This window comes from Pipistrellus hanaki (genome assembly GCF_964339955.1).
Source record: "Pipistrellus hanaki genome assembly, chromosome: 3".
NCBI classification, from domain to species: domain Eukaryota; kingdom Metazoa; phylum Chordata; class Mammalia; order Chiroptera; family Vespertilionidae; genus Pipistrellus; species Pipistrellus hanaki.
This window is the reverse complement of record NC_140505.1, coordinates 86,315,315-87,296,323: the sequence shown is the minus strand read 5'-3', so window position 1 is coordinate 87,296,323 and position 981,009 is coordinate 86,315,315. Positions and strand designations below refer to the sequence as shown.

Below are 981,009 nucleotides of genomic sequence, written 5' to 3'. Positions count from 1 at the left end.
AGTCATTTGCAGGAAGATTAGCTTTTATAAGAGAGGCCATGTGCCCCTTTGGAGGACCAGAGACCATTTCGAAGAAGTGAAAGCACAGTAGATGGGGAGGCTTTTTTCTTTCCTGCTCTGTGGATCATAACTCCAGCCTAAGAAGTGTTTTTGAATACAGTAGCTCACTACAGACTCACTTAAAGCAAGGGACCTCTGATGTAGAGAGGGGGCTTTTTTATTCTAAAATCCATTATAGCAATATTTAGCTTTAATAGTTCAGACCTGGCTGCCTGTGCACTGCTAGGAGTTCACTTGCTGGTTCCTGACACCATGGCATAAGGAGTCTGGTTGTCATGACTGGGTTACCTGTGGAATTATTATCTAGTTACAAGTGTGCATGTGTGTATGCATATACATGTGCTATGTGTATGCATGTGTTTATATTTGTGTATGCCTATAGAGTGTGTACCTGTGCTGTGTGTATGCCTATATATATATATATATATACGATATATATATATATATATATATATATATATATATATAGTGTGTGTGCATGTGTGTGCATGTGCTGTGTGAATGCGTAGGCATGTATTTGTGCTGTGCCTATGCATGTATGTGTTTGTGTGTGTACAGTATGTGCCCGTGCTATATGTATGGTATATGTATGTATGTGTATAGGTGTTTATGTGTGGTGTGCTATTTTTGTGTATGTGTGCTGTGAATATGGGTATGTATATGCATGTGTTTAAGTGTTTAGGTGTGGTATTTTTAGATGTGTGCTGTATATGTACATGTATGTATGGTTGTATATGTTTATTTGTGATGTGTGTGTACAGGGGCATGGTGATTAAAATAGGAGCCTTCATTGTACAGTGCAACAAACTTCCTGCTGTGGACAGCTTCACAGTTTCTAAGTGTTTGCCATCTTATCCTCCCTCCCCACAGTGTCAGTCTTGATAGAGAAACCTGGCTCGTGGCCACAGCCGGCCTCTGGAGCTCTCTGACTCTCCTGCACTGTCTTCCACAAGCAGGGGGGCAGTACAGTGACTTTAGATTTGAGAAGTCAGCCTTGAAAGCCCTCAGGGCACAATCTGGCACTAGGAAAATGAGGTGCTCCTTTCTTCAGGACCAGTTACTAGGTCTTCAGTTACAGGCAGGAGTTCTTTTCTCCCTGCCTTCTCCCAATGCCGGTGCTCTTCACAGAAATCTAAGGCGAAAGGCTGCCTGCTGGCTATTGGTATCTTAAAAATGTTCGCATTGAAATCACCAGACCGTTATTTTTCTTCCACAGTAGGCTCAGCTTTTAAGAATCAGCCTGTAGCCCTCCATGTTAATTTTCTTTCTTCCTTTTTGTTTGGCTGACAGTAAAGTGCTGCTGGGGATGCTCACCACATTTCCAGAGAGCGGAGCCTGCTGCACCTTACCTGGTGATGGGCTCACAGGAGGGAAATGGCCATGTTTGTGAGTACTAGCAGGGACTTGCTTTGTGCAGCAGATGAAAACCTCTGAGGGTGCCAGTTTGACTCCCCCTTCCCCTAAGAAAACATGTATTTTCTTCTGTTTTGCTGCAGCCACACCTCAAAGCCAAGTATAAACTTGGTTTTTAAAGGAAGAATTCTGAAGACCCGAATTCACACAGCTACTTCAGTTCACATGGTCCTCCTGCCAGTTGGCTACTTTAACAGAGATCTCTTCACAGGCATCAAACAGCTTGCCATAAAGGTTCTCACAGGACTCTAAGATAAAATCAGAGAGCACCAACAAGTTAGAGTATTATTGGAGCTCTGACACTACTTGGGAATATACTCACATCTTTGTGCAGGCTCAAGGGTCTAAAGCACATGTGTCAAACACAAGGCCCGCGGGCCAAATCCAGCCCGCCAGGCCTTGCAATGTGGCCCGCACCGCGCTGTCATCACTGCACTCTGCTGTCAGTTTATGACATTGTCAGTTTATGACTGTTCAGTAAACCATTCGGCCCGCGATTTAGGCTGGATTTTAGATTTTGGCCCCTTCTCTGATTGAGTTCGACACCCCTAGTCTAAAGTGTGGGATGTGTCTGCTTAGATCATCAAGTTCAAAGTCCACATGACAAGAAATGTAGCTGTTGAAAATATCATGGGGGTTTTCTTTGCCATATTAAACAATAAATTCTAAAAGGTTTTAGGTAGGGCTTAGCATGTTGAGATTTTGTGCTTTAAAAGGTGACTCTGCCAGCAGAGTGGAGCATTGTTTGAAAGGGAACACAACTGGCAACTGAAAAACAAGTTAGGGGTCTCGTGTACTATTTTAGAAAACTAAAGTGGGCTCTGACAATAGAAATGGAGAGGAAGAAATGCACTAAGGAAATATTTAGAAAGCCAAATAAATCAACATAATCCATTCATTTCACTTGGGTGATTTGGGGAGTATGATGTGGCTAACAGAAGAGAAAAGAAAATTGGGGAGCATGCTCAGTGGCAGCTAGGGAGTAGGGGAAGGGGAATAGCAGTTCTGAATATGTTGAGTTTACGTATTTACTAGAGGCCCGGTGCATGAAATTCGTGCATTGTGGGGTGGGGAGCAGGGGGTGTCTCTCAGCCCAGCCTGCACCCTCTCAGGCCTAAATGGGCAGTCGGAAATCCCTCTTACAACCCAGGACTGCTGGCTCCCAACTGCTCGCCTGCCTGACTTCCTGATTGCCTCCTAACTGCTTCTGCCTCCAGCCAGATTACCCTCTAACCACTCCCCTGCCAGCCTGATTGATGCCTAAATGCCCTCCCCTGCAGACCTGGTCACCCCTAACTACCCTCCCCTGCAGGCTTGATCACCCCCAACTGCCTTCCCTTGTAGACATGGTTCCCTCCCAACTGTTCTCCCCTGTTGCCATCTTGTGGTGGCCATCTTGTGTCCACAAAGGGTCAGGATTTTTGACCACATGAGGGTAGCTATATTGTGTGTTTGAGTGATGGTCAATTTGCATATTACTCTTTTATTAGATAGGATAGAAGCCTGGTACATGGGGGGGGGGGGGGGCCTGGCTGGTATTTCCTGAAGGGTGTCCCAGATCAGGGTGGGGGTTCCCTTGGGACATGGGGTGGCCTGAGCGAGGGGCCTGTGGTGGTTTGCAGGCTAGCCACACCCCCTGGCCACCCAAGTGGAGGCCCTGGTATCTGAGATTTATCTTCTACAATTGAAACTTTGTAGCCTGGAGTCAAGCCAAGCCTCCTGCTTGCACTGTGGTGGCAGCCATTTCTGTTGATATTTATTTATCTTCTATAATTGAAACTTTGTAGCCTTTAGAGCACATGTGTCAAACACAAGGCCCGCGGGCCAAATCCAGCCCGCCAGGCCTTGCAATGTGGCCCGCACCGCGCTGTCATCACTGCACTCCGCTGTCAGTTTATGACATTGTCAGTTTATGACTGTTCAGTAAACCATTCGGCCCGCGATTTAGGCTGGATTTTAGATTTTGGCCGCTTCTCTGATTGAGTTCGACACCCCTACTTTAGAGGCCTGGGCCAGCCAGGGTGTGCGGAAAGCTTGTCTTCCTCCATTGCTGAGGAAACCCAAGCCTCCCTCCTGCTTGCTCAGTGGCCACAGCCATATTGGTTGTGGTTAATTTGCATATTTGCTCTTGATTGGATGGTGAGCATGGCTGGTGGGTGTAGCAGATTGGTGGTTAATTTGCATATTACTCTTTTATTAGATAGGATAGAGCATTTTTAAAAAAAATATATTTTATTGATTTTTTTTTACAGAGAGGAAGGGAGAGAGATAGAGAGCTAGAAACATCGATGAGAGAGAAACATCGACCAGCTGCCTCTTGCACACCCCCTATTGAGGATGTGCCCACAACAATGTACATGCCCTTGACCGGAATCGAACGTAGGACCTTTCAGTCCACAGGCCTACGCTCTATCACTGAGCCAAACCAGCTTCGGCGAGGATAGAGCATTTTTGAAGAGACAACCAGCAGGAACAAGTCTGGGCTGAACACAATAATTTGGAAATGGAAAATAATAGTGATAGCTAAAACCTTAAAGAGTGGATGCCATCACCCAAGTAGAATTATGAGCTGAGAAAGGAACCCTGGAAGCCTCTGGCAGAAGAAATCTTGAAGGAAGCAAAGATGTCATAGACATGGGAGACTGTGGATCAGAAGTTTGGGGCTTGGAAGCCAAGAGAAGAGGTGATTTCAAGAAGAGAATGATTGGTAAGATTAATTACAGTTGAGCAACTTCCTAGGTTAGAAAGTGAGACTTGTAGCTGAAACCGGTTTGGCTCAGTGGTAGAGCGTCAGTCTGTGGACCGAAAGGTCCCAGGTTCAATTCCGGTCAGGGGCATGTACCTTGGTTGCGGGCACATCTCCGGTGGGGGGTAAGCAGGAGGCAGCTGGTCGATGTTTCTCTCATCGATGTTTCTAACTCTCTCTCCCTTCCTCTCTGTAAAAAAAAAAAATCAATAAAATATATTTTAATAAATAAATAAAAAGTGAGACTTGTAGAAATAAAGATCAACCGAATTAAAAAAACAAAAGTTATATATTCTGAGTTTGCTATAGCAAGGGAGTCAGCAACTACCATTTGCTTTTTGGCACATACTCAAAGGCAGGTAGAGGGGTGGGAAAGATTAGAGTGGATAAGGGAATGCTTTGGGTGTGCCTGATTGGGAGCTGTTATCACGGGAAGCTGTGAGTGGACTAATTAGAACTGAGATATCCTATGTGATTGCTTAGGGTTTTATTTGGCTTTCTCTGGTTAGTCCTGCTAGAAGCAGAACAATAGGGAAGCTATCAATTATCAATCAAATTCTGGCTATTTGGAGCTGATTGTTGTAGAAGTTATGTTTAGCTTCCTGAATTATTACTAAGGATAGCAATCTGGCTTCCTGAAAATCTGATTCATAGCAGACTGGCTTCCTGGGTTGTTCACTGATAGAAGGAGATCGGTTTCCTGAACTGCTTGATGCAGGTTGTGGGCCAAAGTTCTATTTTTATATGTGGTCTGGCATTGCCCATCTGTGTACTTTAGTCTCTCAAAGTGCACTTAGATGTGGCTTCTGGGAGCCTTACTGAAAGCAGTTTCAGAGATGACAAAAGAGCAGAGAATAGGTAGACACCTGCCGTCAGAACCTATGGCCCAATCCTTTCACAGACATTTTGGTAGGAAAATGAGTAAATAAAGCTCAAAGAAGTGCTTTGTCCTTAAGTGAATAGGCTGAAAAGAAGCCACTGTAAAAAAGGGCTGAAAATAGAAGATTGCATATTGGGCTTCTACCCTGCATATCTTATGTGGACTTTGAATTCATCTAGTCCAGTGCTTGGCTAACTGCAGCTTGCCAGCCAGATGTGGCTCTTTTGCCCCTTGAGTGTGGCTCTTTCACAAAATGCTACATGTGGGTACACACGTACAGTGAGATTGAAACTTCTTGGCCCATGCGCAGAAGTCGGTTTTCTGCCTGAGCGAGTCTAATTTTGAAGAAGTGGCATTAGAAGTGTGGGTGTCGGTCAGTCGGGTGACAGGAGACACGGCACAGGTGGTCATGGGAAAGGCAGTGCGGAGGAGGCGCACGATTCATGCAGGAGTTGAGAGAGCCAGTCCATCAGCAGTCTCATTGTGCAGTGGTTAGTGCTAGTCATGTCCGCAAATCGTGCATGGGTGACAAAAGTACCTACTCGAAGCATAAAGTTACCTGTATTTTTCCAACCAGCTGAAAATCCTACAGGTATTTTTGTCATCAACTTAAGAATTGTAATTATTTTGTGTTGGTGGCTTTATTATCATAAAATAAAATTTTTTAGGTGCCCTGTTTGACATGGCTACAAAGAAGAAGCAAAGAAAAACGGAAGACAAGAACCATGAATTTAAAATTGAATGGACCAAGACTTTTGCATTTATTCAAAACTTAAATGGCCTTCCAACCTGTCTTATTTCTTAGGAAAAATTGCATTACAAGAGATCAAATTTGGTGAAACACTTTACAACTAAACAGGTGTCATTTAGTACTAAATATCCTGACGGTGATGCAAGGAAGAAAGCAATTGAGGAACTGCAGAGGAGTCAAGAAAAATCAAGTTTTGTATTTAATTACTGGATGCAATCTTCCAACATTGTTAATATTGCAAGTTTTGTGGTTAGTGAAGACATTGCTAAGAGAGAAAAACCATATACAGACGGTGAATACGTAGAAAGTTGTTTTATAAATGCATTTGAAGAGCTATTTCGGGATTTTAAGAACAAAGCAGATATCCTAAAAAAAAAATTTAAAGAGTTACCATTGTCTCCTAAAACAGTGAAAGAACAGTCAAAATGTCTTCAAATATAACTGACCAGCAAGTTGAAGATCTTAAATTGTTTTCAACTTTATCAATAGCAGTTGACGAGCCTTGTGACAATCTGATACAGCAGAAGTTTCACTTTTTGTATGATTTATTTCATCTACAGGTCCTAAAGAAGAACTTTTAGGATTATTGCCACTCAAAGGTTAAACATGTGGAGAGGATATAGCAAAAGCTGTAACTGAGTGCATTGAAAACATCATATTCCACTTGATAAAATTGTCTCAATTTCAACAGATGGGGAGAAAAGTATGACAGGTGTAAGACACGGGTTTGTTGCTATTTTGAAAGAAAAAATTAATCACGAGATACTTACCATTGCATCATTCATCAAGAAGCACTTTGTGCACATACATTTCCAGAAGAAATCTGCAAAGTTATGGAGTTGATGATTAACATTATCAACTCCATTATAGCAAAAGCTCTTAATCATCGCCAATTTAAAGAATTTTTAATTGAAATGGAGAGTGAGTATGCAGATCTGCTGCTGCATAACAAAAGGTACATTGGTTATCAAGAGGAAACATTTCGCTTCCTTATTAACAGAAATTAAAGCATTTCCTCTTGAGAAGGGTGTTCACTATGTAGAACTAACAAACAATCAGTGGATCCAAAACTTTTATTTCATGGTAGATGTTACGTCTCATCTAAATCAACTAAATTGTAAACTATAGGGGAAAGGAAACAATTTTTTCAATGTTTGAAGAAGTTATTTCATTCAAAAACAAATTATCTCTTTTTGCTCAAGATTTTGAAAGAGAAACTTTGATTCACTTTCTAAGCTTGTTGAAACATCGCCAAGAAAATAATTCTGATATTGACACTTGCTATTTCAAAACAACACTTTTAAATATGAGGGAAGCTTTTCTCAATGAGAGGGCAGGCAGGGCGAGAGGGCAGGCGGGGTGAGAGGGCAGGGTGGAGTGAGAGGGCAGGGTGGGGCGGGTCCAGCTCCCCGTAAATGGACCCTACGCCTAACCCAACCAATCAGGTCAGCCAAGGTAGCGGCACCACCCTCCCTATAAAACCCATTGATATGTTAAGTTCTTCCTCTTTCTCACCATGCCCTCATTGGTATAAGTGGGACTGAGCTCGGACTAGTCCGAAATAAATACAGGCTTTCTGCAATTGCATCGGATTTGGCTCCCTGGTAGTCTTTGGGGTTTATGACACTTAGGCATAACAGATGGGGGCTCGTCCGGGATCTCCAAGACTGAGGGACTCTGAATCCGGAGAGCCTGTCTGGCCACAGTAAAAGTGTGTGAAGGGATCCCTGTGGGAAGTGCCCGAAAGGTCTAGCGGATGTACTATTGAAGACCACGGGCCGGAGAGATAAAAAGACGTTTTGATCCTCCTTTAGGAGGGACATAGAATTCCCTCTCAGGACGAGGTAGTCGGCGTGAGGCCGTCGTTTAGTTTTAGGCGCCACTTCCACAGAGTTGGAAGGCTGTTCTTGGGGGCAGCCCCCTTCTGTTCCTGTGTTCTTTGTTTGTTTGTATGTTTGTTTGTTTGTATGTTTGTATAGGGAAAGATTTCAGTTTGCTCTTGTTTGTAAATTTGCTATAAAAACTTAAATCTGAATGTATTGAATTGTTATAATACTGAAAATGTTGATGTGGGGAGTTCTTCTCATGGTGGCTGTTGTAATTTTATGTGTTATTTTATGGACTCACTGTATGGATGTTATGGGACAGACTCAGTTTACTCCTTTAAGCATTGTGATTAATCATTTTCAGGAAATAGAGGAAAGAGCTAACGATTTTAGTATGGAGATCTGGAAGAACGAATGGCAGACTTGTTGTTCAAGTGAGTGGCCAGCTTTCAATGTTGGATGGCCACCAGAGGGAACATTCGATCTCCCTACCATTTGCCGGGTTCGGAGTGTCGTCTCTCATCCCAAGACAGGTTACCCTGATCAGCTCCCATACATTATAATGTGGCAGGACCTTGTGGAGAACCCACCCTTTTGGCTTAAGCCCTTCGTGGCTCCACGCCCCTCAGAGCCAGAACCTATTTTTGCCCTACAGGGAACGGAAAGGACAGAGAAGAAAATCACCCTGCCATCAGCTTCCCCCCTACTCTGTTTTGCAGGGGGGAACTGAAGAAGAATTAATTTTTCCTCCCCCGTATCAGTTTCCTAGGGTGCCGGAGGAGGGACCTGCCCTCCCCCATTAAGGGGAGTGGACACCACGAGGAGAGCTGGAAGCCCGCCGTATACCAGACAAAGAGCCCAGAGGGAACAATCCGCCTTCGTCGCAGACTCCACTGTTAAGACTTTACCCCTGTGAGCCACTGGGCTATCAGCCCCATCACTACTGGCCTTTCGCCACTAGCGACCTTTATAATTGGAAAGCTCAAAATCCTGAGTTTTCTGAGAAGCCAGCAGGACTTATTAATCTGTTGGATTCTATCATTTTTACCCATCAGCCAACCTGGGACGACTGCCAGCAGCTCTTGCAGGTCCTGTTCACCACCGAGGAGAGGGAGAGGATCCTTAATGAGGCCTGGAAGCTGGTTCCAGGAGTGGATGGGAATCCTACCACCAACCAAGCTCAGATAGAAACCTCTTTTCCTCTGACTAGGCCAGAATGGGATTTCAACACAGCAGAAGGTAAGGAGAGGCTCCGGGTCTACAGCCAGGCTCTAATGGGGGGGTCTCCGGGCGGCTGCCAGAAAGCCGACTAATCTGGCTAAGGTAGGGAGTGTACAGCAGGAGAAAGATGAATCTCCAGCAGCCTTTTTAGAGTGGATCATGGAGGCATTCCGCATCTATACCCCCATGAATACAGAGGCTCCTGAGAGTAAGGCAGCTGTTATTGTAGCCTTTGTAAATCAGTCTGCTGCAGATATTAGGAGAAAATTGCAAAGAATAGATAGACTTGGAGAGAAGAGTCTGCAGGACTTGGTGGTGGTGGCTGAAAAGGTGTATAATAACCAGGAGCCCCCAGAAGATAAACAGGCTCGCAGGCAGACCCGAGACCTGGCTAGGATCCTGTGGGCCACCCTACGGACTCCCCTGAGAAACGGGACCTCCGCCTCCGACAGCTTGCAAACGATCGAAAGAAGGGTAAGGAGACCTCCGGGGAAGGGAAGTGGAAACTGCAGAAGGATCAATGTGCATACTGCAAGAAGAAAGGGCATTGGGCTCAAGAATGTCCTAAGAGAGGCAGTAGGAAGGGGAGCAAGACAGACCGAGTAAAGGTCTTGGGGCTTGATGAACTAAGTGATTAGGGGAGTTAGGGTTTGGACCCCCTCCCCGAGCCCAGGGTAACTCTTAGAGTGGAGGGGACCCCTGTGGACTTCCTTGTTGACACCGGAGCGCAGCATTCGGTCCTCTGTACTCTACAAGTAAACTAACTAACTAGCAAAAAGTCTTGGGTGCAAGGGGTAACTGGTATGAACCAGTATTCATGGACTACCCGAAGAACAGTGGATTTAGGGATGGGCCAGGTAACCCACTCCTTCATGGTAATACCAGAATGCCCCTACTCACTGTTAGGACAGAACTTACTGACCAAGATTGGAGCTCAGATAACTTTCAGACAAGGGGGGCCTCAGGTCACCGATGGCGAGGGCCACCCCATCCACGTTCTGACTCTGAGGCTAGAGAATGAGTACCACCTCCACCAGGAGGCGCTCCCAAGGGGGGATAACATGAATAGATGGCTATGAGAATTCCCCACAGCCTGGGCTGAGACAGGAGGGGTAGGACTAGCTGCTCAAAGGACCCCAGTCCTAGTGGAGCTAAAGCCAGGAGAAGGTCCGGTAAGGATCAAACAGTACCCCATGTCTCAGGAGGCCCGGGAGGGAATTCAGCTACACATCCAGAGACTGCGGAGTCTAGGGGTGCTGGTTCCCTGCCAATCTGCCTGGAACACCCCCCTACTGCCAGTCAAGAAGCCTCACACAAATGATTATCGACCAGTGCAAGACCTCCGGGAAGTAAATAAAAAGGTCATGGACATACACGCAACTATCCCCAATCCATACACTCTCTTGAGCTCCCTGGTGCCCACCAGAATCTAGTATACTGTATTAGATTTAAAGGACACCTTCTTCAGTCTGCCGCTAGCACCCAGGAGCCAACCCTTGTTTGCCTTCAAGTGGCATGATCCAGAGGAGGGCTACAGCGGACAACTCACCTAGACACGACTGCCTCAGGGGTTCAAGAATTCGCCCACCACCTTTAATGAGGCACTACACGAAGACCTGGGTGAGTACAGAAGGGAGCACCCTGGCCTCACCCTCCTACAGTACGTAGATGACATCCTGATTGCTGCCGACACGGCCGAGGACTGTGAACAAGGAACCCAGGATTTGCTGGTCACCCTGGGGGCCTTGGGGTATTGGGCATCCACGAAGAAGGCACAGATATGCAGAGAGAGGGTAAGTTATCTGGGGTACATCTTGGAGGGCAGACAGCGGCGATTATCAGATGCCAGAAAAGAAACTGTCCTAAAGATCCCCACACCCACCTCTCGAAGAGAAGTGAGAGAATTCTTAGGGTCGGCCAGCTACTGCCGTCTCTGGATTCTGGGTTTTGCTGAGATTGCCAGGCCCCTGTACGAAGCTACCAGAGAGGGGAAGACATTTGAATGGACAGAGAAAGAGGAGGCTGCCTTTAATCAGTTGAAAAAGGCCCTCCTACATGCCCCGGCTCTGGGACTGCCAGACATTACAAAGCCATTTCACCTCTTTGTAGATGAACGCAAAGGGGTGGCAAAGGGGGTTTTAACTCAAGCCTTGGGCCCCTGGAGCCGACCAGTAGCTTACTTGTCTAAGAAACTAGACCCAGTGGCTGCCGGCTGGCCACTGTGCTTGAGGATTATTGCGGCAACAGCACTCCTAGTGAAGGATGCTGACAAGCTAACTCTAGGGCAAGAAATTTGGATTACAACCCCCCATGCGGTTGAGGGAGTTCTAAAACAGCCACCTGATAGGTGGATGAGTAATGCACACATGACTCACTACCAGTGCCTCCTCCTAAATCCTCCCAGTGTGCGGTTCTGCCCCAGTGCAGCCCTCAACCCCGCAACTCTCCTGCCTGACCCCGACCTAGATGCCCTGCTACATGACTGCGCCGAGATCTTGGAACAGGTGCATGGACTCCGGAAGGACGTGACGGACCAGCCCCTCTCAGATGCAGAGGCCACATGGTTCACCGATGGAAGCAGCTTCATGAGAAACGGGCACAGGTACGCGGGCCCAGCAGTAGTAACTGAGACTGACACCTTATGGGCAGAGGCTCTGCCATCTGGAACGTCAGCCCAGCGGGCAGAACTCATCGCTCTGACAAAGGCATTGACACTAGGGGCCGGGAAACGACTCAATGTCTTTACAGATAGCCACTACGCGTTTGCCAAGCTCACATCCATGGGGCAATCTATCAGGAGAGAGGGCTGTTGACTGCAGAAGGAAAGACTATAAAAAATAAACAAGAAATACTCGACTTGCTAGCTGCCTTATGGCTCCCAGCCAAGTTAGCCATCATCCACTGCCCAGAACACCAGAAAGCCAACAATCCTGTAGCCAGGGGCAACCAGAAGGCTGACCAGGTGCCCAAAGAAGTAGCCCTCACTGCAGTCCCTGCACTGGCCCTGCAATTGCCAGACCCAGGGAACCCAGTTCTGCCGGATCAGCCCGGATACTCCCAGGAAGAATTAGAGCGAATCAAAAGCCACCCCACGAACAAGGAAGTCAGAGGCTGGTGGTATGCTCCAGATGGGAAGCTCCTGCTACCAGACCAGCTTGGGATCCCGATGTTGAAACACATACACCAATCGACTCACCTAGGGTCCCGGAAACTAAAGGATTTGGTCCGGCATGCTAAGATCAAAATTCACCAACTGGACACCAGAATAGATCAAATTGTATCAGCCTGTAAAACTTGCCAGCTTACAAATGCAAGGGCCGGGTCAAGTGGAAAAGGAACCTGGCTCAGAAGAACAAAGCCCGGGGTGCACTGGGAGATTGACTTCACTGAGGTAAGGCCAGGAAAGTATGGCTATAAATATCTTCTAGTTTTTGTAGATACCTTTTCTGGATGGGTAGAAGCATACCCAACTAAGCATGAAACAGCCCAGATGGTTGCTAAGAAGCTACTGGAGGACATTCTACCCAGGTACGGTTTCCCAGCTATGATAGGATTGGACAACAGCCCGGCTTTCATCTCACAGGTAACACAGGCAGTAGCCAAGGCTATAGGGACAAATTGGAAATTACATTGTGCATATAGGAGTGATTACTAGCAGTATGGGGTTCTTTGGGAAATGATGAATGTATTCTAATATGATATAGTGGTAATAGTTGCAGAACTCTGTGACTAGATTAAACTCCTGAATTATGCACATTAAAGGTTGAATTGTGCAGCATATGAACTGAGACAGCCCTTTGTAGTCCTGCCAAGTGCAGCTGCTGATTTGAGCAGGGGGAGTTCTGTATAGCTGGTAACTGTTCCTCCAGGTCAATGACACCTGAGCCCCCCTGGTCAGCCACAAGGGGGGCCCAAAAACAACAGACAGCAAAATGCCACTACACTCAGCTAAACATTATATCCTAGTAAAGCTGTTATTTTTTTTAAAGTTAAGGATTTTTATGTCTCTGTTTCCTCTCTTCAGCCTTATCTGCTGCCTGTTCTTTCCCAATACATCATTTTTTATCCAAATTCTACTCATCCTGCAAACCCTGCTAGCTTACCTTTGTTTTAGTGAAGCCTTTGCTAACCACTCCCACCCTCCCACCTCTAGTGGATAAACTGGGTTATTTCCGTTTTGTGCACCACTTTACTATTTAGTAATATTTACCATTAAAACTCATCTTGTTATAGAACAATTACTATATGTGTTTAAATGCTTAACTTACCACATTGTTGCTTCTTGAGGTAACTGATCTTCTCTCACCCATGGAAACAACTCCAGGTTTTCACTGAAGCACTTAGCACTACACTTTAAAATAAGAAATACTTAACAAATGTTTGGAACAAACGGGATGGAGAAATGGAGGGAGGAAGAATGCTTTCAACAATTGGATTGTAAGTAAAGAAGAGAAGGCTTTCAAATGCTATAAGTACTCTAGTCTTTGCATTAAATGCTTAAGTAAAGAACAATTACTGTGTCTACACATTGGTTAAACTCACCAATGATGTATATTCACCAATAATGAACAAATAGATTGTGGATATATTAGCTTCACAATCCTTTTCATCCTAAGGGGTTGTTTACTTAGGATAAATTTGGCTTCAATAGTTGTATAGAAAGAATGTTCAACAAATAAATGCTAACCCTGAGTGCAAAATAGTAAACATAGGCAGGTTCTTGGTTCTCCAACTAGTAGATACCATTTTTATGTGCCAATATCTATAAATAAGGACTGTAGTGATCAGTTAACGCTGAGGGGGGTGGGAGGGGTCAAATTTTATCATTCATGGAAATGAAGTAGCAGATCAGGAAAAGCTTTTGGGTAACAATTTCAGTAGTCCCAAGACCAAGAAAGTTGTTCAGAGTTGACATTTTTCTCTTGAGAGTTAAAATGTTTATCATTAACTGTAGAAATCCCAGATTCCAGGAACATAAGAATAACTTCAGACCACACACACCACTCCAGTGAGCAAAGAAGGAGGGAAAATCATCTATAATTCTACAACCAGGAGTTAACTACTATGATGACTTCAACATATGGCCTTCCAGTCTTTAATAAAAATAGGATTATCCCATAATTACAGACATTCAAGACATTCAACCAATATTTATTGAGCCCTAGTGGAGGAGATGCACATATTAGTAAAACAATAGATAAAAATCCCTTACTCATGGAGATTATCTTTTACTTGAAGGAAATATTCTATGAATGTAACTTTTAAAAGTATTCATTGTATCTCTTTGAACCATCAGTTATTACTGCATAATAAATCTCATCAAAGCGAAAAATTTAGATCACTATTCTGTCGTTCAATAATTTTGTCTAGGCTCAACCTAGTGGTTCTTCTGTTCTCTTCTAAGATTACTCATGTACCCATGGTCAGTTGCCTATCATCTAGGCAGCTCTGCATTTGTGGTTTCTGGCTGTCAGTTGGGACAATGGAGGCAACTGGGTCATCTGTCTCTCACCATCCAGCAGTCTAGCTTGGGGTTGTTCACCTGGTAGCGGCGAAGTCTTAAGAGAAAAAGCTCAGACATACCCAAGGCATCTCAAGGACCAGGTTCAGAACTGACCCTTGAGTCCTTCCACCATATATCCTATCTAATAAAAGAGGAATATGCAAATTAACCATCACTTTGCTACAAACATGGGGGCACCCATAGTGCCAGGGCAGGATGCTGGAGTTGTCTGCATGGTGATGACAGTAGTATCCCATGCCCAGGCCACAGAGGGAGGAAGGGCTGCAGACCTAATGCTGGGCTGCTGGGTGGGGGTAAGCTCTGAGCCGCCCACACGCAGCGTGGGACATGTCCCCAGCCCAGCTGACAGAAATCCAGCTGACAGAACTGGGCTGTTGGGCTGGTGTCGTGCCCCTGGCAGTCCCCCGCTTGTGGCTTGGGGCATGCCCCCAGCCTAGTGGACAGAAGCCCTGCGGACACAATGCAGGAAGTCCTCTGTGCATGAGCTGCAGAGGAAACACCTTTTCTGAGGGGTCATTGGCTAAGCTCCCTGTAAGCTGCCTCTCACAGTGTTCTTGGCAACTTGAGTAATAAGAATCCGAGAAGGTGATCTAGGGTTTTTCCACCACACTCCTGGAGGAAAAACTAAGGTCTGCTGCTGGAGGGGCTAAGAAATGTCATATCCTAACCTAGCCAGTTTGGCTCAGTGGATAGAGCCTCGACCTGCCGATCACGGGGTCTGGGTTCAATTCTGATTGAGGGCATGTACCTAGGTTGCAGGCTCCTCCCTGGCCAGGGCCCAGGTCAGGCAGGGCTCATGCAGGAAGCAATCAGTCAAAGTGTCCCTCTCACATTGATGTTTCTGTCTGTCTTTCCCTCTCTCTTCCAAGCTCTCTAAAAACCAATGGAAACATATCCTCAGGTGATGATAAAAAAGAAAAAAAAAAGAAATGTCATATCTTATGAAAGACACATCTTGGGAGTGCCTAAAGAAAGTTTTCATTTTATCATGGTGAAGGGACTGGAGTCCATGTTGATGAAAACACCGTGGTGGTTGTGACAGTGGCAGCAGCAGTGGGGTGATGGGACTGGTGCCTTTCCCTGATCAGCCCAGTTACCTGGGGGAGGCCAGACTGCGGCTTAGGCCTGCTTTCCATTAGTAAGACATCTACTGAGGGCTCCTAGTCTGTGAAAGGGGGCAGCCTTGGCTGAGGAACCAATCCCCACTGCCCAGTGCATGAATTTCATGTACCGGGTCTCTTGTTGATCACATAAGTTACAATACCTGGCCACTTTTAAGGGATAGGAAAATAGAGGAGCAACATAATCACTTTGAAAAAAAGGATGGATACAAAGAATAGCATATGCACAATCATTTTTTGAAGCAGTGCATTATATTATCAACTGTAAGCTCCACCCTAATTCTATGCACCATTATAAAAGAAATGGTGATTAATTGCTAATTAATTGATTGAGTTGCATCTCAATATTAAAGATGGATAACTATAGAAAAATATGCATCATAAATAAATGAAGTATGCTAGTTAGAAAATCGTAAGTGCTATGGGAAAAACACAATACCTGGCAGTTGGAAGACAAGATGCAGTTTTAAATGAGACAGCCTTCGATGAGAGATCTGAGGAAACACTGGAAGCAGTTAGGGTGTGGTTATGTATCTGTTATCAGCCACTGGAACAGCCCTTAAGTGAGAGTTGCCTGGTGTGTTCAAGAATTGAGAAGTGTGTTTGGGGTGGACATAGCTGGAGGGGATGGGAGGGAGCAGGAAGATATGGAATCAAAGTAATGGAGGCAAAGTCTGGAAGGCTTTGTAGGACATTTTTTTGGACTCTGAGTAAGATGAGAAGCTGTGAGCCGAGGAGTTCCACAATAACTTGTAATGCCTTAACAGGGTACTCCGCTACTGTGCTGAGAATAACTTGTGAGGCATCACAGCAAGAAGATAAAAGGAAAGTGTATTGGGTTAATCCAGCTTTGAAATGATGGGAGCTTTCACTAGGGCACTATGACTCAAGCAAGGCTGAGATTGTCAGTACACTTTGAAGTTAGGGGTCAAAGTTTCCTGATAGGTTGGATGTGGGCTGTTGCAATCAAAGAAGACTCCAAAGTTTTTCCTGAGCAACTGGAATAAAAGTGTTTCCATTTGCTGTGGTAGTGGCTGTCTGTGTACAGCATGTTTGGTGAATGGACAGAGATCAGGACTTCATATTTTTTTAAGTAGACAAGATTAATTTTTGTCTTATAATTATCCAAGTGTATTTTAACCTTCTTATTTAAAATGTCATCAGTATCATGCTTGTCATTCATTATTCTTCTATACCACCAATTTTTTTTAATCCTCACCTGAGGGTATGTTTATTGATTTTGAGAGAGAGAGAGAGAGAGAGAGAGAGAGAGAGAGAGAGAGAGAAAGGGAAATCTATGTGACAAAGAAACAAGGATTAGTTGCCACCTGTACACATCCTGACTGGGAATCAATCCTGCAACCTTTTGGTGTTGACCTGCAACCAACTGAGCCACCCAGCCAGGGTTACATCACCTTCTAAAATAGCCCTTGACTGGAATCAAACCTGGGACCTTTCAGTCCACAGGCTGATGCTCTCTCCACTGAGCCAAACCAGTTTGGGCAAAATATATATATTTTTAAAAGAAACATTTATGATTCCTCCATATCTGCCTGGCTGGTGTGACTCAATGGTTGAGACCCCAGGCTGCCACTGCTGGAATGGGATGGCGCCCTGGCCAGGCTGAGACCCCAGCCCAGGCAGCCATCTCAACCTGGCCAGGGATCTTGAGGTGGGGGTGCAAGGCCCTAGCCCAGGCTGCCACCACTGTCCTGAAGATCGCATGGTGGGGGTGCGCGGTCCTGCTAGCCTGAGACCCTAGCCCAGGCTGCTGCTGCTGGGAGGGGACTGCTGAGTGGGTGGCAGGCACTTCCCAGCTAGATACCCTGGACTGCTGTCGCTGGGCAGACTTGGCGACTCCGGTAGGGCTGAGACGACTGGGTGTCACCATCTGTGGCTATGAGCACCGCCATTCTTGTCGTGTAGTGATGGTTAATTTGCATATTACTCTTTTATTAGATAAGATATATCTATCCCAGAAACATGTGAAAGAGTGATCATAACAAATATGTGCAAAAATATATGATCAGATGGGCCCTAAAGAGAACTAGAATGGAAATATAGTATGTCAAAGAGAGGTGTTCGTGCTTATATTTTAAAAAATGGATGCTGATTAGTATAAAATTATTCAATTGGACACATTTAAAACACTTAATAACAATTATATTTTGAGTTGTCAAATTTTACCGTATGCCAGAAGGACCAGCCATTGTAATTATGTAAATTTAGGTTGAAAAAACTCAGAGATCAACCAAAATATATGGGTGGAAGTACAGTATTTTTCAAAATTATTTTAGAGGGTTTATAAGCCAAAACTTTTATAAATCATCACTCATTCTCTAAAAATGGTCATCTATACAAGGATTGAACTCTCTATTACCCATACCCACCCTCCTCTGAGCAACTCAGCAAAGAGTGAGTGGGGGAGAGAGAAGAGCAGAGTGACCTCATCTTTCAGCAGACCACACCAAAATTCCCCACCCAAAGGCAAAAAGAGCAGGCTATGGGGCCCCAGCCCCCACTGCGTTGTTCTCTTCCTAGGTAGTTTCAGAGCCTAAGCCCTTCGAACTGGGAATGCAATCATTGTTTGGTGCTTTCTTACCACTGTCAGCCAGCAGGGCCACTCCAGAGAGCACCCTGCAAATAACAATGCCTCACAGGTGTGTGGCAATGGATGTACTATTTGCAAGAGTCTTTGAAGGACCCAATACCCTATGAATAAAAAGCACTCTCTTTATTATTCTACACCAGTAAGCATGTTCTCTTTTGTTCTCTATAGCACAGAACTTTACCTTCTGGGATATTGAATTTCATTGCTTCTCTTCTCCTTCCCCAGGCTACTAAAATCGGTTGCTATCCTCAACTGCTGGCCCAACCCCAGTGCCTCCCCTGGTAACAGTGGATCTGCAAAAGCCTGGTATCAGCCTCAATTATTTTTTAAAATATAAAATAATATTGGTCTTAACATCAAGGCTTGTCAAAGATGCTTCCCTTTTGCTTTCCCTGAATGAACGGATTGGTCCTAATTACAGACCTCGCTTCTATTGCTTTTTCAGCCTGAGTTCAATCTGGTGTGAACATGTTTTCCTCCACCTTTCTGGTTCATGGTCTGTACATTATTCAGAATGATCACATGCCTCATCATTCTTCTTATCAAACCGATGACACTGGAAATACTTACTTTACTTTAAATTTATTTTAATTTTTCAATTACAGTTGACATTCAATATTATATTAGTTTCAAGTGTACAGCATAGTGGTTAGATGTTTATATAACTTAAGTGATGATCACACCAGTCTAATACCCACCTGACACCATACATAGTTATCACAATATTACTGACTATATTCGTCATCCTGTAAAAAATACTTATTTTAGTAAATCTCTTGTGCTCTGCATTTCATTAGTGTATTATTAGAATGGGGCTCCCAAGTGGTTGTTCACTTAGATTTTTCCAGAGGATCCCAGCTTTCCTCTGGGCCTGAATAAGGCGCAGCTTCCTTCTCTGGTGTGGGAAATGGCCTAGAACTAGGAGAGTGATGCATTATACAAGGCAGGCATCTGACTGACGAGATGACAAGCTTCATTTGGGTCCTGGCTATTCCACACACCAGCTGTGTGATCCTGAGGCCAGACCTCTCTGAACCTCACCTTCTCTATTTGGAAAATGGGGATAACTACTCCTCCTTCTTGTGGATTAATCAAGATTATGCTGGTAAAATACTCAATTTAGTCCCAAATATCTACTAAGTGCTCATTAAATGGTGGCTATTATTGTAAGAAGTGTGTCCAACAGAACAGTCAAGATTTAGAATGGTTCCTATTACATTTAATGAAAAAATATTTTAATGTAATTCCTCAACCAGATGCTGGATACTAATATTTTACTAATATTACTTTTTCTTATATTTAAAATTCTTGATTGGATGTCTTCTATGCCCCTTTCTCTTTTTGGTGTAAAAAAATTCTGTTTCTTCAAACTGTTCTAAGCAAAATCATTTTTTTCCCCCTGAAATTTGAGCCTCTTTCTCAAAGGCTAGATTTTTGTCAATTCCTCCTGGGGCTTCTTTTCATCAACCCATTCTCAGGAGCCCCAGCCTTTAGAAAGCACAGGATGCACTGGTCATCGTGTGCATATTTGATTTTCAGAAAGCATCTGAAAAAGCTCAGCATTAGAGATTGATGGTTCTCAGCTTTCAGCTTTGGTTTCTCTCAGCCTGAGGACCATTTGGATGTGGGCCCAAGAACATAGTCACACAGTGTCAGAGCACTAGTATTAAGTAGGCAATGCCCCTCTTCTTGCCTCCCAGCTTCATTTAGAAAAACATGAGAAAATTAATCTCCTCACGGTTCCCTGGTGTTGCATCATGGCAGGAATGTTATATGATTTCAAATTACTTATTAGAAATATTCCTATGGGTATCATGTTGAGGATTACATTTCCAAGGTTATTATAGTGCCTGTATCGTTAGGAAAATGAAGCGTAATTCTACCTGCTATCTCATTTTGAAGGCTTCCTCCACAGTTGGACCAAAACCAACTTCCAAGTCAAGGAGTGAGGCATTTATCTTCCGTTTTACTCTCACTTTCGGTCACATTTTCGATGACAAGCTGAGTGTGGGAAAAAATCACTTTCTCCAAACATTTACTTCTAATAATAGAGTGGAGATGATGTGATGCCCAGAGGCAGCTTAGTAGAAAAGGCCAGTGCCAAGAATGGAATTGTTAAAGTTTTTCACTCATTCTCATTTATAGTCAGAAAAGAAGAAAAATGTCTATAGACCTAATTAAAGGCGATACAATGTAAGTACTGTGGTCAGAGGCCTGCAGTCAGGGACTCTGTGGAAATAAACTGGAGAACTGGTTTCCTAAGTGACCTTGAGCAAGTCACTTCTCTGTCAAAATACCCTTCCTTGTGTCCATTTGTGTGCATCTGCTGTGTGTGCATTTGCTTTACCTAAGGCAAATCTCTCAAATTCACTGACACTTATTATTTCATTTTTTATTTATTTATGGATTTCAGAGAGAGAGAAATTTTGTTGTTGTACTCACTTAAACATTCACTGGTTGATTCCTGTATGTGCCCTGACCAGAGACTGAATCTGCAACCGTGGCATATCCGGACAATGCTCTAACCCACTGAACCACACAACCAGGGCCCATTACATTATTTTCTGAGTTGACAGCTTCCTCTTTTTGCAGGAAACATTTTCATTCCTTCCTTACTTCATTTGCCTTCCTGCAGCATTCGTCCCTGTGGGGGGCCCTTGCAACATAAGTTACACTGCCTATTTTGCTCCAGGACATTTGAAAAGACAGTACGGCTTTTCCTAACACCTTTCAGAGCCAGCAAGAAAGCTGTCTCTCCTCCCCTCCAGCCCCCTGGTTTTATCGATGTATACATAACGGAAGGGATGAGGAAGGAAATTTCTTTCTAGCTTCTTCTAAAGTCAGGATTCAAAGTAAGGTTACTTGCTTTGCTAAAGTGAATGTCCACAAAATTTTAAAGAACTGGATTTGATTAAAAGTACAAACCCATTTCCAAACCAAATGTCAGTGAGCTTTGAATAACTTGCTCTTCTCCCAGTGTAGAAAATTGAGAGTTGACTTCATTTGCATTCATACATTTTTTCTCCTTTGAATTCAAAAGGTATAATTGCTCTCTGGCTATGCAAACATGGCTGATTTTGACCTGTCTAAAAATAATAAATCACTCCTTGAACAGCTTTTGGAGAACCTGAGGAGATCAACAGCATTTGTTTGACTCTCATGACTAAGTCTCCTCAGGTAAAACAAAGTAAGAACATTATGCAATTATTTAGATGAAATTCAGCACCTTTGGGACAGTCAATCATAGAATTCAGGCAAAACTGGATTTGAAGCCCTGACATTTGCAGATTATTGTGCAACCCTCAGCTGTGTGAGCTGGTCCTAGGAGAGCTTCCACCTTCAATTGGCCCCCTTTTTCCTTTCCCATTTCACTGTGTGCCTCTTGACTAGTAATAAAGTGAATAAATCAAACAAACACTGCTTTGGCTCTTGTGAGATATGCTAACAGGAAAAAATATGAAAACTGTAAAATACCAAACTAAAGGTGTCTTCCCCAACCTCATTTCTCATTTTAAAAAAGAGAGAGAGAGGGGGAGAACGAGAGACTCATTCAGCAAACATGAGCTTCAAAACTAAGGCTCAGCCCAGATGTTATTAAGTATAAATATTTATAAGAGCCATAAAGATCCTGGCTAAGCTCAATTTTGCCTTAATGCAGCAAATGTTTCAAATTCTGCTCTTTCACTGTTTGAAGCCTTTAGAAGGCAGGATACAGTAGAAGACGCATTACTGTTGGTGAGAGGAGGGGAGTTTCTCTTTTATGTTTTATGACCAGTTTTTCATTGAGGGGTATTGCTTTTCTCAGAAATCACTTCTCGAGGTCTGTCTTTTCCAAGAAGCCAGAAGAGAGAATGCTTGCTGTATCTGTGAATTCAAGGGGCACTGGGTAAGGCACACACATGGTGAAAAGTGCATCCTCAATGCAAACAAATGGAGGAATGCCAGGATCCCTTTGTTCTTTGCCCAACTCACGTACTAGTATCATGAAACATAGCAAGATCCTAAAAGCCTCAATGTAGTCATTCATCAAATGGGTTTACAACTATTTTAATAATTGGAGCGCATTTAGCTTGTTATTTGAAAACTTTTATTTGGTTAGCTAGTGTGTGCTTTTCCAAAAAGAAACTTTCAGTCATACTATGTAAATAACCACATTGGTAACTGATTTCTAGAGGCATAAGTGAAAAAAAAAACTGTGGGTATATGGATGTAATTTTATGATGAAATAATTCAAACTGCATGATAATTTGGACTCTGAATTAAGAGTTAGTTCCTGTAGGTTCTTGAACAGGGCTTGATATAGAAAATCATATTATTTTTAACCTATTCATTTTAAGGTAAGAAAAATCATCTTCCCACATGTCTTGCCTACCTAGGAGTCATGTATTATTATACCTTGCTTTCTAGTTAACACATAACTACCTGCTGGATAAACTATAAAAAGATATTTGACTTAATAGGATGATTCATCTGTGTACAGGGATGAAAAGAACCTACCCTTAGGATAAATTCTAATCTGTGAAATCATTCTTGCTTCTTTGAGGAAGTCCTGATCCTCTTTCAGAGCCAATTGGCAGTGGCCTGGGCCTATATGTGGACCCCATCTTCCCACTCTTGCAGTAAGAGAATCTTCCTGTTCCTAAGTGCTCAGGAATGGGGCCTGTGGCTCTTCCTCAGCACTGGGCTGTGTTGGTTTCTCAACAAGGTCTCCAGGCATGTCCAAACCCCCCCCCCCCCCCCCCCCGCCCACAATTCCCACCATCCTCATTGCTCAGTCCCTTTGGGCTACTGAACCTGATAGTTAATGTTGACCCCAGGAGCACTGATTTCCACAGTGAAGGCCTTCATCTGCTGGACACATCTGGCAAGTGCTCCATGGTACTTACCTGCATTCTGATTAATGTAGATGTAAAGATTTTATCAAGGCTCCTGGCAGCCAGCTTTCAAGATGTAATCACAAAATCAATCCACAAAGACTAACTGGACATAGACTCACTAAGAAAACATCTCACAATGTCAGGCACTTAATTAAGGTACTCTGGCTTTCCTGCCCCCCAATTGATTCTTTTTATTTCCTTAACAGGTGATGCTGTTCCTCTAGGTGGACCTACCACTCTCCTCTGGAGACCACCCGGCATTTGGAGCCTTGCAGTTTGAGACAATACCACCAGTGGGCATCTGTGCATCATCCTACTCCCTGGGGAATGGACCTCAAACCAGCAAAATCTCTCCTGTAGCCCCAGTGAACTTAAAGAGGCAGGAAAGTAGGCCTGTAGCTTCTGTCTAGCTATATTTTGTTTGCTCAGCTCCATGATTCATCTCTTAGCTTCAGGCACCCTCTGATTATCACAGGATAATCAGAGACTCCTTCTTCCCTCTTTTCTATCCCACTTTGTGCACCATAGAGGATGGTATAGTGGAGGATTGTCTGGCCCTAGGTATTCAACCTGCTGCTCTGACCTGAGCATCTGGGAATACCTGCCACGTTGCTTGCTTAACATAAATGTTTCCTACTGGAAATCCAAAGATTCAGAAATAGATATTATTAACAATGTAAACATCTTATGAAAAGTAGCACAGATCAGAGATTATCAATTCACTGCCATTTGATAACACTGAGTTGAGTCTGTGCCGCCCTTATCTGGCCTTGATTGGTGAAGCTGCTGTGATTTCATCACATTATCATTTAATTTCACAAATATTTGCCAGGCATTGTGCTGAGAATATACTTGTCTGCTCTAGTAATTTACAGACTAGTGAGGGAAGAAAGTCAAGGCAAAAGGCCATTATAAAACAGGGTGTTTGAACTAGGAGTAAAGCACTTCCAAAATAAGACACTGTCTGACTCAATCCCTGAGGAGGCATCTGTGTAGCTCTGGGCCCCAAGTATCAACAGCAGCACTAGTGCCTAAGGACCTGGCTGAAGAGAAAAAGTTATGTTCCCCTGGAACAACTAAGGCTCTACAGAAGCTCAGGCATTTATTCATTGGTTAACATGTATCAAGCACTTACTATGTATCAGGCAACAAAACCAATCTAAAATAAGCCAGGCTGGAGTATCATTCTTTCATTTTCCTCTCAACTTTATTTTGTATTGCTTTCAGCTGTTACAGTTAGTGGTAAGATAATCATAATGTTCCCTTCTATATTTCCTGTACCAAACTAGCACCATACATACTTATTGCAACACAGTTAACTACATTCCCTATGCTTTACTTTATCCCCATGACTACTTGTAACTATCAACTTGTACTCTTTTTTCAACTTGTACTTCTTAGTTCTTCATCTCTTTCACCTGGTCTCCCAAGTCCTTTCCCTTCTCATAACCACCAGTCTGCTCTCTGTGTCTATGAGTCTGTTTCAGTTTTATTTGTTCATTTTTTTTTTCTTTAGATTCCACATATAAGTGAAATCATATGTTATTTGTCTTTCTCTGACTTATTTCACTAATCATAATACTCTCTAGGTCCATTCATGCTGTCACAAATGGTAAGATTTCTTTCTTTTTCATGGCTGAGTAATAGTCCATTGCATATATGTACCAAAGCTTTTTTAGCCACTGGTCTACTGATTGGTATTTGGGTTGTTTCCATTATTGTAAATAATGCTGCAATGAAGGTAGGCGTATGTATATTCTTTCAAATTGGCGCTGAGGGTTTCTTTGGATAAATCTCCAGAAGTGGAATCACTGGGTTGTAAGGCAGATCCACTTTTAATTTTTTGAGGAAACTCCATATTGTTTCCTATAGTGGCTGCACCAATCTGCATTCCCACCTGCAGTGTATGAGGTTTCCCTTTTCTTTACAAACTCTTGATTTATGAGAATGTTACCTCATTGTGATTTTAATTTGCATCTCTCTAACTATGACTTTGAGCATCTTTTCATAGTCTGTTGGCTTTCTGCATGTCTTCTTTGGAGAAGTGAATTTCAGGTCTTTTGCCCATTTAAAAGAATTGGATTGTTGTTGTTGTTTTGTTTGTTTGTTTGTTTGTTGCTGTTGAATAGTATGAGTTCTTTATAACATTTGGACATTAAACCCTTATATGATGTGTCTTTGGCTAATATGTTTTTCCACTTAGTAAGTGGGCCTTTTAGTTTTATTGATGATTTCCTTTGCTGTGCAAAAACTTTTTAGTTTGATGTAGTCCTGTTTATTTATTTTGTTTTTGTTTTTGTTTTGTTTTGTTTTGTTTCTCTTGTCTGAGAAGATATAGCAGAAAAAAATATTGCTAAGAGAAATGTCAGAGATTTTGCTGTGGGGCAGCATTCCCTATCATAGAGAAAGGCTGCTTATGTGTTAATACCCACATTAGGCACCCAATCTTGACTCTTATAGTCAAGTAGGATCCGACTATGAGAGACAAAACCTCCTTAAAGAGAGTGTCTTTGTTTACCTCAGGTCTTTATTAAGGTGCCAAGATTGGTTTGAAATCACTGGCTCCCACTTTGGACTGAGAAGTGAAATATAGTGGCAACCATACTTTGGTAAAAACTGCTGTTTGAATTTTAACCCTGCTAATTCTGGCTCTTGCATCTGATTAAAACACTGGGTACTTACCTCAGCTTCCAGGTGGAGACCTGGAGGCTAAGGCAATTTTCCCTTGCCTGGGACCAGGACCACAGGAGATTGATTCCCACTGACTCAGTAGCTTCAGGGATAGAAACTGTAGATAACCTTTAGAGACTAACCGCTGAGCTCTGCTTCTGTGTTATTGCTATCACAAGATAGGGCCACATTCCAATGTCCAGCAGGATGTGACTGGGAACCAACCCTGCGGGCTGTCCCCAGTCTTTAGAATTTAGTCTTTAGGATTTAGGAACAAAAAGAAAATTCTTGCTATTTAAACCTTTAAAAGGAATTGCCTTCCCCTGAAACGGTGCAGTCATGTGAGACCACCTGCATGTGGTGCTCTCGCGGCTGTCCTGGCCAGATATTTCAATAAATCCTTGCCTGCTTTTTTTAATTAATTAATCAGCCTCTGGTGGTCTTATTTTGAACCCAGGGTTCGACCCCACAACAAGAAGTAAATACCTGTCATTTATTATGGAACTTTTTCCAAGTCCTCATTCCTCCTCACAAAGGAGCCCCAGCGAGTGTGATCAGAATGACTCCTGTCTGCAGCAGAGATCCATCTTCTTCAGCTGTGGCCCGGCATCCTGTTCTTCCTGTCTGAGTCAAAGCCATTGGCTATCTTGTTGGATTGTCTCTGCTCAAGCTGGTATCTCTGACATGAGTCCCATCCACAAGTGCAGTGTTCTAAGAAATAGAGTTTTTAAATGTTTTATATAACTTTACTTTTATTTCAAGCTCCTGTTCCACATGATGGTCAGAAACATATTTCCTATTATTTCTGGGTTTCTTCTCCCCATTTTCCCCAGGGTGGTGCTGAAGTCCCATTAACTTGATTAGCATTGAAACAGGAGGTTGCAGGGGATTCTGTTCTTGAGTCATTGGTCCACCACATCCTGTCTGAGGCTCTGCTGAGCTGTCCACATAGCCCCTCAGGTGCAAGGTTCTCTTTGCTGAACAGAGTCATAGAAGTAAGCTCTTCCTCTTTCTCCCATTGGGGCCCATCCTCACTGGCAAATTCTCTTGGGGGTCTTGAATTTCTAGGACTCTAATCAGGAAAACTATCAAGGTCTCCTCTCAGGCAGCCATCTTAAGACTCCACTCCCACTCTAGGAGAGCGTTTTTTTTTTTTTAAGATGCTAGAGGGGGAAATTTTTCTCATTCCTGAGGTTTTCCCCTTAGATGAATCCCTGTAGCTTCAGGTTTGCTTTAGAAGCAGGAAACAACACCCTTAATGAGTTTAGGCTCTGGAAGACTAACGTGGGAAGGAGCTCTCCTTTCTGTCTTCTAAATTTAAAAAATCAACAACACAGTCATTTTTTGTTAATTTTATTTCCGTTTTCTGTTTAAGAGCTCGCAGAAGACAGTGTAAGGTGCATCAGTAGTCATTCCCATCCATTCAGCAGCCTGAGCAGTGGTCGGGGGAAGGCTGTGTCTCCAGGCTTCAGCAGCGAACTACTGACTAAGCAGAGCGGGCCCCTGTGCCTTCAGACTGACCTATGTCCTTGGGTTGAGTAGCAGTAATCTTGGGATCTGGCACAATCCATTTCCTGAAATTTCTCCTCAGTCCCAGCCTTTTTAGCAGGGACCTGCTCTTTCTTTTCAATCTTCTCAGGATTTCTGTAGAAGCAGAGATCAGGCATGACCTGCTATGGATGTTTACAAGTCATGATGCCATGTCTGTGCAGAACTTCCCAATTAGCACCCACCACTTCAGATCCACTGAGTGAGCCCCCTTGTTATTGTAAGGGGTGGCAATGTCCACATAATATGGAGGAGAGTCTGTGTAACACAGGCAGGGGTAGGCAGGTTAACATGAGAGCCTCGGTGAGAGACTTGTGATGAGTCCTGAGATTAGTAACTATCAGAAGTCACATGGAAGAGCCCAGAAATAAACCCATGCTTACACAGTTAGTGTACAACAAAGTAGGCAAGAACATACAGTAGAGGAAAGAGAGTCTCTTTAATAAATGGTGTTGGAAAAACTGGACAGATGCATACAAAAAAATAAAATTCTACCACCTTATTACACCATATACAAAAATAAATTCAAAATGGACTAAGGTTTTAAATGTAATACCTGAAATACATAAAACTCCTAGAAGAAAACATAGGCAGTAAACTCTTTGACATAGGTCTTAGAAACATTGGCAAGGGAAACAAAAGCAAAAATAAGCAAATGAAACTACATCAAAGCATAAAACACAGGTAAGGAAACCATCAACAAAACAAAAGGCAGCCTGCTGAATTGAAGAAGATATTTACAAACGATATATCCAATAATGGGTTAGCATCTAAACTTTGTAAAGAACTCAAACAGTTTAACAAAAAATCAAACAAACAAACAACAACAACAAAAGCTCAAAATAGGCAGAGGACATGAATAGACATTTTCCTCAAAGGAGACCTACAGATGGCCAACAGATATATGAAAATATGCTCAACATCACTAATCATCAGGAAAATGCAAATAAAAACCACAATGTATATCACTTCACACATGTCAGAATGGCTATCATTTAAAAATCAACAAATAACAAGTGTGGTGAGGATGTGGAGAAAGAGAACCCTCGTGTACTGTTGGAGGGAATGCAAATTGGGGCAGCCACTATGGAGTACAGTGTGGAAGTTCCTCAAAAAATTAAAATACAATTCAGCAATTCTACTTCTGTGTATTTATCTGAAGAAATCAAAACACTAACTCAAAAAAATGTATGCATTTATGTTCATTGCAGCATTATTCATAATAGCCAAGATATGGAAACATCCTAATCCTAAGTGTCCAAGTGTCCATCAATATATAAATATGAAGAAGTTGTGTTATATATAATATTCAATGGAATATTATTCAGCAATAAAAAGTGAAATTTTGCTATTTGTAACAACATGGATGACGCTAGAGGTCATTATGTTAAATGAAACAAGTCAAACAAGAAAGACAAATAGTACTTTATATGATATTCACTTAATATATGGAATCTAAAAAACAAAACAAATGAATAAACAAAGCAAAACTAAAAATACAGAGAACATCTATATAAATACAGAGAACATCTATTTCACCCATCTACCCACTTCTCACCCCTCTGAGATGCCAGAGGGGTGAGAAGTGGGTAGATGGGTGAAATAGATGAAAGGGATTAAGAAGTACAAACTTCCAATTCTAAAATAAGTCACAGGGATGCAATATACAGTGTAGGAAATACAGTTAATAATATTGTAGTATCTTTGTATGGTGGCATATGGTTACTAGACCTATATACCTTTGGTGATTATTTCCAAAGGTATATAAATGAAGAATCACTACATTGCACACCTAAAGCTAATATAATATTGTATACAACTATACTTTTACCAAAATAAATGAAGAAGATGGTGATGAAGATGAAGTCACAGCTCTGGAAGGCTGCCTGGATCTGGTTGGTGAAGGTTCAAAGTGACCAGCAATAGGAATGGCTCCAGTGGCAGCAGCAAGCTTCAGCACAGCTTGCTGGTTAGTACATCAGTCAAGTTTTCAATGGCAACAATGCCATGAGCTTCAGCAGAAGCGTCTTCAAGTTCTCTTTAGGTTTTTGATGCAGATGCCATCTCTTTCCCTTTTGTAAATATACTGTTCCATTCGGAAGTTAAGGTAGGTGCTACCTAACTGGGTTCGTGCTGCAAGAAATTTGAGAATATCATCTTCCTCCTTCATATGCAGAACATTAAGTGCTCCAGGCATTGTGAAAATCTCTTTACGTTGCCACAGAAACCCAGAACAACACTCTTCTGGTTAGCACAGAAAGGTGCCTTCTACATTTTGGTTGTGTCATCCACCAGAATGAGGGGAGATAAGGGAGAGAAATTTTTAAATCAGTCAATATCTCTATTAAAATCTTCCAAATATCACCAAGACCGGTTTGGCTCAATGGATAGAGCGTTGGCTTGGGGACTGAAGGGTCCCGGGTTCGATTCCGGTCAGGTGCATGTACCTTGGTTGCAGGCATATTCCCAGTACGGGGTGTGCAAAGAGGCAGCTGATTGATGACTCTCTCTCATCGATGTTTCTAACTCTCTATCTCTCTCCCTTCCTCTCTGTACAAAATCAATAAAATATATTTTAAAAAATAAATAAATAAAATCTTCCAAATATCATTCTACCATAGCTAAGTGTTCTTATCTTTTATTCCTACATGAAAAAAGTTCCAAGTTCACTTAAAGAATAGACATTTAATTACTGGTTTCATATATTGGTTCTGTGTGGCTCCAATGTGCTTTGCGAAAAGTTTGTCTCCAGGTTTATTTTTGCTCCTCCAACTCTATCCCTCTCTCTCCAATGGTAAGTCTCAGCCCAGCATGAGGCAGCAGAGAGGTAGATATGATATAGCTTGGTGAAAAAGCCTCAATGCCACAAACATTGGCACTAATCAGATCCCCCAGGAGTCACAACTCCACCACACTTCTCTGGGTCAATCAACCACTACACATCTCCAAGTGACACTTGCTTGGAAATATCACTGCATACCCATTTGAAACATCACTGTGTACCTATTTCCCACCCCTCAAAGAGGTGATTTTCTATGTCCTGGGACAACAAAGATAGAAGGCACAGACAGGGCTGCCCTCAGAGAGCTTATAGACAGGGGTGTGGGGGGGAGAAAGACTGACATATCAATGTAAGAAAAGAAGTTTAGTATTGAACATGCAATTTTTGAGATGGTTGGCAGAAATTTCTGGAGCTAGGATGGAACCACTAAGTCATAGATGACAATTAAACATGGCTTCTAAGAAGAGCTAACATAGAATACTCCCTACATCTTAGGCTATGTGATGTCCTAATATCTTCAAAGGTATTGTCTTTTTTAATGAGGTTGCTATTATTATAGTGATCTCAAGTCAAAAGTGAGAAAACTTTCCAACGTTTAAAGAACTTTTCCAAGGCCTTGGAGCTTATAGGCAGGGAGGCTGGCAGCCAAAATCAGCCTAAAGGCTTCCAAGTCTGCGATGGCACCTAACCAGGATGCTGCACAGCTTGACCAGAGGACATTTTTTTCTGCCTGCACCATTCTGCAGTGAACCATTGAGGTAACCAGTGCCATCATTTGTCTCTTGGATTATCCCACAGCACAGTGTGCACATGACATCTAATTAGTGTCTTAAGCTTACATCTTCATGTGTGGCTGTGAAATTTTATCTTAGAACTTCAATTTAATTACAAAAAAAAGTTGTTGAATATCTACAGAAGGTGAGGGTAAGAGTGGGATTCAAAAATAAGACATGATTCCCATGGAATAATTCTGATTAGTGTATCAGGAGGGGAGAGAGAGAGAAATAAACAATGGAAACCAGCTCCATGCCAGTGCAAGTAATGAAATCTTCTGGGCTCAGACCAAGTTGAAAAGACACTGAGATTCATGGGCAGCCTTGAGGAGCCTCGATATATTGCTGACTTTTCCATTGAGCACAGCAGGAGGAGTACCTGGGATCCAAGATCAGTTTAGGGGCCCTGATAATGTTTTTATTTTCTTAAATCATAAAAAATAAATATAATACTAATGAACCCACACTGAATAATACTTGTCTTATGCCAGCACAGTATTCAACATTTTTATTTGTTTGTTTTTATTGCTGTTTATCTCTTATGGAAATGGGAGCTCATGAGAACAAAAGTGCCCAGGGCCCATAAAAGTCATATGTGCCTCTGCCATGCTGCAAGAATACTAGCCCTTTAATGCACACAGAATTTCATAAGGTATAGGAAATTGCCCTTGGCTCTGAAGTAAATACTCAATTTGAGGTAATGTTTTATTAATAATGACAAAAGAGCCGAAACCAGTTTGGCTCAGTGGATAGAGTGTCAGTCTGCGGACTAAGGGGTCCTGGGTTCGATTCCGGTCAAGAGCATGTACATTGGTTGCGGGCATATCCCCGGTAGGGGGTGTGCAGTAGGCAACTGATGGATGTTTCTCTCTCATCGATGTTTCTGGCTCTCTATCCCTTTCCCTTCCTCTCTGTGGAAAATCAATAGAATATATTTTTAAATAAATAAATAATGACAAAAAAGAATCCAACACCTCAAGGTCCACAGTTGACAGGAAAGTCGTATTTTTTTTTTTAAGTATTTTGTATTGGTCAGATGTATAGTTTAGTGGTCAATCATATATTTTACATAATGTTCCCCTCAATATATTCAGTACCCCAACTGGCCCCAAATATGGCTATTGATTAGTATATTGATTATATTGCTATTGATTATATTGATTATATAATGCTATTGATTATATTCCCTAAGCTTTACTTACTTCCCTGTGACTATTTTGTAACTACCAATTGTGCTTCCTAATCTCTTCACATTTTTCACCCAGTGCCCCAACCTCTCATCCCCTCTGGTAACCACCAGTTTTCTCTATGTCTCTTTGACCCTGTTTTAATTTTGTTTGTCTATTTTGCTCTAAAGATTCCACATGTAATTAAATCATATGGTATTGTCTTTCTTTGATTGACTTATTTTACTGAGCATAATGCCCTCTAGGTTCATCCAGGCTGTTGCAAATGATAAGATTTCATTCATTATTTTAAAGCTGAGTAATATTCCATTGTGTATGTGTGTGTGTGCGTGTGTATATCACAGCTTTTTTATCTATTCGTCTATTGATGGGCACTTGGTTTCCATAGCTTGACTACTAAAAATAATGCACCAATGAGCATATTCTTTTGAATTAGTGTTTTGAGTTTTTTGGAAATATACACAGAAGTGTAATCGCTGGGCCAATAAAACAGATAAACTTAAAATTTTTGAGGAAACTCCATACTGTTTTCCACAGTGGTTGCAGCTGTCTGCATTTCCACCAGCAGTGCACAAGGGTTCCTTTCTCCACATCCTTATCAACACTTGTCATTTGTGAATTTATTAATGGTAGGCATTCTGGAAGTGAGAAGTAACATGACATTGCTCTTAGTAGTATATTTTCTGATATATCTCCTTGGAAAAAGGAAACAAAAGAAAATTAACAAATGACACTTCCTAAAACTAAAAAGATTTTGCACATAAAAGAAACCATCAACAAAATGAAAAGGTAACTACTGAATGGAAGAAGACATTTACCAATGATACATCCAATTAGGGGTTAATATCCAAATTTTATAAAAACCTCATAGAAATTAACACCAAATAAAAATCCATCAAGCAGTCCAATTTAAAAACCTTATTTCTTGTCTGCATGATTAGGAAGCACATCTGTGGCGTGTGGCACGGCCATGGCATACTCAGCCCCAGGGCACCTTCTGCTCTGCATCAGCATGGCCAATGGTGACCCTGAGTGGGGGCTATGAAAGGATTAGAAAAGACAGACAAGAGAAGGAAAGCTGGGACTCTGTGTGACACTGCTTCCCTGATGGGGACCCAGCAGCGCCATGGACTACAAGCCGTGTCTTTATATTATAGCCGATGCCACGAGGCAAAGTAAGGGTATGGTCAAGATGTTTACAGCATTCTAGTGCCTACTCAATTACATGCACCTGACCAAGCTTTGTTTACTTGCAGCCTACATCACTTAGGCATGTGGGGCCACGTGTACGTACCATAGGTTCAAGCTTACAACTACAGCTGTTGGCTACAATTGTGCTGAAAAGACTATGCCCTCTTGTCAGTCCAAGGCTTACATCTGTCCAAACACTGTAGGCATGCCCCCCACACACCCAAGTCCATAATGACTGCTGGCTGAAAGACAAGCTCACGTTGCCAGTCAGTGCCTTCTAGCAGGCTAGATGGTCTCCAAGGAATTGATAACTAGAAGCTGGAGCATTGGATTACCTTGGAGGGAGGGAACTGTGTACACTGGGATGAAAGCCCTGTTAGACCACTGAGAGAAGAGGTGGTGGGAAGGACAGGGCAGTCATTGGAACCTAGAGATCCAGGGGCTGGCCAAGGGGGCTGCCTGCGAGACCCTCAAAGTATGGCCCTGGGATCTAAGCTTCTTTCAAAGCCACCAGGAGCACTTGTTGGTATCAGGATGAGGACAGTTTAGACCACACCATGAAGGCTGCATTTAGACAAAGACTCATGCTTGTAAATGCTGACTGCCTCTAACTCGTACCTGAATTGCAAAGTGACATTTCTCACCCTTTCCTCAAATAAATCTTTCCTACACAGCATTCTCTGAAGACCTCGAAACCCATCAAGGACTTGGCCCAGAGCTCATTGAAACCTCAGCATATCGCCAAGTTTTGCAGCTGTTTGCCCTAACTGCTTTATGTTTTGCAATATTCCAGAGCAGTTCCCAAGTGATGCTCAACCATTCACCTAATGCTTAATAGAAATCATCTACAAAGGATGACAGTTCCAAAAGATGAGGAGAGTGAAAACTGCCTCCAATGAGCATGGATGACCAAATGAATAAGTAAGTATTGCACTGTTCTAGACAGATCAAGGTGCAGAAAGGGGAACTTGGACAGTAATTCCTAGGAAAAAAACAAGTAGGATGGTGTTTATTTATGGAGACAGGCATGTTTCTTTTTCTCAGAAGTACTCTGAGACCCCAAAGGACTTAGAATGCTCCTGCTGAACTCTAGCTGAGTTGAGATGAAGGTACAGATTAACTATGCATAAACTATATAAGATGAGCTTGTACAGCAAGCACGCATGGATTCCATAGCTAAATGGGGTTAGTTCTTAGGGCAAGAAAAGTTTGGTTAACTCTGAAGGGAGTACTCTGATATCAGAGCTATACAAAATGAATTTTAATGCCTTCTTTTTAACCTGTTTTTATCTATACCACCTCATTTAATGTTTGAGAAAATTTGGTGAGCACAAAACGATAGAGAAGTTACAAAATTCTGAAGGTCAATCAACAATTTAGTAGCAGATCTGGGATTAAAAGGTAGTTTCTCTATTCCTTCCCAGCATTTGTGTGATGTTTAAAATGCTAAATATCTTTTATAGCTGTCCTACATTGCATGTTTTAAGGATAGTGTCTCTACTCCACAGCTTGATCCTATAGGAGTAATATTATATTACAGAGCAATTTTTAAATATTGCAAAATTAAGGCTCTGGGAGAAATTAACAATCATTCAACAAAGATTAAACCTTTCTCTTATGCTAAGTCCAGGGCGTCTCTCATACCAATCAGAGCAAACAATTTAGCAAAAGAAATGACGAAAACATCTTAATCAAAACAAGTTGTATTTTAAAGAACTTTTTTGAAAGGCAAACAATCATTTGGTGTACTTGGCACTTTTTGTGCTAATAGGCTGAATTCCATGTAGGAGTGGAAGAAGCACCATAATTGTTTGGAAGGATTGCAGATATCCACAATTTATTAATTAAGCTGGCCTAAATACTAATTCAGTTGCTATGTAACAGGATTCCTGGTATGCAGAGGTGGGACTTTTAAGGAGATTTATATATCACGTAGGTGGGAATATTAGAAAATGAGGAGAGGAATGATAGCACAATCATGTTACACAGCACGGAATCCAGTTACTTAAAAGAAATGTCCCTGGCCCGTGCTATCCCCAGCCACACACCAGCTGGAGGACACAAGGAGAGATAGGGAGAGTGATTATCATAGTAAGAAAGCATTATTTTTTTTTTTTGCAATGTTTTCTTTAATGCTAGACCTACCCTCTTTGCAGGAACCCCACCCTGCCTCAGTCCCCACTGACCCCAACTAATCATCAGGCCTGGGGGCTCCTACAGATTTGCAGCCTCACTGCCCCACTGCAGTTTCAGTCTTAGAAACTGAAGCTGCTGATGTTGCTGAGGTCTGACATCACCTTCCAGCTGGAGGCTGCCCTGGCTGACCCTCTGCTGCCCTGTCCCTGTCTTGCTCCAGAGACTAGCCTCAAGGCCAATCTTGTCTTTAACATGTGGCCTCCTCTGTCCCAGGGGTCACAGAAACTGCATCGAGAGCTCACCAGTCTTACAGAGTTTTTTAATTAAACAGCTCTTCTATTTATTTGTATTTCTGTCTCTGTTGCCCAGGGCCATGGCACCAGTCCCTGGGAAGGGAGGCTGAGGTCCAGGGCTAGGGCTCAGCAGGGACAGCAAGCTTTCTGTTGGGTTGCTTAGCTCCTAACATTGACCCAACATCCTTGCATCACTTCTTTATCATTCCCTCTATTATTTGGGGTGGAGGAGCACATCTGAATCCTGGGTGACTACAATTTAGCTTGCACCCTGTGGCACTCACTAAAAGTAAACGGGTTTTCCCTTAATGTTTTAGATTCCACTAAAAGGAAAACAAAGGTCAATGCAGAGTCACAAGGAATCTGATTAACAAAAAGCCACACAAATACACCCCTGGATTAAATGCATCCCCAAGTCACCTCTGACCCCTGAGCTGCAGAAGCTGTTCCAGGTATTGTGGAATTAAGGACCTCTTGGCTGTTTGTCCAGTGGGATGTATTTAGTACACACCTTTCCAGTAAGGGTTTTCCTGCTCTTATTTAAAAATTAGACATATTTTAAGAATGATGCTATTTGATTGAATTAAAAAGGAAAAGGATAAGAAAAATACAATTTTTATTACTTTGTAATAAAAGAGAAAAATATTACTTTAAAAAAACAGATTTACTCTAGTATAATTTATATACAATAAATTTAATTCTCTTTAGTGAACAGTTGGATGACAAATACATATACAATTTTGTCATTACCACAATCAAGCTTTGACTCTCCCCCTCCCAAAGTTCTGTGTCCCATAGCAGTAAACTGCTCCCTCTATACACCCATCCCATGAAACCACTGATCTGCTTTTTGTCTTTATAGTTTTACCTTTCCTAGAATGTCAGATAAATAGAATCATATGCTGTGTCTGGTTTATTTCATAGCATAATACCTTCGTGATTCATCCATGTGGCTGTGGGTCCCAGCACTCTGTTCCTTCTTAGTGCTGAGTAGTATTCCCCTCTATGTACGTACTGCAGTTTGCACATCCATTCACCAGTAGACGAATATTTAGGTTGGTTCCAGTTTTTAGTTATTAAGAATAAAGCTGCTATGAACCTTTGTTTATAAGTTATTGTGAAAACATGTGTTTTTAATTATTTTGGGTAAATACCTAAGAGTGAAATTTCTGGATTATCTTGCAAGTATATGATATATCAGAAAACATTTTTGAAGAAGAGGGGACTTCATGAATGTTACTGAGTAGTTTATACAGGAAATAAAATATCCAGGTGGTGAATTTTAAGAATAGTTAACTCAAGTCTGGGCTCTGTCCTGCCCTCCAAAGTCTTGCAGTTAGTTAATAATAGTTACTATTTTGTTGGCCTAGACCAGTGGTTGGCAAACTGCTGCTCGTGAGCCACATGCAGCTCTTTGGCCCCTTGAGTGTGGTTCTTCCACAAAATACCACATGCGGGCGTGCAAGTACAGTGCGATTGAAGCTTCCTGGCCCATGCACAGAAGTCAGTTTTCGGCTCTCAAAAGAAATTTCAATCGTTGTACTGTTGATATTTGGCTTTGTTGACTAATGAGTTTGCCGACCACTGGTCTAGACACAAAGGGTGGGGAAAATCCCTTTCATTATCAGGTGGTTCCATCACTTATCAAGGGCATGATCTCAGGCAAGTACTTAAACTCACTAAGGCTTGTTTCCTCAGCAAGAAATGAGCATTATCACAGCCTATCTCAGAGAGATGCTCTGAGGGTTAGTAAAATATACAAGTCAGGGTGGAGAACAATGCCTGGCACATAACAAGAACTCAATAAACACTACCTATTTAAAGGCTGGGGGAAATCTGAAATTATAGCAGATGATCATTTGTCTTCCTAGAAGCTGATACTTTGAATGGAATGTTTACCAGATGACAAAGAAAACATTAATTTATTCAACATATTTATTGAGTGTCTGTTGAATGCCTGGTGAGGAAAACAGGACCAGTCCCCCATTCATATGGAACTTAGTCTCAGAGGAGAGGCAGGTAGAACAAAAGGGATGTGTTATATGTAATTACAACTCTAATGAGTGCAACAACCAAAAAGACAAGGGCTTTCTAGGTGAGTGAAACACCTGGTGAGTCATACTGCTGGCTTCACCAGTCCTGCCTTGTGTTACAGTCTCTGATTTCAGCTCAGTTACTGACTCTGCTTAAGAGGAAGAAAGACCAGCCTCCTTCATTCATTCCCTCCTTCACTGATTATTCATCAGCCCTGAGGACACATGCACCCAGGAAGACAATGCTTCTCCTGCAGGGAGTTTACAGCTTCATAGGGGATACAACTGGGATGATTATGGAGTGATAGCTCCTCTTCCTGCTGGAACTGATCTGGTGAAAAGGATCATGAAATTTTGTTGAGTCCCTGAGAGAAGCAGTTATAAGCACCATTTCTGCTGGCTTACATTTAGCATCTGGATGAGGCCACTGGGACTAATAGTACAAACTTGGTGCTTTGGCTTAGTGGGACCCACAGACTCAGAGGTGTTCCAACTCACCCTCAGGTGGGAACGTATGCACAGGTGACTGGGGTCCCTCAGCCAAAGGATTGAACTTATATGGGTTGCCCACAGTACTTAACTAAAATTGACCAAGCATAAACTAAACACAGAAACAAGAGTTAGAATGCATGAATCCAAGGTTTATTTACCAGAGTCCTAGGCAGGTCACCTGGAGATCCATGCCGACAGACACACACACTGGACAGGAACACGTTGCTGCAGTGTCTCGGTCAGGAACGAGGCCTCAGAAGTTTGGCTCACAGGCAGAGTGACAGCTTCACTCAGGCAGAGTCTCATGCAGTATTTCGAACAGGGAGAAGGGAGTGGAGAGTACGTCGGGTGGAGGGCCCCTTCGTGGTCTCTGCCCAGTGCCTCTAGGTCCCTTCTTTTAAGGCCATCTCTGGGTATTCTTTTGTTCCTTCTGGGTGCAACCAATGGGTCTTCAGTGTGTCTTAATCGGGTGGTCTCCAGGTACTTTTTGCCTCACTTGCCAACTTTCCAGATAAGCACATGTTAGGGCATTCACACAGTTAGGGGCTCAAAGTCAGTCTTAAAACTCAAGTTTTATAAAATGGGTTCAAGTCACACTAAATGGAGTTACTTATACTAAGCCTAAAACACATTTCAAATAATTTCTTTTACTTAAAATAAAATCAGAATAAGATCAGAAATACAATTCACACTTAAACTATAAATCACTCATAAAAGAAATGCTTCCACTCCTATTTTAAATCACACAAATAATTATTCTCACACTGTTTTAAATCCTTAAAATATAAATCAAACATCACACTATATAACTATAACAAGAGGTCCTCTCCTTAAGCGTTCTAGGAGAGGTTAAAGTCCCCTGAGGAGGAGGCAATAGGAGAATGCAGATCTCCTCTCTGAAGCCAGATGGTGTTTCCAGAGATTTCAAGAGAAAACCATGTGTGAATAAGCAGTTGTGGAAATAACAACTGCTTCAGAAAATTGTAAAAGCACTAACATGCTGAGAATCCAATCCTGATGTGCAAGAACCTGGACCTTCGTTACAGAAACTGACAAGCTTGCCCTTCTCTTGGGTTTAAGCCAGGCCCAGTCAAAGGCAATGATTGACAGGGGGTAGAATTAATGTAACCTGTGCATTTCACATTCATGGGGTGTTTTTGTTTTTAATCCTCACCAGAGAATATTTTTCCATTGATTTTTAGAGAGAGTGAAAGACAGAGAGAAATATTGATGTAAGAGAAGCATATCGATTGGTTGCCTCCTGCACAGCCCAGCTCTGGGAGGAGCCAGCAACCAAATGTTAACGAAAAAAAATATTGAAACCTGTAAAGAATTTTGTGAGTTTATTTGAGCCAAACTGTCAACATATGCCAGGAAGCAGAACCTCAATGAATTGAGATAATGCTCTAGACTGGAGGGTTACATCTGTATTTATACATTACAATCAAAGGATAGGGATGTAGGTGAGTTACATGAAATTCATTGGTGATGCAGGGGTCCTCAAACTTTTTAAAGTGGGGGCCAGATCACGGTCCCTCAGAGAGCTGGAGGGCCGGACTATATGAACTACTAATTCCTACTGTAACACCTCGGCTGCGCTCACTGCCCAAAAAACCTGGCGGGCCGGATCAGACTCCTCTGCGGGCCGCATGTGGCCCGTGGGCCGTAGTTTGAAGACCCCTGGTAGGGAGGTGGGATAAAGCTAAGCAGGGAAACATCTGGGATAGGGTGAAAAGTGAAATGATGGACCTGAGCTTCTTTTAGAGAGATGGATACTTTAATGTACTTAACAGTTGACAATTAACTTGGTAACAATAACAATGAGGAAATGTCTTGATGCCATTTGTTGTGCTCTGAGGTGTCTGGGGGTGAAAAGGAAGTTACAAGTTACCCAACATCTCACAGATATGTTATCTTAGAGGAAAAAAGGCAAATGATTCCATAAAGATCTAAGTTTATCTTTCTCAGGGAAAATATCGGCCTAGGACATGACTGCCCACTATAACCTGTTGGCAGTTAAATATTTCATTTTCAAACCATCTTTTGTGGTTATTTTAGGTCTCTGAGTTTGCAAGCCTCCCCTGAGCTTGTCAGGTTAGCATATGGCTCCTTTCATCCACATAAGATACTTGCCCTTGACTGGAATGGAATCCGGAGCTCTTTGGTCCACAGGCCGATGCTCTATCACTGAGCCAAACTGGCTAGGGCCACTTTTGTTTTTACTTAGGTTTTCAGCTGCACCTGCTGAGTGCCTCCTAAGTGCTAGGCACATGCTCAGGTATCCAAGATGTAGATATGGGTGTGTTCTTTTTTTCAGCACCCCCCGTCCTTTGGACCCCTGTTCCTTCTTCTCTCTGATCATGTGATGCTGTGAGGTTATTCATCACAGTTTACTATTCTCTTTGTCAGGAGATAGTTATGCCTTAACCGGTTTGGCTCAGTGGATAGAACGTTTGCCAGTGGACTGAAGAAGGGTCTCTAGCTTGATTCTGGTCAAGGGCAAGTACCTTGGTTAGAGGCTTGATCCCCAGAAGGGGGCGTGCCAGTGGGGGGGCAGCTGAAAGATGTTTTTCTCTCATGGATGTTTCTAACTTTCTATCCCTCTCCCTTCCTCTCTGTAAAAATCAATTATATATATATATATATATATATATATATATATATATATATATATATATATAATTTTTTTTTTTTTTAAAGAGAGCTAGCCATGATTTTTAAGCCCAATCAAGCTACCCTTTCCTCTGGCAGCAGAGATGGGTCTTAGGGGTGGTCACGTGACCGGAGCTGAGCCAATTAGAGACTTTAATTGGGACTTTTCAATCTGTAGCCACAAATATTATGGCTTTGTGGTGAGCCACTATTCTGAGCTACATTTCCTAGAATTTCCTTTCCAGATAGGGTTGTTATAAAGAATAAGAACATATAGCCACAGAAAGATTTGTACACTAACATTTGTAGCAGCATTTAAAAGAAAAAAATAGCTAAGAACTAGAAGTAACCCAATCATCTATCAGGTAGTGAGTGGATAAGTGCACCAGGTACTTCCCTATAATGGAGTATTGCTCATCAATAAAAAGGAACAGCTATTATGCACAAAACAACATGAATAAATCTCAAAAGAATTCAAAAGTTAAGTGGAAAAAGCCAGTCACAAAGGTCACATTTTTGCAAACAATATATCTGGTAAGAAATATATATCTTGAATGTCTATATAATTCTTACAATTCAAAAATCCAAATCAAAACCACAATAAGTTATTAATTCATACCCACTAGAATGACAAAAAAAAAAAAAAAAAAAAAATCCAGACAAAATAACAAGTGTGTTGGCAAGGATGTTGAGAAATTGAAATGGAACTTGAGGAAATGAGTACCTTGCCCAAGGCAGAAAGAGGAGGTGGGGTTATCTATGAACAAAGACTGAGAGTAGTCAGTGGTGGCAGATAATTTATCTCCTGGGGAAGAGGGGCTTTAGGAGAGGAGTTAGGAAGCTTCTTCAGGTGCTGCCAAGGGGTCAGGAGGATCAACACCAGTAAACAAAGCCATGAACCAAGCAGACCTCACTATCCTCCAAAAGAGCCCCACTGGCTACACCACAGCACTGTGACCTATGGAGTTGGGGAGGGTGGGCTGGGGGAGGGGAAGAAGAGCTTGAAGAAGCAATAGATTGAGGAAAACTCTTTAGAAAGATCTAAATATACTTCTGGTACGAATGGCCTGTCCAGAAGGAGTGCAGTGGGGAGAGTCCAAGAACCCGGGAGATAGGCGTGTTAGATGAGGAGTAGGACCCATGGTCCTTTTCTGAGCTATTTTTTCCTTTTTCTCCAATAAGAGTTAAATAGACATCTTTGCTCAGGATATTATAAAGTTTTGTTTATTAGGCTTACGAGCCCTTTGGTGCAATAAAAAAAATTATAACTAATTTATTTGGGTTATAACTCATTGTATATAAAAATTGAAGTTAATTTATTCCTTCTAATAACTGCCCCTTAATAAGGTTTGTATTGAAAGCTCATTTTTTACTAGGGACCCTTCATTGCACCATTTTGAACAGATTCCATAAGTTTCCACTATTTTTGGTTACTAAATAGTGTAACTTTGGCATTTAAATCTCGGTCTTTATCATTAAAATGTCTTCATTATTAAACTAAACTATCACTGCTTTGAGTGTAGGACTTGGTGTAATCTGCTCTAAGACCCCTCCCCTCCAGTAAGAACTGGCTCCCCTACTGCCTGCAGGAAGAGGGCAGTTTCCTCCAGTGACTGTCTTGGTGGCACATGTTTTAGACTCTCGTGGCTCAGTTTGGTTCTGGCTGCTCTGCAGGCAGCCTCACCTGAGATGGTTACCTCCAAGTAGGCAGAGCTGCTCAGTTTCACTTCCACCCCTGAGAATCCTTCAGCTGCACCAATAATATCTGTTCCCTGTCTCTTCTCCAGACGGAGTGTCTCATGACCTTAAAGTGCCCTCGTTGTTGTGCCTTCAATAACCTGAGCTCTTTTATAATCATAGAAACCACTGTGTTCTTCTTTCACAATTCACAAGGGCCACAAACATTCAAATGTTGCATAGGACATAATTATACTAAAATATATTTGGTGTTTTTCTGAAATTCAAATTTAACTGGAAGTCTTATAGTTTTATATGCTAAATCTGGCAACTGTACAAAGATTCAAACTCTGAGCCTTGCATGTGGGAAGTTTACAGGGGAGTGCTCTCAGGTTGACACCAAAGGGAACTGAAGCCATAGAACAGGGCAGAGAAAGAAGTTTAACTGCCATGTAGTTAAAACAAACCTCAGCCCTCCCTCCACAAAGCTGTGGAGCTGGGATGATTCTTCACCATTGTCCCGCACTGAGGGGAGGTAGCCTTGAAGATGTGACCGTGGGCAAAGTGGTGCTCTTCACCCCAGGCAGAGCTTCACATGAGGCTCAGCTGAGAACCATAAGCCACCAACACTTCCAGCTGGTGTTACACCTCCAATGAGTGAAAGCCAGATATCATTGGAGCTCTTCACCCAGGTTTCAGGTAAATTAAACAGCAACCAGTGGCAAGAGAATCTGAGTCATGTTAGGGTAAAGGGCAAGAAGACAAAGTCAGAAGAAACTGCACTGTAGCAGACATAACCATATTTGTAATTAGAAACAAGTTTGTTTCAGCACATACCCTTATTAGTCACATCTCAGGTTTATTGGACTTAAGAAACTATGCCCTGGCCAGTTTATCTCAGTGGTTGGAGTGTCAGCCTACAGACTGAAGGGTCTCAGGTTTTATTCCCCGTTAAGGGCATGTGCCTCAGTTGCAGGTTTGACCTCACCCAAGTCGGGGTGCATGCAGGTGTGGGGGAGGAGGAGGAGGCAATCAGTCAATGGATGTGTCTCACATCAATGATTCTCTCTTTCTCTTTCCCCCTTCCTCATCCCTCCCTTTCACTCTCTCTAAAAATTAATGATCTCACTCATTTCATGATCTCACTCATTTGTGGAATATAATGAACAAAAACAGATCCAGAGACAGCGAAGCATCACTCAGACCTTCAAACTTCAGAGGGAAGGTAGGGGAGGGTGGGGGTAAGGGGAAGAGATCATCCAAAGGACTTGTATGCATGCATATAAGCCTAACCAATGGACACAGACACCAGGGGGGTGAGGACATGATTAGGGGGGTGGGGGAGGCATTGGGGGATAAGACACACGTACTACCTTAATCAATAAAGAGAGAGAAAAAATCAATGGAAAAAATATCCTTGGGTGAGGATTTAAAAAAGAAGAAGCTCTAAGCCTGGAGTGTTTGTGCAGTTTAATTATTATTTTTTAAATTGATTAAGGTATTATATATGTGTCCATATCCCCCATTGCCACTCCCATACATACCCTCATCCCCCTGCTGTCTGTGTCCATTGATTATGCTTATATGCATGCATATAAGTCCTTTGATTGATCTCACCCCTTACCCCCACCCTCCCCTTCCTTCCCTCTGAGGTTTGAGCATCTGATTGATGCTTCTCTGTCTCTGAATCTGTTTTTGTTCATCAGTCTATGTTGTTCATTATATTCCACAAATGAGTGAGATCATATATTTATTTTTCTCTGACTGACTTACTTCACTTTTAATAGCTTTTCACATTTAATACCTCTAGGACTCCAGCAGAACTTTTCCTTTATCTGAGATGTGTGTAGAGCTCACATTCCAGAAGCAAGGCTCTAAACCACAGGGTGCAGCAGAATTGCTTCTCTTAGGAAGTGTTGACCCCACTGAAGCAGCAAAGTTGATCACCACTCCCTGTCCTCACAGGATTTCTGCTCTCTCTCCTCCATCCTTTTGTGTCAGGCCCTGCCCACTCTGTCTCCTTCCCTCATATTGGCCACCATGCCGGAGGGCAGATATGTCTTCTGACAACTGGACACAATTTTGGCTGGTCTCCGAGGTTAGTCTCCCTCTAGTGTACTGGAATGTCCTGCTTCACTTCTATACCCCTATTGACTCTGCAAATTCTGCCACTCCCACCCCCAGCCACAGACTGACCTTGTTATCCCAGAACTGCTCCCCAGGACACTACACTGCAGCATCCCACTCACTGGCCACAAGGCCTGTTTTTCCGTTCTCTCCCTTCCTTCCTTCCTTCCTTGGGCCTGTTCTCTTAGTAAGATTTGCTGTGCTGGGTCCCTCCTTAGACCAGGGCTCATCGCTTCAGCTACTCTCTCACCTCAGTTTCCTTACTCCTTTTCCTTTTATTCACCCACTTGGGGCATTCCACCCATCCAGCCTGCCTTTTCTCTTCTTACCTGAGGGTCAGAAGTGCTGCAGGAGAAATGCCCACAATATTTCTCTGCCATCAGACCCTCTGTGTTTGGCTGCTGATGAGCTCTTTTCCTCATGAACAGCTCCTCTTCACTCCTCCCAGAACTAATCCAGTTCCTCCAGCTCACCACTCCTCCATCTCCCAGCAGGTGATATCACCAGGTGCCTCAGAGAAAACATGAAAGTCTTCAAGCTCACCCACATTTCATCCATCCTGGGCTTCTCCCTCTGGTCTCAGGGGAATTGGGTCCTCCCTAGCCACCTTCCAACTACGCTCCCAATTCTTTCTCCGCCCACATCTGTGGTCTCCTGTTAATGAGAATTTCTTCTTTTATCAAATCACATCCTTTCTGCTGACCCTTATTTTTCCGATATATAAACATACTTGAGACCATCCATGGTTTTAAAAGAAATTGTCAGTCGACCCTAAACTTTCAAGAAGTATCACCAGGTCCCTGTCCTATTGGCATTCAAAGTACCTAAGAGAATATGCTACACGTAAAGCTTTCATTTCCATATATTTCAGGTCTCTGAAATATGACTCCTGCTCCCACCACTTCTCCACAATGTCTAAGTCTTGACTTGCTTCAGTCTCTCTTAGTGGAATTTGCTGGCGTTCTTGGTTCTGTTGACTGTTCTCTCCTTCCTCAGACTGTTCTTTCTCAGGTTCTATTGGCATCTGTCAAATATTCTCTTCTCCATTCTCTTTCCTCTTCTTCCTGCTCAAGCTCATCCTCTCATGGCTTGATCCTTCCAGAGCAGGCCCATGATTCCCAAAGCATTGTCAACTCCAGCCAGCCCACTCCTGGGAATTCCAGCACAGGTCCCCAGCTGTGTCCTGGCCTCCTCACTTGAGTGAAAGAGATTCCTCAAACCAGCACAGCTGCACTCACAGATCTTCTCTTGGCAGGTCCCCAGGTTAAGTATTTGTACCACTTTCCATTTAAGGCTCATCACCAGAAACTTTGGAAGTATACCTGATTCTTTCCTCTTTCTCTTATGTTCAATCCAGACAGAAAACTAGTATACATTTCGCAACCACTGCAGGGCATGCAAGATTAAACATTGAATTTCTTAAGCAATCTTATCTAATAAAAGAGTAATATGCGAATTGACCATACATCTGCTACAACCACAAGCCGCGCCCACAAGCCATGTCCACCAGCCATGCCCACCAGCCAATCAGAGTGAGTATGCAAATTAACCCCAACCAAGATGGCTGCAGACACAGAAAAAGCAGGAGTGAGGCTTGGGTTTCCCAGGCAATGGAGCAAGCCAAGCTTTCTGCCTGCCCTTGCCAGCCTAAGCCTCCATTCAAGGCTACAAAGTTTCAATTATAGGAGCTAAACAAATCCAAACAGAAATGGCTGCAGCCATGGAGCAAGCAGAAGGCTTGGTTCTGCTCCAGGCTACAAAGTTTCAATTGTAGAAGGTAAATAAATTCCAGATACCAAGGCCTCTGCTTGGGTTGCCGGGGGTGTGGCCAGCCTGCAAACCACCACAGGCCCCTCACCCGGGCCACCCCATGCCCCAAGAGAACCCCCACCCTGAACCAGGACACCCTTCAGGGAAAACCAGCTGGCCCCCACCCATGCACCAGGCCTCTATCCTATCTAATAAAAGAGTAATATGCAGATTGACCATCACTCCAACACACACGATCAAGATAGCTGCCCCCATGTGGTCAAAGATCCTGCCCCCATGTGGACACAAGATGGCCACCACAAGATGGCCAGCAGGGGAGGGCAGTTGGGAGGAACCAGGCATGCAAGGGAGGGCAGTTGTGGGTGATTAACCCTGCAGGGGAGGGAAGTTAAGGGTGACCAGGCAGGCAGAGGAGCAGTTAGGGGCAATCAGGAAGGCAGGCAGGCAAGCAGTTGGGAGCTAGCAGTCCTGGATTGTGAGAGGGATGTCCAATTGCCCATTGAAATAGGCAGTTGAACATCCCTCAAGGGGTCCCATATTGGAGAGGGTGCAGGCTGGGCGGAGGGACACAACCACACCCCCCCCACCCCCCGTGCACGAATTTCATGCACCAGGCCTCTAGTATTTTTATATCATGACATGCATTCATTGAATAGTGTTTGTTCACTCCTTCATTCTTTCTCTCATTTGTTCATCAATCCACAAATCAGAGCTGAGTATCTTCCAGGGGCCAGCACAGTGATAACATGGGCTGCTGCCCTCAGGGTCCTCCAGGCCAAAGGCCGAGAGACCTAGAAACAAAAGAAACTGAATGTGTTGGCAAAAGCGAGGGTGCTCAATGGACACAGACAAAAGAGAACACTCAAGAATAATGCCTATATCTACTCAGCAAGAAAGGGCATTCTCCTGGCCAAGACATCTTCTTCAACACTGAAATCTAAGAATCTGGAAGAGTAAAAGCTGCTCAAATATTTGATGAGCCAGTAAGTAGGAAAAAAATAGTGTGTTATGTGAGTATATGTGCATTATATCTGTATATGAGTGTGCATTATAATTCATAGAATAAAATAAGAATTTATGAGTTCAGTTCTTACAGCAGAATTTCAACTACTAAAAGTAGAAGGAATGATGGAAATAGGAAATCAACATTTATCAAACCCCACCACAATAATTGTTTTAGGCAAACATCAGCAATGAATGCTAAAATTAATGGATGAACTTTGATATATATATATATATATATATATATATATATATATATATATATGTATTTTCAGTATACTTGCAGAGTGGGGTAAATTAGGTTTATAGTTGTTCATGTGAAAAATGATATAATCTTACCTAATAATAGAGAAACATGTAAATTGACAGTACCTTTGCTATGCCCACAGCCAATCAGAGTGTGTATGCAAATTAAGCCAACAAAGCTGGTGATTAATTTGCTTACATACCTGGGTCTGGGGGACCTCCTCAGTACCCAGATCACTCCCGGCTGACCATCAGGCAAAGGCTTTAGGTGTGGGAAGGGGCTGAGCCTGCGATTGGAGGTGCCAGGGGTGGGGGAACCCCTTCGCAAGCCTAAACCTGGGGCGGACGCTTTTGGCTTGGGAAGGGGCTGAGCTTGGGATTGGAAGGAAGGGGAAAAATCAATGGAAACATAACCTCAGGTGAGGATAAAAAGAAAAATAAAGAAAGAAATGTCATATCCTATGAAAGACACATCTTGAAAATGCTTAAAGAAAGTTGTCATTTTTTTCATGGTGAAGGGACTGGAGTCCATGTTGATGAAAATACCTTGGTGACTGGCAGTGGCTGCAGCAGTGGGGTAATGGCGCTGGTGCCTTCCCCTGATCATCCCGGTCACCTCAAGCAATGGGAGGCAAGACTGTGGCTTAGGTCTGCTCCAAACAGGGAACGGGCCTAAGCCATCCATTGGACATCCCCTGAGGGCTCCCAGTATGTGAGGGGGCAGGCTGGGCTAAGCGACCCCTCCCCAGTGCACGAATTTTGTGCACTGAACCCCTAGTCTATATATTAAAAGCTAGCAACCAGAACCATGTAATGACTGGTTGCTATGACACCCACTGTGGCCAGTGAACTAGCCAGATGAGGGGGGTGGGCCAGCTGGCCAAACTCCTGTGTCTCCTCCCCCTAGCTGGCCCCACCCCTGATGAGCCACCCTGTCCTGCCCCTGCAGCCCCTCCTCCCAGTCAGCTCCACTCCCGATCAGCCCCCCCCACTCCAATTGGGGGTGGGGCTCGCTGGCCAATCACTCTTGGCCCTTTCCCCTAGCTCCAATCGGGACAGGCCAGCGGGCTAACCTCCCATTGTCTGCTACTCTGGACAAGCCCAGCCCCTATCCACCCTCATTGGGGCCAGGCCGGCAGGAATCCACCAGTGCAGGAATTCATACACTGGGCTTCTAGTAATTAATAAATTATATTACAAGAATAAACTCTGTTTCCTGTACTCACAAATATAAACCTACATTTACCCTACCCTTTATTAATTGCAAAGGGGAAAATACTAACTTTACAGTGAAGAAACCCAGTAAGACATTGCTTTATTCAAGTGATCACAGATAGTATTATTAATAATGGGACATATTGTCACTCTACCTCTTGAGGACATGACACACCCAGAAGGTACATTACCTCTGAATATTAGTTTTAATTTTTAGTGGCTTTATTGAAGTATAATTCACATATCATGTTTTTAAATTCACCCATTTGGGAATATAATTCAATGTTTTTTAGTCAATGTATATGTTTGTGTAAGCATTATTACAATCTAATTTTAGGATATTTTCATCATCCCAAAAAGAAAAACTATACCCATTAGTAGTCATTCCCCATTCCCACCCTACCCCAGGCCTAGGAAACCACCAATTAAGTGTCCATATCATAGATTTGACAATTCTGTATATTTCATTAAATCACAAGGACATGATCTTTTGTGACTAGCTTCTTTAATTTAGTATAATAATTCAAAGTTTATGTTGTAGCATAGAACTATACTTCATTCTATTTTGTTGCCGAGTATATCACATTGTATTTATTTATTTATCACTGATGAACATTTTACTTCCACTTTTGGCTATTATGAATAATGGTTCTATGAACATTCACATACCAGTTTTTGTATAGATATATGTTTATGTTTTCTTTTTTTTTTTTTTTTTAAATATATTTTATTGATTTTGTACAGAGAGGAAGGGAGAGAGATAGAGAGTAGAAACATCGATGAGAGAGAGTCATCGATCAGCTGCCTCTTGCACACCCCCTACTGGGGATATGCCCGCAGCCAAGGTACATGCCCCTGACCGGAATCGAACCTGGGTCCCTTCAGTCCCCAAGCCGACGCTCTATCCATTGAGCCAAACCAGTCTCGGCTGTTTATGTTTTCAATATATGTATATATATTATAGGACCAGTGCACAAAATTCGTGCATGGGATGTGGGATTCCTTCAGCCCAGCCTGCACCCTCTCCAGTCCAGGACTACTCAGGGGATGTCTGACTGCTGGTTTAGGCCTAATCTCCTCAGGATCAAGCCTAAACCAGCAGTAAGCATCCCTTTCATAATTATGGACTGCTGGCTCCTAATTGCTCATTGCCTGCCTGCCTGGTCACCCCTAACTGCCCCTCCTGCCAGCCTAGTTCCCCTCATGGCACCCTTGCCAGCCTAGTTATCCCACACAGCCTGCTGTTCAGTCATTTGGTCTTCCCTCACTAACCCCCCTGCCAGCCTGGTCATAGACAGCCATCTTGTGAGGGTTTGATGGCCAATTTGCATATTACCTCTTTATTATATAGGATATCCTTTATATACAGAGATAGGTATAGATATAGACATACCACACACACACACACAATTAGGAGTGGAATTGCTGGGTTACATGGTAAATCTATGTTTAACATTTTTCCAGAGTACTTGCAACATTTCACATTGCACCATGAGAGTTGCAATTTTTCTGTACCCTTGTCAACACTTGTTATTGTTTATCTTTTATATTTTAGCCATCCTAGTGGGAATGAAGTGGCATTTCCCAAAAACTAATGATGTTTAGTACCTTTTCATGAGTTTATTAGCCATTTTTATATTTTCTTTGGAGAAAGGTCTATTAAAATCCTTTGTCAAGTTTTTAATTGTCTTACTTGTCTTTTTATTTTAAGTGTAAGAGTTATTTATCTCTTCAGAATTCAAGTTCCTTATCAGATATATGTGTTGCAAATATCTTATCTCATTCTGTGGACTGTCTTTTCACTTTCTTGATGGTATCCTTTTCAGCACAAAAGCTTTAAATTTTTATGTAGTCCAAATTATTTATTTACTTATTTTTTGTCACTTGTGCTTTTTGGATATCATATCTAAGAAACCACTTCTTAACCCAGGGGCATAAAAGTTTATACCTATGTCTTTTTTTTTTCTTTTAAGTGTTTATAATTTTAACTGCTTTTTTATTTAGGCCTATTACTTTGGTTATAGTATAGATAGGGGTCCATTTTATTATTTCCCTCATTAAGTTGTCTTGGTACCATTGTTGAAATGTACGGATTTACTTATAGATTATCAATTTTATTGATCTGTACATCTATCCTATGCCAATAAGACACAGTCTCAATTACTCTTGATTGCTCTATCTCTGTAGTAAGTTTTAAAGTTGGAAAGCATGGGTTGTACAACTTTTTAAAATATTACTTTTGTTATGTAGGGTACATTGAATTTTTATATAAATTTTAGGATCCACTTGTCATTTTATTTTTTTAAATATATTTTTATTGATTTCATAGTGGAAGAGAGAGGAAAAGAGAGATAGAAACATCAATGATGAGACTGAATCACCGATGGACTGCCTCCTGCATGCCCCTACTGGGAATTGAGCCCTCAAGCAGGGCATGTGCCCTGACCAGAAATCTAACTATAACCTCCTGGTTCATAGGTACCCTGTTTCCCTGAAAATAAGACAGTGTCTTATATTAATTTTTGCTCCCAAAGATGCGCTAGGTCTTATTTTCAGGGGCTGTCTTATTTTTTCATGAAGAAGAATACGATAACATTTATTGTTAAATGAAAATAAAGGAAGTTTATTACCTGTATACAGTACAGTAGTACAGTAGTTGTCAACACAAACCAGACAAACTGTGAATCCTATAGTATCAAGAATTTACTCATTTATTCAATGACAATCATGTCATCGTCTTCTGGAACATCATCATAACAATCCAATTCCTGAATTTCCTGGTGAATTTCTTGTGACTCCATTTCTTTCAGAATCAGTGGACCAAATCTCTCATGGTTAGCAATAGCATTCTGAGACAGAGCCTGGGGGGAGGGGGGGACTTATTTTCTGGGGGATGCCTTATATTTCATTCAGAAGGAAACCTGTAAGTAGGTCTTATTTTCGGAGGATGTTTTATTTTCGGGGAAACAAGGTAGATGCTCAACCACTGAGCCACACAGGTCCTAGAAGATAACATAGGAGAAAAAACTAAATGACCTTGTGTATTGTAATCACTTGCACCAAAGGCATGATTAATGAACTAAATAATTGATAAGCTGGATTCATTAAAATCAAAATCTTCTGCTTTGTGAAAGACAATATTAAGAGAATGAGAAGACAATCACAGCCTGGGAGAAATAGTTTGCAGAAGACACAAATATCTGACAGAGGCTGTTATCCAAAATACACAAAGAACTCTTAAAATTCAACAATAAGAAAACAAACCCAATTAAAAAATAAGCCAGAGGACCTCACATATATGTGGAATCTAATGAACAAAATAAACTAATGAACAAAATAGATTCAGAGACATAGAAATATGCAACAGACTGTGGAATCTCACAGGAAAGGGGGGAAGGGGGGCAGGAAGAGATTAACCAAAGAATTTACAAGCCAAACCCATGGACATACACAATAGTATGGTGAAGGTCTTAGGTGGGTGGAGGAGATAAAGGGGAAAAAGGGGGCATCTGCAACATTTTCAACAATAAAGATAAAATTTTAAAAATAATAATCCAAAAGGCTTAACAAACCAACACCTCACCAAAGAACATATACAGCAGGCAAATAAGCATAGGAAAAGGTGCTCCACTTCTTATGTAATCCAGGAAATGCAAATTTAAAGGACAATAAGATATCACAACACACTGTTTTTTTACCAATAGAAAGTGGATGTAATTGTGTATTTTTTGACATTCAATGTAAAACAGATTAATGATGATTATACTCTGAGTCTTATTTGCCCTAGATCATTTTCCTCATAAAGGTGACTATAGTTTTGAAATACATTTGTATTCAATATTAATACAATAAATAAATGTCTGTAGTTTATAAATGTTGAAACTAAAGAAAGACTATATACAAAGGAATTAAAAAATGCTTAGCTCTAAACTAGTCTTCAAAATAATTATAGGATTAATATACTCGATTGGATTATTACCACTATGTTTTCTTTGTACATCCATTCCCTTGAGGTATAAATTTTTCTTTTTTTATTTTTTAAAAATAATTCTTAATTGTTGAAAGTATTACATATGACCTCTTTTTCTCCATTAACCCCCTCCAGCCACCTTCAGCACCCTATTGTCTGTGTCCATGGGTTATGCATAAATGCATACAAGGTCTGTGGTTGATTACTTCACAATCACCTAAACCCACCCATCTTCCCTCTGAGATTTCACTCTCTGTACCATGTTTTCATGTCTCTGGATCCACTCCATTCATCAGTTTATTTTGTTACTTAGGTTCTACATGAGTGAGATCATGTGATAGTTGTCTTTTTTTTGATTGACTTATTTTACTTAGCATGATACTTTCCAGGTCTCTCCATGCTGTCTTAAAGGGTAAGAGATTTTTCTTTTTTTACTGCTACATAGTATCCCATGGTATAAATGTACCACGGCTTTTCTATTCACTCATCTACTTATAGGCACTTGGGCTGTTTCAAGATCTTAGCTATTGTAAATTATGCTGCTATGGACATATGAGTACATACATTCTTTCTGATTAGTGCGTTGGGTTTCTTAGAATATATTCCTAGAAGTGGGATTACTGGGTCAAATGGTAGATCCATATTAAATTTTTTGAGGAAACTCCATAGTGTTTTCCATAATAGTTGTACCAGTATGCATTCCCACCAACAGTGTCCTGGGGTTCCCTTTTCTCCACATCCTCACCAGCACTTACCATTTGTTGGTTTGTTGAAGGTAGCCATTCTGACAGGGGTGAGATTGGTACTTCATTGTTATTTTATTTTATATAAGCATCTCTCTGATGATTAGTGACTTTGAGCATTTTTCATATCTTTATTGGCCATCTATATGTCCTCTTTGGAGAACTATCTATTTAGATTCTTTACCCAATTTTTAATTGGATTTTTTATCATCCTTTTGTTAAGTTGTATGAGTTGCTTATATATTTTAGATATTAACCCTGAATTAGATGTATCATTGCCAAATATGTTCTCCCATACAATGGGCTCTCTTTTCATTTTGTTGATGGTTTCTTTTGCTGTGCAGAAGCTTTTTATTTTGATGTAGTTCCATTTGTTTATTTTCTCCTTTGTTTCCCTTGACCTAGGAGATGTATCCTCAAACATATTGCTATGAGTGATGTCTGAGACCTTGCTGCCTATATTTTCCTCTATGATTTTTATGTTTTCACAATTTACATTTAAATATTTTATTCATTTTGAGTTTATTCTTGTGTATGGTGTAAGTTGGTTGTCTAATTTCAATTTTTGCATGTATCTGTCCAATTTTTCCAACACCATTTATTGAAGAGACTCTCTTAACTTCATTCCATATTCCTTTATTAAATATTAATTGAGTGTAATAGCTTGGATCAAAAGGAAGATGGCTGCTGACTGGAAGGTAGATTGCAAGATAGTGTGTGAGTGAGAAAACAAAGGGAGAGTGTGCAATCACATGGGTAGCATTTGTTGGTGAGTTGAGGGACAGCTGTACTCCAGGAGACTGTGGGGGACTGCTGGACAGGACTCCCCTGACCAGGCAGTCCTCACTGCTGCTGGGTTCTCTCCTGGAGCGACTGGAATGGACTCAGAGATGGCGCCATCTTGAAGGGGAAAGTGGATGTTATCAGACACCTGAAAAGCCCGGGGAATCTACAACTACAGCTCCCACCGAACAGCTGCGAACCGAGAACATCGGTCCCTGAGAGGCACAAGCACGCGGATTCAGAGGAGCTCTACGCTCCACCATGGAAAGGTCAGATATTGCCTGAGAGAAGGTGAGGTCTCTGATCCCAGCAGGAGAAAGAAACATGCAATGCAGGAGCTGGAGGCCTGGGGAAGTCTGCGTCTAGGAAAATCCATGGCTATTGGGGCTGGCATGATCTGTGAATGTGAAGGGAGTGTGCAGAGCTGCTACATTTATCTGAGCATAAACGGACAGCCTAAAATTTTTTAAAGTGTGCCGGCTGCTTAGACCCAAGGGGAAAAAGAGACTGCACAGACTTGCAAACAGCCCTGGAGTTCCCACACTTACTCTGGCTATTTTTTTTTTTTTCTTCCTCTTAAATTAAGGTGACCAGACGTCCTGCTTTTGGCAGGACCGACCGATTTTTAACAATTTGTTCTGTGTCCCGTGGCGTTTTTAAAAAGTCCAAAAGATTTAAAAGATTCTTTCCAAAAACAGGGACTTTTTAAAAACGCTGAGGGACGTAGGACAAATTGTTAAAAATCGGGACTGTCCCGCCAAAAGTGGGACGTCTGGTCCCCTTACTTTAAATCCTTGCTTTTGATTACTAACCTAATACATAGGATCACCCAATTGGGGACACTCTAAGAGACTGCAGGGAAAAGTTGTTTTTCTAGAACCCGGGGATCAAAGTGGGGCATAACCATCAGAGAACCAGCTCTGGGGTAACCCACTCCCCAAACCTGTATTAAGTGCCTCAGGGAAAACAATAGAGGACCTATAGTCCCAGAGGTAAATCCGAAAGCACTGCCACGAAGGGGTTGAATCACAAATTGACTCTTGTTTAAAACAAATAAAGAAAAATAGGAAATAGAGACTTAATGCCTGATTAAAAAGCAGGACTGGCTTACAACACTGAGGAGCAGTGGAACGCAGGGAACTTCAAAACTGTCCTGACTAGGAAACAAGCGTGACAAACAGAACAGTAGAGGAAGTGAATGACCTTCACTACTGCACATTTTTACTTTATTTTTTTCATTTTTTACTTAAGAAACTAATTTTTTCTTTTTTCCTCAGTTTAATTTACCTTTTTAATTATTTTCAATCAGCATTAGTACTACTACTATTTTACCTTTTTTTGTCATTTTATTTTCTCTTTATTTTACTTTGGGATAAGTGTTCTACCTTCTATTTTCACCTTTTCTTTAGCATCATTTTACCCTATGTCAACTCTACCTTTATGCCATCATTCTCTTCCTAAATGTTCCCCTTTTGGTGTCCTATTTATTTTAACCATTTCCTCCTTTAGATTTTCTCTATTCTTTCTTTTTACACCCTGCTAAAATTTCACCCTACTTATATATCTAATTTCCAATCCCCTGCTCCAAGTCCATACACATCTTTCTCTTTGTTGTCTTAACTATCAAAAAATTATTTTCTTTCTCTGTCCTTTCGGTGTTGTTTGCTTGAATTTTGATTATATCAAATTTTTATGCTTTTTTTGTGAGACTGTTTTGATTATTCTTTTTTGTTTGTTTGCTTTGTTTTTGTTTGTTTTTTACTTCTGTTTTCCCTTGCCTCACTTGATATGAGTTGGTGGTGTAGTTTGTATTAATCTCCAGGTACTTGTTGCTGGCATTTGCTGGTATTTGCTAGGATTAGTGGTTGTTCTATTGGAGTTTTTTCAATATATGCAGTTTGTTCCCCTTTTCTCTCTTAGTCTCATTCTTGTCTCACTTTTTTTTCCCCCTTTCCCAATTTTATTATGACACTTCTTTTTGTTCTTTTTCTTTCTTTCTTTCTTTTTACTCTTCTTTCTCTCATATACCCTAATTTTCCTTCTCTGGTGGTCATCTCTAGTGGAGGTTATTAATATCATGAATGAATTTCTGTTCAGTGCCTTGTGTGTTGTACCTGGATATGTTGTATTTTGTGCCTTTAAATCAATGCAGGAGACAGAGAATTACATAACCAGACATCCTGAGAAGAGACACCATGGGGAGATAAATAGCCCGCATATGAAAGAAAAGCAGGCATCACCAGAAAAGGAAGTAAGCAAATAAGAGGCAAGCAATCTATCAGAGCAAGAATTCAGAGAAATGGTCATAAGGTGGCTGAAAAAAATGGAAGACAAACTCAACAATATGAGTAAGAACCAAAAAGAAATGAAGAACCAAGAAGAAAAGAAAAATTACATCGCTGCTGTAAAGAGCTCAATAGAAAGCATGAAAAGTAGACTAGAAGAAGCAGAGGACCACATCAGTGAGCTAGAAGATAAGATGAGGAAAAATACCCAAGTAGAGCAGCTTCTAGAAAAATAAATTAAAAAGCAGAAGGAGAGCCTAAGGGTAATTTGAGACATCACGAAACAAAACAACATCTGCATAATAGGGGTACCAGAAGAAAAGGAATCTTAGCAAGGAATAGAAAACATGATTAAAGAAATCATGACAGAAAACTTCCCTGATATAGGGAATAAAAAACCCACACAAATCCAAGAAGCTCACAGAGTCCCAAGCAAAACGAACCCCAAAAAATCGACACCAAGGCACATTATAATTAAATTGCCAAACATTAATGACAAAGTAAGAATCTTAAAAGCAGCCAGAGAGAGACAGAAAGATACATACAAAGAAACCCCCATTAGACTAGCAACTGATTTCTCAACAGAAACTCACCAGGCCAGAAAGGAATGGAATGAAATATACAAAGTCATGCAAGGGAAGGGTCTGAATCCAAGAATACTATACCCAGAAAGGCTATCAATCAAAACTGAAGGTGAAATCAGGAGCTTCACAGACAAAAAAGGACTAAGGGAATTTATCACCACCAAACCAGCAAAGCAAGAAATGCTAAAGGGTCTGCTGTAAAAAAATAAATAAAATAATAATAATAATAATAATAATAATAATAATAAAGAAATAGGAAGTGAAGAAGGAACACAGGGGTATAGAATAAAAATGGCGACAAATAAGTACCTATCAATAATAACTCAATGTAAATTAATTAAATGCCCCAATAAAAAGACATATGGTAACGGGTTGGATATGAAAACAAGACCCATATATCTGCTGTCTACAAGAAACCCAACTCAGAACAAAAGATGCACACAGATTAAGGGTGCAGGGATGAAAAAAGGTTTTCCAGGCAAATGGAAATGAAAAAAAAGCTGGGGTACAATACTTATATCTGACAAATTAGATCTCAAAGTGAAGGACATAACAAGAGATAAGGAAGGCCACTTCATAATAACTAAGGAGAGCAATCCAAAAAAAAGAAATAACTCTGGTAAATATATATGCACCCAATACAGGAGCACTCAAATACATAAAAAACAAAACAAAACAACAACAAAAAAAACAACTCCTGGAGGATATCAAGAGAGAGATTAACAGCAGTACAATCATAGTAGGAGACTTTAATACCCCACTATCACCATTAGACAAATCCTCTAAACAAAAAACAAGCAAAGAAACATCAATCCCAAATGACTCACTAGACCAGATGGAATTAATTGACATCTTCAGAACATTTCACTCCAAAGCCACAGAATATACATTCTTCTCAAGTGCACATGGGTCATTTTCAAACATAGACCATATGTTGGAACATAGGCAAAGTCTCTTCAAATTCAAGAAGATAGAAATCATATCAAGCATCTTCTCATATCACAGTGGCATAAAATTGGAAATCAACAACAATAAAAACAATCCAAAGAAATCAAACATATGGAGACTAAACAGCATGCTATTAAACAATGACTGAGTTACCAAAGAGATCAAGGAAGAAATTAAAAAAAAATCATGGCAACAAATGAAAATGAAAACAGAACAATCAGAAATCTATGGGACACAGGGAAAGCAGTCTTGAGAGGGAAGTTCATAGCTCTACAAGCCTACTGCAAAAAACAAGAAACAATGGTAATAAATTACCTAACACTACAGCTCAAAGAGTTAGAAAAAGAGCAACAAGAAAAGCCCAGTGTAAGCAGAAGGAATGAAACAATAAAAATCAGAGGGGAGATAAATGGCATATTTATTTGTTTTGTATTGTATAGAGAACAAAGAAACAATACAAAATATCAATAAAACCAAGAGCTGGAAGAGGATCCAAGATGGCTGCACAGGTAAACACTTAACCGCAGCCACACACAACAATTTCAATAAAATTCAACTAAAATATAAAATGGACATTGCCCAGAGCTATAGGAAGTCGACTGACTGAAAATTCTACAACAAGAAGGAAAGAAAAAACCAGAAGGAAAATCAGAGGAGCTGTAAAAGCCTAAGGTACTGAGACATGTTGCGTGTGCGTGCGAGGAGAGGAGGGGGAAGCTCAGTACCTGGCTGGCATTCCCTAGTGGGAAGGAGATAAAAGCTCAGGACTGGGCTGGATCCCAGTCCGACAGCGCTGAACCCCAGTTCTAGGCCAGACCCTGGGGACCCTGGCTCAAACAGAGGGAGCCAGGGCTGTGAGGTAGAATCCCAGGGGAGCGGCGAAAAGCAGAGCCCCCGAGTCGCGCACATTGCATGCAGAGGATGGACTGTTGACTCTGATGCTAGACTGCCCTGGCTGGAAGGAGACAAAGGCACCAGGGTGGGAGGAGTGCAATGAGAAGCAGCCTCCGGGCGCCGGCAAGCCGGGCACCTGCAAGGAGCCGGGCGACAGGGCCCCCGGGGTGGGAGGGAGGTGCTGCTGGGCCCTCGACCGCTGATCGCCAGCCATGGAGCCGAGGCCGGGAGCTGCTTCCTGGGTGGCACCAACCCTGGCAGCAGGCTGAAGCTGCACAGGAGGCCGAGGAGAACAAAGGGGCACCACGAGCCAGCCTGCTGAGCTTCCAGGACGAGGAGGAAGAAACCGAAGAAGTTTTCAATGTGAAGAAATCAAGTTATAGCAAAAGATAGTAAAATTACTTAAGGAATAATACAAAGAAGATCTTGAAAAATCGAAGATTAAGACAGAACTCAACTCAGCAGCCAACATTGCCACATAAATGCGTTTAAAAAAAAAAAAAAAAAAAAAAAAGACAGAATGTTGGAGTGGCGGTGGCCAGGCCCAGGGCAGTGACAGCTGGACCCAGAGCAGCAGCAGCCAGGCCCGGAGCAGCCAGGCCTGGGACAGAGGCAGCCAGGCCTGGGGCGGAGGAGGCCAAGCCCAGGGCGGCCAGGCCCGGAGCAGCCAGACCTGGAGCATCCTGGCCTGGAGCAGCAACAGCCAGGCTCGGAGCAGCCAGGCCGGAAGCAGCCAGGCCCGGAGCAGCCGGGCCCAGAGCAGCTGGGTCGGGAACAGCCGGGCCCAGAGCAGTAGCAGCCAGGCCCGGCCGTAGCAGCCAGGCCTGGAGCAATTGGGCCCAGAGCAGCCAGGTCAGGAGCAGCCAGGCCCAGAGCAGCAGCATCCAGGCCCGGAGGGGCAGCAACCAGGCCCCAAGCAGCAGCGGCCAGACTTGGAGCAGCTGGTTGTGAAGCAGCCCAGAGCAACAGAGGCCAGGCCTGGAGCAGCCGGGCCTGAACAGCTCACTCCTCGCCTGCCCATTCCCCAGGGCTGCCTCTCAGACATGGCTGGAAACTTTTGGGGGAACCTGAGGGTCTGCTGAATCAAGTGATGAAGGCTTAGATCTGGATGTGTTGAGTTGTTGTAGCACTGGGGTGTTGATCTGTGAGTGCCTTGTGTGGGGTCTGGATGAGGTTGGTTGATCTATTTGGATGTGTCTTTTGAGTGAAGTGTATCCTTGGGGATGTGGAGGTATTATTGATTAGAGAAAATGCTAAGTAATTGATTTACTACCTGAAAAATTTAAAGTTCTGAAAGTTTAAGGTCTCTTGCCAAAAAGAGGTTTTAAAGCTAACACCTTAATTTTAATGAAGAAAGGGGAGGACTAGCCCTTCCCACCCAGAACAGGTAATCTAATTCCAGCCAGCAGCTATCTTTAAACAATGTGTTCATTTACATTTGAATGGCTATGCCTTTTGATAGCCTAAGGGCAAGTTTACATGTAAACAAGTTTGCTTCTCAATTCCCAGGGCAGTAAAAACAAGGTTTAAAATTATTAGATTTTAAAATTTATTCTTAAAAATATGAAAGTTTATTAATTAAAAAAAACAAGGAAATTAAAAAACCTGATGAACAATATTGACTGTTGATTGTAATAGAGTGGACTGACAATTCTCAGGGAAAAGGGGAGTGGTGGATGGGGGAAGAGACTAAACATAGACTGTGCACCTATGGATGAGGACAATGTGAGGTGGGGAAAGGGCAGAGGGTGGGGAGGGAACCTCGTGGAGGGGGGAAGAAATGAGGAACCTTTGTAATAATATGAACAATAAAGATTGATTTAAAAATAAATAAATAAATAAATAAATAAATAAATAAATAAATAAATAAAACCAAGAGCTGGTTCTTTGAAAGGATAAATAAGATTGATGAACCTCTAGCCAGGGTCATCAAGAAGCAAAGAGAGAGGACCCAAATAAACAAAATCAGAAATGAAAGAGGTTAAATAACAACAGACCCTGCCGAAATACAAAGGTTTTGTAAAATCTTCTACAAACAACTCTATTCCAACAAACTGGACAACCTGGAGGAAATGGACATATTCCTAGAAAAATATAACCTTCCAACACTCAATAAGGCAGAAATAAGTAGCTCAATATACCAGTAACTATTGGAAAAATTCAAGAAGTCATCAAAAAGCTTCAGGCAAACAAAAGCCATGGGACAGACAGCTTCAAGGGAGAGTTTTACCAAATATTCAAGGAAGAACTAAAAGCTATCCTCCTCAGATTATACCAAAAAGTTCAAGAGGAAGGAACACTTCCAAGTTTCTTCTATGAAGCCAGCATCACCCTAATATCAAAGCCAGATAAAGACAACACAATGAAAGAGAATTACAGGCCAAAATCCCTCATGAACACAGATACCAAAATCCTCAACAAAATTCTAGCAATTCGGCTCCAGCAGTACATCAGAAAGATCATACACCATGAACAAGTAGGATTTATCCTAGGAATACAAGAATGGTACAATATCTGCAAATCAATAAATATGATAAAGCACATAAAGAAACTGAGAGGTAAAAATCACATAGCCATATCAATTGATGCAAAAAAAATCATTTGACCAAATCCAACACTCTTTCTTGATAAAAACACTCAACAAGGAGGGAGTCCAAGGATCATATCTCAACATAATAAAAGCTATATATGATAAACCCACAGCAAACATCATACTCAATGGGCAAAAATTAAAACCATTTCCCCTAAGAAGAGGAGCAAGACAGGAATGCCCACTCTCACCACTCCTATTTGACATAGTACTAGCCATTAGTATTAGCTATTGCAATGAGACAAAAAGAAGAAATAAAGGGCATCCAAATTGGTAAAGAAGTAAAGCTGCCCTTATTTGCAGATGACATGATATTTTATATAAGAATCCAAAGACTCCATTAAAAAAACTAATAGACTTTATAAATGAATTTGGAAATGTAGCAGGATACAAAATTAATGCCAGAAATCTATGGCCTTTTTATACACCAATAGTGAACTTACAGAAAGACAGATAAAAACCAATCCCATTTATCATCACACCAAAAAAAAATTAAGATATTAGGAATGAACTTAACTAAGGAGGTAAAAGACCTATACAGGACACTGAAAAAAGAGTTAGAGGAAGAGGTAAACAGATGGAACATACCGTGTTCATGGATTGGTAGAATCAACATCATTAAAATGTTCATACTATCCAAAGCAATCTATAGGTTCAATGCACTCCCCATTAAAATACCAATGGCATATTTTACAGACCTAAAAAGAACTCTCCAAAAATTAATCTGGAATTAAAAAAGACCCTGAATACCCAAGGCAATCCTAAGAAAGAATAACAAAGTAGGAGGGATCTCAATACCAGATTTCAAGCTGTATTACAAAGCCTGGTACTGGCACAAGAACAGGCATATAAACCAATCGAATAGAATAGAGAACCCAGAAATTGCCCCTAACTATTATGCTCAATTAATATTTACAAAGGAGGCATGAACATACAGTGGAGTCAAGACTGTCTCTTCAATAAATGGTATTGGGAAAATTGGACAGATACATGCCAAAAAAATGAAACTAGAGAACCAACTTACACCATATACAAAAATAAACTCAAAATGGATATAGAACTTAAACATAAGATGGAAAGCATAAAAATTCTAGAAGAATCCACAGGCAGCAAAATCTCAGACATATGCCAAAATAACTTCTTCACTTATACTGCTTTTAGGGCAATGGAAGCTAAAGAAAAAACAAATGGGACTACATCAAAACAAAAAGCTTTTTTACAGCAAAAGAAACCATCAACAAAACAACAGAAAGCCCACTGTCTGGGAGAACATATTTGCAAATGTTATCACTGATAAAGGTTTAATCTCCAACATCTATTGGCAGCTTATACAACTTACTAAAAGGAAGATAAATGATCCAATAAAAAAAATGGGCAACAGGCTTAAATAGAATATTTTTTAAAGAAGACAAAAGAAAGGCCAAGAGACACATGAAAACATGCTCAAAGTCACTAATTATCTGAGACATGCAAATCAAAATGACAATGCGGTACCATCTCACACCTGTCAGAATGGCTATCATGAACAAATAAACAAACGACAAGTGCTGGCGAGGATGAGGAGAAAATGGAACCCTCATGCACTTCTAGTGGGAATGTAGACTGGTGCAGCCACTGTGGAGAACAGTATGGAGTTTCCTCAAAAAACTAAAAATGGAACTCCCATTTGATCCAGTAATCCCACTCCTAGGAATATATCCTAAGAAAGTAGAAACACCAATCAGAAAGGATATATGCACCCCTATGTTCATAAAAGCACAATTTACACTAGCTAAGATTTGGAAACAGCCTAGGTGCCCTTCAGCAGATGTCTGGATCAGAAAACCATGGTACATCTACACAATGGAATACTATGCTGCCATAAAAAGGAAGGAATTCTTACTGTTTGCTGTAATCTGGATAGAATTGGAAAACATTATGCTAAATGAAATAAGCCAGGCAATAAAAAAATACTACATGATCTCACTCACTTATGGATAATAAAGAACATTATAATTTGGTGAACAAAAAGATAGATACAGAGGCAGTAAAGCATCAAACAGACTGTCAAATTATAACAGGAAGGTTAGGGAGAGGTGGGGTAGATAAGAGATCAACCAAAGGATTTGAATGCATGCATACAAGAATAACCAACAGATGGAAAACATTGGGGAGGTGTGTGAGGAAATGTATGGGAGTAGGGTGGAGAGACCAATGGTAAGATAGGTACACATATAATACCTTAATTAAAAAAAATTGTGAATTTATTAGGTCATCTGAAACCCAGATGTGCTAAGCCCCAAATGGCTCCAGCACCAAACAACAGGGAGTCAGAGGCTTTAAAGAATTCTAGGCAGGCTTTTTCTGGATGGAGAATTGTCTGTGCTGGTCTAGATTCTGGGAAAATCTGGAGGAGAGAGATAATGATCTTAGCAAGTGGAATGTGGTCTACAAAAGTAAAATGTCCATTGTGAAGGGGCCTAAATGTAAATTCCCAGGGGTATCCATTCAATAATTCCATCAGACTTAACATTCCAGCCTTTTTGTTTTATGGAATAGGGACAAAGGTCATATCTTCCATAGTTACTTCTACCTAAGAGGGATGTCAAGATCACAGGAGGGTGGACTTTGATTGTCGTTGGCTGTACACTGTATATAATAGATTCCTCCAGGTTTGAGCGAGGGGTTGCAGCAGCATGATTTCTGAGAGACTGCTTCGTGCTCAAAAGCAGTCCTGTTTAGAGACTTGGGAGGTAAAAGCTTGTCCCGAGGCTGCACTTCTCTGATTTTGCTGCTTTTCTGGACCTGGAGCTGAAATACAACTAGGCCTAGATGTTACATTTAGGCAGGAAAAGATCAGGGGTCTAAGTTGCCTGACTAGTAGTAATATGAAAGGGGAGGATTGGTTATCCTGGGGGTGAGGTTCTTGATTTCCCAGTTTTGCCCCTTGCTGGGCATCTGGGGATTTCTGGCCTTGTAAGTTTCTATACCTGGCCCATCATCCTTGCTCTGGGGATCAAAGGGATGATGAAACCTGGGCACAAAAGAAGGTTGTGATGGTGTCTATGAGGGGTATTTCCTGAGTACAAGTAGGAGACAAAGTGTTGTATAAATTTTAGCATTACTAGGGCAAAAGCTAGAATAATAATAATTATGAGAAATAACCTGGTGGAAGGTGACATTAGTTTAGCATTTAGAGGGTTGTAGCCAAAATTGTTTATTCTCAAATCATTTACTCTTATTTTATTTTAATTTCTATATTGATCAAGGTATTACATATGTGTCCTTATCCCCCTCAATAACCCCCATCCCCTTCACTCATGCCCTTACTCCCCTGTTGACTGTGTCCATTGGTTAAGCTTATATGCATGCATACAAGTCCTTTGGTTAATCTCTACCCCTTAAATCATTTACTCTCAAGTGTCCTTGGTTTAGTAGAAGATAGGATTTTCTATCTGGCTGCAAAGTGCTGCTTTACTATTTCCATTTCCCTATTTGGCTTGTCCTGGCTTACTGACCTTTGTCACTTTTAAAGCTTTCTTTTGACATTTCTCCCTACAAACCTCCTATAACTTTCACAAACCTTCTTACAACTTTCACAAGCATTCTTCAACTTTTCCTTAAAAATGCATGTCCATGCCTTATACCTTCTATTGTCAAAACCATACAATTTCTTTCTAATTTAATTAGAATTCTTAACTCTTAGAAACCCTAATTTCCAATGATAACCAAAAAGTAACACACTTTCAACAACTTTTATTTTCAAGAAACACACCTTCAACAAAGACATTACATGAACATTTCCAAATCTACTTTACAGATTTTCTGCAACAAAAGCTAAAATCAGGTGAACTTAAAAATTGTTGAAATTTAGATGTTTATAATTTAATCCAGCAATGCTTTAAAGCTTTTAAGTTGTCAAAGAAAGCCTTGGGAAATTATGTATAAGCATAGAAGTCTGGAGGAAAGGCTGAGGGAGGGAGGGAAAAGGCCCTACAGCCTGTTCTAGAATTGCAGTTTTCAGGTCACCAGCCACTTAGATTTAAAACTGCCACATTTTTCCTTACAGATAACATGACAGGGTTTGGGTGATAATGAGTTCAGCTTCAATTGTAGCAGGACTGATAAGTAAGGGGTGGCGTGAGAAAGTGCTGAGGTAAAAGCAGTTTTTAGAGCATTAAAGGGGGTGAGAATGCTGGCCTTAGGATCTCAAGGCTCAGTGAGGAGGTCCCTTTGCCATGTCATGTCATATAGGGGCTTTGCAAGAAGACTGAAGTAGGGAACTCAGAGGCAAAAGTACCTAGTGAGCCTGAGGAATGGGAGTATTTCTTGTCTAGAGGAGGAGACAGTCATGGAAGAGAGAAGACATTTATGACCTAAGATAATGGCTGGACTTTGTGGGATGAGGGTGAAACCTAGGTAGGTAACCATGGTTTGTGACAACGGGGCTTTATGAGGGATGTGCGGTGGTGTTGAAGACTGAGGAAGAATGAGAAAAGGGTGGATAAAGAGGGTGTCTAGTAAGATTCAGTGTAGAGGTGAGATGGCTAATGGCTGTGAGACTAATCTGTCAATCCCCCTAATAAATACTGAGAAGGGGATGTGTGAATTCAGGGAAGGCAGAATAAGTGATCCCCATTGTCCATTAAAAAGGATATTGGCTTACCTGTCTCCACAATCATTATCTGAGGCTCTGCACTAGTGATGTAAGTCTATGGGGTCCTGTCAGGGCCTGGGCAGCTTCAGTCTTCAGTGGTCAGTCCTAGGAGGTCTGAGAATTCCAAACCGATTCGGAGAGTGGCCTTGCTGAGATCTGGCATGGAGGGGCCAGACTTCAGTGTGATTTCCAGTGGCCTTTCCTTCCACACCTTGGGCAGGTCCCAGGCAGCAGTCTCGGGTTTGAGCAGACTTGCCCCATTGTCCTTCCTTGTTGCATTTGAAGCATGGGTCTGGAGGAGGCTTAGCTCCTGACTAACCCTTGGTTGGAGGACTGGCACTTTGTTTGGGGTTCATGAGAGTTGTGGCTAGAAGCTAAAAGGCCTCCTTCTGGGCCTCAGCCTTGGCCTAATCTCATCTTTGTTTTGGGATTTGGGTCTCCTTGTCTCTCTTAGGTCTTTTGAGGGGTTTGTGGACCTCAAAAGCTTTCAGCATATGTCAGGGGCTAATAAGGATATAAAATTGGTCTTCAAAAGAAGGATTCCCTCTGAGGAGGTGGGGGTCTAAGGTGATGAATTTCTTTTTTTTCTTTTTTTTCAATATATTTTATTGATTTCCTACAGAGAGGAAGAGAGAGGGATAGAGAGCTAGAAACATCGATGAGAGAGAATCATTGATCAGCTGCCTCCTGCAACCCCCTACCGGGGATGTGCCCGCAACCAAGGCACATGCCCTTGACCAGAATCGAACCTGGGACCCCTTCAGTCGCAAGCTGACGCTCTATCCACTGAGCCAAACCGGTTTCGGCTAAGGTGGTGAATTTCTGTAAGGCCTCTGTGAGGTGGGAGAGGAAGAGAGCTGGGTTTTCATCAGAGCCTTGAATGATCTCATTCATTAAGTGTGTAATAGTTGATCACCTTATTGTCAGCCTTTTTGAGACCAGCAATAAGACAGGTAATTGCCAAAACCGGTTTGGCTCAGTGGGTAGAGCGTCAGCCTGCGACTGAAGGGTCCCAGGTTCAATTCTGGTCAAGGGCGTGTACCTTGGTTGCAGGCACATCCCTAATAGGGGGTGTGCAAGAGGCAGCTGATCTATGATTCTCTCTCATCGATGTTTCTAACTCTCTGTCTCTCTCTCTTCCTCTCTAAAAAATCAATAAAAATATATATTAAAAAAAAATAAGACAGGTAATTATATGGCTACATAGATGGCACGCTGGGTAATTAACCCAATAGTCCCACCGCTGGTTAGTTCAGGGAATTGCATCAGTGCCAACTGGATTGGTCACCACACCCTCTCCATGGAGGGCATGGGCATGGGAATGGGCATGGGCATGGTCCTGAGCTGCTAGTCAGACATGCTCCTTCTCTGGGGTGAAAGAGGAGGATATGATGACTTAGATGTCGTCCCAGCTCGGATCATAGGACTGGGTCAGATACTTAAATTATTTAGTAAAGGTGGTCGGGTTGGTGGAAAAAGACCTGAGATGCCTCTGAGTCTGTGTGAGGTCTGACGTGAAAATGGGATGTGTACCCGGACAATACCCTCAGTTCCTGCTACCTCTGTCAGAGGTAGAATGAGCATGGGAATCGAAGAGGCTGTAGAGGAGGGTGGTCTTTGGGTGGCCTGAGAGAAAGTGTTAGGTGGGAAAAGGCTGTTTTGAGGCTTTCATTCTTGGGATTTGGGCTCTCAGTGATAGAGAAGAGGTGGCTGCTGGTTAAGAGGGTCTGGGATTTGGGAATCTTCTGCAGGTGAGGGAGGGGATATGTACAGGGATGGAGGTCATTGGTCTGCTGGGTCAAAAGTAGATTCAGGCCGAAACCGGTTTGGCTCAATGGATAGAGCGTCAGCTTGGGGACTGAAAGGTCCCAGGTTCGATTCCGGTCAAGGGCATGTACCTTGGCTGCAGGCATATCCCCAGTAGGGGGTGTGCAAGAGGCAGCTGATCGATGACTCTCTCTCATTGATGTTTCTAACTATCTCTCTCCCTTCCTCACTGAACAAAATCAATAAAATATATTTAAAAAAATAAATAAAAAGAGTTCCTTACTTCTTAAAAAAAAAAAAAAAGTAGATTCAGAATCAGAAGTCAGGTTTATGATATTTTGTGTGAAGGAGAAAGATCTGATGGTTAGAGCAGGACTAAGAGAGATGATTGGGACTGAAGGGTGAAACAGGCCTGAACGTAGGGAATCTCTGACCATTTTCCATTGCAGTGATAGCAATTATATAAATTGTGCAATTTGTTAAAGTTTAAAGTGCTGTTTTCAGGCCATTGAGACTTATTATCTAATTTATATTGTGGCCAAACAGTGTTACAAAAGAAAATGAGGTGGTTGGGCACTATCTCCCCCATGAGTGTGCAGAGGGAGTGTCCCATGAGAGGAAGAGTGAGACCACAAACCCAAAGGTGGCTGTTTAGTGTAAGTGTCCCTGCTGCTAAACAAATGAGAAATGAGATGTGACCCTCTGGATTGGGTGTCCCCAATACAGAAGGACCCAAAGTCAAATGTCTAAGGAGTCTTCTGGCCTAGCGCTAGGACTTTTGAGATGAGAGACTTTTGAGAAGTCAGTGAGAAAGAATGGGCAGAAGATGAGACAAGGAAAACTGGAATGTCACTCACCTAAGAAGTTTGGCCAGTGTGAGATGGAGGGACAACAATGGAGAAAGAGAGGTTCCATATCTGATGTCCTCCTGGCTGGTTCGGGAGTATCCTATGGATACTAATAGAGGCCAGCAATTGAGCCACTGCCTCAATTGTTCTCTGAGTAGCAAAGTTGTGGTGATCAAAACCAGGACGATGGCTCTCCATCCCCATAGAACCCCCTCAGGTTTCAGCAACAAATATTAGGGTTGCCCGAGGAGAAACGCACGAGGCCAAAAAGGAGTAGATAATTATGAATATATTAAGTCATCTGGAAACCCAGATAGGCTGAGCCCTAAAATGGGAATCAGAGATTTTAAAGGACTCTAGGTGGGCTTTTTCTGGGTAGAGAATTCTATATGCAGGTCTAGATTCTGAGAGAGTCTGGAGGGGAGAGATAATGGTGTTAGCAAGTGAAATGTGGGCTAAGCAAGTGGAATGTGCATTGTGAAGTGGCCTGAAGGTCAGTTCCCAGGGAAGGGAGTATCCATTCAATTATTCAATAAGATCTAACACTTGCTCCTTTCCAATTTGGATGCCTTTTATTTTTTCTTCTTGTCTGGTCACTGAGGTTAGGACTTCCAGTATTATGTTGAATAAGAGTCATGAAAGTGGACATCCCTGTTTTGTTCCTGTTCTTAGAGAAACTGTTTTAGTGTTTTCCCACTCTGCTGAGAGTTTTTATCAAAAAAAGCATATTGGATTTTTGTCAAATACTTTTTCTGCATCTATTGATATGATCATTTGATTTTTGTCTTTCAGTTTGTTTGTATTGTATCACATTTATTGATTTGTAAATATTGTACCAGCCTTGCATCCCTGAAATAAATCCCAGTTGTCATGGTGTATGATCTTTTTAATATATTGCTGGATGTGATTTGCTAATATTTTGTTAAGGATTTTAGCATCTATGTTCATCAGGGATATTGCCCTATAATTCTCTATCTTGGTAGTGTTTTTATCTGGTTTTGGCATTAGGATAATGTTGGCCTCATAAAAAAAGTTTGGAAATGTTCCTTTCACTTGGATTTTCTAAAATAGTTTGAGGAGTAAAATTATTTATATTTCTATGGTTACTTCTCCACTTTCTTTTCTGATTTTATTTATTTGGGTCCTCTCTGTTTGTTTCTTGATGAGTCTGGATAACAGTTCATCAATTTTGTCTATCCTTTCAAAGAACCAGCTCTTCTTTTCATTGATATTTTGTATTATTTTTTGTTTTTTAAACTCTATGTTATTTTTTTCTGCTCTAATCTTTATTATTTCCTTCCTCTACTTATTCTGGGGTTTTTTCGTTGTACTCTTTCTAGTTATTTAAGTAGTAGGGTTAAATAGTTGATTGCTGATTTGCCTTTTTTTTTTCTTTCTTTCTTTTTTTAGGTACTACCCTGTTTCCCCGAAAATAAGACAGTGTCTTATATTAATTTTTGCTCCCAAAGATGCACTAGGTCTTATTTTCAGGGGCTGTCTTATTTTTCCATGAAGAAGAATAGGGCACACATTTATTGTTAAATGAAAATAAAGGAAATTTATTACCTGTATATGGTACGGTAGTACAGTAGTTGTCAACACAAACCAGACAAACTGTGAATCCTACAGTATCAAGAATTTACTCATTTATTCAATGACAATCATATCATCATCTTCTGGAACATCATCACAACAATCCAATTCCTGAATTTCCTGGTGAATTTCTTGTGACTCCATTTCTTTCAGAATCAGTGGACCAAATCTCTCATGTTTAGCAACAGCACTCTCTTTAAATGAGTACTTCTTGTCAACGTAGCCTGCTCGCAGTGCATTTGCAATGCAACTGTCAGTGATTTTCTCCCATGAATTCTTCACCCAAGTCACAGCTTCTTTCAGTTTAGGTTTCACAAAGTTTCCACACTGATTTCTCTCTATTCTATTTTCAATGTAGTCATTAATTTCCATGCGCAAATTGTCTTTGAATGGCTTGCTTATTGCAATATCAAGAGTCTGGAGATAGGCTGTCATTCCTGTGGGAATCATTATCTGATCTATTTTTCTTTCATGAAGAAATGTCTTCATGTCTTTAGCACGGTGAGTGCTGGCTGCATCCTAAACTAACCGACCTCTTTGGCTCCCTCACATAACAAGCAGCAGCATTAAATTGACCCACTTCCTTATAACTGCTTGTGTGGCCCAGGCTTTTTCAGTTTCAAGAATAAAAACGCCCAAAACACATTCAATCTTTTCCTTCTTGCCCTTAGAAATTATTAAAGGTGGGATTTTAGTGCCATCCAGAGGAATTGCCAAAATACAGGAAACACGTGCACTTTTGTAAGCAGTGGAGGGAATGTACACTAAGGAGGCACCCTGCTGTTCAATTGTTGTTGAGATGATTGACCCATAAACACTGCAGTTTCATCCATAGCAATCATGTTGGAAAGATTGTATTTAGAGAAGTCAGCATCATCAATAAAGGACTTGAATGCAAGTGCTCGCTTAATAACTTGAGTATCTTCCAACCTAAATAATGTTGTAGATCTTCTTAAAGACAGTTCACTTCGCTGAAGGAAATTATCCAGCCAGTGTTGTGATGCTTTGAAGTCTTTGGGGGCTATGTCAAACTGTGGTGCCATTGCAAGGGCAAATTCTTGAATCTGAGCTCTATTCCCAACCAAAGCCTTTGCTCTCCTGTCAACAACCCATTCACAGATCAGGTCTTCCAGCTCAGAAAATAATGGTTGCCGACCTGATCCACACTTGCTCTTTTTAGCATTTCCCTTGTCCACTTGTTCAATGAGGTTACCATACTCTGCTCGCCATTTTCGGACCAATCGGATACTCAACATCTTCTCTTTGCAGAAAGCAGTAAGATTTGGGCTCCAAGAATCTTCCACGATTCTTTTCTTGTACTCCACAGAGTAGCTTTGTCTTTTTGCGCTCATTTATAGGGGTAAAAAAAAGGAATTGGGGTATCAAGGTGGGGGTAGGGGGATCACTTAAAATGATATAGGGGGAATCAGAGTGGTAAATCAAAATGGCACAGGAGAATCAGAGGGGGGATTACCATTTTAGTAACCCCTTTTGATCCTCCTGTGTCATTTTGATTGCCCCCTCTGATCCTCCTGTGTCTTTTTAAGTGATCCCCCTACCCCCACCCATGTGCCACTGAACACCTTCACCAGACATCCCTCCTACCCCTTTATCAGACATTTACCCCCTGGGGCCTGCCTGGGGACTGTCACTGGGCTTGCTGGGGCCTGCATCTGGGCTGGAGCAAGGTCTGCCACTGACTGAGAACCTTCAGTCATCATGAGGGCAGTCTCGACCATCAGGTAGTGTCATCAGAGACAGACCAGCACTCACCACCTTCTCAGAGTCCTGTCCGCTCTAATCCTCCTGTTCTACATGCATGTGCGAAAGTCTCCTCCTCTCTCCCGCCCCGCACTCACTGCTCACTCCGACCTCCGCTCAGCCTCCACACAGCAGTGACGTCAGGACTCCGAGTAACGTCACTGGCTGCTAGATGCCAGTTGGGGCGGCCCTAGCGACCAGTTTACGGTAAATTAATTTTCATTCTGAGACAGAGCCTAGCGGGGGCCTTATTTTCTGGGGGAAACCTTATATTTCACTCAGAAGGACACCTGTAAATAGGTCTTATTTTCGGAGGATGTTTTATTTTCGGGGAAACACGGAAGTATTCCTGTAGTGCTATGAACTTCCCTCTCAAGATGGCTTTTGCTGTGTCCCAGAGATTTTGGATTGTTGGGTATTCCTGTTCATGTTTCTAGAAAGTTTTTTTTTTTCTTGATCTCATTGGTAACCCACTCATTGTTTAATAGCATGCTATTTAGCCTCCTTATGTTTGAATGTTTTAGGGTATTTTTATTTTAGTTGATTCCTAATTTCATTCCACTGTTAACCTGAGAAGATGCTTGACATGACTTCAATCTTCATGAAGTTGTAGACATGTTTTGAGTCCTAACATGTGGTCTGTCTTTGTGAATGATCCAAGTGCACTTGAGAAGAATGCATATCCTGCTGCTTTGTGTGAAATGTTCTATAAATGTCAATTAAATCCATCAGATCCAGTGTGTCATTTAGAGTCACTCTTTCCTTATTAAGCTTTATTTCTGGAAGATCTATCCAGTGAAGTCATCAGGGTGTTAAAGTCCTCTATTGTGACTGTATTGTTGTCGATCTCTCCATTAAAGTCATCTAGAAGCTTTTTATATACAATACTTAGGTGCTTTTATATAGAGTGCATATATGTTTATCAGGGTTATATCCTCCTGTTAGATCCATCCCTTTGGTATTATGTAGTGACCTTTGTTGCCTCTTGTGCTTTCATTTTAAAGTCTATTTTGTCAGATATGAGTATTGCTACTCCAGCTTATTTTTCTTTTTCATTTGCATGGAAATATTTTCTCCATTCCTTCACTCTCCTCCTGTTCTGAGGTGGTTCTCTTGTAGACAGCATATAGTTGGGTCATGTTTTTGTATCCATTTAGCTACCCTGTGCCTTTTGAGTGGGAGCATGTAATTAATTTACATTTAGGGTTATTATTAATAGGTACTTATTTATTGACATTTTAATTTTATATTCCTAGGTTTCTCTCTCTGTTTTCTTCTTCTCATTTCAGCAGTCCATTAGCATTTCTTGTAATGTTGGCTTGGTGTAGATGTACTCCTTTAGCTTTTTAATTAATTAATTAATTAATTAATTAATTAATTAATTTTTATTTATTTATTTATTTATTATTATTTTTTTTTCATGAAAAGCTCTTTATTTGACCATCTATTTTGAATAATAGCCTTGCTGGATATAGTAATTTTGATTTCAGATCCTTGCTTTCCATTACCTTGAGTATTTCATGCTATTCCTTTCTGGCCTGTAGAGTTTCTGATGAGAAATCAGGTGTTAGCCTTATGGGAGCTCCTTTGTAGGTAAGTTTGCTTTTCTCTTGCTGCCTTTAAGATTCTCTCTTTGTCTTTACTTTTGTGCATTTTAATTATGTCTGGGCATGGGTCTATTTGTGTTCTTCTTGCTTGGGGCTCTCTGTACCTCCTGAACTTGTGTAACTTTTTCCTTTACCAAGTTAGAGCACTTTCCTGCCATTATTTCTTCAAACACGTTCTCTATCCATTTTTCCCTTTCTGCCTCTTCTGACACACCTGCTATTCTAACAGTGTTACCTTTCACATCATCCCACAACTCCCTTAAACTGTCCTGTTTTTTTTCTTTTTGGTTCTCAGATTGGGTGATTTTTTTTTTTCAATCCTGTCTTCTAATTCACTAATTAGATCCTTAGCTTCCCCTAATCTGCTATGTATTTCTTTATCTGTGTTATGCCATTCTTTATTTCTGATTGTTCTTTTTTCATAGTTACTTTTTTTCATGCTGTTGAGCATCTTTACCACCATTACTCTGAACTTTGTTTCAGATAAATTTCTTATCTCTGCTTTATTTCTCTCTTTTGTTTTTTGTTTCTTCATTTTGGCTTTCTGTTTGGGTTTGTGACCATGCATTATGCAGATCCTCTACACCTCTCAGTCTCTAGTGCAGGACATTGTCAAATGCTGTTTCTGAATAATTAGTTCAGGCAAAGATCAAAAGCCTCCAGAGACCATCTCTGCCTAAAGACTGTCAGGATTCTGACTTGAGTTGCCCCCAGGCAATTGTCCTCAATTGTGGGGAGAATTTTTTGTTTTGTTTTATTTTGTTTTTAACAAGGAGGTGCAGTTGCTTCTGCCTACTGGCTAATTGCTATTTTTAGTATCCTAAGTGGCCTCAGGGCAAGGTGTTTTCCATAGGGTGGGTTAATTGTCTTTCCCTCAGGCAAGGAAGATGACTGTGGGAAAGATGTCCTCCCCTGTGTGAGGGAATGACTCAGCACAGGAAACTAGGGGTGTCTGCCTTCTGAGCTCTAACTCCTGAGTCCCCAATTCTGGCTGCTGCTCACACAGCTCCAGTCCACTCTGTCCTCTCTCGGCCAGAGCTCAAGGTGGGTGGCTCCATAAGGAATTTTGTGTGTTGGCCCTTTAAGAGGGTGCTTAAATTTTCAGCAGATACTTTCTGGCAGACAGCATCCCTGCTGCTTTTCACAGCCTGATGTTATGTGGATATCCTTCTCAGTTGTGATGCTCTCTGCTGGGGACTCAGCTTTAAGATTAGATCCCAGAGTTCTCACTAGAGACCCCTCACAGCTGAGATGTCTCTCTGGAATTTCAGTTGCTGTCTGTGGGTGCCCAGTGAACCCTTTCACACACACTTCCACCTCTTCTGCCAGTCTCTATGTAGTCTCCACTTCTGGTCCTCCTGTGAGTCTTCCATAGATTATTCAGGAAGTTTTTCTGTATTTTAGTTGTAATTCCAGTTTGTTCCTGGGAGCATATCTGTGCAGAATCCACTCACTCTGTTGCTCCCTTAAGTTATACTTACATATCACTACACACTATTAAAATGGCCATAATATGGAACACTGACAATAACTGATGCTGGCAAGGATGTGGAGCAACAGGAACTGTCATTCCTTGCTGGTGGGAATGTAAAATGGTACAGCCACTTTGGAGGAGAATTTGGAGGTTTCTTACAAAATTAAACATACTTCTCCTATATGATCCAGCAATTGTGCTCCTTGAACTTGAAAATCTATATCTACACAAAAACCTTCATACAAATGTTTATAACAGCTTATGTCCTTCAGTATATAAATGGATATATAAACTATTGTATGTTCAGACAATATAGTATTATTCAAAGCTAAAAAGAAATGAGCTGTCAAGCTATAAAAAGACTGGAGAAATCTTAAATGCATATTATTAATTGAAAGAAGCTAATCTAAATAAGCTATATACTGTATGATTCCAACTACATGACATTTTGGTAAAGGCATAACTATGATACAATAAAAAGATCAGTGGTTGCCAAGGTTTGCAGGGGTGTGGGTGGGGAGAGATGATTAGGCAGATCACAGAGGATTTTTAGGACAATGGAAATACTCTATAATGGTATATACATACTATTATGTATTTGTTCAAGCCCATAGAATGTACAAGACTTAATGAACTGTACTATGATTTAAACTATGGATTTGAGTGATTATCATGTAGATTCATCATTATAACAAACTAGAGGCCTGGGGCATGAATTTATGCACAGGTGGACTCCCTCAGCCTGGTCAGCAATCAAGGACTATGGGGGTGGGGGGCGGCCAGCATGGGAGAGGGCCTGCAGGAGGTTGACTGTGGCAGTGCACTGACCACCAGGATGCAACTCCTGAGTTGAGCATCTGCCCCCTGGTGGTCAGTGAATATCAAAGTGACTGTTGACCAGTAGTTCTGATTGTTCTGGTCATTTACTTAGGCTTTTATATATATATATATATATATATATATATATATATATATATATATATATAGATGAATCACTTGGTGGGAGATGTCGTCAATAATGGAGGGATGTGCCTGTGGGGGTGGAGGCATGACAGGGAATATTTGAAAATTCTCTGCAATTTTCTCCAAATTTTGCTGTGAACCTAAAACTGCTCAAAAAATAAATCTTAAAAATAAAGCCAAGAGAGAATCAATTGCTGTTGCACTGAAACTGTAAATCAATTTAGGAAATATTACCATCTTAATGATATCAAGCCTTCCAATCAATGAACATGTCTTTTAATTTCTTCAACAATATTTTGCAGTTTTCAGTATACATGTTATGTACTATTTTAAAAAATGTATACCTAAGTATGCTACTATAAATAAACTTGTTTTCTTAATTTTATTTCCAAATTGTTCATTGCTAGTGTATAGAAATGCAAATGATTTTTGTACATTGAGTATGTTTCTGAGGGAAGAATGTTAGATTTTGTAAAATGTCTTGTATATGTCTATTGAAGCATTCATGTAGTTTCTGTCCTTTATTTTACTAATATGATTTGTTATATAGATTTATTTTTTATATATCGAGCAACGCTTGCATTCCTAGAACAAATCTCACTGATTATGGCATATAATTCTATATACATGTTGCTGAACTTAGTTTACTAGTACTTTGTTAAAAATATTTTTTGCATCTATATTTATAAAAGACATTGAAATGCATTTTTGTAAATTGTGATGTCTTTTTGTTTTGTTTTGGTAACAGGGTAATTCTGTGGCATCCTTACCAAAAATGCATGGCTTGAACTCAATCATGAGGAATGAGCAGACATACCTAAATTGAGAATACTATATAAAATAACTGGTGTTATTAAAATATGTGAAGGCTAAGAGAAATAAAGAAAGTCAAAAAAATAGTTCACAGTGAAGGACATTAAGTTGACATAACAACTAAAAGTGACATGTCATATTAGATTAGTAACTGGGACACAAAATGACTTTAGTGGGATAATTATTGAAATTTGAAATAGGTATATAGATTAGATAATTGAATTAAATAAATGTTATATTTTGTGATTTTGATAATTTTACTGTTTTTATATGGGATGCTAATATTTGGGGAACTCTTTGCACTATTCTCTCAATCTTTCTATGTCTGAAATTATTACAAAATGAAGAGTTAAAAATTACCAAAGTAAACTCAAGTATATGTGTATAAGCTACCCTTGGCTCAGTGAGGAATGATGTATTTGAGAGCCTGGGAAGCATGAAAGGTTTGGAGTCCAATATTTCTGGGAACTGCAGTGGTTCAGTGTTTCCAGATCATAAAGTGTGGGGATAAGGGATGGAACCAATAAGAGTGAGGATATACCAATGGCCATGGGCATTATGGAAGGAGTGGACAGAAACACAAGCAGATTAGCTTTTGCAATGGATGCTTTGGGGAACTAAGGAGAGAAAGTGATACAAATGAAAGAGATAGAAAGACATGCCATGAACTTTCAAAAGGAAATTATTTTGCCTAGGGGTGTTATAGTCTCCTTAGTTTTATTATAGATTTTTAAAAATCTAATATTGGAAAGAAAAAAAAAAGCCATAATGATGTCTGTATCTAGATCTATAACAATCCTCAACCCTCAATTCAATTTCAGAGAATTGAGTCGCTTGCTTGGGCAGGAGTTAAAATGAAATGTGAGCTTTAAATGCATTACTGTGGGGAAGGTAAACAAGAGGAATTTCTTCATCATGGTAATGCATTTTGTCTAAAGGGTCTGAATTTTTTTTTTAGGAGCTGAAAGTTCTTTTTCGAGGGTGGAGGATTTTCACACTGGTCTTCAGCAGAGACCTGAGAAAATTTGTGTCAATGGAGAGCTGAAGCAAGTTGAGTGTAAGCTGCAGTAACTTTAAAGAAAGCATTTTGACTGTGGAACTAAGGAGCTAAAAGGGAATCACAGCCTATAATGGGAAGCCAGGGAGAAAGAGAAGGGGGAGAGTGGGTGTTCTGCTTGCAACCTGTTCCTTGATGTCCAGAGACCCCAGCCACTTGATTTGGGTCTCCTGATATATTAATAAAAGGGGTGGAGTAGAGGCGTGAATCAAACTTACATACATTTGCCACATTTAAAACTGTCTATATCCAGTAATTATATATTTTTAACAGCATACTAATAAGTATCTCTACTGGGTTATACCATATGAAATTCACATGTTGTAAGTAATGAACTGGTGAGTAAATTGGATGTGATACGATTTAGATAGGAGACAGAGGGATGCAGGCAAGAGATGGTGAGAATCTGAAATAAGGCTGAATCTACTTGGTAAGTAAAATCCCTGAAACTTGGCTCTGGATTGGCTGTTGAAAACTGGGTACATAAAAGTCAAAGGAAGAGGAGGTTCCAGAGGGAATAAATACTTCAATAGGACCAAATACTTCTGCCAGGAGATAAGAAGGCTAAATTTTGTCCAACAGATCTTTGAATCATAAGCTTTTGGAGACTATATTAAATTCCTATGGCTGTGTAACAAATTGCAACACACTTGGTGCTTTAAATCAACACAATGCTCTTTTACCTCTTCAACCATCCCTTACTCCTACGCCCTTTGGCAGCCACCATCTTGCTTTCTTTATCTATGGGTCTGTTTCTGTTTTATTTGTTCATTTGTTTTGATTTTTAGATACCACATATAAGTGAAATTGTATAGTATTTGTCTCTCTCTGTCTGACAGTTTACTTATCATAATACCCTCTAGGTCCTTCCATGTTGTTGTAGATGGCAAGATTTCACTTGATTTTTATTGCTAAGTAATAGTCCTGTGCATGTGTATGTGTAAGTAACATATTCTTTCTCCATTCACCTATCAATGGACATGTAAGTTGCTTCTACATCTGGACTACTGTAAATAATCCTGCAATGAACATGGGTGCACATCACTTTTTGAGTTAGTGCTTTGGATTTCTTTGGATAAATACTAAGTGTAATTGATGAAATGTATGGCATCTCTATTTTTAATTTTTTAAAGAATCTCCATACTGTTTTGCATAGTGACTGCATTAATTTACAATGCCGCCAATGTTATAAGATTGTCCCTTTTCTCCTCATCCTCCCCAGCATTTGTTATTTGTTGATTTTCTGATAATAGCCATTAAAAGAGGTGTAAGGTGACATTTTGGGCTTTGATTTCCATTTCCCTGATAATTGGTGATAAGCATATTTCAGGTCTTTTGGCCACCTTTATGTCCACTTTGGACAAATGTCTATTTATGTTGTCTGACCTTTTTTTCTCTTTCTTTTTTAAATTATCTTTATTATTGAAAGTATGTCTCCTGCGGGAGAAAAAATGGTAGCCAAATAGGTGGATGTGTCCTGTGCCTTCTCATGAAACAGATAGAAGAAATAACTAAATCGAATAACATCCACCTGGAATTGGGGAATTAAACACAGCTGGTGAAATAATCCATGGCTTGAAAGGGCAGAGGACACCTGGAGAACAGAAGGATCAGGGCTCTGGATTGGAAAGAGAGACACCTGACTACTGGGACAAGAGGTTCAGAAGGAAACTGCACTGCACCAAGTCTGCATCCCTTGGGTACACATGCAACACTTTACTGTGGAAGAGGGTCCACAGGGCTGCTGGCAGCCAGGGACTCTAGTTCTAAGTCCACAGCTGAGGGAGGCTGAGCCCAGAAAGGTAGCCCAAAGTTCTGCAGTCGCCCCACAGTGCTGGGGGGAGAGAGAAATGCAGCAGTACAGTTGCTCTGTCTTTATATTTTTCTTTCTTTTACTGACTAAATCCAGTTTATAGGCTCTTTCAATTACAAACACTCACTGTGGCTGTGATGCAGATAGGGGTGGTTTTGTGGAGGCTGGGGAGCAAGACATGGAGAGGTGACCAGGACTTCAGCTCTAGGACATTCTGGTCCCTCCAACCCTAAGCAGCCATTTTTTTCCTGAAGAGCCAGGCCCTCCTAGCAGCACAGCTGCACCCAGCCTTGAGCTCTGCAGGGAAATAGCCCTCGGGGACTGGGTTGAGGGTCCATTTGGTCCCAGAAACTAATACAACAACACCATCTAGAAGCAGTGTCAGAAATAGATGCTTATGTAAATATAACTGAAAGCAGGCAGACGAGCAAAGCAGGAAGATTGGTCCCACCTGCCTGAAACCAAGACTGTGGAGACAGACATGGAGGAGCGGTAGATTGCTGGGAACTTCAACATGGTGCTGACTACCTAACAATAAACTGAGAAGTGGCAGACAGAACAGTAGAGAGGAGTCTAAAACCAGCCCCCATGGGACATTAAAACAAACTGAAGTGAATGACACTTCACTGCTTTACCTTTTTATTTTTTATCTTTTACTTAAGAAAGAAAAAGGAAAACATTTTTTTCTTCGTTTTATTTTTAGGTTTTTTTTTTTTAACCTTTATATATTTTGGGTTAGTGTTTTACATTCTATTTTTATTTTTTATCAATATTTTACTTTAACTCATTTTTTTCCTTTTTGCCAACCTTTTCTTCCTCACTTCCTATTTCATCCTGTTTATCTTCTGCTATTCCTGCTTTAGTTTTAGTTTCTCTTATTATTTTGTTATTTACTTTTCTTCTCATACACTCATTCTCTTTATGCGTCCTCTATACTGAACTGTGGTCATTCCCACATTCATTCAATTCCTTTACCTTACTTTCTGGAAATAAGAACTGCCTCTTCAGATTCAGTTCCCCTTTATTTTCTGGGTGTTGTTTGCATCTTTTGGTTAATTTATTTTGTGGAGTTCTCTTCCCATATATGTATATATTTTTTTCTCCTTTTTTCTTTTTCTTTTCTCTCTTACCTTTTTTTCCTTTTCTCAGTATCATTTTTGTGCTTTTTTCTACCCCTTAATTCTCTTTTCTCTTGTGGTCATCTTTATTGGGGTTATCAGTGTTGTGAATACATTTGTGTTTTGTTCCCTCTGTGTCATGTCTTATTCAGTTGTATTTTGTGCCTTTTGGTCAATGTGGTAGAGAGTGAGTTTTATAACCAGACAACCTGAGAAGAGCAAAATGGGGAGACAAAGAAACAGCCCCATATGAAAGACAAGGAAGAATTACCAGAAAAGAAAGTAATCAAAATTGAGGCAAGAAATTTGTCAGAGAAAGAACTCAGAGCAATGGTCACAAGGATGCTAAAAAGGATGGAAGACAAATTCAACATGTGTAAGAATCAAGAGGAAATGATGAAGAACCAAGAGATATTGAAGAATAACATAGCTACAGTAAAGAAATAGAAATAGAAATCATCAACAGTAGACTAGAAAAAGCTGAGGACTACATCAGTGAGCTAGAAGACAGGATAGGAAAAAATAACCAAGTGGAGCAGCAAGTAGAAAAAATAAATTAAAAAGCAGGAGGATAGCCTAAGCGAGTTTGGGACAACACGTAATGAAACAAAATCTGCATAACAGGGGTGCCAGAAAGAGAGAAAACTGAATGAAGAATAGAAAATTTGTTTGAAGAAATGACAGAAAACTTCTTTGATATAGGGAAGAAAAACTCACACAAGTTCAAGAAGCACACAGAGTTCCAAACAAATTGAAACCAAAAATACCGACACCAAGATACATCATAATTAAGTTAGCAAATACCAATGACAAAATAAGAATATTAAAGGCTGCCAGAGAGATGGATAGTTACCTATAAAAGCTCTCCCATTAGACTAGGGGTGTCGAACTCAATCAGAGAAGGGGCCAAAATCTAAAATCCAGCCTAAATCGCGGGCTGAATGGTTTACTGAACAGTCATAAACTGACAATGTCATAAACTGACAGCGGAGTGCAGTGATGACAGCGCGGTGCGGGCCACATTGCAAGGCCTGGCGGGCTGGATTTGGCCCGCGGGCCTTGTGTTTGACACATGTGCATTAGACTATCAACTGATTTCTCAACATAAACACATTGGGAAAGAAGGGAATGGAATAAAATATACAAAATGATGCAAAGCAAGAGAATGACCACAAAAATATTATACCCAGAAAAGCTATCATTCAAAATTGAAGGTGAAATAAGAAACTTCATAGACAAAAAAAAAAAAAAAAAAGGATTAAAGGAGTATATTACCACCAAGCCCCAAAGAAAGCAAGAAATGCTAAAGAGACTGCTGTAAGACGAAGTAATAGGAAGGGAAGAAGGAACACAGGCATAAAGAATAAAAATGGTGACAAACAAGTACTATCAATAATAACCTTAAAAGTAAATGAATTAAATGCTCCACTGAAAACACATAGGTTAGCTGAGTGTATAAGAAAACATGACCCACATATCTGCTGTCTACAAGAAACCCACCTCATAACAAAGGACTCACACAGACTAATACTGAGGGAATGGAAAAATATTTGTCAAGCGAATGGAAATGAAAAAAAAGCTTGGGTAGTAATACTTATGTCCAACAAAATAGACTTAAAAGTGTAGGCCATAACAAGAGATAAGGAAGGCCACTTCATAATACTAAAGGGAGCAATTCAACAAGAGGATATAACTCTGGTAAACACATATGCAGCCAATAGAGGAGCACTCAAATACATCAAAAAAACTTCTGAAAGATATCAAGGGAGATATCAACAGCAATACAGTCATAGTAAAAGACTTTAATACCCTATTGATACCACTGGATAAATCCTCTAAACAAAAATCAGCAAAGAAACATCAATTTCAAATGACTCACTAGATCAGATAGGAACTAATTGACATCTTCAGAATATTTCACCCCAAAGTTAGAGAATATAAATTTTTCTCAGGTGCACATGGGACATTTTCAAAGATAGACCACATATTGGGACACAGGCAAAGTCTCTTCAAATTCATTAAGATAAAAATCATATCATGCATCTTCTCAGATCACAATGGCATAAAACTGGAAATTAACTACAATGAAAAAAATCTAACACTGGGAGGCTAAGTAGCATGCTATTAAACAATGATTGGGTTAATAAATAGATTAAAGAAGAAATATAAAGCATCCTAAAAAAATAACAATGAAAACACAACAATCCAAAAATCTATGGAGCTCAGTGAGAGGAAAGTTCATAGCTCTAAAGGCCTAACTCAAAACAAAACAAAACAAAACAAAAAAGAAAAAAATGGTAATAAATTATCTAATCCTACAATTTAAATAATTAGAAAGAGCAAAAAGAAAATTTCAGAGTAAGAAGAAGGAAGGAAATAATAAAGATCAGAGTGGAAAAAAACTATATAGGGTCTAAAAAAAAAAAAAGCAATACAAAAGATCAATAAAACCAAGAGCTGCTTCTTTGAAAGGATAAACATGATTGATGAACCTCTAGCCATGCTCACCAAGAAACAAAGAGAGAGGATCCAAATAAACAAAATCATAAATGAAAGAGGTGAAGTAACAACAGATCCCATAGGAATACAAAGGATTATTAAAAAATTACTATAAACAACACCAACAAACTGGACAACCTAGATGAGATGGACATATTCTTAGAAAAAAAAACTCAATCAGGAAAAATAAAAAACAAACAAACAAACAAAAAAACCTGAATAGGCTGATAACTATCAATGGAATTGAAGGAGTAATCAAAAAATCTTCCAGCAAACAAAGGCCCCGGTCTGGATAACTTTACAGATGAGCTTTACCAAACATTCAAAGAGGAACTAAAACCTATTCTCCTCAGACTATTCCCAAAAATTCAAGAGAAAGGCACCCTTCCAACCTTCTTCTATGAAGCCAGAATTATCCTAATTCCAAAACCAGATAAAGGTACCACCAAGAAGGAGAATTACAGGTCAATAAACCTGATGAACATAGATGCTAAAATCCTCAACAAAATTCTAGCAAATCGGATCCAGCATTGCATTAGTAAAATCATATATCATGACCAAGTAGGATTTATTCCAAGGATGCAAGGATAGTACAATATCCACAAATCAATAAATGTGATAAATGAGACAAAAATCACATAATCATATCAATCAAATGCAGAAAAATCATTTGACAAAATTCATACTTTCTTGATAAAAACTCTCAGTATTGTGGGAATAGAGGGGTCATACTTCAACATAATAAAAGCCTTATATGACAAACCTACAGACAACATCAGACTCAATAGGGAAAAACTAAGACCATTTCCCCTAAGAACAGTAACAAGACAGGGATGCCCACTTACACCATTACTGTTTGACATAGGACTGGAAGTGCTAGCCATACTGATCATACAAGAAGAAGAAATAACAGGCATCCAATTTAGAAAAGAAGTAGTAAAATTTTAATTATTTGCAGGTGACATGTTATTGTACATAGAAAAACTCTAAAGACTCCATAAAAAAACTATTTGACTTAGTAAATGAATTCAGTAAGGTAGGAAGATACAAAATTAACACCCAGAAATCCAAAGATTTTTTTGTGCACCAATAATGAACTCACAGAAAGAAAAATTAAAAACAAAACAAAACACAATTCCATTTACTATTGCATAAAAAAATTTAAGATACCTAGGAATAAACTTAACTAAAGAGGTTAATGTCCGTACTTGGAAAACTACAGGACACTGAAAAAAAAAGATTGAAGGAGACATAAACAAATTGAAGAACATACCGTGTTCATGAATTGGTAGAATCAACATCATTAAAATGTCCATACTACTCAAATAAATTTATAGATTCAATTCAATCTCCATTAAAATACCAATGGCATATTCCACAGACTTAGAACAAACTCTCCAAAAATTCATCTGGAATAAAATAAGACCCCTAATAGCCACAGCAATCCTGAGAAAGAACAAAGTTGGAGGGATCACAATACCAGATATCAAGCTACACTAAAAATTCACAGTTCTCAAAACTGCCTGGTACTGGACAAGAACATACATATAGACCAATAGAACAGAACAGAGAACCCAGAAATCAACCCAAGCCATTATGCTCGATATTTGACAAAAAAGGCAAGAGCATACAATGGAGTTTAGATAGTCTCTTTAATAAATGGTGTTGGGAAAATTAAACAGATACATGCAAAAAAAAAAAAAATGAAACAAGAACACTAGATTACACCATTCACAAAAATAAATTCAAAATGAATTAAAAAAAAACTTAATTGTAAGACAAGAAACCATAAAAATCTTAGAAGAAGCCATAGGCAGCAAAATAGCAGACATTTGTCCTAGCAACATCTGTACCAATACAGGTACTAGGGCAATGGAAACTAAGGAGAAAATAAACAAATGGGACTACATCAAAATAAAAAGCTTCTGCAAAGCAAAAGAAACCATCAACAGAAAGCCCACTGCATGGGAGATGATATTTGCCAATGCTGTCTCAGATAAGGTTTTAGACTCCAAAATATACAAGTAACACATACAACTTAACAAAAGGAAGATAAACAATCCAATCTAAAAATGGGCAAAGGACCTAAATAGACAATTTTTGAAATAGAATATACAGAAGGTTGACAGACATATGAAAACATGCTAATAATCTGAGAGATACAAATCAAAACAACAATGAGGTTGCATCTCACATCTGTCAGAATGGTTATCATCAACAAATGATAAGTGCTAGAGAGGATGTGGAGAAAAAGGAAACCTCATGCACTGTTGGTGGGAATGCAGACTAGTGTAGCCACTCTGGAAAACCATATGGAGATTCCTCAAAGAATTAAAAATGGAACTCCTATTTGAGCCAGTGATCTCACTTCTAGAAATATATCTCAAGAAACCAGAAACATTAATCAGAAAGGACATATACACCCCTATGTTTATAGCAGCAAAATTTAGCTAAAACAATAGCTAAGATTTGGAAACAGCCCAGAGTGCCCATCAGCAGATGAGTGGATTAAAAAACTGGTACATTTACACAATGGAATACTATGCTGCTATAAAAAAAACTAGGAATTTTTACCATTTGCAACATCATGGATGGTCCTGGAGAGCATTATGCTAAGCAAAATAAGCTAGTTGAAAAAAAAGATAAATATTACATGATCTCACTCATGTGAAGGATATAATGAACAACACAAACTATGAATAAAAATAGATCCAGAGACAAAGAAACACTGAATAGACGGTCCAACCTCAGAGAGAAGGCAGAGGAGGAGTGGGGATAAGAGATCAACCAAAGGACTTGTATGCATGCATATTAGCATAGCAATAGATATTGACACTGGGTTGTGGGGCTTGTCCTTGGCAGTGGGAGTGGTTGTAGGGAGGTCAATCAGGAAAAAAGGAGATGTGTAATAATTTAAACAATAAAAAAAAGAAAAATGGGTGAAAAAACTTACTAAAATATATGTTAATAATAGACTTATTAGCCACCATATCTATAATAATAAAAGTGTAATATGTTAATTAGACTGGACATCCTTGAAGACATCCTTCTGTCCTTCAGGATGAAGCCAGGGATACAAGAAAAGCCCAAGTCCCTGGTGCCAGAGGGAAATCACTGCCAGCAGCCAGGGGAAAGAAGGTCTACTCTTGCATGAATTTTGTGCATCAGGACTCTAGTCCTAATATATAAAACCCCAGGGTCCATACAACTGACCAAAGGCTCAACCAGGCACCAGAAGTCAGTCCTGCAGTCAAACTGCCGAGGGGGCTGTGGATCAGGCCCAGGGAGAGGCCTGAAGAGAGAGACAGGGTCTGATACACAACCTCCATGGCAGCTGTTGATCAGCTCTTGCCTCTCTCTTTCTCTCCATGCTTCACCAGCAGCCATGCCTCTGTTTCTCTCCAGGCCTCTGCAAGGGCTGCTGATCAGCCCTGCCTCTCTGATCAGGCCTGGAGATAGGCCTGGAGACACTGACTGGCATAGAAACTGACCAATCAGAACCAAATGTAGGTGAACTGTGAATAGTCAATGGTTGCCAGGAGGCAGAGCTTTTGACACTGACTGGCATAGAAACTGACCAATCAGAACCAAATTGGCTGGCAGATGAGAGTAGTTAGGAGTGATCAGGAAGGCAGAGGCAGTTAGAAGCAATCATGTTGGCAGGGGAGAGGAATTGGGGGTGAGATTAGGCTGGCAGCAGAGGGCCATTGGGGGCAAAATCAGACCAGCAGGGGAGGGCTATTGGAGGAAAGAAAAGGCCAGCAGGGGAGGGCAGTTGTGGATGAGATCAGGCTGGCAGGGGAGAGCAGTTAGGGGTGATCAGGCAGGCAGAGGAGTTAGGAGCAATCAGGCAGGCTGGCAGAGGCACTTAGGGGCAATAAGGCAGGCAAGCAGGTGGAGCAGTTATGAGCCAGTGGCCCCAGATTGCGAGATGGATGTCAGACTGCTGGTTTAGGGGTCCTTAATTGGAGTGGGTGCAGGCTTGGCTGAGGGAACTCCCCCTCCATGCATGAATTTCATGCACTGGGCCACTAGTCTATATATAAAAGCTTAAGTGACCAGCCAACTGGCCAGTAGCTATGGGAGCAGATGCTCAACACAAGAGCTGCTAAGCTGTGGTCACTTGGCAGCAGCAGTTCTCTGGTTTTGCACTCAGAACCAGAGAGGAGGGGGCATGATTCTGGGTTGTCACTAGAGAACAACCCTCTAGCAATCTGGGACTCCTTGGGGGATGCCGGAGAGCCTATTTCAGCCCATCGTTTCAGGCCAGCAGAGGGACCCATTGGTGCATGAATCTGTGCACTGTGCCTCTAGTAGAATATAAGAATAAATAGTAAACTCCCCAGAAAATAAAGTATGTCTTCTTTTTCCTCCCATTGAAGTATCCTCTTCCTCCTCCCCTCCCACCCCCCCAGCTCACCACACTACTGTCTATGTCCTTGCCTTATGCATATATACATACTAGTTCTTTCATTAATCTCTTCCCACCCCCTCAACTCAGCCCTATTCCCTCTGAGATTCATTAGTCTGTTTCATGATTCCTTTCATGTCTCTGGATCTATTTTGTTCATTAGTTTATTTTGTTTATTAGATTCCACATATAAGTGAGATCATCTGATACTTGTCTTTCTTTCACTGGCTTATTTCACTTAGTGTAATAATCTCTAGGTCTCTCCATGTTCTCTCAAAGAGTAACAATTCTTTTTTAAAGTTGCATAGTATTCCATTACATAAATATATCACAGCTTTTTTATCCACTAATCTACTGTTGGGTACTGGGGCTGTTTCCAGATCTTAGCTATCCTATATAATAAAAGGGTAATATGCAAATTGTCCCCTCGCCTAGGAGTTTGACCAGGAGTTCAACCAGGGGGCAGGGCCAGCCTGACAACTGCCTGGGGCCTCTTCCCCCAGCCAGCCCAGCCCAACTGACCCCAATTGGGGCATGCTGGCCAAATCTCACTCATGCATGAATTCATGCACCAAGCCTCTAGTTATAAACAGAGCTGCTATGAACATAGGAGTGCATATATTCTTTCTGATTGGTGTTTTGGGATTCATAGGATATATTCCTAGAAGTACAATCACTGGATCAAATGGCAATTTCAATTTTAATTTTTTTAAAAAACTCCATACTGTTTTCCATAGTGACTGTACCAGTCTGCATTACTACTATTAATGAAAACAAACAAACAAACAAAAAACAATCAAAACAAAAAACACTTTATTGAAACTTGTAAAGAATTTTTGTGAGTTTATTTGAGCCAAACTGTCAAAATATGCCAGAAAGCAGAACCTCAACGAATGGCAGGTTACATTTGTATTTATATATTGCAATCAAAGGAGGAACATAGGTGGGTTATATGAAATTCATCAGTGATAGATTAAGGAGTTGGGATAAAGCAAAGTGGGGGAAACCCCTGGGATTGGATAAAAAGTAAAATGATGGATGGGTGAAGGAACAATTAGCATGATAATGAAGAAATTTGTGGTATCTGTCATGGTGCCCACCACATTTGTTTTTGCCCCAGGGGCTCCAGAAAAAGGGAAGTTACAAGTTACCCAGACATTTCAAGGGTACGTTATTATAGATGCAAAAAGACAGATAGGCTCAGTTAAGGTAAAGGTTGACTTGTCAGTGAAGACACCAGTGTAGGTTGTAACTGCCCACCATAACTGCGCTTAGTTAAAGTTTCATTTCAGACCATCCTTTGTGGTTACTTTAGGTCTCTGAGTTTGCAAGACTGCCATGCAGGCCTCCCCTGAGCTTGTCAGGTCAGCATGTGGCCCCTTTTGTCCACACTACTTACATTGCATAAGGATTTTCTTTTCTCCACATCCTGATCAGCACTTATCTTTGGTGATTTATTGATAGTAGCCATTCTATCAGGTTTGAGATAGTACCTCATTGTTATTTTAATTTGCATATTTTTGATTATTTTATGTATCTTTGCCATATATATATCCACTTTAGAGAAGTGTCTATTTAGGTCCTTTGCCCATTTTTTTGATTGGATTGTTTATCTTCCTTTTGTTAAGCTGTATAAGTAATTCATATATTTTGGAAATTAACCCATTATCAGATATGTCATTGGCAAATATGTTCTCCCATAGAATGGGCTCCTTTTTCATTTTGTCAATGGTTTCTTTTGCTATACAAAAGTTTGTAATTTTGATGTAGTTCCAGTTATTTAATTTCTCCTTAGTTTCCTTTGCCCTTGGATATTTACCATTAAACTTACTGCTACAAGAGATGTCTGAGATTTTGCTGCCTATGGTATCTTCTGGAATTTTTATGGTTTCACAACTTACATTAAAGTATTTATTTTATTTTATTTTTTTTTTTTTAATTTTATCTATTTTCAGTTTATTCTTTTGTATCATGTAAATTGGTGGTCTAGTTCATTTTTTTTTTTTTCATGTACCTGTCCAATTTCCCCAACACCAATTATTGAAGATACTGTCTTTATTTCATTGTATGCCAGTTTTAACTGGATTGTTCATTTGTGTGTGCACGCTATGGTATTAAGCTATATGAGTTCCTTACATATTTTGGATATTAAACCCTTATTGGGAACTCCTGAGGACAGAGAAAAAATAGTAGACAAATAGGCAGATGTATTGTGCACCTCATCCAGAGGCCAAATTGGAAGTACAATGAAACCAGAAAAAATCCACCTGTAATTAACAATTTAGGTCCAGCTGAGGAGGCAACTTATATCGAGGAAGGGCAGAAAATCCTAGAGACCAATAGGAAGGGTGGCAAGGGCTCAAAAGGGGTGGCCAAGAGGAAGAAGCATAAGCTGGGTTAAGGGGATATCAGTTACCTCAGGAAAATAGAAGCCCAGCTCAAACTGAGCATCAGAACTGCATCCCTTGGTGGCAGGCATAACATCCAAATGTGAAAAGGCAAAGCCACAGGACAGCTGGCTTCAGGGGATTCTGGACCTGAGACCACAGCCAGGAAAAGCTGCACCTCTACAGGTGGCCCCAGGGAAAGGTGGGCCCTTGTAAAAGGTGGTGCTGTGAGGGGAAAGCAGAGCTGTGCTTGGGGGAGGGCAAGCCATGGTTTTGTTGTTGTTTTTCCTTTGTTTTTATTCTCTAAGCCCAGAACACAGGACTTTTCCATTGCAGCTTTGGCACAGGGAGGGAGGGAGGCACTGACTTCAGGTGCCTGAGGAGAAGCGAGGGAGGGAAGCAGGGCAGGGAAAAGCAATAGATAGAAATTCTGCATTTGGATGTTCTTAAACTTCCAAACCTAAAGTGCCCTTTTCCCTAGAGGAACTAGCTCCTCCCAGTAGCCTCAGGACAGGAGATACAGCCTTCCGCACTCTGCATTTTGAGCTTTATAAAAGAATCAAAGGCAGAGGACAAGCTTACTGGTATGAAGAGTCTCAAGGAGCCCTCAGTGACTGGATTGGAAGAGGGATCATTGGCCCCACTATTCTGGGAACTGAGAGGGCAGGGCAGGGTGAGGATGGGCTCTTGACTCCACTGTGGGGCAGAGCGGAGTTATCCTCCTTTCTGTAACTGAACCCTAGCCCTCACCCAACCAATCAGGGTTAGCCGAGGCAGTGACATCACCACCAACCGGAGTAAAACCCCTGGACTGGGCGAAATTCGCTCTCTCTTCCGCCATGCTGCCGGCCTGAGTGGGACAGAGCCCATGCTAGCATAGAAAAGGCTCTTTTGTTTATTGCATCGGACTCGGCTCCCTGGTGGTCCTTGGGGATCACGAAGTCTGGGTGTAACAGGAACCACACTGATAAAAACTCCAGGTTGCCAGCCAACCCTATTAGTCTTCATACAAGGATCTCTGTCCAAAGGCTGAGTAATATTTTGGGCCATTTGCAGAGGCATAGCTCTGGAATAGGAAAAAACACCCATCATATTCCCTGAAAGCAAAACTGCGCCAACCCCACCTAAGGCCCTGTCGGAAACAGACCCTTGAGTGATTAACACTGACAGCTGGCAGACAGGCAAAGAGAGCAGATTGGCCCCACCTGCTTATAGCCAAAGTCTGTGGAGAAAGACACACATAAGGGACTGGTGGATCACTTGGGGCTTCCAGCAGGGTGTTAAAAGTCTAAAGACAGTGTTTGACAGTGGTCAGCACTTGAGTACCTAACAGGAAGCCCAGAATTAGCACACAGAAAAGAACAGTGGGGTCCTAAACCACCTCCCATGGAGCATTAAATCTCAGCTGAAGTGAATGACACTTCACTTTTTTATTATTTTACTAGAGGCCTGTTGCACAGATTCATGCACTGGTAGAGTCCCTCATCCTGGTCTGCACCCTTTTGTAATCTGGGACACCTCAGGGGGATGTCGAATTGCCATTTTCTGCCCAGTCCTCTCTAGCTAGGGTGAGGGGCCCTACCAGTGCATGAACCCATGCACTGGGCCTCTAGTATGCATATAAGATCTTTGGTTAATCTCTTCCTGCCCTCATCCCTGCCCCTTTCCCTTTGAGATTCATCAGTCTTTTCCATGTTTCCATGTCCGTGTATTGAGCATCTGCCCCCAGTAGTTAGTGCATGTCATAGCTACTGGTCGAATGGTCCAACTGTCGAACAGTTGCTTAGGTATATATATAATTTTATTATTTTATTTTTTGGATCTTTTTCTTCCTCTCCTTTTTTTTTTTTTCTCTTTTTCCCCCAGTCTTTATTCTCATTCCTGTCTTAGTTTTTCTCTTTCCTTTTTCCTCTATTTAAAAATTGATCTTATTTATTTTATTGATGTGTTATTATTCTAGACTCTGTTGGTTTATTCAAATATCTAATTTCCTCTTCCCTGCGCCTACTCCGTTTCCTATTTATTCACTACTTAACTTTATTTTTTCTCTTATCTTGTTCTTTTCTTCTAATTTTTAGACTTTTTTCACTTCCTGAATTTAGGCTTCTCTGCTCTCTCTACTAATCTCAAAAAAAAATTTTTTTTTTCTTCCTGTCTAGTTATTTTTCTCCCTCCTGTATTCTAAACTATGATCCTTCCCCTATTCCTCTAGTTCCTTAACCTTAACTTCTTTATTTAAGCTCTGAATGTACATATTCTGTCCCCCTCCTTTTTTTCTGGGTGATTTTTGTTTATGCTTTTTGGTTTATTTGTTGATTTTATTGTGTTTTCTTCCCATATTCTTTCTTTTATTTTTTTCTCTATCACTCTTGTTCCCTTTTCCCTTTTTTAATCCTTTTTTCTATGGTGGTCACTTTTGTTGCAATTATAAATATCTTGTGTACATTTGTGCTCTGTTCCTTCTGTGCCATGTCTTTCATGCTATATTTTGTGCTGTTCAGTCAGCATCTCCACAAATACTTGAAGACATGGTAGGGAGCAAGCCACATAATAAAACACCCTGAGAGGAGACTCTATCTATGAATGGGACAATAACATTTAAGATCCAACTACATTAGGAGAACACAAATATCTCTAGTAGGGGCCTACCTAGAACTCCCAGCCCAAGATAACAGAAAGACTGTACCATTGGTTACCACAAAATATCTACTACATAAAACCAATCTTAAAAAATCTGGGTAGCATAGCAGTTTAATTTAATATAGAGAAATGAGTACAAAGGAACAGCAATGCTGGGGAGACAAAGAAACAACCCCCAAATGAAATAAAAGGGGAAATCGTCAGCAAAGGAACTAAATGAAATAGAGGCAAGCAATTTGTCAGAGAAAGATTCAGAGCAATGGTTATAAGGATGCTCAAACATCTAGATGAGAAATTCAACATCTGTAGGAATCAAGAGGGAATGAAGAATGACATAGCTGCAATAAAAAACACAAAGGAAGATTTCATAAGAAGCTGAGGACTGAATTGTTTAGTTAGAACACAAGGTAGAAAAAACACCCAGGCAGAGTAGCAACTGGAAAAATAAAATAAAATTCAGGAGAGTCTAAGAGAGCTTTGGGGTAACACAAAACAAAACAGAATCCACATAATAGGGATGCCAGAAAGAGAGGAAGATAAGCAAGAAATAGAAAACCTATTTGAAGAAATAATGAAATCTTCCCTGACTTGGGGATGAAAAAAGGCACACAAGTCCAAGAAGTACAGAGTCTCAGTTAAGATGGACCCAATAAGTCTGACACCAAGACACATCTTAATTATATTGTGTCAACATAAAAGACAAAGTAAGAATCTTAAAGGCTGCCAGAGAGAGAGAGAGAGACAGTTACTTTCAAGGGATTCCCCCATTAACTGATTTCTCAACAGAAATACAACAGTCCAAAAGGGAATGGATTGAAGTTTACAAAGTGGTAAAAAGAAAGGGACTGAATTAAAAAAGACTCTATTCAGCCAAGGCTATCATTCAAAATTGAAGGTGAAATCAGAAACTTCACAGACAAAAAAAAAAAAAAAAAAAAAAAAGAAAGAAAGAAAAAAAGAAGGAAAGAAAGAAAGATAAGGGAGTTTATTATCACCAAACTATCAATGCAAGAAATGCTAAAGGGACTGTTGTAAAATGAATGTATAGAAATGGAAAGATAAACAAAGGCATAATTAATATATACCTATCAATAATAATCTTAAATATAAATGGATAAAATGCTCCAATCAAAAGACTTAGGGTAGCTAGCTGAATGGATAAGAAAACATGACCCATATATATGCTGTCTATAAGAGACCCACCTTAGAACAAAGGACTCACACAAACTGAAAGGGCCGGAAAAAAATTTTCAGGCAAATGAAAATGAAAAACAAGCTGGGGTAGCAACACTTTTATCTGTCAAAATAGATCTGAAAGGGAAGACCATAACAATAGTTAAGGAAGGCCACTTCATAATACAACAGGAGGCTATAACTCTGGTAAACATAAATGCACCCAATAGAGTGCATCTAAATACATATTTTTAAAAACTTCTGGAGGATATGAAGGGAGAGGTCAACAGCAAAACAGAGTAAGGGACTTTAATACCCAACTGACATCACTGTGTAAATATTCTAGACAACAAAATCAACAAGGAAACAGCAATCCTAAACAACACTCTAGAACAGGTGGACAAAATTAACATCTTTAGGACATTCCACCCCAAAGCTATGAAATATACATTCTTTTCAAGGGCACATGGGACATTTTCAAAGATAGACTACATGTTAGAACACATTCTAATTCTGTACAAATAGCAAGAAGATTGAAATCATATCAAGCATCTTCTCAAACCACAATGGCAGAAATTAAAAATCAGCTACAATAAAAAAGCTCATAAACAAAAATACATGCTATTGAACAATGACTGGGTTACCAGATATATTAAAGAAGAAATAAAAAACATCCTGGAAACAAATGACAATGAAAACACAACAATTCAAAATCTGTGGGACACAGAACAGTCCTGAGAGCCTACCTCAAAAAAAACAAGAAAAAGTGATAAGAAATTATCCAACACTACAGCTTAAAGAATTAGAGAACCACAAGAACAGTCCAAGAAAAAGAAGGAAATAATAAAGATCAGAGCACAGATAAATGACATAGAGACAAACCAAACAAAAAACAAACCACAATACAAAAGATCAATAAAACCAAGAGCAGGTTCTTTGAAAGGATAAACAATAATGATGACCTCTTCCCAGACTCAATAAGAAACAGAGAGAGGACCCAAATAAATAAAATCAGAAATGAAAGAGGTGAAATAACAACCGACCCCAGAGAGATACAAAGCATTCTGAAAAAATACCATGAACAACTTTATTCCAACAAACTGAACAACCTAGAGGAAATTGACATATTCCTAGAAAAATACAATCTTTCAAAACTCAATCAGGAAGAATCAGAGAACGTGAATAGACCTATAACTACTGATGAAATTGAAGCAGTAATAAGAAAATCTCCAACCAAACAAAAATCCTGGTCTACACAGATTCATAGGGGAGTTTTACCAAATTTTCAAAAAGAACTAACTCCTCTGCTCCTCAAACTATTCCAAAACATTTAAGAAGAAGGGAAACTTCCAAACTCTTTCTATGAAGCAAGCATTAACTATAAATCCCAAAACAGATGAAAACATGACAAAGAAAGAGAATGACAGGCCAATATCCCTGAAGAACATAGAAGCTAATATCCTCAACAAAATTTTAGCAAATCAGATCTAGCAGTACATTAAAAATATTATACATCATGACCAAGGAATTTATAGCAAGGATGCAGTGCTGGTACAATATTCACAAATCAATAAATGTGATAGAGCACATAAACAGATTGTGAGATAAAAATCACTTGATCATATCAATTGATACAAAAAAAGCATTCGACCAAATCCAATTGCCTTTTTTGATAAAAACTCTAAGAAAATTGGGAATAGAGGGGACATACCTCAACATAATAAAGGCCATATATGACCAACCTGCAGCCAACATCATACTCAATGGGAAAAAGCTAAAACCATTTCCCCTAAGAACAGGAACAAGACAGGCATACCCTCTTTTACCACTCTTATTCAACATAGTTCTGGCAGACCTGGTCATAGTGATCAGACAAGAAAAATAAATAAAAGGCATCCAAATTGAAAAGGAGGAAGTAATCATTATTTTCAGATGACATGATATTATAAATAGAAAACTAAAGATCCATAAAAAACCCTCTAGATTTAATAAATGAATTTGGGAATGTGGCATAATACAAAATCAACACACACACACACATAAAAAAAAAAATCCATAGTATTTTTATACAGCAGTAGTGGACTGTCAGAAAGAAAAGTTAGAAAAACAAACACATTTCCATTTATCTTTCCAATAAAAAATTCAGATACTTAGGAATAAACTTAACCAAGGTGGCAAAAGACCTGCACTCTGGAAACTATATGATATTACAAAAAGAGATAGAGGAAGACATAGACAAGTGGAAGAATATACCACGTTCATGGATTGGTAGAATCAAAATCATTAAAATGTTCATATTACCCAAAGCAATCTATAGATTCAATGCAATCCCTATTAAAATACAACGACATAGTTCAAAGACCTAGGACAAACACTCCAAAAATTTACATGGAACCAAAAAGACCCTGAATAGCCATAGCAATCTTTAGAAGAACAAAGCTAGAGGAATAACAATACCAGCTATCAATTTATACTACAAAACTACGGTACTCAAAGCAGCCTTATACTGGTACAAGAACAGGCATATAGATCAATGGAACAAACCAGAGAATCAGAAATCTACCCATCCTATTATGCTCAATTAATATTTGACAAAGGGGGCAACAGCATAGATTGCAGCAGAGACAGTCTCTTAAATAAATGGTGTTGAGAAAATTGAACAGGTACATGCAAAAAGAGGAAACTAGACCACCAACTTATACCATACACAAGAATAAACTCAAAATAGGTAAAACAAAACAAACAAACAAACAACACTTAAAAGTAATATGTAAAAATCTTAGAATAAAGGATAGGAAGCAAAATCTCAGACATCTCAGATGTGTTTACTAACACATCCCATCTATGTTTACAGATACATCTCCTACCTAGAACAATGGAAATTAAGGAGAAAATAAACAAGAAAATAAATAAAAATAAAATGCTTCTGCACAGCAAAAGAAACCATCAACAAAATAACAAAGGAGCCCAGTACATGAGAGGACATATTGCCAATGATATATCCAATAAGGTGTTAATCTCCAAAATATATACTGTAGGCAACTCATACAATTTAACAAAAGGAAGACAAACAATCCAATTTTAAATGGGTAAAGGACTTAAATAAATATTTTTCCAAAGTTGACATACAGAAAGCCAAGAGACATATGAAAAAAATGCTCAGTCACTAATAATCTGAGAGATGCAGACCAAAAAGACAATGAGGTATCACCTTACACTTGTCAGAATGGTTATCATTAGCAAATCAACAAAGGACAAATGTTGGTGAGGTTGTGGAGAAAAAGGAACCCTAATATACTGCTAGTGGGAATGCAGACTGGGGCATCCTCTGTGGAAAACAATATGGAATCTGCTCAAAAAATTAAACATGGAACTCCTATTTGACTCAGTCATCCCACTTATGAGAATATATTTTAAGAAACCAGAAACACTAATCAGAAAAAAATATATGTAATGTTATGTTCATAGCAGCACAATTTACAATAGCTAAGACTTGGAAACAGCCTAAATGCCCATCAATAGATGAGTGGATAAAAACAACAACAACAAAACTGTAGTGTATTTACACAATGGAATACTACATGCAATAAAAATGAAAGAATTCTTACCATTTGCAATAGCCTGGGTGGACCTGAAAATCATTATACTGAGCAAAATAAGCCAGTTAGAGAAAGATAAGTATCATGTGATCTCACACATATGTGGAATCTAATAAACCAAATAAACTGATGATCAAAATCAGAGTCATGGAAGCATGAATAGACTGATGAACCTCAGATTGAAAGCAGAGGAGGGTGGGTGGGCATGGGGTGGAGTTGGGGATCAGGTGGAGGGGAGCTATGGGGGAAGGGGAAGAAAGAGGAACACCTGTAATAATCTGAGATTAATCAATGAACTTGTATGCATATATGCACAACCCATGACACAGATAATAGGGTGGTGAGGGCCTGAGGGGTTGGGAAAAAATGGGAGAGAGCTAGAAGAGGTTAATGGGGGAAATGGAGGACCTATATAATATTTTCAACAATACAGATTTTTAAAAAATAAAAATAACAATAATTTTAAAAACCCTTATTGGATGTGTCATTTGTGAGTATTTTTTCCCATTTTGTAGATTGTCTTTTTGTGTTTTTGATCTTTCCTCTCTTATGCAAAAACTTTTTAGTATGATACAGTCCCTTTTCCCCCATCCCCCCACCCCTTCTGTTTCCCTTGCCCAAGGAGAGATACATGAAAATATACTGCTAAGACCAATGTAAAAGAATTTACTGACATATTATATTTTCTCCTAAAAATTTTATGTTTTCAGGTCTTACATTTAAGTCTTTAGTCCAGTTTGAGTTTATTTTGCATATGTTGTAAGAAAGTGGTATTATTTCTTTTTTTCACATGCATCTATCTAGTTTTCTTAAAACAACTTACTGAAGAAACTGTCTATGCCTGATTGTACATCCTTACCTTTTTTGTCATAGATTAAGTGACCATATAAGGGAAGTTTTTTCTGGGCATTCTATTCCATGTGCTATATATCTGTTTTATGCCAGTATTATACTATTTTAATTATTTTAGCTCTGTAGTATAGTGTGAAATCAGGGAGTGTGATACTGCTACAAAAGACCAAAGAAATACCAACCATGCTTCCTAGAGAAAGTGAGGGACCCTGTTTACTAACACTAGTGGACTTGGGAATAATTTCCAAATCAGAGTGAAGAAACATGCAGAGCCTGTCGATATATATCCCTCTGGGGCTTTCTCTTGCAGATATGCCCCCTGCCACCTTCGTGGCCCTGCAGGAAGGCCCCCAGGTGTCAGGCCACATCCCATGGTGATGGTCAGTCCTGGCACCAACATTAACAACCCTCCCCTCGCAGGGCAGTGCATTGTTCACAGTTTCATGCCCTCTGCATTTAGATAAGTTCTGTAAGACCAGTTTCTTCCTCAGTTTATTTATTTTTTCTTAATATTAGAGGAAAAGCTTTAGCTTTTCACCATTGAGGATGATATTAGCTGTGGGTTTGTCATATATAGATAGCCTTTATTATGTTGAGGTCTGTTCCTTCTAAACCCACTTTTTAATTTTTTTTTATCATAAAAGAATTTGAATTTTGCAAATACTTTTTCTACAACTATTGAGATGTTCATATGATTTTCATGTCAATTAATTTACACGTGTTGAACCATCCTTGCATCCCTGATATGAATCCCACTTATTAATGGTGTATAATCCTTTTAATATACTGAGCATTTTGAAAATATTTGTTGAGAATTTTTACATTTATATTTATAAAAAAATTGGTTTATAATTTTCTTTTCTGTATTGTCTTCATCTGGTTTTGGTATCAGGGTAATGCTAACATTGTAGAATGACTTTAGAAACATTTATTTCTCTATGATTTTGAAATAGTTTAAGAAAAATAAGTATTAATTCTTTGAATGTTTAGTAGGATTCACTGGTGAAGCTGTCTGGTGCTGGACTTTTGCTTGTGGGAAGTTTTTATATTACTGCTTCAATTTCATTTTTAGTATTGGATTTTTTTAAGATTTTCTATTCTTTCTTGATTCAGCCTCGGTGACATCTATGCTTCTAGAAATTAATCTATTTTTCCAGATTGTCAATTTTGTTGGCATATCATTGTAATATTATTTAATGATTATTTGTATTTCTGTGGTGTCAGTTGTAACTCCTTTTTAATTTATGATTTTATTTATTTGCACATTCTCTCTCATTTTCTTGATAAGTTTGGCTAAAGATCTGTCAATTTTCTTTATTTTTTTCAAAGAACCAGGTTTTACTTTTATTGATATTTTCTTTTCTTTTTTTTTATATATATTAAGTATTTTTTTAAAAACCTTTTTAATAATAAATCTTTACTGTTCAGATTATTACAGGTGTCCCTCTTTCCTCCCCTTCCCCCATAGCTCCCCTCCACCTGATCCCCAACTCCACCCCATACCCTTACCCCCCACCCCTGTCTTCAACCATAGGTATAAGATTCTTGTCCAATCTCTTCCCTCACACCCTGAGAATTTTCTATGTCCCTGATTCTATTATATTCATTAGTCCATTTTGTTCTTCAGATTTTTTATTCACTTGATTTTTAGGTCGCTTGTTGGTAGGTATTAGGTATGTATTTTATGTCTTTTTGTTGTTCATAATTTTTACCTTTACTTTTCCCTTCTTCTTCCTCTCCTTAAAGAATATCCTTCAGCATTTCATGTAATTCTGGTTTGGTGTTGATGAACTCCTTTAACTTTTTCTTGTCTGTGAAGCTCTTTATCTAACCTTCAATTCTGAATGATAGCTTTGCTGGGTAGAGGAATCTTGGTTGTAGGTTCTTGTTGTTCATCATTTTGAATATTTCTTGCCACTCCCTACTGGCCTGCATAGTTTCTATTGAGAAATCAGCTGACAGTCGTATGGGTACTCCCTTGTAGGTAACTAGCTGTTTTTCTCTTGCTGCTTGTAAGATTCTCTCTTTGTCTTTTGCCCTTGGCATTTTAATTATAATGTTTCTTGGTGTGCCCCTCCTTGGATTCCTCTTGTTTGGGGTTCTGTATGCCTCCTGAACTTGTAAGTCTATTTCTTTTACCAGGTAGGGAAAGTTTTCTGTCATTATTTCTTCCATTAAGCCTTCAATATCCTGCTTGCTCTCCTCTGGCACCCCCAAAATCCGGATGTTGGTACGCTTTAAGCCATCCCAGAGGCTCCTTACACTATCCTCACACTTTTGGATTCTTCTTTCTTTCTGCCTCTCTGGTTGGGTGATTTTTTCTTCCTTATATTCCAGATCTTTGGTTTGATTCTTGGGGTATATTGATCTATAGTTGAATTTCTGTATATTCTTTATTTCAGAGATTGTATGCTTAATTTCTGACTGGTCCTTTTCCATTTTTTTTTTGGTATTCTCTTTAAGGTCCTTGAAGGTCTCACCAAGCTTCTTGGAGGTCTCATCAAGTTTCTCAAAGGTTTTTAGAAGATTCTTGAGTAATCTTACAAATGTAATTCTGAACTCTGTGTTGTCCAGTTTACTTTCCTTCATCTTTCCCATTCATGACATGTTTCTGTGTCTCCTCATTTTGGCTGATGGAGTGGCTTTGTGTGGTAGGTGACCTATAGGGTCCAGTAGTTCAGCTTTCCCAATCACCTGAGGTGGTTGCTTTTGGTATATCCCTTTGTGGGCTGAGTGCAAAGTCTTGGTGTAATTAAGCCTTGATTGCTGTTGGTACACTGGGAGGAATTGATCTCCAGGCCAATTGTCTGTGAGGACCCGCTCTGTCTATAAATGAAGAACTGCTGCGTTGGAGACAAGGTTTGTTTCAGTGGGGCTTTGGTGCTCACTGAGTCCGTCTCCCGAATGTGTCACTTATGGGTGTGAGGGGTTGAAACTGACCACTAGGAACACTGGTTTCTGGATTGCCAATGGGGTACAGTTCATTTGCTTGGGAGTTGTTGGTTTTGTTGCTGGAGCTTTATTGCTGGAGCTGCATTTATTTCATTAAGCTGCCACAATACCAGCCATTTATATGCAAAAGCAGCTGTGTGGTGCCTGGGAGGATCTGTAGAATCTGCGGGCGGGGCCTCAGGGCAGGGTCTCAGGGAGGGGCGGGGCCTCAGGGTGGGACGGAGCCTCAGGACATCACTAGGTTGGGGCGTGGCTAATAGCAATAGCTGTCCCAGCCCCCTGCGTTTCCAAGTCCATGTTTCCAAGTCCCAGCTTCCCTGTGATCCAGCACAGTAAACAATGATTGCTGCGCACACCTCTGCAAGAGTCACCCTCACTTCCAACCGATGGCGGATGGCCAACAGACCAGCTTCTCCCGTAGGTGTCTGGGTACCCCACGTGACCCCAGAAACTGTATTTCAAAGTGATCGGGAGCTTGTTTCCTTTCAGGTTGAAAAGAAAAGCCACGCTGTGCACCCAGTCGCCTGTCATCAGCCCCATTTGCCACCAGCCTAATTCGCGTGCCTCCTTACCTAGGCTCCTCAGCTTTTCAGCACTTGTGCTCCTTTCTCTTTCAGCCAACCTTCTTGTGGTTTTGGATGATAGATGTCCTTTATATTAACTTTAATTTTTAAATTGTTGTGGGAGCTGCAGACTAGTTGCTCACTTATGCCACCATCTTGGTTTCTTCTCCTATTGATATTTTCTATTGTGTTAATATCATTTCATTTTTTCCACTCTGATTGTAAGTATTTCCTTTGTTTTGTTTACTTTGGGTTTGGATTCTTCTTCTTTTTGTAGTTCCTTTTGGGGTAAACTTATAATATTTATTTTGGATTTTCTTGTTTCTCGAGGTAAGCTTATATCGCTTATGAACTTTCCCCCTTAGAACTACTTTTGTGTATCCCAGAAATTTTGAAAAGTTGTGTTTTCATTTTTATTTGTCTCAACATAGTTTTAATTTCCTGTTTGATGCATTGGTTGTTTAGTAGTGTCTTGTTTAGTCTTCACAAATTTATGTTTTTTCTTGTTTTCTTCTTGTAGTTAATTTCTAGTTTACATGCTACTGTAGTTTAAGGTGACCAGACATCCCGCTTTTGGCGGGACAGTCCCGATTTTTAACAATTTGTCCCAAGTCCCACGGCGTTTTAAAAAAGTCCTGATGCATGAGAGAGAGTGTGTGTGTGTGTGTGGGGGGGGGGGGGGGGATGGGGATTGGTAAGGTATGTACACATATAATACCTTAATAAAAAAATGAGAAAAAAGAAAAAAGTCCCAATGCTCATAGTTTGAGTATGTAGACATTTACAATTGTTATATCTTCTTCTTGGATTGATCCCTTTCTAATTGTGTAATATTTTTCTTTTGTTCTTTGTTTTAGAGTCTCTTTCATCTTGTATGAGCACTGCTATCTCTAGCTTTCTTTTCATTTCCATTTTCATGGAATGTCTTTTTCTATCTCTTCACTGTCAATCTGTATGTGTCTTTCAGTTCTAAGTCAGCTTTTCATAAGCAATACATAGATGGGTCATTTTTTTTTAATCCATTGTCTTTTTATTGAAGCATTTAATCTATGACATTAAAATAATTATTCATAATTATGTATTTATTACCATGTTGTTAATTTTTTTGGTTGTTTTTGCAGTTTATCTCTGTTCCTTTCTTTTCTTGACCTTTTGCCTTGTGGTTTGCTGGTTTGTTTAGTTCCTTTCTTTTTTTCTTTTGTGTATCTTTTTCAGGTGTTTGGTTTGTGGTTACTATGTGGTTCATGTATATGATTCTATATCTTTTACAGTCTATTTTATACTGAAAAGCATCTAATTTTGAATCTATTCACAACACATTTATTTTCTTACGGTTCTGAAGACCAGAGGTTTGAAAGCAATCTCAGTGGGTTAAAGTCAAAGTGTCAACAGGGCTGTGTCCTCTGCAGCTTAAGTAAGTGTTTCTTGCCTCTTCCAGTTACTAGAGGCTGCTGGTGCTCCTTGACTGCTGGTGACATTGATCACTTTTGTCTCAGCTGCAACACTCGCATCACCTTTTACTCATCTATATCAAATTTCCCTCTGCTTCACTCTTATAAGAACACTTGTGATTACATTTAGGGTGCACCCAGATAATCCAGGTTAAATTCTCTATTCCCAAATCCTACTTTATCACATCTTCAAAATCCCTTTTGCAATCTGAGGTAACAGCCACGGGTTGCAGATACTAGGACATGGGTTTCTTTGGGTGTCGTTACTCAGCCCAACTTAAAAACTAATGAGAACAGGAGAGAAACCAAGATGGCGGCATAGGGTAGACACCCGAATGCAGCCTACCACAACAAATTTGAATTTAGAACTGGAAAACTGGGAAGGCATTGCCCTGAAGCGCTGGATGGCTAGCTGAGAGGAGGCTCTGCCGTCTGGGAAGGAGAGAGAAGGCTTGCTGAACCTCAGGAACTGTGAAGGTACGGAGAACTGTGTGCCCGAAAAAGCGCTGGCTTACTCCTGGCGCAGGGAGAGGAAGAGCTGGACCAAGATAGCCGCTGGCTTACTCCTGGCGTGGAGAGGGCGGGCGGGCTGAGTTCGCTACTGGCTTACTCCCGGTGCATGGAGAGGGCGGACAGCTAACTCGAGGCTGGCTTTCTTGTTTGAGAAGAAAACAGAATCAGCCTATTGCTCTGATAGACGGCCCCAGACAGGGAGAGGCCAGACTGTCAGGCAGTGGGCGAAGATCTCTCGGAGGGGTGTGAAGCCAGAGGCCATTACTGCGGGACTTGGGAAGGAGCCAAAGGGAAAACAAAGTTTGTCTGCACCAACCCGAGACTCCGCCCAATCTCTGGCTGAGCACAGAACCTCTCTCAGAGGCTGGCTTTCTCTAAGGAGGGACTGGCCGGAATCCAAAGCTTGTGTGCGCCTTTACCAAAGAGGTGTGCGCGCCTGCAACCAATCTTCCAAAACTCTTCGCGACAGGACTTTTCTAAGGCAAGACTGACAGGGAACCAAAGATTGTCTGCGCCACCCCGAGACCCCGCCCCATCCAAGCAGAGTACAGAAGCCTTCCTAGCTGAGACACTGCTGATCCTCACAGCCAATTGGCTTGGAGATCAATGCATCCCAGTGATACCAACAATAAGCAAGGCTTAACAACAAGACTGCACACACAGCCCACAGGGCTACACCAAGACTGTTCACCGCAGGTAACTGGGAAGGCTGTGCTACTGGGCTCTACCAGAACACCTAGCACACAAAGCTATTCCATCAAATCAGGGAAAAACAACTAAAATGCAGACAAGAGGAAGGACACAAAGGAAGGAGATGGAGGAAAAGAAAAGATTGGACATTGAGTTCAAAACTACAGTTATAAGGTTATTCAACAATATCCTAAAAAAGGCCGATAAAATAAACAAGACCTATGAGGATATGAAAAGAGATCAACTAGAAATAAAGAAAACATTGTCTGAAATAAAAAATATTACATAGAGTCCTAAAAACAGACTGGAAGATCGCAAGAATCAAGACAAAGATTTAGAACACAAAGAGCCAGAGGACACTCCTCTGCAGAAGCAAGAAGATAAGAGGATCCAGAAAGTTGAAGATAGTGTAAGAAACCTCTGGGACAATTTCAAGCGAACCATCATCAGAATTATGGGGATTCCAGAAGAAGAGAGAGAGCAAGATACCGAAAAAATACTGGAAGAAATAGTGACAGAAAACTTCCCCCACCTGGGGAAAGAAATAGACTTACAAGTCCAGGAAGCCCGCAGAACCCCAAACAATAGGAATCCAAGGAGGACCACACCAAGACACATCATAATTAAAATTCCAAGGGCAAAAGACAAAGAGAGAATATTAAAAGCAGCAAGAGCAAACCAGCTAGTTACCTATAAAGGAGCACCCATACGATTGTCAGCTGATTTCTCAACAGAAACCATGCAGGCCAGACGGGAATGGCAAGAAGCATTCAAGGTGATGAATAGCAAGAACCTACAGCCAAAAATACTCTACCCAGCAAAGCTAACACTCAGAATTGAAGACCAGATAAAGAGCTTCACTAATAAAAAAAAGCTAAAAGAGTTCATCACCGCCAAACCAGAATTATATGAATTGCTGAAGGGGGTTATATAGGAAGAGGAAGAAGATAAAGATAAAAATTATGAACAACAAATACGTAACTATCAACAAGTGAATCTAAAAACCAAGGGAATTAAAAAAAAAAATCTGATGAACAATATTAACTGGTGAATATAATAGAATCAGAGGTATGGAAGGGGAGTGGACTGACAATTCTCAGGGAAAAGGGGAGTGGGGGTGCGGGAAGAGACTGAACAAAAACTGTGCACATATGGATGAGGACAATGGGGGATGGGGAAAGGACAGAGGGTGGGGTGGGAACCTGGTGGAGGGGAGCAATTGAGGGGGGGAAGAGGATCACATTTGTAATAATCTGACCAATAAAGATTTATTTAAAAAAAAAAAAAACTAATGAGAACAAACTGTTCCTTCACATCTGAGAGTGTAGCAGCAGAATGCAGAGGGCTTACATCTGCTGGGACCTGGGCTGGATGACTTATCTGAGACTGGGGAGATGTGGGAGAAGGAGACAATGAAACCTAAAGAGAAATTTGCTAGAGATATAAAAGAATTAGCAGTCACAATGTTAGAGGAGAATAGGAGAGTGTTGGGAAGGTCAGAGGAGGGAAATTCTAAAAGGGAGAGATCAACATCATTAGGCACCATGGAGAGGACAATGATGGACAGAAAAATGCGCTTTGCTCTGGTGGTCAGAGGTCAATAACTTTGTCAGAGCAGGGAAAGTAGCAAGGTTGAGGGGAGGAGGACAGTTTACAGAGGTCTGATATGAGAACATGATCTGAGGATGTAAAGACACAGACATGGATTATTCTTAGGATCTTTGTTAAAATGGAAAATAGGAGCAAAAGCACAGTCTGGGGATAGAATGAAGGACCCGAGATTGTTAGGAAAGAAGACAAAACCAAAGCTTGTAAGAAAATAGCCAGCCTTCAGCCCTCTCAGCTAACAAAAATTTTGATGGACAAGCTTTGGTTCTGAATTATTCTATCCTAACTGCTGAGATATTCTACTCTCTTCTATGCTTACATTCTTAGAACCATGTGCTGAGAGGACACCATGACCAAGACACTTCTGAGGATTTTCAGGTCTTTGTGTGGTTTCTCTGCCCAGGCCAAGATACTAGGAAATTATGAGCATTTGTAAGCATGGCCACTCAAAGATGAGTCCTTTTTCTTGAACAAAAGAGTTAGTGAATCAGGTAAAAGTTACTTTAAGAGTAAAAGCACATGGTATGCTTCTATATGGGGAAAACACCTTTTTTTCTTCTTCCAAACATTTTTTTTATTCTTCCACTTTCCAAGGGCATAGCAGATGTTTGAAAGATAATAAGATACTCAATTTCTCTCATTAATAAGAAGAAATTACAATAATTTGATCTTGCATTCCTGGGTTTAGCTTTCATCGTGTCTTTTAAAAATTGAAACAACTCTCTCATTTTTTAGTTTTATATTTGTTTCTTTCCCCTTCTCTAGGTTTGTTTATCTCTCCTGTCCTAGGAGAGCACATTCATTGATTGTGATCATCTGTATTATATCTCACCTCTGCTACTTCTTTGTCCTCCAATCTCTTCAAGCCACCCCCTCCCACCTCCAACCCCTTTGCTGTTCTCTGTCAACCTCATTCTGATAGGGAGAAGATGCTCCCTCGATATCTGCAGGAGCCTTCTGAGCACGAGCCCAAGACAACTCTGGAGCCCCCAGAGACCCTGCCTCTATTGGGAGGAAAGCTCCGGACTAGTCCCTGCTGTCACCCAACACAGACAGAGAAATCCCTACTTGCAGAGGCTGCAGAATCCCAGAAACACATTTGGCTCTGTCTTTGTGAAAGAAAATGATACTTCTGCAGGCAGGTGGTACTATTTTAGGGAACATTTTTATGTGCAATTTAGAGTGCACATTCTACACACAGCTCAGACAGAAATAATCAATTTAATGTGTGTCTGCACTGTCATGTGGTCCAGCTTTAGGTGAGAGCAGATTTACACACTGAAATCAAAAGGAAATAGTAGGAGCCGTCTTCTCCTACATTCCAGGACAATAAATGGTCAGGCAATGGAGGGCCGCCAACCCAGCTCTCTGCTTTTTTTATTCTTTCCCAGAAAATGCTTGAATTTGGAAGAAAATTAGTTTCCAAGGTGCTTGAGTGCATCTGTTATATATAAATTTTTATTAATGGGGACACGTAAACAAGGCTAAGTAAACAGATGCCTAGCAGCAAGGGAGAAGTATTCTCAGTGTCAGAGAGTTTTTCTTAAAATGAAATGTAAGGAAGTTTATAAGAATTCTTGAGTGGATTCTTCAGGTCAAGACAATATCCTGTTTCTTTAATGTCTGCTACAGAAGATGGTCAAACCAAAGAGCTTAATTTCTGTGGCCTTGGGCATATTCATTATTTGTTGTTGTTAAAGGAAAAGGGGCTTGTTTTCTAAGGGAAAGAGTGGTAGAGGAACAACAGGAAAATAATGGACTAAGGTTCACAGCATATTTTGTATAAAGTTCAACATTCAAATTAATGAATTATATTGTGGATGTTTTTTAAGTAAAAACTCCATTGAAAGTGTCCCCAAGTGAACATGTCAAGAAATAGACCTTCCCTAGGTCGAATTGCAGGGAGGATCTACATGCAGGGTCATATTCAAAATATGCATGGTTCACCCTTTGGCTTTCCAAGGTAATGAGTCAATACTGACTTTGCAAAAGCAGCTGTGTTGAGTCTGCAAGTCCCCTGGGCCACAGCCTTCAGAGTTGGAGAGAAGAAACTTTGAGATTAAAGGGCAACATTTTCCCTCTGAAATGGAATAATTGTGATACGGGATTTTTTTTTTTAAGTTTTAAAGAAAAACAATGTTCTTCCTGCTGGGATGAATTTATTCTGGAGGTCTGAGTTAGGAGGTGCAGCTTGGCTCTCAGCACACGTGTTCTCACTTATCAAGGGGCTGTGGTCAGTGTGAAGGGGGAAATACTTAGGGTGAAAGGATTCAAGGGGATCAAATTATTTTTTCATTTGTCTCAGAAGGAAAAAAAAAAGAGAGGAAATAAAAGAGAGAAGGAAAATCATTTCATTATGTGGTGATCAAATGCAAACTGGGGTACTAAGCTTGTGGCAACTTGATTTTTCAGAGCTCACCCTGGGGTGCCCTAAACTTCCCAGGAGCAGGATGTGACTGTAGAATTGGAAAACAGCAGGAGCACAAGAACAGAAGTTGCATGGATGTCTTCACTTGTCATCTCTCGCATGACCTCTTGGCTATCATCCTTCCTTGCCCCATCTGGGTCAATAGGTTCAAGGGGAAAGAGAAAAAGAAAAAGTGTTAAATTGAACATTTACCACATGCTAGGCATTTTAGATGCATCCCCCCAATATTTCTGTAAGTATTGTTTTTCCTAGTCTAGAGGTAAGCAAGAAGTTTAAAATACCCTGTGGGTCTTGTTAAATGTGCCACATGTAGAAATGGAGCAGGGCCTTTCCACAATCAGAACCCCTCTCCGTTAGTTATACCAGACTGCCTTTCCATCAGGGGTCCTTGTCCTGTGAGTGATAAGTTTGATTATCTCGTTAGCTTCACAGGTAAAGGGCCACAATGATCTCCCTCCATAGCTTAAATCCTATTAAACAAAGAAACCAATTGATGGAGTGAATGTACTCAAAGGGCAGGAATGAGAACAATACATTCAGACTTCTTTGGGAAAAAGAAACTGTGCCCTTCTGTAACTGTGTGGTAAGGCAGAATGGGGCAGTCTTAGGGGAAGAGTATATTCATCAGCCATAGTGATTGATGAGAGGCCCCATCAGCTGTGTTGGTTGCACTGTAACACTTTATATCAACGCCCATCAGCTGACTTGCCAGCTCTGGAGCACACCTGCAGTACTTTGGGCCCTGAAGCTATTCAATCCTCCTGTCCTTTCCCTCTATCTTTGTCATAGGTATAGTGTCTTTATATAAAGAACTGAGTCCCATACCCTCCACCAGTCTTTCTCTCAGATTCTCCCCCAGAGCTCGGGACCCAAGGAATTTCTGTTGGCTATCATGATATTCCACAATTCCTCAGGTGGTGCACCGGGCCTCAACTTGACCTAGAGTACTGGGTCAGAGAGTTATGTGTTCTTACCTCAGGTTCCCCGGAGCTGTGGGCAAAGAGTGAGAACTATCTAGGAGCTGAGGCCTCTGCATTGTTTGAAATGTAAGTTCTCTACTCTTCTTTGAAGTTTAAATGTGGCCAGTTTGGCTCAGTGAATAAAGTGTCAGCCCGAAGACTAAAGGTTCCCAGGTTCTATTTAGTCAAGGGCATGTACTTCTGTTGCAGGCTTGATCCTGCCCCTAGTCCCTGGTCAAGGCTCTTGTGGAAGGCAAACCAATGTTTATCTCTCTCACATTGATGTTTCTCTCCCACCCCTTCCCCTTCCTTCCATTCTCTCTCTCTCTCTAAAAAAAAAAAAAAAAAAAAAAAAAAAAAAAAAAAAAAAAAAGTGGACCTATTGTTTTCTCCTGATAATAATAAAGAGGGTTAGGAGGGAGAAAGACAGATGGAGAAAAAAATAAGAAGAGAGCAGGCAGCTGTCATATCAAAACTGTCTCCAAAGGGGTGTATACTCAATTCTGTGATTGCCACAGCATGGGCTTCTCTGTTTAAGGGAGTGAGGCCAGACACCAGGAAACCTCCTCATCAGGAGCAAACACCTTGAAGGCCAATTCCAGCCTCTGCCAAGAAGCCAGCTCTAGATTTTGAAAAGAATTCAAGTGTCCCAAAATGTGATCACTAAGGGACAGGGGAAACAAGACCCTCAGTGGGCAGACTGGGACTATGGTCCTTTCTGATAAATGGGAGCCCATCTCAGGGCTCTTGTCACAAGTGCAATTTCCCTGTGGCTCCTGCTTAGCCAAGGCAGAGGAAGGTGACCTCTGTTGATAGACCTGATATAGTCAGGAGGCATCATTGACCTATAACAAATGACTCTGAGTACTGGCTTGTTTGTTCTAGAACCTGTCCTCACAATAGCAGAAATCAATGTTTGGAGAGAGAGGTGAACTGAGATTTGACAGCTGGAAGCCTGACTTAGATGCATGTCATCACCAGTTAGTCTGGGCAGCGCCCAGGCCATGCAGTCAGGTCAGGGTGACTCCTGCAGTCTGACTCACAGAAACAGACAAAACAGTCCACCTCTGTTCAGAGACAGACACTCCTCCAAGGATGACAAGAGTATGTGCATCCCCTGAGGACACCATGGGCCCAGAGAGGTGGAGCTGCCCCAGTTGCAGAAAGAACAGGATGCAATGTGACACAGGGACCCCGAATCAGAATAAAAGTCCTTTCCTTGAAGTTCAATGCTTCATGGTGATGGGGAGCAGAGATGATTTCAGGAGTCCAACAAATATGAGCCAAATATCTAATATATGCCAGACTTCAAGTTAGAGGATCCAGGAAGACAGAATCTTCCAAAGGCTGGCAGGTATCAGTGTGGGATGAGAAAGGGCAAAGCAGACTTTGTTAAAAAGGAACTTAAATAAGGTCTAAAATGAGGAGTGAGGAAGGAGAGTGAGGATGAAGGGCATTGTGGAGAGAGGAACCAGGATAGGGTGTGGGGGAGAGAGGAGTATGAAGAGGTAGACTCCTGTAGACTAAATATGTCAAATTAAGTTCTGGACCTTCAAGGAGGTGGTGATTTTTATCATGTTTTCAGGAGATGAGAAGAGAAACACTGTGAAGAGAGGCTGTATTCATTTTCTGGGGTGGCCACAACAAAGTACCGCACACTAGGTGGCTTAAATGGTAGAAATATGTAGTTGCACAGTTCTGGAAGCCAGAAGTTTGACATCTAGACAGCAGCAGGGTTGATTTCTTCTAGGTTCATGAGAGATAACCTGCCCCTTGCCTCTCTCCTACCTGCTGTAATTTCATGGTTTACTGATAATCTTTGGCATTCCTTGTAGAAACATCACCCTGATCTCCGTGTTCATCTGCACAAGAAATTCCACATTTGCTTTTGTGTCCAAATTTCCCCATTTTATAAGAAACAATGATATTGACCTCATCTTAATTTAATTACCTCTGTAAACACTCTATTTCCAAATAAGATCACTTGCTAAGGTACAAAGAATCAGGACCACAAGATATCCTGAGGGAACACAATTCAGCCCCCAAACAGGAACACTACAGAGTATAGGGGTAAGGTGAGGGAAGTCTTTTAGAATCACACAGAAGGTCATGAGTCTCCAGATGGTTTTTACAACTTGCTCTGAGAAGTTAAGGAGGCAGAAACTAAGCAATGCCATTGGTGCTAGAGTAAGAAGCCTCTTATTCTTATGTTGAAGCCAGTGAGCAAATAATTGACCTTAAACTGGAGTTATGAAAAAGGCTTTCTTCAGTACTATATTGGTTTGCTAGGGATGCCCTAAAAAAACTACAAACTGGGTGACTTAACAGAAATTTATTTTCTCTCAGGTCAAGAGAGTGGAAATCTAAGATCAAGGTGCCAACAGGGCTGGTTTCTCCTGAAGCATCTCTCCCTGGCTTGCAGATGGCCAACTTTTCATTGTGTCATTGCATAGTCTTCCATCTGTGCATTTGAAGCATCCATCTTATATAAAAACTGCTGTTTGAAACTTTAACCCTGATATTTTGGCTTCTGTAAATGCTTGCTTGCTTAAATAATAAGGAAAATAAAACTACTCCCATTTCAGAGAGGCCATAAACCTTCCCCCAACGAATTTATCAGTGTTGGCACCAGGCCAGGCCTTTGGTTGAGGTCTCAAGGCCCCAGCACATAGGGGCTCTTTAAGAACTTGTAAAGGGGGCTGGAAACACCCCATATTTGGAAGACAAAGAAGGTAAAAACATATAAACAGGGAAAGTTCCTCCATGTTGGGACCCAGAATTTGAGAGACATTTTCCTCTATGATCACGGGTGATAATAATAATAATAATAATAATAATAATAATAATAATAAATGTAACTCCATCTCTCTAAGCATTGCTTGTTTCTTCTGCAACATGTTCATACCCCTGCTTCTATCCTTATTTTTATAAGGATACTAGTCCCATTGGATTAGGGCCCACCTTAATAGCCTCATTTTAACTCAGTCGCTTCTTTAAAGACCTTATCTTTAAATATGGTTACATTCTTAGATACTGGGGATTGATGCTTCAACATGTGAATTTGAGAGGGGGACACATTTCAATCTAGAACAAGTAGCTCTAGAGGGAGTCACTGTACTGACTTAATAAGAAATAAACTAGTAGTTTTAGGTTGGTCTTTAACATGAGCAGATAAATGGCTTTTCTCCTGGCTCTTTGAGGTCCCCGTCCTAATATCTCCCCTTCCTGTGTGTGGAATTCCCTTCCTCACAGTTCTCCCATCTACCCCAGAGTCCATAAAGGCAGCTCTGAGAAGGCTGTTATCTTTCCCGTGTGTGTGTGTGTGTGTGTGTGTGTGTGTGTGTGTGTGTGTGTGTGTGCAGTAGCTGCCGTATATATTCCTTCTTGCTATATTTTCGGTTTTAATTCTTTGTTTTCTCACATTTTCCCTTTAAACATAGCCTGTTTTATATCTCTTTTTCTAATGTTTGTTTCTAACCCCCTCTGTTCCTCTTCTATGTAATTTTAAAGTGAAAACACATGGCTGCAAACCCAGATCTCTCCATTTACTCAGCTGCACCTACTTATTCAATTTAAACTGAAAGCCTAGTTTACAAACTTGCAAAAATAAGTGCTGGGCCAATGTGGAGAACTGTATAAACACAGGTCTAATTTCATGTCTACTTGTTTCATTTCTCTCTATATATTTTGCAAATGAGATTACTAGAATAAAAGCTAGAACATGCACATGTGCACACACATGCATGCACGTACACACACACACACACACACACACATTTTCCCTGGAAGTTCCTCCTTGATCTCTAACTTTGTAACAAAATAAACAGATCTTGAACAGAAAATGAGAGTTTTTTTTAAAGAGAAAGTTTCCAGCAAACTGTCAGTTAACATTTGTGACATCATTCCACACAATATCAATTTTAAAGAGCTTTGGGACAGATTGTTTGATTATTAGGTAAATGACTGAGTGATTCTGCTTTCTCTCCATGAAAGACATATACAAACTAGTTGATCTAACTGTTAATCTTCATCCTTTTTCACTTTTGGAAGTAAAAGGAGGGAAAAAGGGCAAATAACATAATTGCTGACAGTCCAGCTTTTCATATTTTAAACAAGGGAACCAAAATGGGATAAATAACTAGCCCTTAACAACTTTGGAAATAAATTCAAGTTACTTTATCATAAAATAATAAATATATTGTAGTCATAGAAGTTCCTTAAATGACCCCACCCAATTACACCATTTTGATTAGACTTTTTGGTGATATGTAGAATAATCAAAATGATAATATATTAGTTTTCTTCCATTTGTAGAGCTCAGAATTATACATTTTCATTCAGTATCTTATATGATCCTCACAAAAAGAAATAAAAGCTTGCTCAATATTATTTTAGCAGACAAGTAGTAGAAGTTTCAAAATCATGCTTCATAAAGGATAGGAACAGGAAACAGCACCAGAGCCTGCCACTCCCCTCCAGCATGCAGAGAGAAAAGGTCATGTGGGGAGACAGCAAGAAGGTAGCTGCTATGAGCCAGGAAGAAAGTTATCATCAGAATCCAACCCTAACATCGCCTTGATGTTAAACAGCTTCCAGACTGTGAGACAATATACATTTGTTGTTTAAGGCCCCTCCCGCCTGGTGTTCTATTTTCTTGGCCTGGGGTTACTTCCCAAGTTTTATTCCACCTATGGAATCAAACTCTTGCCCTTAATAGTGCCATATATTTCTCTCTATGCAGAGGCTTCTATGACAAAATCTAGAAAATTGATTGAGCTTAGGACTTTCTACAAGCAATGAAAGATTAGATAATTGGACCTACACTTAGAAATAAAAAAACATACTATATAATAAAAGACTAATATGCAAATAGACTGAATGGCAGAACAACCAAACAACTGGTCCTATGATGTGCGCTGACCAGCAGGGGGCACATGCGAGCATGGTGGGAGTTGGCAGCAGGCAGCAGAGTGTGGAACATGGTGGGCATTGGCCACGGCAGGATGTTTAATTGTTAGGGTTTATTTTCAGAATGTCATATTATCACATTATTTATAAGGAGATTTTCTCCTTGCTATATTTTTTTATTAAATATTTGAAATTGGCTTTTCATTATTTCTGTCTCAGTGAACCTCATGAGTTCCTATTATTGGACTCATCCTGCTTTACCTCACTGGCTCTTCAGCACAAAAAGCAATTCCTGATTGAGGTCCATCAGGAAACAGATCCCCTATTTGAGCCAAAAACTTTTTTCTGGGATATCATTTTAACATCCCTCCAGCTGCAGGCATTCAGGGGTGTTTTTTTTAAGTCTTTGTGTCCCTGTACTTCTCCGGGCCACCCCCTGGACAAAGTCCAGAAAGACAGCTATTCATTATCAATCCTTACTGGTTTCCAAACAGCTGTGGAAAATGTAAGCCCAAACTCCCGGTGGTTAGTTATTAGCACTTTCCTTTCCAAGTCTCTCCCTTTGTATACAAGTGTATCAGGCCTCTGGTTCTTGGTTTGGTAACAACCAGAGATAGAAACAAGCCTAAGCAGGTTGGAGGTAACACATCAAGTACAACACGCAGGAATCTTCTAGTGAGTTTATTACATTTAAATTGTTGTGTGTTTTTTTGCCTAAGAAAAATGTATAATGTACACTAGATGGTAAAGAGAAGCCTGGACTTATATTTTTTCAACTAATAAACAAGGTGGAATTGGGAATACAGTGGGTTGGGCATAGTTTTAGTATTGGAGGCTGTGGCAAGAGTGATTCCCATGGACAAATCTGAAGGGTTAGATACAGGACACCTGTTTAGTATGGGGCCTGGGCACCTCCCCTCATCTGATAAGCCACTTTAAACTGAACAAAGTCTTTAGAGAAGAAAATTGTATTAAAACGTTTACTGACTCTATTTCTGTTTTATTTTTCTTTAATCTGAAACAAAAACATCTTGATATTTTTGTAGGCACAGAAGAGGGTAGCTACATAGCCCATGGGAGAGTAAGGGATTAGGGCTTCTCCTGCCTCCAGGTAGGGAATGGTTCCTGCAGATGAGGCAGGAAGAAATGCCTGGTTCTTGCCACCTGTGGGTCTGAGTCTCCTTTATTAGCCTCTCTTGTATGGCAGACTACACAAGGACCCTAGAGTGTTTTATCACTGTTATGGGCTGAATTCTGCACCAAACCTTACCCCTTGCCTTAAATTTGTATTGAAGTCCTAAACCCCAGTCCCTACATATGTGACTGCATTTGGAATTAGGACCCTTAAAGAGGTAATGAAGGTCAAATGAGGTCATAAGGTTGGGCCCTAATCCAATATGACCGGTGTTCTCATAAAAAAGAGGAGATAAGGATATAGGGAAGAAGATGTGAAGATATAGGGAGAAAATGGTCATGCCAGAATTGGTGGTGCTGGGGGGCATGCTGCTGATGCCCAGGATGGTGGGCTTACTCCCAACCCCACTGGTCTGCATGATAATGATGATGGTGGTCTTCTGAGGTCACCAGCTTCAAGATAGTCCAGACTAGCAGAGAAAAATAATAGAGGAATGGGACTACATTAAATTTAAGAGCTACTGCACAGCCAAAGAAACCATCAACAAAATGAAAAAGGATCCAACTCTATTGGAAAACTTATTTGCCAATGATGCATCTGATAAGGGGTTAATTTCCAAAATACATAAAGAACTTAGACAGCTTAACAAAAGGAAAACAAGCAATCCAATTACAAATGGGAAAAGGACTTAAATAGACACTTCTTCAAAGAGGACATACAGATGGCCAAGAGACACTTTGAAAATGCTCAAAATCACTAATCATAAAAGAGATACAAATTAAAATGACAATAAGGTATCACCCCACACCTGTCAGAATGGCTACCATCAACCAATCAACAAATGACAAGTGCTGGCCAGAATGTAGAGAAAAGGAAACTCTCGTGCACTGCTGGTGGGAATGCAGACTGGTGTATGGAAAACAGTGTGGAGTTGCCTCAAAAAGTTAAAAATTGGAGGTGCCACCTGACCCAGAGATCCCACCTCTAGAAATGTATCCTAAGGATTCCAAAACACCAATCATATAGAATCTGAGCATCCCTATGTTAATAACTGTTATTTACCATATGTAAGATCTGGAAAGTGCCCATCAGTAGATGAGTGGATAAAAAAGCTGTGGTACATTTACACCATGGAATAGTATCCTATCTAATAAAAGGGCAATATGCAAATTAACCTTCACTCCACTCCACCCACAAGTCACACCCACCAGCCATGCCAACCATCCAATCAGAGCAAGTATGCAAATTAAGATGGCTGCAGCCACAGAGAAAGCAGGAGGGAGGCTTGAGTTTCCCAGGTGATGGAGCAAGCCAAGCTTTCTGAACACCCTGGCTGGCCCAGGCCTCCACTTAAGGCTACAAAGTTTTAATTATAGAAGGTAAATCCCCTGCTTCCCCTCAGTGAGCAGAAGGCTTGGCTCCACTCCAGGTTACAAAGTTTCAATTGTAGGAGGTAAATAAACCCCAGATACCAGGGTCTTCATTTAGGCTGCCAGGGGGTGTGCCCAGCCTGCAAACCACCACAGGCCCCTCGACCAGGCCACCCCATATCCCAAGGGAACCCCCACTCTGATCCAGAACACCCTTCAGGGCAAACCAGCTGGACCTCACCTATGTACCAGGCCTCTGTCCTATCTAATAAAAGAGTAATATGCAGATTGACCATTATTCCAACACACAATATGACTGCCCCCATGTGGTCAAAGATCCTGCCCCCATGTAGACACAAGATGGTCACCACAAGATGGCCATCGAGGAGGGCTGTTGGGAGGGACCAGGCCAGCAGAGGAGGGAAGTTGGGGGCAAGCAGGCTGGCAGGGGAGCAGTTACGCATCAATCAGGCTGGCAGGGGAGTGGTTATGGGGTAATCAGGCTGGCAGGCAGAAGTAGTTAGGGGCAATCAGAAAGGCATGCAGGTGAGCAGTTGGGATCCAGCAGTCCTGAATTGTGATAGGAATGTTCAACTGCCTGTTAGGCCTGATCCCACCAGGATCCCACTTCTAGAAATGTATCCCACTAGGATTGGGCCTAAATAGGCAGTCGGACATCTCTCAAGGGGTCCCAGATTAGAGAGGGTGCAGGCTGGACTGAAAGACACGCCCCTGTGCATGAATTTTGAACACCAGGCCTCTAGTCCTATATTATAAAATACTAATGTGCAAATCCACTGAACAGTGGAACAACCAGTGCTATGATGCACACTGACCACCAGGGGCTAGATGCTCAATGTAGGAGCTGCCCCCTGGTCATCAGTAAGCTCCCAGAGAAGGAGCACTGCTCAGCCAGAAAGCAGGCTCAGGGCTGGCTAGTGCAGCAGCAGTGGCAGGAGCCTCTCCCACCTCTGGGGCAGCACTAAGGAGCAGTGAGCCAAGAGGTAAGGAGCAGCAAGCAGGGGGGTAATAAGGAGCGAGGGGTCCTGGATTGTGAGAGGGCGCAGGCTGGCCTGAGGGACCTCCCCCCCACCCAGTGCACAAATTTCGTGTACCGAGCCTCTAGTGCAACTATAAAAAAGAAGAATCTCTTACCATTTGAACCTCTTACCCATAATACTCATATATAGAGAATATTATGGTAAGTGAAATAAGCTAGTGAAAGAAAGACATGTATCACATGATCTCACTCATATATGGAATCTAGTGATAAAAATTAACTGATGAATAAAATAGATTCAGAAATATGGAAGCATGGAACAGACTGACAAATCTCAAAGGGGAGAGGCGGTGGTGGAAAGAGACGAACCAAAGGACTTATATGCATACTAGGGGCCCAGTGTGTGAATTTGTGCACCTTGAAAGAAACTGGGTTGCGAGGCTGCAGTAGGCACAAGGGAAGGCCTCAGCTCATCCTCCAAGCTCACGCCTGGCCCCTCCCACCATGGCCCCCAGTCCCCTGTCTGCCTAAGGCCCACTCCCATTGCTCCCACACACTGATGGCACCAACCCTGCTCTCATCCACTGAAGGAGCAGATTGATTGGGGCTGGCACAAGCTGGGTCAAGCTGCTACCCTCTCAGGAGCAGAGGGAGGTGAAGAAGCCCCCAGGGGTAATAAGGGAAGGCAGCCACTGCTCACACCAGCTGACAGCACCTTGCAATCAGGACTGGCAGCAGGTGCGAGCGGTGGCTCCAACACAGGCTACAGGTGCAGGTGGGGCCATCGCCAGCAGTGGGTGTGAGAGGCAGCTGCCAGCCCCTATCTCCCCTCAGGATCAGGGGGAGGTGGAGAAGCCCTGAGGGGCAATTGGGGCTGGCAGCTGCCACTCGCACCTGCTGATGACACCAAGCAATCGGGGCAAGCACTGGGCACCAGCAGTGGATGCAAGCAGCGGCACCAAGTGCAAGTGCAGCAGGTGCAAGTGCCAGGGGGACCGCAGCATGCGGGAGTGAAGAATTCTCAGTGACCACCAGAGGCTCGGCCTGACGACAGCGACCAGCACCCGGCCTTGGTCTGTGCCCCCGCTCACCTGCTCCACCATCCCACCGCAGCCCACACCCACTATGTTCCGCACATGCCCCCAGTGGTCACGTGTCTTAGTGATCGGTTGTTCATTTGTTCGGTTGTTCCGGTTGTTCTGCTGTTTGTCTATTTGCATATTAGCCTTTTATTATATAGGATATGCATAACCCATGGACACAGACAATAATGTGATGAAGGCCTGGGCTGGGGGGTTTAGGGTGGAAGATGTAAAAGTGGGAAAAAGGAAGACATCGGTAATACGTTTAACAACAAAGAATATATACACCCTTTTGTTCATAGCAGCATTATTTACAATATCCAATATCTGGAAGCAGCCCAAGTATCCATCAGTAGATGAGCAGATAAAATAGCTATGGTACATTTACACCAAGCATGTAAAATTCAGCCCACAGCCTGCATTCAGCCACAATTAATATTTTTGCAGCCCAACCAATATAACAGTATGTAAGAAACTTTTTAATAAAAATTTCATAACTTAGCCGAAACCGGTTTGGCTCAGTGGTAGAGCGTCGGTCTGTGGACTGAAAGGTCCCAGGTTCGATTCCAGTCAAGGGCATGTACCTTGGTTGCAGGCACATATCCCAGGTAGGGGGTGTGCAAGAGGCAGCTGGTCGATGTTTCTCTCTCATTGATGTTTCTAGCTCTCTATCTCTCTCCCTTCCTCTCTGTAAAAATATCAATAAAATATATATTTTAAAAAAAAAGATTTGGAGAAAATATAATCATTTAAAAAATTTTTATAACTTAATTTTTACACTATCCTGTTAGACATAATCTTATTTAATAAAATAATATGCAAATTAACCATCACCTTACGATAAAGATGGCAGCGCCAACAGCCAATAAGGAGGGAATATCCAAATTGACACAATAAAGATGGCAGAGCCTGCCAGAGCCATGGAGCCATCTGGAGTGGGTGAGAGGCTTAGCTACTTTTGGTCGCCCCAGCTGGCTCCATGGCCACTGCCCAGACAAAGCCATAGTGGCAGGACCAAGGCAGAGGTGGTTAGGGGTGATCAGGCCAGGAAGGGAGGGCAGTTGGGGGTGATCAGGCTGGTGGTGGAGTAAGTTGAAGGTGAGCAGACTGGCAGGGGGGGCAGTTGGGAGTAAGCAGGCCAGCAGGGGGATGTCAGTTGGGGCCAAGCAGGCCAGCAAGGGGGGGAGGACAGTAGGGGGCGAGCAGGCCAGTAATGAGGGCAGTAGGTGGCGAGCAGGCAGACAGGGGGGGAAGTTGAGGGCAATCAGGCCAGTGGGGGGGGAGGGGAGATGGGGGTGAGTAGGCTGGCAGGAAGAATGAAAAACTGGCAATGGGTCATCCCCCAAGAGGTCCCTATTGGAGAGAGTGCAGGCTGGACTGAGGGACACCCCCTCCCCGTGCACAAATTTTGTGCACCGTGCCACTAGTTATTAATAACAAGCTACAACATTCGCTAATGACTAATTACTACAATTGTGTTGTATTCGTTTCCTTTATGCACCTTATGTGCTGTCACACCATTTCTCTCGAATATTTTAGCAGCTGATTGCCAAGTCATTAGTTTTGTACTGACTTATTTGGTGTGTATGATAGGAAATATTTCACTTTAGGAGAATAAGAAAAAAAGGTTTATTTGCATTACAGTTATTAATTTGTGCAGTTATTCAGTATCTGGTAAATTAATGTTGGAGAAAAAATGTTAATTTTTATTAAAATGTTCTATTATTTTATGTTAATGATTACTTATTTATTTCAGCCCTTTAAAAGTCATTGAGGAGGCAGGTTTCTGAGGACTGACTTGCTTGTGACTCCAGACTTGGTGCTGTTTCCTCAACTAATAAACCCTTACTTTCTTGACCTCAAACTCTTGTTTAGTTTTGATTGTGTTTTTATTTTATAAAACTATTTTATATTTATAAAATATTTATATTTATAAATTTATAAATATTTATATTTATATTTATATTTAACTCAGGGCCCAGTGCACCAACTCATGCACCTTCAAAGGTACTGGGGGCCGTGAGTCTGTGGTAGGCACAGGAGTGGGTCTTGGCCCATCTTCTGCACCCCTGCCAGGTCTCTCCCACCATGGCCCCCAGTCCCCTGCCTGCTGGCAGCCCTGCTCCCACTGCTGCCACTCCCACAGGCCCCGCTCCCACCCACTGACAGCACGGAGCTATTGGGCCCAGCACCAACCGTGGATAAAAGCTGGGCCACTGCTGTCAGAGGGTGCAGCAGGTGCTGTCCCGATTGCCCCTCAGGAGCAGGGGGTGATAGAGAAGCCCTCAGAGGTGATTGGGGCCAACAGCTGCTGCTCACATTCTCTGATGGCCCTGAGTGATCGGGACCACCATGGCAACAGATGTGAGTGGAAGCTCTGGTTCTGGCTGCGGGTGCCAGCAGGGGCAGCGCTGGCAGGGGATGCAAGTAGGGCTGGCACCAGCAGCAGGTGCAAGCACTGGGCTAGACCATGGTGCACAGGAGCGAAGATTTTTTCAGTAACCACCAGATGCTTGCCCTGAAGACAGTGACAGACGCCCTGCCTTGGACTGGTGCCCCTGCTCACCGGCTCCACTATCCCGCCACAGCCAAAGCCTGCCATGTTCCGCACATGCCCCCTGGTGGTCAGCGCACGTCACAGTGATCAGTAGGTCAGCCTCTTCAATTGTTCCAGTTGTTTTGCCATTCAGTTTATTTGCATACTAGCCTTTTATTATAAAGGATGTTGAGAGTATTACAAATGTGCCCATCTTATGTACCTTCCCCTTCATCACAAAATTCCCATCCTGTGCCAGGCCTTCATCTTATATGCATATACATTTTTTGGTTAATCTCTTCCTGTTCCCCTTCCCCTATCCCCTTCATTCTGAGATTTATCAAATTGTTCCATGTTTCCGTGCCTCTGGTTCTATTTTATTCATCAGTTTATTGTGTTAATTGGATCCCATATATAAGGGAGATCATGTGATACTTGTGTTTCTCTGACTTATTTTGCTGAGCATAATCATCTCGAGGATCCTTTATGCTGTGTCAAAGGGTAATAAACCATCTTTTTTAGAGCTGCATAGTATTCAATTGTGCAAATGTACCACATATTTTTTAGGAACATGTCCATTTCATCCACGTTGTCCAGTGTGTTAGCATATAGCTGTTCATATGATTTGCTTACAATTCTTTGTATTTCTGTGGTGTCAGTTGTTGACTTCATCTCTTTTGTTTCTAATTTTATTTGGTTCCTCTCTGTTTCAAGGTTCATCAATCTTGTTTATATTTTCAAATAACCAGCTCTTGGTTTCATTGATCTTTTGCATTATTTTTTTAGTCTCTATGCCATGTATTTCTGCTCTTATCTTTATTACTAGAAACCTGGTGCATGAAATTCATGGGGGGGGGGGGGGGAGGGCATGCCTCAGCCCAGCCTGCACACGCCAAACTGGGACCATTTGAGGGATGTCTGACCGCCTGTTTAGGCCTGGTCCCACCAAGATCGGGTCTAAACGGGTTGTTGGACATCCCTCTCACAATCCAGGTCTATTGGCTCCCAACAGCTTGCCTGCCTCTGCCTGATTGCCCCTAATCGCTTCTGCCTGCCAGCCTGATCACCCCCTAATCACTCCCCTGCCAGCCTGATCAATGCCTAATTGCTCCCTGGCTGGCCCAATGTCCCCTAACTGCCCTCCCCTATTGGCCTGGTTACCCCTAACTGCCCTTCCCTGCTAGTATGGTCACCCCTAACTGCTTTCCCTACTTGCCTGATCGCCCACAACTGCCCTCCCCTGCAGACCTGGTCTCCCCCCTCTTCATCTGCCCTAACTTCCTGGCCTGGTCTCCCCCAACTATGCTCTTCTGCTGGTCCGGTCATACCTAACTGCCCTCCCTGCTTGCCTGATTGCCCACAACTGCCCTCCCCTGCAGGCCTGGTCTCCCTCATCTACCCCTCCCCCTACAGGCCTGGGTCCCCCCCAACTTCCCTTTCTTCCTGGCCTGGTCTCCCCCCAACTTCCCTCCTCTGCTGTCCTGGTCACCTCCAACTTCCCACAACTGTCCTCCCCTGCAGCCATCTTGTGGTGGCTGTTGTGTCCACATGGGTGTAGCCATCTTTGACCACATGAGGGCAGCCACCTGGTGTCTTGGAGTGACAGTCAATTTGCATATTACTCTTCTATTCAAAAGGATGTCCTTTCTTCCACTTACTCTGGGCTTTTTAAAATTGTTCTTCTAATCCTTTAAGTTGTAGTGTTAGATAGTTTATTATAAATATGTCTTGTTTTTTGAGGTAGGCCTATCGTACTATCAACTTGCTTCTCAGGACTGCTTTCACTGTATCCTATAGATTTTGGGTTGTTGTGTATTCATTTTCATTTATTTCTAGGAAGTCTTTAATTTCTTTCTTGATCTCATTGGTGACCCAGTCATTGTTTAATAACATGCTATTTAGCCTTCATGTGCTTAAATTTCTTTGAGTGTTTTTATTGTACTTGATTTCTAGTTTTATGCAATTGTGATCCAAAAAGATTCTTGATATTATTTATTTTTAATATATATATATATTTTTTATTGACTTCAGAAAGGAAGAAAGAGGCGAGAGATCATTGATCAACTGCCCCCTGCACACCTCACTATTGGGCATCAAGTCCCTGGGTATATGCCCTGACCTGGAATTGAACCATGAACTTCCTTTGAGTCTTTGGTGGTTATAAATTAAGGACCTCAAATCATGTGCAATAAACAGAATATAAAGGTACACTGAATGACAAAAAAAAAAAAAAAATACATTAAGGGCCAGGAAACGTTCAAAGAACTGGGGAGCCATTCCCAAATCAGGAAGAGAAGTCACAGGGTGCATGTTATTGCTATGAATACAGTATTTTCTACTACTTAAACCTATACAATGTAATGTATTAGATGCCTTCCTATTGCATGAAGTATGTATTCTCATAGAGTAATACTGGTAGATATGTTATAGTTATGGCAGTATGTCATATCTTATCTATATTAATAAAGGGGTAATATGCTAATTAGACCATGAGACCTTCCCAAAGTCCTTCCATAGAAAGCCATGGTGGTGGGGCCAAGGCAGAGGCAGTTAGGGATGATCAGGCCAGGAGGGGAAGGCAGTTGAGGGTTATCAGGCTGGCAGGGGGGGGGGGCAGTTGGGGTGAGCAGGACAGCAGGCAGAGTGGTTAGGTGTGATCAAGCAGGCAGGCAGGTAAGCAGTTAGGAGCCAGCAGTCCTGGATTATGAGGGGGTTGACCAACTGCCAGTTTAGGCCCGATCCCACAGGGGTCTCAGATTGAAAAGGATGTAGGTAAGGCTTAGAGACACCACCCCCCCCCACCCGCCCTGTGCACAGATTTCATGCACCAGGCCACTAGTCCTAATATATAAAAACCCAGGGGTCGTCACATCGTCACATCCTAAACGACTGGAACAGATGACTGAACAGGAGATCGCATGGGGCGACCAAGCCAGCAGGGTGGGGCAGTTAGGGATGACCAAATGACTGGGCCCTGGGGCCTGGCCAGTGAGGTGGCCAAAGGGAGCAGCCTTCAAACTTGGGGCCCAGAGCTCCCTGCAGAAAGTACTTCTCTTTGTTTAGTCCATTGGTTTTCAGATTACACTCCCACAAATGGGATAAGAGAAAACTGTTCAATGTGCCTTTGGAAATCACAAACTCTTGCTGAACTTGAGCAAACCCTTCCTGGCATAGCTGTTTTTGCACTTTGCAGGGCACTTTTGAAGGAAGGAAAGGGATCCGGTGCCACTATGGCTCTCTCGTGGGGATAGAGCTGGAAAATCAAAGTTTCCCAAAGAGGTGGAAGCACAGCGGGGACCCTCCCAGCTTGGGGAGGGGTGTGCCCAGACACCCCCTGTGCTCCAGGGCTGGAGCATGGCACACAGGGCAGGACATCAAATAGTAAAGGTCCAGCAGACACCCAGCCTGCAGGCTGCCTGAGGAGGGGTGTCAGATGTATGAAGGAAAGGCTTAACATCTCTGTCATTGCTTTAGTTTTCAGAATTCCCTGCTCCTCATCTGTCATCACCACATGGGTGCAACTGGAATATTGTATATTGAGAGGATTGCCCCAATGTATGTATCCTTTTATCTGATGATGAAAAAATCCCAAAGAATAAGAATGGAGACAGACTACTGTCCTATAGGGTTAAAAAAAACCCAGAAGTGTCCTATGAAGAGCTGAGACTTGGTTCTGTCCATGTGTGTGGAGGGGTGTTTATCTCTTTTCTGCATCCATCATGGAAATGGAAACAGTATGGTTACTGAGTGGAGGAGCTGGGGATTAAGAAATTAAAGAAAGAAAGAGAGCAAGACGCAGAAATAGATTTATAAAGCTGGAAGCTAGGTGGACACCATTCTCTCTGATGGAGAGGCAGCAAAAACCCTGATCTACACAGCAGTTCATTTTATAGGGTCAAAGGAGTTTATTTGCATTCTTAAGCAGGCCTTACCATTACTGGATTTACATATCTAGTCCTGCCCCTGCCAATACCTGGACAAAAGTAAGTAGTCAGAACTGAATAATACCAATCGCCTTCTTGGGTGGTGGTGGTGGTGGTGGTGGTGGGGGATGTATCCAGGGACACAACTCTGCCAGTGCTCAGCTGACAATTTAAAGAAATGTCCATGTGCCTTCCCAGGGGGCCCTCTACATGTGTGCATCAGAGAGATTGGATGAGGAAATGGCCTGGCTTGGCCCTGACTTTACCCACTTGTTACTCTTGAAGGTGTCTTTGCCACAATGTGAATAAACTGCTACCTTTTGGAATAGGGGCTCATGAAAGTCTGCATTCCCAGCTTTTCTTGAGACAGATCTATGTTCTGAAGCTGTGGCCACTGTCCTGAGATCTGGTCCTGTCGACCAGATCGGGGGGCACTGGAGTGGAGGCCCCCTGACCCTGTGCCCTTTTACATTCAGGGATTGAGCTGAACTCACTTTGGGGGAGACAGGTGTCACAGATGGAAGGATGGAGAATAGAGAGGTGGAAACCCTGCTCCCTGGGTAGGGTCAGGCAGATGAAGGCCAGCCCGCCCCACAGTTGGGTGAGATAGCATCCTCTGTTTCCACCTCTCATCCTATGGGCCCGGCCACTCCCCTCAGCTCCTGGCAGCCCTCTGCGTTTCACGACAGCACGCTCTGCCCTCACATATTGCTCACCCCAAGTGAGAAGGAAGAGAGCAGTTGGCCCACAGACAAATACACAGAGAGATAGGGCTCACTGCTGGTGAGCACAGTGGTGGTGGCAGGAGCCTCTCCTGCCTCCATGGCAGCGCTAAGGAGCAGTGAGCTGAGTGGTAAGGAGCAGCAAGCAATTGGGCAGTATGGAGTAAGAGGTCCTGGACTGGGAGAGGGATTTCCAACTGTCAGCTTAGGCCTGTTTCTGGTAGGGAATGGGCCTAAGCCGATAGGTGGACATCCCCCGGAGGATCCTGGACTGCAAGAGGGTGCAGGCTAGTCTGAGGGGACCCCCCCCCATCCAAGTGCATGAATTTCATGCACCAGGCCTCTAGTTAATAATAATAAGTCACTAGAGATATGATTATGCTTCTCTACTTTCATTTTTGGCTAGTCTGCCAGGAAGCTCAAAACTAATTTGTTGTTTAATCACAGCAACACAGTCATTCTTTTGGTTAGCATGGTTGCTTTTCTCCATAGCTTCTATTGTTCTCCATTTGTAAATACCTGCTACACAGTCATGTGTGGTTTGTCAGTGTCACTATCCACACCCTCAGGTAGTTATTTTAACTACTCCATCTCTATGAGGAAGCAAAAGGCTGCTTTCTTTGTCACACAAAACAAAGCAAAGTAAAAACAACAAATCAGCAGGCATAAAACCCTGCAATAATCATGACCACAATGAGAACCAACACTTGCTGGCCATTGGGGTAAAGGTGCACCGGGCCACACACTGGGCCATTATCTTTGCTACACAATCTCTTCATCCCCAAAGCTTCTGCAGGTCACTCAGGCTTCCCACTTTCACCATGTGTTTAGCCTCTGGGGAATCTTTTCTTTTCAGCAATACATTTAAGCTATGGTTTCTGTATTTGACCTAAGATTCGAATTGTTTCACTGGGGAAAGATGTTCAGGGAATTCAAATTCCCACTATACAGCCTGAAATAGAAGAGGGTTTCAAATGCCATACCAAAAAATCACTTTGTGTTCTAATTATCTGGAACTGGCTTTCTTTGATTGTAAGTGGAGGGGAGACACCTTCATCAAGGCCATCGGGACTCCTTCTCTTTCAGATATTTGTCGCCTTCCAACTTCCAGGCTCTGCAAGCCCCTTCCAGACCTTACAAGACTGGACAAGGGTGGGCAGACATAAGGGCTCTAACAGGAGCAGCAGTGCATGAGGCTGAGCCAGTGGCTTCCCGCTTTCTTAGGCAGGCACAAATTTGGATCTCAGTGCTGTTTAACCACCTGGTCAGAGAGGAAGCCTTAGTTTGATTTGGTTTGGTTTGATTTTGAGCAAGAACTCAGTACCTTTGGTTCATGCCCAACTTTGGCCTCTGGGATCTCCTTTTCCAGGATTTGGGGTCACTCTCTTCCTGAAGGCAGATGTCAGGTCTACGTTGAGAGTGTTTTCAGGAATCAGCAACATTTAAAAAAAATTTCAGACACAGATTTTAACTGATCAGAAAAGACATGAAAAATGATTGACTTGGTTTCCATAATTTCATTAGAAAGGAAATGTGTAGCACACACAAAAGACATAATCTCAGAATAAAAATAATTGGGCCATGTCAACTTTAGGACAAGCTCAGTCTTTGGTCTTTTTGTCTGGTTTCACTTTAGACCAATGGTATGTTTATCTTGGACTTTCAGATCAGTCTTGGGAAGCATTGGTATAATTACAAGGAAATGCCACGGACCATGGTCACCTACACCTGGTGACACTAGTAGTGCATAACTAGGGCCTTTATCAACCCAAACTCTCCACCTCCACTCTCAACCCTACCTAGGGTCCCCAGTCTCTCTCCCGTCTCTGGCTGTTCTAAGTGTTGGTTGGAGGAGAGGGGAACAGGATGGAAACTCTGCCACTTACTCCTATAACCTCTCTGGTCATCAGCTTCCTAATAGGGCAAAGAGAGACCAGATGAACTCTGCAACCCATCAAAAACATTGGGCTGAAGATTCTCTCCTCAGGCTCATGGCTTGTCATCCCTAGGCCTCCCCCAGCATGGAGAACTTGACCTTCTTATAGTCACCTTCTAAAAAGAAGTGCTGGCTCAGACTGGTCTAGCCTGCAGTGGCAGAAGCCCCTTGGTTCCTATAGGAATCTCTTGGCTCCAAAGAAGAGAGAAGTCTATACAGAGGCATCCAAGCTTTTAAACAAGCTTTCCCTACCAGGCGGTGGCACAAACAGAGAAAACATTTCATTATCCAGAAGAATGATTTGAGAAGGCCCTGTAAGCAGCTGGCTCTCCCAATGGCATTGACTGGCTTCCTGATTTTGTTTCTGTGCTGAGAAGAGGCATTACAAAAGAACAGAATTAAACCAAACAAAATCTTTCCTTCTTAGTAGGTGCTAAACAGAGTTCAAATCCTAATTTGTGTCTACATGTGGTAGCAGGAAGCTGCAGGTTCAGCCTCTCTCAGAGAGAGCTTAAATTTCATTAAAAAAAAAAAATTCCCAGCCTCTCCTATAAGTTTTGGCCATGTCCCTAATGCACTTGATCTGGTGCCTGAGATGCTCTCATTTGGTGGTAATGGCTCATGTTTATGGAATACCCCATGATTTGCAAAGCATGAAATCTGTACAAGGGCTCTATGTATTGTACACCTAGAAAACTGAGCCTCAGTACATGTTGCTTCATTTCTTATGGCTTTATTCTCACTATTGCAGACAGGCTTTCTCTACACAATGGGGAATGTGGTTGCTAACAGACCCTGGTTTCTTAGTGACAGATTAGTGACACCAGGAAGGAGAAGACTTTTCTCCCTCACTTCAGAATATAAAAATTCAGGGAAAGGCTCTGGTAGACTTATCCCTGACCAATCACTAAAGTCTCCAGATGGAGGTCACATGGTTAGATAGGCCTGAGTCTAGGAGGTCCCAGGGATCTGATCCCAGTAAATTACATTACAGGAAATGGAGGGAAAGTTTTTCCCTCAAAGGTACATAGCAGATAACTATGGAAAAGGGTTCCGAGCAGATGAAAATGAGACATGTTCATGAGATGTAGAAGGCAGTGACCATCTGCTGAACTCTGATGAGAGCCAGACACTCCACAAGGTGCTGAACAGATGCTATGAATTTTGATCTCCAAAACAACATTTACTGTAGGCATCATCATCCCCATTTTAACTGACGAGGGAATTAACAAGTTCTTTCCAGAAATAGGAGCCAGAATCCCAGGAGAAGCTCCAACCCCAAAACATGTGTCAATTCCCTTTTCTTCCAATGGATGGCTGTGGATAAGAGCAGCAATTTATTCCTTCTTTTGTATCTATGAGAATGTTATGCTATAATTAATGATTTCTTGAATCTGGCTTGTAAAGGGTCATCCCTGTGGTGGTACTTGAAGCACAGAGCTCTCTGGAGGGACCATAGTGTGGGGTGGGAGATGACAACCTGAAGCCTCAGGGCCCCAATGGTAGTAGGAAGAGGGGAGTTGGTAGGCTCCTGAGCATCCCAGCCAACTTTGTCACTTTATCCAGAGGTCTGGTATTTATCTGTTTATCTAAACATTCAGCAAAACTACATTTATTGACAATATACTTAAAGATACTGTTTTAATGATACAAGGTAAAACTTTCCATTGTCTAAGAAGCTCACAGTCACCAGGGAGGAGAGGCAAATATACTAGGGCAATGCACTAGTCTGTGAGGTGACCAGGCAATGCCAGGTGTGGGAAAGCTAACCCAGTGGGCAGGCAAGGCCTCACACAGGAAGAAACACTTGAACTGAGTCTATAACAATTAGTAGAAAGAAGTGCTATGAGGTTGTAATTTACTCTAAAATATGCAGTATAGACAAGGTGATAGTATGTGCTGTTTATACTGAATTCTAGTGGTCAGTCAGTTGCCCTGGTCATAAATTGATACCTCAGATTATTTAATCAGAAAGTTCTCAATGTAATGATAAGGCCCAGACTCCAGCTTCCTTAAAGCAAAGGAAGTCAGAAGCTTTATTAAAGTAGTGTATACTAAAAATGGTATAATTATTGGCTTCTTAATTAACATAATGAACAATATAAATGGTCTTTTATTGATTAAGTTAGTGGTATTTAATAAACAAGGTGTCCCCCCAAAAATAAATAAAAACTTTAACAGCTGATAGCTAAATTATGAAAATGAAATGTATTTTAATAAACACTGGCTTTATAATTATTCAAATCATGTGTATACATTTTTTTGGACACCCCAAATGTGAATTCAATATACAATGACTACAGCATTTCAGAGACCTTTCCAGAAGTCCATAATTAGATTGTACAGATCTACTGTGGCTTTTAGTCTATACTGTACAGTAAAACCTCAGTTCTTGCACTTTATTTGTTCAGGAAGGCTGCTCAGGAAGTAATTTGTTTGAAAACTGAATCATTTTTTCCCATTAAAAATAATGTAAATTTAATTAATCCATTCCAGACCCACAAATGATTCCCTGTTTTAACCTTTCTTTCTTCTTTTTTTTTCTTAACCTTTCTTATATATAGTGCATGTCTAATGTTTGGTTTAATATTGAAATAAACACTTATTTTTAAAAATTTATTGGACACCCTCTCCTAGCCTTAAACAAATCACTTCAGCACCCCTTCAGGAGTGTTTTTCAGAAGGTCAGTGTGCAGCATCTTTGCTTTTTCATACCCTAGAATGCTGTCACTGGCTAATTGCTTTTCATTTATCCAAATCAACAACAGTTTTTCCACCTCTTCAATTGTCTGTGATTTTGTGAACACTTTCACGCCCTTAGCAACATCAGCATTCTTGATAGCCTTTTTATGTTTTAAAATTGTGCTAATCCTCAATTTTGCCATCAACAAAAACATTCTCTTCTTTGTTGCCTGAGAGATGCTTTTTGTCATGCTGAAGTGGCATGAAAGAGTGTCAGGTTGAAAACCAAAGTTTTGTTCTACAACCTAGACATTTTTCCCCATGAACTACTTGGTTGAGAACCATATTGTTCTCGATGGCAGGCTTTTGAGAACCAAGATTTAACTGTGCTTTTAGCATTGTGCCCAAGGTTTGATACCTAAATGAAGCTTTGGAAGATTCTCATTGCTGGTTGCATTACAAGAATAATAGGTGCATGCTTGTCCAATATTGGTGTGTCTTCTTCCAGTGTACCTTCTAAGGAAGATGATTGGCAGATCACCTCCAAAGGTCCTGGACCTCTCAAGCTCACAGGAGAGAGGTCTTATGCTTACTTGCTAAAATGCATTTGAAAAAAAGATAGTCACATGTGACAGAAATTGGTCTTGAGAACTGATTTCATCATCACATTGTAAGAATTTGGGGTATGGGGACTCCCTTTACCTGCCAAAAAGATTGTGCCTGAGCAAATTGGCTTAGATCAATTTATCTCAAGGAGTTCAACTAGGTAGTACAGGCAAAGAGGAGGTCTTCGGGCAGGGAGGACATTAGGGACCAATGCAGGGGCATTCTCAGGGACTCATAAATAGGTGAGTTTGCCTGAGGTGAGATTATCAGGACAGCAGTAAATTCCCCTCACTTCTGTGCTCAGTTGAGTTTGGACCTCATTCCTTATAATAATGCTAATGAAAATATGCCCAAGGATGATTCTCTCCAGAGTCACCTGAGGACATAGATTCTGCTCTTAAAAACAACCTCCCAAGCCATTTTTCATGCAGCAGATCTTACTAATATGGGGAGCCACTGCAGGGCACTCAGCAGAGGAATGAGTAGGTTGGTAGTGTAGTCTGACCCTCTGGCGGCATGATGGAGTATGTTAGGGAGAGGTTGGATGTGAAACTCCGATACTGGTCAAGACTTTGGTGACAATCCAGATGATGGTTCTGGAAGGGGTGTGTACTAATTTAAAAAGACCTTTGGGTAGCAACCAGCTGGCCTGCAAAAAGGCTGGATTTAGAGAGCCAGTGGCCTGATGATGACTGACAGACTTGTGGTGTGACGCTAGGACAGACAGTGATCATAGCAAGCCTCTTTTGGGTTACTGGTGGTTCTGTCCCTTTTGTCCTGGGAATGAAGATGACAGTTTACTTGTAGTTTTGTCACTCCCTAGGCCTCTTTGGTTACTGGCCCATTGCCCTCACTGATTTGAATTATAGGAGTTCCCTAGCATGGCTCCTGCTGTCCACCCTGCTCCTCCAGGTCTGCCAGTCCCCACCTGTGTCATGCCTGGTGGATTAGAAATTCTAGAAAGTGTGGTTCAAATTATTATAGCAATATCTGATGATATTCATGTAATGAGAAATTATACCCTACACCATCACCTGCATTTAGTTCCCTTAGAGAAAAAAATAATAACACCCAAAGAGGATTATAGAGAAGAAACAGCAAGGGCAGTTTCCCTCCGATCACTGTTGCCACTAATCCCTGCCAGATGGCCAAGCAGAGTGGCTCATGTTTTAGCAAATGACAGAACCTCATTAGGAGACAATTTCATGTTTTAGACGCTGTAGGCTTTTATACAAGGTGATGTTCATTTCTTAAACTTGTATGACGACATAATGAATGCATGTAAGTGATGTGTCCAAAGAAATGTAAAGCAATCAGTAAATTCTTTGCATATTTTATTTTTCATTTGTTGATATCCAACTCACACACATCTGGCATATTTTACATCTTTGCAATAAAACATGGTTATAATAGCTTAAGGAATTTATATATCCAAAATATTCCACCATGATCTCAAGATGAAATGAACTTGTCTTCCAGATGTTCTGTGTCCTCCCGATTCTAAGCTACAAACTCAAGATATTGCTTACAGCCTGGTGATGAATAACTTAATCATTACGCTGATTCCCCAGAATTTCAGGATTTCATAAATACAAACAAGAATGAAGAAGGAATGCAGTGCTAAAACTTACTAGTATAGGTGAATAACAAATAAGTAGTCACATAAATAAATAATGACATGTTTCTGGTGCAAAGTGCCAATAGAAAGAACCCATTATCCTGTTTAATCTTTTTAAATAAATGACTGCAAGTAAGTGTAAATTCTGAGAAAATTACATTCCTGTAACATGCCTCATAGCCCTACTGACACAATATGTACATCTATGACAATACAGTCACCAAATATACAAAGTAGAAACATAAATAAAGTGTATATACCCCTGCATGTATAACTTGATCATTACAATGTATGGAAAATAATTTGATAGCCATAATTTTATATCATAAAAGATGAAGTGCCTTAGACTAAGAATGAGACTTTAGGTGAGAATTTCACAGAAACCTAAAATAATAACTTTAGCTATTGTTATGATTAAGTCCAACTTGTTATTAAAGAAACTAAGCTATTCAAGAACCAAATAGAAAAACAAAATAGCAACAACAAGAACCAAAAAGCATCAGATTCTCTTCCCATAAATGTACAGAGACTAAGCCAGCAGATGACTCTGGAAGAAATGTCCAGAAGCTGGGAAGTCATTACTGTTGAATTAATGATCATGACTCTACTTATACAATAAAAACCCAGACCTCATCCCTAAATCCCCTTTCTGCTGTGTCAAACCCCTTTTTTACTGTATCAAATTATGATGGGTGGGGCTGAATTTTCTTTGTATAAAGTACCAAAAGTGGCAAATAATGGCTTAAGTATCCAAATGCTTTATGAGCAAATTTCACTTAGAAGGGATGAATTTAGATTAAAAAGTACATATCATATTTTAGCGAAAATGTCAAAGATTACCAATTGATCCTAAATACAACCATTTTATATGAGCTGTGTCCTTGGACAGATCCTTCTGTTTCATAGTGTGGATGCACCTTTTCCATCAATACATCAGGGTTAAAGAGCATGCAAGTTGTAACTCCACAATAAAATTAAGAAACATTTTGGTGTGTTTTTTTATACAAGGCTTTACTTTTACAAAAGTATCCCTTTAAATAAGATGCATCTGATGTACAAAGTATCAAACATGTTTTGTTTTGTTTTCTCAGCTTGAAAAGAGGCTGGAAATGGGATGCAGGTTAGGTTCAGAGCTTAACTTTGTAACAACTGGACATAAGGTTCCTCAGAATTGTCAAGTCTCCTGTGCGTCCTACTACCTTTTCTCAATTAACCACAATGAAATAATTACCATAACATTTCCCAATTCTTATAATTTACATGATATAAGCTTGCTTGGTAGCAGCTGGTATTTAGTCATGAAGAAATACACAAAGTAAAATGGCTGCTGACTACAATGTACAGCTATTGCTGGGTGTGATGGAATGTACATACGGAGGTGATGGAGACGAGTTTTTCCACCAGAGATATTGCCTTTCCATGCAGCACTTGTGCTCTCAGCTTTATCTTGGCTTTTGGTTCTTCATTTGTCTTCAGTATCTATTCTGGTGCTCATAATGCCACCGATTAAAATCTATATTGAAAGCTACAATGCTACCAGAAGCCATGCCAGTGATCAGAGTCCTGGGAAAGCAGAGATAGCATTAGGAGTGACACAAATCACTTATGTGGTTGCTATTTTACACAAGACATGATCATGATCTCAAAGTTCACCACATCTCAGTCCTGTGTTCATTGAGATAGGATTAAAATGTATTCGTGGTTCTCCTGAGTGAAGCTGAATCAACTCCACATACCTGAACTGCCAGACTGAGTATAGTTTAATGCTTGATAAGACACCCTGTCTGATAAGCACTTTGGAGTATGCACCCTCAATATATGTTTATCTAACAACTCGTAACTGAGATGAAGGGTGAGATTATTTTTGTGTTTTATAAGGACATAGAAACTTGGTAGTACCTTTCCTCACTCCTCTTCAGTGACCCCTGAGAGCTGTGACTATGCCTATGCTCTCTGACTGACCTACCTCTCCACACCTAGAGAAAGCCTTACTGCCCTCCCCACCCTTCCAGAAGAAACAGGTATATTATTCTGTCCTCGCTTCTCTCACATATAATTATGGTTATTTGAGTTCTTTGGGGCCAGTAATCTTGTTATGTGTTATATCCTGCTTAATCTATGATGGTGGTAGCAAATGTTTCCAATCTGAATATATGATGAATAAGTAAGAATATCAGAGAGAACAGTTCAACTCCTTAAGAACACAAATTATTTCAAATACTTTAGAAACATCTTTGCATATATAAGTAATTACCCAGGAAGCCATTCCTATTTATTCATTAATATAGACTACAGCATCTTAGAATAGCATTCTAAGAATAATCAGCTTAAATTTTCTTTAAAACCAGGATGAGCTGCAGATAAAGTATCCCTTCTCCAAACTAAATTAAATTATACTGTTTTTTATAACTTCAGTACCATTTTACTATATTATAAAGATGCCTTTTTAAATTTATTACATAAGCCTTAATACTTATATTTTAAAACCAATATTCTTATAAAGAATATACATATAGTTGAAAACTCTGATTAACAAGCTTTTCTTTTTTCTGTTAAGAGGGTGAAGTAAAAGTAGGTTTACAGTTGTTTATATGGAAAACTATATAATAATTAAATAACAATATAAGAATAATCTCTGTTTCACATACTCACAACTACAAACCTACTTTTGCCTGTATATAGCAAAACATGAGAAATTACATACCATATTAAAATTATACAGTTTTAATTTATTTTCAAAATTTAGAAATTTTAAGACTTTACATTCTAAATAGTGTTTTCACTATATAATAAACCAAGGGTGAATTTTAGGAAATAGCAAAATCCTGTTGCAAACTAAGAAAAAATGAAAAATCATATTAATTAAGAAAAGACTGTAGTGTCTCAGGGAAATACATACAATTCAATAAAATAACATAATTGAAAAAAATGTAAATAAGAAAATGGGGTGGGGATTGTTTTGAGGAATGAGAGAGAGCCTCGCCTCTTTTAAAGCAGGCACCAGCTGTAGTCTGCACTGTGCGTTTTTTTCTGGAAATTAGTTAGTGGGAAGTACGCCTGAAGCTGAAGCTCAGCTCTGCTGAAACTGTCTCCTTTACATCATGTAAGCCAGGGAGGCCTGGCTGAGCCTAGGGGAGGGTATGAGAGCAGAGGTGTTGATGGAATAGTTCTGTTTGGGCTGTGCCTGTTCATTTTCAGACTCCCTATTTTCCTTTGTTTTCTTTTTGTCTTCTGTTTCCCTCTTGCCAGAATCCTCTATTACAGCACATACTCCTATCCTCAACTTACCCTTTTCTGAACTAGTCTTTTTTTCCATCTGGATGCTGGAATCTTACAGCATATTTCACCCTTGGTAGAATGTAAAGAACTTTCCATGACCATTCTCAAGTGATTACACTTCCCCTCATGGCTCACCTCTGGTCATGGGATAAATCCATTGCTCTAATGCCAGCGTCACATCCAGGGTAAATGTACAGCTGCTTGAAGTCACAGGCCTGCCAGACTTCGACCACACCATTGTCCCCTCCAGTCACCAGGTTCTGGCCATCACTGCTCAGGAGAATTGCCTTCAGAAAAGGCAGAAAAACAGACATTTTTCCCAGTGTTTCCCAATCAATGGTCAGTACTAAAAAAATACTCAATACAGTTTCCTTATAATTATTATCAACTTTTGGCCATATGTCCAAGTTTTTTAAAGTCTGATCCATGGAATTTCCAATGTGGAATTCATCAGTTATTACATAAACAAAGGATCTTATTAAAACCAATTTATATTACAAAATAACAGAAGTCCCAAAGAGAATATCATCAGTCTAATCCAGGAAGAAGTTGAGAATGAAGTAACGTGATGTTTTGTTAAGCCCCAAATATTAACAATGTTAAGACTTTTAGAACAAATGGCAGGAGCATATTTAAATAGAGTTTTTAATAATGATAAACCAGGGATTACAATTTATTTGTGAGTGAAGGATAATTTGGTATATGTAATTTTGGTCTACAGTCCTAAAAGTAAGATTCTTCTATAAAAACTCAGGGGATACAGCATTGATACCGCTGTTTAAAACTGTATAAAAGGAGTTTAAAAAAATCTCTTTAAGAGTCTAACCTCTAATCAAACAGCAGCTATTATTTGCAAAGCCTAACTCACTGAGTTAATTACTTGGGATTAAGTGAACTTTGTGTTTGTTCAAAGAATCCAGGCACCCTTGGTAGAATGTAAAGCACTTCTATGAATTTATAGGTCTTTAAAACCAGCACACATTTATTGAATACCAGAGAAGTTCTATTATGAATCCCAATATAAATCACTTGAAATAGTCAATATTTAATCTGTTGGTTTTAGTCTCTATTTAGCACTAAACATGCAGATTTACCCGGGTTGAGTCATTGATTTCCATTTGAGCCAAAAGCTTCCCGTTAATACTGAAATTGCTGAATCGCCCTCGTTCGTAGTAGATGATGCAGTGGCCTTCACTGGAGACAGAGATCAAGCGCGGGAACAGGCAGTTTTCTGGTCCTTCAAGGGCTCTCAGCAAATCTCCAGTAATTGTGTGGACAAGGCAAGGGCCCTCTGCAGAATGGAGGGCAACAATGGCCAGAGTCATTGGTGATGACAAGTCACATATTAGCAACCATAAATCCACAAACCATCCCTGGTATACACTCAGATGTGTGAAAGAAAGTAGACAATAAAAAAGAAGTATGCTGGCAAGAGCCAAGAGCCGATGTTATGATTGAATGCAACAAAAATAGAGAACTATTAAATAATACACACATATCTTCCAAAATTTTTATCCAGTTAAAGACTTGGTCTTTTCCTCCATAAAAAAGATATAGTTCATAGATTATGTGAGAATAAAAAACTCTATGACCCAAAAGTTTTTTCTTAATTTGCTTATAAAAATATTTTTTTTAAAGTTTTGGAGAATCATCAAAACAATTACTAATTTTGTTTAATGTATCAAAATTCTAATATTTGTATCACCTAAATACTTATTATCAGTATTAAATTTTACATTTTCTATAGTCTATACATAAAATGTAAGAGGCAAGTTGAAAATAATTAATCAAGTAATTCAGATTATAGTTATGCTTTTCGTCATTTGAATAAATGAATAGTGAGGCAGGAGTGTAAAAGGAGTATGGGGAGTGACTTATTTGCTCCAATTGTGTTCCCCCCTGTAGAAATTGTGTTTGATAAGATAAAAAATTTAAAAACTCATAAAAATAATGTGTAACCATAGTTTGGTATGGCCTTCCCTGCCCATCTAAAAACCTACAAAACTGTAGGTAAATTACATTTCTATTTTTCAATCAGTTGATTTAAGTAGATATAAATATTATAAAATACAGTAAATGAAATTATAAAGCCATACTAAGTCTTTTCCTGATTACTAAAGTAACATAGATTCATTATAGAAAATACAGAAAATTAGAAAGAAAAATAGCATCACTTCTAAAGTCATCTGTCACCTACAGAAAATTAATGTTTGTTTCCTATGCCTACTGGCTTTTTTTTTTAACTTTACCAGGTAAAATGATATTACATGTATTGTTAGTGTTTCTTTTTAATTAAAAAGACAGTTATTGAAAATATTTTATGTGTATATCTCTGGGTTATTAACTCTTAGATACAAAATTGAAGAAAACATCTTCCATACCTTATATTTTTATGGATATAAAGCAACCAGAATAAGCTCCTAAAAACCAAACCTAGTTATCTCATCAGCTTGCTTAGAAAACTTCAATAGTTTCCCACTGTACTTATAATAAAAGAAAATAAATCGCAAATCCTAGTGCCACTGGCCTCTCCCACTCTTCAGCCTTCTTTCTCTTTAATTCTGTGGCAACCTCACTCAATCACTTTGGTTTTCTTTCAGTTTCTCTAAGACTGGGCTTCTTCCTGCCCCAGAGCCTTCCCATAAAGAACTGGTATCCTGAGCCAGAATTAGAACCCAAGTTTCCTGGCTTTTCCTAAAACAACACTTCTGCCACAAAACACACAAAAAAACCTAAGCTGTCAATTTTCAACTTTTCTCATCTCACAGCACACATAAACTAATTACAAAATTCTGCATGCAATAGTGTGCCTGCCAAGACACACCAGTTCAAATAGTTACCCTACGTGTCATTTTTTCTTTTCTATCAACCTCTACCTAGTCCCCTCTACTTATGAAGAAAAGGATAATACATGTGATGGTCCCAGGCCATGTCTGATGCCCCACCAGGGTGACTCCCACCATGGACATCTTCCCAGTCTTCCTTTGATTTCTATATGTAGGTTTTAGAGGTTGCATCACACAGGAAGTACTGCAGTTTCATTTTCCAGCATTCTAGCTAGAATGCCAGGACCACACTATATAACATAAAAGTTTTTATATCAGTCCTGGTAATTATTGATACTAAAACTAAACAGCTGCAAAAATCCTGGGGTTACATTTGTCTATAAAGAGCCTTCTAAAGGAAAAAAAGTCATGAATCGTGGTTAACTTAAGGAAATGGTACAGTTTTAAAAGACCCAAAATGAAAGAAATAATTTCTGACCTTTAGCACCACTGATAACAAGTCCAAGCTCTGCACAGACAGAAACACAGACAACTTCATGGTCATGGCCTGTGAGAACAGCCCTTGGTGCAGGATAGTCACCTGCAAGGAAATAGCAACAGAGAGTACTGTATGCTGATGACAGAAATGAAGAGGTACTGTTAAATCAGATGTTTAAAATAATAACAATTAATGTTTGTTAATAGCATTTACTAGCTGTGTTTTACCACGAGCCAGTTACTTAACCTCTCTGCTGTTTCTTACTTAGATGACTGGATAATGTAACAAATATAATGTGCTTACATTATAATATGGTGATAATTATTCCTTTTTCCTTGTTATTGTTATAAAACAGATACCAAACTGCCAAAGCATTTACATGCCTTATCTTATTTAATAACAGCAATATTCAGATGAGTTAGGCACTGTTATTATCCCTCTTTTATAGCCAAGAAACCCATGTTTATAACTTGTACAAGTTCATACAGCAAGCAAATTCTGGACCCAGAGCTATCTAATTTTAAAATGCATGTTCCGACCCCTTTTAAAATATCCCTGAGGAGCTTTGACTATTTTAAATCCTCATCAGTGGATATGTTTATTGATTTTAGAGAGAGGGGGGGAGGGAGAGAAAGAGAGAGAGATGAGAGAGAGAGAGAGAGAGAGAGAGAGAGAGAGAGAGAGAGAGAGAGAGAGAGAGAAATGAGAATAAACATTGACCAGTTGCTTCCCATACCTATGTATGTGTCTGTGTCCTGACCAGGAATCAAACCTACAAGCTTTTGTTTCATGGGATACATTCCAAGCAAATGAGCCACACCCACCAGGGATGATTTTTGAAGAGAAAGGAAAGGAAAGAAGAAATGGTCATCTTAATTTCTCTCTTGACTTTATAAAGTCAAAGCCAGCTAAAGAGTCCAGCTGAACTATATGCCATAAGCATTCCCACTGTAAGGTGCTTTCAGGAACACTGAGTGAATGCCTTGTAAGTGACAGGCATTCTCCCAAGGGGCTAGAAGTGGGAAATATAGAGGTATAAGACATAACCTGGAACTGTTGAGAACACACCGAACAACGCTGGCCTTGCATAGGCTTACTCTCACCACAAGCACTCAATAGTGAAAAGCATGAAGATGAACAAGTGTATGTGCACAGAGTATAGTAGGGAAAAAAATAATCCACATAAAATTGAAGAGATAATCAGAATATTTGGTGAATAAACTGCATGAAAACAGTGTGAGAAGGGTCAGCAAAGTTGAAAGGACATCATGGCCAACACTGTCTTACTGGGAAAACTAGAGAAGCCAGTTTGGAAGGAAAGTGAAGAATCTCTATAGTCTTGGGATGTAAAAGTGTGGAGGAAAAGAAAACAGAAGTCATAAAGGAAATCTAGAAGGTGAATTGGGTATAGTGCCAACCTGGGAAGAGCTGTGATAGTTCGTTCAGTAAATGGGAAAAGAGAGCCAGTGTTGGCACTAAAGGAGAACCCAAAATATTCACTGGAACAGCTCCTAGAGCAATGGAAACTAAAGAGAAAATAAACAAGTGGGACTACATAAAAATAAAAAGCTTTTTCACAGCAAAAGAAACCATTAAAAAAACAACAAGAAAGCCCACTGTATGGAAGAACATGCTTTCCAATGTTATTTCTGATAAGGGTTTAATTTCCAACATTTACAGGGAACTCATACAACTTAACAAAAGTAAGACAAACACTCCAATCAAAAAATGGGCAAAGGACCTCAGTAGACACTTTTCAAAAGAGGACATACAGAAGGCCAAGAGTCCTATGAAAGCATGTTCAAATCCACTAATCATCTGAGAGATACAAATCAAAATGACAATGAGTACCATCTCACACTTGTCAGAATAGTCATCATCAACAAACAAGTGCTGGTGAGGATGCAGAGAAAAAGGTACACTACTGGTGGGAATGCAGACTGGTGCAACCACTGTGGAGAACAGTATGGAGTTTCCTCAAAAAACTAAAAATGGAACTCCCATTTGACCCAGTGATCCCACTTCTAGGAATATATTCCAAGAAAATAAAAACATGAATCAGAAAGGATATATATACCCCTATGTTCATAGCAGCACAATTCACCATAGCTAAGAGTTGGAAACAGACTAAGTGGATTAAAAAACTGTGGTACATCTACATAATGAAATACTATGCTGCTGTAGAAAAGAAGGAATTTTTACCATTTGCAACAGCATGGATGGAACTGGAGAGCATTATGCTAAGCAAAATATGCCAGTCAGAGAAAGATAAATATCACATGATCTCACTCATTTGTGGAATATAGTGAACAAAAACAGGTCCAGAGACAAAGAAGCATTGATCAGACCATCAAACCTAAGAGGGAAGGTAGGAAAAGGTGGGGGTAAGGGGAAGAGATCAACCCAAGGACTTGCATGCATGCATATAAGCATAACCAATGGACATAGACAATAGTGTGGTGAGGGAGTGAGAGGGAGGGTGAGGAGTAATGGGGGGATAAGGACACATATATAATACCTTTATCAATAAAGAAAAAAATAAAACAACAACATAGATAACTGATTTATAAACTATGTGTACAAACATAATTTGGGACAAGCATGTTTATACATCAATATAACAATGTAACAGTTGGAATTAAAATATTGGGCAGAAACAACCAAAATAAAATTCAACAAATATATGGGAAAAAAAGATTCACTGAAGTGAAATTCCCTTGAAGGCAGTGTAATCAGAAAGATGGACATAAAACACTTACAGTCCATTTAATCAGACTCAACAAATATCAATGTTTTGTAATACCTCACTATTTCATTAAAAGCATCACACATATTAATATCTTATGTTGCCTATTTATCTTTTTTAATTTAAAAATATTTCTTACTGATTTTATAGAAAGAAAGGGAGAGGGAGGGAGAGAGGAAAGGAAGGAGGAAGGGAGGAAAGGAAGAAGGAAGAGAGGGAAAAAGAAACATTGATTGATTGGCTGCCTCCTGCATGCACCCCGACTGGCAATCAAACCCTCCACCTTTTTGTGTATGGGACGACATTCCAACCAACTGAGCAACACAGCCAGGGCTCTAACTTTTCATTTTTAAACAGCTCTAGCTGTGACATTGGTTTATCCTGGCTGTGTTGTTTAGTTGATGCTATATCATCTTAGCAAAGAGTAAACATTATATGTAAATACTAGAGGCCCGGTGCATGGAATTTATGCATGGAGGGGGGATGTCCCTCAGCCCAGCCTGCACCCTTTCCAATCTGGGACCCCTCGAGGGATGTCCAACTGCCCGTTTAGGCCTGATCCCATTCTGCCTAAACGGGCAGTCAGACATCAGTCTCACAATTCAAGACTGCTGGCTCCCAATAGCTTGCCTGCCTGCCTTCCTGATTGCCCCTAACTGCTTCTGCCTGCTAGCCTGATCACCCCTAACCACTCTGCTGCCAGCCTAATTGATGCTTAACTGCTCCCCTGCCAGCCTGTTTACCCCTAATTTTCCTCCCCTTCAGGCCTGGTCACCCCTAACTACCCTCTCCTACAGGCCTGGTCCCCCCGAACTGCTCTCCCCTGCAGGGCTGAGTCCCGCCCAACTGCCCTTTCCTGCAGACCCGGTCACCCTAACTTCCCTCCTCTGCCAGCCTGGTCACTACTGACTGCCCTCTCCTGCAGGCTTGATTGCCCCCAAGTGTCCTCCCTTGCAGGCTTGGTTCGTCTCAACTGCCCTCTCATGGCAGCCATCTTGGGGGCAGCCATCTTGTGTGTTGGAATGATGGTCAATCTGCATATTACTCTTTTATTAGATAGGATCGAGGCCTAGTGCATGGGGGGGGGGGGCAGTTGGTTTGCCATGAAGGGTGTCCTGGATCAGGTTGGGAGTTCCCTTGGGGTGTGGGGCAGCAGGGGCGAGGGGCCTGTGGTGGTTTGCAGGCTGGCCAAGCCCCATTTTTTCCCTAGCAACCAAAGCAGAGGCCTTGGTATCTGGGATATATTTATCTTCTACAATTGAAACTTTGTAGCCTTGAGTGGAGGCCTAGGCCAGCAAGGGCAGGCGGAAAGCTTGGCTTCTTTCATTGCTGGGGAAACCTAAGCCTCCCTCATGCTCTCTATGGTGATAACCATCTTGGTTGGGCTTATATGCATACTCACTCTGATTGGCTGGTGGGTGTGGCTTGTGGGTGTAGCAGAGGTATGGTCAATTTGCATATTACTCTTTTATTAGATAGGATGCCTTTGTGCATATATATGTATAAACTTCATTATTCACTTTAAGTTGTCAGTATAATTGCCCATCACTTTTTTCCTTAAAAAGGCATGTTGTAACTTGGTCTTATAACTACAACTCTTCCAGAATTCTTGGTATTTCTCAAGCTACAATCTATGTACCCTGAGATCTGTGAATATTTTATGGAGGTAGAAAAGTTCTACAAAAAGTTTCAAATTTGAGATTTGTATTTTAATAATTCTCTAAAAATGTTTTTAACCAGTTATAAGGATAAAATTTCTGTCAAAATTTAGTCAATGACAATTTAAAGTTGAAATTAAATTAAGTGATTGTTTTTCCAAATAGGGCTCACGGGCAAGAACACATTTCTCTGAGTCATTGTTAATGACAATTTTGTACACTTTAAAGGGGTCCGTGTATTAGTCAAGTTTGAGAAACATTACTGTAGACTTATTTTTTCCTCCAAGTTCATCTTTTCAAGTTGGCATTTATCTGATTTCCCTTTGTTTTTAATGTGTTTTTTACTAGAGGTCTGGTGAATGAAATTCATGCATAGGAGGGGGGTCCATCAGCCTGGCCTGGGTCTTCTCTCAATCCGGAACCCCTCAGGGGATGTTGGGTCTAAACTGGCAGTCAGATATCCCTCTTGCAATTTGGGATGCTACACGCACAGTGACCATACTTTCTATACAGGAGAAAGGCTTCATGCTGTTGTATGAGCAGCTACATTTTTTGCCCTGATTATAAAAAGTAGTATATAACATGATCCTTCTGAGGCAGTAGTACCATTTTCCCCATCTTATAGTGGAAAACTGAAGCAGAGAGAAGTTAAGTAACTGGCTTTATCACACAGTTATAAATGTCAGAATCAGGGCCAACCACAAATTGTACAAGCCAGATTCCATGCATGTCATCGCTGCTGCATCCTGTTTTTTTCAGTGTTAGAACAGCCTTGCCAGTTTTAATTTTTAAATCTAAGAGACTGTTCCCAATATATAGGGTAGGGTCCTTAGACCTGGCCAGTGCTCAGGGCCATCTGTGGGGCACCCGGTGGGCCAGATGTACCCGCTTTGACTGGCAGCCTGGTGCTGCCTGCTGGCCAGTCCTGCCCCCCAATTGCTGCCACCAGTCAGAGGCAACTCCTGCATTGAGTATCTGCCCCCCAGTGGTCAAGTGTACGTCATACAACCAGTCATTCTGCCATTCGGTCAATTTGCATATTAGAGTTTTATTATATAGGACTAGAGGCCCAGTGCATGAAATTCATGCCGGGGGAGGGGTCCCTTAGCTCTGCCTGTACCCTCAGCAATTCAGGACCCCTACACCTTTTTCTTATCTAGCTAACCTCTTCATATTTTAAAAAATTAACTGAAATATCACCTACTCTAGGAAATCCTCTTTGAACAAATGTCTTTACAATCTGTATTAATATTTTCATAGTATACCATTCCTTTTCTTTAACAGCTACTTAGAGTGGATGCAATGTGGTTTTCATTTTTGCATATGAATTTTTTCTTCTTGCTCTTGTAATAGCAAAGCTTATTTAATTTACATTTGCTCTTCAAGGGCTCATATTTTGTTCAGTTTCTAGTTGGCTCTCTGCTTTTTTTAAGCTATAAATTTGGGTTGTGATAGTAAGTCTCACTTGTAATCAAGCCTGTAGTTCTCTCTATCTGACTATTTCTATTATACCTATCACTTTAGCATATCAGAAATTGTGTTCATTTATAGAAAATAATAATAAATGTCACCTGATCATTTGGTCTTCTAGTCATATTTTATAGCAAGATGTATTATTCTAATAATTTAACTATTACAAAACTGATACCTACAGAAATAAATCACATTGAGCAATAAAGAATGACTCAAATATCAAAGCATAGTACACTTAAGGCCTCCCTTGTCCTGTGCCTCAGATATCATAGCATAGTACACAGTTCACACAGAATTCAGCTTTTTTTAAAATAGGAAGGGATGTCATACTCATGAAGCAGCTATTTCCACACATATTTTTTTAATTTAATTCATAGCACATACTCTTTGTACTAATTATTAGAAAACCATCCTGCCGAAACCGGTTTGGCTCAGTGGATAGAGCGTCAGCTTGCGGACTGAAGGGTCCCAGGTTCGATTCCGGTCAAGGGCAAGTACCTTGGTTGCGGGCACATCCCCAGTAGGGGGTGTGCAAGAGGCAGCTGATCGATGATTCTCTCTCATCGATGTTTCTAACTCTCTATCCCTCTCTCTTCCACTCTGTAAAAAAAATCAATAAAATATATTTTAAAAAAATCATCCTAGCAATTGTCTCCATTCCCCTCTTTATTGTTGCCTTACATTCTGATGTTATTACTGCACTTTTATCATCCACTCGCTCTAATAAGATTGTGAATTTTTAAGGGCTGAGATCATGACTTGAGCTTGTGTTTCTTTGTCATGGTGCCTAGATAAATACTCAAATGCCATCCAGTCCAAATGACAGTGATGAGATAGGCCCACCATTGCTGGAGACCTCTGATTTTTATTTAAGAGCCTCACTTGTTCTGTGTCTTTACAGAGGGGTCAGTAAGGGCTGAGGGAAACCTAGACAGAATTCCCCTCCTAAAAGACTTTGCTAAGCTGGCAACTGGAACTGCCAGGCATTTGTGCAATTAAAACCCAGACACACAGCAGTAACAAAGGCACTGGTCTCCTACTGCTAATGCAGGAAGATCAAACCCCAGCCTGCAGGAACTCACCCTGGCAGTCAGGACCAGGCTGCTGGGTAGACCTGGGCTGGTGTTCCTAACTCTGGGAGAGGGAGACTTCCCATGGCTGCAGGCTAGAGGCCCTAGACTCCACACCACATGTTCAAACAGGTCCCTAGCACAGGTTGATCAGTGGAGTGGCTTCTTTGCCTGGGATTGCAGGGCTGCTTGGCCATGCTCAGCCTAGCCTTTTTGCCCCATGATCATGAAATGGCTTGGACCCGGGCTCTTCACCTGCAATTGCTGGGTGGCTTGGACCCAGGAAGCTGCCTGATGCTGCTGCTTGGGTCCCCGTCTCAGCTTGGATCTGCCTGCTCAGGTCCCTGACTGTAGCTTGGATCCCATCAGCTGCATTGGGCCTCTGCCTGCGAACTTGTGTATGCAAATTTACCTGCCATATTTGCTGTGTTAATTTGCATATCACTCCTGTTTGGCTGTGGGCATAGCGGAGGTATGGTCAATTAGCATTTTTCTCTTTTATTATTATAGATTGATTTCAGAGAAGAAGGGAGAGGAAGAGAGATAAAGGAAATCAATGATGACAGAGAATCATTGATTGGCTGCCTTCTATGCACCTCCTATTGGGGACCTACCCCACAACTGGGCATATGCCCTGACTAGGAATCAAGCCATGCCCTCCTGGTTCATAGGCTGCTGCTCAACCACTGAACCACACAGACTCTGCTCCCTTTGTTTTTAGAATTAAATACTTTTTATAAATTAATTACATATTAAATATTTATAACATATATAAGATTAAGAGAAAATAAATTCTCTTGTACTTACCACCTAGTTTAAGAAATATATAACACTATAGGCCAGGGGCACAAATTTGTGCACCAGTGGGGTCCTTCAGTCTGGCTGTGCCCTTTCGCAATCTAGGACACCTCAGGGGATGTTGGACTGCCAGTGTTGGCCCGATCCCCATAGTCCAAACCAAGGGACCCCACCAGTGCACAAATCTGTGCACTAGGCTTCTAGTATGCATACAGGACCTTTTGTTAATCTCTTCCCGCCCTCCCTGCTTCCCTCTGAGATGCATCAGTCTATTCCATGTTTTCGTGCCTATGCGTTGACTGTCTGCTCCCCTGGTGGTCAGTTCACGTCATAGCTATTGGTCAAACAGCTGAATGGCCATGAATGATCACTTAAGCTTTTAGATATATAGATTACCAGTAACCTTAGTGCCTCCTTTCTTATATCTTAGACTTAGAGAATATTATGCCTTCTAAAAAAGAACTCTGTGCTTTTCTTTTCTCTTCATTCTGGCTGAGTTCATGAACTTGCTTTCATAGTACTTGAGTTCCTGGAGTGCTGGCCTGGTTTCCTCTGTGAACTCTTATTCTGGGTTGGATGGATTCCCATCATCTGCCCATTTTGTCTCGGAGAATTGTACCTGCCTCCCAGCAAGCATCCAATACTCTTCCCTTCTGGTCTGTCAACATCTCCTCCTTCACACCCACTCATCTTCTGTCTCCCTAGAAATTGCTCACACTTTTATGTGAGTTTTCTCACCTGCATCAGCTTCAATTTTACTTTCGAGGCAACTCATACTTGGATGGAGTATATGTGTGTATGTGTGTGTGGTGGGGAATGGTTTGGCAGGCCATATCAATTGGTGATCTTTTCTAAGTTTATGTATAGTACTATAATATGTTGAAATATTGGTAGAATATCATTTGTAATTGTCAGCAGTCTGAATTTGTATGAGACATAGTTATATAATTTATAAAATTACGTTTCAAAGACGTCCTGAATTTCCTGGTAAAATAAGGATTATTAAGATTTTATGTGAAATACTATCCTTAATTTTTCTAAATGAATAATTTTATCAGAGAGACTGGTGAATTTAAAAACATTGAAATTATATGTTTAATAAAATTTATATATAGTAAGAGTTTCTCAAACTTTTTCCTTATATGCTATAGAAAGAATAAAAAGCAATCTAGTTCTATTGCAGGGAATTGAAAATGTATAAAATATTTAAAATATATTTTGTGATGTAATATTTCTTTCTGTTAAGAAATACATTTTCAAAAGCTAGCATCTGATTTATAAAGTTTAAAAATTTTATTTATCATTACAATACCCCCAGATCCTTTGAATAAACTGCAGAACTTAGCTATTATGGGTATCATTTAAGACCTCTGAAAGCACTGTTTCCCTCTTTAAACCAGATAAAAGTAAATAAAAAGTAAATAAAACATTATTCAGAGACTTTTGAGTTGGAAAACTTGCAGCAGGGAAAAAGCACATTTCTTATTTTTCATTTCATTGCCAGGGACAGATGTTATGCACTTCAACAATCATTCAAAATCTTGGGAATATTCTGTCACTGTCACATCACAACTGATGGATGTAGCTGAGGGTTAAAGTGCAGGGGGAGGTGCAGGTGAGACCTCCTCTCTAAGGACCACAGCGCCATCACATTCAGTGTCCAGTCATTTTTTTTAACAGAAGCATTCTCTGTGTGAGGGAATTACTATGAATGAAAAAGAACAAAAACATTCAATTTTGAGATTCCTTATGGAATTTTATATTTAGAAACTCTAAATATAAAAGGCTTATCATCAACAGATTCCATATCATTTTTATCAAACATCATTTTAGTATTTTTAAAACAGATGATGAAAAAAGTACAAAGGCATTGGATGTTGCCATTCACATAGAAGTGACAAGAAGAGCTTTTTCAGTGAGGTAGTCTATAGCTTTTGAGAAATGATCAAAGTAAAGATTACTCATGGTTCTTATTTTCAACATAATTTGTGGAACTACTAATATGCTTTGGTCCTTCTAAATCAGAACTAAGCAAAAACAGCAGTTTCCAAGGTCTCTGATCCTCAGTACAGTTGTGCTGGAGTCAGAAGTCAAACCTCCTGATGCTATCCGACATTTGGATTTTATCTATGACTGTTGTTAAGTTATTGCAGAATCATTGCAGAAGGCATTTTCATTCATGCTTATACCTACATAAAATATTATAGATTTTTTACTTAAATCCCAGAATAAGAGATTTAATCAATGGGTGCTATCATTCTATAACTACTCTGATTTAAAGATTTATATTAAAAAATATGTTAGATATTTGCTGGGATAGCTCAGAAAAACTGTGTCAGTGAGAAGTCTTTTATCAAGACACTGTGTTCTCAGCCACAGGTAGGACTGCAGCTGAGGTCTGTCTCAAGTATCCAAAATGCCTGGGTCACAAGGTTACCCACATTAAGAACATTCAACAGGAAGGAAAACATCCCATGATGCGGTTTCATTTTATTATATATTCATAGAGTACTCAATGAAAAATAGAAGAGCGATAGAATCCTATTTATTCATTCTTCCTCAGAGACGAATGACATTGAGCACATTTTCCTCTGAGCACTACAGTTGCAGGGCAAACCTTTTATCTTTTAGTCTTGAACCTAGATCTAGGGCACAGTACATTACTCTCCTACCATAACCTTCCCAAAATAATCAATATTGTAACCCACCTACCTTTCCCAAGGAAGTATTTTTCTGCCTAATGCCCAGAGAGCCTTCTTCCAACCCTGTCTGTGCTCTGAAGCTCTCTGATTATGAGAACAGATTAGTCACTTTTCTGTTTTTTTACCTTGCTTCTGATGCAGGCCAAAGGCTATTGCAGCCTTAGTTCCATGAAGGTAAAGGAAAGGCCTCCAAAGACCCAGTGCCATGCAGCTAGCCCCTTCCTAGTCACAAAACCTATAAAGTCTCCTAATGTCAGGCTAAGTATTGGAGGGCTGAGAGGACTAATAGACCAGGTCCTGTGCTAGAGATGTTATACTACAGATACCACGTGGCCTTCAGAAAGTCTTATGAGGTAAAACATTTCACACATATAACTATCCTTTAATATTTAATCCTATAAATATCCTTAGTGAGAAGATAGTTTAACATATACTAAACCTTAGTAAGATTCCATTTTCTGAGAAATGAGTCAAATTCATCATCTAATATGTATCATACATTTGAAATACCTGGGCTATTCTTTACTCATGCTTTCATCTCTTATGATGCCAATGGTTAGTGGTGGTTGTAGAAATGGGGACCAGGATAGTCATTTAAAAAGAAGTCTGGATGAAAACAAAGACAGGGATGTTATCTGGCCAATGTTTTGTGACAGGTTATGGCTGGCAGGAGGATCAGAGTCCAGAGCTGAAGCATGCACAATGGGAGCCTGGGAAGGGATGTGTGCACAGCTGGAGTCTCCTCTTCAATGGGGTTCTCATTGCATAGTGTGCCTGCTGCTCACACATTGCTAAAATGCTTGTTTTTAAAAGTGAAATAGAAAAATCACAATACCAATGTCTTATACATATTATTAGAATATTTGTAGGTTTGAGTTGAAAAGATGAACAGTAAATTCTCTTTAAAGTTTCCTATTGCTACAATTTTCAAAATTTTCTATACATGTATTAACTAGTCTCTATAAAGCACCTCATATCTGGTATAAACATTAAAGCCACACATTTTAAAATCAAAATTTTATTTTGAGATGAGGTCCCAATGTGTTTTAAAAGTCTGCTAAAGAGACTATCTTGTGACTATCTTGTTGGAAGATACAGCACATAATGAGAACTGTCAAGTCCCAAGATCAATGAAATTTGAGGCTCTAGGGATTCTAGGGATAGCATTGATCTTTTTAAAGAACACCAGGCAGATATAGGCTGTAATATATTGCAAAGAGGGGCTCAGGAGGATTAGCGGCCAAGTCCAAGATACCTTTCCTGACAAAAAATTCAATCAGCTTTCGGCACAAATTGCTTGTTCTGCTCTTCTTTCTCTCATACAGTAGACTGCTACCAATTAAAGTGCAAAAATTAATTTTTATCACTTCCAAATTCAGAATTTTTGTGAAAGTCTGTTTCAGATTAAAGCACCTGTCCTTCACATGTCTATAATCCTATTATCGAGTCAGGACCTATTTAAATATCTAAGAACATTTTGATGTTCACAGTCACAAGTTTGAAAGAGTAATAATGATTATAAGTATAAAATTCTAGATAATAAATACAAATTGTCTCTTCAGGAGTTTGACTGACCAGGAGTTCGACCACTTGCTATGATGTGCTCTGACCACCAGAGGGTGGCGTGGAACAAAGGAAGGCCGTGGCAGCGGGAAGGCTCCAATCAGCCTTGATCACTGGCCAAACCAAGGGACCCTACCCATGCACAAATTTTGTGTACCAGGGCTCTAGAATATTAATAAAACAACTATGATTAAACTGTAACCTATGCTAGGTATCTTTTTCTTTATTCTTTTATGGTTTAAAACTCTTTGTAATAATCTGTTTTAAAATTTTCAGTGTCTTGGTCATAAATTCATTGAAACTATAAGATAATTAGAAAAAAAACTTTTTTTTCTGAGTTGTTTAGTCACAACAATATTTCTGACACAATAAAACCATAAACTCTTACCATATCTAAAAAATCCATAAACATTACTTATTTTTCTCTGTGGCACTAAGAGAGCTATCCATAGAAAAATAATGATAATGCAAAAGAAGCATAAATATACAATGGTGGGCAAAGTAGGTTAAATTACCAGCCATCACCATCTAAAAGATAAATCATAAATAGGAATATAAAATAATGATAATATGATAATAAGACCAATAATACAAATGAAATGTTAAAATGATTAATAAATAACAGTACAAGAATAAACTGTTTCACATACTCACAACTGTAAACCTACTTTTTCTCATCCTTGTATTAAAGTAACTTGAGCAGTGTGCAAAGTAAGGTGAGTAAATGCATCTTTTGATGTGGTACTGTATAAATACGATTCAGCCTCTGACATATAAAGCAATTCATTTTCTATACCAAAGCTAATCTCTGAATCCTAACAGCCACTGGAATATTATGTTTCATGCTAGGATCACAAGTCTTGGTTAATATATACAACCCTCCAAACCTAAGGACACTGTATCATACACTTAAATATGAATTTATACATAACTAGCTTTTTGGTCTTGAGGAGCAATGCATTATGAAATAGGAAACACATCGCCTGATTCTATGACCTGTGAATTGGTAGCTAGAACAAATGAAACTAGAAGAGAAAAAAAAATCTTTTTTTCAGACTGTGAGTTTTCTGATAGCAAGGGCTACATCTATGTCAATACCCATGACTGATCCCTGATGTGTCAGTCAATTCAGTGTGTGCTGTCACTGCCTTTACAAAAAGTGCAAAAAGTGAACTGCCAATGTATATAGTCTTTCTAGTCACAAATATTTATGCCCCTAGCGAGGGCATAAATTTGTCAAGTTAATCAAATCCTTAGTATGATTAATTATTATTTTTTCCTATTGTGATTATATATATGGCAAAAAGCTGAAGGCAGTTTTTACATAACCATCAATTTGTACCCAAGAGGTAAGACTAAGCATTTTGTAGATGCTCAAAATATTAATGATATTAAATATCATCTGATAGTAATTCCTTATTCATAAAACACATATGTAATGTATAAATACATCCAAACAAGAAAAGCAGTTTTGTGATCAGTGTAATATAGATTACTGTAAACGGCAGAAGCTTAGGGATTTTGACTCCAAAGCATCCTCTGCTGATAAGACCTGGACAGCATTATGCTAAATAAAACGAGCCAGTCAAAGACAAGTACCATATGATTTCACTCATATGTGGAATCTAATGAACAAAATCAATAAGCAAGCAAAACAGAATCAGACTCATACATAGATAGCAGGCTGACAGCTGTTGGGAGTTGGGGCTGGGTGTGGCAGGTGGAGCAATCAAGCAAAAAAGAAAAAACTCGTAAGACAGGGACAACATTGTGGTGATTGCTGTAGGAGTGGGCCTGGAGGGAGGCAGAGGAGGGTGTATAGGGAGGATAAAAGGTGATGCACGGAGACTTGATTTCAGGTGGTGAGCACACAATGCAGTGTACAGATGATGTTTTATGGAATTGTGCACTTGGAGCCTATATATAATTTTGTTAACCAGTGTCATCCCAATAAGTTTTGAAAAAAATAGTACCAACACACAGTAGACATTCAATACATGCTTGTTGTCTGACTAACAGTTTAGGTGCTCAGCCTGTGTATTATGGAAGAGCATTACATGTATTAAAGACAACATGAAATAAATCCATATTACATATGTCCACATTAAATGTCCAATAAAGTCTTCACCAGGTGGGTTTTATGATAGTGGTTTAGGTTCATAATGATGACAATATCTACTAATAAAAATAAATTCTTATATGTGGAAGTAATACTGAAAAATATAGACTGATAATATTCTGCTGTAACTTTCTTTTTTTATTATTTATTTATTTATTCATTTATTTTTCTTTATTGATTAAGGTATTACATATGTGTCCTTATCCCCCCATGGCACCCCATCCCCCTACTCCTGCTCTCACTACTCTGTTGTCTGTGTCCATTGGCTAGGCTTATATGCATGCATACAAATCCTTTGGTTGTCCTCTCCCCCTTACCCCCCTCCCCTGCCTTCCCTCTGAAGTTTGATGGTCTGATCGATATTTCTGCTGCTGTAACTTCTTAAGGGCAATCTTAAATAAAATGCTGCATTTTAACAAATACAATATTCACAATTTTGTTTTTAAGGATTAATATAAACATTTCCATTTATATAGCTCCTGTTGTAAGGAACTTTAAACACTCCAAATATTACTACATCTAACTTTTCTTGCTAACTGATCGATCAAAGCTATAATCAATTGTTAACCACCTTTCGGTTTAAAATAACATTAGAGAATAAAGTAGCTAACAGATAATTACTATAATTTAACACTTTTCTTCAAAATTCTTTACACCATAGCAGTACATTATATAAAATATCTTATCACTACCAGATGGTAGCTTTAAGGAGTTAAATACTTTTTTGAAATATAATTTTAATCATTTCTGAGCTTCATTTTGAAAATGTTAATTGATTGGATTTAAAGCAGTGTTCTGTTTAAAAAACATTTAATAATAAATCTAATTTTTGTCAATATAAATAGACAATACTAAACAGACTTGCTGCTTAATTCAACTTTTCTAATGAATGTTACACTACCTGTTATACAGAGACATTGGAAATATGTGAAAATACATTTAGATTAAAAAATGTGATAATATTCTATACTTGAGAATAATAAAGCTATCACTGGCAGATCAAATGTCACACACACATTATAATTTGTTACTATTTGGAGTATGATGCTTCTTATAAGGTAGAATTGGTAGCTAATTATTTGGCCAGTTGGAAATCAAGCAATGTTGATTTTTTTTTTCTTTAAAACAGTATTATATCTTAGTTTACAACTTAAAACAGAGGCTGGCCGAAACCAGTTTAGCTCAATGGATAGAGCATCGGCCTGCAGACTGAAAGGTCCCGGTTTTGATTCCAGTCAGGGGCATGTACCTTGGTTGCGGGCACATCCCCGGTGGAGAGTGTGCAAGAGGCAGCTGATTGATGATTCTCTCATCGATGTTTCTAACTCCCTATCCCTCTCACTTCCTCTCTGTAAAGAAATCAATAAAATATATTTAAAAAAAAATAAAACAGAGGCTGAAATGTATAATACACACACTATCTTTTATCTACACTAGGGGTGTCGAACTCAATCAGAGAAGGGGCCAAAATCTAAAATCCAGCCAAAATCGCGGGCCGAATGGTTTACTGTACAGTCATAAACTGACAATGTCATAAACTGACAGCGGAGTGCAGTGATGACAGCGCGGTGCGGGCCACATTGCAAGGCCTGGAGGGCTGGATTTGGCCCGCGGGCCTTGTGTTTGACACATGTGATCTACACCAACAACATTACTTCACAATATACTTTGTTTCTTCATCTATTGCTCTTCAACGGTAGCTATAGGCAAGAATAAAACCCCACAAAATATTTGGTCATCTATTCTATCTATCTATCTATCTATCTACCTACCTACCTATCTATCATCTATCTATTTTTTTTCTGTACTATGATAGCATCTTTGCTCCTATCAATTGAAAGCCATTTCCTATTTTTGCAGTATTCCTGTCAAAACACATAAGAGTTGGGGATGAGTGGAACTTGAAGAGTAAATGTACAATTCAGTTTCATCCCCAGCTATCTCACAGGTTGGAATGGACCAGAGAAGGCAGCCTCCAGCCATGCAGTTGCAATAAACCATCTTGCACATTTCTCATCTATTCTTACAATATTTCAGTGATAGATGCCAACACTCTTAAGAAATTTTTATCTCTGTTAGTCATCAATATTCCCATAAGTCATGTTTTGGTTTATTTGGAGTACTCTTTAAGCTTGGACCAATGTATGAATTATAATTAGAATAACCTTGGTTTAGGTACTTGCGATTACCAATGCGTTATAGAAACCATTCTCTATTTTACTATAAACATGTGAACTTGAACTACTGAAAGCTTGGTAATTAAAAACAGTAATTATATCTAGACATCCTCTTCTCTGGTTCTCAGTCACTTAACACCATTTATTGAAAACCTATTATGTGTGATACTATGCCAGGAATCAGAGGCTTCAAATGGAAAGGGGGAGACTCATGACACGCTTCAGCACTTCCTCAAAACAACAATTCCAAGGAACAATAACTGATTTCCCATGAACAAAGGTTCCATGAAAAAACATCTTTGGGAAACTGTAGATTAAACAACTGTTAACAGATTTATTTGTGTAAGACTTATAGCTTCATAGCAAATAAGAATATATCTGGTATTTTCTAAAATTATTTTACTCTGGATTCCCATTTTTTCCCCCTATAGAAAATCTTAAAGAGCACTATTGAATAAAAACACTTAGGAATCATCCCAAGCAAAGAAACCCCCTTATTAATTTTTTGCCTTCTCAATGACTATTCTGAAGTGGGTTCTCAATCATGTTAAATGAATACAAGGAGATAGTTACTAAACTATTATACATGGCAGATAGTAGTAAATGTCCTCACTGAGGTACAAATAAAACTTTATGGACATTCAGAGAAGGGAGAGAATATATTCACCTGGGAGAAACTGCATGAGGTTTAATGAATCAGTTGACACTATAGGACATTTCTGAAGGACAGGGGCATTTGGAGATAAAGGAAGGACAGATAAGCAGAATGCCAATGTGAAGGGACTTGGGAGCATCTCCAGGCTAAAAGTTATTATACCTTCTCTTTTTTACACATTGAATAAAGCTACATTCTAATAGAAATTTTTGCCAACCAACTTTCATATTTTAAAATCCTTACAAACTCAGGGAAAACTATTAGGAAAATTAAAAAGGGAAATCATACTTAAATGAATTTATAGTTTGATAGGACAGCTTTAGACAATACTTACTGCTATTAGGGTTGTCTCCAATGATATGGTGTCGCCCACTCCAGTACCAGAGAAGCAGGGTCGCATCTCGAGACCCTGACACAATATAGCAGTCCCCACCTATGTAGGACTCAGACCTGGCCAAACAGGTGACTACATCCCAATGGCCAAATACAATCTGAGTTAATTTCCCTGAAACACAGAAACAGCAGATTTAATTCATTTGCAATTTTTTTATAAATGGCAAGAGCTTTATTTTACTACTAGAGGCCTGGTGCATAAAATTTGTGCACAGGGAAGAGGAGGGGTGTCCCTCAGCCCAGTCTTCACCCTCTCCAATCTGGGACCTCTCAAGGGATGTCTGACTGCCCGTTAGGCCTCACAATCCAGGACTGCTGGCTCCCAAATGCTCGCCTGCCTCCCTGCCTGATTGCCCCTAACCGCTTCTACCTGCCAGCCTGATCACGCTTAACTGCTCCCCTGCCAGACCAATTGCCCCTAACTGCCCTCCCCTGCAAGCCTGGTCACCCCTAACTGACTTTCCTTGCTAGCCTGGTTGCTCCCAACTGACCTCCCCTACAGGCCTGGTCACCCCTAACTGTCCTACCCTGTAAGCCTGATCACCCCCAACTGCTCTTCCCTGCTAAACTGGGCACACCTAACTGTCCTCCCTTGCCAGTCTGGTCACTCCTAACTGTCCTCCCCTGCTGATCTGGTTGCCCCAACTGCTCTCCCTTGCTGGCCTGGTCACCCCTAACTTCCCTCCCTGGACAGTCTGGTCACTCCTAACTATCCTCCCCTGTTGGCCTGTTCCCCCCTAATTGCCCTTCCCTGCAGGTCTGGCCACTCTCAACTTCCGTCCCCTGCTGGCCCAGTCACCCCTAACTGCCCTCCCCTACTGACCCAGTCGCCCCTAACTATCCTTCCCTGCAGGCCTTGTCCCTCCCAACTGCACTCCCCAGCTGGCCTGATTGCCCACAACTGCCCTCCCCTGCTGGCCATCTTGTGGTGGACATCTTGTATCTATATGGGGGCATCCATCTCTGGCCACATGGGGGCAGCCATCTTGTGTGTTGTAGTAATGGTCAATTTGCATATTAACTATTTATTATATAGGATTATATAGGACCAGAGGCCCAGTGCATGAAATTCATACAAGGGGGTGTGTGTTTCCCTCAGCCCAGCATGAACCCTCTCCAAGCTGGGACTCTGGTGGGATTGGGCCTCAATGGACAGTCAGACATCCCGTTCACAATCCAGGACTGCTGGCTCCCAACTGCTCACCTGCCTACCTGCCTAAATGCCTCTAACTGCTTTTGCCTGCCAGCCTGATCACTCCCTAACCACTCCCTGTCAGCCTGATAGACACCTAACTGCTCACCTGTCAGCTCAATTGCCCCTAACTGTCTTCCCCGGCTGGCCTGGTCACTCCTAACTTCCCTCCCTTGCCAGCCTGGTGTCCCCCAATTGCCCTCCCTTGCTAGCTTAGTCACCCTTAACTGCTCTCCCTTATGAGCCTGGTCACCCTCAACTGCCCTCCCTTGCAGGCCTGGTCCCTCCCAATTGCCCTCCCTTGCAAGCCTGGTCCCCCCAACTTCTCTCCCCTACAGGCCTTGTCCTTCCCAACACCCCCCCCCCCCCCCCGCAAGCCTTGTATCCTCCAACTACTCTCCCCTGCTGGCCTGGTCACCCCTAACTGCCCTCCCCTGCTGGCCTTGTCTGTCCCAACTGCCCCCCTACAGGCCTGGTACCCCACAACTAACCTCCCCTGCAGGACTGGTCCCCCCCAACTGCTGGCCTGGTTGCCCCTAACTGCTCTCCCCTCTAGTCTGGTTGTCCCCAACTGCCCTCCCCTGCAGTCCTGGTCCCTCCCAACTATCCTCCCCTGCTGGCTTGATCACCCATTATTGCCCTCCCCTGCCAGCCATCTTGTGGTGGCCATCTTGCGTCCACATGGGGGCATCCATCTTTGACCACATGGGCATCCAACTTTGACCACATGGGGGTGGCCATCTTGTGTGTTGTAGTGATGGTCAATTTGCATATTACCTCTTTATTATATAAGATATTTTTGAAAAGTGACCCTATAGACATACAAATTTTTAAAATAATTAAATCATAGTGATAGATTTGCTTTCTTGAATTGCTTCTGAAAAATAATACAAGACTATCACTTGGGATTTTTAGAAAAGGACTTATAAGATAACACAATGATGATTTTTGTTTGGGCCAGACCAAAAAGAGATTTAAGGTATTTTACTAGATTTGATTTGGAAGGGGACAACAGTCCCCTTTGTCCTGTAAAATCAGGGTTCATGCTAAAGTTCAGAATGGATAGCATGATAAATAGTTATTAACTTATAATGTAAAAATTTAATTTGGTTCTTGGCACTCAAGATAAAAATGCTTGTATTATTATGATTTCATTTTATGATTTAAATATAACAATAGGCATTTTAAAGAGAATAATGTATTTCAAATCAAAGGGTACCTGTTTCTGTAGAATAAACTCTGAAACTCTTATCCCAGAATCCACAGATGAGAATATAGCGATTATCCGCTGTGACCACAAAACAATGTGCATTGATTTGTATACTCTGGTCAACAAGGTCTGTGATCTGCCGTTTGTTCACACCAGAGTTATTAGCTAAATGTAAATAGAAAAAAAAATATTTCATAAAAGTTTCATCAAGCATTTATAGATGTAATACGTTTATTCTTCATTTGTGTAAAAAAGGTTTTAATAAGAGTATATAGGTTAATATTTTATATTTACCCATGAGGAATAGAAACATTTTTAGTAGCAGTGATTATTTATAAACCACATTACATATTTAAAAATTGTCATAAATGTAAATTCTTCCTCCACCAATAAATACAATATAAGGAATTCAAGATAATGACTTTAAAATAAAATAATAACAATATCTAAATGCACTTAATTTCATATATGTTTACTATACACAAGTTCATTAGTGTCCACATGTTCAACATTAATGAGGAATAATACTGTCTGAGATATACTATATAAGGAAAAAATATCTTAATATTTTCAACAATCTGTCATTTTCTGATAGTATTTATAATTCATATAAAAAGAGGATAGAGATTTGAACAAGGGGTGTTGCTATATGGGCAGTTTCACAGGAACATTTAGGTCAGTAGCTTTAAAGACTTGGATTGTCAGCAAACAGAAGGCCTTTCCAGAATGGGCTGGCAGGGGACCAGAGAAATGAAAAAGATGGGAGAGGAACTGTGAAGAGGAACTGAAGGCCAAGAGTCAGTGGACAGAACTGGAATCTGAATAAAGTCAAGAACACAAACACAATCTGATTTCCCTAGTGCCTGTCTGTATGCCAGTCTATCTCTTACTCTACACCGCCCTTTCAGGCTAAATCTATAGGCTGAATTCTGAAACAGAAAATGTGATGTAGAAGATCACCATCACTCTCTAACACTAATTAAATCTATGCGCTACTATTTGTGGGGATCTACTAACACTATAATAATATTTACTAAAGAAGATAAACAATTAAAAAAAAAACTGTGCAAAAAAGGTAGCAAAGAAAATTAAAGATCCTAAGTCACTTAAACACTCTGTAAGTTATCTATCTATATATATGCTGATATGGTAAGTGCCCAACTGTCCGGGTAATGACCTCACGTAGCAATGCCCAGCTTCCTCTCCCTAGCAGCTAGCTCCTTTCAGTTTCTTCAGCCCAGGAACACGACTTGCTTTATAGCCAGATGGAAACATTTCACACTGTAACCAAATGTCTGTGAAGCATTTTTCTATGCCTCATCTCATTTGATCCTCAAAGAAGTCCTGAAATAGGTAGATAGGAGACTTGGTGGAATCCTATTTTCTTTCCATTAGCTAGAAAATGAAGATTTAGAAAGTTTAGAAACTTGACCTGACTGAAAAGAAGTAAGAAATGGTGGACCTTGAAAATGATTTTAGGTTTTATCACTGTACAGAATATAGTCAAACACTGCTGCAGTTAAATATTTTACCCTTTGTTTTCCCTGCATGCTTTATATTATAATAATAATCAGCTTCATGTTGATATTTACTACTGTTTTGCTGTCAATTACCTGGAAGAGAAGTTAGGGTGCTTCATTGGGATGTAAAAAGTTTAGCTAAATCAGAAAGCAGGTCTAATTAAGCAAGTTTATTCTATATCTATAAAAGGCTAAGTTAACTTGCACATGCATGATACATATAAAGCTCTCGCTGGTGCCAATCGCAAACATGTGTTTTAATCTATCATTGTTGAATGTGAATTTAGTTGACACATCTATTATTGAGAAAGGGCGAATAACAATAGTAAAATTTATTCTAAGTAATTTATTTTCAATGTGCATAATTTGTGCACCAGGCAACTGGTAATTATATCCTAATATATAAAAACCCTGGGTCATAATGACCAGTAACGACCGAGGCTCGACCAACCGGAAGTCAGTCCTGCAGTCAGTGATGGGTTGCCACTGCTTCTGCTGCAGGCAAAGTGCCCAGCAATGACTGCTGAGGGGGCTGCAAATCAGGGCTGAAGAGAGCTCCCTCAGAGAAGCTGAAGAGAGAAGCAGGAACTGATCCATAACCTCTGTGGCAGCTTTTGATCAGCACTTGCCTCTCTCTTTCTCACCCAGTTTTGTTAGCATACATAACTCCATTTCTCTCCGGGCCTCCACTAGGGCTGCTGATCAGCCCCACCTTTCTGATCAGGCCCCATTGATAGGCCCAGAGACACTGACTTCCAATCAGAACCAAATCTGGGTCAACTGTGAGGAGCCAATGGTTGCCTAGGAGGCAGAGCTTTTGACCCTGACTGTCATAGAAACCAACCATTCAGAACCAAATTGGCCAGCAGAGGAGGGCAGTTGGGGGCTTGATCAGGCCTACAGGGGAGGGCAGTTTCGGGAAAGATCAAGATGGCAGGGGAGGGCAGTTAGGAACAATATTAGGTCGGCAGGAGAGGGTAGTTGGGGGTGAGATCAGGCAGGCAGAGGCAGTTGGGGGCAAGATCAGGCCATCAAGGGAGGGCAGTTAGGGGTGATCAGGAAGGCAGGCAGAGGCAGTTAGGGGCAGGAAGGTAGGTGAGCATTTAGGAGCTAGCAGTCCCAGATTGCTAGAGGGATGTCTGACTGCCAGTTTAGGCCTGAGCCTGGGCCTAAACTGGCAGTCAGACATCCCCCAAGGAGTCCCCGATTGGAGAGGGTGTAGGCTGGGCTGAGGGAACCCCCCCTCCATGCATGAATTTCATGCACTGGGCCACTAGTTTAACTATATAATTGGTCCTTTATTTATTCTAATACAGCTATTAATTTTTCCATGGTTATACTCTACCTGTATGTGACATTGTCAATCTTTCTTGATATAGCTAGACTCTAAAAATACATATAAATGCTATTTTATATAGGGATATACCTGACTGACATGGCTCTCTCTATCTTATTTCTGGGTTCATAGGTAAAGGGTGAATTAATATAAGCAAAAGTACTATTACTTGTATATGGCTTAATATTTCATAAAATTTTTTTTCCTTAATTTAGTTTTGTACATGATCACCTGAAATAGGCAAAACCAACATTAGTATTATAAACCATCTTGCAGATATGAAACTGAGGCCTAGAAAGATTGAGAGGCTTGTTCTGGATCATATGAATAATAAAGATGTGTGTGATAATTTAAAATATATGTAATAACTTCTGCAAAGAATTAGCTCATGAGCTTGTGATTTATATAAAATATTTAATTTAAAAAATATTTTAGCTCTACTTAATAAAGATTCATAAAAAATGTTTTTCAGAATTAGTTTACTTTAATAATCTCTTTGAGCCTTTATATATTTTAAATAATATCAAGCTGTAAAAGACTAGTTTAGGATGAAAGGAAGAAGAGTTTGGAAATATGTGCCTTGTTTAGAACCAACTTAAAATGACTTCCTAAAACATAAAAGAAAGCCACAAATAATTATTTAATACCAAAAAAGTTCTTAGATGGCATATTATGATTTTCACAGCTCTTTACTAGTAATTTGACATTATTAGCACATTGATTTTGCGGCATAAAAATATTATTCAACTATCATTTGTGGACAATCAGCATCTATGAAAATATATTTTTGTTTTTAGCATACCAATGAGTGGATCCATTTCAATGGGAAGATGATGGGCTTGATCCAGGGAGTACCCTGGAGCTCCTCTGAGGCCTACAGATTAAATAAAAAGAGAAAACTACCATTAAATTATCAGAAAAGAGGCATTTCCTAATCAGCAGTATTTTATGATGATTATACAAAATATACATATAAAATATACATTTACTTAAAGGTTATTTGGTAAATTTTTATGAGAATGATTAAGTTCCATCAAATGTCTTTGTAGATAGTCTTAAAAAATCATTACAATAGAGACTGCTAGTTTCCACTTAGGATGTAGAATGTAGAAAGCTAGAAAGAGTGTTAATATTATAACAAAAAACTGGATAAAATAGATGATCATAACATTTCTTGAACCCAAAATACAGCTAAGGCAACCAATGAGGCTGAAATCTAAGAAAGGCTATGCCTGCAAATAGCGATGTGTTCAAGCACAGGTTCACCTAGGCACGGGTAGATGGAAAGATGGAGCTGCCTCCCAAGAGGGCCTTCTTTCAATATAGGACAAGACAACTAAAGGCATAAACTTGAGCCACACCTCAAATCTTAAACTCAGTAAAAGCTTCCTTCAGAGGATTAATGTTTTGGGGCTTGATTGAGGTCATCAGTCATAATTTATTACATGTGATTATCTAAATATATAAAAACCTAATATGCTAAGTGTCCATTCGACTGGTTGCTATGACACTCACTGACTACCAGGGGGAAGATGCTCAATGCAGGAGCTGCAGTGATACGCAATGGCCATTTACAGAGAAATAGCTCCACAGACCTGGGGCCCACAAAGCAACACTCGGTTTCCACCAAGTGAGACACAAGCCCTACCACCACCCCAGAATGACACCCCATCAAATTGCAGCCAATGCTGCCAAGACCCCATGGCACAAAATGAGTCCCTCGGCCCAGCCTAGCCTGGAAATAGTGGCTATGGCCACCAGGTAATGATGTCATGTAGCAACGCCTGGCTTCCTCTCCTAACAACTAGACTTCTTTCAGTTTCTTCAGCCCAGGAACACTACTTGCTTTATAGCCAGGTGGTAACATTTCACACTGTAACCAAATGTCTGTGAAGCACTTTCCTATGCCTCATCTCATTTGATCCTCAAGAAGTCCTAGAATAGGTAGATAGAAGAGTCAGTGGAAACCTATTTAGAAAACAGAGATTTAGAAAGCTTAGAAACTTGACCTAACTGAAAAGAAGTAAGAAATGATGGATCTTGAAAATGACTTTAGGTTTTCTCACTGTGCAGAATTCAGTCAAAGACTGCTGCAGTTAAATATTTTACCCTTAGTTCTTCTGTGCTCAACAATAATAATCTGCTTCATGTTGATATTTACTACTGTGTTGCTAACAATTACCTGAAAGAGAAGCTGGGGTGCTTCACTGGGCTGTAAAAAGTTTAGCTAAATCAGAAAGAAGGTCTAATTAAGCAAGTCTATTCTATATTTATAAAAAGGCTAAGTTGACTTATGCATGCTTGATACATATAAAGCTCTTACTGACGCCAATTACACATGTGTGTTTTGATCTGTCTTTGTCGATCGTGAATTTGGTTGACACTTCTATTATAGAGAAAGGGTGACTAGTGATATTAAAATACTTCTTCTAATTAATTTCCTTTCAATGTGTATGAGTTTGTGCACCAGGCCACTAGTATAACGTATAATGCTTTTGAACAAGTCTAAAATTTAGTCCTTCATAATTTTCTCCCACTGCAAAACAGGTCTAGAGGCTAAGATTCCTGAGAATAGTCATATACAGGATGGGACAAAAGTAGGTTTACAGTTGTGAATATGTGAGATACAGAGGTTATTCTTGTATTATTATTATTATTATTATTTATTATATTATTTCCAAAATAAACAATGATAAACCTACTTTTGCCCAACCCTGTATATTTAAAAATGTTTGCTATACTTTACTGATTGAATGGAAGTAGTTCCACCTCCATGTTGATAACATTACCAAAAACTGTAAAATAGATTTACTTAGAAGCTTTCAGGAGACTAATTTATGCTATAAATGACTATTTTTCAGAACAATACAGAAATCAACAGACTAGAAAGATTTCAGTTAATTCACCATAGCTCATCTGTTCAGTCATGGCGACAGTGGGAATCCTGGGGCTTCCAGAGATATCTTAACTGGTGAGCTGAGCCAAGTAAATAATTTGGTCACATCCACTTCTGTTCTGATTAAATAAGTACCAATATGTCTAGGTTTTATGACAGAATTATATCACTTCAAGATGAACTTGCTGGAACTTTCAGGAATGAGTTTGGAGAAAACACATGTGAGATTACTGAATAATTTAGATTTTCCTTTTGTCAAAGACTCTTAGCTTTGTAAGGAGAAAAATGGTGTTTATATTTTTCATTGCTATATGCTCAAGACTATCTGACACACAGTGGCCATTCAAAGATTTGCTAAAGAAATTAATGAAGTTAAAAAAGGAGAGTTTGAGTCTGCATTTTCTTGATAATTGTTTCAAATCCTCTTTCTTTTACTTCTTTAACTTCTTTAGCAAATATGGGAAAATTTAATATGGGAAAAAATTTTTTTTTCTGGGTGTAGATAGAATATGGTGTAAGGACCTGACTGATTTGAAGAACTGCTTCTATTTATCAAAGATGTATTGAACACATGATCTGTATTAAAATTCTGTATTAAAATATAGCAGCAGATAAGGCAGAAAAGTGTCATACAGTTAAGTCTGCCAATTATTTACTCTGCTGTTTTTGATGATAATTTGGCAGTGTACCTTGCCTGAATTGGCACATATGTTACCTTAATTGCAGTTTTTAAGAACCACTTAGCAAGTGACTTTCTTAGGGACACCTACCTACTGTATTGTGCCATCGATTCACTGCAAACAGTCTGCTGCAGGTCACGGTCACCACAGCAGGGATAGTCAGGTGGGGCAGTGTGTTAGCTGCCACATGGGTTACTGGAGAATTTGATGGAAACTTCAGCACCATGATCACATCCTGTTGCATCTGATCTTTAAACATGAGTGGACTCTGTGGAAGGAAACACTGTTGAATAGAAAGGGAAGAGAGCAAAAGAAAACAAAAGGGATAACACAGTTAGTGAAAGCTCTGGGGAGCATGAGGTTAGCATGAGCACACAGAGAACAAAACAATGCTAACTTTGGTACTGTGAAGACAGCACAGAGAAAAGAGAGCGGGGACTCTGGTAGTCATTGATGGAGGACACTCAATTCTTAACAACCAATCTCCATGGAAGTACCACCAGACTACAATGTAAGAAGTTAGCTTATAGTTATGTGCACATGATGTAGCATAAGTATTCAATGCAATTAAAACATCAGGTTTATGGGAAAATTAGTCAAGTCAGTTACTGACACTGTTTACATAAAATATAAAGTACACAGATGGATATTTTCATTTTTTACCAGGTTGACCTGGGGTCATGGCTACTGTCTATATAATAAGAACATAATAGCCTCCTTTGACAGAGCTTTACATACATTTCTACTGTGGCAGTACTGACTGCTTATGGCCCATGCCTCCTTTCCCCAGTCTGTACTGTGAGCTTACTGAGGGCTAACCCGCTTTTAATTTTTAAACCTTTGTTTCTCAAACATCGAGGATATGACTTAAGAGATAATAGATACTACAAGTACTACTATTAAGTACTATAAAACACTATAAATACTATTATATAAAAACACAAAATAGGGATCCTGGGAATAAACAATATTTAGCTCTCATCCATGTTTTGTAATTGTTTGCTATATATATATGAATTCTCGGATACATGAACTTAAAAACTTACATGTTCTTTATAAACAGTTCCAGGTCAATTTAGTCTCTAACAATTTCCTCTAGAAAAGTAATGAATTCTAACAAGGCATAAATCCAGGATAAATATTGTTATTATTATTATTATTATTATTATTATTATTATTATTGCTAGAGGCCCAATGCATGAAGATTCATGCAGGAATAGGCCTTCTTTTCCCTGGCTTCCAACACCGCCTTCACTCTGGCCGGAGCTGCCTTTTCACTCCAACCTGGAACTGCCTTTCCAACTTCCCAAGCTGTCCAGAGGCCCAGAGTGGCTGGGGCAGTGTGGAATGCCTGTCCCTCCCTGCCCCCAGCTGCTCAGCACCTGAGTATGCAAATTAACCTGCCATCTTTGTTGGGCCAATTTGCATACTCACTCCTGATTGGCAGGAGAGCATTGTGAAGGTACGGTCAATTTGCATCTTACTCTTTTATTAGTGTAGATTATTAAACAGAGAAAACTAACTCAGGAATAAACTCTTCTTCCAAAGTATTTCATAAAGTAAGGTGTTAAGATATATTATCTTGGACAGTTTATTAAAAATGCTTCATCTGAAGGCTGGAGAGTCTATATCTACACTATGACTGGGTGTTTGTATGGGAAAGCACACTTGGTACAGTCCTTTCTGCTCTGTCACACACAAGGAACCATTCAATCAGAAGAGTTCATTAGCAACTAATCAAGGGGCTGAAATTGGTTGAGCCATTATCCTATATAATAAAAGGGTAAATATGCAAATCGTCCCCTTGGGAGTTCAAACAGCAGATCTGGAGTTTGATCGCTCGCTATGTGTGCTGACCATGGGGGCAGCGAGGACCATGGCAGGGCACTGAGGGAGTGAGGGAAGGAGGTGGGAAGGTGGGGAACTTGATCCGCCTGATCACTGGCTAGGCCTAAGAACCCTACCCATGTACAGATTTTGTGCACCAAAGAATAAAATGCTTTCATATAAACATTTTATTTATGTAGTTCACTAGGAGTTTCTCTATTGACTCCTTGAAGGTATAGAAGATGTACTTATTTGCCTCAATACAGTACTCATTATATTGCCAATGCTTACCAACATGTCTGATATAGAGAAGGGGCTCAATACAAATTTGTTAAGCAACTGACAGAATAAATGAAAGGTGTAAAAATACTTCCATCATAGCATAACAAATTATAACTTTGTGTATGCCTGCATTATGAACCATATTCCAGAGCTCTTTTTCCCAAATTAGGGTATTTGCTGCCTTGATAACTGTCTAGAAAAACTGATAAGCTATAATTCATCACATTTTGTGCAAATACATTTTTATCTTACAGCATTTTTTTATTAGAGAAACAATAGTAAAACTTAACTTTTAAAAAATCTAAATAAGTTTATCAGAATTTTTTATTTTCTTCAAATTAGATAAAGAAGGAAATGTTCATTATTTGCTAATAAATTGAAAAAGGACTGCTTTGTTATGAAAATAAAAATAATAGAGGAAGGAAGATGGTGACGGGCAGAAAGATAAGGAGGAAGAGAGTGTGAGAGAGTGAGGGAACAATAGAGTATGTGGATGTGTGTGGTGTGTGTGTGTATGAGCTAGGGACAGTTAGATTCTGCAGGTCTTCTGAGGGGCTGCCAAACCAGGCAGTCTTAGATGTCAGAGCTCCACTCCAATACAGACACTCCAGGGTAGCCAGTGTGAGCACAGAGACCATGCCATCTTGAGAAACAGATGCTTGAGACTAGGATCCTGGCCTCAGCACCACCCAGTACGATCTAAGACACAAACCAGGACCCTGCAGCCACTGGGGACAGAGACCTGCGACCACAGCTGCAGACCCACAGACACTAAGAATCCAGACGTTCCTGCCATAGAATTCTGTGAGTCACAGAGCTTTTCCCCTCCCAGCAGGCTCATGGGCAGAGCCATAGTAACTGATAGACATGCCCCTCGTGTTGGCTGCAGCTTCGCTACAGGAATTTGAGCCTTGGAGTGCGTAGACACTGGGAATTTGTTCTCTGCAATGCAATCGTGGGACCAAACCTGAAGCCATGCAGGGTGGCAGTGCCACCTGACGTCAATTCTGGGCAAGTGTACACAAAAGTCTGTTTTCCAGAGCACAGGAGCAGACCTCCTGCTGACCTCCTGTGCAACCCAGTTCCCCAAGCTGACCAGGGCCCCAATTCACAGGGAGGCAACACTGAGCACCAGTGACTTGACTCTGTTTCTTATTGCATGCACCTGGGTGCAATAAGAAACAGAGTCAACTGCCCTCCCCTGCTGGCCGTCTTCTGCTGGCCATCTTGCGTACACATGGGGGCGGGATCTTTGACCACATGGGGGGAACCATATTGTGTGTTGGAGTGATGGTCAATCTGCATATTACTCTTTTATTAGATAGGGTAGAGGGCTGGTGCATGGATGGGGGCCAGCTGGTTTGCCTTGAAGGGTGTCCCAGATCAGGGTGGGGGTTCCCTTGGAGTGTGGGGCAGCCTGAACAAGGGGCTTGAGGTGGTTTTCAGGCCGGCCATGCCCCCTGGAGACCCAAATGGAGGCCCTCGTATCTGGAATTTATTTACCTTCTCCAACTGAAACTTTTTAGCATGGAGCAGAGCCAAGCCTCCTGCTCACTCCATGGTGGCAGACATTTCTGTTGGAGTTTATTATCCTTCTATAATTAAAACTTTGTAGCCTTAAGCAGAGGCCTGGGCTGGCCAGGCTGTGTGGAAAGTTTTTCTTCTTCCATTACTGGGGGCAACCCTAGCCTCCTGCTCTTTCCAGCTCCGTGGCTGCGGCCATTTCTGTTTGGATTTGTTTACTTTCCATAATTGAAATTTTGTAGCCTTGAGTGGAGGCTTAGGCTGGCAAGGGCAGGAGGAAAGCTTGGCTTCTTCCATTGCTTGGGAAATCCAAGCCTTCTTCCTGCTCTCTGTGGCTGTAGCCATCTTGATTGGGTTTATTTGCATACTCACTCTGATTGGCTGGTGGGTGTGGCTGGTGGGTATAGTGGAGTGATGGTTAATTTGCATATTACTCTTTTATTAAGTAGAATGATTGTGTGACCAAATTGATCAAAGAAGAAATTAAAAACATCCTGGAAACTAATGACAATAAAAACACAACAATCCAAAATCTATGGGACACAATGAAAGCAGTCCTGAAAGGGAAGTTTATAGCACTACAGGCCTACCTCAAAAAACAAGGAAAAAAATGATAGTAAATCCTCTAACTCTACAACTCCAAGAATTAGAAAGAAAGCAATAAGAAAAGCCTAGAGTGAGCAGAAGGAAGGAGAAAATAAAGATCATAGAGAAGTAAATGGCATAGAGACCAAAAACAATACAAGAGATCAAGGACATGAAGAGCTGGTTCTTGAAAGGATAAACAAAATTTCTGAACCTCTAGCCAAGCTCACTAAGAAGCAAAGAGAGAGGACCCAAATAAACAAAATCATAAATGGAAGAGGGAAAATAACAACAGACCCCACAGAAATACAAAGGATTGTTGGCCAATAACTATGGAAGAAACTGAAGCAGTCATCAAAAAGCTCCCAGCAAACAAAGCCCATGGCCATACAGCTTCACAGGGAAGTTTTACCAAACATGTAAGGAAGAACTAAAACCTATTCCCCTCATACTATTCCAAAAAAATAAAGATGAAGGAACACTTCCAAGCTCACTCTACGAAGCCAGCATTACCCTAATACCAAAAGCAGTTAAAGACAACACAATGAAAGAGAATTACAGGCCAATATCCCTCATGAACATAGATGCAAAAATCCTCAACAAAATTCTAGAAAATCAGATCCAGCAGTACATCAGAAAGATCATACACCATGACCAAGTAGGATTTATCCCAGGGATGCAAGGTTGGTACAATATCCACAAATCAACAAATGTGATACATCACATAAACAAACTGAGAGATAAAAATCACATAGTCATATCAATTGATGCAGAAAAAGTATTTGACAAAATCCAACACCCTTTCTTGGTAAAAACTCTCAGCAAGATAGAAATAGAAGGATCATACCTCAACATAATAAAAGCCTTATATGACAAACCCACAGCCAACATCATACTCAATGGGCAAAAACTAAAACCATTTCCCCGAAAAACAGGAACATGACAGGGATGCCCACTTTCACCATTCCTGTTCGACATAGTGCTGGAAGTACTAGCCATTGTAATCAGACAGAAATAAAATATATCTAAATTGGAAAGGAAGAAGTAAAATTGTCCTTATTCACAGATGACATGATACTGTACATAGAAAACCCTAAAGACTCCATCAAAAAAGTTATTCGACTAAATAAATGAATTTGGCAAAGTAGCAGGATACAAAATTAATGCCAAGAAATTTATGTTATTTCTTTATACCAAAAGTGAACTTACATAAAGAGAGACTAAAAAAGCAATCCCACTTGCAATCATACAAAAAAATTAAGATGCCTAGAAATAAACTTAACTAAGAAGGTAAAACACCTATATATGAAAAACTAGAGGAGACTGAAAAAAGAGATAGAGGAAGATGTAAACAGATGGAAGAATATACTGTGTTCATGGATTGGCAGAATCAACATCATCAAAATGTCCATACTACCCAAAGCAATCTACAGATTCAATGCACTCCCCATTAAAATAATAATGGCATATGTCACAGACCTAGAACGACCTCTCCAAAAATTCATCTGGAATAAAAAAGGACCCCAAATAGCTGCAGCAATCCTGAGAAAGAAGAACAAAGTAGGTGGGATCTCAATAACAGTATCAAGCTGTATTACAAAGCCACTGTTCTCAAAACAGCCTGGTACTGGCAAAAGAATAGATATAGATCAATGAAAAAGAATACAGAACCCAGAAATCAACCCAAACCACTATGCCCAATTAATATTGATAAAGGAGGCAAGAGCATACAATGAAGTCGAGACCTTCTCTTCAACAAATGGTGTTGGGAAAATTGGACAGATACATGCAAAAAAATGAAACTAGATCACCAACTTACACCATATGCAAAAATAAACTCAAAATGGATACAGGACTTAAAAATAAGATGGGAAACCATAAAAATTCTAGAAGAATTTACAGGCAGCAAAATATCACATGCCAAAACAATTTCTTCATTGATACTGCTTCGAGGGCACTGGAAAGTAAAGAGAAAATAGACAAATGGGATTATACCAAAATAAAAAGCTTTTGCACAGCAAAGGAAGCCATCAATAAAACAAGAAAGCCCACTGAATAGGAGAACATATTTGCCAATGTTATCACTGATAAGTGTTTTATCTGCAACATTTACAGGGAACTCATACAACTTAATAAAAGAAAGATTAACAATCCAATAAAAAATGGGCAAAAGACCTAAATAGATATTTCTGGAAAGAAGACAGAAGGAAGGCCAAAAGACATATAAAAACATGCTCAAAGTCACTAATCATCAGAGAGATGCAAATCAAAACAACAATGTGGTCCATCTCACATCTGTCAGAATGGCTATAATCAACAAATCAACAAACAACAAGTGTTGGCAAGGATTCGGAGAAAAAGGAACCCTAGTGCATTGCTGGTGTGAATGCAGACTGGTGCAGCCACTGTGGAGAACAGTATAGAGTTTCCTCAAAAAATTAAAAATGGAATTCCCACTTGACCCTGTGATCCCACTTGTAGGAATATATCCCAAGAATCAAGAAACACCAATCAGAAAGGATATATGCACCCTATGGTCATAGCAGCACAATTTATAATAGCTAAAATTTGCAAACAGCCTAAATGCCCATCGGCAGATGAGTAGATTAAAAAACTGTGGTACTTCTACAAAACGGAATACTATACTGAGGTAAAAAAGAAGAAATTCTTACCATTTGCAATAGCATCTATGGAACTGGAAAGCATTATGCTAAGATAAATAAGCCAGTCATAGAAAGATAAATATCACATGATCTTACTCATTTATGGAATATAATGAACAACATAAACTGATGAACAAAAACAGATCCAGAGACAGAGAAGCATTGATCAGACTGTTAAACCTCACAGGGAAGGTAGGAAAGGGTGGGGGTAAGTGGGAGAGATCAACCAAAGGACTTGTATGAATGCATATAAGCCTAATCAATGGACACAGACAACATGGGGGTGAGTGCAGGATTTGGGGGGGGGGGAGGTTAATGAAGGGATGAGGACACATGTGTAATACCTTAATAAAGAAATTAAAAAAGCAAAATAATATTATTTTTTCCATTGCAAATGGAAAAGGAAAATTTAACTTAAATTAAATTGCTAATGATGATTGATGACACCAGTTAATGTTTATTGAGAACTTATTATATGCCAGGTGCTGGTCTAAGTGGCATACATATTAAGTAATGAAACTCTCAGGTATGATGAAATGTAAAGAGAAGTTAAATATACCTTGCCTAAGTCACTCACTAGTTAGTGGTGGAGATGGTATGTCACCCACCTCTGGCTCTGGAGCCCTTGTTCTTAACCCCTCTGTTCAACTGCCACTCTGTGGTGACCATAAATTACTTCTATGCATCTTTTCTTACAATGATCTATTGCCCTTATCTCACCTTGCCCAAAAAGATTAAATTGGACAATATGTTTTGTTTATATGTTTTTCATACTAATTTATAAATTGAACCTAATTTTGGTGGGGGTACACTTAAGACTGCATGTGTATGGATGAGTTTATGTTGAGGCAGATAGTTGGAGAAGATGGCTATTTTGTGAACCCCAAATTTTGAGCTAGCTTCAGCAAGACTGTACTCTCTTCTCTGTTTCTCCTTAGGGTATCAATAAATATCTAGGTAAAGAGTTAACCAATATATTGAGAAGCCTTTAAAAATGTTGCTAAAAAATAACTTTTATTTGATGTATATCCAGCTATAAGAAAGAAAATTTCAACAAGCTGATATGTCTTACCAGGTGCATGGCAGAGCTCCGAGGTGGATGTGGCTCAATAAGTAACTGAGATGGTGTCTGTCCAAAGTTTTGTATCTGTGCTTCCATGGCCTGCAGGAGAAGGGGAGTGATTATCATAATCAATAGGCATCAACGAGGGAGGTCAAGATTCTCTGACAATGCAAGTGTATCCCAAGTCAGCCATGAAGGAAATTCAGAAAATTCCCTGGGTGCTCTTCTCTCAGAGTCATCCAAGTGTTAGTATTTTTTAGACAAGCTTTTATTTCCTTCCAAATGTGCTTCTGCTAACCAAGTTACTATTCTGACTTGAAAGCTGGGGTTAATTGTGGAAATGTTAACCTGTGAGAAAATGCATGCAGCTAAAGACCAAAGAACTAAAGAACCTGCTTAACACTAAATACAACACATATACCTCAATAAAGTCATTTGTAAGAAGGAACGTCTGAAGGTCTCTAATAAAATAAGCTTCTGGAATCTTTATGGGAATAAAAAAAAGAGACATGAAATCCACAGACAACACAAAATATAATTCAGAAAAATCACATGTTCTAATAAATTCAGAAGACAATCAGTAGAAATAATACTAAGTATTTTGTATAAAGATTAAATGTAGCAAAACGTTCACTACAAAAATATATTTTAACATGCTATGCTGCTTTAAGATGAATCCTGGGAATACTATTTTAAGGTATAAATTTATTACTTTCAAAAGGTTTCTGAAATTCTAGAGAAAGCTAGCCTAATCAGGATACCATTATTTGAGCATCCTGAGCTATGCAATATTTCATTATGGCCTATGTAGATGGAAATATTAATTAGATTTTAAAGCTTCTAATGAATAAAAATTATTTTAGACTCCATATTATCTGGACTGTATACTTTTTATTGTATATATGTCAAAGAGATAATCTTGAAAACTAAGTATATCTTCTATATGTAAATTTTATAGGCAAAATATTTCAATATATTAAGGTAGACTAATGGAAGTAATTTTCTGAAATATTATATGTAATTTAATTTAGCAAGGAGAACCACATTATTTACTATGATAATTACTCTGTTACCATGCTAATTTCCCTCCTAAATAATGTGCCATTTTGTTGCATATAAAAGTGAAATATGAAAATCATTGCTGAGTGCAGGTAAGTTGATAGATAGCTCTCAACACAATACTGCCACTAATTATATTACTATCTACAATTCTCATTTATAAAGTACTTAAATTTAACAACATGTCCTCTTAAGCTGCAATTCAAGAAAATACTTTTCAATAAAAGTGTTAATTTTCAAATTTACTAGCAATATTAACCATGAATGCATCATTATTTGCCAGATTTTAGCATAAATGGGGCTTTGGTTCTTTTACTTGCAGAAACATTAGGATAAATTATTAAATCTCTTTAAGTGGTGCCCAATTTTAATGTATACATTTATTTGCATGGTGTCCACACATATGCAAAGTGTGACTATTTACCTTAATTTTACTCAAACGGCATATTTTATCATCTGAAGGCAAGATTTATGATTGTATAATGGGGAAATGATCATTTCTGGCTAGGTTCACATTATTAATAACAAACTCTTGAGAATTATTGAAAAAATGAGTACTTTTATTGTTAAAGCTTTCATGATTAGAAAATGTCCAATACCTAGCTCAATGTATAATGAAGAGCTCAAGTCTCTCTGACAATAGATACTATTGCTTGTGCTTTTATTCCTTAAGAAAGAGGACCAGGGAGGGACTAGGGAGACAAGGATAAAATTAAACACATTTAAATCTCTGGATCAGTGCCTTGAACTTAGCAGGTTCTTAGCAACTTAAATGTTTCTAAAAGGAATGAATCAACAAACATGCTTTGCTTTACTTTAATGTTTTTCTGAAAGGAAAGTATTAAAATTATACTAGAAAATATTATGAAACTGATTTAATTTCCAGAAATCTTCCAAACAGCTCTCTTCAGTGGGTCCTGTCTTTGATCCTTTTTGGACAGAGGTAGAATACACATACATATATGTCTTAAATGAATCCCAAATTGAATCAGGATAAATTTTAAGTTGTGGTCAATTTCACCTTTTTATTATGCCATCTATTCATACATTGACCTTTTATTTCTTGTTAGTCTAAACCGAATTCCTCTTCTTTGTGATCTAAAGGTTCTGATTCTAATCATTACCTTTTAGCTATCTTGTAATTCTGCCTTCTAATAACTCCTTATCCTCTAATTTAAAAATGTATAAGTCTTGCCCTGGATAGGTGTTCAGTTGGCTGGAGCCTTGTCCTATCCACCAAAAAGTTGCGAATTCAATTCCTGGTCAGGGCACAGGTTGATATCTCGTTAAGGGAAAGCATATTTCTCTCTCTCTCTCTCTCTTTCTCTCTCTCTCACTAAAATAAATAAAAACATAATCTTAGGTGAGGATTAAAAAAAAAGTCTTTCCAATCTTGAAAAAGCACGCTGTTTCTCCTAAATTCTGTTTCTTGTCATTACCAAAATGTATAAATGGAAAGTGAGCGCCTACTTACTTTCTTCACCTTCTCCCCATCATGTGTTTTCTATGCTCCCCCACTTTTAATATGCCATCCATGTCTTCTTTATTATGGAGAAGGAAGAGTGCACAAGGATGTACAACCAATGGAGAATAGGTGCAGTTATTCTAATTACTCTCTGATAGAGGAGAAGACCCTCCCTTCAGGAGAATCTTGGGCAGGGTTCTAGCTCCTTCCCAGACTCTCTAAATCATAGTGAATGTCCTCCATATTCTCACAGCACTCCTCTTTTTATTGTGGAGTTCAACACAATTCTTCACATGATTGTTTGGTCTGAATCACTGAAAGTCAAGACTGTGATTTAGTCCTACAGAGTCCAAAATATTTACTACATTTAGAAGTGGGGCAATTGTGGGATATTTGTGCAAAATCTGAAAGATAGCCTAGAAGAAGAAAAGCACGGTAATAGAGAAAACTTAAGAGTTCTTTACTTTTTGCAATTCAGTACTGCAAAAATAACTGACAAAGATTTGTTAAGTTGTTACTCTATGCCAAGGAATACAAAATCAGATACCAGACTACATCAGGAAGGTTTAAACCTCTAAGGTCATAAGATGAGTTAGTTAATCAGGGTGCGTGGCAGGTAGAAGGACCACAGCGGAGGCCAGCCAAGAGTGCCAGGGAGCCGAGGGGAGTGATTGTATATCAGATGCAGGGTAAAAGTAGGAAGTAGGTACAGTAGGACTATTAGAAAAAAGACTTTCAGAAAAAGGGCACAAACTGAGGTCTGAAGGTTAAGTAGGAATTAGCTAGTCCGCAGCATTAAATATCAAATATTTTTTGCAGTATAGAATTTTTTCATTAATAATTTCCAAATATATTAAAACACCTTCAAATAACTTCTTAATGATAATTAAGTAGGAAGAAAAGCAAAGAAGAATGTAAACTAATTTATGCATAGGGGAACAAACAAAGTGAATTTGAACAGTAATTTTCAGATTTCATACAGATGTATGACGTGTAACTTTTATTCAGCTCTCTGTTTTCTGACTTACTTTTCACAAGCTCTTGCTAGTAATCTTCCACTGTGTATGGCTGCGTAATCTATGCCCTGTACTACAGTGTTTAATTAGGGAACAAATAAAGGATAAAATCTACCTCAATTGCCAGAAAAAGCTGCACTTTTTGTAATCCTTCCTCCTAAAGAGGGTATCTTTTTTTATTTGCATGAGGGGCCATATGTGCTGCATGTAGCTGTGACATGTGCCTTATTTATTTATTTTTTTTTTACCTGCTCCATGTCTTGCTTAATTGCTTTTTTTTTCCCTTCTTGACTTCACTCCCAAGAAAATCCTATCTCCTTTATGAATAAAGATATGTAACTGGGATTAAATCTTCAGAAGAGGAAAAATATGCTGTGGGGTATGGATATTATATGTGTGCATATTAATATGAAAGACCTCACAGCCAAGGTAACAATGAATGCAGTGATAGTAAGTCAAAGTTCAGAACAATCTTCAAATAAATTCAAAAATTTCTGAAAGAAAAAAATTAATTTTTAAGTGAATAAGTGTGCTAGTAGATTCCCCTCTCATTATATTTACTAGTAGATACAAACTTTGGTTAATCTTGTCTTTTCCACAATGCAGCTAAATTTAACCAGATACATTTTTCTCCTGTAGAAGCTTACAACTTTTAATATTTTTTATTAAGTGTTATTTAGTATTGTCTTTCAGATGAAGTGGCATCAGGTCTAAGTGCCATGAGAGAGACTATATGAGGAAGCTAATAAGGTGGCTGTTAAATGACCAGTTTTATCTATTTTTCTTGGTGTGTGCAATTTTTTAAATTGTTTTCCAGAAAAGTCCGCATTTTATGAAGTACTTCAGATTATGCTACTCACAGTACAAAATATCAGACTAGTCAAAACTGGTTTGGCTCAGTGGGTAGAGCATCGGCCGTGGACTGAAGGGTCCCAGGTTCAATTCCGGTCAAGGACAAGTACCCTGGTTGCGGACACATCCCCGGTTGGGGGGTGTGCAAGAGGCAGTTGATCAATGTTTCTCTCTCATCAATGTTTCTAACTCTTTATCCCTATCTCTTCCTCTCTGTAAAAAATCAATAAAATATATTAAAACTATATATATGGGAGACTATGTCCACATCGCTAGACAATTATTAAGAACGAGAAGCCTGATGCATGAATTCGTGCACTGGTGGGATCCCTCAGCCTGGCCTATACCCTTTCCCAATCCAGGACCCATCGGGGGATGTCAGACCCCAGGGTTTGGGACAAAACCAGCAGACCAACATCCACCAAGGAATGTAGTAGTGCATGAAGCAGCAGGTGGCCAGAGAGGAGCCTGGCCCAAAGCTGCATCACTCCAGCTCATCCCAGCCCCTCTACACCTGCTGCTTGTTAGCGCTGCCATGGAGGTGGGAGAGGCTTGAGCCACTGCAGTTGTGCTTGCCAGCCATGAGCCTGGTGTCTGGTGCCCTTTGGTCAGCTGAACTGCACTCCCACTGTGGGAGAGCACTGACCACCAGGGGACAGATTCTACATTGAGCATCTGCCTCCTGGTGGTCAGTGTGCATCATTGTGACTGGTTGACCAGTCGTTTGGTCATTTGGTAGCTTAGGCTTTTATATATATAGATAGGTTTTCAGAAAATTCAAGAAAAAATTTGTAAAAGTGATTGCCTGGGAGCACAGAGAAGGAATTTCAAAATAATTTCCTCAGTATTATATTATTTCACTGTACATTTCTTACTAAGACTCATAGACAAAGAGTAGGCAGACAGCTCTGATGGGGGTTGGGGATGGGTGGAGGTGGAAGAGGTCATAGAGGGGATAAATGGTGATGGAGAAAATAAAATAAAATAAAAATTTTATTAAAACAAAATGATCTTATGTTACTGCTTTAAAGTAGATACTATTCTTTGTACAAAAACAAAAACAAAAACAAAACCATAAAAATTTGACATAAAACTAAAAATATATGTGATTTATATAATCTTTCTGTTCTATCTCCAAGTCTACCAATTCTATACCAAATAGAAAAACAAAAACAATGGGTTTTTGAGAAGTCTACAACATTAAAGAAAAGATTACTTAATGGCAGACTATATTTTAACTGATAAGCTTTGTTTCTGGTGTATTATTGTAATAAAATAAGATCATACAAAGCATTACTTTTTAATGCTGGAAAAACAGGACCAACATAAATCAAACAAATAATATCTTCAGTTTGTTAGTTCTTTCTTTATAGACATTAAACTATATAAATATTAAAATTCTATTTTATATCCATCTGCTTCTAATTTTTCATTCTAGCTACAAAATAGAAGAACAAACATGTTTCCTTTGTTTTAACCATCAGCTGCATTAAACCTAAGTCTACACTGTACCAGCAAAGTTATTAGAATATTTAAGCAAATATTTGGTAAGTCAATTAAAAAGAACCACATTTGCTTTAACTATCAGACTGTGTTAGAAAATATGAAGGAGTAGTGTCTGATTTGTTCATTTACTTGCTCCAATGCTTGCTTTTATTCTTTTAGTATAAATCTAAAACAACGAAGAGGACTTTATCTTCCTGCTACTTTGTATTTCCTCTTTGCAATGATAATATTACATAATTGACTTAACAAATAATAAATGTGAAAAAACAAGCACCCCTATCCATTGGATATAAAATGCTCTGTCCAGAACATTTTCTTCAAATTAGGTCAATGCAAATTTTGGGTTCCTCAATTTTTCAGCAGGTCTTTAAATAACATTGTTTCATTAAATATCATTTCCTTATAATATTGATGAGATGCTGTAGGAACATAACTTTCATTTATATCAATTAGCCTACAGTAGAATGTGCTTCATTGAAAGTGCATGTATTTTTTGTTAATCCTTACTTGATGATATTTTTTCCATTGCTTTTTAGAAAGAGTGGAAAGGAGGGAGGGAGGAAAGAAGGGAGAAAAGGAGAGAGAGAGAGAGAGAGAGAGAGAGAGAGAGAGAGAGAGAGAGAGAGAGAGAGAGAGAGAGAGATTCATGTGAGATGTAGGATAGATTGACTGGTTGCCTCCCATACGTGCTCCGACAGGGATGGGGGTGGGGGAGAGGGAAGAGAGAGTGAACCTGCAATCCAGGTACATGCCCTTGACTAGGAATTGAACCCACGCCCATGTGGCATGTGGGCATTTGCTCTAACCACTGAGCAACCAGCCATGGCAAAAGTGCATGTATTTTAATGTAGTAGGTAGTGGCTGTCCTACTCTGGATGCTTTAGATAAGTCTTCTCATCCTAGAGTAGTGACTTACTCAGGGGGAACAGAGAGGTTAGCTGGACCATTTCCTTGCTCCTGGAGAACTAGACTCCAGGCACTGCATCCCTGGTGCTTCCTGCTCTCTGGCTTCCCACTGCATTCTGCAATTAAAGTTCAGGACAGGAGATAGGACGGTGAAGTATTTATTATACGGTCCCTGCAGACAATTTGGCAGCAGCTAGGATGCATTCCTCTGTCTGAGGTCACAACTCCTGTTAGGTGACCACTTTCCCAAGGCTACTTCTCTTTCCAGTTTCTGGTAATGGCTCCCTTGTAACCTCAGGACTAGGGATAAATATCCCTGGGTGATTCAGCTTCTTTTGTTCATCCACTTCACCCTGCCCATATCTCTATGAATAAGACCATTATTAAACTCTCTCTGATATCCTTTAAAATTGTTTAAATTGTGGTAAAACATACATAACAAATTTACCCATTTAACCAGAGGGAGTGGCAAAAAATATGCAAAGTGATGAATAGCAAGGACCTACAACCAATATTACTCTATCCAGCAAAGCTATCATTTAGAATTGAAGGTCAGATAAAGAGCTTCATAGATAAGAAAAAGCTAAAGGTGTTCATCACCACCAAACCAGTGTTACATGAAAATGTTGAAGGGTATTCTTAAGAATAAGAATAAGAATAAGAATAAGAATAAGAATAAGAATAAGAATAAGAATAAGAATAAGGAGAAGAATAAGAATAAGGAGAAGAATAAGGAGAAGGAGGAGAAGGATGAGGAGGAAGAGGAGGAGGAAAGATATAAAATATAAATAATAAAATGGCAACAAATACCTATCTATGAACAATTGAATCTAAAAATCAAAACAAATGAACAAGGAATTTAATGAACAAAATAAACTGGTGAATAAAATAGAACCAGAGGCATGAAAATGTGGAACAGATGGATGAATCTCAGAGGGAAGGGGGATGGAGATGAGCAGGGGGTGGGAAGATATTAAACAAATATACTAATTAATATGCATATATGCATTACCTATGAACACAGACAATAGGGTGGTGAATGCTGGGGGCAGGGCAGGAACCTGGTGGAGGGGACAACGGCGTGTGGGAAATGATGAAACATCTTAATACCCTCAACAATACCAATTTTAAAAAATGCAGGAATTTTATTTTTATTTGTTTTTTAATTTATTAATTATTTTAGGTTAGTAAATCTCGTAATTATGGGGAGAGAATTAAGATAGTTTTAAGAAATGTTTATCAGATGTTCTGTTGATCATTTGTTAATCATGTCTCAGAATACTTGGCCAGAAGAAACCTGAAAATCCCTCTTATGAAGACAGTTAGGCATCATGGCACTTATAAATAGACAACATTGTGTTACAACCCCCTCAAGTGATCCCAGAGGGTGGTGTTGATATCCCTTGTCATATCAAATAAAGAAGTCAGAAGTAGGGAAAGAAAAACAAAGGATAACAAATTCATAGAATGTATAAAAATGCTTGTAGAGGCCATCAATGTTGTAATTATGAAAACCTTCATTTAGATAATCGGGATGAGAAGTGGATTAATATTCTTCCTTATAAATTTTATTAATTCATAAGGAAAGCCAGCATTAGAGCTATTTTAGTAAAATACACATCTTTCAGGTTTGTTCCTGACATACCTATCATGTCAGTTCTCTGTAATAGCAAGGAATATTTCAGCAAGAAAATAAAATGAAAACTGAAGTGAACCACGGGCAAATTTTCACTATAGCACATCCATAGGTATGCATAATTATTCCTGTCAGATAAAAAAATATTGAAAATCTAAGAAAATATTATCTAAGAAAACAAAGAAATATTAGCAACATAAAATTAAATTAAAAACAACACATTTTTTTCTGACTACTAGTAATATTTCTAGCATAAATGTGTTTGTATTTATAAATAAATGACATATCTGTTCTAAAAGTTTGAGAGCAAATTAGACTTTTATGATAGGCTTATGTGTATACTTCACATTGTCAAAGAGAAGTCATGTAAATAATTTTCTAGTTTGGCATTATCAATTGTAGATATTTTGATATCAAGATATAAATGATTATTTTTCTTTAATTTGTTATTGCTTAAAGTATTACATATGTCTCCTTTTTTCTCCATTGACCTCTCCCTGGCTACCCCCACTCTCATCACATGCCCTAACCCCCTAGTGTCTGTGTCCATTGGTTATGCTTATATGCATGCATACAAGTCCTTTGGTTGATCTCTTACCACCCCCCACACTCCCCTACATTCCCACTGAGGTTTGACGGTCTGTTCCATGTTTCTCTGTCTCTGGATCTATTTTTGTTCATCAGTTTATATTGCTCACTATATTCCATAAATGAGTGAGATCATGTGATATTTACCTTTCTCTGGCTGGCTTATTTCGCTTAGCATAATGCTCTCCAGGTCCATCCATGCTGTTGCAAATGGTAGGAGTTCCTTTCTTCTTATAGCAGCACAGTATTCCACTGTATAGATGTGCCACAGTTTTTAATCCACTCATCTGCTGATGGGCACTTAGGCTGTTTCCAAATCTTAGCTATGGTGAATTGTGCTGCTATGAACATAGGGGATATATCCTTTCTGATTGGTGTTTCTGATTTCTTAGAATATATTCTTTGAAGTAGGATTACTGGGTCAAATGGGAGTTGCATTTTTAATTTTCTTGAGGAAACTCCACACTGTCCTCCACAGTGGCTGCAGCAGTCTGCAACCCCACAAGCAGTGCATGAGGATTCCTTTTTCTCCGCATCCTTGTTAGCACTTGTCGTTTATCGATTTGTTGATGACAGCCATTCTGACAGATGTGAAGTGGTACTCACTGTCCCTTTGATTTGCATCTCTCAGGTGATTAGTGACTTTGAGTATGTTTTCATATATCTCTTGGCCTTCTCTATGTCCACGTTAGAAAAGTATCTAGGTGTTTTGCCCCCCCCCTTTTTTTTTACTGGATTGTTTATCTTTCTTTTGTTAGATGTATGAGTTCCTTATTTTATTGTTATTATTTATTATGTTTTTTTTTTATTTTTAGAGATAGAAGAAGGGAAAGGCATAGAGAGATAGAAACATCGATGAAAGAGAAACATTATCCGTCAGCTGCCTCCTACATGTCCCCTACTGGAAATAAAGCCCACAATGTAGGCATGTGCCCTGACCAGGAATCAAACGAATGTTCTCTTGGTGCATGGGTTGATCCGAGCCACACCAGCAAGGCAAATCTGGAGATTATTATGCTAAGTGAAATAAGCCAGTCAGAGAAAGACAAATACCACATGATTTCACTTATATGTGGGATCTAATGGACAAAATAAACTAACAAAATAGATCCAGAGGCATAGATGTATGGAATAGACTGACAGATGTCAGAGGGGAGGAGAAAGAAAAGGACTAGATGAAAGAGGGTGAAGAGATTAGCCAAAGAACACATATGCATATCCCATGGGCACAGACAACAGTGTGATGAAGGCCAGATGCAGGAATACTGGATGGAAGTGGGCAAAGGGGGGAAGGAAATGGGGAACATTTGTAATAGTGTCAACAAGGAAAACCCATAAATAGATTTAAATCTAGAAGTAGAAGTTAGTTAATATTATTATGGTATTTTTACTTTTAATAAATAAATATCCATCATGAAACATTTTATTTTATTTATTTTTTTAAATATATTTTATTGACTTTCCACAGAGAGGAAGGGAGAGGGATAGAGAGCTAGAAACGTTGATGAGAGAGAAACATCGGCCAGCTGCCTCCTGCACACCCCGCAACCAAGGTACATGCCCTTGACCGGTATCAAACCTGGGACCTTTCAGTTTGCAGACCGACACTCTATCCACTGAGCCAAACTGGTTTTGGCCATCATGAAGCATTTTAACAACAAATTTTACATATTTTGTTATATCCTTGATAATTTGTTTCATGAACTAATTTTTTTCTTCACTGTTTTGTTTTATATGGGAAAAGACTAAGACTAATAAGTTTACATTAATAAAAGTGATTAAGATATTAAAAATAGTTTAACACAGCTTAATAAAATGAAAATACACATTAGTTATCCCTTAAATTTTTAAGAGTAACTTTGGAAGTAAGAAGAATATCATCCTGGAAATAAATAAGCATTAGTAATTATTCTGTTATTTTTATACTCCTAGAAAAGAATGGGACTAAAGAAAATTTGACTTGAGATTCAGGAGAACTGTTGGAAAAAATCATTTAATAAGAGCTTTAGGCTAGGTTCATCTTTGTTTGTTTGTTTGTTTGTTTGTTTTTACTGGGAATGTATATTAAATGCTTGGGGAGATTTTATTTCCTCCAAAATAAACCTGCTTGATCCTTTTCCCTAGATATTCCAAGATGCCCATGGGATGGGGAAGGAAACAGTGTATTAGATGTGATGAGATGGATATGGCATTTGAAAATACTATTAGTTGAGGGGTGAGAGTAGGGGTATAGATAAAATAAGAGTTCAATTTTTTAAAATTGGTGATAAGTACATGGGGGTTTATTACAGCATTCTCTCTACTTTTGTAGGGAAATAAAGTTAACTAGGCCATTCTAACACTCTTTTACTAGAGCAGTACTTTGTTAGGTTTTCTATTCCAAACAAGTCAGCTAGGACCTCCTTAAATGCATGTTCTAATTCAGTAGGATGGGGAGGCCTGAGAGTCTGAAGTTCAAACAAGTTCCCAGGTGATGCTGATATTAGTGGTCTCTGGACCACATTTGAATAGCAAGGAGGTAGAAAACTGTGGGACCAGATAATTACTAACCTAAGAAGGCCATAAGATGGAGTTTCTCAGCCATAATTTGGTAGGAAAATATAAATAAAATCACATATTTTTTTATTAATATGTAAAAACGGAAAAGAAAAAATATTCATTATCATATTTAAAATAACTACTTAGCCAGTTGAGCTCATTTATGAAAAAAGGTTCTAGTTTATGATGTAAGCCACAACTTAAAACAATTAAAATAATTTCTAATATCCAACAGATCTAGTGTTTACATATAAGAACTTTGCACCAGAACTGCTCTGTCATGTTTCTGTTCAGAGGCTATCATGAAAAAGATTATCAATTACTGCTTTACAAGTATAAAATAAGTTAAGCCATCCTATTTTTCTCAACCAGAAATCTGAAGCTGTCAAAAAATGTCAATTTTAAATATGACATAGAGAAGAAAATTATGTTATTCTGACCTCTAATTTCTTGACATTTTAATGCCATAATTGCTGTGATTAGTGCTGCTTCATGATTTCACCTGTCAAGGAAGAATCAATAACCTTAAGCTATTTATCCAATTTTAGCTCTAACTTCAAAGTTCAAAACGTGGGATTCCGTTTAGCTTAAAGTATTTGTATTTGTCCAAGAAGATTATCTTGCAACTTTCTTTATAAGAACAGAACTTTATAAATGGATAAAGTATATAATAAAATATTCAGGAGCAAAAATGTCTACAATATTTAAAAGTAAAAAAGTAATTTGGAGTTGGTCTTGGAATAAAATAAGAAGCTATTTTAATAATTTTTTAAATAATTCTAAAGTATTGGTTTTAAAAGGAGGATGTAGTTTATAAGGAGTTTATAGAACTGGGTGTGTTAAGCAAAGGTGTATTTTTAAGAGAATAATTAAACTCAGTCAGAATTATCTCCTACAAAACAATCTTATAGTTTGAACACAACTGGGGAGATACTAAATTAGGTGAGTGTAATGTTTTGTAGAGAATATCCCTATTTCACCAACTGATTTCATTGTATCTGACTTCTCTCTCATTCATTTATTATCTGTCTCTATTTTTTTCTTCCTAGCTTCAGGAAATAATTCTACCTCTTTGTGTATACAATATGCTATAATATTGTATTTAATACCATGTTTGCAATGTATTTTCTGAATATTAGCCATAGGGTCCAATGATCAATGATCATGAGGCATGTTCCTTCTCTTTCCTCTTCTTGGCTTGAAGCCATACAAATAAAGTCATTTTGTTTTTATAGAGGTCTGCAAGAAATAACTTTATTTCTTGATACAAGTTCTTCTTGTAAGGCTTTATTTTTCCAAATCTACAAGTTTTCCACCTCTAAAATTAAAAATTAAAAAGAATTTCGCTGAATGAAAATGTAGAAATGATTGCTTGTTTTGCATAAAGCAGATGGTAGAAAGAAGACTGGAAATAGAGCTTCCTTGCAGTGACACTTATGTAGCAGCTGTTATATGTTCATTCTTTTCACCTATCTTAAATCATGTTGTGTAATGTGGAAGCAATTTACATATTTTATCTGAATTATTCTCACTGAAAATACTTATACAAATACTATAACACAGCAATTTTCAACCTGTGAGCCACAAGAATTTTTAAAACATACAATACCTATTTAGTCAAGGGCACTGACCTCTTTTCTCTTAGATTGTCAAATAAAAAAATGACAACAGCCAACACAATAATAATCACTGTGAATGAATCAAAATTATACTAATTTTTGTCAGATCAGCAAAAGATACATCTTTTTGGTATGCTGCAGAATTTTAGTAATTAGTTCATGTGTGCCATGAAATGAAAAATGTTGATAATTGCTGTTATAATATATAATTTCCAACTGTTCATTATAAAATTTTAGGGTGAGAAGATATGGGAATAAAATACTATAGCCTCATCTATTCCATTGATGTATTTTTTGAGTATTCTATCTAGAAGGTTATAATTTTGTTTTTATTAAAAAAACACACTGGCAGATTATTTTATATGAACTATTATGTATCTATTTACAGTAGGTCTTCAGGTTACATCAGAGTTCCATTCTTATGGCGCAATGTAATGCAATTTTCACCGTAAGTTGGGAACTCAACTACATAAGCACCTACATCACTCACATGGAGCACATACACAGCAGTAATGAAGTGAAACAGTAAAAAAAAAAAAAAAAAAAAAAAAAAAAAAAAAAAAAAAAAAAAAAAAAATTAAAGAAAGATAATAATTCCTGACCTTTACTTGCGGTAAATAAATAATAAAAATCATAAAGCAAATATGTACATATGTCAAAATAATGGAAGTTTCTTTGATAAGTAAACGAGAGATGGGCACATAACCACAAAACGATATACATCAAGTCTGATGTAACCCATGGCCACATAACCACAAAACAATGTACATCGAGTCCGATGTAACCCGAGGACTGCCTGTATATAAAATCCCAATATGCAAATAGACTGAATGGCAGATCAACTGAACAACCAGTCGCTATGATGTGTGCTGACCACCAGGGGGAGCATGCGGATCATGGTGGGCTTCAGCAGCAGGCAGCAGAGCACTGAATATGGTGGGTGTTAGCCGTGGCAGAATAGTGGAGCAGGTGAGTGGGCATGCCAGACCAAGGCAGGGCACCGATTGCTGTCATCAAGCCTCTGGTGGTTACTGAAAATTCTTTGCTCCTGTGCACCACAGTCCCACCCAATCCCATCTGGTGCTCACACCTGCTGCCAGCACTGGAGCCACCATTCGCAGCCCCAATCACTTCGCACTGTCAGCGGGTGTGAGCAGCAGCTGCTGGCCCTGATCATTCTCAGGACTTCTCTATCTCCCCCTGCTCCTGAGGGGTGATCAGGGCAGCTGCCACCACTCGCACCCACTAATGCTGCTGGCCCTGCTTGCACTGCTGCTGGTGCTGGCCCCAATTGCTCAGCGTCATCAGCAGGTGTGAGCGGGGCCAGTGCCATCAGTGTGTGGGAGTGGTGGTGGTGGGAGCAGGGCTGCAGGCAGAGGGGGACCTAGGGCCATGGTGGGAGGAGGCAGGTGAAGGTGTGGAGAAGGGCCAAGACCCACTCCTGTGCCCACCACAGCCTCATGGCCCACAGTTCCTTTCAAGGTGCATGAATCTGTGCACTGGGCTCCTAGTATTTATTTAAATATTCAACTATGTTTTATTAATTACACACATAGTCATTAAGCATGTTAATGAAGATTCTGAAGTAAAATAAAGTAAGGGTATTTAAGTTTATCATATATGTCTGCAATTCATATAGGAACAACATGCAGATCTCATTACTTGGTTTTGATATATAACATTCATTTTTCCAAATTTGTCAAGGATTGAAATAAATTTCAATACAAATATTTTGTGAAAATTTATGTTGAAAAAAATTTATACAGAAAGAGCTGGAAAGTCACATGTGTGTTTGAGGGGTAACAGATTTTTTTTTAAATTATGGGACTGACCACCTACCTCTCTGAGCACAGGGTCAGTGATGCTATCCAGGTTCATAGAGCCTTCATACGTTAAGTAGTGAAAAACATTCAGAGCACGAACTGCTTCTGGTCCTCGCTGTTTGTAGCCAAATATAAGATCAATCCACTGATGGAGTTGGCAAGAAACAAATTCACTTTCCAAGGCCTGAAATTAGTCAAGAAAAGAAAATGAGAGTCCATACAAACTTAGTTCACTTTTTTTCTTACTTTGAAATATTCTATATAAATAAGCAGGATATGCTCTTTATACTCCTATATTTGATCTTCTGCTCCTAGAAATGGCAAAACACAATATCTAATAAATGTGAATGTAAATTTTTTTTCTTAAATGCTTAACTTTCTCTTCGCTCCATTATCTATCTTATCTAATAAAAGAGTACCATGCAAATTGACCATCACTCCAACACACAAGATAGCTGCCCCCATGTGGACACAAGATGGTCTCCACAAGATGGCCAGCAGGGGAGGACAGCTGGGAGGGACCAAGCCTACAAAGGAGGGCAGTTGTGGGTGGTCAGCCCAGCAGGGGAGGGCAGTTGGGAGGCACTAGGCCTGCAAGGAAGGGCAGTTGAGATGGACCAGGCCTGCAAGGGAAAGCAGTTGGGGGTGATCAAGCCTTTAAGGGAGGGCAGTTAGGGGTGACCAGGCCGGCAGAGAAGGGAAGTTGGGGGCAACCAGTCCTGCATGGAAGGGCAGTTTGGGGAGACCCAGGCCTGTAGGGGAGAGCAGTTGGGGGTGGGGGAAGGGAACCTGGCCTACAGGGAAGGTCAGTTAGGGGTGACCAGGCCTGCAGGGGAAGGCAGTTAGAAGCAAAAAGGCTGGCAGGAGAGCAGTTAGGCATCCATCAGGCTGGCAGGGGAGTGGTTAGGGGCGATCAGGCTGGCAGGCAGAAGGGGTTAGGGGCAATCAGGAAGGCAGGCAGGCGAGCAGTTGGGAGCCAGCAATCCCGATTGTGAGAGGGATGTCTGACTGCCGTTTAGGTCCAATCCTATCTGGATTGGGCCTAAATGGGCAGTCAGATATCCTTGATGGTTCCCAGATTGTAGATGGTGCAGGCTGGGCTGAGGGACACCCCCCCCCCCCCAATCCCGCATGCATGAATTTTGTGCACTGGCCCTCTAGTACAATATAAATTTTAGTATTAAATACATTTCTTACAAAGTCATGTTTATGTTTAAAGATAAGTTGAAATGCCTATTTTACAATTATTTTATGCCTAATTTTGAAATATTAGTTTGAAACACAACAGTTTTATTAGAAACTTTGATATACTGTATTTTCTGGCATATAAGACGACCCCCTAATTTTACTGTTAAAACATAGGTTTAGGCCTATATTCGCTGTATAAGACTACCCCCCACTTCCGAGGCAACACCAGTTCTTTTTTTAATAGACCGCCTCTCTGACTCTGGCCAATCTGAGCAGGCTTTTTACTAGAACACAGAGTAGTTTTGGGTACAGAACATGTATAATTTGCATGCATAAAAAGCCTGCTTGGATTGGCTGAGTTTGAGAGGCGGTCTATTAAAAACGGAATTGGTGTTGCCTCGGAAGTGGGGGGTAGTCTTATACAGCGAATATAGGCCTAAACCTATGTTTTAACTGTAAAATTAGGGGGTCGTCTTATACGCCCGGACATCTTATACACTGGAAAATACGGTACACATATTTTTATGCCTAAATATGCAAACTTACCTCTACAAAATTTAACTCTACAAAAAGGGAATGCCTTCCTTCTGCCAGAAATTAACTGTTTTTTTTTTTTTTTTTTTTTAAAAATATATTTTATTGATTTTATACAGAGAGGAAGAGAGAGAGAGATAGAGAGTTAGAAACATCGATGAGAGAGAATCATCGATCAGCTGCCTCTTGCACACCCCCTACTGGGGATGTGCCCGCAACCAAGGTACATGCCCTTGACCGGAATCGAACCCAGGACCTTTCAGTCTCCAAGCCGACGCTCTATCCACTGAGCCAAACCGGTTTCGGCAACTCTGTTTTTATACAGTTTTGGAATCACTTGGCAATTTTAGATGTTTGCTAGCTGGTGGGAAATTGTTGAGAGTTAATGAGCTCATAAAGAGTCAGAAAAAAAGGTGGCCTTTTCTTTTCCTAAGAGATATCATAAGCCTCCCAGAAGTAACTTGTCATGTAGAGATGGAGTTCAGTTTATAACTGACATGAGTAGTGACAATGTGTGGCTCACTATGCCTCTCACTTAATGCATTCATTTATCATCAATTTCTTATTCATTTTAAGAGCACACTGATTTCAGCAACATGAGCAAAAAGCTGTAGAACTAACTTCTTAAATTTTAACTATGTATAGCAATAAAAACCAATTTTCTACATTATAGCTGTAACTAAATATGTGGATGAATTCATTCTCTGGATGCATGTCCCTCATTTCTAAGGTCTTAAAACCAATTGGAAATTCATTTATATATATATAAAAAACACTTGAAATGAGTCCTCTGATAATTATAAAAATATAATGAAAACATTTTTCATTTTTAAAAATCTATAAAATATCTGAATGATACTTTTCAACTTTTCTATGATCACATTTAGGTAATGATTTATTAACCTCAATCTCTTTCTTAATTTATTCCTTTCAAAATGTCTGGCATTTTACTTTATTTTGTTCTATTAGTTGATTGCTTACTGGATATATAATACAGAGGCGTAACTCTATTCCCACTGGTATCACCAAGTCTCAGCTCTCTCACTGCTCTCCACATGTAATAGACTTCAACCTCTTTCTCTCATCCCGCCCCTCTTACACGCTGCTTATGGAACAGACATCTGAAGCCATCATGCTCATCTGAAATCCTCTAATTAAAATCTTCCAAAGTTCCTCCAAACATAACAACTTATGTTAGTTACCTAATACTTCTTTTGCAAGTTCCATAGCTCCAAACCTAGCATTAAATATAAGTTTTTAGTAAATATTTATTGATTGAATAAGCAATAGGAAAGATGTATTGGTCATAAGAAAGAAGAAATATCAAGAAGTGAGAGTGGGGGTGGCAAAAAAGCTCACTTATTCATTTAACATATAATGATTATTTGCTATGTACCAGATACTATTCTAGATCCTAGGATAACAGCAGTAAATAAAGGACAGCAAAATCACTGCCAGGGGGTTAACATTACAGTGGTGCACCAACAAAACACAAGATAATTAATAAGATACAGAGTATGTGAGAAGGTGATACGTGTTAAGTAAAAGAGAAAAGCAGGAAAAAAAATTAAGGAGTATGTATGTATGTATGGGCTGGGGCTGCTAATTTAGAGGCAGTGGAAAGAGAAGGCTTCCTTGAGTTTGTGACATTTGAAAACTACAAAAAGGAAGTGAACCATAAGAACATCTGGTAAAAGAGAATTTCAGAGGGAACAAACATTCATTCATTATTCATTCATTCATTATGGAGCAATGATTATGTACCAGGTAGGATTCTAGAACTCAGTGATATTGTGATAAAGAAGACAAATTTTGAATCTCCAGAAACACATCCCACTGAAATGCAAAAACACAAAGTGAACATAGTCTAATCTCTCTCCAGCTCCAAATTACTGAGCACCTACCATGTGTCAGACATAGGACCTAGAAGAAATACAGATGAGAAAGCATTCCATATCCTGGGGAAAAATGACAATCTAATGGAAAATAAACATGTTGACTTGGTCTCTTACTGCTGCTGGAACTTATGCTGGAACTCAAAGTGGAAATGGGCACTAACCTCCACCCCCAACCCATTTCCAGTGGAAATTATTAAATTTAGTGGGCCTATCTCTACTGCTCCAGCTATCACCATTCTACACACTTGCCCCCCATCATTACCCAGCTCTATAAGACTAGAGAAATGTGTGGGCAAATGGTTACGGCTAACAACTGCAGTGGAGAATGTTGGCTCTAACTTTAAAATAATCCAAAATCAATTAATTTCATACTACCTTTACTGCTACCACCATACTCCAAGCCACCATCATCTCTTAAAAACCTCTAACAGATATGTCTGATTCTACCCTGTGCCTCCACAGTTCATTCCCAACACTACAGCCAGAGTGGTCCTTTCAATTCTACTTTTAGTTATATGCACAAAGGAACTGGAAATGAGTAGTTAAATAAAATTTGTACATGAATATTCATAGAATGAACATTATATAATAATCTTCATGATACTAATATAACATTACTATAATTCTATATAATAAAAGGGTCCTCCAATCGGCCTCCCTCAAAGGGAGGCCACCAGCAATGGCAGCAGCCTGGTGATGGGGGGCAGGGCCTGCAGCTCCCTGACTGGCACTGTCCCCTGATCAGCCACAGTCACCTCCCACAGAGGTTTATTCAGCTTGACCACATTGGCCTTTCTACTTTTATATTCAGTTCAAGCATTTGCAAGATTGGGAGCAAATTCCACTCCCGCTGGACATAGAAACTTGAGTGTCAGCCTCAAGTGCATCCTCAGGATCGCCAGCAGATGCTGCCACAACCAAGGGTCATGATGCGGAGAAGGGCTCCTCAGCGGGCCCTTCTTGTGCCGCTACTAGGGCTGGGCTCCCTCCCCATCTCCTTCCAACTTGGGCCCATGTCCCAGCAGTGGCCACTGAGCAGGCCACCAACCCAAGTGACTAGCCACAAAGACTGGAAGAATACCCCTGCGGCCTTTAGCTCTGGACTCCTCCAGTGCCCTGTCCGCCTCGCCCCACGCTCACTGGCAGCCAATTAGCACCCCCCAACCTCCCCTAACCCCTCTCTCCAGCTGGTCCCACCCCAATCGGCCCCACCAGGGACCCTAACAGGAGAGAGGAGGGAGCCTGATTCCTAAAGGCTGGCATCAAGACAGAATATGTCTGAAGACCAACTATTGGGCAAAATGTACCTCTGAAGCCAAAAGAAGCCAGCGTCGTTGATAGAATATGTCTGAAGGACAGCCATTGACAAATACACCAATAATGGTAGGACCTGCCCTCACAACAAAGTAAATGAGGATGAAATTATCAAACATAGTTGTGGTGGAATGACTGTTATAATACATGTCAATTCTGCCTATCTCTAAACTTCTCCTATGAAAAACCATCTGATGGGAAATTTACTTGATGTTGTAGCAAAAATAAGTTTGTCCAAATGATATACATTTTCCAGAATACCCAGCATATTTTAAAAAAATTAATGATAATCAAAGTTTCTGACAGTAAAAAATTCATGGAAAATATTCATTCAATAAATAGTTCTTTTGCTTTTGTTTCAATGGGTGCAAATATTGTATCACCATCAAGACATGGGCCATACTATTTTAAAATACACGGACAAGTTTATCACTCTACTAGAACTTTACGTCCTTCAGATGGTGTTTTTTGGATGTTTGCTTAACTCAATATTTTAGATATGGCAGAAGCAACAAGTAAAAGATTAACAATGCCAAAAAAAAACAAGCTTGCTCAGAAAGACAGTCTCATGCATGAAATAAACGAATTAAAAAAATCATACAAGATGTTACATGAGGTATAAAAGGAAGCCTAATCTGAAGCAGCAGTGAAAGGTTTTGCTTCCACAGAATTAACAATGGCAATTAAATATAATCATAATAGTGATCCAGGTAGATATACCTCTCCCTGTGTAACCGAGGTTGCAAAAATGAAGATGGAGAACCTCCTTTTGAAAGGGACTTGATCATTCATTGTAAACCAGATCCCAATAACCCAAATGCCACTAAAATGAAACAAATCAGTATCCTGTTTCCTACATTAGATGCAATGACATATCCTATTCTTTTTCCACATGGTGAAAAAGGCTGGGGAACAGATATTGCATTTAGACTCAGAGATGACAGTGTAATCGACAATAATACTAGATGAAATATAAAGACACGAGTCACACAAATGTGGTATTATAGATTTCATCTCTCCGTTCAGGACATGTTCAATTCTATTTTAAATGTAGGAAAATTAACTCAATAGTATATTGTCGATTCATATTAAAAAATGGAAGCCAATTGGATAAATTTCATTAAAGCAAACCAATCTAAGTTAAGAGTTGAAAAATATAGTGGTTTGATGGATAATCTCAAATCTGGATCTGAAAATGACAATGTGCCAATTGGTAAAATGATAATCCTTCTATCGTTTTTTGAGGGTAGTCCCAGAAATATGCTGCAGCAATATCAGGCTGCTATAGCAATTGTAATGAAGTATGGCAAGCCCTATTTATTCATAACCATGATGTGCAACCCAAAATGGGCAGATATTATAAACAATTTAAAACGCTGACAAAAAGTTTAAAAAGGCTTGACTTGGTAGCCAAGATTTTTAATATTAAGCTGAATGCTCTTTTAAATGATATGTGTGTAAATTCCATTTATTTGGCAAAGTAACAGCTAAAATTCATGTCATTGAACTTCAGAAATGCAGATTGCTTCAGACTCACATATTATTGATATTAGATAGTGAGTCCAAATTACAAAAGGAGATGACATTAACTGTATAGTTAAGGCAAATGTAGACCAGTGCCCTCAACTTTTTCAAATTATAATATCAAATATGGTATATGGACCATGTGGAATACAAAATCCAAATTGTCTATGTATGAAAAATGTTCAAAGGGATATCCAAAAGAATTTCAAAATGCGACAATTGGAAATATTGATGGATATCCCAAATACAAAGATCTGGTAGCACCATGTCTATTGAAAATAAAGTTTTTATTTTATTTTATTTGCATTTGATTATTTGCATGAATCAAAAGACATAGGGTAGCTGAATGGATAAGAAAACATGACCCATATATTGCTGTCTAAGAGAGAACCATTTCAGAACAAAGGATTCACACAGATTAAGAGTGAAGGGATGGAAAAACATTTTTCAGGCAAATGAAAATGATAAAAGAGCTAGGGTTGTGATACTTATATCAGATAAAATAGACCTCAAAGTAAAGGCCAAAATAAGAGATAAGGAAGGACACTATATAATACTAAAGGGAACAATTCAACAAGAATATATAACTCTGATAAACATATATGCACCCAATGGAGGAGCACCCAAATATATAAAAAACCTCCTGGAAGATATCAAGGGAGAGATCGACATAAATACAATCATAGTAGGGACTTTAATACACCACTGACATCACTGGATAAATCAACTAGACAAAAAAATCAGCAAAGAAACAGCAATTCTAAATGATTCACTAAATAAAATGGACCTAATGGACATCTTCAGAGCATTTCACCCCAAAGCCACATAATATACGTTCTCATAATCACATAATCAAGTGCTCATGGGACTTTTTCAAAAATAGACCACATATTGGGTTATAAGCAAAGTCTCCCCAAATTCAAAAAGATTGAAATCATATCAAGCATTTTCTCAGACAACAATGGCATAATATTAGAAATAAACTACAAGAAAAACATTCCAAAAAATTCAAACTGAATAGCATGCTACTAAACAATGACTGGGTTATCAATGAGATCAAAGAAGAAATTAAAAACATCTTGAGACTAATGAGAATAAAAACACAGCATTGCAGATTCCTATGGGACACAATGAAAGCAGTCCTGAGAGGGAAGTTTATAGTGCTACAGGCCTACCTAAAAAAAACCAAGAAAAAATGGTAATAAAACATATAACTCAACAACTCAAAGAATTAGAGAGAGAGCAATAAGAAAAACCAAGAGTGAGCAGAAGGAAGGAAATAATAAACATCAGAGCAGAATTGAAGGATATAGAGACAAAAAAAACAAACACAAACAAACAAAAAAACACACACACACACACAAAACAAAACAAAAAAACAAACAAACAAAAAAAAACAATACAAAAGATCAACAAAACCAAGAGCTGGTTCTTTGAAAGGATAAACAAGATTGATGAACCTCTAGCTAGGCTCACCAAGAAGCAAAGAGAGAGGACCCAAATAAAATCAGAAATGAAAGAGGTGAAATAACAACAGACCCCACAGAAATACAAAGGATTGTTAAAAAAAAAAAAAATACTATGAACAACTCTATTCCAACAAACTGGACAACCTAGAGGAAATGGGCATATTCCTAGAAAAATACAACCTTCCAAAACTTTCTCAGAAAGAGTCTACAAATCTCAATAGGCTGATAACTATGGAAAAAGTTGAAGCAGTCATCAAAAAGCTTCCAGCATAAAAAAAGCCCAGGGCTAGAAGGCTACACAGGGGAGTTATACCAACCATTCAAGGAAGAACTAAAAACCTATCCTCCTCAGATTATTCCAGAAAATTCAAGAAGAAGGAACACTTCTAAGCTTCTTCTATGAAGCCAGCATCACCCTAATATCAAAACCAGATAAAGATAACACAATGAAAGAGAATTATAGGCCAATATCCCTCATGAACATAGATGCCAAAATCCTCAACAAAATTCTAGCAAATTGGGTCCATCAGTACATCAGAAAGATCATACACCATGACCAAGTAGAATTTATCCCAGGGATGCAAGGTTGGTACAATATTCACAAATCAATAAACATGATACATCACATAAATAAACTGAGAAATAAAATCACATAGTCATATCAATTGATGCAGAAAAAGCATTTGACAAAATCCAACACCCTTTCTTGGTAAAAACTCTCAGCAAGGTAGGAATACAAGGATCATACATCAACATAATAAAAGCCTTAAATGACAAATCCACAGCCAACATCATACTCAATGGGCAAAATCTAAAAACATTTTCTGTAAGAACAGGAACAAGACAGGGATGCCCACTTTCACCACTCCTGTTCAACATAGTGCTGGAATTACTAGCCATAGAAATCAGACAAGAAGAAATAAAAGGCATCCAAATTGGAAAAGAAGAAGTAAACCTGTCCTTATTTGCAGATGACATGATACTGTACATAGAAAGCCCTAATGACTCCATCCAAAAATTATTAGACTTAATAAATGAATTTGGCAAGGTAGCAGGATACAAAATTAACTCCAGGAAATACATGGCATTTCTATAAACCAATAATGAACTTACAGAAAGAGAGTAAAAAAGAAATCCCATTTACCAACACACCAAAAAAAAAAAATTAAGGTACCTAGAAATAAACTTAACTAAGGAGGTAAAAGACCTATATGCAGAAAACCACAGGGCACTGAAAAAAGAGATAGAGGAAGATATAAACAGATGAAAGAACATACAGTGTTCATGGATTGATAGAATCAACATCATTAAAATGTCCATAATACCCAAAGCAATCTACAGATTGAATGCACTCCCCATTAAAATACCAACGTATATTTCACAGACCTAGAAAGAACTCAACAAAAATTATCTGGAATAAAAAAAGACTCCAAATTGCTGCAGCAATCCTGAGAAAAAGAACAAAGTAGGTGGGATCTAAATACTAGATTTCAAGCTGTATTTCAAAGCCTCTGTTCTCAAAACAGCCTGGTACTGGCACAAAAACAGACATATAGACCAATGGAATAAAATAGAGAATCCAGATATGGACCCAAACCACTAGCTCAATTAATATGAGATAAAGGAGGCATGAACATACAATGAATTCAAGACAGTCTCTTCAACAAATGGTGTTGAGAAAATTGGACAGATACATAAAAAAAAAAAAAAAAAAAAATGAAACTAGACCACCAACTTACACCATACGCAAAAATAAACTCAAAATGGATACAGGACTTAAATATAAGATGGGAAAACATAAAAATACTAGGGAAATCCACAGGCAGCAAAATCTCAGACATATCCCAAAAGAACTTCTTCACTGCTACTGCTCCTAGGGCAATGGAAGCTAAAGAGAAAATAAACAAATAGGACTACGTCAAAATAAAAAGCTTTTTCACAGCAAAGGAAACCATCAATAAAATAACAAGAAATCCCATTGCATGGGAGAACATATTTGCCAATGATATCAACAATAAGAGTTTAATCTCCAACATTTACAGAGAACTCTAACAACTTAAGAAAAAGAAGATAAACCATCAATCAAAAGATGGGTAAGTGATCTAAATAGACATTTTTCAAAAGAAGACTGAAGGAAGGCCAAGAGGCACATGAAAACATGCAGAAAGTCACAAATCATCAGAGAGATTGAAATAAAAACAACAATTGTTACCATCTTACACCTGTCAGAATGGCTATCATCAACAAATCAACAAACAACAAGTGTTGGCGAGGATGAGGAGAAAAAGGTACACTACTGGTGGGAATGCAGACTGGTGCAGCCACTGTGGAGAACAGTATGGAGTTTCCTCAAAAAACTAAAAATGGAACTCCCATTTGACCCAGCGATCCCACTTCTAGGAATATTTCCCAAGAAACTAGAAACTCGAATCAGTAAGGATATATGCACCCTTATGTTTATAGCAGCACAATTCACCATAGCTCAGATTTGGAACAGCTTAAACACCCATCAGCAGACGAGTGGATTAAAAAACTGTGGTACATCTACACAATGGAATACTGTGTTGTGGTAAAAAAAGGAGTTTCTACCATTTGTAACAACATGGATGGAGATAGACAGCAATGTGCTAAGTGAAATAAGCCAGGCCGAGAAATATAAACATCACATGATCTCACTCATTTGTAGAATATAATGAATGACATAGACTGATGAACAAGAAAAGATCCAGAGACTGAATAACATCAATCAAAACCTCAAACCTCAGGGAAGGAGGGAATCGGTAGGAGGGAGAGGAAAAAATCAACCAAGGGACTTGTGTGCATGCATATGAGCCTAATCAATGGTCACAGATAACAGGGGATGGGGCATGTGTGGGCGATAGGAGGTAATGGGAAGATAAGGACACATATGTAAAATAATAATAATAATAATAATAATAATAATAATAATAAACTAAAAAAAAGTGTGAGGTAACCAAAACCCCAAGAACACCTGAGAATGTCTTTCCTACCAAGCTAGCAGTCATCAGCTGTATGGTAATATTACCTCGGGCAAATGGGAAAGTATTTTGGAATTATGGTCCTCACCCTTCACGGGTGGGAGACCTTACATGGCTGATCTCCCTACCCAATGTGGTCAATGACGGTTCCAAACACCTTGGTCATCCAGGAGGACCATGGGTGGGGCAAGGAAGTATAATTATACAGAGGTCACCACCCAGCTTTCCTTTTGAATGACACAAAATAAAACCACTGCTCCTTTGTGTGTAAAATTAGAGAGGTTTCTGGCATGTGAGGATACCAAAGGAAGGGCCTATCACTACTTGTTCCTGGGAGAGGTGCAGAAAATGTAACTAAGACCTTGTCTATACAAAAAGAAATTACAGCCAGTTTGAAATGGAATTGCCATGGCCTAGAGCAAAGAATATCCTTACATGATATCATTCTACAATGTCATTATAATTGTCCCCAGATTTGTGTTACCCCCATTACCTATAATAGTACCTCACACCCTTGGGAATCAATAAAAAATCCTGGTACTTGGAGACAAAGGTAACACATCTCTTGATATTTTAGAATTATAACATAATGTACAATTATCCCAAACAAACTTACAAACCAATTCTTTGAATGTCTGGCAGCAATTTAAAAAGGTCATGAAAGGACTTAAGCCCTTCCACAGGGTGCCCTGGGAAGGCACTTGAGCATTCTATATTGGCTCCTCTTGGGATTTTAGTAATTCAGTTCCCCACAGCTGTTGCCTGAGCTTTCAGTTCATGCCGAGGTTGAAGCTTCTTAATGACTGGTACCATGGATCTATCTCTCACCCAGTGGGGTGACCTGGGCCCTCCCTGGAGCAGAAACCTGGGTTCCCCAAGATATGAGATCAGCGGGGCTTCGCCAACAGGTGAGGGGATCCCAAGGCAGATGCTGGGCGGGGAGGCCACGGGGGCATAGGACACCAAGGAGACAGAACTGAACCTCACATCACCCTGCTTGGCCCCGGAGGATGGCTGGTTAGCAGAGATGGGTAAGATTCCTCAGGGAAGAAACAACCTAAGACAGGCACAGTTGCAGAGGGGCCATCAGGAGAGAACTTGGGGGTCAACAGAAGTGGGGCACATATTCTTACTCCCCCCAACTTTGCAGGGCCTGAATCTTCACCCCTTCTGAGGGAGGTCTCCTGCCCCCATGACTGCTTCGCTCCCCATGAACAGCTCAAATTGGGACCCAGGTAACAGACAGATTTGGCCGACAGCTGCTGCCCTCTCACTGCAACAAGACTTGTTTGAGATGTCTTGTACCCATGGTGTGGGGAAGTGGGTTTTTTATATTCAAATCCAGCCTAGTACCAGGAATCCTCAGGCCTCCTCAAGAAGACAAATAATCATTTCCACTAATATACACAGGGTAAAATAAGAATGTTGTTAAAGTGCTGAGATTGACAGTAGAATAGTAGTCAAGTTTTCAGACTAATTTAAATTGGCTAATTAAAATAATCAAATATTCTAGAAAAATTGATTTTACGGTACAAAAAGCTTTTCCTAAAGTGTTAACAAAAATTTTTATTGGCAGTTCATCTCATGGTAAAATTGCATAACATGTAATGAACCTATAGCAGTCATATTTTAGCACAAAAAAATAAAAATTAAAAGCTATCAAGACTACATTATAACATTTCCAAAAGCCTCCTAATATCTAAATAAAAAGGGGAGAGAGATAGTAGAAGAATATCATGTAAGGAAAAATATCCTGTAAGTAAATTACATCTAGAAAATTTTTACTTTAGAAAATTAACTTTCATTTGTAATGCTAACAAGGCACCCAAGAAAAACACACATGGTGTCAAAACAAGCCAGAGGAAAATCATTTGGGCAAAAAATGAAAAAGGATCTCAAGTCAAATTTATAGAAAAGATTCCTTTATTAACTTTTGGTCAAGAATATGTTTGCATATTTTTAGAAAACAACTCCAAGACCATGTGGATTCCTGCAACAGAGAGGAATTGCCAGGACTGCTCCAGCCATGGAGACAGAAAGAAGCAGTCCGGAGATGGAGGACGCTGATGCCTTGCCACACTAGCAGACAGCAGCTGTGCATCACTGCAGGTTGGCCAGGACCAAACCAGAGAGGGTTGGACCTGCATCACCACCATTTGTCCACCATCCAATATTGAAATATCATTGCTGACATGTACACATAAGGAACTTTGTATGACATTGAAATTGGGACTCAAAAGAACTGTTGGCCCAGAAAGAAACTTACTACAGACTAATTCATTTGCCTCTCAGCATAACCATTATGGCTTGTCTCATTTTCAGTTCTTATAAGTGTATTTCTTGTATCACATGATCTCACACATCTAGGGGAAATAATGAACAACATAAACTGATGAACAAAAACAGATCTGGAGTCAGGGAAGCATTGATCAGACTGTCAAACCTCAGAGAGAAGGTAGGGGAATGTGGGAGAAAGAGGGAGAGATTAACCAAAGGACTTGTATGCATGCATATAAGCCTAACCAGTGGTTATGGACAACAGGAGGGTGGGGGAATACATTGGGAGGAGTTTGGGTTGGGAATGGGGGATGAGGACAATTATGTGATACCATTATCAATAAAAAATTAAAATAAATTAAATTAAAAATTTAAAAAAACCATTATGCTATGTGAAGCTAGTCACAAAAGGCCACATATTATGATTCCCATTTATATGAAATCTCCAGAATAGGCAAATCTATAGAAACAGAAAGCAGATTATTGGCTACTCCAGATTGGGGGTGAAGAGGAGTTAAGAGGTATGAGAATTTGTCTTAGTATTGTAAAAATGTTTATAATCAACTGTTGTGATGGTTGCTTATATCTGTGATTATAAAGAAAACAACTGAATTATATACACTTAAAATGGGTGAGTTGTATTGTATGTGAGTTCTATCTCAATAAAGCTATTTTAAAAAGAAAAAGGAAATAAGATCACAGCACTCTTGCTCAAAGTCTTGCAATGACTGCATTTTGGTCACAATAAAAATGCAAAGTTTTTTCAATAGCTTTCAACTCTCAGTCCTCCTGCTGTGTGCTCTCTGCTCACTCTACCCAAACCCAATGGATTTCTTGCAAAACACTTTGACCCTGCTACAAATGTCCCTCAGCCTGCAATGCTCTTTGCCCAAGAGTCATCTAGTTCACTCTCCCACACCCTTCAAGCCTTAATTCCAGTCACACCTTCACAAGGAGGGGATCCTGACTGCCATCCTTGTTTTCCTGATCCCTTACTACTTTTTCCCTAACGTGTTGATTACCTTTTAGTATACTACATATTTTACTTATTTATTTACTCTTTATTGTCTATCTACCTTTGATCAAAAGTAATCTCTGAGACGGCAGGATCTTTGTTCACTGGTGCACTGAAAACATTCACACAGTGCCCTTATGACTTAACTAGAGGCCTGGTGCATGAAATTTGTGCATGAGGAGGAGTACCCTCAGGCCAGCCTGCACCCTCTCCAATCCTGGACCCCTTGGGGGATGTCTAACTGCCAGTTTAGTCTCGATCTGCTGACTTCTAATCGCTCACCTGCCTGCCTGCCTGATGGCCCCTCACTGCCTCTGCATACTGGCCTGATCACCCACAACTGCCCCCCTGCTAGCCTGGTCACCCCTAACTGACCCCCCCCCCCCCCACTGGCTTGGTTGCTTCTCATGGCCCTCTGCTTGCCTGGTCGCCCCACACAGCCTGATTATTCAGTCATTTGGTCATTCATCACTAACCACCCCCCAGCCCACCTGGTCGTAGGCAGCCATCTTGTGAGGGCGTGAGAGTTAATTTGCATATTACCTCTTTATTATATAGGATGCCTGGGATAAATGAAGAAACTGTTCTACTCTAGCTTTATTTAGAGTAAGATCCATGTCCAATGCTTCCTTATGTTTTTAATCATGCCTTATCAGAGCTGGCTCTCAATAAAGGTCTAGGTACTAACCAATGTTCAGTTTCAGAGACAAGGAGAACACTGACACTCCAAGAGAGAAGAGTGTCTTATTTTGTCTAAAGTGTCATAGCAAACAGATGGCAAAGCAGGCACTCACACCCAAGGTACCTATCTGAATATTTTGAGATGCTGCAGAAGATTTCTAAAAATTCTTGTTATACTATGCTTAAAATCCTTTTTTTTTAATGCAAATTCTTACCTATCACAAGAGAAACTTCTTCTTTAAAATATGAAAATCTTATAAAGATTGTAAGACAGTAAGGGCAAAGCCACATTCAACTCCACTTTCTCTGCCTCAGTGCACCAGGACCTGCTCTACAGACCAAGAATGTCTTGCATTTGGCCCTGAAGCACCAGGATCTGTGAGCTGAGGGCTGGTGGAGATAGTGCACATCCATGAAAGGTCTTTTTCTAAAATAAATTTTAAAAAGGGCAGATTATGATTGATGGACCCAGCATTAGGATAATGTTATCAGATGTACTTTCTACTTCTGTCCTTTATGAAGCAGGCATATTATAATCATGTTAGCACTGAGCACAGTGCTTTATAAATGTCTCAGGAGTTACTTGGTCATAATCAACCTAGCTTGGTGTGGATAAATTAAACAATTCTTGATATGTGAACTAAATACATTTAGAGTTTATTGAAATGTCTACTAAAAGTGTTTATATCACCTTTCCAGATTTTTCTAATGAGACCAAATTTTGAATTTCACATTTCTTCAGTGAAACACAATTCCTGTCACTGTAATTATAAATATATACAACTCTAACCAATTATATATATTATTGCTTATAACTAAAAAAACAATAGACTGAAAGAAATGCATCATTAAAAATCAAAGTAGGTTTCATTTTTAAATGTGAGAAAAGAAAGTGAAGCTGTACACATGTAAAGTCTTCTACAAATGCACCAAATGCCTTTTCAGTCACTGGCAGGAGACAATAAAACTAATCGTCTATACTCAATGATACCATTCCTTTTCATCATATTATTTTTGTCTTTTTTGCCATTAATTCCTTAGTGACAGCTTAAAGGCATGCTTTTGGATACAGAGTACTAGTCCAAACAAAGAAATGAAAGCTTTTTGTTGCCACTGCATACTTGTTCCTTATTGGCTGGTGTGCATGGCTAGTAGCCATGGCTTGTGGGTGTAGTGGAGTGATGGTTAATTTGCATATTACTCTTTTATTAGATAGGATTAGTACCCACATGAAAACTTTTGTTCAACCAACTGAATTCAACAGAATGAGCACAGAAAAAATGATCCAACAATTTTTGGCTACTTTGCTTGCCTAAGTGACTAGTTTGGACCTGATTTATAAACATGTTAAAATCATTTAGATTATTACATGTTTTATTGGAACACCCAGGCATCTGTCATAAAAATTTAAAAAGTAATGACATTTTCCCAAAGAATGTTTTCTAGATGGGTGTTCTCTTAAAGTCAGTATATTACATTACAGCATCACAGCTTATAATTTTCTCCATATAAATATAAATATGCTCTAAATTAAATTATTTTGTTTTGAATAATTTATGCGTGAAAAAGAAAGCATATTTAGTCAGTATAAAAAAATAAGGAGTGGGAATTTATTATAAGCATTTTAGAATATGTTACATTAGTCAATAGATGCTCATCTGATTGTCTTCTCCTAAGAGAGCAAATATAACTAAGTTAGCATTCCTTTATTAGTCCTCATGAAAGGAATATCCACTCTACAATAGAGAATGGTGTCAAAAGACAACAGTAAAATGTTTTGTTTTTCCTCTTAAGTTTTTAATCTCATAAATGTTAAATGACAATTTGTTAATAGAAACAAAATAAAACTACAGAGTGTTTCTATTTTTTGGTGACTGCTGAAGCAAAAACAAAATCTCTCTTACCATCCTGTTGATCCTTACAAAGTCTTCGGGTTTTTTTGCCCAAGGGGGAAGATCAACATTATTTATTACCACTTCATCTTCTCTGACTCCAAGACTATATCCATTACTGTTGACAAACATCTCTGGTAGGTAATAGAACTCTGGAATCAATTCCTGCCCAAAATAAAAATGTAGCATATTAAACGACTTTAAAAATCAGTTGAATAACACTATCAATTTATAATTTAACTAAATAAAATTAAATAATTTATTTAAATCTAATATTTTATTAATTTATTTTATTCTTAATTTAATTATATTTAGATAAGAATCTAGGAAGACATTTTTTTTGAATAATTTGCTTGATAAGTTATCTTTATAAGATTTCTAATCTTATCTTACCACAAATTAAGAGAAATGAGTTATAAAATCAATAATAGTTCACAATAGCATTAGTAAAGAAATATATAAGGCTATATTTACAAGCCTATGTTGTTTAGTAAACTTTTCTGAATATTATTAATGAAATATTCACATTAAAAATAATTTTTTGTCAGTATTGGTTAAAAATCATGTCTCCTACTTTTTTCTGACTATACTGGCAATTACAATGCATAATTTCTATAAAGAGATTCAGCTTAATTTTGTAATTTTGCAAAATAAATTATTTTTATACTGACTAATAAACAAAATGGCTATAACAGATAATATGCAACATAATAAGTTTTTTATTATTAAATATATTTAATTGACTTTTTACAGAGAGGAAGGGAAAGGGATAGAGAGTTAGAAACATCATTCAGCTGCCTCCTGCACACCCCCACTGGGGTGTGCCCGCAACCAAGGTACGTGCCCCTGACCAGAATCGAACCCAGGGCCTTTCAGTCCACAGACCAATGCTCTATCCACTGAGCGAAACCGGTTTCAGCCATAATAAGTTTTACCTGTTTAATGCATGACACCTCAATAGTAAGTTCTTAATAAATTGGATGCAAAGAAAATGTGTGTTATCTGCATATAAGAAAGATATTAACAAATGGGATCAAGGCAAATGTGGTTGATATAGAAAGACTAACATGTGGTTTTTGTCACTTGAGAATAAATCTGATATCGAAATGAACTGATTTTATGATCCTAAAAGTTTTTATTGTTTTGCTTTTTTATATAGCAACTGGAGAAAATGAAAACAGATAAACCACTGAAGTTGTTATGTATACATACCATCTATACCATGAAAAAAATACTGATCTTTTCCAATAGCAAGATGAGAATTAAATTAACTTTAAAATATATTGTGAAAAGCATAAGGACATTTATTTGTGTGATATATAATCAAACCTCATTGTGGTCTTGTCTAGTGATACATATCACATTTTAAAAGACTACCAGGCACCGAGTTCTTCAAATAAATTGGATTCTTCAGCCCCCACCTCCCTCAAAAAATCATACTCAAAAGTTTTCAGTCAAGATGATAGAGTAGCTAAGCTGAGTACTCACCTCCTCCCACAACCACATCAAAATTACAACTAAACTATAGAACAACCATCATTAAGAATTACCTGAAACATAACTGAAGTCCTATAACTAAGGACATAAAGAACTAGTCCCATAGAGACTGGTAGGAAGGGCAGAGATACAGAACAGGCCGGTTCCATACCCAAGTGTGGCAGTTAAAAACCAGGAAGATTATCTCAGTTGTGGAGGTTCTAGCTGAGGAGCGAGGGGTTCCAGCACCACACCCAAACTCCCAGCCCAGTATTCTAGTGCCAGGAGGAGAAGTCTCCACATCATCTGGCTCTGGAAAACTAGTGGGATTATGCTAAGGTGACCAGACAAAAGTGGGACAGTCCCGCCAAAAGCAGGACGTCTGGTCACCTTAATTATGGCTGAATGAGAAAGAAGGCTATTGAAGTCCAAGGAGTTATTTTTAAAAGGCCGAAGCACAGAATTACTCAAACTTATTCTCTCTGAGCTCTAGTGCTAGGCCAGCATTTTGAAAGGCACCAGGGACATATGGTGAGGAACTGAATTGTCTGGCATCAGAATGAGAGCTGGCGGGGTAGCTTTCTTCCAGACAGAAGTGCTCACAGAAACCATTGTTTATTTGCTGAGCCTTCCCTGACATAGCTCATGTCTGAGTCTCTGTCAATTTTTAGTGACTTGAATGTTAAAAGGGAAATTGAGGAGGGTTGAAAGAAAAACTAATAGGTAAACCAACAGCCTAATTTACAAATAATGATATAGATTAGTTGGTGGATAAGACTGGGTAAAAGGATGCTTCAGCAATATTAGATCAGCAAGAATTATAAGGAATCAATTTCTGGGCTGGGAAAGCATAACAAATAGTATCATATTGTGTTAAAGAAACAATGTTGTAAAGGTATGTAGTCTCTAATTAGGAGGCAGAAGTAAAGAATCATTGCTATTCTCATATATTTGTACTCAAATCAGAAATGCATAATGGTTATAAATCGAATGTTTTTATTTCCCTAAAATTCAAATGTTGAAACCTTTGTAGGTAATTAGCATTGGATGAGGTCATATCCTTGTTAGAGTTCTGGGAGAGCTTGCCCCTCTTGGCCATGTGAAGACATAGCCAGAAAGTGGCCCTGTATGGACCAGGAAACAGGCTCTCCCCAGACACATAACCTGGCCATGTGGGTGCCCTGATCCAACTCCAGAGCTGCCAGAGATAAAGTTCTGTTGTTTACAAGCTACCTACTTTATGGTAAAATATAGCAGCTCAAGCTAACGAAGATAACTATTAACTTGTCATTTTAATCCATTGAGATAAAACGTACAGTTTTCTTTTGGTCTTTCTCTCACTATTTGGTAAAAGATGTAGAGAAGATAAATAACATTGCTATTTGAAAATTACCCATTTTGTATGACACTAAATAGCAATAGCATCCCAAATGGTCAGAAGAGGAAAAGGAATATAAGGCCATGTAGCTGCTGGTTGGGGCGTAATAGGCTCTTGGAAGTCAGAGATTTCCCTACTGCCTTTCATGTTGTTTGTATTCATGGCCTATCTCTAGAACTAGATGATATAAGATTCCTCGAGGACAGAGAGGGGTATATATCCACGTAGATACAGCAGCATGTGTATTTTTAAAAACAGCCCAAAGACTCTCAATTTAACTTTAACTTTCTTAGTGCTCTAATATTTTTTCACATATTATTCTTCATTTTTTCCTTACAATAGGGTCATATAAAATATGTGGTTACTTACCATTATAATAGTATTTCACTAAATATCGTTGAATTAAATTCTCAAAGTTATAAGAAGCCTAGATTTTATTTTCACAAAAATTTGAGCTAAAACAGATTTTAAGCCTTATTTTGTAAGGTTTATATATTGTTGAATTCCCCCATAGTTCTTGGTGATATACTTTGTATACATCAGGTGCTCATTAAATATTAAACTACTGAAGATATTAGATAAGTTATTTTAATATCAGTAGAAATCTTCAGGGGACTGTGTTGGGAGAATGCTTCAAGTCATGAAAAAAGCCAATGAAACAGATTATTAAATAAAAGTGTAAGAGGAGCCTAGAAACAAAATGTGTTACTCTTGAGGGGAAATTTTGCAGTTTTTTAAAAACAGTTATCTGGGTTATTCTAGTTTTAGAAAAGTATAAAAAGTTAAATTTAAATTTAGAAAAGGTTTTTTTAAAGTTGCCAGCAAAATTGTACACAAAGTGCAGAACTGACAGAAGCATTTTATTTCATTTTATTTGAAGCACTCTAGAAATAGGGGGTGGAGAGCCACCATCAGACAGAACAAAACCAAGCTGAAAGGGTTGTTCAGAATGCGGGAGGAAGAGCACGCAGTAGGAACACTTGGAGGACTTCAGTTGGGGCCAGTCACTTCCATAGCCTTCAAAAGGACCCCACAGGAGACTTTTTCTCTGCTCCAATACTCATCTGGCCACTCAGAATATGGTCATAAATTGGGGTGTTAATTAAGATGTTAGTGTAAACTGAAATAGGCTTGATGTCTGAAGGGACAAAGAAACCCACCGATTTCTAATAGTGGGAACAATCACAAAACAGACACATTTTTAAAGCAAAACGAACACATTCTTGAATTGTAGCTTATTTGAGAGATTCCTAGAAAAGACCAGAAAATAACTAAACTTCAGGTCTGAACCCTGAAGTTCCAAGCCGGGGAGGTTTTTATGAAGGGGAAGGGAAAACGAGTAAAATCACAAAAAGTCTAGAAGTCACTGAAGCAGCACAATTTATGCCTCTGTATTAATGTTTTTAAATCTTGTTTCAAATCGCATTTAAAATTTAAAAGTTAATATGTAAATGTGAAATTACACTCACATTTATATTAATTAGAAATCACTTATTTTTAAAAGTAAATCTAATGAATAAGAGAGTCTCATCTCTGACATTCAACCTTGAAGTCACAGAACACGACAGGACTGTGCCTGCTCTGAGACAAGGAGTCAGCTGAAGCATGACCTCTGCTTGTTCAATCTTAAAACAGCAGGCATCATGTGTTCTTTTGTTTTGTTTTGTTTTTGTATCTTCCTATGTCTTGGGACTATTACAAGTGCTTTCTGCATTTCTTTTGATCTTCAAAAAACTTCATAGACAGGTATTCTTATTTTTCTCACTTCATTTATAGCCATGAACATAGAGGCAAAGAGAGTTATGCTAAATAATCTGATAATGCTTATGCTACAGATACATGGTTAAGCCAGAAATCAAAGCCAAACACTTTAAATCCAGGGTCCCAGCTCTCCCACTTCCTACATTTCACCTTTTAAAACAGCAACCCAGTAATTCTATCTGACTTCATTTTACTTGTCTGCACAGCGTTTATTATTTTATTTATGCCTCCATGTCCCACTGTAAAAGAAATTCCATGACAGCAGGGATCTTGTCTATCTTGTTCATTTGCTCATCACTTATTTGCTAAGAAGTGGCCTCACACATAATAGGTACTCAATACATATCTGTGGAATGAAAAAATAAATCAATAATTTATCATACCCTGAATTTCAGGCATGAAATAGTGATAAAAAATATTCAAGGTCTTGGCTTTCAAATTGTGTTAAGTAAAGCAGAATGACCTCACGGCTACCAGTTAGTTGTAGCTAATGGGGAGTCTGGTTGGGTAGGCAGTTGTGAAACTGTCTCTTCTTTTATCAGGGAAGTGCTATTTTATATGCACTGAAATCAAAGAGATCTGAGTTCAAATTTAGACTTCTGGCTAGCCCAAGTGTCTTTCTTTTGTCGGTTCATTAGATTCCATATACAAGTGACATCATATGATATTTGTCTTTCTCTGACTGGCTTATTTCACTTAGTATAATAATCTCCAAGTTCATCTAAATTCCACAAAGGTAAGAGTTTCTTCTTTTTTTCATGGCTGCACAATATTCTATTGTATACATGTACCACAGCTTTTTTATATACTCATCTACTGATGGTCATTTGGACTGTTTACAGATCTTGGCTATTGTAAGTTTCTTAACCTCTTGAAAAAATCATTTTTTCATGCAAAATTGTAATGATGATGATAGCATCTAACTCACAGTGTAAATAAAAGGATTAAATGGGAGTAATGTGTATGAAACAATGCATTTAATAGCTTTACACAAGCTATTCTTTAGAAGCTATTCTCTGTCTGTCTCTGTCTCTGTCTTTCTCTCTGTGTCTCTCATCATATGTGTGTGTGTGTGTGTGTGTGTGTGTGTGTGTGTGTGTGTGTGTGATTTTTTTAAAGAAGCAAATAAAAACATTATGGCTGAGTTTATCAGTACAAAAGTACATCTGTGATTAGTTAAAAGCTCCATTAATTCAAATATCTGTTCAAATGAATACCTATGCAGACTTTAAAATGATCAAAGTATTTGTTAATCAAATATATTAGATAGACTTACCTCAGCTAATCAGACCTATTTTTGTGCTATGTGTACTTCAGATTTAGGTTTTGTCTAAATGCACAGATTGAATTGAATGATATAAACTAAAGTTGAACTTATAATTGTTTTAAATTAGTGACTTGTGGAGTTTTCAAAGATTGCTGTAACCAGACCTTCCACCCAACATGTCTTTTGACATTTCCACTTTACAACTGTTCCCATAAGGAGGTGGATTCTATGTCTCCTCTTTTAAAATATGGGCTGGCTTATTTCAAACTGACACTTCGGGGCTTCCAGATAAATGTAAGACTTCAGGGACTTTGCAGCTTCTGTTTTCATCCCCTTAGAAGCCAATTACTACATAAAGTGGAGCTAGAAAGATCAGGTAGAGCAAGCATGTCAAACTCAAATGCTAACATGGACCAAATAAACAAGCTTTAAGTGTATGTGGGCTGCAAAAAACAAAAGCCTGCCGAAACCGGTTTGATTCAGTGGATATAGCGTCAGTCAGCCTGTGGACTGAAAGGTCCCAGGTTCGATTCCAGTCAATGGCATGGTACCTTGGTTTCGGGCACATCCCCAGTGGGGGGAGTGCAAGAGGCAGCTGATCGATGTTTCTAACTCTATCTCTCTCCCTTCCTCTCTGTAAAAAATCAATAAAATATATATTTTTTAAAAGCTTCAATTTTCATAGAAACTTAGGTATATTTTGATAGAGATACAAAAAGCTTAATACAAAGGGCTGAAATAAATGAGTAATCATTAACATAAAGTAATGGAATATTTTAATAAAAATTAACATTTTTTCTTGAACATTAACTTACCAGACACTGAATAACTGCACAAATTAATAAGCATAATGCAAATAAACCTATTTTTTTTGTTTTCCAAAAGAGAAATATTTCCTGTGGCACACATCAAACAAGTCAGTACAAGACGTAGCAATCGGCTGCTAAAATATTTGCTTGCTAGTATTAGTGGAGAGAAATGGTGTGCCTGCACATAAGGCCGTAAGGGAAATTAGTGCAAGACAATTACTAGTATATAAATAAGTCATTAGCAAACTTGTAGTTCGTTATTATTAATTATGTATAACAGGATACTATAAAAATTAAATTATAAAATTTTTATTAAAATGTTTCTTACATATCATTATATTGGATGGGCCACAAAAATATGCTTTATTGGCTGCACATGGCCCAGGGGTCGCATGCTTGATATAGAGAGACAAACAGACCTAAATAATCTCTAGCCAGTTCAGGCGAGGCACAAAACACATGAGTGTAGTCATCTTGAATCTTCTAAACCCAGATGGGTCACCCTATTTAACCCCATATGGATGAAAGACAAGCTGTACCTGATGAAGTCTAGTCTGATTGCAGAACACTGAGAAAAAAATGATTTTTAAACCATTAAAGTTTGGGATGTTATTTACACAGTAATAAATGCCAATTACTCCAACTAGTCTTAGTGGCTGGATATGATCATATAATCACGCAGAAGAATTAAATCTGTGTACCAGCCAATAGATAAAGACTGGAAATAACTCAATAGCCCTCAGTGCTAGTACTGGCTTCCTCTTTATCTGTTGTCACTTATTATCTGTGAACCTCCTTTAGAGAATAGATATAATGACAGCTATCTTACACAACTATTTTGAGAACTATATCAAATAAGCAGAAAAAAAGCATATTTGAAAACTAGTGAGAATCTTTCAAAAAGAATGAACTACTATTATAATTTTTAAGTGTGCTCCTACAGATGTACTTTATGTATTAGCCTGTCTACTTATAATAATACCTCTTCTGCTTACTCTCTTCCACTGATAGATTTCTGTTAATTAGCTTCTCTTTAAGGAAATAGTCAAAGTAGTTTAAAATCCCCTAAATGAAAATTGGTGCACAAAGACATCAAATATTATTAAAGAAATGGCAAGATGAATATTGTAATGGCCATTTTGTATCTGTAAATGTGATTTCTAGCTTATTTTAACTGCTATATTAAAACCTCATGGTACAGTCAATAGTATTATGTGCGTTTCATTAATATAAAGAAAATATCCTCAAACATAATTTCTAATTTACAAGCTTATGACAAGTTCATGCTGCTGAGCAATTGGACTTGATTGTCTTAGAATGATAGAAGGCCACTATTAACACTATCATAATTGTATACCTATTGCATCAAATCTGACATTTCAGTTTAATATATTTTGCTGAGTAGGCACACCATTTTATGGCTTCCTAGTAAAATCAAAACTAACCCAGATGTTTTCACTTTTCAAATATAATTCACTGCAAGGTTTTAAAACTGCCATCTCTTTTCTTCCATTTTTCTAAAAGATTGATGCCCTGGCATTCGCTTATTCCACAAGAGCTTATAATGGGTCAATGAGTCAGTAGTGAACACCTCCATTAACTGTATTAATTTACACTATGTCACCTTAATGTCATTTTGTGGCAGCTACCTTTTCTGACATCTACATAGCTATTCAAACGTAATATAATAACTATTGAATGCATTAAGGAAAATTATATAAGAACTTCACCAAGTTGAATGTCATTTTTATCAAGACTATACTGGAGAAATAAAAGATATAAAGTAAAAACCAACTGGTCTGTTTTAACACTGCAAACCTCTCTCCTGAGAGGCTACTTCACCAACAGTCTTTCTCTGCCCAGCTTGTATTCATTACCACCAGAAGACTGACATTAATAATGAGAGACAGAATAAAACCATCGACTCTGCTCTAGTTATCTCTTATGTGATTGTCTAAGTAGATATTGTAGAGATACTTTCTTTAAAAATGAAAAATAATTTCTTTATAATTATATCACATAGCTGTTTAGTTTTAATGCTTAGGGATTAAAAATAGAAAGCTTATAAAAAATAGTTAATAAAACTATTATTGCTCTTGGTAACATATTCTTTCCTGCTAAATATGGTATTATTTTAGGGGGAAATATTTACACTTTAATCAATATATTTAAATATGAACTTATAAAATTTCAAAGTACCACCAGTATTACAAAAATTTTTTTAACATTCTCTTAATGAGAAACCCAAAATTCTTATGGGTTTATATATTTGAACACAAACAGACACACACACACAAACACATACACAACAACAACAACAACCTAAACATAATTGAAATATTGTAATACTAGAGGCCTGGTGCACAAAATTTTTGCACAGATAGGGTCCCCTAGGCCTGGCTGGTGATCAAGGCTGAACAGGTTCCCCGCCTCTCCACCTCCCCACCTCCTCCTTCCCTCAGGCCCTCAGCACCCTGCCACCACCGCTGGTTGCCTGCCATGTTCTGTGCCAATCCTTGGTAGTCAGTGCATATCATAGCAAATGAGCAAACTCTCGTTCTTCTGTTGAACTCCCAAGGGGACACTTTGCATATTAGCCTTTTATATGTTTAGACTAGAGGCCCAGTGCACAAAATTTGTGCAAGGGACTCAACCCCCACTGCCACAGTGGCTGCCTTTGCCTCGGATTCCGCCGCCTGGGCTTCGTCTAGAAGGACATCCAGTCTAATTAGCATATTGTGATTTTATTATTATAGATAACAAAACGGAAAGACTGAAAAGTCATATTTGCAATGCAACTATTTTATTGGATCTTTTTCAAATCAATAAAAAATGAGATATGACTTGACTGAAAATTGGCAAAAAATATGAGCAAGTTTGCAGGTCAATAAATATATGAGGAATGCACAACTTAACTCATAATTAATGAAATGCAAGCCAAAACAAAGACAACTCCATTTTTACCTATCAGATTAGCCAAAGTTATGCTGTTTATTAATAATAGCAGTGATGGGGGCATGGGTAAGGAGACATCCACACACTGTTGTATGGAGTAAGTTATCATCTCTGGGAACTATTGTCTGGCAATATCTTTCAAAATTAATAATGTATATATAGCCTTTGAACCACCAGTCCCATTAACAGAAATCATTCTTTATATGGATACAAAAAGTTTATCAAGATGTCTATATAAGAATGTTTACTGTAACTTTGTGTTTCATAGAAACAATCAGAGTTACAAAGACAAACAATCCACCAATAAGAGATTACGAAAATAAATTATTGCATTGTATGCATTGTGCAGCCTTTAAAAAGAAAGTGACTACATGGAAATATTTCAAGATACATTATCATGAAACTTAAAAGGTTTAGGGTGGCAGAAAAGAACAAAAAAGACAGCAATCCATGTCATGCTGAGCTGGGGAAATGCAATTCTCATGAACTAATGAAGTCGGGGAGTAGAGGGATGCTACCTGTTTGAACTCATGGGTTACTTGAGAATAAAAAATAAAACACCTCACATATTAGCAAAGCACTGTTGGTCTTTATCTTTGATGATGTCACCATAGGAGTCAAAGATCATAATAACAAAATGTAAATGTTTCTGAAAAATTTCAGAACATGTGAGAATTCTCTCAGCACTTTTAGAGGGAAAAAGTCTAGTTATAGGCATTGATCATCAGAGACTGACATGCAACTTGATGAGATATTTGGTGATCAAAAGCATCAATAAAGTGCTCAAGATAGAAAGTAAAGCCTAAAATTCTATATACATACATAAATTAGAATGACTAACTGATGTATGTGTGGGCTTGTGAGGGTGAATCTTTGAATTAAGTTGTAAAGCCAAGTTTCTCTCTCTCTCTCTCTCTCTCTCTCTCTCTCTCTTTCTCTCTCATCAAATAGAAGTGGACAGGCATTTTTAGTTAAAAAAAAGTTTGCCACCATAAGGTATATTGTTACAAAACTCTGAATTAAGATATGCATAGTCTTACCTAGAATAGAAGTCTTAAAATATAGGTAAGAATATTTAACTCCCATGTACAATAACATATTTATTGAATGCTTTTTATGAACACTGCAAATTCTAGAATCCTATGGACTCTCCATTTTCTTTTAATGCTCAAAATGTTATTAAATATTAAACAAACTCTCTCCCTGCTTTTACTGGTCTTAAATCAGTATAAATGATTATTTTTTTAGTTTAATTTCTCAGCAAAGTTATAAGTCTGTTAAAAGGACAATGTGGGCCTTAAGAGTTTAACTTAGTAAGGATACATGTTAAATTATTTATTTCCAAGTGTGAATATGTTGTGGGTATAAATTAACATTCACTATGCAAACTAATAGCACTGAACAAAAGTTGTTCCCATCCACGTTTCTTATAGTACAGTAACACTATAATTGCCTTTTTAAAATGTTTGCAATAGATAAAGTATAAATAAGAAAATTACAATTTTGACTTTAATTCAATGCTTTTGTTGGATTAAGACCCTAAATGGAATGATATTATAACATTTTTATATCATGTATGATGACAGTAATGGGGGAAAATCTGCCTTAAAGTAAAAGGGCTTAAAATAAGAAACACATATACCAGTGCAATAACCTGGTCATTTAATTTTATATCAGAGGGGAGGAGGAAATAAGAAAAATGAGAGAACAAATGTATTTTATTGTTTTGAATATAACCATTTTTTAAACAAAAGTCCATATAATGAGTAATAAATCTTTATATTTAACAATAGTTAAGCAGTATAAACTGTAAAATTGTTCTTCTCTCTGGCTATTCCTACATATCTTACGTGTGTTGGTTTAATCTAATGTGTATTGTTGCAAGTGTCCCCAGGCACAGTCGAGTAAAAGCTAAGGCTGTACAGAAGAGCCTACATTTTAAATGGGTCTTGTCATTAATGCTTTATTAATTGCCCCAGGCTACATAAACCCAATGCAGGGCAAGCTATAACAATATGACACATTAAGGACAAATCCAATTCCTGCTGTGTTTTATGGAATGGGCCCAAAATTGAGTTAACAGCAGGAAAGTCAATTTATGGGTTTTTCTTTCCACCTCCAGATTATTCTATCTAAATTAGTAGGAATTTTTTGAAATAATGAAAGTACTTTAACTGAATAATATAAAAGAATCCTGAATCATTTTCTATAAACTTCAAAATTATTTCCTTTAGTTTCCTTTTGGGATAGATGTACCACATAATTTAAAAATATGATGAAACAAAGCTGCAGTATACAATGCCTTATATGCCCACTTAAATTTAAAAATTCGAATTTCAGCATATTTTTAAAGTATTTTTTATCCTTACCTGAGTGCCTATTGTACACTCTCGGACCAGGGATGGAATCCACAACCTAAGTATGTGCCCTTACCAAGAATCTAACCAGCAACAAACTTTTGGTGTACTGGATGACACTCTAACCAACTGAGCCACCCGGATAGGACTCAACATATGTATAACTTAAATTAACATCCTATACATCTATATAATAAAAACCTTGTGCGACGTCATCACAAGATGGCCACCACAAGATGGCCACACAGGGGCCCGGAGGCTGCTCTACACAGTGAGGCTTGGGGATCCTGTGGCTTTGCACAGTGTGAAGGAGGATGGTCCCATCATCAAATAAAAATTGAGTTTATAGAAAATGATTCATCTCATGTGGAGGAGGCTGATCAGGCCAGCATGGGAGGGCAGTTGGGGGACCATTAGCCACAGCAGAGGAGGGCAGTGTGGGTGATTGGGCCAGCAGGGAAGGACAGTTGTGGGCGATCAGGCTGGCAGGGAAGGACAGTTGTGGGTGATTGGGACAGCGGAGGAGGGCAGTATGGGACAATCAGGCCACCAGGGGAGCAGTTAGGGGGCAATCAGGCAGGCAGGCAGGTGAGCAGTTAGGGAGCTAGGTCCTGGATTGTGAGAGGGATGTCCGACTACTGGTTTAGGCTCAATCTTGTGGGACATCCCCAGAGGGGTCCCAGATTGGAGGGTGCAGGCTGGGTTGAGGGACACCTCCAACCCCCGTGCATGACTTTCAAGCGCCAGGCCTCTAGTCGACATATAAAAGAGCCTACCTTTACATCAGAAGTATCTCTCTGGCTAGTTCTCCAAGACCTTGCAACTGATGAGAAGGTTCGATTTGGATGGTCAAATTTTCCATCATTTGCATTGAGGAAGAAGGTTGTGAAAGGTTCCTAAGCAAAAAGAAAATGAAAAAGACAAGACACAATTTGACCCTCTAAATACAGCTTCCCTCAGTCCTTTGTAAAATATGACTTTTCTTTTCTTTTCTTTTTTTCTGTTATTCCTCACCTGAGGATATTTTTTCATTGATTTTCTAGATAGAGTGGAAGTAAGGGAGTAAGAGAGAGAAAGAAATATTTATTGATTGCCTCCAGCACATGCTCTTTCCATGGACGGTTGGGGATCAAACTGCAACCCAGCTATGTGCCTTTGACCAGAAATCAAACTGGAGACTCTTCAGCTTGCAGGCCAATGCTCCAACCCACTGAACCACACCCACCAGGGCTTACTATGACTATCTTTGAAACCCTCCTGAGGTGGAAACAGTGTAGGATCCTGAGAAGATGACCACACCAAGGAATCAGCAAAGTGCTGGTCTGGGCCTGACTAGGTCAGTCAACGTCACTCTGCAACCTTGATAGGTCATTTTGCCTCTTGGGTTTCAGCCTTCTGATCTATAAAATGATGGTGCTATGTGATTTTATAAGTGATTTTGCACTACTGGCCATTTACAACTCAGATTTTCTTCCTCACAGTTAAGGTCATACGTAGTAACACTGCAATAAGAAAATCATCCTGACACTTGTTCGTGGCAATATGGAATTAAGTAGGAAACATCCATCTTGGATTACCCATCAAAATCAATTAATATACTCCTACCACATTATGGTCTGATGATTATTTTAAAATACAAATCCCTGCTTGAAGTTCTCTCATATCTTTTCAGAGCTCTTCGGAGAAACTATAAACTACTTAATTTGTTCTTCTAGTTTTCTGCGACATGTTTACAATGACAGTGTCTGTCACCCAAAACATTTTTACATAGTTGGAAACCAAAAAATAACTTTATCATAATGTCCTAATGTATTTAATACTAATAATTTTTCTATAGTTGTGTTGGGAGAGAGGCATTATTGCTGATGTCATTAAATTTGCCTCTAAATTTAAAGGGATTAAATAACTTTCATTCTTACTAAGGATTTCTTAGTATCTATAATGAAGATAAATTTATATTTCTTTTTTCATGGTTCAATTATTTATTCAAGCCTAGGATTAATGATGTCACTTCTAGGTTCAATAATGCTAAGAAATCTTTCCTAAATATTTAGGGTTTTTTTTGTTTGTTTGTATTTTAAATATATGCTAGTAATCTCTCCATTCTTCTATAACCATAAAATATTATTTGGCCTCTTTCAAAATATTAATTTTTGAAATAAATTAAATTCATTTATTGTTATTAGCCATAAAGTCTAACTGTCTGGCAACAACTACAAATATTCATCTTCTTCAGTACCTTCCTAGTGTGCTTAGATGCCATCAATTTTATAAATTTGTAATGTATCACCAATATTTCATGTTCACTATTGAATGACAGAAAAATATTATAAAGAAGAAAAGATGTAGAATGATAGATATAACAATGTATAGGTAAAGGGGGTAAAAAATTAGATATGCATCCTGGAATTCCATATTATTGTTTAAGATTTTAAGTGATATGAGAGACAAATTGCAAAATTAACTTATGATAAAATTATGAATTTCGTTCACTAATTGATTTGCTTTTTAGAGTTTTAACTCACTATTAAATACAAGGTAGTTAATGCAGTGTATTGTATCATTAAACTAAAGTGAGAATATTAAAATTCTATAAATAGCAATGGTAAATTGAACAAAATGTGACAAATCTAAGTTTGAATCCGGTAGAACCATTTACCTCTCTTAGACAAGTTACTTAATCTCAAGTAATTGTATTAAGCATCATGGTTCCTTCATCGGTATTATCAAGGAATGACAATACCTTGGGGGTAATTAAATAAGATTAAATAATATTGAGAAAGCTTCACGTATCTTACCTGAGAGAGTTATAAAAATGACTACCAGCTTCCTGTACTCTGTCAAGTATTCACTGCTGGGCTCAGCCCCAGATGCCTGTTCCCTGGACAACTCTTCCAGACTCGGGTTCTTAGTTCCTTGGGTCTTATTCATCTTTGAATCCTTAGTTCCCAGCACAATACTTGGCTTATAGTTAGTGTCAAATATATGTTTATTGAACACAGCTAAACAAAGATAGTGTTGAAAGATGGGGTATGGCTGGGTAAGAATAAGATATAGTTTTCCTTGTTAGTTCTTACTCACTAGTTTAACAAAAAGTTGTATGTTGATAATCCACTTTGTTATTTTAGGATGCTGATTTTTATTTTTTTATTTTTTCCTCTTTAGATAGTAGACAGAGATTAGTCTAGAGGGGTCACACTTATTTCAGTGATATTTTAAAAATATATTTTTATTGATTTCAGAGAGAAAAGGAGGAGAGATAAAAATATCAATGATGAGAGAGAGAATTACTGATCGGCTGCCTCCTGCACACGTTCTATTTCGGGATCAAGCCTGCAACTCGAGGATATGCTCTGACCTGGAATCTAACTAGTGCTAGTAATCGCTGGGTTCCTGGGTCAACATTCCACCACTGACATAACCCATTAAATAGTTGTGAGCAAAGTCCCATTTATACACGTAAAGCCTTACTTCTAATCGTCAACGGTTAAAAGCTGATCTCTACCACAGTCTAAATGATCCTTCCTGGTTTTTAAACCTTAACTAACACCTGCCAAGAATAGTACAGTGAAAAGAAATCAGAAATTGAAGAATTATTTTTATTTTTAGTTTTGAAGTTTATGAATCTAGTAGCTAGATTCATAAAAGCAGAGAACACTAAAGAATTCTATGTTTCATTGCTTTAAGTAGCTTTTAAGAAGATTTGATTAACAGCTGTTTTAGGGTCACAGACTACATGACATATCATTCTCATTATTCCTAAAGGCCTCCAGCTGCTACACTGGTTGAGTGTACACTAATAGAAATTGATAACCTATTTGTTTAAGAGTGAGTATTGATTTTTCAAGCTCTGATTGCCAGGGAGAACCTTTATCCATGTGTTTCCCTATTACCTTCCTAGCACACTGTAAGGCTTTTCTTTTTTATTTGACTCATGCTTAACTAAGGTAGAGAATCAAATGCTATATTAAGCTTAAGGAACTTTTTTCTTCTTTGTCTAACATATTCTGATTGAACTATTTTATAGATATTTTGTTATTACACTGAAAAATTCTTTTGGCTTAGAAAATCAAATGTACAAATAAATGAATATTGAATAGAAATTTCAAATATTAAAATATTGGCACATGTTTGGCTTTAAAAACTTTAGGTTAATCCTGTAATATCAATGGCTGATGGCAGACTTCCTTCTAATTACATTCACCCCAAGGTCATTTCATATCTTCTAAACCTTTTTCAGTGCTGCAAAATAAAATTAACCTTTTTTGTACTGATAAGTACCTGTCCTACTGAATTCTATTATAACCTTTAATCACCTGCAAAGACTAACAACTTTCCTGCCTTTCAGTGGTTACAGACCATAATTTCATCGGAAGCCATTTTACTCTGTTCCCTGCTCCTCTTCTCTTTAGCCAACTTGCATATTCTTTTCACTTAGATTTTTGCTCAGTCATCTCATAAGACTCTTTCCTTAAGTCCTTCTCCCCTTGTTCTTTTCTTCTTTCCTTAAACCTGTTAACCGGGGAGTTCCCTTTTTAATTACACAACGTACAACGGGCGCATACTCTTTCACTAGGATGTGTCAGTACGTCACGCCCAGTGGATGTAATTTTATATTATTATTTTTTTAATTTATACTTAATTAAAATAAATGAAATATATATTTTTTCATTTATTTATATATAAATCACAAAGGAAAATACAAAATTACAAACAAATAGAAAAGAATACCAACAAAAAATGGAAACATCGAATTAAAAAATTATAAATTTTACAAACAATTATAAAGATTACAAAAAATATATATTTTTATTTCTATACACAATAAAAAATATAAAAAGTTAACAATTACAGAACAATAAACAAAAGCACACAAATAAAATAGAAATATTGAGTTTAAAAAATTGAAATATAGATGTAAAAATTCAAAACTCAACTTCCGTGTGATATATTTTAAAACAATTGTTGATACATAGTGCTACCTTACAATCCGGACATCAGTATGTAGATTCTTTCCTAACACCTTTTTAGTAGCAAACTCGGCATTTCCTGGATTTAGTTTTTCTTATATCGCTTTTCATTTGTTCTGGAAAATGCCTTTCAACTAAGTGTGATAGTTTAGATGTAGAGCTGCTTGTTGATGTCTTTGGGTGGGTTTTCTCTATGTTGTTATCTACCAATTTCTCTACACACTCTATCAAAAAGTGTGATCGATCCAAATGACCTTTATCTTTTTTGTATATAATATAGGCATTGAAGCAGCACATATCAATTAATCGTAGAAAAATTTTTTATAAAATGTTTTTACCCTATTACGGGCAGCCATGTAGGCCACCATAACTCCATCTCCCAAATCTACGCCACCCATATTCTTGTTATAATCCAGGACAGCATTCGGTTTTTCTTGCCTTCTTCCTCTCTTTTCAATCATTGTCTTTTCGTCATTATGAATAGAACTGAGCATCAATACGTCTTTTTTATCCTTCCATTTTAAAACCATAAGTTTGTCTTTGATTCTTACTATATGTTCATTTTTTTTTAAAATAAGTTTTTATTTTTCATATTATTACAAATGTTCCTTCCCCCCTCCCCACCATTGCTCTCCTCCACCAGGTTCCCACCCCACCCTCTGCCCTTTCCCCTCTCCCCATTGTCCTCATCCATAGGTGCACAGTTTATGTTCAGTCTCTTCCCACGCCCCCCTCTCCCCTTTTCCCCAAGAATCGTCAGTTCACTCCTCTTCCATACCTCTGATTCTATTATATTCAACAGTTACTATTGTTCATCAGATTTTTTTAATTTCCTTGGTTTTTAGATTCACTTGTTGATAATTACGTATTTGTTGTTCATAATTTTTATCTTTGTTTACTTTCTCTTCTGAAAGAACCCCCTTCAGCAATTCATATAATTCTGGTTTGGTGGTGATGAACTCCTTTAGCTTTTTTTTATTAGTGAAGCTCTTTATCTGGCCTTCGATTCTGAGTGATAGCTTTGCTGGGTAGCTTATTTTTGGCTGTAGGTTCTTGCTATTCATCACCTTGAACATTTCTTGCCATTCCCTTCTGGCCTGCATGGTTTCTGTTGAGAAGTCAGCTGACAATCGTATAGGTGCTCCTTTATAAGTTACTACCCTCTTTGCTCTTGCTTCTTTTAATATTCTCTCTTTATCTTTTGCTCTTGGAATTTTAATAATGATGTGTCTCGGTGTGGTCCTCTTTGGATTCCTTTTGTTTGGAGTTCTGTGCGCTTCCTGGACTTGTAAGTCAAATTCTTTCACCAGGTGGGGGAAGTTTTCTGTCACTATTTCTTTCAGTATGTTTTCGATATCTTGCTCTCTCTCATCTTCTGGAACCCCCATAATTCTGATGTTGGTTCGCTTGAAGTTGTCCCAGAGGTTTCTTACATTATCTTCAATTTTCTGGATTCTCTTGCCTTCTAGCTTCTGTGGAGGAGTGTCTTCTGGCTCTTTATGTTCCAAATCTTTGACTTGATTCTTGCGATCTTCCCTTCTGTTTTTAGGACTCTGTAGAATATTTTTTATTTCAGACAATGTATTCTTTATTTCTTGTTGATCCCTTATCATTTCTTGTTGACTCCTTATTAATTCTAGTTGATCTCTTTTCATATCCTCATAGGCCTTATCCATCTTTTCTAGGAAATTCTTGAAAAACCTTATAAGCGTAGATTTGAACTCTATATCCAGACGCTTTTTGTCCTCCCTTTCTTTCGTTTGTGATCTATTTTGTTGTCGCATTTCGCAGTTACAGATGGGACCTATATGTTCATTTTTCTGTAATTTTTTTGTTTTTATTTCACTGGGGATTCCGACTCTGTTTATCCTCATTGTTCCAACAATATCTGTATTGTTTTGACACAAGAGTTCAGCCAAATGAAAACGTATAGAAATTATCTAAGTAAATCCTATACCCTTTATTCAGTAAGTCATGTGTTAACTCCAAAACAATTCTTGTTGATTGTTTTTCTTGTGGGTAGTTCGAACCATAATTTGTGTCCTTGCCTGTGTATAAAATTATATTTTTTAGGTATCCAGATTGGCTTTCACTCAAAATAAACAATTTCATTCTAAATCTAGCTCTTTTTGTAGATATATATTGTTTCCAAGATAAATTCCCTTTCCATAATAAAAGAGATTCATCTACGCATATTTCTCTTTCACATACATAAAAACTTTTAAACTTTTCTGACAAATTATTGATGATTGGATCAATTTTATATGTTTTTCTATTATATAAAGGTTGGAGATTAAAAAATATAAGTAAATAATATATAATACGAAAATAGGTAGGTAAGTGTAAGTACGTACCCATCACTACTCACCCAGAACACGTCCACCACTCTCAATAGCGAAATTATACTGATTCCCTCCGTGTCTTAAATTCATGTCGAGACATGTATGGATGACTAATACCTTTGTTGTTCGGAAATATACGTCCCGCCCATTTCAGGGCGCAACATATATTTCAAGGACGTATTCATATGTCCTACCCGTACCCGATATTGTTTACGTTTGACGTATTTATACAATACGTCCCGCTCGGTTAACAGATTAACTTCATTTTATTTTAAACAAAGCCCATTTATGGGTAATAGGTAGTGTTTGGGATATACCTATATCAAAGAAAATATGTATATATCTATATCTGTATTTTGTTATTCCTCATCCTAGGATATTTTTCCTTTGACTTTTAGAGAGAGTGGAAGGGAGGAGAAGAGACACAGAGAGAGAAACATCAATGTGAGAGAGATGCATTGATTGGTTGCCTTCCACACATGCCCTGATTAGGGTAGGGGATGGAGCCTGAAGCCAAGGTATATGCCCTTGACCTGAATTGAACCTAGGACCCTTCAATCCCCAGGTCGGTGCTCTATCCACTGAGCCAAACTGATTAGGGCAAAAATATGTATATTTTGAATTGGTATGAAATATAATAAATACTAAAAGGAAGGGAACTAAGAGTTACTGAGCACCTTTCTGTGCTTGGCACTATAGTATCTCAGTTAACTCAATCCTCACTATTCTCCTTAAGAGTAGGAATAATTATTCCTGTTTTATGTTTGAGAAAGTTCAAGATCACGTTCTGGGAAATGGAGGAACCATTATTTCCACTGTGCTTTGTTTAACCTCGAAAGTTTATTTTCTCACATAACTTTGGAAAGAACCCAGAAGTATCTTAGAATCTCTAAGTCCTATTAATTAACCTATTCACCATGCTCTTGATTAAGAATTCCTCATCTTTCTCTAAGAAACATACAATGTATTTAGCATCAGTAATCAAGATAAACATGACAATAGTATTTAACTCAGCATTATCTTTTGTTTTTAATTACATTTGCAAAAGTGTTTCTATTATTTTTTCACTAGAAATATATATATATTTAAAAATATAATATGCTCAGCTGGTGTGGCGCAGTGGTTGTGCATTGACTCATGAATCAGGAGGTCAAGGTTTGATTCCCTGTCAGGCATATGCCTGGGTTGTAGGCTGGATTTAGAAGGGGAAGTGCAGGAGACAGCTGATGGATGTTGATGTTTCTTTCTCATCGATGTTTCTCTCTCTCTCTCTCTCTCTCTCAAATCAATAAAAACATTTATTAAAAAATAAAAATATATATTATAGTTTAAACAAACTCTTGGTAAGCTTTTAAAGCAACCTAAAATTTATAAAGAAAGTCCCAAATTTTAAACAATTAATTTATAAGTTAACTCTCATTGCAAAATCTATGTAATTTCCTAAAAATTATGATTAAATGTTTGACAAATGGGTTTTGAATAGACTGATTGAATATATTAAATTCAGGAGGTACATTGGTTATCAAGGCCAGAGAATAAAATTTAATAAACTCTATATATGCTATATGTTCAGGTTAAGATATAAAATGAAAACATTCTAAGTAAAATGGGTCCTTTTATACTAATTAATATCAAGAAACTCCAAACTCTACCGTATTTTCCGGTGTATAAGACGACCCCCTAATTTTACAGTTAAAACATAGGTTTAGGTCTATATTCATTGTATAAGACTACCCCCCACTTCTGAGGCAACACCAGTTCTTTTTTTAATAGACCGCCTCTCTGACTCTGGCCAATCTGAGCAGGCTTTTTATTAGAACACAGTGTCGTCTTATACCCTGGAAATTACGGTATTCATCATTTGCCCAATGGTGCTAGCAAGAAAAGGAGTCTTTTCAGAGTCATGATTTAGACAAGTGTCTTCACTGATAGTTTGTCTATAATATTTTTAATTTAAAGTAACGTGGTATGAAGTTAATTAGGATTTTAAATTATCGCCATTGTCATACTAAATATATTGACTAAAACTATCAATGAGTTTAATGACTTTGGGCCTAAAATGCTTGAAAGGTAAAGGTATTGCAGACACTTTAACCTGTATTTTGTTTTTATGGACAAATTTTTAGTAACATGGATTTTAATGAATTTTCTACTTCATAAACTCCTATTAAGATTGGATGAGGAAATCACAATTCTTTGGGGCCATTAGGTTAAAAACTTGGTAAGCTTATTTCTATCTGAAATAGTACAACACAGGATGTGTTGGCTAACTGGGTCCCCATAAAAGCAATCCTATAGATCTGTACTGTACACTACAGTAGCCACTAGCCACATGTAACTACTGAGTACTTGAACTACAGTTATTTAGAACTGAACTATGAATATAAAATAAATTCTGGATTTCAGACTTAACCAAAGAAGTAAAATATTCTCATTAATAATTTGTTATTGGTTAAATATTGAAATTATAACATTTTAACACTTTGGATATATTGAGCTAACAAATATATCTATTAAAATTAATTTAACCTGTTTCTTTTTACTCTTAAATGTGGCTACTAGAAATTTTAAATTACATAAGTGGTTTATATTATATTTCTGTCTTTAGCACAACTATGGGTAGTACTAAAAGGGCATGTATAGAATATACATGTGTATAGCATTTCTGCCATACCCTTGCACTATTTCAAATTTGTATTCCATTAGGTTAAATTATGATTTTTTATTTGAGAATATGTTTAGCTTAAAAGGAATAAAAGAGTATAAACTGAAATCAAGCTGTTAATAATAAGTACTTTTATGGATTCACACATATTATAAATCTGACTTTATACTAATTTGAATACACATAAACACTGAATTGCACTTTATATATTTCAAAGTACTATCATAAATAGGATATTTTAATATTTAATATATGTATCTTACCTAATAATAAAGAAACATGTAAATTGACTGTACCTTCACTATGCCCACAGCCAATCAGAGTGAGTATGCAAATTAACCTGACAAAGATGGTGGTTAATTTGCATACATATCTGGGTCCAGGGAATATCCTTGGCACCCAGGTCATGCCCAGCCCGCCATCAGGCAGAGGCTTTAGGCTTGGGAAGGGGCAGAGGCTGTGATCAGAGGCTGGGGGTGGGGAGTGACGACACCTTCCCAAACCTAAACCTGAGACGCAGGCTTTAGGCTTAGGAAGGGGCCAAGCCTATGATCAGAGGTGCTGGGGGAAACCCCTTCCCAAGCCTAAACCTGGGGCGGAGGCTTTAGGCTTGGGAAGGGGCTGAGCTTGGGATTGGAGGGAAGGGGAAATATCAATGGAAACATATCCTCAGGTGAGGAAAAAAGAAAAATAAAGAAAGAAATGTCATATCCTATGAAAGACACATCTTGAAAATGCTTAAAGAAAGTTGTCATTTTTTCATGGTTAAGGGACTGGAGTCTGTGTTGATGAAAACACCTTGGCAGCTGTGGTGACTGGCAGTGGCTGCAGCAGCAGGGGTGATGGGGTTGGTGCCTTTCCCTGATCAGCCCAGTCGCCTCAAAGGGAGGCCAGACTGTGGCTTAGGTGCGCTCCCAATGGGGAGCGGGCTTAAGCCATCCATAGGACATCCCCTGAGGGCTCCCAGTATGTGAGAGGGGGCAGGCTGGGCTGAGGGACCTCTCCCCAGTGCATGAATTTTGTGCACAGGGCCCCTAGTTTTAATATATATTCTCATTTATTTCTCAGAACACCCTCCTTGATAATGTTTTTTCACAAATAGTTCTTGACTTTTTTTTAATCTCCAAAAGACTTGAGAGAGGTGTCTTACTCCCCCCATGGCAGTGGTTCAGTATAGCAATAATTGTCCTTGATGGGACAGGAGGCGATATGAAAAAGCCTCTCAGGTTGAATATCTCTGGTTTACATGCTTTCTAAAGATTTTCTTCTCTAACAGTTTTGGAAGTCCCTCTTTGAGTTACATGTGCACTATCTAGATGAAGTCAAATTGACTGTGCAGCTTAGGAATTCTATCTCAAGGGCTTCTTAAGCCCAGTTATGTTTTTCCTTGGCTTCCAGAGTGAATACTAAACAGCAAGCAGAACTTTAACTCTACTGACACTTTTTCTCTATTTTTTTAAACATCCTTTGCTGATATTTTGTTATAACATTTACAACATATACATTTAATAAGTCATTTCCTACTAATGGCAATAATGGTTGAGTTTGGTTTTATGGCCTGACAACCTGGTGGTCAGAGAATCTAATAAATTAGTCATTTTGTTTTCTTGTTTGCCTGTTTGTGAGCCTAAATTAAATGAGAATATATTTTATGTCCACTCTAAAGGACACCAACTCTTGAAGATATTGACTGGCAAATTTTTGTGCTTCTGTGTTTAGTTTTACCATGTGGCTAAAACTGCAGAAAAGAAACCATAATTTATCTCTAAATTTTGTGTCTGTAATTCAGAAAAGCCTTTACTTCTTTTGTGTGTGTGAAGTATTTTCTTTTTGTAGATATTATTAATAAATTATTACAACCCACAAACCAAAGGTGTTCTGTTCTGACTAATTTATAGTGGTAAAAGTCATTTACATAAATCTCATATTCCCCCCAAAATAACAGAAAATAAAAAATAGAACTTCTTATACTTTTGAAGTGCTAGAGTAAAAAAAAAGTATTTCTTAGGAAACTGCTAGCTCTGAAATATTCAAGTACAAACAAAACAAAACAAACAAAAAAAACCCCCAACAAATTCACATAATTAAGCTGAATTTTTTAACAATTGAGACAACCAACTTTGATCTATAAAAACAGTCTTGTGTTTTCCTTTAGTTTATAATTACAGAGCTGATTTTTTAAAATAAGATTTGTGTTTGTTTTCTTATAAACTATTTAATCTAAACTTAAACTTTTTATGCTGATTTAGTATTATGAAAAAAAAAACAAAACTTGTTTTCAATTAAATGAACTCATAATTCTGACAAACTTCTTTTTAATAGAAATTGTTTGTGGTATATCACTTACCAGTTACTAAAAACATAGTTATATATCATATATTGGAAGTAAGCTCAATTTTTTATCAATATTTAGAGAATACTGTCATTTAGGCTGAGGGCAAATAAAAAAACCTTTGAAAATAGAAGATGCACTGCCATATATGCACATTTTCATTTATACTACGTTAGCATGTATTTCTATGGCAAACCAGCTTCATGCACCAAGGTGGTCTGAAGTATATTTTGGTAAGGAGAAAAAACTATTGATTGCATTGATTTAAAAATTTAATTAGAATACTCCTTGGTTACTTATGGTAAAAAAAATAAAATAAAATAATCAGATCATCTGATTCCAGTAACTGCTCTTAAATAGATTAGACTGAAGAAGGCAAAGATATTGGTTATGAGTTTTTGCAATAATCTAGATGAAAAATAATGGGAACCTGCACTAAGGAAAAGCCAGAGTTAATAGAGAAAAGTAGTTTGCAGAGGTATTTAGTTGGTAGAACCTATCTGATGTGATATAAACAGGGGAAAATATCTAAATTGAATAACTGGGTGCCATTTATTTAGATAGAAAATGCAGAAGGAATCACATCAAGTTTGCCAGGGAGATGAGGAATCCATTTTTGAAAATGGTGTTTATGGTCTTACAGAGGGGGGATAGAAGGAGACAATCAGAGCAGAGCTCCTGAAGAATGGCTCCTCTGTGAATAACACACCCAACAGCAACTTGGGCTTATTCTTCACAGGTGGCAGGATGCTATGACTTTCCTGTGACATTATGCCCAATACATTAAAAAAAAAAAAAAGGAGACAATCAATTAATTACATAAAAGAGACTTGAATTTATTTAAATATTAGAAGGGGGGGGGGAAGCAAAAACAAAGTGTTCAAAAGATTTAAAAACTGTTTTTAAAAGTTGCCCAAGAAGGAGGAGTGTCAGTTTGTGACAATCAGTGAGAAAGGAAACAGTGGGTATTAAAGATGCACTTCAGTGTTTCCTCCCTTTATAACTGGATCATAATAATATATCTTCTTAACCCAATTTTGCAAATGGGACAGCTCACTTAAAAAAAAAAAAAAGGCTTCAGGTTTTGCTAGAGTTTGGGATTCCTCATTTTGGGATCTCTAATCTTTGTTTAAAACAAATTAACTAGTATATTTTATTTTTATTCAATTTACTTATATGGTAACCTTTGAAGAATTAGAGGCAAATTGTAACAGAATGAAGATACTCACAATTCGAACAAGCCAGGATAAGGTAGATGTTGCTGTTGAATAATGTGTATTATAATGGTAGGGTGGACTTTGATCATCTTCCCATGTCTCATAACGCTCTGCATAAAACACAGCTCTCTTTGGGTTCAAAGCACCAATTGGCTATAAAAAGATAAAAAGAAGCATTTTGTTTAATACAGTCATATTAAACATTCTATATGTCTTTGTCCTGAAAGTATGTTAATTTATTTTAACCATAGAGCAAAAATAAATGATTTTATATTTTTACCAACTTTAATTTTTTTAATCCTCCCTCGAGGATATTTTTTTCATTTATTTCTAGAGAGAATAGAAGGGAGGAGAGAAAAACACAGACATTGATGTGAGAGAGACAATTTGCTATTTGAAATCATGCCCCTGACCAGAGCTGGGGATCAAACTTGCAACCCAGATATGTACCTTTAACTGATAATCAAACCCAAGACCCTTTAGTCCTTGGGCCAATGTTTTAACCAATGAGCCAAACAGGTCATGGCACCAAATTTAATTTTGATATTAATTACAAATCATTACACTTGCTAAAAATACTCCAAAAGATATTTTCCTGCCTACTTAGAAGCTATAGTGAGCTAGCTTGACCATAGGAAATCCAATGAGAAAGTGATGCAGTTCACCAGGTTAGAGAAAACTTTGTCTTAGCCTATCATCCAGAGTGTGACAGACAATATCACCCCTATAGAAAGAAATCTTGTTGGAATGCTAGTCCCATTCTGTTACACAGAAGAAGCATGTATCTTTTTTATTAAGTTAAACTGCAAACTTAAGACTGTTGGAAATAATTCAGACAATTCAGATTCCCTGGAAAGCATTTTGGTAAGGCCACTAAGACCTTTTCTGTTTTTTTGTTGTTGTTTGTTTGGTTTTTTTTTTTTTTTTTTTTTTTTTTGTGTGTGTGTGTGTGTGTGTGTGTTGTTTGTGTTTTGTTTTGTTTTTTTCTTTTCAGAGAGAGGAAGGGAGAGGGAGATAGAAACATCAGTGATGAGAGAATCAGTGATCGGCTGCCTCCTGCATGCCCCCACCAGGGTTTCAACCGCACCAGGGCATATGTCCTCGAGTGGAATTGAACCTGGGACCCTTCAGTCCTCAGAAAGATGCTCCATCCACTGAGCCAAACTAGCCAGGGTGACGAAGACCTTTTCTATCAGTACCATGGCAGTACTGATTATGACACTAATGCCTATAGTGGAACACTCAGTAAAATTCTCAGTATACAATATATAATCTTCTTTCAGCAAAACATGTTTTTATTAGAACACTGTCCCAAATTTCTTAGCATAGCTAATCATTAAGAATTTCTAGCATAGAGTCCTCATGATTTCAAATAGCAAACTGCCTTAAGTTTTTGTCTAATTTTGGTTTAATGGTATATGGAGTCCACTCTTATGATACCTAATTGCTACATTATTTTATTTCAGGTTGCATACTCTAAAAATAAATGTTTATAAAGAAAACAATAGATTAATACTAAGTATAATGTATAACTCCTTTATTTCAAAATTTAATATTACTATAGTTAATTATGCAGTTCCCCTGAAGGCTTAATTTTAACAAGAGAAGTAGTAGAAAATTAGTGTCTCAATGGAACAAATAATGCTCCACAGAGAGAAATATTCATTTATAAATTGCTTGTAAGCTTTTTCTTTTGGTCTTTAGGGAATAATCCAAACAAAACAATGGTGTCAGCAGTTAGAATCTCTTAGAATTTCTGTAATAACTCTTAGCAAGGATTTCTATCCTGAATGTTAAAATTATCTAGAAATTATGTTCATTTCTCTTTAACTTAATTATGACTTAAAAAGATAAAACAATTTAACAATTTACTTTAAAAACTTTGGTTTAAATGTACTTTTTAAATGTTCTAAGGATCAAACTTTATTGTGTTAAATCTCAAATCTTTTTATTCAGATGTACAAAGGCAATGCAATTTCATTAAATATCACATAAAATATTAATAATATTTAAAACAAATATATAATTACTTTTTCCAGAAAAAAAGTAATTTCTATAGTGAAGTAATGTGAGTTCTGTTATAATTTAGTAACAGAAATAGTTTTTCAAGTGGCCTAGATATTTTATACTTTCTTAGGTGTGCAGATATCTGTGTGGTTTTTTTAATATATTTTATTGATTTTTTACAGAGAGGAAGAGAGAGATAGAGAGCTAGAAACATCAATGAGAGAGAAACATCAACCAGCTGCCTCTTGCACACCCCGCACCGGGGATGTTCCCGCAACCAATGTACATGCCCTTGACCGGAATAGAACCCGGGACCTTTCAGTACGCAGACCGACCCTCTACCGCTGAGCCAAACCGGTTTCGGCGATATCTGTTTTTTTAACTCAATATTATAAGTATATTTTTCAAAGCATTTAATATAGTAGATACTTTCTTCTGTCTTGAATATGCTAATAGACTTTTCACATGAATAACTTGTCTACATATATATAAGGATTGACCTTATTTGATATTGTTTGTTCTACCGGACCTCACAAGAAATTCTTGGAAAAGGAACATGGTCCTTACTCTAATCTTTCCTAGCCTTCTCCTCAACTACTGGAAAAGGTATAAAGTAAAAGTTATGCTTTTTATTTTACTGAAGTTTCATCAAAGTCACTCATTGGAGCATTTTATACAATATAGATAATAGCTGCACAGTATTACATCTGTATATGCCTTCATTAATAGCTGCTTAAAATAAATTTCTGATTTTGCATTTTTATCTAATGTGTTTAAAAATGAACTTTAAAAAACAAAATGTAAATAATTTGGTTTGTACTTATTATTTTGCTTCTGATAATCAAGAAACAATAAATCATTCCAAAGAAAAGTGCTTTTAAATGTCTGTTTGGGAAATAAGAATTCCTCACAAGTAACTTATTTTCTTATAGAATTCATATAGACCTATTATTTATCTATCTGTCTATCATCTATCAATCACCTACCTACCTATCTCTTTACCTATGTATAAATTTATAAGATTGTAAGTTTGTTATCTTTTTAAAATTGAATAAATAATGCAGTGTCAACATTTGCATTTAGAAATTGAATAAGGTAAGAATTTTTGTGAAAACTAAAACCATACTAAATGATATATAAAAATTTATTTTGCAACCCTTTTCAATTTTTATCATAATTACAAGTTTCCTATTCTCTCAAACAGGAGGCATCTAAACAGAGTCACCTCTATGCTTTTTAGGTGTTCGTGTATAAAAAGGTTTAAATGAAAGTTTAGATCTTGCTATTAGATTTATTGTTATTTTTTCCTTGTGAATTTACATGCTATAAATTGACTATATATATATATATATATATATATATATATATATATATATATATATAATTTATATAACATAAAAAATAATGCAAATAAAAATGCAAAAATTAAATACAAAATATCTACCTCTAACATTTTATAATTTTAATTCTAAAACTGCTATCAAGTCTACACAGCTTGATAAAGGACTATTTTCAATATAAAATTAGTAGGAAATTATATATGCAACATTACCATATCTACATAAAACACTATTGAATTTATTGAAGAAATGATATTTAGGATTTTGTTACTCAACTAGAGGCCCAGTGCCCGAAATTCATGCACAGGGGGGAAGGGGTGTGTCCCTCAGCCCAGCCTGCACCCTCTCCAATCTGGGACATACCTCTCACAATCCAGGACTGCTGGCTCCCAACTGTTCGCCTGCCTGCCTTCCTGATTGCCCCTAACCACTTCTGCCTGCCATCCTGATCACCCCCTAACCAATCCCCTGCCAGCCCGATTGGTGTCTAACTGCTCCCCTGCCAGCCTGTTTGCCCCCAACTTCTCTGCTCTGTCTGCCTGGTCCATCCCAACTGCCCTCCCCTGCTGACAATCTTGTGGTGGCCATCCTGTGACCACATGGGGGCATCCATCTTTGACCACATGGGGCAGCCATATTGGATGTTGGAATGATGGTCAATCTGTATATTATTCTTTTATTAGATAGGATAGAGGCCTGGTACATGGGTGGGGGCCAGAGAGTTTGCCCTGAAGGGTGTCCTGATCAGGGTGGGTGTTCCCTTGGGGAATGGGGTGGCCTGGGCAAGGGGCCTGTGGTGGTTTATAAGCCAGCCACGGCTCCTGGCAACTCAAGCAGAAGCCCTGGTATCTGGGATTTGTTTATCTTCTACAATTGAAACTTTGTAGCCTGCAGTGAAGCCATGCCTTCTACTCACTCTATGGTGGCAGCCATTTCTGTTGGAATTTAGTTATTTTCTATAATTGAAACTTTGTAGCCTTAAGCAGAGGCCTGGGCTGGCCATGGTGTGTGGAAAGCTTGGCTGCCTCCATCACTGAAGAAACCCAAGCCTCACTCCTGTTCTCTGTGGCTGCAGCCATCTTGGTTGAGTTAATTTGCATACTCACTCCTGATTGGCTGGTGGGCGTGGCTTGTGGGTATGGCAGTGTGATGGTTAATTTGCATATTACTCTTTTATTAGATAGGATTCCTTCTTTCTTTAATATAACACAGAGAAATCTGTCTTAGCCTTAAGTGCCACAAAAAACTTTGAGAAAATGCTGTGATTTTATGATATGGAACAAAAATCCTGACAGATGCTCATGGAGATTTACATTTTTAAAGGCTCTGAGAAATATTGTAATAGAATTGTTTAATTTTGTTCACTCCTGTGTCTGCCTATCCATCTACCTACCTATCTATCTTAAAACCTCATCCTTCTTTTTTATTTCATAACTGTTAACATGCAAAAGGACTAGTGTTCCTTGGAATATAATTTGAAAAATTCTGGTTATAATCCTTAAGCTAGATATACGATGTCCCCAAAATACATACATACACTTTGAATAATTATAAAGTCAGTGTTTGTTAAAATAAATTTCATTTTCAAAATTGAGATATCAGATGTTAAAGTGTGTATATGTTTTCTTGATGCACCCCGTATTTATGAGGGCTAAATTTTTATTTTATTTCATTTTATTATTTTCTTTTTATTTCTGTATTTTAATCTGTCAATATGTTTCTATATTATAAAACCTTACACGTTTTATAAAAAATATATCAGATACACAAAAATGAGCAAGAAAAATGATTAAGTTAAAATATTTATTGGATAAATGGCACTATATAAAGTATATAGGCCAGTAACGTTGGAAGAAATTGAAGCAGTTATCAAAAAGCTTTTAGCAAACAAAAGCCCCTGGCCAGATGGCTTCACAGGAGAGTTTTACCAAACATTCAAGGAAGAACTAAAACCTATCCTCCTCAGACTATTCCAAAAAATGCAAGAGAAAGGAACACTTCCAAGCTCCTTTTCGAAGCCAGCATCACCCTAATACCAAAACCAGATAAAGACAACACAATGAAAGAGAATTATAGGCCAATATCCCTCATGAACATAGATGCCAAAATCCTCAACAAAATCCTAGCAAATCAGCTCCAGCAGCACATCAAAAAGATCATACACCATAACAAGTATAATTTATTCTGGGAATGCAAGGATGGTACAATATTTGCAAATCAATAAACGTGATACATCACATAAACAAATTGAGAGATAAAAATCATATAGTCATATCAATTGATGCAGAAAAAACATTTGATAAAATCCAACACTCTTTCCTGATAAAAACTCTCAACAAGGTGGGAATAGAAGGATCATACCTCAACATAATAAAAGCTATATATGATAAATCCACAGCAAACATCATACTCAATGGGCAAAAACTAAAAACATTTCTTCTAAGAACAGGAACAAGACAGGGATGCCCACTCTCACCACTCCTGTTTGACATAGTACTGGAGTACTAGCCATTGCAATTAGACAAGAAGAAGAAATAAAAGGCATCCAAATTGGAAAAGAAGAAGTAAAATTGTCCTTATTTGCTGATGATATGATATTGTACATAAAAAACCCAATAGATTCCATCAAAAAACTAACAGACTTAATATGAATTTGGCAATGTAGCAGGATACAAAATTAACACCAAGAAATCTATAACATTTCTACACACTAATAGTAAACTTACAGAAACAGAGACTAAAAAAGCAATCCCCTTTACCATCATACCAAAAAAACTAAAATACCTAGCAATAAACTCAACTAAGGAGGTAAAAGACCTATATGCAGAAAAACTACATGGCACTGAAAAAAGAGATAGAGGAAGATGTAAACAGATGGAAGAACATACCATGTTCATGGATTGGTAGAATCAACATTATCAAAATGCCCAGTTTTCAAAGCAATTTATAGGTTCGATGCACTTCCCATTAAAATACCAATGGCATACTTCACAGACCTAGAAAGAACTCAACAAAAATTCATCTGGAACAAAAAAAAAGACCCAGAATATCCAGAGCAATCCAGAGAAAAAAAGAACAAAGTAGGAGGGATCTCAATACCAGATTTCAAGCTGTATTATGAAGCCACTGTTCTCAAAACAGCCTGGTACTGGCACAAGAACAGACATATAGATAAATGGAATAGAATAGAGAATCCGGATACCGACCCAAACCTCTATACTCAATTTATGTTTGACAAAGAAGGCATGAACATACAATGGAGTCAAGACAGTCTCTTCAATAAATGGTGTTGGGAAAATTGGACAGATACATGCAAAAGAATGTACGTAACTAGATCACCAACTTACACCATACAAAAAATAAACTCAAAATGGATACAGGACTTAAACATAAGACGAGAAACCATAAAAATACTAGAGGCATCCACAGGCAGCAAAATCTCAGACATATGCTGAAAGATCTTCTTCACTGATACTGCCCCTAGGTCAATGGAAGCTAATAAACAAATGGAACTACATCAAAACAAAAACCTTTTTTACAGCAAAAGAAACCATCAACAAAACAACAAGAAAGCCCACTGTATGGGAGAACATATTTGCAAATGTTATCACTGATAAAGGTTTAATCTCCAACATCTACAGACAGCTTATACAACTTAATAAAAGGAAGATAAATTATCCAATTTAAAAATGGGCAATGGACCTGAATAGAATCTTTTCAAAAGAAGACAAAAGGAAGGCCAAGAGACACATGAAAACATGCTCAAGGTCACTAATTATCTGAGAGATGCAAATCAAAATGAAAATGCAGTACCATCTCACACCTGTCAGAATGGCTAACATCAACAAATCAACAAACGACAAGTGTTGGTGAGGTTGTGGAGAAAAAGGAACCCTTGTGCACTGCTGATGCTAATGCAGACTGGTGCAACCACTGTGGAGAACAGTATGAAGTTTCCTTAAAAAACTGAAAATGGAACTCCCATTTGACCCAGTAATCCCACTCCTAGGAATATATCCTAAGGAACTAGAAATACCAATCAAAAAGGATATATGCACCCCTACGTTCATAGCAGCATAATTTATAATAGCTAGGATTTGGAAATATCCTAGGTGCCTATACGCAGATGATTGGATCAAAACACTATGGTACATCTACACAATGGAATACTATGCTACCATAAAAAAGAAGGAATTCTTATCATTTGCAGCATGCTAGATGGAATTGGAGAACATTATGCTGAGTGAAATAAGCCAGTTAATGAAACAAAAACACCACATGGTCTCACTCACTTATGGATAATAAAGAACATTATAAACTAATGCACAAAAAGATAGATACAGAGACAGTAAAGCAACAAACAGACTGTCGAATTACAGCGGGGAGTGTAGGGAGATATTGGGGAAATAAGAGATCAATGGAAGGACTTGTATGCATGCATATAAGCATAACCAATGGACGGAAAACTCTGAGGAGAGAGGGCATGTATGGGAGTGTGTGTGTGTGTGTGGGGGGGGGCAATGGTAAGATATGTACACATATAATACCTTAATTTAAAATTGGAAAAAAAATAAATAAATAAAAGCAGCAGAAGAAAGGGGGAAAAAAGAGTGGCTTAAAAAATTACAGGGTAAATTCATTCAATAAGTATATATCAGAAATTACTCTAGACCCTAGAATAAGATAAATGAGGGTATGTGTGTGTGTGTGTGTGTTTGTGTGTGTGTGTGTGTGTGTGTGTGTGTGTGTATAAACAATTAGTAAAGGAGAAAATACCAAATTTAAGTGCTCTACTGACAAAGCAATAATCAAATAGCAGCAAGACAGTGATAGGGAAGGCATCTCTCAAAAAGAAGCTCTGAGCAGAGATGTGAATGACCAGAAGGAACCAATCCAGGGAACATCAGGAAAGAAAGAATTCAAGACAGAGAAAGAGCTAATACAAAGATCCAAAAAGGGGCTTAACTGACATGTTTAAAAAACAGGAACAGAAAGGAAGATAGGTGACTAAAGCTTAGTAGATGAGAGAAGGAGTTTAGGACACGTGGTGAGAAAATAGGTAGAGGCCCATCATATGGCTTTGCAGACCATGGTGATGAAATACATTTTAGGTAAGTGCAGTAGAAAAGGACCAAGTGGTTTAAATGAGAGAGACATAAGATCTGAGTTAGTCTTTACAAAGGGAACCTCAATGGTTTTGTAGTATAATATTACATTATCATTACTAAAACTAGGATTGAAAAGACATTTGCAAAAACAGTATCATATAGCATTATCAATGTTTTTCTAAAAATCCTTTGGCATTGAAGTCATATCTTTTTACTTAATTAAGCAGTTGCTTAATATATTTACTTAGTATTTTTAGTACATATGTATTTACATATTTATTTATATATTTACTAGAGGCCCATTGCATGGGGGGTGGAGGAGTGGGGAGCGGTTGCCCTCAGCTGAGCCTGCACCCTCACCAATCCAGGATCCCTCTCACGACTCTGGACCACTGGCTGCTAATCACACACCAACCTGCCTGCCTGGTCGTCCCTAACTGCCCCCTGCCAGCCTGGTCACCCCTCACAGCCACCCCGCTGGCCTGGTCATTCCATGCAATCTGCTTGTTCAGTTGTTTGCTTGTCCCTCGGGCTGGCCCTGGGCAGCTGGGCAGCTGACATCTGAGGCTTGCCTGTGCCTCAGGCTGGCTCTGGGCAGCTAGGAGGCTAAAGGGACTGGGGGGATTCTGGAGGCAGGCTCACAGAGTGGTCTGACACCCTGGCAAGGCTGAGGTGACTGGCTGCCACCATCTTGTGACTGTGGGCAATGCCATCTTCGAGGGCGTGACAGTCAATTAGCATATTCCTTCCTTATTGGCTGTGGGTGCCACCATCTTTGTGAGGGCATGATGATCAATTAGCATAATCCCTCTTTATTAGGTAGGATAGTATACAGGGTGGGGCAAAAGTAGGTTTATAGTCTTGATGGTCAATTAGCATAATCCCTCTTTATTAGGTAGGATAGTATACAGGTTAGGGCAAAAGTAGGTTTATAGTCATGAGTACATAAACCACAAAGTTTATTCTTGTATTACTAGTATTTATTGTATAGGGCCTCCTGGGAAGGCACATGGACATTCTTTAAATTATCAGCTGAGCCCCAGGGATTGGCATAGTTGTGTCCAGGTTACACTCCCAAGAAGGCGGGAAGACTTGTATGCATGTATATAAGCATAACCAATGGACACAAAACCCTGGGGAGTGAGGGCATGTATGGTAGTGGAGTAGGGGGGAGGGCAATGGTAAGCTATGTACACATATAATACCTTAATTAAAAAATGGGGAAAAAAAAGAGAAATGGAAAACAAAAAAACAAAAACAAAAAAACAATCATTTACTATTGCACCAAAAAAATTAAGATACCTAGGAATAAACTTAACCAAGGACGGAAAAGACCTGTACTCAAAAAAACTATAGGAGATTGAAAAAAGAGATGGAGGAAGACATAAACAAATGGAAGAACATACCATGTTCATGGATTGGTAGAATCAACATCATTATAATGTTATACTACCTAAAGCGATCTGTAGATTCAATGCAATACCTATTAAAATACCAATGGTATATTTCAAAGATCTAGAATAAACTCTACAAAAATTCATCTGGAATAAAAAAAAAGACTTCAAATAGCCACAGCTGTCCTGAGAAAGAACAAAGTTGGAAGGATCATAATAGCAGACATCAAACTACACTACCAAGCCACAGTGCTCAAAACTTCCTGGTACTGGCCCAAGAACAGAATATATGACCCAGAAATTGACCCAAGCCATTATACTCAATTAATATTTGACAAAGGAGGCAAGAGCATATAATGTAGTCAAAACAGCCTTTTTAATAAATAGCACTGGGAAATTTGGTCAGGTACATGCAAAAAAATGAAACTAGATCACCAACTCACATCATACACAAAAACAAATCCAAATGGCTAAAGGACTTAAATGTAAGATGGGAAAACATAAAAACCCTACAAGACTCCATAGGAAGCAAAATTGTAGACATATGTCGTAGCAATATCTTTACAGACACAGATCCTCAGGCAAGAGAGACTAAGAAGAAAATAAACAAATGGGACTACATCAAAATAAAAAGCTTCTGCACAGCAAAAGAAACCATAAACAAAATAACAAGAAAGCCTACTTCATGGGAGAATATATATGCCAATGTTATCTCAATAAGGGTTTAATCTCCAACATTTACAGGTAACTCATACAACTTAACAAAAGGAAGATAAACAATCCAATCAAAAAATGGGCAAAGGACCTAAATAGACACTTTTCAAAAGAGGACATTCAAAAAGCCAAGAGACACATGAAAACATGATCAAAGTCACTAATCATCCCAGAGATGCAAATCAAAACAATGAAGTACCATTTCACACCTGTCAAATGGCTATCATCAAGAAATCAACAGATGACAGGTGCTGGAGAGGATGCTAAAGAAAAAGGAACCCTCTTGCACTGCTGGTGGGGTGCAACCATTGTGGAAAACATTGTGGCGTTTCCTCAAAAATTTAAAAATGGAATTGTCATTTGACCCAGTAATCCCACTTCTAGGAATATATCTCAAGAAGACAGAAATACCAATCAGAAATGATTTATTCACCCCTATGTTCATAGCAGCACAATTTACAATAGCTAAGATTTAGAAACAGCCGAAGTGCCCATCAGCAGACGAATGGATTAGAAAACTATGGTACATCTACACAATGAAATACTATGCTGCTATAAAAAAGAAGGAATGCTTACCATTTGGAATAGCATGGATGGAAATGGAGAGCATTATGCTAAGTGAAATAAGCTAGGCAGTGAAAGAAAAATATCACATGATCTCACTCATTTATGGAAAATAAAAAAACATTATAACCTGATAAATAAGAAGATAAGATACAGAGGCAGAGAAGCATCTAACAGACTGCCAAATTACAGCGGGAAGGATGAGGAGTATTGTGGGGGGGGAGGAAATAGGTCAACGGAAGGACTTTTATGCATGAATATAAACATAACTAATGGACACAAGACACTGGGGAGATGGGGTGAGGGCATGTGCCAAGGGAGTAGGGAAGGCCAGGGGAAGGTCAATGGGGGAAAAAAGGAGACATATGTACTACTATTTGTAATACTTTAAATAATAAAAATAGATAAAGAAAGAAAAGTAAATAAAACAAGAAAAGAATAAGTAAATGAATAAAATTATTATTTTTTAAACACAACTTTGTAATTCATACCCTTTTGCATTTACCCCCTTATAAATTATGCCCTCAACTTGGATTATTCCATGATATTAAAACAGTATCCAAGTATTGTCAAACAGTATTTTGTCTTAAAATTAAACTTTTTACCCTGGCCGGCTTGGCTTAGTGGATAGAGCATTGGACTTTGAACTGCAGGGTACTGGGTTAGATTCCAGTCAAGGGCATGTACTTGGGTTGCTGGCTCCTCACTGGCCTGGGCACTGGTTAGGGTGTGCCCAAATATCAGTGTGATATGCTTCCCTCACACTGATATTTATCTCTATCTTTCCCTTCCACTCTCTCTGAAAATCAATGGAAAAATATTTCGGGTGAGGATAAAAAAAATAAAAATAAAAAAAAAATAATACTTTTCCTTCAACATTGCAACATAAGCAAGCTTAGCAAACACAATTTTCAAATTAAATGATAAGGCATTAGTCAACATATATTTAGAAAAACTATATAGTTAAATTTGCACATTCACATTTTTATCTTATAAAATGTTTTATATCATCACAGTTGGGGACTAATATACTTAGTAGTTTTGCCCATTCTTCATGTTTTGATGTTAAAACTTAAGTTTTATGTAGATTACATACAAGCATAAATAAAACTAATTTCATTTTAAATACAATTAACTTAAGATGAAAAGTAAAAATAACTAAAAACTTGCACCAAGTTGTCAAATTGAGCATTTTCCAACTTAACAATGTGAACTCTTTTCTATGATGTATACAGACATTTGGCAGTTTCAAGGGTAGTGCTTGAAGAATATTCACACTCCAGTGCATCCATTTCCATGATCACATTTTAAAGCCTCAAGGCATTATCACTTCCTTTTCTTAAGTAGCATAATAATTTAGAAAAATGGTTATGTTTATAATCATCTGTCAGTCAATAAATCCTATGTTAAAATATTTTTCCCACTCAATGAATGTGTGTATGTGTGATGTCTTATGCGCATGTCAATATAAACAGGACTTGGCTTTGTCATGAAACTATTTCATTTATCAGAGAGCATTGATGGGGAAATGGGAAAATTCCCTTTACACTGTAATGAGCAGAAGCTGTGCTTCCTATAAAAGGCACATGCACTGCAATTTAAGAGCAATGTTCATGTGAGTATATGTGAATAACAGAAGCACTATTGTATCATGTTGTAAGACAGATTTTAGCACAAGGTCACATCTCTGTAACAAATATCTGTGTAAATTAGGGGGGAAATTTTTATATTCATTGTTGGTTGGATATTAAAAAGATAAGTCAATGGCAGACTATCTCATTTGCTGCCTATCATGCCAAACAAAAAACATAACCTCTAACTGTAAATGTAATAAATAAAATTTTAAACAGTGAAATCTAATCAAATGATGGGGTCAAATAAATTGTACTGATAAAGACCTTTCATATTCCTGTGCTCTTTAACTGTTCAATATAGTAGGCTAAGAAAAAAGTAAAAATAATATAATAATAAAATATTTCAGTCTAAATAAATGTGTATTTCAAGTTTTAATAAATATTTAACTTAACTTCTATATTTTGATGTTTAAGATTTTGATAATTCGATAATTTAAAGAGGTAAAAATTATTTATTACATGATAAGTAATTTTATATTTTTAAAAAGCTATTGCTTTATATTTTATTAGAACAAAATAAAATAATATCTTACTAAATTTTTAAAATCATACCAAAGACAGGGAACCCTCAGCTGACAAATATGGAACTTTGCTTTGTAGCTACCAGGCATTGATGTTCACTCGTGTGTCCAGCATTACACTGGGTTTGTTAGCTACATTTAGTGTATTTCATTCTTTCAACTACCCTATCATGTTTATACTATTGTGTTTATTTTAAAGAAGAGGAAATGAGTTCAGAGAGCTTAAGAAGCATGCCTAAGATTGAACAGTATATGTCAGAGCTACATTTGAACAAAGCCCACATTCTTTGCATGTTTACTTACAACTTCTCTCAATTTTTTTCTAACTCTCAATTTTAATACTGATACAAATAAAACTAAAAAGGTTTGATAATTCCAGAATTAACCTTTTCCAGCATCCAGTAAAGAGAATAGGAACATGAAGGATTCAACTTCTTGTGTAAATGGGACCTAACTGCTATAGAACTGTCTGTATTATGAACTTTGGCAAGAGCAAGAAAGCCATCTCTAGGTCATATCATTATCCTACCCATATCATCAAAGCTCTAGCAAAAGTATGCCTGGTGCAGAGACATTTTTTTTTTAATTTAGTATGTTTTCCTCCTTGTCTGCACAATCTTATAAAACTATTGTTATTTTTCTAATTTGCTTTTGTTAAATATTCAATGCTGCTTAAAAATGAAATATACAACTCAACACTAGGAAGACAAATAACTCAATTAAAAAAGGGCAAAGGACCTTAATAGACACTTCTCCAAAGAGGACATGCATATGGCCAATAGGCATATGAAAAGATGATTACATCACTAATCATCGAGAGATGCAAATTAAAACTACAATGAGATATCACCTAACACCTGCCAGAATGACTACCATCAATAAATCCAAAAATGGCAAGTGTTAGCGAGAATGTGGGAATGCAGACTGGTGCAGCCACAGTGGAAAACAGTATGGAGTTTAATAGACACTTCTCCAAAGTGGACATTCAGAATGCCAAAAGGCATAAGAAAAAATGCTCAAAGTCACTAATCATCTGAGAAATTAAAATCAAAACAACAATGCGGTACCATCTCACAACTGTCAGAAAGGCTATCAACAAATCAACAAATGACAAGTGCTGGCGAGGATGGAGAGAAAAAGGAACCCTCATGCACTGCTGGTGGGAATGCAGACTGGTGCAACCACTGTGGAGAACAGTATGGAGTTTCCTCAAAAAATTAAAAATGGAGCTCCCATTTGACCCAGTGATTTCAATTTTAGAAATATATCCCAAGAATTCAGAAACGCTCATCAGAAAGAATACATGCAAAAGATTTGGAAACAACCTAAGTGCCCATCAGAAAATGAATAGATTAAAAAACTGTGGTACATCTATATAAGTTATAAAAAAAGAAAGAACTCTTACCATTTGCAACAGCATGCATGGACCTAGAGAGCATTATGCAAGCGAATAAGCCAGTTAAAGATCAGTGTCACATTATCTCACTCATATGTGGAATCTAATGAACAACATAAAATGATGAACAAAAATAGGCCCAGAAACATAGAATCTTAAATCAACTGTCAAACCTCAGAGGGAAGGCAGGGGAAGGTGGGAGTCAGGGGGAGAGATAAACCAATGACACAGGCAATAGGGTGGTGAAGGCCTAGGAGGAGAGAGTGGAGGGAAAAGGGGTAAAAAGGGGACATATGTAATACAATAATAAAGATTTAAAATACATATGCACATATTTTAAGACTTAAAAAAAGAAAACAGTATTGAGTTTCCTCAAAAAATTAAAAATACAACTGCCTTTTGACCCAGCAATCCCACTTCTGGGAATATATACGAACATGCCTGAAGCACTAATATGAAAGAATATATGCACACCTATGTTCACTGAAGCATCATTTACAATAACTAATATCTGGAAACAGTCCAAGTGCCCATCAGTAGATGAGTGAATAAAAAGGCTGTGATACATTTACACAATGAAATACTATGCAGCCTTAAAAAAGAAGGAAATCTTACTTTTTGTAACAGCATGGATGAACCTGGAGATTGTTATGCTACCTGAAATAAGCCAGTCAGAAAAAGACAAATACTATATGATCTCACTTATAAGTGGAATCTAATGAACAAAATAAATTGATGAATAAAATATAATCAGAAGCATGAATGAATGCATGAACAGACTGACAGTTGTTAGAGGGGTGTGGGGATGGGGATCTGGATGAAAGAAGGGGTTTTGGGTGAATGGTGCAGAGTGCAGATTGTCTTATTGCATTTGAAACCTGTATGGTTCTGTGAACCAATGTCACTAAATAAATCAATAATAAAAAGTAAAAATACATTTAAAATTTTAAAAATAAAATAGACAACCATTATTTTGTCAATATATTCAGAATGTTTTTGGGTAATTATACAATTTATGCATGTAAAATATATACATCAGTATAGGAAGAAATATTACCAGGTGTACCTAGATGTTTAAAACCCTTATGCACCCCTCTCATTTGTCTCTTACAAGAAATTATCCAGGCTTACTTAAGAGGTAGCTCCTTCATTTGTACTGAGGGCAGATCCAGGTTTGGTGAGACTCAAGCAATTTGTAAGAGAGGGCTCTTTCAGAAAATGAATATAAATTTAAGAACATAAAATTAGGAGCAGGGTATAAGAAGAAGCCCATGGAATTTGAGGGGCTTTAAAGCTTAAGCTTCATTAGCTTAATGGTAAATTTATCTCTGACTCCATTTAATGTTCATCCTATAAACTGAGTGGCCAGGTTATATTGCCACCCCATCAGTACTTTGTTGGGCCACCATTTGCCTTCAATACAGTGATTCTTCTTGGCACCAACACCACAAGGTGTTGTAGGTGATTCAAGGAATCTGACACCATGCCTGATGAATAGCACTGTCCAGTTCTGTGAGATTTGATGGTTGTGGAACCAGCTGCCTGATGGCACTTTTACCTTCATCCCGCAAATGCTCAATTGGATTGAGATCTGTTGATTGTGGGGGCCACCTAAGCAAGGCAAAGTCTCCCTCATGTTCTTGAAGCCACTCCTGCACAATATGAGCACCGTGGCACAGCGCATTGTCTTGTTGGAAGATGCCATCTCCATTGGGATATGATGCAGTGTATGGCTAATTTGCCTATAAAAGTCACATGCTCATAATAATCTAGCCACTAAGTATAGGGTGAGTATGAAGTGTACAGTGCGGAAGGCAGAGCAGAGCAATGAAACAAAACAAAACAAAACAAAACAAAAAAACAAACAGGTCCTTGGTGGCACTGTCTGCATAAATGGAGAAAAAATTGCTGAAAACGAAGTCTTCCTCTAAAATTTTCAGTTATAAGAACCAATATAGACCAATAACATTGATGGATTGTTCAAGCTGATTTGAGCTGAACTGTCTGAAGCTTTTATCTTAACAGATACAACATAAAATTTCATGAAGCCAGTATTATCCTATCTAATAAAAGAGTAATATGCAAATTGACCATCACTCCAACACACAAGATGGCCATCCTCATGTGGTCAAAGATGGCTGCCCCATGTGGACACAAGACGGCCACCACAGGATGGCCAGCAGAGGATGGCAATTGGGGGCGACCAGGCCTACAGGGGAGAGCAGTTGAGGGGGAGGAGGCCAGAAAGGGAGGGAAGTTGGGAGGGACCAGGCCAGCAGGGGAAGGCAGGTGGGAGGGAGCAGGCCAGCAGGGGAGGACAGTTGTGGGTGACCAGGCCTGAAGGGGAGGGCAGTTGTGGGAAACCAGGCCAGCAGGGGAAGGAAGTTGGGGGCAACCAGGCCTGCAGGGAGGACAGTTGGGGGGGGGGGAGATCCAAGCCTTCAGGGGAGGGCAGTTGTGGGTGACCAGGCCTGCAGGGGAGGGCAGGTAGAGGGGACCAGGCCAGGAAGGGAGGACAGTTAGGGATGATCAGGCCTTCAGGGGAGGACAGTTAGGGGCAACCAGGCTGGCAAGGGAGGGCAGTTAGAAGTTACTGGGCCAGCAGGAAAGAGCAGTTGGGTTAACCAGGCTGGTACAGTAGGGCAGTTAGAGGTGATCAGGCTGCAAAGGAGGGCAGTTAGGGGCAATCGGGCCAGCAGAGGAGTGGTTAGGGGGTGATCAGGCTGGCAAGCCGAAGAAGTTAGGGTCATTCAGGCAGGTAGGAAGGCAAGTGGTTGGAAGCCAGTAATCCTGGATTGTGAGATGAATGTCTCGGACCTAAACAGACAGACAGCCTGGAGAGGGTGCAGGCTGGGTTGAGAGGCACCAACACCCCTGCCCCATGCATGAATTTTGTACACCGGGCCTCTAGTGTGAAGTATAAAGAAAAGAACATTTCAATTTTCTTTAGGATTGTTTATTTCATAGCATCTTAATTTTTTCTATGCAGTAAAAGATATAAAATGTATTTATTGTTCACTGAAACAAATTCTATAATTATTGTCTGCTAGGAATTATTACTTGGATCCCAATCTTTGTTCAGGAACAACTTATTTTGTTGCTAGAGATCTTTTAGAATGTTTCTGGTTTATAATATCTTTCAAATATTTCAATTCTTTCTTGATCTTTTAAAGAGTAACAAACTCTACTAAATTTTTCATTTGTGGTATTAATATAACTACAGGAATTTCATGTGCTTCTTAGTAGTCATCTCTACACTAAAATAATACTGCATTGTTGTTCCTTCTAATATATTATTATACTTCAAATGTCATTTTCCCAGTAGACATATATTTTCTTACATTAAACTCTTCTTTATTAATGAATTTTATACAGGATAGTCTTGGGTTTTTAGTCCATTTGTAAGAAGTTCCTATTAAGAAATTCAATGAAGCATGGGAACAATGCAAGAGTAATTTATTAACATATCAAGAGGCTTTAATTTGCTAACATTTTCCTATCATGTTAGTCTGACAGAATAAAAACAACAAATTGCTAGAGCATGAAACAGTAGAATTGAAAGAAAAAGCTATCGATTAAGAGCTCATGGGTTCAAATGTTCACAACATGAAGTCTATGTTTACACCAACATACAGTTAGTGTTCATATTGCCGAATTTATTTAGGCTTAGGCTGTTCACCTCTTCTACCTATCTAACACTATATAAAAATAGGAGAGCACATGCAAGTCACAAAGGAAAAAGTTATACCATTAGGAATATAGATGGAACAGATAAGCTTTAAAAATTGAGCAATGTTTATATATTCCAGTTACTATAGAAATAGTTACTTCTTCATTTAGTGTATTTCATGTTTTCTAGATAGACTGAAAACCTAAAATTATTAGCAAACATTTTACCATAAATCTATAATCTATTTTAGCCATAATAAAGGCCATATTTTCTTTGGTTAGGAAAAGGTTGCAAGAACATTTGAGTTCAACATCTTTTTTTTTCTTTTCTTTCTTTTAAAAAAATATATTTTATTGATTTTTTACAGAGAGGAAGGGAGAGAGATAGAGAGCTAGAAACATCAATGAGAGAGAAACATCGACTATCTGTCTCTTGCACACCCCCTACTGGGGATGTGCCCACAACCAATGTACATGCCCTTGACCGGAATGGAACCTGGGACCTTTCTGTCCGCAGACTGATGCCCTATCCACTGAGCCAAACGGGTTTTGGCTTGAGTCCAATATCTTAAGAGTAGTTGAACATGCACTCTCTCCTTTGGTACAGTCTCCTTTATACTTATTGTCATACTTGCTGCCTCACAGACTTCCTGAATTTTAATCTCATTATCTGAATTTTAATCTCAGCTTTGGACTGGACTCTTTCCAGGAAGGCTGCAACTAGGTCTATTTTATAAATTCCTGTACTCCCTTCCACCTAGTACAGTACTTGACACAGTAATTGTGTGACAAATATTTGTTGACTGAATTACTAAAAGAATCCTATCTAATAAAAGAGTAATATGCAAATTGACTGTCACTCCAACATGCAAGATGGCTGTTTCCCATGTGGTCAAAGATAGCTGCCCCCATGTGGACACAAGATGGCCACTACAAGATGGCCAGCAGGGGAGGGCAGTTCAGAGGGACCAGCTTTGCAAGGGAGGGCAACTGGGGGTGATCAAACCTGCAGGAGAGGAGTTAGGGGTGACCAGGCCAGCAGAGGAGGGAAGTTGAGGGGGACCAGGCCTGCAAGGGAGGGCAGTTAGGGGCAAAACAGGCTGGCAGGGGAGCAGTTAGGCATCTGTCAGTCTGGCAAAGGAGTGGTTAGGGGGTGATCAGGCTGGCAGGCAGAAATGGTTAGGAGCAATCAGGAAGGCAGATAGGCGAGAAGTTGGGAGCCAGCAGTCCTGGATTGTGAGAGGGATGTTCCAGATTGGAGAGGGTTCAGGCTGGACTGAGGGACATCTCCTCCCCCCCCCCCCCACATTATACACAAATTTCATGCACTGGGCCTCAAGCAAATAAATAAATGGAGGAAAGAAAGACACCTTGACCTATAAATTTCCTTTTACCATAATATCCCAGTTGATTTCAATGAGAAAGGATCCCCTTACCTACTGTAAAAATAATCTGAAGTGGCCATAGAAATAGACTGTTTATAAGGTTTTAATGTATCAAACTACTTGGGAACCTACCTTTAAATTTTTATTATATGTATGTTTTATAATATCTATTACACAATGGTCATTCAATCATTGTGAAATAAAACACGTGCAGATAAAATTTTATTTAAAGAATTAGTTTGACAGTTCTCATCCTGATATTGATGAGTTAGTTTTGTTTTGTTTTGTGTTATACCCAAAGTTATACCTCAGCCTTAGCAAGTCATGTCACAAATCCTTACCATTCAAACATGCTAATTCCAATAAGGAAATACCAGCATATATTTATCACCATTATTTGAAAGAACTCAAAGTATGACTTATATCAATGATTTATTACATTATCTTCATATATACTATAGTATTAATTAATGCTGTGTCAGGCACTTTTCTAAGTTCCTTATACTTGTTAACAATTAAATCCTCACAAAACCCTATTATTATTGTCTCCATTATACAGATAAAAAACCAATTTGTCTAAGGACCCAAAGCCAATGAATAACAGACTTCAGATATGAATGCAATCTAGCTCCATTGCTCTTATCCCTAGCTGCTATATAGTGCCTCTCATATAGGTCTCTCTATATAATATGATACCTAATTATTTATTGTAACTTTGCAGATAATGATTGTATTCAGATAATGTATAACTAGATTTGCTCCTTTATGAAAGGCCCATGAATTACAATGTGTCCATCTACCCAAGTCTGATTAATTATCTGCAGTGATTTTTGTTCAGTTCAATTACATTGGAAACATTAATCCTATCTAATAAAAGAGTAATATGCAAATTGACCATCACTCTAACACACAAGATAGCTTCCCTCATGTGGTCAAAGATGGTTGCCCCCATGTGGACACAAGATGACTTCCACAAGATGGCCAGCTAGGGAGGGCAGTTGGGAAGGAATAGGCCTGAAAGAGAGGGCAGTTGTGGGCAATCAGGCCAGCAGGGGAGGGCAGTTGGGAGGGACCAGGCCTGCAAAGGAGGGCAGTTAGGGGCAATCAAGCCTGCAGGGGAGGGCAGTTGGTGGGGGGGAAGACCTGCAGAGGAGGGCAGTTAGGGGTGACCAGGCCTGCAGGGGTGGGCAATTAGGAGCAAACAGGCTGACAGAGGAGTAGTTAAGCATTATTATTATTATTATTATTTTACCAACTTGTGATTCTCAGTAAAATGCTGGCTAACTGATTTCTTAAGTCCCTTTAGTACTTATAATATCACAACTAAAATTAGCCACATTCTAGTAACTAACATTTGATTGAAATTTCACACAAAATGAAAGATCAAGAGAGTGAATAACATAAGAATGGGCAAAAATTAGTATGCTGGCTTCAAAAATAGGCTAAGAAATATTCCATGTGTAATAATAATAGCCAATATTCATTAAGTGCCTCTATGTCCCAAGTACTATGTTACTTTCTTTAAATGTACACATCATTTGATCTTTATAACTATACTAGAGGCCCAGTGCACAAATTCATGCACCAGTGGCCGAAATGAGTTTTCTGACACCCCCCTGAGGGGCCCTGAATTACGAGAGGTCCAGAGACCCCACTGGTGCACGATCAGGGCTGGGGAGGGATGCAGGAGGTTGGACAGCTGAGGATGGACCATGGGAGGGGTACAGGGCATGTCTGGCCCAACTCGCTCAGTCCCAATCGGCCAGATCCCAGCAGCAAGCTAACCTATGTGTCAGAGTGTCTGCCCCCTGGTGGTCAGTGCATGTCATAGGGACTGGTTGACTGGTCAACTGTCTGCCCCCTGGTGGTCAGTGCATGTCATAGTGAGAGGTTGAGTGGCCTTAGCCTATTATTAGCCTATTACACTTTGATTGGTTGAACAGACAACCAGATGACTGGACACTTGGCATATTAGGCTCTTACTATATAGGATGAGGGAGGATAATATTATTATTCTTATAATACAAATGGGGAAACTGAAGCTAAGAGAAAGTGCTTTTAATTCACATATCCAGAGTAAGTAGTGGAACATAGAACTTCAACTTAGGTAAGTCTAGTTTTCAAAGGCAAGAAAAGGGAGAAGAGAAGGTGTGCTAAGTTAAAAACCATCTATGGGATTAATTTTAAATTGGTTGCAATGCATATTTCCCTGTCTCAGAGGGCTCAAAGATCCCCCCACCAAACCCAAATGTAAGTACATGTCTTTTAATCCACTGTGGAATACTAAACCTGACAACCAAGATGATAGAAAAGAGAAACATTCAGAGTGCATGGATGGAGGCTTACTGTAGCTCTGAAATTATTTTAGCCCATAGATAAGCTTTTGGGGCTTAGTTCCTAGTTCTTCAATATATTTCAGAGAGTTTAGTATCCTGCTTAAGTTTCTTCTGGACAAATGAGTTGAACTAACCAAAAATTAGCTTTTCATTCATATCACCCATTATATATTATTATTTTTTCCAATTTTGGGGCCAAATCCTACCAACCCCTTGTTAAATTGTAACCAACTTCTTTTCAGTGTTAAGCTCCCCAACAGTGTTTGTATATGTGTGTGTGTATGTGTATATACTATGTAAAGATAACATGTCTTATCACCTAAGAAATGTATCATAGAAATGATTTTTTATTACAATATATGTTGTACTAATTTTATGTTTCTTGTCTTGACCCTTAAAACCTAGGATCTGTTCTTTCTCAAATATCCATTTCATTTGCATATATTAGTACTAATTTATCTTCTGTGGGTTAATACCTATGCTAAGAATTGACGAGATTTATATACTGACTACAAAAGAAGACAACCAGGCTTACATTCTCACAAACATTAACTGAATAGATATAATCAGTAGAAATGGTTGTAGAATATAGTCTTATAAAGAAAATGGACTTCTATATATTTAAAAGTTACCTTTGATAGATCCCTGAAGTTTCCTGGAAGAGTCAAGTCCAAGTCTTCTGATTCATAGTTTGTTAAGACCCATGGAAATACAGGATATTGGTTCAGATCATTATATGTCCGTCCTAGAAAAAAAAAAAAAAAAGAGAGAGAAATGATAATCTTTATACATCAATTGATTATGAAATTGTTCCTGTTCTTATAATAGACTAGAGGCCTGGTGCACGACATTCATGCATGTGGGCGTGGGGGAGGGGGCGGTGCCCCTCAGCCCAACCTGCACCCTCTCCAATCTGGAACCCCTCAAGGGATGTCTGACTGCCTATTTAGGCCTGATCCTCAATGAGCAGTCATACATCCTCTCTGAATCCAGGACTGCTGGCTCCCAACTGCTTGCCTGCCTGCCTTCCTAATTGCCCCTAACCGCTTCTGCCTGCCAGCCTGATCACCCCCTAACCACTCTCATGCCAGCCTGATTGGTGTCTAACTGCTCCCCTGCCAGCCTGTTTGCCCCCAACTTCTCTCCTTTGCCAGCCTGGTCACCCATAACTGCCCTTCCTTGCAGGCCTGGTCCCTCTGAACTGCCCTCCCCTGCTGGCCATCTTGTAGTGGCCATCTTATGTCCACATGGGGCAGGATCTTTGACCACATGGGAGCAGCCATTTTGATCTTGTGTGTTGGAGTGATGGTCAATCTTCATATTACTCTTTTATTAAATAGGATAGAGGACTGGTGCACGGGTGGGGGCCAGCTGGTTTTCCCTGAAGGGTATCCTGGATCAGGGTGGGGGTTCCCTTGGGGCGTGGGGCAGCCTGAGCAAGGGGCCTTTGGTGGTTTGCAGGCCAGCCACGCCCCTGGTGACCTAAATGGTGGCCCTGGTATATGGAATTTATCTTCTACAATTGAAACTTTGTAGCTGGAGCAGAGTCAAGCCTTCGACTTACTCCATGGCTTTAGCAATTTCTGTTTGGATTTGTTTACCTTCTATAAATAAAACTTTGTAGCCTTGAGTGGAGGCCAAACTGCCTAGGGCAGGCAGAAAGCTTAGCTTCTTTCCTTGCCTGGGAAACCCAAGCCTCCCTCCTGCTCTCTGTGGCTGTAGCCATCTTGGTTGGGTTTATTTGCATACTCGCTCTGATTGGCTGGTGAATGTGGGTTGTGGGCATAGCACAGTGATGGGTAATTTGCATATTACTCTTTTATTAGGTAGGATAACTATTGAATTTCAGAAGAAAGGTAACTCTTTTGCTTATTGACCTATGTTTTTATTTAATCTAAAACATTCATAACAATGTGTTTCAAGTGAATTCACTTAATAATGATTAACTATAATTACTTTTTTGTAATATAAGCTTGTATAGAGACTGTTGTTTGTCATAACTGATTTCTTTTCTTCCTGGTATATACAACATTTCTCAGCCCCCTTTAAGTAGGTATGGCTATGGAAATTAGCACTAATCAGCAAAAGGTGAGCAGAAGTGACATGTGCCATAACCAGGCTTGGCTCACTGCAACTTTCATGTGTGCACTCCATGGTCCATCTCTCTTCTGCTGACTATCTATACTAATAAAAGGATAATATTCTAATTAGACCAGGAGACCTTCCAGACATTGTTCTGGACAAAGCCATTGTTGTGGGGCTGAGGCAGAGGCAGGTTAGGGGCAATCAGGCCAGCAGGGGGGAGGAGGGGTGGTGAATGGACAGTTGAGGTGAGCAGGCTGGCGGGGGGGGGGCAGTTGGGGGTGAGCAGGCTAGCAGGGAGGGCAATTGGGGGTGAGCAGGCTGGCATGTGGGGACAGTTGGGGGTGAGCAGGTTGGCAGGTGTGGGCAATCAGGCTTGCAGAGGGAGAAAATGGGGGTGATCAGACTGGAAGGGGGGGGGCAGTTGGGGGCGATAAGGCTGGCAGGCAGAGTGGTTAGGGGTGATCAGACAGGCAGGCAGGTGAGTGGTTAGAGCCAGTAGTCCTGGATTGTGAGAGGGATGTCCGACTGCCGGGTTAGGCATGATCCTTATGGGGTCCTATAGGGACATGCCCTAAGAGGTCCCAGATTGCAGAATGTGCAGGCTGGGCTGAGGGACACCCTCCACCACCACCCCATGCATGAATTTTGTGCACTGGGCCACTAGTGATGAAGATAATATTGCCACATTGGAAGTAGAGCCTTCTTGGCTAGGGATGCTAAAAGTGATCATGGAGGAGGTCACCCTGCTGACCTGCCCTCCTACAGGTTGTGTTAGTATTCTACTATGAAGAATATATATCCAGAAATTACATTGCCAGTATAAAGAATACTATATTGTTTGTATCAAGAATCAATGTATATATACAGATCATGTATCAGAAATGTACACCTGAATCTTATATAACCTTATTAACCAATATCATCCCAATATATTTAATAAAAAATGAATCAGAGTAGTGATTTTGCAAAAGCACTTCAAACCAGTCTGGAAAAGTATAGAGGTAGATGTCGTATTCTTTTTTCACTCCTTTACATTCATGACATTTTTTTTTGTATTAAATTGTTTCATTTTAGTGAAGTGCTGCTGAATCTTAGATTGAATTTGCTGTCTTATTGTTGTGATTTTTAAAAGATATATAAGTATTTCAGGTAATATACTGAAGTATAGTGGGAATGTAGATATTATAGTTTAGGGCCGTGGTCGGCAAACTGCGGCTTACGAGCCACATGCTGCTCTTTGGCTCCTTAAATGTGGCTCTTCCACAAAATACCACACTCCGGGCGAAAAAGTGGCTTTAGAAGAAGTTTAAGTTTAAAAAATTTGTCTCTCAAAAGAAATTTCAATCGTTGTACTGTTGATATTTGGCTCTGTTGACTAATAAGTTTGCCGACCAATGGGAGAGCATAGCACTTACTGGCTCACCTTCATAAACTGGTACTGAAATAATACATAATCAGATGAAATGAAGAAAACTGCTATTTAAAAGAGAAAGGGTTCAATGAAAACTTTTACCGGGTAAGATTATATTTTGTAAAAGTATGATCTGATCATGAGCAGCTTTCTAAATTTCCATTCAAATTCATATTAAATAGCTACTTCCCTAGTATTTAGTGATATGAATTTCATCTAGTATGCATTGTTGCAGACACCACATATAGTGCAACCGTAACATAGATATGCAGATACTTTCCTGTTCATTATCAAGTATTGAGAGTAAATGATACCCACTCTTATAGCATTTATAAATAAAAATAGGAAAAACAAACCACAATCTGAGGAAGAACTAAATGTGCTATTATAAGCATCAAATCAAATTATATAATTTATTTAGTAAACATTTATTGAGTGACATTTTATTTTCAACAATAATAGAAGTTTTGTTGAAAACTACTAGTACACACAGAATATTTCTTAGCCTATTTTTGAAGCCTGCATACTAATAAATGTTTATTATATGAATCTGAATTTTACAATAAAAAGACATATTGTTTTAACTATGTAAATTGATATAGGTGTGTACTATATATGAAGGTAATTGATGGAAAGCAGAGTGTTACTTGCACTTTGTATCTTCTAGAATGAGGTGAACGTAGGTTAGGGCTTCCCCTTTGTTCTCCCACCACAGCATTCACACAGACGGGTGTTAGAGTTAATGAGCATCACTGCTAATTTGTCTGCCTCTCCACTAGTCTATAAACTCAAGAATGTAGGGTCTGGGGTTCTCTCTCTCTCTCTCTCTCTCTCTCGTGTTTAAATAAATCTGTGTAGTTCCATATACTGTTTATCCAATACATATTTATTAAAAGAATGAATACATATGTGATAAAAATGAGCCAAATTTTAACAGCTGAATAAGCATAAACCAAGTAAAGAAGGTAAATTATAGGACAGTCTTTGGAGGATGAAGACTATGAAGGCAGATGTATGTGACAGAGAATGGTACTGTGAATGTGCACGCTAAACTGGAAGAAGGTATCTGCAGCTAAATAACTCAGTCAGCGATACCTGCTCTATGTTTCTGTCTATTGTGAAGAATAATACTAATGAATTTGGAACCTTTATTAAAGTCTTTTGTACATGAAAATGGTCTGCTAAAACTATCAATGTAAAATACAAAATGTAAAATGTAAAATTGTATAATTTTACATTTTTACTGATAGCTCTTAAATATGGTAAAAGACACCCTATTACTCTCACTACTTTTTTTTATACACATGTATATAAACAGAGAAACTATATTGGCTAGGCAGAGTTATTTCTGGATGCTAAGTGGGCCCATGGCATTTTTGGTGTTCCATTATATTCTGAGCTACCATTCTACTTAAAAATCTGTATAATTCAATGAAAAATAGGTTTCCCAGTATATAAGTCTATTTCTAATAAAAATAATGGTGATATTGTTTATATAACATACTAGAGGCCCAGTGCACAAAATTTGTGCACAGGGGCAGGGAGGGAGAGAAGGGGCTCAGCCCAGCCTACACCCTTTCCAATCTGTGAACCCCCAACTTCCCTCCTCTGCTAGCCTGGTCACCCCTAACTGCCTTCCCCTGCAGGCTTGATCGCCCATTTAGGCCCGATCTAAATCCCTAAACGGGCAGTCCTCTCACAAACCAGGATTTCTGGCTCCAAACTGCTCACCTGCCTGCCTTCCTGATTGCCCTTCACCACTCTACCTGCCAGCCTAATCATCCTCTAACCACTCCCCTGTCAGCTTGATTGATGCTTAACTGCTCCCCTGCCAGCCTGTTTGCTTCTAACTGCCCTCCCCTGCAGGCCTGATCACCCCTAACTGCCCTCCCCTGCAGGCCTGGGTCCCCCCACAACTGTCCTTCCCTGTACGCCTAGTCCCCCCAACTTCCCTCCTCTGCTAGCCTGGTCACCCCTAACTGCCTTTCCCTGTAGGCTTGATCACCCACAACTACCCTCCCTTGCAGTCCTGGTCCCCCTCATATTGTGGTGGCCATCTTATGTCCACATGGGGGCAGGATCTTTGACCACATGGGGGCAGCCATCTTGTGGGTTGAAGTGTTGGTCAATCTGCATGTTACTCTTTTATTAGATAGGATAGAGGCCTGGTGCACGGGTGGGGTTTGCAGGCTGGCCATGCCCACCTGCGACTCAAGTGGAGGCCCTGGTATCTGGGATATATTTATCTTCTACAATTGAAACTTTGTAGTCTTGAGCAAAGCCAAGCCTCCTACTTGCTCCATGACAGAAGCCATTTCTGTTGGAATTTATTTATTTTCTATAATAGAAACTTTGTAGCCTTAAGCAGAGGCCAGGGCCAGCTAGGGTGTATGGAAAGCTTGGTTTCCTCCTAGCCTCCTGCTCTCTCTAGCTCTTTGGCTGCCATCATTTCTGTAGGGATTTGTGTATATTCTATCATTGAAACTTTGTAACCCATAGTGGAGGGCTCTGCCAGCCAGGGTGTGCAGAAAGCTTGTCTTCCTCAGTTGCCAGGGAAACACAAGCTTCCCTCGTGCTCTCTGTGGCAGCAGCCATCTGTGTTGTTGTTATTTGCATAATTGCTCCTGATTGGCTGGTGGGCATGGCTGGTGGGTGTAGCGGAGTGATGGTTAATTTATATAATACTCTTTTATTAGATAGGATATCTATATTACTTATGTAAATAAGTATCTGAAAATTAGATACCATCATTATTTTTAAATTTTCTGATGAAGTTTTATAACATATACTAAGGAAAAAACTGTCAATATAAAATAAATGAAAGCTAAATTACATTAACTCAGTATTTAAATGTATCATATAAATACAAATAGCAGAGAAATAGAGACCATATTTGAAGACACTAGTCTTTTAATAGAGATAATTTTCTAATAAAAAAAAAAGCTATATGTTATTTTTGGAAAAAATACAAAGAACAGAAGCATTATTTTTAAAAATATAACACAAATTAATTGATGGCAGTCACAGCTTATGGCAAGTCACCTCTCCTATGTTATTGGCAATTCACTTTAAAAAATATATATTTTTATTGACTTCAGAGAGGAAAAGGGAGGGTGAGAAATAGAAACATCAATGATGAGAGAGAATTATTGATCAGTTGTCTCCTGCACACCCAATACTGGGGATCGAGACCACAACCTGGGCATGTGCCCTTGACCAGAATTGAACTTGAGACCCCTCAGTCCATAAGCATTATCCATCGACTGAGCCAAACTAGGTAGGGCGGCAATTCACTTTTAATAGTAGATAAAAGGTTTGCAGAAAACAAATGCTAAGAAAAATTTAGTAATTTTTAAATTACTAAAGCTTATAGCAAACTTTAAATTCTAATAAATACAATAAGCATTATAAATAAACTGTGGATTCCTGCACTTGTGGGGTCCCTGAGGTTGGCCTGCTGGGATCGGACTGAAACTAGCTCTATGACATCCTCCTAGAGATCCCAGATTGTGAGAGGGCAGTTCTCGGGTGACAAACCCTGGAATTGGGCTCCCTCCTCTCTGAATCTGAGTGCATTAACCAAGAGCTGCAGCTGCCAAGTCACTGCAACTCAGCTGCTCCTGCATTAAGCATCTGCCCCCGGTGGTCAGTGAACATCATAGCTACTGATCAGAATGTCTGCCCCCTAGTGGTCATTGCATGTTATAGCTACCAGCCAGTTGGCTGGTTGGCCGGTCAACCAGTAGCTTAGGCTTTTATATAGATGAACTTACAAAGTTATATTAAATAAAAATTTCCACATAAAAGCCTTGCAACATGAGCATCAATATATACTTTTATATGAATTAAAAATACACTATTTAAAAAGAACATGGATGCAAAGAATGATTAAATGGTACTTTGGGATTTTGCATTCATAAGTTTTAGCCATAAATTAGTGTTAATACTTTATTTTACTGAACACTTTTGTGAAATTAAAAAACAAACACAGTTCACTAAGTTAACAAAAAATGAAGTATTTCTAAAGAAATATCTGTCAGGTTCTGGCATTTCTAGTAACTTATTTATCAGTTCTTCTATTTTTAATTTTTTAGAATACTTGAAATTTAGTAAATAACTTTGTGCTGTAAATTAATAAGAATCTTTCCTTTTTCAGCAGTAGTGTATAGATTTTTTTAACTAATTATGCTCATAAGGATTTATAGTGATGATGAATATTAAATATTTCAAATCTATGACACTAATCTACTCCAACAATAATTGTGAAGCACAGTAAATGAGATCTGAGAAATACTGGATATGTTTCTTCACTTAAAAAAAAAAAACTTTTTAATTAAACCATCCAATTTAATGTTTTTATATGGCACTTTAGTTTTGAAGGCAAAGTGATCTAGAGACAGCTGACAAAGAAATTATAACTGCAATTCCTTGGTGAAAATGTTAATGACAGCAAAATATTGTTTAATTAGATGACTGCAGCATCTGGATTAACACTCTTTAAGAGTGATGCTCCCGTGCTTGTCTGCTTCTTCACACTTTACAGACATTTTGTCATCTCTAGGTCATTAGGAAAGAATTTTTAATGATTTTTGTAGAAGCAAGCAGTTCAAGTTACATCTAATTAGATGACAATAATAAGCCCAACTCATGCAGTAGCTAAATATATACATAATTAACCAGGGAGGGCTTGTACATCACAGAGTAAAAAAGTGTAAAATGCTAAACAAGATAAAAAGGTAGGGGTTGGAAAGCTATGCTGAATTCATTAGCTGATCATATAAAAATAATTCAAAAACCTTAAAAAATTATCTCAAACTTAATGGGATCATTTACATGAGGGTATATTAGCAACCATTATGCTATTTTTTTTAATGCAAGAATGTCAGATTTTAACATAAGGTCCATAGTATTGGTTAATAAAGTATAAAATGAGGCATAGACTGTACCTTTCAGAACACAATGAACGGAACTAAGGTCAAATCCAGGAATTTGAGGTTGGAACCACATTTTTAGTCATACTCTAGGCATCATTAAAATTCACTTATAGAATTTCCCAAAATTTAATGTTCATTGAAAATTAAAAAAACAAAAACAAAAACAAAACACACATGTGGTACAAAATAGTGAAATAAATTACACTACGTTCCTAAGTAAGACTTGTATGCAGTTTTAAAAACCATGCCTTCAAAGAATACTCAATAAAATAGAAAAAGTAGAATCTGAACTTATCTGTGTAGCAGGTTCTAAATGATATGCCACACACAGAAAATGAAAAAAGAGAAAAACCACCAAAATGTTACCTTTGATACTTATGGATGATTTAATTTTTTAATTATACTTTTTCTTATTTCCATTTTTCTACAATGAGTATTTATTAAATTTATAAATATAACAAAATAAAGACCATAAAAACATTTATGAGCTTTTAGATATCTTTTTAAAAATTTATGGTTTCTGAATATTTGACAAAATTTTACTATGTAAAGTATCTTTACAAAATTTATATGCATACAGTAAAAAATGTGTGTATTTATATGCAATTATGTATATATACACATATCACAGGAGGATAAAAATACCTAATAATGCATTAATACTCAGACACTATTGTCATATACTTTATTGACTATCTGATTTTTAAAAGAATCCTTAAAGAAGAAAAGCAAAATTGGCCAGTTATGACAAACCTCAAAAAATGGAGAGCAAGAAATGGGTCATAAAATGTACTTTGTATTTTATGTAAAGACATAGAGGCCCAGTGCATGAAATTTGTGCACTGGACAGGGCGGAGGGCGGTCCCTTAGCCTGGCCAGTGTCCTCTCACAGTCCGGGACGCCTCACTCCTTACTGCCTGCCTGCTCGCTGCTCCTTAGTGCTGCCATGGAGGAAGGAGAGGCTTGCCAGCTGTGGCTAAGTGGCACTCCCCCTGTGGAAGTGCACAGACCACCAGGGGGAAGCTTCTGCATTAGTGTTTGTCCCCTGGTGGTCAATGAGCATCATAGCAACCAGTCATTCTGGTCATTCTGCTGTAATGGTCACTCACTTAGGCTTTTATTAATAGATAATAGTTTAGAGAAAGAAGATATATCCAAGAATATAAGTCAGTAAATAAAACCTTTTAATAGAAAATGTGAATTTCAGTCACATTGATCTATACTTTTGAAAACATTGAAGTCAGAAAAGATGGTTTCACCTTCTCAATCAGTTTCAATTCTGTAACTCTTCTTTTTAACCAGGAAATTTAAAGAATACACCCTCCAGCAATTTTAGTGAATTCACATAATAGATTATAAAACTATGCAAATACTTATGAAGTATAAATATTAAATCAGTTCAATTTAATGGATATTTACTGAGCAAAAAATTTTTTAGTGACCTCATGATCTCATTGGAAAGATAAGATCTTATATAATAAAAGCCTAGGCAGTGTCATGCCCTCGCATGATGTCATCACAAGATGGCCACCCTCATATCATCACAAGATGGCCACAAGTTAGCTGTCACAAGATGGTTGTCACAAGATGGCCAGCAGGGTAGGGCAGTTGTGGGCAAACAGGTCAGCAAGAGGAGGGTAGTTGGATGCGACCAGGCTGGCAGGGGAGGGTAGTTGGAAGTGACCAAGCCAGCAGGGAGGCAAGTGGTTAGGAACCAGCAGTCCAGATTATGAGAGGGATGTCCAACTGCTGATCCCTGTGGAGTCCCAGACTGGAGAGGGTGCAGGCTTGGCCGAGGGACACCCCAGCCCCCGTGTATGAATTTCATGCATCAGGCCTCTAGTCTATATAATAAAAACCTAGTGACCGTTAATAGCAGAATGACTAGGATGACTGGTTGCTATGATGTGCACTCACCACCAGGGGGCAGACACTCAATGCAGGAGTCAGTGCAATCCCACATGGAAAGTGCTGCTCAGCCAGAAACTGGTCTCATGGTTGGCAAGTGCAGTGGCGTTGGTAGGAGCCTCTCCCTCAGCCACAGTAGTGCTAAGGAGTAGCTAGCAGGCTGGCTAAGGAGCAAGGCATCCCGGACTGCGAGAGGGCACAAGCTAAGCTGAGGGACCCCCATCCCCAGTGAATGAATTTTGTGCACCAGGCCTCTAGTATAGACAAAAAATGCTAAGGCCACACTACCGTAAGTGCCAAAATGTGTGATATAAGACACTAGTATAGAACATGTGAGTGCTACTGCAGATTAGTATAATTAATAGATATGTTTTTTAAAGAATATAGATATAGTACAGAGGTTCTAAAAATGTAGTCCCTCAATCAATGGCATAGCATCTCCTGGAGCCTTGTTAGAAATGCAAGTTTTTGAGCCCCACCTCAAAGCTACTGAATCAGGAGCTCTGAGGATAAGGCTCAATGATAGATAGACCTCTGGGTGATTGTAAGGCCACCAGTGTTTTGGATGCTGGGTTGGTGGCTATGTTGCTAGTGTTGTGGCCAGTGCTACTCAGCCAAGTCCCTCTCCAGAAGTCACCACCATCAGAAGAGAGCCCTCTAACCTATAGTCTCATATCTCTACCTAATCACTGCTGAGTGGAGTAATGAAGGCCTAACCACCTTGCTTTATGGCAAGACAACTCTGAAGCTATATCCCAGTTCCTGGCTCCCTGTGGGATCTGCTGAGGCCTTTGTAGCAGCCACCTTGGGGTTCAATTTCTTTTTTTACCGAGTCCTACTTTCTTCACTTCCCCATAATGTCAACCCCAAAGATACCCTCCAATAAATTTCCTGCATGCAAATCTTTGTTTTAGAGTCTGTTTCTCGGGATCTGGGACCTCCTAAAAACAGTACCAGGTTTTACATGAGAGATGATAATTGTGGCCCACTTCTAGTATAGAAGTCAAAACAATAAATGAACTTTAAAAGGCTCGACTTTTTTTCCTCAAGAGCTTCATTTGATGAAATTATTTAAAAACATTTAGGTTTTTTTTTTAAGGTAGTTAATAGATTAAAGCTAATGACTAGAAGTGAAATTAAATTGTGCCATGAATGTCCTTACACAGTCTAGTACAGTAGTTAAGTAAAGTTCTAGAGTCAAACTACCTAAAGCAGGTAGACTCCTGACGTCATCACTTTTCAGCTCTGACTTAGACAAGTTAGTTAACTTCTCTGTACCTTACTACCTCATTTGTGAAATGGAGATAAAAACAGAACTTAACTCTTGGGTTATTGTTGGGACTAAATGAGTTAATACACATAAAGCACTTAGAGTAATAAATATTTAGAACTCTGAAAATTGCTCAATGAGTATTAATAATTATTTACAAATTTTCTTTCTTTTTAAAATACATTTTTATTGATTTCAGAGAAGAAAGAAGAGGGAGAGAGAAATATATAAGAAACATCAATGGTGAGAGAGAATCATTGATTAGCTGCCTCCTGCATACTCCACACTGGGGATCCAGCCCACAATCTGGACCTTTACCCTGATTGGGAACAGAACAAGTGACCTCTTAGTTCCTGGGTCAATGCTCAACCACACTGGCCAGGCTGGGCTATTTACTATTTTTCAGAATGTTGATATTAATATTAAAAATGTTTCAAAAAGAAATAATGAAACAAAACAAAGAAACAATAAAAATGTTTATTTTTTTCTGAATTTTTATATTAGGAATAACTAAAGATATTTTTTTAAAAGACTATGATAAAATATAAAACAAACATTTCTGGCTATGGATTACTTAGAAGATTTATCAATATAAATACTAACATACTTTCAAGAAATGATAAATCTTGTTTCAATCAATTGACTTAAATTAGTGTACCCTGAACAATAACTGTATTCTTAAAACTCTATTATATAGATTATTTAGTGGAACCCTTATTAGTAAAAGTGATGTTACAATTAAACATCTTTATTCTAGCCTTTATTCTAGGATCCTCAGAGAATTCTGAAAAGTGTTCCAATATGAAGAGATGAATGAATAACAGTATTCTCCACAATTCAGTAAAACAGGCAATTCTATTTACTTCCCTAATAAGTACTCAATCTTGGCTTTAGTGAAGCTTCTCTATGAAACCATTATCCAAATCTTCAATGCTGGTGCTCAGTACAAACTGGCATTCCCACTTAAAACTTCAGGATGATGGCAAGGGAAGAATTATAATTATAACCAGGAATAGTACCTCAAGATGTTTATATTCATAACCTTTTCCAATTGTCATTCTACTTCTGTATAAAGGTTATTTTGTCAGGATAATCATTTGTGCATGAAAAAAATCATCTGAGTTAATTGAAAGCCTATATTTTCTAAGAAGCTCCCCTGGACTAGACAAACTCATCCTATTTTCTAAATTTTTATTTTAGGTAATGGAACTTAATTTCATACTTTCTTATATATTCTAAATGTATTTAAATGCAAATACTGTTATGACAATTAGATCTTAAATGGCTAGAATGATGGTGCTAAAATATTATATATCAGAAACAACTAGAAGACTAGTTAAAATGCAGATCTCTAAGCCCATTTCCAAACCACTTCTAATTCAGTAGGTTTGAGAAGGAGTCTGATACTGGTACTACAGGACAGGGGACAATGATAACCGTTCACCCGGAGCATATTAGAGTGACTCCTACTTTTGTAGAATGAAATCATACTTCTCTCTGCCATTTATTCTTCATTCCACATTTTTCTTTTTCTTGGAATGCCCTCTGCTTACTTTCTAGTGGATTCTTACTCATATTTCAATTTCCAATTTAAGTGTCTCCTAAGAGAAGCTTTCCCTGATCTCTTGGTTGTAAGTAGTGCCTCTAAATCTGTGACTCCAAATGGCTTTGTATACTCTCCAATTATAATAATTATCACTTTTTATTGGAATCACTAGTATACATGTATTTTTCACTAACTATACCATGATTTCTTCAAAGGCAGAAACTATACTTTTCTCTCCTTTGTAGTGTCAGTGCTAAATAGAGTGTGTGTTCAGTAATACTTAATAAAAGGATGAACAAATTGACTTCATGTCTAGAGTCCTGTCATACTCTCCTAAGAGCTGTCCCTAACTTTAAGCTATCTCATTCCTAATTCATGACATACATAGATACCAGTTTGACCTAAAGGTCCATACTGCATCCCCTTCAATTCCAAAGCCTGAAAGTCTAAGATCAAGGTCATTAAAATCTGGTTCTTATTAATAGTTCCAACTAGTAGCCCAGTGCACAGATTCACACACACTGAAAGGAAATTAATTATAAGATATATTTTAATATCACTTTTCACCCTTTTTCTATAATAGAAGTGTCAACCAAATTCACGAATGACAATGCTAGATCAAAACACATGCGTGCAATTTGTGCCAGTGAGAGGTTTATGTATATCGTGCACACGAGAGTCAACGTTTATTTTTAAATTGCCAGTGTGCATCATATGTAGTGGCCATCCAGTTGGTCAGTTGGATGGTCAGACGGATCTATGGTCAGTCACTTAGCCTTTTATATATATGGACCAGAGGGGCTCAGTGCATGAAAATTCACGCACTGGAGGGGAGGGGGTTCCTCAGCCTGGCCTTCCCCTCTCACAGTCCGGGAGCCCTTAGTGGTGGGAGGCAACCTGGCAATCAGGGAAAGGTGACACCCCCATCATACCTCTGCTGCTGCCACTGTCAGTAGCACAAGCCTCAGCTGGCCCTGATCACTTGAGCCTTGGGCAGTCCTGGGCAACTAGGCAGCTAGCTGCCATCCAAGGCTTGCCTGCACCTCAGGCATCAGCTGGGCATCAGCCATCTGAAGCTTGCATGTGCCTCGGGTCGGCCCTGGGTGGCTGGGCAGCCTACATCCAAGGCTTCCTGTGCCCTGGGCCAGCCCTGGTGGCTGGGAGGCTGAGGGGACTGGCAGACTCCAGAGGCAGGTGCACAGAGTGGCCAGACCCACTTGGGAGCAGGCCTGGCCATGCCACGTGCCTGCTGCCCTGGCGGGGCTGAGGGGACTGGGCACTGCCATCTTGTGGCTATGGGAACCACCATCTTTGAAGGTGTGGCAGTCAATTAGCATATTCCCTCCTTATTGGCTATGGGTGCCACCATATTTGTGATGGTATGATGGTCAATTATCATATTCCCTCTTTATTAGAGAAAACTAGAGGCCAGGTGCATAAATTTGTGCATAGGTGGGGTCTGGCCAGCACACCCTAATGGAGGCCTATTGGGGGTGGGGCAGGCTGGGGGAGGGGTAGCAGGTGGTTAGCCAGCCAGCCCCGCCCCTGATCTGGGAAATGGTGGCCAATCGGGGGGCCAGGCCAGCCATGGGTGGGGGGGCGGTGTCTAATCGGAACCCAGATCAGGCTGGTTGGCTGTCACAGTGCATTTGATAGCCACTGGTTGTTCTAGTCATTCTTCCATTCTGGTCATTGGGCTTTTATATATATATAGATATATCATGAAGATATCAGAAGACGTATACAATGGACATGTGTATATAAAATATACAATAAAATTTAATATATTTAATAAAATAATCCCTTTGGCTCTACCACTAGTATCTTATTAGTAAATGCACTAATATTACAATATTTATTAAATGATTAAAATGCAAAACATTTCAAACTTCTTTATCCCTTTTTATTGATAAATTGAGTACTTTTGCCTATCTACCTAATACATATCTATCATTCATATTTAATATATACCTTTAGTATTTATATTCACATATATATGATAGATTTATAAAGAATAATATTACACAGTAATCCTTTTAAGCAATAATTCAGAGAATATAGCTCTATATGCATGGTTCTGAGCATGCATTTATAACAGAACAATAATAATGTAGTTATTTAAATTCATCTGATTGCAAAAAGTTTGGTAGGGCCTGATTTACAAAAGTAAACTATAATTCAACCTGAATAAGGGCTTTTGAGGTTTAACTTTAGGAAAAAAGAAAGAGGTACTTAAATCTCATAGAGATATTTAACCATTGACAACCACTGATTTAGCAGGAAAAAAAAGGAACCACTTCCCTCTTTTAATTTATAAGCATGGTACTACCAAGGTTGATGGCAGTTACTCATCATTTAGAAATGTAATCTGATTTTATATTTTTATTTGAAGATTTTAAGTAAAATAAAATAATGCTGTGACCCAATCATGCCATATCCAGGTGACATCTGTACTAGGAAGAATCCTGTTGTTATTCTCCTGTCTAGCTGCTATTGCTGAGAATGACAAAACAGTGAAATTGCATTTTCCCATTATTATTTCCAGTCACTCTCTGGCAATGGTTTGTTAACTCTAATAAACCTCAGACAAAGCTGTCAGCAGAGAAAATAGCAGAGGACAGCAGGGAAAAGCCTCTTCAACAATAAATGCATCTAAAAACTTGGTACTGGCTTGTATAATTTCTGATAACATTTCATGTGAGTGCTACAATATTTAGTCTAATAATGCTGCCTTTGAATTCCAAAGAGGAAAATGTATTCCATAAAGTCACATTACCCATGATTTTGATAAATAAAATAGATTATGAGATTAAAGAATGAGATGTCTTACCTGCTATCGTATTAAGAAACATCAAATACTCAAAGTTTGAAATTTCCCGTCTTTGCCATCGCTGAGTCATGTTGGAAGATTTATAAAGCTGTCGAGGAGTAGCCAGTGATATCCTCCTAGCAATTAAGTCAACCATAAAAAACATAAGCTCTTTTAACTCATTACTTTAAAATTTCAATATCAACTAATACATTTAAAATGTTTTAGAATAAATAATGTTTTAAATAATTTATCCTTCTTAGATAAAATTTTAAAATATTACAATTATAGATTTTAGCAATATTAAGAATTCTATTATAGAGTAGATATGTAATTACTCAGGATAAACAATATTAAAGTACCTATTTGAATAATATGGCTGAAATGGGTATTTTACAAATTAACAATACTAAAAATCTGAACCTACATTAAAAAATAAGTCAAAATATCTTGTAAACAACATAGAAAATCTACTCCATGCCAAGAAGCTAGGTAGTCTGGTATTATCTAATAGGTATTTGACTTAAACCTTCTATTTTAATGGCTCCACACACAGTGTGTCCACATAAATAGTCTATACCCATACAACTCATATTGCTCTGATGATATACAAAACAAACAAATGGGGACTTGTATGAATTCAGAAGATATACAAGAACTAGAGGCCCAGTGCACAAACTTCGTGCACAGGTAGGGTCACCGTCACTGCTGCCACCTCTGGCTGGGGCCTCCCTTCCTTCCCCCAAATGAACTCCCAGTCGAGAAGACAATTTGCATACTATACTTTTATTATATAGGATGGCCTGAGGGAGCAAATCGGGATAATTTGTGTAAATTATCAGACTCTCAAGGTTCAATCTATTTATCTAAAAAATAATAAAAAATGGCTGTATTTATAAAAATATGATAAGACTAGTGAGTTTCTAAAATGAGCACCACTTAAGGCAGAAGTTCCCAAATTTTTTCAATTAATGCTGCCTTTAGTGTTTCAGGAATTATTTTCATGGTGCCCCTGGACCAAGAGAAACACCTAACAGTTGTTTATTAAGTACCTAGGTTTAAATAGCTTAATAAATATTTAAGTGTTAACGACTTCATAGATGTTTGAAAATATACTACATATTGAAAAAAAATAATGTTTTTATTTATTTTATTTTTTTAATAACCACAGTTGCTAAAGATGTGCACTGGTTGGACTTTCAGAGCTTCTTAATCCTGGAAATCCTATCTGATGCCACCATCTGCATTTCTTTTTCCACATTAAATTTTCATGCAGTACTTGTTTTTTGGTTGTGTTTTGTTTTTTACAAAGTTAAGATGTCAAAAATACAGTACATACTACCTAATATTGAAACTTAAAACTAACTCCAGCTAAGACTTTGTGTGGTAGCTTCACAGATATTGTTGTTTCCCTAAAAAAATACAAAATGCCCTGCAAGCGCTCATATGAATTCAATGTGACATCCAGGGCTTCCAGGAACTATGGACTTAAGAATATTTTTGTCATTCATATATTATTATCTAATATTTATGTCCAAATGGAATCTCAATAGACATTGTCTTTTAGGAGCTAAATATAAGTTAGCTAAGGAAAAGGAAGAAAGGAAGGATGTTGGATGGTATGGAACACGTTATCTCAAGTTCAAATCTGAATTAAGAATTTTAAGAATAATTATGTGTATCTCCATGTTTAAAACATCGACTTGATAAAATTGTAGCAGTCTGGTCTCATATGATTTCTAGCTATACATACATACCTATAATAACAAAAGCATAACATGCAGAATGACCATCCGGATGACCTTCCAGACAACCATGCTATAACACACACTGGCACCACGCCAGCCAATGTGGGTGCGATGCGATTGGCCGGAGGGCCCTGCCATTGCCCCATGATTACCCCACTGAGGGAGGCCCAGACCAGCCAAGTGATCACACCCCATGCCAGTCACCCACAAAGGGAGGTGACCAGTGGCGGGGGAGGAGGAGCAGCACCACATAAATGACAAGTAGTGGCGGCAGCGGGGGCGGGACCAGCTGCCAACAGCTGGAGGAAGGAAAGCCCTGCTAGGCCCTAATCACCAGCCAGGCCTAGAGACCCTACCCAAGGGGCCCAGGATTGTGAGAGGGCACAGGCCAGCCTGAGGGACACCCCACACTTGTGCAAGGATTTTATGCACCAGACCCTACTTTGAGATAATAGACCCTATTAACTTTCAAAGAACCTCCCATCTAATGACTCCAATCATTGCAATGGTACATGGTATACATATTTCATACTTTAATTCTATAATGCTGTGCATTTTCAGTCTATAATAATGAAAGCATAATATGCTAGTTAGACTGGATGTCCTTCCAGATGGCCTTCCGGAAAAAGCCATAGCGGTGGGGGCCAAGACAGAGGCAGCTGCTGTGGTGGGTGGGGGTCGAAGCAGAGGCAGCAGAGGCCCCTAGCTGCCACTGCAGCTGCCTTTGCTTTGGCCCCCGTGGCAGCAGGGGCCGAGCTCCTTGCAAGAATTTCATGCATCGGGCCTCTAGTTAATTTATAATATGCTTTCCACAGAGCTATCTAAAAGACTTCCACATTTTTATCCATACTGGCACCAACATGCAAAATTTTCCCAGGACCCCTCCCACCCACACAACTATTTTATGTTACAAAATTTCCTCCTGATTCATAGCAACATGCTAAAATATTTTCTGAATTATCAAATAATTAGTAAACTATACTTAGTCCAATTTTTACCATGCTGCTATTATAACCATACTAGAGGCCCAGTGCATGAAAATTCACATAATAATTTGCATATTATGCTTTTATTATTATAGGTATGGATGTATAGCTAAGAAATTCATGCACTGGGAGGGGGGGTCCCTCAGCCTGACCTCCATCCTCTCACAATCCGGGACCCTTTAGGGGATGTCCATTTGCCAGCGTGAGCCCACTCTGCTGGGGAACAGATCTAAGCTGGCAGTCAGACATCCCTCTGGCATCCTTGGAGCCATCAGGGGATGTCCAACTAATGGCTTAGGTCCACTCCCTGTTAGTCGGATATCCTTAGATCTGTCACAGAGGCAGGAAAGGCTCCTGCCACCACTGTTGTGCTGGCCAGCCATGAGCTGAGAATTATAACAAATGATGACCATTTAAAATAATTGACCCTATGACTATAGCCAGGCGTATCCTTAGTAAGTAAATAATATAATTAAATCCAAAATTAATTACTTGTAATGACTATCTGAATAGAAAATACATTAATAAAGCAATGATAATCAGTATAGAGTACAGAAAATGGGCAAGTGTTTTTTAATCATTATGCAGAAGTGAAGGCATTTTTCTTATGAACAATGTGGGTCACTTTGATAGAGAACACAGAATAGAAATTATAAGAGAGTGAGCTATTATCTTGGGCAAAATAAGTTATTTAAATAAAAAATTTCCTATTTGAAATACTGAATAAGAATCCCATTGTTTTTATTTATTTTTAAAAAATGTATCTTTATTGTTGCAAGTATTATAGATGTCCCCTTTTAATTTTTGCTATTGACCTCCTCCATCCCCCACCACCTACCCTCCCAGGCCTTCACTACTATTGTCTTGTGTCCAAGAGCTATGCATATCATAATAATGAAAGGCCAAGAGTCGTCACAACCAAAACAACCAAATGACTGATTGCCATGAGGTGGCATTGACCACCTCAGTCCACATCCCGGTGGGTGGCAGCGGCAGCCAGAGCAAAGCAGCCTGGGTCCCAGGTGCTTGGCAGTGGCCAGAGTAAAGCAGCCCAGGTCCAGGGTGCCAGAGGGAAGCCAGTACCAGCAGCTGAGGGAAGGAAGGCCTATTCTTGCATGAATCTTCATGCATCGGACTTCTAGTATGCATATAAATTCCCAGGTTAATCTCTCCCTTGACCTTCCCTCGAGATTCATGAGTCTGTTTCATGCTTCTATGTCTCTGGATCTATTTGTTCATCAATTTATTTTGTTCATTAGATTCCAAATATGAGTGAGATCATGTGATACTTATCTTTCTCTAACTGGCTTATTTCACTTAGCATAATACACTCCAGGTCCCTCCATGTGTCTCAAAGGGTAAGAGATCCTTCTTTTTTTAAGCCGCATAGTATTTCATGTACCACAGCTTTTTTATCCACTCATCCACTGATAGGCGCTTGGGCTATTTGCAGATCTTAGCTATTGTAAATTGCACTGCTATGAACATAGGGGTGCATATTTTCTTTCTGATTGATGTTTTGGGTTTCTTAGGATACACTCCTGGAAGTGGGATCATTGGGTCAAATGGGAATTCCATTTTTAATTTTTTGAGAAAACTCCATACTGTTTTCCATAATAGTTGTACCAGTCTGCATTCCCACCAGCAGTGTACTAGGGTTCCCTTTTCTCCACATCCCTGCTAACAGTTGTCATTTGCTGATTTGTTGATGATAGCCATCCTGGCAGATGTGAGGTGATACCTCATTGTCATTTTAATTTGCATCTTTCTGAAGATCAGTGACTTTGAGCATTTTTTCATATGTCTCTTGGCCTTCCATATGTCAACTTTGGAAAAGTGTCTCTTTAGGTCCATTTTTTAATTGGATTGTTTTTCTTCCTTTTGTTAAATTGTATAAGTTCCTTATATATTTTGGAAATTAAATCATTATCAGATGTATCATTGCCATATATATTTTCTATGCTGTGGGCTCCCTTTTCATTTTGATTGTGTAGATTAGGGGTGTCGAACTCAATCAGAGAAGGGGCCAAAATCTAAAATCCAGCCTAAATCGCGGGCCGAATGGTTTACTGAACAGTCATAAACTGACAATGTCATAAACTGACAGTGGAGTGCAGTGATGACAGCACGGTGCGGGCCACATTGCAAGGCCTGGCGGGCTGGATTTGGCCCGCGGGCCTTGTGTTTGACACATGTGGTGTAGATGCTTTTTATTTTGATATTGTTTATTTTCTCCTTTGTTTCCCTTGCCCTAGGAGATGTATTGTCAAACATATTCCTATGAGAGATGCCTGAGAATTTGCTGCCTACGTTTCTTCCAAGATTTTTATGGTTTCATGATTTACATTTAAGTCTTTTATCCATTTTGAGTTTGTTCCTGTGAATGGTGTAAGTTGGGGGTCTAGTTTCTTTTTTCTTTTTTCTTTTTTTTTATGTACCTATCCAATTTTTCCAACAACATTTATGGGAGAGACTATTTTTACTCTATTGTATGATCTTTGCTCCTCTGTTGAATATTAATTATCTATAAAGGAAAGAATAATAAAGAAAAGAAAAACTACAAGAAGAAAACAAAACAAACAAAAAACAGGGGGAGGAATATGAAGAGATATGAAAAAAAGATACAAAGAATAAAGAGTAAGGGAATAGGAAAGAAAAGACCATTTAAAATAAAAGAAGAAGAAAGAAATTGAAAGGGAAAATAGAAGAGAAAGTAGATAGACCCAAAATAAGAAGAGAAAAAATAATTATTTTTTTTGTATGTACCTGTCCAATTTTACCAATACCACTTTTGGGAGAGACTATTTTTTCTATTGTATGCTCTTGCCTCCTTTGGTTCTCTGTTCTGTTCCATTGATCTATATGCCTATTCTTATGACAGTACCAAGTTTTTGTTTCCTGGAAGTTTTTTTTTATTATTATTATTATTATTATTATTATTACTGTTTCAGTTTCATCAGTAGGTATTGGCCTATCCAGGTTTTCTGATTCTTCCTGAGAGTTCTGGAAAATTGTATTTTTCTAGGAATTTGTCAATTTCATACAGGTTGTCTAGCTTAGTGTCTAGCTTATATATACTATATAGTTGTCTATAGTATATTTTGTGATATCTTGTATTTCTGTAGGACCAGTTGTTACTTAACCTCTTTTGTTTCTGATTTTGTATATTTGGATTCTCCCTCTTTGTTTCTTGATGAGTTTGGTTAAAGGTTCATCAATCATATTTACCTTTTCAATGAACAAGCTCTTTTGCATTGATCTTTTGCATTGTTTTTTAGTCTATGTCATTTATTTCCACTTTGATCTTCATTATTTCATTCCTTCTATGTACCTTGGGCTTTTCTTGTTGCTCTCTTTCTAATTCTCTAAGGTGTAGGTTTAGATTATCACAAGTTTTTCTTATTTGTTTTCTTTGTTTGTTTTTGTTTTTGCAGTAGGCCTGTAATGCTATGAACTTCCCTCTCAGGAAGTCCCATAGATTTTTGGTTGTTGCTTGTTCATTTTCACTTGTTTCCAGGAAGTTTTTTATTTCTTCTTTGATGTCTTTGGTAACCTAATCATTGTTTAATAACATGCTATTTAGCCTCAAGGTGTTTGAATGTTTATGAGTGTTTTTATTGTAGTTGATTTTTAATTTCATACCATTGTGATTCAAGAAGATGTTTGATAATGATTTCAATCTTCTTTAACTTGTGGAGACTTAGTTTATATCCTAACATGTAGTCTATTTTTAAAATATCCCAGCTTCAGTTCAGAATAATGTATATTCTGTACCTTTTGGATGAAATATTCTATAAATGTCAATTAATTCCATCTGATCAAGTGTGTCATTTAGGCTTTCTGTTTTCTTATTATTTTTTCTCTTTTGTCTAGAATCTCTGTCCAGTGATATCACTGGGGAATTAAAATCCCTTACTATGATTGTATTGCTGTCAACCTCTCCCTTTAAGTCCTCCAGAATTTATTTTATATTTTTTGTTACTCCTGTACTGGGTACATATTTGTTTTACAGAGTGATATCCTCTTGTTGTATTGATTCCCTTTAGTATTATGAAGTGGCTCTCATTATCTCTTGTTATGGCCTTAATTTTGAACTCTATATTGTAAGATGAGTATTGCTATCCCAACTTTTTCTTTTCATTTCCATTTATTTTCAAAATTCTTTTCAATCCCTTCACATTCATTCTGTGTGACTCTTTTGTTTGCGTTGAGTTTCTTGTAAATAGCATATATATATGGGTCATGTTTTCTTATCTATTCAGCTATCCCATGTCTTTTTATTATAGCATTTAGACCATTTATATTTAAGGTTACTATTGATAAATACTTATTTGTTGTAATTTTTTTTGTTTATACCTGTGTTCCTATCTATATATCTCTTCTTAAATAATAGATCCTTTAGCATTTCTGCAGTAATAATAACCTCGTTTAGCCTTGTTTGTTTGCAAATCTCTCTATTCCACCTTTTATTTTGAATGATAGTCATGCTGGGTAGAGCAATCTTGGATTTAGTCCATTGCTTCTCATTGCTTTGTATACTTCATGCTACTCCCTTCTTGCTTGAAGCGTTTCTAATGAGAAATCAGCTAACAATCTAACTGAAGATCCCTTGTAGGTAAGTTTCTTTCTCTCTCTTGCAGCCTTTAAGATTCCTTCTTTGTCTTTATTGTTTGGTATTTTAATTATGATGTGCCTTGGTGCGGGTCTTTTGGAGTTCATCTTGATTGGAACTCTCTGTATTTCCTTAATTTATGTGACTTTTTCCTTTATCGGGTTAGGGAAATTTACTGCCATTATTTCTTCAAACAGGTTTTCTATTCCTTGCTACCCTATTCCTGTTACCCCTATGATGTGAATATTGTTAAATTTTATGTTGTCCCAATGCTCCCTAGACTCTCCTGCTTTCTAATTTTTCCCAATTTCTGCTCTGAATGGGTGTGTGTGAGTGTGTGTATGTGTGTGTGAGAGTGTGTGTGTGACTGTGTGTGTGTGAGAGGGGCGGTGTGTGGGGGGGGGCAGTGTGTGTGTGTGTGTGAGTGTGTGTGTGAGTGTATGTGTGTGTGAGTGTGTGTGTGAGGGGCGGTGTGTGTGTGTGTGTGTGTGTGAATGTGTGTGGGTGTGTGAGTGTGTGTGTTCTGTCTGCAATTCTGGGCTTCCCTGGAGGTACTTGGGTGCTAACCACTGTCAGAAACTGTCTTCCTTTGGCTTTTTTTCCCTTTAAAATGAACCATTTATTAAATAATTCTTAACAGTTATGTAACTTACATGTATGTTTCTGTCAGAGTATTTCACATGGAAATCTTTAAACTCTTATAGGCAAGCAAAATCATACCACACAATATATAAGTGGGAAGAGGTATTGCTAAATATTCAAATAAAGCAAGTATTTAAAAACAATAAAACAACAATTAAAGAAATTCAAGCATTCCTTTAAGAGAATTCAATACTACAAGCTAAATGTACTTTCTGAGGGTATTCATATAATCAAGTCAGTGTTTCTTCTTTTGAAAAATCAAGAAATTGAATAAGGCTCATTAATAGATACAGCTGTCCTCAAGATTCCAATCTCAATTGCTTTCTTTAAATTAACAGCCACAAAGTGCACAATTAAGATGTATCAAAAAAGTGAATCTGCTACTCTAACAACAGCTGTCCATGCTTAATACTTAGTGGTTTATTTGACCAAATTGTGTCTTTTCAGGGAAAAATAAAAAAGAGAAGCCATTGTAAAACACTTTTTACAGTGTGTTGTTTTTTTTTTTGTATTTCTAATATATTTATATATTTCTAATATATTTCTAATATTTTTTCTTAGAAATTAAAAATTGTGGAAGAAAAGTGTTATTTATCTTAAGGGGAAAAAAGCAAAACACTGGAATGATCAAATATTTCCAAAGAACAAGCACCACAAAGGACATTTGCATTCAGCTTTGTAATATTTATCAATGCATTTTCCTTATTCCCAACCAATCTATCATCCAATTCTGAATCATCTTCTGAATCACTATATTTCACAACAATACAGTGGGTCAGGATGCTGACAACATCATTTTCAATGCGTTCATGTTTAGCTTCTTGTTCATGCTGCTCTTCTACTTTTCGTAGCTGAATACCTTTGTGTATTGCTTCCAGAAGTACACTCCTGGCATCACTGATTACAGGTAGGGTTGTATGCTTTGGCTCAGAAGCAGGTACAACTTGTGATGGGAGAGATGGAGGCATTAAGGGAACAGGGGGACCTGGAGCAATACATGGAGTTGGATGTAGCCCAGAGGGAGGATGAGCAAGAGCTACAATTGTGACAGGTCAAATGCCAGGTGGAGGCAAGGAAGGCGGTGGTGGGGGTGGTGGCAGCCCCTGGACTTCACCTTGTGGGAGTGAATGAACTGGTACAGCCTCACATACAGGGGCAGCGCTAGCTACCGGTGGAGTGGAGAGGGCTGTACTAGAGGAGGTGCAATTGGAGGAGGAGCTGGGTGAAGAACTCCAGGGGCAATCTGAAAAGGAGCTGGAGGTTGTGGTACTGCTGGAGCTTGCAAGGTAGTGGTTGGAGGTGGAGGTGGGGTGGTACTGGTTGGGAAGAAGTTGAAGTCATGGAAGCTCTTAATAAAGAAGTTGACAAGGCAGATGGAAGAGGTGGTGGAGGAGGGGGTGGGGTTTCACAAACACAGGTGTCCTGCCTGTAGCTGGTGACTGAGGGCGATTTTCTATCAAACCTGTAGCAGAACTGATCCAGGTGGGTATGGGTTTTGCATCTCCTGTTCCATGCATTGGTGGAGGTGAAGGTGGTTCATGTGGTTCACGTGGTCTTACTAGGCCCTTTCCTCAGCTCTAGTTAGAAGTTCACTCATCTAATTAAATGGCAAGGCAGAAAGTGAGTAAGAGCCATCCATATGATCCATGTATGTTTGAGGTCTTGTTTCAAAATGAGAGGCTGGGCCATTAGCAACTTTAATATGCTTATGCAAAAGATTAGCATCATCTTTGGCCAACTCTGGACCTTGGGCCAACCTCTGCCATTCTGTCTATCTGTCTGTCATGAGATGCTGTTGGCACTTTTTCTGGCTCATGAAGACAATCTAGATTTTTCTGCTTTCGCTTCCTTTTTTCCTTACTCTTATCCTCTGTATCTTGAAACATTTTTTCTTTCCATAAATCAAAGAAATATGAAGGATTGGTATAAAAGTTCAAACCTTCTTTACCATCTATAAGGAGTGAGTATATTAAGATGTGAAGGCTGCTCACAAACATCATATGTCTCTTGAAACGGATTAGGCAAAGTCTTGCGATTGAAAAGCTGCTGATGTTGAATTGTAGAACTTCAGAAAGCCTTTATCATTGTTATATCTTGCAAAGACAATTCTTCTTTAGGGTCAAGATGTGTAACACTAACAGATAAACAGTCCAGGTTCTTATAAGTTACCTCTGAAGGAAAAACTATGTGCTTCATTGAATAATTCTCCAAATATATATTCAGCATTTTTACTTAGGCTACTTAATTGTCTAATTATATTTGCCAAGGAAATATTGGTTACACACTCTAGTTCATTCTTAATGCCTCTAGTCAGTGCTGTGTGGCACAAGTGTCTAGGATCCATATTTCTTTTCACTAATGGCATACTGTGCTCAACTTCTGTGCCACTTCACCTTAAAGCAGCTGCCTCTGCAAAGCCTATGTGTATTGCATTTTATCTCTAGAGGGTTATGGCAACAAGCTCAAACAAGAAAAGGGAGAGATCTTGGGGCTCTTGCCTTAGCCCTTCTGCATGCTCTGTCTGCAGCCGCTGGTCCTCCTCTGCTCCCAGCTCTAAAGCCTCCAGAAGAGTTAGGCTTCCAGTGGAATCTGCTCTGGCAGCAGGTGGAATCCGCCCCGGGCAGCGGCCAACACACCAGGCCATGGAGAACACCGCCAGCAGCGCCCACGGTCGTGCTGGACGCGTGAGCGAACACCACCAAGCTCCGCTGCCGCTGTCGCCACCCGCCCTCTCCCCACGCGCCCCCTTCTTTGGCTTTCAGTAAGTTGTTTGAAGCCCCAGTGTATCTACAGTTTGTGTCTGTCTTTACAGGACTTGACTGTGTGCAGGAGGGGCCAAGCTTCCCTCTAAAGCAGTTTTGTTGTAGCTTGGGGCACAGGGCTGAGTCAGTAAGCTTCCCAAGGTTCCCTGGGCTCTGCCTCCAAGAACCTTTGCTTGCCAGGCAGCTGTCAATCTTAATCACTCACAAGTCTGTTTGTGAAAGGGCTTTAAGTAGAATCAGGAGTCTAGACCCCTGCTTCTCCCATGAGGAGGAGGTGATGTTCGGATTTCAGGCAAAGTAAGTGGTGGGTATGTTTCCCTATCCCAGCGGTACTCTCTGAGTGGTCCAGAATATCACTCTGCCCTCGGCTGGACAGAGATCCTGTATGCAGTCCAGTAGGATCAGCTGAAATCCTGGAATTTCTATCATCTCTCCTGTGTGGTAGAGTCACCACTCAGCTTCCCAGGATAGTTCTAGGATAGAGCCTCCCTGGGGCTGTTCAAACCTATAGGCTTGGCCTCTGCAGCTATTTTCATTTTGCAAAGGTCAAGATGCAGAGTGTGGCCAGCAGGGCTCCTGAAAGTAGTTGGCTGTATCATCTAGGACAGGGTTTCTTCCTTTTCCTGAGCTGGGGCTTCTGGGAGTGGCTAGATCCTCTCAGGAAAAATGGTTGTTTCGGTTTGATGGTGTATGACCTACCCAATGCAGGTCTCCTGACTGCTGCTTTTCCACCTCTTCTCCCCTCCCCCCTCCCTGCAATGCTTCCTACCCCAGCCTTTTCTTAGGCATCTCAAGTATGCATGACCCTACCTGCACCAAAGCCTTGGGTGAGTAGCTGCAAGTGAAAACTCCTGTGCTCTGGATTTAAAAAACAAACAAAAAACACACAACCCAAAACAGAACTGAAGCTTCTCCTCAACTGGCTCCAGACTCCACGGAGGCCAGCAGCCCTGCTGCCTTTCACATCTGGATGTTACATGGGCTGCTGACCTCAGTTCTGGTGTTTTGGCCTCCATCTCCTAAGGGAAAGCCCCTCCCCATAGGGATCTCTCCTCACTCTTGGCTGACCAGCCTGCTGCCCATGGCAGGCCCTCTCAGGACTTTGCCCTTCCTACTTGTCTCCAGGTATTTTCTGGCCTTCCTTGATATAATAATTCCAGGTGTATGTTCCCCAGTTTAGTTTTATCTCTAGTCTGGGTGCAAGAAAGGTCTGCCTATTTGGCCACCATATTCTCTCCTCTCAAATACTCTTGTTTTTAAAATGTGGTTGTTTTAAAAATTAAGGACAGAGAGCTCTCTTCTGCCATATGAAAACAGAATTTTAAGATAGAATGGTTGTATAAGTAACAGCAGAACCAAAACTACTGAATATCTATTTTTTCCCAGTTTTTCTATCAAGAATAATGATTTCCCAGAAGACTGAATGTTGTTTAAAAGGAAATAATACTCATAATAGGTAACAAAGATAGTAGAAGAGCTCTGGTTATTTCAAATTAATTCAGGTACAGACAAGTTGAAGACTATTGAAGGAAATCACACATATGTCATTGAGAAACCCATATTGGTAATCTTTGAAGAATCATGGTCATTGGGAAAGATGCCAAGAGGCAGATTATTTTTAAAAGGATATAGAACTCCTTGTGAGTTCTTAATGTCAATTCCTGAAAAAAAATTATTGAATTGGTGATTAAATAGTCAGTAAGCACCAGGGAAAGGAAGTAGTGATTACTGTCAGTCAGTTTAGATTCAATAAGACCAAGTCTTGCAAAATTAACTACATTTCCTTGATAGAGTAAATGCACTTTTTTGTTTGTATTTTATATAACTATTTAATTATCTACTAGATTCTTAATTTAATCTTGTCAGTCTACTGGCAAATATATGAGCATGTGCACACATGTCAGTAAATTGCTTTTATACTGTAAGCTTAAGGAGAATAGATACACTACAATACAAGGTAATTCAAAGTGAATAGCACTTAAAAATAGGTACTCTGCTACAATTAGGTACTATGCTAGATCCTATAGATTAAAAGATAAGTAAGACACAGTCCCTGTCTTTTAAGTGACTGTAGCATACTTGAGGGGAGACATGAAGATTTGTTTTCCTTTCCATCCATGCAGTGCTTGTACTAATTCCCAGGGACTTAATTTACCTATCCAAAGTTGATACCTCTTTCTTTTTTGCCAAAAGACACCCTATTTTTTTTTTCAAGTTGGAGATAACATGGAGTTCATATTTTTCCCTGAATTCTAGGGGGCTCAGCCAGTAAACACACTTCCCTTTGATAGTGATTGTTTTAGGAATGGGAAGGCAAACCATTTTGGCCAAAAGGGACTTAAAATAAAGATTGCAGGAGGTTTCTGAGAAATATATTCTGTCTTAAAACATGATGCTCTAAGAAGAATCCATTGTGTCTTTCTCTTGCTTTACTGCAGTTGTCTGAAGATGTGGTGTCTGGAGTAGCAGTACTTATTTTGCGAACATAAGGCCAACTAAGAATACCAACATCTCTGAACCTCTGAGCCAATACTAGCACCTCCAGATCTTTTACATTAAAGACAAAAACTAATAAGCAAAGAACTCTATCTGTTAAGCCACACTTAGTCATGCATTCAGTTACTTGGAGCCCAAAAGTAACTGATATTAGTGATACACAAGATTTACTGTTTCCTACTTAGATTAAGTACCCTATATCATAAAAGCTAAATATGCAAATTGACTGAATGGCACACTGTCCACCAAGGGGCAGATGCTCAACTCAGGAGCTGCCCCCAGCCACAGGCCCCAGGCTGGTCACCCCACAGACTGACCCTGATCACCAGCCAGGCCTAGGGACCCTATCCGGGCCTCTATTCTTATTTGAAATAAGATTTCAAAATGGTGCTTTAAAAATACCAAGATGTTATTTTTCTTTTAATTGTACCCTCCAGTGTTATACTGTCTGATTTTATTTTTCAATTACAGTTTACATTCAATATTGTTTTGTATTAGTTTCAGGTGCACAGCATAGTAGTTATACAATCCTATACTTACAAAGTTTTCTCTCAATATTTCAGGTACCCACCATGCCCCATATAGTGATCACAGTATTGTTGACTGTATTCTTTATGCTATTATCTATTGTTAGTGGATTTTGTGCACTTCCTTTTTGGGTTGTGTTGATAAGTTGAAAGGCAAGTAGTGTTTTAGGGTGCTTATACTGGCCACATATTTCCTTTGCATTAACCATACTTTGATTTAACTCACTTTGAATTTGTTCAACTAATTTGTTGTAGAAATTTCAATCACTTGGAATTACTCAGGCTAAGGATATTCAAAATTTATATTTTGATTTTAGCTTTCACCCTAATTGTAGGTACTCATCAATTTGTTTCCAAGTGTTCAGTTATGAGAGTTAAAACTGTATAACGTTGTTCAAAACTGAAAAACATTAGGTGTCAATGTTTTTATTTTGTGACAGTGTGTTATTGCAGAGAAAGTATTCTTTGTTACTGTTTAATCTTTAAACATCATTTTTATTATTTCACTTAGGGGCCCAGTAGATAAATTCATGCACCTTGAAAGGAACTGTGGGCCAAGAGGTTGCAATAGGCACAGGGGCGGGTCTCGGCCTGGCCCCTCACGCCACAACCCCCTGTCCCCTGTCTGCCTGCAGCCCTGATGCTCCCATGCATTGATGATGCCAGCTCCACTCACACCCAATGTCAGTACAGAGTGATTGGGGCCAGCTCCAGAAGCAGTGCAAGTGGTGCTGGCGCTGTCAGTGGGTGTGCACAGTGGCTGCTGCCCCAATCACCCCTCAGGAGCAGTGGGAGGTAGAGGAGCCCTCAAGGGTGATTAGGGCCAGCACCTGCCTCTCGCAACCACTGATGATGCCAAGTGATCGAACTGGTGCCGGGCATGGGCAGCAGGTGCGAGCGGCGGCTCTAGAGCTGCCTGGGGTGCAAACAGGGCTGACACTGGCAGTGGGTGTGAGCCGGACTGGTGCTGGCAGCAGATGTGAATGCTGGGCTGAATCTCGGCACGAGGGAGCAAAGAATTTTCAGTAATCACCAGAGGCTTACCCCTATGACAGTGACCAGCTCCCCACCTTGGTCTGGTGCCCCTGCTCACCTGTTCCACCATCTCACCGCGGCCAATGCTTGCCATGTTCCGCACATGCCCCTTGGTGGTCAACACATGTCATAGCAATGGGTTGTTTCAGTTGTTCCATTGTTTGGTCTATTTGCATATTAGCCTTTTATTATATAGGATTTTCTTTTATCCAGTTTCCTTGGGTTATAGTGTCTCTGTTACTTTTAACCATTTCTTTTGCATTGCAAATAAAATGTCCTGTTTTTTGTTATTATTTCACTGTGATGTTTTACTTTTTGGTTGTACCAAAGTTGTGTATTAAATATAATCATGTACTACTAAGTACATACATGCATACATACCTAGATGAAAAATTTAGGGAATGGTAAAACTAAACCATAATTAGTGACTATAAATCTCAATAAATGCTAAGAATTTTATTACTTTAATGAAGAAACATTTATAAGAATAAATTATATATTATTACATTACAATTACAAACATCATGAGGCTTTTGGTATGTTTTTTGTAAGATCACCAATAAAATAACGTCTTAATTATATACTAGCTATGATATTCAATTAAATTTTTACTTCCTCATTTATATGTTATATAAAATTATGTCTTAACTATTCTGTCATTCTTAAAATAGTTGTTTTCATAACCTCTTTCCCTACAAATAACCTGCAAAGAAAGAAAATTCATTGGTTCTCAACTAATTATAATATATATATATATATATATATATATATATATATATATATATATTTCTGTCTTATTAAAATGAAGTATGTTTTATAAAACCCATAGAAAATGTATAACATGACATAATTACCTGGCTTGTGGCAAACCATAGCTGGTTCCTACTCCAACCCGAGGCAAGCTATAGACAACTTTTTTTACTGTTGCTTGATCAGGGAAATTAAACATAACTGAGGCTGTGGAAAGAAGTAAATTCATTATTAGAAAAGTACAGGAGAGCAAACCATCAACTTCAGAAAACATTTTCAAGTGCTTATCACCATTTATTTATAAAGGTAATGTATCTTCTTGGAAATCATTGTATAACTTTATCTGTGATAAAAACCTAGGATTAATATTTCAAACATATTAATTTCTTAATATTGTTATTTTAGTGAGAGCATAACAGAGAGAAATACAGCAGGGGGGGAAGCAGAGACACCATGCAAATGAATAGTATTAAAATATGAGCATGTCTTCTTTCAAAATATTTAAGGATACTTACTTCGGTTTGCCATAAATACTTCCAAAGCAGTGTTTTGTAGAAGATAACGTCTTGAGAATACAGCTCGTATCTCACTGAACATCCATTTTCCATGAAGTCCCTCAGTGTATGCAAGGACCTAAATAAATAGTTTAAATGGAAGTTTACATCAGTAAAATATGTGTCTAAAACTTAGTCTGACAATATCTTAGGCAGTTCTATATAAAAGTCAGTAATTAGGAATCATCTTTCTGAATTCATTATATATCATTTAATTCTATATATTTGAAAAATTCTACCTTTCTTAATTTTCTTAATTGGCTCATTGGGAAATGAAGCAAAAAAAACTTGTATATTCAATATTACCCTGTGACTTAAAACAGAAAATGTATTTTTTTTATCTTGTATATACCGTATTTTTCGGACCATAAGACGCACTTTTTTCCCCCCAGAAGTGGGGGGAAAAAGTCCCTGCGTCTTATGGTCCAAATATAGCCTACACATATACTTTTAAAAAAAAGTTTTTTTACTTGCCCGGCTCTGTGTGTTCTCTGTGTGCTTGCCCGGCTCTAAAATGGTTCTAAATGCTGCTGTTTACTTTACAGGGTTGATTACATGTGTTTATGACTGTGATGTTGGGTTTTAATGCACATAAAATATTTTAGGACACTATTTGTTTCAGAATCTTTTTTTCTTCATTTCCCTTCTCTAAAAACTGGTGCGTCTTATGGTCCGGTGCGTCTTATGGTCCGAAAAATACGGTAATTAGTTGGGCCAGGTGACCTGACATAACTGTTGGTTCTTTTGCAATATCTTCTTTCCTCCTCCTTCCTTGCTTAATGAAAGCCCAGTTATCCCTGAAGTGTCCATGTGGTCAACCTCAGATGATGGATCATGATTGATCTAAACTGGAGGACAGGAAATATTTTTGGTAATAGGCCAAATAGTAAATATTTTCAGGCCTGATTATATGATTACTCAACTTTGCCACTGTACCATGAAAACAGTCACAGGCAATCTATATTAATAAAAGGGTAATATGCTAATTAGACCGGACATTTTCCTGACATCCTTCCAGACAAAGCCATGGTGCGGGGGCTGAGGCAGAGGTGGTTAAGGGCAATCAGGCTAGCAGGGGAGAGCATTTAGGGGTGTCAGGCTGGCAGGCAGGTGAGCAGTTAGGAGCCAGCAGTCCTGGATTGCAAGAAGGATGTCTGACTGCTTGTTTAGGCCTGATCCCACAGGAGTTGGACTTCCCCTGAGGGGTCCTAGATTAGAAATCTGTGTACAGATTTCATGCACCGAGCCTCTAGTCTACAATAATAAAAGCATAATATGCTAATTAGAATGGGCATCCTTCCAGATGACCTTCTGGACAAATCCAGGGCTGAGAGGGAAGCCCAGGTCCTGGGTGTCAGAGGGAAGCCTGTGCCAGCAGCTGGGGGAAAGAAGGCTACTTTCACATGAATTTTGTGCACTGAGCCTCTAGTATATAAATAAATTATAAGATCTGTGCTCCGTTGAAACTTATAAAAACAAACAAACAAACAAACAAACAAAAAAACTATTTACAACAGGAATGGCCTGAATTGGCCCCAAGACCAGAGTGTATTGAACCTATGGTCTCAGCCAATCATGACAAAGTCATTCCTTGCTTTCCTCAATTCCCTTACAACTAGTGGTAAGGATATTTGACCCAGCACTGGCAAATGAGAATAAAACCAAAGTCAGTTGGGTATGTTTCAGAGAAGCTGATAAAATGAGTCATATATAGCTGATACACTCTTGTCCCCTTCTTGCTTAAAAGGATATGTGATGGTGGAAACTGTAGCAGCATTATATAACTATGGGAGGAAGGCCAAGGGAATCTGGTTGAGGTTTGGCCCCTAAACTGAGCTACTGAAACAATCTCAGCAATGATCCATATGTGTAGACATCTTGATACCTGATGCATGTAAATTCATATATGTTCATACCACAGCTAGTCAAATCTGCAACAAACACATTCCTTTCTGATACACTAATGTATATTACAATACATTTGCATTGTTTACTCTGCATAATCTACTAGATTTATATTTCTTTAGTGAAAATGGAAACTAGTCATTGAATTTTTTGTACATGATATACATTAAGCTTTGAAAACAAGTTATGAAGTTCCTTTGTACATTTTCTTTCTCTAGGAATTTATATTAATAAATTCTTAGTTGAGTGCAATGGTTTCCAGATTTGAATTTCATAGACCAGCATAATTTTTTTAAATGGAAAGAATACTAATATAGGATGGTTTTCTTTGCAAAGTACGAAAAATATTAAGACAAAACAGCCACAAAAACAAAAACTATCTTTCACTATGACTACTATTTCACAAAAAAAAAAATTTTTTTTTAAATTAAAACCACTTAAAAACATAGATAATAAAATGATTATAATCTCAGAAAAAAGAAGAGATTTTCCCCATGAAAGCTGTGTTGACACCCTCATACTATGCCAGGAGGATAAAGACATACACACACATACACTCATATTTTACTTATTTTTCTCTTTGAGAACTGTCATATAATAAATATCAATTATTCCTTTCCATTAAGCACATTATCATTTATTTTACTCATAGGAGGCAGGTAGCTTATAAACACATAGGAGTTAGTTTGACTCCTTAATTACTCCATGTCTTACCAACAATGCTCAGTGGTAAAGCGTCGGTCTGCGGACTGAAAGGTTATCAATTTATTAGAGGCCTGGCGCATGAAATTTGTGAATGGGTGGGGGGTCCTCTCAGCCCAGCCTGCATCCTCTCACAATCCTGGACTGCTAGCTCCTAATCACTCAGCTGCCTGCCTGCCTGGTTGCCTCTATCTGCCCCATGCTGTTGGCCTGATCACCCTTCACTGCCCCCCCTGCCAGCCTGATCACCCCTCACTGCCCCCATTGCCAGCCTGGCTGCCCCCAACTGTTCCCTTCTGCTCACCTGGTTGCCCTAACTGCCCCCCCCTCCTGGCTTGGTCACCCTCAACTGCCCTCCCTGCCAACCTGGTCACCCCATGTGGCCTGCCGTTCAGTCATCTGGTCATCCCTCACTAACCCCCCCTGCCAGCCTTGTTGCTCCACACAGCCAGCTTGTTCAGTTGTTTGGTTATCCCTCACTAATCCTCCTGTAGGCCTGGTCATAGGCAGCCATCTTGTGAGGATGTGAGGGTTAATTTGCATATTACCTCTTTATTATATAGGACTGCTTTCCAGCACCAAATTTACCCTTAATTGCTTGTTCTTTGAAAATGAATCTGTGCCCCTTATTTTTCCTTTGCTAGTTGGCACAATGTTAAGCTTTGTCAGGAAAGGACACTAAAGAGACAATGCAGGAGGAAGGGTTTTCTCCCTGGTTCTGGTGTGCTCACTCAGCTAGTTCCTGCAAAATGTAGGCCTGCAGTGTATGGTTGCAAACAGTACCCAGGGACTAGTTTCCTCCAGAATTCCCCCTACTCCAGCCAGTTTTGTAGCAGAGTGCCTGCGGTCAGAAGCCTCCCAGGAACAGCTTAACCAACTCCCGAGAGAGCAGATGTCTAGAATGTCCCAGAGGAAGGAGCTCCCCCAGCAAGGCACCTGAATGACTTCTCCACCATTCACTGAGCTACAGCCATGCTCTTCACAGCAAGGCCTGGAGGGCCTCTTCCCTGGGTTCAATGTCAGCTCTAAGGGTAGTGGCTGCTCCTTACACTGTATGTGCTGTTCCAAACACGTATATGTTTAGAGTTATTTTTATTTCTTACTAACCATTCCCTTGTTATTCCAGTTTCCTGTTATAATTTATTATAACTATTTATATTAAACATTCCCTGTTCAAATTGCTAAACGGTTTCTCTGTCCTAATTGGATCTAGACAGATAACACAAATTCTTCTATCAGTTCTCCTACCACCACTTTCTTTCTTTTTCTTTTTTTTAATTTGTATTGAATTTATTGGGGCAACATTGGGCTAATAAAATTATATAGGTTCTTAAAACATATATTTTATTGATTTTTTACAGAGAGGAAGGGAGAGAGATAGAGAGTTAGAAACGTCAATGAGATAGAAACATCGACCAGCTGCCTCTTGCACACCCCCTACCAGGGATGTGCCCACAACCAATGTACATGCCCTTGGCCGGAATCGAACCCGGGACCTTTCAGTCCACAGACCGACGCTCTACAACTGAGCCAAACCAGTTTCGGCAAAATTATATAGGTTTTGTTAGGGGCAAAAATAGAATATTGGGAACTAGCTATAGTTTTGGGAAATATTAATCATGCTCTTTTAACCATGATTGCCTTGTTCTGGTTAAAGAAGGTACATTCTAACCTGGTTGGGACTTGTAAGCCCCCTGGGAGTCAACCTTGGACCTGGGAATCAACCTTGAAATAAGGTCCATTCTCATTCAAGAAATACCTATTATAATGGAAAGATGAACAACCTTGCTGCCCAAACAATGGAGTCCCATCCCAGCATGCATGGCCTATTTCCCCATGTAATTTTTTTAAAATATATATATTTTATTGATTTCTTACAGAGAAGAAGGGAGAGAGAGAGTTAGAAACATTGATGAGAGAGAAACATCAAGCAGCTGCCTCCTGCACACCCCATACTGGGGACGTGTCTGCAACCAAGGTACATGCCTTTGACTGGAATTGAACTTGGGACCCTTAGTTTGCAGGCCAAGGCTCTATCCACTAAGCCAAACCAGTTAGGGCTTCCCCATGTAATCTTTATCCTACCCTATATAAGCAGCTGGCTTAAGGGGGTTTGCACAGCAGGATTTTGTGGATGACCTGCTGCTCTTTCATGCTGTCAGCTCAACCCTGTCTGCTAAATTGGCTCAAGTAGTGACAAGCAGCCATAACCCATTGGTTATCCGGTTTTAGTTTCATGTATTCAATTCTATAATATATCATCTGTATATTGCAATGTGTGTTCATCACCCATCAAATCTCCTTTCATCATCATTTATCCCCACTTTATCAACTCTTATACTATCCCCAACCCCCTTTCCCTCCCTTAATCACTATATTGTTGTCTGTGTCTATGAAGTTTTTGTTTGTTTGCTTTTTCCTTAATTCCTTCACCTTTTTCACCCAGTTCCCCAACCCTCTTCCCTCTGACAGATATCAGTTAGTTCTCTGTATATATGAGTCTGTTTCTATTTTGTTTGATAGTTTCTTTTGTTCATTATATTCCACTTACAAGTGAAATCATATGGTACTTATCTTTCTATGGATGATTTATTTCACTTAGCATAATAATCTCCAGGTCCATCCATGCTGTTTCAAAAGGTAAGATTTCATTCTTTTTGTTACTGACCAGTAGTATTCCATTGTGTGAATATACGACAGTGTCTTAATCCACTCATGTATTGATGGACACCTGGGAAGCTTTGAAATATTGGCTATCTATTGATATAATAATAAAAGTATAATATGCTAATTAGACCAGACTTCCTTCAGGGGCTGCAAGGAAAGCCTGGGTCCGGGTGCCAGAGGGAAGCCAGGGCCTGCAGCCCAGGGAAGGATGGCCTGTTCTTTTCGCGAATTTTGTGCATTGGGCCTCTAATTGTAAATAATGCTGCAGTGAACATAGGAGTGCACATATTCCTTCAAATTAATGTTTTAAGATCTTTTGGTATATTTCCAGAAGTGAAATTGCTGGGCCATGAAGTAGTTTGAGTAACTTCCATACTGTTTTCCACAGTGTCTGCACCAAATAGTTGGAGAGGGTTCCTTTTTCTCCATATCCTCACCTACACTTGTTGTTTGTTGATTTATTGATGGTAGCCATTCTGACAGGTGTGAAGTGAGATCTCATTGTGGTTTTAATTTGCATCACTCTGATGATTAGTGACTTGGAGCATCTTTTCATATGCCTGTTGGCCATTTGTATGTTTCTTTTGGAGGAGTGTTCGTTCAGGTCCTTTGCCCATTTTTTAACTGGATTGTTTGGGGGTTTTGATGTTGAATTGTATAAGTTTACCTATAAAATTTCGACACTAGCCCTTTATCGGATATATCATTGGCAAATATGTTCTGCCATTTAGTGGGTTGAATTTTCATTTTGTTGGTTTCCTTTGCTGTGTAGAATCTTTTCAGTTTGATATAGTACCATCCTATATAATAAGAGAGGAATATGCTAATTAGCCAGGGTGCCCTCATGGGTAATGTCTGGCAGGAGCGGGTGGGTGTGGCTGCGTGCTGCACGTGAGGCTGTGTCAAATTAAATAAAATGCGTTCACATGCCTGAAGACAGCAGGATTCAAGGAGCAAGGGCTCCATTTTCGTTTTCTCACACCCAGATAGGAGGACCCCTGGGGCAGCTCTCCCCTTGAAGCCCTGAGCAGGACAAGAGCGCTGCTCCAGCCCGGAAGCCCAGAAGGGAGGTGGAGGGAAGTACTTTCCTGACAGGACCCTGCTCTCCCTGGGAACCCAGAAATCCACCTCTCCGGGTGACTGCACAGCGGCCCAGCCTGGCAAGCCGTGGAGAGGGCGACCTACCCAGAGGCCATGCAATTGTCTTAGTTGAAGTCGCTCTCGATGGAGGAGCGGGGGTAGCGGGGATCGGAGTCGGCTATGTAGGCGATGGAACCCCAGCTTCCCCCTGAATGAAACCCGAGCTCCCCGCCGAATGAATGACTAGAGCACACGGACCTCAACGGTCCTCGGTCACTTCTGAGCAGCAGTCAGCCCGTGTTTCCCCGAAAATAAGTCATCCTCCGAAAATAAGACCTAGCGCATGGAAAGATAAGACATCTGAAAATAAGACCTAGCGCAACTTTGGGAGAAAAAAAATAATATAAGACACTGTCTTATTTTTGGGGAAACAGGGTAGGTGCCCTGACAGAATGGAACCAAACCTTTGCTGTGGCAGAGGAGCTTCAGCCCACAGCAGGGCCAGGGCAGCCAGGGGGTTTGTTGAGGGGCCCTGACAGGCAGCCCGCAGCGCAGTGGGTTAGAACCCCCTCCTGATACAGCAAGCTTGAGAGTTGGATCCCTCGTCAGGGTACAGACAAGAAACAACAAAAAGAGCATAATAAGTGGACAACGCACTGGTGTTTCTCTCGCTCCCTTCCTCTCTCTAAAATAATCAATCAATAAAAATTAAAATAAAAAAACAAACCCTCTGGCCCTAACTGGTTATAGGCCTGTGGACTGAGGGGTCCTGGGTTCGATTCCAGTCAAGGCCATGTACCTTGGTTGCAGGCACATCCCTAATGCGGGGTGTGCAGGAAGCAGCTGATAGATGTTTCTCTCTCATCAATGTTTCTAACTCTCTCTCTATCCCTCTCCTTCTTCTCTGTAAAACAGAAAAAAATCAATAAAATATATTTAAAAAATAAAAATAATCCCTCTGGCTTGCAGAGTTGCTAACATAGTTATAAAGCAAATTCCCATCCCTTCCCATTCATTCAACAAATACTTCATATGCTCCTTCAATAATCACACTGGGGATGGGTGTTTATTTATTTATTTGTTTGTTTTGGTTAATCCTCACCTAAGAATATTTTTGCATTGATTTTTTTTTTTTTTTTTTTCCGGAGAGTGGAAGGGAGGGAGAAAGACAGAAACTAATGCGAGATACATCAATTGGTTGGCTTTTGCTGAATCCCCGACCAAGGCCCTGAATTAAGCCTGCAACCCAGGTATGTGTCCTTGATCAGAATCCAACCTTGTACCCTTCAGTCTGCCTCAGAAGCACTATCCACTGAACCAACCAGCATTCCCCCCACCCCCCTTTTAAGTCCTCCTCTAAGGATACGTTCTTTTCATTGATTCTAAAGAGAGTGGAAGGGAGAGGGAAAGAGAAAGAGAAACACTGGTTGGTCAGTTGCCCAAGCAATCTGACAGGGATGGAACCCACAACCTGTATATGCCCTCACCTAGAATTGATCCCATGACCCTTTGATGCATGGAGGACACTCTAACTACTGATCCACACCAACGAGGTACATTTTTAAAAAAATTTTCATATCTGCCCTGGCCAGGTGGCTCAATTGGTTGGAGTCTCAACCTGTACACCAAAGGATTTCCTGTTGTATTCTAGGGTAGGGCACGAACTACTTAGGTTTAGGTTAGATCCCAGTGGGTCAGCAGGAATAGAGGCAGCCTACTGGTATTTCTTTGTCACACGGATGTTTCTCTCTTTAAAAATCAATTTTAAAAACATTCTCAGGTGAGAATTTATATATATATATATATATATATATATATATATATATATATATATATGAAATTGTTCAGATATAAAATTTTATTTGGTTCTTTTTTGAATTTTATTTTTCATTTATAGTTCACATCCAATATCCTAGCCCATACAACAAAACCCTAATATGCAAATTGACCAGACAGTGGAATATGAAGAGTTCACTATGAACTGACCACCAGGGAACAGATGCCCAATGTTTGAGCAGTTCCCTGGTGGTCAGTGCACTCCCACCGGGGGAATGCCGCTCCGCCAGAAGTCGGCTTATGGCTGGCGAGTGCAGTGGAGGTGGCGGAAATGCTGCTGGCAGCACTAAGGAGCAGAGAGCTGAGCAGCAGGGAACAGCAAACAGGCAGGCAGTAAGCAGTGAGGAGACTCCAGATTGTGAGAGGGCACAGGCCGGGCTGCAAGACCCCAGTACACGAATTTCATGCACCAGGCCTCTAATTCGTATATGTTTTCTTTTGTTTCCCTTGCCCTCTACCACCACTTTCCTAGCTTCAGGTTGGGACCACACTAGTCCTCAGGGGCCCTCAGGAGCAAGATAAAATGATATTGAGATAATTAGAGGAACTCAGTAAACCCTGGAGGCAAGGAAGAGAGAATAAAATTAAAATTAAATTATTTTACTTGCTAGTAAACAGTGCAGGAGAGCAAATTCCAAAAGACAGATCCAAAGGTCAGAAGTTATTTTGAACAAGGGCAGCAGTATCTGAATAAGCATATATCCTTTACCAAAAGACCATCGGAAGGACAATTATATTTATAAAACCTCTTATAACTTGATTTAAAAATGTGCTTAATTATTTAACCATCATCCATTTTTTAAAATTTAATAAATCTTTATTGTTCAGATTATTACAATTGTTCCTCTTTTTCCTCCCATAGCTCCCTTCCATCAGGTTCTTACCCCACTCTCTTCCCTTACCTCCCCTCCACTGTCCTCATCCATAGGTGTACACTTTTTGTCCAGTCTCTTCCCACACACCCCACTTGCCTTTTCCCTCAAGAATTGTCAGCCCACTCCCTTTCTATACCCCTGATTCTATTATATTCACCAGTTAACACTATTCATCAGATTTGTTATTCCCATGGTTTTTAGATTCACTTGTTAATAGATACATATATGTTGTTCATAATTTTGATCTTTATCTTTTTCTTCTTCTTCCTCTTCTTAAAGCAGGGGTCTTCAAACTACGGCCCGCGGGCCACATGTGGCTCGCAGAGGAGTCTGATCCTGCCCATCAGGTTTTTTGGGCAGTGAGCGCAGCCGAGGTGTTACAGTAGGAATTAGTAGTTCATATAGTCCGGCCCTCCAGCTCTCTGAGGGACCGTGATCTGGCCCCCACTTTAAAAAGTTTGAGGACCCCAGTCTTAAAGAGTACCTTTCAGCATTTAATATAATTCTGGTTTGGTGGTGATGAACTCCTTTAGCTTTTTCTTGTCTGTGAAGCTCTTTATCTGACCTTCAATTCTGAATGATAGCTTTGCTGGGTAGAGTAATCTTGGCTGTAGATTCTTGATATTCATCACTTTGAATATTTCTTGACACTCCCATCTAGCCTGTTGAGAAATCGGCTGACAGTCATATGGGTCTCCTTTGTAGGTAATTAACTGTTTTTCTCTTGCTGCTTTTAATATTCTCTCTTTGTCTTTTGCCCTTGGCATTGTAATTATGATGTGTCTTGGTGTGGTTCTCTTTGGATTCCTTTCGTTTGTGCTTCCTGGACTTGTAAATCTATTTCTTTCACCAGGTGGGAGAAGTTTTTGGTCATTATTTCTTCAGATAGGTTGTTGGTATCTTATTCTCTCTCTTCTGGGAACCCCATAATTCTGATGTTATATTTGCAATGTTATATTTGTTTTAAATGTCGCAATGGTTTTGTGGCTCCCAGGTTTTTTTTCTTCCTTTGGAAATGGGTCCAAGTGGCTCTTTATGTCTTAAAGGTTGCAGACCCCTGTGACCTAGAGGCTTCTTACGCTATCTTCAATTTTTTGGATTCTTTTTTATTTTTGCTTTTCCAGTTGAGTGTTTTTTGCTTCTTTGTTTTCCAAATCTTTGACTTGGCTCTTGCAATCCTCTAGCCTGCTGTTGGGTCTCTGTATAATATTTTTATTTCAGTCAGTGTATGCTTAATTTCTAGTTTATCCTTTTTCATATCCTCGAGGGTCTCATTAAATTTATCAGCCATTTCTAGGAAATTCTTGAAAAACCTTATAACCATGGTTTTGAACTCTATATTCAATTGTTTACTTTCCTCCATTTCCTTCATTTGTGACCTGCCTCTTTGTTTCTGCATTTTGGCTGCTTCCCTGAGTTGATGTAGTGGCTTTGTGTGCTAGGTGTCCTAGCAGGGCCCAGTGGCTCAGCCTCCCCAGTTACCTGAGGTGGACACTCTTGGTGTGCCTCTCTGTGGGCTTTGTGAACAGTCTCATTGTAGTTAAGCCTAGATTGTTGTTAGTATCACTGGGAAGCACTGACCTCCAGGCCAATTGTCTGTGAGGATCAGCTGTGCCTCTACTGGGAGAGCTTCTGTGCACAGCTTGGATGAAGCAGAGTCACAGGGTAGAGCAGACAGTCTTGGTCTCCCATCAGCCCCGATCTACAAGGCCCCTGTGTCTCAATGTCCCACGGCAATGGCTGTATGCACCTCTGAGAGAAGGCTGCCCTCGAGTTTCACCCACTGCCAGACAGTCCAGTTTCTCCCCAAATGATTCTGGTTTTGCAAAGTCTCACCCAGAATCGGATTTCAGTGCAGTTGAGGGTTTTGTTTCCCTCCAGAATGAGATAGCTAGCTGCGCACTTGCTGCCCACCCTCTCCATGCACTGCGAGTAAGCCAGCCGCGTATTCAGCCCCCCACCTTTTCCACGTGCATGGGTCTCCACACCTCTGTCCTCCACAGCTCCTCTGGGTCTCAGTGTCCTTTTATCTTTCCTTCTTGTTGTAGAATTTCCACTCAGCCAGCTTTCCAGTGGTTCTGGACAATGTCCACTCTGTCTTCCAGTTGCAGTTTTGAAATTGTGTGAGGCAGCAGTACAGGTGTTTACCTATGCTTCCATCTTGGTTTCTCTGCTATCCATGTTTTAATTAAGTCTTGAGATAATTAAAAAGGTCTGGTAAAGGACAATATTCTGAGCTGGTCATAATTGCCTGCCAGGAACCCCAGTGGAGGCTGGAGTCCTCTTCTTTTTTTACAGGAAGCCCCCTCCTGCTTTCCCTTTTTCTTGTTTATTTTGAGATTGATTATATTGTAGAATAAAACTCTCCTAAAATATTTGTATTAATTTTTTATAGCTCCTCCTGTGAGTTTGTCTTTCCTGGCATCCAATGAAGAGTTACGATGTACTAACCTTCACTGTCTCTTCTATTACATAATTTTGTTTTCATTCTATGAATGGCACTTATTTATTTTCTTTGTTTGTTTTTTGTCTGTCACATCCCTGTGACATAGAGAACAGGATGCTCATCTATGTTATTTACTGTTCAATGCACAGTGCATAAAATATTGCCTGGCACATGTGTGCTCCATATACATTTGTTGGTTGAATAAATCACTAAGAGAAATTGACAAATAATACTTATAGGGAAGATGACAAGATACCACACAAAATGTGTTTATATATTTCTGACTCCTTTGCTGAACTGGAAATTACTTCCAATTTGGCTTTGAAACTTCTCATGTCTATATCCTTATGGTGGAGTTCATTTAAGATTTAATGAAGACCTAAAAAGCAATCTAAATAGCAGAACTGGTTTATCTTCTTTTGTAGCTTAATTGGCATCCTTAAAAATCTCAAGATGGGGTTATTCTCCATCCTGAAAGACCTTGTACTGCAGAAAATGGCTCCTTCACTATAGAGGGGCCAAGGAAGGTCATTAGGGTATCACATGGCATTTTGACTTTATAGGTTTATGCCTTTCACATAAGAAAATGTATACAAAGGTGTGTCAAAAATATCAGTTGGCACTCTTCTTTCCCATCAATTTTATTTCTGGTAAGTAATTTAAAACATTTTTAAGTGAAATTAACACAGCTGGGAAATAAAATGTAACAAATGATGAACTATTGAGTTAAAACACTAACATTCCATTAAGTTTTGTAATTGCCATGGGTGTCCTTAGGCTCTACCCAAGTTTCCTCTCCTCTCCATTGCTCATGGGCAATAAGAAAGCCTGGACACTCAGAGGGAGGGTCACTAACACCCTCAGGCAGCATGTGGAGGTTTTGAGACTAAAGTCAAAGTAAACAGTGAAGATACTACTTGAGGCAAATGATGAGGAGTTTTATCAATTTCTACATAAATATAAAGGAATATCATTTTATAGTTGATCACTGAGTTTATGGCACATTTCTATAAAAATCTGGTAATAATTCCAGGTCTGAAATTTGACCTGGTACTATAATGTTTTCTGTATCGTATTTATAGCTTTACTAGTTACATAATGTTCTATAAGTTTCAGGACCTTCTATTGATATAATAACTCTAAATTTTTCATTCTAGTCCAGGATGTTTTTCTAAATTATGGAAGTACTTTCATCTATACTTTAGGTTGTTTGATTTTTGCTTTAAGTCGACCTTCCCATATCATCTGGTTTGTGCCTTCATGCTTCTCCAAATTATTTAATATGCCATGAAATCCAACCAATTATAATTACCCCTTCAGTTCCACGTTCTGAAAACCGAATAAAGGTAATTTTTATTGTACCACATAGATCATAAACAAGAATATTAAAACATCTTGATTCCAAATATTATGGAACTTTGTGATTTTTCTTAAGTGACAACTGAATTATTTTTAGCTAACTGTTTAGTATCCAAATAAAGTGAGGGGAGAAAGAGTTCATACTAGTCTTATACCCTGAGGTCTGCCCCTTTCACATAGGAGCTGAAGCACACAGGAAGCAATAGAAAACAAATGTAACAGATCCCTTGTAAAACAACTTGCCTAAATGTGTGTGCTTAACACATATTATTTGATGATACTGTTGAAGAAAAATAGGGTTGCTGTGCACTCATGTGTATCAGACATATATGTGTTGTCAGAAACATGTATATGGCTGTCAGATCAGTTACATCTTTTCTTCCTTTTAAAGCAGCTAATATTGTACAATGTAAAAAGTACTTGTTTAGGCCCTGGACAGGTAGCTCAGTTGGTTAGAGCATCATCTCACTACACCAAAGTACAGGTTTGATCCCTAGTCAGGGCATATACAAGAATCAACCAATAAATGCATAAATCAATTCCTCTCTCTCTCTCTCTCTCTCTCTCTCTCTCTCTCTCTCTCTCTCTCTCTCTCTCTCTCCTCTCTCTCTTTATTTCTTTTCCATTCCTCTCTTTCTCAAACAAAAAAATTAAATACTTATTTTTAAAAAATACAGCTTTATTGATTTTAGAGAGAGAGGGGGAGTGAGAGAGAAATGTCGATGAGAGTTCATCATCAATCAGCTTCCTCCCCATGGAGGTTGCCACAACCCAGGCACATTACCTGACCAGGAATCAAAAGGTGACATCCTGGTGCATGGATCCACGACACTCAACCACTGAGCCACAACAGACAAGCTTAACTACTTAATTAGTGATAGCTTGGTGATCTTAAATCATCTAATACATATATTATAACAAATATTACAAATACTTTTTTCTTTGAATATGAAAAGGCTAAATTTTGTTTTGTTATATTTTATGTTAAGAATTGATGAAAATGCTTCAGAGGCTAGTTCTAGTTCTCACCACATCTTGGAGATGCTATTTCCTCACCAAAGGCATAGGGGAGTATAAGATATACAAAATCATTTGAAGGTTATGAAAAACTGAAAGAACAACACTATGCACTAGCCTCCTCTAAATTGGAATGCAATAACTTTCCAAGTAAGGTATGCATAATTTAACAGAGTAAGTTTCCAGACCCTCAACTTCCTAAAATCTTTCTTTATGAGCATGAGCCTGTGAGGGAAGTACAGTTTCTATTTCTAATCTCCCTTTTCACATTGGCTTTGTTCAAATTTTTTTTTAAGTAGTAATAGGAGGAGGAGCTCTCTCTGGTGCATTGCCTGGGGTATAAGATCTGCTGAGGAGGTGGAAGCCTCAAATAAGAAATAATTCAAAATACTGATGGATGTGTTAGAAGGTGAAGAGGTATAAGGGGAAACTTCCACTGAAGAAAGAAACTGAAGAAGATACAAATAAATGGAAGCATATACATGTTCATGGTTTAGGAAGAATTAACACCATTAAAATGTCCATACAACCCAAAGCAATCTACTGTACATATTCAACTCAGTACCTATCAAGATACCAACGGTATATTTCACAGAACTAGAACAAATATTCCAAAATGTATTTAGGACCACAAAAGACACTGAATAGAAGCAACAATCTTGAGAAAGAAGAACAAAGTTGGAGGAATCATACTACCTGGTATCAAATAACTATGGCAAAGCCATAATAATCAAAACAGCATAATACTGGCATAAAAACATATATATATATCACTGGAACAGAATAGAGAGCTCAGAAAGAAACCCACATCTTTATAGTCAATTAATATTTGGTAGAAAAAAATAATTTTTTAAAGTGTATATCCTCAATGACTTGATTTTAAAAAAATCCTTGTGCAAGTTAGATATTCTCAATTTCTTTTAAGAGTTGAAGTTGGATCTAATTTGGTTGTCAGGTGAAAGACAAAAATTATTTTTGATAATAGATCATTAGGTTATTTTAAGCATGCAACTTAGAAGTGGTACCCAAAATTATAACATTGCTATGATAAAACTTCAACATCTTTCTGTTTATTTATGTGAACAATATTTTCCATCACATCTACAGAAAAGGAAAATTGGGAGAAGCTCTAACATTGTCCTAATAATAAATAATATTCATAAGTGAATATATTAACCATTCATCTTATTAAGAGATAAATTTTCAATAGCATTTTACTTTTTAGGTTTAATAATTATGTTTTAAAGTTTACAATATAATTATGGTGTGGTATGATTATAAACTAATAATATTTGTAATAATAATTGGCTCTAAATTTAAATTTTTAAAACTTTTAGTGTTTATATATTTTTTGCCTATTGGGATAATATGGTGATCAATATAATACTTTCAAGTATGAAATATTTTATATTAGAAACATTTTGGGGAGCAAACCAAATGGAAGTAAGTTGAAAGAGAAAAAGAAATTTTTACATTATAAAATGTCCATTCAAAAAATAATTATTTGTGTATTTTAAAATAGGTGATGATAGTTTCGCTTTCTGGTAGTTCATTATTGGTGTCCCAAAGTGCAATTGATTTCTGAATATTTATTTTGTATCCTGCTACTTTAGTGAATTCATTTATCAAAAAAAATTCCATTAACAGTTGCTTTTAAAAAGAATTAAATACCTAGGAAAATTTTAACTATGCATGTAAAAGACCTGTATTCAGAAAATTGTAAGACACTGAAGAAACTGAAGAAGATACAAATAAGTGTAAGCATATAGCATGTTTATGGGTAGGAAAAATTAACATCATTAAAATGTCCAGACAACCCAGATCAATCTACAGATTCAACTCAATTTTTACCAAGATATCAATTTCACAGAACTAGAGCAAATATTCCAAAAATGTATATGGAAACACAAAAGACCCTGAATAGCAACAGCAATCTTGAGAAAGAATAACATAGTTGAGGAAACAGGCTACCATAGTAAAAATGCTACCATAGTAATCCAAACAGCATGGTGCAGGCATAAAACTAGACATATAGATCGTTGGATCAGAATAGAGAGCCCTGAAAGAAACCCACATCTTTATAGTCAATTAATATTTGACAAAGGAGGCAAAAAAAATATACAATGGGCTAAAGACAGTTTAAGTCTATTCAATAAATTATGTTGGGAATATTGAAAAGATACATTATAAAAATGAAACTAGACTAGCAACTTACACCAAACAGATAAGAATAGACTCAAAATGGATTAAAGACTTAAATGTTAGATTCTAAACCATAAAAATCCGGGGGGGGGGGGAGGGAACTCAGACATTTCTCATAGTAATACTTTTCTGATATATCCCTTTTAGCAAAGGAAACAAACAAACAAAAAAAAAAAAACACACAAATAATGGGACAACATCAAACTAAAAAGATTTTGCACAGCAAAGGAAAACATCAACAAAGTAAAATAATAACCCACTGAATGGAGAACATATTTGCTAATGATATATCTGACAAGAGGTTAATGTTCAAAAGTTACAAAGAACTTATACAATTTAACACCAAAAAACCCCTAACAATCCAGTTATGTATAAAAAGTACATTTACTACTTATGTTACATAGTAGGTATTTAATCACAAGGTGCATTTTACATTTAGCTTTGAAATTCTAATCATCTTGAATGCTTTTCAGCTCTCACATGTGTCACAGTTCCATGCTCTTGCACATGGTATTTCTTCCACCTGGCAGATCGCTCCCTATTTTGTTCTGCTGATTAACTATTATTGACTAAGCTAGAAGAGCCTGCTATTTCTGTATCTACCTAAGGTACTTACCAAAACATCAAAAGTGGTGGTTTACTCATGGCATCTCTTGCTAACCTACAAACTCACTGAGAGCAAGAATTCTTAATACCGTATTTTCCGGCGTATAAGACGACTTTTGAAACAAAAAAAAGTCAAACGAAAATCGTGGGTCGTCTTATACAACGAGGATATATCCTGAAAAACGTCTCGATATGCCGCTCAACGAATTTTCCAACTCGATCCCGCATCAATCACTGCAAGGCTGCTCAGACCGCCTCTCTAACTCAGCCAATCCAAGCAGGCTTTTTATGCATGCAAATTATACATGTTCTGTACCCAAAGCTACACTGTGTTCTAGTAAAAATCCTGCTCAGATTGGCCAGAGTCAAAGAGGCGGTCTATTAAAAAAAGAACTGGTGTTGCCTCAGAAGTGGGGGATAGTCTTATACAGAGAACATAGGCCTAAACCTGTTTTAACTGTAAAATTAGGGGGTCGTCTTATACGCCGGAAAATACGGTATATCTCAGCATTTGTCATACTTAGCAAAGAACCCAGCAGTAATGTAACAGTAGTAATTCCTTAAGATACCTTTTTAAATAAATGAATGATACTATATGAAATTAAAAAGCTTCTGCACAGCAAAAGAAACAAACAACTGAACAAAAAGGCAACCAACGTAATGAGAAATATTTGCAAACAAAAGCTCTGACAAGGAGTTAATAACCAAAATATATAAGAAACTTATACAACTCAACACAAAACAAATAATCCAATTTAAAAATTTATAGTTTTGAGGTTCAGGTAGGTTTGTTTGTCTTTGGATATGTAAATAGTTGGTTGCTAAATTTGATAAGATTTCTCCTGCTGGCTATTCCTGAATTCTTAGGATAGGTTGTGATGGATTAGAGTTTGTGAGTTAATTGTCATATGTGTTATTGTTGCATTTTGGATATTCCTACTTTGATAATTTAAAACAATTTAATTTAAGGTATCTGTTTGCAGGTCAGAAAATGAAAAATGTAATTGTGTAATACTCTTAAAATGTAAAAAATACAAGCTATAAATAAAATCAACTAAATAAAAAAATGGGCAGAAAACCTTAACAAACATCTCTCTCAAGAACACATACAAATAGCCAACAAATATATGAAAAGATGTTCAACCTCACTAGCTATTAGGGAAATCAGAATCAAAACTACAGTGCAATACCACCTCATACCTATTATAATGGCTATTATTAACAAGACAGGTAATAACAAGTATTGGCAAAGTTGTGGAGAAAAAGGAACCCTCATTCACTGCCAATAGGAATGGAACAGACACTATGGAAAACAGTCTGGTAGTTCCTCAAAACACTAAGAAAAGAGTTACCATATGACCCAGCAATCCCTTTTCTGGGTATCATCGCAAAGAACACAAAAACATTTACTTGCAAAGATGTATGTACCCCATGTACATTACAGCATTATTCTTGGTGGCCAAGACATGAAGACAATTAAAGTGTCCTTTAATGAGGACAATTATGTGATACTATAATCAATAAAGAAACAAAAAAAATAAAAAAAATAAAGTGTCCTTTGATAAAGGATTGGATAAAGAAGATGTGGTACATATATGTGATGGAATACTACTCAGCCATAAGAGAAGACAAAATACTGCCATTAGTGACAACATGGATGGACCTTGAGAATATTACATTAAATGAAATAAGTCAGTCAGAAAAAGCTAAGAACCATATAATTTCACTCATATGTTGAATATAAAACTTAAACTCATAGACACAGATAACAGTAGGCTGCTGACCAGAGGGAAGGGGGTGGGAAGGATAAAGGAGGCCAAATATATGATGACATGATGATTTGACTTTGGGTGGTAGATACACAATGCAATATACAGAGTATGCATCATAGACATGCACACTTGAAATATTAATTTCACTGCAATAAATTTTAAAAAATGAATGCCTTTGTTGATCTATACTTAGTAATACACATGTTCAGCAAAACAATTAATTTACTAGAGTCCCGATGCACAAAATTCGTGCAAGAGTACGCCTTCCTTCCCCCGGCTGCAGGCACCACTTCTCTCTGGCACCCGGGATGTGGGCTTCCCTCACAGCCCCTGCTTCTGGGGAAGGACGTACAGTCTAATTAGCATATTATGCTTGTTTTATTATAGATATGATCTATATTAATTAAGAGCAGTCATATGAAGATATTTTAGAGTTGATTCTCAATTCATTATGTACTGAACAGGACATGTAAGGTGCCTCTTCTGAAAAGTATCTTTTTATCATGTTGATTATTTATGAACCCAGATCTCTGGCATGGTCACTTAAACCAGGATGGACACCTAATACAAAGTAGTTATCTCTCAGTAGGATAGCCACAACTAGTGAGAACCCTGTCCATCGGAGTCATGCTATCACAAATGTTGGCTGGCTAAGCCCATCAGATAATCTCTCATAATGATTTGAATGTCAGATATTTGGAGACAACTCTAGCAGGAAGGTGAGAAGCCAACAGATAGAGAATGTAGTCACCAGAAATCTTAAGGCAGAAGGAATTCTGAGGAAGCAGAAGCCAAGGAATAAAAGAGATGGGTCTAGCGGTAGATGTGACTATTTACTTCTCCAGACACATCTGGCATCACTTTGCTCTCTGAGTCCAGCCCCCTAGTCTTCTTTCAGTCCCTTGTGCATAGCATGAGAGAAGCTCTCTTCACAATGCTTACCACAAATGTAGTTTTGCAAATTTATTACGGATTTTATTAATGAAATTTCTCCACTCTTATACCCATTTTTATATGTCTATTGCTTTGTACAGTGCCTGTTACATTATAAAAACTCAATAAATAATTTGTTGAATGATTTAATTAAAGGTTTAATTAGTCTGTAGTAGAAAATATATAAACAAAGACAGCATAATTGGCACTATATAATGTTAATAGGTATCTATGTTTGAAGGGACATTTTAAAAAGTTCAGATGAAAATTGTACCCTTTCAGAAGGTTAGATGAGAATTTCCCATTTGTACAATACTTTACTATGCTTTCCTAGTATAAACTTTGTAGTAGACACTACTGTCTACCCCCTCAGAATTTATTCCTGATTCCCCTGTCCTGCACCTTCCTGAGCAGAACCCTGACTGTTCAGTTGTTGACTTCTCTTCCATGCACTTCTGAGTCAGGATACACTGAGCCAATGGCCAGTCCCAGGGGTTTATCAGGTGTAGAAAAGCATTCCTAATCTTAAGAGCAGTGGAAGAGATGCTTTCTCCTTCCTGGACATTCCTAAGCTTATGGTGATTTTGGGGAGTGTTGAAGCCACATTGCTATCAGTATGAGAATGAGGAAAAATCAAGGATGACAGTGGAACCATGGCCTGTGTTGCTCATTGGTTGGAGTGTCAGCCCTGAAGGGTTGAGGGTTTGATTCCAGATAAAGGGCACATACCTGGGATGCAAGTATAATACCACCCTGGTCCAGGTGTATGCAGGAGGCAACCAGTCGATGTGTCTTTCCCACATAGATGTTTCTCTCTGTGTCTCTCTCCCTTCCTCCCTCCACTCTCTCTGAAAATCAATGGAAAAAAATCTCAAGTGAGAATTTAAATAAATAAATAACATAACATAACATAACATAACATAACATAACATAACATAACATAACGGAAATGGGGAATGAATCTGGATTCTTGAAAACATTCAGGAGCAAGTGAATCTTGAAGACTAATATAATTCAGGACTTACTATTTTATGATACACAAATATACATACACACATACATACAAAGCCATTTGAGATAGAGTATGCATTATCTTCAGTTGAAAAGATTTCTGAAAAAATACATAATATACAGATGATCCTATATAATAAAAACATACTATGCAAATTGTCCCCTCGACTAGTTGTCCAGGGGGTGGGGCCAGCCAGGGGAAGGGATGGAGTACCAAGCCAACAGCTGGCAGCCGCTGGGAACCCTTCCAGCGCATGAATTTCATGCACGGGGCCTCTAGTGTGTTATAAAACTGTATATATGAAATCTATATAATCTTATTAACAATGTCACTGTAATAACTTCAATTAAAAAAATTAATCATTAAAAACACTCTTATTACCTTCATGTCTTTGCTATTTGAAGAAAGAAAAAACCTAACTAATACAGACTAAGAGAATGTAGTATCTACTAAAATTTCTGTAAACCTAAACTGTGGTAAAATATAGTCTATTAAAGTTTTTTTTAAACATTCAGAAATTAAACATTTCCACACTTTGGATGTGTTCTAGAATAGCTTCCCTTCCTTGTCTGCCTGATAAAATTTTATTTATTAAAAGCTTGCTGCTCGCTGTCAGGCTGGGAGCGGCCAGGCCCAGAACAGCCAGGTCGGGTGCAGCCAGGCCTGGAGCAGCAGCTGCCAGGCTGGGAGCGGCCAGGCCCGGAGCAGCCAGGTCTGGTGCAGCCAGGTCCGGAGCAGCAGCTGCCAGGCTGGGAGCGACCAGGCCCAGAGCGGCCGGGCCCGGAGCAGCCGGGCCCAGAGCAGCCGGGTCGGGTGCGGCCAGGCCTGGAGCAGCAGCAGCCAAGTCCAGAGCAACTACGTCGGGAGCAGCACTGACCAGAATCGGAGCAGCTGGTTGTGGAACAAACCAGAGCAACAGAGGCCAGGCCCGGAGCAGCCAGGCCTGGAACAGCTTGCTCCTCACCTGCCCCTGCCCCACGGCTGCCTCTCAGACATGGCTGGAAACTTTTGTGGGAACTTGAGGGTCTGCTGAATCAAGTGATGAAGGCTTAGATCTGGATGTGTTGAGTTAGTATAGGGCTGGGGTGTTGATCTGTGAGTGCCTTGGGTGGGGCCTGGATGAGGCTGGTTGACCTATTTGGAAATGTCTTTTGTGTGAAATGTATCATTGGGCATGTGGAGGTATTATTGATATGAGAAAATGCTAAGTAACTGATTTACTATCTGAAAAGGGATTTACTATCGGGTAAAGGGAGGGAGGAAGAGACTGAACATAAACTGCACCTATGGATGAGGACAATGGGGGATGGGGAGGGGGCGGAGGGTGGGGTGGGAACCTGGTGGAGGAGGGAAGAAATGAGGAACCTTTGTAATAATATGAACAATAAAGATTGATTCAAAATTGAAAAAAATAAAATAAAATAAAATAAATTAAAAAAAGCTTGCTGCTCAAAAAAAAAAAAAAAGCATTTCTTCAAAAGATATTGCTAATCAAGTATCTGGCATGCAGGTAATAGGCTCATTGAAGACAATATGAATGTGAACGATTTTTCATGTTTTAAAGACCTATTTTCAGTGGTAATTAGCAAGTGAAAACTATTTTCATACAATATGAGCTCAGGGTTTTTAGAGTGTATTTTCACTTGAAAACTTGAATACCCCTGGGCACTCACAGGTGCAGCTTCAGGGTTCACGAGAATTTTGTTCTTCCTCTTAAAGCTAGATCTCCTCTAGAATCACTGTCTCCCAAAGAGCAGCTCTAGTATGAAACTCAAAAGTACTTCATGCAGGATTTTAAGAAGTCCTTCAGATTGAGTCTTATATTAATGTACATTTGCCCACCACAGTATGAATGCTACCTTGGCACATTTCCTCATTCTACCAGTATGTACCAAGTAGTATATCCTCTATTAACACTTAGTTTTATGGAATCTGATAATTTTTATATATCTGTAAGCCATGCTGGAAGAGAAAGAAATTGGACTTTAGAGGATGACAGAAAGCCTAAAGTCTGAATCAACCACTTCCAAGCTGTGTTACTTGGGGACATTCCATAGCATAACACAGATACAGTTTGTACTTACATGAAATGAGAATGATCATATCCTCTTTGCAGAGTTTTTGTATGAAGTAAAATAACATATAGAGTGTCTAGTGGAGAGGCTGGCTTGGCATGAAGGCATTGCTACATAAATGTGTTGAGTAAATGAACTCACAGTCCTTTTCCCACCAGGACCTTAGAGAAACTCTCAATTAGAGTGATAAGGGCAGTCCCTGCTCTGGTCTCAGCCCAGATCTTTTTCCAATGACCATTGTTTTCTGATCCAAACTCTGCTTTGGGATCTCATATAGGTTTAACTAAATCTGGGTATTTCCCAGAATCTATTCTTATATACCACTTACTAGATGGCTTTGAGAGTTCTGTCTGCTATATTTAAAGTTTAATTTTAAAAAAAATTCTTGCCCTAGCCAGTTTGGCTCAGTGGCTAGAGAATTGGCCTGGGGACTGAAGGGTCCCAGGTTCAATTCTAATCAAAAGCACATGCCTGGGTTACAGGCTCAATCCCCAGTGGGGGTGTGTAGGGAGGCGACCAGTGAATGACTCTCTCTCTCTCTCTCTCTCTCTCTCTCTCTCTCTCTCTCTCTCTCTCTCTCTCTCCTTTACTACCTCCTTCTTTTCCCCTTCCTCTCTTAAATCACTAAATATATATATATTTTTTAAATCTCACTGCTTCAGTTAGAGACAATTCATATTCTGAATTTCCTATAGTATTTTTAGTTCTACTCTAATTTTTCTATATTAGAGGATAATTAATATCTCTTTAAGAAGTGCAAGTGAGTTAAAATGTAAACAGTAAGTGCCCTTTGCTTGTACATGAATATCTTTAATAAATTGGGAGTGGGTAGTAAAAGAGACCTTCCAACTTTTGTTGGCAATGAAAATAGTATTTTCAGTGTTAGGTATCCCCTAAAAATTTCTTCTGTAATACTGTAATGACCTAAAACCATTTTTGTTTCTTTTATTTACTTTATCTTCATTGATTATAAAGCTTTTGAAACAAAATACAACTTTGCTGAAAATTTACCATTTATCTGTTCTATTTTAGCATCATGAGCATGCACTCTATCCCTAGGCAAAGACTGTTAGCATCACATATCATTTGTTCATCAAATAAAAGTTTAGTTAGCACCTACTAGTTTCCAGGAATTGTGCCTAGTGATGGAAATACATTGGTGATAAAGACAAAGATGCTCCCTCCTTTTATAGAGCTCACACTTCTTATCCATGCCTTTATTCTTGGTTAATATAATTATACTCCACTGGATTGTTGAAAAACTGTAATAGGTTACTGTATTTAACAAGTATCTCTACTATAAGTACTTCAGGTCACCTTCTTATTGAAAAGAGGCTGCCCAGACAAGTTCACTGAAGTCAGGGTGATTGATTTTAAACTTAGCTCACAATGAATGGTAGCTCTAATGATGACAGTGAGGCCACCGAGACCATTACAGTGAGCAGAATTATAAGTTTAAATATCCATTTCAGAAAGATCCCTGTAAGTAGGATAGATACAACTCTGGAAGCAATGAGAAGTATTTGGGAGGATGTTAAATTGAAAATCTGCATTATGCCCATAGAAATGAATGAATTTTAAGACAGTTGATGTAGGAAGAAGAAGAGAAATACAGTAAATATATTTATGAGGTAAAATTAATAGGACTTGCATGTTTTTATTTTGTTTTGTTTTATTCTGAAGTAAAGAAATAGAAGAAATTAAAGCTTTGCAAGAGTTTCTGGGTCCAGTGCACCATGTGGTTTGGGATTACTGATGGACAGTGAATATTGTAAAAAAGATCAAGGTTCAGTCTAGACTTAAGATATGGCAATAATTCTGCTCGGTGTCACTCATATAAACATAAACTTGTTCAAAAAGTTGGGTTAACAACAAACAATTTTGACTACTTTAAAGGAATAATAACCAGTGAATAAAATATAAGTAAATAAAAATATCTAATTTGTTATTAATATCTTATTCTCCACTAATAATCATAACTAATAATAGACAAACATGTAAATTGACCATGCTTCTGCTATGCCCACAGCCAATCAGAGTGAGTATGCAAATTAATCCAACAAAGATGAAGGTTAATTTGCATAAGTAGGTGCCCAGCTGCCTGGGTCCCAGAAACTTTCTCAGCACTCCAAGGGCCCCTGGGTGGGTCCTGAGCAACCTGAGAAGGGCCTGAGCCAGGGGGCTTCTGGGCAGGGATGGAGCCAGAGATTGGAGGCGATTGGTGTAAACTACAGGGGAAGCACCTTTTCTGACTGCTCATTAGCTAAGCTCCCTGTTTGCCACTGGTAATATTCTTAGGAACTTGGGTATAAGAATCCAAAAAGGTGATGTAGGGTTTTTCCACCACACTTCTGGAGAAAAAAACAAAGGTCTGCTGCTTGAGGGCTAAGAAATGTCATATCCTGCCCTAGCCAGTTTTGCTCAGTGGATAATGCCTAGGCTTGGTGACCACAGGGTCTGGTTTGATTCTGATCAAAGGAATGTACCTAGGTTGAAGGCTCCTCTCTGGCTGGGGCCCACGTCAGGGCTCATGCAGGAGGCAACCAATCAAAGAGTTTCTCTCACTTTGATGTTTCTCTCTGTCTTTCCCTTTCTTTCCAATATTCTCTAAAAATCAATGGAAACATATCAGGTGAGGAAAGAAGAAGAAAGAAAGGAAGAGAGAGAGAGAGAGAGAGAGAGAGAGAGAGAGAGAGAGAGAGAGAGAGAGAGAGAGAAAGGAAAAAAGGAAGGAAGGAAGGAAGGAAGGAAGGAAGGAAGGAAGGAAGGAAGGAAGGAAGGTAGGTCATAGCCTTTGAAAGACACATCTTAAAAATGCCTAAAGAAAGCTGTCATTTTTTCATGGTGAAGGGACTGAAGTCCATGTTGAAAACACCTTGGTGGCTGCGGTGACTGGCAGTGGCTACAGCATCAGGGTGATGGGGCTGGTGACTTCCCCTGATCAGCCTGATCGCCTCAGTAGGACATACCCTGAGTGCTCCCAGTATATGAGAGGGGACAGGCTGGGCTGAGGGACCACCTTCTCCCCAGTGCATGAATTTTGTGCACCGAACCTTTAATACTGTATAAATAAACTTAATATTATTTCTCCAGAAATAAAGATTACTTATAAGTCTCAGTTTTAGCTCCATGTTAATAATTTTTGGCACACAGATAGTGTATGTGCCCCCATTATTCATGTTTTAAGTAAATAAATAAAATGTACACTAGAAACATCTACATGGCAACTAACTTATAATGAAAGTGATCCTTGTGGCATAGTGTTCTTTTATATATATATATATATATATATATATATATATATATATATATATATATATGTGTGTGTGTGTGTGTGTGTGTGTGTGTGTGTGTGTGTGTGTGTTTGTTTTTAGAGAGAGAGGAAGGGAGAGGGATAGAGAGATAGAAGCATTGGTGAGAGAGAAACATCAATCAGCTGCCTCCTTCATGCTCCCTACTGGGAATTAAGCCTGCAACCCAGTATCTCTCTCTCTCCCAAATTTTGTATTACAAAGCCATTGTTCTCAAAACAGCCTGGTACTGGCACAAGAACAGACATATAGATCAATGGAATAGAATCGAGGATCCAGATATCAACCCAAATCACTATGCTCAATTAATATTTGACAAAGGAGGCACAAATATACAAAGGAGTCAAGACAGTCTCTTCAATTGGGAAAATTGGACAAATACATGCAAAAGAATGAAACTAGATCACCAACTTACACCATACACAAAAATAAACTCAAAATGGATACAGGACTTAAACGTAACACAGGAAACCATAAAAATACTAGAGGCATCCACAGGCAGCAAAATCTCAGACATATGCTGAAAGATCTTCTTCACTGATACTGCCCCTAGGTCGATGGAAGCTAAAGAGAAAATAAACAAGAGGGACTACATCAAAATAAAAAGCTTTTTTTACAGCAAAAGAAACCATCAATAAAACAACAAGAAAGCCCACTGTATGGGAGAACATATTTGCAAATGTTATCACTGATAACGGTTTAATTTCCAACATCTATAGACAGCTTATACAACTAGATAAAAGGAAAATGAATGATCCAATTAAAAAATGGGCAATGGACCTAAATAGAATATTTTCAAAAGAAGACAGAAGAAAGGCCAAGAGGCACATGAAAACATGCTCAAAGTCACTAATTATCCGAGAGATGCAAATCAAAACAACAATGCGGTACCATCTCACACTGTCCGAATGGCCAACATCAACAAATCAACAAACGACAGGTGTTCGCAAGGTTGTGGAGAAAAAGGAACCCTCTGCACTGCTGGTGGGAATGCAGACTGGTGCAACTACTGTGAAGAACAGTATGGAGTTTCCTAAAAAAACTGAAAATGGAACTCCCATTGACCCAGTAATCCCACTCCTAGGAATATATCCCAAGAAACTAGAAACACCAATCAGAAAGGATATATGCACCCAGATTGTTCATAGCAGCACAATCTACAATAGCTAGGATTTGGAAACAGCCTAGGTGCCTGTCAGCAGATGATTGGATAAAAAAACTATGGTACATCTACACGATGGAATACTATGCTGCCATAAAAAAGAAGGAATTCTCATCATTTGCAGCAACCTGGATGGAATTGGAGAACATCATGCTGAGTGAAATAAGCCAGTCAATGAAAGAGAAATACCACATGACCTCACTCATTTATGGATAATAAAGAACATTATAAACTTATGAACCAAAAAATAGATATAAAGACAATAAAGCAACAAGCAGACTGTCAAATTACAGTGGGGAGGATAGGGAGATCTGGGGGAGATAAGAGATCAACCGAAGAACTTGTGTACATGCATATAAATACAACCAATGGACACAGAACTCTGGGGAGGGAGGGTATGTATGGGAGTGGGGGCAATGTTAAAATATGTACCCAGATAATAATTTAACAAAAGAAAATTACAAAAAGAAAAAAAAAAGAAAAAAAAAAAGCCTGCAACCCAGCCATGTACCTTGACCAAAAATCAGACCAATGACCTCTTGGTTCCTGGGTCGATGCTCAACCACTGCACCACACTGGCCAGGTGTCATAGTATTCTATATAGTAAATATATTATGAAGTGTTAATATACTTAGCTAACTATATTTTGAATAATGTCATGCAGTTAATTTATTTTTAATACCAGAAATGAGATTCTTACTAGGTAAGTAATTAATTTTTTAAAAATCTTATCTTTATAATTAATGTCACTAAAATTTGGGAGGGCATTCCATAGAGGAATAACAAATTAATCTAGATAGGGAGGAGGTAGAAAAGGGATATACATATGCATATGTAATTTTCATTATACGTAGTATAAGTCTTATGATGTTTATTTCACAAAAATATATACATGAGACAAGCTATACTATTGTCCATAATATCTTCCTGTAGACATTGTAATACAGGAAAATTTTGCTCAAAAAAAAGTCACACAGATAAATCACAGAAAACATACTGCCAATGGTTCTTTGTTGATGGAAAACACGATTAACCTCATACATAGTAGAATTAAAACTATGTGGAGATACTATTTTTATCTGTAACAATGGCAAAAATCTAAAAGTTTAATAAATAATAATGAGTTTGTTGTAAAGAAAAAGGACACCATATTTTTGGTGGGAGTATACATTAGTATAACTTATATTGAGGAGAATTTTGTATTATCTATCTAAATTTCAAATACTATATACCCTTTAACCCAGCAATTTCATTTTTAGGAATTTATCCTGGGAATATATGCTCAGAAAAGTAATGAGAAGTATGTACCAGATTATTCATTGCAGCATTGTTTATAATAAAAAAAAAAAAGAAAAATAATGCCCATCATTGGGGGGTTGGATATTCAATAAAGTATTTAAATAAAGTGTAAATAAGCTTACATTATTTGGGATGCTTTATAATAAAAAAATAATACAAAGTCACAAATAAAAATTATCTATGTAAGTGAATACTTATTTAGAATGAGAAAAATCACAACTACTGGAGCCTTAGAAATTGAGGTTTTCTTCTGAGGTCATTAAAGGCAATTAAGTAAAGTGAGACCACTATACAATTCTTGGCAATTTCCACCTCTCTCAAGGCCTTTGGAGCAAGCAGCCCTGATGCTGAAGCTCACTTAGGTCTATAGCAAATCTATTCAGGATGCAAATCTATACAGTAAACTAATTTCTAATTATTGTCAAAATTTTACTTAATTTCTCAACATGCATTTTAAATTTATGTTTTGAAATGTGCCAATACAGATCAGAAATCTCAGATATATCATGAACAGGTAGTAACTTCATTAAATTTACCATACTTATAACAAAGCTTTCTGATAACACAAGCATTATATTTAGTGTTCATTTACTTATTTTAATTAACATTGTGTTCTTAAGTCATTTTTATGATTACTGAAATACCTATGTATGTTAAACATTACACTTCAAAGCATTTAAAAGGTCTTTGAATATACATGAAAAATATCCACTTTCCTTCTCATTTAAAAAAAAGAGGGAGGTTTAATGCTTTCACCATTAAGGACTGATGTGCCTGTGTCCAGTTCTCTAAACTAGCTTTACCTAAAGGTATTTTTTTTTTCATGTGATGAGGAAAAGATACTTTAATGCATTTTGAAATAAAAATCCCAGCCTCTAATAAATGCCTAAGCATCCAAGTATTAAAAGTAAATTCAAAGATAACTCAAAGCTAAATAAAAATTCAACTTCCTTCAACTTTTTAGTTCCAAATACGGTTTTACAAAGTGATGTTGAAAAGAAAGTTAAATATATGATAACTGACAACTTAAAACTAATCCCCACTCTACTTTCCTTTTTTTTTTTTTTTGTGAACAGCCAAACACAAGTTCAATAGACAGCATTAGATGGATCGCAGGTCCAATACAAGCTTTGTAAGCCTAATCAAATGGGTGTAAACACATACATTAAAAAGATGAAAGTGCTTTGCTTTTATATATGGCAAAATAAATCAGTGAAAATCTGAAAAAAGAAGTGATATGTTCCACAGGGGCAGGTTAAGTCTGATGCTAATGCTTACTTAAAATGGTGACAGTCTGAAGTAGAGAAGTCTTGCTGGGCTGCTTTAATTTCTCCCTGGAATAGCTCTTGCCCAACCTTCTGTAGCACATCAAAGTCTCCGGAGCTCAATTAAAATTGGATTATATTGAAATGCTCCATCTATGGGAACTGTGTGCTCACTAACACTTTTCCCTCAGTAATACTCCAGATGACAGTTGCCCATCCCAGTTTAAACAGTTGTCATAGAGATGGTGAACGGCAGAAGCTAAAAATACAAAGGAAAGGTAAGGGCTAAGATTTCTGTGAATGAGGACCTTGCTTTTCTTCAGCAACACTGTTTATTACACCAATGACGAAGTAGAAGAGATGCAAATAGTATTACATTTGTATCTTGCATGTGAATGAAAAGATAGCCAACAGCTGCACTAAGATTATGTCAATATATATGGTCAAATGCTTTCTATCTGAGCATGATCTACTTAGTAAAAATAAAGATCAAATGGAAAACAGCTATCACAGACTATGAAAGTAGACTATAGCTAGCAAGTCTATAACTAAAGAAAGAATAATCTCTTGGCTAAAGATTTTATTTTCCTTTCCAATAGCACAGCTTTAGAAGTTTAAATTTGGGCTTGAAAATGATAAAAATTATGACTCTGTATGCATGTATGTTTCAATTGCATACCAATTTTTAGCAAATCGAGTTTACTTTAAAAGGGATCCTATAATTGACTAAGAAACATATTTCCCTAAATTTGATTTTGAAATTTATATTAGCATGTATTCTATATTTTTCTTCCTGACATCAAAGCCTATAAAGGCAGGTGGAAAATTATCAGCTTTCTAAAAGCCCAAGAATGAAGATATTTAGAATTGCCCATTTCTGACAGTTCTAAGGCGTGATGCACTTCAGAGTGTAGAGTGCTAGTACTGATACTATGTCCTCTATAGATGACAAGTTTCTGGCACTATAAAAACTCTTAACTTTCTTGTAATTGGCTTGTTATAAGTCTCAAAGCTGTTTTCCTACCACTGTGCAGATGACCAAGGAAAAAAATGAGCTAATGCTATTTTATAGAGCATTGCACTGTTTTTCCTTTTAGGATTTCAATACTATGGTTCTTTTTCTCTTGGGAAGATTATACTAGGATTTTGAAGCAGCAACAAAGGAGTGCACAAAGTGTAGGTCAAATGGGAAGTAAACAAAAATGTGTCAGGAAAATCTAAAAACTGCACAAATCTAAATTTGTCAAAACAAGGCCCTGGTTTAAACCAACAAAAATTACCCCTGCAGCTTGGACCTTGACAAAGCAAAGATCATTTATTTATTTATTTATTTACTTACTTACTTACTTACTACTTACTTACTTACTTACTTACTTACTTACTTATTTTTTAGCTCAGCTGTAGAAAACACCATCTAATGAACCTGTCTGGGGCGGCTGTCCCCATCCTGTCAGGCATGTCAGGAAATGACAAGCACTGGGGACAGCCGCCGCCAGTCATAGACAGGCTTGCCAGCTGGAGAGTTCAGCCCCAATCTAATCACACCACCAGAAAATAACTTTCACGCTTTCAGCTTGACAGGATGGACGTAAGGGGGAAAAAATCAGGACTAGAAACAATGCTTTTTGCTTCAATTATATATCGTTTTTACACAGTAATTAAAAGAACTCTACTAATGCATACAATCCATGTTACTTAGTATTAATGCCAACAAAATATGTCATTATTAGAGAGAAACAGATATAATGTGGAAAGAGAGAAAAGGAACATTCAGACCCTCTCTGTCTCTTTTTGTACATTGGCTCTATCATATTGGAAATTTAACATTGATTTCAATTCAGTTTATTGATATCATAATCACTTATCATCAAATAATTTTCTTGTAAAGATCACCATGTAACAGTTGTGCTGTTTTTATTTCCCATGTTCTTAGAACCAATATATGTATAAAGAGAGTAACAGGATAAAATTAGTATTTTCACATAGGTAGAACATGTTTTCTGCCGCTTGTGGTGTTAAAAATAGGACTATTATAAATAAAGCCCATGGAGGATAGTACAACTCAGATCATGTTTATGTTATATAACTTGACAAAAGGGACTACAGAGTGAAAAGTTGAAATGAAAATCACTCTGATTAAATAATTTATGTGAATCAGAATAAAGTTGTTTTAGTATCATATAAAGATGTTCACTTTACATGTAACTATTCAACCAAGTCACATTGAAATCACAGTAAGTAAACAAAATGCAGTAACCAAGACTGAAATATGTCCAAACAATGGTTATTATCCTTGCTCCCTGAAAAAGGACCACGAGATTCTAGTGAACACAAGAGAATAGCACTTGGTTTTTCTATCCTAAGATAATCAAAGTAAAGTAGACATGCATTTAAAAGTTTATGTTTTCTCATACAAAATACATGTTTCTAACATATAATAATTTTACCCAAGCTTTCATGTATAATTTTATTGGTTTGCTCTGTACTGCTTTATTGCTGCATTATTTAATTCATTTCAGTCATGTAGGAGTAAGGAGAGCTATGGCCTACTGACCTCAATTTTCACTTTAAGAAACAAATTTCCTTTTTGCAAACTAAGACCATTTTTCTCCTGTCAACCTTGTTTTAAAATATTAACCTATTCACATTGTGGTAAATATTCATATTTGTCATCCAGAATTGCAACTTTAATTGAGTTATAAAGTTGGTTTTGTTCTTAGTTTATCTACCTCAAATAAAAATGATAAATGAGTACTTTCAATGAACTATCTTTATAACTGTACAAATGCATTTAAAAGAATGTCTTCTTTGGTTTGTTCGTTTGGCATCAACTAACAACTAGAAAGAGAACAAAAGCAAGTCAAATAGAGTCTAACTTTAGGTTTTCATGACAATGCCTACAACTAATGTTTCTGGAAATCTATGTGATTGGTCTGCTCTTCTGTTAAAAGCCATCAGAATGGATATACTCATTTTTGGAGTAAAATTGTTGGATATATAAAATCTGTGAAAGTTGAGTAGAAATACTAAATTGAACATTATCAAATTATTACAGTTTCAAATGCCACAGTATTTTATGCATTCATAAATGGGAATGAAGGAAGAGAATGGAATTATAATGTAGTACAACTTGTATATGTAATGTTTTATGTCATAAAAATAATTAGAAGCAAATATGGCAGAATTTTATAATATGTTAAAGTTAAGCATTGGGTGCATGACATCAGTTATATTACTCTGATTTTTTTTCTATTGATTTTACTATATCATAATAAGATAATATAAAATATTAACAAAACAGATTATATGTACTAAATATATGCATTTATATCTATCTCTATCTAAATAGATTTATAAGAAATTTTCAAATATTCAACTTCAATTAATCATTCCAAGGTCACTGTGAGATAGGTAGGGACATAATTTTTATTTTCATTTTACCGGTGAGGAATAAAAGACTTAGTGATGTTTACTGACACTTCCATCAAGGTCTCAAAAAATCTGGATGCTGTCAAAGCTGAGATTAGAACCCTTGTACCCTGCTCTCAGAGTTTCCCTAGAGAGTACATTTTTCCATAAATATGGACAAGTTCTCTCAAATTTATTTTGTTAAGAAAGTATAATCTCTATAATCTATAATGTATGTCTTTGTAAATGTTCAAGGATTTTATATACATTAAAGGCACTAAATAATAATTTTAGTAAGGTAAGTAAGTATATTAAGCAATAACACTTAATGGGCTTTTATGGTAACTAATTTCTATAAGCATTAATTTTCTTGAAATGTTTTCTGAAACATGGTTAACACACAAAAAGACTAATAAATTTTTTAGCATAATTCTAAAAAAAAAATGACATCAATTTTAGTTCTCTAGGTAATAATTAAAATGGGTCCACATCAAGGATCATGATATATTGTGCCCTTCTTTATAACGCTGTCTACATAAAGCCTCCTCATCATTCATCCAGGAAGTCTGTACTCAATCCCCTGTACACTGATTAGAAATGTCTAGATTAGTGCCTGCTGCTCTACCTACTTAACAAATGTAAACAAGTCTTTATTTAGTAGACAGTTGTTTTATACTTTTCTATGATATTTAAATCAGTAAGTTTAATTATAAAATTCACATTTACAAACACTAATTAAAGTCATTTTTAATTATATAAAATAAAATCTGAGTGATGTAAGAAGGCATTTATATTTTTCTCAGAAAATATTTAGCTTTTATTGGGTTTGCTTGCTAAGTATGACACTCAAATGTAATACACAGGTTGAAATAAAGAAATTTAAAAATGCTAATATCGTCCACTGACATAGAACTTGATACAAAATTGATTCTAATTGAAATAAATAATCTATGGAGTTAATATGTTGAGGACAGTCCAATTAAATGGAGATTATAGAAAACACCCCTAGGCACTTGGGGGAGTGAGAAAAAGCCAGTGACAGGAGATGAGAAGGGCAAGGGGAGCTCTGGGGACACTCCCTGTTCTCCTTCAGACACTCAGACTTTATTGTTCATTGCTTACTCGTTATTTGAAACATATCCGAAAGATTGGACTTGTTTCTTTGGAACATATTTAAAAAGAGAATAACTTTCTCTCTTCTTTTAATCTATAGTACAGTTCTTATGGATTCTGAGTTGGGCAGGCAACGTGTGCTGTAGGAAGTGAGGCTCTGCAGTTTCCTCATCCCAAGGCCCCAGAAAAATGGCTTATTACCAAAGGCATCCTGCCAGTGAGTTTAACTTAGATTATTGTCATTCTCTGAAACATGAACATAGCAACAGAGCATTTAGGAAACATTAAATATTAAAATAGTACCCAAAATGTGATGAAAATAGAGTATCAAGATAAGTTCTTAACTTGAAATGCTTTCTACTATCAAAAACAAATCAGCATTAAACTTAAATCCTTAAAAAAAAGGATAGCAAAACATATTGAAGGAAAAAAGCACAAGGAAAAAATATATAGTTAAAATAAAAATGAGATCATTAGAAATTAAAAGTGAACATTTTAAAAGTTTAAAAACTAGTTCTTTGAAAAGACAACTAAAAGAACAAATCCCCAGTAAATATCATTTATAAAGTGAAAATAAAGTACAAAACCAAAAAGCTGGCCTGTAACAACTGATAAAAGAAATATGCTTAAAATTAAAAATTAATACTCTGTAAAGTTGCATGTATTTTAAAATTTTTTATTTATTTTCTTGAGAGAAAGAGAGAAACATCAGTTTGTTGTTCCAATTATTTATGCATTAACTGGAAGTTTCTTGTGTATGCCCAGATGGAGGTCAAACCTGTATCCTTGGCATAATGGGATAACACTCTCACCCCTGGACTCTTCAACTGAATGCTTCAGAATAAACCCAATATAATATGTCCAAAAGGAAATATATGTTTTCCTTAAAACTTGCTCTTATTTCTTAAGAAAAGTAAATGCAAGTGCTTGATCATTGTGAAGTTAGACAGAAATGGGTGTGAAAATTAATTTTGCACCTTCTGAGTTATCTGAGTATGTGCAAAGTACCTTACTAGGTGTACCAGTTAATAAAACGGATTTTTTTTTAATAGATGGAGTTACACATATGTTGATATATATGTGACTTGATAAGTATGCTATTTTGTTGTATTAACAGCAAGCTTCAAAACTTCATGTCGGTGGTTGTAAGGTCCCAAGAGGTATCCAAAGTCTCCCCAGTGGAAGTTCGACAGAAACCACACCATCTTGAAGAACAGAACTGCTTGAGACTAGGATCCTTGCCTCGCCACCACCCAATATGGTCTCAGACTGGGACCCTACAGCCACTTGGGTAAAAGATCTGCAACCATAGCTGCAGATACAGGAAAACCAAGACTCCAAGCACCCCGGCCATGGATTTCTGTGAGTCACAGAGCCCATCCCCTTCCCCAATGGCCAACTGGAGCTGCATTGGAACTGTGAAACCCTCTCCACATGCACAGACACAGGGAGTTTGTTTCCCACAGCTCATACTCCTGAGACCAGATTCCAGGCCCACTCAGGGCAGCTATGCCACATGACTTTGATTCTGAGAAAAAGCACATGGAAGTCTGTCTCCCACAGCAGAGGAATGGACCTCCTGCCAACACAGGGTGACTGCAGCCTGGTTCCCAAGCAGACCAGGAACCCTCATTTTCCACACAAGAGGCAGCACTGAGCACCAGTCTCTTGATTCTGTTTCTCATTGCCTGCGCACAGGATCTCTGATCCTGAGTACACACACACCAACAACCAGTGACTCCAATACTTCACACATGTGCACACAGGGACCTGATTCTCAGCGCGAGGCCACATCAAGTGACAAAGACTCCACTACTCAATTCTCAGCATGGGCACAGGGGGACACTGACTCCTGGCATGAGCTAGGGGACTCTTATTTTTGGCAAACAACAACAGGGTCTCTTTTTTAACACAACATAGGTGGGATCCGTGATTCTAGGTATATGCATGAAGCCGCACTGACTCTGAGCACCAATGACTCTGATCCTGAGTGAATGGGGTTCCCACAGATCCACAGCAGCCACATATTTTGGTGTCAGAGCTTTTCAGTGAGACTTAGGTGGTGCTACGCTCCCACAGCACAATCCAGCCCCCAACCCCCGACACACACACACACACACACAACTCGGTGATTGGACCTTCTGGTGATAGTTAGAATGGAGAGAAAACAAAATAATCCCAAGAGGACAGAAAAAGAGGAATTTCCAAGAAAGGAAATAAGTGAAATTGAGGCAAGCAACATGACAGAAGAAAGATTCAGAGTAATGGTCATACAGTTCATACACTGGATGGTCAAGAAAATCAATCTATGCAAAAATTTGGAAAAATCTAAAGTGACATAGCTATAATCAAAAACACCATGGAATGTTTCAATAGTAAATTAGAAGAAACAGAGGACTGAATTAGTGAGTTAAAAGATAAGGCAGAGAAACAAGCCCAATCTGAATAGCAACTGAAGGAAAAAAATAGGGGAGCTTTGGGACAACACGAAATGAAGTAGCATACATATAATAGGGGTACTAGAAAGACAAGAAGAGCAGCAAGGTTTAGAGAATCTATTTGGATAAATAACAACAGAAAGCTTCCCTGATATTGGGAAGAAAAAAGTTACACAAGTTCTGAAAGTCTCAAGCAAGATGAATCCCAAAAGACTCACATCAAGCCATATCCTATCTAATAAAGAAATAATATGAAAATTAACCATCACTCTGCTATACCCACAAGCCACACCTACCAGATGGGCCCACCAGCCAATCAGGAAGGAATATGCAATTAAACCCAACCAAGATGGCTAAGGCTACAGAAAGCAGGAGGGAGGCTTGGGTTTCCCTGGCAATGGAGGAAGCCAAGCTTTCCACACAACCTGGCTGGCCCAGGCTTCCACTTAAGGCTACAAAGTTTCAATTATAGAACATACATGAATCCCAACAGAAATGGCTGCCACCACAGAGCAAGCAGGAGGCTTTGCTCTGCTCAAGGCTACAAAATTTCAATTGTAGAAGATAAATAAACCCCAGATACCAGAGTCTCCACTTGGGTTGCAAGAGGGTGTGGCATGCCTGCAAACTACCACAGGCCCCTCACCCAGACCGCCCCATGCCCCAAGAGAACCCCCACCCTGATGTGGGACATCCTTCAGGGCAAACCAGCTGGCCCCCACCCATGCATCAAGCCTCTATCCTATCTAATAAAAGAGTAATATGCAGATTGACTGTCATTCCAACACACAAGATGGCTGTTCCCATGTGGTCAAAGATGGCTGCCCCCATGTGGACATAAGATGGCCACCATAAGATGGCCAGCAGGGGAGGGCAGTTGGGGTGATCAGACCAGCAGTTGGCCCCCACCCATGCATCAAGCCTCTATCCTATCTAATAAAAGAGTAATATGCAGATTGACTGTCATTCCAACACACAAGATGGCTGTTCCCATGTGGTCAAAGATGGCTGCCCCCATGTGGACATAAGATGGCCACCATAAGATGGCCAGCAAGGGAGGGCAGTTGTGGGTGATCAGACCAGCAGTTGAAGACAGTTGGGAGGGACCCTGCCTGCAAGGGAGGGCAGTTGGGGGTGATCAAGCTTACAGGGGAGGGCAGTTAGAGGTGACCAAGCTGGTAGAGGAGGGAAGTTGAGGACAACAAAGCCTGCAGGGAAGGGCAGTTAGGAGGGACCCATGCCTGCAGGGGAGAGCAGTTAGGGGTGACCAGGCCTGCAGAGGAGGGCAGTTAGGGGCAAACAGGCTGGCACGGGATCAGTTAGTCATCAATCAGGCTGTCATGGGAGTGGTTAGGGGGTGATCAGGCTGGCAAGAAGAAGTGGTTAGGGGCAATCAGGAAGGCAGGCAGGTGAGCAATTGGGAGCCAGTAGTCCTGGATTGTGAGAGGGATGTCCCAGATAGGAGAGGGTGCAGGCTGGACTGAGGAACACCCACCCCCGTGCACGAATTTCATGTAGCAGGCCTCTAGTCATAATTATAATGGCAAGTGTTAATGACAAATGTTACTTACAAAAGATCCCCCATCAGATTATCAAATGATCTTTAATTGGAAACACATCAAGCTACAAGGGAATAGAAGGAGATATACAAAGTGATACAAAGCAGAACTCTGAATCCAAGAATACTTTATCCAGCAAGACTATCAATCAAAATTGAAGGGGAAATCAGAAGCTTCACAAACAAAAAAAGACTAAGGGAGTTTATCACTATCAACCCAGCAATGCAAGGAACGTTAAAGGGAATGCTGTAAAAGGAAGAAATAGAAAAGGATAAAAGAACACAGGCATAAAATACAGAAATGGCTACAAACAAGTACCTATCAATAACAACTTTAAACATAAATGGATTAAATGCTCCAATCAAAAGACATCGAGTAACTGAATGAATAAGAAAAATGACATATATATATATATATATATATATATATATATATATATATATATGCTGTCTACAAGAGATTCACCGCAGAATATGGGACTCACACAGATTGAAAGTGAAGGGATGAAAAAATATCTATCAGACAAATGAAAGTGAAAAAAAAAGCACAAAAAAACTGGGGTAGCAATACTTATATCTGATAAAATAGACAAAATAGACTCTAAGGGAAGGCCATAACAAGAGACAAGGAAGGCCACTTCATAATTCTGAAGGGATCAATACAACAGAGGATATAATTCTGATAAACATTTATGAGCCCAACGCAGGAGCACTCAAATACATAAAACAAACAAACAAACAAAACAAAACAAAACAAAACAAAAAAAAACTTCTAGAAGATATCAGGGAAGAGATTGGCAGCAACAACACAATCATAGTAGGAGACTTTAATATCCCATTAATATCACTGGATAAATCTTCTAGACAAAAAAAAAAAATAGCAAAGAAACTTCAATCCTAAACAACTCACTAGATCAGAGATCAGATGGACTTAATCAATATCTTCAAAACATTCTACTCCAAAACTACAGAATATATATTCTTCTCCAGTGCACAGGGGACGTTTTCAAAGATAGACCACATATTTGGGACACAGGCAAAGTCTGCAAATTCAAGAGGATTGAAATCATATCAAGCATCTTCTCAGATCACAATTCATAAAATTAGAAATCAAATACAGTAAAAACAATCACAAAAATTCAAACAGTTGGAGGCTGAATAGCCTACTATTAAACAATGAGTGGGTTACCATAGAGATCAAAGAAGAAATTTTAAAAAAAATCCTGGAAACAAATTACAACGAAAATAGAAACAATCCAAAATCATTGGACACAGTGAAAACAATCCTGAGAGGGAAGTTCATAAGATTCCAGGCCTACCTCAAAAACAAGAAAAACGTAATAAACCATCTAACTCTGCAACTTGAAGAAATAGAAAGAGAGCAACAAGAAAAGCCCAAAGTAAGCAGAAGGAGGTAAATTAAAAATAAAAAAAAATCAGAGTGGAAATAAATGACCCAGAGACCAAAAAACAATACAAAATATCAATGAAACCAACAGCTTGTTCTTTGAAAGGATAAACAAGATTGATGAACCTCTAGCCAGGATCACCAGAAAGCAAACAGAGAGGACTCAAATAAACAAAATCAGAAATGAAAGTGGTGAAATAACAACAGACCCCACAGATATACAAAGAATCATAAAAAAAAAATAAAAAATACTATGAGCAACTCTACTCCAACAAACTGGTCAACCTAGAAGAAATTGACATATTCCTAAAAAAAACAAGACCTTCCAAAACTCAACCAGAAGGAATAAAAAAATCCAAATAGGCCAATAATTATGGAAGAAATTGAAGAAGTAATCAAAAAGCTTCCAACAAACAAAAACCCTGGACCAGATGTCTTCACCGAGGAGTTTTACTCCTAGGTATCTTAATTAAACATTCAAAGAAGAAATAAAACCTATCTTCCTCAGACTATTCCAAAAAATTCAAGAGGAAGGAGCACTTCCAAGCTCTTTCTACAAAGCCAGCATTACCCTAATCCCAAAATAAGATAAAGACAACATAATGAAAGAGAATTACAGGCCAATATCCCACATGAATGTAGACGCCAAAATTTTCAACAAAATCCTAGCAAATCAAATCCAGCATTACATTAGGTAAAATAATACACCATGACCAAGTGGGATTTATTCCGGGGATGCAAGGATGGTACAATATCTACAAATCAATAAATGTGATACACTATATAAGTAAACTGAAAGATTAAAAGAAACATATAATCATATTCATTGATGCAGAAAAAGCATTTGACAAAATCCAACATCTTTTCCTGATAAAAACACTCAACAATGTGGGAATAGAAGATCATACCTCAACATAATAAAAGCCATATATGACAAACCCACAGTCAACATCATACTCAGTGGGCAAAAACTAAAATCATTTCCCCTAAGACCAGGAACAAGACAGGAATGCCCACTTTCACCACTCCTGTTCAACATAGTACTGGAAGTACTAGCTATTGCAATCAGACAGAAAGAAGAAATAAAAGGCATCCAAGTTGGAAAAGAAGTAAAAATGTCCTTATTTACAGATGACATGATATTGTACATAGAAAATCTCAAAGACTCCATAAAAAAAACAAAAACTACTAGACCTAATAAATGAATTTGGCAATGTAGCAGGATACAAAATTAACATCCAGAAGTCTATGGCTTTTCTCTACACGAATAATGTACTCACAGAAAGAGAAATTAATAAGCAATTTACCATTGCAACCAAAATTAAGATACCTAGAATAAACTTAACCAAGGAGATAAAGGACCTGTACTCAGAAAATTTCAGGATGCTAAAAAAAGAAATATAAGAAAACATGAACAATTAGAAGAATATACCATATCCATGGATTGGTAAAATCAACATTATTAAAATGTCCATACTAGGCAAAGCAATATATAAATTCAATGCATTCCCCATTAAAATAACAATGGCATACTTCAAAGACCTAGAACAAATTCTCCAAAAATTTATCTGGAATAAAAAAAGACCCCAAAGAGCCACAGCAATCCTGAGAAAGAAGAACAATGTTGGAGGGATCAAATAATAGATATCAAGCCATTGTTCTCAAAACTGCCTGATAATGGCTCAAAAACAGACATATAGACCAGTGGAACAATAGAGAACCCAGAAATCGGCCCAAGCTGTTATGCTCAATTAATATTTGACAAAGGAGGCAAGACCATACAATGAAGTCAAGACAATCTCTTTAATAAATGATGTTGGGAAAACTGGATGGATACATGCAAAACAATGAAAGTAGACCACCAACTTATACCATACAACAAAAATAAACTCAAAATGGATAAAGGACTTAAACATAAGATGGGAAACCATAAAAATCTTAGAAGAAACAATAGGCAGCAAAATAGCAGACATTTGTCATAGTAATATCTTTGCTGATACACCTCCTAGGGCAATGGAAACTAAGGGGGAAATAAACAAATTGGAGTACATAAAAATAAAAAGCTTCTGCACAGCATAAAAACCACCAAAAAGACAAAAAGAAAGCTCACTGCATGGGAGAACATATTTGCCAATGTTATCTCTGATAAGGGTTTAATCTCCAACATTTACAGGGAACTCATACAACTTAACAACTTAATAAACAATCCAATCAAAAAAATGGGCAAACAACCTAGACACTTTCCAAAAGGGGACATTCAGAAAACCAAGAGTCATATGAAAACATGCTCAAATCATCTGAGAGATGCAAATTAAAACAATGAGTTGCCACCTCACAGCTGTCAGAATGGCTATCATCAACAAACAACAATTGCTGGAGAGGATGCAGAGAAAAAGGATCCCTCCTTCACTGCTGGTGGGATTGCAGACTGTGGAAAACAGTGTGGCATTTCCTCAAAAAATTAAAAATGAAACTTCCACTTGACCCAGTAATCCCATTTCTAGAAATGTATCCCAAGAAAACAGAAACATCAATCAGAAAGGATATATGCACCCTGATGTTCATAGCAGCACAATTATAATAGCAAGGTTTAAAAACAGCCTAAGTGCCCATCAGCAGATGAATGGATTAAAAAACTATGGTACATCTATACAATAGCATACTACTCTGCTATAAAAGAAGAGATATTCTTACCATTTGCAACAGCATGGATGGAACTGGAAAGCATTACGCTAAGTGAAATAAGCCAGTCAGTGAAAGAAAGATACCACATGATCTCACTCATTTATGGATAATAAAGAACATTATAAACTGATGAACAAAAATAGATACAGAGGCAGAGAAGCATTGAACAAACTGTCAAACTATAGCGGGAAGGCTGGGAGGGTTTGGGGGAGGAGGTAAGAGATTAACAGAAAGACTTGTATGCATGCATATAAACATAACCAATAGATGAAGAGACTGGGAGGGGTGGGGGTGTATGTGCCAGGGGTATAGGGGAGGCCTGGGAAGGCCAAGAGGAAATAAAAAGGAGACATATGTACTATTTATAATACTTTAAACAATAAAAACAACTTCATATGTCAAATTTTGTAAAATGTAGGGAGTGGCTGAGCTTTGGACTGACCTGTGGCAGGGCCACAAGTAAGTCCTATCTCAGAGGGTGGAGCCCTCCTAGCATAATTAAGCTTGCCCTTATAGTCTTCCTTGTTCCTAAGTAGCTAATGGGCTGTGGGAGTTGCAGCAAATGCTGCCAAAACAAAGCTTGAATAACTAAAAAGATTTGAAATTCACAAGAATATTATAAACATGTTGACCACTCCCCTTGTCTTGCTTTGTGTACTCTAACTATAAAATAAAGCTTTTGCTGTCAGGCTGGGTCACTGTGTCCTCATTCAGGCACAAGTGAACCTACCTAGCCCCAACGGTATTCTCTTAGTGTGTCTTCTTTAATCCTTCACTGCCCCTCCTCAGGCCATGCTGGATGTGGCTCAGTGAGGTGTTAACATCATAGATATTTTCACACTTAAAAATGTCAAATTTTCTGCCAAAAAGAAAAAGCATTTGTGGGAAGTTTTAATTCATTGCTTTATTATGAAGAAAAGTGCTGCTGAAAGCTTTCATATACTTTGGAAAGTTTATAGTGAACAAGATTCATCTCAAGACACCTGTGGATGATGGTTTAATGCTTTAATGTGAAAGAAAAGATTATTTTAATGTGAAAGAAAAGAACACCCAGGTCAATCGAAAAAATTTGAAGATCAACAATTACAAGCATTATTGGATGAAGATGCATGTCAAACTCAAAACAACTTTCAGAAAGATTAAATGTTGCTCATCAAACAATTTCTAATCATTTACAAGCAATGAAAAATATTTTAAAGGAAGGAAAATGGTTGCTACATCAATGGAACGAAAGACAAATGGAAAACTGGAAAGTAATCCAGTAAAATGTTGCTTCACTAAAGAAAGTCTTTTTTTTTTTTTTTTGCATTGAATTGTGACTGGCAATGAAAAGTGGATTTATTTTGAGAATCCCAAATGCACAAAATCATGGTTTGATCCAGGTCAATCATCAACATCAACTGCAAGGCCAAATCACTTTGGAAAGAAGACAATGCTCTGTGTTTGGTGGGATCAGGAAGGTGTGGTGTATTATGAGCTTCTAAAAGCAGGGGAAATCATTAATACTGATTGCTATCAACAACAAATAATTTGAACCATGCTTTGATTGTAAAATGACCAGAATGAGCCAGAAGACAAAGCAAAGTAATTTTGCTTCATTAAGATGCACCATCACACACTTCAAAACCAGTTAAAGACACATTAAAGATCTTGCCTTAGAAGTATTAACCCACTGCCATATTCATCAGACCTTGCTCATTCAGATTACCATTTGTTCTGATTTATGGCACACAAACTTTCTGAGCAGCACTTCAAAACATATGAAGAAGTGGAAAATTGGGCCTCTGAATGGTTTCCCTCAAAACAAGAAAAGTCTATTGAGACGATATCCACAAATTACCTGAAAGATGGGGGAAATATCTAGCTAGCAATGGACATTACTTAGAATAAAGCACCTTTGACATTTCTTTTGAAATTTTTGTGTTTTCTTTGATTACAAAATCTACATTATTAACTGGTACATCTAGTAAATTCTTGAAGGCTTGTATTCTTTATTTATAAAACAGTGAAAAAAATATAAAATTCAGAGATATTATGATGATTAAATAAAATAATGAATTGGAATAACAGTGCTTAGAAAGAGGTAATAAGTATACCAGTAGTTAGAAAGCATTAGTAAGATCTTATCATATCCCAGTGAATGGCACTACCATTCATAAAGTAATCAAAGCTAAAATTTGTTATTTGTAAACATTCTTATTTCTTCACTCCTTATATCCAACTGGTGGCTAAATATTGATTCTAGTTCTAAAATATTTCCCAGTCTGCCCTTTCCTCTTCATTTCTACTGCTTAAACTACTGTAAATCTCTTAACTGAATCTCTAATATTTTCTAATCTAGCCTTAGCAATGTGCCAGCTTCCAGACTCTCCTAAAACCACCCTGTCATCTGATAGCTATGCACTGATGGATGTCAGCTTCCATCTCTAGTTCCCCCTCATGCCACTGCTCCATACACTATGCTGAAGCTCCCTGCATTCTCTAAATTGAGGTAATTGGATAAACACAAGAGTCAAAGTCAACTTCTGTCACAAACATCACCTTTGTTAGGACCAAGACAAGCAGAGCCATGAACACAGTGGGAAATCACGGACTTTGGCATTACACAAACTTCTGGCTCAGTTACTTCACCAATTCTGTAATTTGGAGTAAGTAATTCAGACTCTCAAATTCTGTTTCCAGGGATAAATAATATATATATATATAAGGAATAGGACATCTCTACAATGCTACAACTGCTCTATATTTCTCTCTTTCTTATATCCATATATCATAAATATAACTGTAAGTGAATGTTGGCATGCTTAATAACATTTATTTAAATGTCATATAAAAAGAGCACATATTCTCAAATAAGCAGGAAACTGTATGAAGGTAAAGACTTTTTCACTGGTGTATACCACAGTAAGTGCATGTTCAACAAATGGTAGGTACTGGTAATAAACTGGGATGTAGAGATGTAAATTTAGCACACACACAAAAAAAAATCTGAAATATTAAATAATCAAAATGTTAAAACTAAATGTTGACATGGGAAAGTCAAGCTTATTTATGTATAAGGAAAGATAGTACAAATTAAAAACACTTGATTGAGATTGTTAGAGAATTGATTTAATTCAATTCAACAAATACTTACTGAGTTTCTTGTTAGAGTTCATGAGCTTTGGAGCCAGAAAAACTTGGGTACAAATTTAGTGTTTAGAGATTCAAAGAAGAGAGAAAGACATACATTTGATGGATTTCTATTAAAAATGATATTTGATGTGAGCCTTAAAGAATGGATGAGCTGTGAAAGACTGAGAAGGGATGGGGTGAACTTCAGCAGCCTAAAAGACAGGAGAGGCTTTTCATGTCAGGCTGAAACACTTCTCAAATTCAAATTGGCAAAAAGGCCAGGGTGATTAGAATAATAATAGCTACTTTTAAAATCAGAAAGTTAAGAGAAATTTTAGGAAGAAAGGTACAATGAGTTTAGTGGGAAACAAGCAGAGCTCCTGAGAGGCTTGTTCAGCAGAGCAGGCAGCTAAGAATAAAAGCAGGACTAGATCTCTATGGTATAGAATCAAGGGAATGGAAAGAACACACTTATGGGAAGGGGAGAATCTATACTGAGCATGACACAAAGAAGGACAGCTTGTGAAAAACACTTAAAGGCCAGTGAGTTAGTGAAAAAATATTCAATACTATGTAGGATTTTGGAAGCTCAGCTTCAAATGCTATGCAGAAATCAATGAACAGTAGAACAACAACAACAAAAATAACAACATTGCATTTAGACATTCAGAAATCTAAAATATGGGATAGATGTTAGAATACAATATAATTTTGTGTGTGTTTGTGTGTTAGGCAGTTAGACAGACGTGAGCAGAGCAAGGACAATGGGCCAGGTACAGACCTTGCCCCAGGGTGACCTTTCCTTCCCTAGGATATCACTGGTCATGCGGTTTAAACCCACCAACCTTCCATATCGCTCCTTGTGCAGTTCAGATCCTCTCTTGACCTTTCATATCACTGGCCATGCGGTTCACCCTCTGCTGACCTTTCCTCCCCTAGCATGTTGCTAGTCATGTGGTTTTAGATCCCCTTAGATGAGGAACAAGGGGCCAGAGAATAGCCTCATATGACTCCCATAAAAGCCCTTGCATGACCACTCCCTTAAGCAGGACAATGAAGTTCTGACTCATATCAAGTAATCTTGGGATCAAAGCCTCAGGTCAAACTAGAGATGACTGTTAGGCCTCAGCTGTGTTTCAGCTCCATGCCCAGAAAAGCAGCAAAACCAAATGGAGAAACTCCATTGCTGACATCAGCACCAATGCAGTGACTAATTACCCCCTGCCCTGCCACTGACCAATCAGTGGAGACTATGAACCTGAAAGGACACCTAGAAAGCTGATGAATATTCATTGAGATCCTCCCCTGAGATCTCCCCTAAAATCCCTGCCTTTAAAAACTGATTGAACCACTCAAGGTAAAGGAAGCTAGCACCGGCTTTCTCAGGAGCCTACCCATGCCTTTCTCCCCACTTTCTCTGGCATGTGTATCTGCTTTCTTTCTCCTAAGCTCTAAGGATCCAGGTGAAAAGTGCAACCAGGGGAGCAGTGGGCAATGGCAGTTTGTCCTGGGCTTATCCCCTAAGCCTGTCTCCAAGACCCCCTTTTCTCTGATTTATCAGTGAGGTGACAGCAGCCCCACCGTGGCTCACTTCTGTCCCTATGACTTTTACTTCTCAGTGAGTCCATGCAGCCCCATGTGTGGTTCACTTCTTTCATATAAACTTTCCAGGGAACCAAAACAGAGCACTGCCTATGCTTTCTCCTGTTGCTTTTCTATGCTAAGCCCTTCTTGTTTCACTGTCCCTGGCTTTAATAACATACACTCCAAATCACCTGGAATCATGTTGTAAAATCTGTCCTGCACAAAATCAAGAACCCACACACTGGACCAGCCCAAGGCAGACCTGCTCCAGGCGCAGTCCCCTTCCAGTGACAGTGTTTGAAAGAACAAGCTTTGGAAAACTTGGGTTTGAATCCTTGCCCTAACTAGTTTTGAGCTTGGACAAGTGACTAGACACCTCTGAATTTCAGTTTCCTCCTTTCTAAAGTGGTGATCATGATGTCTAACTCACTTAGTTGATGGAAATATTAAATCAGACAATGTATGCAAAGTGCTTAGTACAATGTAGAGTACAAATTATGTGCTTGACAAATGTTAGTATCTTTTTCCTTACTCTATGGAAAACAGAGGCGGAGGGTGCTCCTTTAGTGAAGATATATTAAAGAAAATCAAAATGACATACATGAAAAGTAGAAAATACCAAAAATCAGAGTGTGGCACAAATACTAAATTTAAAAATCAAATTAGTAAATAAATGTAGTAAATAGTACATAGAAAAAAACATTGGATCAGATATCTTGCAGATGCTGGTTTTATTCCTAGCAGCATCATTTTCCATGGAACTACTTGGATAAACTCAATTTTCTGCTCTTCAGTTTTTCTATTTATATAATTGAAATAGGAACAACAAAGTGACAACAAATACATATCTATCAACAAGTGAATCTAAAAATCAAGTCAATAAAAAATCTGATGAACAGAATAAACTGGTGAATATAATAGAATCAAGGGCATAGAAAGGGAGTGGACTGACAGTTCTCGGGGGAAAGAGGGTGTGAGGGGTGCGGGAAGAGACTGGACAAAAATCTTACACCTATGGATGAGGATAGTGGAGGGGGGTAAAGGCATGGGATGTTGTGGGGGGAATCAGGTGGAGGGGAGCTATGGGGAGGAAAAGAGGAACATCTGTAACAATCTGAACAATAAAGATTTATTTTTAAAAAATGATTTTAAGAATGAACTATGATAAGGTATGTAGGAAGACAATTTACAAATTATTATACAATGAAAACAATATTATTGGATGGTGTACACATCTACCATTTGATAGCATTACTACTATGCATCTCTATCTATCTATCTATCTATCTATCTATCTATCTATGTAAATATATCCTATCTAATAAAAGAGTGATATGCAAATTGACCATTATTCCAAGACACAAGATGGCTACCCCTATGTGGTCAAAGATGGCTGCACCCATGTGGACATAAGATGGCCACTACAAGATGGTCTGCAGGGAAGGACAGTTGTGGGCAGTTAGGGGTGACCAGGCTGGCAGAGGAGGGCAGTTGGGGGAGATCAGACCAACATGGATGGAAGTTGGGGGTGACCAGGCCTGCAGAGGAGGGCAGTTGGGGGGCACCAGGCCAGCAGGGAGGACAGTTAGGGGTGACTGGGCCAGTAGAGGAGGGCAGTTGGGGGGGACTAAGACTGCAGTGGAGGGCAGTTGGGGGGGCACCAGGCCTGCAGTGGAGGGCAGTTGGGGGGGCACCAGGCCTGCAGTGGAGGACAGTTGGGGGGAACCCAGGCCTGCAGGGGAGGGCAGTTGAGGGGGACCTAGGCCTGCAGGGGAGGGCAGTTAAGAGGTGACCAGGCCAGCAGTGGAGGACAGTTGGGGGTGACCAGCCAGCTGGGTAGCAGTTAGGCATTGATCCGACTGGCAGGGGAGTTGTTAGGGGTGATCAGGCTGGCAAGCAGAAGTGACTAGGGGCAATAAGACAGAGGCAGGTAAGCATTTGTGAGCCAGCAGTCCTGGATTGTGAGAGGGATGTCCAACTGCCCATTTAGGCCCTATCCCAGGGTCATCGGGCTTAACTGGGCAGTTGGACATCCTTCAAGGGGGCGGAGCTGAAGGACACCCCCCCACCTCATGCACGAATTTTGTGCACCAGGCCTCTAATATATATATATATATATAAAACTATTGGTTGCTAGCTGGTTATTATCCTTGAATGATTCTCAATTTTCACTGACACTGAATCCTAACCTTTTGTTACCTTTCCTGAATATATGTAGACAAGGATGAAATTTAGGTTTCTTGTTCCAAAATTAATCTTCAACTGAGTGTCTCCATTGGGTTCATATTTAAGCTTATAATTTGATTATTTGACTATACTACTAGCTTAGTACAGAAAAAAATATATATCTTTAAATTTCAGCAACATTTAAGGTTAACTCTAAATCAGAAGTAAATTATAATCAGAAACAATTCACATCCCAAAAGATTTCTTAGATTGAAGCAAAACACCTGTATTGTTATTTTGCAACAAGGAGAGTGCTTACTTTATTATAATTTCATCTTACTATATATCATATAATATGTACTTTGAAAGAATTAGCCAAATGAGAAGTTATTAAAAAAAAAAATAGAGGAAATCACAAATAAAGACTTTAGAACTTAAAATTTTCAAATACACATTCATTTGATAAAAGTAAATGTTTACTAGTATCTAAGAAAAGCAGGTAATACATAAAAGGAAAATTTGCTTAAAAAATGAAACAGTTAAAATCAATTATAAAATGTGTTGTTTTCTTAATCTAAAGACCTCAGGATGATCAAAATAATGTAATGAATTTTGAAAGGTTTCATCACTGAATATGAATCCTAAATTTAAAAGAGCAATTTTTGGCATTGTATGTAAAAATGCATTTTTGAAAGTTAAAATGTTTTTTAAAGGCATAACTAATAATGAAAGCTACTTCCAAAAAAAAAAAAAAAAGTAGACTATATGGTCCATTGGATTTTTCTTGCGGCCTCAGAACATTCAAAGGTAATAGTGATTTTTAAGATGGGAGGTGACTAAAAAGTGCCTTGTCAGTTTTCTACTTCTTGCCAGTTGCATTAAAATGCAGCTTTGAGCATCTTTACCCCAACCCACCCAACCTCAGTCTGGAATTTCAGGAGCAAAGAGTACAAAAGAGCTGATGAGCAATGAATGCTTCAGCCTTCCTCAATTAATCTTGTCTCTCTACTTTTGCTTTTCCTTTCCCTCTACATGAAGGTAATAATGACACCCTCATCCATTATCCTTTTATCCCTGTTATTCTCATGAAATTGCTTAATAATATGTTACAGATTTGTCTTCACTCACATAATTCTTCCTGTCATTTGCAGTATATCATCCTACAAACATACAGCCCACTCTCACTGGCCATTCTTTGAAGATTATTGTCAGTGACATCTTCAGGATGCGTTTGGATTCTGGAGCATCATTTCCCTTGCAATGGGGAATTACACTGACTTATCTGTCATTGCCAAAAGCACAACAAGCAATTCAGTGTTAATGCAAAGGTAACACGGGTTTTTATCCTGCTGCCAGAACAAGAGCTCTTGTAAATTTATGCTAATATGGCCCTTTCAGAGTTTAATAACCTCTTACCCTCCTGGAAAAAGACCCACACATACACAAACATACAGGAATTCACACTCCCAATACTGGAAAAGATAGTGGATCAAATGGTAATAATCTATTTCCAATCTTTTTTCATACTAATGTTAACTTCACTTGGAATGTTAATATAGGCATGCTACAGAAAATCACAGAAATAAAAATATTCCATTTCAACCAACAAAACACTAAATGATTTTTGATGAAAAAAAATTTTTAAGTTAAAGAATAAGTAAAAGTTCCTCTATGACTGCTGTTTTACTTAGCATTTTTTACCAAGAGTTCAGGACCAGGACAAATGAGCAGTTTTCCCTGATTGAGGGTGGCATTCCAGAGGGACCCAGGCAATCCAGAGTGCATGCCAAGTCTGACAACATATGACAAGCTGATCTGCGTGCAGTAATTTGACTAATTATACTGGATTAGAACATATTAATGCAAGCTGTTTTCTCCAAAGTTAATGACCTGCTGACTGGGTTCTGTTAGGCCCCGCTAGGTCTACAGGCAGCTAAAAACAAACCCCTGTTTTGTAAGCCCTCTCATTTTACATTAGCAAATGAGTATATCAAACTACTGAGCAGCAAAATGTAAGCGACATTTTGTCTACTAGAAGCTCATGTAGCCATCCCTAACTTTCCACCTCAAGGGCTTCTATTATATAAAACTGATTTCGGTTTATTTTTTTTAAAAGGGGTAACCTAGAAATAAAGTCTGGGAGAAAAAATAAATAACTTTAGGAGTATGTTAAGGGTAGAGACTCCTATTTTGAAACAGGTTTCATGTGAAGACAGTTTAAAAATTATATTAATTTTATTACACATCTATCTTCTCCATAATAAGAATATGTTACAAATAGTTATGAATGCCAAAGACAAGATTGATATGTAATTAAATATTTTTATTTGAAACTTTTTGATAGATATTTAGAAGCCCAAAAGGATTTTTATGTTTTTAAAAAATAGCTGGATTATTTAAAATTACATAAACATAAAAAATGTAACATTAATATTTTCAAATTATTTATTCATTTCATTAAAATTAGATCACATTTAACTAAAAACGACCTAGAAACTTTAACATACCCCTGAGTGTGTTAAAATTTATGTAATTCACATAAAATACCTTGCTTTTGAAAAGATATAGTAACTTACAGGGACATATAAAATATGATTTAAATTAAAAGTTTATGAAAAAACAAGATCAAATACAAAAAATTAATCTAGATGCAAGTTTGATAATTAAAATAAATAAGCATCCCATAGAGTCATTAAAACCTCTTTTTGGGGAAGGTCACAAATTTGTAAAATCTCATAGCCAGTGAAACAATAATAATAAATTCACCAAAGTTAATAAAGTAAAAACAAACCAATTCAGCAATAATTGCACAAATATTTTTAATACTAAAGCTAGAAGTAAATTTATGCCAAGGGTTTTCACACAAAGGGCAATATATAGTGTAATAAATAATGTCTCAACAATATCTTTATACTGTACTATACTAAATGTCAAGGTTTATAGTATTTTTCCCAAAGCACAACTTAGAAAAATTAATCTTACAGAAAGGTAGTATGAGACAGCACACACTTGCCTTTTGAGAGAAATGGATTTCTGTGAAAGAGGCCAACCTATAAGGACCATGAGCTGCCTTCCTTAGGCAGAATCAATGGCAGCCTATCCATACGTTTGCCAGTACTCTGTGGTTTGGCCTGGATCAAGACATGAGGTTGGTGAATCTGATCCTCTGTAGCAAAGTGAAACACAGAAAATACTGTGATTGGCAATACAAACTGAAGCTGAAATGTCATGATGTAGTGAGAGGTCAGGGGAGTCAAGATGGAATGCCAGGAAGCTGAAAATTCAAGTGAACTAAAGCTATGAAGTTTATCTGTTGAGATAAAATAAAATAATGTTTAGAGATTAGCAGACTAAGTGAGTAATGAAAGAGGGATAGAAAGAGCAGTCTCTAGTTCTTTAGTTTTAAAATTCTAGAACATTACTCATAGCATATCTATATATATAAAAGCCTAAGCAACCATTATGACCAGTTGACCAAATGATAGGTCAACCACTCACCAGGGGGCAAACTCTCTACATTGGAGCTGCCCCCTGGTGGTCAGTGTGCTTCCACAGCCAACCTCCCAAGGCCAGCCAACGTCCCATGGTCCCTATCCCTGGACAGCTGGCCTCAATCAGCCCTAATCACCGGCTAGGCCAAGGGACCCCACCCATGCATGAATTCATGTGCTGGGCATCTAGTATCATTATAATAAAGCCACTATTTCTTGTGGTAACATTAATGAGGTCTATTCCATGCAACCAAAGAATTTATCAGAAAAGTGGCTAGCAAGATGGTACCAGTTCACATGTTTTGCTAATCAGCTTTAAGCCTTCTGGCATGATGTGTTTCTGTTGAGAAATCAGTTGAGAGTCTAATGGGAGATCCTGTATAGGTAACTTTCTGTCTCTCCCTCTTGCAGCCTTTCAGATTCTTCCTTTGTTTTTTACATTTGCCAATTTAATTATGATGTGTCTTGGTGTAGATGTTTTTGGATTAATCTTGCCTGGGACTCTCTGTGCCTCTTGGACTTGTATGCTTTTTTCTTCCCCAAGTCAGGGAAGTTTTCTGTCATTATTTCTTCAAACAGTTTTTCTATTTCTTGCTCAGTTTCTTCTCCTTCTGTTATCCTCATAATGAGGATGTTGTTTCATTTTATGTTTTCCCACAGCTCCCTCAGACTCTTCTGCTTTTTAATTTATCTTTCCAGTTGCTGCTCTGCTTGGGTGTTTTTTCTTCCTTGTTTTCTAACTCACTTTTTCAGTCCTCAGCTTCTACTAGTCTACTGTTTAAATCTTCCATGGTGTTCTTTATTGTAGCTATTTCATTCTTCATTTCCTCTTGATTCTTGCTCAACATTGGTGAATTTCTCATTCAATTCCTTATAATTTCCATTGAGTTGTATGTATTTGTCATCCAGACATTTACCATCCTTAGAACCATTACTCTGAATTCTTTCTCTGACAAACTACTTGCCTCCATTCATTTAGTTCCTTTTCTGGCCTTTCCTCCTTTTCTGCCTTTAGGGATTGTTTCTTTGTCTCCCCATTTTTGCTGTACTTGTTTCTATGTCTTATCAAACTCCTATGCCACCCAGATTTTGGGGGGGTGGTCCTATATAGTTGGTGTTTTGTGCAGTCTCTCAGATTGCCTGAGCTAGGTGTTCTAGGATATCCAAGGCCAGTCTGGGTGGTGGTGAGGCTGCGCTCCTACCTGGGGCTGCTCGCCCCTTCAAAATGGCACTGTTTCAACACTAAAACTGCACAGCCCAGGGAGTGCCCACAGTGGTAGCAGGGCTCCCCATCCAGGAGAGCCTGATCCACCAGCCAGAGAATCCTGTTTCTGCATGCCAGCCTGATCAGCCCCTAACCACTCCCCTACCAGCCTGATTGATGCTTAACTCCTTCCCTGCCAGCTTAATTGCTCATAACTCCCCTCCCCTGCCAGCCTGATCATCCCTAAGTGCCTTCTCCTGCCACCCTGGTCACCCCTAACTGCCCTCCCTTGCAGGCCTGGTCTCCCCCAACTGTTCTCCATTGCAGGCCTGGGTCCCCTCCAACTCCTCTTTCCTAGAGGCCTAGTAACCAGCAACTTCCCTCCCCTGAAGGCCTGGTCACTCCAAACTTCCCTCTCCTGCAGGCCTCGTCCCACCCAACTGCCCTTCCTGCAAACCTGGTCCCCCCAAACTGCTCTCCCTGCAAGTCTGCCCCCCCCCCCAATGTCCTTCCCTGCAAGCCCAGGCGCCCCCAACTTCCCTCCTCTGTCATCCTGGTCACTCCTAACTGCCCTCACCTGCAGGCCTGGTCCCTCCCAACTGCCCTTCCCTGCTGGCCATCTTGTGGCAGCCATTTTGTGTCCACACGGAGGCAGCAAACTTGTGTGTTGAAGTGACAGTTAATTTGCATATTACTCTTTTATTAGATAGGATAGAGGCCTGGTGCATGGGTGGGGGCTGGCTGGTTTGCCCTGAAGGATGTCCCAGATCAGGGTGGGGGTTCCCTTGGGGCATGGGGCAGCCTGAGCGAGGGGCCAGTGGTGGTTTACAAGCCAGCCATGCCCCTCAGTAACCCAAGCATAGGCCAGGGCCAGCTGAAAGTAGGTATCTGGGTTTTATTTATCTTCTGTAATTGAAACTTTGTAGCCTTGAGTAGAGTCCAGGGCAAGCCAGGGAGGCAGGAAGCTTGGCTTCCTCCATCACTGGGGTTAACCCAAGCCTCCCGCTCACTCCAGCTCTGTGGTCGCTGCCGTATTTGTTGGGATATATTTATTTATCAAAAATTAATCCTATCTAATAAAGAGGAAATATGCAAATTGACTACCACACCTTCCCAAAGATGGTAGTGCCAATTGACTGTCACACCCTCAAAGATGACTGCACCCACAGCCACAAGATGGTGGTGCCCAGTCCCCAAAGCCCTGTGTGCCTGCCTCCAGAGTCCCCCAGTCTCCTTTAGTCCATCAGCCACCTAGGGCTGGCATGAGGTGTAGGCAAGCCTCCAATGGTAGTTGTCTAGCTGCCAGGGCCGCCTGAGGCTCAGGGAACCAGAGCCAGCCAAGGCTTGCACTGCTGGCAGCAGCAGAGGTGTGATTGGGGTGTCGCCTTCCCCTGATTGCCAGCCTGACCCTGAGGGCTCCCGGACTGTGAGAGGGAGCAGGTTGGGCTGAAAGATCCTCCCTCCAGTGCATGAATTTTCATTCACCGGGCCTCTAATAATAATAATAATAATAATAATAATAATATCATATGTTGACAAAGGTGCAATGACATGTGTAGTTATATATGCTACTTTAGATATTGTAATTAACTTTCTGGAGCAATGTTTTGAAAGTAACATATATGAAAGCCACCAAAACAAAACAAAACAAAACACAAATGATTAATACCAGCCCCTCTACTTCTAGGAACTTATCCTAAGGTAATGAGTAAATAAGTCTACAAAGGGGTATTTACAAAATCACTCATTGGAAAGAAAAATTAAAATGTCTACCTATAGATAATTAGTTATTAAATTATATTGATAAACTGAAATAATATAAAGCAGATAAAAAGAATGATATACATCTATACTTATTAATATAAAATATGTCGATATTATATTGTTCTATGAAAAAAATATAAAATTATCATCTATAAAATATATCTACTTATATGTGGATACATATTTGAAAAAGTATGGCATTATAAATGTAAACAATTTTTATTTGGTAGTAGGAATTTATTACATTTACATGTAGTAAAACAATAAATGTATTAGTTTTGAAAGCAAAATAAAAATTTAATTAATTATAGGATATAAAGACTGCTAAAAGTTGTTAATCAGTAAGCTAACAATATACCTTTACATCTGATTACACTGAAAACTAGGAAACAGTTAAGCCAAAAGACATTATTTAAGAAGGGAATCATCAGTTAATCCATGGGTAAAATTGTTATTGATTATTATCTCAAAAGGTAAACAATACACCCTGGCTGGTGTTGCTAAGTATTAGAGCATCTTCCTGTGTGCTGAAGAGTCATCAGTTCAAATCCTGGTCAGGACACAAACCCAGGTTTTGGGTTTGATCCCTGGTCAGGGTGAGTGGGTGAGGCAACTAATCCATGTTTCTTTCTCACAGCCATGTTTCTCTCTCAGAGCCCCCTTTTCACTCAGGCCCAGAGCCACCTTTCCACCTTTTCACACTGCCCAGAGGACCCTAGCAGCCTGGAGTGTGGGCAGAACGCCTGCATCATCGCCATGGCAACAACCCAAGCATCCCGCCCCACCCCGGCCCTGGCCATGCCTACATATGCAAATTAATTCACCATTTTTATTGGGTTAATTTGCATACTCACTCTTTATTGGCTGGTGGGTATTACAAAGGTACAGTCAATTTTCATCTTACTCTTTTATTAGTGTAGATTACTAGCTCCCATAGAAGAATGAAGATGTGATAATTTTTTAACTCTTCCCAAATCTATCTATAGGCTAGATCCCATGTATTATATCAGATATAGCAAAAGTATGCTCATGCTGAAACCGGTTTGGTTCAGTGGATAGAGCATCAGTCTTTGGATTGAAAGGTCCCAGGTTTGATTCTGGTCAAGGGGATGTACATTGGTTGCAGGCACATCCCAAGTAGGGAGTGTGCAGAAGGCAGCTGGTCGATGTTTCTCTCTCATTGATGTTTCTAGCTCTCTATCCCTCTCCCATATACATATATATATATATATATATATATATATATATATATATATATATATATATATATATGTGTGTGTGTGTTTTTTAAGTGTGCTCCTAAGCCAGCTGGGGTGCTGATGCTTATCTGCAGGGTTTGTCAATTCCCATTGTATAAATACTCATACCATGGTGGATTTCAAGCTACAATGCTGAGATGACAACATGGAGCTGAGAAGAAATGAGCACATGGGACTCTCAGAAGCCTATAGAGACAGGTTCCAGAACACCATTGGTTTCATAACAGAGGGTTCATTCCAATCTGTTTCTACATGGTAAGTAGATAAATCGTAATAAGTTTTGTGGAAAAAGAAAAAGAACCACTAGAGAAAACATAACCAAGAAAGAAACAGTTCTAGAGAAGTCATCTGCTTTTTTCCTGTCCATGAGAAAAGCCAAAACATCACCTAAAACTGTCCTGTGTAAGTATAATTATATTTATATCTCTTTTAAGATGCCTTTTCCCACATGTTCTCTGACTTAAGATATTATCAGTAGAAATTTTCATTGTGCTTATAACATTGAATCAGAAGTGCAAATGCAAATGTTTCTAGTGCTATGGGATGAAAATAGATATATACAAAAATGTTTTATAGCAAGAAGTCTTCAACAGGATGATTCAAAATCATTTTTTTTAATAAAGTCTTCCCTGAACTTTCTGACCAGATCACATTTCCCAATTGAAGTACATCCACAGTAATACTTTACATATACTTGTCTGTTTATTTTATTTTATGCTGTCTCCCTGATACATCATAGCTCCAAATGGTATTATTTTAGTTTTCACCAGCACAGTGTTTGCACCAATAGCTGATTTGAAAATATTTTTTAAGAAAATGAGTAATTTTTTCACTGTGGAAAGATATTTACATGTATAAACTCATAGGTATGCATATACTTAAACACACATAGCCCTTTAGAAAGTATAAACATTAAAATTCAGAGGAGGAATTTGAAATTTAAAAGAATTCACAGTTTTGTTTTTTCTCATATTGGAGGCTTTATACATGTATGAGAAGTTGAAATAGAACTTGGCATGAAATTCATGAGTCCATTATTAAGTGACTTGTAGATAGCAAATATTACATTTACATGTATCTACTACATTTAGAAAGACATATATATATTGAAAAGCAACAAAACACAAAAAGGGTGAAGCATGTTATTAGCCCTGGAAGCTTTTGTGTTTAAGGCCACTGTGGTCCAAATATAAACAAAGATGTAATTGACTGCATATAATCTAGCCTGATTGCTACATACCAGGCTGACTTTATTACTGGCTCTTAATTCTTAGCAAATCAGAGACTAAAAATACAGCTTTGAAAAAATATAAACATTAAGAGATAGTTATAATTAAAAAAATTTAACAAAAACCCAAAACAATATTCTTGAGTATATCACCATGACAATACTTTTTTAAATTGGAAAACTATATTATTAGAAAGGAACAAAAATAGTTCCCATCAGACACTCCACTAAACATTTAGCTGGTATTTTCCACATATGACTCCAATGAAAAGGGTAAGCGGTAAAAATGTGCTACTGGGTTTTAAGGCATATTGTACAGAAGTCACATCAAATTAATACTGAGGACCATTTACAGCTTTTATTCTGAAAAGCTTTTGAAAGGGGATTAAACTATGAAAACTCGTGATACTAAAGTACCTATTAATGGGTTGAAGAGCTAAGAAAGGAACAATAAAAGTGTTATTTTTAGATAAATTTTGCTCTGTGTCTAACCGAACAAAGCTCTACTGAAGGGCACAGCAATAGTTCTCTAGCAACATCTCACACATGAAATGTTGATTCGTAGGATTTGTTGTATTTTTGGAAGCAGGTCATTTTGTTTACAGTAACATAATATAGTTAGAGACATTTAAAAATATAAGTATAAATTGATGGTATGGACAGAGTAAAACAAAAACTTATTCTAAGTATTGAAATTCTGAAAATACTATAAGCTGTTTTTCTAATCTTTGTAAAATCTCTAACAAACTACTTCCCTAAAAGATAACTTTCCATTCCCTATGATAATATTTTACAGAATGGCCATTATGTGTGATTTTTTTTTTTAAAGCAGAAAACAGCATGAGGAGTGAGAACTTGAACCTAGGTAGTTGTCATCTCATCAAAAATAATGAATGCTCAAGAGATTTCAGCCCCATGTCTTCTCAGTGGTCCTATCACAATAGGCTACCGAAGAGAAAAGAGAGGGCAAAACATACACTACTCTTCATCAGTCTCAGCTAGCACCTGTAACCTCCAACTATCTAGCAGCTGATTTGACAAGGCAACAACCTCAAAAGACAACTGTAAATGTTGTTGTTAGTCCATTCGCTGAGCCTCCATCAGCACCGGGACACACCACGTCGTGGGTGACAGCTTTTTCCCTCTCCTGACACACAGCCATGCACTCACATCACAGTCTTATGGCTAATGATGCAAACATGAAGTGTAAATTCTCCTTAATTTGACCCTGTTAAACTCCTAATTGGTTTGAAGCAGGCTCTGAGTGGAAAGCATCCCTGGATTATTCTGGAAAGCTTTTAAAAAATGAAACCCAAATTATGAAAGGCTATTTAGGCTACAGGGCTTCACAAAGAATAGGCAATGAATTGCAGCTGTCACTTAAGTTAAAAATATAATCAACTGCCTTTTTTAAACAGGTAATATTTAGGACAGTATCTTCATTGTGATACTCTTCAGAATATGCTTGACCCAAATTTAATAAACTGCTATTCAAGCAGAAGAGCAGCTGTAGAGCAAACACTGAGAATGATACTGTGCATTCAAAGTCATAATGATTTTAAAATGACTACAACCATTGCTTTATTCATGAGGAACAAAGCTCAGGCTCTCCTCTCAATAATGTCTTAACACAAACTGCCTGAGCAGGCAGCATTAAATTGTCCTTCATGGACTCCAGAGGTCAGCTGATTGCTAAGGATATCTCAACAGTTTAATTGTGTTTCTTCTGTAGGAAGTCTGAGGAGAGAAACTTAGGATTCCTTGTATATGAAAACAAGCTTTTCTGCAAAAAAAATATGAAGCTTAAATACAGAGACAAGGGGGCACATGCTATTCAGACAGGTGTAAAACATGCAGTAATAATAGAAGCTCAAATTAGTTCTTAAGCCTGAGGCAAAAAAGAGAACAATGCCTTCACAAAAGGGAATAGCAAATAAGGATGGCAAACAAAAAATAGCTTGAATGTGTAAATTAGCAAGAAAAATGAGACAGAAAAGCAGCTTTGCTCTACTACTATTCCCCACAAAAGAAGAGAGCAGCTGATCAGCATGGGGAGACCTGTGGAGGAGAGGCAGGCATCACCAGGACTCAAGTCAGAGCAGCAGCTCCCCACTTTCCAGTCAGTCACTCATCCTGTGCTGAAGTACTCTTGAGAAGTGCCTCTCATACTTGACCTATCCTGTTACTTCTTCTGTAAACACATAATCCCTGCTTGTTAGCTGGTGTCAACACTAGCATTCATTCACTGTGCTAGTCGTTTTGTGAATAGACACTTTAGAACTGCTGCCAAAACCAAATAATTGACACCATAATAAAACACTTTAAATTTCAACGAGTTAAACAAATCTTATGCTTTCCTGTAAAAAGCAATGTAAAGAGCATTACATCAATTTTTTCTCATTTAGAAAAAACAAAACAGTCTGCTTATGAAAGCCTATCTCCTTCTATAAGTGATTACAATTAACTTGATTACAGATCCAAGCCAGGAATAATACCTACTCTTAAACTGCAGGGTATGGGCACATAAATTTCACTAAATACTCTTTCTTTAAAAAGTAAGACAACACACAAATCTCAGCCAAAATACCATAAACAACTGATTAATAAAGTCATAAAAGTATATGTCTATATGTCACTTTAACAGGCATGACTGACCTTCAGATGTCAGGGGAGAGGGGAATTAATGGAGCTTTTGGAACACATCATTTCCATTAGTGAAGACATACATCATTTAATTAAATATAGCATAAACTAAACATTTAATGTAACTGATTGATAACTATAATGTCAGTATTTTTAAATACAAATTTTCTTATGAAAATTCAAAATTGAAACAAAAATATTTTCAGGGTATATTTGGATAAGGTAAATAGTCAAGGGGAAAGTATAAATTATTAAAGAAATTAGAGTATTTTGATTTTGAACTTTTCTTCAAGATCCTGAAGGAGGTTTTAAAAAATGCTTAGTGTAATCCCTACTCTCCTCAGGCTTTAAGAAAAGTATCTCATCATCTAACAATGCTTCAACCATCTCCAAAACAAATACATTGTGATGTCTTCATGCCATATAGTGATGGCTCTAGGCATGGACACCAGTGTACTCTGCCTTGTCCACCTTGCTCTAGGTACTAGATAAGAACTGACTTGCCTGGTGGGGAGGAAGAAACTGAATAGTAATTAGCAATTATTTGCCACCTTATGAGAGATATTTGTGTGAATCTTACTGGACACATAAAAGACAAGCATAGCAATGAAAAGTTTTCAACTCAGGGAGATCTGGGTGTTACAATTTAAGTATTTAATCCTATATTATAAAGAGGTAATATGCAAATTGACCATCACTCCAACACACAAGATGGCTGCCCCCATGTGGTCAAAGATGGCTGCTTCCATGTGGAAGCAAGATGGCCACCACAAGATGGCTGGCAGGGGAGGGCAGTTGTGGGCGATCAGGCCTGCAGGGGAGGGCAGTTAGGGTGACCAGACCGGCAGGAGAGGGAAGTTAGGGGCAATTGGGCCAGCAGGGGAGGGAAGTTAGGGGTGACCAGGCCAGCAGGGGAAGGCAGTTAGGGGCAATCAGGCTGGCAGGGGAGTGGTTAGGGGGTGATCAGGCAGGCAGGCAGATGAGCAGTTGGGAGCCAGCAGTCCTGGATTGTAAGAGGGATGTCCAACTGCCCTTGAGGGATCCCAGATTGGAGAGGGTTCAGGTTGGGCTGAAGAACACACACACCACCCCTGATCCCCCACCCCTGTGCACGAATTTCACACACTGAGCCTCTAGTTCATACATAAACAGTAAAACATCCTTATAAGCAAGCAGTTCTTAATGTACAGGAAAATGGTTGCTAAGCATCTCCAATGCATTTCTGTCATGAAATTTAATTTATATGACCTTTAAAGAATAGAGCTTTTATATAAATAAAATATGTTAACATCTACAATGTTATAAATCTAGCATTAAATAATTTTGCTTCTAAAATAATTATGTTCAGGAAAAAGATGACAGATAAATAAAATAACTTATTCAAGTTAAAAACTAAGAATCTCCTTGGCTGGTTGGCTCAGTTGGTTGGGAAATCATCCTGTATTCCAAAAGGTTATAGGTTCAATTCCCAGTTAGGGTAGGTATGAGAGGCAATCAATGGATATTTTGTTCTCACATTGATATTTCTCTCTCTCTCTCTTTCACTCTTTCTTCCTTTTTTTCTAGAAATCAATATATAAATATATAAATATATTCTCAGATGATAATAAAAAACAAACAGTCCTAGTCAGTTTGGCTCAGTGGATCAAACATTGGCCTACAGACCAAAGGGTCTCAGGTTCAATTCCAGTCAAGGACCTGTATCTTGGTTGCAGGCTCCTCCCCTACTCAGGCCTGGTTGGGGCTCATGCAGGAGGCAATCAATGGATGTGTTTCTCTTACATCAATGTTTCTCTCTGTCTTTTCCTCTCTCTCCTACTCTCCCTAAAAAATCAATGGAAAAATATCTTCAGGTGAGGATTAACAAAAACAAACAAACAAATAATTGATCTTACAAAGTTTAATAAGCAAAAAAAAAAAAAAAAAAAAAGTATTCATTTCAAGTGGATTTATTTTAAATATACCTCTCTTTAAATATTTAATAAAATTAATGAAAAAAACAAATATATTTAGTTATATAATATTAGAAAAGGCTATAAATAATCTGAAGTCTCCTACAGTGAGATCTCATTGCTCATCACTAAAAGAAATAATATACCAAAACTTTCTCATTTCGGAGGTTGAGGGGGCTATCTAAATTGATGGCCAATATTTAGGGGGGAAAAATGACTAAGTGATGGAGTACCCAGATTTATACAGATCTTCCTCAGATATAAATTAATCTTATAAGCACATCAGACAATCTGGATGCTAACTTCTTCAGCACTTTAAGTACATCAGTTAGTTTCACTGGAAGAAGAATATGCTAAAGAAACTTGAGGCTGTAAAGGATAATGCCAAACTTATTCCAACAGTGTAATTTATATTCTGGAAAAACAGAGTAAATAAAACAATTTTCTAACTAAAATCATTTTGAAATTTTACTCTCTCTAGTAATACAAACATTATCTTAATGAAGAGAAAAATAGGAGATAAGAATATCTGGCAAAACAGATTGATATTTCAGTTCAATTTTGGGTATGTATACACAAATATATACATTGTAGGAAAACTTTCTCAATTCCCCCACAGAAAGGTCTTCAGAATTCTGATTGAAACTTTGAGTGGCAATCTTCACTACTTATAATCTATTAATCTATTGGAGATGATCTTGGTTTTTCACATATTTAATTTTTGTACAATCTGCAGTTTTGAAGATTCTATATCAGCACATCTTTAACATCTGAACTGCTATTAAAATTTTCAACAGCATGGATAGACATGGAGAGCATTATGCCAAGTCAAATAAGCCAGTCGGAGAAAGATAATCATATGATCTCACTCATTTATGGAATACTAGTATAATGAACAACATAAACTGATGAACAAAAATAGATCCAGAGACACACCAAGTATCCAACAAACCGTCAAATCTCGGAGGGAAGGCAGTGGAGGGGAGTAAGAGAGCAACCAAAGGATTTGTATGCATGCATATAAATATATCCCATGGACACAAACACTAGGAGGGTAAGGGCAAGTGCTGGGGGGTGGGAGTGACTGGGGAGAGGTCAATGGGATGGGGAAAGGAGACATATGTAATACTTTAATCAATAAAGAATAAAATAATCCTACCTAATAAAGAAGGAATATGCTAATTGACTGACCCGCCCTCAAAGATGGCGGCACCCAGTCTCCTCAGCCCTGCCAGGGTGGCAGGCACACAGCATGGCCAGGCCCATCCTCATGCAGGCCCAGCCACTCCGTGCACCTGCCTCCGGAGTTCCCCAGTCCTCTCAGCCCCCCAACTACCCAGGGCCGGCCCGAGGTGCAGGCAAGCCTCAGATGGCAGCTGCCCAGCCACCCAAAGCCGCTTGAGGCTCAAGTAACCAGGCTTGCACTGCTGGCAATGGCAGCAACAGAGGTATGATGTGGCATCACCTTTCCCTGATCACTAGGTCACCTCCTGCCTCTAAGGAGTGTGAGAGGAGGCAGGCTGGGCTGAGGGACCCCCCCCCCCCTTCCAATCCATGAATTTTCATGCACTGAGCCTCTAGTTATAATAATAATTCACAGTTGGCCTAACTGGTGTTGCTCAGTGGTTGAGCCAAGAGGCTACCTGTTGGATTCCGAGTCAGTGCACATACCTGGGTTGCAGGCTCGATTCCAGGAGGGGGCATGCAGGAGGCAGCCAACTGATGATGTTTCTCTCTCATCATTGATGTTCTATCTCTCTATCCCCATGCCCTGCCCTTCCTCTCTCTCTAAAAATCAATTTAAAAAAAAGTCTATACATTTAAGAGAAAGAGTTGCTCATGTGGTCTTCTAGAAATTTATGCAATTAAGGATTGGCTTAATAAAATTAAAAAAAAAACTTCAAAACATAAGAAAATTACACATTTTTTAAAGAAATTTGTTCAGTTTGTTTGAAGTGTGGCAACATTTTGAGAAAGAAGTGAAATGGTTTAACTCAGGTTCTAAACTGTAGATCCAAACCTGGAAGGACAGAAGCTGCCAGAATACCAAGCTGCTGCTGTAAGAAGGCTTTTTTCTTTACCTTTTTTTTTTTTAAATATATTTTATTGATTTTTTTACAGAGGGGAAGGGAGAGAGATGGAGAGTTAAAAACATCAATAAGAGAGAAACATCGATCAGCTGCTTCATGTACACCCCTCACTGGGGATATGCCCACAATCAAGGTACATACATGCCCTTGACCGAAATCGAACCAGGGACTCTTTAGTCCACAGGCTGGCGCTCTATCCACTGAGCCAAACCAGTTTCAGCAGAAGGCTTTTTTCTTGACTTTTTGAGAAAAGATATTTTATAGAAATCATACTTATTTAATTATTAAACCTTTTTGGGATGGAATGCTTTGTAACGCATTGTTATAAATTATTGTTTGACTTTCTGATTATGATTTTTAAAATATATTTTAAGAAACACAATATGTGAAAGTACAAGAATGCCTATATCTTATTGAAAAGCACTATTAGAACTTTCATCCTTATTTTGTGCTATAACTTCCATCTGTTGGTCTTGTGTCTTCTAGAAGATCACAGATAAATATGATCTTATTATATATGGCAGGCAGGAGGGTTCCTTTTTCTCCTCTCCTCGCCAGCATTTGTTGTTAGGTGAATTGTTGGTGATAGCCATTCTGACAGGTGTGAGATGGTACCTCATTGTTGTTTTAATTAAAACAAATTTGCATCTCTCAGATGATAGTGACTTTGAGCATGTTTTCATAAGACTCTTGGATTCTATAGGTCCTCTTTTGAAAATTGTCTATTGAAGTTCTTTGCCCATTTGTTTTTATTGGATTGTTTATCTCCCTTTTGTTAAGTTGTATGAGTTCACTGTAAATTTTGGAGATTAAACCCTTATTAGATATAACATTGGCAAATATGTTCTCCCATGCAGTGGGCTTTCTTATTGTTTTGTTGTTGGTTTCTTTTGCTGTGCAGAAGCTTTTTATTTTGATGTAGTCTCATTTGTTTATTTTCTCTTTAGTTTCCATTGCCCTAGAGCTGTATCAGTAAGATAGTGCTGTGACATATGTTTGATATTTTGCTGCCTATGGATACTTCTGAGATTTTTATGGTTTCCTGTCTTACATTTAAGTTCTTTACTCATTTTGAGTTTATTTTTGTGTATGGTATAAGTTGGTGGTCTAGTTTCAGTTTTTTTTTGCATGTTTCTGTCCACTTTTCCCAACACCATTTATTGAAGAGACTCTCTTGACTCCATCAGATGCTCTTGCCTTCTTTGTTGAATATTAATTGAGCATAATAGTTTGGGTTGATTTTTGGGTTCTCTATTCTGTCCCATTGGTCTATATGTCTGTTCTTGTGCCAATATCAGGCAGTTTTGAGAACAGTGGCTTTGTAATATAGCTTGATATCTGATATTGTGATCCCTCCAACTTTGTTCTTTCTCAGGATTGCTGCGGCTCTTCAGGGTCTTTTTTATTCCAGATGAATTTTAGAAGAGTTTGTTCAAGGACTGTGAAATGTGTCATTGGTATTTGAATGGGGATTGCATTGAATCTATAGATTGCTTTGGGTAGTATGGATATTTTAATGATGTTGATTCTACCAATCCATGAACGTGGTATATTCTTCCATTTGTTCCATTTATGAATCTTGGTATCATTTCAAAGTTTTTGCTAACTCAGGTTTGTATTACCTATAGATTGATTTATAATATTGTGTCAGAGAAAACTATTTGTATTATTTAAATTCTTCTAAATTTATGGAAGCTTTTTAAATGGCCTACCATATGGCTTAGCCTGGAGAATGTTACATGTACACTAGAGAATTATTCCGTTATTAGTGAAGTGTTCCATAGATATCTATTAGGTCTCTATGGTTTACAGTATTATTCTATATACTTTCTAATCTACTGTGTAGTTAGTCTATTCATTATTAAAAGTGGGGTATCTGTCTACTTCTTCCTTCAATTCTGACAGTTTTTGCATCATGTATTCTGGAAGTTGTTCTTAGGCACATAAACATTTATAATTATAGTGGAGGCCTGATGCACAAAATTCGTGCAAGAGCAGGCCTTCCTTCCACCGGCTGCTGGCACTTGGGACCAGCCTTTCTTTGCAGCACCGGCTTTGTGCAGAAGGATGTCTAGAATAATTAGCATATTACGCTTTTACTATTATAGATATATGCAATATCTATATATATCTTCCAGATGCACAAAACCTTTTATTATAAAATGTCTCTATCTCTAGTGAGACTTTTGTTTGGTTTTGTTTAAAAGCCTATTTTTTTCTGATACGAGTATAGCCATTCCAACTCTTTTTTGATTGCTGTTTGCATGGTATATCTTTTTTCATCTTTTTATTTTTTGCCTACCTGTATCTTTGAACCTAAACTGATCAAGGCTTATAGTCAACAGCACATAGTTGTATGTAGAGAGCACACAGCTTGGTCTTGTTGCTTTTTAAAATATCCAGTCTGCTTTCTGATTGAATTGTTTAGTCCATTCCCATTAATGTTATTATTGATTGGATTCGTTGGATTTATGTCTGGCACTCTGCTTTTTGTTTCCTATGGTCTCATGTCTTTTTTTTCTTTATCTGTCCCTCCTTTACTGCCTTCTTTTGCACTAAGTAATTCTCTTCTAGTGTAACATTGTAATTCCTTTGATTTTTAAGAAAACTATACATAATTTAATTATTTTCTTAAAGGTTGATCTAGGACTTACAAAATTTATTTTTTTAAATGTATATCCTACGTGCTTACCAAAAGGATTTAAGGCAGGCTTAAATATTTCCCCTAAAATCTTCTTCATATCCCTTTTAACTATGTTAAAAAAGAAGGTGCCGAGTATATAATTTCCTAATATTTTGCCTTGACATACTCTCATTCTCTGTAACTCCTCAACAATGAGGAATTAAAGACCATTAATATAATAAGAACTTATAAAAATATCAAACAATAATTTATTTATAAAATATTCATTATAAGGGTCTTTGAAAGAATAAGTTCAAATATAAATATAATTCAAATAACAAAAATATGATTTACTGTTAACTTTTCATGTATATGCTGCATATGACAAAATATACTTCCAAAAGTAAAACTGCTGACATTTTGTGCTGATCTCTAAGTTAAATAAAATATAGAGAACTGAATGATTTTAGAAATAGATGGGTAGAAGAGGAATTAGAAATAATCTATTCCAACATTGTCATCAAAAAGGGCAGGAAATTGGACAGATTAACTCATCAATCAAGGTCATGTAGTTCATTTGAAGAAGAGCAAGCCTTAGAACCCAGGCATGCTGATTCTTAATCAAGGGCTTTTCTTACTCTACTGTAAAACAACAAAATGTAAATATTTGGGGCAGTTTAGATATCTCAACTAAAACAGGTATGACTAACTTCTACCAAAATATCCCCAGAGACACTTTGGTAGTACTGGAAATAAGTATGCCTAGTGGATTAAGAGTTGGGTTGACTTCTAAACAGATTTTCATGTATATCAGGATATTTAGCTCACAGTTCTTTTAGTGATAATTTAAATAATCAATTCCCTCCTTTACTCTTACAAAAGTCCCAGTGTTCTCTATTACCAAGAGAAAACTGAGGCTTAGTTATATATGTTCTATCAACTGTTTAAACGATCATTTATAAAGTTGTCTATGTCAACAATTACCTTCCAAAATAAAACAGCTTCTTCCTGGTGTGTTTCTAGACCTTTATCTATCTGTCGCAAACCATACCTTCATATTCCACTGTTATTATTACAGTGAATAAAATGCAATACTAATGACTGTGAAGAGTTTACCTTCAAGAAAAGCTGAACCATCTCTCAACTCTCTGCAGAGATCTTCTTAAGAGAATTATACCACTTCCTTTTGTTAGTCTTAGAAATAGGCATCCATAAATTAGCTCACTCTTTTTCACTTTTCTTCTATTACTCCTCTCTCTCTATTCTCAATATGTGCAAATCTCTCTTAAAATTTATTCTGCATCGTTCCACTAGTGCCACAATCTCTTACATTTCTTTTTTATATTTTTTTCTTGAAAGTGTATTCTACACTTCAGTTTCCCATTTATTCTTCAATCCCATTGTAATCTCTATGGTTCCACTGAAACTAATGGAGAGAAACAAAGAACCTTTTATCTTACTTGTTTGAACTCTACATGGTAGCTGAACAGTTGTCCACTACCTGATTATTAAAACTATCTTGTTTTTTGCCTTTAGGACAGTTCTGTCTCTTGGTTTTCCTTCTTACTTCTCTGAACATCATTTCTCAATCATCTTGTGGAAACTCTTTCTCCATTGGTCTTCCTTAGAGTAATGTCCTTGTATCTTGTCTCATTTCAGATTGTCCCCTGGTGTTTTTCAAGCATTTTCATGCTTCTAACTGTTGCCTTTGTAATTAACTAGCTAATATTAATAATGGGAAGAGGGCAGAGGGAAAGCCAGACATTATAAGCATGTTTATCTGGGCAGCTTCACCAGGAAGCTGCAACTTTACAGCCCCCAGGCAACCACCAGTCCATTCCCTACAGATCACTGGGGAAGGGTAAAATGGATGCATGCACAGTAAACTCGGGGTGATGTAGGGAAGATGCTTTTCTGTCAGTCTAGCCTGAAACAAAGATATGTGGCTAGAATGGTGGACCCACGGCAAGCATTGAAAATCTTAGAAGGTTACTATTATTAGTAAATCCAAAAGAAAGGAATTCTCTATTTCCCCTGGCTTTGCTCCTGCTTCTTTGCACTCACGCCATAGTTATGTGGCCCTAGAAGCTGCATGGCCATAGGCCATGTGGACTCCACATGAAATGGACTGCAGCTGGGAACACAAACTGAATTGATCAGATGCTGTATTGGAATGTGCAAATGTGGAGCAGAAACTCTGGGCAATGACTTTAATCCTAGCTCTGCCAAAGACACAGCTTGATTTTTCCCTTGGTGGGCCAGAGGGAGATGGGACCTTGGAAACTAAGGAGTTTAATTCTGCTCAAATCAACATCTCTCATTCTCCTATGCAAATCTCGGAAAAATTCCTTTTCTCCTGACATTGCAAGAAGCCCACTTCCACCAGCAGCAGGTGGGGACATGCAGAGCTCCCCACTGATGATGTAACTACAGAAACCTATGATGAATCATAGAACTGTCTCCTAAACTTCAGAGTCATATATTTAGCTGCTTTCTTGACCTTTTCACTTGAAAAACCCAGAGTTCAGTGGTTAAAACCAAACTCATTTCCTTAGAAAACCTATTCTTGTTCCAATATTTCTGTATTTTAATTGGTAGAGCTTCATACCTCAGTCACTCAGTCAGAAATGTTAGAATTATCTCAGATGTATCCAAATATTCTTTTATGATTTTTCTATCTTTCTCATGTAGCTCTCTTTCTTGATGGAGGCTAAAAACTATATATCCCTTATATTAGTTAGCACAATGCTTTGAGGACAGGAGAAAAAGAGAAAAACATATGCTCAGAAAATTTTTGCTGATTGGACCAATGTATTCATTCTTCAGGATTTTCATTTGGAATGCTTTCTTGGATTGTGTTCACATGCCCCTCCTTTATTATTCCTAATTTTCTCTTTTCCAGTTACTTACTACTAAGCCCACTGAATCATAATTGTGGATTCAGTAGTTTGTAATCTACTAGCCTAAAAGCTCTGTGATGGAAGAGTTGGTAACGCCAGGGCAAAGTGGAGAGCACAGGAAGTACTCAATAGTATCTAATAATTGAATGACTTAAGGGGTTCTTTGACTGAGCCCCCTGAAAGGATATTAGAAAGTACTACATCTGCACTTGTATTGCAATCTAACAGACATAATTAGAAATAGTGCAAGCCTGTGCACTTTGATATTCATGCCAAGGTAAGATATCCATTTTTCAACAGCAGTCAAATAATTATAATTTTCAAATATTACTATATACATATTTATTACTAGAGATTTCATAGTTCATGGGCATTGAAGTGATGAAAATAATTATTTGAAATCTCTAAATTTTTCTGAACGAAGACAGAATTGTGTTGAGGGATGAGTGCCTTTAGGGAAGAACTCATCTGATGAGAAAAGAAGATTCTGAACTGGCAATTGTGGGCAATGTAAGGCAAAAAAGAGACCCATAAATTGCTACTTTGACACCAAGATAACAGTGGCAGATTGAGATGGCTATGTAGAATGTCAACCTACTTACCAAATTTTGATTTTTTAATTTATTTTATTTTAATTTTTTTTTATTTTATTGATTTTACACAGAGAGGGACAGAGAGCTAGAAACATCGATGAGAGAGAATCACTGATCAGCTGCCTCTTGCACACCCCCCACTGGGGATGTACCCGCAACCAAGGTACATGCCCTTGACTGGAATCGAACCCGGGACCTTTCAGTCCACAGGCCGATGCTCTATCCACTGAGCCAAACCGGTCCCGGCAAAATTTTGATTTTTAATAATATATCAGGAGAGAAAATAGAAGCCAGCCAGGCAGTCTAGTGAACCATATGTGATATTATTACTAGAGGCTTGGTGCATGAAAATTGTGCACGGGGGAGAGGCTGTCTCTCAGCCCAGCCTGCACCCTCTCCAATCTGGGACCCCTTAAGGAATGTCCGTCTGCCTGTTTAGCAGGATCAGGCCTAAACGGGCAGCTGGACATCCCTCTCACAATCCAGGACTGCTGGCTCCCAACTGCTCGCCTGCCTGCCTTCCTGATTGTCCCTAACTGCTTCTGGCTACCAGCCTGATCAGTCACCCCTAATTGCCCTTCCCTGCAGGCCCGGTGTCCCCCAACTGCTCTCCCCTGCAGGCCTGGGTCCCCCCCAACTGCCCTCTCCTGCTGGCCTGATCACCCCTAACTGCCCTCCCCTGCAGGCCTGCTACCTCCCAACTACCCTCCCCTGTTGGCCATCTTGTGGTGGCCATCTCGTGTCCACATGGGAGCAGCCATCTTTGACCACATGGGGGCAGCCATCTTGTGTGTTGGAATGACAGTCAATTTGCATATTACTCTTTTATTAGATAGGATAGAGGCCTGCTGCACGGGTGGGGGCCAGCTGGTTTTCCCTGAAGGGTGTCGTGGATCAGGGTGGGGGTTCCCTTGGGGCGTGGGGCATCCTGGGCAAGGGGCCTGTGGTGGTTTGCAGGCTGGCCACACCCCCTGGCAATCCGAGCAGAGGCCCTGGTATCCGGGATTTATTTATCTTCTATAGTTGAAACTTTGAGCAGAGGTCTGGGCCAGCCAGGGTGTGCAGAAAGCTTGGCTTCCTCCATTGCCAGGAAAACCCAAGCCTTCTGCTTACTCCAGCACTGCAGCCATCTTGGTTGGGTTAATTTGCATACTCTCTCCTGATTGGCTAGTGGGCATGGCTCATGGGTTTAGTGGAGGTATGGTCAGTTTGTATATTATTCTTTTATTAGATAGGATAGTTCTCTTGGATGAAATATGTTTGAAAGTGAGTTAATCCAATTTATTTATAATCAGTCTATTGATGTAATGGCTACTATAGAAGTAATGACTATGTTGTTATCAGTTTTTCTTGTAATTACTAGATATGCCTTAATTTTTCTCCTACTTTTTTGAAATTAAAACTCCTTAAAATTAAGATAAGTTTTATCATTCAACAATTATGTATGGATCTTCCACTGTGCATACAGTTTGATACTAGCCATTTGGGGATAGAGAAGAGTTAAATTTTACTTATCATTCAAGAATTCTGAATCTATTTGGGAGACAAAAACATTTACACATTTAAATAAGTTTTTTTTTTTTTTATAGAACTCATCTACATTATACCAAGCATAGAAAAGTCAAGTGATATAAGATTACTGAGAAGGAAAGAGCATTTTTAATTAGGAAGATCACAGGCTACATTTAATCTTAAGGAAAAAGTGTAACTCTGAAGGCAGAGAAAGAAAGTTAAGAATTGTGTTTGGAAAAATAATTAATCTAACATAGAAAATACAAGAATGGATGTCAAAAAGTTAATATTGGAATATTGCTGTGATCAGATAGTGCAGTGCTTTTATAGTAGGCAGTTAAACATGAGCAGAGCAAGGACTATGGGACAGGTATAGAAAGTCACCAGGGAGGAAAGCCCTGAGTACTTAGCAATGGGCAAAACTGGGAAAAGAAGGACCTCATTCTCAGGGAAAGCATTCATCCCAAAGTACATCAGTGGTCATGCGGTTTAGACCTCCTACCTTTTTGTCCCTAAATATAATGCCTAGGCCTCAGTTCTGTTTCAGCTTCAGGCTCAGAAAAACAGCAAAACCAGACAAGCCATGGCTGCCTCAGGAAGAGCTGCACTGACTAATGACCCCCTCCCTGAGGTGGACCAATCAATGGAAAGGACAACCCTGAAAGGACACACCTGGGAAGCTGATCAATATTCTATTGAGAACTTCCCTTGAGAACTCCCCTAAGATTCCAGCATGCAAGAGAGAAATAAAAGCCTCAAGACTGAGGACCTAGTCCATGCTCTCCCTCTGGGGAGCAGCCCCTGCCATTCCCTTTTCCCTCTTCTCCCACTTCTTCCCCCACAGGCATGCATCTCCTAAATCCTAAAGGAGCCCCCATGCTTTCAACCAGATGAGCAATGGGCAGCAGCAGCTCACCCCAGGCTAAGCCATGAACCAGGTCTTCAAGAGGGCCTTTTCTCTGATTTCCCAGTGAGCCAAAGCAGCCCAGCCTAGGATTTCCTGTTGCTTCTTCTATGCTAAGCCCTTCTTGTTTCTCTGTCCTGAGTGTGCTTTTGCTGTAACCAATAAATTCTTGCTTGTTATGTTCACTTTGTTTCTTGATTGAATTTTTCCCTTCAAGAAGACAATAACCGAGGTCTCATTTTGCCAGTAACACTTTGAATACCAGAAGGGTCTCTTTTCCTTCCTTCTACCCCTTTTATTCCCCTCCCTTTCTAGCCCTGCCCTCCCTTCCCTTTTCTATCTTCCTCCCTCTCATGAAACTTGTGAGTCAATCTAAGGTCTTTGAACAGGATATTAACATGATAAAAGTGGTCTCAGAAAGTCAATTGAGCAGCATTCTTTATGATAGACTAGAGAAGGGAAAGGTAGAAACAGGGAGCCACAATCCAGTAATAGCGATAAAGACTTGAACTAGGGTGATGGTGGTGGGTGTGACAAGAATACAAGTGAAAGATAGTAGAAAAGAAGGAAAATTTTCAACACCTGATGATTAAGAAGGTATGGGGTGGTAGAGAAGGAGCAAAAGGTGAGAGAGGGGTCAATAATACCTAACATGTCAACATTACCTGAAATTACAACAATGGCTCAAGTCAATGACAGAAACAAAGGGAGAAATGAGAGATAGCATCCCTCAAGAAAAAATTTTGACTTCTGCTTGTACTTGAGAGGAAGGAGGTATAAAAGCATCGAGAGAACAGGGACCTCAATTTGGAAGACATCCACCAGGGAGTAGAAAATGAGAGTGATGAATTAACAGAGAGCAGAAATGGAGGCATAGATTTGTGACACACCTACACAGAGATGATAATTCAAGTTACATAACCATAAGACAACATTAAACTAAAGAATATACTCATATTTAGCCTGGCCTGTGTGGCTCAGTGGTCCTGGTTCCATTCCTGGTTTAGGCACTCGCTGGATTTGCAGGCTTCATCCCCAGTACAGGGCATGCATGAGGCAGCCAATCAATGATTCTCTCTCCTCATTGGTGTTTCTATTTCTGTCTCCCTCTCCTTTCCTCTCTATGATATCAATAAAAACATATTTTAAAAGAATATACTCATATTTAGGGGATTAAAGAAGAAAAAAAGGAGCCAATGGTGAAAAATCAGTGATTGAAGTAAGAGGCAAAATATGGTAATGAATGGAGGTAATGAGTAGAACATAATTCAATACATGGATGCTGAAGTCACAAAGAATGGCTTTAAGTCCCATCTCCAACTAGAAGACCTTAAATAAATTTTCTAAGATTCACTTTTCTTATCTCAAAAAGTGAGATAGTAATATCTATCCCTCAGAGCACTTATCACCACCTGACATGATACATATTTTCTACTTACTTATATGCTTCTTAGTTAACTTAATGCCTCCCCACTGGAATAAAAGCTCCATTAGCTAGCCTCAATTGTTTTCAGCTCATTGGAAGGTGAGGTATTGAATGTTTCTTTGCTCTCAGCTCAGAGTTCCAAAGGCCAGAGGGTAAAAAAAAAACACTCAATCACTTGCTGCACAAATCAAGTTTTTAGCTTTTTTAGCACAGGGTCTTACATCATAAATAGATAATATTTTTGTTAAGAGAATATTTCAAAAAGGTCAACAATGTCAAGAGGCCATGATGATTTGTTAATTAAGAGGTTAAAATAATCTTTAAGCTCTGTTTCAAGCCTTATTACAAACACTAGAGGACCGATGCATGAAATTTGTGCAAGGGGCTCAGCTCTCACAGCTGAGACTTAGTCCGAAAGGACATCCGGAAGGTTGTTTGGCTGTCCAGTCTGATTAGCACATTATATAGTTTTTATTATTATAGATACTATTAACATAATAAACTGATTATGTCCTTCCTTAGGTCCTGCTTTCCTATCATTTTCCCTCTCTTTATCTTTTCCTTCCTTCCTTCATTTAAACAGATATTTATTGAGCACTATTATAAGGCAGGTACTGTTTTAGATTCTAGGTATGCATCAATGAAGAGACAAAATCTTTGCCTTAACCAAGAGCTTACATTGAAATAAGGGGAGAGAGACATTAATAATCATGATAAATAAGTAAAAAGCATGTCAGATAGTGATCAGTTGTAGGGGAAAATGTAGGCAAAGAAGGGGACAGAGAGAGTTGGTGGGATATACTTCTATTTAAAAATATTTTTTTTTTTTTTTTTAAGAGAGAAAGGGAGAGAGAGAGAGAAGTAGGAGAGTGAAGCATTGATCTGCTGATTTCTGCACACCTGCTACAGAAGATCAAACCTGCAAGCCAAGCATATGCCCTGACTAGGAATCAAACTAGCAATCCTTCAATACAGGTGACAACGTCCAACCAACTGAACCACACCAGCCAGGACATGTACTGAAGAGTGGTAAGGAAAACATGCAGATACTGGGAGCCAAGAACTCCACACGGAGGACTCAGCAATTGCATGGACCCTAATGGGGGAGGGTGACAATATGCTCAGTGAATACAAAGTAATAGTGACAGAAGTAGATAATTCAGGAGGATATGGGGAAATAGGGTGGAAAGGTATTGTTATAGAGCTAAAGAATCATTTTAATCCTTGAGGATATGGGTTTGATTTTGTTGTTGTTGTTTTTTATTTTTTGAGAGAGAAGAGAAGGGAAAGGGAGAGAGAGGAAAACACTGATTGGCTGCTTCCTACATGCCACTACTAGGGATCTAGCCCCAAACCCGGGCCTGTTCCCTGATCAGGTATCCAACCCACCACCCCTTGGTACACCAGATGACACTTCAACCAGTTGAGCCACACTGTTAGGGAAGTTGTATTTGTTTGTTTGTTTGTTTGTTTGTTTGTTTGTTTTAGAGAGGGGAAGGGAATGGGGGAGAGAAAGAGAGAAACACCAATTGATTGCCTCCTCTATGCACCCTGACCAGGGATCAAACCTGAGACCCTTTGGCGCATGGGATAACACTTTAACCAACTGGGCCACACTGGCCAGAGCACTGATAACTCATTTTAAAGATGTAAACTTTTACTCTGAGATGGGAAGCCATTTGGGAATTCTGAATTTAAGGGTGTCATGATCTACCTTTTATTTTTAACAAATCTGTCTGCTTGTTATATGGAGAAAAGAGTATAATGGTACAGCAAGCATGGGATAAAGAAGGAAGCCAGGACATCTCTCAGATAACTAATAATACCAATAAGAGATGATGGTGACTTGACCAAGACTGAAGCTAAAGTTGGTGAAAGGTGGTCAGATTCTGGTGGATTTGCAGATGAACTGGTTGTGAACTATGAAAGCAAAAGAGGAATCAACGTCAGCAGCCAAGCTTGGCCTAAGCAACTGAAAAGAAGTTGCCATTTACTGAAACACAGTGACTGCAGGAGGATCAGCCTGGGTTGGTTGAAGAACAGATGCTCAGTTTGGATATGCTGTGTTTGCTATGCATCCTACATATGTGAGACGATGTGGAGAAGATAGCTGAAAAAATGAGTTTGAAGTTGAAAGAAAAGGAATTGCCTGGAGAAATAAATTTGGGATTCATTAATGTACCTAAAGTATAGAATGAATAATCATTCTTTCACTCACCACTGAGTATCTTCTCTGTGCTACTGAAACAATCAGCAAAACTAAAAAGTCTTCCATTGGGAAGTACAGGGACAATGATACTCATGTAATTATTCATTCAACTAATATTTACCTAAGCATTATGCTAGATAAGCTAAAAAGTTTAAAGACAGAAAATACTGAACTTGAATCCTAACTCTACAGCTACTGTATGGACTTGGGTAAAAAAATAATAATAATAATCAAATAAAATTTTTTTAAAAATCTAAGCTTTTACTGTACCGTATTTTCCGGCATATAAGACAACTTTTGAAATGAAAAAAAGTCAACCGAAAATTGGGGGGAAAAGACCAAAATTGAACAAAAATTACCTGCAGATCTTGACGGCAAAGTAAGTCTTTTCTTTGAAGTGGGGGGTAGTCTTATACAGCGAATATAGGCCTAAACCTATGTTTTAACTGTAAAATTAGGGTGTCGTCTTATACGCCGGAAAATTAATACGGGTATATTAAATTATTTAATGCATTCCATAATTCTATGATGTAGATATTATTATCTCTAGTTTACAGGTGAGAAAACAAACTTAAAATAAGTTTAGTGTTATGATTAAGAAAGTGAGCCATAGAATTATGCAGAAGGGCTGGCTGAAACATATTAACTCTGCAAACTCCAGGCTTTGTAAACTTGGAACAGATACTTGACTTCTCTTTGTTTCAGTATCTTAACAATGAAATGATGGTACTGTAGTAGTATTTACTTCATGGTGTTGAAGGAATGAAGGTGCAATAAGCACCTGGCACAGTACCTAGAATATAATAACAATTAAATACTAATTTTATCAGTTCATTCTTTTGTCACTTTTGAAAATGTAAAAATAAAAATAAATGTTCTTGAAGCCCAAGCAATAACAATTATCTGCAACTTTTTTCTTCAAGGTTCAAAGACCTGATATTTGAGTGTTTAGTTTACTTTCATGCAGAGGGTTAAATAAGAGGAAGAGTGATACATTAGGTCAGGGCATAATTTAAGACTAGGATTTATAAGAGGCAGCATTAAATGTCCTGTAATGATCATTAAGACTCTCTAACTAGTTCCCGGGTCAGTGCTTAGGCAGTGAAGTTGATGATCTACACTACGTTAGGTATTTCAGTGCATCTAATAAAGTGGTACGTGTCCTTAAGGTATTTCTTGTCTGTGTTCTAGAGTATGATGAATATTAAATATTGATATCAAACAGGTAAAAGTCATGATTCTTAATGAAGTCTGCTACAGCTTCTAGACAACAGGAGACTGAATAGGACATAGATTCCAAAAATACCTACCTGAAGAGAGTATCTTATTTACTGAATGTAAGGCTTCAGTAGAGTTATAGTCTTCTTGATTTGGCCACTATGCCTATCTTCATTCTAGTATGCCCTCAGTTAAGCTACCAGATTTTAACCTGCACAACAAAAGTGCCACACACTGAAATAGTTAGAACAGGAAAGGAAAATGAGTCGATGGGATTTAAAGTGTTACAGGCCACTGAATCACTGACTACTTGGTGAGGGCATGTAGAGAAATGTCATTGTCAGCATTGCTGGTGCAGTGAAGCCATATCAACAGCTTTAAAACATAAAGGCTGTAAACAAGAATATAAAATCATAAGATGTAAACATACAAACAAAACAACTCATTTCCTTGGGAAACTAATTCAGAAATAGGAATCTTCCATGAATAATTTTCAAATATTTTGCTCATACATTTTATTCCCACTATTACAGTTTTTAAAAGAGGCTATTATCACATGAGGTTTTCTATCCCATTATTAATTCAAGTGCCAAAAACATTTTGAAATAGTAACAAAAACAAAAGATGGCAAAGAACTGGCATTCTCCTAACGCATAATGTATACTTTTTATTTGAAATATGCTTTGCATCATTTCAACTACCTAATTTATTTTTAATGCCCATCAAACAAACATGAAAATAGAGTAACTGTATCAACAAAGTGCTACGGAAAAAATAAGTGTCATGGATTATTATTTGGAGAATTCTTAGGAATCAGACAAGACGATACAAATAAATCACTTAGAGAATTAGCTGTGTTCCAGGCTTCATTAGATCTAATTATTCCCCCAAATATGCTCAGCAGAATGTACTTGGGTCAGCTGGGACTGACATACAATAGAGTAGGCAACTTATAAACTGCTCAGTGCACAGAAAGAGTTCATAAAACAACTGTGTGTGCATTTAGATTCATGTGATAACACCTCTTATTGCATAAGCCACCAAATGAAACAGATGGAACAGCTCGGCTACAGAATGTTTCTTTTGTAAAAGCACTGGCCTTCCTTATTCTCCATTCAAGGCACAAACTGAAAGAAAGCCAAATTTGAGGCAGACTGTCTTTGAATTTTATTACCTAGATGTCACAGCAATAGTAAATAAAGTATTAATGGCATATCCATATTTAGGAAAAGAAGTTGGCAAATAAAAAAGAAGTCCTAAACTTTAAGAAATTTAAGGCTTTAAAATAAATAACACAAAAAGTTATGAGATATGTTTTCTTTTTCACAATTTATGGTGAAATAAAATAAATGTACTTTTGTACTTTATCAATTACTTAATATTGGTCACCTTTTACTACTTACTCTTCTGAATATGTTTTTCCAGCAGTGTATTCATTACTTAATGGAGTCTTCTTTACATTCACTCTGGGTTACAGTATATTCAGTTCTAGGCACTGCTTTTGAAGAAACTAATAGAGTAGAATGGGTTCTGATTTGTGAGACAATTTTAGCTTCATAAAAAGTTTTTACATTGATTTCAACTTTATTAAATGCATCACTTTTAAAAAGCATTTACCTCCACTCATGCTAAATTATTTAGAAATTAATAAATTAAGTCAAAAGTAGAACTAATCATGAGTTGGTATGAAAATTATTCCAATAATACACACTTATTAACATTCATTCGTTTTATTAGTTTTTCTGTACATTGTTCAAAGGGGAACTTGAACAATGGTTCCATTTGTAGGTAAAAAGAGTTATCAAAGCAAAACTCACAAATGTCAAATTACAAAAAGTATATTCTTCATACCAAATGGAGATTATTAGTTATATAATTTGATAAAGTCATTAAAAAACTAGTATTTAAAGTGGATAGCAAGAAACTATACAAAGGCTGTGGAATATTTAGTGAATTTAATCTATCCAGATACCTCATTAAGTAGCTCAGTCTCTTTAAATACCTAGGCTGAGACAAAACAGTAATATGTTATAGTTAAATTCAGTTTTGCTATGGGTGTTCTATATGTAGCCTATGAAAATGTTTAAGAATTAAACTATCATGCTTATTAATCCATATTCAAAATAATAATACCTAACTAGCTATTATAAATCAAATAATATAAAAAATAGCTAAAAATAGCAATATAAAATGAGTTGGGTAAAAGTCAGGTACTTAGGACCCCAGTAACATGTTTTTAAACAAATAAGATACTTGTTGTTTGTGTACACATACCCTAGCATTTACCAACAGGTTTATAAAGCTACCCCCCAAAGTTAATATGACCATGTTTCACTTTATAGAGGCCTCTTCTACTCTATATTCACCAATCCACTCTGGGAGTAATGAATTCTAGGCACCACACTTAAAGAAAATGATATATGAGAATGGGTCCTGAATGCTAAAGGTGACTTAGAATATGCTATAGGTGTCATGGCTGGAAGCTCAAAGCATATGCAATTTGATATCTTATATACTGAATTTATAGAATTTTTTTTTCTTTTCTGTTAAAAGGATAGAACAAGACAAGAAAAGGAGGCACTAAAAGGGGAAACTTTCAAGGAAAAAGATTTTGGTTCAATATCAGGATGAGCTTTCTAATAATTAGAACTGTATGCAAGTGCAAGTACCTTGTTTCCCCGAAAATAAGTTAGTGCCTTATATTAATTTTTTCTCCAAAAGTTGCTCTAGGTCTTATTTTCAGGGGATGTCTTATCTTTCCATGCTCTGGGTCTTATTTTCGAAGACTGTCTTATTTTTGGGGAAACACGGTAGCTATCTGAGTAGATAGCGAATTTCTCATCAATGGAGGTAAAAGAGGTTGGATGACCATTCCCTACTAGTGCTGTAGAGAAGATTCAGAGAGTTAATGAGCAGGGTTGCATTATATTTTCCTCCTTCCCTGATATAAAATGTCTGAATTCTGAGGCAGAATTAGTTTCTTCCTCCCAGCATTAATTGCATGATACTTTTATTTAAGTATTCACTTAAATTCTATATAATTATATGCAATGTAATATTTAAAAATTATTAAGTAGTAGTACTGATTGGTAATTATAAGTAGAATTCTATCATTAAAATTCATGAAATAGAAAAATCAGATGTATCATTGAAAAAAATCCTTGTATAGTATCCATACCAAAGAAAAAAATTAGCAAGGAATAAAAACAGTTGACATTCACAGCATTCTTGAAATGATCCTATTTAAATTCATGAAAAAGGGAGTTTTCATGTGTCTTCAACTGAAAGGTCACAAAGTAGAGCTATATGTATAAAAAAAATAGTATAAAAGAAAATGTAGTATAAAATAGCATAAAAGAAAAGTACAAAGATAATTTACTCAAGTGATAGCTGAAGTAATTGTTTCTCTTCATCATTTTATAAAGGTACATCCCAATCATCTTAAATTTTGCAATGAAGTGGTTCTTTAGGTGAATTAGTCCAATTTGATATTCACTAATGGTATGTATATTTCCTAGTTTCTCCTCATGTGATAGATCAATACATTATCATAAAATAAAACTCATAGCATAAAAAGGATCTCAATATTTACTTAATTAAAAGCCTCCTCTAAAGAACTTAATCTTTATAATTCATCAAACAATCATATTCTTAAGTAAATATAAGTCTATAGTGTTGTTGTTTTTTTTTCAGAAATGATACTATATCACAGTCGCTAAAGATTATTTCTGGGTGCAGACAGGACATACATGCATGCATACATACATACCTCTGTAATATGTGTTCTAGATATTGTAGTATTAAGAGAAACCGAAGTCAAACAGACCTGTTTCTGGAATTACTAGTATGTCCCTTGTTAAGACAATTAACCTTTTTAAACCCCAGTCTCTTTATTTGTACCTGGGAATGAGTATTTGTTGTGATGATTAAAAGAGATTAAATACTCATTGAGTTATGCTCATTCTTTATTTCCCATTTCTCTCAACTCAAAAAATTACTTTAAGTATCAAATGAGTTAGTGCATATAAAAGTATTCTATAAATGAAGATGAATGTTGCAATTGTAAACTATTACCTCATTTAATATGCAGTTTATACCCCCTCTGCATTACATTATGGTTAATGATGTTCATTCATTAATGGTGTTAATTTTTATTTTGAATAAATGCATGCATGTTTATGAATCATAACTCAAAAACAAATTTATATAGAAAAATTTAACAACTTAAAACAAAAGCTCCTTTGAAAATAGAAAAAAAAATATCATTAGCAACAGTTATTCTCTGAATTATTTTGGAATAATCCAGAGTCTTAAAGGAGTAATATTTAGAACCATTTCTTTGGAACAGAAGGGGCCAATCACACAGCAAGTGCATAGAGGTTCTAAGATTCAGGTGAAGAAAAGGAAAGGATACATTTTCCCTCAAATGTTTTTATCAGCCTATTTTCTGGCCTAAACAATCTAGACAATTTTCTCAATAATCCATACTACCTAAGTTATATTCAGAGTCCAAATGCACATTTTAGCATATTTGTGAAGTATATCTTACCTAGAGTTTCTCATTTAAAAATATTATAGCATTCAAGGGTAAAGCATTGTTGGCTATACAAAAATTCAAAAATTAGAAAAAATGGCCGAAGCCGGTTTGGCTCAGTGGTAGAGCGTCGGTCTGCGGACTGAAAGGTCCCGGGTTCAATTCCGGTCAGGGGCAGGTACATTGGTTGCGGGCATATCCCCGGTAGGGGGTGTGCAGGAGGCAGCTGGTTGATGTTTCTCTCTCATCAGCGTTTCTAGCTCTCTATCTCTCTCCCTTCCTCTCTGTAAAAAATCAATAAAATAAAATAAAAAATTTAGAAAAAGTGAGTCAGTATTATTTGATATAATTCTGATTTAACAACAATTACATTGGAATAATCCTGAGTCTTAATATATATATATATATATATATATATAGAACCATTCGTTTGGAACAGGTGGGGCCTAAATTAAAAAATTAGAAAAAGTGAGTCAGTGTAATTTGATATAGTTCTGATTTTAGTTTTGAAAGATACAGAAATTGAAACTATCATAGCTTATCACTTCATTCTACATGAGTTTAAAAGGTTAAGTTACTATCTGGAAAAAAAGGTAATCTGGTTTCTTGCACAGCAGCCTGTGAGCTCTGCAATCTGCATAGAGAGGGGTATTTGTCATCATTAGCTGAGCTGTGACAGCTGGCACCCAGGGTGTCCCAGAATCAAGAAGTGGCAGAGACACTCTTGGTTTAGGATGCCATTAAGTATAGTATGTTTCCTGAGGATCAAGTATATTTTATGAAAATATTTGGGATGTAAGTAACAGCAGTGAACATATTTGGATTTTCCGTAACATGGATAATACAGTGATAGCACATATAATTAGCAGATTGCTTCTAGACAACAAGATGCCAGATTACATGAATAAACATCTACCGCCTGCCACTTAGAGAGGGAGAATTGTTTTCAGCACCCAAGTAGCTCAAGCAGAGTGATTTTCTTCAAGATTGGATTAAGTATATTCGAGAAAACAGATTGACGATGGAGAGACTAGTTCTCAGATATATTTTAAATTTGGTTGTAAACAATGCATCAGGAATAAGCATATCCAATGAAGTATCTGTCCTTTTGATAGCATGAATATGAAATGTAAATCATTCGCACAGATGCAATACTCCAACTATTTGAGGTATATATAATTAATAATAAGTATTTTAAAATACTCAAGGCCAAAAATTTAAAATCAGAACCTTTTAACAATGTGAGTACTACTAACTGTGGGTCTGAAATAGCTGTGGTTAACATATCCAGAAAATAATGTTTAAAACTTTAAAATTTTATAAATATTTTTACCTTATTTAATGCAAAACTAAAGCAAAGAAAATTTAAATTAAGAACTGGATCGATCAGGTCTTTAAAAAATAAGAACCTACAATTCCTATGCTTGGAAACATAATCAATAACACTAGGTCTTATATTATTATGTAAACTAGTTTTCCCCAAATAAAACTAATTTTTGTGTTAATGTAAAATCTATGCAAATACATGCAGTCATTTATCAGGAAAGCTGACAAGCATTCCATATTGGAGGGGGAAATGAAGCTGCTTCAAGAATAGAGGCAATTAATTATTTCTATATTTTTTCTTCTTCTGTCTTGAGGCACAAAAGTTATCCATCCAGTTAAAACAGCAAATGAAATAAAGAGATTTTTTAAAAATTTAAACACATATGGCTTTTGCCTGCAATACTGATCACCACAAGGTCTACAGATGCCCGTGGCTAAATTGTACACTGGCAGATGCACACAGGGGAAAACTGTGCTAATGCAGCGTGGAGAGCAAAACAAATGAAGAACTGAATTTGCTAGAAAATAAGCAAAAACAATAAAGCCCCCAAACCTCACTTTTTCATCCTAGTGAGTTGTGCAATTTGCTTATAAAATACAGATTTAGGTTGCAAAAAAGTTAACCTTGGTCTGTTGCAAAAAAGTAGAAGAAATTTTAAAATAAGTGTAGGTGTTTTTATATACACATGAATATTGTGTATGTGATGATGGAGCAATATAATTTTGATTCTATGGACAGAAGAGCTAGCAATTTTTAAACTTCTCAACTTCACAATTAAAAGTTCATGACATTCAAAACGGTCATAATATACATGACTGGATAAATATGGTAGAAATTTCCAGTTATTATTTTAAAATCCATTTAGCTGCAATCTCTTAAGGTATTATTGAGAACTGTATGGTTATTATGAAACCATCTTGCAGATGTGATATTACATCCTGGTGGTGAAAAGAACCCTATATTTAGTAGCTGTTTCCTTTTAACAAGTTAACATAAAAAATGTTTAGAGGCCAATTCAATCTTTTACTGTCTAAAACAGTGCGGCTGTGTGTGTGTGTGTGTGTGTGTGTGTGTGTGTGTGTGTGTGTGTACATACAATTTGCATGCATAGGCTATTTTGCAAACCATAAAAAGAGTATACTTCCTTAAAATACTTTAAGATTATTAAGAAAGCAATAACTTCTTTCTTAGTAGGCCTGTAAGCATGCATTGCATTAAATTTTCTATTGTAATTGCCAAATAAAGATATAATTCAGAGAGCATTTAAGTAATTATATGTCTTGAGGGAAGAAATAGAGACCTATGGTACTATTCAAAGTTGTAAAAAGGCAAAATACTTTAAAAAGCATCATTATCAATAAAAATGTTTATGCTCCTAAAATTTAAGAATTCTTTGGAGTATTTATAAACATCTAAATTTAAATGACATATATTTATACAAAATTAGGATTAGTAACATATGTTCCAAGAATGTATGTAGTATATTAGTTAATATTTTCTCTAATAAACTTCTTGGCCTTGTTTCCCAACTCTCAAAGAAAGGATTCATTTACTGAAAATGTAAAGTAAAATGTAATTTAAATGTTGAGATAAGATTTATTTCTCTAATGACATAAAGCTAGTATCATTACAAATGTCTCAATGTTGCTCATTTATATGAAAACCCATTTCTAAATACATATCTTGACATGTAAACTATATTCACAAGTCTAATACATACATTCATGCTAGCATAACAAATATTGGCAATTCCTTTGAAAAAAAGAATCTTTTACCAAGCATTAATGTTGCATATATTAAAATTAAACAAATTTTATGTAAAACAAAAATTGTAAACCTGTTGTTTGTATATCTGGAATATTATTTTATATTCTGCCTCTACTTTAGTGCTGCTCTCTCATTAAAATGGTCTTAAATTAGATTAAATAATAAATTCTAGGGGAATAAAGGTTTTTACAGTCTAAAGATCTTTTGATAAAATATTAAGACACCTAGACATTTATAAATGAATCATAAAATTTATAAATTAAAAATAAAATAGGGCATGAGGAAACTTTTCCTATGGTAATAGAAATGTTCTATATATGTGCCAGACTAATGCTATCTGGTTGTATATATTTGTCAGAATTCATAAAATGGCACATTCATTGGGGAAAAAATTGTAAGATTAAATACTGCTGTATGCAAATGATACATCCATGAAATGTAGTTAAAATAATAAAAGATTTGCCATAAAAATAAAATTACTTTATACTTTTCATTTCAATGGGGGTTCATAACTTTTTATTAGAAATATTGTCTTACAGACTCTATGCTCTTTATGCTTTGATTAGATCTAGATGTTTAGATAAAATCAATAAACATATGTAGATTTAAAAGTATTATCTACTTAAATTTGAAATGATATTTTTGACAAATCATTATATGGAAAATTGTGTTTTTAAGAAATAGTACACATTATTATAATAAAATATTATAATAGTGAAAATAAACATAAGTGAAAATGAAATATTACTTAGGCGATCTATTCTCAGATAATGTTGCAATCTCTACATTTACATGTAAATCTATAAAGAAAGTTTCTATTTATAAATGAATTTCCTTTTTTCTGTAAATCACTTATAGTATTATATTGCATATAATATACATGAAAAAAGGTAATAGTTTTTATTTAAAGTAATCCTTTTATTATCACCACAGTTACTGATCATTAAAAAAGTAAATCCTAGTTTAGAGGAATTGCTTTGTTGAATTAAAAAATAAGCTACAAAACTATAAATTAGAAATAGCTGTTTTAGATATACAATCACTGGAAGTTGATTATCTACATACCATACGTTAGCCTCAAGGTCATGCTGAATATTTTCAGTGGCTTACTCACATATAGTACAGTTCAGTGATGAGAGCTATGTAGTCCTGGATGACCCACTACAAATGTACAGATTAGCAAACCCTAATTACATCTGCTTCCATTGTTTTCTCTATGTGCAATAAAACTCCTCAGTACTAAAGTGCCAAGGAGACAGGCTTACAGGTAAATCTACTAGTATGTTATAGATATGGAATGCATAATTTTCATATAGGAAAGAGTCACAGGAGTCCAATTATCCTGTTACAATATGTTTAGAATATCCAAATAAAAATTAATTACTGAAATCTAACAATATGAATTTAATTTTAGAGTTTGTAAAGATAACAGGGACCTTTAAAAGCTTGTCACAGTTTAGGTTCTTACAAGGGTATTTCTTGGATCACAGGATCTCACACATCTAGAGGAAATAATGAACAACATAAACAGACCTAGAGAAAGAGAACCAGTGATCAGACTCTCAAACCACAGAGGGAAAGTAAGGGGGGATGGGGGTAAGGGGAAGTGATCAACGAAAGGACTTGTGTACATACATATGGACCTACCCAGTGGCCATTGACAACAGTGGGGTGGGGGAGGGATTTGGGATGGGAATGGGGGGATGAGGACAATTATGTGAGACCATAATCAATAAAAATAAATAAATAAATAAATAATGTTAGAAACATAAAAAAAAAAAAAGCTTTACGAGGAACTATAATATTGGAAACAACACATGCTCCATAATAATCAATGAATGACTAGCCCCAATATCCTCATATGTTTGGAAAGGGTTAGATCACATTTATTTTGAGCAATAAGAAAATATTTTCATTGATAACTCTCATCCCCAAGTTTTTCAGTTTACAGATGCAACTTAAAATATCCTGTACCTCTGTGTTGGGATATATAATCCAATAAACTCAACTTCATATTCTTTTTATCTCCCCAGTGTAATTAGTACATATTAATGCAAATAAAGTTAATAAACTGAGACAATTATCTAAATAACCCAGATTTTAAATTTAGTTTCCTATCCAAAGAAAAGATTTGGACAGTTATCCAGCATCGGCTCAAATCTGCAAATGTAAGGGTGGTGATAAAAAGTAAGTACACTTACAACTTTCAGTTTTAATCTCAAAGTTATTTTCTTTTCAACATTTATAAGCACCAAGAACATGTTTACTAAGCAACACTGTAAGGAAAAATAAAAGTACTCCCTACTACAAACCTATTTGGTTGTGTACTATAAGGATGAGGAAAACTGAGGGAATAGCCTTGATCATTCAAGTGAAGAATTAAGCAAATACTTTTTTAAAAATTAACCATAATTATCGGGATGCTCTGGTTGAAGAAATAAAATAGGGTCTAAGTTGTACAGTGACCTCATTTTTTTGCTTGACTTTGTCATAAACAGGATACTAAAATGTAAAATAACTATTTCAAGAAATCACTGAAATTTTTGAAGCTCTCAAGTTACTTTGTTTCAAATGTTATTATACCAGGAGTCACACTAGGAAGAAAGGTATGGATGCCATCAAATTAGATTACCAGAAAAACTCCCTCTATTTTATTTTATTTAATGTGACACATAAAGAAAACCCTGTACAAATATCTGTCTTTAATTGCTCTAGTGTAAAAAAAAAAAAAGGAAAAAAAGGAAATATATTGTGTCTGGCAGAATAAAACAGATAAAGTAGCCTGGTACATTAAAAAAAAAAAGAAGAAGAAGAAGAAGAAGAAAGAAAGAAAGAAGAGGGGTTAGAAAGAAATCAAATGCTTACAATAAGCCTTCAAAGCCACTCAAGCAATAGGGATAAATAATTCAATAAACTCAACTTCATATTCTTTTTATCTCCCCAGTGTAATAAGCACATATTAAAAAACAAAGCTTTAAATTCATGAATATTTGGGATCAGAATAGCAACCAGCAGATAATGAAAAAACACAAAACAATATAGTTGTGAACATTTAACATGTGTGTGCACATCCACTAACAGGTAAATTTTTCCAGATGAAAGGTCACAAGTGCTTAAATTTATGAACATGTAATTCAAATTTAAATTAGATTTAAAAAAAAATACAAACCTTGCAGTTCTACATTTCTCAACATAATAGACTTTTTTTTTTAAACCTAATAAGGTGACTATTTTTACGTTACTTTTTTATCCCATAATATAATATAACAAAATGGGGATAAGTTACCTAGGAAATAGCACTTATGGAAAAATATTTTGCCATTGTTATTTTGAATGCTTTGATTGTAAAAATCACAGTATTTGTTTTATATTCATTAATAAGTACCAAAATTTATGATGATGGTAAGCTTGTGACTTCTTTGGACTTTTTTTTTTCCTAAGTGGTATCTTTTAAATCAAGGCTGCCTAGTAAACTAGGTAAATGAAATGGGGGGGAAAATCGAATTGGTTAGTCCTTAAAATTCCAAATACCATTCAAATGTAAGCATCTCAAATTTTCATTAAATTATGATGTTTTTTTATTCCTCCCTTCCCCCTTCAATTAGGTCAGTTTTCTTCAATTATCATTCTATTATTAGCTCATGTCAAACATGCCTGCATAGCATACCAATGAAAACAATTAACACATATCCTAAAGCATGGGACACACACAAGCTTTTATTCTAGTACTAAGATTATATTCATAGTAAAAACATAAGACTGGTGTCATTCGAGTTGTTTTATAAAGTTTTCATATAAGTAAATAAGTTGATATTAAGCTATCTCCATGTATTAAGTAATCATTTGAAGTAAGTGGTTCAATGGGGCAAATGATATTTAAAAAAAAAATTTACTATACAATAGTTAAATTACCCCCATAAAACAAATCTAACTCCAAAACCTTGATTTAAAAAGGCTAAATTATAGCAAAAATTTTATATATCTTTTAAGTTCCTTTCCATAAGTCATTTCAATAAAAAGAAATAGTAAGGAATGGAAAGCACACTCCTCAGAACAGTTTGATTTTCCCTTCAATAGTTGAGAGGTTTATGAGATCTTTGGAAAGGTTCAGATACAGAAAGCAATTCATTTCACGTGTTCAAATGAAAATCACTGTGATGTAGCAACAAGCAGTACTTGCACGGGAGTAAAATACAGTAGTTTACCCCTGGAGATAATGGCGGGTGGGTGAGTCCTGTGTTATGTAAATCACTGTCAGTGCCCTGGGCGAAGCAGGGTGCTATAGGGAGCAGATCAGTAAACACTCCCGGTGTCCTTGAAACGGAAGGACTTCCCTTTCGTGGAACACTGGAGGGCTAAGGCGTTTCTTAGTCCTTTTCTCACCATCCATTTTTCTTTTTCAAAGTGCAAATCGTTAGGAAAAGGCCCCGGTTACACCAATTAGTTTGCACAAAGTGCTTCAGTGTTTAGCTGCTTTAACCCAATTAAGCCGCACAGTGCGCCCTGAAGATGCGCCACCTGCGCGCCCGGCCGCAGCGGGGCCCGCCGGCCGCCCTCCCGCGCGGGCGTCAGAGCCGCCCGGACAGTCCGGCCACGGTCCCCGGAATGGCCTCGGGCCTCCCGTCCCAGGCTGCGCCAGGTTCTGGATAACTGGGGAAATATGCAGGTGGCCCGAGAAACGGAGAGGTGAGTCCCGTCCAAGCATCTCTAGCCTGAGCCCCAGGGGGAGCGCGCAGGGCGCGGGGCCAGGGGCCGCGGCCAGCGGTCAGCAGGCGCGGGTTTGGCTTCAACCACATGCGGGCCCGGGGCTGGGAGGTGTGTGGGCAGAGACCGAGGCTTTCCGCGGACGTGAAGAGACCCGGCACGCCGAGTAAGGTTTTTAAATAACGGCTTACAGAAATAAAGCCTGTGGGGTTGAGAACAGAGGGGAAAGGACGGCCCGGGAATGCGGAGTAGGGGCAGAAAGGGGACCGGCGCTGAGAGAAGCACGGAGGTGGCTTTTCCCCAGAGGCTAATACACATCTTCGCCTTTGTGGCCATGGGTTCTTCCGCTCAGATTTGCTTCCTCTTCCAACTGCCAAAAGGTAGCAGTGCATTCACCCGCGAAGCCAGCGAAGTGGGGAGGGGCATTCGGTGATCCCAACCTCAGTTCCTAAGGGAATGGAAGGTTCTCGAGGAATAGCGCAGATGAATGCTGTAAATTCCAAATCTAATGTATTATTTTAAGTTAAATCAGAATGTATCTCTCTTGGATAACGAGACAGTAAATAATAGGTGGTTTTGTGATGCACTGCTGTCGCTACCCCCGCCCCCAAATCAAAAGATTGAGTAAAAATTGGGGCCCTGAACAAGATCATGTTAAAAGTTGTTCTGAAAGAAAGCGCCTACAAAATTGTTCCCAGGAATTAGAGGATTTTGCTGGAAATATTCTTAATTTGAAAGAGAGGGCGTCTAAATTAAAGGTTAGCGATTAAAAATCTGCTTAGGTTTTAAAACCACTGCATAAGCCTAAGTAGCATTTCTTTCATTTACTAGTTCATTAAGGAGATAATTGTACCACAAAAAAAAAAAAAAATCTATGTAAATCTATTTCCTCCTCTGTTTCAAGGTTCAAAATTTAGAAATGTTGATTTCTTTCTAATTTTCCCAAAATGTTATTTAATTAAAAATCCTGGATGACTGTAAATTTTCTTTTAAACTTTTAATCATTTTTCCTTAATCAAATCACTTAAAGTCATATAAAATTAGAAGTCTACTGTCAGGTCAGCACTAAGGACACTTAAGAGAGGAGATATATCCTTAATTATACATCTGTAAAAAACGAGCAAGAAAACACAAACCTGCAAATTTTCAGAAAAAATATCTGCCAGTAGGTCTCATTTCAATTATCTTTCTTGAATTTCCCATACAGCTCATTATGAACATATGTTAATAATCTCTCCATCACAGAGGTAATTGATTTTTCAAATATTTCTATCAATGCATACAAAACTTAGTGTCTCACTTGTAATGTTGGGCAAACCTACCACAGTACAAAGAGGAAGGGAAGGTGTACTAAACATTTTTTAAACACCCTAACTTAAAGTGGGGTAGACAATATCTAACACACTTAGCAATAACTTTTGGATCCCTCTCAATAACTGTAATTGAGGTACAAATACAATCCGGATCTCTGCCCCCAACATGATCTGCCCCAACACATTGCATAATATTTTTTAAAGTCATTCTAACATATAGGAACATCCAGAAAGCCAACCTGCATAATCAGGAAAGAGCAAACTTTCAACTTGTATTTTAAAAGACCTCCAGGATTGTCAGTCATTAATGATCTTCTTCCTCTAAATGTATGTTAGTGACTCTTGTCTTAGAAAACCCCAACTAGTTCACTAATTGGTGGAGGACCATGCATTCACCTGTATATGCATTTCAGCGGTAAAAAGCACCAAGAGCACCACTTTGCCAAGTCTTCTTCAAAATGTCAGTATGCTTCAGGTAATACCAAAGCTAAGAGATTCCTCTTGGTTTCCAAAAGTGTCTAGGTGGCCTGGGTGGGTTTCTGCCTGCAGCAGCCTCCTACCTTTAGTTCCTGAGCCTATATCCATGAGGGGGATTAATTAGCCTGGCTGGAGTCGAAGGAGGCTGTCGTGACGAGCCCAGTGGCGATTGGCCGCCAGCCTGCCTGGCCCTGCCTTTATAATTTCCACACCAGTGCGTCTGGGCTCTGAGACAAACCGACAGCAGCTTCTTCTGACATATACACACGCACACTCACCCCTGACACACTCAGCACACTTTTCCTCCACCTGATTAACAGTCTTGCACACACAATGACTCTGGAAAAGGGTAAATAAAGAGGGAAAGGGCTTATTTTGATTTCCGAAGAGCTTTGCTGGGTATCAGCGCAACTTTGTTTTCATAACTGAGAAGGAGATCTCTCCATGCGTTTCTCTCCCGCCAGGATTCTTTAAAAGAGGAAGAGCGGCCGAGAAAGGGGGCGGGGGACAGTGTTTCACTTTAAGAGTCGCTGGGCGCCCAGACACCAGGAGGGATCGCGGCAGCTAGAGCCCCCACGGCGGCCTGTCCGGACCGGTCGGAGACGCTCGGAAAGCGCCGCAGTTTCTGCACGAAGTTGGCTCCAGCTGTAGCAGCCGCGTTGGATCCCACAGCCTACTGCGAGACTCCGGTGTACAATCCGGATCTCTGCCCCAACATGATCGCCGCCCAGGCCAAGCTGGTGTACCACCTGAACAAATACTACAACGAAAAATGCCAAGCCAGGAAAGCTGCCATTGCTAAAACTATCCGGGAAGTCTGCAAAGTCGTGTCCGACGTGCTCAAAGAAGTGGAAGTGCAGGAGCCCCGCTTCATCAGCTCCCTCAACGAAATGGACAACCGCTACGAAGGCCTGGAGGTCATCTCCCCCACCGAATTTGAGGTGGTGCTTTACCTTAACCAAATGGGGGTTTTTAACTTCGTGGATGACGGCTCGCTGCCCGGCTGCGCGGTGCTGAAGCTGAGCGACGGGCGCAAAAGGAGCATGTCCCTCTGGGTGGAGTTCATTACCGCCTCCGGCTACCTCTCGGCGCGCAAAATCAGGTCCCGGTTTCAGACGCTGGTAGCTCAAGCCGTGGACAAATGTAGCTACAGGGATGTGGTGAAGATGGTGGCAGACACCAGCGAAGTGAAACTGCGAATCCGAGATCGGTACGTGGTCCAGATCACCCCTGCCTTTAAATGCACCGGGATCTGGCCGAGGAGCGCTGCCCACTGGCCGCTTCCCCACATCCCCTGGCCGGGACCCAACCGTGTGGCGGAGGTCAAAGCGGAAGGGTTCAATCTCTTGTCCAAGGAGTGCCACTCCCTGGCCGGCAAGCAGAGCTCGGCGGAGAGCGACGCCTGGGTGCTGCAGTTCGCAGAGGCGGAGAACAGGCTGCAGATGGGGGGCTGCAGGAAGAAATGCCTGTCCATCCTCAAAACCTTGCGGGACCGCCACCTGGAACTGCCTGGCCAGCCCCTGAACAATTACCACATGAAGACTCTGGTTTCCTATGAGTGTGAAAAGCATCCCCGAGAGTCCGACTGGGACGAGTCTTGCCTGGGCGATCGGCTCAACGGCATTTTGCTGCAACTTATCTCCTGTCTGCAGTGCCGTCGGTGCCCTCACTACTTCCTACCTAACCTAGACCTGTTTCAAGGCAAACCTCACTCTGCGCTAGAGAACGCTGCTAAACAAACGTGGCGACTGGCAAGAGAGATCCTGACCAACCCAAAAAGTTTGGAAAAACTTTAGAGAACAGCCGAAACGTGATTACTCTTCTCAAAATCCTAATTAAGTGTACACTTCCTGTTCGATCCCCAAAATATCATTTGACAGTGCAAACAATCTCTTCCTTAAAAAGGAATAATACAATGCTTATACACCATCTCACCCACCCCTCCAAGGGGAGAAAAACAGTGGGGAAAGCAGATAAAGGAAAACCCCAACCCACAAGTATTAGAGATTTCTTTCAAAGGATTTCATAATTCTCTTGGAAAGTGCACAATGACACCCTGAAAACAACCCAGCTGTAATGCAAGCCCACAGGGAGCATTCTGCCTAACTGTCAAAGGATTTATAGCAATCCTGGGGACTTAGGTGCATCTGTCTGTGAGTAAACATGATTTGGATATGCCATCTGAAGGAAAGTGTAATGTATATTTTTATTTGTAACAAATATTGTGATCTCACATTGTCTTTGAAGTGTGGATGTTTGTGTTTTGTGATTTGGTGAACAGAAGTTAAATTGCCATTTTGGATACTTCCAGACATTTTCCTCTAACAAAGGTAACATTTAAAGGTAGATTTCCTCCCCATACTTTATCTGTCTTTGAAAGTGTCTGAACTTTTAAAAGTTTACATTTTGTTTCAAATATATTGCTTGTTCTATTTCTAACATTCCATAAATATACTTGAAATGTTATTTAAATATAGTCAAAGAAATTTGAATTCAGCGTATATAATAACGCTTGAATATCTGAATTATATATTTGAAAAATGCACTTGAAATACACTGGATAATTACTTTTGAGATTTAGATTTTAATTTCTGTTGCAGGTTTTTATTTAATTAGAAGCTAATAAAGAGATAAAATAAAAATTGTGTGTCACTTTAAATTATTTTTTTTGAAAAGATGTAATACTTCATTTTGAAAATTGAATCTACTTGAATATTTTAAATATTACAATGTTTGTTTGTTTTTTTGTAGAGCTGCAAAAGATAACAGTATACTCTCACTTTCTAACTTACTTATAAGACTATTTCTTCCCATGACAGATACAATTTAAATCTACCCATGAAAGCTTGCTCTTCTAGGTTAATATTTCTGTATCATTTTTGATTATATAAGGGAAAAATGTTATGACAGTGAAGGCTCCTGAAGTTAAAAATCAGACTAACAGAAATGAACTAATCAAAATCATAAAAATTTTGAAATTTGTAAATGAAAACTATGCTAACTAATAAAATGAAGATAATTTCTGACCAGTTAATATCAGACCTTATTTTATGCAGTGTTCAAATAGCTGAGTAAATTAATCAGAAATCCAAAATTCCTTTTTACTTTATAGGGCTAGCTGATAAAAAAAAAAAAAGCATAAAAACAAACTTTAAATTATTTAAAATCAAATACATTATATTTACACTTATTTGTAAAATTCAATTATTTTGGATCTAGAAGTGAAAGAAGTCCTGTAACAATCTTTCAGAGAGTGTTTCAATAGTCAACAAGTGCTGAGAAGAGCGAATCATCTATGGCCTTAAGGTTATTAGTTAATTCAGGTGAGGGTAAATTATAGAATTTCAATTGCTATTCTACAAATAGCATTTTATAATGCTTTATTTCTATATAAAATTTAAATAAAAAGTATAAAGTTCTGGATCTATGGGAGCATTTGTCTTTGACTATTTTAGAATAATTGTCTCTGAAAACTACTTTAAAGGAAGACGTCTGTAAAATGATTCTTACATATCTAGCATAACACTTCTGTCCTTGAATTCTTAACCTCAGGGGGGAAAAAAGTTGACAAATTGTATACATCATACAAGTTAAAATAACAATAAAATTGATTGCAGAAGAACGTGCAGAGGTGTAGAGCTGCCCTAATATTCAGGTTTTTAAATCTACACAAGACATATAAAACAAACAAAATATGCATGTTAAATCCTCCAAACGTGTATTTTCTCCCATCGTACCAGGAGAAGAATACAAACTTTAAACATCCCAGCACTAGTATATACACATTTTAAGTAAAAACTTTCCAGATAATCAGTTTCTCTTCCTTTTAAATTCACATGTAAACCCATTCTTATTTCAGGAAATAAAACATGGATGTAATAATGGAGATTATCTAAATGTATCCCTCTCCCTGCGTTTCCTTATAACCTTTCAATCAATAATAATTCACACTGCAACCTACATTTTTGGAAATTAAAAGTGATTCAATAGAAATTTCATAAAATCCTTTCCAGTCTTCTCAGAGAGCCTGAGATTCTGCATCACAGGGACTAGGGCGCAATTAGCTTAACTACCAAATCTGCCCAAATGCACACAAAGGCATTCATAGACAGACTGTTAAAATGTGCCTCCTCTGGTAAGAATTTAAAATCAGTAATATAGTCTTCAATCCCATAAAATAAAGCATGTGCTATTTCACTCATTTTATTTTCTATGAGAAAGATGGGAATCTGCTCCCCTCCCCCACTGTCATTTAAAACCCAGCAAAATTGAAAAACACTTCCTCCCACAAAGCCACCAGTCCTGTAGCCTAATCGCTTTAACTCACTTTAGAGTCGATCTTTTTGAAGGCTCCGTCATCCTCATCTACCTCGAAGTAGATTTCTGTCGTGGTGATCGAGAGAGTCCCTTTGGCCACCACCACTGGAGCGATGAGCTGGGCAGGCGTGCTGAGGACCACTGGGCCTGAAAGACAAGGGCACCCAGTCAGGCTAAGTCCTGTGACTCTCTCTGGCTCCTTCCCAGAGGGGTACCACAGGCTTTTATTTTTAAAGATGCACCAAAAAGATGGGGCCTATACTATGTCCCTTCCATGCGGTAAGGTCAGCTTAGCTTTCACAATTACCTTAAAACGACACTAGAAATAAATACTTTTTATAAAAACCCAATAGGCCAGACAACCGAATAAGAGACCCTTAGTAAATGAGTTTGCAACCTCCTCCTAGTAATCCTATATGGTTGGTGAGACGCTGCGATTAACTAAAAAGTGCAGAACGGACTCTCCGAGGCCGATTCTGCACGGAGCACCCTGGGCAGCCAGCGCTGCTGGAAGGAGACAGTACTTGTGTGAAGCCCCGTAAACCGGCGGCAGAGCTCCCCGGGCTGGGCGGGCGGGTGTGAAGCAGGCGGGATGGTAATGTAGAAAGTCCGGGGCACTACGGTTTGCAGGTTTGCATCTGGCAGGGGGATTAACATCGGTGTCCCCTGTCCCCAGGCGTGCCACATACACATACACGCGCAGGCACACACGGGCATTAAATACATTTCTTATGTATAGCAGTAATTTTTCTAACAGAGAGCCAGTCAAAAGGTGATGAAATTGTTAAGAAATTTGAACAAAACTATTCTCAGGAAAACGTCCGAAAAGTTCTAATTCTCTATTTTTTAAACTAGAGGAATTAAGCAAGCTGCAGTAAAAGATGTTTAGACAATGTGTCTACTAAGGTGCTTACTTCAAATCCCATCCATCTGAGTTAGAATCGAAAATTAGAATTTCGCATATTAGACTAGTATTAGGGGGGTTGCTTAGCAGTTTGTTTAAGATTCCCCGAAGGGGAGGCATTCTTAGCTCGACTGCACACAAGGAAATCAGAAATGACGCCTGTTCTTCTGTAGCAAGGACGCATTACGTTCCCTTCCATTCTCCCCTCCCTTGCATTTCTAGTCAAAGGAGTCACAATAACAGCAACGTAGCGATAAAAAGGAGGGTCCCCCGTGGACACTGAGGCTCTTACGGCCACGGCCACGGCCACGCGCGGGCCGGGAGGCAGCCGGCGGGACCGGCTCGCAGGCATCCGCCGCGGCCGCACAAAGCCGGCCTTTCTGCCGCCGGAGGCCCGGGAGGACTAGGCCGGCTGCCGCGGCGCTCAAAGGGGTGGCTGTGGAGCAAACTGTGTCAGTGTCAGCCTACACCCTGGACCGTGACTGCCTGCCAGGTCGCTAACACTAAACCCTTTCGTTTATTTTATCGCTTTCTCTCCCCGCCCGGAGCCCGCAGGGGGGCCCGCTGGGGTCTCGGCCGGCAGCTTCCGCTTCTGAGCCAGCGGAGTCAGGGGTCCACCTTGGCTCCATGAGGTTTTTCTTTCCAAAGGGCAAAGCGGTCGATCTGAAGCGCCACTTTAAAGACTCATCAATCTTAATCTAGATTGCTCAAGTAATTATGCCTGAATCTCTTGTATGATTACAAGTGGGTTTGGGTTTCTATTCCCCAGGCCCTCCTTTGTGTTCATTGGAGGGTCGGTATGGCGCTCAGAGGCGCCCCAGCCTCCCAAGCCTCGCTCAAAATCCCCAAAGCCAGGGGCATCCAACCGGCTCCCTTAACCCTTAAACTACCAGGACCTCTTCGGATGCCACTCTTCGATTTCCCTTCTGGAGAAACCCAGGTTTACTTTTGTTTAGGACAAGGTGAGAAAGGAGGTGATGTGATTCACATTAGAAACAAAATATCTTCTTATTCATCCTTGGGCCTTGCTAAATAAAACCTTAGGAAAGTCCCTATTGTAAACACAGAAGGATAGTGATTTCTGGTTTAATAGAGTTTTCTGGCAATTAGAGTCCAAGAATGGTAAAAAAAAAAAAAAAAAAAAAAAAGGCAAATGCTTTTTTCTCTTAAAAAGTAATTCAACAGATCCAAATAATTAAATTGGAAAAACTGAAAATATATCATGAAACACATTATGAAAAGCATGCACACTGATTTACTAAAATATATTATGAATTTCAAATACAGTTCTGTAGACTTTTAACAGGTAACACATTTTTTCTCTACATGTTTCTCTGTGTTTCTGAAAGGACACTGCACCACCTTTTGATTTTACTCCAATCTTATTTTATTGAATTGCTATTTTCTGGGGGTTTATAAAAGGGCTTCAAAAGGATCCTTCTTTAAGAAAGACACGTCATAAAATACTCAGCTTTAATAGTGTGTCATTTTTACCCTTGTCCTTTGGAAATACTAGTATTCAATTCAACTTCCAATTCCATGTTTAAAGAGCACTGAGTCTTTTTGTTGTAGTCTTCAAGAAGCAAACTAGTCACAGAGAGAATGCAGAGTTAATCCACTACAGCAATAGAGAGAGGGGATTATACATTAATCCCGTTTGGGAGAGCCTCATGATTTTAGGGATCTCATATTAAGATATTTACGTAATGCACAATCACAAACCAGTAGACCTTCCATCTGGAATATGTGGATATTTGAAAGCCTCCATACCTTAAAAAAAAAAAAAAAGGTTACAATGGGGCAGCATCTCTGGATGCAAGAACAATGGTGATCCAGCAGGTTCTATTCTAGAAGATATATTGGTAAAAATTTAACCTTTAACTTTGATTACTGTAGTGAGACAGGGGACATGAATGTAGGTATATTCAATCCAATCACTACTATAGCAATAAAAGGATAAAATATAATGTTATCAAAATATAATGTAGATGTATTCAATCCAATCAATGCTATAGCAATAAAAAAATAAAATACAAAGCATATACTGACAAATAATAAAGTATGGTTAAACAAATGGATGGGACAAAACCTCCTCCCCTTATTGATGCCTATAATAATTTAAAGCTACATCATTTAAAGTGGTAATTAAAGAAAAAGAAAAATCATTTACATTTTTGAATTGGTAATATAATGTTTAAGAAATCTTGATCCATTATTATTTTTGAAAGAAGAATAGGGATATAACTTTTCATTTTAATGCTAATTTAAAATCTGAATTAAAACAAAGGTCAATTTCCAAGCATAATGCAAAGAATCTTTAAAAAATAAATTCTCTTTAGAACCATAGAGTCTTTAATCCACTGAGATCGTAAACCTAGAGTAGAAAATAACATATGTTTTATATTTGAGAAGGGAACTATTCATGAAATATATTTTAAAACTAGAATGTTAAAAAAACACTTATGGGTTTGGATGAATTTACTGAAAACAAAATTCTAAGCCTAGAAATCTTAATACATCAAATTTTTAATAGAACTTTATAGTTTATAAAATTATTTTACATTCAATTTATAGTTCAATATTCACAATTTTCAGCTATGAATGTGAGAATATCCTCTTGCCCCAAAACCACCAGAAACACATCTGTGATTTAAAAAATTGGGTTTGTTGCTCATTTCAACAAGGGTGACAGGAAATGGTGTGACTTAGCAAGTGGGTGTTGGAAGAACTTCCTATAGGATTTGGGCTTTGGTAAAATGATTTTGGGAAGGGTTCAAGGAAGGAAGCAAGACTTTATTCTGGATTGGACTCTGTCAGGAAGCAGGGATAATTCTGATTGGGTGTCTTAATAAATCTTATCTAAAGGGAGGGAGAACTAGATCAAAGCAGCTGCAATTGGTAAAGAAGTAGCAGTCACTCATATTATTAGCCAGATGAGGAGATGTTCAATATTTAGGTAGTATGCAGAATGAACTTGTTTTTGTCTGGCTGTTTTTGCCTCACGTCATCATCACGTGACCTTGTCTGATGTTGGTGTTCTGTGAGGCTATGTCCAAAATGAGAACACCATGGTCTAGTTATGAGCTCCATGCCAATTCCCAACAATACCAAGGCCTCCATTTTAAGGGCCAGGCCACTTTCCAGAGGTCAGGGGCTGCTTTCCTTTTTTCTCAGACACCAAGAATTAATCATTTTGGGGGAGGGGGAGTCAATAGCATTCTAGCAATTAAAAGGCAATTTATTCTGACAGGTGTGAGGTGATACCTCATTGTCATTTTAATTTGCATCTCTCTGATGATTAGTGACTTTGAGCATTTTTTCATATGTCTGTTGGCCAACTACCATTAACAAAACATAAATGCTGGCAAGGATGTGGAGAAAAGGGAACCCTAATACATTGCTGGTAGAAATGCAGACGGTGCAGCCACTAAACAAATTCCTCAAAAAATAAAATATGGAACTGCCATTTGACCCAGTGACCTGACTTCTAGGAATATATCCTAAGAAACCCGACACACTAATAAGAAAAAATATAAGCTTCCCTATGTTCATAGCAATGCAATTTACAATAGTGAAGGTCTGGAAATAGCCCAAGTGCCCATCAGTAGATGAATGGATTAAAAAACAAACAAACAACTGGGGGGGCGGGGGGAGAGCGGATGAAGATGGCAACCAGCAAGGAGGTAGGGAGGGAGGGAAAGTGTGTGAGAGAGTGAGGAAGTGATAAAGGAGTGTGTGGATGTGGTGTGTGTGTGTGTGTGTGTGTGTGTGTGTGTGTGAGAGAGAGAGAGAGAGAGAGAGAGAGAGAGAGAGAGAGAGAGAGAGAGGGAGGGAGGGAGGGAGGGAGGGAGGGGGGAGGGAGGGAGGGAGGGAGGGAGGGAGAGAGAGAGAGAGAGAGAGAGAGAGAGAGCGAGCGAGCTAGGGACAGTTAGATCCTGAAGGTCTTCCAAGGGGCTGCCAAACCAGGCAGTCTTAGACAGTGAAACCTGGCGGCCACTGTAAACACTCCAGGGAGGACACCGCTGACAAAGAGACCATACCATCTTGAAGAACAGAACTGCTTGAGACTAGGATCCTAGTCTTGCCACTACCCAATCTGGTCTCAGTTGCAAACAGGGACCCCACAGCCACTAAGATAAAAGAATTGCGACCACAGCTGCAGACCCATGGATACCAAAACCTCAGGCACCCCACCCACAGATTTCTGTGAGTCACAGAGCCAATCCCCCTCCCTGCTGGCCTATGGCAGTGGAGTAGGAACTGCCAGACCCTCTCTGTGCAAACAGGCCTCCTGACCACATATTGGAAGCAGTGGCTCTACCTGAATTTGAGCCTGGGTGCCTAGACATGGGAAGTTTGTTTCCCGCTATCAGACCCCATGCCCACACAGGGAGGCTGCACTGAATTTGAACCTGGGTATGCGATCTTGGGGAGTTGTTTCCCACAGCAAGACACTGCACCCACACAGGAAGACTGCACTGATTTTGAGTCTGGGCACACAAACTTGGGGAATTTGTTTTCAGCAGCACACACCTGTATGACCAGACCCCACACTCACACAGGGAGACTGTGCTTAATTTGAGCCTGGGTGCGCCAACTTGGGGAGTTTGTTTCCCCACAACATGACCCCATTCCCACACAGGCGGCTGCCCTGAATTTGAACGTGGGTTCACGGATATGGGGAGTTTGTTTCCTGCAGTGCACACCAGCATGACCAGACTCCATACCCACAAAGGTGGCAGTGCCACCTGACTTTGATTCAGGGCAAGCACACGTGAAAGGCTGTATTCTGCAGGACTGGAGTGGACCTCCTGCCAACACAGTGCAACTGTGCAACCCGGTCCTTCAAGCAGACCAGGGACCCTGATTCTCTGCACAAGAGGCAGCACTGAGCACCAGTGACTTGATTCTGTTTCTCATTGTGTGCTCCTGGGATTCCTGATTCCCAGTGCATTCACACTAAGAGCCAGTGACCCCAATTCTTAATGCCTGAACACACAGGGATCCTGATTTTTGGCCCCAGGCTGCACCAAGCAACAGAGACTCTGATACTCGATTCTCAGCATGGACACAGAGGGTCTATAACTCATGACATATACTTGGGGACTCAGATTTTTGGCACATGCCAGTGGGGTCTCTGTTCAAGCGTAGCACAGGTGGGGTGCCTGATTCTAGGTGTGCACACAAGGCCACATTAACTGCCAGAGACTCTGATCCCGGGTGAGTGTGGATCCCACCAACCCTCAGCAGCCACACATCTGGTGTCAGAGCTCTTCAGTGACACTCCCACTGCACAGGGCCCAGACCCCTACAACTTGACATTTGAACCTTCTGGTGATAGTAAGAATGGGTAAACAATGAAACAATCCCCTGAGAAAAGAAAATGAGGAATTGCCAAGAAAGAAAATAAGTGAAATGAAAGCATGCAACATGCCAAAAAAATGATTCAGAGTAATGGTTGTACAGTTCATATACCTGATGAATGAGAAAATCAACTATGCAAAAATCAGGAAGAAATGAAAAGTGATATAGCTACAATCAAGAACACCATGGGAGGTATCAACAGTAGACTAGAAGAAGCAGAGGACCGAATTAGTGAGTTAGAAGATAAGGTACAGACACAAGCCCAATCTGAACAGCAACTAAAGAAAAAAGTAAAACACAGGAGGAGAGCCTAAGGGAGTCTTGGGACAATGCAAAACGAACTAACAAACTTATAATAGGGCTGCCAGAAAGACAAGAGGAGCAGCAAGGATTAGAAAATCTATTTGAATAAATAATGACAGAAAACTTCCCTGATATGGGGAAGGAAGAAGTTACACAAGTACAGAGAGTCCCAAGCAAGATGAATCCAAAAGGACCCACACCAAGACACATCATAATTATAATGGCAAATGAAAACGACAAAGAGAGAATCTAAAAGGCTGCAAGGGAGAAACAGGAAGTTACCTACAAAGAATCCCCCATCAGATTATCAAATGATTTCTCAACAGAAACACATCAAGCTAGAAGGAAATGGAAGGAGATATACAAAGTGATGCAGAGGAAGTGAATGATTCCAAGAATACTCTATCCATCAAGACTATCAATCAAAATTGAAGGGGAAATCAGGAGCTTCATAGACAAAAAAGGCTAAGGGATTTTATCACTACAAAGATAGCAATGCAAGAAATGCTAAAGGGAATGATGTAAAAAGAAGAAATAGAAAGGGAGGAAGAGACACAGGCATAAAGTACAGAAATGGCTACAAACAAGTACTTATTAATAATAACAACATTAAACATAAATGGATTAAATGCATAAATCAAAAGTCACTGAATGACTGAATGGATAAGAAAACATGACGCATATATATGCTGTCTATAGTAGACTCACCTCAGAACAATGGACTGACACAGACTGAATGTGAAGTGATGGAAAAAGATCTATCAGGCAAATAAAAATGAAAAAAAGGCTGGGGTAGAAATACTTATATCTGAAAACATAGACCTCAAAATGAAGACCTTAACATGAGACAAGGAAGGCCACTTCCTAATTCTATAGGGATCAATACAAAAAGAGGATATAACTCTGGTAAACATTTATGCACACAATGCAGGAGCACAAAAGTACATTAAAAAAAAACTTCTGGACGATATCAGGGGTAAAACTGACAGCAACACAATCATAGTGGGATATTTTAATACCCCATTAACATCACTAGATAAATCCTCTAAACAAAAAATTAGCAAAGAATCTTCAATCCTAAATAACTCACTAGATTAAATGGACTAAATCGACATCTTTAGAATGTTCCACCCTAAAACTACAGAATATACATTCTTCTCAAGCTTACATGGGACATTTTCAAAGATAGACCACATATTGGGACACAGGCAAAGTCTCTACAAATTCAAGAGGATTAAAATCATATCAAGCATCTTCTCAGATCACAATGGCATAAAATTAGAAATCAACTACAATAGAAACAGTCACAGAAATCCAAACATTGGAGGCTGAATAATGTACTTTTAAACAATGAGTGGGTTACCAAAGAGATCAAAGAAGAAATAATGCCCATCCTGGAAACAAACAACAATGAAAACACAACAATCCAAAATCTCTGGGACATGGTGAAAGCAATCCTGAGAGAGAAGTTCATAGCATTATGGCCTACCTCAAAAAACAAGAAAAACTGATAATAAACCTCCTAACTCTACAACTTGGAGAATTAGAAAGAGAGCAACAAGAAAAGCCCAGAGTGAGCAGAAGGAAGGGACTCATAAATATCATAACGAAAATAAATGAAATAGAGACCAAAATAACAATACAAAAGATAAATGAAACCAAGAGCTGGATCTTTGATAAGATAAACAAGATTGATGAACCTCTAGCCAGGCTCACTAAGAAGCAAAGAGAGAAGACTCAAATAAACAAAATCAGAAATGAAAGAGGTGAAATAACAATCAACCCCACAGAAATACAAAGAATCATAAAAATACTATGAGATACTCTACTCCAACAAACTGATCAACCTAGAAGAAATTTACATATTCCTAAAAAAATAGGACTTTCCAAAATTCAACCAGGAGAAATAAAAAAATCTGAATAAGCTGATAACTATGGAGGAAATTAAAGTAGTAATAATAATTTAAAAAAAAACTTCCAATAATCAAAAACCCTGGACCAGAGGGCTTCACAATGGAGTTTTATCAAATATTCAAAGAAAAAATAAAACACATTTTCCTCAGGCTATTCCAAAAAATTCAAGAGGAAGGAGCACTTCCAAACTTTTTCTACAAAGCCAGCATTGCCCTAATCCCAAAACCAGATACAGACAATACAAAGAAAGAGAAGTACAGGCCAATATCCCTCATGAACAGAGACGCCAAAATGCTCAACAAAATTTTAACAAATAGGATCTAGCATTACATTAGAAAAATCATACACTATGACCAAGTGGGATTTATTCCAGGGGTGCAAGGATGGTACAATATCCTCAAATCAATAAATGTGATACATCACATAAACAAACTGAGAGATAAAAATCACATAATCATATCATTTGATGCAAAAAAAAATTTGACAAAATCCAACAACCCTTCTTGATCAAAACACTCAGCAAGGTGGTAATAGAAGGATCATGCCTCAACATAATGAAGGCCATATATGACAAACCCACAGCCACCATCATACTCAATGGACAAAAACTAAAACTATTTCCAAGAAACAAGACAGGGATCCCCACTCTCACCACTGCTGTATGACATAATACTGAGAGTACTAGCCATGGTAATCAGACAAGAAGAAGAAATAAAAGGCATCCAAATAGGAAAATAAGAAATAAAACTGTCCTTATTTGCAGATGACATGATATTGTACATAGAAAACCCCAAAGATTCCATCAAAAAACTACTAGACTTTATAGATGAATTCAGCAAGGTAACAGGTTACAAATTTAACACCCAGAAGTCTATGGCTTTTCTATACACCAATAATGAACTCAGAGAAAGAGAAATTTAAAAACCAATCCCATTTACCATTGCAACAAAAAAATTAAAATACCTAAGAATAAACTTAACCAAGGAGATAAAGGACCTGTACTCAGAAAATTTCAAAACACTAAAAAAAGAGAGAGGTACAATGAACAAATGGAAGAACATACCATGTTCATTGATTGGTAGAATCAACATAATTAAAATGTCCATACTACCCAATGCAATCTATAAATTCAATGCAATTCCCATTAAAATACTAATGGCATACTTCAAGGACTTAGAACAAACTCTCTGAAAATTAATCTGGAATAAAAACAAAAAACAAAAACAAATAGTTGTAGCAATCCTGAGAAAGAAGAACAAAGTAGGTGGGATATCAAAACCAGATAATAAAATGTATTATAAAGGCACTTTTATAAAAACTGCTTGATATTGGCACAAGAACAGACCTATTGACAAATGGAATAGACTAGAGAATCCAGAAACTGACACAAACCACTATGCTCAATTAATATTAGACAAAAAAGGCAAGAACATTCAGTGGAGTCAAGACAGTCTCTTCAATAAATGGTGCTGGGAAATTCGGTCAAACACATGCAAAAAAATGAAACTAGACCACCAACTTACACCATACACAAAAATAAACTCAAAATGGATAAAGCACTTACATGTAATGCCCTAAAAATGCCATTACAGGGAAACAATAAAAATGTTACAGGAATCCACAGGCAACAAAATCTCAGGTATATGCTGAAGCAATATCTTCATTGATACTGCTCCTAGGTCAATGGAAACTAAAGAGAAAATAAACAAATGGGTTGACATTAAAATATAAAAAGCTTCTGCACAACAAAAGAAAACATCAGCCCTAACTGTTTTGGCTCAGTGGATAGAGCATCGACCTGTGGACTCAAAGGTCCCATGTTCAATTCTGGTCAAGGACATGTTCCTTGTTGTGGGCACATCCCCAGTAGCAGTTGTGCAGGAGGCAGCTGATCCACGTTTCTCTCTCATCGATGTTTCTAACTCTCCATCCCTCTCCCTTCCTTTTTGTAAAAAGTCAATAAAATATATTTTTAAAAATAAAAAACAAAAGAAACCATCAGCAAAAGAATAAGAAAGCTCACTGCATGGGAGAACATATTGCCAATGTTATCTCTAGTAAGGGTGTAATCACCAAAATTTACAGGGAACTTATACTACTTAACGAAAGGAAGATAAACAACCCAAAAAATGGACAAAGGATCTAAGTAGATACTTTTTGAAAGAGGACATTCAGAAAGCCAAGAGACATATGAAAACATGCTCAAAGTCACTAATCATCTGAGAGATGCAAATCAAAACAATAATGAGGTGCCATTTCACACCTGTCAGAATGGCTATCATCAACAAATCAACAAACAAAAAGTGCTGGAGGGGATGCAGAGAAAAAGGAACCTGGGGCACTGCTGGTAGGAATGTAGAGTGGTGCAGCCACTAGGGAAAACAGTATGGAGTTTCCTCAAAAATTTAAAAATGAAACTCCCATTTGACCCAGTAATACCACTTGTAGAAATATATTCCAAGAAAACAGAAACATGAACCAGAAAGGATATATGCACTCCTATGTTCATAGCAGCACAATTTACAATAGCTAAGCTTTGAAAACAGCCTAAATGCCCATCAGCAGATGAATGCATTATAAAACTGTGGTACATATGCAAAATGGAATACTATGCTGCTATAAAAAAAAAGAAGGAATTCTTACCATTTGCAATAGCATGGATGGAACTGGAGAGCATTATGCTAAGTGAAATAAACCAGTCAGTGAAAGAAAAATACCTCATGATCTCACTCATTTATGGATAATAAAAACATTATAAACTGATGAACAAAAATAGGTACAGAGGCAGAGAAGCATCCTACAGATGTCAAATTACAGCAGGAAGGTTTGGGGGGTTGAGGTAAGAGATCAACCAAAGGACTTGTATGCATGCAAATAACCTAAGGTGACCAGATTTTAACATTGGTAAAGCGGAACACCATTGACCGGGGGGAGATGGGGGTTTCTTGATTAAAAATTTGGTCTATACGGAGCAACAAAATTTTTTATAGAATTGTAATATATTAAAATAATATTGTAATATATTAAAGTTCAACATAAGTACAATTTACAAATATAATAAATAAAAATTATGTATATTATTATTTTATTCTTTGGCATATTTCTCATTTGAGTGATTTTTTTAGTAGATTGCTGTTGTTGCATAAAAGATCATGAAATTTTCCACAAGAATTTGTAAAATTATATTTCACACATAAAATGGCTTTCAAAGTCTCAACACTTAATTGTGATTTTTCTGGTGTCCACACTTTATTTACCGTAGAAAAAACGTGTTTAGTCGCAGCATTACTTCCTGGTAAGGACAGCGCATATTCCACAATTCTAACAACTGATCAACAATGCAAACTTTGATAAGCAGTTCTCAATAATCAGTTCTCAACAATTATTTGTTATTATTAAAGTTTAACAAAATAAAATTAACAAAAATAATGTAAAACTCATATGCTGGCTAAATAGTCACATGGCCGCCAAAAACTATATATTCCCTTCCCGTTCTCCCGCAGTTCCCTAGCTTGTCGTGCATTCTTTCAAAAAATCAGTACTTTTTTAAAACACCGCGGGATGTGGGACAAATTGTTAAAAATCACCTTAATATAAGCATAAGCAATGGGCATAAAACATGGGGGCGGGGGGTAGGGAGCCTGGGGGAAGGTAAATTGGAAAAAAAAGAGATCTATATACTACTATTTATAAGACTTTAAACAATAAAACAAAGAGAAAAAATAAATCTCCACCTTTGCTATACCAAAAAAATAAAATAAAAAATAAACAATTCCTGGAATACATTTACACCATGTAAAACTATGCAGCTGTAAAATAGAAAGATATCTTACCCTTTGAGACAGTTGTAGAGTCACCTGGAGAGTATTATGCTAAGTGAAATAAGTCAGTCAGAGAAAGACAAGTATCACATGATCTCACTCATATGTAGAATCTAATGAACAAAATAAACGGGTGAACAAAATAGATCCAGAGACATAGAAGCATGGAACAGACTGAGGAATCTCAGTGGGAAGGCCGAGGGGACTGAGTGGAGGAGAGATTAACCAAAAACCTTATATGCATAAACCATAGACAGAGACAATAGTGTGGTGAAGGCTTAGGGGAGGGGGTCAATAAGGGAGGGAAGTGGACATCTGTAATACTTTCAACAATAAAGATAAATTTTTAAAAGGCAATTAAATTTTCAATATAAAGAACAAAAAGGAATATATATATATTATATAAACACACAAAAGGCATATATATATATATATGGATATATATTATATATTGAATATTATATATTATATACTATATATTTATTATATATTATATATTATATATTATATATTATATATTATATATTATATATTATATATTATATATTATATATTATATATTATATATTATATATTATATATTTATTATATATTATATATTATATATATAATGCAATTGTCCCCTTGGGAGTTTGACCAGGAGACTGGGAGTTCAATTGCTCACTATGACATGAGTTGACCACCAGGGGGCAGCATATAATAAAGGAAGGCCCCTCCCGGCAGCCAGCAGAATCGTTAGAGCAAGCAGTTAGGAGCCAGAGGTCCTAGATTGCAAGAGATGTCCCACTGCCAGTTTAGGCCCCATCCCACAGGACCCCCCTCCACCATGCACAAATTTTGTGCATTGGCCCTCTAGTGGATTAATAATACAACAATTATAATAATAAATAATAACACAAGAATAAACCCCGTTTCTCCCACTCAAAACTGTAAACCTACTTTTGCCCCAACCTATCTACTGGTGTAGGGACAAAGAGTTGAAGTTAATTAAAAATGGCATCGTTACAAGTAATTGATTAATTTGAATTGGCAAAAAATAGTATAAGTGAGTTATAATGTATTTTAGAATCACTTGAATATTTTCAGCTTAGTTTAATATTAACAGAATATGGATTTCCCCCAGCCTCAGTTACTTGGAAACCATATATTCAATTGTTTTTGGAACATGTAAGAGATTATTATTTTAGGATATAAACATGGAAAAATTAGTAAAACTTAAAATCTTTGTAAAATTAGTAAACTTAAAATCTTGACATTATTTAGAAGAAAGAACATTGGAAATCCTTTATTTTTAGTGCAAAAGAATATCATTCCAAAAAAGTATTCAGACAAAAATATAGGGAAGTAAATTTTTACAATTATTTTTACAGTGATAAATTTTGTAGGAAAACAATTCACAGCCAAAGTAAGTTAAACATACCTAAACTATTTATTATTACTTTGAACTTATATTATTTCCCCATATAATTAAAAGAATACGATGCTTTAATCTCAGAATAACTTTAATTAGTGAAGAGTATGAAAAAGTTGGAACTTTGTTTTGGAATACCAGGAAAGCTTTATTAGGCATTAAGAAAGCAGAGGCATGTCTGTGCCTGGAGGAGAAGGTAGTTAAGGGGGAAATGCTGCAGAAATCTTAGATGGCTCTAATTCAGGATAATTCCCTGGGTTTCAAATAATTAAAATGCTTTAAGGTTTCAACAATAAAGATAAATTATAAAAAAATAAAAATAAAAACAATGATGTGTCAAAAAATAATAACTATATAAATAAAATAAAGTAAAATGCTTCGTGGAAAAAATAATTATAGTTATACAATCTCCAGACAGTGACTCTTTTCTTATTTGCAGAGAATATATTTTTTTTTATAAAATTACCCAAATCCTGGGTGTTTCTATTTGTTTTTTAATTTCTTTATTGATTATGGTATTACATATGTGTCCTCATCCCTCCATTGACTCCCCAACTCCCCCCCCCACCCCCCCCCCCGTGCCCTCACCCCTCTAGTGTTCATGCCCATTGGTTAAGCTTATATTCATGCATACAAGTCCTTTGGTTGATCTCTCCTCCTTTCGCCCACCTTCCCCTAACTTCCCTCTGAGGTTTGGCAGTCTGATGGATGCTTCTGTGCCTCTGGATCTGTCCCTGTTCTTCAGTTTATGTTGTTCATTATATTCCACAAATGAGTGAGATCACCTGATATTTGTCTTTCTCTGACTGGCTTATTTCACTTAGCACAATGCTCTTCAGTTCCATCCATGCTGTTGAAAATGGTAAGAACTCCTTTATTACTGCAGCATAGTATTCCATTGTGTAGAAATGCCACAGTTTTTTAATCTACTCATTTGCTGATGGGCCCTTATGTTGTTTCCAAATCTTAGCTATGGTGAATTGTGCTGCTATGAACACAGGGGTGCATATATCCTTTCTGATTTGTGCTTCTACTTTCTTGGTATATATTCCTAGAAGTTGGATCACTGAATCAAATGGAAGTTCCATTTTTAGTTTTCTGAGAAAACTCCATACTGTTCTCCACAGTCGCTACACCAGTCTGCATTCCCACCAGCAGTGTAAAAGAGTTCCTTTTTCTCCTCATCCTCGCCAACATTTGTCATTTGTTTATTTATTGATGATAGGCATTCTTACTGGTGTAAGATCATACCACATGTTTTGATTTTCCTCTCAGATAATTAGTGACTTTGAGCATGTTTTCATGTCTCTTGGCCTTCTTCTGTCCTTCTTCGAAAAGCGTCTATTTATGTCCACTGCCCATTTCTTGATTGGTATATCTTCCTTTTGTTAAGTTGTCTGAGTTCCCTGGCAAATGGAGATTAAATGTTGGAGATTAAACCCTTACCAGTGATGTCATTGGCAAATATATTCTCCCATGTAGTGGGATTTCTTGTTGTTTTATTGATGGTTTCTTTTTGCTGAGAAAAAGCTTTTTATTTTGATGTAGTCCCATTTGTTTATTTTCTCTTTAGCTTCCATTGCCCTAGGAGCTGTATTAGTGAAGAAGTTCCTTCAGCATATGTCAGAGATTTTGCTGCCTGAGGATTCACTGGCATTTTTGTGGTTTCCAGTCTTATGTTTAAGTCTTTTATCCATTGTGAGTTTATTTTTGTGTATAGTGTAAGTTGGTGGTCTAGTTTAATTTTTTTGCATGTATCTGTCCAATTTTCCCAACACCATTTGTTGAAGAGACTAAGTTGATTCCATTTTATGTTCATGCCTCCTTTCTCAAATATTAATTGGGCAAAATGGTTTGGGCCAATTTCTGGGTTCTCTATTCTATTCCATTGATCTACATATCTGTTATTATGGCAGTAACAGGCTGTCTTAACAACAGTGGTTTTGTAATACAGCTTGATGTCTGATAGTGAGATTCCCACGTACTTTGTTCTTCTTTCTTAAGATTGCTATAGTTATTTGGGGCCTTTTTTTAATTTTTATTTTTATTCCAGATTAATTTTTGGAAAGTTCTTTCCAGGTTTGTGAAATATGTCATTGGTATTTTAATGGGGGTTGCATTGAATCTGTAGATTGCTTTGGGTAGTAAGGACATTTTGATGATGTTGACTCTACCAATCCATGAACATGGTATGTTCTTCCATCTGTTTACATCTTCCTCTATCTCTTTTTTTCAGTGTCCTGTAGTTTTTTACATATAGGTCTTTTACCTTGTTAGTTAAGTTTATTCCTACGTATCTTAATTTTTTTTGGTGTGATGGTAAATTGGATTGCTTTTGTAGTTTCTCTTTCTATAAGTTCACTATTGGTATATAGAAATGCCATAGGTTTCTTGGTGCTAATTTTGTATCCTGCTACATTGCTGAATTTATTTATTAATGCTATTAGAGGCCCAGTGCACAAAATTCATGCATGGGGGTGTGTGTGTCCCTCAGCCTAGCCTGTGCCATCTCCAATCTGGGATATCCCTCTCACAGTCAAGGACTGCTGACTCCCAACTGCTCATGAGCCTGCCTTCCTGATTGCCCCTAACTGCTTTTGCCTGCCAGCCTGATCACCCCATAACCACTCCCATGCCAGCCTGATTGATGTCTAACTGCTCCCCTGTCAGCCTGTTTCTGCCCAACTTCCCTCCTCTGCTGGCCTGGTCACCCCTAACTGCCCTCCCCTGCAGGGATGATTGCCCCCAACTGCCCTTCCTTGTAGGCCTGGTCCCTACCAACTGCCCTCCCCTGCTGGCCATTTTGTAGTGGCCATCTTGTGTCCACATGGGGGCAAGATCTTTGACCACATGGGGGCAGCCATCTTGTATGTTGAAGTGATGATAAATCTCCATATTACTCTTTTATTAGATAGAATAGAGGCCCAGTGCATATGGAGGTCAGCTGATTTGCCCTGAAGGGTGTCCCGGATCAGAGTGGAGGTTCCCTTGGGACATGGAATGGCCTGGGCTAGGGGCCTGTGGTGGTTTGCAGGCCTGCTATGCCCCCTTGCAACCTAAGCAGAGACCTTGATATCTGGAATTTATTTATCTTTCACAATTGAAACTTTGTAGCCTGGAGTGAAGGCCTGACCTGGCCATGGCTGCAGAAGCTTGGCTTCCTCTATCACCCAATGCAACCCTAGCCTCCTGATTTTCCAACTCAGTGGCTGCCACCATTTCTGTTGGAATTTATTTACCTCTACAATTGAAACTTTGTACTCTTGAGTGGAGGCCTGGGCCGCCAGGGTGTGTGGAAAGCTTGGCTTCCTCGATTGCCAGGGAAACCCAAATCTCCCTCCTGCTCTCTGTGGCCCCAGCCATACTCACTCTGATTGGCTGGTGGGCGGGGCTGGTGGGTGTGGCAGAGTGATGGTTAATTTGTATATTACTCTTTTATTAGATAGGATTAGATTTTTGATGGAATCTTTAGGGTTTTTTATGTACAGTATCATGTCATCTGCAAATAAGGACAGTTTTACTTTTTTTTTTTTTTTTTTTTTTTCCCCAATTTGGATGCTTTTTATTTCTTCTTCTTGTCTGACTACAATGGCTAGTATTTCCAGTACTTTGTCAAATAGGAGTGGTGAGAGTGGGCATCCCTGTCTTATTCCTGTTCTTAGGGAAAATGGTTTTAGTTTTTGCCCATTGAGTATGATGTTGGCTGTGGGTTTTTCATATATGGCTTTTATTATATTGAGGTATGATCCTTCTATTCCCACCTTGTTGAGAATTTTTATCAGGAAAGGGTGTTGGATTTTGTCAAATGCCTTTTCAGCATCAAATGATATGATTATGTGATTTTTATATTTCAATTTCTTTATGTGATGTATCATGTTTATTGATTTGCGGATATGGTACCATCCTTGCATCCCTGGGATAAATCCTACTTGGTCATGGTGTATGATCTTTTTGATGTATTGCTGGTTCCTTTTAGAATCTTCCTGATTGAGTTTTTGAAGGTTGTATTTTTCTAAGAATATGTCCATTTCCTCTAGGTTGTCTAGTTTGTTGGAGTAGAGTTGTTCATAGTATTTTTTAATAATCCATTATATTCCATGGGTTCTGTTGTTATTTCAGATTTTGCTTATTTGAGTCCTTTCTCTGCTTCTTGGTGAGCCTGGCTAGAGGTTCATTAATGTTATTTATCCTTTCAAAGAACCAGCTGTTGGTTTAATTTATCTTTTGTATTGTGGTTTGTTTCTTTGTTTGTTTTTTGTTCGTTTGTTTGTTTTTTTGTCTCTATATCATTTATTTCTGCTCTGATCTTTATCATCTCCTTCCTTCTACTCACAACAACTTCTTGTTGTTCTCTTTCTAATTCTTTGAGTTGTAGATTATTTACTGCCATTTTTTCTTGTTTTTGGAGGTAGGCTTGTAGAGCTATAAACTTCCCTCTCAGGACTGCTTTTCTTGTATCCCATAGATTTTTGGGTTGTTGTGCTTTTGTTGTCATTAATTTCCACAATGCTTTTAATTTCTTCTTTGATCTTTTTGGTAACCCAGTCATTATTTAATAGCATGCTATTCAGCTTCCAAGTGTTTGAGATTTTTTTGAGTGTTCTTGTTGTAGTTTATTTCTAATGTTATGGCATTGTGGTTTGAGAATATGCTTGGTATGATTTCAATCTTCTTGAATTTTGGGAGACTTTGCTTGTGACCCAATATGTGGTCTATTTTTTAAAATGTCCCATGTGCACTTGAGAAGAACATATATTCCGTGGCTTTGGGGTGAAATATTCTGATGATGTCAATTAAGTTCATCTGATCTAGTGAGTCATTTAGAATTGCTGTGGCTTTGCTGATTTTTTTGTATAGATGACTTATCCAGTGATGTCAGTGGTGTATTAAAGTCACCTACTATGATTGTAATGTTGTAGATGTCTCCCTTGATATCTTCTACAAGTTTTGTTATGTATTTGTGTGCTCCTGTGTTGGGTGCATATATGTTTATCAGGGTTATATCCTCTTTTTGTATCAATCCTTTTAGTATTATGAAGTGGCCTTTCTTATCTCTTGTTATGGTATTTACTTTAATGTTCATTTTTTCAGATATAAGTATTGCTACTCCAGCTTTTTTTTCATTTCCATTAGCCTGAAAGACATTTTCCCATCCCTTCACTTTTAATCTGTTTGAGTCTCTTGTTCTAAGGTGGATCTCTTGCAGACAGCATATATATGGGTTATGTTTTTGTTTGTTTGTTTATGTTTTTTTTTTATCCATTCAGCCACTGGATGTCTTTTGATTGGAGCATTTAGTCCATTTAGGTTTAAAGTTATTACTGAAAGGTATTTGTTTGTAGTCATATCTATTTTGGTGTCTGTGTTCCTTCTTACCTGTTTATTTCTCCTTTTTACAGTATTCCCTTTAGCATTTTTTGCATTGCTGGTTTGGTGGTGATAAACTCCCTTAGCCTTTTTTTTTTTTTTTTTTTTTGTCTCTGAAGCTCCTGATTTCCCCTTCAATTCTGATTGACAGTCTTGATGGATAGAATATTCTTGGATTCAGTCCTTTGCTTTGCAACACTTTGTATACCTCCTTCCATTCCCTTCTAGCTTGATGTGTTTCTGTTGAGTAATCATTTGATAAGCTGATGGGTGTTCCTTTGTAGGTAACTTCTTGTCTCTCTCTTGCTGCCTTTAAGATTCTATTTGTCGTTTATATTTGCCATTGAAATTATGACATGTCTTGGTGTGGATCTTTTGGGATTGGTCCTGCTTGGGACTCTCTGTACTTGTGTGACTTTTTTCTTTCCAATATCAGGGAAGTTTTCTGTCATTATTTCTTTAAATAGATTTTCTAATCTTTGCTGTTCTTCTTGTCATTCTGGCAGCCCTATTATACATATGTTACTTCGATTTATGTTGCCCCAAAGCTTCCTTAGGCTCTCCTCCTGCTTTTTAATTTTTTTCCTGCAATTGCTGTTCAGAACGGGCTTGTTTCTGTACCTGATCTTCTAACTCACTAATTCAGTCCTCTGCTTCTTCTAGTCTACTGTTGAAACTTTCCATGGTGTTTTTTTGTTTTTTGTTTTTTTTTAAAATATATTTTATTGATTTTTTACAGAGAGGAAGAGAGAGAGAGAGAGAGAGAGAGAGAGCTAGAAATGTCAATGAGAGAGAAACACCAACCAGCTGCCTCCTGCACACCCCCTACCGGGGATGTGCCCGCAACCAATGTACATGCCCTTGACCGGAATCGAACCTGGGACCTTTCAGTCCGCAGACTGACGCTCTACCACTGAGCCAAACAGGCTTCAGCTCCATGGTATTTTTGATTGCAGCTATATCACTTTTCATTTCTTCCTGATTCTTTCATAAGTTGATTTTCTCATCCATCTGATGTATAAATTCCACAACCATTATTCTGAACTCTTTTTTGGTCATGTTGTATGCTTCAATTTCATTAATTTCCTTTCTTAGTGACTATTCATTTTCTTTCCTCTGGGGATTGTGTCATCTCCCCATTCTGACTATCACCAGAAGGTTCAAGCTTCAATTTGTGTTGACCTGGGCTGTGTGCCATAGGAACTCGGACCACCTGAGTTTCACTAAAGTGCTCTGACCTAGGACGTGTAGCTGCCGTGCGTTGGTGGGATCCAGGCTTGCCCAGGGTCAGTGTTCTCAGCGTTCAGTGTGGCTTGTGTGCGCACTTAGAATCAGGGACCCTGCCTGTACCACACTGTTTGTTTGTGTCGAAAATGAGTCCTCTAGCGCGTGCCAGGAGTCAGTTTCCCTGTGTCTGCACCAAGAATCGAGTGTCAGAGTCTCTGTTGCCTCCTGTGGCTTCTCGCTGAGAATCAGAGTCCCTGTGTGCACATGCACCAAGAATTGGAGTCACTGGCTCTTAGTGTAAATGAGCTGTGAGTCAAGGATCCCAGGCGCACACAGTAAGAAACAGAGTCAAGTCAGTGGTGCTCACTGCTTCTTGAGGGGAAAATTTGCGTCCTGGTTACCATGGGGGACTGGGTTGCAAAATAGCTCTGTGGCATGCCTGTGCACTTGCCCAGAATCAAAGTCAGGTGGCTCTGCTGCCCTGCAGGGATTTCGGGTTTGCTTGCCCAATTGTATTGCAGGGAGCAGATTCTAGTCTCTCAAATTCCAGTAGTAGCACTGCGGGTCCATGCTCTAGTTCTCTCAAGCTCAAATTCCTGAAGCAGGGCTGAGTCCCAAAGGGAGCTGTGTCCTGTGTGCTCTCAAGCTCAAATTCCCCATAGGGGCGGGGTGTTGCAGCTTGGGCAAGGTTCGGGTCTATCAGTTACAATGGCGCTATCTGAAGGCAGCGGGGAGGGGGATAGACACTTGAACTCACAGAAATCTGCTAACAGGAAGTCTGGATTCTTGCTGTCTGTTGGTCTGAAGCTGTGGTCACAGTTTTCTGTCCCCAGTGGCTGCAGGGTCCTGGCTTGTGTCTGAAACCAGGATCCTAGTTTTTGTTTCTCAAGATGGCATGGTCTCCGTGCCTGCACCAACAGCCTAGAGGTATTTGATTTGTGGATGGGAGTTCCGCAGTCTAAGACTGCCCGGTTTGGCAGCCCTTTGTACGACCTGCAGAATCTAACTGTCCCTAGCTCATGCACACACACACACCACACACATCTATACTCTCCTCTTTGGGTTCCTCACTCTCTCACACTCTCTCCCTCACTATCTTCCTGCCGGTCACCATCTTCCTCAACTCCATGCCGAGAATATTGATAATGGTCCAAATATAATATATTATGTGATCCTCTAAAATTTTAAAAAACTTTTCTTGCTTGAAAATAGTTATAGAATCATTTTTGCTTAAATTAGGAAAGTATCACCTGACCAACTTGTAGAGTACATACTTCAAGAGTTATGAATTTAACTTTCAGGATTATTCCCGCTTTCCTTAATTCACACACACACACACACACACACACACACACACACAACAATTATAAACATCCTATAAGCCCAAATTTTATACTACAAAGTTCACTGTGCTGAAGAAATTGCCTCTTTGTGCCTGTTGATGTTAACCATAATCCATCCTTAGACTGAGATTAATAGTAACCAATGATCCCGAGTGCACCAGTTTCCTCATAGTATTACTATAAAAAATAAGACAGATGCTTAACAAGGCACATTAATCTTTTCAGATCTGAGTAAACCAATCTTTGGTAAAACTCAGCATAAAATAGTCTGAAACAGAAACAGAAAGCCTTTGAAGACAAAATATGTTAATCATGGTAGAACATCTATTTTTGCACTAACACCTAAAATTACATCTTATTTAATATGTTTATAGTAAATATATATTTTTATTAATTTCAAAGAGGAAGGGAGAGGGAGAGAGAGATGGAAACATCAATGATGAGAGAGAATCATTGATTGGCTGCCTCCTGCATGCCCCCTACTGGGGATTGAGCTCACAACCCAGGCATGTACTCCTGACCGGAATCCAACTTGGGGCCTTCAGTCTGCAGGCCGATGCTCTATCCACTGAGCAAAACCAGCTAGGGCATAAATATTTTTTTAAAATACTGAGAAACAATCTAATACCTACCAATTATTATTTTAAATATATTTGCAGAACAAACCAACAAAAGCAGTGCATATTCAACAAAGGTAATTAATGACTTTATAAAAGAAGTTTACAAAGCATAATACTCTAAAATATCACTGAGTTATTTTCTAGCACAAAAACATACTAATAAGAGAGTTTATATGATCATTTGTTCTGCCTTTTTATTCAATAGGTAAGTCAGCTGACATTTGTGTTTCTGGTTATGTCACATTTAGTTAACATATGGAACACATTTTTCACTTTCTGGAGGCATACTGACTCTTTTATAGTCCTAGGATATCATTTAACGATGAATAAGAATAAATTCCTACTAGACTAGCTGAGTGAATAAACCAGAGGTGATGATTTAAATCTATTAGACAATGAAGACTATGTCTTTGCAACCTTTGTTTGAACTAAGTGTCTTGCCTATAGGTTTCCATAATTTCCTGGGAATCTCTTTACTTGCAGCATTTATAATACCTTGAATACATATGTTTAGAAGTCTGTTTCTCCCAGTTGAAAAACAGCATTATCTTCTTCATTAACACAATATCTGTCACATAACATGCAATCTGTGTTTATGGAATTGAATATAGAAAATTACACCATTGTTGCACGTATATGTCATAGTAAAAAACTCGCTTAAAACAGATGACATATTTTATATTTTTCTGGAATTTATTTCAAATTGTTATTTAAAAATATGAAAGACATTGAATTTTAGAGAAAGCATAAATTTAAAAATATGCTGAGAACAAATGAAAATTATAACGTAATTGGTTATCTAGTTGTATCCTATGCATACTATTTATTTTTAAATAGAAAATTTTATGACTGCCATATTTTACTGAGTAAGTAAGTTGTTTCCCTCTTTGTAAATTAAATGCTTAGGCATATTTAGTTCAGCATTCATTCATGCATGTAGTCAACAAAAAATATTCACTCTCTTGGGCACCAAGAAAGAATATAGTAAATATAAAATGTGAATTTCATGCACAAAGAACTTATACTACACAGTAAACATAATTCATACAGGTACAATTTTGACATAAGGAAGAGAGGGTTTAGCTTAGTAATGTTAAAGCACTTTACATTAACTAATCTTATTCCTCATAACAGATCTATGAGATAGGTACTGCTGTTATCTCTATTTTACAGGTAAGAAATTGAGACTATGCAAAGTAATTAGGGAAAGTTATACAATTACTAAATGATAAAGATGGAATTCAAATCTGGTTATCTGAGTCCAAAGTCAGGGCTTTTTACTACTTCTTCCCAAGAGAGGGACAGAAAAAAAAGTTATAGACATTCATATAAGTATGATGATTGGGGGAGGGAAGGTGCGGGGTGCAGCTGAGGCTGGATAAGGTGGCGGCCTCTGAACTGAACTGTGATGGATAGGTGGGATTTAACAGGTTCTTATGTGGGCAGAGAGAATTGTAAGAAGGGAAGAGAATTTGAACAGGAGAAAATAAGGTTGGCCAGTGATTAGGATATAAAGGGGAGTAGTGAGACTAAATTGACAAAACACATGAAGCTTTGAATGTCAGGCTTTTTAGGTTAAGAAATCAAAGATAAAACCTCAGGTTATATAGTGTGGAATAGCAGTCTTTATCCTGTTTTGGGTCATACATCTCTTTGAGAGGATGGCTAAATATATGGCCTTTTCCTAGAAAAATTCAAAAACATTTGCCCATTCTGATTTTATAATTAATGAAGTATTCATATTTTGGAGAAAAAGAAAATTTTGTAATTTATCTTGATGTCTTTCTTTGTTTAAATATTTTTCTGCCTCTGTATTCATAAATTTTCTCCAGTTTCAGAAAACGTATCTTGCATTCTCTTCAAGTCAATAACTCTTCTAAGTGGGCTTTGGTCATACTGTCCCCTGTCAGTTCTAACTATCTCTTGATGTTCGTCTCTCTTTCTTTGTGAAGCTTCTAGACATCAGTTTTTATCACTTAGTTCCTCATTTCTATTCACTCCTTTTGGCTTCATCCTAAACCTCTTCTTAGGTCAAAGTGTTAGAGAAGTACATATTAATTTATCTACAAGTTAAATAGTTGGAAAATTCCATTAAAAAACAATGCCTGTGACATTTTTAAACCCAGAATTTTCTAAACACATCGAAGCATGCATTTCCCCCACATTAATATATTTCAAAAGCTATGTTTCTAAGGAATATCAGTTTGAAAAATGTTGAACCAGAGTTCCTTGACTTCTAGAGCACAATATACTCTCTTGTTCTCCTACTGCCTGACTTCCTTCAAGGTATCCTTAGTTGCAATTTCACATTTGTTACACAGGGGTTCTGATTTTTCCTACTGCTCCTCTCTTTTTGTATTCTCACTTTTCTTGGGTGATCTCTGGTTTTAAGTATGAATTCCATGCCCAGCTTGATTCTCAAATTTTAAAACTTTATTATCCATCTGAAAATTTTGGATATCTAACAGACCAATTTTAACCAATTATGTTCATTCCTCTCTACCCTAAGACACTCCTCACCCCCCCCCCCCTATTCCCAAATACATGTAGTAGCTTCTCTTTAAAAATTCTTTATTTCCTCTGTATATCTAAGGTGTCCCCCTTCTGCCCCCATTATCTGCTCTTCCTCTAGACTCTATCACTTCCTTAAAAACAGGAATTTTAACCTTATGTGTATTTTTACTCAACACTCCCACCATAATGTCTTGTATATAGTATATATTGTGTATGTATTTGTTTTACTTAATCACATCCAACCTGAGCCAGGTTGGAATCTGACATCAAAGAATAAGAACAAATAGGTGTTTCTAGCTCTTTACTATGTGCAATGATTTTTTTCCTGTTTGAATCTATTCTTCTTTTCCCCCCAAATATTTGTTGTTGAGAGTATTACAGGTATCCCTCTTTTCCCCCCAATTGCTCCCTCCACCCAGTTCCCACCACACCCCAGGCCTTCACCACCCTTTTGTCTGTGTCCATAGGTAAGATCTTTGATTAATCTCTTCCTGTCTCCCCTTCCCCTTTCCCTCTGAAATTCATCGTCTGTTTCATGTTCTCATGTCTCTGGTTTTATTTTATTTTATTCACCACTTTATTTTGTTCATTAGATTTCTTGCTAGTTTATTTTTATTTTTAGACTCAAGTGTTAATAGATATATATTTATTGCCATTTTATTTTTTATATTTTTAATCTTTTTCTTCTTCTGCTTCCTAAAGATTACCTTTCAGCATCTCATGATGAACTCCTTTAGCTTTTTCTTACCTGTGAAGCTCCTTATCTGACCTTCAAATCTAAATGATAGCTATGCTAGGTAGAGTAATCTTGCTTGTAGGTTCTTGCTATTCATCACTTTGAATATCTTGCCACTCCCTTCTGGGCTGCCAAGTTTCTGTTGAGAATTCAGCTGATGGGCACTTCCTTGTAAGTAACTGACTGCTTTTTTCTTGCTGCATTTAAGCTTCTCTCATTGTGTTTAATCCTTGGCATTTTAACTATGATGTGTCTTTAATTATGATGGGCCTCTTTGGGTTACTCTTGTTTGGGATTCTCTGTACTTCTTGGACTTATACATCTATTTCTTTCACCAGGTAGGAGAAGTTTTCGGTCATTATTTCTTCAAATAGGTTTTCAATATCTTGCTCTCTCTCTCCAATCTATTCTTTTCTCTTATATGTCATTTAAAAATAATGCTGGTAATAACCCATATAATTGATTTGCTAGGTTGAAACTTGGACTTAAAAAAAACAACACTGATATAACAGAATTAACAAGTGCTTCTTAAGTGATCATGATGTCTGGACCTTAGTTTCCATATCTTAAAATGAAGTATACCTAATTCATAGAGTTGTAAAGTTACCAGCCTGTAGTACTGTTTTCTCTCAACAAATGTAAATTATGTCCCCAGCTTCATTTGCCAATCCACACTTAACTCGTTTACTACTTAACTACTTCATTAATCCCTCTTCTCCCCCCTCTTACCCACCCCCAGAAAAGCTTGACTGTTCTATAGAGACTCATTTTCACAGCCCAATCTTATTTTTTTTTTTTTTTTTTTAGAAATTTGTTGTGATATCTGATTAACATTCCTGCTTTATATCCAAATTGAACTGGTATAGCATTGCAACTATACTTAACTATTTATCTGTTAGTGACTTTAAAAAAACCCAGAATTTATGAAATAAAAAAAAATAATAAATCATTGTGATCAATCATCTTCTTCATTTTTTTGGTTTTTTTTTTTGTTAATTCTTAGTAGAGGATATTTTTTTCTTTCTTTCTTACTTTTTTTTAGAGAAAGTAAAAAGGAGAGAGAGCAACATGGAAGGAGGGAGGAATGGAGGGAGGAGGGAGGGATGGAGAGAGAGATAGTTGTGAGAGAGACACATTGATTGGTTGTCTCCCAAATGCTCCCTGACTGAATTGGGGCAGGGGAGGGGTGGGGACCTGAAACCCAAGTACTTGCCCTTAACCTGGAATTGAACCCTCAACTCTTTAGTGTGGGTGGGCCAATGATCTAACTATTGAGCAACATGGGCCAGGGCATGATCAGTCATCCTCTGATCAGTAAAACTGCTTACTTATTTTATCTGGAAAAAGATATTTAACAATATATAGACAGCAAACTCTGCCTGACTTTCTTTTTGCTGATAAAAAGTTCTAGACTTAAACTTATTGGATGGATAATTTAAACTGATGGAGCATATTCTATTGTGATAATTATTTATAAATTGGTTGTCATGTAAATACTTATCCCTAATATTGACTGTTTTGTTTAAATACCTTCTTCTGCAAGCTATTACTCTATCTCTATGGCCTCAAGCCATAGAAATAAAATAATTAAATAAAAAATATTTTTAGTACAATGGTAAACTTCTTTGTCCTTTGATTTAGCACTTTTCAAAATATAGTGTAAAATGTGTTATTCCCCTAATGTTTGAATTAATGATAAAGTCCTTCAGAGAGCATCAGTGCCTTCCTAAGTGTGGCAGTATTCAATGCATGAATGTCTCACCTCTTTTCTTCTCTATTTTGTTAATATACACAATTTGGGATTAGAAACAGTATGTTATCTCACATAATGTTCCCTCCAAGTGTAACAGACAAGATGTTCCATATATTTTTTCTTTCTTTTGAATTTTTTTATTATCATTTTTTAAAAATATCTTTATTTCTCAGATTATTACAATTGTTTCTAGTTTGTACCCCTCATAGCTCCCTTCCACCAGGCTCCCACCCCACCCTCTGCCCTTACCTACCCCCCGCCATTGTCCTCATCCATAGGTGTATGATTTTAATCCAGTCTCTTCCTGCACCTTTCCCCCTGATAATTATCAATCCACTCCCTTTCTTTGCCCCTGATTCTATTATATTCACCAGTTTATTCTGTTCATCAGATTTTTAGTTCACTTGATTTTTAGATTCACTTGTTGATAGATACGTATTTGTTGATCATAATTTTTATCTTTTTTATTTTTCCTCTTCTTTGTAAAGAATACCTTTCAGCATTTCATATAATACTGGTTTGGTGGTGATGAACTCCTTTAGCTTTTTCTTATCTGTGAAGCTCTTTACCTGCCCTTCAATTCTGAATAATAACTTTTTGCTGGGTAGAGTAATCTTGGTTGTAGGTTCTCGCTTTTCATCACTTTGAATATTTCTTGCCACTCTCTTAAGACCTGCATAGTTTCTGTTGACAAATCAGCTGATAATCGTATGGGTGCTCCCTTATAGGTAACCAACTGCTTTGCTGCTTGTAAGATTCTCTCTTTGTCTTTTGCCGTTGGCATTTTAATTATGATGTGCCTTGGTGTGATCCTCTTTGGATTCCTCTTGTTTGGAGTTCTGTGTGCTTCCTGGACTTGTAAGTCTATTTCTTTCACCAGGTTTTCTGTCATTATTTCTTCAAATAGGTTTTCAATATCTTGCACTCTCTCTTTTTCTGGCACCCCCATAATTCTGATGTTGGTATGCTTGAAGTTGTCCCAGAGGCTCCTTACACTATCTTCAACTTTCTGGATTCTCTTTTCTTCTTGCTTCTCCAGAGGAGTGTCCTTTGCCTCTTTGTATTCCAAATCTTTGACTTGATTCTTGTGATCCTCCAGTCTGCTGTTGGATCTCTGCATAATATTTTTTATTTCAGTCAGTTTATGTTTAATTTCTAGTTGGATCTCATTAAATTTATCGGCCTTTTCTAGGAAATTCTTGAAAAACCTTATAACCATGGTTTTGAACTCTATATCCAGTCTTTTGTCCTCCTCTATCTCTTTTGTTTGAGATCTATTTCCTTGTCTTGGCATTTTCGCTGCTTCCCAGAATTGGTAGGATCGCTTTGTGTGTTTTGTGTCCTATATGGCCCAGTGGTTCAGCCTCCCCAGTTACCTGAGGTAGACACTTTTGGTGCTTCCCTTTGTGGACTGTGTGAACAGCCTTGTTGCAGTTAAGATTTGAATGTTGTTGGTATCACTGGGAGGAATTGACTTCCAGGCCCATTAGATATCAGATGTGTCTACTCCATGATACCTTCTGTATTGGAGACAGTCTTATAGGATCAGACTTGCAAAACTGCAAAAGCCTCTGTGCTCAGCTTGGATGGGGCAGAGTCTCAGGGCTGAGCTGACAGTCTTGGCTTCCCGTCAGCCCTGCACTTGTGCGCTTGCATGAGTTTCCACCTGACCTCTGCCTTCTGTGGCTCCCCTGAGTTTACGCCTGACAGTTTCAGATTCCCTGTGCAAGAGTGTGGGTGCCCCAGGGGCTCGCCTGGAATTGGGTTGGGTCTCTGTAGCCTGGAGCTTCTGACTTCTTCCGCTATGGAGAGCCTGTGGCAACCTCCTCTGTCAGACCTCTCTGCACGCACTCACTCGCGCGACTGTAGACCCTGCCCACTGTGGGTCCTGGCTCCCCCAGTCTCCCAGTCTCCGAGTCTCCAGGTGATTTCTCTACAGTCCAGATTCCACCCGTATGAATCTGGGTCCATGGGATTAAGGCCGGGGTTGGGGTTCAGTACAGTCAGAAAGGGTTCAGTGCAATCAGAGACTTCCTTTCCCCTCCTGCCAGCCAGGCATTCGGCTGCCCTTCCTCTCTGCACACAAGCATCTCCCTACCTCAGCGCTTTGAGGCTCCCAATCCAATCTGTGAGCCTCTCTCCTCCTTTCTAGTTGTAGATTTCCCACCCTGCCAGCTTCCCTGTGGTTTTGGATAATGTATGTTCTGTCTTTTAGTTGTTGTTTTGAAATTGTTGTGCGAGGCGGCAGCTTAGGTGCTTACGTAGGCCGCCATCTTGGTTTTCTCCTATCCCATATATTTTCAATAGGTGATTAATATCTGCATTCATATACTTTTTAAAAAGCATAGCACATGGAAGTTTAGTCCCCTACATACAGTATAGAAGAGATATGTTCCATTGGTAAGTTAGTTGAGTTATTTATTGCCCCTATTTTTAATTTGGGTAGAATGACAATACATCAGTAGAGTCATAGCTTTATGAAAAATTTTCCATACAGAGAAAAAAGTAAAATATAAAAATAAATATCAACTAGAATACTGTATTAGAAAAAAATAGACCTCAGCTTTGTAGTTTGTGAAACACAGCATAACAAAGAATGGCTTATTTTTAAAATAAAAAAGATGTAAGAATGTTATAATTTGTATCATGGTTGATGCCTAATACACATAGTTGAATGATGTCCTTTAATTATATTTTAAATTTACATAGTTTGGTTAGCAGGGATCCTGCTACAATTAAGAATACCTTTAAAGTGTTTATAAATTTATAGACTATAGAACCCATGGTTGAAGGTGACAAACATTTTTGAAAATACAAAAAAATGGATACAGTGAAATATTTGCAGACTCTAAAATGGTCTTGTAAAAATATTGTAAAAATAATGGATACAGGCTAAGAAGGTTAAATATTCAAGGTGAAGCTTTTATTTATTTTTACAACTCATTGACTGAATTAAAAAGTTATGTTAAAATCTAAATATTTTGGTTTTTTAAGAAATGAGCATGTGCTTAATGTTTCTAAGAGCTTTGTGAATTCTGTGTTTGAAGCTGAACACGAATCTTTGTGTATACTATTTATGACTGGCAAAGCAACTTCCTAATTCAAAGAGAGAGAAGAAAGACTTATAAAGATTCATAAAGCCTTTTCAACATCAAATAGCTTTTATTAAACAACATTTTGATGAGTTAAGTGTGAGTGAGTCAGGAACATATGGATTAAATTTCCCTTCAAATACACATGGGTTTAAAAATTAAGGGGAAAATCCTGAGCAAAGTGCATGTTAGACAATCCAGAATATTTAAAAGACATTTCCCCCTAAATACAAATATTGAGTTGTCCTAATTCTAGTTAGAGTCTGTAACTAAAATGAAATAAAAATAAATTTGTTGGAATCTTTTTTAAAATAGTATTTTTGTTAAGGAAGAAATGTTCATTACCTATATTAGAATTACACTGCAGGGAACAGGCTTAAGCAGACATGATCTGAGAGTTCATCTACTTCGATGAAACACTAAACTTATTCTTTACTTATATGTAGGACTTAGTCTTCCATTCCATTAAACAATTATAATAAAAGCTTCCTGTGTAGCTCATATATATTTTTAAATAACGAATTTATCTGGAAAAAAAACCTCAGCTTTTAGAATTGTTGTTCCTGCAATCCTACATAATAAAAGAGTAATATGCAAATCAACCATTGCGCCGCTACACTCACAAGCCATGCCCACAAGCCAATCAGAGCGAGTATGCAAATAAACCCAAACAAGATGGCTACAGCCACAGAGAGCAGGAGGGAGATTTAGGTTTCCCAGGAAACAGAGGAAGCCAAGCTTTCTGCCTGCCCTTGCCTGCCTAAGTCTCTACTCAAGGCTACAAAGTTTCAATTATAGAAGGTAAACAAATACAAAAGAAAAGGCTGCCACCAAGGAGCAAGGAGAAAGCTTAGCTCCGCTCCAGGCTACAAACTTTCAATTGTAGAAGGTAAATAAATTCCAGATACCAGGGCCTCCATTTGGGTCACCAGGGGAGTGGCTGGCCTGCAAACTAACACAGACCCCCTCACCCAGGCTGCCCCACACCCCAAGGGAACTCCCACCCTGATCAGGGACACCCTTCAGAGCAAAACGGCTGGCCCCCACCTGTGCACCAGGCCTCTATCCTATCTAATAAATTAGTAATATGCAGATTGACCATCACTCAAACACACAATAGCTGATCCCATGTGGTCAAAGATGGCTGCCCCTATGTGGACTGATCCCATGTGGTCAAAGATGGCTGCCCCTAAGATGGCCACCACAAGATGGCCAGCAGGGGAGAGCAGTTGGGAGGCACCAGGCCTGCAGGGAGGGCAGTTGAAGGCAATCAACCCTGCAGGGGAGGACAGTTAGGGGTGACCAGGCTGGCAGAGGAGGGAAGTTGGAGGTAAACAGGCTAGCAGGGCAGCAGTTAGACATCAATCAGGCTGGCATGGGAGTGGTTAGGGGGTGATCAGGCTGGCAGGCAGAAGTGGTTAGGGGCAATCAGGAAGGCAGGCAGGCAAGCAGTTGGGAGCCAGTAGTCCTGGATTGTGAGAAGGATGTCTGACATCAGACTGCCGGTGGGATTGGGCCTAAACAGGCAGTCGGACATCCCTTGAGGGATTCCAGATTAGAAAGGGTGCAGGGTAGGCTGAGGGACACTTCCCCCCACCTGGCCCCATGCACAAAATTCATGCATGGGGCCTCTAGTTTTATTATATTTTTCTAGAATCTTGAGTGCTTCCTTCTTTCTATACTCTGTATGTTGTTTTATCCTCCTTTTTTAGCTCAGCTTTTTGGTAACTTTTAATTTATAAGTAAAATGATTGCTTCTGGAATCTGGGAATTCCAAGTTAGAACATTTAAAGGCCTAAATTATCTATCTGATCTTTTTTATGTTTTTAAATTTTAATCCTCACACAAGGACATGCTTAGCAAGAAGAGGAGAGAGAAAGGGAGAGAGGGAGGGAGGAAGAGGGAGATAGATATAGAGAGAGAGACATCAATTGATTGCTACTGTACACTTCCCACCTGGGGATCAAACCTGTAACTCAGGCATGTGCCTTGACCTGAATTGAACTAGCAAAGACCTGAGGTTGCATGGCACTGGGCTGGGGCAGGGGACTTGGGGCTGGGCCCCCCGCCTGGTGGGGCTTGATAGGGGACCTCAGGCTGCGCCCTCTGGCCCAGGCTAGGGGACCTCAAGGTGCACTCCAACACCTGGGCTGGGGGACCTCAGGCCATGCCCCCCACCTGGTGGGGCTTAATGGGGGTGGGGCTGGTCAGGTCTGGATCTAGCTCAATGGGGGTGAGGCTGGCTGGGTCTGGGTCTCACGTGATTTTGAGACGCACATGGGTGGTTCTGGTTCCCATGGCACACCCAGACTCTGACAGGAGGAAGATTTTCATATACATTTTACTAATTTTCTTTCATCTCTGACACTCTATTATATAGAAAGTGCAAATAGCAATATTAAAATATTTCCTCTAATTAATTCCCTCTTAATGTGCATTAATTTCCTGCACTGGGTCACTAGTCTAGATATATAAAACCCTAATATGCAAATAGACTGAAAGATCAAGCAACCAACCAACCGAACTAGTTGTTATGACATGTGCTGAACAAGGGGGAATACACAGGACCTCGTGGGAATTGGCAGCTGGTGGCAGAGCATAGAACATGGAGGTCATTGGCTACAGCAGGATGGTGGAGCAGGTGAGTGTGAGCACCAGACCTAGGTGGGGTGCAGGCTGTTGTCATTGGGGCAATCTTCTGGTGGTTACTAAAAATTCTTTGTTCCCACACATTTTGGTCCTGTCTGGTATTCACACCTGCTGCTGGAGATGCTGCTTGCACCCACTGCCAGCGCCTGGTGCTGGCCCCAATTGCTCTGTGCCATCAGCAGGTACAAGTGGGGTTGGGGCCATTAGCTTTGGGAGCAGCTGTGGTGGGAGAAGCGCTGCTGGGAGACAGGGGACCAGGGTTCGAGGAGGGAGGTGTCAGGTGGGAGTATAGAGAATGGGCCAAGACTTGCCTTTGTGCTCACTGTAGCCTCACAGAGCACAGTTCCTTTCAAGGTGCATGAATTCGTGCACTGGGTCCCTAGTATGTTAATGACAAGTACTAGTAAATGAATTTGTGAATGTAGTCAAATAGAGATTTAGGGAGATAGGAATGGTCAACCATAAAAACAACAAATTCTAAGCACTAGTTACTGTGATGGACATGAAAGATAAAATCATGTTGGAATTGTCAGGAGAACTTCTCATTGATTACATTCTGTTTCTCTTAGTAGACTGTCTCCTTCTATTTTTTTTTCTTCATATTCCTAAATTTACATTATGTATTTTTTTTTTTTTGAGTTTCAGATTCCTGACTTGAGAAAGAGAGGTTTATAAATCTACCACTTTGAAAAATCTACATAAAAATCAAACTCTTATATTCTAACAATTCTTCTCATGTTGCTTGTTCCTTATATTAATACTTTTTTTTTTGAAATAGTAAAACCCATTGGTTATAGAACTATCAAATATCTTTTCCATGTGATAGAGAAACTGTTTTGTGACTCAGAGTCAAGGTGGTAACTTGACTTTAAGAGACATTTAATTAAAATTATACAATTCACAGAAAATGGGATGAAACAAAGATTAGCTTAACTTTAGGTGATCTTACCCTGGAAAAGTCAAGTCATCAGTACAGTAATTATTTGAAATGTTTCAACTAGTATGAGAAGATGATCTGATAATTCAAGCACAAAATAAGTTTTCATAGTCTTTTGTTTTATCTCAGTTCTCTAGTTTACTTTACCTATGTGAATTTTGTCAATGAAAAGCTTTTAAGAGCATATTTCTTTATGATCCAAGGTATGGTTGCTACCCTTAAGGGATTTACAATTTAAACGGAGGGAGAAAACACACAGAAAAGCATCTACAAAGCTTTAATGAGTCTTAAGAATGGTCTAATTAAAATTTAATGGGGTGGCTATAATAAAAAATAATAAATAACCAGCATTGTGAAGAATGTGGAGAAACTGGAGTCTCACACACTGCTGATGGGAATATAAAATGATGCAGCCACTTTACAAAATAGTCTAGCAATACATAAAAAGGGTAAGTATAAAGTTATTATTTGACCCAGCAATTCCACACTTACTTATATATTTGAGAAATAAAAATACATGCTTACATAAAATGTTGTACATGGATGTTCATAGCAGCATTAATCACAATAGCCAAAAGTTAAAACAAAACAAAATGTCCATCAACTAATGAATGGATAAGACAAATGTGGGGTGTATTTATATAATGGAAAGTTATTTGCTATAAAATAAGACATACATGCTACAATATGATGAACCTTGAAAACACTATGCTAATTAAAGGAAACAAGTCACAAAAGACTACATATTATATGAAAAGATTACATTTATATGAAATATATCAAATAGGCCAATTTATGGAGATAGAAAGTACATTAGTGGTGTTCCAGGGCTTTGTTGGTGGAAAATAGAGAAATTGAGGGGACTAGGCAAAGACTGTATGGTTTCTTTTTGGGGTGGTAAAATGCTCTAAAATTATGGTAATAGTTTGATAACTGATAATCTACTAAAAATCATTAGGTTGTAGTATGTTATATGGGTCAGTTGTATGGCATATGAAGTACATATCAATAAAGTTGTTACCAAAAGGACATTATGAGGTGACAAATAGTGAGTACTTCATAAAGTGATTTAGATTGCTTTTAAAATTGAGAAGATATTTTGTTGGGGGAGATAAGAAAGGGTATAGAACAGACATGTGTAAGGGATATTTTAGGTATAAAAAGAAATTTGGATATTAACACAGCCCTGTAAAAAACACAATACTTTTATTTAACATTAAATAGATCAGTAGGTGGTTGGTAATAAGAGCTTATATATATACTAGAGGCCCAGTGCACAAAATTTGTGCACAGGGTGTATGTGTGGGGGAACTCAGCTCACCCTGAACCCTCTTGAAATCTGAGGCCCCTCGGAGGATGTTAAACTGCTGTTTTAGGCTAAATCCCCCCCAAATCCCTGTGGATTGGGCCTGAACCAGCAGTCGGACATCCCTCTCACAACCCAGGACTAGCTCCTAATTGCTTACCTGCCTGCCTGATTGCTCAATTGCCTCTGCCTGTCTGATTGCCCCTAAGCATTCTGCCTGCCTCCCTGATGGCCCTTAACTGTTCACCTGCCTGCCTGATCATCCCTCACCACTTGTTGGGGGTTGGCTGGCCAGGGTGAGGGGCTGTGGTCATTCTAGTCTTTGGTTGTTCTGGTCATTCCACCTTTTCAATCACTGGACTTTTATTATATGGGATCTATATATGTATATGTGTGTGTGTGTGTATAAAATATTTTTTCATAATTTACAAAACAGATTTAAATGTCAAGTTAAATTAAATTAAATTGAGGTTTTATATTAAAATCAGGTGAACTATACTAATTAATTTCAATGTTTTAAGTAATAAATATAACATAGAAAGTCAAAAATTTTATTTACATAAGGGAATTTAATCCCTAATTCACTTTGCTGAATCACCAAAAGGGTCATTACTTAAATAAAATTGTGCGGGGACAGGAAGATGGTGGCCTAGGTAAACACACCTAATCTGCTACCGTACACAACAATTTCAAAAATACAACTAAAAACCAAAATGTATATCACCCAAAACCCAAGGGAAAGCTGGCTGAAAGGAAGCCCTACAACTAGACTGAAAGAGAAAGAGGAGAACTCAAGGCACAAGTGCTGAAAAACTGAAGTAGGGGGGCGCGGAGGCTATACGGGCTGGCAGCAGATCCCAGATGGCAGAGGGCATTGCTTTCTTCAACCCGAAGAGAGACAAGCTCCGAATCTCTCTGAAATCCAGTTTCTGGGGAGAGGCTAGACTGTCTGCCATCGGGTCAGAAAGTGAGGGTGGCTTGCTTGCAGAGCTGTGCACAAGAATATTTGTTTGCTGTGAGGGGGGCGCGAGATGCAGGGAGAGAGGGAGACCCAGGGACTAGGTCAAAGAGGCTCGGAGAGGCGGCTGACGGGCAGCCATTGCTGTTGGCCACATCCTAGCCTAGTGATGCCCTGAGACTCCACCCCACACAACCTACAAACACATCCAAGCTCCAAGCAGTGGCTTTCACATACGAATGGCCCTCTCTGTTGCAGTTTAACCTAACAAATTTGCAACCTGGTGCAGACAGTTCCAAGGAGGAGAGGACTGTGGATCTCACTGTAGCTTCTGCAGGGTGGCTTCAGACAGTAGCTGAACTGCACCCCATTGGAGACCCAGAAGCTAGTGTTCCTAGTGGTCAGTTTTAATCCCTCACACTCATAAGTGACACATTTGGGAGACGGACTCAGTGAGCACCAAAGCCCCACTGAAACAAGACGTGTCTCCAGCGCAGCAGTTCTTCTTTTATAGACTCAGCGGGTCCTCACAGACAATTGGCCTGGAGGTCAATTCCTCCCAGTGTACCAACAGCAATCAAGGCTTAATTCCACCAAGACTTTGCACTCAGCCCACAAAGGAATATACCAAAAGTGACCACCTCAGGTGATTGGAAAAGCTACTGGCCCCTATAGGTCACCTACTACACAAAGCCACTCTATCAACACAGGGAGGCAGCCAAAATGAGGAGACACAGAAGCATGACACAAATGGGAGAGATGGAAGAAAGTAAACTACTGGATGACAGAGTTCAGAATCACATTTATAAGATCATTCAAGAATCTCCAAAAAACCTTTGAGAAACTTGGTGAGACCTCCAAGAAGCTTTGTGAGACCTTCACGGACCTTAATGAGAATACCAAAAAACTGGAAAAGGACCAGCAAGAAATTAAGCATAAAAAGTCTGAAATAAAGAATATACAGAAACTCAACTATAGATTAATGTGCCCCAAGAATCAAACCAAAGATCTGAAATATAAGGAAGCAAAAATCACCCAACCAGAGAGGCAAAAAGAAAGAAGAATTCAAAAGTGTGAGGATAGTATAAGGAGCCTCTATAACGACTTTAAGCATACCAATATCCAGATTTTTGGGGTGCCATAAGAAGAGAGTGAGCTGGATATTGAAGGCCTATTGGAAGAAATAATGACACAAAACTTTCCCTACCTGGCGAAAGAAATAGACCTACAAGTTCAGGAAGCACACAGAACCCCAAACAAGAGGAATCCAAAGAAGATCACACCAAGACACATCATAATTAAAATGCCAAGGGCAAAAGACAAAGAGAGAATCTTATAAGCAGCAAGAGAAAAACAGCTAGTTACCTACAAGGGAGTACCCATACGACTGTCAGCTGATTTGTCAACAGAAACTATGCAGGCCAGAAGGGAGTGGCAAGAAATATTCAAAGTGATAAACAGCGAGAACCTACAACCAAGATTACCCAGCAAAGCTATCATTCAGAATTGAAGGTCAGATAAAGAGCTTCAAAGACAAGAAAAAGTTAAAGGAGTTCATCAACACCAAACCAGAATTACATGAAATGTTGAAGGGTATTCTTTAAGAAAAGGAAGAAGAAGAAAAAGGTAAAGGTAAAAATTATGAACAACAAAAAGACATCAAATACATACCTACCAACAAGTGAATCTAAAAATCAAGTGAATAAAAAATCTGAAGAACAAAATGGACTGGTGAATATAATAGAATCAGGGACATGGAAAGGGATTGGACTAACAATTCTCAAGGGGAAGGGAGTCTGAGGTGTGCAGGAAGAGATTGGACAAAAATCTTACACCTATGGATGAAGACAGTGGCGGAGGTAAGGGCATAGGGTGGGGTTGGGAATCAGGTGGAGGGGAGCTATGGGGAGGGGGGGAGAGGAACACCTGTAATAATGTGAACAATAAAGATTTATTATTAAAATAAATAAATAAATAAATAAATAAATAAATAAATAAAATTGTGCTATAAATATGCTATCAGACTTTTTCTAACTTACCAGAATGATTTTGGGGAATACATATGTAAAACTAAAATTAATTATTATGCATATTCCTAGTGTTCTAAGTATAATATAATAAAACCAGTATAAAAATTTAATTATAAACTGAAGATCTTGTTTTTACAGCATTTTATAAGATTTTAAAAAATATTTTATTGATTTTTTTACAGAGAGGAAGGGAGAAGGAAGGGATTGAGAACTAGAAACATCTATGATAGAGAAATATTGATCAGCTGCCTCCTGCACACCCCCTACTGGGGATGTGCCCACAACTAAGGTACATGCCCTTGACCGGAATGGAACCCGGGACCCATCAATTCGCAGGTCCATGCTCTATCCACTGAGCCAAACCAGCATGGCTAGAAGATTCTTTAAGTATATACAGATAAATATTTAAGTATATGAGTTGGTGTATTTTAGTTCAAACCATATACTTTTTTTAAAAAATATATATTTTATTGATTTTTTACAGAAAGGAAAGAGAGAGGGATTGCGAGTTAGAAACATCTATGAGAGAGAATCATGGATCAGCTGCTTCTTGCACACCCCCTACTGGGGTTGTGCCCACAACCAAGGTACATGCCCTTGACCGGAATCGAACCTGGGAACTTTCAGTCCACAGGCCGACGCTCTATCCACTGAGCCAAACCGGTTTCAGCCAAACCATATACTTCTTAACTTTATGCAAGCTATTTAACCTTTCTTGGCCTCTATATCTTCATTTGTAAAACTAGGGTAACAATAGCATCTACTTATACAGTTGTGATTGTTAAATAGGTTATTGCACATAAAAACCTTAAAACATTGCCTGGCTCCTATTAAGAAATGCTGGCTATTATTATTTTCTCATCTCAAATTTTATTTCTATATTCAGAATCGATCCTATCTTTTCAACCAAAAAACCCCACAATCTATCTTAACTAAGTTGGCAATTTCCCTTATTTTTCTATTGTGATTATTAATTTTATATGCATCTTTTATTATCTCCTGGATTTTGATTGGGAGTTAGAGTTCCTGTGATGGCAAAGTTTTCTTTAGCCAGTTTAAATACACTATTGGGTCATTGACAATGATAAGAAAGACATTGTTTATCAAATTTTAATATCTGAGAAAAAAAAATTATCAGCACAATTGTCAGAGCAACATCAAAAGTTTCATATTTATGTGCTCTGAAACTTCATTAATAGCTAATTTTTTAAATCTAAGAATACTGGTTTGTAATTAACTTCTAAAATGATTTTTATGTGACATTCTCACTATCATGTCAGGCTAGATTCATAAATAGGCTTCAGCATTTACAGACTGAATCTGTCTCTGCCTATGTGTTCTGTGGACTACCCCTGTGACCTTTACTTCTCTCTTCATAAAGCATCCATCCCTGCCTTGACTGCTGTGGCTCAGTTGTTGGAGCATTAGCTTGTGCAACAAAGGGTGGTGGGTTTGATTCCTGGTGAAGGGCACATGTCTGGATTTCAGGTTCAATGGCCCAGAGAAACAGGGAGGCAACCAATCAATGTGTCTCTCTCACATCAATGTTTTTCTCACTCTCTCTCCCCTTCCCTACTTCCCATCCACACTCTCTGAAAATCAATGGAAAAGAATATCCTAGGGTAGGATTAAAACAAAACAAAAATCCTCTATTGTTATACTACATTTAAAGTTTAGGGTCACTTTTGTAGACAGCTTTTTTAAAAGTGAATACTGATTTTAGGAGAACCAAGATGGTTGAGTAGAGAAATGAGGTACTCACTGCCTCCCACAAATATATCAAAATTACAACTAAAATATGGAACAACCATAATTTAGAACTGCCTGAAAGCTGGCTGAATGGGAGACCTAAAACTAGCAGAGTAAAGATGGAAATACATTGAGATTAATAGGGGTGGAGGTGTGGAACAGGCTGGTCCAACACCCACATATGGCATTTTTTAATGGGATATCTCAGCTGCAGAGACCTCCAATAGGAGCTAGGGATCCCAGTCACCCATCAGCCTTCTCCCCACCCTCCACCCTCCACCTTCCACCCCCTCAGGTGCCTGAGGAACCAGTGCCAGGAAGAGAAGTCCCATAACTTTGGGCAACAAAATCCAGTGGGGACTGTTGCTGGGTGACACGAAGGTTCCTGGTGAGCCAGGCAGTTCCTCTTAAAGGGCCCATGCATGAACTTACACAGACATGCTCCGTTTGAGCTTCAGTGCTGGGGCAGTAACTTGGCCAGATCCAGGGATATACAAGGAGGAAACAGACTGTCTGGCATTGGAGCAAAAACTTGGGGATGGCTTTCTCTCAGACAGGGGTGCTCACAGGGGTCATTATTCCTATGTTGAGACCTCCCCAGGTGCAGAGCTGACTGGCAGCCATATCTGAGTTTCCATAAGACTGGAGCACACTGCTCACTCTGCTCTAATTCCCTGAGATCCTCCCCCACTAGATTTGCAGCCGCACCCAAGTAGTTTGTAGTGGCTTTTCCATATGAATGGCCTGACCTTGTTCAGGCTTCAGACTTCCTTAAATCTCTCAAACAAGCAGCAGCTGGAGTCAGCATACCCATACTTATCAAATAGGAAGCCCCAAACCTGGCACTAGCAACAGCCTGCCTTGCTTTACAGCTTAGCCTCACTTGGGCACTTCTAAGCCCAACACAAATAACAGCCATCTGCAGATTGCTCTGTAGTTTTGCCAGGTGATCTCAGGAAGTGACTGACTTTGTAACTCTTTGGAGGCCCTAGAGACAGTGCACTCAGTGGACATAGTAAATTAAAACTCTACTCATCCAAGAGTGACACACTCAAGGGGCAGACTCAGTGAGCTCCAAAGCCCCACTGAAGCAAGTCCTGCTCCATTGGGGTGTCTCCTGTACAGCAGCCCTTTCCCTGTAGTTGTAGCTGGTCTCCACAGCCAAATGGCCTGGAAGTCAATTCCTCCCAGTGATCCCAACAGCAATCAAGGCTCAATTACAACAAGACTGCACACACAGTCCACACAGGAGCACATCTAGAGTGCCAGCTCAGGTGACTAGACAGGATGAGCCACTGGGCCCTACAGGACAACTACTTCCGTGTTTCCCTGTAAATAAGACATCCTCCGAAAATAAGACCTAGCGCATGGAAAGATAAGACATCCCCTGAAAATAAGACCTAGCGCAACTTTGGGAGAAAAAATTAATATAAGACGCTGTCTTATTTTCAGGGAAACAGGGTACTCAAGGCCATTCTACCAATTGCAGGAGACATAGAAGCTCTACTTAATATACAGAAACAAACACAGGGGAGCAGCCAAATTATGGAGCTAAAGAAACATGTCACAAATGAAAGAGCAGGAAAAAAAATGTTAAGAAAAAATACCAAATGAAATGGAAGCAAATAAAGTATGAGATACAGAGTTCAAAACAATAGTTATAAGGATGCTCAAGGATCTTAATGAGACCCTCAAGGGATGTAGTGAGAATTTCAAGAATCTTAGTGATAATGACAAAGACATGAAAAAGGACCAGTCAGAAATAAGGCATACACTAGCTGAAATAATGATTTACAAGGATTCAACTGTAGAGTAGAGGATTCTGAGAATCAAATTAAGGATTTGGAATATGAGGAAGCAAAAAACACCCAATCAGAAGAGCAAAAAGAAAAAAAAATCCAAAAATATGAAGATAGTGTAACAACATCAAGCACACCAACATTCACATTATGGGGTGCTAGAAGGAGATGAGAGAGACTCTGCAAGATATTGAAAACCTATTTGAAGAAATGATAACATAAAACTTCCCCTACCTGGTGAAAGAAATAGACACACAAGTACAGGAAGTGCAGAGTCACAAACAAGAGGAACCCAAAGAGACCCACACCAAGACACATCATAATTAAAATACCAAGGATTAAACACAAAGAGAGAATCTTAAAAGCAGCAAGAGAAAATCAGTAAGTTACCTACAAGGGAGCACCCATTTGATTTTCAACTGATTTCTCAACAGAGACTTTGCAGGCCAGAAGGGAGTGGCAAGAAATATTCAAAGTGATGAACAGCAAGGACCTACAACCAAGATTGCTCTATCCAGCAAAGCTATCATTTAGAAGTGAAGGTCAGATAAACAGCTTCACAGACAAGAAAAAGCTAAAGTATTTTACCATCACCAAACCAGTATTATATGAAATGTTAAAGGGTATTCTTTAAAAAGATAAAGAAGAATTAGAAGAAAAGAAGGAGGAGGATGAGGAGGAAAAGGAGGAAGAAAAGAGAAAAATGATAAAAAATATGAAAAATAAAATGGCAATAAATACATATCTATCAACAATTGAATATAAAAATCAAAATAAACTAATAAGATATCTAATGAACAAAATAAACTGATGAATAAAGTAGAATCAGAGGCATGAAAACATGGAACAGAATGAGGACTTTCAGAAGGAAACATGAAAAGAGCAGAAAAAAAAATGTTAAGGAAGAGATTAACCAAAGAATTTATAAGCATATATGCATTACCTATGGACAGACAATAGGGTGGTGAAGCCTTGGGGCAGGGCAGGAACCAATGGAGGAGGGCAATGGAGGGAAAAAGAGGGGGCACATATAATATTCTCAACAAGAAAAAATTTTAAAATTAATAATAAAATTGTATTTCACACAGAGTAAAAATAAATAAAAATGAACACTATGACTAGGCAGAGGATCAATATTTCAGAACAGTTTTGTATCCAAGGATTCTAAATATGAATTAGGACTATGTAAATATGAATAGGATCAGATCTATGCAAAGACAAATTTGTTTAAAATTTATAGAAGTTAGAGGAGTCTTGACAGAGTGAACTGGTAGAGATTCAATTTTTAAATAATTTATTTCAAGCATAGTTTCATTGTTCTTTAGGTATTTTAACTTAATTTTATTTTGGGAATTTTGTTTCTAAGCATAAATTAATGTTAATAATCACTCTATTTACCATTAGAGGAGAGAAATGTAAAAGAGTTATTATACCTATAGTACTATTGGATTTTGCCTGTAATATTACTGGGCAGATCTTATCATAAGAAACTCCAAGGTACTGGCCAAACTTTTATCAAGTAATTAATTACCTTTATTGAGGATTAAGGACCAGAGACTCTAAACTAAACTGTATAATTACTGAACATATTTAACATATGTAAATGAATAATGGCAACACATTATTTAAAAAGATCAGGACTGATGTTTGTGAATCTTCTCTAGTTATTCAGAATCAAGAAATGGGCCAAGGGAAAAAAAAAATCGCATACATACACACAAATCTGTGGGCAAAAGGAAATAATGTTTTTTCATTTGCTTATATTTCCAAATGACCTCAAATAAAATATTTGAACTATTAAATCAAGAAACTACAAAACCAAAAGTTGAATATTTATTTAGGAATTTGAGGCTAATCTGTGTTTCTAGATTTAAGATTAGTTTTAAATAGAAAAAAATAGGTTTCATGAAACAGAAATGTTAATAACATAGGCATATTCAGGAATTGGTATTAGAATAACCTTATTCTAGAAGAAATGTTAATAACATAGGCATATCCAGGAAATGGTATTAGAATAACATTTTCTAGAAGAGGGAGAATAACGTACTATTTCTAATTTATAATCGTCAGTAATACAATTTCTTCATAAAAGTACAAGTCTCCAACTGGTAGAAATATCATTGGAAGCTTTCAATAGGTATGCTAGATCATTTCCAGCATACCTCTGGACACAGGAGTGCTATTTTGTAAACAGAATGATGAATACAATTCTACTCCTTTATGATGAATGTAACTCACGCCAATGTTGTATGGCCTGAAAATACAGAGGTGAGGTAGACTCAACCACTCTTTGAGACTCTCAAGCAATAGTTTTTAACTTGAGATCTAGAATATGATTTCAGGGGTCAGTGAACCCTGTGAAATTGTGTACAACATTGTATGTGTACCTCCATGAAGCAACCTGTTCTCACAGGATTCTAAAACTGTTATGGGCCAACACTGTAAGATATCATATCCCATCATGTCATTAGAAATTAGATACATTATTAAAATTCACATAATTGGGCATTATTCTAATCACTGGCACACACTTTTCCACCAGGAGATAGATTTTAAATTCTGTAATCGTGTGACTATTATTTACAACAAATAGAAGAAACACATTAAAAAAATTTACCTGCAAGGTTATCAATTTCTTTTTCCTGTAGCAGACTGACTGCATCATCATCTCCTTCCAGCATAAGTTCTGTCTCTGCATTCTGATTCACTATTGCTTGACTTCTGAATGTTTTCTTTGACTTCACAACATCTTCTTCAGTGCCTAGTCACAAGTGAAATACAATAATATAGGTCATTGTGATTGCTTTGTTTTCAGTGAGTGTTAGACATAATATATTATTTTTCGTAATTATATGCTATATTTACACATTACAAATACAGAGCACTTTTACATTCTTTATCTTGTTCAGTCTTCTAAATAATTGTGAGAAAGAAGGTATAATCTATTACCTTTGTTTTACGGGTGAGGCAACAGACTGACAAAGCTACTTGTCTGTAGAGAGACCTAGCAGTAGGCTGGTGATAGATAAAGGCATCTGGGGTTTCTAATATCACTGCACTTTCTATCAAAAATCTGTATCTCCCCAAAAACTTGGTTTTCTGATCCATAAAATCACACAATTTTACATAATTGTACCTTTGAGTGAATTAGGTAATCAACTGGACAGATCTTTTAAAAATATAAATAGGTATGAGGAAATAAGAAAGCATTCATATCTGAAGGAAAATATGGTTGTTATTGGGAAGTTATAGAAAGGTGGAATTAGGAATAATGCAGACATAACATGTACTTTACAATAGCTATTTCTTTAGCAGTTAATAAAATAGTAGTTTTCTAAAGTGATATGCTGACTTTGTTACATAAAATAGTAAAAATGACCAAAATCCAAACACACAAAAATAAGTCAGAAAAATGCAAATATAGCAAAGTTTACATAGCATTAATAAGTCAATAAATCTGAAGATTAAAAATTAAAATGCATTTGAAACTCTCAAGGATTTGACTGATTAACAAATATTTCAATATTTTCATTCAAACACCTTCTTTGGAAGGTGTCAATGAATCTAAAATTACCTGAACTTCAAGTAATTACATATATAAAATATTTCTACTTCATATCAATCTATTAGGAAGTAAACTTCAGGAGCAGCATTAACTGAGAAAACACTGTCACATCTCATTTGGTGGACATATTCCTGAAAATGGAAGCTTAACAAATCACTCCTATATGGTGGTGTTGTATCATAATTCTAGGGGATGTTATATTGTGTACACATGCAATTACTCTACAAGTTCTGTCATACCTTTGGTCAAAATTCTTGCTGTTTAACAATTAATAATATTTTTGTTCCATTTTCCCAAGCCCAAATAGAGGACTTCTAACAACAGTCCATTAATATCTGTTGATATCTGCTCCGCCATTTTCTTAGAAGTATGCACTATGAAACTTGCACTGTAAAACACTATTAGCTTTTATGCAGCTTGTACTTCTTTTTGTCAGCGACTCAAAGCCAATACTGCTTGCTAAAACATTAACAAATTGACTCAAAAGTAGTCAAGAGAGAAGTAAAAAACACATGTTGAGGAACAGTCATGTCTCAATAGCACTGTAGAGTGTCATTGGCTGAGAGATACAGTCTGTCATCCAAGCTCTTCCTGGATAGTAATATTTAGAGAGCATGGTTAAAATATAGCTTAACAGTATAAAGTATTTATCAAAATATACATTTAACAAAGTAATTGATTGTTAAATGTATATTTTGATAAATACTCCAGAGACAAAAAGTATCAATGCTATACTGAGGCGAGGAGAATTAAATGGGTTATTAGGATGTGCATTCTTCTTTCACTGGCCCATATACAATTCTTATTTCTGGAATAAAATTTGAGGATTGATTGCTGAATGGTCCAGAACCTTATCTCAGTTTTATTTTGTTTTATTTGCTACAAAGTCAGCACAACAGTAATCTTCTGGGTGTTGCTATCTTTATAATGTATTTGCAGCTTTGGTAGTAAACTTAATTGGAGAAATCCAGAGCTTGTATTATCTGAGAACAAAAGAGGCCAATCCAATGATTATTAATCAAGAAGTCTCTCTTGAGGTCTTTACTGTCATGTTTTTACTAGTCACCTTCAACTAGATTCTCTTAATTCCACATTTTCCTAACTGAACAAATCATCTCCTGCTCCTTTACCTCCTCCTATTTTCATCAACGCACTTACTGAGGCCACAAATGTCGAATTTACCCTGCCAGGTGACTGCCACTGTCCCGGCTCAAACCATCATCATTTGACCAAGAGGTCTTCCGTAGCTCCTCATTCACACCATCCTCCATGCTTTTGTCAGTGTGATTACTATACAACACAACTAGGTGAGGATATTTCCATGCTTAATATGGTTTATTAACTATTTCAATCAACACTGAGAGCAAAGATTATATTTTTAGGATAAAGTTTAAACTCCTTAGCATGACTAATCAAGGTTTTTATCTGCTTAGTATTAATTTTACATTATCTTTTATTACTCCCCCATAAACAATCCTGGGCCATTTACAGCTTCCAAAATATGTCATGCTTTCTCAAAGCCCTTTACCTGGGCTTTTATTGTTTCCTCTGTATGGTATGTTCCTTCTTCCTTCCTTTGTTTGGCTAATTTCTGCTTGATCTTCAAAATTCACCTTCTTCAGGTACCTTTCCCAACTAACCCCTTTGTACATTCACAATTCACACAGAACTCAGCCATGCTACACAGGTGCTATCTCTTTTGGTTTTCTTCTGTACTACATTATAGGCTACTTTCTTCCTTTTTAAAAAAACCTTTTTTAAAAATATATATTTTATTGATTTTGTACAGAGAGGAAGGGAGAGAGATAGAGAGTTAGAAACATTGATGAGAGAGAGTCATTGATCAGCTGCCTCTTGGACACCCCCTACTGGGGATGTGCCCGCAACCAAGGTCCATGCCCTTGACCGGAATCGAACCCGGGACCCATCAGTCCCCAAGCCGACGCTCTATCCATTGAGCCAAACCGGTCTCGGCCTTTTTAAAAAAACTTTTATTAGTACCTATTTTATGCTGAATTTATCTCCGAGCCGTAAGATTTTATTTCTTCAGTTTCTTCTGGTATACCTTTTTCTTCTGAGCAAGTTCCTCTTCTAATTTAGGGACAATCTGCTCTTTTTCAGTAAGGATCCTCTCAATGTGGCAGGGAAAGCTCATGTGTGGGTCAATCCACTCATAGGCTCCGTAAATTCTGTGCTGCATCTTAGGAGCTTTGCTCATTGACCAGAGAATCTACATTTAAACCCTTAAACTCCGCATTACTCTCTGCATTTTTAAGTATGTTTAGCAAAAAGTCAAGACTCCTTTTGGAACATTCAATCTGTGTATATCTCCTGTTCGGCCTGGGAACACCTGCCAATTCCACTGTTTTAAGAACAAGTCACCACATTCTTCAGATACGTGGTGACTTGTCTTAGATACATTCCCTTGATGACCTAGGCAGTTTCTTGAGTGATCTTAAAAGTGAACATGAAGATTTGAACCTCTTGATTTGCATAATTTTGTGGATTTGGGGGGTTCAAGTGAATACTGAACCATTTTCAGAAGTCACCTCAGGAAACTTACGGAAAGAGGCCACTATAGACTGATTTCTGTGGTCTCAGTGCCTGCCACCAAGCAGGTGTGTCACAAACGTTTGCTGAACTGAAGTTCAAGTCTACCCACCCCGTGTTCCATTCTCTAATTTTTAAGGTAGGTGTTGTGCTCTTTCCCTTATGCTGCCACTATATCTTATACCAACCCTGCGACTGTAGTGGTTAATGGTATTGTAATTGTTTGCTTGTTATGCCCACATAGTCTGGAAGCTCTTGATGACTCTCAGTCCTTAGTGCACTGCCTGGCACCAAACAAATCCTGATAAATATCAAATAAATGAATAAACTGATACATAAAAATTACCTCTGGTTATTTCTTAATCTGAAGATCCCAGGATATCTTAGAGATTCTTGGTGATTTGACTTCAGATTGGGGGGAAATTCAAGAATCTATGTATTTACACAAAAGGAAATTTGTTTCTTTATATAAAATAGTAAAAAAAAAAAAAAAAAAAAAAAAAAAAAAAAAAAAAAGCCATTTATATACAAGACAGCCTAATAAAGCAAGTTTTTCCTTGTATCACAACCATATGTAATCTTTGTCATTAAAAATTTTTTACGAATGTTACACGGCCCTGACAGTTAGTCAATCCTGGGTTGCCAGATGACTAAGACCCCTCTGCATAGGCAACCCTGCCCCCATTGTTTCTGCTGTATAAATACAGCCATTTCAAAGAATAAAGTTGAGGCTTGATCAGAAAAAAAAAATTTTTTTTTACATAACTCATGTTATTATTAAAAATAAAAACAACCAATAAAAAATGAAGGCGAGCTCTGAAATGTATATTAAGCTTTTTCATTGATCCCCTCTAGTTTAAATCAGTAAAACAAATGTATCTTTAAAATATGTATAGTAAACTAACCCATATCAACACATTGAACTTATCATCCCTGCTGAAGTGTTATTAGTTTGCAGCTCAGTAAACTTCCTGATTTTTATGGTATTGCAGCAAACATTTATCTAAATTAAAGTGTATGAAGTGCAAAAGTGCTTTTCAATCACAATATCTTTTATGAATTAGAGCTTCATTCATCAAAATTACAGGCAGAAAGAGGTAAGGTCTCAGAGGGCTGTCTCATTACAAGGCTTATAAACACTGTCCTTAGAAAGAATTGGTTTAACACCCAACAAATCAAAATCTGATTGGGAAGATAATTTATTTGAGATCATCTATCTTTAGAAGACATGTTGGATTGAGTGCACTTCTTGGCCTTTTTAGCCATTCATCAAGAAATTAACAAGCAAGTACCACAAACCACCAGAATGCCTTAGATTTGAAAATGTGATTTATGTGTAAAGTTGGATAAGATATATATATATATATATATATATATATATATATATATATATATATATATATATAATACTGTTTATATTTAGTTTTATATATTTAAAGTGAGATAAAAGAAATATTTTAGCTTTTACTAATATATGCTTATTTTCTAAGGAAACATTAAAATGCCATAAAATTTGTAAGGTTTTGGAATTTTAAAAATGCCACCATATTATAGATTAATGAAGCAAGATGCAAAATTGCACTTACTTTATTTTCCACATCATGTTACAAATAAATATAGGAAAGCACTGAATACACATTAGGTTTTTCTGTAAAATATATTATGCTTGAAGCTCTGTATGAGTAAATGCTATCCAATATAGAATAGTATATTATATGAATCTACGTAAATCTCCTCTTTCATAAAAACTCTCTTAATAAACAAGGACCCATGTGAAACAAAGTATATTTTAAAAGTGAAATAACAAGACAACTAAAAAAATCTAGTACTGTCACTATACACTAGTATTATCTATATATATATAAAAAGCCAATGACTATAACGGCCATAACAACTATAATGACTAGTCGCTATGATGCCCACTGTGGCCAGTGAACCAGCCTGATCAGGGGGTGGGGCCGGCCAGCTAACCAACCTTGTGGCCCCTCCCCCCTATCAGCCTGTCCCTGATCAGACTCTCTGACCCTGGTCAAGAGCAGTGCCAGCTGGTCAAATACCCGCTTCCTCCCCACCAGCCAGCCCTGCCCCCAATCAGCCTGCCCCACCATGATAGGCCCACAGCCCCTCCCCCTAGCCAATCTCCCCTGATCGCACCCCCACATCCCAATAGGGGGTGGTGCTGGCCAGCCAACTCCTGCAGCCCCTTCCCCTAGCCGTCCCACCCCTTATCATACCCCACACTCCGATAGGGGCAGCGCTGGCAGGCCAACCTCCCGGAGCCCCTTCCCCTCTGAGCTCCACCCCAGATCGGCCTCCCACATCCCAGTCAGAAGCAGGGCTAACCAGCCAACCACCCATAGCCTCTCCCTCGGGCTGCTGGCCCCCAATTGGCACCACCTACCCCAATCATGGGTGGAGCCTGCCAGCCAATCACCTTCAGTCCCTTCCCCCAGCCAGTCAGGCCCTAATCCGACCCTGATCAGGGTGGGCTGGCCACCAACCTCCTACCATCTCCTTCTCCCAACAGGCGCAGCCCTGATTTGCCCCCAGCCAGCTGGACCTCACCCATGCACAAATTCATGCACTGGGGCTCTAGTTACTACTATAATTGTATTACTGTCATTTAAAATACTTCTGTTGTTATTTTAAGTAAGTATGTTAAAATATAGACATGACAAACTAGAGACATTAACTTATCCTTATATATTCAAAGAAAATATCTATAAGCAAAGTCTGGACAAACAAAGTAAAGAAATTATTTTACTTATATGTCCATCATGTCTTTTTCCATTGATAAATATAAACAGTTCAAGTAAACAAAAATGCTACATAGTAGTCACTTTCTCTTTAAGAAATTTTCCTATAGTCAACTTTAAAACATCTATACTAATAAAGAAAAAAAAGTATTTTATAACAAAAGGTAAGCCATAAATTATATAGAGTGTACACCAAAAATATATACACACACTTTGAATAATTTTAAAGGCAGGGTTTATTAAAATATATTTTATTTTCAAAATTGAGCTATCAGCTGTGTATACAAGTGTGTATACATTTTTTGGGGACACCCTGTATGCGTGGCTAATGCACAAAGAGAAAAACAGAATAAACCTGTAACAGTTGGGATTAATATTCTTCCTCCCACCATGCTGTTATAACACTGTTTATATTCTCTACAATGCAATATAAGCCTGCAGATTCCCCACTAGATTGGATACTCTGTGCAGACAGCACATAGACAGGTGCCATAAGGTGTTTGTGAAATTGAAAATAGCTTACATTAAAAATTGTACTCCCCCAACAATTATATTATCCATTTAAAAATATGATTAAATAAAATTAAATAAGCATAAATGTATTTGACATTCAATTTTAATTTTGTGTATGGGTATCATAAGAATATAAAAACTCTTAATATTTTGGGTATTTGAAGGGAAAGAATTGTTTTCTAACCAAAGTTGATACCAAAATTTTATATACATGTAATGCATTTAATCCATACTTCTCTCCCATTATTGGAAGGAGACATATAGGATAAAAATTTAGTCTCATCTTAAATTTATTTAAATCTGAGATGTCAGGAAATCTGATAGTTTCTAAACATCTGGAAACCAGTTCACAAGATGACAATCTTTTTTGAACAAGTTCTTTATAATATCTACCATTCTATAATATATTTTAGCTTTTAAAAAGTGTTTTGACAAAAGTATCCCTATATGGTATAAGATAAAATGCTAAATTTCATTTTCAAACCTACTTTCTTTTAGAAGTATTAATGACATATGAATACTTTGAGGAATTTTAAAGATAAATTTTTCTCATTAAAACTAAAATCAGAGTAATAAATACCTTTACAGAACAGTACTCTTAGTAACTCTAATGATATTATTTAATTTTAATTAAAAGAAAAGAATATAAAATCAATATACCTTTCAACTAATTACATTAGACATGGTGACATGGTCTCATCTATCTATCAATATATGTAAAAGGCTAAGTGACTGACCGAACGTACATCCAGCCATCTGACCATCCAACCAGTCAGTACATATAATGTGCACTGGCAGTCTATAATAATAAAAGCATAATATGCTAATTAGACCAGACAGCCAAACAACCTTCCAGATGAAATTGGGGCTGCAAGGGCTGAGGCAGCCACTGCAACTGTGAGGGCCAAGTCCCTTGCACAAATTTCATTTATCAGGCCCCTAGTTTAAAAATAAAAATTGACTCACACATGCGAGATACATATAAAGCTCTCACTGTGCCAATTGCATGCTTGTGTTTCGATGTGTCATTGTCGATTTTGAATTTGTTTGAAACTTCTATTATAGAGAAAGGGTGAATAGCAATATTAAAATATTTCTTCTAATTAATTTCCTTTCAATGTGCAGGAATCCATGCACCAGGCCACCAGCACATTAATATATATAGATCTATCTATTTACTGAGAAGTTTATAATTTTGAACATTTCAAAAAGAAAAGAATGGTTAATATTATATTAGGAAACACATCACTAAAAAGTTTTATGCCAAACTTAAAGATAAAAGCAGTTGATGCATACATACAACACACTGTACTGTAACAACTGCTTACTAAAAAACAAATACTTTGATTTGTAAATAATTTAAATTTAAAATAAAAATTAAAGTGTGTTTGACTTTGTAGCATAGGCATAATACTTCCTTTTTTAAGAAACATAAATTATAAAAACACAAAAGGACAGACATATTGAATAATGATTAAGACTAAAATAATCCTTTGCTATATAGAACAGGATAAAAAGCAAATAGATACTGCAGTAGAAAAATCCTAATGGTAAAAACTGTTAGTAATACTGAGTAAAAACATTATTAGAAAGAATGACTGGAAGTCTCAAATATTTTTGTTTCCTCTGTTATACCTGATGCTGAGCGAGGAACCTCACTTTATCAACAAAATCATTTGATGAAAATAAGTATTTCGATAAATGAAGTAGACTTCCTATTCAAATAGTTCCTATTTGTTGTTTTAAACACACTTTAAGTAAAAATCTAAGTATTTATTGATTAAATTTAATAAATATAGATAAAAAATCTGTACAATTTAGCCCAAACCGGTTTGTCTCAGTGGATAGAGCATCGGCCTATGGACTGAAAGGTCCCAGTTTCAATTCCAGTCAAGGGCATGTACCTTGGTTGTAGGCACATCCCCAGTGGGGGGTGTGCAAGAGGCAGCTGATCGATGATTCTCTCATAGATGTTTCTAACTCTCTATCCCCCTCCCTTCCTCTCTGTAAAAAATCAATAAAATATATTTTTTAAAAATCTGCACAATTTAGACATCAAGTTCCTATTTTCTTATTGTGGGTATTTTAGGTTGAATGCATTGAATTTAACCATAACTTCTACTTCAATTCATTTTATATTAACAGAGAATATAGTGAATAATACAAAATAGATATTATCTAAACTACCATAAAATTAAAAACCTAGGACCTAAACTGCTTTAAATTTATAATAAATTTGATCAGAAATGGTAATCCTTACCTGAGTCAGTAACTAATGCTTCTTATATAGTCTATTTTAGCACATCATATATCACATAAAATTAGAGTACAGCATCATTTGTGTTTTACCAATGAAGAACTTGTATAGACTTTTGTTTGCTTTTAACTAGCCATAGACATTATGTCTATAGATAGGGTTTTCTCTGAAAAGCTTGAGGAAAATATTTCACTGGTATAGTAATTTCAGTGGTATATGTAGAACTAGCAATATGGGCACTAATTAAGATGAAATATTCTTATAAATTATTCTCAGTAGTAAATTCTTCTTCAGATTAGGTATGCTTGTAAATAATTTACAAGACTATAAGAATTTTTTTTAAATGATTACCTAACATCAACAGTTACTGCTCAGTGGAAAAGGACATCAAGGACACTTGCAAGTAAAAGAATTGGATCAATATTAACGTGATTTTCATTTCATGCTTCCCCAACTCCAGTAAGCTGACAATATACTCTGATTATGTGGACTGCCTCAGAGTAACACAGAAAAGGTTATTAGAGCAAGAGGTGGAAATGGAATGCACTTTTTATATTGACAGGCCTGCTAATAGAGTATACTGATTTTCAAAGACATGCAATGCATTTTTATAATTTGGGTCTGACAGCAAAAATGGAATTTCATTTATTCCTAATTTAAAATATTCATACATAAGCAATATTTCTTAGAGAAGACCAACAAAGCAGATATTCATAAATAGCATTTTTAAACAGAAAAAATGCAATTAAAAAGGTGCAAGAAACTATTATTCAATTTAAGTGAAGTACTATATAAGTATGAAATGCTAACTTAATAATCTTCTTAATGGAGTGAAAGTAGAAAACTGCATTCTGTGCTTTTTAAAGGAAATTTGATAAGCCATATTTTAAGAATATACATGATGGTAAATATAGATTATACATTTTAAAAGTGAATATTACTTAATGTGGTTTTAAATATTTTAAGTAGAATTTTATTATATTAAAAATCACACAGCACACAACTTATAGAAAAATGCTAAAACATATAGAAAACTTTGCTCATTTTAGAACCTCTAGATACCATAAAGAGCTGAGATGATGCATTATTCATCTTTGCAATTGAGCAAAAGCATAGTGTTTGGTCCTTATGTTACAATATACTTAGAAAAAAACTAGCATGGAATAAATAGATCAAGAGTGATAAAGATAGCTATATTTACATGGTTGTCTATCAGTGACCTCCTTTTCCCCCTTTTAAAGATTTTCTACAATAAGCATGTTTGTTTTTAAGAAGAAAGGGAAATGGAAAGGAAGGGAAGGGAGAAAAGAAGGGGGGGAAATAGAGAAACAAGAACAAAGGAAAGAAACCTTGCAACATGAGTCAAGATGGGTAGCTGATAGATGAATAGCAGAATGGAAGGGAGAAAGTTTTGGCAACTCTTGGAATGAAAGAAAAGATAAACTGGACAACTTGAAATAGGGCTGAGAGGGTGGAGGGTGGCATTAACCTGGGGAATGATGCTTGAATTTTCTTTTTAAAACCTGTTGCAAAATTCATTATGGAAAATCTATTTTAAAACCCTGGGAAGTGGAGGTAGGAGATAACTAAATTACTCAGAAACATGGAAAAAATAGTTAATTAACAAAAATTTTCTCCACTTAAAAAAAAAAATGGAAAAGCAGTTATTTAAAGCATTTTAAAAGCACCAAAAACATTTTAAAATGTGTTTTGTTTTAATATATTTTTATTGATTTCAGAGAGGAAGGGAGAGACAGTGATAGAAATATCAGTGATGATAATCATTGATTAGATGCCTTCTGCATGCTCCCCTCTGGGCAAGTGCCATTGGCCAGAATGAAACCTGGGACCCTTTAGTCCGCAAGCCAATGCTTTATCCACTGAGCCAAACTGGCTAGGTTGTTTGAAGAAAAAAGGAGACATACGTAATACTTTAAACGACAAAATAAAATAAAATAAAATAAATAAAAATGTGTTTTCCTAAATGACACAGAATGCGTCATAAATGACTCTATGATAATTGTATTGATATACCTTTATAGATGATAGTCTACAGGAATAGGTCAAAATGTAACAGGTAAATGTAGTCAGGAAATGTTCAATAATGCTCTTGCAGTCAAAAAACACTCCAGCCGAAACCTGTTTGGCTCAGAGGTAGAGCGTCGGTCTGCGGACTGAAAGGTCCCGGGTTCTATTCCGGTCAAGGGCATGTACCTGGGTTGCGGGCACATCCCCAGTAGGGGGTGTGCAAGAGGCAGCTGATCGATGATTCTCTCTCATCGATGTTTCTAACTCTCTATTCCTCTCTGTAAAAAAATCAATATATTAAAAAAAAAAAATGCAATAGCTGACTATTAAAAAAAAACAACACTCCAATTTCTCTATAGCAATACACTGTATGAAAATAATATTTAAATGGAATTTTTGATGAATCTGCCATTTTATTAATTAGCATATTACTTAATTTCTATGGTTTATCATCCTCCTATATAAAAATCCTCTAATGGCTCTCCTTATGAATACCTTCACAATATGACTCCAAACAGCCTTCTTAGTTTCATCTTCATACAATCTTCCCACACTGTCCTCTGTTTCATCACACAGCACCATTTTCCAATCCTTCTACATTTTATGTTATCTTGTGCAGTCCCTTTCTCCACATCTCCATTCTCCCAGTTATTGGCTTGAGAGGATTTTGGTTCATCTTTCAAGTCCAGCTAGAATTTATTTCTTCAGTTAAACAACCCCCTTCACTTTGCTCACACAGCATTTTTAATACATCTTGATGAATATATTTATCATGTTTTATAATAATCCTATAATAAATAGGTAATATGCAAATTGAACCTCATACTCTCACACAAGATGGCCACTCCCATGTGGTCACAAAATGGCCGCCCCCATGTAGTTACAAGATGGCTGCCACAAGGTAGCTGGCAGGGGAGAGTAGTTAGAGACAACCAAGTCAACAGGGGAGGGAAGCTGGGGGCAGGCAGGTCAGCAGGGGAGGGCAGTTGGGGACAACTAGGTCTTCAGGGGAGGACAGTTGAGGGCAACTGGGCCGACAGGGGAGCAGTTAAGCATCAATCAGGCTGGCAGGGGAGTGGTTAAGGGGTGACCAGGCTGGCAGGCAGAAGCAGTTAGGGTCAATCAGGCAAGCAGGCAGGCGAACGATTAGGAGCCAGCAGTCCTGGATTGTGAGAGGGATGTCCAACTGCCGGTTTAGTCCCTGTCCCTGGGTTCGGGCCTAAACCGGCCATTGGACATCCCCCAAAGGGTCCCTGATTGGAGAGGGTGCAGGTTGGGCTGAGGGACACCCCTCCCCAGTGCATGAATTTTGTGCACTGGGTCTCTAGTTATTTATAAATGCAATGGTGTGTATACATTATAAAAAAATTAGTCTAAAAATATAAGCATGATTATAAACAGTTCTATGCCACTCAACAATAAATACATTAATATAATTTCATCAGTTCCTAATCTTTTAACAGTTTTGATGCTCTGAGTGGAATAAAGTACAGACAAAATTATACTTCAGAATTTGAAAATACCATACTCAATAGACCTATTCCGTAGAAATTATATCCTTCAATGCTGCTATTGAAAATGATGAATTACTGTGGGTAAAATACTGTGTATAAACCTTAAAATCAATCAATTATCAATTAAAAATAGCAACTAAAGTGAATAAAATTATGTTAATGTGGATGCTCTAAGTGGAATAGATAGAAGGGTGGGGCAAAAGTAGATTTATAGTTGTGAGTCCATGAAACAAAGTTTATTCTTGTATTCTTATTTCTTAATTATTGTATTATTTTCCAGACAAACAACTGTCAACCTACTTTTGTCCCACTCTGTATAATTCCTGATCTCGCTGGGTTTCTTTTGCACAGGAATATGAAACATCTAAAGTCAAAACATATTCTGAAATCTTTACAAAGTAACCTGTTACCAATTGTAAAATATTGAGGCTACTTAAAGTAGTAAGTTAGGCCTTTTTATATCTCTATGTATTAGTCATTACTACATAATGACCTCTGCCCTTCCCTGCTTACCTAGTACATTCCTGATATTCTCTAGAGGTACTTCATAAGTATTAATTCTTTGAAGTTGATTCTGACCCACTCACTAGACTGGGTTAGTCACTATCTTCCCAATGAACTACTACCTTCCTCTAAGATAACCATTTCTTTCTTTCCACTACACTAGGAGTTTTTAACCTTGCTACTACTGGGATTTGGGGCTGGAGTTTTATTGTGTTTGTTCTGGGGCAGCTGTCCTGTGCATTCATGGTCTATAACGATTAGCTGTCAGTACCACACCCTGACTTCCACCTGCACTGGGAAGCATTACACTAAACTAAAGTAGAAACTGTTTCTCAGTCTCTGAGTCCAGCATCTAGAACATGCATGGCATATAAAAAATAATCAATAAATGTTTTTATTTATTCATTTCTATTTTTATTGAATTCATTGGGGCTACTTTGGTTCACAAAACCATACAGGTTTCAAGTGTACAACTCGTTAAAACATCATTTGCACACTACACTGTGTGCTCATTGTCCCAATCAAAGTTTCTTTCCATCCCATTTTCATCCCTTTTGCCCACCTTCACCTAACCACCACCCTTTCCCTCTAGCTATCACCATACTGGTGTCTTTATCTATGCATTATGTATATATTTTTCAACTAATCTCATCACCTTCTTTCATCCAATCTCTTACACACCCACCCACCCCTCAGACACTTCTCCAAAAAGGACATTCAGATGGCCAACAGACATATGAAAAAATGCTGAATGTAACTAATTATCAGAGAAATACAAATTAAAACCACCATGAAGTATCACCTCACACGTGACAGAGTGACTATTATAAAAAAAAAATCAACAAACAAGTACTGGCCAGGATGTGGGGGAAAGGAAACCTTGTGCACTATTAGTGGAAATAAATGCTTTTAAATGAATAAAATCACTTAATTTCCCCAAATCTGTTTAAAGCCCTGCAATCTGAAGCTTCAACATAAAAACAGAAGAGCTGTTAAATCTTTGTTGATATAAAATGCTATATAAAATCTGTAAAAGGTATTTTATAAGCATTTTTGCTACTATTATATAATATGTTTTGGTTATTTTAAGAGATTATAAAAACCACAGAATGAAGGCCATGTTATAAAAATATGTGAGCCTGTCTTCCACAACCACATCACAATAACAACTTAAATACAGAATAACCATCATTTAGAACTGCCTGAAAGCTGGCTGAATGGAATTCCTAGAACTAGAGAAGTAAAGAAGAAAGAACATTAGACTAGTAGGAGGTGCAACAGTACAGGATAGGCTGGTCTGACACCCATGTGTGCTGTGTTTTTTTGTTTGTTTTTTAACTGGGAGGGAGATCATTTCTGGAGGGGCTTCCCATGAGGAGCCAGGAATCACAGTCCCACACCAGAACCCTAGCCCAGGATTCTGAGCTGGGAAGAGAAGTCCCCTCAACCACAGACTGTAAGAAACAGCATGGATTGTGGTTGCATGACACAGAGGCTGCTGTAGACCCAGGTGTACCATTTAAAGGGCCCATGCATGAACTTACATAGACTACCAGAAATGGGCAGCTTTGGGGAACCAAATATATAGAAGGAGGAGCTGGGTTGTCTGGCATCGGGGAGGCTTTATCCCAGACAGAGATATTCCTTTCTTCCAGACAGAGGTGCTCACCGGGATAATTAGTCCCTTGCTGAAAACTCCCCTTTCGCAGGGATGACTGATGGCCAAATCTGAGTCTCCATCAGATATGCTTGCTCCACCCTGGGGATTTCCTGAGTCCCTGGCCCATCCAATTTGCAGACCCAACCAAGCTGTTTGCAGCAGCTTTTCTATATATATGAATAGACTGTCCTGGCTCAGGCTTTAGACTTTGCTAAAATCTCTCAAACAAGCTGCAGCTGGTGACAGCATGCCCCAAACATATCAATAAAATGCCCAAGACCTGACTTTAGCCAGATTAGCTCGGTGGACAGAGTATAGGAATAGAGCATCGGCCTGTGGACTGAAGGGTCCCAGGTTAGAGTCTGGTCAAGAACACATATCTTGGTTCAAGCTCTTTCTCTGCCTGGGCCCTGGTTGGGGCTCATGCAGGAGGCAACCAATTGATGTGCTTCTCTCACATCAATATTTCCCTCTGTCTTTTGCACTCTCTTTCAATGAAAAAAAATATATATATATATTAATATATATTGATATATCCTTAGGTGAAGATTAAAACAAAACAAATAAAGCTGAAGACCTGGCACTAGCACCAACCTGCCTTGCTTCATAGCTGGGCCTAGCTCAGGCACCTCCAAGACCAATATAAATAGCAAACAGCAGTCTGCAGATACCTTTGTAACTCCTGCTGGGGAGACCCAGGCAGGGGTGGACTTTTCACCTCCCTTGAAGACCCTAGAGCCAGTACACTGTTGGACAGCTTCAAAACATAGTAGATTACAACTCTACACATCCATAAAAGACTCCAAAGCCCTACTGAAGCAAGTGGTTCTCCAAAGGGATGTCTCCTACACAGCAGCTCTCCCACTGTAGTACCAGCTGATCCTCACAGGCAGTTGGCCTGGAGGTCAATTCCTCCCAGTGACACCAACAACAAAGGCTCAACTACAAGACTGTGCACATAGTCCTCACAGGGGCACATCTAGAGTGCCAGCTCAGGTGACTGCGGAGGCTGAGCCACTGAGCCCTACAAGACACTTACTACACAAAGTCATTCTATCAATTCCAGAAAATATAGCAGCTCTATGTAATACATAGAAACAAACACAAGGATGCAGCCAAAATGCAGAGATAAAGAAACATGTCACAAATGAAAGAAATGGAAGCAAGCAAACTACTGGATACAGAGTTCAAAACCATGGTTATAGGGTTACTCAAGGATTTTAATACAAATTTCAAGAATCTTAGTGAGAATGTCAAAGGCAGGAAAAAGGACTAGTCAGAGATTAAGCATATACTAACTGAAATAAAGAATAATTTACAAGGATTCAACAGTAGAGTAGAGGATTCTGAGAATCAAATCAAGGATTTGGAATATGAGGAAGCAAAAAACACCCAATCAGAAGAGCAAAAAGAAAAAAGAATACAAAAAATATGAAGATAGTGTAAGAAGCCTCAGGGACTACTTCAAGTGTACCAACATTTGAATTGTGGGGGTGCCAGAAAAAGAAGAGAGAGAGCAAGATATTGAAAACCTATTTGAAGAAATAATGACAGAAAATTTCCCCTACCTGGTGAAAGAAATAGACTTACAAGTACAGGAAGCCCAGAGAGTCCCAAACAAAGGGGAACTCAAAGAGGTCCACACCAAGCACATCATAATTAAAATGCCAAAGATTAAACACAAAGAGAGAATCTTAAAAGCAGCTAATTACCTACAAGGGAGTGCCTGTTTGATTGTCAGCTGATTTCTCAACACAGGCTTTGTAGGCTAGAAGGGAATGGCAAGAAATATTCAAAGTGATGAAAAGTAAGGACCTATAACCAAAATTACTCTACCCAGCAAAGCTATCATTTAGAATTGATGGTCAGAGCTTCACAGACAATCAAAAATTAAAGGAACTCATCCCTATAAGCCAGCATTACACAAAATGTTGAAAAGTATTCTTTAAAAAGTGGAAGAAGAAAGAGAAAGAAGAAGAAAGAAGAAGAAAGAGGAGGAGGAGAAGGAGGAGCAGGAAAAGAAGAACAGATAAAAAGTATGAATAATAAAATGGCAACAAATACATGTCTTTCAACAATCAAGTCTAAAATAAAAAATAAAAAAATGAACAAGAAATATAATGAACAAATAACCTGGTGAATAAAATAGAATCAGAGGCATGGAAGCATGGAATAGGCTGAGGAATCTCAGAGGGAAGGGTGGAGGGAGGGAAGATCTTACCTAAAGATACAGATAATAGGGTGGTGAAGGGGCAAGGTAGGGACCAGGTACAGGGGCACAATGTGTGTGTGGGGGGGAGAGGGACATCTATAATGAAGTGAAATATGTGACACTGGCACCAAAACAAACTGAAAGATTATTCCCTGCTTATCTTTCTCTACCTCTCTTTTAAAAAATTTACACCATTAACATTTCAAAAAATAATTTAAGCCATAATTTGATTATCTATTCATTATAGATATGGAGAGTCAATTAATAATACACCAATTAAAATAAACTTATCAATGATCAATAATAAGACATTTGCTAGGGTTTCTACACAATACAAACAATAGGTTATTAGGTTAAAAAATAAAATCACCTTTCTCAGATAGAACTGCAAACTCTTTAAAAACTAAATCAGAAAAAATACGAAGTCAGATAATTCAATGCTTCTTTTTCAACAACTGGATTATTGAATTAGTATATTTTTATTCTAAGTGCTTTTCTTATTTTTTGATGACTGCAAGTAACAAATTACAGTAGGCATACATATAACATCAAAACTAATTTAATTCCAGATTCAGTACAAAGCTGCTTTTTATTCATCAAGGTCAAATCTTGGTGGCTTCACAAACTTAAATAAATTAGGTGTTAAGCAGGCACATCTCTGAGGAACCTAAGGATGTTCTCATTTGCAATTCTCAGCATATCTTATTATTTATTGCTAAAGAAATAACTGATTAACTTTGTCATTTTTGCTCCACGTTAGTTTTTCCTCCAACTGAAGCAATCTGTCCTCTTTTGTGATCATTGATCAGACCTATTTAAGATGTTGTCTTTGATCACAGTCATGGGGAGCTTGTCATCTTAAGCTTTGATGAAACATTGCTCCACTATAATTTTATGGAAAGGAAAGAGTCTGAAATGATCATTGACAGTCAACAAAGATGAGCAAACTTACTAAGATTTTGTACTTTTCTTTGACAGCATAATCAGTAAGCATCAGTAATGCACCAAAAGTTAACTAGTATAGGTTTTGTTTAAGCATACAAATATGTATTATACAAAACCCTCCTTTTTCAATCAGTGCTAGCTAATTTTCCATGAAGAAAAAAGCCTTGTAGATCAGAAGATGAATTTATGAGTTTTGAAATATTTTCCTTATCCATTGTTGTGGTCTGATAAATTCTTGGTAATCAATTAAATTTGCATTTGTATTAGATTTTACTTTAGAAAACACATAAAAAACACAGTCAATACATATAATACTAAAACATTAAACACCATGAAAAAAATTATACGCCTCTAGGTTTTTATTAATCTCATTTCAACACCAGAGGCTGAAAGTATATAAAAATCACTCCAAATCTCTTGCAAATGACAACCTCATAAATTATTCAACTCATTAGTATTACTTAGAAGCATGAAAAACTCCATCAGTGTTACAGATGTTTTCCAACTGAAAAAGGTCAACCAAAAGCTTTAATAATGAAATCAAAAGAAAAGCTTTACAAAGTAAATATGAAATAAAAGTAGTGTCCTTATGTTTCCTTGAAAATATATCCAATTGTGATTATTTGATTATTTAAAAGAAATTTAACTATTTGTCTTGTGGCTCAAAATACATTGCCTGAAGAGAAAGTTAAAAAATCCAAATTATGGCTGATTATATCATCTATCACATGAGAGTCCAACTATAATTTAATTAAAATATTTGACTAATTTTAAGGGGGAAAAATCAAATAATTAAAATATTTTCACTAAAACATTAAGTTTGCTAATTCATTTTCATTTACATTATGTTACTACTAGAGGCCCAGTGCATGAATTCATGCACCAGTGGGGTCCCTCAGCCTGGCCTGCGGGATTAGGCCCAAACTGGCTCTCTGATATTTTCTGAGGGGTCCTGGATTGTGAGAAGGCACAGGTCATGCTGAGGGACCCCACCGGTGCACAATCAGGGCAGAAGAGGGATGTGGGAGGTTGGCCAGCCAGGGAGGGACTGTGGGAGGTCAACAGGGTATGTTCGGCCCATTTTGCTCAGTCCCGAAAAGCCAGATCCAAGAAGTAAGTTAACCTACTGGTCAGAGCATCTGCCCCCTGGTGACTAGTGTACGTCATAGCAGGTGGTTGACCAGTAGACTGACTGCCTCCTGGTGGTCAGTGCACATCATAGCAAGTGGTTGAGTGGCCTCAGCCTATCATTAGCATATTACGCTTTGATTGGTTAAATGGATGTCTGGACATTAGCATATTTGGATTTTATTATACAGGATAGGCTCACATTCTTTTTTTAAAAAATAAATCTTTATTACTCAGATTATTACAACTGTTCCTCTTTCCCTCCCCCCACATAGCTCCCTTCCACCCAGTTCACACCCCACCCTATCCCCTTACCCTCCACCCCCAACTGTCCTCATCCATAGGAGTAAGGTTTTTGTCCAATCTCTTCCTGCAAACCCCACACCCCCTTCCACCTGAGAATTGCCAGTCCACTCCCTTTCTATGCCCCAGATTGTATTATATTATTCTGTTCATCAGACTTTTTATTCACTTGATTTTTAGATTCACTTGATAGATATGTATTTGTTGTCACTTTGTTGTTCATAATTTTTATCTTTACCTTTTTCTTCATCTTCCTCTTCTTAAAGAACACCCTTCTGCATTTCATATAATTCTGGTTTGGTGGTGATGAACTTCTTTAGTTTTTTCTTATTTGTGAAGCTCTTTATCTGACCTTCAATTCTAAATAATAGCTTTGCTGGGTAGAGTAATTTTGGTTGTAGGTTCTTGCTATTCATCACTTTGAATATTTCTTGCCACTCCCTTTTGACCTGCATAGTTTCTGTTGAGAAATCATCTGACAGTCATATGGATACGCCCTGGTAGGTAACTAACTGTTTTTCTCTTGCTGCTTTTAAGATTCTCTCTTTGTCTTTTGCCCTTGGCATTTTAATTATGATGTTTCTTGGTGTGGTCCTCTTTGAATTCTTCTTGTTTGGGGTTCTTTGCACTTCCTGGACTTGTAAGTCTATTTCTTTCACCAGGTAGGGGAAGTTTTCTGTCATCATTTCTTCAAATAGATTTTCAATATCTTGCTCTTTCTCTTCTTCTGGAACCCCGCATAATTCAGATGTTGGTACACCTGAAGTTGTCCCAGAGGCTATCTCCATATTTTTGGATTTTTTTTTCCTTCTTGCTTTTACAGTTGGGTGTTTTTTGCTTCTTCATATTTCAAATCTTTGATTTGATTCTTGGGATTCTCTAGCCTGCTGTTGAATCTCTATGTATTATTCTTTTTTTTCTTTTTTTCTCCCAAACTGTATCCAGCTTTATTAAAGATACTTTTCATAAACAATCATTGTATTTCAGGCAAGACGTGGGCAGACAATCATTAACAGTACACAACAATTTTCAAACTCCCTTATTCAATGAACTACCAAAATCAGAAAGCCACTATAAAACCCAATGAAGTCTTAATCTGATGCTCTGAACAGGAAAAGTTTAGAGTGAGGGTTGACATTTCACATTAAACATGTTGTTTAACAACTTTTCACAAGCTGACCCTGAATTTGAAATGAAATGAAATGAAATGAAATGAAATGAAATGAAAATGGCAGAGAATATCAATCTGTAGATCCACAATCTAAAAAAGGAACTGCTTCTCTTTTGAGGAATGTCATTTCAATGGTGACACTGGAAAATCCAGTTTGCCCAACATACTGGAAATCAATTTTTTTAGATCAGATCCCAGTAGGTCTCTGGGCTTAAGACAGCCAAAGTCTATGCTTATAGTGGAGAGGGAGAAAAGGACATAAACATGAATTTTAGTTTTCCCACATGACAAGGTGTTTGTGCCAAGATAGCTAATGTGTGCCAACATCAAGAGATCCCTCCTCCCAGGAACCAAGAGAAAATTTCTCAAAACTAGAAGGGAAAGGTATTTCTCCCCCATGTCAATCTAGCTTTGAAGATATTCTATTAGTACTATATGTCTTTCCCAAAAAAAAATAACAGTGAAGTGTTCTGTGTGCTAACAACACAGCTTAAAAAAAGTAAAACAAAATTCTGCATTTTTACAAAACTTGATTTAAAAAATAGTATTTCAAACTGTACAGTCACCAGAAATACAGTTATCAAAAATGCACATACTTCACTTGGCATCTCCAGCACCTTCAGCTTTCTGTGACTGGTCTGTTTTGGCATCTCCATTATCTGCAGGATTATTTCCACCTTTGCCAGCATCAGCTTTCCCCTTTTTCCTTTCGGTACCTTCTTTACCTTCTTTGCAGGGGCCTTTTTAGGCTTGGGCTCTGGCTTTGGAGGAGCAGGTTTAACTGATAACCTGGCGGATCTTCTCTGTGGTTCATCCTTCACCTTGGCTTTATCTCCTTTAGCATCCCCTTCATCCTTTCTCTTGGGCATGATGGCAATGGTGGCGGGACAACTGAGTGGGACGCAGGGGTGCAGCAGTGTGCAGGCCTTGCTCAGTTTGGGGGTTGATCTCTTCTCCTCACACTGCTCCTGTATATTATTCTTTATTTCAGTCAGTGTATGCTTAATTTCTGATTGGTCCTTTTTCATATTCTTAAAAAATCTCACTAAATTTCTCAGAGGTTTCTAGAAGGTTCTTGAGTAACTTTATAACCATAGTTTTGAACTCTATATCCAGTAGTTTGCTTTCCTCCATTTCTTTCATTTGTGATATGTTTCTCTGTCTCTGCATTTTGGCAGCTTCCCTGTGTTGATAGAGTGGCTTTGAATGCTAGGTGTCCTATAGGGCCCAGTGACTCAGGCTCCCCAATTACCTGAGGTGGATGCACTAGGTGCATCTCTGTGTGGTCTGTGTGCACAGTCTTGTTGTAGTTGAGCCTTGATTGCTGTTGGTATCACTGGGAGGAATTGACCTCCAGGCCAATTGGCTGTGAGGACCAACTGTGTCTACAATGGGAGAATTGCCGTGCGAGAGACACCCTTATGGGACAGGACTTGCTTCAGTGGGGCTTTGATGATCACTGAGTCTGCCTCTTGAGAGTGTCACTTATGGATGTGAAGAGTTGTAATCTGGAATAGTCTGACACTGACCACTGGTTACACTGGCTCTTGAATCTCCAGTCAGCCACTGCCTGAGGCCACCCAGCAGGAGCTACAGAGAGATCTGCAGATTCCTCCTCTTTGTTTGGGGTTTGGAAGTGCCCAGATGAGACCCAGCCATGAATCAATGCAGGCTGCTGCTGTTGGGTCTTTGGCCTTCATTTGGAACTTAGGAGCTCTCTGACCCAGGTGCAGTTTGTTAGGTTTTAGGCTGCGAAAGGACAGGCCATTCACATGCAAAACCTGCTGCACACAGCTTGGGTGAGATTATAAATTGGGTGTGGAGCGGTCTCAGGGAATCACCAAGACAGAACAAACAACAATGGCTGCCAGTCAGCCATGGCCTGGAGAGGTCTCTGGGTCTCTGTGTCCCATGGCCCCAGTGCAGGAACAATGATCGCTGTGAGCACCTCTGAGAGAAAGCCACTGTTGTGTTCTGGCCCAAGGCCAGACAGTCCAGTTTCTCCCCATATGAGTCTAGGTCCGCAGAGTCTCACCCAGAACTGGAGTTCAGAATAATTGGGATCTTGTATCTCCCTTCTGATAGAAAAAAGCGACAGCACACACAGTTGCCAGCCCATTTCACACATACCTTGCACCTCCTACCAGTCTCAATGTGCTTTCTTTCTTTCCTTATAGTTGTAGAACTTCCACTCAGCCAGCTTTCCCATGGTTCTGGATATTTGTTTTGTTTCTTTGTTGAAGTTTTGATGTGGTTGTGAGAGGCAGCAAATTCAGGTGTTTACCTAAGCCACCATCTTGATTGTTCAGGCTCACATTCTTAAAACATAGTGTACTACAGGAACAGATAGACTTGACCAGTGTTCAAATACCAGGGATTGCTTTGATAATCATGTAAATAATCCCTACTTAAGTAATTTAAGATCATTTCCTCAGCTTGTACAATTTTAAAATTCTGAAAACTTTGATCACTATTTCAAATACTTCTAGCTTACTGAAAGTCCATTCATAAAATATTCTTTCATTTCTAAAACATTTTGCTACAATATCAGGGGTCTTCAAACTACGGCCCACGGGCCACATGCGGCCCGCAGAGGAGTCTGATCCTGCCCGCCAGGTTTTTTGGGCAGTGAGCGCAGCCGAGGTGTTACAGTAGGAATTAGTAGTTCATATAGTCCGGCCCTCCAGCTCTCTGAGGGACCGTGATCTGGCCCCCACTTTAAAAAGTTTGAGGACCCCTGATATAGATTAATATAAAAATATTTTGACCAAAGATTATAGCAGTTTCTATTTTCAAGATAGGGTTTTTAGGAAAATTAAGATACTGTAATTATTTAATACAGAGGAAGAAATAAATTGTATTTCAATTTGTTCTTGAAGCTCTTCCAAAACTTGTAGGTTTGTGCTATAATTGTACCCTTTACCTATGTCTATATAAACCATAATATTCAATCATTTGGATCATAGTCTAATACACCACCAGATTTAAAGATACTTAAATACATTTATATGTTTAAAGGCAGGTAGAGGGGGCAGATGAAGGGCTGAGTTTCTTTACTTTTATATAAATGTTCTTACAATATGTGAATATAAAAGCTTTCTTTAAAATATAGAAAAAGTCTTCAAATAAGTTTTTCAACATCTTTGTTTTTAAAAATGTGTTTTTATAGATTTTATACAGAGAGAAGAAGGAAGGAGGAGAGAAATACCAATAGGCTGCCTCCTATACACTCCCTACTGGGCATGTTACTTGACCAGGAATGGAACCGTGACCTTTTTCTGGTGCAAGGAAGATGCTCAATTTCTGAGCCATACCTGCCACGGTTCAATATCTATTTTTATTAGATGAACTACTTTGTAATAATTATTGACTTTTCCTATTTCTTTTGCAGAAATATTTTGTACATAGTTTAGAAGGCAGAGTTTGAAAAAATGTACAATACATTTTCCTCTTGGTGGTTTGTAATTCTTCCTTCTATTTATATGTATGGATCACTTCAGGGAATATTTTCCAGTCACTTCCTCCATATTTGGCTCCCTACTTTCTATTCACTTTCAAAAGTCTTTAGATGCGAACCATGATGAAGGTTGAAGAGTCATGCTCTAGAATTGGTTTTGGGAGTATAATTGTATTAGTTCTTTTTTAGTCTTCCATTAGACAACCTTAAACCTGAGGATGACCACATAATAATTTTGGCCTAAGTACAATGTAGATTTCTTGGATATTTCATAGCATGCATGTGGTCTTTCTTTTAAATATGAATAAATATGAATAAAATAAGAATTTACTCCTCTTTAAATTTATCAAAGAATCCAACAATCAAGAGATAATAGCTTCTGATAATGCTGATGATGCAGTATTTAAAATTCATAAATGAGCCCTAACTGGTTTGGCTCAGTGGATAGAGTGTCAGCCTGCAGACTGAAGGGTCCCAGGTTTGATTCCGGACAAGGGCATGTACCTTGGTTTCGGGTACATCCCCAGTAGGAGGTATGCAGGAAGCAGCTGATCGATGTTTCTCTCTCATCAATGTTTCTAGTTCTCTAGCCCTTCCCTCTCCCTTCCTCTCTGTAAAAAAAAATCAATAAAATATTAAAAAATAAAATAAAATTCATAAACCAAATATGCATTTTAAAATACACTTATATTATATACAGGATATGTTTAGTATCACCTACATTTTTTATCTATTTCAAAATAAGACTATTATTTTAAAATTTAGGTACATTAACAATCGTTATTATGATACTAAAATATGCCTATAAGTCTTAAAAAGGGTTTTAAGGTAAAATATTTTAAAATGTGTTTCTGACAGGCTTTTCATTGGTTTAATACTACAGGTATTTTACAAATTAAATACACAAAATATCCACTTTTATAATAAATATTTCTCTAACAGAATATTTATTATAAAAGTCCCTGACAGACCCCTTTAAAAAAAAATCGTCACTCAAGGACATACTTAGAGAGAGAAGAAGAGGAACCAGGAGGGAGGGAGAAGAGAGAGAGGGAAGGAGGGAGAGAAGGAGAGAAAGGGAGAGAGAGGGAGAGAGAGAGAGGGAGAGAGAGAGAGAGAAAGAGAGAGAGGGAGAGAGAGAGAGAGAGAGAGAGAGAGAGAGAGAGAGAGAGAGAGAGAGAGAGGGAGGGAGAGAGAGAGAAACATTGAACAGTTGCCTTCCATATGCTTCCCAAATGGGGATGAAACCCACTACCCAGGTACATACATGTCCTGACTGGGAACCTTTTAGTACACAGGAGGATGCTGAACCAACTGAGACACTCCAGCCAAATTTTTTCCCTATCAGATCCTTTTTTGAAGCAACCCATAGAATACTGAATGTAGTAGAATACTTTGTGAATCCTATATAATTCAAGATTTGGTAAATCAGCATCACTAATAATATTACTTCTAGTGTAACCTTTTCCATAAATCGTCTGCAGATATTTCTCATTTCGAAGGACATGAATTCAAGGTGAATTGGTCAAAAATTCTAAATTTTTGTGTATATGAAGTGAAGTTTTAATGTTTTTAAGTTCCTATTATAAAGCACTTTAAGTAGCTAATTTTAAGAATCTCTTCTATAGAGCACAAAAATAATACCTCATTTTTAAGTTGGTACTAAGTCCTTAGGTGCTAACTTCCTTAGGTGATCTTCTGAGTTCATTAAAGAAATCTATAGAACAGGTCAACTATAATTTTTCCTATTATATAGTTTCCTGTAGTTCCTTTTACTGTATAAAGTTACTATATTAGGTATAATAGTTTCATATGAAATCCTTACATATTTGTTTATATTTTGAGCCTTACTAAGTTATAGCAATTCACATACAATTTGAGCAACAAATTTTAAAAGCTTTGCACATTTTCTTTTTACCAGAATTAAATATTTTCTCCACTCAATCCATCAAGAACATGAGTGTTATTAAAGTTTATAAAGTAAGGTAAACTTTAAAACAAATGGCTAATTTATTACTCTCAAATGAATGAAAATTAACATAAAAACATGAGTAATTTTAAGAACAAAAGTAGTTAATAATAAAAATATATGGATGGTATTCATTAAGTATTTTCCCAAGTGTATATGGTTTAAAAAATTCTGATCGATCAAACTTAACTAGCAAAGAGCATTTAAAAATGTGTAAATAGACAAAATGCTCATATGAATACTTCTTAGTAAATAGCAATGAAAAGCAACAGCATTTTTTTTTAATTTTAGAGAGAAAAACATTGATCAGTTGCCCATAGAATCCACAACCTAGGTATGTACCCTGACCAGGAATCAACCCTGTCACCTTTAGGTGCATGGTTCAAGGCTCCAACCAACTGAGCCACACCAGTTAGGGCAAAAGTAACAACATTTTAATTACATTACAAAATACTTTTGGTATTTATTATTTATTATATGATAAAGGACAACTTAGGGTACAGTCCTACTGTAATGTGTTAATTGATAATATTTTTAATGTGGGATAATCTTTCTCAAACTTTATTTGCAACCCACTGGAAGATTGGGGCTTAAATGAGCATATTTTTTAGCAGGATTTATTTTATTTTTACTAAAAGGAATAGAATAGAACAGAATAGAACAGAATAGAATAGAATAGAATAGAACAGAACAGAATAGAATAGAATAGGATTAGTAATGAGATTATTAATAAGACATTTGCTTAATTTAAATACAACCTTTTACATGTGTGTATATGTATATAAAGTATATATGTGTATACATATTTCATATACTTATGTGTATTCACACAATGTACATATGTGTGTATATACAAACAAATAAATATAGACACAAATATAAGTAAAATATATATAAGTCTGGGTACATGATTACCAACAGTACAATAGTTTTCACCTTGGGTCCTGGTCACCAAAGTTTGAAAGACACTGAAAAAGAAGCTGAGTATATTCTTATTTTAGGCTGTATGAGAAGAATTTTGAGTAATAACTATTTGTAGCTGTTTAATCTATTAGAAGTTGAAGGAACGAAAAAACATCCAGCAGGCAATATACTGGGTTTATTCATTGTAGCCTACCTACATGACGCTGAAGGATAAAGCAGAGCATAATATTTACTTATGACATGAGAATTTTTAATGCTAGTGAAAAAAATGACTTAGCAAACAAGAAATGTAATGTTGCCACAGTGGTACTAACCATACTCTATTGCAGCCTTGAGTAATGCTTCAGCATGAGTGGAGCCAAATGCATTACGAACAAATCGTCTCCTTCGACGAAGATCATCTTCCCAGTAATCCAAACGCCAGAAATCATGTAATTGGCTATTAATGGGAAAACAAAGAGAGAATAATATACTATTACTAACAATGTATAACTGAACACTTTTTTCTATAAAATTAAATATTTATTTGATCTCACTAGAAAATTAAGACAATTTTGAGATATTTATAATTTTATTTGTATACATATGTTTATAAATGAACACAACTTAAAATAGTAACATTCTCTGATTTAAGCATTATAATACTCAGCTCTGCTTTCTTTTTAATGTTCTTCCTTCTCCTAAAAAACCCACATTAATCATGGGGAGTTTAGTAATAAATGTAGCATCAAATTACAAGTATTAATGTCAGTTTGCATTCTTTTACAATATTTTTAACAAGGCTTGTAAATCACAGGATAGATCTCACTACAAAGAGTGTGCAATTTAATGACTCTGGTTTCACAGTAGACTGAATTAAGAACTATAAAATACTACTCAATTGGATTTGGTGGAATAAAGTAATGTGGTGAAATATTCATTGAAATAATTCCCTGCTGCCCACAGCAACCTGAGAAAAGTGCAATTTTATCCATTATTAATAATACTGAATTAGGGCTGCAAAAGTTCCAGTATGTGGTAATTGTCTTGGTAAATTATTATTCTAATGCTAAAGAGTTATTGGATGATTTTACAGCTTTCAGCTAATATAAAACATTAACAATCATGGCCATCATTGAGTAACATCGGCTAAACTGTGTTACACTCTAAACCAATATTAAAAATCCATTTGATATGCCAAAAACTACTGAAGTGTGTTCATTGCATATCAATGGAATATTTCAGATATTCCCCCCAATTTAATTTCAATACAAATTGATAATAAATGCACTGCTTGAGAAGCCTGTTTTCCTCTATATAGTATTTGAAATAATTAATTTTTAAAAAACATTTCAGATTTTATAGCTATAAATTTTGTTTTCTATAACTTAATTATAAAGCCATAATGTATGGAATCTATAATAATAAAAGTGTAATATGTTAATTAGACTGGACGTCCTTTCAGATGAAGCTGGGCTGTGAGGGAAGCCAGGGTCCTGGGTGCCAGAGGGAAGCTGGTGTTGCCAGACAGGTGAAGGAAGGCCTACTCTTGCATGAATTTTGTGCATCAGAACTCTAGTATATAAATAACATTAAAATTATAAGCATTTGCAGTATATTTTAATATACTTATTTTTCTAAACATCATCATCATATTACTCAATTTTTGTCAAAATAATGATTACCTGATGAATAATTGTTACAAACAGTATAACTCTGTTATTAAGATAGGATAATTTATATTCTTACAAATACAGACTTATCCTAGTGGTTTAAGGAAAACTATAAATCTTGCTATAAATATTTTCCTTAAGTGTATGTTAAAATTAAGCAAATGAATTCACCGGAAGAAACCAGAAATTTACTATTTTTCTCAAATTCTAGCCATACACTTTTTTCTATTTCTCTCATTAAGTGCAACTGAAAAAAAAATTTGGACTTTATATATAAAACATTAGACATTATATATATATTAAAAAAAAAACATGACTGGACAACAGAAGCAAACTGGCTAAAGACCTTGGAACTTTAAGAAACAACACAATAATAAGTTTTCTGAACAATCTTTTCCTCTCATATATCCTACACCTTGAGGCAAAAAGTTCAGCAACCAGTTAGCCAATTAGTTCAGACTGCCCCCCCCCACCCCCCCAAAAAAAGAAGGCTCCAACAAAAGTCTCTTTCTCTAGCCAAAGGAGCCGGAAAGAGACAGCCTAGGAAGACAGAAAATGTTTAGACAACTTCTGTATTTTTGCCAAACACCACAGGGAAACTGTGACCCCCATCTACTCACACTAACAAAAGATGAATGGGAAGTCTAGATGTGAAGCTCACAAAGGTGTAATAAGATGCCCTAGCATCCTTACTGGGGTGGTATCAAAGAAGACCAAATAGGGATCCAGGACTTTCATTTCTGCTGGCTGGTAACAAGGTGCCCCACCCTCAAGCAACCAGTAGAGGCCACTTAGAAAGCCTGGAATTCCAGCCCCACTGAACAGTAATGAGGCATCTTTCCCTCTCCCCACTGACCAACAACAATAGGGCCACTCCCACTAGTGGACAGCAGGTGAGGCACTGGAACTCCTACCCTGCCAGGCAGTAATGGGGAGCTACCCACTCCCTGGATGTCAATGGAGCGGAAGTGGGAAACATAAATTTCTACTTTCACTTGGCAGTGAAGAGGGAGTGACTCCTACTTCCCATGGACGACGTCAGAGTAAGCCAACTGAAACAGAAGGCTTAAATAAGATAAGATATCTCAGAAAATGTCCAGGTTTCAATCTCAAATTACTTATACAAAGAATGTGGATGATCTCAAATAGAATATAAAAGGTTCATCAATAGATGCCAATGGTGAGATGACAGGAATGTTAGAATTTCCTGTCAAGAATTTTAAACTAGCCATGATAAAAATGCTTCATGAATAAATATGAACTTTCCTGAAACAATGAAAAGAATAGAAAAATAGCAAAACCCCAAAAGTCTCTGCAAACAAACAAACAAACAAACAAACAAACAAACAAAAAAGATGTAAAAGCACTACTAAATAGAATGTTATAAATGACACATACAATAACGAATAAAAAGCTCAGGGGAATGAAATGAACCAAAAAAGAATTAGTTAACTGAAAGACAGAATAATAGAAATTACCCAGTCTGAATAACAGAGAAAATGGACAAAAAAAGAAAAATTGAAGAGAGCATTGCAATATAAATGAATTATAACATCTAACATTTGGCTCACTGGAGTCCTGGAAGGTGATGAGAAAGAGAACAGGGCTAAAATAATACCTAAAAAAAACAATGGCTTGAATGAATACTTCCCAAATTTAAAAAAAAAAAAATTCACCCTCCAAACCATACAGCTACAGATTTAAGAATATGAAAACTCCAAACATAACAGACTCAAAGAAATTCATGCCAATGCACATCATAATTAAACTTCTGAAAACTAAGAAAATAAAAAATCTAAAAAAAAACCCAAAACAAAACAAAACAAAACAATACAAACAAACAAACAAACAAAAAAACCCACAAAAAACAGCCAAAGCACATATCACACTAAAAGCTATGGTGGCCAAAGGAAGTGGCAACATATTCATTATGTGCTGAAAGAAAAGGACTGTCAGCCCAGAATAATACAACCAGTGAAAATATCCTTCAGAAATAAAGTAGAAATGAAGATACTTTCAGATAAAGAAAAAGAAAATATTTGGTACCATTAGGTCTAGATTAAAAGAATGGCTAAAGGCAGACCTATAAACAAAAGGAAAGCAATAAAAGAAGAAACATTGGAACGACAGGTGGAAGAAAGCAAAATATGAATAAATATAATAAGCTTTCATTTTCCTCTTGAGTTTTTTTTTTTTATGTTTTACCGTAGAACCAAAAGGTATAACACTGATGTTCTGAATGTATACAGAGGTAATATTTAAGACAAATATAAATGAAAGAGGCTAAAGGATGTAAGGAAAGGTACACCCACAGACTGAAAGGCTATCTATACTAATAAAAGCCCTCGCACGATGCCTTCACATCATTAGAAGATGGCCGCCCCCACATTATCACAAGATGGCCACCACTAGGTGGCTGGCAGCGGAGGGCAAATTGGGGCAATTGGGCTGGCAAGGGAGTGGTTAGGAGGTGATCAGGCTGGCAAGAAGAATGGTTAGGGACAATCAGGCAGCCAGGCAGGCGAGCGGTTGGAGCCAGCAATCCCGGATTGTAAGAGGAATGTCTGAGGGGTCCCGGCTGAGACATTGGAGAGGGTGCAGGCCCGGCTGAGAAATACTCCCCCAGTGCATGAATTTTGTGCACTATACCTCTGGTGTATAAATATTCACACCAAGTGGGATAAGAAAAGATAACAAATAGCCACATATTGGTTTAAGTTAAATTTAGTTATTAGCTATGTTTTCCACAAGCACATGAAAAGAATTTATGATTTTCAGAACATTTATTTATTTATTTAGATACATTATTTATTTATTTAATAACTAGAGGCCTGGTGCATGGATTCATGCACTGGTGGGGGTCCCTCAGCCTGGCCTGTGGGGATTAAGCCAAAACCGGCTCTCTGACATCACCTGAGGGGCCCCAGATTGAGAGAAGGTTCAGGCCAGGCCAAGGGACCCCAATGGTGCATGATAGGGGCCAGGGAGGGACCTCAGGATGGCTCCACAGTGTGTCTGGCTCTTCTCACCCAATCCCAATGGAGACTGATTATGGGCCGACCAGCTGAGAGGGACTGCGGAAGGTTGGTCGGGTGGGGAGAGACCGAGGGAGGGCTCCAGGGTAAATCTGGCCCATCTTGTCTAGTCCTGATCAGCCGGACCCCAGCAGCAATCTAACCTACCAGTTGGAGAGTCTGCCCCCTGGTGGTCAGTGAGCTTCATAGCAACTGGACAAATGGTTGAACAAATGGTCAGACACTTAACACATTAGGTGAGAAACAAAGATGAAACATCTATCAGCCACCTCCCACATGCCCCCTAAGCCTGCAATCCAGGACACCAGTAATGTAACCTACAATCCCTCAGTGTAGTAGAAGATGCTCAACCAACTGAGCCATAGCAGCCAGGGCTAGTTTTTAGAACTTTAAAAAGGATTAGAGGCTTATGACAAATTCTAGTAGGAAATGCTTATTCCCAATTTACAAAAATGCGTAAGTGAATGCAAAGTTTCATTAATTTATTTTATTTTCCAATAATATTAGTCAGTTGCCATATTCTGGTCCTAGCAAATAAATGCAAAACTTTTTGTGTGCTCTCATTTTCAATGGTGATGACATCATAATCATATTAGACTCCTAAAGTTCTTCTAAATAAGATTAACAAAAATATTTCATATCAAATATAAATAATGGTTTTATAGAAAAGTTTACTTTTATAGATTTGTTATATAAAATCTAGACTTAACAGTGTTTGTGTTGCCTCTTTACCATAATTACTGCCACTGTACAGATTCTAGCATCAACATTGACTAGAGTCATATTAATAAAAGTGACATAATATGTTATATGCATACATTTGAGATCTGAGGAAAAACTAAATTCAGTTGCAGAGAAAATTAATTTACAAATTAACATGTGATTTTACCTAATGAAGATTTAGTAAGAACCTACTGCCTCATGGACAAGTTTAATAAGCACTGACAATAAAGTCTTAAACTAATATGTGCAAATTTGTTTTTAATTTTTATTTATTGGCTTTAGAGAGAGGAAGGAAGAGAGAGAAAATGAGAGAGATAGATTTGTTGTTCCATTTATTTATTGGTTGATTGGAGATTGAATCTGCAACGTTGTCATATCAGAACAAAGCTCTAACCAACTGAGCTACAGGGGAGCTAAGGGTTACATTTCTTGATTTCACTCTTCTGAATATTTTAAGTATAGTTTTACAAGAATTATGGGGAGAACATAATTCTTGTAAAATATCCCTCTTGAAATCCCTTCATTTTCCACATTTCCAAAATTCTGTATATATACACTATGCACTTAAAATTCTTATTTATCAATATACTCCTGTATAAAACTTTTAGTATATGTACATATATCATCCTATGTAATAAAAGCATCTAATCAAAGCCTAATATGCAAATTGACCAAACTGAGGAATGACCGGTGGAACGACCAGTCGCTATGATGCACACTGACCACCAGGGGGCATATGCTTAATGCAGGAGCTTCCCACAGGCCAGCCAAGGTGGTACGGGGTGGGTGTTGAGTGGGCAGCATCAGGCTGGCCAAGATGGGTGCCAGTGAGATCTCACCGATAGCCCCGCTGGTCCTCCACAAATCAGCCCAGATTGCTGGCCAGGCCTACGGACCCTACCCATGCACAAATTTCGTGCATCAGGCCTCTAGTATTCTTATAAGCAAAGACTAGTATTAAATTGATATGGAGCTAAATATTAAAACAGGGTAAATCTGTAGAATTTATAATGAATTTCTGCATTTTTAAATTATCCTCATTATTCAAAATGTCTTTCTAAATTATGCCTCTCCATTTTTTTAACACTCTTTTTAACACCTATGTTAACTGGCATACAATTGCAGTTTCAAATTCTGCAATATTACTGCATACACAAAACTCAGTAATGAAGAAAAAGTTAGACACACTGTTTCACTAAATCTGTGGTTGGAAAACTACGGCTCTCGAGCCACATGCGGCTCTTTGGCCCCTTAAGTGTGGCTCTTCCACAAAATACCACGGCGTGGGCGAGTCTATTTTGAAGAAGTGGCATTAGAAGAAGTTTAAATTTAATAAATTTGGCTCTCAAAAGAAATTTCAATCGTACTACTGATATTTGGCTCCATTGACTAATGAGTTTGCACTAAGTTATTATTTCTAGAAACCTTCAAGCTACACATAAAGCTTTATTATGGTAGATGACAAATAATTTAAGGCTTTTTAGATAAGTTTTAGGGATGAAACCATTGCTCCTACTCTATGCTATAATATATAGCAACAATATTAACAAAATAGCAATATGAACATTGATAATATGGGATATAAAAATGTAGAGATAATATTGTTTGAAATTCTTCAAAGATATAAAATCTAAGATTTTAAAAGTGATACTTCTTTGCTAGTTTGATAAAAAGCGAAGTAATTTTCTAAAGATATGCTTAGGATACCTAGCAGCACATTAATAAGTTCCAAAATAGCACTGCCTTCCCACAGCAGTCCCCCACTTCACAAGAACCAATTTTTCTGAACTTCAGTCCTTCTGAAAGGTTAGCAGTTAGTGCCTTAGTTCCTTAACTCTGCAGGCATAGATTCCCCAGTTGTTTGTTTAAGCTAGTATTTTAGCAAACATTGAAATTCCATTAGTTGCTAGTCTGGGAAAGGATAAAAAAATCTACTTTATAGAATGTAGTGTGTTTCATTTCTTTGTGTCTGAAAATGGATAAAAGTCTCAAAAACAAAACAAAACAAAACACATACACATACACACAAAAAAACATACAAGAGCACTGTTAAGGACCTTATTTTACCTTTGAGGTATCAGGAAAGAGCCAAAATACATTAACCCTGAGTGCCAACTGTATTGATTCAGAAAAAAAAATATTAGCACTAAATAGGTCTGAAGGCGGCTAACTTCCTGGGTATTTATTTCACTAGGACTATTTTACTGCAACTAGTAAAATAAGAACATGTGACTCAGAAGTCATAAATAAATGGATTTATCTTATACACCAATAAGTTTAAAAAATCAAAATATAAGTTAATATTAAAAAGCCATATTAGGAAAATTATCGTATAAATGTAAATTCTAAAACAAAGAATATATATCAAAGGGTATTGAGGGCTACTTATTGGTCCTTCTTTCAGAAAACAAACACACATATACATATGCAGGAACTCTACAAAAGACATAAGCCATAGATAAAATAAGAAGACAGGTTATTTACTAGGAAAAATTGTAGCCTTAGTCACAAAAACTACTAAAGCAAATGAAATGAGACAGAATAATAATATTAGTGGTATATTTAGCTAGCAGGCTAGCCAGTTAGCAGATAAAGAACCACTTTATCTTTGCTGTTTTCTTTTTCAGAATCCAATAAACTGGCATTATATTCCTTGTAAATGGTTCCATTATAAGGATTCTGTAACAACAGCCTAATCTCTTGATAATTATAATAAATGCTTATAATCAAAGTAGGAACAATTTAAAATAGGAAGGAGAAAAGGCTGTTTTTCATCAGTCGTAGTTCTGTGACCTTTGAAGTATTCAGCTACATTACAGCTTTCCTTCCAATCCTGTTCAAATAAATATTTAAGAAAATATCAGATCAATGATAATTTAGATTGAGGCATTTTAGCATTCTTAGTTTCAGAATCTTAAATTGTGTTAATAAGAATAAAGGAGCATCTTTATTTAGAGTATAACATTTTTGCTTAGAGTATAAGTTTCTAGAATCAATTTATAAATTATTTGGTTAGAGATGTAATATTTCCCTCAAAGAAAAAAAGCAATAATTGTTTTAGAAAACTATAATGGTGAGCTAGCTATTCACAATCCCTATGGCTTTAAAAACATATTATTTTCCTAGAAGACAACACATCTCAACACTGAAGTTAGAACTATATTTACTTGAGTAAATCATGATTTTCAGAGATCACATAAGTAACTGAGGCTGATAAAGTTACAGGAAATGACTATATGTGATCAGAATGGCTTTCATCTGCATTTTGTTAGGCCAAGCATTGATTTCACTTTCCAACTGTGAACAGCAAAGGCCAGCTGTGGTCAGAGTGGGAGCAAACTGTGAACCAGGGTTACACTAGAGGGAAAATTGCTTGGGGAAAAAAGCAATGCTTTTTAATAAGTTATAGCAAAAAGCCTATGCTTTCTAAATGTTTGGAGAAATACTAGTATGTAGGGGCTTTCACAAGCTGTCAAAGTGATGGATCTAATTTCTGACAAAATGAAACCTTTGTGCTCGGTTGTGGGAATAAACAGAATTATGAGGAGAAAATAAACAAAGAAAAGGAAAATATAAAATATATTGCCTTTCAGGCAGAAAAAAATACATTTTTAATTTGTATTCCCAGAAGTGCAAAGAGGAAATTTTTGACAGCACACTGAAAAGCAAGATTCCCTTCGTGAAACCTTTCAAATTTATTTAACTAAGCACAATCATTTGAAAATGACCTTCATCCAAACCCTTCACAGCAGTATTAAAATGATCTAAAATGACTGCCAGATATTCTTTAAATAACATTACTTAACTAAAAGTCATTACCCAGGGGCAATATTAAAGTACTGGCAAGTAAATATAGATCTATTTTCAGCAAAATATAACATAGGCTTAAAAGAAATACTGGTAACACATTAAACATTTTTGTCAGAAAGCTAACAAATAATACGAACTATCTCAGTTTTTCAGAATTGGTAGGGAATGTATGGTTTTCACATTCAAGATAACTTATTTGCTCTTAAAGGAGGTAAGAACCATAGGAAAAAAATCTAAACAATAAAAATGTTGTTTAATACTCTTTAAAAATGTTATCTACTGTACAGAGAAGTGTTTCCTAAACATATTTCAACTAAATTTTTATATTTTCCAATTGTCATACATTTTAGAAAAAAAGATTTTTTATTTAATGGTTCTTCCAATAGTCAAAATAAGTATATAAAATTTGTCATCTCTACTTATTTTTTTAATTTACCTTCAACATAAGATCAAAGGCTACCTAATAGACCAGAATTTGAGGGAAAAGCATATGTCACAAATAATCAATAGGATATTTAAAAGTGTATATTTGTAGATGATAAAAATTTTACAAATCCCATAGTTTCATAATGCATTTCTGTTTCAGTTAGCAAAATTGGACATACTCTGGGGGGAGATTTTCCTGTATTGAAAGCATGATTAGTTCAGTAAATCATGGTTTTCAGATAAAGGTGATTACTGTATCTCCTTGATGGGAAAAGGAGAAGGGTATAGGAGGTTCATTTCACCACAAAGCAATTATGCTGAGCCAGAAAGTTATCATTTATCATTGCTGAAAGATGACACTCACTGTTAGCCAAGGGAAACTGCTACTCAAATGCTTCTTCTAGATCAATAAACCATGGCGTTTTTTTCCTTAGCAAAAAGTAATTATACAACAGAAACTTCACAATCAATACTGTCTCAGGCTAACTTAAAGTCAGCTATAAAAGTGTGGAAGTATGACACTGTCAGCTGTCATTGAAGTATACCCCATTAAATCCAAATTAAGCCTGTTTTTCCGTGCTGTTAATAAAATCTTTCCTAGTGTTATTTCCAGTCATCAATACTGGTTCCTTAGAAATAAAGTGCTGTCAGGTTCTGTTTGTTTTTTTCTTACTAATACATACCCAGTTACCACATAACAACATAGGAGAGTTGCCATTAATTCATTAATTAGGCCATTAGTATTTTTCAAGAAAAAAAAAAAAAGGGAAAAATATGGGGGGGAGATATTCACGAGGAAAAAACAATCACTTTCCCCACTCAGTGAAAACTAAAGTACTTCTGGAAGCACATTTTCTAATTTTCCAGTTGAGGTTCTGACCTATAAACTTCTGATCCACAAACAGAACAATTTAAAATTTTAGAATGTACAACTGAAATTTTCTCAAAAAAAAATATTAATCCTTGTAGTTAGGGAAATAGATCATAGATGATTGTACATATGTTTATTATATATACTTACATAAAATTAGGTGTTACAATCATTTGAAAATCTATCCAAATGTCAATTTGACAACTGCTTTCAGTAAGACAGAGCTTAGTCTTATAAACCAATCTAATATATCAGAAAAGGTTAAAGGGCATGGAAAAAATCACTCCCTCAATGAAAAAAAAAATTGACATCCAATTTTCAAGCTGATTTATCAGTGGAAAGCTAACATTGATAGGTTGCCATTAGTGGAGAGTAAGAAAGCTGTTACAAAAATCTCTCATTTTGACTTAGCTACATTAATCAATATAAACCTATACTGTTTCAAATTTTAAAACATTGATCCTCTGCTATAAGCTCAATGTAGCCACATTTATCCACCGTCATAAAAGAAACACAGACCTTAATATATTTTTAAACAAAGGTCCAAAAAATAAAATAATGAAGTAAAATTCAGGTTTTATTGATTTGTTGCTTAATCATTATTACCAGAAATTGATGAATCCAATTGATGACAAAATTGACTTAAATTTTTTATATTTTAGGAACTATTACTTTTCACTTTGTTATCAATTTAACTAGTCCAGCAACATCTAGGCTTCTCAGTTACATAGCTCTTGAATCAGAGTATCCTAGAGTTATTTTACTCTGTTATTCAAAATATTTATAATTAGAAAAACTATAGAGTAAATTTTGATTTAATATATAAAATACTTTTAATTGTTAATCATTATCTGAAAGTGATAGCAGAGAATGACCAAAAACATTGTGAAAGAATTAAAAATTGTGTAGTTAATACATTTCAGGGTAAAAAAAAATTCTTAATTTACAACTGTATGGATAAAAATTCTGCTAATAAAATAGAAATTCTGCTAAAAGTCATCCATTGTATTCTGGGAAACTCAAAGTAAAAAAAGTAAAAATCAATATGCTTTATATTTGTTTTTACATTATTGGTATTTTATTATGAGTACTATTAAGAATCTAGAAGAAATGCTATTCTAGAACAACCCTGCCTTTAAAAAATTTTCCAAAATGACATCAGTTAAGTCTAAGTTACATATTTTACAAATATATTTCTTTTATATTTTGAAATATTATATAATTTCTACTATATTTTAAAAAATACATATTTCTAGTAAAACTTGTCATATTAATGTAATTACTTATGCAAACATAAATATTCAAATATATTTACTGTGGATCTCTATAAAAAGTTATATAAAACAAGAAAGTGGAAAGAATGGGGAAATGTAAATCATACATGTTCACTACTATTTATTCCCTTTCCACACATGGGTGACATGGTGATGAGCCTTATACAAAGCCAGACAAACAGATTCGGTCCTACCCATTAGTATGAAACAGATAACATAAAGAGGTTTTATGGAATTAGGCACATACCATTCCACAGATAAAACATTTTCAACTAACATGTTAATTAAGAGAAAATATTAATTTCTTAAAGTTGTAAATACAGAAACATGATTTGTATTCCTTAACCGGGCAGAAATAAAATGGTTAAACAAAAATTTAATTAAGATTTTAAAAAATCAGTGACTATAAAAATTATAAAGTTACAACAAAAATACCTTTAAATTTACCTTATGGATAATCAAAAGGAAGTGCCCCGTAGGTAATAGATAGATACATTTATGCCAACCTTAATTTGCCAAAGTCTAAATTAATAAAGCTGAGCTACTGTAGAAATTAGTAAAATTTTTAACACAGCAAAGACTCAAAAGGATTTACCTGAAGAACAGACATAATGCCAAAGAATAAGAAAATATAATAGTCAATGTAGGGATTGAAATAGAGGATATCTGATCCAACAGCGACAAGCATATTATACTTTCAAAAAAGAAAGGTAACATGAAAAAGTTAAAAACTTAAAACTGAATTCTGTTTGGTGATCCTCAAGTAAGCTTACAATTAACTTTGGGAATGATGAATGCTATATTCTTACTAGAGGTGCAATGCATGAAATTCATACACAGAGCGGTCCCTAGACCTGACCTGTGATTGAAGTGAAAATGTCTGGCATGGAAGGGGAGGTCCCAGCTGACCTCTGGGTCCTGGGAAGCACCTGGGCACCCGGCCCTCCACGTGCCCCCATCCACCTGAGTCATGCGCTCAAGTCCCATGCGGAGATACAGTGAGCTCAGCTGGACACCGGGGGCCAGGGTGTAGCATGGGCCTCTAGGCCACTCACTCTCTCCAGTCAGACTCGCAGACGGGCTCCTGCACAAACCCACGGGGAACCCGACCAGCCCCTGTGTCCCGGCGCCTGTGGCCCACCTGGAAGAAGCCATGCAGGTGTGGGGTGGGCTGCTTGCAGGCACCGGCACCTGAGTATGGAGGCTTCCCGGGCACATGAGCCCTGGCATCCCAGAGAGGGGAGCAGGGGGGCTGAGAACAAGCGCAGAAGACAGCCCACATTCTCACCACACCTCTGTCCCTGTCACCCCTGCCCCCAGGTGGCTGGCGAGAGGTTGCAGGCCCCTGCCCAGGTACCATGGGAGGTTGGTCACCACCACCATCCCCAACCCCCTGAACCCTGTCCCAGCCTGAGGCCTGGCCCCAATCAGGCAATATGGGCCTGTTGGCTGCTGGTTGCCATCTGTGGGGTGATTAGTCAGGGCAGCCCCTACTCCCCACCCCCACCCCTGCTGTCACCACTGGTCACAGCCTGCAGGGTGATTGGAGGGGAGATCAGGTCCCTGCTCGCACTGGCCTTGGCCTGGTGCCACCCGATCAAGTGCTCCATGATCCCACTCTCTCCAGGAAACACGGGCCCACAGCGCCTCCACGAATGCCCGCTACCAGCACTTCATTGCTGTAATGTTCCGCACCACCCCCTGGTGGTCAGCACACATCCTAGCAAGTGGTCAAACTCCTAGTCTAACAATTTGCATATTAAGCTTTTATTAAATAGGATTTCCTTAGAAAAAAAATGTAGTCCAATTGCAAAAGGGGCATGATTGAAAAGGAATAATTTTTTTAAAAATTTACCATTCTATATTGTAGGTGCTATATAGGACATATAAAAATTCCCTGATTGGTAGAAAAGCATAAAAACAGATTATAACCTGCTGAGTGTTTAAATTACTACTCTTCTGATTATATATCAGGCACTAACACATCAGGAGCTGTATTTTACATACCTCAAGGATATTACTTAATGCCTCAGACATAATTCACCACTTAGTAAATTTTACTAAAGATAGAGAGAATCTATTGAGTATAAAATTGTAGGATAAATGAATACTCTTTAGAACATAATGATTCTAAAGAAAAACTACTAGTGTAACTCTAACATTTAAAATTAATACTCATGGAGAATGGGCAAGATGGCGACCAGCAGGAAGGTAGGGAGGGAGAGTATGTGAGAGAGTGAGGGAGCGATAGAGGTGTGTGTGTGTGTGTGTGTAAAATAGGGACAGTTAGATCCTGCAGTTCTTCCAGTACATGCAGTCTTGGATGGCAAAACCCCGCGGCCGCTGCAAACATTCTGGGGAGGACACCAGTGGCTCAGAGACCATACCATCTTGAAGAACAGAACTGCTTGAGACTAGGATCCTAGTCTCAGAAGCAAACCAGGACACTACAGCCGCTTTGGTAGAAGACCTGCCACCACAGCTGCAGATCGAGGGACACCAAGACTCCAGGCACCCGGCTGCAGATTTCTGTAGTCACAAAGCCAATCCCTCTCCTGACCTCTACTGCAGCAGCGACAAAGAAACTACCAGACCCCAGCCACACAATAAGACTTTTTGCACACACAAAGCAGTGGCAACTCTGCCTGACTTTGAGCCTTGGTGTCTGACACAGGAAGTTTGTTTTCCGCGACTAGTCTCCGCACCCACTAAGGGAGACTGAGCTGAATTTGAGCTTAGCTGCTCATCATTAGGAAGGTGGTCTTCTGCAACCATATCCCGCGCCCATGCAGGGCAGGAGGGCAGTGCTGAACTTGAGCCCGGACTTGCGAACTTGGGGAATTTGTTTCCCACCACTCATCTCCATGCCCAGGCAGGGAGGCAGTCCTGAATTTGAGCATAGGTGCACGACCTTGGGGAAATTGTTTTCTGCAACCAGATCCTACTCAAATACAGAGAGATATGCTGAATTTGAGCCTGGGGATTCAAATCCTGGGAGTTTGTTTCCCATGAACAGACCCTGCAACTTAGCAGAGAGGCTTCAGTGAATTTGAACCTGGATGTGTGGTCTCAGGAGTCTGTTCCCAACAACCAGACCCTGTGCCCACCAGGAAGGCAACACTGAATTTGAGCCTAGGAACATAGACACAGAGTGTTTGTTTTTCACAGTGCACATCCACATGGGCAGACCCCAAACCCACACTAAGTGCCAGTGCCACCTGACTTTGTTTCAGGGTAAGTGCACACAGAAGGCTGTATTCTGCAGGGTAGGAGTGGACCTCCTGCCAACACAGTGCCACTGTGCCACCCGGTCCCCCAAGCAGACCAGGGGCCCTGATTCTCTGCATGAAAAGCAGCCCTGGGTACCAGTGACTTGACTCTGTTTCTCATCATGTGCGCCTGGGATAACTGATTCCCAGTGCATTCACAGTAAGAGCCAGTGACTCCAATTCTTGGCACATGTGCACACAGGGACCTGATTCTCAGTGCCAGATAGCATCAAGCAACAGAGACTCAATTCTCAGCACGGACACAGGGAAGCTCTGACTCCTGACATGCAATAAGGTACTTTGATTTTTGGCACATGCCAGTGTGTTCTCTGTTTCAACGTGATGGAGGCAGGTTCCCTGATTCTAGACCCACCCACCAGGTGACACTAAGCACCTGTGACCTTGAACTGGGGCAAGCGAGACTTCCCCTAACACACAGCAACTGCATGTCTTGGTACCAGAGCTCATCAATGACACTTGGGGAGGGAGAGTGCAAAACTCCCACTGCACATGATCCAGGCCCCTGAAACTCGATATCTGAACCTTCTAGTGATAGTCAGAATGGGGAGACAATGAAGCAAGCAATCCCTAGAAAAAAGAAAAGGAGCAATCGCCAGGTAAGGAAACAAGTGCAACATAACAGAAAATTAATTCAGAGTAATGGTCATACAGTTCATACACTAGATGGAAAAGAAAATCAACAACCTATGCAAAAATCAGGAAGAAATGAAAAATGATATAGGTATAATCAAAAACACCATGGAAGGCTTCAACAGTAGACTAGAAGAAGCAGACGACAGAATCAGAGATTTAGAAGATCTGGTACAGAAACAAGCCCAATCTGAACAGCATCTAGAGAAAAAAATTAAAAAGCAGGAGGAGAGCTTGGGGGAGCTTTGATACAATGCAAAACGAAATAGCTTATGTATAATAGGGCTTCCAGAAGGACAAGAAGAGCAGCAAGGATTAGAAAATTTATTTGAAGAAATAATGACAGAAAACTTCCCTGATATGGGGAAGAAAAAAGTTATTCAAGTACAAAGAGTCACAAGCAAGATGAATCCCAAAAGACCCACACCAAGACATGCCATAATTACAATGGCAAATGTTATTGACAAAGAAATCTTAAAGGCTGCAAGAGAGAGACAGAGAGTTACTTACAAAAGATCCCCCATCAGATTATCAAATGATTTCTCAACAAAAACATGCCAAACTAGAAGGGAATGGAAGGAGATATACAAAGTGATGCAAAGCAAGGGACTAAATCCAAGAATACTCTATCAACAAGACTATCAATCAAAATTGAAGGGGAAATCAGGAGCTTCACAGACGAAAAAGGGCTAAAGGAGTTTATCACTACCAAACCAGCAATGCAAGACATGCCAAAGGGAATGCTGTAAAAAGAAGAGAGAAAAAAAAGTAAGAAAAAACAGCCTCAAAAAATAAAAATGTCTAAAAACAAGTACCTTTCAATAATAACTTTAAATGTAAATAGACTAAATGCTCCAATTAAAGACATCAAGTGGCTGAATGGATAAGAAAACATGACCCATATGTATGATATATACAAGAGACCCACCTGAGAACACGGGACTCTCACAGGCTGAAAGTGAAGGAATGGAAAAGTAGCTTTCAGGCAAATGGAAATTAAAAAATCTGGGGTAGCAATACTTATATCTGACAAAATAGACCTCAAAGTGAAGGCCATACAAGAGATAAGGGAAGCCACTTCATAATACTAAAGGGATCAATACAACAAGAGGATATAACCCTGATAAACATATATGCACCCAATGCAGGAGCATCCAAATACATAAAAAAAAATCCTGGAAGATATTAGAGAGATATCTACAACAATACAATCATAGTAGGGGACTTAAATATACCACTGACATCACTGGATAAAACCTCTAGACAAAAAATCAACAAAGCCACAGCAATTCTAAATGACTCACTAGATCAGATGGACTTAATTGAAATCTTCAGAACATTTCACCCCAAAGCTGCAGAATATACGTTCTTCCCAAGTACACATGAAACATTTTAAAAAAATAGACCACTTACTGGGTCACAAGCAAAATCTCCCCAAATTCAAGAAGATTGAAATCATACCAAGCATCTTTTCAGACCACAATGGCATAATATTAGAAATAAACTACAATAAAAACAATCCAAAACACTCAAACACTTGGAAGCTGAATAGCATATTATTAAATATTATTAATTGGGTTACCAATGAGATCAAATGAAATTAAAAACATTCTGAAAACTAATTACAATAAAAACACAATCTAAAACTTATGGGACACAATGAAAGCAGTTCTGAGAGGGAAGTTTATAGCTCTACAGGCCTACCTCAAAAAACAAGAAAAAAAGGTAGTGAATCAACTAATGCTACAACTCAAAGAATTAGAAAGAAAGCAACAAGAAAAGCCCAGAGTGAGCACAAGGAACATTATAATAAAGACTAGAGCAGAGCTCAAGAACGAGGTAACAGACAGAGACTTGGCCGAAAGCAGCTGCCCTCTCACTGCAACAAGACTTGTTTGAGAAGTCTTGTACTCATGATGTGGGGAAGTGGGGTTTTTGATATCCAAATCCAGCCTAGTACTAGGAATGCTCAGGGCCTATTCAAGAAGGAAAAAAATCCTCAGGGCATAAAATAAGACTGTTGTTAGAGTATTGAGTTTGACAGCAGAATAGTCAAGATTTCAGAATAATTTAAATTGGCTAATTGATATAAGTGAATATTCTAGAAAAATTGATTGTACTGTACAAAAAGATGTTCCTAAAGTGTTAACAAAAATTTTTATTGGCAATTCATCTCATGGTAAAATTGTGTAACATGTAATGAACCTACAGCAATCATATTTTAGTACGAAAAAATTAAAATGTAAAAGCTATCAAGACTACATTATAAAATTTCCAAAAGCCTCCTAATATTTAAATTTAAAAAAGGGAGTGATAGTAGAAGAATATCATGCAAGGAAAAACATCCTATACGTAAATTATATCCAGAAAATTTTTACTTTAGAAAATTAACTTTCATTTGTAATTCTAACAGCAAGACACCCATGAAAAACACGCATGGTGTCAAAATACACCAGAGAAAAATCATTTGGGCAAAAAACAAAAAAGGATCTCAACTCAAATTTATAGAAAAGATTCCTTTATTAACTTTTGGTCAAGAATATGTTTATATATTTTCAGAAAACAACTCCAAGACCATGTGGATTCCTACAACAGAGAGGAATTGACAGGACTGCTCCAGCCATGAAGACAGAAGAGAAGCAGTCCAGAGATGGAAGATGCTGACAGTGCCTTGCCATACTAGCAGTCAGCAGCTGTGCATCCCTGCAGGTTTCCCAGGACCAAACCAGAGACAATCGAACCTGTATCACCACCATTTGTCCACCATCCAGAACTGAAATATCATTGCTGACATGTATACATAAGGAACTGTTTCACATTGAAATTGGGACTCTAAAGAACTGTTGGTTAAGAAAGAAACTCACTACAGACTGATTCATTTGCCTCTCAGCATAACCATTATGGCTTGTCTCATTTTCAGTTCTTATAAGTGTATTTCTTTTCTTCTTTTTTTTAAAAATATATTTTTAATTGATTTTTTACAGAGAGGAGGAGAGAGGAATAGAGAGCTAGAAACATCAATGAGAGAGAAACATCGACCAGCTGCCTCTTGCACACCCCCTACCGGGGATGTGCCCGCAACCAATGTACATGCCCTTGACCAGAATCGAACCTGGGACCTTTCAGTCCACAGACCGACGCTCTACCACTGAGCCAAACCGGTTTCGGCATAAGTGTATTTCTTGTATCACATGATCTCACGCATCTAGGGGAAATAATGAAAAACATAATTGATGAACAAAAATAGACCTGGAGTCAGGGAAGCATCAATCAGACTGTCAAACCTCAGAGGGAAGTTAGTGGAGGATGGGGGAAAGAGGGAGAGATCAACCAAAGGACTTGTATGCATGCATATAAGCCTAACCAGTGGTCACAGACAACTGGGAGGTGGGGGCATATGTAGGGAGGGGTTTGGGATGAAAATGGGGGGAGGAGGCTGAGGAAAATTATATGATACCATAATCAATAAAGAAATTTTTTTAAAAAAGACTAGAGCAGAAATAAATGATATAGAGACAAAAAAAAAAAAATCAATGGATCCAAGAACTGGTTTTTTGAAAGAATAAACAATATTGATGAACCTCTAGCCAGGCTCACCAAGAAACAAAGAGAAAGGACTCAAATAAACAAAATCGGACCGAAACCGGTTTGGCTCAGTGGTAGAGTGTCGGTCTGCGGACTGAAAGGTCCCGGGTTCGATTCCAGTCAAGGGCATGTACCTTGGTTGCGGGCAAATCCCCGGTAGGGGGTGTGCAAGAGGCAGCTGGTCGATGTTTCTCTCTCATCGACGTTTCTAGCTCTCTATCTCTCTCCCTTCCTCTCTGTAAAATATCAATAAAATATATTAAAAAAATAAAATAAAATAAACAAAATCGGAAATGAGAGAGGCGAAATAACAACAGACCCCACAGAAATACAAAGGATTGTTAAAAAATTCTAGGAACAACTCTACTCCAACAAACTAGACAACCTGGAGGAAATGGACATATTCCTAGAAAAATACAACCTTCCAAAACTCAATCAGGAAGACTCTAAAAATCTTAGTAGGCCAATAACTATGGAAGAAATGGAAGCAGTCATCAAAAAGCCTCCAGCAAACAAAAGCCCAGGCCCAGACAGCTTCACAAGAGAGTTCTACCAAACATTCAAGGAAGAAATAAAATCTATCCTCCTCAGACTATTCCAAAAAATTAAGATATCTAGGAATAAACTTAACTAAAGAGGTAAAAGACCTATATGCAAAAAACTACAGGACACTGAAAAAAGAGATAGAGGAAGATATAAACAGATGGAAGAACATACAGTGTTCATGGACTGGTAGAATCAACATGATCAAAATGTCCTTACTATCCAAAGTAATCTATAGATTCAATGCAATCCCCATTAAAATACCAAAAGCATATTTCACAGGCTTAGAACAAACTCTCCAAAAATTCATCTGGAATAAAAAAATAAGACCCTGAATAGTTGCAGCAATCTTGAGAAAAAAGAACAAAGTAGAAGGGATCTCAATACCAGATATCAAGCTGTATTACAAAGTCAACCCAGAAATTGACCCAAACCACTATGCCCAATTAATATTTGAGAAAGGAGGCATGAACATAAAATGGAGTCAAGACAGTCTCTTAAACAAATGGTGTTGGGTAAATTGGACAGATACATGCAAAAAACTGAAACTAGACACCAACTTACACCATACACAAAAATAAACTCGAAGTGGATAAAGGACTTAAACATAAGACAGGAAACCATAAAAATACTAGAGGAATCCACAGGCAGCAAAATCTCAGATATATGATGAAAGAACTTCTTCACTGCTACTGCTCCTAGGGCAATGGAAGCTAAAGAGAAAATAAACAAATTGGACTACGTTAAAATAAAAAGGTTTTTTGCACAAAAAGAAACCATCAACAAAACAAGAAATATGGGAGAACATATTTGCCCATGTTATCACTGATAAGGGTTTAACATCTAACATTTATAGGGAACTCATACAACTCAACAAAAGGAAGATAAACAATCCAATTAAGAAATGGGCAATGGACCTAAGTAGAAACTCTTTAAAAGAAGACAGAAGGAAGGCCAAGAGACATATGAAACCATGCTCAAAGTCACTAATTACCCAGAGCACACCTGTCAGAATGACTATTATCAACAAATCAATAAATGACAAATGTTGGCGAGGATGCGGAGAAAAAGGAACCCTGGTGCACTGCTGGTGGGAATGCAGACTGGTGCAGCCACTGTGGAGAATAGTATGGAGTTTCCTCAACAAGCTAAAAATGGAACTCCCATTTAGCCCAGTAATCTTACTCCTAGGAATATATCCTAAGGAGCTAGAAACATCTATCAGAAAGGATATATGCACCCCTGTGTTCATAGCAGCATACTTTACAATAGCTAAGATTTGGAAACAGCCTAAGTGACCATCAGCAGATGAGTGGATTAAAAACCTGGTGGTATATCTACACAATGGAATGCTACACTGCACTAACAAAGAAGGAATTCCTACCATTTGCAACAACATGGATGGAACTGGATAGCATTATGCTAAGTGAAATAAGCCAGTCAGAGAAAGATAAGTATCACATGATCTCACTCATTTGTGGAATATAATGAACAACATAAACTGATGAACTAAAGCAGTTCCAGAGACAGAGAAACATCGATCAGACTGCCAAACCTCAGAGGGAAGGTAGGGGAGGATGGGGGTAACGGGAAGAGATCAACCAAAGAACTTGTATGCATACATATGTGTCTAACCAATGGACATAGTCAACAGAGGGGTGAAGGCATGAGTGGGGGTTGTGGGGGTGAGGTAATGGGGGAATAAGGGCACAAATGTAACACCTTAATCAATAAAGAAATTTTAAAAAAATAATAAAATAAAATTGATACTCATAATGTTCATGGTTTGTCTTCCTATATGCTGGCCTTTTCTTTGTTGTCTCAGTCAGTATGATACTGCATATTGTGACAGGCCTGGGTATTAGAATCTCCTTTCTTTTCAATGTCTAAAACCATTTGGGTCTCTATGCTAGATTTAGCTCTCTACATGGGACTCTTCATGTGACTAGCTCATCCTGCCAATACCTGTCTTTCTGGCTGCTTCACCACTATCCCCAACATAGAAGAAAATGTTCATTTTATCCAATATATAAGAATATGTTTAAACTTATACAGTCAAAAATCTTTAATTTTTCCTGAAATTGTTTCCCTCTTCATCTTTTAAAATACTGATAAAAATTATAATCATATTATGCTTATAATTAAGATAACATTTTATAAATAATTTAGCCACTTTTCATTTCCAAATTTTACATATTTACTATCTTTTTCAATGTTTTTCCCAGCAACAGAGCTATGTAAAATTTGTTCTGTTGGGGGGAGGGGATCAATCAGGGGAAAAAGGAGACATATATAATACTTTAAACTAATTAATTAAACTAATTTAATTAATAGCTTAATTAAAATGTGTCCTATTTACTAACTGTCATCTCTAGGCTAGGAGAATTCCAGTGCTAAGACAAGTTACTTCTTTCTTCATTGAATTCTATTATAATTCAAATTTCCCAAATCTTTAAGGTACTGGTATACATAATCACTGTACAATGACATGCATATCCTGCTAGTATGAATGTGTTTAAGGGCGAAGGGCAAAGCAAGCATATTATGAACTAGTACCTGCTAGCCCACAAATTATATAAAGGTAGGTAGCATGAGGGAATTTTGTGCTAAGGTGACATTGTTTATCCTAAGTAATTACTCTTGTGATTCCAGTAAATGTTTAAACTAGGGGCTAAACTGAATTAAAGTTTCCTTGTTGACAAAGTTAAGCATTTTCATTTTTAGTTCAACTTAGCTTATAAATTTTTAGTGCATGTTACAAAACTTATTTATTTTCATTGTTATTTAAGTGCATAGTATTATAAGTAACTACAATACTTTGAAAATGTAAATCTATTACAATCCTATCCAATAAAAGAGTAATATGCAAATTGACTATCACTCCAACACACAAGATGGCCAGCAGGGAGGGCAGTTGGGAGGCACCAGGCCTGCAAGGGAGGGCAGTTGGGGGCAATCAAGCCTGCTGGGGAGGGCAGTTAGGGATGACCAGGCCAGCAGAGGAGGGAAGTTGGGGGCAACTGGGCCTGCAGGGAAGGGCAGCTGGGGAGGACCCAGGCCTGAAGGGCAGAGCAGTTGGGAGGGACCAGGCCTGCAGGGAAGGGCAGTTGACAGGGACCAGGCCTGCAGGAGAGGGCAATTGAGGGTGATCAGGCCTTCAGGGGAAGGCAGTTAGGGGTGACCAGGCCAGCAGAGAAGGGCAGTTAGGGGCAATCAGGCTGGCAAGGAAGCACTTAGGCATCAATCAGTCTGGCAGGGGAGTGGTTAGGGTGTGGTCAGGCTGGCAGGCAGAAGCAGTTAGGGGCAATCAGGAAGGCAGGCATGCGAGCAGTTGGGAACCAACAGTCCTGGATTGTGAGAGGGGTCCCAGATTGGAGAGGGTGCAGGCTGGGCTGAGGGACACCCCTCCTCTTCGGTTCCCCCCTTCCCCCATGCGTGAATTTCATGCACTGGGCCTCTACTGTTGAGATAAAAAGAGAATAAATGAGAAAGAAATAATACTTTACTTCCCCAGGCTTATCCAAAGATGATTATAACACAGTTATTTTTTTCATTAATTAATTCACTTTATAATTATTATTGACCATTTTTATGTGCATTAATGTTCTCTAAAATATGTAACTTACTACTTAAGAGGCATATAAAAATAACAATAAAATTATTAATTCCAAATTCACTTGGTAATTGCTTTACCTTTTGTTTCCTATACTTCTCATTATAAAATAAAGGTGCTAAGTATATATTAAATAAAATAAGTATATGTAAATAAGTATATATTAAATAAAAGGTTTGTTCTTAATATTAAGAAAGCAGGGATAGCTTTAAAAAAATAGGTAATGACATTTTCATCATTCCCCATGAAACTGTGGCCATCTTGTTTAAGCACTGAGCTAACAGGATAAAGAAGTTACCATAAAGAAATTCCATGAGATTCTAATGTCATGATTATTGTAGAAAAACCTTATTATCATGTCTTCAGAGTTTCAGCACTAAATGATAAATATCCTGTCTAGTACCCTATATGAAACGTTTCCGCTCACATTCATCACTCATAGGTACTATACTGCTTGTTTACTTTTCCTAATGTCCTGTGACCTCATTTTAACATTCAGTATCATATGACATAAATGCCCATTATATCTGTCATGGCTAAGAATCATTGTTGTTTTTCCCCACTCCACATCAATTTAGTTTTACCTCTAAGTATTAAATATAATTAGACATAGAATATAATTTTAAAAAGACAAGAAGCAAACTATTTTTATGGAGTAACACAATTATAATAAATAGCTAGATAAACTAGTTTGGAAGAGGTGGAAAATTTCATTAAGAGTCAAGAAGATTATATTCTTTTTCTTATTAACTCCCAATTTTGATTTCGTATCACCATAAGTAGGTCACGACCTCTCAAGATTTATTTTCTTATCTGTAAAATTGAGTTGCTACAAAACCAGGTTTAATCTTTACCTAGGCAGTTGAGATTTTTCTTGATTAAATTTGAACTCCTATTTTGGAGTCTTATCTTTAATTACTATCATTTTCTTACTTTATTCTGGATAATTTAATGTAATGAAGCATGCCTGGCTGTTTCAACTCTGTGTAATACATTGCGACTGAAAATTCTGGATATTCATCTATTTCTTTATAAAGTATACACACTAGTTAATGCTTCACTTAAAATATTATTAAATATTGCTTTATATTAATAAAAATTGCTATGAGCTCACAAACTATATTATATTTCCTCAGGGCTGATACTGATCCTTACATAGTAGTATCTTTGTATTCTATACAGAGTGTAGCAAGTGGTCTACTGTGTGTCATATCACAGAATATTTGCTACAGATGTATTAGTGTGGATGGAAGAAGGTATATTCCCTAAATGACATATTCATTGAATTACCAGCTAGCTAACAAACATAACAATCTATGTATTAAATGCATTGCTAGAGGTTAGGCACTTAATCTCTTAATAAGTTTTCAGTCTGAAAAGTCATAATGTAGTTTAATTATCACTCTTTGATAGTTTAATATTATAAAAAATCAAATGAATTACTAAATTAATAAAAAAAGAAAAACAATTCATATGACCATATGATAACTAAAGACAAAACAAATGACAAAAGTATTTACCTATTCAAAATAAAACCTTTCAATAAATTAGGATGGGAAGGAAAAGTGACTTCCTTTTATTTGATAAAGGTTATTTACAAAAAACAAAAAAGGCAAATATTACAATTATGGCAAAATATTTATAACTTTCTCTTGCCATTATTGATATTCACTTCAATTTAACATTGTATTGGAGCTCCTATTCATTACAGTAAATGAAAAATAAAATGAACAAAAAGAGGTATGCAAACTGAAAAAGGAGCAAAACTGTCAGTATTTGGGATAGCATGATTCTACTAACAGGAAATTAATACATATACAAACTATAATAATTAATCAGTGAATTTGGCAAGGTTATTGGATAAAAGTCTATGCAAAGAAACAACCATTTTCTATATATCTATCTCAATCTCATAGTTAAATTTTGAAAATGATAATACTTAAAAGTTTCACAAAAATATCAAATACCTATGAATAATTTCTATGAAAGATATACAACACTTCTACACTGTAAACTACAAATTACTACTGAGAAATTAAAGATCTACATAAGTAAAGTCATAGTTCATTTAAATTACTATATTTTAAATATGTTAATTTTCCAACTTTTTCTATAGAATCAATGCAATCCTAAATCAAATTTATTTATTTTTGCAGAAATGCACAAGCTGAATCAACAAATTAACATGGAAATGCAAAGGCCAATAGTAGCCAAATCAATCTGTGAGAACCACAGAGCTGAAGAGTATCAAGACCAATTTATCCAGCAATAGCAATTAAGACAATGTGGCCTTGGTGCAAGAAGACAAGATGATGAAAAGAACTTAAGAGAAAGAACAGAAATGCCAGAGACAGACCCAGAACAGGCATCCTAGTTCAGTGGGAAAAGAAATGATTTTTTTCCCCAAAAAATAGTGCTGAGTCAAATGAATATCCAGATGATAAAACTTAATCTTGACTTCTACCACTTGCCATACACAATTCCAGATGGATTTCAAATCTGACTGTACAAGGCAAATCAATAAAGCTTTCAGAAAATGAACAAACAAAAAACTTAGGAAAACATCTTTGTATCCTCATGATGTTTGACTAGACAAAGATATCTTACATAAGAAACAAAAATCACTAACTATCAAAGAATAAAATTGGTAATTTGAACTAGAAATAAGAAAACAGAATGGAGATCCACAATATTTGATGAAGTCTTACAAATCAGTGAGAATAAAAGGCAAGGCACTAGATCAATGGGCAAAAGACTTATAGTCATTTGACAAAAGAGAATAGTTAAATCTTTACTGGTTATTATAAAAGGTACTCAATTTGTTAATAATATTATAACTATGTATGGTGTCATATGGGTACTAGACTCATTGGGGTAATAACTTCACATAAAGTATATAAATATCTAATCACTATATGACACTAATATAATATTGTATGCCAGCTGTAACTGAAAAATAAATTTAAAAAATAATAAAGTTAATATGATTTATCAAAAAAAAAATGTACTCAACTTCATTAGTGATCAGGAAAGTGAAGATTAAAACTATAATGGAATAGAAATAAATCCAAGTGTTCCAGAGGATTGCAAAACGACTGAACACATTAGAAAATTGTTAAGCACCGAGAACCGGTTTGGCTCAGTGGATAGAGCATCGGCCTGTGGACTGAAAGGTCCCAGGTTCGATTCCGGTCAAGGGCATGTACATTGGTTGTGGGCACATCCCCGGTGGGGAGTGTGCAGGAGGCAGCTTGTCGATGTGCCTCTCTCATCGACGTTTCTAGCTCTCTATCCCTCTCCCTTCCTCTCTGTGAAAAATCAATTAAAACAAAACAAAACAATATATATATATATATATATATATATATATATATATATATATAAAGAAAACTGTTAAGCATTAGGGCTAAACATAAGCCTACACTATGATTTAGTAACTATAATCCAGATACATGCCTAACAGAAATATATTTATTTGTTCAATGAAAAAAAACAAAACAAAACAAAAACAAGATCAAACATGTACTCAAATGTTCATAGCCACACTATTCAAAATAGTAAAAATCAGTATAAATAAAAAATAAACGGGTATATTCACAAAAATGGACTACTACATAGCAGTGAGAATAATCTAAAACTATTTGCAATATGAATGAACTCACAAATTTTAAATTGAGTAAAATTAATCAGACAAAAGAGTTCATACTATATGATTCCAATTACATAAATACAAAAGTTGGTTAAAAAAATAAGCTCTTTTCTCTGTCCAGTGTTGATCAATGGTTAGAGTGTTGGTCTGCTCACCAAAGGGTTCAGTGTTGGGTTCCCAGTCAAGGGCAGATACCTGGGTTGCAGGTTCCATCCCCAGCCGGGGTTGGGATGTGTGTAGAATGCAACTATTCTACGTTTCTCTCTCATATAGATGTTTCTCTTTCTCTATATCCCTCCCTCCTCCTCTCTCTAAAAATCAATGGAAAAATATCCTTGAGTGAGGATTAACAAAACAATAAAAAGCTCTTCAAATTGAGAATACTGGTTACTTGTGGGGTGGGTGGAGTGTGTGTGTGTTGGGGGGGGGGCTTATAAGGAACTAGTAATGTCTGTTCCTTTCTTTAGGACAGGGGTGGGGAACGTCTGGTCTGAGGGCCACGTATGGCCCACAAAATGCTGCAGGCAGTACTCAGCTTTTTTCATAGCAACATAAATTGATATTAAGTGAATTATATTAAGCAAAAGATGTTAAGAATATCCAAATGGCCCTTGGCAGAAAAAAAAAAAGGTTCCCCACCTGTGATCTAGGGTAATAACTGCATAGTTATTTACAGTTTTTGAAAATTCACTGAGATGTCTTATTAGGATATATGAAATTTCCTGGATACCATCATGCCTCTTTGTTTGCCTCCTTTCACTGTGGTAGTTTATGAACCATTTTGCTGCTTATTTAAAATTAAAATCTAGTACTTTGATTTACTTACCAAATAAAATCTACCCAAACCTCAAGAACCTGACTTTATTTGCATTCTTTACCACCACAGGAAGCTAATTTTATAAACAAAAGATGTTAAATGGCCAGCCAATGTCATGTTACAGTTTACATATATCAGAATATCTTCAAAATATGTTTAAAATTACCAATGTTGTTTCTGGAATTTGATCACCGACATTCATTCCTTAGAGCTAGGAACCATTCTATATTTTATTTTATCTTCTAATCCTAAAGATACACTGTGATCAGAATAACTATGAAGGTTCTTTGAAAAGATACTATGATCAGACTCTATCTCCTCTGAGCTGATAGCTTAAAGTGATCAGTGAAGAGCTTGTAAAACCAGAATAAGAATAAGAAATTTCAATGAAAATAACAATATCAGTGCTTTTGTTTTGGGCAGAGAGTGAGTTTCGTACTTGTGTGTGCAGAAGCCACTGCTTACCAATACTATCATGAGAGTGCACCAAGGAATGCAGAAGGCCAATGGACCTTGAGAGTTAGCAGGGCTGATGGTAAGCACTGATTGTTCATGTTGAGATAGTGATGGATCAAAGCAATTTCCTGACCTGATAACCTCCAAGTAAATGTTTACTGGACCTCACTGATATTTACTGATCTTTGTTGTCCTTAGAGACAGTCTTTCTGCTACCTGTTTGCTGTGCTTTACAGAGGGCATGATGTGGAATAAAAAGCAGATAAGGCCTGGTATCAGTGTGTCCCTTCAAGAAAGAGGCTCCACCTGGCCCCCATCCCTTAATAATTCATACTTGTGTCAGCCCCTCCTTCAGATCCTGAACCCAGCTGTGCAGGTCTAGGCATGTGTGCATTGTTTTGATTGAATTACTTGGTTTGATTGGATAAATGGAAGATAGTTATATAATGTACTGGTAGGAATGTACTGGTAGAAAGTATCAGAATGTATGGTGAAGTTATTGTGAAGGCAGGAGTCATATGGCTTCCAAAATGATATTTATGGCACAGCACTGAACCAAAAACTCCCACAACACACACACACACACACACACACACACACACACACACACACACAAATAAAAATAATTTAAAACCAGAAACAACTGGAAGGCTAAATATCTGGGAAAGATCGCTAAAGATCACTGGTAGTGTGGTAAGCAGTTAGACAGGAGCAGAGAAAGGTACAGATGGGCCAGGTACAGAAGGGCACCAGGGAGGAAAGCCCCGGGTGCCTAGCAAAGGGCAGCTGTGAGACCTCGTCCCCAGGATGACTTTCCTTCCCTAGCGTCATGCTGTTTGGACCCTCTGGCCTTTCCTCCCTAGGGATAACCTCAGTTGTATTTCAGCTCCAGGCCCAGATAAGCAACAAAACCAGCCACACTGATCTGACGACGAGCTGCACTGAATAATGACCCCCTGCCCAGTGGGTGCCCACCAATCAATCAGTGGAGACCACACCCTGAAAAGACACACTTGGGAAGCTGCTAAATAGTCTACTGAGATCTTCCCCTGAGACCTCCCCTAAAACCCTTAGGTTGGAGGACCCAGCAAGCTTTCTTTTGGGAACTTGCTGGTGCCTTTTCCCTCCTCTCCTCCCATTCCCCCCAGGCTCATTACCACTTCCTTCCTCACTCCCAAGCTCCTAGTGCCCTTCCTTTAACTTGCTTCCTTCTATAACTTATTTCCTCAGCCCATTCCTTCTGTGAATTACTTCTTCCTCCTCCGTGATATTATAAATAAATATTCTCTTACAGTTTGAGTGTTGGCTCTGAATGTTTTTCCTAGTAAGAACTCAAGTTGCTGAACCAGATTGCTGAACCCAGGTCAGGTCTGACTCCACTGATCTAACAACCCCTTCCTTTCCCACCACCTACAACAGGATCTGAGCTAGAAGGTTATTCATTAAAAAAAGTAAATTTCAACCAGGATATAGAATGACAGCACCCTGATGCTTCAAGACAATTGAAGGTTTCAGAAGCAAAAGTTTGGAAGCACTTGTATTAGAAAATTAACCATGAAAACCATAGAGAATGGAGATTACTGCTGTACGAGAGAGGGATATACAGCTAAACCCTAATCCACAAAGGACAGTTTCTTCTCTCTTCAACAATTCAACCTCAATGGATAGTTTTTGCCCTTTATTGGTAGGAGATTGGGTCCTGCCACATATCTCTCTTCAAAATCACTGGCCAGTTTTTAAATTAGCTTCTTTATCTCCTTAATGTTTTACTACCTCTGCTCATTAGTCTTGAAACAGGAATTTTAGAGGAATATAGGCAGGCTTAGAAAGTTTTTAGAATTTGGGTCCATGGAAAAAACACAGGGCTACAGACTTGGAGAAGATACATTTCCATAACACAAGGAAGCCAGGCATAGTTATATTTCCACTAGAGGCCCAGGGCATGAAATTCATGCATTGGGGGAGAGGGGAATCCCCTCAGTCCAGCCTGCACCCTCTCCAATCCAGGACCCCAAAGCAATCAGACATCCCTCTCACAATCCTGGACCACTGGCTCCTAATCACTCACCTGCCTGCTTGCCTGGTCACCCCTAACTGCCCCCTGCTGCTGGCCAGGTCGCCCCCCACTGCCTCTTCCCTGCTGGCCTGGTCACTCCTAACTGACCTCCCAGCCGGTCTGGTCACCTGCCAGCTTGGTTGCCCCAACTTCCCCTCCCCACCGCTTGCTGGCCTGGTTGCCCCCAACTGCTCCCCCCTGCTGGCCTAGTCACCTCCTCTGACCCCCTGCCAGCCTAATTGCCCCCAACTCCCCTCCCACTGGCCTGGTTGCCCCCAACTGCCCCCTCCCCCCCAGCTGGCTTGGTCACCCCACACAGCCTGCTGTTCAGTCATTTGGTCATTCCTCACTAACTCCCCTGCAGGCCTCATCGTAGGCAGCCATCTTGTGAAGTTGTAAGGGTCAATTTGCATATTACCTCTTTATTATATAGGATAAGACAAGGGAAAGTGGGAGAAGGTACATTTCCATAACACAAGGGAGAAACAGCAATTACATTTATATAAGATAAGGGAACTGGGAGTATCCAAGAGGTCTATATTTACAAAATAAAAGAGAAAGAAAGCCCAGAGGAAATAGGAGAACAATGAGGGAAGAGGGCATCACATGTCCCATGTTATTTTTGACATTTGAGCTCTGGAGATACTGTAGTAACCAATTCCGAAGGGAATATTGACCATTCAGAGGGGATACCAGGGCACAGGAACTGCAGCCTTTATAAACAATGGAAGTTGGCGGGACTCTTTCCCCTTCCCCAAGTGGGAGTCTGTACTTGTTCTTCAAAAAATCTCCACCTTTGCTATACCACCTCATGTCCATGGATTCATTCTTTGACTCCAGGGAACAAATAGCACAGAAACCAGTCTGCCCACGTGTTCCAGTCCAAAAATTCCATATCAGACTGATACTGCCTTTGATCAACATCAATAAAAATGCCATCATTATTGTAGTTCACTACCTTTTTATCTTAATCTCTGATTGATAAATAACAATGCAAAACAGACTACCACCAACAAAAACAACCTGTCCACAAACCAAACGTCATAGAGCATAATCGTGGTTCCTGGGTTCCTTAGCTCCTTTAAAAAAAGAAAACGAGTATCTGATTGTCATGCCCTTTTCCGTATAATAGAATGTATCATCTCACCAGGATGGAAGAAGACCTAAAAACTTGCTAGAAAGAAATGCTGAAAAGTCCCCTCACTATTTGAGTTCCCAGCCAGCTGGTGGGATACCCACAGCTTTAACTGTAAACAGGCTTACAACAACTTTTCTGCAGTTTTCATTTATTAGAGCACTAGAGGCGCAGTGCACAAAATTCGTACACAGAAGAGGGGGTCCCTTAGCTTGGCCTGTACCCTCTCATAATCAGGAACTGTTGGCTCCTAACTGCTGGCATGCCTGCCTGCCTGCCTGATTGACCATAACCACTATGCCTGCCTGCCTCATTACCCTTAACCACTCAACTGCCTGCCTGATCGCCCCTAACCACTATGCATGCCTGCCTCATCACCCCTAACCATTCACCTACCTGACTCATCACCCCTAACTGCTTGCCTGCCTGCCTCATCACCCCAACTGCCTTTGCCTTGGCTCCCGCCACTGTGGCTTCGTCCAGAAGGATGTTCAGAATGACATCTGGAAGGTCGTTTGTCTGTCCAGTATAATTAGCATATTACGCTTTTATTATTATAGATGTGCCCACAACTTCACAATCCCTTTTCCTAACTACTCTACAACTCTAGTCTTCCTCTCCTTCAACAGTCTAACAGTCCAAAAGGTGGACATCCTATTTCTTCCATCATCAGACACACCCTCAACTTCAGCCTCCTGGAGACTATTCCTCAGGTCTTGTGCAATTCTAAACAACCAAGATAACTTATAGGAAGAAGAAAAGAAAAGAAAAAAAAAAAGAAAGAAGAAAAACTGACTAAAAGGTATGCTTAACAAAAAAATATCAGCCTTTTTTCCCCCAAAATAAGATTTGTTACTTGCCAAATCTGGTTTTTGTGAATAATAGTAATACTATAATTAATTGTGGTTTAATTGATAGAAGTTCTAAATAAGAAATCAGGCTTATAAAAATGTTTACAGACACTTAAACAACAGTGAAATGAAATTTAAGTAAATTTAAAATTAAAAAACAGCATTCTTAAAAGAGATGAAGGCTTTCACTCAAATGATGTGACATTCAAATAAAGCAGCCATATCAATGAATAAATGCCACAGAGCAACTTCATAATGCTCAAGGGCTCTATACTTTATAACAGAAGCCTTATTGAAAAAATTAGTGTAGAATTGAGGGAAAGTGAGCTAGCTTTTCAGCTGTTGCAGTAAAACCTTGAGAACCACTAGCAGGGTCACCTAAGACCATCAGAAAACACAAATATTTACATTATAATTCATAACAGTAGCAAAATTACAGTTATGAAATAGCAACGAAAATAATTTTATGGTTGGAGGTCACCCACAACATGAGGAACTGTATTAAAGTTCCTGTATTAAAGGGTCGTGGCATTAGGAAGGTTGAAAACCACTACTTTAGATGATGGAATTAATGAATTTTTTTTCTTGCTCTCTTCTTGACCAAAAATAAAAGTTAAAAAATTAAGAAACTTTTTAAAACAACAACAACAAAGATTTATGGTTTATACTATCCATGTTAGTCCCTGACAACTATTATATATAGACATTTTCTTCTCAAAAACACTTCCAAGATGAAAATACTGAACACAGATCATTACTCTTCAAATATTCAAGAGGCAACAATTTATTCAATAACTGTAAATAGTCATATTAATTCAGGTAACTATTATTTCTTTTAAAAAAGGAACTTAAAGAAAGATGCCTAATGTTTCCCTAAATCCCTTAACTTTTCTGAATTACTGTAGTGAAGATAATGTGTGATTACAAAAACAAACTTCAGTCATTAATTATAAATTTTAACCTCTGAATGCTATGATTTAACTTATAGTTTCTGGGAACATAAGTTGGCACCTTGGTAGATATTTTCAAAACAATGACATAATAAGGTAGATTCCTTCTTTGTATCATATAAAAATATTGCCACACATGTCTTTTATGTAGTGAAAGGAAAAAAAATGAAACATGTAAGTGTGAATGTTTAACCATAATTCATTAAGGTCAAGAGAAGAAAAACTAAAGTCAAGATGATTAGTCTTGGTATAATATAATTATTTGAATAATATATAATTCTAATATTTTCTTTTCTAAACAATTTTACAAAAATAATGCAATTTAACAAAAACTTGTTGAACAAGTAAAAGAGCATATGAATATGGAATATGAAGTGTCCTTGAATTGAGATTGCATGACTAAAAGCTCTTTAATCAAAATAGATGTGTTGCATTCTCATTAAAAAATCAAAAGAATTCAATGTACACCATTGAGTTTTAAGTCACATTTTAACTATGTAAGTGTCCAATCTAGTTAAGTGTCCAAAAGTTGTGCATAGACTTTTTGAAAGACTAGGAAAGTAATGCCAAGACAATTAATAATAGTTAATTATCCAGAAACAAACAAAACAAAATAAACTTATATACATTTTAACTTTAATAAAAAGCTTCCCCCAAAGTTTTAAAACCACAGGCTAAATTTCTTCCTTTCTTTTTTTTTTTTTTAAATATATTTTATTGATTTTGTACAGAGAGGAAGGGAGAGAGATAGAGAGCTAGAAACATCGATGAGAGAGAGTCATCGATCAGCTGCCTCTTGCACACCCCCTACTGGGGATATGCCCGCAGCCAAGGTACATGCCCTTGACCAGAATCGAACCTGGGTCCCTTCAGTCCCCAAGCCGACGCTCTATCCATTGAGCCAAACCGGTCTCGGCCACAGGCTAAATTTCTGACTCTATAGCACTGTGGGTAATATTGTTTCTCTTGGAAAAACTATACTAATAAGCAATACTCTACCACAGATTTTTTTTAGAAAAGTTATTTCTAGTAAGTATTCTACCCATATATATCTATATATTTGTAAGATTATAATGGCAATTAATAAGAAAGAAATAGCATTCTTTTTAAAAAATTTTTATTTGATTTTTTACAGAGAGGAAGAGAGAGGGATAGACAGAAACATCGATGAGAGAGAAACATCAATCAGCTGCCTCCTGCACACCCCCTACTGGGGATGTACCTGCAACCAAGGTACATGCCCTTGACCGGAATCGAACCTGGGACCTTTCAGTTCACAACGATGCTCTATCCACTGAGCCAAACCAGTTTTGGCAGAAATAGCATTCTTAAAAGAGAAGAAGGCTTTCACTCAAATGATGTGCTTTTATTTTTATAACTAGAGGCCAGATGCATGAAGATTTGTGCAAGAATGGGCCTTCCTTCCCATGGCTGCCAGCTCTGGCTGGAGCCACCTTTCCGCCTTCCCAAACTGTCCAGAGGCCTGGAGCGGCTGGAGCAGTGTGAAACTCCCCTGGCTGCTTGGCCTGTGTGTATGCAAATTAACATGCCATCTTTGTTGGGTTAATTTGCATACTCACTCCTGATTGCCTGGTAGGTGTCACAAAGATACGGTCAATTTGCATCTTTCTCTTTTACTAGTGTAGATAATGAGAAGGCCATTAGCAAACCATAAGTTTAATTAGATATCAGAACAGTAAAGGTAGCTTTGAAGTCCTGTAGATGTTTTGGGCTTGAGATATGTTGACAAATATTCTAATGACTTAATATAATATTGTACATACTTAAAATAAAACAGTTAAAAATACCAATAAGTGCCAAAACGGGTTTGGCTCAGTGGATAGAGCGTTGGCCCATGGACTGAAAGGTCCCGGGTTCGATTCTGGTCAAGGGCATGTACCCTGGTTGCGGGCACATCCCCAGTAGGGGGTATGCAAGAGGCAGCTGATCGATGATTCTCTCTCATCAATGTTTCTAACTCTCTATCTCTCTCCTTCCCTCTCTGTAAAAAATCAATAAAATATATATTTTTAAAAAATACCAATAAGTTACTTAGATTTCTTTTAAAATTATTTACAATTTAAAATAGATAGTCATTTATTTAATAAACATTTGATAAAAACTCTAGGACTTTGCTTTCTAATTTACATGATTCAAATTCTGTGAAGTAATTATTAGGCTACATTTTACAAATAAAAAACATTGAAGCATGGTAAAGGTAGGAAATATGTCAAAGCTATACAGATCTAAAGTTTTGGTGATGAAATACGAATTCAAGCCTGTCTTACTCTGAAGCTCCAAATAATGCTAGCCATATAATTACTTAATTCTTATAACATTAGTTTTTTCAGAGTCCTTTTTCCATGTAAACCAAGTTTTATTTTTTTCTAGGTTGAATCACATTTTGGCATTTTTAAAATTTTTAAATAAATCTTTATTGTTCAGATTATTACAATTGTTTCTCCTTCCTCCTCTCCCCGCATAGCTCCCCTCCACCTGGTCTCCACTCCACTCTCTACCCTTACCCCCCCTGCTGTCCTCATCCATAAGTATATGATTTTTGCCCAGTCTCTTCCCATACCTCCCACATAGACAACCCTTTCCCCCTGAGAATTATCAATCCCCTCCCATTCTATGCCCCTGATTCTATTATATTCACCAATTTATCCTGTTCCTCGGATTTTTAATTCACTTGACTTTTAGATTCACTTCTTGATAGATACGTATTCGTTGTTCATAATTTTTATCCTTACATTTTTCTTCTTTTTCCTCTTTTTAAAGAACACCTTTTAGCATTTCATGTAATACTGGTTTGGTGGTGATGTACTCCTTTAGCTTTTTCTTATCTGTGAAGCTCTTTATCTGCCCTTTACTTCTGAATAACTGCTGGGTAGAGTAATCTTGGTTGTAGGTTCTTGCTATTCATTACTTTGAATATTTCTTGCCACTCCCATCTGACCTGCATAGTTTCTGTTGAGAAATCAGCTGATAATCGTATGGTGCTCCCTTTTAGGTAACTAACTGTTTTTCTCTTGCTGCTTGTAAGATTCTTTGTCTTTTGCTCTTGGCATTTTAATTATGATGTGTCTTGGTCTGATCCTCTTTGGATTCCTTTTGCTTGGGGTTCTGTGTGCTTCCTGGACTTGTGAGTCTATTTCTTTCACCAGGTGGGGGAAATTTTCAGTCATTATTTCTTCAAATAGATTTTCAGTGTCTTGCTCTCTCTCTTCTTCTGGCACTCCCATAATTCTGATGTTGGTATGCTTGAAGTTGTCCCAGAGGCTTCTAACACTATCTTCAACTTTCTGGATTCTCTTCTCTTCTTGCTTTTCTGGAAGAGTGTCCTTTGCCTCTTTGTATTCCAAATCTTTGACTTGATTCTTGCATTCTTCTAGTCTGCTGTTGGGTCTCTGTATAATATTTTTTATTTCAGTCAGCATATGTTTAATTTCTAGTTGGTTTAATTTCTTTTTCATATTCTTGAGGGTCTCAATAAATTTATCGGCCTTTTCTAGGAAATTCTTGAAAAACCTATAACTGTGGTTTTGAACTCTATATCCAGCCTTTTGTTCTCCTTCATTTCTTTTGTTTGAAATCTCCTTCCTTTTCTTGGCATTTTCGCTGCTTATGCAAAAGCAGCTGTGTGGAGCCTGGGCAGGTTTGTAGAATGTGCAGGACAGGGCCTCAGGGTGGGGTGGGGTCTTAGGAAGTCATTAGGCTGGGGTGTGGCAAACAGCAATGGCTGCCCTCAGCCCTCTCTGCCTTTCAGCATTTCCAAGTCCCCTCACTCCAGTGCAGTAAACAATGATTGCTGTGTGCACCTCTGCAAAAAAAAAAGTCACCCTCACTTTCGGACCTGATGGCCGACAGACCAGCTTCTCCCCATAGGCATCTGGGTCCCCCAGGTGTCCCTAGAAACTGGATTTCAAAGTGATCGAGAGCTTGTTTCACTGTGTGCCCAGTCACCCGCCACCAGCCCAATTCGCGTGCCTCCATACCTAGGCTTTTCAGCTTTTCAGCGCTTGTGTTCCTTTCTCTTTCAGCCAGCTTTACCGTGGTTCTGGGTGATAGATGTTTTTGTCTTTTAGTTGTAGTTTTGAAATTGTTGTGCGAGGCGGCAGATTAGTTGCTCACCTATGCCACGATCTTGGTTTTCCCTCATAACTTAATTTTAATAACTTAAATTTCACACTAAATTTAGTTGACTTTTCTTATGTTCAAAGTTTACCAAATAATACACTGAATTCAAAAATTTTCTGAATAATATTATTCATTCTTTCCATATTTCATGATAAAACAGAAAGAAGTAGAGACAGAAGCAAGATGTATTCTTATTTAATTTTACCCAACGGTAATAATTTCTGAAGTGTTAGTAAATATGCCCAAATAACAATTATTTGGGCACATTCATTCAGTTCCTTATTTACAGATTACCTCTTATGTGCCAGGCTTCATGCATCAAGAACTTCAACTCCTGAGGAATATTATTTTGGTGGTAAATTAAAAAAATATACAATATGGCAGGGATATAAAAATAAATAAGAAAATGTTATAGAAGTAGAAAGAAGGGAGGAACTAAACCAAAAGTGGTAATATTTAAAATCAGTTTTATTAACTTTAAGTTAAAGATGTCGAGTGGATAACTGGAAATTCTGATCTGACTAGATGGGATTTAAACAAAAGTCAGTCACTGGTTTTGTTTGTTTTGTGTGTGTTTTTGTTTTTCTTGTGCTGTTTTTTTCCTGGGATAACAATTAAGTTACTCTGATACTCAACTAAATTCACAGGCTACCATAAAAATGCTTAGACTTACTATATGGCAAGGTTCTCCATAAATAACAAATGGTACCTCATATGGTTTGGGTGCATTTGTTTGTAATCAGTGGCTGGAATAGAGGACCCTTCTTAAAAAAACTTTCTAGCCCCAGCACTTGAAACCAAAAATACAGTGAATTGAGTTAATATACTACATTTTTCAGAGTTACTTAGATTTTATTGAAGTATTATAAATTTAAGAAGGTACCGCTTTTGGGCAGTATGTAGCAGGGAGATGCTACTGAGAACTCTGGGGTCTAATTTGAAAGCTGGGTTCCTTAGCAGAAAGCACCAAACTGAGGAGGGTACCCACATAACATCTAGCTGTGAAAAGCAGTGGGGTGCTGTCTGCCAGGGAGTGGCAGCTGAAAGTTCAGGCACCCTCTTAAAGGGCCAATGTACAAAAATCCCCTGCGGAGCCATCTACATGGTGCTCTGGCAGAGGGAGGGTGAAATAGATTGAAGCTGTGAGAGCAGAACCCAGGACTGGGGTCTCTGGGGATAAAGTTCAGAAGGCAGACACCCCAAGTTTCCTGGGATGAGTAATCCCTCACACAACAGAGAACATTTTCCCCACATAGACATCTGCCTTGCCTGGGGGGAAGACAGTTGACACACCCTAATAAAAAACACTTGGCCCTGAAGCCACTTTAGAAATTAAAAGTAACAATTATCCTCCAGGCAGAAGCAACTGCCCCACTCTCTTGAAAAAACTCTTGCTATACCTGAGGATGGTTGTATGGGGGCAATTCAAGTCAGAATCCTATCAGTCTGTAAATGGAGGTGGTCTTTGGAGGCTTTGAGTCTTTGATTCAATAAGTCAGAAGCAGTTTTTAACACTGTACTGCACTAGAGATTGAGAGGTATAGAAGATCTACTTAACACATAGTCACAAACCCAAACAGAAATCCAAAATGAGGAAATAAAGAAACAACCCCCAAGTGAAAGAACTAGCGAATTCTCCAGAAGAGATCAATGAAGCAGAAGTAAGAAATTTATCTGAAACAGAGCTCAGAGTAATGATGTTAAAAATGACCAACAGTATGAAAAAACATATAGTAACTATGAAAAAAAGAACAGTCTAATATAAAGAATGACATAACACAAATAAAGAACACATTGGAAGGAATACACAGCAGATTAGGGGAAGCTGAGGATTGAATCAGTGAATTAGAAAATAGAGTTGAAAATATCACTCAATTAGAGAACCAAAAAACAAACAAACAAACAAACAAACAACAAAAAAACAATTAAAAAACAGAAGGAAAGCTTAAGGGAGCTGTGGAATAATGGGAAACATTACAATATTAGAATAGTGTGTGTTTCAGAAAAGGGAGAAATAGAGAAAGCATTTGAAGAAATAATGGTACAATATAAAACTTCCCTAACCTGGTAAAGGAAAAAGTCACACAAGTTCAGGAGGTACAGAGAACCCCAAACAGAAGAACCCAAACAGACCCATGCCAAGACACATCGTAATTAAAACGCTAAAAATTAAAGACAAATAAAGAATCTTAAGGTGGCAAGAGAAAAGAAAAGTGTCACCTACAAAGGAGCTCCCATAAGACTGACACCTGATTTCTCATCAGAAACTGTACAGGCCAGAAGGGAATGGCATGAAGTACTCAGGTAGTGGAAATCAAGGATTTGAGACAAAATTTACTATATCCAGCAAGACTATCATTCAAAATAGATGGTCAAATAAAGAGCTTCCCAGACAAAAAAAAAAAAAAAAAAAAAAAAAAGGTTAAAGGAGTTCATCACCACCATGCCAGCATTAGAAGAAATGCTAAAGGGATTACTGTAAGGGATTGCTGAGAAGAAAAAGCAGAGAGAGAAACCTAGGCATACAGAATTAAAATGGCTATAAATAAGTACCCTGTTTCCCCGAAAATAAGACTGTCTTATATTAATTTTTGCTCCCAAAGATGCGCTAGGTCTTATTTCAGGGGATGTCTTATTTTTCCATGAAAAGGAATAGGGCACACATTTATTGTTAAATGAAAATAAAGGAAATTTATCACCTGTACATGGTACGGTAGTACAGTAGTTGTCAACACAAACCAGACAAACTGTGAATTTTATAGTATCAAGAATTTACTCATCGATTCAATGACAATCATGTCATCATCTTCTGGAACATCATCATAACAATCCAATTCCTGAATTTCCTGGTGAATTTCTTGTGACTCCATTTCTTTCAGAATCAGTGAACCAAATCTCTCATGTTTAGCAATAACACTGTCTTTAAATGAGTACTTTTTGTCAAGGTAGCCTGCTCACAGTGCATTTGCAATGCAACTGTCAGTGATTTTCTCCCATGAATTCTTCACCCAAGTCACAACTTCTTGCAGTTTAGGTTTCACAAAGTTTCCACGCTGATTTCTCTCCATTCTATTTTCAATGTAGTCATTAATTTCCATGTGCAAATTATCATTGAATGGCTTGTTTATTGCAATATCAAGAGTCTGGAGATAGGCCATCATTCCTGCGGAATCATTATCTGATCTATTTTTCTTTCGTGAAGAAACGTCTTCATGTCTTTAGTGCGGTGAGTGCTGGCTGCATCCCAGACTAGTAGACCTCTTTGGCTCCCTCGCATAACAAACAGCAGCATTAAATCGACCCACTTCCTTATAACTGCTTGTGTGGCCCAGGCTTTTTCAGTTTCAAGAATAAAAATGCCCAAAACACATTTAATCTTTTCCTTCTTGCCCTTAGAAATGATTAAAGGTGGGATTTTAGTGCTATCCAGATGAATTGCCAAAATACAGGAAACACTTGCACTTTCGTAAGCAGTGGAGGGAATGTACACAAGGAATGTCCCCACCATTCAATTGTTGTTTGAGATGATTGGCCCATAAACACTGCAGTTTCATCCATAGCAATCATGTTGGAAAGATTGTATTTAGAGAAGTCAGCATCATCAATAAAGGACTTGAATGCAAATGCTTGCTTAATGACTTGGGTATCTTCCAACCTAAACAATGTTGTAGATCTTCTTAAAGACAGTTTACTTCGCTGAAGGAAATTATCCAGCCAGTGTTGTGATGCTTTGAAGTCTTCGGGGGCTATGTCAAACTGTGGTGCCATTGCAAGGGCAAATTCTTGAATCTGAGAGCCCTATTCACAACCAAAGCCCTTGCTCTCCTGTCAACAACCCATTCACAGATCAGGTCTTCCAGCTCAGAAAATAATCCTTGCTGACCTGATTCACACTTGCACTTTTTAGCATTTCCCTTGTCACTTGTTCAATGAGGTTACCATACTCTGCTTGCCATTTTCAGACCAATCGAATACTCAACATCTTCTCTTTGCAGAAAGCAGTAATATTTTGGCCCCAAGAGTCTTCCACTATTCCTTTCTTGTACTCCACAGAGTAGCTTTTTCTTTTTGTGCTCATTTCTAGGGGTAAAAAAAAGGAATTGGGGTATCAAGGTGGGGGGAGGGGGATCACTTAAAATGACACAGGGGGATCAGAGGGGGGAATCAAAATGGCACAGGAGAATCAGAGGGGGGATTACAATTTCAGTAACCCCTTTTGATCCTCCTGTGTCATTTTGATTGCCCCCTCTGATCCTCCTGTGTCATTTTAAGTGATCCCCCTCCCCCCACCCCTGTGCCACTGAACACCTTCACCAGACATCCCCCTACCCCTTTATCAGACATTTACCCCCTGGGGCCTGCCTGGGGACTGTCACTGGGCTTGCTGGGGCCTGGATCTGGGCTGGAGCAGGGTCTGCCACTGACTGAGAACCTTCAGTCATCATGAGGGCGGCCGAGAGCATCAGGTAGTGTCACCAGAGACAGACCAGCACTCACCACCTTCTCAGAGTCCTGTCTGCTCTAATCCTCCTGTTCTTCAACATGCATCTGCGAAAGTCTCCTCCTCTCTCCCGCCCCGCGCTCACAGCTCACTCCGACCTCCACTCTGCCTCCACACAGCAGTGATGTCGGGACTCTGAGTAATGTCACTGGTTGCTAGACGCCAGTCGGGGTGGCCCTACCGACCAGTTTACGGTAAATTCATTTTCATTCTGAGACAGAGCCTGGGGGAGCCTCATTTTCGGGGGGATGCCTTATATTTCACTCAGAAGGAAACCTGTAAGTAGGTCTTATTTTCGGAGGATGTTTTATTTTTGGGGAAACACGGTACCTCTCAATAATAACCCTAAATCTAAATGGATTAAATGCTCCAATCAAAAGTCATAGAATAGTAGAATAGATACAAAAACATGACCCCAACTATATGCTATCTATAAGAGAGCCACCTCAAAACAAAAGACACACACAGGATTAAAGTGAAGGGATGGGAAAAAAATTTCCATGCAATGGAAAAGAAAAAAAAAAGCTGAAGTAGCAATACTCATATCCAACAAAATAGACTTTAAAAGCATCATGCTAAGCTAAATAAGCGAGTCAGAGAAAGGTAAATATCATATGATCTCAATCATATGTGGAATATAATGAACAACATAAACTGATGAACAAAAATAGAGCCAGACAGAAAAATATTCTAGAATATAATAGAAGTAACCCTCTTATTTGCATATTTTTAATATTTCCTACAACTCTTGTGATATCATACAGTTAGTACAGTTTTGATAATATTATTATACTTAAAATCCTTTTATTCTTGAAATATTAATGTTTATTGTATGTAATACTATTATATCTAAGATCATTTTCTTGAGTAATTGGTGTTTATTGCATGTAACATTATTGTATTTAACATTGTTTTACTTGAAATAAAAAAAGGAACTGGAAAAAAATACACCACTTAAGGGAATGACACTTTCCAACTAGGCAACCGAAAAATCAAAAATACTTCACAATCTCAAGCATAAAATTTTAGTGTGTATATAATATAGAGCATTTTCACTATAAACGAATTTACTCATTTCATTTATAAAGACAAATATGTGTATATGTAGTTATAAATGTATATGTAGTCATTTATAGTGAAAAATACTGTTTGCATTCAAATTCCTCAATTTTTTACCATGTCTTTTTATGATTTTCAAAAAGTTGATGAGTTGAACATATTATTTTATGGAATGTAATGATATTTAAGTAAAGATGTTTAATCCAAAAGCAAGCTGAACCTAACCAGCAAAACAAAACCCTGAAAGAAGTCATATTCTAAGTATTAGGTCTAGTAATAATTAATGTCGTTTTAATACTTTTAAAAATCGAATTTATTTACACAATACAACAAAATTTAATCAACAATATAGTTGCCGTTGTTTTCTACTACTTGTGCCCAACGCTCAGGAAGCATTTTAATCCCTCTGTTGTAAAATTCTTGTGATTTTGATGCAAAAAATTCGGTCAATGCATTTTTGAGGCATTCTTCATTATTAAATTTTTTTCCAAGAAGAAAGTTTTGCAAAGAACGAAACAAATGGTAATCGGAAGGGGCAATATCAGGAGAATATGCAGGTTGAGGGAGAACTTCCCATTCCAACTGGCGCAGTTTTTCAGCAGTGATTCTTGCAGTATGCAGTCGTGCGTTATCGTGGTGAAGAATTACGCCCTTCCGATTAATCAGCGCGGGTTCTTTTTCTCTTAAAGCTTGGGCTAACCTTTCCAATTGGGCACTATACACTGCACTTGTAATGGTTTGGTTAGATGGTAAAAGTTCATAATGAAGAATTCCTTTAAAATTCCACCAAACACACAACATCACTTTTTTCGCATGCAAGTCAGGTTTTGGCGTGGGCTGCGGAGCCTCATTTTTGTCCAACCATTGAGGCCGCCTTTTCAAATTAACATACAGCACCCATTCTTCATCTCCGGTAACAATTTGCTCTAAAAACGGCAAACGGTTTTGACGAGAGAGGAGCGAACTGCAAATTGTGACTCTTTGATTACGGTTGTTGTCGGTCAACTCATGAGGAACCCATTTTCCAAACTTTTGGACTTTGCCAAGTGCACACAATTGATTGGAAATTGTTTTTTGTGAACAATTTAAAGTTGTCGCAAGCTCTTGTTGGGTAATTTGAGGATTTTGCACCAAAAGAGCTTGAAGAGCTTCTTGATCAAAATTGGACACACGGCCTCGACCACTCTTGTCATCTAACGAAAAATTTCCCTCGCGAAATTTCTCAAACCAATGCTGGCATTTTCTGGCGCTAACTGCATCTTGACCAAGAGCACTACAGATGTTTTTTGCAGCCTCACTTGCTTTTCTTCCTAATTGGAACTCGTAAAGCATGCAGTGCCGAATATGCTCTTCAACCGCCATCTTCTTAGCCCTAGTTTTGCAACAAAAACCAAACCAAACACAAACTTTTTCAAGCAAAACTTGTTAATTGCACTTCACACGTTCTGTAGATACCACGTGTTTGAAGGTTATGTCAATACAAGTCAACGCCAAGCAAGATTTTAAACGAATGTTTAAAAACGACATTAATTATTACTAGACCCGATATTTTTAGTGCTTAGAAGAAGAGACCATGTAGCCTAGATGTATTGCTGACAGTACATTCCTATTGAGGAATACTTTGTATATGTGTGTTTTCTTTTATGGGGAGAGGAAGGGCTAAAAGAAAGAAGTAAATCAAGAACATTTCCTTGATGCCTTTTACTGGGAGAACAGGGGAAATGACATTTACTGAATATTGGAAAAATATGCTTTGGCCATGTCTGAGAAGGTTATTGATACATGAATAGTGATATAATATTATATGGGGTTCTGTTTTCAACTTTCTGGTGGACTTGTCCATTGAAAGATGACACAAGCAAGGCAAACTCTACAAGCATCTTACCATCTACACCAGTTCCTTCAGTGTCTCTCACTTCTAAGAGTGCTATCACCCTTCACCCAGTGAATAAGGCAGCAACTTGGGCAACATTCTTGGTTCTCTCCTATCTATTCAATAATCTCATATAATAAAAGAGTAATATGCAAATTAACTATCACTCTACTACACCCACAAGTCATGCCCACAAGCCACACCCACTAGCCAATCTGAGTGAGTATGCAAATTAACCCAGCCACAGAGAAAGCAGGAGGGAGGCTTGGGTTTCCCAATTTATAGAGGAAGCCAAGCTTTCCACACACCCTGGCTAGCCCAAACCTCCACTTAAGGCTACAAAGTTTCAATTATAGAAGATAAATAAATCCCCTGCCACTTCCAGCTAGCAGAAAGCTTAGCTCTACTCCAGTCTACAAAGTTTCAATTGTAGGAGATAAATTGTGGATATCAGGGCCTCCTCTTGGGTAGCTGGGGACGTGGCTGGCCTGCAAACCACCACAGGCTCCTTGCCCAGAGCGCCCCACACCCCAAGGGAACCCCCACCCTGATCTGGGACACCCTTCATGGCCCCCACACATGCACCAGGCCTCTATCCTGCAGACTGATCATCACATCAACACACAAGATGGCTGCCCCCATATGATCAAAGATCCTGCCCCCATGTGGACACAAGATGGCCACCACAAGATGGCCAGCAGGGGAGGGCAGTTGGGGGCCACTAGGCCTGCAAGGGAGGGCAGTTGGGGGTGATCAAGTTCGCAGGGGAGGGCAGTTAGGGATGACCAGGTCAGTAGAGGAGGGAAGTTAGGGGCAAACAGGCTGGTAGGGAAACAGTTAAACATCAATCAGGCTGGCAGGGGAGTGGTTATGGTGATCAGCCTGGCAGGCAGAAGCAGTTGGGGGCAATCAGAAGGAAGGCAGGCGAGCAGTTGGGAGCCAGCAGTCCTGGATTGTGAGAGGGATCCCAAATTGGAAAGGGTGCAGGCTAGGCTGAGGGACACCCCGCCCCGCTCCATGCACAAATTTCCTGCCCTCTACTCAACTTATAATGATCCTACCTCATTTTAAATTTACGTTATCTATTACAGCAGTTATACCAGTACTTCAATTAGTTAGAGCACTTCATGTTGAATGTCAAAAGTTCAAATACTAAAATAAAATAAAAAATTTAAAAATCCCCAAAATATGTTGTATGGTTACAGATCCTTTGGATCAAAGAGATGTACTAGGATGGTTGTAGAGAGGTTTGGGCCAGAGATTCTAAGTGGATAGAAAAAATAATAAGCAAAATATCCACTGTACTCTATGCCAACTAGACCAACAAAAGCAGATTTTGAATCTAGGAGACCTTAGGGCTACCCTTATTTTCTCAGCTCACATAAGAGGTATTTCTTTTAAAACAAAGCTGAGCAATCCAAGAAGAGAGGGTGGGCATAGAGGCTTAAGAGGTTGAGAAACTGAGTGCTCAGGTTTTGGGAACAGTGCCCTTATAAAAAAAAAAAAAAAAAAAAAAAAGATCCAGAGAGATCCTCTGACTCTCTCACCTTGCAAAGACACAGCAAGAAGACAGCACTCTATGAACCAGGAAGTGGGCTCTCACCAGACAGTGAATCTTTTGGTGCTTTGATCTCAGACTTCCCAGCTTCCAAAACTTGAGAAATACATTTCTGCTTATAAGCCACACAAACTATGGTATTTTTGTTTTAGTAGCCCAAATGACTGATTATAGTGTTCATTGTGTGATTTTTTACAATACATTTTAAATTAAATTTTGCATAAGATATGGACCACAGGTCAAATATTTTTCATATGAATGTTCAATTGTTCCACTACTATTAACTTGCCTTTGCATCTTTCTGGGAAAATAAAACAAAAGAATATAAAACAATTCTTCCTTCTTTCATTCCCAATTTACACGTTCCTCAATGTTTTCCCCTGCTTCTTTCTCCTTAAACAAATCCTTCAGCATTTCTTTGAGAACATGTCTGCCACTGAGGACATTTCTTATTTTCCTTCATTTGAGAACATGTCTGCTACTGAGGAATTTTCTAAAGGATATTTTGGTTATATCCAGAATTTGGGGTTAGTAATTTTTTTGCTGGCTAGCATAATTTCTGATAAGAAAGTTATAATTATTTGAACTGTTCCCTTATATGTAATGCATTGCTTTTTCCTCTGACTTCTGTTAAGATATTTTTTCCCTTTATCTTAGGTTTCCAGAAGGTTGATTATGGTATGTCTGGGAGTAGTTTTTATTGAGGTTATCCTGTTTTGGATCTCTAATTTTCTTGATTTTTAACTTGACACCTAAACCTAACTTGATAATTTTCAGCTTTTTTTTTTGTTGTTGTTCTTTAAATAAATCTTCTATACCAATCCCCTTTTCCTCTTTTTGTGGAGCTTCAGTGACATAAATTTTAGACCTTTCGATGTTGTCCCATGTGTGCCTAAGGCTCTTTTCCATCCATTCTCCCCCACTCCTCAATCTTTTGCCTTTGTTCTTCAGTTGTAGAGTTTTAGTTGATCTAAAAAGTTTGTTCACTCTATATTCTGTCATCTTCATTCTACTATTGATTTCATTAGTGATTCTTAAAAAACTTCAGATATTGTATTTTTCATTTGGTTCTTTTTTATACTTTCTATTTCCCTGTTAAGATCTTCCATCATTCCGTTCATTTACAGAACATTTACCTTCCCTAGCTGGTTTAGCTCAGTGAATAGTGTCAGCCTGAGGACCAAAGGATCCTGGGTTCGATTCAGGGCAAAGGCACAAACTTCAGCTGCAGGCTCCTCCCAGGCCTGGGCCCTGGACAGGGCGTATGCAAGAGGCAACCAATCAATGTATTTTCTAACATCAATATTTCTCTGTGTCTTTCCCTCTCTCTTCCACTCTCTCTAAAAATCAGTGGAAAAATACCCTGGGGTGAGGATTAAAAAAAAAAAAAAAGAATATTTACCTTTAGTTTGTGAAAGATGGTTTTAATAATTTCTTTTCAATCTTTATCTAACAGTTCCATATTCTGGGTCATCTTGGGATTGGTATCTGGTAATTGTTGCTCCTTGAAAAATATTAAGATTTTCCTGATTCTTTATATTTTAAATAATTTTGGATTTTATCCTCGATTTCTTAAATATTATACTGTGGGTCACTGGATCCTGTTAACTTTCTATGAAAAATATTTGTTTAGTTTTTGTTTTAGCAGTCAATCAACCCTGTTAAGTTCAAAATCTCAGGTTCTATCTTCCTTTCTATGGTGAGTAGTTTCAATGTCCATTCAGGGTTGGACTTATAAAACTTAAAATATTCTCTAATTTCTAAATTCTAGATTCCAAGAATGAGAGAGAGAGAGAGAGAGAGAGAGAGAGAGAGAGAGAGAGAGAGAGAGAGAGAGAGAGAGAGAGAGAGAGAAAAAAACATCCATTGGTTGCATCCTGTATGTGTCCCAACCAAGGATTGAACCCACAACTGGGTATGAGCCCTGACTGGAAATAAATCAACCATCTTAATGGTGTACTGGACAAAGCTCTAACCAACTGAGCCTAGAAAACCAGTTCAGAACTGCTTTTCATTTCATTATTCACATTAGATGTAAAAAGTATTAAAAGAGTTACTGCTAGTTACATAACTGCCCTCAATAAATGCAAATTTCTGCCAACATATTAGAAAATATAATCTGAGTGTTCATGGTTATAAAAATATATACTTAAAAGGGGATATAAAATATATATGAAATGTATAAAAAGTATTTATGTAAATATATACACATGTATATATCTTTGTTTTTTTGCATAAGGGTCTACTATATTATCATGATTTTAATTTAGGTTGTCATGGATTATGTAGATTGCTTTGTTTTTACAGTTTTATTGATGTATTGACATACTATACCGGATAATTTTAAGTAATACAGCATAATGTTTTGACATTTTATGTATAGTAGTGTATATATATCAATGAAACTTTTAACCCCAGGCAACTTCTCATCTGCTATCTGCAAAGCTTCTACTCTGAAAGGTACTTCACATCCTTTTAGGAGGCTTTTCTCCTCCCCAGCTTTACTAATTCACAAATGAAATTGCATACATTTGAAGTATACAATGTGATGATTTGATACAAAAAAAGAATATTTATCTTTACTTTGTGAAATATGGTTTTAATAACTGCTTTTCAATCTTTATCTGGCAGTTCCATCTTCTGGGTAATTTTGGAATTGGTGGGGTTGTAAATTGGGTGGGGTGGGGTCTCAGGGAATCACCAGGGCAGAGCAAATAGCAATGGCTGCCAGTCAGCCCTGCCCTGGAGAGGTTCCCAGGTCTGTGTCCCATGGCCCCAGTGCAGGAACAATGATCACTGCGAGCACCTCTGAGAGAAAGCCCCTGTTGTGTTCTGGCCTGATGCCAGACAGTTCAGTTTCTCACCATATGAGTCTGGGTCCCCAGAACTGGAGTTCAGAGCAATTGGGAGCTTGTATCCCCCTCCTGATAGAAAAACAACAAAAGCGCACCCAGTTGCCTGCCCATTTCATGCGCACTTCCGCACCTCCACACCTGTGCACCTCCTACCAGTTTTAATGTGCTTTTTTCTTCTAGTTGTAGAACTTCCACTCAGCCAGCTTTCCCATGGTTCTGATGATATTTGTTCTGTCTCTTTGTTGTAGTTTTGATGTGGTTGTGAAGGGCAGCAAGTACAGGTGTTTACCTATGCAGCCATCTTGGTTGTTCGATCCAGAATGTGTTTTATTTCTTATTTCATCTCTTTGGTAACCCACTCATTTTAATAGTATGTTATCAGACACCAAGTGTTTGAATATTTGTGATTGTTTTCACTGTAGTTGATTTATAATTTTATGCCATTTTGATCTGAGAAGATGCTTGATATGATTTCAACCTTCTTAAATTTGGCGAGAGTTTGCTTGTGTCCCAATATGTGGTTTATCTTTGAAAATGTTCCATGTGCACTTGAGAAGAATGTATATTCAGTAGTTTGGGGATGGAATGTTCCAAAGATATCGATTAAGTCCATCTGATCTAGTGAGTCATTTAGGATTGATGTTTCTTTGCTAATTTTTAGAGTATTTATCCAGTGATGTTAATGGGGTATTTAAGTCTCCTGCCATGATTGTATTGCTGTCGATCTCTCCCCTGATATCTTCTAAAAGTTTTTTTTTTAATTTTTTTAAAATAAATTTGGGGTTTCCCGCATTGGGTGAATAACTGGAGTTATTTCCTCTTGTATCGATCTCTTTAGAATTATGAAGTGGCCTTCCTTGTCTCTTGTTATGGTCTTCAATTTGAGGTCTATTTTGTTAGAAGTAAGTATTGCTACCCCAGCTTTTATTTTTTTTATCCATTTGCCTGAAAGATATTTTTCCATACCTTCACTTTTAGTCTCTGTGAGTCCCTGGTTCTGATGTGGATCTTCTGTAGACAGCATATATTTGGGTCATGTTTTCTTATCCATTCATTCACTTGATGTCATTTGATTAGAGCATTTAATTTATTTACGTTTAATGGTATTATTGATAGGTACTTGTTTGTAGCCATTTCTATATTTTATGCCTGTATTTTTTTTCTACATTTCTATTTTTCCTCTTTTTACATCATTCCATTATGCATTTCTTTTTTCAGGAGTTTGGTAGTGATAAACTTTTTTAGTCTTTTATTTTTTTTTTTGTCTGGGAAGCTCCTGATTTCCCCTTCAATTTTGATTGATAGACCTGCTAGATAGAGTATTCTTGGATTCAGTCCTTTGCTGTGCATCACTTTGTATACTTCATTCCATTCCCTTCTAGCTTGATGTGTTTCTGTTAAGTAATCATTTGATAATCTGATGGGGGATTCTTTGTAGGTAACTCCCTGTCTCTCTCTTGCAGCCTTTAAGATTCTGTGTTGTTAACATTTGACATTGCAATTATGATTTGTCTTGGTGTGGGTCTTTTGGGATTCATCTTGCTTGGGACTTTCTGTACTTGTGTGACTTTTTTCTTCCCCATATCAGGGAAGTTTTCTGTCATTATTTATTCAAATAGATTTTCTAATCCTTGCTGCTCTTGTATTCCTTCTGGCAGCCCTATAGTTCATATGTTACTTCGTTTTTGCATTGTCCCAAACCTCCTTTAGGCTCTCCTCCTGCTTTGTAATTTTTTTCTCCAGTTGCTGTTCAGATTTGACTTTTTTCTGTACCTTATCTTCTAACTCACTAATTCAGTCCTCTGATTCGTCTACAGTTGAAACATCCCATGGTGTTTCTGATTATAGCTATATCACTTTTGATTTCTTCCTGATTTTTGCATAGGTTGTTGATTTTTCTCATCTATCTGGTGTATGAACTGTAGGACCATTACTCTGAATTCTTTTTCTTATTTCCTTTCTTGGCGATTCCTCACTTTCTTTCCTCTGGGTATTGTTTCATTGTCGCCCCATTCTAACTGTCAACAGAAGGTTCAAATGTTGAGTTGCGGGGGCCTAGGCCGTGTGCAGTGGGAGCTTCTCACCCCTGAGTGTCACTGAAGAGCTCCAATACCAAGACATGTGGCTGCTGTGAGTTGGTGGGAGCCAAACTCAACCAGGATCAGAGTCACAGGTGTTAAGTGTGGCCTTGTTTGTACATCTAGAATCAGGGACCCCACCTGTAATGCGCTGAAACAGAGACCCCACTGCCGTGTGCCAAAAATCAGAGTTCCCTAGTGTATGTCAGGTGTCAGAGACCCCCTGTGCCCATGCCGAGAATCGAGTATCATAGTTTTTGTTGCCTGGTGTGGCCTTGCGCCAAGAATCAGGGTCCCTGTGCGTGCATGTACCAAGAATTGGAGTCACTGTCTCTTATTATGAATGCTCTGGGAATTAGGGATCCTAGGCGCACATGAGAAACAGAGTCAAGTCACTGGTGCTCAGTGCTGCCTCTCGTGCAGAGAATCAGGGTCCCCGGTCTGCTTGGGGGACTAGGTTGCTCACTTGCACTGTGTTGGCAGGAGTCAGCTCCTGCCCTGCAGAAAACAGCATTCCATATGCGCTTGCCTGGAATCAAGGTCAGGTGGTTCTGCTGTACTATGTGGGCATGGGTCTGGTCCCACAGGTGTGCACTGCAGGAAACAAAGTCCCCTTGTCCGTGTACCCAGGCTTAAATTCAGTGCAGCCTTCCTGTGTGGGCCCAGGGTCAAGTGGTGGGAAATAAACTCTATGAGTTCACACTCACAGGCTCAATTCAGCACAGCCTCCCTGTGTGAGTGTGGGGTCTGGTCGCAGGAAACAGACTCCCCAGCTCCAGCTCAATTTCAGTGAAGCCTCCCTTTGTGAGCATGGGGTCTGGCAATGGGAAACAAATTTCCCATGTCTTCGCACCCAGGCTCAAATTCAGGTAGAGCCACTGCTGCTATGAGTGGCCAGGAGGCTTATTTGAGCAGAGAGCACTGCCACAGGGCTGGCAGGGAGGGGGATTGGCTCTGTGACTCACAGAAATCTGTGGCCGGGGTGCCTGGTTGCAGGTCATTTACCCCACTAGCTTCAGGGTCCCAGTTTGCTTCTGAGACCAGACTGGGCAGTGGCGAGATTATGATCCTAGTCTCAAGCAGTTCTGTTCTTCAAGATGGTGTGGTCTCTAAGCTCACGCTGGCCACCCCAGAATGTCTGTGGTAGCAGTGGGGTTTTGTCGTCTAAGACTGCCTGGTTTGGTAGCTCCTTGGAAGGCCTGCAGAATCTAATTGTCCTTGGCTCTCACTCACACACACCACTCATGTTCACGCACTCCTCTACCGCTCCCTCCCTCTCTAACACACTCTCCCTTCTTGTTGGTCACCATCTTGGGTCTTCTAGAATTATTCCTGACAGTGTCCTGTCCACAATTAACCAAACCCTAAACTCTGCCAGGCAGAGACTTAATAAAAATACTTAATGGAATCAAATAAAGTGAAGATATGCAAATGAAGAACATTAACAATCTAAATAAGCTACTTCACTACTAGTTTTCTAGAAAAGTTCATTGTACAGAAGAAGAAGAAAGTTATGCTCCTAATTCATAATTTATAAAAAACCAATTTTGGTTTTAATTGTACTATAATCATAAATGATCTAATTGTAGATATAATCCTTCCTAAAAGCAAGAAAATAAAAAAAATGTAAGAAAAAATTTAGAAAAATATATCACTTCTCCATAGTAAATGTTTATATTACTACTTGTATTTAAGAAAAAGTAAGAATGATATAAATTTATGAATTTATAGTTTGAATTTAAAGTTTGATTCTTTTAAAAAATATATTTTTATTGATTTCAGAATGGAAGGGAGAGAGAGAGAGATAGAAACATCAATGATGAGAAAATCTTGGACTCATTGCCTCCTGCATGCCCCCTTCTGAGGATCAAGCCCAAAACCTGGGCATGTACTCTGACTAGGAAGCTGACCATGAGATCCTGGTTCATGAGTGGACGCTCAAACATTGAGCCATACCAGCGGGGCAAAGGTTTGATTCTTGAGATTAAAATACTTGCTTAAACAAATTTTGTATTATATTACACATAATTCTAAATAAGAAATAACTTCTTTTGGAGCTACTTTTAAAAGTTTAGATTTTTTTCTATACCACTGTAGAGACATTATTAAAGATATGAAAAATTATGGTAATTTTTAATAATTTCAATCATAATCTCTAAATAATTAAAAATTTTGTCATTTTTACTTCTATCATAATTAATCTATGAGTTATTTGCTCGTAATTTGTTATAACTCACCTATGAGAAACTGCTCCCCAAGCACCATGCTTGTTTGTGAGAATGTTAAGGATCTTCTGTTTCAGTTGATTTGCTGTAACGTGATCTCGATGTTTTGCAGCACTAATGAGATGGTCACACATCTTTTCTTCCTCTCTCCTATCAGCAGCATACTGGGCACACTGTGACTATGTAAAGAAACGTAAACAATGTATAACTTCAACTGTGCATTAGTAAGGAATGGTGTCTAATTTTAAGTTAAATGCTAATAAACTCAGTTAATGTAATCTTTTGAAACTTTATTCTAAGGAACACATATAGTGCCCTTTCAAACTTTTAAAAATGTGTTCTTTGTATGTGTTTATACATGTGTATATGTAAAATAATTTGGATAATGTTAGCTATCTGTATTCATGCCCATTGGTATTAATAACATAGCTAATCATTCTCATTGTGTATTAAAAGGTTCAAGATGATCATTTCTTTAATCATGTTTGATTTTTTAATAAATTTCATGTAGGGTGAATTGACTACAAATTTTAACATTACTAAATATGTAATGTAATGAGTTATATAACGAGAAACGAAAAATATGTACATCTAAATAAATGCATATAACTAGTTCACATTCATCATTACTATAGAAAAAGCTGTGTCATGGAATGTATTTGAACATAACTCTTCCTCTATCTATTGCCATAAACTACTATTACAAGTCATTATAACAAATTAAGAAGAATTCATTCATATTCCAATTCATCTTTTTGAACAGGGAATCACCAATTAGTACAACGATCTGCCTCATAATGAGGTTAATATTTCATTTTTTCAAAGGAGACTACAATTAAAATTTCATTTTTCTTCCTTACCAACTGCAGTGGTTAACTTAAGAAAAACTTAACCATGAAATACCCATCTCACATTAAACATACTTTTTCCCTTAATTAGAGGCTTATATGGAAGACAGAAATTCCTCAAAAAGTCTCATTAAAATGCCATGATTTTTATAAAATCTTTTGTAATTTAAAAATGATAACTGGTGAACACACACATATCAATGCATTTACTAATATAGCTTTAACTAAAAAAAAAAACACAATACACATATATCAATGCATTTACTAATATAGCTTAAACTAAAAAACACACACAAATTAAACATTTGGGTTAATAAGCAATTTATAGTCATTAAGTAACAATGGTAAGACTCTCAAAATTATGTTTAAGTCAGTATTTTATGTATACACTAGAGGCCTGGTACACAAATTTCATGCACTCAGGGGAAGGGGGGTTGTAAAGGGAGGGGGGGTCCCTCAGCCCAGCCTGCACCCCCTCACAGTCCAGGAACCCTTAGGGGATGTCTGAATGACAGCTTAGGTCTGCTCCCCAAACTCAATTTCAGTAGGCCTAAGCCTTCCGTTGGACATCCTGAACACTGCCACAGAAATGGGAGAGGCTCCTACCATCACCACTGTGCTCGCCAGCCATGAGCCTAGCTCAGGGCTTCTGGCTTAGTGGCACTCCCCCTACACTTACCAGCAGGGGGCAGTTCCTGCATTGAGCATCTGCCCCCTGGTGTCCAGTGCATATCATAGCACTGGTCATTCTGCTATTCTATTGATTTGCATACTAGGCTTTTATTATATAGGACTAGAGGCCTGGTCCTATATTCATGCACAGGGGTGGGTGGGGGGGTATCCCACAGCCCAGCCTGCACCCTCTCCAATCTGGGGCACCTCGAGGGATGTCCTGTTTAGGCCCGATCCCAGTGGGTAGTCAGATATCACTCTCATAATCCAAGGCTACTGGCTCCCAACTGCTCCTCTATCTGCCTTCTTGATTGCCCCTAGCTGCCTGCCAGTTTGATCACCCCTTAGCCACTCCCATGCCAGCCTGACTGATGTCTAACTGTACCCCTGCCAGCCTGTTTGCCCTCCTAACTTCCCTACTCTGTCAGCCTGGTCACCCCTAACTGCCCTCCCCTGCAGGGTTGATCTCCTCCAATTGCCCTTCCTTGCAGACCTGGTCCCTCCCAACTGCCCTTCCCTGCTGTCCAACTTGTGGGGGCCATCTTGTGTCCACATGGGGGCAGGATCTTTGTCCACATGGAGGCAGCCATCTTGTGTGTTGGAGTGATGGTCAATCTGCATATCACTCTTTTATTAGATAGGATAGAGCCTAGTGCACAGGTGGGGGCTAACTTGTTTGCCCTGAAGGGTGTCCTGGATCAGGGTGGGGTTCCCTTGTGGCATTGGGTGGCCTGGGTGAGGGGCCTGTGGTAGTTTGCAGGCCAGCCATGGCCCCTGACGACCCAAGCAGGGACCCTGGTGTCTGGAATTTATTTACCTTCTACAATTGAAACTTTGTAGCCTGGAGCAGAGCCAAGCCTCCTGCTTGCTCTGTGGCTGCTGCCATTTCTGTTTGGATTTGTTTACCTTCTATAATTGAAAATGTGTATCCTTGAGTGAAGGCCTGGGCCGCCAGGCAGGGAAACCAAAGCCTCCGTTCTGGTAGCCATCTTGGTTTAGTTTATTTGGATACTCGCTCTGATTGGCTGGTGGGCATGGCTGGTGGGCGTGACTGGTGGGTGTGGCTGGTGGGCATGGCTTGTTGGTATAGTGGAGTGATGGTTAATTTGTATATTACCCTTTTATTAGGTAGGATAATCTAAAAATCATTGAGTCTTCATGTCCTCCTTCATAACTTCTTAGCAGTTTTTGCCATGCAGCCTCAATAAATTGCTCTCATTCCCAAAAGGGTGAAAATTGGTGTTGGGTGAATGTGAAAAAAAAACTTACTGTTTTAATAAATAAAGCACAGATGTATATACAGTACAGAAATAAATTGCAGCATATTGAAGGTAAAATATCACTGGGAAATAATTAGGATAAAAATTGTCTAAAAAGATTTCTTAGGGGCAATAGTGAATAAAAAGTTTGAAAAGCACTGCACTTAGCTTAATAGGATTTTAAGTAGCTATGTGTTAAAGCTAGTAACTAAAATCTGGCTTCATAAAGTTCTATTTTAAATGTTTTCACATGACAAATATTAATTTGCTTATATCTCTGTAAAATATCTTGCTTTTCTTAGTAGAAATATAGAATGGGACAAAAGTAGGGTTGCAGTTGTTTATATGGAAAATAATATAATAATCCTATATTATAAAACCCTAATATGCAAAACGATGAAACAACAGAACGACTGGCGTAACAACCAGTTGCTATGATGCTTATTGACCAATGGGGGGCAGATGCTCAACACAGGGGGCAGCTCCTAAATTGAGCGTCTGTCCCCCAAGAAGAAGGTGACTGATGTGGCAATCAGGGGTGGTAATTGGGGGGGCGTGGCAGGCCAGCAAGTGTTGCCAGTCCCATAGCCAAGGCAGATACCAGCGGGGGTCCCCTGATTTCCCCACCCACTGGTCACCCCAAAGATGGCCCTGATCACCGGCCAGGCCTTGGGACCCTATCCTATATATTGGGAACAGTCTCTTAGATTTAAAAATTAAAACCTGGCAAGGCTACTCTAACACTGAAAAAAAAAAAAAAAAAAAAAAAAAACAGGACGATGCAGCAATTACATGCATAAACTCTGGCTTGCACATTTTATGGTCAGCCCTGATTCTGACACTTATAACTATGTGACAAAAGCCAATTACTTAACTTCTCTCTGATTCAATTTTTCCACCCATAGATGGGAAAAATGGAACTACTGTCTCAGAAGGATCATGTTATGTACTACTTTTTATAATTAGGGCAAAAAAAATGTAGCCCCCATACAACAGCAAGATGGCTTTAGCCTGTATAGAAAGTATGGTCACTGGTGCATGAAGCATCCTGGATTGTCAGAGGGATGTCTGACTGCCAGTTTAGGCCCAACATCCCCCAAGGGGTCCCAGATTGTGAGAAAGCACAGGCCAGGCTGAGGGGACCACCTTTCCCCATGCACAAATGTCATGTACTGGCCTCTAGTCCTACATAATAAAAGCCTAATACGCTAAGTGTCCAGTCATCTGTTCAACCAATAAAAGTATAATATGCTAATGATATGCTAATGCCACTCAACCGCTTGCTATGATGTGCACTGACCACCAGGGGGCAGATAGTCAACCAGTGGACCAGTCACTATGATTTGCACTAACTACCAGGGGGCAGACTGGCCAATAGGTTAGCTTGCTGATGGGGTCTAGCCGATCGGGACTGAGTGAGATGGGCTGGACACACCCTGGAGCCATTCCACAGTCCCTCCCTGGCTGGCCAATCTCCCATGTCCCTCCCCATCCTTGATTATGAACCAGAGGCGTCCCTTAGCCCAGTCCTCTCACAATCCAGGACCCCTTGAGGGATGTCAGAGAACTGGTTTCGGCCTGATCCCACAGGCCAGGATGAGGGATCCCACTGCTGCAAGAATTCATGCACTGGGCTTCTAGTTAATAAATAATAACACAAGAATAAACTCTGTTTTATGCATGCACAACTGTAAATCTACTTTTGCCCCTACCCTGTACCAGTATAAGTGAGTCAAAACTGATCCTGCATGGAATTCAGTTAACATTCTAAATCTTATTTACTAAAGGAAGTCAAAAAGTAATTCAATATTCTTCTTTTGTTTAGAATTCTCACATATTTCATATCTAAAGGTATTCTTCTTTTTTTAAAAGTACATTTTATTTATTTTTTTACAGAGAGGAAGAGAGAGGGATAGAGAGTTAGAAACATGGATGAGAGAATCATCGATCAGCTGCCTCTAGCACACCCCCTACCGGGGATGTGCCCACAACCAAGGTACATGCCCTTGATCAGAATCAAACCCGGGACCCTTCAGTCCACAGGCCGACACTCTATCCACTGAGCCAAACTGGTTTCAGCTCTAAAGGTATTCTTCAATAATAGAATATAACTATACTGTTACCCAGAATTACAGCATAATATTCTGATAAATATCCAAATGGTAGTTATTGTTTAGGTAATACAAACCTTCACTTTGACAAGCAATTGTTAATGCAATTTAATCAAAGTTTAAAATATTTGGTATTTGTTTTTCAAATAAGTTATATGCAACCCCATATGATAAATGTATACTCTTTCATATGGCAAATGACACAGAGGTTATTGGTATTAGCAGTAAAATGCCAACAACTATTTCTCTGTCTCATGCTTTTCAGTTGGACAGGTCAGAGATCACCAGACCTACAATATCACCTTGCATGAGTGTGAGAGCTGGTTTACTGAGATAAAAACCTCATCAAAACTAAAATGTTGGACTATGACTTCCAGCCATATAGCACTTGTTCACATATGGCATCAGAAGAATACTGTGGTGAAGTTATTTATTATTTTCAAGGCCACTGATAGCCCAACATAAGGCAAGACCAGGTCCCCTAAATATTTCTGAAGTCATTTTCGTTTTGTTAAGTGCATTAACTGAAATAAATGTTATATTTAAAACACTAAAATAAAAATATTTGTTGAATTGAGGCAATATAAATATTGGTGAATAATTATTGGCTTGTTATAAACAGAAATAATATTTTATATTAAAAAATTATTTTTTATGAAATATATATTACTTCCTTTAGTGTTTATATAGAAAATAGAAATGATAACCCAGGCCAGTTTGGTTCAGTGGATAGAGCATCGGCCTGCAGACCAAAGGGTCCCAGGTTTGATTTCAGTCAAGGGCACATGCTTGGGTTGCAAGCTCGGTCCAACATGCAGGAGGCAGCCAATCAATGGTTTCCTCTCATCACTGATGTTTCTATCGCTCTCTTCCTCTCCTTTCCTCTCTGAAATCAATAAAAATATATTTTAAAAAGAAAATAAAAATGATAGTTAATTTATCCTCACTTATGAGGATTTTTAAACTATTATATTTTCACATATACATATAGATCTACATATATATCACACAACAGCAATACTTCAATTGTCAATAAAGTATCAATTATTAAAATAAAATATGAACTAAAATGTTCTGTGAACACTCTAAAGATGGAGACACAATAATAAATTATTGAATGTTTAGTAAAACTCAGTTTCTTTATATAACCTCTTATACCCGTAGCTAATGATTAGTAAACTTAGCTTGCTTAAAAACTACAAAAGTAATTGCATTAAAATTTTTGTTTCCCTTTAAGGATAAATTAGAATAACTTCGGTCTACTGAGTGGTTACTGACAGAGCTGGAGCGATCTCTTCATGTTGTAAATGAGGTGAAATAAAGTAGTGCTCTGAATTTGACATTTACTAAAGAACTCAAAAGCCTTCCGTGAAATTTTTCTCTTCAAAACACACTTCTTAATGTAAGGTTACCATCGGCAATAGTTGACTGATAACAGAAAAGCAGAATTTATTCTGCTCCAAAAAACTTACCTCAAACTCTGCATGTTTATGTACATCCTCAGCTCTCTGTCTGTTCAAAATAAACTCAGCTTCATTTGCAACACGAACTATGTGGTCCTTCATAGCATGGCATAGTAATCTAAAAAGAAAAGTACCTTTGAAGTTATTATTCTTAATAGTTTTGGTTAATCCAGCTTTTTGAATAATCAATCTTCAGTATTATAAGCATTAATTATGCATACATTTCAGGTAAAGCTACATTATAAAATCGATATAGTTGAAATTATAATTCAATGATATTTGAAATATAGAAATATGTTATAAAACTGTTATAGCAATGATTCTGTTAAATAGTGTGTCTGTGAACAAATTATCCAGTGAATTTAGTAAAGTTACTTTCAGCAATAAAATAAGGTAAAAGGCATCCAAATATGAAAGGAGGAAGTAAAAATGTCATTATTTGCTGATGATATGATATTGTACATAGAAAACCTTAAAGACTCCACCAAAAAACTACGAGATTTAATAATAAATTAATTTGGCAATGTAGCAGGATAAAAAATTAACACCCAGAAACCAATGGCACTTTTATACACCAATAATAAACTCTCAGAAGGAGAAACAACAACACCAATAAAAACAGTCCCATTACAACAATAAGAAATTTAAGATTCTTAAAAATAAACTTAATTTAGGAGGCAAAAGACCTGCACTCAGAAAACTACAGGATGTTGAAAAAGAGAATAAGATATAAATAAGTGGAAGAATATACTGTGTTCTTGTTTTTTGTGTTTGTTTGTTTGTTTTAGAGGAGAAACTTATATAGTAATTTCATCTTCTTTACCTACATCTTTTTTAAAAATTAGTTTTCATACTCATATCCATTATCTAGTTTTGCTCCACATAAACTTTAAACAAGGATGCTATTTTCAAAATCATTCATTATTTTCACTGCTCATTATTGAAATGAATTATCCTTTTTTTTTGTCCAAGTTGTCATAAATTTCAATCAGAATAGGCTAGCTTTAAATTTGTCTTAACTTTTGTATTTACCAAATATCAACTCATACAATTCTGAATTTATTCTTCACTACATTCTGTCTACCCATGGCAAACTTATCTTCACTGATAAATATGTACAAGAAAAATAAAATGATTGTGTATCCTGATATTCCTAAATTATGACTTAAATATAATTTTTAATCCTCACCCAAGGATATTTTAAAATTTATTTTTAGAGAGAAGAAGAGGGAGAGGGAGCAGGAAAAGGAGAGAGGGGGAGGGAGAGATGGGGGGTAAGAAAGAGAGAGACAGAGAGACAGAGAGAGAGAGAGATCGGTTGTGAAGATAGTTCTCATTAGAAATCTTCCCAAAACCCATGTCTGGTCTGATATAGAATTCATTACTCCATGATGAGATTTGGGTAACTGTCACTCTGGATTAGCAGAACTTCCTGGCGGTAAGACAGAGGTACCACTAAAATCTTACATAGCAGCAGGATCATGGAGATAGCACTTAGAAACATGTAAAGGTAATCTCTCATATCACTTGAATGGGACAGAGGCACATTCTAATAGGAATATTGTCTAGTTTACAGCAAAGTTAACAAAAACATAAGTTATTCAAAGAACCCAAGGCTAGGGCGATCTATTTGAAATCATAATACTGCCGAAACCGGTTTGGCTCAGTGGATAGAGTGTCGGTCTGCGGACTGAAGGGTCCCCTGTTCGATTCCGGTCAAGGGCACATACCTTGGTTGCGGGTACATCCCCAGTAGGGGGTGTGCAAGAGGCAACTGATCGATGATTCTCTCTTATCGATGTTTCTAACTCTCTATCTCTCTCTCTTCCTCTCTGTAAAAAATCAATAAAATATATTTTAATGAAACCATAATACTTAAGGGGCGGGGGGGGGGGGGGAGGGGGGAATTCCAACTCCTCTACAAATAATGTTCCAGGCAAACAATCATATTGATAGTCTTAATCGCAATCATTGAGGGAGCTGAATAAATAAGAAGTTAAACACTGGAAGAAACTCTAAAAATTAGTTTTTATGAGATCATCGGCCTACATTTTATATAACTAAGGTTTCAAAAGAGAAAGATGCGAGATGTTGATATTCAGTTCAAAGTCTTTGCTTAGTGTGTGAAGGCTAAAGAAAGCCAGGGGGAAAAATCATATATATGCAAATTAGTGAAAGTTACAAAAATTAAATAGATTAACTGAAGAAAGCAGGAAGGTAGAGAGGCTCAGGATTTGGCTAGTACATAGTATTATACTCAGGAGCAAAGCAGTGGATTGTCAAAACACAGAGGCATGGGTAGCGGGGAAGCAGATGGGGAAGGGAAGAGTCTTTCTTCCAAAACACCAGAGAAATTGCTTAAATTACTTGAAAGTCTATTCTATCTGTGACACTTATGCATCATATATATCAACTAATGTATGTTGTTTTATTTTCATGCAGAGACAGCACCTTTTAACTGACTCACAGTCATTCTGGGAAACTTCATTATCCATGTGGAAAACCATTCACCAATACAAGAATATCTTCCAGACTTTCCCAAGGGGCTGGGTGTTTGTATTTGGACAGCCCTTCAACACTCAGCTAGGCAGGTTTCCACTCTACCTTAGCACACACTCTGTTTCCATAGAGTCTCCATGTCAGCAGAAGGTAAGAAATTAGGTCCTTCTTTAGGTACTAATAGTTTAGGTGCTTCTTTCCAGAGCATGCATACAGTCCTAAGCATGCATGTGGCCTTTAGATTTCAAAATATGTTATAAGTTTTTAAAACCCTTATGTACATCTCATTAGGTGTTCCTCCTAAGCTTTTTGGTTACTCTATTATTTACCCCAACTGCTATGCATCACCTCAGGCAGTGGCAACCTAAGACACCCAATATAATAAAGAGGTAATATGCAAATTGACCGTCACTCCAACACACAAGATGGCTGCCCCTATGTGAACACAAGATGGCCAGCCATGGAGGGCTACTGGGAGGGACCAGGCCTGCAAGGGAGGGTAGTTGGGAGGAGGGTACAGGCTGGGCTGAGGTACATGAATTTTGTGCATCAGGCCTCTAGTTAGTCTATAAATGTTTTCCACAAATGCCTTCAAGGAACCAGCTTTATTCATATTAGACAGGCCAGAACAAATAATTGAGTAAAATTATTTGTTAGTAAGGTCCATTTTGCTCCCTTTGGTACAGTACTTGAAATGTGATTTAAAAAAAAAAAAATAGCCCCATTGAACTGGGGAGCAAAAATAAATGGTACTGGGATAAGTTAAAATCTTAGAATTATTCAATCACCCCATACTTTTTGAAAATATTTTTGTTGCATATAAAATTACCAAGTATTATTCTTTTACTCAACTCTTTAAAAGTATGTCACATTTTTCTAACTTTCATTATTATTTACTAATTTTTTCTCTTTTTGTTCAGACCTGTTATTTTGAGTGGGTGCTTCTATCTCTTTATCTTTGGTGTTTTACAATGTTAGGATCATGCATCTAGGATGGGTTTCTTTAATTTATCTTATTTTACATGTGATTCCTATACCTCTATAGTCATACTTTCAATCAGTTCTAAAATATTCAAGACAATCATCTTTTAAAATTTTTCATCTACTCTGTAATCTCTGAATTTTTAATTCTGATCACTTGTAAATTAAACTTTCTAATTCAACTTTCATATCTATGAATATCCTTTTCATTTGTCATCTCTTTTTCTCTCTGTATTCTGGATAAATGTTTTAATATATATGTTCCAGGTTACTAATTTCCTCCAACTTTATCTAATCTGACAAATCATCAATACATAGATTTTTTTTTTTTTTACAAAAGTGTATTTTTAAATTCTATAAGTTTCAATTTTAAAAATCTTCCTGTTCATTTTATTTCCTGTATTTCACAATTCTAACCTTGATAGTACTTGAAGATACAAATTTTTGTGTTTTTTCTTATTGATGTTCATACAAAGTATCTTTCAATTTTATTATTTAGTCATCTTTGATTGTTACACATTTGTGGTTTTAATCTGTGTGAGTTTAACAGAACTAATGTGGGTATGTGTTTGCTTTTATCTCTGTTGATATAAAGGAGAGCCCACCAGAACCATATCAGCCTCTCTTAAGGATGTTGGCTTAACCTGAAATTTCCAGGCTATATTTTTCACTTAATTTCTGGCTAAAAGCTTAAAATCCCCAAAGCACTGTTCTTTTATGCATATGACCCAGGGTATACCTACTCTTTGAGGCACCAATTTATTAGGTAGAGAAGTGGCCCTGGAAAACTCCTAAGACCCATATTTCCCTATGTAGAATCTAAATGTTCTATTGCAGAAGGAATCTTAGATCCCTGAGTAACCCATACATCTTTAATTCAGCCCATTGAAATGGGACTTGAAAAACATTCTACACTAAATCATCAAGCTTTGCCAATTTTTCTTTAATATATTTTAATCTATTTATTCACTGCATTAATATTGCTTTAACTTAAGCCTTATTCATCTCTCATTTGGATTACAATAGCTTCCTAATTTTTCTGTCTCTTCCAAATCTGCTATCTTCTAATACATTTTCACTTTGCCATTAGAGTTATTTACTATTAAATTTCTCCAGTGATTACATATAAAAGTCAAGATAATAGTCAAACATATATAGATAGATGCCTGTCTACTCTCCAAACTTGTCCGTGGTCATTCTGTCAGAGTTATTCTATGTTCTAGAAAGCCTTTGTAGTTCCTTTAATAAGTCATACTATTTCAGGGCACTTTGTATGCCATTTCTTCTTTCTATAACTCCTGTCATCCACTTTTCCCAAAAGAACTAAGAGAACATCTCATAGTTTCTTAAAACTTTTGGGCATTATAATATTAAACATTGTCTTAGGTTTATTTTTGTTTCTTTCTTTTTTAACCAGTCTCTCTCAAACTGTAAGGCTTGTTAAATAAGTTATAATGCTGAGTCATCTCTGTACCTAATATGATTTGTATGGTACCTGTCATAAAGTATGGACTCATCAATATAACTACTAGTGGCCTGGTGCACAAAATTCGTGCATGGGGGGTGGGGGGGTCCCCTCAGCCCAGCCTGCACCCTCTTCAATCTGGGACCCTGCAGGGGATGTCTGACTGCTGGGGGATGTCTCTGTGGTATCGGGCCTAAACAGGCAGTTGGACATCCCTCTCGCAATCCAGGACTGCTGGCTCCTAACTGCTCACCTGCCTGCCAGCCTGATTGCCCTTAATGACTCTGCCTGCTGGCCTGCTCATCCCCCATGCCCCCCTTGCTAGCCTGCTCAGCCCCAACTCCTCCCCTCCCCCCCCCCCCCCCCCCGCTGGCCTGATCATCCCCAAATGTCCTCCCCTACCAGCCTCATGGCCCCCAACTGCCCTTCCCAATCAGCCTCATGGCCCCCAACTGCCCTCCCTGGCCAGCCTCATGGCCCCCAACTGCCCTCCCTGGCCGGCCTCATGGCCCCCAACTGCCCTTCCCAATCAGCCTTATGGCCCGAACTGCCTTCCCCAGCTGGCCTCATGGCCCCCAACTGCCCTCCCCGGCCGGCCTCATGGCCCCCAACTGCCCTTCCCAATCAGCCTTATGGCCCGAACTGCCTTCCCCAGCTGGCCTCATGGCCCCCAACTGCCCTCCCTGGCCGGCCTCATGGCCCCCAACTGCCCTCCCTGGCCGGCCTCATGGCCCCCAACTGCTCTCCCTGGCCGGCCTCATGGCCCCCAACTGCCCTCCCGGGCCGGCCTCATGGCCCCCAACTGCCCTCCCTGGCCGGCCTCATGGCCCCCAACTGCCCTCCCTGGCCGGCCTCATGGCCCCCAACTGCTCTCCCGGGCCGGCCTCATGGCCCCCAACTGCCCTCCCGGGCCGGCCTCATGGCCCCCAACTGCCCTCCCGGCCGGCCTCATGGCCCCCAACTGCCCTCCCGGCCGGCCAGAGGCCTTCCGCAGTCAGGCACAGAACACTTGCCTCATCACCAAGGCAACAATGCAAGCGTCCTCCCTACCCCTGGCCACTCTGTATCTGCTACCCAGAGGCTGGTCAAGGCCAAGGTGGAATGCATGTCTTGTTAATGTGGCGATAAAACAAGCATTCCACCAGGCCACTCATGCTGCCTGCTCTCAGCAGCAGTCCCCTCCCAGGACTGGGGTACTCCAGTGTGGCTGAAAGGTCTGGGTACCGCCATCTTGTGGCTATGGGCACTGCCATATTTGTGATGGAGTGATGGTTAATTTACATATTCCTTTTATTAAATAGGAAGTGGATAAATGACTGAATGAATTTAGGAAGGAGGGCAAATAACATTTTATATTTTAATGATAAGGTTGTTTTTTAGCTATAAAATTCTATGATACATTTAGCACACAGAAAATGAGGTAAATAAAAATATCTGATAACTTAGGAATATCTATTACAGAACATTTTCCTCCTCACAGTATCTATATAGCAGGAAGTAAATAAAGTGGTCTTTGCCTTCTCATGTAAATTTATTTTTCTAAAGAAACAGAAAAGAAAAACAATTTGTTCAGTCACATTCATTCCTGTTATAAAACAGGGCTGCTATGGGTATAGGAAATAATTAGTCAGAAGACAAAACAAAATATTCTATTTCCATTGAAATAGTTATCAACAATGAAAGAGCTGATGTTCTAGGAAGTATTCAATTTTATTTAGTTTGTTACAATTTAAATTGCTTGTGTTTGACCCAAGACTCTGAGATCCTGAATTTTAAATTTAAATAATTTATTTCTGTAATTTAATGAAAGAAAAAAAATCAATAGCAAAGGCAATATGAGAGATCAGACAAATTAGTATTTCATCATCAGTAGATGAGTGAGGAGGACTAAAGACAGAACTAGCTTGTAGTTAAGTTCTGCATTTTCATAGCATTAAAAACTTGGACCAATACTTTATCCTGTGTCTGAGTTTTAGTTTCCTAATTACAGTTTCAGATGTCTCTATAAGCTGGAGGAAAGAGTACATTCCCAAATTGTAAGATTATATTTTAAGATCCCATTTATTTAGTCAAGAAGGCAGACTCTGATTGGAGGTGAAGTGGCCACACAGTACTGGAGCAAATGTAATAAGTTAGTGTCACTTCTGGCCATCCCCAAAATCTCAAAGGCAGTCATAGAGTTTCTAGTGACATTGCAAGGTAGAGTGTGGTTGGATTAGAGAAACTCAGTTTCTTCCAGTGCTTCAGTCCTTTAATAGATTATTTAAAATTTTGCAAAATTTTATAATTTTTATTTTAAAATGTTTTTATTTTGGAAAATTCTTACAAACTTTGGTTCATGAATCATTTTGATGCCAACAAGTCTTTACCTAATGAACAGAGCAGAACAAATGCCTTGTTGCCCTAAGAAGTATCTGACACTAACTTTTCTGCATTGCCCAAAAGTACATTTTCTTTAAAGAGGGAAGACCCTTACCTCATATGGTTGTTAGGAGCCAGTGAGAGATTACTTGCAAAGTCTTAACATTAATTAAGCACAGAAAAAGAGTAGTTGACTATTCTAAAAGATACACATAGAAACATTGGTTATCTTTATACTCACTAGAAGCAAAAAACCCCCGAAGAAAATAAAAATAATAGTTAGCTATATGGAACTCCATATCTGATGGGGCATCAAAGCATTTCTGCATATTAATAACTTAGATTTATAATAAACTGTGACACTAACCAAACATTATTTTTGAAGGCTGACCTAATTTACTCAATTCCATTAGCTGTGGAAACAGAGATGAGAACACCAGGGCACAGTAGCAGCAGCCTTTCTGAGCCTTTCGATTGGTGCAGAAAAAGGGAAAGTGTAAGAATAGACATAAACTTAAAATTTTATACATAGGGCTCCCATGGAGAAATCATACAGGGAAAATTAGTTATTCTCTTAAAATACTATCTTTTCTAGAGGATAAAAGCTATCAATTATTCATGCATTTGGGTCAACTGATTATATAAAAATATAATCAGATCTACATTTCTCTCAGAATAGGTTGAGTATAGAAATTGGAGTTTTCCTTAGGCATAAGTAGAGAGAAGAAAGATAAATATAAAGGGCAGGGCCAGAACATCAGATTGAGATTTAAGGACTTGATGTGAAAGAGAGAGAGGCATTAAAAAGTTGGGAAGAGGAGAGAAAATTAGTATTGGTTGAAAACTACCCACTTCCCCCATCTAATTACTAGTAAATGTTATAAGAATACTCTTGGAACTCATAATTATGCTGGATGGACAAAATGACCCACAGATTAGTATATAAGTTTCTTATAATTTTTATTTGTATCTTCAAATATATCTCATAATTTTAAGTACATAAAACAGGTAGTTACATTAATCTATTGTGAACCTAAATAGTTAATAATTCTTAGAGCAGGATGAAAAACAAATGACTTAGCATATAAGACTATTTATGTTGAGAGTTTTGGGTAAAGATGGTGATAATTTTATTTATTTTTTAAAAGCTTTATAATTAAAAGTATTACATACATCCCCTTTTCCTCCTCATTGACCCTTTCTAGCCCACAATGCTCCCTGACCCAGGTCTTGGCCAACCTATTGTCTGTGTCCATGGGTTACACATATATGCACGTAAGTTCTTTGGTTGATCTCTTCCCACCCACTCACCCACCCATCCACCTCCAAAGATGGTGATAATTTTACATGGCTAGTAAAATAAGGGAATTAAGTGTAATAGTTGTCAAACTCTGATGTATATTAAAGACCCTGATCATTTGCAGGACATATTACAAATGGTGATATCTAAGTTCCAACTAAAGATTTTGATTCCATATGTATCAGGTGAGAACCTAGCATCTAGATGTTTAATACACATTCTTTAATCTTTTGATCCCCTTCACCCATTTTCCTACCCCCACACCCCAAATCCCCACTTCTGAGGAATGGAAATTATCTATATAGTCTTATGTTACACATATGGGTACTAATCACCTTATAACTCAGTGTTTTAAGTCCCTTGGCACATTGGGAAGATTCTCTGGACTAAAACCTATGGCCCAGGCCATGACTATACACTGAGTGGCCAGATTATTGTGATCTCTGAACGCATAATAATCTGGCCACTCAGTGTATATCCTATATAATAAAATGTTAATATGCAAATTGTCCCCTTGACCAGGAGTTCAACCAGCAGGCAGGCCAGCCAACCACCCATGTCCCCTCCTCCTGGCCTGGTTGGCCAGACCCCACCCATGCACAAATTCACGAACCAGGCCTCTAATACACACACACACACACACACACACACACACACACACACACACACTGAGTGGCCAGATTATTATGCATTCAGAGATCATAATCTGGCCACTCAGTATATTCTTGTCTTATCTGACTTGCTCATCCTATCCTTCATCTTTACTGTATCCTTACACTAGCTACATACACTATAACTTCATGTTGGCATAACCCCTCCCACAGCCTATTAGTTAACTTTTATCTGTTTATGCTATTTAAACAACATAACTGACCACTAATGCAAAGGCCAACTCTAGTAGCTTCTGTTACCTAACTATGTCACAATGGTATAAAAATTAAATCAATATATTTTCTTTTCTTTCTTTCTTTCTTTTTTTTTTTTAATATATTTTATTGATTTTTTACAGAGAGGAAGAGAGAGGGATAGAGAGCTAGAAACATCAATCAGCTGCCTCCTGCACACTCCCTACTGGGGATGTGCCCACAACCAAGGTACATGCTCTGGACCTGAATCGAACCTGGGACCTTTCAGTCCACAGGCCGATGCTCTAGTCCAGTGTTTCCCAAACTTCTCTCATGATGAGAATCACCTGGTGGAGTTGTTAAAACACAGATTCCTGAATCCCAACTAAGAAGTGCTAAACTAGAATTTTTGGGAACATATAGGTAAAATTGTATACTTAACTAGTGCTCTAAGACAGATTTTATATATAGAGCACTAAGTTAGGTATGCAATTTTACCTATATGTTCCCAAAAATTCTAGTTTAGCACTTCTTAGTTGGGATTCAGGAATCTGTGTTTTAACAACTCCACCAGGTGATTCTCATCATGAGAGAAGTTTGGGAAACACTGCTCTAGTCTATCCACTGAGCCAAACCGGTTTCGGCTTTCTTTTCTTTCTTTAGAATTAAAGTATTTTATTTCTTTGCAAAAACTTGTTAATAGGAGTTTGAACAGAACTTGCCTTCTTCTCATTATGTAACTTATAAAATGGAGCAAGCGTCTTTTCTAAGTCTTGTTGACTTGAGCTTTCATATTTCTTTCTAAGTTTGGATTAGCTTACATTTTGTTCTTTTACTTTCAAAGTGGTGAAATATTTCTGAGTTTCTTTAAAGGGAGGTTTTAGGCTGGTATCACTTCCTCTAGGCCACTGTCAGTCTTTTTGTCACTATGACTTTCCTCATTGATGTCCATAAGTTCACCTTCTCTGAATTCCTGTGACAGCCTGGCTATATTGCCCCAAATGACACAGTGTCAACAGTCCAGAGTTACCTATATCTTGTGTAACCCATTTACTAGTATATTTCAATTAGCATCCCACTGAAGTGACTTCAGCTTCTTTTTTTTTTCTTTTTTTTATTGACTAAGGTATTGCATATGTGACCTTATCCTCTCATCCCCCCACTACACCCCACTCATGCCCTCACCCCCTGGTGTCTGTGTCCATTGGTTAGGCTTATATGCATGCTTACAAGTCCTTTGGTTGTTCTCTCCCCCTTATCCCCACCCTCCCCTACCTTCCATCTCAGGTTTGACAGTCTGACCAATGCTTCTCTGTCTCTGGATCTGTTTTTGTTCATCAGTTTATGTTGTTTATTATATTTCCAGAAATGAGTGAGATCATGTGATCTTTATCTTTCTCTGACTGGCATATTTCACTTAGCATAATGCTCTCCAGTTCCACCAATGTTGTTGCAAGTCCCTTTTTATAGCAGCATAGTATTCCATTGTGTAGATGTACCACTGTTTTTTAATCTACTCATCTGCTCATGGACACTTAGGCTGTTTCCAAATCTTAGCTATGGTAAATCCTTTCTGACTGATGTTTCTGTTTTCTTGGGATATATTCCTAGAAGTGGTATTACTGGGTCAAATGGTATTTCCATTTTTAGTTTTTTGAGGAAACTCCATACTGTTCTCCACAGTGGCTGCACTCCCACAAGCAGTGCACAAGGGTTCCTTTTTCTCCGCATCCTCGCCAGCATTTGTCATTCGTTGATTTGTTGATGATAGCTATTCTGACAGGGTGTGAGATGGTACCTCATTGTCATTTTGATTTGCATGATTAGTGTCTTTGAGCATGTTTTCATATGTCTCTTGACCTTCCTTATGTCCTTTTTGAAAAGTATCTATTTAGGTCCATTGCCCATTTTCTTTTGATTGGGTTGTTTATCTTCTTTAGTTAAGTTGTATGAGTTCCCCGTAAATGTTGGCAATTAAACCCTTATCGGTGATAACATTGGCAAATATGTTCTCCCATGCAGTGGACTTTCTTGTTTTGTTGATGGTTTCTTTTGCTGTGCAGAAGCTTTGTTCATAGTTCTTACCTTCACTTCATGTTGGCTTAGGTTTTGCCTATCTTTCCTCGGTTATCATATTTTCAGATCTATTCACATTCTATTTCAGTTCTAACAGCATCGCATTTTGTACTTTACTCTTTCATATGTTGATTATCCACTTTTGGGGATTGTCATGTGAATTTCCACTTGGAAACAAGAGGCAATATGCTTTGCTGTCTATGTTTAAACTAAATACAAATGTGCAGTAACTAATCATCAATAGAGTTTGAAAGAAGGAACCTATTGGTCACTGCTCATAATGCTATATCTATTATTTACATGGAGATTTATGGATCAAAGAGCCAACAACTCTTATATAATACAGTTAATATACCATGATAACTGACATGGAATTCTATTGTTGGAGGTGGTGTTACTAGTTGTGGCTCTGAAATTTTTGCATTTTTCAACTGAGCAAAGCAAGGACAACATTTTGTTTTCTAATTAAAACATGGATCATCTGATTCATGGCAAACATTTGTTTGCAATAAGTAAGCTAAGAACAAACTCAAGTAAACCAAAGCTTACTGATTTAATCATTAAATTGTAATTGTTAAAGTAAAAAAGGACATTCAAATTGGGGCCATATAATAATTACTAAAGAATTATACTTGGATGCAATAGGCTTCTCTTCTCCCAAACCTAATAAATGCCAGGCTTTCCTCCCCCTATTTTAAAGATACAATAAAAACTTGGAATCTTGTAAATTTTAAGTTAAATTCAATGCTAAATAATACTACAACCTGGTTTTTGTATGAATATCAATTAATTACATATATATTATATGCTTTCAAAAGAGTGATAAAGATTTATTTTAGGCAAATGATTTATTTTAAAAAATCATGCAAATTCCATAATTTAAAAAAGTCTTATTTGCTTTAAGGTTCAATTCATATTTTAATAATTTAAAATCCAATTATTATTGCCAAGACATTATAGGGAATTTTACATCCCATTAACCTTGCTTTGTTTTAATTACAAAGATCCTTTGTTAAATTCCTTTAAATGATCCAGTTTATAATTTCAACCTGTCCTAGGGAGTACTTTGATTCAGCTGCACATCCATCAACTGGTTTGGTCTGTTAATTATAGACAACTGCACAATTGCTTTCTCCAGCTATGATGGATGAATTATATTCAAGAGTGTAGCTGTTAAATAGGATAAACATTTATAACAATTTCCACTTAAATAATTTTATCTTCATTCCCACAAGGACAAATTAAAGACATATTCTAACAACCATGAGAAAGTATTTTAATAGGTTTCATTTTAATGTATTACAATAGAAAAAATTAACAAAAATGCTCTATGTCCAGGCCAATGAAATGCAAGTATGTGCAAAGAATCTAAGCTATGTCTAGAATTTAGTAGGCACCTATGAAAAACAAAACAAAACAGAACAATGTGTAACTATTGTACCTACATCCCAACTATCTAAATATATGTTTTGATTTGGAACTTCAAATTCAAATTCATGAAAGTAAAAGGTCTAAATTGAAAGCATATGAACCAAAGTAAAGGTGAAAGTCAGAAAATTCTAAGTACCTATAATAGGTAACTAGAGGTCCGGTGAACAAAATTCATGTTTGGGGATGGGGTGTGTGTCCCTCAGCCCAGCCTGCACCCTCTCCAACCTGGGACCCCTCAAGGGATGTCCGGCCTAGGCAGTTGGACATCCCTCTCACAATCCAGGATTGCTGGCTCCTAATTGCTCACCTGCCTGCCTGCCTGATTGCCCCTAACCACTTATGCATGCCATGCAGACTGATCACCCTCTAACTACTCCCCTACCAGTCTGATCAACGCCTAACTGCTCCCCTGCTGGCCCAATTGCCCCCTAATTGCTCTCCTCTGCCAGCCTGGTCACCCTCAACTGCCCTCACATGCTGGCCATCTTGTGTTGGAGTGATGGTCAATTTGCATATTACCACTTTATTATATAGGATAAGAAAACAAAACCCTTCTATTTATTAAGAGCTTATATTACAGAAGTTATAATAAATGTGATATAAATTATTTCCAACCTTCAGATAAACTGGACTTCTTTCTTAGGTGTTATACTATTGTGCAATGTGAAACAATGCCAATGAAATACAAGCATGAGGAAGATTATGTTACATGCCTAGCATCTAACAGGTGGAGAACTGGTATTTGAATTCAGTACAAATAATAAACATATGATTTGTATTATAATAGGAACTGTGGAAATAGTCACAAAATAGTTTATTATACACTACAAATAGACACTAACACTATGGTATGAAAAGTATAAACCAGGGAAAAACGGAAGGTGCTATGATAACCTAGGAAAGCACCTATAATCTGGAGTAGCAATGGGGAGAGATTGGTGCTCAGGGAAGAGACTATTTTCACTAAAGTAATATAAGTAAATATCTTAAAGCAAATGTTCATCTTTTTTTATGCTATGGACTGTAGGTTTGGCTATTTTCAATATTCTCCTAGCTTCTCAAACATAATACCCACCTCTCCAAATTTGCTTTATTGTCAGTAAATAGCACTACTTTCTTCACTGAGAATATAAGGCATCAAAAAACAAAACAAAACAAAAACCCCTTGAATCCTGCTAAAACTTAAATGAAAGGCTAGTGCCTGGACTTCAGGCTCACCCACCATATTGGCTTTTTTCCCCACCAGCATTTAAAAATACTCAAGTCTTTCCTTCTAAAACAATATGCCACACATCCTCCCTCACCAAATTAAAAACTGTATCTATCTTTAGTAATTACCCTATGAGTTTCCCCTTCTTGGCCAAACTTCTTACACTTGTACATACTTGATGTCTATACTAGTTCTGACCCCAATACTCAAATCACCACTTTCTCAAAAGTTACTTTCCTCATTTATCTGCTCTCATAGCACCCTCTACTTGTTCTTTGGCACTTCTGTTACATCAACTAGAGCCCCAGTGCACAAAAATTCGTGCACTTGCAGGGGGAAGGGGGTCGTCCCTCAGCCTGCCCTCTCTCACAGTCCAGGAGCCCTCAGGAAATGTCCTACTAATGGCAGTCTGGCCTCCCTCTGTGGGAGACAACTGGCCAATCAGGGGAAGGCATCACCCCCATCACCCTGCTGCTGCTGCCACTGCTGGCCACCGTGGTGCCAGCTCTCTTCAGCCCTTGCAGCTGCTGTGGCTTTGTCTGGAAGGACTTCTGGAAGACATCAGTCTATCCAGTATAATTAGCACATTACCCTTTTATTAGTATAGATAAGTACTTAACGAAAGACTGTTGTTCCCACTAGACTCCAAGCTCTATTAGAGTCTGTACCAGAATCTTTAGCACATAGGTACTCACCAGTATAAGCCTGGATAAAATATCTATTATACAGGGGATCCTTTAATCCTAACTTAACTATTGTCTTTTGGACTATTCCTTCCTCCTCAAACATTCTACTCACCATTCTTTTTTTCATTCCTTCAATAAATATTTGTGATTGTGAACCATGTACTAGGCATTATTTCAGATACCAGGGAGATATCCACAAATAAGACATGAGTTCTTAAGGGAAGTACACTGTAGTAAGATAGACATAAAATAATGAGATATTATTAAAATGTTAAAAGAGAGTCATGTGATGAACATGTGCTAAATCAATAAGATGGTAAAGGGAGCCTTTATGAGAGGTGACATTTTAGCTGATTCCTGAATGACAGTAAACAACCAATCATATGAAGATGTGGAGAAAGAGGATTCTCCATAGAAAGAGCAGTCAAGCCTGTCCCCAGGTTTTCTTCTCACTCTGCAGACTCTTCCTGAGCATCACATCTGTGTCCTTACTTACCACTTACCATATACAAGCAGATAACTCTCAGTCTTCACTCTAGCTATAACTTTGGAGAGCTGGAGACCCAAATTCCAAGATGCCTAGTCAATGATTCCACTTGGACATTACACAGGTGCCATAAATTCAGTGTAACCCAAAGTGAAAATCTCTCTCATCCGAGCCATGCTCCTCTTTCTGTGTTATTCTAAATAAACTGTATCTACCAGTGTTTCCCAAACTTTTGACATATGTGTACCCCTTCTATAATTTTCATAATGCTGAGTAACCCTCGTACTCATGAGAATGTAGAATTAGGCGCAACTAAGCACGGTGCAGTGCATATCCCCACCAAACTCCAGTGCAACGCATACCCCCACCAAACTCTTCCTGTACCCCTGGGGATATGAGTACCACACTTTGGGAAGCACTGCCAGAAGCCCTTCAGCTACGAAAGCTAGAAATCAAGTTATCTTGGATTCCTTCATTCATCTCTTACAATCCAATATATGAGCAAGTCTATTAATTAAATTTCCAAAAGATACTTCAAATTTGTCCACTTCTTCTATCCTGGTAGCACTATTTGTTAGTCTGACACCATCATCTTCATTAGGATTACTGAAACCTCAGTTTGGCATCTCTGTTCTAGTCTTGACCCCCTAAAATCCATTTGCCACATTTCAAGCTATGCCTAAACCTCTTCAGTTACACCTCAACAGCCTTACCACATCTTAGAAACCCCTTCCTGGAATGACCCTTGCCTTGAGGAATGACCCTCAAGTTCTATGTAGGTAGCACAAAACACACAATTAAGTAGCTGTTGTCTGACTAAAAATAGCTCTCCAGCAATATGTCTTGCTGTCCTTTGCATCTTTGCTTTTACACTAAATTATGCCCTTGGCCCAGAATTTTATTCCTCTTTTTTGAAATTTCATATAGCTATGTCATAATCCTCTCTCAATTATCAACCAAGGTGGCATTATGTTTGGTTATGCTTTTTTTTTTTTTTTTTAGAAATTTCTTTCTTTGTAGACTATTTTTTAAAGCAGTTTTAAGTTGATAGCAAACTTGAGAAGATAGATTTCTCAGCCCACAAATCCTTCCCCCATAAGTTATCACCATCTACCATTTGTTAGAAATGATGAACCTACATTAATACAGCATTATCACTGAAAGTCCATGCTTTACATTAGGGTTCATTCTTGGTACTGTATATTCTACGGGTTTAACAAATGTATGACATGTATCTGATATTACAGCATCATATGGAGTAGGTTCACTGCTCTAAAAATCCTCTCTGTGACCCTAGTGACCGCTAATCTATTATTGTCTCCAAACTTTTGCTTTTCCAGAATGTCATATAGTTCAAATCATACAGTATATTAGCCTTTTTAAATTGGCTTCTTTCATTTAGTAATATGCAATTAAGTTTCTTCTCTGTCTTTCTATGGCTTGAAAACTCATTTCTTTTTAGAACTAGATAATAAATATTCCATTTTCTGGATGTATCATACAAATGAATGGGTGTTTATTTATCTATTAATTACTGAAGTATATCTTGACATCTAAGTTTTGGCAATTATGAACAAAGTGGATATAAACATCTGCATGCAGGTTTTTATGTGGACTTAAGTTTTTAACTTCTTTGGGTAGATAGAAGCATGGCTGCTGGACTGTATAGTAAGAGTATATTTACTTTTGTAAGAAACCTCCAGACTGTCTTTCAAAGTGGCTGTATATTTTGCATTCCCACCAGCAACAAATGAAAGTACAGTTGTTCCACATCCTTACCAGCATTTGGTGTTGTCAAGTGTTCTGGATTTTGGAAATTCTAATAAATATATAGTGGTATCTCATTGTTGTTTTAATTAGCATTTCCCTGATGATATGCAGAGCGTTTTCTCATAAGTTTATTTCCCATCTGTATATCTTCTTTGGTGAGGTATCTGTTAGGTCTTTGGTCCATTTTAAAATCAGATGGTTTGTATTCTTATTGTTGAATTTTAAGACTTCATATTGATATTATATTTTAAGATAATAGCATTTCATCAGATATATCTTTTGGAAATATTTTCTCACAGTCTTTGGTTTGTATTCTCATTCTCTTGATATCCTCTTTCATAAAGCAAACATTTTACATTTTAATGAAGTCCAATTTAGCACTTTTTTTCTTTCATGGCTCATATGTTTGGTATTGTACCTAAAAAGTCATCATCATACCCAAGGTCATGGAGATTTTCTCCTATGTTATTTTCTAGGAGTTTTATAGTTTTTCATTTCATATTTATGTCTGTAATCCTCTTTCAGTTAATTTTTGTGCTGTTATAAAGTCCATGTCTAGATTTTTCACCTGTGGATGGATGTCCAGTTTGTAGTTACAGAGTCATTTGTCGAAAAGACTATCATATCATACCCTGATAACCCAACCATTAGGATAATGCATTCTTCTAGATGAGATTAAGTGCCGTACCTTAGGCTTGCATTAATATCTATACAACCCCAATCACACCCTTGTATTATTGTATGTGCCAGTTTAATGTTTGTCTTGTTCACTTCTCTATTCCCAGCTCTTATAATAGTGTTTGTAATGTAGGAGGTACTGAATAGACATTTGCTGTACTAATGTATACATGATCTGTATATTTATAGCTAGTCATGCTTCAATTATTATTCCAAAATCATCTTTATTGGAGGAAAAATCTGTATGAAAATAGAAGCATACTCTACAATAGCACAAAAATATTATGGTGAGCATTTTGAAGGTTTAGTTGGATTTAAATTTAAACAAAATTAAACTACTTTCTGTAATTCCAACTTCTTTCCTAAAATAAAACAAAATAAACCCCAAGAGCTACCACTGAACAATAAAACACCAAAAGCTAGCCGAAACCGGTTTGGCTCAATGGATAGAGCGTCGGCTTGGGGACTGAAAGGTCCTGGGTTCGATTCCGGTCAAGGGCGTGTACCTTGGTTGCGGGCATATCCCCAGTAGGGGCTGTGCAAGAGGCAGTTGATGGATGACTCTCTCTCTCATCTATGTTTCTAACTCTCTATCTCTCTTCCTTCCTCTCTGTACAAAATCAATAAAATATGTTAAAAAAAAAACACCAAAAGCTAAAAAAACCTCTGATAATAGCAAATTCTCCATCCTATTTTTGTCTAAGACAATATTATAATATTAAGTGTTAAAAATTCAATTCTGTTAACTCTTCAGAGTTACTGATGACAAAATAATTTTTGTTTTTGACTTCATAGTTGAAAGAAACTAGTAAAATGAGCATAAATGTGAATTGAGAGTTTCTATAACTAATACGACAATGAGTTAAGTAGCCTGTGAAAAGTTTTTTTCTAGTTTTCATCATTTGAAGATGGGTAATAATTATTATCAATTCTTACAATAATAAAGTTTTATAAGAACTATGGTGTGTTGTAATATAAAATTATTTATGTTATAAAAAAACTAATTATTTGTTGCATCTTTTGCTTTGCAGTGAGTAGAATATTTATTTAAAATTTTAGTTATATAATATTATTATGACTAAAAGTAATTTAAAGATGGAATATCTAAATGAGAGATATTCATTAAGATTCACTGTTATAACAACAGAGGTTATTTTTTAGACTATAAAACTTGATTTAAAAAAGCAATAATACTAAACTTATTTAAGTTACTCTTAAAATGGATTTCTATACCATACATAAATTAATTTTCAAGGAATATGTTATAAAATATTCTTTTATAATACCACTCCCTTGATAAAATTTTATAAATAGTAAGCATTATTTATCAACTTAAGTTAATTTGGTTTGAAATACAAATAAATAGATTATGTCAAATATGCAGTTATTATTTCCCAAAGATTATACTATATCATAGAAGAAACTCAACTTGCAAAGGATACAGGTCTTTAACTGATAGAAGCTGTACATGTCAAAATGATGACAGTTACATTTGTCTTAATGTATATTGTGCCAGTAAAGTTTTAGGAAAATCATAGTGAACAACTGTTTATAATAAAGAGAAAATACAATAATGGGCTCAAACATAACTTTACTTATAGCATCATTTTAATAACATATATATAAATTCCTAATCAGACTGTTATACTTCCTATATTTAACATCATTCACATTTTCAGCTGGATACCAGATAGCACAGCATGTTCAGATAAAACTGTTTCACATGAGCTGAGATAGGCGGAGAGAGTCCACATGGAGCATAACACTGAAACCAGATGGAGTGGCAGATGGGACTGCAGACAGGGTTCACTTGATCTATGTAAAACAACTTTACTACTTAGTGAGATATGGCTCCAATCTCACAAAAAAACCTTCTGAAGTTTGTCCCTTTATTTCATACATGCTCATGCCTGAATAAATATTTTCAACATTTTAAATTTTGTTCCTTTCAAGTTTCTTTGGTAAATTATTTAATTAAAATATTTTCTTACACATTTTTTGACCAGATGGCAGGAAATATCAGTTACCCAGTGGAATACAATGTGCAGTGGAATAAAAATTGTAAAATTAATTACCTTCCTTCATTGATGAGTTCAATAAATGCAAGTCCTGCATTCTTCTGAATAGAATTTTGCCATTCCTAAAAGGAGAAACCAAACCAAGTGTCATAAAAATGAGCATGTAAAGCAAAGTAACATCTTGTTTAAGGATCATGTTGGTGCTGTTAAAATAACTTCCATGTGTGATGATATTTCTAAAACTTAAAAAAAAATAAAAAATGTTACTGTGCTACTCAGTTTAAAAGGTGCTATCGAATTCCCACTAAATTTCAGGCTTGATGCCCACTGAAATAGAAAGTGAGATCATAGGTACAGATCACAAATTCTCAGCACAAAGTGTCCTTCCTTCCAAAACAAACCAAATGCCTAGTGGCTGTATAAGGGTTAGAAATATTGGAATAGAATTTTAGTCCCTGATATAGAAAATTTTCAATGAGGTTATAAAATAAAAATTAGAAATATAAACAACATATTTAGATTAGTTTGTAAATGAAATGTTATAGTTATGTATGTAGTCCAAATAACTGAAAAGCATATAAAATGTATATAAATTCTTTTAATAGTAAATAAATTCTTTTAAAACCTATAAAATAAATATTTAATATTAAAACTATATCCAAATTTTATACTCTTCCTATGACATATTTAGAATATGCTTTAAATCATTTTTGGTTATTGGTTTATCCCAGTAATTTTAATTTTGGGAGTCTTTTTTAAATGTAGGTGGTAAATTACAATTTTTGGATTATAACTATAGCCACTTCAATAGTACTATAAGTAAATAATTCCCTAGTATATATTATATATAAAAAGTCCTTATTGGTCACTTATGTCACTCATCTATAGATTTATTTTTCTCTGTGAGTTAACAATTAAAATGCTGGCCTCACATACCTTAAGTGATCAGCTCCCTGCCTATGAATTCAGCTCACAAAAAGAACAGTCTTTATGATAACCCTTAACTTTATTCCTGACCACGTGCTTCTCTAAAGCTTATACACATTCTGTGAATAAATGTGGTCCCCAAAAGTAGGTGTTTGGTATGTAAATATTCTCTGCTCTAAGTAAATTTAGGAAGAATTATAAAAGAACAAACCGCTATCCCACATTTCCCCAAGAGAAAATCAACAACTTGGGAAAAGTTTTGTGGCAGCATGGGGTCAGTAATTATTTTATAAAGAAAAAAAGATACCTAAATGATGTATTTTTTAGCAAAGTGTTTTAACCTCAACAACCTTTAACTAAAGTTTATCAAAATGATAAGATCATTAATGTATTTTACAGAGCTTATTAAAACCTTTCAAATAATTTCTGTTGAAAAATTATAGGAAACTTTTTCCTACATTTTAACAAAATGACTTATTACCACCCTAGCCAGTTTGGCTCAGTGGATAGAGCATTGGCCTGCAAAGTGAAAGGTCCCAGGTTCGATTGCAGTCAAGGGTACATGCCCAGGTTGTGGGCTCAATCCCCAGTGGGGGACTTGCAGGAGGCAGCTGATCCATGATTCTCTCTCATCATGGATGTTTTTATCTCTCTCTCCCTTTTTCTTCCTCTCTAAAATCGATAAAAATATATCTAAAAAAATGGCTTACTACTATCCTCTTAAATATTTTACATATTACCATTATACAGCCTATAATTACTGCAAACAAATAAACCACAATGTGCCATTTTATCAGGAATAGTTGACATTTACTGTGATATTAACTTAAAGAATTGATTTTTATGTAACAAGAATCATGTCACTCAGAAGAGTAGATTCTTGCAGACAATTTCTTATAGACAATTTTCTCTATGTTGCTGCTTGTACATCAAGGCTCTTTATCAGTATAAACTTCTAATATGAATAGAATTTTTAAAGAGGGTATTTCACAATGTACATTCAGGCATTACATATGCACCCCAAATTATACTGTCTAAAAAATCACAGAATAAAATGTTTTTTAAAACTCTGTTCAGATCAAACAAAACATATGGGCAAGGCACCGTCAGACCATGAGATGCTTATCTGCAATATTTTATAGAGGAACTAGAGGCCCAGTGCACAAATTCCTGCACCAGTGGGATCGGGATGAAACCAACTCTCTGACATCTCCTGAGGGGTCCTGGATTGTGAGAGGGCATAGGCCAGGTCGAGGGACCCCACCAGAGGACGAAGGGTAGGGAGGAATATGGGAGGTTGGCCAGCCAGGTAGGGGTCAAGGGAGGACTCCAGGGTGTATCCAGTCCCTCTCACTCAGTCCTGATGGACTGGAGTCCAGCAAAGAGCTAACCTATCGGTCAGAGCACCTATTCCCTAGTGGTCAGTGCACATCATAGCAACTGGTCAACTGGTCGACTGCTCCCTGGTGGTCAGTACAAATCATAGTGAGCAGTTAAGTGACCTTAGCATATCATTAGCATATGACCCTTTGATTGATTGAATGGACAACTGGACGACTGGTCACTTAGCATATTAGGCTTCTATTACATAGAATAGTAGAATTAAATCTGAGCTAAGCTAAAGATATAGTTTATATGATGAAAAAGCCAATGAAAGTATATGATTGCAACACTACATCCAAGAAATTAGTGTTTTAGAAAAGTAATTTGTCCTTTATGAGTGAGGGAAATAGTAGGGAGTTGTTTTATAGGCCCTTTCAGAAGAGAGACAATAAACTCCAATTATGAACTGGGAAATGAAAATTAAGAGATATCATAAAGAAGAGATGCCAGGACTGAATGAGAAATTAGATTTAAGGGTTAAAGTAGAAGAGTGAGTTAAATAAGATTATTAAGTTTTTAACATGAATGACAGAGGGAATAGTAATATTCTTATGAAAATTCTAAAGAATGGTACACATTGGGAAAAATAAGGATGTCTTCAGTTTATATTTGTTGAATTTAGAATGATGATGGAATATAAAAAATGAATTTGGAATTCTTTAGATCACATGTGTCAAACACAAGGCCCGCGGGCCAATCCAGCCCGCCAGGCCTTGCAATGTGGCCCGCACCGCGCTGTCATCACTGCACTCTGCTGTCAGTTTATGACATTGTCAGTTTATGACTGTTCAGTAAACCATTCAGCCCGCGATTTAGGCTGGATTTCAGATTTTGGCCCCTTCTCTGATTGAGTTTGACACCCCTACTTTAGATAGAAATATTGACTAAGGCACAGGATTAGGCAAGTCTCCAAAGAAGAATAAACAGAAAGAAGATTAAAAAAAAAATTCAAGCTGATTCTTGGGAACCATTCACATATTTAAGATGGGGAAAAAAGAGTAGTTGAATGGGACAAGAAAAGATCTTCCAGAATTTAAGAAGAAAATAAGAATACTATAATATTATTTAAAATAAAATAATCCATTATATATTGTATTTTGGCTCAGAGAAAAAGATACAAGACCCTTTAATCATTAATATAATTCTCTTTTTATAATGGTTAAAAAGTTAAATTATATTTGAATTCACATATAGTAAACCACAAACAAAAATAAATATGAAAACAAAACTACAAAAAACAAAACATGTCATTCTAAGGAAGTGAAGGAAAAGAAAAGCTCTCTGGAGCTGGAGCTGGTGCTGGCAAGGCTGGCTCCAGCTCAGAATAGTAGTGTTAGAATTGGTTCTAGTTCTGGGCTCACTCTAATCTTGGCACTGATGCTAAATCTGGTGTGAGAATTGACAATGGAGATGATGCTAGATCTGGAGCTGTTACTGGCTCTGGAGCTGGAGTTGATAATAAGTTTGGAACTGATAAAACAGCTCATATTGGAGTTGGCTGTAGCTCTATAGCTGGCTCTAGCTCTGTCTCTGGAGCTCATGCAGAGTTTGCTCTAGCTCCTAAGTTCAATCTAGATCTGATTTTGGAATTGGCCCTAGCCCTAAAGGTGCTACTGCAGATGGTGCTAGTTAATGAAGGAAGTACTTCTATCTCTGGAGTTGGCTCTAGTGCTACAGCTAGTTCTAGACCTGGCTCTAGTTCTAGAGCTGGCACTGTCTTTAGTTCTCAAGCCAGAGCAGTTCCCAGTTACATGAAGCTCGAGCTTTTGTGAGATCTGGCTAGTCCTAGCTGTACAGTGCTGGAGCTTGTGTCTAAGCTACTAATATCACTTTTGAAGTCATTACCTTCAGTCCTTCTGGCAACCTGATATGAAAGACAGAGATCAAGACAAGAGTAGAAGGATACAAGGAATAATAACAACAACAAAATACAAGAAAGGAAACCTGAAAAGGAAAGACTGAAGAAACAGAAAAAATAACACTGTAATTATAGAGGTGATATGCAAAGTTACTGCAATTATGAAAAACAAAACTAAAGCTTTAAAAACAAAGTTTAAAACAACTCCCATAAAACAGAAAGATAATAAGATTAAAAGATGCAAGGAAAACAAAAGTGATAAAGAAAAGTATATTATGTTCTGCTGAAAGGCCAATATCCACTGAGTAGCAACTATCCCCTGATTAGGGAAGATGAATGAGAGGAAATTATCAAAAAAATTTCAAAATTTCCCCAAGAATTAAATATATGACATGAAATCTCCAGTAAGGCTAATCATCATGAAATTTTAGGACACCAGGGTTAAGGAAAAGGCTAATAGGAAAAAAAAAATTAAAGAATCAAGGATTAGAAAGACACTAGAATTCTCAACACCAAAACAAAAAGACAGAAGGAAAGAAAATAATACCTTCAAAATTATTAAAAGCAGCTGAAACTGGTTTGGCTCAATGGATAGAGCGTCGGCTTGGGGACTGAGGGGTCCCAGGTTCGATTCCGGTCAAGGGCATGTACCTTGGTTGTGGGCATATCCCCAGTAGGGGGTGTGCAAGAGGCAGCTGATCGATGACTCTCTCTCATCGATATTTCTGACTCTCTATCTCTCTCTCTTCCTCTCTGTACAAAATCAATAAAATATATTTTTTTTAAAAAATTATTAAAAGCAGTAAAGGCCCGGTGCATGAAATTTGTGCACTGAGGGGGTTGGGGGGAGGAGGGGAGAGTGTCCCTCAGCCCAGCCTGCACCCTCTCCAATCTGGGACCACTTGGGGTATATCCAACTGCCCGACATCTCACAATCAGGGACTGCTGGCTCCCAACTGTTTGCCTGCCTGTCAGCCTGACCATCCCCTAACCACTCCCCTGCCAGCCTGCTCAGCACATAACTGCTCCCCTGCTGGCCCAATCACCCCCAACTGCTCTCCCTTGCCCGTCGGATCGCCCCCAATGCCCTCTCGTGCAGGCCTGGTTGCCTCCAACTGCCCTCCCCTGCAGGCTTGGTCCCCTGCCCCTCGACTATCCTCCCCTACATGGCTGGTCCCCCACAACTGCCCCCCCTGCAGGCCTCGTTGCCACCAACTGCCCTCCTCTGCTGGCCTGGCTACCCCGAACTGCCCTCCCCTGCTGGCCATCTTATGGTGACCATCTTGTGTTCACATGAGGGTGGCATCTTTGACCACATGGGGGCAGCCATCTTGTGTGTTGGAGTGATGGTCAATTTGCATATTACCTCTTTATTATATATGATACTGATTTATAACATGGGAAAGAGAAGAATGCAAAGCAGCTGTCTCAACTAAATGTGCATCTGGGGTGAAGTAAGATTCTGATTTTTGTTTTGCTTTGTTATATCTTTAAACTATCTACATGAATTTTAAAATTATTTCAAAATTAAACTTTTTCTTTTGTAATAGTGTAACAAAACTATTACAAAATAATAGTTTCTTTAAAGAATCAGGAAACTTGTATAGCATGCAGACAGACTGTCAAGAAGGAAATAGTTAATTTTATCAGATTACAAAGAAGTTTTGAATATGGAAGACTTATCAAAAATTATATATGGAAATTTATTATTGCAATGCATGTATTTTTTCATCTAGAATTGATTTTTATAGATAAGCAGCCAATATAATTTTAATTTGTTCAAGGAGAATGCCACTGACAGGCTTTGTATTTGAGTTAACTATCCTCCTCAAAGGCCTGAAGTCAGAGTTGCTATTTTCTCCAAGTTTCCTACCTTAAAACGAGGGCTGAGGTCTTCTTGCTCAGGAGAAATTTCCTGAACCTTTCTGTGCTGGTGGGACTGTGTCCTTTTTCATTTATTATCTAAATTTTGCAGATTAGGCATTAAAAACCTATCATTACTTTTGCTTTTATATTGTTAATTTTTCCACACGTGAAAAATGTTAGGTCTGATGAGGACGAAGGAGAGATCCTGGGATTTGGTATCTAAAATTCAATAGATGAAAGCCTGATTGAACTGGGTTGATGAATGAAAGGTAATTAAAGAAAAGAGAATAGTAGCTAGAAATATACTCTTTCAAAAAATTTTGCAGTGAAAGTTAAGAAAAAATTTGGTAGGAGTTTGAAAGATAGCTTCTTGTTTTTATGATGAAGAGAAAAATGTGGTTTTTATATTGTATATTCTATTATAATTTTGATTTTTATCATCTGCTGAAATCAAGCCATATTAAGAAATACTCAATAAATATTATTAATGACTTATTGGGTAAGCTGCATTCACATGCAATTCCCCATTGTTATTATTACAGACTAGAGGCCCAGTGCATGAATTTGTGCACTACTGGGATCCCTTGGCGTGGCCTGCGAGATCAGGCCAAAACTGGCTCTCCTACATCCCCTGAGGGGTCCTAAATTGCGAGAGTGTGCAACCAGGCCTACAGATCCCACTGGTGCACAATTGGGGCTGGGGAGGGGTGTGGGAGGTTGGCCAGCTGGGGAGGGACTGCAGGAGGGCTTCAGGGCATGTCCAGCCCCTCTCACTCAGTCCCAATGGGTCAGAGCCAAGAAGCAAGCTAACACACTGGTTGGAGTGTCTGCCCCCTGCTGGTCAGTGCACACCATAGCGACTGGTCCACTCTTTGACTCCTGAGGGTGAGTGCACATCATTGTGAGCAGTGAGTGTAGCAGCCTTAGCATATCATTAGTATGTTACACTTTGATTGGTAAAATGGATGACCAGACGACTGGACATTTAGCATATCAGGCTTTTATTATATAATATATAAAGCTATGTGACGGGTAATGCAATCTTTTAAAATATACACAACCCACAGACACAGACAATAGTGGACCTAGGGAGGGGATGGGAGTGGGAAGGAGGAGGTCAATGGGGAAAAAGTAGGGGACATCTGTAATACAATAAAAATGAAGATAATTTTTAAAAAATGTCCTTGTTAAAGATACTCCTAACTAACTTTACACAGAGTTTCTTCTGTGAAAGCACATACCAAGTGGATTCTTTTCCTGTGAAGACATGAAAAAGCGATGCTGATTACAAAAAGAAAAACTCTCCCCCCTTCTCCCCTGCCCCTTTCTTTCCCTCTCTCTTTCTGTCTCAGACATTTTCTGTTCTTCTCCAAACCTTTACAGGAAATTTAAGATGCTGCTTCTCTACCTACCACTTCTACTACCTCTGATTGTCCCGATCTTCTGTCTTCAGACATGAGTAAATCTCAGATACAGGATTTTCAAACAACATACACTGAAATACCAATTTTCCAATATAGGAGTTCAACACTAATCTGCTTACTGGTATTTTCCATATGTCTGCAAATTCAGTTTACTCTTTATATGTTTTATGTGCACATAATATGATTAGACGTTAGGTACTTCACATATTTTACTCATCTGTGATAACTGTAGGAGCAGAAGAAATAGATAATATAATTTTCAGAGACTATACTACAGCATTAAAGCAGCAAGACTTTAATTCTAGAAGGTTAGTGACACTGGATGGAAAACAAAGAAAAATATCCTATGTCTAAAATTTAATGAATATTATACTCCCTGGTACAGTTTTTTTCAACTTCTATTACTTATTTGCTTGACAAACATGAATATGTTTTTCTGTGACACAGAAACCTCCTGAGTTATGCATTAATGTGAGATGGTTGGAACTACAGGACTAACTCTGCAGGCCTCGACCCAAGGAGGAGCCAAAGCGTATTCTGCCTAATATTAGAGTGTAATTTAGTTTTTGAGTGTGTTTTTTTTTAAGTTTCTCATCAACTATAATAACCAATTTACACAATTTCAATTTGTCAAGGCCAGCTCTGTTAAAATATGAACAATTGTATACATGCATATAAGTACAACCAATGGACATAAAACTCTGGGGAGGGAGGGTATGTATGGGAGGGAGGGAGGGGGGCAAAAAAAATCAATAAAATATATTTTAAAAAATAAAAATAAAATAAAATAAAATAAATAAATAAAAATAAAATAAAATATGAACAATTCGCAAGGTCACAAAAATGGTGCCAATTGCCTTTCCTTAAGAAAGAGGTTTGTGAAAGCTTCTGTTTTTGAAAGTGTTATAGGAGATATGAAAATCTCAGGCAGGAGAGAAACTAATGCCCTGGACAAACTCATCCCCCTAGTGTTTAAGAGGAAAAAAAAAAAAAAGCCAAGTAATTTAATTCATGATTATAAGCAATAAAAGAATACAATTAAATATAAATTTAAAATGTAAGTACAAAGAATGTTTGTGCTTATGGTGGGCTGTATGGGTTACATTTGTAACAGTCTTTCAACCCCTCTCTGTTACCCACTGTGTCCCAGAGTGATGCTTCAGCAGAGGAGCGGGAGAAATGAGGATTTAAGCCACACAGTAGCAATAAAACTAAATTTTAAACATGAGTTTTCACCAGTTGTTTTCTGAGAGTTAGCATAAGACATTTACTTAAGTCTTTAATTATTTTGATGAATTTTAAACAAATTTATTTCACATGGCAATAAAGAAAATATAAGTTTATTTCTTTCAACTAATGAGGAAAATATTAAATGAGAAAGACAAAAAGGGAGGACAAAATATTACTCACAAGTATATTTTCCCCACAGAAAATGTCAGGATTGATTGTGTTTTTTAAATCTTGTTTAAAGATTTATGAATGACAGTTGTGAAAGTAGTGCGACTTTTGGGGGGCATTTAGATGAAAATCCAATCTCTCTACATCCTTGGTAAAATATGGTACAGAGAATTGTGCAGTCAACAAAAATTATTAAGTGCAAAGGAAAAAAAAGTGGAATGGGAAAAAAGGAACTAGCACATTCTTCAGTTATCCCAAGCTATAGATGATTTTTTTTATTCCTTATTCCTGTGGAAAAGGGCAATACTAAAAGTTCATGCTGGCTAAGTAATAAATCTTTAAGTGTGTCAATGAAATAACTTTAAAACTTTGGAAATGGGAAATAGGATCAACCTAGAATCATTATTTCTTCAGCACTTAATATTTTGTATTTTTATTAATCAGAACATTTCTTCTTAAATATAATTATTTATATTTTGTAGTGATCTACTTATACATATGTCTCCCCAATAGATCATAAACTCCTTAATAAAAGGAAGGATCTTATTTTATTTAACTATGTATACCCGCTAATTAGCAAGTGACTGGCATACTGTATATTCTCAGTTATTTTTATTGTTGAATAATTTAATCCTCACAAATCTATGAAATCACTTAAATCTGTGGTTCCCAATTTTGCCTGAACAAAAGAATCAACAGGGGAGTTGTTAAAATGTACCAATTATATCAGAAAAATATCTAAGAATAGGGCCTAGAACCAGTATTATTTTAAAGCTTCCCTAATAATTTTAATGTTAAGATAATGTTCAAAACCACTGATCTAGGTCATTTCTCCTCCTAGACAAGCCTGCACTCATAAAATCTCAAAGTACCTCTAGGTAATATAGTTGTCACAAAGTGATGTGTATATTTTCGTAAAAATTGTTCAATTAAACTTCTTTTGTAAAATAGTATACTATTGTATTATAATTACATAAAAATTTATGTCATAATTATTAAAATACACACATCTCTAAACTAAGGCCACTTTTAAGATCCTTTGAAGCTCTAACATGTTATTTCATTATGATAAATGGTATTTTTGTAAGACTGAACGTGTTAGCTTATAATGAATGTATTAAAATGTGAGTAATGAATTAGGTTAGGCAATGATTATATTCTTTGGCACTGAAGCAATTTTGGTTTTGTATTCTTAAATGCATATCATTGTGATTCTAGGAGTTTCAAAAATAATTTGGGAAAATACTGAAAAGGGAGAAATGTAAAACTTTGTGATAACAAAAGTACAAATAATAGAGGAGTTTTAAATATTTGTTTGCTGTTGTTCCTCAGGTATAAAGTACCATGAGAATTAACAAATGGGATAGCTACACAGGGAATGAAAATTTTAATTACTGTCCTAACTCGCTAACAATTCTCTTAAATGTAGGCTTAGAGGAATTACTTAAAACAATGAAAAGGCATACAGGAGAATGTATACAAGGAGATAAAAATAATTGATTGTCATTTCAATAAAGATAACTGCTTGGTAATGACAGCAAAAAAGTATTATTTAAAAATCTTATCTACAAATCATTCCAAAAAGTCTTCTGCCATTTCCGAACACACACACACACACACACACACACACACACACACACACTCACCCCACTATTAAAGAAAATGAACAGCCATAAAAAAAGATAGGTTACACATAGGCACTGAATTCTTATCTTCACAAGGAAACTGGGTTTAAATGTCTGCAGAGAACTGCCAAGGCTTTAGACAGTTTTGTCACAATTCTTTAACTCTTCTACATGGATGCATAAAATTTCCTAAAGATGAAGGACTTTTTCAGAGAATTGGATATCAAGTTAAGGATCCTTTGAAATGAAAAACTTTGAAGACAAATAAGTTCCAGAAGGATAACAATGAAATCCCGATGTTCTCTTAACAATCATGTTATGGTAGTTAGACGACCTAGTGGAAATCTCAGATACAGGATGTAATATCTTTTTCCCTAAAGTTTTTCCTCTCTATGGCAGCTAATGCACATTTCTCATTCCCTTTTGCTTTGTATAAATTTTTTTTTTTAAAAAATTAGTATCCTTGGAGACTCAAACCATGTTAAAATTTTTCAAAATATTAAAAAATATTTCAAGGTAAAAATAAAAGGTAAAATTGACATCTTAAGTCTTCTGGAACTCCAGAACTGGTTTTTTTATTTCCTGTATCCTAATGTCTGCTTATCTTAAACTGCCTCTAAAATAAGTAGATATGTTCTGCAAAATTTTTTATAATCAGTGCTCATTTAAACTAGCAAGCTTATAAATTCTGTGAAATAAGTTAGAAAAGTTAGTAAGTACATGGGTTAAAGCAAAAATGTACTATGTAGAAAGACAGATGAGTAATGCTCTAGATAGATAGATAGATAGATAGACAGATAGATAGATAGATAGATAGATATAAAATAAACTAAGAACATACTTAAGTATTCAAAGTATCTTTCCTCATCTTTTTAAAATTTTAAATCTTTATTGTTGAGAGTATTACAGATGCCCTTCTTTTTTACTCCCATTGCCTTCTCCACACAGGCTTTCACCACCCTATTGTCTGTGTCCATAGGTAATGCCTATCTATAATGATAAAAGTGTAATGTGCTAATTAAACTGAACAGCCGAACGACCTTCCAGAGGAAGTCAATGCTGTGAGGGTGGAGGCAAGTTGCCCTGGCTGTGAGGGCCAAGCCCTTGCATGAATTTTGTGCATCAGGCCTCTAGTATGCATGTAAGATCTTTCACTAATCTCTTACCGCCCCCCACCCCCAATTCTCCTTTCCCTCTGAGATTTGTCAGTCTGTTCCATGTTTTAATGCCTCTGATTCTATTTTATTCACGTTTATTTTATTCATTAGATTCCTTGTTTATTTTGATTTTTAGATTCAACTGTTGATAGATATGTATATTGCCATTTTATTGTTCATATTTTTAATCTTTTTTTCTTCTTATTCTTTCTGTTCTTAAAAAATACCCTTCAACATTTCATGTAATACTGGTTTGGTGGCGATGAACTTCTTTAGCTTTTTCTTGTCTGTGAGCCACTTTATCCTTCAATTCTAAATGAAAGCTTTTCTGGGTAATCTTGGTTGTAGGTTCTTGCTATTCATCATTTTGAATATTTCTTGTCACTTCTTTATGGCCTGCAAAGTTTCTGTTGAGAAATCAGCTCACAGTTGTATAGGTCTCCCTTACAGGTAACTACTACTCTCTTGCTGCTTGTAAGATTCTAGGTTTAACCCTTGACATTTTAATTATAATGTCTTGGTGTGGGCCTCTTTGTGTTCTACTTGTTTAGGAATCTCTGTGCTTTCTAGACTTGTAAGTTTATTTCTTTCACAGGTAGGGGAAGTTTTATATTATTATTTCTTCAAATAGGTTTTTCAATATCTTGCTCTCTCTTCTCCTTCTGGCACCCCCATAATGCAAATGTTGGTAGACTTGAAGCTGTCCCAGAGGCTTCTTACGCTACTATCTTCATATATTTGGGTTCTTTTTCCTTTTTGATCTTCTTATTGGGTGTTTTTTTGCTTCCTCATCTTCCAAATTGTTGACTTGATTCTCAGAATCTTCTACTCTACTGTTGAATCCCTGTAAATTATTCTTTATTTCAGTTAGTATAAGCTTAATTTCTGACTGTTCCTTTTTCGTGTCTTCAACATTCTCACTACGGTAAGATCCTTGAAAATCTCACTAAGTCCCTTGAGTAACTTTATAAATAGGGTTTTGAAATGGTTATAGACATTTCTGTCATTCAGGAATTCTGTATGCAGTAGTTTGCTTGCTTCTATTTTTTCATTTGTGACATGTCTCTTTGTCTCTGAATTTTGGCTGTTTCCCTGTGTTTGTTTCTATGTATTAGATTGAGCTGCTTTGTCTCCTGGAGTTGTTAAGTATGGCCTTGTATATTAGGTGTCCTGGAGGGCCCAGTGGCTCAGCCTCCCCAGTCACCTGAGCTGGGAAGTCTAGGTGCACCCTTGTGTGCATAGTTGTGTTGTAGTTGAGCCTTGACTACTTTTGGTGTCACCTCCTGGCCAATTGGCTGTGCAGAGCAGCTGTGACTATAGTAGGAACCCCTATGGAACAGTAATTGCTTTAGTGGGGCTTTGGTGCTCACTGAGTCTGCTCCTTGATTGTGTCACTTATGGATTTACAGAGTTGTAATCTGGTATTGTCTGAAGCTGTTCATCAGATACTTTGGGTATAGGGCTTCCAGGCAGGACCTACAGAGAGATCTGCACATGCCTGCTATTTCTATTGGGTTTGGAAGAGCCCAGGTGAGGTCCAGCTATAAAGCAAAGGAGGCTGGTGCTAGTGTCAGGTCGTGGGCCTTTTATGGATAGTTTTGGGGCATGGTGACACCTTGTTTGAGAGATTTTAGGAAAGTCTGAAGACTAAGCCAGTAGTGCATTCATATGGATAAGCTGCTGCAAACAGCTTGGGTGGGATTGCAAATTGGATGAAGTAGGGTCTCAGGGAATCCCAGTTCAGAGGAAACTGTGTGCCAGGTTGATGAAAACTCAGCCATGGCTCCAGTCAGCCCAGGTCTCTATCATCATCTATGTCACTCAATCACAATCCCTGCAGGTTTTTACAGCCCAAAGTTACAGGGACTTCTCTTCCCAGCTCTGGAAACCTGGGCTGGGGGTCTAGTGTGGGGATGAGTACCCTAACTCCTCAGAGGCAGCCTCCACAGAGATTATCTCCCTCCCAATTAAAAAAACAAACAAAACCTGCACAGGTAGGTGTCAGACCAGCCCATCCAGCACTTCTGCCTCTCCTATCAGTCTCAATGTGCTTTTTTCTTTACTTCTTTAATTGTAGGACTTCCATTGAGCCAGATTTCAGGTGGTTTTGAATGACGATTGTTCTGTATATTAGTTGTAAATTTGATGTGGTTGTGGGAGGTGGTGAGTAAATGCTTTTATTTCTCCCCCCATCATGCTTTTTCTCTCTTATTTTTATTGTTTATTTATTTTTTTAACATCTTACTAAAAGCATGATAAGAAAAACTGAATGTAAAAGATGAATAATCAATTATAAGTTCAAAAATATTACTGATATGAAAGTCAATAATAGAAAAACCATTAGGAAATATGCAAATATATCTAGTTGGTTACTAAAAGAAAACTTGGTATATCATATAAATATAAAAAGTATTCCTAGGCCTTAGCTTAGTGGATAAGCTGGGTCTTGCAACTGAGTAAGTGTCCTTGACAAGAATTAAATTCACAACCCTCTGCCCATATACTGAAGAGTACCTGCTTTGATTCCAGTCAAGGACATGTACCTCGGTTGCAGGTTCTATCTTTGGCCCTGGTAGGCAACCAATCAATGTGTCTCTCTCATACACATGTTTCTCTCTATCTATCTCTCACCCTCTCTTCCATTCTCTCTAAAAAAATCAATGGAAAAATATCCTCGGGTGACGATTAATAACAACAGCAACAACAACAAAAAGGATTTCCAGGATCTCAGTAGATTACTAAATTATGCAAATAAATTTAAAACACAGATATATATATATAAAGCAGGATACCAAAGCACAGGAATAACAATAACAAAAACAAATAAATTGGACGTTATTAAAATTAAAAACTTTTGTGTAAAAAAAAACTACATCAAGAAAATGAAAATAACCCACAGAATGGGAGACAATCTCTTCATATCATATACTTGATAAGGGTTTAATAATTAGGATAAATTAAAAACATTTACAAGTCAACAATAAAAACCCAATTTAAAAATTGGGAAATAACTGGAATAGACAGTTCTCCAAATAAAACATTCATATGGCCAATACATTACAAGATGCAACATTAGTCTTATGAAAATGCACATCAAAACCAGAAGACATCACTTCACACTTACTAGGATGACTAAAATAAAAAACAACAGCAATCCCAAATTAAAATAGGAAAAAAAAAAGCGGTAAGTGTTGGAGATAATATGAAATAATTGGAAAGCATGTCCATTCCTCATGAAGATGTAAAATGGGGCAACGGTTGTGGAAGACTGGTTAGCACATCCTTGAAAAGTTAAACATAGAATTAGCACACGATTCAGAAATTCCATTCCTAGGCATAAGCCTAAAAAAATTGAAAATATAAACTCAAATAAGATCCTTGTAAGCCAATGTTAATAGCAGCATTATTTACAATGGTCAAAAAATAAAAATAGCCTGTGTCTATCAAAAGATTAATGGATATATAAAATATAGAACTTTACAAAGAATAGAATATCATTCAACCATAAAAGGAATGAAGTTCTGATACATGTTACAGAAATTAACCTTGAAAATATTATGATAAGAAAAATAAACCAGACACAAAGGACAAATATGGTATAATTTCATTTTTATCAAATACTGATAATAGGCAAATCATAGAGAAAATGTGAATTAGAAAATTTCGGGGAGAGACATATAGAGAATAACTGCTTGGTGGGTACAGAGTTTTTGTTTGGGGTGTTAAAATTTTTGGAAATAAATAATGGTGGTGATTATATAACATTGTGAATGTAATTAATGCCACTGAATTAATGCCACTTAAAAGTGGTTAAGGACTAGCCAGTTTTGCTCGTGGTTAGAGTGTCAGCCATGGACTGAAGGGTTGTGAATTTAATTCTTGTCAAGGGCACTTACCTCAGTTGCAAGACCCAAGGTCTGGTATGTAAGGAATCCATGTGTCTCTCTAATACTGATGTTTCTCTCTCTCTCTCTCTCTCTCTCTCTCTCTCTCTCTCTCTCTCTCTCATAATCCCTTGCACTCCCTCTAAAAATCAATGGAAAAATTATCCTCAGGTGATTAACAACAGCAACAACAACAAAAATGGTTAGAATGGCACTTAAAAGAAAAAATCTTTTACCACAATTAAAAAAAAATCAAATAATATGGAGGACTGTTTTTCTTTTACTCATGAATTAACTCAATAAGTAATTAATAAATATCTATACTATGGGCTGAACATTGTTCTAGGAGTGGATGACACAATAATGAGCAAAACAGAAGACATTGTCAACAGGAAAAAAAACTGTTATGGTGTAAATGTGTAGCATAATTTAAAAAAATATCTATAAAATGACCTTGGAAGACTCAAGGGTTTTGTGCTATCCTTAACTTGTTTTTCCTTTTGGATAGTTTTAAATAAATATTCTATGAAAATGCTCTCAATAAATGTTAAATGAATATGGTGACAAGACTATATAATACTTATTTTCTTTATTGGCTGAATAGAATGGTTTAAAAAGAAAAGATATATTGTATATGATACTTATTCTAAAAGAAATTCCAATGCAATGAATAAGAAAATCATGTCTTTATCACCTATAAGGTTATCCAATTAAAACATGTAACTATGTACAAGTACATATATTTACTATCTAGATATATGTACTTTAAAAAAATATATATATATTTTGATTTTTCACAGAAAGGAAGAGAGAGGGATAGAGAGTTAGAAACATCGATGAGAGAGAATCATCAATCAGCTGCCTCTGCACACCCCCTACTGGGGATGTGCCCGCAACCAAGGTACATGCCCTTGACCAGAATCGAACCCTGGACCTTTCAGTCCTCAGACCAATGCTCTGTCCACCGAGCCAAACCGGATCCAGCGAGATATATGTACTTTAAATGCTAGAGTGAATGATGGAGTGAGTAGAACTATCCTATATAATAAAAGCTCAGTATGCCAAAGACCAAATGGCAAAACAACCAAACTACCAAACAACCAGTCCCTGGGACATGTGCTGACCACTAGGGGGCACACATGGAACATGGCAGGTGTTGGCAGTAGGCAGCAGAGTGCAGAACATGGTGGGTGTCTGCCATGGCGGGATGGTGGAGCAGGTGAGCGGGGGCCAGTCGCTGTCATTGGAGCGAGCCTCTGGTCCTTACTGAAAATGCTTTGCTCCCTGAGCCGCAGTCCCGCCCCATGCTTGCACCTGCTGATGGTGCTGGTCCGGCCCATACCCGCTGCTGGCGCCATAGCCACCGCCGGCACCTGCCCTGATCACTCAGCACCCTCAGTGGGTGTGAGCTGCAGCTGCTGGCCCCAATTGCCCCTGAGGGATTCTCCACCTCCCCATGCTCCTGAGGGGTGATCCAGACAGCAGCTGCTTCTGGCACCCACTGATGGTGTCAGTCCCCCACACACCCGCTGCTGGCATGGGCCCTAACCACTCTGCCATCAGCAGGTGTGAGCAGGGCCAGCACTGTCAGCACATGGGAGCAGCAGTGGCAGGAGTGGGGCTGCCAGCAGACAGGGGGCCAGGGTCATGGTGGGAGGAGCCAGGTGGGGGCCCAGAGGATGGGCCAAGACCTGTCCCTGTGCCCACTGCAGCCTCACAGCCCACACAGTTCCTTTCAAGTTGCACAAATTCGTGCCCTGGGCCCTTAATATAATAATAAACCAGAGAAGCTTCATGAAAAAAAAAAGAGTTTGAAATAACTGGGAAGACATGAAGTAATAGGAATGATCCTGTATTTTGATAGAGGTGGTAAATATATCAATATAATGAAATTGCATTGATCTCTAGATGCACACACAAATTAATTTCAAAATATCGAAAGCTGAATAATGTCTGATGTCTAGTTAACAGTATTTTACCAATATCAATATCTAGGTTTTGATACTGTATCATGTTTATGTAAAATAGCATTATTTGAGGAAGTCTATTATTTTTAAAATTTTGTGTGAATCTATAATAATTTAAACAACAAAACCACAGAAAACATGATCATGAGGAAATTTGCAGTGGAAGAAAAGGAGGACACCAAAGTTACTCATTATATGATAGCTAGTAAAAATAAAGTATGTTGAAATATACATAGGACAAAGAAAAAAAATCTATAAAAAAAAACCAAGGGAATATATATTCCCTTGCCCTACTAATATATATAATAGTTGTAGGACTGTGAAATATACAGGGTATCCCAAAATATTTATACACACTGTAACAGCTGATACCTCAATTTTGAAAATAAAATGTATTTTACTAACCATTGCCTTTATGCCAGGCCGGAGTGTCTGCATGGTTGAGCATAGACCTATGAACCAGGAGGTCAAGGTTCAATTCCAGCTCAGGGCACATTCCTATGCTGCAGGCTTGATCCCTAATGAGGGGCGTGTAGGAGATAGCCAATCAATGATTCTCTCTCATCATTGATGTTTCTATATCTCTCTTCCTCTCTGAAATCAATAAATATATATATATTTGAAAAATAAATAAACACTGCCTTTAAAATTATTCAAAATGTATGTATACATTTGGGACACCCCATAGAAACATTGTTTACACTACTTTTAAAAGTTGTTATAATGTACCCAAATAATTTATATAATATAAATGTGGGAAAATAAAATTGAGGGGAAACAAAACAAAATAGCTGGAAAGAAGGAAAGGGGAGGTTATTGTGGCAAAGTATAGAAAAGGCTTTTAGGTCAGGGAGGTAGTCCGTCAGTGATGCAGGGAAATCTAAACCTTTAGAATATGCTACGTTCCTCCTCTACCACAGAAACTATAGAACACTTTAGGATTAACCTACAAGTGGCCAAGGCTTACTGATTTATTTTTGTCCCAATTTTAGTAGAATTATGAGAATTCAGACATTAGAATAGGACTGTCAGTTCTCATTTTTATATTTAACCCTTGTCACACAGATGAACTCAGAACTACTGCTCATCCATCATTTTCCTTCCCTGTTTATACTTTGGGTTGAATATGAACTAATTAATATACAAGAATGAAAGTGTTAGATCACATACATTGTAGGCTGCTTAGAAAAATATTTTATAACATAAAAGTGACTGACTAAAAATTTATTATACCTCTTAACTTCTACAGTTGAAGTAAACAAAATCAACAATAGAAGACCTCACGTAAATGGTAAAAAGTAATTTGAATTTTATGCTTTTTACATCTTTGATTAAATTTTCATAGAGGGATGCTGTAGCTAATAAATAGCTGAGTCTACCATCCTATTAGATTTGTTCAGTAAGCATTCTCCCTAAGATACAATAAATAGAATTTTTCTGATTATTTAATACTTATAACCTCTTTTTTCCATCCAAAAATGTCTATATTTTCTTATATAATATCTAATAATTTAAAATCATTATTATGACCCAAATTGAAAATGATATTTATTCATCACTACATTTTCAATCTTCAGCTTAACTTTTATTTATACTTTGGGATGATACAAACTTTATGGCAATAGAGATGATACAATCATTGCAACTCCAAAATTTTAAATGCCCATTGTGTTCCTTTAACTTTGATATGATATTATACCACAGGTGAGAGTTGGGGGTCAGGCATCTTCCAGAGAAAAAAGCAGGAACTTGTTAGATATTCAGGAATGAAACTTAATCTTCATTCCTTCTAAAAATAGAGGCATAACTATGAAGGTAAAACCCACAAAACACTCAATACTATTCACAAGTTAGAAATTTCTTATCAACTTCAATTCTGTCCTACTAATACACTACAATATTTTATACTAAAAACTAGAGGCCTGGTGCACATGATGGGGGTGGGGTCCCTCAGCCTGGCCTACACCCTCTCCAATCTGGGACACTTAAACCAGCAGTCGGACATCCCTCCTATAATCCATGACTGCTGGCTCCTAACTGCTCACCTGCCTGCCTGCCTGATGGCCCCTTACCCCTCTGCCTGCCTGCCTGATCGCCCCTAATTGCCTTTGCCTTCCTGCCTGATCGCCCCTAACCACCTCTGCCTTAGCCCCGCCATTGTAGTTTTGTCCAGAGGGACATTGGAAGACATCTGGTCTATCCAGTAGGTGAACACTAGACTCATTAAGAACAAGAAGAATATATTAATAAATCTTTAGTAACCATCATTATGCTAAAAAAGTCACAAAATAATTACATAATTAAACGTAATATAATTTCTTTTTTAAAAAAAAATGTACTTTATTGATTTTTTACGGAGAGGAAGGGAGAGGGATAGTTAGAAACATTGATGAGAGAGAAACATCAATCAGCTTCATCGTGTACACTCCCCAAAGGGGATGTGCCCGCAACCAAGGTACATGTCCTTGACCGGAATTGAACCTGGGACCCTTCATTCCGCAGGCCGACGCTCTATCCACTAATCCAAACTGGTTAGAGCAGTGATATAACTTCTTCATGATAAATAGGATTTACTTCCAAAGATGCTTTAAAAAATACTCTAGTCCATCCCTAGTTTTCTTACACTCATAATCTTATTATATACCCCCCAAATCTTTTCAATACTGAGTACTCATGAGTGAACAGTCCTTAATAGACCATTATATTCATCTTATCTGTGTCTTTGTACTTCAATGTTAGATTTATTGTAATTAGATGAGAAGTATGACTTTCTGTTTCATACCATCTGACTTAACTGTATCATATTGAAGAAAAATGAAAAATTTAAATGTTCAAAGGCCAAATCATTTGAAAAAGGAAGAGTGCTCTTTAGTTGTGGTTCATTCTTAAGTGCTGGGTTATGGCCTTCATCACATCAGTGAAGTCACTAAAATCCTTTTTTAAGTATATAAAGTATTTAGAAAAGAAGAAAGGCAAACAAAACCACAAAATAATTCATGTTAATAACTTCATACACAGATCCTAGGGAGACTTGCAATGCTGACTTCTGCTTTATGTCATTTACCCATGTTTGGGTTTTTAATGAGACTAAAAATAATTTATTAAGCTTACATTTGCTTAATCAGTGCTTCAAGTCAGCAAGTACTTAAATACTGAGAGACATTATTTTTTACATAAAAGTTCCTCAACTTATAAAACATTTTCTATTGACAGATAAGGCATAGAAAAATGCTAATGACATCTGTTAAGCTTTACTTATGAAAACTTAAAGAAATCCTATGGGATAACATCACTCCATTTTTCTTGGAGTACCTCTGATGGAGACTTCCTAAAAAAGTCTGGAAATAATTAGAAACTATTACAGTAACTAGAAAAGCTTACTTGAAAACTAAATCTGCTATTCATCAAAGAACACAATACAATCAGAACACAATATAAAATAAGGTACACATACAGAATAATCCTGATTTTAAAACCTTAAAACAAGTTTGGAGAAGACAGCATTAGATCAGTGATATACTGAAGAACTCTATAGAAAACACCATATTTAAATTATTAAACACTGATTTTTTTTCAAAATAATATCTATTTTAATTTTTTACTTCAATTTATTTTACAAATGACAGAAAATCATTTTCAAAGGATGCTAAGTGCAATTTTAATATAAGTTAAAAGAGAATAAGAATAGTCAATTATTAATATTTACTTTTATGTCATAAATATTACATGAAAAAGCAAAGTACCCAAAACACAGTAAAAAATGTTTTGGGTATTTCTGGAAAAATAAGTGCAATATAATGCTAATGCTAATAGCTTTTTAAAATATAAAGTCTGTTTTCTACAGAGACCAAAGATTCCCCTGGATGTGGGGGGTAGACGATGGCATGTCCTTTGGAGCTGAAAGACTATCCACATGAACTGAATTACTCTTGGCAAGTACCTCCGGACACTTGTAATGTGACCTCATGTAAATTCAGACCACATTTTGCATGCAAACCACTGGTAATAGTAAGTTTAATCAGGAGCTAGCTAAGAAGGAAAAAAAAACTAATATCCTTAATAATCATAGTAGTTAACATGAAATTTCCCAAATGAAAAGCACAAAAAATAAAGGCATTTAATGTGTTGTAGCAAATAAAAGACGAATAAGGGCTGCAAGAAATGTTACATTTTCCTCTCCTTTTTCAACCCTTAGATATCCATTCTCAACAAAATTTTATTCTTCAGTGGTTTATAAATTTAGAAAAAAGTAAAGCACATTTTAAGCAAATAAATATACTGGAATATTCCATTAGCATTAAAAGCTTATTTTAACCAAGAATTAAATCACAGTGTGGGTAACATCTTAGCTATAATTCCCACTCAACATATATATTTTAAATTATTTTATTAGTAGTAATAACTGCTCATCTTAATAACATGGAAATATCAATACTTAAAACAGGAGATTATAAAATAAAATGTAAGTACAACCCAGAACTCTGCAGCTTAAAAGATTTCTTAGGATTGCCTTCTGCATTGCCACAAACACAGCCTACAGGAGTGTGCTAATTCTACAGGGATCAGCTCCATTGTCCAAAAGATGCATTAGGCCTGTAGAAGAGAACCCAGCTTTGGAGAGTGCTATGCCACACAATCTCCCTCAGTAGCATTAACTATATTTATTTCTCTTCATCAGAAGTCTGCTACTGCTATGGGATGCCCTGCTAATGGGTGAAAGTAGAATATAAATCATGTTGAATTTGACTAGTAAAGAACAATGATAGATTATTTTTAGAAACTTTTAAGATATCCATTTTCTTGTGTCCTTAAAACCAAGGTTTTATATACATCCATGGAACAATTAATGACCTACAATGATGGTTGATGGTTTTATAAAATAATTTCAAAGTAGAATATTAATTCGCCCCACCTGAATTGCAAAAAGAGAAATTACTCATCTGCTCTTTAAAAATATTTTTGTGAAAAGCTATCTTTTAGCTTAAGAGAAAATAATACAGTTGGAGCTTTAAAAAACAAACAAACAAACAAACAAATATACATTTCTATATTACATTTCTATAAGGTATATCTAATCAACCATTGAAATATTTAAATGCACTTTGAATTATTTTTAAAATCAACTTAGAAATCAAACTGAGAGGCATGCTTTTAATTGCTTTGCTGAAACACGAAAAGAAAGTGCACAGCATAGAGAGCTTGAATTTCTCACTCTTCCTTTCAATCAATATCTGAGGCAAAGTGTCCTCTCTAGGGCCTTTAATGGCAGGAATTCCTGGAGCCAGCAAATGAGTAATGTTAAACCTATGATTAGATGATGAGGCCATCAAAGACACTAGACCCTAATGCTACACTCCTCTTTATTTCTCTGAACTGCAGTGAAAACCAGAGCTAAGGAAAAAGGAATTTAAAGCTATTTTTTCATAAAAGCATTTTTTTTTAATGTGCATCATTAAGATCCTAAAAGGTCCAGATAGATCTCTCAGAATGTCTCTCGAACTCAGGACTTGGGTATTAGGTAACACTTTTCAAATGCCTTGAAGATGAACTCCTGCTGTTTTCTTTAATGTCTTATTAAAATTCTTGCTGGCTGAAAAGGGGGAAATGGGCCTAATGATTTCCTTATGAACATATTCTTGAAGAAAGTAAACCTGAAGACTGAAAATCAATCGGTAAGTTTTTGGTTTATTTTTGCTGATGTTTTATAGGATCTACTGAAGCCATATTGTTTTTTTATTTGCGAGTTAGCTTTTAAGCAAACCTCAGGTCAGTAACTAGAAACTGTTTAAATGTATTTTTCTTTCTGCTGAGCAAACTAGGAATAAATATAATAATATTTATTACAAAACGTAAGTAGCTTCTTTTCTCATTCTAATATTTTATTTATACTTAAATAAAAATCAGCATCACAAACATACTTGAAAGAGCTGGTGAGAAGAAAGACCATTAGGTACCCAATTTAGTTATCAGAAAAATATAAGATATATATGCTTAATTTTATTATAATTGCTAGGAAGAAACAATATCCAACAATTACTATTCTATTTTTAATTCTGATTACTAAAGAAAAGGATAAGTAGATTTCTAGAATTTACACTGAAATATACAAATTCCAGTGGAAAAAAAGAAAGCAGAAGGGTATCATATAAAAGACAACCCACTGAAAAGCTGTATTTATACTATGGCTATTGCATTAAAAAAACGACTTAATTCTCATTATCTCTAATCTAACAGAAGAAATCATGTAATTAATAATAAAAATTAAAAGGATAAATTCTATTGTATCATCTTTAAAAGATGGAGTATAAAAAGATAAATAACAAATTTTGTATAATATATACAGAGATAAAAAGATAGGGAACAAAAAGATAGGGAACAATAGCAGGATAGGAAGGGTGGGAAAGAAAAAGAAAGCTACAGAGAAGGGGGAGGGAGACTAAATCAATATATACGTGGTAAGATCATCTACATATAAGTATATCTCAATATAAATTACTTTATTCATCTATGGGATGATAGATGAAAATTTAAAATATATAAACATATACATATATATGCATAATCATTCTACTGTTAGAAACATTCAAAAAAATCAAATAAATGAGATTTCGTACCTGAGAACAAAGCAGCATAACAAGCTCAACCACAGAAGTACTGGACTTCATACAAACAAGGCCTATAATAAAGGGTTAAAACAAAATGAAATTACAATGGTAGACACATTATCAATTCCAAGTTAATTCATGATAAAGTTTTAACTTTAGAACTCCTAAATATACACTTTATTGAATTTATTAGGGTGACATTGGTTAATAAAATTACTTAGGTTACAGGTATACAATTCAACAATACCTCATTTGTATACTGTATTGTGTGTTTATTATCCACATTCAAGTCTCGTTCCTTTTTCATTGACATGTTTTATAGCATTAATTTTTAAAAATTCAGGTATTCACGATGTGAAAAATACTAAAAATTGACTTCATGCTTTGGTTATTTATTTGGTGAAGGCATTTCTTATATTTAAATGAGGTGTTTATCAAAATTGATGAGGTAGTTAGACCTACTTTCATTACAATGACAGTTATATGATTCTTTCCTGAAGCACAGAACAATAATCATTGAAGATCTACCTAAATTTTCTTCCAAAAGGAAAAGTTAAAATAATTTGCAAATAGGTAATTTTGCATTGGTTGCCAGTTGTTAAATTATTTTAATATATTAAAAATAAAAGTTCACACAATTAACATATTACACAACACATAAAATCTTCCAGTGTTCTGCTTCCAAAGTCTCTGAACAGATATTGGGGGGAGAGGGAGGGGAGAATTAAATATTTTTGAAATAATGGCTACTATTCATTGATCACTTACTATGTGCTGGGCACTAGGTGTTAAGTGCCTTAGGTGTATAGTCTCATTTAATTTTCGTTTAAATTTTGTTATATACTATTTTTATTCTTATTGTATAGGCAGGAAAATATTATTCCAATAAACATTAAGTGATCATCCATACTTTTCCCAATAATAATTATAACTGCTATAACATGTCACAAAGCAGATCATGATTGGTACTTTTTAAAAGTGCCAACATAGAGAAAGATTAACCAAGAAGTAATAAACTTTGGATGAGAGCATACTAATAATGATGTTTCTTTTTATATGAGGACAAATGTAATCATTAAAAGCTTTTTACAGTAAGAAATGCCATCGTTTTACATTAGTGGTAGCTAACTGGAGACTTGAAGCAAAACCAGTAATTTTTGTCTTCTTAAGGTGATTTCAATAAACAGTTTCAACTGCTTTCTAGACACTAGCATGCATATTGTTGTAGGGCATGATAAGTACCTTTTTTTGCCCACTCTGCTAATGACCCTACCCTTATTGTACAGATAGAACAAGCTGTAAAAAGGCAGTAGTATTCCATCTTATCAGATCTTTGGGCAGACAGTTAACTAATGAAATAAGAGGCAGATGTGAGAAGCTTCTTAAGAATGAGCTTCTTAAATTCGAGAAGCTCATTTAAGAGACAATTGGTATAACTGCTCAGCAAATCTCATGCTAGGGAGATAAAGAGGCAGAAAGAAGCTAAATGGGACATTTATTATCTGTTGGCCACTCAACTATTTGAAATTCTTACACAGATAAACTAAGTAAAAGGCCAAAGGACCATGCATACCAAGATTATCATAATTAAGATGTATACTCCATATGAATTTAGATTTAAACTGTAAGGTATATAAAAGGATGATTAGACTACAAGGCTATTTGAAGTGGCTATATAAAGAATTATTCACCACATATTATGTGCATTAAGAGTTTTTAAATACATAACAACTTGAAGTAAAACTTAGGAAAAACATGCAGTTACATTCATTTCTCACAGACTAATATTTTAAATGAACAGTCAAAATAAAACCTCCACGTAACAAAAAAATCATAATCTTTAAAAGTACTAGCATAAGAAAAATATAAACAAATGCTCAATCAATACTTTGTTCCAAGAAAATGACAACAAATGGATAGAAAAATTTCAGATTATAAGTAGTACTCTCAATATTTTGAAAAAGGCCACTGTGATTCCAACTCCACAGACACTCATGCCTTTACTAAACTAATACGTTGTCTAATTAGTTTTAAACAATATGAATTAATGGATTCTCTTTAAAAGAAAAACAAAACACTAACCTTGACAATGATAACACAGTAGAGGCAATTTTGGAAGACTTACCAACCTCCAAAAATTATATAATCACTTTAGTTGCAACTATTTCTAAGTATTAACAAAAGTATTATTAAAACAAACAGGTAAACTCCAATTTTTATAGTGATATTGAAAATAAAGCAGTCTGATAACACTCTGTCCTTGTATAGTTTCTAAGTAAAAACAAACCCATGTTTAAAAATTTAAGATGTTATTATAAAAATGGTTTTGTATAACTTTAGTCATAAGCTCAAATAGCCAAATTTCCTAATGATGCTATAAATAACTCTGGCTATAAATGGATAAAGCGTATATCTTATAAGTGTGTGTCTTAAACAGGTTGAGTTTTTCCTTTTTTGGTTCTGTCAGGATTTCATAATCAAATTCACTTCTTTGATATTTCCCCATCTGTGCAAAGTATAATGTTGTACTCAGGAATTTACAATAATGAACAAGGCATCATCTACACCTTCCATGTGTTCCATACATTAATCCAATCTCTAGATTACCCAACATTTACATTGAGCCTTATTATTTACAATCACTTCTATATACATTATCTCATTCAATTCTCTTTTTAAAAAAATATATTTTATTGATTTTTTTACAGAGAGGAAGGGAGAGGGATAGAGAGCTAGAAACATCGATGAGAGAGAGGCATCGATCAGTTGCCTCCTGCACACAGAGTGTACAACGTGTTAGAATAACAGGAAGATCCAAGAGCAACTCTGGGGAATTTATAAGGAATGTGACATTTGAATTGGATGATATTGAGCTTTTCTGAATAAAAGAAGGAAAAAAGGGAAAGGCGACTGAGGTGAAAGAAAAATGTTAGAGGTATAAAAAAACATGAAATAGCTAGTAAAATCAAGTTGGAATGTTATGTTGGGGAGTGCAGATGTGAGAGAGTGAGCTTAAATGAAGACAGAGAGCTAGACAGAAGCAGAGCCATAATTGGCATATTTTTTCCTATTGGCAACAGAAAACCAGTGAAGATTTCAAGCAGGGGGAAGATAGAAAGAATCTAGTCCATTTTGTAAAGATCTCTTTCTCTCAGTGATATAGGAAGAAACCTGAACTGCAAAGTCAAGTTAAGATAGTGAAGGCCTGTGCTGAAGGTAGTGGCAATTCAGATTTGAAATACATTTTACTTTGAGACAATAAAATATTTTTTACAGAATATGAGCTTAAAGGGTAGTAAAGGAGCAATCGAAGTGTGAGTGATGATACCTTTAACTGAGACAAAGAAACAAATGAAGGAGCAGGTTGGCAGAAAGAAAGTGCCAAATTTAAATATGATCAAAATCAGAAATATTGATAGGCAAAAAATTAATTTTGGGATTATGATTTATTCTCTTTAAAAATTCTTTATTGTTTAAAGTATTACATGTCTCCTGTTTCCCCCATTGTGACCTCTCCCCAGCCACCCTAGCTCCCAGCACCCTTTACTGACTGTGTCCATTGGTTATGCTTATATACATGTATACAAGTTCTTTGGTCCATCTCTTACCCTCTTCCTTGGCTTTCCTCTGAAGTTTAATTGTCTATTCAATGCTTCTCTGTCTCTGAATCTATTTTTGTTTATAAGTTTATGCTGTTCATTATATTTCATATATGAGTGAGATTATGTGCTATTTATCTTTCTTCAACTGGCTTTTATTTCACTTAGCATAATGCTCTCCATGTCCATCCATGCTGTTGCAAATAGTAAGAGTTCCTTCTTTTTTTTTTTTTTTACAGCAGTGTAGTATTCCATTGTGTAGATATAACTTGGTTTTTGAATCTATTCAAGATGGTGTGGCTTTTATGGTAGCACACACACACACAAGTGATTGCAGTGGTAGTAGGGGCTCTCTTAGGTCTACCAGCCCCTGAAAGTTCTGCAAGATCTAATTGTCTCTCACACACACACACACACACACACACACACACACACACACACATCTACACACTCCCATTTCGCTCACACTCACACTCTCTTTTTCACTGCTGTCCTGCCATCCACCTTCTTCTTACATATGATTTATTCTTTTGTTATCTCTGACAAACCAGATATAAATAAGTCATATAAATAACTCAGTATTGAAAAATATAATTGTAACATTTTTTAAGAGTCCCACTAGTATATTAAAAATACTTATTGTACCAGTACAGTTTTAAGATCTAGTTTTTCTATTTCTCCTCATAGTAAAATACATTACTTTATTTTCCATCAAATAGACATGACAAGTCTGATCATCTGGATTTTAAAAATCAAGTCTTTCCTGGACTATTAAGTTTTTAAATTCCTAATAATTTAATTTTTTAAATCTCCAAATTAGCAGAGACTAATGGAACTGAAATAGTTTCATTTTAGTAATAAATAATGAAAAGAACCATAGACACTGAAAGGAATTTTGCGGGTTCAATATGTTTCATTTGCTTTAGTCTCAGTGAAGTATAGCTGATAATTGTTTTGAAATTCTCTGTTCTATGTATTTTTTACATTGTTATAAAGTGTATATTTTTTAAGGCTTCTGCAATATTTACACATCTCTATAAGCATTCTAGCAATTTTTTGTTTTTTAATATTCTTTTGCTTTTCAAATTTGGAACATGAAATTTATTTTCTTATTTCATCATTGTGATATGTTCCTGTCTAGAAAAAACTTAGTTTCAGTATTATTTTTTAGGAGATCTGAACTTAAAACTTAAAATTAACAAACCAAGTAATTAATTTGGCTTTCTAATTTAAAAACCAAAAACCAATACCCTTCCCCCCAAAAAAACCCCACAATATTAAACATCATTTAAAATAATTTAAGATATGTAGTATAACTAACTACTCTTTCGACTCAACATTTTAAGATTGGCTTTATGCTCTTTTAGAGATTTTACTTCAATTTAAAACTGCATTACAAATGCAAACAGTAGCAAAGTTACCTTAAAGCAACTAAAATACCTAAAATAACATTATGTTCGGTTACTAAGAAAAGCCTTTTTAATCATAATTAAACCATTATAGTTTATTTTTATATTTAGATTCTAAATTAAACTGAAAAAAATACACTCAAAATCCCATTAAAAACAGTAAATCCATTTATTCATTGATTTACTTTATTTCAGTAAAAACTAAGTTATGGCAATTTTATAGAAATTTTACTATCTTTAGAATAAGCACAAAACTGTAGTCTCTGGATATATTATATATATCCAATCAGCAAACATTTTCTGTAAAGACACAGACAGATAAAATATTTTAGCTTTGGGCAGACGTAGTCTCTGTCATAGCTATTCAACCCTGCTATTTTAGGGCCAAAGAAATCATAGGCCATGCATGATCATATGAGCTTTGCTGTCTTCCAATAAAACTACTGACTCATTCCAAGGCATATGTGTACCTGTGTGTGGGTGTGTATGTGTGTACGAGAGAGAAAACATATACACAAACACATATATTTATAGATTTTTAAAACTGGAGGGGAAATTATTTTAGATTTATATCTATGATATTTTATATTCCAAAACCCAAAAATCTCTGAAAAAAGCTTTTTTGTTATTGGAAACCGAATTATCAGCAAAATTTTACTTAATGTGATGCTATTAAAATCTTTATTCCACTTAGTATAAATATCTCTATGTATTACTGGAAACAGATCATTGTGTTTTATTAATGAGATATCCCAGACCCCCTTGAAGATGCTATGAAGTATACATATAGGTACTTATCTGTCTTAAATTCCCAAATATCTGAATTACAGGCACAACTGGCCCTAAGGTTTTGAAGAAGGCATTACAGGCATTTATTAAAATAAATGTGACTCAGATTTCTAAAAGTCAGAAATTAGTAATACTCCTATGTATGAAATATTTTGAAAGATTAATGAAGAGCTGAAACAGGTTTGGCTCAGTGGAAAGAGTGTCGGCCTGCGGACTGAAGGGTCCCAGGTTCGATTCCGGTCAAGGGCATGTACCTTGGTTGCGGGCACATCCCAGTGGGCAGTGTGCAGAAGGCAGCTGATTGATGTTTCTCTCTCTCTCGTAGATGTTTCTAATTCTCTATCCCTCTCCCTTCCTCTCTGTAAAAAATCAATAAAATATATTTAAAAAGATTAATAAATAAATTAACATCACTAATATTCATTATAATTTATTATTGTCATTTTCCTGATAGAAATTCCATATATTTTAAAAGAAATAAAAATCTATTTTTGTATGTAAATGTTTGGCTAAGTGTTTTTAAAGTGTAAACTTAGGACATTTAAGTAGCTCAGAAATAGGATTAACTGAAACTGCAGTTATGTAATACCCCAATAATCATTTTGACCAATTTATTGAAATTGTTTCTCTAAATTGTTTCTTTTTTCAACCATTGTGTTGATACAGCCTAGGAATCTTATTCACTTGGATATTTTGTTCTTTTTTTATAATTTTGCTTCTGCTAACATTTTTTTGTGTTGTGGTAGAGTTGAAATTCCTAAAATAAAATTTTCACAGAATGAGATTATAAAATAAAATAATAAAATAAAGTAAAATAAAATGAAGCTATAGTGATAGTTCCTACACATATCTTTACTGGTGATATGCCTTAATAAAAGATGGACTGAAGAGATAGTCTCATGGCATTGATACCTATTGCGTGTGAAACACTGCTGCTCCTTTGATACATGCTTTAGAAACCAAGTTTGTACAAGTCCATCAAAAACATCATGTCAAGGGAAATATTCAGGCAAATTCTTGAGTCCAATGTCACTTTCTTCATGTCACCCTGTGACTTTAACATCTGTTTGCACATTCTATTGAAATACCGTTTTTCATTTACACATACTAAAAAATAGGTTACAATTTCCAAATCACTTAGGATTATTGAAGTTTTGAGTTGGCTGACTCTTGAGACATGTTCATTTAAATAACTTATGTAAGGAACTATAAGTAAACCTGAGAGATGACAGTATCTGATTTCAAGTAGCTAACAGTCTAGTTACAAAGATAATATATTAATGAAAAAAGTGTAGTGGTATTACAATAAAACTGTATGCCTCAAAATAAAATAATAATTTCTGAAGTTTTTATTAAATACTCTTGTTCATAATATTAGTCTCAAGTTTCCACAACAGAAATGAGTATCTTGCCTTTTTCTTCACTTCTGATTTAATCACAACAAAAATAAATAAGGGTGAAATCAGGTATATAAGAGACATTTTCACTATCATAAATCATATGGATCCCTCAACTGTCTTTGGGTTATATTTTATTTTTAAACCAACTCCTATATCACTTCTCTGCACCAACTTTCTTCTGCTCTCAGTATGCCTTTTGAAATTCCAAAGAGACTCAATCAAATTCTAAAACTACCAAACTATGTCGGCTCAAATTTTAACATAATCCATGAAAGACTCCGGTCCATTCTTTTTGAGAATAATATATTTGTTTTAGCTATGTATTTCACTTTTAAAAAATACTAATAATCAAAAGAATAAAAAGCACTCAGATAGATAGTCAACAATTAAATTACATTGTAACAGTTGAGTGAAAATGGTACACTAATGCCTTTATATTAAAAATAACTTATATTCTATAAAATATAGTATTCACTTTTTAAACACTGTTATGTATAAGTGTATAATTTGGCCCTGGTGTTGTGGCTCAGTGATTGAGCATCGACCCATGAATCAGGAGGCTATAGTTTGATTGCTGGTCAGGGCACATGCCTGAGTAGCAGGCTTGGTCCCGTGTAGGAGACATGCAGGAAGCAGATGATCCATGATTCTCTCTCATCATTGATGTTTCTATCTCTATCTCTCTTTCCCTTTCCCTCTCTTTCTTCTCTGAAGTCAATTATAATAGAACATAGAAAATAAATAAATAAATAAATATCCCTTGTATAGTTATAGCTCCAAACAAGCCAAATTCTGGCTTTCATTTGTATCCTAAAATAAATACATTTAATATATTTAATTCCTCAAATTAAAATAAATTTAAAGTTGCTTTGGTAGTAATATATACCTCTAAGTTCTTTATCTTTTGGATTCAGGAAATCATTGGCTCATTTCCCTTCAATATTTAAATAAAATGCAAAATATAGGTATTATGTATTACTTTTCTTGATCATGCACTCATAAAGTCAAAGGTAAAAAAAACTATAACATAATTGATAAAATAAAATTATTTTATAATTGTGATAAAGGCACAGAGCATAAAAGTTTCAGATTTAGGTAGAATCAAATAGAGGTCAAACAGGTGAATCCCAGTTATATTCAAGAGCTGATTAACTTTATCCAATAATTATACACAGAAGTTGTTGAAGTACTGTGAAAAATATATATTAGACCTTCACAAAGTTCCTTATTTGTGATTAAAACAAATTATTGAATTTGACCCAAGCTGAATTTTATTTACTGAATTCTCCATTTAAGGTAAAGTATTAAATAGAGATGAGTAATTAGTCTAGATTTATTCATTCTTAGAAAGAAAATAGGAGGTCCTTGAAACTTGAAAGTTCCTTAAATTTTGCAACATTGAAGATATTCTCATAAATCAAAGAAATTATAATAAACATATTATTTTATACAAAAATTTGTTGAAAATACATGGTATAGCTTATATGAACATGAAAGTATAGGTCACTGCATTAACAAGATTATTTAGCCTACGTTCTATATCCAACTCAAACCTACCTGCATTGAGAGCGATATTTTGGAGTTAAATTTTATGGTTAGATACCAGCATCGATCTAATAATGATACCAGTAAATAATTCATGTGAATTGTTTTGAAATAAAAAAAAAACATTTCAAGCATGAAATATTAATCTTATTTATAAATTAAAAGCAATGGTGCTTTTATTTCTTCTATTCCTCCTTGCAAAAATGGATCTATTACAAAAAGTAACAGTTATCTTTTGAAATAGTATGAACTGGGAAATCTTAAAAAAAAAAAAAAATGGAATGAAATAAATGGCCATAAAAAAATGTTTGTCAAAAAGTGAGTAGGAATGAAAGACATTCAATGATTCAGTTCCAAAAACAGTACTGCATATTTACTATATGGCATACACAATTATGAAATAGATATGCCCCATGTCCTAGAGAAGCCTGCATTCTAATGGAGAATACAGGCAGATAAAATAATCATTTTAATGTGATGAGACCAAGTGTAATCTCAGAACTGTTATAGGATGTTGACTTGGTAAGTAAGATAAACAGTGTCATTAGAGAAATTCCATTGTAAATACAAGAAAATGGTGGAATTGAGAAATAACAATAGGAAATATTTACCTTGAAGTAATGATCAGTTATTAATTTCTTGGGGAAAACGAGTTAGAGATCAATCCAAGTTCAACTATCACAAATGGCATTATTCAATTTGTAAAACAGAATCTGTCTAACTTGATATAAACAACTACTTTGGACAGCCCCACGTTTTCTCTATCAAAACAAATGTAAAAAACAAAAAACACTTAATGTGAGAATATTTTCTAGTGTAAATGTTGCAATATACAGTTGTTGAAATTACATGTATCTTTTCAATTAATTAATTTTAAAGTCAAAATAATAAGCTTAATCATTGATTGGATTTAGCATAATTAGATGAACCCTATTGAGTACATTGACAGCATGGATGATAACATGCATGTCCTGTGAACAGGTCTTATTTCCACATGAAGAAGAAAATAATCTTGTAACAGCAAGACTCAGTATCATGAGTCTGAACTGTAGTTTCCATGGATTATATTATGTACAATTGACTTCATTTTATAGACAACCCAGTAAATTCTCTTAGCTGGATACCAAACAAATGCAGATTAAAAGCACCTATTCTACATGGAGGGGCAACATATATACAAAATAAAGCTGTGAAAACAAAGAAGCTACACAGAAAAATAACTGTAAAGTGAGAAAAGCTTAATCCTCTGGGAAAAGTGCACAAAGGTATCAAGTCAGATAACCTATTAGACTAAGAGTAGTTGAAATAAAAAATGGTTTTAGTCAGAGTTACAGCAGGGAGGTTGGGGAGATCTGGGGAAGATAAGAGATCAACTGAAGGACTTGTATACATGCATATAAGTACAACCAATGGACACAAAACTCTGGGGAGGGAGGGTATGTATGGGAGGGGGGGCATTGGTATATGTACAAAAATAATAATTTAATAAAAAAATATATTATAAAAAAAGAAAAAAATTTTAAAAAATGGTGTTAGTCATTCAAAATCTCAGCAGTCTGAAAAAATACAATCTTGGTGTGCATTATTGTCTAGTAGAGAAATTAAAAATGAACTCACTATCTCACAGTACTTTGCAATAATGGGGCTAGAACTAGTTGTTCATGGAAGTACTACAATTTTAGAGGACATAATGAAATTAAGTCCATATATAGGGAAAATATGAGGATGGTATGAGGTAGGAAGGGAGGTCTAGGAAATAATTACAGGAAACCAAAGATGCTTATTTAGCAAATGAGAAGGTTACTATAGAAAGGGCTTATTTCTCTGTGATTGAGCCACCTAAATTGTTGCAACTATATCTAATTAAGGGGCATCTGTAATGTAGAAATTTGTGTTTTGATACCTGAGAAAGACAGACTGGAAACTGATGATTAAGGGTGACATGCCCTGGACCTGACCTCAATCTCTGAAACTAGAGACAAGGAATAACATGTCTGGACAGCAGAGATTATGGACCAGAAAAACGTGCCTATATGTATTCTCTTTAGTTAGAGTGGTGTTTAAAACACAATGGAGTTTTTTTTTTGTTTGTTAGTTTGTTTTTGAGGGGGTAATGGAGGGATGAGGACACTTATGTAATACTTAAACCAATAAAGAAATTAAAAATAAATAAATTGGACTTACCCAGATTAAAAAAAAAAAAGATTGTGAAAACACAATCTTTCACAAAAGATTGTGAAAACTACTAATTATCTGGATGGTAGTAATAGACCAGTTAGCCCTTATACCTCCTTCTAAACATTTTAATATTTGGGTTTACCCTGACTTCTCAGACCTAGGCATTTTTATTAGCATTACATAATCCTTTAATCTTTTTAAAAAATATATTTTATTGACTTTTTACAGAGAGGAAGGGAGAGAGATAGAGAGCTAGAAACGTCGATGAGAGAGAAACATCGACCAGCTGCCTCTTGCACACCCCCTACCGGGGATGTGCCCGCAACCCAGGTACATGCCCTTGACCGGAATCGAACCTGGGACCTTTCAGTCCACAGACCGACGCTCTACCACTGAGCCAAACTGGTTTCAGCTAATTCTTTAATCTTGATCTAGTTTTTAAGTCAAAGAAGTTATAGACTGAAATTGAAATATCTGGTTTTAGTGCACACACTAGACAACTGTGTAAACTTGAGCTTTTCTTAAATTTTTTTTTTTTAATTTAACTTTACTGTTGAAAGTATTAGTTATTCCTGCTCTCCCCCTCATTGACCCTTCTAGCCAGCACCAGTCTCCAACCCCAGGCCTTTACCACACTATTAACTGTGTCCATGAGTTATGCATATTTGCAGATAAATTCTTCGGTTAATCGCTTCCTATCCACCCACCGACTCCGCCTTCCCTCTGAGATTTGTCAGTCTGTTCCATGCTTTTATATCTCTGATATACTTTATTCATCCATTTATTTTGTTCATTAGATTCCACATATTAGTGAGATCATGCGATACTTGTATTTAACTGACTGGCTTATTTTGCTTAGCATAATACTCTCCGGGTCCTTCCATGCTATCTCAAAGGATAAGAGATCATCCTTTTTTACTGCTGCATGGTATAAAAATATTTGCTGGTAAAGAGCAGATTACTGATTGCAAACATAATTTATTATACTTAAAGCAATACCTTTTACATCATGATGCAGGATATAAAAGTGAAACAAATGTTTCACACCAGCACTTCTTTTCATTGTGTCCTATACTCTGGTCTATGCTATGCTATGTTATAAAATGTCATTAAGAAATATTGTCTCAGCATACTTTACTGATTGTACCATACCATCAACAAATCACTATCTGCAGGTTGAATATCACTACAGCTGGACTGCTTCCAGTTTTTATATGGTCTGTAAGCTTAGAACAGTTTTAAATGGTTTTTAAAAAAGTATTTCATGGCATGTAAAATTGATAGAATATTAAAATTTCAGTGTTCATAAATAAAGTCTTATATGAACATAGCCAAGCTCATTCCTTTACAAACTGTCTAGGGCTACTTCCTCACTACAATTGCAAAGCTGAAAAGTTATGATGGAGACTATAAGGCCACAAAGACTTCTTTGTTTTTGTTTTTCTTTAGGTTTTCTAAATTAAATTATTTTTTAAATTTATCTTTATTTTTTAAAGTATTACAGGTGTCTCATTTTTTGCCCCACTGACTCCCACAACCCTCTCCTGCCACCCCAGGCCCTCACTGCACTATTGTCTGTCCATGGGTTATGCATATATGCATATAAATTATTTGGTTAGTCTGTCCCCCTCCCCCCACCCCTTCTTTCTGAAACTTTTCAGTCTCATCAGAAAAGTTTCAGATAGGTCAGCTGAGCTATCTGACCAATTAGGCCCTGGTCAGATAGCTCAGTTGGTTGGAGCATCATTCCGATATGTCAAGATTTTGGGTCTGATCCCTGAGAGGACACATATATAAGAATCAACCAGTCAATACATAAATACAAGCTTCCAAGTATTTCTTTTTTGGTCCCTTACAGAAAAATGTTGTTGACTGAGACACTAATGGTGCCTTTTGACTTGAATATTCATGGTTCTAAATCCTTCCTTCATGTCTGATTGCTGTGGCTAGGACTTCCAGTACTCTATTGAATAAGAGAAGTGAAAGCAGACATCCCTATCTTGTTCCTATTCTGAAAGGGAATGGTTTTAGTTTTTGCCCATTGAGTATGATGTTGGCTGTAGGTTTGTCGTATATCGCCTTTATTATGTTGAGGAATGATCCCTCTATTACCACTTTGCTGAGAGGTTTTATCAAAAATGGGTGTTGGATTTTGTCGAATTCTTTTTCTGGTTTGGGGGGGAATCAACCAAAAGACTTGTATGCATGCATGTAAGCCTAACCAATGGACACAGACACCGGGGCGGGGGGAGGAGGAGGGCATGAGTTGGGGGAGGCAATGGGGGTATAAGGACACATATGTAATACCTTAATTAATAAAGAGAGGAAAAGAAGATATGATCATGTTATTGCAAAGGACCTAAATAGACACTTCTCCAAAGAGGACATACAGATGGCTAAGAGATATAGGTAAAAATGCTTAAAGTCATTGATCATCAGATAGATAGAAATTCAAATGACAATGATGTATTATCTTACACCTGTCAGAATGGCTACCATCAACAAATGACAATTCCTGGAAAAGATGTGGAGAAAAGGGAACCATACTACACTGCTGGTGGGAATGCAAACTGTTAAAGCCATTATGGAAAATAGTAAATTAAATATGTAACTGCCATTTGACCCAGTGATCCCACTTTTAGGAATATATCCTAAGAAATCAGAAACACCAGTCAGAAAGAATATATGCACTCCTATGTTCTAAAATCTGGAAGCAGTTCAAGTGTCCAACAGGAGATGAGTGATAAAAAAGTTGTGGTACATTTACATCATGGAATACTATGCAGCAGTAAAAAAGGATATCTTACCCTTTGAGACAGCATGGGGGAAAATGGAGCATATTATGCTAATGAAATAAGCCAGTCAAAGACAAGTATCACATGCTTGCATGTGCAATCTAGTGAACAAAATAAACTGATGAACAAATAGATCCATAGACATAGCATAAGACAGACTGGAATGTCAGAGGAAAGGCAGGGGAGGATGGGTGGGGTGGAAGAGATCAACCAAAGAACTTTATGCATATATGCATAACCCATGGACACAGACTTGTATCTCCCAAGTGTTTCAGTTTTAATGGTGGGCCCAGTGAAGTCTGGTAACTGTTTCAGCAGGAATTACAATAGTTTTGAACATAACATGGCCAATTAGGCCCTGGTCAGATAGCTCAGTTGGTGGAGCATCATTCTAATATGCCAAGATTTTGGGTCTGATCCCTGAGAGGACACATATAAGAATCAACCAGTCAATACATAAACAGGTGGAACAACAACGTTTCTCTTCTAAAATCAATTAATAAATCAACTAAATGGCTAATTATGTTGCATTGTATTGGTAAGTACATGTCAAATTCACAATTAAAATTTATGTTTCAGGTGGAAAAAATGAAGCCAGTAGCTTCTCTTCATTTTTACATTCTCTGAATTAAAACTGTCTTTCAAATGTCTTTTTAAAAAATCTTTTTTGTTCATATTCGACCTTTATTTAAACACTAGATTTGTCCAATAAAATTTTATTTGCTTTTTCTGTCTCCAGATTATCCTACTTATTTTTTTTAAATATATCTTTATTGTTCAAATTATTACAAATGTGTTCCTCTCCCCTCTCCCCCTCAATTGCTCCCCTCCACCAGGTTCCCACCTCACTCTCTTCTTCTGGGATCACCATAATTCTGATGTTGGTTTGCTTGAAATTGTCCCAGAGATTTCTTACACTATCATCAACTTTCTGGATTCTCTTATCTTCTTGCTTCTGCAGAGGAGTGTCCTCTGGCTCTTTGTGTTCTAAATCTTTGTCTTGACTCTTGCGATCTTCCAGTCTGTTTTTAGGACTCTATGTAATAATTTTTATTTCAGACAATGTTTTCTTTATTTCTAGTTGATCCCTTTTTATTTCTAGTTGATCCCTTTATATTTCTAGTTGATCCCTTTTCATATCCTCATAGGTCTCATTTATTTTATTGGCCATTTTAAAGGAAATTCTTAAAAAGCCTATAACTGTAGTTTTGAACTCAATGTCCATTCTTTTCTTTTCCTCCATCTCCTTCCTTTGTGTCCTGCCTTTTGTCTGCATTTTAGTTGTTTCCCTGATTTGATGGAATAGTTTTGTGTGCTAGGTGTTCTGGTAGAGTCCAGTAGCACAGCCTTCCCAGTTATCTGCAGTGGACAGTCTTAATGTAGCCCTTTATGGGCTGTGTGTGCAGTCTTGTTGTTAAGCCTTACTTATTGCTGGTATCATTGGGAAGCATTGATCTCCAAGCCAATTGGCTGTGAGGATCAGCAGTGTCTCAGCTAGGAGGGCTTCTGTACTCCACTTGGATGGGGCGGAGTCTTGGAGTGGCACAGACAATCTTTGGTCCCCTGTCAGTCTCGCCTTAGAAAAGTCCTGTTCGAGGTGAGTCTCGCAAGATTGGTTGCAGGCGGGCGCACCTCTTTGGTAAAGGCACAGACAAGCTTTGGATTCCGGCCAGTCCCTCCTTAGAGAAAGCCAGCCTCTGGAAGAGCTTTAGTGTTAAGCTCGGATGGGGCAGAGTCTCAGGTTGGTGCAGACAAGCTTTGTTTTCCTGTTGGCTCCTCACCAAGTCCCGCAGTAATGGCCTCTGGCTTCACACACCTCTGAGAGATCTCTGCCTACTGCCTGACAGTTTGGCCTCTCCCTGACTGGGGCCATCTATCAGAGCAATAGGGTGATTCTGTTTTTCTCTCAAACAAAGCCAGCCGCGCGTTAGCTGTCCGCCCTCTCTATGCACCGGGAGTAAGCCAGTAGTGAACTTGGCCCAGCCTGGCCTCTTCGCTCACAGGGAGTAAGCCAATGCCTTTTCACGCACACAGTTCTCCTTATCTTCACAGTTTCTGAGGGACAGCGTGCCTTCTCTCTCCTTCCCAGATGGCGGAGCCTCCTCTCAGCTAGCCATCTGGTGCTTCAAGGCAATGCCTACTGTTTTCCAGTTCTAAATTCAAATTTGTTGTGGTAGGCTGCATTCGGGTGTCTACCCTACACCACCATCTTGGTTTCTGTCCAGATTATCCTACTTAAATCTGCTGTATACAACTGACAAATTGTTTAATAATCATATTTTGATTTTGTTCCTCCCTGTTCAAAATTCTTTCAAAAATGACTAGAATCTAGTTTTTATCTCTAGATGTATGTATTTGGCAAAGTCCCTGTCCCTGCCTTTCCATAATTTTCAACAGCAGTCATGAAAAAATATGCATGTTTTCTTGGCTCTAGTTCCTCTGACAGCTTAAACTTGGTCAACAATGTCATCCATATTATGTACTATTATTTTACAAAATTCTGTTTTAGGGAAAAAAAGTTGGGAATAAATAAATATTTACCAAGTTTTTAGATTAAAAACAAAATGAACTACTATCCTGAAATACCAGTTGTATTATAATAGATAATAATGAGGATTTTTGTAATCAAAGAAAACATGATAATTTCAAGAGAAACATCAAAAGTAATGTCCATCTCTAGCTACACATTTCTCTCATTTTTCAAGTAATTTGTGGATAACATCCCGATAGAACTTTTCTCGTTTTGAGGCAAACCATTCAGAGACCCAATTTTCCACTTCTTCGTATGTTTTGAAGCGCTGCTCAGAAAGTGCATGTGCTTGCTGAAACAGGTTTGGCTCAGCGGTAGAGCGTCGGTCTGGGGACTGAAAGGTCCCAGGTTCGATTCCGGTCAAGGGCATGTACATTGGTTGTGGGCACATCCCCAGTTGGGGGTGTGCAAGAGGCAGCTAGTCGATGTTTCTCTCTCATCGACATTTCTAACTCTCTATCTCTCTCCCTTCCTCTCTGTAAAAAAATCAATAAAATATATTTAAAAAAAGAAAGAAAGAAAGAAAGAAAGAAAGAAAGAAAGAAAGAAAGAAAGAAAGAAAGAAAGAAAGAAAGAAAGTGCATGTGCTTTCCATCAGAACAAGTGGTGATCTGAAGGAGCAAGGTGAATACAGCAGGTGGGTCAATAATTTCCAGGCAAGATCTTTTAATGTGTCTTTAACTGGTTTTGAGGTGTGTGATGGGTGCATCATCATGAAGCAAAATTACTTTGTTGTGCCTTCTGACCCATTCTGGTCGTTTTACAGTCAAAGTGTGGTTCAAATTGATTATTTGTTGTTGGTAGCGATCAGTATTAATGGTTTCACCTGACTTTGATAGCTCATAATACACTACACCTTCCTAATCCCACCAAACGCAGAGCTTGAATTCTGTCCAAAGTGATTTGGCCTTGCTGGTGATGTTGATGGCTGACATGGATCAACCATGATTTAGTGAGTTTGGAATTCTCAAAATAATCCACTTTTCATCACCAGTCACAATTCTATTGAAAAAAAGACTTTTGTGCCAGTGAAGCAAAATTTTACTGATGATTTTTCGGTTTTTCATTTGTCTTTCGTTCCATTGATGTGGTACCCATTTTCCTTCCTTTAAAATCTTTTCCATCACTTGTAAAGATCAGAGATTGCTTGGCGAGCAACATTTAATCTTTCTGCAAGTTGTTTTTGAGCCTGACACGAATTTTCATCCAATAATGCTTGTAATTGATGTTTTTCAAACTTTTTCGGTTTACCTGGACATTCTCTGTCTTTCACATAGAAATCATCACTTTTAAAGTGATTCAACCAGTGTTCACAAGTAACTTGAAATGGAACATGTTCACCATAAGCTTCCAGAAGTCTATGATAACTTTCAGCAGCAATTTTCTTCAAAATAAACTAATGAATGAAATTTCCCACAATTTTTTTTTTTTGGCACGAAATTCAACATTTTTAAGTGTAAAAATATCTATGATGTTAATAACCTTCAGAAAATTTGACATATGAAGTTTTGAAGCTTGCTATCAATACAACAAAATAGCATATATATCAAATGGCATATACTAGTATTATCAACATAAGTGTAATTCCATCTATTGAAAAAATCTGCATAGGTAACTGGTACACCTGGTAAATTATTTCATGGACAATATTAAAAATTGGTTGCTGTCACCTTCTCTCATAAAATCTTCAGACAATGTTAGAATAAGGTAATAAAAATTTTTTGCTTGTTTTATATTAAATAAATTAGACCTTTCTCTTCTATTAGTAAGGCAATTATTGAAATATATGCGTTAATAGAAAACAATTTCACTTGTTCTACAGTTCACTTATCCAACCATGAGTGATTTGGGGGATATGCATTTTATGTCAGATACACTGGCAGGTCCTGGATCCCTAGTGGAGCTTAATGTATGACAGGTGATAAAGACATTACCAACTAACTACACAAATATGGGTTACCAATTACAATTTTGATACATGCTCAAAAGAAAATGTACATTGTGCTATGAAAGATTGTAACAAGGCAGCCTCATAGTCTAGGACAGTGATTTCCAATCTTTTCTATCTCATGGCACAAATAAAATAGTTACTAAAATATATTTTTGCCAACCTGACAAAAGCATAGGCATAATTTTGATTTATTCATACTGTGCAGCTATTGTTGTGTTGGCTGTTATCATGTTTTAGTTTGACTATTATGCCTTAGATTCTAAGGGAAAAGGTCAGTGCTCCTGACTAAATAGTCAGGTATTGCATGTTTAAAAATTATTGAGGAACACCAGGGTGCCAGAGCACAAAGGCTGAAAATTGCTGGTCTATAATATCACATAAATCTTCTCAGAGGAAGTTTATGATACAAGGATATAAATAAGTCAGTAAGGCAAATTTAGGTAAATAGAAAGCATTTTGTGGCCATTAAAAATAATTCCGTCATGGAAAGTATTTTGAATCCCTTGTATTCTTAATGACTAAAACATTGATTTCATTGAATTCTGTAGTCACAATGTTTAAACATACACATCACCAAAGGAAAATTCTAATTTATCTGCTACAAATACAAAGAATCTCTGAAATGCATACAAGTCTTCATGTTTGTTGAATCTAAAGTTAATGGAAATTAAAGAATGCATAAATAAATTGGCCTGGGTTTCATTACCCGGATCAATTACTTTATCAAGTGGCACACAAGAATATTTTTATATTAGAGGCCCGGTGCACAAAATCTGTGAACTGGAGGGGGAGGGTCCTTCAGCGTTGCCTGTGCCCTCTTGTAGTCTGGGACCTCTTGCTCCTTACCACCCACCTACTCACTGCTCTTTACCATTTAGCTCACTGCTCTGTAACACTGCTGCTGCTGTGGAGACAGGAGATGCTCCTGTCACCACTGCTGCACTTGCCAGCCAAGAGCCCTGCTTCTGGCTGAGCAATGCTCCCATGTAGGAGTGCACTGACCACCAGGGGGCAGCTCCTGCATTGAGTGTCTGCCCCTTGGTGGTCAGTGCTTTTCAGAATGACAGGTCATTCCACTGGTCATTCTGCTGTTCAAGAGATTTGGATAGTAGGGTTTTTGTATATAGGATGGCAAATACACTGTCCCTGATCTTCTAGCCCCAGTGCCAGGTACTACTATTTCTTAATTTACAACAACAGTCAGTTGTTCTTTTATAGGAATATTGTCCCTAATGGGCTGAATTTTACATATATTTATCTACTGTAATTCTCACATATTCCTGATGCTTTGGTTCCATTCATTGTGACTGGAAATTAAATGGAGTAAATGCTTTCCATGAATTTATTAAAATAGGAAAAAATAAATCATACTCTTGAGGTTTAATAACAGTATATAATTTACTATAAAATGTTAAAAATGATAACATTTTATTCTGGGAAAATCAAAATTCAATTAAAATGTGCATTTTTATAACAGTTAATAATCCTTGTCTTTTAAACCCATTATCTCTGTCATTTTTATAAACTTATTTTCCTCTGGTTTTGTGTTATGTTTACTGCTTCACCTCATGTCTAGTCTTTTTTTTATGTTGGGAATTATAATTATTACATTAAGTGTTTGCATTTTGCTATATTCTTTAAAAATGTGTTGGGAATTTTTCTGGCATTTAAAATATTGGTACATCAATCTGATCCTTTTCAGACTTACTTTAAAGACTGTTTTTAAAGCATGGAACTATACTAGAGAGTCCTTCACTCTAGAAATAATTTAGCTCTACTACTAATATGTTTCCCTTTTGGGCTCTCTACTCACTGTAATCAATGAAGACTTGCTACTCCAGCAGGGTAGTTAGAATAATGCATTCTCCTCTTGGACTGTGAAAATTAATCACTTCAAAGCTACTGGATCATATTTTGTCAGGTCTTACAGAATTTCTTCCTATATTAAGAAAATATTTAAAGGGCCCACATACAGGTTTCTGCAGCTATTTTACTGTTTAGCTCCTTCCTCTATGAAACTGCTCAACAACTTCCTTTACTCTGATCACTGTCTCCCCCATTCAGTAGATTGCTGTGTTTTACATGAAATCCCTCTTATTTTGCAACAATCTAGAATGTACTTCCAGGAAAAATGCAGGGAAATAATAGAGCCCAAGTTAATAATTTCCATTTTTTCAGGGATTAGAGTTCTCATTGGCCAATTGTCTAAGGTCTAAAACTTCTAGTGATTTCAACTAGAAGACAAGTCAACTCCTCTTTTAGGATTCTCCTTTTTTGTGTGTAAAATGTAAAGCTATTTTTACTTAAAGTATAGTTAGTATACAATATTATATTAGTTTCAGGGGTACAACATAGTTATTTAACATTTATATACCTTATGAGATGATAATCATATGTCTGGTAACCATCTGTCTGTACAGTAACTGAATTATTATTAACTGTATTTCCTATGTTATACTTTACATCCCCGTGATTTACTTATGTAATAACTATGTTTGTACTTCACCTTTTTGCCTGTTCCCCCCTACTGTCCAATCCTCTGGTAACTCAGTTTGTTTTCTGTATCTATGAGTCTTTGTTCATTTTTTAGATTCCACATATAAATGAAATGGCATAGTATTTGTCTTACTCTGACTTATTTCACTTCATATAATATCTGTAGGTGTATCCATGCGTTTTTAAAAACATAGAATCATTGCCATTTTCTCCCTGTTCTTAACATCTTTTGCAGAATCTTATATTCAATTTTAATTACTAAGAAGATAAAATCTTGATTAAAGGTTCTCCTTGTTATCCCATTTTTTAAAGCAAGACCAAATTTTATACATTTAAAGCAAAATCCCTAAACATATATAGTACATTATACAGCAGACACACAAAGATACTCTGATCTTCACAATGTTGTGTAATCTGATATAGCTAATCATTCAGGCACCCTACTCCGTCTTATTGATTCACGTGAAAAAATTTGATAAAAGATGTCATTTCTGAAGGGTCATTTCCCTATGATATCTTGACATAACAGCAACACAAAAAATCCAGATACCTAAAAGACTCAATAGCTACTTGAAAATTGTAATGAAATCTTTTGATACAATGTCACTTAACTACAACATTTGTAGTGATTCAAGTGATCATCTGTTCATATATCAGCACAAATCTCTAAAGAATAAGTTACAATATATTTTGAAATAGCAAATATTTTACTTGATAAAAATTGATTATAAATTCTTATTTTTTGAAGTTTAGAACAATATGTGAAATATTTTTCCCTAATGTTAAAATGAATCTATTATTTGCAAAAACTTGAAATCTTACATAAAATATCATGTGAATATATGTGAAATTTTGCTAAGATGTCAGTGGCCATTTTCTTAAATAAAATAACTAGAAACAATTATAGGAACTAAGGATATACATAGTGCTTTGGCAGAATTATGCAAAAAATGAACAGCAGCACCAAAGTGTCAGTTAACAACATGTATCAAGAGTAACATTAAAAAATGGGAAGAAAATGCTTTCTGCAGTTAATATAGTTCAGTCTTAAGAGATACAACATTTAATTGTGGTTGTCTGGTAAATTATACTGGTTGAGCTTGGTTCTCAGCTAAAAGAAATAAAACTTATCATTTTCAAATTTTTTAAAGTCTTTATTGTTGAAAGTATTACACATCTCCCCATCTCCCCCCTACTGGCCCCTTCTATCCCACCATCATCCTCCACCCCATTGTCTGTGTCCATAGGTTATGCATCTATACATACAAGGTCTTTGGTTGATTGCCACCCACCTAACCACACTCCCCCCCCCCCCCCGGCCACTTCCTTCTGAGAATCCTCACTCTCTTCCTTATCTCTGGATCCATTCTGTTCATCAGTTTATTTTGGCCATTATATCCCACATATGAGATCATCTGTTCATTGTCATTCTCTGACTAATTTCTCTTGGCATGATACTCTCCAGGTCCCTCAATGCTGCCTCAAAGGGTAAGAGATTCTTCCGTTTTTTACATGTTGCATAGTATTCCCTGGTTTAAATGTACCATGGCTTTTTTATCCACTTGTATATTTATGGTCACTTGGATTGTTTCCAGATCTTAGCTTTTGTAAACTGTGCTGCTATAAACATAGCGGTGCATACATTCTTTCTGATTGGTATTTTGGCTCAAAAAAACTTGCATTGAACCAAAAAAAATACTCCAAATAACCACAGTGTTCTTGAGAAAGAAGAACTAAGTTGGAGGGCTCACAATATCAGATATCAAGTTATACTACAAAAACACCGTAATAAAAAAACAGCCTGGTACTGGCACAAGAATAGACATACAAACAAATGGAATAGAACAGAGGATCCAGAAATTGACCCAAGCCATTAAGCTCAACTAATATTTGACAATGGAGGTAAAAACATACAATGGAGTCAAGACAATTTCTTACATAAATGGTGTTGGGAAAATTGGACAGATACATGCAAAAAAATGAAACTAGACCATCAACTTACACCATACACAAGAATAAACTCAAAATGGGTAAGACTTAAATGTAAGTTGGGAAACCATAAAAAATATTAGAAGAATCCACTAGCAGCAAAATTTCAGACATCTCTCATAGCAATATGTTTACAGACATCTCCTAGGGCAAAGAAAACTAAAATTAAAAAAAAAGGGTATATATCAAGTAAAAAGCTTCTGCATAGCAAAGGAAACCATAAACAAAATAGCAAGAAATGCCACTGTATGGGAGAAAATATTTGGCAATGATACATCTGAAAAAGGGTTAATCTCCAAAATATATAAGGAATTCATACAACTTAACAAAAGACAAACAATCCAATTAAAAAGTGGGCAATGGACCTAAATAGACACTTCTTCAAAGAAGATACACAGATAGCCAAGAGACATATGAAAACATGCTCAGTCATCGATATTCAGAGAGATGCAAATTAAAATGACAATGAGGTATCACCTCACACCTGTCAAAATGGTTATCATCAACAATTCAACAAATGACAAATGCTAGCGAGGATTTGGAGAAATAAGAATCCTAATACACTGCAGGTGAGAACGCAGACTGGTACAACCATTATGGAAAAAAGTATGGAATTTCCTCAAAAAATTAAATATGGAACTGCCATTTGACCTAGTGATTTCTAGGAATATATCCTAAGAAAACTTACCTTTCTAAATAAAGTTTTCTAGAAGAACAGGTATCCAGGGCACTATGTAATAAATAAGTTAGAGAAAAATAGCTTCCTATAACCATTTATTAAGGAAAACACTGTATGTAGTAGAGAAAGAAAATGCTAATACTATATGAGATTGTTAAGCTATACCATCATACAGAACAATAATAGCAGCCAGTTAAGTGAAGAATATTGGTATCAGTAGTGTTTAAATTTAATTTTTCTTTTGATGATGCCATTATCTGTTACTCTAAAAATTGGGGTTGGCAAAGTATAGCCAAATCCAACCTTCAGCTTCATTTTATGTGGCCAATAAGATAAGACCAAATTTACCTTGTTAAAAGGTTGTTAAAAAAAAAATATGCAAAAAAACCCCCAAAAAAACCACATACAAAAAAATACATGTTATAGAGACTATTTTTTGGGTCCTTAAACAAACTAGACCTTTAAAGAAAAAGTTTACAAACCCTTTCTCTAGAGTACTTCTGGATTTAAGATACACCTAGAGAACAAAGAGAAATGTTAAATTCCTTAAAATGAAAATTTGAATAATATGCAATAACTATCTACATAAAAGGCTGTGTTCGTCCATCCAACGGTAACTATGACACACACTGACTACCAGGGGGCAGATACTCAACGCAGGAGCTTCCATGGCATGCACTGGCCATTCTATATAATAAAGATTTAATAATCAAATGGTCCTTATGCTGAGAAGAGTAACAACCGACCACTTAAGGACAGGATCACAGATCAGCAGGAGGGTGGGGCAGCGAGCTACAAGTGGGTGGCAGAGAGCTATAGAAGGGGGCAGGGCAGCAAGCTAAGAGGGGGGCAGGAGCTACAGGAGGGTGGGGCAGAGGGTGAGAGCTACTGGTGCATGGATTCGTGCACAGGGTTACTAGGTTTAAAATAAACAGCACCACCAAAAGACTTGTATGCATGCATATAAGCCTAACCAATGGACACAGACACCAAGAGGGTGAGGGCATGATTAGGGTGGTGGGGAGGACAATGGGGGGATAAGGACACATATGTGATACTTAATCAATAAAGATAAACCAAAAAAACCCACAAAATAAAATTTAAAAAAATAAAAATAAACAGCACCACAGACTTGGTGCAGACAAACTCAACACTTAGCTTAACCCAAGAGGAACACAGGCCCTGCTACCTACCACCCCAGGGAGCGACACCCACCAAATCACAGCCAACACTTCCAAGACCCTATGGTGCAAAATGCCGCCCACAGCTCCCCCTGGAAACAGTTGCACCAGGTAATGACATCATGTAGCAACGCCCAGCTTCTTCTCCTAGTTACTAAACTCCTTGGAGTTTTTACAGTCCAGGAACCCAACTTGCTTTATAGCCAGTTGCAAACATTTTTAACCAAATGTTTGTGAAGCATTTTCCTATGCTTCATCCCATTTGATTCTCACAGAAGTCCTGGAATAGGTAGATAGGAGACTTCTTTTCATTAGCTATAAATGAATAGCGATATTAAAATATTTCTTCTAATTAATTTCCTTTTAATGTGTACAAATCTGTGCACCAGAACACATTATAAATAAAAATGTTGAATATAAAAATTTATATAAGGGCCTCATAATTCCACTTTCAAAGAGATAAAACTTGTAACTATACAGTTTATCTAACTTCTTGCATAAGATAATTTTTGTTAGATTTTTAATTCACAATCAGATGTGAGATGATTATAATTATTTATTTAAATATGAAAAAATTGGAAATTTTCCTTTTACATTATAGAATTTAAATTTTTTATTAATCAGATTTCTGTGAAACACAGAAAAAACATAATTATCCATCTTAGTGTTTGCAAGGTCAAACAGCTCAATGGAATATAAAAAACTGGAGTTTGTTACATTTTAAAAGTATTAACTTATTCCTACAGAGCTGCGCAGCCTGAGGCCGCAGACTGGCCCGAAGGCGCGGGGCCCTCCGTGCCCACTCAGCAGCTTCCCCTGAAGACGGAGTGCTCAGCCTGCCCCTGAAGACTGGCCTGCGGTCCCCGCTGCTCAGGCTACTGAGTGGGTAGCAACAACCACTGAGCGGTCCTGAGCTGTTCTTCCACAGATTCTAACAGGACGGAAATAAGGTTGGTGGAAAATAAACAGTTTCTAAAAAAAAAGAATAAGTTTCCAGTATTGTTAAACCCTAATATACACCTTCTGTAATTGTGTTTTGTTGTTAGATTATTCATCCGTGTCTAAAGTAGGATTTACATGAGTTTCTTTCCATTTGCTTCAGGGCACACCATCGTCTTGTGCATTAAATACTCAAATTGTGTAAAAATTAAAACTTTAACCAGATAAGTTTTTAAGTTTATCTCTAATAGCCACTAAACATAATCATAGTTGCCATGTCCACTGCTACTCTTACAATGTAAATTTTAATAGAAGTTGTGTTAAAAATTATGTGGCTACTGCACCATGTCATCACTCTGAAATGATAAAGCAATTAATCACATATACAATATTTTATTTTTAAATGTCTTCATTGCTTTTCAGAGAGAGGAAGAGTAAGGGGGAGAGAAAGGGAAACATCAAGTGAGAACAAAACACCCATTGGCTACCTCCTGCAAACCTCCTACGGGGATCACGCAGAGCATGCGCCCTGCACAGGAATCGAATCAGAAACCTTTTAATGCATGGGACCATGCTCAACAACTGAGCCACACCAGCCAGGGCAGGGCTATATAATATTTTAAATAAATATTAAGATAATGGCAGGGTAAGAAAAGCTAAAACTGAAATGCCAAAACTGATTAGTGTCAAAAACATATTTTTATATCAGGAATCCTTAGTGAGTATTTATAGAATCCAAGTCATATATTATTCTTATCAATTTAAAATTTTGGAAATAACATGGCAAAATCAATTTTCTCAAGACAGACCTATTAACTGTATCAATTTTGAATATTTTTATTTATTATTTATTTATTTTTTAAAATATATTTTTATTGATTTTTCACAGAGAGGAAGGGAGAGGGATAGTTAGAAACATTGATGAGAGAGAGACATGGATCAGCTGCCTCCTGCACACCTACTGGGGATGTGCCCAAAACCAAGGTACATGCCCTTGACTGGAATTGAACCCGGGACCCTTCAGTTTGCAGGCCGATGTTCTATCCACTGAGCCAAAACCGGCTTTGGCAGAATATTTTTATTTTTTAAAAATATTTTTTTATTGACTTCAGAGAGGAAGGGAGAAGGAGTGAGAGATAGAAACATCAATAATGAGAGAGAATCATTGACTGACTGACTCCTGCACACCCCCTACTGGGGATTGTGCCCACAACCCAAACATGTGACCTGACTGGAATGGAACTAGGGACCTTTCAGTCTGCAGGCTGACTATCCACCTAACCAAACGGGCTAGAGCTAAATATTTTTAAGTTTATGTCATATAATTTGTAGTATTTCAACAATTATAAGCAAAAGAGGTAATATAAAAATAGTTAATTAAAATGTCATTTCTTTAATCTTGGGAAAATGATTTGTCAGTTCTAAGTTCAAGAATAGAAAAGAAATATTATTTATTTTCACACTGCTATCAAAAATAGGTATACAAACTATAAAACCTATATTTTTTGATGACATTAAATATAATTTTAATAGTTTTATAATAAAAATATTACCCCTGAAAATTCTGGCAGGAATTGGAACAAATATCAACCAAATGACTTTATCTAGGAGTAAAATACTTATGTATATTATTTGCATTTACTCTAAAAGATGGAAGAAAGAAGATCATGTTAGTTCATTATTTTTAACTGCTAAGAAATTTTGATGATAGAAGAGATGTAATAAAATATAGGGCATAATGGATAATATTAAGGTTCGAATCTGGAAAAACAAAAAGTGTATGTGCTTGATAAATTTCCAACACAATGTCAAAAACTAAATAGCCAAAACCGGTTTGGCTCAGTGGATAAAGCATCAGCCTGCAGACTGAAAGGTCCTAGGTTCGATTCTGGTCAAGGGCATGTACTTTGGTTGCAGGCACATCCCCAGTAGAGGGTGTGCAAGAGGTAGCTTATTAATGATTCTCATAGATGTTTCAACTCTCTAACTCTCTCTTCCTCTCTGTAAAAAAAAAAAAATATATATATATATATATATATATATATATATATATATATATATATATATATTTATTTAAATAAATAAATAAATAAAAAACAAAAACTAAATCATCATCAATTAATCAACTTTATTTTTAAAAAAATAGCCTTTCTTATTTCATAAAGTGGGTAAGCACATCAATTGAAATTTCAGACACATCTCTTTTCTTTTCTTTTCTTTTCTTTTCTTTTCTTTTCTTTCTTTCTTTTTCTTTCTTTCTTTTCTTTCTCTCTCTCTCTCTCTCTCTCTCTCTCTCTCTCTCTCTCTCTCTCTCTCTCTCTCTCTCTCTCTCTCTCTCTCTCTCTCTCTCTCTCTCTCTCTCTCTCTCTCTTCTTTCTTTCTTTCTTTCTTTTTTAGAAGAATACTTCTGATTTACCAAAAGGCACAGAGACATAGATTCAGGGTCAGTAATTTTTTGCCGTAAGAGTCAGCAAATATTTTCAGCTTTTAGGGCTATATGATTTCAGTTCTAATCAAGCAACTTTACCACTGCAGCCCAGTTTAGATACTATATAATAACTAGAGGGTTGATGCACAAAATTTGTGCACGGGGTGGTGGGATGGGGAAGGGGTGTGCCCCTCAGCCCAGCCTGTACCCTCTCCAGTCTGGGATCCCTTTCACAATCCAGGACTGCTGCTCCCAACCGTTTGCCTGCCTGCCTGATTGCCCCTAGCTGCTTCTGTCTGTCAGCCTTATCACCCCCTAACCACTCCCTGCAGGCCTGGTCCCCCCCCCAAATGCCCTCCCCTGCTGTCCTGATTGCCCACAACTGCCCTCCCCTGCCAGCCATCTTGTGTCCACAGGGCAGCCATCTTGTGTGTTGGAGTGATGGTCAATTTTCATATTACCTCTTTATTATATAGGATATTATATAGGATATGGCTTATCTGGGTTTCAATAAAACTTACCAAAATAGGTGGCCATCACATTGGCCACCAGGCTATAGTTTGTTCACTTGGACCATAATATAATGATAATCAGCACTCAGTTCTTTGAGAGAGCATGGAGGGACCTGAAGAGTATTATGCTAAGCAAAATAAGCCAATCAGAGAAAGACAAATACCACATGATCTCACTCATATGTGGAACCTAATAAGCAAAATAAACTGTTGAACAAAATAAACTGATGAACAAAATAGGTCCAGAGACAAAAAAGCATGGAACAAACTGTGGAATCTTGGAGGGAAGGTGGGGGATAGGTAGGTGGATGGGTTAGGAGAGACCAACCAAAGAAGTTGTATGCATATATGCATAACCCATGGACATAGACATAGGATGCTGAAGCCTAGTGGGTGGTGTAATCTAGGGGGTCAATGGGGGGGGGGATAGGGAGACTTCTGTAATACTTTCAACAATAAAGATAAATTAAATTGGAAAAAAAAATATCTGGACTTGTAGCACTTGTGTAACCTTCCCTAATCACATTCCCAAAGAAATTATTATTATAAACTAATAACCTCTTCACATTTTATATTTTTACCATATATGAATTAGTCTCTAAACAAGATATATTATTCTTCTCCATGTGTTAAGCTTTTAGGCTCAGTATTATTTTTGTGAAATTGCATTTCACTACTGCATAGAACTACCTTGGATAAGTGTACCACTTTTTTCCACTCTTCTATTAATGTACATTTAGTCTGTTTCAAGTTTGTCCTTGGCAAAATCATTATTATTGTAAGCATGTTAAAGCTATACCTGCTGTGTATATTCTTCACAGTGTATGAAAATTTTCCTGAGAATGAAAATGCTGAGTCAATGTACTGTTACAAATTCAACTTTATAAGATAGTGCAAAATTATATTTCAAAGTCTTTGTAGCAATTTACACTCCCATTTGAAGATTCTACACCCTCCATAATATGTGGGTTTTTAAATACATATTTTGTACCAACTGGATGAGTCTTCAATATACATTCTGTAAAAAATGGATACAAATACACATTTTGTATTATGTACCTGATTATAATTAAGGTTTAATTTTTTTAACTTACCTTCTCCTCATTTGAAAATTAAAGGTTTTGTCTTTTACTCACTGTTCTATGAAACTATGTTTTTCTTATTGACTTATAGTTTTTGTGTAATCACGATAACAACCTTAGTCAATGTTTGTTGTTAGATACACATTTTCCATGGGTGGATGAATTTCTCACTTTTATTGGAATTGTGGTATAATACACATAACTCAAACATTTTCATCTTAACTACTTTTAAATATTAATTTTATTAACAATACTGCATAAACAATTTCCAGAACTTTTCATTTTGCAAAACTGAAATCATGTACCCAGTGAACAATTCCACATTTCTTTTTTACCACAACCCCTGGCAACTACAATCTTATTTTCTGTTTACATAAATTTGAATATTTTACAAATCCATAATATTTTTATGATTTCACTTAGCGAAATGTCTTCAAGGTATATCCATATCACAGCATGTATCTGAATTTTCTTCCTTTTCAGACTGAATAATTGTATAGTATGTGTGCGTTTGTGTGTGTGTGTGTGTGTGTGTGTGTGTATATATGTGTGTATATATATATATATATGTATGTATATATCTCTCGGGTCTAGTAATAATTAATGTCGTTTTTTTAACATTCGTTTAAAATCTTGCTTGGCGTTGACTTGTATTGACATAACTTTCAAACACGTGGTATCTACAGAACGTGTGAAGTGCAATTAACAAGTTTTGCTTGAAAAAGTTTGTGTTTGGTTTGGTTTTCGTTGCAAAACTAGGGCTAAGAAGATGGCGGATGAAGAGCATATTCGGCACTGCATGCTTTACGAGTTCCAATTAGGAAGAAAAGCAAGTGAGGCTGCAAAAAACATCTGTAGTGCTCTTGGTCAAGATGCAGTTAGCGCCAGAAAATGCCAGCGTTGGTTTGAGAAATTTCGCGAGGGAAATTTTTCGTTAGATGACAAGAGTGGTCGAGGCCGTGTGTCCAATTTTGATCAAGAAGCTCTTCAAGCTCTTTTGGTGCAAAATCCTCAAATTACCCAACAAGAGCTTGCGACAACTTTAAATTGTTCACAAAAAACAATTTCCAATCAATTGTGTGCACTTGGCAAAGTCCAAAAGTTTGGAAAATGGGTTCCTCATGAGTTGACCGACAACAACCGTAATCAAAGAGTCACAATTTGCAGTTCGCTCCTCTCTCGTCAAAACCGTTTGCCGTTTTTAGAGCAAATTGTTACCGGAGATGAAGAATGGGTGCTGTATGTTAATTTGAAAAGGCGGCCTCAATGGTTGGACAAAAATGAGGCTCCACAGCCCACGCCAAAACCTGACTTACATGCGAAAAAAGTGATGTTGTGTGTTTGGTAGAATTTTAAAGGAATTCTTCATTATGAACTTTTACCATCTAACCAAACCATTACAAGTGCAGTGTATAGTGCCCAATTGGAAAGGTTAGCCCAAGCTTTAAGAGAAAAAGAACCCGCGCTGATTAATCGGAAGGGCGTAATTCTTCACCACGATAACGCACGACCGCATACTGCAAGAATCACTGCTGAAAAACTGCACCAGTTGGAATGGGAAGTTCTCCCTCAACCTGCATATTCTCCTGATATTGCCCCTTCCGATTACCATTTGTTTCGTTCTTTGCAAAACTTTCTTCTTGGAAAAAAATTTAATAATGAAGAATGCCTCAAAAATGCATTGACCGAATCTTTTGCATCAAAATCACAAGAATTTTACAACAGAGGGATTAAAATGCTTCCTGAGCGTTGGGCACAAGTAGTAGAAAACAACGGCAACTATATTGTTGATTAAATTTTGTTGTATTGTTTAAATAAATTCGATTTAAAAAAAGTATTAGAAAACGACATTAATTATTACTAGACCTAATATATACATATATATATATATATATATATATATATATATATATATATATATATATATATATATATATATAATCACATTTTGTTTATCCATTCATGTACAGATGAACCCCGCTGGGTTGCTTCCATACCTTGTCCATTTTGAATGATACTGCATGCACATGAGTGTGCAAATACATTTTTGAGATTTTGCTTTCAATTCTTTTAGAGATATAGCCAAAAGTTAAATTGTTGATTCATGTGATCATTCTGTTTCTAATTATTGGAGGATGGCCATACTGTTTTCCATACTGATCATACCATTTTACATCCCACCGATAATGCACAAAGCTTCCAATTTCTCCACATCCTACAATACTATTTTTCTGATGTTTTGATAGCAACCAAAATAGTGAGTATGCGGTGATATCTGTGGCTTTGATATTCTCATATTTAAATTATTTATATTTATTTTGTTGAATTTGGGCAATTCTTCATATTCCTGATATTAACTCCTTAACAGGTACATGGTTTGTAAATATTTGTACACTACTCTAGGCTGATTTTTTTCACTCTGTTGATTGTGTCATTTGATGCATAGAACTTTTTAAATTTGATAAAGCCCAATTTATGTTTTTACTTTCTTTTTACTGTACTTTTGGCGTCATATTCAAGAAATCATTGCCAAATGTCATGGAACTTTTCTCTCTGTTTCCTGCTAAAGTTTAATAACTTTTAATTCTTACATATAGGTCTTTGACCATTTTGAAATTAAGTTTTGCTTAGGGTATAATGTTATTCATTCTTTCGCATTTGGAATCTAGTTTTTGCAAGATGTTTTTTTTTTTCTTTAAACACAACTGTCCTTCCCCCATTATATGGTCTTGGTACCCATGCTGAAAACCATTTGAGCATATTTCCAAGGATTTATTTCTGGGCTAGAGATTTGATCCTATTTATCTACATATCTGTGTTTATTTCAGTGTCATACTGTTATGATTATTATAGTTTTGAAATCAGGAATCATGAAACCTCCACATTTTTCTTTGTCAATATTGTTTTGGCTATTTAGGGTCCTTTGAGATTCTACTAGTAGATTGAAATAAATACCTTTGGGATTTTGACAGGGATTGCATTAAATTTGTAGATCGCTTTGGATATTGACTTTTTAAACTTTTATTGTTTACACTTTTACAGATATCCCCAATTCCCCCCTTTGCCCATCTTTACCCAGCCCTCTCCACTCTCTTTCCTCTAGCCAACACCACACAGTTGTTTGTGCCTATGGGTTGTGCATATATATTTTCTTTCATCTATTCCTCCTTTCCCTTCCTCTTGTCAGGGTTCAGTTTGTTCATGTATCCATGCCTTTGGATTTATTTTGTTCATCAGTTTATTTTGTTCATTAGATTCCACATATAAGTGACATTATATAGCATTTGTCTTTCTCTGACTGGCTTATTTCAGTTAGCAAAATAATCTCCAGGTCCATCCAGGCTGTCACAAAAGGTAAGAGTTTCTCCTACTTTTTTTTTTTTTTTACAATCAAGTAGTATTCCACTATGCATTCTGAGTAGTATCAGCACTTGTTTACCTACTCATCTACTTGGGCCGTTTCCAGGTATTGGCTATTGTAAATAATGCTGCTATGAAGATAGGGGTTCATTTTTTCTTTCAAATTGGTGTTTAGGATTCTTAGGATATATTTTTAATTTTTTGAGGAAACTCAATACTATTTTCCACAGTGGCTACACCAGTCTGCATTCCCTCCAATAGTGCATGTGGGATGTGTTTCCTATTGCTAGTATTTGTGGCTTTTTACTCACACAATTTTTAAAAATTTTTCAGCGTACAAGCTTGTTACTTTCTTTGATCAGTTATTCATAAATAACTTATTATTTTGATGCTATTTTAAATAATCATTTTCTTAATGCTCTTGGTACATTTTTCAGTGTTAGTGTATAGAAGCACAACTCATTTTGGGGGTATTGATTTTTCATTCTACAAAGTAGTTCTAACAGATATGTAGGATCTTTAGCACCCTCTATATAACACCATGTCATGTAAATCATTTTACTTTTTCCTTTCCAATTTGAATGCCTTTTGTTGTTGTTCTTGTTGTTACATAATTACTCCATCTAAGACTTCTAGTACTATGTTGAATAAAAGCGGTGAAAGTGGGATCCTTATCTTTGGGGAAGAACTTTTATTTGGTGGGTTTTCATATATATAACCTTTATTATGTTGAGGTGGTTTCCTTCTGTTCCTGTTCCTGGTTTAAGTGCTATTGTCATGATAAGGTGTTGAATTTTGTCAAATGCTTTTTTGGCATCAATTGATATAATAATTTGTTTCTTTCATTGTGTCTTATGAAAAAATTTCTCTTAATCAGGAATATAATCCTTTTAATATGATGCTGAATTTAAATAGCTAGTATTTTGTTAAGGATTTCTGCATGAATGCTCATAAAGGATTTGGGTCTGTATTTTCTTTTAGTGTCACTGTCTAGTTTTGGTGTTAAAGAAATGCTGGCCTAGGTATGAGTTTGGAAATGTACACTTCTTTTTCATTTTTCAGAAGAGTTTGAGGAGCCGAGACCGGTTTGGCTCAATGGATAGAGCGTCGGCTTGGGGACTGAAGGGACCCGGGTTCGATTCCGGTCAAGGGCATGTACCTTGGTTGCGGGCATATCCCCAGTAGGGGGTGTGCAAGAGGCAGCTGATCAATGACTCTCTCTCATCGATGTTTCTAACTCTCTATCTCTCTCCCTTCCTCTCTGTACAAAATCAATAAAATATACTTAAAAAAAAAAAAAAAAGAAGAGTTTGAGGAGAACTGGTGTTAATTACTAGGGAAAATGTACCAGTGAAGCCATCTAGTCTTAGCCTTTTCTTTTTTGGAAGATTTCTTATCCCTGATTCAACCTCTGCACTTGTTTTTGGGTCTGTTCAGATTTCTTTATGATTATTATGGATAAGTTGTATATATCTAGGACTTTATTCATTTCATTTACAGAATCTGTTGGCACATAATATGCCATAGTATTCTCTTGTTATCCTTTTATGTTTGTAACATAGGATGTTTTAAATTTCAGCTATAGGAATGCTGGTTCTGTTCTGTTCTTGGTTAATCTAGCTATGGGCTTGTCAATTTTGTTCATCTTTACAAAAACCCAAGTCTTGGTTTTTTTTATATTCCCTATTGTTTTTCTATTCTCTCTTCTGCTTATCTTTGCTCTAATCTTTGTCATTTCCTTGCTTGTGTCAGCGAGGGCTTTACTTTGTTCTTTTTCTAGTACATAGTCAGGTTATTGATGTTAAATCTTTTTTTTTAATGTAAAATTTTATAGCTATAATTTCCCTCTTAGCACTGCTTTTGCCATATCTTATAGATTTTGTATGTTGTATTTCAGTTTTCATTTGTTTCAAGGTCTTTTCTACTTTCCGTAGCTATTTTTTGTTTGACCAAATGGTTATTTTGAGAATGTTAATTTCCACATATTTGTGGATTTCCAATTTCCCTTATGCTACTGATTTCTAGAGTCATTCCACTGTGAACATAAAATATAATTTGTTTGATTTAAACAATTTAAAATGTATTAAAACATTTGTGGTCTAATCTACAATCTATCCTTGAAAATACTTGATGTGCACTTTAGAAAAATATTCTGTTTTTGCATGTTATGTTCTGTATATGCTTGTTAGTTTGTTTCAATTGATGTGCAAGTCATCATTTCCTACTGACCTCTGTCTGTTTTACCCATTACTGAATTTGGGAAAAATCTCCTACTATGATTCTAGACTTATCTATCTTCTCTTCCTTTAATTCTGTCAAATTTATATTTGATGCATATAAATTTATAATTGTTATCTTTCTTAGTGAATGGATCTTTTTGCCCATATATACTACTATTGCCTTTCTTTGTCTCTTACAAAAGTTTTTTACTTAAAGTCTATTTTGTCTTATATTAGTATAGTCATCCCCTCTCTTTTCGATTACTATTTGTATTAAATATATTATTTCCCCCCATCCTTTCACTTTCACTGTGCTTCAATTCAAAGTGAGTCTCTTGTAAACAGTATACAATTGGATACCATTTTGTTATCTTTTTCTTTTTGTAATACATTCAGCCAATCTATGCCATTTGATTGAATCATATGATACACTTAACATTTTAAGCAATTACTGATAGGGAAGAAACAACAATAATAGCCATTTTGTGAACTGGCTTTGTAAACTTCATAGCATTTGTCTCTCATTTCCTCCCTTACAGCGTTCCTTTTTGTATAGTTGATTTTTAAAAAGTGATATGTATCGATTCCCTTCATATTCTCTTTTGTGTAAATACTATAAATATATTCTTTGTAGTTTTCATGGTCATTACATAAAACATATTAAATAATTTTAACTAAACAATTCCAATTGCATGCTAAAATTCTACTCCTTTACACCTATCATTCTCCATATTTTGTTACTGTTGTCACAAATTACATATATATATATATATATGTATATATATATATATATATATATGAGAGAGAGAGAGAGAGAGAGAGAGAGAGAGAGAGAGAGAGAGAGAGAGAGAGAGAGAGAGAGGGAGAGAAATAGGTATTTTTATGCTTTTGTGTTTTAAATCTTACAAAATAATTGAAAGTGGATTTATGATAATATAGGTTTTTTCACATACATATCTTTAATGGAGAACTTTATATTTCCACACTAGAGGCCCAGAGCACGAAATTTGTGCACAGGGTAAGGGGTGTCCCTCAGCCCAGCCTGCACCCTCTTCAATCTGGGAAACCTTGAGGGATGTTAAACTGTAGTTGGACATCCCTCTCACAATCCAGGACTGCTGGCTCCCAACTGCTTACCTTCCTGCCTTCCTGATTGCCCCTAACCACTTCTGTCTGCCAGCCTGATCATCCCCTAACCACTCCCATGCCAGCCTGATTGATGTCTAACTGCTCCCCTGCCAGTCTGTTTGCCCCCAACTTCCCTCCTTTGCCAGCCTGGCCACCTTTAACTGCCATCCCCTGCAGGCTTGATCACCCCCAACTGTCCTCCCTTGCAGGCCTGGTGCCTCCCAACTGCCCTCCCCTGCTGGCCATCTTGTGGCCACTTTGTATCCACATGGGGGCAGGATCTTTGACCACATGGGGGCAGCCATCTTGTGTGTTGGAGTGATGGTCCATCTGCATAATGCTCTTTTATTAAATAGGATAGAGGCCTGGTGCATGGGTGGGGGCCAGTTGGTTTGCCCTGAAGGATGTCCCAGATCAGGGTGGGGGTTCCCTTGGGGTGTGAGGCGGCCTGAGTGAGGGGCCTGTGGTGGTTTGCAGGCACAGCCAAGCCCCCTGGCAACCCAAGTGGAGGCCCGGGTATCTGGAATTTATTTACCTTCTACAATTGAAACTTTGTAGCCTGGAGAGAAGCCACACCCCCTCTCACTCTGTGGTTAGCCATTTCTGTTTGGTTTAATGTATCTTCTATCATTGAAACTTTGTAGCCTGAGTGGAGTCCTAGGCCAGTCAGAGTGAGCAGAAAGCTTGGCTTCCATTGCTGGGGAAACCCAAGCCTCTGCCAACTGCTCTCTGTGGCTGCAGCTATCTTGGCTGGGATTAATTTACATACTCACTCTGATTGGCTGGTGGGTGTGGCTGGTGGGCTTGGCTTGAGCCTAGCGATGGTTAATTTCCATATTATGCTTTTATAAGGTAGGATATCATCAAGCATTGTCTGGAATCCTTTTGTTACAATTATGACTTATTTTTATCATCTTCTCTAGATTAGATCTAGTGATAATCAAGTCCCTCAACTTTTATCTGAGAAATTATTAATTTCTCCTCCATTTTTTGAAGGACAGCTGTGATGTATATGGTATTCTTAGTCAACAGGTGTGCTTTTTCTTCAAATGTATTATCCCACTGCTTTCAGGCATGTAGGCTTTCTGTTGAAAAATCTGTTGACAATCTTACAGAAGCTTGCTTGTATGTAACAAATCATTTTCTCCTACAGCTTTTAGATCTCTCCCTCCTCCACCACCTTCTCTTTTTCTCCTTCTTCTTCTCCTCCTCCTCCTCCTCCTCTTCCTCTTCCTCCTTCTCCTTTCCACACTTGGATTATAATGTATCTCAGTATATGTCTATCAGAATTTATTCTACTGGAACTTTAACTGTTTTAAATTGTGTTTCTCTATCTTTATTCAAATTTGAGAAATTTTCAGCTGTTGTTTCTTCAAATATGCTTTCTGCCCCATTCTTTCTTCTTCTCCTGAGATTCCATAACGCCAAATGATGAGCCATAAGTCCCTTAAACCCTGATCACTTTTCTTCCTTCTTTTTACTTTTTGATCCTCTAACAATAATTTTAAATGACCTGTTTTCAAATCCACTCATTATTTTTAATATATTTTTAAATTCTTTATTGTTTTAAGTACTACACATGTCTCCTTTTTCCCAATGACTTCTCCCCAGCTGTTCCCACCCCCCCAGCACTTGTCCTCACCCCACTACTGTCTGCGTCCATGGGTTATGCTTATATGCAGGCAAGTCCTTTGGTTGACTCCCTCCCTATTCCTCCTTTCCCCTCCCCTGCCTTCCCTCTGAGGTTGCACAGTACATTCTATGTTTCTATGTCTCTGGATCTATTTTTTGTTCATCAGTTTATGTTGTTCATTATATTCCACAAATGAGTGCAATCATGTGATATTTATCTTTCTCTAATGGGCTTATTTCGCTTAGCATTATGCTCTCTAGGTCCATGTATGCTCATTTTTTCTTCTGCTAGATCATGTTAGATCTTAAACCCCTTTAGTGAATTTTCAATTGTAGTACTGTATATTTCAGCTCCAGGATTTGTTTGGTTCTTTTATAATTTATGTCTCTTTGTTAATATTCCCCTTTTATTAAAAAAAAATATGTTCCTGTTTTTAGTTTTCAGACTGTGTTTTCTTTTGCTCAATAAAGACACATTTAAAAAAAATTATTTGTCAAGAAAGACTGAGGCCTGCATTTATTTAGGGTTACTTTCTTCATTTATTTTGCTCCTGTTAATGAGCCATGTTTCCCTATTCTTTATATGACTTGTATATTTTTAATGATACTTGGTATTTAAAAAAGTCACCTGTCACAGGATGTATTGACTGCCTTCATGTAGGGAAAGGCCTTCACCTACTAGACTGACTTTAATGCTGAGGCCTTCTCAAATATTTTCTGGGATATACTGGCATATCCCCTGGGTCTATATATTCCCTTTTATTCCTGTTCCTGTATAAGCCACTGCTTTTAAATGCCTTAAGGGTATCAAACTTGTTTCTTCTGAGATGACTTGCATTAGTATTGTATTTTTTCCCCATAATCCCTTGTCCCCAATTGCTCATGGGTCAGATATACTGCATCTGTAATATGCCATGATGACCACCACTTACTTTCAAAATCTTTATTCTACTATCTAAACTATGCCACTATTCCCATCAGTGCTCTGAAATAGGAAAACAGAAATCAGTCACTTTGGCAGCATCAGACAAGCCAGGCTGTTGCAAGCAAGTTCCATTCTTTTCCTTCCATCACTTAGAAAAAGAAATAGTAACTGCCTCCTGGCCATGTATGTATGCTATGCTCTGTACTGTATTGTGGAGGAGATAGCACAAGTTCACACAAAATGCCCTGAACTTTCCAACCATTTTTAGCATTTGCTTGATTGCTGCAGCTTCTTAAATTTTTCCTTTGTTAAAGCTACTTTGATCTGTATATTGTTGTTTATTCAGTGCTTCGATCGGAAAATAAAATCCTGGAGCTTCCTAGTTTACCATCATATTGTTGTCACTCTTGATCTTTTAACTTAAAATTTTTTTATTGATGCTTTAGACTCAACCCACAGGTTGAGAGCCTAAGACCATTGGAAAACACAGATATTTACATTATGATTCATTAACTGTAGAAAAATTACAGTTATGAAGTACAACAAAAATAATTTTATGGGTCACCACAACATGAGGAACTGTATTAAAGGATCACGGCATTACAAAGATTGAGAACCACTGCTTTAGAGACAGAGGAAGAGGGAGAGAACAGAGAAGAGAGAGAGAAACATCAATGGGAGAGCAAAATATGAATTGGCTGCATCCTTCCATGCCCTGACAGGGCCCACACCCAGGCATGGAATTGAATTGGAAACTTTTTAGTCCATGGTACTATGCCCAACCAACTGAGCAACCCCAGTTAGGGCTCCATCTTTTAACTTTTTAGTGGTATCTTCTGATATATTAAATCATTTTAATATGGTTAAATTTACTAAACTGTACATTTTATGCTTTTATGTTTAAAGAAATATTTCTTGCCTTTGGCTGTACAAACATTTTTCTCTATTTTCTTCTCTGCAACATTTAATGTATTGCTTTTCCCCATTAGTGGTGACTTTTATGTATTTAATGAGAAAGGGATCCGATTTCTTTCTTGTTTTTAATTAACAAACAATATCCAATTGATTTAGCTGCATTTGTTTTAATGTTCATCTCTTTCTGCAACAATAGCAGCTCTGCCATATAATGTGTGCATCTAGATATTTATTATGACAGAGCAATCTGTTCATCACTGGGCCACTAACATACTGCTTAAATTATAATAGCTCCTATACCTTTAAATGATCCTGGTTACACCGAACCTCTCATTCAACTGTTGAAAAAATGTTTAAGTATATTTTTGTTGATTTCAGAGAGGAAGGAGAGAAAGAGAGAAACAGAAACATCAGTGAGAGAGAATCATTGACTGGCTGCCACCTGTACTCCCCAGACTGGGGATCAAGCCCACAACCCAGGCATGTGCCCCGAGACCAGAATCAAACAGTGACCATCTGATTTATAGGTTGACCCTCAACTGCTGAGCCACGCTGGCCAGGCCAACTGTTGAAAATTATGAGGATTCTCATCAAATTCCATGAAAATAATTTGAGATTGTTTGAAATAGAATTTTCACTGAAGTTGATGTATTATTATGGACATAAATTACTTGTTTGAGATATTGTCTTCATACTAACAACTAATAGATGTAGCTCACTATTATTTATGTCTTTAATAGCATTATATACTTTATCTTTCCAGAGAGGGTATTAAAGACACTTTTGTAAAATATAATACAGTGAATACCCTGTAACCACTACATAGTTCGAAAAAACAGACTTTTGCCAAGTATCTCAAGAGCCCTCCCTGTGTCTTGTCCTAATTACCTTATCGATTCTAGTAACAAACCATCATTTTGATCACTGTGCTTTTTTTGAAGTTTATGATCTACCTAATTCAGTTATATTTATAAACAATTTAATTTTGCCAATTTTAATATATATCAAAAAAGCTCCTTTTAATTTATAATTTCCCTTTCTATCACTCTTTTTTTTTTTTTTTTACACATTTCATGTATTTTGAAGAAACCAAGACATTTATATTTCAGAATTTTCACCAGTGTTGATATTGATGATGGAATTCTCATAAGATAGTTTAAAATGCTGGGTACACAAGATCAATCAGATCCAGGTTTATTTTAATTGATCAATTCATTCATGCATCCATTACTCATTCATTTGATCAGTAAGTCTTGATGAGCAATGGTTATTTTCTTCATCTGGTTATCTATTTACTCTATTTATGGTGTTAGCAGCAATTTATGCTAAAATTGATTCATTTCTGAGAATATGCAAATTTACATTAATTTAACTGAAATGCCTTTCCGCCATTTATCACATTTATTTATATTTCTACTAGAGGCTTGGTGGAAGAATTTGTGCACAGGTGGGGTCCCTCTGGGTAGCCTGCAGGGATTGGGCCAAAATCCGCAGTCCAACATTGCCTACAGCTCCTACTTGCCCTCCTGCTCATCCCGAACTCACTGTGCCTGCCAGGGCACGCGCCCAATCAGTCCTGATTACAAGAGGCTCGATCTGCTGCAGCAGCTCTTGCCAGCCATGAGCCCTGTGTTTAGCACCCTCCCAAAAGGAGTGCCCTGCAGGATCAGGCTGAAACCAGCTCTCTGGCATTCCCTGAGGGGTCCCGGAATGCTATAGGGTATAGGCCAGGCTTAGGGACCCCCTGGGTGGATGTTTGGGCCAGGGAGGGACTGCAGGAGGGTTTCAGGGCATGTTAGGCCCATCTCACTCAATCTTGATTGGCCAGAACCCAGCAGCAAGCTAACCTACTGGTTGGAGCATCTGCCCCCTGGTAGTTAGTGCATGTCATAGCCAGCGGTTGAACAGCTTTAGCATATCATTAGAATATTACACTTTAATTGGTTGTTTGGTTGTTCTGCTGTTTGGTCTATTTGCATACTACCCTTTCATTATATAGGATGAAAAGAAAACTTCTCCTATTAATGACTTGATAATATAAATGACATAATTTAAAAAGAAGTGACAGAATGAATTTTCCCTTATCAGTTTTCAAAATAATGTGTTTATTCCCTACCATTTTCTAAATTCCACCAAATCATTTTAAAAAATCACTCTTATAACTCATAGATTTAAATATATTCATTGTAGTAATTATACTTACTAATGCTCAAAATGCTCCATCTTTGGCCAATAAGAATGTCTTCAAGTTAACTCTTTAGCCTTCTTTATAATCTTTAATATCTTCCTTGGTTTTTGGTATCACCAAATAGCATGGGCGAATCATGAACATTTCCTGCCCCAACCTTGAAATCACCCATTTCTCCAAGAAGTTCTGGTTTCTTTCAGAGGCAAATGATATTTAAGGACTATAATCTGGACTTTTGGTGTGCTCTCTGCTACTGACTTGTATCTAGGCAAAACAGTAGATATGGCTAGAGAATATATGTGAGTGTGTGTGGGTGTGTGCGTGTGTGCGCGTGCGTGCATGGTCATAGGCATGCATTTGCGTACATAATAATTTCACATTTAAAAATTTTCCCCCTTTAAAGGACATTGACTTTACTAGGCTATGTCTCAATATTGGTCACCTGTGCAATTTTTTTCAAATATTCAAAGTACATTTAAAAATAATTTTTTAAATCTCCTATTTACTTATTTATTTATTTATTTATTTTCAATTACAATTTGCATTCACTATTAGTTTATACTAGAGGTTAGAGCACACTGACCACCAGGGGGCAGCTCCTGCATTGAGCATCTGCCCCTGGTGGTCAGTGATGTCATAGCGATTGGTAGTTCTGCCGTTCGGTTTCTTTGCATATTAGCCTTTTATTCTATAGGATTGGTTTCAGGTGTACAGCAAAGTGGTTAGACAATCATACACTTTTATTTTATTTTATTTTATTTTATATATATTTTTATTAAGGTTTTTTATGTGTACATATCTCAATCATACACTTTAAAAAGTGATCCCTCAATATGTCAAGTACCTACCTGGCACTATATATAGTTATTACAATATTATCCTATCTAATAAAAGAGTAATATGCAAATTAACCATCACTCCACTATACCCATAAGCCACATCCACAAGCCAGACCCACCAACCAATCAGGAGCGAATATGCAAATAAACACAACCTGGTTGGCTACAGCCATAGAGATTAGGAGGGAGGTTTGGGTTTCTCAGGCAATGGAGGAAGCCAAGCTTTCCACCTGCCCTTGCCAGCCTAGGCCTCCACTCAAGGCTACAAAGTTTCAATGATAGAAGATACATAAATCCAAACAGAAATGGCGGCAGCCACAGAGCTGGAAAGAGCAGGAGGCTAGGCTTGCCCCCAGCAATGGAGGAAGCCAAGTTTTCTGCACACCCAGGCCTGCCCAGGCCTCCCATTAAAGCTACAAAGTTTCAATTATAGAAGATACATAAATCCCAACAGAAATCACTGCTGCCACGGAGCAAGCAGAAAGCTTGGCTCAGTTCCAGGCTACAAAGATTCAATTGTAGAAGATAAATAAACCCCAGATACCAGGGCCTCCACTTGGGTCACCAAGGGGTGTGGTCGGCCTGCAAACCACCACAAGGCCCCTTGCCCAGGCTGCCCCACATCCCAAAACAACCCCCATACTGAGCCAGGACATCCTTCAGGGCAAACCAGCCAGCCCCCATCCATGCACCAGGCCTCTACCCTATCTAATAAGAGTAATATGCAGATTGACCATCACTCCAACACACAAGATGGCTTCCCCCATGTAACAAAAGATGGCCACCACAAAATGGCAAACAGGGGAACACAGTTGGAAGGGACCAGAACTGCAGAGGAGGGCAGTTAGGGGCAAACAGGCTGGCAGAGGAGCAGTTAGGCATCAATCAGGCTGGCAGGGAAATGGTTAAGGGGTGATCAGGCTGGCAGGCAGAAGCGATTAGGAACAATCAGAAAGACAGCAGTTGGGAGCCAGCAGTCCTGGATTGTGAAAGGGATGTCCAGCTGCCCATTTAGGCCCGATCCCACTGTTGGGATCGGGCCTAAACAGGCAGCCAGAAATCCATTGAGGGGTCCCTTATTGGAGAGGGTGCAGACTGAGCTGAGGGACACCCTACCCATGCACAAATTTCGTGCACTGGGCCTCTAGTTGACTATGATATCCTTACTATACTATACATCCCTGTGACTATTTTGTAGTCACCAATCTGTACTTCTCAAACCCTTCACCTTTATCACCCAGTTCCCCAAACCTCTCCCCTCTGACAGCTGTCAGTGTGCTCTTTGGATCTATGTGTCTGTTTCTGTTTCGCTTGTTTGCTTATATTGTTTTTTAGATTCCACATAAAAGTGAAATCATATGGTATTTGTTTTGACCTATTTCACTTAGTATAATAAAATCTAGACCCATCCATGCTGTAGCAAATAGTAAGATTTCATTCTTTTTTATGGTTGAATATTAATCCATTGAATGTATGTATCACAGTTTTGTTTGTTTTTTTATTCACTTGTCTACTGATAAGCACTTAGGTTGCTTCCATAGATTGTGTTTTCCAAATGACAATGCTATGAAGATAGGTGTGCACATATTCTTTCAAATTAGTGTTTTGAGTTTCTTAGGATATATTCTTAGAAGTGAAATTTCTGGGTCATAAGACAGTTTCATTTTAAATTTTTTGAGAAACCTCTATACTGTTTTTCATAGCTGTACAAGTCCACATTCCCACCAACAGTACACAATGGTTCCCTTTTCTCCAAATCCTGGACAACACTTGTTTTTTGTTGTTTTATTCATGAGAACCATTCTGATTGGTGTGAGGTGGTACCTCACTGCAGTTTTAATTTGTGCTCTCTGATGATTAGTGATATTGAGCATTTTTTCATGTCTATTGGCCATCTGCATGTCCTCATTGAAAAAGTGTCTATTTTTAATGGGATTGTTTTCTGTTTTGGTGTAAAGTTGTATGAATTCTTTACACATTTTGGAAATTAACCCCTTATTTCATGTAGCATTGGCAAATGTGTTCTCCCATTAGTGGGGTGTCTTTTTATTTTGCTGATGGTTTCTTTTGTTTGCAAAAACTTTTAAGTTTGATATAGTCCCATCATTAATTTTTTTCTTTTGTTTCCCTTGCATGAGAACATATATCAGAAAAAATATTCCTGCCAAAACCGGTTTGGCTCAGTGGATAGAGCATCGGCCTGCGGACTGAAAGGTCCCAGGTTCGATTCCGGTCAAGGGCATGTACCTTGATTACAGGCACATCCCCAGTAGGGGGTGTGCAAGAGGCAGCTGATTGATGATTCTCTCTCATCAATGTTTCTAACTCTCTATCCCTCTCTCATCCTCTCTGTAAAAAATCAATAAAATATATTTTAAAAAAAAGAAATAAAAAAAAGAAAAGAAAAAATATTCCTAAGAGAAATGTCCAAAATTTTATTGCCTATGTTTTCTTCTAGGAGAAAAATCTCCATTAAAAATATTCTAGGAGTTCCTTTGAATAACCGATTGTATTGTTTTTCTGTTATTTGCTTTTGTATTTTTTTCCTTTGAAAATTCTTATGTATGTTAGATATTCTAAACTTGTCTCTCATTTTTCTAGTCTTTTTAGTCATTTTTTTTAATATTCAAAAATTATCTCTTTATCTTAAATTTCTCTTATTCCTTATCTGTAAAGATTATTCATTAATTTATTTCTTCTAATTTAGCCTTTATTCATAAAATTGTTTTTTCCCCCTTTATTTTGAATTCTTTCCTTAAGTTCTATCACCTAATTGGTGAAATTCTCTAAATTCTTATTTAAATTGTTCTTTCCTATCCTGTATTATTTTCTAATGTCCTTCAGCTTATTTAAACACTTATCCTTTTTTCTGGCATGCTTTTATGGTATGAGGGGCTATTTTTTTCATTTTTCTTATTGTAACATATGGGATAAAGATTCTTCTTGATGGTTACTATTTTATGTTCAATTATTATACCTGAAATTATTTTTCTTCAGATTCTAGAGATCCCACTTGATTTTTTTCATGAAGTTTTAAAAAATATAACAGCTACTTTCTGAGACATACTAGCTCTGTCTGCCTTTCCCGTTTGTATTTGGGCTTTCTCTTTGTCTGAGTTCTATTCATAGGAGTTTAACCTAAATGAGAGGCTTTATCTTGGAAGAGAACTTGGCAGGTTAATTTCTCATGGGGCCCAGATCGCTCTAGCTATGGAAACCTTACCCTGGAACCCTCGTTATTATATATGTCATCTGCTATTATAGTGTGTAAAAGCCTCCTTGTGCTTTCCTTTAAACTGGCCCTCCATTGGTTTTCCACAGAGTATTTATAGACAAGGCTCCTCAGGTGCTCTCTTGTTCTCTACCATTTTCCCATGCATCTGCTGATACCATGTATATCTTATATTATAGATAAACTAGAGGTCCAGTGCATGAATTCGTGAACAGGTGGGATCCCTCAGCCTTTTCGGTGATTGAGGCCTATTGGGGGTGCTAGCCCTGGGAGGTTGGCTGGTCGGCCATGTTGATCATGGCCTAAGGGAGGGGGTAGAAATGGCCAGCAAGGATAGGGACCACAGGAGGTTGGCTGTCTGGGGAGAAGAGCTTGCAGGAGGTTGGCCAGTTGGTGGAAAGGGCCAATGGGAGGGGCCACAGGAGGTTGGCTGGCTGGGGGGCAGGGCTGTGTTAGGTTGCCCAGCCAGGAAGAGGGGCCGCAGCAGGCTGGCTGTGGGAGCACATTGACCATGAGGGGACTGCTCCTGTGTTGAGTGTCTGCCCCCTGCTGTTCAGTGTGCATCATAGCAACTAGTCATGCAGTCATCCAGTCATTCTGGTCATTCCAGTCATTCAGTTGTAATGGTCACTTAGATATATAAATATTTTGGAGTTCAATGGGATACCTTGTCATTTACTTTCATTGTAAGTTGAAAGTAAGTTACTTTCATATGTTATTGCTAATGGACTAGTCATTATTAAGGGGGGTAGTAATTATTTTACTATCTACTAGAGGCCTGGTGCATGAATTCATGCATGGGTGGGGTCCCTCTGGATGGCCTGCAGAGATTGGGCCAAAACCCGTAGTCCAACACTGCTGTTCCCGCTCATCCTGGCCCCACTGTGCCTACCATGGGCTCACGCCCAATCAGTCCTGATTGGAAGAGGCTCGTGCTGCCATAGCAGCGCTCGCCAGCCATGAGCCCTATGTCTAGTACTCTCGCAAGGGGAATAGCTTGCAGGATTGGGCTGACACTGGCTCTCAGACATCCCCCAAGGGGTCCTAGATTGTGAGAGGTCACAGGCCAGGCTAAGAGACCCCATTGGTGCACACTGAGCCAGGGAGAGACCTCGGGAGGGCTTCAGGGAGTGTCCAGCCCATCTTTCTCAGTCCCAATCAACCAGACCCTAGTAGCAAGCTAACCTACTGGTTGAATTATCTGCCTCCTGGTGGTTAGTGCACATCATAGCAAGTGGTTGATGAGCCTTAGCATATCATTAGCATACTATACTTTGATTGGTTGTTCAGTTGTTCTGCCATTTGGTCTATTTGCATATTACCCTTTTATTATGTAGGATTGTTATGACTGTTTTTCATGGAAGAATTCAGGGAAATGTAAAAACTATGCCACCATTGCCATTTCCCTGAATTTGTCATGTTGTGTACAGTTTATGTATCAGTACAATTTCAAAATTATTAAAATTATATTTAATACATAAATTTTAAATTAAAATGAACAGATATATTTTTCTATCATATTGTTATTGTATATGAACCAAAGGTGTTATGAGATTCTTGACTAAGCTTATTCCATTTATAATAAGATTTTAGTGATGTTCTCTTTTGGTAGAGGTGAAATTTCAGGCTATATTTAAATATGTTTAAAATAAGCTAGTCTTGGAAACTATAAAGATTCTTGAATATTATATGACTTAATAAAATATTTACTAATGTCACTAGAAATAGTAGACTCATAAGTGACATTTGCTATACTGCTACCGTTTTTCCAAGATGTTTCAAGTTATATATAGCTTATAAAAAGGGAAGCCTGTGTTTTACATCCAACCTTGCCTTTCACATCCACATCAATCTTAACTAATTATAACAGATGTAGACACCTAACCCAAGGCTAAGCCATTCACATTATCTCTAGATATTATAGATAATGATTTATAATCAGATAATGAAAGATATTTACATTAAAAGCACATTTGGAGTTAAGAATGGATGTTATGCTGGGCTATGTTCGAATGACTAAGAGAGTGAAGCTAGTCTAGGAGAGAAGAAAAAAAAAGAGTTCATATACAGAGAGAAGCACAAATAGGAGTCTGTGAAGTTGCTTTAAGAGTTAAAGGGGAGTAGCCTTGGTTACTGACTCCCCTCTCCCATTTCTAAGCTGCTTGGAGTCCATTTCCTGTCCGTGGATGCTTATGAAACTTTTGCTGTACCCTTATGATAATTACGTTAACTTAAATATTCTCATGAGTTTTAAACAAATATAAAATGCTCACACAGATTATAAACAGTGATTTTAAAGGGCCACTCTATGCCACGGTGAAGCAAGACAGAGTGAAGCACACTATGCTAACAAACATACACACAAGTAAGCATCTTCTCTTCTAATTAGCTTGAGTAACTACTGTTTCTTTATTACTAATTACAACTCTAGGCCCACTGTAGTTCTTAGGCCCCCAAAATAAAAATTAGCACTATCTAACCCACCTCCTGACAATCTATAACTGGCCCCATTTACTTAAATACAAACTTCAAAATAAGCTCCTCATAACTCCTTTAAAGGAAGCTCCACAGTATCTCTGAATTGCATTCTCAATTGCTGCAGCAAGACAAATATAACAAGTTTGGATAAAAGGTTGCTTTGTCATCATGGGCTAATAGGTTTGATAGTTACATACATAGTTACTCTATTTTTTCTGTATCAGTTTGCAAATTGAAAAGCTGGAATCCTTTTAAAGAAAATTAGCTAAGCTCCAAATAACTACGGTCTTTAAAAAAAATCCTTAATTATTGCCAAGAGAAACATATACACACCAAAAGCTATATAAAAATAGCTACAGTTAATGGGTGCCCTTAAAAGATGTGAACTACATTGATTACTCTAGAATCCTATAATAATACATTTAAGTTTGTCCTTTTATTAGTCAAATAAAAGGTGTGACTAATAAAAGTGACAAACTTGCTGAAACCGGCTTGGCTCAGTGGATAGAGATAGACCGTTGGCCTGCGGACTGAAAGGTCCCAGGTTTGATTCCGGTCAAGGGCATGTACCTTGGTTGCGGGCACATCCCCAGTAGTGGGTGTGCAAGAGGCAGCTGATCAATGTTTCTCTCTCATCGATGTTTCTAACTCTTTATCTCTCTCTCTTCCTCTCTGTAAAAGATCAATAAAATATATATTTTTTTAAAGTGACAAACTTAAACATTATCTTAATTTATATTTTAAATACATAACAATATCAACTACCAAAGATCAATTATCCTATACAAAAAAATTTAAATACATGATGGTTAAAAAAAACTGAAAATAAAATAAGACAAAGTGCAATTCAAATATATTTTATGATTATTCTATATAATAAAAGGCTTATATGCAAATTGTCCCCCCCACCAGGAGTTGAACTAGAAGGCGGGGCTGACCTGCCAACCTCCCACAGCCCTTCCCCGCAGCTGGCCCTGCCTCAGATCGGACCATCCCCACCACAATAGGTCTCGATCAGGGTGGGCCAGCCTGACCCCACCTGTGCACGAATCGTGCACCAGGCCTCTAGTTTAAAATAAGAGTACTCACTGTTTCTTTCTGTAAGACTCTAAAATACCTTTAGTTACCTAATCTTATTTTGTTGTTACCATATACATATATATAATAAAGTCAAAAGCAAAGCAATTTATTCATCATTAGCACTATTTTTTAAACAGAATTGATTAATAGCTAAGGTAAAGATATTTTTACCAGGTAAATATCCTGAGTTCTTCATAAGAGTTTGACAGTTTTTCTTCTCAGAGGAGAGGAATAGTATATAAAATTATAAAAAGGAAAAAAAAGGGAACAAAGAAAAATGAAAGAATAATCAAGAGTACTTGTTAAAGAATGAGAACATGAAAGCACATTGTTTCCAGAAGCTGGGGTGAAGAGCAAGAATGAACCTTGAAAGAATGTAGCAGCTACCTCATGTGTGTTCATGATCAATATTGGGATTTCTCACCACACAACAATGTTCTCCATCTTCCCTTATTTTTAAAACTTACCTTCATCAAAAATGATTAGCAAAAAATCTAAGTTAAACAACGTTAATATAAACAATAAGATTATTTCTATTTACAAGTAAAAATAATTTTATTAATATTATATAAATATAATGTCACAGAACCACAAAGAGATGGCATTAATTTGTATGAGAAGCCTGAAGCAGGATTCAAAAGATGAAAAGAATTTGGGGCATAGAAAAAAGGAGAAAGATCCAGTGCAGAAGAGTTGTACAAAAACAAGGAAATGTGATATTGCATAGCTTGTTTGCATATTTAAGGAATGTCTTCTACAGCAAGAAGATAGAGATGAGTTGAATCTGAAAAAAAAAATTGTTAGGACTAAATTGTGAGGGATACCAAATGTTCTGTTATATAGCAGACGTTTCTAGATTTTGGATTGTATAAACTGGCAAAAAATTAAAGGACCATATTTTAAGATTGTCAATTTCATATTTTGCCAAATAATGGCATTTAAAAAACAGAACTCAAAACCTAAGACCTACCATTTAGTGTCATTTTATTAAGAAAAATCATTTTAATACAAAAAAGAATATGAATAATACATCTGTATAATCTTAAACACAGGACTTATATCTGATATATTAAAATTAGGTTATAACTTTAGATGCAGAAAAGTTATAAAATAAAATTTTATTTTGCCCGGTGAACACAAAATGAACTTCAATATGTAACTTGTTCCAATGTTTCATTTTTAGCATAGTCCTTTTTAAAAATCCAAGTGGCATATCCTAATGCTCTTTCAACTCAATCCAGAGTATTGGAGGTAAACTCAGAGAAGCCCAAGAAAAATTATTCTTGATTACCCAGCCATTTCTCTATCTTCTCTTTGAAGTGCTGGGAAGAAAATAAGAAACAGTCCAGATGTCTGAAAAGGGGGCTACATATTCAATAAATGGAGTCCTGATTGACAGATATGGAACAAGTAAAAGTTACCTGACAGAAATTCCTTACATTTTAAAGTGTTATAAACTATCACTTAGGAACCACTAATGTGAATCTTATAACTTAAAATAAATCCTTCTTTGCTTTGGCTACTGGGGAACTTGGGGCAGATTTGTGTCCCCGTTTTAATAATGATACTGGACCCATTACTAGTATTATTATTTTATTAGATGTGTTCTGTGTTTATTTTAGTATGTCCTTGATAATTACAAATCTCTACTATATATTTTTACAACACTTTAAGAAAAGATATACTTAAATATCTATACTAATAAAAGGGTAATATGCTAATTAGATAAGACACCCTTCAGGACAAAGCTGCAGCCATGGATGGCGGCAGCTGCTGCTGCTGCGAGGGCCAGGCCAAGTTTCAGGCAGCCGCTGTGGCTATGAGGGCCAAGGCTCAGGCAGCCATGGCGGCCGGCCAGCAGTGGCAGCAGCAGTGAGGGAGTGATGAGGGCAGTGCCTTCCCGATTGGCCCGCTGCCTACCGAAGAGGGAGGCCAGACTGTGGCTTAGGCCTGCTCCCTGGGGGCACTGGGCCTGAGTCGTCAGTAGGACATCCCCTGAGAACTCCTGGACTGTGAGAGGGAGCAGGCTGGGTTGAGGGACCCCTCTCCAGTGCACCAGGCCTCTAGTAGAAAAATAAAAGATTTTTAGGGAATAAGGAAACATTTAAGATTTATGTTTTCAATAATGGTTATTCAATTTATTTCTTATTGTAAAAGTAACATGTCATTGACAATTCTCTCTGCCCAGAGCACTCTTCTAGCAAGCTATATGGCTCACCTCCTTTTAATCTTTGCTCAAATATAACTTTTAATATTAGCTTATTAAAATTCAATCACCCTTTTTAAAACTGCAATATAACCCTGCCATTTCTATAATCCCAGTCACTAGTGTGGTACTTTACTTATTTTTTTTTACATAGCATTTGCCAACTTTCAACATTTTATATGATTCAAATATTTATGCTTAATGCTTATTTATTGTCTCTCCTTGCTAGGTTAAAAGCTCCACAAGGCAGGGATATTTGTCTGTTAACTACTAATATATTCCAAGTACCTAAGATAGCACTTAGCCTAGAGTAAGAATGCAATATTTGTTATAAAAAGTGGATAGTCCAGATAGGTTCTAAAAGCTTTGTATGCATTACATAATGTGATCCTCCCAAGAGTCCTGGGAGGGTGGTACTACCATTGATGACAACTTATAGTAAGAAACTAAGCTACAAATGGCCAAATTAGTCTCAAAAGGTCATAGAGCTAAGAAAGTGGAGGAATAAGGATTTAAACTCAGTCCAGTTAGTAAATATTTCTAATAGAAACAGACTGTGCAAAAGCAGTTGAGGGCATGATAGAAAAGGCATAGGAAACATAGAGTAAATAGGAAGTGAAAAGCAAACATATATATGGCTTCTAAATTCAACAAATGGCACCTAAAGCAATTATTCACTCTCAGGATCATCTGCATATTGATTAGCCCCTTCTGAATTTCATGACTATTTAGAAAACAAAACTTTGTTTAAATAATTAAGGCTCCAGATAATATTTTTTCAAAGCTACTCTCCTATTACAAGTGCATTAAATCTTCACAGGAGTTAATTTACCTTCTTTGCCTTCTTACTCCATTTAAGCTGCTACTGAGTAAAAGACAACAGCTTCAATTCCCAGTTAAGAATTTCATTTTTTTTTTCAAGTAATTTTATTCAGAATTTTGTTTTCTGAATCAATAAATACTAAAGTATTTCTTTACATTTTCTCAGCTAAGGATCCTCATATAACAAATGTGAATCAAAAACGTCACTTAAAGAAGCCTGGCTCTTTGAAGGAAATTTTAGAGATCCTTGCTTAGTATACACAGCATCCTAATGAAAAATATACAGCATTCCTGTAGATTAGGATCATAAGAACCAGAGAGTTCCATCCAACTTTTTCAAAGTTCTTCATTCTGTTATTAGCTGTACAATAAGACTGACTGTGCAAATAAATTATTTAAAAAAATGAACAAGAAGAAAGTATACATAATATCTTATTAGCATTCGTGGAAGTAATGTCTTTATATTCTTTGACAATAAATTTTCCTCCAGAAGTACAAATTATGTCATGATTAATAGAAACATTATAGGAAACTAAAATAATTAGAATAGAGAGAGAAAGCATACCTTCTATCAATAGCTCTTGTCCATGACTGCCAAGAAGTGTACGAGATAGGAATGGGGCAAAGTCTACAAAAATTTCACGAAGAAGAGGAGCAACTTTTTCTAAAGCTCTTTCAAGTTTTGCAGTGATGCTGTTGAAATTAAGACATAAAGACAAGTAAATATAATTCAAAATAAAAAATGAAATAAACTTTTTATTTCTAAATTAAAACCTTTGAAAATAATAAAAGTTCAATCTATTCCACTGAATAATGTGTAGAATGGACACAATAAAATTTCATATCAATCATAAGGCTACTCCAAAGACTGCAGCTAAATTAGAATGACTATATGGTGAAAAGGATTTAGGGTTCTATAACCTTTGAGGGCCACAGACACTATTCATAGTTCTAGAAGCTTTAAGAAAATAAGTTCTCCATGTATCTTTTTTTGTCTCTCATTGTATCCCTAAAATAAAAGTTTTTCAACACTTATTACAAAGATCACTGTGATAATTACAAAGAATTAACTCTTGATCTAAAAAATTTCCTGAAAATTTCCTCAAAAGCTAAACAAATAAGGGAATAATTGAAATTCAGTGTAATATAATTGAATTGCTTTGCTAAAGTAGGCATGTTCCATTTCATAAGTCCACTTAGTTGTATTTACCAAACTCAGTTCTCAAGCTTATTTGTTCCAGAAGGCTGTTTGAGAAGCAATTTGTTAAAAACAAAAAAAAAACAAAACAAAAACAAAACAAAAAAAAAACAGAATCATTTCCCATTAAAAATAATGTAAATTGAATAAATTCATTCCAGATCCCCAAATGATTCCATTTAAACCTTCCTTGTATATAGTACATGTCTAATGTACTATTTAATTTATAAACACACACTTCTTTTCTTAATTTATTGATACACCCCCTACTAGCCTTAAAGGAACCGTTTTCATACTCCTTCCGGGTGTCTTTCTGGAGGTCAGTATGCAATTCTTCACTTTTCAGGTATCACTGTCTCTGAAATGTTGTCACCAGCTGACTGATTTTCACTAATCCAAATCAACAAGTTTTTCTACCTCTTCAATTGCCTGTGATCATTGTTTCTTTCACATCTTTTGCAACATCAGCACTCTTGATGGCCTATTTAAATTTTAAAATTGTGCTAAGCATCCATTTGGCTAGCAACAAAGCAAAAGAGAAACACACACACACACACAAACACACACACACACACACACACACACACACACTATCACCACCAACAACAGAAAAAATATTCACAGCACAATATCCTGAGATGTTAACAAGAAAGGTTTAGAAATAAACTGACTCTCATTCTCTCCTTTGTTTGTGATATGAGAAATGCCTTTCGTCATGATGATGTATCTGCACAAAAGGGTTGTCAAGTCCAGTGCAAAGTTTGGTTCAACAACCAAAACATTATTTTTATGAACAACTTGGTCAATCACCCAATTGTTTGAGATAGGAGACTTTCAAGAATGAAGGTTTAACTGTATGTTGTTCACTATTAAGTTTTCAGTTATATGACCTTATATAAGCACCGTTTGAGTAGTATATGCAAAAAGAAGAAAAAAACATGTAAAAACTAACTCTGCTCAGGCAAATACAAAAAGTGTTTTGGAGTAAGACTGCTTAGCCTGGAACGCTGATTCTATCATGTTAGATGACCTACACCTGAAAAATGAAAAGATAAGTCACTAATTAGTGAGGATTAAATCAGCTAAGGCATGTAAAGTACATAGAAAAGTACCTGGACACAGTGAGAGATCAACAATAGTAGCTCTTCTAACAGCTATGTCAATTAAAAAAACAGATACATTTACTCTTACAGAATGTGACTCTGATGTATCTTAAAAATTCAATTTAATAATATAATATTAGATGATCACTCCTTTTATCCATACAGAAAACATGTATAATAAGGAATTAAAACAATGCTTCCAAATAATAAAAGTTGTGCCACAATGCTAAGTAACATATTTGTTAGGCATGAGAAAACATAATGACAAAAAAATCATAGAATAATTTGAAACATAGTACTAATGTTTGAAACTAAATTATTTCATTTTTTAAAGCAATTAAATGATTAGGGATTAGGAAATAATCAGAATGCCTTCTTTCATACTTTCAAAAAAGCATTATTTGAATCCTTTGTGTACACACAGCCTTACCATTACTTCGATTTGACTTTATCTCATCTTATCTGATTGGACAGCCTTAGAGAAAGGAGAACCCAGAAAGGGAAATTCAGATTTAAGTATATAAATACTTAAAGACAATATTCTGAAGAAAGAGCTACTCTGTTATTCCTGAAGCAAGCACCTACATTGAGGCCATGACTCTCAAATGTTAGTATAGATCAGAATCATCTCCAAGGCTTGTTTAAACAGTCCTAGAACCCTATACCAAGAGTTCCTGATTCAGCAGGTCTGGGTGAACTGTGAGAATTTGCACTTGTAACAAATTCTCAGGTGGTCTAAAACTGCTATTCTACGAAACACACTTTGAGAAGAACTGTTTAATGAAAGTCTTTACTTTCATTATGTTCAGTATGTTGCAAAGGAAAGGCTACCCAAAGTAATATAATTATCATGCTATTTATGACTTTTAGTGACAGTAGATATAAATTCTTTTTTGGATCTACTACTTCTTTCATTCCTTTTCATTCTCCAGGATCATTTCCTATGATTCTTCCCCTCTACTAAGGCAATGTAAGGAAGAAAGGTAAACATGAACCTATGAAAAGGAGAAAAATCTATATGTAGTTATTCTTGTTTGCTTCTGCAGTTGAATTCTGAGTGAAGCATGAATACTTATTTTTATTTAAGATTAATTAATGAAAATAAAGGTAGAAAAAAATCTAGACTTATACAGGTTCACATCACAGTTATACTGTTGGATTGTAGTTTATTGTTATTCAATTACATCCAGGAACATTGATTTTCCCAATTTAAAACTCCCCCCTACCCCCATATTTTACAGGTTTATGTTTAATTTAGAGACTTCAAAATTGCAAGAATTCTCCTCTTGGTGATTAAGTTAAATATCAAATAGAAACTAATCAAAGCAACTAAGTAGGTATGTGTGTGTGTAAATAGCATGTATGGATAAAAACAGACATATGTCAGAGAATGAATCCCTATAATAAGATTTTTTGCAACTATTTTCTTATAAAATTTATTAGAATATTGGGATTCTGTTTATACATATTATCTGCAATCATAATTTTAATTTTTCTAATAGTGGACAAACCAGGTAACATTTTACCCACCATGAGGTCTAATATTTTAATTACAAAAAGTCATTATCAAGCAGATTTCTCCATCCTTGCAGAGAAGTCTTATCACCACTTCTCACAGAGAAGAATGTGAGCAAGTTTCTGTTCTTGTTGTTAATATTTATAGATTCCTCACAATATATTTTTAAGAAAAATAAACACTGTATGTGATCTTCATACTTACATAACTTAAATTCCCAAAGGAAATGCTATAAACTTAAATCTCAGCCTTATACCCAACTCTATCACCCAGCAAATAACCCCCAATTATTTAAAAAATAACATTGTGCCTATAGTGTTATTTCAATTCTCATCTGAGAGGAATGTAATAAAAACTCCTTATTCCCAACTGCATACATGAAGAACTTATCTGTTTACATGTAATAAAAATAAAAATAAATTTGAACAAGGGAATATTCCTGTGTCCTATACAAATAAATGAATCAATCACCTCATTTTTAGTATAATTTTTATTTTAAAAATAGAAACAATACATAATCATCAGAAAACAATTAACAACAGGCTCTGTAAAAAACCTTTTGTAAGAAAAATTAGTACAGGTTAGGAAAAAAACTAAGCAGTAACTTTTCAGTTTTATTTGAAAGCTTGTTTTCACTTATTAAAAACAAAACAAAACAACAACAAACACACACACACACACACACACACACACACACACACACACACGCGCGCGCGCACATTAATTCAGCCCGGCTGGTGTTTCTCAGTGATTGAGTTTCAACCCAAGAACAAAGAAGTCACCACTTCGATTCCAGGTCAGGGTACATGCTAGTGTTGTGGACTTAGTCCCCAGTAGGAGGTATGTAGGAGGCAACCCATCAATGTTTCTCTATCATAGATGTTTCTATCTCTCTCCTCCCTTCCTCTCTCTGAAATCAATAAAAACATATTTTAAAAAACAACATTCAGACTCAGACATTTTATAAATAAAAATAATATACAGGTGCACTAGATGGGGAGTTTTCCTTACACAGTCTTGAGTGAGGTTTATTATCTTAACACTTTAGGAATTTCTTAAGTTTGGAAAACTTCTTGGGCTCTAAGCATAGAATTTGTCAACTCTAGGTTGAAATGCATTCCCTCAAGCTATCCATTTATCTCTCTCACTCTATATTTTTCCCTTCTCTTCAGTCACACTAACTATGGTTGGAATGTTATTTTGACTTTTGCTTTTCTTTTTCTTTTAAATATATTTTTATTGATTTCAGAGAGGAAAAGAGAGGGAGAGATAGAAACATCAATGATGGGTGAGAACCATTGATTGGCTCTCTCCCGCGTGCCGCCCATTGGGGATTGAACCCACAAGCTGGGCATGTGCCCTCAACTGCAATCAAACCAAGGATCCTTCAGTACACAGGCCGATGCTCTAGTCTAGCCATTGAGCCAAACCAGCTAGGGCTGGCTATTTTTCTTGATAGTAAGAGCAAACTCTTTTAAGAAAGAGAATTACTGATTTATTTCCATGAAGAAAATTGCCATTACAATATAATAAATTTATCAAGTACTCTTAACAAATTTACCAACTATAGGAAAACAAAACATTCAAAGCAAATATTAATGTTTTAAATGAAATTCTATAGATCTAATGCCTGCATAAAACAATATGACTTAAAACATAACATTTTATTATGATGATTTTAAAAGACACAATTATAGGTCTTTACCTGTATTAAGAAAATCTCATTTTCAGAGATTTATAGATTTTAAAAAATTTATTTGACTAGAGATATAATTAACTCGTGAGAGAAACAATGGTATGAAATCCTATGGCTGCAATTATTATCAAATCTTATCAAATTTAACTGACCAATCTACCCAGGTTGTGGGCTCAATCTTCAGTGTGGGATGTACAGGAGGCAACTGATTAATAATTCTCTCTCATCATTGATGTTTCTATCATTCCCCTTTCTACTGTGAAATAAATAAAAAATTTATATTTTTAAAAAGTAAGATACATGATGTTTTCTAAAGTCTGCTTTCACAAGTGTTGATTACTTTCAAATATTAAATGTTTTATAATTTTAGAAAAACATAATTCTACTTTTACTTAAGATATTACTTTCACTGTGAATTGCATTTTAATAAGCAACAGTATATTTCTACCAGTTTATAATGTTACAATTTTTATTTACTTTTTTAATTTTTTGTATTCTCATAGACCCCTAGCATGTCAAAATATAATAAATAATAACTTAATTTGATATGTTCAAGTTCTTAAATTTTGTCACTCGTTTTTAAAATCATAAAAAACAATCAGTGTATATAAAAATATAATCTAGAATGAAAATGAGTAATTATGTACCCTTAAGATATGTATTTAAAAGTTATGACTCAGATATAAAGAAAATTATTCCAATCCTGAAATCCACAGATTTTATTAATCAAATACTCCTATGTAAATGAGGGAATACAGGCAGAGGTAAGTGAACTGATTTATCTAAGTAAGACTGATGCAAAGAAAAGAATAGGAGAATATTAATGGCAGCAAAACCATATACTGTAAAAGTTAAATTGTTAACCAGTTGTATATTATAACTAGTAATGGAAAAACACTGACTTTAAATATTTTGTTCACAGTTCACTAAACATCTAGTATGAATCATAGGCATACTAGATGGCAGATGGATAAAGTGCATCCTACATATCAAATCTGTGGCACTTAGATCCTACTGATAAACAATTTCTTCAAACTATAACTTTTTACAGCCACTAAGCAAAATACGAAGCTAAAAAATATGTTGCTTATTTTATTTCTCCAAGGTCTTTTAAATTAAAAAATGACATTTATCCTCAATCTTTCTTAAAAGAATCATATACATTTTCAAGTGTATGATGTACTGGTAGAAAAAGTAGATAAAATTACAAAAGACTAAGAAATTAAGCCCCAGTAGAATTCTCAGTGTGGAAGTTGGCTCTTTTATATGGTAATCTATAAACTAAATTTGAAATACACATTTTTTAAGTTTCAAGAAATGTAATGCAATGATGTCTTTAAATAATTATAAAACCTTGCTTGTAGCACATTTTTAAAATTGCTAATTGCATGTTTTGTAGGGAGAAAGAAAATGAAAAACTGAAATGGAAAAAATCTCTCCTTTCTAGTCAACTAGAAAATAAAATGACATAAAAATTAACTGTAATGAAATAAAAATATAAGTTCAAGAATATATGTCAATTTTAGCAAAAAAGAAAAGAGAGAACTCATGGAGATGGAAAAGACTGTGGTAATTGCATTGGGGGGAGTTGGTGGGGAGGAAGTGAAGAGGGCATAGAGGGGCTAAAGTAGGGGTGTCGAACTCAATCACAGAAGGGGCCGAAATCTAAAATCCAGCCTAAAAAACGGGCCGAATGGTTTACTGAACAGTCATAAACTGACAATGTTAACCAGAAATGTGAATTTAAAATGAGTGGAACAATCTTTTCCTTAACAGTGCTGTTAACCAACTCACATGCTATCAAGCAAAACAGTAATATTGGTATCAAGCAAAACAGTAATATTGGAATGTACCTAAAATGCTCATTGTTTTGTTTTCTGGCTAGATGTCTGACACCGTTTTCCCCGGATCAATGAGTCAATGTTCGGTTTTATTTCTTGGGCTGTAGCAACCCGCAAAACAGCATGGAGGTTGTCATCGGTAATGCGTGATCTGTGCTTGTTTTTGTTCAGATTCATTATTGAAAACATCTGTTCACAAAGATAGGTGCTCCCGAACATGGATAGAATACGGGCAGCATGAAGTCGGAGCTCTGGCATTGAGTCAGGGGGCAGTAGAGGGTAGAAGTCCTCAATTTCAACATCCTGAAACCTTGATTTCAGGCCACTGTCAGACTGAAGCTCGATTATCTCCATCTGAAGGTGATGGGGCACATTGTTGACATCAACTGTAAAAGGATTGGCAAAGATGTCAAAGCCTGAGTGCTGTGTTCTAAAGTCAGAGAAGCGCCACTCAAATTCACTTAGTAAACGGCTAACTTTGGTAGCCAGCCGACAGCAAGGAAAAGTACCAGAAATAGTGGTTGAGATACTCAAACAAACGGGAAAGTGGGCAAGATTGTCCTGTTCCAGTTGGGACTTCCATAGTTGAAGTTTATGCTGGAATGCTGTGATCATGTAAGACATCTTCGTGATGACTTGTTTGCGTCCCTGCAGCTTCAGATTCAGTTGGGCGAGATGCTCGCATATGTCACACATCATAGCAAAATCACATAGCCAGGCGGGATCCGACAGTTCAGGCAAGGGCTTTCCTTTACTTTCCATGAAAAGAACAATTTGTTCTCTGAGCTCAAAAAATCTTTTGAGGACTGCGCTCTTGCTCAGCCATCTTACTTCTGTGTGGTATGGCACGTCTCCATGCTCTGCACCCACCTCCTGTAAAAACTGCTGGAACTGGCGATGATTCAGGCCACGTGCCCGTATAAAGTTAATAGTTTTAATGACTGTGGTCATTATGTCATTCATGTCCAGAACTTTTCCACACATAGCCTCTTGGTGGATAATGCAATGATAAGTAATCAAGGGTGTGTGGCAGTGACTTTTTTGCATTCTTTCCTTCATTAGTCCAACCAAGCCTTTCTTTTCTCTGCACATTGAAGGTGCGCCATCGGTAGTTAGCCCCACCAACTTTTCCCAGGGTAATTTAAAATTATTTATAGATTTCTCCACAGCCTCAAATATATCTCTACCAGTCGTCGTCCCATGCATGGCAGCTACATCCAAAAGTTCCTCAGTGACAGAGAGGTCGGTCTTCGTAGCACGTATAAAGATGGACAGCTGCGCTGTATCAGTGTTGTCTGTGCTTTCATCGATAGCAAGTGAAAAAGCGAGATAACTGCATGCCTGTTCGGCCAGCTGTGATGATAGATTTCCTGAGAATTCTTGAACTCTATCTGCAATGGTGTTTCTTGACAAACTGACATTTTGAAAACTCTGTATCTGGTCTGGGCATACTTGCTCACACACTTTTAGCATGCATTGCTTCAAAAAGGCACCCTCTGAAAAACACCTTGAAGTACGGGCAATTTCTTCAGCCACTATAAAGCTTGCTTTCACTGCAGCATCATTTTTCGCTGTAGCCTTTGTAAACATTTGCTGCTGTGATTGTAGTTTGCCTTTTAGTTCTTTAACAATTTTATGCTTTTCTTCCAAAGTATATTTGCCATACTTAACATTATGTTTGGTGTCAAAATGACGATGTATATTGTACTCTTTCATCACCGACACTGTCTCATAACACAATATACACACTGGTTTGCCCTCTCTAAGCACAAACATGTATTCATTTTCCCATTTGTCATTAAATTGTCTGCCTTCACCGTCAACTTTTCTTTTCTTGGACATTTTGGGATCAATATTGGCAGTAAAAGATGTAGTTTATTGGAAATCTGTGTTAGAAGGAAAAAGTTGAAAACTGCACAGGGATAGCTTGATTTGGCAGATGGAGTGGAGAAAAAAAAAGTCAGTCAATAAATGCCTGGCTGGGTACAGACAGCAGATTCTGTTGCGATTTTTATGCCTGCACTTTATGCCAGGAACTGGCAGCTTCTGCTGTGTATTTTTTATGCCCGCACACTCACTCTCTCCTCTGCTCTGCCACCCGCACAACCACATCGGAAGCCGGACTATAGGTCACGCCTCCTGAATCTCGCGTGACTTGTTATCTATGCGCATGCGTAATAGATAGCAAGTGGCAGCCGGCGAGGCGGCCGGCGAGATCACAAGCCTCCTATGTCACCGCGCGTCATTGTGATGGAACGCAGCGGAGTGCAGTGATGACAGCGCGGTGCGGGCCACATTGCAAGGCCTGGCTGGCCGGATTTGGCCCGCGGGCCTTGTGTTTGACATGTGTGGGCTAAAGAAAAGAATACATGTGATTTTACTGAGACAAAACAACAAACTTAGTAAAGAAGGCTGTGTGTTTTAAATCCTATCTAATAAAAGAGTAATATGTAAATTAACCAGCACTCTGCTATACCCACAAGCCACAAGCACCAGCCAATCAGGAGACAGTATGCAAAATAACTCAACCAAGATGGCTGTGGTCATGGAACCAGCAGAAAGCTTGAGTTTCCTTGGCAATGGAGGAAACCAAGATTTCTGCACACCCTGGCAGGCCCAGGCCTCCATTCAAGGCTATAAAGTTTCAATTATAGAAGATAAATAAATCCCAGATACCAAGGCCTCCACTTGGGTCGCTGGGGGCATGGCCAGCCTGCAAACCACCACAGGCCCCTCACCCAGGCCACCCCATGCCCCAAGGGAACCCCCACCCTGATCCAGGACATCCTTCAGGACAAACCAGCTGACCTCCACCCATGCACCATGCCTCTATCCTATCTAATAAAAAATAATATGCGGATTGATCATCACTCTAACACACAAGATGGCTGCCCCTATGTGGTCAAATATCCTGCCCCCATCTGGACACAAGATGGCCACTACAAGATGGCCAGCAGGGGAGGGCAGTTGGGAGCCACCAGACCTGCAAGGGAGGGCAGTTGGGGACGATCAAACCTACAGGGGAGGCAGTTAGGGGGACCAGGCCTGCAGGAGAGGGCAGTTAGGGGCAATCAGACTTGCAGGGGAGCAATTAGGCATCAATCAGGCTGTCAGGAGAGTGGTTAGGTCAATCAGGACGGCATGTAGGCAAGCAGTTGGGAGCCAGCAGTCCTGGATTGAGTCTAATAGGACTGGATCTGAAAGGGCTGTCGGACATCCCTTGAGGGGTCCCAGATTGGAGAAGGTGCAGGCTGGGCTGAGGGACACCCCATCCTCGTCTCCATGCATGAATTTCATGCACCGGGCCTCTAGTAAGTTATATAAAGTTTGAAAAACTAAAACTTTTCCTACTAAAAAATTATAATATAAAAAATATCAATGTAGTAGATACTATAGAACACATATGTCAAACACAAGGCCCGCGGGCCAAATCCGGCCCACCAGGCCTTGCAATGTGGCCCGCACCACGCTGTCATCACTGCACTCCGCTGTCAGTTTATGACATTGTCAGTTTATGACTGTTCAGTAAACCATTCGGCCCGCGATTTAGGCTGGATTTTAGATTTTGGCCCCTTCTCTGATTGAGTTCGACACCCCTACTATAGAGGATCATCAAAATCCCCCTTTAGGATAGAGATGCTCATTTCCTGGAAAGTTCAAAGGAGGATAACTGGGTTATTGCTCACAGCTGAATTCCTCCCCAAAAAGAACCTGTCTCACACAAAGTTATGTCCCCTCATCAGGAGCAGGAGCAATCTGTATTCAAACACTAGCCATTTAGGAGATAAAAAATACTAGATCCTTTGACTCATTTGAGGACATCTCTTGTAGCCAGTCCACTTTCAGAGCTTTCCCATGGAATGGCCTGGGGTCTCCCTTATAATTGCATCACTTTTCTTTCTGACCAATCCTCTCTTCCCATTTCATTATAGGTGATGTGATCAAGAACATTCCCCACACCCGTCCAATGTGGTGCAATGGTTGAGCATTGACCCATGAACCAGAAGGTCATAGTCCAATTCCTGGTCAGGGCACATGCCTGGTTTGCAGGCTTGATTCCCATTGGGGGAATGCAGGGGACAGCCAATCAATGATTCTCTCTCATTACTGATGTTTCTATCTCCCTTGGCCTCCTCTCTCTGAAATCGATAAACACACACACACACACACACACACACACACACACACACACATATATATATATATTATATATATATATATATATATATATTTTTTTAAGAACATTCCCCAGTAAATCACCTATATCCAATGCTCTATCTACAAATTTCTTACCTGGGATAGTAGGCAGCTAATGAGTGTTTTTTATAGTTCTTGGTTCACATAATATCTTTTGAAAATACAAATTGGAAAGTTATTGATTAGGAATATGAAGTTTTAAAGAGAAATAGAAAATTTCCATTTTGCTTGTAGGAAGCTGTAAGGGTCACGTCCACATTAATTACAAGAGAGAGCCAGATGATCTATGGAAGTATAAGAGAGCTGAAGTTGCAGGCCAAACAACTAGCCTTGAAATCTGAAGAGACAGAAACCTCCAAGGAGACATGGGAGAGATACAAGAACTTGCTTCCTTGGGGTACAGCACAGGAAGAATGAACACTGGGTAGCATATAAGCTGGTAAGAAACAGATGAAGGAAAAAAAAGGAAGAAAACAGATAAAGCTTTTAATAAATTGCTGAACTCCGAATGTGAGAGAATAAAACCTTCAGAGGGGCAGACACTAAGTCTGCATTACTCACGATGAAGCCCAGAACAGCAAGGAAGACTGAGGAACTTCCTTTAAGGCTGCAGGAGAAGAGAGGGAAGCAGTAACTGCTGCAGAAAAGACACAAAGCCCAGCTTAGAATCCCTACCCCTTCTCTCTATCCTCTATGAAACAAAGTCTTTTACATCCTAGAAAAGGATACAAAACCTTTCACTTTCAGGTTATAGGAGAAAGCCTAGTGCAGCCTGAGAATGAGAACAGAAAAAAAACCTCTGCTCTGGAGATGGGCAGGATTTTATCTTGAGTCCTGATATTTAGATATTCTCCAGGAATCAGTAGGAAGAGTGGGAAAGTTCTACTTCCAAGACCCAGAGCAGAATCTGTGAACCTGCCTAAAAAGAAGTCTGAACCAGAACAACAGAAAACAAGCCTATATCCCCCAAACTCCAGGCTTGCAAGTATCCAGTAACAAATAATAGAAGGATACTGTTGCAGAAGCAGCCATAGCATAGAGAACTTCTTTGAAGTATAGGATCAAAGGAAAGCCTAAAGATGAAGGTAAAATAGGAGCACAGAGTAAAACATTCTCACAAACCAGCCCCTAGATTAACACAAGGAAAAGGTAGAGGAATTAAAAGCACTGAGAGTAACTAAAACAAGAAAACACAAACCTCCTTCAATTCCTGAGTAGAATGTCTTAAACTCAATATTAAAGGCCTAGCATAAGACAAGTTAGGCCTATTTCCAGCATAAATAGTATGAATGTCATTCACTACTGTCCCATATATAATGTCCAGATGTCATCCAAAAAATATAAGACATATAAAGAAGAAAAATCAACGTAATCAGAATCACAAACCAACAGAATCAGACTACAGATAAACCATATTTTGGAACTATCAGATAAAAAATTTAAAATAACTATAATTAACATTTTAAGAGTTAATTAATAGTTGAAAAGATAGTCAACTTGCATAAACAGATGGGGAATTTCAGCACAAAGTAAGAAACTATAAAAAAGACACCATGCTACTAAGTAAAAATACACTAAAAATATAATAATGTCTTCAATGGACTTATCAGTAGACTTCATAGCACCAAGGAAACAATCAGTGGATTAGAAAATAGTCCAATAAAAAAGACATATTAAAACAAATAGACCAGTGTGGTTCAGCGGTTGAGTATCAACCTATGAACCAAGAGATCCCTGGTTTGATTCCCAGCTGGACACATGCCCAGGTTGTCCACTTGATTCCCAGTAGGAGGCATGAGAAGACAGCAAATTGATGTTTCTCTCTCATTGATGTTTCTATCTTTCTATCCTTCTCCCTTCCTCTCTCTCTAAAATCAATTTTAAAAATCATACATTAAAACAAGTAGAGATTAACCAAAGAACTTATCTATAATAATAAAAGCATAATATGCTAATTAGAGTGGACAGCCAAACAACCTTCCGAACGTCTTTCTGGACGACCTTCCAGAAGACCACGCTATGACACCCACTGGTGCCAGGCCAGCCAAGGTAGGTGTGATGCAATCGTCAGGAGCCCCGCCATTGCCCTATGATCGCCCTGCAGAGGCCCAGGCCACAAGCCACTGGGGCGATTGATGAATAGGGTAAGTTCCATATTCACCCTGCAGAGGGAGGCCCAGGCCGCTGGCCGGTGGGGTGATTGATTGATTTGGGGGGGAGGGGCTCCACGATCACTCCACAGGCTGTGGCGAGTGTGTGAGGCCTCCCTCTGCGGGATTCATCCATCGTAGAGCCCCAGCTGGGTGGGCAGGGCCTATATCCTTGGGGTGAACCAATGAGTAGCCCTGACCAGGTGGGCGGGGCCTACCTCTTTAGGGTGATCAATTGCGGGGCTCCCGGACTATAAGAGGGCACAGGCCTGGCTGAGGGACACCCCCTCCCCAGTGCACAAATTTCATGCACTGGGTCTCTAGTATACATGTACCAGTATTCATACCTCATGGACACAAACAATAGTGTGATAAAGGCCTGGGATAGAGCAGGAGTTGAGTAGAGAGGGGTAAGGTTGGGGGGAGGGAGGGTGGGCAGATGGGGTACATCTATAATACTGTCAACAATATTTTTTTTTTAAAAAAGAGAAAAATATATGTGTATATAATGAGACAGGGAGAGGTAGAGGGCAAGTGTATGCAAAAGCTACGGAATAGTATAAAATAGACTTATATTAATTTTATTAGAATCCCAGAGGGAAATGTTCTATGCTAAATAATGGCTGCCCAAAGATGATCAAACTATAAACCCTGGAACTTGTGAATAGGCTATGATAATTGGTGAAAGGGACGTTGCAAATGAAAATCATATTATAAAAATAAAGATAGGGAGATTATCTGGTATTATGAAGGTGTAGAGGGCTGCCTGGAAAGGCACATGGGCAATTTTCTTTAATTATCGTCAGCTGCCGAGACCGGTTTGGCTCAATGGATAGAGCGTCGGCTTGGGGACTGAAGGGTCCCGGGTTCGATTCCGGTCAAGGGCATGTACCTTGGTTGCGGGCATATCCCCAGTAAGGGGTGTGCAAGAGGCAGCTGATCGATGACTCTCTCTCATCGATGTTTCTAACTCTCTATCTCTCTCCATTCCTCTCTGTACAAAATCAATAAAATATATTTAAAAAAAAAAATAAAAAAAATAATAATTATCGTCAGCTGAACTCAGGGTGTAGCCAGAACCACGCCTTGGGAACATGTTTCCCCAAGATGGTGGACACGTTGTCAGCTTGGCCTTCAAATCAGCCCAGGTGTCGGCAGGGGCGGGACTAGATATGTAAATCCAGGCATGCTAGGGCCTACTTAAGAATGCAAATAAGTTGGTGTTACTTCCTGGTATTGGGGGTATAAAATAAATGTGCTAGGAGGGGTCATCATCTTCTTCCTGGCTCTCCAGCAGACAGGATGGCGGTCCACCCAGCTCCCAGCTTAAAAATATATCTCTGTGTCTTCTTTCTTTATTTCTAATATTTCTCAATCCCTGGCCACCTCCACTTAGAACCGGTTTGTTCATCTCTTTCGGTGCAGGACAAGGAAAAGGGAGATCCCCACCGCATCAGGCTCCCGCAATGTAGGTATGCACAATCTAATCACAGGAACCCTAAAAAGTACAAAACTCTATGGGTGGAATCAGAGAGTTGTGACAGTGGAAGGCAGAAAAGATGTATCAGCAAGGGAAGTCAGGGAGACCCCAGGTATGAAAAGAATGTGATACACTGCCACTGGTTCTGAGTGTGAAGACTGGAAAAGAGACCCTATGACATAAGGGCCACTGCAGGCTGACAGTCAACAAATAATTACAATAATAAGTCCTTTATTGAGTGAAACTGAATTCTGCCAACAACCTAAATAACCTGATTAACTTCTACAGCCTCAAATAAGGAATGCAATAAGGAGCACAAAAATCAGAATTTTAGCCCAGTATGATCTCTGTTGTACTTTTAACCAACAGAACATTGCATAATAAATGGGCATTGTTTTAAGCTGCAAAATGTGTGGCAAATTATTATGGTAGCAGTAAAAAATTAATACAAGGAAAAAGAAGATATAGTAGAAAAATGTGAAGAGATAATGAATGAGAATTTTCCAAAAAAGATGCACACACACACACACACACACACACACAGAGCAGAATAAAAATTAATTAATAACATAGATTTGTCATAATAAACTGTTGAAGCCCAGATATAGAGTGAAACATCAAGAAAGCTATCAGAAAATAAATACATTATAAAAAGGAACAATGATAAGAATGATATTCTCATTGGAAACTATGCAGGCCAGAAGACAATGAAATAAAATCTATTTCATAAAAATGTCAGCATAAGAAGACAGGTCCAGAATGACAAAGTAGGAGAACACTGCTCACCCCCTCCCAAGAACACAAGGAATGTACATCTATATTTAGAGCAATTCCTCCTGAGAGACAACTGAGAGACAATTGAACAGCTACTGCATAGCAAACAAGAGAGAAAGACTGTATAGAGAAGGTTGGGGAACCACAAAAGTTACCTGTGAGGTGAAGAAACTATCCAGACCAGAGGAACCAGTGAGCACCACTGTTTACATTTCCCCTGCACTTGGCTAGTGTGTGGAAGCTCTATTCAGTTCACTGGCTGACCTGCAGGACTAGTGTAGCATGTCCCCAGCCACCTCTCTTAGAACTAGATCTACAGGAATAGGAGGGTACCAGAGATCCTGAACAAGGGCTCTGCAATATAGAGACTGATCCAGCTGGTATAGAAGGGCACTGCTGTGTGCAGCCAATAGGCTGCATGTGCACACATGGCTCCCCCTCCTGAAGTGAGTGTGGACTTAGCAAACTGCTGTGGTACCCACACACAGATCTTCCCTTTTCAGAGAAAGTATGAAAATAGTGGGGCACCACAGCACTCACACATGGGGCTGTCCTGCTCACAGATGATGCAGAACAAGCAAAATGCAGCAATGTATACACGGGGGGTTGCCCCATCCTCACAAAGCAATGAAATAACATAACGTATGCTACCTGCAGACCGGGATGCCCTGTGCAATGATAGTGGGGCACTGATGTGCGCACACATGAGGTTGCCTACCAGTCAAGGGTGCGTAACTAGCAAAGTATGATGATGTGCACACACAGAACTGCCCCATTCCAAGAAAGTGAGTGAGGAACCAGTAGGGCACTGTAAACAGTGCACTCAGAGCAACCCTGCCTAAACCTGACTCAGGAAGCAGACAATTAAAGCAGCAAGGCATACTTTGTGCACAGGAAGTGGCCAATCTGGATTAAGAAGTGCAAGGAAGCACTCTCAGACATAGGCTGCTCCACCTGGAACCAAATTCTTCTGACCAGGTGGCACACCAAGCAATGCACACAATTTCTCCAAAGGCAACTGCCCTGTCAATCCAGCAGCAAGTATATTGGAAGAAATAATGGCTGAAAACATTCTTAATCTGAGGTAGGAAATAGACATTAATGTCCAAGAGGCACAGAGATGAACCCAAAGAGACCTACACAAAGATATATGTATTTAATATAGCAAAACTTAGCCCTGCCAGTGCTGCTCAGTGGTTGAGCATGAACTTATGAAACAGATCACAGTTTGATTCTCAGGCAGGGCACATGCCCAGGTTTTGTGTTTGATCCCCAATAGGGGGCATGCAGGAGACAGCTGATCAATGATCCTCTCTCATCACTGAGAAAAGTATACAAATACAAAATATTAAAATTCTCAGAATAACTCAAGTAAGAAACATATGACTTCAACATGGAACAGTAAACACTGTTACTAAAAAAATTTTGAGAAAAATTAAAGAAACTGAAGGGCTATATGATATGTTTATAGTTTGGAAATCACAATCTTGAGGGAGATTTATAGATGCAATAGAACTCCAAATGTAATAGATCTATAAATTCCATTCCTTACCAAAACCACAACAAATTGTTTTTAACTTGTATATTAGCAAATTAATTCTAAAATCTACCAGGGGTCCTCAAACTTTTTAAAGTGGGGGCCAGATCACGGTCCCTCAGAGAGCTGGAGGGCCGGACTATATGAACTACTAATTCCTACTGTAACACCTCGGCTGCGCTCACTGCCCAAAAAACCTGGCGGGCCGGATCAGACTCCTCTGCGGGCCGCATGTGGCCCGCGGGCCGTAGTTTGAAGACCCCTGATCTAAACTAATGCAAAGAATTAAGAATAGCTTACACTTTCTTGAAAAGAGGACAAAGTTGGAAAGACTTTACTCAACAAGATATTCATTTTATTTTTTAAAATACATTTTTATTGATATTTAGAGACAGGTAGGGAGAGAAGGATAGAAAGATAGAAACACTGATGAGAGGAACATCCTTGATTGGCTGCCTCCTACACACTCCTACACTGGGGATCAAGCCTGCAAGCTGGGCAAGTAATCTGACTGGGAATCGAACTGGTCGCCTCTTTGTTCCTGGATCAATGCTCAACTGCTGAGCTATACCAGCCAGACAAGATATTCATATTAATTACTAAACACTATGAGTAATTATGACATTATGGCACAAGGATAGACAAATAGACAAATGTGGTGCAACTGATTGATAAACAAGTCTAGTATATAGGGATACTTGATTTGTGACAAAAGTGGCAGAGCATGGGGGAAAGAAGAGTTTTTTTGTTTTGCTTTTTCATATAAATGGTGCTGGGCCATCTTGACATCCATATTATTCCCATTCTCATTAAATTCAAGAAACTTAATTCCAGATGAAAGATACATATTATTTAATAAAAGAGTAATATGCAAATTGGCCATACCTCCACTACACCACCAGCCAATCAGAGCAAGTATACAAATTAACCCCAACCAAGATGGCTGTGGCCAGAGAACAGGAGGGAGGGTTGGATTTCTCTGGCAATGGAAGAAGCCAAGCTTTCTGCCTGCCCTTGCCAGCCTAAGCCTCCACTCAAGGCTACAAAGTTTCAAATATGGAAGGTAGACAAATCCAAACAGAAATGGCTGCAGCCATGGAGCAAGCATGAGGCTTGGCTCCCTCCAGGCTACAAAGTTTCAATTGTAGAAGATAAATATATCCCAGATACCAGGGCCTTCACTTGGGTTGCCAGGGGGCATGGCTGGCCTAAAACCACCACAGGCCCCTCGCTCAGGCTGCCCCACACCCTAAGGGAACCCCCACCCTGATCCAGGACATCCTTCAGGGCAAACCAGCTGTCCTCACCCATGCTCCAGGCCTCTATCCTATCTAATAAAAGAGAAATATGCAGATTGACTATCACTCCAACATACAAGATGGCAGCCCTCATGTGGTCAAAGATCCAGCCCCCATGGGGACACAAGATGGCCACCACAATATGGCTAGCAGGGGAGGGCAGTTGGGAGGGACCAGGCCTGCAAGGGAGGGCAGTTGGGGGCAATAAAGTCTGCAGGGGAGGCAGTTAGGGGTGACCAGGCCTGCAGGGAAGGGCAGTTGGGGGCAAATAGGCTGGCAGGGGAGTATTTGGGGTTGATCAGGCTGGCAGGTGGAAGCGGTTAGGGGCAATCAGGAAGGCAGGCAGGCGAGAGTTGGGAGCCAGCAGTCCTGGATTGTGAGAGGGATGTCCAACTGCCCGTTTAGGTGGGATCGGGCCTAAACAGGCAGTCGGACATCCCTCGAGGGGTCCCAGATTGGAGAGGGTGCAGGCTGGGCTGAGGGACACCACTCCCCCATCTCCCCCAACACGAATTTCATGCATCAGGCCTGTAGTCTATGTATAAAGAACAAGAAGGTAAGGTAGAAAAAATGTAGGCAAAGGTATCACCTACAACACAAAAAGCACTAACAAACAAAACTAGATAAACTGTTTCATTAAAGTTTACAATTTCCATATGATCAAAACAGATCATATAAAGCAACAAAATAGGATATTAGATAGATAGATATATAGATAGATGATAAATAGACAGATTGACAGATACCATAATCATCACATGGCTCAATTTAAAAATTCATAAAGAAACTTTAAGATTAATTTTAAAAGATAAGTAATTGTATTTTTTTTTAATCAAAAAAGGACTTCAACAGGTAAATTACAAAAGAGGAAAATGAAAGACCAATAAATATATAAGAGAGTGCTCAACTTCATTAATCATCAAGAAAATGCAACTAAAAATACAATGGAACATCACTATACTTCTACCAAAATGGTACAAATATAAGATTGATAATACAAAGCATTGTTAAAGACGTGATTAAACATGAACTCTCATATGTTGCTGCTGAGTTAACTTACATAGCCACTTTAGAAAACCAACTAGCATTATCTAATACAATTGAACTTGCACAAATACTATGTATCAGAAATACTACTCCATGTTATTTACCCAAAAGGTATACATACAAATGCTAAATCCAACTAAGAGTAGAAGTACAAGCAGCACTGCTATGCAAAACATAGCATTATTTATAGCCCTAAACTAGAAAATTCGAATGACTATCATCAGTGAAATAGATTAATAAATTGTAATATTTTTGTAATTATATTCCCACAAAAAATAAAAATGGAATAAAAATAAACTTTTGCTATATACAACATGGATGAATCTCATAAACATAATGTTGAACAAAAGAAGCCAGAGACAAAAGAATACATACTGTACAATCCCATTTATATAAAATTCAAAAATTACAAAATGAACCTAGTATTAAAAGTCAGGGTAGTGAATCTGAAGGGGAGCAAGAATAGTGTAAAGAAAAAGAGCACAATGTTGGGCTATTGGAGCAATAGTAACATTCTACTTTTGGATTTCGGTGATGGTAATATGAGTGTATTCATTTGTTCATTGAGCTTTTACATTCTGCATTTGTGTAATACTTGAACTAAAAATGTGAATACATACCTGTGTGTGTGTGTGTGTGTGTGTGTGTGTGTGTGTGTGTCTCCAAGAATGTAGGCCAGTCTCTTCTAGGAATGCTGTTTGATATGCTACTAAAACAAAGGGGCCCTAATATAAGGTGACAGCAGAGGATTTGACTCTGGGTAGTAGACATATGGTGCACTATAAGAACTTGTAACATAGAAAGCCATATGTTCATGTTGACCAATATCACTGCAATCAATTTAATTTTTTTTTTAACTAATTTTTGAGAGAAAGGAAAAGAGAGGAAGGAAGAGAAAAATTTATGTGAGAGGGAGACATCAATTGGCTGCATCCTGCCAAGGACTGAACCTGCAATCTAAGAATGTGCCCTGACCTGGAATCTAACAGGCAACCTTTCAGTGTGTAGGATGACACCCAAATAACTGAGCCACACTGGCACACTGGCCAGAGCTAAAAACATTTTTACCTATTAATCATAATAAAAGTGTTTGGTTATTCAAGTTCCAATTATATGTTAACCTATAATTTAAAAGTTTATTTTGAAAGTCTATATTTAAACTTTTCTTCATCATCCCAAAGATGCCTAATTTTATCAAGTTTCTTATTTTATTGGATATTGTAAAACGCTATATGACAATGGATTATATATTCAGTATAGTCAATGTCTGAAAAGTATTCAAGATCTCTGGATGCTGAAATATGATAACAGATTTTTGTAAAATGAAAAGATGAAGTATTAAAACAATGCAATTATGAAATGCAGTCACAAAATATAATACCATTCTCAAAAATTGTTAGCTATACCTTTTTTTTTTAAATAAAAAGTTCCTTATTGATTAAGGTGTTACATATGTGTCCTTATTCCTCCAATACCCCCACCCTGCCCTACCTTTGTGTTCATTATGTACTGTTTCACTATGTTTGAAAGGGCAGGGAGGGAGTAAAATGAGTAAAACATCAAACAAATTGTAATGTATACCTCATGTTTTCAGCCGAATCTTCTGGCATTGGAGCAACAGTTTGTACAGCTGGAAGGTTTTTGCTGGTAGCACCATTCACAAAACTAGAAGAGGAGGAAGAGGACGAGGACCCTGAATCCACTGCACCTGTTTCCAAAATAATAATTTCTAACCTTAGACACAAATTTCATTTAACAAAATAATTTTCATTACATTATTGCTATCTGATTTTGAAGAATTACTCATCTGAATTTCAAAACAGAATTTAACAATTAAAAAATAATTGGCTATTAGTACACTAATTACTTATAATTATAGTTAATATGTTGCATTAAATTTTGTTGATTTACTTATATTAATCTAACAAAACTACACATTACAAATGAGGTCTAAATAAACATCAATAAATTAAAATAATTTTAGATGAAATGTGACTGATAAAACCATGCAGTTAGATGTAGAAAATTTATCTGTTTTATGGCTATGCTGTAATATTTTTAGTTTCCATCATTTAAGATATAATTAACAATAAATTGTCTGAGTATAAATTTGTAGCACTAGAGCACCAAATATTTATTTTGATAGAATGATTATATAAGGGCTATAATGAGTATATCTATACCTGATTTTAAAATGAGTTCTCAATGATATGAAGATGCCATTTTAGAACAGACTTTTCTATAATTCTTAAGTATATGAAATAGTTATGGAGTTGAGAGACATCTAGTGTTCCTAAATATTATTTTATCTCATATGAATTCCCATAAAACAGGATTGCTTCCTGGGATTTCCACTCTTAATACATAAAGCATCTCTGTACCAAAACATAGGCTATCCCCACAAAATGTATACATACTTCAATAGCTGATCATTCACTTAATTTTCATTCCTTTCATGTTTAACAGATTTGAAATAATGGATAAAGCCTAAGTTTGGACTAAGCTTTGAACAAAAAAAAATTTATCCCAAAGTGCCTCAGACTTTTTTTTATAGGGATAAAGATAAATTTTATGAAACAAAGCCAGCAATAGTCGATGAATTCAGGGCACACTAATACTGAAAGAAATTATTCTTGATATTTGAGATTCCATTACTTAACCCTATCAGCAGTTCGTGGACTAGAATGTTCATCAGTTTGAAAACTGGCATTGGCAAAAAATTTTATTCATTTCTGTGATTCTTTTAAATTCTAAAGATTAACTATATATTAATAAACACTGACTTTATAATCATTCGAAGTGCGTATACATTTTTGGGACACCTTATATTAACTGGATAATGGGTCCCATTTAGATGCTGGCCCACAAAACTTGTATGCACATTTTATAAGACAACAAAACCTCTAAGGAGGGAATTTATTACTTACATTAGAGGCCCAGTGCAGGAAAATCATGCACTGGCCGGGGAGGAGGCCCTCAGCCCAAGCCTGCACCCTCTCACAGTCCAGGACCCCTCGGGGGATGTCAGACATCCCTCTCACAGCCCAGAGCTCTCACAGTCCAGGACCCCTCACTCCTTATTGCCTGCCTGCAGCAAAGGCGGAAGAGGGTCCTGCCACTGCCACTGTGCTCACCAGCCGTGAGCCCGGCTTTTGGCTGAACGGCACTCAACCTGTGTGAGAGCACTGACCACCAGGGGACAGCTCCTGCATTGAGTGTCTGCCCCCTAGTAGTCACTGTGCATGATAGTGAACGGTCTTTCTGCCATTCAGTTACTTGCATATTAGGGTTTTATTATATAGGATTTTATTTTTCATTATAATATTATATACTTCATACTATCAGACCTTTTGTTACCATCACTTCCTATATTTCTTATTTATTAATAAAATACACATTAGAACAAAATAACTTGTTTCATATAAAGATAAAAAGCTGATTTAAATTTCCATTTACCTATATTTTTAAAATAGAACTTATTCAATAAATATCAAATGCAGATTTTTCTCTACTACATTGGCACATTGGAGTATGTTAAAAAGTTTAACACATTTTCTGGTATATATTTTGGTAAAAGAAAAACATTTGTATTTCTATATCTAGAAAGCAAAAAGAATAAGATTGTAAATAATACAAAAAATTTATATAAAGTCTTCAGAAAAGCCAAATGTATTTATTTATAATACAGGTAAATCAAAGATGTTATGTTCTTTAGCACAATGCCATCAATGATGTTTATTTGCTCATATAAATATCAGAGTACATTCTACTTACTAAAACCACATAAACATGTTGCTCATGCTATGTTACTCTGGTGGTATGATAAACAACATAGATATAGAAAGTACAAAGAAGAGCTATGAAATTAATAATCTAAGTAATGGTAATAGATGGAAAAGTTTGAAGAAGAGAAGGCTACTATAATCAGGGAAGAAAAGTCAGGGATCATCTTGCACTGTATAAATACCTAAAATGGAATCACAAACATTTGGGTAAGGATTTATTTAGCTATTAATCAACAGGAACATTTCTGGAAATTTACCAAAAAAATTTTTAAAAGGCTATTTTAAGCAGACTTTTAAAATTTGTAGTGATTTGGAATTGCCTGTCCCTAGAATCATTAGAAAAGTGTTGGACAATGAATTGAATACAATTGTAATCTATATATATATGCTAATTCAATATGATACAATGGTTCTTAGTCACATGCATTTTTTTTTAAGTTGAAGATCCTCAAGCTTCTTAGGGGTGCTCTGCCTTCCCTTAGAGGAGTTAGCAAAAATATATAGATTAGGATTCAACCATTAAATGTCATGAAATCTCATTTCTGTCACTAACATATTTAGTACACCTTGTTATTCTTGATAAAATGTACTACTTTACATAAAAAACTTCAGTGGTCAAATTACCATTGGTTTTGCTCCCCAAATATCTTTTGGCAACCTGATTTTACTCTGAAAGTTAGTTCTATGTTTTGAGAAGACTCAAAACCACAATTACTAAGTGTCTTCTCAAATGACCATGAAAATATATACCCTAGAACTACAGACAGATTCTGAAAGGTAATAACATAAGGTAGAACCTTCTTAAAAATTAAGATAACCTTAAATGATCAGGGTATTTTATTTTTAATATCAAATAAACACAAAAATGAAGATACAGAAAACAATGAGATATCACAAAAATATATAAGGACAATACCTGTTGTATTAATCATACTTTTTGGTGTAGCTCCAGTAGCAGCAAATATATTAGAAGTGCTGCCTGTTGGCAGCCCACTTCCGGCCGCAGTGGCTCCCACAGTGGTTACAGCTAAACTACCTGGAGGTGGCTTCTTCACAGGCACCACGACACTCCTGCAAAGAAATGATAGGAAGTAAAAAACAACACAAGGTTTTGATGAATTGTAATCCTACCATGGCAGATACATGTAGATAAGATACTATTTTCTTTTCTTTCTTTTCCCTTGCTTTAAAACTCCTGAACACAACTTCATTGTTTGAAACAATATGGATACTAAACATATTATAAAGTGTATTCACTACTATAATTCATGTAGCAAACATTTATGCAGAATTGAAGTTTTCAAACATTTCTCAAAATGGCATGTGGGCTATAATCATGAACTTGGGGAAATGTGTGCTCAAGTTAGAATATTTTGCATATGCACAATGGCCTTTTTTTTTTATATATATAAATTGTCCACCTTACCTACATTTTATTCTCCATCTATAAAATAGTCGTAAGAACTTTGAAAATCGAATTCTAAATCTTCTTCATAGTAAAGCAAAAAATTAAACCAAAAACTCTGATACTAAATAAGTTTATACTTTATTTTTATGAACAAAATTGAATTATTCATCATAGTAGGAATGAATTGGAAAAAAAAAAAAACTATGATTATATACTAGGTATTTGGTGAAAATCTATTAGCTTTTAAGCCTTGACTTTCTGAACATAGGAGCTGAGTATTTTCTTCCATATTTCTTTAGCATATTTAAATGAATTTCACACAAAAAGTCTGAATGTGACATTGTGCTAACCTTAAATTATAAATGCATAGGAATATTAGTTAAAGGATAAAGAAATTATTTTCTAACATAATACCAGGTATCTTTATTTCTTTGCAGGAGGCTTTATTCTTCTCAAAGTTTACAGCACTGCTACTTCATTTCAAGAACACATTGAACTTATTTATCTAGAACAACGATTTTCAATCTTTTTCATCTCATGGCTCACATAAACTAATTACTAAAATTCTGCAGCCCACCAAAAAATATGTTATATATTTTGCCAATCTGACAAAAATTAGGTATAATTTTGCTTCATTCACATCAGACAGCTATTGTTGTGTTGGCCGTTGTCATTTTTTAATTTAACAACCTAAGGAAAAAGAGGTTAATTCCTCTGACTAAAGAATCAGATATTACATGTTTTAAAAATTCTTGCAACACACTGGTATGCCATACCAGCTGAAAATCACTGATCTAGAAATTAGATGTTTTAAGCTCAAGTGTAATGCTTGAAAACTGGTGATGGAGAACACAAAATATCTAATCTAAATTAGATCTTTAAATATATCTATATTTTACAATTTTCCCATTAAAAAGCTCTACTTCAAGGAATCTGTATCAATGGTTCATGCTCAAATAACTTCATGAGTTTTTTTATAAGCAAAGGTTATACACTTGAAAATTTGACTTGTGCCAAAAAATTTTCTTCATTACATATGGGTACTTGTTTTTTTTCTTTTTTTAAATTTCTTTATTGATTAAGGTATTACATATATGTCCTCACTTCCCCCCATTACCCTGGTTCTTTTCTTTTTATGGGTACATTCAAATTCATCAGACTCAACCCTGAACTCTCAACTATTTATTAAACTATCCAAATCACATATTATGTTTTCAATCTCTTCATTGGCCATTGTTTATCTAATTACTTCATATACCATTGAAAGGCAGTCTGACAATGAAAGAATATAAGATTCAGACTTAGAAAATTAAGTCATGAGAACTAAATCACTCTTAAGCTACGTGATCTTAAATTTGTTTATCACTGTAAAAATGGCAAGATGAATAACACATGTCACATATAAGTTGGGGGAGATTAAAAACGACTATTTAAAAGGACTTGTCAAGTATGAGTGATCTTATAAATGTTAACAATTGTTACCACTGTCTAAACTGAAATAATTATCTGCCTTTAAGATACACTATCAAGTTATAATGTCCTGTATAAAGATCAATTAAAAAAAGAACAAACTGTAATTTTGGGTTTATCTTCTCTAAATGTCAAAGCTAATGTTGAGATGCACTATTTCACTGACTACCTAGAAAGAAAACAAAATTATCAAGTCTTGAAAATAAGTCATTAGTGAAATTATACTTTTTTTCTACATCTCTCATTAATATCTGTATGGATAAAATAAAGAAACACAGGCTGATTAACAGTGCTGTGATACAAATTTACAGATGGTAGAAACACTATTACCAAAAATTTCTGATTAACAGATCATTACCAACTTTGGGCAAAAACTCTCTGTAACACTAGTGCAGGCAATTTGTCAAGTGCTAATGCTAGAGAACTATAGTGTGGAAAATTAGTTACATGGATGAGAGAAAAAAGAATTTAACCTCAACAACCTGTAACAATGGCTTGTAATAAATGCAAACAACATTATATGCATGTCTACTAAAAAACCAATAGCTAATTAATAGCAATTAATATGAAAGTCCCCAGACACTTCATTGACAGTAAACATAGCAGTGACTGATAGATGGCAAGATATTTAAATACAGTAGCACAGTGGATAAAAACCCAGTTATTAATGACAGCAAACCTGAGTTAGAAGAGTACCTCCAATAATTACTAAGACATATGGGCATGCCTTACATTGAGCAAGTAAATCTGTCTAAGCTCCATTCTCCTCACCTTTAAAATGAGATTCACTACAGTTTTAAACTCAGAAAATTGTTATTAAGATAAAAGGATATAATAAATATAAACTACTTAGCACTTTACCTGGAATATTTCAAGTGGTCAATACATCTTAGCTATTATTAATACTTTTATGACTCCCCAAAGTCCTGATGCAATCTGGGTCTATATCAGTACCCAATTGAAAGAAGCAATAAATCTGATACACCTTTTGATTGTCAGTTCTCATAAACAAAATCCTATGTGCAGTTTGGGGGACTGTATGTCAAGAATAATGACTAACAGCATCATGTTCATAAGAGGAAAGTTAGGATGATAGCAAATCTGGAAATCAAGACATATGAGAAAAGGCTGTAAGACTAAAATATATTACCAATTAAAGATCTGATAAGTAAACATGTATATGAGAAGAAAATAAGGTAAAACTTCTATGTACATTCAAATATCAAATTAGGGCTAACAAGAGGAAGAATATATAGTAACTTTCATGAACTCCACAATGGCTTAGAAGATGATCATGTCACAAGGGGTTGTGTTGAGATGGTTGGAAAGCTGGATTTGACTGTTTCCTTAAATTCTTTCTCTGTCTACAACCTAATGCATTTATAAGAACTACTATGTCTCCTTTGATTATTATGGCCACATCACTTATCTAGAATCAAAGGACTGTATATTCCGGTTCTTAATATCATTTCCTCAGCAACACTATCCATTCCATAACACCTGAAAGCATTCTATGCCCTAAAAAATCTATTTTATAAACTAGAGACCAGGTGCACAAGACTTCATGCACAGGAGCGCTGAGGGGGGGTTGTCCCTCAGCCCAGCCTGCATCCTCTCCAATCCTTGAGGGATGTACGACTGCCCATTTAGGCCCAATCCTGGTAGAATCGGGACTTAAAGGGCAGTCGGACATCCCTCTCACAATCCAGGACTGCTGGCTCCCAACTGCTCGCCTGCCTGCCTTTCTGATTGCCCCTAACTGCTTCTGCCTGCCAGCCTGATCACCCTCTAACCACTCCCCTGCCAGCCTGATTGATGCCTAACTGCTCCCCTGCCAGCCCATTTGCCCCCAATTTCCTTCCTTTTCCAGCCTGGTCACCCCTAACTGCCCTCCCCTGCAGGGGTGATTGCCTCCAATTATCCTTCCTTGCAGGCCTGGTCCCTCTCAACTGTCCCTGGTCATCTTGTGTCCACATGGGGGCAGATCTTTGACCACATGGGGCAGCCATATTGTGTGTTGAAGTGATGGTCAATCTGCATATTACTCTTTTATTAGATGGGATAGAGGCCTGGTTCACAGGTGGGGGCCAGCTGCTTTGCCCTGAAGGATGTCCTGGGTCAGGGTGGGGGTTCCCTTGGGGCATGGGGCAGCCTGAGCAAGGGGCTAGTTGTAGTTTGCAGGCCAGCCACGCCCCCCAGTGACCCAAGCAGAGGCCCTGGTATCTGGAATTTGTTTACCTTCTACAATTGAAACTTTGTAGCCTGGAGCACAGCTAAGCCTCCTGCTTGCTCTGTGGCAGCAGCCATTTCTGTTTGGATTTGTTTACCTTCTATAATTGAAACTTTGTAGTCTTGAAAGAAGGCTTAGGCCGGCAAGGGCAGGCAGAAAGCTTGGCTTCTTCCATTGCCAGAGAAACCCAAGCCTCCCTCCTGTTCTCTGTGGCTGCAGCCATCTTGGTTGGGGTTAATTTGCATACTCGCTCTGATTGGCTTGTGGGTGTGCCTTGTGGGTATAGTGGAATGATGGTTAATTTGCATATTACTCTTATTAGGTAGGATAATTTTAAAATTTACACTTATCAGTATGTGTTAATAACACATTCATTATCTTTTGCCTATTTGCCCCCATCAACTCCTGTCCTATCCCAGGCCTTCCCCACACTACTTTCTCTGCCCCTGAGTTATACATATATTCTTAGTTAATCTCTTCCTGCTCTCTCCCTCCCCCACCTCCCTGGAGATCTATAATTTTGTTCCATGTGTTCCTAACTCTGGTACTATTTTGTTCATCATTTTATTTTGTTCATTAGATTCCACATATGAATGAGATCATGTGATACTTGTCTTTCTCTAACTGGCTTATTTTCCTTAGCATAATAGTCTCCAGGTCCCTCCAAGCTGTCTCAAAGGGTAAGAGATCCTTCTTCTTTACAGCTGCATAGAGTTGCATTGTATAAATGTACCATGGCCTTTTTATCTACTCATCTACTGATGGGCATTTGGACTATTTCCAGATCTTAGCTATTGTAAATAGTGCTGCTATGAACTTAGGGGTGTACATATTCTTTCTGATTGATGTCTCAGGATTCTTAGGATATATTCTGAGAAGTGAGATCACTAGGTCAAACAGCAGTTACATTTTCAGTTTTTTTTAGAAACCTCTATACTGTTTTCCACAGCAACCGCATCAGTCTTAATTCCACCAGCAGTGTACTAGGGTTCCCTTTTCTCCACATCCTTGCCAGCGCTTGTCATTTGTTGATTTGCCGATGATAGCCATTCTGACAGGTATAAGTAAATACCTCATTGTCCCTTTAATTTGCAACTCTCAGATTATTAGTGACTTTGAGCATTTTTTTCATATATCTCTTGGCCTTCTATATCTCCACTTTGGAGAAGTGTCTAATTAGGTCCTTTGCCCATTTTTAAATTAGATTGTCTTTTGTTAAGTTGTACGAGTTCCATATATATATATACATATATTTTTTAAATTAACCCCTTATTAGATGTATCATTAGCAAATATGTTCTCCCATGAAGTGGGCTCTCTTTTCATTTGTTGATGATTTTTTTTTTTTCTGTGCAGAAGCTTTTTATTTTGATGCAATCCTATTTGTTTATTTTCTCCTTAATTTCCTTTGTCCTAAGAGAAGTATTGATAAACATATTGCTAAGAGGTTCCATATGTTTGAGGTTCCAAATAAACAAAATCAGAAATGAAAGAGGTGAAATAACAACTGACCCCACAGAAATACAAAGATTATTTTTAAAAAGAAATACTACAAAGGACTATACTCCAACAAACTGGGCAATCTGGATGAAATGGACATATTCCTAGAAAATACAATCTTCCAAAACTCAATCATGGTGAATCTGAAGAAACTGAAGCAGTAATCAAAAAAACTCTCAGAAATCAAAAGCCCTTGACTGGACAGATTCACAGGAGAGTTTTATCAAACATTCAAAGAAAAACTAACACCTATCCTCCTCAAACTATTCCAAAAAATTCAAGAGGAAGGAACACTTACAAGCTAGTTTTTTTTACATTTGTGTCCTTTATCCACCCATTGCCCCCCACCCCATCCCTACTCATTCCCTTATGTCCCTGATGTCTGTGTCCATTGGTTAGGGTTATATATATGCATACAAGCCCTTTGGTTGATCTCTCCCCCTTAACCCTGCCCTCCCCTACCTTCCCTCTGAGGTTTGAAGATCTTATCTTTTGATGAAGCCAGCATTACCCTAATCCCAAAACTAGGTAAAGATACTACAAAGAAAGAGAGTTACAGGCCAAAATCCATGATGAGCAAAATGCTACAATGCTCAACGAACTATCAGCAAATCAGACCCAACAATATATTCCAAAGGTCATACACCATGACCAAGTGGGATTTATTCCAGGGATGCAAAGCTGGTACAATATTAGAAAATCAAAAAATGTGATACATCACAAATACAGATTGAAAGACAAAAACCACAAGATCATATCAATTGATGCAGAAAAAGCATTTGACAATAACCAATAAGCTTTATTGATTAAAAACTCTCAGCAAGTGAAATTCATGATTATTTATGCACCATGTAAAAATCCCTTTCTTATCAATATCCTTTACTCCTTTTCTGTAACAGTTATTGAGTGATGACAGGTCAAGGGAATATGTTCAGGGTGATAGGAAGCCAAGTAAGATACAATCTGGGCTAGAGATACTTTAAAGAAATACAAGAGACAAACAAATCAAATGTGCAATATATTTAAATAATTGCTCTAGATCAAAGTTCTGCACAAGGCCTTTTAGGAACAGAAAAAGTGTGTATTAGTGGGAAGAGTGACTGAATCAAGAAGGATCAATAGAAATTAGGCAAGAAGTGAAAAATTCAATAGTAAAAACTTCGTTAGGCAAAGATATATTGAAAAACTCAGCAGACTGAAGGAACTCCAAATAGATCCTTACAACTGGTGAAAGTTAAGGACTTTCCATTCCAAACTAAAAGTTCATCCTTTATCAGGTAGTAACAGTAATTTATTTCAGATCTGTATTTAATAAAAAGGTCTCTGGCATAAATGTGAAAAATACCCTGGGGGTCAGACGGAGCTTCTGGAAACAGGGAGGCCAGATAGGCGGTAACATAAAGAATCCACTTGAGAGATGCTCCAGCTTTAGTGAGGTTTTGGGGGTGAGCATGTCCTATCTTTTCTGGAATACAGGTCTTTTAATCAAATTCAAAAATATCCATCTACTACTTATTCCATCTAAAGAATGTAATACTAAGCTCCTGTAAAAAAAAAGAATTACTATTTGCAACAGCATGATGGACCTGGAGAACATTATAGTAAGCGAAATAAGCCAGTCAGAGAAAGATAAATATCACATGATCTCACTCATATGTGGAATATAATGAACAACATAAACTGATAAACAAAAATAGATCCAGAGACATAGATGCATCAAACAGACCTTCAAATCTCAGAGGGAAGGCAGGAGAGGGTAAGAGATCAACCAAAAGACGGGTATGCATGCATACAGGCATAACCAGAGTCAGAGACCCAGAGTCAGAGACAGTAGGGGGATGAGGGCCCTGTGCTTGGGGGAGAAACGGGGGGGGGGGGGGGGGGGAGGGAGAAAGGAGAGGTGGATGGAGAGAAAAGGAGACATATGTAATACTTTCAATAATAAAAAAAACTTAAATAAAAAATACTCTATCCATGACACATAGAGTATAATAACTGTCCTTTCAATAGCTAGATATCACAGAAACTATGAAATGTAAAGGGTGACAGATTTTTAGTAAATTTGGATCACATTTACCTATTATTCCTTTAAATAATATAATCAACACATTTGTTAAAAAATAGAAAACTACAAGAACAGAAATTGGAATCTTAGCAAAATTATAATTTTTCATAATCTCACTTAAATCTAAGTTTCACAACTGGTGAAAGTTAAGGACTTTCCATTCCAAACTAAAAGTTCATCCTTTATCAGGTAGTAACAGTAATTTATTTCAGATCTGTAGTTAATAAAAAGGTCTCTGTCATAAATGTGAAAAAATGTTAATTTTTTAATAAATGTAGGAGAATTCCATTAAATATATAAAACATTTATTTTATACTTTAAATTGTCATCATTAGCACTGATGTTAAAAATTTTAATGTTAAAAATTAGAGAAAAATACCTAGTCTAAGCTTGTACTTTGAATTCAATAATATGAAGGCTATCTATATAGTTTTTTTGTACTATAATATTGAGAAAATATATGGTTTTTCATTTTAGAAATTTTCTTTCTCAGAGAATGAAACACTTGGAAGCAAGAATAGAAAAGTTTGATGGGACAAAATGGAGATCACTTTATTGAAACTCAGAAGAAATTTGAATATAAGCAGATCTGCAAAATCCTAGGGGATCATGTTAGATAAATGTTTATTAGACAGAAAGGCAGCAAAATCTATTTGTGAAATACCAGAGTTAAAAAAATTTTCTAAACATAATAATAATTAAAATCCTTGGAGAAGCATATTGCCCTCTGACTTTTTTTTTCTTTTGTCCAAACTATTGGGAATCTTAAAAAATCCCAGGAAAACTGACTGAGCTAAATCACAGATATATACCAAATTCTCAAAAGATTAGAAACATGTAGATCTATAAGATTAAAATTTTAGTTTAAAAGATAGGGTAAAACTTAATTGGTGGTTTAGGAGAAAAGCATTACCACAACCTAAAAGTGATAAGGTTACTAATTCATAAAAAATATAGCTCAGCTAGTATATTTTATAAAGTATAGACTTACACAGAAATCTATCAAAACAGTATTTGGGGAAACTTTACAACTTGATTTATGAGTTCTATGGTGAGATTATTAAGCACTTCCGTTAAAAACATGCATAACAAATATTTCTCTTTTCTTCATGGTAATAGCACATTAGAAAAGCTGATATAGTTTTAAAATTGCATATAGTTTTTTTTTTATCACTATACAACAATACTACAGGATATCTAGCATTTTCAGTGGTTTACAATTCATAAATATATATTAATTAGGGCCACTCAGTGTAATCAAAGACATACCCAAATTTGGCATAGATGATGATGAGAGGAAATGAAAGAAAAAGAAACAGCTCTTTCATATACTCTGATAAGAGCATTTCTGCATTTTATAATATAATCTGGTAAAATATTTAAAACTAAAAGGATAAAATCTTACTTTAGTTAGATATAAATGTTTCTAAAATTTGATATTGCAGTTTACCTAATGAAAATGAACTTAAAAAAATAAAAAATAAACTTCAAAACACTGCAATTATCCAATGCTCCATCCACTACTAAGTGGTGAGAAACACCGTAGGCACAACCAAAGTTAACACTATTCAAATCACATTCATTGTTTCAGGAAGCTATTTCCAAATTTACAATCTGGAATAAATGCAAAGAATACATGTTTGCAATAGAACAAGTAAGTTATTGGCTAACAATAGTAAAGTCCTAAGTGATTTCCATGGGGGCTTTACAGTATTATTAGGTATAATTTAGTTATAAGTAAATAGATAATTGAGTTTATAGCTGTTTTTAAACTAAAGATAATTTCGTAAATACATGATTGGTACAATAAGACTGTGTTACTTCTGTGTTTGAAACTGGTAGTAATCAGGACTTTGCTTTGAAAGCCTATCATCTTGGATCTTATTTTCAAAAATTCAATCTGATGTTAAAAGATATGTCATAACTTGGGTTTCAGACTTTGGTGTTTCAAAAATGTGTTTACATACTTCATTGTGTAATTATAGCTATTTAAGGTAGATAAGGCAAATAAATGGTAGCTGTATTTTGGAAATGTAATTGAAAAATGCAGTTGTCCAGAAGTATTTGTGGGTATGATATCTCTGAAAAGCTGCTCAAAGCTACAGAGTTTGAAGTTAAATTTTTGATGTTGTCACTCTCAATCTATTGAATGGCTGACAGACAATCAAACCCTTCTGGCTGGCTGGCAGCTCATTTTGCCTGGCAGGTGGCAAACAATTAGACACACCAATTTGTGCCTCCTGATGACATTAAAGCATGAAACTAAGTTGTATGCAGGGCCTAGTGATTTGTGTGAAAGCATTTCAAAAATAATACTCTTTGCCGTGGCAACTCATTTCAGACTGCCACCTCCCATTATGGCTTTGAGCAGTGAAGACGACAGACTTGAGTTACAGGCAGTGCGAGGCCGCTTCTGTTCAATCCTTCATCTCGCCCCCTGAGACCTCAATCCCTCCTTTCATCAATATCACCTCATCATTTACATTTGATAGTACTTGAACTATTGCATATATTAACTACACTGGAGACCCTTTTCCTAAAAAGAATTAAAAATATGCTTTGTGCACCTCAATTTTATTTCTACTTAGAATTATGATTACCCTCCCATTGCATTTTACACAAAAGCTATCAAGAACAAATCAAAAGGTTCTATTTTTTAAAAGCAATATTCCCAAAATATAATAAATTTTGAGTAGCTAAGAATATTGGCACTCAAGTGATTGCTTTGTTAAGATTTATTGGGGGGGGGGGGGGAAACCATTCTAACAATAATCCAAACTTACACAAAAATGTCTTACTTTTTATTTCACTAGATTCTCTTATGCAAATTACCATAATTCTCTGTATTTATTGTTTTTTATTTTAACAAAATTTAAATATGTAACTTAAAATTAAATGGAGCACAAACTTTCATTACCTTAAGGTGTCATAACATTTATTTATAGAACTATATAATAAAACATATTTACATGCATATTTATATGCACTCATAAAAATGCATATACCCAGACATCCCATGAACATAAACCAAATAGGTGAGATAGAGGACATAAATATGAAATGGCATAGGAACATCCAAGAAACCACATGAATGAACATCCAAATATTAACAAACTATTTTTAAAAGAAATATCTTTCTACATTTATTGACCTCTCTTTTTTATATTTTTTTTATTTTGACAGCACATTTTATATGAAAATTATTTGCAAACATTTTTATCTCCTTTGTTCAAAATTATTTGCAAGCATTTTATCTCCTCTAATTACACAATAGACAAAAGATTTAATTCATCTTTATATACTAACATAATGACCAGTGCCATTTATATTTTCACAATAGATTTTTAAGAATAATCTGTAGAACACTGGTTAAAATGTGTAAGGACAAAGTTTAAATTATATTCTTATACAAAAAAAGATAATCCTCACCCTTAAACACCAAAAAAATTACTGTTTCTAATTTATACAAGGCAGTCTGACTTTTTAGATATTATATTTTAACTAAATATTTATTTTGGCACTACAGGTTAAGAAACATTTTATTTCCTAACTTGATTCTTTATTTAAAAAAAAAAAAAAAGAGTTGCTTGTCAATCACTACACACACATAATTTTTTGTAGGAAAATGTGTTCTTAACATTCAGAAGGTTAAAAAAAAGTATATAAGCATAATTTGGAATATGTATCAATCCCAGTATCAAAGTTAAGTAATATTGTTAGAATTAATGACTATTCTAAAGTAATTTTCTAATGCTGCACATTTTTAAATAGTAGAATGTATTATATGCACATATTCTTTGATTCTAAAATATTCTATTCTTCTGTGGCAAGTATAATGGAACAGAAAACAAAATTCTTGGTTCTCAACTAAAAGTTCCTTGTACAATTAATATCTGAATACAAACAGATAAATGGGGATTGTTATAAATTATTTAGAACCCTAAAATACCTTTCAGCAATATTTACTTTCAAATGTCTTTCAGCAATAGTTACTTTCTAATACTTGCTTCAAAATATGGCTTTTTCCATGGATAATGTAAATTCCAAGAGGAAGATGATCAAACATTTAATTTTTCCCATATATCTGCATTTAAAACTCAAATTATTTATTATTTAAGGCAGGCAGCTTAATATCCAACAATTATTATAGTTTTCATTAATAATATAATGGAATTTTAGAGCCAGAGTAAACCTTGAAAAAAATCTGGCCTTCCCCATTTATATCCATAAACAAATTGAGTCTAAAAAGATAAAATGACTTCTCCAATGTAGTATAGTCACTTGATGGTTGATTATGATCAGAATAATCAGATGGTTGATTATTACCAGAATCTGAGTTTCTCTATTTCTAATTCAATGTGATATCCTCCATATCATATTGAAACCCCTTTTTTAGAGATATCTTATTAAAATGCCATATTGAGATCAATCAAGTTGGTCTGTCACTTAGATATTATTTGTAGTAAGAATCCATATTAGGAAATCTAATGTTTTTAAGACCTCCTACTATTTTTAAATTAACAGACTACAATTTTCCTTCCATATATACAGCACTGTAAGTAATTAGTTTAAGTACCTACCTGTCAAAAGAATGAAACTGCATAGGAAGAATAGCTTGTGCTTCTCTTTTCAATGCTGGATCTGGATATGGAATAGGATCAGGGCCACATTCTGCAATTTCAACTGGAGCAGCCACAAGGCTTTTCAATATTTCCTTGACATTAATGCCTTTGGTTTGACTAATGCTAGATATGGATGGTGCAGGCTTCAAAATTTCACTAGGATTCTCAGTTAAGCTTTCTTGTGATTTTTTCACTTCAGAGGACAAAGTGGATAACAGTTCACTCATGGCATCAGGGCCTGCGCTAGGCTCTAATTCTGCCCCATTCAAGATGCTAACCACATGCTCCTCTCCAATTCCTGAATCTGTATGAGGAATGGAGCTTTCTAGCTGAATATCTTCACCAGGGGTTGGTGTTTCTTTTTCCTTTATAGTGTCTGAAAATGCAGCAGGTGTTTCTGTAATGAAAGGAAATGCTTTCAATAAAAAACTCAGTAATTGGAAACCCAGTAATATTAATAAGATATCTTCACATAATAGAGAAAATAAAACCTGTAATAAACAAAAAGTCTGCCATCTCGATGTGCAGGACAGCTGGGTTAAAACATATTCATATATACTTATATTTGTTTAGTAATCATCAACAGAACCCTGTTCCTATTATAAATCATTTGGCATTTCAAAACAGATGTCTTTAAGAATAGGGAACAAAGTTCCCATACAATTTTTCATAACAGCTCATAAATAATTATTATCTGAAGTCAACCTTTTATCATTTTATTGTTAGCAAAAAATACTGAAGAGATTTTTTATACTTCTCTAATATTGTCCTTAAAATGTTATTTTTATAACTTTCATCATACTTCAATAATCAGTGTCTAATTAAAACATTTAAACTGGTTGAAGATATTTTAAAGTTCCAATAACATAATACATAAAATTCAAAAAGGTTAAGTGAAAAAATCATGTCAAATGATTAATCCAAAATAATAGTTTAATCAGAAAATGATGCTCTTCAAGGATTTAGCCTACATGTGCCTTTCTTCAATAATAATTATTTTAGAGTACTTATTTCTAGTGAATATAAACTTAAATTTATGAAAACTTAATTAGAAAAATATAGATAAAGATACACATGTAACATTACCAATTAAAATGGATAAAAAGAAAAATACCTTTAAACTATTAAATTCACATTAAATCTCATTATACAAATGTTAATATAATAAACTTCTCCATATGGTAGAGGCTTATGTAACACTTTCAACAATAAAGATAAAAAATGAAACCATAGCGAACACACACACAAATAAATAGTTATAAAATTGTAAATGATGACCTTAAAAAGTTCATTTGCCGAAACTGATTTGGCTAGTGTTAGCCTGCGGGCTGAAAAGTCCCAGGTTCAAGTCCTGTCAAGGGCATGTATCTTGGTTTCGGGCACATCCCCAATGCGGGGGAGGGGGTGCATAAGGCAGCTGATCAATGATAATTGCAATGGACCTTCCTTATAGTATGATTCTTTCTTCTGTCAAGTAAAACCTTCTGTGGAGACTCTCTAGTGAATTTTACATTTTAGTTATTAAATTTTCAATTTCTACTTGGTTCTTTTCTATAATATTTTTTATTGATATTCTCTTTAGTTAGACATCATACTCATATTTTTAATTTTTCGGAAAATATTTCCTTTAATTACTTGAGCACGTGTGTAATAGCTGGTTTAAAGTAACTGTTTAAAGTCCAAGATCAGGTTGTCCTCAGGGGCACTTTCTATTAAGTGCTTTTTCTTTTTTTTCGCCCTGTGTGTTAGCCTGTTTCTCTACATATTTCATAATTTTTTGTTGAAAATTATACAATTAAAACATATGATGTACCAATCCTGGAAATCAGACCCCCTCAGATGGGGTTCATTGTGTCTCTGTTTGTTTATTGACTCTCCTGAACTAATTCTGTAAAATCTATTATATTCTTTGGCACCTGCAGCCACTGAAGCTGCATCAGCTAATAACTGGACAGAAATTGCCTTCAGTGTCATGAACCAGTAAGAATTGTACTCAATGCCAGAGATACTATGTGTATATTGGAGCATACTTTCAACACTTATCACGTTTACAACTCTCCCATGCCCTTTACTTCCTGCTTGCACAGGGCCTAAAGATTATCCAGAGGCATATGATTGTCATGGCTAACCTCAGGCAGTTGCAATGTTATGAAAAAATAGGTTTTTTCTGATAATTATTTTGACAAATACCTTGGAAACAGGCTTTACTCACCAAGCAAACATGGATCAGATAAAAAAATAAAAAATGGAGCTTTACCAAAGGGAGCTGCCAAACAATGCCCCAAAATGGGACTTTCTATAACATGTAAATCTAATTGGCCTCCTTCCAATAGCTACTAGGCTGCTGGTTTTCACCACTGACATGGTTGACTGCCTGCTGGTTTTCAAGGTTAATGCAGAGCTGGATGGCAAGAAAGCAAGTTAAGTCTCCACAAAGCTTGCTATTCTCATAAAAAAAAATAAACAAATAAAATTAAAAATAAAATTAAAAAAAAATAAATAAAAAACCTTGCAGATTTTCTTGACTTAACAATCTTTGGATTGTTTCAAATTTCTGATTACTTACCAGAGAATTAAAAAGGGATTGTGACAATTTTTGCCAATGTTCTCATTGCTCTTATGGAGGAGTAGTTTTATGGAGGTTCTTACTCTACTCTTTCACAAGTCCTGCCTCTAAATGATGGTTCAGCTCCAAATTTAAGGACAGTTCCAATTTATACATTTTATAAATAGAAATTACAGCATATTCACATAGCCCTAGACAGTTTGGCTCAGTAGATAAAAGCGTTGGCCTGTGGACTGAAGGGTCCAAGGTTCAATTCTGGTCAAGGGCATGTACCTCAGTTGTGGATGATATAGGAGGCATCCAATCAATGTGTATCTCTCACATTGATGTTTCTCTGTCTCTCCCCCTCCGTTCCACTCTCTCTAAAAATAAATAAGTAAAATCAATGGAAAAATATCCTCTGGTGAGGATTTAAATAAAATAAAATATTCACAAAAACTTGTTTTGTTCTTCCCTTGCATTAGCTTATTTGTACTTTTTCTCTTCTCAAAGAATAAAAAAAAAATCGTACATTTCTATAATGTAATGGAGGCAGACAATAACACTAATAATAAAATGCCAACATAAATATATAAAACTCTTCTTGAGTTGCAGGGAAATAGAAACAACCAAATGCGGAATAACATTGTCAATATCAATTAGATAAATCACACATTATATTTTATATTGGGGTGGGCAGTTGTAATACAAATAAATACAATCCTACCTAATAAAACAGTAATATGGAAATTGCCTGCACCTCTACTAAACCCACAAGCCACACCCACCAGCCAGTCAGAGTGAGCATGCAAATTATTCCAACCAAGATGGCTACAGCCACAGAGAGCAGAAGGGAGGCTTGGGTTTCCCAGGCAATGGAGGAAGCCAAGCTTTCTGCCTGCCCTTACTGGCCTAGGCTTCCCCTCAAGGCTACAAAGTTTCAATTATAGAAGGTAAACAAATCCAAACAGAAATGGTGGCAGCCATGGAGCTGGAAAGAGCGAGAGGCTAGGGTTGCCCCTGGTAATAGAGGAAGCAAAGCTTTTTGCACACCCTGGCTGGCCCAGGCCTCCACTCAAGGCTACAAAGTTTCAATTATAAAAGATACATAAATTCCAACAGAATGGCTGCTGGCCACAGACTGAACAGGATGCTTGGCTACAAAGTTCCAATTGTAGCAGATAAATCCCAGATACCAGGGCCTCTGCTTGGGTCACTAGGGGGGGGGGGGGGGTGTTGCCAGCCTGCAACCACCACAGGCCCCTCACTCAGGCCTCCCCACACCCCAAGGGAACCCCCACCCTGATCTGGGATACCCTTCAGAGCAAACCAGCTGGCTCCCACCCATGCACCAGGCCTCTATCCTAATAAAAGAGTAATATGCAGATCGACCATCACTCCAACACACAATAGCTGCCCCCATGAGGAGACAAGATGGCCACCACAAGATGGCCAGCTGGGGAGGGCAGTTGGGAGGCACCAGGCCTGCAAGGGAGGGGAGTTGGAGGCAATCAACCCTTCAGGGGAGGGCAGTTAGGGGTGGTCAAGCTGGCAGAGGAGGGAAGTTGGGGGCAAATGGACTTGCAGCGGAGCAGTTAGACATCAATCAGGCTGGCAGTGGAGTGGTTAGGGGCTGATCAGGCTACAGGCAGAAGCAGTTAAGGGCAATCAGGAAGGCAGGCAGGTGAGCAGTTGGAAGCCAGCAGTTCTGGATTGTGAGAAGGATGTCCGACTGCCCGTTTAGACTGGATCCCAGTGAGGTCAGGCTTAAACGGGCAGTTGGACATCCCTCGAGGGTGCAGGCTGGGCTGAGGGACACACACCCGCGGGCACGAATTTCATGCACTGGCCTCTAGTCTATATAATAAAAGCCCAGTGATCATTATGAACATCAAGAACGACCGGTTGCTGTGATGTACCAGCCGCAGGGGCTGCCACCAGCACTGCTGCTGAGCTGAGGGACCCCGGGGCAGTTGTATGACCACTGCCAACGTGCTGGTAAAGAAGAATGCAAAGGCAGCCAGCATGTGTGTGCAGCTTGAGATGAAGGCTCTGTGGGATGAATTCAATCAGGTAATTGTCACCAAGACTGGCAGGTTTGGGTGCTCCTTTCCTTGCTGTAACCTCCCCACTTGGTGCCAGTCTTAGACAGTGGGCTTTGGCTAGATACACACGAGCAAGACTGAGAAGCAGGATGGAGGACATGGCATGGCCACCTGCAGGTACCTCTTGGTGCAGGCCAGCTCCTTCCCTCTCCATTTTCAGCTCTAGCGATAGCCACTGGGCATGGTGAGTCAAAGGGTACTGCTCGGGAAACTAGGAAGGACGCGGAGAGAAACCCTATGGACCTGACACCCTAACAGCAGCCTAGGACTTGGCACAGCCAGAAATGGACTGCTCAGAGCACACCGAGCTTGGAGGGAAGGCAGCGCCTGTGAGGGGCCTTGCCACCAGCCAGCTCCCAGTTGATCACACCTCAAAGGAAACTCGGTCTTTGGTTCCTTAGTTCAGTCTATCCCGGCTAAAGAGAAGCAGCTGGGCATATTTTAGGGGAGAATTAAGACTCTAAAGCAGTGTGTTCTGTTCCATAGAGATTGCTACCCAGTTGCCTTAGGCCTAAATTCCGGGTGATTGTGGGGCCTGGCTCTGCCACTGAGGCCCGCATCTTCCAATTGGCCTGTATTTGTTGTAAGAGCCCAAAGAGAAGGGGAACAGTTTTCAATGCAATGGATTTGACCAACAGACAAAGGCGAGTGCTGGCTGTGTCTAATATACACACAGAGACACCAGCTCTGAGCCCCCTGGCTAGAGAGCTCAGGGCCTGTGTGCAGAGCCTTCTGGTGGTTTCTGTTTCCTTGCTGAGGCCATCCTTCCTGGGAAGCTCTGGGCCCATGCTCAGCTTCAGCTCAGTGGGTCTTCTCCAGGTCCCACCCCCTGGCTGGCCCCACTCCCAATTGACCCCCTCAACCCTGATCAGGGTGGGCATGCCAGACCCCACCCATGCAAGAATTCATGCACTGGGCTTATAGTAAATAATAAATAACAATATAGGACTGAACTATGACTTGCATGCTCACAACTGTAAACCTGCTTTTGCCCACCCCCATATATGATTAAGAACTTAGGCTTTGAAATTAAGATTGTTTTACTTCCAATTAAGTTATTCATTATTTGTGATGCAGGATGAGCCATTTAACTTTTCTCAGCCTCATTGTTTTACCTGTAAAATGAGCATAATAAAAGTATATACATAGTTGTGATTATTAAAGAGCATAATTAATGAATATCTACCATAAAGTAATATTTAACTTATAAGTGTTGTACCTGTTGCTGTCATTATGGATTTTACTATTATCCTCACTACCATTATCATTACCATAATCATCCATACTAATAAAAGGGTAATATGCTAATTAGACCAGACATCTTTCGGATGACCTTCCTGACGAACTTCTGGACAAAGCCATGGTGGTAGGGCCGAGGCAGAGGCAGTTAGGGGTGATCAGGCTGGCAGGGGAGAGCAGTTAGGGGGATCAGGGTGGCAGGGTAGAGCAGTTAGGGTGATCAGGCCAGCAGGGGAAAGCAGTTAGGGGGATCAGGCTGGCAGGGGAGAGCAGTTAAGGGGATCAGAGTGGCAGGGTAGAGCAGTTAGGGTGATCAGGCCAGCAGGGGAAAGCAGTTAGGGGGATCAGGCTGGCAGGGGAGAGCAGTTAGGGTGATCAGGCAGGCAGGCAAGCAGAGGCAGTTAGGGCTGATCAGGCAGGCAGGCAGAGGCTGTAGGGGTGACCAGGATGGCAGGCAGAGTGGTTATGGGCGATCAGGCAGGCAAACAGGTGGTTAGTAGCCAGTGGTCCCTGACTGTAAGAGGATGTCCAACTGCCCAATGGGTCCCAGATTAGAGAGGGTGCAAGCTGGGCTGAGGGACACCAATTCCCTCTATCCCCCTGAATATGAATTTCATGCACCAAACCTCCAGTCTTTTAATATAATAAAAGGGTAATATGCAAATAGACGGAATGGGGAAATGGCTGGTTGCTGTGACACGCACTGACTACCAGGGGGAAGACGCTCAACACAAGAGTTGTCCCCAGCCCACAGGCCCCAATTAGGTGATCAGAGCCTGCTGGCCAACCTTTCAGTCCCTTCCCCTTGCAGGCAGGTTCCGATGGCCCAATGGGGATGGGGAACCACCAGTAGATGGTGGTAAATGTGAACAGAGCCAGCCAAGGGCCCTGCCTAGCCAGTCGCTCCACACACAGAGGACAACTGGTGGCAATGGGGGGTGGGACCGCCAAAGTGAGCTGAAGGACCAACCTCTCAGTCCCTCCCCTGTGCTGGCAAGCTCTGATCACCAGCTGGCGAAGTGGGGGTGGGTGGCAGCGGGGGGTGGACATGGGGAATGGGTGGAACTTGCCAACCTCTTAGTCCTTCCCCTGGCTGACTGGCATTCTTTCCCACAGCCTAGACACAGGCCTGCCCACAGATGCAGACAGCTGCTCCTCACTCCTCCCTACCTGCTCCCTGAGGGGGAGGGAGAAACCATCAGCAAGGCAATAGGACTTGGTTAGGTGGGTTGTTGAGAAACCTGTCTCCTGATTCTGCTAAATTCTAACCCTGTTTAGAATTCCGCGTTCTCTGCTTAAAGCACCTGATCTTACCCTCCTCAGTGGTGCTGCAACCTGAAATCTAATGGGACTTGTTTGTGGGATGGGTTGTTGTGCCCCAGGACCCTGAAAGTAGAATCCTCCAGCAAACTGACACACTGAACGTTCAGGTGTGACCAGAATGACCCTGATAGCACCACTGCCCTTGGAACTCTCTTGGGCATTGGGCCCACACCCCATCCCTTACCTGAAAGAAATTCCACACAAAAGCACCTCCCATGAAAGGGCCTCCAACAGGGGAATCACAGCCTCCTACCTGGGCTCGAAATATATCCTGGGCCAGACCCACCTCAGGTGCAAGATGGCAAATGGGGAACCGGGGATGGGTGGCAACGGGGGCAAGGCCAGCTGCCAGCAGCCGGGGAAGATGGCCCTGATAACAGGCCAGGCCTAGGGACTGTACCAGTGCAGGAATTTCATGTGCCGGGCCACTTATAAGAAAATATAGAGCTTAACACTTCTATTAGTTATTCACTCTACTCATCATTAATTGCTGTCTCTTTTCTCTAGGTTGGCCCCTTTATCTGTAGAGCACTATATCCTACCCTAAAAATGTGACCTCTCAATCCCACCTTAAAAGTCTAGGCTTTAAGCTACTTTGGGCATTTCTCCTTCCTTTCTGAAAAGAAAATGGCATAATAAAAATATTATCCTATCTAGTAAAGAGGTAATATGCAAACTGATCATCACTCCAAGACTCAAGATGGCCGCTCCCATGTGGACACAAGATTGCTGCCACAAAATGGCCAGCAGGGAAGGGCAGCTGTGGGAGATCCGGCCAGTAGGGGAGGGCAGTTGGGAGGGACCAGGCCTACAAGGGAGGGCAGTTGGGGGTGATCAGGACTTAGGGGAGGGCAGTTAGGGGTGATTAGGCTGGCAGGGGAGTATTTAAGTTTTGATCAGGCTGGCAGGCATAAGCTGTTAGGGCAATCAGGTAGGCAGGCAGGCAAGCGGTTGGGAGCCAGCAGTTCTGGATTGTGAGAGGGATGTCCGACTACATGTTTAGGCCACTGGGATCGGGCCTAAATGGGCAGTTGGACATCCCTTGAGGGGTCCCAAATTGGACAGGGTACAGGCTGGGCTGAGGGACACCCCCCCATGCACGAATTTCGTCCACCGGGCCTCTAGTTCTATATAATAAAAGCCTAATATGCTAAGTGGCTGGGCATCCAGTGTTGGCCATTCAACCAATCAAAGCATAATATGCTAAAATGCTAAGGCCACTCAACCACTGGCTATGATGTGCACTGACCACCAGGAAGCAGACAGTTGACCAGTCACTCTAACATGCATGAAAGACCTCTATGAGGAGGTAACCTTCTTTAAGCCAATACCTAAAGAAGACTAAATAAGGCAATCATAAAAAAAAAAAAAAAAAAAAAAAAAAGGAAAGAGAGCTATAAACTAGAAACAAAATACAAAGATCAAAAGGCAGGAAAGCACTTGGAATGATTAAAGAACTAAAAAGGAATCTGATTGTAACTAAGTGGGCAAATGGAAGAATAACAAAATAAATTTGGAAAGATAGTCAGCAATAAGATTATCTAAGGTTACTCTAAACTAAGGATTAAGAAAAAACTCAGTCAAATCAAGACATAATCTCATTTATATTTTTACTAAAATGGAGCCAAACTTAAAAAAAAAAAAAGTAATATGGTGATCACTAAGAGAACAGGTGCAAAAACCCGTTTGGAAGCAACTGTAGTAATTCAGGTAAATTAAAAATAAAGTAGTCTTGCCACTGTAAGTTTAGACATGTTAACTTTTTCCCAAAATTATAGAATGCTTTAGAAAGAAAAAATATTTTATTATATTTGTTATATTACATATATAAACTATTCATTATAGAAGCATATATTAAATTGAAATTATATTTCATTACATTACTTTTTAAATTTTTAAAATTTTATCTTTATTGTTGAAAGTAGTATAGATCTCCCTTTCCCCCCCATTGACCACTTCTAGCCCACACTAGTACCCCCTACCCTTTGCCTACACTACAGTATTTTCTTTATCCATGGGTTATGCATATATGCATATAAATGATTTGGTTAATCTCTTCCCACCCACCGACCCACCCACTCCCACCTTCCCTCTGAGATTACAAATTGGTGCTATTTTTTTAATTTTTCATCAGTTAATAAACTAAATGACTAGAGATAACTCCAATGAAGAAAATGGCAATACTAGAAAAAGGAATAAGACCTTGAAATGAGTGACTATCAAAGATTTTTTAAAAAAAAGAGAGGCCAGAGAGCTAGTTCAGAACATTTTAAAAAGCTCAATAATGAGCTAAAAGAAGGAAATGAAGTGGGAAGGAGTTAGAGAGTAGATGATATCAATGTTTCTCAAACTCTCTGGGAATTTTTTTTAAAATGTTAAAAGTACACAAAATAAAAGTACAAATATTTTTTATTTGACTCCATAGACATAAAACTACAATAAATATAATCTGAACAAAGACAACATTGGGAAAAAGATAATAATTGTAAAAACTGTCTATGTTGTTCACTGAAAGTGTATATTACACAAATGGTTTTATACCTGTAAATTTTCTCATTACACATCATAACTAAACAAAAAGCTTTAAGCAAAAAGTGATTCCCCAAAAGATATGACTATGTAAACACTATGAACAAACATTGAGAATATACATATTTAAAGTTTATAACGTGACCATGAGCTTTTTGCTTGTCAAACTGAATCTAAACCAAGTTGAACCAGGAATAATGATACTCAAGGGAATAACATAGAGCTAACCTATTTTTATTTAATAACATGGAGAAAGCAGTGTCACAGAGTATGTTGATGGAATGAAATCTCAGCTTAGAATATTTATTTTAAAATTTTATCCAGAATGAAACTAGAAGTGCTGTATCTTCAAAACATACCACTAATGTTTATTGACAATTATTATTAAACTAGAGGCCCGGTGCACAAAATTCATGCAACGTGTTGGGGGTGGGAGGTTATCCCTTAGCCCAGCCTGCTGGGACCCCTTGAGGGATGTCCAAGTGCCCGTTTAGGCTCGATCCCACCAGCAGTCGGACATCCCTCTCACAATCCAGAACTGCTGGCTCCCAACTGCTCACCTGCCTGTCTTCCTGATAGCCCCTAACCACTTCTGCCTGCCAGCCTGATCATCCCCTAACCACTCCCCTATCAGCCTGATTGATGCCTATCTGCTCTCTAGCCAGCCCGTTTGCCCCCAACTTCCCTCCTCTGCCAGCCTGACCACCCCTAACTGCCCTCCCCTGAAGGGTTGATCACCTCAAACTGTCCTTCCTTGCAGGCCTGGTCCCTCTCAACTACCGTCCCTTGCAGGCCTGGTGCCTCCAAACTGCCCTTCCCTGCTGGCCGTCATGTGATGGCCATCTTGTGTCCACATGGGGGCAGGCATCTTTGACCATATGGGGGCAGCTATTGTGTGTTGGAGTGCTGGTCAATCTGCATATTGCTCTTTTATTAGATAGGATAGAGGCCTGGTGCACAGGTGGGGACCAGCTGGTTTGCCTTGAAGGGTATCCTGGATCAGGGTGGGGGTTCCCTTGGGGCATGGGGCAGCCTTAGCTAGGGGCTTGTGATGGTTTGCAGGCCAGCCACATCCCCTGGCGACCCAAGTGGAGGCCCTGGTATCTGGAATTTATTTACCTTCTACAATTGAAACTTTGTAGCCTGGAGCAGAGCCATGCCTCCTGCTCGCTCTGTGGCTGCAGCCATTTATGTTTGGATTTGTTTAACTTCTATAATTGAAACTTTGTAGCCTTGAGTGGAGGCTTAGGCTGGCTAAGGCAAGTGGAAAGCTTGGCTTCCTCCATTGCCTGAGAAACCCAAACCTCCCTCCTAATCTCTATGGCTGTAGCCAACCAGGTTGGGTTTATTTGCATACTCGCTCTGATTGGCTGGTGGGTGTGGCTTGTAGGTGTAGCAGAGTAATAGTTAATTTGCATATTACTCTTTTATTAGGTAGGACTAGACATCTGGTGCATGGAATTCATGCACTGGGGTGGGGGGGAGATCCCTCAGCCCAGCCTGCACACTACTGCTGCCCGGAATCCCTTAGGGGATGTCCAACTGCTGCTGGTGGATGGATGGCCTTCTGCTATTGCATAGCCTACTGCTTGAGCTTCAGCAGCTGCTGCATATACAAGATCTGGGCCACCATAGTCTGTCCTGCAAACATCATCAAGTGGATGGGAGGCTCACCCTGAGTTCCTGAGCGTCCCTGAGTCACTGAGAAATTCAGACTGACTGCCTTCCACAGAGAATGTCAACAGGATCAGGTCTAAGCTGGCAGTAGGACATTCCTTTTGCAGTCCGAACCCCTCAAGGGATGTCCAGCTGACTAATCCTGCAGTTGGGCATTCCCTGAGGGAAGTAGCAGTGTGCCAAGGGGCAGGCAGTCAGGGAGGAGCCTAATTGGGGCTGGGTGCAACACTGCTCCTGCTCATCCCGGCCTGCATCTGCTGCTGTTGTTGCCTGGTAGGGCTGCCACGGAGTCTGGAGAGGCTCTCACCATGGCAGCTGCACTTGCCAGTGGTGAGCCCAGCTTCTGGCTGCACCGGCGGGCAGTTTCTGCATTGAGCGTTTGCCTCCTGGTGGTCTACATATGCATTGTATTTCACAACTTCCAATAGTGACAGGTCATTCCACCATAATGGTCACTTAGGTTTTTATATATAGAGATAATGAAACATATCATATAAATTGTGTACTTCCAATATTCTTACTTTGATTTTTATTCTCTGACACTTGCCTCCAGAAAAAACAAAACAAGAAAAAAAAATATGTTGGAATCCTTCTTTGTTTGGCAGTGCTACGTTCATTAAAAATATAATCCTATTAATCTTTACATAGTAGAATCCAACTAATTTTTTATCCTGTGAAAACACTAAGAGTTTTTTCTATAGTTCCAATATCATCAACAGAAACTTTCTCTTAATAACCATTGCACCACAGCATGCAATCACAGATATGTATAATCCACTTCCATAATAGCATATATTAAAGAGAATAATAAAAAATTTACCACATCAACCTAAAAGGACCTCAAAATTATATCATATCACTAAGTCCACTGTGCAGTTCAGCCAAAATTATTTTCATAACAAATTTCTTTTGATATTCTGATGTAGGCTCCTTAATATGAAATACTTCCCAGTCATTACAGCTAAACCTTTGGAATATGCTTACACACTACAGAAATTCCAGAGGACATTTAATTTATTTAATCTAAAGCTTCTTACTTTATACAATTCAGAGCCTTATGTGTTTATAAGAAATAAAGCTAAAAAATGTTTTTTCCCTTTATTTCATTATGATGCTTAAAAGGTTGCATATTTACAAAAAAAAGATATATGCATTCATCAAGTTGTAACAAAAAATACGTTATTGCTTCCTTTGTTCTATAAACTGGTCTTCCATATCCTTAACTACTGTATGGCGTACACTAAACCATCGTATCATTTGGAGCTCAGGACCTCTCCAAACTCACTCAAATCAGTCTTGCAGTAGTAGGGTAAAGTCCCCCACTTTTTTTTAAAAAAAAAAAATACATTTTATTGATTTTTTTGAGTGGAACGGAGAGGGATAGAGAACTAGAAACATCAATGAGAGAGAAATATCAACCAGCTGCCTTCTGCACACCCCCTACTGGGGATGTGCCCGCAACCAATGTACATGCCCTTGACCAGAATCGAACCTGGAACCCCTCAGTCTGCAGGCCGATGTTCTATCCACTGAACCAAACCAGTTTTGGCAAGTCCCCCATTTTGTGTTGACTGTTAGCTAGGCAGTGTTCTCAGATCTTGCAAGGTGATGTTAGTATATCTTTATCCTGTGATCATCTCCATCACAGCAATGTCAAATCCCTCTCACACTGCTCTGCAACCAGCCAGAAAAGTCTCTCTGCCTTTACAGAACTCCTGTGCTTAGATCAGGGCTACCTGGATAATCATCTTTTATTAAAAGCAATTGTCCTATAGAAAATAACAGTCACAGAAGCAAAATCCATTATTTTAAGTGTTCCAGGAATTATGCAGGAGTATACATTGGAAAAACTTGGGGGTGAGACATGGGGATGCAGAATCAGACTACTACAATTCTTTGTTCTGCAGAGACAATTCTCATGTCAATCTTAACCAGAAACCATTTTGGCTATTTAATATTTCATCTCTAATGGTTCTTTTTAAAACTCTTCATTTTCAACCACATTATGTCTCCTTTTTCTTTTAGATTAAAAAACATCTTGTATATACTTGATAATTAGCTGTTTAAATGTTCTTAATCTAATAATTCTGAAATATCTGTCCTTTCTTAATCTGTTCTTATTGACTAATTTTTTTCCTCCTGCTTATTCATTACATTTTCCTGCTTCTTTGCATGTTTAATAATTTTTATTAGATGTTTAGCACTGACATTTACATTGCTTGTTGAAGAATTTTTTTTATATTCCTTTAAAGAGAGTTGGAACTTTGCTTTGACAGAAACTTAAATAACTTTATATCGCTTAGATGCTTTCACAGCTTGTTTTAAGGTTTTTGGTTGTGAATATGGATTGGCCTTCATTGTAGGGCTAACTTAGTCCTTCTGCTAAGGTCTGACTCTTTTGCATTCTCGAATAAATGTTACCACTGTACATATTATTCTACATATAATTAGGTATCCTTAATTTGCAGATGGTACTTAAAAATGTAATGGAATCCTATATAATAAAAGGCTAATATGCAAGTATGTCATAGCGAGCAACTGAAGACCGGAGACCGGGAGTTCAATTGCTTGCTATGACATGCGCTGACCATCACAGGGTGGCATAGAACATGGTGGGCAGCAAGCAGTAGCAGCAGGGCACTGAGGGAGCAAGGCAATGGGGAGGCAGGGAGGCAGGGGACTGCATGGTGGCACGAGCAGCGAGGGAAGGAAGAGGCGGGGAAGTGGGAGGAACCCGATGGGCCCTGATCACGGGCCATGTCTAGGGACCCTACCCATGCATGAATTTTGTGTACCAGGCCTCTACTATAAATATAAAAGCCATATTTTGCTCTCATTAGCCAGGAATATATATCTATGAAACATATATCTCTATGAAACCTGAGGTGATGTACTTGTTTATAACAATAGAGTTATTGATAATTATTACATAATATGTTGAAGCAAGAATACTCAAATAGTTTAGAAGATGAGGTCAATATTACCTTTGTAAAATGAGTGGGCAAAACTCTGTTCAGGAATTAACTTGGCAAGGAATCCATGGTTCAAAGTTGGATGAGAGATAGATGGTATGACCACAACTGTGAAGAAAATCATGGAACCAAATTTGAGCCAGTATGTAACAACTGCAAGATGATCCACTGACAAAACATGACAAGTTTATATTATTGCAACATACAAGCACTGATAGCAACAAAGACTGCACCCCTGGGGGAAGGAAAGTGGTTATATATTAAGAGAAAGGAAATAATATACTTAAGTAATTTTAGCAACAGACACAGACACATAAAAACATACACAAAAATCAGAACTGGTTTGAGTGAACTGGTAATTCATTAATATTTGTTTATTTCATATACATATGACTCATAAGAATACATTTAAAAAAAGTTAATAAAATATTAGTATTTTAAATGGTCAAAAGACATTAACTGCAGTGGTAAGATAATGTTTAATTTGAAGAACAAAGTTAAAAGAGTATATTACAATGAATAATATGTTTATGAGTTTAAACTAAATATAGCATAAAACAGCAAAGTATTAAAATTTATATATAATTCATTATTTACACAACAGCAAGAAAAGGTAAATGAGATATAAAATGCTATAAAAAACAAGATGCAGAGATTTGACCACTAATTTCTATGCACTTGTTAAAATATCCATTTTATTTATATGTCATATACATTTATTTAGGAAATAAAATTTAAACTACCAATACAGTGGCACATGAAATAACCACTGGGTTACCAAGGTTACACTGCAAAAAACAAACAAACAAACACAGAGAAATAACCTTGATATAAACATGGCCTATATTGTAATTGATAGAAGGAACCCCATGATATTAAAAAATTTGTTGCCAGGAAATATTAATATTTTCAAGCAGAGTAGACAAAGTTGATAATGCAAGAATTCCTACAATAATGGGTAGGTAAGAAAGACATGAGCCAAGTTGGTTCATTGTTATCTATAAGTCTTTGATTTTAATTGAAGCTACTTTGGTATAAACTTTAGAATGTATGTTTGCTTATTATGATCTCTGATAGAATACTGATATAGAATACAGAATATTTTAAATATAGATGATATAGAACATAGAGCATATCTATTTAGATACTGAAATAATTATACAGCAAAAGAAAAGGAAGGAAGGAAGGAAGGAAGGAAGGAAGGAAGGAAGGAAGGAAGGAAGGAAGGAAGGAAGGAAGGGAAGGGGACTATCACTGAACTTGGCTATAAAGATTTATATTTTGGCTTAGTCTTGGTCTTGTACTACTCTATAAGAACCTCCTACTTTCATGTTTATAAAGGTTAAAAATAATACATTTAAAATATGAGTTGCTTGCAAATAAAATAGTAGTATAAATGATTTGTATTAATGAATATAAAACATTAAAACCAAAACAGCACAGGTAAATGAGAATATAGCAAATATAAAAATACCATTCACACATTTTTTAGGGATCAGGTGAATATTAAATTGGTCTTTATATTCCACTAACTTGTAAATGTATGAGATAATTATGAATAGAATTAGTTTAAGTATGGATGTAAAAATGAGATTAAAAGAAGGCAAATTATAATGAAAATTTAAATAATATAAAAATATTAAATACCTGTACTCGTTGGTGAATTTATTTCCTGTCTGATGTTTCTACCTGGTTGACTTCCAGTTCTTGCAGTCTCTCGTTGGGGTTCCAAAATGTCACGGTACTTGGAAACCATCAGAACCGAAATGAAGTAAACAACAGCTAAAGCTAAGAACTGTGCCTGCTTGCTATCATCCTGTGTAAAATACAAAGGCATTTTGACATTCAAAAATTCTAAAGTGAAAGTTCTTGGAATACAAGAAATTATTCCTATTACGTTGTCTTTATAGAACAAAATATGACATTTAACTTTTATTTATATCTCTCTCCCTCTTTCTTCCTCTCTGAAATCAATAAAAATATATTAAAAACAAAACAACGAATGATAAATTTTGCTGAATATGCCATAAAACTTTATTCTTTGTGCTTTTCATCATTATTATCTATATCTTCCATGATAGAGTATGTATAAAAATGCGGCTATATACAACATGTATAATAAAATATGCAGTATGTATATTAAAAATATGCACAAGATGAATAGAATAATTATACACCTCAATGATAAAAACAGAGTTTCAAATGTTATAACTAAAAATTAACAGAATATAATTATAATTGGAATACATAAACATTTCAGACATGTTACTATCTGAGCAAGTGACTATTAACACATAATGGGGGAGCATTAAAACAAATTTTATACAATCTCAATATGAGATAAAAGGTGACATGGCAGCTTAAGAGAAAGCGATTGCAATCTTTACCTGCTTAAACAGATTAAAAAGAAGTAAAAATCTCACTATATGGAAAAATAATCACTACAACACTGCTAGGATTGAGGCTCCTAATTTCAAAATCTCAATAACAAAATAGAGTTCTTCCAGAGGAAAAGAGCCTAACAATAAAAGATCTGATAGAGATCAGCCTATTTAGAATAAAGAGGCAATCCTATCAAATAAAAGGGTAATATGCAAATTAACCATCACTCCATCACAAAGATAGCGGTGCCCATAGCCTTAAGATGGAGGCGCCCAGTCCCATCAGCCTCGCTGGAGTCCTCCAGTCCAGGAGGGGCTGCTGCTGGAAGCAAACAGTGTGAGCAGCCTGATGGAATGCTTGCAAAGGAGGGCCTCTGGGCAGTGGGCATGGAGGGGCCTGGCAGGATGCTTGCTTCATTGCCATGGCAATGTTCTGGCCGCAGAGGGCCTCTGGGGGACAGGGGGCCAGCCCACAGCCTCTGGGGCTGAGCACAGGTCCAGAGAGGAGATGTCAGGCCTTCCTTCCTCTGAAGCAAGCGGGTCCCTCCCAGCTCTGGCAGAAGCCCCGCATGGCTCCCATGGAAGCAGCATGGCTCCCCTCCCAGTGGCACAATGAAGTTCTCGCTGGCTCCCAGGGAAGTGGCAAGCGGCCTCCTGTGCACAATATTGCGAGATAGTCTACTAGTAGTTTTATTAAAAGGAACTTGCTGTCCAGCAGAGAAGACAACTTTATAATAAGCATCCTTTGCAAAAGCTCTATCCAAAAAGCTTAGATAACCATCTTATAGGGAAAACTGTTAAGAAGGAAAATGAAGAAGAAAGAAGAAAAAGGAGGAGGAGGAAGAGGCAGAAGAGGGAAGGAAGGAAGGAGGAGAAAAAAGGAAGGAGGAAGAAGAAAGAAGGAGGGAGCAAGAGAAAGGAAGGAGGATGAAGGAGGAGGAAGAAGGAGGAAGAAGAAAGAAAAATGAAGGAGGAGAAGGAGAAGAACAAGGAGGAGAAGGAGAAGGAGAAGAGGAAGGAGGAGGAGGCGATGAAGAAGAAGAAGGAGGAGGAGAAATGGAAGAAGGAGGAGGAGGAGAAGAAGGCAAATTTATATGACCTATAAGACCACTACCAAATTAGACTATGTATAAATAATCAGATATAAATGGTAGCCTTTTTCTAAGCTACATAAAAGTAATACTTCAAACCAAAACTGCATTTACTGTGTCCCATTGATAATTGGTAAAAATTAGTATCATAAAAATAAGGAAAACAAGCATTCAAGTTTAGTAACTCTATTAATGGGTTCATTAAATTATTTCATTTAAGTACAATATAAACAAAAATAAACATTTATGTGCATTTGTCAGAAAAGAAAGTAAACAAGAAATAATGATTTAATACTATGAAACAAAATTAGTATAGCTAATGGTGAAAATTACCAAAACAGATTAAACTTGTTCTGGCATATAAATTTAGTATTTCATATTTAGTGGTTGAGAGCTTTCTTATGATGTGTTTAAATTGCATACTACTTGCATTACAATGCTAATGGAATAGATATACAGAAAAAGGTAAAAACACAAAAGCTTAAATGGTTATTATAAAGACATAAGTACAATCAAACTAACAAACAATATTGACCTAGAATAAATGTGAATGCAGCTCAAGCTTTGATAAACCATAAAAGTCCATGTCACTTTTTATTTCCACCATTGGACCTCAGTTCCAGGCAATTAACAGGCACTTAACAAATATATGTGAAATGAATTGATGTCAACCACCAAGATGTAGAACTGCAAATAATATATAGTTGTCCTAGCCAAGCTAAAATCTCCCTTTAAATATGGTATGAAAATAATTGCCATTTCTTTTCAAAGTCAGATCTTCAAAGTAATTGTGCTGCTTATTCCCTATTCTGGCTTTGAAGAAGAATAACAATATACATAGAGGCAAAACATCTGGAGAACAACTAAAATTTATACAAGTTAATTGACTTTCTTATATATTATACTAGAGGCCCAATGCACTAAATTTATGCATGGAGGGGGGGTCCCCCCCCTCAGCACAGCATGTACCCTTCTTTAATCCAGGACCCCTTGGTGGATGTCCAACTGCCAGCAGTCAGACATAACTCTCACAATCCGGGACCACTGGCTCCTAACTGCTCACCTGCCTGCCAATATGATTGCTCCTAACAGCCCCACTGCCTGCTGGCCTGGTCACCCTCAACTGACCCCCCATTGACCTAGTCCCCCACAACTGCCCCCCCCAACAGTTCCCCACGCTGGCCTTGTCGCCCCTTACTGCCTCCCTGCCAGACTGGTCACTTCCAACTGCCCCCCCACCCCCTCTGGCCTGGTCACCCCTTAGGAACCCCATCCCAGCCAGGTCACTCACAAGTGCTCCCCCCCCCCCCCCCCCCGCTGGCCTGGTCGCCCCATGCAGCCTGCTGCTCTGTCGTTTGGCCTCCCCTCACTGAGCCCCTTGCCAGCCTGATTTTCCCATGCAGCCTGCTGCTTAGTTGTTTGGTCACCCCTCACTAACGCCCCTGCTATCCTAGCCACTGCACACAGCCTGTTCGGTCATGTGTTAGGTTGCAATGGTACTTTAGAGTCACCATTCCTTTCCTGAACTGGGAAAGGTGTCCCTCGGCCCAGCCTGCACCCTCTCCAATCTGGGAACACTCAGGGGATGTCCGACTGCCAGCAGTTGTACATCTCTCTCACAATCCAGGACTGCTGGTTCCTAATCGCTTACCTGGTTGCCAGCATGATCACCCCCTAACCATTCCCCTGCCTCCCTGATCAATGCCTAACTGCACCCCTGCTGGCTCAATTGCTCCCAACTTCCCTACCCTGCAAGCCCAATAACCCCCAACTGCCCACACCTGCCAGCCCAGTTTTCCCCACTGCCCTACCTTGTTTCCTGATCACCCCTAAATGCCCTATCCTGCAAGCCCAGTTGCCTCCAATTGCCCTCCCCTGCTGGCCTGGTCGCCCCTAACTGCCCACTCCTATAGGTCTGGTTGCCCCCAACTGCCCTCCCCTGCAAGCCTATTCCCCCCCCATCCCCCACAAAGACCTGTCCCCTAATGGCCTGATCACCCACAACTACCCTTCCCTGCCAGCCATCTTGTGGTGGCCATCTTTGACCATATGGGGGCACCCATCTTGTGAGAGGGTGTGAGGGTCAATTTGCATATTACGTCTTTATTTTATACGATAACTGAAATTATAATTTAAAAATTATAATGTTTCAACCAGAATGTTCGAAAACTTTAAATTTAATTTTTAAGGATTAAAATTACTTTAGTTTATATAATTTTGGACACAAGTGACCTAGGACAAATTTCTTTTCAAATTTTGCATATACTAGAGAACATTAAAAATGAAGTTTTTGTTTTTTTAAAGCCACTTATTTCTTTTTTGCCATGTATTCAATTTTGCCACACAAATCTGTTACTTTTATTTTAACAGTTCATGTGAGTTTATCTTAGCAATCTCTTTGAGACAAAACAGTCAAGACCCAATTACAACAGGAAAGTTCAAATATCACTCAAGGGACAACCCTAGAACATTCAGCTCAAGAGATCAAGCAGACTGCTCCACTAGGTCCCACAGGACACCTACTACATAAAGCCAGTGCATTAAGACTGGGAGTAATAGCAATTCTAACACATAGAAACAATAACAAAGAAACACTTAAAATGGGGAGACAAAGAAACAACCCCCAAATGAGGAACCTCCATAGATAAATCTAAATGAAATGAAGGCAAGGAATTTATCAAACACAGAGTTCAATGGGAACTACATAAAACTTAGTGGAAACTATATTAGCGTGAAAAATTACTAAGTGTCATGGCTTGGCTATACAACATATTTATAAAACGTCTATAATTCTTAAAAATATGTCATTATCTACCAAAATTATAATAATTTACCATAACTACTTAATACAGAATTGATTATTAAAACGCAATGTCAAACTTGTTAGATCTGACTGTGCCTCTTGGAAATAAAGACATGCTCTACATGTTAATCATTCTTCATTTTAAAAAGCATTCTTTCCACAAAATATTTTTTTCAAGATGAGTAATTTCCAATTCTAAATGGTCAAGTTGTTAATAAGTGATGTTTTTCCAAGTCTAGATTACAAATCAGATTGTGATAAGATTTTCATATTTTTTATACTATCATGTTTTATATCCTATTTTTAAATCCCTTCATTTATTAATTATAAAGAAATATGGGTTTATCATTAAACATTTTAATATATAAAAACATAAAAGGATTAAGCACAAAATGAAAACTATCTAGAGATAAGCATTGGTCATATTTCAGTATGTTTTCTCTAGTCTTTTTTTTTTTTTAAATAAAGATATGCATGCACATATACTCAGCATACAAATGTAATATTTGTGCAATATAAGTACTTTTGTTTACTGCTAATTTCCCTTAAAACATGAGTATTTTTCCATGTCATTAAATTTCATTCAAAAATATGATTTTAATGGCTGCACAGTTGCCCCCTTGAATAAATATACTATGATTTATTGGGCTGAAACTCTTTTAGAGATTTAAAATATTTCCTGTAGTTACCATATTTCCTCTAGGAATATTTAATGAGCACATGAGGTTAAATAACTTCTAAGCAAGAACAATGGATCATAGGGCATCAATATTTATAAGAGTTTTAACACATATTGATGAAGAGCTATTCAAAATTTTTATCCAATTTCTATTCCTACCAGTGAGACAGATATGTGTGTGTGTGTGTGTGTGTGTGTGTGTGTGTGTATATATATATATATATATATATATATATATAAATATATACCTATCTATATACTAGAAGCTGGGGCAAGAAATTCGAGTGTTGGTATGGTCCCTAGATGTGGTCTGTAATCAGCACCATTTTCCCCAGTAGCCTGAAGCCTTCCCCGCCCCCCGCCACCACCCACCCTTGGATCCTCGTTAGCAATCGGACAATCAGAGCCTGCCGGCCAGGGAAAGGGACCTAGAGGTGGTCAGTGCACCTCATAGTGACTAGTCTACTGGTTGTTCTGGCCGTTCCACCATTAGAGTCAATTTGCATATTACCCTTTTATTATATAGGATGATGGCATATTTTAATGTACCCTTCCAATGCTGGAATTAAAAGTTTTACATATTAGTTTATTTAATAGCAAGAATATCTCACTTTTGTTTTAAATTGCATTCTTTTGACTACTGGTGATAATAAAATGTTATCATATGTTTGTTACCTTAATTCTAATATTTATGTCTACTGCCTATTATTGTGTTGATATATTTATAATTTTCCCAGTGATTTATAAAAACTGATACATATTAGATTATTTTTCTACTGTATATTACTACCATATAATCCTATTTACTAAAGAAGTAATATGCAAATTGACCATCACTTCAACACACAAGATGGCTGCCCCCATATGGTCAAAGATAGTCATCCCCATGTGGACATAAGAAGGCCACCACAAGATGGCCTGCAGGAGAGGGCAGTTAAAGGTGAATGGGCCGGCAGAGGAGGGCAGTTGTGGGTGACAAGGCCTGCAGGGGAGGACAGTTGGGGGTGACCAGGCCTGCAGAGGAGGACAGTTGGGGGGGGGGACCAGGCCTACAGGGGAGGGCAGTTGGGGGGGGGGGAACCAGGCCTGCAGGGGAGGGCAGTTGGGGACAACCAGGCTGGCAGGGGAGGGCAGTTATGGGTGGCCAGGCTGGCAAGGGAGAGCAGCTAGGGGTGACCGGGACATAAGGGAAGGGAAGTTGGGGGTGACCAGGCCAGCAGGGGAGGGCAGTTGGGGGCAATAAGGCCTGCAGGGGAGGGCAGTTATGGGGCAATCGGGCTGGCAGGGGAGCAGTTAGGTATCAAGCAGGCTGGCAGGGGAGTGGTTAGGGAGTGATCAGGCTGGCAGGCAGGCAAGCTGTTGGGAGCCAGCAGTCCCAGATTGGAGAGGGTGCAGGCTGGGATGAAGGACACCCCCCAGTGCATGAATTTTCAGCAATGGGCCTCCAGTATTATACTATATGAAATACATACATTTCAGCCATTCTAAAGTACGGCACCCAATTTCTTAAGTGTAAATTTAAAACATAAACTTTCTTCTCTTTCTCAAATCATTAATTAAAATAATGCTAACTACCTGAAACTAATACAAAATGATATTCATTATAAACTGTAATTGAAAAAATTAATAACAATAAAAAGAAAAGAAAACTAGAATCCAAAATGGCTGGTAAATAGTAACTATAATAAGCAGTGCTGTCATATAGAATCTGCTCTGAAATACCCCCATCTTATTTTTGCTTATCTTGAGTAATTGATGATATAATTGAAGTATTCCATGAAACTCTCTCCTTAAACTATCTTTTTCTTAAGTTTTACTAAGCTATCCTTCTAACTCAATTTCCTATAGATAAAATATATTTTAAAATGCAGTTTCTTCTTTCAAAAGTAATGCCAGTAATACCATTATGAATTAATCCCATTCATCCATAATACAAGGAATATTGATGGATAACAAACTATTTAGTACCTACACATGGAGCAGGGAATACTAAAAGACAGTAGGTGATTCAAAGTAAGTTGAATTATAATATTAATTAATATATATACAACTTATATCAAAATTTCACATAATTTAAAAAAATGTATCAATAAGCTTTCAGAGAAAGCTAAGGCTCAACTGTTTTATAAACAGAAGTATGTTATAAATCCTACAATTCCTAACACTGGGACTCTTAGTTTTAATATCTAGATTTCTTTTAAAATTTAAATTATTTTACACATATGATAACGAGAGGTTTTCCCTGGGACATCAAACAGGCATAACTTACCACATCCCGAAACACAACGGCACGCAGGCGATTAATATCAACATCCTGAAGAAGTCTATCAGGGTCCTTAATAGGAGAGAGGTTACCTGGAACATTTTCTAATGAATTCTAAAAAAAAAAGATACCCAATTGTAAAAACATAATAACACAATACATAAACTTACAAAGTAGAATAATTTCTCTAATTTAGGCATCAAATTGTCCGTGTTCTTTAACTCCTCTTCACTGGACAACATTTAATGACAACAATACTGTATTATAAGCCTAGTTTTCTGTTCTCCTGTATCTTGTAGATTTCCTTTCTAGTATTCTTGTTTTTTATTACCAGACCAACCAAGATAGATTTAGAAAAATGGGTAAGATTGTGGAAGAAAAAAAAAACTAATTTTGAACTTCAGAAAATCTGGGCTCTAAATCTCTGCTGTGTGACCTTGGGCTTATTACTAAAATTTATTTGGCCTCAATCCCTACCTCTTGTTAATAAATCTCTTTAAGTCACTGGGTTTCATTTAACCATCATACTTTTTATATGAACTTATTATATTACATTATTACATGAGACTTTATGTGTGTGACCATTTCATGAACTACACAAGTTAGAGATAGGTAAACTGAAAAAATGTAAACATACCCTTAATATTAAAGCTGAAAGATATTAAAGACCATTACAATCAAAATGCTTTTTATACTTGAAGATACAAAAATTGACAAATTATTTGTAATGTGTCACATAGCAAACTAATAACAGAGTCAAGTTCCCTGAAACTCAATCTAGTACTTTTTCACTTATACACACAACATATTAAGAATTGTATGGACAGAATATGTTAAGAATTGCATGAATTAGTTGATTAGAAGGTCATCCTTATATGTCAAGGTTTCAAGTTCAACTCCCTAGGATTGTAGGGTTCAATCCCAGGTCAGGGCTTATATAAGAATAAAGCAATGAATGCATGCATGAATGGAACAACAAATATATATTTTCCTTTCTCTTCTCTTCTCCCTTCCTCCCCCGCTTCTGTCTCTCTCTCTCTCTCCTCCCCACCTTCTCTTTCTCCTCTCTCCCTTCCTTCCTCCCTAATCAGTAAATAATTTTTAATTGCAGGAATTAAACTAGGTAATATATGTGATGTACAAAATATAATTCCTATAAATAAGAAAACTTGCTGTTATTATGATTAAAAATATCTTTCTATTTCTCTATAGATCACAATTATGATATTTTGTTCCAAAAATTAAGATGATTTCCACTGCAGCACAGGACAGTAAAAAGAGCATGGTATTTGAAGGTTGTTATTTGGTTTACATTACAATTCCAAAACTTACCAGCAATATAACCTTAGGTGAGATATTTAACCTCTATAAACCTCAGTGATTTAATCTAAATAATAGGCTCACAATATTTATCACAAGACAAAAAATAATGCATTGACAGCATAAAAGTACATAATTTATGGCAAAAATGAAGAAATTACATTTTAACGTATAAATCATTTTATAATGTCTCTATATCCATAAAGTAATTTAATCCTTATAAAGGCATATGTAATAATTTAATCAATAAAGGGAAAAAAAGCTTGTATCATCACTCCTTTTTAAAAAGTATAAAAAATGAGACCACTGCAAATCCAGTTTAGTGCCACACCCAAATTAATTAAGGTGTTTCCTTATTAAATCACATAAAAATGCATAAAAGCTGGGAACCAGAGACATGGAAGCATGGAACAGAGTGTGGAATCTCAGAAGGAAAGTGGGGGAGTGTGGGTGGGTGGGAGGTAATCAACCAAAGACCTTGTATAGATATATGCATAAATCATTGACACAAACAATATGGTGCTGAATACCTGGAGTGGAGAGCTGGAGGGGGTCAATGCAAGGGGGAAGGAGATATCCTATCTAATAAAATAGTAATATGCAAATTAACCATAATTCTGCTACACCCACAAACCATGCCCACCAGCCAATCAGAGCAAATATGCAAATTAACCCCAACCATGATAGCTGCCACCACAGAGAGCAGGAGGGAGGATTAGGTTTCCCAGGCAATGGAGGAAGCCAAGCTTTCTACACACCCTGGCGGGCCCAGGCCTCCACGCAAGGGTAGAAAGTTTCAACTGTAGAAGATAAATATATCCCAAATACCAGGTCCTCCACTTGGGTCGCCGGCCTGGCCTGCAAACCACCACAGGCCCCTCGCCCATGCCACCCCACACCTTAAGGAAACCCCCACCCTGATCTGGGATACCCTTCAGCTGAACCCCACCCATGCACCAGGCCTCTATCCTATCTAATAAAAGAGCATTATGCAGATTGACCATCACTCCAACACACAAGATCAAAATGGCTGCCCCCATGTGGTCAAAGATTCTGCCCTCAGGTGGACACAAGATGGCCAGCAGGGGAGGGCAGTTGGGAGGCACCAAGCCTGCAAGGGAGGGCAGTTGGGAGTAATCAAGCCTGCAGGAGAGGGCAGTTAGGGGCAAACAGGCTGGCAGGGGAGCAGTTAGACATCAATCAGGCTAGCAGGGCAGTGGTTGGGGTGATCAGGCTGACAGGCACAAGTGATTAGAGGCAATCAGGAAGGCAGGCAGGTGAGCAGTTGGGAGCCAGCAGTCCTGGATTGTGAGAGGGATGTCCAACTGATCAGGCCTAAATGGACAAACATCCCTCGAGGGATACTACCCTGTTTCCCCGAAAACAAGACAGTGTCTTATATTAATTTTTTCTCCCAAAGTTGCGCTAGGTCTTATTTTCAGGGGATGTCTTATCTTTCCATACGCTAGGTCTTATTTTCAGAGGATGTCTTATTTTCGAGAAACATGGTAGATTGGAGAGGGTGCAGGCTAGGCTGAGGGACACCCCACCCCATGCACAAATTCCGTGCACCAGGCCTCTAGTATGTAATATTTTCAATAATAAAAATTTGCCATAAAGACTTACTTTTAAAAAAAATACATATATATACCAGTGGTCCAATGCATAAATAAAGATTCATGCAAGAATGGGCCTCCATTCTCCTGGCTACCTGCATCAACTTCACTCTGGGCCAGAGCTGCCTTTCTGCTTTCCCACGCTGCCCAGAGGCCTGGAGTGGCTGGGGTGGTAGGGAAAGCCTGCATCTTCGCCATGGCGATGATGCAAGGGTCCAGCCCTGTGCTCCATGCCTGCGTATGCAAATTAACCCACTGTCTTTGTTGGGTTAATTTGCATACTCACTCCTGATTGGCTGATAAGCATCACAAAGGTACAGTCAATTAGCGTGTTACTATTTTATTAGGTAGATATCTAACAGAAAGTCAAAAAGGAACACTCACCAACCAGTCCATTGATTCTGTCCTAAAATGTGTTATCTTACTAAGTTAACTTTTCCTCTAATATTTCTATAGTGATCACTTATTATCCATTTTTCTTGCTAGATAAATGGAATACCTCAACCAAAATACTACAAATTTCTTTCTTTTTGGACTTTTCTGTTCATATGCTACAATCAGAGTAATACTTGGCTTGACTATCATGAAAAGTTCGCTTTGTCTCCTGAATTGAGTACAGACACCTTTAAAATCAAAGCTCTAAAAAAATAGTATTTATTCATTTCATGAGTTCATACAATCAGTGGTTAACTGCTGGAAAAAGGAAGGGAATTAGTATTAATTAAATGTTCACTGCATGTCAGGAATTAAATATTTTAATACATTATTGTTGTTGTTTTTTTATTTAAGTCACACAAACACCTTTTAGGTTAAGATTTGGCCCATTTTAAAGACTGGAAAACTGAGGCATTGGAGATTAAGGAATATGTCTTGGCTCACAAAACCACTAAGTGGTAGAACCAGGATACAAACTCAGAACTGTCTGATTCTAGAGTTTGTGCTCTTTTGATAAGTGCTCACAGTGCTATACAAGCTCTGGAATTACAAAGATGTACAAGTTATGGAACACTCTCAAATAACTTAGAGTTTACTATACCCACAAAAATAACATGAGGCATTACTGCTCATGTTTTTATATTTAATTTTCTAAGCAATGGAGTGTCCTGTGGAGACTTGTGAGCAGTAAAGCAGTCTAATTATTCTACAAATGTCTTTCTAAATGTAGTGAAAAGGAAATATGCTGCAATACAGATATACTAAATATGTGGTTGTTCTGTTTAAAAACTACAGAAGTTTGAAGCCATACGACTTTTTAAATTAATTAAACTTCTATTCCATGTCTTCACTTATTGAGGGGAAAAATCATGGGCCAATATCAAACATCTAATTACAAGTGGAGTATATCAAACAAATACCCACCCTAGTCCAGGGTGACAGTGACAGTTATCTCAAAACATTTTCCTCAGAGTAACCCTTAATTTTAGCCAAGAGTTTAAGAGATTTTAGTTGGGTAAAAAATACAGATACAAACTTTAAGAAAAGAGAACCCATGTAAAAGTCAATAAATAAAGAATAAAAAGATTTTTCTGAGGAAATGAATGAAGTGTATAATGTGACTAAAATGGTAAAAGCAAGGGAAAAGAGAAAAGTTGCAGAGTCACTTACACATATGATAAAGAGAGCTAATTTAGGATAATGATTAATAGCAGGTTCAAAAATACTCTCCACTATTCATTCATTTCCTAGACATTCAATGTATTTTTACTGAACATTATGGGAGTCTATCACCAAAAGAACATTATTCACTCATGTAATATATATATTATTCATTCATTTTTCATTCATTAGTCAATATATATTAAACTCTGTATAAAATATATGTATTAAAATAGTTATAACTAAGAACTTTTCAGATCTATGTATGCTATACTCCTTAAAAGAGCCCTAAGGAAGTAGATATTATTAGTATCTTCATGTAAAAAACAAAAATTCAAGTCTCAGAGTGGTTAAATAACTTGGTGCCATATTATGAAGAGAGAAGCCAGCACTAGAGCCTGGTGATGTCTGATCACTAAACCCTTTTTAGTTTTGTTCTCATAAAGTTAAAATAAAATTAAGGTAAGTTACATTAACATAGAAAATATTGAATTACCTTTGAAGCTGCTATGGCAGTCATACTTTGGGTTGCTTCTTGAGGCTTACTGCTTCCATGGGAAGATTTGTTCCCTCTGTCCCTTTGTCTCTGCCGACATTCTAAACAGTTTCTCACAGCAACACAACAAACTAAAAAACCAGAAGGTTATTATTAACATAAATTGACTTTGACATGTTGATTAAAGTTGCTAGGTTCTATTTTTCTTTCTTTCCCCTTCCTCCATCTCTTTATTATACTTAAATTAACTAGATCAGTAAATATGTTTGATAATTATAAAATACTAAAGGCCCAGTGCATGAAATTTGTGCACCTGGGGTTGTGGTGGGGGGTTCCCTCAGTCCAGTCTGCGCCCTCTTGCAGTCCAGAAGCAATCGGGGGATGTCCGACTGACAGCTTAGGCCCGCTTACCCTGGACATCAGTTGCACATCCTTAGCGCTGCCACAGAGGGAGGAGAGGCTCCCGCCACCACTGCTGCACTCACCAAGTATGAGCCTGGCTTCTGGCTGAGCAGTGCTCCTCCTGTGGGAGCACACTGACCGCCAGGGGGCAGCTTCTACTTCAAGTGTCAGCCCCCTGGTGGTCAGTGAACATCATAGCAACTGATTGACTGGCTGACTATCTGTCCCCTGGTGGTCAGTGTATGTCATAGCAAGTAGTTGAGCAGCTTTAGCATATTATGCTTTGATTGGTTAAACAAATGACCGGACAACCAAACTCTTAGCATATTAGGCTTTTATTATATAGGATTAGAATGAAAAGAAAAGTCATAAGGAGGGTTACATGAAATACTTTGGTTATACATTAATACTTTGCAGAAGAAAGCAAAGCCGGGAAATCTCTAGGATTGGATAAGAAGCAAAACAGAGAGACACATACATCTTTAACATTGGTGGGAGCAGGATAGGTAATCTTTAACATTTATGGTATCTAGAGGCCTGATACATGAAATTCGTGAAAGGGACTCAGCCTTTGCAGCCCCACCTGCCTCGGCCCTCTCAGCCCTGGCTTCTGGAAGGTTGTCCAGAAGGTCTTCCAGATCGTTGTTCTGCTGTTCGGTCTAATTAGCACATTAGCTCTTTATTATATAGGATAGTGATGAAAAGTACATATGAAACATAAGTGTAGTTACAAAATTTAAACAAAATACTCATGTACTAGCTAAAAACAAAACAAAACAGATTATTACCAGGGCTTTTGAAGTTCCCAATATTCTCTTCCATAGTTTGTCTTTCCCCTCCATCACTCAAAATCCTGAATTTTATGAATTACTAAAATATTTTTATAAAATTAATATTCATATTTGTTATGTTCTTTTGGATAAGATGTCTTCCCATAATTTGACTATCTTAGCAACTATCACAAATCCCAACATCCATCTTTCCTCAAGGTAAGAAAGTCTATGGCCTTTGTCAATAAGCATTCAATAAGAAGAAACTTTTCCTTTACTTATTTTAAGAAATAGTAAAGTATAGCAATAAACTACCGATTTTGGAATCAGATCACAGGAGCTTAAATCCTGGCTCTTCCACTTCTGATTTTTGTAATCTTGGGCCAGCTGCTTAAACTATCAGTGCCTTAGTTTCCTCATATAAAAATGAATATAAACATACCTCGTTAGAGAATTCTTATGAGGATTAATTGACTTGATATATGTAAAGTGCTTGGAACAATAAACAGACATAGATATATAATTGTTTTTGCTTTATTATTATTCACTTATAAAACATTCCAAGGAAATAAATCTGCTAGGAATTATTGGGATAAAAATTAAATCATCAGTAAAGCTTTGGAATATATTAGAAAAAAAAATAACCAAATAAGTGCTGGTTTGAAGATACTGAAGCATCTTATCTGATAAAAGAGTAATATGCAGAATGACCATCACACCAATACACAGGATGGCTGCCCCCATGTAGTCAAAGATCTTGCCCCCATGTGGACACAAGATGGCCACCACAAAATGGCCAGCAGGGGAGGGCAGTTAGGCGTGACCAAGCCAGCAGAGGTGAGAAGTTGGGGGCAACCAGGCATGCAGGGAAGGGCAGTGGGGAGAGCAGTTAGGGGGGTACAAGGCCTGCAGGGGAGGGCAGAGGCTCTGGTACTGACAGCTGGTGAGAGAGGCAGCTGCTGGCCCTGATCATCCCCCAGGAACTGGAGGAGGTAAAGAAGCCCTGAGGGGCGATTTGGGCTGGCACCTGCCACTCACAACCGCTGAGTATTGGGGGCCGACGCCAGGTGCTGGCAGCAGGTGTGAGCAGGACCAGCACACTGGCATCAGGTGCAAGCACTTGGCAGGACCGCAGCACATGGGAGCAAAGAATTTTCAGTAACCATCAGAGGCTGCCCCGAAGACAGCAACCGGTGCCCTGCCTTGGTCTGGTACCCCCACTCATCTGCTCCACCATCTCACTGTGGCCGATGTCCGCCATGTTCTTCACTCTGTTACCTGCTGCCAACACGTACCATGTTTCATGCATGCCCCCTGGTGGTCAGTGCATGTCACAGCAACCAGTTGTTTGGCTGTTCAGCAGTCCCGTCTATTTGGATATTAGGGTTTTATGCAGATAGATATATAAAAGCCCAGCTACTGAATGGCAGAATGGCCAAAATGATTGGAATGACCAGTCACTATGACATGCACCGTGGCAGTCAATAGGCTCGATCTGTCCCCCGAAACTCCTGAAGCCCCTTCCCCCTCACCCCGTCCCCCCGTCCCCATTGGACCCTCCCACCCTTCTCTCCTGTTTCAAGGTGCACAAGAGCTGCCCTGAGGCCTGGAGCCCCAGGGGGGAGGGGCTCAGTTCCTGGCTGTGCTTCTCTACACCTCAAGAGCACTAAATTACAAATGTGGCTGCCATGAGGGAGGCCTGCCTGGGAAGTGGGAGGAACACACATCAAAGAGGGCAAGAACTGAGATAAAGCCTGCCTGGAAGAACCCACACTAGGGGAGCCATGCTCCCCAACCCCAACTCTAGCTCAGCGCCACAGGCTGCCTGACAAACACTATTGAGAGGCAGATGAGCAGAGAGCTCTCTGGGCACGCGAAAGGGGTGCACCGCAACCCCTGCATGTCACTGCTGCTACTCATTAACCTGTGCTTACCGCCGCACTACCACCCATCTACGCCACAGCCACCACCTCCCCACGCTCACACTGCCATGACAGCCACCAAAGCCTCCTCCTGCACTGCACCCCTGGCTGGCCTCAGGCACCCCATTCTCACCTTGCCCTGCCTCTGCCTGTTTGTAATGATTGGGATGAACAGGGCAGTCTTGCCCACACATAAGCACATAGCACATTCCCTCCTCCTGCAGCAGCCAGCTTCCCTGGTCCTCCACTCTGCACTGAAGGATAAGGCCGACCTAGGCAAACTTATGGTGCCCTCGTGTGGGTATGCCTGGAGGCATAATTCTTAGAAACCCAGAGCCCAGTCTACAGGAGGGCCCTTTCTTGAAGAAGTACATTACAACTCGCAGAAAGCACCATACCTCCTGCGGCCCTGAAGCTCATGAAGGAAACTGAGAGAGAAAGCAAAAGAATGCGCCATGATGGTGCTCTGGGGGTGCCTGTGCAGTTTCTGGTTGATATATGGGCCCTCCCCCCAGCCAGCCCTGCCTCCAATTGCCCCCCACACCAATTGGGGACAGGCTTGGCTGGCCAACCTCCCTCAGCTCTCCCCATCCCTAATCCCCCCCATCAAGGGCAGGGCGGCCAACCTCCTGTGCCTCCTACCCCCTGCTGGACTAGCACAATGGTTCCCATTGATGTGGGCCAGTAGACTCCACCAAACACGAATGTGTGCAGCACAACTCTTGTTGAGAAATAAAATTGTATGTACTTATAATTTTTTTATGTACTTATAAAATTTTTATGTATTTACTAGAGGCCCAATGCACAAAATTTGTGTACTTGGGGGTTCCCTCAGCCCAGCCTGCAACTTCTCACAGTATAGGAGCCCTCAGGGGATGTCTGACTGACAGTTTAGGGATGTGGTAGGTTGGCCAGCTGAGGAAGGGCTGCAAGAGGCTCCAGGGTGTGTCCGACCCATCTAGTCAGTCCCAATCAGCTGTACCCCAGCAGCAAGCTAACCTACCAGTTGGAGCTTCTGCCCCCTGGTGGTCAGTGCACATCATAGCAAATAGGTGAGTACCCCTAGCCTATCATTAGCATATTATGCTTTGGTTGAACAGCTGTCTGGATGATCGGACACTTAGCATATTATGCTTTTGTTATATAGGACTAAGGGCCCTTTGCAGGAAGGTTCCTGCAAGAACAGGGCTTCTGGCAGGCTTCCCTCCCGCCACCACCACCTCTCCTGCCCTCCTGCCCCAGTTATTTCCCTGCCGCCTCTTGCCCCCACCCCATGCTTTTCCTCCCAGAGCCGCTGCATCCCTCCCCCTCCCCCACGCTTTCCCTCCAGCTACTGCTGCCCGGAGCTTTCCCTTCTGCTGCCACACTGCCCTTTTCTGCAGCTCACTGCTGCTGCCACTCGTCCCATCTGCCCCACCCCACCCGCCACCACTGCTGCACATGCCTCCTGCGCTTTCCCTCCCACAGCGGCCTTGCTTTCTGCTTTCCCTCCATCTTCCTTCTAGGCTGTCTCAGTCTTTACTCCTTCCTCCCTCAGTATATGCAAATTAACCACCATCTTTGTTGGTTTAATTTGCATACTTGCTCTGATTGCCTGTGGGTGTAGCAAAGGTACAGACAGTTAGCATTTTTCCCTTTTTTTAGTGTAGATATGTCAAGTATAGCATACTTAACATATAAATACTTTGTGAAATGACAATCACAATCATATTAATTAACATATCATTTTTAAAGGAGTTCTAATGCCTTTCTTAGGTGAAACTTCTCCCCTGAAATTATACACCTATAGCGTTTTACATAAGTTTTTTTTTGTTTTTTGGTTTTTTTTTTAATTCTGGGTAAAAAAAAATACACATTAGGAATTTCCTCCCTATCTAATATCTTGGTTTCTTACATCTTACTCATGATGCAAGGCAAGTATATAAATAGTAGCTTTCTGGTTTTTTGTAAAGTCTAAAGAGTATAAATAAGTTTCCCCTTTAAGACAGGTAAGAGAAGTAAAGATGGTTCCTGCCTTGAGCTGGTCTAAATTTACTAAGAGTTGTCAATGTTAAGTTTTCGTTTCTTTCTTTTTAAAAAAGTATTTGGAAGAGAGATCCAAGATGGTGGCGTAGGTGGGCATCTAAACTGCTGCAAGGCACAACAATTACAAAACTACAACTAAAAGACAAAACATCTATCACCCAGAACCACGGGAAAGCTGGCTGAGACGAAGCTCTACAACTAGACTGAGAGAGAGAAGAGCATTCAGGGCACAAGCGCTGAAAAACTGAGGTACAGGGGCACAAGTGCGATATGGGCTGGTGACGGATCCTGGCTAAAGGCATTGCTTTCTTCAACCTAGAGAGAGACAAGCTCCCGATCTCCCTGAAATCCAGTTTCTGGGGAGAAGCTAGCCTGTCTGCCATGCGGGGGCGCGAGTTGGAAAGTGAGGGTTGCTTGCAGAGCTGCACGCAAGAATAATTGTTTGCTGTGTGGGGGCGCGAGATGTGGGGACACAGGCGGAGAGGCAGAGACGGCTGACGGGCAGCCATCTCTGTTGGCCATGACCTAGTCTACTGATGCCCTGAGACTCTGCCTCGCACAATCTACAAACATACCCAAGCTCCAAGCAGCGGCTTTTGCATATGAATGGCCTTCTCTAGTGCAGTTTAACCTAGCCAACTTGAAACCTGGTGCAGACAGCTCCAAAGCCTCCAAGCTCCAAGCAGGGAGGAGAGGACTGTGGTTCTCGCTGTAGCTCCTGCAGGGTGGCCTCAGACAGTAGCTGAACTTTACCCCATTGGAGATCCTGAAGCCAGTGTACCTAGTGGTCAGTGTGAGACACCAGATTTCAACTCCTCATACCCATAAGTGACACATTTGGGAGATGAACTCAGTGAGCACCAAAGCCCCACTGAAACAAGGCGCATCTCCTGCACAGCAGTTCTTCCTTTATAAACACAGTGGGTTCTCACAGCCAATTGACCTGGAGGTCAATTCCTCCCAATGTACCAACAGCAATCAAGGCTTAATTACACCAAAACTTTGCACTCAGCCCACGAAGGGGTATACCAAGTGTAACCACCTCAGGTGATTGGGGTAGCTGAGCTATTGGCCCCTATAGGTCACCGACCACACAAAGCCACTCCATCAAAACAGGAAGGCAGCCAAAATAAGGAGACACAAGAGCATGTCACAAATGGGAGAGATGGAGAAAAGTAAACGACTAGACAACACAGAGTTCAGAACCACATTTATAAGGTTACTCAAGAATCTTCTAAAAACTTTTGAGCAACTTGATGAGACCTCCAAGAAGCTTAGTGAGACATTCAAGGACCTTAATGAGAATGCAAAAAAAAAAAAAAAAAAAAAAAAAAAGGGAAAAGGACCTGTCAGAAATTAAGTATACACTGTCTGAAATAACAAATATATAGAAACTCAACTGCAGATCAATGTACCCCAAGAGTCAAACCAAAGATCTGGAATATGAGGAAGCAAAAAACACCTAACCAGAGAGGCAGAAAGAAAGAAAGAAGAATCCAAAAGTGTGAGGACAGTGTAAGGTACCTCTAGGATGGCTTTCAGTATACCAACATCCGGATTTTTGAGGTGCCAGAAGAAGAGAGCAAGCAGGATACTGAAGGCCTATTGGAAGAAATACTAACAGAAAACTTTCCTTACCTGGTGAAAGAAATAGACTTACAGGTTCAGGAAGTGCACAGAACCCCAAACAAGAGAAATCTATTGAGGACCACACCGAGACACATCAAAATGCCAAGGGCAAAAGACAAAGAGAGAATCTTGAAAGCAGCAAGAGAAAAACAGTTAGTTACCTACAAGGGAGTACCCATATGACTGTCAGCTGATTTCTCAACAGAAACTATGCAGGACAGAGGGAGAGGCAAGAAATATACAAAGTGATGAACAGCAAGAACCTACAACCAACATTACTCTACCCAGCAAAGCTATCATTCAGAATTGAAGGTCAGATAAAGAGCTTCACAGACAAAAAAAAAAAAAAAAAAAAAAAAAAAAGTTAAAGGAGTTCATCACCACCAAACCAGGATTACATGAAATGCTAAATGGTATTCTTTAAGAAGATGAGGAAGTAAAAGTAAAAGTAAAAACTATGAACAAAAAGACATCAAATACATACCTACCAACAGGTGAATCTAAAAATCAAGTGAATAAAAAATCTGAAGAACAGAAAGGGAATGGACTGACAATTCTCAGGGGGAAAGGGGTCTGAGGGGTGCAAGAAGTGAATGGACAAAAATCTTACACCTATGGATGAAGAGAGTGGTGGGAGTAAAGGCATGAGGTGGGGTGAGGAATCAGGTGCAAGGGAGCTATGGTGGGGGAAAAAAGAAGAACCCCTGTAATAATCTGAACAATAAAGATTTATTATTAAAAAAGTAAAAATAATAAAAAAAAATTTAAAAGTATTTAGAAGTAGCCATATGGCATCCTGTTTTTTTGTTTAGTTTTTTTAAAATATATTTTATTGATTTTTTACAGAGAGGAAGAGACAGGGATAGAGAGTTGGAAACATCAATGTGAGAGAATCATCAATCAGCTGCCTCCTGCACACTCCCTAATGGGGATGTGCCTGCAACCAAGGTACATGCCCTTGACTGGACTCAAACCTGGGACCCTTCAGTCCCCAGACCGACGCTCTATCCACTGAGCCAAACCAGTTGCGGCATGGCATTCTGTTTTGTTTTATCTTTCATCCTCCAAATATCTATAGATTTTTTAAATTATTTATTTTTCAATTGTAATTGATGTACAATATTATATTAGTGCTTAGTTTCTTTGCAACACAAGATAGAAGGTGAATTGCACAGGTAAAGTAATGTTTATTAGAGTTAATAGTTAACATTGAGAAACATAGTGAGACTGGCACTGTCAATTTATTCTTCAGCATTTTAAGTATAAACCTATGTCCTGATTTTTCTGATATGTGTGTGATCCCAGAGCAACTACCCTCTGTATTAGTCTACCAGAAAAAGAATTAATAAATTAATATACATTAAAATCAGATCAATTAAAAATGTCACAGTTACAGTACTATTAAATTTTAAATAAGTCAAAATATATTTAATTCTATTTCAAATAATAATCCATTCAAGATGATCAATTCTATAAATCTCCAATTGAAGATATTATAATTTTCTATAATTTATTATAATAATTTCTACATTACATAATCATCAACTTGTATAATCAGTACTTTATATACCACAGAATGTCAAATAACTACTTTGTAGATAATTACATAATGGACACCTTAAGACTTACCTAACCTTAGGCATTGTCGCATTAAACCTCCAGATGACATGTTTTTTTCAGCTTCAATCTCACTAAAATTTAGAGAGCTGGCAAATACAAGTACATCAACCATAGCCATCAATCGGCTGAGGAAAGTTACTGCTGTCTCAGCTGACATGCCTTGTGTCACTTCAATGTTTTCCAATTCCGTCTTTAAAAAAGCAGATTTAAAACTTGTTAAAATTTAGAAGTATAATACATGTACATACGTATTACAAGTGAAGAGTAGTTTAGTATATTTAGTAAACAAAATAAATTATAGATTGCAAATTATTATCTAATTTGATATATATGAGTTGGTTATTGAATTTATTTAGTTAGCTATGAATTATCCTTGAATAAAAAAAAGTCTATTTTTAAAATCAATGTTAGATTTAAATGTCATTACTTATAAAAACTACATTCCAAACTGAAGATCATTTTGCAAAGATATTTGGAAATAATAGCATATATATTTATATTACTTTAAATATATTTTTTTTAATTGATTTTTTACAGAGAGGAAGAGAGAGGGATAGAGAGTTAGAAACATCGATGAGAGAGACATCAATCAGCTGCCTCTTGCACACCCCCTACTGGGGATGTGCCCGCAACCAAGGTACATGTCCTTGACCAGAATCGAACCTGGGACTTTTCAGTCCGCAGGCTGACACTCTTTCCACTGAGCCAAACAAGTTTCGGCTATTTATACTACTTTAAAAAAATATTTCCTAAATTCCCCTCTCTTGTTTATTAAAAAAAAAAAAAAAAAAAAAAAAAAAAGTGTTACTTTTTTTTTTTTTTTTTTTTTTTTTTTCTTGTAAATGTATAATGATTACTAGGGAAAATATATGTCACTCTAGTTTGGCATCAAAATGAGACAACTATCCAATCAGAATGTATAACAATTTCTTATCCATTTCAGAACAGTCTAAAACCACTAGGTTATCTCAAATATACAGTAAAAATCTAAGGTAAAAACAATCAAGAAGATCATTAATTAATTCTTCCACAGATATAAACACTAGTAACAAGAAGAATCAGTAGAAGCTACAATTTCACTAAATATTGTCTATAATAAAATATAATGTCCTGCTTTCAAGGGAAATGTTACAAAGTATTCTGTTTCTTAAGATGTATAACTGGATTTTATAAGCAATAGCAACATTTCTTATTTTACTTCTCATCACATAAAATTTTAGCTATATTGGTTCATTGTGACTAGGCCTCACTGACAAGGCCTCATTTTCTCAACGTCTCAAAGAGTAAAGTAAGGAATGCTTTATAAATAAAAATATTACGCTTTAAAATTTCTGAAAATAGACATACTAGCCAGGTTGATTAAGTTTAGCTCTTCAAATGATAAATTAAACTACAAGGTAAGCATCTATTATAGGTACATACTCCAAATTATTGTTTCATTTTGATATTGCTTATATCCATCATTCTACTTAAACATATTCTTGCTCATATTAACATGGAAATGTCATCAGAAAATAATGATTTTTTTATAAGACAACTTTTAAAAACTTCTTGTGTACAAGATGGGTATTAAAAATGATATGTAACTACTGCAAGTACTATATAACTTGATTATAAATGGAACATTAAATAGAAGCAAAATCAGTCTTTCTAAAATGAGCTTGAAAATATTCAAAAATTTGCTTTTAATGTTGATTTACAACATTATGCCAATTTAGTATTTATGGATTAAAGAAATAATTGGATTTTCAAAATTAAAATTCTTTATTTCCTAGCACTTTATTCAGTATCATGTTATAGCATGTATTAAAAATCTGTGGCCACACCACCAATAGATTACATGAAAAGCAAAGACATTCATTTTATATAAAATCTCCTTTAAGTCACACTTATCAACATAATTTTATAATAGAATGGATCTTGTCAATGCTTAGATCTTTTAAACATTCAAAATAATTTTTCAAGATATTGAAATTTTATTTTGTATTTACTAATTTTTTGAGAGAAAAACATCAACTTGTTGTTCCACTTATTTATGCATTCATTGGTTGATTTTTTTGAAAAAATATATTTTTATTGAAATCAGAGAGGAAGGGAGAGGGAGAGAAACATCAATAATGAGAGAAAATCATTGATCAGCTTCCCCTTACACACCCCCTAGCAGTGATCAAGCCTGTAGCCCAGCCATATGTCCTTGACCAAAATCGAACCCAGTTCATAGGCTGATGCTATATCCACTGAGCCAAACCAGCTGAGGGCTCATTGGTTGATTCTTGCATGTGTCCTGAACAGGGATTGAACCCAAAACCTTGGTGTATTGGAATGATGCTCTAACCCAAACTCATTAGTTAACAGAGCCAAATATCAACACTACAACGATTGAAATTTCTTTAGAGAGCCAAATTTTTTACACTTAAACTTCCTCTTAACGCCACTTCTTCAAAAGAGAGTCGTCCAGGGTGTGGTATTTTGTGGAAGAGCCACACTCAAGGGGCCAAAGAGCCGCATGTGGCTTGCGAGCCACAGTTTGCCGACCAAGGCTCTAATCAACGGAGCAACCTAGCCAGGGCCCAAGATATTAGAATTTTAGTATATCTATAGATATGTTCTCAAATAAGTTCTTCATCATTCTGAATTTCTGAAATTATTAGAAGTCTCACTCACTTTTTTTGTCAATGTCTTATTTTTGAGTCTTTTGGAGTCTACAAGACTTAACCTTTAAAATAGGGTTTCATTTTTATATTTTGTTCATCCTCACCCAAGGATATTTTTCCATGAATTTTTAGAGATGAAGGATGGGAGAGAATCTGAGAAATATATGTGAGAGGGACACATTGATTGGTTGCTTCCTTCAAGCACCCCGACTTGAGGCACGGGATTGAGCCTGCAACTAAGGCACTTGCTCTTGAGAGGAATCAAACCTGGGACACTTCAGTACACTGGCTGGTGCTCCATTCACTGAGCCAAACCTGCGAGGGCTTTCATTTTTAAATGAGTGAATTATAAATAGAAATTATAAACAAAATTATTAACATCCATATAGTTTGCCAAATTGTTATCTTTGTCTAAACACATTTTTAAATAAAAAGTACTCATTTTAGCCAAAACCGGTTTGGCTCAGTGGATAGAGCATCGGCATGGGGACTGAAAGGTCCCGGGTTCTATTCCGGTCAAGGGCATGTTCCTTGGTTGAGGGCATATCCCCAATGGGGGGTGTGCAAGAGGCAGCTGATCGATAACTCTCTCTCATCAATGTTTCTAACTCTCTATCTCTCTCCCTTCCTCTCTGTACAAAAATCAATAAAATATATTTTTTAAAAAGTACTCATTTTAATACAAACCATAAATTAAAAAGGAGTTCTTATTACATTACATATAAAAATAACTTATAATTTTAATGAAAATCATATCAGGTTTAAAAATAAAGAGCATTCACATATGATTACTACTAATCTTTAATATATTCCATCCAATTTCCTTTCATTGGAACCATATAACATCTGATTGTACATATGACTGAAACATTATGTTAATACTCTAGTCTAAAGGTAGTGGTATAATAAAACAGTAATTCATCAATAAACTAAGAATATTCAGTGAATTTTTTAAATATGCTGAAGGCATGCCTAATGCTAAAGATGGTATGGAAACGCAAAATATAACCAAGTCAAAAAATTCATAAAAAAGTAAAAATAAAATTTAAAACTAACACCTGAAAATTACTGAAGTTAATACTAACCTTAGAACCCTGGACATGCATTAGACAAAACAGACAACAGACCAAAAAAGTACAAGAAAAGAAAATTATTAAAATTAAATAAAAATACAATATATAATTGAAACACAAAATAATATATTTAAAATTATATTTGAGTATTTTATTAAAAGCAAAAATCTCAGAAGAGGTATTCATTTTATAAATTAAAATGACTAAAATCAAATATCAAATATCCAGAGTTGTTTATTTTTTATTAGAATAACTCTGCCAAATAACATGTCTATAAATGTAAGTTATGTATTAGAAATTATGCATATCCTATTTTGTAAATTAAGTATCTTTTTTCTAGCAGATGGCTTTAAGGAAACAAACTAGTATGATATTTCTGTAAAAGCCTGTACTGGTTTAGGCAGACATGACTTAGGAAAATAAACTATTTATACCATACTTCTAGAATTTTCTTTAAAAAATTACATTATAATTTGGAGCCCTTCCAATAGATCACACCCCCCAGAAGTTAATAAAAGATAAAATATTTCAGTGATTATAACTTAAAGACCACTTTCCCTTGCTAGGAAAGAATTTATTGATATACCTGGTACTAAATGGTGTCTGCATATGAACTAACATAGATATTTTAGCTTCAGAATCTTATAAGAATTATATTTAATATATTGAAAATTTGGGGTAGAATTGTTTACAGTAAAAATCATCAACTGTTCCTATTCTTTGATCAAATATATGTGAGCATAAATTTTAAAATACACTATTTACATGTACATTGCATAGGAGAATATACAAAATCTTCCTGAGAATACTAAAGAATAATCAATGTTATGAGATAAAACAAAAAATAATATTTTCAAATCTATTACCTAATATTATGATAATGGTAAGAAAACATTACCAATATTAAAATTTTGTCATTATTTAACAGAAAAACCTTGTTCTTCTTTCTTTTGACTTTGAAACTATTAGGAAAGCCAGAAATATCAGTCTCAATTATTTTTCTATAACAGAGAAATAAACCATACATGAAACTGAATTAAATTCTAAGCATTCAGTGTTCTGGATAACTGACCAAAATGGTCAATCTAAAATCACAAAATCATTTTACAATTTGCAGTTGATCCATGTTTCTTACTTTTCTTCATTTTCCCCCTCCAATTTCTTTCATTTATGACCTACTTGCACAATGTGTAGAAAATACTAGTAAATAAGAGTTTGATTCAAATAGCTAATCATGAAAACATTAACTCAAAAAAATCAACAAAAATAATGTTCCTTCCTGAAAACAAAGATTGGTCAAAATACATACTAAGAAGTCTAAAGTTAAAACCATTGCACAGGTAATATGTTTGAAATTATTTTTGTAATTTATTTTCTATGCCACATATGATTTTAAATTATATAGGCAAAATTGAAACTCAATAAACTCCTATTCTTCCATGGAATTAAGTTCAAGGTGTTCACTATAATATAAATATTCTATCACTATACTTTTTCCTTGAAGTTTTCATTAAGATATTTTCTTACAAGAAAGATGAATATAAACAGCTCATATTTTCATACATGATAATACTGCAACAGCAATACACAAATGTTATCCTTAGTATGGACTGTTGTATTCATATAAGGTCCCAGGGCAGAAAATAGACAAACATTATGCCAATCCCATGGAAACAACAGGCAAAAATATTATATCATTTTAGTATTTTGCCATCAAAATCCATAATAACTAAATTTGTGTCAAATATCTTCTTTTAAACTTCAAAATTTTGAGTATGACAACTTTAGTTTATAAATGGGAAGATTATTCTATCATGATACAATTCTGAATAAATAGTTCCAAAAGGAACTAAATAAAGGAAACATTCAATAAGAGCTTCTCTAGAGCACTTTACATATATATACCTAACAATTTTCAACAAACTCCCTATGGGATCAGTAAAATGAACACCTTTTAATAAATGACAAAGTTGCAGTTAAGGTCATATCTAGGAAGTGGTAGAACCCAAGTTAAAATATAAGATTTATGCTAAAACTAATATACCTTATATTAAACCATAACATCAAAAGATCATGTCTGAATATTACTGATAACAGGAAACAAGTTTGTTTTTTTCTAATAAGAAGTAAATTATATGGGAAAGACATGTTCCTGTCCTGAGCTTTGAGTCATTTTTAAAAATAGATAACTATGTAGAATTCTTAGCATTCTACTTACACTCTCCTAGTTAAATATAATCTAACATTAGACATGTCAAATGCTAAAGAAAAGTAGCATGGCTGACAAAATTTACATCTCTCCTAGTGGAATATAATGCCTGTAATATTCAGAGATTGCTTTTAAAAATTAAACAGTAATAATGTTAAGCTCTATTAAAATTTCACACTAAATTTCAGTACTAAGTAATAAAGTTTTCACACTAAAACATTTATTATGATATTTGTATTTACTTGAAGAAATGATGCAAACTATAACCCACAAGTCAAATCTGCCCCACTGGCTGTTTTTATAAATAAAGTTTTATTAAGGCACACATATATCCAAATCCTTTATGTAACTATCTATAGCTGCAAAACCATAGCTGAGTAGATGGGATAGAGACCATACAGCCCACAAAACTGAAAATATTTACTCTATCTGATCCATATAGAAAAAGTTTGCCATCCACTGCCATATCATCATTTATCATAATTTTTCATTAAATGCACATCCACATAAAATGCATGAATATTTTTAAAAACTCCACAAACCTAAACAAAGTTATCAGATCACTCGAGTGTTAGTTTCAAATATTTCTAATTTCTCTTTTAAAAATTTAACGGCATCTACATAACAATGTTTCTCTTTGGTTATCTGATGTTGCCAATGATTCTTTTTCACTTATTCCTTCCAAATATGTCAATTGGCTTTTTACATTTTAAAACTAAGTAAAAAAAGTTCCATATTTTAGTTCTAATTCCTTCTTAATTCAATATCCTTCTTTCTAACTTTCCCCCTCTACTACATTATAATTTTTAGCAAGAATATTATACACTCAAGGAATAGAAAACAATATCAGCAGTCAGCACCAAATATACTAAAGTGGGAGAAATGATTCTAGCTGTTTCTTTTAGGGAAACAATTTATTCAAAGAACATAAAACTGATATATAACCAGGCATAGGTAAAATCAATTAATGGACCAAAATAACAAAAATATAGAGAGAAAAAGAAGAAAAGTTTCTCCTACTGAATGAATTACCAAGTCTTTTGAAAACAATTTAGGCTTTAAGTAATTCCAAACTCAAACTATACTAGTCAAAATTGCACAAGTAATATGTTTGAAAATCAAACCTCAAAATGTCAGTATCTTTACTGTACATTCATTATAAAATAAAAATAAGCAAATTTGGGTCGTGAAATATTATATACTTTTTAATATTTATCAGTAACATATTCCATTAATTTAATATTTCCCTATCTTGATAGTTATGTTTTAGCTTTAAAATCTGGAAAACTATATAGTAATGTGAATATCTGACACCTATGAAAATTTTAGCACCAACTGTTAACTTTATATAAAGCCAATTTTTCTGTTCTGCAGAAATTTTAAAATGATATATTTAAAAATGAATTTCAACACAAACTTTTAAAATGTATTGATAATAAATGATCATTTATAAGACATAAAACAAAATTTATATGATTAAAAAAATGCCAGGAGGAAAATATTGATTTATTCAGTTTTTAGTGTATAAAAGACAAAATGAAAATTTTCCCTGCCTCAGCATTGTAATATTTTTTTTTTTTAAATCACACACAATTGTCAATTTACTGGTATTTGATATATATATCTTCAGAGAGAATCAGATTAAAAGAAGGGACAGTATATTAATCTCACAGGATACCTGCACTCAACAATTTTTTTCCTGGCTCTATTTCCTTGGTTAGCTAATAATTCCATTAAAGTCCTAATGAAGATATGTTCTGCTGCACATTCGCCTGAACTAGCCTCCATGTTTTTTAGACTTCTTGAATAAATTCATGGATGAAACTGAAATACATGTACCTGAGAGAGAATGGGAATTTAAGAGTACAATCTTCTGCTAATATTAAGTTTCAAGGTTGCTTGGGGAGTGGTAGCAATGACAAAAAATGTAGTGAGCAAAAGAGTCATGTAGAAGAAGTGTGTTAAGGATTAAATAAAGCCAGAGATCAATTTGGAAACACTGCCTTAACAAGTAAAAGACATCTTAAAAAAAAAAAAAGAAAAAAAAGAAACTTAAAAAAATATTTATTGATTTGAGAGGAGGGCGATCGAGAAGGGGGACAGAGAGAGATAAATAATAATTTGCTGTTCCACTTATTTATAAATGCATTGGTTGATACTTTATGTGCCCTGACCAGGGATCAAACCCATGACCTTGGTGTATAGGGGATGATGCTCTAACTGAGCTACCTGGCCAGGGCTAGTAAAAGACATCTTAACAAAACAGATCTCTTTCTGGAAAAAAAGTATAGTACTTCATGGGCTTAGAGATGAGTCTCCAATATGGTAGCTAGCTCACAGGAAATATGGGAAGCATAATTCTCTAGTCTTTCTCATTTCAGTTAGACATAGAACAAAATTTATGAAATTTTATAGACAGCTATAGTGCCAAAATTTTTTATATAGATCAGATATATTTTTTAAAGTGATGACTAAATATAAAGGTTGCATCTACCTAGTATATTATAAATGACATAATTAACACTGATTGACTTTCAACCTTATTATATTAATATATTTCAATGTTTTATATAGAGGCAAACTATAATTTTTAAAATAAATGTTGAACCAGCAAATAAAGTCAGGTAAAAATGCTATTAAAAGCCTTTGAGAACATAAAATTTTCTGAGGATTTCAATGATTGCAAAATTTTTAAGATAGCATAAAAACAGCATGTTTTATAATTTTTCTATTTAGGTGCCTAAGTTTTAAATAAGAAACACTCCTAGAAATTATTAATTTGGTTCTATTTGAAACAAATTACTTAAGATCAAATCTCAGAGAGCAGGAAGGTAAACATCATAGATGTAGTTTAGAATAATATTAAGTTTAGAAATAATATGTCAAATAAATTATATGAGATTGAATTTATAATGATGACTTTTTTCTAAACTTATATTCATGATTAAGTATATACTTCTATTTAGAACATCAAGATTTACAGAACGAGGATTTTAACAGTTCATTATAGTATTTTATTTGAAGGGATAAACAACATACACAAAATAAGGTTAACAGTTTGTAGTTATGACTATTTATAAGAAGTATTTATTAGAATTACCAGAAAAATATTTTCATAAATACACATAGCTAGAACCCAAAACTGACAAACATTAATATGATGGATAAATATAACTTCATATAGTTACAAGTTCCCTTAGATGAACATATTTTGTTAAAATCCACTTATAAACTTAAAGCCTAAATTTTTAGATATTTTTTTTAATGAGTCCTAGGCCTTATAAATCTGTGTACAGTATTGAACACCACTGACATACTCTAGTCAAGTAATTATACAATATAACCACTAGATGGAAGCAGAGTACTTACACTTGGTGATGTAGCAGCAGAGAGCAAAGGTAAAATTCCTCCACAAGCAATGATGATGTTGTCTACCATTTGGGAAATGAGGTGAATTGTGTTATGTACAAAAATAATGTTTTCATTGCTATTGACAAAATCCATTACAGACTTTGTGGAATGGCTAAAATAGCAGAAAAACAAAATGCAAATGAACAATTCCTTGGCTTAAGAATAAGAAATTTAGACAGTTTATAATAACATTTTTTAAAGTGACAAATAATGAAGAGCTAGGCAAATTTAAAATGGAGTTCTCAGAAAATAATATAATTTAAAATTGATATTTTATATTACCAAAATTTAGCACCTTTACATGGTTATTATGTGTGTATATTAATCTAGTATAGTATTTTGTTTACCATGAAATATATTCAAAGGTATATTACTATATCAATGAATTTGGCTGAAAATATTTATTTTTGCCAGTTATTAATCTTGTGTTAAAAGGCAGAACAACTGGATAGTTAACAACGTTTGGCTATCTTTTACGCAGTTTCAATTTGTTGCATCACCAGACTCCAGTCCCCTACCTTTGACCAGCCATACTGAAAATGTATATTGCTAGTCACAGAAGTAATGTAGTAGGAGAAATAAATCAGTAAAAATTCAAAGATTTATTGAATAAAAAGAGAAAAGACCTCAAAGGTTGGCAGTAGAGTTTCCGCATATAAAACATACACTGTAGATATTCAGAGAAATACACTGCTTTAGTTCTGTGTCAGTCAAGAATATGAACTATATTCTAACGGGGGAAAGGAAGAAACTACTTTATGATCAAATTTAAGTCAATGATTCTCAACTTTTAGAACTGTACAATATCATATATTATATCTTAGCTCTCAAGACGTTTTCCCCTGTCCTAAGTATAAGTTCTGCCTTTAAAAATATTTTTAATTATATAGACTTCTGTTTGGGAAATTTTTTGAGAGCCCTTGAAAGGAAACAAAGATACACAGTATGTTAAAGGAAATAAAATTGACTATCACTCACTTAGAAGCCACTAATACTGAAATTAGGAAATTACATAATTTTTATACAATGCTATTCATGTTAACCTTAATGTCTTTCATGGTATTCTAGGTTCCTTCTTTACCATCTGTACGTAATTTATCATGTAACAACACTAGCAAGGAAAATACCTTTGTTTCAATACATCAGTAGACTAAGGACAAACTAATAAAATAACATCAGAAGTAAAAACATAATGTGGCAGACCTTGACTACTACCATATTCCTCTTCCATGCTAACACAATCAAGATTTTGTTCTATTATTGAACTAGACCAGGTATAGGAATGGTTGGCCTCACTCCAGCTATCTATACAGAGCAATATTGGTCAGTAATCTGGTCTTTTAAATTGGTCTTTTAATTCCACTAAAGGCCCGGCGCACAAAATTCTTGCACTGGCAGGGTCCCTCAGCCTGGCCTGCACCCTCTTGCAGTCTGGGGCCCCTTGGGAGAGGTCCGCCTAAGCTAGCAGTCAGGCATCCCTCTCTTAGAACGGGCTAGACCAGTCTGATAGCCCCTCACTCTTTACTGCCCACCTGCAGTGGAGGCAAGAGAAGCTCCCACCACCACCGCTGCGCTTGCCAGCCATGAGCCAGGCTGAGTGGTGCTACCCCTAAGCACTGGTCATTCCACTGTTCGGTTTATTTGCATATTAGAGTTTTATTATATAGGACTACAGGCCCGGTGCATGAAAACTCATGCACTGGAGGAGGGGTCCCTCAGTCCAGCCTGTCCCCTCTCACAGTCTAGGAGCCCTCAGAGCCGGGAGGTGACTCAATGATCAGGGGAAGGCGATGCTCCCATCACATCTCTGCAGCTGCCACTGCCAGCAGCACAAGCCTTGGCCAGGCCTGGTTACCAGAGCCTCGGGCAACCCTGAGTGGCTGGGCAGCCACTATCCCAGGCTTGCCTGCACCTTGGGCCGGCCCTGGGCGGCTGGGGGGCTGAAAGAACTGGGGGATTCCAGAGGAAGATGCACACAGTGGCCAGACCCACCTGGGAAGGGCCCAGCTGTGCCGTGTGCCTGCTGCCCTGGCAGGGCTGTGGGGACTGGGCGCCCCCATCTTGTCGCTATGGGCACTATCATCGTTGAGAGTGTGGCAGCAATTAGCATATTCCCTCCTTATTGGCTATGGGCACCACTTTCTTTTGTGAGGGCATGATAGTCAATTAGCATATTGCATCTTTATTAGATAGGATTTCCTTTTGCTGGTGATTAACTTAGAAAAGAGCATATGATCCTGCTAGCATGTGTGATATAAGGGAAATTTCTTGAGTGGCTTCAATTAAAACAAAACATAAAAAAGAAAGAAAAAGGAGGAGAAAGAGGAAAAAAAAAGGAAAGAAAAGAAGAGAAAGGAGGAGGGAAAAAGAAAGAGGAGGAAAGAAGGATATGAAGGAAGAAGAGTCATCCATACCCTCTAGTTAGGACAAGTTTCCTACATTGATTCAATCCTGGGAGCTGAAGCAACCACCGTGAATCTTATAAAAAAATCAGGAGAAGCAGAGGAACCCATTTGAATCTTGAGAATACTGCACCACTGATACTTGTGATAGTGTCTTACTCTGTTACAGAGTACTATCAATTTCCTAATTTATGTGCTTGCATATATAAATGACACACTCTCATAATCAATTTGTTGTATATTTGCTATTAAAAATTAAATCAAAAGTGAGGCAAGGTATTGACTTAATGTATGCACACTTGGTTTTCATTAAGTGGTTATATTTTAACTGATATAGTCTTTAAAATAGGTGTCAAAATAATTTAAATTTTTATTTTAAAAATGCATATATCTTATTAGCTCAATAATAAGAATACATTTATTACGTGGTATTAATTTTTAAGTGTAAAAGATAAAAAAAAAATTCTTAAATGAAAGTAGTCTTAATTCTAGAAAAGAAATATTTCTACCTTCTCCAAACATGTACATCTGTTTCTAAAGCAAATAGTAAATCGGTGAGAAGGCGTTGGTGCATTGGAGACCACTTAAACTCAGGAATACGAAACATTGTAGTGCGTGGGCCTGGGCTAAACTGGCGCCGCTGCTCCTCAGTCATTGGCATTCCTCGAAATCCTAAATCGACTCGGAGATCTCTGTCCTGTTGTGTAAGAGGCCGACCCTGAACAGCCTAGAGAAATAAAAGGTGAACATTTGTAGAGTGCAAAACAAATTACTGATTTCAAAATAAAAACAATAAGTATAGTAAAGTAAGTGCATGAGTAAAGCTTTTACTTATCACTTAAGTAGGTTAGCTTATTTACATATCCTATATAACAAAGAGGTAACATGTAAATTGACCATCACTCTAACACATAAGACAGTCGCCCCCATATGGTCAAAGATGGATGCCCCAATGTGGACACAAGATGGCCTCCACAAAATGGCCAGCAGGGGAGCAGTTAGGCATCTATCAGGCTGGCAGGGGAGTGGTTAGGGGGTGATCAAGCTAGTAGGCAGGTGAGCTGTTGAGAGCCAGCAGTCCTGGATTGTGAGAGGGATGTCTGACTGCCCATTTGGGAGCCGAACATCCTTCTAGGGGTCCTAAATTGGAGAAGGTACAGGCTGGGCAGAGGGACACCCCTACCCTCATGCACGAATTTCGTGCACCAGGCCTCTAGTATATATATGTGTCCCTCAGCACAGCCTGTACCCTCTCCAATCTGGGACCCCTTGAGAGATCTCTGACTGCCTGTTTAGGCCCAATCCCACTGGGATAGGGCCTAAACAGGCAGTTGGACATCCCTCTCACAATCCAGGACTGCTGGCTCCCAACTGCTTGCCTGCCTGCTTTCCTGATTGACGCTCCTGCCTGCCAGCCTGATTGATGCCTAACTGCTGCCCTGCCAGTCTGCTTGCCCCTAAATACCCTTCCCCTGCAGGCCTGGTCCCCCAACTGCTCTTCCCTGTAGGCCCGGGTCCCCCCTCAACTGCCCCTCAACTGCCCCTCCCTGCAGGCCCAGTTGCCCCCAACTTCCCTCCTCTGTCAGCCTGGTCACCCCTAACTGCCCTCCCCTGTAGACTCGGTTGCCCTCAACTGCCCTCCCTTGCAGGCCTCATCTCTCCTAAATGCCCTTCCTTGCTGGCCATCTTGTGGTGGCCATCTTGTGTCCACATGGGGGCAGCCATCTTGTTTGTTGGAGTGATGGTCAATTTGCATATTATCCTTTTATTAGATAGGATTATATAGGATAGAGGCTGGTGCATGGGTGGGGGCTGGCTGATTTGCCCTGAAGGGTATCCCATGTCAGGGTGGGGGTTCCCTTGGGGCGGGGAGCAGCCTGGACAAGGGGCCTGTGGTAATTTACAGGCTGGCCACACCCCAGGGCGACCCAAGCAGAGGCCCTGGTATCTGGGATCTATTTATCTTCTATAATTGAAACTTTGTAGCCATAAGTGGAGGCCAAGGCAGGCCAGGGCAGCAGAAACTTGGCTTTCTCTATCACTGGGGGAAACTCAAGCCTCCTGCTCTCTCCAGATCAAGGTTTGCCACCATTTTTGTTGGGATTTATTTATCTTCTATAATTAAAACTTTGTAGCCTTAAGTGCAGGCCAGGGTATGCAGAAAGTTTGGCTTCCTCCATTGCTGGGGAAACCCAAGTCTCCTGCTCTCTCCATGCCATAGCCATCTTGGTTGGGTTAATTTGCACACTTGCTCCTGATTGACTGGTGGTCATGGCAGAGGTATGGTCAATTTGCATCTTTCTCTTTTATTAGTGTAGATGTTAAATTTAGTGAATTCTGTAAAACTCAGAGACCAGCAACAAAACAAATCATAAAAGGTACAATTTTTTTTTCAACTCTTAATTCTAAGGCATTATTTAGCCTAGAAAATAAGGAAGTAGACTAAAAACACAAAGATCAATAATTAAAATCCATATTAGAAAAAATCATCCATTATTCATTTTACTTTGGTGAGGCCAAAACTGAAGCACTAATATTTCCTCCCCACCAGGCCTTAGAGTCTTTCATTTTCTCATAATAACTTTATATCCATGTGGTTGTAAGAAAAAATTCTCACTGCTAATAACTGCAAATTTCCTCAGCCATATTGCGTACCTCACAGGGTTGCTGTAAGGATTACATCTGAAAACATGTATCACATTGCCTGGAACATAGTAGGTACTTGATAAATAGCATGTCCTTCTTCCCTTCCCCTTCATCCCCTTTATTTCATCTACCAGTTCAATCTGGCCTCCCAGTCCTCTTTTCTATAATCCACAGAATAGGTCTGGGACTGAAATTTAAAAGGTTAAAATTAATTACAAGTACAGATCTTTTACCTACTTGGTTAAGTTCATTCCTAAACATCTTAATTTTTTTTCTTGCAATGGTAAGTGGGATTTTTAATCTAACCTAATTTTTTTTTAATTTTTTTTTTTAGTTTCTCTTTGTGAGAATTCATTATTGGTGGATAAAATTACCATCGATTTCTGGGTGTTAATTTTGTATCCTGCTACATTGCTGAATTCATTTATTAAATCTAGTAGATTTTTGGTGGAGTGTTTATAGTTTTCTACATAAAATATCAAGTCATCTTCAAATAATGACAGTTCTAATTCCTCCTTTACAATTTGGATGCTTTTTATTTTGTCTTCTTGTCAGATTGCTGTGACTAGGACTTTGGGTACTATCCACACTAATAAGAGAAAGATGCAAATGGACCATACCTTCAAGATGCCCAACAGCCAATCAGGAGTGAGTATGCAAATTAAGCCAACAAAGATGACAGGTCAATTTGCATACACGGACTCAGAGTAGCCTGGGACAGGGTAAGACTGCGCCATTGCCATGGCAATGATGCAGGCTTTCCACATCGCTCCAGTTGCTCCGGGCCTCTGGGCAGTGTGGGAAGGCGGAAAGGAGGCTCCAGGTTGGAGTGAGGGCAGTGCTGGCAGCCAGAGTAAGGAAGGCCCATTCTTGCACAAATCTTTGTGCATTGGGCCTCTAGTATTGAATAAAAGTGGTGAAAGTGGACAACTCTGTCTTGCTTTTTAAGGAGAATGGTTTCATCAGTTACTATTGGCCTATTCAGGTTTTCTGCTTTTTCCTGTTTTAGTTTTGGAAGATTGTATTTTTCTAGGAATGTGTCCATTTTCCTGGCAAGGATGCGGAGAAAAAGGATCCCTAGCACACTGCTAGTGGGAATGCAGACTGGTACAACCATTATGGAAAACAGTGTGGAGTTCCCTCAAAAAATAAAAAAATAGAACTGCCATTCAACTCAGTGATCTCACTTCTAGGAATATATCCTAAGAAGCCAGAAACAATATATGCACCCCTATGTTCATAGCAGCATTATGTAAAATAGCTTGGAAAGAGCCCAAGTGCCAATCAGTAGATGAATGGACTAAAAAACAGTGGTACATTTATACAATGGAATACTATACAGCTTTAAAAAAATGTCTCTCACCCTTTGTTATAGCATGGAGGGATCTGGAGAGCATTATGCTAAGCAAAATAAGCCAGTCAGAGAAAGATAAGTATCATATGATCTCACTTACATATGAAATCTGATGAACAGAAAAGATAACAGACATTGAACCATATAACAAACTAATGTATTTCAGAGGAAAGCAGTGGGGGGTTGGGTCGTGTGGGAAGAGATTTACCAATGAACTTATATGCATAGCCCATTGTCAGACAATAGTGCTGGGAAAGCTTGGGGCTGACGCTGGGGAGGGATGAGAGCAGGTTGGAGAGGGTCATTGGAGGGGGGGGGGGGGGAGAGGATATCTGAATACTTTCAACAATGACAACAAAACAATTTAAACTAAGTATTCAGAGTGAAGATATTGAGTACAAAATGTGTACATGTCGTCACAGAGTCATAAAATGTTAGAACTAGGTGAGCCCCTAATGGCCATATTTTAATCTAATATAATCTGTAGTATAATATAAGCAAATTCAGGCCCAGAGAGATTGAGCAAAGTTACCCAGAATTGGAAATATAATCCAGCTATTTTAAATTTCTTTAGTATGTACTACCATACTATTCAATTCTATAAAATACTATTTTATCATAATTAAATATAAGCATAGTGTAAATGGTAAGAAATTACTCCTCTTTAATGTTAATAATGCAACATCTATTTAATAAATTTTTAGAACATATGTTAGGTAACTTACTTGTGTTGTAGTAGTGGTCTGAATTTTTCGGATCTCTTTTCCTGATTCTTTGCCATCATCAGATCTCTCAGTATCTGAAACTATACTTCCAGCATCAATACTTGGTACAATTTTACTACTGGAAGATTCAGTTTCCAGAGTTGTCGCAGTCATTTCAGCATACTCTAACCCTTTAGATGATAAGTCCCTTTCGGAAATACTGCTCATTCCATCTGTAGTTGTATGGATTTTGAACTCTTTTTCTTCTATTATACTTGCACAAGTTAAGTCTACACTACCAGTCATGTGAGCAAGTAACCCAAGATCATCACTAACACCAAGATGCACTTGTGTGTCCTGAATATTCGGAATAATGTGATTGCTAGAAAGTTGAGGAAGGAGTTTCTCTTCCTGTTTGGGTATTTTATCAAAGAGAAATGATGTGTTGCTATTAGGAAGATCATCTTTCTCATCTGCTAATGTTATCAATGGGCCATTATCCTTTTCTTCATTTTTTTGAATGATACCAACACTTCCATGTACATTGTTCTGAAGTTTCTCAACAGCAGCACAATATACATTATCCAACAAAGATTCAACCTCCACAAGGGCACCATTCTCTCCACCTACGAGGGTCTCTGGTGATAAATCCATATCATCCAACTTTACTTCTGTTGCTTCCACTTTCTCTGCTTTTATATCAACTAAAAGATCATGCACTTCCACATGTACACCACTTCTCGGTCTATCTGAATTCCCAAGTATATCATCTGACACTTTTGTTGACATAAGCAAGTCTCCAGGGTCTGTGCTGACAGGGTAATCTGTCTCACTTTCTGGGCTCTGGCTTTGTGAAAGATCTTCTATCTCTCGAATTTCCATTCCACCTTTTGCTCCTGTTGTCTGCGATGAAAGACCAGAGATGGTGCTCACATTCCCTTTCTTTCCCTTTTTAATGTTTTCCTCTTCTTGTCTCTGATATTCTTCATACATTTTGGCTAGGTATTCCTTATGTGCTTCATAAGTGACCTTAGAAACAAAGGAAAAAACCTTAAGGCATTTTATATATAACAAGAAATAAAAGATACAAATACAATCTCTCTATATAAAACCCTAATATGCAAATAGACTGAACAGCAGAACAACCAAAGAACCAAACAACTGGTCACTATGTTGTGTGCTGAACACCAGGGATTATGCGCAGAACATGGCAGGCATCAGATGGTGGAGCAGGTGAGCAGGGATGACAGACCAAGGCAGTTGCCAGTCACTGTCATCAGGGCGAGCCTCTGAGGGTTATTGAAAATTGTTTGCTCTCACATGCCATGGTCCTACCCTGCTGCTCACGCTTGCTGCTGGCACCAGCGCCAGCCCCACTTGCATCCACTGCCAGCGCTTGGTGCCTGCAGCAATCACTCAGTGCTGTCAGTGTGTGCAAGTGGTGGCAGCCATTCCCGATTGCCCTTCAGGGCTTCTTCACCTCCACCTACTCCTGAGAGGGGATCAGGGCTAGCAGCCACCTCTAACACCCACTGCTGGCAATGGCCCCAATCACTCTGCACCATCAGGTGTGAGCGGGGCCAGCATCAATCAGCACACCGGAGGAGCAGCAGCGGGCGGGGGCTTCCTGCAGACAGGGACAGGGACGGGGTGGCAGGAAGGCCGGGAGAGGGCAAGGAAGATGGGCTAAGACCCACCTCTGTGCCTACTGCAGCCTCCTGGCCCACAGTTCCTTTTAGTTGCACGAATTCATGCACTGGGACCCTAGTTATATTAATAAGAGGAAAATGGTGCCAAGAATTTTAAATTATCAAACACAGCATGTATTAATAGTAAGTTAGGTAAATTAACAATATTAATGTTTTAAATAGTGATCTTTACTTATAGGTTAAGTATTTCAAAGTTGCTCTTACCAAATATGCCAGTTGAACTCCTACATATTTGAGGTTATTTGAGCTAAATTGAAGAAGTGACTAATATACAGACCCAATACTATTACTAGATCAGATTTCACCACTCATTAATCATATGTGTGCCTATTTCAACAATTGTTTTAAGAAACCTACACACATCTATGAATATATATAATTATAAATTGTTAAGTCATCACAATTTTATTTTTACATAGGCTATATTAATTTGAAACTTTATAGACTTATTTAGGATTTTATGTAAGATATCTATATATATATATAGATAGATAGATAGATAAATAGATAGATAGATATCTTACATAAAATGCAATATCTGGTGGAGGAGGGCAAAGGGGAGGAAATAGTAGGGCATTTGTAATAATGTTATAATAAAAAAATGCAATATCTTTTCTTATAAAATACTATTTTCAAATTTGTTAGTATAATATATGATATTATAAAGTTTAAGGTATTAACAGCAATAAAAGCTCTTCTAAAAATAAAAATAAGTTAAACATTTTTCCTTAGTAGCACATATGATATTAATTTCTAATTAAGTCATAGAAAGAAAATTTTAGTTTGTAGTGGACCATCCTTTGGAGATTATCTTGATTATCCCTTTATTTTATGGAAGATAAAATCAAATTCCAAAAATGGAGTTGGAAAACTGTCTTCCTTCTACCAAAGATTAGATACTATTTTAAATATAAATATTTTTATTTCCAGGATTAAAATTAAAGAAACGATAATGCAATTAAAGATAGCACTAAAATTAAACACTTTATGTTTTATTTTTAAAAAGGGCAATTGGCTCAGTCTCAAGTTCTCAGATCTGCTATATATGCGGAGTCACCTTTGGGGTCTAAAATTCCTAATTTATAAACCTGAGATTTCAATCAAATGATATATAAAACTAAAAGATCTAATAGTGTATGAACAGAAGGGGGGAAAAACAGAAAAGAAAGAAAACTGGGAAGGAGGAGTTGGCTTTAATGGAAAATGCCCAGAAGAGGGCACCAAATGAGCATTTATAGCCATTTAATTAACCTACAGATGAAAACTAGATGATATAAAATGCTAAATCTCTATTACCTTGGAATGCGCTATTGAGAGTGTGTCCACCCAGACTCTCCAGCCTCCCCATTCATATTTTATTGCATGATACAACAAAATTCGGAAGATATTATAGACCATCTCAGTAATCTTCTGTTCTTCAGAATTTTTAGGATTGATATAGCCAAGAGAAAACATCCAATCCTGCCATACTGAACACTGCAATAAACATCTATTGAAAAAAATATATTCATTAAAGACATCTAAATTATTTAGAATTTACTATTTTGAAATTTAGATAAATAGTGAAAACTGCACCTAGGTCAAGGAAGGTACAATCATTCTGCATATTCTATATTCTACACTTGGAATAGCATTCTCCCATTTTTATACCTGGGAAAAAATCTAGGTTATTATTAAAACTGCTTTCATAACTTTCCCAGTCAGATTAAGTTATTATTTCTCTACTACCTCATCACCTGCAGCACTCACGATGCACTTAATATCTTGTAAAATAAGCACTGCTTTATTATTCTTTCCCACTAAACTGTACTAAGACTGTATACAAGACAATCTATGCAGCAAAGTGCTTTATACCCACCAGAAAATCGATATTTGTTAAATTAATGACTCAGGCAGCAACCATGGTTCCATGTCCTAGGTAACCAGCTTAAAAATACATGGTAACTACCAGTTATCAGACAAATTCAGGAAAAGCATGGATGAATATGAGCTTATCCAACACAATTCTAATTAAAACTATTATTGGTGATAGATAATAGAAAGCACCAAAAGGAACAGTGCAATTTAAATAATGAAAAAAATATGTTCTTAATGGGTATATATTCACATATTCAATTAAAAATATGTTTTGTGGGTATATGTTCATATATTCAATTAATTAAAAAATATGTTTTGTGGGTATATATTCATATATTCAATTAAAATATAACACCCATATAAGTAAAAACATTGATATAAGCGAAAGTATGCTAACCGCAGACTATATTAAAGAAACATGCAATGTCTTCTGATGATCAAAAGTGTTCAGCACCCTGGCTGGTTTGCTCAGTGGTTAGAGCATTGGCCCACAGACCAAAGGGTCACAGATTTGATTATGGGTCAAGGGCATGTACCTTAGTTGCAGGTTCCACACCCAGCCCCAGTAGGAGAAGCAACCAGCCACCAATCGTAGATTCCTCTCTCTCTCTCTCTCTCTCTCTCTCTCTCTCTCTCTCTCTCTCTCTCTCTCTCCCTCCCTCCCTCCCTCCCTCCCTCTTCTCTCTCTCCCTCTTCTCTCTCTCCCTCTCCTTCTCCTTCTCCCCCTCCCTCTCCCCCTCCCTTCGTCCTTCCCCACCCTTGTCTTTTTATTTTTCTATAAAAATTAATGGGAAAAATAATATATCATCAGGTGAGGATAAAAATAGATTTAGAAAAGTGGAAAAGATTGGAATTTTTTTTTCTCTAAAAGAGATTGAAAATAAAGAAAAGGAACTGAGGTAAATTACGGAATACAGTTGTTGCTTTTTTGTAATAGTATTCCAATTGCTTACCTTCTATTTTCACGGCTATTACTGAAAAGTTTTATCATGTCAGATAAAAATAAACGACGAACTTCCATCAGTTCTGCACTTGGTGTAGAGTTTTTTAACAAAGTTGCCACTACCTTAAGAATCACTGTAAAAGAACAACAATAACAAAAAAAGCATAGTATAGATTTATAACTACATCATATCTTCCAATCAAAAACTATTTACTGATTTTTCAACTAAAGGCTTACTTAGCACCATGGTAGGTGATTTTCAAGTGTTATGAACTATGTAAGCACCATAATGAATTTAGATGGTTGGGAAAAAGGTGATTTAGTCTGACATATTACCATGTTACTATTTCATTAAAATAAAAAAAATTACTGTTTGCTTACTTGGATTCTGAATTTTCACTGTAGAATCTGGTTCTGGGTGTGGTTTGTGTACAACTTGAGTACATACTTGCTCTGTCAATATCTAAAAGATGAAGAATTTTAATTTCAATTATAAAACAATTTAAAACAAAAGAAAAATATATACTTACATAATATTTTAAAAGTATGTAAGTTCTGTTCAAATTAAGAGAAATATCTCTTCTAAATGGTCTTCTAGTGTATTCTACATACTTCTAAACTATGGATTCTTCAATTTTTGTTTGTTTTTTATTTTCTTAATTATAAAGACAAAAACAAAGATCAGTATCTATAGGAAAAAAACTTAATTAGTAAATAAAAGAATTGATTCTGTTTAAAATACATTTTCAGCATAAATCCTTAATATATTATGATGCAAATTGCAAACATTTGACTCTTGATGTCAACATTAATTTTTAAAACTTAGAAAATAAGTAAATAAAATCAAGTCTGAAACCTGGGTCCCAACTCAAAATGAAATGCCATAAGGGAAAATTCTTTAAAAAAACACAAACAAACACATTTTTATTGATTTCAGAGAGAAAGGGAGAAAAAAAGAGAGAAACAACACTGATAAGAGAGAATCATTGATCGGCTGTATCCTGCATGCCCCAATGGACATGTGCCCTGTCCAGGAATCAAACCATGACTTCTGAGTTATAGGTCAATGCTCAACCAGAGCCACCCCAGAAGGGCTATAAGAGAAAAAATTTTTAAATGAAATATGTGGCTCATTATTATTTACAAAAGAGTTTTAAACACTTCTTTCAAACAATAGTAAAATATCAAAAGTTAACCAAATAAAGGAAAGGACAATTCTAAAACATTTAGTAATTTTTCCCCTAACAAAATCTTGGTGAGTACAGTATTCCTTCCCCCGGCCCCTGTTATTTCCACTTAGTTATTGAGTAAAGGTATTTATATTAGTGATTTAATTTCTTGTTTTGCTTAATATACTAAGTTTTGAATTAAAAATAGTTAAAGCCCCCCCCCCTTCAAAATAGTTCAGCCTAGATTAAAGTACAAAAACTATAAAAGTAAGCTGAATTAGTTATATTGCAAAAATTGGGGATGAAGAAAGTAAATTATAAAAAAAGAGACATAGACGATCCCTTCGAAATAGAAAAAGACGCTTACATCCAAAGGTCACATTTTTCTTACTTTCCTCCCCAGATTTTTTTGAAAAAAGAAAAAAAAGATAGGAAATGTACTTAGTTATGTTAGTAAAGTATATAAAAAAGGCATTGACTTGATATAAAAACTAACCACATTTTAAGTATTTAATAGCTACATGAGACTAGTGTCTCATATAAGAGAATGCATGAAAATAATAGTGTATTGAGGTAACTGAATAAATATGCTATTTACAGACATAAACCTAACTTAGCATTTACATTTAAATTGTATTTTATAAATGGAATTATTTCCCAGCAGAGGCTTTCCTTCAAGCTGGGCCTCATCTGAGCACTTCCAATCCTTGTACAAAGAGGAGGAATCTGCAGATGTCCCTGTAGCTCCTGCTGGGCAGCCCTAGACAGTGGCTGACTTTGCACCTCTTTGGAGTTCCAAGAGCCAGTGTACCCAGTGGTCAGAGTGAGACCATACCAGATTACTCTTCACATCCATGAGAGACACACTCAAGGGGCAGACTCAGTGAGCACCAAAGCCCCCCTGAAGCAAGTCCTGCCCCATAAGGGTGCCTCCTGAACAACAGATCTTCCAGTGTAGACACAGCTGGTCAAATAAGTAGATTGGCCTGGAGGTCAATTCCTCCCAGTGATACCAACAGAAATCAAGGGTTAACTACAACAAGACTGTGCACACAGCCCACAAAGGGGTGCACCAAGAGCATCCACCTCAGGTGACTGGTGAGGATGAGACTCCAGGCCCTTTAGGACACCAACCACACAAGGCCACTCTGTCAACTCAAGGAGATTTAGCAGCTACCAACCACAGGGAAGCAGCCAAAACGAAGAGACAAACAAGTCACAAATGAAAGAAATGGATGAAAGCAAAATACTGGATATAGAGTTCAAAACCATGGTTATAAGTTTACTCAACAATCTTCTAGAAACCTCTGAGAAATATAGTGATACCCTCAAGGATATGAAAAAGAACCAATCAGAAATTAAGCATGCACTGAAATAAAGAATAATATACAGAGATCCAACAGAAGACTAGAGGATCCCAAGAACCAAGTCAAAGATTGAAATACAAAGAAGCAAAAACCACCCATCTGTCAAAGCAAAAAGCAAAAAAACAAATAAATAAAAAATCCAAAAGTATGAAGATAGTGTAGTAAGGAGCCTCTGGGACAACTTCAAGTGTACCGGCATACGAATTATGGGGGTGCCAGAAGAAGAGAGAGAGCAAGATATTGAAGACCTATTTGAAGAAATAATGACAGAAAACTTCCCCTGTTTGGTGAAATAAATAGATTTACAAGTCCAGGAAGCACAGAGAACCCCAAACAAGAGGAATCTAAAGAGGACCACACCAGGACACATCATAATTAAAATACCAAGGGTTAAAGACAAAGAGAGAATCTTAAAAGCAGCAAGAGAAAAAACAGTTATCTACAAAGGGAGTACCTGTAGAGAGCCACCTAAGAAGGCACATGGACATTCTTTTAATTCTGATCAGCTGAGCCCGAGGGCACTGGCAGAATCCAGTTATCAGTACTAATTTCTTAATCCATGTGCTTGGAATGAGGAACAAATAGGACCTTGATTCACCCAGGTCTTGATATGCTAAATCTTGTACCAAAAAATAAGGAGCTTACCCAGATTTTGATGAATAGGATCTGGGCACACTCGAAAGTCCTTTTGACCTTAAACTCCCCTTTGGAAGCCAATAAATACGCTGTGTTGTCTGTGGTGAGTGTGACTGTCTCTCCATCAGAGAGATGGCACCCACCTAGCTCCCAGCTTTATGAATCTATTTCTGCCTCTAGTCTCTTTCTCTTTCTTTCTTTAATTTCTTAATCCCCAGCTCCTCCCCTCAGGAACCAGTCATTTTTTCCGTGTGGGATGCGGAAAAAAGAGAAACACCACAAGTACCTGTACAACTATCAGCCGATTTCTCAACAGAAACTATGCAGCTAGAAGGGAGTGGCAAAAAATATTCAAAGTGATGAATAGCAAGAATCTACAACCAAGATTACTCTTCCCAGAAAAATTATCATTCAGAATTGAAGGTCATTTAAAGAGCTTCACAGACAAGAAAAAAACTAAAGGAATCCATCACCACCAAACCAGTATTATATGAAATGTTGATGGGTATTCTCTAAGAAGAAGAAGAAAAAGGTAAAGTTAAAAATTATGAACCACCAAGTGATAACAAATACGTATCTATCAACAAGTGAATCTAAAACTCAAGTGATTAAAAAATCTGAAGAACAAAAAAAACTTGTGAATATAATAGAATTAGGGGCATAGAAAGGGAGTAGACTGACAATTCTCGAGGGGAAGGGGCTGTGTGAGGTACAGGAAGAGATTGGACAAAAATATCTATGGAAGGGGACAATGGGGGGGGGGGGGTAAGGGCATAGAGTGGGGTGGAAACCAGGTGCAGGGGAGCAACTGGGAGGGAGCGGGAGAAGAGGTACAACTGTAATAATCTGAACAATACTTATTTTAAAAAAAGATTTAAACTTGAATACCTTCTTATAAAAAATCTGTGCTAAATAACCATTATACTCATAGAAAAGACAAAGTAACTAAAAATATACATTTAAAAATCAGTTAATTAGTTCTGTAAGAAATAATTATATCTTGTTTTGCTTAGCATATTAAGTAAAACAAGAAATTAAATCACTATTATAAAGATCCCACACTGTGAGGTCTCTGCACTGTTTAACTGAATTATAGGAATACGATGTAAAGAAAAGTATTTTACCAAAACCTATAAAGAGACATTAATATCACAATACCTAATTAAGTAATGTGTCTAATAGTATTCTTGAGATCTATAAGAATATTAAAAAGTCCAGTTTTTTCATTAGAAGACATATTTTAAAATCTAACAAATAATTCTGAAGCATGCTAAAAATAACTAAGAAAACACAAATATAATTTATAGATGGAGTGAAATATAAAATAAAGCAAATGAAATTTAAGACATATTTTGCAAATGTAATTCTCAAAAATAGTTGTATAAAAATAGCTTCGTGTAATTTCAAAGAAGAGTCTATTAAAGCTAACTCACTTCTTAGTATATGAGATTCAAGAATAAATTCTCAGAAAACCAGGAGACAGGGATGTTTTCTTAATAATTTTTTAGTTTATATAATAATTAGCATTCTTACATTTTCATAACTTAAGCAATGTTGTCTGATATATCCTGCTAAAATAAAAGCCTAACTTACTTTGTCCTTTAATATTTGTTATTTATTCTATTACAAGTATTATACTAGATTTAGAATTTTAAAGATCACAGTGACATAGTCCTTATCCTAACTGGACTTTCACTTTGTGAAAACGACATGTTCTAAAATGTCATTATTGTCACCACAGGTTTTTTTAAAAATATATTTTATTGATTTTTTACAGAGAGGAAGAGAGAGGGATAGAGAGTTAGGAACATCAATGAGAGAGAATCATCAATCAGCTGCCTCTTGCACACCCCCTACTGGGGATGTGCCTGCAACCAAGGTACATGCCCTTGACCGGAATCGAACCTGGGACCTTTCAGTCAGCAGGCTGACACTCTATCAACTGAGCCAAACTGGTTTCGGCTCACCACAGGTTTTATACAGTTATTATTTCTGTACTTATTTTTACACATTTCTATACTGTGGTGATACTGATTTTGATACACTGGCCGGGATTAATATAATTTCCCTAAGCCAAAAAAGAATGAGATGAAATGAGCTTGCTAACTATAGATTATCAACCAAATCTTTCTAGGGGTGCAGACTCTGGTTGACTCAGGGTACATCAAATCCAGCTGCAGGTTTTCAGGTGATTTTTATTTCTTTCTTTTTTTTCCCCTTTGGTTATATTTCACTTGCTATATTAATTGGAATTTAAGTTTAAACCTATTATATAAATTTTAATGTTTTGCGATAGATGTCACCCTCTAAAATGATACAGTCTTTAAACTGGTGATCTAGAATTAGTCATCCACCTTCCTGTCAATCTGATAAAACAATTTGATTTGTTAGTTGTAATAAAGCTTATTTTAAAGATACTTTCTAAATTTTTTGAGATCTACATTACTTTTTTTTTTAGATATATTTTATTGATTTTTTACAGAAAGGAAGAGAGAGAGATAGAGAGCTAGAAATGTCGATGAGAGAGAAACACCGACTAGCCGCCTCCTGCACACCCCCACCGGGGATGTGCCCGTAACCAATGTATATACATGCCCCTGACCAGAATCGAACCTGGGACCCTTCAGTCCGCAGACCGACGCTCTACCACTGAGCCAAACCGGTTTAGGTGAGATCTACATTTCTATCTAATCACATCATTACCATTTTTCTTTTTGGACTTTTTGTACACGTACATTAACTTTCCTTCTTAGAGCATCAATTAACTCAGAGTTCTTCATTCCAATTAGCCATAATTATTATGCTACTTTAAAAGCATATATTTTTGTTGAATTGGTCAGACAGTACGTCAGTTACTTTATCATTTCAGAAACTCTATGAAATCCAGTATCAGAAGATCCAACCTTATCATGGCTGTTCTACCTAAGATGTGAAATCAGCAATTATACACTAAACTTGGCTTTGTTTAGTGTATAATATCATTACAGACCACAATCTGGATACTAAAAGCATGCACGTGAGTATAGATAGTACGTGAAAATGCTGCTGTACTTGCTATTGAGCCACTTTTCAGGAAGATTAATAGAAATGCCTGTGTATGTATTCTTATTTTAAGGTTAGGAATAAATAATGAGTTTTCAAATTCAACTTATTATATTGTTATACTTCACTTTTCTCTTAACATATAAAAACCCTGGGTCCATCACATCCACAAGGACTTGAGGCTAAAACTAATGCCCAGGCTGCAGGAGCAGCAGGCTCTGCTGGGTGGGGACTTGTGGCAGCGGAGGAGACCAGGACAGGGGAGGTGGGGCGACAATCACACTCACAACCACACACATGCACATCCACCAGCTCACAGCCTTTTCTCCCTTTCTTTTCTTCCCTTCCAGCTGGCTCCAGGAGTCACTCTCAGAATGAGGAAACGAAACAGAAGGCCTGAAGAGGCCTGGATGCAAGGGAGGGAGGGCAGAGGGTGGAGCAGCCCCCATTGGCCCCACCACCTCCCAGCCAGGAAAGAGGAAGAGGGAGACATGGATGCAGGGAGGTCTGGAGGACTGCTGAGAAAAACAAAGAGAGACAGAGACTGGGGAAATCAGGCTGGCAGGGAAGGACATTTGGGGCAACCAGGCTGGCAGGGGCGGGCAGTTAGGGGTGATCAGGCTGGCAGGGGAGGGCAGTTAGGGGTGATCAGGCAGGCAGGCAAAGGCAGTTAGGGGCAATCAGGCAAGCAGGCAGAGAGGTTGGGGCAATCAGACAGGCAGGCATGTAGAAGCTGTTAGGAGTGATCAGGCAGGCAGGCAGGTGAGCAGTTAGGAGCCAGAGGTCCCAGATTACAAGAGGAATGTCCCCCTGCTGGATTAGATCCCAATTGGAGAGGGTGCAGGCTGGGCTGTGGGAACCCCCTCCCATGCATGAATTTCATGCACCAAGCCACTAGTTTTAATATAAAGTTTCATTGTTTACGAAGACTTTCTACCATATTGACACTATATAGATAAAAACAAGCAGGTCAGAAATTCATGTAGGCAATAGATATAGATTAGATAGAGATAGAGATAGAGATAGAGATAGAGATGATAGAGATAGAGATAGAGCGATAGAGATAGAGATTAAGAAAATATACAGACATCATCAACCAAAGCAATTAGTAGGAAGACACCAAGATAGAAAAACAAGTTAATTAATATTAGAGACTAGCATTCAGAGCTCTGATATTTTAGCAAAGATGACTTTAATGCTTTCAACTTGAAGGTATATTCTGACATTTTTTGCCTTACACACATATACTAAGGAAACTGCATATTGTATAATTACTTATCAATGATAAGACATAGAACAAATAATTTAAACTGTGAGTCTCAGTTTGTTTGTTTAAAAAAGCAATAAAAATACCAGTTTCATAGGATTGTTTCAAGGATCTAAAATAATATTGTAAAGAACTGGCCAAGATGACTACCGTAGGAAGTACCCAAAAAAGAAATGATTATTAGAAAAATAAATCAGAATCAAGATGTCCTATATAATTTAAGTCTATCTGTTAGTGAGTACTTATTCATCCCTGTACATAAAATATTAGCGAAATAAAAAAAGGAAAACTCTGTGCAAAGCAAATCACCTAATCCATACTCAAAGAAATGTCCTTGGACCAACATAAAAATTGGCAAATAAATGTACATGGGTATATTTGGATATAAAATATAAAACTGCAATTGTTTTTTTATTTTCTAAAATGATTACTGGCTTTGTAGGTTAATTAACCAACAATGGATCCTAATTCCATAGAGAGTATCCACTTCGTACATTTCAAATTGACATCACACATTTTAAAATGTTTACCTCATAAAGTGTGTTGTATGTAGTAACAGTCACAGTATTTGTATGCAACATCAGCCTTTCTCCAAGAAGAGTGAAAAGACTATGGGTATGCATAATTTCAACTTTTCTCCTGGAGAAAAAGAGATTAAAAACAAAAAACAAACACCACACAGTGATATAAAACACATTAAAATTTCTATCTCAGGATTTGAGATTTAAAAAAAATACAATCTTTAAGCAGATACACAATTATATAAGTAATAATCTTTATTAACTTCCACCTACAAAAAAAGAATTTATAGCAGATATTTCCTAAAATTCCAATAATACTACTTAAACATTTCTCAAATAAAATATCTTGCAAACTAAAATGTGAAATATAAAAATTTATATTATATAGAATTATAAAATATTATGTATATGTTAACAGCTATCATTTTCAAATTTCTAATAACTATTTAGGAGTTCTTTTTATTAGGTTTAGATTTTTGGATTCCCCTAACACAGAGACCACAGAATTTTTAAATCCTTTCTATTCAAATGGAAGTATATAAAATAGTCTATAACAAACTTTAATATCAAGAACTTAAAATTGTAGTTAAAAATGAATATTCTAGCTTAAAGTGGAGATTACAAAACTAAAAAATTGACAGAAGTGAAGCAGATTATTATTGCTTGTACTCATAGTCTGCCATTGGATTAAAAAAAACAAATAAACAAACAACCCTTTCTATATAGTTACTTACTATTGACTCATTCAAATGCCCTTCTTCCCTAATCCATAATGAGGATAGAAGGCACTATTGAAGGCCTCCTAGAACACATAGCTCTAGCTCAGGGAATTATTACAAGCTTCTCATTCACTTCACTTTCTTAAAATCCAAGCTCAGGGTCTTCTTGGTTCCCAACCCAATATATTTCACTTCTTACCTTGATTTCCCATGGTACCCTGTTTAGATTTGGCAACTATGACATAAAATGACTAGATAATTACCAAATTCTTGTTGCTTTCTTCCTGAGCCTGAGACCACAGCTATACACTATAGTTAGGTGTGACCATTTAACTAAAGACTGCGAACAGGAAAGTTCATATACTCTGATTTCCTTCTTCACAAACCAAACGAGGTATTTCGTTTTTGTTTTTTTGGTTTTATCTTTGATGGTCATAGAAATAACTCTTGTAACAAATTCAGAGAGTAAGTTAGAACAGGAAAAAAGAAAAAAGAAACCCATAACTCCATTAACTCAGAGATAGTTTTAAATACCAGTTTATGTTATTCTAGATTACTAAGAAGATGACACAAATATAATGATACACCGGCAGTGAAAATAACTCTGTATAAAGTAATTTGTTACTTGTGTCCCATAAATCAATATATTAAATTTTGCCCTAGCCAATTTGGCCCAGTGGATAGAGTGTTGGCCCATGGACTGAATGATCCCCGGTTCAATTTTGGACAAGGGCCCTTACCCAGGTCAGGGCACATGGGGAGGCAACCAAACGATGTGATATAAAACACATTGAATTTTCTCACATAGATGTTGCTCTATCTCGGTCTCTCCCTCTCCCTTTCACTCTCTTTAAAAATCAAGGGAAATATATTCTCTGGTGAGGATTGACAACAAAAAAACACATTTTTTTTTTTTTTACTGTCATTAAATATAATTGATAATAAGAAAGTAGCATAATAATCTAGTCACTACTGCTGACTGTTATTTATAAAAATTTCTACCCCAAACTTGGTGCCTTTATTTTTATTTTTGGGCATATCCATGATTATTCCCTTAGGACAAATTCCTGTAACTGAAATGATTTAGTAATAGCTATTACATTTCATTTTATTTTTTGAGACCTTACAGTTTAAAACCTCTCAAAATATGTACATTCAAACTTCCACTGTCAAAGTATAAATGAATTTTATAAGCAGTTTCAACAATTATCATGTTTCCCCGAAAATAAAACATCCTCCGAAAATAAGACCTACTTACAGGTTTCCTTCTGAGTGAAATATAAGGCATCCCCCTGAAAATAAGGCCCCCCTAGGCTCTGTCTCAGAATGAAAATTAATTTACCGTAAACTGGTCGCTAGGGCCGCCCCTACTGGCATCTAGCAACCAGTGACCTGATGTAACTGCTGTGTGGAGGCAGAGCGGAGGTCGGAGTGAGCTATGAGTGCGGAGCTGGAGAGAGGAGGAGACTTTCACAGATGCGTGTACAAGAACAGGAGAATTAGAGTGGACAGGACACGGCGAAGGTGGTGAGTGCTGGTCTGTCTCTGGTGACACTACCTGATGCTCGCGACCATCCTCATGATGACTGAAGGTTCTCAGTCACTGGGCAGACCTTGCTCCAGCACAGATCCAGGCCCCAGCAAGCCCAGTGACAGGCCCCAGGCAGGCCCAAGGGGGTAAATGTCTGATAAAGGGGAAGGGGGGATGTCTGGTGAAGGTGTTCAGTGGCACAGAGGTGGGGGGGAGGGAGATCACTTAAAATGACACAGGGGGATCAGAGGGGGCAATCAAAATGACACAGGAGGATCAAAAGGGGTTACTAAAATGGTAATCCTCCCTCTGATTCTCCTATGCCATTTTGATTCCCCCTTCCGATCTCCTGGTGTAATTTTAAGTGATCCTCCTCCCCGGACCTCGGACCTCGATACCCCAATTCCTTTTTTTACCCCTAGAAATGAGTGCAAAAACAAAAAGCTACTCCGTGGAGTACAAGAAAGGAATCATGGAAGACTCTTGGGGCCAAAATCTTACTGCTTTCTGCAAAGAGAAGATGTTGAGTATCTGATTGGTCTGAAAATGGCTAGCAAAAAATTAACAAGTGAACAAGGGAAATGCTAAAAAGCTCAAGTGTGGATCAGGTCGGCAACCATTATTTTCCGAGCTGGAAGACCTGATCTGTGAATGGGTTCCTGACAGGAGAGCAGAAGACCTGATCTGTGAATAGGGCTCAGATTCAAGAATTTGCCCTTGCAATGGCACCACAGTTTGACATAGCCCCCAAAGACTTCAAAGCATCACGATACTGGCTGGATAATTTCCTTCAGCGAAGTGAACTGTCTTTAAGAAGATCTACAACATTGTTTAGGTTGGAAGATACTCAAGTTATTAAGCGAGCACTTGCATTCAAGTCCTTTATTGATGATGCTGACTTCTTTAAATAAATACAATCTTTCCAACATGATTGCTATGGATGAAACTGCAGTGTTTATGGGCCAATCATCTCAAACAACAATTGAATAGCGAGGTACCTCCTTAGTGTACATGCCCTCCACTGCTTATGAAAGTGCACGTGTTTCCTATATTTTGGCAATTCGTCTGGATGGCACTAAAATCCACCTTTAATCATTTCTAAGGGCAAGAAGGAAAAGATTGAATGTGTTTTGGGCATTTTTATTCTTGAAACAAAAAGCCTGGGCCACACAAGCAGTTATAAGGAAGTAGATCAATTTAATGCAGCCGCTTGTTATGCGAGGGAGCCAAAGAGGTCTGCTAGTCTGGGATGTAGCCAGCACTCACCATGCTAAAGACATGAAGACGTTTCTTCACGAAAGAAAAATAGATCAGATAATGATTCCCGCAGGAATGACGGCCTATCTCCAGACTCTTGATATTGCAATAAAGAAGCCATTCAAAGACAATTTGCGCATGGAAATTAATGACTACATTGAAAATAGAATGGAGAGAAATCAGCGTGGAAACTTTGTGAAACCTAAACTGCAAGAAGTTGTGACTTGGGTGAAGAATTCATGGGAGAAAATCACTGATAGTTGCATTGCAAATGCACTGCGAGCAGGCTACCTTGACAAGAAGTACTCATTTAAAGACAGTGCTACTGCGAAACATGAGAGATTTGGTCCACTGACTCTGAAAGAAATGGAGTCACAAGAAATTCACCAGGAAATTCAAAAATTGGATTTTTATGATGATGTTCCAGAAGATGATGACATGATTGTCATTGAATAAATGAGTAAATTCTTGATACTGTAGGATTCACAGTTTGTCTGGTTTGTGTTCACAACTCCGTATATAGGTAATAAATTTCCTTTATTTTCATTTAACAATAAATGTGTACCGTATTCTTCATGGAAAAATAAGACATCCCCTGAAAATAAGACCTAGCGCATCTTTGGGAGCAAAAATTAATATAAGACACTGTCTTATTTTTGGGGAAACAGGGTATTAATCTTATAATAATCATGAAAGCAGTCAATGTGATATGCAAAAAATAGAATTTTAATTTACAAGAAGTGCTAACAAATGCTCACAAGTTTTTTTCACCATTTACATATTTCTAAGAACTGCCTGATGCCATCCTCTAACCATTTTTTAAATCTCTGTATCACCTTTTTCTTACTAAATATAAGAATTCTCATAATATACAAATAATTGATAAGTATTTTCCACATTTTGAATTTCAAGGGTTGTTGTTGTCTTCTTGGCAATGAGGTGGTTTAAGAAATATTTAAGAAATGTATATATAACTAATTTTTAAAAATTGTGAAACTGAGGTGACTTTCTCCACCCCAAAAATGTACAATTTATTTTTAAAGTATCTATGAAGTTTAAAAAAGAAATTATGAATTAAAGAGTAAAATGCTAATATATTTTGACCAAACATTTCAGTTTGGGAAATTATTAATTTCCCATTAAATTAAAAAGAAAATTAGCTCTTCCACGCTTCATGTCACCCCCATTTTTGTGACCTACATTACTATTTTAACATCCTAAAGGTTTAAAATACTTAGATTATGTTTACGTTAACGTAGTTATATATTAGTTGCTAGATCTTGACCTACTTTAAATTGAGTTCCTTGATTTTGTCTTCATTATTTATGATTTCATTTACTTTTTATTTTAAATTCTTTATTGTTTAAATTATTATATATAGTATTACATATGTCTCCCTTTTCCCCCATCGACCTCTCCACAGCCAACCCTACCCCCAAGCACATGCCATCATCCCCCTAGTGTCTGTGTCCACTAAATATGTTTCTATGCATACATATAAGTCCTTTGGTTGATGTCTTAACCACTGCTTCACCCTTGTCTTCCCTCTGAAGTTTGATGGTCTGTTCCATACTTCTGTGTCTCTGGATCAAATTTTGTTCATCGGTTTATGTTTTCATTATAATCCACAAATGAGTAAGATCATATGATATTTATCTTTCTCTGACTGGCTTATTTCACTTAGCATAATGCTCTCCATGTCCATCCATGTTTTTGGGAATGGTAAAAGTTATTTTTTTTTTACAGCAGTGTAGTATTCCATTGTGTAGATGTACCAGAGTTCTTTAATCCACTCAACTGCTGTGTCGATTTTAGGGTTCTGCTCTGTTCCATTGGTCTATGTATTTGTTCTTATACAAGTACTAGGCACTTTTGAGAACAATGGCTTTGTAACACAGCTTGATATCTGGTATTGTGATCCCTCCAATTTTGTTCTTCTTTCTCAAGATAGTCTTTTTTATTCCATATGAACTTTTGAAGAGTTTGTCCTAGGTCTGTAAAATATACTGTTAGTATTTTAATGGGGATTGCATTAAATCTATAGATTGCTTTGGGTAGTATGGACATTTTAATGATGTTGATACTACCAATCCATGAACATGAAATATTCTTCTACTTTTTAATATTTTCTTCTATCTCTTTTTTAAAATTTTCTTTATTGATTAAGGTATTACATATGTGTCCTTATCCCACCATTGCCCCCCACCCCCGGCCCTGCTCATTTCCTCGTCTACCTGATGTCTGTGTCCTTTGGTTATGCTTACATGCATGTGTAAGAGTACTTTAGTTGATCTCTCCTCCTCTCCCCTACCCTACACTGTCCCTCTGAGGTTTGACAGTCTGACAGATGCTTCTCTGTCTCTGGATCTGCTTTTGTTCATCAGTTCACATTGTTCATTACATTCCACAAATGTGATATTTATCTTTCTCCAACAGACTTATTGGTCCATGAGGTCCAAAGGTTGGCAACAGCTGGTCTAGATTACAATAGGATTCTTTTTTTTTATCCGTAACTTCAATATATATATATATATTGTGTTCAGTACTGGTCATTCTATGTCACATTTTCCTAAATCATGTGCTTTCCTTTACATAAGTGAGTTCTTTATTTCATGGGAGTACTTTCTGTATTATTTGTCTGGGTCTCCTCTCCAGAAACTCGTCATCTTTAGATACACTGTCCTCTGTATCTCATTGGTTCATCAGCATGTTTTATTAACTCTTTAGGTTCCTGATCATCTCATTTTGTTATTAGCTGACCTTTGTGAGCTCACTGCATTTATATTCTTTAAATTTATTTTATAAGTCAAAATATTGGGTCGGCAGCTAAGTAATTGCGGATTTTTTAAAGAAAATCAAAGACAATTTTTTCATGGAACTAAATAACTTTATTCTTTAATGTATTGCCCATTTTGATCAATGACCTTTTGCCATCTTTCAGGCAGCATCATAATCCCACGTTCAAAAAACTTCTGTTTTTTATTAGCAAAAAAACTGAATCAGGTACGATTTGACATCATCATCATTATTGAAATTTTTACCATTGAAGGAGTTTTGTAAAGATCGAAACAAAAAGTAATCAGATGGTGCAAGGTCAGGACTATATGGTGGATGTGGCAAAACATCCCAACCAAGCTCCATTAATTTTTGCCGAGTGACCAAAGATGTGTGTGGCCTTGCATTGTCATGATGGAATACAACACCTTTTCGATTTGTCAATTCGGGCCACTTTTCTTCAACTGCATTGTTTAATTTCATTAGTTGTTCAATGTAGACATCAGAATTGATCGTTCGGTTGGGTGGTAAGAGTTCAAAGTAGACAATTCCTTTGTAATCCCACCAAACTGATAACAAAACCTTCTTTTGATGAATATCAGCTTTTGATGTTGTTTGAGTTGGTTCACCTGGCCTGCTCCATGATCTTTTCCACTTGATATTGCTGTAAACAACCCATTTTTCATTGCCAGTTATCAGTCGTTTTAAAAATGGATCATTTTCATTACGTTTCTTTAGCAAATCGCAGCTGCTAATGCGTTGCGTTAACTGTGATTCTTTCAGTTCGTGAGGAATCCATGTATCGAGTTTTTGAACATAGCCAAGTTGTTTTAAGTGATTTTCAATGCATGTATGTGATACATGAAGCTTCTCTGCAATCTCACGTGTTGTACTGTGACAGTCCGAATTGATTATTGCTTTGATTAGGGCGTCATCAACTTCAACTGGACGACCAGAGCGTCTTTCATCTTTGAGTGAAAAATCACCAGAACGAAATTTGGCAAACCAATTTTGACACTGCCGTTCTTTTAAGGCTTCGTCACCATAAACAGCACATAACTTTTTATGAGCTTGTGATGCGTTTTTCCCTTGCGGAAATAAAAAAGCAAAATATGACGAAAATGTTCCTTTTGATTTTCCATTTTTCAACGAATGCCAAACAAAAACTACAAAACAGATCAAAAAACTTTTTTTACTGATTAACAGCTGAATAGCCAACTATCAAATACAAAATGTGTTTTACATTTGTACTACGTCTGCAAACCTAAAAATTTAACTGAAGCCATATATGTGTGAAACCCGCAATTACTTAGTTGCCGACCCAATATTATTACCTCTTTTTCTTATTATATATGTAAATTCTTCAGTATCTCTCATATTTGTAATGATTTCTCTATCATATTTTTTCATCTTGTTTATGCTTATCCTATATAATGAAAGGCTAATATGCGAATCAACCAAACAATGGAATGATCAGTCACTATGACATGCAGTGACCATCTGGGGCAGATACTCAACACAAGAGCTTCTCCCTGTTAGTCAATGTACTCCCACAGGGGAGCACTTGCTCAGCCAGGAGCTGGGCTCACTGCTGGAGAGTGCAGCTGCAGCGATGGTGGTGGTGGTGGCGGGAGTCTCTTCCACCTAGGCGGTAGCACATTAAGGATGTCCAACTGCCGCTTAGGCCTGACATCCCCCTGGGGATCTTGGACTGTGAGAGAGTGCAGGCTGGGCTGAGGGACCCCCCCCAACCCCACACTGCAAGTTGATGAATTTCGTACACTGGGCTTCTAGTATATTTTATGATATAGTATCTATTTTTATTCTTATATAAATCATGTATCTCTCATCTTTTCTCTTTATCCATGATGAAATTTGTTTGCTTTGTCATCTGGGGTAGTTTTCAGGGCTAAGTATTTCCTGTTCTATTTTATTCTGAGTTCTGAAGATTTTATTGGATAGAAAGAAAACAGCTGAGACTGTACAGATTTTATTAGAGCATTAGTACCATTCTTTATTCTGAGACAATTTAAAAGAATATTCTCTACTACAATTCAGTCTACTTAAGGGGCTATACCTCATTCTGACAAAGAAATTATCTTAGGCTTTGGATTGAGCCCCATATTTGATATAGAAAATCTTAGAATTTCAACTTTCATCACATAATGTCAGCCATAGTTGTTCCTTCTCCATGCCTCTCCCAGCAACTATTTCTACCCACCCAAATTTAGAGGCAAAATAAAATAGGGATGCTTAATAAGTTCCTATCACTCCATTTTAGGAGAAATCTAGGAATTCTACTGATTATGGAGGCATAGGAATAGGGTAAGGATACACATGAAATTATAGATGGGCATTGCTTTAAGTGATGCAGTCTACAATTCCAAATGTTTATAATGTCTGTTGTTTTTGGGGGGGATACCGGGACATGTGGGGTGAAGAGAGAGGAGACATGGTTTGGGGTATGACTCTTCTGTACTTCCTATGTCTAATTCAGAAACTAAAGAATTTCCCATTGTAAATTATTGGTTAAATCTCATCTTAATTATGTTCCTAGTATCTAAGCATACATGTATTAATTAGTATTTGTTCCTAGGCTTGCTATTCACCTCTGTTTTATCATTTGCCTTGGTATACAGTCTATTAGACTTATCACAACAGAATGTGATAATTCTATGCACATTTTCCTAGATCATGTGCTTTTCCTAAATACATTTTAAAATCTTTCATTGACATTTTTACTCATTTGTTTATCGGAGTTAACTTTATAGAAGTTTTTAAAAACTATAATAAAACAATTTTTTTTCTAAAACTGAGTCAATAAGTTAATTCATTATAATTCTGTCTTAAAAATAATTGAGCCTTTCCATTAAAGTACATGATATAGTAGTTCTTCATTTACTATAGTTATTAAATCTTCTTCATAGTTTTTAGGAAAATGTTATTTATTTTTCAATTTATTTTCTAATAAACTGAAAATAACAGCATTTTAGGCTACTGTTTGATATATTAATATTCTTTAGTAAAAATCATTATTTATTCAACTATTAGACTCTATTATGCTTTTTAATCTTCAATATATTAGGACAATGGGAAGGTTGACATTTTAACCTACATTTCCACATCCTTTTACTTTGAGGCTAAAATTTAAAAAGCTATATGAATTCAACCATATCTATCGAAGATTACAGGTAAATTTCAACCAGTAATTAGAAGGAAACTAAACCAAAACACAACTATGAATTAAGGAACGACAAGATAGGACTTGAAATATCAGTACTGCCTACTAGTGAAGCAAAACAAAGTATGTACATTTACCTTTTTTATTAATAATTTGGTATTACTCTTTACATCTTTTATTTGAGGAAAATAGCATGTATATGTATGGAGAAGCCATAAAATAACCATTTAAAACATTTATAACAAAATGATTTTATTACTAGGAGCTAAAAGATTACCTTTTCTATGTTGCCAAAAATTAACATATTTTCTTATAATTTTATAATCTCTCTTATAATTTTAAAATTTCTTCATTCTACATTACTCCAGTTTATTTTTTAAAAATCTTTATTGTTGAAAGTATTACAGGTCCCCTGTTTTTTCCCATTAACCTCTTCCAGCCCCACTGCCATCCCTCACCCAAGGCCTTCACCGCCCTATTGTTTGTGTCCATGAGTTATGCATATATGCATTCAAGTTCATTAGTTGATCTCTTCCTACCCATCCAATCTCCCTTGGCTTCTTTCTGAGGTTTGACAGTCTGTTGATGCTTCTATGTTTCTGGATCTATTTTTGTTCATCAGTTTGTTTATTATTGATAAATTCCACATATGAGTAAGATCATGTGATACTTAACTTTCTCTGACTGGCTTATTTTGATTAGCATAACATTCTCTATGTTTATCCATGCTGTAGCAAATGGTAAGAGTTGTTTCTTTTTTATAGCAGCAGAGTATTCCATTATGTAAATGTACCACAATCTTTTAATCAATTCATCTGATGATGGGCACTGAGGCTGCTTTCAAATCTTAGCCATTGTAAATTGCACTACTATAATATAAGGGCACATATATTCTTCCTGATTCGTGTTTCTGATTTCTTGAGATATATTTCTCGGAGTGAGATGACTAGGTCAAATGGAAGTTCCATTTTTAATTTTCTGAGAAAACTCCATACTGTTTTCCACAGAGGCTGCACTAGTCTGCATTTCCACAAACAGTATACTAGTGTTCCCTTTTATCCACAACCTCACGAACATTTGTCATTTGTTGATGATAGCCATTCTAACAGGTATGAGCTGGCAACTCATTGTAGTTTTGATTTGCATCACTCAAATCATTAGTACTGAGCATTTTTTTCATATGTCTCTTGGTCTTCTGTATTTCTACTTTGCAGAAGTGTCTATTTAGGTCCCTTGCCCATTTTTTAATTGGATTTTTGTCTTCTTTCATTAAGTTTCATAAGTACCCTATAAAATTTTGAGATTAACCCATTATCACATATCATTGACAAATATGTCTTCTCATGCAGTGGGTTCTCTTGTTACTTTGCCTCTGGTTTATTTTGCTATGCAGAAACTTTTTATTTTGATGTAGTACCCTTTGTTACTTTTCTCCTTAGTTTCCACTGTCCTAGGAAATGTATCTGTAAACATATTGCTATGAGAGATGTCTGAGATTTTGTTGTCTATAGTTTTTTTCTAAGATTTTTTTCTTTTGTTTCCTGTCTAAATTGGAGGACATTTTATCTGAATTAAGTATGGAAATTTTTTATCCATTTTATTGGTTACTTAAAAAAAATTACAGTAGCCCTGACCAGTGTGGCTCAGTTAGTTGAGTGTCCTCCAAGCAATTTTGGGTCAGGGTACATGCCCAGGTTACAGTAATATATGCATTAAATATAGTCTCAAAAATGTAAAATTGAATATACATCTACTAAGTTCCTTGAATACATACTCAACTTCTCCATACCATTGTTCCAATTTCTATTCAATTAGTCCAATTGACTTACTTCATTTAGAATAATAAATACCCTCTAGATCCCATCCATGTTATTGCAAATGGCAAAATTTCATTATTTTTTATGGCTGAGTAATATTACATTATATATTTGTACCACTCATTCTTTAGTCATCCATTTATCAATGGTTACTTGGGTTGTACCCATATCTTGGCTATTAAAATAACTAGAGGCCAGGTGCATGAAATTCATGCACGCGGGGGGAAGGGGTGTCCCTCAGCCCAGCCTGCACCTCTCCAATCTGGGACACATCAAGGAATGTTAAACTGTCCGTTTAGACCTGATCCCATTGGGTCTATAGGGGCAGTCGGACATCCCTCTCACAATCCAGGACTGCTGGCTCCCAATTGCTTGCCTGCCTGCCTTCCTGATTGCCCCTAACTGCTTCTGCCTGTCAGCCTGATCACCCCCTGAACACTCCCATACCAGACTGACTGATGTCTAACTGCTCCCCTGCCAGCCTTTTCCCCAAACTTCCCTCCTCTGCTGGCCTGGCCACCAGTAACTGCCCTCCCCTGCAGGGTTGATCACCTCCAACTGCTCTCCCTTGCAGGCCTGGTCCCCCCCAACTGCCATCCTCTGCTGACCATCTTGTGGTGGCCGTCTTGTATCCACATGGAGGCTGGATCTTTGATCACATGGGGGCAGCCATCTTGTGTGTTGGAGTGATGGTCAATCTGCATATTACTCTTTTATTAGATAGGATAGGGGCCTGGCACATGGGTGGGGGCCAGTTGGTTTGCCCTGAAGGATGTCCCGGATAAGGGTGGGGATTCCCTTGGGATGAGGGTGGCATGGGCGAGAGGCCTGTGATGGTTTGTAGGCTGACCATGCCCCTTGGCGACCCAGGCTGAGGCCCTGGTATCTGGAATTTATTTACCTCCTACAATTGAAACTTTGTAGCCTGGAGTGGAGCCAAGCCTCCTGCTCCCTCAGTGGCTCACAGCCATTTATATGGGACTTATGTACCTTCTATAATTGAAACTTTGTATCCTTGAGTGGAGGGCTAAGCCTGCCAAGGTGTGTGGAAAGCTTGGCTTCCATTGCCAGGGAAACCCAAGCCTCTCAACTGTTCTTTGTGGCTAAAGCCATCTAGGTTGGGGTTAATTTACATACTTGCCCTGATCGGCTGGTGGGCGTGGCTTGAGCAGAGTGATGGTTAATTTGCATATTACTCTTTTATAAGGTAGAACTAGGCAATGAAGACAGGAGTGCATGGATCTTTTGAATTACTGTTTTTCATTTATTCCTATAAATACCCAGAGGTAGAATTGCTGGGCCATATGGTAGTTCTATTTTTAATTTTTTTTGGTGAATCTCCATATTGTTTTCCATAGCACCTGAAGCAATTTACAAACCCATCTACAGTGCACAAAGGTTCTTTTTGGCCTACATCCTCCCCAACAATTAGTGTTGATTTATTGATGATAACCATTGTGAGATGTGTAAGGGAGCAATCCAACAAAAAGAAATAACTCAGGTAAACATATACGCACCCAATACAACAGAACACAAATACATTAAAAAACTCCTGAAGGATATCAAGGGAGACATTAACAGCAATACAATCATAGTAGGAGATTTTAATACCCGAAAATCACCATTAAACAAATCCTCTAAACAAAAAATCAGCAAAGAAACATCAATCCTAAATGACTCACTAGACCAGATGGAATTAATTGACATCTTCAGAACATTTCACCCCAAAGCCACAGAATATACATTCTTCTCAAGTGCACATGGGTCATTTTCAAAGATAGACCATATGTTGGGACATAGGCAAAGTCTCTCCAAATTCAAGATGATAGAAATCATATCAAGCATCTTCTCAGATCACAGTGGCATAAAACTGAAAATCAACTACAATAAAAACAATCCAAAGAAATGAAACACATGGAGACTAAACAACATGCTATTAAACAATGACTGAGTAACTAGAGGGATCAAGAAAGAAGTAAAAACATTCTGAGAACAAATGACAATGAAAACATAACAATCCAAAATCTATGGAACACAGAAAAAGCAGTATTGAGAGTGAAGTTCATAGCTCTACAAGCCTATTGCAAAAAATAAGAACTAATGGTAATAAATTACCTAACCCTAAAACTCAAGAGTTAGAAAGAGAGCAACAAGAGAAGCCCAGAGTAAGCAGAAGGAAGGAAATAATTAAGATCAGAGCAGAGATAAATGGCACAGAGACAAAAAAAAAAAAAAACAATACAAAAGATCAACAAAACCAATAGTTGGTTCTTTGAAAGGATAAAAAAGATTGATGAACCTCTAGCCAGGCGCACCAAGAAGCAAAAAAGAGAGGACCAAAATAAACAAAATCAAAAATGAAAGAGATGAAATAACAACAGACCTCGCTGAATTACAAAGAACGGTTACAAAATACTATGAACAACTCTATTCCAACAAAATGGACGACCTGGAGAAAATGGACAGATTCCTAGAAAAATATAACCTTCCAACACTCAATCAGGAAGAATCCAAACAGCTCAATAGGCCAGTAACTATGGAAAAAAATGAAGCAGTCATCTGAAAGCTGCCAGCAAACAAAATTCCAGGGCCAGATGGCTTCACAGGAGAGTTTTACCAAAAATTCAAGAAGAACTAAAACCTATCCTCCTCAGACTATTCCAAAAAATTCAAGAGTAAGGAACACTTCCAAGTTCCTTCTGTGAAGCCAGCATCACCCTAATACCAAAACCAGATAAAAACAACACAATGAAAGAGAACTACAGGCCAATATCCCTTATGAATATAGATGGAAAAATACTCAAGAAAATTCTAGCAAATTGAATCCAGCAGTAAATCAAAAAGACCATACACCATGACCAAGTAGGATTTATCCCAGGAATGCAAGGATGGTATAATATCCGCAAATCAATAAACATGATACATCACATTATCAAACATAGATAAAAATCATAGTCATATCAATTGATGCAGAAAAAGCATTTGACAACATCCAATTCCATTTTTTTTTGGAATTACTCCTTTATTAGACAGGAGTCTGGGTAGATTACAGGCCAAACCAACATTCTCAGCTCCTAAGATATCTGATAATATTTCCCATGCAGAATGCATCTGGAAGAAGCTTACTATGTCAATGTGAGATTATATATTTTTTTTACATTTTTTTTTTTTATTGATCATGGTCTCACATAATTGTCCTTATTCCCCCACTCCCATCCCAAAACCCTCCCTAGATATGCACCCCCCTCAACCACTGTTGTCCATGGCCACTGGCTTGGCCCATATGTATGCACACAAGTCCTTTGCCAACACCCCTTCTTGATAAAAACTCTCAACAAGGTGGCAATAGAAGGATCATACCTCAACATAATAAAAGCTATATATGATAAACCCACAGCAAACATCATACTCAATGGGTAAAAACTAAAACCATTTCCCCTTAGAACAGGAACAAGACAGGGATGCCCAATCTCACCACTCCTGTTCCACACAGTACTGGAAGTATTAGCCATTGCAGTTAGACAAGAAGAAATAAAAGACATCCAAATTGGAAAAGAAGAAGTAAAACTGTCCTTATTTGCAGATGACATGATAGTATACATAAAAAACTCAAAAGACTCCATCAAAAAACTAATAGATTTAATAAATGAATTCGGTAATGTACCAGGATACAAAATTAACGCCAAGAAATCTATGGCCTTTCTATACAATTTTCAACTTAGAGAAAGAGAATAAAAAAGCAATCCCATTTACCATCACATCAAAAAAAATTAAGATACCTAGAAATAAACTTAACTAAGGAGGTAAAAAACCTATATGCAGAAAACTACAGGACACCGAAAAAAAGAGGTAGAGGAAGACATAGACAGATGGAAGAACATACCATGTTCATGGATTGGTAGAATCAATATTACTAAAATGTCCATATTATAGCGATCTATAGATTCAATGCACTGCCCATTAAAATACCAATGGCATATTTCACAGACAAATAAAGAACTCTCCAAAAATTCATCTGGAACAAAAAAAGACCCCAATATACACAGCAATCCTGAGAAAGAAAAACAAAGCAGGAGGGATCTCAATACCAGATTTCAAGCTGTATCACAAAGCCACTGTTCTCAAAACAGCATGGTACTGGCAAAAGAACAGACAAATAGATCAATGGAATAGAATAGGAAATCCAGATATCAAACCAAATCACTATGCTCAATTAATATTTGACAAAGGAGGCATGAACATACAATGGAGTTAAGACAGTCTCTTCAATAAATGGTGTTGGGAAAATTGGACAGATACATGCAAAAAAATGAATCTAGATCATCAACTTACACCATACACAAAAATAAACTCAAAATGGATACAGAACTTAAAAATAAGACAGGAAATCATAAAAATACTAGAAGAATCCACAGGTAGCAAAATCTCATATGCCAAAAGATCTTCTTCACTGATACTGCCCGTAGGGCAATGGAAGCTAAAGAGAAAATAAACAAATGGGACTACATTAAAATAAAAAGCTTTTGCACAGCAAATGAAACTATCAACAAAACAATAAGAAAGCCCACTGTATGGGAGAACATATTTGCAAATGTTATCACTGATAAAGGTTTAATCTCGCAACATCTATAGGCAACTTACACAACTAATAAAAGGAAGATAATTATCCAATAAAAAAAAAATAATGGGCAACAAACCTAAATAGAATCTTTTCAAAAGAAGACAGAAAAAAGGCCAAGAGACACATGAAAACATGCTCAAAGTCACTAATTATCCGAGAGATACAAATCAAAAAAACAATGCAGTATCATCTCTCACCAGCCAGAATGGCTATCATTAACAAATCAACAAATGACAAATGTTGGCGAGGATGCGGAGAAAAAAGAACACTCGTGCACTGCTGGTGGGAATGTAAACTGGTGCAACCACTGTGGAGAACAGTATGGAGTTTCCTCAAAAAACTGAAAATGGAACTCCCATTTGACCAGTAATCCCACTACTAAGAATATATCCTAAGAAACTGGAAACTCCAATAAGAAAGTATATATGCACCCCTATGTTCATAGCAGCTCCATTTATAATAGCTAAGATTCGCAAACAACCTAGGTGCCCATCAGCAGATGACTGGATCAGAAAACTATAGTACGTCTACACAATGGAATACTATGCTGCCATAAAAAATAGGAAATTCTTGCCATTTGCAGCAACCTGGATAGAATTGGAGAACATCATGCTAAGTGAAATAAGCCAGCCAATGAAATAAAAATACCACATGATCTCACTCATTTATGAATAATAAAGAAAATTATAAACTGTTGAACAAAAAGATAGATACAGAGATAATAAAGCATCAAACAGCATGTCAAATTACAGTGGGAAGGTTAGGGAGAGCTGGGGGAGATAAGAGATCAACCAAAGACTTTTGTGCATGCATATAAGCATAACCAATGAATGCAAAACTCTTGGGGGATAGGGCATGTATGGGAGTGGGGTTAAGGGGGCAACTGTAAGATATGTACACATATAATACCGTGATAAAAAATGAAAAATAATAAATTAATTAAATTAAATAATAAAATAAATAATAAAAAAAAGCTTTCAACTTTTCACCAGAGTATGATACTGTCTGCAGATACATCATATAAAGCCTTAATAATATTGAGGCATGTTCACTATAGCCCCACTTTCCTATGAGTTTTTACTGTAAACAGATGTTGGATATAGTAAATTACTTTTTCTTAATCTACTGACATGAGTGCATGATTTTTATACTTCATTTTGCTAATGAGGTATATCCCATTAATTGACTAATGGATATTGTACCAACCTTACATCCCAGAAATTATTCTCACTTGACTATGGTGTATATTCTTTTTAATATATTGATGAATTCAAATTGCTAACATTTTATTGAGAATTTTTCCATCTCCTATGCTCACCAGGGATACTGGCCTCTCTCTTCTCCTTTTGGTACCCCTATAATGCAAATGCTGATATGCTTGATGTTGCCACAGAGGCCCCTTCCTCTATTCTCATTTTTTTAAATCATTTTTCTTTTCCTGAGGAATATTTCCTGCCACTTTGTCTTCCAGATAGTTTACTAGAAACTCTATTCAATTTAATATATTGATTTCCTCTAATATATCCTTTATTTCATTATTCTTTATTACTGAGTGTTCCTGACTGTACTTTTATGTTTTCTCTTTTTTTATGATTTTTTTTGTTTGTTTTTGTTTTTTGTCTCTCTGTTAGATTTCTCACTGAGTTCATCTATTATTTCCCTAAATTCATTGAGCACCCTTGTAACCCTTGTTTTCAACTCTGTATTAGTTACACTGCCTGCCTTCATTTCACTTAATTCTTTTTCTGGAGTTTTGTCTTGTTCTTTCCTTTGAGATATGTTTCTTTGTGTCCTCATTTTGAATGCATCTCTGTGTTTATTTCTATTTATTATATATATCTGTTATATATCCCAGGCTCAGCAAAGTGGCTATATATAGTAGGTTTCCAGTGGGGCCCAGAATCACACTGTCCCTGATCACCTGAGCTGGTGCTCCAGAAGTGTCCCTTGTATGGGTTATATGTGCCATCCTGTTGTAGGTAAGCCTTGATTGTTGTTGGCACATCAGTAGGTAGAACTGACCTTCAAGCTTACCGGTTTTGAAGACTACTATAGTAGACAAGATGTTCTGTTTGGTGCTGATCTGATAAGTAGGAATCAACTTAACAGGGTTCTGTGCCTACGGAATCTGCCTTTTAGGTATGTCATTTGTGGACCTGAGTGGGCAGTGCTATTGTTTGGTAAAATGCCAGCCACCATGTGGTGTTGTTGTGGAGCCTCTTGGGAGGGCTCCAGTGCAATCCAAGGTCCACTACCACTTGTATCCACCTTGGGGCTGCTTGGTAGAAGCTAGAAAGTGAGCTGTGTTTCGTTGTCACTTGTGCTGGTCTTGGAGGCACTTGTGAGAGGGTATGCTATGAATTGAGGCCAGCTGTCACTAGTACAGAGCTTTGGACCCTTTGGTGGGTACCATGATGTGACCTGAGAAGAGCTGTCACTTTTGCCAAGCTTGTCACTGCTTACTTGAAGCTCTGTTCCAAGCTAAGGCTGGCTGCCACTTATGCCAGGCTTGGGACCACTTGGTGGAATCTACAATGCAAGTTGAGACCAGTTGCCACTTTGTGCCTGGCTTAGAGCTGCTTAGAAGAGAAAGAGGGCATGGCCAGGCTAGCTGTTGCTTCTTTGGGATTTGTGGACCTTTAAAAGATTTTGGGAAAGTTGCAGCATGAGCCAGGCAGGCTGCTGGTATGGAAAAGCGATTGGAAAAAGGTATCGACCTAGTGTATGAGTTGTGTGGGGCCAGGTCTCAGGAAATCACCAGCACAAGGTGAACAATGTTAGCTCAGATTTGATCCCAGCTTGAGCCTGTAAGCGTGGTGGGGGAAAAGTTCAACAAAGTAATAATGATGCCAGCCCGCACTTCTGTCCCTGAAAAAAGCTACCCCAATCCGTGCCTCTACAGCCTTCATGCTGAAGATAATTAATTCAGATCCTCCCTGTATTTGTCTCTGGTGCTTTTCAAGCTGCTGCCTCTGAACTGAAGCTTAAAATGAATGAGTTTGTGAGTGAGAAGCCATGTATGCGCCCCTCAAAAGAATCAACTTGGTCTCTAGCAGCCCTCAATCTTACTCAGATGCTATCCCTGCTGGTTTTCAGTCAGATGATAATAAGGATTCCTCTTCCCAACACTGTTTGTCTGGGTGAAGAGCTACATTTGGGGCTGGGATCACTCATTTCTGAGGTGAAAACAATGCAACCAATATACCTCTTCTGATTCTTACCACACCGTGGGTATGTGACCTGTCTGTTCTATGTCTCCATCTCTCCTACCAGTCTCCAAGTGGCTTCTTCTTTGTCTCCTTATAGAAATTTATTTATGTTAGTCCTCATGTGGTTTCAGTAATGGTTGTTCTATATTATACTTGTGATTTTCATGCAGTTGTGGGAGGTGGCGGGCACAGAGATCACCTACTCTGACATTTTGATCAGAAGTCCCCTGTAGCTTTAGAATTTGGGCATTTTGAACATGTATTTGATCCATTTCTTAGAATTCTGTTTTGAGGATAACCATAATCAGAACATCTCCCTGAAGCAACATTTTAATAGTCAAGCATATATCCAAGTTAGGATTCTAAAATTTATATACATGTATTTTGTTTTGGAAACTTTTAAATTTTATAGAAAAGTTAAACAACAGTACAGAATGTTCCTACCTTGTAGTCACCCAACTTCTTCATAACATAGTACACATGTGAAAACTAAGAAATCAACAGAGGTATAATATTATCAACTAACCTACAGATTTTCTTTATATTTCAACAGTTTTCCTTCATGTGCTTTTTCTATTAAGGATCCAATACATGATAGCACCTTTCATTTAATCATCATATATTCTTACTAGTATACTCCATGATCTGTAGGAGTTTCCTGTTATTTGTTTACCATGGCCTTCAACAGTTTTAAGGAGGACTGGTCAAATGTTTTATAGACTGTATCTCAAAATTTGGGGCTGTATGAGGCTTTCTCTGGATTATATTAGGATTATTTATTTTTTTATAAAAATAACACAAAGGTGAAGTATATGGCTGTTAATATTACCCTTAATTAATAGTGAAAATCACTGCCAGGTTTTATTATTCTTTGAAAGAAAGCCAGTAAATTTACCCAAAACTCATGAAGAGAAGACTTAAGTTCCATCTTCAGGTGGGAGAAATTTGTAGCATATATTATTTGGAACAAACTTCTCAATTGTAATGATAGATGCCAAACCTATTTCTAGTTCAGTTAACAATTACAGGATATTATTATCTCACAACCTGTATTACAGGCACTTGACATAAATTATATACTATCTATTACAAAGGACTAACCCACACAGACTTCAATATAGCTTCATTTCTGAACCCCAGTCAGATTCTCTGTTAGACAAACAATTCCTCCATATACAACTAAGATGCTGAGCTTAGGTAGTATCTCGTTTTTTAGCAATTTTAAAGATTATTCTTTTTAGAGTTTTAGATATGTAATAACACCACCTATAAATAATACCTATTTTCTCCTCCCTAATAATTGAGTGTTGTATTTGTTTCAAATCTTGAACAATGATTAGATTATTGTATGAATGCTGCCAGTATTTCACATTTATTTTGTATCAACTATTTAAGATCCATATTTTGTCATACATAAAGAAATGTTTTAATTTTATAAAAACTATATGTTAAAATGTACCAATTACCTTTTGCTAACTGTTCAAATTATCACATGGCAATATATTATAATTAACCACTTTATATCTGCTCTCATTGAGTCTAAAACCAAATGAGGAAGCACAATAGTTTTATTCATTTATAGAAAAAAAAAAAAAAAGAGCTTCAAGGATGTTTCCAAGACCACTAAAAAGATATATAGCTAGGTCTTCAGCTATATATTGTAATTTTTAAAGTTATTTTCTGGAACTTCTGTATTTGCAGTGTGTATTTTCTCTTTGACACAAATATTGTATAATAAACTTTAAATTTCTAAGTAGATTTTTTGGTTCCAGAATGTTACTATTTTCTAATTTTATTACATATGAATCAGATAATCTTAATCTTTCCTGTTTTGTTTCTATGTCTTGAAATTTTTCTCTAATGTTTACTACATTAATTCAAATTTTTATATATGTTCCTTCGGCACTTAAAGTTGTAGTCCTCATTAAGATACAGAGTTCAAACCATATTAATCAGATTTATGTTATTATTTATATTACTTTCTCTCTATACTTGTTTTGAACTAAGATCAATAAATTGTCTTGATGTTTAAACTTACTATTTTTCTACTTCCCCTTTCATTTCTGTTTACGAAGGTTTCACCCTTTGATAATTTAAAGTATCTCTCTTTATATTGTTTGTTGCTTTTTGTCTTTTAGAATTTTTCAAATATTAAGTCATGATTAATTCTTTTTATCATTTGTATTTATGTGGTATACCTTTACTCATCCTTTTATTTTCAGCATTTCTCTAATTCACTTTGAATTTAGGATGTTTATTGAATATAGAACTGTAACTTTTCTCTTTAATCTTTTGAAAGCTTCACACTTTTATTGAACTGTTTATCTTTGTAACTATAAAGGAATCAGAGGTCCTCTGTATTTTCCTGATATAAGCAATGATAATCATATTTACTCTTAATTTTCCTCTCTTCTGTCATCAAATTTAACCAATAAGCCTATATTTCTACTATTTAATTTGTCAGCTTACATGAATATCATTTGACTTTTTGGATCTACTCCACTTTCTATATTCCTCAGTCATTTCCCAATTTATTATAATTATACTATTTCTAAATTATTAGATCATATAAAAAGTAAATTCTGGTCTGCAACTCTAATTCAAACATTTGTTTTAATCTTGCTTTTACTGTTAAATTAATGCATTACTCTCCAATAGTCCTTAACTGTAGTGTTCCTAACTGGCTGGACTTCATTTCTTGCCCCAGAAATTTCCAGAAGTATTATTCAGAAAAACACAATTACTTGTAGTTAAAAATTGTTTGTCAGCACCCTTTTTGCTTCAACTATCCTTCATCTCACATTTTCTTCATTTCAGTTCCTTATGGTTGGAGCTTTACATTACCTGTATTAAAGGTTGTTGTAGAAAAGTTAAGACAAGACTCAATATATTTTTTCTCCTTATTTGCATACTGCAAAGTATTCTTTACTTATATTTAAATCCAATAGTATACTTTTGTGCTGATCATTCAAGAAATTTTCCCTGATAAACAGTATGATCTTTGGTACAGATGGAAAAATCTTGTATTAGAATTTCACTAAATTACAGCTGTATATATATGTTTAGTCCAGTGTCCAAATTTTCTTACTTAAAAATGCTATTTATGCTATTGTTGGAACTTCTGCGCTTTCTACGTCAATAATTTTCTCTGTAATCCTTGATATAATCTTACCAATACATAGTATTTTCTCCGTTTCCAATTTCATCTTCTCTGTATCTTAGTATGCTATCCACAAAATTAATTTTCCTTGATCTTCTGATTTCATTTTTGTTTGAAAGTTTTTTATCTTTCAATTTTTCCCCAAAGTTATGTAAGCTCGTGATTCAATACTTCCTTATTATCCTACCATTTTTCCAACTTCTTGAAATTCTGTTAGTAGTTGTTCTTCCTCAGAAGCAAATTATTTATTTATTGTTTTAACATATGATAAATTTCTAATCACAATGATGTAGTCGATAGCAATTTTTTCACATTTTTATATTTTTAAATGTGCTTTCTTTACAAGTTTCAACAGATTCATCTTAGAATCTTTTATTAATATCTCATAATCGATTTCTTTAAATAAGCAACCTTTTCTCTTAATACTAAAGTATATATGTTTCTCATTCTGAGTAATCTATATACTGTTCCCTCATAAATAGGTAACTTTTTCCTATAATCCGGTTACATTGAATTAGTCTTTGTATCACTGCTATCTTTATTCCCTTTTACTTAAATATTGTTTTGATAACAAAACGAAAATAATATCTTTTATCAGGATTTTGTGGAGTTTTCATCAGTCTTATCAGTAAACTCTTGATAAATTTAAACACTAAAAAGAACTGCCAAAGTAAGGTTCTGACAGGAATCCCACTTGGCAATCCTATATAATAAAGATGTAATATGCAAAGTTGTTACACCATGAAGCATAATGACTGACTGAGTAATGACTGGATCACGGATCAGCAGGAGGGTGGTGCAGCAAGCTACAAATGGGGGCAGGGCAGCAAGCTATGAAGAGAGGGCAGGGCAGTGGACGGAGAGTTACTGGAGGGTGGCAGCAAGCTACTGGCATGCTACTGGCACATGGATTTGTGTGCAGGGCTACTAGTATTTCAATAAAAGCACTAATTTTGGCTGGCTCATTTGCATAGAAAATGGATTTTAAAAAAGAGTAATCATACAGTGGTCAAAACAGTGTAAAAAAACGTATTGTATCAGCAGGTGACTTTTAAAGTACCTGACTTATGGACTTTGGGGAAAAAATATATTTTAGAACTTTTAAATCACAAAAGTGATTAATAAGGCCAATGGCCAGTAAAGGCCAATGTACCAAATAATAAAATATTGACTTAGCTTGTAAGCAAAGAAATAGCTCTAAGGAAATTTTAATATACATGATACAAGTAAATTTTCATTGAAATCCTATCCAATGTGCGTTACTTTATTTGATGAAATATTATATCAAGATGGACAATATTTTTTTTAGCAAGCATATAGGAATACACTGTTACTGAAATTGTGATATGTGTTATATAATCTACTATTAATAAATACTGTCTTATAAAATATTTTTGCAACTTTTACCATAAGAAGCTATTTTCCATTGTAAGATTATTCCAATCAGATTGCATGTAAAATCAGATACAAAAGGAGTAAAAATACAATTTCCATTATTCATTATAAAAAAACTTCTACTTACTTGTGACCTAAATGCTTCAGAAAGTATCCCAAAACCTTCAGAGCTTGAACCCAAATACTTTCACTTTTTGAAGCCAATAATTTGTAGATTACCCTAAAAAAATATAGAAACCAGTGATCTTTTAAACTTCTGTAAGTACTGAAAATATAAGCACTGTATCCTTTACAATTCAATTTCACATATGTAAAATATAAAATACCACTCAGGATTACAAATTCTTGTCGGGGGGGAGGGAAAATTAGCACATTTTATTAATTTTTATTTAAACTTGACCTTCAAAAATATATTAACAAAAAATTATGTCCCACTTGTTTATAATAATTACTTTAAATCTTCATAAATAAAGTTAATCTTCAAAGTTCTTTGCTTTGTCCTCTTGCCCTAAGACATTTTTCATCTATATTATTGCCATTGTACTGCCACTACCCTAACTTATCATCCCTAACACTGATGAATATAATAATTGCTCTAATGAACTCACTACAATTTTGTTCCTTTCCAACTCTTTTCCACACAGTTGACTATATTTTACAAAATTGAAATCTAAGTAAATAAGTTCCCCATTAAAAATTCATTAATTTTCATCAACAGAACAAATCTAAATTTAACATGCTATGGACCTTCCACTCCTGGCCACTTTTCTAGCTCTTGATCCTAAACTCATTGATTTTCTTGTGTTCTCTTTGGCTGAATTATTCCATACTCTCATTTTCCTGCGAAAAACAAATTGCTCTTCCCACTTCTTGAAATGTCTTTATTTTTTCTAATTTATCTTTATTGTTGTAAGTATTACAGATGTAGCCTTTATTCCACCCAGTGAGGCCCTCACCCACACCCAGGCCTTCTATGCACTACTGTCTGTGTCCATGGGTTATGCATGTATGCATACTAGAGGCCCAGTACATGGATCCGTGCAACAGTGGGGTCCCTGGGTCTGGCCTGTGGACATCTTCCAAGGGTTCCCAGATAGCGAGAGGGCACAAGCCAGCCTGAGGGACTCCACAGATGCATGAAAGGGGATGGGGAGAGACAGTGTGAGGGTTCCAGGGTGTGTCCAGCCTCCTGATTGGGGCCAATTGGAGCCAGCCAGCTTGGGGAGGGACCATGGGAGGTTGGCTGGGCAGGGAGGGACTGAGAGAGGGTTCCAGGGCATGTCCAGCCCGTCTAGCCCAGTCCCCAGCAACAAGCTAACCTATCGGTCAGAGTGTCTGCCCCCTGGTGGTCAGTGTGCATCATAGCTACCAATCGAGAAGTCTAAAGGTCACTTAGGCTTTTATATATATAGATTATTGACCTGGTTCATGAAATTCATGCATGAAGGTGAGGTTCCCTCAGCCTACCCTGCACCCTCTCCAATCAGGGATCCCTTAGGGGATGTCCAACTGCCAGATTAGGCTCAATTTCACAGGCATTTGGCCTAAACAAGCAGTTGGACATCCCTCTCGCAATTTGGGACTGCTGGCTCCTAACTGCTCACCTGCTTGCCTGCCTGATCATCCCTAACTGCCTCTGCCTGCCTCCCTGCCTGATTGCACCTAACTGGCCTCCCCTGTGGGCCTGATCTCACCCCCAACTACCTCTGCCTGCCTGATCACCCCCAACTTCCCTCCCCTGCCAGCCTGGTTGCCCCAAATGTCCTCCCCTGCCAGCCTGATCTCTCCCAGTCTCTGTCTCGCTTTGTTTTTCTCAGCACTCCTCCAGACCTCCCTGCCTCCCAGTCTCCCTCTTCCTCTTTCCTGGCTGGGAGGAGGTGGGGCCAGTGGGGACCACTCCACCCTCTGCCCGCCCTCCCTTCCATCCAGGCCTCCTCAAGCCCAGTCTGTTTTGTTCCCTCATTCTGAGAGAGGTCCTGAGAGCGACCTAGAAGGGAGGGAAAGAAAGGGAGAAAGGGCTGTGAGCTGGTGGGTGGTGTGTGTGTGTGTGTGTGTGTGTGTGTGTGTGTGCGTGTGTGCACGCACGCACGCTCACGGTTGTGAATGAGTGTGAGTGCCAGTCCCGCCTCCTCTGTCCTCATGACCACTGCACAAGTCCCCACCCACCAGAGCCTGCTGCTTGCGCAGCCTGGGCATTAGGTTGAGCCTCTGGTCCTTATGGATGTGATGGACCCAGGGTTTTATATATTAGGATAAAAGTAAACTATAACAATATGTTGAATTTGAAAACTCATTGTATATTCCTAACTTTAAAATAAAGATACATACACATGCATTTCTCAGTCAAACCTTCAGTCGGTCGTTACAGACCCTGAGTTTTTATATATTTGGACAGTTCTTTCGTTAATCTCTTTCTGTCCCCCCATCCTCTTCCTTCTGAGATTCCAAAGTCTCTTCCATGATTTTATGTCTCTTGATTTATTTTGTTCATCATTTTATTTTTGTTCATTAGATTCCACAAATGAGTGACATCATGTGATACTTGTCTTTCTCTGACTGGCTTATTTCTTAGAATAATACTATCCAGTATAGAAACAATTTAATTACTCTTCTTGAGAGCTGAGATCCATTTTCTAGTATATACCTCATCAGTTACATTTTGGAGTTTATATAGCACCTTCCTCCATTTATTTCCTTTTAATATGTAAGACTGCTATATTTATTCAAAAGTTCATAGAATAGGAGCCATTCAAAAAAGCACGATTGTATTCAATTAAAGTTTATTAAAATGCTAATATTATACTCATACCTTATTCCATTTCTTTGATCAAAAGCTGGTATCATTGAGGCTGGATGTTCTGACATTAAAGCCACTAATAACTGTAACACATCATGAATATTTTCATCCTGCATAAGAATAACCAAAATTTCTTTAGTTAAAACTTTATGCTATGTTTTGAATAAAATAACTAAAATAGAAGAGCCAGACCATGTCCTACCTCATGCATTGTAAGTAGGTAATTTAATATACTCTGAAGTTCATCTTCTTTGACCCCTCGATCCTAATGTTTAAAAACAGTATTAATTTAAATCTAAAATTAAAACTTTAATTAAAGGCATCAAAATGAGCATTTTTAAAGAAATTTTAAAAAACTTAAATAATATTTTAGTTAAAATATCCAGATACTTCCGAATCAAGAGACTATATTACTTCAGTTTAAATAAATATTTAGAAATTTGTATTTATTCTCTGAATTTAATATTTGACATTCCCTATAAAGAGTTAGTGTATTTTGATCATGTTGTTGTATTAATAATCACTATTTTTAAACATGTACTCTTTCCTTAAAATAATGCAAATTACTGCCCCTGCAGTGTGCCATGATGGTTGACTATTGACCTATAAACCAGGAGGTCACATCCCATCATACCTGGGGGTCATGCAGGAGGGCAGCCAATCAATGATTCTCTCTCATCATTGATGTTACTATCTCTCCATCTCCCTTCCATTATGAAATCAATAAAAATTAAGTAAAATTTAAAAATAATGCAAATTGCTATAAAACCTCACAATGTTGAAAATTTTATCTTTATTTTCCATTTTTAAAATATTAATCTCTTAAAAACCCTACTTTGATGAAATACATTAATATAAGCCTTATTAAAAGAAGACACACACCATTTTCTGGAATAAAATCTTTATTCTTGTTTCATATTCACATGTTCCTTGCTTTTGTGCTATAACCATTAATATAGAGAATCTCAAAGAGTATTTAACAAAAAATATAATTCAACCAAAGTTAATACTAAGATTTATAAAATTCTGAAAATAATCCATGAATTAAACAGTTTGTGCTAATTTTATGATAATTATTTTAAACTATATCAAAAATTTATTTTCATCTAATATATTGTAATTCTAAATTACATAAAATTATTTTACCTTTAGTATTAGCTGTTTCAGAAAAAGTAGCATAAATGCCCGTAGTGATATAATTTCTTTTTGTGATGGCCGTGGACCATCTGAAATAAAAAAAATAAAAAATACATAAAAAGAAAAACAGGAAAAATTTTTGTTATTAAATAATCTTAATGCAATAATGTTAGGATAGTATGGAATTCTTTAATAGTTATATTGATATAATTATAATATTTATTACTACAATTGCTCCATACTTTCAATTATATCAGAGGATTTAAACAGTAATTTTTCAGAGTTTTAACAATTTCAAAATGTTCACTAAATGTCAGACTTGAGGGAATTACTTTTTAAAAATTACATTATTATACATGGATAAATGTATAATCATCAAATGGTTACACAAATACTTTTCCCCACTTCTATTAACTTAATAGGTTGGTTCTCTATTACCCCTCAAATCCAAGTTTTCCCAATATATCTTCCATCCTCAAAGGGGTCTTCATTTAAAAAATAAAGCATAGAAAGAGTGACACTATTGTAATTATTTCTTTGCAAGTCTTTTCTTATGTCACATGTATGTACCAAATACATATTATAGTGGTCTCTCAATAAATGCTTATGAGTCAATAAATGAAAATGACAATGGTAATTAATATATATATTTAGTTACATTAAATATATATAAATTACATTATAGTATCTAAATTTCAAGTTAATTAACTGCAGATATTTAATTACCAAAAAAATGAGAATATACAAAAAGCACATGTAATATATAACATACAAAATCAAATTATATACAAAATATAAATTTGTATATATTTATATACATAATTTGCATAAATTATATACAAAATAAATAATATGCAAAAATTAAATTATACCTTTAAGGCAGGTAGCTAGAACCGTGATAGTCCTTAAACCTCAAACTTTTCTTAATGCAACCAGGATTTATATAAGTTTTCAAACTACAATCTCTTTATGTGTCATTTCTAGCATCTCTTATTTATTCAGCAAAAATTAACATGTAGATTATTATATCTCAAAGCAAATTAACATTCAAATAATCTACTCTTAATTCTTGAGAAAGAAATATCTTTCCTATTTTTCCAAGACTCCCTTCTACATCTTTGCCCCACTTTTGCCAATAGTACAAAGTATCCTATCCTTTTTATTAACACTGGTATTAGGTATTCTTAAAAAAATATTTTTCACTGTGAAAAAAAGCACTTATACAAAAGATATACATGTACAACTTAATGAATTATTATAAAATGAACATCTATTGTAGAAACACTTCTTTGGTGAAGAAATTGAACATTGAGAACAGCCTGGCAGGGAAACCCATTAACCAGTTGAATGCAGGGAAAGAACTGTACAAGGTGGAGAGTGAGGTCCTGATTTAGGTCATTTGCAGAGTTATATTTCCGTTATGTGAATATTCCTAACATGATTGATTTAAATAGCAAAGGAGTAAAGCATAGTAAAAAATAAAAAGTACTCAAGTAAAGTAAAAGCACAATAAAGATAAAATTAAAGATGGGGAAATCTGGAGAGGGGAGGAAGGTATGTTCACCTTCAAACAGGCTTATGATAATGTTCTATTTCTTAAGCTTAGTGTACTTAAGGTTCATTTTATTTATTTATTTGTTTATTTGTTTATTTATTTATTTATTTTTGAGGGCTAAAATTCTACCTTTATTTTTTAAATTATTTTTATTAAGATTCACTTTATATTTACACATATAATACCACTTTGTGTTTATCTACACTAATAAAAGTGAAAGATGCAAACTGACCATACCTTCACAACACCCACCAGCCAATAAAAAGTGAATATGCAAATTAACCCAACAAAGATGGTGGGTTATTTGCATACACAGGCACTGAGCAGCTGGGGGCAGGGCACTTGCATCATCCCCATGGCAATGACCCAGGCGTTCTGCATAACCCCAGCCACTCCGGGCCTCTGGGCAGTGTGTGAAGGTAGAATGGTGGCTCCAGGCCAGAGTGAAGGTAGAAAGGTGGTTCCATGTTGGAGCAAAGGTGGAAAGATGGCTCCAGTCATGTGTGAAGGCAGTGCCGGCAGCCAGGGGAAGGAAGGCCCATTCTTGCATGAATCTTCATGCATTGGGCCTCAAGTAATATATAAAACAAAAACAAAAAACACCTATAACTTGAAACATCTATGTACATACATGAGCAGGAAAATAATGGCCAAAGCATATATGTAAAGCTGATAACCTTGGATCCTTTGAGAATATTATTTTTTACTCATAAAACTTTCTATTATTTTACTTGCTACCAAGTTCATGTATTCCTATGATATTTATAATATAAATAAATGTTTTTACAGTGAACCATATAAAATAATTTAAAAAACAAAATTACTAATCAGAATCAAAGTAAAAAAGATCATACTTCACAAAAGTTCAATAAAAAGCTGATGAAGGACAAAGTATCTTTACTATGTCCTTAAAGCATTTTAGTTTAAAACAGTATTAATTAAAGCAAACTATAAGTTTCAATCAGAATTTGACATAACACTAAGTAACAAAATTTCAGATGGATTAGAAAATATGTTCATTTTATACTTACACATATAATACTAGCATAGTTCAGTGGTTAGAATATTGCCCTGTGCACCTGAGGGTCCTGGGTCGGATACCCAGTCAAGGACACATACATAGGTTGCAGATTCCATTGATGGTTCCAGTTGGGGTGGTTCAGCAGCCAACCAATCAATGTGTCTCTCTCAAATTGAGGCTTCTCTATCCCTCTTTTCCATAAAGAAAAAGACAAGTTCACCCTGATTTGTGTGGCTCAGTTGGTTGAGCGTTATCACATTCACCAAAAGGTTGCTGGTTCGACTCCCAGTTAGGCCATATGCCCAGGTTGCAGTAGGCAGCTGATAAAAGTTTCTCCCTCACATCGATATTTCTCTCTCTCCCTTCTTCTCTCTAAAAATCAATAAAAATATATATTTTTTAAATAAAGAAAAATGGGGTGTGTGAAAGGGGCACTGGGGGTGGGGTATGGACACATGTAATACCTTAATCAATAAAGAAAAAAAAAATTTTTTAAAGAAAAAATAACAGCTCTTCCAAAAAGGAGGACCTATGTATATAATATTTTCAGCTACACACACATATACACTAGAGGCCTGGTGCACGAATTCATGCACCAGTGGAGTCCTTCAGGATGGCCTGTGGAGATCAGGACCCAGCTCGCACCCCAGTCTCATAGCCCCAGCTTGTGCCCCCTAACCTTGCTGCCCCGCCTTAGCCTGGCACCACCCCCTCACCTGATCCACCATCCCACCTGCAGGGCAACTGATCAGGCTGGGGTGCCACCTGTCTCCCTCAGTGCCTGGGAGCCAGGTGGCGACCCCTCCCCCACCACTGTTGCTGGCTGGCTCTGCAAGGCGATCCACATGGCAATCAGGCCTCTGTTTGCACCAGCCTTAGCCTGGTGCTGCCCACTCACATGCTTCACCATCCCACCTAGGTTCCACTTTCATCAGGGCCTACACTGCCGCCTGCTGCCAGTGCTGTGCCGCTGCCTGGTGGTCAGTGCACGTTATAGCAAGCGGTTGAACTCCCATTCTCCCAGTTGAACAACCATGCAAAGGGGGCATTTTGCATATTAGGCTTTTATTATATGGGATATATATGTGATTTTTCCCCTCTCATCTCTTTTCACGGCCAAAGCCAACAAGGCCTACGAGTCCAGAAGATAGCAGAGGCCAAAGAGACACCAGAGGCTAGCATGGACTAGGAGGCAACACCTTCAGGGCAAAGCAAAAAAACAATAGAGGCAAGTGGTATGCAATGGCAAAGAAACAATGGCGGGCAAGGAGGCAATAAGGATCATCCACAGTTAAAGTTGTGGAGGGTCAGAGCCAAGAGGATTGTCAATGCTGAAAAGGTGACAGTGTAGGTGTCAGAACACTATATAATAAAAGGGTATAATAAAAGGGTAATATGCAAATTGACCCAAACAGCAGAACAACTGGCCACTAATAGGCACAATGACCACCAGGGGGCAGATGCTCAACACAGGAGCTGCCCCCCTGGTGATCAGTGTACTTCCACAGAGTGAGCTCCCCTCAGTCACAAGCCGGGCTGATGGGCTGTGAGCACAGTGGTGGTGGTGGAAGCCTCTCCCACCTCCGCAGCAGCACTGAGGATGTTGGACTGTGGCTTAGGCCTGCTCCCCGCTGCCAGAAGAATGTCTGACTGCCAGCTAAGGCCTGATCCCCCAAGGAGTGGGCCTAAGCTGGCAGGTGGATATCTCCTGAGGGCTGCTGGACTGTGAGAGGGTTAAGAGCGGGCTGAGGGACTCCCCCCACCCCAAATGCACGAATTTTCATGCACTAGGCCTCTAATCTAAATACATTAAAGATACTGGGAGTAAGAATTCTCACTATTAAAGGAAGAAAGCTGAAATAGGATATGTTTGAGGTTATATTGAACCACACAGTTTGGGGCTGGGATTGAAGGTATGAACTCACAGGTTTTAATACAGGTAGATCAGTTTAGATGAATGCATGTATTTATATCTCTGCATCATTTTCACTAAAAATGCCCAGAAACAATGACACCAAAGAAGAATAAATACAACAAGCATATTTAACACCAAAATTCTGGTTTCTAAAAATTGTATTTACCAAAACAATCTAGGACTCCTTGAAGAAATGGGTGAATCCAGGACTCAGATGAGAAAAGTATAAGATGAACAAAGGGCATCTTATACTAGAAGGCAAGGAAGTACCAAAAAAATATGGACATCAGTCATAAAAACCCAAGAACTCATATGAATGGGGCTCCTACTGGCAAAATCTGAGACAACTTGAACATAAAAATAAATGTTCATGCAACTGAGGGGATAGTCTTTGGGTTACATCAAGGCAGATTTTTTTAAAGTTTCATGAACCAAACCATACCCATTCATTTACATACTATAAATAGTGTTTTGGGTTTGGGTTTTTGGGGGACTGTTTTGCAACACAGTAGCAAACTAAACTGTTGGCAACAGAGACATTAAGGTTCCCTAAACCTAATAATTACTGTCTGGCTCTTCCCTGAGAAAGCCTACCAACTACTGGTACAACATACTAAATAAAATAGGAAACCTTAAAAAATGTATACGAATATTAAAAATGAGAAAATAAATAAATGGAGTAGAAAAATGAGTTATTTCTGCAGTAGAATTCAAAGAAATAAATGTTAAAAATATTGCTTCTTGGCAGCATTCAGAGTAAAAATCAATTCTGACAAGAGTTATGGAAGAATCAGTGAGTTTGTTTAAAAAGCAGGATACTTACATATCTCAATGTATTTTCTCATAAAATACTTATTACAAGAGAGAAACAAGTAATTTTAAACAGACTAAGAATCATAGACACAGAGAACAGACTGACAGCCATCAGAGGGAAGTGGGGTTGCAGGGCTGGTTGAAAAGGTAAAGGGATTAAGTAACAACAACAACAAAACAAAACAAAAAGGTATGATTTTTCCCTCAGTGATTGCCAGAAGAAAAAGGAATGGGAGGACAGTAGAGGGTAAGAGGTATGGAGAGATAAAGGGTGCTGAACACACATTACAATACACAGATGTCTTACAGAATTATACACCTGAAACCTATATAATTTTACTAACCAATGTCACCCCAATAAGTTCAAAAACAGTTTTAAAAAGAGAACCCTGGTATAAGCCACCATAATCAAATGATCAAAATTAATACTAGTGGCAATAAGACAACTCATCATCATGTGCCCCAAATAATTATCTGTAGATTTGATTATTTATAGAATCAAAACTTTAGAAATACAGTGGTGCCTCGCATAATGAACGCCTCGCACAGCGAACTTTGGACAGGTTTTTCATGAAACCATCGGCCAAAAAGCAGAAAATGGATGAAGATGTGCAAGATTCGGTAGACTCTACTTAGTCTGTCTTAAAATTAAAAAAATGTTTTGTTTTGTTTTGTTTTTTAATTAGGTTTTTAGATGTATCTAAATAAAAATAAGTCATCTTAGCATATTTTTTTATGTCATCTTAGCATATTTTATGCTACAGAATGAATTATTTTTTTTAACATGTATTGTTATGGGAAAACGCGTTTCACATAACGAACTTTTTGCATAACAAACTTGCTCCTGGAACGAATTGAGTTCGTTGTGTGAGGCACCACTGTAGGTAAATGGCACATCATCTTAAACAGACCTAAGAAAACAAAAATATGCAAAAATCAAGAAAGCCTTATTTCTTTAAGAGTTTAAATATTTCTCAGATTTATTTAATGAGAAATAGTGGAAGAACATACACCAAACTTTTAACAGTTAATTCCTGAGGTTTGGGTTATGAATAATTTTTCTTTTATATTATTATATTTTCTATGAAAAGTATGTATTTTTCTATAATTAGAAAATAACTTTCAGTATATTTTAAACAACCCAATGCAGTGAATAATTAGCTTCTTCTATACTTGTAAGAAACTATGAAGTTGGGAAACAAATATAAAAAAAGTCAACAATTTCAAAATGTTGAAAGAACTATCAGAATTCATGGTATCATGACCAATATCATTCATCTGTTTTTAATATTATGAATATACTTCCTCAATCACAATAAGTATATAGTACACAAGATAGAATATTATTCGCTCTACCTGTTCTTTTTGTGAAGATAATTTAATATTGCAGAACTATAAACTTCTTGACCAAGAAAAATATCTCAAAATATCTTATATGGTTTACTATATAAGAAACACAAAAGTTGAGTGATATTTTCATAACCAAGCATATCTATTAACTATAACAGTACTCAGAATATAGACCTATCATAGTACAGTGTAAGGTAAAGATAAAGATTATACTTACCTAATCCTTTAGGTGTAATGCCACTACTGTCAGCAGGATTAATGACCCAGTAGTAATATTTTAATGTGTGCATTAGCTGTAACACTGTTCCTACTCTGCGTATGGTGGTATAAATGGTAGCAGTTCCAATAAATTCAGCAGACAAATAAGTGTATAGAGAAAGCTGAACCTAATTCACAAAATATTAACAGACCATTAAAATAAATTTTTAAAGTTTCAAGTGTTTATATTATACATATGCACTCTATTCTAACTTAGATGAAAATTAGTAAAGGCCTAGCAAGTAGCATATGAAGTTAAAAATAAATATTTATTAAATATTATTTATATTAAAAAGCGATCAGCAATAAACAGGATCTAATGCCATTTATTTTAATAAATGTAATAGCTATTAAACATGAAATAATTTAAAATAAATCAGTAATTCCATTGAAAGGATTATCAAATTGTTTAAAAAGTCAATTAGCTGAAAGTCTAAATTAAAGTATGATTCAGCACCTCAAAAAAACACAGAATATCAGATAGTTATGTCATATTTGCAAACAATATATAGTATTGTCATATATCTTAAAAGTTTAATGTAAAATTCAAAATATCGTAACCCATTGCCACTAGGGGAAGTCTAACCATGTCAATAGAGAAAAGATAAGTCAAACACCTTGTTGAAATAGTGAACAAACTTCATAGTTAATTGAGATTAGCACTATAATGAACATAAACTGTAATAAAAGTCAGAATTTAAAGATTATGTACAAAAAGTTATGTGAAAGATTTGAAAATTGCAAAAGGCAGTTCAAAATCATAAAATATATCCCTAATTATTAACATTAAACTGTAAGTGCAGGTATACAAAATATTAATAGGTTTATGTTGAACCTAGAAAAAATGTCTTGTGTATATATTTAAAAACAAATTCTATATTTACAATACAAGCAATTTTTCAATCACAGAATCCTAATTATCATAATACAGTTGGTTATCTATTATTTTCTCTCTTTAGTCTTCTAATAATTAGTGTACCAAATTCTCTTTTTTGGAAAAGTATAAATCATAGCTAATGACATCAGAATATAGTTATATCAACGCTTAATTTTTAACTATAGTTTCACTTATTTAAATATTTACATATTTAATATTTTGATTTTTGATGCAGCTTAATACAACTGCTTCATGTTGAGTACAAAATAAGCTGAAAATTCCAAATGTGCTCTACTGGATAGTTTAGATCCACTAATTATCCTATCTAATAAGGAGGGAATATGCTAATTGACCATCAAGCCCTCACAAAGATGGCAGTGCCTACAGCCAATAAGGAATATGGTAATTGACTGCCATGCCCTCAAAGATGGCAGCACCCACAGCCACAAGATGGCGGCGCCAGTCTCCTCAGTCCCGTTAGGGCGGCAGTCATGCAGTATAGCCAGGCCTGCCCCCAGGCGGGACCGGCGGCTCCACATTTCTGAGGCTCTCAGAAATCTCAGCCCCCCAGCTATCCAGGGCTGGCCTGAGGGATAACCAAATGACTAAACAAACAGGCTGTGTGGGGCATAATGAGGGACAACCAAATGACTGAAGAGCAGGCTGCATAGGGCAACCAGGCCAGCAGGGGAATTAGTGAGGGATCCTGTTTATTGCTGATCGCTTTTTAATATAAATAATATTTAATAAATATTTATTTTTAACCTCAAAGGTGCTCCATGAGATAAACCATCAAGGTATTTTGCAAATGACTGAGCAGCAGGCTGAGTGAGGTGACCAAGCCAGTGAGGGGCCCGTGAGGGGCGACCAGGAAGGACATTTGGGGTCAACCAATCCAGCAGGAGTGACTGTTGGGGGCGACCAGGCTGGCAGAGGAGGAAGTTGGGGCAACAAGGCTGGCAGAGGGGGCAGTAAGACGTGATCAGGCTATTGGGGGGATAGTTGGGGGTGACCAGGCCGGCAGAGGAGAGGGGTGCAGTTGGGGGCAACCAAGCCAACAGGGGGGGTACTTGGGGTGATGAGGCTGACGGGGGGGGGAGGGGGGCGCGCACTGAGGAGTGACTAGGCTGGCAGAAGGAGAGAAGTGGGGGTGACCAGGCCGGCAGGGAGAGTCAAATGGGGGTTTATCTGGCCCACAGTGGGGGGCAGTTAGGGATGACCAGGCCTGCAGGGGGGGCAGTTAGGGATATCAGGCCGGCACACAGAGGTGATCAGGACAGTAGGGAGTGGCAGTTAGGGGTAACCAGGCAGGCAGGCAGATAAGCGATTAGGAGCCAGAGATCCAGGATTGTGAGAGGGACGAACCCCGAGGGGTCCCAGATTGGAGAGGATACAGGCTGGGCTGAGGGGACCCCCTCCCATGCACGAATTTCATGCACCAGCCTCTAGTCCTACACAATAAAAGGCTAATATGCAAATCAACTGAACAGCGGAGCAACTAGTCGCTATGACATGCACTGACCACCAGGGGGCAAATGCTCAACGCAAGAGCTGCCTTTTGGTGGTCAGTGTGCTCCCACAAGGGGAGCACCACTCAGCCAAAAGCCAGGCTCATGGCTGGCGAGTGCAGCGGCGGTGGTGGGAGACTTTCCCGTCTTCACGGCAGTGCTACCGATGTCCGACTGCTGGCTTAGGCAGCCTCTCCATAAGAAGTGGGTCTAAGCTATCAGTTGGACATCCCCCGAGGGCTCCCGGACGGCAAGAAGTCTCAGGCTGGGCTGAGGGACCACACCCACCCGAGTGCACGAATTTCATGCACTAGGCATCTAGTTACTTATAACATCATAATAAAATAAAATAAATGAGAAAAAATTTATACCTTTGCAGGTGTATGTATCCAGATGGCTGGGTTGAATAAAATGTGATCACAAAGCTGCTTCAGCAAAGGTGCTCCATGAGATAAACCATCAAGGTATTTTGCAAATGATAAAAATTGCTCTAGAACGGCTCTAGTTATATGAACTCGTGAGGACTGAAGAAAGAAAACAGAAATTTAAACTAAAACTATGCAGAATACCAAAGTATAAAATTGTCGACTCAACATAAACATATACTATTTTTTTCATATGCTATCCCTAATACTTTAAATATTTTTTCATTTACATTTCTTTTTATATTTAAATTTTATTTTGAAACTTAGAATATTAAGATAATTCTCTGAAAGATAGTTTGTTATCTGAAGCTCTTTTTAGGATAACAGCAGATACTAGTAAATATCTGTTTAAAAATGCCTCTTAACTCGAGCTAAAGAAATAAAATATGTTATGAATAATAAATTGTTCTATTCCGTTTTTGGTTTTTTTTAGAAATTGGTAGGGGAAAATTAAAAATAAAAAAACACAAAATGTAGAAAATGAGCTAAAATTAATATTATAATACATATACATACAAAAAAGTTATTAGTAAAAACTGCTTTTGCTATCTCCAACCCAAAGGGAAAATAAACTGATGCTACCATTCTACTGAAAACTTTGTTCAAAAAGTTACAAATGAGTTGCACCTTGCACAGCATAAAATTTTTTGACCTATCCATAATGTTTGCTTGAAAATACTGTCCTCCTTTGGACAAGGCTTAGATTACTCCAAAGAATCCTTTACTTAAAAGATGGAAACTGCTGAAGATTGTTTATTTGGAACTTTCTTCTGAATAAATACACTCTCCCTAGATATTTTAGGCTTCCACAGCTTCATATAACAAATCTCTATGCTGAGGTCTCCCATCAAGAATTTTCAAGTGCCATCACCAATTCATAACCTGTAACAAATGGTATTTAGGTAAATGATAGATCTTCCAAAATTCAAATCAAACCTTAAAGCTTTACTGTCCAATAGAGTAGCCACTAATCATATGTAATTACTAAGCCTTTGAAATGTGTTTAGTCTAAAATGAAATGTGCTGTAATTATGTACCGGTACATCCTAGACTTTGAAGAGTTAGAATGAAGAAATAAAGCAAAATACCAAATACTCTTTTTCATATTGATTATATGATGAAGTGGAAATATTTTGGGTATACTAGATTAAATAAAATATATTATTAAAGTTAACTTCACCAGTTACTTATTACTGGAAAATTTTATGCATATCAAACTTGTATTATTGTTTAATTGAAAATGCTACCCTAGAGTATAATCTCAGTAGAAAATATTATAGAGAAAACGGTGTTCAAAAAAGCTAATGACAAAAACTCAAATGTCAAAAAATGTATATACCTATACAAATTACTTCTTCCTCATCTACTAATCATGTTCATAGTATCACCAGCTTCTCCAAAGTAGTAGAATCATGTATCACACTACCCTTAAGCTCAGGTCATATTATAGCTTTAACTCTATTATCCACTGATTAAAGTCACACTATCAGTATAGGATTATTAAGGTATAATATTACCTACACTCATCATGCTCATAACAACTCCATAAATTTGCTTTAAGCATGCATGCATTTTCATACTTCTACATAAGAAATCTATAAACTCAAATGATTACAATATGCATGTAGTCAACAATAATATATCATCAGGGTAGAAGACAATAAAGAGTAGGGGGCCGACAAGATAGCAGGGAGGAGAGAGTGTGAGTAACCAAAGGAGTGAGAGGAGCATGCGGGGACATTTGTGGTGTGTTTATGGGGAGTGAGGGATAGTTAGATGTCACAGGAGTCCGGGGGACTGGCAGATCCGACTTTCCTAGGCGGGGAGTCCCTGCTACTCCTGCGGGCACTCCAAGGCCGGTGTTTTAGCGGTGAGCCCAGGCCATCTTGAAGAGGGGAGCAATGGAGGCCAAAAGTGCACACAAACCAACACCCAAATGAGCCTCCAACACGACCACCAGACTTGTATACTGAGCGACTTGCCCTCCCATAATCAATGTGGAATGACCACCATACCTCAGACTGTAGCAGCGTGGTACAGCTACAGAGGTTCCAGATATCTGCAGTGAGTATACACCAGACAGACCTTCCAAGCTTCACCTCCTCGCAGGAGCCCAAACCCAGTGTCCCAGGAGCCCATGCTTCAGGTCCGTGCTATACGTGCAAGCCAGGGTTACCCTTTACCCAGCTCTATCCCTGGTTTCAGAACAGAGCCAAAGACTAGTGCACTCCCCACCCAGCACAGACAGCAATCAGTAGGTGCATGCTCAGCCCCCGACACAAATACAGCTGTCATCTGGGGCATACCTTCCCCAGCCCAGGTCAGAGTTGCTGGTGCGATCTGGTGTGCCCAACCATAGGTCCCAGGACCACAATGCATGTGTGCTGCCAGCGGGTCTTAGGGCACCATTCTGCATTGGGTGCTGGGCCGCACAGTGAATTGCATGCCAGAGGGCCCTGGGCCATCACAGGGAGTCACACACCAGAGGAACTGTGCATGGCCACTGCCACCCCTGAGAATCTTAAGTGGACAACTGAGGGACCAGAACCATGGGAGAAGGGGGTACAATTAAGAGCAGAGACAATAAGGTGTGAAACTCAGGCAGACCCAACCTTTGACTTGGGAGTTGAAGATAACTGAACCATTAGGGGCTTCAACCCCTCAACCGCAAGCAGAGATTCCAGGGCAAGAAAGAGACAGCAAAAAGGGGAGAAAAATAATATCCAAAGGAAAGAAATGGATGAATAACCAGAAAAGGAACTAAATGAAATAGAGGCAAGCAATATGTCAAAGAAAGATTCAGCATAAGGGTCATAAAGTTGCTAAAACAGCTGAATGAGGAAATCAACATATATAAGAATCAAGAGGAAATGAAGAATGATATAACTACAATAAAAAATACAATGGAAAGGTTTCAACAGTAGACAAATAGAAGTGGAGGACCAAAACAGTGAGGTAGAAAACAGGGTAGAGAAATACACACCATCTGAACTGCAGTTGGGGGGCGAAAAATGGAATGCAGGAGAGCTTAAGAAACTTATGGGACAACATGAAACAAAGCAATACCTGTATAATAGGGGTGAGAGAACGACATGATGAGGAACAAGGATTTAAAAACCTATTTGAAGAAATAATGACAGAAAATTTCCCTGATTTTGGGGGGGGTGGGGGGGGGGAAGTCACATAAGCACAGAGAGTCCCAAATAAATTGAACCACAAAAGACCCACATGAAGAAACGTCATAATAACTATGGAAATCTTTAACAACAAAGAGAGAAAATTAAGGGCTGCAAGAGAGAGAGAGTTACCTACAAGGGATCTCTCATTGGATTATCAAATGATTTCTCAACAGAAACACATCAGGCCAGAAGGGAATGAAGGAAGTATACAAAGTGATTCAAAGCAAGAGACAGAAAACAAGAACACTATCCAACAAGGCTAAAATTCAAAATTGGAGGAGAAATCAGGAGCTTCACAGACAAAAAAAAGGCTAGGGGAGTTTATTACTACCAAGCCATAATGCAAGAAATGCTAAAGAGATTGCTGTAAAAAAAAAAAAAAAAAGAAATAGAAAGGAAAGAAGGAATATAGGGATTAACAATAAAAATAGCTACAAACAAGTACTTATCAAAAATAACCTTAAATGAAAATGGATTAAATGCTCCAATCAAAAGACATCAGTAGCTGAATGGATAAAACATGACCTACATATATGCTGTCTACAAGAGACCCACCACAAAATAAGGGATTCACACAGAATGAAAGTGAAGGGATTAGGGGGGAAAAAAACTGCAGGCAAATGGAAGTGGAAAAAAAAAAAAAAAAAAAAAAAAAAAAACTGGGGTAGCAATACTTATATCTGACAAAACAGACCTTAAAGTGAAAGCTGTATAAGACACAAGGAAGGCCACTTCATAAAACTAAAGGGATCAATACAACAAGAGGTATAACTCTGCTAAATATACAATATATACACCCAATGCAGGAGCACCCAAATACACACACACACACACACACACACACACACACACACACACCCCTCCCTTCTGGAAGATATCAAGGGAGAGATCAAAAGCAATCAAATCATAGTAGGGTATTTTAATACCCTATTAACATCACTTGATAAATCTCCTAGAGAAAAAAATCAACAAAGAAACAGCAATCCTGCCGAAACTGGTTTGGCTCAGCGGTAGAGCATCGGTCTGCGGACTGAAAGGTCCCAGGTTCGATTCTGGTCAGGGGCATGCACATTGGTTGACAGCACATCCCTGGTGGGGGTGTGCAGGAGGCAGGTGGTTGATGTTTCTCTCTCATCATCAATGTTTCTAGCTCTCTATCTCTCGCCCTTCCTCTCTGTAAAAAATCAATAAAATATATTTTTTTTAAAAAAGAAAGAAACAGCAATCCTAAATGACTCATTAGATCAGATGCACTTAATTGACATCTTAAAAATATTTCACCCCAAAGCTACAGAATATAAATTCTTCTCAAGTGCACCTGGTACATTTTCAAAGATAGACCACATATTAGGATACAGGCTAAGCCTACAAATTCTAGAAGACTTAAGTCATATAAAGCATCTTCTCAGACCACAATGGCATAAAATTAGAAATCAACCACAATAAAAACAATACAAAAGATCAATGAAACCAAGTTCTTTGGTTCTTTGAAAGGGTAAACGAGATTGATGAACTTCTAGCCAGGCTCACCAAGAAGCAAAAAGAGAGGACCCAAAAAAACAAAATCAGAAATTAAAGATGTGGAGTAACAACCTCACAGAAATACAAAGGATTGCAATAAATAAATAATTAAATAAATAAATAAATAAATAAATAAAATAATACTATGAATAATTCTATTCCAAAAAAAAACTGGACAACCTACAAGAAATAGACATATGACTAGAAAAATACAATTTTCCAACACTCAATCAGGAAAAATAAAAAAAATCTGAATAGGCGAATAACTATGGAGAAAATTGAAGGAATAATAATAAAAAAGAATTTTCCAGCAAACCAAAGCCCTGGGCCTAATGGCTTCACAATGGAGTATTAAGAAACATTCAAAGAAGAACTAAAACCTACCTTCCTCAGACTATCCCAAAAAATTCAAGAGGAAGGAAGACTTCAAAGCTCTTTCTATGAAGCCAGAATTACTATAATCCCAAAACCAGATAAAGCCACTACAAAGAAAGAGAATTATAGACCAATATCCCTGATTTATATAGATGCTAAAATCCTGAACAAAATTCTAGCAAATCAGATCCAGCATTACATTAGAAAGAACATACACCGTGAACAAGTGGGACTGCTTCTGGGGATACAAGGCTGGTATAATATCTGCAAATCAATAAGCATGATACATCAAATAAACAGATTGCAAGACAAAAATCACATAATTATATTAGCCGATGCAAAAAAAGCACTGGACAAAATCCAACACCCTTTCTTGATAAAAACTCTCAGCAAAGTGGAAATAGAGGGATTATACATCAACATAATAAAACCCTTATATGACAAACCTACAGCCAACATCATAGTCAATGGACATAAACAAATACCATTTACCCTAAGACCAGGAACAAGACAGGCATGCCCACTTTCGCCACTCTTGCTTGACATAGTATTGAAGTGCTAACCATAGTGATCAAAAAGAATAAGAAAAAAAAGGCAATCAAATTGGAAAAGAGATAAAACTGTCAATATTCCCAGATGACATGATACTGTACATAGTAAACCCTAAAGACTCCATCAAAAATACTAGATTTAATCAATGAATTCAGCAATGTAGCAGGATACAAATTTAACATCCAGACATCAATGGCTTTTTTATACACCAATAATGACCTAACAGAAAGGGAAACTTAAAAAAAAAAAAAAAAATCCCACTGAACACTGCAACAAAAAAATTAAGATACCTAGGAATAAACTTAACTCAGGAGGTAATGATCTGTATTTGGGAAACTACAGGACATTGAAAAAAAAGATAGAATAAAAAATAAACAAATGGAACAATATGCCTTGTTCATTGACTGGTAGAATCAATATCATTAAAATGAAAGATAGATTCAATGCAATCCCCATCCAAATATCAATGGCATATTTCACAGACCTAGAACAAAGTCTCTAAAAATTCATATGGAATAAAAGAAGACCCGGTAGAGCCACAGCAATCCTAAGAAAAAAGAAAAAGTTGGAAGGATCACAATACCATATATCAAGCTATATTACAAAGCCAGTTTTCTCAAAACTGTCAGCTGCTGGCACAGGAACAGATATACAAATCAACAGAACAGAACAGAGAACCCAGAAATCAACCCAAGGCATTATAGTCAATTAATATTTGACAAAGGAGGAAAAAGCATACAATCAAATCAAGACAGTCTCTTCAATAAATGGTGCTGGGAAAATTGGATAGGTACATGCAAAAGAATGAAACTAAACTATTAATTTACACCACACACAAAAATAAACTCAAAATGGATAAAGGACTTAAACGTAAGTCAGGAAACCATAAAAATCATAGAAGAAGCCATAGGTAGCAAAATATCAGACATATATAGTAGCAATATCATTACTGATAGAGGTCCTAGGGCAATGGAAACTAATAAAATAATAAACAAATGGGACTACATCAAAATAAAAAGCTTCTGTACAGTAAAAGAAACCATCAATAAAACATCAAGAAAGCCCACTGCATGGGAGAACATATTTGCCAATGTTATATCTGATAAGGGTTTAATCTCCAAAATTTATAAGGAACTCATAAAATGTAACAAAAGGAAGATAAACAATCCAATAAAAAAAAAAGAACCTAAAAGACGCTTTTCAAAAGTGGACATACAGAAAGCCAAGAGACATGAAAACTTGCTCAAAGTCACTAATGATCTGAAAGATGCAAATCAAAAGGACAATGAGGTACCATCTCATACCTGTTATAATGGCTATCATCAACAAATCGACAAAGGACAAATGCTGACGAGGACATGTAGAAAAAGGAAACCTCATGCACTGCTGGCAGGAATGCAGACTAGTGCAGCCACTTTGAAAAACAGTATGGAGTTTCCTCAAAAAATTAAAAATGGAACTCCCATTTGACCCAATCATCTCATTCCCAGAAATATATCACAAAAAATAATAAACACCAATCAGAAATTATATATGCATCCCTATGTCCACAGTAGCACAATTTATAATAGCTAAAATTTGTAAATAACCTACATGCTCAGTAGCAGGTGAGTGGATTTAAAAAAGCCAAAAAACTGTGGAACACTTACACAATGGAATACTACAGAGTGGAAAAAAAAAAAAAAGAAAAAAAAAGAAAGAAAGAAAGGAAGAAAGAGAGAAAGAACTCTTACCATTCACAACAGAATGAATGGACCTGGAGAGCATTATGCTAAGTGAAATAAGCCAGTAGAAGAAAGATAAATATCATAGGATCCCACTCATTTGTGGAATATGAGCATGAACTGATGAACAAAAATAGATCCAGAGACAAGAAGCATCAAACAGACTGTGAAACCTCAGAAAGAATGTGGGAGAGGGGGAGGCAGGAGAGGGGATAGGAGATTAACCTAAGGACTTGTATGCATGTATATAAGCATAACCAAAAGACACAGACAGTTAGAGGGGTGAAGGCATGTGCTGTAAGGTGGGAGTATCCAGGGAGAGGTCAATGGGGGGGAAAAGGAGACATATGTAATACTTTAAATAATAAAGAATTTTAATTAAAAAATAGTGAAGATTTCTCTAAATACACAAAGGAACTAAAATTCAAAACAGAAACTTTCCATTGAACTAATCAAATATTTCTTTGCCCCAATTTCACCTACTTAGCACCAATTCATTTCATATGCTTTCTCTATCATGCTCCCTCAACTTGTAAAACCATTATATCCTTTTCTTTTACTGTAAAGTTAGAGCATTATACTTTTTTCATTTAGCCATTTAAAAAATATACATGTTGAATAGTTAAAATTTTGGGGGCACTCTCCTCAGTACTGTGGAAAGAAGAGTTAAGAAAACAAAAAGAAAAAAAGAGGCTGTCCTCATTGGTGAAAGAAGGCAGAGTAAACAATCAATAAAATAAAAAGGTAAAATATGTAGCATGTTGAATATTTATAAATGAATGAAAAAAACATAAAGTGGATAGGAAATTTGTAGATGGGTAGTTAAATGAAGGTATTACTCAGAAGGTAGCATTTAATTAGAGTGAAGTATGATAACACCAGCAATGATTTTGGATTGTATTAGTAGGCTTGTGTGTTTGACAAACCACCAATGGTTAGTAGATAAGCAATCTATATATATAAAAGCCTAAGCAACCATCCGACCATTCAGACCATTCAACTGTCCTACCAGTACCTATGAGGCACAAGGACAACCAGTGGCAGACGCTCTGACCGGTAGCTATGATGAGCAGTGACCACCAGGGGGCAGATGCTCAACACAGGAGCTGCCAAGCTGCAGTGACTTGACAGCTGTGGTTCTCAGGTGATGCACCAGGAACCAGAGAGGAGGGAGACCAATTCCGGGTTGGGCCACCCAAGAACCTCCCTCTGGCAATCTAGGATCCCTTGGGGGAATGTCGCATACCCGTTTCAGCAAGATCCCCACAGGCCTTGTTGAGAGACCTCTCTGGTGCACAAGTGCACAGGTCCTCTAATAATCCTATAAAATTCAAAACAAGCCTTGACGCTTAACTTTACATGATAATGTTTTGAGAAGATAAAGTAAATGGTTCTAACAAATAGCTGAGTTATTATAAGAGACAGTGGGACAAAAAGAAATATTTGAGTAAAAACAAAATGGCAAGGATTGGGCTCTCATTTTAAAGGAATTTTAATGAAAAGAATATAATACTTTCAAGTTCTAAAATACCATTAATGGAAAGGGGAATACAATTAAATAAGAGATCAATGGATATTTAAAGCTTCAGCCAGCTCCTTCACTTGTTATAATTTCGCATAGCTTATCTCATATATTCCATTCTTATTCAGTAATAATAGGTTCAAGAACATTCATATATTGGCAAAATAAAACAAAATACATTTTTCATGAAACAATCTAAATGTGATGAATATCAAGGCCTTTCATCAGACTATCTTCTTTGATATCTTATAGATTCTAGATTATCTTCCTTGATAATATCTTAATGCCTTTCCAGACAAGAACATAAAGGTAAGACAGTTAACCATTAACTTATTGTTAGTTGATAATAAAATAGAAATGGAATCTTTATTATCTACTAGAAGCCCAGTGCACAAAATTCATGCATGGGGAGTGGAGTGGTTCCCTCAGTCTGCCCTGCACCCTCTCCAATCCAGGACCTGCTGGCAGTTGGACATCCCTCTCGAAATCCAGGACCACTGGCTCTTAATCATTCACATGCCTGCCTGCCTGATCACCCCTAACCCCTCTGCCTGCCTGCCTGATTGCTCCTAATCACCTCTGTTTGCTTGATGCCCCTAATTGATCTCCTGCTGGCCTGATCACTACTAACCACTGTCCCCTGCTGGCCTGATTGCCCTAACCACTCTCCCCTGCTGGTTTGACTGCCCCTAACCACTCTCCCCTGCTGACCTGATCACCCCTACCTGCTTTTCTGCCTGCCTGATTGTCCCTAATTGCCTCTGCCTTGGCCCCAGCCACCATAGCTTTATCTGGAAAGACATCCAGAAGATGCCCAGTCTATCCGGTCTAATTAGCATATTATCATTTTATTAGTATAGATACTATTCACCTAGCAGCTGAGTATTTAAAAGTAAAACAGTATAGCTCTAGCCAGTTTGGCTCAGTGGATAGAGCATCATCCTGCAGATTGAAGCGTCTCAGGTTCAATTCCCATAAAGGACACATGCCTGTGTTGCAGAACTGATGCCCAGTAAGGGGCATGCAGTAGGCAACCAATCAATGCTTCTCTCTCATCACTGATGTTTCTAGCTCTCTCTCCCTCTTCATTCCGCTACCTAAAATCAATAAAAACCAATATACATTTAAAATAAATAAATAAATAACAGTATAAATAATCTGAGAAAGCATATTCTTTTCAGGTAATCAAAGAAGCATGTAAGAACATTTCATTTATTTAACAAATATTTGTGTTAGTCACTATTTTAGGTGCTGAAGATACAGCAATAAAGTGAGTGGAAAAAATTTTGCCCCTGTTTTCATGAATCCGAAAACTACATTTGAGTGAAAGGAGCTAGAAAATAAACATTTTTAAAAAAATATCAAAATAGTACTATAAAAATTAGCCGGGTAGACAGATACTGATGATCAGGGAAAGATTACTATTCTATTTAGAGTAATCACAGTATCATTCATAGTTTGGAAAAATGAAACAAAATATATTAAAAGTTTTTCATGAAACACATTTATCATAAATGTGATAAATATCAAGGCCTCTCATGTGATTGCAAAAGGCAAAAAGGAGAATGTTAAAGGTATGTTATCATAAGTGAGAAATTTGTGAATTTACTATAAAAAGGATAGACTTGTCAGATCTGGCAAATTTTACTCTGAATGCAAGTGAAAAATGGACTATGGGTAACCAATGCTGAAAGATGGCAATTTGAACTAAGATAATATCAATGTACTAGAGGCCCAGCACATGAAATTCTAGCATGGGTAGGGTCCCTAGGCCTGGCCTGCGATCAGGACCAATCTTCCCCAATTGCCAGCAGCTGGCCCCGCCCTCCTGCAGCTGATGCCAGTCGCCCTGTATTTTGGGCAACTGGCAGGGTGATCGGGCCCCACTCATTCATACCCGCCTTGGCCTGACACCACCCATATCTGCCACCACCCATCCCTGGTTCCCCATCATGTGATCAGAGCCTGCAGCCTGTGGGGAGGGACCAAGAGGTTGACCTGCAGCTCCTGTTTTGAGTGTCTGCCCCCTGGTGGTCAGTGCACATCATAGTGACCAGTTATTCAGCCTTTGGTCAACTTGCATATTATGCTTTTATATATATAGAATATAGAAAGGTGCAGAATAGTACAAAGTAGTTATTGATTTGGAATATATTTTGATACTAAGCAATACAATTTGCTGATAGTACAAATTTACTGTGTGAAAAAGTACAGTCAAAAAAGATTAACATTGCCCTAGACCTGTGTTCGGCAAACTGCAGCTTGTGAGCCACATGTGGCTCTTTGGCCCCTTGAATGTGGCTCTTCCACAAAATACCACAGCCTGGGCAAGTTTATTTTGAAGAAATGGCATTAGAAGAAGTTTAAGATTAAAAAATTTGGCTCTCAAAAGAAATTTCAATCGTTGAACTTGATATTTGGCTTGCCGACCACTTCCCTAGCCAGTTTGGCGCAGTGGATAGAGTATCAGCCTACAGACTGAATGGTCCCAAGTTTGATTCCGGTCAAGGGAAAATGGCCAGTTTGCAGGCTCACTGCAGGCCCAGTAGGGGGCATGCAGAAGGCAGCCAATCATTAGTTCTCTCTCATCATTGATGTCTCTATCTCTCCCTCTCTCCTCTGCTCTGAAATCAATAACAATAAAAATAAATATATATTTAAAAAGAAAATGCTCTTAAAAAAAGGATTAACATTTTTGTTCTGAAGTACTTCTTGAATGGCGTTGTTCTTAACTAAGAGAAGAGTGAAGGATTAAAGTTTAGAGAGGAAAACAAAAAGTAAGTTTGGATAATTTATATTTATGAAGCTTATTAGACATCCATCTGGAGCTGAATATGAGAAACTAGCAGTCAAAGAAAAGATTGTGGTTTGAGATATATATTTGAGAATATGTAGTATTTACAGGATAATAAAAGTTAAGGGAATGAAAACTCAATTATATGTAAACAGAAAAGTAAAAAGGTTTCCAGGATTAGATAACAAGATAGTACAATCTTTAGAATTTAGAAACAAAGGGAGGAACTACAGAGAGAGAATAAAAAAAGTTCAAGGAAGTAAGAAGAAACAAAGAATACTGTCACAAAATACAACTGAAGAAAGAATTTCAAGGCAAGAATGTTAAACTGAAATATTATTGAAAGGGCAAGTAAGATGTAAACTGAGAATCATAAAGTAAGAACCTGAAGCCTAAGGGTGACACATAGACATTTTAACGGAAGTAAAGAGATGAAAACTGGTTGGAATGAGAATGAATTTAAGACTAGACAGGATTCCAGGAATATAAGAATGGTTTTACATTTGAAACTCAATATAATTCACTAAACTAATAAAACAAAGTAGGAACATTATAACTATCTCAAATAATGCAGAAAAGGCACTTAATAAAATTCAGTACTTGTTTTTGATAAAGAAAACTCTTAGCAAACTTGAAATAGTTTCTTAATTTCATTTAAAGGATTAACAAAATGTAATTTATAGCCTACTAATCTTACTTAGTAGAAAATTATTGAAATCTTTGCCCATGAAATCTGAAATAAGTTAGGAATGCCCACCATTACAACCTCTATTTGACACTGAATGGCTTAGATAATACAGTTAGTCAAAGGGAGGGGAGGCATAAAAAGTATTAGAAAGAAAAAAGTTCTCATTCTCAGATATATAACTTTTAACAGATTTTTTTTTTTTAATTTCACTTATTTTTTACAGAGAGGAAGGGAGAAGGATAGAGAGTTAGAAACATTGATGAGAGAGAAACATCGAACAGCTGTCATCTTTACTGGAGATGTACCAGCAAACAAGGAACATGCCTTTAACAGGAATCGAACCCGGGACCCTTCAGTCCACAGGTTGATGCTCTATCCAATGAGCAAAACTGGTTAGGGCTTTAACAGAAATAAAAAAAATCTACAAACTACTAAGTTTACTAGAGTAATAGCAAGATCAATATATAAAAGATCAATACAAAGACCAACTATATTTCTACATACCAACGAGAAATTAAAAAAAAAAAAAAGGAAATTTATAAAAACTTCAACTATCTAGGAAAAAAATCAACTATCTAGCAAAAATTTTGTTACACAGAAATCAAGAAACCTAAATAAACAGAACGACATAAGAAGTGTATGAATTGAAAGATTCAATATAAAAATCAACATAATACAATAAAAATCCTAGAAAAACTTTTTGTGTGTGAAAATTGAAAGGCTGATATATATGCTTGTTCAGAGACCAAGAATAGTGAAAGCAATTTTGAAGAAAAATAAAACTAGATGGCACACTATGAGGTATCAAGATAATGTTGTACTACATCAAAGCTAAGAAAAAGAAAAAAAAAACACACAATAGTAAGATTTTGGAAATGACTACACATAGTCACCCAGTTACCTATTTATTTACATACTAGAGGCCCAGTGCACTAAATTCTTGCATGGGGAGTGGGGTGTCCCTCAACCCAGTCTGCACCTTCTCTAATCTGAGAACCCTCAGGGGATATCCGATAGCCCGTTTACACTGTGGGATCAGGCCTAAACTGGCAGTCAGACATCCCTCTGGGACCACTGGCTCCTAAGCACTTCTGCCTGCCAGCCTGATCACCCCCTAACTGCTCCCAGGCTGGCCTGATTGATGCCTAACTGCTCCCCTACCAGCCCAATTGCCTCCAACTGCACTCCCCTGATGGCCTGATCGCTCCCAACTGCCTTCCCCTTCTGGCTCCCAACTGCCCTCCCTACCAGCCTGAAAGCCCCCAATTGCCCTCCTCTGCAGGCCTGATCTCACTTCCAACAGCCCTCCTCTGACTGCCTGATGGGTCCCAACTACCCTCCCTTGCAGGCCTAGTCGCCCCCAACTGCCCTCCCCTTCTGACCATCTTGTGGTGGCCATCTTATGATGATGTCATGTGACACCACCTAGGCTTTATTATATAGGATACATATCTAAAGAGAGAGAGAGAAATAAATTTTGCCCTTTATAGTGCATACCATATACAAAATGCAACTGAAGGTTGACTATAAATCTAAATGTGAAAAGTACATAAGGTTCTGGCATACATAAGAATCCAAAATGGGTTAATCATAAAAGAAAATGAAAACTTGACATATATTAAAGTTAAGGACTTTTGTTCATTAAAAAATACTATTAAGAGAGTGAAAGACAAGCCACAGAGGAAGAAATATTTGCAATACATTATCAACAAAGGAGTCATATCCAGGATATATACAGAAGTTCCACAACTTAATAAGAAAATGATAGAAAATCCAAATGAAAAAGGGCAAACACTGCAGATTTTAATGAAAGAAGATAACCAAAAAGATAATAAAAATATGAAAGGGCTAAATTTAATTTGCTATCAGAGAAATTCAAATGATAACACAAAGTGATCTACAGAATGGAACACTACCTTTGGAAATCATCCATCTAATAAAGAATCCTATCTAATAAAATAATAATATGCAAACTGACCATCACTCCAACACATAATATGGCTGCCCCCATGTGGACACAAGATGGCCACCACAAGATGGCCAGCAGGGGAGGGCAGTTGGGAGGGATCAGTCCAGCAGGAGAGGGCAGTAGTGAACGATAAAGCCAGCAGGGGAGGGCAGTTGTGGGGGGGGGGGGGACCACCCAGGCCATTAGGGGAGGGCATTTGGGAGGAACCAGGTGTGCAGGATAGGGAAGTTAGGGACAATCAGGCTGGCAGGGGAGAAGTTAGGCATCAATCAGGCTGGCAGGGAAGTGGTTAGGGGGTGTTCAAGCTGGTAGGCAAGCAGTTGGGAGCCAGCTGTTAGGATCCCGATCCTACCAGAATCGGGCCTAAATGGGCAGTTGGACATCCCCTCAAAGGGTCCCAGTTTGGAGAGGGTACAGGCTGGGTTGAGGACATATACCCCCATGCACGAACTTCGTGCAACGGGCGTCTAGTTATAGGAGCCAAAAGATAGAAACAATACAAATGTCCATTGACAGGTGAATAAAGAAAATGCAATAAATACATGATGGAATTCTGTTAAATCATAAAAAGAAATTAAGTTCTGATATATGCTACAACAATGAATTTTGTAAACATTATGCTTAGTGAAATAAGCCATTTACAAAAGGACAACTACTATATGATTCCACTTACAAGAAATATATATAATACATAAGATCACAAAGACAAGAAGTAGACTACAGACTGCCTAGGAGTAGGGGTCTTGAAGGTAATGTGGAAAATTGGCAAAGGAATAAATAAGCACTCAGAAGAGAAACAAAGGATGTCCAATAAATATAAATGTATTTACATATATACATGCATTTACATATATATATATCCAATATTACTCAAAATTAAAAATATAAATAAAAACCATAAGAAAATATTTTTATCCACTAAATTGACAGTATAATATTAAGGACATTAATTCTGAGAAAGTACTGAATTCTACTTATTTGATTTGAAGTGTTTTCCCAATATTTCTAATTTAAACTAAGTTTTAGTGTAAAAAAATGCTCACTTTAGTCCTAGCCAGTTTTGCTCAGTGTATAGAGTGTAGGCCTGTGGACCAAAAGGTCCCGGGTTTGATTCCATTCAAGGGCACATACCTTGGATGCAGGCTCCTCCCTGGCCCAGGCCCTGGTCAGGGCTCATGTAGGAGGCAACTAATCAATGTGTCTCTTTCACATGGATGTTTCTCTCTGTCTTTCTCTCTCTCTTCCACTCTCTCTGATAGTCAATGGAAAAATTTCCATGGGTTAGGATTAAAAAAAAAAAAAAGCTCACTTTAAGATTATGCTAATAAAACATCATTGGTAAATAAATGACAAGTTTATGTTTATGTAAGGGGTAGCTCCTGATAGTGACTGTGTCATGTGCAGTTATATGGCAAAGACATTTTATAGAATCTCATTTATGTAAAATGTAATTTCAGATAAATCTAGGTAATTATCAATAATCAAGATATAAAAAAAAGTTTCCATAATTAAAAAAGAATTAAGAACAAACGTATAACTTTGAAGAAAAGCAGATGAAATATCTTTTTTAGTTTCTATTTTTACTCAGAATTTCTTAATTATATAAATTTCTAACCTAATTTAGTGCAATGTCTACACTTACATCTAGGTGTAAAATATAAAAATACTTATGAATTAGCCTAAAATATAGTCTCTGTATAGTTACTGGAAAAGGAAACTATAGAAAAACTATAATTAGTGAGTGTCAGTTGTCCAGCTTTGAAGGCTACACAATAAAGTCATTACATATCACTTACCTTTTCAAGTAAGTAGCCAATGACTAAAAAGCCTTTTCCACCCAGCATCTGTTCTTGCATGGCTACTGAACTTTTAAGGAGTTCAACCAGGAAAGCCAAAAGAGTAGCACTGCAAAGTACAGATAATTTAATTATATAATCATCAACTGTTGATTATAAATAGTGTTTAATTTCAATATTTTTATGAAAAAGATAACCACATTTAAAGCAAATCTGTTTTGCTGAAAATTATTATTATACCTTATGTTATGCAATAATATATTTCTTATAAACATGAGAAAACTAGATTCACTTATTTAAAATTAAATACTGTAAGTCAACAAAGAACTGTGTATATTTTTTTATGTTCCAAGACAAAACATCTAAGTTTACCTATATACATATATATTCCGTTTCAAATAAATTTAACATATAAGAAACACACTCCAAAATATGTCACTTCGTCATAATAAAGACTTTATCATATCTTCAAAGAACGTGCTAGCTTAGACAATTTTAAATAGGTATGTAAGTTTGTTTTGGAAGAACACATTGATTTTTTAAATAACCCTTTCATTGAGATCTATTTTTTTAAATTACTGTTTTTAAAAAAATATCCAGAGAGTCCTGGCCAGCAGGATTCAATGGTTAGAGCATCAGCCTGCACACTAGAGGATCACAGGTTCAACTACTGGTCATTGTCACCTACCAGACCTACCTGGAGGTTGCAGGTTTAACCCCTCCCCAATCCCCCACTCCCACAACCCCTTCCTGTCCTTAGTCAGGGTGCATGTGGGAGGCAGCCAACCAATGGACGTGTCTCTTTCTCACTAATGTTTATCTCTCTCTCTCTCCACTCACCCTTCCTTCCACTCTCTCTAAAATAAATACATAAATAAAATTAATGGAAAAAACATCCTTACTTCTGAGTAAGGGTCAATAAAAATATATATCCAGAGACACATGAAACATGTTACTTATGGCCCTATATGCCCTCAGGAAAGTTCATGAGAGCAGAGAAAATAAATGATTTATGTGATATTAAAATGAAAAGTGACAGTAACACAATGTATATACAATACATAAAAGCACATACAGATATGTGCCAGACAAACATAAAATACTTTATGTGGTAACTGAATGAACAAAAGAAAAAGAAAGCATTGCAATTTATTAAGCTGTGGTAATATAGTGAGAAAATTACATAAAACAATTTTCAAACAGCAGCATTCATACATGACAGCATTTCTAGTTATATGTTATCATAATTTATAGCAATAAATGACTATAAGCCAGACTTTACCACCTATTAAAATAATATCTATTTCAAAGTTCTTTACAAGGACCCTAAATTCCCTATTAATATACACAAGCATGGGTAAAGCCTGAAATTTCTAAATATATTTTAACACACAAGTACTCATTCCTAAAAGAAATTAAGAAAATCTGGTAATGAGGTAAACTTGAAAATTACTAAGGCCCCCAAATAATCTAAAGTTATTATATTCTTTGGAGTTATTAAAAAAAAAAAAAGGCATTTGTAAAATAATATCAAGTGAGCCCAGGCCAGCAGGGTTCGTGGTTTGAGAGTCATGGGCACTTACTTGACCTACCTGGGGGTTGCTCTTCTGATTTCAATAAAAATTATAAACAATACTTTTCTCTAACAGTGAGGCTATACTTGTTCAAATTAGAAAAGTATTCTCATAAAAATAATTATCAAAAATTATCATTATTTTAAAAATAAATAGTTTAACAGATTTCAGCTAGAAAAAAATATATAGTACATTTAAAATAAAGTACTTCATTATAGGAAATTAATATTCTATTACATTATTTGGTCCTGTATCTTTAAGCCACAAAAACAAGTAAACTACTATTATAAATCAATGATATTGTTTTACTCTGTCCTAAAAATCAAAGTTAGATATATACAAGAAAAACACAACTCCCAAGGAATTCCTTGGAATTTTTAAATGTTTCTGTAAAAAAGAACAGCTATTAAAAATAATCTAGTCCATGTTAAATGAATTGTATCAATAGTCAAAGCCACTTCACAAATAACTGCTTAAGAAATGTTATAAAGTACTTCTGCCTACATGTTTGAAAACAATGAAGACAGAGATTGCATAGAGATCACACAATTTCCTAATCTGTTCATGGATTTTTAACCTATTGATACATCTGAGTTGGTGATTTAGAGAGGAAGAAGACCAGGATTCCTAAACATCAGCACTGCCAAAAAGACCAGAAAAGCATCACTATGGTCCCTATGGTCCATTAAAAAATGCAAAAAGTATTTCTTACGATAAATCTTCCTCTTATGTCGACCCATATAAAATTACAAGGATGCCATGGATTTTTTTATTCTTTTATGTCAGAAAGACAACTCTTCCACAAACACTAATGAATTAACTCAGACTTCTAAACACACTAGACTTTCATTGCAAAACCAGAAATATTAATTTTATTTTTCCAAAGTCTTAACACAATATATACTATCCATATAATATTAATTTCACTTCAATTTTAACTATGACAAAAATTAAAAAGTAAAATTCATTCACTATAACAAAGGTATTATTCATTTATACCTAAGACCCAATGCAATAGTAATACCATATCTTTTTTTAATTCTTTAAATAGATATATTTGACATGGTAGATGTAATAGTAAATAGATGGCCATCTTCGAAGAGGTACATTTTCAAACATAATTTAACAAACTTACCAGTAACTAAAATGCATCGGATTGCTGCAGGGCTCACAATAAACTTGCAAAATTCTGTGTACTGCCATACAAAATTTCTCTCCATTCTTGCCTATTTCCAACTCCCCTAGATACAAAGGCAAATATAAAGGATACTTCAGCCCATTCCTATATCTCCTACATACCACTTCCTGTCTAGACACATCAGTTCAACTGTAGAGGATCTAAATATATAGGATAAATCAAAAGAAAGTATCTGTGTCAGCCAAAACCAGATAATTCTCTTGAAAAGTGTATCAATTGCTAGAAAGAGATGTTCACAGAATTTTTTTTACTTGATAGATAAAAAGTACTCTGATTTTTATCTCAAGGTAAAACTGCTAAACTTTTCAATAGACATTATAACACATGTTCTGTACATAGCAATTCCACTTCAGAAACATTTAATGGGTTTTTAATTCTGTCTCCTTTTAAGGAAACAGACACTAAGTATCGTTTAGGGTTATTTCTTAAAAATAATAACAATCTTCCCAATTTTAATAAGCTTCAAGTAAACTAGGAAATATTTATTTCAAGTGTCATACTTATAAAGGTCTAGACCTTAGGAAAATTAAAGAAAACAATAAATACATTTAACAACTTGCTATATTTATTAAAATCTCCAGAGGTTTCTGGCCCATATTATCTAACACACACACACACACACACACACACACACACACACACCACAAAGATCAGTCTTGGCTCAAAAATACATAAGAATTTTAATAACTATGTAAAAATGTAACTAAATTATGTTTCTAATAAAAATATGACGATATTTAGGTTCCATTAAAATTCATATAACTATAGATTTTACTTGATTTTAATAGTATTTATCCATTCTAATTTGCTCTTTATTTATTTCTTAAAATAACAATGTGGATAACTTATGTGATGTGATCACAGAAGTTTTATTATTTGAGGTACTTTATTATTTAAAGATAAAATATATTATATAGATAGTCCTACTTTATTACTGAAATGATTAACATTAAATATATAACCTAAGTTCAGTTCAAAAGCAATTCTTAGAATACAGAAATTCATTTTTCAATTTGCTTGTATAAGCAAGTACCTCAGTTTGATGAATTGTTTAAATACATTAAGAATGGAATGGTGTTAAAATAAAATATTCTATATTCACTCAGAGATTCAACACATCCCTTTATAAAAATGTTTTTAATCTTTAAAAAACACTAACTACAAGCAAAGTAACTGTCAGAATAAATTCGAAAGTAGATCAAGTCCTAATAAGATTCAAGGTGCCAGTAAAGGGAGGGTCTTTTGGCTTTTTCATAAAGTTTCATGTCTTTACTTCAGTATTGAAATAGATTGAAATCTTGCAAAAGATAAATTTACATAAAATACCCAATACTATAGTTTTTTAAAAATATATTTTATTGATTTTTTACAGAGAGGAAGGGACAGGAATAGAGTTAGAAACATCGATGAGAGGGAAACATCAATCAGCTGACTCCTGCATACCACCTACTGGGGATGTGCCAGCAATAAAAATACATGCCCTTGACCTGAATTGAACCAGGAGCCCCTCACTCCACAGGCCAATGCTCTATCCACTGAGCCAAACCAGGTAAGGCTAATACTATAGTTTTAATACTAGATTTTTTCTACTACAAAACTCTTTGGAGATGAGAGTGATCATAGCAAGAATAAAACTGTAAAAAAAATCAACTCAAAGCCATACTCAACATAATTTCATACTCAACACAATTTTCAGCAACATACACACTCAAAAATTCTCATAGTAAGTTAGAAGAGTTAAATTTTTTCACAGTTCAAAATTAGAAATGCCCAAACCAAAAGTATCCAACTACAGATACATTTAGCCATCACTTTTAGACACTATATTCCTGAAGATGCTATCTCAAAAGATCATTGCCTACCTGCCTACATATGCAATGAATCTGGTACACAAATTGTTACATTCATCAAATAAGACATCAAGTGGAGATACATGCTAAATTAAATAAAACGCATTTATCTGCAAGTCAAAAAAGGAAAAGAGTGAAATGCAGCACAATAAAGTGTAAGAATGGATGGAATACAATGGGTAGCACATGAAATGACTGAGCCTGCACTTTGCCATGAAATCTCGCCTCTGTAATCTCTCTTTCCTTTCAACCTGATATGAGACAGGCTGCCATATTAATTCCATTGCTATCACTATCATAGCTATTTAAGAGCAGTCTGAAAAGGCTCTATAAAAGTTTGTCAAGCTGCAACACATTCTTACCTTTCTTTGGTAACAAACTTTGATTTTATATTTCATTAGCCTATTTTATTTCTTCCAAAATATATGCATAGCCAAAAGACATAGAAGTTTATTAAAGTATGATTGAAAGGTATAACAACTTGTCTTAGCAAAGAAACAATTTAAAAAATTAATCATGTAAACAAAATAACTATAAACCCGTTATGACATGATGTGTTATTACATAATATCTACCAGTATTTACATAGTTTGAGAACAAGAGTCTTTTGATCAGCTGCATTCATAATGTCTATAAAATGGCTGATAGATATTAACTGAAAAGGCTCCAATTTAAACAAAACAAAACAAAAACACTCTCAAAGTCTAAGAGTTTGCAATTTAATCTCAAATGACCAACAGCCACTTCAATACTCTACTAGTAAATTCCCTAGTCTCTTTATGAAAACTTCCCTGGACGTGTAATAAATAGCAGCACCACTATAGTAATACATGAGTACTTTAGAAATTTGATGCTATAACTTCCTACACTTAAAAAAATTAAAAATTTCAAAGAAAAAAATAGAAAGATTATAACAAAACATGTGAAATCTTAACTATACGTATAATGCCCTTCATGATGAAAGCATGCCAACTGGTCAGTGCTTTATCTGGTGCCGGCTCTACTTTCAGTCAACCCTCAGCCTACTTAACGGAAGCATGATTAAAAATATACCCTAGATGTGCTGAAATTACAAAATAAAGAGAAAAAATATTTAAACAGCTGAATACTCAGAAAGCTGAAATGATCATTTGACATTTCGGCTCTACATACATGTTGTGGCAAAAATAGGTTTACAGTTGTGAGTATGAGAAATGCCGTTCATTCTTGTATTGTTATTTATCATAATTATTTTCCATATGCACAACTGTAAACTTACCTTTGCCCACCTTGTATGCCCAATAATTTTCTAATCTGCTTATCATCTACACTAATAAAACATGCAAATTGACCATACCTCTGCTACACCCACAAGCCATATCCACCAGCCAATCAGGAGCAAGTATGCAAATTAACCCAACCAAGATGGCTGCAGACATGTAGCGAGCAAGAGGCTTAAGTTTCCCCAGAAATGGAGGAAGCCAAGCTCTCAGCCCGCTCTGCTCGGCCCTGGACTCCACTCAAGGCTACAAAGTTTCAATTATAGAAGATACATAAATACCAGATACCAGGGCCTCCGATTGGGTCGCAGGAGGTGTGGCCAGCCTGCAAACCACCACAGGCCCCTCACCCAGGCTGCCCCATGCCACAAGGGAACCCTCATCCTGATCTGGGTCACCCTTCAAGTGGCCCCCACCCATGCACCAGCCTCTATCCTTTCTAATAAAGGAATGATATTCAAATTGACAGTCACTCCAACACACAAGATGGCTGCCCCCATGCGGACACAAGATGGCCACCACAAGATGGCCAGCAGGGGAGGGCAGTGGGAGGGACCAGGTCTGCAAAGGAGGGCAGTTTGGGGCAATCAGGCCAGCAGGGGAGGATAGTTGGGAGGGACCAGATATGCAAGGGAGGGCAGTTGGGGGTGACCAGGCCAGCAGAGGAGGGAAGTTGGGGGTTATCGGGCCTGCAGGGAAGGGCAGTTATGGGGGACACAGGCCTGCAGAGGAGAACAGTTGGGAGAGGACCAGGCCTGCAGAGGAGAACAGTTGGGACGGGAAGGGGGGCGGGGGGGAGACCAGGACTGCAAGGGAAGGCAGTTAGGGTGACCAGGCCTGCAGGTGAGGGCAGTTAGGGGCAATCAGGCAGGCAGGGAAATGCTTAGGCATCAATCAGGCTGGCAGGGGAGTGGTTAGGGGCAATCAAAAAGGCAGGCAGGCGAGCAGTTGGGAGCCAGCAGTCCTGGATTGTGAGAGGGATGTCAGACTGCCTGTTTAGTCCCGATCCTAAATGGGCAGTCCGAAATCCCTCGAGGGGTCCCAGATTGGAGAGGGTACAGGCTGGGCTGAGGGACACCGCCCCTCCCTTCCCCCCCCCCCGTGCACAAATTTCATGCACCAGGCCTCTAGTTAATTATCTTTTTTAAGTGGTCTATACAGTAAAACTGACCTCTTTATGTCATGTGTATATGTGTAGTTCTAAGAATGTTAGATATATAGATTTATACAATCTCACCAAAATCAAGTAAATACCAGTTACATCACATCAAAAATACTAATTTATCCTATCCCTTTACATTTTTATAACCACACTCTCCCAACACCAGTAACTTTAGGTAAGGACTTGCCTCTTATCCAACACTATACTTTTGACTTCTCATTAATTTCATATAAATGGAATCACCTTCTATATATATAAAAGCCTAAGTGACAGAATGATCCAACAACCAGTTGCTATGATGTGCACTGACCACCAGGGGGCAGACACTCAACATAAGAGCTGCCCTCTGGTGGTCAGTGTGCTCCCACAGCCAAACTCTCACAGCTAGCCAACCTCCTAAGGCCCCTCCTCGCAGACATCTGGCCAACCTCCCACAGTCCCTCACCTCAGCCAGCCAGTTACCCACTCCCCCAGCTGCCCTGATCACCAGCCAGGCCGAGGGACCCCGCCTGTGCATGAATTTATGCACGGGTCCTCTAGTACACTATATAATCTGAATATGTCATTGACCTCAACATACTGCCTTTGAGATTCATCCAAGTAGTTGCATATATCAAGAGTTTTTTCCTTTTAACTACTCAATATAATTCCATAGTATAAATGGATTGTAACAATTTGTGTACATTTGAATTATATATGTTAATAGCAATTATGAATAGGACTACTATAAACATGCACAAAAGGGTTTTTGTGTGAATACTGTTTCCATTCATTTCTCATAAAAACAGTCCCAGGCGTAGAAAGGTTGAATAATGAAATAAGTGTATATTTAACTTTATAATAAACTGCTAACCTGCCAGAGTGGTTATAACACTTGGCAATTCCACTAGTAATATGTCCCTGTTGCTCTACATCCTTGCCAGAACTTGGTACCATGGGAATTTTTTATCATGGCCATTCTTCTGGATGTGTATTTGTTCTCTAACAGTGGCTTTAATATACATTTTTCTACTGGTTAATGCTGTTGAAGATATTTTCATGTGCTATTTTGGCATTCTTATATCTCCTTGGTGAAGTGTATGTTCAAGTCTTTTGCCCATTTTTATAATTGCAATTTAGGTTTCCTTAGGTTTGAGAATTTAATATATTCTTGATATAAATCCTTTTAAAAATAAATGATTTTCTATCATCTTTCTTCATTCTGTAGCATTCTTTCCACTGCATCTTTTGCAGTGTAAAAGGTGTTAACTTTGATGATGACCAAGTCAAACTTATCTTTTTTTTTTTCTTTTATGCATCATGCTTTTGGTGTTACGTCCAATATGCCTTTGCTTAACCTAGATTACAAAGATTTCCTCCTGTGTTTTCTCTAAAACCTCTATTGATTTATATTTTACATGTAGAGTTAATTTTTTATCAAGTGTGAAGTTTAGATGTAGGTTCTTCTTTTGGCATACAACTATCTTTCCTCCCTGACACTGCGTTTGCACCTCCACCAAAAATCAATTGTCCATATTTGTGAGGAACTGTTTCTGAACTCTATTTGTTCCACTGATACATATGTCTGTCACATTGCTCATTCCACAATGTCTTCAATATTGTAGCTTTACAGCGAGTCTTAGAGGCAACTTTATTCTGTTTTAAAATTTTATCTAAGCTACTTACTTTAATTTTCCTTTTAATTTTGAAGCCATCTTATCTATATCAAGAAACAAATCCAGACAGGTAATTAAATGGTATTACATTAAATATATAGATCAATTTAATGACACCTTTACTATGTTGAATCTTCCTATATATGAATACAATATACCTCCAACATGCATTTAGGACTTCTGATTTCTTTCATCAGCAACTTTTAGATTTCAGCACACAGAACCTATATACATATTTGAATATCTATCATTAAAGGTATTTTAAATTTGGTTTCCTTCTACACATTAATACAAAGAAATATAATTTATTTTTTATGTGAGAACCTTGTATTTTGCAAACTTTCTAAACTTGCTTACTAGTCCTAGATTTTTGAATGTATTAATTCCTTAATTTTTATGCAGATAATGATGTAATCTGTTAAAAGGAACAGTTACATTTTTTTTCCTTTCCAATCAGTATGACTTTTGTTTCTTTCTTTTTTTTTGCCTTATTTCAATTGCTTGAATCTGATTTGGAAAAGATATACACATGTATAGCTCAGGGCTCAGTTCATACATAATATTATATGGCTACTTCCACACATTCTTCCCTGATAATTTCCAGCTTTGGGGCTCCTCTTTTCAGTTCTACTGTCAAAATGCTAGGGCTTCAGAAGTATCCTCACTCTGTTATGCATTTCTGTAACTCTGACAACATCCAAAATAAACCAACTGTAAAAGAGAGAGATTAGCGCGCGTACACACACACACATTAGAGAAATTTCTGGTTCTAAATGCAAAGAGCCCAAGAGTCTAGAAGTCACCATTCCATCCTATCAGTTAAATGAATAGTCTGAAAAATCAACTCTCCTAGGATTAAAAAAGAGTAGGGAACAGGGCAAACTGCTGTCCCCAAGTTTTGTGAGGCAGACAAAAATCCCACAGGAAGTCATAATAAAACAAAGCAGAGACCCACACATGGAAAATTCCCTGGGTACTAGTGCCCAGGTGGGAAAATTTGAACTATTGAGAAATCATTGAGAAATTTCTGGAAGCTGAGTGCTTACAATTCACCATTAATAGAGAGGCCTCCACGTTTATTATGAGATTTATCTTCAGAGCTTGACTGAGTTCCCATATGACAATGTGAGAGGAAAATCCTCTGGGCTTCCAGCAGAAGTAAGGAAAAGGAACTGTTATGAAACACTAGACTTTTAACAAGGCCTGATCTCAGGATAAACTAGTTAATCAGGCCTAATCTGCTGAAGTATTATTAGAGCCTAACTGACCTGGGAAAGAAAATGTCCAATGACAGCTAACTCTAACCATCTTCTTTAAACTAAGGAGGTTTAACAAACTGAAAAACACTTCTAAAGTGTGATAGGCACAGGATCACTAAAAGACCTAATCAGAGAGGTGGAAGATGGCGACCAGCAAGACAGTAGTGAGGGACAGAGTGTGAGAGAATGAGGGAATAGAAGGGGGGTGTGTGAACATGGTATGTGTGTTAGGGACAGTTAGATCCTGCAGTACTTTCGGGGGCGGGCAAACAATGTGGTCTTAGACTGCGAGACACCGATGCTGCAAACAGTCCGGGGAAGCCAGCACTAGCATACAAACCATACCATCTTGAAGAGTAGAACTGCTGTGACTCAGAAACCAGGCTTACCATGACCCAGACTGTGCTTAGATGCCAACTGGGACCCTATAGCGTCTCTGGACAAAGACCTGCTGCCACAGGTGCAGAGCCAGGGACACCAAGACTCCAGCCATCCCAGCCACAGATTCCTGTGAGTCACAGAGCGCATACCCCTCCCACTGGCCTGTTGCCACAGCATAGGGCCTACTCAACCCACGGTGATCAAGTAGGCCTCTCATTGAAATAGGGCAGCCATGCAATCGGATCCCCTAGCAGGCCTGTGACTGATTCTCAGAGCATGCATGAGTGGAGACTCGTATTCCAGGTGCAGAGGCCCACCACTAACCTACGGGAACCACACCCAGCGCCCATAAGTCTGACTCTTCGCACACGCACACGGGAACTCTGATTCTCAGTGTGCACGGGAGGCTGCACCAAGCACCAGTGATTATGATACTTGGTGCATTCATGCGAGGACTCTGATGCTTGGCACACACGAGGCCTAGCTAAGCACCATTGATTCTGATTCTCAGAGCATGCAGGAACTCTAATTCTCGGCATGCACAGCTCCCACCAACCCACAACAGCTGGGTCACGATGCCAGAGCTCTTCAGTGACACTTGGGCTGCACGATGCTCCCACTGCACGCGGCTCAGATTCTTGCAACACGACACTTGAACCATCTGGTGATAGAAAAAAGGGAAGACAACGAAATAATCCCCAAAGAAAAAAAGGAGGCATTGCCAAGAGAGGGACTGAATGAAAGAGGCATGCAATATGTTGGAAAAAGAATTCAGAGTAATGGTCCTACAATTCATAAACCGGATGGACGAGAAAATCAACAACCTATACAAAAATCAGAAGGGAATCAATAGTGATATAGCTACAATGAAAAACACAATGGAAGTTTTCAACAGGAGACTAGGATAAGCAAATGACCGAATTCTTGAGATAGAAAATAAGATACAGAAAAAAACACAGTCTACACAGAAATTAGAGAAAAAAATTAAAAAGCAGGAAGACACCCTAGGGGTCCTCAAACTTTTTAAAGTGGGGGCCAGATCACGGTCCCTCAGAGAGCTGGAGGGCCGGACTATATGAACTACTAATTCCTACTGTAATACCTCGGCTGCGCTCACTGCCCAAAAAACCTGGCGGGCCGGATCAGACTCCTCTGTGGGCCGCATGTGGCCCGCGGGCCGTAGTTTGAAGACCCCTGCGAACACTGGAACAGCATGAAACAAAGATACAAACATATAATAGGTGTCCAGAAGGACAAGAAGAGCAGCAAGGATTATAAAACCTATTTGAAGAAATAATGGCAGAAAAAAATTTCAGATTTGTGGAAGAAAAATGTTACACAAGCACATAGAGTCCCAAACAAGATGAAAGAGTCCCAACAAGACACATCTTAATTACTATGGAAACCATTAATGACAAAGAAGAATCTTAAGTGCTGAAATAAAGAGACAGAGAGTTCCCTACAAAGGATCTCACAACAGATTATCAAATGATTACTCAAGAAAAACACATCAGGCCAGAAGGGAATGGAGGAAGTATACAAACTGATACAGAGCAAGGGATAGAATCTAAGAATACTCTATCAATCCAGCATTACTATCAATCAAAATTGATGGGGAAATCAGGAGATTCACACACACCCACACACACACACACACACACACACACACACACACACAAACAGAGAGAGAGAGAGAGAGAGAGAGAGAGAGAGAGAGAGAGGGAGAGAGAGAGAGGGAGGGAGGGAGAGAGAGAGAGAGAGAGAGAGAGAGAGAGAGAGAGAGAGAGAGAGAGAGAGAGGGAGGGAGGGAGGAAGGGAGAGAGAGAGAGAGAGAAAACCAAAAAAAAGACTGAGGAAGTTTATCACTACCAACCCAGGAATGCAAGAAATTCTAAAGAGACTGTTGTAAAAAGAATAGAAAGGGAAGAAGAAACAGGTACAGAGAATAAAAATGGCTAGCTGCCCACAGTACAAGTACCTATCAATAATAAAATTAAATGAAAATACCTCAATCAAAAGATATTGAGTGACTGAATGCATAAGAAAACATGACCCAGATATATGCTGTTTACAAGAGGTCCACCTCAGAACAAGGGACTCCCACACACTGAAAATGAAGGGATGGAAAAATATCTTTCAGGAAAATGGAAATTAAAAAAAAAAAAAAAAAAAAAAAAAAGCTGGGTAGCAACATTTATATCTGAAAAAATAGACCTCAAAGTGAAGGCCATAACATGAGACAAGGAATGCAACTACATAATACTAAAGGGATTAATACAACAAGAGGACATAACTCTGGTAAGCGTATATGCACCCAATGCAGGAGCACCCAATATACATTAAAAAAACAACAAAAAAAAAACTTCTGGTAGATATCAAGGGAGAGAATGACAGCAAAACAATCATAGTAGAGGACTTTAACAAAACTGGATAAATCCTCTAGAAAAAAAAAAAAAAGAAAGAAAAGAAAAAAGCAAACAAATAGTAATCCTAAACAACTCACTAGATAAGATGGACTTAATTGACATCTTCAGCACATTCCATCCATAAAGCTACAGAATGCATTATTCTCAAGTGCACATGGGACATTTTCAATGACAGACCACATTTTGGGACTCAGGCAAAGTCTCTCCAAATTCAAGAAGATTGAAATTATATTCGGCATCTTCTTAGATCACAATGGCATAATATTAGAAACTAGAGGCCAGATGCACGAAATTCGTGCATGGCAAGGGGGTGTCCCTCATCCTGGCCTGCACTCTTTCCAATCTGGGACCCTTCAGGGAATATCTGATCCCAGTTTAGGCCCAATCCCTGCTGGCTTCTAACTGCTCACCTGCTTGCTTGCCTGCCTAATTGCTCCTAACCACTTCTGCCTGCCAGCCTAATCGCCCCCCTAACCACTTCCCTGCCAGCCTTGTTGACACCTCACTACTCCCCTGCCAGAATAATCACCCCAACTGCCCTCCCTGCATGCCAGATCACCCCCAACTGTGCTCCCCTGTAGGCCAGATCACCCCCAACTGCCCTCTCCTGCCAGCCTGATTGCCCCAATTGCCCTCCCCTACCGGCCTAATTGACCACAACTCCCCGTCCCCCCACCTCTTACATGACCCTCCTCCTCTGCCGGTACCCACCACCTCTGCATGAGGTGGCAGAGATGCCGGGACCATATATCCTCATCATGCAGATCCATTGGACCTCATGTCTTATTGTGCAAAGTGGCAGCCATGGCCATGCGCATGGCCATATTTGTGGTGCCATCATTGTGGTGGCCATCTTATGGTGGCTATCACGTGGCGGCCATCTTTGTGGCAGCCATTTGGGGTGGCCATCTTGTGATAACATAGTGCTTGAAAGTGCGAGGACGACCTAGGTTTTTATCAGGTAGTATAGAAAAACTACAATAAAAATAATCACAAAAATTCAAACACTTAGAGGCTGAATAGCATGCTATTAAACAATGATTAGGTTACCAAAGAAACAAAAAAAGAAATTAAAAAAAAATCTTGGAAACAAATGACAATGAAAACACAATAACCCAAAATCTATGGGACACAGTGAAAGCAGTCCTGAGAGGAAAGTTCATAGCATTGCATGCCTACCTCAAAAAACAAGAAAAACTTATAATAAAAACCATCTAACTTGGCAATTTGAAGAATTACAAAGAGAGTAACAAGAAAAGCCCAGAGTGAACAGAAGGAAGGAAATAATAAAAATCAGAGGGGAAATAAAAATAGAGACCAAAAAAAGACCAATGAAACCAAGAGCTGGTTCTTTGAAAGGATACACAAGATTGATGAACTTCTAGCCAAACTCACCAAGAAGCAAAGAGAGAGGACACATAGAAAAAAATCAGAAACAAAAGAGGTGAAAAAACAACAGAACCCACAAAATATGAAGTATCATAAAATAAAATAAAAATACTATGAGAAACTCTATTTCAACAAATTGGTCAACCTAAAAGAAATGAACATATTCCTAAAAAATACAATATTCTAAAACTCAATCAGGAATAATAAAAACACCTGAATATGTCCATAACTATGGAGGAAATTGAAGCAGGAATCAAAACACTTCCAACAAACAAAAGCCCAGCACCAGATGCCTTCACAGCAGTTTTATCAAAACCTATTCTTCTCAGACTATTCCAAACAATGCAAGAGGGAGGAATACTTCCAACACTTTCTACAAAGCCAGCATTACCCTTATCACAAAACCAGATAAAGTCAATATGAAGAGAATTAAAGGCCATTATCTCTCATGAACATAGATGCCAAAATCCTCAACAAAATTCTAGCAAATCGGGTCCAGCATTACATTAGAAATATCGTTCAACATGACCAAGTGGGTTTTTAACCTGTGGATGCAATGATGGTACGATATCTGCAAATCAATAAACGTGATACATCACATAAACAAACTGAAAGATAAAAACCATATAATCACATCAATTGATGCAGAGAAAGCATTTGACAAAATCCAACATACTTTCTTGAGAAAAATTCTCAACAAGGTGGGAATAGAGAGATCATACCTGAACATAATAAAAAGCCATATATGACAAATCTGCACCCAATATCATACTCAATTTGCAATAAATAAATAAATAAAATAAAATAAAATAAAATAAAACAAAACATTTCTCCTAAGAATAAGAACAAGATAGGCATGTCCACTTTCACCACTGCTGTTTGACGTAGTCCTAGAAGTGCTAACCATAGCGATCAGACAAAGAAGAAATAAAATGCATCCAGCTAAAACTGGTTTGGCTCAGTGGTAGAGCGTTGGTCTGCAGACTGAAAGGTCCCAGGTTCGATTCCGGTCAAGGGCATGTACATTGGTTGCGGCACATCCCTGGTAGGGGGTGTGTAGAAGGCAACTGGTCGATGTTTCTCTCTCATCGACGTTTCTAGCTCTCTATCCCTCTCTCCTCCTCTCTGTAAAAAATTAATAAAATATATTTAAAAAAATAAAATAATAAATAATAAATAAAATGCATCCAAATTGTAGTAAAAGTTGTCATCATTAACAGATGACATATTATACATAGAAACCCCAAAGACTCCATCAAAGAACTACTAGACCTAATAAATGAATTTGGCAACGTAGCAGGATACAAAATTAACACCCACAAATCTATGGCTTTTATTAAACCAACTAGCAGCCCTATGCACAAATTTTATGCAAGAGTAGGCCTTTGCTTGTCATTTGTTGATATGTTGATGATAGCCATTCTGACAGGTGTGAGATGATACCTCACTGTCATTTTGATTTTCATCTCTTGGATGATTAATGACTCTCAGCATGTTTTCATATGTCTCTTGGCCTTCCTTCTGTCTTTTTTCAAAAAGTATCTATTTAGGTTCATGCCCATTTTTTCACTGGGTTGTTAATCTTTCTTTTGCTAAGTTGTATGAGTTCCCTGTAAATGTTGGAAATTAAACCCTTATCGGACAAAACATTGGCAAATATGTTCTCCCATGCAGTGGGCTTTCTTTTTGTTTTGTTGATGGTTTATTTTGCTCTACAGAACCTTTTCATTTTACGGTAATTCCATTTGTTTACTTTTTCTTTAGTTTCTATTGCCCTAGGAGCTGTATCAGTGAAGATATTGCTTCATCATGTCTGAGATTTTGCTGCCTGTGAATTCCTCTAATATTTTTATAGTTTTCCAGCTTACATTTAAGTCCTTTATCCATTTTGACTTTATTTTTCTGTATGGTGTAAGTTGGTGATCTAGTTTCACTTTTTTGCATGTATCTGTCCAATTTTCCCAACTCCATTTGTTGAAGAGACTGACTTGACTTCATTGTATGTTCTTGCCTCCTTTGCAAGTATTAATTTAGCATAGTGGTTTGGGTCAATTTCTCGGTTCTCTATTCTATTCCACTGATCTATATGTCTGTTTTGGTACTAGTACCAGTCAGTTTTGAGAACAGTGGCTTTGTAATATAGCTTGATATCTGGTATTGATATCCCTCCTATTTTATTCTTCTTTCTCAGGATTGCTGCAGCTAATTGGGGTCATTTTTCATTGGAGATGAATCTTCAGAGAGTTCGTTCTAGGTCTGTGAAAGAGGCTGGCAAGGATGCAGAGTGAAAAGGACCCTCATGCACTGCTGGTGGGAATGCAGACTGCTGCAGCCACTGTGGAGAAGAGTATGGAGTTTCCCCAAAAAACTAAAAATGGGACTCCCATTTGACCCAATACCCCATTTCAAGGATTATGGTCCAAGAAACTAGAAACACCAATCAGAAAGGATATATGCACTCCTATGTTCACAGCAACACAGATGACAATAACTAAGATTTGGAAACAGCCTAAGTGCCCATCAGCAGATGAGTACATTAAAAAACTGTGGTACACCTACACAATGGAATACTACGCTGCAGTAAAAAAGAAGGATTTTTTACCATTTGCAACAGTATGGATAAAACTGGAGAGCATTATGCTAAGCAAAATAAGCCAGTCAGAGAAAGATAAGTATCACATGATCTCACTCATTTATGGAATATAATAAACAACAAAAACTGATGAACAATAACAGATGTAGAAACAGAGAATCATCATTCAGGCCATCAAATCTCAAAGAGAAGGTAGGAGAGTATGGGGTACGGGGCAGAGATCAACCAAATGACTTATATGTATACATATAAGCCTAACCAATGGACACAGACGCCAGGGGGATGAAGGCATGAGTTGGGGATGGGAGGGCAATGGTTGGATCAGGGCACATATGTAATACCTTAATCAATAAAGAAAAAGAAAAAAGAGTAGATCTTCATAGCCCCATGTGCCGTGGTCTATGCAACCCCAGTTGCTTCAGAACTCTCAGCCCTGGGTTGATACAGAAAGATGTCCAGACAGTCATTCTGCAGTTTTTCCATTCAGTCAATTTGCACATTATGCTTTAATTATCATAGATAATGAACTAACAGGAAGAGAAAATAAAAAATAATCCCATTTACTAATACAACAAAAAAATTAAGATACCTAGGAATAAACTTAACCGAGGAGATAGAGGACCTATACTTAGAAAACTACAGGACATTCTAAAAAGAGATAGAGGAAGACATAAACAAATGGTAGACCATACCATGTTCATGGATTGGTAGAATCAACATCATTAAAATGTCCATACTATCCAAAGCAATCTATAGTTTGAAAGCAATCCTTATTAATATACCAACAGAATATTTCATAGACCTAGAACAAACTCTCCAAAAATTCATATGGTATAAAAAATAAAAATAAAAGTCCCCAAATAGCCACTGCATCCTGAGAAAGAAGAAAAAAGTTGGAGGGATCAAAACACCATATATCAAGCTATATTACAAAGCCAAGTTTCTCAAAATTTCCTGGTACTGGAAAAGAACAGACCTATAAACCAACAAAAAAGAACAGAGAACCACGAAACAGAACCAAGCCAATATTCTCAAATAATATTTGAAAAGGAACAAGAGTATACAATGGAGTCAATACAGTCTATTCAATAAATAGTGCTGGGAATCTTGCTCAGAAACATGCAAAAAAATGAAACTAGATCACCAACTTATACCATAGACAAAAATGAACTCAAAATGGATATATGACTTAAACGTAAGACAGGAAACCATAAAAATCATAGAAGAAGCCATAGGAAGTAAAATAGCAGACATTTGTCATAGCTATATCTTTACCGATACAGCTCCTAGGGCAATAGAAACTTAGAAGAAAATAAAGAAATGCAACTACATCAAAATCAAAAGTTTCTGCACAGCAAAAGAAACAATCAACAAAATAAGAAAGTCCATTGCATGGGAGAACATATTTGCCAATATTATATCCAATAAGGGTTTAAACTTCAAAATTTAAAAGGAACTCATACAATTTAACAAAAGGAAGATAAACAATCTAATTAAAAAATGGGAAAAGGACCTACATACTTTTTGAAAGAGGACATAAGGAAAGCCAAGAGACATATGAAAACATTCTCAAAGCCACTTATCATCTGAGAGATGCAAATCAAAATGACAGTGATATACCACCTCACACCTGCCACAATGGCTATCATCAACAAATGAACAAATGACAAGTGCTGTTGAGGATGAGGAGAAAAAAGAACCCTTGTGCACTGCTGGTGGGAATGCAGACTGGCGCAGCCACTTTGGAGAACAGTATGGAGTTTCCTCAAAAAACTAAAAATGGGACTCCCATTTGATCCAGAGATTCCACTTCTAGGAATATATTCCAAAGAACTAGAAACACCAAATCAGAAAGGATATATACATCCCTATGTTTATAGCAGCACAATTTACAATAGCTAAGATTTAGAAACAGTCTAAGTGCCCATCAGCAGATGAATCGATTAGAAAACTGGTACATCTACACAATCGAATACTATGCTGCTATGAAAAAGAAGGAATTCTTACATTTGCAATAGCATAGACGTAGCTGGAGAGCATTATGCTAAGCGAAATAAGCCAGTCAGAGAAAGATAAAGATCACATAATCTCATTCATTTGTAGAATATAAAGAACATCATAAACCAATGAACAAAAATAGTTACAGACACAAGCATTGAACAGACTTTCAAACTTCAGCGGGAAAGCAGGGGAAAGAAGGGGTGTGGGTAAGACCATGCTGGGCAAACTGTAGCTAGAAGCCACTTGCAGCTCTTTGGCTCCTTGAGTGTGGCTCTTCCACCAAAATACCACAGTCTGTGCGAGTCTATTTTGAAGAAGTGGCGTTAGAAGTTTAAGTTTTAAAAATTTCGCTCCCAAAAGAAATTTCAATTGTTGTATTGCTGATATTTGGCTCTGTTGACTAATGAGTTTGCCAACCACTGGGATAAGAGATCAACCAAAGGACTTGAATACATGCATATAAGCATAACCAATGTACACAGGCACTAAGGGGTTAAGGGCATGTGCCAGGAGATAGGTGGTCTCTGGGGGAGGTCTATGGGGGAAAACGGAGGCAAATGCACTACTATTTGTAATACTTTAAATGGACAAAAACAAACAAACAAATAAAATGACAATCATAAAGACTGTAGTGTGCTCCCACCCCCAACATAATGGCTGACTATCAAGGCAAAATTAGAAGGCAAATTCCAATTTAAAAAGACAAATTGAGAATAAGACTCAGACATGGCTAAGATATTGGAATTAGCAGAATTGGAATTTAAAACAACTACAATTAACATGCTAATGGTTCTGAATGATAAAGATAGATAGCATGAAAGAACAAAGGGGCAATGCAAGCATAGAGATGGAAATCTTAATTAAAAAAAAAAATTAAAGGGAAGGGAAAGAAAACTACACCTACGCATATCATTTTCAAATTACAGAAAATCAAAGTTAAACAGCAATTCCTGAAATATGCCAGAAGGAAAAGACAAATTAAATGTAGCAAAAAGAAGAATTACATCCAACTTTTCCTCAGAAACAGTACAAGCATAAAGAGAATGGAGTGAAATATTTAAAGCTTCAAGAAAAAAAACCCACCGCTGAAACCTGTTTGGCTCTGTGAATAGAGCATTGGCCTGCAGACTGAAAGGTCCCAGGTTCAAATCCGGTCAAGGGCATGTACCTTGGTTGCGGGCACATCCCCAGTAGGGGATGTGCAAGAGGCAGCTGATCAATGATCCTCTCTCATCAATGTTTCTAACTCTATCCCTCTCTCTTCCTCTCTGTAAAAAATCAATAAAATATATTTTTTTAAAAATTGACAAAGCCCTATTTTGACTCACTAAGGAAAAAAGAAAGAAGACCCATGTAAACAAAATCTGAAATAAAAGAAAAGACGTCACCACAGACATCACAGATATAAAAAGGATTATATTAGAATATTAAGAAAGATTATATGCCATCAAATTCAATAAACCGGAAGAAATGGTAAGTTCCTAAAAATATATAACCTTCCTAGACTAAATTATGAGGAATTGAAAAACCTAAATAGACCAATCAGTAGTGAGGAAATTGAAACAATCATCAAAAACCTCCCAAAAAAAGAATATTCTAGGACCTAATAGCCAAATGTTCAAAGATTTAAGACCTATCCTTCTCAAAAATTTGAAGAAGAGGCAATACTTCCTAACACATTTTATGAGACCAATAAAACCTTGATACCAAAACCTGGCAAAGGTAACACAAAGAAAGAAAAATATAGACCAATTATCTAGGATTAATACAGATACAAAAATCTTCAATAAAATACTAGGAAATCAAATACATAAAAAACATCATACAATGCGATGTAGTAGGGTTCATTCCAGGTGCACAAGGAGGGTTCAACAGACAAAAATCAATCAATGTAATACACCATATTAATAAAAGAAAGGATAAAAACATATGATTTTATCAATAGATACAGAAAAAGTACCTGAAAAGACACAACATACATTTATGACTTAAGCACTCAATAAAATAGGAGTAGAAAGAAACTATCTTGAACTAATTAAGGCCATCTATGATAAAATGTCAGATAATATCATACTTAATGGTGAAAAACTGAAAGCTTTTCTTCCAAGATCAGGAACAAGACAAGGATGTCCACTTTCACCACTTTTATTCAACACAATGCTGGAAGTCCTAGCCAGAGCAATAAAGAAAGAGAAAGAAATGAAAGGCATCCAAATAGGGAAGGAAGTAGTAAAACTGTCACTCTTTGCAAAAGATTTGATTCTGTATATGGAAAAACTTAAAGACTCCACCAAAATCTATTAGAAACAATTAAAAAATACAGTCAAGTTGCAGGATACAAAAGCAATATACAAAAATCCATTGCCTTCCTAACAACAAAACTTTAGAAAAAGAAATGAAAACAAAGGGGGGGGGGGGGGGGGGAGAAGAAGAAACACACCTTCCTTTTGCAATTAAAATCAAAGAATAAAACACCTGGAAATAAATTTAGCAAAGAACATGAAGGACCTATGTACTAATAATTATTAAAGAGAGAGTGAAAAAGACAAAACAAAATGGGGAAAAATCACGTCTTGAGTTGGAAGAATCAACTTAAAATGGCCATATTACCCAAAGCAACATACAGATTTAATGCAATCATCATCGAAATCCCAATGTCATTTTTTAAAGATACAGAACAAGAAATCATCAGATTTTTATGGAACGATAAAAGACCCCAAAGAGCAAATACAAAAAAAAAAAAAAAAAAAAAAAAAAAAAAAAAAAAAAAAAAAAAAAGAACAAAGCTGGAGGTATCACACTAAGTTAAAATTGTACTACAGAGCTATGATAATCAAAACAGCATGGTATTGACAGAGATCACAGATCAATGGAAGAGAATAGAGAATCCAGCTGTAAAACCACATGTATGTGAACAGGTAACTATCCACAAAGGAGTCAGAAACATACAATGGAGTAGTTAGTCCTTCAATAAATGGTGCTGAAAAAAACTAAAAAGCCACATGCAAAGGAATGAAACGGGATTACAGTTTGTCCCCAGGTACAAAACTTAACTCAAAATGGATCAAAGACCTACATATAAGACCTAAAACAATAAGTTACCGTATTTTTCGGATCATAAGACGCACCGGACCATAAGACGCACCAGTTTTTAGAGAAGGGAAATGAAGAAAAAAAGATTCTGAAACAAATAGTGTCCTAAAATATTTTATGTGCATTAAAACCCAACATCACAGTCATAAACACATGTAATCAACCCTGTAAAGTAAACAGCAGCATTTAGAACCATTTTAGAGCCGGGCAAGCACACAGAGACCACACAGAGCCGGGCAAGTAAAAAAACTTTTTTTTTACAGTATATGTGTAGGCCAGGGGTCTTCAAACTACGGCCTGCGGGCCACATGCAGCCCCCAGGGGAGTCTGATCCTGCCCGCCAGGTTTTTTGGGCAATGAGCGCAGCATAGGTGTTACAGTAGGAATTAGTAGTTCATATAGTCCGGCCCTCCAGCTCTCTGAGGGACTGTGATCTGGCCCCCACTTTAAAAAGTTTGAGGACCCCTGGTGTAGGCTATATTTAGACCATAAGACGCAGGGACTTTTTCCCCCCACTTCTGGGGGGAAAAAAGTGCGTCTTATGGTCCAAAAAATACAGTACATTGAGGAAAATATAGGTATCAAACTTACGGGCCTTGGTGGTAGAGAACATTTATTAACTTGACCCCAAAGGCAAGGGCAGTAAAGGTAAAAATAAATGAATGGGACGGTATAAAACTAAAAAGTTTCTGAACTGCCAAAGAAATGACAAAAAAAAAAAAACACAAACACACACACACACACAACAAACAAACAAACAAACAAATAAATAAAGAGGCAGCCAACCAGATGGGAGATGATATTTCCAAACAACAGCTCTAACAAAGGTTTCATTTCTAATAAAGAACTCATAAAACTCAACACCAAACAAAACCACCCAATCAAAAAAGTGGGCAGAAGACCCGAAAATACACCTCTTCCAAAAAGACACATGAACAGTCAACAGATATATGAAAAGATATTTAATCTCACTAGCCATTAAGAAAATGCAAATCAAAACTATAATGAAATACCACCTCACACCTGTTAGAGCAGCCATTATCAACAGGACAAGCAATAACAAGTATTGGTAAGGTTGTGGGAAAAGGGAACCCTTATTCACTGACACTGAGAATGTACACTGAAGGGTCCCTGGTTTGATTTTGGTCGAGGGCACATGTCTAGGTTGCAGGTTCAATCCCCAGTTAGAAGGTGCATGAGACAGCCAATCAATGATTCCCTCTCATTATTGATGTTTCTAGCTCTCTCTCCCTCTTCTTTCCTCTCTGAAATCAATAAAAAAATATTTTAAAAAATAAAAACAATAAAACACCAATACTAAATTAACTACAATCTCCTAATGATGCCCTGTTGTTGTTGCTGTTTTATAGATTCTACTCATTGCACATAAAGGTCATCACATCCAGGAGAAAGGAAGAAAAAGAGCCTAAATACCTGGGAGATTCAGTATTATACCCACTTTTTCATTAAAAATATTCTGAAGCTTTGAGATTAAATTCATAAATATTTAGGCATATGACAATATTCCTTATAAAAACAAATAATACTAATTTTCTTTTTAGACTGTATGATTACCATGAAATTAAAATGAAGCAATTTATTTATTTTCAAAAGAATTTTAAAGACATAGATAAGTTAAAAGAAATTAATATTAATCCATAATGAAATAACAATACCTTCTGTAACATGATATGATTGAAATATTGAATGACAGATGATGTAGATATGCAAACTAGAGGAAAATGAAGGCAAGAAGTGCATTAAAGATTGTGTTGTAAACTAAAAAGCACAAAGTGACATAGCATTAAAATGGATTTCACTAAATTTAAAGGAAATGTTTTATTGAAGTATTATTGTAGAAAATTAATTAATTATGAAAAACACTCTAAATTATATAAGTACTATACACTTTATTATTAGATAGCCTCTGTACAGACTTCTTGGAATAAAAATGACTTGTCTAACAAAAAAGAGAGAATAATTTCAACATCACATTAAAATGTCCCTATGTTTTAGGCAGAATGCTTACTGTACTTTATTTTTCATTCTTTACAAATTAATTTGCTCAGTGAATTCAATGTAAGGTATATTTTACTCTCATTAAATCTCACTACACCAATTATTAAATTTTATCCTCTAATAATAGTCGTATCACAATACTTCAATGGCATTTTTTTGTGTCTCTTTCATGTGAAAGAATATTTTCATTACTAACTTAGTAATCTTTACAAAACAGACAAACCAACGAATATGCATATTAAGGAGTGACAGATGTACATTTCTGAAAACTATACAAAGGTAATATGATTTGATAGGTATATGTTCAAAATATTTAAAATCTTTTGGAAACTGAAATAAAAATTATCTTTATAATTATTATTATAAATATATAATTATTATTATAAATATATATATAATTATATATATATATATATATATATATATATATGAACAGCCGCCACAGAAAAGACAACCATTACAAAAAAGTATTGATCTCACTTATTTTGTTTACTGAAAGCAATCATATTTCTTTTTTTATGTCAGTTGATCTAAAATTACATAATCAAATTTTGACATTACATACATACTAGGCACTTTTTCTTGAACAAGAATTCAGGGAACATAGCCAGAAGAAAGATTTTATGTCACTGTGAAGTTTAAGAAAAAAAAAATCTGTATTAGGTAGTTAAACACTGAAATGTTGAAATTTTCAGGAAATTTTATTGGTTTACTATATATAACTAGCCCTTTGCACTCCGCTGTCCCCTCTCAGGGGACTTCGGTATTCTAGCATATCACTCGGATGTCCCCTCTCAGGGGACATTGCAGTTTATTATTGATTACGGGGAATTGAGTTAATTCAATGCACGTTTCGCAAAGTAGCGTTGAGTAGCTGGTAGCCAATGTCCAGAATGGTTCGGAGTGCAAAGGGTTAGTTCTAATTAGTACTTTACTATGAAACCTTTAATTATTAAGGGGGCTGCTTAATTATTAAAGAGGCTATAAAATTCAAGAAAATTACTGTAATAATTGGTTAGCAATGTACTTTGGGGGGTAGAAAATGTTGATTTATGTTCACTAACCAAATTAATGACCCATTAATATTCATATTACCAGAGTATTCTCAATGATAGTATTATTAACACCAATGTGTTAAGGCACACATGTCAAACACAAGGCCCGCGGGCCAAATCCGGCCCGCCAGGCCTTGCAATGTGGCCCGCACCGCGCTGTCATCACTGCACTCCGCTGCGTTCCATCACAATGACGCGCGGTGACATAGGAGGCTTGTGATCTCCCCGGCCGCCACTTGCTATCTATTGCGCATGCGCATAGATAACAAGTCACGGGAGATTCAGGAGGCGTGACCTACAATCTGGCATCCGATGTGGTTGTGCGGGTGGCAGAGCAGAGGAGAGAGTAAGTGGGCGGGCATAAAAACTACACAGCAGAAGCTGCCAGTTCCTGGCATAAAGTGCAGGCATAAAAATCGCAACAGAATCTGCTATCTGTACCCAGCCAGGCATTTATTGACTGACTTTTTTTTTCTCCACTCCATCTGCCAAATCAAGCTATCCCTGTGCAGTTTTCAACTTTTTCCTTCTAACGCAGATTTCCAATAAACTACATCTTTTACTGCCAATATTGATCCCAAAATGTCCAGGAAAAGAAAAGTTGACGGTGAAGGCAGACAATTTAATGACAAATGGGAAAATGAATACATGTTTGTGCTTAGAGAGGGCAAACCAGTGTGTATATTGTGTTATGAGACAGTGTCGGTGATGAAAGAGTACAATATACGTCATCATTTTGACACCAAACATAATGTTAAGTATGGCAAATATACTTTGGAAGAAAAGCATAAAATTGTTAAAGAACTAAAAGGCAAACTACAATCACAGCAGCAAATGTTTACAAAGGCTACAGCGGAAAATGATGCTGCAGTGAAAGCAAGCTTTATAGTGGCTGAAGAAATTGCCCGTACTTCAAGGTGTTTTTCAGAGGGTGCCTTTTTGAAGCAATGCATGCTAAAAGTGTGTGAGCAAGTATGCCCAGACCAGATACAGAGTTTTCAAAATGTCAGTTTGTCAAGAAACACCATTGCAGATAGAATTCAAGAACTCTCAGGAAATCTATCATCACAGCTGGCCGAACAGGCATGCAGTTATCTCGCTTTTTCACTTGCTATCGATGAAAGCACAGACAACACTGATACAGCGCAGCTGTCCATCTTTATACGTGCTACGAAGACCGACCTCTCTGTCACTGAGGAACTTTTGGATGTAGCTGCCATGCATGGGACGACGACTGATAGAGATATATTTGAGGCTGTGGAGAAATCTATAAATAATTTTAAATTACCCTGGAAAAAGTTGGTGGGGCTAACTACCGATGGCGCACCTTCAATGTGCGGAGAAAAGAAAGGCTTGGTTGGACTAATGAAGGAAAGAATGCAAAAAAGTCACTGCCACACACCCTTGATTACTTATCATTGCCTTATCCACCAAGAGGCTATGTGTGGAAAAGTTCTGGACATGAATGACATAATGACCACAGTCATTAAAACTATTAACTTTATACGGGCACGTGGCCTGAATCATCGCCAGTTCCAGCAGTTTTTACAGGAGGTGGGTGCAGAGCATGGAGACGTGCCATACCACACAGAAGTAAGATGGCTGAGCAAGAGCGCAGTCCTCAAAAGATTTTTTGAGCTCAGAGAACAAATTGCTCTTTTCATGGAAAGTAAAGGAAAGCCCTTGCCTGAACTGTCGGATCCCGCCTGGCTATGTGATTTTGCTATGATGTGTGACATATGCGAGCATCTCGCCCAACTGAATCTGAAGCTGCAGGGACGCAAACAAGTCATCACGAAGATGTCTGACATGATCACAGCATTCCAGCGTAAACTTCAACTATGGAAGTCCCAACTGGAACAGGACAATCTTGCCCACTTTCCTGTTTGTTTGAGTATCTCAACCACTATTTCTGGTACTTTTCCTTGCAGTCGGCTGGCTACCAAAGTTAGCCGTTTATTAAGTGAATTTGAGCGGCGCTTCTCTGACTTTAGAACACAGCACTCAGGCTTTGACATCTTTGCCAATCCTTTTACAGTTGATGTCAACAATGTGCCCCATCACCTTCAGATGGAGATAATCGAGCTTCAGTCTGACAGTGGCCTGAAATCAAGGTTTCAGGATGTTGAAATTGAGGACTTCTACCCTCTACTGCCCCCTGACTCAATGCCAGAGCTCCGACTTCATGCTGCCCGTATTCTATCCATGTTCGGGAGCACCTATCTTTGTGAACAGATGTTTTCAATAATGAATCTGAACAAAAACAAGCACAGATCACGCATTACCGATGACAACCTCCATGCTGTTTTGCGGGTTGCTACAGCCCAAGAAATAAAACCGAACATTGACTCATTGATCCGGGGAAAACGGTGTCAGACATCTAGCCAGAAAACAAAACAATGAGCATTTTAGGTACATTCCAATATTACTGTTTTGCTTGATACCAATATTACTGTTTTGCTTGATAGCATGTGAGTTGGTTAACAGCACCGTTAAGGAAAAGATTGTTCCACTCATTTTAAATTCACATTTCTGGTTAACATTGTCAGTTTATGACTGTTCAGTAAACCATTCGGCCCGCGATTTAGGCTGGATTTTAGATTTTGGCCCCTTCTCTGATTGAGTTCGACACCCCTATGTTAAGGCATTCTCTAAATTATTTTTTTCCACAAAGAGTAGAAGGGAAGGAGGGGGTTAGAAAGAGAAAGAAGCATCCATGTGAGACACATCCATTGGTTGCTTCCCACAAGTGCCTCAAGTGGGGGTTGGGAGTAAACCCACAACCCAGGTACACATCCTAAACTGGAAATGGAACCCAATATCCTTCAGTGCACAGGCCCATGCTCTAACCACTGGAAAAAAATGGCTAGGACAAATCTTTTTATATATTATATTCTGTCAGGAAGTCTATCAAACTATATATTCTAATAAAAGAATAATATGCAAATTAACCATCACTCAACTATACCCACAAACCACATCCACCAGCCATTCAGAGCGAGTATGCAAATAATCCCAACCAAGATGGCTATGGCCACCTTGGTTAGGGGGAGAACAGGAGGGAGGCTTGGGTTTCCCAGGCAATGGAGGAAGCCAAGCTTTCTGCTTGCCCTTCCCAGCCTAAGACTCCACTCAAGACTACAAAGTTTCAATTATAGAAGGTACACAAATCCAAACAGAAATGGCAGCAGCCACAGAACTGGAAAGAGCAGGAGGCTAGGGCTGCCCCTGGCAATGAATGAAGCAAAGCTTTCTGCACACTCTGGACAGCCCAGGACTCCACTCCAGGATACAAAGTTTCAATTACTGAAGATATATAAATTCCAGAAATGTCTGCTGACCACAGAGTGAGCTGGAGGCTTGGTCTGCTCCAGACTACAAAGTTTCAATTGTAGAAGGTAAATAATTCCAGATACCAGGGCCTCCACTTGAGTCACCAGATGGCATGGCTGGCCTGCAAACCACAACAGGTCCCTCACTCAGGCCACCCCACACCCCAAGGGAACCCACACCCTGATACGGGCCACCCTTCAGGGAAAACTAGCTGGTCCTCCCCTGTGCACCAGGCCTCTATCCTATCTAATAAAATAGTAATATGCAGATTGACCATCACTCCAACACACAAGATGGCTGCCCCCATGTGGTCAAAGATCCTGCCCACAATGTGGATACAAGATGGCCACCACAGTATGGCCAGCAGGGGAGGGGAGTTGAGAGGAGCCAGGCCTGCAGAGGAGGGCAGTTATGGGTGATCAGGCAAGCAGGGGAGGGCAGCTGGGAGGCACCAGGCCTACAAGGAAGGCAGGTGGAGGCGATCAACCCTGCAGGGGAGGGCAGTTAGGGGTGACCAGGCTGGCAGAGGAGGGAAGTTGGGGGCAAAGAGGCTGGCAGGGGAGCAGTTACACATCAATCAGGCTGGCATGGGAGTGGTTAGGGGGTGATCAGGTTGCCAGGCAGAAGCGGTTAGGGACAATGAGGAAGACAGGCGGGTGAGCAGTTGGGAGCCAGTAGTCCTGGATTGTGAGAGGTATGTCTGACTGCCCGTTTAGACCCAGTCCCACCAGGGTCATATGGAGAGGGTGCAGGCTGGGCTGAGGGACACCCTACACATACACACACTGAATTTCATGCACCGGCCTCTAGTCCCATAATAAAAATAAAAACTTTTCTGAGAAAAATATTTATAATTTATTTAAGTTATCACTTGAAATTCATTTTTTGTTTATATCATTTATCAGAAGTAAAATAGCATCAAAATAAGTTTTAGTACTACAAGATTTTATCACATCAACAGACTTACCAATATTTACTGAGGAAAGAAAACTCATTAAATGCCTACTATATACCAGGAACTCTGACACTTTATATATACTATCTTACTTAAATGCATACTACAATAAAGTAAAGTTGGTATTATTAAAATCATTCCACAGTCGGCAAAACTGACTGTCAGTGTTGTCTATAGCGGTTTCCGATGAGGGCTCTGGAGTCAGTCTTTCAGAAATAGTGCCCTGGTTCTAATCTACCACTTGCGTCTCTGGGACACCTTGAACAAGCTACTTAATTTTTTCCTTCCTCATCAGCAGAAAAGACAATACAATTACAAACAGTGACTGGCACATAATCAATTATCAATAAATACCATGAGCTACTACTACTACTACACACCCTCAAACATTACAATCTCGTAAAATCAGAGAGTACATAACAAACATCAGTCTGTCTTCATCTGTATTACACCCAAGGAAGACCTGCTCATCATGTCACATCGTCTCTAATAAAAACCACTCTTTTCATATATTTTTTGTCTGTCTTGTTAATCCTTACCTGAGGAAAATTTTAGATAGACTGGAAAGGGGGAAGGAGGGAAAGAGAAGAGAGGGAGGGAGGGAAGAGAAAGAAGAAAGGGAGGGAGGGAAAGAGGGACATAAGGAGAGAGCGAGGGAGGGAGGGAGAGAGGAGAAAAAAGAGAGGAGGGGAGAGAGAGAAATGAGAAACACATCTCTGTGAGAGAGACACATCCATTGCCTCCAGGACACACTCCAACTAGGGCCAGGTATGGAATCTATAACTAAGAACCCACAACCCTATGCTCTAACCACTGAGAACATTGCCCAGGGCTTCATACATTTTTAACTGCTTAACAAAAATTCTATACCTTTAGACAAAAAAACATTTTATCAAAGTAATTTCTTAGGTCACACAATGAGGAAGATTTATTCTGTTTTGTTATCATCCATAAAATTTAATAATATACATTCTTAAAAAGAAGGGGTGTAGGCCAAATTTGACAAGAATATATCATTTGTATTCACTTAGTATGATAATCCAAATCAAAGGAAAATGAAATTTGTAATATACTGAGTCATTCTTAGACACAAAATACAGATGATATGATTATTTCAAGGTTAGTTATGCTTCTTAATTTATTAATCTGCTCATTATTTAATTTATTTTTTTATTGATTTTTTACATTAGTTATGCTTCTTAATTTATTAATCTGCTCATTATTTATTTATTTTATTGATTTTTTACAAAGAGGAAGGGAAAAGGATAGTTAGAAAAATGGAAGAGAGAGAAACATCCATCAGCTGCCTCCTATACACCTCCTACTGGGGATGTGTCCACAACCAAGGTACATGCCCTTGACCAGAATCAAACCTCGAATCCTTCAGTCCACAGGGCAATGTTCTGTCCACTTAGCCAAACCAGTTAGGGCTACATTATTTTTTATTGATTTCAGAGAGGAAGGGAGAAGGAGAAAGATAGAAAATCAATGAAGAGAGAGAATCACTGATCAGCTGACTCAAGCATGCCCCCTATTGGGGATTGAGCCTGCAAACTGGGCATTTGCCCTTGACCAGAACTGAACCGGAACCCTTCAGTCCACAGACCGATGCTCTATCCACTGAGCCAAACCAGCTAGGGCCATCTGCTTATTCGTTTGGTCATTAAGTATTTATTAAATGTCTAGTGAAATGTATTGTAATTTGCATAGTTAATACTCTCAATAGTCACTTGACTGAGAAAGATCAACCAGTACAATATAAAATACTACTAGTCCCAAAGAAATGATAAAACATCCAAATAGCTTTGGTCACTTGGGCAGTATTACTCAAGGTGATCATGCTGATTGAGAATCATTATGAACAGGATAAAATCACAACAGTGACTATATATTGGCCTTATTTACTTATTAAAATCAGATCACATCAACAATACATTGTGTGTTGCCACATGTTAGTAGTTTTCTCAGTTCAAAGAGTATTAATCTACTCCTTTGTTGGTTAGTTATTTTATGCCATACTAACAGCTAGCTACATGTTAAAATAAAAGTATGTAGAAAATATTATTTTTGAAGATCTAGAATAAGAGGATAATTATACAAAATCCAAAAACTAATTCAAAAAAATCATCTTAAACCAGTCCAAGCTTTGTTTGACCTGGTGTTTTTTGTTTGTCTCTGTTAAAAACTTGAGTTAATGCCCAGCCAGTATGGCACAGTGGCTGGTCATGGTTTTATTCCTGGTCGGGTCACATGCCTGGGTTGCAGGTACCATCCCCAGTGGGGGCTTTGCAGGAGGCAGCTGATTAATGATTAATGTTTCTATCTGTCTCTTCCTCTCTTCCTCTCTGAAATCAATAAATATTATATACAAGCCTAAGCAATGGTTAGACTATTTGACCAGTAGCTATCACGCACACTGACCACCAGGGGGCAGACGCTCAACGCACAGGCCTGGAAACACGGAATAGACTGATAAATCTCAGAGAGAGGAGGAAAGAAGGAAGAGATTAACCAAAGATCTTATATGCATATTAGAGGCCCAGTACACGAATCTGTGGGGTCCATCGGCCTGGCATGTGGGGATTGGGCTGAATCTGTGCACTGGGCCTCTGACTTCCCCTGGATTATGAGAATGCAGGCTGGGTAGAAGGACCCCACCAGTGCACAAATCTGGGCACTGGGCCTCATAAAATATATACTTATTTTAAAAATTGAGTTAAAGTCCTCAATTTTAAGCCATTCTATCTAAAAAAAAAAAATGGATAGGATCATTCAAAAGAAGTTTTGATCATTACAACTAAAATTCAAAATAAAAGTCCTATTTAAATAAGTAGAAAGAAGTTCAAATATATAACAATATGGCCCCTATAATAACAACTAATTCTTAAGAGAGATAATATATATTTGAAATATAAAATCATAGTATTTTAGATAATCTTGTATATCCCTGAGCCCACACTCATAATAAAAAAAAAAAAAACCATCATGTACTGAGTGATTAGTATGTTTTGCTATATATTTTTTCGCATTTAAGGTAAATAATCCAGGAAACTACTAATATCCCTATAATGATGGAAACTAAAGCACAAAAAAGGCAATAACACACTCAGATTTATACTAATAAGAAATAGTAAACTTTAGATTTGAACCCAAGTCTGACACACATATAATAGTTGTATTAGGAAGCCTTTATGATAAAACAAGCCACAAAAATTCTCTTACACAAATAAAGCCTACTTTTAAAGGCTCCAGGAAATAAGATTATTATTTCAATAAATTATTTTAATCCTAAGCCCTTTATATCGAGTAAAACTCATCAAAGTTTACATAATGGCAGAGTAGTGCCAATAAAGGTTAAGTCTTAATGAAAAAGAAAAAAACTTATTAAAAATGACTACTGAGTGGAGGAAAATTCATGGGACCTAAAATGCTACAATTTGAAACACAGAAGGAAAATAACTTATTTTAGAGATTTGCTCAATTTCTCCAAAATGTGATTACGAATTAGGTAATATTGTAATTTTTGACATGTACTTCATTTGTGAACATATTTTCCAAAAAAAGAGAATCTTTTGAATTTTATCTGGAAAATTTAAAAACTTCAAATAGATTTTCATTCCCACACAATATTTTTATGTTGACTAAAAATAAGATATAGGCTATTTCAAGGTCTCATTCATAAATATGTATTTATTATCTCCCTAGAACACATGAAATTCTAATAATGCTTATCCTATCCTGTAGCTAAGACTGTGTTCTTCAAATAGAGAGAGAAATCACATTTAACAATTTGCATGTAATATTTAAAACCCAAAGCCCTTATCATCGATGTACACACCCTTATCACCGATGTACACACATGTCTATAATGTTCACTTTAAAATTTTAAATGACAAAAGATTATATTACTGATGCACACAACTGTCCACACATAAGTGAACCTCAGATATCAAGGGCTTTTGACATAATTAACTAAAAATAGTAATTATGTTTCATTTGATAAGAATTCAAAAAAGCACAGGGTAGCTTGGAATTGTGTATATATTATTATTAAAAATGAGAGTGATATCTGTATGTTCTCTATTGGATATAAACTAAGAACATACATATCACTGAAAAAACTGAAGTTATTTATTACAGAGAAAATTTAAAATGAATTATTTAAATTAACTTGAAACCAACAAATCAAAATGAAAATCAGAATGCTGAACTTTTACACTATCTTTTATAATAAAATAAATACAACTTAAATACCACAATATAATGTAAAAACTAAAATGAGTTTTAATGACAGGCAATGAAAAATAACCATGTGTGTTGGATAAATGAACGAGATAAACTGTTAAGTGTAATTTTAGCACTATGATTTTATAATAGCTATTCATAAAGATATATGAATTGTGGATAATTTATTGTGGATAATTTCAGTTAAAACATTTCAAACAGAATAATCTTCCTAATATTTCTTTTTCAAGCAAAATAATTCCATTTCAGGTTAAAATAATTATGGACTTAATATTAATTTCATAAGGAATATTAAAATCACACATGGAACTTTCTACTGGCTATCTCATCTTCAACTTATTTTTCATAGCGTTTACTAAGTTTTTAATTACTGATCATAATATGTACTGGATTACTTAGATGATAAAGATAAAACATTTATAACTGAAATTCAGGACTAGAATTTAAAATTTTATTTTTCCAAATTGTGGATCTGCCTGCAGATGAAATTATTTAATATTTCATACAAAAGTAGTATGATAACAGGGCATGATCTCAGGATTGCATGTCACTTCAAAACTTCAATCTTTATACTATATTGATATGAAAGAAAGCATGAACTATGGATGGAAGCTAAATTTTATAAAGGTACAGGTAATATTTATATTTATATTTATATTTATATTTATATTTATATTTATATTTATATTTATATTTATATCCGCAGCAACAATATTAAAAGCAATAATACAACAGAATTTTGTTAATAGCTAGATCAGATAATAACTATGAGAAAGTCATGTTATATTTCAGTGGACTTTAAATTTTTCCATCTTTGATTCATTCACTAGTTTTCTTTCATCAATTCAAAAATGAACAATTTCATGTGCATACTAGTGAAGCGTTCCTATATTACTCTTGAAGTAGAAATTAATGTTTGCCTATGAAACTTTTCCCTTAAATTCTCTAAGCATAGCAATGCACACAGCCAAAATAACTTAAAATTTACATTTAACTTCTTACATATATGATTCTAAGATATGATTAAATCAGAGTTTTATGAATCAGATATTTTTAATAAAAAGGAGGGAAGCTACAAAAACAGAAATAAACCTACTTAGGATATACTGAATTTTTATAGACATAGATGCCAATGGTTTAGATTTGGGCTTGCAAACATGAACTATCTATAAAGAAAAGCTAATGTCTGTGCTACTCTTATGATAACAGCATTATAAAATAACATCAGTATTTAAATTATGTAACTGTTATTAAATATTATTCTTAAAAATAAACTTTACCCTCATAATTTTACTTAACCTGAAAGGATTTCTCATGGACAATCCAATCTATGAGTATTTGCAAAGGATTATGTTGAGAGTAATATTTTTCTTCAACTGCATAATGTAATCACTATGTTTCATCTGGTAAGAATTTTTTTATTTATAATGAAGGAAGTCACTCCTCTTTAGGGTTAAATATGTATTTGCCTTAATCCTAAAAAAAAACTTTAATTCAAACTCTAAGAATAAAACCCAAATATTATAATACATTTATACAATACCAAGTATACCAGGTATAATCTAAGTATGTAAAAAATATTATTAATAGAAATAATACATTCAAAGAAAACTTACCAGACAGTTGTTTCCACTTGACTGTCATTGAGCTGTCGATTGTCCAGTTGGGCAAAAAGTGGAAAAAGCACTTGAATCCCTCCGATTGAATGAATTGCACTATGAATTGAATGTGTTACTATAGCTTTCACATCCTACATTCAGAAAACAAAAATGTTATCACAAGCATAATGGTATCACTATTTCCTTGTTCCAAATAACTTTAAAATACAATTAAATAACATTAGCTAGACATTTTAAAAACCTTCAATTATAATATTTCTGATGCCCATATAAAATAGAAATTTAAAATCTTAAGTTGAGAGATTTTTTACACTAAAAATATGAAGTTATAAATCAAGATATTTTTATAAGAAATACTGTTAATAGATTTAAAGATACTCAAGGAATTTTATGTTAAGGAGATATAGACTACTGTTCTTAAACCAAAGTATTTTTTATATTAACAATTATCTGTTCAGTTAACCAACTGATTTTATTTCAAAGGCTATAGAAGTTATGAGATATCAGAAATGACAGATATCCTATTAAGGAGACAAGTCCAAGGTAAAGTGTATTGCCGAAAAAAGGGAAGAAGGAAAAAATGTCATTCAAAGAACTAGAAAATCAAAAAGAAAAACAAAAGAATAGTTGTAGATTTGTAGATGAACAACGTTTAATATGTGAAACAAAAATACTGTCAACCAGGATCAGAACATGAAAACTATGTTACTATTCACCCACCTGGAGCATTAAAGCATGTGGGGAATGCACAAAAATTGATGCGTTTTCCTTTGGTGAGGATTCCAGGCATAGTTGAGCATCAGTGGCCTTGGCATTATACGTAAATGCAATACTAGTTGCAAGTTTTCCATCATATAGAACCTGTTTATGATGTTCTGCCAAATGAATATCACTCTCAGATTTAAACTTGAAGGTGCTCTGAAAAAATAAAGCTAAGTTAAATACTCATTTTAAAGGCAATATACAATAAAACCCTAAATTTTTAAAGAACAGGACATTTAAGGAAAAAAATACTTGTGTGACCCTTCCAAGTATTAATCCATGGTATTTACATTTTTTTTAATTCTCACTTCAGTTCTATAAGAGTTAAATTTTATTATGCCAATAAACACATCTTCATTTTCTCATTCTTATTGTTTTTTACTATAAACTGTTTTTATTAGAGAACATCTAAAACCAGATTATATTAAATGTAAATAAAATTTTACTTTAATAATCTATAATATAAATTTATCTTGTTATTACTTTCAAGTGTACATACACACACACACACACATAGTGCCTGGCACATGAAAAACTTCTATGCAAGTTTATTAACATATTGAATACCAATGATGGTACTTCACAAAAACCTAATTAACCCCAAACAAAAATTCATGTTACCACCTGTTAGAATGGCTAGTATCAAAAAGACAAACAAGAACACGTGTTGGGGAGGTTGTAGAGAAAAGAGAACCCTCCAATTCACTGACATTGGGAATGTAGATTGGTATAGCCACTATGGAAAACAGTCTGGCAGTTCCACAAAAAAATAAGAATAAAGTTATCACATGATCCACCAATCCCTCTCCTGGGTATTGACCCCTAAAACTGGAAAACAAGTATTTGCAAAGATATATGCACCCCTATGTTCACTGAAGCATTATTCACAGTGGCCAAGACATGGAGATAATAAAAATGTACTTTGATAGAGGATTGAATAAAAAAAGATGTGGTACATATGTACAATGGAATACTATTCAGCCAGAAGAAAAAAACAAAATACTGACATTTGTGACATGGATAGATCTATTACACTAGTGAAATCAATCAGTCAGAAAAACCTAAGAACCATATGATTTAACTATATGTGGGATGTAAAATTGAAACTTGTGGACACAGACCCCAGAGTGCTGATTACCACAGGGAAAGGAGTGGGAAGGCGGTGGTTGGTGGAGATGAGTCTAATATATGGAGTCAGAAGATGGTTTGGTTTGGGGGGAGTGGGCACATACTACAATATACAGATCTTGTATCACAGAAATATAAACTTGAAACCTATATGGTCCTATTAACCAATGTCACCCCAATAAATTTAATAAAATCTTTTATTTTAAATATTATAAACTTAAGAAAAAACATATTACCACTTTAAATAAGAGAAAAAATAAAAATATACCAGCTGTAATAAGAAGGGTATTGTTTGAAATATTTAAAATTTATCTTCATATATGAACCTGGCAATGACAAAATAAATTTAACCTTTGCAACAATGATAGGTTATATATATATTACTAGTGGCCTGGAGCACAAAATTCATGCACGGAGGGAGGGTTTCCATAGCCCAGCCTGCACCCTATCCAATTGGAGACCCCTTTGAGTATGCCTAACTGCCAGTTTAGGCCCGATCCTCTTGCAATCTGGGCCTGCTGGCTCCTCACCACTCACAGGCCTGCCTGCCTGATCGCCTCTAACTGCCTCTGCCTGCCTGCCTGATCACCCCTAACTGCTACCCTGTTGGCCTGATTGCCCCTAACTGCCTCTGCCTCGCCCCACACCCGGGACCCGGGCTTCCCTCCCTCTGGCCAGCCACAGACACCCAGGACCCAGGCCAGCTTCAACCAGGCCAGCTGCAGCAACAGGGGACCATGGGTGGGCAGCTTCACCCAGGCTACAACTGCAAGCTCCCAGGACCACAGGGTTTGTGGCTGGTCCCTCTCCTGGGCCAGAGTCACAGGCGCAGTTGTTGGCACCTGGGGCCCTAGATCAGGTGGCTTGTCCCTCTCATGTGCACAGCCTGGCTAGTCCCCAGTGTTGAGTGTCTAAGCCATTATGGCATGATGGCATGAGGGCGTGATGAGTATTTGCATATTAGATCTTTATTATATAGGATTTTAACATGTCACAGTCTATCTTCAAGTGGATATTATACCACTTCACATCTTGTATAGAAACTTCACTGTAAAAAAATTTCATTTTTCTGGGGCAATCTTTGCACGATTGTTGTCAAGTATTTTACTTTCACAGATTTAAATTGGTTAATAGAAATAAGTGAACATCCAAGAGAATTTAGGTGTACTGGATAAAAAGCTGTTCCTATTGGTAATGTATCACACGGTAAAACTGCTTAATGTGAAATGAACCTAAAAATTTACAAAAGCAACCATTAAAAGAAGGAGGGATAGTATGGTAATATCATATAAGGAAAAATAGCCTGTAAATAAATTACATCTAGAAAATTTTTACTGTAGAAAATTAATTTTCATTTGTAATGCTAACAACAAGACACCCATGAAAATCACAGATGGTATCAAAATAAGCCAAAGGAAAACTGTTTGGGCAAAAATAAAAAGAATACCATCAATTTTATAGAAAAGAATCTTTTATTAACTTTTGGTTGAGAATATGTTTTTATATTTTCAGAAAACTACTCCAAGATCATGGGGATTCCTGCAACAGAGAGGAGTTGTCAGGTCTGCCTCAAACTCGAAGACAAGAGGAGAAACAGTCCAGAGATGGAAGATGCTGAAGATGCCTGGCCACACTAGCAGTCAGCAGCTGTGTGTTGCTGCAGGTTGCCCAGGATCAAACCAGAGAGGGTCAGACCTGCATTGCCACCATCTGTCCATATCCAGATATCACTGGTGACATGTACACATAAGAAACTATTTGACATTGAAATTGGGTCTCAGAACTGACGGACACTGAAATTGGAACTCAATTTTTTTTGTGTGTGTTTTGTTTTGTTTTGTTTTGTTTTGTTTTGTTTTGTTTTGTTTTGTTATTATATGTTTATTTCTAGTCTCCAGTTGCAAGATTTAAAAAAAAAAAAGAAATGGGTAAAAAATAGTTATAAAGAACCTTTGAACAGACTGTCAAACTACAGTGGGAAGGCAAGGGAGGTTGGGGGTGGGGGGCGCTGTAAGAGATCAAACAAAGGACTTATACGCATGCATACAAACATAACCAATGGATACAAGACATGGGGGGGGGGCAGGGAAGGCATATTCTGGGGAGTAGGGGAGGCTGGGGGAGGTCAAGTGGGGATAAAAGACATATGTACTACTATTTGTAATGCTTCAAACAATTAAAAAAAAACACTATTATTTGTTTAGTTAATTATCTTTAAATATATTTAAATAATAAGAAACTTAAGTTTTTCCCTATGCATTTACTGTCTTTGGTGTTTTCCATTTCTTGGCATAGATCGTTATTTGTATCTGGCAAAATTTTATTTCTGCTTGCAGAACCGCTTTTAACATTTCTTACACTACAAATTTGCTGGTGATAAAAAAATAATTCAATCTTTTATATACAAAAAATATATTTTAACTATTTTTTAAAATATTTTCACTCAGTCTAGAATTATAAATTGAGAATAGTCCCCCACCCCTTGTGATTACTTTAATGATATTGCTCTACAATGTTTCTGATGAGAAATCTTTTGTAATCCTTATGTTTATTCCTGTGTATAGTGTCTCTTTTCTTCTGACTACTTAAAAGATTTTTCTTTTCATCATTGGTGTTGAGCAATGTTTTTTATGTGTCTTTGATGTAGCTTTCTTTATCTCCTGTGCTTGCTATTCACTGAGCTTCTTTGATCTGTAGGTTTATATTTTTTACCATATTTTGCTAAATTTAGAAATTTTTGAATCATTCTTTCTTCAGATGATTTTATATATATACAAGTTCTAGTCTCTAGTGGGGCTGGGGAGGAAGAGGAGTGAACCAAACCATAGGGTCAGGACCTCGGCAGGCAATTGAGTGGGGATGGACAGCAGGCCATCTCAGCAATGGCTAGTTCATGAACAGCTGCCTGAGACTGGCTTGTTCATGGGCTGAAGGGTTTCATGCATCTGCTCTGTGCTGCCCAGCAGTGTAGTGTCCGTCAGGGCTGTGTGTAGCTCATGGGAAAGGCACAGCCTGGGGAGTCAGAGCCTTGATCCCACGCAGTAACCAGATCCAGGCATTGGGAATGTGGCCAGTTCTCTACACCGAGTCGCCCCACTATTGTGTCCCTGGGGCAGTCATGGTGCTTTCGTCCATCATGGTCCCCTACGCTCGCAGCCGTGGAGGTGTGCGGTCATGTGTTTGGGTGAACGGAACATGGAAGACCCCTGGGTGATAGCAGGAGCCGGGTGCTGGCTGGGGAGGCAGTTGTGTGGGTTTGCATGAAGAGCTCACACTCCCAGCTTTGGAAGCCTCTTTCTTAGTTTCTCAGAGAGTTCGAGGGTGAGAAAATGCAGGTCTCCTCCTGTGTTGCGGTTTCCGTGGGAAACCTCACCACTGGGGGAGTCAGAGAGGTTGGCTGGGAGCACCTGCAGCAGAGAGACACCCTTCTCCCATAACTTCACAGATGGACTGGTCGCCAGATGCCTGAGAACTGCTCAGCAGATCCCTGCTGTTCCACAGAGTTCTCTGAGCTGTCCATCTTCCGCGGAAGAAAGGATGTGTGCTTGTGCAGTCACTGCCTGGTCCCGGGCTGGCGGAGGCACCCTGGCCCTGGACATGTTCTCCGGATGGGTTCGCAGAGGTCGGACAATTGTTGTCCATAATTCCCTTGTTTAACAAAGAAAGTTAAGCAGAAACCGGTTTGGCTCAGTGGACAGAGCGTCGGCTTGGGGATTGAAGGGTCCCGGGTTCGATTCCGGTCAAGGGCATGTGCCTTGGTTGTGGGCATATCCCCAGTGGGGGGTGTGCAAGAGGCAGCTATCGATGACTCTCTCATCGATGTTTCTAACTCTCTCTCTCTCTCCCTTCCTCTCTGTACAAAATCAATAAAATATATATACATTATAAAAAATAAAAATAAAAAGTTAAGTTCCCAGTGAGGCCCCTAGTTAGAAAGGGAGGGATGGGATTGGGGAGAGGAGGAGGAGCCAAGCTGCCACTTCCCCACTCACAGGAAGGCACGGAGCCCGAGGCATGATCCTCCAGCCTGCTCACCTGCCCCTGAAGGGTGCTTCCAGAGAGACTGTGAAGTCCGAGCTCTGCTCCTGTGTCCAGGTGGGTCTGGAAAGTAGGAGGCAGAACCGTGCTCTGCCTGGGCCTCGGGGAAGCAACTTCCTGTTTATCAGCAGAGAGGGTAGGCATGGGGTTTGAGGACTCCTCAGTGATTGGAACCGTGTATAGGACCGCTGGCGCAAGCACGCCCTGGGAGGCAGACACAGCTGGGCAACCATCTGACCTCATTGCCTGGACAATGATGCCAGCATCCCACCCTACCACCGGTTACTCAGCGTCTGTGTGTGCGCACACTACCCACAGGCCCACTCTCTTTTTCGGGTTAATTTGCACACTCACTCCTGATTGGTTGTGGGTGTCACAGAGGTACAGTCAATCTACATATCTGCCTATTATTAGTATAGATAGTATAAGAGATATCTTGAATCCTCCTCTCCCCATCTTAACCCATCTCCTTCTAGCCCCAACCCATTCCTCCAGGTCTTCCCTACCATATTGCCTATGTTCACAGGCTATTTATATAAATATATTAAGTTCTTTGGTTTATCTCTACTCATCCCCCCAACACCAATGGAGTTATGTCAGTGTGACCCATGCCTGGATGCTCTTATTTTGTTCATCAACTCATTTTGTTCATTTAATTCCACAAATATGTGAGATCATGTGATATTTGTCTTTCACAGATTGGCTTGTTTTACTTAGCATAATATTTTCCAGGTCCATCCATGCTGTGCCAAAGGGTAAGATTTCTCTCTTTTTTATAGCTATATAGTATTCCATAGTGTAAATGTACCACAGCTTTTAATCCATTCATCTAATGGGCTATTTCAAAATCTTAGCTATTATAAATAATGCTGGATAAACATGGTGGTGCATATATTCTTTCTGATTGGTGTTTTGGGGTGTTTAGGATATATTCCCAAAATTGGGATCATTAAGTTAAATGGAAGTTCCATTTTATTTATTTGTTTGTTTGTTTGTTTGTTTGCTTATTTATTTATTTATTTATTTATTTATTTTAGGAAACTCCACTCTGTTTCCTATAGTGGCTTCACCAATCTGCCTTCCCACCAGCAGTGAACTCGTGTTCCCTTTTCTTCACATACACTCCAGCACTTGTTGTTTGTTGATTTATTAATGATAAGCCATTCTGACAGGTGTGAGATGATATCTCACTGTGGTTTTAATTTGCATTCCTCTGATGATTAGTGAATTTGAACATCCTATCTAATAAAAGAGTAATATTCAAATTGACCATCATTCCACTACACCCACAAGCCAAACCCAACCAAAATAGCTGTGGCCAAAGAGAGCAGGAGGGAGGTTTGGGTTTCCCCAGCAATGGAGGAAAGCAAGCTTTACGCCTGCCCTTGCTGGCCCAGGCCTCCACTCAAGGCTACAAAGTTTCAATTATAGAAGATAAATAAATCCCAGATACCAGGGCCTCTGCTTGGGTTGCCAGGGGGTGTGGCTGGCCTGAAAACCACCACAGGCCCCTCGTTCAGGCCCAAAATCTCATTTTAACTTATTACAATAGATTAGGCAAAAACTCAAAACCTCCAAGAATGTCCTCTGCCTGAAAGCTAATTGGATTCATCCTCGAGGAGCCTCAGCAATTGTCCAGAGGTAGGGTATGGTTTTTTAAAAGAGTGGGGAAATTGCTGCTGCCTGGAGGCTACTTGTAATTCTTAAACTCTAAATGGGCCTCAGAAACTCTATAGGATGGGGCAAGGGGTTTTTCAATAGGGTGGGTCAACTGTCTTTCCCTCCCTCCCCCGAGAGATATCTCAAAAATCAAGAAAAATTATTAATAAACTAACATTACAACCTAATGGTTTAGAAAGAGAACAAGAAAGCAGAGTAAGTAGAAGAAAGTAAATAATAAAGATTAGAGTGGAAATAAAAGACACAGAAACTAAAATAAATAAATTAATTAAAAAGTTCAATGAAATCAAGAGCTTGTGCTTTGAAAAGATAAAAAAGATTGATGAATGTTTAGGGAGACTCATCAAGAAACAAAGAGAGCCCTAAATATATAAAATCAGAAGCAAATGCAGAAAATTAACAACTGACATCACAGAAATACAACAGATTGTAAGCAAATACTATGAACAACATTATACCAACAAGCTGGACAATGTGGATGAAATGGAAAACTTCCTGAAAAAATACAAGCTTCCAAAAATTAATCAGAAGGAATCAGAAAACCTGAATAGGCCAATAACAACTGATGAAATAGAAGCAGTAATAAAAAATAAAAAAAAATCCCAGCAAACAAAAGCACTGGTCCAGATGGCTTCATAGAGGAGTTTTTCCAAACATTTAAAGAATTAATACCTGTCCTCCTCAAATTATCAAAAAAAATCCAAGAGGCAGGAAAATGCCTATGCTCTTTCTATGAGGTTATCATTGTCCTATTCCAAAAAACAAGATGAACATGATACAAAGAAAGGGAAGTACAGGCCAATAGTCTTGATGAACAAAGATCTTAAAATCCTTAACAAAATATTAGCAAATTGGATCAAGCAACATATTAAAAAGATCATACAGAATGACTACAGGATTTATTCCAGGGATGCAAGGTTGATAGAATATGTGCAAATCAATAAATGTGATACATCACATAAAGTGAAATACAAAAATCACAATCATATCAATAGATGCAAAACAAGATTTCACCAAAATCCAACAGCATTTTTTATAAAAACTGTCAGGAAAGTGGGAATGGATGAATGATACCACAAGTTAACGAAGGGCATATATGACAAACTTACAGCCAACATCATACTCAATGGGCAAACACTAAAACCATTTCCTCTAAGAACAGAAACAAGACAGGGATGTCCACATTCACCACTCTTATTCAACATAGTATTAGAATTGGAAGTTTCGGCCACAGTGATCAGACAAGATGAAAACATAACAGCCATCCAAATTGGAAATGAGGAAGTGAAACTCTTTATTCATAAGTGACATATTTTACATAGAAAACCCTAAGGACTTCACCAAAAAATCTACTAGACTTAATAAATGAATTCAACAAAGCAGCAGCATACACAATTAACACCCAAAAATAGACAGCATTTTTATACAACAATATTGGATTCTCAGACTGAGAAACTAAAAACTAAAAAAATTTTAAGATACTTAGGAATAAACTTAAACAAGGAGGTAAAAGATTTGCACTTGTAAAGTTGCAGGATGTTTAAATAAGAGGTAGAAGAGGAAGATATAAACAGAGAAAAATATACCGTATCCATGGACTGTCAGAATTAACATCATTAAAATGTCCATATGACCCAAAGCAATCTACAGATTCAATGCAATCCCTATTAAAATATCACCAGCATATTTCAAAGATGTAGAAAAATGCTCTAAAAATTTATATGGAACCGGAAAACAAAAAACCACAGCAATCTTGAGAAACAAGAACAAAGTTGGAGGGATCACAATACCAGGTATCAAGTTGTAATACAAAGCTACAAAGCCACTGTAATCAAAACTGTCTGGTATTAGCACAAGAATAGATCAAGCATATCAAACTCAAAGGCTAACATGGGTCAAATAAACAAGAATCTATAGCATGAAATAATAGAACATTTTAATGAAAATTAGTATTTTTCTTTAACATTAACTTACTAGATATTGAATAACTGCACAAATTAATAATGGAAATAAATCCAATTTTCTTGTTCTCCGAATGTGAAATAATTCCTGTTTCACATACAAAACAAGTCAGTACAAGACTAATGACATGGCAATCAGCTGCTAAAATATTAGCTGCTAGTATTAGTGAAGAGAAATGGTACATCTGTTCGTAAGAACCATAAGGGAAATTAATGCAACACAATTATAGTAATCAGTCATTACTGAACATTATAGTTCATTATTAATTATGTATAATAGGATATTGTAAAAATTTATGTAATTGTTATAAAAACATTTCTTACAAACAGTTATATTGGCTGAGCCACAAAGATATTCGTTGCAGGTCGCGAGTTTGACATGCTAGAGCAATGGAAAAGAATAGAAAATGACCCAAGCCATTATGTTCAATTAATATTTGACAAAGGAAGCAAGAGCATATAATGGAGTCAAGACAAAGTCTCTCCAATAAATGGTGTTGGAAAAATTGGAGAGGTAACATGCAAAAAATGAATTAGACCACCTTACACTACAACTGAGAATAAACTCAAAATAGGTAAAAGACCTAAATGTAAGATGTGAAACCATAAAAGTCTTAGGAGAAACCATAGGCACCAAAATCTCAGACATTTCTAGTAACAATATCTTTCCTGATATGTCTCCTAGGACAATGGAAACTACTAAGGAAAATTAAACAAATGGGACTACATAAAAATAAAAAGCTTCTGCACAAAATGAAAGAAACCATCAACAAAATAACGAGAGAGCCCAGTACATGGGAGAACATATTTTCCAATGATACATCTGATAAGGGTTTAATCTCAAAACCTTATAAGAAACTCATACAACTTAACAAAAGAAAGACAAATAGTCCAATTAAAAATGGGCAAAGGACCTAAATGGACACTTCTCTAAAGTGGACATATAGAAGACCAAGAGATTATATATGAAAAAAATGCTCAAAGTCACTAATTATCCGAGAGATGCAAATCAAAATGACAATGAGATATCGCATCACACATGTCAAAATGGCTATTATCATCAACAAACAACAAGTGCTGGCGAGACTGTGGAGAATAGGGAACCCTCATACACTGTTGGTAGCGATGCAGACCTGTGCAGCCTCAGTGGAAAACAGAATGGTGTTTCCTCAAAAAATGAAAAATGGAACTCCCATTTGACCCAGTCATCCCACTTCTAGGAATATATCCTAAGAGTCCCAAAACACTCATCAAAAAGAATATATGCATCCCTATGTTCAGAGCAGCACAATGCCTATCAGAAGATGAATGAATAAAAAGATTATGGTACATTTACACAATAGAATACTATAGGGCAATAAAAAAGAACTCTTAACCATTTGCAACAGCATGGATGGACCTGGAGAGTATTATGCTTAGGGAAATAAACCAGTCATAGAAAGACAAGTATCACATAATCTCACTCATACGTGGAATCTAATGAACCAAATAAACTTATAAAAAATAGACCCAGAGTCATAGAAACATGAACCGATTACTGAACTCCAGAGTGAAGGCAGGGGAGGGTGGGTGAGAAGAGATCAACCAATGAATTTGTATACATATTTATTTAACGCATGGACACAGACAATGGCGTGGTGTGGGCCAGGGATAAAGGTCAGGGGAGGACCGGAGTGGGCTGGAAGAGGTTAATCAGGGAAAAAGGAGGACTAATGTAACACTTTCAACAATAAAGAATATTAAAAAAAAAACTAGCATAAAAAATAACTCTTCACTTAAAAAAGAATACCAAGAGGATCCATAGCATTCTTATCATCTGAGAAAATCAGACGCAAGAACAAAGAGAAGTAAAACATTCAAACTGTTAAAGAAAAATATAACCTTACAATCATTAGTTTATATCTAACAAAGCAATGGCAATCTTTTGAATCTGAAGGGAAAATTAAATACATTCCCAAATGAATAAAAATTTTTAATAATTTGTGATTTGTTGACTTCCCTTACAAGAAATACCAAAGGAAGTCTCAAATTTAAAATTAAATGATCCACACAGTAGCCTGAATCCACATGAAAAACAAAAAGCAACAGCAGTTATATGATTATCAAAGATGATAAAAATATAATTTTATCATATATTATTCTTCTTTTTATTGATTTCAAAGCAATTAAATACAATAATATATATGTAACATATGATTTTGCCCATAACATATAGAAATGCAAAGCGTTTGTTAATAAGAACAAAAAGAAGGTAAATGGGAAAGCTATACAAGGCTAAGAAAATGACTCCCAATGGTAACTAAAGAAGCAAAAAGATTCAAAAGTGATAAATAAGGATAATATAATAAAAGATATAAATATATAGTTGATATCCTTATTTGCTCATATTTCTTAAAAAACATATAATTATAAAGTAATAATTATAATAATGTAATGTTGGGCTTATAAGATTATAGTATAACATGTATACATATGTATACATATGTAACAGTTTAAAAAAAGAAAAATGCAATAGAGCTGGATAGAAATAACATTTTTATATCTCACTGGGATTAAATTAGTAGAAATCTGAAGCTGATTTGGATCACTTAAAATGTAAGTTATAAACCCTAGAGTCATGGTTGGCAAACTGCGACTCGCAAGCCAAATGCGGCGAGTCTATTTTGAAGAAGTGGCATTAGAAGTTTAAGTTTAAAAAAGTTGGCTCTCAAAAGAAATTTCAATCGTTGTGCTGTTGATATTTGGCTCTGTTGACTAATGAGTTTGCCGACCACTGGGTTAGAGGGAAAATGCAAACAGTTCTAGTTATCTGGTCAGGGGGCAAAAAGTTAGCCTTTGAAAGCTTCAGCTCTAAATCTTTTGTTCTTTTTCTCATTGTTGGAACTTCAAATTCATTTTCTCTACTTGAATAACTGACCCAGATAATGATAAAGATGATAAACTGGAATTGACTCTACCCGCCCTCAGTAGATGACAATTCTCAGTTGGTGGACTGGTGCTTTGTTTCTTTGCCATCTTGTGGTTTGGGATTTTTTAAACATCTGCATCATAATTGAAGTTTCTGTGGTACCAATGTTGAAGTGGCTGCTAACCTGGGGACTCAGCTCCTTGATTTTCCTCATCTAAACTATCTTTGGCAAGGGGAGCCCATGCAAAATGGTTATGTAGCTGTAGCCTAATACATGTTGTCTTCCTGGTCTAACTCTTATCTCCTGTACCCGGGATGTCAGCATCCTTTGTGACTTCTACCTAAAGAGGAGAGCTGAAAGACTGTGGTCAATATCCAAAGATACAGTCTCCACATACAGTGAGGATCACCATGACCTGTAGTAGGGCCAGCACTGTTGCACCTGGCTTTTAGGAGCATTCTCCAATCCCTCATTCTTTTCCCCTCTTTTTCTCCATTCTGGTAATTCTGCTGGTAATTGTGTAGCAAACCCATGGGGCATAGATAAGGTCTATTATGGTTACAGTCCGCTGCATATGTACTGACTTGTCTGAATCTCCACCGGGCCTGTACCATTAGCTATTTCTGCACCCTTTTCTCCTTTTAACACCAAACTCCAAAGTCTCTCCATCTTCTACACTGTTAGGGAACTTCCTGGAGTTATCCTTTTTTATGGCAGCCTGTTGAACAAATATATCCTTCTTGGTGTCATTCCTATTGATGAAACCATATGCATTTCTCACCCAGAGCCATTATCTTCCTTGCAATGACCTTCTTGTTCTTGTCAGGTGCTACCAATATAAGGTCACCCAGGACCACTGCCATAGTGCCAGGCTGCATCTCAGCCTGGGTGCTTATGGTTACTATAATGGTGACTGGGGCCAGCTGGGGTAGCTCTTCATTCCCACTACTGATCAAACTCTAAGCAATTAAAATTATATTTTTGAAGACAAATTGTCATCCTCAAGAGATGGATTTATTTTTAGGATAAAGAAAGTTATTTGCAGCCATGGTAGATACATTAATTAGTGTTATAAAATCATCTTTCATAAAAAATATAGGATAGCTGTAATGAAAACTGCATTGACCTTTCAATCAATTCCAAAATAAAAATTACAACTAATTGAAATAGGATAACATTCAAATATGCATTTATCTTCTGGCTAAAATTATAAATTATAAATATTTAAAATATGTTAGTTTAAAAATAAAGCTTCCCTATTTCACAAAAATTTACAGATGAACATAAGTATATGTGCACATACTACTCAGAGGTATTTTTCTATAAAAATATTATTTGCAGATATATTAGGCATAAATAAATGTATAATAAGGTATAAGCAAATAATCGGGAGAGCAGAAAAACAAACTACATATAGACAGCCCCACAAAAGAAAACAATGATGGAAATGGAGTGAAAAAATATAACAAGGAAAGAGATAATGCCTTGGTAAGAAATGTACTTAAATGAAACAAGCAAAACTAAACAACTATATTTTCAATCCTAATTAATGTTTCTCTTTGAATTCTGAAAGGAATTCTATCTTCATTAAACGAAAGACTTCCCCCATTTGTATTAATTGTAAAGTACGTCATTGCATCTAATATAGGAAACAGGGTGCTGATTTGTTTCATTTTACTGGCATTTGGGTTATTGGGATCTGGTTTACAATGAATGAGCAAGTCCCTTTCAAAAGGAGGTTCTTCCTCTTCATTCCTGAATATGATAGCAACCTCAGTTACATGGGGAGAATTATATCTACCCAGGTCACTATTAAGATCGTATTCAGTTGCCACTGTTACTTCCATGGGAGCAATACCTTCGAATTGGGCTTCCTTTTCTACCTCATCTAGCATCTTGTACATTTTTTTTTAATTCATTTATCTCATGCATGAAATTGTTGATGTTGATCATGAGTCTTTCTGAGCAGCTCTGGTTTTCTGGCATTGCTAATCTTTTACTTATAGCATCGGCAGTATCCAAAATATAGAGTTGAGCAAACTTCCGAAAAATACCATCCAAAGGATGTAATGTTCCAGTACAGTGATAAACTATTCTGTGTATTCTAAAACAGTATGACCCATATCCTGATGATGATGCAATATTTGCACCCATGGAAGCAAACACAAAGGAACTATTTATGAAATGAATATTTTCCATGAGATTTTTAATGCCAGAATCTTCGTTTGTCATTAATCTTTTTAAATATGCCGGGTATTCTGGAAAATGTATTTCATTTGGAAAGACTTTAGCCTTGCTACAACATTGAGTAAATTTCCCATTGGATGGTTTTTCATCAGAGAAATTTAGTGATAGGCAAAACTGACATCTAACAGTCATTCCACCACAATTATGTTCGAGAATTGCATCCTCATGTACTCCATTTTCGCTGAGAAGTTAGTTGCTACCAGTATTGGTAGTATTTGTTGGTGACTGCTCTCTAGACATATTCTGTTGTCACCACCACCTTCTTTCAACTTCAAAGGCATGTTGGTCTTTAGACATTTTCTGTCGATGAAGCCAGCATTTTTCAGCTTCAGAGCCATGTTTTTCCAATAACTGCTTTTCATATACATTCTGTCACAGGTGCCACCTTCTTTCAAGATCAGATAGCACATTGCTCTTCAGGCATTTTTTTGTCAATAATGCCTGCATCTCTAGGCTGCATTGTTTCAAAAGTTGTTCTTTAGACAGTCTCACCTCCCTGATGTCATGGTCTGAGATGCAGGTAAACAAGAGTCCTGGCTGTCAGGGCACTGAGAACAGTCCGACCAAAGGCTGATTCTGGCTGATTCTGTGAGGGTGGGGCTTCCTCCACCCTGCTGTCAGTCTCCACAGCAGCTATGAGGAAGCAATCTTCCTCAGAGGGGCTCTTGGTGGCAGAGGGGGAATGCGCTGGGCGCTTGGCTTCAGTAGGTTGTCAGGGCACTCCCCCCCTGCCACCATGGAGGGCACCTTTCTCAGCAGCACAGGCCATGAAGATCCAAGCGCCCCATGTGCTCCCCCTCTGCTGCCAAGGGCGCCTGTGAGGAAGCTTGCTCCCTCCTCCCTGCCTGGGCAACCTCTGAAAGAAGCACCCTCTGAGGTGGCAGAGGGGGAGTTCCCTAGCAACCAAAACAAGCCCAGTGCCCCTCATGCTCCGGGCATTTCCAGGCCTCTCTCCTGTATTCATTAGTTTGAATTAATTTATTTTGTTTTTCTTTTCTACTGAGTATATGTTGAGTATAAGATATCTGTGATTTGAAAAAGAACTCTACAGAATATGCTGTTTGAAAATAAAATACTGAATATTTACATATCAAGAAAATACATGTGACTTTGAGTAATGGAAATCCTGCAAAGTGATTTTTATTTTTGGAGATAGTTTTATATATTTTTCTCTTATCAGACAGGTCTTTATAATAAACTAGAGGCCCGGTGAACAAAATTCGTGCACGGGGAGGGGAAGGGTGTCCCTCAGTCCAGGCTGCACCATCTCCAATCTGGGACCTCTCGAGATAGGGCCTAAATGAGCAGTCAACATCTCTCTCACAATCCAGTACTCCTGGCTCCCAACTGCTTGCCTGTCTGACTTCCTGATTGCCCCTAACTGCTTCTGCCTGCCAGCCTTATCACCACCTAACCACTCTGCTGCCAGCCTGATTGATGCCTAACTGCTCCCCTAACATCCTATTTGCCCCTACCTGCCCTCCCCTGCAGGTCTGGTCACCCCTAACTGCCCTCCCCTGCAGGTTAGATCGCCCACAACTGCCATCCCTTACAGGCCTGGTCTCTCCTAACTGCCCTCCCCTGCTGGCCATCTTATGTCCACATGGGGGCAGTCATCTTTGACCTCATGAGGGCAGCCATCTTGTATGCTGAAGTGATGGTCAATCTGCATATTATTCTTTTATTAGATAGGATAGAGGCCTGGTGCATGGGTGGGGGCCAGCTGGTTTGCCCTGAAGGGTGTCCCGGATCAGGGTGGGAGTTCCCTTGGGGCAAGGGAGGCCTGGGTGAGGGACCTGTGGTGGTTTGCAGACTGACCATGCCCCCTGGCAACACAAGTGGAGACCCTGGTATCTGGGGTTTATTTATCTTCTATAATTGAAACTTTGTAGCCTCAAGTGGAGGCCTGGGCCAGCCAGGGCTGCAGAAACTTGGCTTCCTCCATTGCCAGGGGCAACCCTAGCCTCCTGCTCTCTGCAGCTCCATGGCTGCCGCCATTTCTGTTGGAATTTACTTATCTTCTATAATTGAAATTTTGTACCCTTGAATGGAGGCCTGGAATGGCCGAGGTGTGTGGAAAGCCTAGCTTCCTCCGTTGCTGGGGAAACCCAAGCCTCCCTCCTGATCTCTGTGACGACAGCCATCTTGGTTAGGGTTAATTTGAATACTCGCTCTGATTGGTTGGTGGGCGTGGCTTGTGGGCATGAGAGATTGTTGGTTAATTTGCATATTACTTTTTTATTAGGTAGGATAATAAACTGATAAAAAATCATTATAGTTTCATTTTCTTAAATGAAAGAAAGAACAGAAAGCTAAAAACTAAAGTATTTACAAATGTAGATGAATTACTTGCCAAATGAGGTTACCTGACAATTAGAAAATTCCCAATAACAACTCTAAACTACCAAAACTTTATTAAAATCAGTGTTGCAATTTTGTCAAAAGACAACCATATAAGAATTCATAATATTATAGACATTCCATAGCACCAAATAAATATAACTCATGCTAAATTTTACTATAGTACATAAAGTTATAATGAGAAAATTTGAATTTTAAAAATTACTTTCAAACCTAACAATTTCTTTAATTGATTAGTGATACCCTCCCTTATATACTGTTAATTTAAAATAATCCAGTACAAATATTCACTGCTCAAAACTAGGCATTTCACAGAGAGAACATTTTGTAGCCCTCTAGTGACAGACCAAAATCATTTGAGACTATGGATGGGGGTTGGGGTGTGGAGAGTGAGGGGTGGGAAAGGCCAAAATTGATTTATTTTATTTACTTCAGAGCCCAAATATTGATATGCTAAGTACCTTAAGCTCAGAATCATATACTGTCTGACCACTGCAAAGACAGAAAGCTTCATATAACTTGAGGCAAAAAATAATAAATTTATTATGCACCATTGAATAACTTAAGCTTCCTATGTGATTTAAATCAAATGTCAACTAATTAATATATCCTACACCCCTTAAAAATTTCACAACTGCCCTCTACTCCCTTCACTCATAGGAAGTTACTTTGCTTCCTATTTCACAAAGAAATTGAGACTACCAAGTGTGAACTATCTCAGCCTTTTTACCAGTCAAAAATAAATTTGATCTTCATCTGCATCCAATCAACCTTCCCTTATTCATTCTCTAAGCTTCTTGAAAAAAAATATTAATATCAAAAAAATTTTGCAAGTATCTTTCCTGATATTAATTATACTTTTGGTATTTAAAAATTGAGAAAACACATATACACCCAAAAATTTAAAGTCAAATTCCATTAACAACAAGGAGCCTTTGAAATGCTAGCAACTTATAAACATAATACTTTTTCATGTAAAACCCCAAATTTAGAGGTATGTTCTTTTAAAAGTTCTCACTTTATATAGGTACTCTGTATCTATGCTAGAATGCTAGGACAAAAATATGTTATAACATGAATGCTTGTGCATAGAACACAATGACTCAGGATTAATACTCATTTTCTCTGTTAGTATGGAAGAACATGATAAGAAAGAGCAGTATGACAAATTAATACATTTGCAAAGTAGTTCAGGATAATGTTTTCTCTTTCTAAATGAAAAAATTACATAACTCTGTATTTAGCCCCTTTTCCTCTTTGCGCCTTAAAAGCACCCATCAATTTTGAAATTTCACTATGTCAATCATATTGAATTTATGGTTTGCATATCTGTATTTACTTGATTTTCTAACTTTATTTATGTTTCATTGGTTTGATTGGTTACTCTACTTATCATTCTGTTATTGCTTAAAGAAAGCTACTTCAAATATTTTATGGAACGAAACAAAGCAGTAGGCAAGGAAGGCAGGCTGCAATTATAAAAATAGTAGAGGCCGGTGTATGAAATTAGTACACAAGAGGGGGTGGACCCTCAGCCCGGCCTGCATCCTTCCAATCTGGGACTCCTAGCTCCTAACCACTCACCTGCCTCCCTGCCTGATCACACCTAACCACTCTGCCAGCCTGCTGATCGCCCCTAACCACTCTGCCTGCCTGCCTGCCTGATGCCCCTAACTGCTCCCTTGCTGGCCTGATCGCCCCTAACTGCTCCCCTGTCAAAGTGATTGCCCTGAACTGCCCTTGCCTGACTGCCTTATCACCCCTAACTGCCTCAGCCTGCCTGCCTGATATTGATAACTGCTCTCCCCTGACAGCTTGATCACCCCTAACTGCTCTCCCCTGACAGCCTGATTGCCCCTAACTACTCTCCCCTGCAGGCCTGATCACCCCTAACCACCTTGGCCTCAGCTCCCACCACTGTAGCTTTGTCCAGAAGGACATCCAGAAGACTTCTGGTCTAATTAGCATATTACCCTTTTATTAGTATAGATTCCAATGCAAAGCCAACACTTGGCACAGCTATGTCTCAAACCTAACAAAAGGACCCATGAAAGAAGAAGTAACTAACTGTACAAGAACAAATTCACTTCTAGGATAAACAAGTAAAATTTTATAGAAAAAGGAAAGATAGCAAGTATTACCACCTTGACATAAAAACAACAGTACTATCCAAATGCAATTTATGATTACTAAGATCCCTGAAAACATCAATATATTTTCATAATAGTAAACTCAAACTGTGATTTATATGTCAACATGGAACATAAAGTTGAAAACATATTGAAAACAAATGCAAAAATAAAAAGACAAAAAAGTATTTTTAATGTCTCTAGTCCTTGTTCCTAACACAATCTTTACATTGTGGACATTAGGTTTAAAATAAATCACTGGCTCTTCCATTCAAACCATGGACTTCTTCAGAATCAAAAACATTTTCACATACACTATATAATTCTTTTTCAACTCCAAACATTTAGTGATGTCACTATTTCCAATGTAATTTTAATAAAATTCCTATACTAGTATATTTCCTAGCCAGTTGTGTTGTACATTAAATAGTATGGTAAAGCGGGACCGGTTTGGCTCAATGGATAGAGCATCGGCTTGGGGACTGAAAGGTCCCGGGTTCGATTCCGGTCAGGGGCATGTGCCTTGGTTGCGGGCATATCCCCAGTGGGGGGTGTGCAAGAGGCAGCTGATCGATGACTCTCTCATCGATGTTTCTTGCTCTCTATCTCTCTCCCTTCCTCTCTGTACAAAATCAATAAAATATATTTAAAAAAAAAATAGTATGGTAAAAGCCTGGGGTGGGGCAGGGATTGAGAAGTGGGGGATCCAGGAAGGGGAAATTGGGGAAAATTTGTAATATTGTCAATAATAAGATAAAATAAACAAAATTAAATTAAAAAGCTAATCCTATCCTATATATTAAAAGCCTGATATGAAATTGACTGAACGAATGGCAGAACTACCGATGGAGTAACTGGTTACTATGATGCACACTGACCACCAGGGAGCAGATGCTCAACACAGGAGCTGCCCCCAACCCGCAGGCCCAGATCAGCCAAGGAGCGTGCCATTGAGAGCCCCCCTATTTGCCCCTCTGATTGCCCCACAGAGTGAGGCAACTGGCGGCAGTGCCAGGAGGCAGGCCACACAAGCAGATGGCTCCAAGGCAAATGCCGGCAGGGGACCCCCAATCGCCTTGCCAGTCGCCCGACAGATCAGCCCTTATCACCAGCCAAGCCTAGGGATCCTACCTATGCACAAATTTCATACATCGGGCCTCTAGTTCATATATATGAATACAATATCTTACCTAAATAAGTCTTCATCTTAAATATTACAAAGCAGGAAGAATATAATAAATCATATTAAATAATTAGCTTTGCAAAAATTACATGTGGCTGAAATTATTTGGTTCTAGGGTAGGCAGTTATTATGGAGTAATACTTTATTTTATTATTTTAAAAATAGAATTATTACTCCATAAAGTATTACTTTATACCATTTTTCCTCTAAATCTTTATTCTTTCTAGGTTACTCTAATTTTAAAATTAACAGTCATTTCATTTGTTTATTATATACTGAGTGGCCAGATTATTATGATCTCTGAACACATAATAATCTGGCCACTCAGCATGTGTGTGTGTGTGTGTGTGTGTGTGTGTGTGTGTATACACACACATATATATTAGAGGCCCAGTGCATGAATTCTTGCATGGGTGGGTCCGGCCAGCCTGGCCAGGGGAAGGAGACATGGGCAGTTGGCCAGCTTGCCTGCTGGTCGAACTCCTGGTCAAGGGGACAATTTGCATATTAGCCTTTTATTATATAGGATATACAAAGTGGCCAATTATTATACACTGAGTGGCCATAATAATCTGGCCACTCAGTGTATACCTTTCAAAATTTGATATTTCAAATAGCACATTAAACAACAGGTTTTTATAAATTTTATATTTCAAAATTATATAAGAAATGCCATGGCTTCAACATTACAAAACAAACTAAAGAATAAAAATAGCTCAAGATAAATGTTAAAAAACGAAAAGCACCTTTGAAAGAAAATAAACATAACAGTTGAGTTCCAAAAAATAGAGATGACTTTTAAACCACATTGAAGACTATCACTATATATTATATCACATTTAACATGGAATTTACACAATCTTTCCACAGGATTTGTAAGAGAGTTCTTACTACCTTATATCCAGGTCCTAACTGATGAACTGCAAATATCTGTGCAGGGTTGAGTGCTTCACTGAATACATACACGGCACCAAGTTGACCACAGAATACTCTATTTGCATCAGCAGTTTCAGAGGATCCAAGAAAGCACTTGTCATAGCTCTATTTTGAAAAAGTTATAAAAAGCAAATGTATTATTTTCTAATGACAAAATTAAGGACACCTTCTTTCACTGTCATAACAATAAAAAAGAAAATATCAATTAATTCTTATCAAGTATTTAAGTAGTAAAAGCCAGCTAAAAGTTTTTAGGAAAAATAACTCAGTTAAATGTTTGGTATTGATTGACAAGTTAAACAAACAATAACCATTACTCAATAATCACTTGACCAGTTCTCCAATTTTATATTTAAAAGCAAAAGGGCTTATAGTTATTTATTTACAAAAGTAAAACTTATTTTTAAACTTAAATGAGTTATTATTATCCATATACAGAAAAAGACTCATCTGAATCAGAGAATAACTGGTCCAATTTTAACCATAAATATATAGGGCCTAATTTTTAAAACTCAACCCAATTTCTCCATTATTGATATAATCCTCTATTTCTCCAAACAGAGAAAATCACTCCCCTCTCTCACATAAGTAAGCATTTTTCAAAATCAAAAGAGATCACAGAAGTCTGATGCCTAAAGCAGATGGTACAGTGTTCTCCACCTGGAGAGTTGAGTACCTAAGAAGCCATTCTTAACAAGACCTTTCCCACTAAGGTGTTTTAAACCTCTCCTAATATTTGGTCCCACCCATCTAGACCAGTAAAAGCAGTCACTGGCTGTTTCTCTTTCACATCCTTACAGGTTATTACACTCATGTGAATGAGATACAAAAACAGAAACTAGTCATTAACTATTCAATTCTTAATTAAAAGTATAAGGACTTAAGTACTGACTTTATAATACTTATGTGCATATGCATTACTCTCCAGGTCTCTTCATGTAGTATATAGTGGAGTGTTACTGCAAATAATTCACAAATCTAAGTATTTTCTTTGTTGTATTAAGATATATATATTCGTAGAGATAATGACACTCAACAATATGACTGAGGTTTTTTCCACTCTAATAAAAAGACTTTTTCATTTGGAGAGCAAAACAAGAATTTCATCTGTATATTCTAATTCTGACAAAATTATCCTCATAAATATTTACTATGTCCCAACTACAAGTTTCTAGGACAGAAAAAGACAAACTTTTCTTAGAAAGGAACAGATATGAAATATGGTTTGTAAGATACATGATTTCTGTTATTTTCTTTGATTTCTGTTTGTTAGGGTCATTAAAAAATGTAAAAACAGACTATACTGAAAGAGGTAAAGGGCCCTGACCGAGAGAACAAACAATAGACTATGCATACAGTGCTACTAGAACAAGAGCCAACCCATGCACTGAGAAGACTAAAGTCTACTGAGATACAAATAATATTGAGATATGAATTTATTAAAAAGAGGCTTGCTGGGATTATTCTGTGAGCATTAGAACATATCTCTTAATTTTGCTCTAACAGGCTAGGATGAAGTTAAGAGAAGGCACAAAATAGAGAAAAAAGAGTTTTTAAATCTATATATCCTCTATTAAGAATCCAACTATGTTATCTCCTCCACTGCTAATATTCTAGTCAAAATTAGTACCTTTGTTATAGTAGCTGTAAATCATTTAACAGATCCCCCTACTTCTGCCAATTATTTCCTTTAAAAATATTCTCAATACTGCAACCTGATTGATGTTCCTAAAATACCAGTCAGCATCATATCACTAGTCTGCTGATAATCTTATTAGAGGCCCAATGCACGAAAATCATGCAGGAGTAGCCTTCCTTCCCCCAGCTGCGGGCGCCAGCTTCCCTCTGGCACCCAGGACTCAGGCTTCCCTTTGATTGTCAGCAGGCACCTGGGACTAGGCCTTCCCTGGCAGCCCTGGCTTCCTCCAGAAGGTGGTCAGGACTTCCAGTATAATTATCATATTATGCTTTTATTATTATAGATTATTATAAGTAAAGATTTTTACACTAGGTAAGACTGGAAAGTCCAAGCCTTAAGTTAGTACATGAGGCCTTGCATATTTAACTGTCTAGTATCTGCTTTGCCTCATCTCTTATCTCTTCTCTTCCCTCTGCCCCAAAGAAACTGGTTATTTTGTTGTTTAAGAAACTTTCCAGTTTCAGCTTAAAACCTCTGAACATGCAATGAATGGGATTTTCTCCCCAAATATCCACATGGCTTGCTCCCTGAACTCTAATAAAATCATTTCTGTATTGTCTGTCTTCTCCCTTCCCTAAACCTACACTTTCTATACCTGTTCCCACTTAATTTTAGTCCATAGAATTTTTCACCATTTATCTAAAAATAGTAGTGACTATATGTTATACTTATCTGTCTAAGGTTTTTGTGTCACATCCAAATAAGGTGAAAGATACATTTTTAATGCCTGGGATTCTGGAAATACTAGAATACTGCCTTGATGTTTTTGACCTAATACTTAATAAATACCCAAGCATTTTTTTCTTTTTTTGTATCACTAATCATATCTTGTAGCAATTACATTACATTTAAGACTTAAAAATTCACTTAATAAAAAAAAAATTCAAAGTAAAACAATATATTAAGTTTCTAACAAACTATTTAATATTCAACTACAAACTACATAGCATATGTTCAAATACATTAAAACACAGGTTAAAATAAAACTTACATCATTTGTGTTAACATGCCAAGCCATATCACCATACGATACTAGCTGTCCATTCACATAGCATCGAATTTCGCTGTTTCTCCATCGATTGTATATGTGGACAATGCTGATCATGTACCACTTATATGAAAAAAAAAATTAAAGATATCAATATGTATAGTTTTTATTGTATAAAAAGCAATTGTAACATTCATAACATACATACAAAAAATGCTTGCAGAAAGAAACAGTTGCCCTCTACCATTTCAAGTCCCTCATCCCATTTCTCATTTTTCAGATGAAGGAAGTGGTTCATAAAGAATAAACTTGTGATTTGGACAGAGCGAGAAAGCCTTAAATCTTGATAAACCTTCCAATTAACCAAGATCCCAAAACTATGAAATTATAATTATATTTGTGTTCATTCATTTAACATTTATATTGTGCAGGGTTCTGCAAACACACAGATTTGACAAGACTGATCATAGTTCCCACTTTTCTGAAATTTATGGTTTAATAAAATAGAAATACATTAAACAAGTAAAACAATATAGGATCACAAATCATAATGATTTCTGTGAGAAAAAGAGAATGGTCTAAAATGAGAGAGAATAATCTACATTCTACTTTGGATTGTAAGTTCAAGAAAGACCTGGCAAATGAAAAACTTTTTAACATTAATAGCACAATTTAGCCCTACCCAGTTTGGCTTGGTGGATAGAACAACAGCCTGTGGACTGAGGAATCCCAAGTTTAATTCCAGGCAGGGCTCGATCCCCAGTTGGGAGTGGGGAGGGAGGCTTGTGGGAGGCATCCAATCAATGATTCTCTCTCCTCACTGATGTTTCTACATATCTCTCCCTCTTCCTTACTCTCTGGAATCAATAAAAATATGTTTTTTAAAAAGTAGTACAATTTAAATACAATTAAAACACACCATATAGACTTATTAAATCAGGGGTAATTTTATATTCTAAATGTAACTTATGAGTATTCATTAAAAATAAAAAAATAAATTTCAATTGAGTTCTCATTTTATATTAACTAGGGTCAACAAAATGCATTTTTAGTGTGCTTTTTTTATATAGATAGTTTAAGTTCTGTAATAATTTGTGGACCCAAACCTTAGTCTCTTTACAGTTAACTAGAGGCCCAATGCATTAAAATCGTGCATGGGTAAGGTCCCTATGCCTGGCCGGTGATCAGGCCCATTGGGGCCTTCCAACTGCTGGCCTAGACCATCCTTCAGGCTGCCAGAGAGGCCATTCCTTCCCCGGCTGTTGGCTCCTGGCAGGAATCTCCCTTCCCAGGCTGCTGGCAACTAGCAGGGGCCTTCCTTTGCCTCACACCATCCTCTGGTGGTCCGTGCATGTCACAGTGAGTGATCAAACCTTTTCAAGCTCCTGAAGGGACAATTCTCATACTAGGCTTTTATATATATAGACTAAAGGCCTGATGATGAAATTCATGCATGGGGGTGTGTGTCCCTCAGCTCAGTCTGCACCCACTCCAATCTGAGACCCCTCAAGGGATGTCCAACTGCCCGTTTAGACCCAATCTCAGTGAAGTCAGGCCTAAACGGGCAGTCGGACATCCCTTTCAAAATCCAGGACTGCTGGCTCCCAACTGCTTGCCTGCCTGCCTTCCTGATTGCTCCTAACTACTTCTGCCTGCCAGCCTGATCACCCAATAACCATGCCCCTGCCAACCTGATTGATGTCTAACTGCTCCACTACCAGTCTGTTTACGCCCAACTTCCCTCCTCTACCAGCCTGGTCACCCCTAACTGTCCTCCCCTGGAGGCTAGATTGACCCCAACTCCCCTCCCTTGCAGGCCTGGTCCCTCCCTGCTGCCCTACCCTGCTGGCCATCTTGTGGCCATCTTATGTCCACATGTGGGCAATCATCTTTGACCACAAGGGGGCAGCCATCTTGTGTGCTAAAGTGACAGTCAATCTGCCTATTACTCTTTTATTAGATAAGATAGAGGCCTGGTACATGGGTGGGGGCCAGCTGGTTTGCCCTGAAGAGTGTTCCGGATCAGGGTGGGGTTCCCTTGGGCTGTGGGCTGTGGGGAGGCCTGGGTGAGGAGCTTATGGTGGTTTGCAGGCTGGCCATGACCCCCAGTGAAAGCAAGCAGAGGCCCTGGTATCTGGGATTTATTTATCTTCTACAATTGAAACTTTGTAGCCTAGAGTGGAGCCAAGCCTTCTGCCCTCTCTGTGGCGACAGCCATTTCTGTTGGGTTTTATTTATCTTCTATAATTGAAACTTTGTAGCCTTAAACAAAGGCCAAAGCAGGCCAGAGCTGCAGAAGCTTGTCTTCCTCCATCGCCATGGGAAAACCTAGCCTCCTGCTCTCTGCAGCTCCATGGCTGCCCCCATTTTTGTTGGGATTTATTTATGTTCTATAATTGAAACTTTGTAGCTTTAAGCAGAGGCTTGGGCTGGCCAGGGTATATGGAAAGCTTGGCTTCCTCCATCACCAGGAAAGCCAATCCTCCCTCCTGCTCTTTCTGTGGCCACAGCCATCTCGGTTGGGTTAATTTGCATATTCACTCCTGGTTGGCTGGTGGGCGTGGCTTATGGATGTAGCATAGAGGTGGTTAATTTGCATATTACTCTTTTATTAGATAGAATAGCTTAAAGCAGAGAATACAAAAGTTGTTTTCTAAAATATAGAAAAACACAAATGATTGCTAGATATTTGAGCAAATATACCTCCAGTGGATAAGGGGACAGGGGATAATTAGACTAGCTTTCACATAAAAAATAAAAATAAATAAAAATATAGATTACAGACCACCTTGTTCTCCAGATTACTTAATAGCACTATTCAGTTATTTAATATATATTTGCCAAGTACATAATTTAATAGTAATTATCAACCACTAAAATTTGTTATTTCAAGTTGTCTAAAATATTTTGAACAAAATTCAATTCATTTATTTTTATTTAGAAAATCAACAATGAACAACAGAAATCAGTAATATATAAAAAAATTGTTTATCAACTATAAAAACAATGTCAGGTCAAATCATTTCACTCATTTAAAAGTATTTTTTATTTTTTTAAGTTGTTTCATTTTAGGTTATCTAATTTGTTGCAAATTGAGTCATTAAGATTAGTCATTTAACAGCTCGTGTTTCTAAGTATTACAAACTTATCAGAAAGAACTCATAAAATTGAGCTACAAATAAATTTAAGAAAACCTCATAGATATTTACAAATATAGGAATCAAAATTTATCTAAATAGCCCTAGCCAGTTTTGCTCAGTGGATAGAGTTTCAGCCTGCAGATTGAAGGGTCCCAGGTTCGATCTGGTCAAAAGCACATGCCCAGGTTGGTGGCTTGATCCCCTGTAGGAGTGTGCAGGAGGCAGTTGATCAAAGATTCTCTCGCATCATGTTTCTCTTTCTCCCTCTCCTTTCCTCTGTGAAATCAAATATATATATATATATATATATATATATATATATATATATATATATATACACACACACACACACACACACATATACATATATATATATATATATATATATATTTTGTCTACATAACATTGAGTTTGAAAATTTTCAACCATAATGTAATCTACACACAATCTGTACATTTTTAATGAAATTTTGAGAAATTAAGATATCTACATAGAATAGAGATGTTTATATAAAAAAAAAAATTCTACTGCTGAAATATATTTTTAAAGACAAACACTAAAAGCTGTACAACTGGGAGATTCCAAGATGATGGCAGAATAATTAGAAGCTACACCAACAATCTCTCATTCTAAATTGAAATTACACTAAAATATAGAGATATCATCCTGAATAACCTACAGAAGACAAAGTGGTAAGAATCATTATAAACAAGCATGTAAAGAGGAGGCCACATCAAGATGGGTAGGAAGTATGGTGGTATGAAAACACTGGCTAGACTCCCAAAGGCAGCAGCTAAAATTCTGGAGAAATATCTCAGTTGTAGGGGGTTACCTCTGAGATGTCTGTGGTATAAACCCAAGCTGGACTCCCAAGCCCAGAGTAACAAAACTGGGAAAGGTGTCTACATAACACCTGGCTGTGAAAAGCACCAGAGGTACTGTCCAGCAGGGGCAGATGGCTAACATTCCCTTAATGGGCCAACACTCTAAATTTCATTTGCAGCCACTCACCTTGGACTCCGGCAGAATGGCTGGTCGCCATGACATACACTGACCACAGGGGGACTGTGGCTCAGCCAGAAACCAGGCTCATGCTGGTGAGCACAGTGGCAGTGACAGGAGCCTCTCTCACCTCTGCAGCAATCAGACATCTCCTGAGGGCTCCTAGACTGCAAGAGGGCGCAGTCTGGGCTGAGGGATTCCAGCCCCTAAGTACATGAATTTCATGCACTGAGCCTCTAGTTTAAAATAAAACTTTTGAAGGACTCTAAAGGAGGTATCAACAGCAATACAGTCATAGTAGGAGACTTTAACACACCTCTGATTTTACTGGACAGAACTTCCAGAAAAAAACAAACAAAAAAAAACAGTCAATAAAGAAATAGTAACCCCCTACAACTGAGATATTTCTCCAGAATTTCAGCTGCTGCCTTTGGGAGTCTAGCCAGTCTTTTCTTACCACCATACTTCCTACCCATCTTGCTGTGGCCTCCTTAAACAACATACTTGATCACATAGATTTAATCTATATTTACAAAACATATGATTCTTAAAGGGCAGTATATACATTTTTTTCTCAAAAGCCATTCCCCAAAACAGTCCACAAGTTAGTACAAAAAATAATCTTAACAAACTGAAACCATATTAAGCATATATTCTCAATCACAATGGCATGAAACTAGAAATCAACCCAAGTTAAAACACACACACACACACACACACACACACACACACACACATATACATACATACAAGTCAGTCTCTTCAATAAATGGTGCAGGGAAAATTGGGCAGATACATGAAAAAAAATAAAAATAAACAAGACGACCAACTTACAACTTAGAAAAATAAAATCAAAGTGGAAAAAGGACTTAAACGTAAGATGAGAAACCAAAAAAGTTTTTAAATTATCCATAGGCACCAAAATATCAGACATATGCCATAGCAATATATTTACCAATACAGCTCCTAGAACAATTGAAACTAAGAGAAAACAAATAGCACTACATCAAAATAAAAACTTCTGCACAGCAAAAGAAACATCAACAAAACAACAAGAAAGTGGAAACCGGTTTGGCTCAGTGGATAGAGCATTGGTCTGAGGACTGAAAGGTCCCAGGTTCGATTTGGGACAAGGGCATGTACATTGGTTGCGGGCACATCCCCGGTAGGGGGTGCGCAGGAGGCAATGATGTTTCTCTCTCATTGATGTTTCTAGCTCTCTATCCCTCTCCCTTCCTCTCTGTAAAAAATCAATAAAATATATTAAAAAAACAACAACAACAAGAAAGCTCACTGTGTGGAAGAACATATTTGCCAATTTTATCTCTGATAAGGGTTTAATCTCCAACATTTATAGGGAACTCATACAACTTAACAAAAGTAAGATAAACAATCCAATAAAAATATACAAAGCTCCTAAATATAAATAGACACTATTTTAAAGTGGACATACAGAAGGATAAGAGACGTTATGAAAACATGCTCAAAGTCACTAATCATCCAAGAGATGCAAATCAAAATGACCATGAGGTACCATCTCATAGAATGGTTATCATCAACAAATCAACAAACAAGTTCTGGTGAAAATGTAGAGGAAAGGAGACATATGCAAAACTTTAAACAATAAAGAATTTAAATTAAAAAAAAAAAAAAAAAAAAAAAAAAACCTCAAAAACTTTCAAACACAAGGAGGCAAAAACTAAACTAAATAGAGAAATATGCAAATTATTCCTTATAGTATCATGTCATGACCAAATCAGCAGGCTGAGTCCCTGCCCTCTGCTCAGGCAGCTGCAAGGCCCAGGGTAGGATAGGATATGATAGGAGGGGATATGAAAGGAGAGGGAGAGGAAGGCAGGCCTGCATGCAGACAGACCAGACGGAGAGGAGAAACAGAAATACAGAGAGGGAACAAGAAAATGATGTAGGAATGGAAAAGAGAAGGAAAGGAGGAGGGGGTGGTGATCGCATGGGGGAGCAGGTGCGCCCAGCAAGGGTGCATTGGAAGGCCCACCCAGCCGCAGGATGAGGGTGCTGGCCCCCAGTGCAGGCCATTGGCAGGCAGGCGCCATAAGTTCAGGACAGAGAGGTGGACGATCCGAGGCCTTCTAGGCAGAGGCTCTCCTAGTACTTTGCAATGCCAGCAGCAGTGCCCAGGCTTCAAGGGCCTAGGCCACCCTCCATTCCGGGCAGGGAATGAGAGCAGGATGGTGGCAAGGAGGCAAGAGAAAGGGGGGCAGTGAACACCTGGCCGGGGCTAAGCCCTGGCCTGGGGGTTAATGCACCCCGCGTCCCCCCACCCTGAGAGGAAGCTTTAAGAAGGGAGGTGAGGGAGAGAAGAATTTTATAAAGGAGTCAGTAGAGAGCAGAGTTAAAGAAGGAAAGAGGACTTGTGAGTGAACTGTAGGAACTATAATGAAAATCAAGTATAGTTGTATACTGGAGACAGATTTTAAAAATAGGAGTCAGAAAAGAAAAAAGATAAATGATAGTGAATAATTAGGCAAGTAGATAGATAAGATATTAAAAGAATGCAAGTAAGTAGAGAAGAATGTATGGGCAAGGTAGGATGAGAAAGAGGGAAGGACGAAAATTTTTAAATAGGAAGCAAGTAGAGCTTAAAAGGAGAATGGGAAGAAGGAAGAAATGCAGGAGGGAGCAAAGCAGGTCGAAGGAAGGAAGGGAAGAAAAAAATTAAAGTGGAAAGGAAAGAAAAGAAGAGGAAGGGCTGGGATAAAGATAAAGGAAAGAAGGAATGTGGGGAGGGAGGGAAGGTAAGAGAAAGATAGGAAGAAGAATAATAGAACAGAAGGAAATGAGGAAAGAAAAGCTTATAAATGATGAATCAGCAGGAAAAAGTGTTACATAAAGGAGAAAAATTGTGTGTGAGAGAGAAGCCAATAAGAAAATCAAATACAATTGTGTATGAAGAGGATAAGATTTTTTTTTAAGTTAATAGGGGTGATAAGGCTGGCTAGCAGGGGAGGTCAGTTAGATGTGACCAGGCTGGCAGGGGAGGTCAATTAGGGGGTCAGGCAGGCAGAGTGGTTAGGGTGAGCAGGCAGTGAACGGTTAGGAGCCAGAGATCCCTGGGATCGGGCCTAAACTGACAGTTGGACATCCTTCTAGGGCTCTCAGATTGCAGAGGGTGCAGGTCGGGCAAAGGAACTCCCAGGTCAAACTCCCAGTTGAACTCCAGGTCAAACTCCCCGGAAAGGGGACAATTTGCATATTAGCCTTTATTTATACAGGATGATTATTTACCATGAACAAGTTGGATAAATACCAAGGATGCAGGCTGGTAAATGAATAAACATGATGCATTACATAAAATAAAATATAGAAATTATATGATATCAATACATTTTTTAAAAAAAAGCCTTTGACAAAATCCAGCACCCATTTAAAAAAAAAATATTTTTATTGATTTCAGAGAGGAAAAGAGAGAGAGAGATAGAAACACCAATAATGAGTGATAGATCGGCTTCCTCCTTCAAAACCTCATTGAGGATCAAACCCAAAACCCATCCATGAGGCCTTGACCAGAATCAAACCCAGGATTCTTCAGTCCACAGGTTGACACTTTATCCACTGAGCCAAACCAGTTAGGGCCAGCACCTACTTTTGATAAAAACTCTCAGCAAAGTAGGAATAGAGGCATCATGCCTCAACATAATAAAGGCCTTATATGATAAACCTACAGCAAATATCATACTCAAAGGGCAAAAATTAAAAGTGTTTAACTTAGGAAAAGGAACAATACAGTGATATCCCCATTCACCAATCTTATTCAATACTGGTGGCCTGGTGTAGGGATTTGTGCACCCTGAAAGGAAATTGATGCTTTACCCTTAAAAGTATCAACCAAATTCATGATTGACAATGACTGCTCCAGGCTACAAGTTTCAATTGTAGAAAATACATAAATCCCAGAAATCAGGGCCTCTGCTTGGGTCACCAGTGGGCATGGCTGGCCTGCAAACCACCACAGGCCCCTTGCCCAGGCCACCCTACACCCAAAGGGAACCCCACCCTGATCCGGGGCACCCTTTAGGTCAAACCAGCCAGTCCACACCCATGCACCAGGTCTCCATTCTATCTAATAAAAGAGCAATATGCAGATTGACCATCACTCCAACACACAAGATGGATGCCCCCATGTGGTCAAAGGCCTAAAGCCTCTGGCCTTGGGCAAAGGACCCCCAGCTGGCTCCAATTGCCCAGTTCCACCCCTGGACGAGGCCATAACCTCTGGCCAAGGCTCAGGACCTGGGCAGGGACCCCCAGCTTACTCTGATGGCCTGCAGGGGACCCCAACTGGCTCCGATGAACAGACTCCCGGCCAAGGCCAGCAAGAGCAGGCGGAAAGCTTAGCTTCCTCCATTGCCCAGAAATCCTAAGCCTCCCTCCTGATCTCTATGGCAGCAGCCATCTTGGTTGGGTTTATTTGCATATTAGCTCCTGATTGACCAGTGAGCATGGCTGGAGGGTGTGGCTTGTAGTAGAGGTGCAGTCAATTTGCATATTACTCTTTTATTAGATAGGATTGTGTGTTCACCACCCTAAGTCTCCATCTATCACAATTTATCTCCCCTTAATCACTTCTACCTATCTGGTCGCATTTCACTTTGATAATCACCATATTCTTGTCTGTTTCTATGATAGTGTTTTTTATTTGTTTTTGTTTTTTCTTTGCTTAATCCCTTCAATTTTTCAAGCAGCCCTGCATAACTCACCATCTGACAGCTGTCCGTCCGTTTTCTAACTATGGATATAAGTCTAGTTTCTATTTTGTTTGTGAATTTATTTTGTTCCTTAGATTCCACATGAGTGTAATCACATGGTGTTTCACTGACTGGCTTACTATTTCACTTTCCATAAAGCTCTCAAGGGTTCACCCAGGCTGTCACAAGGAGTAAGATTTCCTTCTTTATTGAAACAAAGAAGTATTCCTTTGTGTAAATGTACTACAACTTTTTAACTTGATATTTGATGACTGAAGAACATGGATATAAACTTGGAGACTACGTATGCATATTCACATATGCATTTAGTTTTAATAAAAAATTCATAATAAACATAACATTTTTATAAATATCAATAGTAGTTAAATGTATAGCACAGTTACTACAACTTAAGTCATATATTAACAGTTTACATCCATTTTCCCACTGCATAAGATCTGGTAAATGGGGTAGATCAAAGATGGCTGCTGACGGGAAGGCAGGCTGAACGATAGTGTGTGAGAGAACAAAAGACAAAAGGAGAGAGTGTGGATGTGTGGAGAGTATCTATTTGTGAGGGAAAGCTATATTCCAAGGGGCTATAGGGGACTGGTGGACTGGGCTGCCTTGACCAGGTAGCCTCCAAAGCTGCTAAAATCTCTCCCAGAGCAATGGGCTCTGCCACAAAGACTGTGCCATCCTGAAGGGAAGAGTGGCTGTGATCAAAAGCACAGCCTTGCCTTTAACCAGGAAGAATTGGATACCTACCGGGACCCTACAACTACAATATGCAGGGACCAATTGCAAACCCATGAACACTGGGTCTCAAGCAGTGCAAATATGCAGTCTCAGACGAGCTCTGCAGCTTCTCAAGGAAAGGTCAGATTTCACCCAGAGAAAGGTGAGGTTTGCAATCCAGGCTAGAGGGAGAAACACACGCAGAGGAGCATAGAGGTATAGAGGAAGTCTGCACCCTACAAAATCCACCGCCACTGGGATCAGCAAAGTCTGCAAATGTGGAAGGGGGTCCACAGGGCTGCTGGCATAAGGAAACTCTAGAAATCAATTTATAGCTGGGCTGGGCACAAAAGGGCAGTCTGAAGTTTTACCAGTATACGGTTGTGCTCTGCCAGCGGAAAAAGACATATGCAGAGACTTGCACAGTCATGTGCAGTGCCAGGGCTAAGAAGTCACAAGTCCACATGCTTACTCTAGCTCTTTTTTATCTTTAAAAACTTGCTTTTGATTACTATGCCCAGTACATAGGATCACCCAATTTAAAACACTATCAGAGACTGCAGTGGGAAGGTGTTTTTGTGGAACCTGTGGATCAGAACGGGGAGAAACGAACAGAAAACAGCTCTGGGGCAGTCCATTCCCCCAAACCAGTATTAAGCGTGGCGGGGAAAACAAAATCTAAATATTGGCTAAAGAGGACTTATAGCCCCAGATGTCAGTACAAAAAACACTGCCAACCAGAGGTGGAATCACAAATTGGCTATTTTGTAAATGCAACTAAAGGCAGCCTGAGAAACAAAGGAATATTGTCTACTTGAAAACAGAATTGTGACTTATGACACAGAGGAGTGGTGGAATGCAGGGAACTTCCATACTGTCCTGACTACCCAATAAGAAACAGGCATGCCAAACTGAACAGTAGAGGAAGTGAATGACTTTTACTACTGCACATTATTATTTTATATCTTTTTCTTAAGAAAATAATTTTTTTATTTTTTTCTCACTTGATGTTACCTTTTTAATTATTTTATTTTTATTTTTAATCGGACTATATATTTTTTTTAATACATTTTAGCTACTATTGATATTTATTTTACCTTTTTTAAAACTTTCATATAATTTTATCTTTATTTTCTTTTATTTTGGGATTAATCTTCTACATTCTATTTTCATTTTTCCTTTAGCATCATTTTACTATATCTCAATTTTACCATTATGGCAACACTCTCTTCCTCACTTTTTCAGTTTTGTAGTCCTATATCTCTTATCCAATTACTGCTGTAGATTTTCAGAATTCCTTCTTTTTAACCCCTGTTAATAATTCATCCTACTTTTACATCTAATTTCCAATCCCCTGCTCAACATCCATGCAATCCATACACACTCACTCTTCTCTTTTTTCACTATCCAATTTTTTTTGCTCTTCCTTTTTCTGTTTGTTTATTTTTAGTGTGTGTTTTTAGTATGTGTTTTTGTTTATTTTTAATGTGTGTGTTTTTGTTTTATGGTTTTATTTTATTTACTTTGATTTTGCCTTTCTTTCTCTCTGACCTATTATTATTGTTTCTTTGATTGTTGATTAGATTGATTTTTTGGTGTGTGTTCCTCTCTCTCTCTCTTTCTCTTTGATTCTGTTTTTCCTCTCCTTGCCTGTTATTAGCTGTTTTTGGTGGTTTGCATTCATCTCTCGGAGTTAGTTGTTTGCATATTTTTGGACTAGTTGTTGTTCATTTAAATTTTTCCGCATATAAGTAGTTTTTTCCCCCTACTTTTTTATGCTTTCTTTTCTCTCTTAGTTTTTTTTTTTCCTTTTCTCAATATCATTTTTTCACACTCTCTCTCTCTCTCTTTTTTTTTCCCCTTAATTCTCTTTTCTTTGGTTGACATCTTTATTTGTGGTTATTAGTACAGTGAATACATTTGTGTTGAGTGCCTAGTACGTTGTATCTGGTTGTGTTGTATTTTGTGCATTTAAGTCGATGCAGGAGAGAGAGCTATATAACCAGACACCTGGAGAGGAGAGATCATGGGGAGACAAAGAAACAGCCCATAAAGGAAAGAAAAGGAGGCATCAAAAGAAAAGGAAGTAAATGAAATGAAGGCCATCAATATGTCAGAGAAGAATTCAGAGAAATGGTCATAAGGTCACTGAAAAGGTTGGAAAAAAAATTCAACAGTATGTGTAAGAACTAAAAGAAAATGAAGAAAACCTGGGACTTTTCAGTCCACAGACCGATGCTCTATCCACCGAGCCAAACCGGTTTCAGCATTTGTTGCCATTTTTATTTTTTATGCCTGTGTTTGTTTCTCTCTTTCTATTTCTTCTTTTTACAATTGTCCCTTTTGTATTTCTTGCATTTGTAGTTTGGTAGTAATAAACTCCCTTAGACTCTTTTTGTGTGCAAAGCTCCAGATTTCACCTTCAATTTTGAATAATAGTCTTGCTGGATAGAGTATTCTCAGATTCAGTCCCTTGCTCTTCATCACTTTATATTCTTCATTTCATTCCCTTCCGCCTAATATGTTTCTATTTAGAAATCAGTTGATAGTCTAATGGGAGCTCCCTTCTAGATAACTTTCTGTCTATATCTTGCAGCTCTTTCTGTCTATATCACAACCCAGACATATATATACTAGAGGCCTCATGCACAAAATTCATGCACTGGAGAGAAAGGGGTCCTTCAGCATGGTGCTGAGAATACTGGACACATGAAAAAAATGAAACCAGATCACAAATTTACACCATACACAAGAATAAACTCCAGATGGATAAAAGACTTAAATATAAGACATCTTATCTAATAAAGAGGGAATATGCTAATGGACCCTCATGCCATAGCAAAGATGTAGGTGCCTACAGCCAATAAGGAGGAAATATGCTAATTGACTGCCCCACCCTCAAAGATGGCTGTGCCCACAGCCACAAGATGGCAGTGCCCAGTCCCCTCAGCCCTGCTGGGGTGGCAGGTGGGCAGCAAAGCCTGACCCACCCCCAGGTGGGCCCAGCAACTCCGTACACCTGCCTCCATAGTCCCCCAGTCTCCTCAGCCCCCTTGCTGCCCAGAGCAGGCCTGAGATGCAGGAAAGCACCAAATGGTGGCTGCCCAGCTACCCAGGGTTGCCCAAGGCTCAGGTAACCAGGGCCGGCCAAAACTTGTGTTGTTGGCAGTGGCAGCAGCAGAGGTGTTGTGGGGCATCACCTTCCCCTGATTGTCAGGTAGCCTCCTGCCACTGAGGGCTCCCAAATTGTGAGAGGAGGCAGGCCAGGCTGAGGGACTCCTCCTCCAGTGAATGAATTGTTATGCACTGGGCCTCTAGTGAAACTATAAATGACTTAGAGAGCAGGAGAACATAGGCAGTAAAATTTCAGATATCTCATGCAACAATATGTTTATAGATATATCTGCTAGGCAAAGGAAATTAAGGAGAAAATAAACAAATGGGACTACATCAAAATAAAAAGCTTCTGCACTGCAAAAGAAACCACCATTAACATGAAAAAGGAAACCCATTGTAAGAGAGAACACATTTGCCAATGATATATCTGATAATGGGTTAATATCCAAAATATATAAAGTACTCATACAACTCAACAAAAGACAAACAATCCAATTAAAATATGGACAGAAAACCTGAACAGATATTTCTCCAAAGAGGATATGTAAATGGCCAAGAAACATTAAAAAATGTTCAAAGTCACTAATAATCAGAGAGATGCAAATTAAATCCACGTTAGATAATGACCTCTCATCTGTCAGAATGGCTATATCATCAAAAATCAACAAACAACAAGTGCTGGGAAGGATGTGGAGAAAAGAGAACACTAGTTTACTGATAGTTAGAATGCAGACTGGTGCAGCTACTATGGAAAACAATGTTAAGTTTCCTTAAACAATAAAATATGGAACTTCCATTTGACCTAGTGATCCCACTTTAGGATATATGCTAAAAATCCCTAAATACCAATCAGAAATATATGCACCCCTATGTTCATAGCAGGATTATTTACCATAGCTAAAAGTTAGAAACAGCCCAAGTGCTTATCAATAGATGGATAAAAAAGCTGTGGCACATATACATAATGGTATAGTATGCAGCAGTAAAAAAGAGGGATCTGATACCTTTGTGACAGCATAGATGGACCTGAAAATATTATACTAAGTGAAATAAGCCAAACTGAGAAAGACATATATCACATCATCTCACTTATATGTAGAATCTAATAAACAAAATGAAGTGACCAAGAAAACAAGACCTGAAGCAGGGAGGCAAGGAAGAGACTGACATAAATCCAAGTGGGACTGGGAGAACAAAAAGAGATAAAGCAAAGAACTTATATACTTACTAGAAGCCTGGTGCACGAAACCCATGCATGGAAGAGGGGGGGTCCCTCAGCCCGGCCTGTGCCCTCTCCAATCCAGGACCCCTCAGGGGATGTCCGACTGCCTCTTGCAATCTGGGATCACTGGCTCCTAACCACTCACCTGCCTGATCACCTCAAACCACCTCTGCCTGCCTGCCTGCCTGATCACCTCTAAGTGCTTCCCTGCTGGTCTGATTTTCCCTAACCTCCTCTGCCTCACCCTGTATCCAGGACCCAGGATTCCCTCCTCCAGCCAGTCGCAGGCACCCAGAACCCGGGCTTCCCTCCCTCTGGCTGCCTCAGGCACCCAGGACACAGGCAGGCAGTAGCTGCAGAGGACCATGGGCAGGTAGCATGGCCCGTGCCGCAGCCACAGACACCCGGGTCCACAGGGAGTGTGGCTTGTCCCTCCTGGGCAGCAGGCGTTGGTGGCCAGGACCACAGGGCGGGCTGCTAGTGTCTCTCTGGGACACAGCCTCAGCCACTAGCACCCGGAACCGCAGGGTAGGCTGCTTGTCCCTTCCTCTGACAGCAGCCCCAGCCACTGGTGCCTGGGACCAAGGGTGTGCAGGTGTCCCTCTCCTGGGCCATAGGCACAGGCGAGCCACTGGCACCCAAGACTGCAGGGTGGGTGGCTTGTCCTTCTCCCATGCTGCATCCTGGCTGGTGCTAATTCCTCCCTCACGAGTTCATTTGTGCCTAACTTGTCCCCATTCCTCTCTCCCTGGTGTTGCGTTTGTGAGCTGTTACCATGTGATGGCATGAGGGCATGATGACCACTTGCATATTAGCTGTTTATTATATAGGATATGCATAGGCCATAACACTGTCAATAGGAGGTGGGTGGGTAGGATCTGTGAAGAGGGAGAACAAGGGGTGTGAAATGGAAAATATATATAATAATTAAAAGAAGCATAATATGCAAATCGACCAAACATCCGAACAGCGGAATAAGTCTAGACCAGGTGTCGGCAACATGCGGCTCTGGAGCCACATGCGGCTCTTTTTGTTAAGTGAAAAAATCCTTTTTTTCTTCAAATTGACAGCTAACTGCACGATCCGGTATATAGCATTAAGGTAAGAAACAATATATGCAGTGTTATATTTGTTTTAAATGTCGCAATGGTTTTGCGGCTCCCAGGTGTTTTTTTTCCTTCGAAAACAGGTCCAAGTGGCTCTTTATGTCTTAAAGGTTGCCGACCCCTGGTCTAGACAACCAAGCTATGACACCCACTGGTGCCAGGTCAGTCAAGGCAGGTATGATACAATTGGTCAGGGGCCCAGCCATCGCCCCATGATCACCCTGCAGAGGGAGACCCAGGCCACTGGCAGATGGGGCATTTGATAGCAGAGCTCCCAGACTGCAAAAGGAACAGAATGGGCTGAGGGAATCTCTTTCCCCCCAACACCCCAAGTGCACAAACTTCGTGCATCAGACCTTAGTCCTATATAAAAAAAAACCCTAATATGCAAAATGACCAAATGGCGGAACGACCAGTCACTATGACACACACTGACCACCAGGGGACAGACACTCAATACAGAGTGTCTTTGGTATTCAGTGGGCTCCCTGGTATTCAGTGGGCTCCCACAGGGGAAGCACTACTCATCTAGAAGCCAGGCTCATGGCTAGTGCAGCAGCAGTGGCAGACTTAAGCCAGAAATTGAACATCCCCTGAGGAGCCCCGGACTGCAAGAGGGTGCAGGCCGGGCTGAGAGACACCCTCGCCCACCAAGTGCACAATGTCATGCACTAGACCTCTAGTCAACTATAAAAAATATAATAAAAAATATTTCATGGGCCTTCCAAATTTAGGAAGCACTAGTTTTTCCTTGTAGAGAAAATGAGACAATAAAAATTTAATACTATTAAAAAAAATCAAAATGGGACTTAGGAACATGAATGAACATGGCACTGGAAATAGTAAATTCAATATTACATATCTGAGATTGAACAATCATAAAGATATCCACATGGTAAATCTCATAGGTGGATGAGAATACAAGAATCGAATTCGGGAGATAAAAATAAAAGTGGAAAGCTATCATGAAACTGAGTAAAAATTCCCCCAAATTTGTAAACTCCAGAAAAACAAGGGTATTATCTGTTTTGTTCACTGTCATATTCCCCAGTGCATACACAGTGTCTGGTACTCAATTAAATACCCTAATATGCAAATTGACCAAATAGATTATTTTCCCTTGTCTGAGAGGGTTATGTTCCAAGACTCCGAGTAAATTCCTGAAACCTCGGGTAGTATGGAACCCTATATATACTATATTTTTTCCAATACATATATAATAAAAGCTCATTTATAAATTAGACACAGTAAGAGATTAATGTACCTAATAATAAAAGAGAGAGATAATAGCAATATACTCTAATAAAAGTTATATAAATGTGGTCTCTACCTGATAACCAATCAAATAACCAAGATGGCTAGTGAGTAAGTGAGTAACTAGAGGGGGATAGAGAATAGCTTATATTGTACATACAGATACCGGGTAAGGTGGAGCATGAAAGAACAGATTTGATCACACTACTCAGAATGGTGCCCAATTTAAAACTTATGTATTATTTCTGGAATTTTCTATTCAATATTTTTAGATCACAGCTGCCTGGAGGTAACTAAAACCATGGCAGGCAAAATTGCAGGGAATATCATACTTCTATAAGTATTATCTGAAAGAATATAAGAGAATATATTACAGTGAGAAAGAGAGAGAGAGAGAATGAGATAGAGAGAGATAGAGAGAGATAGAGAGAAAGAAGAGAGAGAGAGAGAGAGAGAGAGAGAGAGAGAGAGAGAGAGAGAGGCTACAAAAGGTCAAGAGCCTAATGTTTTATGTCAAAAGTTAGACATAAAAGTAGCAAGAGAATTCAGACAAGGATCAAAGGAAAGAATTAGAAGTCATGAGAAAACCATTAAAAGAATATTACAGAAATCTTAACAGGTGAGTTTTAAAACAGCAGGAATGGTGCATTGTGGCATTCTCTAAAGACATATTTACTTACACCTACCTTGCGTGGTTGAAAATCATATTTCACACAGTGCTGAAAACCTTTTCCTTTGGACTTCAGTGATGTGACTATTAGACAGTTCCCAACAAAATGAGCAGAGTAGCCAACTCCTTTGCTAGTACGAAAACTATAAAGAAAATTAAGAATAGTTTAATATCCTCTGATACAAAGAACAATGTATCTAAAGTTTATTATATGAATAACACAAAATATTATTATAAAAATAAAATTTATGTACCAAATAAAGGCTAAAACATAAAAGGCTTAGAAAACTTAAAGAAATAATTTAAATTAGAAAAATGGAAGACAAAAGAACCATTTAACATTTCAATTTTAATACATAAAATTAAAGTAATGGCCTACAAAAGCGTATCAAGTCAATTACATCTACATTTAAGAACTATCTGGAATTAGCAAATTTTTAAAATCACTCATACAGTTAATGTTTCAAAAACAACTTGTTCCGTAATTTTACTGTTATCTTATGGGAATAGGGTAGAAGGCATCAAAGGAGAATAAAGAGGGACATCTATAATACTTTCAACAATAAAGATAAATGTTTTTTAAAAACATACTACAAATTTTTTTTAAATGTCACAGTCAACTTTGAAAAATAATGTAGGTAATCAAGCAATGGAATACGTTTTCATTTTTCTTATTTTATAAGTATAATATATAACATTTTTAGAGTAAATACTTTATTTTATATTTATTGTTCACATTATTACAGATATCGTCCAATTCCCACTCTGCCCAACTTCATCCAGTTCCCCGCCCACACCCCCTTCCTCCCCCTGCCCCTCTGGCTATGTGACTACGAAATATAGTTATTTTCTTCTACAACTAGGGGTAATTCTTCCTAGTTATAAATTCAACCCCCATATAAAAATTTATATAGATTTTGAAAATGATAGAATTACTGAAATAAATTAATGCTCTCCTAAAATGACTATTCTGAAGTTCAATCCAATTTATGTTTGGAAATTCAGGTATTTCTTTAAATTTTTATAATAAGCAATTACAAGCTATTAATACACCACATTTTCACACTCACATTTCAGAGCCAATCATTGCAGAAAAAGCAACTTAAATATTATTCTTTCATATATAACCTGTGATAGGTACTATTAACATCTTTATTTTACAGTTAAAGACACCAAAGCAAAGGATAAAGTAAAAGCCAAAGATAGGACTGTCTTATTTCAGAGCACTGTCCGTATTAAATCAGTTAATATTTGTAAGCTATTACAATACCTACTATGTAGTAAGGCAATCAATTAAAGTTTCATAGTATATCTGTGCATTACTGGTAAACTAAAATTACCAAGCTCTCAGTCCTGTCAGGTCAATCCATCTCTGGGTTGAGCAACTCATTCTGTTACACACCTACCAAATAATTATTCTTAACTAATTATAATTTCTTATAGGGTTGTTATTAATATTTTAAAACATATCCTGATTATGCTCACGGAACAAAATAAGTAAAAAGGCAAAGTGAATGAAAAAAAAGTAGGAGTTTTGGGTTTTTTCCTTCTCCTTGATCAGAAATCCACATCTTCACTAAGAAACCCACAATTGATCTATATGGGTAAGACAGTACAGAGAAAGTCTGCAACCCTTGACCCTTAAATGTAAGGGGGGGGACTGTAACTGTAAAAAAATATGGAGACACAGCAAAATTTTTTAAAATATATAATGAATTGACTTAACTGTGTCTATCATTTTAACATATACTTTAATATATTAATGTTAAATTTACTTTATTTACAAAATTGAAATACTTAAGACAATCATACTGAAATTAAATATCTTACTTACCAATAAAGATAAGGTTTATCCTTATCAACATTAATGTTATTTAATGGATCCATACGAAACCAAGTGTTCAGGGTGAAGCCATTCTGATAAGGCCACTTTGCAATAGGAGGCAATGCAATTGCCTAGAGGGCAATGAAAAAAAGATACAAAAGTATTAGTAAAAGAAAATGTGACAGCAACCAAGGTCAGATATAAATTTTACAGATTAAAAAACGGTGGAGGAATAAATATCAGAAAAGCATGGTAAATATAAAAATGTAAAATAGTATCTTATGAAAATAATCCTAAAATATAAAGAGCCAGGGTCCGTAATGTCCAAAACAACCTAACAGGCGACCAAACACCAGGTTACATGTGCAGCAGGCTCGAGTGGGCAGGGCCTGGCAAGTGGGCTGAACTACTGACCTCTCAGTCCCTCCTGGGTTATGAGCACCACAGCAACCCAGCACTGACTGCCATCACCAAAGTAGGTGCGATGCGAACCCTGCCATATCCCCAAGATCGCCCTGCAGAGGGAGGCCCAGGCTACCCGGCCTGCAGCGGTGGGCAGCGCCTCCTTTTGTTGGGCAATCAATTGCAGGGCTTCTGGACTGCAAGAAGGCACAGGCTGGGGTGAAGGACCCCCTCCCCAAGTGCACAAATTTAGTGCACCAGGCCTCTAGTCTATAAATATTATTTATTGGCTACAGAAGCATTATATTTTCAAATACTAGCTGAATGAAGTTTCATCTCCAGGTTACATAATAAGTTTCAGACTCCAAGAAGTTCTCCTCCAGTTTCACCAATATACAGTCCCTCATTACTATGCCTAAGAATTTTCAGTTTTCTGTGGTATCTGGTAGGTTTTCAGTAATATTTCTTTTGGTTAAAGTAGGCTGATTGAATCTTTGAATCCAAAAACAACTCTGTGAGAGGATGTTAATGGGACAAATATTGAAGAAATTTAAGTATCATAAGGTAATTAATGCTCATTACTAGTGAAACAAAGGAAGGGAAATCATAAGATCATTAAGAAACTTCACAGATAAAATTTATGACTGAAAAGGACTAAGACCCACTCATTAAGTAGGAAAGGAATAATTTAGTATTCAGTTGATAATAGTAATTTTAAAAATCTAGCCAATCTAAGGAAGAATTGAGAAAGTGGTTGATTCCTTTAATTGATGTAAACAAACACCTGAGGATTTACTTATCTTCCTTTGAGATATCCAAATTCCTATCACCTAAAAGATAATTATCTATTATGCTTTTATGACTGATCTGTTCCCCCAAACAGATCCTTCATATTGCTGAGTGGATAATGACCCTTTTCTCAAATATAAGATAGCTTCCATATTAAAAATCTTCTGCATACAGAATAAAGCTTAAATTTCTTCAGGATATATAAGCTCTTCAAACATCCTATGGCTAAAAAAAAAACCTTCAATCTTACTCACTTCTACTATCTTATTACATATTCCAAAGTATACCTAAATATGACAGCTCCTCCACCTGTTTTGTTACAACTCCCCTTTTTGTATATGATACACCCTCTGTCCAAAAGACTTCTTCCAGAAAATTCACAAGCATCCCTCAACACCAGGATTTTCTGTGAAGCTTTCCTGGACTTCACCTTAGCTTAGCTTCCTTTTTCATTTTTTTCCCATAGTGCGAGTGTCCCCTCAATGTCTCGCCAGTTGTGAGTGTCCCACATTGTGCTGCCACTTGTAAGTACCCTACATTGGGCTACCAGTTAAGAGTGCCACCCCCACATCCCACGTGGTTCAGGGTTCAGGTTCAGGGTTTGGGCTCTGGAGGAGACTGAAAGTAAATAAAAGAGCCTATAAAATATTAATTTGGTAATATTAGGGGCCAGGTGGGAGCCCAACTCAAGGTGAAGGACTCCACTCAGATCTGGCCTAGCTATCCCTTTTATTCAGATTGTGGGATTCACCCATAGACCTGAGGCAGGCGATTCTAATAATAGCTAATCAGCAAGGATTTATATACAACTAAAAGGTGGACGTTGCTTTAGCTACCATTGTCTCAACTAAACAGTGGGTGGCTGGCTCTGACCTTTCAGAGCTTCAAGGTTGACTAGTCTTCCAAGTTCCTTGTCCACACCTCTCTGCTAGTGAAGACAATGGGCGGCTTCAAACACCACAGCACTTAGTAACTAAATCTACAGTAGCTTACAATTAACAAGATGTTTTTACATCTATCTACCCATTAGAGTTCCTCAAGAGTAAGGAATATAATTTAGATTCCCAGCATGTGACATAAGAAATAGAAGACATTCACTATATGATCAATGGAAAAATCTCAATGTACAAGAGATTTATAAGTGCTTGCTTTAAAAATAAAGATAAAACAGAAACACACACAAACACATACACAGATGCACAAACAATTTCAAATAAAGAACAAAACCCCGAGCCCAGCTTGGCATGGCTCAGTTGTTGATCATCAATCAGTGAACCAGGACATCACAGTTCAATTCCTGGTCAGGGCACATTCCCAGGTTGTGGACTTGACTCCCTGTGTGGTGTGTGCATGAGGCAGCAAATCAATGATTCACTCTCATCATATATTTTTTTTGTCTCTTTCTCCCTCTTTTCCTCTCTGAAATAATCTATAGCATTTCCATTTACTACCCAAAAGTCCTATCTACTATTATATGGATAAATTTAACAAAAGACTTTTAAGATTTGTATGCTGAAAACTACAAAATGCTGAAAACTCAAAGAAATCTAATAAAAGGGGAGATATATACTGTATTTATCAGCTGGAAGACTCAAGAGTTCTAAGAGATCTATTATCTCCAAATTGTTGTATAGTTTTAAAACAACACAATAAAAATAACATCAGGCTTTTTATAAAATTTGACAACTTTATTCATAATGAATATAAAAATGCAAAAAAAAATCTACTGAATAGCCAAAATTATATTTAAAATAAAGAACAAATTTGCAGTACTTATGCTACCTGATTTCAAGAACTACTATATAGCTACAACAATAAAGATAATGTGATGTTGGCATACAGATAGCTATATAGGACAAAAAACAAAATGGAGAGTTAGGATAGTTTTTGAAAAAAATGCCATGGCAAGTAAAGATAAAAAGAATTGTTTCTTCAACAAATAGTCAAGGAAATATTTCAATATTAATATACAATACAAATTAAACTTAATCTCAACCTTCCCTCACACAATGTTTTTAAAATTAGCACAAAAGTGATCATAAGCCTAAATGTAAGAGCTAAAATACAGCTCTTAGTAGAAATAATAAGAGAAAAAAATGTCATGACCTTATTTTCTGACATTACAAAATCATATGCCATAAAATAATTTAATTAAGCAAAATTAAAATCTTGAATAGTATAAAATGTTATGAAATTAAAAAGATATGCCACAGGTTAATAGAAACTATTTGACATATACATATCTGACAAATTAACTTATACTCCAAACATGCATTAGAACCTTACCCTTAGGATAGGACAACCAATTTTTTAAAACAAACAGAATATTTTAACACAAGCAGAACAAAAGAAGACATAAGACTGGCTAATCAACACATGAAAAAATGTTCAACATCATTAGCCATGAGAACAATACATAATTAAAACTATAAAAAACAAACAAACAAACCTGCAATGAGGTGCACCACTACATAATCAATGAAATGACTCAAATTAAAAAGACTGACCATGACCGGGATGCATTCTACCAGGATTCTCATATATTCCAAATGGAAATGAAAAATTTTCAACTATAAAAAGTAATTTGCCTGTTTCTCATGAAATGAAACACTCACACACACACACACACACACATACAACAAACAAAATATAAAAACCAGCAATCATGATCTCATGCATTTACTCAAGAGATAGGAAAGTATTTCCACAAACCTATGTTCTAATGTCCATTGGTGTTCAAAAACTGAAAACCCAAATACCAATCAACTAGTGAATATATAAATAAGCTGTGGTATATGCATAAAATGTAAAACTATTCAGAATAAAAAGGAAATTACTAAACTACAACAAGAATGATCTCAAAAGCATATGGTAAATGAAAGAAGATTGACAAAAAGACTACAAAATGTGTAATTTTAATTATATGAAATTCTAGAAAAGGCAAAGTTAAACAACCACAAAAATAAATAAGAGGTAAACAGAAACAGGGCTGGGAAGTGAGTACTGGCTTCAAACATAAACAAGGATATTTGGAGAGTAATGGAAATGTTCTAAATTATTATTGTGGAGGTGATTACCAAACAATTCAAAACTTAACTAACTTTTTAAATTAGTAAATTTTACTGTATGTAAATCATGCCTTAAAAATATGTAAATAAAAATAAACGTGTATTTTAAACTTACCGCAGCACTACAACCAGGGAAATTGAAAAAAGTATCAGGACCATGTCTTTGTGGCATCTGATTAAGAACTGATAATAATTTTACTGCATGTCTTGGCTGAGGAAACAAAAAAAATAAATAAATAAAGGCATTGTACAAATTTAGTAAAAATACCTAATACATCACATTAACCACTGAACTATTTTTCTAACTAGAGAGAAAATTAATTTTAAATCATTTATGTAACTTTAAGAGGAAGAATTTCCATTATAAATTCAAGACCATAGCTCTCTAGAGACAAATTATTGAACATTAAATATTAATGTACTGATATTGGATACTTTTCACTCTAACTTCAGCTTACCCAGATTCCACTTTCTCCTCGAAGCATGCTGAACAGAAGCTTCAACTCCTTGACAGTGATGCTGTAGCTGGCAAGAACCCCCAACATATCAACTAGAAGATCTTCAAAGGAAAATAAAGTTATTCTGAACTCTAGTCATGAGTTGTCATCTATCAAGATAATATACTTTTTAAAAGAACAGAAGTTATCAAGTGTCATATATATATATATATATATATATATATATATATATATATATATAACATACATCCTCATGAATAGTCATTCTAATTAATTTTAAGTCATCAGAAAAACAAAAAATTATATGTAAGTTTTAGAATTTTCCCACATCAGGTATAGCAATCTAATTAAGTTTTCTTAGTAAATACATAAAATAGACTTTTATAAGTTTCCAGAATACACACACAAACCTGCTGTTTGCAGGGAAGGTAGGCAAAAATATGCAAAGGTACACTGACTTAACATTTTAAACTGGTTATTTCAAATGAAAAAGTAATAGCTCACAATATTTTCTTTTAGAAAATGTTTTTGAAATATTCCTTGGCACATTAACAACAATTTTGAGTACTTAACACCTTGCTTGGCATTATTCCAAGTGATTTGCATGTATTAACTTCACAAATCTTCACAAAAAGCCACTACCCCCTTCTAAAAATGAGTAATGTGAAGCACAGATAAATTAATCACATTTCCTGCAATACACTCTATTTAGTAAGTGGTAAAATCAGGATTCAAAAGTATGGCTTCAGAGACCTCACTCTCTCACTCAACAGTCCCTCAAAAGAAATATTCTCTAAAGGCACTACTAGTGATAGCCATATATCAATGTGTTAATGAGCACATAAGAGACATAACAGCTCAACAATAAAAAACACATTTAATTCCTTGTCCCAAATTAATTACTTTCCCTTTTCTAAACTGTGAGTCATACCTCCATCAATTGTTCTTTTTTGCAAGAAATAAAACATCTAAATATTTTTACTCCATTTTCTTGATTTCTAACATGCTTCCTAAGAATTAAAGATACTATATAAATTGATTACAATCAATATCCATATATATTCTAAAAAAAAGTCATCAATTTAAAAAGATTTCTTTAAGATAAGTTGAAATAATTATTTATTGATATTTAATATATGTTATCCAATATCATAGGTTAATAACCAGAATTTGAAACTTTAAAAATATTTATGATTTCAAAATAGAAATTTAACTGGTTGTTTTCATCAAGAAATAATTGACTAATTTTCACTTACTGCCACAATAAGTAAGCAACCCCTTGATAAAATTGTGACAGAGAATATGCCATTTTTGAGAGAAATCTTTTAATAAAATGTTTCATCATTCAAGTAACAAAAATGTTCATAGTTACTACATATTAGTCAGAAGATATGTTCCTAAGAAAGAATTCTGGATAAAAATTAAACATCTTAAATCTCTAAGTTAATATAAAGCAGTTTTAAAAGTCAGCTTCAATTTTCATAGATTTCTTAAAAATTCACCTACAAATACTTTTTTGAAATATGTAATTTCCATTTCTCTCATCTCCTATTTATGCCATAAAAAGTGATCTATTAAGTTTGATTTAATTACATAATTACTAAAATTTCTTATCACAAAGTAGCTCAATTTAATTATGTAACAGGTCTTCTTTTCTGTACACAAAATTTTTAAGGGAGAAAAAAATACCAAAACTATGAAATTCTCCTATCAGTTTATTCCACCTTCTACTGATACCTTCAATTATTAAATAAAATGGATGTCTTTGAACTTATGCTACAAAATAGAGTTTTTGGTGGTTACTGAATTAGTATATTGCCTAATTTTTCATTTCTCTATTGAAAAGTAAGGTTCAGAGGTATTTTCCTCACACTTATTCAATGTTTAATACAATAAAAAGTGAAATTTGTTATCATATTATTATTTAAAGCAAAGACTATAAGAATTAGGAAGCTTTATATAACAAAAAATTGTGAAGATATTAATTTTCTGCTGTACTATCACACTGATCTGAATGCTCATCAATTATATGCCTATAACCACTATGTATGTAAGTGTGGCACATTTTGAAAAATGCACTCTATAAAGACACTTTGTTATTTACCGAGAAAAAAAAATTAACAGGTTAAATCCAGATAAAGTATTCAAAGATCACATGATCTTCAATAAAACATGTACATATAACTTTATAAAAATAAATTTTTAAACGATAGAATCTACATTAAAAAGGTGTTTTGTTAGAATCTAATTTTTCTTCAAATGAATAATTAGTAAATAATATAGAGAATACTAAATAATTCTAAATAAATAATAGATGCCACCATGAAAACAATTAAAAATGATTTTAATATATTCTTGAAGACGAAAATTTTAAAATACTGTTTAAATTTTAAAAGCATTCTTCTTTAACCTATTCTTCATTCTGCTCTCTTTTGATTAATGTTTTGCTCTACTAGTATTAATTAAAGCATAAATCAAAATAGCATAGAGAATTCTCTAGTATCTGAACTACTTTTAAGGATCAGATATGATATTATGGAATCATATTACCACTTTTAGAATTATGAAACCCCTTTCATGTCAGAAGAAACTTATGCTCAAGGTCCATGACTTCAGAGAATCAACACTTAAAACTCTACACTTATTTTTTGGGAATGACTGTTACTCTGGGACTAACTTTCCAACTATTTATATTTCAGTGCATCTAACCCAAAGGGGAATGAACTTGCAGGGAGGTAAAAAACTTGTGGTGAAGAATAAAGACTTCAAAATTATTATTTAACATAACATATAATAAAAGTACAATAATTAATATCTTACCTTAAAATGTCATAATATTTTTATATTCTATCCCTCAATATATCTGTTTATTTTCTACAAATATTTCTTCAAAAATTGTCTACTAAAATGAACACCTCCAAAAAAGAAGTTTATCCTAAAATTTTTAGTTCCTCCTGTCATAGTTCCATGTACGTCAAACTGAAGAGCACAGAGTTCCAAGAATTTGATAAAGTGCCCATTATACAGAAATATAATATGTATTATATCTTTTAATTATGTAAAAGTTTAATTAAATACTACATAGAAAGTACTGCTTAGTTTTCTGGTAGATTTCATAGCATTTATTCATATTCTTTAAATTTTCTAAAACCTGAAAAAGCAAAATTAGTAATTATGTTTGTCTTCAATTCAGAAGTCATCCTACATTTGCCAGATTTTCCCTTAATACAAAAAGCAAATTTTTCATACATTTCTATTTATCAATTTTAAATCAAGTTAGCTTCAATAAACTTATATTACCTATAGTATATAAATCTTTACAAACATTTAAATTATATTTTCTTGTCAGATAATCTCATACCTGCTATCATGTCATCTACAGCACTCATTTTCAGCAATACTTGTTCAATTAGCCCAACTTCCGTGCTAGTCTGCAAATTCCGAACACTTTTTCGTAAAATGGCTGTAAACATGCTCCATATTTCTGCTTGACATGTTACATCACAGTGCTCCAAAAGCTCTGTCATGCATGTTATACTCTCAGCATCCTGGATAATAAAATTCATCTCCAAGTCAAATTCTCCACCAACCAGCTGAAAGAAGAAAAAAAAGACCCAATAACTAATAAGGAGGAAGGTTATTTATAACAATAAAATAAAATAATACCAACCATTCAACTAGCAAGAAAGCATAGGTACTCTAAAAATTGTCATTTAGTATAAAACTAATTTGATAAAAATTTCTAAGCTACAGATAAGTGAACACAGTTGCTTTGTAAGAATTAAAATTTGCAAAGAGAAATGTAAAAATTTTAATGAAAAAGGTGATTTCAAATGGAGAATAACAGAGAAAAATAGAGAATATGACTCCTGGGTGGGATTCAAGAAAAATTCCTACAAAAAATGGGTTTGGCTCTTAAAAGTGATAATAATTAAAAGACAAAATTATGTATAAATTTTAAGAAATAAAATGTAGATGCAGAAATGAGATAATCAATGTTAAAAAGTTTGAAAGAGAAATACCTATCTTGTAATACTTTAAAAAGTTGAAAGTTGAACTAACAACAACCTATTTGACATGTGGCATTATGTCAAATTAATCATAAGTATTACTATACCTCCCAAATGCTACTTCAAGTATAGTGATAAACAAATACATCTACACTAATAAAAGAGAAACATACAAAGTGACCATCCTTCTGCTACGCCCACCAACCAATCAGCTCAAGGAAGGGCTGGGGGACTAGGTCATCGGGGGCAACCTAAGCTTCCAACCCCCCTGGCTCCACTCAATGTGCAACTCAGACTTTCCAGCCCACCCTGGTCACCACTCAAGAAGGGGCTGGGAGTGCGTGTGTGGCGGGGGGGGGGGAGCCTGAAAACGGCCCTCAACCACTTACCCAGGCTGGCCACACCCCCATAGGGTGAGGGTCCCCACTGGGGCCGGCTTGGCGCTAGCCTGCAAACAATCATCAGCCCCTCACCCAGGTTGGTCAAGCACCCCAGGGGGGACTCCCATCTTGAAGGGGGTGTAGCCAGCCTGAAAACAGCCCTCAGCCCCTTACCCAGGCTGTCCCACACCCCAAGGAAACCCCCACCCTGATCCAGGACATCCAGAGCAAACCAACCGCCCCCCCTCTGTGCACCATCTATCTATATAACAAAAGGGTAATATGCTAATTAGACTGGGAAACCTTCCAAGAACCCTTCCAGATATTCTTCTGCACAAAGTCGTGATGGTGGGGCCGAGGTAGAGGTGGTTGATATCAAGAAGGGAGGGCAGTTGTGGGTAATCAGGCCAGGATGAGATGGTGGTTGTGGGTGATCAGGCTGTTGGGGGGAGGGAGGGCGCCATTGGGGGTGATAAGACCAGTGGCGGGTTTTGGGGGCTGTTGGGATGAGCAGACCAGCAAGGGAGCTAGTTGGGGGCAAGCAGGCCATCAGTGGGGGTAATCAGGACAGCAGGGGGGACAGTTTGGGGTAAGCAGACCAGCAGGGGGGCAGTTGAGGGCAAGCAAGCTGGCAGGGGGGGCAGTTTGGGGCAAGCATACTGGCACGGGGGACAGTTGGGGGTGATCAGGCTGGCAGGCAGAGTGGTTAGGGGCAATCAGGCAGGTGAGCTGTTAGGAGCCAGCCAGTAGTCCCAGATTGCGAGAGAGATGTCCAACTGTCAGTTTAGGCCCAATCCCTGTAAACTGGCAGTAGGACATCCTTCGAGGGGTCCCAGATTGGAGAGGGTGCAGGCCGGGCTGAGGGACACCACACACACACACACACACACACACACACACGCAGTGCATGAATTTCATCCACTGGCCACTAGCACAGAGTAAAAGACATACCGTACCATATTTTCCAGCATATAAGACGACACTGTGTTCTAGTAAAAAGCCTGCTCAGATTGGCCAGAGTCAGAGAGGCGGTCTATTAAAAAAAGAACTGGTGTTGCCTCGGAAGTGGGAGGTAGTCTTATACAGCGAATATAGGCCTAAACCTATGTTTTAATTGTAAAATTAGGGGGTTGTCTTATACGCCGGAAAATACGGTACTATAATGATGCTCATTCTCAATTGACCAATACGACATAAATTATGTTCCATTATAAGTTCCATTCTTAAAGAATAGTGACAAGCTGGATATCTTTTTTATCAATAGAATGGGAAATTTAAAAAGATAATAATAGCCACATATGAATTTCAAGATGGCAACAGAGTAGGTGAACTTTTCTTGCACTTCCTTTGAGTCAGATTGGAATAAAACTAAACTGGGGAACATTCACCTGGCATTACCAATTGAGGACTAACAAGGAAACATTTAACAAGGGAGGGCAGAAACCATCTGGACACTGAAAGAAATGGCAGGGTCAAAAGAAGGGCTGAGAATGAGGGGTTCTCCTGAGAGGATCAAGACCCAAACCTTAGGCTAGACACCCTTACCCAGAGCACTAGAGCTGAGAACAGTGGCCCACGTAAATTTCAGCAGTGAAAGGCTTGGGTTTTATGGCCTATCAGAGATAAAGCCACATTTAAAAAACAAAAAAACCACACCAAAAAAAATCTCTCAGGATTGTCATTTGCATCCACTCAACTGCGTCTTTGGTGGAAGGAGGATGCTTTGGACTGGAGTTGACTGAGGAGAGGCTGGGATAGGAAGCAATTGGGTAGACGTGGAACAGTGGCTACTGGAAACCTGTGATCTAATGTCTCCCCCCACCACCACCAATATCGCATCAGTTCATTTTTCCTAAGAGGCACAGGCCCCTCCCAGCAGCCAAAGCTATGGGAAAAGGCAAATACCCTGCCCTCGGGATACAGCTCACCCCATCTTTCTTGCCACAGCCTGCATCTGGACCCTGCAGAGAAGGCAGCAGCAGGCGCCAAACCTATGGACCTAGACAGTATCAGCTGGTGTCAGTGACTGGATTTGGGTGTGGCAATCCCCATCATGGGAAACCCAGAGGTCTCATACTACTAATTCAGCCAAAAGCCCTTTCAGAAACAGCCTTTTCAGTGACTAAGGCCAACAGTTGACCAGCAGGTAGAGTAGGGCAGAGGTGGAGCCCAAGGAATCTTGGGATGTTTACTGACCCTTGCCTGGGTCCCTTGCTGCTAACAAGTTGGACCTATAGTGCAGACTGGCCCCTCCTGTATGCAGCCAAGCCCTCTGGGGACAGACACAAACTATGGATTGCTTGAAGCTTAGAGCAGGTTGCTGAGAGCCAAATATGAACAGCTTCTGATAGTGGCAACCCACAAAGAACTTCTGGGAATCCCAGAAACAACTGATAAAACAGACAGCCTCAGTCAACATAAGAGCAGAATTCAAAGAAAGCTCCCAGGGGGCACTGAACTCTAGTGAGAGGAATGCTACTTCACTTTTTTTTTCTTTTTCTTTTTTCTTTTTTTTTTTCTCCTTTATTGCTTTGTTATTTCTTTAATACCTTACTTTTCTTTCCTTTTCTGGTTCTATTGCTTTTTCTTCTTTCTCCTCCTTTCTCTTGTTTTCCCTTTCTTATTTTTGTCTTTTTTTTTCTTCATTTTTTTCCTTTTCATAATTTTTTCCTCTTTTCTTTTATACTCTTTTCCTTTTCCTATTCTTTGTTCTTATTTTTTCTCTCCCTTCTTTCCTTTCATATTCCTTTTCCTTACCCTTTTCTATTCTCATATTTCTTTTATTATTCTGGTTCACCTTTTTCTATCCTAAATCTTTTATTTGTGATTGTGTATGTTGTTGCTATAAGCATCTTCTGTATGCTTTTGTTTGTTTCTTGTTTTGTTTTGTCCTGTCAGCATTGGCACAACTGCTCACACAACCTAGTCAGAGTTGAAACGCACAGGTAGCCAGACTGAGAGAAAATACACCCATGAATAGGACAAACAACAACAATCAAGATCCACTTACAACAGGAGAGCTCAAACAATCTACACAAGGGACATTCCTAGAGTATCCACCTCAGGTGATCAAAGAGACTGCATCATCAAGTCCCACAGAACATAAGGCATCCCCCCATGAAGATTGGAAGGCATAGCTGTTCAATCTAATAATAGAAACAAATACAAAGGGGATGAAAAATTATAATAAACAAGCCCCAAATTAAAGAAAAGGAGAAATCTGCTGAAAAACAGCTAAATTAAATTGGTGGCAAGCATATTAGCAGATATACAGTAGAGTTTCAAATTAAAGGTTATAACGATGCTCAAAGAAACTTGGTCAGAACAACAAGGAACATAGTGGTATCTACTAACAGCATGAAAAAGAAAATAGAAACAATGAACAAGAAGCAGTTGGAAATGAAAAATACCATATCTACAATAACAATAAGAATAAGCAGGAAGAAATCAAAAGCAGATTGAATGAAGGAGGTGGTCAAATTTGGAAGATAAGGTAAAAAACATACACTCAAAGCCAAAAGAAAAGAAGAATTAATAAACAGAAGGATAGTTTAAGGGAACTATGGCACAACATGAAACATAGCAATAACCATATGATAGTGAAAGGAGTTAAAGCAAAATTAGATAAACACAATGTAAGGGGTAAAAGAAGGAGGAATCCTGGAGTTAGATGAAACCACAGAAAAACAGGATAGATAGCAGAAAATCAGGATGTTTTGAAATGAAGATGTTTTTCTTGCAAGTACAAAGTAAAATGTTGCAAAAAGGCCAGAACCAATGGGAGAGTGGCACAGGAAGACAAAGAGTGGGCCTTTAGCAGATGTTAGGAAAGAGCAGAATGCTTCAGTGGCAACCCATCTGAATCCCCTCCCAGAGTGGAGAGCCTATGTTTGCTTAGAATAAGTCCCTGCCCTTGTGTGAACTTTTCTAATCCTCAAGTTTCATTCTTTGATTGCATGAGACACTACCCTTGCCTATTCCGGTATCAATAAAGTTACCAGGTGGAGCTAGTAGCAGACGGTCTGTCTGAAGGAAACTGAAAATTTCCCTAACCTACTAATGGAAAAAGTCACCCAAGTACAGGAAGCAGAGAGAGTCCCAATCAAGATGAACCCAAGGAGACTCACACTGAGACACATCATAATTAAAATGGCAAAAGATAAAACCAAAGAAAGAATCTTAAAGATAGAAACAGTTACCTACAAGTGAGTCCCCATGAAGCTGTCAACTGACTTCTTAACAGAAACACTTCAGGCCAGAAGGAACTGGAATGAAGTATTCAAAGTAATGAAAACCAAGGACTACTCTACCAGCAAAGCTATCATTTAAAATTGATGTTGAAAGAAAGAGCTTCTTAGGCAAAAACAACAAAAAAGGCTAAAAGAGTACATTAACACCAAGCAAGCACTGCAAAAAAAACAAGCAAAAGATAATGTTAAAGGCAATGATTTAAGAAGAAACCAAGAGAAAGGATTATAAACATAAGAAGAAAAAGGGCAATAAATATGGACCAATCAATAAAAACCTTAAATGTAAATGAACTAAATGTTCCAATCAAAATATGTAAGGTACCTAAATAAATAAGAAAGCATGAGCCATACATATTCTAAAAGAAACCCACCTCAGAACAGAAGATTCACACAAAATAAAAGTGAAAGGATGGAAAAAAATATTCTATGTAAATGCAAAGAGGAAAAAAAGCTGGAGGAGCAATAGTGGTATCAAGATCACTGCCGATGATAGATAGATAGATAGATAGATAGATAGATACTAGATAGATAGATAGATAGATAGATAGCTAATGAGTTCTCAGAAAGAGAAATTTAAAAAATTAATTAAAGGGAGGAAAAGATAATAATCCCATTTATCACTGCAACAACAAAAAAAATAGTATTCCTAGGAATAGACCTAACAAGGAGGTAAAAAATCTGTTCTCAGAAAACTACTTGTATAGTACATTGAAAAAGAAAATAGAAAAAGATAAAAACAAATGGAAAGCTATACTGTGTTCATGAATTGAATGCATTAGCATCAAAGCAGTCTATAGATCAACACAAACCCTATTAAAATACCAAGAGCATATTTCACACATGTAGAACAAATGTTCCAAAAATTTATGTGGAACCAAAAAATAGCCTCAGCACTCCTGAGAAAGAAAAACAAAGTTGGAAGGACAATATTGGATATCAAACTATACTAAAAAGCCACTGTAATCAAAACACCCTGATAGTGGCATAAGAAAGGTAATATGGTCAATTAATATTTAATAAAGGAGGTAAGAGCACATAATGGATTAAAGATAATCTCTGAAATAAATGGTATTGAAAAAAGTGGACAAATACATGCAAAAAAAAATGAAACTAAATCACCAACTTATATCATACACAAGAATAAACTCAAAATGGATAAAGAACTTAACTATAAGTTGCAAAACCATAACCCCCTCCCCCCAAAAAATAGGCACTAAAATCTCACACATATCATGTAGCATTTTTTTTACTGATACATCTCCTAGGCAAGGGAAACACTGGAAATATAAACAAATGGGATTACATCAAACTAAAGTGCTTCTGCACAGAAAAAAAAATCAATAAAATATAAAGGAAACCTATTGTATGAGAGAACATAATCAACAATAATACATCGGATAAGGGGCTAATTTCCAAAATATATGAAGAATACATCCCACTCAACAAAAGGAAGACAAATAATCTAATTTTTAAGAAGGACAAAGAGCCCTAACTAGTTTTGCTCAGTGGATAGAGCTTAAAAAAATTATCTATATATATAAAACCCTAATATGCAAATAAAACAAATGGCAGAACAACTGGTCACTATGACGTGTGCTGTCCACCAGGGGGCACATGAGGAACATGGTGGGATGGTGGAACAGGTGAGGGGGGGCACCAGACCAAGGTGAGACACTGGTAGCTGTCATCAGAGCAAGCATCTGGTGGTTACTAAAAAACTTTGCTCCCTTGTGCTGTGGTCCTGCCCAGCACTTACACTTTCTACGGCGCCAGCCCTGCCACACGGGCTGCCAGCGCTGGAGCCACCACTTGTCCCTGCTGCGGTGCCCAGCACCAGCCCCAATCACTCTGGGCCATCAGCGGCTGCCAGCCCTGATCGCCCCTAGGGGCTTCTCCACCTCCTCCTGCTCTTGAGAGGTGATGAGGCAGCAGCTGCTGCTTACACCCACTGACAGCGCCAGCCACAATTACTCCAGAAGTGGGTGTGATCAGGACCTGCGCTGTCAGCACATGGGAGCCTCAGCAGCAGAAGCAGGGCTTCAGGCAGACAGGGGACCAGGAAATGTGGAGGGAGGGGCCAGGTGGGGCACAGAGGATGGGCAAAGACCTGCCCTCATGCCCACCAAACACCACAGTTCTTTCAGGGTGCACGAATTTGTGCACTGGGCCCCTAGTTGTATATAATGTTTGGAGAAATTCCTGCCAATATTTTTTTCTGCCCATTTAATTATCAGATTATGAGATTGTTGTTGTTTTTAAATAGTTTATTGATTTTTAGAAAGAGAGGGAGAGAGAGAGGGAGAGAGAACCATTGATGTGAGAGTACAACATCCATCAGCTACCTTCTGCACGCTCCCTACAGGGGATTGATCCTGTAACCCTGACATGTGATTTTGACCAGGAATCAAAACCAGCAACCTTTTGGTGCAGGGGACAACACCCAATTAACTGAGCCACTCGGGCCAGGGCACAGTATGTTTTTTATGATATAGAATTGTATGAGTTATTTATTTTTTAATATTAACCCTTTATCTAATATATCATTTGTGAATATCTTCCCCCATTTAGTAGGTTGGGTAAATCAAAACCACAAGACATACCACCTGTCAGAATGGCTATCATCAAAATGTCAATCAACAAATAAGATGTGTTGTTAAAGATGTGGAGAAAAGGAAACTGTCATGCACTGTTGGTATTACTGTAAACTGGTACAGCCACTATGGAAAAGAGCATGAGGTTCTTCAAAAAATTAAAAATAGAACTGCCATTTGACCCAATTGCTCTTCTGGGTATTTATCCAAAGAAAACAAAAACACTAATTTGAAAAGTAATGTGCAATCCCTATGTTCATTAAAGCATATAATAATCCTATATAATAAAAGCTTAATACGCTAAGTGTCCAGTCGTCTGTTCAACCAATCAAAATATAACATGCTAATGATATGCTAAGGCTGCTCAACAGCTGGTTATGATGTGCACTGACCACCAGGGAGCAGGCACCTCGACTGGTATGTTAGCTTGCTTCTGGGGTCTGGCCAATCAGAACTGAGGAAGAGGGGCTGGACACACCCAGGAGTCCTCCCATGGTCCCACCACAGCTGGCCAACCGCCCATATCCCTCTCTGATCCCAATCGTGCACCAGTGGGGTCTCTCAGACGGGCCTGCACCCTCTCACAATCCAGGAACCCTCAGGGGATGACAGAGAGCCACTTTCAGCCCAATCCCACAGGCCAGGCTGAGGGACCCCACTGGGTGCACGAATTCATACAACGGGCCTCCAGTTATTTATAATAACTACTAGAGGCCCAATTCGTACCAAAATTCATGCACGGGAAGGGGGGGGGGGGGTGTTCCTCAGCCCATCCAGCACCCTCTCCAATCTGGAATCCCTCTCACAATCCAGGACTGCTGGCTCCCAACTGCTCGCCTGCCTGCCTTCCTGATTGCCCCTAACCAGTTCTGCCTGCCATCCTGATCACCCCCTAACCACTCCCCTGCCAGCTTGATTGATGCCTAACTGCTCCCCTGCCAGCGTGTTTGCCCCCAACTTCCCTCTGCTGGCCTGGTCCCTCCCAACTGCCCTCCCCTGCTTGCCATGTTGTGGTGGCCATCTTGTGTCCACAAGGTAACAGGATCTTTGATCACATGGGGGCAGCTATCTTGATCTTGTGTGTTGGAGTGATGGTCAATCTACATATTACTCTTTTATTAGATAGGATGGAGGCCTGGTGCATGGGTGGGGGCCAGCTGGTTTGCCCTGAAGGGTGTCCAAAATCAGGGGGGGTGGGGGGGTTCCCCTGGGGTGTGGGCCAGCCTGAGCGAGGAACCTGTGGTGGTTTGCAGGCTGGCCATGCCCCCCAGCAACCCAAGCAGAGGCCCTGGTATCTGGGATATATTTATCTTCTACAATTGAAACTTTGTAGCCTAGAGCAGAGCCAAGCCTTCTGCTTTCTCCATATCAGCAGCCATTTCTGTTGGGATTTATTCACCTTCTATAATTGAAACTTTGTAGCCTGTAGTGGAGGCTTAGCCGGCCAGGGCAGGTACAAAGATTGGCTTCCTCCATTACCAGGGGAAACCCTAGCCTGCTCTCTGCAACTCCATGGCTGCCATTTTTGTTGGAATTTATCTTCTATAATTGAAACTTTGTAGCCTTAAGCGAAGGCCTGGGCCTGCCAGGGTGTGCGGAAAGCTTGGCTTCCTCCATTGCCAGGGAAACCCAAGCCTCCCTCCTGCTCTCTCTGTAGCCTCAGCCATCTAGGTTGGATTAATTGCATAATTGCTCCTGATTGGATGGTGGGCATGACTTGTGGGTGTAGCAGAGTAATTGTTAATTTGCATATTGCTCTTTTATTGGATAGGAAGATATGGAAGAAACCTAGCTGTGTTCATACATAGATGAATGGGTAATGAATTAAATAAGATGTGGCATATGTATAGAATGGAATATTATTCAAGCAATAAGGACTATGAAATTTTGCTTTTTTAGTCTCCGGCTGTGGCATCATGAAGAGCTGCCATGCCATGTCTGCCCACCTGCAATGGGTGATCATACGGAACCACTTCAGCTTCCTAATTAAGAGGAACAAGCAGACTTATGGAACCCAATAACCTAAAGGCCCACAACTACTTTCACTACAATGGACAGGGAGTGGTGGCCTATGGCAAAGATGTGGTAGTCCTCATGAAGCAGAGATCTGGGCAGGGAAAGGCTGCCATATCCTCCCTGTGAACCACCATCAACAAGAATGCCTAGGAGCAGAATCCAGTACATGGTCCGCAAGAACCATGTGGCCTGGATCTGAGCAGGGCTGCCAGCCGCAGAGCCAGTGCCATCCTAAGCAGCCAGAGGCCTATGAAGGTGAAGAGGAAGTGGCCCTCCCCGCCAAGAGCTCCTGAGCACTCCGTCACCCCAAAGCAACAAATATATAAGCCAACCTTCCTCAAAAAAAAAAAAAAAAAAAAAAAAAAAATATTGCCTATTGTGACAACACTGGATGGACCTAAAGTGTATTATGCTAAGTGAAATAAGACAGAGAAAGTAAATTACATGAGAAATCATTTTTAAAAAGGAAGAAAAAAAACAAAACTATAGAAATGAAGAACAAACTAGTTGCCAAAAGAGAAGAGGGTGGAGGGAACAGGAAAAAAAGGTAAAGCTGATTAAGAGGTACAAATCTCCAGTTGTAATGTAACTAGGGGCCCAGTGGAAGAAATTTGTTCGGGGGAAAGGGGTATCCCTCAGCCCAGCCTGCATCCTCTCTAATCTGGGACCACCCCTCAAGGGATGTCTGACTGCTGGTTTAGGCCCGATCCCACTCAACCTCCTCCCACAACAATCCGGAACTGCTGGCTCCTAACTGCTCACCTGCCTGCCTGCTTGATCACCCCTAACCAATCGGCCTGCTGGCCTGCTTGCCCCCAACCGCATCCCCCTGCTAGCTGCTCACCCCTAACTGCCTCTGCCTTAGCCCCGCCACTATGGCTTTATCCAGAAGGACGTCCGGAAGGTCTCATGGTCTAATTAGCATATTACCTTTTTTATTAATATAGATTAATCCATGGGGATATAGTGTATAGCACAAAGAATATGTTAATATCTGATGACTTAGCACAGTGACAGATGGTTACTAACCTAATTATGATTATCATACAATAAAGTAAAAAATGTGGAATCATTATGTTGTGCACCTGAAACTAATATAATATTTCATGCCAAGTGTACTTGAATAAACATTTTTAATACTGCATAAAAATGTGGAGTATGAAATGCTTACTTGAAAATATATTATTTTCTAAAAGTACTAAGGTTTATAATTACTAGCAATTTAGGTATTATTTACATTTTAAAATATAGTCTATTTTGAAATCTTAGTTATTAGTTAAGATCATATTGTATATATATGCACCTAAGCATAGCTATCTTTCGACTGGTAGCTATGATGCGCACTGGGGGCAGATGCTCAACGCATATGCATGAAAATATGGAACAGACTGATGAATCGCAGAGGAAAGGTGGGAGGCAGGAGCGCAGGAAGAAATTAACCAAAGATCTTATATGCATACTAGAGGCTCACTATATGATTTTTGTAGTTCCCTGGGCCTGGCCTTCAGGGTTCGGGCCAAAACCAGCAGTCCGATATCCCCTGAGGGATCCCGAATTGTGAGAGGGCACAGGCCAGGCCGAGGGACCCTACCACTGCATGAATCCATGCACCAGGCCTCTAATCCTATATAATAAAGTCTAATATGCTTAGTGTCCGACTATTCACTTGACCATTCGACTACTCATTATGATGCACATTGACCCTGACGAGTAGGTTAGCTTGCTGTTGGGGTTGAGCCAATTAGGACTGGGTGAGATGGGCCGGACACATCCTGGTGCCCTCCTGTGGTCCCTCCCCAGCCCTGATCATGCACTGGTGCAAAGGGCCCCACAGGTGCACAAATTTTTGCACCAGGCCTCAAGTATGAAATAATTCAATGTTAATTAATTAGGTCAAGCTGGACTATTATCAACCAGCTGGACTTCTTTATAATTTACTTATCTGGATAAAATCAATTCTAAACATTACTTTTATTACCCCAATTTAACATCCCAGGTTCAGTTTCCTCTATTTCCCATTTCCTGCCTACTGCCATAAGGAACACTGTCACATCATTTAAAATTCTTCATTTATGGTATTAACTAGTCATGATATAGATTTCTCTCCCAATTCTTAAATTTGTTAACTTCCATTACACCTCTAAACCTCAGTTTAGACTTAATCCAGAAAGCCTTCCCAGTAACCACAAAAATGACCTTTCCCTGCACTCCCATATGAGCCATCCACATCAGAAGACATTACATGATATCCTAGATGCTTAGAAATTTCTTTCTTAACCCCCACATTACATTAATCGTTGTAGAGGTAAAGGACCATTTCTAACTATTCTCTATATCTGTATCATTAGCACACTTCCAGGCCCATGTAAAATATTCAATATTTTAAATGGAAGATGGCAGGATTGGAGAACATGGAGAATGGAAGTAGGCTGGTTAGAAGGCTTCACTAATCCATAGTCAATCACCAAGTTGTATGCCAGCTTTTCTACTATACTCTTTTCTCCTTCAGCAATGAATTACTTTTATTGCCACTGAACATTTTTAATGCCCCAGAGATTATCACAAAGAAAAAGAAACTGTTTTCTCATTGCTTTTTATACCTCTCAGTTGCCTTACATTGTTTCCTATTACATGGAAAATAAGTAAGGTTCCATAGGCAAAATTGAGGTTTGTAATTATTGATTAAGACATTAAATATACCACGCACAATTTTTAGTTGTTAAAATCAGTCTTAAATATATTTCCACTTCCAGTTTTTATTTTGAAGTGAAATCAGTTTACAACATCTTCCTTTGAGAGTGACATCACCAAAAAATGGCAATGTGGGCAATTCCAGGGCTTATGTCCTCTGTAAAAAACTAATGAGCTGGCAAAAAATGTCAGAATAAACTTCTGAAGAATTCTGGAATCAAATAAAAAATATACAACAATCATGGGAAGACTTGATGAAGAGAAACTACTGTTTTGTGCTAAAAAGCATTGTCTCATCATCACTGACGACAATCATGAGGACAACAGCCTGTACTCTGTGAGTTACTAGTACCACAAGAAGCAGTAGGGTCCTTATTCTCAAAGAGCTGTGTTTGTGGTGATCAAGTACCTGAGAGCTCCCCAAAAGACACATGCAAAGAATGCCTTTTGTTTCACAGAACTCGGAATATCTCCACAACTTGGACACTTTTGCTGAAAGCATTTAATGCCACAGGTATTAAGTGTATCAGCCTATAACAAGAGACAACATTGGTATAATCTAAATTATAAGGCTTTTCAATTATTAATTTCTAAACAACTTATTTTTCAAGATAAAGTTATATCTATCAACAACTTTACAAAGAAAAAGGTGGAAACATCACTAAAAACCATTATTTTATGAATATTTAGCATGTGCTGAGTAATTTACTTATATAGATAGCTTCATGTAATTCTCATGACTCAATGAAATGACTATCCCAAACAAGTAAGTTGAAGTTGGCGTAAGTTAAGTTGGCAAGGTCCAAAAGCTAGTCATCATCAGAATGTATCTTATCTTAACAATATCATAAAGAATTAAGAAGTATATCTATACCAGAAAAAACACACCCAAGACATATATAATAGATGTACCTTTACCAGTCATCAAACCATCCAGGTTGGCTGTTAAATGTTAGCATAAAAGTAAAAAACTTTTAGATAAGTGTTTAGTAAATCACAAAAAAATATTCTATAATTCAGACATGGATGTAATAATAAAAGTTAATGATACTGAACCCAGCTAACAAACTAAAACAATAAAAATAAAAAATTATTGTTTATTTCCTATTTCCTTCACACCAGTCCTCTCTACAGGTAATTAATATTGACAATATTTCCATAGTGTAGAAATAACTATATTCAAGAGTATAATAAATACTATTACAAATACAACCCAAAAAACTTCAGGGAAGGATGAAAAATAAAGGGAGCAACTTCAAATAATAAGTGCCTTCTTTAAAGTGTATTTTTAAATAACATGCAGTATAAACCACATTTATAACTGTTTAATATGAGTATAACAAACAGATAAAAGTACAACTAGTAGCTCTCAGCCAACTGACATGTAAAAAGAATTAAAAATTAGAAGTTCTACATGTTAAACTACAAAATGCTTTTAAATTCTAACCCATAACCTAACAATGAAAACCCTAAGGAAATCCTAAAATTATAGAGTTGTACACTTGAAAACTATATAATGTTATTAATAAATGTTACCACAATAAATTCAAAATGTAAAAAAAAATAAATAAATAAAGCAAACCCTAAGCAAAAAAGAAAACCCTTAGAAATCTATTTCATAAATGAAAACAAAATAGTCTTCTGCAGCTAAATAAAAACCGAGAGAACTAATTGCCTGCATACTTCACTACAAGAAATGTTAAAGTTACTTCTTCCAGCAGAAGGAAATGTTATCATATGGAAATTTGAAATTCCACAAAAAAATGAGAAATGCCAGAACTGTTAAGTCTGTTGTTAAATACAAAATATTTTTTTCTTATTTTTAAAAACCCTTATATTAAAACTATTTAATGCAAAAAAAAGAACAGCACATTAATAAATTTATAACACATGTAGAAGTAAAAACAATGATAACAAAAGTACAAAGAACATGAAAGGGAAAATATAAGTACACTTTTAAAAGGTTCTAATTCCATACCTGAAGTGGTATATTATTTGAAGGTAAAAAATTATATTTAATAATGAATATTGTAAACTCTAGAGAAACACTAAATTTTAAAAAAGAAATTCTAAAGTTCTTAACAGACACCTCACTGAAGAAGATATACAAATTATAAATAAGCTTATGAGAAGATATTCCACATCAAAGAAATGCAAATTAAAACAACAATGAGATACCACTACACACCTACTAGAATGACCAAACTTCAGAACAATGACAATTCCAAATGCTAGTGCAAAAATGGAGCAATAAGAACTCTCATTCTTTGCTGCTGGGAATGCAAAATGGCACAGCCACTTTGAAAGACAATTTAGTGGATTTCTTTCAAAACTAAATATACCATAGAATCCAGCATTGTGACACCTGGTATTTACTTAAAATGAGACAAAAATTCATGTCCACACAAAAATATGCACAGGGGCATTTATAGTAGTTTATTCGTAACTGTCAATACTGCAAAGCAATAAGAAGTCCTTCAGTAAGTGAATGGTATATTCAGATAACAGAGTATCATTTAGTAACATGTACACACACACACACACACACACACACACACACACACACAAAAATCACGATTCTATCAAATCATAAAAAGACATGGAGAAAATTTAATAACATAGTATTAAGTACAGAAGCCAATATGAAAAGGCTATAAGATGTTAAATTCCAACAGATGAGATTCTAAAGAAGGCAAAACTATGGAGACAATAAAAAGATCAGTGGTTGCCAGGGGATTTTGAAGAAAGAAATAGGTGAAGCAAAGAAGATTTTTTTAGAGCACTAAAAATATGATAGCATAATGGTGTGTATATGTCTTTATATATTTGTCAAATACATAGGATGTAAAACATTAAGATTGAGTGATAAGATTAACTGGACTTTGGGTGATTATGATGTATCTATGTGGGTTCCTTGATTATAACAAAAGTACCACTATCTTGGGGGATGTCGATAACGGGAGAGGCTATGCATGTGTGGAGGTAGGGTATATATGAAAAATCTCTGTAGTGTCCCCTAAATGTTTCTATGAATCTAAAACTGTTAGTCTTAATTTTTTTCAAAAAAAATCTTAAAGAAACAAGAAGGTATAACTAATATATCAATAGTACATCTATACTAATAAAAGGGAAATATGCTAATTAGACCAAATAGACCAGACGTCTTCTGGACATCATTCCAGACTACCTTCCTAACAAAGCCAGGGTGGTGGTTGGCTTGCAAACCACCCATAGCACCTCGCCCAGGCAGGCCCCACCTCCCAGCAGGGATCCCCATCAACCCAACCCAGGGTCCCCTTCAGGGAAGGCTAGCCATCCTCACCCGTGCACCAGGCCTCTATCCTATATAATAAAAGGGTAATATGCAAATTGATCCTAAGAGCAGAAAGACCGGAACAGCAGCTATGCTAGGATCAGTCACTATGCTACTATGAGGCGCACTGACCATTTGGTCCCTTTTCCGGGCTGGCAAGCTCCAATCACCTGATGGCCACCACAGCAGGGGCGGCGCCAGCGAGTGGGTGGGAACAGTTGACCGCTTGGTCCCTTTCCTCAGTTGTCAGGCACTGATCACCCGATGGAGAACAGGGAAGCAGGGGTGGGTGGTAGCAGGGGCGAGGCTGGCTGTGGGTAGCTGGAGAAGATGACCCTGATTGCAGGCCAGGCCTAGAGACTGTATCTACGCGTGAATTTTGTGCACTAGGCCTCTAGTATCAAATAAAATTATAGCGAATATTCAACTAATTACAAACGGGATATAAAAATGGAAAAGACAAAAAGAAAATAGAGAAATGATAATACAAAGTAAACTAGATGCCCAATGCACAGATCTGTGCACCCATGGGTTCCCTCAGCCTGGACAACGGGATTGGACCAAAACTGACTCAACATCCCTGAGGGGTCCCAGATTGTGAGAGGGCACAGGCCAGACCAAGGAACCCCAACAGTGCACGACTGTGGCCGGGGAGGGACCACGGCAGGGCTCCAGGGCATGCCAAATCCCGATCGGCCAGACCCCAGCAGCAAGCTAATCTACTGATCAGAGCATCTGTACCCTGGTGGTCAATGCATGTCACAGAGACCAGTCAAATGGTTGAATGCAGTGTAGGGGACCATGGGAGGTTAGTCAGCCATGGAAGGTTGGCTGTGGGAGCACACTGACCACCAGGGGCCAGCTCCTGCATTGAGCACCTGGCCCCTGGTGTCAGTGTGCATCATAGCAATAGGTCATTCATTCGTTCAGTCACTTAGGCTTTTATATATACAGATAGCAAAGGTAGCTAACTGAAATATGGCCATATTAATCAACTGCATTAAATGTAAATAAACTGAAGCCATCACTTAAAAGGTAGAAATTGTACTTGTGTAAAACTATAGCAAGCTCCAACAATATAAACAAAAACAAAAAATCAAAACTGTAGAACTCACAAACTTTCTCAAAGGGCAATACAGTAAAAATCTTAGACTTCCAGATCACTTAACCTCTATCATAACTATTAAATTGTGCATTTTTTAGTTAAAAACAGCCCCATATAATATCGAAATGACAAAATGTGACTGTTGTTCAGTGTAAAATGCTATTTCTAGAACCAGGGAGCTAGCACATGAGAGCAATAGTTTAGTGATAATGGAAAAAATAAAATGGAATAAACTTTTCTAAGACAGTCACATAAAATAGTCAGGAACCTATGCACATCTTGTGCCTAAGTTCCGAGACCTGCTATCAAGTTGCTAACCTGTTGTTAATTCAGACTAAGGCTGAGTCATAAATATCCTGGAACAATTGCTGCAAGGACTAGACCTCCTTGCATTTTTCACATATCTCTTTTGCATAATAGAACTAACCAATCTCTGTTAAACTAACCAGCAATCTTTAATTTGCATGGATGAACCCCAATTATGGTTATGCCTTATAAGCCCTGCTTGTCCTTGTTCTCTGGAGCACAATTTAGCTTGCTACTAGAATCTGTCTTCCAGGTTATTATTTTTGCTCAAATAAATAGTTTTTGTTTTCTTATTACAGGCTGAATTTCTTCTTTGGTTAACACTGCAAATTAATGAATTAAAGAATAAAGAATAAGGTTAAAAGTAAAAGAATGTACAAAGATATAGCATACAAACACATGCTGTAGCTAAAAAAAAAAAAAAAAGGATGTACAGTAGCTATATTAATATCACAAAAAGTTGACTTGACATAAGAAAAATAACCAGAGAATTTCCACAAGGAGATAGAGATTGATTCATCCAAATAAGATAGTTATCCTAAGTATGAATTCATATAATATAATAATAGAACTTCAAAAGCAGGAAGGAAAGCCTAATACAAGTTAAATAGACAAATCTGCAATTTTAGTTGCAAATTTCAACACCTCTCTTTCAATAGTTGATAATAATTTAAAATAAATCAGAAAAAATACAGAAGACTTAAATAATATTATCAACCAACTTGTAGAAACATCCAACAACAGTAGAAACATATCCTTTTCAAATGTACATCAAATATGCACAAGACAAGAAATCTAGGGATGTAAAAAAATTTCAGTGAAGGTCACAATTCTGATCACAGTAGAATTAAAGCAAAAATATACATCAGGAAAAAAGAAAAAGGACTTAAAAATTTATTCTAAATAACCTGTGAGTCAAAGAAGGAGTCACCAGAAACATTTTTAAAATTTTAACTGCGTGAAAATGAAAACACAACATGTCAAAATTTATGGGATGGGAACAAAACAGTACTTCAGGGAAATTTATACCATTAAATTCTAATATTACTAACGAAGAAAGATTTTAAATAAAATCACCTCAGTTTGCACATTAAGAACTAAAAAAAAAAAAAAAAAAAAAAAAAAAAAGCAAATTATACCCAAAGCAAGACAGAAAATTTTAACTAAAAATTTAAAAAAATCAAAGGTATTTTAAAGTATCAAAAACAATAGAGAAAAATTATGAAACCAAATCCTGGTTCTTCCATTTATTTAGCAAGATAACTCAAAGTGTGTGTATTGGGAGTGGAAATGGAGGGTAGAAAAAACCTGACAGAAATACAAAGAAGTACAAATAAAGAAGGCATCACTATAGATCATATGTATACTCAAGGGATATGTGATCCTTCAAAAAAAAAAAAAGGTATGCCTGTAAGTTTGACAACTTAAATCAAACATATATCATTTGAATAATGCAAATATGCTGCTTAAGAAGAAGTAAAAAAATGTAACTAGTCCTGTGTCCATCACAGCAATTAAATTTGTAGTTACAAACCTTCCCACAAACAAAACCCCAGATCCAGATGACTTCACAGGTGAATGCTATCAGTTACTTTAAAAAAAAAAATTACTACCAATCTTACACATATTTTTCCTGAAATTTTAGAAAGAGAGAACACTTCTAAACTCATTTTCTAGGCCAACAATACCATGATAATAAATCCAGAAAAATATATGAGAAAAAAATAAAAACTAAAGACTAACAACCCTCATGAATGTAGACACAAAAAAAATTAGTAAATATATACCTGGAAAGCAGGTTTAGTTTACTAATCAACATGCCAAACAATGTTATTCACCCTATGAACACACTAAAAACCATAAGACCATCTCAAAAGATGTAGAAAAATCACTTTAAAAGATTTAAAACAATTTACTAGAAAAACTTTCAACAAACTAGGAATATAAAGAAACTTCCTCAAACTGATAAAAGGCATCTATGAAAAACCTACAAGTAACATGATGCTTAATGGTGAATGACTACATATTTTTAAGGAATAAGATAAGGAAGTGTTTTCTCCAACTGCTCATATTCAGCATTATACTTAACTAGAGGCCCCGTGCACGAAAATCTGTGCACAAGGGAGAGGGTTCCCTCAGCCTGGCCTGCCCCCGCTCACAGTTGGGGAGCTCTCACAGATGTCCTACTGACAGCTTAGGTCCACTCCTCTGCGGGAGGCGACTGGCTGATTAGGTATATAGATACTTTCTGGAGGCAGCATGTACTCCTTCCTTATTTCTTTCCTCTGTGGTTAGAGAACAGGGGACTAAAAGGTCAAGACAGAGGGGCTTTTGTGCGGGAGAGGGGAGGGGGAGGGGGAGGGGAGGGGGAGGGAGAGGGGGGAGGGGGAAGGGAAGAGGGAGGGGGAAGGAGAGGGGGAGGGGAGGGGGAGAGGGAGGGGTAAGGGGAGGGGGAGGGGGAGGGGGAGGGAGAGGGAGAGGGAGGGGGAGGGAGAGGGAGGGAGAGGGAGAGGGAGAGGGTCTAGACCACATGTGTCAAACACAAGGCCCGCGGGCCAAATCCAGCCCGCCAGGCATTGCAATGTGGCCCGCACCGCGCTGTCATCACTGCACTCCGCTGTCAGTTTATGACATTGTCAGTTTATGACTGTTCAGTAAACCATTCGGCCCGCGATTTAGGCTGGATTTTAGATTTTGGCCCCTTCTCTGATTGAGTTCGACACCCCTAGTCTTGACACATTTCCTTCTATTGTCCTCTCTTCCTCCGGGCTCGGGCCTCGGATGACCAGAGCCCAGGACAGTGGGGTTCACCTCCTCACTTCTCAGCTGAATGTACAGCAACCTCACATTCTAAGCGGAGCTGTTTTCAAGTGAATAAAGTGCTGGGAATCCACAGCTCCCAGCCTCTCCCCTTTTGGTTTCCTCCTTGGGTCAGTTGCAAAGTTCACCAAGACACTGAAGCAGCTCCACCCTGGTAGTTCTGCACTAGTGCTCGCCGGGCCCCGCCAGGCACTCTTCCTCGAGTCTCCAGGCCCACAGTCTGCACTCAGGGAGATCGCCCGGAGCCCATTCCCCCAGGCAGGTGGGGCAGGGGGTTGGCCTGGAGAGCTGGAGGAAGATGGCAGAGTAACAGTTGGTATGAACTGAAGACTGCTCAACCAGACTTTCTAAGCTCCACACAGGGTCCAGGACAGGCCCCTTCTCTGCGCCGGGAGGACACCAGCTGAGGTCCCTTCCGTGCACCCAGTGCCCTCCTCCCCATTCCACCACCAGGGGTGGGAGCAGTGCGCCTTTGATGCTCTGGTCCCTGCCAGCCAGCCAGGCAGCAGCACAGGTGGTATGGCCTAGGACATTAGCAGCTGTGAGCCTCCTCCTTCTGCCTGAAGTGCAACCACGGAGGCAGGCGTGGGGCCAGGGCGCGGCGGGCCTGGGCGCATGGCAGTCTGTGCACACCAACTCTGGCTCTAGGCCACCAGGATCCCACCGAGCAGCAGTGGTGGCGCAGCAACCTATGGTGAGGCCCCTCACCCCTCCCCTCAAAGCTTCCCCTGGGCACCTTGCATGGAGAGGCCGACTGCCACTGAGCCACTGCCTGGCCCAGTGGCCTCAGGCTCCCACTGGCTCCACCAAAGCTAGACTCTGGCTTGGATGGCCTCCCCTATCTCCACCCACCAGTTGGGAGTGGCCTCCGCCTCCAAGGCAACATGTAGTTAGCATTGGGCAGGCCTGTGCGTGCCTGCTCTAGAAGCGGAAGTCGCCGCAGCCTTTTCCACCCACCAGCGCCTGCCCGGTCATGTCTTGGACACCATAACGGACAAATTAGCATATTACCTCTTTATATGTATAGATATACACATACAAAATTAAGATTTTTTTCAAAAAAGAAAGAAAACAAAATCCTACACAGATACAGAAATGTATAATTTTAAAGGTTAAAAAATATGAATTCCACCCAAATTTTTACACAATTCTAATCAAACTTGTGGCAATCTTTTTGTTAAAAATTTACTGATTCTAAAATGTATATGAATAATAAACAATAAAAGGGCCGATAATAGCTAAAACAAATCAGAAACAGAATGAATTGGAGAGGTGCTAAACTACCAGATTTTGAGTTTACTACAAAGCCACATAAATCAAGACAGCAGTATTGTTATAAAAGTAAGCGTATGCATTAATGCCAGATAGTCCAGAAATAGACCCACACAATAAAAAAATAAATCAATAGATGATCAACTGGTTATAGACAAAGATATCAAGATAAGTAATGGGGAAAGAACAGTATCCTACCTAATAAAGAATGAATATGCTAATTAACCCTTATGCCATCACAAAGATGGCGGCACCCACAGCCAATAAGAAGGGAATATGCTAATGTCTGCCACACCCTAAAAATGGTGGCACCCACAGCCACAAGATGGCAGTGCCCAGTCCCCTCAGGCCTGCCGGGGCAGCAGGCACCTGGGCAAGGCCAGGCTCGCTCCCCAAACTCCCTCCAGAATCCCCCAGTCCCCTAAGTCCCCCAGCTGCCCAGGGCCGGCCCAAGGCGCAGGCAAGCCTTGGATGGTGGCTGCCCAGCCATCCAGGGCCGACCAGAGGTGCAGGTAATCAGGGCTGGCCAAGGCTTGAGCTGCCAGCAGTGGCAACAGCAGAGGTGTGATGGGGCATTGCCTTCCGCTGATCACCAGGTCACCTCACGCCCCTGAGGGACTGTGAGAGGGGGCAGGCCGGGCTGAGGGATGCCCCACCCACCTTGCATGAAGTTTCATGCACCGGGCCCCTAGTATATAAATAGTGAGGAAAAACTGGACATTCATATGCCAGTAGATGAACCTGGACTCTTTAACAGTTAAACTTATAAAAATTCTAAGAAAAATCTTAACTTTTTAATTAGACAAATATATTTTAAACAGGCCACAATGGACAACATGCATATGAAAACACTGATAATCTGGACTTCTGTAAAATTAATATATTGTTAAAAGAATGAAAAGACAAACCACAGCATTAAAAGAATTATTTAGAAATCATGTTGTAATAAAGGAATTGTATCCAGAATATGTAAAGAGTTCTCACCCATCTGGTGAGGCTTAGTGGGTGAGCACTGACCTATGCACCAGGAGGTTTAATTCCCAGTCAGGGCACATGTCTGAGTTGCAGGTTCAATCCCCAATTGGGAGCATGCAAGAAGCAGCTGATCAATGATTCTCTCATCACTGATGTTCTCTCTCTCTCCTTCCCCCTTCTTTCCCTTCTTCTCAGAAATAAATTTTTTAAAAAAATTTTTTAAGAGCTCTCACATATTACTATTAATAACCCAATTTCTTTTTAAAATGGGAAAAGATATAGTAACCATATTTCAAAAAAGGTATTAAAATGTCCTCTAAGCAAATAGCTATTCAACATCATTTGTTACTAAGAAAATGAAAAATTCAGAGTAATGGAAGATGGCACATAGGTAACATGGTACTCTCTGCCTCCCACAACCACATCAAAATTACAACTAAAATACAAAACCACCATCATTCAAAACCAACTGAAATCTGGCTGAATGGAAGTCCTACAACTAGAGAAGAAAAGTAGGAAGCGCAATGATACTAAGGTAGGAGGGGCAGAGGTGCTGAACAGGCTGCTGGTACAACAACCATGTGTGGCTTGTTTTTAATTGGGAGAGATATTTTGGCTAAAGAGGTCTCCTGTAAGGAGTAGGGGATCCCAGCCCCAAAACAGGCCCCCAGGCCAGGGTTCCAGAGCCAGAAAGAGAATTCCATAACTTTGCGCTGTAAAAACCTGTGGAGATTGTGACATGGAGGCTATTGGAGACCCAAATAGTTCCTCTAGAAGGGCCATTGCACAGAATTATTTGGACTCACTCCCAATGAGCTCCAGGGCAGGGGCAGCAGTTTGAAAGAATCCAGAGGTCCTTCTAGAGGTCCTCTAGAGGTCATTGTCAATATCTGAAACCTTCTCCCTGTAATCCCCTCCCTGCATGCGCGCGCGAGCACACACACACACACACACACAGACACACACACACACACAGAGAGAGAGAGAGAGAGAGAGAGAGAGAGAGAGAGAGAGAGAGAGAGAGAACACTGACTGGCAAGCATGATATCTGAATCTTACTTGGTACTCACAGTTTTCCCTGCCATGGTGATGCCCTTGAAATCTGCCCCATCAAATTTATAGTCCCACCCAAGTTGATTGCAGCAGCTTTTCCATATGAATAGCCTATACTGCCTCAGGCTTCAGATTTTACTAAAATCTCTCCAACAAGTAGCAGCCAGACTCAGGATGCCCCATATTTCTTGATAAGCAGCCTCAGGCCCAGCCTTGCTTCAAAATTTGGCCTCTCCTGGGTACCTCCAAGCACAACACAAGCAGCCACCATTTGCAGATTGCTCTATAGCTCCTGCCAGGTAGCCCACAGCAGGACACAGGCATGGTTGACACTGCTCCTCCCAGGAAGCCCCACAGCCAGTTGGGGACAGATCATGCCAGATTACAACTCGACTCAACCACACTTCAGGGGCAGACTTGGTGAGCACAAAAGACCCACTGAAGCAAGTCCTGCTCCGTAAGAGTTTCTCCTACACACCAGTTCTTCCATTTTAGACAAAGCTGGTCCTCACAGCCAATTGGCCTGGAGATCAATTTCTCCCAGTGATATCAATAGCAAACAAAGCTCAACTACAACAAGACAGTACACAGCCTACACTGGAGTGCACCAATAGTGTCTACCTCAGGTGACTGAAGAAGCTGTGCCACTGGGCCTTCAGGACACCTACTACTCAAGGCCACTCTATCAAATCCAGGAGACATAGAAGCTCTACTTAATACACAGAAACAAACAAAGGGAAGCAGCCAAAATGCAGTAAAAGAACTAAATGAAATGGAAACAATCAAAACTACTGGATACAGAGTTCAAAACAATGATTATAAAGATTCTCAAGAAACTTAATGACAGCTTCAAGGGACTTAAATAGAATTTCAAGGATCTTAGTGAGAATATCAAAGACATGAAAAAGGACCAGTCAAAAATTAAGTATACACTAAGTAAATAAAGAATAATTTATAGGGAATCAACAGTAGAGAAGAGGTCACCAAGAGTAAAATCAGTGATTTGGAATATAAGGAAGCAATAAATACCCAATCAAAAGTTCAAAAAGAAAAAAGAATCCAAAAATATGAAGATAGTGTAAGGAGCCTCTGGGACTACTACAAGTGTACCAACATTCACATTATGAGTGTGCCAGGAGAAGAGAAAGCTCAAGATAATAAAAACCTATTTGAAGAAATAATGACAGAAAATTTCCCCTATCTGGTGAAAGAAATAGACTTACAATCTAGGAAGTGCAGAGACTCCCAGACAAAAGAAACCCAAAGAGGCCCACACCAAGACACATCATAATTAAAATGCCAAAGGTTAAAGACAAAGAGAGAATCTTAAAAGCAGCAAGACAAAAGCAGTTAGTTACCTACAAGGGAGTGCCTTTGTAACTGTCAGCTGATTTCTCAACAGAAACTTTGTAGGCTCGAAGGGAATGGCAAGAAATATTCAAAGAGATGAATAGTAACTACAGGCAACTAAGATTAGTCTACCCAAAGTGGTAAATAGCAAGGATCTGGAATCAAGATTACTCTAACCAGCAAAGCTATCATTTAGAATTGAAGGTCAGATAAAGAGATTCACAGACAAGAAAAAGCTAAAGGAATTCATCACCACCAAACTAGTATTCATAAAATGTTAAAGGGTATTCTTAAAGAAGAAGGAAGAGTAAGAAAGAAGAGAAAGAGGAAAAAGAAGAGGAAGAGGAAGACGAAAAGGAAGGAGGAGGAGGAGGAGGAGGAAGAGAAAAGGAGAAGGAGGAGGAGAAGGAAAGGAATAAAATGGCAATAAATACTATCTATCAACAATTGAACCTAAAAATCAAAATAAACAAAGAATCTAATGAACAAAACTAACTGATGAATAAAATATAAGCAGAGGCATGGAAACATGGAACAGACTGACAAAAGTCAGAAGCGGGGGGGGGGGGGGGGGGGCGGGGGGGGGGGCAGCCAATAGGGTGGTGAAGGCCTAGGATGGTGCAGGAACCAGGTGGAGGGAGACACTGGGGGAGAAAAGTGGGACATCTGTAATACTCCTAACAATAAAGTTAAAAAAAAAAAAATGAAAATCAAACCCTAATTAAGCTACAATACACACCCAAAAGATTCAAATAAAAAAGATTGGCCATACCAAGTAGAGTATATGAAACAGTTGGAACTACAGTTTTTAGTGTTAATACAAAATGAAACAGCTACTTTTGAAAATAATTTGGCAAGTTTCTTATAATGTTAAACATGTATTTACCCATATAACCCAACAGTTCCAGTCTTAATATTTACTCACAGGAAATAAAAACAAAGGTTCATGAATTTTTACTAATCCTACCTAATTGAAGAGTAATATGTAGATTGACTGTCACTCCAACACACAAGATGGCTGCCCTCATGTGGTCAAAGATCCTGCCCCCATGTGGACACAAGATAACCACCAAAAGATGGCCAGCAGGGGAGGGCAGTTGGGAGGCACCAGGCCTGCAAGGGAGGACAGTTGGGAGCAATCAAGCCTGCAGGAAAGGGCAGTTAAGGATGACCACGCTGGCAAAGGAGAGAAGTAGGGGGCAAACAGGCCTGCAGAGAAGAGCAGTTCAGGAGGACTAGGCCTGCAGAGGAGGGCATTTAGGGGCAATCAGGCTGGCAGGGAGTGGTTAGGGGATGATCAGGCTGGCAGGCAGGAGGGGTTAGGGGGTGATCAGGCTGGCAGGCAAAAAGCAATTGGAAGCCAGCAGTCCTGGATTGTGAGAGGGATATCCCTCGTGGGGTCTGAGATTGGAAAGGGTGCAGGCTGGGCTGAGGGACACACACCCTGTTCCCTCTGTCTGCATTGCTCTCACTGACTCTTTGTATGATGTGAATAGTTGACATTCAGTGGAGCCATTTTGAAATAGGGCTTGAGAAGCAATTCTAAATGAACCGCCTTATAGGTCTTACTCTTCGAATCTCTGAAACAGTGACCTGGGCACAATAACCTTTGGACTGGTCCACATCTACACTATGTTACAAACAACTATTTATAAAACTAACAGGGAAGTAGACATCATGAAAAGCAAGGACCAATGATTGTGGATGTACTTTAAAGTCAGTAATTAGCCATGCATAGTTAAAGAGCAACCTAGCTTGTTAGTATCAATAGAAAAATCTTTCCTTCTATTCTTGTGATTATTTTCCTTCATTTTTTCATAAAAAAAAAAAAAACCCTTTCCTTCACCCCATAATCAACACATAATTTGGGCTGCTGCCAGAATATATTACAATTCTTTTTACCTCAAATAAACACTTGTTGCCTCTCACTTTGACTTTATTTCTAAAGTTAGCAATGACCAGTTATCACTAGAGGCCCAGTGCATAAAATACATGCACTGGGGGAGGAGGGTTCCTCGGCCCAGCCTGCATCCTCTCCAATCTGACCCCTTGGGGTATGTGTGACTGCCAGTTTAGGCCCCATCATGGGTCAGTCAGACATCCCTCACACAATCCAGGACTGCTGGCACCCAACTGCTCCCCTGCCTGCCTGCCTGCTTGCCACCAACTGCCCTTCCCTGCAGGTCCGGTTGCCCTTAACTGCACTACCCTGCAGGCCTGATCACCCCCAACTGCCTTCCCCTGCCAACCATCTTGTGGTGGCCATCTTTGACCACATGGGGGTGGCTATCTTGTGTGAGGGCGTGAGGGTCAATTTGCATATCACCTCTTTATTATATGGGACATTTCAAGTCACAGTTTGCGTGACTTAAAAGAGATGGCACTGACTACCTAAAGTGTGTCTCCATTATTCTATATTAAAATACATCACAGGTATTTCATTTATAACACCAATTACAATCTGTACTTGTTTTATGTGTAATTATCTGTCTCACATGAAAAATATAAGCTCCTAAATGGCAGAGTCCTAGTCTTGTTCGTCATTATATATCGTAGTGCCTATCTCACTGCCTGTTATATAATGTAACTTTTTTTCCAAGAGGGCAAAAAATCCCAATAGCTAATGAATCAATGACACTCATGCACATTGCTTAACAGGGATATTTTCTAAATGCAACATTAGATGATTTTATCATTATGCGAACATCAACATATACTTGCATAAACCTAGATAGTAAAGCCTACTTTACACCTAGAGTATATGGTACTAGAGGCCTGGTACATGAAATTAATGCACAGGTAGGGTCGCTAGCTCTGGCCAACAATCACAGCCTATCTGTGGGGCGACTGTCAGGGTGATCAGGGCCCCCACTCACACTCATCTTGGTCTAGAGCCACCTGCTCACCTGCCCTACAGCCTGCCACCACCGCTGATCGTCATCTCTGGGGCAATCAGCAGGGCAATCAGGGACCCCGCTCCCACCCATCTTGGCCTGGCACCACCCACTCACCTGTTCCACCATCAAACTGCAGTCCCATTCTCATCAGGGCCCATTGGAGCTCTTCCACTGCCACCTGCTGCCAGTGCTGCATTGCCAACACCCACCATGTTCTACACCGCCCCTGGTGGTCAGTATACATCTAACTTCTAATCCGTTGAACTCCCACTCGTGGGACAATTTGCGTATTAGAGTTCCAGTGCACGAAATTTGTGCACTAGGGGGTGTCCCTCAGCCCAGCCTGCACCCTCTCCAATCTCAGACCCCTTGAGGTATATCCAACTGCCCATCAGGATCAGGCCCCCATCCCTCTCACAATCCAGGACTGCTGGCTCCTAACTGCTCACCTGCCTGCCTTCCTGATTGCCCCTAACTGCTTCTGCCTGCCAGCCTGATTACCCCCTAACCACTCCCCTGCCAGTCTGATTACCCCTAACTGCCCTCCCCCTGCATGTCTGGCTCCCCCCAACTGCCCTTCCCTGCAGGCCTGGTCGCCCCCAACTTCCCTCCTCTGCCAGCCTGGTCACCCCTAACTGCTCTCCCCTTCTGTCCTGATCACCCACAACTGCCCTCCCTTGCAAGCCTGGTCCTTCCCAAATGTCCTCCCCTGCTGGCCATCTGTGGTGGAAATCTTGTGTCCAACTGGGGTCAGCCATCTTTGACCACGTGGGGACAGCCATCTTATGTGTTGGAGTAACAGTCAATTTGCATATTACTCTGTTATTAGATAGGATAGAGGCCTGGTGCATAGGTGAGGGCCGGCTGGTTTGCCCTGAAGAGTGTCCAAGATCAAGGTGGGGGTTCCTATGGGGCATGGGGTGGCCTGGACAAGGGACCTGTGGTGGTTTGCAGGCCAGCCACGCCCCCCAGCTACCCAAGTGGGGCCCTGGTATCTGGGATTTATTTATCTTCTATAATTGAAACTTTGTAGCCTTGAGTGCAGGTCAGGACTGCAGGAGGATTGGCTTCCTCCATCTCTGGGGGAAACTCAAGCCTCCTACTCTCTCCAGCTCTGTGGCTGCCTGCCATTTTTGTTGGGATTTATTTACCTTATATAATTGAAACTTTGTAGCCTAGGATCCTTATCTCATTCCTTGGCTCAGTATGTCATATATATCTCATTTTAATGTTATGTTTTAACTTAAAAGTAATTTCCATAATTACTTTCTATCTCTGAACCACTCATGCATATGTGAGTCTCTGATTCTTTCATGTATGTGGGGTTCCCATAAGTATGCATGTAATTAAATTTTATTATTTTCTCTTGTTAACCTATGGCATGTCAATTTAAATATTAGATCAGCCAAAAGAACCTAGAAGGGTAGAGGATAATTTCTTCCTTCCCCCAAATCCATCTGCACACATCATGACTGAAAAAAATAAAATTATCTCCCTAAATTAAAAGCCTTTTCCATAATTACTCTTCTTCCCACGATAAAAGCACGACACCTTCCCATAGTTTTTGTCTATTTCCATGTGTATGCTAAAATTTATGTTAAGGCTCACAGCCTTTCAACTTTTGCTTTTGCAGTGGCTATTTGCTTTGAGGGGAAAGATATCTCCAATACTGCGTTTACTTCTCTGAGCTTTCTTCCTCTCTGGGTCCAGCTTTGAAATCTTTCATTATCTCTGTAGCTCTCTGATATCATCAAATATTGTTTTCATATTTTGTGCATCTTTCATAATTCCCCGTGGGTTATAGTGGGGTTGGGATCTGTAAATTATGCTGAAGTACTAAATTTATTTATTCAACCAATATTTATTGAATGACAAATATATGTTAGAGGTAAAACAATAGCATACAAAATAGACAAAAGTATGTGCTCTCATGGAGGTTACATTCCCGGGACAGGTGGTATAAAATAAATACACACTTAAAAAAACATGATATGTCAGAATAGAAACTTTATATGGGTAAAATAAGGTGGGAAATAAGAACAGAGGGAGTTCTGGGGTGTTAACTCTTTTAAGTAAAATAGTTTAGGCCTCTTTGATAAGGTAACACTTGAAGAGAGACCTTAAGGGAGAGACACATGTGGATATCAGGGAAAAGCTATAGTAAACTGAAGGAACAGCAAGTATGCATGAGTGAAGAGAGATTGTCAAAGCAACAGTATAGAGCAGAAATGAAGTTGGTAGATTAGACCTGAGAGGTAGAGGATGGGGTGGATTATGTAGGAGCTTATAGAAGTTTGGATTTTATTGTAACTCAGTTGGGAAACCACTGGAGTGTCTTGAACAAAGGAGACATGATCTGCTTAGTACTTAGCTCATGTTGAGAATAAACCCTAGGTTGTGAGAATAGATACAGAGAAATCATTGAGGACCTTTTTCAGTAAAGCAAACAAGAGATGGATATTGTTTCAGATCAGGATGGTAGCAGTAAGAATTGACCAGATTCTACATATATTTTGAAGGCATAACAACTGGATTTGTTAGCTAGTGGATGGGGCACTTGAGAAAGAGGAGTCAAGAATGATCTTGAAACTTTTGGCCTAAATGTACAGGTGGAGAGTTTTCAATTGACTGAGACTGAAAAGTCTGCTAGAGGATCTAAAATGGGGATGGAATGGGAATATTAGGAGTTTGTTCTTGGCCTTGTTAAATTTTAGGTGTCTATACTAAAAAAAGGGTAATATGCTAATTAGACTGGACGTCCTTCCAGACAAAGCCACGGCGGCTGCAAGGGCCGGAAAGGACCTGGCAGCCATGGAGGCTGTGAGGGTGGACAAGGACCTGGCAGCTGCAGGCACCAGAAGTTCTGCCTCTTCGCGTGAGCTTCACAGGAAATACAATACTTTTTCTGACTGCTCATTGGCTAAGCTTGCTATATATCACTTGTGGTGTTCTTGGTAACTTGGGTAATAAGAATACAAGACGGTGATCTAGGGTTTTTCCACCCACACTCCTGGAGGAAAAAATGAAGATCCGCTGCTGAAGGGGCTAATAAATGTCATATCCTGCCCTAGCTGGTTTTGCTCAGTGGATAGAGCCTCAACCTGCAGACCGCAGGGTCCTGGTTCAATTCCGGTCACAGGCATGTACCTAGACTGCATACTTCTCCCTGGCCCGGGCCCAGGTCAGAGCTCATGCAGGAGGCAACCAATCGATGTGTCCCTCTCACATTGATGTTTCTCTCTGTCTTTTCCACACTCTCTATAAATCAATGAAAAAATATCCTCAGGTGAGAGAGAAATGAGAGAGAGAAAGTCCTATAAAAGTCCTATGAAAAAGGCATCTTGAAAAGCCTTAAAGAAAGTTGTCATTTTTTCATGATGAAGGGACTGGGGTCCATGGTGATGAAAACACCAAGGGGGCTGCAAGGGCTAAGGGCCAGCAACATGGCAAGTTGATGGAGACGGCACCTTCCCCTGATCGGCCCAGTCACCTCCCGCAGAGGGAAGCCAGATTGTGGCTTAGGTCCATGGGGAGCTGGCCTAAGCCGTCAGTAGGATATCCCCTGAGGGTTCCTGGACTGTGAGAAGGAGCAGGCCAGGCTGAGGGACACCCCCCCCCCCCCACCATGCGTGCACTGGGCCTCTAGTTACCCATATAAGGAGATGACAAGAAATCAATTAGATAGATGAGGCTGCAAATGTTAAGAGCTGAAGATAAACATTTGTGAGTCTGATATCTAATAGGTATTAAAAGTCATGAGATTACGTGAAGTCATCTAGGAGTGAGAAAAGATAAATACTGGACCAGGTGCAATTCAAATTTTGTAAAATACTAGAAATGAGGACGATTCTGCAAAGGAGAATAGACAAACAGGCCAATGGCTTAAGAGTGAGGTTGAGTAAATGACTCTTAAAGATTGGGTGGATTTTATTGTTTTTGTGTACTGATGGGAATGATTCAGTGAAGGAAATGATCCAGCTTCTGATGATGCATGGACATAGAAGTTAGGAACAATTCTTGGAACTACCATGTTTCCCTGAAAATAAGACATCCTCCGAAAATAAGACCTACTTACAGGTTTCCTTCTGAGTGAAATATAAGGCATCCCCCCAAAAACAAGCCCCCCCCACCCCGCCTAGGCTAAACATGAGAGATTTGGTCCACTGATTCTGAAAGAAATGGAGTCACAAGAAATTCACCAGGAAATTCAGGAATTGGATTGTTATAATGATGTTCCAGAAGATGTTGACATGATTGTCATTGAATAAATGAGTAAATTCTTGATACTGTAGGATTCACAGTTTGTCTGGTTTGTGTTGACAACTACAGTACCGTATACAGATAATAAATTTCCTTTATTTTCATTTAACAATAAATGTGTACCGTATTCTTCTTCATGGAAAAATAAGACATCCCCTGAAAATAAGACCTAGCGCATCTTTGGGAGCAAAAATTAATATAGGACACTGTCTTATTTTCCGGGAAACAGGGTATATTCTCAAGAAGGGGAAGGAAAAGGCATAAAATATAGAGGGCATAGATGGAAAAGTTGGCTTTAATATAGGTAGGAACCTGAATAGTTCATTCATATGAAGAGATGGGAAGGTGGTTTATATGGGTATACCTGCAGGGTAAATGTGATAGAGATAATGAAGCTACTTTCTATTCATATTTTATTAGTGCAAAAAACAAAACAAAAAAACTAGTGTCACGGAGTAAGGATGAGGCAGGAGATCTTGAATGTTTAAGCAGAGATGAGAAACTGTAAAATAGTCACATTAGAAAGTGAATAGAGCCAAAACGGGTTTGACTCAGTGGATAGAGCATCGGCCTGCAGACTGAAAGGTCCTGGGTTCGATTCCAGTCAAGGGCATGTACCTTGGTTGTGGGCACATCCCCAGGAGGGGGGGTGCAAGAGGCAGTTGATCGATGTTTCTCTCTCATTGATGTTTCTAACTCTCTATCCCTTTCCCTTCCTCTCTGTAAAAAAAATCAATAAAATATATATATATATATATATATATATATATATATATATATATATATATATATATATATTTTAAAGTGAATAGACTATAGTCAATGAATTAAGATAAAGGTCTGTAGATTTAGTATATTTGAACAGGATTTATGTGAAGTTGTCCCTTTTTTCTTATTGTATTACTAGAGGCCCAGTACATGAAATTCATGCTCGGGAAGGGGGAGGGGGGGTGGAGAGTGTCCCTCAGCCTGGCCTGTACCCTCTTATAATCAGGAACCCCTTGGATAGGGCCCCTAAGCATGGTCAGTATTCAGGGCCTATGGGGATTTCCTTCCCCCAGCTGACAACTGCTGGCCCCACCCCCGCCGCTGCCACTGCTTGCCATCTGTGTGGTGCTTCCCCCTCCTCTGCCACTGGTCACCTCCCTCTGCGGGTGACAGGTGTGGGGTGCCATCACTTGGCTGGCCTGGGCCTCCCTCCGCGGAGCAATCATGGGGCGATGGCAGAGCCTCCTGACCACTGCATCACACCTGCCTTGGCTGGCCAGGTGCCAGTATGTGTCATAGCATGGTCATCTGGAAGGTCGTCCAGACAGTTTTTCTGGTATTTGGTGGTTCAGTCGATTTGCATATTATGCTTTTATTATTATACATGGGGATGGACATTGTATCTGACTGGGACACATTTCCCCTACCTAATATTATAAAATATAAATCATGTAAATCCACCCTTCAAACAATATTAATTGAACATGCTAAATGGAAATCAATAAGATGGCTCATAGTATAGATTACAAGCTCGAGTGCTGGTCTGGACAAATTTTCTGTGGTAATCCTATGTAGAGCATAGGCTGGGACTTATGGGGCTTATGGGAAGAGGCTGAGTGAGTACCTCCCAGCAAAGATTACTGAAACTTTGGACTACAGAATTTATATTTGGGGAATGTTTATTACCTTGCTATTGGACATTATTAATTGAAGCTACTCCTATGACTGAAAGACATAAAGTGATCTTGAAGCCCAAAATAGCCATTATGTCCAGAATGAAGTCAGAGAAACACTATAATAAGGATGACAGTGCCACAAAAGTAACATAATAAAATGAATATGGTTTATAAAGGATCATGCTGCCTGGGGAATGTAAAGAGGAGATTCTCAGGAACAAGGAGCCTCTTTTCCCCTGGGACTGACTCTGAAACTGAGCAAGGAGCTGCTGAATTGTTACTTAGTGCCCTATAAACCAGTGGTCGCCAACCTTTCAGACCTCACAGAACACCAGTGGTCCTTAGACCACCAGATGGCGACCATTGCTATAAACCGTTCAACTGACCAACAAAGAAACAATAATGTGGTGAAGTCCTGAGAGGCACGGGAACCAGGTGGAAGAGGGCATTGGGTGGAAAATGGGGGGCCATGTGTAATACTCTCAACTATAAAGCTAAATTAAAATTTTAATAAAAAGAGCTGCTTGGTTTGTGGATGGCAGTTTCAAGGTGAATCCACAGCATCTTGTTTGGAAGGCCACCACTCTGACTGAAAAATAAAACTAGATCAGCCTGATGGCTGAATTGCATGTGGCATTTCTAGCTATAATCAAGAAATAAACAATGGTAAAAGCCCCTAAGTAGAAATCTTTACTGATCCTATAATCAGGGCAGAGGAAAATATAAACCTCAACTATTAAAGGAATAACTATATAGAGCATGACTCTATAGAAATCACTGAGGGAAATCTGTGCAGTGCATTATAGTAGGATATGTTGATGCCCATCAGAAATCTTTCAGATTCAGAACTGACTTCAATCAACAAGCAGGTAACCCTATGTCCTCACTTAAATTGGTCATGTGGGCTCATGTAATGAATAGACACTGCAGCAATGCAGATATGGACTGAAGTTTCTCTTGCACAAAACACCAATAAGAACTGTTCTGTTCTGTTAACCAACAAGAGAGACAGAGACTGCAGATGGCCATGTGGCAAACTACGTAGTGGGAAGACCCTGGTCATAGATGGCAAATCAGACTGATGCTAGAATCTCTGAGTGCTACAAATGGGTCTTGACAGAGACAGACACTGATTATGGATGGGGTTGTGTTTACCTGGTGGTAGATAAAAATGCTCAGAAAGTTATTTTTTTTTTTTTTAAATAAAGCAGACAATACTACACCCATTAGGACAGCTGACAGTAATTTCTTCAGGCTATGATGTACACTTTACAGGCCTAATATCCAACAATGGGCAGAGAGATATCCTCCTCAGAGTAATAGTTTAATAGAGAATTGGAATGCACAATTAAAACACCAATTGTCTAAAAGGGAGGGAAATAAAGTGGATGGTCACACTAAAGATAGACAGATAGATATATAGATAGTATATATCTTATAATCCATGTAAAATGTTTACAAAATACCTAATATATTCTAAATGCTTAGTAAATTATAGGCGGTATTATCAGTTATTTTTCCTAGACAAATCTAACGTTAGCAAAGTATATCCTACTCACAAACAGGACCAGAGCCATACCTTATTATTTCGTTCTCCTCTAGAGTTTTCTCACAACTTACATGTAATTTTAAAAATTAGATTTAACATATTTTATTGCTTTCTTTGTGCATCAATGTATCCTATATTTCACTATTTTATCTTGATCCACTGATCTTCTTGCTAGCATACATACATCATTAGTAATTCAGCAATGATCAATGGATAGGACAGTTTCTGAGTCCCTGTGTACCAGATATTGTATTTATTTCTATCTTACTCTAAAATGTTTATCTGGATAGGACATTCCCAGATTCAAAGTTATTTTCCCCTAGCCCTTTTATCTTGTGGACTCCAAAGTTGCTGATAAGAATGTGCTGTCCATCTGATTATCAGTCCTCTGAAGATAATCCATTGGTATTTATTTTTATTTGCTTATTTTTTTTCTTTATTAAGTTATTAAATATTCTCCTTATCACACCATTGCCCCCCACCCTCCCACACTCATGCCCTCACCCCCAGTTGTCTGTGTCCATTGGTTAGGCTTATATGCATGCATACAAGTCCTTTGGTTGATCTCTCCTCCTTACCCCCACCCTCCCCGTTGTGAGGTTTAAAAAAGACATTAAACGAATGAATTACAATCTATGATGTTGAATAAAAAAGAACAGAAACATTCACATGTAGGCTTCCATTTTTATAAAACTTTTTTTAAATCAATTAAATAATAACAAATGTTTGAGGAACACATATTTTTTTTAATCATGGAAAAAGAAAGAATGATAAATATATCCAACAAAATTAGTTACTCTAAGGAAGATGAGGAAAATGGGATTGGAAAGTAACACACAGGGAGCTTCTACAATATTGATACTCTAGATTACAAGTAGTAATGGGTATTATTTCATTATTGAGAATGGGGAATAAATGAAGAATAGAAGATCATTACCAAATATATATGAATTTATCTTATCCCAGTATACCTGATCATAAGTCTTTATATGCACTGAAAAAAGTCTGAGAGCATATACACAAAAATTAAATTTTTAAAAAATTACTGACACTAAAAAGCCAGAAAAGGTTGAAGAACCTGAGTTTCTAATAATCCAATCAAGATTATTGTGTAATTTTCTTTTGCCCCCAGGATTGCCAGCTAGTATAGAAAACATACATATGTATGTTTTCATGAGATTATCAAAAAATAAGAGTGCCAAGGTCAAAAAGCCAAAGACTCTCACATATGTATACATATAACTGAAATAGTACTCCGTTTGATAGAAAGAAGAATAAAGTAAAGAGACTTTAATAAACTAGATGTCTCAATAAGGGTATAAATCAGGTTTCTACAGAAAGCTATGTTGGTATCAGAATAGGTAATTACAGCATCCAAATTTTTAAAACAGATCTGGTGATTCCAAAGTTGGATATCTGGCCATGTAAGCTGGTAGCTATAATGGCATGAAAACACAAGTTGTTGGAGCAGGGATGAACTGAAAAGCCTGCTATACAAGGGACATTTACCTGTGAGATGAAATTATCCATAATGCGAATGAGAAAGACAGACTACAAAGGAAAATAGTGAGCCAGACAACAAAAGTCCTTCAGAGATATACTATAGGTTAATAGATAATGGCAATAAGGATAGTATGACAAAACAGCTCTGGCACAAATTTCAAAGTGAGAGGAATTATTGAAAGAAAATAATTTTAAAAAGTGATCTGGAAACAAAACATCTAGAGAATGTCAAGTACTTTGCTCATCTTGAGGTACACTGAACTATAGAAAATGAAAAAGCACTTATATTTCAAAAAGGAGGTAAGAGAGAATAACGAAGGGAAATGGTGATCATACAAAGAAACATTTTTATGAAAAAATGAACTAATGATAAATAAGCAGGTTAAAGAAAGAAAAGGCCAAGTTCTCTAAGCTTCTGCACATGTTTGAAATGCCCTTTTTAATCCCTTTGATCTGGCTGACAGAATTCAGTCCAGGAGTTATTTCTTAAAAGAAAGCATTATCTAACCCACATCCCCAATTCAGTGCCATTTCCTAAGCATGTACAACTTTGTCTATCTTTATGAGAGCATTTGTCAATCTGTAATTGTTATTGTTTCATTATCTGGTCTACAATTAAATTAATTTGACCTGAGTAAAAAGCATGTATTTAATTGCTTTGACTCATCACAGTGCCCAGCAAGTAAGTACTGAACAAGTAGTGGCCACATGCTTATTCACTGCACTACACACCAAGTTTACAGAAAAAAACTTGTTCATGGAGGTTTGTATCTTAGGCAATGACCATGGAGGAAGAACACAAAACTGAGATGAGAGCATGGCTTAGAATTAACCTCAAGGTATTTAGTTTACCAGTAAAACAGCATTTCAGTCAAAGTGAATATAATTCATTTTAACTATTGAATGCATTTTAATTCTCAAAGTGTCTTCACATTTTAAAATTGTGAGCTGCTCAAAAAAAAAAACTAAAGTAATACGTGTTAAAATATTATTTTATTAAAGTACTAATTAAAACTAGTAAAATAGAAAACTCAATTTCTATGCCCACTTTTTTCTTTTTTCTTTTTTTAATCTTTATTGTTGAAAGTATTACCTATGTCCCCTTTTCCTCCATTGACCTCTTATAGCCTGCCCCTATCTCTACCCTAGGCCTTCACCACCCTATTGTCAGTGTCCATGGGTTATGCATATAAGCATATAAGTTCTCGGGGTAATCTCTTCCCACCCACTCATCCTTCCCAACCTTCCTTCTGAGGTTCCACAGTCTAAACCCACTTTATACAAAGTTCTATCATCCCTGAGTCAGGGAGGGAACACAAATAATGGATTAAATACCTCTCAATCAAAGCCATTTTCAAAAGTTATTCTTTTTTTGTTTTTTTTGTTGTTGTTGTTGTTAATACTCACTTGAGGATATTTTTCATTGACTTTAGGTACAGTAGAAGGGAAAAAGGAGAGAGAACGAGAAGCATCAACATGAGAGACACACATCCATTGGTTGCCTCTCTCATGCCCCGAACAGATAAGGGCACAGGATCGAACCTGCAAGCCAGGAATGTGCCTTTGACCAGGAATTGAACCTGTGACCCTTTGGTGTGCAGGCTGATGATCTAACCACTAAGGCACACCTGTCCATGCTCAAATGTTATTCTTAAAAATAATTATTTTAAATGTTACTATATTTGGCCCTAAATAGTTTGGCTCAGTGTATAGAGTGATGGACTGCGGGCTAAAGTGTCCCAGGTTTGATTCCAGTCAAGAGTATGTACCTTGGTTGTGGGCACATCCCCAGTGGGGGGGTGCAGGAGGTAGCTAATTGATGTTTCTCTGTCATCGATGTTTCTAACTATCTCTCTCCCTTCCTCTCTGTAAAAAATCAATAAAATATATTTTTTAAATGTTACCATTTTTTTATTTGTTTTTTGTTAGAATTAACAATTATAGTATTTCACTAATTCTATAATAAGGGAAGATGTGTGCTTTTTTAATTACATGACTCTATCAAGTCCAAACTGAAAAATATCTGATAAGCATGAAGCTGGAGGTATATCTATAAAAAAAAAAAAAAAAGTAAAAATAAGCCAAATAGCACTCTGAAAAAGGTACCTTATTATATATCACTGGTTTCACTATAATAAGATCTTTTAGAATTGGCAGAAAGCAAAAAAATCAGTAACTTGTAGGATACTATAAAGCCCTTTCATCAGTACATACCACAACATGCAAGCATCTGACAGTAGAGATAGACATACTGCCAGAAATTACAACAAAGAATACAATTTTAAATTATAGCTTCATAATACTCATCTTCCATTATTAGAAGGTAAAAAGTTTTTCATAACAACTTTAGAAATATTTGGTTTAGAAGAAATGGAGAAAAAATTTAGTTTTACATAAAACTGATTATTAGGCAAAAGAATAGAAGTTTGAAAGATATGTCTTTAACTCATAAATTATTTACATTATTCAGGCACAATGAAATATACTTTTGACCATGATTTGTGTATATAACAGATTTGTGTGTATTAGGAAGTTTACTCTTTAATACATGTGCAGGTATTTTCTTATTTTAATAGTGTATATGCTCACTGCAGATCATTTGAAAATACATAGTGAGAAAAGTAGGTTTACAGTTGAGAGACAGAGTTCACACTTATATTATTATACTAGAGGCTCGGTGCACAAAATTCATGCACTGTGGGGAAGGGGACCCTCAGGAGGCCTGCACTCTCTCACTATCTGGGACCCCTGCAGCTTAGGCCCGATTCCCCCTGAGGCTGCAAGGGCCGAGGTAAGCTGCCATGGCTACAAGGGTGGAACCCCTGCCAGAAATTTCGTGCTTTGGGCCTCTAGTTCTATCTAAAATAAAAGTAATATGCAAATTGACCATTACTCCAACACACAAGATGGCTACCCCCATGTGGTCAAAGATCTGCCACCATGTTGACACAAAATGGCCACCACAAGATGGCCAACAGGGGAGGGCAGTTGGGAGGGACCAGGCCTGCAAAGGAGTGCAGTTAGGGGTGATCAAGCCTGCAGGGGAGGGCAGTTAGGGGCAATCAGACTGGCAGGGGAAGGCTTAGGCAGCAATCAGGCTGGCAGGGAATCAGTTAGGGGATAATCAGCTGGCAGGCAGAAGCGGTTAGGGACAATCAGGAAGGCAGGCAAGCAAGCAGTTGAGAGCCAGCAGTCCTGGATTGTGAGAGGGATGTCCTAGATTGGAGAGGGTGCAAACTGGGCTAAGGGACACACACCCCATACACAAATTTCATGCACCAGGCCTCTAGTATAAACAGTAACTGCCCTTTATGTTTAAAGATGAGAGAGTACTAACTTATCTATGATTGCTAATAAAAACAAATGAGCTCCACTTTAGTTTTTCAAAATTTTGCTTTCATTTTATCCCTAAAATACTAGATTATATTTCCATTATCCTATTTTTCATCATTGCTGTATGTATTCATAAAGTCAGTTCTCTTTATGAGAATTGACTTTACTCCCTATCCTAGGTTTGCAGTCACAAGCTTTGATAACCTAAACCCCCTGCATGCCTGTTAAAATGGTTCTGGCCATTCCCAATCTTAGAAGCCTTCGCCTAGTTAGAGGCCTTCCAAATGTTCATCTTTATGAACATTTGAAACTTCATACATTAACAAGATAAGTTGATACGTTGTTGTAAGCATGATTATTCACTCATTGTGAAGTCTCCAGTAAGACCAGGAGACAATTCATGCTGTGGCAAAAATAAACAAACAAACAAACAAATGGCTGAAAACTAAAGTTTCTAAATGATTATCCTTTTACCTCTATTACATAGCAATTTTAACAAGTGACAGCTCTCACCCCTGCAGCTTAGGCCCGATTCCTAATGTGAAATCTGCCTAATTGAAGGCTCTCTTAGTCAAAATGATAAACCTCAAACCCAAAGAGCTCTAATTCCTTTCACTAAAAACAAAAGTGAGACAAAATAAAAATGAGAGAAGGAAAACAGCATCCTAATGACAACAGATTAAATGAAATATCATTAAGAAATATGACAAAAACTGTGGTCATTCAGCACAAAAACAGCTAGCAGTAGTTATCTGGTAGGTAATATTCAAACCTCCTTAATCACGGGAACTAAGAGAAATTAATGTCTGAGAAGTGAAGTCTTCTTTCTCAATTGATATTAAAACATCAATAACCAGGGTATTTGTGTGGAAAATTTCCTTAGTTACTCACCAAGCATATCTTTCTCTCTCTCTGTCTCTCTCTGTCTCTCTCTGTCCCTCTCTCTCTCTCTCTCTCTCTCTCTCTCTCTCTCTCTCTCTCTCTGTGTGTGTGTGTGTGTGTGTGTGTGTATCCCAAAAACCTTATGCACACACTTTGAATAATTATAAAGGCAGAGTTTATGAAAAATGTATTTCACTTTCAAAATTGAGCTATCAACTATTAAAGTGTTAAAAGGATACACTGTTAAACAAAAAAAACAAAAAAAAAAACAAAAAAAAAAAATATACCGTGTGTGTGTTTGTGTGTGTGTGTGTGTGTGTGTGTGTGTATAATATATGTATATTGAGGGGATACTCTTTATATGAGCTGGTAAACAGAGAAATATAAAGCCCCGTGCATGAAATTCATGCACTGGAGGCGGGAGGGTGTCCCTCAGCCCAGTTATAGTTAAGAGTATGGATTTTGCCATTACATGGATTTGGGTTCTCCCTTTTATTAGTGCCAGATGGGCAAATTATTTAACCTGTTCAGTTTTCTCATCTATATAAAAGAAAATAATATTGTTGTATTCATTTTTTAAATATTTTTATTGACTTCAGACAGTAAGAAAGAGGGAGAGATAGAAACATCAACTATGAGAGAGAGAATACTCAATCAGCTGCCTCTTGCATGCCCCACACTGGGATTGAGGCCCCAACGTGGGCATGTGTCCTGACCAGGAATTGGGAATCAAATCAAGACCTCCTGGTTCAAAGGTTGGCGCGTAATCACTGACCTACACTGGTGGGGCAAGTGGTATTCATTTTATATGACTTTTATGAGCCTTATATAAAATGCACAAAAATTAGTAAGCACATTTCCCTGCATACTTCCCTGCATATAGCATAGCAGTGTTCAATACTTGCTAGCTATCATTTTTTTTTTTTTTACACCAGTTCCTAGCAGAGGACTTCAAAAAGTCCTTCATATTTCATGAATGGTAAGAATGTCTTTTGTTATTCACAAGTAGACCCTTTTGATCACACCTAACGTTATGCTAATAAGGTGACATGGTCAACCCCTACACAGTTCCAAGACAGTTCCTGGCCAATGAAAGACCAACCATGTAACTAGAGTGCTGGAAGCTGAATTTAATTATGTAGCCAATGATTCAATCAATCAAGCCTACATAATGAATACTTCACAAAAACTCTAAATTAAGAGGTTCAGGGAGCTCCAAATTGCTGAGCACATCTATGTTCTAGAAGGGTGCCCAGAAAGAACTTGGAAGCTCTGTGCACCCACTTCCCTACCTCCAATGCCTTTTCCTATACGTCTATTCTATTTAGCTGTTCCTAAGTTGTATCCTTTATAATAAAACTAATTGTATGTATAGTGTCTTCCTGAGTTCTGTGAATCATTCTAGCAAATTATCAAACCTGAGGGTGGGGTTGAAGTCAGACAGGCAGAAATGCAGCAGCCCACCTGCTGCAGCTGGCATTTAAGGGAAGGCAGTCTTTTGGGGGAGAGAGCCCTTAATCTGTTGCGTTTGCACTAATTTCAGAATTGAAGTTAGTATCAGAATTGAACTGAATTCTAGAACACTTAATTTGTGCCAGAAAATTAGTGTCCGAAATAATGTATTTTATTTAAATACTGGTAGTGTTGCCTTACAGTGACAACTGCAGAGTTGAGTAGTTGCAATAGACACACCATATGGCCCATAAAACCTAAAATTCCTGGATGTTTAAGGAAAGCATTTGCCTACTATTATTCTAGAGAATTCGTTTCTCACAGGCTCCTTTTTCAACATTTTTATCTGTATCATTAACATATATATATTTTTTTACTTACATATATTTGCATGTACAAGATGAAGCAAAAGTAGGTTTAAAGTTGTTATAAACTGAAATTCATGCACTGGAGGAGGGAGGGTGTCCCTCAGCCCAGCCTGCACCCTCTTGCAGTCCGGGAGCCATCATTCCTTACCACCCGCCTGCTTGCTGTTCCTTACCGTTCGGCTCACTGCTCCTTAGTGGTACCATGGAGGCAGGAAAGGCGCCCACCACCGACGCTGTGCTCACCTGTTGGGAGCTCGGCTTCTGGCTAAGCGGGGCTCCCCCTGTGGGAACGCAATGACCACCAGGGGCAAGGGGCAGCTTCTGCATCAAGCATCTGCCCCCGGAAGGTCTGTGCACATCATAGCAACCTGTAGTTCTGGTTGTTCTGCCGTAATGGTCACTTAGGCTTTTATTGTACAGACCAGAGGCCCAGTGCACAGAAATTTGTGCACTTAGGGGTGGGGAGTACCCTCAGCCAGGGCTGTGACCTCTCACAGTCTAGGACCCTTTGGGAGATGTCCACCTGCCAGTTAGGCCCGATCCCTGGGGGGTTGGGCCTAAGCTGGCAGTCAGACATTCCTCTGGCAGCCCAGGATCCCTCGGGGGATATCCAACTGATGGCTTAGGCCTCCTCCCCGCCCAAACCACAGTCGGACATCCTTAGTGCTGCTGAGGAGGCAGGAGAGGCTCCCACCACTGCCACTGCACTCGTAGCCATCAGCCCAGCATTTGGGAGTACACTGACCACCAGGGGGCAGCTCCTGAGTTGAGCATCTGCCCCCTGGTGGTCAGTGCGTGTCACAATGACTGGTCATTCTTGGTCATTCTGGCATTAGGGTCAATTTGAATATTGTCCTCTTATTATATAGGATTAGTATACTATTTATTAATTATTGTATTACAGTTTGCAAACTATAAATCTACTTTTGCACCACCTTGTATATAAAAGAAAAACTTAAACATCCATCTCCCCCGAGAAGACTACCACTTTTGAATAAAAAATAGTTTCATTAATCATTTTATCTTTAGAACCAACTTCTTGGTATCTGGTAAATAGAAGCTTAAAAAAAAAATCTATATCCACTGGAAAAACTTCTTAAAGCATGTTTCTATCCCAGTGTATCCTATCAGATACTTTAATATCAGACTATGTTCTGCTTTTAGAAGAAGAAGAAGAAGAAGAAGAAGAAGAAGAAGAAGAAGAAGAAGAAGAAGAAGAGAGGAGAGAGGAGAGAGGAGAGAGGAGAGAGGAGAGAGGAGAGAGGAGAGAGGAGAGAGGAGAGAGGAGAGAGGAGAGAGGAGAGAGGAGAGAGGAGAGAGGAGGAGGAGGAGGAGGAGGAGGAGGAGGAGGAGGAGGAGGAGGAGGAGGAGGAGGAGGAGAAGGAGAAGGAGAAGAAGGAGGAGGAGGAGGAAGAGGAGGAGGAGGAGGAGGAGGAGGAGGAGGAGGAGAAGGAGAAGAAGAAGGAGAAGAAGAAGGAGAAAGTAAAAAAAGATACTATTTACAAATCATGAATTATTAGTATGGTAAAGTCTAAAAGGACCACAGATATAATTTAACCCAATCTTTATTTTAAATTAGACAAAGTAAGGTCTAGAGGACTTAACTGTTACTACCCACTTAGTAACAAAGATTAGAATCCAAGACTAAAATCAATATTCCTTTCACTCAAAATAGCAAACAAGTGAAAAAAAGTGACAGGAATTAAAACAAGCTTTGTTCAAAATGTACTACCGCAAAAGTATCCTCAGGTTATTTCATGCTGCTCGAGGAAACAGCCAATAGGAGACTGAATTAAAACATGAATCAACATACTGTTTCCTTCATCAAGAAAAAAAAGTTATTTGAAATAAAAAGTGTGTTTATTAAATTGAGAGATAAAAATCATAGTCACATCAATTGATGCAGAAAAAGGATTTAACAAAATCCAATGCCCTTTCCTGATAAAAACTCTCAATAAGATGGGAATAGAAGGATCAGACCTCAACATAATAAAAGCCATATATGATAAACCCACAGCAAACATCATACTCAATGGGCAAAAACTAAAACCATTTCCCCCAAGAACAGGAACAAGAAAGGGATGCCCACTCTCACCACTCCTGTTCCACATAGTACTAATAGCCATCGCAAATCGACAAGAAGAAGAAAGAAAAGGCATCCAAATTGGAAAAGAAGTAAAGCTGCCCTTATCTGCAGATGACATGATACTGTACATAAAAAACCTGAAAGACTCCATCAAAAAACTAATAGACTTAATAAATGAATTCGGCAATTGTAGCAGGATACAAAATTATCACCAAGAAATCTATGGCCTTTCTATACAATAATTGTGAACTTACAGAAACAGAGACTAAAAAAGCAATCCCATTTACCATCACACCAAAAAAATTAAGATACCTAGGAATAAACTTAACTAAGGAAGTAAAAGATCTATACGCAGAAAACTACAGGACACTGAAAAAAGAGATAGAGGAAGATGTAAACAAATGAAAGAACATACCATGTTCATGAATTGGTAGAATCAACATCATTAAAATGTCCAAACTACCCAAAGCAATCTATAGGTTCAATGCACTCCCCATTAAAATACCAATGGCATATTTCACAGACCTAGAAAGAACTCTCCAAAAAATCATCTGGAATAAAATAAGACCCACACCAATAAGATTTCAAGCTGCATTACAAAGCCACTGTTCTCAAAACAGCATGGTACTGGCACAAGAACAGAAATATAGATCAATGGAATAGAATAGAGAATCCGGATATCGACCCAAACCACTATACTCAGTATTTGACAAGGGAGACATGAACATACAATGGAGTCAAGACAGTCTCTTCAATAAATGGTGTTGGGAAAATTGGGCAGATACATGCAAAAAAAAAAAATGAAACTAGATCACCAACTTACATCATACACAAAAATAAACTCAAAATGGATACAGGACTTAAACATAAGATGGGAAACCATAAAAATACTAGAGACATCCACAGGCAGCAAAATCTCAGACATATGCTGAAAGAACTTCTTCACTAATACTGCCCCTAGAGCAATGGAAGCTAAAGAGAAAATAAACAAATGGGACTACATCAAAATAAAAAGCTTTTTTACAGCAAAAAAAACCATCAACAAAACAAGAAAGCCCACTGTATGGGAGAACATATTTGCAAATGTTATCACTGATAAAGATTTAATCTCCAACATCTACAGACAGCTTATACAACTTAATAAAAGGAAGAGTTTTCTCAAAAAACTGAAAATGGAACTCCCATTTGACCCAGTAATCCCACTCCTAGGAATATATCCCAAGAAACTAGAAACACCAATCAGAAAGGATATATGCACCCCTATGTTCATAGCAGCACAATCTACAATAGCTAGAATCTGGAAACAGCCTAGGTGCCCGTCAGCAGATAATTGGATCAAAAAACTATGGTACATCTACACAATGGAATACTATGCTGCCATAAAAAAGAAGGAATTCTCATCATTTGCAGCAACCTGGATAGAACTAGAGAACATCATGCTGAGTGAAATAAGCCTGTCAATGAAAGAGAAATACCACATGGCCTCACTCATTTAGGGATATTAAAAAACATTATAAACTGACAAACCAAAAGATAGATATAGAGATAGTAAAGCAACAAGCAGACTGTAAAATTACAGCGGGGAGAGTAGGGAGATCTGGGGGAGATAAGAGATCAACCGAAGGACTTGTATACATGCATATAAGTACAACCAATGGACACAAAACTCTGGGGAGGGAGGGTATGTATGGGGGGGGGCAATGTTAAAATATGTACACAGATAATAATTTAATAAAAAAAAAATTAAATTTTAAAAAAAAAATGGGCAATGGACCTAAATAGAATCTTTTCAAAAGAAGACAGAAGGCCAAGAGACACATGAAAACATGCTCAAAGTCACTAATTATCAGAGAGATGCAAATCAAAAGGACAACGCAGTACCATCTCATACCTGTCAAAATGGCTATAATCAACAAATCAACAAACAAGTGTTGGCGAGGATGCAGAGAAAAAGGAGCCCTCATGCACAGCTGGTGGGAATGCAGACTGGTGCAACCATGGTTGAGAACAGTATGGAGTTTCCTCAAAAAACTGAAAATGGAACTTTCCCATTTGATCCAGGAATCCCACTACTAGGAATATATCCTAAGAAACTAGAAACACCAATAAAAAAAGATATATGCACCCCTATGTTCATAGCAGCACAATTTACAATAGCTAAGATTTGGAAACAGCCTAGGTGCCTTCAGCAGATGATTGGATCAGAAAACTATGACACAATGGAATATTATGCTACCATAAAAAAGAAGGAATTCTTTTTTTAAAATATATTTTATTGATTTTTCACAGTTAGGAAGTGAGAGAGGGATAGAGAGTTAGAAACATCGATGAGAGAGAGACATTGATCAGCTGCCTCTTGCACACCCCGTACTGGGGCTGCGCCTGCAACCAAGGTACATGCCCTTGACCGGAATGGAACCCGGGACCTTTCAGTCCGCAGGCTGATGCTCTATCCACTGAGCCAAACCAGTTTCGGCAAAAAAGAAGGAATTCTTATCATTTGCAGCAACCTGGATGGAATTGGAGAACATTATGCTGAGCAAAATAAGACAGTCAATGAAAGAAAACACCGCATGATCTCACTCATTTATGGCTAATAAAGAACATTATAAACTGATGAACAAAAAGATATATACAGAGACAGTAAAGCAACAAACAGACTGTCAAATTACAGTGGGAAGGGTAGAGAGAGATGGGGGAGATAAGAGAACAACCGAAGGACTTGTAAACATGCATATAAGCATAACCAATGGACACAAAACTCTGGGGGGTGAGGGCATATATAGGAGTGGGGAAAGGGGGCAATGGTAAGATGTGTACACATATAATACCTTAATAAAAAAAATGAAAAAATAAATAAAATAAAAAGACCTCAAAAAAATAAAAATAAATAAAATAGAATAGAATAGAATAGAATAGAATAAAATAATAAAATAAAATAAAATAAAATAAAATAAAATAAAATAAAATAAAATAAAATGTGTGTTTATTGACAAAACTAATTTACATTCTGGCACAAGCTCCTTATCTCATCTCAGACCAGGACCAGCAAACATTTCACAAATATACAAACTGATCTTTTGTAGACATTTTGAATAGCAGTGTGCTAAATGAACATTCAGTATAGTAGCAGAAACAGTAATATAATGACCACTCATATATGTAATTCATATACACATTTCCCTTTTGAGAAACAAAACAAAATACAGTATCATTTATTTTGCTTATATATTCATAGATATATGAAGGATATAGATATAGAGATGGAGTTATAAAAAAAGAGAAACAGAGGCTCAATGATGTAATACTTGGCTCAAGGTCAGTCACAAACCAAAGAAAAGGCAGACCCAAGATATGAATTCAGATTAGACATACCACAAAGGCCAACCACTTTATAGAAAACCAGGATACAAAAATGAATTTGACTCAAGTTTCAAATTCACCCATCTTAACTTTTCTCATGTGTATAATGGGACAGAAATGCCTATGTCATAGAATTATTTTATTAATTGAGAATGCTGTATTTCCTTTTATTCAAGAAAATATTTTTCAGATTTTAAAAATCTGAAATCACATATTACCCATAATAGATGTGTACATTTAATGTAATAGTGTTTTTTCTCTCCCCACCAAGAGTTCTTATTAAATAATAACACATAACAACCTAATAGCATACCTAACCAAAACTTGCAACTACTATCCTATATAATAAAGAGGTAATATGCAAATTGACCATCACTCCAACACACAAGATGCCACTCCCATGTGGTCAAAGATGGCCACTCCCAAGATGGCCAGCAGCGGAGGACAGTTGGGAGGAACCAGGCCTGAAAGGGAGGGCAGCTGGGGGCAATTAGGCCTGCAGGGGAGGGCAGTTAGGGGTGACCAGCCCACCAGAGGAGGGCAGTTGGGGGGACCCAGACCTGCAGAGAAAGCAGTTGGTGGGGACCAGGCCTGCAGGAGAGGGTAGTTGGGGAGGACCAGGCCTGCAGGGGATGGCAGTTAGGGGCAACCAGGCTGGCAAGAGAGGGAAGTTAGGGATGACTCAGCCAGTAGGGGAGGGCAAATGGGGGCAATAGGGCCAGCAAGGGAACAGTTAGGCATCCATCAGGCTGGCAGAGGCAGGGTTAGGGGTGATCAGGCTGAAAGGCAGAATCTTTAGGGGCAAATAGGCAGGAAGGCAGGTGAGTGGTTGGGAACAAGCAGTCCTGGATTATGAGAGGGATATCCGATTGGAGAGGGTGCAGGCTAGGCACACACCCCCTGTGCACAAATTTCGTGCACTGGGCCTTTAGTTACATTATATTTGGTACAAACAAGCAGCAAATGATTCTGGTTTGTTTTGGTAACAGCTGTTTCCAGAACTTTCTTTATGTACTTATATACAAATATATACATGATTAAGCCACTGTTTTTATTTCTCCTCTTCTTTCTACCCCTTTTTGTCTAGAGACCTTGATTTTGCAAACTGCAGTTTTGCAAACCACAATACATTTCAAAAATGTGACTTGTAAGATTGAGATTAATAAATTTACAATGTGCTAATGGATACAAGAAAAATGGAAATGACAGAAGCTTAAGCTGAATCCTAAAGACTAAGTTACAATTTTTTAAAGGAGAAAAACACTCCTAGAAGGAGATATTACTTTAAATATACTGTGCCAATTAAAACTTCCAATACTGGAATTGAGCCCTTGCTCCATCCTGCCTACTCAATAAACTTCTGCTCACTCTTCAAAGCCAATTTCAAGAGAATCCTCCACCTCAAAGTCTTTTCTGACTCCTGCAAATAATTTACCATCTTCTCCTTTGTGATACCACATTCTATTACATGTTTTTACTCAAGATCACAAGAGAAAAAAAAGCAGTGCCAGGATGTAAATTCAAGTAAGTGAAACCACAAAGACCTGATCACACTATTTAGTATATTTTTTTGTTAATTCTCACCCAAGTATATGTTTTTCCATTCATTTTTTAGGATGAGAGAAGAAGGGAGGGGGAGAGACAGAGAGAGAGAAACACTGATTGGTTGCCACCAGAACACATCCTGACGTGAGCTGGGGATCAAGTCTGCAACCTAGATATTTATGACCTTGACTAGAATTGAACCAGAGACCCTTCAGTCCAAGGGCTGATGCTGTAACAACTGAGCCAAACTGGGTAGGGATATTTATTATTTTTTATATTGGTCTCTTAATAGAATTTGAACTTTTTAGAAAAGAATCATCTTTTCAATCCCACTTTGTCTCAGCATACTAACACTAGATTTGAACACTTGAGATCCCAATCACCACATAGAAATAAATGTATGTTTAAATTAATCTCCTTCTCCTCTGCATTAGGTATTTAGAAATCTTCAGGGTTTAAGATCCAAGAATGTTGCTGAACTATACTCTAAAATCTTAATAAACAACCACAACACTACAAATACCCAGTGCTAGATTTCTAGGCAAGTCATCCTTGGAACACTGCTATGAGTCCTCTACTTTGGGCACTGCTATGGAGCATTCAGAAGCTACTCACAATGGTCATTTTCCCAGTCCACTATTTCTACTCCATACCAGTGTTAATTTGACCCAAGAGGGATCAAATGTCTATCCTACCTGGTAATCTAGTTAATGGTCTTCACCTGCTCCTCCTTCACAACCCTGCCCCTCTCCTGTTGCCTCCCATTTAAAATACAGTTGGCTAGCCTGGCTGGTGCTGCTCAGTAGTTGAGAATCAACCTAGGAACCAAAAGGTCAGGTTTGATCCCTTATCAGGGCACATGCTCATGTTGTGGGCTGGATTCTCACTGGGGGAACATGCAGAAAGGCAGTCAATCAATGATTCTCTCAACATTGATGTTTATGACTCTCTCTCCCCCTCTCCCTTTCTTTCTGAAATCAAAATAAATAAATAGAAATAAAAATACACTTGATCAGATACAAATAGGTTATGTTCAGATTTTCTTCAAGGTAGCCCACATCAGACTGTGAATATCTCCTTTTTGGTCCAAAGCAGTAATCATCTTTTGGGCCCCATTATCACTCTGAATAGTACAGAGAGAAAAAACAACAACAACACAAACATACATTGGATATTGTCTCAATAGGTGGTGAATAACATAGTTCATAAACAACCCTAAAAAACATGCGCAATACCTCAGAGCAATAAGAGTATGTTAAATTTCTGAAAGTAAAAATACTAGTTTATTATGACTAAAGAATGTACAGCTTATGGAGAAATAAATTGTCACCAAAAAGAGAGGCAGAGACAGATGATGAAAAGAAATATAAATCATGCCACTAAACTCCCAGCTATATGATAAATGGAGAGGAAATACTGAATGACTAAAGGTATACAAACAGGCTTCTAAGGGCTTGAGAATCAAAACTTCAATAAATTTAAATACCCCAAGTTAAGTGTGCTAAATGCTTGGCATAGTTACCACAGAAGCTATGAACACATGATGATATTTCCATATCTTATTTCAATGAGACTATAGTTAGAATTTAAAATAGCAGCAAATTAAATTCTTAAGATTTCTAAAATAGAGGCAATAAACATAGCAAATATTGCCTCTGTTTGAAACCTAACAATGCTTATTACTTATAAAACCTTGAAAATATTATTTACACCTCTAATCATTAGTTTCCTCATCACTACCTAACTTCACATGACTCTGGTGAGATTTAATGCATGTGAAGCACTAAATAGCACGAAGATTTCAACCAGTGTGCCACAAGAATTTTTAAAATATCCAATATCTGAATAATTAGTCAAGGGCACTAACCTCTTTTCCTTAGATTGCCAAATTAAAAAAAAATGACAACAGCCAAAACAATAGCCATCTGGAATGAATGCCCTCATATGAACCATAAATATAGAGATCATATAGTAATGTTACATCTTATATTGGTCACATCACATAATAAGGTTGTGTCTGATTTATTAATTCTTGGTGTCAGAAATCCTTATATACAAATATAGGCACTTAATTTTTTAATCGTCACTTTGGAGCAAAGAGAATTGGTAGTTACTATTATTTTTTTGTAAATTAATAAGAATTACACCTATTTTTTGTCACATCAGCAAAAAATAGAACATTTTTTGGTGTGCCACAGAATTTTAGTAATTAGTTTATGTGTGTCTTCAGTTGAAAATAGCTGACTTAGCACAATGGCTACCTGGTGCTTCATGAGCTCAAGCAGATTCGTTATTATTATTATCCTTATTGCTATTATTGAAGGAGAGTGAAGACATCAATTTTCTACCAACACTGCAGAAGATATAAAAATAACACTTGTGATTAGCTAAAGAAAAAAGTTAAAACTGTTTGGACTTAATGACACCAGTAAATAAGTAATGCCTTTGGATGCACAGATGAAGACATCCTATCTAATAAAGACAGAATATGCAAATTGACCATAACTCCACGACAAAGATGATGGTGCCACAGCTAATAAGAAGGGAATATGCAAACTGATGCGACAAGACCTTCAGAAGGCGGTTGCAGGCCCAGTAAAGGCAGAAAGGTGGCTCTGGGCTGGAGTGAAGGCAGAAAGGAAGAACCAGGCGGAGCAAAGGCATGCGGGCAGCCAGGGGAAGAAAGGCCTATTCTTGCACAAATCTTCATGCATCAGGCCTCTAGCATGAGAATAAAAACATGAGAGAGAAAAGGAAAGAGTAGAAGAAAGAAAAAGAAAATAATTCAAATTAAGGAAGTCAGGTTTGTGTAATGAAAAACAGTATAAATTTTAAAGGATATTTATGTGAAACACTATGAACAGATCTCATAGTTTCATCACCATCATTTATTTAATCCCTATTTTTACTTAATCCCTTCTGTTTACCTCCAAAACTCATGTTAAAATACTAACCCTCACCTCACAGTGCAGGTGCAGTGGCCTCAGCCCTATGATTGCCTAGGCAGGCAGCAGCTTGTCATTGGGTGAGAAGGATTGGAGTGGCCCTCCATGTGTGAGGGGCCAGACCAGAGCCAGGGATAGAGCTGCCATGTTCTTCATAATGAAAGATCTTGGAATGCTTCTCTCTCCTCTATATAGTTGGTAGTGTGGGAGGTGAAGAGATGGCTGGCATTGTCAAACCTTTCTCCAGAGGCTTGCCAAGGGAACCAAAGACTCCATCTGGGAAATATGTACCATATTAATGCTTGAATTCAGCAAAAGAGAGAGGACCAGCATTAAAAAAGAGCAGATAGTGTCCTGGCATAGAGGAGAGTCGAAAGCATAGAGAGGAAACAAGAAAGTGAGCCACATATTCTTGGTAGAATTTCTCCAATGCTGTGCTTAAAATGGCAGGGTATTCTTGTTTAATCTCCTCCTGTTTTATTGTTCACTAGTAGCCCTTTGCACAAATCTGTGCACCAGTAGCTCTCTGCAGGACCTGGCCGCTCCTCGCCCGCTGCCCACAGGCTTTCTGCAGCCCAGAGGCCCATCCACAGCCGGATATGGAATGATTGCCTTCTCGCCACGGCAACAAAGCAAGCATTCCACCAGGCCGCTCTCACTGCCCACTCTCAGTGGCTACCCCACTGGGACTGGGGGACTCCGGCGGGGCTGAGAGGACTGGGTGCCCCTATATTGTGGTTATGGGCACCACCATCTTTATGACGGGGTGATGGTTAATTTGCATATTACCCTTTTATTAGATAGTATATTAGTCAGGGGCCCTAACCTCTTTTTCCTTAGATTGAAACTACCAACTAACTTCTGATTTGGTTTGCCCTCAGAGCTATGCAGTCCTCATACATTATCAATGCCTGCCTCTTCTCTATCCTCTTTCCTTCATTTGTTGTCAATGCCAATAAAGTAAAGACCCCTGTCAAAGCTTACCATTGTTGTGCTTCATCTCCTTGGTGGTTCTCTTAAGCAACAGAATTCCACAAGATGGTCTACCTACAGTCTGCTCTGAGTACCTTGACCTCTGCAGAGAAGTTCCCTCCACCACTTTCATCTCCTGGCAAACTGAAGGCTACTTCAGGCCACTGAGTAGCCTGAAGAGGATATAAGTGGGACTGGAAGGAGGCTCTGCAGCTCTTTCCTTGTTTATCTCCCCCAGGACCAACTCTGCCAAGGGCCCTCTGCATATTCCCTTCTGAGCAATTGGATTCTTTGTCTCTGGTGCATGCCGGAAAGACACAATCTTCCTGACACCACTATGTGGATTTTCAACACCTGTGAGTCTGAAAGGACAAATTTTCTGCAGGTCTTTCCTAGCATTTGCCAGCCCCTGTGCCTGGACTGATCTGAATACTTTTTCTCCCCATGCTATTTACTTCCCATCTCCCCTTCCTCCCTTTTACCACCCTTAGATGAATGGATTTTGAAATTCTAGCTTTTGTATTTTGTGGTCCTGTTATTTTTGTTGTTTTTCTATGAAGCACATATATTATAAGTGGGAGGTAAAGGGATATCTCAATTGCTTCTGGTCACTCATTCCCTTTTTAGCCATTCCTGTTGTTCTTGTAACTCAGGTTGGTCTCTCTTCTTCACTGCAAAAAATAAACCTGAAAGGAGAGATAGGACGAAAGATCTCACAGCCATACCTGCTGAGTGTTAAGGAGTGGTTTTCCTTTTTCATGAAGGGGAAAAAGCTTTTTTCACTGGTTATGTTTAAAGTTCCCCAACTACAGGGAGGTACCAATTTTGGATAAGTGACACTGCAACACAGAATGCTCAGAGAACCTGAACTTAAACTATGAAGTTCTGAAATTTACTGCCAGCCACTGTGGGTCTATCTGGTATTTCAAAGGAATATTGGTTGCTGCAAATAGGAACTAAAGGAGTAAACTTATTAAACCAAATAAACCTGGGATTGGTGTTTTTCTATCATATTAAAGAGACTATATGAAAGCTGGTCCCTAACCAACTCCCCACCTCACCACACACACAAAAAATGCTAGCCCTCAGAACCTCAAATTCTAACTGTACTTGGAGATAGAAACTTTGAAGAGGTAATTAAGGTAAAATGAGATCATACTGGTGAGCCTTAATCCATATGTTACTGCTTTCCTTATAGAGAGGAAATTAGGACACTGACACACAGACAACCATATGAAGACACAGGGAGAAGAGGGACATCTAGCCACCAAACTATGAAAGAGTAAATTTGATATTTAAGCTACCTAGTCTGTAGTATTTGTTATAGCATCCTAGCAAAATGATAGATATGCTAGCCAAACCCAAGTCACTCAGGTTAATATAACAGAAAGGGTACTAGAAATTCAGAGACCTGAAATTCAGTTGGGCAACTTAAAAACTGAACAGCAGATTAAATCAGTAACTTCTCTGTGCCTGGGTTTTCTTATCTATAATTCAGAAAATCTGAAATTTTATCAATCACTGGCATACCAGGAGTCTACTATTTAATTAAGTCTTATTTAAAATACTAGAAGCCCGGTGCACGAAACTCATGCATGGGGGATGTCCCTCAGCCCAGCCTGCATCCTCTCCAATCAGACATCCCTCTCACAACCCAGGACTGCTGGCTCCCAACTGCTCACCTGCCTGCCTTCCTGATTGCCCCTAACTGCTTCTGCCTGACAGCCTAATCACCCCCTAACCAATCCCCTGCCAGCCTGATTGATGTCTAACTGATCCCCTGCCAGCCTGTTTGCCCCCACCTTCCCTCCTCTGCCAGCCTGGTCACCCGTAAATGCCCTCCCCTGCCAGCTTGATCAGCCCCAACTGCCCTCCCTTGCAGGTCTAGTCCCTCCCAACTGCCCTCCCCTGCTGGCCATCTTGTGGCAGCCATCTTGTGTCCACATGGGGGCAGCCACCTTTGGCTACATGGGGGCAACCATCTTGTGTGTTGGAGTGATGGTTAATTTGCTTATTACTATTTTATTAGATAGGACAGAGGCCTGGTGCATGGATGGGGGCTGGTTGGTTTGCCCTGAATAGTGTCTTGGATCAGGGTGGGGGTTCCCTTGGGACATGGGGTGGCCTGAGCAAGGGGCCTGTGCTGATTTGCAGGCCGGCCATGTACCCCAATAACCCAAGCGGAGGCCCTGATATCTGGGATTTAATTATCTTCTATAATTAAAACTTTTAGCCTTGAGTGGAGGCCAGGGCAGGCCAGGAAGTTTGGCTTCCTCCATTGCCGAGAAACCCAAGCCTCCTGCTTGCTCCATAGCCACAGCCATTTTTGTTGGGATTTATTTATCTTCTATAATTGAAACTTTGTAGCCTTAAGCAGAGGTCAGGGCCAGCCAGAGCCAGTGGAAAGCTTGGCTTCCTCCACTGCCAGGGAAACCCAAGCCTCCTGCTCCCTCTGTGGCTGGCCACAATCTTGGTTGGGTTAATTTGCATGGTCACTCCTGATTGGCTGGTGGGCGTGGCTTGTGGGTGTGGTGGAGTGATGATTAATTTGCATGTTTCTCTTTTATTAGTGTAGATGGTACTCCTCATTAATACAAAAATTACAATCTAACAAAAATGGAGTACTCTTATTCTGATAAATCAAATAAACCTTCACCAAGTATATATATCCTGTTTTCCAGGTAAAGTTACTTCTTGATTTCAGGTTTGGGTAAATAGGGCACATATGTATTTCCAGAAAGCATACTTTCATATATATTTTTAATAGTAACTCAAAGAAGCAATTGTTTATTTCACTAATAATTAGTCTAGAATAAGCAAAACATATTAGAAATAATAGTACTTTTATCTAAATCCTACACAATAAACTCCTACATTTTATTAAAATTGTTTCTTCTGTCCACCCTGTGGGGCTCAGTGGTTGAACCAAGAGGTTATAGTCAATGTCCAGTAAGGGCACCTGCCAGAGTTGTGGGCTTGATCCACAGTGTGGGACTGTGCAGGAGGTAGCCAATCATTCTCTCTCATCATTGATGTTTCTATCCCTCTATCCCTCTGTCTTCTTCTCTGAAATCAATAAAAATGTTTTTTTATAAATAATAAAATGAAATTGTTTTTGTGGTTTTTTTTTTTTTTAACTCTAGCAATGTTTACAATTTGCCTCCCAAAATATTTACTGACAATAAAATGCATTTACTATGTTGCCATATTGATTTTCATGAATTGTTTAGGCAATTTTTACCAGAGCAGGAAGAACAAGTTTTTCCCCAATGATATGTGATTTTTAAATTGTTGTTATTAAGCCAATGCATACATTAGAATGAGATTTACTGACACCTAACAGAACCAAAAATATGAATGGCTCAAACAATATAATAAAGATACATAAATGTGTTTGTATTTATAAGCATATGGGGTATGTGTATATGTACACAAATAGATATGAATACACATAAAAAGGGCAACATGCTAAAATACCCATTAGTTTCTTTCTATGGTTCATCTACTTTTTCTGTCATCTCTAAACCAATACTATCCAATGTAAGTATAATGTAAGCAACATATGTAATTTTAAATAGTCCATTAGCCACATTAAAAAAAAATGTAAAAGGAAACAGAAGATGTTCATTTATATTTTATTTAAACCAATTACCTAAAATATAATTTCAACATGTAATAAATAATTTTAATTATAAATGAGACTAGAGGCTCGGTGCATGAAAATTCATGTACTCGGCGGGTGGGAGGGAAAGGGGGGAGGATATTCCTCTCGCAGTCTGGAACCCCTCAAGGGATGTCCATCTACCGGCTTAGGCCCGCTCCCCAAAGGGATTGGGCCTAAGCTGGCAGTCAGACATCTCTATGGCAGCTCAGGAGCCCTCAGGGGATGTCCAACTGATGGTTTAGGCCTCCTCCCGCTCAAGCCGCAGTCAGATGTCCTTAGCGCTACAAAGGAAGTAGGAGAGGTTCCCACCACTGCCACTGTGCTCACAGCCATCAGCCTAAGGTGTGACTGAGCAGTTGTCCCTGAATTGAGCGTCTTCCCCCTGGTGGTCAGTGAGTGTCATAGCAACTCGTCATTCCTAGTTGTTCCACCATTAGGCTGTTATGGTCAATTTGCATATTACTCTTTTATTATATAGGACTAGAGGTCCAGAGCACGAAATTCATGCACCAGGTGAGGGGGATGTCTCTCAGCAGTTGGACATCCCTCTCACAATCCAGGACCACTGGCTCCTAACTACTAGCCTGCCTGCCAGCCTGATCACCCCCTCACCGCTCCCCTGCTGGCCCAAACACCCACAACTGCCCTCCCTTGCCTGCCTGATTGCCCACAACCACTCATATTTTTGGTTGTTCTGCCCTCCCCTGCCTGCCTGATTACCCATAACTGCCCTCCCCTGCCTGCCTGATTACCCATAACTGCCCTCCCCTGCTGGCTTCATCACCCTCCCCTGCTGCAATCTGCCTCCTCCGCCGGAGCCCGCCTCCTCTGCATGAGGCGGCAGATGCTGGGACTGACCCCCTCTGCACTGCGTGGAGCCATGAAACTCCCAGGCCTCACTGTGCAGAGCAGCACCCAAGCCCCGCCTCCACTCTGTGCATAGCCATTTTGTGGCGGCTATCTGTGGCAGCCATCTTATGGCGACTTCGCGCAAAAGGGCGCAAGGACCACCTAGGCTTTTATTAGTAGAGTTTACATTTTTATACTAAATCTTCAAAATCAAGTGTGCATTTTATGCTTTCAGAACATTTCAAGTGCTCATCAGTCACATGTCACTAGTGGCTACCACACAACTGTACAATTCTAAATAGATCTAGCCATCTTTTAAACCTCAACTCAAGCATCACTTTTGTGAAGCCTTTCCTTGACTCCATTTGTATTTTTCTCCCTTCAGTGTGGCCCACTATGCCATAATTTATTTCTATTATAGAATTTTTACATTTTATTGCCTACATTTGTCATCAGATAAAGTACTATAAACTCCATGCCTAGCATTATATAAGGTAAGGAGTCAATAAATGTTTGTTGAATAAAACAGATTATGTGGTTAAAGATGCAGTTAGACTAAAAGTGAGAATATATATTCAGACACAACTATTTAAAAGAGGTAGGGGGGCCCTAAGGAAAAGTAGCCATGAACAAAGAACTAAATGATCTGCAAATTAAAGATAGTAATGTACTTTATTAATTTTTTGAAATCTTTATTGTTCAAAGTATTACATATGACCCCTTTTTTCCCCACAATGATCGGCCCTTACCCCATCCCCACCCTAGGCCTTCACTACCCTAATGTCTGTGTCCATGGGTTATACATATATGCATACAAGTTCTTTGGTTGAGCTCTCCCCATTCACTCACCCGCCCTATAGTAATGTATCTTAAGTAATTAAATCAAGTAGAAAATAAGTGAACCATAGAATGATATGATTCTGTAACAATGTATATTAAACATTAATAGCTAAGTATCATAAAGGTCTCAGGAATAAACTACAATAGTGTCTCTTTAAAAACTACTAACATATGCCACAAATATGATACAACCAATTATGAAATTTTAATATCATAAACTACCTCCCCATTGTATACATGTATTTCTTTTACATACAAAGATAATAAATTAAGGCTCTAAGATACAGAATGCATAATTATATTGATCCAAAACCCCAACCACTCTCACTGGAACTATAATCACTATTTTAAATGTCTAGATTCCATATTTTCTAAGAAGTCATCTTCAATTTATTTCAGAGTTTGGCAGCATTATTTTTCAATATAATTGGATACAGCTGTCATTCCAAATGACAGTTTGTCATGAGTACGGATCATTAAACATCATTAAATATTATTTCTGGAACAAAAAAGCTCAATATAATTAATTTAAAAACCCAGAAAATCTGACTAAAATCTATTTGTCCAACATACTTCCACAGATAAAAATGGTTCCTCACAACTACTTTACCCACTCTTAAAACAGTTAGGATATAAGAGGAATGGTGGCATGAGAAATAACCTTGGCTTCTCCCGCTGAAATTTCAACAAGTTTACCAACTATTATTCAACAAAGAATTACCTGTTCAATACATAGGCATGCCTGAGAAACAGGTGCACTGAAATATCTAAAGCTGGACAACTTGGAGTAAATGGGAAATGAAAAAGGAGGAAAGTGCAAATGGCCTATAGCAAAGCCCTGCAGCTTGGAGCTCACATGTGGCCTAAAGAGAGGAGGAAGCCTGCAGTAGCAAGCGCTTCCTTCAGCCTAAAGCACATATGTCAAACACAAGGCCCGCGGGCCAAATCCAGCCCGCCAGGCCTTGCAATGTGGCCCAAACCGCGCTGTCATCACTGCACTCCGCTGTCAGTTTATGACATTGTCAGTTTATGACTGTTCAGTAAACCATTCGGCCCGCGATTTAGGCTGGATTTTAGATTTTGGCCCCTTCTCTGATTGAGTTCGACACCCCTAGCCTAAAGGAACAGAGCACAGGATTCTGCCCTGTGGCTCTTCACTGTCAGTCCTGCAGTGGTGTTTCAGACAAAGAAACAGAACCACAGAGCACTGCCATGACATGGACTCCTAAAACCTCACCTCCTGTTGCCCTTAAGACTCAGATTGAGGAGCATATCATCTGTAAATAGAGCTGCTGTTTCCCAAATACCCAAGTGGAATGCTTGGGGCAGGACTGCACAAAGATCAGGTCACCAATATGGTGAGAGCAAAACAAACCCCAATCCAACGGAGCCCAGCATTACTTATAGAAGACATGGAGGTCAAGACTGGAAGATCAAAGGGGTAAAAAAAAAAATCTTGCAATTCAGCACCATCTATTGAAAAAGAGGAGAAAGATGTCTTCAGAGGAAAGTGTCAATGGCCATTAATATAGACAGATATAAGTGCCTACACAAAGGAGAGCAGCAAATATCATGAATAACCACTGTAACAAGGATTATCAGAAAAATTAAAAATCCCCAGAAAGCAAGCTGGAACACACAGAAATATGTGAAATAAATGACAGAAATTACAAGACTGCAGTTCTAAAAATACTCAATGAGATGCAAGAAATAGAGAGAGGCAGTTCAATCCATTCAAAAAACACTTCACTGAACAAAATGATTATTTTATCAAAAAGATATCCAAAATCCTAGAAATGAAGCATGCAATTAATGAGATCAAGAGTAAACTACTGAGCAAAGAAAACAGAGCCAACCAGATGGAGCAAAGAATTAGTGATATCAAAGATAGGAAATAAGAAATGTCAAAGAGGGAAGAAGAGAGAGACCTTAGAATAAACAAAATTGAAAGAGCGCTACAAGAACTATCTGACTCCATCAAAAAAAGCAATCTATATAGATAAAACCCTAATCTGCAAATAGACCCAAAGGCGGAATCGAACAACCAGTCACTATGACATGCGCTGACCACCAGGGAATGCACAGGGAACATGGTGGTGGCAGCAGGTGGCAAAGCATGGAACATGGCTGGCATCAGCCACGGTAGGATGGTGAAACAGGTGAGTTGGGGAGCCAGACCAAGGCAAGGTATCAGTTGATGTCATCATGGCAAGTCTCTGGTTGTTACCGCATGCCATGGTCCCGCCCAGCACTCGCACCTGCAGCCAGCACCAGCCCCGCTCTGATGCCAGCCCCAATCGCTCTGATGCCAGCCCCAATCGCTCTGATGCCAGCCCCAATCGCTCTGATGCCAGCCCCAATCGCTCTGATGCCAGCCCCAATCGCTCTGATGCCAGCCCCAATCGCTCAGCACCATCAGCAGGTGTGAGCTGCAGTTGCTGGCCCAAATCGCCCCTGAGGGCTTCTCCCCTCCCCCTGCTCCTGAAGGGGACTGAGCCATCAGCCACCTCTTGCACCCACTACCAGCGACGGCCCCACTCACCCCTGCTGCTGGCGCTGACCCCAATCTCTCTGCACTATCAGTGGGTATGAGCAGGGCCAGTGCCATCAGCATGTGGGAATAGCAATGGCTGGAGCAGGCAGACAGGAGATCAGGAGCCACAGTGAGAGGGACCAGACGGGGGCTCAGAGGATGGACTGAAACCTGCTCCTGTGCCCACCTCAGCATCGTGGTTCCTTTCAAGGTGTACAAATTTGTGTACTGGGCCCATAGTTTGTATTTCTTGATAAATCACGTTAAAATATATATATATATTTTTTTATTATTGATGCTAGAGAGAGGAAGAGGGAGAGAGATAGAAATATCAATGATGAGAGAGAATCATCGATCAGAGGCGTCCTGCACAGCCACTACTGGGGATCCAGCCCAAAGCCTGGCATGTGCCATGACCAGGAATGGAATTGTGACCTTCTGGTTCATAGGTTGACACTCAACCACTGAGCCACACGGGCTGGGCTTGCTAAATCACTTTGCGTTCAAATCCATCAAACTGTCCTGCATTCATTTTCATTTCCTGTGAACATCTTGTCCTGAGCCCTCTATGGTTAACATTCCCTGCCACAGAATCAACTCACCGAGACTGGATGATCCCTTCTCTTCTAAGATCATCTCTTCATATAAAACTGGCCTTTGGGATAGTTTCTAAGTACTGGATAAACATTTCAATTAATAATGGGAAAGACTCCATCTTTTAAATCTGAAGGCCTGAGTCCCAATTCTTCCGACTTAATACCTAGATAACCTTGTGTAACTACTTGACATTTCATACAGCCTTTGTTTCCAAATCTGCAGAGAAGGAATGGTATCTGAAAAGAAAGTTATTCTGAGGATTAGTTAATGCAGAGTAATTTCTCAAAAGAATTATAAACAGTTAAGAGCTATTAAAATATAAGCTAATATTTTCTAAAACAAATCACAAAATTGTTGTTACTCCTCTAACTTGTCCCTCAGGCTTGTTATTCAAGTAGTCTTATAAATATTCAAACTAATGCTCCCAGAGGGGAGTATTATTTACCTAGGATCATCATTCATGTCCTACTAGGTCTACATGTGAAATTCAGCCATTTAAGGGAAAAGATGGAAGAGATTCCTGGCAAAGGAACTTTAATAACCTCCTATCCTTTCTCCAGTTTTCCATCCAACTTCACTCAAATTAAAAAATTAGGAAAAATGACCCAAGGACACTGTTAAAGACTATGCAAGATTCAGGGGAACAGACCTCCTACGTTTAACAGGAGATCATGATCTGTAGGTACCTGAGATCTGTTCTCTGAGAGGTTCACCAGACTCAGGTACTCCAAGCTAAAAGAGAATAACTCAGTTTTAAATAGATGTTTTTCCTTTGACCAGATTATCTCCAGGCTCAGGATAAGAATAAAAATTTTAAAATTTTTTATAAACTACAGTAAGTAGTAAATTAAGTTATCTTTGTACCAGATACTTTAAGGGATACTAATTCATGCTTTGGTCAGTGGCTCAGTTGGTTAGAGCATCATTCCATACACCAAAAGGCTGTAGGTTCAATTCCTAGTCAGAGCATGTATGGAAGGCAACTGATCAATGTTTCTCACATTGATGTTTCTCTCTCTCTAAAAATTATAATAGAAACAGATTAGAAACTAATAATAGAAACATGTCCTTGGGTGAGGATTAAAGGTGTGTCTCGCTTGGTTGGGCATCTTTCAGTACACCAGAAGGCTGCAAGTTCCATTCAAGTGCGGGACATGCCCAGGTTAGAGTTTTGATTCCTAGTAGGGCGCATACAGGAGGCAGCCCAGCAATGTTGCGCTCTCACATCAATGTTTCTCTCGCTCACTCTCCCTCCTGCTCTCTCTAAAAATCAATAAACTATTAAAATTAAATATATACACACACACACACTCTAATAAAAGAGAAATATGCCAATTGACCATATTTCCACAATGCCCACCAGCCAATCGGGAGTATGCAAATTAACCAACAAAGATGGTGGGTCAATTTGCATACACAGGCACAGAGCAGTTTGGGGCAGGGTGCCCACTTGCACTTGAGCCAGCGCCAAGCAGCCTGCATCCTGGGAACAGGCATCCTTGGGACCCAGGCCACTCTGAGTCCGTAGTTCCTCATGTAAGCCCAGAGCAGCTGGGGTTCTGGAACCACCCCCAGCCACTCCAGTCCTATGTGCATAGGCATGAAGCAGCAGGAGGCAGGGCAGGAACATTCCCAAGACCCAGGAACTCTGAGCCAGTGGTGCACAAGTGGCCAGGGGCAGGGCAGGAACATCCCCTGCAGTGAGCGAGCAGTCCCCCACAGTAAGTGAGCACACAGCAGGGCCTGCAGTGGTATCAAGCAGGCAGGTCCACAGAGATTAGAGAACCACAGGAGCATGCCTAAGCCATCAGTAGGACATCCCCTGAGGGCTCCCAGATTGGAGAGGGTGCAGGTCAGTCTGAGGGACACCCCCCATCCACATGCATGAATTTCATGCCCGGGCCCCTAGAGTGCAAGTGTGTGTGTGTGTGTGTGTGTGTGTGTGTGTGTGTATTGTCTGTATACACATATAAATTCATTTAATCTGTACAAAAACCTTAAGGTAAATATCCTCTTTTACACCTAATGAAACTAAGGCACATAAAGTTTTAATGACTGTATAATATTCCATAACATGGATATAAAAAAATTTATTTAACCTTTCCTATTGTTGGAGATTTAGGTTTTTGCCAAGTCTTATATCAGAAAACTATATTTAACCCCTATAATTGTCCACAGATAAACTCTTCCTTTGTCAAAAGAACTGAGTACTGATGTCAAAAACCTGGATACATATTGTTAAAATGCCATTCAGGACAACTATAACGTTTACACCTCCAAAATCATCATTTAGGATTATTTAAGCATGCCTAGAAAACAATGGTAGTTTTCTTTTTAATTTAATGGTAATTTTCTTCTTATTCATGGTGCCTCACTATTATTTAGTGAAGGGTAATTTTGCATTAACTAGCAATATATATTTCTACTTTCTTGAAATATATTACTTTGCCAAGTTAATTTTTATTCTTGTTATCTGTCCTGTAATACATAATACTCAATTTAAAAAGAAAATTAATTCTGAATATTTATCAGGAATTGAGGCAGGCCAGTAGTCAGGACAAGTGAAATAAGAAAACTGAGACAGCTAGACAAAATGACAGAGCAATTTATAGCAGGTACAGAAGGTCACCTCCCTAAATATAAATCTTGGCCTCAATTGTACTTCTGCTCCAGACCCAGAAAAGGGGCAAAACCAGGTGGGCAACACTAGGACCAGCTACAATGACCAATGATCCCCTGCCCTGACACTGACCAAACAGTGAAGGCCATGACCCTGAGGAGCACACCTAGAAAACTGGTGTATATTCTGTTGAAACCCTCTCCTGAGACCTCCCCTAAGATTCCCGCCAGTAAGAAAGAGATAAAGCCTCAAGACAAAGACCTAGTGCAAGCTCTTCCTCTGAGTATCAGTCCCCGCAATTACCTTTTCCCTATTTTTCTCCCACTTCTTCCCCCACAGGCATACATCTCCTAAATCCTAAAGGACTCCAGCAGGCTTGCAACTAAAGGTGCAATGGGCAGCAGCAGCTCATCCCAGGCTAACCCCTGAACCTGATGCCAAGGCCCCATTTTCTCTGACTTCCCAGAAATCTAAGGCAGCTCAGCATAGGCTTTCCTGTTGCTTCTTCTATGCTAAGCCCATTCTTGTTTCACAGTCCTCAGCTTTAATAAATGTTTCTTCATGGTCACCCAGACTCATGTTGTGAAATTTTTCCTGCAAGAAGTCAAGAACCCAGACACAACCGACCTTAACAAGACCCTCTCAGGGCCAGGTCCCCTTTCCGGTAACAGAATCATGGGAGTGAAATGGATACAACCCAACTCAAAACATATTAGCTTAATACACTGGAAAGTCTGGGCATATAATTAACTTGAAAGGCTCCAAAAATACCATTGTCAATCTATCTCTTGGTTCTAGTTGCCTCTGTTGCTAACTTCATTCTCAAGCATACTCTGCATTAATTGTGGCAGGTTGCCAATCAAATCTAAACTTACATTCTGACATATTAGCAACTCTAGTTGTGAGCATCCTTTTATTCTCTAGCACAGTGTTTCCCAAAGTGTGGTACGTGTACCCCCAGGAGTACGGGAAGAGTTTGGTGGGGGTATGCGTTGCACAGGAGTTTGGTGGGGATATGCACTGCACCATGCTTAGCTGCACCAAATTCTACGTTCTCATGAGTACGAGGGTATTCAGTGTTATGAAAATTATAGAAGGGGTACACATATGTCAAAAGTTTGAGAAACACTGCTCTAGCAGAATGAAAGAAGTTATCATGCTGTCTCAGATGTGCAGCTACATTTTTAACCAATATCTTTTATTGATAGGCCAGGTCCAGTTTCTGATTCTGGTCCAGGAAAGCAGAAAGGAATTCAGGGAAATCCCAAACCATGTAAACAAGAATTAAAAAGAAATGACTCCCCAACAAAGTACCAAAAAGTCTAGAACTATTAGCATCAGAAACCAACAGAAATCTGAAACCTTCTAATTCTTGGCTGCTCATCTGCCTTATAAACTCACTTCTTTCCATATATGTAACACATTTTAAACTTCCATGTTTAGCAATATTAATCTTAGGCACAATAAAAAAATAAAATAAAACACACACACACATCATCTCACTAAGGCAAGGAGGAAAGACAAAGAAAAATCTTTGAGCTAGGAGCAATTGGACAAATTTAAATTATTTTTGAATGATACCTAATAATATGACAATATACCTATGTAATTGTGTGTGTGTGTGTGTATATAAGTGTGTGTGTGTGTGTGTGTGTGTGTGTGTGTGTGTGTGTAGTAGCTAATATGATAAGTGTCCGTCCAACTGGTAGTTATGACACACATTGATCACCAAGGGGCAGATGCTCAACACAGGAGTGACTTGGCAGTGGCGGTTTCAGGAGATGCACCCAGAAATCAGAGAGGAGGGAACCCAATTCCTTGCAGGGCCCTACGATTCCACCTTTGGCCATAGGTTATGTTGTTGCTGGGGCACTACTGGCTCAGAATCTGGTTTACTGCACACTTGTGTCTGCGTTCCACACCCTGTATGACAGGAACTTTGCAGAGTGCACTCTCAAACTCCGGGATCCCTCCAGGGATGTCAGAGAGCTGGATTCCCACAGGCCAGGCCGAGGGACCCCACCTGCCACTCCACTCACTCCACAGAAGCCCTTGGAGCCATGGCGCCGCCCTAGGTGCAGCCGGCCAGGGAGGGACCTTGGGAGGTTGGCTCAAGGGCATGTCCAGCCCATTTTACCCAGTCCCGCCCTGCAGGCTACCTTCTAATTAATTTCCTTTCAAAGGGCAGGAACCCGTGCATTGGGTCACTAGTAATTAATATATAACAGTAAAAGAACTTAACTCCTACTTAAAAGAGTGAAAAGGGTAAAACAAACCATGATCACTGATTCAAAGCACAGACCAACCATACAATAATGGTGAGAGTAGCAAAAATTCCTTGTCCTGGAAATGGACTTCCTTCGTCAGTCAATTTGGAAGTACTCATTATTACCATCTCAAAAGACCTCCCTTATCCATTACCTTCTATGGCCTTAGATATTCCTCCTAGTACTGCGTTTCCCCGAAAATAAAACATCCTCTGAAAATAAGACCTACTTACAGGTTTCCTTCTGAGTGAAATATAAGGCATCCCCTCGAAAATAAGGCCCCCCTAGGCTGTGTCTCAGAATGAAAATTAATTTACCGTAAACTAGTCGCTAGGGCCGCCCCGACTGGCATCTAGCAACCAGTGACGTTACGCGGAGTCCTGACGTCACTGCTGTGTGGAGGCGGAGCGGAGGTGAGAGTGAGCAGTGAGAGCAGGGCGGGAGAGAGGAGGAGACTTTGGCAGATGCGTGTATAAGAACAGGAGGATCAGAGCAGACAGGACTCGGTGAAGGTGGTGAGTGCTGGTCTGTCTCTGGTGTCGCTACCTGATGCTCGCGCCCCCCCTCATGATGACTGAAGGTTCTCAGTCAGTGGCAGACCCTGCTCCAGCCCAGATCCAGGCCCCAGCAAGCCCAGTGACAGTCCCCAGGCAGGCCCCAGGGGGTAAATGTCTGATAAAGGGATAGGGGGGATGTCTGGTGAAGGTGTTCAGTGGCACAGGGGTTGGGGGAGGGGGATCACTTAAAATGACACAGGAGGATCAGAGGGGGCAATCAAAATGACACAGAAGGATCAAATGGGGTTACTAAAATGGTAATCCCCCCTCTGATTCTCCTGTGCCATTTTGATTCCCCCCTCAGATCCCCCCTGGGTCATTTTAAGTGATCCCACTCCCCCCACCTTGATACCCCAATTTCTTTTTTTTTTTTTTACCCCTAGAAATGAGCGCAAAAAGAAAAAGCTACTCAGTGGAGTACAAGAAAGGAATCGTGGAATACTCTTGGGGCCAAAATCTTACTGCTTTCTGCAAAGAGAAGATGTTGAGTATCTGATTGGTCTGAAAATGGCAAGCAGAGTATGGTAAGCTCATTGAACAAGTGGACAAGGGAAATGCTAAAAAGCGCAACCATTATTTTCCGAGCTGGAAGACCTGATCTGTGAATGGGTTCTTGACAGGAGAGCAGAGGCTTTGGTTGTGAATAGGATTCAGATTCAAGAATTTGCTCTTGCAATGGCACCACAGTTTGACATAGCCCCTGAGGACTTCAAACAATGGCTGGACAATTTCCTTCAGCAAAGTGAACTGTCTTTAAGAAGTTCATTGTTTAGGTTGGAAGATACTCAAGTTATTAGGCGAGCACTTGATGATGCTGACTTCTCTAAATACAATCTTTCCAACATGATTGCTATGGATGAAACTGCAGTTTTTATGGGCCAATCATCTCAACAACAATTGAACAGCAGGGTGCCTTCTTAGTGTACATTCCCTCCACTGCTTACGAAAGTGCATGTGTTTCCTGTATTTTGGCAATTCGTCTGGATGGCACTAAAATCCCACCTTTAATCATTTCTAAGGAAGGAAAAGATTGAATGTGTTTGGGGCATTTTTATTCTTGAAACTGGACCACACAAGCAGTTATAAGGAAGTGGGTCGATTTAATGCTGTTGCTTGTTATGCGAGGGAGCCAAAGTGGTCTGCTAGTCTGGGATGCAGCCAGCACTCAATGGGCTAAAGACTTGAAGATATTTCTTCACGAAAGAAAAATAGATCAGATAATGATTCCCACAGGAATGACGGCCTATCTCCTGACTCTTGATATTGCAATAAAGAAGCCATTCAAAGACAATTTGCGCATGGAAAGTAATGACTACATTGAAAATAGAATGGAGAGAAATCAGCATGGAAACTTTGTGAAATGTAAAATGCAAGAAATTGTGATTTGGGTGAAGAATTCATGAGAGAAAATCACTGACAGTTGCACTGCAAATGCACTGCGAGCAGGCTACCTTGACAAGAAGTACTCATTTAAAGACAGTGCTATTGCGCTGTGCTAAAAACAAAACAAAACAAAAAAAGTCTTTCTCTCTTTCTCTTTGAAGTTGTATGTTGAATGTTAACTATACTGAAGTTGTATGCTTTTTTAATAAGATTGATTTGCCTATTATTTTTGTTTGATTGTATGTTTTTGTTAGCTGGGTTCTAGTCACCTTTATTGGTGGTTATTAATATCGAAACACATTTCTCTTCAGTGCCTTGTGTGTTGTACCTGGTTGTGTTGTATTTTGTGCCTTTAAATCAAAGCAGGAGAGAGAGAACTACACAACCAGACATCATAAAAAGAGAGATCATGGGGAGACAAAGAAACAGCCCGCATATGAAAGAAAAGCAGGCTTCACCAGAAAAGGAAGTAAATGAGATAGAGGCAAGCAACCTACCAGAGCAAGAATTCAGAGTAATGATCATAAGATGGCTAAAAAGAATGGAAGACAAATTTGACAATATGAGTAAGAACCAAGAAGAAATGAAGAAGAACCAAGAAGAAATGAAAAATGACATCACTACTGTAAAGAACTCAATAGAAAGCATCAAGAGTAGACTAGAAGGAGCAGAGGACCACATCAGTGAGCTAGAAGACAAGATGGAAAAAAAATACCCAATTAGAGCAGCTTCTGGGGAAGAAAAAAAAAATTAAAAAGCAGGAGGAAAGTCTAAGGGAACTTTGGGATAATACAAAACAAAACAATATTAGAATAATAAGGATTCCAGAAGGAAAGGAAACTGAGGAAGACATGGAAAACGTATTTCAAGAAATAATGACAGAAAACTTTCCTGAGACAGAGAAGAAAAAACCCACACAAATCCAAGATACTCTCAGAGTCCCAAGCAAAATGAACCCCAGGAGACCAATCCCAAGGCACATTATAATTAAAATGGCAAACAGGAACGACAAAAAAAGAATTTTAAAAGCAGCCAGAGAGAGACAGAAAGTTACATATAAAGGAACCCCCATCAGACTAGCAATTGATTTCTCCACAGAAACTTATCAGATCAGAAGGAATGGGATGAAATATACAAAGTCATGCAAAGGAAGGGTCTGAATCCAAAAATACTGTACCCAGCAAGGTGAAATCAAGAGCTTCACAGACAAAAACAGACTAAGGGAATTTATCTTCACCAAACCAGCAATGCAAGAAATGTTAAAGGGTCTACTGTAAAATTAAAGAAATAGAAAGCAAAGAAGGAACACAGGGGTATAGAATAAAACTGGCGTCAAATAAGTACCCATCAATAATAACTTTAAATGTAAATGGATTAAATGCTCCAATCAAAAGACATAGGGTAACAGATTGGATAAGAAAACAAGACCCATATATCTGTTGTCTACAAGAAACCCACTTCAGAAAAAAAGATGCACAAAGACTGAGGGTGAAGGGATGGAAAAAGGTTTTCCAGGCGAATGGAAATGAAAAAAAAGCTGGGGTAGCAATACTTATATCTGACAAATTAGATCTCAGAGTGAGGGACATAACAAGAGATAATGAAGGCCACTTCATAATACTAAAGGGAGCAATCAACAAGAAGAAATAACCCTGCTAAACATATATGCACCCAATATGGGAGGACCCAAATACATTAAAAAAAAAAAAAAAAAAAAAAAAAAAAAAAAAAAAAACTGCTGGAGGACATTAAGGGAGAGATTAATAGCAAGAAATATCAATCCTAAATGACTCACTAGATCAGATGGAATTAAAGCCACAGAATATACATTCTTCTCAAGCGCACATAGGACATTCTCAAAGATAGACCACATGTTGGGACATAGGCAAAGTGTCTTCAAATTCAAGAAGATAGAAATCATATCAAGCATCTTCTCAGATCATAGAGGCATAAAACTGGAAATTAATTACAATAAAAATAATCCAAAGAAATCCAACACATGGAGACTAAACAGTATGCTATTAAACAAGGACTGGGTTACCAGAGAAATCAAAGAAGAAATAAAAAACATCCTGGAAACAAATGACAATGAAAACACAACTATCCAAAATCTTTGGGACATATAGACAGTGCTATTGCTAAACATGAGAAATTTGGTCCACTGATTCTGAAAAAAATGGAATCACAAGAAATTCACCAGGAAATTCAGGAATTGGATTGTTATGATGATGTTCCAAAAGATGATGACATGATTGTCATTGAATAAATGAGTAAATTCTTGATACTGTAGGATTCACAGTTTGTCTGGTTTGTGTTGACAACTACCGTACTACCATACCGTATACAGGTAATACATTTCTTTTATTTTCATTTAACAATAAATGTGTACCGTATTCTTCTTCATGGAAAAATAAGACATCCCCTGAAAATATGACCTAGCACATCTTTGGGAGCAAAAATTAATATAAGACACTGTCTTATTTTTGGGGAAACAGGGTAGTTGTACTGCTTTAGCAGCCAACTTCCTCCTGAGAACTGCCTTTGAAATACAAGAATAGAGGCCTTTGTTTATCTGGCTTGAGGTTAACCATGGAAATAGTTTCTCTAAAAGCTTAATAAGCTTTTGATCAATTTACTTCGGGCAACTGGTTAAATTAGCAAACAAAGACAGAGATCTTGTCAGGATACAGTATATGAATCTAAATTGCCACCTTTCCAGTTTCCTAGCAATATTCAGTCTCAAAGCAACAGGCCTTCACAGGACTCATCCCCTTAACCCTCAGCTTAATTATTTTCCGGGAAGCAATGTGAAACAATAAGCTGTGTAACAGACACAGCTATTCTACCTAACATTTGTTCCCTAGTTGCACCCTTTTCAAAGCTCTTTAGTAACTGGATTGTTACTCTGGTCAGAAGTTGGAAATATACTTGAGATGCTTGGGAGAAGCTTATAAGACAAAACTTTACCTGGTTCTAATTTAAACTCATCAAAAATTAGGGCTTTTCAAGGTTCTTGGTATGTATTCTGATTCTCTACTATTTTGGATGGTGCCGATGAGGACAGAAAGGGCCTCTCTTAGTTGGAAAGACAATATTCTCTTCCCTCTATAATTTCAGGCATGCCAGCTTGGACCAAAGCTAATTCCTCTTATAAGGCATTATTAAAGGCCCTGAGACATGCCCCAAACACTCTATTATCACTAAAGGTCCAGTCTCAGTAGTTTCATGAGCAAAAATAACACAGGTGACAATTAAAACAGCTGCTCTATAATTCCTTAAGAGGAATTGGTAGAGAAAGCAACATCCTGGCTGTCTTGCATTATATTTCAACCTTTAAGGCCTGTTCCTTACAATGTCCCATTTCCAGTTACTGATGTCTACACTTCTAAGTATCCTTTCCATTTATAAGTAACAAAAACCCAATTTAAACAGACTTCAAGCTAATCACAACAATAATAATAAGCTTTAAAAGAGAAAATTTGATGAATAATTACTATAGGCATAGAGAACTTCAGGTTCTCAAGCAGAATCATAAACACATTTCTTGCTCTTGGATTCACTTTTGGTCAAATTCTAACACAGGCATCAACAACTATGGAATGAGTTAACTTGTTCAGCAGTGCTAACAGGAGTTCCAACACAAGTCCTGGGACTGTCCCTGTGGCTCCCCATTTCATTACCATTATGCTAGATAGACAAAAATAAGAGATATCCACTATTCCCGGTAATATGACAAATGCTAACCATCATTTTTTAAATTTCTATTCAATGCACTATGTATTCTTTGTTAATAATAATACAATCTTTGTTATGTCCTTATATATTTGACAAACATAGGTTTACTGAAAAGTTTTTATCAGATTCCTACTTTTTGCAAGATACCAATTTAAAATAACATTTACATATATAATAATGACTATATAAATAACATCATACATATTCAACACACATTTCTAGTCATAGGAATAAACAATATATTAATTTGACATGAGTCTAATTTATTTAAAGATCTTGGGTCTGGTCCCTACAGTTGAACAGAATTTCAGAAACTGATCTTCTGCCTAATAATGTTATCCTGTATACTCAAAATGCATTAACCTATCCAAAATCCAGAAATACAAAGAATCAATATATATAAGATAGGTTCCTGTCCTCTTGGAGTTCACAGCATAGGAGGGGAACCACCTGTAAACCATAATACCAGAGAGTGACAGGTATATCTTCGTAACATATGAGCTGTATAGGCAAGAAATAAAAAACCTATAAAACTTATGCAGAATAATATTTAAATAGCCAAAAAGATAGACGACTGAATTTTACTAGTATAATACAGCTACATCAGGGAACCAATATGGGGGTTGGGTCTGCTAGAACCAATAAATTTCTTTACATTGTATTGGAGAAAATATAACAAAAGCAGAGAGATCCTACAGATACATTTAATTAAGAGCACCGAATTTGCCAAAAACTAGCAATATACAAAGTACTTATTTAAAAGTAATAAAACTTGACTATAGACTGGCTATAGAATATTTGCAACTTAAGTGTCATTATATGACAAAATTAGTAATTCTGTGGAAAACCAAAGAACTCAAGATTCTGAAAGTTCAATAATTACATATGCATTTTAATTCCATTTTCCAACACCCAATAGCAAGAATAAAATATAATTCAAGTTAATATGAAAAGCTTACATGTCAACATAAAGTAAAATGCAAGAAATTATTTTAATATAAATAAATGTGGTTTTATTAATATTAAGGATTATGATTCCAAAATGCTTCATATTTTTAAAATAAACTTAGTTCAAATGCAGAACATACTTTTGTTTATAAAATTGTAAGTATCTTTTCATTGAAAATTATTCTGATTATCAAGCTTCAAATAAACTCCAAGAAAAAAAGGTAGAAGAATAACTTAGAAATGTCCTTTTTACCAAAATATATTATCAATATGCCAAAAAAAAGAAGAACTTAGCCCACAAAATCCCCTGAAAGTGTCTTGTTATATTTTTAATACAATATAGAATGTGCCACTTAAATGGGGAAAAAAATGACCATTTTCTACAAATAAGGATACACTGATATATCACACTGTAATTCATGGGGGGGAAATATCTACAAATTAAATGCTATAGAATTATAGATAGCTATTTCAAAAATTCCCACTGTGCATTCTTTCATTAAGCAAATATTAATTCTCTACTTTATCTTTTCTAAAAATATGCTCATATTAAAATGTTTGATAAAAATAAACTTTCATATTATAAACAAATAACACATGATATTTACATAGCATTTACCTCAAGGAAGGAAAAACCTTATAAAAACATATGTTAAGGAAGCAATGAATTATGTAGCATGCCTGCTTTATAACTGAAACAGTCAAATTTTTTTCTATAAATGCACTTATACTACCACATTAAGTAATTCCTCTCTAAATCAAAGTTTGTTGATGATCAGTTTTTCTTTCATTAGTAAAGCTACAATGCAAAATCCTTGACAATATGCTCTCAAGTAACATCATTTACAAACCAATGTACTCAACTTTCAGATGCTATCCACCCCATATATAAATGTTTTAAGTCAGTGATAATATTTTTATGAAAAATACAGCCATCTACAATGGAAATTATTCATTTTTTCTATATACATATAAAAATTTTTAACAAACACCCACAATCCACCTGAGTAATGAAAACACATTTCCACCTTAATAGAAGCAAAAAATTATAGCCACCGCTGTGTTGAAGAAGCTCTCATATTTTGCTGCATGCCTAAACTTTACTCTGCAAAACTTTTATCAATAATTTTTGAGACATGTGAGAAACAGCACCTAAAAAGCAAGTATTAGTAGTCTCATGTTATATATAAAGAATGTATAAGGAAAAAATAGAAAGAAAAGTATTTTTAAGAGGTGACTGAGAAAAGAGTACTGTTTAAGGCAGAAACTCAACTGTTTTTAATTTTCACTAGTTTTTCTCTTTTTTTGTCATAAAGGGCCATGATAAATATTATTCTATTTCTACTTATCATTTTTATTTAATGTTTTAAATTAAGATTTTTTTTAAAAAAACTCACTTTAGAGAGAACCCCACTTTAGGGGTTTTCAATCTCTAACAAATCACTGAGTGTCCTAAATGGATTTTACAAGATTATACTTATTAAACAAATAGAATTAAGTTTTATAATTATTTTTAAATTCCTAAGATTTCCAAATATTTTCAGAATCAGCTTAAGTTTTCACATGACATTTTCATCATGAATATATTGGAAAGATAAAGACCTAAACCTACTATTCAAAAAATATGACCCTTCATATGACCAATATGTTTTCCACAATCAATATAATTAACTTAAATAGCAAACAGCTCCTTTTGTCATTTGTTTTCCCCAAAAGTTTCATTTAAAGATTCATTATATTCTTTAAACACATACGAAGAACTTTTAAACCTAACTTTGTTTATTCCAAAAATCAATGCAGTTACAAGGTGATAAGTAGATTTGGGGATATACCATTTCAGTGCTAACTTATTTTTGATTAATCTAAACCTTAATAGTACAAGTTAATCTCTACAATAATGTTTGCATATGAGACTTCATGGGAGATTTTTATTGCACTGAAGAGAGTTAAATGCATTTTTTAACCTCAAAATAAATATTTCACATCCTTTCTTAATCTAGTTTGTATCTATAGAACCCCATCTGTTAAGGATTGATCTAGCAGACATTGCTACTGCTGCAGATTCCAAACCCATTCAAATCCGTTTCCAGCTTGTGAGGGCTCTATTGCCTCTTATCACGTTAAAATGTATTAAGTAAGCATGTAACCAGTTGTTAAAATAACCTAATAGCACATCTATTAAAGTAAAATTGGTATTGGTTTGGTGAAAACTGGAAAAACACTATAAATGTGTTCTTTTAAGTTTACAGAAATAAAGTTATAGAATACAGTACCTGCTAAAATACTAACATATTTTGAGATCTCACCTCTTTTCTTTTAAAAGGGAAAACTAAAGAAGACATGTACTAACCTCCTAATTGCAGCTGATTAAAATTAAAACTCTCAATATTTCTATTGATGTTTTTAAAAATAATCCGGTTATATCAATGTGGTAACGTCCCAAACTTACAACTGATTTCAAACTTACAACGTTACCCAAAGTTACAACTGACATATTTAAGGGTAAAAAGAAATAGAAAGTAGTGGTCTGTATTTAAACAGTAGTAAACATAACAAAACAAGGACAGATATTCTCCTATCTTAGATTTGAACACTAGCAAAAAGAAAAGAAAAAAACAGCTTTAACTTCTCTGTGAATTTAAGAGGTGCATAAACTATAGACATTATCTAATCCATGGCACTACTGCTATAGCTGCAGCATCCTTTCAGTTTTCCAATAAACCAAATAAAAATAATGGGTTGAAAAATCAGAGTACCTGGGTGTCATAAAATCTCCTTGCAAGCAGTTTCTATTGCTGTGACTCCACATTAAATACAATAGTCAGCTGGCTGCTCCTGATTTAAGTCTTGCCTTTCAAAACTGAACCCTACTTAATGTCAAATACTACTGTAAAGGAAACTGTTGAAAAGCTTTGCTGCAACAAAAAACTGCATTTATAAAACATGAAAAATGAACTGCTCTTAATTATGTGAAATATATTTCTTACCCTAATATTTTGAACGCTTCTTAGCCTCAGTAGATAGCGTAAAACCTAAGTCTGCAGTAAAGCTTTCTTATAACACACACACACACACATAACAACAGCAGCAACAAAAAACCTAGGGCTGCATGTAGCACCTTTTCTTTAATCTTTATCCATATGCCACGCCAAGACAACCACAGAAACCAACCTGTATGATTTAGTGCCCTCACATTTTAACATGTTGTGGGGGCGCAAGTGAATACCCGCGCGCGCGTGCACAGGCGCACACACACACACACACACACACACACAACTAAAGAGGTGGGCACATTCAGAACAACATTACAAAGAAAGGCTGCCTAATAGAGAGGAAGGTCGGGGGACACAGCCTCAACACTCCATCGTCATTAGAAAACATCACACCCAGATGCTCCAGTTCGAGCTCAGGCGCTCCTCGCATTTCAGAAGCACCGGGGAGCTCAGACTCTAGGGACCCGGCTTTCCTCCTGGCGGAGCGACCCCAGGGACAATTAACTGCGTGAGCGAAAGGAATCCAAAGAAAGGGAGGCCTCCTCTCCCCCCAACTAACTCTCAAGTCGACCCAAAACCTGTACGGAAAGGAACGATTTGCTAGTCATTAAATTGGACACTGCGCTCAGGTGGCAAGAGAGGACCCGAGGAGGCCGAGGAGGCGGCTGGCTAGGGCCGCGGCTGGCAGGTCACCCGCCGGCAGCACCGGCTGGACGATCCCGACCCGCGGGGATGCGCAGCGCGGCGACCCCGGTGCAGGGAGCTGTGGGGGCTGGGAGGCAAGAGCGGGCTTCTTCCCTTACCAGATTGAGCACCGTCTCCACGATGTCCCTGTTGCTGACCTCTCCGACTTGTATGAGTCCAATCAACACTGCGAATTTCATCCGGATGTTGCGGATCGGCACGGAGGGGTTAAGCATCCCCGCGGGCAGCACCACCGCGCCGGAGGCGGACGGGCCCCTGGCTTCGCCCATCCCGCCGCCCCCGCAGCCGCCTCCGGCCCCGACGGCGATGAGCCCTCCGGGCTGAGGCTCGAGCCCCCCCGGGCCTGGCTTGTCGCTCGCCATCCGCCCGGCGCCTGAGCAGGGAAAAGCAGAGGCGCTGCCTCCGCCGGCACCGTTACACCTGCCGCGTCCTCCGCCCCCCGGCGTCGCCTCGGAGGCCCAGCATCCACCGGCGCCGACGCCGGGCTCGCTCCCGCCTGCGCCTCAGCCCCGCCGGCCGAAGCGGTGGTTCCCCTCAGGCTGATGCCCGGCGGGGGCCGCGCCGCTGCCCGCTCTCCGGAGCAGCTGTGCCGCCGCCTCGCTCTCCCCCTCCTGCCGCCGGCCCGGCCGCGCCTGGCGGAGATGCCGCCGCCCCCCCCCCCGGAAAGGCCGGGGCGCCCTGCGGGCCGCGGCGCTGGCCGCTGCTGGAGCCCGGGCTGCGGCGACGCTGCGGACACGGCTACAGCCGCCACTACCGGCGCCACTGTTGTTGTGAAGCCCCACCGTCGCCGTTCATTCCGCCATGTTGCCGCCCCCTGCCTGCGGTAGGGCCACTGCGCCTGCGCAGCGCCTCCGAGGGGCGGAGCCGGGCGCCCCCCCCCTCCCGGCCCAGCCAGTCCCCCCGCCCGCCCCCCCCAGCCCGGCCCCAGGGCCCGCCGCCGCCGGATGGACAGGTGACCAGGTGCGCCGGGACCGCGGCCAGGCCCTGGCGCCAGCTTCCTTGTAGCTGTTCCCTGAGGTGAGTTCTCCCTGCCGGAAGGACACCTTTGAGGGCGCGTCTCGCCTTCGCTGCCATCGCCTCCCCTGCCCCCCTGCTGGGAGCTTCACCGTCTTCCTCTTCGGCGTCGCACCCCGCAGCAGCCAGGCAGCACCGCGTGCTCCTGACGGAGGGAGCGCCAGCCCACCTACTGCCGCCCGCTGCGCCCTTCCCCGCAGGCCTGCCCCTGCAATATCCAAAGCAAAGGCGGCTGGCGAAGCAGAAACACACCACTGTGGGGAAAGACCTGTGTTGTCGGAGAAGGATACAGACGAATCGGAATGGGTCTTTTCTTGCAGCTATGAAAGAGGCTGACACCTGCACACACAGGTACAACTTAAATTAGAACTTGTCAAACGGTGATTTACTCTGGACGGAGCTCTGAACAACAAACAGCTCTTGAACTCACCTCCTGGCCTAAAAAGAATGCACCCTGTCACACTGTGCGGTAATATGGTGGAAGCTACAAATACCTTATTTTTAAAATCTCTAAGGATCCTCAGGTATGATACCAGTTAATGATGATGCCTCCCTTTTTCTTAGGCTTGTACCCTTCAGACAATTTCGACATTACCTAAAAGTATAGGTAATTCTCACTGCCAGTGTTGGTCTGTGATAAAAGTATATCTCTCTGCCTTCACAAGTATAGAAGCAAAAAAATACTTTTAGTTAAAAAATTAAAATGTACAAGTAATCTTGCCCTAGTATTTAATTAAAACTAAATAGGTATGATTGTCATTTTCTTCCTCGAAATGATGTAATTTACTTTAATATTTCACGAGGTATGCCCTTTCCAATATATTAAAAGCTGCTAGAAATATTAGATATATGAAATCATTTTAATTGTCAATATACAAACCTTTCATAATTTGTTTTGTTATTGCATATATTATATTGGACTAGCTAGTCAAGTTAACTCCCAGGATATTGGAATATGGTAAAATTCTAAATTGGAATACATCATATACTAGTATAACAAATTTCCTCAAAACCAGTGCTTAGACTGTGTGTGTGTGTGTGTGTGTGTGTGTGTGTGTGTTTAAATTTGCACTGGAGAGTTTGAGTTACTGAAATAGTTTAGCAAAAATTTATGAAAGAAGTGGCAATTGGTACATTATTAAAGTTAAATGCCATTTAATTTTAAAATGCTAGAATGGAAGATTTGGAAAATGGAAATGTGTGAAAAATTTACAAAACCAAAAACTTTTAATAGTGTGACTTAGATATGTTATACAATTGAAAACTCTTGTAATGTGTATATCCACCTATAGCACTTGTGTGTCCCAAATATATATCTTCTACTTTTACCAGTGCTATTTTCATTTGCAAATTTAAAATGGCATCTATCTTAAATATATAAGTCTATACTGAAAGATCATCGTACTATCTTTTGTCATTCCACTGGACATATTCAGAGTAGGGCAAAAGTGGGTTTACAGTTTTGAGTACATGAGACAAAGATAATTCTTGTATTATTAGAGAGCCGGTGCACAAATTTGTGCACCAGTGGGGTCCCTCAGGCTGGCCTGTGAGATTGGGCTGAAACCAGCTCTCTGACATTCTCTGAGGGGTCCCATATTGTGAGAGGGCACAGGCCAGGTTAAGGGACCCCACTGTGCACAATCAGGGCGGGAGAGGGATGCAGGAGGTTGGCCAGCCAGGGAGAGACCATGGGAGGGCGTGTCCAGCCTGTCTCACTCAGTCCTGATCATCCAGACCCCAGCAGCAAGATAACCTATCAGTCACAACGTCTACCCCCTGGTGGTCAGTGCACGTCATAGCCAGTGGTTGAGCAGTCCTAGCATATCATTAGCATATTACACTTTGATTGGTTGAATGGGTGACTGGACACTTAGCATATTAGGCTTTTACTTTGTAGGATTATATAAGGTTATTGTGTTATTTTCCATGAAAACAACTGGGGTTTAATTCAACATCAAAGGCAATTAAAAGAGTTTACCAATTTAAACGAATTATACAGTACACTGTCAGCTCCTTGCAGGTAGTGTGGTACTATGGAAAGTGTATAAGCTTTGGAATCACTCTCACTACTTATTACCCATGCAGTCTACTCAAGTTATTGAGCTCAGTCTCCTCATTCACTAACAGCAGTAAAATTTAATAAAACAATCTCAACCAGCAGCCAGTACACATTATATGTGTCCTTCTACCTTTAGTACACAGACACAATGTGTTAAATGACCTATAAATACATGGAAGACCAATTTGAAACCACGTGCCAGTCTTTATAATTGCAGTTATATGTTTTCAATACTATCTCCAAACATAAAGTTTAGAAAAAGACAGCAGGTCTGTTTCCTTTTAGCATACAAAGCCTGTTTCCCTGCATATGTACAATTAACTTAACATTTGTATTAACAATATTTTGAAATAAAAGATAGGTATAAAATAATAGAAATTACCTAAAATGTTCATTTTAAGTCTTTATATTAAAAACATACAGTATATTTTGTGTGGTGAATATTAATTTTGTATACATGTTTGCTTTAATAGATGCATATCCATACTTCCAAAGGTCAATTCTTCAAAATAAGAAGCCCATGAATCTGAGCTTCAAAAGACAATATTATATAGTTGAGAATACATGCTCCATATTTACTAAGACCTGGATTTGAATTCCAGCTCCACCATCCACTTACCTGTGTGGACTCTGGGCCAAAGGACTTCTCTTCAAAGTCTTAGTTTACCCAACCCAAAGTAGAAATTCACAGGATTACAAGATGAAAGGATCTAATACTGTACATTTAAGGTAATTAATGTAGTAGCAATTGTCAATAAATAAATAATGTTTTCCTTCTTTGACTGTTGGAAAAGGCAACAATTGTAGTTATTTTTGTGTTTTCAATACCTACCATGCCTGGCATGTAATTTATATTTAATAAACGTGTTCAAAAATTAATGAATGAGAACAGCAATTCTCCAGGCTGAATATTCCTATTTCCTTCATGTGTTATCTAAAAAGCAGGTTTCTCACTGTCCTCTAAACTTAATCTGAACAGAGTACTCCAAACTCTAGGTAAGTTCAGACCAGTAAAAAAAAGAGGGAAACTTTCATCCTTTGTAATTATAGCCCCTCTTAATGTAATCCAAATCAAATCAGTTTGGTTTGCTTTGCTTAGGGTCATGGTTTTTCAACAATATCATAGTAATGATTTATGTTTGGCATATAGTAGGTTCTCAAAAAATTTGGTCCCTTTCCCCTCTTATATAAAGTTTTTTGTCATCTGAAACACCACATATTTTGTTCTGTTGCTAATGTTTTACTTTGTTTCTAAACATGCTGCTCTGAAGCAGCAGCATATCTGCAAAATTGGTTTTACACATAGATTTTGAGATATAAAGTACAGAAATGTGCATATATACTTAAATCTAATTTACTTTTCAGATTTTCCATTTTAAATTTTTGGCATTCCCACTTAGTCAACATGATTGGTTAACTGTCATATATAAGCACCATAGAGAAATATCACATTAAAAAAAAAAAACAGAACACTGAGTAAGAAATATTTTTGCCTTAATTAAACCCTTAATTCAGAAGACACCTCAGTAACTTCCAGTGCACCAAAGTCATGATCATCATCATTGTACAGTACTGAAGAAAAAATTTATTTGTACTATGTACAAACAATAATTTCCAGTAATTTGTGCAAAAAAAATCTTGTTTAAGCCATTTTCTTTTTCTTTCTGTACAGTAAGAAATAGGAAAAACATTAATACAACTTTTAAAAATATTTTGTTTATTTTAATGAACCTGGTACAGATAATGTTCATTTAAAAATTATATCCCAGGCCAAAAGGTACAAATAAAATAAAAAAGATCTGTGTGTTATTGTACACACTTCTGCATGGATAACATTATTAACTGATAATTAAATTTAGATCTTTTCTAGGATCTTCTGACAAGATTTTTCTTTACTCTTAAAATGCTTTCTCTTCAGCGAAGCCATCTTTGGAATTAGTCTTTACTCTCACCTTACCGATCATCTTGACTCCAACTTGATATTCCTTTTCTTTTGATCCAGACCTTTATATTTTAAAAGTGGCTTCAATTTGAGGAAAGCTCATTTTCCACAGTTCAGTTTTCTAAAAAAAAAAAAAAAAACTTGCATCTCCCACTGAAAATGATAATCTAGGGGTGAAGCAATCACATACTAGAACTTCCAGGCCAGTTAGAAACTCATTGTGCAGACTTGCATTATTAGTCCACCTTATTTATCACAAGTCTGAAAATTCAGTCTTGGAAAAGGTGGTCTCCCTTTTCATGTAATATTTCAAAAGGAGAGGGCAATATGAGGGAGCTGAAGTTTGATCACCAAAAATCAATACAATGGAGAGGAACGAAGATGGCGGCCGTGCACAACAATTAAAAAAAAAAACAAACAACAATAAAAAAAACTACAACACAAACGTCTATCTCCCAAAAACCAAGGGAAAGCTGGTTTGAGAGGAAGCCCTAGAACTAGACTGAAAGAGAGGAGAATCCAGGGCACAAGTGCTGAAAAACGGATGTAGGGGGGCGCGGAGGCTATATGGGCTGGCGGTGGATCCAGGCTGGCTGAGGGCAGTGCTTTCTTCAACCGGAAGAGAGACAAGCGCCCAATCTCTCTGAAATCCAGTTTCTGGGGAGAGGCTAGATCAGTGTTTCCCAAACTTCTCTCATGATGGGAATCACCTGGTGGAGTTGTTAAAACACAGATTCCTGAATCCCAACTAAGAAGTGCTAAACTAGAATTTTTGAGAACATATAGGTAAAATTGCATACCTAACTTAGTGCTCTGTATATAACATCTGTCTTAGAGCACTAGTTAAGTATACAATTTTACCTATATGTTCCCAAAAATTCTAGTTTAGCACTTCTTAGTTGGGATTCAGGAATCTGTGTTTTAACAACTCCACCAGGTGATTCTCATCATGAGAGAAGTTTGGGAAACACTGGGTAGATTGTCTGCCATCGGGTCGGAAAGTGAGGCTGGCTTGCTTGCAGAGCTGAGATTGTTTGCTGTGCTGTGGTGCGAGACGCAGGGAGACATGGGGAGACATGGGGATGCAGGGACACCATCAGAGAGGCTGTGGACAGGCAGCAATCATTGTTGGCCACACCCCAGCCTAGTGACATCCTGAGACTCCGCCCCGCAAAACCTACAAATACACACAAGCTCCAAGCAGCGGCTTTTGCATATGAATGGCACTCTCTGTTGCGATTTAGCAAAATTGCAACCTGGGGCAAACAGATCAAAGGAGGACAGGACTGTGGTTGGAGCTGTAGCTCCCGCAACTGTACTGGCCTCAGACAGTAGTTGAACTGCACCTCATTAAGACCCAGAAACCAGAGTTCTAGTGCTCAGTTTCAATCCCTCACACCTGTAAATGACACATTCAGGAGATGTCTCAGTAAGCACCAAAGCCCCACTAAAACAAGGCGTGTCTCCAGCACAGCAGTTCTTCTTTTATAGACATAGCAGGTCCTCACAGCCAATGGGCCTGGAGATCAATTCCTCCCCGTGTACCAACAGCAATCAAGGCTTAATTACACCAAGACTTTGCACTAAGCCCACAAAGGGATATAGCAAAAGCGACCACTTCAGGTGATTGGGGAAGATGAGCTACTGGCCCCTGTAGGTCACTGACCAAACAAAGCCACTTCATCAATACAGGGAGGCAGCCAAAATGAGAAGACACAAAAGCATTACACAAATGGGAGAGAGAGGAGAGTAAACTACTGGATGACACACAGTTCCGAATCACATTTATAAGATCACTCAAGACTCTTCTAAAAACCTTTGAGAAACTTGATGAGACCTCCAAGAAGCTTAGTGAGACCTTCAAGGACCTTAATGAGAATACAAAAAAAAAAAAAAAAAAAAAAAGGAAAAGGTCCAGCCAGAAATTAAGCATACAAAGTCTGAAATAAAGAATATACAGAAACTCAACTATAGATCAACATACCCTAAGAATCAAACCAAAAATCTGGAATATAAGAAAGCAAAAATCACCCAATCAGAGAGGCAAAAAGAAAGAAGAATCCAAAAGTGTGAGGATAGTGTAAGGAGCCTCTGGGGCAGCTTAAAGCATACCAAAATCCAGATTCTTGGGGTGCCAGAAAAGAGCGAGCAGGATATTGAGGGCTTAATGAAAGAAATAATGACAGAGCCTAAACCAGTTTGGCTCAGTGGATAGAGCGTTGGCCTATGGACTGAAGGGTCCCAGGTTCGATTCCAGTCAAGGGCATGAATCTTGGTTGCGGGCATATCCCAGTGGGGGGTATGCAAGAGGCAGCTGATCAATGTTTCTCTCTCATCGATGTTTCTAACACTCTATCCTTCTCTCTTCCTCTCTGTGAAATACCAATAAAATATATATTTTTTAAAAAAAGAAATAATGACAGAAAACTTTCCCTACCTGGTGAAAGAAATAGACCAGGGGTCTGCAACCTTTAAGACATAAAGAGCCACTTGGACCTGTTTCCGAAGGAAAAAAAAAAACACCTGGGAGCCGCAAAACCATTGCGACATTTAAAACAAATATAACACTGCATATATTGTTTCTTACCTTAATGCTATATACCGGATCGTGCAGTTAGCTGTCAATCTGAAGAAAAAAAGGACTTTTTCACTTAACAATGTAAAATATATTTTTTCAAATTAATAGCTAATTAAAATATTTAATTTACCTGGTTAATGGGATTTTTGCTCCTGAACCTCAGTGCACAGTGTCTGCACATCAGGGCTGTAAGACATTACCTTCATTTTCACACAGGCTTGCAAGTTGTCATCTATGAGGCATGACCGATGTTTGTTTTTAATATAGTTCATGTTGGAGAAGACCTGCTCACATACATATGTGGAGCCGAAGTTCGACAGAACTCCAAATGCATACTTTTTCATGTTTATATAAGTGTTGGGGATGGCATTCCATGTTTCGAATACAAGTTTGTCCTGTTTGGAAAGGTTTTCAATATCACTCCAATTATGATTCTGAGCCAGAATGGCCTTCTGACGGCAACATCCTCAAGAGTAGCGGTCAAGCATTTGAACTTGGACACCCATATATCTTTGTCGGCTATATCAGACAGTTCCATCTCAAGATCAGGTTGACTTACACCTGCAAATGCAGTCATATTCAATAGGAATGGATCGATCGCCAGGCGAGTGACAGGAAAGGATAATGTGTTTTTTTTCCTCTCTGAACTCACAGAATCGTTTCCCAAACGAACTTTGCATTGTGGTGATTACAGACTTCAAATATTCCAAATTTATCGTATCGTGACTTTGTTTGAACTCTCTCAAAGAGGGAAAGTGAGACAGTGTACCTCTCTGTAAATCTTTGACAAACACTGTCAACTTGTGCTCAAATGCCAAAACCTCCTCCAGCATGTGCAGGGCTGTGCCTCCTTTCCCCTGAAGGGTTGTATTTAGTGTGTTTAGATGTGCTGTCATGTCTACCATAAAATGTAATTTTTCCAGCCACTCTGGTTGTTCCAGCTCAGCAAAGGTGAGCTCTTTGCTGGCCAGGAAAGTTTTTACTTCTTCCAAACATGCGACAAAGCGTTTTAGCACCTCGCCTCTCCACAGCCACCGGGACCTTGTGGAGCAGGAGGTCAGAATATATGCTTTCCACTCACTGTACAGGCCCGACTCCCAGTGACAGTAACACTGCAAGCCCTCTCTTTCTCTTTCTCCAGTCCTCTCTGTCCTCTCTGTCTTCTTTTTCCTTCTCCCTTTTTTCTCTTTATTGCTTTTTTTAAAAAATTATTTTTCAGTGTCCCCTCTGTCAGCATCTCTCTTTCCCCTCGCAGCAGTCTCCTCCTCCCCAGCTCAGAGGTGCACACTCAGCGTGCCCTCAGTGACATCACACGCTGTGATGTGAGGGAGGAGGCTGGGCCAGGACAGGGATGCTGTGGTTGCCTAGCGACGCTAAGTCGCCGGCAACCAGCCACACAGAGCGCCAGGAGCTCCAGAGGCGATACAGCTCCCCGCCCCCCACCCCTCCCTATCGGCCCTGTTGGGAGCCGCGGCAAAGCTTCAAAAGAGCCGCATGCGGCTCCGGAGCCGCAGGTTGCCGACACCTGAAATAGACCTACAAGTTCAGGAAGCGCACAGGACCCCAAACAAGAGGAATCCAAAGAGGGCCACTCCAAGACACATCATAATTAAAATGCCAAGAGCAAAAGACAAAGAGAAAATCTTGAAAGCAGCAAGAGAAAATCAACTAGTTACCTACAAGGGAGTACCCATACAACTGTCAGCTGATTTCTCAACAGAAACTATGCAGGCCAGAAGGGAATGTCAAGAAATATTCAAAATGATGAACAACCAAGATTACTCTACCCAGCAAAGCTATCATTCAGAATTGAAGGTCAGATAAAGAGCTTCACAGAAAGAAAAAGTTAAAGGAGTTCATCAACACCAAACCAGAATTACATGAAATGTTGAAGGGCATTCTTTAAGAAGAGGAAGAAGAAAAATGTAAAGGTAAAAAAGTATGAACAACAAAAAGGCATCAAATACATACCTACCAACAAGCGAATCTAAAAATCAAGAGAATAAAAAAAATCTGAACAACAAAATGGACTGGTGAATATAATATAATCAGGGACATAGAAAGGGATTGGACTAACAATTCACAGGGGGAAAGGGGCCTGAGGTGTGCAGGAAGAGATTGGACAAAAATCTTACACCTATGGATGAAGACAGTGGCAGGGGTAAGGGCATGGGGTGGGGTTGAGAATCAGGTGGAGGGGAGCTATGGGGAGGAGTGAGAGGAACACCTGAAATAATCTGAACATTAAAGATTTATTTTAAAAAATCAGCACAATGGGCACTAAAATTCACATTACCAGATGTTAAAGAGATTGGGGAGGGGGGCAGTTCTCAATTCTATTTTGAACACCACATTACAAAAGAATTATTTTAAAAAATAAAAAAGGACTGAGGGAAAATAAAAAGAATTACCCATTTAATGACCTTGTTTATTCCTGATAAACTTCAATCACATCTTCCTTTATTCTCAGTTTTTAAGAGTGTGGTTATCAGCTATTCTCTGACCTTCAAAGAGAAACCTGAGTGAATCCATTGGAACTCTGTCTGTGGCAGTATGATTCTTTGAGTTTCTTGAGGTGTATTTTCACTTTCAAGTGAACCTCACTACTATCCTGTCCTTCCTTCTTATCCCCCAAGTCTTTAGTTGAAGGTTTTGCCTCAGTCATGATGGTAAAACTAAACTGTGCTTCAGAATCACCTCAAGGGCCTGTTAAGACTCTAATTTTCTTTTTAATTTTAAACTGTTAATAATTTTATGCAAAAAAAGACCTTATTCCTCTATGCAAATTTGAAAACATTCCTTCTGTCTTCATTCAAATATTCAATGAACAGGATAAAAACAGCTTTGTAGTCACTAAAAACATTCAGATAGAAATCAATTCACATTTTTCAAACTGTGAGTCCCAACCCATTAGTGAGTCATGAAATAGACTTAGTGGGTTACAAACAGCAGTTTTGTAAATGAAATAGAATAGAAAAACATAGAGTGGAAAATATCAAAGTGCACCTATTATTGTAAATAAACATACACATAAACAAACATACATTTGAACATTTATGCTTACCAGATGATGTAAAATGTATTCCTTACTGCAAATCATAGTCAAAAAGTGTGCCGAAACCGGTTTGGCTCAATGGTAGAGCGTCTGTCTGCGGACTGAAAGGTCCCGGGTTCGATTCCAGTCAAGGGCATGTACGTTGGCTGCGGGCACATCCCCGGTGGGGGATGTGCAGGAGGCGGCTGGTCGATGTTTCTCTCTCATAGATGTTTCTGGCTCTCTATCTCTCTCCCTTCCTCTCTGTAAAAAAATCAATAAAATATTTTTTAAAAAATCATAGTCAAAAAGTTTGAAAACCACTAATTTAACTTGTTTATGAGCATCTATTTAGTATAATCCTTCAAATGTTAAATATTTACCATCTTATGCTAACAACTATCTTTTCTAATTGAATGTCATAAGGGACCTTAACAACTACTTGGTTGGAGTCTGGATATATTCTGTCTATGTATCTGAGCAAAATTAATGTAAAGATAGAGAGAGACGTGAATCATGACCTTTTTCAAATAATTATATTACAAATAAAATAGTGTGTTTAATCTGATGCCATGATTTACTGCTTCCGTTTTCTAATGAATGATATGTTTCCTAATCTCACCTAGAATATACTAAATTATATACTATGGGTTTTTGAGAATATATCTTCTCATCCCTTTGATTTTTTAATCTTTTGTCATTTCTACTTCTCTGATTCCTCAAAGACCACTGAAAGTTGTTTAGTAATCTAGTTTTCAAATTCTTTCAGGATCAATAGATAGAATTTGTCCTGTTTTGGGGACTTGAAATCAATTAGACTAGCTTGGTACATATTTACAATTTCTTTACCAAACTCAAACTTCAGTTTCCTCCAACTACTATGACTTCTACCTTTTTCTCTCCACCACTTTCTCTCCTAAACATAGAACACTGGCACAAAATACCCTGGTCAATGGTGCTAAATTATTAGAGCATTGGTCTGTGTACTAAAGGGCCACTGGCTCGATTCCCCAACAAGGGCACATGCCTGGGTTTCAGGTTTGATCCCCAGCCTGAACGGTCTGCATGTAGGAGGCAACCAATCAATGTATCTCTCTCACATTTCTCTCTCTCTCTCCTTCTCTCTCCCTCTCTCTCTTCCTCTCTCTCCCTCTCTCCCTCCCTCCCTTCCACTCTCTAAAAATCAATGGAAAAAATCTCCTATAAGGATTAGCAAAAACAAACAAACCAAAATATCACTTATAGAAAATATAAATTCAATATACAATAATAAATTAGATCAAGTTTTGGAATGCCTAAAATGTTGATGTTTACCAAGAAATATTTGAGTGCCCACTGTGTGTCAGAAAGTAGACAGATTAAAATAGATGATTTAAAATTTTCTATTTAGAAAAATATGACATTTGCAAATAGAAAGATAACCACCAAATGAATGTATTAAAAATATCAAATGAAATAAGTATTATTTCATTTTAAAAGAATTAGATACTGTATAGACCTCTAATTCACATGTGTACCTTCAATTATCCACAAAAAATATACATATAAATGCACTATATGCATGTACATACTTATCATACCTCTGCCCTGCTTCTTAGTAATACATCCAGCATTTATCCCATTCTCTTCATTATCATTGTCATCTAGTGAGCAGATACTAGTCATGTCATGCCCGGTGACTTCTCCTCACTCGATCTTATATAGTCTATCCTGTACTTGGGTAATTTTCCTATAAAGCCCACATTGATGAATAGATTTTTGGTTCAGATTTATCAATCACAATAGCTTTTACATGCATACATGTCACCTGCTAAAAAATCACTAGTAATTCTCTTTGTTTTCTTTGTTTAACAAATGAAACCAAGAGTCCTTATCTTGTCATTAAAAGCTCTCCATACTTTACATTAGCTTACTTAGCTAGTTTTACCTTATTCTATTCCTGACACAAAGTCTATACCAATGGCTCCCAATCTTTTTGATGTGCATAACTCCTTTTATCATTAAAAATAATATTCTTAGACTCCTAGACTCCTACCTGAGATATTCTTTTAATGCCCATTAATTGAGAAAATACAATAATGAAAAGCTATTTTCAATTTGAAAATGCCTCTTAATATTTATTTACTTTTTAAAAAGTACAACTTTTACATATATTTCACACACACACACACACACACACACATATTGTGGGTTGAATTGTATTCCCCCAAAAGATATGTAAAGTCCTGCTCATGGTATCTTGTGGCGCTTTTTTTTGGAAATACGGCCTTGATAGATATAATCAAGTTCAAATGAGGTTATACTGGAATTAGGTGGGCCCTAAATCAAATATGATTGGTGATTTGAAATGAGAGGAAAAGAGGTATACAGACAAACATGCACACAAAGGGAAGATGATAGAAGGACACACAGGGAAGAATGCCATGTGAAGAAATGCAAAGCTTGATGTTCTACAGCTGTGAGCCGAGGAATACTGATAATTGCTGACAACCACCAGGAACCAGGAAAAGCATGGCCCTATTGATACCCTCATGTTGGACTTTTAAACTCCAGAACTGTGAGTTAATAAATTTCTGTTGTTTATCCCATCTAGTTTATGGTACTTTGTTATAGCAGCCCTAGGAAACTAATATGCTTAAGTGTATTTAATATTTTTTTCTGTCCACAAAAAATGCCTGATAGAATCACAAAAGTACAGTGACTTAATTAGCCATGCCTATATAAAGAAACCGCCATGAAAAAAAAACCAAAAAACTAAATTGACTGCATTCATAGAGCTTCCAGAAATTCTCTCCACAATCAGAAATACTGATATCAGGAGATCCAAGGCCTTATAGGTGGAAGCTACACTCACCTCCTTTCAGACCAAACTAGAATTATAACTATAAAATAATTAATTTGAATAACAAACTGAAGACTATCTGGACATAAGTCTTATAAGCAAGAATTTACAGAAGAAGCTACATGAAGACTGGTAGGAAGCGCAGTGAAAACAGGCTGGCTGAGGTTCTAGAGTTATAACTCAGCCTAGAGCACCAGAGCTAGAAAGAGATACCCACATAATATCTGGCTGTGAAAATCAGCAAGGATTGCCTAGCTGGTGTGGCTCTGTAGTTGAGAATCAACACAAGAACCAGGAGGTCGTGATTCAATTCCTTGTCAGGGCACATGCCTGGGTTGTGGGCTCAATTCCCAGTAGGGGACGTGCAGGAGGCAGTCGATCAATGTTTCTTTCTCATCCATGTTTCTATCTTTTCCTTTCTCTCTAAAATCAATAACAATATTTTTAAATCAGGGATTTTATTCAGAGAAAGACAAGAATTGCCTAGAAATTCAGGTACCCTTTTAAAGGCCCAGCACACAAAACTGTTATAGTTTGTATCCATTCACCCTAGGCTCCAACAGAGGAAGGCAGCTCAGAGCAGACTAAAGCTGTAGGAGGCAAGCCTCAGTTGTATGAATCTGGACAAAGATCTGAGGGACAGCTGGCAGTCTCCCTGTACTCAGTCCATCTGTCACATTGCCCACAGATGCCATCTTCCTTGGGTTGAGCACTTCCCTCCATATGGCATCAGCCTGGGGGAATGCAATAGCCTCATATTCCCAACTCCTTGTCTCCTAGCCCTGTGGAGCTTGTGCCTTAGAGAGGAATCAGCTGCTCAGACATTAGTATGTAGATGTCTGGGCAGACTCAGAGTGTCAGAGCCTGAGTTGTGTGGCTCTGGAGAGGGGACCATTTGACCCACCTCCCTGCTAGCCTGACCTGAACCATCCTCCCACAAGAGATCCACTAGCCACACCCCACTAGGTTTGAGCTCTCCAGGAGGGCCAGGCTAAATGCAGGACATATTGAGTTGTGTGGCTCTAGATAAGGCATTTCTAGTCTCACACATGTGACTGACTGGTACAGAGCCCACCCTTCCCAAGGCAAAATCTTGGTCTCTTTGGGCCTGATAAACATTGCTGACCTCCCCCTGACAGCTCCCTGAGACCCCACTCCAAGACAAAGGTCTGTGGGCATGTGGCAGGTAGTATACCTTTTGTTCAGGGTCGCCTCAGATCCAGCACTGGAACAGAGTTTGAATATGTATCAGTCAGGCAAACAACATTCACACTTACTTTGTGACTCACTGAAAACCTACCTCACACAATTTGAGTATGTCCAAAAGATCTTAAGTTGGCTGAGTCTAACTTAAGTGGCAATGACAGGCAGACACAAACAGATGTGGATTTCAGAGTGCCTTAGGTCTTTTGCTGACCTCCCCCTGAACTTTGTGTTGGTAGAAGTGAGGCTTGGTGTGTAATTTGATGCATTACACACACACACACACACACACACACACACACACACACATAGAGCAGAGACAGCCACAAACTATAAATCCCTTTGTAGCTTCAAATAGGTTTCCCAGGACCAGGCACAGGCAGTGACTGAAGTTGACCTACACCAGAATCCCTTCCAAGAGGCCCCAGAACCAATACACACAGTGACAAGCTTCAAACAACATCAGAGTAAGATCCAGTTTGCTCCACAAGTGGCACATCCAGAGGGAGATCTCTGAAGACACCACACCCTATTGAGGCAGATTCCAATTTGTGTGGTCAACACCCACACAACAGCTTGTACAGTTTGGTCTGAATAGATCGTCAGTCAGATTGAGGGTTGACCTTATGCACAGATGGGCCAAGAGCAGTCAAGACTCACCTATGATGGGAGAGCTCACGTAATGCACAAAATGCACATTCCTGGAGCACCCAACTCATATGATCAAGGAAGCTATGCCCTGAGTCCCATAGGATACCTACTACATAAAGCCAACCTAACAAGACTGGGAGACATAGTAGATATGCCTAATACACAAAACAGCCAAAATGTGGAGACAAAGAAACATGCCCCAAATTAAAGAACAAGAAATCGTTAGAAAAAGAACTAAACAAAATGGAGGCAAGCAATCTACCTGATATAGGTTATAAGAGCTTAGTGAGAACTTCAACAGCAAGAAAAATGACATAGAAACCATAAAAATGAAGCAGCCAGAAATAAAGAATATATTATCTAAAATGAAGACAATACCAATAAGAATAAATAATAGGTAAGATGAAGCAGAGGATCAAGTCAGTGATTTGGAAGACAAAGTAGCATAAAACACCCAATCAGAACATCAAAATAATAATAATAATAATAATAATAATAATAATCCTATCTAATAAAAGAATTCAAATTAACCATCACTCTGCTACACCCACAAGCCAAGTCCATAAGCCATGTCCACAAGACAATCAGGAGTGGTTATGCAAATTAACCCAACCAACATGGCTGCAGCCATGGAGAGAGCAGGAGGGAGACTTGGATTTCCCCAGCAATGGAGGAAGCCAAGCTTTCTGCGCACCCTGGCCAGCCTAGGCCTCCACTCCAGGTTACAAAGTTTCAATTATAGAAGTTACATAAACCTCAACAGAAATGGCTGCCTCCACAGAGAGGGCAGAAGGCTTGGCTCTGCTCTAGGCTATAAAGTTTCAATTATAGAAGATAAATATATAAACATATCCCAGACACCAGGGCCTCCATTTGGGTCGCTGGGGGGCATGGCCAGCCTGCAAACCACTACAGGCCCCTCACCCAGGCCACCCCACACTCCACGGGAACCCCCACCTTAATCTGGGACACCCTTCAGGGCAAACCAGCCAGTCCCCACCCATGCACCAGGCCTCTATCCTATATAATAAAAGAGTAATATGCAGATTGACCATCACTCCAATACACAAGATCAAGATAGCTGCCCCTATCTGGTCAAAGATCCTGGTCCCATGTAGACTCAAGATGGCCAGCAGGGGAGGGCAGTTGAGAGGGACCAGGCCTACAAGGAAGGGCAGTTGTAGGCAATCAGTCAAGCAGGGGAGGGCAGCTAAGGTTGACCAGGCTGGCAGAGGAGGGAAGTTGGGGGCAAACAGGCTGACAGGGGAGCAGTTAGACATCAATCAGACTGGCGAGGAATGATTAGGGGGTAATCAGGCTGGCAGGCAGAAGCGATTAGGGGCAATCAGAAAGGCAGGCAAGGGAGCAGTTGGGAACCAGCAGTCCTGGATTCTGAGAAAGGTCCCAGATTGGAGAGGGTGCAGGCTGGGCTGAGGGACCACCTCCCCCCCCCCCCCCCCAAACCAGGTGAATTTTGTGAACTGGGCCTCTAGTAATAATAATAATTTTTAAAAATGAAATTAGCTTAAGAGACCTCTTGGACAACATGAAATGTAATAACATTGGCATCAGAAAGAGAAGAGATAGAGCAAGAGATTGAGAACTTATTTGAAGAAATAATGACTGAAAACTTTACAACTCTAGGGAAGGAAAAGGACACAGAAGTCCAGGAAGTGCAGAGTCCCAAACAAGATAAATCCAAAGAGGTCCTCATCAAGACACATCTTAATTAAAATGGCAAAGTTTAAAGATTAAAAAAATGAATCTTAAAAGCATCAAAAGACAAGTAGTTGCTTACCTATAAGGAAATTCCCATAAGACCTTCACCTGATTTCTGAACAGAAACATTTCAGGCCAGAAGGGATTGGCATGAAATATTTAAAGTGCTGAAAAGCAAGGACCTTCAACCAAGACTATTGTTTAAAATTGAAGGAGAAATAAAGTGCTTCCCAGATAAGAAAATGTCAAAGGATAACAATACCACCAAAGGAGTTATACAAGACGTGTTAAAGAGTCTTCTTTAAGAAGAAAAATAAATAAATAAATAAATAAATAAATAAATAAATAAATAAATAAAGAAGAAAAAGGGAACATGTGCCCTAGCTGGTTTGGCTTAGTGGATAGAGCATTAGCCTGCGGACTGAAGAGTCCTAGGTTTGATTCCAGTCAAGGGCATGTACCTTGGTTGTGGGCTTGATTCCCAGTGCGGGGCATGCAGGAGGCAGAAAATCAATGATTCTCTCTCATCATTGATGTTTCTGTCTCTCTCTACCTCTCCCTTTCTCTCCAAAATCAATAAAAATATATTTTTTTTAAAAAAAAGAAAAAAGGAACATAGCTACAAAGAGTAAAAGGGCCTACATGCCTATCAATAATCATTTTAAATACAAATGGCTTAAATGCTCTAATCAAAAGACAGGGAAGATAAGAAAATAAGACCCAAATATATCCTATCTAAAATAGACCTGCCTCACAATGAAAGACACACATAAACTAAAAGTAAAGGGATGACAAAGATATTTCCTGCAAGTATAAATGAATTGCAACACTTATATTAGTCAAAATAGGCTTTAAAACAAAGGCTATAATAGAGGCAAAGAAGGACATTATATCATGATAAAAGTATTAATCTAACAAGAGGATATAACTCTTTTAAACTTCTATCCACCCAACATGGGAACACCTAAATACATTTATTAAATACATAAAATAAATCTTGATGGACATAAAGGGAGAGATTGACAGTAATCCAGTCATAATTGGGGATTTTAATATTCCATTAAAATCATTGGATAAATCTTCCAGAGATAAAATTAATAAGGAAACAGTGCCCTTAAAAGAGACACTAAACCAGATGGATTTAATTTATATGTTCACATTATTTCACCAAAAGCAGCAAAATATATATTATTTTCAACTGCACATGGAACATTTTCTAGGATACAAAACAAGTCTCAGTCATTTAAAAAGACTGAGACACAGCTGGGAGCTCCAGAACACTGGTCCCCAATTGATGCAAACACACTGATTCAAAGGAGCTCTTCACTCCACCAAAAAAGGCCAGATTTTGCCTGGAATAAGGTGAAGTCCCACTTTGTGAGAGCTGGAAAATCGGGGAAGTCTGTGCCTAGAAAAATCCGTGGCTGTTGGGGCTGGTGTGATCTGTGAATGTGGAAGGGGGTCCTCAGATCTGCTAACAGAAGGGATTTCTAAAAAGCAACCCATTTTGAACTGAGATGGAGGGACAGCCTAAGAATTTCAAAGGTATGCAGGCTGCTTAGACTTGCGCATAGACACATTGTTCGCACACTTAGACTTTTTCATCTTCAAATCCTTGTTTATAATTACTAAGTCCAATACATAGGATCACCCAGTTGGGGACACCCTGGGAGACTGTATGGGGAAGCTGTTTTTCTGGAACCTGGGGATCTGAATGGGGAGTGACCATCGGAGAGCCAGCTCTAAGGCAGCCCACTTCCACAAACCAGTATTGAGTACCACAGGGATAGAAGGATCTAAATACAGGCTAGAGAGGCCAAATAGATCCAAAAGTCAATCCAGAAAAACTGCCACTCAGGGGCTAAATCGCAAATTGACTCTTGTGTAATAAAAAATAAAGGAATACAGTGGTGCCTTACACAACGAACTTAATTCGTTCCAGGAGCAAGTTTGTTATGCGAAAAGTTCGTTATGTGAAACGCGTTTTCCCATAACAATACATGTTAAAAAAAATAATTCGTTCTGTAGCATAAAATATGCTAAGTTGACATAAAAAAGATAATTTTTTTGTTATTATTTTTATTTAGATACATCTAAAATCATAAATTTTTTTTGAAAAAAACACACATTTTTTTAATTTTAAGACAGACTAAGTAGAGTCTACTGAATCTTGCACATCTTCATCCATTTTCTGCTTTTTGGCCGATGGTTTCATGAAAAACCTGTCCAAAGTCGTTTGTTTTTCTCTTTTCTCCAACATCTGCCGGAAATAACGGACAAGAGTATCAGAGTAAAGATCGTTGATCCTGTTTGCTTCAGCTGAATCCGGATACAGTGTATTGAGTTTAACTTAAAAGGACGACTGCCGTGATACGTGCGTGATTTAATTCGTAATGAAGAACGATTGCCGCAATACGTGCTTAAGTTAAGCGCAGTGACTAACGACTGCCTGCAGTGCCTGCGCGGAAGGATGCAATACATCGGCAGCGATCGTGGAAGCCCGGGCGAAGCAGTCGTGGAAGCTCGGGCAAAGCGGTCGTGGAAGCTTGGGTGACTTCATTGTGTGAAACGAAGTTCGTTGTATGAATCACGAAATGAAATTCGTTGTGTGCAGCGTTCGCTGTGCGAGGCGTTCTTTATGCGAGGCACCACTTATAAGAAATTAAGACACTTCCTGCTTAAAAATCAGGACTAGCTTACAACACTGAGGATCAGTGGAATGCAGGGAACTGCAATACTGTATGGACTGGAAAAATGGGCATGTCAAACAGAACAATAGAAGAAGTGAATGACCTTCACTACTGCACATTTTATTTTTTTATTTTTAATTGTTATTCATTTTTATTTTTTATTTTCATTTTTTCCAACTTTTAATTAAGACACTATTTTTTTCTTTTTTCCTCACTAGATTTTACCTTTTCAATTATTACATTTTTATTTTTAATCAGTATTATTACTACTATTATTTTACCTCTTTTTTAAGCATCATTTTATTTTCTCTTTATTTTACTTTGATATTAGTTTTCTACATTCTATTTTCATCTTTTCTTTACCATCATTTTACTCTATCTCAACTCTACCTTTATGCCATCACTCTCATCCTAAACTTTCCCCTGTTGGTGTCCTCTTTATCTTAACCCTTTCCTGCTTTAGATTTTCCCTATTTTTTCTGTTTACCTCTGCTAAAATTTCACCCTACATATATAGCTAATTTTCAATACCCGGCTCCAACTCCATACACAACACTCTCTTTGCTGTCTTAACTATCAAAAAAATTGTTTGTCTCTCTGTCCTTTTGTTGTTGTTTGCTTGAATGTTGATTATATCAAATTTTTATAGTTTTTTCTGATTGTTTTGCTTATTCTTTTTTGTTTGTTTGTTTTTGTTTGCTTTGTTTTTCACCTCTGTTTTCCATTGCCTCACTTGATATTAGTTGGTGTTGTACTTTGTGTTAATCTCTAGGTACTTGTTGCTGGCATTTGCTGGGATTAGTGGATGTCCAATTGTAGTTTTCTCCCCATACATATAGTTTGTTCTCCTTTTTTTCTCATAGTCTCATTCTTGTCTCTCTTACTTTTTTTTTTTTCCTTTTCCCAATTTCATTTTGACATTCCTTTTTTTCTTTCTTTTTACTCTTCTTCTTTCTCTACTATTCCCTATTTTGTCTTTATCTGGTGATCACCTTTATTGGAGGTTATTAATATTATGAATACCTTTCTGTTTAGTGCCTTGTGTGTTGTACTTGGTTGCATTGTATTTTGTGACTTTAAATCAATGCATGAGAAAGAGAACTACATAACCAAACATCCGGAGAAGAGACACCATGGGGAGACAAAGAAAGGGCCTGCATATGAAAGAAAATCAGGCATCACCAGAAGATGAAGTAAATTAATAAGAGGCAAGCAACCAATCAGAGAAAGAAATCAGAGAAATAATCATACTGTGCCTGAAAAGAATGGAAGAAAAATTCGACAATATGAGTAAGAACAAAAGGAAATAAAGAAGAACTAAGAAGAAATGAAAAAATGACATCACTGCTGTAAAGAACTCAATAGAAAGCATAAAGAGTAGACTAGAAGAAGCAGATGATCGCATCAGTAAGCTAGAAGACAAGTTGGGAAAAAATACCCAAGTAGAGAAGCTTCTAGAAAAAAAAAATTAAAAAGCAGGAAGAGAGCCTAAGGGAATTTTGGGACAACATGAAACAAAACAACATCCACATAATAAGGGATCCAGAAGGAAAGGAAACAGAGCAAGGAATAGAAAACCTGTTTGGAGAAATAATGACAGGCAACTTTCCTGCTATAGGGAAGAAAAACTCCACACAAATCCAAGAATCTCGAAGTACCAAACAAAATGAACCCCAAAAGACTAACTCCAAGGCACATTATAATTAAATTGGCAAAAACCAATGATAAAGTAAGAATCTTAAAAGCGGCCAGAGAGAGACAGAATGTTACAAACAAAGGAACCCTCATCAGACTAGCAACTGATTTCTCAACAGAAACTCATCAGGCCAGAAGGGAATGGAATGCAATATGCAAAGTCATGCAAAGGAAGCGCCTGAATACAATACTATACCCAGCAAAGCTATCAATCAAAATTGAAGGTGAATAAGGAGCTTCACAGACAAAAAGGGACTAAGGGAATTTATCACCACTAAAGGAGCAATGGAAGAAATGAAAAAGGGTCTGTTGTAAAAATAAAAAAGGAATAGGAAGCAAAGAAGGAACACAGGGGTATAAAATAAAAATGGTGACAAACAAGTACCTCTCAATAATAACTTTAAATGTAAATGGATTAAATACTTCAAATCAAAGACATAGGGTAACGGACTCGATAAGAAAACAAGACCAATATATATGTTGTCTACAAGAAATCCACCTCAGAAAAAAAGATGCACACAGACTGAGGGTGAAGGGATGGAACAAGGTTATCCAGGAAAATGGAAATGAGAATAAAGTTGGGGTAGCAATACTTATATCTGACAACTTAGATCTCAAAATGAAGTACATAACAAAAGATAAGGAAGGCACTTCATAATTCTAAAGGGAGCAATCCAACAAGAAGAAATAACCCTGGTAAATATACCTGCATCCAATACAGGAGCACTCAAATACATTAAAAAACAAACAAACAAAAAAACAAAAACAAAAAACTCCTGGGGGATATTAATGGAGAGATTAACAGCAATGCATTCATAGTAGGAGATTTTAATACTCCACTATCACCAATGGACAAATCCTCTAAACGAAAAATCAGCAAAGAAATATCAATCCTAAATGACTCACTAGATCAAATGGAATTAATCGACATCCTCAGAACATTTCACTCCAAAGCCATAGAATATACATTCTTCTCAAGTGCAAATGGGTCATTTTCAAAGACACACGATATGTTGGGACATAAGCAAAGTCTCTTCAAATTCAAGAAGATAGAAATCATATCAAGCATCTTCTCAGATCATAGTGGCATAAAACTGGAAATCAACTATAATAAAAATAATCCAAAGAAATCAAACACATGGAGACTAAATAGCATGCTATTAAACAATGACTGGGTTACCAGAGATATCAAGGAAGAAATAAAAAGCATCCTGGAAACAAATGACAATGAAAACACAACAATCCAAAATCTATGGGTCACAGAAAAAGTAGTCTTGAGAAGGAAGTTTATAGCTCTACAAGTCCACTGCAAAAAACAAGAAACAATGTTAATAAATTACCTAACCCTACAACTCAAAGAGTTAGAAAAGGAGCAACAAGAAAAGCCCAGTGTAAGCAGAAGGATGGAAATAATAAAAATCAGAGATGCAAATCAAAACAACAATGTGGTACCATCTCACACCTGTCAGAATGGCTATCAACAAATCAACAAACAACAAGTGTGGCGGGTATGTGGAGAAAAAGGAACACTCTTGCACTGCTGGTGGGAATGCAGACTGGTAGGCACTGTGGAGAATAGTATGGAGTTTCCTCAAAAAAACTGAAAATGGAACTTCCATTTGACCCTGTAATCCCATTACTAGGAATATATCCTATGGAACTTGAAAAACCAATAAAAAAGAATATATGCATCCCTATGTTCATAGCAGCACAATTTACAATAGCTAAGGTTTGCAAACATCCTAGGTGCCCGCCAGCAGATTATTGGATCAGAAAACCATGGTACATCTACACAATGGAATACTATCCTGCCATAAAAAAGAAGGAATACTTACCATTTTCAGCAACCTGGATGGAATTGGAGAACATTATGCTAAGTGAAATAAGCCAGTCAATGAAAGAAAAATACCACATGATCTCACTCAATTATGGGTAAGAAAGAACATTATAAACCGATGAACAAAAAGATAGATACAGAGACTGTAAAGCAGGGGTCTTCAAACTACAGCCCGCGGGCCACATGCAGCCCCCAGGGGAGTCTGATCCTGCCCGCCAGGTTTTTTGGGCAGTGAGCGCAGCCAAGGTGTTACAGTAGGAATTAGTAGTTCATATAGTCCGGCCCTCCAGCTCTCTGAGGGACCGTGATCTGGCCCCCACTTTTAAAAGTTTGAGGACCCCTGCTGTAAAGCATCAAATAGAATGTCCAATTATAGCAGGAAGGTTATGGAGATGTGAGGGAGATAAGAGATCAACTGAAGGACTTGTATGCATGCATATAAGCATAACCAATGGATTCAAAACACTGGGGGGTGAGATCATATATGACAGTGAGGTGGGGGCAATGGTAAGATAGGTACACATAAAATACCTTAATTAAAAAAAGATAAAAAATAAAAAAATAAAAAAAGATTGAAATCATACCACTCATCTTCTCTGACATAATAGTATGAAACTAGAAATCAATTACAAGAAAAAACACAAAACCACAACACATGGAGGCTAAAAACATGTTATTAAACAATAAATGGATTAAAAATGAAATCAAAGAAGAAATTAAAAGATACCTTGAGACAAATGAAAATGGGAATACAATAACCCAAAAGCTTTTTTATATAAAGAAATTAATACTAAGAGGTAAATCATCTATAATAATAATAATAATAATAATAATAATAGCATAATAGGCTAATTAGACTGGACAGCCAAAGGACCCTCCAGACCTCTAGACATCTGTGGCACGCAGGGGCTGAGGCAGAGGCAGTTAGAGGCTGCAGGTAGGTGAGCAGCTAGGGGTGATCAGGCAGGCACACAAGTGGACTGAGGCAATTAGGCAGGGAGGCAAGCAGTTAGGGGTGATCAGACAGGCAGGAGAGTGGTTAGGAGCCAGTGGTCCCTGATTGTGGGAGGGATGTTGGTTTAGGCCTGATCCAACAGGGCCTAAACCAGCATTCAGACATCCCACGAGGGGTCCTGTATTGCAAGAGGGTGCAGGCTGGGCTGAGGGACCACCACCATAACCTTGTGCACAAATTTTGTGTACCATGGCTCTAGTAGGATTATAAGCCTACTTCAAGAAGCAAGAAAATCTCAAATGAACAATTTAACATTACACTTAATGGAACTGGAATGACTACAAACAAAGCCCAGAATGAGTGGAAGGGAGAAAATGAAAATCATAGCAGAAATAATCAGAATAGAGTTAAAAATAAAACAATATAGCCCTAGTCAGTTTGGCTCAGTGGATAGAGTGTCAGGCTATGAACTGAAGGGTTTCCAGGTTCAATTCCAGTTAAGAGAACATATCTTGGTTGCAGCCTCAATCCACAGTCCAGTCAGGATTCATGCAGAAGGCAACCATTTGATATGTCTCTCTCACAATGATGTTTCTGTCTATGTCACTCCCTTTCCCTTCCACTCTCTCAAAAAAATTAATGGAAAAATATTCTTGAGTGAGAATTAACACAAAACAAACAAAAAAAACCCAGCTTCATTTCATCAGGGACTTCAGAATCCCAGGTGAAAGAGGAAAGCAAAAATATAATAACAACAAAAAAGATCAATGAAATCAAAAGCTAGTTCTTTGAAAAAAAATAAATAAACAAGATTGATAAAGCCTGCATTGGACTCAATAAAGAGAGAGGACTCAAAGAAAATCAGAACTGAAAGAGGAGAATAATTGACAACACAAAGGAGTATAAGAAATTCTAATAACAATATATGCCAACCAATTTGGACAATCTGGAAGAAATAGATAAATTCCTGTAAACATATAATCTTCAAAAACTGAATCAAGAAGAAACAGAAAATCTTAACAAAGGGATAACAACTAATGAAATTAAAGCAGTAATAAGAGAAACACTTCCACAAACAAAAATCCTGGATCTATGATTTCACAGGTGAATTTTACAAAATGTTTAAGAATAACTAACATTTATTCTTCTAAAATTATACCCAAAACAATCAAGAAGAGGAATGACTCCAAAACTAATTTTATGCATCTAGCATTATCCTACCCTGTTTCCTCGAAAATAAGACAGTATCTTATATTAATTTTTGCTCCCAAAGATGCGCTAGGTCTTATTTTCAGGGGATGTCTTATTTTTCCATGAAGAAGAATATGGTACATATTTATTGTTAAATGAAAATAAAGGAAATTTATTACCTGTATACGGTATGGTAGTACAGTAGTTGTGAACACAAACCAGACAAACCGTGAATCCTACAGTATCAAGAATTTACTCATTTATTCAATGACAATCATGTCATCATCTTCTGGAACATCATCATAACAATCCAATTCCTGAATTTTCTGGTGAATTTCTTGTGACTCCATTTCTTTCAGAATCAGTGGACCAAATCTCTCATGTTTAGCCTAGGCGGGGGCGGGGGGGGGGGGGCTTATTTTCAGGGGGATGCTTTATATTTCACTCAGAAGGAAACCTGTAAGTAGGTCTTATTTTCGGGGAAACACGGTAATTGCAAAAACAGATAAAGACACTGCAAAGACAGAGAACCAAGATGGCAGCATAGGTAAACACCTGTACTTGCTGCCTCTCATAACCACATCAAAATTACAACTAACAAGCAGAAAAACTATAACCCAGAACCATGGGAAAGCTTGCTGAGTGTAAATTCCACAACTAGAGAGGTGAAGAACCTTGAGACTGTTAAGAGTGCAGAGTCGCGGAAAGTGTTGACACCTGGATGTGCTGCTCTTTTAATTGGGAGGGAGATACAGGCTCCTGATTGCTCTGAACTCCAGTTCTGGACAAGTCTTTGGGGGACCCAGACCCATATGGGGAGAAACTGGACTGTCTGGCATTGGGACAGGAACATGATGGCGGCTTTCTCTTAGAGGGGCTCTCAGTGATTATTGTTCCTGCAGGGGGACATGGAACATAGGAAACCAGGGAACTCTCTGATGCAGGGCTGACTGACAGCTATTGCTGTTTGCTCCACCCTGGTGATTCCCAGAGACACCACCCCACCCAATTTACAACACCACCCAAGCTGTGGGCATTGGCTTTTGCATATGAATGACCTGTCCTTTTTCTGCCTAAAACCTGTCAAACTGCAGGTGGGTCAGAGAGCCCCAGAGCTTCCAAAAGAAGGCCCAAGGTCCAGCAGCAGCAGCCTACTTTGCTTCACAGCTGGGCCTCATCTGGGCACTTCCAAACCTTATACAAAGAGGAGGAATCTGAAGATGTCTCTGTAGCTCCTGCTGGGCAGCCCCAGTGGCTGATCTTGCACCTCCTTGGAGATCCAAGAGCCAGTGTATCCAGCGGCCAGAGTGAGACCATACCAGATTACAACTCTTCACATCCATAAGAGACACACTCAAGGGGCAGACTCAGTGAGCACCAAAGCCCCCCTGAAGCAAGTCCTGCCCCATAAGGGTGTCTCCTGAACAACAGATCTTTTAGTATAAACATAGCTGGTCATCACAGCCAACTGGCCTGGAGGTCAATTCCTCCCAGTGATACCAACAGCAATCAAGGGTTAACTACAACAAGACTGTGCACACCCCCCACAAAGGAGTGCACCAAGAGTGTCCACCTCAGGTGATTGAGGAGCCTGAGCCACTGGACCCTATAGAACACCTACTACACAAGGCAACTCTATCAACTCAAGGAGACTTAGTAGCTTCCCAGTACATAGAAACAAACACAGGGAAGCAGCCAAAATGCTAGACAAAGAAACAAGTCACAAATGAAAGAAATGGATGAAAGCAAGATACTGGATATAGAGTTCAAAATCACGGTTATAAGGTTACCGTGAATTTTCTAGAAAACCTCAGAGAAATTTAGTGATACCTTTAAGAATATGAAAAAGGACCAATCAGAAATTAAGCATACACTGACTGAAATAAAGAATAATATTCAGAGATCCAACAGCAGACTAGAGGATCCCAAGAATCAAGTCAAGGATTTGAAATATGAAGAAGCAAAAACACCCAACTGGAAAAGCAAAAAACAAAACAACAACAACAACAAAAACAAAAACAATCAAACAAACAAAAACGAAGAAGAAGATAGAGTAAGGAGCCTCTGGGACAACTTTAGTGTACCAACATCTGAATTATGGGGGTGCCAGAAGAAAAGAGAAAGCAAGATATTGAAAATATTTGAAGAAATAATGACAGAAAACTTCCCCTACCTGGTGAAAGAATTAGACTTACAAGTCCAGAAAGTGCAGAGAACCCTAAACAAGAGGATTCCAAAGAGGACCACACCAAGACACATAATAATTAAAATGCCAAGGGCAAAAACAAAGAGAGAATATTAAAAGCAGCAAGAGAAAAACAGTTAGTTCTATCTACAAGGGAGTACCTCATATAACTGTCAGCTGATTTCTCAACAGAAACTATGCAGGCTAGAAGGTGGTGGCAAGAAATATATAGAGTAATGAATAGCAAGAACCTACAACCAAGATTTCTCAACCCAGCAAAGCTATCATTTAGAATTGAAGGTCAGATAAAGAAATTCACAGACAAGAAAAGGCTAAAGCAGTTCACCACAACCAAACAAGTATTATATGAAATACTGAAGGGTATTCTCTAAGAAGAGGAAGAAGAAGAAAAAGGTAAAGATAAAAAATTATGAACAACAAAGTGACAACAAATACATATCTATCAACAAGTGGACCTAAAAATCAAATGAATAAAAAACCTGATGAACATAACAAACTGGTGAATGTAATAGAATCAGAGACAAGGCAAGAGAGCAGACTGACAATTTTCAGGGAGAAGGGGTTGTGGGGGGTGCAGGAAGACATTGGACAAAGAGCTTACACCTATAGATGACCTCAGTGGGGGAGGTCTAGAGAGGGGTCTAGGAAGGCCTAGAGAGGGGTTGTTAACTGGTTGGAAGGCTGCTAGATGGCAGTGCCCACAGCCAATATGGAGGAAAATACAAACTGACTGACACACCCTCAAAGATGGTGGCACCCACAGCCACAAGATGGCTGCGCCCAGTCCCTTCAGCCCCATTGGGGCAGCAGGAGCATGGCAAGCCTCTGGAGTTCCCCAGCCCTCTCAGCCCCCCCCCCCCCCCCCCCCCCCCAGCCGCCCATGGCTGGCTCGAGGTGCAGGCAAGCCTCAGATGGTGACTGACTGCCCATCTGCCCAGGGCTACCTGAGGCTCAAGTAACCAGGGCCAACTGAGGCTTGGGCTTCCTGCAGTGGCAGCAGCAGAGGTATGATTGCCAGGTTGCCTTCCACTCCTGAGAGCTCCTGGACTGTGAGAGGGACCACTGTCCAGTTCATGAATTTTCATGCACTGGGCCTCTAGCATTTAATAATAATAAAAATTGTATGATTATATCAATAGAAGCAGAAAAACATCTGACAAAATCTATCTCCCATTTATGATAAACACTTTCAGCAAAGTGAAAATAGAGGGTTCATATTTCAACTTAAGGTTATATATGACAAACCAACAGCTAACATCACATTTAACAGGCAAAAACTAAAAGAATTATCTTAAGATCAGGAACAGAACAGGGATGTCCACTTTTATTACTCTAATCCAACATCATATTGAAATTTTTAGCCACAGAGGTCAGATAAGAACAAAAAATAAAATACATCCAAATGGAAAAGGGAGAAGTAAAATTCTCATATTTGCAGATGTCATGATACTATAAAGATTTCACAAAAAAATTACTAGAACTAATAAATAAATTCAGTAAAGTACCAGGATTTTTTAAAAGTATATCCAGAAATTGCTGTGTTTTTATACAACAAAAAATGAACTACCAGAAATGGAAACTAAGAAAACAATCTTATTTACAACTGCATAAAAAAAAATACCTATAAACAAATTTAACCAAGAAAGTAAAAGACCTGTATGCTGAACATTTATTGAATAGACTATATTTACTTTCTTTTTTATGAAAGTAAATATAGTCTATTCAATAAATGTTATTGGGGAAATTGGACAGATCCATGCAAAAAGAAGAAGGAGAAGAAGGAGAAGGAGAAGGGAACAAGATCACCTTTTTAAACCATATATAAGAATACACTCAAAATGTATCAAAGACTTAAATGTAACTTGAAACTATAAAACTCTTAGAAGAAAGCATAGAAAATCTCTTAAATTTCTTTATGTAATATTTTTTTCTGATATATGTTCCTGGGGAAGAAAAAAAATTAACAAATGTATATATATATATATATATATATATATATATACACACACACACACATATATATATATATACATATATGTGTGTATATATATATATGTGTGTGTGTGTGTGTGTGTGTGTGTGTGTGTATATATATATATATATATATATATATAGAGAGAGAGAGAGAGAGAGAGAAATAAATTGAGTGGCCAGATTATTATGATCTCTGAATGCATAATAATCTGGCCACTCAGTGTATATCCAAGGAAACAAATATACTAGTTTGAAGAATATATGAATATATGCATGCCTATGTTTATTGTAGTATTATTTATAATAGCCAAGCTATGGAAGCAACCCAAGTATCCATCAATAGATGGGTGGATATTTAAAAAAGGAGGCAAGAACATAAAATGGGGGTAAAGACAATCTATTCAATAAATGGTGTTGGGAAAATTGGACAGATCCATGCAAAAAGAAGGAGAAGGAGGTGAACAATAACATATGTGGTGATACATATATACAATAAGATATTATTTGGCCATAAATAATAAAATATTATTGTGACAGCATGGATGAACCTAGATGGTATTGTGCTGAGCGAAACATGTCAGTCAGAGAAATACATATACCATATGATTTCACTTACTATTTGTGTGGAATCTAAAGAACAATGTAAACAAATAAACCAAATAGAAATAGACTTATAGACACAAGAAATAGATTGATGGTTGCAGAGGGGAGTTGGTGTTGAAACTAATGAAAAATGTGAATGGATTGAGAAGTACAAATTGGCAATCACAAAATAGCCATGCAGATATCAAGTATAGCATAGGGAATGTAGTAAATAATCCTATCTAATAAAAGAGTAATATGCAAATTGACTGTCACACCAAGATGGCCTCCCCCATGTAGTCAAAGATGGCTGCCCCATGTGGACACAAGATGGCCACCACAAGAGGGTAGTTGGTGGGGGGACCAAGACTGCAGGGGAGGGCAGGTGGGGGAGACCAGGTCAGCAGGGGAGGGCAGGTGTGGGGGACCAGGTCTGCAGTGGAGGGCAGTTGGAGGGTATTGGCCTGCAGGGGAGGGCAGTTGGGGAGACCAGGCCAGCAGGGAGGGCAATTAGAGGTGACCGGGCCAGCAGAGGAAGGCAGTTGGAAGAGACCAGGACAGCAGGGGAGGGCAATTAGGGAGGGGACCAGGTCTGCAGAAGTCAGTTGGGGTGGACCCAGACCTGCAGGGGAGGGCAGTGGCAGGGGAGACCAGGCCTGCAGGGGAGGTCAGTTGTGGGCAATCAGGTCAGTAGGGAGGGCAGTTAGGGGTGACCAGGCCAACAGAGGAGGGCTATTTGGGTGGGGGGACTAGGACTGCAGGGGAGGGTAGTTATGTGGGCAGGCCTGCAGTGGAGAGCAGTTGGGGGAGGCATATCTGCAGGGGAGGGCAGTTGGGGGTAGAAGGCCTTCAGAGGAGGGCAGTTGTGGGGGACCAGGCCTGCAGGGGAGGGCAGTTGGAGAGACCAGGCAGCAGGGGAGGGCAGTTTGGGGTTACCAGGCCTGCAGTGGAGGGCAGTTGAGGTGGGGGGCAGGCCTGCAGTAGAGGACAGTTTGGGAGGACCAGGCCTGCAGGGGAGGGCAGTTGTGGGCAATCAGGCCAGTAGGGAGGGCAGTTAGGGGTGACTAGGCCAACAGAGGAGGGCAGTTGGGGGTACCAGGCTCTCAGGGGAGGGCAGTTGGGGGAATCAGGACTGCAGGGGAGGGCAGTTGTGGAGACTAGGCAGAATGGGAGGGCAGTTGAGGGTGGGGGGGCAGGCCTGTAGTGGAGGACAGTTTGGGGGTTCCAGGCCTGAAGGAGAGGGCAGTTGGCGGAGACCAGGTCAGCATGGGAGGGCAGTTAAGGGTGGGATCAGGACTGCAGGGGAGAGTAGTTGGGGGGGTCAGGTATGCAAAGGAGGGCAGTTGGGCAGGGACCAGGGCCTCAGGGGAGGGCAGTTGTGGGAAGGGACCAGGCCAGCAGGGAGGGCAATTAAGGGTGACCTGGCCAGCAGAGGAGGGAAATTGGGGGAGCTCAGGACAGCAGGGGAGGGCAGTTGGGGGGGAACAGGCCTGCAATGGTCTAAGATTGGAGAGGATGCAGGCTGAGCTGAAGAATCCCCCCTCCCCCGCCCCGTGCAGGAATTTTGTGCAATGAGCCTCTAGTATTGTAATAACTAAGTATGGGTACTAGAAATATTAAGAGGGAAATGTAAAGTCTTTGATTGGCTCTCCATATGATGTTGTTCACCAGAAACTAATACCAAAGAATATTGAATGTAAAGTATAGTTTAAAAAAGAATTAATGCTGTATATATATATATATATATATAGTGTTTATTGATCACTTTCAATGATTTTGGGGTCCCTACTTTGGGAAACAATGCTTTAACCAATCTAAATTATTCTGTTCTCAATTAATACATTTTGTTTTCCTACTTTGGTACCTTACTCATGCTCTTTCTTCTATCTATAGTATTGTCTTCCTCATATCCTCTATTGAAATTCTTACCATCATAAATGCCACCTTCATGAATGCATATAGCATTTCACTTCAATGAAAGTGATCTGAAACTTTATACCCATTTCCAGCATTTAATTTTTTTCTGACTTTTTTTTTCAGGTAGTATAGTTGGACAAATTTTCACTTAAATAAATTGTTTTCATCCTATTTGCTTCATTTGCCAACAGTAAGAAATTGGCAAGACAATACTGTTTATCTAGTCACTTGCACTTTGTTCACTGAAATATTTAAAACATATGTTTATAATTATTTTCATATTAGGAAACATTGACCAGTAAGTTTATTTTTTCCCCCCACAATGACATCTGTTGCTCTGTAGTTGCCATTATGTTTGGCATACACGTGTTAGAGAAAATAAATTATGTTAAAGAGTGAAGTTTATGGTTGATTATTGTTAACCACCGAAGCTGTCATATACTGTTCATCTCTTACCTACCATTCACTTTTAGATTTACCTCTAATCCTTATGACAATCCTTCAAGTAAGATGTTATTGTTCACACTTTTCAAATGAGGAAACAAATATGAACAGAGATTGTCAGTTGTGTGAGATCTTACTTAGGAAGTGATAAAATTAAGATTTTTATCTCAGTCATGATTGGCACAAGGCCTCAGGTTATTTCACTATTCCACATGGCCTACTTTGGAACCTAGACTAAAGCCATTATTTTATTTCTATCAAATATACCAGATGAAAGACAATGAGACCGGGAAAAATCATTTTTGTCAATATATTTTTGCATTTTTTGGTGAAAACTGCCAAACAAGAGGTGCTTTCTAGAATCAATCTGATTTTATATATCTGTGCCTATAAAGTTTCAGAAAACTCCTTTTGCCTTTTTACTTGTAATCATTTTAATTGTAGACAAAAATTACCTGGAATAAATAAAAAAATTTTGTTATGTTCATCAATTTAATTTATAGTTCCATTAAAAGTATCGTATGAGGAAATGTGCTAGTGTCCTCTAGAATAGTTATCTCATTAACAGAATCTCTTTAAGATAAGAAAGAGCATCTATACTAAATTTTAGCCCTACTAAAGAGCCTCTGGTGCATAAAGCTTTGAATTAGAGCCTTTCTGTAATGGTGACAGCAGCCATGGATTAACCAGTGGGAAAATGGCTTAAAATATTACCTCATTGATCAATTAGCAAGTAGTACATGAAGACAAGCAGAGGTTTATTCTTTGATTTCCCAGGGCTATAGAATATCAACCAGCAGAACCTATTTCTGCACCTGTAAAATATAAGTACCTCACATGTATTGCTTAAAAGATTTAAAGACACAAACATATAAAACATTTACAATAATGCCTGTAACAAGTATTTAACAGATGATAGAAGTTATGATTATACATTAACACAAAAAGAAGACAGAAGGATTTTGTGAATTTTTAATAATAATTAATAATAAACTAATATATGCTTTTTACTTTTCATTCATTGACCCTAATTTTCCATCTTCAAATAGCAAATAGGACAGCATTATCTTCTTTAGTTTTTTAAAAATATATTTTATTGATTTTTTTACAGAGAGGAAGGGAGAGGGATAAAGAGTAAGAAACATCTGTGAGAAAGAAACATCGATCATCTGCCTGCTGCACACCCCCTACTGGGTATGTGCCTGCATCCAAAGTACATGCCCTTGACGGGAATTGAACCTGGGACCCTTCAGTCCGCAGGACGACGCTCTATCCATTGAGCCAAACAAGTTAGGGTCTTTTTAAGTTTTTTAAATAAATAGTCATATATATACTGTCTATATTTGTTTACTACCTCAAAAATTAACAATTTCCTTTTATATCTCAAGCTTAAATGTTTTTTTGTACATGAAACCAAATTAGCAACATATCTTTTCTTTGCTTTTGTTTTTTGTTTGTTTATTTTTATTTGTTTGTTTATTTTTTACTATTCATAGTGAGAAGAGGCGTATTCTGAATTAGGTGTTTGTTTTTTTTTAAATAAAAAAGCCAAAAGGAAAAGCAAATAATAACAACAAAATTATCATATATAACTTACTAACCCACAGAAGTAAACAGTCTACCAAAATGTATCTGAGAATTTAAACCAAACTTTTGCAATATCTGTTTCTCTGCTTTTCATTTTTATTAGACTCTTTTGTCATTGCTTTCTTTGTAAATAAAATTTAGTACTTTAAGTTCATGCCAAAACAGAAACATTTCTCTATTTTTTTTTTTTAAAGGAACAGTAGGACTTTATGGGATTAACTTTTCCAAATTATTCCTTAGGTATGTGTGTTTAATTTTGACATTGGCTCTCAGAAACCCACAGCACTAATGACATTATTCAAATGCTATACATTAAACTTTCTAGCTATTGCTAAGATTATTCATGTAGCTCATTTAGCTTCCAGTTATTAAAATGTGAGTTAACAGTGGGTATTTTTATAATTCTACTTTCTTTTCCTATCAGTTCTTTGGAATTGTCCTAACCCAGAAATTATAAAATTCATGTTTTTCATTATTTCAATACTTTTGCTAATGACTAAACCAAAAATGTCTTATATTGAATCACTTTAAAGCATACATTAATTTTTAACATGTAAATAATACTTTAATTACTTTGAAAGCTAAATAGAGAGACACGGTCACAGTACTCCAGAGTTGTAAAATGTAATCTATTTGACAATTAAGTAAGAAAAACACAAATGAAAATATAATCTATAATAATAAAAGCATAATATGCAAATTAGACCAGATGTCCTTCCAGACAACCTTCTGGATGAAGACACTGCGGTGGGGGCTGAGGCAGAGGCAGCCACCATGGTGGCAGGGGCCAAGGTCCTTGCATGAATTTCATGCATTGGGTCTCTTGTCACATATAATATTGTACAAAATAGAGTAAGCATAGAGAAGCAATGGAACTTGGAACACACAACTATAAACAAAATGGTCAATATAACTGAAACATCAATTATTTGAGCTTTGTGATCATCTTACGCAATAAGCATTAACCAAAAATGAAATGTCATATAGACAATTAAATAAGGACTTATTCCTCTATTGTTACATAAACAAGTAGCATCTCTGTAATATTCATTATAGATTCATCAGAAAGCATTTCAGTCTCAAAGAATAAAGCCCTGAAATAGAACAACTTTAAAGATACATTATACATTTCTTACAGTACAAATTTGTTGTTAAATAAATGAAAGGAATTCTATATGTAAAAGATTGTGTGTCTGTTAAATAATATAACGCAAATGGCCTGTTGGATAGGGGTAGAATACTTGAAAAAGAAGTTCAACTTAAAAACACACACAAAACTTTAAGAACTCATGTATTTGATAAGCATTCTTCATTCACTAGATACATAATATGAATAATTGTTATTAAAAAACCTAAAAGAAAATAAACATCTTCTTTGTTACTATTGTTTATATTCTGCAGGCCATGAATAGTTCCAAGGCACAGGAAATATAGCAATGAATAAAACAAAGTGCCTGTCTTAATTGCACTTGCATTCTAAAAAGGACACAAGACAATAAATTTGTAAAATTTAAGTAAATAATATGATTTTGGAAGGTGATAGTTTCATGGTAATTATTTTTATGGAAAAATATGAAGTTGTAATCATTTGCCAAGTGTTTTGTTTTCTTTCTCAATAGATTGGCAGCTACTTGACTGCAGGAATTATGTCTGTCTTGCAAATTAAACCTTCAGTAATATACTGTGATCATTGACTGATACGTGGTTAGTACTCAATAAATGTTTGGGCAAAAAAGAAGGAAGGAAGAAAAAAAGGCAGATATTTTAGCAGTTCAATAAATTCAACAACTTTATACCAATACATTTGCTTATTTGAACTATTAATGAGAGAAGAACAAAGACTTTCTAAATCAACACAATCATTCCTCTAAAACTTTAAGAAAAATACATTGAACTCATGTATTTGATAAGTAGTCTTCATTCACTAGAAACATAACATGAATAATTGTTATTAAAAAGCCTAAAAGAAAATAAACATCTTTTTTGTTACTACTATCGTGTATATTCTGCAAACCATGAATAGTTCCAAGGCACAGGAAATATAACAATGAATAAAACAATAGGACTAATACATTTCTTAAAATATGGATTTTGAAAAAGTTAAATTCCTCAAAACTATCTTTCAAATGATTGAATCTTAGTAGTAAATAAACTATTTGACCTATTTTAGTCTCAGTTTTGCATACATGTCCTTCAGATGATCTCTTACTGCCTCCTCCCTTCACATTCCTCCCCAGCCTTCCCACTGTAATTTGACAGTCTGTTTGATGCTTCTCTGCCTATGTATCTATCATTTTGTTCATCTTTATAATGTTCTTTATTATCCATAAAAGAGTGAGGTCATGTGGTATTTTTCTTTAACTGATTGGCTTATTTCACTTAGCGTAATGCTCTCCAGTTCCATCCTTGCTGCTACAAATGGTAAGAATTCCTTCTTATAGCAGTGTGGTATTCCACTGTGTAGATGTACCATAGTTTTCTAATCCATTCACCTGTTTACGGGCACTTAGGCTGTTTACAAATCTTAGTTATGTTGAATTGTGCTGCTATGAACATAGGGATGCATATATCCTTTCTGATTGGTGTCTCAGTTTTCTTAGGATATATTCCTAGAAGTGGTATTACTGGGTCAAATGGCAGTTCCATTTTTAAATTTCTGAGGAAATGCCATACTGTAGTTCACAAAGGCTGCACCAGTCTGCATTCCCACCAACAGAGAAGGAGGGTTCCTTTTCTGCACATCCTCACCAGCAGTTGTCATTCTAATGGGTGTGAGGTAGTACCTCATTGTTGTTTTGATTTGCATCTCTAAGATGATTGGTGTATTTGAGCATGTTTTCATGTGTCTCTTTGCTTTCTGAATGTCCTTTTTTGAAAAGTATCTATTTAGGTCCTTTGCCCATATTTTAATTGGATTGTTTATCTTTCTTCTGTTAAGTTGTATGAGTTCCCTGTAAATTTTGGAGATTAAACCCTTATCGAAGAAGATAACATTGGCAAATATGTTCTCCCATGCAGTGGGCTTGCTTTTTTTATTTGTTTGTTTTGTTTTGTTTTGTTTTTATGGTTCCTTTTGCTGTGCAGAAGCCTTTTATTTTTACGTAATCCCATTTGTTTATTTTCTCCTTAGTCTCCATTGCCTAGGGGCTGTGCCTATAAAGATATTGCTATGACCTATATCTGCAATTTTGCTGCCTCTAGAGTCTTGTAGTATTTTTATGGTTTCCTGTCTTACATTCAAATCCTTTAGGTATTTTGAGTTTGTTTTTGTGTATGATGTAAGTTGGTGATCTAGTTTCATTTTTTTTTTGCATGAATCTGACCAAATTCCCCAGCACCATATATATTAAGGAGACTGTTTTAACTCCATTGTATGCTCTTGCCTCCTTTGTCAAATATTAATTTAGTATAATGGCTTGCGTCAATTTCTGGGTTCTCTATTCTGTTCCATTGGTCTATATATCTGTTCTTGTGGTAGTACCAGGCAGTTTTGAGAACCATGGCTTGGTAATGTAGCTTGATGTCTGATATTGTGATCCCTGCAACTTTGCTCTTCTTTCTCAGGATAGCTGTAGCTATTCGGGGTCTTATTTAATTACAGATGAATTTTTGGAGAGTTCGTTCTAGATCTTTGAAATTGATATTTTAATAGGTATTGCATTGAATCTATAGATTGCGTTAGGCAGTATGGACATTTTAATGATTATGATTCTACCAATCCATGAATATTCTGTGTTCTTCCATTTGTTTATGTCCTTTTCTATCTCTTTTTTTCAATGTCCCATAGTGTTATAAGAAAAGGTCTTTTATATCCTTAAAGTTTATTCTTAATTTTTTTTGTGCAATGTTAAATGGGATAGATTTTTTCATTTATCTCTCTGTGAGTTCATGATTGGAATATAAAAGGCCATTGTTTAATAGCATGCCATTTAATCTCCAAGTGTTTTATTTTTCATTGTTTTTATTGTAATTGATTTCTAGTTTCATGCCATTGTGACATGGGAAGATGCTTGATATGATTTCTATCTTCTTGAATTTGAAGAGATTTTTCCTTTCTCCCAATACATTGCCTATCTTTGAAAATGACCCATGTGCACTTGGAAAGAATGTATATTCTTTGGCTTTGGGGTGAAATGTTTTGACGATGTCAATTAATTCCATCTGATCTAGTGTGTCATTTAGGATTGATGTTTCTTCATTGAATTTTTGTTTAGATGGTTTGTCCAGTGGTTTTAGTGGGGTATTATGGTCCCCTACTATGACTATATTGCTGACAAGCTTATTTTTTATGTCCTCCAGAAGTTTTGTTTGTTTGTTTGTTTGTTTGTTTTTTATGTATTTGGGTGCTCCTGTATTGGGTGCTTATATGTTTACCAGTGTTATATGTTCTTGTTGGATTGCTCCCATCAATATTATGAAGTGCCTTCCCTATCTCTTGCTATGTTCTTCACTTTGAGATCTAATTTGTCAGATATAAGAATTGCTACCTATCCCAGCTTCTTTTTTTCATTTCCATTTGCCTAAAATTTTTTTTCTACCCATTCACCATCAATCTGTGTGTATCCTTTTATCTGAGGTGGGTTTCCTGTAGACAGCAGATATATGGGTCATGTTTATGTATCCACTCAGCTACCCTATGTCTTTTTATTGGGGCATTTTCCCCCATTTTCATTTAGAGTTATTATTGATAAGTACTTATTTGTCGCCTTTTTATTCTTTATGCCTGTGTTCCTTCTTTGCTTCCTATTTCTTCTTTTTACAGCAGACTCTTTAGCATTTCTTGCATTGCTGGTTTGGTGATAATAAGTTCCCTTAGTCCTTTTTTGTCTGTGAAGCTCCTGATTCCCCCCTTAATTTTGATTGATAGCTTTGTTGGGTACAGTATTCTTGGATTCAGACACTTCCTTTGTATGACTTTGAATATTTCATTCAATTCTCCTCTGGCCTGATGTGTTCCTATTGAGAAATCAGTCACTACTCTGATCCTTAGTAGGAAACTTTCTGTCTCTCTCTGGCCAATTATCAGATTCTTACTTTATTGTTGGTGTTTGCCAATTTAATTATAATGTACCTTGGCACAGGTCTTTTGGGGTTTATTTTGTTTGGTACTCTGTGAGCTTCTTGGATTTGTGTGAGTTTTTTCTTCTCTATATAAGTGAAGTTTTCTGTCATTATTTCTTCAAACAAGTTTTCGAATCCTTGCTCAGTTTCCTTTCCTTCTTGAACCCCTAGTCTGTGGACATTGTTTCATTTCATGTTGTCCCAAAGCTCCCTTAGGCTCTCCTTTTGTTTTTTAAGTTTTTTTCTACATGCTGATCTGTTTGGGTATTTTTTTCCTACTTTGTCTTCTAGCTCACTGATGTAGTTTCCCCAATTCTTCTAGTCTACTGTTTATGTTTTTATTGAGTTCTTTATTGCAGTGATGTCATTTATTTTTCATTTATTCTTGGTTCTTCTTCACTTACACATATTGTTGAATTTGTCTTCCAACCTTTACAGCAACTTTATGACCATTTCTCTGAACTCTTTCTCTGATATATTGCTTGCCTCCATTTAGTTTAATTCCTTTTCTTTCAATGTCTCCTTTTATTTCATATGTGACTGTTTTCTTGTTTCCCCATGATCTCTCCTCTCTGGATTTCTAGTTATGTAGCTCTCTCTCTCTCCTTCATTGGCTTAAAGGCACAAAATACAACACAACAAGGCACAACACACAAGGCCCTGAAGATGAATGTATTCATGATACTAATATCCTCAAATAAAGGTGACCACCAGAGAAAAGAGAATTAGGGGATAAAAAAAGAGAGTGCAAAAATGGTATTGAGAAAAGGAAAAAAAGTAAGAGAGGAAAGAAAGATAATAAAAAAGAAGGGGGAGACAAGTGGAGAAAACACTTTCTATGTTCTCTGTTCACATCCTAAGGGAAGGCACTTATTTATAAGTTGAGAAAACTCAATAGTACAACAATTAATTAAAAAAAATGCAAACAACTAACATCCAGAGTGAATGCAATCTAGAAACCATAACTAATAATAAGCGAGGTGAGGAAAAATGGAAGCAAAGAGAGAGAGAGAGAGAGAGAGAGAGAGAGAGAGAGAGAGAGAGAGAGAGAGAAAGAGAGACAGACAGAGAAACAATCACACAATCAAATAAACATTCTAATCATCAATCAAACAATCAAAAGCAATATGATGGAGAGAAAGAAGGGCAAAACCAAACAAAATAAAACCAAACACATAAAACAAAACAGAAAACAACAAGAAGCAAACAAAAAAATGGGAGAGAGAAAAAAATTGGATAGTGAAGAAAGAGAAGAGAGAAATGTGTATGGACTTGGAGCAATGATTCAGAAATTAGATATATAAGTCGAATTAATTTTTAATATGGTAAAAAGGAGCAATAGGTAAAATCTAAAGCCAGAATAGGGTAAAAGAAACAGGACAACAAAAGGGTACAAATGATGAAGATAGTTTTGGCATAAAGTTAAAGTAGAGATAGAGTAAAATGATGCTAAAGGAAAATGAAAATAGAATGTAGGATACTAATCCCAAAATAAAACAAAATTCAGAGAAAATAAAATGAAACTTTAAAAAAGGTAAAATAATAGTAGTAATAATACTGATTAAAAGTAAAAATATAATAATTAAAAAGATAAAATCAAGTGAGAAAATAATTAGTTTCTTAAGTAAAAATAAAAATGTTCAGTAGTGAAGGTCATTCACTTCCTCTACTGTTCAGTTTGGCATGTCTATTTCCTGTCAGATAGTCAGGACAGTATTGTAGTTGCCTGTATTCCACCACTCCTCTGTGTCATAAACTACAATCCTGTTTTCAAGCAGGCAATATTTCTTTGTTTCTCAGCCTGCCTTTAGTAGTATTTACAAAAGAGTCAACTTCTGATTCAACCCCTGGGTGGCAGTGTTTCTGTATCAACATCCAGGGCTATAAGTCCTCTCTAGCCAGTATTTAGATTTTGTTTTGTTTTACACTTAATACTGGTTTTGGGGAATGGACTGCCCCAGAGCTGGTTTTCTGATAGTTTCTCCCAGCTCTGATCCCCAGGTTCTACAAAAACAACTTTCCCCTGCAGTCTCTGATAGTTTTTAATTGGGTGATCCTATATACTAGGCTTAGTAATCAAAAGCAAGGATTTATCAGTGGATAGAGCATCAGCCTGCAGACTGAAGGTCCCAGGTTCAATTCCGGTCAAGGGCATGTACCTTGGTTGTGGGCACATCCTCAGTGGGGGGTGGGCAGGAGGGAGCTGATCGATGTTTCTCTCTCATCCATATTTCTAGCTCTCTAGCTCTCTCCTTTCCTCTCTGTAAAAAATCAATAAAATATATTTTTAAAAAAGTAAGGATTTAAAAAGAAGAAGGAGTCAGAGTAAGCATGCAAACTCACGACTTTTTAGACCTTGCACTGTGAGTGAATCTGCTCACATCTCTGTGCAAGTCTTTTTCCCTTAGCACAGTGCATCTGGTATACTTGTAAAACTTCAGTCTGCCTTTTTGTGTGAAGCCAAGCTATGGGTTGATTTATAGAGTTCCCTTCTGCCAGCAGCCCCCCTTCCACATTCATGGACTATGCTTGCCCCAACAGCCATGGATTTTGTAGGGCACAGACTTCCTCTGTACCTGTAGACCCCGCTGTGCGTGTTTCTTCCCCCAGCCTAGATCGCAGATCTCACTTTTCTCTGGTTGAAAGCTCACCTTTCCATGGGAAGGTGCAGAGCTCATCTGAGTCTGAGTATTCATGCTGCTTGAGATTCAGTGTTCATGGGTTTGCAGCTGGTCCCTGGGTGTTGTGGTTTTAGGGTCTCAGCAGGTATCCGGTTCTTCCTGGTTGGAATTAAGGCTTAGCTTCTGATCACAGCTCTCTTCTCTTCAAGATGGCACAGTCTCTGAGGCAAAGCCAGTTGCTCCGGGGGAGATTTCAACAGCAGTGGAGTTTGCCCAGTCAGGGGAGTTCAATCGGGCAGTCTCCAATAATCCCTTGGAATATAGTTGCCTGTCACTGACATTTAGACACTCCTCATATGTCCACACACTCTCCTTTCATTCTTTCACTCACACACTATCTTGCAGCCTGCCTTCCCATTGGCAGCCATCTTTGATCTCCTGTAATTATTATTTTTCTTTTTGGTGCTCTGATTGAGGGTGTTTTTTTCCTACCCTGTCTTCTAATTTGGAAATTTAATACTTTGCTTCCTCTAATCTACTGTTTATTCCTTCCAGTGTATTCTTTATTTCAGCTATGTTATTCTTCACTTCTGACTGGTTGTCTTATTTTCTATGTCTTTTTTTTTAATGCTGTTGAGCATCCTTGTAATCATTAGTGTGAGCTCTATATCAGATAAATTGCTTATCTCCATTTCATGTAGATATTCCCCTGGAAAAGTCTTTTTTTTTTTCCACTTGGGGCCTATTTTTAAAATCTATCTAGTTTGGGTGCCTCTTTATGTTTGTTTCTATTATATTTATTAGGTAGATCTGCTATGACTCCAGTCCTGGTGGGGTGGTCTTCTGAAGTGAATGTCCAGTAGACCTTAGTGGTGTAGTCTGCTAGATCTGAGCTGGATACTCTAAGAATGTCCCTTTTCTATGTTATGTCGGCCTTTTTATTGTAATTGGCTCTTGATTGCTGTTGTCCCATTCATGGGAAGGTTCAGCTTTCAGGCTGGCTGACTATGAGACTCAATCCCAACTACGTTTTGGCAACTGTCATACAGGTGCTGACAAAACAAACAACACCAACCCAGAAATAACACACACACACACACACACACACACACACTAAAAACTAACAATAACAAAAAAGAATACCACTACCAAGACAAATAAATAAGGCAACAAAAGAGAAAAGATTAAAAAAATAGAAAACTATAATGCAAGAGACTAAAAGAATTGGAGCAGAAAGAAGGAAAAGGAAAGAGGAGAATGTGAAAGAAAAGAAGGAGGAGAGACCACTGATCTACTATGCAAATCTAAGATGTGGCATTGTTACTCAGTACTTTCATATTTTTTAGAACTTTAAGATGCTTCAAGCTCATCATGTGTGTTTCCTGCAGCATTAGAAAGTGATATCTGTTGAAGATATAGTGAAAGAAAGAGAGGAAAGAGAGAAGCCCTGAATGTAACCTATTCCTATGGTTGGTAATCTTTCAGGGGAGAGTAGCTGTGAAAGGGAGCCCAGCCTCACCTCCACCTAAGGAGATCTTGAACACCACATGGGACACTTCAGCCACAATGCCTTTGCTGTGAACCCACAAACACCGAGACTCCAGCCTCCCTGGCTGCGGGCTCCTAAAAAGTTTGTCCAGGGGGAGACAAAATGGCGACTTAGTAGGTGGACAGATTCTGGGCCTTCTCATGGAGTAGATAGAAGAAAGAGCTGAATAGAATAACATCCACCTGGAATTGGTGAATTAAAAACAGGTGGTGAGACAATCCATAGATGGAAAGATCACAGGTTGACTAGAGAGAGGTAGGATCAGGGATATGGGCTGTAGTGAGAAAGACATGCAGCTGTGACAAGTGTCTTAAAGGGAAACTACACCATACCAAATCCGTGTCCCTTGAGGACATGTGTAAGCCTCAACTGTGGACGGGGTTCCACAGGACTGCTTGCAGCAGGGGACTCTATATCTAAGCCCACAGCCATGGGAGGCTGTGCCCAGAAAGGCAGCCTGAAGTTCTGCACTGGGTGCACAGTGCCAGGGAGACAGAGAGGCATAGCAGCATGGTTGCTCTGTCTTTATAATTTCCTTGCTTTTACTCGCTAAACCCAGTGCATAGGATCATTTAATTACAAACACTCACAGAGGCTGCTGTGCAGAGGAAGGTGGTTCTGTGGAAGCTGGGGAGCAAAATAGGGAGAAACAATCAGGAATCCAGTTCTGGGACAGTCCGATCCCTCCAATCCTGAACAGATGTTTTTCTCTCAAAGACCCAGCAACTCAGCCACTCCCAGCCTTGAGCTGGGCAGGGAAACAAAGATTCTAAATAACCCCAGGGAGCCCTTGGAACTGGGTTGAGGGGCCATTTGGTCCCAGAAACTAATACAAAAACACTGCCACCTAGAGGCCATGTCAGAAATAGACACTTGTGTAAATAAGACTGAAAACAGGCAGTAAAACAAAGTGGGCAGATTGATCTCACAGGCCTGAAACCAAGGCTGTGGAGTCTGACACAGAGAAGTGGTAGATGACTAGGAATTCAACATGGTGCTGACTACCTAATAAGAGGCTGAAAAGTGGTAGACAGAACAGTAGAGAGTGGTCTTAAAACAGCTACCAGGGGACATTAAAATCAAATGAAGTGAAAGAATTTCACTACTTCCCTTTACACTTTTTTTTCATTTTTCATATTTTATTTAAACTAATGTTTTTCTCTTTATTTTATTATTTTTATTATTTTATTATTTTTTTGGGATTAGTGTTCTACAGTCTATTTTTATTTTTTATCAATATTTTATTCTATCTCATTTTTTCTTCATGCCAACCCTTTCTTCCTCACTTCTTCCTTTTTCATCTTGTTTCTCTTCTCCTGTTCCTGTTTTAGTTTCACTCTCTCCTTTCTTTTTACTTCTTGTTAAAAATTGATCTTCTTTATCTGTTTTATTAACACATTACTATTATTGTAGTCTCTGTTGGCTTACTCATATAGTTAATTTCTTCACCCCTGCTCCAAGTCCCTGCACCATTCTCTTTTCTCTTTCTTTGCTAGCCAATTTTTTCTTCCTTGCTGTTGTTTGTTAGCCTTTTTTTTTTTTTTTTTTACTTTATGCTTTTGTTTTTCCTCCTCTCACTTATTCTCTTCTACTAATAGCTTAATTAGTTTCACTCACCGAACTTAGGCCTATCTGTTCTCTACTATATTCTCCTTTTCAAAAAATAGATGAATATATAGATAGATAAAGAAAAAACACTTACAATTTTTATATATAAATTTTTACATGTATTTTAATTATAATTCTTAATTATTATTTTATTATTATTTAATTTTATTTTTTTAAATATAATTTTTATTGACTTTTTTAAAGAGAGGAAGAGAGAGAGATAGAGAGTTAGAAACATCGATCAGCTGCCTCCTGCACACCCCCTACTGGTGATGTGGCCGCAACCAAGGTACATGCCCTTGACTGGAATCGAACACAGGACCTTTCAGTCCATAGGCTGACCCTCTATCCACTGAGCCACACCGGTTTCGGCTATTATTTTTTATTTTTAAGAATTAAAAAAAATTGAGAATTTTGCTTTTTACTTTTCTTCTTATACACTAATTCTCTTTCTACCTCCTCTATATTGAATCGTGGCCATTCCCTCATCCATTCAATTCCTTTACCTTACATTCTGGAAATAATCTCTGCCCCTTCAGATTCAGCCCCCCCCCCCCCCCGCCCCTTTTCCCCTGAGTGTTTGTTGTTTGCATATTTTTGGATTGGTTGTTGATTTTGTGGAGTTTTCTCCCCAGATATGTATATTTATCCCCCTTTTTTCTTTTCTCTCTTACCTTTGTTCCTTTTCTCAATATCATTTTTGTGCTCTTTTCTCTGCTAATTCTCTTTTCTCTGGTGGTCACATTTATGTGGGGTTATTGGTGTCATGAATATATTTGTGTTTTGTTACCTCTCTGTTGTGTCTTGTTGAGTTGTATTTTGTGCCTTTTGGTCAATGTGACAGAGAGTAAGCACTTAACCAGACACCCTGAGAGGAGTGAAAATGGAGAGACAAAGAAATATCTCCTATATGGAAGAAAAGGAGGAATCATCAAAAAAGGAAGTAAATGAAATGGAGGCAAGCAATTTGTCAGAGAAAGAATTCAGAGAAATGGTCATAAGGATGCTAAAAAAGATGAAAGACAAATTCAACAACATGTGTTATAATCAACAGGAAATGAGGAAGAACCAAGATGAAATGAAGAGTGATATAGAAGCAATAAAGAAACAATAGAAAACATCAACAATAGACTAGAAGAAGCTGAGGAGAGTATCTGCAAGCTAGAAGACGAGGTAGGAAAAAAACACCCAAGCAGAGCAGCAACTGGAAAAAAACAATAACTAAAAAACAGGAGTAGAGCCTAAGGGAGCTTTGGGACAAAATGAAATAAAACAACATCCACATAATAGTGGTACCAGAATGAGAGGAAACTGAGCAAAAAGTAAAAGACATATTTCAAGAAACAATGACAGAAAAGTTCTGTGGTATTGGGAAGAAAAAACTCACACAAGTCCAAGAAGTTTACAGAGTTCCAAACAAGATGAACCCAAAAGACAGACATTAAGATATATCATAATTAAATTGGCAAGCACCAATGGCAAACTACAATCTTAAAGCCTGCCAGAGAGAGATAGAGAATTACCTATAAGGGGTCTCCCATTAGACTATCAGCTGATTTCTCAACAGAAACACACCAGACCAGAAGGGAATGTAATAAAATATACAAAGTAATGTAAATAAGGGACTGGAATCAAGAACATTATACCAAGCAAGGCTATCATTCAGATCTGAATGGGAAATAAGAAGATTCACAGGAAAATACAGGGCCAAAGGAGATTATCATCACCAAATGAGCACTAGAAGAAATGATAAAGGGACGACTATACAAAGAATTAATAGGAAGGGAAGAAGGAACAAAAGCATAAAGAATAAAAATGGCAATGAACAAATACCTATTAATAATATCATTAAACGTAAATGGATTAAATTCTCCAATCAAAAGACATAGGGTAGCTGAATAAATAAGAAAACTAGACCCATGTATCTGCTGTATTCAAGAGACCCTCCTCAGAACAAAGGATTCACACAGAATGAGAATGAAGGGATGGAAATAGACTTTCAGGAGAATGAAAATGAGAAAAAACTGGGGTAGCAATACTTATATCTGACAAATTAGACATTTAAGTGAAGGCCATAACTAGGGATAATGAAGGTCACTTCATAATACTAAAGGGAGCAAGTCATCAAGAGGATATAATTCGGGTAAACATATATGTACCAAATACAGGAGCACCCAAATACATCAAACAAACAAACAAAAAAGCAAACAAACAAACAAAAAACTTCTTGAAGATACCAAGGGAGAGATTGGCAGTAATATGATCATTGTAGGGGTCTTTAATACCCAACTTACACCACTGGAGGAATCTTCTAAACAAAAAATCAGCAAAGAAAAATCAATCCGAAATGACTCACTAGATCAGATGGAATTAATTGATATCTTCAGAACATTTCACTCCAAAGCTACAGAATATACATTCTTCTCAAGTACACATGGGACATTTTCAAAGATAGATCATATATTGGAAGAAAAAAAATTTCTTCAAATTCAAGAAGATTAAACATTTATCAGTGATAACATTTGCAAATATGTTCTCCCAAACAGTGGCTTTCTTTGTTTTGTTGATAGTTTCTTTTGCTGTGCAAAATCTTTTTATTTTAATGTAGTCCCATTTGTTTATTTTCTCTTTAGTTTCCATTGTGCTAGGAGCAGTATCAGTGAAGAAATTGCTTCATCATATGTCTGAGATTTTGCTGCCTGTGGATTCCTTTAATATTTTTATGGTTTCCTGTCTTATGTTTAAGTCCTTTATCCATTTTGAGTTTATTTTTGTGTATGGTGTAAGTTGGTTCTCTAGCTTCATTTTTTTTCTTGTATCTGTTCAATTTTACCAATGTTAACAAAAAAACCATTGAAACCAGTAAAGAATTTTTGTGAGTTTATTTGAGCCAAACTGTCGACATATGCTAGGAAGCAGAACCTCAATGGATTGAGATAATGCTCCGAAGAATGGTGGGTTACATTTCTATTTATACATTGCAATCAAAGGAGGGACATAGGTGGGTTACATGAAATTCATTGGTGATGGATTAAGGAGGCAGAAGAAAGCAAAGCTGTGGGAAACCCCTGGGTTTGGATAAAAAGTAAAATGATGGACTGGTACTTAGGTGAGTGCAGGAACAATTAACATGATAACAAAGGAATTTGAGGCAACTGTCCTGGCGTCCACCACATTTGGTAGTGCCCCAGGGACTCCAGAAAAAGAGAAGTTACAAGTTATCTTAGAGGCAGGAAGGCAAATGGGCTCAGTAAAGAAGATCTAAGTTGATCTTTGTCAGGTTGAATATCTGCCTAGGATATGACTACCCACTATAACCAATTTTCAAAAACAATCTTTTGTGGTTATTTTAGGTTTCTGAGTTTGCAAGACTGCCATGCAAGCCTCCCCTGAGCTTGTTAGGTTAGCATGTGGCTCTTTTCCTTCACATCCAACACCATTTGTTGAAGAGACTATCTTGACTCCATTGTAAGTTCATAACTCCTTTGTCAAATATTAATTGAGCATAGTGGTTTGGGTCAATATCTAGGTTCTCTATTCCATTGCATTGGTCTATATGTCTATTCTTGTGCCAGTACCAGGCTGTTTTAATAACAGTGGCTTTGTAATACAGCTTAAACTCTGGTATTGAGATCCCAACTACTTTGTTCTTCTTTCTCAGAATTGCTGTGGTTATTCAGGGTATTTTTTTTTTAATTCCAGATGAATTTTTGGAGAGTTCTTTCTAGGTCTGTGAAATATGCCATTCTTATTTTAATGGGGAGTGCATTGAATCTATAGATTCTTTGGGTAGTATGAACATTTTAATGATGTTGATTCTACAAATCCATGAACATGGTATGTTCTTCCATCTGTTCATGTTTTCCTTTATCTCTCTTTTCAGTGTCCTGTAGTTTTCTGTGTATAGGTCTTTTGCCTCCTTAGTTAAGTTTATTTCTAAGTAATTTAATTTTTTTGGTGTGTTGGCAAATCAGATTGCTTTTTAAGTCTTTCTTTCTCTAAGTTCACTATTGGTGTATAGAAATGTCATAGATTTCTTGTTAATTTTGTATCCTGCTACATTGCCAAATTCATTTGTTGAGTCTAATATGTTTTTAATGGAGTCTTTCGGTTTGTTTTTTTTTATGTACAATATCATGTCATTTGCAAATAAGGACAGTTTACTTCTTATTTTCCAATTTGGATGCCTTTTAATTCTTCTTCTTATCTAATTGCAATGTCTGATATTTCCAGTACTATGTTGAACAGGAGTGGTGAGAGTGGATATCCCTGTCTTGTTCCTGTTTTTAGGGGAAATGGTTTAGCTTTTGCCCATTGAATAATGTTATCACTGATAAAGGTTTAATCTCCAACATCTACAGAGAACTTATACAACTTAATAAAAGGAAGATAAACGATCCAATAAAAAAATTGGCAACTGACCTAAATAGAATCTTTTTGGAAGAAGACAGAAGGACGGCCAAGAGACATATGAAAACATGCTCAAAGTCATCAATTATCTGAGTGATGCAAATCAAAACAACAATGAGATACCATCTCATACCTGTCAGAATGGCTGTAAACCACAAATCAACCAATGATAAGTACTGGTGAGGATGTGGAGAAAAAGGAACCCTCGTGCACTGCTGGTGGGAATGCAGACAGGTTTAGTCACTGTGGAAAACTGTATGAAGTTTTTTCAGAAAGTTAAAAGTGGAACTCCCATTTGATCCAGTAATCCCACTTCTAGGAGTATATCCTAAGAAACCAAAAACACCAATTAGAAAGGATATATGCACTCCTATGTTCATAGCAGCACAACTTACAATAGTTAAGATTTGGAAACAGCCTAAATGCCCAGCAGCAAAGGAATGGAATAAAATTCTGTGGTAATCTAAACAATGGAATATTATGTTACTATAAAAAAGAAGGACCTTTTACCATTTAACTGGAGAGGGTTATGCTAAATGAAATAATCCAGTCAGAGAAAGATAAATATCACACGATTTTACTCATATTTGGGATATAATGATCAACATAAGCTGATGAACAAAAATAGGTGCAGAGACTAGGTAGGACTGAACATACCATTCAATCTTAGAGAGTAGGCAGGGGAAGAGCTGGCTTATAGATCAATCAAAGAACTTGTATAAGTGCATATTAGCATAACCAATAGACACAGACACTGGGGTAGTGGGGGCTTACTCTCAGGGGTAGGAGTGCTGGGAGTGGTCAATCATGGAAAAAGGAGACATATGTAATATTTTAAATAATAATAAAATATAGAAGCAGGAGAAAATGAAAAGAAAGACTAAAAGAGAAGGAGAAAATCCTACATAATAAAAGCCTAACATGCAAGAAACTGAGGAACGACGGGTTGGTCAGGGGGAGTTTGGCTTGCCTGCCACCAGAGTCATTACCCGAGGCTCTGTCCTGGTGATGTAAGTCTGTGGGGCCTGTCCGGGCCTGAGAAGCTTCTTCAGTGGCCAATCCTAGGAGGTCTGGGAACTTCAAACAGGATCCAGAGGGAGGCCTTGCTGGACTGGCTCAGGTACGACCCAGAGGGGCCAGACTAGTCTGATTTCCAGTGGCCTTCCCTTACACACCTTGGTCAGGGCCCAGGCAGGGATATTGGGTTTGAGCAGGACTTGGCTCAGGGTCTTTCCTTGCTTCATTTGAAGCATGGGCCTGGAGAAAGCTTAGCCCCTCACTTACCTGCAGTTGGAGGACTGGCACTTTATTTGGGGATCAGGAAAGTGGTGGCTAGGAACTGGAAGGCATTCTTCTGGGCCTCAGTCTTGGCCTGATTTCGCCTTTGTTTTTGGATTTGTGTCTTTTGTCTCTATTACTAAAGGCCTTAAAGGTCAGGTTAATGAGGTGTTTTTGAGGGACTTGTGAACCTGTGTCTATTTCTTGAAGTTTGTGGCATAAGTGGGGGGCTGATTGGGATATAAAAAGGGTTTTAGAAGAAGGACTCCCTCTGGGGAGGTGAGGTCTAAGATGATAAATTTCTATAGAGGAGGATAGGAGGACATAGATGTCATGCCAAGTCAGGACATAGGACTGGATCAAGCTCCTTAATAAAGGTGGCCAGATCAGTGGCAAAAGACCTACGATGCCTCTTAATCTGTGTGAGGCTGGACATAGAGAATGGGAAGCAGACTCAGACTATGCCCTCAGTTCCTGCTGCTTCCCTCAGGGATAGAATGGATGTGGAAATAGCAAAGGCTATTGAGGAAGGCAGGCTTTGGGTGGCCTGAGAATGAGTGTTAGATGGGAAAGGCTATTTTGGAGGTGATTTTCTCAGGATTTGGGCTCTCAGGGACTAGGGAGAAGGCAGCTTCTGGTTAGGAGGGTCTGGGTTTTGGAAATCTACTGCAGGTGAGGGTGAGGCTGTATAAGGGGGTGGAGATTGGTAGTCTGCTGGGTCAAGAGTAGATTCAGAATCAGATTTGTTAGGGGTAAGATATTTTGTGTGATGGAGAAAGATCTGATGTGTAGAGCAGGACAGAGAGAGAGAGGATGGAACTGAAGGGTGAAAAAGGCCTGGATGTAGAAAATTTCTGACCATTTTCCATTGCAGAGAGAGCAATTATGTAAATTGCTCAGTGTGTTAAAATTGAAAGTGTTGTTTTCAGGCCATTGAGACTTATTATCTAGTTTATATTGTGGCCAAACAGTGTTACAAAATAAAGCGAAGTTGTTGGGCATGATGTCCCCCACGAGTGTGCAAGATGGAGTGTGGTGTGGCCCATGAAAGAGGAAGGGTGAGTTACAGACCACAAATCCAAAGGTGACTGTTTAGGGCAGGCATCCCTGCTGCTAAAAAAATCACCATGAGAAATGAGAGGTGACCCTCTGGACTGGGCATGCCCAATCCAGAAGGACCCAAAGCAGAA

General features: G+C 38.0%; 2 protein-coding genes and 3 pseudogenes across 9 annotated transcripts; 1 reads left to right on the top strand and 4 right to left on the bottom strand.

Annotated features, from left to right (window-relative positions):
- Positions 1-133,014: 133,014 nt before the first annotated feature.
- NBEA (neurobeachin) lies at positions 133,015-929,994 on the bottom strand. 4 transcript variants are annotated; one of them, XM_084879290.1, is made up of 57 exons: positions 929,268-929,994; positions 851,889-852,120; positions 848,528-848,628; positions 848,185-848,280; positions 843,820-843,941; positions 842,002-842,128; positions 825,016-825,135; positions 822,284-822,430; positions 801,712-801,909; positions 800,989-801,122; positions 765,926-766,034; positions 749,752-749,904; positions 746,955-747,123; positions 740,093-740,172; positions 739,149-739,211; positions 738,959-739,056; positions 736,277-736,369; positions 712,494-712,602; positions 704,864-704,945; positions 704,493-704,616; positions 702,979-703,171; positions 699,995-701,002; positions 695,779-695,996; positions 692,826-692,979; positions 683,530-683,710; positions 675,153-675,283; positions 670,131-670,238; positions 662,555-662,723; positions 660,920-661,015; positions 646,476-646,914; positions 634,140-634,294; positions 631,020-631,146; positions 610,167-610,294; positions 557,085-557,146; positions 533,039-533,103; positions 513,184-513,292; positions 506,834-507,000; positions 453,481-453,605; positions 426,328-426,471; positions 381,924-382,060; positions 285,422-285,539; positions 285,011-285,113; positions 269,370-269,485; positions 254,018-254,130; positions 231,330-231,470; positions 218,568-218,687; positions 205,801-205,953; positions 189,014-189,181; positions 173,999-174,088; positions 166,136-166,328; positions 163,272-163,343; positions 159,623-159,778; positions 157,153-157,323; positions 139,858-139,959; positions 137,688-137,884; positions 136,729-136,880; positions 133,015-134,877 (listed from the first exon to the last, which is right to left on the bottom strand). In XM_084879290.1, exons 1-57 carry the CDS (start codon positions 929,529-929,531, stop codon positions 134,787-134,789), a joined length of 8,793 nt encoding a protein of 2,930 aa, XP_084735416.1. In that variant the 5' UTR covers positions 929,532-929,994; the 3' UTR covers positions 133,015-134,786. The 4 variants fall into 4 exon arrangements, with proteins under 4 accessions (XP_084735416.1, XP_084735417.1, XP_084735418.1 ...); XM_084879291.1 differs by having other exon boundaries at positions 166,136-166,313; XM_084879292.1 differs by having other exon boundaries at positions 634,158-634,294.
- Positions 278,025-279,701, bottom strand: LOC311618606 (actin-binding protein WASF1-like; annotated as a pseudogene). The gene has a single exon. The product of its transcript is annotated as an actin-binding protein WASF1-like (transcript).
- On the top strand, positions 374,494-380,227 carry MAB21L1 (mab-21 like 1). Of its 2 annotated transcripts, none has more exons than XM_084877788.1 (2): positions 374,494-376,298; positions 377,485-380,227. In XM_084877788.1, exon 2 carries the CDS (start codon positions 378,313-378,315, stop codon positions 379,390-379,392), a length of 1,080 nt encoding a protein of 359 aa, XP_084733914.1. In that variant the 5' UTR covers positions 374,494-376,298; positions 377,485-378,312; the 3' UTR covers positions 379,393-380,227. The 2 variants fall into 2 exon arrangements, with proteins under 2 accessions (XP_084733914.1, XP_084733913.1); XM_084877787.1 differs by having other exon boundaries at positions 377,324-380,227.
- On the bottom strand, positions 429,314-429,811 carry LOC311620240 (large ribosomal subunit protein uL22-like; annotated as a pseudogene). The gene has a single exon. The product of its transcript is annotated as a large ribosomal subunit protein uL22-like (transcript).
- LOC311620245 (non-histone chromosomal protein HMG-17-like) lies at positions 446,160-447,777 on the bottom strand (annotated as a pseudogene). Its single transcript, XR_014797041.1, has 2 exons — positions 447,413-447,777; positions 446,160-447,043 (listed from the first exon to the last, which is right to left on the bottom strand). The product of XR_014797041.1 is annotated as a non-histone chromosomal protein HMG-17-like (transcript).
- Positions 929,995-981,009: the final 51,015 nt, after the last annotated feature.

Bases quoted from the DNA above. Each gene is read 5' to 3' on its own strand.
- MAB21L1 (XM_084877788.1), top strand. From the start codon at position 378,313: ATGATCGCCGCCCAGGCCAAGCTGGTGTACCACCTGAACAAATACTAC.
- NBEA (XM_084879290.1), bottom strand. From the start codon at position 929,531: ATGGCGAGCGACAAGCCAGGCCCGGGGGGGCTCGAGCCTCAGCCCGGA. The intron at 843,942-848,184 runs GTAAGTTTAAAA...ATTGCCCTCTAG, and splicing joins TCCCTGGTTGTAGTGCTGCG to GCAATTGCATTGCCTCCTAT. The intron at 701,003-702,978 runs GTAATAGAGATT...TTTGTTTCTAAG, and splicing joins TCTCAATAGCGCATTCCAAG to GTCACTTATGAAGCACATAA.